Genomic DNA, 1,153,433 nt, shown 5'->3' on the forward strand with positions numbered 1-1,153,433 from the left:
TGTATCTCATATTCAGGCCCATCTGAACTTATTCAACGTAGTACTCGGTAAGGATCCGCCTCCCACCGGTGCTCCAATTTGCTTTGGGGGTGCCGCTCTCGTATGAGGACGCGATCTCCCACTGGGAATTCTGTGGGTTGCGATGGGGCTTTTCCTGGGTGCTCCAGGTCTCGGAGCTTTGTCTGTACTAGTCTGTGTAGGGTCTGCAGATGATACCGGTGATCCCGGACCCACGAGGAGACCCCTGCCCACAGTCGTTCCTCGTCTGGGTCCAACTCTACCTCGGTGATCCCCTTTCCTTCTCGGCCGAAGAGTAGCGAGTATGGAGTGTAGCCTGTTATGATTAGGCAACCGAGGAGGATAGCAGGGGAATAGGCTGGGCAACCAGATAACCAGAGATGTTGGTAGCTTAGCGGATTGCAGACCCCTAAACTGACGACACAACTAGAATTAGCCGTGGGATGTACCTACGATGCCCTAGACGCCTCGGCACAGCCAAAGAATTAAGTAAGCCTAAAGAGAGAAATGGGAGAGCTAAACTGCCCCAGAGTAGAACCCCAAAGGAATAGATAACCCCCAAATATATATTGCCGGTGAGACAAGATGAGGCGCAAAACACAGGCAGAAAATAGAGTAAGCAAATGATGGGGTCCAAACTGTCTAGATAGAACAGGACAGGAAAGGACACTGTCTGCAATCACGCAAAAAACCCTAAGAAAAATCCAACACGTCTGATATGCAAAAATACTGAGGCCACACAACTTCTCTCCCACTAAATCAGAACTCTGGTGTGAACTGGATGCAAAACAAAGATACTGATATAAAAGGGGATTAGAGATACTGAAAAGACTGACATAAGCTGTGGCATATGAAATAGAGTCCAGCACAGGTCCCAGCAGGGAACCAGGCTGAACTCACACCAGCGAAGCAGCAATCAGAGAAAAGCAAAAATGGAAGAAAATGTAAAAAGATTCAAGAAGACAAATAACTTATCTGTAAGATGCAGGACGGAGCAGGAGGCAAGCAAACTTCCAAAATGCTCAGGAAGCAAACCAAATCACTGGCAACAACTGAGGGAAGGTTGCTCACTTAAATCTCTCCAGTCTGTAACACCTGACCTCCAATCATCATCCTCAGGTGATTGACTTCTGTCAGCCAGACCAGCTCCATTACCAGCAGCAACCACCAGAGGGAGCCCAAACTCAGAAGCCAGGTCAAAAGTGTTCACAACAGTAGCCGGTGATCCTATGAACCCAGTTGTTGTATACCCAGACCAGCTCAGGGATGTACTCGGGCCAACGGGTCTCTCGGGCGTCTTCCAAGGTATGCAGCATTTGGATTAGTGTTCAATTAAATCGTTCACAGGCCCCGTTTCCCTGCAGATGGTATGGTGTGGTTCGGGATTTGTCAATGCCGTACAGACGATTTAGCTCCTCCATTACTTTTCCCAGGAAGCAGGCGCCCTGATCCGAGTGAATATGTTGAGGGCAACCATACACTTGAATAAAGTTCTTACAAAGAGCATAGGCCGCGGATTCCGCCATTTGGTCTCTGGTGGGGGGTCACCATGGCGAATTTGGTAAAATGGTCCACCATAACCAGGCAGTGCTTGTACCCCTGGTGGGCTGGACCGATGGTCAGGTAGTCTATTATTAACAGCTCGAGGGGTGCCATTGTTATTATCGTCTGTATAGGAGCTCTTTGCTCTGGTGGTTTAGTCAACTCACATTGGCGACATTTTCTGCAAATCTCTTCCACTTCGGTTTTTAACCGGGAATGGTAGACTATCCACTGTAGTCACTGGAAAGTCTTTTGCGCCCCGAAGTGAGCCCCTTTTTCATGAGCTTCCGGGCAATTTCTGCCAGTTGCGCCCCCGGCATTACCACCTGCCATGCAACCGTTAGCTCTGCGCATAGTTCCACTTTTCGATACACCAGTCCGATTTTGATCACCAGTCTCTCCCACTGGCGTAGCATTAGTAGCATGTCCCGAGAAAGTGTCCTTCTTTGAGCGCCACTGGGCAACTGTTTCGCGGCCACCCATCGACGTAGGGGGCTGATTTCTTCATCTTCCTGTTGCAGACGTATCCATTTGTCCCAGGACTGTTCTAGGATGCCCCTTGCGGGTCCCGCACAGGACTGTTCTTTTGTAACCGCCACTGTCCTGGTGGTGCCTGAGGAAAATGGTGTTTCTTCTCCTTCCAACTCTTCGTCCCGGCTCCGCCCCGGGGGTGTATGTCGGATTTGGGACAGGGCGTCTGTGTGAACGTTCTCTGCCCCTCATTTGGAAATGATTTTATACTTATATTTGGCCATCCTGGCTACCCATCGTTGCTCCAGGGCCCCCAAACTTGGCATTTTCGAGGTGGGCTAGTGGGTTGTTGTCTGTTCGCACCAACACTTCGGAACCCACTAGGTACTCAGCGAATCGCTTCATCATGGCCCACACCAACTCGAGGAGCTTGAGCTTAAAGGAGCTGTAGAAAACAAAAAGTAAAAAACACAAATATCCTGAAATAAAAAGTAAAAAATAAACTGCAAATAATGCATAGAGGTAATAATAATAATAATAAGGGTATTTAATAAACATAATTTTGATCAAAATAATGTACAAGCCATCCCGCCACATCACGGCAACCCTTGTGGGACAGTCCTACTCTAGTATTTAAAACCTTTTCACTTGCCAAGTGATGTGAATGTGACCAAGGATCGAGGGACTGAACCACTAGTAAAAGCATAGGCCAGAATGGATGGTTTTCCCAGCTCAGAAAGAGGGCGGTCACACCCTTATATGCACTGAATGCACAATGAAATGAATAAAAAACTGAAGTCTGAACTGAGAAAGTAAATTAATGTGTATGCACAATGTAAGTGCATATTAACACATGATCATTAACCAGAGAAAACAAAAAGCAAAAAACACAAATATCCTGAAATAAAAATAAAAAATAAACTGCAAATAATGCAGTAATAATAATAAAAAGGGTATTTAGTAAACATAATTTTGATCAAAATAATGTACAAGCCATCCTGCCACGTCATGGCAACCCTTGTGGGACAGTCCTACTCCAGTATTTAAAACCTTTTTATTTCAGGATATTTGTGTTTTTTGCTCTGTTTTCTCTGGTTAATGGTCATGTGTTAATATGAACTTACATTGTGCATAAACATTAATTAATGAATGCACATTAATTTACTTTCTCAGTTCAGACTTCAGTTTTTTATTCATTTCATTGTGCATTCAGTGCACATAGTGACCGAATAATATGACAATTACTAGCATATAGGGACCAAATAATACCACATACAAGGAGAAATACTGCCACACCATGATCTGACCACAAATTACCACCACATACTGACCGAATACCACAATACTGATTATGAATACAAACCACAATGCTAACAACACTGTTATTACCACCAGTAACATTATACACATGAGCTCTGTATATAGTGTCAGTGTACAGGTAATACAGTGATCACCAGTGACATTATACACAGGAGCTCTGTACACAGTGTATAGTGTGCGTGTACATGTAATATATGTGCAAAGAAAATTGTCTCAGCTCACCCCCATCTGTTTTCCATGAGATATATTCAATCCGAGCACGGACCCGTCTCCACCAACGTCAAAAAAATCCAAGAAAAAGTAGAAGTCCAGCTCAAGGAATAAAAATGATGAAGCTTTATTGCAAAAATCCAATAAAAACAATTTTACAAGAAAAGGCTGCTATGTCTATAGAAAGTATACCCTGAAGGGATTACTTGGAACTGACCTGCAAGGCACCTGGATGCGTTTCAAACATCTAGTGTTCTTAAACTCAGGTAGTTTCTCGTGATATTGTTTTTCTCGTGGTACAATTTCATTCATATAACTTGCGTTTATTTGTGAAAAAAACAAATTTGGCGAAAATTTTGAAAATTTTCGCAATTTTCCTACTTTGAATTTTTATGCCCTTAAATCACAGAGATATGGCACTCAAAAAACTTAATAAATAACATTTCCCTTACATCAGCACAATTTGGGAACCAAAATTTTTTTTTGTTAGGAAGTTATAAGGGTTAAAAGTTGACCAGCGATTTCTCATTTTTACAACACCATTTTATTTTTACGGACCACATCACATTTGAAGCCACTTTGAGGGGTCTATATGATATAAAATACCCAAAAGTGACCCCATGCTAAAAACTGCACCCTTCAAGATGCTCAAAACCAGATTCAAGAAGTTTATTAACCCTTCACAGGAATTTTTTGAATGTTTAAGAAAAAATGAACATTTAACTTTTTTTCACAAAAAAAATTACTTCAGGTTCAATTTTTTTTATTTTACCAAGGGTAACAGGAGAAATTGGACTGGAAAAGTTATTGTGCAATTTGTCCTGAGTATGGTGATACCTGATATGTGGGGGGGAACCACTGTTTGGGCACATGGCAGAGCTCGGAAGGGAAGGAGCGCCGTTTGACTTTTTCACTGCAAAATTGGCTGGAATTCAGATCTGATGCCATGTCAAGTTTGGAGAGCTCCTGATGTGCCTAAACAGTGGAAACCCCCCACAAGTGACCCTTATTTTGGAAACTAGACCCCCCAAGGAACATATCTAGATATGTGGTGAGCACTTTGAACCGCCAAGGGCTTCACAGAAGTTTATAACGTACAGCCGTGCAATTAAAAAAATCATATTTTTTACACAAAAATGATCTTTTCACCCCAATTGCTATTTTCCCAAGAGTAACAGGACCCCAAAAGTTATTGTGGAATTTGTCCTGAGCACGCTGATACCCCATATGTGGGCGCATGGCAGAGCTTGGAAGGGAAGCAGCGCCATTTGACTTTTTTGGCTGGAATTGAGATCGGACGCCATGTCGTGTTTGGAAAGACCCTGATGTGCCAAAACAGTGGAAACCCCCCAATTCTAACTCCAACTCTAACCCTAGCCCTTGCCCTAACCCTAGCCCTAATGGGAAAATGGAAATAAATACTTTTTTTTATTTTATTACTTTTCCCTAACTAAGGAGGTCATAAAGAGGGGTTTGATTTACTATTTATAGCGGGTTTTTATTTTTGGCAGCTGTCATATGCTAAAAGATGCTTTTTATTGTAAAAATAGTTTTTGCATCACCACATTTTGAGAGCTATAATTTTTGCATATTTTGACCCACTGAGTCATGTGAGGTCTTACTTTTTGCGGGACGAGTTGATGTTTTTATTGGTACCATTTTCAGGCACATGACATTTTTTGATCGCTTTTTATTCTGATTTTTGGGACGCAGAATGAACAAAAACCAGCGTTTCCTGAATTTCTTTTGGGGGGTGCATTTACACCGTTCTGCGTGCGGTAAATTTGATAAAGTGGTTTTATTCTTCGGGTCAGTACGGTTACAGCGATACCTCATTTATGTCTTTTTTTATGTTTTGGCGCTTTTATGCAATGAAAACAATTTTATATAAAAAATAATTATTTTTGCATCGCTTTATTCTGCGAGCTATAACTTTTTTATTTTTTCGCTGATGATGCTGTGTGGCAGCTCATTTTTTGTGGAACAAGATGTCGTTTTCAGTGGTACCATGGTTATATACAGTGGGGCAAAAAAGTATTTAGTCAGTCAGCAATAGTGCAAGTTCCACCACTTAAAAAGATGAGAGGCGTCTGTAATTTACATCATAGGTAGACCTCAACTATGGGAGACAAACTGAGAAAAAAAAATCCAGAAAATCACATTGTCTGTTTTTTTTTCATTTTATTTGCATATTATGGTGGAAAATAAGTATTTGGTCAGAAACAAGCAATCAAGATTTCTGGCTCTCACAGACCTGTAACTTCTTCTTTAAGAGTCTCCTCTTTCCTCCACTCATTACCTGTAGTAATGGCACCTGTTTAAACTTGTTATCAGTATAAAAAGACACCTGTGCACACCCTCAAACAGTCTGACTCCAAACTCCACTATGGTGAAGACCAAAGAGCTGTCAAAGGACACCAGAAACAAAATTGTAGCCCTGCACCAGGCTGGGAAGACTGAATCTGCAATAGCCAACCAGCTTGGAGTGAAGAAATCAACTGTGGGAGCAATAATTAGAAAATGGAAGACATACAAGACCACTGATAATCTCCCTCGATCTGGTGCTCCACGCAAAATCCCACCCCGTGGGGTCAGAATGATCACAAGAACGGTGAGCAAAAATCCCAGAACCACGCGGGGGGTCCTAGTGAATGAACTGCAGAGAGCTGGGACCAATGTAACAAGGCCTACCATAAGTAACACACTACGCCACCATGGACTCAGATCCTGCAGTGCCAGACGTGTCCCACTGCTTAAGCCTGTACATGTCCGGGCCTGTCTGAAGTTTGCTAGAGAGCATTTGGATGATGCAGAGGAGTTTTGGGAGAATGTCCTATGGTCTGATGAAACCAAACTGGAACTGTTTGGTAGAAACACAACTTGTCGTGTTTGGAGGAAAAAGAATACTGAGTTGCATCCATCAAACCCCATACCTACTGTAAAGCATGGTGGTGGAAGCATCATGCTTTGGGGCTGTTTCTCTGCAAAGGGGCCAGGACGACTGATCCGGGTACATGAAAGAATGAATGGGGCCATGTATCGTGAGATTTTGAGTGCAAACCTTCCATCAGCAAGGGCATTGCAGATGAAACGTGGCTGGGTCTTTCAACATGACAATGATCCAAAGCACACCGCCAGGGCAACGAAGGAGTGGCTTCATAAGAAGCATTTCAAGGTCCTGGAGTGGCCTAGCCAGTCTCCAGATCTCAACCCTATAGAAAACCTTTGGAGGGAGTTGAAAGTCCGTGTTGCCAAGCGAAAAGCCAAAAACATCACTGCTCTAGAGGAGATCTGCATGGAGGAATGGGCCAACATACCAACAACAGTGTGTGGCAACCTTGTGAAGACTTACAGAAAACGTTTGACCTCTGTCATTGCCAACATAGGATATATCACAAAGTATTGAGATGAAATTTTGTTTCTGACCAAATACTTATTTTCCACCATAATATGTAAATAAAATGAAAAAAAAACAGACAATGTGATTTTCTGGATTTTTTTTTCTCAGTTTGTCTCCCATAGTTGAGGTCTACCTATGATGTAAATTACAGACGCCTCTCATCTTTTTAAGTGGTGGAACTTGCACTATTGCTGACTGACTAAATACTTTTTTGCCCCACTGTATATCCGTCTTTTTGATCCCGTGTTATTGCACTTTTTGTTCGGCAGTATGATGATAAAGCTTTATTTTTTGCTTCGTTTTATATTGTTTAAGGGGTTCAATAAAGTGGTTAACTAGTGGGACAGTTTTATAGGGTGGGTCGTTACGGACGCGGTGATACCAAATATGTGTACTTTTATTGGTTTTATTTTCAAAAATGAATTAGGGAATTTTTTTTTTAAATTTATTTAGCGATTTTTTTATAAATTATTTTTACAATTTTTTTTTTTTTTTTAAACTTTATTACAATGTCCCAGGGGGGACATCACTGTATGGAGTAGTACATCTAATGTAGGTCTAATGGGCCAGATCCTGATACCTCATGCATGGCCCATGGCTGACTGCTGCTGGGCCATTTTAAATTTCTACTGTAAGTCAATTGATGCTACTTTTCATGGTGTCTGACCCTAAGGCCGGGGTCACACTAGTGAGGAATACAGATGAGTGAGAGGCGTTAAAAGCACGCATTACACACGGACCAATGATTCTCTATGGGTTTGCTCCCATCAGCCGTATTTTTCTCGGGCGCATTCTACGGTCCGTGCCAATCGCAGCCTGCTGCGATTGTCAGCGTACTACGCCCGTAATACGCCAATGCAAGTCTATGGGTGCGCAAAAAATACGGACTACACATGTGACTTGCGAGAAATACGCACCCGGTGTCTTTTAGAAAAGCTGGCAATTCATTCGATTGTAAGGTGACATTAACCCTTTGTTAGATTAACCCATTCGCCACCACTACAGGGCAATGGGACGCCCACGCATTTTTTATAAACGAATTAACCCCTTTAAATAACAACTACAACTCCCAAATTTTGCACACAAACCCGCATTTAATTATTAGTCAGGGACATATAAAAAAACATGAAATGAAATGGTTTACTGAATGTAAACCATGTGTCATTTCATGTCGGGTTGGGGAAGGATTTGATAGAAGCCGGCAATTTAATTAGCGGCTATTCTGCTATGAAGAACTCTGTGAAATATAAATATATATATTTATATATGTTTATCTCAATGACTTGTGGGTATATATATATATATATATATATATATATATATATGCATTCTATATGTCTATATCTATTATTTCGTTTCTGTTAGAAACCCTGTCATAGGGCTCCATTATATGTCCATTTTGCAAGGCGGCGAGAAAATCTCGCCATACGGATTACATACGGATGCTTACATGCGCAAAATACGCGACTGCACCTTGCTTACGGATGACATACGGAGCACTATTTAGGGGTCATTCATCCGTATTACGCATGTAAAATACTGACCGTATTTTGCGTCGGTTAGTGTGACCCCGACCTAATTTTAGCTGTTTGGAAAGCTTTTTGTCAACCCTTAAGCTATTGTGCATAAGTTTAGTTTTCCCTCTCATTGAATATAATGGGGTTTGGATACGTTTGTTGAACCGTTCGGCGAACAGCAGTCTGGTTGGCGAATACGAACCGAAATGAACCTTGAAAGGTTCGCTCATCTCTTCTTTATCCTACTTCAGTGTGTCTAATAGCAGCCTAAGGAAATATTTTAGACAAAAAAGTAGATAGACATATTTGAAAACTGATAAAAAATTGTGTTACATTCAGCAGGACTAAAAAGCTAATCTTTGAAAACTAATTTTTAGCCACTTATAGTTCTATAACAACTACAGTATGCAAAATATGAAAAGAGCCAGAAGCCAGATACATTTATTGACTTTTTAGGAGTTTGACTGCTGCTACGGAGTCTTATGTCTGCCCCCTGACAACCTTTCTTGACATGGCCGCAGTCGTGACATTCCATCTACATGACCGTGGCAGCCAAGCAAAAAACAGAGAGGCAATGCTGGAATGTCAGCTGGTAAGAAATGCTGAGTTTGCCAATCAGATCTTTGAAAACTGACAACTACTTTATATTTGACTAAAGATTGCTATATGCAATCACCACCAAAATCTGCCCTTGCTCCTGCACCAGACCAGATTTGAGGATGTACTGATCACTAGTGTCCTTAAGCTGAGCTACCAATTGACTGCAGGGCCAGGTGAATTGTGGTCAGAGCGGAACAGCAGCAGTTGAGTGGAGTATGAATTCAGGAGGCTAGTAAAGCTTTTTTCTTTATATTGTATGTAACCCTACCTTCTGTAAACTAGCAGAAAACTTATTTAAAAAGTTTTTTTCCACCCCTTCTGAGAGACCCTGATTTCACTTACTGGGCTAGAGGGTGGCAGATTTGATAAAATCACAGCTTTATCTGCTGCAGATTTATCAGTTTTCATACTGAGCTCTTGTTGGAACATGTTTGGTGCAACAACTCCATTCCTGTCTATGAGTGTTTACTTGCCATATTTGTATGCTGTTCATAAAGTCAGAGAAAAAAAAAAACCTCCCAGAAGCTCACACAGGAAGAGCATGGGAATATTTCCTGTGTCTGTGTATGAGCGAAGCAGCCTGCTGTAGATGCTGCATTGATAGACACACAAATGATCTATTAAGCTTATCACATATTGTTCCTGTTTGTTCCTGAATAAACAAATTCTGCTGTCACACGCATGGAGAGTATCATGAGTAATCTGCTACCAACAGCTCTATATGACGTTGCCACATCGTTATTTTATTATATTCTGTGTACACTGGGCATAGGTAGAAATCTGTCAACCAGTGGTGATGGTGGGGTTATACTGAGCACATGAGTATGGAGGACTACATGGCAGCAGGTTGAAGCTGAGTGCACACGTACTTTTTTGCCCTGCGGATTTTTCCACGCAGAATTGAAGAAATCCGCAGGTCAAATGACCTGCATTTTTCCTCCGGATTTCTTCCATTTTTAATGCGGTTTTCTTGTGGTTTTTGTGCGGTTTTCCACTGCGAATTCCCCCCTGCGGATTTGGAGACAGGGGAGGTGGAAAACCGCACAAAAGAAGTGACATGCTGCGGAATTTGTACCGCTGGAAAACTGCGCAGAAAAATCCGCAGCGTCTGCACTGCGTTTTTTTCTTCCATTGATTTACATGCTACTGTAAATCACACTGCGGATCCGCAGCGTTTCTGCGCGGTAAAATCCGCTGCGGATCCGCAGGAATTCTGCATTGTGTGCACACAGCCTTACTAGTCCTTTAGTGATAGCCTCTTGCAGATAAAACGCAGCTCCCAGATTAAGTGGCAAAAATTTGCTGACAGATTCCCTTTAAGGGTATGTTCACATATATGCGTTTTTGGTCTGTTTTTTTTTCAGCTTTTTCATGCTAATTTTAGCTGCGTTTTCCAGTACCAGCTATGTTTATGAAATTTCTGAAATCTCACTGACAAAGCTTAGTTTTTTTGTCCTCAGTATTTTGTGCAAAACCTTGGGTTTTGCAGATTAGAGGAGGTCACTAAGGCTAGTTTCACACTTGCTTTTTTTTGCAGCGCGTTTTTCCCGCAAAAAAACGCATTGAAAAAACGCATACAAAAGCATACAACTGCTGCGTTTTTTTCAAGCATTTTTATGAGCATGCATGAAAAAAACGCAGCGTTTTTAAGCGTTTGTATGCGTTTTTAGTGCGTTTTTACCGCGTTTGCGTTTTTTTACAACATTGGATGTCACCTCACACTAACCCAAACCATGACTTTACTAACCCTAAACCTGACCCTAACCCTAACCCTGACCCTAACCCTAACCCTGACCCTAACCCTTAACCAAATCATACTTAACCCAACCCAAACCCTAAACCCTAACTAACCCTAACCCTAACCCTGACCCTAACCCTAACCCTAACCCTGACCCTAACCCTAACCCTAACCCTAACCCTAACCCTTACCCTAACCCTAACCCTGACCCTAACCCTTAACCAAACCATACTTAACCCTAATCCTGACCCTAACCCTGACCTTAACCCTTAACAAAACCATACTTAACCCTAACCCTGACCCTAACCCTAACCCTAACCCTGACCCTAACCCTTAACCAAACCATACTTAACCCTAATCCTGACCCTAACCCTGACCCTAACCCTTAACAAAACCATACTTAACCCTTACCCTAACCCTAACCCTAACCCTAACCCTGACCCTAACCCTAACCCTAACCCTGACCCTAACCCTTAACCAAACCATACTTAACCCTAATCCTGACCCTAACCCTGACCCTAACCCTTAACAAAACCATACTTAACCCTTACCCTGACCCTAACCCTAACCCTAACCCTGACCCTGACCCTAACCCTGACCCTAACCCTTAACCAAACCATACTTAACCCTAATCCTGACCCTAACCCTGACCCTAACCCTTAACCAAACCATATTTAACCCTAACCCTGACCCAAACCCCAACCCTAACCCTGACCCTGACCCTAACCCTAACCCTAAACCCCCTTAACTAACCCTAACTCTAACCCAAACCCCTAAATTCCATGGTTAAAAAAAAAAACCGCTTATGCAAAAAAACGCATACATGAGCATGCCAGTGCGCACATATGCGCATCCATAGGCTATAATGGCCATTTTTAGCGCAAAACGTGCGCATATGTGCGCATGCGCTTTTTTGCAGGGCCAAAAAATGCAACATGCTGCGTCTGGAAAATCACAACGCACACCCCAAAAAAACGCAGCGCATGAAAATCGCATACATGCGCTTACAAGCGCGCATGTATGCGCACCCATGTTAAATATAGGGGAAAAAACGCATGCGCAGGTTAGCGTTTTTTTCCAGCGCTAAAAAACGCAAATGTGAAACCAGCCTAATTTTAGCAATTGTTCAGCCTTTTTTACCCATTGAAAGCAATGTGTGGTGAAAAAAACGCTGAAAAAACACAGGTATCTAGTTTTACTGTGCTTTTTAGTACCAAAACCTGTTGAAGTAGAAGCAGATTTTTTTGGGGGGCACTAAACTTTATCAGCATACACAAGAAACAAATGTAGCATCACAAAAATGCAGCAAAAAAAGCAACAAAAACCAAGCAAATCCATCTTTTTTGCAGCAAGTTTCTTACTGCACATAAAAAACCACAGCAAAAATACAATCTACGTATAAGAGGCATCGTGATTACTCGCTAATCCCGGCCCCTGCACACAAGCTCCGCACCCATCATATTACAACACATAATCCCACCCCCCACCATATTACCACACAGAATGCCACCCCCACCACATTACCACACACAATCCCGCCCCCCCACCACATTACCACACACAATCCCTCCCCCCACCACATTACCACACAAAATCCCGCCCCCCACCACATTACCACACACAATTCCGCCCCCCCACCACATCATCACACACAATCCTGCCCCCCACCACATCACCACACATAATCCCGCCCCCCACCACAACACCACACATAATCCCACCCCCCCACCACATTACCACACACAATCCCGCCCCCCACCACATTACCGCACATAATCCCACCCCCCAAAACATTACCGTACATAATCCCGCCCCCACCACATCACCGCACATAATCCCACCCCCCACAACATCACCACACATAATCCCATCCCCACCACATCACCACACATATTCCCGCCCCCACCACATTAACACACATAATCCCGCCCCCCACCACATTACCGCTCATAATCCCGCCCCACCACATTAACACACATAATCCCGCCCCCCACCACATTACCGCTCATAATCCCGCCCACCACATTAACACGCAGAATCCCGCCCCCCAACACATTACCGCACATAATCCAACCCCCCACAACATCACCACACATAATCCCATACCCCACCACATCACCACACATAATCCCGCCCCCTAACATGTGACCACACATAATCCCGCCCCCCAACACATTACTGCACATAATCCTGCCCCCCACCACATTAACGCGCAGAATCCCACCCCTCAACACATTACCGCACATAATCCAACCCCCCACAACATCACCACACATAATCCCATACCCCACCACATCACCACACATAATCCCGCCCCCCACCACATTAACACACATAATCCCGCCCCCCACCACATCACCGCTCATAATCTCGCCCCCCAACACATTACCGCACATAATCCCGCCCCCCAACACATTACTGCACATAATCCTGCCCCCCCACCACATTACCGCTCATAATCCCACCCCCCACCACATTACCGCTCATAATCCCACCCCCACATTACCGCACATAATACCACCCCCCACCACATTACCGCACATAATCCCACCCCCCCACCACATTACCGCACATAATCCCGCCTCCCCACCACATTACCGCACATAATCCCACCCCCCACCACATTACCTCACATAATCCCACCCCCCACCACATTACCACACATAATTCCGGCCCCCACCACATTACCACACATAATCCCGCCTCCCACATTACCACACATAATCCCGCCCATTTAATTTACCACTTGCGTAAGCGCTATTGAATGTTGTCATTATTTACTTTAGTTTAATTACCAGCAGCGTTAATTAAATAGCAATGAGCGTGCCGAGCGTTAGCTGGCTGGAAACAGCTAGTGTGTAAATATAGCCTAAGGATGTAAAAGGACAAACTGAATCTCTAACCTTTGAACATGAACCTCTGTTAACGGCAATATTTTTTTCCCATCATTTCATACAGTAGAAACCATAAGATGGCATAAGAAATCATAAGACAATAAATTGAGACTTGATTGTTGGCAGTATTTTAAGAATTTTATTCAAAATCTGGAAAACCACATTTATGCAACATAGATCACATTCCCACAACGTAAGAAAGAGCTTTAGGGGCAACTGAGAGCTCCCCAAATAATGGATTACAAACATTGATGAAGCAGTACAAAATTAGAAAAGACATTATTGGATTTCATTTCTATGAGAGTAAATATAAAAGTAAACAGCTCTTGATGTCATGAATTAGGCAAAGCATAAACAACACAAATAAAGTGAAGTCTAAGGCCATGTGCACACGATGCATTTTTCCTGCGGATCCACAGCGGATTTTACCGCGCAGAAATGCTGCAGATCCGCAAAGTGAATTACAGTACAATGTAAATCAATGCAAAAAAAAAACGCTGTGCAGACGCTGCATTTTTTTTCCGCGCGGTTTTTGTGCGGTACAAAAAATGCAGCATGTCACTTCTTTTGTGCAGTTTTCCACCTGCTCCATTCTCCAAATCCGCAGGGGGAAAACCGTAGTGGAAAACCGCACAAAAACCACTGGAAAACAGCAATAAAAAAGGAAGAAATCCGCAGGAAAAATGCAGGTCATTTGACCTGCAGATTTCTTCAAATCTGTGTGGAAAAATCCGCAGGAGGAAAATCTACGTGTGCACTTAGCCTAAGAGTACCTAATATAGCAAAGGAATAGGTCTAGTAAAATCTGCTGCTCGTCAAGACATCTTCACTCTGTAATATTTAATCTCAAAATCACTCAAGCAACAGTCATATGTAGCGCCATACCCACACCATCTGATATCTACAACCAAGTTACTAACTGTAAAGTAGTACCATTGGATTAGAAATAGAATATCAATCCCGTGCAGCTCAAAGAACTAGAGGAACAACAAGAGTTGTTCTCATATCAATTTGCAGAAGAGTTGTCACAGAATTTCACAATACAAGCGGAATACATTAAACAGATGACTTGTACCTGATGAGGCTTCTATACTTACTTTGAAAGTTTTCCTTTTACTATTAAAATGAGCATTTTACAAATATGGAGGGAGATTGAAAGAGCTCAAGTGTATGAGTCCCGTTACATTTAGCGATGCACCAGTGATCCCGACAACGATATGACGCGGTCAGGATCACTGGTGCATCGCTAAATGGTCGCTAGTGAGCTGCTAAATAGGCAGAGCTCACCAGCGACGTATCAGCGGTCGGCGGTCGTTACTTATCTGTCAGACGCGGCGATGAAGACGTCCTCCCGCCCGCGTCCATGCGTTGCTCGTCGGCACCAGCAGGAAGCCGCTGACAAGAAACGGCCCAGGACGTTCTCACGCGATCAGCGATAACCAGCGGGGGAGCCGGTCGGAGGTAAGTATCACATAAAGCGATATCGCTAGCAATATCGCTGCTGCGTCACAAAATCGGTGACGCTTTAGCGATATTGCTAGCGATATCGCTATGTGTGAAGCCCCCTTTAGTCTATTCATGAACTAAACTCGATCTCATCCCACTTACACTTACAAACGGCAGCTCTTTATTGTGAAATCTAAAGACAGATCCACTTTCTAAAGAAGCATCAGAGAAGAAGGGAACTAGAGTGGTGCTTCTCAGTTGTGACATATCAAACAATAGATTATCACGCACGACGTAGTATAATAAACCCTGCTGACCGGCAATGTCCTTTTTGTACACCTGTGGACCATGCTAAGAACAGAAGTTATTTTATTATACTACATGGTGAGTGCCAATCTACTGTTTGATATGTTATATGTAAACTCTCTCCAGTACAATGTGTTTATGCTGTTTTTGCAAGTAGTGACACCTTTTTTTACATTATAAAGCTGGTGGGGAAGAGATTGTGCTCGGCTCATCAACATTAGAAGCTCATTTTAAAATTGGGGGAAACGTTCAAAACGCACTATAAATCCATTCTGACATAAATTTTCAAAGTAAGTACACCAATCTCACTAAGTATAAGGTATTTAATTAAATCATTATTCTCAACTGTTTAGATAGAAATTGTTATCTTGTAAAAATAAGCAATTTTGCTAATTAGTTTTAATTAAAATTCCTTTCCGTTCTCATGATATGTGACTTTTTCATTGTATTGTTCACTGCTCGTTGCCAAGGTCTTTCAGCGGTGGCCAAACATGCACACTGCTTACAAGCTCCTTCATGGTGAGCTTGTAAACACTCCACTGAGACCAGCTCCGATCCCAGCCAGGTTCAGTCTCACTGCTCTCATGATGATGCAGAGGGAAGGCGACTTCATATACCAGCTGGGAGCACTGAGGGAAGGCCTGCAACGTGACTATGCTGTGGACTGACCTGCCACTCAAGCATGAGCACCCACCAATCAAAAAGCTGGGGATTGGCTCCTTCAAAAAATAGGAACAAACCCTTTAGCATGTATGCAGTTTGTGCTGTGAAATGAGGATTCCCAAAATGTATCCTAAATTTATCTTCCTACTCAAGCTACAGTAATCGTGCTTCTGCAAAACATCATGATTTAGGTTAATTAAACAGCCACAGGGAAGAGATTCTCTTTAAGAAAAAAAAAATAGGTGCAGGGCTGGATATGTGTTTTGTGGTTTTACTCCAGACAGTATGAGAAAAAAGAAATGAGCACCCATAAAGAGAAAAACATTGTCTTTGAAAGCTGACTACAAGATTGAATAATCCTTTTTATACCTTGACAACAATTATGACCATCTTCCATGCTTCATAATCACGCATAAAATAAAAGCAGCACTAGAACATGCAGGTGACGATGTGATCACTAACGTCTTTGAGAGTCGGAACAAGTGTCTGTAGGACGGGCCTGTGTTAGTTAACATTTGCATTCTCCAGAAAATATCTATTCCAAGGCGTCTTTTCTTAGAACTCCGTATTGGTTGGAATTTGTGCAGATGAGCGTATAATCGATAAGTGTGCTGTGTGTACCACGGACCACAAACGGAGCGCACACAGTGACATCGTAGCCAGTGGACAACTTTCCGATGGTCTGCATGGAAAAAGATCACAGCATCCACTAGTTTGGTTCATTTTATGAACCATAAAACTGCATGCAATGAAAGGCGGCTCCTGACTCGGTCCACAATGGAGACAAGCACACGGAGCCAGTAATGGCCGCATTTTGCAGTTGTAACTTGTCCAATTTTACTCTTCCTGGAAATACATGCCAAGACCCAGTCAGACTGGTGGTGTTTGCGTGTTTTGGGACCCAAACTATTGACAAGTAAAATGGTAACTCCAAATTGTCAATTACGGGAACTTGTAATTTTCACAGAAAAAAAGGAATGGCATAGTGCAGAGTTATATATACTGTATATAGTTGTGTGAAAATGTTTGCCCCCTTCCTGATTTCCTATTCTTTTGCATGGTTTGTCACACTTAAATATTTCAGATCACAAAAATTTAAATATTTTTTAGGCGAAAGAGAACACAAATAAACACAAGATATAGTTTTAAAATGAAGGTGTTTATTATTACAGGAAAAAGAAATCCAAACTTTCAGGGCCCTGTGTGGAAAAAGTGATTGGGCCCCCCCTAAAACACAAATTACCTGTGGTTTATTACATCTTTGGGAAGCTAAGTTCAAATTCCCTAGCCACTGCCACACCTGTTCTAAATCTAGAAATTACTTAAATAAGACCTGCCTGACAAAGTGAAGCAGAGCAAAAGATCCTCAAAAGCTAGACATCATGCCGCGATCCAAAGAAATCCTGGAACAAATGAGAAACTAGGTAATTGAGACATATCAGTTTGTAAAAGGTATAAAAGCCATTTCTAAAACTTTGGAACTCCAGCAAACCACAGTGAGAGTCATTATCCACAAATGGCCAAAACATGTAACAATGGTCAACCTTTCCAGGAGTGGCCAGCTGATCCAAGAGGTCACAAAGCACCACACAATAACATCCAAAGAACTGCAGGCCTCACTTGCTTCAGTTAAGGTCAGTGTTCATGACTCCACCATAAGGGTATGTACCCATTTGCAAGAGGGTTGCATTGACAATCCAACACAAGGGGCAGCACTTTGAACACATTTTATAAGTGGTCATAAACTTGTAAATAACTCATGAAAGAATACTTATTCTAAAACCAAGCACACCATTGTTTTTCTTGTGAAATTCTCAATAAGTTTGATGTGTCACATGACCCTCTACCCAATGGAAAAAATAAAGTTGGATCCAAAATGGCCCACTTCAAAATGGCCACCATGGTCATCACCCACCTTGAAAAGTTTCTCCTCCCATATACTAATGTGCCAAAAACAGGAAGTTGATATCATCAATCAATCCCATTTTATTTCGGTGTATCCATATAAATGGCCCACCCTGTATACAGTATATGTATTTACATTGCATAGAGAGATAGATAAAAGAAAATCTGGTAATTCATCTGCCGGCTTCTGTAAAATCACTGCAGTTCATCACGGTGATCTGCTATGAAGACACTGAGCATGAACTGCCGTGACCTCATCACTGGCATTTTCCCATGGTCCAGAGGTCACAGCAGTACAGTCCGGCTGCGAGAACAGCTTCAGTGATGTCACCGCTAGTCACTGAAGCTGTTCCCGCAGCCAGGCTTAACTGTTATGCATGAACTGCAACGACCTCTTCACTGGCATTTTCCCACGGTACAGAGGTCATCTCAGTTCCGCCTGTGAGGGAGTGCAGACTCAGTGACGCCACTGCTAGTCATTGAGGCTGCTCTGGCAGCATCTCCTCATTCGCCAGTGGTTTTAAGCCAGGGCGGTTGCATCTTAGCACCATCCAGGTTGAAAAATGTATATCCCCCAGATATGGATTACAGTGTGGGACACGATGGACAGGTATGGTATATTGTTGCTTTTTTAATATTTATTACAGGATATTGAGGGCTTCACATGGATTAGGTGTGGTTGTAAGTATGGTTTAATTAAGAATAAAGGAGTCTGTGTCTATTTCAATTAAAGGATTTTTATTGGGTGTCTGTTTTCTTTACAATTTGACTATGGGGTTAGTAATGGGGGCGTCAAATTGACGCCTCTCCATTACTAACCTCGGGGTTTGATGTCATCTGAAAGGTGACATCAACCCCCCAAATATTACCCCATTTTCCACCTGTATAGGGCATTGGGAAGAGCAAGGCTATGTGCCAATTTTGCTGCATCTTAGAGATGCACCTTTTCTGGGGCAGCAGAGAGCTGATGTTTATAGCCAGGGGGGCCAAGATCCATGGCCCCTTCCTAGGCTATAAACATCATCCCTCAGCCATTGCTGACTATAAATTATAGGGGGACCCCATGCCATTTTTTTCCTAAAAATAATCTTTTATTAATTAAATAAATTTCCAGTATTTTGCACACACACTATACTAATTATATTTGTCACTGAAATCTATATTTCTACCTATTCTATATGGATTTACTGTATTTAATCCATCTATCCTATCGGCTCCTGCAGTGATTTTACAGAAGGCGGCAAATTAATTACTGGCTATTCTTCTATATATCTCTCTCTGCAGCAGGTCACTGACATTATATATATACACATCTATTCTATGTGCTTATATCTATTCTATTCTAACCTGTCACTCTGATTATACTGTACGTGGCAGATCATTTGCCGGCTTTTAATCTATTTAATATATATATATACTGCTCAAAAAAATAAAGGGAACTCTTAAACGACACAATGTACTAGGATGTGTTCCTTTTATTTTTTTGAGCAGTATATATATGTTTGTGTGTGTGTTTTGAATAATATTTTGTTTTTAAACAATGTGTAAAGGACAGAAAACTGTTGTATATAAAAGCTCATGTTAAAATCGCATTGCATACGGATTGCATATGAATGTCATATGGATATTCCGTTTAAAAATCGCACAGAAATCGCATTACACTCGCATGGCACTCGTCCGTTTTTTTTGGTCCGTAAATTGGACTTGTGGCGCCCCTGAGGCTCAGTCACCACAGAGGTACTGCACCTTCTCCTAAGGTGTGGTACCCCACCATCCAGGTAAGTTGGGAGCTTTTGACCACGCTCCAACACTCGCACCCCACACAACAGGGTAGTTCTGCACAACCACATTGCGGCTCCTTGCTCAGAGGGTAGCAGAGCACCTTTGGTGGTTCCCTGCTTGGAACACTTGATGTGCTGGGAGGTGGGTGGAGTTAAGATACATAAAAGATTGGGATGGTTTAGGATTACAGGTCAAGTCAATATAGAATCACTGCACACGTAAATTATGCTAAAGTGAGCTTTTTATTATTTAATTGACGGTGATGAAGCGACAGCTGACGTTTTGGCCTAACAACGGCCTTTATCACATAGTCGCCCTTTTGAAGTAGAGTTTTGGTAGTCACCGGTTGATAGTTTATCACTGCTAGGCAATATTTCACTGCGCCACTAATGTTTTTTTGCCATACCAACAGGATCTCTGCTCCTCTAGCACCTGGACTATTGGCTATATTGGATAATCCGCATTTTTTTGAAATATTGCCTAGCAGTGATAAACTATCAACCGGTGACTAACAAAACTCTACTTCAAAAGGGCGACTATGTGATAAAGGCCGTTGTTAGGCCGAAACGTCAGCTGTCGCTTCATCACCGTCAATTAAATAATAAAAAGCTCACTTTAGCATAATTTACGTGTGCAGTGATTCTATGTTGACTTTACATTTACGGGACCAGAGGCTCCCTTTCACTAGCACCGTTTATTCATTACACGAGTCGAGTGCTAGCCATCTGCCATATCTAGGATTACAGGTCAGTCTGACAGGAGATCAGTGAGGAAGGAAGCCACTCGGGAGGAGTGGGGATCCCTGGAAGAAGGGATGGAGGAAGGAGTGCTGCAGTTGCCTCAGTGACCTGAGCCAGCTGGCATGGGAAAGGAAAGGAAAGAAGGAGAAAGATGTAGAACTGAAATCTGAACTTCCATAGAAGGGAAAGACAAGTACGGAACGTAGGAGTAGAGAGAACAGAGAGGATGTGGGTTGGAAGAGGAACCCTGCCTATAGGTTCTCAGCGCAAGGCTGGGGCCCGGTCCCCGAGGTTGTATGGACACTAATGGATCTGCTGCAGACACTGGTGGAGTAGTAGGCTGTAAATGCACTACTCCCATCTAAGACTTGAGGGTACAACAGCAACAGGGATAGAGAGCCGGGACTTAGGAGTAGAGAGTCCCCGAAGCAGGCTACAGCTGTCTGCCGTGCAAGTAGAGTTCTTGGGAACATCTGTCAGGAGGAACTCCAGTGTACCACGGTACTGGAGATCTTCACACTTAAAGGCGCTGTAGAGGAGACGTTCAGGAAAGGCACATAAGTTGGCGGAGTGTGGAAGGGAGCTTTCCATCTTGCCTGGAGGTTGACTGAGTCCCTGACCCGGAGGACACGGCACAGAAGCGGGCACTACTGACTGTGAGTAAAGCTTTGGAACTACATGCCCTGGTGTCCTCCATTCCTTCCTACGTCCGTCTGCCTGACACTGCTACATCCCCTTGCGCCAGACACTACACCACCTAAGTGTCCCCACATCTACACTGCCCTGGGACAACAGCCTTGCCTGTGGAGGGCTATACCATCATTGCTGCACCACACCATCTGTCCTGGTGGACCAGTCTGCTTAACACCTCCCTTGCTGAGCGCCACAGGTGGCGTCACGAACTATTCCATTCCATTAACTACATTCCTCCATTACTTGGGCACCCAGGGCCACGGACCGGGTCTGCGCTGCTGTAACACATTCCCCTGACACCGGCCCTGTACCGAGTACCCCACAGCCCTGGGAGGGCGACCCAGACTTATGTACACTAAGAGACTGGTTTAAGGAAAACAAAATTAAGACTTTGGAGTAGCCTTGTCAAAGTTATGACCTTAATCTGATTGAGATGCTGTGGCATGACCTGAAAAAGGCAGTTTATGCTTGGAAACCCCCCAATGTCGCTGAATTACATTGCCAGTTATCGCAAACACTTGATTGCAGTTGTTGCTGCTAAGGCTGACCCAACCAGTTATTAGGCATAGGGGGCAATCACTTTTTCACACAGGGCCCTGCGATGTTGCTATCAGTGTGTCACGAGTGGGAAAAGTGGATTGCATTGACAATCCAAGACAATGGGCAGCACTTTGAACACATTTTATAAGTGGTCATAAACTTGTAAATAACTCATGAAAGAATAACATTACGTTAAAACCAAGCACACCATTGTTTTTCTTGTGAAATCTAATATATAAAGCTCAAAGTGTGTATGTATGTGTGTATGTATGTATGTGTGTGTGTGTGTGTGTGTGTGTGTGTGTGTGTGTATGTGTGTATGTCCGGGATAGGCACCGTCGCAGCTACAGCCACAAAATTTGGCACAGTCACACGTCTGGACCCCGAGAGCGTCCTAAGCTATGTTGTGAGGCGAAATTTTAACCCTGCACGTTCCAATTCACCAAACAATTTTGCCCCCGTCTACATACTGGGGGAAAAAGTGTGTGCGCGTCAAGCCCCGCCCCTCATTATGATGTCACAATGCCCCTATTTGCATACTGGGGAAGCAGTGTGTGTGTATCAAGCCCCACCCCTCATTATGATGTCACAATGGTTGCCATGGCGACGCTGATGTCATCATAGGTTGCAAGCTCTGCCGCCGCTCATTATGATGTCATAATGGTTGACTATGGAATGGAGGATGTGTGATGGGTATATGGGCACTGGACTATAGGATGGAGGATATGTATGACGGGTATATGGGAACGGGACTATGGTATGGCGGATGTGTATGACGGGTATATGGGCACTGGACTATGGGATGGAGGATATGTATGACGGGTATATGGGCACGGGACTATGGGATGGAGGATATGTATGATGGGTATATGGGCATGGGACTATGGGATGGAGGATATGCATGATGGGTATATGGGCACGGGACTATGGTATGGAGGATATGTATGATGGGTATATGGGCACGGGACTATGGGATGGAGGAAATGTATGATGGGTATATGGGCACGTGACTGTGGGATGGAGGATATGTATGACGAGTATATGGGCACGGGACTATGGGATGGAGGATATGTATGACGAGTATATGGGCACGGGACTATGGGATGGAGGCTATGTATGACGGGTATATGGGCACGGGACTATGGGATGGAGGATGTGTGATGGGTATATGGGCACTAGACTATGGGATGGAGGATGTATGATGGGTATATGGGCACTCGACTATGGGATGGAGGATATGTATGATGGGTATATGGGCATGGGACTATGGGATGGAGAATATGTATGATGGGTATATGGGCATGGGACTATTGGATGGAGGATGGGTATATGGGCACTCGACTATGGGATGGAGGATATGTATGATGGGTATATGGGCAAGGGCCTATGGGATCGTGGATGTGTGATGGGTGTATGGGCACGGGACTATGGGATGGAGGATTATTATAATTTGTTATAACTAACCACAGTTAGTTACTATGCCCAGGCAGCGCCGGGCTCTTCAGCTAGTTCATAATAAGTTTGATGTGTCACATGACCCTCTTCCCATTGGAAGAAATAAAGTTGGATCCAAAATGGCTGACTTCACAATGGCCAACATGGTCACCACCCATCATGAAAAGTTTCCCCCCTCCCATATACTAATGTGCCACAAACAGGAAGTTGATATCACCAACCACTCCCATTTTATTTAGGTTTTTCCATATAAATGACCCACCCTGTATGTGTATATATATATATACTGTATATATATACACAGTACAGACCAAAGGTTTGGACACACCTTCTCATTCAAAGAGTTTTCTTTATTTTCATGACTATGAAAATTGTAGATTCACTCTGAAGGCATCAAAACTATGAATTAACACATGTGGAATTATATAATTAACAAAAATGTGTGAAACAACTGAAAATATGTCTAATATTCTAGGTTCTTCAAAGTAGCCACCTTTTGCTTTGATTGCTGCTTTGCACACTCTTGGCATTCTCTTGATGAGCTTCAAGAGGTAGTCACCGGAAATGGTCTTCCAACAGTCTTGAAGGAGTTCCCAGAGATGCTTAGCACTTGTTGGCCCTTTTGCCTTCACTCTGCAGTCCAGCTCACCCCCCAACCATCTCGACTGGGTTCAGGTCTGGTGACTGTGGAGGCCAGGTCATCTGGCGTAGCACCCCATCACTCTCCTTCTTGGTCAAATAGCCCTTACACAGCCTGGAGGTGTGTTTGAGGTCAATGTCCTGTTGAAAAATAAATGATGGTCCAACTAAACGCAAACCGGATGGAATAGCATGCCGCTGCAAGATGCTGTGGTAGCCGTGCTGGTTCAGTATGCCTTCAATTTTGAATAAATCCCCAACAGTGTCAACAGCAAAGCACACCCACACCAACACATCCTCCTCCATGCTTCACAGTGGGAACCAGGCATGAAGAGTCCATCCGTTCACCTTTTCTGCGTCGCACAAAGACACGGTCCTTGGAACCAAAGATCTCAAATTTGGACTCATCAGACCAAAGCACAGATTTCCACTGGTCTAATGTCCATTCCTTGTGTTCTTTAGCCCAAACAAGTCTCTTCTGCTTGTTGCCTGTCCTTAGCAGTGGTTTCCTAGCAGCTATTTTACCATGAAGGCCTGCTGCACAAAATGTCCTCTTAACAGTTGTTGTAGAGATGTGTCTGCTGCTAGAACTCTGTGTGGCATTGACCTGGTCTCTAACCTGAGCTGCTGTTAACCTGCGATTTCTGAGGCTGGTGACTTGGATGAACTTATCCTCCGCAGCAGAGGTGACTCTTGGTCTTCCTTTCCTGGGGCGGTCCTCATGTGAGCCAGTTTCTTTGTAGCGCTTGATGGTTTTTGCCACTGCACTTGGGGACACTTTCAAAGTTTTCCCAATTTTTCGGACTGACTGACCTTCATTTCTTAACGTAATGATGGCCACTCATTTTTCTTTACTTAGAATTTGTATTATGACAAGAAAAAAGCAGCTAACAGTCTATTCAGTAGGACTATCAGCTGTGTATCCACCAGACTTCTGCACAACACAACTGATGGTCCCAACTCCATTTATAAGGCAAGAAATCCCACTTATTAAACCTGACAGGGCACACTTGTGAAGTGAAAACCATTTCTCGTGACTACCTCTTGAAGCTCATCAAGAGAATGCCAAGAGTGTGCAAAGCAAAAGGTGGCTACTTTGAAGAACCTAGAATATAAGATATATTTTCAGTTGTTTCACACTTTTTTGTTAATTATATAATTCCACATGTGTTAATTCATAGTTTTGATGCCTTCAGAGTGAATCTACAATTTTCATAGTCATGAAAATAAAGAAAACTCTTTGAATGAGAAGGTGTGTCCAAACTTTTGGTCTGTACTATATAGATATATATAAAGAGAGAAAGAGAGAGTTCTGCAACACTGCAATTTTTGATTTTGATAGTTTAATCCAAATTACTATGATTATATTATTATTTTTATTAGGATCATCATTAATAAAGGTTTAATTAATATTTTGCAACAGCAAAAAATTGCAATTTGTCCCTAGGAGATAGGCCAAATATTCATAGCTCTTCTTTAACTCCTTCTTAAAAGGGATGTTTGACATTGATAACCCCTTATCCATTGTCCTTTTGAAGCCATGTAGGCATCATAATTGGGTCCTATTCTAAGAACCTTCCCTATGAAACAGATTAGAAAATACAAGAATTTATTTTAATAGAGACAAAATAAGCTCCTCTAGGTACAGAGCTAATCAAGTTGACCAGCATCTATGTAGATGGAGAAAGTGCAAAAGAAGTTCTTTATTGGACCAGAGGTGATTTGCCGAGAGGTCATTGGTAAAGATGAGAAAACCAGAATAGTAAAGTTTGGGGTCCGTACCAAACACCTACTATTTGGGCACAGACCCTGAACACAGACTTCTCCAGGAAGTGTTTCCCACGCTGTCATCTGCATGACAGCTTGAGAAACACCGGTGGCTCTGATTGGCGGTAAGATTACCACTGTTAGAGCACTGTGGTTCCCATGCTTCCAGATGACAGCATGAGCCCGTAGCTGTGACTGGAGATAAAAAGCTTACCTCCGGTCACAAAGGAGTAGTACTACTCCCATCAGCCTACACCTGCTGTTGCTGATAACAGTGAGATCAGGCATATACTCATGGGAGTATTCATCAGCCAGAGCCTGCGCTATAAATAAATATATATTTTTATATAAATATATTTTTGATAACTAGCCAGGTAAAACTGACTGCTGCAGGCTGCAACCCTCAGATTTCAGCTTTAGCAAGGTTTATTGTCAAGAAAAGAACGGTCCCCATGCCGTTTTTTAAAATTATTTAAATAAATAATTTAATAAAATGGTGTGGGGACCTCCCTATTTTTGACAACCAGCCAAGCTAAAGCAGACAGCTGGTTTCTGGTATTCTCAGGCTGGTAAGAGGCCATGGATATTGCCCCCGCAGTTTAAAAATAGCAGTCTGCAGCAGCCCCAGAAAAGGCACATCTATTAGATGCATTGTGGCGGTGGCAAGTGGAGTTCATATTTGTGAGTTTGATATCACTTTTGTATTGACAAGCCCACGAGTTAGTAATGGAGAGGTGTCTATAAGACACCTCTCCATTACTAACCCCATAGTCTTATTGTAAATAAACACACAGTCAGAATAAAGTCCTTTATTTGAAATAAAAAGACACTTTTAAACAAAAAGATAAAACTAACAAACCCAGCTACTGTATACTCACCTAACGCCCATTCCATTGAAGTCCTGGTCTCCTGTAAAAAAATAAAAATAAAAAACAACCATATCCCTCATCGGTCCAACATTCTGCTCCACGCTGTAATCCATGTGCCAAGATGCGACGGTCCATGCTGAAAATCACGAGAGTATAAGCTGCTGTGAGCATCAGTGACTAGCCGTGACCTTATGGAGGCAGACTGTGTGGAGGCCATATACCATAGGTCAAAATACAGTAGGTCAAAATATGGACAAAGGTAAAATATGAAAGGGCATTTCGGGATGTGCTGCATAAGACCAGAGAAGAGGGAAGTCTACAGAGAAGAGCTGTGGATGTGAAAGGTCACCATGGCATCTGGAAAAAATGGAGATGAAAAGAAACTACTCAATCAGATTAGATGTCACCTATAAGGTACCTGGATGTAAATGTTTACTTGTTGATACTGACTACATCTCATATGTGGTTCCTGTATGGTCCACAGTCTGATAATGACTGATAACAACTCCCAGCATCTCCTTACTATTGTTAAGGATACACTGGGAGTTGTAGGTTCATGATCTCATGAACAAATGTATAGGGACTTAACTTGACACTACTTGGTGATGTATTCATATGCAGATACAGTATATTCATGTAATGTATTCATGAATTAATGTACGGGTAGAGATTCTGGTGATTCATTTATCTACTGATGGTGGTTCTAGTGACATATTAATTTACTAATATTGGTTCTAGTGTTGTTTTTATGTTCTGTTCATGGCTCTGTTGACGTATTCATGTACTGATGATGATTTTGATTTCATATTCATGTACTAATGATTGTTCTGGTGATGAATACAGCATCAGAATCATCAACGCTATCTGAATACATCCCAGGAGTCATCAATAGTACATGAATACAGCACCAGAACAACAATCACGACCTGCTCCGGGGACAGTGGCAGGTGGGGAGTTTGACTGGGATGGTACACCTGTCAAACCGTAACACAGGTGTCCTAAGGCTAGCTCAGGGAGGCCAGAAACCTCCCGTGGAGCAGAAGGGCATTTTTTCCACATTATACTGTATATAAAAGGATGTGGGGCCATTATATTTTATTAGTGCTGTGGAAGATATTATACTGTATATAAGGGACTGTGGGGCCATTATACTGTATCGGTGACTGGGGGGCCTAATACTATGTCGTGCTCTGGGAACTATCATACTATATAATGGGGTGCTGTGGTGGACATTATACTGCATGGCGGGCTGTGATGGACATCATAGTATATAATAGGGGCAGTTATGGATATTATACAGCATGGGCTGCTGTGGTGACCATCATACTGTGTAGGAGTAGTGTGAGGAGGGGGTATGGATTAGCACAAAAGTGTCTTATTCCTGACATTAGTATTTTGTATACTTATTAATGTATGCTTTGTTACAAGGGTTCTCTGTTTTTTATGACCCTTACCCTTCCCATGTACATTTACCCTTTTCCCCTCCCTTTTTCTTGTTCCCCCTCCCTATCCACCTCCCAGTTTTATAAAAACTTTAATAAAAATATTTAAATACAAAAGTGTCTTATTCCAATGACAAACATAATGCAAAGTTTTTTGGCAATTCCTATAAAGATAATCATTTTATCAGTGAAGTCCTTCAGTTGTCCCTCCTGGAAATAAATATGACAGCTGGGTATTGCCATGAAGATGAAGATATCACAACCACCATCAGAAGAGTAACACGAGACAAGAACCTCCATCAGTACATGAATATGTCACCAGAACCACCATCCATACAGGAATATAATGCCAGAACCACCATCAATTTTGTTACAAACTGTTTTTGTTGCATGATAAACCATCATACGTATTTCTTTATGATGGGGTCTGTTTAGCTTCTATTGAGATATCCGTCAAATTCTGCACACCTTAATTAAAGCCAAAATGTCCTCATTATAGTTAAGTAATAGTTTCCATGACTGTCCTTGGGTTTGACATTTAAACTATAGGTTGTCAGAGATGAATATCGCTATTTTTCCCTAGTATTGTGTAAAATGATCTGTAAGCTATGAGTGATTCCATGATTCTATGATAGTAGAAGGAGATGGACAGCTTTCATGCGCTGCTGTAAATATCCCATAAAGGATAACGGAGAATCAATAAAATAAAAACATTTGTTTATTCTGTGGTGTAAATTCACATCAGAGAATAAACAAAGGTTTTTATCTTATTGATTCTCCGTTCTCTTTTGAGGGAAATTGAGAGCAGGCCAGGAAAGCCTTCCATCTCCTTCTACTATCCTAATGGTCCATCACTCATGGTCTGCAGCAGCTGATCAGTCATATTTATTGTTACAATTGCAATTGAATAGACCATTAATATAAAAGTGCTGTAAACCCCTTTAAGAATGCTTACTTAATTTTACAATTAATGGTTAAAATATGAAATCTGAATTATTATTCGGTGTCCCTATGACAACACTAAAGCTCTGTGCTCTTGCAGGCCAGTGTCCCAGGTCTTTTTCACAGGTGCCTGTTTATAACTTAGCAAATGAATGAGTTAATAGATATTATCACATTAGTAAGCAGGTTATTTTGTAATAAAACTTGAAGGCGTTTTTATCCAAGTCTCCTACACAGATTTGTATTCTAAAATGTACACTGCTCTGGCTCCAAAATCTCCCTAGGCCATAGAAAATGCGAAAACAATAAAGGAGTATTCTAGGGCTATAATGTATAATCAATGGGGATCTGATCAGAGAGGTCATCAATGTGAGGACGCTGTGGCTGCAGAGGATGAGCTGATAGACCAGCACATGCAGGGAGACGGCAAGATGTAACCTCATTCTGAATATCAAACATTAGTAGGTCATTAAGGTTTTCTTATTTTATTTTTTTTTAATCAAGTTTTAATTTTTTTTTAGAGCAGGATGAGCAATATACATAAATGAATACAGCATTTTTGGTAAAAGGCAAAACAGGAAAATCTGGCGCTTTTATCTTGAATTAATTAACACATACACATATATATTAACAACTTGGCGTTAACCCATCGGACACACAATAATTGGTTAATGTTTATAACGCACGTGAAATTGTCCACATATTTAGTCAAAGAGCATATTAAAATACTGTATATATTTACAGACCCCATGATATTAGCACTTAAACAGCTTTCACATCAATGAGCCAACTCACAGCTTTAAATTGATCATGAAAGGTTTCATTAACCCTGTAAAGACTGAAACTGGCCATAGACATTAGATTAAAACTGAAGCAAATGATACAAAATCAGCTAAGTATTCATTTCAATATTTAACACAAAAGAGTCCAACAACCAACAGATTTCTGCTGGAAAAAAGTGGACTGGCTGAATATATCAGCTATTTGTGGTATAGCATTGGCTGTTCTTGAGCTTGCTGGCTGATGATGATCAGTCATTGAAAAAAGCAAGTGCACTTCTGACAGGCCAGGTACAGTATAACAATGGCCGCTGCTTGTTTGGAGGCACTCATATATGCACTGAGCCACGGCAGACTTCAGCACACACCAGCGTCCATTTGGTTTGTTGTTCGCATGGTCTGCTCAAGTTGTATGAATGAGAGAGACGACAAACTAACGTCTATGGCCAAGTTTACACTACTGTAGTTACTCACCCTGTATCCAACATGCCTGTAAGACCGGACAGTTTCTCCATCACCTGCAATCATTCTTCTATCAGGCCACATTCAGACCATAGTACATGGACTTTCATTATACAGTTTAGCACCAAAGGCTGCATTTAAATACACATATACAATACATACTTTATCACAAACGACACAAACCATTAGTTTTACCCAACAAATTTTGTTGTTTTACATAGCATGATAACAATTAAGCATTTAGAACATGACCATTAAGGGATTGAATAAAATTAAGAATAAAAAATCTAATAATGTACAAAGGAGAAATAATAGAAATAAACATTACAAAACTATCACACTGAATGTAAAAGAAACCCCTTAACTAAAAGAAAAATGAAATGTTAAGCAAAAAGAAAATAGAGACAAAATGCAACTATGTGGTGTGATCCTGAGGCAGGTAGAAGCACCCTCTTATTAACAGAACACATATTTCTAAGATCCATATGTTTTAATCCCTGGATATGATTGAATAAATGCGCAGATTTGGATTGTGTCTGATTTATGTAGAACAGAACATTTAAACAGCAATGCTTATGTTGTTGTTCAATAGAAAGGAAATAATTGCTACATAGTTTAGCACTATTTATTTGCAAATTTGATTATTGTTTACTCATCTTTTTGCTGATTTACATTTTAGCATTTTTAGCAAATATTGACTGTTACAATTGTAGTGGTAAAAGCCAGTTATAAAAGAGTAGCCCACGAAATGATGCACCAAAATTTAAAGGTTTGTGATCGCCTTTGTCTGCCTGAAGATTGTCGGCACCTCCAGGCCTGTATGAAGAGTAACCTGTGGGGACATAAATCAGCAGAAATAAGACTGACATTTGTTACATAAAAAGCACAATATAGTTGAGAGCACATATATCACATACTGCACATTCTAGCATTTTTGACAGTTTTGCATGTTGAGCAAATGTGAACATACAATTTCTGACAACTTCTGCAAACATCATGGGCAAATGAGTGCTTACAATACTTATATATATATTTATACTTTTTAAATGGAGTCTGTCAATAGGATCATCCCTCCTGAGCAGTCTACATGGGCATGCAGGTCAAAGGAAGCTGAATGAAGTGATATCTGGATATCTTCTACATGATGTCTTATTCCAGAGAATATATATATCAGGTGTGCCTGATGACATCGCATCGGGAGGGAAATGTGTGTGTACATGTGTGTGTATGCATGTGTGTGCGTGAGTGTGTGTGTACATGTGTGTGTGTGAGTACATGTGTGTGTGTACATGTGTGTGTATGAGTACATGTGTGTGTGTGAGTACATGTGTGTATGAGTACATGTGTGTGTGTGAGTACATGTGTGTGTGTACATGAGTGTGTGTGTGAGTACATGTGTGTGTGTGTGTGTGAGTACGTGTGTATGAGTACATGTGTGTGTGAGTACGTGTGTGTGTGTCCCGCAGCTGCCTGCCCACCCACCTCCGTGCAGTCACAGCCGGAAGGAAAGAGGGTGGTTTGCGGCCTGTGTTGAAGATGTGAGTACAAGTGTGTGTGTATGTGTGAGTATGTGTGTGTGTGTGTGTATGTGAGTACGTGTGTGTGTGTACATGTGTGTATGGGTCGCCCTCTCACACCCAGGGCAGCGGGGCACTCGGTACCGGGCCGGTGTCAAGGTGGGAATGTGTCACAGCAGCGGTGACCCAGTCCGTGGCCCTGGGTGCCCAGTATCAATGGCGGTGATGTTAATGGTGTTAAAGTTTATTAGAATAGTTCTAGTTCGTGACGCCACCCGTGGTGTTTGGCAAGTAAGATGTTGAGCCAACGCTGCATGCAGATCCGCTGGGACTGATGGTGTGGTGCAGCAAAGATGGTGTAGCTCCCCACAGGTGGAGCTGTAGTCCCAGGGCAGTGTAGGTGCAATGGATGGGGAGAGGCGCCGAATGGTATAGATGTTGTTACCCAGGTGTAGCGGTGCTGGAATAACTGGAGGACACCAGGGTGTGCGGTTCCAAGGCTTTACTCACTGTTTGCAGTTCACACACACGCCTGCCTCCGTACTGTGTTCTCCAGGTCAGGGTTCCAGCCAACCTCAAGGCCAGATAGGGTTCTCCCTTCCACACTCCACCAATATGTACCTTCACTGAATGACTCCTCCAATGCGCCTTTAGGTGCGAAGCACTCCAGTACTTAGTTACCCTGGAATGCCTCTCTCTAGGTGTTCATAGTCTCTACTTGTATGACAGACAGCTGTAGCCTGCTTCGGGGACTCCTCACTGCGTCCCGGCTCTCTATTCAGTTGCTGTTGTGTCCCAAGTCTATGATGGGAGCAAGGCGTTAGTGGCTCACTACTCCTCCGGTGTCTGTTGCCGGACATAAAGATTCAATCAACCTCGGGGACCGGGCACCGGCGTTTGCGCTCTGGACTGGAAGGGTTCTATATCTTTCTTCAACCAGCTTCCCACCGTCCTTCTATTCTCCTTCGTTCCGATCTGTTCTCTCTCTCTTATGGAAGGTTAGGTTATCAATCTTATCAGTCTCTTTCTCTGGTCTTTCTCGTGCCAGCAGCCCAGATCACTGGGACCTGTTGCACCACGTCCGTCAGACACCCATCTTCACTCTTCTCTCTCTCTCCAACTAACCAACTAACTCTCACTCTTCCCACTCTTTTGTATCATCTCACTCCACCCGCCTCCCAGCACATCTCGTGTTACGAAGCAGGGTTCCACGAGGGGTGCTCTGCTAACCCCCAGCCTGAAGCTGTTAGGTGGCCCCACTGAACTATCCTGTGTGTGGAATGCAGGTGTGGAGCGTGGTCAGGAGTTCCCACCTTACCTGGATGGTGGGGCACTACACCTTAGGAGAAGTTGCAGTACCTCTGTGGCGACTGAAGCCTCAGGGGCACCACATGTGTAAGTGTGCGTACATGTGTGTGTGTGTATGTACATGTGTGTGTGATACCCCCCTCATTACAGCCCCATCATTATACCCCCCTCATTACACCCCACTCCTTATACCCCCCTCATTGGCAGCGGCGGGTCCGGCAGCATGGTCAGCAGCGGTGGTGGGGGGTTCCAGCAGCGGGGGATCCTGGCGGCGGCGGGTCCAGTGGCGGGGGGTAAGGTGGCGGCGGAGGGGGACCGGCGGTGCTGGGGGGCTGGCGGTGGTGGGGGATTTCCGGCGGTGTCCCTCTGGTGGTACTATGGAAGGGCCTGGTACCACCAGTGGGTTGCATATTGGAATACCCATCACTTGGGTATTCCAATATAGCGGTCGGCGTACTTCCGGTGCGGCGCGGTGGATTGTGGGATTTGGGGACATCCAGACGGAAGTGGATGAAGGACAATTTAAGGCAATTATATATCTAGATATATACACTCACTGGCCACTTTATTAGGTACACCTGTCCAACTGTGTGTTAAGACTTAATTTCTAATCAGCCAATCACATGGCGGCAACTCAGTGCATTTAGGCATGTAGACATGGTCAAGACAATCTCCTGCAGTTCAAACCGAGCATCAGTATGGGGAAGAAAGGTGATTTGAGTGCCTTTGAACGTGGCATGATTGTTGGTGCCAGAAGGGCTGGTTGAGTATTTCAGAAACTGCTGATCTACTGGGATTTTCACGCACAACCATCTCTAGGGTTTACAGAGAATGGTCCGAAAAAGAAAAAAAATCCAGTGAGCGGCAGTTCTGTGGGCGGAAATGCCTTGTTGATGCCAGAGGTCAGAGGAGAATGGGCATACTGGTTCGAGCTGATAGAAAGGCAACAGTGACTCAAATTGCCACCCGTTACAACCAAGGTAGGCAGAAGAGCATCTCTGAACGCACAGTGCGTCGAACTTTGAGGCAGATGGGCTACAGCAGCAGAAGACCACACTGGGTACCACTCCTCTCAGCTAAGAACAGGAAACTGAGGCTACAATTTGCCCAAGCTCATCGAAATTGGACAGTAGAAGATTGGAAAAACGTTGCCTGGTCTGATGAGTCTCGATTTCTGCTGCGACATTCGGATGGTAGGGTCAGAATTTGGCGTAAACAACATGAAAGCATGGATCCATCCAGCCTTGTATCAACGGTTCAGGCTGGTGGTGGTGGTGTCATGGTGTGGGGAATTTTTTCTTGGCACTCTTTGGGCCCCTTGGTACCAATTGAGCATCGTTGCAACGCCACAGCCTACCTGAGTATTGTTGCTGACCATGTCCATCCCTTTATGACCACAATGTACCCAACATCTGATGGCTACTTTCAGCAGGATAATGCGCCATGTCATAAAGCTCGAATCATCTCAGATTGGTTTCTTGACCATGACAATGAGTTCACTGTACTCAAATGGCCTCCTCAGTGACCAGATCTCAATCCAATAGAGCATCTTTGGGATGTGGTGGAACGGGAGATTCGCATCAGGGATGTGCAGCCGACAAATCTGCGCCAACTGTGTGATGCCATCATGTCAATATGGTCCAAAATCTCTGAGGAATGCTTCCAGCACCTTGTTGAATCTCTGCCACGAAGAATTGAGGCAGTTCTGAAGGCAAAAGGGGGTCCAACCCGTTACTAGCATGGTGTACCTAATAAAGTGGCCAGTGAGTGTATATATATATATATATATATATATATATATATATATATATATTCCTATTATTTAATCTGGAATAAAATATTGAATGTATCTAAGTATCATTTTATTCAGGTTTCTTTGACCTGCATGCCCATATAAACGGTTTAGAAGAGATGATCCTACTGACAGATTCCCTGTAGCATAGTAAATTATTAGTTAACATTTTAGTGGTGCTCCAGGGGAATGAAACACTTAGGCCCTGATTCATCATTGCTTGTGCCACCTGTTTTGTGCCTTTTTTAGTTTGCACCCTACTCATTATTCTATTTGCTAATTTTTCAGTTTGTGTTATATGTGTTTGCCTTTTTCTTTGTTTTCTGCTTTGTGAACAAAGTTTATCAATCCCAGATGTTTTTGCATGATTCATCAATTGCAACTTTTGAAATTGCAGCACATCTAGATAATTTCCTTGGGGGGTCTAGTTTCCCAAATAGTGTCACTTATGGATGGGTTTCCACTGTTTAGGCACATCTGGGGCTCACCAAACAAGACATGGCATCTGTTAATTATTCCAGCAAATTTTGCAAAAAGTCAAATGGAGCTCCTTCCCTTCCAAGCTCTGCTGTGCACCCAAACAGTAGTTTTCCCCAAAATATGGGGTATCGGCATGCTAAGGAGAAATTGCACAACAAATTTTGTTGTCCATTTTCTACAGTTAACCTTGTGAAATTAAAATTAATTTAAAATTTTTGTGAAAAAAGTTAAATGTTTATTTTTTCCTTCCACATTGCTTTAATTCCTGTGAAATACAGTTGTGGCCAAAAGTATTGACACCCCTGCAATTCTGTCAGATAATACTCAGTTTCTTCCTGAAAATGATTGCAATCACAAATTCTTTGGTATTATTATCTTCATTTAATTTGTCTTAAATGAAAAAACACAAAACAGAATGAAGCAAAAAGCAAAACATTATTTCCCACAAAACTCCAAAAATGGGCCAGACAAAAGTATTGGCACCCTCAGCCTAATACTTGATTGCACAACCTTTAGCCAAAATAACTGCAACCAACCGCTTCCGGTAACCATCAATGAGTTTCTTACAATGCTCTGCTGGAATTTTAGACCATTCTTCTTTGGCAAACTGCTCCAGGTCCCTGATATTTGAAGGGTGCCTTCTCCAAACTGCCATTTTTAGATTTCTCCACAGGTGTTCTATGTGATTCAGGTCTGCACTCACTGCTGGCCACCTTAGAAGTCTCCAGTGCTTGCTCTCAAACCATTTTCTAGTGCTTTTTGAAGTGTGTTTTGGGTCACTGTCCTGCTGGAAGACCCATGACCTCTGAGGGAGACCCAGCTTTCTCACACTGGGCCCTACATTATGCTGCAAAATTTGTTGGTAGTCTTCAGACTTCATAATGCCATGCACACGGTCAAGCAGTCCAGTGCCAGAGGCAGCAAAGCAACCCCAAAACATCATGGAACCTCCGCCATGTTTGACTGTAGGGACCGTGTTTTTTTCTTTGAATGCCTCTTTTTTCTCCTGTAAACTCTATGTTGATGCCTTTGCCCAAAAAGCTCTACTTTTGTCTCATCTGACCAGAGAACATTCTTCCAAAACGTTTTAGGCTTTTTCAGGTAAGTTTTGGCAAACTCCAGCCTGGCTTTTTTATGTCTCGGGGTAAGAAGTGGGGTCTTCCTGGGTCTCCTACCATACAGTCCCTTGTCATTCAGACGCCGACAGATAGTACAGGTTGACACTGTTGTACCCTCGGACTGCAGGGCAGCTTGAACTTGTTTGGATGTTAGTCGAGGTTCTTTATCCAACAGCCGCACAATCTTGCGTTGAAATCTCTTGTCAATTTTTCTTTTCCGTCCACATCTAGAGAGGTTAGCCACAGTGCCATGGGCTTTAAACTTCTTGATGACACTGTGCACGGTAGACACAGGAACATTCAAGTCTTTGGAGATGGACTTGTAGCCTTGAGATTGCTCATGCTTCCTCACAATTTGGTTTCTCAAGTCCTCAGACAGTTATTTGGTCTTCTTTCTTTTCTCCATGCTCAATGTGGTACACACAAGGACACAGGACAGAGGTTGAGTCAACTTTAATCCATGTCAACTGGCTGCAAGTGTGATTTAGTTATTGCCAACACCTGTTAGGTGCCACAGGTAAGTTACAGGTGCTGTTAATTACACAAATTAGAGAAGCATCACATGATTTTTCGAACCGTGCCAATACTTTTGTCCACCCTCTTTTTTATGTTTGGTGTGGAATTATAGCCAATTTGGCTTTAGGACAATTCTTTTTGTGTTTTTTCATTTAAGACAAACTATATGAAGATAATAATGACAAAGAATTTGTGTTTGCAATCATTTTCAGGAAGAAACTGAGTATTATCTGACAGAATTGCAGGGGTGTCAATACTTTTGGCCACAACTGTACATGAAGGGCTAAAAAAAACTTCTTGAATGAAGATTTGAGCATCTTGAGGGGTGCAGTTTTTAGAATTGCGTTTGGGTATTGTCTGTCATATAGACCCCTAAAAGTCACTTAAAATTCCATGTGGTCCCTATAAAAATGGTTTTGAAAATTTTGTTGTAAAAATGAGAAATCGTTGGTCAATTTATAAACTTCTAAATTCCTAAAAAACAATGTTTAGAAAATTGTGGTGCTGTAAACTTGACAACTTTCTGCCAATTTTTTTCACAAATAAACAAAAGTCATATTGAACAAATGTTACTGCTATCATGAATGACAAGATGTCATGAAAAAACAAACTCAATATCAGGGGGATCATTTGAAGTGTTCCCTGCTGCATAAAGTGACAGAGATAAGAATTTTAAAGTTTGCCCCAGTCACGAAGGTGAAAACCGGCTCAGGTATGAAGGGGTTAAATAAAGTAAAAGAAAAAAGCTTTTACATATTTATAAAAAAAAAAATAGACAAGTTCAAATCACCCCTATTTTGCCCCATTGAAAATAGAACAATTTAAAAAAATACACACATTTGGTATCACTGCGTTCGTAAAAGTCAGATCTATCAAAATATAAAATAAATTAATATTATTGGTAAATGGCATAATGAGGAAAAAAAATCAAAACGCCAAAACTACGTTTTTTGGCCGACGCATCATTCTAATAAAATGCAATAAGAGGCAATAAAAACATTGTATCTACTCCAAATGGTAGTAATAAAAACATCAGCTCGGCACACAAAAAAAAAGCCATCACACAGAGCCAGATCCCAAAAAATTAAAATGTTACGGGTCTTTGAAAATGCTAACACAAGAAAAAGAAAATTTCTTATAAATTTCTTTTTTTTCTCACTATTTAATTATCGTATATACTCGTGTATAAGCCGAGTTTTTCAGCACATTTTTTTTGTGCTGAAAATACCCCCCCTCAGCTTATACATGAGTCATTGTCCCAGAAGCCAGAGGGGGAGGGGAGCGTCAAGCAGCAGGTCACAGGAGGCAGGAGCCAGTGGCTGCGGCTGTAACTCTGTAGGTAAAAGCAGGTTCGCAGGATGCAGTGATGAGACGCGAGACTGGTTGAACTTTGAAAAGCAAACTTTTATCATTTAAAGCTGCTAGGGCTATACTAAGCAACCAAAAAGGGATAACAACAGTTGTCCTCGCAGGGACTCAGTACAACCAAACACTATTTGAAAACAACACGACTAACCCGGCTGAGGCCGGTTACTATGGGGCCACGGTATGGCCGTCTAAGGGTCCTTATACTCTATAATAATAATAATAATAATAATACATTTTATTTTTATAGCGCCGACATATTCCGCAGCACTTTACATTTCAGAGGGGATTTGTACAGACAATAGACATTACAGCATAACAATAATCACATACAGTAGATTATAACAAATACCAAGAGGAAAGAGGGCCCTGCTCGCAAGCTTACAGTCTATGAGGAAAGAGGTAGACACGAAAGGTGGGTGGTAACAGTTGCCCTGATTGTATGGACCAATGTCACTTATCTGTCCTGACGTCCCTCGGCATCTCTGTGGAAGCTGCGTTGCTGATTAGGCTGCTTTGGTGTCTCTGATGAAGCTGCTTTGGCGTCTTTGATGAGGCTGCCTTGGCGTCGCAGCCGCTGGGCCCAGATGCTGAAGATTTGGAGTAGTCTTCGGGCGCCCCAGCGCCCAGGAGGAGTTGGGGCACAACAGGCCCTGATGGAGTCCTGAGATGAAGTAACCCCCTGTTGTAACAGTGGGGTTGCACTTGTTAGTGAGTTCAATGGGACTCCTGTCCCCAAGCAGGGTTGTATCGCAGTACTCAAGAGTGGCGGTTTACTGGCCGCACGCACAGCCTGGGGCTGTGTGCAGAGTGTCTCTGTTGATGAAGGACCCAACTGCCGACTGCAGCGGGGTGAAGGCGGCTGTGAGTGGTGATAGACAGGCCGCAACCACGGGCTGACGTGAAACAACAGCGTCCGCGGGTGGCAGCAGGCAGGCCGCAACCGCGGGCTGAAGGGGGATGGCAGCAGCCGGGAGAGGGAGCGGTCAGGCCGTTGAGGGCTCGAGCTCAGCGGTAATGGCCGAGGATGACTGGGGGCAGATCGTAACCCGGGATTGGGGTGAAGAGGCAGTCCCCTGTCGGTAAGCTCGGCGCCTATTTCCTGAGGGCCACTGCGTATCTACCCTCTGCTGCTGGTCTCTTCTCTGAACTGTCAGTGTCCTTCCCGTTCTCTCACGCCCCCTCCGTCTCCTGTTCCGTGTCTGACGTATCACCAACTGACTCCTCTGTGTGCTCCCTGTCCCTTTTATACTCGCCCCTCTCCTTGCTGTCCTGTCACCCTCAACAGTCCACTCTCCTCCTCTGTTCCCCGGGTATTGTTTCCTTAGGAACTCAGATGGTGGTCCCCTTGGTTCCAGCCCGGACACTGTGGGGGTCCTTTTCCCTACACTCCCCCCATCCTGTAAGCTTGCCAGTCCTCAGGCAAGGGCCTCAGTATACTTGGGCTGGTCTGCGGAGGTGTCAGTTTTCGTTGCCATAGGAACTGGTCCTGTTTGTATTGTTCGGGGGGTTTGCCGGCTGTTGACAGCTCGGAGTGTCTTAGTTCGACGAGGGTGGAGTCTTCTGGGGTGGTGGGCTAGCTGGTTCGGGTGGGCTAATTGTGTCAGTTGGTTTGTCATTGAGTAGAGAGCCCCTGGTTATTGTGGGGAAGTCTTCTTTGTTGTCCGAGTCCCAGAACATGGGCAATGGTTCAGAGACCTGAGGAGCAGGTTCAGGTTGTTTCAGGTCGGTGGAAATACAGGGGCGGAGCATATTCCGATGCACTATGCGGGTAGGCAGCGTTTCATCTTTCTCGGGTCGTATTTCGTACACAGGTCTTTCAGGGTTTATACGGCGTAGGACCTGATAGGGACCCTCTTCCCAGCGTGGCTCTAATTTGTTCTGGGGACGTTGGTCTAGTACGAGTACTCGGTCTCCGCTTTGGAGCTCGGGAGATAGAGATGAACTCTTTCCTGGGTGTTCTAAGTCTTGAAGTTTGGTATGTACGATTCGATGAAGGGTTTGCAGCCTGTGCCGGTGGTTTCGGACCCATGATGATACCCCAGTCCAGGGCTGAGGTTCCTCTGGCTCCAACTCTACCTCTGTGATCCCCTTGCCCTTGCGTCCAAACAACAGGGAATAAGGGGTATAGCCAGTAACTCGATGTATTCGGTTGTTATAGACCCATACTAGTTCAGGGACATATTCGGGCCAACGGGCCTTCTTGTCACTCTCCAGAGTATGCAACATTTGGATTAATGTCCGATTAAATCGCTCGCAGGCCCCGTCTTGAAGTTTGGTATGCGGGTGGTATGGCGTGGTCCGGGATTTGTCAATACCGTAGAGACGGTGTAGTTCCTCAATTATTTTTCCCAAAAAACATGCTCCTTGATCGGAATGTATCCGTTGAAGGCAGCCGTAAACTTGTATAAAGTTTCTACAAATTGCGGAGGCGGCCGACTCCGCGGTCTGGTCTCGAGTGGGGGTGACCACAGCGAACTTAGTGAAATGGTCTACCATGACGAGGCAGTATTCATACCCCTGGAATGCGGGACCAATGGTCAGGTAATCCACCGTCAGAAGCTCTAGGGGCGCTGAGGTCACGATTGTTTGTACTTGGGCTCGCTGTGTGGGCGGTTTAGCTAATTCGCATAGGCGACAGGTCCGGCAAGTCTCGTCCACAACAGCATGCAAGCGTGGATGGTAAATTTTCAGTTGTAAACATCGCAAGGTCTTTTGAGCTCCGAAATTAGCCCCTTTTTCATGGGCTTCTCGAGCCAGTTCGTTAAGTTGGGCTCCGGGCGCAACTACCTGCCAAATCGTCATAGATGTTGTTCGTGATGTCATTTTACGATACTAGTCCCTTTCGGATAACCAGTCTCTCCCATTGTCGTAACATCAGCGACATGTCCTGAGTCAAAGTCTGTCATTGGGAGTCAGTGGGCAATTTGCCAACGGTTACCCATTTCCGGAGAAGCCCAATTTCTTCGTCTTCTTGCTGCTGTTGGATCCACTTATCTCGGGATTGTTCCAGCATGCCCCTTGGGAGGGAGGTATTTCCTGGGTGGCAGCAGTAAGCACGGCAGCGGTGAGGGTGAACGGTATCTCTTCCCCTTATAATTCGTCGTCTCGACCATTCCCTGGGGTTGTATGTCAAATCCTGGAGAGAGCATCAGCGTGTACATTCTCGGCCCCTCTTTTATAGATAATTTTATAGTTGAATTTCGCCATCCGGGCCACCCATCTTTGTTCCAGAGCTCCCAGTTTGGCGTTTTCCAAATGGGCCAGTGGGTTATTGTCGGTCCGCACCACTACTTCGGAGCCAGCCAGGTACTCTGCGAACCGCTCCGTCATGGCCCACACTACTGCGAGGAGCTCGAGCTTAAAGGAGCTGTAATTGTCAGGGTTGCGCTCGGAATCATGGAGTGAGTGGCTTCCATAGGTGATCACTCTCTCCTGGCCGTCTTGAACTTGTGACAACACAGCCCCCAGCCCGTGAAGACTCCCGTCAGTGTGCAGGATGAACGGTTGCGAGAAATCCGCATAAGCCAACAACGGAGCATCCGAAACCGCAGCCTTAAGGTCTTGGAAGGCCTCTTCTTGAGGTTGTCACCACTGGATTTTTCGTCCATTTGCCCCAGCGGGAGCCCCCTTCAGCAGGTCGTGCAGGGCTCGAGCCAGGCATGCAAAATTCTTTACGAAATGACGGTAGTATCTGGCCAACCCCAGGAAGGCCCGCAAGTCTTTTATCGTCTCGGGAGTAGGCCATCCCTGAATGACAGCAACCTTTTCCCGGGACGACCTTACACCCTCCGCTGAGACGACCTGACCCAGATATTCGATCTGGGTGCAAAATAGATGGCATTTTTGGGGTTTTACCTTCAACCCGTACTTTTGCAGTCGTCCGAGTACCTGCCCCAACCGCTTCAGGTGGTCCTCAAAAGTGGCAGCATAGATGATGATATCATGCAGGTATATCAACGTGGCCTCAAAATTGAGATCTCCCAGACACCGCTCCATCAACCGCTGAAAGGTCCCCGGGGCGTTGGCCAGTCCGAACAGCATTCGATTAAACTCAAATAGCCCCATAGGAAGTATGAACGCCGTCTTTGCGCTGTCTTCTTCTGACATGGGTACCTGCGTGTACTCACTGGCTAGGTCCAAAGTAGAAAGTATGTTGCCTTCCCCAAGGCGGACAAGAATTCTTCTATTCGGGGTAGTGGGTACGAGTCTTTGATAGTGCAAGCATTCAGCTTTCGATAGTCCACACAGAATCATAAGGTTCCATCCTTTTTGCGGACCAACACAATAGGAGCCGCCCAGGAGCTTTGGCTTTGTCAAATCACTCCCTTTCGTAGCATTTGGGCCAGCAAAGTTTTCACCTCTTGATAGAGTTGTGGAGGAATCTGTCGATATTGTTCACGGATGGGGGCTGCTCCTGCCGTGGGAATTCCATGGGTGATGGCGGTGGTACATCCAAAATCTTCCTCATGACTAGCAAATACCTTGTGTTACTGTCCAAGCAGTGTTTTTTTCTGAGTGAGCTGGGCTGCAGTTAGTCCGGAGAGTTCGGCCCGCATTTGTTCCAGGATGATTCGACCCTTTTCCTGAGTTGAAATTTCAGTAGCCTGTAGAGTTCTGCCCAGTTACTGCCCAGGGGCCCTCAGACTGCACTCTCAATTGAACTGCAGGGGCCGGTAGTACTTCTTCAAAAGGCCTTACTAGCTTGGCCAATTCTGTCCGGGGCTTCAGGGTGATGTCTTTGTCTTCAAGGTTGACGCAGCGCACCAGGACAGTCCCCTTCTGCACTGTGGTCAGGGTGCGAGCCACCAGTATGCCAGGGGATAAGTGCTCAGAGTAGCATGGCTCCACCTGCAGCTCCACACCTTCCAATGGTATCGGGGCTCGGATGGACATGGCCACCACTGTCTGTCCAGGGGGCAGTACAAGCAGGGGAGCCGCTGGCGCGATGACTTTGCCCAGGGCTTCGCCCTCCTGGCAGTCCTGGAGGACTCGTGCTTCCCGCACCAACTGCTGGAATACCTGTCCTTGGGCTGTGCGGGAACCTCACTGTTTCAAGGTCTCATGTGTGGGATCATTGAGTGCCGAACTCCCCCAGTATGTTCATGCCCAGAATGACTGGGTGCTGTTTATCAGTTTCTCCGTGGGTCAGAACCACTCCTCTGCGGCCGAGGAATTTACCGCACAGCGTCACCTGTACCCACACCACCCCGGCAACAGGGACCGGTAGTTGATTGGCAGCTACCAGTCTGATCATGGGCCCCCACTGGGGTCTCGCTGCCTCGGGGAAATTCTGCTGGAAATAAGTTGCAGGCATAGTTGTTACTTGTGACCCCGTATCCACCAGGCACCAGACGGCACGGGCCTCGACTTCTGCCCTTACCACCGGACACTTTGCGACCAAATCTTCGGGACTTTCACCAGCCCTAATCGTGGTTTCTGGCTCTGAGCGGCGTCCCCCTAGCTCGGAGCCCTCTAGTTTAATAGCCGCCGGGGTGGGTATCTCCCACGCCGTGGACACTCTCGGGTGAAGTGGCCCGGCTCCCCGCACTCATAGCACCGGGTCTACGAAGTCTGTCCGCCCCGGGTGGGGCGGGGTCCCCAGGGACCAGGGTTGAAACTAGGCCATCCAGTCCCAGACTCAGTCCTTCTTTTCACTTCAGCCAACTCGCCCTGGATGTTCTTCAACTCCTGCTTCATTTCCTCTACCCATTGAGGCTTCGCAACTGCGTTCAGGGAAGCCTCAACACTCCGGACCTTCCCCATGGGGACAGTCATTCCCTGCTCCTGTTCTCCAGCGCGTGCTTGACTTCCCACCTCGGAAAAGTCTATATGTGGATTTATTCTAATCTGCTCCCATAATGCCTGCTTTATTAACGGGTCCCGCAGTCCAGTCACTAACAGGTTGCGTAGTGTAATGTCAACAGGTCCTACCCCTACTCCGTTTTTTCTTTCGATGGCCGTGTGTAATTCTTGGAGGACATTCATATACTGGGTGATGGTCTCCCCCTGCATCCGACTGAACAACCGGGTTCTTAACTCTCCCACGTTGGTTGGGTCCCCATGGGTCTGTTCTAAAATCTGCAAAACCTTATCAAAGGTGTTGCGGTGTCCCAAGGGTTTTAACATCACTGAATTCCGAGCCTCCCCATCTAAGGTCATGAGAGCAACTTCTGCTTCCAGATCAGGAGTCATTGGGTGCATTCGAAAGAGCCCCTGCATCCGCTCTGTCCAGCTCCATAGCATGGTATTGGAGCCAGAAAATCTAGGCAGGTTGCTCAGCATAGCCCTGAACGAAATGCTGGAGCAAGGGCCCTCATCAACTGTTGAGTGCACGGCCCTGCCCTGATCTTGTCCGCGCTCGGAGACTGCATCCTACCGACTACGCCAAGTGTAGGTAACAGCAGGTTCGCAGGATGCAGTGACGAGACGCGAGACTGGTTGACCTTTGAAAAGCAAACTTTTATCATTTAAAGCCGCTAGGGCTATACTAGGCAACCAAAAAGGGATAACAACAGTTGTCCTCGCAGTGACTCAGTACAACCAAACACTTTTTGAAAAGAACACGACTAACCCGGCCGAGGCTGGTTACCATGGGGCCACGGTATGGCCGTCTACGGGTCCTTATACTCTATAATGTCACTTATCCATCCTGACGTCCCTCAGCATCTATGTGGAAGCTGTGTTGCTGATGAAGCTGCTTTGGCGTCTTTGATAAGGCTGCTTTGGTGTCTCTGATGAAGCTGCTTTGGCGTCTTTGATGAGGCTGCCTTGGTGTCGCAGCCGCTGGGCCCTGCTGCTGAAGATTTGGAGTAGTCTTCGGGTGCCCCAGCACCCAGGAGGAGTTGGGGCACAACAGGCCCTGATGGAGTCCTGAGATGAAGTAACCCCCTGTTGTAACAGCAGGGTTGCGCTTGTTAGTGAGTTCAATGGGACTCCTGTCCCCAAGCAGGGTTGTGTCGCAGTGCTCAAGAGTGGCGGTTTACAGGCCGTGCGCACATTCTGGGGCTGTGTGCAGAGTGTCTCTGTTGACGAAGAACAGGCCCCAACTGCCGACTGCAGCGGGGTGAAGGCGGCTGTGAGCGGTGATAGACAGGCCGCAACCATGGGCTGAAGGGGGATGGCAGCAGCCGGGAGAGGGAGCGGACAGGCCGCGGAAGGCTCGAGCTCAGCGGTAACGGCCGAGGATGACCGGAGGCAGATCGTAACCCAGGATTGGGGTGAAGAGGCAGTCCCCTGTTGGTAAGCTCGGCGCCTCTTTCCTGAGGGCCACTGCGTATCTACCCTCTGCTGCTGGTCTCTTCTCTGAACTGTCAGTGTCCTTCCCATTCTCTCACGCCCCCTCCGTCACCTGCTCCGTGTCTGACGTATCACCAACTGACTCCTCTGCGTGCTCCCTGTCCCTTTTATACTCGCCCCTCCCCTTGCTGTCCTGTCACTCTCAACAGTCAACTCTCCTCCTCTGTTCCCCGGGTATTGTTTCCTTAAGAACTCAGATGGCGGTCCCCTTGGTTCCGGCCCAGACACTCTGTGGGGGTCCTCCTCCCTACAACTCTGCCTACTGCTAAAGAGAAATGAATATTCACTGCAATGGCAATGAATATTCATTTCTCTTATAGCACATACAATTACAGCCGCAGCCACTGGCTTCCAGCAACTGTAAAAAACACCTCCCACTTACCTTCCCAGTGCGCCCTTACAGCATCTTGTTCCAGCTTCCAGCAGCTCCTGCGGCCGGGTGATCACATGTCCCTGGTGAATGAAGCGAGGTGAATATTCATTATCCTCATTACCTTCCGGCTGGAAGCCGGAACAACAAGACGCTGCGAGGGCACAAAGGGAAGGTAAGTAGGAGGGTTTTTTTATGCTTTTCTCATTTGGGGCATGCATTCAAGGACAGGGATGAGGAGCCATGCATACCAGGACAGGGATGAGGAGCCATGCATACAAGCATGGGGATGAGGAGCCATGCATACAAGGATAGGGATGATTAGCAATGCATACAAGGATAGGCACAATGCATACCCAGCTTATACTCGAGTCAATACGTTTTCCCAGTTCTTCGCAGCAAAATTAGGTGCCTCGGCTTATGCTTGGGTCAACTTATACACGACTATATATGTTATTTAAAAGTCCCATACCTATTATTTGAAAAAAACCTATACATGTTGGGTATCTACATACACGTACTGACCTGGAGAATCAAATTAACAGGTCAGTTTTACCATATAGTGAGCATGGTAATTAAAAAAAAAACAATTGTGGAATTGTACTTTTCTTTGCAATTTCAATGCACTTGGAATTTTTTTCCACTTTCTACTGCATCACATGATAAAATGGAAAAGAACAAATAAGTCTGCATATGGTTATGGGGACGGAAAAATGAAAAAGCTATGGCTCTTGGGAAATGAAGAGGGAAAAACAAAAGCGCTAAAACAGAAAATTGTAAAGTAATGAAGGGGTTAGCATACATGGATCTCTTAATGATCAGGCACTGATCACTTCCTTCAGTCTAAATCTACAATTTTCACATTCTAAGGCTAAGTTCACATTAATGTTCGGGGGAATGCAACAAGTTGCGTTTTGTGTGGACGGCAGGCACGTCAAAACGATGCATCCGCATACATCCGCATGCCTTCATACCCAATGTTTAAGATAGGTACGCAGGACGCATGCAGAAGTATGTGGAAGTAGGCGGAGCTTAATGGAGGAAGTACGTATCCCTTGACAAAGCCCCCGAACGCTAATGTGAACCCGGCCTAATATATACCATTGTATGAACAGGTGTGTTGACAGGCACTGTACACAGTTTTATGTATTATTTTGTACAATAAATACTTTGTAAAAAATCAGTAACTCTTCTGTGTTTGTTTTGTGGTACATGCAACTTTTAAATACATTTTTATTACACTCTTTAGTAGGCAAAATAAACTAGAAACTTATATTTTTTTATTTTATGCATTCATGTTACAGTCAGCACCGACACAATTCCTGAGCCTGTGCCATACCTGTGACATAAATGTACGTCGGATTGCGGGAAAGCACAATCTTGACATATAGTTACCTCATTTTGCACGAAGAGGTTAATATTATTATTGCAGTGAAATGACAATACAGGTACAATCAGAGCAAGGATAAACTTGATAGAATCTTAGAGGTTTGTTAGTGTAGATTTACTTACTTGCACATTTCGATTGAGACTTATTGCTGGCATGAACACACCATCAATGTTCTCAAATGCTACAGGACCCTGCTGCCTCCCATTTATATGGAATATTAGTATGCGCTTGTTAAGGTCCAGGAGTATGCCAACTACAGTCCCTTTGCTCACTCCTCCTTCTGTTCTGGAAAGATAGTAATGAGAAAACAGTAAATACTCTGAATCCAAGTCTACATTTGACAATACAATGTACATTAGATGTGTGTGTGTCTATGTATATATACATACTGTATATATACACACACGTAGTCAAAATTATTGGTACCCCTTGTTCAAACAACTTGAATCTGACAAAAGTAATAATAAATCAAAAATCTATGAAAATGAACAAATGAAAGTCAGACATTGCTTTTCAACCATGCTTCCACAGAATTTAAAAAAATAAATCTCATGAAATAGGCCTGGACAAAAATGATGATACTCTTTACTTAATATTTTGTTGCACATCCTTTTGAGGCAATCACTGCAATCAAAAAATTCCAGTAACTGTCAGTGAGACTTCTGCACCTCTCGACAGGTATTTTGGCCCAGTCCTCAAGAGCAAACTGCTCTAGTTGTCTCGTGTTTGAAGGTTGCATTTTCCAGATGGCATGTTTCAGCTCTTTCCAAAGGCCACTTCAGAATAGTCCAATGTTTTCCTCTTAGCCATTCTTGGGTGTTTTTAGCTGGGTGTTTTGGGTCATTATTCTGTTGCAAAACCCATGACCTGTGACTGAGACCAAGCTTTCTGACTGTCAGGAACACCGCACTGCACTTGCTCACTGAGCCAGTGCGCGTGTCCTGAGTAAGACAACCTGTGCTCAGAGATACCTGTGGAGTGGGCAGCAGCAGAGAAGATGCATGTTTCAGACCCACAGGACCTGAAGCATGTGACTGCTGGGGGCGTGGCCTAAACTCCCGAGAGTTAGGAGCTGCAGGAAAACTCCTAGAATGGTAACTTCGGAACAAAGTAACTAATAGGCATAGACAGGGAAATAAACCAGATCAGGCCGGGGTCAAAGCACGAGATAGCACGACAATTACCAAAGGGCAAGACAGAACGGATAGTCAAGACGTAGCCAAGAAGTCAGAAACCAGAGAAGCAGATATACAGTACAGAATCAACAGGCAAACTCACAACGGGGGACAGAACCAGATCAGAACCATATAAGCAAGCTTTAAGACAACGAACAGGCACACAGGGGTCACAACACTCGGCCAAAGGCAAAAGTATAACTGACAGGGATCAGAGTATCTCAGGGCAAAAAAAAGCTCTGCCTGAACCAAAGAGAGGCCACAATAATTAACCCCAAGTGTGCAGGTCAAAGCCTGCACTGAGCTCAAGACATTAACCCCTGACATGCACTTTAAAACCTGCACTGGGATCATGACAGTACCCCCCTCTCAACGGGGGGCCACTGGACCCCCAGGTTTCCCCGGGTACTTGGCATGGAAAGCTCAAACCAGGCGATCTGCATGTACAGAGTGAGCAGGGACCCACGAGCGATCCTCCGGTCCATATCCCTTCCAGTGGACCAGGTGTTGCAAAGAGCGGCGCACCCGCCGAGAGTCCACAATATGTCCAACCTCATACTCCAAGTGACCCTCCACCAACACTGGAGGAACAACAGACTCGGAGTCCTCCTTGACAGACCCCATGGGTTTCAACAGAGATTTATGGAACACATTGGATATCTTTAAGGAGGCGGGGAGACGCAACCTATATGCCACCGGGTTGACTATCTCCACAATCTCGTATGGACCAATGAACTTTGGTCCCAATTTAGCTGACGGTACCTTCAAGTTGATGTTATGTGTGGAAAGCCAAACCTTCTCCCCCACCTGAAACATGTGTCCCGGGGCCCTCTTTTTGTCAGCAAAATATTTGTACCTCCCCTGGGCCCGAGAGATATTACGCTGGACTTCAGCCCAGAGGTTTTTTAACCGTTGGACGGACCCCTCTGCCCCTGGACAACTGGAATCCACCCGTGAAAACTCCCCAAAATGAGGATTAAACCCATGATTGATTAGGAATGGGGACATGTTGGTGGACTGACTCACCCGGTTGTTAAAAGCGAATTCCGCCAACGGTAATGCATCACACCAATCCTCCTGTCTGGCAGAGGTCAGACACCTGAGAATTTGTTCCAGGGATTGATTGGTGCGTTCTGACCATTACTCTCCAGGTGATATGCCGACGAGAAGGAGAGTGAAATGCCCAATTTCATACAGAATGCCCTCCAAAATTTGGCCACAATCTGCACACCTCTGTCAGACACCACATTCAGGGGTACCCCATGCAATCGGACCACATGCTGCACGAACAACCTTGACAATGTTTCTGCTGAGGGTAGTGCTGCCAATGGAATGAAATGGGCCTGTTTTGAAAACCTATCCACACCACCCAGATCACGGTATTGCCCCTGGAAGGTGGAAGACCGGTAATAAAATCCATGGAGAGATGAGTCCATGGCCTATCAGGAACGGTAAAGGTATGAGTTCCCCAGCTGGCCGGCCATGCAAGCTTTTGGAATGGGCACAAACTCCACAAGCAGCAATGAATTTCTTGACATCGGACCCCAGTGAAGGCCACCAAAAAATCCTGGCTACTGCCTCTCTAGTGGCCGTGATACCGGGATGAGCACTCAGCCTAGACTCATGAAACTCCTGCAGAAGTCTAGGCCGCAATAAATCCGGAACAAACAATTTATCCTCTTGCCTGGTCATCGGAGCTAGGAACTGAGCCCTCAAAATTTCTTGTTCCAACTCTGATGAGACCCCCGCCACTACCACCCCTGGGTTAAGAATGGAGGACGGCAGCTCGGGGGGAGACACCGGGTCAAAACTTCTGGACAGGGCATCCGCTTTAACATTTTTTGGACCCTGGTCGAAAAGTAATGGAGAATTGAAAGCGTGAAAAAAAAGTGACCAACGGGCTTGTCTAGGAGTAAGCCTCTTAGCAGATTCAAGGTATGCCAAATTTTTGTGATCCGTGATAACAGTGATAGGGTGAGCCGCCCCTTCCAAAAAGTGCCTCCATTCTTCGAATGCCAGCTTGACCGCAAGAAGTTCTCTATTGCCTACATCATAATTTCTCTCGGCGGATGAGAACTTCTTGGAGAATGCACAGGGTTTGAGATCAGTAAGGGTGGCCGCACCTTGGGACAACACTGCCCCCACTCCTACTTCAGAAGCATCCACCTCCACAATAAATGGTTTGGACGGGTCTGGTTGGACCAACACCGGGGCGGACATGAAACATTTCTTAAGAGCTGAGAAGGACTCCTTAGCAAGTTCTGACCAATTTTTTACATCAGTCCCCTTCTGGGTAAGATCTGTGCGTGGTTTAACCACTTGAGAGAAACCTTTAATGAATCTCTGGTAATAGTTTGCAAATTCCAAGAAGCGCTGGAGCCCTTTGAGATCATGAGGCTGAACCCAGTCTGCGATCACCAGCACCTTCTTAGGGTCCATACGAAACCCCTCACGAGATACACTCAGCCCCAAAAAAGACAGTTCCTGTACGAAAAATGAAAATTTTTCCAATTTAGCAAACAGGTGGTTCTCCCTGAGTCTCTGGAGAACTGTCTGTAGATGTTGTAAGTGAGACTGACTGTCCGGGGAATATACCAAAATGTCATCCAAATAAATGACAACAAAACGGCCTATCAGGTCAGAAAACACAACATTGATAAAGTTCTGGAAAATAGCGGGGGCATTAGTTAACCCAAAGGGCATAACCAGGTTTTCAAAGAGTCCCTCAGATGTGAGGAATGCAGTTTTCCACTTTTCCCCTTCCTGAACCCTTATCAGGTTGTAGGCCCCCCTGAGATCTAATTTGGGCCCCAGATACAGTAACTGGTTACATAGGTCTGGGATGAGGGGAAGTGGATAAGTGTTCCTAACCGTTATCTTGTTAAGTTCCCGAAAGTCGAGGCACGGCTGCAAACCACCATCTTTCTTCTTCACAAAAAAGAATCCTGCTGCCACGGGTGACGCAAAAGGCCTGATATGCCCTTTGCAGAGACTCTCAACTATGTTCTCCTTCATGGCTTGACGCTCAGGCCCGGACAAATTGAACAATCGAGCCTTAGGTAACTTGGCTCTGGGTACTAAATCAAAGGCACAATCGTAGGGTCTATGTGGTGGCAGCGCCTCAGCCTCACTTTCGGAAAATACGTCTTCGAAATCCTTCAGGTACTCCGGAATACCTTCCAGACCGACAGACGACACAGATACGGTTTTAACAGAGTTAACAAAAGGCCCCAGGTTACAACACTTATCTTTACATCTCCATTGAGTGATCTCCCCTGTCACCCAATCAATGGTAGGATTATGGCATTGAAGCCAAGGCATCCCCAGTACCAGTCCTGCAGGCAAGTTATCTACCACATGACAACTTAGTTTTTCCACATGAGTGGAACCCACTTTCAGAGAAAAAAGTTCAGACCTGAAACAGATACCGTCCCGGGTAAGAGAGGACGAGTCACTTGCCACAAGTTTAACAGGATCTTGAAACCTGACTGTCCCTATCTTATTAAGAGTCATAATCCGGGCATCAATCAGGTTAACAGCAGAGCCACAGTCACAAAGGCAGTAGTCTGAACAGGACCATCACCAAGTTCCAGTTCCATCCAAAGCACAGTTTTTGCAAGTGAGGAAAAAGGTACCTGAAGGTCTGGGTAGCCTCCTCGACTACTACCCAGACCTAGTCGTTTCCCGCCACCTTGGAGGATGATGGATAGGAGGGGGGGTCCTTCTTTCAATGTCCAGATTCCCCACAATAGAAGCACAACTGCTTCTCCCAGTGGCGTCTTCTTTCTTTTTCCTCACAGGTGACAGCGCTCACCTCCATAGCCACAGGAAGAGTCCGGGTCTCATCTCCACTGGAGAATAATGATGTTTCCAGTTGCATAACGCCTCTAGCCCGCAGTCTGCGATCCATGCGAACCGCTTGGGTCATGGCATCCTCCAGGGAGTCAGGTGGAGGATGGAGTGCCAGGGCATCCTTCAGACGTTCTCTCCGGGGCAGAAGAGGAAAGAGAAAATGCCCAGGCTTGTGGGGACCCATAAGGAGGGACATAACTACCCCCACCCTCTGTTTCTCATCCCCAGAGGAGCGGGGTCTCAAGGAGAAAAAGAGCTTACAGCCCTCTTTAAATGTACTAAATTCATTTTTGTCACCAGCAAACTTATCTGGTAACTTAACCAGGGATTTGGGTGGGACTAAAATGACATCTCTATTTCCCACCTGCTGAAAGCACCCCACGAACCGAGTCTGCAACCTGCTGTTGGGACTGGGCCAGACCTTGGTGTTCCAAACTTAGCTTCAGCAGCGACTGAGTCAAGCATTTCACCTGCTCAGATAAGGCATGCATTGGGTCAATGCTGCAGAAGTGATGAGAGAAAAAAAAAAGTTCATGGTCAGTTATAATGTCAGGAACACCGCACTGCACTTGCTCAATGAGCCAGTGCGTGCGTCCTGAGTAAGACAACCTGAAACCAGAGATAACTGTGGAATGGGCAGCAGCAGAGAAGATGCGTGATTCAGACCCACAGGACCTGAAGCACGTGACTGCTGGAGGCATGGCCTAAACTCCCAAGAGTTAGGAGCTGCAGGAAAACTCCTAGAATGGTAACTACGGAACAAAGTTACTAATAGGCATAGACAGGGAAATAAACCAGATCAGGCCGGGGTCAAAGCACAAGATAGCACGACAATTACCAAAGGGCAAGACAGAACGGATAGTCAAGACGTAGCCAAGAAGTCAGAAACCAGAGAAGCAGATATACAGTACAGAATCAACAGGCAAACTCACAACGGGGGACAGAACCAGATCAGAACCATATAAGCAAGCAATAAGACAACGAACAGGCACACAGGGGTCACAACACTCGGCCAAAGGCAAAAGTATAACTGACAGGGATTGGAGTATCTCAGGGCAATAAAAAGCTCTGCCTGAACCAAAGAGAGGCCACAATAATTAACCCCAGGTGTGCAGGTCAAAGCCTGTACTGAGCTCAAGATATTAACCCCTGACGTGCAGGTCAAAACCTGCACTGGGATCATGACAGGCAGAAGCACTATGCTGTTTCCACTCCTTCAAGATCGCTGGACATGTTGGCATCAAGAGGACCCTTGCGTTGGTTTCCCATTATTACTGGTGGCCTTCTCTACGCCAAGATGTGTCGGACTTCGTGGCCTCCTGCTCAGTTTGCGCCAGGAACAAGGTACCTAGAAGCTTGTCTCCCGGTCTCCTTCAGTCTTTGCCTGTTCCCAAAGCTCGTTGGCAACACATCGCCATGGATTTTGTTACCTTCTTACCCTGCTCTTCTGGATGCACGACTGTTCTGGTGGTAGTCGATCGGTTTTCCAAAATGTCCCATTTTGTCCCGTTACCCGGCTTGCCCACGGCCTCCAAATTGGCTAAAATCTTCATTCAACAAATTTTCAGATTACACGGGCTTCCTCAGCGAATCGTGTCTGACCGCGGGGTACAGTTTACCTCCTGCTTCTGGAGAGCACTCTGTAAACTCTTGGGCATATCCCTGGATTTCTCTTACGCTTATCATCCACAGACCAACGGGCAAGTCGAACGGGTCAACCAGGTCTTGACCTCCTACCTGCGGAACTTCTCTAATGCCCACCATGACAATTGGGTCAACCTTCTTCCATGGGCAGAGTTTGCCCATAACAATCACCCCAATGAATCCACCACCAAGTCTCTGTTTTTTGTGGTCTCTGGTCAGAATCCAGGTGTGCCTCTTCCAGTATCTCCATCCTCCGGCGTACCTACCGCTGATGCCCTCTCCCAAAAGTTTTCCCAGGTCTGGAGGAAGACCAAAGAGGCTCTTGTACAAGCCGCGGCCCGGATGAAAAGACATGCCGACAAGAGACGGAGGGATCTCCCACCATACCATCCAGGTGACAAAGTCTGGCTGTCAACCAAGCACATCCACTTGAAAATCCCTTCTTATAAGCTGGGTCCCCGGTATATCGGCCCCTTCGAGATTCTGGGACGCATCAACAATACGGCCTATAGATTGAAGCTGCCTGCTTCACTCCGGGTCCATAACGCCTTCCATGTCTCGCTCCTGAAACCGGTCATCCTCAATCGGTTCTGTCCTGCGCCTCCCGTTGTTCCCCGGCCAGTAGGGGCCGATATTTTGGCCATGGAAAAGGTTAGAGGAAAGACCTTTTTCCTCAGTGATTGGCGAGTGTTCGGGCCTGAGGAGAGGTCTTGGGAACCGCGAGAGAATGGGGATGCTCCTCGCATCATGGACCAATTCTTGGCCAATTTCAGAAGGAGGGGACGTAAAGGGGGGGTACTGTCACGCTGGCGCCGCCATTACCGGCACCGCCTGTCAGGTCGGGGCCGGCGTCACCTAACTCACCGGTCCTCGTCCTTTCTGCTGCTGCTCCCAGGGTTCCCCCTCGGATCCCCGTTTACCGCTCTGGCCACCGCGCTACGTCTTCAGCCTCCCGTCCTGCAGCCCGAGGGATTGTGCACGTGGGTTCCTCTTCCTTCCCTGCTCCTGCTTCAGGTATGTGTCTTAGGCCGCAGGCGCGCGCTCCTCTCTCCCCTTAACTCATTCTGCACCTCCCCTGTGCAGCGAGCACCAATCAAGCTCCTGCACAGGGTTTACCAGGCGGCTCCTCCCTCATGGAGGTGCCTGATTATCGTGTGCCTTTCTTACAGTACTCTGGCCCCGTCTGGTCACTCCTTTCTCCAGTCACTCCTGACTCTGGTCACTCCTTTCTCCAGTCGCTCCTGACTCCGGTCACCTCTGACTCCAGTCGCTCCTGAGCCACCCCTCTTAGTACCAACTGTCACGGTATTCGACTCCTTCGGGCCTGCTTCTAATGGTCCCTGTATAAGGGTCAGCACCACCTGGCCAGCTCGCCCCAGGGATCCCGGTACCGTGACCCAGAGGGTCCACTCTTGCTACCCATAACAATAACAGCTACATCTAGATGGCAGTCTGCATTGTTGCATGATGCAACCATATAGCCTGTCATCCAGCAGAGACACTAACCAACGTGTACTCAGTGTCTCCCTGTGAACTCCTATTCCCTGTCTGAGTGTACCGCGAGCGTGAGAAAGTTCTGCTCGTGGTGCTGTCAGACTGGTCCTGGGAGTTCATAGCCAATTAACTCACTTCACCTTTCTGACATCAGCAAAATCGCCACAGGACATTTTCTGCGGAAAGGTGAGGAATATTGTTGTTTTTTGATTTTTAGCCCTTTTGCAGATGACAAGGGCGTCTGTGGAGTGTGTGAGGGCGAGATTTATTAAAGGAGTCTGTGTCATTCTTTCAATTAAAGAGCTTTATTCTGGGTGTCTGTTTTCATACAATGCGACATCCTAACCTCAGGGCTTGATGTCACCTGGCAATACAAAGGTGACATCAACCCCTCAACTATCACCCCACTTGCCACCGCTACAGAGCAAGTAGGAAGAGCAAGACTGAGGCTATGTGCCCACGTTGCATTTTTTTAAGTGTTTTTGAAGCGTTTGTGCCGGATCAGGCGCTTCAGAAACGCTTAAAAGAAGCTTCCCATTAAATTGAATGCATTTTTGGCTTTTTGTGCCAATGCATGCATTTTTAACCGCTCAGAAAACGCTTAGCGGCTAAAAACGCAGCATGCTCATTATTTTCCGCATAGGTTCGCGTTTTTAGCCATTTCAAATGTTTCCAGAAACCGCGCAAAAACAAACGCATCGAAAACGCGTGGGTTTTGTGCAAAAATCACGCAAAAAAATGCATGGAACTAAAACGTGCGGTTTCTGGGAACGAGTCCGGTTTTCTGAGCGTTTTAAAAACGCTAACGTGGGGCACGTAGCCTAAATGCCAGAACTTAGAGATTCGCCATTTCAGTTGATAGCTGATGTTTTTTGCCTGGGGGGCTAGTATCCATGCGCAGGAGGTCACGCCATTTCTTTCAGAAAAATTATCTTTTATTAATTAAATACATGTACAGTAAGCTGCACACACACTGTACTAATTGTATTTGTCACTGACATCTATCCATCTATCTATTCTATTTGTATTTAGTGTGTGTATTTCATCTCTTCTATCCTGTCGGCTCCTGCTGTGATTTTACACTATGTGGTTCAGGTCTGATATTCATTCCTGCTGCGTCCTGCAGGCCATGTCAGTTATATTTTCTGCCTACGGCATGAGTATCTGACTCTGGTAGTACCCTGATTGGTCCTGTTGCGCTTTCTGACCTTGCCCATGTCTGTTCCTCCCTCTCTGTCCGTCCCGTCTTGGTGTTTCCTGATTGCTTTTGGATTTCTTGGTATTTGCAGGTCTGTTACCATACTTCATATAGAGGAAAAAATCCGGCACTCCCAGGCAACTATAGGCCGGTGAGTCTGACTTCTATACCAGGAAAGATCTTTGAACAAATTATTAAACAACATGTATGTCAATACCTGGATAAGAATGAAGTGATTAAACAGAGTCAGCATGGGTTTGTAACTAATAAGTCATGTCAGACTAACTTAATTTCCTTCTATGACGGTATCACTGATTGGGTGGATCAAGGAAATGCTGTAGATATAGTATATCTTGACTTCAGCAAAGCATTTGACAAAGTCTCTCATACAATCCTTATTGAAAAAATGACTAAGTATGGAATGGACAAGGCAACTGTTAGGTGGATTCATAACTGGCTTAGTGATTGGACCCAAAGAGTGGTCGTAAATGGCTGCACATCCAGTTGGAAGAATGTCTCAAGTGGGGTACCACAGGGCTCTGTCCTGGGCCCTGTATTGTTCAACATCTTTATCAACGATTTAGATGAAGGAATTGAGGGTAAACTGATTAAATTTGCTGATGACACAAAGCTAGGAGGGATAGCTAATACTAGAGAAGAGAGAGGATTCAAAAAGATTTAAATAAACTGGAGAAGTGGGCAGCAACTAACAGAATGGTTTTTAACAGGGAGAAATGCAAAGTACTACATCTGGGCAATAAAAATGAAAAAAGCATATATAGAATGGGAGGAATAGAGCTAAGTGACAGCACATGTGAAAAAGACTTGGGTATACTAATAGATCACAGACTGAATATGAGTCAACAGTGTGATGCAGCAGCAAAAAAGGCAAATGCAATTCTAGGATGTATTAACAGAAGCATACAGTCTAGATCACGTGAAGTCATTATTTCCCTCTACTCCTCTTTGGTCAGACCTCATCTGGAATATTGTGTCCAGTTTTGGGCACCACATTTTAAAAAAGACATCAACAAACTGGAGCAAGTTCAGAAAAGAGCGACCAGAATGGTGACCGGTCTGCAAACCCTGTCTTATGAGGAAAGGTTGCAGGATTTGGGAATGTTTAGTTTGCAAAAGAGAAGACTGAGAGGAGACTTAATAGCGGTCTACAAATATCTAAAGGGCTGTCACATTGTAGAAGGATCAACTTTATTCTCATTTGCACAAGGAAAGACTAGAAGCAATGGGATGAAACTGAATGGGAGGAGACACAGATTAGATATTAGAAAAAACTTTTTGACAGTTAGAGTGATCAATGAGTGGAACAGGCTGCCACGAGAAGTGGTGAGTTCTCCTTCAATGGAAGTCTTCAAACAGAGGCTGGACAGACATCTGACTGGGATGATTTAGCGAATCCTGCTTTGAGCAGGGGGTTGGACCAGATGGCCCAGGAGGTCCCTTCCAACTCTACGATTCTATGATTCTATGATTCTATAAATGCAGAAAAATAATGATATTTTTGTATTTGCTATTTTTTGTAATTGCTATATAATCTGATGTACATAAGATTCATTCATGTAGAACTTGTCATTCTATGCAGCTCTAGTCGGTTTTGACCATACTGGTTTAATATATGTCATTTTTTTAAACCAGTTGTGTATTATATCATGTTTTATTTTCAATGGATGTTTAAAAAAATTTTTCTTTTTTTCTTTCTGTTGTATTACATTCAGTCTGAAGAAGGTCCATAATAGTGACCGAAACGTTACGCACATATTGAATGTACACCGTGTGGATTACTAAGATGTGAATAAAAAGAATCTTCTATTTTTCTGCATTTGGGAGTGTCGGATTTTTTCCTCTATATTAGATTGGGACTGGTATCCTTCTCTGAGCACCCCTCATCTATTTTTCGGAGTGACGTGCCTTTTTTGTCATACAGTATTTTACCATACTTCCACTCTATTGCTATCGAGTGGAGGTTGCAGTTACCTGCATAGCTGCAGCGTGACACTGGCTTTTCATCTATCTATCTATATAACATACATACATATACAGTATATACTGTATATGTGTGTGCCACTGACATTATATATATATATATATATATATGTATTCTATGTGTATTATTATTATTTATTTATATAGCACCATTAATTCCATGGTGCTGTACATGAGAAAGGGGTTACGTACAAAGTTTTAGACATCGTTAACAGTAAACAAATTTACAATGACAGACTGGTACAAAAGGGAGAGGACCCTGTCTTTGCAAACTTACATTCTATGGGGTTATATCTATTTTTATGTACTCTATTCTAACCTGTCACTGTGTGATTTTTCTGTATGTGGCACATGAATTGCTGGCTTTTATTCTATTTTTCTATTATATATATATATATATATATATATATATATATATATATATATATACTTGTTTTGACAAATATTTCCTTTGAAAATGATGTGTACATGACAGAGAGAATTGCTGTATGTAAAAGCTCATGTTAAAATCGCATTGCAGTCGGATGTGAGTCGGATGCTAGGTTTGAAAAATCGGATTGTATTCGCATGACACTTGCATTACTCTCGGCAGGGAGACTCAGACTGATTTTTCATACGTTTAGTGTGACCACTGACAGTTTGATCTGGGTGACAAAAGTATAATAGACCCAATTCTCTTGCATGAGTGAATATACAGCACTGTGATCCTGGCCTCTATGCAAGATTTATGTATAAACTACAGATTTTAAAAGTGATTTCCATTGGTGACACAGCAGATGCCTAGGCGGTAGTCCAGTTCTGTCTAGACGTGTGCCAGCATAATCGGACATGGACTCCACGGGTTCACTGATGCTTTGTTTTAGGTTAATTCATTAATGTTGTGTTGGCCTCCACAGTCGCCAGATCTAACAGCATGCAACTTCTTACTGCATGGCTCCATCAGACTCAGCGTATTTACCCTTCCAGACACAGGATCTGAAGGACCTCAGTGAAACAGTGGCAAGCGTCTGAGTAGAACACGCTGGCAAGCGTCTGCGCAACATTGAGCTACCACGTCTGCTGTGTCATTAATGGAAATCACTTTGAACATTTTTAGTGTATAGATAATATATGTAAAATATATATATATATATATACACACACACACACACACACATATATATATATACACAGGGGTTGGACTGGACAAAACAATGGAAACACCTGGAAGCATCAACAAAAGTTAGTTTAATTTGGTGTAGGTCCACCTTTTGCGGCGATTACAGCCTCAATTATCCGAGGTATGTATTAATACAAGGTGTGAATTGTTTCCAAAGGAATTTTAGCCCATTCTTCAGTTAAAACACCCTCCAGTTATTTGAGCGACGATGGCGGCGGAAATCAACGTCTAACTTGATTCTGTAAAATCGGACATAAATGCTCAATAATGTTGAGGTCTGGGGATTGTGGGGGCCAGATGAGATACTCAACTTCATTAAAATGTTCCTCATGCCATGCTTTAACGATTCTAGCTGTATGAATTGGTGCATTATCATCCTGAAAGATGGTGTTCCCCTCCGGGAACAGTGCTTGAACCATAGGATGAACTTGGTCACCCAAAATGCCTAAATAATCGCGGCTGTTAATTCTTCCTTGAAGGGATATCATTGGCCTGGCGGATCTCCACGAAATAGCACCCCAGATCATCCCAGAACCTCCGCCATGTTTTACGGTTGAGAGAAGGCAGTCTGGATGGAATGCTTCTTTCGGCTGTCTCCAAACGTACACTCGGCCGGTGGTCAGAAAAAGGGTAAACGATGATTCGTCTAAGAATATCACATGTTTCCACTGCTCGAGGGACCAATTCTGGAGGTTTCTACACCAGTCTAAACGCTTGGAAACATTTGTCATTTAGAGCAGCGGTTTTCGAATTGCAGCTCTTCCGTGGAATCCAGATTTGTGCAGCTCACGACGAACATTTTTCGTGGAACTGGGTTCTGTAGGTGTTCATTGAGCTCAGCAGTGATTTTCGGAGCCGTGGTCTTGCGATCCTCTCTCACAATTCGCTTTAGAGTCCGACAGTCTCTCTCAGTCAACTTTGACTGTCGGCCGGACCTGTGCTTTGCTGCGGACGTTTTTCCTTCTCTTTCAAACACAGCCATTACTTTGGAGACAGTACCTCTTGACACACCAAGCATTCGGGCACTTTCTGTTACACTAGCGCCTGCCATACGAGCACCAACAATTTGGCCTCTTTGAAAATCAGAGAGGTCTGCCATTGGTATCAGGTTTTCATCAATGTTCTTACAATTCTGCAAAACAAACAGTTAATTTACATACACATATCACATAACACAAATAATCAACTACAAAACATAACCATATGTCACGGTTTGCATGTTTATAACATGTTCGAAGATTATGATGCCAAAACGTTAGGGGTTTCCATTATTTTGTATATACATGGATACAGACAGTGTGTCTTTTCATTTTAATACATTTGTGTTATGTTCTCTAGGTTATAATTTGCAATATAGATTTTCATTTACATAAAATTTTTGTTTTATTTTTTTCTTAAAGAAAAGGATACTTTACAATGAAAAAAAAAACTTTAGTGCCCCACTGAATCACAGGACTGCCAATGCAGTAGTCTCTGCCAGTTTCTGTTTACTTCCCTGCAATTAATCACGTTGTATACCCACATGACTTCTATAGTATATTAATGGCCTCAGCAGTAATCTATCTATGTAAGAGCCCATTCACACGTCCATGTCTAAATACCAACAGTGTTGTGCATCAGTGTATCAGTTTTTACTGAGTGCCTGTATTTACCATCATTGTATCACCACAGTGTCCACTTTTACCATCAGTGTGTCATCAAAGTGTCCTTTTTTACAATCAGAGTGTCCGATTTTACCGTCAGTGTGTCACCAGTGTGCCTGGTTTTACCATCAGTGTGTCACCACAGTGTCCATCTTTACCATAAGTGTGTCACCAGAGAACCCATCATCAGTGTCATCAGTGATTTTCATGGTTGGATAAAGAAAGAAATAAGTGTCTGTGAAGCATGCACAGACATTAGTGCCATTCGTTTGCTGTACATGTTTTTCACGGACACGAAGACCTTTCATCTTTTTCATCTGTGCTGCCAGAAAAATCCTGACATGTGTTCGTGTGATTTGAACAGTGACTGCAGCTCTGGCTGTAACAGGAGTATAATACATTAGGTAAGAGCAGAACAGTGACTGCAGCTCTGGGAGTAACTGGAGTACAATACATTAGATAATAGCAGAACAGTGACTGCAGATTTGGGTGTAACTGGAGTACACTACATTAGGTAACAGAACAGTGACTGCAGATCTGGGTGTAACTGGACTACAATACATTAAGTAAAAGCAGAACAGTGACTGCAGCTCTGGGATTAAATGGAGTACAATACATTAGATAACAGCAGAACAGTGACAGCAGGTCTGGGTGTAAATGGAGTACAATACATTAGGTAACAGCAGAACAGTGACAGCAGCTCCGGGTGTAACAGGACTATAATACACTAGATGGTGGCCCGATTCTATCGCATCTGGTATTCTAGAGTCTCTGTTAAATTAAAAAATAGTTATATACTCACCTTCCGACGACCCCCGGACTCTGTCCCTCCTCTAACCACGCTCCCGGCATCTTCCGGTCCGGTCCCAGTAATGCTTAGGGAGAAGGGCCGGAGATGAGCGAGAGCGCGACGTCATCAGCGGTGTTTCGGGCTAAGCATTACTGGGACCGGAAGATACTGGGAGCGTGGTGAGAGGAGAGAAAGTGTCCGGGGGTCGTCAGAAGGTGAGTATATAACTATTTTTTAATTTAACAGAGACTCTAGAATACCCGATGCGGTAGAATTAGGCCACCATCTAGTAGAGTATAACAGGAAACATGTTGTATCAGTGCTGGAAACACAAGTCTGAATGAGGCTTAAGGCACGGGAAATGTGTAGGGGGCAGGTTGGTACATGTGATAAGCTAAAGGGCAGTAACAGGGAGGGATCACTGGAGCGGGGAGGAATACACAAATAATCTTTGGGGTTTTTCTTTGCTCTTGGGGTAGGGGTTTTCTGAAAGTGGACAACCCCTTTAAGGCTAAGTCCCCACAATGAGGAGTCCGTGTTTTTGATTGTGCCAATTTTCTGCGTTTTTTTTATATGCATTTTTATCTCGTTTTTTTCTGCTTCTGTTTTTGACTCCAGAATGTCAAGTATTTAATAAAATTGCTTTGTTTTTGACAATTCCTGGACTTTGTCGTGTGTGGTTTGGGCACGTTGTCAGTGTGTTTTTGCTACGGAAATGCACTAAAAACCTACATGCATATCTTCGTCATCTATAAATCATCTGTAAATATAACTCATATATACCGCAGAACGACCTGGCATAATACAGATGTCAGACATGAATGTCGGGTGGATTATCCTTCCTATATAGAAAGCAGTGAGCATGGAAGGTAAACCCACTGCTGCAGGAAATACGCAGTGTGGAGCTCAGGCCCCATTCACACAGCAGCTTGTCACATAAGATTGCTGACTACTCTGGTCACGGATGGCATTCGTACTTATGACAGGTTGTGGGGCTGTTGACATGTCAGATTTTTCTTTCCCCAAACAGATTGGTCTGTGCAAAATCGCAAGGATGTGTATGATATTGATTCAAGCGTCAGGTCAAATTCAGCAATGCAACTCTCGTGAAAAAGTGATAACACTCGGATGAAAAAAAAACTATATAAACACCTGTAAAAAAAACTGCAACTAATGTAACTTACAAAATAGGTGCAGAAATGAGGCAGAAAACATGAAACATCAAAAACTCCCCAAATTCTCTTGAGAACATGGCCGTAGAGATCATATCATGAACTGATCCTGAATAAACCTCAAAAAGCGATGACATTTATTTATAGATCTACATAAAGTCTTAATGCCACTAAAGTGAGCATTAAGAGCTCGGCTTTATCTTGCTTCTGACATAGCTGCTTAGCCTTGATGCTCGGAGTGGGACTTTTCACCATCAGTTCATGGTGGCCTCATTCTGAAAGGCGCTTTCTCTGATAACACATCGTCTTTAAGAACATCATAAGACTTTCATGCTATGACCTCTTTCTTGGCACTTACCTGTTAGTATGAGAGTTGCAGTGCATGAACCAGCTGCGGTTATTATCCACATACATGGCCCAGGCCTTATCATCTTTTCCCAGCATCGTATCCTTCACTACATTAATTCTGGCAACCCCAAAAGCTGGATCAGGATGGTTGTCGTATCTGTCAACTTGTACCTCCCAGTAATGAACTCCTTTGGAGAATGCAGCTGTGCCCAAAACCACTCTGTCATCGTAACTGCTGCAAGACGCTGTCATGTTGTCATTGGACAAAACGATATCCCGATGTGCAGTGTTCGAATCAAATGTGAAAAAGGCCACTGGAAGGAAACAGATCACTGTATCATTAGCACTTCCAGAATAGCTGATATGTAATGTATTTAAAGGGAATCTGTCAGTAGGATCCACCTTTCTAAGAATGCAGCTCATGGGAAGCTTATGGGCTCATGCTCACTTGAGATGAAATTGGACAAAATTCAATCCAATAATAAATTTGTACCAATGTTGATCTATGATAGTGTCTTCATCTGCGTTATTTTTTCCAGCTCGGATCAAATCAAGATCGGGCTGGAAAAAAATTGCAGCATGCTGCGATTGTAATCGCAAATCGGATTGCATCAGATGGCATCCCGTTATAGAACTCAATGGGTGCGATAAAAACCATGTGAGTGCTGTGCGATTTTTACCCACCGATATCCTTTGAAAAGCTGGCAATTCATATGCGGCTATACAATAAAATCACACTATAGAATACATGTATACACATAGAATAGGTGTGTGTATATTATTATTTATTATTATTGTTTATTTGTATAGCGCCATTAATTCCTTGGTGCTGTACATGAGAAGGGGGGGTTATATACAAAGTTATAGATATCGTTAACAGTAATCAAATTTACGATGACAGACTGGTACAGAGGGGAGAGGACCCTGTCCTTGTGGACTTACATTCTACGGGATAGTGGGGAAGAGACAGAAGGTCGGGGGTGCAGCAGCTCTGGTGGTGATGAGGCGGCAGCTCGGGCGGTGGTGAGGCGGCAGAATGGTCATTGCAGGCTGTAAGCTTTCCTGAAAAGATGGATTTTCAGGTTCCATTTGAAGGATCCGAGGGGGGTGGATAATCGGACGTGTTGAGGCATGGCATTCCAGAGGATAGGGGATATTCGGGAGAAATCTTGGAGGCGGTTGTGTGAGGAGCGAATAAGTGTGGAGGAGAGTAGGAGGTCTTGGGAGGATCGAAGATTACGTGAGGGAAGATATTGGGAGATTAGTTCAGAGATATAGGGAGGGGAAAGGTTGTGGATGGCTTTGTAGGTCAGTGTTAGTAGTTTGAACTGGATTTGTTGGTGAATTGGGAGCCAATGGAGGGATTTGCAGAGGGGGGGGGAGACAGGGGAGTAGCCAGGAGAGAGGTGGATTAGTCGGGCAGCAGAATTGAGGACAGACTGGAGTGGTGCAAGAGAGTTAGCAGGGAGGCCACAGAGGAGAGTGTTGCAGTAGTCAAGGAGGAAGATGATGAGGGCATGTACAAGAGTTTTAGTAAATTGAGGACTGAGGAAGGGATGGATTCTGGAAATATTTTTGAGTTGGAGGCGACAGGAGGTGGCAAAAGATTAGACGTGTTGTTTGAAGGACAGGGCAGAGTTGAGAGTTACTCCGAGGCAGTGGATTTCAGGTGCGGGAGAGAGCGTGATGCCGTTCACCATAATAGATAGATCAGGTAGGGAAGATACATGAGATGGAGGAAAGATAATGAGTTCAGTTTTGTCTACGTTGAGTTTTAGGAAGCGAGAGGTGAAAAAGGAGGATATGGCTGATAGACACTCTGGGATTCTGGACAGCAGAGAGGTGACATCTGGACCAGAGAGATAGATCTGAGTGTCATCTGCATACAGGTGATACTGGAAGCCATGGGACTTTATGAGTTGTCCTAGGCCAAGAGTATAGATGGAAAAAAGTAGGGGCCCCAGGACAGAGCCTTGGGGGACTCCAACAGAGAGGGGGCGGGATGAGGAGGTAGTGTGGGAGTGGGAAACGCTGAATGGGCGGTCAGAAAGGTATGAGGAAATCCAGGACAGGGCAAGGTCTTTGATGCCAAGGGAAGAAAGAATCTGTAGCAGTAGGCAGTGGTCAACTGTGCCAAAGGCAGAGGACAGGTCAAGAAGGAGGAGGATGGAGAACTGTCTGTTAGGTTTGGCTGTGAGTAAGTCATTAGTAATTTTGGTCAGGGCAGTTTCAGCGGAGTGGTGGGGTGGAAGCCAGATTGCAGGATGTCAAGGAGGGAGTTAGATGAGAGGTGGGAGGAAAGTTGAGCATGGACATGCTGTTCAAGCGGTTTGGAAGCAAACGGGAGCAGTGATATAGGGCGATAGCTGGGCATAGCAGCTGGGTCAAGGTTTGATTTTTTGAGGATGGGTGTTATGGTGGAATGTTTGAAGGCAGAGGGGAAGGTACCAGAAGTTAGGGATAGGTTGAAGAGATGGGTTAGGGCTGGAATGATCATGTTAGTGAGGTTGGGGAGCAGGTGGGAAGGGATGGGGTCAAGTGCACAGGTGGTGAGGCGTGATTTGGAAAGGAGATGAGTAACCTCTCCTTCAGTGATGTTGAGAGGGAGGTTATAAGGGAAGGGCAGAGGTCTGGTATGTGGAGTGATTGGGGTGGTGGAACTGTAAAGGTTTGCCTTGTTTGGTCAATCTTGTTTTTGAAGTAGGTGGCAAAGTACTCAGCAGAGATGAGGGGAGTTGCAAGTGGCAGTGGTGGGCGGAGGAGAGAGTTGAATGTGCTGAACAGTTGTATTGAGTTGTAGGATAATGAAGATACAAGGTTTGTGAAATAGGTCTGTTTAGCAGAGGTGAGGGCTGAGTTAAAGGCAAGTGTAGCTTGTTTGAAAGCAGTGAAGTCGTCTGGCAGGTGTGTTTTCTTCCAACGACGCTCTGCGACCCTGGATGCTTGTCGAAGTTTTTTGGTGAGGTTGTTGTGCCAGGGTTGCCTATTGGTTTGTCGCACTTTGCCATGCATGGGAGGAGCGACTGAGTCTATGGCTGATGTGAGGGTGGCATTGTAGAAAGCGGTGGCACTGTCCGTGTTGTGGAGTGAAGATATGGAGGACAGAGGTAGAAGAGAGTCTGAGAGTCTGTGGATGTCTAGGTGTGCGAGGTTTCTGCGAGGATGAGCTAGTGGCTGGACATGGGGGGCAGGTGAGAAGGACAAGGATGAGAAGGTGAGTAGATGATGGTCAGATAGGGGGAAGGGAGAGGTTGTGAGATTAGATAGGGAACAGAGGCGGGTGAAGATGAGGTCTAATGTATGTCCATCTGAGTGGGTGGCTGTGGAGGACCACTGAGTAAGTCCAAAGGATGCGGTAAGTGACAGGAGTTTGGAGGCTGCTGGCTGGTGGGTGTCAATGGGGATGTTGAAGTCCCCCATGATGATGGTGGGGATGTCAGCAGAGAGAAAGTGGAGGAGCCAGGTGGAGAATTGGTTGATGAAGGCAGTGGCTGAGCCTGGTGGTCGGTATATGACAACCATTTGGAGATTAGAGGGAGAGTAAATATGGACAGAGTGAACCTCGAAAGAAGGGAGGATAAGTGAGGGTGGGGGTTGGATAGGGTTGAAGGAGTAGTTTTTAGAAAGGAGGAAACCCACTCCTCCACCGTGTCTGTTTCCAGGGCAAGGAGTGTGGGTAAAGTGGAGGCTGCCATAACTCAGTGCGGCCGGGGAGGCCGTGTCAGGGGGTGCCAGCCAGGTCTCAGTGAGGGCCAGGAAGGAAAGGTTGCGGAAGGTAAAGAGGTTGTGGATCACGTGGAGCTTGTTGCAGATGGAGCGAGCAATCCAAAGTGTTCCAGAAAGAGGGTGCGGGAGGGAAGGGGTCAGTGGCACAGGTTTTAAGTGTAAGGGATTGCGGTAGTTTCTTTTAGCGTGAAAAAGATAGGGGTGATGTAGTGGGATGTATGAGGCAGGGGGGGCCAGGATTGGAGGATATGTCACCAGCAGTGAGAAGCAGAGAAAGGGAAAGCAGGTGGGTGAAGGAGAGTGATCGTCTTGTATTGTATTTTAGTAGGAGAGGTCTGAGGTTAAGGAGTATGTCTGCAGATAAAGCGAGGTGGGGGGGTAAGAGAGAGGGGGAGATAATTATTTGGTTCGAGGGTGCAGGGGTTTGGGGATAGCGAAGGAGAGTGAAGATTAGTGGAGCAAAAACGGTGATGGCAAATGTAAGTGTGGCGCCCCTGAGGCTCAGTCGCCACAGAGGTACTGCACCTTCTCCTAAGTTGTAGTGCCCCACCACCTAGGTAAGCTGGGAACTCCTTTCCACGCTCCAACACTCGCATCCCACATGACAGGGTAGTTCAGCACAACCACAGTGAGGAAACTCTCTCCTCCTAGACAATAGGAGTGCCTTGGCGGTTCCCTGCTTGGAACACTGGATGTCCTGGGAGGTGGGTGGAGTTGAGATCCATATAAAAGATGGGGAAGGTTTAGAATTAGAGGTTAGATCAGTCGTGGGGAGTCTGACGGGAGGTCAGGCGAGAGAAGGACAGTCAGTCAGGAGAGTCTGAGGATGGGTCCGAGGAGAAGGAGTGCTGCAGCTGCCTCAGTGATAGGAGCCAGCTGGCACGGGAAAGGAACAGAGGGAGAAAGACGTAGAACTGCAACCTAAGCTTCCATAGGAGAGAGAAAGAACAGTGCGTAACGAAGGAGTAGGAGAACAGAGAGGAGATGAGGGTTGGAAGAGGAACCCTGCCTATAGGTTCTCAGCGCACGTCCGGGGCCCGGTCTCCGAGGTTGTATGGACACTTATGGTTCTGCAGCAGACACCGGTTGAGTAGTTGGCTGTAAATGCACTACTCCCACATCTAAGACTTGGGGCACAACAGCAACTGAATAGAGAGCCAGGACTCCGGAGAAGGGAGTCCCCAAGAGAGGCTACAGCTGTCTGCCATACGAGTAGCGTTGTTAGGAACATCTGACAGGAGGAACTCCAGGGTACCATGGTACTGGAGTTCTTCACACCTTAAGGCGCAATAGAGGAGTCGCTCAGGAAAGGTACATGTTGGCGGAGTGTTGGAGAGGAGAATCCTGATTTGCCCGGGAGGTTGATTGAGTCTCTGCCTCGGAGGACACGGCACGGAGGCAGGCACCAGTGTGTACCACGGACTGTGAGTAAAGCTTTGGAACTGCAAGCCCTGGTGTCTTCCATTCATTTGTGCGCTAACACCGTCAGCACTGCTACATCTGGGTACCAGCATTCCTCACACCGCCTGCGCCTATCCTCATCTATTGCAATTACACTGCCCTGTGGTTACAGCTTCAACTGTGGGGAGCTGCACCATCTATGCTGCAACACACCATCGGCTTAACACCTTGCTTGCCAAACACCACAGGTGGCGTCACTAACTATTCCATTCCATCATTACTTGGGCGCCCACGGACTGGGTCACCGCTGCTGTGACACATTCCCCTGACACCGGCCCGGTACCGAGTACCTCACAGCCCTGGGAGGGCGACCCATAAACATGGTTAAAGAGCAGGGTAAAAAAAACACAAGTAAAGTAAGAAAGCAGTGGTTAGTCTTACCGTCTGACCGATTTTCGGTATACTTCTCATATGTCACTTTAAAGATGTCGCTTCAAATGATGTCACATCTGAGCAAGGTCATATCTGACCTGCTCTGTTCAACTTATACCAATCAAATGTCCATGAAATGAAGCCAGGTGAGTGAGGGAGGGAGGAGGAGAAGAGGGCTGGAGTACGGTTCACAGCTGGGAGATATTAACAGATTGCAGTTAATGGGACATTTGACTAGCATCAAAGATGAAAAAAGAGGTGGGATAAAATGGAAGGATGGAAGGTGTGAGGAGCATGGGTATGTCAATATGCATATAGTCAATTTGAAGTACGATACATGGAATTAAAGTCGGGAAAAAAACAGAGTACAGACATACCAATTAAAAACAGAGGGTGAACAATGCATGAGGGTTCAGGGGTTCAGTGAGTATTCTGGATTAAGAAGTGGGATCAGTAGACATACCAATTAAAAACAGAGGGTGAACAATGCATGAGGGTTCAGGGGTTCAGTGAGTATTCTGGATTAAGAAGCGGGATCAGTAGACATACCAATTAAAAACAGAGGGTGAACAATGCATGAGGGTTCAGGGGTTCAGTGAGTATTCTGGATTAAGAAGCGGGTTCAGCAGACATACCAATTAAAAACAGAGAGTGAACAAAGCATGAGGGTTCAGTGAGTATTCCGGATTAAGAAGCGGGTTCAGCAGACATACCAATTTAAAACAGAGGGTGAACAATGCATGAGGGTTCAGAGGTTCAGTGAGTATTCTGGATTAAGAAGCGGGTTCAGCAGACATACCAATTAAAAACAGAGGGTGAACAATGCATGAGAGTTCAGTGAGTATTCTGGATTAAGAAACGGGTTCAGCTGACATACCAATTAAAAACAGGGGGTGAACAATGCATGAGGGTTCAGGGGTTCAGTGAGTACATTATTGTGGATTAAGAAGCAGGTTCAGCAGACATAACAATTAAAAACAGGTGGTAAACAGTGCATGGGGGTTCAGTGAGTATTCTGGATTAAGAAGGGGGTTCAGTAGACATACCAATTAAAAACAGAGGGTGAACAATGCATGAGGGTTCAGTGAGTATTCTGGATTAATTAAGAAGCGGGTTCAGCAGACATACCAATTAAAAACAGAGGGTGAACAATGCATGAGGGTTCAGTGAGTATTCTGGATTAAGAAGCGGGTTCAACAGACATACCAATTAAAAAAAGCGGGTGAACAATGCATGAGGGTTCAGGGGTTCAGTGAGTATTCTGGATTAAGAAGCGGATTCAGCAGACATACCAATTAAAAATGGAGGTTGAACAAAGCATGAGGGTTCTAGGGTACAGTGAGCCTTGATGCTCGGAGTGGGACTTTTCACCATCAGTTCATGGTGGCCTCATTCTGAAAGGCGCTTTCTCTGATAACACATCGTCTTTAAGAACATCATAAGACTTTCTTGCTATGCAAAGGCAGAGGACAGGTCAAGAAGGAGGAGGATGGAGAACTGTCTGTTAGGTTTGGCTGTGAGTAAGTCATTAGCAATTTTGGTCAGGGCAGTTTCAGCGGAGTGGTGGGGTGGAAGCCAGATTGCAGGATGTCAAGGAGGGAGTTAGATGAGAGGTGGGAGGAAAGTTGAGCATGGACATGCTGTTCAAGCGGTTTGGAAGCAAACGGGAGCAGTGATATAGGGCGATAGCTGGGCATAGCAGCTGGGTCAAGGTTTGATTTTTTGAGGATGGGTGTTATGGTGGAATGTTTGAAGGCAGAGGGGAAGGTACCAGAAGTTAGGGATAGGTTGAAGAGATGGGTTAGGGCTGGAATGATCATGTTAGTGAGGTTGGGGAGCAGGTGGGAAGGGATGGGGTCAAGTGCACAGGTGGTGAGGCGTGATTTGGAAAGGAGATGAGTAACCTCTCCTTCAGTGATGTTGAGAGGGAGGTTATAAGGGAAGGGCAGAGGTCTGGTATGTGGAGTGATTGGGGTGGTGGAACTGTAAAGGTTTGCCTTGTTTGGTCAATCTTGTTTTTGAAGTAGGTGGCAAAGTACTCAGCAGAGATGAGGGGAGTTGCAAGTGGCAGTGGTGGGCGGAGGAGAGAGTTGAATGTGCTGAACAGTTGTATTGAGTTGTAGGATAATGAAGATACAAGGTTTGTGAAATAGGTCTGTTTAGCAGAGGTGAGGGCTGAGTTAAAGGCAAGTGTAGCTTGTTTGAAAGCAGTGAAGTCGTCTGGCAGGTGTGTTTTCTTCCAACGACGCTCTGCGACCCTGGATGCTTGTCGAAGTTTTTTGGTGAGGTTGTTGTGCCAGGGTTGCCTATTGGTTTGTCGCACTTTGCCATGCATGGGAGGAGCGACTGAGTCTATGGCTGATGTGAGGGTGGCATTGTAGAAAGTGGTGGCACTGTCCGTGTTGTGGAGTGAAGATATGGAGGACAGAGGTAGAAGAGAGTCTGAGAGTCTGTGGATGTCTAGGTGTGCGAGGTTTCTGCGAGGATGAGCTAGTGGCTGGACATGGGGGGCAGGTGAGAAGGACAAGGATGAGAAGGTGAGTAGATGATGGTCAGATAGGGGGAAGGGAGAGGTTGTGAGATTAGATAGGGAACAGAGGCGGGTGAAGATGAGGTCTAATGTATGTCCATCTGAGTGGGTGGCTGTGGAGGACCACTGAGTAAGTCCAAAGGATGCGGTAAGTGACAGGAGTTTGGAGGCTGCTGGCTGGTGGGTGTCAATGGGGATGTTGAAGTCCCCCATGATGATGGTGGGGATGTCAGCAGAGAGAAAGTGGAGGAGCCAGGTGGAGAATTGGTTGATGAAGGCAGTGGCTGAGCCTGGTGGTCGGTATATGACAACCATTTGGAGATTAGAGGGAGAGTAAATATGGACAGAGTGAACCTCGAAAGAAGGGAGGATAAGTGAGGGTGGGGGTTGGATAGGGTTGAAGGAGTAGTTTTTAGAAAGGAGGAAACCCACTCCTCCACCGTGTCTGTTTCCAGGGCAAGGAGTGTGGGTAAAGTGGAGGCTGCCATAACTCAGTGCGGCCGGGGAGGCCGTGTCAGGGGGTGCCAGCCAGGTCTCAGTGAGGGCCAGGAAGGAAAGGTTGCGGAAGGTAAAGAGGTTGTGGATCACGTGGAGCTTGTTGCAGATGGAGCGAGCAATCCAAAGTGTTCCAGAAAGAGGGTGCGGGAGGGAAGGGGTCAGTGGCACAGGTTTTAAGTGTAAGGGATTGCGGTAGTTTCTTTTAGCGTGAAAAAGATAGGGGTGATGTAGTGGGATGTATGAGGCAGGGGGGGCCAGGATTGGAGGATATGTCACCAGCAGTGAGAAGCAGAGAAAGGGAAAGCAGGTGGGTGAAGGAGAGTGATCGTCTTGTATTGTATTTTAGTAGGAGAGGTCTGAGGTTAAGGAGTATGTCTGCAGATAAAGCGAGGTGGGGGGGTAAGAGAGAGGGGGAGATAATTATTTGGTTCGAGGGTGCAGGGGTTTGGGGATAGCGAAGGAGAGTGAAGATTAGTGGAGCAAAAACGGTGATGGCAAATGTAAGTGTGGCGCCCCTGAGGCTCAGTCGCCACAGAGGTACTGCACCTTCTCCTAAGTTGTAGTGCCCCACCACCTAGGTAAGCTGGGAACTCCTTTCCACGCTCCAACACTCGCATCCCACATGACAGGGTAGTTCAGCACAACCACAGTGAGGAAACTCTCTCCTCCTAGACAATAGGAGTGCCTTGGCGGTTCCCTGCTTGGAACACTGGATGTCCTGGGAGGTGGGTGGAGTTGAGATCCATATAAAAGATGGGGAAGGTTTAGAATTAGAGGTTAGATCAGTCGTGGGGAGTCTGACGGGAGGTCAGGCGAGAGAAGGACAGTCAGTCAGGAGAGTCTGAGGATGGGTCCGAGGAGAAGGAGTGCTGCAGCTGCCTCAGTGATAGGAGCCAGCTGGCATGGGAAAGGAACAGAGGGAGAAAGACGTAGAACTGCAACCTAAGCTTCCATAGGAGAGAGAAAGAACAGTGCGTAACGAAGGAGTAGGAGAACAGAGAGGAGATGAGGGTTGGAAGAGGAACCCTGCCTATAGGTTCTCAGCGCACGTCCGGGGCCCGGTCTCCGAGGTTGTATGGACACTTATGGTTCTGCAGCAGACACCGGTTGAGTAGTTGGCTGTAAATGCACTACTCCCACATCTAAGACTTGGGGCACAACAGCAACTGAATAGAGAGCCAGGACTCCGGAGAAGGGAGTCCCCAAGAGAGGCTACAGCTGTCTGCCATACGAGTAGCGTTGTTAGGAACATCTGACAGGAGGAACTCCAGGGTACCATGGTACTGGAGTTCTTCACACCTTAAGGCGCAATAGAGGAGTCGCTCAGGAAAGGTACATGTTGGCGGAGTGTTGGAGAGGAGAATCCTGATTTGCCCGGGAGGTTGATTGAGTCTCTGCCTCGGAGGACACGGCACGGAGGCAGGCACCAGTGTGTACCACGGACTGTGAGTAAAGCTTTGGAACTGCAAGCCCTGGTGTCTTCCATTCATTTGTGCGCTAACACCGTCAGCACTGCTACATCTGGGTACCAGCATTCCTCACACCGCCTGCGCCTATCCTCATCTATTGCAATTACACTGCCCTGTGGTTACAGCTTCAACTGTGGGGAGCTGCACCATCTATGCTGCAACACACCATCGGCTTAACACCTTGCTTGCCAAACACCACAGGTGGCGTCACTAACTATTCCATTCCATCATTACTTGGGCGCCCACGGACTGGGTCACCGCTGCTGTGACACATTCCCCTGACACCGGCCCGGTACCGAGTACCTCACAGCCCTGGGAGGGCGACCCATAAACATGGTTAAAGAGCAGGGTAAAAAAACCACAAGTAAAGTAAGAAAGCAGTGGTTAGTCTTACCGTCTGACCGATTTTCGGTATACTTCTCATATGTCACTTTAAAGATGTCGCTTCAAATGATGTCACATCTGAGCAAGGTCATATCTGACCTGCTCTGTTCAACTTATACCAATCAAATGTCCATGAAATGAAGCCAGGTGAGTGAGGGAGGGAGGAGGAGAAGAGGGCTGGAGTACGGTTCACAGCAGGGAGATATTAACAGATTGCAGTTAATGGGACATTTGACTAGCATCAAAGATGAAAAAAGAGGTGGGATAAAATGGAAGGATGGAAGGTGTGAGGAGCATGGGTATGTCAATATGCATATAGTCAATTTGAAGTACGATACATGGAATTAAAGTCGGGAAAAAAACAGAGTACAGACATACCAATTAAAAACAGAGGGTGAACAATGCATGAGGGTTCAGGGGTTCAGTGAGTATTCTGGATTAAGAAGCGGGATCAGTAGACATACCAATTAAAAAACAGAGGGTGAACAATGCATGAGGGTTCAGGGGTTCAGTGAGTATTCTGGATTAAGAAGCGGGTTCAGCAGACATACCAATTAAAAACAGAGAGTGAACAAAGCATGAGGGTTCAGTGAGTATTCCGGATTAAGAAGCGGGTTCAGCAGACATACCAATTTAAAACAGAGGGTGAACAATGCATGAGGGTTCAGAGGTTCAGTGAGTATTCTGGATTAAGAAGCGGGTTCAGCAGACATACCAATTAAAAACAGAGGGTGAACAATGCATGAGAGTTCAGTGAGTATTCTGGATTAAGAAACGGGTTCAGCTGACATACCAATTAAAAACAGGGGGTGAACAATGCATGAGGGTTCAGGGGTTCAGTGAGTACATTATTGTGGATTAAGAAGCAGGTTCAGCAGACATAACAATTAAAAACAGATGGTAAACAGTGCATGGGGGTTCAGTGAGTATTCTGGATTAAGAAGGGGGTTCAGTAGACATACCAATTAAAAACAGAGGGTGAACAATGCATGAGGGTTCAGTGAGTATTCTGGATTAATTAAGAAGCGGGTTCAGCAGACATACCAATTAAAAACAGAGGGTGAACAATGCATGAGGGTTCAGTGAGTATTCTGGATTAAGAAGCGGGTTCAACAGACATACCAATTAAAAAAAGCGGGTGAACAATGCATGAGGGTTCAGGGGTTCAGTGAGTATTCTGGATTAAGAAGCGGATTCAGCAGACATACCAATTAAAAATGGAGGTTGAACAAAGCATGAGGGTTCTAGGGTACAGTGAGTATTCTGGATTAAGAAGCGGGTTCAGCAGACATACTAATTAAAAACAGAGAATGAACAATGCATGAGGGTTCAGGGGTTCAATGAGTATTCTGTATTAAGAAGCGGGTTCAGCAGACATACCAATTAAAAACAGAGGGTGAACAATGCATTAGGGTTCAGGGGCTCAGTGAGTATTCTGGATTAAGAAGCGGGTTCAACAGACATACCAATTAAAAAAAGCGGGTGAACAATGCATGAGGGTTCAGGGGTTCAGTGAGTATTCTGGATTAAGAAGCGGATTCAGCAGACATACCAATTAAAAATGGAGGTTGAACAAAGCATGAGGGTTCTAGGGTACAGTGAGTATTCTGGATTAAGAAGCGGGTTCAGCAGACATACTAATTAAAAACAGAGAATGAACAATGCATGAGGGTTCAGGGGTTCAATGAGTATTCTGTATTAAGAAGCGGGTTCAGCAGACATACCAATTAAAAACAGAGGGTGAACAATGCATTAGGGTTCAGGGGCTCAGTGAGTATTCTGTATTAAGAAGCGGATTCAGCAGACATACCAATTAAAAACAGAGGGTGAACAATGCATGAAGGCTCAGGGGTTCAGTGAGTATTCTGGATTAAGAAGCGTGTTCAGCAGACATACTAATTAAAAACAGAGGGTGAGCAATGCATGAGGGTTCAGGGGTTCAGAGAGTATTCTGACATAACAATTAAAAACAGAGGGTGAACAACATATGAGGGTTCAGGGGTTCAGTGAGTATTGTGGATTAAGAAGCTGATTCAATAGACATACCAATTAAAAACAGAGGGTGAACAATGCATGAGGGTTCAGGGGTTCAGTGAGCATTCTGGATTAAGAAGCGGGTTCAGCAGACATACCAATTAAAAACAGAGGGTGAACAATGCATGAGAGTTCAAAGGTTCAGTGAGTATTCTGGATTAAGAAGCGGGTTCAGCAGACATACTTTTAGGGTTCAGGGGTTCAGTGAGTAATCTGGATTAAGAAGTGGGTTCAGCAGACATATCAATTAAAAACAGAGGGTGAACAATGCATGAGGGTTCAGTGAGTATTCTGGATTAAGAAACGGGTGCAGCAGACATACCAATTAAAAACAGGGGGTGAACAATGCATGAGGGTTCAGGGGTTCAGTGAGTACATTATTGTGGATTAAGAAGCAGGTTCAGCAGACATAACAATTAAAAACAGAGGGTAAACAGCGCATGAGGGTTCAGTGAGTATTCTGGATTAAGAAGTGGGTTCAGTAGATATACCAATTAAAAACAGAGGGAGAACAATGCATGAGGGTTCAGTGAGTATTCTGGATTAATTAAGAAGCGGGTTCAGCAGACATACCAATTAAAAAGAGAGGGTGAACAATGCATGAGGGATCAGTGAGTATTCTGGATTAAGAAGCGGGTTCAGCAGACATACCAATTAAAAACAATGGGTGAACAATGCATGAGGGTTCAGGGGTTCAGTGAGTATTCTGGATTAAGAAGCAGGTTCAACAGACATACCAATCAAAAACGGAGGTTGAACAAAGCATGAGGGTTCTAGTGTTCAGTGAGTATTTTGGATTAAGAAGCGGGTTCAGCAGACATACTAATTAATAACAGAGGGTGAACAATGCATGAGGGTTCAGTGGTTCAATGAGCATTCTGGATTAAGAAGCGGGTTCAGCAGACATAACAATTAAAAACAGAGGGTGAACAATGCATGAGGGTTCAGGGGCTCAGTGAGTATTCTGTATTAAGAAGCGGGTTCAGCAGACATACCAATTAAAAACAGAGGGTGAACAATGCATGAGGGTTGAGGGGTTCAGTGAATATTCTGGATTCAGGCCCGGGATCAGCAGACATACCAATTAAAAACACAGGGTGAACAATGCATGAGGGTTCAGTGAGTATTCTGGATCAAGAAGCGGGTTCAGCAGACATACCAATTAAAAATATAGGGTGAACAATGCATGAGGGTTCAGTGAGTTTTCTGGATTAAGACGCGGATTCAGCAGACATACCATTTAAAAACGGAGGGTGAACAATGCATGAGGGTTCTAGGGTTCAGTGAGTATTCTGGATTAAGACACAGGTTCAGCAGATATACCAATTAAAACAGAGGGGAAACAATGCATGAGGGTTTAGGGTTTCAGTGAGTATTCTGGATTAAGAAGCGTGTTCAGCAGCCATACCAATTAAAATCAGAGGGTGAACAATGCATGAGGGTTCATGGGTTTAGTGAGTATTCTGGATTAAGAAGCGGGTTCAGCAGACATACCAATTGAAAACAGAGGGTGAACAATGCATGAGGGTTTAGGGATTCAGTGAGTATTCTGGATTAAGAAGCGCATTCAGCAGACATACCAATTAAAAGCGGAGTGTGAACAATGCATGAGGGTTCAGGGGTTCAGTGAGTATTCTGGATTAAGAAGCGGGTTCAGCAGACATACCAATTAAAAACAGAGGGTGAACAATGCATGAGGGTTCAGGGTTTCAGTGAGTATTCTAGATTAAGACGCGAGTTCAGTAGAAATACCAATTAAAAACAAAGGGTGAACAATGCATGAGGGTTCAGGGTTTCAGTGAGTATTTAGGATTAAGAAGCGAGTTCAGCAGACATAACAATTAAAAGGAGAGGGTGAACAATGCATGAGGGATCAGGGGTTCAGTGAGCATTCTAGATTAAGAAGCGGGTTCAGCAGACAAACCAAATAAAAAGAAAGGGTGAACAATGCATGAGGGTTCGGTGAGTATCCTGGATTAAGAATCGGGTTCAACAGACATGCCAATTAAAAACAGAGGGTGATCAATGCATGAGGCTTCAGTGAGTATTCTGGATTAAGAAGTGGGTTCAGCAGACATACCAATTAAAAACAGAGTGTAAACAACCCATGAGGGTTCAGTGAGTATTCTGGATTAAGAAGTGGGTTCAGCAGACATACCAATTAAAAACAGAGGGTGAACAATGAAAGCGGGTTCTAGGGTTTAGTGAGTATTCTGGATTAATACACGGGTTCGGCAGATATACCAATTAAAACAGAGGGTGAACAATGCATGAGGGTTCAGGGGTTCAGTGAGTATTCTGGATAAAGAAGCGGGTTCAGCAGGCATATCTATTAAAATGAGAGGGTGAACAATGCATGAGGGTTCATGGTTTCAGTGAGTATTCTAGATTAAGAAGCGGGTTCAGCAGACATACCAATTAAAAACGGAGGTTGATCAATGCATGAGGGTTCTAGGGTTCAGTGAGTATTCTGGATTAAGAAGCGGGTTCAGCAGATATACCAATTAAAAACAGAGAGTGACCAATGCATGAGGGTTCAGGGGTTCAATGAGTATTCTGGATTAAGAAGCGGGTTCAGCTGACATACCATTAAAAACAAAGGGTTAACAATGTATGATGGATCAGGGGTTCAGTGAGTATTCTGGAATAAGAAGCGGGTTCAGCAGACATACCAATTAAAAACAGAGAGTGAACAATGCATGAGGGTTCAGTGAGTATTCTGGATTGAGAATCGGGTTCAGCAAACATACCATATTAAAAACAGAGGGTGAGCAATGCATGAGTGTTCAGGGGTTCAGTGAATATTCTGGATTCAGGCCCGGGTTCAGCAGACATACCAATTAAAAACAGAGGGTGAACAATGCATGAGGGTTCAGTAAGTATTCTGGATTAAGAAGCGGGTTCAGCAGACATACCAATTAAAAACAGCTTGTGAACAATGCATGAGGGTTCAGGGGTTCAGTGAGTATTCTGGAATAAGAAGCGGGTTCAGCAGACATACCAATTAAAAACAGAGGGTGAACAATGCATGAGGGTTCAGTGAGTATTCTGGGTTAAGAAGCAGGTTCAGCAGACATACCAAGTAAAATCAGAAGGTGAACAATGCATGAGGGTTCAGTGAGTATTCTGGGTTAAGAAGCGGGTTCAGCAGACATACCAATTAAAAACAGCTTGTGAACAATGCATGAGGGTTCAGGGGTTCAGTGAGTATTCTGGAATAAGAAGCGGGTTCAGCAGACATACCAATTAAAAACAGAGGGTGAACAATGCATGAGGGTTCAGTGAGTATTCTGGATTAAGAAGTGGGTTCAGCAGACATACCAATTAAAAACAGCTTGTGAACAATGCATGAGGGTTCAGGGGTTCAGTGAATATTCTGGATTCAGGCCCGGGTTCAGCAGACATACCAATTAAAAACAGAGGGTGAACAATGCATGAGGGTTCAGTAAGTATTCTGGATAAAAAAGCGGGTTCAGCAGACATACCAATTAAAAATAGAGGGTGAACAATGCATGAGTGTTCAGGTGTTCAGTGATTATTCTGGATAAAAAAGCGGGTTCAGCAGACATACCAATTAAAAAGAGAGGGTGAACAATGCATGAGGATTCAGTGGTTCACTGAGTATTGTTGATTAAGAAGCAGGTACAGCAGACATACCAATTAAAAAAAGATGGTGAACAATGCATGAGGGTTCAGTGAGTATTTTGGATTAAGAAGCGGGTTCAGCAGACATACCAATTAAAAATAGAGGGTGAACAATGCATGAGGGTTCGGTGAGTATCCTGGATTAAGAATCGGGTTCAGCAGACATACCAATTAAAAACAGAGGGTGAACAATGCATGAGGGTTCTAGAGTTTAGTGAGTATTCTGGATTAATACACGGGTTCGGCAGATATACCAATTAAAAACAGAGAGTGAACAATGCATGAGGGTTCAGGGGTTCAATGAGTATTCTGGATTAAGAAGTGGGTTCAGCTGACATACCATTAAAAACAGAGGGTTAACAATGTATGACGGATCAGGGGTTCAGTGAGTATTCTGGAATAAGAAGCGGGTTCAGCAGACATACCAATTAAAAACAGAGAGTGAACAATGCATGAGGGTTCAGTGAGTATTCTGGATTAAGAATCGGGTTCAGCAGACATACCATATTAAAAACAGAGGGTGAGCAATGCATGAGTGTTCAGGGGTTCAGTGAATATTCTGGATTCAGACCCGGGTTCAGCAGACATGCCAATTAAAAACAGAGGGTGAACAATGCATGAGGGTTCAGTAAGTATTCTGGATTAAGAAGCGGGTTCAGCAGACATACCAATTTAAAACAGAGGGTGAACAATGCATGAGGGTTCAGAGGTTCAGTGAGTATTCTGGATTAAGAAGCGGGTTCAGCAGACATACCAATTAAAAACAGAGGGTGAACAATGCATGAGAGTTCAGTGAGTATTCTGGATTAAGAAATGGGTTCAGCTGACATACCAATTAAAAACAGGGGGTGAACAATGCATGAGGGTTCAGGGGTTCAGTGAATACATTATTGTGGATTAAGAAGCAGGTTCAGCAGACATAACAATTAAAAACAGATGGTAAACAGTGCATGGGGGTTCAGTGAGTATTCTGGATTAAGAAGGGGGTTCAGTAGACATACCAATTAAAAAGAGAGGGTGAACAATGCATGAGGATTCAGTGGTTCACTGAGTATTGTTGATTAAGAAGCAGGTACAGCAGACATACCAATTAAAAAAAGATGGTGAACAATGCATGAGGGTTCAGTGAGTATTTTGGATTAAGAAGCGGGTTCAGCAGACATACCAATTAAAAATAGAGGGTGAACAATGCATGAGGGTTCGGTGAGTATCCTGGATTAAGAATCGGGTTCAGCAGACATACCAATTAAAAACAGAGGGTGAACAATGCATGAGGGTTCTAGAGTTTAGTGAGTATTCTGGATTAATACACGGGTTCGGCAGATATACCAATTAAAAACAGAGAGTGAACAATGCATGAGGGTTCAGGGGTTCAATGAGTATTCTGGATTAAGAAGTGGGTTCAGCTGACATACCATTAAAAACAGAGGGTTAACAATGTATGACGGATCAGGGGTTCAGTGAGTATTCTGGAATAAGAAGCGGGTTCAGCAGACATACCAATTAAAAACAGAGAGTGAACAATGCATGAGGGTTCAGTGAGTATTCTGGATTAAGAATCGGGTTCAGCAGACATACCATATTAAAAACAGAGGGTGAGCAATGCATGAGTGTTCAGGGGTTCAGTGAATATTCTTGATTCAGACCCGGGTTCAGCAGACATGCCAATTAAAAACAGAGGGTGAACAATGCATGAGGGTTCAGTAAGTATTCTGGATTAAGAAGCGGGTTCAGCAGACATACCAATTTAAAACAGAGGGTGAACAATGCATGAGGGTTCAGAGGTTCAGTGAGTATTCTGGATTAAGAAGCGGGTTCAGCAGACATACCAATTAAAAACAGAGGGTGAACAATGCATGAGAGTTCAGTGAGTATTCTGGATTAAGAAATGGGTTCAGCTGACATACCAATTAAAAACAGGGGGTGAACAATGCATGAGGGTTCAGGGGTTCAGTGAATACATTATTGTGGATTAAGAAGCAGGTTCAGCAGACATAACAATTAAAAACAGATGGTAAACAGTGCATGGGGGTTCAGTGAGTATTCTGGATTAAGAAGGAGGTTCAGTAGACATACCAATTAAAAACAGAGGGTGAACAATGCATGAGGGTTCAGTGAGTATTCTGGATTAATTAAGAAGCGGGTTCAGCAGACATACCAATTAAAAACAGAGGGTGAACAATGCATGAGGGTTCAGTGAGTATTCTGGATTAAGAAGCGGGTTCAACAGACATACCAATTAAAAAAAGCGGGTGAACAATGCATGAGGGTTCAGGGGTTCAGTGAGTATTCTGGATTAAGAAGCGGATTCAGCAGACATACCAATTAAAAATGGAGGTTGAACAAAGCATGAGGGTTCTAGGGTACAGTGAGTATTCTGGATTAAGAAGCGGGTTCAGCAGACATACTAATTAAAAACAGAGAATGAACAATGCATGAGGGTTCAGGGGTTCAATGAGTATTCTGGATTAAGAAGCGGATTCAGCAGACATACCAATTAAAAACAGAGGGTGAACAATGCATGAAGGCTCAGGGGTTCAGTGAGTATTCTGGATTAAGAAGCGGGTTCAGCAGACATACCAATTAAAAACAGAGGGTGAACAATGCATGAGGGTTCAGTAAGTATTCTGGATTAAGAAGCGGGTTCAGCAGACATACCAATTAAAAACAGAGGGTGAACAATGCATGAGGGTTCAGTGAGTATTCTGGATTAAGAAGCGGGTTCAGCAGACATACCAAGTAAAATCAGAGGGTGAACAATGCATGAGGGTTCAGGTGTTCAGTGATTATTCTGGATAAAAAAGCACGTTCAGCAGACAGGCCAATTAAAAACAGAGGGTGAACAATGCATGAGGGTTCAGTGAGTATTCTGGATTAAGAAGCGTTTTCAGCAGACATACCAATTAAAAACAGAATGTAAACAACGCATGAGGGTTCAGTGAGTACTGTATTCTGGATTAAGAAGGGGGTTCAGCAGACATACCAATTAAAAGCAGAGCATGAACAATGCATGAGTGTTCAGGGGTTCAGTGAGTATTCTGGATTAAGAATCGGGTTCAGAAGACATACCAATTAAAAACAGAGGGTGAACAATGCATGAGGGTTCAGTGAGTATTCTGGGTTAAGAAGCAGGTTCAGCAGACATACCAAGTAAAATCAGAGGGTGAACAATGCATGAGTGTTCAGGGGTTCAGTGAGTATTCTGGATTAAGAAGCGGGTTCAGCAGACATACCAATTAAAAAGAGAGGGTGAACAATGCATGAGGATTCAGGGGTTCACTGAGTATTGTTGATTAAGAAGCAGGTTCAGCAGACATACCAATTAAAAAAAGATGGCGAACAATGCATGAGGGTTCAGTGAGTATTTTGGATTAAGAAGCGGGTTCAGCAGACATACCAATTAAAAATAGAGGGTGAACAATGCATGAGGGTTCGGTGAGTATCCTGGATTAAGAATGGGGTTCAACAGACATGCCAATTAAAAACAGAGGGTGAACAATGCATGAGGGTTCATTGAGTATTCTGGATTAAGAAGCGGGTTCAGCAGACATACCAATTAAAAACAGAGTGTAAACAACCCATGAGGGTTCAGTGAGTATTCTGGATTAAGAAGTGGGTTCAGCAGACATACCAATTAAAAACAGAGGGTGAACAATGCATGAGGGTTCTAGAGTTTAGTGAGTATTCTGGATTAATACACGAGTTCGGCAGATATACCAATTAAAAACAGAGAGTGAACAATGCATGAGGGTTCAGGGGTTCAATGAGTATTCTGGATTAAGAAGTGGGTTCAGCTGACATACCATTAAAAACAGAGGGTTAACAATGTATGACAGATCAGGGGTTCAGTGAGGATTCTGGAATAAGAAGCGGGTTCAGCAGACATACCAATTAAAAACAGAGAGTGAACAATGCATGAGGGTTCAGTGAGTATTCTGGATTAAGAATCGGGTTCAGCAGACATACCAATTAAAAACAGAGAGTGAACAATGCATGAGGATTCAGGGGTTCAATGAGTATTCTGGATTAAGAAGTGGGTTCAGCTGACATACCATTAAAAACAGAGGGTTAACAATGTATGACGGATCAGGGGTTCAGTGAGTATTCTGGAATAAGAAGCGGGTTCAGCAGACATACCAATTAAAAACAGAGAGTGAACAATGCATGAGGGTTCAGTGAGTATTCTGGATTAAGAATCGGGTTCAGCAGACATACCATATTAAAAACAGAGGGTGAGCAATGCATGAGTGTTCAGGGGTTCAGTGAATATTCTGGATTCAGACCCGGGTTCATCAGACATGCCAATTAAAAACAGAGGGTGAACAATGCATGAGGGTTCAGTAAGTATTCTGGATTAAGAAGCGGGTTCAGCAGACATACCAATTTAAAACAGAGGGTGAACAATGCATGAGGGTTCAGAGGTTCAGTGAGTATTCTGGATTAAGAAGCGGGTTCAGCAGACATACCAATTAAAAACAGAGGGTGAACAATGCATGAGAGTTCAGTGAGTATTCTGGATTAAGAAACGGGTTCAGCTGACATACCAATGCATGAGGGTTCAGGGTTTCAGTGAGTACATTATTGTGGATTAAGAAGCAGGTTCAGCAGACATAACAATTAAAAACAGATGGTAAACAGTGCATGGGGGTTCAGAGAGTACTCTGGATTAAGAAGGGGGTTCAGTAGACATACCAATTAAAAACAGAGGGTGAACAATGCATGAGGGTTCAGTGAGTATTCTGGATTAATTAAGAAGCGGGTTCAGCAGACATACCAATTAAAAACAGAGGGTGAACAATGCATGAGGGTTCAGTGAGTATTCTGGATTAAGAAGCGGGTTCAACAGACATACCAATTAAAAAAAGCGGGTGAACAATGCATGAGGGTTCAGGGGTTCAGTGAGTATTCTGGATTAAGAAGCGGATTCAGCAGACATACCAATTAAAAATGGAGGTTGAACAAAGCATGAGGGTTCTAGGGTACAGTGAGTATTCTGGATTAAGAAGCGGGTTCAGCAGACATACTAATTAAAAACAGAGAATGAACAATGCATGAGGGTTCAGGGGTTCAATGAGTATTCTGGATTAAGAAGCGGATTCAGCAGACATACCAATTAAAAACAGAGGGTCAACAATGCATGAAGGCTCAGGTGTTCAGTGAGTATTCTGGATTAAGAAGCGGGTTCAGCAGACATACCAATTAAAAACAGAGGGTGAGCAATGCATGAGGGTTCAGGGGTTCAGAGAGTATTCTGACATACCAATTAAAAACAGAGGGTCAACAATGCATGAAGGCTCAGGTGTTCAGTGAGTATTGTGGATTAAGAAGCGGGTTCAATAGACATACCAAATAAAAATAGAGGGTGAACAATGCATGAGGGTTCAGGGGTTCAGTGAGCATTCTGGATTAAGAAGCGGGTTCAGCAGACATACCAATTAAAAACAGAGGGTGAACAAAGCATGAGGGTTCAGTGAGTATTCCGGATTAAGAAGCGGGTTCAGCAGACATACCAATTTAAAACAGAGGGTGAACAATGCATGAGGGTTCAAAGGTTCAGTGAGTATTCTGGATTAAGAAGCGGGTTCAGCAGACATACTTTTAGGGTTCAGGGGTTCAGTGAGCAATCTGGATTAAGAAGCGGGTTCAGCAGACATATCAATTAAAAACAGAGGGTGAACAATGCATGAGGGTTCAGTGAGTATTCTGGATTAAGAAACGGGTGCAGCAGACATACCAATTAAAAACAGGGGGTGAACAAGGCATGAGGGTTCAGGGGTTCAGTGAGTACATTATTGTGGATTAAGAAGCAGGTTCAGCAGACATAACAATTAAAAACAGAGGGTAAACAGCGCATGAGGGTTCAGTGAGTATTCTGGATTAAGAAGTGGGTTCAGTAGATATACCAATTAAAAACAGAAGGAGAACAATGCATGAGGGTTCATTGAGTATTCTGGATTAATTAAGAAGCGGGTTCAGCAGACATACCAATTAAAAAGAGAGGGTGAACAATGCATGAGGGTTCAGTGAGTATTCTGGATTAAGAAGCGGGTTCAGCAGACATACCAATTAAAAACAATGGGTGAACAACGCATGAGGGTTTAGGGGTTCAGTGAGTATTCTGGATTAAGAAGCAGATTCAACAGACATACCAATCAAAAACGGAGGTTGAACAAAGCATGAGGGTTCTAGTGTTCAGTGGGTATTTTGGATTAAGAAGCGGGTTCAGCAGACATACTAATTAATAACAGAGGGTGAACAATGCATGAGGGTTCAGGGGTTCAATGAGCATTCTGGATTAAGAAGCGGGTTCAGCAGACATACCAATTAAAAACAGAGGGTGAAAAATGCATGAGGGTTCAGTGAGTATTCTGGATTAAGAAGCGGGTTCAACAGACATACCAATTAAAAAAAGCGGGTGAACAATGCATGAGGGTTCAGGGGTTCAGTGAGTATTCTGGATTAAGAAGCGGATTCAGCAGACATACCAATTAAAAATGGAGGTTGAACAAAGCATGAGGGTTCTAGGGTACAGTGAGTATTCTGGATTAAGAAGCGGGTTCAGCAGACATACTAATTAAAAACAGAGAATGAACAATGCATGAGGGTTCAGGGGTTCAATGAGTATTCTGTATTAAGAAGCGGGTTCAGCAGACATACCAATTAAAAACAGAGGGTGAACAATGCATTAGGGTTCAGGGGCTCAGTGAGTATTCTGTATTAAGAAGCGGATTCAGCAGACATACCAATTAAAAACAGAGGGTGAACAATGCATGAAGGCTCAGGGGTTCAGTGAGTATTCTGGATTAAGAAGCGTGTTCAGCAGACATACTAATTAAAAACAGAGGGTGAGCAATGCATGAGGGTTCAGGGGTTCAGAGAGTATTCTGACATAACAATTAAAAACAGAGGGTGAACAACATATGAGGGTTCAGGGGTTCAGTGAGTATTGTGGATTAAGAAGCTGATTCAATAGACATACCAATTAAAAACAGAGGGTGAACAATGCATGAGGGTTCAGGGGTTCAGTGAGCATTCTGGATTAAGAAGCGGGTTCAGCAGACATACCAATTAAAAACAGAGGGTGAACAATGCATGAGAGTTCAAAGGTTCAGTGAGTATTCTGGATTAAGAAGCGGGTTCAGCAGACATACTTTTAGGGTTCAGGGGTTCAGTGAGTAATCTGGATTAAGAAGTGGGTTCAGCAGACATATCAATAAAAAACAGAGGGTGAACAATGCATGAGGGTTCAGTGAGTATTCTGGATTAAGAAACGGGTGCAGCAGACATACCAATTAAAAACAGGGGGTGAACAATGCATGAGGGTTCAGGGGTTCAGTGAGTACATTATTGTGGATTAAGAAGCAGGTTCAGCAGACATAACAATTAAAAACAGAGGGTAAACAGCGCATGAGGGTTCAGTGAGTATTCTGGATTAAGAAGTGGGTTCAGTAGATATACCAATTAAAAACAGAGGGAGAACAATGCATGAGGGTTCAGTGAGTATTCTGGATTAATTAAGAAGCGGGTTCAGCAGACATACCAATTAAAAAGAGAGGGTGAACAATGCATGAGGGATCAGTGAGTATTCTGGATTAAGAAGCGGGTTCAGCAGACATACCAATTAAAAACAATGGGTGAACAACGCATGAGGGTTCAGGGGTTCAGTGAGTATTCTGGATTAAGAAGCAGGTTCAACAGACATACCAATCAAAAACGGAGGTTGAACAAAGCATGAGGGTTCTAGTGTTCAGTGAGTATTTTGGATTAAGAAGCGGGTTCAGCAGACATACTAATTAATAACAGAGGGTGAACAATGCATGAGGGTTCAGGGGTTCAATGAGCATTCTGGATTAAGAAGCGGGTTCAGCAGACATAACAATTAAAAACAGAGGGTGAACAATGCATGAGGGTTCAGGGGCTCAGTGAGTATTCTGTATTAAGAAGCGGGTTCAGCAGACATACCAATTAAAAACAGAGGGTGAACAATGCATGAGGGTTGAGGGGTTCAGTGAATATTCTGGATTCAGGCCCGGGATCAGCAGACATACCAATTAAAAACACAGGGTGAACAATGCATGAGGGTTCAGTGAGTATTCTGGATCAAGAAGCGGGTTCAGCAGACATACCAATTAAAAATATAGGGTGAACAATGCATGAGGGTTCAGTGAGTTTTCTGGATTAAGACGCGGATTCAGCAGACATACCATTTAAAAACGGAGGGTGATCAATGCATGAGGGTTCTAGGGTTCAGTGAGTATTCTGGATTAAGACACAGGTTCATCAGATATACCAATTAAAACAGAGGGGAAACAATGCATGAGGGTTTAGGGTTTCAGTGAGTATTCTGGATTAAGAAGCGTGTTCAGCAGACATACCAATTAAAATCAGAGGGTGAACAATGCATGAGGGTTCATGGGTTTAGTGAGTATTCTGGATTAAGAAGCGGGTTCAGCAGACATACCAATTGAAAACAGAGGGTGAACAATGCATGAGGGTTTAGGGATTCAGTGAGTATTCTGGATTAAGAAGCGCATTCAGCAGACATACCAATTAAAAGCGGAGTGTGAACAATGCATGAGGGTTCAGAGGTTCAGTGAGTATTCTGGATTAAGAAGCGGGTTCAGCAGACATACCAATTAAAAACAGAGGGTGAACAATGCATGAGGGTTCAGGGTTTCAGTGAGTATTCTAGATTAAGACGCGAGTTCAGTAGAAATACCAATTAAAAACAAAGGGTGAACAATGCATGAGGGTTCAGGGTTTCAGTGAGTATTTAGGATTAAGAAGCGAGTTCAGCAGACATAACAATTAAAAGGAGAGGGTGAACAATGCATGAGGGATCAGGGGTTCAGTGAGCATTCTAGATTAAGAAGCGGGTTCAGCAGACAAACCAAATAAAAAGAAAGGGTGAACAATGCATGAGGGTTCGGTGAGTATCCTGGATTAAGAATCGGGTTCAACAGACATGCCAATTAAAAACAGAGGGTGATCAATGCATGAGGCTTCAGTGAGTATTCTGGATTAAGAAGTGGGTTCAGCAGACATACCAATTAAAAACAGAGTGTAAACAACCCATGAGGGTTCAGTGAGTATTCTGGATTAAGAAGTGGGTTCAGCAGACATACCAATTAAAAACAGAGGGTGAACAATGGAAGAGGGTTCTAGGGTTTAGTGAGTATTCTGGATTAATACACGGGTTCGGCAGATATACCAATTAAAACAGAGGGTGAACAATGCATGAGGGTTCAGGGGTTCAGTGAGTATTCTGGATAAAGAAGCGGGTTCAGCAGGCATATCTATTAAAATCAGAGGGTGAACAATGCATGAGGGTTCATGGTTTCAGTGAGTATTCTGGATTAAGAAGCGGGTTCAGCAGACATACCAATTAAAAACGGAGGTTGATCAATGCATGAGGGTTCTAGGGTTCAGTGAGTATTCTGGATTAAGAATCGGGTTCAGCAGATATACCAATTAAAAACAGAGAGTGAACAATGCATGAGGGTTCAGGGGTTCAATGAGTATTCTGGATTAAGAAGCGGGTTCAGCTGACATACCATTAAAAACAAATGGTTAACAATGTATGATGGATCAGGGGTTCAGTGAGTATTCTGGAATAAGAAGCGGGTTCAGCAGACATACCAATTAAAAACAGAGAGTGAACAATGCATGAGGGTTCAGTGAGTATTCTGGATTAAGAATCGGGTTCAGCAAACATACCATATTAAAAACAGAGGGTGAGCAATGCATGAGTGTTCAGGGGTTCAGTGAATATTCTGGATTCAGGCCCGGGTTCAGCAGACATACCAATTAAAAACAGAGGGTGAACAATGCATGAGGGTTCAGTAAGTATTCTGGATTAAGAAGCGGGTTCAGCAGACATACCAATTAAAAACAGCTTGTGAACAATGCATGAGGGTTCAGGGGTTCAGTGAGTATTCTGGAATAAGAAGCGGGTTCAGCAGACATACCAATTAAAAACAGAGGGTGAACAATGCATGAGGGTTCAGTGAGTATTCTGGGTTAAGAAGCAGGTTCAGCAGACATACCAAGTAAAATCAGAAGGTGAACAATGCATGAGGGTTCAGGTGTTCAGTGATTATTCTGGATAAAAAAGCGGGTTCAGCAGACATACCAATTAAAAATAGAGGGTGAACAATGCATGAGTGTTCAGGGGTTCAGTGAGTATTCTAGATTAAGAAGCGGGTTCAGCAGACATACCAATTAAAAAGAGAGGGTGAACAATGCATGAGGATTCAGTGGTTCACTGAGTATTGTTGATTAAGAAGCAGGTACAGCAGACATACCAATTAAAAAAAGATGGTGAACAATGCATGAGGGTTCAGTGAGTATTTTGGATTAAGAAGCGGGTTCAGCAGACATACCAATTAAAAATAGAGGGTGAACAATGCATGAGGGTTCGGTGAGTATCCTGGATTAAGAATCGGGTTCAGCAGACATACCAATTAAAAACAGAGGGTGAACAATGCATGAGGGTTCTAGAGTTTAGTGAGTATTCTGGATTAATACACGGGTTCGGCAGATATACCAATTAAAAACAGAGAGTGAACAATGCATGAGGGTTCAGGGGTTCAATGAGTATTCTGGATTAAGAAGTGGGTTCAGCTGACATACCATTAAAAACAGAGGGTTAACAATGTATGACGGATCAGGGGTTCAGTGAGTATTCTGGAATAAGAAGCGGGTTCAGCAGACATACCAATTAAAAACAGAGAGTGAACAATGCATGAGGGTTCAGTGAGTATTCTGGATTAAGAATCGGGTTCAGCAGACATACCATATTAAAAACAGAGGGTGAGCAATGAGTGTTCAGGGGTTCAGTGAATATTCTGGATTCAGGCCCGGGTTCAGCAGACATACCAATTAAAAACAGAGGGTGAACAATGCATGAGGGTTCAGTAAGTATTCTGGATTAAGAAGCGGGTTCAGCAGACATACCAATTAAAAACAGCTTGTGAACAATGCATGAGGGTTCAGGGGTTCAGTGAGTATTCTGGAATAAGAAGCGGGTTCAGCAGACATACCAATTAAAAACAGAGGGTGAACAATGCATGAGGGTTCAGTGAGTATTCTGGGTTAAGAAGCAGGTTCAGCAGACATACCAAGTAAAATCAGAAGGTGAACAATGCATGAGGGTTCAGGTGTTCAGTGATTATTCTGGATAAAAAAGCGGGTTCAGCAGACATACCAATTAAAAATAGAGGGTGAACAATGCATGAGTGTTCAGGGGTTCAGTGAGTATTCTGGATTAAGAAGCGGGTTCAGCAGACATACCAATTAAAAAGAGAGGGTGAACAATGCATGAGGATTCAGTGGTTCACTGAGTATTGTTGATTAAGAAGCAGGTACAGCAGACATACCAATTAAAAAAAGATGGTGAACAATGCATGAGGGTTCAGTGAGTATTTTGGATTAAGAAGCGGGTTCAGCAGACATACCAATTAAAAATAGAGGGTGAACAATGCATGAGGGTTCGGTGAGTATCCTGGATTAAGAATCGGTTTCAGCAGACATACCAATTAAAAACAGAGGGTGAACAATGCATGAGGGTTCTAGAGTTTAGTGAGTATTCTGGATTAATACACGGGTTCGGCAGATATACCAATTAAAAACAGAGAGTGAACAATGCATGAGGGTTCAGGGGTTCAATGAGTATTCTGGATTAAGAAGTGGGTTCAGCTGACATACCATTAAAAACAGAGGGTTAACAATGTATGACGGATCAGGGGTTCAGTGAGTATTCTGGAATAAGAAGCGGGTTCAGCAGACATACCAATTAAAAACAGAGAGTGAACAATGCATGAGGGTTCAGTGAGTATTCTGGATTAAGAATCGGGTTCAGCAGACATACCATATTAAAAACAGAGCGTGAGCAATGCATGAGTGTTCAGGGGTTCAGTGAATATTCTGGATTCAGACCCGGGTTCAGCAGACATGCCAATTAAAAACAGAGGGTGAACAATGCATGAGGGTTTAGTAAGTATTCTGGATTAAGAAGCGGGTTCAGCTGACATACCAATTTAAAACAGAGGGTGAACAATGCATGAGGGTTCAGAGGTTCAGTGAGTATTCTGGATTAAGAAGCGGGTTCAGCAGACATAGCAATTAAAAACAGAGGGTGAACAATGCATGAGAGTTCAGTGAGTATTCTGGATTAAGAAACGGGTTCAGCTGACATACCAATTAAAAACAGGGGGTGAACAATGCATGAGGGTTCAGGGGTTCAGTGAATACATTATTGTGGATTAAGAAGCAGGTTCAGCAGACATAACAATTAAAAACAGATGGTAAACAGTGCATAGGGGTTCAGTGAGTATTCTGGATTAAGAAGGGGGTTCAGTAGACATACCAATTAAAAACAGAGGGTGAACAATGCATGAGGGTTCAGTGAGTATTCTGGATTAATTAAGAAGCGGGTTCAGCAGACATACCAATTAAAAACAGAGGGTGAACAATGCATGAGGGTTCAGTGAGTATTCTGGATTAAGAAGCGGATTCAGCAGACATACCAATTAAAAATGGAGGTTGAACAAAGCATGAGGGTTCTAGGGTACAGTGAGTATTCTGGATTAAGAAGCGGGTTCAGCAGACATACTAATTAAAAACAGAGAATGAACAATGCATGAGGGTTCAGGGGTTCAATGAGTATTCTGGATTAAGAAGCGGATTCAGCAGACATACCAATTAAAAACAGAGGGTGAACAATGCATGAAGGCTCAGGGGTTCAGTGAATATTCTGGATTAAGAAGCGGGTTCAGCAGACATACCAATTAAAAACAGAGGGTGAACAATGCATGAGGGTTCAGTAAGTATTCTGGATTAAGAAGCGGGTTCAGCAGACATACCAATTAAAAACAGCGGGTGAACAATGCATGAGGGTTCATGGGTTCAGTGAGTATTCTGGAATAAGAAGCGGGTTCAGCAGACATACCAATTAAAAACAGAGGGTGAACAATGCATGAGGGTTCAGTGAGTATTCTGGATTAAGAAGCGGGTTCAGCAGACATACCAAGTAAAATCAGAGGGTGAACAATGCATGAGGGTTCAGGTGTTCAGTGATTATTCTGGATAAAAAAGCACGTTCAGCAGACAGGCCAATTAAAAACAGCGGGTGAACAACGCATGAGGGTTCAGTGAGTATTCTGGATTAAGAAGCGTTTTCAGCAGACATACCAATTAAAAACAGAATATAAACAACGCATGAGGGTTCAGTGAGTACTGTATTCTGGATTAAGAAGGGGGTTCAGCAGACATACCAATTAAAAGCAGAGCATGAACAATGCATGAGTGTTCAGGGGTTCAGTGAGTATTCTGGATTAAGAATCGGGTTCAGAAGACATACCAATTAAAAACAGAGGGTGAACAATGCATGAGGGTTCAGTGAGTATTCTGGGTTAAGAAGCAGGTTCAGCAGACATACCAAGTAAAATCAGAGGGTGAACAATGCATGAGTGTTCAGGGGTTCAGTGAGTATTCTGGATTAAGAAGCGGGTTCAGCAGACATACCAATTAAAAAGAGAGGGTGAACAATGCATGAGGATTCAGGGGTTCACTGAGTATTGTTGATTAAGAAGCAGGTTCAGCAGACATACCAATTAAAAAAAGATGGTAAACAATGCATGAGGGTTCAGTGAGTATTTTGGATTAAGAAGCGGGTTCAGCAGACATACCAATTAAAAATAGAGGGTGAACAATGCATGAGGGTTCGGTGAGTATCCTGGATTAAGAATCGGGTTCAACAGACATGCCAATTAAAAACAGAGGGTGAACAATGCATGAGGGTTCAGTGAGTATTCTGGATTAAGAAGCGGGTTCAGCAGACATACCAATTAAAAACAGAGTGTAAACAACCCATGAGGGTTCAGTGAGTATTCTGGATTAAGAAGTGGGTTCAGCAGACATACCAATTAAAAACAGAGGGTGAACAAAGCATGAGGGTTCTAGAGTTTAGTGCAGAGGTACTCAATGTTAGTCCTCGAGGGCTGAAACAGTGCAGATTTTCAGGATCTCCTTAGTATTGCACATTAGGTAATGATTCCAATCCATGTGCAATAGTAAGGAAATCCTGAAAACCTGCACTGGTTCAGCCCTCGAGGACTGACATTGGGGACCTCTGGTTTAGTGAGTATTCTGGATTAATACACGAGTTCGGCAGATATACCAATTAAAAACAGAGAGTGAACAATGCATGAGGGTTCAGGGGTTCAATGAGTATTCTGGATTAAGAAGTGGGTTCAGCTGACATACCATTAAAAACAGAGGGTTAACAATGTATGACAGATCAGGGGTTCAGTGAGTATTCTGGAATAAGAAGCGGGTTCAGCAGACATACCAATTAAAAACAGAGAGTGAACAATGCATGAGGGTTCAGTGAGTATTCTGGATTAAGAATCGGGTTCAGCAGACATACCAATTAAAAACAGAGAGTGAACAATGCATGAGGATTCAGGGGTTCAATGAGTATTCTGGATTAAGAAGTGGGTTCAGCTGACATACCATTAAAAACAGAGGGTTAACAATGTATGACGGATCAGGGGTTCAGTGAGTATTCTGGAATAAGAAGCGGGTTCAGCAGACATACCAATTAAAAACACAGAGTGAACAATGCATGAGGGTTCAGTGAGTATTCTGGATTAAGAATCGGGTTCAGCAGACATACCATATTAAAAACAGAGGGTGAGCAATGCATGAGTGTTCAGGGGTTCAGTGAATATTCTTGATTCAGACCCGGGTTCATCAGACATGCCAATTAAAAACAGAGGGTGAACAATGCATGAGGGTTCAGTAAGTATTCTGGATTAAGAAGCGGGTTCAGCAGACATACCAATTTAAAACAGAGGGTGAACAATGCATGAGGGTTCAGAGGTTCAGTGAGTATTCTGGATTAAGAAGTGGGTTCAGCAGACATACCAATTAAAAACAGAGGGTGAACAATGCATGAGAGTTCAGTGAGTATTCTGGATTAAGAAACGGGTTCAGCTGACATACCAATGCATGAGGGTTCAGGGTTTCAGTGAGTACATTATTGTGGATTAAGAAGCAGGTTCAGCAGACATAACAATTAAAAACAGATGGTAAACAGTGCATGGGGGTTCAGAGAGTACTCTGGATTAAGAAGGGGGTTCAGTAGACATACCAATTAAAAAAAGAGGGTGAACAATGCATGAGGGTTCAGTGAGTATTCTGGATTAATTAAGAAGCGGGTTCAGCAGACATACCAATTAAAAACAGAGGGTGAACAATGCATGAGGGTTCAGTGAGTATTCTGGATTAAGAAGCGGGTTCAACAGACATACCAATTAAAAAAAGTGGGTGAACAATGCATGAGGGTTCAGGGGTTCAGTGAGTATTCTGGATTAAGAAGCGGATTCAGCAGACATACCAATTAAAAATGGAGGTTGAACAAAGCATGAGGGTTCTAGGGTACAGTGAGTATTCTGGATTAAGAAGCGGGTTCAGCAGACATACTAATTAAAAACAGAGAATGAACAATGCATGAGGGTTCAGGGGTTCAATGAGTATTCTGGATTAAGAAGCGGATTCAGCAGACATACCAATTAAAAACAGAGGGTCAACAATGCATGAAGGCTCAGGGGTTCAGTGAGTATTCTGGATTAAGAAGCGGGTTCAGCAGACATACCAATTAAAAACAGAGGGTGAGCAATGCATGAGGGTTCAGGGGTTCAGAGAGTATTCTGACATAACAATTAAAAACAGAGGGTGAACAACATATGAGGGTTCAGGGGTTCAGTGAGTATTGTGGATTAAGAAGCGGGTTCAATAGACATACCAAATAAAAACAGAGGGTGAACAATGCATGAGGGTTCAGGGGTTCAGTGAGCATTCTGGATTAAGAAGCGGGTTCAGCAGACATACCAATTAAAAACAGAGGGTGAACAAAGCATGAGGGTTCAGTGAGTATTCCGGATTAAGAAGCGGGTTAAGCAGACATACCAATTTAAAACAGAGGGTGAACAATGCATGAGGGTTCAAAGGTTCAGTGAGTATTCTGGATTAAGAAGCGGGTTCAGCAGACATACTTTTAGGGTTCAGGGGTTCAGTGAGCAATCTGGATTAAGAAGCGGGTTCAGCAGACATATCAATTAAAAACAGAGGGTGAACAATGCATGAGGGTTCAGTGAGTATTCTGGATTAAGAAACGGGTGCAGCAGACATACCAATTAAAAACAGGGGGTGAACAAGGCATGAGGGTTCAGGGGTTCAGTGAGTACATTATTGTGGATTAAGAAGCAGGTTCAGCAGACATAACAATTAAAAACAGAGGGTAAACAGCGCATGAGGGTTCAGTGAGTATTCTGGATTAAGAAGTGGGTTCAGTAGATATACCAATTAAAAACAGAAGGAGAACAATGCATGAGGGTTCATTGAGTATTCTGGATTAATTAAGAAGCGGGTTCAGCAGACATACCAATTAAAAAGAGAGGGTGAACAATGCATGAGGGTTCAGTGAGTATTCTGGATTAAGAAGCGGGTTCAGTAGACATACCAATTAAAAACAATGGGTGAACAACGCATGAGGGTTTAGGGGTTCAGTGAGTATTCTGGATTAAGAAGCAGATTCAACAGACATACCAATCAAAAACGGAGGTTGAACAAAGCATGAGGGTTCTAGTGTTCAGTGGGTATTTTGGATTAAGAAGCGGGTTCAGCAGACATACTAATTAATAACAGAGGGTGAACAATGCATGAGGGTTCAGGGGTTCAGTGAGCATTCTGGATTAAGAAGCGGGTTCAGCAGACATAACAATTAAAAACAGAGGGTGAACAATGCATGAGGGTTCAGGGGCTCAGTGAGTATTCTGTATTAAGAAGCGGGTTCAGCAGACATACCAATTAAAAACAGAGGGTGAACAATGCATGAGGGTTCATGGGTTCAGTGAATATTCTGGATTCAGGCCCGGGTTCAGCAGACATACCAATTAAAAACACAGGGTGAACAATGCATGAGGGTTCAGTGAGTATTCTGGATTAAGAAGCGGGTTCAGCAGACATACCAATTAAAAATATAGGGTGAACAATGCATGAGGGTTCAGAGGTTCAGTGAGTTTTCTGGATTAAGACGCGGATTCAGCAGACATACCAATTAAAAACAGAGGGTGAACAATGCATGAGGGTTCTAGGGTTCAGTGAGTATTCTGGATTAAGACACGGGTTCAGCAGATATACCAATTAAAACAGAGGGGAAACAATGCATGAGGGTTTAGGGTTTCAGTGAGTATTCTGGATTAAGAAGCGTGTTCAGCAGACATACCAATTAAAATCAGAGGGTGAACAATGCATGAGGGTTCATGGGTTTAGTGAGTATTCTGGATTAAGAAGCGGGTTCAGCAGACATACCAATTGAAAACAGAGGGTGAACAATGCATGAGGGTTCAGGGATTCAGTGAGTATTCTGGATTAAGAAGCGGATTCAGCAGACATACCAATTAAAAGCGGAGTGTGAACAATGCATGAGGGTTCAGGGGTTCAGTGAGTATTCTGGATTAAGAAGCGGGTTCAGCAGACATACCAATTAAAAACAGAGGGTGAACAGTGCATGAGGGTTCAGGGTTTCAGTGAGTATTCTAGATTAAGACGCGGGTTCAGTAGAAATACCAATTAAAAACAGAGGGTGAACAATGCATGAGGGTTCAGGGTTTCAGTGAGTATTTAGGATTAAGAAGCGAGTTCAGCAGACATAACAATTAAAAGGAGAGGGTGAACAATGCATGAGGGTTCAGGGGTTCAGTGAGTATTGTGGATTAAGAAGCAGGTTCAGCTGACATACCATTAAAAACAGAGGGTTAACAATGTATGACGGATCAGGGGTTCAGTGAGTATTCTGGAATAAGAAGCGGGTTCAGCAGACATACCAATTAAAAACAGAGAGTGAACAATGCATGAGGATTCAGTGAGTATTCTGGATTAAGAATCGGGTTCAGCAGACATACCATATTAAAAACAGAGGGTGAGCAATGCATGAGTGTTCAGGGGTTCAGTGAATATTCTGGATTCAGACCCGGGTTCAGCAGACATGCCAATTAAAAACAGAGGGTGAACAATGCATGAGGGTTCAGTAAGTATTCTGGATTAAGAAACGGGTGCAGCAGACATACCAATTAAAAACAGGGGGTGAACAAGGCATGAGGGTTCAGGGGTTCAGTGAGTACATTATTGTGGATTAAGAAGCAGGTTCAGCAGACATAACAATTAAAAACAGAGGGTAAACAGCGCATGAGGGTTCAGTGAGTATTCTGGATTAAGAAGTGGGTTCAGTAGATATACCAATTAAAAACAGAGAGTGAACAATGCATGAGGGTTCAGGGGTTCAATGAGTATTCTGGATTAAGAAGTGGGTTCAGCTGACATACCATTAAAAACAGAGGGTTAACAATGTATGACAGATCAGGGGTTCAGTGAGGATTCTGGAATAAGAAGCGGGTTCAGCAGACATACCAATTAAAAACAGAGAGTGAACAATGCATGAGGGTTCAGTGAGTATTCTGGATTAAGAATCGGGTTCAGCAGACATACCAATTAAAAACAGAGAGTGAACAATGCATGAGGATTCAGGGGTTCAATGAGTATTCTGGATTAAGAAGTGGGTTCAGCTGACATACCATTAAAAACAGAGGGTTAACAATGTATGACGGATCAGGGGTTCAGTGAGTATTCTGGAATAAGAAGCGGGTTCAGCAGACATACCAATTAAAAACAGAGAGTGAACAATGCATGAGGGTTCAGTGAGTATTCTGGATTAAGAATCGGGTTCAGCAGACATACCATATTAAAAACAGAGGGTGAGCAATGCATGAGTGTTCAGGGGTTCAGTGAATATTCTGGATTCAGACCCGGGTTCATCAGACATGCCAATTAAAAACAGAGGGTGAACAATGCATGAGGGTTCAGTAAGTATTCTGGATTAAGAAGCGGGTTCAGCAGACATACCAATTTAAAACAGAGGGTGAACAATGCATGAGGGTTCAGAGGTTCAGTGAGTATTCTGGATTAAGAAGCGGGTTCAGCAGACATACCAATTAAAAACAGAGGGTGAACAATGCATGAGAGTTCAGTGAGTATTCTGGATTAAGAAACGGGTTCAGCTGACATACCAATGCATGAGGGTTCAGGGTTTCAGTGAGTACATTATTGTGGATTAAGAAGCAGGTTCAGCAGACATAACAATTAAAAACAGATGGTAAACAGTGCATGGGGGTTCAGAGAGTACTCTGGATTAAGAAGGGGGTTCAGTAGACATACCAATTAAAAACAGAGGGTGAACAATGCATGAGGGTTCAGTGAGTATTCTGGATTAATTAAGAAGCGGGTTCAGCAGACATACCAATTAAAAACAGAGGGTGAACAATGCATGAGGGTTCAGTGAGTATTCTGGATTAAGAAGCGGGTTCAACAGACATACCAATTAAAAAAAGCGGGTGAACAATGCATGAGGGTTCAGGGGTTCAGTGAGTATTCTGGATTAAGAAGCGGATTCAGCAGACATACCAATTAAAAATGGAGGTTGAACAAAGCATGAGGGTTCTAGGGTACAGTGAGTATTCTGGATTAAGAAGCGGGTTCAGCAGACATACTAATTAAAAACAGAGAATGAACAATGCATGAGGGTTCAGGGGTTCAATGAGTATTCTGGATTAAGAAGCGGATTCAGCAGACATACCAATTAAAAACAGAGGGTCAACAATGCATGAAGGCTCAGGTGTTCAGTGAGTATTCTGGATTAAGAAGCGGGTTCAGCAGACATACCAATTAAAAACAGAGGGTGAGCAATGCATGAGGGTTCAGGGGTTCAGAGAGTATTCTGACATACCAATTAAAAACAGAGGGTCAACAATGCATGAAGGCTCAGGTGTTCAGTGAGTATTGTGGATTAAGAAGCGGGTTCAATAGACATACCAAATAAAAATAGAGGGTGAACAATGCATGAGGGTTCAGGGGTTCAGTGAGCATTCTGGATTAAGAAGCGGGTTCAGCAGACATACCAATTAAAAACAGAGGGTGAACAAAGCATGAGGGTTCAGTGAGTATTCCGGATTAAGAAGCGGGTTCAGCAGACATACCAATTTAAAACAGAGGGTGAACAATGCATGAGGGTTCAAAGGTTCAGTGAGTATTCTGGATTAAGAAGCGGGTTCAGCAGACATACTTTTAGGGTTCAGGGGTTCAGTGAGCAATCTGGATTAAGAAGCGGGTTCAGCAGACATATCAATTAAAAACAGAGGGTGAACAATGCATGAGGGTTCAGTGAGTATTCTGGATTAAGAAACGGGTGCAGCAGACATACCAATTAAAAACAGGGGGTGAACAAGGCATGAGGGTTCAGGGGTTCAGTGAGTACATTATTGTGGATTAAGAAGCAGGTTCAGCAGACATAACAATTAAAAACAGAGGGTAAACAGCGCATGAGGGTTCAGTGAGTATTCTGGATTAAGAAGTGGGTTCAGTAGATATACCAATTAAAAACAGAAGGAGAACAATGCATGAGGGTTCATTGAGTATTCTGGATTAATTAAGAAGCGGGTTCAGCAGACATACCAATTAAAAAGAGAGGGTGAACAATGCATGAGGGTTCAGTGAGTATTCTGGATTAAGAAGCGGGTTCAGCAGACATACCAATTAAAAACAATGGGTGAACAACGCATGAGGGTTTAGGGGTTCAGTGAGTATTCTGGATTAAGAAGCAGATTCAACAGACATACCAATCAAAAACGGAGGTTGAACAAAGCATGAGGGTTCTAGTGTTCAGTGGGTATTTTGGATTAAGAAGCGGGTTCAGCAGACATACTAATTAATAACAGAGGGTGAACAATGCATGAGGGTTCAGGGGTTCAATGAGCATTCTGGATTAAGAAGCGGGTTCAGCAGACATACCAATTAAAAACAGAGGGTGAAAAATGCATGAGGGTTCAGTGAGTATTCTGGATTAAGAAGCGGGTTCAACAGACATACCAATTAAAAAAAGCGGGTGAACAATGCATGAGGGTTCAGGGGTTCAGTGAGTATTCTGGATTAAGAAGCGGATTCAGCAGACATACCAATTAAAAATGGAGGTTGAACAAAGCATGAGGGTTCTAGGGTACAGTGAGTATTCTGGATTAAGAAGCGGGTTCAGCAGACATACTAATTAAAAACAGAGAATGAACAATGCATGAGGGTTCAGGGGTTCAATGAGTATTCTGTATTAAGAAGCGGGTTCAGCAGACATACCAATTAAAAACAGAGGGTGAACAATGCATTAGGGTTCAGGGGCTCAGTGAGTATTCTGTATTAAGAAGCGGATTCAGCAGACATACCAATTAAAAACAGAGGGTGAACAATGCATGAAGGCTCAGGGGTTCAGTGAGTATTCTGGATTAAGAAGCGTGTTCAGCAGACATACTAATTAAAAACAGAGGGTGAGCAATGCATGAGGGTTCAGGGGTTCAGAGAGTATTCTGACATAACAATTAAAAACAGAGGGTGAACAACATATGAGGGTTCAGGGGTTCAGTGAGTATTGTGGATTAAGAAGCTGATTCAATAGACATACCAATTAAAAACAGAGGGTGAACAATGCATGAGGGTTCAGGGGTTCAGTGAGCATTCTGGATTAAGAAGCGGGTTCAGCAGACATACCAATTAAAAACAGAGGGTGAACAATGCATGAGAGTTCAAAGGTTCAGTGAGTATTCTGGATTAAGAAGCGGGTTCAGCAGACATACTTTTAGGGTTCAGGGGTTCAGTGAGTAATCTGGATTAAGAAGTGGGTTCAGCAGACATATCAATAAAAAACAGAGGGTGAACAATGCATGAGGGTTCAGTGAGTATTCTGGATTAAGAAACGGGTGCAGCAGACATACCAATTAAAAACAGGGGGTGAACAATGCATGAGGGTTCAGGGGTTCAGTGAGTACATTATTGTGGATTAAGAAGCAGGTTCAGCAGACATAACAATTAAAAACAGAGGGTAAACAGCGCATGAGGGTTCAGTGAGTATTCTGGATTAAGAAGTGGGTTCAGTAGATATACCAATTAAAAACAGAGGGAGAACAATGCATGAGGGTTCAGTGAGTATTCTGGATTAATTAAGAAGCGGGTTCAGCAGACATACCAATTAAAAAGAGAGGGTGAACAATGCATGAGGGATCAGTGAGTATTCTGGATTAAGAAGCGGGTTCAGCAGACATACCAATTAAAAACAATGGGTGAACAACGCATGAGGGTTCAGGGGTTCAGTGAGTATTCTGGATTAAGAAGCAGGTTCAACAGACATACCAATCAAAAACGGAGGTTGAACAAAGCATGAGGGTTCTAGTGTTCAGTGAGTATTTTGGATTAAGAAGCGGGTTCAGCAGACATACTAATTAATAACAGAGGGTGAACAATGCATGAGGGTTCAGGGGTTCAATGAGCATTCTGGATTAAGAAGCGGGTTCAGCAGACATAACAATTAAAAACAGAGGGTGAACAATGCATGAGGGTTCAGGGGCTCAGTGAGTATTCTGTATTAAGAAGCGGGTTCAGCAGACATACCAATTAAAAACAGAGGGTGAACAATGCATGAGGGTTGAGGGGTTCAGTGAATATTCTGGATTCAGGCCCGGGATCAGCAGACATACCAATTAAAAACACAGGGTGAACAATGCATGAGGGTTCAGTGAGTATTCTGGATCAAGAAGCGGGTTCAGCAGACATACCAATTAAAAATATAGGGTGAACAATGCATGAGGGTTCAGTGAGTTTTCTGGATTAAGACGCGGATTCAGCAGACATACCATTTAAAAACGGAGGGTGATCAATGCATGAGGGTTCTAGGGTTCAGTGAGTATTCTGGATTAAGACACAGGTTCATCAGATATACCAATTAAAACAGAGGGGAAACAATGCATGAGGGTTTAGGGTTTCAGTGAGTATTCTGGATTAAGAAGCGTGTTCAGCAGACATACCAATTAAAATCAGAGGGTGAACAATGCATGAGGGTTCATGGGTTTAGTGAGTATTCTGGATTAAGAAGCGGGTTCAGCAGACATACCAATTGAAAACAGAGGGTGAACAATGCATGAGGGTTTAGGGATTCAGTGAGTATTCTGGATTAAGAAGCGCATTCAGCAGACATACCAATTAAAAGCGGAGTGTGAACAATGCATGAGGGTTCAGAGGTTCAGTGAGTATTCTGGATTAAGAAGCGGGTTCAGCAGACATACCAATTAAAAACAGAGGGTGAACAATGCATGAGGGTTCAGGGTTTCAGTGAGTATTCTAGATTAAGACGCGAGTTCAGTAGAAATACCAATTAAAAACAAAGGGTGAACAATGCATGAGGGTTCAGGGTTTCAGTGAGTATTTAGGATTAAGAAGCGAGTTCAGCAGACATAACAATTAAAAGGAGAGGGTGAACAATGCATGAGGGATCAGGGGTTCAGTGAGCATTCTAGATTAAGAAGCGGGTTCAGCAGACAAACCAAATAAAAAGAAAGGGTGAACAATGCATGAGGGTTCGGTGAGTATCCTGGATTAAGAATCGGGTTCAACAGACATGCCAATTAAAAACAGAGGGTGATCAATGCATGAGGCTTCAGTGAGTATTCTGGATTAAGAAGTGGGTTCAGCAGACATACCAATTAAAAACAGAGTGTAAACAACCCATGAGGGTTCAGTGAGTATTCTGGATTAAGAAGTGGGTTCAGCAGACATACCAATTAAAAACAGAGGGTGAACAATGGAAGAGGGTTCTAGGGTTTAGTGAGTATTCTGGATTAATACACGGGTTCGGCAGATATACCAATTAAAACAGAGGGTGAACAATGCATGAGGGTTCAGGGGTTCAGTGAGTATTCTGGATAAAGAAGCGGGTTCAGCAGGCATATCTATTAAAATCAGAGGGTGAACAATGCATGAGGGTTCATGGTTTCAGTGAGTATTCTGGATTAAGAAGCGGGTTCAGCAGACATACCAATTAAAAACGGAGGTTGATCAATGCATGAGGGTTCTAGGGTTCAGTGAGTATTCTGGATTAAGAATCGGGTTCAGCAGATATACCAATTAAAAACAGAGAGTGAACAATGCATGAGGGTTCAGGGGTTCAATGAGTATTCTGGATTAAGAAGCGGGTTCAGCTGACATACCATTAAAAACAAATGGTTAACAATGTATGATGGATCAGGGGTTCAGTGAGTATTCTGGAATAAGAAGCGGGTTCAGCAGACATACCAATTAAAAACAGAGAGTGAACAATGCATGAGGGTTCAGTGAGTATTCTGGATTAAGAATCGGGTTCAGCAAACATACCATATTAAAAACAGAGGGTGAGCAATGCATGAGTGTTCAGGGGTTCAGTGAATATTCTGGATTCAGGCCCGGGTTCAGCAGACATACCAATTAAAAACAGAGGGTGAACAATGCATGAGGGTTCAGTAAGTATTCTGGATTAAGAAGCGGGTTCAGCAGACATACCAATTAAAAACAGCTTGTGAACAATGCATGAGGGTTCAGGGGTTCAGTGAGTATTCTGGAATAAGAAGCGGGTTCAGCAGACATACCAATTAAAAACAGAGGGTGAACAATGCATGAGGGTTCAGTGAGTATTCTGGGTTAAGAAGCAGGTTCAGCAGACATACCAAGTAAAATCAGAAGGTGAACAATGCATGAGGGTTCAGGTGTTCAGTGATTATTCTGGATAAAAAAGCGGGTTCAGCAGACATACCAATTAAAAATAGAGGGTGAACAATGCATGAGTGTTCAGGGGTTCAGTGAGTATTCTGGATTAAGAAGCGGGTTCAGCAGACATACCAATTAAAAAGAGAGGGTGAACAATGCATGAGGATTCAGTGGTTCACTGAGTATTGTTGATTAAGAAGCAGGTACAGCAGACATACCAATTAAAAAAAGATGGTGAACAATGCATGAGGGTTCAGTGAGTATTTTGGATTAAGAAGCGGGTTCAGCAGACATACCAATTAAAAATAGAGGGTGAACAATGCATGAGGGTTCGGTGAGTATCCTGGATTAAGAATCGGGTTCAGCAGACATACCAATTAAAAACAGAGGGTGAACAATGCATGAGGGTTCTAGAGTTTAGTGAGTATTCTGGATTAATACACGGGTTCGGCAGATATACCAATTAAAAACAGAGAGTGAACAATGCATGAGGGTTCAGGGGTTCAATGAGTATTCTGGATTAAGAAGTGGGTTCAGCTGACATACCATTAAAAACAGAGGGTTAACAATGTATGACGGATCAGGGGTTCAGTGAGTATTCTGGAATAAGAAGCGGGTTCAGCAGACATACCAATTAAAAACAGAGAGTGAACAATGCATGAGGGTTCAGTGAGTATTCTGGATTAAGAATCGGGTTCAGCAGACATACCATATTAAAAACAGAGGGTGAGCAATGAGTGTTCAGGGGTTCAGTGAATATTCTGGATTCAGGCCCGGGTTCAGCAGACATACCAATTAAAAACAGAGGGTGAACAATGCATGAGGGTTCAGTAAGTATTCTGGATTAAGAAGCGGGTTCAGCAGACATACCAATTAAAAACAGCTTGTGAACAATGCATGAGGGTTCAGGGGTTCAGTGAGTATTCTGGAATAAGAAGCGGGTTCAGCAGACATACCAATTAAAAACAGAGGGTGAACAATGCATGAGGGTTCAGTGAGTATTCTGGGTTAAGAAGCAGGTTCAGCAGACATACCAAGTAAAATCAGAAGGTGAACAATGCATGAGGGTTCAGGTGTTCAGTGATTATTCTGGATAAAAAAGCGGGTTCAGCAGACATACCAATTAAAAATAGAGGGTGAACAATGCATGAGTGTTCAGGGGTTCAGTGAGTATTCTGGATTAAGAAGCGGGTTCAGCAGACATACCAATTAAAAAGAGAGGGTGAACAATGCATGAGGATTCAGTGGTTCACTGAGTATTGTTGATTAAGAAGCAGGTACAGCAGACATACCAATTAAAAAAAGATGGTGAACAATGCATGAGGGTTCAGTGAGTATTTTGGATTAAGAAGCGGGTTCAGCAGACATACCAATTAAAAATAGAGGGTGAACAATGCATGAGGGTTCGGTGAGTATCCTGGATTAAGAATCGGTTTCAGCAGACATACCAATTAAAAACAGAGGGTGAACAATGCATGAGGGTTCTAGAGTTTAGTGAGTATTCTGGATTAATACACGGGTTCGGCAGATATACCAATTAAAAACAGAGAGTGAACAATGCATGAGGGTTCAGGGGTTCAATGAGTATTCTGGATTAAGAAGTGGGTTCAGCTGACATACCATTAAAAACAGAGGGTTAACAATGTATGACGGATCAGGGGTTCAGTGAGTATTCTGGAATAAGAAGCGGGTTCAGCAGACATACCAATTAAAAACAGAGAGTGAACAATGCATGAGGGTTCAGTGAGTATTCTGGATTAAGAATCGGGTTCAGCAGACATACCATATTAAAAACAGAGCGTGAGCAATGCATGAGTGTTCAGGGGTTCAGTGAATATTCTGGATTCAGACCCGGGTTCAGCAGACATGCCAATTAAAAACAGAGGGTGAACAATGCATGAGGGTTTAGTAAGTATTCTGGATTAAGAAGCGGGTTCAGCTGACATACCAATTTAAAACAGAGGGTGAACAATGCATGAGGGTTCAGAGGTTCAGTGAGTATTCTGGATTAAGAAGCGGGTTCAGCAGACATAGCAATTAAAAACAGAGGGTGAACAATGCATGAGAGTTCAGTGAGTATTCTGGATTAAGAAACGGGTTCAGCTGACATACCAATTAAAAACAGGGGGTGAACAATGCATGAGGGTTCAGGGGTTCAGTGAATACATTATTGTGGATTAAGAAGCAGGTTCAGCAGACATAACAATTAAAAACAGATGGTAAACAGTGCATAGGGGTTCAGTGAGTATTCTGGATTAAGAAGGGGGTTCAGTAGACATACCAATTAAAAACAGAGGGTGAACAATGCATGAGGGTTCAGTGAGTATTCTGGATTAATTAAGAAGCGGGTTCAGCAGACATACCAATTAAAAACAGAGGGTGAACAATGCATGAGGGTTCAGTGAGTATTCTGGATTAAGAAGCGGATTCAGCAGACATACCAATTAAAAATGGAGGTTGAACAAAGCATGAGGGTTCTAGGGTACAGTGAGTATTCTGGATTAAGAAGCGGGTTCAGCAGACATACTAATTAAAAACAGAGAATGAACAATGCATGAGGGTTCAGGGGTTCAATGAGTATTCTGGATTAAGAAGCGGATTCAGCAGACATACCAATTAAAAACAGAGGGTGAACAATGCATGAAGGCTCAGGGGTTCAGTGAATATTCTGGATTAAGAAGCGGGTTCAGCAGACATACCAATTAAAAACAGAGGGTGAACAATGCATGAGGGTTCAGTAAGTATTCTGGATTAAGAAGCGGGTTCAGCAGACATACCAATTAAAAACAGCGGGTGAACAATGCATGAGGGTTCATGGGTTCAGTGAGTATTCTGGAATAAGAAGCGGGTTCAGCAGACATACCAATTAAAAACAGAGGGTGAACAATGCATGAGGGTTCAGTGAGTATTCTGGATTAAGAAGCGGGTTCAGCAGACATACCAAGTAAAATCAGAGGGTGAACAATGCATGAGGGTTCAGGTGTTCAGTGATTATTCTGGATAAAAAAGCACGTTCAGCAGACAGGCCAATTAAAAACAGCGGGTGAACAACGCATGAGGGTTCAGTGAGTATTCTGGATTAAGAAGCGTTTTCAGCAGACATACCAATTAAAAACAGAATATAAACAACGCATGAGGGTTCAGTGAGTACTGTATTCTGGATTAAGAAGGGGGTTCAGCAGACATACCAATTAAAAGCAGAGCATGAACAATGCATGAGTGTTCAGGGGTTCAGTGAGTATTCTGGATTAAGAATCGGGTTCAGAAGACATACCAATTAAAAACAGAGGGTGAACAATGCATGAGGGTTCAGTGAGTATTCTGGGTTAAGAAGCAGGTTCAGCAGACATACCAAGTAAAATCAGAGGGTGAACAATGCATGAGTGTTCAGGGGTTCAGTGAGTATTCTGGATTAAGAAGCGGGTTCAGCAGACATACCAATTAAAAAGAGAGGGTGAACAATGCATGAGGATTCAGGGGTTCACTGAGTATTGTTGATTAAGAAGCAGGTTCAGCAGACATACCAATTAAAAAAAGATGGTAAACAATGCATGAGGGTTCAGTGAGTATTTTGGATTAAGAAGCGGGTTCAGCAGACATACCAATTAAAAATAGAGGGTGAACAATGCATGAGGGTTCGGTGAGTATCCTGGATTAAGAATCGGGTTCAACAGACATGCCAATTAAAAACAGAGGGTGAACAATGCATGAGGGTTCAGTGAGTATTCTGGATTAAGAAGCGGGTTCAGCAGACATACCAATTAAAAACAGAGTGTAAACAACCCATGAGGGTTCAGTGAGTATTCTGGATTAAGAAGTGGGTTCAGCAGACATACCAATTAAAAACAGAGGGTGAACAAAGCATGAGGGTTCTAGAGTTTAGTGCAGAGGTACTCAATGTTAGTCCTCGAGGGCTGAAACAGTGCAGATTTTCAGGATCTCCTTAGTATTGCACATTAGGTAATGATTCCAATCCATGTGCAATAGTAAGGAAATCCTGAAAACCTGCACTGGTTCAGCCCTCGAGGACTGACATTGGGGACCTCTGGTTTAGTGAGTATTCTGGATTAATACACGAGTTCGGCAGATATACCAATTAAAAACAGAGAGTGAACAATGCATGAGGGTTCAGGGGTTCAATGAGTATTCTGGATTAAGAAGTGGGTTCAGCTGACATACCATTAAAAACAGAGGGTTAACAATGTATGACAGATCAGGGGTTCAGTGAGTATTCTGGAATAAGAAGCGGGTTCAGCAGACATACCAATTAAAAACAGAGAGTGAACAATGCATGAGGGTTCAGTGAGTATTCTGGATTAAGAATCGGGTTCAGCAGACATACCAATTAAAAACAGAGAGTGAACAATGCATGAGGATTCAGGGGTTCAATGAGTATTCTGGATTAAGAAGTGGGTTCAGCTGACATACCATTAAAAACAGAGGGTTAACAATGTATGACGGATCAGGGGTTCAGTGAGTATTCTGGAATAAGAAGCGGGTTCAGCAGACATACCAATTAAAAACACAGAGTGAACAATGCATGAGGGTTCAGTGAGTATTCTGGATTAAGAATCGGGTTCAGCAGACATACCATATTAAAAACAGAGGGTGAGCAATGCATGAGTGTTCAGGGGTTCAGTGAATATTCTTGATTCAGACCCGGGTTCATCAGACATGCCAATTAAAAACAGAGGGTGAACAATGCATGAGGGTTCAGTAAGTATTCTGGATTAAGAAGCGGGTTCAGCAGACATACCAATTTAAAACAGAGGGTGAACAATGCATGAGGGTTCAGAGGTTCAGTGAGTATTCTGGATTAAGAAGTGGGTTCAGCAGACATACCAATTAAAAACAGAGGGTGAACAATGCATGAGAGTTCAGTGAGTATTCTGGATTAAGAAACGGGTTCAGCTGACATACCAATGCATGAGGGTTCAGGGTTTCAGTGAGTACATTATTGTGGATTAAGAAGCAGGTTCAGCAGACATAACAATTAAAAACAGATGGTAAACAGTGCATGGGGGTTCAGAGAGTACTCTGGATTAAGAAGGGGGTTCAGTAGACATACCAATTAAAAACAGAGGGTGAACAATGCATGAGGGTTCAGTGAGTATTCTGGATTAATTAAGAAGCGGGTTCAGCAGACATACCAATTAAAAACAGAGGGTGAACAATGCATGAGGGTTCAGTGAGTATTCTGGATTAAGAAGCGGGTTCAACAGACATACCAATTAAAAAAAGTGGGTGAACAATGCATGAGGGTTCAGGGGTTCAGTGAGTATTCTGGATTAAGAAGCGGATTCAGCAGACATACCAATTAAAAATGGAGGTTGAACAAAGCATGAGGGTTCTAGGGTACAGTGAGTATTCTGGATTAAGAAGCGGGTTCAGCAGACATACTAATTAAAAACAGAGAATGAACAATGCATGAGGGTTCAGGGGTTCAATGAGTATTCTGGATTAAGAAGCGGATTCAGCAGACATACCAATTAAAAACAGAGGGTCAACAATGCATGAAGGCTCAGGGGTTCAGTGAGTATTCTGGATTAAGAAGCGGGTTCAGCAGACATACCAATTAAAAACAGAGGGTGAGCAATGCATGAGGGTTCAGGGGTTCAGAGAGTATTCTGACATAACAATTAAAAACAGAGGGTGAACAACATATGAGGGTTCAGGGGTTCAGTGAGTATTGTGGATTAAGAAGCGGGTTCAATAGACATACCAAATAAAAACAGAGGGTGAACAATGCATGAGGGTTCAGGGGTTCAGTGAGCATTCTGGATTAAGAAGCGGGTTCAGCAGACATACCAATTAAAAACAGAGGGTGAACAAAGCATGAGGGTTCAGTGAGTATTCCGGATTAAGAAGCGGGTTAAGCAGACATACCAATTTAAAACAGAGGGTGAACAATGCATGAGGGTTCAAAGGTTCAGTGAGTATTCTGGATTAAGAAGCGGGTTCAGCAGACATACTTTTAGGGTTCAGGGGTTCAGTGAGCAATCTGGATTAAGAAGCGGGTTCAGCAGACATATCAATTAAAAACAGAGGGTGAACAATGCATGAGGGTTCAGTGAGTATTCTGGATTAAGAAACGGGTGCAGCAGACATACCAATTAAAAACAGGGGGTGAACAAGGCATGAGGGTTCAGGGGTTCAGTGAGTACATTATTGTGGATTAAGAAGCAGGTTCAGCAGACATAACAATTAAAAACAGAGGGTAAACAGCGCATGAGGGTTCAGTGAGTATTCTGGATTAAGAAGTGGGTTCAGTAGATATACCAATTAAAAACAGAAGGAGAACAATGCATGAGGGTTCATTGAGTATTCTGGATTAATTAAGAAGCGGGTTCAGCAGACATACCAATTAAAAAGAGAGGGTGAACAATGCATGAGGGTTCAGTGAGTATTCTGGATTAAGAAGCGGGTTCAGTAGACATACCAATTAAAAACAATGGGTGAACAACGCATGAGGGTTTAGGGGTTCAGTGAGTATTCTGGATTAAGAAGCAGATTCAACAGACATACCAATCAAAAACGGAGGTTGAACAAAGCATGAGGGTTCTAGTGTTCAGTGGGTATTTTGGATTAAGAAGCGGGTTCAGCAGACATACTAATTAATAACAGAGGGTGAACAATGCATGAGGGTTCAGGGGTTCAGTGAGCATTCTGGATTAAGAAGCGGGTTCAGCAGACATAACAATTAAAAACAGAGGGTGAACAATGCATGAGGGTTCAGGGGCTCAGTGAGTATTCTGTATTAAGAAGCGGGTTCAGCAGACATACCAATTAAAAACAGAGGGTGAACAATGCATGAGGGTTCATGGGTTCAGTGAATATTCTGGATTCAGGCCCGGGTTCAGCAGACATACCAATTAAAAACACAGGGTGAACAATGCATGAGGGTTCAGTGAGTATTCTGGATTAAGAAGCGGGTTCAGCAGACATACCAATTAAAAATATAGGGTGAACAATGCATGAGGGTTCAGAGGTTCAGTGAGTTTTCTGGATTAAGACGCGGATTCAGCAGACATACCAATTAAAAACAGAGGGTGAACAATGCATGAGGGTTCTAGGGTTCAGTGAGTATTCTGGATTAAGACACGGGTTCAGCAGATATACCAATTAAAACAGAGGGGAAACAATGCATGAGGGTTTAGGGTTTCAGTGAGTATTCTGGATTAAGAAGCGTGTTCAGCAGACATACCAATTAAAATCAGAGGGTGAACAATGCATGAGGGTTCATGGGTTTAGTGAGTATTCTGGATTAAGAAGCGGGTTCAGCAGACATACCAATTGAAAACAGAGGGTGAACAATGCATGAGGGTTCAGGGATTCAGTGAGTATTCTGGATTAAGAAGCGGATTCAGCAGACATACCAATTAAAAGCGGAGTGTGAACAATGCATGAGGGTTCAGGGGTTCAGTGAGTATTCTGGATTAAGAAGCGGGTTCAGCAGACATACCAATTAAAAACAGAGGGTGAACAGTGCATGAGGGTTCAGGGTTTCAGTGAGTATTCTAGATTAAGACGCGGGTTCAGTAGAAATACCAATTAAAAACAGAGGGTGAACAATGCATGAGGGTTCAGGGTTTCAGTGAGTATTTAGGATTAAGAAGCGAGTTCAGCAGACATAACAATTAAAAGGAGAGGGTGAACAATGCATGAGGGTTCAGGGGTTCAGTGAGTATTGTGGATTAAGAAGCAGGTTCAGCTGACATACCATTAAAAACAGAGGGTTAACAATGTATGACGGATCAGGGGTTCAGTGAGTATTCTGGAATAAGAAGCGGGTTCAGCAGACATACCAATTAAAAACAGAGAGTGAACAATGCATGAGGATTCAGTGAGTATTCTGGATTAAGAATCGGGTTCAGCAGACATACCATATTAAAAACAGAGGGTGAGCAATGCATGAGTGTTCAGGGGTTCAGTGAATATTCTGGATTCAGACCCGGGTTCAGCAGACATGCCAATTAAAAACAGAGGGTGAACAATGCATGAGGGTTCAGTAAGTATTCTGGATTAAGAAGCGGGTTCAGCAGACATACCAATTAAAAAAAGAGGGTGAACAATGCATGAGGGATCAGGGGTTCAGTGAGCATTCTAGATTAAGAAGCGGGTTCAGCAGACAAACCAAATAAAAAGAAAGGGTGAACAATGCATGAGGGTTCGGTGAGTATCCTGGATTAAGAATCGGGTTCAAAAGACATGCCAATTAAAAACAGAGGGTGATCAATGCATGAGGCTTCAGTGAGTATTCTGGATTAAGAAGCGGGTTCAGCAGACATACCAATTAAAAACAGTGTAAACAACCCATGAGGGTTCAGTGAGTATTCTGGATTAAGAATTGGGTTCAGCAGACATACAAATTAAAAACAGAGGGTGAACAATGCATGAGGGTTCAGGGGTTCAGTGAGTATTCTGGATAAAGAAGCGGGTTCAGCGGGCATATCTATTAAAATCAGAGGGTGAACAATGCATGAGGGTTCATGGTTTCAGTGAGTATTCTGGATTAAGAAGCGGGTTCAGCAGACATACCAATTAAAAACGGAGGTTGATCAATGCATGAGGGTTCTAGGGTTCAGAGAGTATTCTGGATTAAGAAGCGGGTTCAGCAGATATACCAATTAAAAACAGAGGGTGAACAATGCATGAGGGTTCAGGGGTTCAGTGAGTATTGTGGATTAAGAAGCAGGTTCAGCAGACATACCAATTAAAAAAAGAGGGTGAACAATGCATGAGGGATCAGGGGTTCAGTGAGCATTCTAGATTAAGAAGCGGGTTCAGCAGACAAACCAAATAAAAAGAAAGGGTGAACAATGCATGAGGGTTCGGTGAGTATCCTGGACTAAGAATCGGGTTCAAAAGACATGCCAATTAAAAACAGAGGGTGATCAATGCATGAGGCTTCAGTGAGTATTCTGGATTAAGAAGCGGGTTCAGCAGACATACCAATTAAAAACAGTGTAAACAACCCATGAGGGTTCAGTGAGTATTCTGGATTAAGAATTGGGTTCAGCAGACATACAAATTAAAAACAGAGGGTGAACAATGCATGAGGGTTCAGGGGTTCAGTGAGTATTCTGGATAAAGAAGCGGGTTCAGCAGGCATATCTATTAAAATCAGAGGGTGAACAATGCATGAGGGTTCATGGTTTCAGTGAGTATTCTGGATTAAGAAGCGGGTTCAGCAGACATACCAATTAAAAACGGAGGTTGATCAATGCATGAGGGTTCTAGGGTTCAGAGAGTATTCTGGATTAAGAAGCGGGTTCAGCAGATATACCAATTAAAAACAGAGGGTGAACAATGCATGAGGGTTCAGGGGTTCAATGAGTATTCTGGATTAAGAAGCGGGTTCAGCTGACATACCATTAAAAACAGAGGGTTAACAATGTATGATGGATCAGGGGTTCAGTGAGTATTCTGGAATAAGAAGCGGGTTCAGCAGACATACCAATTAAAAACAGAGAGTGAACAATTCATGAGGGTTCAGTGAGTATTCTGGATTAAGAATCGGGTTCAGCAAACATACCATATTAAAAACAGAGGGTGAGCAATGCATGAGTGTTCAGGGGTTCAGTGAATATTCTGGATAAAAAAGCGGGTTCAGCAGACATACCAATTAAAAACAGAGGGTGAACAATGCATGAGTGTTCAGGGGTTCAGTGAGTATTCTGGATTAAGAAGCGGGTTCAGCAGACATACCAATTAAAAAGAGAGGGTGAACAATGCATGAGGATTCAGGGGTTCACTGAGTATTGTTGATTAAGAATCGGGTTCAGCAGACATACCAATTAAAAACAGAGGGTGAACAATGCATGAGGGTTCTAGAGTTTAGTGAGTATTCTGGATTAATACACGGGTTCGGCAGATATACCAATTAAAAACAGAGAGTGAACAATGCATGAGGGTTCAGGGGTTCAATGAGTATTCTGGATTAAGAAGTGGGTTCAGCTGACATACCATTAAAAACAGAGGGTTAACAATGTATGACGGATCAGGGGTTCAGTGAGTATTCTGGAATAAGAAGCGGGTTCAGCAGACATACCAATTAAAAACAGAGAGTGAACAATGCATGAGGGTTCAGTGAGTATTCTGGATTAAGAATCGGGTTCAGCAGACATACCATATTAAAAACAGAGGGTGAGCAATGAGTGTTCAGGGGTTCAGTGAATATTCTGGATTCAGGCCCGGGTTCAGCAGACATACCAATTAAAAACAGAGGGTGAACAATGCATGAGGGTTCAGTAAGTATTCTGGATTAAGAAGCGGGTTCAGCAGACATACCAATTAAAAACAGCTTGTGAACAATGCATGAGGGTTCAGGGGTTCAGTGAGTATTCTGGAATAAGAAGCGGGTTCAGCAGACATACCAATTAAAAACAGAGGGTGAACAATGCATGAGGGTTCAGTGAGTATTCTGGGTTAAGAAGCAGGTTCAGCAGACATACCAAGTAAAATCAGAAGGTGAACAATGCATGAGGGTTCAGGTGTTCAGTGATTATTCTGGATAAAAAAGCGGGTTCAGCAGACATACCAATTAAAAATAGAGGGTGAACAATGCATGAGTGTTCAGGGGTTCAGTGAGTATTCTGGATTAAGAAGCGGGTTCAGCAGACATACCAATTAAAAAGAGAGGGTGAACAATGCATGAGGATTCAGTGGTTCACTGAGTATTGTTGATTAAGAAGCAGGTACAGCAGACATACCAATTAAAAAAAGATGGTGAACAATGCATGAGGGTTCAGTGAGTATTTTGGATTAAGAAGCGGGTTCAGCAGACATACCAATTAAAAATAGAGGGTGAACAATGCATGAGGGTTCGGTGAGTATCCTGGATTAAGAATCGGTTTCAGCAGACATACCAATTAAAAACAGAGGGTGAACAATGCATGAGGGTTCTAGAGTTTAGTGAGTATTCTGGATTAATACACGGGTTCGGCAGATATACCAATTAAAAACAGAGAGTGAACAATGCATGAGGGTTCAGGGGTTCAATGAGTATTCTGGATTAAGAAGTGGGTTCAGCTGACATACCATTAAAAACAGAGGGTTAACAATGTATGACGGATCAGGGGTTCAGTGAGTATTCTGGAATAAGAAGCGGGTTCAGCAGACATACCAATTAAAAACAGAGAGTGAACAATGCATGAGGGTTCAGTGAGTATTCTGGATTAAGAATCGGGTTCAGCAGACATACCATATTAAAAACAGAGCGTGAGCAATGCATGAGTGTTCAGGGGTTCAGTGAATATTCTGGATTCAGACCCGGGTTCAGCAGACATGCCAATTAAAAACAGAGGGTGAACAATGCATGAGGGTTTAGTAAGTATTCTGGATTAAGAAGCGGGTTCAGCTGACATACCAATTTAAAACAGAGGGTGAACAATGCATGAGGGTTCAGAGGTTCAGTGAGTATTCTGGATTAAGAAGCGGGTTCAGCAGACATAGCAATTAAAAACAGAGGGTGAACAATGCATGAGAGTTCAGTGAGTATTCTGGATTAAGAAACGGGTTCAGCTGACATACCAATTAAAAACAGGGGGTGAACAATGCATGAGGGTTCAGGGGTTCAGTGAATACATTATTGTGGATTAAGAAGCAGGTTCAGCAGACATAACAATTAAAAACAGATGGTAAACAGTGCATAGGGGTTCAGTGAGTATTCTGGATTAAGAAGGGGGTTCAGTAGACATACCAATTAAAAACAGAGGGTGAACAATGCATGAGGGTTCAGTGAGTATTCTGGATTAATTAAGAAGCGGGTTCAGCAGACATACCAATTAAAAACAGAGGGTGAACAATGCATGAGGGTTCAGTGAGTATTCTGGATTAAGAAGCGGATTCAGCAGACATACCAATTAAAAATGGAGGTTGAACAAAGCATGAGGGTTCTAGGGTACAGTGAGTATTCTGGATTAAGAAGCGGGTTCAGCAGACATACTAATTAAAAACAGAGAATGAACAATGCATGAGGGTTCAGGGGTTCAATGAGTATTCTGGATTAAGAAGCGGATTCAGCAGACATACCAATTAAAAACAGAGGGTGAACAATGCATGAAGGCTCAGGGGTTCAGTGAATATTCTGGATTAAGAAGCGGGTTCAGCAGACATACCAATTAAAAACAGAGGGTGAACAATGCATGAGGGTTCAGTAAGTATTCTGGATTAAGAAGCGGGTTCAGCAGACATACCAATTAAAAACAGCGGGTGAACAATGCATGAGGGTTCATGGGTTCAGTGAGTATTCTGGAATAAGAAGCGGGTTCAGCAGACATACCAATTAAAAACAGAGGGTGAACAATGCATGAGGGTTCAGTGAGTATTCTGGATTAAGAAGCGGGTTCAGCAGACATACCAAGTAAAATCAGAGGGTGAACAATGCATGAGGGTTCAGGTGTTCAGTGATTATTCTGGATAAAAAAGCACGTTCAGCAGACAGGCCAATTAAAAACAGCGGGTGAACAACGCATGAGGGTTCAGTGAGTATTCTGGATTAAGAAGCGTTTTCAGCAGACATACCAATTAAAAACAGAATATAAACAACGCATGAGGGTTCAGTGAGTACTGTATTCTGGATTAAGAAGGGGGTTCAGCAGACATACCAATTAAAAGCAGAGCATGAACAATGCATGAGTGTTCAGGGGTTCAGTGAGTATTCTGGATTAAGAATCGGGTTCAGAAGACATACCAATTAAAAACAGAGGGTGAACAATGCATGAGGGTTCAGTGAGTATTCTGGGTTAAGAAGCAGGTTCAGCAGACATACCAAGTAAAATCAGAGGGTGAACAATGCATGAGTGTTCAGGGGTTCAGTGAGTATTCTGGATTAAGAAGCGGGTTCAGCAGACATACCAATTAAAAAGAGAGGGTGAACAATGCATGAGGATTCAGGGGTTCACTGAGTATTGTTGATTAAGAAGCAGGTTCAGCAGACATACCAATTAAAAAAAGATGGTAAACAATGCATGAGGGTTCAGTGAGTATTTTGGATTAAGAAGCGGGTTCAGCAGACATACCAATTAAAAATAGAGGGTGAACAATGCATGAGGGTTCGGTGAGTATCCTGGATTAAGAATCGGGTTCAACAGACATGCCAATTAAAAACAGAGGGTGAACAATGCATGAGGGTTCAGTGAGTATTCTGGATTAAGAAGCGGGTTCAGCAGACATACCAATTAAAAACAGAGTGTAAACAACCCATGAGGGTTCAGTGAGTATTCTGGATTAAGAAGTGGGTTCAGCAGACATACCAATTAAAAACAGAGGGTGAACAAAGCATGAGGGTTCTAGAGTTTAGTGCAGAGGTACTCAATGTTAGTCCTCGAGGGCTGAAACAGTGCAGATTTTCAGGATCTCCTTAGTATTGCACATTAGGTAATGATTCCAATCCATGTGCAATAGTAAGGAAATCCTGAAAACCTGCACTGGTTCAGCCCTCGAGGACTGACATTGGGGACCTCTGGTTTAGTGAGTATTCTGGATTAATACACGAGTTCGGCAGATATACCAATTAAAAACAGAGAGTGAACAATGCATGAGGGTTCAGGGGTTCAATGAGTATTCTGGATTAAGAAGTGGGTTCAGCTGACATACCATTAAAAACAGAGGGTTAACAATGTATGACAGATCAGGGGTTCAGTGAGTATTCTGGAATAAGAAGCGGGTTCAGCAGACATACCAATTAAAAACAGAGAGTGAACAATGCATGAGGGTTCAGTGAGTATTCTGGATTAAGAATCGGGTTCAGCAGACATACCAATTAAAAACAGAGAGTGAACAATGCATGAGGATTCAGGGGTTCAATGAGTATTCTGGATTAAGAAGTGGGTTCAGCTGACATACCATTAAAAACAGAGGGTTAACAATGTATGACGGATCAGGGGTTCAGTGAGTATTCTGGAATAAGAAGCGGGTTCAGCAGACATACCAATTAAAAACACAGAGTGAACAATGCATGAGGGTTCAGTGAGTATTCTGGATTAAGAATCGGGTTCAGCAGACATACCATATTAAAAACAGAGGGTGAGCAATGCATGAGTGTTCAGGGGTTCAGTGAATATTCTTGATTCAGACCCGGGTTCATCAGACATGCCAATTAAAAACAGAGGGTGAACAATGCATGAGGGTTCAGTAAGTATTCTGGATTAAGAAGCGGGTTCAGCAGACATACCAATTTAAAACAGAGGGTGAACAATGCATGAGGGTTCAGAGGTTCAGTGAGTATTCTGGATTAAGAAGTGGGTTCAGCAGACATACCAATTAAAAACAGAGGGTGAACAATGCATGAGAGTTCAGTGAGTATTCTGGATTAAGAAACGGGTTCAGCTGACATACCAATGCATGAGGGTTCAGGGTTTCAGTGAGTACATTATTGTGGATTAAGAAGCAGGTTCAGCAGACATAACAATTAAAAACAGATGGTAAACAGTGCATGGGGGTTCAGAGAGTACTCTGGATTAAGAAGGGGGTTCAGTAGACATACCAATTAAAAACAGAGGGTGAACAATGCATGAGGGTTCAGTGAGTATTCTGGATTAATTAAGAAGCGGGTTCAGCAGACATACCAATTAAAAACAGAGGGTGAACAATGCATGAGGGTTCAGTGAGTATTCTGGATTAAGAAGCGGGTTCAACAGACATACCAATTAAAAAAAGTGGGTGAACAATGCATGAGGGTTCAGGGGTTCAGTGAGTATTCTGGATTAAGAAGCGGATTCAGCAGACATACCAATTAAAAATGGAGGTTGAACAAAGCATGAGGGTTCTAGGGTACAGTGAGTATTCTGGATTAAGAAGCGGGTTCAGCAGACATACTAATTAAAAACAGAGAATGAACAATGCATGAGGGTTCAGGGGTTCAATGAGTATTCTGGATTAAGAAGCGGATTCAGCAGACATACCAATTAAAAACAGAGGGTCAACAATGCATGAAGGCTCAGGGGTTCAGTGAGTATTCTGGATTAAGAAGCGGGTTCAGCAGACATACCAATTAAAAACAGAGGGTGAGCAATGCATGAGGGTTCAGGGGTTCAGAGAGTATTCTGACATAACAATTAAAAACAGAGGGTGAACAACATATGAGGGTTCAGGGGTTCAGTGAGTATTGTGGATTAAGAAGCGGGTTCAATAGACATACCAAATAAAAACAGAGGGTGAACAATGCATGAGGGTTCAGGGGTTCAGTGAGCATTCTGGATTAAGAAGCGGGTTCAGCAGACATACCAATTAAAAACAGAGGGTGAACAAAGCATGAGGGTTCAGTGAGTATTCCGGATTAAGAAGCGGGTTAAGCAGACATACCAATTTAAAACAGAGGGTGAACAATGCATGAGGGTTCAAAGGTTCAGTGAGTATTCTGGATTAAGAAGCGGGTTCAGCAGACATACTTTTAGGGTTCAGGGGTTCAGTGAGCAATCTGGATTAAGAAGCGGGTTCAGCAGACATATCAATTAAAAACAGAGGGTGAACAATGCATGAGGGTTCAGTGAGTATTCTGGATTAAGAAACGGGTGCAGCAGACATACCAATTAAAAACAGGGGGTGAACAAGGCATGAGGGTTCAGGGGTTCAGTGAGTACATTATTGTGGATTAAGAAGCAGGTTCAGCAGACATAACAATTAAAAACAGAGGGTAAACAGCGCATGAGGGTTCAGTGAGTATTCTGGATTAAGAAGTGGGTTCAGTAGATATACCAATTAAAAACAGAAGGAGAACAATGCATGAGGGTTCATTGAGTATTCTGGATTAATTAAGAAGCGGGTTCAGCAGACATACCAATTAAAAAGAGAGGGTGAACAATGCATGAGGGTTCAGTGAGTATTCTGGATTAAGAAGCGGGTTCAGTAGACATACCAATTAAAAACAATGGGTGAACAACGCATGAGGGTTTAGGGGTTCAGTGAGTATTCTGGATTAAGAAGCAGATTCAACAGACATACCAATCAAAAACGGAGGTTGAACAAAGCATGAGGGTTCTAGTGTTCAGTGGGTATTTTGGATTAAGAAGCGGGTTCAGCAGACATACTAATTAATAACAGAGGGTGAACAATGCATGAGGGTTCAGGGGTTCAGTGAGCATTCTGGATTAAGAAGCGGGTTCAGCAGACATAACAATTAAAAACAGAGGGTGAACAATGCATGAGGGTTCAGGGGCTCAGTGAGTATTCTGTATTAAGAAGCGGGTTCAGCAGACATACCAATTAAAAACAGAGGGTGAACAATGCATGAGGGTTCATGGGTTCAGTGAATATTCTGGATTCAGGCCCGGGTTCAGCAGACATACCAATTAAAAACACAGGGTGAACAATGCATGAGGGTTCAGTGAGTATTCTGGATTAAGAAGCGGGTTCAGCAGACATACCAATTAAAAATATAGGGTGAACAATGCATGAGGGTTCAGAGGTTCAGTGAGTTTTCTGGATTAAGACGCGGATTCAGCAGACATACCAATTAAAAACAGAGGGTGAACAATGCATGAGGGTTCTAGGGTTCAGTGAGTATTCTGGATTAAGACACGGGTTCAGCAGATATACCAATTAAAACAGAGGGGAAACAATGCATGAGGGTTTAGGGTTTCAGTGAGTATTCTGGATTAAGAAGCGTGTTCAGCAGACATACCAATTAAAATCAGAGGGTGAACAATGCATGAGGGTTCATGGGTTTAGTGAGTATTCTGGATTAAGAAGCGGGTTCAGCAGACATACCAATTGAAAACAGAGGGTGAACAATGCATGAGGGTTCAGGGATTCAGTGAGTATTCTGGATTAAGAAGCGGATTCAGCAGACATACCAATTAAAAGCGGAGTGTGAACAATGCATGAGGGTTCAGGGGTTCAGTGAGTATTCTGGATTAAGAAGCGGGTTCAGCAGACATACCAATTAAAAACAGAGGGTGAACAGTGCATGAGGGTTCAGGGTTTCAGTGAGTATTCTAGATTAAGACGCGGGTTCAGTAGAAATACCAATTAAAAACAGAGGGTGAACAATGCATGAGGGTTCAGGGTTTCAGTGAGTATTTAGGATTAAGAAGCGAGTTCAGCAGACATAACAATTAAAAGGAGAGGGTGAACAATGCATGAGGGTTCAGGGGTTCAGTGAGTATTGTGGATTAAGAAGCAGGTTCAGCTGACATACCATTAAAAACAGAGGGTTAACAATGTATGACGGATCAGGGGTTCAGTGAGTATTCTGGAATAAGAAGCGGGTTCAGCAGACATACCAATTAAAAACAGAGAGTGAACAATGCATGAGGATTCAGTGAGTATTCTGGATTAAGAATCGGGTTCAGCAGACATACCATATTAAAAACAGAGGGTGAGCAATGCATGAGTGTTCAGGGGTTCAGTGAATATTCTGGATTCAGACCCGGGTTCAGCAGACATGCCAATTAAAAACAGAGGGTGAACAATGCATGAGGGTTCAGTAAGTATTCTGGATTAAGAAGCGGGTTCAGCAGACATACCAATTAAAAAAAGAGGGTGAACAATGCATGAGGGATCAGGGGTTCAGTGAGCATTCTAGATTAAGAAGCGGGTTCAGCAGACAAACCAAATAAAAAGAAAGGGTGAACAATGCATGAGGGTTCGGTGAGTATCCTGGATTAAGAATCGGGTTCAAAAGACATGCCAATTAAAAACAGAGGGTGATCAATGCATGAGGCTTCAGTGAGTATTCTGGATTAAGAAGCGGGTTCAGCAGACATACCAATTAAAAACAGTGTAAACAACCCATGAGGGTTCAGTGAGTATTCTGGATTAAGAATTGGGTTCAGCAGACATACAAATTAAAAACAGAGGGTGAACAATGCATGAGGGTTCAGGGGTTCAGTGAGTATTCTGGATAAAGAAGCGGGTTCAGCGGGCATATCTATTAAAATCAGAGGGTGAACAATGCATGAGGGTTCATGGTTTCAGTGAGTATTCTGGATTAAGAAGCGGGTTCAGCAGACATACCAATTAAAAACGGAGGTTGATCAATGCATGAGGGTTCTAGGGTTCAGAGAGTATTCTGGATTAAGAAGCGGGTTCAGCAGATATACCAATTAAAAACAGAGGGTGAACAATGCATGAGGGTTCAGGGGTTCAGTGAGTATTGTGGATTAAGAAGCAGGTTCAGCAGACATACCAATTAAAAAAAGAGGGTGAACAATGCATGAGGGATCAGGGGTTCAGTGAGCATTCTAGATTAAGAAGCGGGTTCAGCAGACAAACCAAATAAAAAGAAAGGGTGAACAATGCATGAGGGTTCGGTGAGTATCCTGGACTAAGAATCGGGTTCAAAAGACATGCCAATTAAAAACAGAGGGTGATCAATGCATGAGGCTTCAGTGAGTATTCTGGATTAAGAAGCGGGTTCAGCAGACATACCAATTAAAAACAGTGTAAACAACCCATGAGGGTTCAGTGAGTATTCTGGATTAAGAATTGGGTTCAGCAGACATACAAATTAAAAACAGAGGGTGAACAATGCATGAGGGTTCAGGGGTTCAGTGAGTATTCTGGATAAAGAAGCGGGTTCAGCAGGCATATCTATTAAAATCAGAGGGTGAACAATGCATGAGGGTTCATGGTTTCAGTGAGTATTCTGGATTAAGAAGCGGGTTCAGCAGACATACCAATTAAAAACGGAGGTTGATCAATGCATGAGGGTTCTAGGGTTCAGAGAGTATTCTGGATTAAGAAGCGGGTTCAGCAGATATACCAATTAAAAACAGAGGGTGAACAATGCATGAGGGTTCAGGGGTTCAATGAGTATTCTGGATTAAGAAGCGGGTTCAGCTGACATACCATTAAAAACAGAGGGTTAACAATGTATGATGGATCAGGGGTTCAGTGAGTATTCTGGAATAAGAAGCGGGTTCAGCAGACATACCAATTAAAAACAGAGAGTGAACAATTCATGAGGGTTCAGTGAGTATTCTGGATTAAGAATCGGGTTCAGCAAACATACCATATTAAAAACAGAGGGTGAGCAATGCATGAGTGTTCAGGGGTTCAGTGAATATTCTGGATAAAAAAGCGGGTTCAGCAGACATACCAATTAAAAACAGAGGGTGAACAATGCATGAGTGTTCAGGGGTTCAGTGAGTATTCTGGATTAAGAAGCGGGTTCAGCAGACATACCAATTAAAAAGAGAGGGTGAACAATGCATGAGGATTCAGGGGTTCACTGAGTATTGTTGATTAAGAAGCAGGTTCAGCAGACATACCAATTAAAAAAAGATGGTGAACAATGCATGAGGGTTCTAGAGTTTAGTGAGTATTCTGGATTAATACATGGGTTCGGCAGATATACCAATTAAAAACAGAGAGTGAACAATGCATGAGGGTTCAGGGGTTCAATGAGTATTCTGGATTAAGAAGCGGGTTCAGCTGACATACCATTAAAAACAGAGGGTTAACAATGTATGACGGATCAGGGGTTCAGTGAGTATTCTGGAATAAGAAGCGGGTTCAGCAGACATACCAATTAAAAACAGAGAGTGAACAATGCATGAGGGTTCAGTGAGTATTCTGGATTAAGAATCGGGTTCAGCAGACATACCATATTAAAAACAGAGGGTGAGCAATGCATGAGTGTTCAGGGGTTCAGTGAATATTCTGGATTCAGACCCGGGTTCAGCAGACATGCCAATTAAAAACAGAGGGTGAACAATGCATGAGGGTTCAGTAAGTATTCTGGATTAAGAAGCGGGTTCAGCAGACATACCAATTAAAAACAGCGGGTGAACAATGCATGAGGGTTCAGGGGTTCAGTGAGTATTCTGGAATAAGAAGCGGGTTCAGCAGGCATACCAATTAAAAACAGAGGGTGAACAATGCATGAGGGTTCAGTGAGTATTCTGGATTAAGAAGCGGGTTCAGCAGATATACCAAATAAAATCAGAGGGTGAACAATGCATGAGGGTTCAGGTGTTCAGTGATTATTCTGGATAAAAAAGCACGTTCAGCAGACAGGCCAATTAAAAACAGAGGGTGAACAATGCATGAGAGTTCAGTGAGTATTCTGGATTAAGAAGGGGGTTCAGCAGACATACCAATTAAAAGCAGAGCATGAACAATGCATGAGTGCTCAGGGGTTCAGTGAGTATTCTGGATTAAGAATCGGGTTCAGAAGACATACCAATTAAAAACAGAGGGTGAACAATGCTTGAGGGTTCAGTGAGTATTCTGGATTAAGAAGCAGGTTCAGCAGACATACCAAGTAAAATCAGAGGGTGAACAATGCATGAGGATTCAGGGGTTCACTGAGTATTGTTGATTAAGAAGCAGGTTCAGCAGACATACCAATTAAAAAAAGATGGTGAACAATGCATGAAGGTTCATTGAGTATTCTGGATTAAGAGCGGTTTCAGCAAACATACCAAGTAAAATCAGAGGGTGAACAATGCATGAGGATTCATGGGGTCAGTGAGTATTCTGGATTAAGAAGCAGGTTCAGCAGACATACCAATTAAAAAGAGAGTGTGAACAATGCATGAGGGTTCAGTGTGTATTCTGGATTAAGAAGCGGGTTCAGCAGACATACCAATTAAAAACGGAGGTTGATCAATGCATGAGGGTTCTAGGGTTCAGTGAGTATTCTGGATTAAGAAGCGGGTTCAGCAGACATACCAATTAAAAACAGAGAGTGAACAATGCATGAGGGTTCAGGGGTTCAATGAGTATTCTGGATTAAGAAGCGGGTTCAGCAGACATACCAACTAAAAAGAGAGGGTGAACAATGCATGAGGATTCAGGGGGTTCACGGAGTATTCTTGATTAAGAAGCAGGTTCAGCAGACATACCAATTAAAAAAAGATGGTGAACAATGCATGAGGGTTCAGTGAGTATTCTGGATTAAGAAGCGGGTTCAGCAGACATACCAAGTAAAATCAGAGGGTGAACAATGCATGAGGGTTCAGTGAGTATTTTGGATTAAGAAGCGGGTTCATCAGACATACCAATTAAAAATAGAGGGTGAACAATGCATGAGGGTTCGGTGAGTATCCTGGATTAAGAATCGGGTTCAACAGACATGCCAATTAAAAACAGAGGGTGAACAATGCATGAGGGTTCAGTGAGTATTCTGGATTAAGAAGCGGGTTCAGCAGACATACCAATTAAAAACAAAGGGTGAACAATACATGAGGGTTCAGTGAGTATTCTGGATTAAGAAACGGGTTCAGCAGACATACCAATTAAAAACAGGGTGAACAATGCATGAGTGTTCAGGGGTTCAGTGAGTATTCTGGATTAAGAAGCGGGTTCAGCAGACATATCAATTAAAAATAGAGGGTGAATAATGCATGAGGGTTCAGGAGTTCAGTGAGTATTGTGGATTAAGAAGCAGGTTCAGCAGACATACCAATTAAAAACAGATGGTGAACAATGCATGAGAGTTCAGTGAGTATTTTGGATTAAGAAGCGGGTTCACCAGACATACCAATTAAAAACAGAGGGTGAACAATGCATGAGGGTTCCGTGAGTATCCTGGATTAAGAATCGGGTTCAGCAGACATGCCAATTAAAAACAGAGGGTGAACAATGCAAGAGGGTTCAGTGAGTATTCTGGATTAAGAAGCGGGTTCAACAAACATACCAATTAATAACAGAGGGTGAACAATGCATGAGAGTTCTAGGGTTCAGTGAGTATTCTGGAATAAGAAGCGGGTTCAGCAGACATACCAATTAAAAACAGAGAGTGAACAATGAATGAGGGTTCAGGGGTTCAGTGAATATTCTGGATTCAGGCCCGGGTTCAACAGACATACCAATTAAAAACAGAGGGTGAACAATGCATGAGAGTTCAGGGGTTCAGTGAGTATTCTGGATTAAGAAGCGGGTTCAGCAGACATACCAATTAAAAACAGAGGGTGAACAATACATGAGGGTTCAGTGAGTATTCTGGATTAAGAAACGAGTTCAGCAGACATACCAATTAAAAACAGAGGGTGTACAATGCATGAGGGTTCAGGGGTTCAGTGAGTATTCTGGATTATGAAGTGGGTTCAGCAGACATAAATAAAAATAGAGGGTGAACAATGCATGAAGGATCAGGGTTCAGTGAGTATTCTGTATTAAGAAGCGGGTTCAGCAGACATACCAATTAAAAACAGTTGGTGAACAATGCATGAGGGTTCAATGAGTATTTTGGATTAAGAAGCAGGTTCAGCAGACATACCAATTAAAAACAGAGGGTGAACAATGCATGAGGGATCAGGGGTTCAGTGAGTATTCTAGATTAAGAAGCGGGTTCAGCAGACATACCAAATAAAAAGAGAGGGTGAACAATGCATGAGGGTTCGGTGAGTATCCTGGATTAAGTATCGGGTTCAGCAGACAGGCCAATTAAAAACAGAGGGTGAACAATGCATGAGGGTTCAGTGAGTATTCTGGATTAAGAGGCGGGTTCAGCAGACATACCAAGTAAAATCAGAGGGTGAACAGTGCATGAGGGTTCAGTGAGTATTCTGGATTAAGAAGCGGGTTCAGCAGACATACCAAGTAAAATCAGAAGGTGAACAATGCATGAGGTTTAAGAGGTTCAGTGAGTTTTCTGGATTAAGACGTGGATTCAGCAGACATACCAATTAAAAACGGAGGGTGAACAATGCATGAGGGTTCAGGGATTCAGTGAGTTTTCTGGACTAAGAATCGGGTTCAGCAGGCATACCAGTCAAAAAAAGAGGGTGAACAATGCATGAGGATTCAGAGGTTCAGTGAGTTTTCTGGATTAAGACGCGGAGTCAGCAGACATACCAATTAAAAACGGAGGGTGAAAAATGCATGAGTGTTCAGGGGTTCAGTGAGTATTCTGGATGAAGAAGCAGGTTCAGCAGACATACCAATTAAAAACAGGGGGTGAACAATGCATGATGGTTCAGGAATTCAGGGAGTATTGTGGATTAAGAATTGGGTTCTGTAGACATACCAATTAAAAACAGACCGTGAACAATGCATGAGGGTTCAGTGAGTATTCTGGAATAATTAAGAAGCGGGTTCAGCAGACATTCCAATTAAAAGTAGAGGGTGAACAATACATGAGGGTTCAGGGGTTCAGTGAGTATTCTGGATTAAGAATCGGGTACAGCAGACATACCAATTAAAATAAGAGGGTGAACAATGCATGAGGGTTCAGGGGTTCAGTGACTATTCTGGATTAAGAAGCGGGTTTAGCAGACATACTAATTAAAAACAGAGGGTGAACAATGCATGAGGAATCAGGGGTTCAGTGAGAATTCTAGATTAAGAAGCGGGTTCAGCAGACATACCAAATAAAAAGAGAGGGTGAACAATGCATGAGGGTTCAGTGAGTATCCTGGATTAAGAAGTGGGTTCAGTAGACATACCAATTAAAAACAGAGGGTGAACAATGCATGAGGGTTCAGTGAGCATTCTACATTAAGAAGCGGGTTCAGCACGTAAACCAAATAAAAAGAGAGGGTGAACAATGCATGAGGGTTCAGTGAGTATCCTGGATTAAGAAGTGGGTTCAGTAGACATACCAATTAAAAACAGAGGGTGAACAATACTCGAGGATTCTGGGGTTCAGTGAGTATTGTGAATTAAGAAGCGGGTTCAGCAGACATACCAATTAAAAACAGAGGGTCAACAATGCATGAGGGTTCAGTGAGTATTCTGGATTAAGAAATGGGTTCAGCAGACATATCAATTAAAAACAGGGGGTGAACAATGCATGAGGGTTCAGGGGTTCAGTGAGTACATTATTGTGGATTAAGAAGCAGGTTCAGCAGACATAACAATTAAAAACAGATGGTGAACAGCGCATGAGGGTTCAGTGAGTATTCTGGATTAAGAAGTGGATTCAGTAGACATACCAATTAAAAACAGAGGGTGAACAATGCATGAGGGTTCAGTGAGTATTCTGGATTAAGAAGTGGATTCAGTAGACATACCAATTAAAAACAGCAGGTGAACAATGCATGAGAGTTCAGAGGTTCAGTGAGTATTCTGGATTAAGAAGCGGGTTCATCAGAAATACCAGTTAAAAACGGAGGTTGAACAATGCTTGAGGGTTCTAGGGTTCAGTTAGTATTCTTGAATAAGAAGCGGGTTCAGCAGACATACTAATTAAAAACAGATGGTGAACATTGCATGAGGGTTCAGGGGTTCAATAAGTATTCTGGATTATGAAGTGGGTTCAGCGGACATACCAATTAAAAACAGAGAATGAACAATGCATGAGGGTTCAGAGGTTCAATGAGTATTCTGTATTAAGAAGCGGGTTCAGCAGACATACCAATTAAAAACAGAGGGTGAACAATGCATGAGGGTTCAGGGGCTCAGTGAGTATTCAGCATTAAGAAGCTGGTTCAGCAGACATACCAATTAAAAACAGAGGGTGAACAATGCACGAGGGTTCAGTGAGTATTGTGGATTAAGAAGCGGATTTAGCAGACATACCAGTTAAAAACAGAGGGTGAACAATGCTTGAGGGTTCAGGGGTTCAGTGAGAATTCTGTATTAAGAAGAGGGTTCAGCAGACATACCAATTAAAAGCAGAGGGTGAACAATGCATGAGGGTTCAGTGAGTATTCAGGATTAAGAAGCGGGTTCAGCAGACATACCAATTAAAAGCAGAGTGAACAATACATGAAGGTTCAGGGGTTCAGTGAGTATTCTGTATTAAGAATGGGGTTCAGCAGACATATCAATTAAAAACAGAGGGTGAACAATGCATGAGGGTTCAGTGAGTATTCTGGATTAAGAAGCAGGTTCAGCAGACATACCAATTAAAAACAGAGGGTGAACAAAGCTTGAGGGTCCAGGGGTTCAGTGATTATTCTGTATTAAGAAGCGGGTTCAGCAGACATACCAATTAAAATCAGAGTGTGAACAATGCATAAGGGTTCAGGGGTTCAGTGAGTATTCTGTATAAAGAAGCGGGTACAGCAGACATACCAATTAAAAGCAGAGGGTAAACAATCCATGAGGGTTCAGGAGTTCAGAAAGTATTCTGGATTAAGAAACGGGTTCAGCAGACATACTAATTAAAAACAGAGGGTGAACAATTCATGAGGGTTCAGGGGTTCAGTGAGTATTCTGGATTAAGAAGCGGGTTTAGCAGACATACTAATTAAAAACAGAGGGTGAACAATGCATGAGGGATCAGGGGTTCAGTGAGAATTCTAGATTAAGAAGCTGGTTCAGCAGACATACCAAATAAAAAGAGAGGGTGAACAATGCATGAGGGTTCAGTGAGTATCCTGGATTAAGAAGTGGGTTCAGTAGACATACCAATTAAAAACAGAGGGTGAACAATGTATGAGGGTTCAGTGAGTATTCTGGATTAAGTTGCCGGTTCAGCAGACATACCATTTTAAAACAGAGGGTGAACAATGCTTGAGGGTTCAGTGAGCATTCTACATTAAGAAGTGGGTTCAGCACATAAACCAAATAAAAGGAGAGGGTGAACAATGCATGAGGGTTCAGTGAGTATCCTGGATTAAGAAGTGGGTTCAGTAGACACACCAATTAAAAACAGAGGGTGAACAATGCTCGAGGATTCTGGGGTTCAGTGAGTATTGTGAATTAAGAAGCGGGTTCAGCAGACATACCAATTAAAAACAGAGGGTCAACAATACATGAGGGTTCAGTGAGTTATCTGGATTAAGAAATGGGTTCAGCAGACATATCAATTAAAAACAGGGGGTAAACAATGCATGAGGGTTCAGGGGTTCAGTGAGTACATTATTGTGGATTAAGAAGCAGGTTCAGCAGACATAACAATTAAAAACAGATGGTGAACAGCGCATGAGGGTTCAGTGAGTATTATGGATTAAGAAGTGGATTCAGTAGACATACCAATTAAAAACAGAGGGTGAACAATGCATGAGGGTTCAGTGAGTATTCTGGATTAAGAAGTGGATTCAGTAGACATACCAATTAAAAACAGCAGGTGAACAATGCATGAGGGTTCAGAGGTTCAGTGAGTATTCTGGATTAAGAAGCGGGTTCAGCAGAAATACCAGTTAAAAACAGAGGGTGAACAATTCATGAGGGTTCAGGGGTTCAGTGAGTATTCTGTATTAAGAATGGGGTTCAGCAGACATACCAATTAAAAGCAGAGAGTGAACAATACATGAAGGTTCAGGGGTTCAGTTCTGGATTAAGAAGCAGGTTCAGCAGACATACTAATTAAAAACAGAGGGTGAACAAAGCATGAGGGTCCAGGGGTTCAGTGATTATTCTGTATTAAGAAGCGGGTTCAGCAGACATACCAATTAAAATCAGAGTGTGAACAATGCATAAGGGTTCAGGGGTCCAGTGAGTATTCTGTATAAAGAAGCGGATACAGCAGACATACCAATTAACAGCAGAGGGTAAACAATCCATGAGGGTTCAGGAGTTCAGAAAGTATTCTGGATTAAGAAACGGGTTCAGCAGACATACTAATTAAAAACAGAGGGTGAACAATTCATGAGGGTTCAGGGGTTCAGTGAGTATTCTGGATTAAGAAGCGGGTTTAGCAGACATACTAATTAAAAACAGAGGGTGAACAATGCATGAGGGTTCAGGGGTTCAGTGAGTATTCTGTATTAATTAGAGGGTTAAACAGACATACCAATTAAAAACAGAGGGTGAACAATGCATGAGGGTTCAGTGAGTGTTCTGGATTAAGAAGCGGGTTCAGCAGACATACCAATTAAAAGCAGAGAGTGAACAATACATGAAGGTTCAGGGGTTCAGTTCTGGATGAAGAAGCAGGTTCAGTAGACATACCAATTAAAAACAGGGGGTGAACAATGCATGATGGTTCAGGAATTCAGGGAGTATTGTGGATTAAGAATTGGGTTCTGTAGACATACCAATTAAAAACAGACCGTGAACAATGCATGAGGGTTCAGTGAGTATTCTGGAATAATTAAGAAGCGGGTTCAGCAGACATTCCAATTAAAAGCAGAGGGTGAACAATACATGAGGGTTCAGAGGTTCAGTGAGTATTCTGGATTAATAAGCGGATTTAGCAGACATACTAATTAAAAACAGAGGGTGAACAATGCATGAGGGATCAGGGGTTCAGTGAGAATTCTAGATTAAGAAGCGGGTTCAGCAGACATACCAAATAAAAAGAGAGGGTGAACAATGCATGAGGGATCAGGGGTTCAGTGAGAATTCTAGATTAAGGAGCGGGTTCAGCAGACATACCAAATAAAAAGAGAGGGTGAACAATGCATGAGGGTTCAGTGAGTATCCTGGATTAAGAAGTGGGTTCAGCAGTCATACCAATTAAAAACAGAAGATGAACAATGCATGAGGGTTCAGTGAGTATTCTGGATTAAGAAACGGGTTCAGCAGACATACCAATTAAAAACGGGGTGAACAATGCATGAGGGTTCAGGGGTTCAGGTAGTATTGTGTATTAAGAAGCAGGTTCAGCAGACATATAAATTAAAAACAGATGGTGAACAACGCCTGAGGGTTCAGTGAGTATTCTGGATTAAGAAGTGCGTTCAGTAGACATACCAATTAAAAACAGAGGGTGACCAATGCATGAGTGTTCAGTGAGTATTCTGTATTAAGAAGCGAATTCAGCAGACATACCAATTAAAAACAGAGGGTGAACAATGCATGAGGGTTCAGGGGTTCAGTGAGTATTCTGTATTAAGAAAAGGGTTAAGCAGACATACCAATTAAAAACAGAGGGTGAACAATGCATGAGGGTTCAGTGAGTGTTCTGGATTAAGAAGCGGGTTCAGCAGACATACCAATTAAAAGCAGAGAGTGAACAATACATGAAGGTTCAGGGGTTCAGTTCTGGATGAAGAAGCGGGTTCAGCAGACATACCAATTAAAAACAGGGGGTGAACAATGCATGATGGTTCAGGAATTCAGGGAGTATTGTGGATTAAGAATTGGGTTCTGTAGACATACCAATTAAAAACAGACCGTGAACAATGCATGAGGGTTCAGTGAGTATTCTGGAATAATTAAGAAGCCGGTTCAGCAGACATTCCAATTAAAAACAGAGGGTGAACAATGCATGAGGGATCAGGGGTTCAGTGAGAATTCTAGATTAAGAAGCGGGTTCAGCAGACATACCAAATAAAAAGAGAGGGTGAACAATGCATGAGGGTTCAGTGAGTATCCTGGATTAAGAAGTGGGTTCAGTAGACATACCAATTAAAAACAGAGGGTGAACAATGCATGAGGGTTCAGTGAGCATTCTACATTAAGAAGCGGGTTCAGCACATAAACCAAATAAAAAGAGAGGGTGAACAATGCATGAGGGTTCAGTGAGTATTCTGGATTAAGAAGCGGGTTCAACAGACATACCAATTAAAAAAAGCGGGTGAACAATGCATGAGGGTTCAGGGGTTCAGTGAGTATTCTGGATTAAGAAGCGGATTCAGCAGACATACCAATTAAAAATGGAGGTTGAACAAAGCATGAGGGTTCTAGGGTACAGTGAGCCTTGATGCTCGGAGTGGGACTTTTCACCATCAGTTCATGGTGGCCTCATTCTGAAAGGCGCTTTCTCTGATAACACATCGTCTTTAAGAACATCATAAGACTTTCATGCTATGCAAAGGCAGAGGACAGGTCAAGAAGGAGGAGGATGGAGAACTGTCTGTTAGGTTTGGCTGTGAGTAAGTCATTAGTAATTTTGGTCAGGGCAGTTTCAGCGGAGTGGTGGGGTGGAAGCCAGATTGCAGGATGTCAAGGAGGGAGTTAGATGAGAGGTGGGAGGAAAGTTGAGCATGGACATGGTGTTCAAGCGGTTTGGAAGCAAACGGGAGCAGTGATATAGGGCGATAGCTGGGCATAGCAGCTGGGTCAAGGTTTGATTTTTTGAGGATGGGTGTTATGGTGGAATGTTTGAAGGCAGAGGGGAAGGTACCAGAAGTTAGGGATAGGTTGAAGAGATGGGTTAGGGCTGGAATGATCATGTTAGTGAGGTTGGGGAGCAGGTGGGAAGGGATGGGGTCAAGTGCACAGGTGGTGAGGCGTGATTTGGAAAGGAGATGAGTAACCTCTCCTTCAGTGATGTTGAGAGGGAGGTTATAAGGGAAGGGCAGAGGTCTGGTATGTGGAGTGATTGGGGTGGTGGAACTGTAAAGGTTTGCCTTGTTTGGTCAATCTTGTTTTTGAAGTAGGTGGCAAAGTACTCAGCAGAGATGAGGGGAGTTGCAAGTGGCAGTGGTGGGCGGAGGAGAGAGTTGAATGTGCTGAACAGTTGTATTGAGTTGTAGGATAATGAAGATACAAGGTTTGTGAAATAGGTCTGTTTAGCAGAGGTGAGGGCTGAGTTAAAGGCAAGTGTAGCTTGTTTGAAAGCAGTGAAGTCGTCTGGCAGGTGTGTTTTCTTCCAACGACGCTCTGCGACCCTGGATGCTTGTCGAAGTTTTTTGGTGAGGTTGTTGTGCCAGGGTTGCCTATTGGTTTGTCGCACTTTGCCATGCATGGGAGGAGCGACTGAGTCTATGGCTGATGTGAGGGTGGCATTGTAGAAAGCGGTGGCACTGTCCGTGTTGTGGAGTGAAGATATGGAGGACAGAGGTAGAAGAGAGTCTGAGAGTCTGTGGATGTCTAGGTGTGCGAGGTTTCTGCGAGGATGAGCTAGTGGCTGGACATGGGGGGCAGGTGAGAAGGACAAGGATGAGAAGGTGAGTAGATGATGGTCAGATAGGGGGAAGGGAGAGGTTGTGAGATTAGATAGGGAACAGAGGCGGGTGAAGATGAGGTCTAATGTATGTCCATCTGAGTGGGTGGCTGTGGAGGACCACTGAGTAAGTCCAAAGGATGAGGTAAGTGACAGGAGTTTGGAGGCTGCTGGCTGGTGGGTGTCAATGGGGATGTTGAAGTCCCCCATGATGATGGTGGGGATGTCAGCAGAGAGAAAGTGGAGGAGCCAGGTGGAGAATTGGTTGATGAAGGCAGTGGCTGAGCCTGGTGGTCGGTATATGACAACCATTTGGAGATTAGAGGGAGAGTAAATATGGACAGAGTGAACCTCGAAAGAAGGGAGGATAAGTGAGGGTGGGGGTTGGATAGGGTTGAAGGAGTAGTTTTTAGAAAGGAGGAAACCCACTCCTCCACCGTGTCTGTTTCCAGGGCAAGGAGTGTGGGTAAAGTGGAGGCTGCCATAACTCAGTGCGGCCGGGGAGGCCGTGTCAGGGGGTGCCAGCCAGGTCTCAGTGAGGGCCAGGAAGGAAAGGTTGCGGAAGGTAAAGAGGTTGTGGATCACGTGGAGCTTGTTGCAGATGGAGCGAGCAATCCAAAGTGTTCCAGAAAGAGGGTGCGGGAGGGAAGGGGTCAGTGGCACAGGTTTTAAGTGTAAGGGATTGCGGTAGTTTCTTTTAGCGTGAAAAAGATAGGGGTGATGTAGTGGGATGTATGAGGCAGGGGGGGCCAGGATTGGAGGATATGTCACCAGCAGTGAGAAGCAGAGAAAGGGAAAGCAGGTGGGTGAAGGAGAGTGATCGTCTTGTATTGTATTTTAGTAGGAGAGGTCTGAGGTTAAGGAGTATGTCTGCAGATAAAGCGAGGTGGGGGGGTAAGAGAGAGGGGGAGATAATTATTTGGTTCGAGGGTGCAGGGGTTTGGGGATAGCGAAGGAGAGTGAAGATTAGTGGAGCAAAAACGGTGATGGCAAATGTAAGTGTGGCGCCCCTGAGGCTCAGTCGCCACAGAGGTACTGCACCTTCTCCTAAGTTGTAGTGCCCCACCACCTAGGTAAGCTGGGAACTCCTTTCCATGCTCCAACACTCGCATCCCACATGACAGGGTAGTTCAGCACAACCACAGTGAGGAAACTCTCTCCTCCTAGACAATAGGAGTGCCTTGGCGGTTCCCTGCTTGGAACACTGGATGTCCTGGGAGGTGGGTGGAGTTGAGATCCATATAAAAGATGGGGAAGGTTTAGAATTAGAGGTTAGATCAGTCGTGGGGAGTCTGACGGGAGGTCAGGCGAGAGAAGGACAGTCAGTCAGGAGAGTCTGAGGATGGGTCCGAGGAGAAGGAGTGCTGCAGCTGCCTCAGTGATAGGAGCCAGCTGGCACGGGAAAGGAACAGAGGGAGAAAGACGTAGAACTGCAACCTAAGCTTCCATAGGAGAGAGAAAGAACAGTGCGTAACGAAGGAGTAGGAGAACAGAGAGGAGATGAGGGTTGGAAGAGGAACCCTGCCTATAGGTTCTCAGCGCACGTCCGGGGCCCGGTCTCCAAGGTTGTATGGACACTTATGGTTCTGCAGCAGACACCGGTTGAGTAGTTGGCTGTAAATGCACTACTCCCACATCTAAGACTTGGGGCACAACAGCAACTGAATAGAGAGCCAGGACTCCGGAGAAGGGAGTCCCCAAGAGAGGCTACAGCTGTCTGCCATACGAGTAGCGTTGTTAGGAACATCTGACAGGAGGAACTCCAGGGTACCATGGTACTGGAGTTCTTCACACCTTAAGGCGCAATAGAGGAGTCGCTCAGGAAAGGTACATGTTGGCGGAGTGTTGGAGAGGAGAATCCTGATTTGCCCGGGAGGTTGATTGAGTCTCTGCCTCGGAGGACACGGCACGGAGGCAGGCACCAGTGTGTACCACGGACTGTGAGTAAAGGTTTGGAACTGCAAGCCCTGGTGTCTTCCATTCATTTGTGCGCTAACACCGTCAGCACTGCTACATCTGGGTACCAGCATTCCTCACACCGCCTGCGCCTATCCTCATCTATTGCAATTACACTGCCCAGTGGTTACAGCTTCAACTGTGGGGAGCTGCACCATCTATGCTGCAACACACCATCGGCTTAACACCTTGCTTGCCAAACACCACAGGTGGCGTCACTAACTATTCCATTCCATCATTACTTGGGCGCCCACGGACTGGGTCACCGCTGCTGTGACACATTCCCCTGACACCGGCCCGGTACCGAGTACCTCACAGCCCTGGGAGGGCGACCCATAAACATGGTTAAAGAGCAGGGTAAAAAAAACACAAGTAAAGTAAGAAAGCAGTGGTTAGTCTTACCGTCTGACCGATTTTCGGTATACTTCTCTTATGTCACTTTAAAGATGTCGCTTCAAATGATGTCACATCTGAGCAAGGTCATATCTGACCTGCTCTGTTCAACTTATACCAATCAAATGTCCATGAAATGAAGCCAGGTGAGTGAGGGAGGGAGGAGGAGAAGAGGGCTGGAGTACGGTTCACAGCAGGGAGATATTAACAGATTGCAGTTAATGGGACATTTGACTAGCATCAAAGATGAAAAAAGAGGTGGGATAAAATGGAAGGATGGAAGGTGTGAGGAGCATGGGTATGTCAATATGCATATAGTCAATTTGAAGTACGATACATGGAATTAAAGTCGGGAAAAAAACAGAGTACAGACATACCAATTAAAAACAGAGGGTGAACAATGCATGAGGGTTCAGGGGTTCAGTGAGTATTCTGGATTAAGAAGCGGGATCAGTAGACATACCAATTAAAAACAGAGGGTGAACAATGCATGAGGGTTCAGGGGTTCAGTGAGTATTCTGGATTAAGAAGCGGGTTCAGCAGACATACCAATTAAAAACAGAGAGTGAACAAAGCATGAGGGTTCAGTGAGTATTCCGGATTAAGAAGCGGGTTCAGCAGACATACCAATTTAAAACAGAGGGTGAACAATGCATGAGGGTTCAGAGGTTCAGTGAGTATTCTGGATTAAGAAGCGGGTTCAGCAGACATACCAATTAAAAACAGAGGGTGAACAATGCATGAGAGTTCAGTGAGTATTCTGGATTAAGAAACGGGTTCAGCTGACATACCAATTAAAAACAGGGGGTGAACAATGCATGAGGGTTCAGGGGTTCAGTGAGTACATTATTGTGGATTAAGAAGCAGGTTCAGCAGACATAACAATTAAAAACAGATGGTAAACAGTGCATGGGGGTTCAGTGAGTATTCTGGATTAAGAAGGGGGTTCAGTAGACATACCAATTAAAAACAGAGGGTGAACAATGCATGAGGGTTCAGTGAGTATTCTGGATTAATTAAGAAGCGGGTTCAGCAGACATACCAATTAAAAACAGAGGGTGAACAATGCATGAGGGTTCAGTGAGTATTCTGGATTAAGAAGCGGGTTCAACAGACATACCAATTAAAAAAAGCGGGTGAACAATGCATGAGGGTTCAGGGGTTCAGTGAGTATTCTGGATTAAGAAGCGGATTCAGCAGACATACCAATTAAAAATGGAGGTTGAACAAAGCATGAGGGTTCTAGGGTACAGTGAGTATTCTGGATTAAGAAGCGGGTTCAGCAGACATACTAATTAAAAACAGAGAATGAACAATGCATGAGGGTTCAGGGGTTCAATGAGTATTCTGTATTAAGAAGCGGGTTCAGCAGACATACCAATTAAAAACAGAGGGTGAACAATGCATTAGGGTTAAGGGGCTCAGTGAGTATTCTGGATTAAGAAGCGGGTTCAACAGACATACCAATTAAAAAAAGCGGGTGAACAATGCATGAGGGTTCAGGGGTTCAGTGAGTATTCTGGATTAAGAAGCGGATTCAGCAGACATACCAATTAAAAATGGAGGTTGAACAAAGCATGAGGGTTCTAGGGTACAGTGAGTATTCTGGATTAAGAAGCGGGTTCAGCAGACATACTAATTAAAAACACAGAATGAACAATGCATGAGGGTTCAGGGGTTCAATGAGTATTCTGTATTAAGAAGCGGGTTCAGCAGACATACCAATTAAAAACAGAGGGTGAACAATGCATTAGGGTTCAGGGGCTCAGTGAGTATTCTGTATTAAGAAGCGGATTCAGCAGACATACCAATTAAAAACAGAGGGTGAACAATGCATGAAGGCTCAGGGGTTCAGTGAGTATTCTGGATTAAGAAGCGTGTTCAGCAGACATACTAATTAAAAACAGAGGGTGAGCAATGCATGAGGGTTCAGGGGTTCAGAGAGTATTCTGACATAACAATTAAAAACAGAGGGTGAACAACATATGAGGGTTCAGGGGTTCAGTGAGTATTGTGGATTAAGAAGCTGATTCAATAGACATACCAATTAAAAACAGAGGGTGAACAATGCATGAGGGTTCAGGGGTTCAGTGAGCATTCTGGATTAAGAAGCGGGTTCAGCAGACATACCAATTAAAAACAGAGGGTGAACAATGCATGAGAGTTCAAAGGTTCAGTGAGTATTCTGGATTAAGAAGCGGGTTCAGCAGACATACTTTTAGGGTTCAGGGGTTCAGTGAGTAATCTGGATTAAGAAGTGGGTTCAGCAGACATATCAATTAAAAACAGAGGGTGAACAATGCATGAGGGTTCAGTGAGTATTCTGGATTAAGAAACGGGTGCAGCAGACATACCAATTAAAAACAGGGGGTGAACAATGCATGAGGGTTCAGGGGTTCAGTGAGTACATTATTGTGGATTAAGAAGCAGGTTCTGCAGACATAACAATTAAAAACAGAGGGTAAACAGCGCATGAGGGTTCAGTGAGTATTCTGGATTAAGAAGTGGGTTCAGTAGATATACCAATTAAAAACAGAGGGAGAACAATGCATGAGGGTTCAGTGAGTATTCTGGATTAATTAAGAAGCGGGTTCAGCAGACATACCAATTAAAAAGAGAGGGTGAACAATGCATGAGGGATCAGTGAGTATTCTGGATTAAGAAGCGGGTTCAGCAGACATACCAATTAAAAACAATGGGTGAACAATGCATGAGGGTTCAGGGGTTCAGTGAGTATTCTGGATTAAGAAGCAGGTTCAACAGACATACCAATCAAAAACGGAGGTTGAACAAAGCATGAGGGTTCTAGTGTTCAGTGAGTATTTTGGATTAAGAAGCGGGTTCAGCAGACATACTAATTAATAACAGAGGGTGAACAATGCATGAGGGTTCAGGGGTTCAATGAGCATTCTGGATTAAGAAGCGGGTTCAGCAGACATAACAATTAAAAACAGAGGGTGAACAATGCATGAGGGTTCAGGGGCTCAGTGAGTATTCTGTATTAAGAAGCGGGTTCAGCAGACATACCAATTAAAAACAGAGGGTGAACAATGCATGAGGGTTGAGGGGTTCAGTGAATATTCTGGATTCAGGCCCGGGATCAGCAGACATACCAATTAAAAACACAGGGTGAACAATGCATGAGGGTTCAGTGAGTATTCTGGATCAAGAAGCGGGATCAGCAGACATACCAATTAAAAATATAGGGTGAACAATGCATGAGGGTTCAGTGAGTTTTCTGGATTAAGACGCGGATTCAGCAGACATACCATTTAAAAACGGAGGGTGAACAATGCATGAGGGTTCTAGGGTTCAGTGAGTATTCTGGATTAAGACACAGGTTCAGCAGATATACCAATTAAAACAGAGGGGAAACAATGCATGAGGGTTTAGGGTTTCAGTGAGTATTCTGGATTAAGAAGCGTGTTCAGCAGACATACCAATTAAAATCAGAGGGTGAACAATGCATGAGGGTTCATGGGTTTAGTGAGTATTCTGGATTAAGAAGCGGGTTCAGCAGACATACCAATTGAAAACAGAGGGTGAACAATGCATGAGGGTTTAGGGATTCAGTGAGTATTCTGGATTAAGAAGCGCATTCAGCAGACATACCAATTAAAAGCGGAGTGTGAACAATGCATGAGGGTTCAGGGGTTCAGTGAGTATTCTGGATTAAGAAGCGGGTTCAGCAGACATACCAATTAAAAACAGAGGGTGAACAATGCATGAGGGTTCAGGGTTTCAGTGAGTATTCTAGATTAAGACGCGAGTTCAGTAGAAATACCAATTAAAAACAAAGGGTGAACAATGCATGAGGGTTCAGGGTTTCAGTGAGTATTTAGGATTAAGAAGCGAGTTCAGCAGACATAACAATTAAAAGGAGAGGGTGAACAATGCATGAGGGATCAGGGGTTCAGTGAGCATTCTAGATTAAGAAGCGGGTTCAGCAGACAAACCAAATAAAAAGAAAGGGTGAACAATGCATGAGGGTTCGGTGAGTATCCTGGATTAAGAATCGGGTTCAACAGACATGCCAATTAAAAACAGAGGGTGATCAATGCATGAGGCTTCAGTGAGTATTCTGGATTAAGAAGTGGGTTCAGCAGACATACCAATTAAAAACAGAGTGTAAACAACCCATGAGGGTTCAGTGAGTATTCTGGATTAAGAAGTGGGTTCAGCAGACATACCAATTAAAAACAGAGGGTGAACAATGAAAGAGGGTTCTAGGGTTTAGTGAGTATTCTGGATTAATACACGGGTTCGGCAGATATACCAATTAAAACAGAGGGTGAACAATGCATGAGGGTTCAGGGGTTCAGTGAGTATTCTGGATAAAGAAGCGGGTTCAGCAGGCATATCTATTAAAATGAGAGGGTGAACAATGCATGAGGGTTCATGGTTTCAGTGAGTATTCTAGATTAAGAAGCGGGTTCAGCAGACATACCAATTAAAAACGGAGGTTGATCAATGCATGAGGGTTCTAGGGTTCAGTGAGTATTCTGGATTAAGAAGCGGGTTCAGCAGATATACCAATTAAAAACAGAGAGTGAACAATGCATGAGGGTTCAGGGGTTCAATGAGTATTCTGGATTAAGAAGCGGGTTCAGCTGACATACCATTAAAAACAAAGGGTTAACAATGTATGATGGATCAGGGGTTCAGTGAGTATTCTGGAATAAGAAGCGGGTTCAGCAGACATACCAATTAAAAACAGAGAGTGAACAATGCATGAGGGTTCAGTGAGTATTCTGGATTAAGAATCGGGTTCAGCAAACATACCATATTAAAAACAGAGGGTGAGCAATGCATGAGTGTTCAGGGGTTCAGTGAATATTCTGGATTCAGGCCCGGGTTCAGCAGACATACCAATTAAAAACAGAGGGTGAACAATGCATGAGGGTTCAGTAAGTATTCTGGATTAAGAAGCGGGTTCAGCAGACATACCAATTAAAAACAGCTTGTGAACAATGCATGAGGGTTCAGGGGTTCAGTGAGTATTCTGGAATAAGAAGCGGGTTCAGCAGACATACCAATTAAAAACAGAGGGTGAACAATGCATGAGGGTTCAGTGAGTATTCTGGATTAAGAAGTGGGTTCAGCAGACATACCAATTAAAAACAGCTTGTGAACAATGCATGAGGGTTCAGGGGTTCAGTGAATATTCTGGATTCAGGCCCGGGTTCAGCAGACATACCAATTAAAAACAGAGGGTGAACAATGCATGAGGGTTCAGTAAGTATTCTGGATAAAAAAGCGGGTTCAGCAGACATACCAATTAAAAATAGAGGGTGAACAATGCATGAGTGTTCAGGTGTTCAGTGATTATTCTGGATAAAAAAGCGGGTTCAGCAGACATACCAATTAAAAAGAGAGGGTGAACAATGCATGAGGATTCAGTGGTTCACTGAGTATTGTTGATTAAGAAGCAGGTACAGCAGACATACCAATTAAAAAAAGATGGTGAACAATGCATGAGGGTTCAGTGAGTATTTTGGATTAAGAAGCGGGTTCAGCAGACATACCAATTAAAAATAGAGGGTGAACAATGCATGAGGGTTCGGTGAGTATCCTGGATTAAGAATCGGGTTCAGCAGACATACCAATTAAAAACAGAGGGTGAACAATGCATGAGGGTTCTAGAGTTTAGTGAGTATTCTGGATTAATACACGGGTTCGGCAGATATACCAATTAAAAACAGAGAGTGAACAATGCATGAGGGTTCAGGGGTTCAATGAGTATTCTGGATTAAGAAGTGGGTTCAGCTGACATACCATTAAAAACAGAGGGTTAACAATGTATGACGGATCAGGGGTTCAGTGAGTATTCTGGAATAAGAAGCGGGTTCAGCAGACATACCAATTAAAAACAGAGAGTGAACAATGCATGAGGGTTCAGTGAGTATTCTGGATTAAGAATCGGGTTCAGCAGACATACCATATTAAAAACAGAGGGTGAGCAATGCATGAGTGTTCAGGGGTTCAGTGAATATTCTGGATTCAGACCCGGGTTCAGCAGACATGCCAATTAAAAACAGAGGGTGAACAATGCATGAGGGTTCAGTAAGTATTCTGGATTAAGAAGCGGGTTCAGCAGACATACCAATTTAAAACAGAGGGTGAACAATGCATGAGGGTTCAGAGGTTCAGTGAGTATTCTGGATTAAGAAGCGGGTTCAGCAGACATACCAATTAAAAACAGAGGGTGAACAATGCATGAGAGTTCAGTGAGTATTCTGGATTAAGAAATGGGTTCAGCTGACATACCAATTAAAAACAGGGGGTGAACAATGCATGAGGGTTCAGGGGTTCAGTGAATACATTATTGTGGATTAAGATGCAGGTTCAGCAGACATAACAATTAAAAACAGATGGTAAACAGTGCATGGGGGTTCAGTGAGTATTCTGGATTAAGAAGGGGGTTCAGTAGACATACCAATTAAAAACAGAGGGTGAACAATGCATGAGGGTTCAGTGAGTATTCTGGATTAATTAAGAAGCGGGTTCAGCAGACATACCAATTAAAAACAGAGGGTGAACAATGCATGAGGGTTCAGTGAGTATTCTGGATTAAGAAGCGGGTTCAACAGACATACCAATTAAAAAAAGCAGGTGAACAATGCATGAGGGTTCAGGGGTTCAGTGAGTATTCTGGATTAAGAAGCGGATTCAGCAGACATACCAATTAAAAATGGAGGTTGAACAAAGCATGAGGGTTCTAGGGTACAGTGAGTATTCTGGATTAAGAAGCGGGTTCAGCAGACATACTAATTAAAAACAGAGAATGAACAATGCATGAGGGTTCAGGGGTTCAATGAGTATTCTGGATTAAGAAGCGGATTCAGCAGACATACCAATTAAAAACAGAGGGTGAACAATGCATGAAGGCTCAGGGGTTCAGTGAGTATTCTGGATTAAGAAGCGGGTTCAGCAGACATACCAATTAAAAACAGAGGGTGAACAATGCATGAGGGTTCAGTAAGTATTCTGGATTAAGAAGCGGGTTCAGCAGACATACCAATTAAAAACAGAGGGTGAACAATGCATGAGGGTTCAGTGAGTATTCTGGATTAAGAAGCGGGTTCAGCAGACATACCAAGTAAAATCAGAGGGTGAACAATGCATGAGGGTTCAGGTGTTCAGTGATTATTCTGGATAAAAAAGCACGTTCAGCAGACAGGCCAATTAAAAACAGAGGGTGAACAATGCATGAGGGTTCAGTGAGTATTCTGGATTAAGAAGCGTTTTCAGCAGACATACCAATTAAAAACAGAATGTAAACAACGCATGAGGGTTCAGTGAGTACTGTATTCTGGATTAAGAAGGGGGTTCAGCAGACATACCAATTAAAAGCAGAGCATGAACAATGCATGAGTGTTCAGGGGTTCAGTGAGTATTCTGGATTAAGAATCGGGTTCAGAAGACATACCAATTAAAAACAGAGGGTGAACAATGCATGAGGGTTCAGTGAGTATTCTGGGTTAAGAAGCAGGTTCAGCAGACATACCAAGTAAAATCAGAGGGTGAACAATGCATGAGTGTTCAGGGGTTCAGTGAGTATTCTGGATTAAGAAGCGGGTTCAGCAGACATACCAATTAAAAAGAGAGGGTGAACAATGCATGAGGATTCAGGGGTTCACTGAGTATTGTTGATTAAGAAGCAGGTTCAGCAGACATACCAATTAAAAAAAGATGGTGAACAATGCATGAGGGTTCAGTGAGTATTTTGGATTAAGAAGCGGGTTCAGCAGACATACCAATTAAAAATAGAGGGTGAACAATGCATGAGGGTTCGGTGAGTATCCTGGATTAAGAATCGGGTTCAACAGACATGCCAATTAAAAACAGAGGGTGAACAATGCATGAGGGTTCAGTGAGTATTCTGGATTAAGAAGCGGGTTCAGCAGACATACCAATTAAAAACAGAGTGTAAACAACCCATGAGGGTTCAGTGAGTATTCTGGATTAAGAAGTGGGTTCAGCAGACATACCAATTAAAAACGGAGGGTGAACAATGCATGAGGGTTCTAGAGTTTAGTGAGTATTCTGGATTAATACACGAGTTCGGCAGATATACCAATTAAAAACAGAGAGTGAACAATGCATGAGGGTTCAGGGGTTCAATGAGTATTCTGGATTAAGAAGTGGGTTCAGCTGACATACCATTAAAAACAGAGGGTTAACAATGTATGACAGATCAGGGGTTCAGTGAGTATTCTGGAATAAGAAGCGGGTTCAGCAGACATACCAATTAAAAACAGAGAGTGAACAATGCATGAGGGTTCAGTGAGTATTCTGGATTAAGAATCGGGTTCAGCAGACATACCAATTAAAAACAGAGAGTGAACAATGCATGAGGATTCAGGGGTTCAATGAGTATTCTGGATTAAGAAGTGGGTTCAGCTGACATACCATTAAAAACAGAGGGTTAACAATGTATGACGGATCAGGGGTTCAGTGAGTATTCTGGAATAAGAAGCGGGTTCAGCAGACATACCAATTAAAAACACAGAGTGAACAATGCATGAGGGTTCAGTGAGTATTCTGGATTAAGAATCGGGTTCAGCAGACATACCATATTAAAAACAGAGGGTGAGCAATGCATGAGTGTTCAGGGGTTCAGTGAATATTCTTGATTCAGACCCGGGTTCATCAGACATGCCAATTAAAAACAGAGGGTGAACAATGCATGAGGGTTCAGTAAGTATTCTGGATTAAGAAGCGGGTTCAGCAGACATACCAATTTAAAACAGAGGGTGAATAATGCATGAGGGTTCAGAGGTTCAGTGAGTATTCTGGATTAAGAAGTGGGTTCAGCAGACATACCAATTAAAAACAGAGGGTGAACAATGCATGAGAGTTCAGTGAGTATTCTGGATTAAGAAACGGGTTCAGCTGACATACCAATGCATGAGGGTTCAGGGTTTCAGTGAGTACATTATTGTGGATTAAGAAGCAGGTTCAGCAGACATAACAATTAAAAACAGATGGTAAACAGTGCATGGGGGTTCAGAGAGTACTCTGGATTAAGAAGGGGGTTCAGTAGACATACCAATTAAAAACAGAGGGTGAACAATGCATGAGGGTTCAGTGAGTATTCTGGATTAAGAATCGGGTTCAGCAGACATACCATATTAAAAACAGAGGGTGAGCAATGCATGAGTGTTCAGGGGTTCAGTGAATATTCTTGATTCAGACCCGGGTTCATCAGACATGCCAATTAAAAACAGAGGGTGAACAATGCATGAGGGTTCAGTAAGTATTCTGGATTAAGAAGCGGGTTCAGCAGACATACCAATTTAAAACAGAGGGTGAATAATGCATGAGGGTTCAGAGGTTCAGTGAGTATTCTGGATTAAGAAGTGGGTTCAGCAGACATACCAATTAAAAACAGAGGGTGAACAATGCATGAGAGTTCAGTGAGTATTCTGGATTAAGAAACGGGTTCAGCTGACATACCAATGCATGAGGGTTCAGGGTTTCAGTGAGTACATTATTGTGGATTAAGAAGCAGGTTCAGCAGACATAACAATTAAAAACAGATGGTAAACAGTGCATGGGGGTTCAGAGAGTACTCTGGATTAAGAAGGGGGTTCAGTAGACATACCAATTAAAAACAGAGGGTGAACAATGCATGAGGGTTCAGTGAGTATTCTGGATTAATTAAGAAGCGGGTTCAGCAGACATACCAATTAAAAACAGAGGGTGAACAATGCATGAGGGTTCAGTGAGTATTCTGGATTAAGAAGCGGGTTCAACAGACATACCAATTAAAAAAAGCGGGTGAACAATGCATGAGGGTTCAGGGGTTCAGTGAGTATTCTGGATTAAGAAGCGGATTCAGCAGACATACCAATTAAAAATGGAGGTTGAGCAAAGCATGAGGGTTCTAGGGTACAGTGAGTATTCTGGATTAAGAAGCGGGTTCAGCAGACATACTAATTAAAAACAGAGAATGAACAATGCATGAGGGTTCAGGGGTTCAATGAGTATTCTGGATTAAGAAGCGGATTCAGCAGACATACCAATTAAAAACGGAGGGTCAACAATGCATGAAGGCTCAGGGGTTCAGTGAGTATTCTGGATTAAGAAGCGGGTTCAGCAGACATACCAATTAAAAACAGAGGGTGAGCAATGCATGAGGGTTCAGGGGTTCAGAGAGTATTCTGACATAACAATTAAAAACAGAGGGTGAACAACATATGAGGGTTCAGGGGTTCAGTGAGTATTGTGGATTAAGAAGCGGGTTCAATAGACATACCAAATAAAAACAGAGGGTGAACAATGCATGAGGGTTTAGGGGTTCAGTGAGCATTCTGGATTAAGAAGCGGGTTCAGCAGACATACCAATTAAAAACAGAGGGTGAACAAAGCATGAGGGTTCAGTGAGTATTCCGGATTAAGAAGCGGGTTCAGCAGACATACCAATTTAAAACAGAGGGTGAACAATGCATGAGGGTTCAAAGGTTCAGTGAGTATTCTGGATTAAGAAGCGGGTTCAGCAGACATACTTTTAGGGTTCAGGGGTTCAGTGAGCAATCTGGATTAAGAAGCGGGTTCAGCAGACATATCAATTAAAAACAGAGGGTGAACAATGCATGAGGGTTCAGTGAGTATTCTGGATTAAGAAACGGGTGCAGCAGACATACCAATTAAAAACAGGGGGTGAACAAGGCATGAGGGTTCAGGGGTTCAGTGAGTACATTATTGTGGATTAAGAAGCAGGTTCAGCAGACATAACAATTAAAAACAGAGGGTAAACAGCGCATGAGGGTTCAGTGAGTATTCTGGATTAAGAAGTGGGTTCAGTAGATATACCAATTAAAAACAGAAGGAGAACAATGCATGAGGGTTCATTGAGTATTCTGGATTAATTAAGAAGCGGGTTCAGCAGACATACCAAATAAAAAGAGAAGGTGAACAATGCATGAGGGTTCAGTGAGTATTCTGGATTAAGAAGCGGGTTCAGCAGACATACCAATTAAAAACAATGGGTGAACAACGCATGAGGGTTTAGGGGTTCAGTGAGTATTCTGGATTAAGAAGCAGATTCAACTGACATACCAATCAAAAACGGAGGTTGAACAAAGCATGAGGGTTCTAGTGTTCAGTGGGTATTTTGGATTAAGAAGCGGGTTCAGCAGACATACTAATTAATAACAGAGGGTGAACAATGCATGAGGGTTCAGGGGTTCAGTGAGCATTCTGGATTAAGAAGCGGGTTCAGCAGACATAACAATTAAAAACAGAGGGTGAACAATGCATGAGGGTTCAGGGGCTCAGTGAGTATTCTGTATTAAGAAGCGGGTTCAGCAGACATACCAATTAAAAACAGAGGGTGAACAATGCATGAGGGTTCAGGGGTTCAGTGAATATTCTGGATTCAGGCCCGGGTTCAGCAGACATACCAATTAAAAACACAGGGTGAACAATGCATGAGGGTTCAGTGAGTATTCTGGATTAAGAAGCGGGTTCAGCAGACATACCAATTAAAAATATAGGGTGAACAATGCATGAGGGTTCAGAGGTTCAGTGAGTTTTCTGGATTAAGACGCGGATTCAGCAGACATACCAATTAAAAACAGAGGGTGAACAATGCATGAGGGTTCTAGGGTTCAGTGAGTATTCTGGATTAAGACACGGGTTCAGCAGATATACCAATTAAAACAGAGGGGAAACAATGCATGAGGGTTTAGGGTTTCAGTGAGTATTCTGGATTAAGAAGCGTGTTCAGCAGACATACCAATTAAAATCAGAGGGTGAACAAAGCATGAGGGTTCAGTGAGTATTCCGGATTAAGAAGCGGGTTCAGCAGACATACCAATTTAAAACAGAGGGTGAACAAAGCATGAGGGTTCAGTGAGTATTCCGGATTAAGAAGCGGGTTCAGCAGACATACCAATTTAAAACAGAGGGTGAACAATGCATGAGGGTTCAAAGGTTCAGTGAGTATTCTGGATTAAGAAGCGGGTTCAGCAGACATACTTTTAGGGTTCAGGGGTTCAGTGAGCAATCTGGATTAAGAAGCGGGTTCAGCAGACATATCAATTAAAAACAGAGGGTGAACAATGCATGAGGGTTCAGTGAGTATTCTGGATTAAGAAACGGGTGCAGCAGACATACCAATTAAAAACAGGGGATGAACAAGGCATGAGGGTTCAGGGGTTCAGTGAGTACATTATTGTGGATTAAGAAGCAGGTTCAGCAGACATAACAATTAAAAACAGAGGGTAAACAGCGCATGAGGGTTCAGTGAGTATTCTGGATTAAGAAGTGGGTTCAGTAGATATACCAATTAAAAACAGAAGGAGAACAATGCATGAGGGTTCATTGAGTATTCTGGATTAATTAAGAAGCGGGTTCAGCAGACATACCAAATAAAAAGAGAAGGTGAACAATGCATGAGGGTTCAGTGAGTATTCTGGATTAAGAAGCGGGTTCAGCAGACATACCAATTAAAAACAATGGGTGAACAACGCATGAGGGTTTAGGGGTTCAGTGAGTATTCTGGATTAAGAAGCAGATTCAACTGACATACCAATCAAAAACGGAGGTTGAACAAAGCATGAGGGTTCTAGTGTTCAGTGGGTATTTTGGATTAAGAAGCGGGTTCAGCAGACATACTAATTAATAACAGAGGGTGAACAATGCATGAGGGTTCAGGGGTTCAGTGAGCATTCTGGATTAAGAAGCGGGTTCAGCAGACATAACAATTAAAAACAGAGGGTGAACAATGCATGAGGGTTCAGGGGCTCAGTGAGTATTCTGTATTAAGAAGCGGGTTCAGCAGACATACCAATTAAAAACAGAGGGTGAACAATGCATGAGGGTTCAGGGGTTCAGTGAATATTCTGGATTCAGGCCCGGGTTCAGCAGACATACCAATTAAAAACACAGGGTGAACAATGCATGAGGGTTCAGTGAGTATTCTGGATTAAGAAGCGGGTTCAGCAGACATACCAATTAAAAATATAGGGTGAACAATGCATGAGGGTTCAGAGGTTCAGTGAGTTTTCTGGATTAAGACGCGGATTCAGCAGACATACCAATTAAAAACAGAGGGTGAACAATGCATGAGGGTTCTAGGGTTCAGTGAGTATTCTGGATTAAGACACGGGTTCAGCAGATATACCAATTAAAACAGAGGGGAAACAATGCATGAGGGTTTAGGGTTTCAGTGAGTATTCTGGATTAAGAAGCGTGTTCAGCAGACATACCAATTAAAATCAGAGGGTGAACAATGCATGAGGGTTCATGGGTTTAGTGAGTATTCTGGATTAAGATGCGGGTTCAGCAGACATACCAATTGAAAACAGAGGGTGAACAATGCATGAGGGTTCAGGGATTCAGTGAGTATTCTGGATTAAGAAGCGGATTCAGCAGACATACCAATTAAAAGCGGAGTGTGAACAATGCATGAGGGTTCAGGGGTTCAGTGAGTATTCTGGATTAAGAAGCGGGTTCAGCAGACATACCAATTAAAAACAGAGGGTGAACAGTGCATGAGGGTTCAGGGTTTCAGTGAGTATTCTAGATTAAGACGCGGGTTCAGTAGAAATACCAATTAAAAACAGAGGGTGAACAATGCATGAGGGTTCAGGGTTTCAGTGAGTATTTAGGATTAAGAAGCGAGTTCAGCAGACATAACAATTAAAAGGAGAGGGTGAACAATGCATGAGGGTTCAGGGGTTCAGTGAGTATTGTGGATTAAGAAGCAGGTTCAGCTGACATACCATTAAAAACAGAGGGTTAACAATGTATGACGGATCAGGGGTTCAGTGAGTATTCTGGAATAAGAAGCGGGTTCAGCAGACATACCAATTAAAAACAGAGAGTGAACAATGCATGAGGATTCAGTGAGTATTCTGGATTAAGAATCGGGTTCAGCAGACATACCATATTAAAAACAGAGGGTGAGCAATGCATGAGTGTTCAGGGGTTCAGTGAATATTCTGGATTCAGGCCCGGGTTCAGCAGACATACCAATTAAAAACAGAGGGTGAACAATGCATGAGGGTTCAGTAAGTATTCTGGATAAAAAAGCGGGTTCAGCAGACATACCAATTAAAAATAGAGGGTGAACAATGCATGAGTGTTCAGGTGTTCAGTGATTATTCTGGATAAAAAAGCGGGTTCAGCAGACATACCAATTAAAAAGAGAGGGTGAACAATGCATGAGGATTCAGTGGTTCACTGAGTATTGTTGATTAAGAAGCAGGTACAGCAGACATACCAATTAAAAAAAGATGGTGAACAATGCATGAGGGTTCAGTGAGTATTTTGGATTAAGAAGCGGGTTCAGCAGACATACCAATTAAAAATAGAGGGTGAACAATGCATGAGGGTTCGGTGAGTATCCTGGATTAAGAATCGGGTTCAGCAGACATACCAATTAAAAACAGAGGGTGAACAATGCATGAGGGTTCTAGAGTTTAGTGAGTATTCTGGATTAATACACGGGTTCGGCAGATATACCAATTAAAAACAGAGAGTGAACAATGCATGAGGGTTCAGGGGTTCAATGAGTATTCTGGATTAAGAAGTGGGTTCAGCTGACATACCATTAAAAACAGAGGGTTAACAATGTATGACGGATCAGGGGTTCAGTGAGTATTCTGGAATAAGAAGCGGGTTCAGCAGACATACCAATTAAAAACAGAGAGTGAACAATGCATGAGGGTTCAGTGAGTATTCTGGATTAAGAATCGGGTTCAGCAGACATACCATATTAAAAACAGAGGGTGAGCAATGCATGAGTGTTCAGGGGTTCAGTGAATATTCTGGATTCAGACCCGGGTTCAGCAGACATGCCAATTAAAAACAGAGGGTGAACAATGCATGAGGGTTCAGTAAGTATTCTGGATTAAGAAGCGGGTTCAGCAGACATACCAATTTAAAACAGAGGGTGAACAATGCATGAGGGTTCAGAGGTTCAGTGAGTATTCTGGATTAAGAAGCGGGTTCAGCAGACATACCAATTAAAAACAGAGGGTGAACAATGCATGAGAGTTCAGTGAGTATTCTGGATTAAGAAATGGGTTCAGCTGACATACCAATTAAAAACAGGGGGTGAACAATGCATGAGGGTTCAGGGGTTCAGTGAATACATTATTGTGGATTAAGATGCAGGTTCAGCAGACATAACAATTAAAAACAGATGGTAAACAGTGCATGGGGGTTCAGTGAGTATTCTGGATTAAGAAGGGGGTTCAGTAGACATACCAATTAAAAACAGAGGGTGAACAATGCATGAGGGTTCAGTGAGTATTCTGGATTAATTAAGAAGCGGGTTCAGCAGACATACCAATTAAAAACAGAGGGTGAACAATGCATGAGGGTTCAGTGAGTATTCTGGATTAAGAAGCGGGTTCAACAGACATACCAATTAAAAAAAGCAGGTGAACAATGCATGAGGGTTCAGGGGTTCAGTGAGTATTCTGGATTAAGAAGCGGATTCAGCAGACATACCAATTAAAAATGGAGGTTGAACAAAGCATGAGGGTTCTAGGGTACAGTGAGTATTCTGGATTAAGAAGCGGGTTCAGCAGACATACTAATTAAAAACAGAGAATGAACAATGCATGAGGGTTCAGGGGTTCAATGAGTATTCTGGATTAAGAAGCGGATTCAGCAGACATACCAATTAAAAACAGAGGGTGAACAATGCATGAAGGCTCAGGGGTTCAGTGAGTATTCTGGATTAAGAAGCGGGTTCAGCAGACATACCAATTAAAAACAGAGGGTGAACAATGCATGAGGGTTCAGTAAGTATTCTGGATTAAGAAGCGGGTTCAGCAGACATACCAATTAAAAACAGAGGGTGAACAATGCATGAGGGTTCAGTGAGTATTCTGGATTAAGAAGCGGGTTCAGCAGACATACCAAGTAAAATCAGAGGGTGAACAATGCATGAGGGTTCAGGTGTTCAGTGATTATTCTGGATAAAAAAGCACGTTCAGCAGACAGGCCAATTAAAAACAGAGGGTGAACAATGCATGAGGGTTCAGTGAGTATTCTGGATTAAGAAGCGTTTTCAGCAGACATACCAATTAAAAACAGAATGTAAACAACGCATGAGGGTTCAGTGAGTACTGTATTCTGGATTAAGAAGGGGGTTCAGCAGACATACCAATTAAAAGCAGAGCATGAACAATGCATGAGTGTTCAGGGGTTCAGTGAGTATTCTGGATTAAGAATCGGGTTCAGAAGACATACCAATTAAAAACAGAGGGTGAACAATGCATGAGGGTTCAGTGAGTATTCTGGGTTAAGAAGCAGGTTCAGCAGACATACCAAGTAAAATCAGAGGGTGAACAATGCATGAGTGTTCAGGGGTTCAGTGAGTATTCTGGATTAAGAAGCGGGTTCAGCAGACATACCAATTAAAAAGAGAGGGTGAACAATGCATGAGGATTCAGGGGTTCACTGAGTATTGTTGATTAAGAAGCAGGTTCAGCAGACATACCAATTAAAAAAAGATGGTGAACAATGCATGAGGGTTCAGTGAGTATTTTGGATTAAGAAGCGGGTTCAGCAGACATACCAATTAAAAATAGAGGGTGAACAATGCATGAGGGTTCGGTGAGTATCCTGGATTAAGAATCGGGTTCAACAGACATGCCAATTAAAAACAGAGGGTGAACAATGCATGAGGGTTCAGTGAGTATTCTGGATTAAGAAGCGGGTTCAGCAGACATACCAATTAAAAACAGAGTGTAAACAACCCATGAGGGTTCAGTGAGTATTCTGGATTAAGAAGTGGGTTCAGCAGACATACCAATTAAAAACGGAGGGTGAACAATGCATGAGGGTTCTAGAGTTTAGTGAGTATTCTGGATTAATACACGAGTTCGGCAGATATACCAATTAAAAACAGAGAGTGAACAATGCATGAGGGTTCAGGGGTTCAATGAGTATTCTGGATTAAGAAGTGGGTTCAGCTGACATACCATTAAAAACAGAGGGTTAACAATGTATGACAGATCAGGGGTTCAGTGAGTATTCTGGAATAAGAAGCGGGTTCAGCAGACATACCAATTAAAAACAGAGAGTGAACAATGCATGAGGGTTCAGTGAGTATTCTGGATTAAGAATCGGGTTCAGCAGACATACCAATTAAAAACAGAGAGTGAACAATGCATGAGGATTCAGGGGTTCAATGAGTATTCTGGATTAAGAAGTGGGTTCAGCTGACATACCATTAAAAACAGAGGGTTAACAATGTATGACGGATCAGGGGTTCAGTGAGTATTCTGGAATAAGAAGCGGGTTCAGCAGACATACCAATTAAAAACACAGAGTGAACAATGCATGAGGGTTCAGTGAGTATTCTGGATTAAGAATCGGGTTCAGCAGACATACCATATTAAAAACAGAGGGTGAGCAATGCATGAGTGTTCAGGGGTTCAGTGAATATTCTTGATTCAGACCCGGGTTCATCAGACATGCCAATTAAAAACAGAGGGTGAACAATGCATGAGGGTTCAGTAAGTATTCTGGATTAAGAAGCGGGTTCAGCAGACATACCAATTTAAAACAGAGGGTGAATAATGCATGAGGGTTCAGAGGTTCAGTGAGTATTCTGGATTAAGAAGTGGGTTCAGCAGACATACCAATTAAAAACAGAGGGTGAACAATGCATGAGAGTTCAGTGAGTATTCTGGATTAAGAAACGGGTTCAGCTGACATACCAATGCATGAGGGTTCAGGGTTTCAGTGAGTACATTATTGTGGATTAAGAAGCAGGTTCAGCAGACATAACAATTAAAAACAGATGGTAAACAGTGCATGGGGGTTCAGAGAGTACTCTGGATTAAGAAGGGGGTTCAGTAGACATACCAATTAAAAACAGAGGGTGAACAATGCATGAGGGTTCAGTGAGTATTCTGGATTAAGAATCGGGTTCAGCAGACATACCATATTAAAAACAGAGGGTGAGCAATGCATGAGTGTTCAGGGGTTCAGTGAATATTCTTGATTCAGACCCGGGTTCATCAGACATGCCAATTAAAAACAGAGGGTGAACAATGCATGAGGGTTCAGTAAGTATTCTGGATTAAGAAGCGGGTTCAGCAGACATACCAATTTAAAACAGAGGGTGAATAATGCATGAGGGTTCAGAGGTTCAGTGAGTATTCTGGATTAAGAAGTGGGTTCAGCAGACATACCAATTAAAAACAGAGGGTGAACAATGCATGAGAGTTCAGTGAGTATTCTGGATTAAGAAACGGGTTCAGCTGACATACCAATGCATGAGGGTTCAGGGTTTCAGTGAGTACATTATTGTGGATTAAGAAGCAGGTTCAGCAGACATAACAATTAAAAACAGATGGTAAACAGTGCATGGGGGTTCAGAGAGTACTCTGGATTAAGAAGGGGGTTCAGTAGACATACCAATTAAAAACAGAGGGTGAACAATGCATGAGGGTTCAGTGAGTATTCTGGATTAATTAAGAAGCGGGTTCAGCAGACATACCAATTAAAAACAGAGGGTGAACAATGCATGAGGGTTCAGTGAGTATTCTGGATTAAGAAGCGGGTTCAACAGACATACCAATTAAAAAAAGCGGGTGAACAATGCATGAGGGTTCAGGGGTTCAGTGAGTATTCTGGATTAAGAAGCGGATTCAGCAGACATACCAATTAAAAATGGAGGTTGAGCAAAGCATGAGGGTTCTAGGGTACAGTGAGTATTCTGGATTAAGAAGCGGGTTCAGCAGACATACTAATTAAAAACAGAGAATGAACAATGCATGAGGGTTCAGGGGTTCAATGAGTATTCTGGATTAAGAAGCGGATTCAGCAGACATACCAATTAAAAACGGAGGGTCAACAATGCATGAAGGCTCAGGGGTTCAGTGAGTATTCTGGATTAAGAAGCGGGTTCAGCAGACATACCAATTAAAAACAGAGGGTGAGCAATGCATGAGGGTTCAGGGGTTCAGAGAGTATTCTGACATAACAATTAAAAACAGAGGGTGAACAACATATGAGGGTTCAGGGGTTCAGTGAGTATTGTGGATTAAGAAGCGGGTTCAATAGACATACCAAATAAAAACAGAGGGTGAACAATGCATGAGGGTTTAGGGGTTCAGTGAGCATTCTGGATTAAGAAGCGGGTTCAGCAGACATACCAATTAAAAACAGAGGGTGAACAAAGCATGAGGGTTCAGTGAGTATTCCGGATTAAGAAGCGGGTTCAGCAGACATACCAATTTAAAACAGAGGGTGAACAATGCATGAGGGTTCAAAGGTTCAGTGAGTATTCTGGATTAAGAAGCGGGTTCAGCAGACATACTTTTAGGGTTCAGGGGTTCAGTGAGCAATCTGGATTAAGAAGCGGGTTCAGCAGACATATCAATTAAAAACAGAGGGTGAACAATGCATGAGGGTTCAGTGAGTATTCTGGATTAAGAAACGGGTGCAGCAGACATACCAATTAAAAACAGGGGGTGAACAAGGCATGAGGGTTCAGGGGTTCAGTGAGTACATTATTGTGGATTAAGAAGCAGGTTCAGCAGACATAACAATTAAAAACAGAGGGTAAACAGCGCATGAGGGTTCAGTGAGTATTCTGGATTAAGAAGTGGGTTCAGTAGATATACCAATTAAAAACAGAAGGAGAACAATGCATGAGGGTTCATTGAGTATTCTGGATTAATTAAGAAGCGGGTTCAGCAGACATACCAAATAAAAAGAGAAGGTGAACAATGCATGAGGGTTCAGTGAGTATTCTGGATTAAGAAGCGGGTTCAGCAGACATACCAATTAAAAACAATGGGTGAACAACGCATGAGGGTTTAGGGGTTCAGTGAGTATTCTGGATTAAGAAGCAGATTCAACTGACATACCAATCAAAAACGGAGGTTGAACAAAGCATGAGGGTTCTAGTGTTCAGTGGGTATTTTGGATTAAGAAGCGGGTTCAGCAGACATACTAATTAATAACAGAGGGTGAACAATGCATGAGGGTTCAGGGGTTCAGTGAGCATTCTGGATTAAGAAGCGGGTTCAGCAGACATAACAATTAAAAACAGAGGGTGAACAATGCATGAGGGTTCAGGGGCTCAGTGAGTATTCTGTATTAAGAAGCGGGTTCAGCAGACATACCAATTAAAAACAGAGGGTGAACAATGCATGAGGGTTCAGGGGTTCAGTGAATATTCTGGATTCAGGCCCGGGTTCAGCAGACATACCAATTAAAAACACAGGGTGAACAATGCATGAGGGTTCAGTGAGTATTCTGGATTAAGAAGCGGGTTCAGCAGACATACCAATTAAAAATATAGGGTGAACAATGCATGAGGGTTCAGAGGTTCAGTGAGTTTTCTGGATTAAGACGCGGATTCAGCAGACATACCAATTAAAAACAGAGGGTGAACAATGCATGAGGGTTCTAGGGTTCAGTGAGTATTCTGGATTAAGACACGGGTTCAGCAGATATACCAATTAAAACAGAGGGGAAACAATGCATGAGGGTTTAGGGTTTCAGTGAGTATTCTGGATTAAGAAGCGTGTTCAGCAGACATACCAATTAAAATCAGAGGGTGAACAAAGCATGAGGGTTCAGTGAGTATTCCGGATTAAGAAGCGGGTTCAGCAGACATACCAATTTAAAACAGAGGGTGAACAAAGCATGAGGGTTCAGTGAGTATTCCGGATTAAGAAGCGGGTTCAGCAGACATACCAATTTAAAACAGAGGGTGAACAATGCATGAGGGTTCAAAGGTTCAGTGAGTATTCTGGATTAAGAAGCGGGTTCAGCAGACATACTTTTAGGGTTCAGGGGTTCAGTGAGCAATCTGGATTAAGAAGCGGGTTCAGCAGACATATCAATTAAAAACAGAGGGTGAACAATGCATGAGGGTTCAGTGAGTATTCTGGATTAAGAAACGGGTGCAGCAGACATACCAATTAAAAACAGGGGGTGAACAAGGCATGAGGGTTCAGGGGTTCAGTGAGTACATTATTGTGGATTAAGAAGCAGGTTCAGCAGACATAACAATTAAAAACAGAGGGTAAACAGCGCATGAGGGTTCAGTGAGTATTCTGGATTAAGAAGTGGGTTCAGTAGATATACCAATTAAAAACAGAAGGAGAACAATGCATGAGGGTTCATTGAGTATTCTGGATTAATTAAGAAGCGGGTTCAGCAGACATACCAAATAAAAAGAGAAGGTGAACAATGCATGAGGGTTCAGTGAGTATTCTGGATTAAGAAGCGGGTTCAGCAGACATACCAATTAAAAACAATGGGTGAACAACGCATGAGGGTTTAGGGGTTCAGTGAGTATTCTGGATTAAGAAGCAGATTCAACTGACATACCAATCAAAAACGGAGGTTGAACAAAGCATGAGGGTTCTAGTGTTCAGTGGGTATTTTGGATTAAGAAGCGGGTTCAGCAGACATACTAATTAATAACAGAGGGTGAACAATGCATGAGGGTTCAGGGGTTCAGTGAGCATTCTGGATTAAGAAGCGGGTTCAGCAGACATAACAATTAAAAACAGAGGGTGAACAATGCATGAGGGTTCAGGGGCTCAGTGAGTATTCTGTATTAAGAAGCGGGTTCAGCAGACATACCAATTAAAAACAGAGGGTGAACAATGCATGAGGGTTCAGGGGTTCAGTGAATATTCTGGATTCAGGCCCGGGTTCAGCAGACATACCAATTAAAAACACAGGGTGAACAATGCATGAGGGTTCAGTGAGTATTCTGGATTAAGAAGCGGGTTCAGCAGACATACCAATTAAAAATATAGGGTGAACAATGCATGAGGGTTCAGAGGTTCAGTGAGTTTTCTGGATTAAGACGCGGATTCAGCAGACATACCAATTAAAAACAGAGGGTGAACAATGCATGAGGGTTCTAGGGTTCAGTGAGTATTCTGGATTAAGACACGGGTTCAGCAGATATACCAATTAAAACAGAGGGGAAACAATGCATGAGGGTTTAGGGTTTCAGTGAGTATTCTGGATTAAGAAGCGTGTTCAGCAGACATACCAATTAAAATCAGAGGGTGAACAATGCATGAGGGTTCATGGGTTTAGTGAGTATTCTGGATTAAGATGCGGGTTCAGCAGACATACCAATTGAAAACAGAGGGTGAACAATGCATGAGGGTTCAGGGATTCAGTGAGTATTCTGGATTAAGAAGCGGATTCAGCAGACATACCAATTAAAAGCGGAGTGTGAACAATGCATGAGGGTTCAGGGGTTCAGTGAGTATTCTGGATTAAGAAGCGGGTTCAGCAGACATACCAATTAAAAACAGAGGGTGAACAGTGCATGAGGGTTCAGGGTTTCAGTGAGTATTCTAGATTAAGACGCGGGTTCAGTAGAAATACCAATTAAAAACAGAGGGTGAACAATGCATGAGGGTTCAGGGTTTCAGTGAGTATTTAGGATTAAGAAGCGAGTTCAGCAGACATAACAATTAAAAGGAGAGGGTGAACAATGCATGAGGGTTCAGGGGTTCAGTGAGTATTGTGGATTAAGAAGCAGGTTCAGCTGACATACCATTAAAAACAGAGGGTTAACAATGTATGACGGATCAGGGGTTCAGTGAGTATTCTGGAATAAGAAGCGGGTTCAGCAGACATACCAATTAAAAACAGAGAGTGAACAATGCATGAGGATTCAGTGAGTATTCTGGATTAAGAATCGGGTTCAGCAGACATACCATATTAAAAACAGAGGGTGAGCAATGCATGAGTGTTCAGGGGTTCAGTGAATATTCTGGATTCAGACCCGGGTTCAGCAGACATGCCAATTAAAAACAGAGGGTGAACAATGCATGAGGGTTCAGTAAGTATTCTGGATTAAGAAGCGGGTTCAGCAGACATACCAATTAAAAACAGCGGGTGAACAATGCATGAGGGTTCAGGGGTTCAGTGAGTATTGTGGATTAAGAAGCAGGTTCAGCAGACATACCAATTAAAAAAAGAGGGTGAACAATGCATGAGGGATCAGGGGTTCAGTGAGCATTCTAGATTAAGAAGCGGGTTCAGCAGACAAACCAAATAAAAAGAAAGGGTGAACAATGCATGAGGGTTCGGTGAGTATCCTGGATTAAGAATCGGGTTCAAAAGACATGCCAATTAAAAACAGAGGGTGATCAATGCATGAGGCTTCAGTGAGTATTCTGGATTAAGAAGCGGGTTCAGCAGACATACCAATTAAAAACAGTGTAAACAACCCATGAGGGTTCAGTGAGTATTCTGGATTAAGAATTGGGTTCAGCAGACATACAAATTAAAAACAGAGGGTGAACAATGCATGAGTGTTCTAGGGTTTAGTGAGTATTCTGGATTAATACACGGGTTCGGCAGATATACCAATTAAAACAGAGGGTGAACAATGCATGAGGGTTCAGGGGTTCAGTGAGTATTCTGGATAAAGAAGCGGGTTCAGCAGGCATATCTATTAAAATCAGAGGGTGAACAATGCATGAGGGTTCATGGTTTCAGTGAGTATTCTGGATTAAGAAGCGGGTTCAGCAGACATACCAATTAAAAACGGAGGTTGATCAATGCATGAGGGTTCTAGGGTTCAGAGAGTATTCTGGATTAAGAAGCGGGTTCAGCAGATATACCAATTAAAAACAGAGGGTGAACAATGCATGAGGGTCCAGGGGTTCAATGAGTATTCTGGATTAAGAAGCGGGTTCAGCTGACATACCATTAAAAACAGAGGGTTAACAATGTATGATGGATCAGGGGTTCAGTGAGTATTCTGGAATAAGAAGCGGGTTCAGCAGACATACCAATTAAAAACAGAGAGTGAACAATTCATGAGGGTTCAGTGAGTATTCTGGATTAAGAATCGGGTTCAGCAAACATACCATATTAAAAACAGAGGGTGAGCAATGCATGAGTGTTCAGGGGTTCAGTGAATATTCTGGATAAAAAAGCGGGTTCAGCAGACATACCAATTAAAAACAGAGGGTGAACAATGCATGAGTGTTCAGGGGTTCAGTGAGTATTCTGGATTAAGAAGCGGGTTCAGCAGACATACCAATTAAAAACAGAGGGTTAACAATGTATGACGGATCAGGGGTTCAGTGAGTATTCTGGAATAAGAAGCGGGTTCAGCAGACATACCAATTAAAAACAGAGAGTGAACAATGCATGAGGGTTCAGTGAGTATTCTGGATTAAGAATCAGGTTCAGCAGACATACCATATTAAAAACAGAGGGTGAGCAATGCATGAGTGTTCAGGGGTTCAGTGAATATTCTGGATTCAGACCCGGGTTCAGCAGACATGCCAATTAAAAACAGAGGGTGAACAATGCATGAGGGTTCAGTAAGTATTCTGGATTAAGAAGCGGGTTCAGCAGACATACCAATTAAAAACAGCGGGTGAACAATGCATGAGGGTTCAGGGGTTCAGTGAGTATTCTGGAATAAGAAGCGGGTTCAGCAGACATACCAATTAAAAACAGAGGGTGAACAATGCATGAGGGTTCAGTGAGTATTCTGGATTAAGAAGCGGGTTCAGCAGATATACCAAATAAAATCAGAGGGTGAACAATGCATGAGGGTTCAGGTGTTCAGTGATTATTCTGGATAAAAAAGCACGTTCAGCAGACAGGCCAATTAAAAACAGAGGGTGAACAATGCATGAGGGTTCAGTGAGTATTCTGGATTAAGAAGGGGGTTCAGCAGACATACCAATTAAAAGCAGAGCATGAACAATGCATGAGTGCTCAGGGGTTCAGTGAGTATTCTGGATTAAGAATCGGGTTCAGAAGACATACCAATTAAAAACAGAGGGTGAACAATGCTTGAGGGTTCAGTGAGTATTCTGGATTAAGAAGCAGGTTCAGCAGACATACCAAGTAAAATCAGAGGGTGAACAATGCATGAGGGTTCAGGTGTTCAGTGATTATTCTGGATAAAAAAGCGGGTTCAGCAGACATACCAATTAAAAACAGAGGGTGAACAATGCATGAGGATTCAGGGGTTCACTGAGTATTGTTGATTAAGAAGCAGGTTCAGCAGACATACCAATTAAAAAAAGATGGTGAACAATGCATGAAGGTTCATTGAGTATTCTGGATTAAGAGCGGTTTCAGCAAACATACCAAGTAAAATCAGAGGGTGAACAATGCATGAGGATTCATGGGGTCAGTGAGTATTCTGGATTAAGAAGCAGGTTCAGCAGACATACCAATTAAAAAGAGAGTGTGAACAATGCATGAGGGTTCAGTGTGTATTCTGGATTAAGAAGCGGGTTCAGCAGACATACCAATTAAAAACGGAGGTTGATCAATGCATGAGGGTTCTAGGGTTCAGTGAGTATTCTGGATTAAGAAGCGGGTTCAGCAGACATACCAATTAAAAACGGAGGTTGATCAATGCATGAGGGTTCTAGGGTTCAGTGAGTATTCTGGATTAAGAAGCGGGTTCAGCAGACATACCAATTAAAAACAGAGAGTGAACAATGCATGAGGGTTCAGGGGTTCAATGAGTATTCTGGATTAAGAAGCGGTTTCAGCAGACATACCAACTAAAAAGAGAGGGTGAACAATGCATGAGGATTCAGGGGGTTCACGGAGTATTCTTGATTAAGAAGCAGGTTCAGCAGACATACCAATTAAAAAAAGATGGTGAACAATGCATGAGGGTTCAGTGAGTATTCTGGATTAAGAAGCGGGTTCAGCAGACATACCAAGTAAAATCAGAGGGTGTACAATGCATGAGGGTTCAGTGAGTATTTTGGATTAAGAAGCGGGTTCATCAGACATACCAATTAAAAATAGAGGGTGAACAATGCATGAGGGTTCGGTGAGTATCCTGGATTAAGAATCGGGTTCAACAGACATGCCAATTAAAAACAGAGGGTGAACAATGCATGAGGGTTCAGTGAGTATTCTGGATTAAGAAGCGGGTTCAGCAGACATACCAATTAAAAACAAAGGGTGAACAATACATGAGGGTTCAGTGAGTATTCTGGATTAAGAAACGGGTTCAGCAGACATACCAATTAAAAACAGGGTGAACAATGCATGAGTGTTCAGGGGTTCAGTGAGTATTCTGGATTAAGAAGCGGGTTCAGCAGACATATCAATTAAAAATAGAGGGTGAATAATGCATGAGGGTTCAGGAGTTCAGTGAGTATTGTGGATTAAGAAGCAGGTTCAGCAGACATACCAATTAAAAACAGATGGTGAACAATGCATGAGGGTTCAGTGAGTATTTTGGATTAAGAAGCGGGTTCACCAGACATACCAATTAAAAACAGAGGGTGAACAATGCATGAGGGTTCCGTGAGTATCCTGGATTAAGAATCGGGTTCAGCAGACATGCCAATTAAAAACAGAGGGTGAACAATGCAAGAGGGTTCAGTGAGTATTCTGGATTAAGAAGCGGGTTCAACAAACATACCAATTAATAACAGAGGGTGAACAATGCATGAGAGTTCTAGGGTTCAGTGAGTATTCTGGAATAAGAAGCGGGTTCAGCAGACATACCAATTAAAAACAGAGAGTGAACAATGAATGAGGGTTCAGGGGTTCAGTGAATATTCTGGATTCAGGCCCGGGTTCAAAAGACATACCAATTAAAAACAGAGGGTGAACAATGCATGAGAGTTCAGGGGTTCAGTGAGTATTCTGGATTAAGAAGCGGGTTCAGCAGACATACCAATTAAAAACAGAGGGTGAACAATACATGAGGGTTCAGTGAGTATTCTGGATTAAGAAACGAGTTCAGCAGACATACCAATTAAAAACAGAGGGTGTACAATGCATGAGGGTTCAGGGGTTCAGTGAGTATTCTGGATTATGAAGTGGGTTCAGCAGACATAATTAAAAATAGAGGGTGAACAATGCATGAAGGATCAGGGTTCAGTGAGTATTCTGGATTAAGAAGCGGGTTCAGCAGACATACCAATTAAAAACAGTTGGTGAACAATGCATGAGGGTTCAATGAGTATTTTGGATTAAGAAGCAGGTTCAGCAGACATACCAATTAAAAACAGAGGGTGAACAATGCATGAGGGATCAGGGGTTCAGTGAGTATTCTAGATTAAGAAGCGGGTTCAGCAGACATACCAAATAAAAAGAGAGGGTGAACAATGCATGAGGGTTCGGTGAGTATCCTGGATTAAGTATCGGGTTCAGCAGACAGGCCAATTAAAAACAGAGGGTGAACAATGCATGAGGGTTCAGTGAGTATTCTGGATTAAGAGGCGGGTTCAGCAGACATACCAAGTAAAATCAGAGGGTGAACAGTGCATGAGGGTTCAGTGAGTATTCTGGATTAAGAAGCGGGTTCAGCAGACATACCAAGTAAAATCAGAGGGTGAACAATGCATGAGGTTTAAGAGGTTCAGTGAGTTTTCTGGATTAAGACGTGGATTCAGCAGACATACCAATTAAAAACGGAGGGTGAACAATGCATGAGGGTTCAGGGATTCAGTGAGTTTTCTGGACTAAGAATCGGGTTCAGCAGGCATACCAGTCAAAAAAAGAGGGTGAACAATGCATGAGGATTCAGAGGTTCAGTGAGTTTTCTGGATTAAGACGCGGAGTCAGCAGACATACCAATTAAAAACGGAGGGTGAAAAATGCATGAGTGTTCAGGGGTTCAGTGAGTATTCTGGATGAAGAAGCAGGTTCAGCAGACATACCAATTAAAAACAGGGGGTGAACAATGCATGATGGTTCAGGAATTCAGGGAGTATTGTGGATTAAGAATTGGGTTCTGTAGACATACCAATTAAAAACAGACCGTGAACAATGCATGAGGGTTCAGTGAGTATTCTGGAATAATTAAGAAGCGGGTTCAGCAGACATTCCAATTAAAAGTAGAGGGTGAACAATACATGAGGGTTCAGGGGTTCAGTGAGTATTCTGGATTAAGAATCGGGTACAGCAGACATACCAATTAAAATGAGAGGGTGAACAATGCATGAGGGTTCAGGGGTTCAGTGACTATTCTGGATTAAGAAGCGGGTTTAGCAGACATACTAATTAAAAACAGAGGGTGAACAATGCATGAGGGATCAGGGGTTCAGTGAGAATTCTAGATTAAGAAGCGGGTTCAGCAGACATACCAAATAAAAAGAGAGGGTGAACAATGCATGAGGGTTCAGTGAGTATCCTGGATTAAGAAGTGGGTTCAGTAGACATACCAATTAAAAACAGAGGGTGAACAATACTCGAGGATTCTGGGGTTCAGTGCGTATTGTGAATTAAGAAGCGGGTTCAGCAGACATACCAATTAAAAACAGAGGGTCAACAATGCATGAGGGTTCAGTGAGTATTCTGGATTAAGAAATGGGTTCAGCAGACATATCAATTAAAAACAGGGGGTGAACAATGCATGAGGGTTCAGGGGTTCAGTGAGTACATTATTGTGGATTAAGAAGCAGGTTCAGCAGACATAACAATTAAAAACAGATGGTGAACAGCGCATGAGGGTTCAGTGAGTATTCTGGATTAAGAAGTGGATTCAGTAAACATACCAATTAAAAACAGAGGGTGAACAATGCATGAGGGTTCAGTGAGTATTCTGGATTAAGAAATGGATTCAGTAGACATGCCAATTAAAAACAGCAGGTGAACAATGCATGAGGGTTCAGAGATTCAGTGAGTATTCTGGATTAAGAAGCGGGTTCATCAGAAATACCAGTTAAAAACGGAGGTTGAACAATGCTTGAGGGTTCTAGGGTTCAGTTATTATTCTGGAATAAGAAGCGGGTTCAGCAGACATACTAATTAAAAACAGATGGTGAACATTGCATGAGGGTTCAGGGGTTCAATAAGTATTCTGGATTATGAAGCGGGGTCAGCGGACATACCAATTAAAAACAGAGAATGAACAATGCATGAGGGTTCAGGGGTTCAATGAGTATTCTGTATTAAGAAGCGGGTTCAGCAGACATACCAATTAAAAACAGAGGGTGAACAATGCATGAGGGTTCAGGTGCTCAGTGAGTATTCAGCATTAAGAAGCGGGTTCAGCAGACATACCAATTAAAAACAGAGGGTGAACAATGCACGAGGGTTCAGTGAGTATTGTGGATTAAGAAGCGGATTCATCAGACATACCAGTTAAACAATGCTCTGAGAAAGACCCCCACCCAAGTACCTGAATTTAGCCCCTGAGGGTGTGACCGGACACCCCTTCCTCTCTTTCTGTTGGTCAATGGGGCGTCCTAAATCATGGCATTACCTGGGGGGGAGTAGTGGGAGGGGAGGCACTGCACCGAGTTCACTTATCATCAAATCCATGGGGGCTCTACAGTCAGAGACACTATCCTTATTCAGTACAGTGCCTGCCAAACTGCAGAGACCTGTGTGTCGTAAGCAGTGCCTTCCCGCCTCCCACCAATCCCGTAATAATAAAACACCGACAAGCATGGATGGGTTGAACAGGTCGGTCACAGTTTATTAATAATAAGCAGAGAGAGGCAAGTACAATTCACAACGTTCTCAAAGCTGTGGGCCCACGACCGCTGGGCACGTCGGCTGATGAGAGGTTACGAACCTTGCCGCCCTCTACACTACCGCCACGGAGGATCATGTGTATAACCTACACAGGACTCCGACCCCCACACAACATCATTAAGGCCTGTTCAACACCATCCTGCAAATTAGTTAAAAACATATCAAGCCCGATATCTGTGAGATGAACGCCGTCCGGTCTCAGGAATAGTGAGATGTCCTCTTCCAGGTTGTGGTGGTGAACCGTGATGCCGTAGTTCTCTTTGACAAACGTTGCCATCTTTACGTTTATCCTTCTCCTTGATTTGTCGACGGCCTTAAGGTCTTTAGCTCCATGCCAGACTGTTCGTGATATTATATCAGACCACACCACCACCATATCTGGTATCAAGCAAACAGCCCGCTTGATGTCAGTTTTCATTGTCGTGAAGAGCTCCGCTCCTGTTGTCTTGCACAAATCATTACCACCAGCATGTAACACCAATATCAGCGGCCCTTTTGCCATTTTAGAAATTTTTACCAACTCCGGGAAGATTTGATCCCACAGGAGCCCTCTGATGTCTCTCCAGTTGACCTGTATACGTGGGAGTTTAAAATTCTTTCCACCGGGGCGTATCTCTGCTCTTTTGCCCGCCCAATAAATAAAAGAATGTCCCAATACCCAAACTGTGGGCCTATGACCTCCTGTAAGAAACAAGATGTGTTAGAGCAGGTCTGGTCTTATGTATCTCGCAAAGCATGCGGATTTCCAACGTCCCAATCTCTGTACTTCAACTTCTGCTACACCGGCCCTAGCCGCTTCAGTGGCTGCTCCTATTCTAAAAGAATGCGTCCCATATTGTTTAGAGTCTACACCAACAGCTTGTAGACATAGCTTAAAAATTGTGTGAAATTGATATTTAGTAAGCGGGGACCCGTCGGTGTGAGAGAGAAAAAAATCTACTTTCGTGCCTTATGGCCGCGTAGTGTCTGACTATCTTGACAGGGCATACGGGGCCGTCTACGGCCTTAACCAGGACCCACGACCCTCGACCAGTGGGGTCACATTTGGATTTTCGCACTCTAATGCGCAGAGCGTCGCTGCATATTACGAGATCCTCATTAATTAACCCACCTACCAAAGCAGTTTTAGAATGCGGCACTAGTTCACTAATTCGCAGCGCCCCGAAGAATGCGATTGCAAACGCTGCAGATATTAGGGCTGACTCATATTGAGACTTGCACACCGTTTTAGTTATTGTTATAATGTTGTGCAACAGCTTTAAAGAAACGGGGCGGCGACATTCCTGACTGGGTTGGAGCCTTTTCCAGCCTTTAACGGCTTGCTTTATGAAAAAATATTTAGTAACATCGGCCCATCCCACTAGCTGAAAGAAAAAGGCTACTCCTGATAAATGACGCTGCGCTAATGTGCCCGACGCGCCTCTACTCCTGAGCTGATTCAGGAGTTCTACCACCACGTCGCATCTCGCCCGATCACAAGTATCGACTGGCCTTCCTCTAATTAGCGAGCACCACTCTTCCCATGCCTTACAATAAACCTGCCAGGTAGCCGGTGTGACTGAGGCTCGAATCAAGGGCATCAGTGATTGGCCACTGTGTCCCAGAGGGAGGGAGGACACAGTAGGCCCGTTGGTTCTGCCTTGGGAAGGAAGACTTTGAAGGCCTGCCAATCGGAAGACAACAGAGAGTTAACCATCTTATCATCCACAGTAGACGTCACTCTGGCTCGGCACCAGATGTTGTGTCTAAGGCATAATAGTGCAAGGCGGCGCAATAGCGCGAGGATCGGTGGCGATGATGAAGACATACTGTTTAAGCATTTAGCGCTTCCCGGGTTTTTTATAAGAAATCTGATATTTGCGTTTTTTAGTTTTTCACCCCATAGTTCGACAGATGTCACTATGGCAAATATTTCCAACAAAACGGGGTTGCTGCCCCAGGTGGTAGAGGTCCATGGGACCGGCCATCTGCTTTTACACCACTGGTTGCAGTAGATTGCAACAAAACCATTTGTGAGATCTGCGCCCACCAGCAGACCAAGTGAGCTGTTTAGCATCTCCTGAGACATGACACATGTATGGCCATTGTAGGTTTCCAAGAATGTTTTCCAGACGGCCAAGTCAGCTTTCATTGAGCGATTAATTCTGATACGGTGGCCGGCTGGGCGATGCCCTTTGTCGCTAATGATAACCTGCGTGAGAAAGCCCTGCCGACCGGCATAACGCAACAAGCAAGGACTGCAACTGCTGGAGGGTGACATTCTTTTCAACAATGAAACTTTTTACTATCTGAAGTGTTTTTTCCAATTTATCCGCCGGTAAACGAAAAATCATCTCATTAGTATCTATTTCGATACCGAGGAAAGGGAGAACGTTACATGGACCGATCGTTTTTTCCGGCGATAGTGGGACACTGAAACGCCTTGAAATAAATTTAAACTTCTGAAGAAGAAAAGAACAGAGTTTAGAGTCCCTAGGTCCGACGAACAAAAAGTCATCGAGGTAGTGCACTGTTGAATTGCTGCCTGTTTCGTGACGTACTACCCAGTCTAAGAAGGTGCTGAAAAGCGCGAAATAATGACAGGAAATGGAGCAGCCCATTGGCAGGCACATGTCGAAATAAAAAAGCTGGTCCACCTTACAACCCAACAAATGGTAGCATTCAGGGTGCACGGGTAAAAGACGGAAAGCTGACTCGATGTCGGTTTTTGCCAGTAGGGCGTCATTCTCCGCCGCGCGCACGAGCTCCACTGCTCTGTCAAACGAAGCGTAGGTTACCGACGAGTCTTCTGGGGGTATTGCGTCATTGACCGAATCGCCTTTTGGGTAGGAAAGGTGATGAATTAGCCGATATTTACCGGGTTCTTTTTTGGGCACAATACCTAGAGGCGAGATTCTGAAATTTTTGAATGGTAATGATTAGAGTTGAGCGACTTTTGGTTTTTTAGGGTCGCGTTTCGTTTCGTTTCGTGAAACCCGACTTTTCCAAAAGTCGGGTTGAGCAAGATCGTCCGATTATAGGGAAAAGTCGGGGTCGTCCCGAAACACGAAACCCAATGTAAGTCAATGGGGAATAAAAGTCGGCAGTGAGAGGAGGACAGGAAACACACCTACAGTGCCCATTTGAATGCCAAAAGCATCAATTCTTCTTTCTTAAGCTTGTCAACCTTAATTAACTTCATAATACAAGTTACGCACTGAAAAATGGGGGTTATTTGGCTAAAGTTGTGGGGGGGGAGGGCTGGCTGCAGGTTTTCATGTGCCCTGGGCGAAAGAGCGCCCCTTTAACACATACCACAACTCATCATGCTCCGATACGGCAGAGAAATAGCGGTATAGTACAATGAAAAATACCTCACTTTTTACATCTCATGACGAGGCCCATCTATTTCTCCATACAGAATCATTGGTCCCATATAATGTTTGAAACAGTATATGATGAGCTCCACATAATGCTACAGTATATGTTGGTCCCCATGGATGAAGCTCCACTGTCTTATGGGCCCAAATAATGCTCCAAACATAATGGGCCCCATTTCTAATGCTCTAGTGTATAATGGGCCCTGTAAATGCTGCTCCAGTGTCTGATGTCCACCTTTGGAATGTTCCAGTGTATGGTGGGCCCCATCTATCATTCTCCAGAGTATAGTGCTCCCCAAAAATTGCTGTCCCAACATTGAAAACAATCAAATAAGTCTCCTCGCTAGGGAATCCCTGTACTTGTCTGGACAGGTGCTGTAGCTTGCTTAACAGCTCGCCAGCCATTCTCACGTCCAGTATGGATTACACGTGATTGCACAAAGGTGAGAAAGGGTACCGTATCCCCAGATAACATGTATGGATAGCATACACATTCAAAATATATGCCTCAGGAGGCTGGCTCAGACGGTGTTAGGCCCAGTATGGATTGCACGTGATTGCACAAAGGTTAGAAAGGGTACCGTATCCCTGGATAACATGTATGGATAGCTGTGATACAAATGGGATATGCATGAGTGAGAGACTGGTATAGATAGGCATCCAGTCAATAAGGTAGTGATTGCAGTACATTGAAACATCCATTTGGATACTATGGATTGTGACCGGAATCTGAACTTTTCCTACCATGAGGAGAGCACACACTCAGGAATGTGAAAAGCAACCACCTGTTCAGGCATTGTTGTGGGAGTTGGAAGGGAGGAATGTGAGAACCAAACCAACTGAGATAAAGGAGGAATGTGAAAAAAAACAAGTTACTGCGCATGACAGCGCGTGATCAAGGTGAAACCTGATTCACTGCGCATGTCAGTGCGTGATCATTCCAATTAATATTATAAAAAGTACTGACCTCCTCAGCGGGTAGGGACTTTCCAGACGATTCAAGTGGACGCACTTAGTCTGTGATGCTGACCGAGGAAAACCCCTTCCCGCTGATCGAGGTCCCCCGATGCGAAGGGTGATGCTACAATAACTCGGTAATTATTATTGATGCTGAAATCTTTCATGTCATAACTGTCATTTTTCTTAAATCTTGAGACTATTCATGTGCTATGTAAAACAAAATGATTGCTTGCTAAAATAAAAGATTGTCAATAATCTTTGCCTGGCTGGGATGTCAGTGAGCGCTACGTAAGTTAAGGTAAATAACCTAATTTGGAAGAAAATTTAGCAAGACATAAATTGGCGTAGTCGGCAGGATCTTTTTCAATATGTTTAAGAAACGAAAGGAAAAGCAGGAGGATGTAGTGGATGTGCCCGGTTGGACTGAGGCACCGTATAATGTATTGGCACATGAGTTGAGCAGTTCTGGACTGGCAGAACAGTGGTCTAGTAAGCTTAAAGGTAGTGAACCCACTGATGTTGTTAAAGTACTCAGGGGTGATGTAGAGTTTTTAGGACGGCGTATGTGGATTTGTTTTCCCTGCAAAGGCAGGTGATGCAGTTAACCCATGATGTTGTTGGTTTACTCATGGGGATCCCTGCAAAGGCAGGTGATGCAGATAACCCCTCGATGTTGTTTAGTTACTCGAGGTTTTCCCTGCAAAGGCAGGTGATGCAGTTAACCCATGATGTTGTTAATGTACTCATGGGTGTCCCCGCCAAGGCGGGTGATGTTGTGTCGCTTGGGCGACGAACTTGGATTCTGCTCAGTGCATATCGCGCGATGCATGAGCGGAATCAACAAATGCAGAGGAAGTGCTCTCAATTGGAACAAAAAGTTGCAGAGCTAGAAGGGCAGAAAGTGGTGCTGGATTGCAATACCCGTCTGCTCAAAGATAAGTTGGAACATTACCAGAGTGTAGCAGAGAAAGCTGCTATCATAGTTGCTCAAAATAAATATTGCAAGAGAAGAGGAAAAATTAATAAGGAAAAAAGGTATTCCCACAAAATTCAGAGGTCCAAAAATTAAAATTGCTGGACTAGGAGGACAGGTAATCACCGGAGTACAAACACAAGTTGCTTTGAAAAAAGGAAACTTACCGATAAGAAATTACCGTGTTTTAGTAGTACCCATTCCAGAATATATATTGGGAATTGATGTTTTAAAAGGAATGACTTTAAATTTATCGGCTGGAAAATTCTCCTTTGGAGTAAAAATGGCAGAAATACAAATGAGACCTGTAACGATAGGAAAAGTAAAAATGCCCCCTGTACATATCCCTCCTGCTACTAAAATGGTGGCAATGAAACAGTATCGAATACCAGGGGGACACAAAGAGATTACTGAAACAATTAAAAATCTGGTGGACGCAGGAGTCATGCGTACCACTACTACTGCATGGAATAATCCAGTCTGGCCAGTTAAAAAGAGTGATGGCTCCTGGCGTATGACAGTGGATTACAGGGAATTGAACAAATGTACCCCCCCCCCATTAACAGCTGCAGTGCCAGATACTATCACTATAATAGAAAATATACAGAGTCATAATGGAACTTGGTATGCAGTGATTGATTTGGCTAATGCCTTCTTTACAATTCCAATAGAGGAAAAGGCGCAGGATCAATTTGCTTTTACCTGGTTAGGTCGACAGTATACCATGACCAGATTGCCTCAAGGATGGCTTCATAGCCCTACTATTTGTCACCGGACGGTGGCAGAACATCTAGATCAGTTCTCCTTGCCCTCAGATATGCAAATTTCTCATTATATTGATGATATAATGATACAAGGAAATGAGGAGCAGGCAGTGAAATCACAATTGGAAAAACTTTTGGTGCATATGAGGAGCAAAGGATGGGAAATAAATGAGGCAAAGGTCCAAGGACCGGCTCAAGTTGTAAAATTTCTTGGAATCCAATGGAATAAAGGACATAGGGAAATCTTGCCACAAGCTAAACAGAAGATTATTAATTTCCCTACTCCCAAGTCTAAGCAAAAGACTCAATCTTATATTGGGCTATTTGGATTTTGGAGACAGCATATACCTCATTTAGGACAAATGCTGTCTCCTTTGTATAAAGTGACGAGGAAGAAATATGAATTCCATTGGGGGGGAAGAACAACAAACTGCTTTTGAGATGGTGAAAGAGGCCATACAACAAGCTGTAGATTTATGGCCAATGGCAGCGGGGAGTGTAGAATTGCATGTATCAGTACAAAATATGTATGCAAATTGGTCATTATGGCAAAAACAAGGGGGAAAAAAGAGTTCCCTTAGGATTTTGGAATCGAAAACTCCCTGATGCTGGAGAAAAGTATACTCCATTAGAACAACAATTGCTAGCTTGTTATTGGGCATTGGTAGAAACAGAACAGCTAACTTTAGGACATGAAGTCTTATTAAGACCAACAATACCTATAATGCAATGGGTATTGTCTAACCCTAAAACCAATAGGGTAGGATATGCATAGGAACAAAGTATCATAAAATGGAAATGGTACATTTCTGAAAGAGCAAAGAAAGGAGAAGGCGGGATGGCCTCCCTCCATGAGAAAATAGCTGAAATAGGGGAAGAAATCAAATCCCCTGTGAAACCAACTGTCCGGGAAGAGTCCCCTGTAAAATAGGGAAAATCTTATGAAGATTTAACAGAACAACAACAGCAACATGCTTGGTTCACTGATGGGTCAGCTCGATATGTTAATGGAAAGCGACACTGGAAGAGTGTGGCTTATAACCCGAAACTAGAAAAACATTTGGTTATGGAAGGTCACGGTAAAAGTAGCCAATATGCAGAATTATATGCTATCTTTCTGGCATTGAGTTTTGAACAAGGGAAAGAGTGTCACCTTTTCACAGACTCGTGGTCTGTGGCTAATGGTCTTGCAACTTGGATGATGGGATGGAAGAAATATGGTTGGTTAATACATGGTAAGGAAGTGTGGGGAAAAGAGGTATGGGAATTTATAGAAGAAATGGTTCAAATCACACTTACTACTGTTTTTCATGTTGATGCACATATGCCTGCTGACTCACTTGATCGTTTGTTTAATTCTGAAGCAGATAAAGCCACCGCTATTAGACAGACTTCTGAGGTTGATCAAGAAAAAGAAAAATGGCTGCAAGGTACAGCTGTTTGGGCGCACAACAAGAGTGGACACCTTGGAGAAAAAGCCACTTACAGGTGGGCCCAAGAAAGAGGTGTTCCACTAACCATGGACATTATAAAACAAGTCATTGCACAGTGTCCAGTATGCCAGCATTCACAAAAAAGGGAAGTTCCACACACAGTAATGGGACACATAGCTCGAGGACAATTACCAGCTCAAATCTGGCAGATGGATTTCATTGGTCCACTCACTGAGAGTAGGGGATGTAAATATGTCTGCACAGCAGTAGATAACTACTCAGGACTTATGATAGGATTCCCTTGCAAAGCAGCCACACAATGGAGCACATTACGTACATTAGAGATTATTACACAATACTATGGTGTTCCACTGCAGATACAGACTGACAATGGGTCACACTTCACTGGTCAACAGATAAAGGATTATGCTAATGAGCATAATGTCCAATGGGTATATCATATGCCTTACTATCCCCAAGCTGCAGGGTTAGTGGAAAGGATGAATGGACTCTTGAAGTCTACTCTGAAAAAGATACACAATATGGAAGGAGAATATGGCCAGTGGAGAGACAATCTAAGTGAGGCTTTACAAATTATTAACAATAGGCCAATTACTGATTCCATGACACCATTGATGAGAATGCTGACACCCAATCTTACCATACACGAAACTCATATTGTACATACAATTACTTGGTGGAAGATGAATCAAGAGGCTAAAATTCCTGAAAGAGCAACTCCCCTATCTGCGGGATTGGATCTCAGTGCAATAGAAGTGACTATTGTACCTCCAGGTAAGATGGTTCCTATACTAACAGGATTAGGATGTCAAATGCCTAAAGGACATTATGGTCAGTTGGCAACTCGGTCTAGTTTTGCTTTAAAAGGGGCCATAGTGGTGGGAGGAGTAATTGATGCTGATTATCAAGGAGAAATCAAAGTTATTATGTCCAATTTAGGACAAGAGCCGCTAGTTATGTCCAAAGGACAAAAGATGGCTCAAATGTTGGTAATACCTATTAGTTTAGATCAAGCCATCGAAGGACAAGCTCCACTAGAACTCTCCTTACGGGGGGGATAAAGCATTTGGGTCATCAGATGTGACCAATGTAGGAGCTAGAATTTGGGTACAGAGTCCTCAAGGACCGTCATCGGCGGCTGAAGTCATTGCTGTGGGCAAGGATCGTACTTTGCTAATCATGAGACCAGGAGTGGAGAAATGGGAATATGTTCCCCAGGAAAAAAAAAAAAAAATGTTATTTGCGTGAATAAAATCATGCTTTGTTTTTTTTTTCCCTAACAGATATTTCTGGGAATATGTGAAATTATTCGAATCCTTGGAAGCGAGTGTTTGGTGAAAGTTGAAGGATGTATAGCACGAAGTAGAAGCGATATAATAATACGACGTTTCGGCTCAGTCCGAGCCTTTATCACTTTTATCGCTGAAAATAAAAAGAAATCCATCAGAAAATGCAAACATAGAGAAAAGAGATAACAATATCATATAAAATACACACAAAAATCCAAAATAATCCCAATATCTTACAGTGGTAAAAATATATACAAGATATATACAAACATAAATTGCGATAGTACATGGAAAACATGAATGTATAAGGCTCAGTAAACTAGCACCATCTAAGGTAGAGTAGAAAAAAAAAAAAGGGGGGGTTACCTGAATTGAAAGTCGGATCTTTGAATAAAGAGGAATAGAACTCCCAAGAGAATAGCCCAAGAAAGATGGCTGAAAGGAATAGTCAAAATCATGATTAATCGACTCAAATGTGTAGATGTCCTACTGTCTCTAAAAGGGTCATGCAAGGTATCAGCACAAGGGGAGTATAGTGTTTTGCTATAATAAAATGCGCTATAGAGGGGATGTGATAAGTTGATCCCTGTAATAAATAATATGTAGTCCATGATGTCCATACAATCCTAAGTACATAATATAAAGTGCAGTATGAGACAGCACCTATAAAAATAAGAGTTGCTACTTACATGTTTAAATGATAGTATTGTTCCCATGGAAAGACATGTGCTGTAAATAGCTTGTATCTGGCTGCTGTATGCTAAAGTGTCCCTACAAAGCGCTATCAGAAAGGGGGGAAAAGGGACCTGTGTACAATACCTGTTGATAGGGTGCTATACAGCGGCGCTCCCACGCCTAGCTGCAGTGGCGTCATGCTGAATCCAACAGGGTAAGGTGGTTTTTATATGTGAGCCCTGTGGCAGCGCGCGACCGGAAGTGGAACCTCTGAACCGGAAGTGACGTTGCGCTGTCTAAATGCAAGCACTGCGCATGTCTAGGGACTGCACCTAAGGGCTGTATGTACATAGCGGTTGCCCTGGTGATATGCAAAGAGGGGTAGTGCTAACATTATGTGCAGGATCTAGACTAACAGGGTATAACATTAATAGGTTGCGGTAATAAATAGAGATTGCATGGGTGCAATAAACAAGGTATCAAGACACATTAAAAAGGAAAAATAGTGATAATGTAAAAATAAAAAATGAAAAATAATAAATACAGGATAAAAAATAGAAAAATAGCTAAAGATAAAAGTAAAAATAAAAATAAAAATAAAAATAATAATAATAAAAATAAAAATAAAAGATGTGAAATAAAAATAAAATTTAGAAAACAAAGAATAAAAAATAGAAAATAGAAGGAAAATGGTATACGGAAAGCAAGCAAAAACACTATAGCCGTATAAGATACCTTATGTATGCATTTGCATGGACATATACATCCATATATATATATATACATACATATACATATATACATACATATACATATATATATACATATACCTACATGGCGGGTCGAGCTCCAAAAAGGGGAAAATAACTCAATTTAAGACAGAGTCCAGTGGGCGGAGCAAACTCACCTAGGGTTATAGTGTACTAACGAGTCTGCAAAATAACAGAAAAAGATTATTAGTCATTATATAAGCCAGTCAATTTCTCTATTAAGCCCTCTGGGGGCTAAAGTGTCCAGTTTATGTATCCAGTATGTTTCCCTCTCTCTTAGTAGTTTAATATGATCACCACCCCTCCTTGGACGAGGTACATGTTCAATCACCTGATATTTTAACTGTGCAACTGAATGTCGGTATTTAGTGAAGTGCTCAGGCAAGGGTAACCAGTTTTTCTGACACCTTATCGTTGACTTGTGGCTGGCAATACGGTCCTTAACATGCTGAGTTGTTTCCCCCACATATAGGAGGCCACATGGGCATTTCACCAAGTAAACCACAAAGTTCGAATCACACGTGTAGTAGCCCCGTATCGGGAAAGACTTGCCTGTCCTTGGATGTGTGATATTGTCTGACCTGATCACATTCGAGCAGGCTGCACAGTTAAGGCAGGGAAATGTGCCACAGCGACGAGGGGCGAGTAACCTCTGGGTAGTAGTAGAAACTTTACTGCCTATGTCGGCCCTTACCACCTTATCACGAACATTAGTGGGACGTTTTGTACAAACTAATACTGGGGCCTCAAAGGAACTGATACCCGGGTAAGCTTTACAAAGAAGGGGCCAGTGTTTCTTGATAATAGAGTATACTTTAGGCATAAGCGGATGGAAGGTATGGACAAAAGGAATCCTTTCTCTAGGGAATGTGGTGGGTGGAGGGGATGGAGGAGTTAGTACCCGTTGTTTTTCAACCTCAAGCAACCTCAATGGATACCGTCTGTCCCTAAATTTCTTGGCCATTGTGTCTAGTCTCTCATTGCGGACATCCCGATCCGAGACAATACGTGCTACTCTGTTAAACTGTGAACGTGGTAGACTGTTCTTAGTGGCCTTAGGGTGACAGCTCGAGTAATGCAATAGACTGTTGCTATCAGTAGGTTTACAGTAAAGGTCAGTTGAAAGGGTACCCTCGCTATCTTGTAAAACTCTTGTATCTAAAAAAGGAACTGATTCCATACTGAAGTGTAGCGTGAATTGTAGCTCTGGATAAATTTAGGGACAGACGGTATCCATTGAGGTTGCTTGAGGTTGAAAAACAACGGGTACTAACTCCTCCATCCCCTCCACCCACCACATTCCCTAGAGAAAGGATTCCTTTTGTCCATACCTTCCATCCGCTTATGCCTAAAGTATACTCTATTATCAAGAAACACTGGCCCCTTCTTTGTAAAGCTTACCCGGGTATCAGTTCCTTTGAGGCCCCAGTATTAGTTTGTACAAAACGTCCCACTAATGTTCGTGATAAGGTGGTAAGGGCCGACATAGGCAGTAAAGTTTCTACTACTACCCAGAGGTTACTCGCCCCTCGTCGCTGTGGCACATTTCCCTGCCTTAACTGTGCAGCCTGCTCGAATGTGATCAGGTCAGACAATATCACACATCCAAGGACAGGCAAGTCTTTCCCGATACGGGGCTACTACACGTGTGATTCGAACTTTGTGGTTTACTTGGTGAAATGCCCATGTGGCCTCCTATATGTGGGGGAAACAACTCAGCATGTTAAGGACCGTATTGCCAGCCACAAGTCAACGATAAGGTGTCAGAAAAACTGGTTACCCTTGCCTGAGCACTTCACTAAATACCGACATTCAGTTGCACAGTTAAAATATCAGGTGATTGAACATGTACCTCGTCCAAGGAGGGGTGGTGATCATATTAAACTACTAAGAGAGAGGGAAACATACTGGATACATAAACTGGACACTTTAGCCCCCAGAGGGCTTAATAGAGAAATTGACTGGCTTATATAATGACTAATAATCTTTTTCTGTTATTTTGCAGACTCGTTAGTACACTATAACCCTAGGTGAGTTTGCTCCGCCCACTGGACTCTGTCTTAAATTGAGTTATTTTCCCCTTTTTGGAGCTCGACCCGCCATGTAGGTATATGTATATATATATGTATATGTATGTATATATGTATATGTATGTATATATATATATGGATGTATATGTCCATGCAAATGCATACATAAGGTATCTTATACGGCTATAGTGTTTTTGCTTGCTTTCCGTATACCATTTTCCTTCTATTTTCTATTTTTTATTCTTTATTTTTGTTTTCTAAATTTTATTTTTATTTCACATCTTTTATTTTTATTTTTATTATTATTATTTTTATTTTTATTTTTATTTTTACTTTTATCTTTAGCTATTTTTCTATTTTTTATCCTGTATTTATTATTTTTCATTTTTTATTTTTACATTATCACTATTTTTCCTTTTTAATGTGTCTTGATACCTTGTTTATTGCACCCATGCAATCTCTATTTATTACCGCAACCTATTAATGTTATACCCTGTTAGTCTAGATCCTGCACATAATGTTAGCACTACCCCTCTTTGCATATCACCAGGGCAACCGCTATGTACATACAGCCCTTAGGTGCAGTCCCTAGACATGCGCAGTGCTTGCATTTAGACAGCGCAACGTCACTTCCGGTTCAGAGGTTCCACTTCCGGTCGCGCGCTGCCACAGGGCTCACATATAAAAACCACCTTACCCTGTTGGATTCAGCATGACGCCACTGCAGCTAGGCGTGGGAGCGCCGCTGTATAGCACCCTATCAACAGGTATTGTACACAGGTCCCTTTTCCCCCCTTTCTGATAGCGCTTTGTAGGGACACTTTAGCATACAGCAGCCAGATACAAGCTATTTACAGCACATGTCTTTCCATGGGAACAATACTATCATTTAAACATGTAAGTAGCAACTCTTATTTTTATAGGTGCTGTCTCATACTGCACTTTATATTATGTACTTAGGATTGTATGGACATCATGGACTACATATTATTTATTACAGGGATCAACTTATCACATCCCCTCTATAGCGCATTTTATTATAGCAAAACACTATACTCCCCTTGTGCTGATACCTTGCATGACCCTTTTAGAGACAGTAGGACATCTACACATTTGAGTCGATTAATCATGATTTTGACTATTCCTTTCAGCCATCTTTCTTGGGCTATTCTCTTGGGAGTTCTATTCCTCTTTATTCAAAGATCCAACTTTCAATTCAGGTAACCCCCCCTTTTTTTTTTTCTACTCTACCTTAGATGGTGCTAGTTTACTGAGCCTTATACATTCATGTTTTCCATGTACTATCGCAATTTATGTTTGTATATATCTTGTATATATTTTTACCACTGTAAGATATTGGGATTATTTTGGATTTTTGTGTGTATTTTATATGATATTGTTATCTCTTTTCTCTATGTTTGCATTTTCTGATGGATTTCTTTTTATTTTCAGCGATAAAAGTGATAAAGGCTCGGACTGAGCCGAAACGTCGTATTATTATATCGCTTCTACTTCGTGCTATATATTCTTGTTTGGCTCCCACATGTTTTGTGTATAATAAAATAAGCATCTATTTGCATAAATCCCTCTGAGTGTGCGGTGAATTGACTATTATTAGTAATAGGACCTACTGGTCCGTTACACCTGCACCTCGCCATTGGACTTGAGTGCACGCTATCCTCCTAGTTAAAGTTGAAGGATGAACACCGGGTACTCAAATCCAAAGTCAAAACACCAGTCGGATAAGGTGGTTGTGGAAGAAAAGCACAAAAGAACGAAAACAAGAGGATTTTATTTGCCCAGAAGGACAGAACTGTAACATAGCTAATGTAACAGTGGAAGGATATGTATGGATAGGCCCCCGTGGGACCACCTCATTTCAAGTAGCATATATGTTACACAATATGCACGGAACTGTGAATATTACCGCTAAGGTGAACTTAACATGTTGTAACGCCGGTGGGGGTTTTGAGTCTTTGTCTCCAACTCAACAAATACGGATCTATAAGAATTGCACCCCCACCATTGGAAGTGGAACAGAATTAGTATTCAGTATTAATGTCCTACAGACTTTACTTTGTCATAATGCTACTAGTATAACGAATAGAAGTACTTGGGCACAAAGTATAACGTTTGTTAATATGAATTCGTCAAAAACGGATCCGGGACATATGAAGAGGATCCCCTCGTCCTGTGTAAAGACTGGAACTCAATCACAAAAGACTGTAGTAACAGCTATAGTGATATTTCCGTCTAACGTTCTCTGCCCTATAAGACAAAAAAGGGCATGGTATGATACGTTGCTGGGGGGAGTGGGAACTGTTACTGGGACTTTGAATTCTTTTGATATTGAAACTCTAGCAAATCGCATGAGTAAAGCAGGTGCAGGAATACAAGATGTTTTAACTTTACAAGGTAAATGGATGCCTACAATATGGCACCCACTGACACAAGCTTGGCAAGCAGATAAATTTTTACTAGATATGCAGAATATTTCAAATTCTTTTGTATTCAAGGAAGGATCAAATATTAGTGCGATTCTTAATTGGACTATGTGTACAATGCAGGCTATTTATCAGATGCAGCAGAAGGCAACAATGCAGACTCGTCTTATGACAGGAAATGAATGGGTATGGAGGACTATGTTTAATAACACAATTCCTGGAGTTTCATGGCTTAAAATTGAAGCTCCCAAAATGGTTTGCAATGACACAGTATGTCAAGGGATATTGAATATATATAATGTAACCAACCAGCAAGTAATGTGTAGATATGTAGTTTTACCACTATTATTGGGACCCCCAGGGGATCAATGGTTGTGGATGCCTAAAATGAATGGCTTATATATTGATGACAATAATCGCACGCATGATTTAAGCTTATGTGAAGACACATTAGAAGGTAAAATTTGTAGGTTGCATTCTGCTGTATATGAACCATGTTTGCTACAAGAGACTGTGAATATTTGTGAGTTCACCATTCTACCAGTATCCTACAAGATGTTGGTGGAGATAGGTTCACAAGAAATTTGTGTAATAATAACTGATGTCCCTATTATTCCTGGGATGAAAGTTCCTTATGTGGGGTGTTTACAGACTGTTTCCGCTTTACAGTGGGAGGGCCAAACCTTCCTTCTCACTCATGACCGGGAGGTGCAGAAAACAATGCGGTGGCAACCGACCAAGTTGCAGGTAAACAAGTGGGAATTGAATATGACCCGGCTCAGGAATATTATGGAGACATCTGAAGAAGGGAATAGAATAATTCAAATGTTAAATAAAACAATACAATATCATGTTGTTAGTACCACCATAGTGGCAGGGAAAATTGTTAAAATGGGTTCGGCAATTGCTGATGCCACCTCTCATCATTGGTATGATATTTTTCTAGGGTATTCGCCCTCAGCTACCAAATTATTGAATTGGCTGATTCATCCCGTGTTGGTGATGGCTATTGTAGTGATTCTATTATCCATATGGAATTGCTATATAGCTTACAAAATGTGTTGCAAGAAACCACAAGTGCTCATGGTGTCCTATAAAGATGGTGTTTAAAAGACTGCAATCAAGGACCGATTGTGATACAAATGGGATATGCATGAGTGAGAGACTGGTATAGATAGGCATCCAGTCAATAAGGTAGTGATTGCAGTACATTGAAACATCCATTTGGATACTATGGATTGTGACCGGAATCTGAACTTTTCCTACCATGAGGAGAGCACACACTCAGGTATGTGAAAAGCAACCACCTGCTCAGGCATTGTTGTGGGAGTTGGAAGGGAGGAATGTGAGAACCAAACCAACTGAGATAAAGGAGGAATGTGAAAAAAAACAAGTTACTGCGCATGACAGCGCGTGATCAAGGTGAAACCTGATTCACTGCGCATGTCAGTGCGTGATCATTCCAATTAATATTATAAAAAGTACTGACCTCCTCAGCGGGTAGGGACTTTCCAGACGATTCAAGTGGACGCACTTAGTCTGTGATGCTGACCGAGGAAAACCCCTTCCCGCTGATCGAGGTCCCCCGATGCGAAGGGTGATGCTACAATAACTCGGTAATTATTATTGATGCTGAAATCTTTCATGTCATAACTGTCATTTTTCTTAAATCTTGAGACTATTCATGTGCTATGTAAAACAAAATGATTGCTTGCTAAAATAAAAGATTGTCAATAATCTTTGCCTGGCTGGGATGTCAGTGAGCGCTACGTAAGTTAAGGTAAATAACCTAATTTGGGAGAAAATTTAGCAAGACAATAGCGTACACATTCAAAATATATGTCTATACAGCATGAGGCAGGCTCAGACGGTGTTAGGCCCAGTATGGATTGCACGTGATTGCACAAAGGTTAGAAAGGGTACCGTATCCCTGGATAACATGTATGGATAGCGTACACATTCAAAATATATGTCTCAGGAGGCAGGCTCAGACGGTGTTAGGCCCAGTATGGATTGCACGTGATTGCACAAAGGTTAGAAAGGGTACCGTATCCCTGGATAACATGTATGGATAGCGTACACATTCAAAATATATGTCTATACAGCATGAGGCAGGCTCAGACGGTGTTAGGCCCAGTATGGATTGCACGTGATTGCACAAAGGTTAGAAAGGGTACCGTATCCCTGGATAACATGTATGGATAGCGTACACATTCAAAATATATGTCTATACAGCATGAGGCAGGCTCAGACGGTGTTAGGCCCAGTATGGATTGCACGTGATTGCACAAAGGTTAGAAAGGGTACCGTATCCCTGGATAACATGTATGGATAGCGTACACATTCAAAATATATGTCTATACAGCATGAGGCAGGCTCAGACGGTGTTAGGCCCAGTATGGATTGCACGTGATTGCACAGAGGTTAGAAAGGGTACCGTATCCCTGGATAACATGTATGGATAGCGTACACATTCAAAATATATGTCTATACAGCATGAGGCAGGCTCAGACGGTGTTAGGCCCAGTATGGATTGCACGTGATTGCACAAAGGTTAGAAAGGGTACCGTATCCCCGGATAACATGTATGGATAGCGTACACATTCAAAATATATGTCTCAGGAGGCAGGCTCAGACGGTGTTAGGCCCAGTATGGATTGCACGTGATTGCACAAAGGTTAGAAAGGGTACCGTATCCCTGGATAACATGTATGGATAGCGTACACATTCAAAATATATGTCTATACAGCATGAGGCAGGCTCAGACGGTGTTAGGCCCAGTATGGATTGCACGTGATTGCACAAAGGTTAGAAAGGGTACCGTATCCCTGGATAACATGTATGGATAGCGTACACATTCAAAATATATGTCTCAGGAGGCAGGCTCAGACGGTGTTAGGCCCAGTATGGATTGCACGTGATTGCACAAAGGTTAGAAAGGGTACCGTATCCCTGGATAACATGTATGGATAGCGTACACATTCAAAATATATGTCTCAGGAGGCAGGCTCAGACGGTGTCAGGCACAGTATGGATTTGACGGCCCAGATTACACAGCGGAGGAGCAGGGAGAGGTAAAGATTGCAAATGCTGGGGCCCTGCCCAAGCAAGGGGGGCCCACTCGTGGGCGTCGGTACTGGCACTGGGCCCCTCATAGTACAGCGGTGTGTCTGACGGCGGGTGTGCACCACCACCGTCAGAGACACTTGATTGCACTATGAGGGACCCTGTGCCAGTGCCCGCGCCCAAGAGTCGGCCTACCCACCTGTCCAGGGCAACGGCACTCGCACGGTGTCGTGCGGTTGGTGGTGACCCCGGCCATGGGGGGGGAGGCAGCACAGTTAGGGAGTTTTAGAAAGTGGCATATGTTGATGTTGGACATTCAGCTGATGCAAAAGGCGAAATAGGTGAAGTACCAGGAAGAGGTGGACCAAAGCAAGCCATTTTTCTGTCACCCTATGTGTCATCAGGGGAAGGTGGGACAAAATCCTTGGAAACCCATGCGTGGTTCATTTTAATGAAGGTTAGATCATCCACATTTTGGGTTGACAGACGGGTCCTTTTTTCTGTCAGGATTGATCCAGCTGCACTGAAGACTCTTTCCGATAGCACACTTGCAGCTGGGCAAGCGAGCTCCTGTAAGGCATATTGGGCCAATTCAGGCCAGGTGTCCAGTTTAGCGGCCCAATAGTCAAAGGGGAATGACCTGTGTGGGAGAGCATCGATATGGGAGGAAAAGTAGTTTGTAACCATAGTTGACAACTGCTGTCTCCTGTCACTTTCCATCGATGCAGTATTACCAGTTGTGTGAGCGGTATTTGAAAAATCAGTCCACAACATTGTCATGAAACCCCTGTCTCCAACGCCACTTCTGCTGTGTGCACCACGAACACCTCTGCCAAGCTGCCCCCGGCCCATACGGCTCGTGTGAGAACCATCACCGCTGCTGTGTGCTGGGAATGCCTCAAGCAACCGATTTACCAGAGTTGCTTGTTTATTAGCCAATATTAGGTCAAGGTTCTCCTGTGGCATGATGTTTTGTAATTTGCCTTTATAGCGTGGATCCAGGATGCTGGCCAACCAGTAGTCGTCATCGTTCATCATTTTGGCAATGCGGGGTTCCCTTTTTAGGATCCGCAAGGCATAATCTGACATGTGGGCCAATGTTCCCGGTGTCAATGATGCACTGCGAGTGCTGGTTGGAGGAGCACTTTCTGGCAAATCCACATCCCTCCAGTCACGCACAAACCCTGTACCAGACCTTGCCACGCCAACATTTTCACTTGCCCCACGAGATGCATCCTCCTCCCCTAAGTAATCATCCCCATCATCCTCCTCCTCCTCCTCTTCTTCCTCCACCTCGTCCAGGAGAGGTCCCTGAGCAGACAATGGCTGAATGTCATCAAGGATTCCCTCCTCCTCTTCCTCCTCATCAACATTGGCTGCAGACGCCTGCTCCTTAAGGTGCGTCAAAGTTTGCATGAGCAGACGCATAAGTGGGATGCTCATGCTTAGGATGGCGTCATCTGCGCTTACCAGCCGTGTGCATTCCTCAAAACACTGAAGGACTTTACAAAGGTCTTTCAGCTTCGACCACTGCACACCTGTCAACTCCATATCTGCTCTCAAAGTGCCTGGCCGTGTATCCTCCCACAAATGCATTATGGCCTGCCTCTGCTCGCACAGCCGCTCCACCATGTGCAGGGTGGAGTTCCACCTTGTTGCAATGTTGATAATGAGGCAGTGGTTGGGAAGGTGGAGCAATCGCTGCAGCTTCTGCATACGAACGGAGTGTACAGGCGACCGGCGGATGTGCGCGCACAGTCTTCGCACCTTCTGGAGCAGGGCTGTTAACTCCGGATAATTTTTGAGAAAGCACTGCACCACCAGGTTCAAGGTGTGAGCCAAGCAAGGTATGTGGCTGAGTTTTGAAAGGGCTATGGCTGCCACAAAATTACGGCCGTTATCACTAACTACCTTGCCTGCCTCAAGATGTACACTGCCCAGCCATGACTCAGTTTGTCGCTTCAAGTACTCGGCCAGCACCTCGGCGGTGTGTCTGTCGCCCAAACACATCATCTGCAACACTGCCTGCTGACGCTTTCCACTAGCTGCTCGATAGGGGGACACATCGTGTGCAACAGTGGCAGCTGCAGATGGAGTGCTCGTATGACTGCGCTCTGTGGACGAGCTTTCGCTTCTGGAGGAGGAGGAGGGTCGAACGCCTACAGCCAACTGTTTCCTATACCGTGGGCTAGGCAGCACTGTCCCACCACCGCTGTCCCCTGTGGATCCTGCATCCACCACATTAACCCGGTGCGCAGTGATGGACACGTAACGGCCCTGGCCATGCCGACTGGACCATGCATCAGTTGTGAGGTGCACCTTTCCGCTCACTGACTGCTTGAGTGCATGGACAATGCGGTCTTTCACATGATGGTGGAGGGCTGGGATGGCTTTGCGAGAGAAGAAGTGGCGACTGGGTAGGTCATAGCGTGGTACTGCATAGGCCATGAGTTCGCGGAAAGCTGTGCTTTCCACCAACCGAAAGGGCATCATCTCAAACGAGATTAGTTTGGCAATGTGGGCGTTCAAGCCCAGTGTACGCGGATGAGAGACTGAGTACTTTCTTGACCTACTCATAGTGTCTGGGAGGGTGAGCTGGACTTGAGAGCTGCATATGGTGGAAGTAGCGGTGGACAGGGCGGACTGAGAGAGGGTTGATGATGGTGATGGAGTTGGTGTTCTTTCTGATGGCCTAGAATCAGTCTTTCGTTGATATAACAGTGGGATTCCCTGACTGCTGTGGTCTTGCAACGACACCTCAACATTTGCTGCTGTGCTAACCGGTGGGCTTACAGTCGGGGAAACAATGTAGCGTTGCTGACTACCTTCGTTGTGATCAGTTGCACATGTGGCACTTGAGGTTGGTTTGGTGTTGTGTCCACGCTTGCAAGTGCATGCTGGTTAAATGTCTAAGCATGCAACTGGTATTCAAATTTTTCAGATTTTTCCCTCGGCTAAAGGTCTTTGCGCACTTCTTACAGATAACCTTGGCCTGATCATGAGGATTTTGTTCAAAAAAGTGCCACACTGCACTCTTCCTACTTTGGCAGACATTTTGCGGCCTAGCACGCTGTGATCTTTTGACCCTCTGGACAAGCTGTCCAGCAACTCTTTTGATGTTTGGAACCTGTCTTTGGAGTGCTCCGGGCCTGCCAGATAACAGCTGTTGCGATGTCGATGTCTGCTGTGGATGCTCCTCATCTGAGCTATTGGAAGCAGCACCCTCTTCCCCCAATGGATGCCAATCTGGGTCAACAACTGGGTCATCCATCACCTCCTCTTCTATGTAATGTGCACCTTCCTCTGTGTCACCGTGTATGGTGGTATAGTGTGCGGGAAGGGGCACCTGAGTCTCATCAGGGTCAGAATCTGGCTCTGTACACTGCGAGGACAATGTAGTGCTCTGAGTGAATGTACCAGCAGAATCATCCATCAGCGGCTGTGCATCAGTGCACTCCATGTCAGATTCATCTTGGCCTGGGTAATTCACCATTTCACTTGATAATCCAGGCATGGTATGTGAAAACAGCTCCATGGAGTAATCAGTAGTATGGCCTGCGTCATCCTTCAATCTTGGTTGGGGTGAAGGACACAAGGAAAGGTGTGGTTCATGAACATGAGCCTCCAATGACGACTCAGTGCTTTTACTTTTTACAACTGAAGAAGAGGAGGCGATAGAGCTGGAGGCTGAGTCAGCAATGTAAGACAAAACTTTTTCCTGATGCTCTGGCTTTAAAAGCGGTTTGCCAACTCCTAGAAAACTAAGCGTTCGAGGCCTTATGTAGCCAGACGATGACGCAGGGTCAGCACCTCCTGCATTCGGTCCTATTTTGTTCTTGCCACTACCATCAGATCCACCACCAACACCATCATTACCAGCTGCCAACCCCCGCCCAATTCCACGGCCTCTTCCACCAGCCTTCCTCATTTTTGGTAGAAATGTAGACAAAATCCAACAAACTATATAGTAATGTAAAACAAGGTACAAGGTGTCTATAGGACAGGGGAGATTTTGAATTTCTGCACACACTTTTGGACACTGGACACTTTTGGATTGTGTGAGGCCCACTGATATCTGAGCGCTATGTGACAGGCTCGATGGCACAGCTGTGACAAAAGTGACTAGAGGATAAGGGAGATTTTGAATCTCTGCACACACTTTTGGACACTGGACACTTTTGGATTGTGTGAGGCCCAATGAATATCTGAGCGCTATGTGACAGGCTCGATGGCACAGCTGTGACAAAAGTGACTAGAGGATAAGGGAGATTTTGAATTTCTGCACACACTTGTGGACAGTGGACACTTTTGGATTGTGTGAGGCCCACTGATATCTGAGCGCTATGTGACAGGCTCGATGGCACAGCTGTGACAAAAGTGACTAGAGGATAAGGGAGATTTTGAATCTCTGCACACACTTTTGGACACTGGACACTTTTGGATTGTGTGAGGCCCAATGAATATCTGAGCGCTATGTGACAGGCTCGATGGCACAGCTGTGACAAAAGTGACTAGAGGATAAGGGAGATTTTGAATTTCTGCACACACTTGTGGACAGTGGACACTTTTGGATTGTGTGAGGCCCACTGATATCTGAGCGCGATGTGAAAGGCTCGATGGCACAGCTGTGACAAAAGTGACTAGAGGATAAGGGAGATTTTGAATCTCTGCACACACTTTTGGACACTGGACACTTTTGAATTGTGTGAGGCCCACTGATATCTGAGCGCTATGTGACAGGCTCGATGGCACAGCTGTGACAACAGTGACTAGAGGATAAGGGAGATTTTGAATTTCTGCACACACTTGTGGACAGTGGACACTTTTGGATTGTGTGAGGCCCACTGATATCTGAGCGCTATGTGACAGGCTCGATGGCACAGCTGTGACAAAAGTGACTAGAGGATAAGGGAGATTTTGAATCTCTGCACACACTTTTGGACACTGGACACTTTTGGATTGTGTGAGGCCCAATGAATATCTGAGCGCTATGTGACAGGCTCGATGGCACAGCTGTGACAAAAGTGACTAGAGGATAAGGGAGATTTTGAATTTCTGCACACACTTGTGGACAGTGGACACTTTTGGATTGTGTGAGGCCCACTGATATCTGAGCGCTATGTGACAGGCTCGATGGCACAGCTGTGACAAAAGTGACTAGAGGATAAGGGAGATTTTGAATCTCTGCACACACTTTTGGTCACTGGACACTTTTGGATTGTGTGAGGCCCACTGATATCTGAGCGCTATGTGACAGGCTCGATGGCACAGCTGTGACAAAAGTGACTAGAGGATAAGGGAGATTTTGAATTTCTGCACACACTTGTGGACAGTGGACACTTTTGGATTGTGTGAGGCCCACTGATATCTGAGCGCTATGTGACAGGCTCGATGGCACAGCTGTGACAAAAGTGACTAGAGGATAAGGGAGATTTTGAATCTCTGCACACACTTTTGGACACTGGACACTTTTGGATTGTGTGAGGCCCAATGAATATCTGAGCGCTATGTGACAGGCTCGATGGCACAGCTGTGACAAAAGTGACTAGAGGATAAGGGAGATTTTGAATTTCTGCACACACTTGTGGACAGTGGACACTTTTGGATTGTGTGAGGCCCACTGATATCTGAGCGCTATGTGACAGGCTCGATGGCACAGCTGTGACAAAAGTGACTAGAGGATAAGGGAGATTTTGAATCTCTGCACACACTTTTGGACACTGGACACTTTTGGATTGTGTGAGGCCCACTGATATCTGAGCGCTATGTGACAGGCTCGATGGCACAGCTGTGACAAAAGTGACTAGAGGATAAGGGAGATTGGATTGCTTTTAAAAAAGCAGTTTGCGGAGCAGTGGGTAAACAGCAATGCAGGAATGTCAGGAAGCCTTAGAAGGCAGACCAACAACCAACACCACTGATACACCACTATATAGCCTCCCCTTGCACTGCACATACAGTGACTGGTGTGTTGTGCAGGCCAAATTGCTAGCAGCAGAAGCAGTTTTTTTTCCTTCTCAGCAGGACAAAAAAAAAAAATTGGGATTGCTTTTAAAAAAGCAGTTTGCGGAGCAGTGGGTAAACAGCAATGCAGGAATGTCAGGAAGCCTTAGAAGGCAGCCCAACAACCAACACCACTGATACACCACTATATAGCCTCCCCTTGCACTGCACACACAGTGACTGGTGTGTTGTGCAGGCCAAATCGCTAGCAGCAGAAGCAGTTTTTTTGTCTTCTTCCCTGCCTAACGCTCTCCCTACAGAATCAGCAGCAACCTCTCCCTATACTAAGATCGGCAGAAGTAAGATGGCGGTCGGCGTGTACGCCCTTTTATACCCCCTGTGACGCCCACCAAAGCAAGCCAATCACTTGCATGCCCTTCTGAAAGATGGTGGTGACCCGTGCCTATGTCATCACGTTGCCCACAGTGTCCGTGGATCCTGATTGGCTGAAAAAGAGCGCAAAACAAACTTTTGAAACGCGACTTTGGCGCGTAAGTCGCCGACCTCGTGGCCGACCTCATCCTAGGGTCGGGTTTCGTTTCATGAAACCCGACTTTGCCAAAAGTCGGCAACTTTTGAATTTTTTCGACCCGTTTCGCTCAACTCTAGTAATGATTAAAATGGGCCCGCCATCCTGCCGAGTTCTACCTCTTTTATGATTTTTTGCTGTAAAATCTCTGGGAACTCTCGGGCTGATTTAAGGTTTTTTGCCGATGTTGGCGTTCGGTTAAATTTAAAGGGGATGAAGAAACCGTACTTAAAACCGTCGTATAATTGCTGAGCAGCTTCTTTATTGGGATAAAGGCTTAGCCATGGGCCCATGGCGGCTACGCTCACCGGGGTTTTGCCTCGTAGCAGTTCCGCTTGCGAGGCGTGTACACCTTGATGCAGGGTGTCCGCCACCGCAGGCTGAGCAATCGTGTCTATATCTGCATGCCGCCTGGAAGCGACAGTTTCCACCATTGAATAACATGCAGGCCCCTGGTCTCCGTACGACCACAGAGTTTTGGCCTGCGGCTGCTGAGAAACTAGTGGCCGATGATGAAAAGGGAGGGTGTTTTTGAGTAAGCATTAGTCATAGCCAGACATCTGTGGCTTTAACTCCCCATCCTAGATCTGGTTGCAGGGCTAGCCTCCTGCGGAACTCCTCGTCATAGCGCCTCCAAGCAACACCGCCATGAGACTTATAGGAGTTATATATCAAATCCTGGTATATGAATAACTCAGAGCAGCGTTCAGGATGTTTTTGGCCCATTATACATCCTAGGACAGCGAAGGCCTGCAGCCAGTTGTTCATTGTATGTGCTACTTTACCTCTATTTCTATCGTATGACCACTCGCCTGTCCTCCTCTCCTTATCCACTGACTGTTGGTCCGCTGATAACAGTGACCATATGTCTACATAGTCATTATTCCAGATCTCTCTTTTTTCTCTAAGTCTATGTGTGTACCTAGCGGACTAATTCCGCAGAAAAATGCATCTTTATGTAGACTAGCTGATTGAGGTATGTTCCTGGTGACGGTTTGACCACTGTGTTGATTAAAGTGGTCGACTAGAGCCCTAATGGCAGATGCCAGGTTGCTCTCTTCTGTGTTGTGTATGTTGATATGTGGATTGGTTATGCGAGACTCACCGCTGTCTGTCGCCAAGTCGAGTGTCTCCTTGTGAAGGAGGTACCCCTGCGATATCCTGCTCCCGGCTGGAGGCCCGATCTGGCCCAGAAATGTCTTGGCCATTGGAACGTGGCTGGAATTCTGAATCGATGACAGAACTTCGATGTTGATGAGCCATGGTGGAAAGGGAAGGTTCTTCTCGGATTAATGATGACGATGTAGCCCGTCGCAGCCGAAGGCTGCCGTGAGCTTGTGACGGCGCTCCCTGCTGGCTATGCGTCTGACTGGAGGACGCAAGATGTTCGCCGCAGCTCCTCCGGCTAGTAGTCTGGTTTGGAGATTTCGTGCGACGTCTACGGCTAGATGACCAAGAATGCCTGCTGTGGTGGCCCTCGGACACATCGGACTGCCCTGATGTGGAAGTTGACCTCCGTCTGGAGGAGCGCGACCTGTGGCGACTCCTGTTGTAGGTACACCTTCGCCTGCAACGGGAACAACGACAGACAGAGGGACAGCGAGAAAGGTGGTGGTGGGGGGAATCCGCAGAGGATGGTGTGGAGGATCTGTGACGTATGTGGCTACGTTCGTGGTGGCCGGGTGTATGTTGTTTTGTAGGCTGTCGAGTAAGTGGTGTGGCGTTATCATCGCTTCCACTGTAGGTGTCTAATGGGGATGGCGTTCTGACCGCCAATGAAATAGTGTGCGACGCAGGTGTTTGCGACAGTGGTGGGGTTGGTGGCGTGTAGTGTGCTGCGTTTGTGGTTTGTGTAACACGTAGGTTTTGTTGCCGAGCGTCCTGAACGGTCGGGTTAGACCGAACAGCACGCTCGGCAGCAGTATGGCAGTTGTCACCGGAAATCCTAACGTTCCGCACGGGCGGCAGTGATGCGCCCGTAGGAGAGACGTGAGAGACCGGGCTTGGTAGAGGGATATTGCTGGACCTTGAAAGGGTTAAGCTTTGCTGAGTGCTTCGCTGCCTGCCCTCAAGTGGATGTGGCAGCAGCCCAGTCCTTGGTATAGCAGTGGAGGGGGCAGTGCTGGGCCGGACCCTGCTGGAACTTGCAAGGGTTAAACTTTGCTGAGCTCTTCATATAGCAGTGGAGGGGGTGTGCAGGGTCGGACGCTGGAGCACTGGTTACGCAGGGGGGGTGGAGCATGCGCCCGGCTCTGATGATTGGCACCTATTAAAATGCTAGAGATGGGCGTACTACTTGTGGGGCTTCTGCTGTGATGCTGGGTGGAAGTGGGTGGGGCTTTGGACCGACTCCGCCCACCGCTATGCAGTAGACAAGGGGTGGGTGGTGAGATAGGCGGTACGATGGAGGAGGTAGTGGGCGTGGCTTCAGGCCTGTATAGGCGTCCAGAGCCTAACAATGGCATCCGAGCCTGAGGCCTACAGGCCAGAGCATCCGCAGCAGCATTTCGGGGGCGACAGAGACCAGTGGCGATGCTACCACCGACATTAAGTCGCACTGGTGGGCGCGATGTGCGCTCAGAACGCCTGCCAGGTCTAGCCGGGTCTGGAGAGGAGGAGGCTGGAGCAGTGGCAGTGGAGGCAGGAGCAGCCCCAGAAAAGCTGGGTGACTGTTGTGAAGAGCCCGACGCAGGGAGGAGAGGGCCAGCGGAGGAGACAGGTGGGGACGGGGCATGAAGGGATGCGGAGGCTGAGTGCTGTAAGGGCGGCGCTGGAGCTGGATGAGGGGGTGACGGAGAAGCCAGGGGCTCAGGGGGGGGATTGGGCCCCGGGAGACAAAGGGGAGGCCGAGGCATGGAGGGAAATGGAGACTGTATCCTGTAAAGGCATTGCTGTAGCTGGATGGGAGGATGGTAGAGAAGCCTGTTGGCCAGGGGAGGATTGGGCCCCGGGAGACAAAGGAGAGGTCTGCGGCAATAGGGGATCAGGAGAGGGCACAGGTGGGTGCGCATCCAGTTTAGATAAAAGGGCTATAATACATGGATCACCCACCTGTGCTGCTCTCTGCCGCAGGGCCGCAATCACTTCCTCAGACATGGCTTCAGGGCACAAAAACTTCCAGGGGCCTGAGACAAAAGCTTCTAGGTATCAGGCGGAGAGGAAAGAGAAAGACCCCCACCCCAGTACCTGAATTTAGCCCCTGAGGGTGTGACCGGACACCCCTTCCTCTCTTTCTGTTGGTCAGTGGGGCGTCCTAAATCATGGCATTACCTGGGGGGGAGTAGTGGGAGGGGAGGCACTGCACGGAGTGCACTTATCATCAAATCCATGGGGGCTCTACAGTCAGAGACACTATCCTAATTCAGTACAGTGCCTGCCAAAACAGAGGGTGAACAATGCATGAGGGTCCATTTAGTATTCTGGATTAAGAAGTGGGTTCAGCAGACATGCCATTTTAAAACAGAGGGTGAACAATGCACGAGGGTTCAGTGAGTATTCTGGATTAAGCTGGTTCAGCAGACATACCATTTAAAAGCAGAGGGTGACCAATGCATGAGGGTTCAGGGGTTCAGTGAGTATTCTGGTTTAAGAAGCGGATTCAGCAGACATACCAATTAAAAACAGAGGGTGAACAATGCATGAGGCTTGAGGGGTTCAGTGAGTATTGTGGATTAAGAAGAGGGTTCAGCAGACAAACCAATTAAAATCAGAGGATGAACAATGCATGAGGGTTCATGGGTTCAGTGAGTAACCTAGATTAAGAAACGGGTTCAGCAGACATACCAATTAAAAGCAGAGCGTGAACAATGCATGACATTTCAGGGGTTCAGTGAGTATTCTGGATTAAGAAGCGGGTTCAGCAGACATACCAATTAAAAACAGAGCGTGAACAATGCATGAGGGTTCAGTGAGTATTCTGAATTAAGAAACGGGTTCAGCAGACATACCAATTAAAAACAGGGGGTGAACAAAGCATGAGAGTTCAGTGAGTATTCTGGATTAATTAAGAAGCGGGTTCAGCAGACATACCAATTAAAAACAGATGGTGCACAGCGCATGAGGGTTCAGTGAGTATTCTGGATTAAGAAGTGGGTTCAGTAGACATACCAATTAAAAACAGAGGGTGAACAATGCATGAGGGTTCAGTGAGTATTCTGGATTAATTAAGGAGCGGGTTCAGCAGACATACCAATTAAAAACAGGGGGTGAACAATGCATGAGGGTTCAGGGGTTCAGTCAGTACATTATTGTGGATTAAGAAGCAGGTTCAGCAGACATAACAATTGAAAACAGATGGTGCACAGCGCATGAGGGTTCAGTGAGTATTCTGGATTAAGAAGTGGGTTCAGTACACATACCAACTAAAAGCAGAGCGTGAACAATGCATGAGGGTTCAGGGGTTCAGTGAGTATTCTGGATTAAGAAGCGGGTTCAGCAGACATACTGTTATGATTGAGTAACCGTAGGAGGCAAAAACAGAAATGCTAGCTAAGTCCAGAAAACCAGAGAGGTTGGCAGCTATCGGATTGCAGACCCCTGAACCTATCAACACAACTAGCAGTAGCCGTGGGAGGCTCCTACGATGCCCTAGGCCCCTCGATCACAGCCGGAGGACTAAATAGCCTAAAGACAGAAAGGGAAATCTAAACTGCCCCAGAGCAGATCCCAAAGCAAAAGGCAGCCCCCCACATATAATGACGGTGAAGCAAGAAGAAAGAACACAACACAGACAGAAAGATAGACTGAGCAAAGACGGGGCCCAAGCTAACTAGATAGGAAAGGACAGGAAGGCTGCTGTCTGCAATCCGTGAAAAACCCTATGAAAATAAGAGCCAACCGACTGACAGTGAAAAAGGCCCTGAAGACGCTAGGCTTCAAAAAGACTATGTCAGTACTCAGGAATATTCTGAAGACAGAGCAACCGGCAAAAGGAGATTCAGCTGACCCCAGCAGGGAATGGCAGAATCCAGAAAAGCAGGGCAAACAAAAAACAAAACAAAAATGCTAAAAGGCAAAGCAGAAAACTTAGCTTTAGAGGAGCAGGAATCAGTCTGGTATCCTAGAAGTCCACAGAGAAATCACCCGCAGGGCAGAAGGGCGTCGGCAGCCTTATATCCAGTCCGTGACTCCACTCAGCCAGTCATCATTATTAGGCTCAGGTGCCTGATAATCAGGCTCATTACCTTCCTTTACCAGAATAGGGAGTTCACCAGACCTCAGTGACGAAGGGGAAAATGAACTCACAACAGTACCTCCCCCTTGAGGAGGGGTCACCGAACCCTCAACCACGCCACTAGGGCGATCAGGGTGAGCCCGATGAAAGGCACGCACCAATCTTTTGGCATGAATATCAGAGGCAGAGACCCAGGAATTATCCTCCTGACCATAACCCTTCCACTTAACCAATACTGGAGTCTCCGTCTAGCCAGACGGGAATCCAGTATTTTCTCTACCTCATATTCCATGTTACCTTCAACCAATACAGGGTCTGGAGGTGCCACCCCCGGAACAACAGGTTCAACAAACCTCTTCAACAAAGACTTATGGAACACATTATGGATTTTAAATGTGACAGGAAGAGCCAAACTAAAAGAGACCGGATTAATAATCTCCAAAATCTTGTAAGGTCCAATAAATCTAGGCTTAAACTTAGGAGAAGCCACCTTCATAGCAATATTTTTTGATGATAACCACACCATATCACCAATCTTAAACTGGGGACCAATGGTCCTATGTCGATTGGAAAACCGCTGGGCCTTTTCCTGGGAGAGAGATAACTTATCCACCACTTGGTCCCGGATCTGGTGCATTCTCTCCACCACAGTGTCAACACCTGGGCAGGCAGAAGGCTCCACCTGCCCTGAAGAAAATCGAGGATGAAACCCAAAGTTACGAAAAAAAGGTGACATCAAAGTGGCAGAACTAGCTCTATTATTTAAAGCAAATTCGGCCAAGGGCAAAAATGAAACCCAATCATCCTGATCAGCGGAAATAAAACATCTCAAATACGACTCCAAGGTCTGGTTTGTTCTCTCTGTCTGCCCATTGGTCTGAGGGTGAAAAGCAGAGGAGAAGGACAACTGAATTCCCAGCTTGGAACAGAAAGTTCTCCAAAATCTAGACACAAACTGAACTCCTCTGTCAGATACAATGTTCTCAGGAATCCCGTGCAAGCGAACCACCTGTTGCAAAAACAGGGGCACCAACTCGGAGGAAGACGGCAACTTAGGGAGTGGTACAAGAAGAACCATCTTATTGAACCTATCACAAATCACCCAAATAACAGTCATTCTTTGAGAGACCGGCATATCAGAGATGAAATCCATTGAAATATGGGTCCATGGCCTCCTGGGGACCGGCAAAGGCATCAACAGCCCACTAAAGCGAGAACAAGATTTAGACCGGGAGCAAGTCCCACAGGACTGCACAAAATTCCTGACATCATGAGACAAGGTGGGCCACCAAAAAGAGCGACTCACCAGATCTCTAGTACCAAAAATACCTGGATGACCAGCCAATGCAGAGCAATGAACTTCAGACATCACTCTCTTCTTCCACTGGTCAGGAACATACAACTTTCCACTGGGACAACGCTCAGGTTTGTCCTCCTGGAACTCTTGCAGAGCAAGTCTCAAATCGGGCGAGATGGCAGAAAGAACTACCCCTTCGCCTAAGATGGTAGCAGGCTTGGCCACCACAGGAGAATCAGCAAAGAAGCTCCTAGAGAGGGCGTCTGCCTTGACATTCTTAGTTCCAGGAAGAAAAGAGACCACAAAATCAAAACGTGTAAAAAACAAGGCCCACCTAGCCTGTCTAGGGTTCAAGCGTTTAGCCGACTCTAGGTAAATCAAATTCTTGTGGTCAGTGAGGACCACAACTTGATGTTTATCTCCCTCCAACCAATGTCTCCACTCCTCAAATGCCCATTTCAAGGCCAACAGTTCCCGATTCCCCACATCATAGTTACGTTCAGATGGAGAGAACTTTCGGGAAAAGAAAGCACAGAGATTCATTTTAGATGTTACAGGATCCTTTTGGGACAAAACAGCTCCTGCACCAATCTCAGAAGCATCCACCTCTACCTGGAACGGGAGTGAGACATCAGGTTGCCGCAAAACCGGGGAGGAGGTAAATCTTCGCTTCAGCTCCTGAAAGGAAGCAACAGCCTCCGGAGACCAATTCAACACATCAGCACCCTTCTTAGTCAGATTAGTCAATGGCTTGGCAATACTAGAAAATTTTGCTATAAATTTCCGATAAAAATTAGCAAAACCCAAAAACTTCTGGAGGGCCTTCAAAGAAGTGGGCTGAACCCAATCATAAATGGCCTGTACCTTGGCCGGGTCCATTTCAATAGTTGACGGAGACAAAATAAATCCCAAAAATGAAATCCTCTGTACTCCAAAAAGGCATTTCGATCCTTTGACATACAGGGAATTCTCCCTCAAGATCCGGAACACAGTTCGAACATGTTCCACATGAGAATCCCAATCCTTGGAGAAGATCAAGATATCATCCAGATAGATAATCAAAAATTTATCGACAAAGTCTCGGAAAATATCGTTCATGAAGCACTGGAAGACAGAAGGGGCATTAGTGAGCCCAAAAAGCATCACCAGGTACTCAAAATGTCCCTCCGGAGTATTAAACGCCGTCTTCCATTCATCCCCCTGCTTAATGCGGATAAGATTATACGCCCCCCTGAGGTCAAGCTTGGTAAAGCAAGCACCTCTAACTCTAGAGAATAGATCCGAAATCAGAGGTAGCGGATACTGATATTTAATAGTAATTTTGTTGAGGGCACGATAATCAATACAAGGCCTTAAAGAACCATCCTTTTTGGCCACAAAAAAAAAAACGGCACCTAAGGGTGAAGAGGATGGTCTAATATGACCCTTCTCCAACGCCTCCTTAATATAGGACCGCATAGCCTCGTGCTCGGGTACAGATAAATTGAAGAGCCGACCCTTGGGAAATTTACACCCCGGGCTCAGCTCAATTGCACAGTCATAACTCCTATGAGGAGGCAAGGACGCAGACTTATTCTCACTAAATACATCATAAAAGTCCGCCAAATAGTCAGGAACATCATGCGACTGAGGAGAGGTGGAAAAAACCGGAGCCTCACTAAAGGCACACCGACAACCCCAACTCACCACAGACACAGATTTCCAATCCAAAACTGGATTATGAATTTGCAACCAGGGAAACCCCAGAACAACGGCATCATGCAGACCATGCAACACCAAAAATCTGCAATTTTCTTGATGGTCTGGGGCGACCCGCATGACCACCTGGGTCCAAAACTGAGGTTTATTTTTCGCCAAAGGAGTAGCATCAATCCCCCTCAAAGGGATAGGCGTCTGCAGAGGTGTCATCGGAAATTCACAACGTTTAGCAAAATCCAAGTCCATTAGGTTTAGCGCTGCTCCCGAATCCACAAAAGCCTTGGCGGAAAATGTGGACAGGGAGCAGATCAGAGTAATTGCCAGAAGAAACTTAGGTTGAACACCACCAACAGAAAACGTGTGTGCAAAGCGTTTCTCTCGTTTAGGACAAACAGAAATAATATGCGAGGCATCTCCACAGAAAAAACACAGCTTATTACGCCTTCTGAACTCCTGACGTTGCGCCTTAGACAAAACTCTATCACATTGCATAGGTTCAGACGTCTGTTCAACCGGTGGCAACACCTCTCGTGTGATCCTGCGTTCACGTAAACGCCGATCAACCTTAATGGCTAATGACATAGAATCGTCCAGACCAGAGGGAACAGGAAATCCCACCATAGTATCTTTTACGGTTTCTGACAAACCCTTCCGAAAGAGAGCAGCCAAGGCATTATCATTCCAGGTAGTAAGGACCGCCCACTTTCGGAACTTTTGACAGTACAACTCTGCAGAATCTCGACCCTGGTTCAATGCCAACAGGGTCTTTTCAGCCTGATCAACAGCATTAGGCTCGTCATACAACAACCCCAAGGCCTGAAAGAACGTGTTCACACTAGTCAGAATAGGATCATCTGGTTTCAAAGAAAACGCCCAATCCTGGGGATCGCCACGCAGCAAAGAGATGACAATTTTAACAAGCTGCGTGGAGCTCCCTGACAAGTTAGGCTTCAAGGCAAAAAATAATTTCCAATTATTTTTGAAACTCAAAAATTTAGATTGATCCCCAAAAAACACATCAGGTGTAGGGATCTTTGGTTCAACAGCATGCGAACGAGCAAGGTAGGTGGAAATTCCCCGCACTTTCGCAGCGAGCTGCTCCACACGATCAGACAATTGCTTTATCTCCATTGAGAGAAAAAAAATTCCCCCTACGGCCTCAGAGATATAGAGGAAAGTATATACACTTTTTTTTTTTTTTTTTTTTTACACTGCGTTCCAAATTATTATGCAAATTGGATTTAAGTGTCATATAGATGTAATTTTTTGTTTTTCAAATAAACTCATAGATGGTATTGTGTATCAGGGCTCTTTGGATCACTGAAATCAATCTCAAATTCCTGTGATAATTAGTTTACCAGGTGAGCCCAATTAAAGGAAAACTACTTAAGAATGATGTTCCACATTATTAAGCAGGGCACAGGTTTCAAGGAATTTAGGAAAGAAAAAGGACCTCTCTGCTGCTGAAAAGCATCAAATAGTGCAATGCCTTGGTCAAGAGATGAAAACATTAGATATTTCCGAAAAATTTAAACGTGACCATCGTACTGTTAAGAGATTTGTGGTTGATTCTGAGCACAGACATGTTTGTGCTGATAAAGGCAGAATGAGGAAGGTTTCTGCCAGGCAAGTTCATCGGATTAAGAGAGCAGCTGCTAAAAAGCCATTACAAACCAGCAAACAGATATTTAAAGCTGCTGGTGCCTCTGGAGTCCCTCAAGCCTCATGGTGTAGGATCCTTCAAACGCTTGCTGTGGTGCATAATCCTACTATTCGGCCACCCCTAAAAAGTGTTCACAAGCAGAAATTGTAGCAGTGGGTCCAGACATACATGAAGACTATTTTTCATACAGTCTTGTTTACTGATGAGTGTCGAGCAACCCTGGATGGTCCAGATGGATGGTTGGTGGATGGCCACTATGTCCCAACAAGGCTGCGACTCCAGCAAGGAGGAGGAGGAGTCATGTTTTGGGCCGGAATCATGGGGAAACAGCTGGTAGGGCTCTTTAAGGTTCCTGAAGGTGTGAAAATGACCTCTGCAAAGTACTATATATAGAGTTTCTGACTGACAGCTGTCTTCCATGGTATAAAAAGCAGAAATGTGCCTTCAGGAGCAAAATCCTCTTCATGCATGACAATGCACCATCTCATGCTGCAAAGAATACCTCTGAGTCATTGACTGCTATAGGCATAAAAGGAGATAAACTCATGGTGTGGCCACCATCTTCCCCTGACCTCAACCCTGTAGAGAACCTTTGGAGTATCATCAAGCAAAAGATCTATGAGGGAGGCAGTTCACATCAAAACAGCAACTCTGGGAGGCTATTCCGACTTCATGCAAAGAAATCCAAGAAGAAACTCTCCAAAAACTCCCAAGTTCAATGGATGCAAGAATTGTGAAGGTGATATCACAGAAGGGTTCCTATGATAGCATGTAACTTGGCCTGTTAGGATGTTTTGAAGTTAAATAGCTTTTTTGTTCAGTGAATGTGACCTCCTAATGCTGCAAATTCCACAAATGAACATTTTCAGTTCTTTAAAACAGATCAAATGTTTAGAAATTCTACTGTGCCTAATAATTTGGAACAGTGCAATTTGAGTTTTTATTCATTTTGGAGATTATACTGTTATCATTGGGAGGTTTCTTCAATGAAATTTGATGTATACTCTAACGGGTGATGACTTTTATTAGACTGACTGTCATTTGTACTGACTATTTAGGAAAATCATAGAAAAATATCATTTGCATAATAATTTGGAACACAGTGTAAAGCACAATTCTTTCCTGCTGTTGAGTACCCTAGGATCTGCGGTATGGCGGGTGATTCTGTTATGATTGAGTAACCGTAGGAGGCAAAAACAGAAATGCTAGCTAAGTCCAGAAAACCAGAGAGGTTGGCAGCTATCGGATTGCAGACCCCTGAACCTATCAACACAACTAGCAGTAGCCGTGGGAGGCTCCTACGATGCCCTAGGCCCCTCGATCACAGCCGGAGGACTAAATAGCCTAAAGACAGAAAGGGAAATCTAAACTGCCCCAGAGCAGACCCCAAAGCAAAAGGCAGCCCCCCACATATAATGATGGTGAAGCAAGAAGAAAGAACACAACACAGACAGAAAGATAGACTGAGCAAAGACGGGGCCCAAGCTAACTAGATAGGAAAGGACAGGAAGGCTGCTGTCTGCAATCCGTGAAAAACCCTATGAAAATAAGAGCCAACCGACTGACAGTGAAAAAGGCCCTGAAGACGCTAGGCTTCAAAAAGACTATGTCAGTACTCAGGAATATTCTGAAGACAGAGCAACCAGCAAAAGGAGATTCCGCTGACCCCAGCAGGGAATGGCAGAATCCAGAAAAGCAGGGCAAACAAAAAACAAAACAAAAATGCTAAAAGGCAAAGCAGAAAACTTAGCTTTAGAGGAGCAGGAATCAGACTGGTATCCTAGAAGTCCACAGAGAAATCACCCGCAGGGCAGAAGGGCGTCGGCAGCCTTATATCCAGTCCGTGACTCCACTCAGCCAGTCATCATTATTAGGCTCAGGTGCCTGATAATCAGGCTCATTACCTTCCTTTACCAGAATAGGGAGTTCACCAGTCCTCAGTGACGAAGGGGAAAATGAACTCACAACAACATACCAATTAAAAACAGAGGGTGAACAATGCATGAGGGTTCAGTGAGTATTCTGGTTTAAGAAGCAGGTTCAGCAGAGATACCAATTAAAAACAGCGGGTGAACAATGCATGAGGGTTCAGTGAGTATTCTGGGTTAAGAAATGTGTTCAGCAGACATATCAATTAAAAACAGGGGGTGAACAATGCATGAGGGTTCAGGGGTTCAGTGAGTACATTATTGTGGATTAAGAAGCAGGTTTAGCAGACATAACAATTAAAAACAGATGGTGAACAGCGCATGAGGGTTCAGTGAGTATTCTGGATTAAGAAGTGGGTTCAGTAGACATACCAATTAAAAACAGAGGGTGAACAATGCATGAGGGTTCAGTGAGTATTCTGGATTAAGAAGCGGGTTCAACAGACATATCAATTAAAAACAGCAGGTGAACAATGCATGACGGTTCAGGGGTTCAATGAGTATTCTGGATTAAGAAGCGGGTTCAGCAGACATACCAATTAAAAACAGAGAGTGAACAATGCATGAGGGTTCAGGGGTTCAATGAGTATTCTGTATTAAGAAGCGGGTTCAGCAGATATACCAATTAAAAACAGGGTGAACAGTGCACGAGGGTTCAGTGACTATTGTGGATTAAGAAGCGGCTTCAGCAGATATACCAATCAAAAACAGAGGGTGAACAATGCTTGAGGGTTCAGGGGTTCAGTGAGTATTCTGTATTAAGAAGAGGGTTCAGCAGACATACCAATTAAAAACAGAGGGTAAACAATGCATGAGGGTTCAGTGATTATTCTGGATTAAGAAGCGGGTTCAGCAGACATACCAATTAAAAGCAGAGAGTGAACAATACAAGAAGTTTAAGGGGTTCAGTGAGTATTCTGGATTAAGAAGCGGGTTCAGCAGACATACCAATTAAAAACAGAGGGTGAACAATGCATGAGAGTTCAGTGAGTATTCTGGATTAAGAAGCGGGCCCAGCAGACATACCAATTAAAAGCAGAGGGTGAACAATGCATGAGGGTTCAGGGGTTCAGTGAGTATTCTGTATTAAGAAGCGGGATCAGCAGACATACCAATTAAAAACAGAGGGTGAACAATGCATGATGCATCAGGGGTTCAGTGAGTATTCTGTATTAAAACGGGGGTTCAGCAGACATACCAATTAAAAACAGAGGGTGAACAATGCATGAGGGTCCAGGGGTGCAGTGATTATTCTGTATTAAGAAGCGGGTTCAGCAGACATACCAATTAAAATCAGAGGGTGAACAATGCATAAGGGTTCAGGGGTTCAGTGAGTATTCTGGATTAAGAAGCGGGTACAGCAGACATACCAATTAAAAGCAGAGGGTAAACAATGCATGAGGGTTCAGGGGTTCAGTGAGTATTCTGGATTAAGAAGCGGGTTCAGCAGACATACTAATTAAAAACAGAGGGTGAACAATGCATGAGGGTTCAGGGGTTCAGTGAGTATTCTGGATTAAGAAGCGGGTTTAGCAGACATACTAATTAAAAACAGAGGGTGAACAATGCATGAGGGTTGAGGGGTTCAGTGAGTATTGTGGATTAAGAAGCGGGTTCAGCAGACAAACCAATTAAAATCAGAGGATGAACAATGCATGAGGGTTCATGGGTTCAGTGAGTAAACTGGATTAAGAAGCGGGTTCAGCAGACATACCAATTAAAAACACAGGGTGAACAATGCATGAGGGTTCAGGGGTTCAGTGAGTATTCTGAATTAAGAAACGGGTTCAGCAGACATACCAATTAAAAACAGATGGTGCACAGCGCATGAGGGTTCAGTGAGCATTCTGGATTAAGAAGTGGGTTCAGTAGACATACCAATTAAAAACAGAGGGTGAACAATGCATTAGGGTTCAGTGAGTATTCTGGATTAATTAAGAAGCGGGTTCAGCAGACATACCAATTAAAAACAGGGGGTGAACAATGCATGAGCGTTCAGGGGTTCAGTGAGTACATTATTGTGGATTAAGAAGCAGGTTCAGCAGACATAACAATTAAAAACAGATGGTGCACAGCGCATGAGGGTTCAGTGAGTATTCTGGATTAAGATGTGGGTTCAGTACACATACCAACTAAAAGCAGAGCGTGAAAAATACATGAGGGTTTAGGGGTTCAGTGAGTATTCTGGATTAAGAAGCGGGTTCAGCAGACATACCAATTAAAAACAGAGAGTGAACAATGCATGAGGGTTCAGTGAATATTCTGGATTAAGAAGCGGGTTCAGCAGATATACCAATTAAAAACGGAGGTTGAACAATGCATGAGGGCTCTAGGGTTCAGTGAGTATTCTGGATTAAGAAGCGGGTTCAGCAGACATACTAATTAAAATCAGAGGGTGAACAATGCATGAGTGTTCAGGGGTTCAATGAGTATTCTGGATTAAGAAGCGGGTTCAGCAGACATACCAATTAAAAACAGAGAGTGAACAATGCATGAGGGTTCAGGGGTTCAATAAGTATTCTGTATTAAGAAGCGGGTTCAGCAGACATACCAATTAAAAACAGAGGGTGAACAATGTATGTGGGTTCAGGGGCTCAGCGAGTATTCTGTATTAAGAAGTGGGTTCAGCAGACATACTAATTAAAAACAGAGAGTGAACAATGCATGAGGGTTCAGGGGTTCAATGATTATTCTGTATTAAGAATCGGGTTCAGCAGACATACCAATTAAAAACAGAGGGTGAACAATGCATGAGGGTTCAGTGAGTATTCTGGATTAAGAAGCGGATTCAGCAAACATACCAATTAACAACAGAGGGTGAACAATGCATGAGGGTTCAGGGGTTCAGTTAGTATTCTGAATTAAGAAGCAGGTTCAGCAGACATACCATTTAAAAACAGAGGGTGAACAATGCATGAGGGATCACTGAGTATTTTGGATTAAGAAACGGGTTCAGCAGACATACCAATTAAAAACAGGGAGTGAACAATGCATGAGGGTTCAGGGGTTCAATGAGTATTCTGTATTAAGAAGCGGGTTCAGCATACATACCAATTAAAAACAGAGGGTGAACAATGCATGAGGGTTCAGGGGTTCAATGAGTATTCTGCATTAAGAAGCGGGATCAGCAGACATACCAATTAAAAATAGAGGGTGAACAATGCACAAGAGTTCAGTGAGTAATGTGGATTAAGAAGCGGCTTCAGCAGATATACCAAATAAAAACAGAGGGTGAACAATGCTTCAGGGTTCAGGGGTTCAGTGAGTATTCTGTATTAAGAAGAGGGTTCAGCAGACATACCAATTAAAAACAGAGGGTGAACAATGCATGAGGGTTCAGTGATTATTCTGGATTAAGAAGCGGGTTCAGCAGACATACCAATTAAAAGCAGAGAGTGAACAATACATGAAGGTTCAGGGGTTCAGTGAGTATTCTGGATTAAGAAGCGGGTTCAGCAGACATACCAATTAAAAACAGAGGGTGAACAATGAATGAGTGTTCAGTGAGTATTCTGGATTAAGAAGCGGGTCCAGCAGACATACCAATTAAAAGCAGAGGGTGAACAATGCATGAGGGTTCAGGGGTTCAGTGAGTATTCTGGAAAAAGAAGCGGGATCAGCAGACATACCAATTAAAAACAGAGGGTGAACAATGCATGATGCTTCAGGGGTTCAGTGAGTATTCTGTATTAAAAATGGGGTTCAGCAGACATACCAATTAAAAACAGAGGGTGAACAATGCATGAGGGTTCAGTGAGTATTCTGGATTAAGAAACGGGTTCAGCAGACATACCAAATAAAAACAGGGGGTGAACAATGCATGAGGGTTCAGGCATTCAGAGAGCATTGTGGATTAAGAAGTGGGTTCAATAGACATACCAATTAAAAACAGACGGTGAACAATGCATAAGGGTTCAGTGAGAATTCTGGAATAATTAAGAAGCAGGTTCAGCAGACATTCCAATTAAAAACAGAGGGTGAACAATGCATGAGGGTTCATGGGTTCAGAGAGTATTCTGTATTAAGAAGAGGGTTCAGCAGACATACCAATTAAAAACAGAGGGTGAACAATGCATGAGGGTTCAGTGAGTATCATGGATTAAGAAGCGAGTTCAGCAGACATACCAATTAAAAGCAGAGGGTGAACAATACATGAGGGTTCAGGGGTTTAGTTAGGATTTTGGATTAAGATGCAGGCTCAGCAAACATACCAATTAAATACAGAGGGTGAATAATGCATGAGGGTTCAGTGAGTATTCTGGATTAAGAAGCAGGTTCAGCAGACATACCAATTAAAAACAGAGGGTGAAAAATGCATGAGGGACCAGGGGTGCAGTGATTATTCTGTATTAAGAAGCGGGTTCAGCAGACATACCAATTAAAATCAGAAGGTGAACAATGCATAATGGTTCAGGCGTTCAGTGAGTATTCTGGATTAAGAAGCGTGTACAGCAGACATACCAATTAAAAGCAGAGGGTGAGCAATGCATGAGGGTTCAGGGGTTCAGTGAGTATTCTGGATTAAGAAGCGGGTTCAGCAGACATACTAATTAAAAACAGAGGGTGAACAATGCATGAGGGTTCAGGGTTTCAGTGAGTATTCTGGATTAAGAAGCGGGTTTAGCAGACATACTAATTAAAAACAGAGGGTGAACCATGCATGAGGGATCAGGGGTTCAGTGACTATTCTAGATTAAGAAGCTGGTTCAGCAGACATACCAAATAAAAAAATTCATGAGTTTTCAGTGAGTATCCTGAATTAAGAAGTGGGCTCAGTAGACATACCAATTAAAAACAGAGGGTGAACAATGCATGAGGTTTCATTTAGTAGTCTGGATTAAGAAGCGGGTTCAGCAGATATACCATTTTAAAACAGAGGGTGAACAATGCATGAGGGTTCAGGGGTTCAGTGAGTATTCTGGTTTAAGAAGCGGATTCAGCAGACATACCAATTAAAAACAGAGGGTGAACAATGCATGAGGGTTGAGCGGTTCAGTGAGTATTGTGGATTAAGAAGCGGGTTCAGCAGACAAACCAATTAAAATCAGAGGATGAACAATGCATGAGGGTTCATGGGTTCAGTGAGTAAACTGGATTAAGAAGCGGGTTCAGCAGACATACCAATTAAAAGCAGAGCATGAACAATGCATGACAGTTCAGGGGTTCAGTGAGTATTCTGGATTAAGAAGCGGGTTCAGCAGATATACCAATTAAAAACACAGGGTGAACAATGCATGAGGGTTCAGGGGTTCAGTGAGTATTCTGAATTAAGAAACGGGTTCAGCAGACATACCAATTAAAAACAGGGGGTGAACAATGCATGAGGGTTCATTGAGTATTCTGGATTAATTAAGAAGCGGGTTCAGCAGACATACCAATTAAAAACAGATGGTGCACAGCGCATGAGGGTTCAGTGAGTATTCTGGATTAAGAAGTGGGTTCAGTAGACATACCAATTAAAAACAGAGGGTGAACAATGCATTAAGGTTCAGTGAGTATTCTGGATTATTTAAGAAGCGGGTTCAGCAGACATACCAATTAAAAACAGGGGGTGAACAATGCATGAGCGTTCAGGGGTTCAGTGAGTACATTATTGTGGATTAAGAAGCAGGTTCAGCAGACATAACAATTAAAAACAGAGGGTGAACAATGCATTAAGGTTCAGTGAGTATTCTAGATTATTTAAGAAGCGGGTTCAGCAGACATACCAATTAAAAACAGGGGGTGAACAATGCATGAGCGTTCAGGGGTTCAGTGAGTACATTATTCTGTATTAAGAAGCGGGTTCAGCAGACATACCAAATAAAAACAGAGGGTGAACAATGTATGTGGGTTCAGGGGCTCAGCGAGTATTCTGTATTAAGAAGCGGGTTCAGCAGACATACTAATTAAAAACAGAGAGTGAACAATGCATGAGGGTTCAGGGGTTCAATGATTATTCTGTATTAAGAATTGGGTTCAGCAGACATACCAATTAAAAACAGAGGGTGAACAATGCAAGAGGGTTCAGTGAGTATTCTGGATTAAGAAACGGATTCAGCAAACATACCAATTAACAACAGAGGGTGAACAATGCATGACGGTTCAGGGGTTCAGTGAGGATTCTGGATTAAGAAGCGGGTTCAGCAGACATACCAATTAAAAACAGAGGGTGAACAAAGCATGAGGGTTCAGGGGTTCAGTTAGTATTCTGAATTAAGAAGCGGGTTCAGCAGACATACCAATTAAAAACAGAGGGTGAACAATGCATGAGGGATCACTGAGTATTCTGGATTAAGGAACGGGTTCAGCAGACATACCAATTAAAAACAGGGAGTGAACAATGCATGAGGGTTCAGGGGTTCAATCAGTATTCTGTATTAAGAAGCGGGTTCAGCAGACATACCAATTAAAAACAGAGGGTGAACAATGCATGAGGGTTCAGGGGCTCAGTGAGTATTCTGCATTAAGAAGCGGGATCAGCAGACATACCAATTAAAAACAGAGGGTGAACAGTGCACGAGGGTTCAGTGAGTATTGTGGATTAAGAAGCGGCTTCACCAGATATACCAAATAAAAACAGAGGGTGAACAATGCTTCAGGGTTCAAGGGTTCAGTGAGTATTCTGTATTAAGAAGAGGGTTCAGCAGACATACCAATTAAAAACAGAGGGTGAACAATGCATGAGGGTTCATTGATTATTCTGGATTAAGAAGCGGGTTCAGCAGACATACCAATTAAAAGCAGAGAGTGAACAATACATGAAGGTTCAGGGGTTCAGTGAGTATTCTGGATTAAGAAGCGGGTTCAGCAGACATACCAATTAAAAACAGAGGGTGAACAATGCATGAGGGTTCAGGGGCTCAGTGAGTATTCTGCATTAAGAAGCGGATCAGCAGACATACCAATTAAAAACAGAGGGTGAACACTGCACGAGGGTTCAGTGAGTATTGTGGATTAAGAAGCAGCTTCAGCAGATATACTAAATAAAAACAGAGAGAGAACAATGCTTCTGGGTTCAGGGGTTCAGTGAGTATTCTGTATTAAGAAGAGGGTTCAGCAGACATACCAATTAAAAACAGAGGGTGAACAATGCATGAGGGTTCAGTGATTATTCTGGATTAAGAAGCGGGTTCAGCAGACGTACCAATTAAAAGCAGAGAGTGAACAATACATGAGGGTTCAGGGGTTCAGTGAGTATTCTGGATTAAGAAGCGGGTTCAGCAGACATACCAATTAATAACAGAGGGTGAACAATGAATGAGAGTTAAGTGAGTATTCTGGATTAAGAAGCGGGTCCAGCAGACATACCAATTAAAAGCAGAGGGTGAACAATGCATGAGGGTTCAGGGGTTCAGTGAGTATTCTGGAAAAAGAAGCGGGCTCAGCAAACATACCAACTAAATACAGAGGGTGAACAATTCATAAGGGTTCTTTGAGTATTCTGCATTAAGAAGCAGGTTCAGCAGACATACCAATTAAAAACACAGGGTGAACAATGCATGAGGGTTCAGGGGTTCAGTGAGTATTCTGTATTAAGAAGCGGGATCAGCAGACATACCAATTAAAAACAGAGGGTGAACAATGCATGATGCTTCAGGGGTTCAGTGAGTATTCTGTATTAAAAATGGGGTTCAGCAGACATACCAATTAAAAACAGAGGGTGAACAATGCATGAGGGTTCAGTGAGTATTCTGGATTAAGAAACGGGTTCAGCAGACATACCAATTAAAAACAGGGGGTGAACAATGCATGAGGGTTCAGGGATTCAGGGAGCATTGTGGATTAAGAAGTAGGTTCAATAGACATACCAATTAAAAACAAACGGTGAACAATGCATGAGGGTTCAGTGAGAATTCTGGAATAATTAAGAAGCAGGTTCAGCAGACATTCCAATTAAAAACAGAGGGTGAACAATGCATGAGGGTTCATGGTTTCAGTGAGTATTCTGTATTAAGAAGAGGGTTCAGCAAACATACCAATTAAATACAGAGGGTGAATAATGCATGAGGGTTCAGTGAGTATTCTGGATTAAGAAGCAGGTTCAGCAGACATACCAATTAAAAACAGAGGGTGAAAAATGCATGAGGGACCAGGGGTTCAGTGATTATTCTGTATTAAGAAGTGGGTTTAGCAGACATACCAATTAAAATCAGAAGGTGAACAATGCATAAGGGTTCAGGGGTTCAGTGAGTTTTCTGGATTAAGAAGCGTGTACAGCAGACATACCAATTAAAAGCAGAGGGTGAACAATGCATGAGGGTTCAGGGGTTCAGTGAGTATTCTGGATTAAGAAGCGGGTTCAGCAGACATAATAATTAAAAACAGAGGGTGAACAATGCATGAGGGTTCAGGGTTTCAGTGAGTATTCTGGTTTAAGAAGCGGGTTTAGCAGACATACTAATTAAAAACAGAGGGTGAACCATGCATGAGGGATCAGGGGTTCAGTGACTATTCTAGATTAAGAATCGGGTTCAGCAGACATACCAAATAAAAAAATGCATGAGTTTTCAGTGATTATCCTGAATTAAGAAGTGGGTTCAACAGACATACCATTTTAAAACAGAGTGTGAACAATGCATGAGGGTACAGTGAGAATTCTGGTTTAAGAAGCGGATTCAGCAGACATACCAATTAAAAACAGAGGGTGAACAATGCATGAGGGTTGAGGGGTTCAGTGAGTATTGTGGATTAAGAAGCGGGTTCAGCAGACAAACCAATTAAAATCAGAGGATGAACAATGCATGTGGGTTCATGGGTTCAGTGAGTAATATGGATTAAGAAGCGGGTTCAGCAGACATACCAATTAAAATCAGAGGATGAACAATGCATGAGGGTTCATGGGTTCAGTGAGTAAACTGGATTAAGAAGCGGGTTCAGCAGACATACCAATTAAAAGCAGAGCGTGAACAATGCATGACAGTTCAGGGGTTCAGTGAGTATTCTGGATTAAGAAGCGGGTTCAGCAGATATACCAATTAAAAACACAGGGTGAACAATGCATGAGGGTTCAGGGGTTCAGTGAGTATTCTGAATTAAGAAACGGGTTCAGCAGACATACCAATTAAAAACAGGGGGTGAACAATGCATGAGGGTTCATTGAGTATTCTGGATTAATTAAGAAGCGGGTTCAGCAGACATACCAATTAAAAACAGATGGTGCACAGCGCATGAGGGTTCAGTGAGTATTCTGGATTAAGAAGTGGGTTCAGTAGACATACCAATTAAAAACAGAGGTTGAACAATGCATTAAGGTTCAGTGAGTATTCTGGATTATTTAAGAAGCGGGTTCAGCAGACATACCAATTAAAAACAGGGGGTGAACAATGCATGAGCGTTCAGGGGTTCAGTGAGTACATTATTGTGGATTAAGAAGCAGGTTCAGCAGACATAACAATTAAAAACAGAGGGTGAACAATGCATTAAGGTTCAGTGAGTATTCTAGATTATTTAAGAAGCGGGTTCAGCAGACATACCAATTAAAAACAGGGGGTGAACAATGCATGAGCGTTCAGGGGTTCAGTGAGTACATTATTCTGTATTAAGAAGCGGGTTCAGCAGACATACCAAATAAAAACAGAGGGTGAACAATGTATGTGGGTTCAGGGGCTCAGCGAGTATTCTGTATTAAGAATTGGGTTCAGCAGACATACCAATTAAAAACAGAGGGTGAACAATGCAAGAGGGTTCAGTGAGTATTCTGGATTAAGAAACGGATTCAGCAAACATACCAATTAACAACAGAGGGTGAACAATGCATGACGGTTCAGGGGTTCAGTGAGGATTCTGGATTAAGAAGCGGGTTCAGCAGACATACCAATTAAAAACAGAGGGTGAACAAAGCATGAGGGTTCAGGGGTTCAGTTAGTATTCTGAATTAAGAAGCGGGTTCAGCAGACATACCAATTAAAAACAGAGGGTGAACAATGCATGAGGGATCACTGAGTATTCTGGATTAAGGAACGGGTTCCGCAGACATACCAATTAAAAACAGGGAGTGAACAATGCATGAGGGTTCAGGGGTTCAATCAGTATTCTGTATTAAGAAGCGGGTTCAGCAGACATACCAATTAAAAACAGAGGGTGAACAATGCATGAGGGTTCAGGGGCTCAGTGAGTATTCTGCATTAAGAAGCGGGATCAGCAGACATACCAATTAAAAACAGAGGGTGAACAGTGCACGAGGGTTCAGTGAGTATTGTGGATTAAGAAGCGGCTTCACCAGATATACCAAATAAAAACAGAGGGTGAACAATGCTTCAGGGTTCAAGGGTTCAGTGAGTATTCTGTATTAAGAAGAGGGTTCAGCAGACATACCAATTAAAAACAGAGGGTGAACAATGCATGAGGGTTCATTGATTATTCTGGATTAAGAAGCGGGTTCAGCAGACATACCAATTAAAAGCAGAGAGTGAACAATACATGAAGGTTCAGGGGTTCAGTGAGTATTCTGGATTAAGAAGCGGGTTCAGCAGACATACCAATTAAAAACAGAGGGTGAACAATGCATGAGGGTTCAGGGGCTCAGTGAGTATTCTGCATTAAGAAGCGGATCAGCAGACATACCAATTAAAAACAGAGGGTGAACACTGCACGAGGGTTCAGTGAGTATTGTGGATTAAGAAGCAGCTTCAGCAGATATACTAAATAAAAACAGAGAGAGAACAATGCTTCTGGGTTCAGGGGTTCAGTGAGTATTCTGTATTAAGAAGAGGGTTCAGCAGACATACCAATTAAAAACAGAGGGTGAACAATGCATGAGGGTTCAGTGATTATTCTGGATTAAGAAGCGGGTTCAGCAGACGTACCAATTAAAAGCAGAGAGTGAACAATACATGAGGGTTCAGGGGTTCAGTGAGTATTCTGGATTAAGAAGCGGGTTCAGCAGACATACCAATTAATAACAGAGGGTGAACAATGAATGAGTGTTCAGTGAGTATTCTGGATTAAGAAGCGGGTCCAGCAGACATACCAATTAAAAGCAGAGGGTGAACAATGCATGAGGGTTCAGGGGTTCAGTGAGTATTCTGGAAAAAGAAGCGGGCTCAGCAAACATACCAACTAAATACAGAGGGTGAACAATTCATAAGGGTTCTTTGAGTATTCTGCATTAAGAAGCAGGTTCAGCAGACATACCAATTAAAAACACAGGGTGAACAATGCATGAGGGTTCAGGGGTTCAGTGAGTATTCTGTATTAAGAAGCGGGATCAGCAGACATACCAATTAAAAACAGAGGGTGAACAATGCATGATGCTTCAGGGGTTCAGTGAGTATTCTGTATTAAAAATGGGGTTCAGCAGACATACCAATTAAAAACAGAGGGTGAACAATGCATGAGGGTTCAGTGAGTATTCTGGATTAAGAAACGGGTTCAGCAGACATACCAATTAAAAACAGGGGGTGAACAATGCATGAGGGTTCAGGGATTCAGGGAGCATTGTGGATTAAGAAGTAGGTTCAATAGACATACCAATTAAAAACAAACGGTGAACAATGCATGAGGGTTCAGTGAGAATTCTGGAATAATTAAGAAGCAGGTTCAGCAGACATTCCAATTAAAAACAGAGGGTGAACAATGCATGAGGGTTCATGGTTTCAGTGAGTATTCTGTATTAAGAAGAGGGTTCAGCAAACATACCAATTAAATACAGAGGGTGAATAATGCATGAGGGTTCAGTGAGTATTCTGGATTAAGAAGCAGGTTCAGCAGACATACCAATTAAAAACAGAGGGTGAAAAATGCATGAGGGACCAGGGGTTCAGTGATTATTCTGTATTAAGAAGTGGGTTTAGCAGACATACCAATTAAAATCAGAAGGTGAACAATGCATAAGGGTTCAGGGGTTCAGTGAGTTTTCTGGATTAAGAAGCGTGTACAGCAGACATACCAATTAAAAGCAGAGGGTGAACAATGCATGAGGGTTCAGGGGTTCAGTGAGTATTCTGGATTAAGAAGCGGGTTCAGCAGACATAATAATTAAAAACAGAGGGTGAACAATGCATGAGGGTTCAGGGTTTCAGTGAGTATTCTGGTTTAAGAAGCGGGTTTAGCAGACATACTAATTAAAAACAGAGGGTGAACCATGCATGAGGGATCAGGGGTTCAGTGACTATTCTAGATTAAGAATCGGGTTCAGCAGACATACCAAATAAAAAAATGCATGAGTTTTCAGTGATTATCCTGAATTAAGAAGTGGGTTCAGCAGACATACCATTTTAAAACAGAGTGTGAACAATGCATGAGGGTACAGTGAGAATTCTGGTTTAAGAAGCGGATTCAGCAGACATACCAATTAAAAACAGAGGGTGAACAATGCATGAGGGTTGAGGGGTTCAGTGAGTATTGTGGATTAAGAAGCGGGTTCAGCAGACAAACCAATTAAAATCAGAGGATGAACAATGCATGTGGGTTCATGGGTTCAGTGAGTAATATGGATTAAGAAGCGGGTTCAGCAGACATACCAATTAAAAGCAGAGCGTGAACAATGCATGAACGTTCAGGGGTTCAGTGAGTATTCTGGATTAAGAAGCGGGTTCAGCAGACATACCAATTAAAAACAAAGGGTGAACAATGAATGAGGGTTCAGGGGTTCAGTGAGTATTCTGAATTAAGAAACGGGTTCAGCAGACATACCAATTAAAAACGGGGTGAACAATGCATGAGGGTTCATTGAGTATTCTGGATTAATTTAGAAGCGGGTTCAGCAGACATACCAATTAAAAACAGTTGGTGCACAGCGCATGAGGGTTCAGTGAGTATTCTGGATTAAGAAGTGGGTTCAGTAGACATACCAATTAAAAACAGAGGGTGAACAATGCATTAGGGTTCAGTGAGTATTCTGGATTAATTAAGAAGCGGGTTCAGCTGACATACCAATTAAAAACAGGGGGCGAACAATGCATTAGCCTTCAGGGGTTCAGTGAGTACATTATTGTGGATTAAGAAGCAGGTTCAGCAGACATAACAATTAAAAACAGATGGTGTATAGCGCATGAGGTTTCAGTGAGTATTCTGGATTAAGAAGTGGGTTCTGTACACATACCAACTTAAAAGCAGAGCGTGAACAATGCATGAGGGTTCAGGGGTTCAGTGAGTATTCTGGATTAAGAAGCGGGTTCAGCAGACATACCAATTAAAAACAGAGGGTGAACAATGCATGAGGGTTCAGTGAGTATTCTGGATTAAGAAGTGGGTTCAGCAGACATACCAATTAAAAACAGCGGGTGAACAATGCATGAGGGTTCAGTGATTCAGTGAGTATTCTGGATTAAGAAGTGGGTTCAGCAGACATACCAATTAAAAACGGAGGTTGAACAATGCATGAGGGCTCTAGGGTTCAGTGAATATTCTGGATTAAGAAGCGGGTTCAGCAGACATACCAATTAAAAACAGAGAGTGAACAATGCATGAGGGTTCAGGGGTTCAATAATTATTCTGTATTAAGAAGTGGGTTCAGCAGACATACCAATTAAAAACAGAGGGTGAACAATGCATGAGGGTTCAGTGAGTATTCTGGATTAAGAAGCGGGTTCGGCAGACATACCAATTAAAAACAGCAGGTGAACAATGCGCTGAGGATTCAGAGGTTCAGTGAGTATTCTGGATTAAGAAGCCGGTTCAGCAGAAAAACAAATTAAAAACGGAGGTTGAACAATGATTGAGGGTTCTAGGGTTCAGTGAGTATTCTGGATTAAGAAGCGGGTTCAGCAGACATACTAATTAAAAACAGATGGTGAACAATGCATGAGGGTTCAGGGGTTCAATGAGTATTCTGGATTAAGAAGCGGGTTCAGCATACATACCAATTAAAAACAGAGGGTGAACAATGTATGTGGGTTCAAAGGCTCAGTGAGTATTCTGTATTAAGAAGAGGGTTCAGCAGACATACCAATTAAAAACAGAGAGTGAACAATACATGAGGGTTCAGGGGTTCAATGAGTATTCTGTATTAAGAAGCGGGTTCAGCAGACATACCAATTAAAAACTGAGAGTGAACAATACATGAGGGTTCAGGGGCTCAGTGAGTATTCTGTATTAAGAATTGGGTTCAGCAGACATACCAATTAAAAACAGAGGGTGAACAATGCTTGAGGGTTCAGTGAGTATTCTGGATTAAGAAGTTGGTCCAGCAGACATAACAATTAAAAGCAGAGGGTGAAAAATGCATGAGAGTTCAGGGGTTCAGTGAGTATTCTGGAAAAAGAAGCGGGCTCAGCAAACATACCAATTAAATACAGAGGGTGAACAATGCATGAGGGTTCAGTGAGTATTCTGGATTAAGAAGTGGGTTCAGTAGACATACCAATTAAAAACAGAGGGTGAACCATGCATGAGGGTTCAGTGAGTATTCTGGATTAAGAAGTGGGTTCAGTAGACATACCAATTAAAAACAGAGGGTGAACAATGCATGAGGGTTCAGTGAGTATTCTGGAATAATTAAGAAGCGGGTTCAGCAGACATACCTATTAAAAACAGAGGGTGAACAATGCATGAGGGTTCAGGGGTTCAGTGAGTATTCTGGATTAAGAAGCGAGTTCAGCACACATACCAATTAAAAACAGAGGGTGAACAATGCATGAGGGTTCAGGGGTTCAGTGAGTATTCTTGATTAAGACACGGGTACAGCAGAAATACCAATTAAAAACAGAGGGTGAACAATGAATGAAGGTTCAGGGGTTCAGTGAGTATTCTGTATTAAGAAGACGGTTAAGCTGACATACCAATTAAAAACAGAGGGTGAACAATGCATGAGGGTTCAGTGAGTATTCTGGATTAAGAAGCGGGTTCAGCAGACATACCAATTAAAAACAGAGGGTGAACAATGCATGAGGGTTCAGGGGTTCAGTGAGTATTCTGTATTAAGAAGGGGGTTCAGCAGACATACCAATTAAAAACAGAGGGCGAACAATGCATGAGGGTTAAGTGAGTATTCTGGATTAAGAAACGGGTTCAGCAGACATACCAATTAAAAACAGGGGGTGAACAATGCATGGGGGTTCAGGAATTCAGGGAGTATTGTGGATTAAGAAGTGGGTTCAGTAGACATACCAATTAAAAACAGACGGTGAACAATGGATGAGGGTTCAGTGAGTATTCTGGAATATTTAAGAAGTGGGTTCAGCAGACATACCAATTAAAAACAGAGGGTGAACAATGCATGAGGGTTCAGTGAGTATTCTGGATTAAGTAGCGAGTTCAGCAGATATACCAATTGAAAGCAGAGGGTGAACAATGCATGAGGGTTCAGGGGTTCAGTTAGGATTCTGGATTAAGAAGCAGGCTCAGCAAACATACCAATTAAATACAGCGGTGGAACAATGGATGAGGGTTCAGTGAGTATTCTGGATTAAGAAGCAGGTTCAGCAGACATACCAATTAAAAACAGAGGGTGACAGAGGGTGAACAATGCATGAGGGTTCAGGGAATCAGTGATTATTCTGTATGAAGAAGTGGGTCCAGCAGACATACCAATTAAAATCAGAGGGTGAACCATGCATGAGGGTTAAGGGGTTCAGTGAGTATTCTGGATTAAGAAGCGGGTACAGCAGACATACCAATTGAAAGCAGAGGGTGAACAATGCATGAGGGTTCAGGGTTTCCGTGAGTATTCTGGATTAAGAAGCGGGTTCAGCAGACATAGTAATTAAAAACAGAGGGTGAACATTGCATGAGGGTTCAGGGGTTCAGTGAGTATTCTGGATTAAGAAACGGGTTTAGCAGACATACTAATTAAAAACAGAGGGTGAACAATGCATGAGGGATCAGGGGTTCAGTGAACATTCTAGATAAAGAAGCGGGTTCAGCAGACATACCAAATAAAAAGAGAGGGTGAACAATGCATGAGGGTTCAGTGAGTTTCCTGGATTAAAAAGTGGGTTCAGTAGACATACCAATTAAAAACAGAGGGTGAACAATGTATGAGGGTTCAGTGTGTATTCTGGATTAAGAAGTGGGTTCAGCAGACATACCATTTTAAAACAGAGGGTGAAATATGCATGAGGGTTCAGTGAGTATTCTGGATTTAGAAGCGGGTTCAGCAGACATACCAATTAAAAACAGAGGGTGAACAATGCATGAGTGTTCAGTGAGTATTCTGGATTAAGAAGCAGGTCCAGCAGACATACCAATTAATAGCAGAGGGTGAACAATGCATGAGGGTTCAGGGGTTCAGTGAGTATTCTGGAAAAAGAAGCGGGCTCAGCAAACATACCAATTAAATACAGAGGGTGAACAATGCATGAAGGCTCTTTGAGAATTCTGGATTAAGAAGCGAGTTCAGCATACATACCAATTAAAAGCAGAGCGTGAACAATGCATGAGGGTTCAGGGGTTCAGTGAGTATTCTGTATTAAGAAGGGGGTTCAGCAGACATACCAATTAAAAACAGAGGTGAACAATGCATGAGGGTTCAGGAGTTCAGGGAGTATTGTGGATTAAGAAGCAGGTTCAGTAGACATATCAATTAAAAACAGATGGTGAACAACGCATGAGGGTTGAGTGAGTATTCTGGATTAAGAAGTGGGTTCAGTAGACATACCAATTAAAAACAGAGTGTGAACAATGGATGAGGGTTCAGTGAGTATTCTGGAATATTTAAGAAGTGGGTTCAGCAGACATACCAATTAAAAACAGAGGGTGAACAATGCATGAGGGTTCAGTGAGTATTCTGGATTAAGTAGCGAGTTCAGCAGATATACCAATTGAAAGCAGAGGGTGAACAATGCATGAGGGTTCAGGGGTTCAGTTAGGATTCTGGATTAAGAAGCAGGCTCAGCAAACATACCAATTAAATACAGCGGTGGAACAATGGATGAGGGTTCAGTGAGTATTCTGGATTAAGAAGCAGGTTCAGCAGACATACCAATTAAAAACAGAGGGTGACAGAGGGTGAACAATGCATGAGGGTTCAGGGAATCAGTGATTATTCTGTATGAAGAAGTGGGTCCAGCAGACATACCAATTAAAATCAGAGGGTGAACCATGCATGAGGGTTAAGGGGTTCAGTGAGTATTCTGGATTAAGAAGCGGGTACAGCAGACATACCAATTAAAAGCAGAGGGTGAACAATGCATGAGGGTTCAGGGTTTCCGTGAGTATTCTGGATTAAGAAGCGGGTTCAGCAGACATAGTAATTAAAAACAGAGGGTGAACATTGCATGAGGGTTCAGGGGTTCAGTGAGTATTCTGGATTAAGAAACGGGTTTAGCAGACATACTAATTAAAAACAGAGGGTGAACAATGCATGAGGGATCAGGGGTTCAGTGAACATTCTAGATAAAGAAGCGGGTTCAGCAGACATACCAAATAAAAAGAGAGGGTGAACAATGCATGAGGGTTCAGTGAGTTTCCTGGATTAAAAAGTGGGTTCAGTAGACATACCAATTAAAAACAGAGGGTGAACAATGTATGAGGGTTCAGTGTGTATTCTGGATTAAGAAGTGGGTTCAGCAGACATACCATTTTAAAACAGAGGGTGAAATATGCATGAGGGTTCAGTGAGTATTCTGGATTTAGAAGCGGGTTCAGCAGACATACCAATTAAAAACAGAGGGTGAACAATGCATGAGTGTTCAGTGAGTATTCTGGATTAAGAAGCAGGTCCAGCAGACATACCAATTAATAGCAGAGGGTGAACAATGCATGAGGGTTCAGGGGTTCAGTGAGTATTCTGGAAAAAGAAGCGGGCTCAGCAAACATACCAATTAAATACAGAGGGTGAACAATGCATGAAGGCTCTTTGAGAATTCTGGATTAAGAAGCGAGTTCAGCATACATACCAATTAAAAGCAGAGCGTGAACAATGCATGAGGGTTCAGGGGTTCAGTGAGTATTCTGTATTAAGAAGGGGGTTCAGCAGACATACCAATTAAAAACAGAGGTGAACAATGCATGAGGGTTCAGGAGTTCAGGGAGTATTGTGGATTAAGAAGCAGGTTCAGTAGACATATCAATTAAAAACAGATGGTGAACAACGCATGAGGGTTGAGTGAGTATTCTGGATTAAGAAGTGGGTTCAGTAGACATACCAATTAAAAACAGAGTGTGAACAATGCATGAGGGTTCAGTTAGTATTCTGGAATAATTAAGAAGCGGGTTCAGCAGACATACCTATTAAAAACAGAGGACGAACAATGCATGAGGGTTCAGGGGTTCAGTGAGTATTCTGTATTAAGAAGAGGGTTCAGCAGACATACCAATTAAAAACAGTGGGTGAACAATGCATGAGTATTCAGTGAGTATTCTGGAATAAGAAGCGAGTTCAGCAGACATACCAATTAAAAACAGAGGGTGAACAATGCATGAGGGTTCAGGGGTTCAGTGAGTATTCTATATTAAGAAGAGGGTTGAGCAGACATACCAATTAAAAACAGAGGGTGAACAATGCATGAGGGTTCAGTGAGTATTCTGGATTAAGAAGCGGGTTCAGCAGACATACCAATTAAAAGCAGAGAGTAAACAATACATGAAGGTTCAGGGGTTCAGTTCTGGATGAAGAAGCGGGTTCAGCAGACATACCAATTAAACACAGAGGGTGAACAATGCATGAGGGTTCAGGGGTTCAGTGAGTAGTCTGTATTAAGAAGGGGGTTCAGAAGACATACCAATTAAAAACAGACGGTGAACAATGCATGAGGGTTCAGTGAGTATTCTAGAATAAGTAAGAAGCCGGTTCAGCAGACATACCAATTAAAAACAGAGGGTGAACAATGCATGAGGGTTCAGTGAGTATTCTGGATTAAGAAGCGAGTTCAGTAGACATACCAATTAAAAGCAGAGGGTGAACAATACATGAGGGTTCAGGGGTTCAGTTAGGATTCTGGATTAAGAAGCAGGCTCAGCAAACATGCCAATTAAATACAGAGGTGAACAATGCATGAGGGTTCATTGAGTATTCTGGATTAAGAAGCAGGTTCAGCAGACCTACCAATTAAAAACAGAGGGTCAACAATGCATGAGGGTTCAGGGGTTCAGAGATTATTCTGTATGAAGAAGCGGGTCCAGAAGACATACCAATTAAAATCAGAGGGTGAACAATGCATGAGGGTTCAGGGGTTCAGTGAGTATTCTGGATTAAGAATCAGGTACAGCAGACATACCAATTAAAAGCAGAGGGTGAACAATGCATGAGGGTTCAGGGGTTCATTGAGTATTCTGGATTAAGAAGCGGGTTTAGCAGACATAATAATTAAAAACAGAGGGTGAACAATGCATGAGGGATCAGGGGTTCAGTGAGCATTCTAGATTAAGAAGCAGGTTCAGCAGACATACCAAATAAAAAGAGAGGGTGAACAATGCATGAGGGTTTAGTGAGTATCCTGGATTAAGAAGTGGGTTCAGTAGACATACCAATTAAAAACAGACGGTGAACAATGTATGAGGGTTCAGTGAGTATTTTGGATTAAGAAGCGGGCTCAGCAGACATACCATTTTAAAACAGAGGGTGAACAATGCATGAGGGTTCAGTGAGCAATCTAGATTAAGAAGCGGGTTCACGAGACATACCAAATAAAAACAGAGGGTGAACAATGCATGAGGGTTCAGTGAGCATTCTAGATTAAGAAGCGGGTTCAGCAGACATACCAAATAAAAATAAAGGGTGAACAATGCATGAGGGTTCAGTGAGTATCCTGGATTAAGAATTGGGTTCAGTAGACATACCAATTAAAAACAGAGGGTGAATAATGCATGAGGGTTCAGTGAGTATTGTGGATTAAGAAGAGGGTTCAGCAGACATACCTATTAAAAACAGAGGGTGAACAATGCATGAGGATTCAGGGGTTCAGTGAGTATTCTGTATTAAGAAGGGGGTTCAGCAGACATACCAATTAAAAACAGAGGGCGAACAATGCATGAGGGTTCAGTGAGTATTCTGGATTAAGAAACGGGTTCAGCAGAGATACCAATTAAAAACAGGGGGTGAACAATGCATGAGGGTTCAGGGATTCAGGGAGTATTGTGGATTAAGAAGTGGGTTCAGTAGACATACCAATTAAAAACAGACGGTGAATAATGCATGAGGGTTCAGTGAGTATTCTAGAATAATTAAGAAGCGGGTTCAGCAGACATTCCAATTAAAAACAGAGGGTGAACAATGCATGAGGGTTCAGTGAGTATTCTGTATTAAGAAGCGGGTTCAGCAGACATACCAATTAAAAACAGAGGGTGATCAATGCATGAGGGTTCAGTGAGTATTCTGGAATAATTAAGAAGCGGGTTCAGCAGACATACCTATTAAAAACAGAGGGTGAACAATACATGAGGGTTCAGGGGTTCAGTTAGGATTCTGGATTAAGAAGCAGGCTCAGCAAACATACCAATTAAATACAGAGGTGAACAATGCATGAGGGTTCAGTGAGTATTCTGGATTAAGAAACGGGTTCAGCAGACATACCAATTAAAAACGGGGTGAACAATGCATGAGGGTTCAGGGGTTCAGGGAGTATTGTGGATTAAGAAGCAGGTTCAGCAGATATATCAATTAAAAACATATGGTGAACTACGCATCAGGGTTCAGTGAGTATTCTGGATTAAGAAGTGGGTTCAGTAGACATACCAATTAAAAACAGAGGGTGAACAATGCATGAGGGTTCAGTGAGTATTCTGGAATAATTTAGAAGCGGGTTCAGCAGACATACCAATTAAAAACAGAGGGTGAACAATGCATGAGTGTTCAGTGAGTATTCTGGATTAAGAAGCAGGTCCAGCAGACATACCAATTAATAGCAGAGGGTGAACAATGCATGAGGGTTCAGGGGTTCAGTGAGTATTCTGGAAAAAGAAGCGGGCTCAGCAAACATACCAATTAAATACAGAGGGTGAACAATGCATGAAGGCTCTTTGAGAATTCTGGATTAAGAAGCGAGTTCAGCATACATACCAATTAAAAGCAGAGCGTGAACAATGCATGAGGGTTCAGGGGTTCAGTGAGTATTCTGTATTAAGAAGGGGGTTCAGCAGACATACCAATTAAAAACAGAGGTGAACAATGCATGAGGGTTCAGGAGTTCAGGGAGTATTGTGGATTAAGAAGCAGGTTCAGTAGACATATCAATTAAAAACAGATGGTGAACAACGCATGAGGGTTGAGTGAGTATTCTGGATTAAGAAGTGGGTTCAGTAGACATACCAATTAAAAACAGAGTGTGAACAATGGATGAGGGTTCAGTGAGTATTCTGGAATATTTAAGAAGTGGGTTCAGCAGACATACCAATTAAAAACAGAGGGTGAACAATGCATGAGGGTTCAGTGAGTATTCTGGATTAAGTAGCGAGTTCAGCAGATATACCAATTGAAAGCAGAGGGTGAACAATGCATGAGGGTTCAGGGGTTCAGTTAGGATTCTGGATTAAGAAGCAGGCTCAGCAAACATACCAATTAAATACAGCGGTGGAACAATGGATGAGGGTTCAGTGAGTATTCTGGATTAAGAAGCAGGTTCAGCAGACATACCAATTAAAAACAGAGGGTGACAGAGGGTGAACAATGCATGAGGGTTCAGGGAATCAGTGATTATTCTGTATGAAGAAGTGGGTCCAGCAGACATACCAATTAAAATCAGAGGGTGAACCATGCATGAGGGTTAAGGGGTTCAGTGAGTATTCTGGATTAAGAAGCGGGTACAGCAGACATACCAATTAAAAGCAGAGGGTGAACAATGCATGAGGGTTCAGGGTTTCCGTGAGTATTCTGGATTAAGAAGCGGGTTCAGCAGACATAGTAATTAAAAACAGAGGGTGAACATTGCATGAGGGTTCAGGGGTTCAGTGAGTATTCTGGATTAAGAAACGGGTTTAGCAGACATACTAATTAAAAACAGAGGGTGAACAATGCATGAGGGATCAGGGGTTCAGTGAACATTCTAGATAAAGAAGCGGGTTCAGCAGACATACCAAATAAAAAGAGAGGGTGAACAATGCATGAGGGTTCAGTGAGTTTCCTGGATTAAAAAGTGGGTTCAGTAGACATACCAATTAAAAACAGAGGGTGAACAATGTATGAGGGTTCAGTGTGTATTCTGGATTAAGAAGTGGGTTCAGCAGACATACCATTTTAAAACAGAGGGTGAAATATGCATGAGGGTTCAGTGAGTATTCTGGATTTAGAAGCGGGTTCAGCAGACATACCAATTAAAAACAGAGGGTGAACAATGCATGAGTGTTCAGTGAGTATTCTGGATTAAGAAGCAGGTCCAGCAGACATACCAATTAATAGCAGAGGGTGAACAATGCATGAGGGTTCAGGGGTTCAGTGAGTATTCTGGAAAAAGAAGCGGGCTCAGCAAACATACCAATTAAATACAGAGGGTGAACAATGCATGAAGGCTCTTTGAGAATTCTGGATTAAGAAGCGAGTTCAGCATACATACCAATTAAAAGCAGAGCGTGAACAATGCATGAGGGTTCAGGGGTTCAGTGAGTATTCTGTATTAAGAAGGGGGTTCAGCAGACATACCAATTAAAAACAGAGGTGAACAATGCATGAGGGTTCAGGAGTTCAGGGAGTATTGTGGATTAAGAAGCAGGTTCAGTAGACATATCAATTAAAAACAGATGGTGAACAACGCATGAGGGTTGAGTGAGTATTCTGGATTAAGAAGTGGGTTCAGTAGACATACCAATTAAAAACAGAGTGTGAACAATGCATGAGGGTTCAGTTAGTATTCTGGAATAATTAAGAAGCGGGTTCAGCAGACATACCTATTAAAAACAGAGGACGAACAATGCATGAGGGTTCAGGGGTTCAGTGAGTATTCTGTATTAAGAAGAGGGTTCAGCAGACATACCAATTAAAAACAGTGGGTGAACAATGCATGAGTATTCAGTGAGTATTCTGGAATAAGAAGCGAGTTCAGCAGACATACCAATTAAAAACAGAGGGTGAACAATGCATGAGGGTTCAGGGGTTCAGTGAGTATTCTATATTAAGAAGAGGGTTGAGCAGACATACCAATTAAAAACAGAGGGTGAACAATGCATGAGGGTTCAGTGAGTATTCTGGATTAAGAAGCGGGTTCAGCAGACATACCAATTAAAAGCAGAGAGTAAACAATACATGAAGGTTCAGGGGTTCAGTTCTGGATGAAGAAGCGGGTTCAGCAGACATACCAATTAAACACAGAGGGTGAACAATGCATGAGGGTTCAGTGAGTATTCTGGATTAAGAAGCGAGTTCAGTAGACATACCAATTAAAAGCAGAGGGTGAACAATACATGAGGGTTCAGGGGTTCAGTTAGGATTCTGGATTAAGAAGCAGGCTCAGCAAACATGCCAATTAAATACAGAGGTGAACAATGCATGAGGGTTCATTGAGTATTCTGGATTAAGAAGCAGGTTCAGCAGACCTACCAATTAAAAACAGAGGGTCAACAATGCATGAGGGTTCAGGGGTTCAGAGATTATTCTGTATGAAGAAGCGGGTCCAGAAGACATACCAATTAAAATCAGAGGGTGAACAATGCATGAGGGTTCAGGGGTTCAGTGAGTATTCTGGATTAAGAATCAGGTACAGCAGACATACCAATTAAAAGCAGAGGGTGAACAATGCATGAGGGTTCAGGGGTTCATTGAGTATTCTGGATTAAGAAGCGGGTTTAGCAGACATAATAATTAAAAACAGAGGGTGAACAATGCATGAGGGATCAGGGGTTCAGTGAGCATTCTAGATTAAGAAGCAGGTTCAGCAGACATACCAAATAAAAAGAGAGGGTGAACAATGCATGAGGGTTTAGTGAGTATCCTGGATTAAGAAGTGGGTTCAGTAGACATACCAATTAAAAACAGACGGTGAACAATGTATGAGGGTTCAGTGAGTATTTTGGATTAAGAAGCGGGCTCAGCAGACATACCATTTTAAAACAGAGGGTGAACAATGCATGAGGGTTCAGTGAGCAATCTAGATTAAGAAGCGGGTTCACGAGACATACCAAATAAAAACAGAGGGTGAACAATGCATGAGGGTTCAGTGAGCATTCTAGATTAAGAAGCGGGTTCAGCAGACATACCAAATAAAAATAAAGGGTGAACAATGCATGAGGGTTCAGTGAGTATCCTGGATTAAGAATTGGGTTCAGTAGACATACCAATTAAAAACAGAGGGTGAATAATGCATGAGGGTTCAGTGAGTATTGTGGATTAAGAAGAGGGTTCAGCAGACATACCTATTAAAAACAGAGGGTGAACAATGCATGAGGATTCAGGGGTTCAGTGAGTATTCTGTATTAAGAAGGGGGTTCAGCAGACATACCAATTAAAAACAGAGGGCGAACAATGCATGAGGGTTCAGTGAGTATTCTGGATTAAGAAACGGGTTCAGCAGAGATACCAATTAAAAACAGGGGGTGAACAATGCATGAGGGTTCAGGGATTCAGGGAGTATTGTGGATTAAGAAGTGGGTTCAGTAGACATACCAATTAAAAACAGACGGTGAATAATGCATGAGGGTTCAGTGAGTATTCTAGAATAATTAAGAAGCGGGTTCAGCAGACATTCCAATTAAAAACAGAGGGTGAACAATGCATGAGGGTTCAGTGAGTATTCTGTATTAAGAAGCGGGTTCAGCAGACATACCAATTAAAAACAGAGGGTGATCAATGCATGAGGGTTCAGTGAGTATTCTGGAATAATTAAGAAGCGGGTTCAGCAGACATACCTATTAAAAACAGAGGGTGAACAATACATGAGGGTTCAGGGGTTCAGTTAGGATTCTGGATTAAGAAGCAGGCTCAGCAAACATACCAATTAAATACAGAGGTGAACAATGCATGAGGGTTCAGTGAGTATTCTGGTTTAAGAAACGGGTTCAGCAGACATACCAATTAAAAACGGGGTGAACAATGCATGAGGGTTCAGGGGTTCAGGGAGTATTGTGGATTAAGAAGCAGGTTCAGCAGATATATCAATTAAAAACATATGGTGAACTACGCATCAGGGTTCAGTGAGTATTCTGGATTAAGAAGTGGGTTCAGTAGACATACCAATTAAAAACAGAGGGTGAACAATGCATGAGGGTTCAGTGAGTATTCTGGAATAATTAAGAAGCGGGTTCAGCAGACATACCTATTAAAAACAGAGGGTGAACAATGCATGAGGGTTCAGGGGTTCAGCGAGTATTTTGTATTAAGAAGAGGGTTCAACAGACATACCAATTAAAAACAGAGGGTGAACAATGCATGATGGTTCAGTGAGTATTCTGGATTAAGAATCGGGTTCAGCAGACATACCAATTAAAAACAGGGGGTGAACAATGCATGAGGGTTCAGGGATTCAGGGAGTATTGTGGATTAAGAAGTGGGTTCAGTAGACATACCAATTAAAAGCAGACGGTGAATAATGCATGAGGGTTCAGTGAGTATTCTGGAATAATTAAGAAGCGGGTTCAGCAGACATTCCAATTAAAAACAGAGGGTGAACAATGCATGAGGATTCAGGGGTTCAGTGAGTCTTCTGTATTAAGAAGAGGGTTCAGCAGACATACCAATTAAAAACAGAGGGTGAACAATGAATGAGGGTTCAGTGAGTATTCTGAATTAAGATGCGAGTTCAGCAGACATACCAATTAAAAGCAGAGGGTGAACAATACTTGAGGGTTCAGGGGTTCAGTTAAGATTCTGGATTAAGAAGCAGGCTCAGCAAACATACCAATGAAATACAGAGGGTAAACAATGCTTGAGGGTTCAGTGAGTATTCTGGATTAAGAAGCAGGTTCAGCAGACATACCAATTAAAAACAGAGGGTGAACAATGCTTGAGGGTTCAGGGGTTCAGTGATTATTCTGTATTAAGAAGCGGGTTCAGCAGACATACCAATTAAAATCAGAGGGTGAACAATGCATGAGGGTTCAGGGGTTCAGTGAGTATTCTGGATTAAGAAGTGGGTTCAGTAGACATACCAATTAAAAACAGAGGGTGAACAATGCATGAGGGTTCAGTGAGTATTCTGAAATAATTAAGAAGCGGGTTCAGCAGACATACCTATTAAAAACAGAGGGTGAACAATGCATGAGGGTTCAGGGGTTCAGTAAGTATTCTGTATTAAGAAGAGGGTTCAGCAGACATACCAATTAAAAACAGTTGGTGAACAATGCATGAGTGTTCAGTGAGAATTCTGGATTAAGAAGCGAGTTCAGCAGACATATCAATTAAAAACAGAGGGTGAACAATGCATGAGGGTTCAGGGGTTCAGTGAGTATTCTTGATTAAGACACGGGTTCAGCAGACATACCAATTAAAAACAGAGGGTGAACAATGCATGAAGGTTCAGGGGTTCAGCGAGTATTCTGTTTTAAGAATAATACACAATATTGTGGATTAAGAAGCAGGTTCAGCAGACATATCAATTAAAAACATATGGTGAACTACGCATCAGGGTTCAGTGAGTATTCTGGATTAAGAAGTGGGTTCAGTAGACATAACAATTAAAAACAGAGGGTGAACAATGCATGAGGGTTCAGTGAGTATTCTGGAATAATTAAGAAGCGGGTTCAGCAGACATACCTATTAAAAACAGAGGGTGAACAATGCATGAGGGTTCAGGGGTTCAGCGAGTATTTTGTATTAAGAAGAGGGTTCAACAGACATACCAATTAAAAACAGAGGGTGAACAATGCATGAGGGTTCAGTGAGTATTCTGGATTAAGAATCGGGTTCAGCAGACATACCAATTAAAAACAGGGGGTGAACAATGCATGAGGGTTCAGGGATTCAGGGAGTATTGTGGATTAAGAAGTGGGTTCAGTAGACATACCAATTAAAAGCAGACGGTGAATAATGCATGAGGGTTCAGTGAGTATTCTGGAATAATTAAGAAGCGGGTTCAGCAGACATTCCAATTAAAAACAGAGGGTGAACAATGCATGAGGATTCAGGGGTTCAGTGAGTCTTCTGTATTAAGAAGAGGGTTCAGCAGACATACCAATTAAAAACAGAGGGTGAACAATGAATGAGGGTTCAGTGAGTATTCTGAATTAAGATGCGAGTTCAGCAGACATACCAATTAAAAGCAGAGGGTGAACAATACTTGAGGGTTCAGGGGTTCAGTTAGGATTCTGGATTAAGAAGCAGGCTCAGCAAACATACCAATTAAATACAGAGGGTGAACAATGCTTGAGGGTTCAGTGAGTATTCTGGATTAAGAAGCAGGTTCAGCAGACATACCAATTAAAAACAGAGGGTGAACAATGCTTGAGGGTTCAGGGGTTCAGTGATTATTCTGTATTAAGAAGCGGGTTCAGCAAACATACCAATTAAAATCAGAGGGTGAACAATGCATGAGGGTTCAGGGGTTCAGTGAGTATTCTGGATTAAGAAGTGGGTTCAGTAGACATACCAATTAAAAACAGAGGGTGAACAATGCATGAGGGTTCAGTGAGTATTCTGAAATAATTAAGAAGCGGGTTCAGCAGACATATCTATTAAAAACAGAGGGTGAACAATGCATGAGGGTTCAGGGGTTCAGTAAGTATTCTGTATTAAGAAGAGGGTTCAGCAGACATACCAATTAAAAACAGTTGGTGAACAATGCATGAGTGTTCAGTGAGTATTCTTGATTAAGACACGGGTTCAGCAGACATACCAATTAAAAACAGAGGGTGAACAATGCATGAAGGTTCAGGGGTTCAGCGAGTATTCTGTATTAAGAATAATACACAATATTGTGGATTAAGAAGCAGGTTGAGCAGACATATCAATTAAAAACATATGGTGAACTACGCATATTGTGGATTAAGAAGCAGGTTCAGCAGACATATCAATTAAAAACTTATGGTGAACTACGCATCAGGGTTCAGTGAGTATTCTGGATTAAGAAGTGGGTTCAGTAGACATACCAATTAAAAACAGAGGGTGAACAATGCATGAGGGTTCAGTGAGTATTCTGGAATAATTAAGAAGCGGGTTCAGCAGACATACCTATTAAAAACAGAGGGTGAACAATGCATGAGGGTTCAGGGGTTCAGCGAGTATTTTGTATTAAGAAGAGGGTTCAACAGACATACCAATTTAATACAGAGGGTGAACAATGCATGAGGGTTCAGTGAGTATTCTGGATTAAGAATTGGGTTCAGCAGACATACCAATTAAAAACAGGGGGTGAACAATGCTTGAGGGTTCAGGGATTCAGGGAGTATTGTGGATTAAGAAGTGGGTTCAGTAGACATACCAATTAAAAACAGACGGTGAATAATGCATGAGGGTTCAGTGAGTATTCTGGAATAATTAAGAAGCGGGTTCAGCAGACATTCCAATTAAAAACAGAGGGTGAACAATGCATGAGGGTTCAGGGGTTCAGTGAGTATTCTTGATTAAGACACGGGTTCAGCAGACATGCCAATTAAAAACAGAGGGTGAACAATGCATGAAGGTTCAGGGGTTCAGCGAGTATTCTGTATTAAGAATAATACACAATATTGTGGATTAAGAAGCAGGTTCAGCAGACATATCAATTAAAAACATATGGTGAACTACGCATCAGGGTTCAGTGAGTATTCTGGATTAAGAAGTGGGTTCAGTAGACATAACAATTAAAAACAGAGGGTGAACAATGCATGAGGGTTCAGTGAGTATTCTGGAATAATTAAGAAGCGGGTTCAGCAGACATACCTATTAAAAACAGAGGGTGAACAATGCATGAGGGTTCAGGGGTTCAGCGAGTATTTTGTATTAAGAAGAGGGTTCAACAGACATACCAATTTAATACAGAGGGTGAACAATGCATGAGGGTTCAGTGAGTATTCTGGATTAAGAATCGGGTTCAGCAGACATACCAATTAAAAACAGGGGGTGAACAATGCTTGAGGGTTCAGGGATTCAGGGAGTATTGTGGATTAAGAAGTGGGTTCAGTAGACATACCAATTAAAAACAGACGGTGAATAATGCATGAGGGTTCAGTGAGTATTCTGGAATTATTAAGAAGCGGGTTCAGCAGACATTCCAATTAAAAACAGAGGGTGAACAATGCATGAGGATTCAGGGGTTCAGTGAGTCTTCTGTATTAAGACGAGGGTTCAGCAGACATACCAATTAAAAACAGAGGGTGAACAATGAATGAGGGTTCAGTGAGTATTCTGAATTAAGATGCGAGTTCAGCAGACATACCAATTAAAAGCAGAGGGTGAACAATACTTGAGGGTTCAGGGGTTCAGTTAGGATTCTGGATTAAGAAGCAGGCTCAGCAAACATACCAATTAAATACAGAGGGTGAACAATGCTTGAGGGTTCAGTGAGTATTCTGGATTAAGAAGCAGGTTCAGCAGACATACCAAAAACAGAGGGTGAACAATGCATGAGGGTTCAGGGGTTCAGTGATTATTCTGTATTAAGAAGCGGGTTCAGCAGACATACCAATTAAAATCAGAGGGTGAACAATGCATGAGGGTTGAGGGGTTCAGTGAGTATTCTGGATTAAGAAGTGGGTTCAGTAGACATACCAATTAAAAACAGAGGGTGAACAATGCATGAGGGTTCAGTGAGTATTCTGGAATAATTAAGAAGCCGGTTCAGCAGACATACCTATTAAAAACAGAGGGTGAACAATGCATGAGGGTTCAGGGGTTCAGTAAGTATTCTGTATTAAGAAGAGGGTTCAGCAGACATACCAATTAAAAACAGTGGGTGAACAATGCATGAGTGTTCAGTGAGTATTCTGGATTAAGAAGCGAGTTCGGCAGACATATCAATTAAAAACAGAGGGTGAACAATGCATGAGGGTTCAGGTGTTCAGTGAGTATTCTTGATTAAGACAAGGGTTCAGCAGACATACCAATTAAAAACAGAGGGTGAACAATGCATGAAGGTTCAGGGGTTCAGCGAGTATTCTGCGTTAAGAAGAGGGTTCAGCAGACATACCAATTAAAAACAGAGAGTGAACAATGCATGAGGGTTTAGTGAGTATTCTGGATTAAGAAGCGGGTTTAGCAGACATACCAATTAAAAGCAGAGAGTGAACAATACATGAAGGTTCAGGGGTTCCGTGAGTATTCTGGATTAAGAAGCGGGTTCAGCAGACATACCAATTAAAAACAGAGGGTGAACAATGCATGATGCTTCAGGGGTTCAGTGAGTATTCTGTATTAAAAAGGGGGTTCAGCAGACATACCAATTAAAAACAGAGGGTGAACAATGCATGAGGGTTCAGTGAGTATTCTGGATTAAGAAACGGGTTCAGCAGACATACCAATTAAAAACAGGGGGTGAACAATGCATGAGGGTTCAGGGATTCAGGGAGTATTGTGGATTAAGAGGTGGGTTCAGTAGACATACCAATTAAAAACAGACGGTGAACAATGCATGAGGGCTCAGTGAGTATTCTGGAATAATTAAGAAGCGTGTTCAGCAGACATTCCAATTAAAAACAGAGGGTGAACATTGCATGAGGATTCAGGGGTTCAGTGAGTCTTCTGTATTAAAAAGAGGGTTCAGCAGACATACCAATTAAAAACAGAGGGTGAACAATGCATGAGGGTTCAGTGAGTATTCTGGATTAAGAAGCGAGTTCAGCACACATACCAGTTAAAAGCAGAGGGTGAACAATACTTTAGGGTTCAGGGGTTCAGTTAGGATTCTGGATTAAGAAGCAGGCTCAGCAAATATACCAATTAAATACAGAGGGTGAACAATGCATGAGGGTTCAGTGAGTATTCTGGATTAAGAAGCAGGTTCAGCAGACATGCCAATTAAAAACAGAGGGTGAACAATGCATGAGGGTTCAGGGGTTCAGTGAGTATTCTGGATTAAGGAGCGGGTTCAGAAGACATACTAATTAAAAACAGAGGGTGAACAATGCATGAGGGATCAGGGGTTCAGTGAGTATTCTAGATTAAGAAGCGGGTTTAGCAGACATACTAATTAAAAACAGAGGGTGAACAATGCATGAGGTTTCAGGGGTTGAGTGAGTATTCTAGATTAAGAAGCGGGTTCAGCAGACATACCAAATAAAAAGAGAGGGTGAACAATGCATGAGGGTTCAGTGAGTATCCTGGATTAAGAATTGGGTTCAGTAGACATATCAATTAAAAACAGAGGGTCAACAATGCTTGAGGGTTCAGTGAGTATTCTTGATTAAGAAGCGTGTTCAGCAGACATACCATTTTAAAACAGAGGGTGAACAATGCATGAGGATTCAGTGAGTATTCTGGATTAAGAAGCTGGTTCAGCAGACATACCATTTAAAAGCAAAGCGTTAACAATGCATGAGGGTTCAGGGGTTCAGTGAGTATTCTGGACTAAGAAGCGGATTCAGCAGATATACCAATTAAAAACAGAGGGTGAACAATGCATGAGGGTTCAGGGGTTCAGTGAGTATTCTGGATTATGAAGCGGGTTCAGCAGACATACCAATTAAAATCAGAGGATGAACAATGCATGAGGGTTCAGGGGTTCAGTGAGTATTCTGGATTAAGAAGCGGATTCAGCAGACATACCAATTAAAAACAGAGGGTGAACAATGCATGAGGGTTTCAGGGGCTCAGTGAGTATTCTGTATTAAGAAGCGGGTTCAGCAGACAAACCAATTAAAAACAGAGAGTGAACAATGCATGAGGGTTCAGGGGGTTCAATGAGTATTAACAAGCGGGTTCAGCAGACATACCAATTAAAAACAGAGGGTAAACAATGTATGAGGGTTCAGGGGCTCAGTGAGTATTCTGTATTAAGAATCGGGTTCAGCAGACATACCAATTAAAAACAGAGGGTGAACAATGCATGAGGGTTCAGTGAGTATTCTGGATTAAGAATCGGATTCAGCAGACATACCAATTAACAACAGAGGGTGAACAATGCATGAGGGTTCAGGGGTTCAGTGTGTATTCTAGATTAAGAACCGGGTTCAGCAGACATACCAATTAAATACAGAGGGTGAGCAATGCATGAGTGTTCTTTGAGTATTCTGGATTAAGAAGCGGGTTCAGAATACATACCAATTAAAAACAGAGGTTGAACAATGCATGAGCGTTCTGGGGTTCAGTAAGTATTCTGTATTAAGAAGCGCGATCAGCAGACATACCAATTAAAAACATAGGATGAAAAATGCATGATGCTTCAGGGGTTCAGTTAGGATTCTGTATTAAGAAGGGGGTTCAGCAGACATACCAATTAAAAACAGAGGGTGAACAATGCTTGAGGGTTCAGTGAGTATTCTGGATTAAGAAGCAGGTTCAGTAGACATACCAATTAAAAACAGAGGGTGAACAATGCATGAGGGTTCAGGGGTTCAGTGATTATTCTGTATTAAGAAGCGGGTTCAGCAGACATACCAATTAAAATCAGAGGGTGAACAATGCATGAGGGTTCAGGGGTTCAGTGAGTATTCTGGATTAAGAAGTGGGTTCAGTAGACATACCAATTAAAAACAGAGGGTGAACAATGCATGAGGGTTCAGTGAGTATTCTGGAATAATTAAGAAGCGGGTTCAGCAGACATACCTATTAAATACAGAGGGTGAACAATGCATGAGGGTTCAGGGGTTCAGTAAGTATTCTGTATTAAGAAGAGGGTTCAGCAGACATACCAATTAAATACAGTGGGTGAACAATGCATGAGTGTTCAGTGAGTATTCTGGATTAAGAAGCGAGTTCAGCAGACATATCAATTAAAAACAGAGGGTGAACAATGCATGAGGGTTCAGGGGTTCAGTGAGTATTCTTGATTAAGACACGGGTTCAGCAGACATACCAATTAAAAACAGAGGGTGAACTACGCATCAGGGTTCAGTGAGTATTCTGGATTAAGAAGTGGGTTCAGTAGACATACCAATTAAAAACAGAGGGTGAACAATGCATGAGGGTTCAGTGAGTATTCTGGAATAATTAAGAAGCGGGTTCAGCAGACATACCTATTAAAAACAGAGGGTGAACAATGCATGAAGGTTCAGGGGTTCAGCGAGTATTCTGTATTAAGAATAATACACAATATTGTGGATTAAGAAGCAGGTTCAGCAGACATATCAATTAAAAACATATGGTGAACTACGCATCAGGGTTCAGTGAGTATTCTGGATTAAGAAGTGGGTTCAGTAGACATACCAATTAAAAACAGAGGGTGAACAATGCATGAGGGTTCAGTGAGTATTCTGGAATAATTAAGAAGCGGGTTCAGCAGACATACCTATTAAAAACAGAGGGTGAACAATGCATGAGGGTTCAGGGGTTCAGCGAGTATTTTGTATTAAGAAGAGGGTTCAACAGACATACCAATTAAAAACAGGGGGTGAACATTGCATGAGGGTTCAGGGATTCAGGGAGTATTGTGGATTAAGAAGTGGGTTCAGTAGACATACCAATTAAAAACAGACGGTGAATAATGCATGAGGGTTCAGTGAGTATTCTGGAATAATTAAGAAGCGGGTTCAGCAGACATTCCAATTAAAAACAGAGGGTGAACAATGCATGAGGATTCAGGGGTTCAGTGAGTCTTCTGTATTAAGAAGAGGGTTCAGCAGACATACCAATTAAAAACAGAGGGTGAACAATACTTGAGGGTTCAGGGGTTCAGTTAGGATTCTGGATTAAGAAGCAGGCTCAGCAAACATACCAATTAAATACAGAGGGTGAACAATGCTTGAGGGTTCAGTGAGTATTCTGGATTAAGAAGTGGGTTCAGTAGACATACCAATTAAAAATAGACGGTGAATAATGCATGAGGGTTCAGTGAGTATTCTGGAATAATTAAGAAGCGGGTTCAGCAGACATTCCAATTAAAAACAGAGGGTGAACAATGCATGAGAGTTCAGGGGTTCAGTGAGTAGTCTGTATTAAGAAGAGGTTTCAGCAGACATACCAATTAAAAACAGTGGGTGAACAATGCATGAGGGTTCAGTGAGTATTCTGGATTAAGAAGCGAGTTCAGCAGACATACCAATTAAAAACAGAGGGTGAACAATGCATGAGGGTTCAGGGGTTCAGTGAGTATTCTGGATTAAGACACGGGTTCAGCAGATATACCAATTAAAAACAGAGGGTGAGCAATGCATTAAGTTTCAGGGGTTCAGTGAGTATTCTGGATTAAGACGCGGGTTCAGCAGACTTTCCAATTAAAAACAGAGGGTGAACAATGCATGAGGGTCCAGGGGTTCATTGAGTGTTCTGGATTAAGACGCGGGTTCAGCAGACATACCAATTAAAAACAGAGGGTGATCAATGCATGAGGTTTCATGGGTTCGGTGAGTATTCTGGATTAAGACGCAGGTTCAGCAGACATACCAATTAAAAACAGAGGGTGAACAATGCATGAGGGTTCAGTGGTTGAGTGAGTATTCTGGATTAAGGAGCGGGTATATATATGTCAGTGACACATATGTAAATACTGTATCTTTATAATTGATTCAGATATAGATATTACAGACAAATAGGAAATACAGTCATAAGGTCAAACGCCAAGTAAAAACAATTTTATTGATATGTATAAAAAGTATATACAGACAAACATGCATAGAAAAGGGCTGGAAGATGAAAAAAGGCTATATCAACCACATTCAAAAAAGCCCCAGGTAGGCATGTCACAGAGGAGTAGCAGTAAACAACAGATTATTGTGAATACATCAATCACTCTTGATATTATGCCAACAAGTCATGGATACAAGGTACCCATGCAGGCGAACTTGCCATATCCAAAGCAGAGTCGACCTTCCGGTATGGATTATATTTAAAGTTCAGACCCAGAACCTAAAGCTTATTCCCCCTGATGAAGGCACGCCGAAACGCGCGTTGGGGTTGGTAGGTCGGTCCGGGAGGGTTGCTCTTTTGCCCACAAGGTACCTGTATATTTTTATGCTTTGATTAATATTGATGGTATTCACCTCTTGCATGGATGTGACTCTGCTTTGGATATGGCAAGTTCGCCTGCATGGGTACCTTGTATCCATGACTTGTTGGCATAATATCATGAGTGATTGATGTATTCACAATATTCTGTTGTTTACTGCTACTCCCCTGTGACATGCCTACCTGGGGCTTTTTTGTATGTGGTTGATATAGCCTTTTTTCATCTTCCAGCCCTTTTCTATGCATGTTTGTCTGTATATACTTTTTATACATATCAATAAAATTGTTTTTACTTGGCGTTTGACCTTATGACTGTATTTGCTATTTGTCTGTGAGTTCACATTGCAGTTGGTCTTTTTTCTGTCCCTATTGTGGTGGATATGTGAGAGTGTGGCTGTGTCCATTATAATAGTTTTACTCTTCTTTATCCACTATGTTCATTGGACTATTCTCATAGATATAGGTATTAGAATAGCCAATAATTCAATTGTCGGCTTCTGTAAAATAATTGTAGAAGCCGACACGATATGAGACATGGTTTACATACAGTAAACCATTGCATATCATTTTGATTTATATTTGTCCCTGTTTACTTTTGTTATTAGTGTATGTGTATAAAAATTTGTAGCTGTAGGTGATAAGTTAAAGAATTAAATCACTGAAAAAACTCACGTGGGCTCCCGCACAATTTTCTGCGCCAGAGAGGTAAAGCCAGTGACTGAGGGCAGATATTAATAGCTTAGAGAGGGACAATGGTTATTGTCCCCCCTGGCTAAAAACATCTGCACCCAGACACCCCAGAAAAGGTGCATCTGTAAGATGCGCCAATTCTGGCACTTAGCCTCTCTCATCGCACTGCCCTGCAGCAGTGGCATATGGAGTAATAATGGGTTCATTGCAGGTCAGGCTGGGGGGCTGCACAGCATCAGTGACATCATCGCAACCTCCCAGCCTCACCTGTGATAAACTCGGCAGCGTGGGATAATGAACTGTCACTTTCCCACACTGCAGAGTTCACTGCAGGAGAGGCTGGAAGGCAGCTTCTTATTCATTCCTCCATGGTTTACAGTCAGGGTGGTCGAATTAGCACCGCTCCCACTTTTAAACTTTTTAACCCCTTGAGATGGATTGCGACTTGGGACTTGACTGTACGGCGGATAGGTATGGGATATTGTTGCTTTTTTATTTTTTAACTAGCTGAAGAGCCCGGTGTGGCCTGGGGATAGTAACCAACTGTGGTTAGTTATAACAAATTGTAATGATTATATTGCACAGTATCACACAGGATAGGATTAGGCCGGTTTCACATTAGCGCATTTTCAGCGCGCGCACGGCCGGGGGTAGCTCCGCCCCCGAGCCGGCTCTCTGCCCGGCGTGCCCGCCCCTTCCTTGTAGCGCTGCCTCCTAGCGGACAGCGGCGCCTGCGATCGGCGCACCCTATCTTTAACATAGGGTGCGCCGATCGTGCGCAGGCCGTGCGCTAGTTGCGCTTTGACCTGCGCTGCGCACTTTTGACGGTGCGCCGTGCGCGCCAAAATCCGAAAAGTTTGATTTTGGCGCACACGGCGCACCGTCAAAAGTGCGCAGCGCAGGTCAAAGCGCAACTAGCGCACGGCCTGCGCACGATCGGCGCACCCTATGCTAAAGATAGGGTGCGCCGATCGCAGGCGCCGCTGTCCGCTAGGAGGCGGCGCTACAAGGAAGGGGCGGGCACGCCGGGCAGAGAGCCGGATCGGGGGCGGAGCTACCCCCGGCCGTGCGCGCGCATAAAATGCGCTAATGTGAAACCAGCCTCAGATGTACGTTTTTGTACATCTAATCCTATCCTGTGTGATACTGTCTGCTGAGCCGTGTATCTGATACTATTCTGTGTGATACTGTGTGCTTAGCTGTGTATCTAATCCTATCCTATGTGATACTGACTGCTGAGCCATGTGTCTAATCCTCTCCTATGTGATACTGACGGCTGAGCTGTGTATCTAATCCTATCCTGTGTGATACTGACTGCTGAGCCGTGTATCTAATCCTATCCTGTGTGATACTGGGCTCCCCCTGCAGTCTGTGTCAGAGGGTGGTCTGTGTTGGCATGGTAATAAATTGTGTTATTTCCAGCTTTACAGAAGGACGATAACATCATAGAAATGATAAGAATAATAAGCCTCAGTTACCACAACTGTCTACAAAGAAAACTGTTGATGATAGCAACCTCACAGCTCATTTTTCATCCTTTAAACAGCTCTGGGACAGCGTGGCGAGTTTGAATGGCAACTTTTGTGTTTCGACTTTAATGTGGCAAGGTTGGTGTATGTGTGGTGAAATGTGTGCTGAGGGTGGTATATGTGTTGAAGAACTTGGTAGTGTGTGGCGCATTTTTTGTGTGTGTTCATATCCCCGTGTGTGGTGAGTATCCCATGTCAGGGCCCAACCTTAGCAACTGTACGGTATATACTCTTTGGCGCCATCGCTCTCATTCTTTAAGTCCCCCTTGTTCACATCTGGCAGCTGTCAATTTGCCTCTAACACTTCTCCTTTCACTTTTTCTCCATTATGTAGATAGGGGCAAAATTGTTTGGTGAATTGGAACGCGCGGGGTTAAAATTTTGCCACACAACATAGCCTATGACGCTCTCGGGGTCCAGACGTGTGACTGTGCAAAATTTTATGGCTGTAGCTACGACGGTGCAGATGCCAATCCCGGACATACACACACACACACCCACATTTAGCTTTATATATTAGATATATATATATATATATATATATATATATATATATATAAAGCTGAGTGTATAGCCCCGCCCACTCCCCATAGCCACATTCACTATAATATCCCACATAATCCTGTCAGTCAGAGCCACCGGACTACTACCCCAATATCCTACATCATCCCGTCAGCCAGAGCAACTGGACCACTAACCCTAATATCCCACATCATCCCCTCAGCCAGAGCCACCGCACTACTACCAATAATAACAAACATCATCCCAACAGAGTCAACGGACTACTACCCCTAATATCCCACATAATTAAGTAAGAGCCACCGGATTACTATCCCTAATATCTCACATCATCCCGTCAAAGCCACCGGACTACTACCCCTAATATCCCACATCATCCCGTCAGCCAGAGCCACCGGACTACTACCCCTAATATCCCACATCATCCCGTCAGCCAGAGCCACTGGACTAGTACCCCTAATATCCCACATCGTCCCATCAGCCAGAGCCACCGGACTACTACCCCTAATATCCCACATCATCCCGTCAGTCAGAGCCACCGGGCTACTACCCCTAATATCCCATATCATCCCGTCAGAGCCATTGGACTACTACCGCTAATATCCCACATCATTTCATCAGCCAGAGCCACCGGATTACTACCCCTAATATCCCACATCAACCTGTCAGCCAGAGCCAATGGACTGCTACCTCTAATATCCCACATCATCCTGTCAGAACCACCAGACTACAACCCTAATATCCCACATCTTCCTATCAGCCAGAGCCACTGGACTACTACCCCTAATATCCCACATCATCCCATCAGAGCCACCAGACTACTACCCCTAATATCCCACATCATCCCGTCAGCCAGAGCCACTGGACAACTATCCCTAATATCCCACATCATCCCGTCAGAGCCACCAGACTACTACCCCTAATATCCCACATCATCCCATCAGCCAGAGCCACTGGACTACTACCACTAATATCCCACATCATCCCGTCAGAGCCACCAGACTACTACCCCTAATATCCCACATCATCCCGTCAGCCAGAGCCACTGGACAACTACCCCTAATATCCCACATCATCCCGTCAGAGCCACCAGACTACTACCCCTAATATCCCACATCATCCCATAAGCCAGAGCCACCGGACTACTACCACTAATATCCCACATCATCCCGTCTGAGCCACCAGACTACTACCCCTAATATCCCACATCATCCCATCACCAGAGACAATGGACTACTATCCCTAATATCCCACATCATCCCACCAGCCAGAGCCACTGGACTACTACCCCTAATATCCCACATCATCCCATCAGCCAGAGCCACTGGACTACTACCTCTAATATCCCACATCATCCCGTCAGAGCCACCAGACTACTATCCCTAATATCCCACATCATCCCGTCAGCCAGAGCCACCGGACTACTACCACTAATATCCCAAATCATTCCATCAGAGCCACCGGACTACTACCCCTAATATCCCACATCATCCTATCAGCCAGTGCCACCGGACAACTACCCCTAATATCCCACATCATCCCGTCAGAGCCACCACACTACTACCCCTAATATCCCACATCATCCCGTCACCAGAGACAATGAACTACTACCCCTAATATCCCACATCATCCCATCAGCCAGAGCCACTGGACTACTACCCCTAATATCCCACATCATCCCATCAGCCAGAGCCACTGGACTACTACCCCTAATATCCCACATCATCCCATCAGCCAGAGCCACTGGACTACTACCCCTAATATCCCACATCATCCCGTCAGAGCCAACAGACTACTACCCCTAATATCCCACATCATGCCATCAGCCAGAGCCACTGGACTACTACCACTAATATCCCACATCATCCCATCAGAGTCACCGGAATACTACCCCTAATATCCCACATCATCCCGACAGAGCCACTGGACTACTACCCCTAATATCCCACATCATTCCGTCATCCAGAGCCACGGGAATACTACCCCTAATTTGCCACATCATTCTGTCAGTCAGAGCCACCGGACTACTACCACTAATATCCCACATCATCCCGTCTGCCAGAGCCATGGGAACACTACCCCTAATCTCCCACATCATCCCGTCAGCCATAGCCATGGGAACACTACCCCTAATTTCCCACATCATCCCGTCAGCCAGAGCCATGGGAACACTACCCCTAATTTCCCACATCATCCCGTCAGCCAGAGCCATGGGAACACTACCCCTAATTTCCCACATCATCCCGTCAGCCAGAGCCTCCGGACTACTACCACTAATATCCCACATCATCCCGTCAGCCAGAGCCACCGGACTACTATACCTCATATACTACATCATCCCGTCAGCCAGAGCCACCGGACTACTACCACTAATATCCCACATCATCCCATCAGCCAGAGCCATGGGAATACTACCCCTAATTTCCCACATCATCCCATCAGCCAGAGCCACAGGACTACTACCACTAATATCCCACATCATCCCGTCAGCCAGAGCCATGGAAATACTACCCCTAATTTCCCACATCATCCCGTCAGCCAGAGCCTCCGGACTACTACCACTAATATCCCACATCATCCAGTCAGCCAGAGCCACCGAACTACTATACCTCATATACCACATCATCCCGTCAGCCAGAGCCACTGGACTACTACCCCTAATATTCCACATCATCCCGTCAGCCAGAGCCACCAGACAACTACCACTAATATCCCACATCACCCAGTCAGAGCCACCGGATTACTACCCCTAATATCCCACATCATCCCGTCAAAGCCACCGGACCACAACCCCTAATATCCCACATCATCCCATCAGCTAGAGCCACTGGATTACAACCCCTAATATCCCACATCATCCCGTCAGAGCCACTGGACTACTACCACTAATATCCCACATCATCCCGTCAGCCAGAGCCACCGGACTACTACCCCTAATACCCCACATCATCTTGTCAAAGCCACCGGACTACTACCGCTTATATTCTTCATCATCCCATCAGCAAGAGCTACCGGACTACTACCACTAATATCCCATATCATCCTGTCAGAGCCACAGGACTACTACACCTAATATGCCACATCATCCCGTCAGCCTGGGGTCAGAACCAGAGCGCTGAGTCAAAAGTTCCTAAATTCAATACCGGGGATCCCTTTAAGAGATGCCTGGGGTCAGAACCACAGCGCTGAGTGGATTTACCCTGACTACCATACCAATGATCCCTTTACTAGAAGCCTGAAGTCAGAAACAGAGTGCTGAGGGATTTGCCCTAACTTTCATACTGGAGATCCCTTTAAGACAGGCCTGGGGTCAGCACCAAAGTGCAGAGTGGATTTGCCCTCGCTTCGATACCGGGATCCCTTTAAGAGAGGTCTGGCGTCAGAACCAGAGCGGTGAATGGATTCGCCCTCACTTCCATACCAGGGATCCCTTTAAGAGGGGCCTGGGGTCAGAACCAGAGTGCACAGTGGATTTGCCCTGACTTCCATACCAATGATCCCTTTAATAGAAGTCTGGGGTCAGAATCAGAGAGCTGAAGGATTTGCCCTAACTTCCATACCAATGATCCCTTTAAGAGGGAAGATGTGACAATGGGATTATGGGATAAAGGATGTGTGATGGATATATGGGCACTGGAGGGGGGTGATTCATTTCTGTCATGTACTCTCTGCTCCTTTCTGGGGGCAGACAAAGGCTGGGAGCTTATGTTCCCGGGGATGCTAAATTTCTCCCACCCGCTCAGTGTCTGCTGAAGTGTTGTCGTGGAGTGGGAAAACTGTTGCTCATAGCAACCAATCACAGCTCAGCTTCTTTTAAACAGCTATGGTGAAATGAAAGTTGCTTAGTGATTGGGTGGGGATATGTGGAGTGGGCGTGGTGGATACACACACATACATTCTTTTTTATATATTTTTTTTTTTACAGGAGAACGATGGCTTCGCTTGGATTGGGAGTTTAATAAAGATGGAAAACCAGTGTGTTTAATTATTTCATTAAAATACTTTATTCTTAATGTCTGTCTGTTTTTTTAACCCTTTCATACTATTGGATTATTAATGAATAGGTGTCTTATTGACACCTCTCCATTATTAACCGGGCTTAATGTCACCTTACAATAGCAAGGTGACATTAACCCGTTATTACCCCATATGTCACCGCTAGAGGGCAGTGGGATGAGAGAGGCTAAGTGCCAGAATTGCCTTTTCTAGGGTGACTGGGGGCAGATGTTTTTAGCTGGGGGAGGCAATAACCATGGTCCCTCTCTAGGCTATTAATATTTGCCCTCAGTCACTGGCTTTCCCTCTCTGGCGCAGAAAATTTCACGGGAGCCCACGCATTTTATTTCCGTGAATACATTCTTTTATTAAATACATACAGTCCCAAATTTTACACACATACACTACTAACAGTATTAGTCACTGACATATATAAATCTAACTGTTCTGCAATGGTTTACTTCATGTAAACCATGTCTCCTAATCGAAGCCGATAGGCTTCTGTAATGATTTTACATAAGCCGAAAAATGAATTAACGGTTAATCTTCTATCTATATCTCTATGCAATATAAAGATATATAATATACTGCTCAAAAAATAAAGGGAACACTAAAATACCACATCCTATGTTTAAGTGTTCCCTTTATTTTTTTAAGTAGTATATATATATATATATATATATATATATATATATACACACACACACACACTATCATTCAAAAGTTTAGGGTCACTTAGAAATGTCCTCATTTTTGAAAGAAAAGCACAGTTTTTCTAATGAAGCTAACATTAAATGATTGTGAAATACACTCTATACATTGCTTTTGTGGTAAATGACTATTCTAGCTGCAACTGTCTGGTTTGTAATGCAATATCTTCATAGGTGTATAAAGGCCCATTTCCAACAACCATCACTCCAGTGTTCTTATGGTACTCTGTGTTTGCTAACTGTGTAAGAAGGCTAATGGATGGTTAGAATATCCTTGAAAACTGTTGTGCAAGTATGTTAGCACAGCTGAAAACAGTTTGGCTGATTAGAGAAGCTATAAACCTGACCTTCCTTTGAGCTAGTTGAGAATCTGGGGCATTACATTTGCTAGTTCCATTAAACTCTCAAAATGGCCACAAAAAAGGAACTTTCATGTGAAACTCGACAGTCTATTCTTATTCTTAGAAATGAACGCTATTCCATGCGAGAAATTGCCAAGAAACTGAAGATTTCCTACAATGGTGGGTACTACTCCTGCTATGAATGAGTCACCGGAGGAGGAGAAAACAAAAATACAAGCTAAGTCCAGAAAACCGGAGAGGTTGTTAGCTATCGAATTGCAGACCCCTGATCCTATACACCACAACTAACAGTAGCCATGGGGGGTTCCTACGGTGCCCTAGACCCCTCGTCACAGCCGGAGAACTACATAAGCCTAAAGAAGGAAAGGGGAAATCTAAACTGCCCCAGAGCAGACCCCAAAGCAATAGACAGCCCCCAACATGTATTGTCGGTGAAAAACAGATGAAAGCACAAACAAAGACAGAAAGACAGGCTGAGCAAACGATGGGGCCCAACTAACTAGATAGGACAGGACAGAAAAGATGCTGGCTGCAATTCGCAAAAACCCTACCACAAATGTCCCAACCGTCTGATAGGAAAAAAGGCCCTGAAGTCGCTAGACTTCAAAATCACTATATCAGCACTCAGGTATATTCTGAAAACAGAGCAAAGAGATCAACTGATCAGAGACAAAAATGGAATTCAGCCAGTCCCAACCAAGACTGGCTGAATACAAACACTAAGGAAACCAGACAAAATCTCATGGAATAGTAGCAGGGCAAAAACTTAGCTTTTAGTAGACAGGAACTAAGCTGGATGCAAGAGCTCAGAGCAGAAAGGATCACCAGCAGCCCTGCAGGGCGTCGGCTGCCTTATAGCCACTCAGAAATTCCAGATGTCCAATCACACTCCGCCTGTTCAGATGACAGGCTCTTCCCATCCCAATCAATTTCACTACCTCTCTTCACCAGCAGAGGGAGTTCATCAGACATCAAAGGTGAAGGGGAGAATGAACTCACAACATACTCCCTTCAGAGGAGAGCACAACAGGCTCTAACCAGAGTAGAAAGAGAAGTGGGAGGCCCTGCTGCACAACTGAGCAACAAGACAAGTACATTAGAGTCTGTAGTTTGAGAAATCGAACCCTCACAGGTCCTCAACCGGCAGCTTCATTAAATAGTACACGCAAAACGCCAGTGGCAATGTCTACAGAGAAGAGGTGACTCTGGGATTCTGGCCTTCAGGGCACAGTGGCAAACAAAAAGCCATATCTGAGACTGGCTAATAAAAGGAAAAGATTAATATGGGCAAAAGAACACAGACATTGGACAGAGGAAGATTGGAAAAAAGTGTTATGGACAGACGAATCCAAGTTTGAGGTGTTTGGATCACACAGAAGAACATTTGTGAGACGCAAACAACTGAAAAGAGGCTGGAAGAGTGCCTGACGCCATCTGTCAAGTATGGTGGAGGTAATGTGTTGGTCTGGGGTTGCTTTGGTGCTGGTAAAGTGGGAGATTTGTACAAGGTAAAAGGGATTTTGAATAAGGAAGGCTATCACTCTATTTTGCAATGCCATGCCATACCCTGTGGACAGCGCTTGATTGGAGCCAATTTCATCCTATAACGGGACAATGACCCAAAAGCACACCTCAAATTATGCAAGAACTATTTAGGGAAGAAGCAGACAGCTGGTATTCTATCTGTAATGGAGTGGCCAGCGCAGTCACCAGATCTCAACCCCATTGAGCTGTTGAGTGGTTGTGGGAGCAGCTTGACCGTATGGTACGCAAAAAAGGATCCATCAAGCCATCAGGGGCTTCTGGGCTTCTGGAAGCATGGGGTGAAATTTCTCCAGATTACCTCAGCAAATTAACTGCTAGAATGCCAAAGGTCTGCAAAGCTGTAATTGCTGCAAAGGGAGCATTCTTTGACGAAAGCAAAGTTTGAAGGAGAAAATTATTATTTCAAATAAAAATCTTTTTTCGAACCTTGTCAATGTCTGGACTAGATTTTAAATTCATTTGGCAACTCATTTGATTAATAAAAGTATGAGTTTTCATGGAAAACACAAAATTGTCTGGGTGACTCGAATCTTTTGAACGGTAGTGTATTCATCACTGGGGAGGCTGGGGGAAATAGACATCACTGAGGGGCTATATAAATCACTAGGAAGCACAGACAGCACTAGGGTCACATACATCACTGGGAACTATATACAACACTCGGGGCTATATATGTATCACAGGTGGTAGGATATACAGCACTGGGTGATATACAGTACTCGGGGGGATATACAGCACTTTTGGGGTAAATGCAGCACTGGGGAATTACACATCACTTGGGAGCACATACAGCTGTGGGGGGGAAATACAGCACTGGGGGAAGGGGTATATACAGTATTGGCGGGACAGGGATCGCCGAGGAGGCACATAGATCACCAGGGGGACAAAGATCACAGAGGGGTGACACGAAGATCACAGGGGTGGGGCACAGAGATCACAGGGGGGCATAGATCACAGGGGCATAGACTATCACATGGTGAAACAGCTGGGGGGCACATAGATCACAGGGGGGCACAGAGCTGGAGGGCACAGAGATCACAGGGGGCATATAGCTGGGGTGGCACAGATCACAGGGGGCACATAGCTGGAGGGCACAGATCACGGGGCATATAGCTGGGGGGCACAGATCACATGGGGAAACATAGCTGGGGGGCAAAGAGATCATCGGTGGCATATAGCTGCAAAGCTGGGGGGGAACAAAGCTCACAGGGGGCACATAGCTGAGGGACACATATCACCAGTAGAAAAGCACAGAGCTGCCGGCACAGAGATCCCTGAGGAGGCACAGAAATTCCCTGGGGAGGCAAAGAGCTGCAGAGCTGCCGTCAGGCACAGCGATTGCTCTGGACTCTCTGGCAGCAGCTTCTCTTCTGGGACAGGAGGGCGGGAGAGCATTGTGTGCTAACCCCGACCACGCCAACACTAAACCCGCCCACTCAGACGACGTCATCATTAATGTGCAGCTCAGGCATCGTTCTGTAATGAACGCTGCATGCTGTGCACTTGAGGGTTAAAGGGCCGGCAGCTGACAGGATACGGCTGCCACCCGAGAATTGGGGACTCTGGGGACCTGCCAGCGGGCTGCATGAAAAGTCACTGCAGCCCGCGGGCCGGAGGCTCCCCACCCCTGTTTTAAAAAGTAACCGTCATTTTAATTTTTATATTAATACAACAATAGAACACAATGGACATAACCAACTTTGTAATACAGTGCCTTGAAAAAGTATCAATATATTGTGAATTTAATCAAATTTGTCCACGTTACACCTACAAACTTAAATGTACTTTACGTTACCCAAGTTACCCAATATTTACCTTGGATACCAGCTCCCAGCGTCTGCTTGCAGCGATGGGAGCTTGCTGATCGATGGTCTCCCGCTGCCACACGCAGCTATCCACGCTGGCGAGCGGGAGACCAGCGATCAAAAAATGGCCCAGGACATTCCTGCACGATCAGCGATACCCGCGGGGGGGCCGGTTGCTGATGCATGTCACACACAGTGAGATCACTGATGCATCACAAAATCAGCAATCTCGCTAGCGATCTTGCTGTGTGTGACGGGGTCTTAAGAGTACGGCCAGGGTCAGGCTTGCGAGAAACTCGGACGAAACTCACATGTCAATACCCATGTCCATTTATAATGACCACGGACAAGATAAAGATCCCCAACTCACATCAGGACTACAAGATCCCAGGTACTTTCACCTGCATTACATCTAATGTGGTGTACTTAATTATTTGTACTAAATGTCCAACTGGGGGTCTGTATGTGGGGGAGACAGGGCAAAAGCTTAGAACAAGGATGAATGCTCATCGTCACACAATAAGAGAAAAAGAATGGATCTACCTGTGGCAAAACATTTCTGTATCCCTGATCACAGCAGCGTGGATATGAAATTACTGGTATTGAAAGGTAACTTCAATTCTCAGAGAGAAAGACGAGTTTGGGAGTACAAATTTATGACGAACTTTGACACTCTCAGTGCTGGAATGAATGTGTCGCATGGATTTATGTCTTTTTACATCAATTAAGGAATTTCCTTTTAAAACCGTGTGGGGGCATCACAACACAGAACTAGACCCCAATCAGAGGACCATAAAACATCCAGACTCCTTATCTATGAACTGGTCCAATGTTTATATTTATGTTTCTCCCTCTCCCATATTGATAGTTCTGCTTCACGTCTCTTGTCTTATCTATTGCATTTTTTCTAGGCTGTATTGTGCATAAATATGTGACTTCAGATTTTGTATTAGTCTAGCCTGATGAAGAGACCTGAGTAGTCTCGAAAGCTTGCAATGTGTTACCATCTTTTCAGTTAGCCATTAAAAGGTATCAACTACTGAGGACTCTCAATCCTGAATATTTTTTTATGTCAATACCCGGAACTGCAGCCAACATTCGGATCAGAGCACTCAGCTGTATAGAAATACATGAAGCTGAACGCTCCGATCCGAGTGCTGGCGGCAGTGCCAGGTATTGACATGCGAGAGTCGTACAGTTAGGTTATAAAAAAAATCAAACAACATCATCAAAACCAAGGAACCCACCAGAAAGGTCAGAGATAAAGTTGTGGAGAAGAGTATATCTGGGATAACTTATAAAAAAAATAGTCCAAGCTCTGAACATCTCACGGAGCACTGTTCAATTCATCAATCTAAAATGGAAACAGTGAGGCAAAATTGAAAACCTACCAAGACATGGCTGTCCATCTAAACTCACACCCCAAGCAGGAAGAACACTAATTAGACTATCAGTCGTATGCTCCACATATCTGGCCTTTAATGAAGAGTGGCAAGAAGAAAGCCATTTTTGAAAGCAATTCATAAGAAGTCCATTTTGCAGTTTGCAAAAAGTCATGTAGGGGACACAGCTACCATGTGGAAGAAGGTGCTCTGGGCAAATGGGACCAAAGTAGAGCTTTTGGGGCTAAATGCAAAACGCTATGTGTGGTGGTAAACTAACTCTGAACATCACTCGGAAAATTCCATTCCCACCGTCAAAAACGGTGCTGGCAGCATCATGCTATGGGGTTGCTTTTCTTCAGCAGGGACAGGGAAGCTGGTCAGAGTTGATGGAAAGATGGATGGAGCTAAATACAGGGCAATACTAGGGGAATACCTGTTAGAGGATGCAAAAGACATACTGCCAGAGCTACAATGGAATTGTTTACATTGAAGTATATTCATGTGTTTGCATGGCCCAGACAAAGTCCAGTTCAGTCAAAGTCTCATTGAGAAAATACTTGAAAATTGTTGATCATAGATGCTCTCCATCTAATCTCTCTGACCTATAGCTAGTTTACAAAGAAAAATAGGGAAAAATTTGACCCTCTAGATTTGTAAAACTGGTAGAGACCCCAAAATACTGGCAGCAGTATTTGCAGCAAAAGGTGATATTGAAACAAGGGGGCTGAATTCAAATGCATGTCACAATTTTCAGACTTATATTTTTAAAATAATTAGCAAACTACATACAGTATCATTTCATTTTCACTTCATGAATACTTGCTACTTTGTGTTGGTTTATCAAATAAAATACCAATAAAAAACATTTACGTTTACGAGTGTAACATTAAAAATTGTAGAAAAGTACTTTTTCAAGGCACTGTATATCTTGTCAAAGAAATGTGCTTCTTTCAAATCCTGGATTGATATTTATTTCTCAATTCATGGATAAAAAGTAAAATCTGTATTCTGGGAAAACATATTTTCGTTTTATTTAGATAAAAAATGCAGATGGTGCCTTTAAAAATCTATGGATGGAGCGCTGCAAGTTCTCCCGAAACAACAGTTACAGGTCTCCAGAAGAACTTTATGAGTACCAATTATCATCTCCTATCACAGTAATGAGAAATCTGTCTTCAATGAATACAGATTAACCTTTTAATTTAGAATTATGAGAATGAATGATTAGTCCAAAAGGAGAAAGAAGCAGATTTCTCTAATAAGATGCATTACAAATTTTCTTTTTTCATGTGTATTATTGATTTATGGAAACTAAATGAAATGATAATTACACTTTAAAGTTGAGACTCTCTTTAAGAATGATCTTTGATTCGTTCTGTAGCTGCAATCCATGCTGAGATATGGAGAAGATATAAAGATTAATAGCCAGAACGAATTTCACACCTCTTTACTGAGTAACCACCCTGCCAGGAAGGACGAGATATGTTCTTGGCAGGGAAAGGGTTAAAAGTAGCCTGCAAACCCAAACTGACAATGTAAATTAAGGACATAGCATTGTAGGGAATTTAACACCTACAAAAAAAAACAACAAAAAATACCCTTACTATTCGAAACAGCCAACTCCATTTTGCATCAACTGAAGTTTAATCATACATGGTAATTACACTGCTTAGTGCACCCTTGCTGAGGCTAAGTGGTTTAGTGCACCCTTGCTGCGGCTAAGTGGTTTAGTGCACCCTTGCTGCGGCTAAGTGGTTTAGTGCACCCTTGCTGCAGCCAAGTGGTTCATTGCACCCTTGCTGCAGCCAAGTGGTTCAGTGCACTCTTGTTGCGGCCAAGTGGTTTAGTGCACCCTTGCTGCAGCCAAGTGGTTCAGTGCACCCTTGCTGCGGCCAAGTGGATCAGTGCACCCTTGCTGCGGCCAAGTGGTTCCGTGCACACTTGCTGCAGCCAAGTGGTTCAGTGCATCCTTGCTGCAGCCAAGTGGTTCAGTGCACACTTGCTGCGGCCAAGTGGTTTAGTGCACCCTTGCTGCAGCCAAGTGGTTTAGTGCACCCTTGTTGCGGCCAAGTGGTTCAGTGCACCCTTGCTGCGGCCAAGTGGTTCAGTGCACCCTTGCTGCGGCCAAGTGGTTCAGTGCACCCTTGCTGTGGCCAAGTGGCTTAGTGCATCATTTCTGCAGCCAAGTGGTTCAGTGCACCCTTGCTGCGGCCTAGTGGTTTAGTGCACCCTTGCTGCAGCCAAGTGGTTTAGTGCATCCTTGGTGTGGCCAAGTGGTTTAGTGCATTCTTGCTGTGGCCAAGTGGTTCAGTGTACCCTTGCTGTGGCCAAGTGGTTCAGTGCACCCTTGCTGTGGCCAAGTGGTTTAGTGCACCCTTGCTCTGGTGAAATGGTTCAATGCACCCTTGCTGCGGCCACGTGGTTCAGTGCACCCTTGCTGCGGCCAAGTGGTTTAGTGCACCCTTGCTGCGGCCAAGTGGTTCCGTGCACACTTACTGCAGCCAAGTGGTTCAGTGCACCCTTGCTGCAGCCAAGTGGTTCAGTGCACACTTGCTGCGGCCAAGGGGTTTAGTGCACCCTTGCTGCAGCCAAGTGGTTTAGTGCACCCTTGTTGCGGCCAAGTGGTTCAGTGCACCCTTGCTGCGGCCAAGTGGTTCAGTGCACCCTTGCTGCGGCCAAGTGGTTCAGTGCACTCTTGCTGCGGCCAAGTGGCTTAGTGCATCCTTTCTGCAGCCAAGTGGTTCAGTGCACCCTTGCTGCGGCCTAGTGGTTTAGTGCACCCTTGCTGCGGCCAAGTGGTTTAGTGCATCCTTGTTGTGGACAAGTGGTTTAGTGCATTCTTGCTGTGGCCAAGTGGTTCAGTGCACCCTTGCTGTGGCCAAGTGGTTTAGTGCACCCTTGCTGTGGTGAAGTGGTTCAATGCACCCTTGCTGCGGCCAAGTGGTTCAGTGCACCCTTGCTGCTGCCAAGTGGTTTAGTGCACCTGTGGCGCCCCCAGGAGTATGGTCTCCACAGTGGCTTTGCCTTCCTCCAGGCAAGGGTAATGCCAGGCTTTGAGGCAATGATGGGTCTCTCTCGCAGTGAATCTATGCATGCAACACAGTTCCACTCCAGGCCAGCAGGGGGGACTCTGAACCGGAATTAAGGGGAGGAGTGCTCTCTGAGGGCCAAGAGGAAGGAGTAGTAGTGAGTCTGCGGAGGGTGAAGTGTGCAGACATGTGGAAGGAGCGCTGAGATAGAGCTGAGAGGAAGAGCTCATCTCCCGTGAGAGCGCATGAACTGGAGCCTGGTCTCCATGGTTGTACGGATACTAACGGTCCTGCAACAGACAACAGAGGAGTAGGAGGCTGTAAATGCCCTACTCCCATCTAAGACTTGAAGGCACAACAGCAGCTTGGATAGTGAGCCAGGACTCAGGAGAGAGGAGTCCCCGAGATAGGCTACAGCTGTCTGCCGTGCAAGTGAGGTTCTTGAGAACATCTGACAGGAGGAACTCCAGTGTAACTCAGTACTGGGTGTACTTCATTCGAATAAGCGCTAGTAAGGAGACTGCACAGCCCATCTGCTGAGAGAGAATCCCTGAATTGCTTCCAGGCTAGCCTGCTCCATTACCATCTGTAATCAGGACCCTGGACTGCAGTTATCAAGTAAAGGTACAGAAATTGCACCCCGCTGTGTCTTGTCTGCTTCCTACCTTTCCAGCACTGCTACATCCCTTTGCCAACCACATGTACACTGCCCTGGGACTATAGCTTCACCTGTGGGGAGCTTTAACATCTTTGCTGCACCATACCATCAATCCCAGCGGATCTGCATGCAGCGTCCGCTTAACACCTCCCTTGCAGAACACCACAGGTGGAGTCACAAACTATTCATCTAACTACATTCCACCATTCACATCTCCCCCATTACTTGGGTGCCCAGGGCCACGGTCCGGGTCACCGCTGCTGTGACACATCCCGCTGATACCGTCCCGGTACCAAGTACCCCACAGCCCTGGGAGAGCGACCCAACTTGGCGTCACGAACAGGATATCAGAGCCCGGTACCCCCCAGGTACTGTGTGCCATAGACTGTGTTTGTGTAAAAGACTGTGTAAAAATTGGCGCCAATTGCCGCCATTGCCGCGCTGTTTGGCGCGCGCGGGAAGAAGAAGGGGCAGGCCTTCATGGGCGGAGCCTGCCACAGAGTGCGAAGAAGTGAAGTGCCATGCGGGAAGAGAGGACAGCGCACAAGAAGAGGAGGAGCTGAGGCCTACAGCCCGGAGCATCGGGCCTGCGAAGCGGTCACCGGTGAGCTCACACAACCCCCGGCCATGGCTAACGTTAACTAGGGGGGGAAGAGAATGTCCGCGCCACACGGCGATGCAGCGGCGGACGCCGTTGCCAACCCCACAGCGCCGCAAGGAGGAGCGGCCACCGCAGTGGTCCCCATAATGCCGCTGTCTATGCCCTACATACCGGGAGCGGCCTGGCTACCGCAGTACTCGGGTGAGTCACATACCCTAAGTGAATTTAAAGAGAGACTGTGCAGTTTGTTCAAAGTATATCCTCTGACTGAGAGCCAGAAAGTGAATATTCTGATTGGACAGCTAACGGGTGCAGCGCAGAGAGAAGTGAAAGCCTGGCAGGACACTGATAAAGAGACTGTTGCAAAGATCCTGGCCAAGCTGAGAAGCACCTTTGACACCGGCACTGCAGCTGAAATCAAGATGAGGTTCTTTGGCTGTAAACAGAAGGCGCAGGACAGTATAAGGGACTATGCTCTCAACCTGCAGGAGGCCCTGCGAGCAGTTAAGCAAGTTGATCCTGACAGTGTGAAGGAGGAGGATAAGCTGTTAAAAGAGCAGTTCATTGAAGGACTCCTACTCAGTACCCACAGAGGACAGTTGCGTATCATAACCCTGCAAAACCCTGATCTGGACTTTGCTGATTTTAAGGACAGGGCTATTCGGGTACTGCAGGAATCAATGGACAGCCGCCGAGCGCCCCCTAGGCGCCCAGCGGTCACCTACCATCAGGAAGCAACATCTTTTCCTTCCATCCCTGTAGAGGCTGATGCACAGACTCTGGATAAAGATCCAACTGATGGACTGCATCATCAGGTCCAGGAGTTGACCAAAGGGATGGCTGCACTTACCAAAACCGTGCAGTCCCTGCAGGTGTCCTCCAAGGAAAAGATCCAGCTTGCCTCCAGTCCAGAGGATGTCCCGTGGCTCCGGAGGAGGAGAGCCCCGCCACTTCGAGGGAGGAACAACGATTGCTATGACCAGGACGGACGTCCCATCTGTCGTCGCTGCTACAAGGCCGGTCATCTTGCAAAGTTTTGTCCTTTAAACGAGCAACCCCTGGGGCAGAGGGCCAACCCCCAGGAGTAGGACCACAAGGCCCAAGGAACTGGCGAGCCAAGTATGTGGGAGGGAGACCTATCCTTCCTGTGGTGATTGACGGCATCCCCATGAACACTTTGCTGGACACTGGCTCCCAGGTGACCACTATGCCATACATTCTTTTCAAGAGGTATTGGGCTGATTCAGAACTTACCCGTGGCCCAACAGATGAACTGACAGTAGTTGCCAGTAATGGTCAGTCTTTGCCGCAGATAGGATGTAAAAAAATTACTGTTAAAGTGGGTCGGGTAGAGCTAAAATCTCAAGGTCTGATAGTTGTTGATATTGATTGACGTGAATGTAATCCCATGATGACTCTTGGTACAAATGTAATTGAAAACTGTCTGTCCGACGTTATTGTCTTGTTGCAACAGGTGGCTGAGACTGCTGGTTCCAGTGAACAACAAGTCCTGCAGAAGGAGATCAGAGCCCTGATGCAAATACAACAGGTAGAACTCTCTGGTGGAGAAATTGGCAGTGTCAGAGTGAGTGTTCCCTTCCCCATTGCAATACCCCCCAGATGTGAAATGTTGGTTTGGTGTCGGGCAGCTATAGGTCTTAGAGGGAGAGATTGCCAGGCATTGGTAGAACCAGTATACTCCGATAGCAGGCCCACTGTCCTGACAGCCAGAGGGGTGGTTGACATACGAAAGGGGAGAGTACCTGTACGCCTTTTGAATTGTGGGGAGGAGGAGGCCACGATACGTCGGTACACCACAGTTGCTAAGCTGCTCACTGTCAATAACAACTCTTTGTAGGCAGCAGAGCCCTTTGTCTCATCTGATCAGGTGGGGGACAATGGCTCTGTGAAGCAGATGGAGGAGTGGTGCCAGCAACTGCAGGTGGGAACTGACTCTACGCCCTCCTACCAGAAAAATGGGGTTTACAGAGTGACACAAGAGTATGAGCGGGTATTCAGCAAACAGCCACTAGATTTTGGGCAGGCAAAAGGGGTTCAACATCATATCCCCACTGGAGACCATCCACCCATAAAGGAGAGGTACCGACCTATACCCCCAACACAATACCAATGTGCTAAGAGTATGTTGAGGGAGATGAAGGAAGCAGGCGTTATCAGAGAGTTGTAGCCCATGGGCAGCTCCCATAGTTTTTGTAAAGAAAAAGGATGGTACCATGAGAATGTGTGTTGATTACAGGAAAATTAACAGCATTACACATAAAGACGCCTACCCACTATCTAGAATTGAGGAATCATTAGCTGCACTTAAAACTGCTAACTACTTTTCCACCTTAGATCTCACTAGTGGGTATTGGCAGGTTCCTGTGGCAGAGGCAGACAAGGAGAAAACAGAATTTACCACTCCAATGGGTCTCTGTGAGTTCAATTATATGCCATTCGGGCTCTGCATAGCCCCAGGAACATTTCAATGGCTGATGGATTGCTGCCTGGGACACATGAACTTTGAGATGGTCCTGTTGTACCTGGATGATGTCATTGTTTTCTCCAAAACCTATGAAGATCATCTGGAACACCTGGCTGAAGTGTTTGAAGCTTTGTCCAATTTTGGCCTGAAGGTGAAGCCCTCCAAGTGCCACCTCCTGAAGCCCAAGGTGCAGTACCTCGGTCATGTGGTCAGTGCAGAAGGTGTGGCACCAGATCCTGATAAGGTCACAGTCATCCGGGACTGGCCGAAGCCCAGCAACCTTCATGAAGTACGCCAATTCCTTGGACTGGTAGGCTAGTACCGAAGATTCATCAAAGGCTTTACTGAAATAGCCACCCCTGTGCAAAATCTTCTGGTGGGGCAGTACAAGAAGACCAAACAGAAAAATTCCACCTTTGAATGGACTGAAGAGTTGGAAAGGTCCTTCATTGAAGATGGCTCTCACAGGAGATGAAGTTCTGGCCTACCAAGATTATGACAAACCCTTTGTGCTGTACACTAATGCCAGCAACGTGGGACTAGGAGCAGTACTGTTGCAGGTACAGAATGGGAAAGAAAGAGTGATCTCCTATGCCAGCAGGAAGCTGCGCCCCACTGAAAGGAACCCTGACAACTACAGTTCTTTCAAGCTGGAGTTCCTTGCCATAGTCTGGGCTGTCACCGAAAGGTTCAAACATTACCTAGCCTCCGCCAAGTTCACTATCTTCACGGACAACAAATCCGTTGACGCACTTGGACACTGCAAAACTAGGTGCACTGGAACAGCGATGGATGGCTCGGCTATCTAACTATGAGTTTACCATCAAGTACCGGGCAGGGCACAAGAATGCCAATGCTCATGCGCTGTCCAGAATGCCTAACCTACCAGATGCAGGAGGAGACCCTGAGGCTCTTGAAGAAATAGAGTTACCTCCCTTCCATCGGCCACTTGCGGCCCAGCGTGCTCAAGGAGTGAGAAACAGACGGTCTGGCTTGAAGGAGGTCACCCTGAATCCAATGCCCCATCATGACTGTGCAGAAACACAAGATAGTGACCCTGCAGTCCGCCTGGTGAAGGAGCTACTGTCACAAGCTGACTCACGCCAAGAGTCGGATGCTCCTGAAGAAACCCAGCAGTTGTGGAAGGAGAGAGGCCGGCTGTTCATCTATGAAGGAAAACTGTGTCGGAGGAGTATCAATGCCCGTACTCATGAGCTGGTCTGGCAGGTGGTAGTCCCAAAGAGCGAGGCATCAATGGTCCTAGAGGCATATCACAATGGAGCGGAACACTTTGGATGGAAGAAGTTGCAAGCATTGCTCCGGGAGAGGTTCTACTGGGCTGGTATGAGGAAAGCCATTGAGAGGTGGTGCCGGGAGTGTGGACAATGTAACCTGCGCAGGGAGGATCGAAACAGCCAGAGAGCTCCTCTACAGCCAATCATCACCAAACAGCCCCTTGAGTTGGTAGCACTGGACCATGTGAAGCTGATTCCAAGCCGGTCCGGCTACATCTATGCTCTTACCATTGTGGACCACTACTCAAGATTCCTGGTAGTTGTGCCTGTCAAAGATCAGACAGCCAGGACAGCAGCCAGAGCATTCCAAAAGCACTTCTGTAGACCACATGGATATCCTGAAAGAGTGCTTACAGATCAAGGTCCAGCTTTCGAGGCAGAAGTGTTCCAGGAATTCTGTAACTTGTATGGTTGTAAGAAGATCCGGACAACACCGTACCACCCACAGACCAATGGCATGTGTGAGAAGATGAACCAGGTAGTGATTGATCTACTGAAGACTTTGCCCTTGGAGGAGAGGAATCTGTGGCCAGAGAAGTTGCCAGATCTGGTGGACCTCTACAACCATATTCCAGTGAACTCCACCAACTGTACCCCAGCCTACTTAATGAGAGCAAGACCTGGTAAACTGCCTATTGATTTGGACATGGGAGTCCTTACGCCCGAAGTAACGTCACCAGATGCTGACTGGGATTCAGAAAGACAACAACAGTACAGAAGAGTTCAAGAATGCGTGGAAAAGAGTCTAGCCCAGGCAAGACAAAAGCAGGAAAAGCTTTATAATCAGAATGCACCTGCCGTTCCTTTGTCGCCGGGAGAACAAGCCTTAAAAAGGAAGAGAAGATTGCACAAATTGGATGATCAATGGGAAGCTGAACCTTATACCATCCTGCCCTCAAGCTTTGATAATACCAAGGTATGCCTTATTAGCAAAGACCTCAGCAGCAATATCGAGAGATCACCTGAAATTATGTCCTGACCTGCTGAAGGAAAGAGTGGAAGAACCAGATAACATCCAACCCATAGAGGAAGAAGAGAAGGTCAGCACAATACTTGGGGAATTCCCTGCGAATTGGACTAAAGTAAATGATGCTCTAGTGGTGCCGGTGTTGACATTTCCCCAATTGGTAGCACAGGAAGACGTGACTCAAGGAAATCCTGAGGATCAGGAAAATCAGGTAGCAGATGCCACACCAGCAGTGGAGCCAGAGAACCCTCGCCTTGCCAGTGGTGAACCTGTTATGCCCCTGGTGAGTCTAAGAGTTTGCAGACAATCTAGGATCCCTGTGCCATGCAGAACCCCCAGTAGTGTAGCCAATATATTACCCACTACACCAGTATTACGCAGGTCTACCTGCATTACACAAGGGATACCACCCATCAGATATCGTATATAGGTAAATGTAAATGTTGAAATTGTATATGTATATATGTAACTGTTTTCCAAGTTTTGTGCCTACAGGTAACCTGTAAGAGTTTCCTTTAGATCTGCCAGTTTTGTTTTTATGGACATTATACCACAGGACTTGTGTGGTCAAAAACTTTCCTGTATATAGTTCACCATTTGCCCAGGAATGGACCATGGACATTGATGCTTGGACTTATCATCATAGGACCATTTTTGAAGCTCTTGGTTTTTGTAACTTTTTCATTTTTAACTCTTGTACAATTATTATTGTCTAACTGTTTATATGTGTCATGTTTTTGTTCAGCCCAGGAGTGCTGACTTGCACTAGGGGGAATGTGGTGCCCCCAGGAGTATGGTCGCCACAGTGGCTTTGCCTTCCTCCAGGGGAGGGTAATGCCAGGCTTGGAGGCAATGATGGGTCTCTCTCGCAGTCAATCTATGCATGCAACACAGTTCCACTCCAGGCCAGCAGGGGGGACTCTGAACCGGAATTAAGGGGAGGAGTGCTCTCTGAGGGCCAAGAGGAAGGAGTAGTAGTGAGTCTGCGGAGGGTGAAGTGTGCAGACATGTGGAAGGAGCGCTGAGATAGAGCTGAGAGGAAGAGCTCATCTCCCGTGAGAGCGCATGAACTGGAGCCTGGTCTCCATGGTTGTACGGATACTAACGGTCCTGCAACAGACAACAGAGGAGTAGGAGGCTGTAAATGCCGTAGTCCCACCTAAGACTTGAGGGCACAACAGCAGCTTGGATAGTGAGCCGGGACTCAGGAGAGGAGTCCCCGAGATAGGTTTTAGCTGTCTGCCGTGCAAGTGAGGTTCTTGAGAACATCTGACAGGAGGAACTCCAGTGTAACTCAGTACTGGGAGTACTTCATTCGAATAAGCGCTAGTAAGGAGACTGCACAGCCCATCTGCTGAGAGATAATCCCTGAATTGCTTCCAGGCTAGCCTGCTCCAATACCATCTGTAATCAGGACCCTGGACTGCAGTTATCAAGTAAAGGTACAGAAATTGCACCCCGCTGTGTCTTGTCTGCTTCCTACCTTTCCGGCACTGCTACATCCCTTTGCCAACCACATCTACACTGCCCTGGTACTATAGCTTCACCTGTGGGGAGCTTTTACATCTTTGCTGCACCATACCATCAATCCCAGCTGATCTGCATGCAGCATCGGCTTAACACCTCCCTTGCCGAACACCACAGGTGGCGTCATGAACTATTCATCTAACTACATTCCACCATTCAATCTCCCCCATTACTTGAGCGCCCAAGGCCACGGTCCGGGTCACCGCTGCTGTGACACATCCCGCTGATACCGGCCCGGTACCGAGTACCCCACAGCCCTGGGAGGGCGACCCACACCCTTGCTGCGGCCAAGTGGTTTAGTGCACCCTTGCTGCGGCCAAGTGGTTTAGTGCACCCTTGCTGTGGCCAAGTGGTTCAGTGCACCCTTGCTGTGGCCAAGTGGTTTAGTGCACTCTTGCTGTGGCCAAGTCGTTCAGTGCACCCTTGCTGCGGCCAAGTGATTCAGTGCACCCTTGCTGTGGCTAAGTGGTTTAGTGCACCCTTATTACGGCCAAGTGGTTCAGTGCACCCTTGCTGCGGCTAAGTGATTCAGTGCACCATTGCTGTGGCTAAGTGGTTTAGTGCACCCTTATTATGGCCAAGTGGTTCAGTGCACCCTTACTGCGGACAAGTGGATCAGTGCACCCTCGCTGCAGCCAAGTGGTTTAGCGCACCATTATTGTGGCCAAGTGATTCAGTTCACCCTTGCTGTGGTTAAGTGGTTTAGTGCACTCTTGCTGCAGCCAAGTGGTTCAATGCACCCTTGCTGCGGCCAAGTGGTTGAGTGCACCCTTGCTGTGGCCAAATGATTCAGTGCACCCTTGCTGTGGCTAAGTGGTTTAGTGCACCCTTGCTGCGGCCAAGTGGTTCAGTGCACCGTTGCTGCGGCCAAGTGGTTTAGTGCACCCTTGCTGTTGGCCATGTGGTTCACTACACCCTTGCTGTGGCCAAGTGGTTTAGTGCACCCTTGCTGCAGTCAAGTGGTTCAGTGCACCATTTCATCCATTTGCTTGTCCCCTCTTCCTTCACTGGTCATTGACAATTCTGACTTGCCTGGAGAGAACGCTGTCTGTATTGAAAGCTTAGGCAAGCTTGTGCTGTCAATCACCAGTGAAAGAGTCTTGTAAAACCAGTGGGCGCAACAGTGTACTGAGTCTTTTGGAAACACAAAAAAGGCACCAGGCAGCCTAATTAGCATATCTAATTAAACTTCTGCAGAACAGAATCAGGACTGGAGTAAGATTTCTGGCATAAGATATGGCACAGCTGGTCATGAATTAGACAAGCTGTAGATGCATGGCCAATTCCACCCACCCGTCCCACCTCAGCTCTGCACATTTTGGCAGAGTTATGTAAAACTAGCTTGAAAACACCAAAACTTGTAATATTTTTGGGCAACCTGGCAAAAACACGTTGATGAATTGGATCTTATAGATGTGATTTTTTATGAGGGCATTGACCCTACAATGCTCAGTTGTTGTTCTCAGTTTATACTGTTAGTTTGGGCAGACAGACTTCCTTTAAATCCATCTTATATAGATATTCACATATAACTTCAAGAGTAAAAATTCAAATGTGAAAATCATATTCTGTACAAACCATCAGATGTCTGGAGAACTACAGTTTTGCTATAAGGCCCAAGGCCTGTTGAATTAAATGCTTTGACTCTTGCGTTGTAGGTGCTGTTGAAATGGAGACCATCAATAGTGCATAAAGTTTCTTTTCCCACGTAAACTTCCTAAAAATGACAGGAAAACAAATCATTATGACATATAAAGGTGAGGTTAAAACTACATTGAAAGCATCATAAATTAATGAATGGATGAATCAATTTATATGATATATATTCGCTTTCAAGGAAGTGAAAAATTTAGGCCCTGATTTAGGCTAGGTTCACATTGCATTTAAGCAGCCCGTTCAACGCATAGCGTTGATGAGCTGCGTTAATGGTATAGCATAACACGATGGCTTTATGCTATACCCGCTAGCGCAGATGATTCATCTGTGCTAGCGGTGACGGAGCCTCAGACGCTGCAGCCCACGTCCAAGGCTCCGTCACTGAATGACCGCACATTGCGATAATGGGGGTCAAGCGCTCTGTCAGTGCACGTTGTAAGACGAATACCTGGCATGCAAAGACCCGTGCCATCCCCGCAAGTGATGTTACTTGTGGGGACGATGTTGGAAACACCACTGACAGAGCACACTGTTTTTAGCTCATTGCTACTGATCTGAACCGTCAGGAGACCACACTGTTTTTGTGCACATTGCACAGTGCACAGTGGGGATCCTAGTTAATGATAAACTTACCTGGAGTAGCCAATGCCAGGCAACGGCTGCCAAGGCAAACAGGATCATAGGGTGCATTAAAATAGGTTTGGTACACATGATGAGAGCATTATACTGCCTCTGTACAAATCCCTGGTTAGAATGCACATGCATTCCTGTGTACAGTTTTTGGCACTGGTGATCAGGAAGGATATAATGGAACTAGAGCAAGTACAAAGGAGGTGATAGGGGAATTCAGGGACCCTCAGGGCTTCTCATTGATGTATAACAAAATTCTAACATTTCATATTAGCTTGTGTCATTCTAACCTTTGTAATTCTTGTTGCTGACATTACAAGACTGCGCCCAGGGCAGTGTTGACTTAATATAAGTAATGTATGTGTGGGGATTCCAGGCTTATACAGATAACGGGTTGTAAACCTTATTGAGATAGGACTAATTATATGGATATTTGGACCTTACATAATTAAACACCTGTTACCTTTAATGGAAAATCATCTGATGGATAATAAATGATCTTATTTGTAATAGACAGCTGACATATGTATTTTAGGATATTTCACTGTAATAAACAATTCCGCTTACTTTGAATAACAAGTCTTGACATGCGCATAGCATAGAGATGAAATAATATGTACGCCTATTCTGAATTGTATATAACAGCCGACTCTGGAATAAACTTTATGGCATTTTGATTCAGATACTCTTGTCTGTGTCTATTGTCCATCACCTTGCTCGAGCATCTACAACATTTGGCAACCATCCAAGATACTTGATGGTCTGACTTGAAGACCACCCTAATCACCCTAACATTTGGCATCCCTGGGTGGCTTGGTCAAAACGGAAGACTCCCAATATCTGTAACCCGGCAATCGCAGACTGACCAGAGGACAAACAGACAAAATTCCAGGAAGATAAGAACCATTGTTTATTACAAACTCTCTCTGTGTCTCCACCTGTCTCACAATCTGCAGTCCAGGCTCCAGATATGATATAGTCAAGTCTCTCTCCACGACCAGCCCATATTGTTTAGCAAAGAACTGTAGAATATCCTAGTGATATGTGAACAGTATATTGGACTGGAAAATCTCTTTGCTGCTATATCTGTTATATGTTTGCTATATGTGTAATAAGTCTGTCTTTCATGGTGTACGTCTGTCTTCTGTCTTGTCTGATACGCACAAGCTGCTCTCATATGGTGCTAGAGATCCTGAGATAGTCTGGATCACACTAGTCTATTTTTGGTTTACTTTGTTCTCTGGTTGAGGTATGAAATTCCTAATTTGAGGGATGTGCCATGTGCCACTTCTCACTGAGAGGCCATGAGAATTAAATGAAAGTGACCCTGGAGTAGTCACGTTGGCCTAATCACTAATCATTGTTCCTTAGGCCCGCACACCTATAAACTGTGAAAAGAGTTTAGGTTACGCATGTTGTGGACAATAAGAGGAACCATTGTTTTTTGGGGGTCTGCACATCTAATAACTGTGAAAACAGTTTAGGTTTCGCAAGTTGTGGACAATTTGGGCGCTATAGACAGCCAATTTTGAGGGCCCCGGAGGAGTGTGCAAAAGCAGCGCTGCACGATAAGAAGCACATTAGGACATCAACAAAAGAGACAAAGAGAGAGAGGATAGGCAGAAATGAGGAATATAGACCAATAAGGAGCACCAGGAGGGGGAGATTGCAGTACATATGACATAGTTTGAAGATACTTTGTCTAGACGGTTAAGGCAGGGCATATATTTGCTGAAATTTTTTTATTGAATAATCGTGTGTGAAAGAAGGTGACTGATATATGAGACTCCTTGGCTTAACTGAATGACCGTATATGAGTAATAAGGATTTAAAGGGGATTCTGGGTCCGGTTCTGGTCTGGAGGGAGTCGCGGTCAGGTCCGGCGCCTCCCATCTTGCAGCGATGATGTCCTCTTCATTCCTGCCCGACACCTGTGCACGGCAGTAAACTGCTCTGCCCTCAAGAGAGCAGAGCAGTGCACCTGCGCTGGAGCCGCGACGGACAGGAATGAAGAGGACGTCATCGCTGGAAGATGGGAGATGCCGGACCGGACCGCGACTCCCTCCGGACCCAGAACTCCCCTGAGTGAGTATAATCTAACTCTTTTTTCTTATCTTTCTGGGTATATCGGGGGCTTATCTACAGCATTACAGAATGTAGTAGATAAGCCCCTGATGTCAGTGGCCGCAACTGATAGTCAAAAAAATTGATGACAGATTCCCTTTAAATATAAAAATTCTGAATGTATAAGGGAGTCCAATTAGGTGTGATCCTGGTCAATTGGCACCAAAGATAAAACAAAGGTACACTAAAAGAAGTGAAGCACATGGTCACACTTGTAAGAATGAAGCTGCAAGTTGAGTAACTGTACTTTGCAGATTTTGTGTGGGGTTGCGTATGTTTCAGAAAAAGAACAGACGAGAATCGTGTCCTTTATGGTAGATGGTTACTAACCAAAGTATTTAGAAAGACCACATGGCCTAAAATAAGATTTGTTAAACGAAGGAATACTCGGTGGGCACTCTGGTATGTGAATATCCATGTACTTATAAGTAATTCTCCTTTAAACCATACCCCAGCAGACTTGAAAGACAATCCTCTGTATTTATGTCAAAGTCCGGACGGACAGGTCAATCATACTAAGCGTATATGTGTTAAAAACAGAGCTCCTAATTAGATAAAAAGTACAGTTGTGGCCAGAAAAGTATTGACACCCCTGCAGTTTTGTCAGATAATACTCAGTTTCTTCCTGAAAATGATTGCAAACACAATTCTTTCATTTAATTTGTCTTAAATGAAAAAACACAAAAAGAAGTGTCCTAAAGCCAAATTGGATATAATTCCACACCAAACATAAAAAAAGAGGGTGGACAAAAGTATTGGTACTGTTTGAAAAATCATGTGATGCTTCTCTAATTTGTGTAATTAACAGCACCTGTAACTTACCTGTGGCACCTAACAGGTGTTGGCAATAACTAAATCATACTTGCAGCCAGTTGATATGGATTAAAGTTGACTCAACCTCTGTCTTGTGTCCTTGTGTGTACCACATCGAGCATGGAGAAAAGAAAGAAGACCAAAGAACTGTCTGAGGACTTGAGAAACCAAATTGTGAGGAAACATGAGCAATCTCAAGGCTACAAGTCCATCTCCAAAGACCTGAATGTTCCTGTGTCTACCGTGCGCAGTGTCATCAAGAAGTTTAAAGCCCATGGCACTGTGGCTAACCTCCCTAGATGTGGACGGAAAAGAAAAATTGACAATAGATTTCAACGCAAGATTGCGCGGATGTTGGATAAAGAACCTCGACTAACATCCAAACAAGTTCAAGCTGCCCTGCAGTCTGAGGGTACAACAGTGTCAACCCGTACTATCCGTTGGCGTCTAAATGAAAAGGGACTCTATGGTAGGAGACCCAGGAAGACCCCACTTCTTACCCCGAGACATAAAAAAGCCAGGCTGGAGTTTGCCAAAACTTACCTGAAAAAGCCTAAAACGTTTTGGAAGAATGTTCTCTGGTCAGATGAGACAAAAGTAGAGCTTTTTGGGCAAAGGCATCAACATAGAGTTTACAGGAGAAAAAAAGAGGCATTCAAAGAAAAAAACACGGTCCCTACAGTCAAACATGGCGGAGGTTCCCTGATGTTTTGGGGTTGCTTTGCTGCCTCTTGCACTGGACTGCTTGACCGTGTGCATGGCATTATGAAGTCTGAAGACTACCAACAAATTTTGCAGCATAATGTATGGCCAAGTGTGAGAAAGCTGGGTCTCCCTCAGAGGTCATGGGTCTTCCAGCAGGACAATGACCCAAAACACACTTCAAAAAGCACTAGAAAATGGTTTGAGAGAAAGCACTGGAGACTTCTAAGGTGGCCAGCAATGAGTTCAGACCTGAATCCCATAGAACACCTGTGGAGAGATCTAAAAATGGCAGTTTGGAGAAGGCACTCTTCTAATATCAGGGACCTGGAGCAGTTTGCCAAAGAAGAATGGTCTAAAATTCCAGCAGAGCATTGTAAGAAACTCATTGATGGTTACCGGAAGCGGTTGGTCGCAGTTATTTTGGCTAAAGGTTGTGCAACCAAGTATTAGGCTGAGGGTACCAATATTTTTGTCTGGCACATTTTTGGAGTTTTGTGTGAAATGATCAATGTTTTGCTTTTTGCTTCATTCTCTTTTGTGTTTTTTCTTTTAAGACAAATTAAATGAAGATAATAATACCAAAGAATTTGTGATTGCAATCATTTTCAGGAAGAAGCTGAGTATTATCTGACAAAATTGCAGGGGTGTCAATACTTTTCGCCACAACTGTAAGGCCATCTCCAAACATCTTGGTATCCCAGTTAATTTTAAAATGTGAGGAATTTCGGGTTATAGAGTGTCCATCTCGCTCAGCCGTGACCATGTTACCTCTTCCCTCAGTAACATTATATTTTGCCAGACCATATACAGCTGAGATTTTGTTGGTTGATCTTTGACGCACAGCGACATCACATCTTTTGATGGCACTTGGCTGTGCCTTTCGCCTTCTGTCTGCATAATGTTTCATGGCTTGCTTGTTAGAGAAGTCTGTTGATCGCACTGAAGAGTCACTGGGTAGGGGATGGCTGGTCACATCAGTGATCCATATACGAAGAGTTCTGCTGAACATTAGATGAGATGGAGCAGCGTTAGTGGTGGAATGTGGTGTACTGTGGTAATTGCGCAAGAATTTGCATAGTGACTGTTTCAGTGGGGGTGTGCTCCAGACTAGCTGCCTTGATTCATTTCTCCATAGTGCGCATGAAACGTTCTACAATTCCATTGGCTTGCGGCCAACAAGGTGTGATTTTCCTGTGGCTGAACCCTAAGTATTCAGAAAACTGTGTAAATATATGTCCATTGAATGGAGGCCCATTGTCTGTTTTAACCACTCTTGGAATGCCATATGCAGAGAATATGTTGTCCAGTTCTGGTATGAGACTATTAGCAGACGTTGAAGAGATGAACGAACTAACAGGGTATCTAGAATATTCATCAATTGTTACTAGAATGTATTGGCCATTTGGTATTGGTCCAAATATGTCGACGGCCACTTCCTCCCAGACAGCAGTGGGTAACGGAGACATTTGTAGTGGCTCTTACCTTGATGATGGCGTAATTAATTGACAAGTTGAGCAGTGTCTAATCCTCTCTTCCACCAATTGATCCATATTTGGGAACCACACTTTTTCTCTGAGTAACTTGTTTGTACCAACAATTCCTAGAAGACCTTCGTGTGCTATCTTTATGACTAAGTTGCGCAAGGCCTTAGGTACAACCAGTTTGGTACCTCGAAGGATGAGGTGCTCTTCAGTGACTGACAATTCCTCACGAACATTTGAAAATAGTTTTAATTCCTTCAGATCAATCTCAGAATCAGGAAATTTTTCCTTTTGAATTTCATGCCACCTTCGATTTTGGATGATTTGTATTAAGGCACAGAGTGCCTTGTCACTTGTTATTGTATTCACAAACTGATCAACAGAAAGTGCTTTTGGCACTGCATGAGCTGCAACAAATCGTATGTATTTTTCCATGGAGGAATGCCCAGGTTTATCATCATTCACAGGATGTCTTGAGAGATAATCAGCTGGATTGCTATACTTTCCAGGTTTGTGAACAATGTTATAATTGTAGTCCTGTACACGTAGACCCCATCGTTCGATCCGTGCAGGCATTTTAACTCGGGGATTTCAAAAAATTGTAAGGAGAGCTTGATGATCTATGCCAATGGTGAAGGGAGCTCCATAGAGAAATAAGTGAAAGTGTTCACATCCCCAAACAACTGCCAAGCTTTCTTTTTCAGGTTGTGAATATTTTCTTTCAGTGTTTTTTAGGCTTTTGCTTACATAAGAAATGATGTGGGGACTTTGATTGTCATCCTTGTATTGCGCTAAAATAGCACCCAGTCCCACAGGACTGGCATCCACAATCAGTTCAGTTCGAAGAGCTGGATCAAAATAGGCCATGGTGGTTGTTGATCAGAGTTCATTTTTAATTGTGTCAAAAGAGGCATTGAAAGACACAACTTTGTTTTGTAAGTTCTCTTAATGGAGTGCTGATTGTTGAAAAATTTGGAATGTATCTAGCACAGTAGCTGGCCATCCCAAGAAAAGAGTGCACTTCACTGGCATTCTGTGGAATTGCGGCTGCTCTGATGGATTCCACTTTCTTGGGATCAGGTCGTACTCCTTCCGCCGAGTAGATGTGACCACAGAACTCCAATGAACTTTTATCAAATTAACACTTCTCTTTGTTCAAAGTAAGTCCAGCAGAGAGCAGGCATTCGAAGATAGCATACAGAGCACGATTGTGTTCAGCTTGAGTTTTCCCAAAAACCAGTATGCCTTCACTATAATTAAAGGCATTCGGAATGTGTTGAATGATGCTCCTTATCGTGTCTTGAAAAATTTCCGCTGCTGGGCAGACCCAAAAGTAAATCTTTTATATCTTTGGAGACCCACATGGGTGGAAAATGTTGTTAAGTATCTGGATTCAGGACTCAATTCTAATTGATGATAGCCCTTATTGAGGTCAAGTTTTGAAAAAACGGTTGCTCCATTTAATAAGTGAATGAGGTCATCAATTGTAGGTGAGATATGTCTTTCTCTCTGAATAGCGGTGTTGGGCAGGCGCATGTCAACACACAGTCTCACCTGCTCTGGAGTCTTTGGTTTTGGAACTACCACAAGTGGAGAGACCCACGGAGTGGGACCAGTAACAGTTTCAATAACGTCCTCATTCATGAGCAATTGGAGTTCCTTTTCTACCTTCTTTCTCAGGTGAAATGGAATACACCTGTGAGCCTGGGCTACTGGACGAACACTGTCATCTCCATGAAGATGCACATGAGAGTTCTTTAGTTTTCCCAATCCTCTAAATAAGGAGGGAAAGCTGTTCACCATGGCTTTTACATCCAGATCCGCTGGGTCAGTTATAGTATGAATAATCTGGATGAGTCCTAGCTTCAGGGCAGTGTGATAGTTGAGAAAACAGCCTCCCAATTCTTGTAATGTGTGAAAAGTGGTTTTCTGCCTATTTTCTTTATAGCTAAGTTCAGCATCAAATTGTCCCAGTGTAATTAGAGGTGTTTTAGATCCATATGGAAAGATTTTAGTATGCACTTGCTGTAAGACTAGCTTTGTTTTCAATTGTTCATATGCATTGCTGTCTATGATATCCACTGAAGCTCCCGTATCTATTGTAAAGGTGATATCCGTGTCGCAGATGGTGAGCGTGATACAGGGAGACTGCACTGAGCCAGTGACAGAGGTAGTGAACACATAGTTCTCAGCCACAGATATTTCTTCTGTATCCTGATTTACCATTTTTATATTCGTGGGCTTTGCCATAGATAGAGGAGACTTGTTGTGCACTGACTTGCAGACAGCTGCAAAGTGGTTCCCTTTTCCACATTTACTGCATGTTTGTCCTATAGAAATATAGTATTTTTATTAAATTAATCATTAAAAATTTCTATATGAAAATTACATCATGTAAACAAATTGTAGAAGGACATAGACAGACATAATTCTGAGGCTACAGCATAATATGTATATGGCTGCGGTTTTTCTGACGGCACAGCGGACTCATTGTGGTATGACCCCTTTTACTTTTTTATTCTTTTTTTATTTATTTCCTGGCTTTAATATATGGACAGTTTTTTAAGATGTACACTCTGGTTTGCTACACTAGTTGTGCAAGATAAAATATATTTGAGAGTACACCTGGTGTTATAGTCATAGATATATATATATATATATATCATAGGAAATAAGAATTAAATTAATAAATATACAGTCATATGTTAAAGTTTGGGCACCCCTATTAATGTTAACCTTTTTTCTTTATAACAATTTTGTTTTTTGCAACAGCTATTTCAGTTTCATATATCTAATAACTGATGGACTCAGTTATATCTCTGGATTCAAATGAGGATTATTGAACTAACAGAAAATGTGCACTCTGCATTTAAACAAAATTTGACCGGTGCAAAAGTATGGGCACCTCAACATAAAAGTGACATTAATATTTCGTAGACATGACATTAATTAAGAAGTGACATTAATATTTCCTTTTGCAAAAATAACAGCCTCTAGTCGCTTCGTGTAGCTATTAATGAGTTCCTGGATCCTGGATGAAGGTATTTGTGACCATTCCTGTTTACAAAACAATTCCAGTTCAGTTAAGTTTGATGGTCGCCGAGCATGAACAGCCCGCTTCAAATCATCCCACAGATGTTCAATGATATTCAGGTCTGGGGACTGGGATGGCCATTCTAGAACATTGTAATTGTTCCTCTGCATGAATGCCTGAGTAGATTTGGAGCGGTGTTTTGGATCATTGTCTTGCTGAAATATCCATCCCCTGCGTAACTTCAACTTCGTCACTGATTCTTGCACATTATTGTCAAGAATCTGCTGATACTGAGTTGAATCCATGCGACCATCAACTTTAACAAGATTCCCGGTGCTGGCATTGGCCACACAGCCCCAAAGCATGATGGAACCTCCACCAAATTTTACTGTGGGTAGCAAATGTTTTTCTTGGAATGCTGTGTTTTTTAGCCTCCATGCATAACGCCTTTTTGTATGACCAAACAACTCAATCTTTGTTTCATCAGTCCACAGGACCTTCTTCCAAAATGTAACTGGCTTGTCCAAATGTGCTTTTGCATACCTCAGGCGACTCTGTTTGTGGCGTGCTTGCAGAAACGGCTTCTTTCGCATCACTCTCCCATACAGCTTCTCCTTGTGCAAAGTGCGCTGTATTGCTGACCGATGCACAGTGACACCATCTGCAGCAAGATGATGCTGGAGGTCTTTGGAGGTGGTCTGTGGATTGTCCTTGACTGTTCTCACCATTTTTCTTCTCTGCCTTTCTGATATTTTTCTTGGCCTGCCACTTCTGGGCTTAACAAGAACTGTACCTGTGGTCTTCCATTTCCTTACTATGTTCCTCACAGTGGAAACTGACAGGTTAAATCTCTGAGACAACTTTTTGTATCCTTCCCCTGAAAAGCTATGTTGAATAATCATTGTTTTCAGATCATTTGAGAGATGTTTTGAGGAGCCCATGATGCCACTCTTCATAGGAGAATCAAATAGGAGAACTACTTGCAAGTGGCCACCTTAAATACCTTTTCTCACGATTTGATACACCTGGCTATGAAGTTCAAAGCTCAATGAGGTTACAAAACCAATTTAGTGCTTCAGGAAGTCAGTAAAAAGTAGTTAGGAGTGTTCAAATCAAGAAAATGATAAGGGTGCCCATACTTTTGCACTTGTCAAATTTTGTTTAAATGCAGATTGCACATTTTCTGTTAGTACAATAAACCTCATTTGAATCCAGAACTATAGCTGAGTCCATCAGTTATTAGATATATGAAACTGAAATAGCTGTTGCAAAAACCAAAATTGTTATAAAGAAAAAAGGTTAACATTATTAGGGGTGCTCAAACTTTAACATATGACTGTAAGTGATGGTTTGTATAGAAAAATGGAGAGGTCCTTCTACCAAGTCCATATACGCTACATATTATGCTGTAGCCTCAGAATTATGTCTGTCTATGTCCTTCTACAATTTGTTTACATGATGTAATTTTCATATAGAAATTTTTAATGATTAATTTAATAAAAATACTATATTTTTATTGAACTGAGGTTTTAGTACTCCTTTTTTCTTTGGTGATTTCAATTATTGTTTTAGGAGTTTACCTGCTATTTATTTTGCCATTATTGTGGCATTGGTATTTTCAATTCGTGGTTTTTGCATTCAATGTTTGTCCTATAGCTGGACATTTTTTCAGGTGGTGAGGGAAATCTTGTCCACAGCTATAGCATTTCTTCTGTTTCAGGGCTTGCTTGTCTTGTGCACTTTTATGTTTGAGATTATGCACATGTAAATTATCCCCATTCTCCATTGCGGTGGCCTGATGATCTGCTATTTCTATAGCACGGGCCATCTTGAGTAAATCATGCAGAGAGAGATCCTGCTGCAGAGGTTTACTCCTTATGTTATTAGACGAGCAGGTGACAATTACTTGAGTTAGAATTTCATCATCTACATCCGTAAATGCACATCCATCCATCCGTGCTAGCTTTTTTAGCCTTGTGACATAGGTGTCTAAGGATTCTTCTGGAAGCTGCTAAGCAATCCTGAACTTGTATCTCTCATATCTGATGTTCTGTTTGGGGTTGAAGTAGTCAGTGAGAGCTTTGGTCCAGTTGCTGTACGTGTCTGTCTCTTCTGCAGGTAATGTGCTGCATATGTCATATACTCCTGTGCCCGCACAGTGCAGGAGCACGGCTTTCTTTCTTTTCTCCTCTTTTATGTCCATAGTTTCCAGGAAATTCTCAAACCGGTTTAGCCATCTCCTCCAGTTATGAGAGAGATTAATGACATCAGTCATATCAAACTGGGGGAACGTGTGCAAGTAGTCAACCATGATGGAGTCTCTCAGTGGCGCTGGCTTGTGTCGGGGAAAAGCAGGGTTTAGTACTCACAGCAGCAGGTGATTGTATCCCATCCTCATCGCCAGTTGTAATGTCCACACGGTATCAGGAATTCAAGACAGAACGCTTTAACTGTACTTTATTCTTCTCGTTCTTCCTCCAGCACACAGCATCACATTTCCCTCATGAGGCTAAACTGAAACTGAAACTCCTCCAACCCACTTCCTGTCTATAACCTTCCAGTCACAAGATTTCCTTTCTTAAAGAGACAGGTCAAATAATTATTAGTGTTGAGCTTTCCGATACCGCAAGTATCGGGTATCGGCCGATATTAGCTGTATCGGAATTCCGATACTGACTTCCGATACTTTTTTCATATCGGATACCGTAATCGGAAGTTCCCATAATGCTATCAGCCCGCTCGCTTTGATTCAGCCAATGGGAATCCTCAGAAGTGTGGGCACATCCTGTTAGACATGTAGGCATTTTAACTATTGGCATGGCTGTGATTGGCTGCTGAAATGATGTCATGATGCACTATAAAAGCCACCGCCGCCGCCATTTCTGGTCACTCTGCTGTGAATTCAGTTAGGGACAGGCTGCTGTTGAAGACTGTGAGGGACAGTTAGAAATAGCGATTCTCAAAACAATATTGTGCTTTACCCAGGCTACATAAACCACCACTGTAGCTTTCTTTTCCCTAGCAGCAGTGTTCACAGCTGTCTGCAAGGGCTGTGTGAGTGCAGCTCACGCTGTGGAGTGGGTCCTTCAGCCACGTCTGGTTGTAGGCCGCCCAGCGTGCCTCACTGCTGCCTCATACATATTTTTCTTTTTGAGCTGCTTATTTTTAAAAAATTCTATCTAGTGTGCTTCCATCCATATCCATAGACGTTGGTTGCAAACACTAGTAGTAGACAGCGGAGCTTTTCTGCAGCCTTTCAGTGCTAGTGCCCACTTAGCTGCACTGTTCACGGCTGTCTGAGAGGTCTCTGACTGTGTGTCCTGCAGCTACGTCTGGTTGTAGGCCGCTCAGCGTGCGTCACTGCCTCATATATTTTTCTTTTATTGCAGCTCATTTTTTCTTCTCCTATTAGTGTGCATCCATCCATATCCATCTACATTGGTTGGTTGCAAACACTATATAGGAGTAGATAGAGGAGCCTTTTTTCTGGCTTGTGCCCTTCAGCTGCAGCCAGATTAGTATTACCCAATTTTTTTGGAGCCTCATCTTTTGCATTGTAGGTTACCTGCCTGCATTGTAATAGCTCCAGAAAGTTGGTGATACTCTGACTTTCAAATCTTTGGTCACATCCTTTTAGTTTTTTTTCCCCCCCAAAAAAACAACAAAGTTCACCAAACACTACATTTGAAAGTTGTGTAGGCCACATTAGCTCCCATTAAAGTGTAGTCGACACACACACTTCATAAAATTAGTGTTTCTTATACCTGTAACCAGGTGTTCAGGAATAAGCACACTAAGTCCCCCCTTTGTACTTTTCTGCCTATCTTTCTCAGTCTAGCAAGATGAAGAAGGCAGGGAGTAAGGCACGTGGCCGTGTGCGTGGAGTTTCAGCAGGGAGAGGACGTGGGGATTCTGCAGGGAGAGGACGTGGGGATTCTGTGCCTGCTGTTGGCACCAGTGAGTCAGCATCCCTCAGTTTTAGCAGGCAACAGTCCTTTATGCGCAGCTTTGTAGGACCTCACCGTACCCCACTGCTGCGGGAGGAACATATTGAAGCTGTTGTCGGATGGATGGCAGCTAACGCATCGACTTCAATTACTTCCACATCCTCTCAGGGCCAGAGCACCGAAGAGCAACCATCTGTCTCTTCACCACCTGCCAAAGTGCCCAGGCAGTCAGAGAGCCCTGGACAGGAGCCATCACAGTCTCTACTTCTGTTGGTTTGGAAAGAGGGGGCCAGCCAAGCAGCATTCCAGAATGTGAAGAAGAGGGAGTATGCAGTGATGCGCAACTTCTTTGTCCCTCTGAATCTGAAGAGGCGGGTGGGCCAGTGCCTATGGTCAGCACACCTCAGTATGCATCAGATGATGACGAGACTCAGTTACCACTTTCTGTTGCGTACGGTGCTGGCGAGACCATCCAGGAGAAGCAGGTGTTTGAAGAGGGGAGTGTAGATGATGAGGTCCTTGACCCATCATGGCGTGAGGAACAGGAAGGTGGTGGGAGCAGCTCTGAGAAAGAGATTCCCCGAACGGCCAAAACCAGAGGGAGAGGGAGGGGGCAGACTTGGTTGCCTGTAGCCTCCACTTCGGCACCCATTAGGAGCATTCCACTTTCAAAAGGCAAAACGGGCGCTCCCAAGGCGTGGTCCTTTTTTGACACAGTTGCAGATGACATTTGCTTTGTCAAATGCAAGTTGTGTCATCAGAGAGTCAAAAGAGGGAAAAATGTCAGCAACCTCAATACCACTAATATGTGGAAATATGTGCGGACCAAGCACGAGGTGGAGTTACACAGACACACTGAAGACGTAGGCCAACGTACAGCACCACCTACCACCTCTTCAGCTCGTGTTGGGGCCTCTTCCTCCAGCTCACACACAGCTGGTTCGGCTTCCTCACAGGATTGCCAAGGAAGAACCTCTGGCACTGTTGACCGGAGACCCTGTGACATTCCACCCACAGCACCACGTTCCAAGTCATCCTCACACTCCCAGGCCACTCGGCAGCCATCGGTAGCACAGGCATGGGAGAAAAGGCGGCCATACTCGGCAAACCATCCCCGAGCACAGGCTCTGAATGCTGGCATTGCCAAACTACTGGCCCTTGAAATGCTGTCATTCAGGCTGGTGGAGACTGACACCTTCTGGGACTTCATGGCATTGGCAGTCCCACAATACACCGTGCCCAGCCGCTTTTATTTCAGCAGGCAAGCCATCCCTGCCCTGCAGAAACATGTGGAGGCAAATATAAAACATGCGCTACTAAACGCCGTCAGTAGCAAGATCCACCAGACCACTGATGCGTGGACCAGTAACCATGGACAGGGACGATACCTTTCCCTCACTGCCCATTGGGTCAATGTTGTGAAGCCGGGTACAGATCTGGAGAGTGGCCCTCTACGTGTTCTGCCAACTCCACGGATTGCAGGAATCCAGTCTGTACATATTAACTCCTCCTCCTACTCAAGTTCCTCTGAAACAGCGCAGCAGGAGCCTGTTATGACCGATATGAGCACAGCCATGGCCAAACGTCAACAGGCCGTACTGAAATTAATTTCTTTGGGGAATCGAAGCTACACAGCGCAGGAGCTCTGGAATGCCATCAAGCAGGAGAGCGACGTGTGGTTTGTGCCAGCGAATCTCCAGCCGGGCTTGGTAGTGTGTGACAATGGCCAAAATCTGGTGGCAGCTCTTGGCCTTGGCAACCTCACTCACATCCCATGTCTGGCACATGTGCTCAACTTGGTCATGCAGAGCTTTCTGAGGGACTATCTGGATCTTGATGCACTGCTGCACAAGGTCCGCATAGAGTGCGCTCACTTGCGTCGTTCCAGCACGGCAAGATCGCGCCTTGCTGCTCTGCAGTGACGATTATGCCTTCCGGAACATCGCATCATATGTGACCTACCCACCAGGTGGAATTCAACGTTACATATGTTGGAGCGGTTGTGTGAGCAGCAGGCAGCAGTCATGGAGTACTAGCTGCATCAGGCGCAAACAAGTCACAATGTGCGCCGGTCACACTTCAGCACCACTGAGTGGGCCTCTATGAAGGACATCTGCCTTGTTTTGCGTGCCTTCGATGATCCCACGCGGATGGCGAGTGCAGATGATGCACTAGTCAGCATGACTGTCCTCCTTATCTGCATGCTTCAAAAAACACTGCAAGCACTAAGAGATGAGGTTTTGGAAGAGGTGGAGGATGAGGAGTCCCAAATTCCATCTGCTTCTGGACAGTCTGTGCTACGTGCTTCCTCACAAAGGCCTAGGCAGGGGACACTTTGTGAGGAGGATGAGGAGGAGTCGATGGAGGAGGAAGACATCTCTCCACAGGAGGGAGGTACACAAAGCTCTAGTCAGTATGTACAGCGATGGTGGGGTGATGCAGAGCAGGCAGAGATCACGTCTCAAGCAGGGGACAGCGGTTCTTTAGCAGTTGGGAGTCTGCAGCACATGGTTGACTTCATGCTGCAGTGCCTGAGAAACGACCGCCGCATCGGCCACATTCTCTACACGGCTGATTATTGGGTGTACACCCTCCTAGATCCTCGCTACCGGGACAACTTGCAAACCCTCATACCAACTTTGAACCGGGAGCGTAAACTGCGGGAGTACCAAGACACACTGGTGCAGTCCATCATGTTTTCCATTCCACCCGACAGCAGTGGTGCTAGTGCTTTACAAAGCACCTCTGTGCGTCGAGCCAGTGGAGGAAATTCGGCACAAAGAGGGAGCAGAGGCAGCGCCTCAGCACAAGGCAAGACCACTATGGCCCAAATGTGGCAAAGTTTTGTGTGTCCGCCACAATTGTCTACACCATCACTGACGGCTCCAGTCAGCAGGAGGCAACGTTTCCGTCAGATGGTGACAGACTACATGTCTTGCCCTGTGAGTGTACTCCCAGATGGCTCTTCCCCCTTCAAGTTTTGGGTCTCTAAGCTGGATACATGGCCAGAGCTTAGCCAGTATGCATTGGAGGTGCTGGCTTGCCCTGCTGCCAGTGTATTATCGCGTCTTTAGTGCCGCAGGTGGTGTACTAACAGACCGTCGCACGCGACTTTCTTCCGATAACGTCGACCGGCTTACTTTTCTGAAAATGAACAAGGCCTGGATCTCCCCAGAATTTTCCAGTCCTCTTCCCGACTAAATAATTGGTTGGCAACTGTATCCAGGTCTCCTTTTGTGTTCATGTTTCTACCACCTGAACTATAATCCCTGGGCTCCAACACAGCCAGTTGCCGCTCAGATGTGTTGTCTGCACAGAGAAAAACACTAGCTCCTGTGTTAGTGGGGTTCAGTAACGCCAGCTGCTCTCCTGCTGTGTGGACGGCAAAGTCTCCTGCTCCATCCACATTCAAACTACTACTGATTTTTAACCCTGCTCCACTTAGGCCTCTGGCTCCACTGTCTCTAGTATTTCCCCTGACCTCCAACCCCACCAGTGACAGCTCTTAAGTGGCGTCTGCATAATCCACACTTATTCCAGTGTTACTTGGCCTCAGTCACATCAGTTGATCCCCTGATGTGTGTCCGGCAAGGTCTCCTGCTCTGTCCACATTCCCATTACTAGTAGTGAGAACGAGGACAGAGCAGGAGACCTTGCCGGACACACATCAGGGGATCAACTGACGGGACTGAGCCCAAGTAACACAGGAACAAGTGTGGATTGTGCTGATGCCACTTCAGAGCTTTCACTGGCAGGGTTGGAGGACAGGGGAAATACTAGAGACAGCGAAGCCGGAGGCCATAGTGGAGCACGGTTACAATCAGTAGTAGTCTACTACCTCTATAAAACGTGCTGCAAGTTGGCCTCAGCCAGCTCCATGCCTCATCCTGGGCTCCAACAATGTCATTTGGTGTTCAGAAGTGCCGTCTTCGCAGAGAAACACACACTAGCTCCTGTGTTAGTGGGGTTCAGTATTGCCAGCTGTTCCCCTGCTGTGTAGACGGCAAAGTCTCCTGCTGCCTCCACATGCCAACACCATCAGGCCTCAGCCTGCTCCATGCCTCATCCTGGGCTCCAACAACGCCAGTTGGTGTTCAGAAGTGCCGTCTTCACAGAGAAAAACACACTCGCTACTGTGTCTGTGGGGTTCAGTAATGCCAGCTGTTCCCCTGCTGTGTAGACGGCAAAGTCTTGTGCTGCCTCCACATGCCAACACCATCAGGCCTCAGCCTGCTCCATGCCTCATCCTGGGCTCCAACAACGTCAGTTGGTGTTCAGAAGTGCCGTCTTCGCAGAGAAACACACACTAGCTCCTGTGTTAGTGGGGTTCAGTATTGCCAGCTGTTCCCCTGCTGTGTAGATGGCAAAGTCTCCTGCTGCCTCCACATGCCAACACCATCAGGCCTCAGCCTGCTCCATGCCTCATCCTGGGCTCCAACAACGCCAGTTGGTATTCAGAAGTGCCGAGAAAAACACACTCGCTACTGTGTCTGTGGGGTTCAGTAATGCCAGCTTGTTATGATAGAGTCACCGTAGGAGCAGACACAAAAATAGAAGCTACGTCCAGAAAACCAGGGAAGTTGGCAACTATCAGATTGCAGACCCCTGAACCTATCAACACAACTAGCAGTAGCCGTGGGGGGTTCCTACGGAGCCCTAGACTCCTCGATCACAGCCGGAGACCTAATTAGCCTAAAGACAGAAAAGGAAATCTAAACTGCCCCAGAGCAGACCCCAAAGTAAAAGGCAGCCCCCAACATATAATGACGGTGAAGCAAGATGAAAAAACACTCACACAGGTAGAAAGATAGGCTGAGCAAACGATGGGGCCCAAGCTAACTAAACAGGACAGGAAAGGAAGGTTGCTGTCTGCAATCTGCCAAAACCCTATCAAAGACATAAGCCAACAGGCTGATATGGAAAAAGACCCTGAAGCAGCTAGGCTTCAAAAACTATATCAGCACTCAGGTATTTTCTGAAGACAGAGCTAAAGGAATTCAGCTCACCCCAGCAGGGAATGGCAGAAATCCAGAAAAACAAAGCAAAACAAAGTCAAAGCACAAATGCAAAGAGCTGAGCAGAAAACTTAGCTTTAGAAGAGCAGGAATTCAGACTTGTCTCCAAGAATCCCTCAGAGAAATCACCCGCAGGGCAGAAGGGCATCGGCGGCCTTATATCCAGTCAGTAACTCCACTCAGCCAGTCATCATCATTAGTCTCAGGTGCTTGATAATCAGGCTCACTACCTTTCTTTACCAGAAGAGGGACTTCATGGGGCCTCAGTGGTGGAGGGGAAAATGAACTCACAACAGTACCTCCCCCTTGAGGAGGGGTCACCGAACCCTCAACCACGCCACTAGGGCGATCAGGGTGAGCCCGATGAAAGGCACGCACCAATCTTTTGGCATGAATATCAGAGGCAGAGACCCAGGAATTATCCTCCTGACCATAACCCTTCCACTTAACCAATACTGGAGTCTCCGTCTAGCCAGACGGGAATCCAGTATTTTCTCTACCTCATATTCCATGTTACCTTCAACCAATACAGGGTCTGGAGGTGCCACCCCCGGAACAACAGGTTCAACAAACCTCTTCAACAAAGACTTATGGAACACATTATGGATTTTAAATGTGACAGGAAGAGCCAAACTAAAAGAGACCGGATTAATAATCTCCAAAATCTTGTAAGGTCCAATAAATCTAGGCTTAAACTTAGGAGAAGCCACCTTCATAGCAATATTTTTTGATGATAACCACACCATATCACCAACCTTAAACTAGGGACCAATGGTCCTATGTCGGTTGGAAAACCGCTGGGCCTTTTCCTGGGAGAGAGATAACTTATCCACCACTTGGTCCCAGATCTGGTGCATTCTCTCCACCACAGTGTCAACACCTGGGCAGGCAGAAGGCTCCACCTGCCCTGAAGAAAATCGAGGATGAAACCCAAAGTTACAAAAAAAAGGTGACATCAAAGTGGCAGAACTAGCTCTATTATTTAAAGCAAATTCGGCCAAGGGCAAAAATGAAACCCAATCATCCTGATCAGCGGAAATAAAACATCTCAAATACGACTCCAAGGTCTGGTTTGTTCTCTCTGTCTGCCCATTGGTCTGAGGGTGAAAAGCAGAGGAGAAGGACAACTGAATTCCCAGCTTGGAACAGAAAGTTCTCCAAAATCTAGACACAAACTGAACTCCTCTGTCAGATACAATGTTCTCAGGAATCCCGTGCAAGCGAACCACCTGTTGCAAAAACAGGGGCACCAACTCAGAGGAAGACGGCAACTTAGGGAGTGGTACAAGATGAACCATCTTAGAGAACCTATCACAAATCACCCAAATAACAGTCATCCTTTGAGAGACAGGCATATCAGAGATGAAATCCATTGAAATATGGGTCCATGGCCTCTTGGGGACAGGCAAAGGCATCAACAACCCACTAGAGCGAGAACACGATTTAGAACGGGAGCAAGTCCCACAGGACTGCACAAAATTCCTGACATCACGAGACAAGGAGGGCCACCAAAAAGACCGACTCACCAGATCTCTATTACCAAAAATACCTGGATGACCAGCCAAAACAGAGCAATGAACTTCAGACATCACTCTCTTCTTCCACTGGTCAGGAACATACAACTTTCCACTGGGACAACGCTCAGGTTTGTCCTCCTGGAACTCTTGCAGAACAAGTCTCAAATCGGGCAAGATGGCAGAAAGAACTACCCCTTCGCCTAAGATGGTAGCAGGCTTGGTCACCACAGGAGAATCAGCAAAGAAGCTCCTAGAGAGGGCGTCTGCCTTGACATTCTTAGTTCCAGGAAGAAAAGAAACCACAAAATCAAAACGTTTAAAAAACAAGGCCCACCTAGCCTGTCTAGGGTTCAAGCGCTTAGCCGACTCTAGGTAAATCAAATTCTTGTGGTCAGTGAGGACCACGACTTGATGTTTAGCTCCCTCCAACCAATGTCTCCACTCCTCAAATGCCCATTTCATGGCCAACAGTTCCCGATTCCCCACATCATAGTTACGTTCAGATGGAGAGAACTTTCGGGAAAAGAAAGCACAGGGATTCATTTTAGATGTTACAGGATCCCTTTGGGACAAAACAGCTCCTGCACCAATCTCAGAAGCATCCACCTCTACCTGGAACGGAAGTGAGACATCAGGTTGCCGCAAAACCGGGGCGGAGGTGAATCTTCGCTTCAGCTCCTGAAAGGAAGAAACAGCCTCTGGAGACCAATTTAACACATCAGCACCCTTCTTAGTCAAATCAGTCAATGGCTTGGCAATACTAGAAAATTTTGCTATAAATTTCCGATAAAAATTAGCAAAACCCAAAAACTTCTGGAGGGCCTTCAAAGAAGTGGGCTGAACCCAATCGTAAATGGCCTGTACCTTGGCTGGGTCCATTTCAATAGTTGACGGAGACAAAATAAATCCCAAAAAAGAAATCCTCTGTACTCCAAAAAGGCATTTAGATCCTTTGACATACAGGGAATTCTCCCTCAAGATCCGGAACACAGTCCGAATATGTTCCACATGAGAATCCCAATCCTTGGAGAAGATCAAAATATCATCCAGATAGATAATCAAAAATTTATCGACAAAATCTCGGAAAATATCGTTCATGAAGCACTGGAAGACAGAAGGGGCATTAGTGAGCCCAAAAGGCATCACCAGGTACTCAAAATGTCCCTCCGGAGTATTAAACGCCGTCTTCCATTCATCCCCATGCTTAATGCGAATAAGATTATACGCCCCCCTGAGGTCAAGCTTGGTAAACCAGCAAGCACCTTTAACTCTAGAGAATAGATCCGAAATCAGGGGTAACGGATACTGATATTTAACAGTAATTTTGTTGAGGGAACGATAATCAATGCAAGGTCTTAATGATCCATCCTTTTTGGCTACAAAAAACCCCCCGGCACCTAAGGGTGACGAGGATGGTCTAATATGACCCTTCTCCAACGCCTCCTTAATATAGGATCGCATAGCCTCGTGCTCGGGTACAGATAAATTGAAGAGCCGACCCTTGGGAAATTTACACCCCGGGCTCAGTTCAATTGCACAGTCATAACTCCTATGAGGAGGCAGAGACGCAGACTCATTCTCACTAAATACATCATAAAAGTCCGCCAAATAGTCAGGAACATCATGCGACTGAGGAGAGGTGGAAAACACCGGAGCCTCACTAAAGGCACACCAACAACCCCAACTCACCACAGACACAGATTTCCAATCCAAAACTGGATTATGAATTTGTAACCAGGGAAACCCCAGAACAATGGTATCATGCAGATTATGCAACACCAAAAATCTGCAATTTTCTTGATGGTCTGGGGCGACCCGCATTACCACCTGGGTCCAAAACTGAGGTTTATTTTTCGCCAAAGGAGTAGCATCAATCCCCCTCAAAGGGATAGGCGTCTGCAGAGGTGTCATCGGAAATCCACAACGTTTAGCAAAATCCAAGTCCATTAGGTTTAGGGCTGCTCCCGAATCCACAAAAGCCTTGGCGGAAAATGTGGACAGGGAGCAGATCAGAGTAATAGCCAGAAGAAACTTAGGTTGAACACCACCAACATAAAACGTGTGTGCAAAGCGTTTCTCTCGTTTAGGACAGACAGAAATAATATGCGAGGCATCTCCACAGAAAAAACACAACTTATTACACCTTCTGAACTCCAGACGCTGCTCTCTGGACAAAACTCTATCACATTGCATAGGTTCAGACACCTGTTCAACTGGTGGCAACACCTCTCGTGCAATCCTGCGTTCACGCAAACGCCGATCAACCTGAATGGCTAATGACATAGAATCTTCCAGACCAGAGGGAACAGGAAATCCCACCATAGTATCTTTTACGGCTTCTGACAAACCCTTCCGAAAGAGAGCAGCCAAGGCATTATCATTCCAGGTAGTAAGTACCGCCCACTTTCGGAATTTTTGACAGTACAATTCTGCAGAATCTCGACCCTGGTTCAATGCCAGCAGGGTCTTTTCAGCCTGATCAATAGCATTAGGTTCGTCATACAACAACCCCAAGGCTTGAAAAAATGCGTTCACATTAGTCAGAATAGGATCATCTGGTTTCAAAGAAAACGCCCAATCCTGGGCATCGCCACGCAGCAAAGAGATGACAATTTTAACCTGCTGCGCGGAGCTCCCTGATGAGTTAGGCTTCAAGGCAAAAAATAATTTACAATTATTTTTGAAATTCAAAAATTTAGACCAATCCCCAAAAAATACATCAGGTGTAGGAATCTTTGGTTCAGCAGCATGTGAATGAGCAAGGTAGGCGGAAATTCCCCGCACTTCCGCAGCGAGCTGCTCCACACGATCAGACAATTGCTTTATCTCCATTGAGAGAAAAAAAAAATTCCCCCTACGGCCTCAGAGATATAGAGGAAAAAATATATACACTTTTTTTTTTTTTTAAATTCTTTCCTGCTATTGAGTACCCTAGGATCTGCGGTATGGCGGGTGATTCTGTTATGATAGAGTCACCGTAGGAGGCAGACACAAAAATAGAAGCTACGTCCAGAAAACCAGAGAAGTTGGCAACTATCAGATTGCAGACCCCTGAACCTATCAACACAACTAGCAGTAGCCGTGGTGGGTTCCTACAGAGCCCTAGACCCCTCGATCACAGCCGGAGACCTAATTAGCCTAAAGACAGAAAAGGAAATCTAAACTGCCCCAGAGCAGACCCCAAAGTAAAAGGCAGCCCCCAACATATAATGACGGTGAAGCAAGATGAAAAAACACTCACACAGGTAGAAAGATAGGCTGAGCAAACGATGGGGCCCAAGCTAACTAAACAGGACAGGAAAGGAAGGTTGCTGTCTGCAATCTGCCAAAACCCTATCAAAGACATAAGCCAACAGGCTGATATGGAAAAAGACCCTGAAGCAGCTAGGCTTCAAAAACTATATCAGCACTCAGGTATTTTCTGAAGACAGAGCTAAAGGAATTCAGCTCACCCCAGCAGGGAATGGCAGAAATCCAGAAAAACAAAGCAAAACAAAGTCAAAGCACAAATGCAAAGAGCTGAGCAGAAAACTTAGCTTTAGAAGAGCAGGAATTCAGACTTGTCTCCAAGAATCCCTCAGAGAAATCACCCGCAGGGCAGAAGGGCGTCGGCGGCCTTATATCCAGTCAGTAACTCCACTCAGCCAGTCATCATCATTAGTCTCAGGTGCTTGATAATCAGGCTCACTACCTTTCTTTACCAGAAGAGGGAGTTCATTGGGCCTCAGTGGTGGAGGGGAAAATGAACTCACAACACCAGCTGTTCCCCTGCTGTGTAGATGGCAAAGTCTCCTGCTGCCTCCACATGCCAACACCATCAGGCCTCAGCCTGCTCCATGCCTCATCCTGGGCTCCAACAACGTCAGTTGGTGTTCAGAAGTGCCGTCTTCGCAGAGAAAAACACACTAGCTCCTGTGTTAGTGAGGTTCAGTAATGCCAGCTGTTCCCCTGCTGTGTAGACGGCAAAGTCTGGTGCTGCCTCCACATGCCAACACCATCAGGCCTCAGCCTGCTCCATGCCTCATCCTGGGCTCCAACAACGCCAGTTGGTGTTCAGAAGTGCCGTCTTCACAGAGAAAAACACACTCGCTACTGTGTCAGTGGGGTTCAGTAATGCCAGCTGTTTCCCTGCTGTGTAGACGGCAAAGTCTAGTGCTGCCTCCACATGCCAACACCATCAGGCCTCAGCCTGCTCCATGCCTCATCCTGGGCTCCAACAATGCCAGCTGGTGTTCAGAAGTGCCGTCTTCGCAGAGAAACACACACTAGCTCCTGTGTTAGTGGGTTCAGTAATGCCAGCTGTTCCCCTGCAGTGTAGATGGCAATGTCTCCTGCTCCATCCACATGCAAACTACTACAGATTTGTAACTGTGCTCAACTTAGGCCTCTGGCTCCACTGTCTCTAGTATTTCCCCTGGCCAACAACCCCGCCAGTTACAGCTCTGAAGTGGCATCTGCACAATCCACACTTGTTCCTGAGTTACTGTGGCTCAGTCCCGTCAGTTGATCCCCTGATGTGTGTCCGGCAAGGTCTCCTGCTCTGTCCACATTCACATTACTAGTAGTGTGAATGAAGACTGTGCAGGAGAGCTTGCCAGACACACATCAGGGGATCAACAGACGGGACTGAGCCACAGTTACACAGGAACAAGTGTGGATTGTGCAGATGCCACTTCAGAGCTGTAACTGGCGGGGTTGTTGGCAAGGGGAAATACTAGAGACAGTGGAGCCGGAGGCCATAGTGGAGCACGGTGAAAATCAGTAGTAGTCTACAACCTCTATAAAACCAGCTGCAAGTTGTCCTCCACCTGCTGCATGCTTCATCCTGGGCTACAACACAGCCAGTTGTAGCCTGGAAGTGCCGTCCGCACAGATATAAACACCCGCTCCTGTGTTAGTGGGGTTCAGTAAGGCCAGCTGTTCCCCTGCTGTGTGGATGGCAAAGTCTCCTGCTGCCTCCAAACTCACACTACAACGCTTTTTCTCCTCGCTCCAAGAAGGCCTCAGCCTGCTCGGAGCATTGATCCTGGGCTACAACACAGCCAGTTGTAGCCTGGAAGTGCCGTCCGCACAGATATAAACATTCGCTCCTGTGTTAGTGAGATTCAGTAACGCCAGCTGTTCCTCTGCTGTGTGGATGGCCCATTACTAGTAGTGTGAATGAGGACAGAGCAGGAGACCTTGCCGGACACACATCAGGGGATCAACTGACGGGACTGAGGCCAAGTAACACAGGAACAAGTGTGGATTGTGCTGACGCCACTTCAGAGCCGTCACTGGCGGGGTTGGAGGCCAGGGGAAATACTAGAGACAGTGGAGCCAGAGGCCTAAGTGGAGCACGGTTACAATCAGTAGTATTCTACAACCTCTATAAAACGTGCTGCAAGTTGGCCTCAGCCAACTCCATGCCTCATCCTGGGCTCCAACAATGCCAGTTGGTGTTCAGAAGTGCCATCTTCACAGAGAAACACACACTAGCTCCTGTGTTAGTGGGGTTCAGTAATGCCAGCTGTTCCCCTGCTGTGTAGATGGCAAAGTCTCCTGCTGCCTCCACATGCCAACCCTATCAGGCCTCAGCCTGCTCCATGCCTCATCCTGGGCTCCAACAATGCCAGTTGGTGTTCAGAAGTGCCGTCTTCACAGAGAAGCACACACTAGCTCCTGTGTTAGTGGGGTTCAGTAATGCCAGCTGTTCCCCTGCTGTGTAGATGGCAAAGTCTCCTGCTGCCTCCACATGCCAACCTTGTCAGGCCTCAGCCTGCTCCATGCCTCATCCTGGGCTCCAACAACGCCAGTTGGTGTTCAGAAGTGCCATCTTAACAGAGAAACACACACTAACTCCTGTGTTAGTGGGGTTCAGTAATGCCAGCTGTTCCCCTGCTGTGTAGATGGCAAAGTCTCCTGCTGCCTCCACATGCCAACCCTATCAGGCCTCAGCCTGCTCCATGCCTCATCCTGGTCTCCAACAATGCCAGTTGGTGTTCAGAAGTGCCGTCTTCACAGAGAAACACACACTAGCTCCTGTGTTAGTGGGTTCAGTAATGCCAGCTGTTCCCCTGCTGTGCGGATGGCAAAATCTCCTGCTGCCTCCAACATCACACTACATGTTATTTTCCACTTGCTCCAAGTAGGCCTCAGCCTGCTCGGAGCATTGATCCTGGGCTTCAACACAGCCAGTTGTAGCTTGGAAGTGCCGTCCGCACAGATAGAATCACTCGCTCCTGTGTCTGTGGGGTTCAGTAACGCCAGCTGTTTCCCTGCTGTACGGATGGCAAAGTCTACTGCTGCCTCCAACATCACACTACTACTGACTTTTAACCGTGGTCCACTTAGGCCTCTGGCTGTACTGTCTCTAGTATTTCCCCTGGCCTCCAAGCCCGCCAGTCGCTGCTCTGATGTGCCGTCTGCACAATCCACACTTGTTCCTGTGTTACTGGGGCTCAGTCACGTCAGTTGATCCCCTGATGTGTGTCCGGCAATGTCTCCTGCTCTGTCCCCATTCCCATTAATAGTTGTGGGAATGGGGACAGAGCAGGACACCTTGCCAGACACACATCAGGGGATCAACTGACGTGACTGAGCCCCAGTAACTCAGGAACAAGTGTGGATTGTGCAGACAACACTGCAGAGCAGCAACTGGCGTGGTTGGAGGCCAGGGGAAATACTAGAGACAGAGCCGGAGGCCAAAGTGGAGCACGGTTACAATCAGTAGTTGTGTACAACCAATATAAAACTCTCTCCAAGTTGGCCTCAGCCTGCTGCATGATTGACCCCTGGGCTTCAACATCACATGTTGCTGCTCAGAAGTGTGTTTGCCACGGGTACTCCCTCCTGCCCAGCCGGGTTCCAGGACCGTAAGCTGTTTCTCGGCAGAGCCTTTGGCCTAGGTGCCTCCTTCTTGGTATACGAGTTCCAGCAACGTCTGCTGGTCCTTGGTAGTGCTTTGGAGCACAGGTAACTCCTGCTTAGAAACCGTGTTCCAGCACCGTCAGCTGGTCCACGGTTGTGCCATTGGCTCTTGTTCCTTTTGCTGCCCCTCCGGGTTCCAGCACCGTCAGCTGGTTCTCGGCAGTGTCTTTGGCACGGGTACTCCCTCCTGCCCAGCCTGCTTACAGCACGCCTGCTGTTTCTGGGTAGTGTCAACGTCACTTTGCCACTGATACGTTGTCCTGTCGTGTTGCGTTCGGGTTAGCCGAGTCTATGGTGCCTGCAGTTTCAGTGCTTCCTATGTGGACTGCGGGTTCTGGTAACAAAGGCTGGTTCCATAGTGCCAATAGGAAAAGCACCCCCTGTAGGACTGTGGGTTTCGGTAACTGCGGCCTGCTCGCCGACGCGACACTTTGTTAATCATGGGTACCTTCTGCTACCCATCCGGGTTCCAGCAAGTCAGCTGGTTCCCGGCAGAGCCTTTGGCCTAGGTGCCTCCTTGTCCTGTATCCAAGTTCCACCAACATCTGCTGGTCCTTGGTAGTGTTTTGGAGCACAGGTACCTCCTGCTTAGTAACCGTGTTCCAGCACCGTCAGCTGGTCCACGGTTGTGCCATTGGCTCTTGTTCATTCTGCTGCCCCTCCGGGTTCCAGCACCGTCAGCTGGTTCTCGGCAGTTTATTTGGCATGGGTACTCCCTCCTGCCCAGCCTGGTTACAGCACGCCTGCTGTTTCCGGGTAGTGTCAACGTCACTTTGCCACTGATACGTTGTCCTGTCGTGTTGCGGTCGGGTTAGCCGAGTCTATGGTGCCTGCAGTTTCAGTGCTTCCTATGTGGACTGCGGGTTCTGGTAACAAAGGCTGGTTCCATAGTGCCAATAGGAAAAGCACCCCCTGTAGGACTGTGGGTTTCGGTAACTGCGGCCTGCTCGCGGACGTGACACTTTGTTAATCATGGCTACCTTCTGCTACCCATCCGGGTTCCAGCAATGTCAGTTGGTTCCCGGCAAAGCCTTTGGCCTAGGTGCCTCCTTGTCGGTATCCGAGTTCCACCAACGTCTGCTGGTCCTTGGTAGTGCTTTGGAGCACAGGTACCTCCTGCTTAGTAACCGTGTTCCAGCACCGTCAGCTGGTCCACGGTTGTGCCATTGGCTCTTGTTCATTCTGCTGCCCCTCTGGGTTCCAGCACCGTCAGCTGGTTCTCGGCAGTGTCTTTGGCACGGGTACTCCCTCCTGCCCAGCCTGGTTACAGCACGCCTGCTGTTTCCGGGTAGTGTCAACGTCAATTTGCCACTGATACGTTGTCCTGTCGTGTTGCGGTCGGGTTAGCCGAGTCTATGGTGCCTGCAGTTTCAGTGCTTCCTATGTGGACTGCGGGTTCTGGTAACAAAGGCTGGTTCCATAGTGCCAATAGGAAAAGCACCCCCTGTAGGACTGTGGGTTTCGGTAACTGCGGCCTGCTCGCCGACGCGACACTTTGTTAATCATGGGTACCTTCTGCTACCCATCCGGGTTCCAGCAAGTCAGCTGGTTCCCGGCAGAGCCTTTGGCCTAGGTGCCTCCTTGTCAGTATCCGAGTTCCACCAACATCTGCTGGTCCTTGGTAGTGTTTTGGAGCACAGATACCTCCTGCTTAGTAACCGTGTTCCAGCACCGTCAGCTGGTCCACGGTTGTGCCATTGGCTCTTGTTCATTCTGCTGCCCCTCCGGGTTCCAGCACCGTCAGCTGGTTCTCGGCAGTGTATTTGGCATGGGTACTCCCTCCTGCCCAGCCTGGTTACAGCATGCCTGCTGTTTCCGGGTAGTGTCAACGTCACTTTGCCACTGATACGTTGTCCTGTCGTGTTGCGGTCGGGTTAGCCGAGTCTATGGTGCCTGCAGTTTCAGTGCTTCCTATGTGGACTGCGGGTTCTGGTAACAAAGGCTGGTACCATAGTGCCAATAGGAAAAGCACCCCCTGTAGGACTGTGGGTTTCGGTAACTGGGTCCTGCTCGCGGACGCGACACTTTGTTAATCATGGGTACCTTCTGCTACCCATCCGGGTTCCAGCAACGTCAGCTGGTTCCCGGCAGAGCCTTTGGCCTAGGTGCCTCCTTGTCAGTATCCGAGTTCCACCAACATCTGCTGGTCCTTGGTAGTGCTTTGGAGCACAGGTACCTCCTGCTTAGTAACCGTGTTCCAGCACCGTCAGCTGGTCCACGGTTGTGCCATTGGCTCTTGTTCATTCTGCTGCCCCTCTGGGTTCCAGCACCGTCAGCTGGTTCTCGGCAGTGTCTTTGGCACGGGTACTCCCTCCTGCCCAGCCTGGTTACAGCACGCCTGCTGTTTCCGGGTAGTGTCAACGTCACTTTGCCACTGATACGTTGTCCTGTCGTGTTGCGGTCGGGTAAGCCGAGTCTATGGTGCCTGCAGTTTCAGTGTTTCCTATGTGGACTGCGGGTTCTGGTAACAAAGGCTGGTTCCATAGTGCCAATAGGAAAAGCACCCCCTGTAGGACTGTGGGTTTCGGTAACTGCGGCCTGCTCGCGGACGCGACACTTTGTTAATCATTGGTACCCTCTGCTACCCATCCGGGTTCCAGCAACGTCAGCTGGTTCCTGGCAGATCTTTTGGCCTAGGTGCCTCCTTGTCGGTATCCGAGTTCCACCAATGTCTGCTGGTCCTTGGTAGTGCTTTGGAGCACAGGTACCTCCTGCTTAGTAACCGTGTTCCAGCACCGTCAGCTGTTCCACGGTTGTCCCATTTGCTCTTGTTCCTTCTGCTGCCCCTCCGGGTTCCAGCACCGTCAGCTGGTCCTCGCTAGTTTCATTTGCTCTTGCAGCTTCTGCTACCCATCCTGGTTCCTGCACCACCAGCTGGTTCTACGCTGTGCCTTTGGCCTAGGTGCCTCCTTGTCGGTATCCGAGTTCCACCAACGTCTGCTGGTCCTTGGTAGTGCTTTGGAGCACAGGTACCTCCTGCTTAGTAACCGTGTTCCAGCACCGTCAGCTGGTCCACGGTTGTGCCATTGGCTCTTGTTCATTCTGCTGCCACTCCGGGTTCCAGTACCATCAGCTGGTTCTCACAAGTTCCTCAGCCTTCTTGTAACTTCTGCTACTTTTCAATGTTCAAGCTTGTGGAAATGGTTTTTGATTCTCACTCTGGATCTCCCTGACAATGACCCTGAAGACGGCGACCCTGAAGACCACACAGAAGAATACCTAAAAGATGACCCTGAAAAAGATGACCAAGAGGACAAAGAACAGGAAGACAACCACCAAGATGCAGAACAACAAGAGACAGAAGACCAAGAAGCATAAAAACCAAAAGCAGAAGAACATTAAGCATAAGACTAAAAATCTGAGCAAATGAGATTATCAAATTTATAAGCAGAAGAAGACTAAGCAGTGTATGGGGGTGAGTCCGTTCCTCCTCGTGGTGCCCCTGGAAAAGGCCTGCTGCTGCAGGCCAAACTGAACGCGGACAAATCCTGTTGTAAATCTTTTGTGACAGGCTGAACGGAAGGTGTAATCTTCAAACTTTTATAGATAACAACTACAGGAATGCCTGACACAAATAAGAATATGATGAAGAAGAAGAAAAATAGGAAGAAGAAGAAGAATAGGAAGAAGAAGAAGAATAGGAAGAAGAAGAAGAATAGGAAGAAGAAGAAGAAGAAGAATAGGAAGAAGAAGAAGAATAGGAAGAAGAAGAAGAATAGGAAGAAGAAGAAGAATAGGAAGAAGAAGAATAGGAAGAAGAAGAATAGGAAGAAGAAGAATAGGAAGAAGAAGAAGAAGAATAGGAGGAAGAAGAAGAATAGGAAGAAGAAGAATAGGAAGAAGAAGAAGAAGAAGAAGAAGAAGAATAGGAGGAAGAAGAAGAATAGGAAGAAGAAGAAGAATAGGAAGAAGAAGAATAGGAAGAAGAAGAATAGGAAGAAGAAGAAGAATAGGAAGAAGTAGAATAGGAAGAAGAAGAAGAAGAATAGGAAGAAGAAGAATAGGAAGAAGAAGAAGAATAGGAAGAAGAAGAATAGGAAGAAGAAGAAGAATAGGAGGAAGAAGAATGGGAAGAAGAAGAATAGGAAGAAGAAGAAGAATAGGAAGAAGAAGAAGAAGAAGAAGAAGATACTGCTGCTGCTGAAGATGATGGAGAAAGTGTGGGAGAAGTAAAAAAGAAGGTGAAGAGCTGTCATGTCGGACGCTATTCACACCACAGCGTCCGGCAGGCAGCGGTAGTTCCATCTCCGTCCACTATAGCCTCAGTGGCGCCGACTTGATTTTACTCAGGTTATCTGGGGTTAATCTAGCTGGAAATCAGGTGGCATGTTTGATCACGTCCACGGTCTTTAAATAGTTGTGCTGGCCTGTGGGCATCGCCGATTATAACTTGTGTTTTATGCCAAGTGGTTCCGGTCTGGAGAGGAGGTGTTGGAGAGAGAAATTCATATCTGGTGGCGTATGATCCGTTGTTACCTTTTCGCCTTCCTATATTTGTGCTTTGTTTTGCCCTGCTCACATTACAGTATTGTCCTGTGTGTTTGCGGCGCGGTGTGGTTTAAGTTCTCCCTGTCTGTCATTACTGTGTGGGCTTTGGTGGTTTGACAACTCACTGGGTGGAGGGTGGAGGGTTCAGCTTAGGGCTGAGCAGGAGATAAGGAAAGGTTGGAGGCTCAGGCATTTGCACCATTAGCAAAAACCCTGGGTTGAGGGTCAGACAGGGTTTTCCCTAGTTTGAGGGACTCCGCAGGGGCCCCGGGTATTTCAGCCTCCTTTGACCTAAGCCCCGCATAACATTATAATCGGCCCAACATTTTTCCATGGATTCCATGACTTCCATAAACCGCCAGTTGGCGGCGCTGTCCTTACAGGTCACCGAGTTGAAGGGGGCAGTTCAGCAGCAGGGCCTGGTCGTAGCTAATGTGCAAGCGGCTTCTGCTGGTGCAGGTGCAGAGCCTAAGATTCCGCTGCCTGAACGATTTTCTGGGGAACGCAGCAAATTTGTCATCTTTCGGGAGGCCTGCAAGTTATACTTTCGCATGCGCCCGGTCTCCTCAGGTAATGAGGCTCAGCGGGTGGGTCTGGTGTTATCATTACTGAGTGGGGACCCTCAAGCATGGGCGTTTTCCTTACCAGCCGACTTTGCTACGTTTCATTCAGTTGAGAATGTTTTTTCAGCACTCGGGCTCATTTATGATGATCCCGACAGATTGGCTTTGGCGGAATCTAAAATCCACGCCCTCCGTCAGGGGGAACGTATGGCGGAAGACTATTGTTCAGAATTTCGCCGTTGGGCAGTAGACACACAGTGGAACGAGCGACCCAGCGCTGCGGAGTCAGTTTATTCATGGGGTTTCAGAAAGAGTTAAACAGGCCCTCCTGATGTATGAGACTCCTGCATCGCTAGAGTCTGCCATGAGTTTGGTTATTCGTATTGATCGCAGTTTGCGTCAAGGGGCGCAGGAGACGCTGCCCCTGGGGGAAAGCAGGGGTGCAAGTGTGGTTGCTGCAGGTGAACCCACGGAACCTATGCAAATCGCTGGGGTATCACATGTGCAGCGTCGCGTTCCTGGGTTCAGGAAGCATGGAGCATGTTTTTACTGTGGTAAAAGAGATCATTATGTAAATGCTTGTCCTGTGCTACCAAAGAAAGTCGCACCGGCGGAAAACTGGTAAGCTCAGAGGGTATGGAGGAGGCCCAACTGAGCGTATGCATATCCTCCATGATGGTATCTCAATGTATGCTCCCTGCCAGGGTTATTATTGCGGGCAGAGAGCTACCCATATCAGTGTTTGTGGATAGCGGTTCCACCACCAATCTCATGGATGAGGAGTTTGCACGCATGGCAGGTTTTAAGATCGAAAAACTCCCTCATCCTATTCGCGTGGTTACCATTAATGCCGCTCCCCTCCCACAGGGGGAGATTACGGAGTTTGTAGCTGAGATTAAACTCCACATTGGGGTCCTACATTCTGAGTGGGTTACATGTAGGGTACTCAATAATCTCCCAGCACAAATGGTCCTGGGTTTCCCATGGTTGTCCAAGCACAACCCGGTGATTGACTGGAGAACCCAGGACATAGTCCAGTGGAGTGGTTTCTGCCAGGAAAATTGCTTGGCCACATGTGTGTCCACCGTGAAGTCCAGCCTTCCGGAGGCATTGCTGGATTTTGCGGACGTATTCTCTGAGAGGGGTTGCTCAGAACTACCTCCACATCGAGCCTATGACTGTGAGATTAGGTTAAAACCCGGGGCTAAATTGCCAAAGGCAAGGATGTTTAGTATTTCTGGTCCGGAGAGACAAGCTCTTAAAGACTACATCGCGGAGAGTTTAAGTAAAGGGCACATCCGGCCTTCATCCTCACCTGTAGCAGCGGGGTTTTTCTTCATTAAGAAAAAAGATGGGGGGGTTACGCCCGTGTCTGGATTTCCGGGAGTTAAACCAGATTACAGTCCGTGATCCCTACCCGATGCCTCTGATTCCTGATTTGTTCAACCAGGTGGCTGGTGCGAAGTGGTTTTCCAAACTTGACCTCGGGGGGCATATAACCTCATAAGGGTCCGTCAGGGGGGATGAGTGGAAGACGGCATTTAATACCCCTGAGGGTCATTTTGAAAGCCTAGTTATGCCATTTAGGTTGACAACCGCGCCTGCTGTTTTTCAACATTTCATAAATGATGTATTCGCTCATGTGCTGGGGAAATTTGTGATTGTGTACCTGGATGATATCCTCATTTATTCGAGCGACCAGGACACTCATTTAGAGCATGTCAGGCAGGTGTTACAGTTGCTCCGTGAGAATAAGCTCTATGCTAAGCTTGAAAAATGCGTATTTTTTGTTCAGGAGTTGCCTTTTTTGGGATATATTGTATCCGCCGCAGGGTTTAAAATGGACGCCGTGAAGGTGCAAGCAGTGCTGCGATGGGAACGGCCTGATAATCTAAAAGCGCTCCAGCGGTTCCTTGGGTTTGCCAACTATTATAGGAAGTTTATTAAAAATTTCTCTACTATAGCCAAACCGCTCACGGACATGACGAAAAAAGGTACCAATCTCGCTATCTGGTCTGAGGATGTGGTGCGTGCATTTGAGCTTCTGAAGAACCGTTTTGCTTCAGCCCCCATTCTGGTGCAACCGGACATATCTAAACCTTTTACGGTGGAGGTCGATGCGTCTGAGGTGGGAGTGGGGGCAGTACTGTCACAGGGCTCGTCCTTGAGCAATATGCGTCCATGCGCCTACTTCTCCAAGAAGCTGTCGCCTGCCGAATGGAATTACGACATCGGCAACAGGGAGTTGTTGGCCATCAAATTGGCTTTTGAGGAATGGCGACACTTCCTGGAGGGGGCGGCCCACCAGGTCACAGTCATCACCGACCATAAAAACCTGCTCTATCTGGAGTCGGCCAAGCGTCTGTCTCCCAGGTAGGCTCGCTGGGCATTGTTTTTTACACGTTTTAACTTTCTGGTGACTTACCGTCCTGGGGCTAAAAACACCAAGGCAGATGCCTTGTCCAGGTGTTTTCCGGGGGGAGAACCTCGGGAAGATCCGGTACCCATCCTCCAGGAAGGTGTAGTGGTTTCGGCTCTCACGACTGAGGTAGAGGCGGAGATTGCCGAGGCCCAGGAGGAGGTACCGCCAGGACTTCCCGCTAATAAGTCGTTCGTACTCCTTCATCTTCGTCTTAAAGTGTTGGGGGAACACCACGACTCTGTCCTGGCCGGTCATCCAGGGGTTAGGGGCACCTTGGAACTGGTATCGCGCCGCTTCTGGTGGCCAAAAATCCGGCAGGACGTGGTCTTGTACGTGACAGCTTGCATCACGTGCGCCAGGGCCAAGTCGCCCAGAACCCGTCCTGCTGGCACTCTACAGCCTCTGGGGATACCTAGTAGGCCATGGACAGAAATCTCCATGGACTTTATCACGGACTTGCCTGCCTCAGCGGGGAACACGGTCATCCTGGTGGTGGTTGATCGATTTTCGAAGATGGCGCATTTTGTGTCGTTGCCTTCCTTGCCCAACGCGAAGACGTTGGCTCAGGTTTTTGTGCATGAGGTGGTCAGACTGCACGGAGTTCTGTCGGACATAGTGTCTGATAGGGGTACCCAGTTTGTGGCGAAGTTTTGGAAAACTTTTTGCTCACGATTGGGGATCAAGTTGTCTCATTCATCGGCATTTCATCCGCAGTCAAATGGTCAAACTGAGCGCATGAACCAAAATCTGGAGCAGTATTTGCGATGTTTTGTGTCTGACAACCAAGAGGAGTGGTCGACGTTCCTTCCCTTGGCCGAGTTCGCATTAAATAATCACCGCCAAGAATCATCGGGATAGTCTCCGTTCTTTTGTGTTTATGGGCACCATCATCAATTTTGTACCTTGCGTCAGGGGGGCTCTGGGGGCATCCCAGAGGAGGACCGGTTAGGAGTTCAACTATCATCGGTCTGGAGGAGTGTGAAACAGCGATTGCTGAGCATGAGTGCAAGGTGCAAACGTGTGGCTGATACTAGACGCGTGCCAGGTCCGGACCTGTGTGTGGGTGATTGGGTGTGGTTAGCTACTAAAAACATAAAACTCAAAATTCCATCATTGAAATTGGGTCCAAGGTTTATTGGCCCTTTTAAGATTGCTGCCATCATTAACCCGGTTGCTTATCGGTTGGAACTTCCTGCGGTATACAAGATACACAACGTGTTTCACAGGGCTTTATTGTAAAATGCTCTGTGGACACGACGCCGATGCCACCTCCAGTCATGGTGGATGACAATTTAGAGTTTGAAGTCTCCAAGGTGGTGGACTCTCGAGTACTGCGCCGTTCTCTTCAGTATTTGGTACACTGGCGGGGGTATGGTCCGGAGGAGAGGTCTTGGGTACCAGCCTCGGACATGCATGCGGATCGGCTGGTCAGTTCCTTTCACCGCCGTCATCCGGATAAGCCGGGTCCTATGAGTCTTGAGGGCCCTGGGGTCCCTCATAGAAGACGGGGTACTGTCATGTCGGATGCTATTCACACCACAGCGTCCGGCAAGCAGCGGTAGTTCCATCTATGTCCACTATAGCCTCAGTGGCGCCGGGTTGATTTTACTCATGTTATCTGGGGTTAATCTAGCTGGAAATCAGGTGGGATGTTTGGTCATGCCCACGGTCTACACGGCGTCGCCGATTATAGCTTGTGTTTTATGCCAAGTGGTTCCGGTCTGGAGAGGAGGTGTTGGAGAGAGAAATTCATATCTGGTGGCGTATGATCCGTTGTTACCTTTTCGCCTTCCTGTTATGATTGAGTCACCGTAGGAGGCAAAAACAGAAATGCTAGCTAAGTCCAGAAAACCAGAGAGGTTGGCAGCTATCGGATTGCAGACCCCTGGACTTATCAACACAACTAGCAGTAGCCGTGGGGGGTTACTATGATGCCCTAGACCCCTCGATCACAGCCGGAGGACTAAATAGCCTAAAGACAGAAAGGGAAATCTAAACTGCCCCAGAGCAGACCCCAAAGCAAAAGGCAGCCCCCCACATATAATGACGGTGAAGCAAGAAGAAAGAACACAACACAGACAGAAAGATAGACTGAGCAAAGACGGGGCCCAAGCTAACTAGATAGGAACGGACAGGAAGGCTGCTGTCTGCAATCCGTGAAAAACCCTATGAAAATAAGAGCCAACAGACTGACAGTGAAAAAGGCCCTGAAGACGCTAGGCTTCAAAAAGACTATGTCAGTACTCTGGAATATTCTGAAGACAGAGCAACAGGCAAAAGGAGATTCAGCTGACCCCAGCAGGGAATGGCAGAATCCAGAAAAGCAGGGCAAACAAAAACAAAACACAAATGCTAAAAGGCAAAGCAGAAAACTTAGCTTTAGAGGAGCAGGAATCAGACTGGTCTCATAGTCCACAGAGAAATCACCCGCAGGGCAGAAGGGCATCGGCAGCCTTATATCCAGTCCGTGACTCCACTCAGCCAGTCATCATCATTAGGCTCAGGTGCCTGATAATCAGGCTCATTACCTTCCTTTACCAGAATAGGGAGTTCACCAGACCTCAGTGACGAAGGGGAAAATGAACTCACAACACCTTCCTATATTTGTGCTTTGTTTTGCCCTGTTCACATTACAGTATTGTCCTGTGTGTTTGCGGCGCGGTGTGGTTTAAGTTCTCCCTGTCTGTCATTACTGTGTGGGCTTTGGTGGTTTGACAACTCACTGGGTGGAGGGTGGAGGGTTCAGCTTAGGGCTGAGCAGGAGATAAGGAAAGGTTGGAGGCTCAGGCATTTGCACCATTAGCAAAAACCCTGGGTTGAGGGTCAGACAGGGTTTTCCCTAGTTTGAGGGACTCCGCAGGGGCCCCGGGTATTTCAGCCTCCTTTGACCTGAGCCCCGCATAACAAGAGCATGGAAGTAGTGAAACATACATATCTGACAAAAAATTAAAGACTTTAACATAGTCAATATCTTTGTAACTACGAACATCTTTAAAAAAAAAAAAAAATTCCTGCTATTCCATTTGATTGGGCTAAACCTCTATGGCTTTAATGTCTCCTACACCTCCCACAATACATTCTACATTATTATTAGCTGTTTTTCTTCATGTAGAATTAACCGACAGGGAAAGAAAGGTTTTTTTTAATTCCGATATTTCTGTTCCATTGACTTGAATGGGACTTCCGGGATCGGAATCGGCGATACCCGATACTTTTTTTAGATCGGCCGATCCATTCCGATCCGATATTTTTCAGTATCGGGTGGTATCGCTCAACACTAATCATTATACATTACATCTGTAAACTTCTGGTTTCAACTGTATAGTATGATGGCTCCACTGCCCTGTATATAGTATAAAGGTCCCCACTGCACCAAATAAATAGTTTGGTGGCCCCAGTTGCCCCCATGTATATAGTAGGATGGTCCCATTTCCCTTATATATAGTATGATGACCCCAGTTCCCTCATATATAAAGTATGATGGTCCCACATCCCCATATATATAGTATGAAGGTACCTATTCTCCCCATATATATAGTAAGATATCCCCAGCTCACCCCATATATATAATGACTCCAGTTCCCTCATATATATATATATATATATATATATATATATATATAATAGAGTGGCTCCACTTCCCACATGTATATAGTAAGGTGGCCCCAGTTCTCCCATATATAAAATATGATGACCCCAGTTCCCTCATATATATATAGTATGATGGCCCCAGTTCCACCCTTGTATATAGTGAGACGACCCCAGTTCCCCAACATATATAGTGAGATGGCCCCAGTTCCCCCCTGTATATAGTATGATGGCCCCATTTCCCTCATATATATATAGTAGGATGACCCCACTTCCCTTATATATAAAGGATAGCCCCAGTTCCCTCATATATAAAGTATGATGGTCCCACAGCCCGATATATATAGTGTGATGGCCCCAGTTCACTCATATATATAGCATGATGGCCCCAGCCCCCATATATACAGTATGATGGCCCCACAGCCCGTTCATATATACAGTATGATGTCTGCAATTTTCCCCCATATATACAGTATGATGGCCCCACAGCCCGTTCATATATTCAGAATGATGGCCGCAGTTTCTCCCCATATATACAGTATAATGGCCCCACAGCCCGTTCATATATACAGTATGATGGCCGCAGTTTCCCACCATATATACAGTATGATGGCCCCACAGCCCGTTCATATATTCAGTATGATGGCTGTCTTTTCCCCCCATATATACAGTATGATGGCCCCACAGCCCGTTCATATATACAGCATGATGGCCCCATAGCCCATTCATATATACAGTATGATGGCTGCAGTTTCCCCCCATATATACAGTATAATGGCCCCACAGCCCGTTCATATCTACAGTATGATGGCCCAACAGCCCATTCATATATACAGTATGATGGCCCCACAGCCCGTTCATATATACAGTATGATGGCCGCAGTTTCCCCCCATATATACAGTATAATGGCCCCACAGCCCGTTCATATCTACAGTATGATGGCCCAACAGTCCGTTCATATATACAGTATGATGGCCACAGTTTTCCTCCATATATACAGTATGATGGCCCCACAGACCGTTTATATATACAGTATGATGGCCGCAAGTTCTCCCCATATATACATTATGATGGCCCCACAGCCCGATCATATATACAGTATGATGTCTGCAATTTTCCCCTATATATACAGTATGATGGCCCCACAGCCCGTTCATATATTCAGAATGATGGCCGCAGTTTCTCCCCATATATACAGTATAATGGCCCCATAGCCCGTTCATATATACAGTATGATGGCCCCACAGCCCGTTCATATATACAGTATGATGGCCGCAGTTTCCCACCATATACACAGTATGATGGCCCCACAGCCCGTTCATATATTCAGTATGATGACCGTCTTTTCCCCCCATATATGCAGTATGATGGCCCCACAGCCCGTTCATATATACAGCATGATGGCCCCATAGCCCATTCATATATACAGTATGATGGCTGCAGTTTCCCCCCATATATACAGTATAATGGCCCCACAGCCCGCTCATATCTACAGTATGATGGCCCAACAGCCCATTCATATATACAGTATGATGGCCCCACAGCCTGTTCATATATACAGTATGATGGCCGCAGTTTCCCCCCATATATACAGTATTATGGCCCCACAGCCCGTTCATATCTACAGTATGATGGCCCAACAGTCCGTTCATATATACAGTATGATGGCCACAGTTTTCCTCCATATATACAGTATGATGGCCCCACAGACCGTTTATATATACAGTATGATGGCCGCAAGTTCTCCCCATATATACATTATGATGGCCCCACAGCCCGTTCATATATACAGTATGATGGCCGCAGTTTCTCCCCATATATACAGTATGATGGCCCCACAGCCTGTTCATATATACAGTATGATGGCCGTAGTTTCTCCCCATATATACAGTATGATGGCCCCACAGCCCAAACATATATACAGTATGATGGCCGCAGTTTTCCCCTATATATACAGAATGATGGCCCCACAGCCCGTTCATATATTCAGTATGATGGCTGCAGTTTCTCCCCATATATACAGTATGATGGCCCCACAACCCGTTCATATATTCAGAATGATAGCCGCAGTTTCCCCCCATATATTCATATATTCAGTATGATGGCCAGCTTTTCCCCCCATATATACAGTATGATGGCCCCACAGCCCGTTCATATATACAGTATGATGGCCGCAGTTTCCCCCCATATATACAGTATAATGGCCCCACAGCCCGTTCATATCTACAGTATGATGGCCCAACAGCCCGTTCATATATACAGTACGATGGCCGCAGTTTATCTCCATATATACAGTATGATGGCCCCTCAGACCCTTTATATATACAACAATGTAGGATAGATCTTCAGCTCACCTGGTTCAGCCTGCCCAGTCCTCCTTTCCATAATCTCGGTGCACGGAGTGGATCCATCCCCATCTGGGAGAAATGCTCAATGAAAAAAGTTTTTTATAGTTCCAGCACACGATGTGAAAAAATTAAGAAAAGCCTTTATTTAATCCATAATGAAAAAATGCAATTCCAGTGATGATAAAAGCATGTGTAGGCTTACGCGTTTCGGATCATATTTGACCCTTAATCATAGCATAAAATACTGAATAAATGTTGCACTTATCAAGAAAAAGCAACCAGAGAAGGCTGCCTTGGGTAACACCCACCAAAATCAGCTGTGAAACTGACATCACTAATTCAAAGTTAACAATAGTACCTCACTGGTTTAACCCTATGATGCATTCATCTTATACAAACATATTACAATGTGAATTCTCACTTAATAATAATCTGATGATTAACATACAATTGGGTGGTGATAGTCTGAAGAAAAAAGTAGATTGTCAGCTTTTTCGTAAAAAAATTTCAGGAAATTCCATTTTGCATGCTTTTAGTCAACATCCACTACATGTGATTAGGAATATCCCCACAGGGGAATTTATCAGAGCCCGTAGGTGTTGTACCGATGACAGCAAGTATAAGGAAGAATGTGATAATATTAAAAAAAGGTTACAACACAGGGGTTATAATCTTAAAATGGTTAAAAAAGCTGAAACTAAAGCCAATGAAAAAAGCAGAGATCAGTATTTATTCCAGTCGAAAAAATCAGATAAGAAAGATTTTTCTAATGAAATGATTTTTTCTAATACATATCATAGTAATTATTACAAAGTAATTAATGTTGTTCGTAAACATCTACCATTATTAACTACTGATAGTACACTTAGGGAAATTTTGAAAAATGGTTGCAAATTTGTCCCCAAAAAATCTTTGACGATAGGAAATATAATCTCTAATAGTGAACTCAGTGAGAACACAGATAAAATAGGTTGTACATGGTTATCTACTAAAGGTTCATTTAGATGCGGGCAGAAGTTATGTGGTTTATGTAAATTCATGATAAATAATAATAAGTCTGTTATAAGTAATGAGGGTCAAGTATTTAAGCTCAAAACTTTTATGAATTGTGCCACTGATTACTGTGTTTATATCATCTTTTGCACGACATGCAGAAAACAGTATGTAGGATCCACAAGTCGTAGCATAAGAAAAAGATTGTCGGAACACATTTATGACATCAATAATATTACTACCCGTAGTCTTTCGGGGGCTTCTAAACATTTTTTGCATGAACATAAGGGAGAATTGAATAGCCTGCGAGTAAGTGCTTTGGAATTTGTTCCTGCTCCTCGGCGTGGTGGCGATAGAATTAAATTACTCCAGATGATTGAAGCTCGATGGATACTAAAACTTAATACTAGATATCCAGCAAGATTAAATTTGAAGCGTGAATTGATGTATCTACACTCACTGGCCACTTTATTAGGTACACCATGCTAGTAAGGGGTTGGACCCCCTTTTGCCTTCAGAACTGCCTCAATTCTTCGTGGCAGAGATTCAACAAGGTGCTGGAAGCATTCCTCAGAGATTTTGGACCATATTGACATGATGGCATCACACAGTTGGCGCAGATTTGTCGGCTGCACATCCCTGATGCGAATCTCCCGTTCCACCACATCCCAAAGATGCTCTATTGGATTGAGATCTGGTGACTGAGGAGGCCATTTGAGTACAGTGAACTCATTGTCATGTTCAAGAAACCAATCTGAGATGATTCGAGCTTTATGACATGGCGCATTATCCTGCTGAAAGTAGCCATCAGATGTTGGGTACATTGTGGTCATAAAGGGATGGACATGGTCAGCAACAATACTCAGGTAGGCTGTGGCGTTGCAACGATGCTCAATTGGTACCAAGGGGCCCAAAGAGTGCCAAGAAAAAATTCCCCACACCATGACACCACCACCACCAGCCTGAACCGTTGATACAAGGCAGGATGGATCCATGCTTTCATGTTGTTGACGCCAAATTCTGACCCTACCATCCGAATGTCGCAGCAGAAATCGAGACTCATCAGACCAGGCAACGTTTTTCCAATCTTCTACTGTCCAATTTCGATGAGCTTGTGCAAATTGTAGCCTCAGTTTCCTGTTCTTAGCTGAGAGGAGTGGTACCCAGTGTGGTCTTCTGCTGCTGTAGCCCATCTGCCTCAAAGTTCGACGCACTGTGCGTTCAGAGATGCTCTTCTGCCTACCTTGGTTGTAACGGGTGGCAATTTGAGTCACTGTTGCCTTTCTATCAGCTCGAACCAGTCTGCCCATTCTCCTCTGACCTCTGGCATCAACAAGGCATTTCCGGCCACAGAACTGCCGCTCACTGGATTTTTTTTCTTTTTCGGACCATTCTCTGTAAACCCTAGAGATGGTTGTGCGTGAAAATCCCAGTAGATCAGCAGTTTCTGAAATACTCAGACCAGCCCTTCTGGCACCAACAATCATGCCACGTTCAAAGGCACTCAAATCACCTTTCTTCCCCATACTGATGCTCGGTTTGAACTGCAGGAGATTGTCTTGACCATGTCTACATGCCTAAATGCACTGAGTTGCCGCCATGTGATTGGCTGATTAGAAATTAAGTCTTAACACACAGTTGGACAGGTGTACCTAATAAAGTGGCCAGTGAGTGTATATTAATATGGTTTTTTTTTTTTTCTTTTGCCGGGTGCGGTGGTATGTGCCTTTAATCCCAGCTACTAGGGAGGCTGAAGTTTGTTTGTTTTTGTTTTTGGTTTAATCATCAGATTATTATTAAGTGAGCATTCACATTGTAATATGTTTGTATAAGATGAATGCATCATAGGGTTAAACCAGTGAGGTACTATTGTTAACTTTGAATTAGTGATGTCAGTTTCACAGCTGATTTTGGTGGGTGTTACCCAAGGCAGCCTTCTCTGGTTGCTTTTTCTTGATAAGTGCAAAATTTATTCAGTATTTTATGCTATGATTAAGGGTCAAATATGATCTGAAACGCGTAAGCCTACACATGCTTTTATCATCACTGGAATTGCATTTTTTAATTATGGATTAAATAAAGGCTTTTCTTAATTTTTTCACATCGTGTGCTGGAACTATAAAAAACTTTTTTTCATTGAGCATTTCTCCCAGATGGGGATGGATCCACTCCATGCACCGAGATTATGGAAAGGAGGACTGGGCAGGCTGAACCAGGTGAGCTGAAGATCTATCCTACATTGTTTGATATTGTTACTGTCTGAACTTTTTTCGTGCTCCCTGGTTTATTAACGCTGAAGGAATTTTTTATCCTTCATCAATAACAGCGTTATAGCTGCCCATAGGAGTTATAAGTGTTTGTTGCACTCTCCTAATTCCCCTTTCATTTGAATTATATATTTTCTGATAAAATGGAAGTCACTTTCAAGGACACTTTATTCCTGAGTTTAAATGACAAATCCAAATTGGAAAAAGTGGCAACTATAGTCTCCAAAAATAAGGGAAATCCCAATATGGAAGGTCAGGCAGATTTAAGACATAACATGCAACAATTGGAAAAATTCTTGTCTATACGCCTGAGAACCTGGTGTGATCATATCATGCTTGAAAAGTATGTAGAAAATTTGATGATTCCCAGAGGACTGAGAATAAAAAAACAGTCTACTGTTCGATTTGATGAAGTTTTCCAAAAAGAATGGAATGACATTTTGACGGGATGTTCCCTTAAGCTTATGGAGCTTCTTATAGATTATGAACAAAAAAAAGTGAAAGATCTTGATTTAAAAATTAAAGAAATTGAAAATTCTTTGACAGAATCTTTTCATAATGCCACATATAAGAAACTGAGATCTGACATTATGGATAGATTGGATAAATTAGAGGACATTATTGTTGAAAATAAACAGAAAAAATATGAAAGAGATGTCAAAGATTTTGAGACTGGACATGTGTATGACTGGCGACCCCCGCAAAGACCTTATAGAAATTTTAGGTTTTCTAAGAAACCAAAATCTATTTTGAAAGGTCAAAGAGTTAACAGGATTTCAGAAGGTGGAGGAACATCACGAGTTACTTTCAGCTCCTCTGAACTTGAAACGACTGATGGAGAAATGGAAGAAGATGAAAATGATCGCTATAGTTCAGGGGAAGGATCTAGTGGGGCAAAAAACGGTGTAACCCCAAATATAGATCCAAATCAAAATCCTATAGAAGAGCGGGGCGTAAGCACAGAGTTAAAACACAGAAAATACAATTACAGAACGAGGTATCGCAAATAAATCAGTTTACGGTCCTAAATCAATCTGCATGTATCCTTACTAATAATGAATTGAAAGTACTGCGCAAAGGGCTCAATTTTGTGCCTAAGAATAATGGAGATTTTTTTTCTACAATTTTGGATGTCAACAAATTTGTGAGAAGATTAACTATCAAGAAACATTTTTTTGATCAGGATCAATCAGGTGCTGAAATCAACACTCCTCTCTTACCAGTTAATGAATATGCAGGACTTACCTTCAGAGAACAATTTGCCTTGACTGAACTTAATTCCTTATCTGATTCTTCACAAAGGGACAATTTTGTCAGTGACAATAGTGTGGCCTCTAGAGTGCCATATGTGGATTTTTATCCCTTACAATCAAGAGTCCCCATTATGGATGAATTTCAGCTCTCTGTGGAACGGGAATTAAAATCTGTATTTTCTGATAATAACAAGGGGGATAATTTATCTAAGGGAGAAAGAAAAGCTCTAAAAAACATACAAAATAATCCAAACATTGTAGTGAAGAATGCTGATAAGGGGGGATCAGTGGTAATATTGGATAAGACCCTATATGTAAGAGAGGTTAATAGTATTTTAAATGAAAGTCATGCTTACAAGAAAATAGAAGGAGATCCAACGGAAACTATAAAAATTAAATTGGAAAAAAATTTACAAGAAGGATTTGATCTAGGCATTCTTAATTTAAAACAAAAAGAATTCTTATTACCAGTAAATCCCAAAATTCCCATTTTTCATGGCCTACCTAAAACCCATAAAGGGCTTTTTCCTCCTCCTTTCAGACCTATAGTGTCAGGTGTGGATTCATTATTGGAAAGACTAGGTTCTTGGTTAGATGAGAGATTGCAACCATTGGTAGTTATGTCACCTAGTTATTTGAAAGACAGCAAACATGTGCTATCAGTAATGTCAAATCAGAATTGGGATGAGAATTTCATGTGGATGACTTGTGATGTTAAAACACTGTATTCTTGCATTCCACATGATTTAGCTATGCCAGCATTGACAGATCAACTAAATATATATTCCAATTATTCTGATGTAATGAAAGAATATATTTTAGATGTTACTCTATTTTTGCTTCAAAACAACTACTTTAGATTCTCCCGCCAGTTCTATGTGCAGTGTCAGGGTTGTTCCATGGGAGCTAAATTCTCCCCATCCCTGGCTAATCTGTACATGAACAGATTGGGAGTCGAAATTTATTTATTCTGAATTTAATCCTTATTCAGATTATATAGAACAATATTTACGATTCATAGATGATATTTTGATAGTGTGGAAAGGATCAGATGACCTAGTGTCCAGCTTTAAAGATTATATTAATGATAATAATCTAAATCTGTCTTTCGTAGTAGATACCAATAGGGATATGATTTCCTTTCTTGACATACAATTGGGTGGTGATAGTCTGAAGAAAAAAGTAGATTGTCAGCTTTTTCGTAAAAAAATTTCAGGAAATTCCATTTTGCATGCTTTTAGTCAACATCCACAACATGTGATTAGGAATATCCCCACAGGGGAATTTATCAGAGCCCGTAGGTGTTGTACCGATGACAGCAAGTATAAGGAAGAATGTGATAATATTAAAAAAAGGTTACAACACAGGGGTTATAATCTTAAAATGGTTAAAAAAGCTGAAACTAAAGCCAATGAAAAAAGCAGAGATCAGTATTTATTCCAGTCGAAAAAATCAGATAAGAAAGATTTTTCTAATGAAATGATTTTTTCTACTACATATCATAGTAATTATTACAAAGTAATTAATGTTGTTCGTAAACATCTACCATTATTAACTACTGATAGTACACTTAGGGAAATTTTGAAAAATGGTTGCAAATTTGTCCCCAAAAAATCTTTGACGATAGGAAATATAATCTCTAATAGTGAACTCAGTGAGAACACAGATAAAATAGGTTGTACATGGTTATCTACTAAAGGTTCATTTAGATGCGGGCAGAAGTTATGTGGTTTATGTAAATTCATGATAAATAATAATAAGTCTGTTATAAGTAATGAGGGTCAAGTATTTAAGCTCAAAACTTTTATGAATTGTGCCACTGATTACTGTGTTTATATCATCTTTTGCACGACATGCAGAAAACAGTATGTAGGATCCACAAGTCGTAGCATAAGAAAAAGATTGTCGGAACACATTTATGACATCAATAATATTACTACCCGTAGTCTTTCGGGGGCTTCTAAACATTTTTTGCATGAACATAAGGGAGAATTGAATAGCCTGCGAGTAAGTGCTTTGGAATTTGTTCCTGCTCCTCGGCGTGGTGGCGATAGAATTAAATTACTCCAGATGATTGAAGCTCGATGGATACTAAAACTTAATACTAGATATCCAGCAGGATTAAATTTGAAGCATGAATTGATGTATCTATATTAATATGGTTTTTTTTTTTTTCTTTTGCCGGGTGCGGTGGTATGTGCCTTTAACCCCTTAACGACCGCCGATATGCCTTTTAACGGCGGTAATTAAGGGTACATAAACCACAGCGCCGTTAATTCACGGCACTGTGATTTAAGTGAATAGCGCCCCCCAGTGTCGGATTTTCTCCGGGGTCTCGGCTGCCAGGGGTAGCCGAGACCCCAGAGAACATGAATCGGTCGGTTTTTACCGACCCCCGCTTTTGCGATCGCCGTTATTAACCCTATAACGGCGACCGCAAAAAAAAAAGCCGCGATTTTACATTTAATTTCTCTTTCCTCTGATGTGATCGCACATCAGAGGATAGAGAAATAGGGTCCCCGATCCCCCCGGTCCCCTCCCGGTACCTCTCCCTTGTCCTCCGTCCCCTCCCGGTGGTCCCGCACCCGCCGGCGTCATCCGATGGGCGCTGCCATCTTGAAAATGGCGGGCGCATGCTCAGTGCACCCGCCGGGAATCTGCTGGCTCCGGCTAGCAGATTCCATTCATTATTTTGATCACTATGATAAACGATCATAGTGATCAAAATAATAAAAATAGTACATAACCCCCCCGTTTATCACCCCCTTATATAGGCACACATAATGAAATAAAAAAATATTTTTTTTTTCAGTTTTCTATAAGGGTTAGGGTTAGGCTAGGGTTAGGGTTAGGCTAGGGTTAGGGGTAGGCTAGGGTTAGGCTAGGGTTAGGGTTAGGGTTAGGCTAGGGTTAGGGTTAGGGTTAGGCTAGGGTTAGGGTTAGGCTAGGGTTAGGGTTAGGGTTAGGCTAGGGTTAGGGTTAGGCTAAGGTTAGGCTAGGGTTAGGCTAGGGTTAGGGTTAGGCTAGGGTTAGGGTTAGGCTAGGGTTAGGGTTAGGCTAGGGTTAGGCTAGGGTTAGGGTTAGGCTAGGGTTAGGGTTAGGCTAGGGTTAGGCTAGGGTTAGGGTTAGGCTAGGGTTAGGCTAGGGTTAGGCTAGGGTTAGGGCTAGGCTAGGGTTAGGGCTAGGGTTAGGGTTGGGCTAGGGTTAAGGGTTAGGGTTGGGCTTGGGTTAGGGTTGGGCTAGGGTTAAGGGTTAGGGTTGGGCTAGGGTTAAGGGTTAGGGTTGGGCTAGGGTTAAGGGTTAGGGTTGGGCTAGGGTTGGGCTAGGGTTAGGGTGAACTAGGATTAGGGTTAGGATTAGGGATTAGGGTTGGGATTAGGGTTAGGGGTGTGTTGGGGTTAGGGTTGGAGCAAGAATTGAGGGGTTTCCACTATTTACCAACTTTGGGGGTCTAAAAATTGGGGTCTAAAAAATCACTTTTGTGGAAATAAAAAAGACTTTTTATTTTCACGGCTCTGCGTTTATAAACTTCTGTGACGCGCTTGGGGGTTCAAAGTGCTCACCACACATCTAGATAAGTTCCTTAGGGGGTCTAATTTCCCAAATGGGGTCACTTGTGGGGGGTTTCCACTGTTTAGGCCCATCAGGGGCTCTGCAAACGCAACATGATGCCCGCAGACCATTCCATCAATGTCTGCATTCCAAAATGGCACTCCTTCCCTTCCGAGCTCTCCCATGCGCCCAAACAGTGGTTCCCCCCCACATATGGGGTATCAGTGTACTCAGGACAAATCGCATAATAACTGTGGGGGTATGATTTCTCCTGTTACCCTTGTAAAAATAAAAATTTGGGGGTGAAAAGATCATTTTTGTGGAAAAAAAATGGATTTCTTATTTTCACGGCTCTACGTTATAAACTTCTGTGAAGCACTTGAAGGTTCAAAGTGCTCACCACACATCTAGATAAGCTCCTTCATGGGTCTAGTTTCCAAAATGGAGTCACTTGTTGGGGGTTTCCACTGTTTAGGCCCATCAGGGGCTCTGCAAACGCAACATGATGCCCGCAGACCATTCCATCAAAGTCTGCATTCCAAAATGGCACTCCTTCCCTTCCAAGCTCTCCCATGCACCCAAACAGTGGTTCCTCCCCACATATGGGGTATCAGCGTACTCAGGACAAATCGCATAATAACTGTGGGGGTATGATTTCTCCTGTTACCCTTGTAAAAATAAAAATTTGGGGGTGAAAAGATCATTTTTGTGGAAAAAAAATGGATTTCTTATTTTCACGGCTCTACGTTATAAACTTCTGTGAAGCACTTGAAGGTTCAAAGTGCTCACCACACATCTAGATAAGTTCCTTAATGGGTCTAGTTTCCAAAATGGGGTCACTTGTTGGAGTTTTCCACTGTTTAGGCACATTAAGGGCTCTCCGAACGCAACATGGCATCCGATCTTAATTCCAGCCAATTCTGCGTTGAAAAAGTCAAACGGTGCTCCATCCCTTGCGAGCTCTGCCATGTGCTGAAAAAGGGGTTTACCCCCACATATGGGGTATCGGCGTATTCAGGAGAAATTGTACAACAAATTTTGTGGTTGATTTTCTCTTTTAACACTTGTGAAAATAAAAAAAATTGGTTCTGAAGTAATTTTTTTCCAAAAAAAAGTTGAATGTTAATTTTTTCCATCCACATTGCTTTCGTTCCTGTGAAGCACTTAAAGGGTTAATAAACTTCTTGAATGTGGTTTTGAGCACCTTGAGGGGTCTAGTTTTTAGAATGGTGCCACTTTTGGGTATTTTCTGTCATGTACACCCCTCAAAATGACTTTAAATATGATGTGGTCCCTAAAGAAAATGGCTTTGTAAATTTTGTTGTAAAAATGAGAAATCGCTGGTCAACTTTTAACCCTTATAACTTCCTAACAAAAAAAAATTTTGCATCCAAAATTGTGCTGATGTAAAGTAGACATGTGGGAAATGTTATTTATTAAGAAATTTATGTGACACATCTCTCTGATTTAAGGGCATAAAAATTTAAAGTTTTAAAATTGCAAAATTTTAACATTTTTTGCCATATTTCTGTTTTTTTCATAAATAAACACAAGACTTATCGAAGAAATTTTACCACTAACATGAAGTACAATATGTCACGAAAAAACAATCTCAGAATCAGCAGGATCCATTAAAGCGTTCCAGAGTTATAACCTCATAAAGGGACAGTGGTCAGAATTGTAAAAATTGGCCTGGTCATTAAGCTGCAAACTGGCTCTGTCGCTAAGGGGTTAATCCCAGCTACTAGGGAGGCTGAAGATTGTTTGTTTTTGTTTTTGGTTTAATCATCAGATTATTATTAAGTGAGAATTCACATTGTAATATGTTTGTATAAGATGAATGCATCATAGGGTTAAACCAGTGAGGTACTATTGTTAACTTTGAATTAGTGATGTCAGTTTCACAGCTGATTTTGGTGGGTGTTACCCAAGGCAGCCTTCTCTGGTTGCTTTTTCTTGATAAGTGCAACATTTATTCAGTATTTTATGCTATGATTAAGGGTCAAATATGATCTGAAACGCGTAAGCCTACACATGCTTTTATCATCACTGGAATTGCATTTTTTAATTATGGATTAAATAAAGGCTTTTCTTAATTTTTTCACATTGTGTGCTGGAACTATAAAAAACTTTTTTTCCTTTATATATACAGTATGATGGCCGCAATTTAATAAAGCAATGCAAAAATAATTATTTTTTATATAAAATGGTTTTCATTGCATAAAAGCGCCAAAACATAAAAATATGACATAAATGAGGTATCGCTGTAATCGTACTGACCCAAAGAATAAAACCGCTTTATCATTTTTTCTGCATGCGACATGGTGTAAACGCACCCCCCAAAAGAAATTCATGAAATGCTGTTTTTTGTTCATTCTGCGTCCCAAAAATCGGAATACAAAGCGATCAAAAAATGTAACGTACCCTTAAATGGTACCAATAAAAACGTCAACTCGTCCCGCAAAAAATAAGATCTCACACAACACGGTGGGTCAAAATATGGAAAAATTATAGCTCTCAAAATGTGGTGATGCAAAAACTATTTTTACAATAAAAAGCGTCTTTTAGCGTGCGACAGCTGCCAAACATAAAAAACAGCTAAAAATAGTAAATCAAACCCCCTTTATCACCCCCTTAGTTAGGGAAAAATAATAAAACTAAAAAAAATGTATTTATTTCCATTTACCCATTAGGGCTAGGGTTAGGGCTAGGGTTAGGGCTAGGGTTAGGGCTGAGATTAGGGTTAGGGGTGTGTTGGGGTTAGGGATGGAGTTAGAATTGGGGGATTTCCACTGTTTGGGCACATCAGGTGCTCTCCAAACGTAACATGGCGTCTGATCTCAATTCCAGCCAATTCTGCGTTGAAAAAATCAAATGGTGCTCCTTCCCTTCCAAGCTCTGCCATGTGCCCAAACAGTGTTTTATCCCCACATATGGGGTATAAGCCTACTCAAGACAAATTGCAAAACAACTTTTGGGGTCCAATTTCTCCTGTTACCCTTAGGAAAATAAAAAATTGGGGGCAAAAATATCATTTTTGTAGAAAAAAAATGATTTTTTTATTTTCACGCCCGGGCGTTGAACGCACTGGGGGGTTCAAAATGCTCACCACGCATCTAGGTAAGTTCCTAGAACTTGGGGGGTCTAGTTTCCAAAATGGGGTCACTTGGGGGTTTCAACAGTTTAGGCACATCAGAGGCTTTCCAAACGCGACATGACACCCGCAGACCATTCCATCAAAGTCTGCATTCCAAAACGTCACTACTTCCCTTCCGAGCCCCGACGTGTGCCCATACAGTAGTTTTCTCCCACATATGGGGTATCAGCGTACTCAGGAAAAATTGGACAACAACTTTTGGGGTCCAATTTCTCCTGTTACCCTTGGGAAAATAATAAAATTGGGGACTAAAAGATCATGTTTGTGAAAAAGAATGATTTTTTTATTTTCACGCCCGGGTGTTATAAACTTCTGTGAAGCACTGGGGGGTTCAACATGCTCACCACACATCTAGATAAGTTTCTTGGGGGGTCTAGTTTCAAAAATGGGGTCACTTGTGGAGGGTTTCAACAGTTTAGGCACATCAGAGGCGCTTCAAACGTGACATGACACCCGCAGACCATTCCATCAAAATCTGCATTACAAAACGTCACAACTTCCCTTTCAAGCCCTGACTAGTGCCCATACAGTAGTTTTCTCCCACATAAGGGGTATCAGTGTACTCAGGACAAATTGGAAAACAACTTTTGGGGTCCAATTTCTCCTGTTACCTTTGGGAAAATAAAAAAATTGGGGACTAAAAGATCATGTTTGTGGAACAAATATGATTTTTTTATTTTCACGCCCGGGCGTTATAAACTTCTGTGAAGCCCTTGGGGGTTCAAAGTGCTCACTACACATCTAGATAAGTTCCTTGGGGGGTCTAGTTTCCAAAATAGTGTCATTTGTGGGGGTTTCCACTGTTTTGGCACATCAGGGGCTTTCCAAACGCGACATGGTGTCCGATCTCAATTCCAGCCAAAAAAGTCAAATGGCGCTGCTTCCCTTCTGAGCTCTGCCATGCCCCCAAATAATGGTTTACCCCCACATATAGGGGTATCAGCGTACTCAGAATAAATTGCACAATAACTTTTGGGGTCCTGTTACCCTTGGAAAAATAAATATTGAGGGTGAAAAGATCATTTTTGTGGAAAAAATATGATTTTTTAATTGTACGTCTGTACGTTATAAACTTCTGTGAAGCTCTTGGGGGTTCAAAGTTCTCACCACACATCTAGATAAGTTCCTTGGGGGGTCTAGTTTCCAAAATGGGGTCACTTCTGGGGGATTCCACTGTTTAGGCACATCAGGGGCTCTCAAAACTTGACATGGCATCCGGTCTGAATTCCAGCTAATTTTGCATTGAAAAAGTCAAACGGCGCTCCTTCCCTTCTGAGCTCTGCCATGCGCCGAAACAGTGGTTCCCCCCACATATCAGGTATCAGCGTACACAAGATAAATTGCACAATAACTTTTGCAGTCCAATTTCTCCTGTTACCAGTAGTAAAATAAAAAACAATTGGACCTGAAATAATTTTTTTGTGAAAAAAAGTTAAATGTTCATTTTTTTTAAACATTCAAAAAATTCCTGTGAAGCACCTGAAGGGTTAATAAACTTCTTGAATTAGGGTTTGAGCACCTTGAGGGGTGCAGTTTTTAGAATGGTGTCACTTTTGGGTATTTTCTATCATATAGACTCCTCAAAGTGACTTCAAATGTGATGTAGTCCGTAAAAATAAAATGGTGTTGTACAAATGAGAAATCGCTGGTCAAATTTTAACCCTTATAACTTCCTAACAAAAAAAAATTTTGGTTCCCAAATTGTGCTGATGTAAAGTAAACATGTGAAATGTTATTTATTAAGTTTTTTGTGTGCCATATCTCTGTGATTTAAGGGCTGTGAGAATCATGTGGGAATAGTGGATGAGGGCAGGTATATCTCGCCCAGATTCCTTTCGTATGTGGCCTAGTCTGGTCAGTATCGCACCTGCTTGCTAATGAATAATGGGAGGTGGATATAAAAGGATGCCAGGTGGTTGTGTGAGTGTCTCAGCCTGGGAACACAGAGAGTCTGTCTGTGTGAGAGACACACGTGAGTGAAAGCAGTGCCAACTGCAACTGTGGTTTGGCTGGACGGGAGAAGCCCGCCAGTTGGTAGTTAGGTTGTACCTTGTTTAGTTAGTGCCGGACAGGCAAGGATTTGTTTTATATTTTATTTCTTTATGCATTGCTTTCACCATTAATAAACCTGACCCAGTGTCAGCTATACCCGAGTCCCAGCTCTGCGCCTGAGTTTGATGCTGAATGCACTTGACCTTTGACCCCAGCAAAGGCGATCCCGGAGTGTTTTATCACATTGTGGTGGAGAACGCGGGCATCACGTTGCAAGCATGAGCATGGAGGACGTGGTGAAAGTGCTGGTACAGTCCACCGCCGTCCAGCAAGAAGCTAATCGGGTGATGATGGCCCAGCTGAAGGAGTTGGTGGACATGACAGCTACCGATCGTTCGCTTCTCCAGCAGGTGGCGCAGCGCCTGGCAAGCTTACCTGAGGTTAACCTTGAAGCAGAGTCGAGAGTGATTCACGTGAGTCGGTACTGGCAGAAGATGATGACCGAAGATGATGTCGAGGCATACCTGACCACGTTTAAACGGACAGCGGTGCGAGAACAATGGCCGAAGGCACGATGGGCCGGCCTGATTGCCCCGTTTCTTTCCAGTGAGGCCCAAAACGCGTATTATGACTTGGAACCTGAAGCTGCGCAGGACTTTGACAAATTGAAAGCCGAGATCTTGGCCCGGCTGGGAGTGACGACCGCTGTCCGTGCACAGAGAGTGCATCAATGGACTTATCAGCCGGATAAACCACCGCGGTCACAGATGTTTGACCTGATCCACGTGACGAAGAAGTGGCTACAACCCGAGGTGTTGACAGCGCCAGTGATAATCCAGAGAGTCGTCATGGACAAGTACCTGAGAGCTCTACCGCCAGCCCTGAGGAAGTGGGTAAGCCATGGAAATCCTACGACGGCAGATCAACTGGTGGATCTGGTTGAACGTTACTCCGTGGCGGAAGGACTCCGAGACGACGCTACCCCACCTCGTTCTTCATCATCTCCACGTGGAACCGGTAAGACTGTTCCAGGGAGTAGGGGAGATGGAAAAATCCCTAAGACAGTGGGGGAGGAAAACGGGACTGCCTGCACTGCGAGGCCGAGAGTAACAAACTATGGTCTAAGCAAGGGGCCCGTTAGGTGTTTCCGCTGCCAAGAGATGGGACATATTGCTGTGAACTGTCCGGTCACTACTGAACCCCTGCAATGCGACGTCACAGACTCTAAAAACCGCATGTCTATGGTTGCACGGGTAGTGAGTGTGAATGCCGGTCAAAAGGATGTGGAAAAACACTTGTGTGATTTAACTGTTGATGGCAAAAATGTGGTGGCATTGTTAGACTCGGGAAGTGTGGTGACTCTGGTGAAGGCCAGTCTGGTGTCAGCCCCGACTGGACCATCAGACAAATTTTCTGTAACGTGTGTGCATGGAGACACCTGTTCGTACCTCACCACGGTCATATGCATTACTACTTCCTATGGGTCTGTGCAACATAAAGTGGGACTCGTCCCGGCGTTATTGCATGATGTTATCCTGGGCCGGGATTTTCCCCACTTCTGGCAATTGTGGGAGAATCAGTTGATGCCCTCGGGTAATAGTGTACATGATTCTTCTCCCAGGGCGTGTGTGGGTCCCGAACCCCTGGAAGAGTCTGCGGGAAATGACCTGCAGTTCCCGTTTTCAGTCATGGCGGGTGATACGGAGGAGACCGGGGAAGAGGAGGAGGCCGACAGCCGTCCACCTCCCCGTTTGCCGGATTTAGAAGTTCAGAAAGATGACTTCCAAAGCGAGCAAATAAAGGATCCTACCCTTTCTCAGGCTAGGACAAATGTAAAAGTGATAAATGGGGTACCCGTAGAACCTGGCTCTAGGCTGGCATATCCTTACATGGTTCTGGAGAATGATTTACTCTATCAGATAGAGAAAAAGGGGGAAGATACGGTGCAACTATTAGTCGTGCCAAAACCCTACCGGCGGCAGGTGCTGGACCTGGCCCACGGACATGTGATGGGAGGTCACCTGGGAGTCCAGAAAACCACCGAAAGGATATTACACTGTTTTGTTTGGCCAGGCATGCATCACGATATTCGTGTATATTGTGAGTCTTGTCCTGACTGACAAGCCTCTGCACCTAAGCCCCGGTTCTGTAGCCCTTTGGTACCCCTACCTATTATTGAAGTCCCGATTGAGAGGATTGGGATGGATTTAGTTGGGCCCCTTCCACGGTCTGCACGTGGACACCAACATATCCTGGTCATCTTGGATTATGCCACTCGTTACCCGGAGGCCATCCCTTTGCGTAACACGGCCACCAAGACGATTGCCAAGGAACTGGTGCATGTGTTTAGCCGGGTCGGTATACCAAAACAGATACTCACCGACCAGGGGACCCCCTTTATGTCCAGGGTAATGAAGGAGCTCTGCCGATTGTTACAAATCGAACCGTTACGCACATCCGTGTATCACCCTCAAACAGACGGGTTGGTCGAACGGTTCAATAAAACTCTGAAGCAGATGCTGAGAAAGGTGATAGACAAGGATGGGAAGAACTGGGACTATTTACTTCCGTATTTGCTTTTTGCCATCAGGGAAGTACCCCAGTCTTCCACGGGATTCTCGCCTTTCGAGTTATTGTACGCCCGACGTCCTCGCGGACTGTTAGACATTGCAAAAGAAACCTGGGAGGGTCAGGTCACTCCGTTTAAAACAGTGATAGATCACGTCACACAAATGCAGGACCGTATTGCGGCTGTTATGCCTATCATCAAAGAACACATGATACAGGCTCAAGGAGCCCAAAAAAGAATCTATGATAGGGGCGCCAAGATCCGTACATTTTCACCCGGAGATAGGGTGTTGATCCTGGTCCCCACGGTGGACAGTAAGTTCCTGGCAAAGTGGCAGGGCCCCTTTGAGATTAAGGAAAGAGTTGGTGAAGTAAACTACATAGTATACCAGGCAGGTAAACGGAAACCTGAACAGATTTATCATGTAAATCTGATAAAACCCTGGAAAGATCGGTCTGCCTTGTCAGCGGAGCTGGCCCGTCCCATCTGCTCGCATACCGTACCGGAGGTACGGGTTGCAGAGACTCTCTCGGAGCGGCAAAAGACTGAGGTCAGGCAGTTTCCACTTCACAACCAAAAGTTTTTCTCAGAAAAACCCGGGCAGACTACGCTAATGAAACATGACATCGTAACGGAACCTGGTGTCACTGTTCACGTGAAACCCTACATAATTCCGGAAGCGCACTGTGAAGCCGTTTCCCGAGAAGTGAAGGCAATGTTAGAGTTAGGTGTCATTGAGGAATCGCACAGTGCTTGGTCCAGCCCGATTGTGCTAATTCCTAAACCGGACGGCAACATCCGGTTCTGCAATGACTTCAGGAAACTGAATGTGGTCTCAAAATTTGATGCCTACCCTATGCCCCGGGTCGACGAGTTAATAGATCGGTTAGGAAAAGTCCGGTATATTACGACCCTAGATCTAACAAAGGGGTATTGGCAGATCCCTCTGGCGAAGGCTGCCAGAGAAAAGACGGCATTTGCTACCCCAGATGGTCTATTTCTGTATGTGTATATGCCGTTTGGACTGCATGGAGCACCGGCGACCTTCCAGAGACTAATGGATCGAGTCCCGAGGCCACATAGGCAGTACACTTCGGCCTATTTGGACGACATTGTCATTTACAGCTTGGACTGGGAGACTCATCTCCAGAAAGTACAAGCTGTGATTGATGACCTGTGGGAGGCAGGTCTAACCACGAACCCCAAGAAATGTCACATCGGGCTAGAAGAAGCCCGGTATTTGGGGTATGTAATTGGGAGGGGTGTTGTTAAACCCCAGGTTGATAAGATTCAGGCGGTTCAGGACTGGCCACAACCTGTCAACAAGAAGCAGGTGCAAGCCTTCCTGGGGATCGCCGGCTATTATCGCCGGTTCATACCCAATTTTGCAGCCATCGCTACCCCCCTGACGGATCTTACAAAAGGGAAAGACTCCATCATGATTAAATGGAGTTTAGCAGCTGAAGAAGTCTTCCATAGCCTAAAACGGGCACTTTGCTCTCAGCCCGTACTGGTGACTCCGGACTTCCGCAGCGAGTTTGTGGTACAAACAGATGTCTCTGATACCGGTATCGGGGCCGTACTCTCACAAATGAGGGACGGAGTGGAACACCCAGTCCTCTATCTCAGCAGGAAGCTGAATAAACACGAGCAAAGGTATGCAGTCGTAAAAAAGAGTGCCTTGCCATTAAGTGGGCTCTAGAGGCCCTCAAATATTCCCTGGTGGGCCGAAAGTTCAGGCTGATCACTGACCATGCCCCTCTCAAGTGGATGCACTTGAACAAGGAACGGAATAGCTGGGTGACCCGGTGGTTCCTTGCCCTGCAGGCCTACACTTTTATGGTGGAGCACCGCCCAGGGGTACAGATGGGAAATGCAGATGCCCTGTCCCGAGTGCACTGTTTGGCAGGTGTCATTGCTCAACCGGAGTGGTCTGAGCAGAGGGGGGGATATGTGAGAATCATGTGGGAATAGTGGATGAGGGCAGGTATATCTCGCCCAGATTCCTTTCGTATGTGGCCTAGTCTGGTCAGTATCGCACCTGCTTGCTAATGAATAATGGGAGGTGGATATAAAAGGATGCCAGGTGGTTGTGTGAGTGTCTCAGCCTGGGAACACAGAGAGTCTGTCTGTGTGAGAGACACACGTGAGTGAAAGCAGTGCCCACTGCAACTGTGGTTTGGCTGGACGGGAGAAGCCCGCCAGTTGGTAGTTAGGTTGTACCTTGTTTAGTTAGTGCCGGACAGGCAAGGATTTGTTTTATGTTTTATTTCTTTATGCATTGCTTTCACCATTAATAAATCTGACCCAGTGTCAGTTATACCCGAGTCCCAGCTCTGCGCCTGAGTTTCATGCTGAACGCACGTGACCTTTGACCCCAGCAAAGGCGATCCCGGAGTGTTTTATCACATTGCATAAAAATTCAAATGTGGAAAATTGCAAAATTTTCAAAATTTTCGCCAAATTTCCATTTTTTCACACTTAAACGCAAGTTATATCAATGAAATTTTATCACTAACATATGTCACGAGAAAACAGTGTCAGAATCACTGGGATCCATGGAAGCGTTTCAGAGTTATTACCTCATAAAGAGACAGTGGTCAGAATTGTAAAAATTGGCCGGGTCATGAACGTGCAAACCACCCTTGGGGGTAAAGGGGTTAATTCACACGTAGTTTCACCTGCATAATATACATATACAGTAATATACAGCAGCACCATTAAGTCAGCAGAAATGCTTTGAACAGTCAATCACACCTGTTCAAAGCAGTTAAAACTGGTTTGAATCACTGACTGGTAACCAACTTACGATTTTACTTAAAAGAATGCTTAAAAGAATCTTTGTCACAATTCTTTTGCACAGCACTGCAGATTACATGGGCATCTTAGAATATAGATGACAAACTCAGATGAGCAAGTTAGAAAATGATTAATTTTAAACAACCTTTGGTTATGTGGATGCTGAAAGGAACTCCATTTGTCCATATATGTACAATTTACACAATTAAACAAGGAAATGAACCAACCCTCAATTTACCTGTCAATGTAGTCTGAATGTCTTTCATCTTTCATCTAGATTATTGTCTGTTTTGTCTTATTTGATGATGAAGTGGGTGTTTTGTCAAAAGGGCTTTCATATAGCCTGAGTAGCCATGTTGATTGGTTTAAGTTAAAAAAGGAACTATATAGGTTCGTTAGACAAATTAAATTAAAACATTAGTTTTCTGATCACAAGAAAGATGAGGTTGCTAATGCTGTTTGCACACAAGATATTACAACATTAGAGAGAAATGTGGGTACATTTAAATTTCAGGGTTGTAACTTGTCAAACAAAAGTGAATTCATACCAATTGACAATGTGCCTGCTATTGAATCTTTTATTATGGCGGTTAATAAGGATGTGGATACCTTTAAAAAGAATCATGTCATGGATAGGTTTAAATCCCAATATTAAGGGTGACAAACATAAGGCTTTGATTGGATTGGCTGGTGACGACAGCATCACCTTTAAGTCAGCAGACAAGGGTGGTGCTGTCATTGTTATGGACACTAAAGATTATTTGGCTGAGATTAGGAGACAATTGGCTGATGTTGAAGTGTATAAAAAGGTGGAGAGTGATCCTAAGTTTAAAATCATACAGAGATGTTGAAAAATATCTTGAATGAAGCACTTTTGGATAAAGTAATTGATGAGGCTCTCTACAATTTTTTGTTGGTGGCCAACCCGATTACACCTATCATATACGTATATTTTGCCAAAAATACACAAGTCCCTGATTAGTCCACCTGGCCGTCCAATTGTGTCGGGTAGAGGATCCATTTTCAATCACATTGGGATCTTTATAGATAAAATAGAGTCCATTATATCAAAAGACAAAATCATTTATTTTAGACACAACTGACATTTTATGTACATTGCAGGATATACATTTAAAGGATAAGGTGATTCTTGCATGCTTTGATGTGATATCATTATACACGTCGATTAGTCATCATGGTCTTGGCCTTAAGTGTGTTGATAGATATTTATCCAACACTGAGTTCACTTTAGAGCAAAAGAATTTTTTGGTAAAATTATTGGAGTTGGTGCTGCGCGATTATTTTCTTTTTGGTGACAATTTTTTTATTCAAATGAGAGGGACTGCCATGTGTGCCAATATGGCACCAGCTTATGCGAACGTGGTTATGGCAACATTGGAAGAGGACCTCATCTATGTGTCCCACCACTTTGAACATGTACTTGGGTGGTGGAGATACATTGATGATGTCCTCCTCCTTTGGACTGGCACCATTGCTGAATTAGAAGCCTTTCATAGTTTTCTTAATACTATCAATGATGATATTAAGATTACACTTCTATATTCGGAAATAGAGATCCAATTTTTGTATATATTAATTAGGTTAAAAGATGTTAGATTGGAGACTGAAATCTTTGTTAAGCCAACTGATAAGAATATTTTTCTCTGCTTTGACAGTCATCATCCTAGAAAAATGATAGAATCTCTCCCATTTAGTCAATTGTTACGAGTCAGGCGCATTGTAAGTGAACCTGATGTTATGGATAAGGCTTTGGATAATATGATTACCAAGTTCAGAGATAGGAAATATCCTGCTAATTTGCTGGAGAGTTGTAAATTAAGGGTAAAGAGGTTGACACGTGGTGATTTCCTTGACCAGAAAAATCGTGAGAAGAGAATTAGTGAACAAAAATATAGAATCCCTTTTATTACTACATTTTGTGAAGAAAGTAGACACATTGTGGCCATTGTTAAAAAGCATTGGCAGATGCTGGGTAAGTGCCATCCGGAAATTAGAGAATTTGAATCCCCTCCATTGATTTCATACAATCGTGCCAGAAATTTTAAAGATTTCTTAGTCCACTCTGATATAGGCCCTAGAAAGAAAGACATTCAGACTACATTGACAGGTAAATTGAGGGTTGGTTCATTTCCTTGTTTGAATTGTGTAAATTGTACATATATGGACAAAGGAAGTTCCTTTCAGCATCCACATAACCAAAGGTTGTTTAAAATTAATCGTTTTCTAACTTGCTCATCTGAGTTTGTCATCTATCTTCTAAGATGCCCATGCAATCTATATTACGTAGGTGAAACTACGTGTGAATTAAAGGTCTGGATGAATCAACATAGACATAGTATTAGGAAAAAGAGACAAGATATGTTCTGGATACACTCTGCCACCATTTCCCCTTGTTTTGCTATAAGCGGTTAAATAAGCACTACATTTACTTATTTTTCTATAATTATATCATTACGATGCAGCGCCGCAAGTTTCTCTGTACTTGTAATGACAAGCACATTGAATCCTTCCCTTATCCAAGATGGGGTTGGTGTAGTGGCTGAGCCATTGTGCATGAGCGACAGAGAACCGGTGTTTTCATGTGGTTCTTCCAGTTCTGCACTCTGAACCATTAGGAACGCTGACATTCGGCGCATTTTCTATTGATATCAATGGGGTGAGTCATGTCTGCCTTTATATTTACAGCTGCCGCTGATTATTAATCATTGTCTATTAACAGGATTTATGCCGACTGTAAATGATTTGATTATGATCCGCATTTTTGCACATTGCACTATTTTTGCACTTTATGATGACATTACACAGTTCATGTTATTATATTCTGCACAGTGAATATTGTCTAATTGTTGTAAAACACTATTGTAATTTGTGTGCTTTAAAAAGCATCCACTTACCACTATTGTAATGCTTGTGAAAGGTCCGCACCTACTGGACCGAAACGTTGCTGCATGGGCACATAGCCTAATGGGCAATTAACCCCTTATTGACCGCCGATACGCGGTAGTTAAGGGTACTAAAACCACAGCGCCGTTAATTCATGGCGCTGTGATTTAAGTGAATAGCGCCCCCAGTGTCGGATTTTCTCCTGTGTCTCGGCTGCCAGAGGTAGCCGAGACCCCAGAGAACATGAATCGGTCGGTTTTTACTGACCCCCGCTTTTGCGATCGCCGTTATTAACCCTATAACGGCGACCGCAAAAAAAAAGCCGCGATTTTACGTTTAATTTCTCTCTCCTCTGATGTGATCGCACATCAGAGGAGAGAGAAATAGGGTCCCCGATCTATACGGTACCTCTCCGTGGCCCTTCGTCCCCTCCCGGTGGTCCCACGTCCCGCCAGCATCCTCCGATGGGCGCCGCTATCTTGAAAATGGCGGGCGCATACGCAGTGCGCCCGCCGGGAATCTGCCGGCTCCGGCTGGCAGATTCCATTCATTATTTTGATCACTATGATAAACGATCATAGTGATCAAAATAAAAAAATAGTACATAACCCCCCCGTTTATCACCCCCTTATATAGGCAATTTTAATGAAATAAAGAAAATATTTTTTTTTTCAGTTTTCCATTAGGGTTAGGGTTAGGGCTAGGGTTAGGGCTCGGGTCATGGCTAGGGTTAGAATTAGGGTTAGGGCAAACTAGGATTAGGGTTAGAATTGGGATTGGGGATTAGGGTTGGGATTAGAGTTACGGTTGGGATTAGGGTTAGGGGTGAGTTGGGGTTAGGGTTGGAGCAAGAATTGAGGGGTTTCCACTATTTACCAACTTTGGGGGTCTAAAAATTGGGGTCTAAAAAAATCACTTTTGTGGAAATAAAAAAGACTTTTTATTTTCACGGCTCTGCGTTTATAAACTTCTGTGAAGCACTTGAAGGTTCAAAGTGCTCACCACACATCTAGATAAGTTCCTTAATGGGTCTAGTTTCCAAAATGGGGTCACTTGTTGGGGGTTTCCACTGTTTAGGCCCATCAGGGGCTCTGCAAAAGCAACATGATGCCCGCAGACCATTCCATTAAAGTCTGCATTCCAAAATGGCACTCCTTCCCTTCCAAGCTCTCCCATGCGCCCAAACAGTGGTTCCCCCCACATATGGGGTATCAGCGTACTCAGGACAAATCGCACAACAACTGTGCTGGTATGATTTCTCCTGTTACCCTTGTAAAAATAAAAATTTGGGGGCGAAAAGATCATTTTTGTGGAAAAAAATAGATTTCTTATTTTCACGGCTCTACGTTATAAACTTCTGTGAAGCACTTGATGGTTCAAAGTGCTCACCACACATCTAGATAAGTTCCTTAACGGGTCTAGTTTCCAAAATGGGGTCACTTGTTGGAGGTTTCCACTGTTTAGGCACATTAAGGGCTCTCCGAACGCAACATGGCATCCGATCTCAATTCCAGCCAATTATGCGTTGAAAAAGTCAAACGGCGCTCCATCCCTTGCGAGCTCTGCCGTGTGCAGAAAAAGTGGTTTACCCTCACATATGGGGTATCGGCGTATTCAGGAGAAATTGTACAACAAATTTTGTGGTTGATTTTCTCTTTTAACACTTGTGAAAATAAAAAAAATTGGTTCTGAAGTAAATTTTTTGCAAAAAAAAGTTAAATGTTAATTTTTTCCTTCCACATTGCTTAAGTTCCTGTGAAGCACTTAAAGGGTTAATAAACTTCTTGAATGTGGTTTTGAGCACCTTGAGGGGTCTAGTGTTTAGAATGGTGCCACCTTTGGGTATTTTCTGTCATGTACACCCCTCAAAATGACTTTAAATATGATGTGGTCCCTAAAAAAATGGTTTTGTAAATTTTGTTGTAAAAATGAGAAATCGCTGGTCAACTTTTAACCCTTATAACTTCCTAACAAAAAAAAATTTTGCTTCCAAAATTGTGCTGATGTAAAGTAGATATGTGGGAAATGTTATTTATTAAGAAATTTGTGTGACACATCTCTCTGATTTAAGGGCATAAAAAGTTTTAAAATTGCAAAATTTTCTAAATTTTCGCCATATTTCCATTTTTTCATAAATAAACACAAGACTTATCGAAGAAATTTTACCACTAACATGAAGTACAATATGTTACGAAAAAACAATCTTAGAATCAGCGGGATCCATTAAAGCGTTCCAGAGTTATAACCTCAGAAAGGGACAGTGGTCAGAATTGTAAAAATTGGCCTGGTCATTAAGCTGCAAACTGGCTCTGTCGCTAAGGGGTTAAATAGCACTTTATTGAAGCTTATATGGTGTGCTGCTTTCCTCTGTGAAGGACTATAGATAGCTATAGATAGGCTCAGTTACAGCCGAAACGTCGTCTGGCCCAGACATGTGGGTTGAATAAGTTTTGCACATTTTTTTAATCATGATTATGGAGTGCTGCCTTGGTTTTTTGAAATTTGATATATGGTTATCTATCTATCTATCTATCTATCTATCTCATATCTATCTATCTATCTATCTATCTCATATCTATCTATCTATCTATCTATCTCATAACTATCTATCTATCTATCTATCTCATATCTATCTATCTATCTATCTATCTATCTATCTATCTATCTATCATCTGTCTATCTATCTATATGACATCACAAATCTTTTCTTTTGTTAAATAACATATCTTTATTTAGCATACAAAGCCGCATTTAAAAAACGCATGAAAAACCGCATAAAAAACACTACATAAACACTCCTGCATTTTCCGCCAAGAGCTGTGGATTCTGTGTTGAAAAATCCACACTGGAATACGGAATATGTGCACATAAACTTATACCATTCCGCTCTATAGTGTATGTGCACACGTTGTGGATTCTGCTGCGGATCCGCAGCAGATTGGCCCTGCGGATCTGCAGCAGATCTGCAAGCGATGTACAGTACCATTTTAGCCTATATAAAAAAAAAACTAAGTGCATATGCTGCGGATTTTCCCGTGCAGATTTGCTGCGGATTCAATACTGCAACATGTAATTTCTTTTGTGCAGATCCGCAGAGTTTTGACACCTGCTCCATTATAGAAATTTGCAGGTGTGAAAACGCAGGGGAATTCTGCATAAAAACAGCAGAAAATCCGCAGGAAGGCTGTGTGCACACGCTGCAGATTAGGTGCGGATTCATCCGCGTGGATTTTGTAAAATCCGCAGGTGAAACCGCAGGTCAAAAGACCTGCGGTTTTACCTGCGGATTGCTCTGCGGTTTTGCCCTGCAGTTTTTCATCTCAAATGGAGGAGATGGCAAACAGCAGGAGAATCCGCAGAAAGAATTGACATGTCAATTCTTTCTGCGGATTGAAAACCGCAGATAATCCGCGCGGAAAATTCCGCACCGTCTGCATTGCGGTTTTTGATTCCCATAGGGAATCATGGTACTGTACACCGCAGCAGAAACTGCTGCGGGTCCGCAGTGGCCAAAACCGCTGCGGAACCGCAGCAAAATCCGCAGCATGTGCACACAGCCTTAGGCTATGTGCACATGCTGCGTTTTTTGCTGCGGATCCGCTGCGGATTTGGCCGCTGCGGATCTGCAGCAGTTCCACAGACAGTGTACAGTACAATGTAAGTCTATGTGATTTACATTCTGCTGTGCACATGCTGCGGATTTTCAACTGAGGAAAAGCTGCGGTTTTGAATCTGCAGAAAAAATTGACATGTCAATTTTTTCTGCGGATTCTGTTGCGATTTGCCACCTATTCCATTGTCCAGGTGGCAAACCGCAGGGGAAAACCGCTGGCCAATCCGCAGGTAAAACTGCAGGTAATTTTACCTGCAGTTTTACCTGCGGATCCGCAGATACAAATCCGCAGGTGAATCCGCAGCGTGTGCACATAGCCCAAATTTGCACTAAATCTGCAGGTAAAACGCAGGTCATTTTACCTGCAGATTTAGCAAAATCTGAGCAGAAAATTCCACAGCAGAATCCGCAACGTGTGCACATACCCTAAAGGTATGTACATGGGTACATATTCATTATTTTTTAAAAAAAAAGAATGTCTGTGTTTGTGCATGCTTCTGTGTGTGTGTGTGCTTCAGATGGAAGATAGAGAAAGGAGAGGAGGGAGGGGTTTGGGTTTGTTTTGGAGTGGGGTGCTTGTTGCTAGCTTACAGGCCAGTGGAATGCATCATGGAACTTGTAGTATTAGAGCACTGTAAGTCAGGAGAAAGGAAGTTGTCGATTAACCCCATGAGAGTTGGAGCCAGCACTGAAAATGTGCTGTTAGAGCGAGATAAAAGGTAATATTGCTAAAATAAACACAGTGGATGTTTTGAGTGGCACACAATAGCAAGATTTATAAAAAAAAAGTTCTAGTACTGGACAACTTCTTTAAGTATCTTATAGGCTCTGACTCAGCAAGCCACTGGGGAAGAGAAGGTCAGTTTGGAAGCTGGAGCTAAGGACCATTGTGGATAGTGGGACAGCAGGTATGCCTGCCAAGATCCTTGTACCCCCATGATGGCTCAAGCGGCTCATGGTCCAATGCACCGGTCCAAGAGTGACATGTGTGCTCTGGTAGACAAACAATGGGTCACCCTTGGTTTCATGATGGTTGCTACTAGTTTTACACAGCCATGTCTAGCATGTGCACAGCACAAGTAGTATAGTAAAGATACCACAAACACACATATGCTTGAGACCCTCTACTCCTTACAATGACTGCGGACTGACTTCATACAACTACCTCAGGTAGAAAGTGCTCGTGCGTGTTAATCTCTTCTCAGGGTGAAAGGAAGCCTTCGCGATGCCAAAAGCCACTACAGCTGAGCACCCATTTCACTAGAGAGGTAATGCAAAATGTTATGCAAATGCTGGGAGTCACACAGGCCACAAAGCAAGTGAGGGATTGGGGAAACCTTGGACAGAATCTTTCTAGGGTTTGCTTGGGTCAAGCACCAAGGCTAGGTCTGTATTTCCTACAGACGTTGCAGATGCAGTATGTCAACCCACCACTTATGTCAAGAGCCTCCAGAAGAGACTCTCACTTGTGTATAAACAAGTCTGATTTCTATTATAGGAGATTAGGTAGTGGTAAAGAGACATACAAGAAAACCACTGGAGTCAAGGTCTGATGGTCCGTTCCAAGTTCTCCTAACTACAGCCACATCAGTAAAGCTTGAGGGAAAACCTACTTGGATCCAAGCTAGCCACTGTAAGGTCCTGGAGTGGAAGAATGATGATCCTGCTCCTGATGATGCGGACAACCTCACCACAGGAAGGAGAGATGGCTGAGATAACCCAAAATGATACGACAACAACCAAGTGGTTTGATACTTCTAAGAACTCTGCTACTTTTAGTCTTGATTTATGTAAAGTAATTAAATGTCAATGGAATCTTAAATTTGGTAGAAAAAAGTAATTGTAATTATAAATTCCTAACAGGGGCCGTAGGGGCGCGGAATGAAAATTGTAACTTCTGGTCAGATGCAGCCTGGAATTCAGTAACTTCATGGGGGTATAAGCTATGACTTGCGTTAGCTTATCAGGGAAATCGATTCACGAAAGGATAAAAATTGTGATAATTATTCCAAGAACGGATTGAGATCTGGAAGTTTTAACCAGGGGATTGTCTTGTAACCCCCTTATCATAACCATAGATGAACCATCTCTTGGAGATGAAGGTCTTTATGTGTTAGGGTTATATATCCCTGGTAGAGGGGTTCGGCAGGGAACATTTTGTTTGAAGGCTACTCTTCAACAGGACAAAGAGAACCCCCAAGAGTCAGGCAAAGTGCTTGCGGAAGCGGAAGTGAGTTACGAGGAGAAAGTATCCATAGAAACAGGTTATCTAGAAAGAAATTAAAAGCTTTTGTGGATGAAATATACTGCAGAGCAAAATAATAAATCCAACTGTATTGCATGTGCAACTGCCAGACTTCATAAATAATAATAATAATTTTATTTCTATAGTGCTAATATATTCCCCAGCACTTTACATTATAGAGGGGACTTGTACAGACAATAGACATTACAGCATATCAATAAACACATAGATCAAAACAGATACCAAGAGGAATGAGGGCCCTGCTCACAAGCTTACAATCAATAATGAAAAAGGGGAGACACGGAAGGTGGAATGTAACCATTGCTTTCATTGTTTAGACCAGCCATAGTGTAAGAATCGGGTGTTCCTGTTGTTGCATGAACCAGTTAACAGTCTAAATATGTAACAGTACAGACACAGAGGGCTATTAAATGCATAAAGCATGAGAGAACATGATGCGAGGAACCTGGTTATGGTAAAACATTTTGAATGAGCCACACAGGGATATTTAGGAACAATTCCCCTCTGGCACTCAGAGCGAGACCGAACAAATTTACAATGTATTTTAGCCTTGTACAACGCCTCATATGACCCTACTGATAATATTCTGTGTCAGGCTCTCTCAGCCCTGTACCCAATAGTAAGAATTGATCAAGTACCTCCTAGGGTTTTCGCATACCCAGGTAACTACACTTATTTCTGAAGGAAAGGGACAGGAACAGGAAGATTGGCAGGAAATCTAAATTCAGAGTTTTGTGAAATCAACATCCCCATAGACACAGATACGGGGGGTTATAAAGCTAAGTGGTTTCTGGATCAGACTGCAGCAAGAAGTGATATGTGATGGTTATGTGGGAACATGAAGCTAAGGGCCCGGTTACCGGTGAATTGGGTTGGTAGCTGTGCATTGGTTCAGGTACTTATGCCATTTCAAATAATTTAATCAGAAGAGATACAAAGGGGTAAAATGAATGCTGGAACTCTATGCAGAAACAAAAGGTCATCACCTGCTGGATCTTTTGATCCAAGAATCTATATAGATAATATATGGGTTCCTAGAGGGGTACCAGATGAGTACAAAGCTAGGAACCAGATCGTAGCAGGATTTGAATCAGTTTGTGGATTGGATAAATCACATGTATTATAATCAGCAAAGGTTCACAAACTACACTAGGGATGCAATAAAGGGGATAGCCAAACAATTAGGCCCAACTTCATTAATGACATATCAGAATAGAATGGCTTTAGACATGTTGCTAGAAGAAAAAGGAGGGGTTTGTAAAATGTTTGGCACTTACTGCTGCACTTTTATCCCCAATAACATAGTGCCCGATGGGTGCATCACAAAGGCATTGGAGGGTCTTACATCACTGTCTGATAAATTGGCAGAAAATTCTGGTATCGACAACCCGTTTGCAGATTGGCTTGAATCCTGGTTTGGAAGGTGGAGTCATCTCGTATCCAGTCTTCTCATCTCTCTGGCGGTCTTTGCAGCTATACTTGTGACCTGTGGCTGCTGCAGCATACCCTGAATCAGAGGGCTGCTCCAAAAACTGATAGATGCCTCCATTAGCAGAACTATGTACATCGAACTGAGACCTCACAATGATGAATATGATAACATACTATAATTGAGAATAGGATATGATCTTCCCACCGTATGGGGAATTCGGCAGAAGAAAATAAGGGACAGTCCGACACTGGCACTAGGCCTTTGAATGTACCTGTAGGTTAAGGGAAGAATCATATTTGTTCTCAAAAGGGGGGACTGATAGGGGAATCCAGGTATCCTCAGGGACTTCTCATTGATGTATAACAAAATTCTAACATTTCATATTAGCTTGTGTCATTCTAGCCTTTGTAATTCTTGTTGCTGACATTACAAGACTGCACCCAGGGCAGTGTTGACTTAATATAAGTAATGTAGGTGTGGGTACCAGGCTTAACGGATTGTAAACCTTATTGAGATATGACTAATTATATGGACATTTGAACCTTGCATAATTAAACACCTGTTCAATGTTACCTTTAATAGAAAATCATCTGATGGATAATAAATGATCTTATTTGTAATAGACAGCTGACATATGCATAATAGGATATTTCACTGTAATAAACAATTCCACTTACTTTCATTAACAAGTCTTGACATGCGCATAGCATAGAGATGACATAATATGTACACCCATTCTGAAGTGTATATAATAGCTGACTCTGGAATAAACTTTTTGGCATTTGGATTCAGATACTCTTGTCTGTGTCTATTGTCCATCACCTTGCTCGAGCAACTACAACATTTGGCAACCGTCCAATATACTTGATGGTCTGACTTGAAGACCAGCCTGACCACCCTAACAGAGGGCAGCAAAATTAATAAAGGGGATGGGGTAACTACAATACCCAGAGAGATTAGCAAAATTAGGATTATTTAGTCTAGAAAAGAGATGACTGAGGGACGAACTAATAACCATGTATAAGTATATAAGGGGACAATACAAATATCTCTCCGAGGATCTGTTTACACCAAGTAAGGTGACGGTCACAAGTGGGCATTCTCTGCGTCTGGAGGAGAGAAGATTTTTCCACCAACATAGAAGAGGATTCTTTGCTGTTTGGGAAATGAGAATCTGGAATTCCTTGCCTGAGGAGGTGGCGAACTCAGTCGAGGGGTTCAAGAGAGGCCAGGATGTCTTCCTGGAGAATAACAATATTGTATTTTACAGTGATTAGGTTCTTTAGAAGGAAGTAGATCTGGGGATTTATTCTGACGGAATATAGGCTGAACTGGATGGATAAATGTCTTTTTTCGGCCTTGCTAACTATGTTACTATGTTACTAACGTGCAGGAACTAGCTTAGCACCTGAAACAAGCATCACTGATGACAATTCATTTCAGGGAGGGGCAGAAACTGTGCACATCACATCACTAGCCAACAATCCAAAATGACTGCTCAAAAACTTCCACTCCCTCCTGAGCCCTAAAGTACAGGTCCCAGTCACCAACCTCAGCGATTTGGCCACTTATTTCCTACAAAAAACCAACCACATCCATCGGGACATTTTTGCTCGATCCCCTTCCCTCCTGCATCTTAATTTCACTTTCCATCTTCGAGCCTCTCACAGAAGAAGTGACTAGGCTTCTTCCTCCTTCTCACCCTACAACAACCTGCATGAGTAACCCTATTCCCTCACATCTCTTTTAAGGGATGGAATCTCCAGCGCTGGACTTCAGTTAAAAATACATCATTTATTGTAAATTCTTAAAATCGAACAGAAAAAAGTATGGATAAGGACATACAGGCAGATGGGGTCTCTGGTGGTCTCCAACCAACGCGTTTCGACCTAGAGGGTCTTACTCATGGTTCACACTAGACCAATACTGACGACTACAAATAGTACAAAAACTAGTAAATCACAGGTGTTGGACAAAAGAATTAATGAAAATAGGGAGTATCCCTACCAGTTAACTCTTGCAAACACTCAGCCTAATGTGGAGCTGAAACAAAAACTAGTCGGAAAAACAGGAAAAAAAAAAAAAAACTAATAAAAAGATATCATAAGAATATAATAACAATCACAAAAATTATCAGAATAACCAGAATAGAATAGGACTAAGTAGAATGTAAATATACAGAAGAAAATATCAATCTAATTGCAATATTAAATCAAGTCGTTTGTTCAGACCTAATGGTACTCTTGTATTTAATTTAAAAATCCAAAAGGATTCACGATTTAATAATTTTCTCCTGAAATCACCTCCCCTAGTAGATCTATAGACTTTCTCTATTGCTATAATTTTGAGGCTATCAGTTTTACCTCCATGAACAGTTTTACAATGATAAGAAACTGCTGAAATATTATAATTGCTACTAGTAGCTTCTGACAAGTGTTTCCTAATTCTCTTTTTAAGAGGTCCTATTGTGCAGCCTACATATTGTAGGTTACAAAAAACACATTCAATAACATATATTACTCCTTCTGAATTACAATTTATGTGAGACTGAATAGGGTATGATATGCCAGTAACACTAGAAGTGAATCTGCTGGTTTTAACCACATACTGTAGTTGCAGACTTTACAGGGATGATGTCCACATTTGGAAAAGCCTTTATATGACAACCAAGTATTATTTTTAGTTCTCCTATTACTGATAAAAAGACTGGGGGATAAGATATCGCTCAAAGCAGGAGCTTTCCTGGCTATGTATCGTATCTGGGTATTGTCCAGAATTTGACCAAGTTTATTATCATTGTGTAAAATAGGTAAGTATTTTTTGACAATGTCCGTTATCTTATTGAATTGTGGACTGTACATGGTAGAAAAACTAACTATAGGACGGTCATAATTATTACAGGGGGCCCGTGTGCGATTCTTTTTCTTGTTAGCAGTAACTCCAGTGTGTACAAGGCTCAAAGGAGATTCATTCAGCAGGGTGTGTCTATCGATCCTGCTGACAATATTATCAGCTTTCCTTAGCATCCAATTAGCATATCCTCTGTCCTTAAGTCTAGAGAGGGTTTTGTTTGATTCTTTAGCAAATGTTATAGGTGAACTACAATTTCTTTTTAACCTAATTAATTCTCCCACTGGAATGTTTTTAACCACGTGCTTGGGGTGACAAGAATAAGCTTGTAAAATTGAATTTGTATCTGTGGGTTTTCTGAAAGGAAAAACGCAGACCTTTTGGCTGTCAGAATTCACAGACAAAGTCACATCCAGATAATTAATAGAAAAATCTGACACTGTAAATGTAAATGAAAGATTAAAATCATTCATATTAATATAGCTAATGAAATCAGTAATCCCTGAGATGTCTCCCTTCCAAATCAAAATCAGGTCATCTATAAAGCGACCATATAGTTGTATATTTTGTGAAAAGGGATTATTGTTACATAAGATATATTTCTCTTCCCAAACAGCTACTGTAATATTAGCTAAAGCTGGGGAACATTTACCCCCCATACTTACTCCTTGTTTTTGTAAGAAAAAAATTCCATCAAATGAAAAATAATTATGTGAGAGAAGAAAGGAAACTGCATCCACAATGAAGGATTGAATTTCTATCACATATGTGCTATATTTGTCCAAAAAGAATGTGAGACTAGAGATAATCACATTATGTGGTATGGACGGGTATAAACCCACCACATCACAAGTAATCCATGAATATTCTGGTGACCAATGATAATCATCCAAGGCAGAGATTAACATTTTGGTGTCTCTGATATATCCTGGAAGATCAATGACCAAAGGTTGTAGGTAGTGATCAACCCACTCTGCCAATTTCTCTGAAAAAGACCCTATCCCCGAAATTATAGTTCTAAAGGGGGGGGGGGAACAAATCCTTGTGGATTTTAGGAAACGCATGATAAATGGGAATCACAGGGTTCTTGATATTAACATAATCATAGATTTTCTGTGTTATGGCCCCTGTGACTAAACCATCGTTTAATAATTTTGACAAATCACACTGAAATTTAGACGTGGGATCACTAGAAATCTTGGAATAGGTAGCAGAATCATTCAAAATGCGCAGATTTTCTGAATAATACAGGCCAGCATTAAGCACGACTACTCCACCCCCTTTATCTGCCTGTCTCACCAGAATGTCAGCATTATCTTTTAACTCTTTCATAGCTGCTCTCTCTTGTGCTGTTAAATTGTCATATGTCATTTCTGTTATTTTATCAAGCTCCACTAAATCTTTCTCTATTAGTTCTTGGAATATATCTAGAATAGCAGGTCTGGACTGGACTGGATAAAACCCTGGATTGGGCATTTTAAAGAGATCATTTAAAGTCCTATTTTTTGGTAAGGAATGTGATTGTAAGTCTCTAAGAGTGGAATAGCCTATAAGATCTTTAAAAGAAAAATTTCCATAGGGAAAAATTAACTCAGGAATATTTGTAGATCCAGACAGTGACAAAGTCTCTGAAGAGGTGGACTGGTAGTCAAAATGGCATTTCAAAGTTAAATTTCTGGCAAACTTATTCACATCTAGAAGAGTCTGATAAATATCAAATTTGTTGACTGGACTAAATCCCAAGCCTTTGCTCAAGAGAGTCATATGAGCTTCTGATAGGATATAGCTTGAAAGATTTATTACAGGGCATGTTGATATCTCCTCCTGTTTCTGAAGTGGTAGTTTCTTTTTATGTTTCCTCCCCGCTCTTCTCCGTCGTTTTTTGATCTCCTTACGATAATTCCATCACTACGGATATCCTCAGAATGATTAGTGTTGAAGGAAGCATCTAAGAACTCTTCTGACGTATTCAGATTAGAACTGGAAGACACTGTTGAATCATGAGACCTGGTGAAGCTGACCCTGCGATCTCTATGGTGAAAGCCTGAAAAACCATGCTGATATCGTTTTTTACCTTCTTGAAAAGGACGGCTTTTCTTCCAGGAATAGACCTGGTTCAATTCAAAGTCGCGTTTGTCTCTTGTGAATTTACTGCGTTTTATATCTGCAATATATTCTTCCAGTTTGGAAAGATTTTTTTCCATTCTTGAATTAAATTTATCAAAGTCTTTCACATTATTGTGTTTGTTCAGAGAAGTCTGCATCTTAGTGATCTCTTCTTTAACACAGGTCAGCGCTGGAGATTCCATCCTTTATTTTGCTTCAGTCAACACCCCTGATCAAGGTGACTCCGTGCGCAGGAGGATTATGGATCGCAACCGAGACTGGTGAGCTGACCTCCCTTCATTTTCCCTATCCTTCTATAATTATACTCACATCTCTTTTAGTCCCTCTCCCCAGCTGTCACTACCCACATAGCTAAAATATTTAATCTGTCTCTTTATTCGGGTATCTTTCCCTCTTCTTTCAAACTTGCTGTCATAAATCCTTTACTTAAAAAAATCCCTTGACCAGAACTGAGCTGCTAACTACAGACCTGTTCCTAACCTTCCCTTTCTCTATAAACTCCTGGAACGCTTGGTCCACTCCCGTCTAATGTGCCATTTCTCAGATCAGGCTGTTCTTGACTCTTTACAGTCTACTGAAAGTGCTCTTACTAAAGTCTCCAATGACCTATTGACAACAAACATTCAATGTCCATTACTCCCTGCTGATTTTCCTGGATCTCTCTGCAGCATTCCACACCAGCTACTCCTCACTATGCTCCTCTCTATCGGTCTCAAAGATACTGTTCTTTCCTGGTTCTCCTCCTACCTCCTCACTGTATCTTTTGCCAGCTCTTACTCCTCTAATCTTCCCTTACAATCAGGGTTTCTCAAGGCTCAGTCCTAGACCCCCTCCTTTTCTCTCTAAACAACATCCCTATTGGACAAACCATCAGTAGATTTGGTTTCCAGTATCATCTCTATGCTGATGCTGATGACACCCAATTGGTGTCATCCTGACATCACCCCCACCTTAATACAAAATGCCAGGGATTGTCCACTGTATCTAACATCATGCCCTCCCTCTATCTGAAACTGAACCGCTCCAAAACTGAAGTTCTTGTATTTCCTCCTTCTACTAACCTACCTATACCCGATGTTGCAATTACCATGCAATTACCATGGGTGGTTCAACTATCACTCTCAAGCAGCACGTTTGCTGTCTTGGGAACATATTTGACACAGAATGTTCCTTTATTGCCTATGTCAATAGCTGATTTTACCTGTATCTTAAAAACATCACTATCACTCTTATTTATTCTTGTCTGGACTAATACCACTCTTTTCTGATTTATTTCCCTCTAACCAAACTTTCTCCACTACAATCTGTCCTGAATGTGGCAGCCAGGGTTGAATTTCTGTCCAGCTGCTTTAGGATGCCTCCACTCTGTCAGTCATTGCATTGGTTACCCATTCACCACAGAATACAATACAAACTCATATCTCTCACCCACAAAGCTCTGCACAGTTCTGAACCACCCTATATTTCATCCCTGATTTCTGTCTATCACCTTACCCATGCTCTCCGCTCTGCAACTGATCTAAGACCAACACCCTCCATAATCAGAACCTCGCAGCTCCATCTCTAAGACATCTCTTGTGCTGCACCAGTTTTCTGGAATGCACTACCCCAAACAATCAGACTAATATCTAGCCCCAATGCTTTTAAGTGTGCTTTAAAAACACCTCTTTAGACAGGTCTATCACCTCAACTGACTAACCTAACTCTCCCCTGTTCAATGCTTCGAAATGTTAATCATAATCTGCTCCCTACTTTTCATTTGCCTCCACATCCTCCATTCACTCAATAGTACATGGTAACTATCCATACTTAGATGGATACTGGTGGGTGACAGGATCATGCAGCTTTATATGATAACCCTTACTTATTAAAATTACTGCTGGATCATACATAACGGCACATTCTACCTATTGAATTCCCTTGTGAGCCGGGCTCAAACTCCTTCTGCAACTGTTGAAATATGTTTTTATTATCTGTACACGTCCTTGCCTAATTGTAAAGCGCTGTGGAATATGTTGGCGCTATATGACTCCAGCATGCATTGGGATTCTCAAACGAAGCGTAATCAAAAAGAAGTAACAATAAAAAAAGAAAAGCAGTTAGATGGCGTAGTGAGGGAAGGATTGGGAATTTTTTTATTAAAGTATAATAGAAAATATATTAGATTATGGCATTAAATAGATAGGCATTTAAGATAAAAATTAAATTGCATTTCGGACCACCAATTTAAGGCAACCTAACCACGACCAGAGCAGGAATTTACCTGCAGATATAGGGTCAATCTGTTCCTGCTTGCCATACTGGAAGTTTTTCTACAGGGAGCAAATAGTAGCCATGCTTCTAGCAAGGTAGACAGACATGATTTTAATTCTATAAACCCACAGTCTAAGGCCGGGGTCACACTAGAGACGGACGAGTGAGAGGCGTAAAAACCACACATTGCACACGGACCAATGATTCTCTATCGGGCAGCTCCCATCAGGTGTATATTTATCGGCCGTATTTTATGGGCCGAGACAATCGCAGCATGCTGCGATTGTCAGTGTACTACGGCCGAAATATGCCAATGCAAGTCTATGGGTGCAAAAAAAATACGCATTACACATGGTCCAGACGTGTGACTTGCGAGAAATATGCACCAGGTGTCCTTTAACAAAAGCCGGCAATTCAGTGCCCGATACAGTAAAATCACACTGACATGTTAAATAAAGAAACAAAAGAATAGATAAATATACACATAGAATAAATATACAGTATATAGACAAAAAGAATACAGCAGCACATGTGCATGAATCTAGACGATGGGAAAACACAGAAACACATTAAAACCATACAATTTGGATAATAATCCTCAGAAATATTTTTTTCAAAAATGTTTTTAAAAACTTACAGTAAGATGAAAATGAAGGTTCTTAGTTCACAAATTGGCCAATTCATGTAAGCCCATGAACCACAGCAAGGTGACCTCCCCCTGATGGGTCCCTGCTCTACCGTACATAAGCCACTTCTGGGCCACCAGCCTACAATTTTGGACAAACATGTCACTACCGAGCTAAGCCTACAATTTATGGGCAGGTAGAGCTGATTGCGGCCACCTGCAAGGCCAATGGGAGGGGTGCAAGACCGGACTGGAGGCAGCTAGTATCCAGCAACTAAATAAAGAAAAAAAAAACGACCAGCACCTCCTAATGTAAACATGTGCAAGCTGCAAAAACTGCACAATATAGACAAAAAGAATGCAGCAGCACATGTGCATGAATCTAGGCCATGTGAAAACACCGAAACACATTAAAACCATTCAATTTGGATAGTAATCCTCAAAAATATTTTTTTCAAAATTTTTTTTTAAAACTTACAGTAAGATGAAAATGAAGGTTCTTAGTGCACAAATTGGCCAATTCATGTAAGCCAATCAACCACGGAGTGACGAGCGTCAGCTTACGCTGAGTCGTTTTCCTTTTGAAGGAGTGGACCCTCTGGGCCGTGGCACCCACACACCTAGGGCGAGCTGACCTAGTGAGAATCCACCCCCTATACAGGGAGTGTCAGGGGCAAGACCAAGTGGGTGAGCCACCACAGCAACTGGACCAGACGGCCAGCACAGGGAAACAAGACAAGGCGAGACAAGACGTTAGTTCAAGGAAACTTCATTAAGGAACACTTCTGGGTACAACAGGTGCAAAACGTGAACACACAAAGTACATAAAGCAAGATGCTTGCAAGGGCACGCCGAGGTCCAAGGCATGAGGATCACTTCAGGGTATAACAGGTGCAAAACGTGAACACACAGAGTACATAGAGCAAGGTGCGTGCAAGAGCACGCCGAGGTCCAAAGCATGGTGCGTGCAGATGGAAGACAGAGGCACGAGGACATCGGACTCCGGACAGCAGGCAACGATCAACCGGGACATCAGGTTCTGTAGCTCTGAAGGTGATCGGCAGGTTCCGGACATCCGGTAAGCAAACCAGGGTTCCGTGCAAGGAGACAAGACAAAGTTAGAAACAGGATGTGTGTCAACGAACACGCCCGGGTCAGGTTCACAGGACGGAGGCCTGCGCATGCCAAGGGGCATGCCAGGGACAGGTACAGGGACGGTGGCCTGCGCGTGCGAAGAGACACGCCAGGGAGAGATACAAGACGGAGGCCTGCGCGTGCAGAGGACACGCCAGGGACCAAGATAGGGTATGGTGGCATCGGAATCCGGGGTGCTGGCATCGACCGACAGGGTCCAGGAATCAGACAGCGGAAATCAGCTCCGGACATCAGGCCACAGTCATCTAGGTCCGGACCTCTGGCAGCGGTCGGCAGGTTATGGAATCCAGCAGGCAAGACAGAGTTCAGAGCAGAGCAAAGTAAGCAAAAGACTTTGTGCAAGAGCATCACAAAAAGGCACAATGCGAAAACCAGCGTGCGTGCCAGGGAGCATGGAAACCACGGCTGGGGCACCGGCAGGCGGTACCGACGGTGGCATAAGCAGGCGGGCACGACTTAGAGGTGGCACACCTGCGGCTCACACAGCCGGTAACCACTATAGCACTGGACGGCGGGCACGGCTGAGGCACACAGGTGAGCACGACTAGAGGCGGCACGGCTGAGGCACAACAGGCAGGCACAGGGCAACCAGGCGCGTGCACGAGGGCACGGAGCCACAAGGCAGGGCTAGGCAAAGGTACAGGACAGAGACGAGTGCGAAACAGCACGGCAAAGCCTAGTACAAAAAGTGCAAGGGCGCACGAAACATCAGAGCCAAGGCATAGGGTAAGAGGCAGAGTCCTGCGCATGCAGAGGGCATGCCAGGGGCAAAGTACAAGACGAGGCCTGTGCGTGTGGAGAGACACGCCAGGGACAGGGACATAGTCTAGCAGCGGAGTGTAGGCCGAAGCCCAGAGCCGGGCCAAGGGAGAGCCTTGGGACTAGACAGAGTACAGAGCGGAGGCCTGCACGTGTCGAGAGGCACGCCAGGGACAGAGTACAGAACGGAGGCCTGCATGTGTAGAGAGACATGTCAGGGACAGGGTACAGAGCGGAGGCCTGCACGTGTAGAGAGACACGTCAGGGACAGGGTACAGAGCGGAGGCTTGCACGTGTAGAGAGACACGTCAGGGACAGGGTACAGAACATAGCATAACAAGGAAACATAGCGAGGGCAAACAAAGCACGAAGGACAACACGAGACAAAGCACGAGACAAGAGACGGAATACGAGCACGGAGCGTGTGTAGAGACGCACGACAGAGCAAAGTGCAAGGGCACAGAATAGAGGGAGCGACCAAGCAGCCATGCAGGGAAGCAACACAATACTCAGGCCCTGAGCATAGGAAGGGCGGTCTGATATAGGGCATAGCACCTTCACTTCCGGGTCAGGACCAGGGAAGAACTTCCAGTTCAGATCCTCCAGGATCACAGGGAGCAGTCACATGATCAGGATTCCAGACATGCCGGGATGATTGCAGAACCAGTGCTGAAACCTAGGCCGGTCACATGATCAGAATTCCAGACATGCAGAAATGATAGCAGAAACAGTGCTGAAACTTAGGCAGGTCACATGATCAGAGTTCCAGACATGCAGAGATGAATGCAAAACCAGCCTCTGCTGGAACATAGGAAGGACACATGATCAGGGGTTCTAGACATGATGAGACGATCACAGAAGGCAGAGCAGAAACGCAGGTATCCCGCAGCTCAACAGTCATGAGATGAGTGTGCACACTGCTCTAGGGAACATGCAGGATAGCAGACATGAGATGCGCATGCACACCGTTCCAGAGGTCATGAGGCAAAACAGACATGGCGGACCTGACATACATGGCAAGCATGACACACAGCAAGGTGACCTCCCCCTGATGGGTCCCTGCTCTACCGTACATAAGTCACTTCTGGGCCACCAGCCTACAATTTTGGACAAACATGTCTCTACCGGGCTAAGCCTACAATTTATGGGCAGGTAGAGCTGATTGCGGCCACCTGCAAGGCCAATGGGAGGGGTGCAAGATCAGACTAAATTTTTAATACATGTGTCACGATCCCGCCGCTGACACCGGTATGTCACGGACGGAGGGATGCGACGCACTGCTGACACACGGCTGTCACAGGCACAGTGGGGCTTATCTTAGTTATCCCACCGCTGGCACCCTGTGATAAAAACAGCAAGCTAACCTTGCCCTAATAATTTATCGCAGGGGGGGTATTTTGGATGTCCCACCACTGCTAACAATCTTCCACGAACTGTGGGGATTTATGAATATCCCACTTTTCAGTTCCACTTTGGAACTCACAGCTATCCAGCACCCCCCTTACCCTCAGGTCAGTCAGGGAACTACACCTGGGATAATGGGTCGCCGGCCGGCTACTTCAATGAGGTTTGGCCACCCGGCACGCTGCAGTGAGGGAATTATAAAATGCTCTGGCCGCAGCCACCTAATCAGCCTATAAAATCCCTGTTCATCACAGCCAGCAGTACTCAGGGCCCAGACCACACGTCACCGCCGCCAGCTACGATTCTCTTAACCAATGAGTTAATTAAGAGGGTCCATAGCAAACCCCCAAATTAGTAGCATAATTTTCTTAAAGGCACGTGTTCGTTTTAAGGACATGACGACAGACTAATAAAGTCAGAATTTATTCCCCAAAAGGGGGGCAGTGATTACACAGATAAAAGATGTTACAAAGTTGAGACATTAGGTATGTACAATGCAAATATAAAATAAAGGGATTAACATAGAGATTCAACACTTACAGTTGCTTAGATGGTCTTTAGGCTAACCATATGGTGAGGAGGCGGAGCCACACATCTCCACTCATCTGAGGACCCCTTGGCATGGGTTCTCTTAGCTGAAATGACCAATTTTAGGGAGGGAATGCCTTATAGCTTTGGGTTTGTGACATCACGAAAGGGGAGGTCTGGAGATGTTCCTCTCCCTGCTCTAGGAGTACAATTCTGACTACAAAACTTATAATGACTATATCTCGCAGAGGGTATCATTCTCTTTAGCCTGTTGCAGACAATAATTGCAGACCAAACATGCAGTAATTATGCTCCATCATTTAGGAGAAATCCAGTTCTCGGTTTCTGTGGGTGCTGGAACCATGAAAATTATGGGCCAGAACGTTGGTTTCGTGTCCTAGGCAGATATGTGATTTTTATATATCTGTCGCGTATGGTTTTCGCGATCTAGTCTCTTTAATATTACCCATACTTATATCCAGCCGCTCAGTAGGGAACAAAGGACATTCTTTTCACTTAGCTAATTAACATTCCTTAGCTGGAGAGGAGAGAGCAGGGAATGTTAGCACAGGAAGTGTCTGCTGTCCTGTTACAGATGCAGCCACCAGCTGCAATTTGTGTGAGCTGGGGGAGAAAAGAGAGGTTGCAGCTTTGTAACAGGCAGAAGTCTCATCTGTAGTGTAGAGAATGGGAGATTCTGAAATGTTCCAGAGAAGTCATATCTTACTTATCATTACAACATGATATGATATGGCTTACTGTATGTAAACCATGTGTCATTTCATGTCGGGTTTCGCATTGATTTTACAAAAGCCGGCAATTGATTTAGCGGCTATTCTGCTTTGTAGAACTCTATGAGTCCAGCCTCCCATTCTGCTTCGACCACAGAGGACCCTGCTCAGCAGTCTCGCCGTCCCCGACGCTCTGCTCAGACCAGCTCTGTGGGTCTGGCTGTTGCTGCCACCTCTTGGCCAGCAATAGCAACGCAGGCTGTTCAGCAGCAAGCCACTCCAGAGGCTAAGTCCTTTCGTCGCTCCACTGAGCATGCTCACGGGACGATCTCCCATTGGAGATCGGGAGTCACATGCACAGGTCCTTCTCCAGATCTGATTGGTCCATCACAGGGATCTGGAAGCTTCCGGAAGGTCTCAGCTATAAAAGGTTTGCATGGCCGCTCGGCTATGCGCTAGTATAGACTCTAGTTGCTACATGTGTGAATGATGACGAATGCATGGAACTGCGAATGACTCATTAAGATTCCCCTCCCTATGATATTACGTGTGTGGACAGGGAACTAGAGACAGAGTCAGCGCCAGTCAGTGGCAAGGCCACGATGCGTATCATTCCACTGTACTAATGTCCGATAGTGTGGCCCATTACAAGGCATTATCATACAGCGGCAGTGTCTGTCACCTCCCTGCAGTCTGCAGCAGTTATTGGCGTTCGCGGCTGCGACGACGCACGCACGGTAGGTCTAGAAGAACTCTGACTCTGTGTCTTGGGACAGAGTCCTTTGACCATATACCGGGCGTGCATCCCTCTGAGCTCTGTGAGCTTGAATAGGCTCAGTATTTGTGTCTAATGCTTCGGCGACTCTGTGATGTAACAGCCCGCCCAGCGCACACCGGGTGACGTTCAACCCGCGTGTGTTATACCGCCATATTGTGCATCCGCCATTGTTAGCTGCAGCGTAACACCTCTGCACAGTGGACCCCAGGCGGAACGCACCTACTATTAATTTATAATTTGGTGCGTTACGCCAGCCCTAACATTATACTAGCGCCAGGGTCTGGCTAGTAATGACGGATAAGCAGCAGCTACTGCAGCACATTCGGAAGCTGGAGGGCAGGTTGGTGGCTCTCGAGAGTCCAACCTCAGCTGCGAATGTTACTGCAGCCGCTGTTCAGGCAGTCGCAGAGGCTGTCTCTCGTGTGCCCAAGTCCACTCCTGCACCGACATTATCCTGTCTCCCGTTGCCCAAAAAGTTTTCGGGTGACAGCGCCACCTGTAGGGGTTTCGTGAGTCAGTGTTCTATCCAGCTTGAGTTACTGGCCACGCGATTCCCTACAGAGCCGGCTAAGGTGGGGTTTATCATCTCCCTCCTGTCGGGCAGGGCGTTAGAATGGGTCAGGCCACTGTGGGAGCGTGGTGACCCCGTGGTTCTGAGCGCTGCTCAGTTTGTAATATCTCTAAAGCAGGTCTTTTTGGGGCCACGGGTCACTCATGACACCTCTCTCCAGTTATTAGCTCTAACACAGGGATCCCTCTCGGTCAGCCATTATGCCGTCCGTTTCCGGACACTGGCTTCCGAGCTGGAATGGCCTGATAAAACACTCATCCCTGTGTTTTGGAGAGGTTTGGCGGAGCACGTCAAAGATGCTCTAGCTACCAGGGAGGTTTCCGTCAGCCTGGAGGAGCTGATTTCTATTTCCACCCGCATTGATCTCCGTTTTACAGAGCGCGGGCTGGAGCGTGCTCAATCCAGACAGAGGGTTAGGTTGGCTCCCACCTTCTCTAAACCTCTTGAACCACCCGCTCTGGGAGTTTTATCTCCTGAACCCGTAGAGGGGTCTCGCACCGGTTCCAAGTCGCGCCCGGTGCGGACCTCCACTCGCTGTTACCAGTGTCGACAGTTCAGTCACTCGGCTAACAGGTGTCCTCAGCGGTCGAGAAAACAATCACGTCTAGTGGTAGCTGGAGGGGGCCTACTTGATATGGGAACTTTCTCCTCCAAGCCGGCCTTCCGAGGGACGTTAGAGAGCGGTGCTTCCACCTGGGAGGTAGAGGTCTTCGTGGACTCCAGAGCAGAAGGGAACTTTATGTCCTCGGCTTTCGCCCAGCAGCACGCAATTCCGTTGGTGCCACTTCCTCACCCCGTGACCATCAGAGCGGTCAACGGTTCAACCTTACCATCCCAGATTACCCACCAGATAGCACCCCTTGGGCTCTCAATCCCACCATCTCACCGCGAGACATTGTCCCTGCTCATTATGCCAGAGGGCATCGATCAGGTGCTCCTCAGAGTTCCCTGGCTCCGTTGCCATAGAGTGGTCCTCGGGGAGAATTCTGGGTTGGAGCAAGGACTGTGAAGGAAGGTGCATGGGGGGCAGCGTCCAAGTGGCCTCTACGGAAGTGTCCGCGGATCTCTCCGTGCCTTCCACACACTACCAACAGTACGTGGACGTCTTCTCTAAAAAATCGACAGAGACGCTTCAGCCGCATTTCCCCTACGACTGTCCAATAGAACTTTTGCCAGGCACGGAACCTCCTAGAGGCCACGTGTACCCTCTATCTCTCCCGGAGATGGAGGCCATGTCACAATATATCCGGGAGAACCTGGCAAGAGGTTTTATTAGGAAGTCGGTGTCACCAGCAGGGGCAGGGTTCTTCTTCATACAGAAGAAGAGTGGAGAGCTACATCCCTGCATTGATTACAGAGGTCTCAATGCTATAACCGTGAAAAACAAGTACCCTCTTCCCTTGATCTCTGAGTTGTTTGACAGGTTGCCAGGGGCCCGGATCTTCACTAAGTTAGATCTACGGTGGGCTTACAACCTGATCTGCATACAGGAAGGGGATGAGTGGAAGACAGCCTTAAATACCAGGGATGGCCACTATGAGTATCTGGTCATGCCCTTCGGCCTCTGTAACACACCAGCTGTCTTCCAGGACTTCGTAAATGACGTCTTTAGCGATATGCTCTACACCTCGGTAGTGGTCTATCTGGATGACATCCTCATCTTCTCTCCAGATTTGACCTCTCATCAGAGAGACGTCTGCAAAGTCTTCGACCATTTGCGGGCAAATTCTCTCTACGCCGAGCTGGAGAAGTGTCAATTTGAGCAGTAGTCCTTGCCGCTCTTGGGCTATATCATCTTGGCCCAGGGGTTGGCTATGGATCCTGCAAAATTGCAGGCGGTAATGGACTGGCAGAAGCCCCACTCTCTTAAAGCGGTGCAGCGCTTTTTGGGCTTCGTTAATTACTACCGTTAGTTCATTCCCCACTTCTCCACACTGGTAGCTCCATTGGTCGCCCTCACAAAAAAAGGAGTCAATCCCAAGGTTTGGTCAGAACAGGTCTCCGCGGCCTTCTCGTCTCTTAAGACCCATTTTGCTGGTGCTCCTATTCTCCACCATCCCGATGTGGATAAACCCTTTATCCTAGAGGTTGATGCCTCATCCGTCGGTGCAGGAGCAGTCCTTTTCCAGAAGGATGCTCAAGCTCGAAAGCATCCCTGCTTCTTCTTCTCAAAGACCTTTTCACTGGCGGAGAGAAACTACTCCATCGGGGACAGGGAGTTGCTGGCAATGAAGTTGGCCTTTTCCGAGTGGAGATATCTCCTGGAGGGAGCCCGGTTCCCCTTTCAGGTATACACGACCATAAAAATCTGGTCTATTTACAAATGGCCCAGTGCTTGAACTCTCGTCAAGCTAGGTGGTCGCTTTTCTTCTCCTGCTTCCGCTTCACCTTCTCCCGCTTCTGCTTTTCAGTGGGAACAATTAACCAAGGCTCAGCCTCCTCCTCCTCCGCTGAGACCACCGAGCGAGAGAGAGCATCAGCCCAGACGTTCTTCTCACCGGACAGATAGTGATCTGTCCGGTGAGAAGAATGTCCGGGCTGATGCTCTCTCTCGCTCGGTGGTCTCAGCAGAGGAGGAGGAGGCTGAGCCTCGGTTAATCATTCCCACTGGGAGCCTGAGGACCGTAGCTCCGGTCGCTCTCGAGTCAGTGCCGCCGGGCAAGTCCTTTGTCCTTCCCCGCCTGCGGCCAGAGGTTCTCACGAAGGCACATGCGTCCAGGGTGGGTGGTCACTTTGGTAATAAGAGGACCACGGAACTCCTGGCAAGAACTTACTGGTGGCCGCACATGGCTCGGGACACAAGAGAATACATTCAGGCCTGCGTCTCTTGTGCTCAGAAGTGGTCCTCTAGGCATAGACCGGCTGGGTTACTGTACCCCTTGCCGGTGGCAGACAGACCCTGAGAGATGGTTGGCATGGATTTTGTGGTTGGCCTGCCCAAATCCGGTGGCAGTATGGTCATCTGGGTGGTCACTGATCATTTTTCGAAAATGGTGCATCTGGTGCCACTCGCACGGCTGCCTTCTGCCCGTGGTCACTCCACGCTGTTCATAAAGCACGTATTTCGTTTGCACGGTATGCCAGACAAGATAGTTAGTGATTGAGGTCCCCAATTTGCGTCTCAGTTTTGGAGGGAGCTCTGCAGTCTACTCAGTATCGAGCTAAATTTGTCCTCCGCCTATCATCCCGAGACGAAAGGGTTGGTTGAGAGAGCTAACCAAACTCTGGTCACATACCTGCGACATTTTGTCTCGGCCAGGCAGGATGACTAGGCATCCTTACTACCGTGGGCCGAATTTGCCCTGAATAATGCAGTGGCTGATTCCACTGGTCAGACTCTGTTCCTTCTTAATTATGGCCAGCATCCACGCGTCCCCGTCCTGATGCCAGTGTCTTCCATTGATTCCAGGGTGGCAGATTGGGCAGTGGAGGCTTGCAACATTTGGGATCGCACCCAGGATGCCATTCGAGCTTCTAAGGAGAGAATGAGGGCGTCCGCCGACACGCATTGGCGTCCCACTCCAACTTTTGCTCCTGGCGACTTGGTCTGGCTCTCTGCCCGAAATATCAGGCTGCGGGCCGAGTCCACCAAGTTCGCGCCATGATACATTGGTCCCTTCAAAGTCCTCGAGCGGAGCAGCTCGATGGTCTATCGTCTGGCTCTTCCACCACACTTGGCCATCTCTGACGCCTTCCACGTGTCCCTTCTCAAACCTGTTCACATGTCCCGGTTTTCCGAGTTATCTGCCAGGACATCAGACTTGTCTTCGGATGAGTTTGAGGTTAACGCCATTGTGGGACGCAGGGTGGTGCGTGGCAAAAAGTTTTATTTGGTGGACTGAAAGGGTCATGGTCCAGAGGCTCGGACTTGGGAACCAGTGGAGAACATCCACGCTCCGCTTATTATCGCGGCATTTGAGCGTAGCGAGGCTCAGAGGGGAGGGGGCCCTAGGAGGGGAGTAATGTTAGGCGTCGGATTCCTGCCGCGGCACGATGGGAGTCCAGAGCCTTGCATTCGGCGGTTTCCCATTCTGTTATGAACACAGAGGACCCTGCTCAGCAGTCTTGTCGTCCCCGATGCTCTGCACAGACCAGCTTTGTGGGTCTGGCTGTTGCTGCCACCTCTGGGCCAGCAATAGCAATGCAGGATGTTCAGCAGCAAGCCACTCCAGAGACTAAGTCCTTCTGTCACTCCACTGAACATGCTCACGGGACGATCTCCCATTGGAAATTGGCGTTCGCGGCTGCGACGACGCACGCACGGTAGGTCTAGAAGGACGCTGACTCTGTGTCTTGGGACAGAGTCCTTTGACCGTATACCGGGCGTGCATCCCGCTGAGCTCTGTGAGCCTGAACAGACTCAGTATTTGTGTTTAGTGCTTTGGCGACTCTGTGATGTAACAGCCCGCCCAGCGCACACCATGTGACGTTCAACCCGCGTGTGTTATACCGCCATATTGTGCATCCGCCATTGCTTAGCAGCAGCGTAACACCTCTGCACAGTGGACCCCGGGCGGCGAACGCACCTACTATTATTTTATAATTTGATGCGTTTCGCCAGCCCTAACAAATATATATATGTGTCTCAATTACATATATACATATACACTCACTGGCCACTTTATTAGGTACACCATGCTAGTAAGGGGTTGGACCCCCTTTTGCCTTCAGAACTGCCTCAATTCTTCGTGGCAGAGATTCAACAAGGTGCTGGAAGCATTCCTCAGAGATTTTGGACCATATTGACATGATGGCATCACACAGTTGGCGCAGATTTGTCGGCTGCACATCCCTGATGCGAATCTCCCGTTCCACCACATCCCAAAGATGCTCTATTGGATTGAGATCTGGTGACTGAGGAGGCCATTTGAGTACAGTAAACTCATTGTCATGTTCAAGAAACCAATCTGAGATGATTCGAGCTTTATGACATGGCGCATTATCCTGCTGAAAGTAGCCATCAGATGTTGGGTACATTGTGGTCATAAAGGGATGGACATGGTCAGCAACAATACTCAGGTAGGCTGTGGCGTTGCAACGATGCTCAATTGGTACCAAGGGGCCCAAAGAGTGCCCAGAAAAAATTCCCCACACCATGACACCACCACCACCAGCCTGAACCGTTGATACAAGGCAGGATGGATCCATGCTTTCATGTTGTTTACGCCAAATTCTGACCCTACCATCCGAATGTCGCAGCAGAAATCGAGACTCATCAGACCAGGCAACGTTTTTCCAATCTTCTACTGTCCAATTTCGATGAGCTTGTGCAAATTGTAGCCTCAGTTTCCTGTTCTTAGCTGAGAGGAGTGGTACCCAGTGTGGTCTTCTGCTGCTGTAGCCCATCTGCCTCAAAGTTCGACGCACTGTGCGTTCAGAGATGCTCTTCTGCCTACCTTGGTTGTAACGGGTGGCAATTTGAGTCACTGTTGCCTTTCTATCAGCTCGAACCAGTCTGCCCATTCTCCTCTGACCTCTGGCATCAACATGGCATTTCCGGCCACAGAACTGCCGCTCACTGGATTTTTTTTCTTTTTCGGACCATTCTCTGTAAACCCTAGAGATGGTTGTGCGTGAAAATCCCAGTAGATCAGCAGTTTCTGAAATTCTCAGACCAGCCCTTCTGGCACCAACAATCATGCCACGTTCAAAGGCACTCAAATCACCTTTCTTCCCCATACTGATGCTCGGTTTGAACTGCAGGAGATTGTCTTGACCATGTCTACATGCCTAAATGCACTGAGTTGCCGCCATGTGATTGGCTGATTAGAAATTAAGTCTTAACACACAGTTGGACAGGTGTACCTAATAAAGTGGCCAGTGAGTGTATATATATATATGTATTCTATGTGTCTATACTGTATATTTTCTTTCGTTTGGGTTTTAACCTGTCATAGGGATCCATTATATGTTCATTTTGCAAGCCTGCGAGAAAATCTTGGCATATGGATGCCATACAGATTACATACGGATGCTAACATGCGCAAAATACGCGGCCACACCTTGACAACGGATTACATATGGATCACTGTTCAGGGAACATTTCTCTGTATTATACCCGTAAAATACGGACCGTATTTCTCGTCGGTTAGTGTGACTGCACAGTATCTTCATATATAAATATACCATATATACTTGTGTATAAGCCGAGATTTTCAGCACATTTTTTGAAATACCCCCTTCGGCTTATACATGAGTCATACGCCAGAAGCAAGTGGGGGAGGGGGAGCGGGGGAGCAGCTGCAGCCCCTGGCTAAACAGAAAAGATCACCCTCCTCTGCGCCGTCGATGGTCTCCATCCCTGCATCTCAGTCTCGGGGCTGGTAGCTTTTTCCTGTGTTGAGTGGTCACATAATATCGCTCATTAAAGTAATGAATATGCACGCGTCTTCACTCCCATAGGTATGGAGCGCATATTCATTACCTTAATGAGCGGTATCACGTGACCGCTGAACACAGGAAGAAGCTGCTAGCCCCGGGACTGAGATGCAGGGATGGAGACCAGCAACGGCGCGGAAGAGGGTGAGTAGGACAGGGGGAGCTGAGCCATGCATTGGGATGGGGGAGCCGAGCCATGTGGATTGGGCCACACTGGACAAGATTGCAGCCACATACACAGGACAGGATGGGAGCCACATACACAGGACAGGATGGGAGCCACATACACAGGACAGGATGGGAGTCACATACAAAGGACATGATGGGAGCCACTTACACAGGACAGGATGGAAGCCACATACACAGGACAGGATGGAAGCCACATACACAGGACAGGATGGGAGCCACATACACAGGACAGGATGGGAGCCACATAGCAGGACAGGAGAGGGGGGAGCCACATAGCAGGACAGGGATGAGGGAACAATGCATACCCAGCTTATACTCAAGTCAGTAAGCTTACCCAGTTTCCGTGGCAAAAATAGGTACCTCAGCTTAGGTACCTCGGGTCGGCTTATACTCAAGTATATATGGTAAATGTCCCAAAATTACATCCTCAGGATTTTTTAATTAGTGGTCCAAAGTAATACATGATGCAATTTCAAAAAAGAAACAGAATAAACAGCATGTACAGCAATAAAGGCATCCCTAATTATTACTTGATGGCATACCTTTGGCATTGATGACAGACTCCAAACGTTTCTTGTAGCTATCTATAAGCCTCTTGCACTTCTCAACTGGTATTTTCTCCCACTCTTCTATCGCAGTTTGTTCAAGCTCTTGAATGTTTGCAGGGTACTTTTTACCAATGGCAGATGTCAGCTCTCCCCAAAAGATTTTCAAAGGAATTGAGGTCAGGACTCATTAATGGCCATTTAAAAACAGTCTATTTTTCCTTTTTCAATCATTCTTTTGTACGTATGGATGCGTGCTTTGGATCATTGTCTTGCTGGAGGACGCATGAGCTTCAACTCAAAGAAAGCTTTCTTACACTGGGTATGACATTTTGCTCTAAAATATCTTGATAACTCTCTGATTTCGTGATTCCTGTGATATGGTCAAGGCCTCCAATAGCATACACAGCAAAACAACCCCACAGCATTATGGATCCTCCACTATGCTTAACTGTTGGTAAGGTGTTCTTTTCCTTATAAGCTTCATTGTGCCGTCCGTTAAACTGTTGCTTTGCATTGCCAAAAAAACCTCTATTTTTGTTTAATCTGTCCCCAGAACATTTTCCCAGAAGGATTGTGGTTTGTCAAGGTACTCTTTGGCAAAGATCAGTTGTTCCTTTTAATGTCTTTTCTTCAGAAATGATATCTTTCTTGGTCTTCGCCCATAAAGCTCTGCTTTATGACAATACAGGGGGAACACCACTTAGCTTTGCTCTGCTGCGTACACTCCTAGCAACAGAGCCCACCACCTGCGTGCATCTTCTCCTCCAACCGGATCCATCACCATAACCGGATCCATCACCCTAGTGCAGCCTTGGAGCAGAGTCCACCACCAGTTGCAGCTGCCCAGTAAACAGAGTCCCAAAGATGAGTCCAGCTTCTGCCAAAAAGTCCAGCATGCTCGAGTCCAACTTTTCTGCCAAGAAGTCAAGCATGCTTGAGTCCAGCTTTCAGCAACCAAGTCCAGCATGCTGAGTGCAACTCTCAACATAGTCGCCACTCCACCAAGCCATGCAAGCACTTCCTGCTGACACCATAAACTGCGACTCCACCACGCCATGCCAGCCCTTCTTGCAGACACCAATGTTGAACTCCACCAATCCATGCCAGCACTCCTTGCAGACTCCATAGCTGACTTAACCCCTCTGGCTGGGTTGCCCAGGACTCTCATTCAGCTCCTTCATCACCCAGGCTTGCTTCCCAAATGACGAACTATCAGTATCACCAACAGTGATCAAACACACCTGACTGAACAATTCTAATGGCCACCGGGGGCAATCAACCCGCTTTGGCACCAAGCCAAAGGAAAAAAAAGTTCACTTTGTCCATTTACTTGTCAGATCCACCTTGGATCATGACAGTACCCCCTCCTTAATGAGGGGCCTCTGGACCCTCAAGACCACTCCTCATAAGGGAAATACCTACAGCGGGACGCCCAGATCCTGGGTTCACCCCACCACCACCTGAAACTTCAGGTTTATGACAAACGCACCGCTGGTATTGGCAATACATGTTCTGGAGGCATCACTCATCTCCACAGCGCCGACCTGGGGAACGAGTTTATGTATGTGTATGTTTGCTATGAGCTGATCAGACTCCACAACACACTTCCACAAGATGTTTTTTGGTGGCCACCCATACATGCTCGTTCACACACAGGTCCGGACCTGAACGTTTATTGCCACACATTCGTTTGTCATATTTTGGTGAACTCATTCTGGACTCGACAACAGAGGCGTCCCCCTGTGTCACTACACTCACACCTCCGCTATTCACCAAGGGACACCACCCTCCAACCCTTTCACCATGAGGTCTGTGCCTCCCAGGGTTGGTTAATGGCAAGGGGTGAGATTTGTCCCTACTCCCCCGCAGCACACCTGCCACTCACACCTGGAGGAGAAGGGGACAGGAATATGGAGGAATTATACACTCGCTGGTTGCCTTCCTCCAAACGACCAGGAGGGGGTGGCCTCTTCGGTGGTATAGAAGATTTGGCATGAGCCCCCGCGGACTATACACCAGTCTGTTATGAATGAGTCACCGTAGGAGGCAAAAACAGAAATGCTAGCTAAGTCCAGAAAACCAGAGAAGTTGGCAGCTATCGGATTGCAGACCCCTGAACCTATCAACAACAACTAGCAGTAGCCGTGGGGGGTTCCTACGATGCCCTAGACCCCTCGATCACAGCCGGAGAACTGCCTAGCCTAAAGACAGAAAGGGAAATCTAAACTGCCCCAGAGCAGACCCCAAAGCAAAAGGCAGCCCCCAACATATAATGACGGTGAAGCAAGAAGAAAAAACACTAACACAGATAGAAAGATAGACTGAGCTAAATTATGGGGCCCAAGCTAACTAGATAGGACAGGATAGGAATGCTGCTGTCTGCAATCCGCGAAAAACTCTATAAAAATAAGAGCCAACAGACTGACAGGGAAAAAGGCGCTGAAGATGCTAGGCTTCAAAAAGACTATGTCAGTACTCAGGTATTTTCTGAAGACAGAGCAAACCGACAAAAAAGGAATTCAGCTCACCCCAGCGGGGAATGGCAGAATCCAGAAAAGCAAGGCAAAGTAAAACCAAAACACAAATGCAAAAAGGCAAAGCAGAAAACTTAGCTTTTGAGGAGCAGGAATCAGACTGGTCTCCTAGAATTCCACAGAGAAATCACCAGCGAGGCAGAAGGGCGTCAGCTGCCTTATATCCAGTCAGAGATCCCCGTCGCCCAGTCATCCTCTCCCAGCTCAGGTGCTTGGTAATCAGCCTCACTACCTTCCTTCACCAGAAGAGGGAGTTCATCAGACCTCAATGGTGAAGGGGAAAATGAACTCATAACACCAGTCTGCTCACTACAGGGACGTAACCCTTCACCTCGGGGAACCCCAGACAGCACCATGGGGATCAACAACTCCACCCACCTGTCTGGGTATGTCCGCCTGTATGAACAAGTCCCGCTCCCCAGCAGCGACTCTAGGGGGCACTTTGCCAGAGCCGCAGGAATATGGTGGAAAAATACACTCGCTGGTCGCCTTCCTCCAAGCGACTAGGAGGGGGTGGCTACTTCGATGGTATAGAAGATTTGGCGTGAACCCCGTGGACTATCACACCAGTCTGCTCACTACAGGGACGTACCCCTTCACCTCGGGGAACCCCAGACAGCACCATGGGGATCACCAACTCCACCCACCTGTCTGGGTGCATCCGCCTGTATGAACAAGTCCCGCTCCCCAGCAGCGACTCTAGGGGCTTTTTTTTGCCAGACCTCAGCCACCATTTGATTTTCTGGTGAAGCCAAAGGGAAGGCCCCAGACCCTGATAACTACTGCTGCAGCGGCTCTAACACACCATGCCGCTCCTCACTCACCTCAGTGAGGCCCGGCAGCAATTATTCACAGGTCTCCACATGGCCAAGGCTCACCAGAAAAAAGTAGGGTTGGTGATGTCACGGTCACGTGTGTCTGGACGCAGCGAGTACCACAAGGCGAACCCATGACACGCGTGACCCTGGATACACCGCCTCCAGTAGGGCGAATTTAAATAAAAAAGTGTGCAGCTGGATACACCGCCTCCAACTGGCGAATTTAGGTAATACACGTTATATAGACAGTAGTCTGGAAACCCCGCCTCCAGTAAGGCGAATTTAAATAATAAAGGGGAAACCTGGGTAACAATAACAATGGTGGGCCCTGAGATAGGGAATAGGGACGTGGAGACCTCCTGTACTCCCCTGAGCCAGTGTCCTTGCACTCCTAACGTTCCCTATGCCGGTACCGCACCAGGCGACGCACGCGTACCTCAAACCCTCACTCGCCCTGCACCTAAACCCTCACTAGGGAATTGGTTGGTGCGGAAACTAATCCCACCACTGCACTAAACACACATAAGAGAAAATGACAATAAAGGGAAACACCACTTAGCTTTGCTCTGTTGCGTACGCTCCTAGCAACAGAGGCCACTGTTGTGAGCTCATTTTCGGGTTTACCTCTGGCTTCTGGTGAGGGTTATGGAGCTGGCTGTGCTGACAGAGGAGTAGTGAGTTCTCTATCTGGACTCCCTCTGTTGGTGAAGGGAGGTAATGAAGCTGATCTAAATGGCAGAGACCGGCCACCTGAGGAAGAGGACTGCGATTGGACATCAGGAGTTTCTGATTGGATTTAAGGCAGCCGACTCCCTAGTTTCTTGCTGGTGATTTCTCCTGACTGTGGCTTCTGGTTTCCAGTTTGGTTCCTGCCTTCTTAAAGCTAAGTTTTCTCTGCTATTGTTCATATGAGTTTTTGTCTGGTTTACTTAGTTTTTGTGTTCAGCCAGCCCTGGCTGGGACTGGGCTGAATCCCCATTTTGTCTCTGATCAGTTGATCTCTTTTGCTCTGTCTTCAGAATATACCTGAGTGCTGATATAGGGTATTGAAGTCTAGCGACTTCAGGGAGTTTTTCTATCAGACGTGTTGGGCATTTTTTGGCAGGGTTTTTTGCGTGATTGCAGACAGCAGCTTTTCTTTCCTGTCCTTTCTAGTTAGTGAGGGCCCCATCGTTTGCTCAGCCTATCTTTCTATCTGTGTTTGTGTTTTCATCTCGTTTCACCACCAATACATGTTGGGGGCTGTCTATTGCTCTGGGGTCTGCTCTGGGGCAGTTTAGATTTTCCCTTTCTTTCTTTAGGCTTATTTAGTTCTCCGGCCGTGATGAGGCATCTAGGACCACCGTATGCACGCTCCACGGCTACTGCTAGTTGTGTGGATAGGATCAGGGGTCTGCAGTCCACTAGTTACCAACCTCTCTGGTTTTCTGGGCTTAGCTTGCTTTTTGTTTTTTCCTCCTCGGTGACTCATTCATAACAACCCACCACCTGCGTGCATCTTCTCCTCCAACCGGATCCATCACCATAACCGGATCCATCACCCTAGTGCAGCCTTGGAGCAGAGTCCACCACCAGTTGCAGCTGCCCAGTAAACAGAGTCCCAAAGATGAGTCCAGCTTCTGCCAAAAAGTCCAGCATGCTCGAGTCCAACTTTTCTGCCAAGAAGTCAAGCATGCTTGAGTCCAGCTTTCAGCAACCAAGTCCAGCATGCTGAGTGCAACTCTCACCATAGTCGCCACTCCACCAAGCCATGCAAGCACTTCCTGCTGACACCATAAACTGCGACTCCACCACGCCATGCCAGCCCTTCTTGCAGACACCAACGTTGAACTCAACCAATCCATGCCAGCACTCCTTGCAGACTCCATAGCTGACTCAATCCCTCTGGCTGGGCTGCCCAGGACTCTCATTCAGCTCCTTCATCACCCAGGCTTGCTTCCCAAATGACGAACTATCAATATCACCAACAGTGATCAAACACACCTGACTCTTTTATAGAGCCTCATACCTGATTTGTAATACGTGCACATTAAAACTAAAGTGTAATACCACTCACCACCATCGGGGCAACTTAGAACAAACGACACCACGTGTAATAATTCTAATGGCCACCGGGGGGCAATCAACCCACTTTGGCTCCAAGTCAAAGGAAAAAAAGTTCACTTTGTCCATTTACTTGTCAGATCCACCTTGGATCATGACAGCTTGGTTTAGTGTGCGTCATATGGTACTTGTTGAAACCATAATTCCAAACTGTTCCAGGTTGGCCTTCAGTTCTTTGGATGTTTGACCTGGTGTTTTTTCCACTATTTGCACGAACCTTTTGAAGACATCTCTTGTAAATTTTCCTCTTTCCCACAAGTCCAGGGAAGTTTTTGATGGTTCCATGCTTGACAAACGTCTTAATAAAATTGCGCACTGTTGAAACTGGGATACCAAGATGTTTGGAGATGGCCTTACAGTTGTGCCCAAAAGTATTGACACCCCTTCAATTTTGTCAGATAATACTCAGTTTCTTCCGGAAAATGATTGCAATCACAAATTCTTTGGTATTATTATCTTCATTTAATTTGTCTTAAAAGAAAAAACACAAAAGAGAATGAAGCAAAAAGCAAAACATTGATCATTTCACACAAAACTCCAAAAATGGGCCAGACAAAAGTATTGGCACCCTCAGCCTAATACTTGGTTGCACAACCTTTAGCCAAAATAACTGTGACCAACCGCTTCCGGTAACCATCAATGAGTTTCTTACAATGCTCTGCTGGAATTTTAGACCATTCTTCTTTGGCAAACTGCTCCAGGTCCCTGATATTAGAAGGGTGCCTTCTCCAAACTGCCATTTTTAGATCTCTCCACAGGTGTTCTATGGGATTCAGGTCTGGACTCATTGCTGGCCACCTTAGAAGTCTCCAGTGCTTTCTCTCAAACCATTTTCTAGAGCTTTTTGAAGTGTGTTTTGGGTCATTGTCCTGCTGGAAGACCCATGACCTCTGAGGGAGACCCAGCTTTCTCACATTGGGCCCTACATTATGCTGCAAAATTTGTTGGTAGTCTTCAGACTTCATAATGCCATGCACACGGTCAAGCAGTCCAGTGCCAGAGGCAGCAAAGCAACCCCAAAACATCAGGGAACCTCCGCCATGTTTGACTGTAGGGACAGTGTTTTTTTCTTTGAATGCCTCTTTTTTTCTCCTGTAAACTCTATGTTGATGTCTTTGGCCAAAAAGCTCTACTTTTGTCTCATCTGACCAGAGAACATTCTTCCAAAACATTTTAGGCTTTTTTAGGTAAGTTTTGGCAAACTCCAGCCTGGCTTTTTTATGTCTCGGGGTAAGAAGTGGGGTCTTCCTGGGTCTCCTACCATACAGTCCCTTTTCATTCAGATGCCGACGGATAGTACAGGTTGACACTGTTGTACCCTCGGACTGCAGGGCAGCTTGAACTTGTTTGGATGTTAGTTGAGGTTCTTTATCCAACATCCGCACAATCTTGCGTTGAAATCTCTTGTCAAATTTTCTTTTCTGTCCACATCTAGGGAGGTTAGCCACAGTACCATGGGCTTTAAACTTCTTGATGACACTGCGCACGGTAGACACAGGAACATTCAGGTCTTTGGAGATGGACTTGTAGCCTTGAGATTGCTCATGCTTCCTCACAATTTGGTTTCTCAAGTCCTCAGACAGTTCTTTGGTCTTCTTTCTTTTCTCCATGCTCAATGTGGTACACACAAGGACACTTGACAGAGTTTGAGTCAACTTTAATCCATGTCAACTGGCTGTAAGTGTGATTTAGTTATTGCCAACACCTGTTAGGTGCCACAGGTAAGTTACAGGTGCTGTTAATTACACAAATTAGAGAAGCATCACATGATTTTTCTAACAGTACAAATACTTTTGTTCACCCTCTTTTTTATGTTTGGTGTGGAATTATATCCAATTTGGCTTTAGGACAATTCTTTTTGTGTTTTTTCATTTAAGACAAATTAAATGAAGATAATAATAACAAAGAATTTGTGTTTGCAATAATTTTCAGGAAGAAACTGAGTATTATCTGACAAAATTGCAGGGGTGTCAATACTTTTGGCCACAACTGTATATCCTTTGGAAGTCTTGTGTTTGCTAATAATAGCAGTTCTGATGTCCTCAGACACCGCCTTTGTCTTCACCATTGTGACAAAGGAACATGGCATACCATATGTCTTTTAAAACCCTGAAGTCATCATTCATTGGTTAATTCATGTCATATGGTCATGACCTTTAATCACAAGTGATTCTCATTTGTGAATTACCACAGGTGAGTCAAATTGTGTTTCCATACTAACTTAATATAAAAATTGCCAATGCCAATGTCACAGCAAGCTTTAGGATTTTCTATTTTTTCCCTCCCATTGTTTTTTGTTTTAAATTATTATCATTTGCTCTTTTCTATTTTTCTATTTAACACAAGTGCTCTATACAAAAAAAAACTGTTTCACTTGTTTCATTTTTTCAAGAGATAATATGTACTTAAACTTCATGGGTGCCAATAACGATGCCTATAACCCTCTCCCCCTTAGGCTGTTCATACTGGGCGGTTTTTCTGCAGCAAAACCTGAGAGCTTGGCAGGAAAAAATCTGTTTTGGTTTTGCTGTGTTTTTTTCATTCAATTCAATGGGTGTAAAATGCTGAAAAAAACTGAAAGAAAAGACATATTCAATGTCCAAAGAAACAATCAAAGCATAAAATACTAGCATGTCCAAAATGGGAGTTCAGATTCTCTTTGTAAAAGAGACATACGTCAAAATCAATCATTTTCCAGAGGTAAAGAATCCTTGCTATACACACTTGCACCAAAGCACAAACTCAATTTCTAAATCTAAAGGGGTCAGCATTGCCATACATAAAAACCTCCTCCTTACCTTACTAGACATAAACACAGATGAGAATGTCAGATTTCTTTGCTTAAAAGTGTCAATAATGCATCAAAGAGTTACACTAATCTCTCTCTCCCAAACCAGGACCAAGCAAAAACATGTGAAAAGTTTCTTGGACTGCTGGAAGGTTTTATGGAAGGTTTGTTGTTTCTGGGCGGTGACCTCAACATGACAATCAACAAAATCTTAGATTCTTCGGTGGATAATTCACCTGCATCCACTCTCATACCAGCACTAAAAAAAAACCAATTCAAGTTACAGGCGGTAGATGTTTGGCATATTCTACACCAAAAAGACAGGGATTACACTTATTATTCGCTACTCTACAACTCATACAGTAAAACTGACCACTTTTTAACCCCTTTCTGCCATATGAGGTACTATCGCGTCCATATGCCCTGGGACTTAATTCGCAAGGATGGGATAGTACGTCATAGCGATCAGCGGCGCCCCCTGGGGGAAGCACTGCTGATCGCGGCCAGTTGTCAGCTGATTATCACAGCTGACACCCGGCACTATGTGTCAGGGGCAGTCACGGACCTCCCCCGGCACATTAACCCCTGGCACACTGCGATCAAACATGATAGCAGTGTACCGAGGGCATAGGAGAGAAGCGTGCAGGGAGGGGGCTCCCTCCGTGTTTCCCTGCGACCCTCGGAGCGATGTGATGTGCTGCGTTGCTCCAAGGGTCTCCTCTCTGCAGGCCCCTGGATCCAATATGGCCACGGGGGCCTTTGGGGCCTGCAGAGAGGTGGCTTCCACAGTGCCTGCTGAAAGGAGGCAGGAGGAAGCCTGCAGCAGCGCCTGTCAGATCGCTGATCTGACACAGCATTGTGTGAAGTGTCAGATCAGCGATCTGACACCTTATAGTGATGTCCCCCCGGGACAATATAACAAAGTAAAATAAGAAAAAAAACAAGTGTAAAACTAATTTCTAAAAAATCCCCAAATAAATGTAAAAAAAAAAATTCCCCAATAAATTATTTTTTTTAAATAAAAAAATGATAAAAATACACATACTTAGTATCGCCGCATCCGTAACAACCCGCCCTATAAAACTGTCCCACTAGTTAACCCCTTTAGTTAACCCCTTAAAAAAAAGCAAAAAACAATGCTTTATCATCATACCGCCGAATAAAAAGTGCAATAACGCGCAATCAAAAAGACGAATATAAATAAACAAAAAAAGTAATCTTGTCCCGCAAAAAAACAAGCCGCCATACAGCATCATCGGCAAAAAAATAAAAAAGTTATAGCTCGCAGAATAAAGCGATGCAAAAATAATTATTTTTTATATAAAAATGTTTTCATTGCATAAAAGCGCCAAAACATTAAAAAAGACATAAATGAGGTATTGCTGTAATCGTACTGACCCGAAGAATAAAACCGCTTTATCAATTTAACCACACGAAGAGCGGTGTAAATGGCACGTGCCTGTAAATGGTACCAATAAAAACGTCAACTCGTCCTGCAAAAATATGACCTCACATGACTTAGTGGGTCAAAATATGGAAAAATTATAGCTCTCAAAATGTGATGCAAAAACCTTTTTACAATAAATAGTGCCTTTTAGCGTGTGACAGCTGCCAAACATAAAAACCCACTATAAATAGTAAATCAAACCCCCCTTTATCACCCCCTTAGTTAGGGAAAAGTAATAAAATAAAAAAAAGTATTTATTTCCATTTTCCCATTAGGCTTAGGGTTAGGGTTAGGGCTAGGGTTAGAGCTAGGGTTAGGGCTAGGGCTAGGGTAAGGATGTGTGCACACGATGCGGATTCTGCTGCAGATTTTTCCGTGCAGATTTGGCTAAATCCGCAGGTCAAATGACCTGCGTTTTATCTGCGGATTTAGTGCAGATTAGCCTGCTTTTTTCCCCTACATTTTTAAAACCTGGTAATGGAGCCAGTGTCAAACCGCTGCAGATTCCGCACAAAGAAGTGACATGCTGCAGATTTAAAACTGCAGCAAATCCACGCGGAAAAATCCGCAGCATGTGCACTGCGTTTTTCATTTGCCATTGAATATAAAGATACTGTACAACGCAGCAGAAACTGCTGCGGATCTGCAGGGCCAAATATGCTGCGGATCCGCATCAGAATCTGTAACGTGTGCACACACTCTTAGGGTTAGGGCTAGGGTTAGGGCTGAGATTAGGGTTAGCGGTGTGTTGAGGTTAGGGTTGAAGTTAGAATTGGGTGGTTTCCACTGTTTGAGCACATCAGGGGCTCTCCAAACGCAACATGGCGTCTGATCTCAATTCTAGCCAATTCTGTGTTCAAAAAGTCAAACGGTGCTCCTTCCCTTTCAAGCTCTGGCATGCACCTACCCCCACATATGGGGTATCAGCCTACTCAGGACAAATTGCACAAAAACTTTGGGGTCCAATTTCTCCTGTTATCCTTGGCAAAATAAAAAATTGGGGGCAAAAATATCATTTTTGTGGAAAGAAATGATTTATTATTTTTATGGCTTTACGTTATAAACTTCTGTGACGTTTCCAAAATGAGGTTATTTGTTGGGGGTTTCTACTGTTTTGGCACATCAGGGGCTTTACAAACGCGACATAGCGTCCAATCTCAATTCCAGCCCAAAAAGTCAAATGACGATGCTTCCCTTCTGAGCTCTGCCATGCGCTCAAATAGTCGTTTACCCCCACAAATGGGGTATCAGCGTACTCAGGAAAAATTGCACAATAACTTTAGGGGTCCTGTTACCCTTGGGAAAATAAAAATTGGGGGCGAAAAGATCATTTTTGTGGAAAAAATACTATTTTTTTAATTGTACGGCTGTACGTTATAAACTTCTGTGAAGCCCTTGGGGGTTCAAAGTTCTCACCACACATCTAGATAAGTTCCATGGAGGTCTAGTTTCCAAAATGGTGTCATTTGTGGGGGGTTTCCATTGTTTTGGCACATCAGGGGCTTTCCAAACGCGACATGGCCTCCGATCACAATTCTAGCCAAAAAAGTCAAATGGCGCTGCTTCCCTTCCGAGCTCTGCCGTGCGCCCAAATAGTCATTTACCCCCACATAGGGGGTATCAGCGTACTCAGGACAAATTACATAATAACGTTTGGGTTCCTGTTAACTTTGGGAAAATAAAAATTGGGGGTGAAAAGATCATTTTTCGTGGAAAAAATATGATTTTTTAATTGTACGGCTGTACGTTATAAACTTCTGTGAAGCCCTTGGGGGTTCAAAGTTCTCACCACACATCTAGATAAGTTCCATGGAGGTCTAGTTTCCAAAATGGTGTCATTTGTGGTGTGGGGGGTTTCCACTGTTTTGGCACATCAGGGGCTTTCCAAACGCGACATGGCGACCGATCTCAATTCCAGCCAAAAAAGTCAAATGGCACTGCTTCCCTTCCGAGCTCTGCCATGCACCCACATAGTTGTTTACCCCCCACATATGGGGTATCAGCGTACTCAGGACAAATTGCACAATAACATTTGGGGTCCTGTTACCCTTGTGAAAATAAAAAAATTGGGGAAAAAATATGATTTTTTTTATTTTCACGCCCGGGCGTTATAAACTTCTGTGAAGCCCTTAAGGGTTCAAAGTGCTCACCACACGTCTAAATTAGATAAGTTCCTTGGGAGGGTCTAGTTTCCAAAATGGTGTCATTTGTGGGGGGTTTCCACTGTTTTGGCACATCAGGGGCTTTCCAAACACGACATGGCGTCCGATCTCAATTCCAGTCAAAAAAGTCAAATGGCGCTGCTTCCCTTTTGAGCTCTGCCATGCGCCCAAATAGTCATTTACCCCCACATATGGGGTATCAGCGTACTCAGGACAAATTGCACAGTAACTTTTGGGTTTCTGTTACCCTTGGGAAAATAAAAATTGGGGGTGAAAAGATCATTTTTGTGGAAAAAATAAGATTTTTTAATTGTACAGCTGTGCATTATAAACTTCTGTGAAGCCCATGGGGGTTGAAAGTTCTCATCAAATATCAAGATAAGTTCCTTGGGGGGGTCTAGTTTCCAAAATGGGGTCACTTGTGGGGGGTTTCCACTGTTTAGGCACATCAGGGGCTCTCCAAATGTGACATGGCGTCCGATCTGAATTCCAGCCAATTTTGCATTGAAAAAGTCAAACGGCACTCCTTCCCTTCTGAACCCTGCCATGCGCCGAAAGAGTGGTTCCCTCATATAGCAGGTATCATCGTACTCAGGAAAAATTGCACAATAACTTTTGCAGTCCAACTTCTCCTGTTACTCTTGGTAAAATAAAAAAAATTGGACCTGAAGTAAATTTTTTTGTGAAAAAAAGTTAAATGTTCATTTTTTTTAAACATTGAAAAAATTCCTGTGAAGCACCTGAAGGGTTAATAAACTTATTGAATGTGGTTTATAGCACCTTGAGGGGTACAGTTTTTAGAATGGTGTCACTTTTGGGTATTTTCTATCATATAGACCCCTCAAAGTGACTTCAAATGTGATGTGGTCCCTAAAAATAAAATGGTGTTGTAAAAATGAAAAATCGCTGGTCAACTTTTAATCCTTATAACTTCCTAACAAAAAAAATTTTGGTTTCCAAATTGTGCTGATGTAAAGTAAACATGTGGGAAATGTTATTTATTAAGTTTTTTGTGTGCCATATCTCTGTGATTTAAGGGCATAAAAATTCAAAGTTGTAAATTTGTTCTATGAATGAAATATTACCACTAACATGAAGTACAATATGTCACCATGGAAGCATTCCAGAGTTATTACCTCATAAAGGGACAGTGGTCAGAATTGTAAAAATTCGCCCGGTCATGAACGTGCAAACCACCCTTGGGGGTTAAGGGGTTAATCAGCCACCCTTTGCTGAGTTGGAGCCCTACTGCTTCAATTGTCACCATGACTTTTGTCCAACCACACACCTATATTTCTCTTATTTCAACCACCAGGAGTAGCCCCTAGAACTGTGGGCTTGGTAGTCATATATGGCAGATTCCTGGGTACCACAGTGCTTGGGCTGGCAGCTGTGTTTTGATGGCTTTTAATTTATTTTTGCTCTGTGAGCACACGCACGCAGCATTCACTACTGACCACTGAGGCTCGTGCAATGAAAGATAATGTCCTGACACCAATGCCACTGTAAAGACTTACTTTATGGGCAGAGTTAGTGTACAAGTTGTACGGCCCCAGAAGGATGATTTAAATGTTCAACTGGCCCATGGAATTGGTGCTTGAACACAAATCTTTTACAAAATTTGGATACAGTAGCAGCCATTGAACAAACAATCAAGCAATTCTTGTGTCACATCATGAAATTGACAGTACCCCACTACATGTGCAGCAGGAGGCACCGAAATATGTAATAAGAGAAGGTTCAAGACTAAATAAAGAAAATTCTGTCGAAGTAAATTAAAAATTTAAAAAAATACATATACTGGAACAAGAACATAAAAGAAACCTAATCTCATCAATCTTTATCAATCTAAATACACAGAAAGTGGGTCTAAGTAAATTATTAGACCAAACTTTATCAAACAGATTGATAGAAAGCAATTATTTTATAAGTTTGCACAAATGTAGTAGCCCATTAGCTAAAGGTATTCATCCCAGAACAACCAACACATTTATCCCAGCCATTCGACTTCAAGGAATAAAGAAGTAAATGAGTCCCGACAAATAGCTGAGACATTCAAATAATACAAATCCTTATACGATATTAAAGGTCAATGTGCAGATTTATACCCAATACGTCTTCAGTAAAAAATTGACCACTATATCAATAAAATTGCATTCACCCCTCTCAATTGGAAAACATCCATGATCTAAAACCTGGATCAGATTAGCCCCTAGTTTGATTACTTAACTAAATAAAATCTTTAACTTGGTCTTGACATCCAACCCATTCCCTAAACAAACACTGGAGGCACACATTACAGTTATTCCAAAACCTAGAGACTACCTCCATTAGTAGCCAGCTTATACATAATGACTGGGTAGGATTAATTCCCCATAGAGAGGTCAGAGAAAACACAATTAAATCAATGTTTCTCATGTCACATGCCAAAAATTCAAAACCCCTGACATTTAACCTATCAATACATGCCGAAAAGGCATTTGGCAGGGTCAGTGAAATGTAATGGTACATTTTCAGACTCCTTTACAGTATCCAAAGGGACCAGGCAGGGATGCCCACTATCACCCTTCTTGTTTGTCATTGTGATGGAGCATTTGGCAATTGCTTTAAGGAACAACTCAAACTTTCACGTAATGACCACTGGCCAAACCTCACACAAGCTCTTATTATATATCACATATCTCAGGACTACCTTACCAGGCATCCTGAAAGAACTTGAAACATACAGATTCCTGAGTAACTTTAAGAATAATTTTTCGAAATTAGAGATCCTTATCCCTGCTTCCAAAAAACTTTCATTACAAAACACGTAGCTGTTTAGGAGCTGTTCTCCCAACTCGCTCCCATGGGTAAAAAAAAATGCCCACCTTTGAAAATCTCTAACCCTCTTAAGATCTGTGACCAAATCATCTTAAAATCAAAAATCTCCAACATGTCTGGTCCTATGACTCCTTTGTTTGATAATAACCCCCTAGTTTACATCTGGAATTGGAGTTAATAGTTTCATGATTTGGGTATTCAATCATAAAATCAGATTCTAAAATGTACTTTCAATATGACTTAACCTTCTGACTCTAAGGGGTACTTCACACTAAGCGAGATCGCTGATGCGTCACCGATTTTGTGACGCAACAGCGATCTCGCCAGCAATCTCGCTGTGTGTGGCACGCATCAGCGACCGCCCCCCTGGCCGGGTATCGCTGATCATGCAGGAATGTCCTGGGCCATTTTTTGATCGTTAGTCTCCCGCTGGCCAGCACGCATCGTTGGGTGTGGCAGCGGGAGACCAACGATTAGCGAGCTCCCAGCGCTGTAACCAGATGCTGGGAGCTGGTATCCAGGGTAAATAGTGGGTAACTAAGCGCGCGGGTCACATAGTTACCCGCTGTGTACCCTGGATACCAGCGTGCTCGCGTCAGGAGCTGGTATCCAAGGTAAACAGCGGGTAACAAAGCGCCACATGCGCTTAGTTTCCCGCTGTTTACCCTGAATACCAGCTCCCAGCGCGAGCACGCTGGTATCCAGGATAAACAGCGGGTAACTAAGCGATGCGCGCGTTTAGTTACCCGCTATTCACCCTGGATACCAGCGTCCTCGCTGGTCCTGATCACTGGTTCGTCTGCCTGTTTGACAGCTCACCAGCGATCATGTAGCGACGCACCAGCGATCCTGTCCAGGTCGTGTCATTGTCGGGATCGTTGGTGCGTCATTTAGTGTAACGGGACCCTAACTAAACTAAAAAAACTCTACCCAGGCATACCACTATCATGGTTCACCTACTTACAGTTACGATCTTTTGTCTCAACATTACAGCCAGTAGCAGTAATCAGATCTGTTCTAACGTTTTTTGAATCACTCTTGCACTCCCCGTCTCCCAAATTTACTCAATCCCCTCCACATACTTATATGTTGTGAATTCCCTGGCTCAGACTTCTGAGCCAAAGCTCCCCCTGCTCCCTCCAGTGGTTACTGGAGGTAGTGGAGCTGGCCAGATTGACAGAGGTCTGCCACCTGATGATGATGAATACGATTGGAGATCTGGGGTCACTGATTGGAGTATTTAAGTCTGCAGACTTCCTGCAATCACTGCTGGTGATTGCTTTCCTGTGCATTCAGAGGTCTGATGTCTCCTGCCCTGATCCTGCATTGTTCAGCTAAGTGGTTCATTTGCTAATCCTTGATCTGGTTTTGTCTCTCTCTGCTTGTTGTGCGAGTTCAGCTTGCTGCCGTGGGGCTGTGCTGGACCACCACTCTATATGTTACAGCCTGTGTCAGTTTTTTCAGTCCCCTGTTATATTGGTCTCTTTTGCTTTTCTTCCAGTTCATACTGGAGTGATGATATAGTGGGGGCAAAGTCGTGTGACTTCAGTGTTTTTTTGTACATCAGATGTGTTGGGTTTTTGTGTGATTGCAGACAGTGTCTTTCCTTTCCTGTCCTGTCTAGTCAGTTTGGGCCCCATCATTTGCTCAGTCTATTTTTCTGCCTGCGTTTGTGTTCCATCTTGTCTCACCGACAATATATGTTTTTTGGCTAGCTGTTCCTTTTGGGGTCTGCTCTGGGGCAGTTTAGATTTCACCTTTCTTGCTTTAGGCTTAGCTAGCTCTCCGGCTGTGCTGAGGTGTCTAGGGCATCATAGGTACGCTCCACGGCTACTGCTAGTTGTGTGGAATGATGATGCCCTAGCAGCTCTCTTTCGGAAGGGTCTGGCAGAAACCATAAAAGATGATATCATGGGATTTCCTGTCCCTCTGGTCTTGACAACTCTATGTCATTGGCCATTCAAATTGATCGGCGTTTACATGAACGTAAAACTACACGAGAGGCGGTGCCGCCTTTCGAACGAACTTCTGAACCCATGCAATGCGATAGGGTTTTGTCTAGGGCACAACGTCAGGAGTTTAGAAGGCGTAATAAGTTGTGTTTTTTTGTGGGGATGCCTCTCATACTATTTCTATCTGCCCATAACGAGAAAAGCGTCTAAGTTCCTTTTGGCGATTACCTTGATCTGCTCCTTGTCTACATTTTCTGCTAAGGCTTTGTTGATTCTAGAGCAGCTCTGAATCTGATGGATTTTGAATAAACCCCACTTTGGACCCAGGTGATAATGCGGGTCGCCCCGGACCACCAAGAGAATTGTAAATTTTTGGTGTTGCACAATTTGCATTGTTCTTGGTTTTCCTTGGTTGCAAACCCATAATCCTGTTTTGGATTGGAAATCTGTGTCTGTGGTGAGTTGGGGTTGTCAATGTGTTCTTAGTGACACTCCTGTTTTCTCCACCTCTCCCCAGTCTCATGATGTTCCTGATTATTTGGCTGATTTTTCTGATGTATTTAGTGAGAGTAAGTCTGCGTCTTTGCCTCCTCATAGGAGTTATGACTGCGCAATTGAGTTAATGCCTGGTTGTAAATTTCCCAAGGGTCGGCTTTTCAACTTATCGGTACCTGAACATGATGCTATGTGATCTTATATCAAGGAGTCGTTGGAAAAGGGTCATATCAGACCATCCTCTTCACCTTTAGGTGCTGTTTTTTTTGTGGCCAAGAAAGATGGCTCATAAAAGGCCTTGTATTGACTATCGTTCCCTTAACAAAATCACTGTTAAATATCAGTACCCGTTACCCCTGATTTCTGGTTTATTTTCCAGAGTTAAAAGTGCCTGTTGGTTTACCAAACATGACCTCAGGGGGCGTATAATCTTATTTGCATCAAGCACGGGTATGAATGGAAGATGGTGTTTAATACCCCGGAGGGACATTTTGAGTACCTGGTGACGCCTTTTGGGCTCACTAATGCCCCTTCCGTCTTCCAATCTTTTATGAACGATATTTTCTTGGACTTTGTGGATAAGTTTTTGATCATTTATTTGGATGATATTTTGATCTTTTCCAGTGATTGGGATTCTTATGTGGAACATGTCCGGACTGTGTTCCGGATTTTGAGGAAAAATACTCTGTATGTTAAGGGATCTAAGTGTCTCTTTGGTGTACAGAGGATTTCTTTTTTGGGATTCATTTTGTGCCCATCTGCTATTGAAATGGACCCGGCCAAGGTACAGGCCATTTATGATTGGGTTCAGCCCACTTCTTTGAAGGCTCTTCAGAAGTTTTTGGGTTTTGCTAATTTCTACCATAAATTTATAAGTAATTTTCTGTTATTGTTAAACCACTGACTGATTTGACCAAAAAGGGCGCCGATGTGGTGAATTGGTCTTCAGAGGCAGTCATTTCAGGAGCTTAAGCAGAGATTCACTTCTGCTCTGGTTCTACGGCAACCTGATGTCTCACTCCCATTTCAGGTGGAGATAGATGCTTCTGAGATTGGTGCAGGAGCCATTTTGTCCCAAAGAGATCCGGTAACTTCTAAGATGAATCCCTGTGCCTTCTTTTCTCGAAAATTCTCCCCATCAGAATGTAACTATGACATGGTTAATCAGGAATTGTTGGCCATGAAATGGGCATTTGAAGAGTGGAGACATTGGTTGGAGGGAGCTAGACATCAAGTTGTGATCCTCACCGACCACAAGAATTTGATTAATCTTGAATCAGCCAAACGCTTGAATCCTAGACAGGCTAGATGGGCCTTGTGTTTCACACGTTTTAATTTTGTGGTCTCTTTTCTTCCGGGCACTAAGAATGTTAAGGCGGACGCCCTTTCCAGGAGTTTCTTTGCGGATTCTCTTGATGTGACTGAGCCTACTACCTCTGGAGCGGGTGCAGAGAAGAGCGACCAAGGTTATTAGGGAACTAGGGGGTCTGCAATACCAAGACAGGTTATTACACTTGGGGTTATTTAGTTTGGAGAATCGAAGGCTTAGGGGTGATCTTATTACAATGTATAAATATATGCGGGGACAATACCAAGTCCTTTCTAATGATCTTTTTACTCTTAGACCTGTGATGGGGACAAGGGGGTATCCTCTACGTCTGGAGGAAAGAAGGTTTAAGCATACTCACAGACGCGGATTCTTTACTGTAAGAGCAGTGAGACTATGGAACTCTCTGCCATATGATGTTGTAATGAGTGATTCCCTACTAAAATTTAATAAGGGACTGGATGCCTTTCTTGAAAAGTATAATATTACAGGGTATATACACTAGTTTCCTTAATATTGCGTTGATCCAGGGAGCTAGTCTGATTGCCGTATGTGGAGTCAGGAAGGAATTTTTTTCCCCAATGTGAAGCTTACTGTTTGCCACATGGGGTTTTTTTTTGCCTTCCTCTGGATCAACATGTTAGGGCAAGTTAGGATAGGATATGGGTTGAACTAGATGGACTTAAAGTCTCCCTTCAACTTTAATAACTATGTTACTATGTTACCATTCTAAATGAGGGTGTAGTTCTTTCCGCCATCTCTCCTGATTTGAGACGTGCCCTGGAGGAATTTCAGGAGGATAAATCTGAACGATGTCATATGGGAAAATTGTATGTCCCTGACTAGTGGAGGAAAAGAGTAATGTCTGAAATTCATTGCTCCGCGTTGGCTGGTTATCCAGGTATCTTTGGTACCAGAGATTTGGTGAGTCAGTCTTTTTGGTGGCCTGCCTTATCTCGTGATGTCAGGAATTTTGTGTAGTCCTGTGGGACTTGTTCTCGGTCCAAGCCCTGTTCTCGTGCTAGTGGTTTGTTGATGCCCCTGCCAGTGCCCAGGAGGCCATGGACCCATATCTCAATGGATTTTATCTGTGATCTCCCTGTCTCTGAGAATGACTGTTATTTGGGTGATCTATGATAGATTTTTTAAGATGGTCCATCTTTTACCACTCCCAAAGTTGCCATCTTCTTCTGAGTTGGTGCCCGTGTTTTTACAACAAGTGGTTCGTCTGCACGGGATTCCTGAGAACATTGTGTTGGACAGAGGAGTCCAGTTTGTTTCCAGATTTTGGAGAGCTTTTTGTTCCGAACTGGGAATTCAGTTGTCTTTTTCCTCTGCATTTCATTCTCAGACCAATGGGCAGACTGAGAGGACAAACCAGACTTTGGAGTCCTATATGAGATGTTTCATATCTGTTGATCAGGATGATTGGGTCTCATTTTTGCCATTGGCCGAATTCGCCCTAAACAATTGGGCTAGTTCTGCCCCTTTGATGTCTCCTTTCTTTTGTAACTGGGTTCAATCCTCGATTTTCTTCGGGGCAGGTGGAAGCTTCTGCCTGCCCAGGTGTGGATTCTGTGGTAGAGAGAATGCAGCAGATTTGGGACCAAGTAGTGGATAAGTTGTCCCACTCTCAGGAAAAGGCCCAACGGTTTTCCAACCGGCATAGGACCATTGGTCCCCAGTTTAAAGTGGGTGATATGGTTTGGTTGTCCTCAAAAAATATAAAAGATTTTGCAACTTTTCCTCCAACAGGGACACAAGCTTGCATTTGTGGCATGTGAAGTTTGGCTTTTCCACTGGTAAGTCTGTGTCCTGTATCCTGTTCATTTAGACACTGTTCACATGTTCAGGTTTTAAATACATTAGATAGGGACTGCTTCATGAAGGGTTACTGTGACGTGGTGAAGCAGCTTGGTATACATTTTTTGCAAAAAACGTATCAACTAAATACCCTGTATTTGTTATACAGCACTTGCTGATTATTGTCATGTTTTTTTTACTGCAGAGTATTTTTGCAAATTTGTCATTTTGTGTTCTCTTGTGTTTCAGTCATTGGGTGGTGTAAGCATTGTCTGACCGACTTGTTCACACTTGTGCATGTTACATATGTTTTTAATCCATTTTTTCCTTGCTCACCATGGTTTGGGAGACCCCACCCCTCTCCTGTGTGGCATGCACATAAATGAGCTGTCTTACACCACAAGCCCATATACTAGGAGGTGCCTGTCTGTATCCTGTTCATTTAGACACTGTTCACATGTTCAGGTTTTAAATACATTAGATAGGGACTGCTTCATGAAGGGTTACCGTGATGTGGTGAAGCGGCTTGGTATACATTTTTTGCAAAAAACGTATTGACAAAATACCCTGTATTTGTTATACAGCACTTGCTGATTACTGTCATGTTTTTTACTGCAGAGTATTTTTGCAAATTTGTCATTTTGTGTTCTCTTGTTGTGTTTAAGTCTGTGAACATGTATCAAGAAGTGCAGCTCACCAAATGGCTCCTGGCCTCTTCCATGTTGTTATAGTTATAGAGATTTCAAATGATGAAAAATGAGCCAAAATCGATGCACGGTTTACCGATTTCCTCTTTTCAGCTGCAACGGCCAAAATCCAGTGATCGCTGAGCTCGCAGAGACTCTTCACTTATCCCAGAAGGCACTGGGAATATGCAAATGATCTCCTCAGGACTCTTCCCCTGGTTTGGAAATCCTTAACCTCGTTTCTTTCCGTTTGGCTCTTCCAGTTACATTTAAGATTCATAACGTTTTTCATAAATCTTTGTTGAAAAGGTTTGTGGAGTCAGTGGTTCCCATGGCGGCGCCCCCTGACCCTGTACTGGTTGAGGGTAATTTGTAGTATGAGGTAGAGAAGATATTGGATTCTCATCTGGCTAGACGGAGACTTCAGTACTTGGTCATGTGGTAGGGTTATGGCCAGGAGGATAATTCTTGAGTCTCTGCTGCTGACATCCATGCCAAGAGATTGATCCGTGCCTTTTACCGGGCCCATCCTGATCGGCCTGGTGGTGTGGATGAGGATTCGGCGACCCCTCCTCAAGGGGGGGGTACTGTTGTGAATTCCCTGGCTCAGACTTCTGAGCCGAAGCTCCCCCTGCTCCCTCCGGTGGTTACTGGAGGTAGTGGAGCTGGCCAGATTGACAGAGGTCTGCCACCTGATGATGATTACGATTGGAGATCTGGGGTTACTGATTGGAGTATTTAAGTCTGCAGACTTCCTGCAATCCCTGCTGGTGATTGCTTTCCTGTGCATTCAGAGGTCTGATGTCTCCTGCCCTGATCCTGCATTGTTCAGCTAAGTGGTTCATTTGTTAATCCTTTGCATCTGATCTGGTTTTGTCTCTCTGCTTGTTGTGTGGGTTCAGCTTGCTTCTGGGTGCTGGACCACCGCTCCATATGTTACAGCCTGTGTCAGTTTGTTCAGTCCCCTTTTATATTGGTCTCATTTGCTTTGCTTCCAGTTCATAGCAGAGAGCTGATATAGTGGGGGCGAAGTCGTGTGACTTCAGTGTTTTTTTGTACATCAGACGTGTTGGATTTTTCAGGGTTTTTGTGTGATTGCAGACAGTGTCTTTCCTTTCCTGTCCTGTCTAGTCAGTTTGGGCCCCATCATTTGCTCAGTCTATTTTTCTGCCTGCGTTTGTGTTTCATCTTGTCTCACCGACAATATATGTTTGGGGGCTATCTGTTCCTTTGGGGTCTGCTCCAGGGCTTTTTAGATTTCACCTTTCTTGCTTTAGGCTTTGCTAGCTCTCCAGCTGTGCCGAGGTGTCTAGGGCATCGTAGGTACGCTCCATGGCTACTGCTAGTTGTGTGGATAGGATCAGGGGTCTGCAATCCGCTTAGTTACCAACCTCTCTGGTTTTCTGGTGGTTTAGCCTGTTCCTGCCATCCTCCTCGGTGACCCATTCATAACACTTATATGTATCGCCATCGTGGTTTATGAGGGAGTGGGAAATGGAGATTGAACAAGTTTTTTTCTTAAGACCAACGGAAAAAAGTTGTTTTTTTCTGTACGTATAATATATCTTTAGCTTGCAAAGCACAAGAAAAGAACTGCAACATTATCCCAAGATAGTATAAATGTCCAATAGACCTACATAAAGTCTACACATCAATAATCTCTAATCTCTGTTGGAGATGCAAATCTTCTAAAGGATCTGTGCTCCATGTATGGTGGGAATGCCCATCAATCCAACAGATGTGGACTAAAGTTTTCAAAATATACAAACACGTATCTGCCTGGCACTCCCCAGATTGGACTACTCTCTATGGTTTCAGGCTCTTATAAATCCATCAAACAGGGAATACTGAAACACTGTTTGACAGCCACTAGATCTATTATCCCAAAAATTAATTTTGATTGCCTAACTCTGGATTTTTAAAAGTATTAATAAAAGTTTTCTTTATAATTTACTCGAATTGGATAAGTGAAACAGATTACCATATATAAAGATTTTGGAGACACTTATAAAACTGTTTATTCAGTAAACTGACAGGTTGGGGTTCGCTACAGTCTGACAAACTATAAATTATTCCTAATGAACATTTTATACATACCTGGTTACCTAAAAATGTCTGTTAATGTTTTCATTCCCTTTTTTTATTTTTTCTATTTATTAAATTGCATAAGAACAACAAAAACATAAAGCACTGACTCTGTTACAATCGTTCATAACGGAAAGTGACAATATACACTCACTGGCCACTTTATTAGGTACACCTGTCCAACTGTGTGTTAATACTTAATTTCTAATCAGCCAATCACATGGCGGCAACTCAGTGCATTTAAGCATGTAGACATGGTCAAGACAATCTCCTGCAGTTCAAACCGAGCATCAGTATGGGGAAGAAAGGTGATTTGAGTGCCTTTGAACGTGGCATGATTGTTGGTGCCAGAAGGGCTGGTCTGAGAATTTCAGAAACTGCTGATCTACTGGGATTTTCACGCACAACCATCTCTAGGGTTTACAGAGAATGGTCCGAAAAAGAAAAAAAATCCAGTGAGCGGCAGTTCTGTGGCCGGAAATGCCATGTTGATGCCAGAGGTCAGAGGAGAATGGGCAGACTGGTTCGAGCTGATAGAAAGGCAACAGTGACTCAAATTGCCACCCGTTACAACCAAGGTAGGCAGAAGAGCATCTCTGAACGCACAGTGCGTCGAACTTTGAGGCAGATGGGCTACAGCAGCAGAAGACCACACCGGGTACCACTCCTCTCAGCTAAGAACAGGAAACTGAGGCTACAATTTGCACAAGCTCATCGAAATTGGACAGTAGAAGATTGGAAAAACGTTGCCTGGTCTGATGAGTCTCGATTTCTGCTGCGACATTCGGATGGTCGGGTCAGAATTTGGCGTAAACAACATGAAAGCATGGATCCATCCTGCCTTGTATCAACGGTTCAGGCTGGTGGTGGTGGTGTCATGGTGTGGGGAATTTTTTCTGGGCACTCTTTGGGCCCCTTGGTACCAATTGAGCATCGTTGCAACGCCACAGCCTACCTGAGTATTGTTGCTGACCATGTCCATCCCTTTATGACCACAATGTACCCAACATCTGATGGCTACTTTCAGCAGGATAATGCGCCATGTCATAAAGCTCGAATCATCTCAGATTGGTTTCTTGAACATGACAATGAGTTTACTGTACTCAAATGGCCTCCTCAGTCACCAGATCTCAATCCAATAGAGCATCTTTGGGATGTGGTGGAACGGGAGATTCGCATCAGGGATGTGCAGCCGACAAATCTGCGCCAACTGTGTGATGCCATCATGTCAATATGGTCCAAAATCTCTGAGGAATGCTTCCAGCACCTTGTTGAATCTCTGCCACGAAGAATTGAGGCAGTTCTGAAGGCAAAAGGGGGTCCAACCCCTTACTAGCATGGTGTACCTAATAAAGTGGCCAGTGAGTGTACATATAGATAGTCATAAGGAATGTGACATAACATCTTAACATTGAGGTCATTAGTCGTACTAAATTCTTATCAACAGTTATACAATAACACAATCTAATGTAATTTTTCTTTATAACATCAAACAAAAATAAGATGCAAACCAAGAAATAAGCAGATAGAGAAGAAAAAGTAAAGTAAGAAAGTAGACAAGAAAGCACAGGAGAAGAAGGACGGGTGGAGATGAAGGTTGGTCAGATTAAGTGTTCTATGCTCAGTGATCCTCAATATATGCCTGATACTCAGCAGAGGATCTAAAATCGACCCAGTAAGACCAGTTTTTATAAAACTGATCATAAGAGTTATTAGCTGTAGCTGTCAGTTCCTCCATCAACTGTCAGTTGATCCATAACTGGCTCACTGATCGTACTCATAGAGTTTCAAGTGGGTACCACAAGGCTCTATACTGGCTCAGTGTTGTTTAACATATTTATAAATTATCTAGAAAAGTGAACTGAAGGTAAACTAATCAAATTTGCAGGCGATGCAAAGCTAGGAGGGATAGCTAACACTAGAGTAGACAGAGAGGATTCAGAAGGATCTAGATAAACGTTAACAATGATCAGCGACTAATAGAATGGCATTTAACATGGAGAAGTGCAAGATTCTACATCTGGGCAACAAAAAAATACATCTATAGAATGGGAGGAATAGAAGTAAACAACAGCACGTTGTGAAAAAGACTTGGGTATACTAATAGATCACAGACTGCACGTGAGTCAACAGTGTGATGCAGCAGCAAAAAAAGGCAAAAACCATTCTAGGATGTATTAAGAGAAGCATAGAGTCTAGATCACGTAAAGTAATTATCCCCCTCTACTCCTCCTTGGTCAAGCCTCATCTGGAATACTATGTCCAGTTCTCGGCACATTTTTAAAAAGATATCTAAAAACTGGAACAAGTTCAGAGAAGAGCTACCAGGATGGTGAGCAGACTGCAAAGTATGTCCTATGAAGAAGTATCTGGGAATGTTTAGCTTGCAAAAAAGAATGATAAAAGAAGACTTAATAGCGGTCTACAAATATCTGAAGGGATGTCACAGTCTAGAGGGATCATCCTTATTCTCTTTTGCACATGGAAACATGAGAAGCAATGGAATGAAACTGAAAGGGAGAAAATACAGATTAGATATGAGAAAATACTTTTTGACAGCGCGGGTGATCAATGAGTGGAACAGGTTGCCATTAGAGGTGCTGAGTTCTCTTTCAATCGAAATTTTCAAACAGAGGCTGACCAAATGGTTTAATGAATCCTGCATTGAGCAGGGGGTTGGACACAATAACCCTTGTGGTCCCTTCCAACTCTAACAGTCTATGATTCTATGATTCAACATTACCTAATTTATTTTACAAAACCAAAGGGTGATTGTTGAAGTTGTATATTTTTTACAGAGAAGAGGGATGCACAAGAGAGTCGTCACAATTAGGTGCCTCAGAATAGAATACTTGTATGTTTTCAATGGGATGTCGCAGTGATAGAGGAGAACAAGAGATCAGTGAACCTTCGTATCATTATTTGTACTTTGTTCCAAAATAGGAGTGAAATGCTTGCAATTAGAGTTGAGCGAAACGGGTTGGTCAAATTCAAAAATAGCCGACTTTAGCTAAAGTCGGGTTTTGCCGATCGAAACCCGACCATAGCATGAGGTCGGCCATGAGTTCGCCGATCAATGCGCCAAAGTTGTGTTTCAAATAATGCTTCCAGCGCCTTTTCTCAGCCAATGATGGAGGACGCATACTGTGGGCAACACGATGACATGGGCAGCGGCCACCACCATCTTAGGGCATTGAAGTGATTGGCTGGCTTTGTGTGGCGTCACAGTGGGTATAAAAGGCAGTGACCGCCGACCGCCATCTTATTTCTGCCGATTTTAGAATAGGGAGAGGTGCTACTGCTGATGCTGCTGCTGATTCTGAATAGGGAGAGCGCTAGGCAAAGAAGAAGAAAAAAAATTGCTTCTGCTGATAGCGCTTTTCACTGTACAGTTAGTGTGCAGTGAAAGGGGAGGATTTTTGTTGTGTGCAGCAGCGCTGATGGTGATTAGGCTGCCTTTTAAGGCTACCTGCTAGCTGCATTGCTGTGTGCACACTGCTGCTCAAACTGCTTTTTTCAAAGCACTCCAACTTTTATTATTTTGTTCTGGTGAGTTAGTGAGCATTCATTTTTTTCACACACCATATAGCGGTGTACGATCCTCACACACTACCGTGTACCGGCTGGTATCACGGACAAATAGAAGCTATCTGGGTGTGACTCTGGAAAAACAAGCCGAGAAGATTTTCCATTTTTCCATACCTACTCCTTATAGAGCTGTCCACTTTTCAAACAGTTTCGCATATCTGCTGTTTGATTATGGTCAAAACTAGACAGAGACAGCGTGTGTGAGTCCGCATACAAATAGATGGAGATTGACAATTTTCCATACAGACACCATATAGCGGTGTACGCTCCTCACACACTACCATGTATCGGCTGGAATCACGGACAAATAGAAGCTATCTGGGTGTGACTCTGGAATAACAAGCCGAGGAGATTTTCCATTTTTCTAGACCTACACCTTATAGAGCTGTCCGCTTTTCAAACAGTTTTGTACATCTGCTGTTTGATAACGGTCAAAACTAGACAGAGACAGTGTGTGACAGTCTGTATACAAATAGACGGAGATTGACAATTTTCCATACAGACACCGTATAGCGGTGTACGCTCCTCACACACTACCGTGTACCTCCTTGTATCATGGACAAATAGAAGCTATCTGTGTGTGACTCTGGAAAAACAAGCCGAGGAGATTTTCCATTTTTCCAGACCTACACCTTAGAGTGCTGTCCGCTTTTCAAACAGTTTTGCATAACTGCTGTTTGATTACTGTCAAAACTAAACAGAGACAGCGTGTGTCAGTCCGTATATAAAAAAAGACGGAGATTGACAATTTTCCATACACACACCGTATAGTGGTGTACGCTCCTCACACACTACCGTGTACCGGCTGGTATGATGGACAAATAGAAGCTATCTGTGTGTGACTCTGGAAAAACAAGCCAAGGAGATTTTCCATTTATCCAGACCTACACCTTAGAGAGCTGTCCACTTTTCAAACATTTTCGCATATCTGCTGTTTGATAACGGTCAAAACTAGACAGAGACAGCGTGTGTCAGTCCGTGTAAAAATAGACGGAGATTGACAATTTTCCATACACACCGTATAGTGGTATACGCTCCTCACACACTACCGTGTACCAGCTGGTATCACGGACAAATAGAAGCTATCTGTGTGTGACTCTGGAAAAAGAAATCGAGGAGATTTTCCATTTTTCCAGGCCTACACCTTAGAGAGCTGTCCGCTTTTCAAACAGTTTCGTATATCTGCTGTTTGATACAGTCAAAACTAGACAGAGACAGCGTGTGTCAGTCCGTATAAAAATAGACGGAGATTGACAATTTTCCATACACACACCATATAGAGATGTCCGATTCTCAAACAGTATTGTATATCTGCCGTTCACCTTACAGTCACATCTATACAGAGTAAACGAGTGTGTGTGACACTCCGTAAATACATATACGGAGATTGCTAGTTACACAAAAACCGTATACAGCTGTACACTTCTGATACAGTTCCCAATATCTGCTTGTTGGATTATGGTCAAATATACATACTGTACATACTGTGAGAGCGTCTGTGACTAACAAAATATATACGTAGAGTTGAGCGAAACGGGTCGGGATTTGCCGATCGAAACCCGACCATAGCGTGAGGTCGGCCATGAGTTCGCCGATCAATGCGCCAAAGTTGTGTTTCAAATAATGCTTCCAGCGCCTTTTCTCAGCCAATGATGGAGGACGCACACTGTGGGCAACACGATGACATGGGCAGCGGCCACCACCATCTTAGGGCATTGAAGTGATTGGCTGGCTTTGTGTGGCATCACAGTGCGTATAAAAGGCTGTGACCGCTGACCACCATCTTACTTCTGCCGATCTTAGCATAGGGAGAGGTTGCTGCTGCTGATTCTGAATAAGGGAGCGTTAGGCAGGGAAGAAGAAAAAAAACCTGCTTCTGCTGATAGCACTTTTCACTCTACAGTTAGTGTGCAGTGAAAGGGGAGGAATTTGGAATTGGTGCAGCAGCGCTGGTGGTGATTAGGCTGCCTTTTAAGGCTACCTGCTAGTTGCATTGCTGTGTGCACACTGCTGTTCAAACTGCTTTTTTCAAAGCACTCCAACTTTTATTATTTTGTCCTGGTGAGTTACTGAGTGTTCATTTTTTCACACACCGTATAGCGGTGTACACTCCTCACACACTACTGTGTACTGGCTGGTATCACGAACAAATAGAAGCTTTCTGGGTGTGACTCTGGAAGAAAAAGCCAAGGAGTTTCTCCGTTTTTCCAGACCTAGACCTTAGAGTGCTGTCCACTTTTCAACCAGTTTTGTATATCTGCTGTTTGACAATGGTCAAAACTAGACAGAGACAGCGTGTGTCAGTCCCTATACAAATAGACGGAGATTGACAAATTTCCATACAGACATCATATAGCGGTGTACGCTCCTCACACACTACCGTGTACCGGCTGGTATCACAGACAAATAGAAGCTACCTGTGTGTGACTCTGGAAAAAAAGCCGAGGAGTTTTTTGATTTTTCCAGACCTACACCTTAGAGTGCTGTCTGCTTTTCAAACAGTTTTGTATATCTGCTGTTTGATAACGGTCAAAACTAGACAGAGACAGCGTGTGTCAGTCCCTATACAAATAAACTGCTAGGGCTGGCGGAACGCACCAAATTATAAATAATAGTAGGTGCGCTCGCAGCCCGAGGTCCACCGTGTAGAGGTGGTACACTGCTGCTAGGCAATGGCGGAAGAATAGAGCGGTGTGAAAACAGTCACACGTGGGTTACGTCACCCAGTGTGAACAGGAGCGAACTCTGTTGACTCACAGAGCCGCCCAACCGCTGAACGCAAATACCGGAGCCTGTTTTGCTCACAGAGCCCGGCCAAAAGCGCACAGAAAGCGTCCACAGAACTCTACCCCAAGGACACGGGGTTAGAGTTCCTCTAGGCCCTCTGAGCGCACGGCTTTGCTGCCACGAACGCCGCTATAGACGCTGGCTACGGAGTGTGGAGCTCGTGCACTAAGGCGTGCCGAGGCACTGATGGGGACTAATGCCTGACTCCGACTCTACCCTACCTACACCTAAGCCTGGATGCTAGCAGGCTAGGCTGCACAATACATGCTTACCAAGGGTAGGGGTTTCATAATGAGTCAGTCACCAGAGACATTCATACGTGCATACACCACTCACTCCTCATAGTCTGAAAATACAGTGTATCCTAGCGCATGGCCAAGCGGCCATGCAAACCTTTTATAGCCGCGCGCGTCCGGGATCTTCCTGGCTTCTCGGATGGGCCAATCCGAACACGCGCAGGACCTGAGCACGTGACCTTCGATCTCCAAAGGGAGATCACTCCACGGGCATGCTCAGTGGCCCGACATGGGGACTTAGTCACTGGAGAAACTTGCTGCTGAGCTGCATGCATTGCCATAGCTGTGCCAGAGGTGGCAGCAGCAAGCAAACCCACAGAGCTGGTCTGGGTAGAGCGCCGGGACCGACGATTTTGCTGAGCAACCTCCTCTGCAGCTGGGGAGGAATGGGAGACCACCGGGAGCAAGGCTCGGGATTCCCGCTGTGCAGCAACAGGAACCCGACGCCTAACATAGACGGAGATTGACAATTTTCCATACAGACACCGTATAGCGGTGTACGCTTCTCACACACTACCGTGTACCGGTTGGTATCACAGACAAATAAAAGCTACCTGTGTGTGACTCTGGAAAATAAGCCAAGGAGTTTTTCCATTTTTCCAGACCTACACCTTAGAGTGCTGTCTGCTTTTCAAACAGTTTCGTATATCTGCTGTTTGATAACGGTCAAAACTAGACAGAGACAGCGTGTGTCAGTCCCTATACAAATAGACGGAGATTGACAATTTTCCATACAGACACCGTATAGCGGTGTACGCTTCACACACTACCGTGTACCGCCTTGTATCACAGACAAATAGAAGCTATCTGGGTGTGACTCTGGAAAAAAAAGCAGGAGTTTTTCTGTTTTTCCAGACCTACACCTTAGAGTGCTGTCCGCTTTTCAACAGTTTCGCATATCTGCTGTTTGAAAACAGTCAAAACTAGACAGAGACAACGTGTGTCAGTCCCTATACAAATAGACGGAGATTGACAATTTTCCGTACAGCGGTGTACGCTCCTCACACCCTACCATGTACCGCCTTGTATCACGGACAAATAGAAGCTATCTGGGTGTGACGCTGGAAGAAAAAGCTGAGGAGTTTTTCCATTTTTCCAGACCTACACCTTAGAGTGCTGTCCGCTTTTCAAACAATTTTGTATATCTGCTGTTTGATCACGGTCAAAACTAGACAGAGACAGTGTGTTTCAGTCCCTATACAAATAGACGGATATTGACAATTTTCTTTTCAGACACCGTATAGCGGTGTACGCTCCTCACACACTACTGTGTACCAGCTGGTATCACGGACAAATAGAATCTATCTGTGTGTGACTCTGGAAAAAAAGCCGAGGAGTTTTTCCATTTTTCCAGACCTACACCTTAGAGTGTTGTCCGCTTTTCAAACAGTTTCGTACATCTGCTGTTTGAACGGTCAAAACTAGACAGAGACAGCGTGTGTCAGTCCTTATACAAATAGACGGAGATTGATAATTTTCCAGACAGACACCGTATAGCGGTGTACGCTCCTCACACACTACCGTGTACCGCCTTGTATCACGGACAAATAGAAGCAATCTGTGTATGACTCTGGAAAAAAAGCCGAGGAGTTTTTCCGTTTTTCCAGACCTACACCTTAGAGTGCTGTCCGCTTTTCAAACAGTTTCGTACATCTGTTGTTTGATAACGGTCAAAACTAGACAGAGACAGCGTGTGTCAGTCCCTATACAAATAGACGGAGATTGACAATTTTCCATACAGACACCGTATAGCGGTGTACACTCCTCACACACTACCGTGTACCGCCTTGTATCACGGACAAATAGAAGCTGTAACGATCAATGTGTGACTGGACACAGTGCCTCCAGCAGGGCAAATTTATGGCACACGTGACCCTAGATACACCGCTTCCAATGGGGCGAATTTAAATAATAAAATGTGCAGCTGGATACGCCACCTCCAACTGGCGAATTTCAATATTACACGTATATATACAATAAGGGGAAAACCTGGGTAACATTAACAATGGAGGGCCCTGTGATAGGGAAACGGGAAAGTGGAGACCTCCTGCACTCCCCTGAGTCAGTGTCTCTACACTCCTATCGTTCCCTATGCCGGTTCCGCACCGGGCGACGCACAGGAACCTCAAAACCCTGACTCGCCCTGCACCTAAACCCTCACTAGGGAATTGGTCGGTGCGGAAACTAATCCCACCACTGCACTAAACACACATAAGGAAAAGTGACAAAACAGGGGAAATCTTAGCTTTGCTCTGTTGCTTATGCTCCCAGCAACAGAGCCCACCACCTGCATGCATCTTCTCCTCCAACCGGATACATCACCATAACCGGATCCAACACCATAGTGCAGCCTTGGAGCAGAGTCCACCACCAGTTGCAGCTGTCCAGTAAATAGAGCCCAAAAGATGAGTCCAGCTTCTGCCAAAAAGTCGAGCATGCTCGAGTCCAACCTTTCTGCCAAAAAGTCCAGCATGCTTGAGTCCAGCTTTCAGCAACCAAGTCCAGCAAGCTGAGTGCAACTCTCACCATAGTCGCCACTCCACCAAGCCATGCAAGCACTTCCTGCTGACACCATAAACTGCGACTCCACCACGCCATGCCAGCCCTTCTTGCAGACCCCATTGTTGGACTCCACCAATCCATGCCAGCACTTCTTGCAGACTCTATAGCTGCTACTGGAACCCTCTGACTGGACTGCCCAGGACTCTTGTTCACCTCCATCTTTCACCCAGGCTTACTTGTGAATGACTAACTGAAGACCTATCACCAACAGTGATTGATACACCAGACACCCTTTTATAGAGCATCACACCTGTTTTATAATTACGTGCACTTAACCAAAGAAACTAAAGTGCACTACCACTCACCACCACCGGGGCAACTTAGAATAAACGACACCACAGTGCAATAATCCTAATGGCCACCGGGGGCAAGCACCACACTTTGGCACACAGCCAAAGGAAAATAAGTTCAATTGTGAATTTAAAACTGTCAGATCAAACCTGGATCATGACAGAAGCTATCTGTGTGTGACTCTGGAAAAAAAAGCCGAGGAGTTTTTCCATTTTTCCAGACCTACACCTTAGCGTACTGTCCGCTTTTCAAACAGTTTTGTATATCTGCTGTTTGATTACAGTCAAAACTAGACAGAGACAGCTTGTGTCACTCCTTATACAAATAGACGGAGATTGACAATTTTCCATACAGACACCGTAGAGAGCTGCCTGATTCTCAAACAGTATTGTATATCTACCATTTGCATTACAGTCACATCTATACAGAGTCAGCGTCTGTGTGTGACACTCCGTAAATACATATACGGAGATTGTTAGTTACACAAAAAACGTATGCAGTTGTACACTTCTGATACAGTTCCGTATATCTGCTTGTTGGATTACAGTCCAATACATACTGTGAGGGCGTCTGTGACTAACAAAATATATACGTAGATTTAATTTTTTTCATACACCTTACACAGGTGGACGCTCCTCATACAGTACCATCTCTCTGCTAGTATTTTTGGTACATTTTCCCAAACATGAGGAAGTATGGTGGAAGAGGCCGCTGACCTTGGGCAGGGGGGCGCAACTGGTACTGATGGTGGTGGTGCATCGGCTGGTTCTGGCAAAAGCACAATAGAAGCTAAGGCAGGAGGTGTTGAGCCTGCGACATCGTCTGGCCCAAGAAGGCCTGTAAGGTTGCCTTTTCTTGGAGTAGGAAAACCGCTTTTAAAGCCGGAGAATCAGGAACAGATTTTGGCGTACATTGCCGAAACAGCGACTAGCTCTATTGCCTGCTCTTCTGAATGGTCGAAAACTGCAAGCACGGAGTCGTCAGTGCAGGGTTCTGGTCAGGAAAAACACCTTTCCTTGTGTCCTTCACCCCCACCAAAATTTAAGGATGCGGCAGCCCACACTTCAGATTACTCTATAGAGCTCTTTTCACATACCATGCCTGGGTTATCCAGTCAAATCCTGAATTCCCCAGTCCAAGATGAATCTGACATGGAGTGCACTGATGCACAGCCACTGCTAGATGATTCTACTGGTACATCCACTCAGAGCACTACATTGCCCTCGCAGTTTATTGAGCCAGAATCTGACCCTGATGAAACTCAGGTGCCCCTTCCCGCATACTATACCACCTTACACGGTGACACAGAGGAAGGTAAAGAGGAAAGTGCAGATGACTTCGAAGAGGAGGTGATGGATGACCCAGGTCTTGACTTGGCATCCATTGGGGGAGGAGGGTGGCACTGGCAATAGTTCAGATAAGGAGAAGGATCCGCAGCAGGCATTGACATCGCAGCATCGGTTATCTGGCAGGCCCATAGCTGTCCAAAAACGTGGATCAAAAACTAAGAGTTGCAGGACAGCTTTGCCAGATGGTCAACTTAGCACAGCGTGCAAGGCCTGAAAATGTATACCATAGTAGGAAGAGTGTAGTGTGGCACTTCTTTGTCCAAAATCCTACTGATGAGGCAAAGGTTACCTGTAAGAAGTGCGGAAGGACCTTTAGCCGAGGTAAACAACTCAGAAATTTGAATACCAGTTGCATGCTTAGACATTTAATCAACATGCACTTGCAAGCGTGGACGGACTACAAAACCTCAGGTAGCACGTGTGTACCTGCTCCGACTCAAGGTAGCCAGCAATGCTCCATCGCTTCCCCCACTGTAAGACCACCGCCACTGTTAAGCACACCACCAGCACTAAATGTGGAGGTGTCGTCGCAAGGCCAAAGCACTCAATGAATCACAATGGTTTTGCAACACAACACTGAATCTAGGCCATCACTACCAATACCATCACCAACCCCCTCTCACTCCATCCGGTCCACCGCTACTTCCCCCATATGCATTTCTCCAGTTCAGCTCACCCTACCAGACACTCTGAGTTGGACAAGAAAGTACTCATCCTCTCATCCGCGTACACTGTGTTTGAACGCCTACATTGCCAAACTAATCTCATTAGAGATGATGACCTACCGTTTTGGTTGAAAGCGAAGCTTTTGGCGAGCTCATGGCCTATGCTGTCCCACGCTATGACCTACCCAGTTGGCACTTCTTTTCTCGAAAGGCCATCCCTGCCCCCCACCGGCATGTGAAAGACTGCATTGTCCACGCACTAAAACAGTCAGTGAGTGGAAAGGTGCACCTCACAACAGATGCATGGACCAGTAGGCATGGCCAGGGTCATTACGTGTCCATCACTGCGCACTAGGTTAATGTGGTAGATGCAGGCTCCACAGGGGACAGCGGCGGTGGAACAGTGCTGCCTAGCCCACGGTATAGGAAACAGTTGGCTGTAGGCTTTTGACCCTCCTCCTCCCCCTCCATCAGCGAAAGCTCGTCCACAGAGCGCAGTCGCACGAGCACTCCGTCCGCAGCTGGCAGTGTTGCACACGAGGTGCCCCACTATCAAACAGCTAGTGGTGAGCGTCAGCAGGCTCTGTTAAAGATGATGTCTTTGGGTGACAACAGACACACCACGGAGGTACTGGCCGACTACTTACAGCAACAAACTGAGTCATGGCTGGGCAGTCTACATTTTGAGGCAGGCAAGGTAGTCAGTGATAACTGCCGTAATTTTGTGGCAGCAATAGCCCGTGCAAAACTCACACACATACCTTGCCTGGCTCACACTTTGAACCTGGTGGTGCAGTGCTTCCTTAATAATTATCCAGAGATAACATCCCTGCTACATAAGGTGCGAAGACTGTGCTCGCACATCCATTGCTCAAACGCCCACTCCACTCGTATGCAGAAGCTGCAGCGATTGCTCCACCTCCCCAAGCACCGCCTAATCATAGACATTGCAACAAGGTGGAACTCCACCCTGCACATGGTTGAGAGGCTGTGCGAACAGAGGCAGGCTGTAATGCATTTGTGGGAGGATACACGGGCAGTCAGTTTGAGGGAGGACATGGAATTGTCGGGTGTGCAGTGGTCAAAGCTGAAAGACCTCTGTAAAGTCCTTCAGTGTTTTGAGGAATGCACACGGCTGGTAAGCGCAGACGACGCCATCATAAGCATGAGCATCCCACTTATGTGTCTGCTCATGCAAAGTTTGACGCACATTAAGGATCAGGCGTCTGCAGCGGAGGAGGAGGAGGGAAGCCTTGATGACAGTCAGCCATTGTCTGGTCAGGGAACTGTCCTGGACGAGGTGGAGGAAGAAGAGGAAAAGGAGGAGGAGGAGGATGAGGGGGATGATTATTTTGGGCAGGAGGATGCTTCGCAGGGGGCAAGAGAAAATGTTGGCGCTCCAAGGTCAGGTACAGTGTTTGTGTGTGACTGTAGGTATCAGGATCCTGACAGCGCCGGCGTACAGCCTCCGCTGAGCAGTGACTCACCCGCACTGTAGGGACCCCTGGGGATCAGGACAGCCAGAAAGTATAGGTGCACAGGACCGGAGTGATGAAGCTTAGCAAGCCGGCACGGGAGCTACGGTCACGTGACTGCAAGGGGGAGGAGCTTAGCATCCTGCTTTCAGAGAAGACAGAAAACTCAGAGTCAGGCAAAACAAAGTTCATACACAGTATGGACAGCGAGGTACAGGAGGGATAAACAGACAGGAGGTCAGACAAAGCCAAAGGTCATACACAAGAGGGCAACGTGGTACCAAGGGGACGAGCAGAGAGAAGTCGGGTCACAAGCAGAGAGTCATACACGAGAGGTACAGTACAAGAGGGACAGGCAGAACTCGTAACAGGGACAGAACTGGATCAAAACCAAACAAGCAAGCAAGATATCAGGCACAAGGCACACGTACGCACAAGGTCAACTAACTCAGCCGAGGGCAGGAGTATAACTGACACCGGACCTAGCCGCCCTCTGCCAGGGAGAGGTGGGACAATTAACCCCCAATCAGACCAGAACGGGCCAAAGCGAAACCCCGTCCTGGATCATGCCAGTACCCTCCTCTCAATGGGGGGCCACTGGTCCCCAGGTCTCTCAGGGTACTTGGCGTGAAAGGTCCGGACCAACCGATCCGCATGAACCGATCGAGCAGGAACCCACGAGCGTTCTTCAGGACCGTAGCCTTTCCAATGTACCAGATATTGAAGAGCACGACGGACCAACCTGGAGTCGACAATTCGTTCCACCTCGTACTCCGACTGCCCGTCTACCAAAACCGGTGTTGGGGAAGCTGATGATCCCTCCCCAGCGGACCTCACAGGTTTCAAAAGGGCCTTATGAAAAACATTTGGGATCCGCAGAGATGGCGGGAGACGCAACCAAAAGGCTGGGTTAACTGCCTCGGTAATTTCATAAGGACCGATAAACTTGGGTCCAAGCTTCGCAGAGGGGACCTTGAGTCTTATATTCTTGGTAGACAACCATACCTTATCCCCAATCTGAAACACCAGTCCCGTGGATCGTTTTTTGTCCGCAAAAAATTTAAATTTGTCCTGGGTCTTCGTAATGTTACTCTGGACCTCTCGCCATACCCCCCCCCAACTGCTGGATCGTCTCATCCGCCCCAGGACACCCCGAACTCAAACGGGAAAATTCTCCAAAATGAGGATGGAACCCATAATTGCAGAAAAAGGGAGATGTACCCGTAGACTGGTTAACGCGGTTGTTAAATGCAAACTCAGCCACCGGTAACACAGAACACCAATCATCTTGTCGGTCTGAGGTCAAGCAACGCAGAATTTGCTCCAGCGACTGATTGGTCCGCTTGGTCTGCCCATTAGTCTCTGGATGATAAGCGGATGAAAAGGACAGACCAATACCCAACCTTTTACAAAAAGCCCTCCAAAATCTGGAAACAAATTGCACTCCTCTATCAGACACCACATTCAAGGGTACCCCATGCAACCGCACCACATTCTCAACAAACAATCTGGACAATGTTTCCGCATTAGGTAGAGCTGCCAAAGGTACAAAATGTGCCTGCTTACTAAACCTGTCCACCACAACCCAGACAACGGTATTACCCTTGGAGGGGGGAAGGTTGGTGATGAAATCCATGGACAAATGCATCCATGGTCTCTCAGGAATTGGCAGTGGTACCAATTCCCCGGCAGGCCGTTTATGGGGTTTTTTTCGCACGGGCACAAACATCACAAGCAGACACATATTCCCCAACATCAGAGGCTAAAGCAGGCCACCAGAATACTCTAGCAATGGCCTTCCGAGTAGCCGAGATCCCTGGATGTTCACCCAGAACTGAGTCATGGAACTCCCGGAGGACCTTAAGGCGAAGCTGAGCTGGCACAAAAAGTTTGTCCACCGGCTTAGCCGGCAGTGCAAGAGACGGGGCTTCCCGAATCTCTCGTTCCAACATATTCGAAATACCTGCCACCACCACCCCATGCTGAAGAATGGAGGATGGAGGTTCCGGGGGGACACCGGATCTAAACTGCTTGACAAAGCATCCGCTCTGACATTTTTGGACCCTGGCCGAAAAGTGATCGAGAAGTTGAATCAGGAAAAAAAAGTGACCATCTAGCCTGTCTAGGAGTCAACCTCTTAGCTGACTCAATATAAGCTAGGTTTTTGTGGTCCGTAATTACGGTTATAGGATGGACAGCCCCCTCCAAAAAATGCCTCCATTCTTCAAAGGCCAACTTAACGGCCAGAAGTTCTCGATTTCCCACATCATAGTTTCTCTCCGCAGGAGAGAATTTCTTTGAGAAAAAGGCTCAAGGTCTTAAATTGGTCAAAGTGGCGGGTCCCTGGGACAATACCGCCCCCACCCCCACCTCTAAGGCATCTACCTCAACAATAAATGGTTCCGACGGGTCCGGTTGAACAAGAACCGGGGCTGACATGAAACATGTTTTCAAAAACTGAAATGCCGCTACAACTGTGGTTGACCAATTCTTGATATCGACCCCCTTTTGAGTCATGTCTGTGAGGGGTTTAACCACCTGTGAGAACCCTTTTATAAATTTGCGATAGTAATTGGCGAATCCTAGGAAACGCTGCAGAGCCTTCAAATCACAAGGTTGAACCCACTCGACAATGGCCTGCACCTTATTAGGATCCATGCGATACCCTTCAGCAGACACGATGAATCCCAGAAACAACAGTTCCTGAACAAAAAACAAACATTTTTCCAGTTTAGCAAAGAGACAGTTCTCCCGGAGTCTTTGGAGAACTGCCCGAACATGACCAATGAGAGTCTGTTTATCAGGAGAATAGATCAATATGTCATCCAAATATACCACCGAAAAAGTCCAATAAAATCAGAGAACATGTAATTTATGAAGTTTTGGAAAACCGCTGGAGCATTGGTCAAGCCGAAAGGCATGACCAGATTTTCAAACAACCCTTCAGTAGTGAGAAAAGCGGTTTTCCATTCATCTCCGTCTCGGACTCAGATAAGGTTATACGCTCCCCGCAGATCTAATTTTGAATACCACTTCGCTCCGGACAATTGGTTGTATAAATCACGAATAAGCGGAAGGGTATACGTATTCCTCACAGTTATCTTATTTAACTAATGAAAATCGAGGCATGGGCTTACAAAAAAGAACCCCGCCGCCACAGGAGAAACAGAAGGACAAATGTGTCCCTTACGGAGGCTCTCGGAAATATACTCCTTCATCGCAGCCCGTTCTGGGCCCGAAAGGTTATACAAGCGGGCCTTGGGCAATTTAGCACCTGGAACCAGGTCAATGGCACAATCAAATGGGCGGTGTGGTGGTAAAACCTCAGCCTCCTTTTCGGAGAAAACGTCCATATAGTCTATCAGGCACTCCGGAATACCTTCCAGACCCACGGACGACACAGACACAGTATCAAGACATTTCTCAGAACAATAGGGACCCCATTTAACAATGTCCCAACATTCCCAATTAATTACAGGATTATGCAATTGTTTGCCAGGGGAACCCCAACACCAGTCCTGCTGGCAGGTTGTCCATCACAAAACATGAAATACGTTCCTGGTGCAAGGAACTCACTTTAAGGAGAAACTCTTCAGTACGAAACATAATGTCATTCTTTACCAGTGGTGTTTTGTCAATGGCCACAATGTGAATAGGAGTCTCCAACCTAACTGTCCCTAACTTACACCTGGATACCAAATCAGAGTCAATAAAGTTCAATGCTGATCCGCAATCCACGAAGGCAGAAGTGGATGTGGAGACACTCCCACAACAAAGTTCCACTTGCAACAACATTTTAGAGAAGGCAGAAAAAGGTACCTGAGAGCCTGGGTGACCTCCACGACAATCACCCGGGCTCAGTCACTTGGTTAGTGGACGTGAGGGGCAAACCTTTCTCCAATGTCCAGAATCGCCACAGTGAGAACAGCCTTTTCCCACGCGCCGTTGTCTCCTTTCATTTTCTTTGAGGTCGATGGTTCCCATCTCCGTGATCTCCAATATAGGACTGGCTCCCCTTCCTTGGGAGAATAGCGGGCTTTCACTTGGCATCACTCCCCTCGCCCGTAGCCGGCGATCCATTCGGACGGCCTGTGTAATAGCCTCCTCCAGGGAATCAGGCGGAGGGTGGAGAGCCAAGGCATCTTTCAGATATTCAGACAGGCCTCTACGGAACAAACCCTGGAGGGCAGCATCATCCCAACAGACCTCAGCAGCCCAGCGTCTGAATTCTGAACAAAACCACTTGGCTGAGTGCTTCCCCTGGCACACACTCATCACCATGTCCTCAGCCATACGCATACGATCAGGCTCATCATAAATATGCCCCAGGGCCTCAAAAAATGCACCTACCATCATACGCTCAGGGGTTGTGGTCGGAAGGGAGAAAGCCCAAGCTTGGGGGGCTCCCCTTAACAGAGACATAATGACCCCCACTCTCTGACTTTCATCCCCAGAAGAGTGTGGTCTTAAGGGAAAAAAAAGCTTACAGCCCTCATTGAAAACTCTGAACTCTTTTTTATCTCCAGAAAAGGTATCCGGTAACTTCACTGGAGACTCAGGGGAAACTAATGTAATATCCCGAGCCCCCAATGAAAAAACCCCCTGGACAGTGTCAGTGATCAGCTGCTGAGACTGAGCCAGGACTCGTTGTTCTCCAAGGAGTTTCTGAGACATCTGGGTCAGGTGTTTAACCTGCTCAGAAAGAGCGTGCATAGGATCCATCACATACACAGAAGAAGGGGAGCAGAGAAAAAAAAATGGTATCGGTCAGTTATAATATCAGGATCCTGACAGCGCCGGCATACAGCCTCCGCTGAGCAGGGACTCACCTGCACTGTAGGGACCCCTGGGGATCAGGACAGCCAGAAAGTATAGGTGCACAGGACCTGAGTGATGAAGCTTAGCAAGCCGGGACGGGACCTACGGTCACGTGACTGCAAGGGGGCGGGCCTTAGCGTCCTGCTTTCAGAGAAGACAGAAAACTCAGAGTCAGGCAAAACGGAGTTCATGCACAGTACGGACAGCGAGGTACAGGACGGATAAACAGACGGGTGGTCAGAAAAAAAGGCAAAGTTCATACACAAGAGGGCGACGTGGTACCAAGAGGATGAGCAGAGAGAAGTCGGGTCACAAGCAGAGAGTCATACACGAGAGGTAGCGCAGTACAAGAGGGACAGGCAGAACTCGTAACAGGGACAGAACCAGATCAAAACCAAACAAGCAAGCAAGATATCAGGCACAAGGCACACGTACGCACAAGTTCAATTAACTCAGCCGAGGGCAGGAGTATAACTGACACCGGACCTAGGTCCAGTGAGCATTAAATAGCCGCCCTCTGCCAGGGAGAGGCGGAACAATTAACCCCCAGTCAGACCAGGACAGGCCACAGCGAAACCCCGTCCTGGATCATGACAGTAGGGATGTGGATTTGCCAGAAAGTGCTCCTCCACCCAGCAGTGGCAATGCAGCATTGACACCTGGAACATTGGCCCACATGTGCGATTATGCCTTGCGGATCCTAAAAGGGGACCCCCGCATTGCCAAAATGATGAGCGATGACGACTACTGGCTGGCCAGCATCCTCGATCCACGCTACAAAGGCAAATTACACATCATGCCACAGGAGAACCTAGAGATAATATTGGCTAACAAACAATCAACTCTGATAAACAGGTTGTTTGAGGCTTTCCCAGCACACAGCAGCGATAGTGGTTCTCACAGAAGCCGTAGTGGGCACAATGGAAGAGGTGTTCGTGGTGCACACAGCCGAAGTGACGTTGGAGACAAGGGTTTAATGACCATGTTGTGGAATGATTTCTCAAGTACCGCTCACACAACTGCTAATACTGCATCAATTAAAAGTGACAGGAGACAGCAGTTGTCAACTATGGTTACAAACTACTTCTCTCATATCGATGTTCTCCCTCACAGGTCATTCCCCTTTGACTATTGGGCCTCTAAACTGGACACCTGGCCTGAATTGGCACAATATGCCTTACAGGAGCTCGCTTGCCCTGCTGCTAGTGTGTTATCTGAAAGAGTCTTCAGTGCTGCTGGATCAATCCTGACAGAAAAAAGGACCCGTCTGTCGACCCAAAATGTTGATGATCTAACCTTCATTAAAACGAACCATGCATGGGTTTCAAAGGATTTTGTCACACCTTCCCCTGATGACACACAGGTTGCCAGAAAACTGCCTCGCTTTTGTCCTCCTCTTCCTCGGACTTGCCCAATTCCGCCCTTTGCAGCAGCTGAATGTCCAGCCAACACATCAACATATGCCATTTTTTAAACCTCCCTAAGTGGGCTGCCCACCCACCCCCCAATGGCTGCGGTCAACACCTGGCGCACCCGGGCAAGTGCCATTGCTCTGAACAGGTGGATGGGCCCAAAGATGGCCGACGGCAATGGCACAGGGTCCCTCATAGTACAATACAGTGTCTCTGATGGTGGGGGGGCCCACTCGCTGACAGACACACCAGCGTACTATGAGGGGCCCTGTGCCAGTACCGTCGACCACGAGTGTGCCCCCCCGCTTGGTCATGGCCATAGCACTTGCAAGTTGCAATACTTACCTCTCCCTGCTCCACCGCTGTGTAGTCTGGGCAGTTAAATCCTTCACAGGGACGGCCACTAGAAATTTGGTGTATTGATTGATGATGGTTAAGATGTAGCTATGGCCTGTCCTGCTGGCCTCTACCTTCAGATGATCAATGGCTACCATTTGTAATGGACGTCAACTTACAAGCGGATGCAGTGGTGCTCTATGATCACCTTTCACAGTTGTGATAGTCACAGACGTGTGACATTCCTGCCACCATTTTTCAATGTCTCCTCTCATGCCAATCCAATAGAATCGCCTACGGCCTGTGGCTTCTGTCTTTTGCACTCCAAAATGACCAGACACATCATGATAGGCAGTGAGGACCATGTCTACATCTCTCCCAGTGATCACAATTTGATGGAGACGAGTAACGGTCATGTGATCCACGCTACTGTGATAAAGCAATCCTTTCTTCACAAAGAACCATTTTCGCTGTCTCCACAGACACAGTAATTGAGGGTCTGCATCGCCTCTGCAACATCTACCGGGAGGTTTTCCCGCGATGAGTAATTCCCAAATTTCTACTAACACTCGACTTTCCGTCTGTGCTTGTATCCATGTAGTTTCCAGTAGCGGAGAGTCTGGACTGGTTTTGCTGAGATTGAAATATATACGAAGATTTAAAAGTACCACAACACTGTATACTGTTGTACGCTTCGACTACCTTTCCCTTTTTATACTTTTTAAATTCTGGTGTAATACATAGTGAGCCTGTGAGTGTCTGTGTCTGACTCTGGAAGTATAGACGGAAATTTACAATTACCCCTAGACTGAATACACCTGGTATGTGCTGATACAGTACCTTTGTTCAAAATTTTGTATTACGGTATCATCCATAGTGAGTGAGCGTGTGTGGTTTAAGCCTTCTATACATATGGTGAATCGGAGATACCAATTTTTACCCTATACTCGATACAGCTTGTATCTTGTTATACAGTACCTTTGTTCGACATTTAGTATTACGGTCAAATCCATACTGAAAAAGCGTCTGAGAGTGACTACAGGACTATGTATACAGAGATTTCAATTGTACCCTATAATATGTATACTTGCTATCTTGTTATCCAGTACCTTTTTTGCAACATTTTTTATTATGGTCAAACCCAGACTGAGTGAGCATCTGAGGGTGACTCCGGAAATATATACCGCGATTTCAAATTTGGCCAACACTGTATACAGCTGTAGGCTTCTGATACAGTAACCTTTTTAGCTATTTAGATTCTGGTGTAATCCATAATGAGCCAGTGAACGTCTGTCTGTTACTCCGGCAATATATTTGGAGCTTTAAGATTACCCCAACACTGTATACAGCTGTACGCTTGTGTTACATTACCCATTTACAGCTTTTTCATATTCTTGTGTAATCCATACTGGGCCTGAGAGCGTTTGTGTCTGCCTCCTTAAATGTATACGGAGATTCAGAATGTTTACACTATACTATATATACCTTGTACCTGGTGATACTGTACCCTTTTTCAACTTTTTATTTTATTGGGTAATCCATACTGAGCCTGTGAGCGTCTGTGTATGACTCATGAAATATATACGGAGATTTACTGATATCCCTAGACTGTATAGAGCTGTACGCTTCTGATACAGTACCATATATCTGCTGGTATTTTGGGTCCATTTTCCAAAACATGAGGAAGTATGGTGGAAGAGGACATGGACGTGGGTGTGGGGGGCCACCTGGTACTGATGGTGGTGGTGGTGCATCTGCTGGTAGTGCCAAAAACACAATAGCAGCTATGGCAGGAGGTGTTGAGCCTGTGTCATGGTGTAGCTCTGGAAGGCCTGTAAGGCTCCGTTTTCTGGGAGTAGGTAGACTGCTTTTAAAGCTGGAGCATCAGGAACTGATTTTGGCTTACACTGCTGAAACAGCCTCCAGCTCTATCGCCTCCTCTTCTGAAGTTTAAAAAAATGCAAGCACTGAGTCATAACTGCAGGCTTCTGGTCTGGAGCAACCCCTTTCCTTGTGTCCTTCACCCACACCATGCCTCTGTTAATTAAAAATGGGGCCCATCATATACTGGAGCATACCAAATGGGGGACATCAGACACTGGAGCTGCATTTACGGGGCCCATTATACACTGGAGCATTAGAAATGGGGCCCATTATATATGGAGCATTATTAGGGCCCATCATACACTGGAGCATCATCCATGAGGCCCATCATATACTGGAGCATCCCAGATTGGGGACATCAGACACTGGAGCAGCATTTATGGGGCCCATTATACACTGGAGCATGAGAAATGGGGCCCATTATATATGGAGCATTATTAGGGCCCATCATACACTGACGCATCATCCATGAGGCCCATCATATACTGGAGCATTATGTGGAGCTCATCATATACTGTTTGGAACATTATATGTGACCAATTATTCTGTATGGAGAAATATATGGGGCTCATTATTCTGTATGGCTCACAATGTGGTGGCCATAATACTGTATGGAGTAATATACTGTCCTTTTTTTGAGCTATTGTACAATTTAAAATTGATCAGTCATGTCATGTAATCAGTGAAGTATGTGTCATTGTACTATACCTATATTTCTGTGCCGAATCAGAGCATCATGAGTTGTGGTATGTGTTAAAGGGGCGCACTGACACTCTTTGGCCCAGGGCACACGAAAACCTGGAGCCAGCCCTACCCACCACAACTTTAGCCAAATAACCCCCAGTTTTCAATGCGTAACTATTAATATGAAGTAAATTAAGGTTGACAAGCTTCAGTAATAAGAATTGATGTTTTTGGCATTGAAATGGGCACTGTAGGTGTGTTTACTGTCCTCCACTCCCTGCCGACTTTGCTTCCCCATTGACTTGCATTGGGTTTCGTCTTTCAGTCGGCCTCCGACTTTTCGCTTTAGTTGGCCGATTTCGTTCGACTCGACTTTTGCGAAAGTCGGGTTTCGTGAAACCCGACTCGACCTTAAAAAAGGCAAAGTCGCTCACCTCTACTTGCAATACCAAAAAATGTGTAATAGATCACCTTCCTCATTGACACATCTCCAACACATGGGGCTGGCCTCAGGAAAAATAGAGTGTATTCTAGTCAGGACTCTATACCATCGAGATGTCAATTTATAACTGGCCTTATGAAAATGAGAACAAATCAATGCTTTATGTGTTAGGGAAAAAATTCACCTCCAATGATCTTTCGATAGAGAGATGCCTAAATCCCCCTCCCACTGTGTCAGACCGGAGTAGCAGATAGCAGAGCTACGCCGGTCTGTCTGCGCCGCTCTACCTCCACCTCCCGCCCTGCCTGCAGTGCACGCTGGTATCTAGGGTAAACATCGGGTTTCTAAGGGCCCCGCGGCCCTTAGAAACCCGATGTTTACATTGGTAACCAGCGTGCTCGCTGGTCCTGATCGCTAGAGGGTCTGTCTATGTGACAGCTCACCAGCGATCAGCTAACAATGTCCCAGCGATCCCATCCACGTCGGATCATTGGTGGGATCACTGGGACATCGTTATGTGTAACGGTACCCTTAATGGTGGATAGAATACACAGGATTCCAAAACCAAAATACCTCAGTCCAGATTTACCTTGAGATTTTATTGTCTGCATTCATTTCTATACAGTGAATGAGACTTTTTTGACTGGCCTCAGGAAAAGGCCAAAACTTGCAGATAATTTGGCCCAGCTGAAGGTATTCCCTGATTTGTCGGCAGGTACTTTAGCTGAGAGGAGGGAATGTATGCCATATACTACAGCCCTGAGAGAACAAGGGATAAAGTACAACTGGGAGTTCCCCACGAAATTGAAAGTCTTAAGGGACAATTCCATATTGGTCTGCACATCCCCGGAAAAGGCGAGAGATTTATTGCTAAAATGGAAGATTCAACCTATATAACTGAATGACGAAAGAGCTCCTCAGGTACAGAAAAAGAAAAAACTGGACCCAGACTGGTTTAAGGCATGATTGATTACTGGAGAACCGTTCTCTGTTTACTGCTTTCTACTCTTTGCCTGGTGCCTCTATGGCGATGTTGAAACCAGGCAAAGTTGCCCACAGAGTGTCTTTTTTCACTCTTTTTCAAGCTGCTTTTTTTTTCACTTTTTTCCTTTTCTTTACTGTTTGCTTGATTTTGGAACTGTAATGGGACTTCCTCTTATGTTGAAGCAAAAATTTTGGTTTGATATCTCTTCATCTGTATATACAGTGGGGCAAAAAAGTATTTAGTCAGTCAGCAATAGTGCAAGTTCCACCACTTAAAAAGATGAGAGGCGTCTGTAATTTACATCATAGGTAGACCTCAACTATGGGAGACAAACTGAGAAAAAAAAATCCAGAAAATCACATTGTCTGTTTTTTTTTTCATTTTATTTGCATATTATGGTGGAAAATAAGTATTTGGTCAGAAACAAAATTTCATCTCAATACTTTGTGATATATCCTTTGTTGGCAATGACAGAGGTCAAACGTTTTCTGTCTTCACAAGGTTGCCACACACTGTTGTTGGTATGTTGGCCCATTCCTCCATGCAGATCTCCTCTAGAGCAGTGATGTTTTTGGCTTTTCGCTTGGCAACACGGACTTTCACCTCCCTCCAAAGGTTTTCTATAGGGTTGAGATCTGGAGACTGGCTAGGCCACTCCAGGACCTTGAAATGCTTCTTACGAAGCCACTCCTTCGTTGCCCTGGCGGTGTGCTTTGGATCATTGTCATGTTGAAAGACCCAGCCACGTTTCATCTTCAATGCCCTTGGTGATGGAAGGAGGTTTGCACTCAAAATCTCACGATACAAGGCCCCATTCATTCTTTCATGTACCCGGATCAGTCGTCCTGGCCCCTTTGCAGAGAAACAGCCCCAAAGCATGATGTTTCCACCACCATGCTTTACAGTAGGTATGGTGTTTGATGGATGCAACTCAGTATTCTTTTTCCTCCAAACACGACAAGTTGTGTTTCTACCAAACAGTTCCAGTTTGGTTTCATCAGACCATAGGACATTCTCCCAAAACTCCTCTGGATCATCCAAATGCTCTCTAGCAAACTTCAGACGGGCCCGGACATGTACAGGCTTAAGCAGTGGGACACGTCTGGCACTGCAGGATCTGAGTCCATGGTGGCGTAGTGTGTTACTTATGGTAGGCCTTGTTACATTGGTCCCAGCTCTCTGCAGTTCATTCACTAGGTCCCCCCGCGTGGTTCTGGGATTTTTGCTCACCGTTCTTGTGATCATTCTGACCCCACGGGGTGGGATTTTGCGTGGAGCACCAGATCGAGGGAGATTATCAGTGGTCTTGTATGTCTTCCATTTTCTAATTATTGCTCCCACAGTTGATTTCTTCACTCCAAGCTGGTTGGCTATTGCAGATTCAGTCTTCCCAGCCTGGTGCAGGGCTACAATTTTGTTTCTGGTGTCCTTTGACAGCTCTTTGGTCTTCACCATAGTGGAGTTTGGAGTCACACTGTTTGAGGGTGTGCACAGGTGTCTTTTTATACTGATAACAAGTTTAAACAGGTGCCATTACTACAGGTAATGAGTGGAGGAAAGAGGAGACTCTTAAAGAAGAAGTTACAGGTCTGTGAGAGCCAGAAATCTTGATTGCTTGCTTCTGACCAAATACTTATTTTCCACCATAATATGCAAATAAAATGAAAAAAAAGCAGACAATGTGATTTTCTGGATTTTTTTTTCTCAGTTTGTCTCCCATAGTTGAGGTCTACCTATGATGTAAATTACAGACGCCTCTCATCTTTTTAAGTGGTGGAACTTGCACTATTGCTGACTGACTAAATACTTTTTTGCCCCACTGTACAAGCAAATTTGTTCCCCTGTCTGTCCTCCCCCTGTCTGTCTTCCCCATGTTTGTCACTTATTTAGAAGCAGTGGTTTCACATAAAGCAGTATATAGTATTAACAATGCATATTACGGTTTTATCTACTGTATGAATGCTAATGGTTTGAATTCGCCAGGTAAAAGATCCATCTTTTGGAAGAATATTTTCAAAGAAAATGGTGATGTAATTTGTGTTCAATTGTTCAATTGTTTGTTGGCGCAGGATAATTCTCGACTAAATAACCCACGACATCCACACCAGTTCTTTGCAAACAACAAGACTAAAAGAGCTGGAGTGGCTATTTTTATTAGAGACTCACTGTCACGTCACCGTCAGACTCAGGGCCTGCTGTCCCGGCCTCGGCCATTAGGAGGCGCCGGACTGTCACATCACCATCAGACTCAGGGCCTGCTGTCCAGGCCTCGGCCATTAGGAGACCCCGGACTGTCACATCACCGTCAGACTCAGGGCCTGCTTTCCCGGCCTCGACCACTAGGAGGCGCCGGACTGTCCTATCACCGTCTGACCCGTGGCCTGCGGTCCCGGCCTCGGTCTCTGGGAGGCGCTGTGCTTCAACCCCGAGTGATGGCAGCGATAGTTATGAGGCTCCTGCGCAGGCGTCCGCTGGACGCAGGCTTCGCTCCTCGGTCAGTCATGAAGGGGCTGGTGCATCACCATCCAGCCTGGTCCTGGGGGCGGTCCGGATGACATCATCAGCCCAGGAGCCTGTGAGGGATGACCTGATCCCTCAAATACCTTGGGACTGCTCTTGCAGGCTGCCGGATATATTCTTGGTTCCGCTGCGTGTTACTGTGTGAATTACTGTTGGACTGACTCTGACTTTTGCCTGGACTTCTGACCCTGCTTCTGCCTAACGATTCTGTACCTCTGCGACTCTCCTGGTTTATGACTCTGACTTCGGCCTGGATTCTGACTCTGCTTCTGCCTAACGATTCTGTACCTCTGCGACTCTCCTGGTTTATGACTCTGGCTTTGGCCTGGAATCTGACTTTGCTGCTGTCTACTGTTTTTATACCATTTCTGCCTGACTGGTTTAGTCTCGGATATCATTGCCTCTGTGTCCTGTATTGGAACACCTTTCTGGCGACCGTCCTGCTCTGGTCATTGCTCCTATTCAGACAGCACCTCCTGGGCTCTGCTATAAATCCAGATCCCTGTATAGGGGTAAAGGGTATCAGTGTTTCTCGGGGTGTTGTCTGGCTGCAGCCCAGACCGCAGGCAGACGTCACATTATATCCGGCCCAAAAAATAAAACTGCTTTTTGTGTCTATACTTAACACATATAAAAGCAGTCTTCCTTACCTTTTTTTTTCCCTCTTCCTCCTGACTGAACTGATTCTCGGCCCAAACACCTGTTACATTGCACAGCCTGGAAGGTCACTCTCAGGCTCAAGCATGCTGCAGCGTGGAAGCTTCAAGGAAAATGCTGGCTGTTGGAAATCCACATTCCTGGATCATCACCCCCTGGACAGCTCTGGGGGTCAGGTATTGCCCGCAAATGCGGCCAAACTGTTGTTACCAGTTTCCCTTTCTTTTGCTAAGAAACGTCTGTGTGTGAAGGCTTTTGTGGATTGTGGTGCTGCCGGCAACCTTATGGATTTTTTATTTGCTAGGAGCCTTGGTGTACCTCTGTCAAGGCTTAAAGCGCCTATTCAGACTACTGCGATTAATGGTACATCTATATTCCAGGGAGGTGTGGAATTCTTTACTGCCGAAATTTCTATGTCAGTGGGGACATTACATAACGAACAAATGTCATTTTTTGTTATATACAATTTATCAGATCCAGTTGTGTTAGGCATGCCATGGTTGCACCAACATAATCCGGTTATTGACTGGCGCATAGGTGACATTGTGCGCTGGAGTCCACGGTGTCAGAGTAACTGTATGTCTTTTTCAGTAAACCAGATTAACATTAAAACACCTTCTATTCCATATGCGTTTAGGGATTATGAAGATGTTTTCTCTATAGTGGAGTCGGAGAAACTACCTCCTCACAGAGAATACGATTGTCCTATTGACTTGGTCCCTGGTGCCCGTCTCCCTAAGGGGAGAATATTCAACCTCTCTGGTCCTGAGCATTTAGCCATGAATGACTACATAGCAGACAGCCTTCGAAAAGGCTTCATTAGACCTTCCACCTCACCTGTAGGAGCTGGGTTTTTCTTTGTAGAGAAAAAAGATGGTGGACTCAGACCATGCATTGACTACCGTGAGCTGAACGCCATTACTGTAAAAAATCAGTACCCGCTGCCACTCATTCCTGATCTTTTTAATCAGTTACTGGGAGCCCGCTGGTTTACTAAACTTGACCTCCGGGGGGCATATAACCTGGTCCGCATAAGAGATGGGGACGAATGTAAAACGGCCTTTAATACACACCTTGGCCATTTTGAGTACCTGGTAGTGCCGTTCGGACACAGTAACGCTCCTGCAGTATTTCAGCACTTCGTCAACGATATTTTCAGAGACATTTGTGGGGTGTATGTCGTCGTATATCTGGACGACATTTTGATTTATTCTGCTGACCCTGTGACACATGCTCAACACGTCCGTTCAGTACTGCAAAGACTGCGCGAAAACTCTTTGTTTGCGAAATTTGAAAAATGTGGGGTTTTTTTTGCCGAAGAGGTGCAGTTTTTAGGATACATGGTCTCAGGCAAGGGGTTCCGCATGGATCCTGCCAAGATTCAACCCATTAAGGATTGGGTGCAACCCAAATCGCTGAAAGCACTGCAGCGATTTTTGGGATTTGCGAATTATTATCGCAAATTCATCAGGGGATTCTCAGAAATTGCCAAGCCACTCACGGACCTTACCCGGAAAGGGGCGGACGTTACCAATTGGAATCCTGAGGCAACTCGGGCTTTTTCTACACTAAAAGAGTGCTTCGTGGCCAACCCGGTGTTGATTCAACCAAACTTGGACCACCCGTTTATTGTAGAAGTAGATGCCTCCGAAGTCGGAGTGGGAGCAGTGCTCTCGCAAGGCACTGCATCCCTCACTCAGCTTCACCCATGTGCCTTTTTCTCCCGCAAATTCTCTGCCACGGAGAGAAACTATGACATCGGGAATTATTGGCAATCAAGTGGGCCTTCGAGGAATGGCGCCACTTCCTCGAAGGTGCCAAACACAAGGTTACTGTTATTACCGACCACAAAAACCTAACCTACCTAGAGTCGGCTAAAAGACTAAATCCTAGGCAGGCCAGGTGGGCCTTGTTTTTCTCCAGGTTTGATTTTTTTAATCACCTTTCACCCCGGAACTAAAAATGTGAGGGCAGATGCCCTCTCCCGCAGCTTTTGCCCCACACAAACCGAGGACTATGAACCAGTAACCAGTTCCAATATTGGCTAATGGCATTGTCTTGTCGGCAGTATCTCTGGACCTTCTGGAGGAGATCCGTAGGTCATCAGAACGGGCTCCTGACACTACACCCCCAAAAAAATTATTCGTTCCAGCTACCTTTCGCTTACAAGTGTTAAAAGAATCACACGACTTCGTCCTGGCAGGCCATCCTGTTCTCAATAATACCACTAGGCTGGTAACCAGGAACTTTTGGTGGCCAACGGTGGCCAAGGACTGTAAAGACTACGTCTCAGCGTGTGAAGTCTGTGCCCGCGCCAAGTCCCCCCATAATCGTCCTACCGGCTGGCTTCAGTCCTTGCCCACCCCTGAGAGTCCATGGACCCACATCTCCATGGACTTCATTACAGACCTGCCACCCTCCGATGGGAGAACTTGTATCTGGGTGGTGGTGGACAGGTTCAGTAAGCAGTGTCACTTTGTTCCCCTGTCTGGCTTGCCTAACTCTGAAACTTTAAGTAAGTTGTTTGTTCTTCACGTTGTACGTTTGCACGGCGTTCCGGCAAATATTGTGTCCGACAGGGGTACCCAGTTTGTCTCGAAGTTCTGGAGGGCGTTCTGTAAACGTATTGGTGTTGAGTTGTCCTTCTCCTCGGCATACCATCCCAAAACCAATGGTCAAACTGAGCGTGCCAACCAAGTGCTGGAGCAATACCTCCGCTGCTATGTCTCAGCACATCAGTCAGATTGGGTGGAACATTTGCCATTGGCGGAGTTCGCTCTCAATAATAGATACCAAGACTCCATCAAAACTACCCCCTTTTTCTGTAACCTTGGACTACATCCGCGCTTTGAATCATTTTAGGCCAAGATGTCGAAACTCCCGGGGGTTGAGCAAAATATACATCGTCTGAAGACTATTTGGTCCGAAGTAAACTCCAATTTGAAAGGGGCTCAGATTAGACAGGCTTCGGCGGCTAATAGACGACGATCCCAGGGGCCGCACCTGGGAGTTGGTGACAAGGTTTGGCTCTCTACAAGAAACATCAAACTTAAGGTACCGTCTGCCAAACTGGGTCCCAGGTTCATCGGCCCATATGAAATATTAGAGGTAATTAACCCAGTAGCGTTTCGGTGAAAGCTCCCACAGTCGTTCAAAATTCCTAATGTTTTCCATAAGTCCCTCCTCAAGGTGTACCGCTCCCCAATTCGTCCCGTCCAGTCCCCTCCTCCTCCAGTTTTGGTCAAGGGTGCCTTGGAGTACGAAGTCCAGGGCATCTTTGACTCCCGTCTAGTGAGAAACTCTGTGCAATATTTAGTGCATTGGAAGGGCTACGGCCCAGAGGAGAGGTCCTGGGTCCCCGCTAGTGACATTCGTGCAAAGCGGTTGATTAGAAGGTTTCACCTCCTCCACCCTGACAAACTGGCTTTTGAGGGTCCGGAGGCCCCTCTTAGAGGGGGGGTACTGTCACGTCACCGTCAGACTCAGGGCCTGCTGTCCCGGCCTCGGCCATTAGGAGGCGCCGGACTGTCACATCACCATCAGACTCAGGGCCTGCTGTCCCGGCCTCGGCCATTAGGAGGCGCCGGACTGTCACATCACCGTCAGACTCAGGGCCTGCTGTCCTGGCCTCGACCACTAGGAGGCGCCGGACTGTCCTATCACCGTCTGACCCGTGGCCTGCGGTCCCGGCCTCGGTCTCTGGGAGGCGCTGTGCTTCAACCCCGAGTGATGGCGGCGATAGTTATGAGGCTCCTGCGCAGGCGTCCGCTGGACGCAGGCTTCGCTCCTCGGTCAGTCATGAAGGGGCTGGTGCATCACCATCCAGCCTGGTCCTGGGGGCGGTCCGGATGACATCATCAGCCCAGGAGCCTGTGAGGGATGACCTGATCCCTCAAATACCTTGGGACTGCTCTTGCAGGCCGCCGGATATATTCTTGGTTCCGCTGCGTGTTACTGTGTGAATTACTGTTTGACTGACTCTGACTTTTGCCTGGACTTCTGACCCTGCTTCTGCCTAACGATTCTGTACCTCTGCGACTCTCCTGGTTTATGACTCTGACTTCGGCCTGGATTCTGACTCTGCTTCTGCCTAACGATTCTGTACCTCTGCGACTCTCCTGGTTTATGACTCTGGCTTCGGCCTGGAATCTGACTTTGCTGCTGTCTACTGTTTTTATGCCATTTCTGCCTGACTGGTTTAGTCTCGGATATCATTGCCTCTGTGTCCTGTATTGGAACACCTTTCTGGCGACCGTCCTGCTCTGGTCATTGCTCCTATTCAGACAGCACCTCCTGGGCTCTGCTATAAATCCAGATCCCTGTATAGGGGTAAAGGGTATCAGTGTTTCTCGGGGTGTTGTCTGGCTGCAGCCCAGACCGCAGGCAGACGTCACACTCACTAACCTTTAAATTGTATGACACTACTAGTGATCCGGAGGGGTGTTTTATTTTCCTCGATTGTCCTTTAACCCCTTCACCCCCCAGGGTGGTTTGCACGTTCATGACCGGGCCAATTTTTACAATTCTGACCACTGTACATTTATGAGGTCATAACTCTGGAACGCTTCCATGGGTCCCGGTGATTCTGACACTGTTTTCTCGTGACATATTGTACTTCATGTTAGTGGTAAAATTTCATTCAAATAACTTGCGTTTATTTGTGAAAAAAACGGAAATTTGGCAAAAATTTTGAAAATTTCGCAATTTTCCAACTTTGAATTTTTATGCCCTTAAATCAGAGATACTGCACACAAAAAACTTGATAACTAACATTTCCCACATGTTTACTTTACATCAGCACAATTTTGGAACCAAAATTTTTTTTTGTCAGGAAATTATAAGGGTTAAAAGTTGACCAGCGATTTCTCATTTTTGCAACACCATTTTATTTTTAGGACCACATCACATTTGAAGCCACTTTGAGGGGTCTATATGATAGAAAATACCCAAAAGTGACACCATTCTAAAAACTGCACCCCTTAAGGTGCTCAAAACCACATTCAAGAAGTTTATTAACCCTTTAGGTGCGTCACAGGAATTTTTTTGAATATTTAAAAAAAAATGAACATCTAACTTTTTTTCACAAAAAAAATACTTCAGGTTCAATTTTTTTTATTTTACCAAGGGTAACAGGAGAAATTGGACTGCAAAAGTTATTGTGCAATTTGTCCTGAGTACGCTGATACCTGATTTGTGGGGGGGAACGACTGTTTCGGCGCATGGCAGAGCTCAGAATCGAAGGAGCGCCGTTTGACTTTTTCAATGCAAAATTGGCTGGAATTCAGATCGGATGCCATGTCACATTTGGAGAGTCCCTGATGTACCTAAACAGTGGAAACCCGCTACAAGTGACCTCATTTTGGAAACTAGACCCCCCAAGGAACTTATCTAGATATGTGGTGAGAACTTTGAACCCACAAGGGCTTTACAGAAGTTTATAACGTACAGCGGTACAATTAAAAAATCATATTTTTTCCACAAAAATGATCTTTTCACCCTCAACTCTTATTTTTCCAAGGATAACAGCACCCTAAAAGTTATTGTGCAATTTGTCCTGAGTACGCTGATACCCCACATGTGGGGATAAACCACTATTTGGGCGCATGGCAGAGCTCGGAAGGGAAGCAGCGCCATTTGACGTTTTTGGCTGGAATTGAGATCGGACACCATGTCGCGATTGGAAAACCCCTGATGTACTTAAACAGTGGAAACCCCCCACAAATGACACCATTTTGTAAACTAGACCCCCAAGGAACTTATCTAGATGTGTGGTGAGCACTTTGAACCCCCCAGTGCGTCACAGAAGTTTATAACGCCCGGGCGTGAAAATAAAAAATTCGTATTTTTTCCACAAACATGATCTTTTAGTCACCATTTTTTTTATTTTCCCAAGGGTAACAGGAGAAATTGGACCCCAAAAGTTGTTGTCCAATTTGTCCTGAGTATGCTGACACCCCATATGTGGGAGAAAACTACTGTATGGACACACGTCAGGGCTCGGAAGGGAAGTAGTGACGTTTTGGAATGCAGACATTGATGGAATGGTCTGCGGGTGTCATGTTGCCTTTGGAGAGCCCCTAATGTACCTAAACAGTGGAAGCCCCCCACAAATGACCCCATTTTGAAAACTAGACCCCCTAAGGAACTTATCTAGATGTGAGGTGAGCACTTTGAACCCCCAAGGGCTTCACAGAAGTTTATAATGCCAGGGCATGAAAATAAAAAAATCGTATTTTTTCCACAAACATGATCAATTAGTCCCCAATTTTTTTATTTTCCCAAGAGTAACAGGAGAAATTGAACCCCAAAAGTTGTTGTCCAATTTGTCCTGAGTACGCTGACACCCCATATGTGGGAGAAAACTACTGTATGGACACACGTCAGGGCTCGGAAGGGAAGCAGTGCCATTTTGGAATGCAGACTTTGATGGATTGGTCTGCGGGTGTCATGTGCGTTTGGAGAGCCCCTGATGTACCTAAACTATTGAAACTCCCCACAAGTGACCCCATTTTGGACACTAGACCCCCCCACAGAACTTATCTAGATGTGTGGTGAGCACTTTGAACCCCCAAGTGCTTCACAGAAGTTTATAACGCTCGGACGTGAAAATAAAAAAATCATTTTTTTCCACAAAAATGATATTTTTGCCCCCAATTTTTTATTTTCCTAAGGGTAACAGGAGAAATTGGACCCCAAAAATTGTTTTGCAATTTGTCCTGAGTAGGCTGATACCCTACATGTGGGGGTAAAACACTGTTTGGGCGCATGGCAGAGCTTGGAAGGGAAGGAGCACCATATGACTTTTTCAACTCAGAATTGGCTGGAATTGAGATCAGACGCAATGTTGCATTTGGAGAGCCCCTGGTGTGCCCAAACAGTGGAAACCCCCAATTCTAACTCCAACCCGAACCCCAACACACCCCTAACCCTAATCTCAGCCCTAGCCCTAGCCCTAACCCTAGCCCTAACCCTAGCCCTAGCCCTAGCCCTAGCCCTAATGGAAAAATGGAAATAAATACATTTTTTTAATTTTATTATTTTTCTCTAACTAAGGGGGTGATAACGGGGGGTTTGATTTACTATTTATGGCGGTTTTTATTTTTGGCAGCTGTCGCACGCTAAAAGACGCTTTTTATTGTAAAAATAGTTTTTGCATCACCACATATTGAGAGCTATAATTTTTCCGTATTTTGATCCACCGAGTCATGTGAGGTCTTATTTTTTGCGGAACGAGTTGACGTTTTTATTGGTACCATTTTTGGGCACGTGACATTTTTTGATCGCTTTTTATTCCGATTTTTGGGACGCAGAATGAACAAAAACCAGCGTTTCATGAATTTCTTTTGGGGGAGTGCGTTTACACCGTTCCGCGTGCGGTAAAATTGATAAAGCGGTTTTATTCTTCGGGTCAGTATGGTTACAGCGATACCTCATTTAGGTTTTTTTTATGTTTTGTCGGTTTTATGCAATGAAAACTATTTTATATAAAAAATAATTATTTTTGCATCGCTTTATTCTGCGAGCTATAACTTTTTTATTTTTTCGCTGATGATGCTGTGTGGCAGCTTGTTTTTTGCGGGACAAGATGACGTTTTCAGCGGTACCATGGATATTTATATGCGTCTTTTTGATCGCGCGTTATTACACTTTTTGTTTGGCGGTATGATAATAAATCATTATTTTTTGCTTCGTTTTTTATTTTTATTTTTTAAGGGGTTCGCTAAAGGGGTTAACTAATGGGACAGTTTTATAGGGCGGGTCGTTACAGACGCGGCGATACCTAATATGTGTACTTTTATTGTTTTGTTTTTTTTTTATTTTCAAAAAATGAATTTATTGGGGAATATTTTTTTTTTTTTTTACTAATTTATTTGGCGATTTTTTTTTTTTTTAAATTATTTTTACACTTTTTTTTTAATTTTTTTTTACTTTATTACATAGTCCCAGGTGGGACATCACTGTCCTGTGACAGATCGCTGATCTGTCACATCACAGATCACTGTGACAGATCAGCAATCTGTCACAGGCATTGAAGAAGACTTCCTCTTGCCTGCGCTTTGAAGGCACTGAGGAAGCCAGCTTCCTGCAGGCCCCCGAAGGTCCCCGTCGCCATCTTGGATTCGGGGGCCTGGAGGAAAGGAGGCCCCCGCAGCAGCGCTGCACATTGCGCTGCCGTGGGGGGCTCGGGGAAGCACGGAGGGAGCCCCCTCCCTGCCGATGCTTCCCTTTAACTCCCGGTACACCGCGATCGTGTTTGATCGCGGTGTGCAAGGGGTTAACGTGTCGGGGGTGGTCCGTGACTGCCCCTGACACATTGTTCCAGGTGTCAGCTGTGATAATCAGCTGACACCCGGCCGCGATCAGCGGCGCTCACCACGTGGGCGCCGCTGATCGCGGTAGACGTACTATCCCGTCCATGGGCATAGGGGCCCGGGTCCCATGGACGGGATAGTACGTCGGATGTCAGGAAGGGGTTAAATAACACTAAATACACAACTGTATCTCTATATGCCCCAAATACGCACAGTTTCCATTTATCAGAAAAACACTTAAGCGGGTTCAGGTGTTTTCTAAAGAGTTCAAAATTGTCTGTGGAGATTTCAATTTCCCCATGTTTGTCACTTTGATTGCTCAGACAGACTTACCCCTAGGGGGGAGATGAGATCTCTCGTTTCAGAATATAACTTACATGATATCTCCACAGCTCTGAGAGGGATTATTCTCACTTCTCTAGATTTAATTCCTATAGCAGGATAAACTATATTCTTGTTGATGATAGAATTCTAGGAAGTGCACTTGAGGCAATGATAGGTGCCATCTCGTGGTCTGACCATGCTCCTGTCTCGCTCACTATATCTGATAATGATTCTTTGGTCAAAGCTAATAGGTGGCGTTTAAATGAATTTTTACTGACCAACAAATAAAACATTGAATTAATACAGACCAAGTTAAAAGACTTCTTTGACATAATTGATAATAACTCCACCTCTGATGAAGTGGTATGGTCAGCCCAAAAGGCAAATATGAGAGGTATTTTTATTAAAATGGCAGCAGTAGAAAAGAAAAGGAGAGAGGCGGCAGTGTCGGACCTACTAACTCAAATTAATAATCTGGAACAAATAAACAAGAAAAACCCCACCCCACAGTTGTCTCAAAAAATAACGGAACATAGAATGAGGCTGCGTGTTATACTTTTATTCCAGTATGAAAAAGCTCTTAAAAAGTCCAAAACAAAATACTATGCAATGGGAGATAGAGCTGGAAAGATTCTGTCTAGAAGAATCAGAAAAGGTAGATGAGAATTAGGATTGCATACTTGAATAAACCTGATGGGACAAAAGTACTAAATCCGATCGACATCGCTAAAGAATTCAGGCAATTTTACTATTCGCTAAACAACCTAAAAGAGGATCCCTGTACAGTTCAGCCAAATCCACAGGAAATTGGTAACTTCCTAGAAAGAATCTCACTCCCCAAATTATCGGCAGCTTAACTAAGTAGTCTTAATACTCCCCTATCAGTGAAATAGAACAAATAATCCGTTCAACTAAAAAGTCCTCTGCTCTGGGCCCGGACGGATTTTCTAACAACTATTATCATTATTTTGTCAAAACTTTAGCTCCTTACCTCCTAAAATTTTTGAAAATGTAGTTCTTCAATAAGCCATGAAAACCTGAAAGCTGTAATCACAACCATTCCGAAACCAGGGGAACCCCCGAACACTCCTGGTAATTTTAGGCCTAACTGTGATCTAAAAATATTCTCTAAAATCCTGGCGGCCAAAATAATGGCAGTTCTTCCCTGACCAGGTTGGGTTTGTCCATGGGAGAGAGACCAAGGATGGCACTAGAAGACTAATCGATTTGTTGGAGACAATGGAGACTTGTAAATTCCCGGTGTACTGCTGTCTCTTGATGTCGAGAAGGCGTTTGACAGAGTGCACTGGGGTTATATGGGAGAGGTTCTTGATAAGTTTGGATTTGTGGGAGATATTAAAAAAGCTATATTGGCCCTATATTCTATTTAAATATTTTTATTAAAGTTTTTATAAAACTGGGAGGTGGATAGGGAGGAGGAACAAGAAAAGGGAAGGGGGGAGGGAAAAGGGTAAATGTAAGTAGGAAGGGTAAGGATAATAAAAAAATAGAGAACCCTTGTAACAAAGCATACATTAAAAAGTATACAATATATTTATATCAATAAGAGGTACAATAATGCTGAACATTTTAGAAGGAGATGCTTGAGGGCGGTCTAGTCCAACCACTTAAGGAGGTGCGTGAGAGAAATTTAAATTCGTCTACATTTACTGTTCCAGACCTTCCACTTATTAGTGTAGGCGAGAATATTATTATTACTAACTGCGAACTTCCATTCAATAGCATTATGTTGGTAGATTTTGCCTAGGATGTCTTAAAATTTAATAGGGTCCGGTTTCTTCCAAAAGAAAGGCAAGTTATTTTTAACTACCAAAAGGATGTGTATAACTACCTATCTCACCGACAGGTGCAGTTGATCCAAGTCCAAGGAGAGCAATGCTTTTTGGAGAGTCAAGGTAAAGTTTCCGGTAAAGGAGTCGATATGACGAGAAACCTGGAGCCAGAGACGTTTTAGTTTCGGGCAACACCAAAAGATGTGGTAAAGATTTCCCTGTTGCCGGCATCCTCTCCAACATAGGGGGGAATGGTCCTGGTTAATGTGGGAGATTCTGATAGGCGTGAGATACCACTGTTATGGAAATATATATGTATATGTATTTCATATAGATCTCACTTGCCTGCTATAGGCTATATACTCCATATACTGCTATATACTCATGTACTCTTATATATTCTTATATGCACACAGATACATATTCACAGTTTGAACCTTGTAACTAGTTGGTGGAAATGACCTACTGCCCCCCCATGAGATAGTCTGGGGAGCAGATGGTATTTTATGATAGCATTGTCTTGTGATATTTGTCCCACACATAGAAAGAGGAAGTTTAGGCCAGATGTGCCAGCCGATATCAGAACATTGCTGACATTGTAAGACAAAGAGCAGTATATCATCTGACGCTTAAGTCACCTTAGGTCGACGCCCATATATGTTTATGCATTAAAACTGACCAATTAGCTAAGAAGTAAAGCCTCTATGTTAATGAGTAGCCACTCCTTTTCTGTACAAGTGATAAAACCAAGTATATTCAATAAACTTCCAGAGTTTTGCTGGGAGGTATTGCTGCCAACCAAGTCTGGCGTCTTTCCTTCTTTGAGCGCTCAATAAGACTCTGTCTAATTAGGACAGGTCACAGTATGCACAGGGGTAAATCTACCCAAATCAAAAATAAATCCACAACAAGTGGCGCCCAACGTGGGGCCGTGGACGAAAATGCACGGGGATCCTGCTGACCGGAGAGGACAGAGGTGCCGGCCAAGGTCTTGGCTCATGGGAACGGAGATTTGTGCAACTCCATAAGTAAGGTAAGAAAATCTAGTTATCTTACCTGAATGTTCCCTGTGCCCAGTCCGGGTCAGCAACTCTAGCCGGTCAGTGTGGTCACCAAACCCAGGTAGTGTTGAAAAGTCCACGAGAAAATCCAAACCCTGGGATAAGCTAAGTGTCTACTGTGATCCTGTGTGTCTGAGATTCGGGTGAGAGAGTTGGTGGAGACTGTGACTTGATTTGTAGCTGCTGAGACACCGATAACAAGACTGAGTCTCTCTGACTAAGTCAGATCACGTCCCCGCACCATGCGGAGGTTTTGACTTAGACGGGATATCACAGGTGGTTTCCTCTGAAAAAGCTGTCACGGTCCCCGCACACACACACGGAGGTGTCAGCTTCAAGGAGGTATCACAGGTGAATCCCACCCCACGGCTGTCACGGTCCCCGCAGACATACACGGAGGTGTCAGCTTCAGGGAGGCATCACAGGTGAATCCCTCGGCTGCCACAGTCCCCGCACACACGCGGATGCGGCAGACTGGGGGGATATCACAGACTGATCACTGGAGAGATTATCACGGTTCTCGGGTGCACACGGAGGGGTGATAATCTAATGGGATATCATGGCTCCCGTCTCCCAGCAGACGGAGGGTGATACATCCCGGTGCTAACCAAAGCGCCATGGGTGATTGACAGTTACCGGTTGTCAGCAGCTGTCTGACGTGTCGCAGAAGGGCTTTCGATCTCTCTCCCCGGACGTCTATATGTGAATTTATTGCAGGTTTCCGCAAAGATCTGAAGCAGATTATATTTTGGACTCTGTTCTTCCCTATTTTATCTTTTATTTTGCATTTTTGGTAGAGGCTTTTGTTACTGCAGTGTGAGAATTTTCGGGAAAGCTGAGTCTTTTTGAGCATATCAATGTTTGTTTGTTTTTTTGTTTTTTTTTCCTCTTCATGTCACTGAAAGACACAGGCAGAAAAAAGAGGAAGTTGAGTGTGCCTGCATTCTAGATTAACCCTTTTATTGTTGGTTTAAAGTTTATATACTATAAACTTTTTGATTTTATCAATTTTTTTTAGGTTTCATCCTTTAAAAATCTTTTTAAGGGAAAAGGAAAAAAAAAAGAAAAATCATTTTTCCCTTTTTAGTTTTCTTCTACTTTTTTGTGACATTTTATCAGTTTTTTTAGGTTTAGTTTTCACTTTTTTCTTTCAGTTTTGTTAAAAAGAGAATTTTCACTTCTTTCTTCCAGTTTTTTGTTAAAAAAAAATAAAAAAATTTGAATTTTTACCTGCTTTGGCAATTCCTGTGTTATCTTGCCAATTTTTGATTTTCCATATTCTTGTTTTCTTTTTGTTCCCTTTTAAGCAGGTTAAAAGGGGTTGCAAGGTGTTAAAAGGTTTAATCACTTACCTTTTTTTTTGAAGTTTTTGGAACAGACACAGTAGGTGTTATTCAGAAAGTTAAGCATGTCGGTTTCTACGGGCAGCTCCGTATGCTGTACAATGGCATAATGTATTGAAAGGAAAAAAGGGAAGTAGCTAGTTGAGCTCAATTGCAGTCTGCATTTCTTAAAGTGACAGAGCATTTAACAGCGCAGTAGGTGCTAGCAGATAGTGTGAACAAGACAGGATTGTTTTTTTTTGTTTTACGTGTAGGAAAAAGTGTTTTCATAGTAATCTGTGCCGTCTGAGGAGGACCACAGGTCGAAGAATGCCTTCCGTGATGGCGGGGGGGAGTAGTCCGCCCCCCATCTTCTCTCTCCTCACTCTTCCCTCCTCCCATCTCCCTCCTCCCTCTATCTCTGCTATTTTCACAACCTCCTCCCCTCTCTCATCTATTTCTCCTCCTATACCTCGTCCTCCCTCATCATCTCTTCCTCTCCCTCCTCTATCTTCTTCACCTCCGCCTATCTCTCCTCCTATCCCTCATACCCCTCCTCCTTCTCTCTCTCCTATCTCTCATCCCCCTCCTCTTTCCTCTCCCTTCTCTTTGTCTTCGCCATCCCCTCCTCTTCTGTGTCCTCCCCACTCTCCTTCACTATCTCTCATTTCTCCTCCTATTCCAAAACCTCTCCTCCACCCTTCCCCCTCTTCCTTTTTCTCACCCATCTCTCAGTTCATCGTCACCCGCTGGCCCAGTGCCAGATCCAGACAATGGAGTGTCCCTAGTTCCACAGGGGACTCTCTCTAAAGAGACAGTTATGTCACCGGGAGAAGAAAGTGAATCACTCCCCACACATGACAACACAGGTGCCCTCCCGATACAACAAATAGCAGAAGGGAGGTGTGGGCCATCAGACACTGCACCTGCTAACTCTGAGACTGAAGATCCTATGTGCCACACGGAGCTCCAGTCTCAAGGGGGGGGGAGTACACACACACACAGAAAGACAACCACACAGTGGCACAGTTCCTCCTCTGATGAACATGAAGAGGAGATTATGCTGCATAGTAGGCAGGGGCAGATAGAGCCAGAACTCTCACACTATGTGCCCTTCACCCCTAGTCAGGTGTTCAGTATTCTAAAATCATGAAGGAACACCTCAAGCTTCCATCAGAATTAGATGTGCATTCCTGGAAACCAGGATCAAAGCTAATTGAATAGCTTAGAGAGTGGGCCAACGCCAGACAAGCACTCAGCCTGCATAACATGAGCCAAGCCTAGACAGAGTCTCTAGACAGGTTTCATGGCAGAGTGAGGCAAGTATTCCAAATTTTAGGCTTCACTATTCATGATCAGGTACACGGACAAATGTTGGCACAGGCCTTTGTGCATGGACTAAGAGAACCAATCAAGAAACTACTGATAATGGCCCGGCTTGAGTACAGGACAATAGTAGTAGATGTCCTGCTTACAGTAGCCAGAAGAATTGAGTCCCTCCCAGGAGTACGGAGGACAGGCCCTCCCATGATGGCCACTGACGTGGAGGAGCAACCACCCTGCAGAGACAGAAGACCTGTCAGGTGTTTCAACTGTGGCAACTTTGGCCATTTCCGGAACCAGTGCACAGCACCCCGGCAACCCAGGTCATCACGCAGAGGAGTAGGCCAAGAAAGAAACACAAAAGACAATGAAGAACCCTGTCCATAGGACAGAGGCAAGCCAGGTGTGCCAGACGTCACGCCCCTGACAGGTGAAACCCCATCAGTGAACCCAATACCTCAAATCACTGGGGGCTGTCATATCTTTCCTTGTGGACGCTGGTGCAGTCAGAAGTGAAAATCCCTGACCCCACCAGTCTATCAGAACACTCCGTGTCTTGTATGGGGATTAAAGGTCAAGACAGACATTCCCCAGCTTGCAAGCCCCTAAGCATGAGGACACTGCCAGGACACTCCATCCTGTTCCAGTTTACGGTGGAGACCTGCCCACCCCACCTGATGAGCGCAGACCTACTGCAGGAACTGAAGGTGACCAAAGTGTCCCATGAAGATGTGACCTTCATCTCTCTCCCACCTCAGACCCAAGAAGAATCATGCTGGTGGCCCTACAAGAGCCTCGCTCGAACAACCGGTGCAAGCCTACCCAAGGAGGTGCTGGACATAGCACCCAGAAGCCTATGGCCCAAGGGAGACTGCAAGACGCGCCAGTGCGGGTGTCACTCAAGTCTACAACCCCGGACGCTCCGAAGGCCCAGCATCCGTAGCTCATCACCCAGAGCTAAACTGCCTCTGACCAACTGGAGGTCTAAGTGGAACTGCTGTTCAAGAAACGGCCTAAGAACTTTGGCATGGGCCAGGAAAACTCTCAACCACACGCGCTTCGTGAAATGGCTGCACCGCTTCCGGCTCCAGCGCCAGAGGATCATCTTGGACAAGATTCTGAAGGTGCTCCCCGAAGTTAATCCAGGCCCTGGACCAGAAGACAGCCACTCAGCTCCTCAAATTGGTTAACAAGACGCTGACCTGGAATCAAGCTAGGTGAAAGGAACTGCTGCTGGCTGGTAAAGAAGATGCCCCAGCAAAAAGACCCCCTGTGAGAGCAAGAAAGCTCAGCTGAACGTCACCTCTGACGAAAAATAAGGACCCCAGCAAATGGTTTGGTTTCCTGCCAGCCCTGTGCCAGAAGATGGGAGTCACTCACGGCACTGTGAAGAGCAAGGCCAGATTGAGCCGCCTCACCCACGGGAATCATCATGCGGTCCCAGCTTCTCTCGATCAAGAGGAAGACTGTGAAAGGAGAACCAGATCAGATTGAATGGTGTATAACCTGAGGGCTGTGAGCGAAGCAACCGTGTTTGAAACCCCAGTTGTGCCAGATTTGCACACTCTGCTGACAAACGTGCCAGCCACAGCAACAGTGCTCACGGCAATGGATCTGCCCGAAGCTTCCCTCAATGTTCCCCCTCACCTGGACGACCAGTTCCTGAAAACGCACAAGGGGGTGCGGAACAAATGGACAGTGAGGCCCAAGAGGGCCCGGAACAGTCTTTCACAGCTCGCCAGAGCATTTCCCTCCGTCCCCACCAACTGGATTGCGGAGCATGCAGAAGTCATCGACACCGCTACCCGCACAGCGTTTTCCATGCCTCCTCTACACTGCCTGATGGAGCAGCAACGTAAGTTCTGCAAAAACAGGGTCCAGTGGTGTCAAAAGCAAGTTCCTGAAGACACCGTATCGCCCACTGGACGAAACACTTGACAGATGACTGGAAGACCGCGGAGGAGAAGATGGCTCCCTCAACAACTCTGAAGATGCAGGCCTTCCTTAGTCTAGTCTCATACTGCAGAACTTGGATCCCTGGTGCTCCAGACTTAATGCAGCCTCTGTACAATTGCATCAACGCATTGAAACCTTCATCTCGTACAGGAAACTGAAAGACTTCATAGTCTTTGCGCCAACTCTAGGCCTCCCTGACTACGAGAAGCCATCCCGTCCTGACCAAAACGGAAAAAGAAGGACCAAGATGGAGAAGGTCATGCTACTGGCCAGGCTTAAAACAGACCCACGGAGGAAAACCAGAGGCCTCTAGACTACCTCTCAGCCGGCCTGCATCCAGTTGCAAGGGGGGGACCCTCCTGCATGAAAACAATACCCGCAGCACACGCCCTCCTGACAAGGCTGCTCTCCACCACTCTTCAGTGCTCGCAGCCGTTGCCTGTCTCTACTCCCACTCCCAAGGGGGGATGCGGATACGGACCCTCAGATGAAAAATCTGCAAGATACCGTACATGGCTCCAGCCTTGCAAATGATGAAGGAAAGTTCCACACGGGATGTGCAGCGACCAGCAATCAAGACATTCTATGGTCCAGAAGGTTGTCAGCCCAAGAGCCCAAGAAACGGAGCTGATAGAGCTGACGAAAGACCTGCCAGATTGCGAAGAACGAAAACTTCCAGGTACTCGCATGACATGGCACCTGATTTCGGACCCATCTGGGCTGCAAGAAACTTCATCACAGCAAGCGGATCGACCGTGAAGCACCATGGAGCCATCAGAGACCTGCTGGACGCTCTTCAACTACTAAAAGTAGTGGCAGTGCTGAAGGCCAAGGCACACGGAAAACTGAACACAGTAGAGACACGGGGCATCAACAGCAGACGTGGCAGCCAGAGGAAGACAATATGGAAAATGGGAGAGGTCGTAGAGCAGGACGGCTACTACATCACGACTGAAGACGAGAAAACCTGGCAAACAGAAGTCAATGGGAAAACCATTGAAGATGCCATCTCTGAATTGGACAGAAGTGCTGCCTCCTTCTCCACCAGTCAACAAGCTGAATCACTTCCAGGATGAAGACTCTGACGTGGATATAAATTCTGAGGCAGAAGAATGGTGCCCACCTTTACCAGAAAGGACATATTTGATGGAGAACATTCCAGAAGATTGTACTCCACCACCCTCTCGTGGGGAAGCTTCTTCTCCAGCACAGTCCTACGATTGGCAGTCCACGGCAACACTCCCCGAGACGAGCAGCATGAGTCCGAAGGCATCCCAAGGCAACAACAGTTTGACCTTCCCCCTCATCCCCGGAGAATACCGGCTGGACCTGTACCAATGCAAAGAGTCCCAAGTCCTCCTCTGACACAGTCTAACCCGAGTCTTCATACAGAGGGAGGCGCGGACAGAGATGAAACCTCAGCTAAAATCCCACCATCAGCTCAGAGAATGTCAATTACCACAACCCAGTCACTAAACCTGACAAGATGACTTCCTGAAACCTGTACAAGAAGTAACAGGATCAGACTCGGAAGGAGGAGAAGGAGAGCTGGATGCTGAAGGCCAAAAGCACTGGGCCCCAAGAAACCGTCTACCTCAAACCGTCTACCTCAAGACAGACCCAGTCTATCTCAAAGTGTGTACCCTACGGTGGTTCAATGGGCACATGGCCCCCACACAGAATTGAAGACACAGATGAATGACCTGATTGGACTCAACTCACACCTAACAGCGAAGATTCCCAGCAGCTGTTTGGCCACCGGCAAATTTAACATCGGACAAGCGGGAAAAGTTCCCCCACATCATCTCGCCTGAAGATTTCCCAGTAAGGAACCAGTTGGCGAAGACTACTGCAAAGAAGCTACTCTCAAAAATAGTGTGCAGATATGGGGTTTCCAGAAGCAATAGCAAGTGATCAGGCACCCGCATACACAGCAAACCTAACACAAGAGACCTGATCAGCAGAAGGGTCAGACTTAGGCCTACACACTACTCACCATCCCACACCATAGACTAGGTGGGACTAGAGTTGAGCGAAACGGGTCGAAAAATTTCAAAAGTCGCCGACTTTTGGCAAAGTCGGGTTTCATGAAACGAAACCCGACCCTAGGATGAGGTCGGCCACGAGGTCGGCGACTTACGCGCCAAAGTCGCGTTTCAAAAGTTTGTTTTGCGCTCTTTTTCAGCCAATCAGGATCCACGGACACTGTGGGCAACGTGATGACATAGGCAGGGGTCACCACCATCTTTCAGAAGGGCATGCAAGTGATTGGCTTGCTTTGGTGGGCGTCACAGGGGGTATAAAAGGGCGTGCACGCCGACCGCCATCTTACTTCTGCCGATCTCAGTATAGGGAGAGGTTGCTGCTGATTCTGTAGGGAGAGCGTTAGGCAGGGAAGAAGACAAAAAAACTGCTTCTGCTGCTAGCGATTTGGCCTGCACAACACACCAGTCACTGTGTGTGCAGTGCAAGGGGAGGCTATATAGTGGTGTATCAGTGGTGTTGGTTGTTGGGCTGCCTTCTAAGGCTTCCTGACATTCCTGCATTGCTGTTTACCCACTGCTCCGCAAACTGCTTTTTTAAAAGCAATCCCAATTTTTTTTTTTGTCCTGCTGAGAAGAAAAAAAAACTGCTTCTGCTGCTAGCAATTTGGCCTGCACAACACACCAGTCACTGTGTGTGCAGTGCAAGGGGAGGCTATATTGTGGTGTATCAGTGGTGTTGGTTGTTGGGCTGCCTTTTAAGGCTTCCTGACAGGCTGGCATTGCTGTTTACCCACTGCTCCGCAAACTGCTTTTTTAAAAGCAATCCAATCTCCCTTATCCTCTAGTCACTTTTGTCACAGCTGTGCCATCGAGCCTGTCACATAGCGCTCAGATATTCATTGGGCCTCACACAATCCAAAAGTGTCCAGTGTCCAAAAGTGTGTGCAGAGATTCAAAATCTCCCTTATCCTCTAGTCACTTTGGTCACAGCTGTGCCATCGAGCCTGTCACATAGCGCTCAGATATTCATTGGGCCTCACACAATCCAAAAGTGTCCAGTGTCTAAAAGTGTGTGCAGAGATTCAAAATCTCCCTTATCCTCTAGTCACTTTGGTCACAGCTGTGCCATCGAGCCTGTCACATAGCGCTCAGATATACATTGGGCCTCACACAATCCAAAAGTGTCCAGTGTCTAAAAGTGTGTGCAGAGATTCAAAATCTCCCTTATCCTCTAGTCACTTTGGTCACAGCTGTGCCATCGAGCCTGTCACATAGCGCTCAGATATCAGTGGGCCTCACACAATCCAAAAGTGTCCAGTGTCCAAAAGTGTGTGCAGAGATTCAAAATCTCCCTTATCCTCTAGTCACTTTGGTCACAGCTGTGCTATCGAGCCTGTCACATAGCGCTCAGATATTCATTGGGCCTCACACAATCCAAAAGTGTCCAGTGTCCAAAAGTGTGTGCAGAGATTCAAAATCTCCCTTATCCTCTAGTCACTTTGGTCACAGCTGTGCCATCGAGCCTGTCACATAGCGCTCAGATATTCATTGGGCCTCACACAATCCAAAAGTGTCCAGTGTCTAAAAGTGTGTGCAGAGATTCAAAATCTCCCTTATCCTCTAGTCACTTTGGTCACAGCTGTGCCATCGAGCCTGTCACATAGCGCTCAGATATTCATTGGGCCTCACACAATCCAAAAGTGTCCAGTGTCTAAAAGTGTGTGCAGAGATTCAAAATCTCCCTTATCCTCTAGCCACTTTGGTTACAGCTGTGCCATCGAGCCTGTGACATAGCGCTCAGATATCAGTGGGCCTCACACAATCCAAAAGTGTCCAGTGTCCAAAAGTGTGTGCAGAGATTCAAAATCTCCCTTATCCTCTAGTCACTTTGGTCACAGCTGTGCCATCGAGCCTGTCACATAGCGCTCAGATATTCATTGGGCCTCACACAATCCAAAAGTGTCCAGTGTCTAAAAGTGTGTGCAGAGATTCAAAATCTCCCTTATCCTCTAGTCACTTTGGTCACAGCTGTGCCATCGAGCCTGTCACATAGCGCTCAGATATTCATTGGGCCTCACACAATCCAAAAGTGTCCAGTGTCTAAAAGTGTGTGCAGAGATTCAAAATCTCCCTTATCCTCTAGTCACTTTGGTCACAGCTGTGCCATCGAGCCTGTGACATAGCGCTCAGATATCAGTGGGCCTCACACAATCCAAAAGTGTCCAGTGTCCAAAAGTGTGTGCAGAGATTCAAAATCTCCCTTATCCTCTAGTCACTTTGGTCACAGCTGTGCCATCGAGCCTGTCACATAGCGCTCAGATATTCATTGGGCCTCACACAATCCAAAAGTGTCCAGTGTCCAAAAGTGTGTGCAGAGATTCAAAATCTCCCTTATCCTCTAGTCACTTTGGTCACAGCTGTGCCATCGAGCCTGTGACATAGCGCTCAGATATCAGTGGGCCTCACACAATCCAAAAGTGTCCAGTGTCCACAAGTGTCTGCAGAAATTCAAAATCTCCCCTGTCCTATAGACACCTTGTACCTTGTTTTACATTACTATATAGTTTGTTGGATTTTGTCTACATTTCTACCAAAAATGAGGAAGGCTGGTGGAAGAGGCCGTGGAATTGGGCGGGGGTTGGCAGCTGGTAATGATGGTGTTGGTGGTGGATCTGATGGTAGTGGCAAGAGCAAAATAGGACCGAATGCAGGAGGTGTTGAGCCTGCGTCATCGTCTGGCTACATAAGGCCTCGAACGCTTAGTTTTCTAGGAGTTGGCAAACCGCTTTTAAAGCCAGAGCATCAGGAAAAAGTTTTGTCTTACATTGCTGACTCAGCCTCCAGCTCTATCGCCTCCTCTTCTTCAGTTGTAAAAAGTAAAAGCACTGAGTCGTCATTGGAGGCTCATGTTCATGAACCACACCTTTCCTTGTGTCCTTCACCCCAACCAAGATTGAAGGATGACGCAGGCCATACTACTGATTACTCCATGGAGCTGTTTTCACATACCATGCCTGGATTATCAAGTCAAATGGTGAATTACCCAGGCCAAGATGAATCTGACATGGAGTGCACTGATGCACAGCCGCTGATGGATGATTCTGCTGGTACATTCACTCAGAGCACTACATTGTCCTCGCAGTGTACAGAGCCAGATTCTGACCCTGATGAGACTCAGGTGCCCCTTCCCGCACCCTATACCACCATACACGTTGACACAGAGGAAGGTGCACATGACATAGAAGAGGAGGTGATGGATGACCCAGTTGTTGACCCAGATTGGCATCCATTGGGGGAAGAGGGTGCTGCTTCCAATAGCTCAGATGAGGAGCATCCACAGCAGACATCGACATCGCAACAGCTGTTATCTGGCAGGCCCGGAGCACTCCAAAGACAGGTTCCAAACATCAAAAGAGTTGCTGGACAGCTTGTCCAGAGGGTCAAAAGATCACAGCGTGCTAGGCCGCAAAATGTCTGCCAAAGTAGGAAGAGTGCAGTGTGGCACTTTTTTGAACAAAATCCTCATGATCAGGCCAAGGTTATCTGTAAGAAGTGCGCAAAGACCTTTAGCCGAGGGAAAAATCTGAAAAATTTGAATACCAGTTGCATGCTTAGATATTTAACCAGCATGCACTTGCAAGCGTGGACACAACACCAAACCTCAAGTGCCACATGTGCAACTGATCACATCGAAGGTAGTCAGCAACGCTACATTGTTTCCCCCACTGTAAGCCCACCGGTTAGCACAGCAGCAAATGTTGAGGTGTCGTTGCAAGGCCACAGCAGTCAGGGAATCCCACTGTTATATCAACGAAAGACTGATTCTAGGCCATCAGAAAGAACACCAACTCCATCACCATCATCAACCCTCTCTCAGTCCGCCCTGTCCACCGCTACTTCCACCATATGCAGCTCTCAAGTCCAGCTCACCCTCCCAGACACTATGAGTAGGTCAAGAAAGTACTCAGTCTCTCATCCGCGTACACTGGGTTTGAACGCCCACATTGCCAAACTAATCTCGTTTGAGATGATGCCCTTTCGGTTGGTGGAAAGCACAGCTTTCCGCGAACTCATGGCCTATGCAGTACCATGCTATGACCTACCCAGTCGCCACTTCTTCTCTCGCAAAGCCATCCCAGCCCTCCACCATCATGTGAAAGACCGCATTGTCCATGCACTCAAGCAGTCAGTGAGCGGAAAGGTGCACCTCACAACTGATGCATGGTCCAGTCGGCATGGCCAGGGCCGTTACGTGTCCATAACTGCGCACTGGGTTAATGTGGTGGATGCAGGGTCCACAGGGGACAGCGGTGGTGGGACAGTGCTGCCTAGCCCACGGTATAGGAAACAGTTGGCTGTAGGCGTTCGACCCTCCTCCTCCTCCTCCTCCTCCAGAAGCGAAAGCTCGTCCACAGAGCGCAGTCGTACGAGCACTCCATCTGCAGCTGCCACTGTTGCACACGAGGTGTCCCCCTATCGAGCAGCTAGTGGAAAGCGTCAGCAGGCTGTGTTGCAGATGATGTGTTTGGGCGACAGACACACCGCCGAGGTGCTGGCCGAGTACTTGAAGCGACAAACTGAGTCATGGCTGGGCAGTGTACATCTTGAGGCAGGCAAGGTAGTTAGTGATAACGGCCGTAATTTTGTGGCAGCCATAGCCCTTTCAAAACTCAGCCACATACCTTGCTTGGCTCACACCTTGAACCTGGTGGTGCAGTGCTTCCTCAAAAATTATCCGGAGTTAACAGCCCTGCTCCAGAAGGTGCGAAGACTGTGCGCGCACATCCGCCGGTCGCCTGTACACTCCGTTCGTATGCAGAAGCTGCAGCGATTGCTCCACCTTCCCAACCACCGCCTCATTATCGACATTGCAACAAGGTGGAACTCCACCCTGCACATGGTGGAGCGGCTGTGCGAGCAGAGGCAGGCCATAATGCATTTGTGGGAGGATACACGGCCAGGCACTTTGAGAGCAGACATGGAGTTGACAGGTGTGCAGTGGTCGAAGCTGAAAGACCTCTGTAAAGTCCTTCAGTGTTTTGAGGAATGCACACGGCTGGTATGCGCAGACGACGCCATCCTAAGCATGAGCATCCCACTTATGCGTCTGCTCATGCAAACTTTGACGCACCTTAAGGAGCAGGCGTCTGCAGCCAATGTTGATGAGGAGGAAGAGGAGGAGGGAATCCTTGATGACATTCAGCCATTGTCTGCTCAGGGACCTCTCCTGGACGAGGTGGAGGAAGAAGAGGAGGAGGAGGATGATGATGGGGATGATTACTTAGGGGAGGAGGATGCATCTCGTGGGGCAAGTGAAAATATTGGCGTGGCAAGGTCTGGTACAGGGTTTGTGCGTGACTGGAGGGATGTGGATTTGCCAGAAAGTGCTCCTCCACCCAGCACTCGCAGTGCATCATTGACACCGGGAACATTGGCCCACATGTCAGATTATGCCTTGCAGATCCTAAAAAGGGACCCCCGCATTGCCAAAATGATGAACAATGACGACTACTGGTTGGCCAGCATCCTGGATCCACGCTATAAAGGCAAATTACAAAACATCATGCCACAGGAGAACCTTGACCTAATATTGGCTAATAAACAAGCAACTCTGGTAAATCGGTTGCTTGAGGCATTCCCAGCACACAGCAGCGGTGATGGTTCTCACACGAGCCGTATGGGCCGGGGGCAGCTTGGCAGAGGTGTTCGTGGTGCACACAGCAGAAGTGGCGTTGGAGACAGGGGTTTCATGACAATGTTGTGGACTGATTTTTCAAATACCGCTCACACAACTGGTAATACTGCATCGATGGAAAGTGACAGGAGACAGCAGTTGTCAACTATGGTTACAAACTACTTTTCCTCCCATATCGATGTTCTCCCACACAGGTCATTCCCCTTTGACTATTGGGCCGCTAAACTGGACACCTGGCCTGAATTGGCCCAATATGCCTTACAGGAGCTCGCTTGCCCAGCTGCAAGTGTGCTATCGGAAAGAGTCTTCAGTGCAGCTGGATCAATCCTGACAGAAAAAAGGACCCGTCTGTCAACCCAAAATGTGGATGATCTAACCTTCATTAAAATGAACCATGCATGGGTTTCCAAGGATTTTGTCCCACCTTCCCCTGATGACACATAGGGTGACAGAAAAATGGCTTGCTTTGGTCCACCTCTTCCTGGGACTTCACCTATTTCGCCTTTTGCATCAGCTGAATGTCCAACATCAACATATGCCATTTTCTAAAACTCCCTAACTGTGCTGCCTCCCCCCCCCATGGCCGGGGTCACCACCTAGCGCACGACACCGTGCGAGTGCCGTTGCCCTGGACAGGTGGGTAGGCCGACTCTTGGGCGCGGGCACTGGCACAGGGTCCCTCATAGTGCAATCAAGTGTCTCTGACGGTGGTGGTGCACACCCGCCGTCAGACACACCGCTGTACTATGAGGGGCCCAGTGCCAGTACCGACGCCCACGAGTGGGCCCCCCTTGCTTGGGCAGGGCCCCAGCATTTGCAATCTTTACCTCTCCCTGCTCCTCCGCTGTGTAATCTGGGCCATCAAATCCATACTGTGCCTGACACCGTCTGAGCCTGCCTCCTGATGTATAGACATATATTTTGAATGTGTACGCTATCCATACATGTTATCCGGGGAAACGGTACCCTTTCCTTTCTAACCTTTGTGCAATCACGTGCAATCCATACTGGGCCTAACACCGTCTGAGCCTGCCTCCTGATGTATAGACATATATTTTGAATGTGTACGCTATCCATACATGTTATCCGGGGATACAGTACCCTTTCTCACCTTTGTGCAATCACGTGTAATCCATACTGGGCGTGAGAACGGCTGGCGAGCTGTTAAGCAAGCTACAGCACCTGTGGTTTGCACACGTAAGTTTTTCATTTTTTCAGGAATGACGGTTAGGCCTAATTCCGGAACTGCGGTTGACCTGCACTTACTGGGAAATCATTGTTCGCGGGTAATAATTGTAATCAGTGATCCCCATCACTAACGTTGTTCAGCGGGTTATCTGCACCTGTAAGCGACAAACGCTGGCCTTTTCAGTGTAGCGCACATGCAGCCACGGACATGTAAGGGCATGACACACCAGTTATTGGCCAATCTCATGTGCCAGAGCCTCACGTGTCCCTCTAGTAAGCCGGACTCGGACCGCGGGGCATGACGGAGTCTCGTTCGTTAACGGAATTAAGCTTGCAATGTGTGCATCTGTTCTGTAGCTGGCATGGTTGAGGTTTCCCAGGTGGAGTCGAATTTAACCGTAGGCTCCACTCCTGGTGGTGCCCTTCTGGACATTCCTTTAAGGTTCAGCTTTGGAACCATACTGCCCACGTAAAACAAACACTTTGCCTTCATGAACGCTGTTTGGAGGGTCATGACTCGTGGGAATAACGCCGCCCAATTAGTTAACCTGCTAGAGAGATCCTTCGTTGCTCCCAAGCATGACATCACACTCCCTAGGAAGAAGGTAATGCCACTGTGGCGACCGTACTCCTGGGGGCGACACAAGTGCACTGATGCCCAGCCACTGCTCGATGAATCTGCTGGTACATTGACCCAGACCACTACATTCCCCTCGCACGCTACCCGGCCTGAATCTGACCCTGATGAAACTCAGGTTACCCTTCCCATATACAGTTCCATCTTACACGGTGACAAAGAGGAAGCTGCAGATGAAAGTGCAGGTTCGGCCCAACCGCCATCAGACACACCACCGTACTATCAGGGGCCCTGTGCCAGTGCCGTCGCCAACGAGTGGGCCCCCCCTGCTTGCCCAGGATCACAGCACTTGCAAAGTTGAAATACTGTGCAGTGAGATGGAAGATGGGGACGACGAGGAGTCTAGACTAGTACAGGGATTCCCTAGCGAGGAGACTTATTTGATTGTTTTCAATGTTGGGACAGCAATTTTTGGGGAGCACTATACTCTGGAGAATGATAGATGGGGCCCACCATACACTGGAACATTCCAAAGGTGGACATCAGACACTGGAGCAGCATTTACAGGGCCCATTATACACTAGAGCATTAGAAATGGGGCCCATTATGTTTGGAGCATTATTTGGGCCCATAAGACAGTGGAGCTTCATCCATGGGGACCAACATATACTGTAGCATTATGTGGAGCTCATCATATACTGTTTCAAACATTATATGGGACCAATGATTCTGTATGGAGAAATAGATGGGCCTCGTCATGAGATGTAAAAAGTGAGGTATTTTTCATTGTACTATACCGCTATTTCTCTGCCGTATCGGAGCATGATGAGTTGTGGTATGTGTTAAAGGGGCGCTCTTTCGCTCAGGGCACATGAAAACCTGGAGCCAGCCCTCCCCCCCACAACTTTAGCCAAATAACCCACATTTTTAAGTGCGTAACTTGTATTATGAAGTTAATTAAGGTTGACAAGCTTAAGTAAGAAGAATTGATGCTTTTGGCATTCAAATGGGCACTGTAGGTGTGTTTCCTGTCCTCCTCTCACTGCCGACTTTTATTCCCCATTGACTTACATTGGGTTTCGTGTTTCGGGACGACCCCGACTTTTCCCTATAATCGGACGATCTTGCTCGACCCGACTTTTGGAAAAGTCGGGTTTCACGAAACGAAACTCGACCCTAAAAAACCAAAAGTCGCTCAACTCTAGGTGGGACACTTAAGAGCAGCATGCTAAAAAATTTAGCATGCTAAAAAATTTGCCCAAGAGACAGACAAACCCTGGCATTAGACACTCCCGTAGGCTCAAAGAAAGCTGTCACCAATATGAGACTTTATTTGGGTAAAAAACCCAGTTTAGGGGTATTCTTTACTTAGCAGTTGTCTATGCAATATGATACTTTGTCTGCATGTGTAATTGAATTTATCAAGAATTTTGCTAATGTCCATTCTCGAGTTTTTCTCCCTCATTGCCAGGTCCAGATTCGGTGCCTGGTATGCACGTCCTGAAGTCAGGAGACTGCTGAGTGTTGGTGAAAAAACGTCTGTAAAGAGAAGCACTCGATCCCAGATCCAATGGCCCTTCTCCAAGTGCTGACGCCACCGACCTGGAGAGAAAAACCCCGCCTGGATCCACGCATCACATTGCAGGAAAAGGCCTTCATACCAGAAGATACACCTGAGCTGGAATGATGCTGTGGATGACCTCCCTGACTGAATAAATTACCTACCTGACGGAGAATACACATGCACTGACTGCATAGACTGCTAGCTAAGAGACTTTGATTACATTGCACCACACCCCCTTTAGGGACAGATCTCCTGACTGCCCATTTGCGAAAAGTCTGTATAGAGGAGGATGTGTGCACTAGGCATATGTCAGTCCACTGGCAGCATAAAAGAGTTGCAGCGCTTTGGGCCAGGAGCAGGGTTTTAGGGCAAGTGATATCTAAGTGGGGATTGTTATGGAAATATATATGTATATGTATTTCATATAGATCTCACTTGCCTGCTATAGGCTATATACTCCATATACTGCTATATACTCATGTACTCTTATATATTCTTATATGCACACAGATACATATTCACAGTTTGAACCTTGTAACTAGTTGGTGGAAATGACCTACTGCCCCCCCCATGAGATAGTCTGGGGAGCAGATGGTATTTTATGATAGCATTGTCTTGTGATATTTGTCCCAGACATAGAAAGAGGAAGTTTAGGCCAGATGTGCCAGCCGATATCAGAACATTGCTGACATTGTAAGACAAAGAGCAGTATATCATCTGACGCTTAAGTCACCTTAGGTCGATGCCCATATATGTTTATGCATTAAAACTGACCAATTAGCTAAGAAGTAAAGCCTCTATGTTAATGAGTAGCCACTCCTTTTCTGTACAAGTGATAAAACCAAGTATATTCAATAAACTTCCAGAGTTTTGCTGGGAGGTATTGCTGCCAACCAAGTCTGGCGTCTTTCCTTCTTTGAGCGCTCAATAAGACTCTGCCTAATTAGGACAGGTCACAGTATGCACAGGGGTAAATCTACCCAAATCAAAAATAAATCCACAACACCACCTTCTAAGTAGTTTGAAGTAGGACTCGTGTTGGATTTGTATGTATTTTTTGTGACGATGTCCCATTGCTCAGTCGGAATAACAATCCCAAGGTCAGATTCCCATCTCCTTAAATATATGTTCTTGCAAGAGAGATCCTCTCTATTGAAAGAAGAGTATAGATTCCTTAAGCTCCAGGTATTATTATTATTTAGGTTGCACAGCAGTGAAATAAAATCCCATAGTTAAATGCTTTGCATAACAGGATTTTTTGTACCTTATCTTTCAGCATTAAGTAAGGGATAAATTCAGAGGAGGGGATATTATGTTTGGGTTTTAATTTGCTGAATGGGAGAAAATTTGACCCATTGTGTATATTTTTTTTACTTTTTTAATACCTAAATTACTCCAGATTTCTGAGAGAGGGAAGTTAAATATTAAAGCCACCATTTGAAGTGGAAACCCCAAGGCCTGTTCGATTTTGTTAAATTTTTTATATGGTTTGATCAGTGATCTCCATGCAGAAATGATGGGACCGAAAATAGGATGAGAAGATACCCTTCTAGGCTCTTGAAACAAGAAGTGGAAAAGTAATTCTTTTAGAGAGTCAAATTTACTTATGTCTCTCTCCAAGCAAAACCAAGCTGGAGGGTTCTGTTTGTTATTGAGCCAGAACCAGCTCTGTTTAATTAATAAGGCCACATAGTATGCGTGCAGATTAGGCAGGCTCGTACCTCCTCCTCCCTTCATTCCACACAAACGTTTTTAGTAGGCTTTGTAAATGTTGCATAGATTGGAAAGGAAGAGTGATCGGGAGCGTCCTAAAAAAATAGATAATTTTGGGCAGGATGATGGATTTCACAACCATCACTCTACCAAACAGAGTTCAGTTTGCCTGAAAAAGGAAATATCCACAGAGACAGTAGCAAGGATCCCATTTAGATTAGTTTTGACTGTTGCTTGAATAGAACTTGCTAAAGTGATCCCAAGATAAACTATATACCCTTATCTTCCCAAGCAAACTCAGTACTTATCTTTAGCTCCTCGATTTCCATGTTGGGCATGTTGAGGGTCAAGAATTTTGACTTGTGAGAATTAATTTTGAAATAAGAGGCCTTTGAGAACATTTCCAGGTCTGCAGCCAGTGCTCTAATGGAATTTAAGGGATCTAGTAGGGTCAAAAAGAGGTCGTCAGCAAATAGATCTATTTTAAAACAACAGGAAGGAAAATCAAATCCTACTAAATTTTTGTTGGATCTAATTTTTTCAGCCAGTGGCTCTATTGCTAGTACAAAGAGCAGAGGTGACAGAGGGCATCCCTGTCTTGTTCTGTTCGAGATGAAGAACGGATCTGAGAGACAATTAATAGCATAAATTCTGGCGCTGGGGGCAGAGTATAACGCAAAGACCCCCGACAGGAATCCTCGGCTAAAACCAAGTTTAGTTAAAGTTGCTTCCAGGTAAGACCAATTCAGCCTGTCGAAGGCCTTTTCCACATCCAACACCAGAAATGGCGATCTAATATTAGATAGATTTGCCCTGGTAATTAAATTCAAATCTCTCCTCGCTCCATCCGCCACCTGACGTCCCCCGACAAAGCCAATCTGGTCATCAGATAGTAAACGAGGGAGCATGTTTTTTAATCTTTCATCAAGTAATTTAGAATAAATTTTGATGATGTTGTTTATAAGCGAGATTGGCCGGTAAATTTGCATTCTTTACGGGTCCCTCCCCCCCGTTTTCGGGATCAAAACAATCACAGCTTTCAACATCTCTTTTGGGAAGGAGCCCCGAGAGGACGCTGCACTAAATACTGAGACCATATGTGGTATCAAAGCCTTAGAAAAGGTCTTGAAATATTCGGTGGAGAAGCCATCCGGTCCCGGGGATTTTTGGGCCTTTAATTTATTGATAACGGCCAATAATTATTTTTCCAAGCAAGGGCTATCAATTTTTTCCAGGTCTGATTGAGACAGCCTGGGAAGGTTGATATCCGCTAAGAAAGTTATTAATAGATTTGTGGTCTACACAGAGGCCTGAGGGTCGTCTTTAAGATTATATAAACGCTGGTAAAATTCTGCGAATGATTTGGTGATATCTTTCGGGTGTGTTCTGGCTTCGCCCAAGAGGGAGACTATCTTGTTTATCCTTCTGTTAACTCTCTCCTTTTTCAATTTCGCCATCATGTATCTGATGGGTCTGTTCAATGATTTATAAGTCTTAAATTTTGAGGCCTTAATTACCGCATCAAATTCTTGGCTGATTTCGAGTCTTAGACTTTGTCTAAGTTTTAAAATTTCCCCTTGAAGGACAGGGGAAGTATGTGCCAAATTGTTTTGTCGTTCCTCTCTCTCATTGATCTGTTTTTGTAATGTGGCAATTTTTTCTCTGTTTTTCTCTTTATACCTCGAGGAAATCTGGATAAGAGTTCCCCTTAGTACGGCCTTGTGGGCATTCCATAATGTGAAAATATCAATTTTGTCTGATTGGTTTTCATTAACGAAGTTGGCAATATGGTTTTCAATCTCTTGTCTAAACTCAGGTATTTTAAAAAGTGATGGGTTGTTTTTCCAGAGGTGGGTATTTTCGTGGGATGGGCCTAATGTGAATTGTGCTAAGACTGGAGAATGATCAGATAAGGACTTATTCAGGATTTTAATACTTTGGAACTTAGTTAATGTGAAAATATTTGTAAGAATCAGATCAATACGTGAGGATGTCATATGGATATCCGAATAATGGGTGTATTCCCTTGAGGACGTGTTGAGGCAGCAAAAAGTGTCATAATATTCATTTTGAATAAGCCAATTTTTTAATACTGGGGCGTTATATATACAAATAAGAACAGAGTGCATTGTAAATATATAATGAATGATCCTTTCATTGGATCAGATTACAAAAGGACAAGGGAAATTTCCCAACTGGTACACTCCCTCAAACATAATAAAGCAAAACAACTGAGTGTAAATCCAATAAAATGCAAATTTTATTAAGTACTCAATATACAAAAGTTCATATAGATGTACATAAAAACATAAAAGGGTTCACATACGGGGAAGGAACAGACAAGTAAATGTATAGAGACCTTGCCTTAGATAAACATAAAGAGGTGGGAAGAAGGTTCAAAGTCATATAAGTTATATATTTATACCATAATACACGGCTTTAAAGTGCATGTGCAAGAATGTAAACTGTAAAAAAGAGTAGATTCAATAGCCGTGCCGTGTGCAGGGTCTCCTGTGAGATCCCTAGCAATTTCACATATATCAAAAATACATATTATAGCAAATGCCACTCTTATCCATAATTCCTCACTAAAGGTTCCCGGAGCACGCAGCCCCAACGCGTGTTTCGCGTTGGCTTCCTCCCCGAAACGCGCGTTGGGGCTGTGTGCTCCAGGAACCCTAAGTGAAGAATTATGGGTAAGAGTGGCATTTGCTATAATATGTATTTCCTTCTGTAACTTGTCTACTAGAACCAAGATATTGGTCTAGATTAAGTGAAGGAGGGGCAACTGCCATTGTTGGTGTTAAGGTTTCGTGTGATATTTTAACCCTTTGTCTCTCTGGACTATTGTTTGGGGAATAATCATCTGAAAAACTGTCAGATTCTTCAGTGAGAGAATGGAATTTGCTCTCATGATCACTGGGGTCTTTTCTTTTTGCCGAGATAGCGGTGTCCATCCCCTTTAAAGGAGGATTACTTTGGTTTGAAGGGTTAGATGCATCTTTAGAGTCTCCTTTAAAGGAGGGCCTGTTAGTTTGAGATTTGGACAATGAATTTATTTTTTGGCCAGTGCCATTACCCTCCTTAGTAGTTTTATTATAGGTTGGAATCTGCAATTGTTTTAGAAAGGAAGACCTTGACTCATCTCCTTTCAATAGGGACCTCGACTTGCCCGGGCTTAGTAAGCTAGGAAAGTCTTCATATGACTGTGAGGTATGTTATGAATGGGTCACCGAGGAGGAAAAAACCTAAACATGCTAAGCCCAGAAAAACCAGAGAGGTTGGTAACTATGCAGATTGCAGATCCCTGATCCTAACGACACAACTATCAGCAGCCGTGGAGCGTGCCTACGATGAACCTAGACGCCTCGTCACGGCCGGAGGACTAAATAAGCCTAAAGCAAGAAAAGGGAAAACTAACTGCCCCAGAGCAGACCCCAAAGGAAAGACAGCCCCCACACATGTATTGACGGTGAAACAAGATGAAAACACAAACACAGGTAGGAAAATAGGCTGAGCAAACGATGGGGCCCAAACTAACTAGAAAGGAGAAGAAAGGAAAGACACTGTCTGCAATCTGCCCAAAACCCTACAAAATAATGTCCAACACTTCTTATAACAAAATTAACCCTGAAGTCACTAGACTTCTCCCACTATATCAGCACTCTGAAATATTCTGAGACAGAGGAAAAAAGAGGCCAATCTAATAAGGGACAAAAAGCAAATTGGCAAACACAGATAAATAAGAGTGGAAATTCAGCACAGTCCCAGCCGGGGCTGGCTGACCACACAAAAAATGAATCGAACAACAAAATCAAGTGTGAGCATTAGCAGAGAAACTTAGCTTGAGCTGACTGGAACAGAGCTGAGAACCAAGACCTGACAAGCAGAAGGAATCACCAGCACCAGAGAAGGGCGTTGGCTGTCTTAAATCCAATCTGAGATTCCTGAGGACCAATTGTCATCCTCATTATCAGGTTGCAGATCTCTACTGATTAAATCAGCCTCACTACCTCCTGTTACCACCAGAGGGAGCCTGACTGGTAGACCAGAAAATAAACTCACAACAGAGGTAGCTCCCATGTGGGACAGAGTGTTTTTTGAGAATTAGTTTTGTTTCTCAGATTTACAGCATCCATTTTGTTCAAGAACCCTTTTAGCAAGGTTTGGGTTGCAAATATACAATAATTAAATGAAATACTAGAATTCAATTTTTAGAAATAGACTCCATGGGATATAACATAAATATCACTAGATTTAAAAAAATGCACAAGAGTTAAAGTGGGTTATCAGACAAATACAGAAATTACGAGATTTCAGAAAATATACGAGAATTAATAAAACTTATCAAACAAATTACGATATTAAGATCTAACTATAGAAATATACTCTGAGAATGTAGGAACATTCTGGAAATTTAGGAAAATCAGAGTACTAAGATCCGGTTGTATAACAGGAATATGGAATAGAGCAGCAGGTGAGTGTCCCTTTAAGAACTAGTTTTGCACCAGCAAGGTATCTTCATGGTGGACTATTCCTGATTGGTTCCAAAGAGAACAAGGGTTGGGTATGAAAAGCAGGAATCCAATAAACAAAATCTTCCAGATTTGTAGGTTTCAAAATTTGACAACAATGAAGCCTCAGTTTTTACAAGTACTCCTGGTAGACCAGAACAGACAGCTGGGTGGAAGTTGAATTATAATAGCCGGAATCTCCTTTATCCTTTAATTGATGCAGGGATTGTAGGTTTCTCCAGAGGGTTCACAAGTGGAGATCACAACATACCCTCAATGATTTCTGAGGGAACAGCTTTATGTAGTCTGCTTTGTTACTTGACTATCACTCCAGATGTCTGCCCAGTAATGATGGCTGGACCAATGGAGTAAACAGGTATATACTCTTTTGCGGCAAAACCTTTATATTTTGTGCAGGCTGAGTGAAAAGACCCAGGACCCCAGCTGTCAGATATCACCGAAGTTAGTAAAAGGGTCACTTAACCCCTTAAGCCCCAAGGGTGGTTTGCACGTTAATGACCGGGCCATTTTTTACAATTCTGACCACTGTCCCTTTATGAGGTAATAACTCTGAAACGCTTCCATGGATCCCGGTGATTCTGACATGTTTTCTCATGACATATTATACTTCATGTTAGTGGTAAAATTTCATTCAAATAACTTGCGTTTATTTGTGAAAAAAATGGAAATTTGGTGAAAATTTCGCAAATTTCCAACTTTGAATTTTAATGCCCTTAAATCACAGAGATATGGCACACAAAAAACTTGATAAGTAACATTTCCCACATGTTTACTTTACATCAGCACAATTTTGGAACCAAAATTTTTTTTTGTTAGGAAGTTATAAGGGTTAAAAATTTACCAGCGATTTCTCATTTTTGCAACACCATTTTATTTTTACGGACCACATCACATTTGAAGCCACTTTGAGGGGTCTATATGATTGAAAATACCCAAAAGTGACACCATTCTAAAAACTGCACCCCTTAAGGTGCTCAAAAACACATTCAAAAATTTTATTAACCCTTCAGGTGCTTAACAGGAATTTTTTGAATATTTAAAAAAAAAAAATGAACATTTAACTTTTTTTCACAAAAAAAATACTTCAGGTTCAATTTTTTTTATTTTACCAAGGGTAACAGGAGAAATTAGACTGCAAAATTTATTGTGCAATTTGTCCTGAGTACGCTGATACCTGATATGTGTGGGGGAACCACTGTTTCGGCGCATGGATGAGCTCAGAAGGGAAGGAGCGCCGTTTGACTTTTTCAATGCAAAATTGGCTGGAATTCTGATCGGACGCCATGTCACGTTTGGAGAGCCCCTGATGTAGCTAAACAGTGGAAACCCCCCACAAGTGACCCCATTTTGGAAACTAGACCCCCCAAGGAATTTATCTGGATATGTGGTGAGAACTTTGAACCCACAAGGGCTTTACAGAAGTTTATAACGTACAGCGGTACAATTAAAAAATCATATTTTTTCCACAAAAATGATCTTTTCACCCCAATTTTTATTTTCCCAAGGGTAACAGGACCCTAACAGTTATTGTGCAATTTGTCCTGAGTACGCTGATACCCCACATGTGGGGGTAAACCTCTATTTGGGCGCATGGCAGAGCTCGGAAGGGAGGCAGCGCCATTTGACGTTTTTGGCTGGAACTGAGATCGGACACCATGTCGCGATTGGAAAACCCCTGATGTACCAAAACAGTGGAAACCCCCCACAAATGACACCATTTTGGAAACTAGACCCCCCAAGGAACTTATATAGACAAGTGGTGAGCACTTTGACCCCTCCAGTGCTTTACAGAAGTTTATAACGCCCGGGTGTGAAAATAAAAAAATCATATTTATTCCACAAACATGATCTTTTAGTCACCAATTTTTTTATTTTCCCAAGGGTAACAGGAGAAATTGGACACCAAAAGTTGTTGTCCAATTTGTCCTGAGTACGCTGACACCCCATATGTGGGAGAAAATTACTGTATGGGCACATGTCGGGGCTCGAAAGGGAAGTAGTGACGTCTTGGAATGCAGACTTTGATGGAATGGTATGCGGGTGTCATGTTGCTTTTGGAGAGCCCCTGATGTACCTAAACAGTGGAAACCCCCCACAAGTGACCCCATTTTGGAAACTAGACCCCCTAAGGAACTTATCTAGATGTGTGGTGAGCACTTTGAACCCCCAAGGGCTTCACAGAAGTTTATAACGCCCGGGCGTGAATATAAAAAGATCATTTTTTTCCACAAAAATGATATTTTTGCCCCCAATTTTTTATTTTCCTAAGGGTAACAGAAGAAATTGGACCCCAAAAGTTGTTTTGCAATTTGTCCTGAGTAGGCTGATACCCCATATGTGGGGGTAAAACACTGTTTGGGCGCATGGCAGAGCTTGGAAGGGAAGGAGCACCATTTGACTTTTTCAACTCAGAATTGGCTGGAATTGAGATCAGATGCCATGTTGCATTTGGAGAGCACCTGATGTGCCCAAACAGTGGAAACCCCCAATTCTAACTCCAACCCTAACCCCAACACACCCCTAACCCTAGCCCTAACCCTAACCCTAGCCCTAACCCTAATGGGAAAATGGAAATAAATACATTTTCTTTTAATTTTATTACTTTTCCCTAACTAAGGGGGTGATAACGGGGGGTTTGATTTACTATTTATGGTGGTTTTTATGTTTGGCAGCTGTCGCACGCTAAAAGACTCTTTTTATTGTAAAAATAGTTTTTGCATCACCACATATTGAGAGCTATAATTTTTCCATATTTTGACCCACCGAGTCATGTGAGGTCTTATTTTTTGCGGGACGAGTTGACGTTTTTATTGGTACCATTTTCGGGCACGTGACATTTTTGATCGCTTTTTATTCTGATTTTTGTGACGCAGAATGAACAAAAACCAGCATTTCATGAATTTCTTTTGGGGGGGTGCGTTTACACCGTTCCGCGTACGATAAAATTGATAAAGCGGCTTTATTCTTCGGGTCAGTACGGTTACAGCAATACCTCATTTAGGTCTTTTTTTATGTTTTTTCGGTTTTATGCATTGAAAACTATTTTATATAAAAAATAATTACCGTAATTTTGCATCGCTTTATTCTGCGAGCTATAACTTTTTTATTTTTTTACTGATGATGCTGTATGGCAGCTTGTTTTTTGCGGGACAAGATGACATTTTCAGCGGTACCATGGATATTTATATGCATCTTTTTGATCGCGCGTTATTGCACTTTTTGTTCGGCGGTATGATAATAAATCATTATTTTTTGCTTCTTTTTTTATTTTTATTTTTTAAGGGGTTCGCTAAAGTGGTTAACTAATGGGACAGTTTTATAGGGCAGGTCGCTACGGACGCGGCGATACCAAATATGTGTACTTTTATTGTTTTGTTTTTTTTTATTTCCAAAAAATGAATTTATTGGGGGGATATTTTTTTTTTCTACTTTATTTGGCGATTTTTTTAAAATTATTTTAACACTTTTTTTTATTTTTTTACTTTATTACATAGTCCCAGGTAGGACATCACTGTCCTGTGACAGATCGCTGATCTGTCACATCACAGATCACTGTGACAGATCGGCGATCTGTCACAGGCACTGCTGCAGACTTCCTCATGCCTATGCTTTGCAGGCACTGAGGAAGCCGGCTCCCTGCAGGCCCCCGTCGCCATCTTGGATTCGGGGGCCTGCAGGAAAGGAGCCCCCCACAGCAGCGCTGCACATTGCGCTGCCGTGGGGGGCTCAGGGAAGCACGGAGGGAGCCCCCTCCCTGCCGATGCTTCCCTTTAACCCCCGGTACACCGCGATCGTGTTTGATCGCGGTGTACAAGGGGTTAACGTGTCGGGGTGGTCTGTGAACGCCCCTGACACATCGTGCTGGGTGACAGCTGACACCCGGCCGCGATCAGCGGCGCTCACCACGTGGGCGCCGCTGATCGCTATGACGTACTATCCCGTCCCTGGGAATTACGTCCCAGGGCACATGGACGGGATAGTACGTCTCATGGCAGAAAGGGGTTAATAAAAACTCAAATGGGCAGAGTGCAGAGTCCACTGTATGTAAACAGTACTAAGACGGTTTGTGAGGAATGGGTTAATCCTTTCCTGTCATAGAAATACTTCAGGCTGTCCAGACTGTTTCACAGGTGGATAATGACCCAAAAGTGCCTCTCATAGATATTAATAGGGCTCAGAGAAATGGACCCACGAGTAGAAAAAGATCATGAGCCGCTGCCGTCTGAGAGCTGGTCCCGCTGCTGTGTGTACAAGCGTCGCAGCCGGGACTATTTTTGAACCCTGCGTCTGTAGATCCAGCCGCTGCAAGCCCGTCCACCAGGATTAAATGGAAAAGATGTCAGTGTGACTTGGTCTAGAGGGTAGGGACGGGTACCCTCAAGGCAGGAAGAGACGTCCCCACCAGTTCTCCTGCCCGAAAACAGCTGCACTCATCTTCAGATATCTCCTCAGGGAAGCCCACGATGATGAGCGGTACCACTCCGCCCCTCAGCTCTGCTCCGTCACGCTGCAAGCTAAAAGTCAGGAATGTTGTTGTGCCTCCGTCTAGACTGATTAGACGGGTACCTCAAGGCAGGGTGTGATGAATTTAGTAATCCTCTTGTCAAAAAAAAACAAACAAACGAACGCTGCACTCGATATGAAATTATCTCCTCAGGAAGGTCCACAGTGATGAGCGGTATCCTTCCGCCGCTTCCACACTGTTCACACTGTCAGTTCCTGAAGGGCTGATATTTCACTCTTTCCTGACCAAAGGAGCTTGAAAGATGGATCAACTTGGTCCTGGTAGATCAGGGAACTCTTATGGACCAAATAGAGTTGTTCAAGTAAACCTCCAGTCGCTTTGAGGGTCACTTTTGGGATATCAGACCGGGAGCTCTGGTGTTATGATTGAGTCACCGTAGGAGGCAGACACAAAAATAGAAGCTACGTCCAGAAAACCAGAGAAGTTGGCAACTATCAGATTGCAGACCCCTGAACCTATCAACACAACTAGCAGTAGCCGTGGGGGGTTCCTACGATGCCCTAGACCCCTCGATCACAGCCGGAGCGCTAAATAGCCTAAAGACAGAAAAGGAAATCTAACTGCCCCAGAGCAGACCCCAAAGTAAAAGGCAGCCCCCAACATATAATGACGGTGAAGCAAGATGAAAAAACACTCACACAGATAGAAAGATAGGCTGAGCAAACGATGGGGCCCAAGCTAGCTAAACAGAACAGGAAAGGAAGGTTGCTGTCTGCAATCTGCCAAAACCCTATCAAAGACATAAGCCAACAAGCTGATATGAAAAAGACCCTGAAGCAGCTAGGCTTCAAAAACTAAATCAGCACTCAGGTATTTTCAGAAGACAGAGCTAAAGGAATTCAGCACACCCCAGCAGGGAATGGCAGAAATCCAGAAAAACAAAGCAAAACAAGGTCTAAGCACAAATGCAAAAATCCGAGCAGAAAACTTAGCTTTAGAGGAGCAGGAATTCAGACTGGTCTCCAAGGATCCCACAGAGAAATCACCCGCAGGGCAGAAGGGCGTCGGCAGCCTTATATCCAGTCAGTAACTCCACTCAGCCAGTCATCATCATCAGACTCAGGTGTTTGATAATCAGGCTCACTACCTTTCTTTACCAGAAGTGGGAGTTCCTTGGGCCTCAGTAGTGAAGGGGAAAATGAACTCACAACACTCTGGACTCCTGCCTCCTACATAGCCAGGATCCTAGGCCACGCCCCCTCCTATTGGCCTTATATTCTAATCCGAACATGGTGGTGAGTGCGTTTGGCTTCACCTTGAACCAGTTTGTGGTGTCTAATGGCACTCCAGAAATTCATATTACAAATGAATTGCCACAAAGTCTATCATATTCCCCATAAATATTACATCTTTGGTAAAGGATAGAATACTAGAGCATTTTCCCTTTAAGTGGGAGGAAGCGGGATTTACATATTTGTGAATTAAAATTACAAAATTTGGAAATCTAAGTAAGATGAAACGTGAATCATTGATTTCAGAAGTTCATGGGGACTTGGAAAGGCAGACCCTTCTTCCACTATCCTGGGTTGCCAGAATACAAATGGTAAAAATGATGTTACTGCCTAAGATTACCTACTTGTTTAGATGTCTCCCCCTCAAATTCCCATCTAGATGGAAAGGGCTCCTGCAATCCTTATTGGGTAAGTTTATTTGGAAAAACAAAAAACCAAGGGTGGCGTAAAGGGTTCTGCATTTCCAATATTCCCATTGTGGCATGGGTGTACCAAATCTTACCACAAGGCAGCCATTCTCAAAGGATTGGTGGGATGGGATCTTAATTATAGATGGTTCCAAATAAAAAGACAGTTTTCTCCCCACATGTCTACTAGACTTTTGCTAGAGATCGAACTACTGAAGCCTCTGAATTTGAATTTTCCCTTACATATGATGTCCTCGTTGATATCTTATTGGAATAACCTTGATAGAACACTGACAAAATCCCTATTTACATGCATTTCTGTAAACGCAATAGAGGCACACATCTCTGGGTTGTCGCTAGACCTGTGGGTGGGGTCAGGTGTAATAAGCAGCCTTGACAAACTCTTAGATGGCCCTGTTCCCCTCCTTTGCAGATTTGTCCCAACTTTACAAGATTCTCAAAATATGCTTTTATCAGTACCTCCAAATTTGTCAATTTATCCATTTGTGTACATTTCCAGCTGGGTGGAATCCTGACCCATCAGACATGATGCAGAACTATTTTAAAGTAGAATATCCAAATACACATGGATTGTCTTTGTTTTATAGGACTCTTAATTTGCCAGCGGAGTCGGTCAAACTCCCTTATATGAATGTCTGGGAGAAAGCACTATCTTTTTCATCTACCCCCGAACACTGGTGGACTGCGGCCACATTTACTAAAAGGTACTCCTCCTGCATTAATCATTTTGAACAACTAAAGATACATATGAACTGGTATCTGACCCCTTATAAAATTTCCAAATTTAGCAAATCATATTCCTCATTATGCTGGAAGGTATGTGGTAAAAAAGGGGATCTGGGTCATGCATGGTGGTGGTGCCCCAAGATAAGAGGATTCCCTTTAACACTAGAGGGGTCCTTGGCAGTCTTCTTCCCCCAAACTTAGTTCCAACAATAACCCATGTTTTGACAGCGGCCCGTTAGAGCTTGGCAAGTCACTGGAGAGAAGCTACTACCTCCTCACAGGAGGAACTCATTTGTAGGATAAATTCTCATTATCTACATGAATGTTGTTTGGTTCACTCGATAAAACAAAAAGAAAGAGTCAGTCGCCAGTGGGAGAATTGGGAGGCTTCTGGATTGGATATAGCTCACACTTAGGATGGTTTTTAATATTTTTTTCTGTTTTTTATGGTCTTCTCATAATCAGATTGGTCAAATTGGTATACAAAAATGTTTAAAACAAAGCTCCTAAAGCTCATTCCCCCCCAACTATCCATTAATTTACCTTCTGTGTCCAATCCCGGCAGCCTTTCCTTCTGTGTGATCCTTTCTTTCTCTCCCCTCTCCTATAATATCCAATTTGGAATTAGTTTATACTAGTGGTGATAATTTGGACATGACTGCTATATTGATATAACTGTGTAAACAAGTTATTTCTGTTGTTATAAGATTTCTTTTTTGAATAAAAAATGTATTGTTTAACAAAAAGAACAGAACTTTTGCCAAATGGCCAGAGAATTAGAGGCCATGTGTTAATGAAGGCGAGGAGGGGCAGAGCTAGGACCTCCTGCTGTCTTTTGTGCAAGGCAGCCAAAATTAAGAGAAAGTTCTAGACACTTGGGCTCCGACACCTAGAGATGAGTTATGAGAGTACCGTGTATCTCAGGGTTAAGTCCAATATATCATCAGAACCCTGGGAGCCCTCCGCACGTACCCCTGCATTTCAAATTTCTCTAGCTGTCCTGGATACTGAGCTATCGAGACTGGCTCTCCAGAACCACTTAGCCAACCCAAGTTTGGACTCCATATTGGTACAGCCCCAACAAACCCGTTGAGACATCAGTCGTCCCATTTGGATCTCCCACTAGGAAGTTATGACCCATCGTAGATATTTGGAATTTCAGCTAGGAGATCAAGGGAGGAGAGTTCAGTCCAACCCAGAGGGGCGGTGGCAAATAAGAGAGGGAGCGAGCTAGGGGTTAAAAGCTAGCTACACACACTCTTTGTTCTGCCATAGAAGCCACATCACGTCACGTGTGGAGACGGACCAGAAACTAAGAAGGTGCCTGTGGATACGATCTTCCTCTCATCCACAAGTGATTAGAAATAGTAACTTGACACATACAGTTAACTACTATCCTCAACATGTACCCTTCTTTTATCTGTACTTCTGGCTGTAACCTCTGTATATTACTCTGTATATATTCATAGCATCTAGTGTGCCTTTAGGCAATTAAAATATCAATTAATTTTGGGTTGTTCTTTTGTCTCGAAACCCGATTTCTCACGTCCGTATGTTTGGCTAGTACTTATACACTACCTGGGGTTGGTTTCTGACCTGATATAAGCTTGTCAATGGACCGGGCTTATATTTAATGAAGAACTGGTGGCAGCATACCATTCTGGTGTTATTGAGGGACCCTGTCAGTGAAGGACCAGAGGTTTACATATATATTCCCGGTCTGAGACTGATGAGATATATATATATATATATACACCGCCCTCACTGTAGAGTGCTCTGATAACCAGTACGTGGCAGAGCAGCGTCTGCGGCGACTACTTATCCTAGATGCAGTTCCCTGACTGACCTGAGGGTAAGGGGGGCACGAAAGAGTTGCGACTGTGTACGCTCCATCGCAGATTGGTGACGGCGGGGTGATATCCGTATCCCCCTGGCTCTCTCTCGTGTGTTTTTATTACAGTCCCTATGTATCCAAACTTGAAAAACACTGTCATCGAGGCCCAGGGAAAAAGGTGGATTACCCAAAATGGGAAACATACAGTATAAGAGTATTGTATGATATAGTCACGTACTGTGGGAAAGAAACAGCAATCCACAGTAGCCCCAATTGTGGGATGTGTTTTAAGCGCTTTGAGCAAAGAAGAGTCCAACCAGGGGGCCAATATGAGAGGGATATTTGTAAAGCTTTGCTAAATCCTGACCAATGCTTTTCTGGTACCATTCCTACACCAGTCCAATATCCTAGACAGGTGGGAAGCATTGTTTAAGATCTGAAGTTGGGCAAAACTATACCCCCTTAAAATTTGGAATGATTAAAATGGCTCTTCTAATACGAAGAAGTTTATTTAACCAAACAAACTGTTTTCATTTCCTTTTAACCCCTTTCTGCCTTCTGACGTACTATCCCGTCCATGGGACCCGGGCCCCTATGTCCATGGATGGGATAGTACATCATAGCGATCAGCGGCGCTCACGTGGTGAGCGCCACTGAGCGCGGCCGGCTGTCAGCTGATTATCACAGCTGACACCCGGCACACGTTAACCCCTGGCACACTGCAATCAAACACGATTGCAGTGTACCGGGGGTTTAGGGAAGCATCGGGAGGGAGGGGGCTCCCTCCGTGCTTCCCTGAGACCCCCGCAGCAGCGCTGCCGCGGGGGCCTCCTTCCCTGCAGGTCCCCAGTTCCAAAATGGCGGCGGGGACCTTCGGGGGCCTGCAGAGAGCCGGCTTCCTCACTACCATCATCAGTGGAAAATAAGCATCATCAGTGAAAAAATAAAAAAGTTATAGCTCGCAGAATAAAGCGATGTAAAAATAATTATTTTTTATATAAAATTGTTTTTATTGCATAAAAGCGCCTAAACATAAAAAACGACATAAATGAGGTCTCGCTGTAATCGTACTGACCCAAAGAATAAAACTGCTATATCAATTTTACCGCACGCGGAACGGTGTAAACGCACCCCCCAAAAGAAATTCTTGAAATGCTGGTTTTTGTTCATTCTGCGTCCCAAAAATCGGAATAAAAAGCGATCAAAAAATGTCACGTGCCCGAAAATGGTACCAATAAAAACTTCAACTCGTCCCGCAAAAAATAAGACCTCACATGACTCAGTGGGTCAAAATACGGAAAAATTATAGCTCTCAATATGTGGTGATGCAAAAACTATTTTTACAATAAAAAGCGTCTTTTAGCGTGCGACAGCTGCCAAACATAAAAATCCGCTAAAGATAGTAAATCAAACCCCCCGTTATCACCCCCTTAGTTAGGGAAAAATAATACAATTAAAAAAATGTATTTATTTCCATTTTCACATTAGGGTTAGGGCTAGGGATAAAGTTAGGGCTAGGGTTAGGGCTGAGATTAGGGTTAGGGGTGTTTTGGGGTTAGGGTTGGAGTTAGAATTGGGGGGTTTCCACTGTGTGGGCACATCAGGTGCTCTCCAAACGCAACATGGCGTCTGATCTCAATTCCAGCCCATTCTGCGTTGAAAAAGTCAAACGGTGCTCCTTCCCTTCCAAGCTCTGCTATGCGCCCAAACAGTGTTTTACCCCCACATGTCATGGTTTGAATAGGGTTCTTGCCCTGCACTCACAGGGCTAAGTGTTCATGGCCTCTTTCTGGATCTGGGAGGGGTATTTATGCTCGCTCTTTACCTGGGTTATCTGTCAGCTATACTTTTGTTCTGGTGTGTCTGACCCCTGGTGTGCGTGTATTCTGTGTTGCTTGTTTGCTTCCCGTGTATGACCCGGTCTGTTCCCTCACTCTGTACTCCATCTCTCGTTTTGGCACTATTGTCTTTTCTGGTTCTGACCTCCTGGCTTGGCTATCGTTACTCTGTTACAGTTTGTCTCTATCGTACTGTCTATTGCCCGTTCTGGTTTTCTGATCTATTGCTACGTCCTGACTATCCATTCTGTCTAACCCTTTGGTACTGTATTGCTATCTCGTGCTTTGACACGGCTTGATCTGGTTTCTGTCTCTGTCTATGCCCTTTGGTAACATTGTCCTGTAGTTACCTTTCTAGGAGTTTCCCTGCAGCTCCTAGCTCTGTGGAGCTTAGGCCACGCCCCCAGCAGTCACGTGCTTCAGGTCCTGATAGTCTGAAGCACGCATCGTCTCCGCTGCTGCCCTGCTCCACAGATATCTTTGAGTACTGTTTTTGTACTCAGGACACGCGCACTGGCTCAGTGAGCAAGTTCAGTGCGGTGTTCCTGACACCACATATGGGGTATCAGCCTACTCAGGACAAATTGCAAAACAACTTTTGGGGTACAATTTCTCCTGTTACTCTTAGGAAAATAAAAAATTGGTGGCAAAAACATCATTTTTGTGGAAAAAAATATGATTTTTTTATTTTCACGCCCAGGCGTTATAAACTTCTTTGAAGCACTTGGGGGTTCAAAGTGCTCACCACACATCTAGATAAGTTCTGTGGGCGATCTATTTTCCAAAATGGGGTCACTGGTGGGGAGTTTCAACAGTTTAGGCACAAACACGACATGACACCCGCAGACCATTCCATCAAAGTCTGCATTCCAAAACGTCACTACTTCCCTTCCGAGACCCGATGTGTGCCCATACGGTAGTTTTCTCCCACATATTGGCTATCAGCGTACTCAGGACAAATTGGACAACAATTTTTGGGGTCCAATTTCTCCAGTTACCCTTAGGAAAAGAAAAAAATTGGGGACTAAAAGATCATGTTTGTGGAAAAAATATGATTTTTTTATTTTCACGCCCGGGCGTTATAAACTTCTGTGAAGCCCTTGGGGGTTCAAAACGCTCACCACACATCTAGATAAGTTCCTTAAGGGGTCTAGTTTCCAAAATGGTGTCATTTGTGGGGGGGGGTTTCCACTGTTTAGGCACATCAGGGGCTTTCCAAACGCGGCATGGCGTCCAATCCCAATTCCAGTCAAATGGCGCTGCTTCCCTTCCGAGCTCTGCCATGCGCCCAAATAGTGGTTTATCCCCATATGTGGGGTATCCGTGTACTCAGGACAAATTGCACAATAACTTTTAGGGTCCTGTTACCCTTGGGAAAATAAAAATTGAGGGTGAAAAGATAATTTTTGTGGAAAAAATATGATTTTTTAATTGTACGGCTGTACGTTATAAACTTCTGTGAAGCCCTTCAAAGTTCTCACCACACATCTAGATAAGTTCCTTGGGGGGTCTAATTTCCAAAATGGTGTCATTTGTGGGGGGTTTCTACTGTTTTGGCACATCAGGGGCTTTCCAAATCCGACATGGTGTCCAATCTCAATTCCAGCCAAAAATGTCAAATGGCGCTGCTTCCTTTCCGAGCTCTGCCATGCGCCCAAATTGTGGTTTACCCCACATATGGGGTATCAGCGTACTCAGGACAAATTGCACAATAACTTTTAGGGTCCTGTTACCCTTGGGAAAATAAAAATTGGGGGTGAAAAGATCATTTTTGTGGAAAAAATATGATTTTTTAATTGTACGGCTGCATGTTATAAACTTCTGTAAAGCCCTTGTGGGTTCAAAGTTCTCACCACATATCTAGATAAGTTCCTTGGGGGATCTAGTTTCCAAAATGGGGTCACTTGTGGGGGGTTTTCACTGTTTAGGCACATCAGGGGCTCTCCAAACATGACATGGCGTCCGATCTGAATTCCAGCCAATTTTGCATTGAAAAAGTCAAACGGCGCTCCTTCACTTCTGAGCTCTGTCATGCGCCAAAACAGTGGTTCCCCCACACATATCAGGTATCAGCGTACTCAGGAGAAATTGCACAATAACTTTTGCTGTCCAATTTCTCATGTTACCCTTGGTAAAATAAAAAAAATTGGACCTGAAATAATTTTTTTGTGAAAAAAAGTTAAATGTTCATTTTTTTTTTTAAACATTCAAAAAAATTCATGTGAAGCACCTGAAGGGTTAAAGAACTTCTTTAATGTGGTTTTGAGCACCTTGATGGGTGTAGTTTTTAGAATGGTGTCACTTTCGGGTATTTTCTATCATATAGACCCCTCAAAGTGACTTCAAATGTGATGTGGTCCGTAAAAATAAAATGGTGTTGTAAAAATGAGAAATTGCTGGTCAACTTTTAACCCTTATAACTTCCTAACAAAAAAAAATTTTGGTTCCAAAATTGTGCTGATGTAAAGTAAACATATGGGAAATGTTATTTATTAAGTTTATTGTGTGCCATATCTCTGTGATTTAAGGGCATAAAAATTCAAATTTGGAAAATTGCGAAATTTTCACCAAATTTCCCTTTTTTCACAAATAAACGCAAGTTATTTGAATGAAATTTTACCACTAACATGAAGTACAATATGTCACGAGAAAATAATGTCAGAATCACCGGGATCCATGGAAGCGTTTCAGAGTTATTACCTTATAAAGGGACAGTGGTCAGAATTGTAAAAATTGGCCCGGTCATGAACGTGCAAACCACCCTTGGGGTTTAAGGGGTTAATGCTCATGTCCATTTTACAAATATACTTTCACAAATTCTTTGTACAATACTCATATGTAACTATACTATTCTTTGTTAAGCACAATTGTCAGACAAGCAAACCATGCATCAGAACTCTTGCTGAGTTTGCATTTTTCTTTCTCTGTTTTCAGGAATTTGAAACATTTGTAACTGTGTATTATAGATTGTGCTGATAGCAATATAACAGGACTTCAGTATGTAGATGCAAATAGTGAACAACATTTGCAGACAACTTTCTGATAATTGGGATTTGGAACAGAAAATTAAGGTGTTTAAATTCATAGATTTTAAAGCAACAAGTTACAGTTGTGGCCAAAAGTATTGACACCCCTGCAATTCTGTCAGATAATACTCAGTTTCTTCCTGAAAATGATTGCAAACACAAATTCTTTGGTATTATTATCTTCATTTAATTTGTCTTAAATGAAAAAACACAAAAGAGAATGAAGCAAAAAGCAAAACATTGATCATTTCACACAAAACTCCAAAAATGGGCCAGACAAAAGTATTGGCACCCTCAGCCTAATACTTGGTTGCACAACCTTTAGCCAAAATAACTGCGACCAAACACTTCCGGTAACCATCAATGAGTTTCTTACAATGCTCTGCTGGAATTTTAGACCATTCTTCTTTGGCAAACTGCTCCAGGTCCCTGATATTAGAAGGGTGCCTTCTCCAAACTGCCATTTTTAGATCTCTCCACAGGTGTTCTATGGGATTCAGGTCTGGACTCATTGCTGGCCATCTTAGAAGTCTCCAGTGCTTTCTCTCAAACCATTTTCTAGTGCTTTTTGAAGTGTGTTTTGGGTCATTGTCCTGCTGGAAGATCCATGACCTCTGAGGGAGACCCAGCTTTCTCACACTGGGCCCTACATTATGCTGCAAAATTTGTTGGTAGTCTTCAGACTTCATAATGCCATGCACACGGTCAAGCAGTCCAGTGCCTGAGGGAGCAAAGCAACCCCAAAACATCAGGGAACCTCCACCATGTTTGACTGTAGGGACCGTGTTCTTTTCTTTGAATGCCTCTTTTTTCTCCTGTAAACTCTATGTTGATGCCTTTGCCCAAAAAGCTCTACTTTTGTCTCATCTGACCAGAGAACATTCTTCCAAAACATTTTAGGCTTTTTCAGGTAAGTTTTGGCAAACTCCAGCCTGGCTTTTTTATGTCTCGGGGTAGAAGTGGGGTCTTCCTGGGTCTCCTACCATACAGTCCCTTTTCATTCAGACACCGACAGATAGTACGGGTTGACACTGTTGTACCCTCGGACTGCAGGGCAGCTTGAACTTGTTTGGATGTTAGTCGAGGTTCTTTGTCCAACATCCGCACAATCTTGTGTTGAAATCTCTTGTCAATTTTTCTTTTCCGTCCACATCTAGGGAGGTTAGCCACAGTGCCATGGGCTTTAAACTTCTTGATGACACTGCGCACGGTAGACACAGGAACATTCAGTACTTTGGAGATGGACTTGTAGCCTTGAGATTGCTCATGCTTCCTCACAATTTGGTTTCTCAAGCCCTCAGACAGTTCTTTGGTCTTCTTTCTTTTCTCCATGCTCAATGTGGTACACACAAGGACACAGGACAGAGGTTGAGTCAACTTTAATCCATGTCAACTGGCTGCAAGTGTGATTTAGTTATTGCCAACACCTGTTAGTTGCCACAGGTAAGTTACAGGTGCTGTTAATTACACAAATTAGAGAAGCATCACATGATTTTTCGAACAGTGCCAATACTTTTGTCCACCCTCTTTTTTATGTTTGGTGTGGAATTATATCCAATTTGGCTTTAGGACAATTCTTTTTGTGTTTTTTCATTTAAGACAACTTAAATGAAGATAATAATACCAAAGAATTTGTGTTTGCAATCATTTTCAGGAAGAAACTGAGTATTATCTGACAGAATTGCAGGGGTGTCAATACTTTTGGCCACAACTGTAAGTCATTGAATGTCACTTTGCAGTTTTGTATCTGTAAAAGACTGGTATGGAGGATAAAAATAGATGAAAATATGAAAATAGCCAGTATATAATGGCACTTCCAGTACTGATGGGACTGACCTAATTAATTGAACTAAATTACATATAAGGCCGGCTTCACACTTGCGAGTGTGATGCGAGAAACTCGCGTGAGTCTCTCGCCTCAATACTCAGCACTGCCACCGGCACTTGGGACCGGAGTGTTTGGCTGCATAGAAATACATGCAGCTGCACACTCTGGTCCCGAGTGCTGGGTATTGATGCGAGAGACTCTCGTGAGTTTCTCGCATCACACTCGCAAGTGTGAACCCGGTCTTACTAATCCCATCATTACTTCACTGCTCTGTAATAGGAAAAGCTTAGTTGAAAAGAATTTGAAAACAGTCTTTTCAGAATGTAGAACTGAAGAAGAAATCCCCGTCACTTGTCGTGATCTGGATTAGTGATTGTTACTTCACTGCCACTACAGAAGGAAATCCTCTTTGTGATTTACAAATACTCATTCTTGGGGAAAGTGTTATTAGAATCTTAATTGTATTTTAAATGCTCTTGAAAAAAGTTTATTGATGTAGATATTATTATAATAACAATTTTACGCATTTAATGGGAAATGTTAAGCAATGATTTTCAGCGGTTTTGGTACCTTTTACACTATTTATTCCTGAGAATTTGAGTATTGGTAATTTTTTGTGATGTTTATTTATCATATTTTTATGCTCGTTATTCCCCACTATGCAATGCTCTCAGAGGGCCTACATAACACCAACATTGGTTGTAAGTGCTGATGCTACCTATTAACAGGATATGGAGTCTGTTGTTAGATAGGAGGTAAAATGGTCAATAACAGATTCTATAGAGGAATAAAGATATTAACAGTACTGTAGGGGTAGAAGCAAAGAGGAATACATCAGAAGATTCCCCGTGAGCCTGATGAATTTCAAAGTCTGCTACATGTCTCTTTTGTTGTTGAAGAGTAACCTTTGTTTCATTTTCTATGTCTTCATAAATCAATTGCATATGTGAAAATAAGAAACTTTGCAATATATCTTATTAGAGAAATCTGCTTCTATCTCTTCCTGGACTGATCTTTCATTCTCAGAATTCTCAATATACAGGTAAAAATATGTCTTAATTGAATACACATTTTCCCCATTACTGAGATAGGAGATGACAGTTAGAGCTCATAAAGTTTCATGGATAACTTTAACTCTCGTTTGAGAACTTGAAGCGAAATGTCATTGACTGCCTTTAGATCTTCCCTCCTTTTTCTCCAACCTTCCTATATGTGTGGCGCCCTACGTCTTTACCGCCACAAAAGGGTATGTACTGTTTTGTATGTGTTTTATGAGCAATGGGAGTTATGCTTTCTCTGCTAGAGACCACAACACACACACACAATTTACCTCAATCCTTCACTTGTCTGAAGCTTAGAGCTTTGCAGATATACCCTAACTGGGAGGGGGAGGAGTCGAGTTGTTGTTCTCTTTGAAGAAGAAGAGAATGGAGAACGCTCCTGGAAGCCATGACATGCGCTTCCTCCAGGAGCAAAGCTAAGAAGAATCAGGGAGTTAGCCCCTAGGCCATCCATGCTTTCAGAGCAGTGTGGTAAGCTGAGAGAGAGTGTTTTCCCCCGGGAAGACAGCAGAAAACTAGGATCAGTGAAGGATTGTGCAAGAAGGAACTTGAGCTTCACACAGGATCCAAGCTGCAAGTTGCCCGAGGAGGAATAGACAGTGGGTAGTGGCTATACTGGAAGTTCTAGATTCCGGGAAGCCTTGGTCCCAGAAGGGATTAGAATAGAAGGAAGCTTACACCGAGTAACAGCAGAGTGAAGTATAACTCCCATTCTGCAGAGCAGACTGTAACCTGGTGAGAGTTGTATTATCTCCTTTGAACTGCACCTGAACTGCAGTGAATGATAAAGCAACTTTCCTTGTCTCCTGCCTTATTACTCCATACCTTCTACTTCCATCACAATCTCTGGCGTCAGCCCTGGCTGGAGAGGGTTAAACATCTGCACTGCCATCACCATCTACTCCCCCAGGGATCATCTGCAGTGCCGGCTATACTACAGTCGAACACTCCAACTGGCGTCACGAATCACTACATAAACTGTATCCCTAAGCAATACTCCCCTTTTACATGACCGCCTGGGGCCACGGACCGGGTCACTGCCACTGTGACACATCCCTTTAAGATGACCGGCCCGGTACCGAGTATCCCATGGCCTCTGGGGTGCGTCATATGCATACACTTTTAAAGAGAATCTGCCATCAGGTTTTTGCTATGTAATATAAGAGCCCCATAATGTAGGAGCAGAGTCCCTGATTAATGTGTCAATTACAAGGCTGTGTTTTACAGTTTCAATACAATAATTGTTTTAACAGCAGAAAATTATCATCCTAGTCCAATTACACCCCCAGTACTGATCAACAGCTCTGTCACTATACAATGAACATAGAAAGCTGTGGGGTGGCCAAGGTTATACACAGCTCAACACTTGAGCTCCGCTAGATCTGCAGCAGAGAAAACTGTGACTCTATCATAATTGTTCAACCCAGTAAACGGTCTCTGTCACTACCTCAGTGTGCTGTCAGATTACATTGCAATTCCCTTTAACCTCCTGTACATGAAACCCGTGAAATTCTGTCCCTGGATGGGAGAGTACATCACAGTGATCAGCCACACTCACGGGAGGAGCGCGGCCGATTGCGGCCGGGTGTCAGCTGATAGTGCCGGGTGTCACCTGTGACAAAGTGCCAGGAGCGGTCACGGACCGCTACCGGCACGTTAACCCACGACACACTGCGATCAAACATGATCGCAGTGTTCCGGTAACATAGGGAAGCATCGAGCAGGGAGGGGGCTCCCTGTGTGCTTCCCTGAGACCCTGAGAACAACGCGATGTGATTGCATTGTTCCAAAGGCCTCCTCCCTGCAGGCCTCCGGATCCAAGATGGTCACGAGTCCTGCAGGGAGGTAGCTTGTCAGTGCCTACTGAGAGAAGGCACCGGCAAGCCTCCTACACTGCCTGTCAGATCGCTGATCTGACACAGTGCTGTGTAAAGTGTCAGACCAGCGATCTGACTTGGTATAGTAATGTCCCACCCTGGGACAATGTAAAATAGTTTAAAAAAAAATTATACTGTGTAAAAATATTTTTAAAAAATTCCTAAATAGATAAAATATATATATTTCCCCAATAAATACATTTATTTATGTAAATAAAAAAACTATAAAAGTACACATATTTAGTATCACCGCATTTGTAACGACCCGCCCTATAAAACTGTCCCACTAGTTAACCCCTTTAGTGAACAGTGTAAAAAAATGAATAAAAAACAAGGCAAAAAACAATGCTTTATCATCATACCGCCAAACAAAAAGTGCAATAACACGCAATCAAAAATACGGATATAAATAAACATGGTACTGCTGAAAACGTCATCTTGTCCCACAAAAAACGAGCTGCCACATAGCGTCATCAGCAAAAAAATAAAAAAGTTACAGCTCTCAGAATAAAGCGATGCAAAAACAATTATTTTTTATATAAAATAGTTTTTATTGTATAAAAGCGCCAAAACATAAAAAAATACATAAATGAGGTATCACTGTAATCATACTGACCCGAAGAATAAAACTGCTTTATCAATTTTACCGCAAAAACTCGTAGGAAAGTGTTTTGGTCCTTGCACTCCGTAGCGGCTGCATCCCAGTGGTATCATGTGTTTTCTGACGTCACGCAGGTCCTGTGCTGACGAGCACTAGCGTGTCAGTCTAACACAGCAAGTTTACTGCCGGAGTTTTCTCCATTGACTGCCTTTTAGGACTCTTCAGCGGCTGCTGCCTCCGGCCGGGCAGCGCTGCTACTGGCTACGATTTCACTCACTGTGAATGCGGGATTTGTTTCATCCAGAAGATACGCCGTTTTCTATACAGTATATAGATCACTAAACAAGAAGAATCTGCCTTCACATCGTTATTTCATATGAGGTAATTCTCCTTAGTGCATTCCCTGTCTTCTTTACCCATGATTTGCAAGTATCTTTAGGACTTTATCTCATAAATACAGTATATGAGACTCTGTATTCAGAGGCACTGCGGCACTTTAGTGCATTGTGGACATCATTATATGAATCCTTTGTCTGGAGGCATTATAGCACTTTTATGCATTGTGGATATCACTTTTTATGAGCTATTCATCAAGAGGCACTATTGCACTTTAGTGTATTGTGAATTCACTTTTATTTTTTAAGCTAAGATTCCTACAATGTTTTTACCTATTAGTTACCATCCTTAGACTATTTGGCCCACTCTAATTTTGGTTGACCAGTATATTGGAATTCTACTGTTGTAATATTATTTTTTTTTTATACTTGCATTCTCCCTTTTACAAGGGTAACTGAGGGCAAATACTTTTATGTTATCATCTAATATTTAACACTGATATTGTGGTGACCATTGTCCTTTATTTTTTGCTGCTGGATCTCCTGTGCACCTTAGCGCCACTATATCATTGTTTAATTCCATTGTTCTCTATTATCCTGGCTGGTATACTAAGGCCGGCGTCACACTAGAGAGAAATATGGATGAGTGAGAGGCGTTAAAAACACGCATTGCATGGACCAATGATTCTCTATGGGGCAGCTCCCATCAGCCATATATTTCTCGCGTATATTTTACGGTCCGTGCCAATTGCACCATGCTGCGATTGTCAGCGTATTACGCCCGTAGTACACCAATGCAAGTCTATGGGTGCGCAAAAACAATGCATTACACACGGACCAGATGTGTGACTTGCGAGAAATACACACCCGGTGTCCTTTAGAAAAGCCGGCAATTCAGTGCACGATACAGTAAAATCACACTGACATGTTTAATAAAGAAACAAAATAATAGCTATATATACACATAGAATACAAATATATATATACAGTAAATATGTCTCTATAACATGTGTATATATATATATACTGTATACTGTATATATATATTCTATGTGTATATATCTATTCTTTCGTATGTGTTTGAAAACCTGTCATTGGGCTCCATTATATGTCCATTTTGCAAGCCTGCGAGAAAAGAACGGTATACGGATCACATATGGATTATTTACGGATGCTACATGGGAAAAATACGCGGCCACACCCTGACAACGGATGATCGCTATTTAGGGACCATTTATGTGTATTACGGCCCTTATTTTTATACGTTGTGTGTGACGTAACACTAACACTGATGCAAAATATTGGTGTGTGAATGAGGCCTGAACTGAACATTTTGAAGAGAATAAGGGCTCATTCACACATTGGTTTTTATTGTACGAGTGCTGCATCTGTGCTTTTCACAGTCTATGGGGTACTTCACATGTCCAATTTTTTATTTTTTTATTTTTTTCCTAGGACTTAAAAGTCTGCACAAAGCACAGAAACTTGTCTTATATATATGACTGCCAGATAAAACTCACACACCAACCAAATTCTGATGAAACTCTGAAAAGAAACACTGATCTAACTTCTACTGGTTTTTGCATAGGAGAAAAATCACTGACATCTGAATGAACCCTAAAAGGGCTTTTAGGCTACGGACGTAGTTCCATAATTGGCTCTCCCTAATTTATCTCAGCAGTGAAGAATGGCAGAACCACATCATAGGTACCCATAGATTTAAGCAGGTACTTAGTGCTCTAACCTTGTTATGGTAGCAAGGACACCTCCAAATCAACTACTTGGAAAGGACTGCAAATCGAAAAAATAGAATTGCTTGTTATAAAATCATACCTTTTGCAAACTGTACCACCTTTAAAGGGAATCTGACAGCTGATACATGTGCCTGATCCATGTGGCTTGGGAAGCTTGTATCATCTGTCTGGCTGCCTTTAACTCATACTTAATATTAAATATACAGTACACACAGAATATTATACTTCTTTTCATACCCTAAATGGACCACCATCTCCGTCGTCTAGTTCCAATATGTATCCTTCCACAGGATTATGAGCAAAAGGTGGCATTCTCCAAGCCAGGGTAACGCTATTATTCCGTGTGCAGCACTTCTCCAGCTGCAACAGTGGTACAGGGGGCACTGTAACAGGAACTGAATACAGATTAGTGTAACTCTGCCCTTTCTCCTACAGCATTTACATGTAGATATATGGGCATACTTAGGGTGGAGGGGAAAAAAAGAGATTTTTTTGTGCTGTAGAACAGGATTAAGGCTAGTTTCACACTAGCGTTTTGAGGCGCAGCGTACGCTCGCCGTGAAGCTCCGCCCCCTACCGTGCCTCCTCCGGTCAGCTCTGCCTATGGGCGCATGACGCTGCATGCGACCTGCGTACCCTATCTTTAGCATTGGGTACGCAGGACATGCGCAGGTCAGCTTTTGCTGGCACATGCGTCCTTTTGACGGTGCACCGACCTGCATCGTGTTGCATTTTGGTGCGGCCAGCGCACCGTCAAAAGAACGCATGCGCCGGCAAAAGCATACCTGTGCACGGCCTACGTACCCAATGCTAAAGATAGGGTATGCAGGTCGCATGCAGCATCATGCGCCCATAGGCGGAGATGACCAGAGGAGGCGCAGCAGGGGGCAGAGCTTCATGGCGAGCGTACGCTGCGCCTCAAAACGCTAGTGTGAAACTAGCCTTAGTACTGTAATTAGTAATAATCTAACATGTTCAGCACAGCAAACAAGTTTATACACACATACAGCAATTTCCTTGAAAAGCTGATATTTTAGTCACATCGGTTCAGAATTAGAGCGCAGAATCAGAGCCTTTTTTATTTCTAATTTGTACATTGTGGACAGCACACACTAGGGAACTCGCTTAAAGGCCCATCAGCATTGGCAGGATATCCATACAATACTAAGATCCACACTTTCAGTCTGACCAGGGGCAATCTGACTTAGCATCAGTTCTTTCTTATAAACCTAACTGCCATGCAATAGAATTTTTTTGATGTAATGTACGAAATTTTCAACAGCACTGTCTCCCAACTCCAGGTCTCGCGGCCATCCAACAGATAATGTAACCGATTTATCAAAGCTTTTACACCATAATTTGAGCGTAAACAGCTTTGAAATGTCTCAAAAGTTTTGTGCAACACAGAGTTGCGTCAACATTTTGCAACTTTATGGCATTTTCATGCCAGTTTTGCCCAGCTCCGCCAAGGTGAGTGGAGTTGGGGTGGGTTGTGGGTGTAGCATGGGCCTAATGTCACAGTTCATCTAATTCATGTCGAGCTGTTGTGTTCCTTATGCCAGAAATCTAATTCCAGGTCTGGATGTTGATGTGGATTTAGGTGGAAATACCATCATGAAACAAATCATTCCAGCCTTCTTATGAGACATCTGTTGATAATTATTGATTTTTACTCCCTAGTTTAATTTTTGTAAATCATTTGTTACTTATCATCATAAGCCTTTGTATTTTACACCATATATCACATTAGGGCATTTAGTGCTTTACCTAGAAGGTGCTTTTTTTTAAGGCACCTTCTAGGTAAAGCTTGTTTTAAGGCATTTAGTGCTTTACCTACAAGGGCTTGTTTTAGGGTATTCCAGGGACGGCAGTCGAGGAGTGGCAGGGCCATTATCGTTCTATATTAGGGTGCCAACCTCTGCGGTTGGGCAGTTTTAGACTTTTAGGACTATATCTAGGGTCATAAAGGCTTTCCATTGTTTGTCTGGCTCTTACAGCAATATTGTAACCTTCTATCTATTTTATAGCACTGTCTTATGTTTGATTGCATGTCGTTGATATGTTTTTAAGGTGTATATAATAAATTGTAATTTTTAAGTTTTTTTTTCCTATGTTAGCACATTACAGACTTTTTACACAAGCTGATCCAAATGATTTAATGAGTGGCATCAAAAAAATTTTTTAATTGTAAAAACACATCAGCCAGTTGTTGAAAGATGTTATTTATATTATTTGTCCATATTAATCATTGTCAGTAATTGTGAATCTTCATTAACTCTCCCTCCACATTAAGCCGGGGTCATACTTGCGAGTGTGATGCGAGAAACTCGAGCGAGTTTCTCGCATCAATACCCGACACTGGCGCTGGCACTCGGGACCGGAGTGTGCGGCGGCATAGAAATACATGTGGCTAACTTGCACGAGTTTCTCGCATCACACTCGCAAGTGTGACCCCGGCCTAACACGTGAATACCAAAAGTAGGTACCACGTACTCTAATGGAGGATTGGTTTAGAAGCCATGCTGCAGTGTTTATGTAGGTACTCATGCCATACATAGGATATACTAAAGCCACATTACAATCCATCAGCTGCAACTAGCTGTGTAAGAAGCAAAAGATGCTTTCTACACTGTACACAGAAAAATTAATTGAATTACAACAGAAAACACCAAAATACATAATCTAGAGGAAGTTGGATTTGCTTACTAAGCTAGCTATAGTGTTTGTCCAACAATATAAGAAATGTGCAGTAAAGTTCTCTAAGCCTCTATTTAGCAACTCAGTCATTTGCTATCTTCAGGTCAGCCACACATCTCTAGAATCATGCACCCGAGTCCATTAAATTCTAACAGTCTCTCAGCACAGGTTTTCACATTTTCGCCTTGCTCACGTACAGTGAACCACACATGGCAAATAAGAACCAGGAGCTCACCCTTACATTTCATCTGAATGAAGTCCAGCTGGTGGATAGCTTGCAGCAAGGGGTCGCTGTCCAATGTGAGCTCAAACTCAGATGAGACTTTTGGCTCCAGCGTTCCTTTAACCCACTGTTCTTGGGAGCTTTGAACGCGCTTTATCAGTGCATCTGAAATCTTTATATCGACAATTATAAAAAACAAGAAATAAATATAGAATCATTTTCAACACAGTTATTACGATAGATTTTTATGCATGAATTGTGCAAAACTCAGAAGAAAAGCAATATATTTTTATTCATGTAAAATTGAAACCGATTGATAACCATACACTTGCACAGACACATAAAAGGTTGTAACAATAAATGAGTGAGCTATATTATGATAAATTATTTGGAAAATGTGCCTCTATAATAGGGAAAAGTCCGATGGTAAAATGAATTTTCATTGACACACTCATCACTAATATATATTTATACTTTGTAATGTTATAAAATAACATTTAACCTAAAATAATATAACGCACCATTGAATAAAAACTGTGACATGAAGAAATCAGAACCTTAATACAGTACAAATAAATCACATTAATTGTGAATATGTTTGTAAGATGATGATTATATAGCTGTTAACCCCTTTACCCCCAAGGGTGGTTTCCACGTTAATGACCGGGCCAATTTTTACAATTCTGACCACTGTCCATTTATGAAGTCATAACTCTGGAACGCTTACATAGATACTGGTGATTCTGACACTGTTTTATTGTGAAATATTGTACTTCATGTTAGTGGTAAAATTTAATTCATATAACTTGCGTTTATTTGTGAAAAAAAGGGAAATTTGGCGAAAATTTTGAAAATTTCGCAATTTTCCAAGTTTGAATTTTTATGCCCTTAAATCATAGAGATATAGCACACAAAAAATTTAATAAGTAACCTTTCCCACATGTTTACTTTACATCAGCACAATTTTGGAACCAAAATTTTTTTTTTTTTAAGAAGTTATAAGGGTTAAAAGTTGACCAGCAATTTCCCATTTTTACAACACCATTTTATTTTTAGGAACCACATCACATTTGAAGTCACTATGAGGGGTCTATATGATAGAAAATACCCAAAAGTGACACCATTCTAAAAACTGCACCCCTCAAGGTGCTCAAAACCACATTCAAGAAGTTTATTAACCCTTCAGGTGCTTCACAGGAATTTTTTGAATGTTTAAAAAAATGAATATTTAACTTTTTTTCACGAAAAAATTACTTCAGGTCCAATTTTTTTTATTTTACCAAGGGTAACAGGAGAAATTGGACTGCAAAAGTTATTGTGCAGTTTGTCCTGAGTACACTGATACCTGATATGTGGGGGGAACTACTGTTTTGGTGCATGGCAGCACTCGGAAGGGAGCGAGCACCGTTTGACTTTTTCAACGCAAAATTGGCTGGAATTGAGATCGGGCGCCATGTCACGTTTGGAGAGCCCCTGATGTGCCTAAACAGTGGAAACCCCTCACAAATGACCCCATTTTGGAAACTAGACCCCCCAAGGAACTTATCTAGATATGTGGTGAGAACTTTGAACCCCCAAGGCCTTCACAGAAGTTTATAACATGCAGCAGTAAAATTAAAAAATAATTTTTTTCAACAAAAATGATCTTTTCACCCCCAATTTCTATTTTCCCAAGGGAAACAGGACCCCAAAAGTTGTGCAATTTTTCCTGAGTATGCTGCTACCCCATATGTGGGGGTAAACCACTGTTTGAGCGCATGGCAGAGCTCTGAAGGGAAGGAGCGCCGTTTGACGCAAAATTGGCTGGAATTGAAATTGGGTGCCATATTGCGTTTGGAGAGCCCCTGATGTGCCTAAACAGTGGAAAACCCCCACAAATGACACCATTTTGGAAACTAGACCCCCCAAGGAACTTATCTAGATGTGTGGTGAGCACTTTGAACCCGGAAGTGCTTCACAGAAGTTTATAACGCCCGGGGCATGAATATAAAAAAAAATCATATTTTTTCCACAAACATGATCTTTTAGTCACCAATTTTTTAATTTTCCCTAGAGTAACAGGAAAAATTGGACCACAAAAGTTGTCATACAATTTGTTCTGAGTACGCTGATACCCCATATGTGGGAGAAAACTGCTGTATGAGCACACGTCAGGGCTTGGAAGGGAAGTAGTGACATTTTGGAATGCAGACTTTGATGGAATGGTCTGCGGGTGTCATGTCGCATTTGGAGAGCCCCTGGAATTGAAAAAAATGAACATTTAACTTTTTTTCACGAAAAAATTACTTCAGGTCCAATTTTTTTTATTTTACCAAGGGTAACAGGAGAAATTGGACTGCAAAAGTTATTGTGCAGTTTGTCCTGAGTACACTGATACCTGATATGTGGGGGGGAACTACTGTTTCGGTGCATGGCAGCACTCGGAAGGGAGCGAGCACCGTTTGACTTTTTCAACGCAAAATTGGCTGGAATTGAGATCGGGCGCCATGTCACGTTTGGAGAGCCCCTGATGTGCCTAAACAGTGGAAACCCCCCACAAGTGACCCCATTTTGGAAACTAGACCACCCAAGGAACTTATCTAGATATGTGGTGAGAACTTTGAACCCCCAAGGCCTTCACAGAAGTTTATAACATGCAGCAGTACAATTAAAAAATAATATTTTTACCAAAAAAAGATCTTTTCACCCCCAATTTTTATTTTACCAAGGGTAACAGGACCCCAAAAGTTATTGTGCAATTTGTCCTGAGTACGCTGATACCCCATATGTGGGGGTAAACCACAATTTGGGCGCATGGCAGAGCTCAGAAAGGAAACAGCGCCATTTGACATTTCTGGCTGGAATTGAGATCGGACACCATGTTGCATTTGGAGAGCAATTGATGTGCCTAAACAGTGGAAACCCCCCACAAATGACATCATTTTGGAAACTAGATCCCCCCCAATGAACTTATCTAGATGTAAGGTGAGAACTTTGAACCCCCATGGGCCTCACAATATGTTTATAATGTACAGGCGTAAAATTAAAAAATAATTTTTTTCAACAAAAATGATCTTTTCACCCCCAATTTCTATTTTTCTAAGGGAAACAGGACCCCAAAAGTTGTGCAATTTTTCCTGAGTATGCTGCAACCCCATATGTGGGGGTAAACCACTGTTTGAGCGCATGGCAGAGCTCTGAAGGGAAGGAGCGCCGTTTGACGCAAAATTGGCTGGAATTGAAATTGGGTGCCATATCGCGTTTGGAGAGCCCCTGATGTGCCTAAACAGTGGAAAACCCCCACAAATGACACCATTTTGGAAACTAGACCCCCAAGGAACTTATCTAGATGTGTGGTGAGCACTTTGAACCCGCAAGTGCTTCACAGAAGTTTATAACGCCCGGGGCGTGAATATAAAAAAAAATCATATTTTTTCCACACACATGATCTTTTAGTCACCAATTTTTTAATTTTCCCTAGAGTAACAGGAAAAATTGGACCACAAAAGTTGTCGTACAATTTGTTCTGAGTACGCTGATACCCCATATGTGGGAGAAAACTGCTGTATGAGCACACGTCAGGGCTTGGAAGGGAAGTAGTGACATTTTGGAATGCAGACTTTGATGGAATGGTCTGCGGGTGTCATGTCGCATTTGGAGAGCCCCTGATGTGCCTAAACTGTGGAAACCCCCCACAAGTGACCCCATTTTGGAAACTAGACCCCCAAGGAACATATATAGATGTGTGGTGAGCACTTTGAACACCCAATGCTTCACAGAAGTTTATAACATAGAGCCATAAAAATAAAACATTTTTTTCCACAAAAATATTTTTGCACACAATATTTTATTTTCCCATGGGTAGCAAGAGAAATTGGATCCCAAAAGTTGTTGTGCAATTTGTCCGCATATGTTGGGGTAAAACACTGTTTGGGCGCATGGCAGAGCTTGGAAGGGAAGGAGCATCGTTTGACTTTTTCAACGCAGAATTGGCTGGAATTGAGATCCGACGCCATGTTGCGTTTGGAGAGCCCCTAATGTGCCCAAACAGTGGAAACCCCCCAATTCTAACTCCAACTCTAACCCCAACACACCCCTAACCCTAATCTCAGCCCTAACCCTAATAGTAAAATTGAAATAAATACTTTTTTTTATTTATTTACTATTTACAGCAGGTTTTTATGTTTGGCAGCTGTCATATGTTAAAAGATGCTTTATATTGTAAAAATAGTTTTTGCATCACCACATTTTGAGACCTATAGTTTTTCCATATTTTGACCCACAGAGTCATGTGAGGTCTTATTTTTTGCGGAACGAGTTGATGTTTTTATTGGTACCATGTTTAGGCATGTGACATTTTTTGATCGCTGTTTATTCCAATTTTTGGGACACAGAATGAACAAAAACCAGCATTTCATGAATTTCTTTTTTGGGGAGCGTTTACACCGGTCCGCATGTGGTAAAATTGATAAAGGGGTTTTATTCTTCGGGTCAGTACGATTACAGTGATACCTCATTTATATTTTTTTTATATTTTGGCGCTTTTATACAATGAAAGCAATTTTATATAAAAAATAATTTTTTGCATCGCTTTATTCTGCGAGCTATAACTTTTTTATTTTTTGCTGATGACACTGTATGGTGGCTCGTTTTTTTTGTGGGACAAGATGATGCTTTCAGCGGTACAATGTTTGTTCATATCCATCTTTTTGATCGCACGTTATTGCACTTTTTGTTCGGCGGTATGATGATAAAGCATTGTTTTTTGCTTTGTTTTTTTTTTTGAAGGGGTTCACTAAAGGGGTTAGCTAGTGGGACAGTTCTATAGGGGGGTCGTTACGGACGTGGCAAAACTAAATATGTGTACTTTTATTGTTTTTTTTATTTACACAAAAAAAGAATTTATTAGGGAATCTTTTTTTTTTTTTAATTTATTTAGGAATTTTTTTTAAATTATTTTTACTCTTGCTTTTTTTTTTACATTATTATAGTCTCACAATGTGGACATCACAGTGATCTGACAGGCACTGCATCAGGCTTTCTCAGCGCCTGCTCTCAGCAGGTGCTGAGAAAGCCACCTTCCTGCAAAACCCCAAAGGCCCCTGCAGCCATATTGTATCTGGGGGCCTGCAGGGAGGAGAACCTTAGAGAAGCATGCAAGGAGCCCTGTCCCTGCGTGATTATTCCCTATGACCCCAATCATGTTTGATCACAGTGTGCCAGGAGTTAATATGCCGGGGGTGGTCCGTGACCACTCCTGACACAGTGTTAGGTGTCAAGTTTCTCCCACTGCACAGGGGGAGTCTTGAGCCATGCCCCCTGCTGTCTCCCATTCTTCTGCAGCCACAGAGGTTCCTGCTCAGCAGAGACGTCGGTCCCAGCATCTTGCCCAGGTTAATGCTAGGCGTCTGGTTGCTTCTCCAGGCTCAGCTATTCTACCATGCATGAGTCAGCGGAAAGCAGACACTCCTGGGACTAAGTTCTGCTTTTCTCCTACTGAGCATGCCCGTGGGATGACCTCTCATTGGAGGTCAGAGGTCACATGCTCAGGTCCTGTTGCTGCTCCAATTGGACCACCAGGAAGGTCCCAGAAACCTGCAACTATAAAAGCTTAGCATGGCCTCCCAGCCATGCGCTAATATAGACCATGTGGAGTGAGTGTTGTATGCATGTTTGAATGTCTCTGGTGAATGACTCATTATGAAACCCCTACCCTTGGCATGCATGTGTTGTGTAGCCTAGCCTGCTAGCACCCAGGCTGAGGTCCAGGTAGAGGCAGAGTCAGACACTGGCATCAACATCCACCTGTGGCTTTGTCTGTACGCCACGGTGCACATAGTCTGCACTCTTTGGTGGTCAGCAATCATTAGGAGCATCCGCAGGTGCGATGCCACATGCTCAGTAGGTCCTTGGGGCCGAGTTCTGTGACCATATACTGAGCGCTCTCTTGCCGAGTACTGTGAGTTTTAACAGGCTCCGGCACTTATGTTCCGCGGTAATGCGGCTCTGTGACATAAGAGTCCGCTCCCATTCACACCGGGTGACGTTAACCCACATGTGACATTTTGTTTACCGCTATATACATCTGCCATTACTAAGCAGCAGTTTACCACCACTGCACGGTGAATCCCGGGCTGCAAATGCACCTTACTATCATTTTATTATTTGGTGTGTTCCGCCAGCCCTAACATTATATTAGCGCCATGGTCTGGCTAGTAATGGCGGACAAACAGCAACTGCAGCAGTAGGGTAGGTTGGCGGCTCTTGAGCGCACAACCACGGTCGTGGATGTTACTGCAGTTGCTGCTCAGTTTGCTAGCGTGGCTGCAGCTACTTTGTCCACCGCTATCTCTGTTCCGACATTATCCCGCCTCCTGCTGCCAGATACGTTTTCTGGTGATAGCCAGTCTTGTAGGGGATTCGTGAGCCAGTGTGCAATACACCTTGAGCTCCTGGCAGCACTTTTGCACTTTTTCCCTCAGAGCGGGCCAAGGTGGGATTCATAATATCTCTCTTGTCGGACAGAGGATTGGAATGGGGCACCCCATTGTGGGAGCGCGACGATTGTGTGGTGCAGAGTACTCCGCAGTTTCTGAGCACCCTGAAACAGGTCTTTTTGGGACCTCGAGTCACCCACGATACGGCGCTCCAACTGCTGGCATCAACACAGGGTTCGTCCATGGTCAGCCATTTTGCCCTCCACTTCCAGACTCTAGCGTCTGAGTTGGAGTGGCCGGATAAAGTCCTTATTCCGGTTTTTTGGAGGGGACTGGCTGATCATGTGAAGGATGCCCTGGCCACCAGGGAGATTCCCGCCACACTGGAGGAGCTTATAGCAGTTTCCTCTCGCATCAAACTTTGTTTCAACGAGCGGGTGTCGGAGCAAGCCTAGTGTATGCGGAGGTTTCGGCTGGCTCCCACCTTCGTCGAACCTCTGGAATCTCCTGGCCAGGCGTCCGAATCACATGAGGCCATGGAGGTGTCACGAGCGGGTTCTAAGTCACGGACCGCTTGTGCACACTTGGTTTGTTACATCTGCCGGCAGCCAGGACATCTCGCCTCTAGCTGTTTTCAGCGTTTGGAAGAACGTCCTCGTTTAGTGTCCTTAGGAGCTGGTTCACTAGACGCAGTGGCGCCTCCTTCTAAACAGACATTTAAGAAGACAATTAACATTGGCCCATCCACCCATATTTCAAGAAATCCCATATTCACAGATGCCCTGTGCTCACCCATGGAGACGAACATGCGGCGTCTCTCCAGACCGCACCATATCTATTTCACTCATAGAATGTATTGGATGCGGTGAATCTGTACAGTTCAGTGAAAACATGCAGATTCACCAGCGTTCAATAGATGACAGCAGCTTGGGTGCAGCGAACATGTGTGGCGTTAAAAGAACTGGCAGTTCCAAATCATGGGCAGATGGGAGCCCTCTGTGTGAACTGAAAGACACTTTTTCATTGTTTCATAAGTCCAGGAGAGCCTCAATGTGAGTCTCATCAACTTACACTAAGGCTGGTGTCACACTAACGTAGGGCATCCAATGCGATATGCTAAAGACCCTCGGTTCCTGCTCTGCTCCGAGGGTCAGCTGAGTGTCATGCTATTGTGCTTCGATCCTCACACACAGAGGATCAGAGCACCGCTGTGGACGTGGTGGAAAAAGTCATTTTTCCATCTCCTCCGCTGCCATTGTCGGCGTATAACGCACCTCACATGGATGATATCCGAGTGCTGTGCATTGTGTCACTCGTACCCACATACTTATATGGGTGCGAGTGAGCGAGAACCAGCCAAGTCTTGGTGCCAAACGCAGCATGCTGCGATTATTCTCACATGCCAATTTTATCGCATAGCATTTAGCCGTGTTGTACAGTAGTGTGACTCTGGCCTAAGAATGCGGCTTCCGGTCCATACAGAAAACCCAATAATATGAGTCGCCCAGAATTTGCAATGAAAATCTGCAACAAATCCATCATATCTGTAAATGGTCACAGAAAACAAAAAGTTCTAAAGCCATCCCATACATTTCTGTATTTGCATTTTTCACAAGTGTTCAGTCTTTTGTCCTGTCATCTACTGTTCAAAAAGCTAATAAACTTTTATCCTAAGTCATATTGCAAAAGACTTGCAGGTGGCGCTAGAGAGTTCAAGTCCTCTCCCTCTCTGAAGAGGCAATTGGCATAATAGGATTGAGAGAATCAATCCACTTACTTTGTATTGTGTTCAAATCCATAGCTTTAATGCAGACACTTTGACCTAACTTGCCCTTCTCTCATGGCCAATGTAACACTTAAAAAGGCAGGCACAGACAAATACATTACTTTTTAGCAGTATGGCACATGGGTTTAACAGCTTCACCTGGTAATTATCAGAATCCTGACAGCGCCGGCGTACAGCCTCCGTTGAGCAGGGACTCACCCGCACTGTAGGGACCCCTGGGGACCAGGACAGCCAGAAAGTATAGGTGCACAGGACCTGAGTGATGAAGTTTAGCAAGCCGGCACGGGACCTACGGTCATGTGACTGCAAGGGGGTGGGGCTTAGTGTCCTGCTTTCAGAGAAGACAGAAAACTCAGAGCCGGGCAAAACGGAGGTCATTCACAGTACGGACAGCGAGGTACAGGAGGGATAAACAGATGGGAGGTCAGACAAAGCCAAAGGTCATACACAAGAGGGCGACGCGGTACCAAGGGGACGAGCAGAGAGAAGTCGGGTCACAAGCAGAGAGTCATAAACGAGAGGTAGTGCAGTACAAGAGGGACAGGCAGACCTCAAAACAGGGACAGAACCGGATCAAAACCAAACAAGCAAGCAAGATATCAGGCACAAGGCACACGTACGCACAAGGTCAACTAACTCAGCCGAGGGCAGGAGTATAACTGACACCGGACCTAGGTCAAGTGAGCATTAAATAGCCGCCCTCTGCCAGGGAGAGGCGGAACAATAAACCCCCAGTCAGACCAGGAAGGGCCAAAGCGAAATCCCGTCCTGGATCATGACAGTAATAATTCTGGAACACTTCAACAGATCCCACTGATTGAGATTGTTTTTTCGTGATATATTGTACTTATAGTGGTAAAATTAGTTTGCTATGGCTTGCATTTATATGTGAAAATATTGGAAATTTGACAAACATTTCACAATTTTCAAACTTTAATTTATAAATTAGAGAGTTAAGTCACAAAAATAGCTCATAAATAACATTTCTCACATGTCTACTTTACATCAGCACAATTTTTTAAACAATTTTTTTTTGTTAGGAAGTTATAAGGGTTAAAAGTTAAACAGCAATTTCTCATTTTTGAAACAAAATTTACAGAACTTTTTTTAGGGACCACCTCACATTTGGAGTTTGAGAGGTCTATATGACAGAACATACCCCAAAGTGACACTATTCTAAAGTCTCCTTCCCTCAAGGTGCTAAAAACCACATTCAATAAGTTTTTTAACCCTTCAGGTGCTTCACAGGAACTGAAACAATAAGGAAGGAAAAAAATGAACATTTAACTTTACTTTAGACCCATTTTTTTATTTTCACAAAGGTAACAGTTGAAAATAGACCACAAAATTTGTTGTGCACTCTCTCCTGAGCATGCCAATACCCCATGTAAAACTACTTTTTGGGTGCACAGCAGGGATTATAAGGAAATGAGTGATGTGATGGGATGGTCTGCAGGAGTTGTGACGCGTTTGTGCAATAGCAAGGGTGTGTAACAAAATGTCACTGCTTCCAATATTAGCTACAGCTAGATTTTTTTTTTGTATAATTCTTTATTTAAAGACTCACAACGAAATCCAGGTTAACATAATAATTGAAACCAGACAAGTAGATGAATACAAGCAATACAACTTAACTCCCGACCAAGACAATCATCCACGAGTCCTTAACATCCGGTGATCCGGTAGTAGAGGTCAATTAGGAGGGTCTTTCATTTTTAACTTTTAACAAACAGTATAGGAAAGAAAAGACAAGCAGAGGAAGAAGGAGAGCAGTTGAAGTGAAAAGAGAGTGGGGGGAAATAAGTAACGGAGCCAAGAGAGGCAAAAAAAAAAGGGGAGGGAAGGAAAAAATGAGGGGGTAAGGGAAGGAGTACCCACCCGACCAAGTCCACCACTCAGCCTGATGTTTTCAGTTAACCTCAGGGCGGTTTGCCTCCAGCATTAGATCACAATACTCACTAGAGCTTCGAAAATCCATCCATCCAAACCAAGTAGCCCAAAACTTTGGGTATGATTCATGTATGGATGAGATGAGGTCCTCCATGTACATAATTTCATTGACTTTTGCGATCCACTGGGTTATGGTTGGAGGAGCGGGACTCTTCCATCTCTCCAGGATGCAAGCCCTCGCAGCCATGTTCAACAATTTCAACAAAGAGGATTTATAGATCCGGAGAGTGATTTCATTATGTTGGAGAAGTATCAGAGCCGCAGTCAACTTTTCAGAACAGCCCGTAACCTGACACCCCTGTCCAAAATGATTGCAAAACGTCACATTGCCAGAAAATATGAAAAATTGTGCCCTCTGCCCTTCCACACCTCCAGCAGTTGGGGTCAATTTCTGGAAATATGGTGTGCAACCTCAATGGCACTCTGTACCATCTGGACAAAATCTTATAGCCTGCCTCCTGGAACCTAGAGCTAACCGAGGCACAGTGTACAAGGGTAAAAATTCGAGTTCTCTGATCTTCCATAAAATAAATATTTAAATCTCTCTCCCACTGTGCAAGGAAAGAAGGGGGCGACCGGCTCCGGGTATCCATCAACATAGAGTAGGTTTTAGCTAAGGTGTGTCTGATTGGGCCCGGGCTATTACATAAAAGCTCAAATTGGGTTTTGGGTCGTCTAAATGAACTTTTAGGGGGAAGGCTGCTGAAAAAGTGAGTAAGTTGCAAACACCTCCAACTGCCCAGGGATATTGGATCTGTTTTGGTGGTAAGGTCACTCAGAGAAGGCGAGGAGGCTCCCTCTCCCCAGTTTTCTACTCTATCCATCCCCGAATCTATCCACAGATGAAAAATGGAGTCCGAGCGGCTAGGGACAAATTTAGGATGCCTCAACAATGGAGTGAGAGGAGAAGCCTCTGGGACTAAATGTAAAAGGACTAGTGCTGTATTGCAGTATTTTAAAGTGGATCCAATAGTCAGATGGGATATGATTTGCTTTGGGGCCGAAAGTAAAACCCATGGGAGGGTCTTTAATGGGGTCGGGCAAAAACTTTGTTCTATTTGAACCCAAGTCTTATGATGACCATTTCTGCACCAGTCTATCATTCTAGATAGGTGACCTGCCAAGTGATACATTTTTAAGTCTGGAAGCCCCACTCCCCCCAACCTCTTGGGTCTGCAGAGAACCTCCATCTTTAGACTAGCAGATTTTTTTTCCCCCATATAATCGAGACTTGAATGGACCCTAATTTTCTAAAAAAGTTAGCAGGGATATTGATGAGGAGAGCCTGTAGAATATACAAGACCCTCGGTAATATGTTCATCTTAAAAATTTGGCATCTGCCAAACCAGGTGAAGGATATCTTGGACCACCTATCACAGTCTGCTCGAATCGATGTTAAAAGGCTAGGGAAGCTACAGCTAGATTGACAGATATCCATTTTCATACCAATGTATGGTTGTGCACATATATTAAAATTTAACCTTCATTAAATTCATTAAAGTGAGACCAAAAGAAGACAAAAAAAGCCCACATGGGCTATAATTGGTAGTTAAAAACATGCAGACACAAACCACCAAGCAGCTATATATGGTCACTGGGTATTAATGTTGCTTTAAATCTCTCTGCGCATACAATTCCTGATGGACCAACTATCTCCTTTCTATATCTTAGGAGTCAGTAAAATTGTCAGCACAATAATTGGAACGCTCTCACCGTCTCCGATGGGTCCCATTCATGTGGATATGTACTAAGTCCGTCTACTTATGATTGAGGTTCCGGTGCAATGAATGTTCTCAAGTACTCTCGATGTATCTCATCTTGACAGGAATCATCAGGAGAGTTTAGTCAAGGGAAGGAGTCCCATATCTCCCTCCAGCACCTCTGCCGTCTTTTACTTATATGGCTGTACCGTCAACCTGCTTGGCGGTTTGTGTCTGCATTTTTTAGCTATCAATTATAGCCCATGTGGGGTTTTTGTTTTCTTTTGGTTTCATTTTAATGGATTTAATAAAGGTTAAATTTTAATACATATTTTATATGCACAACCATACTGGTACAAAATTGATATCTGTCAATCTAGCTGGAGCCCCTGATGTGCCTAAATAGTAGAAATCCCCCAAAAGTAACCCTTTTTTGGAATTGATCTAGTGTTATCCCTGGTATGTGAATTTTACATGTGGTGGCATGTATAAATTGTGTAAAGTGCATTAGGTTGGCATAAGTGAGCTGCGTAGAGTGCATAAGGTTGGCTTACGTGAGTAGAGCAGAGTGCATCAGCTTGGCTTAGATGAGTAGTGTAAAGTGCATCAGGTTGCCATATGTGAATAGTTTAGAGTGTATCAGGTTGGCTTAACCCCTTCACCCCTCAAGGCTGTTTCCACCGCCATGACCAGGCCAAATTTTACAATTCTGACCACTGTCACTTTATAATGGACCACCTCAACGGATCCCACTGATTCTGGGCAGCACGGTGGCTTAGTGGATAGCACTGCAGCCTTGTAGCGCTCGAGTCCTGGGTTCGAATCCCACCAAGGACAATATCTGCAAGGAGTTTGTATTGTATGTTCTCCCCGTGTTTGCGTGGGTTTCCTCTGGGTACTCCAGTTTCCTCCCACATTCCAAAGACATACTGATAGGCAATTTAGATTGTGAGCCCCATCGGAGATAGTGATGATAATGTGGTGCAAACTGTAAAGTGCTGTGGAATATGTTAGCGTTATATAAAGATTATTATTATTCTGAGTTTTTCCGTGACATATTGTAAATTCATGATAGTGGTAACATATCTTCAATATGACTTGCGTTTACTTGTGGAAAAAAATGGAAATTTGAAGAAAATTTTGAGTATGTTACAATTTTCAATCTTTGAATTCTTATGCTCTTAAACAAGATAGATATGTCACACAAAATAGATATTAAATAATATTTCCCACATGTCTACTTTACATAAGCACAATTATTTTAAGGAAGTTATAAGTTGACCAGCAATTTCTCATTTTTTCAACAAAATTTACAAAACCATTTGACTTTGAGAGGTGTATATGACAGAAAATACCCATAAGAGACACCATTCTAAAAGTGTTTTACCTTAGGCCCAAATATTTTGGTTTTACAAGGGTAACAGGAAAAAATGGATGGCAAAATTTCTAGTACAATTTCTCCTGAACATGTCCATATAACATATGTGAAGGAAAACTGCTGTTTGGGTGCATGTCAGGGTTCGGAAGGGAAGGAGCACCGTTTGCCTTTTTGAACATAGAATTAGCTGGAATTTAGAGCAGACGCCATGTCGCGCTTGGAAAGCCCCTGATGTACCTAATCGGTGGAAACCCCCAATAAGCGCCCCCATTTTGGAAACTATACCCCTCAAGAAACTTGTCTAGATGTGTGATGAGCATCTTAAACCCCCAGGTGCTTCACGAAAGTTTATGACGTAGAGCAGTGAAAATAAAAACATTAAAAATAATCTTTTCGCCCCAAATTTTTTTACTTTCACAAGGGTAACAGAAGAAAATGGACCCCAAAATCTGTTGTGCAATTTTTCATGAGTATGCTGACACCCCATATGTGGAGGAAAACTATTGTTTGGGTGCATGGCAGGTCTCAGAAGGGAAGTAGTAACGTTTTGGAATTCAGACTTTGATGCAATGGTCTGCGGGCATCATGTTGCGTTTGGAGAGCCTCTGATGTGCCTAAACAGTGAAAATCCCCCACAAGTGACCCCATTTTGGAAACTAGATCCCCCAAGGAATTTATCTATATGTGTGGTACAGTCTAAAGCATTCTTTTGTACACAGGCCAGGTTTGTCGGGGTAGGTGTCGCATTGATAAGTGGTGTCCTTGAGTTTCTCCCTTCTATAACAAACTCGGCACCTCTTTTTCCACCTTCCTTTTTTTGTGGTTTGAGGGACCTCCCCGGGAAATGTTGACCTAGTATGATACGAGCACCTTCAGTTTCGGCAGTACTAGGGCCAACTCCTTACTGGAATCCAAAGATTAGGCCTTGATTACTAACTCCTGGAACTTAAGGTACACCAGTCTGGCCTGCACATCGTGATAGCACGAAAATGCTGTAAATTGCCATCTGTATGATGTGCACAGCCAACTTCTTGTACCAAATCTTGCATTTTTTCATCGCACTGTATGACTGGAGGAATTGATCAGAGAGATCAATTCCCCCCATCTACTTGTACCCGAGTACACAGTTTGGTTTCTGGACCTGTGTAGAGGTACCTCGTACATTGCTGCCATCACCATGTATGGTGGTCAAGAAAAGGACATCCCTTTTGTCCTTGTACTTGATCACCAGCATGTTTTCACTACACTGGGCTCTGTTCTCACCCTTTCTGAATGATCAGGAGGGTGACGTTACAGGGTTTAGACCCCGTAAACCTGTTTTATGAATAAATTTTATCCGTTGAAAACCATTATGGATTCAGCAGCAGAGCAGGAATGACATCTCCCTCCCGATCGTTTCACATTTTTTGATCCTTCTAGTAACCGATGTCCTTGCAGCAGCTGATATTTAAGTCATGCCAGTGTAGGGGAAGTGGACTGACCTATGGATCTGTCTGCAGCAGGAGGGTTAATGTACAATGTGCTGGACATGGACTGCTGTATATGAAGGTGGGAGACATCTGGAGATAGTGAGGGATGGTGGAGTACTGGGTTTGGCCACTAGAGGGAGACCAAGGACAGCAGAAACAGAAGAAGGTGTAGTACTGCAGTTTGGCCACAAGATGGAAGCAGGGAGCAGTGAGGACAGGGCTTAACAGCAGCTTAAGGCTACGAAACCGCAGAATCATGGGGGCGGGGTTACAGGAGCTCTAGGGGGGGGAATTCCCAGGGAGGGGAATATAAGGAGGGGTAGAGAGTTCCAGAAGGAAGCCAGTCCAGGGAGAGGAGCTTAGAGAAAGAAGAGATAGAAGAAGCTCCAGCAGGGACTGAGGAGGAATACAGTCAGGGGGGTGTGTTGTGAATTCACTTTCTGGCCTACCTCTGATTACTAGTGAAGTTAGTAGAGCTGGTTATATTGACAGAGGGGTCGTGACTCGCGAGTTCTTTCTGGGCTCCCTCTGGTGGTTATTGGAGGTAATGGAGCTGATATGATTAACAGAGGCTTGCCACCTGATAATGAGGAGGACGATTGAAGATCTGGAGTTTCTGACTGGATTTAAGACAGCTGACTCCCTCTATCCCTACTGGTGATTTTTTCCCTGCCTCCTGAGGTCTTAGCTTCCAGCTCAGTCCCTGCATGCTCAGCTAAGTGTTCTTTTGCTATTTTCACATTTGATCTGGTTTTGTCTATTTCAGTTTTGTGTAGTCAGCCAGCTCCGGCTGGGGCTGTGCTGAATCTCCATCCATATGTTACTGCTTGTGCCAGTTTGTTTTTGTCCCTTATTAGATTGGCCTCTTTTTGCTCTGCTTTCAGAATATACCAGAGTGCTGATATAGTGGACGAAGTCGTGCGACTTCAGTATTTTTCTATCAGACGTGTTGGACATTTTTTGCAGGGTTTTTTGCATTATTGCAGACAGTGTCTTTCCTTTCCTGTCCTGTCTAGTTAGTGTGGGCCCCATCGTTTGCTCAGTCTATTTTCCTACCTGCATTTGTGTTTTCATCTTGTCTCACCAACAATATATGCTTGGGGGCTATCTATTCCTTTGGGGTCTGCTCCGGGGCAGTTTAGATTCCCCTTTCTTGCTTTAGGCTTATTAAGCTCTCCAGCTGTGTCGAGGCGTCTAGGATCATCGTAGGTACGCTCCACGGCTACTGCTAGTTGTGTGGATAGGATCAGGGGTCTGCAATCCGCTTAGTTACCAACCTCTCTGGTTTTCTGTGGCTTAGCTTGGTCTTGCTCTCCTCCTCGGTGACCCAATCATAACAGAATCACCAGCCTAAACCCAACCTAGGGTACTCAAAAGCAGGAAAGATTTGTAAAAAAAAAAAAGAAAAAAAAGGATTTTATTTTTTTTAATGGAGATTAAGCAATTGTCTGATCATGTTGAGCAGCTCGCTGTTGAAGTGCGGGGAATTTCCGCCTTTCCCGCTCAATCATCTGCTGTTGAACCAAAAATCCCTACTCCTGATGTGTTTTCTGGGGATCGGTCTAAATTTTTGAATTTTAAGAATAATTGTAAACTATTTCTTGCCTTGAAGCCTAACTCATCGGAGCTGTGTGCAGCATGTTAAAATTGTCATCTCCTTGCTGCGCTGCGATCCCCAGGATTGGGCTTTTTCTCTGACACCTGGAGATCCTATTCTGACTAATGTGGATGCATTTTTTCAAGCCTTTGGGTTGTTGTATGATGAACCTAATGCTATTGATCAAGCTGAGAAAAACTTATTGGCATTGAACCAGGGTCAGGATTCTGCAGAGTTATACTGTCAAAAATTCCAAAAGTGGGCGGTCCTTACTAAATGGAATGACGATGCCCTAGCAGCTCTCTTTCGGAAAGGTTTGGCAGAAACCGTAAAAGATGTTATGGTGGGATTTCCTGTTCCCTCTGGTCTTGATGATTCTATGTCATTAGTGTCATGATACCAGTGCTGGGTGACCGGCACTTCTGGGGTTAATGTTCTGATCTCAGTGCAGACCAGTGGTGGATTATAATGAGGTCAATTTGGGCAGTTGCCCCGGGCCCAGTGGGGTTAAGGGGCCCACAGCCCAGGCCAGTAAATTGCCCCATTATAATCCGCCACCGTGCAGGGCCGGATTATAGGCAGGGCAGGCGGGGCTTCAGCCCCGGGGCCCCCACCACAAGAGCTTCTAAGGGGGCCCCCACCACATTCCTGCTGGCTGCTGCAATGGCACTCCATCTTCTCCCCACCTAAAAGTGAGTGACCGTGGGGGCGGCATTATGTGCTCTGCTACCAGCAGCATCTACAGGTAGCGTGAACGCTGATGCTGCTGGTAGCGTGCAAAGGCTTGTGATGAGATCACAGGAGGTAAGGTGTCAGGGCCCCCGATCATGTGACCCCTGTCTCCTCCCCTCCTGTGACCTCATCACAGGTCCTGTGCGCACAGCACAGAGCACTGAGAGCAGCCATGTATGTGGAGTGCGGCTCTGCGGGTGGAGGTCGGTGCTGGAGGCCCCATTATTCTCTATGTGGAGTGCGGCTCTGCGGGTGGAGGTCGGTGCTGGAGGCCCCATTATTCTCTATGTGGAGTGTGGCTCTGCGGGTGGAGGTCGGTGCTGGAGGCTCCATTATTCTCTATGTGGAGTGCGGCTCTGCGGGTGGAGGTCGGTGCTGGAGGCTCCATTATTCTCTATGTGGAGTGGGGCTCTGCAGGTGGAGGTTGGTGCGGGAGGCTCCATTATTCTCTGTGGAGTGTGGCTCTGCGGGTGGAGGTCAGTGCTGGAGGCCCCATTATTCTCTATGTGGAGTGCGGCTCTGCGGGTGGAGTTCGGTGCTGGAGGCTCCATTATTCTCTATGTGGAGTGCGGCTCTGCGGGTGGAGGTCGGTGCTGGAGGCCCCATTATTCTCTATGTGGAGTGCGGCTCTGCGGGTGGAGGTGGGTGCTGGAGGCTCCATTATTCTCTATGTGGAGTGCGGCTCTGCGGGTGGAGGTCGGTGCTGGAGGCTCCATTATTCTCTATGTGGAGTGCGGCTCTGCGGGTGGAGGTCGGTGCTGGAGGCTCCATTATTCTCTATGTGGAGTGCGGCTCTGCGGGTGGAGGTCGGTGCTGGAGGCTCCATTATTCTCTATGTGGAGTGCGGCTCTGCGGGTGGAGGTCAGTGCTGGAGGCTCCATTATTCTCTATGTGGAGTGCGGGTGGAGGTCGGTGCTGGAGGCCCCATTATTCTCTATGTGGAGTGCGGCTCTGCGGGTGGAGGTCGGTGCTGGAGGCTCCATTATTCTCTATGTGGAGTGCGGGTGGAGGTCGGTGCTGGAGGCCCCATTATTCTCTATGTGGAGTGCGGGTGGAGGTCGGTGCTGGAGGCCCCATTATTCTCTATGTGGAGTGAGGCTCTGCGGGTGGAGGTCGGTGCTGGAGGCTCCATTATTCTCTATGTGGAGTGCGGGTGGAGGTCGGTGCTGGAGGCCCCATTATTCTCTATGTGGAGTGCGGCTCTGCGGGTGGAGGTCGGTGCTGGAGGCTCCATTATTCTCTATGTGGAGTGCGGGTGGAGGTCGGTGCTGGAGGCCCCATTATTCTCTATGTGGAGTGCGGCTCTGCGGGTGGAGGTCGGTGCTGGAGGCCCCATTATTCTCTATGTGTAGTGAGGCTCTGCGGGTGGAGGTAGGTGCTGGAGGCCCCATTATTCTCTATGTGGAGTGCGGGTGGAGGTAGGTGCTGGAGGCCCCATTATTCTCTATGTGGAGTGCGGCTCTGTGGGTGGAGGTCGGTGCTGGAGGCTCCATTATTCTCTATGTGGAGTGTGGCTCTGCGGGTGGAGGTCGGTGCTGGAGGCTCCATTATTCTCTATGTGGAGTGCGGCTCTGCGGGTGGAGGTCGGTGCCGGAGGCTCCATTATTCTCTATGTAGAGTGTGGCTCTGCGGGTGGAGGTCGGTGCTGGAGGCTCCATTATTCTCTATGTGGAGTGTGGCTCTGCGGGTGGAGGTCGGTGCTGGAGGCCCCATTATTCTCTATGTGGAGTGCGGCTCTGCGGGTGGAGGTCGGTGCTGGAGGCTCCATTATTCTCTATGTGGAGTGCGGCTCTGCGGGTGGAGGTCGGTGTTGGAGGCTCCATTATTCTCTATGTGGAGTGGGGCTCTGTGTGTGGAGGTCGGTGCTGGAGGCTCCATTATTCTCTATGTGGAGTGCGGCTCTGCGGGTGGAGGTCGGTGCTGGAGGCTCCATTATTCTCTATGTGGAGTGCGGCTCTGCGGGTGGAGGTCGGTGCTGGAGGCCCCATTATTCTCTATGTGGAGTGCGGCTCTGCGGGTGGAGGTCGGTGCTGGAGGCTCCATTATTCTCTATGTGGAGTGCGGCTCTGCGGGTGGAGGTCGGTGCTGGAGGCTCCATTATTCTCTATGTGGAGTGCGGCTCTGCGGGTGGAGGTAGGTGCTGGAGGCCCCATTATTCTCTATGTGGAGTGCGGCTCTGCGGGTGGAGGTCGGTGCTGGAGGCTCCATTATTCTCTATGTGGAGTGCGGCTCTGTGTGTGGAGGTCGGTGCTGGAGGCTCCATTATTCTCTATGTGGAGTGCGGCTCTGCGGGTGGAGGTCGGTGCTGGAGGCTCCATTATTCTCTGTGTGGAGTGCGGCTCTGCGGGTGGAGGTCGGTGCTGGAGGCCCCATTATTCTCTGTGTGGAGTGTGGCTCTGCGGGTGGAGGTCGGTGCTGGAGGCCCCATTATTCTCTATGTGGAGTGTGGCTCTGCGGGTGGAGGTCGGTGCTGGAGGCTCCATTATTCTCTATGTGGAGTGTGGTTCTGCGGGTGGAGGTCGGTGCTGGAGGCTACATTATTCTCTATGTGGAGTGTGGCTCTGCGGGTGGAGGTCGGTGCTGGAGGCCCCATTATTCTCTATGTGGAGTGTGGCTCTGCGGGTGGAGGTCGGTGCTGGAGGCTCCATTATTCTCTATGTGGAGTGTGGCTCTGCGGGTGGAGGTCGGTGCTGGAGGCCCCATTATTCTCTATGTGGAGTGTGGCTCTGCGGGTGGAGGTCGGTGCTGGAGGCTCCATTATTCTCTATGTGGAGTGCGGCTCTGCGGGTGGAGGTCGGTGCTGGAGGCTCCATTATTCTCTATGTGGAGTGGGGCTCTGCAGGTGGAGGTCGGTGCTGGAGGCTCCATTATTCTCTATGTGGAGTGCGGCTCTGCGGGTGGAGGTCGGTGCTGGAGGCTCCATTATTCTCTATGTGGAGTGCGGCTCTGCGGGTGGAGGTAGGTGCTGGAGGCTCCATTATTCTCTATGTGGAGTGCGGCTCTGCGGGTGGAGGTCGGTGCTGGAGGCCCCATTATTCTCTATGTGGAGTGTGGCTCTGCGGGTGGAGGTCGGTGCTGGAGGCCCCATTATTCTCTATGTGGAGTGCGGCTCTGCGGGTGGTGATCGGTGCTGGAGGCTCCAATATTCTCTATGTGGAGTGCAGCTCTGCAGGTGGAGGTCGGTGCTGGAGGCTCCATTATTCTCTATGTGGAGTGCGGCTCTGCGGGTGGAGGTCGGTGCTGGAGGCCCCATTATTCTCTATGTAGAGTGTGGCTCTGCGGGTGGAGGTCGGTGCTGGAGGCTCCATTATTCTCTATGTGGAGTGCGGCTCTGCAGGTGGAGGTCGGTGCTGGAGGCTCCATTATTCTCTATGTGGAGTGGGGCTCTGCAGGTGGAGGTCGGTGCTGGAGGCTCCATTCTCTATGTGGAGTGCGGCTCTGCGGGTGGAGGTCGGTGCTGGAGGCTCCATTATTCTCTATGTGGAGTGTGGCTCTGCGGGTGGAGGTAGGTGCTGGAGGCTCCATTATTCTCTATGTGGAGTGTGGCTCTGCGGGTGGAGGTCGGTGCTGGAGGCCCCATTATTCTCTATGTGGAGTGTGGCTCTGCGGGTGGAGGTCGGTGCTGGAGGCCCCATTATTCTCTATGTGGAGTGCGGCTCTGCGGGTGGTGATCGGTGCTGGAGGCTCCAATATTCTCTATGTGGAGTGCAGCTCTGCAGGTGGAGGTCGGTGCTGGAGGCTCCATTATTCTCTATGTGGAGTGCGGCTCTGCGGGTGGAGGTCGGTGCTGGAGGCCCCATTATTCTCTATGTAGAGTGTGGCTCTGCGGGTGGAGGTCGGTGCTGGAGGCCCCATTATTCTCTATGTAGAGTGTGGCTCTACGATTCGTGACCCCCGTCACGTGACGAGGGGGGCCCACAGAGTCTGAACTGCCCCGGGCCCTGGCTACCCTTAATCCACCCCTGGTGCAGACTCTCACCTGCACACCTGGGACCTATTATGGTGGACTCTCATTGGTTCTGGGGAGGCTTCTATAGCTATAGCCTCAGGAAGCTCCCATCCCCCGTCAGTTATACTTTCGCCCTTGGCATTGTGTGGTGACCCCTGAGTGTGTTAGTGCTGTGTTCTGGTTGCTTGATTCTGTGTATGACTCGGTCTGTTCTCTGGATATCGCTTTGGATTCTGCTTGGTACCTTCTATGTCTGTTTGGTTTTGATCTCTGCTTGGCTCTGACTATACGTTCTGTCTCATCCCTGGTACTGTACTGACATCTTGTGTATGACCTTTGGCTTTGTCTGACCTTCCGTCTGTTCATCCCTCCTGTACCTTGCCTGACTGTATTGTGCCTGACCTCTGCTTTGCCTGACTCTGAGTTTTGTTCCTCCTCTGAAAGCAGGACGCTAAGCCCGCCCCCTTGCAGTCACATGATCGTTCACATGACCGTAGGTCCTGTGCCTGCTTTCTAGACTTCTACATTCAGGTCCCGTGCATCTTTATTTTCTGGCTGTTCTTGTCCCCAGGGGTCCCTACGGTGCGGGTGAATCCCTGCTTAGCGGAGGCTGTACGCCGGCGCTGTCAGGACCCTGACAATTAGCCATTCAAGTTGATCGGCGTTTACGTGAATGTAAAACTACATGAGAGGCGTTGCCCGCCTTTTGAACGAACGTCTGAACCCATGCAATGTGATAAGGTTTTGTCTAGGGCGCAATGTCAGGAGTTTAGAAGGCGTAATAAGCTGTGTTTTTTCTGTGGAGATGCCTTTCATATTTCTGTCTGCCCTAAATGAGAAAAACGTTTTGCGCACACATTTGCAGTGGGCAGTGTACAGCCTAAGTTCCTTTTGGCAATTACCCTGCTCCTTGTCTACATTTTCCGCTAAGGCAGTGTTTCTCAACTCCAGTCCTCAAGACCCAGGATTTCCTTAGTATTGCACAGGTGATGGAATTAATGCTTGAGCAGGTGTTGAAATCACCTGTGCCATGCTAAGGATATCCTGAAAACTTGACCTGTTGGTGGGTCTTGAGCACTGGAGTTGAGAAACACTGCGCTAAGGCTTTTGTAGATTCAGGAACAGCTTAGAATTGGATGGATTTAGACTTTGCTAAACGTTGCGGTTTTCTCATGATACCCCTGCGGACTCCTATCCCTTTGAGGGGTATTGATGCTACTCCTTTGGCGGAGAATAAACCCCATTTTTGGACCCAGGTGATAATGCGGGTCGCCCCGAACCACAAAGAAAATTGTAAATTTTTGGTGCTGAACAATTTGCATGATACTATTGTTCTGGGTTTTCCCTGGTTGCAAACTCATAATCCTGTTTTGGATTGGAAATCTGTGTCTGTGGTGAGTTGGGGTTGTCAGTGTGTTCTTAGTGACGCTCCTGTTTTCTCCACCTCTCCCCAGTCTCATGATATTCCTAATGATTTGGCTGATGTATTTAGTGAAAGTCTGCATCTTTGCCTCCTCATAGGAGTTATGACTGTGCAATTGAGTTGATGCCTGGGTGTAAATTTCCCAAGGGTCGGCTTTTCAACTTATTGGTACCCGAACATGATGCTATGCGATCTTATATCAAGGAGTCGTTGGAGAAGGGTCATATTAGACCATCCTCTTCACCTTTAGGTGCTGTTTTTTTTGTGGCCAAGAAAGATGGTTCATTAAGGCCTTGTATTGACTATCGTTCCCTTAACAAAATCACTGTTAAATATCAGTATCCGTTACCCCTGATTTCTGATTTATTTTCCAGAGTTAAAAGTGCCTGCTGGTTTACCAAGCTTGACCTCAGGGGGGCGTATAATCTTATTTGCATCAAGCACGGGGATGAATGGAAGACGGCGTTTAATACTCCGGAGGGACATTTTGAGTACCTGGTGATGCCTTTTGGGCTCACTAATGCCCCTTCTGTCTTCCAATCTTTTATGAACGATATTTTCCGGGACTTTGTGGATAAGTTTTTGATCATTTATCTGGATGATATTTTGATCTTTTCCAGTGATTGGGATTCTCATGTGGAACATGTCCGGACTGTGTTCCAGATTCTGAGGGAAAATTCCCTGTATGTTAAGGGATCGAAGTGCCTCTTTGGTGTACAGAAGATTTCATTTTTGGGATTCATTTTGTCCCTGTCGGCTATTGAAATGGACCTGACCAAGGTACAGGCCATTTATGATTGGGTTCAGCCCACTTCTTTGAAGGCTCTCGAGAAGTTTTTGGGTTTTGCTAATTTCTATCGTAAATTTATAAGTGATTTTTCTGGTATTGTCAAACCACTGACTGATCTGACCAAAAAGGGCGCTGATGTGGTGAATTGGTCTCCAAAGGCAGTCTCGGAATTTCAGGAGCTTAAGCGGAGATTCACTTCTGCTCCGTTTCTACGGCAACCTGATGTCTCACTCCCATTTCAGGTGGAGGTAGATGCTTCTGAAATTGGTGCAGGAGCCGTTTTGTCCCAAAAAGATCCGGTGACTTCTAAAATGAATCCCTGTGCCTTTTCTCGAAAATTCTCCCCATCTGAATGTAACTATGATGTGGGGAATCGGGAATTGTTGACCATGAAATGGGCATTTGAAGAGTGGTGACATTGGTTGGAGGGAGCTAGACATCAAGTTGTGGTCCTCACCGACCACAAGAATTTGATTTATCTTGAATCAGCCAAACGCTTGAATCCTAGGCAGGCTAGGTGGGCCTTGTTTTTCACGCATTTTAATTTTGTGGTCTCTTTTCTTCCGGGCACTAAGAATGTTAAGGCGGACGCCCTTTCTAGGCGTTTCTTTGCGGATTCTCTTATTGTGACCAAACCTACTACCATTCTAAATGAGGGGGTAGTTCTTTCCGCCATCTAACCGATTTGAGACGTGCCCTGGAGGAATTTCAGGAGGACAAACCGGAACGTTGCCCTATGGGAAAGTTGTATGTCCCTGACCAGTGGAGGAAGAGAGTAATGTCTGAAATTCATTGCTCTGCGTTGGCTGGTCATCCAGGTATTTTTGGTACTAGAGATTTGGTGAGTCAGTCTTTTTGGTGGCCTGCCTTATCTCGTGATGTCAGGAATTTTGTGCAGTCCTGTGGGACTTGTTCACGGTCCAAACCCTGTTCTCGTTCTAGTGGGTTGTTGATGCCCCTGCTGGTGCCCAAGAGGCCATGAACCCATATCTCAATAGATTTTATTTCCGATCTTCCAGTCTCTCAGAGAATGACTGTTATCTGGGTGATTTGTGATAGATTTTCTAAGTTGATCCATCTTGTACCACTCCCAAAGTTGCCATCTTCTTCAGAGTTGGTGCCCTTGTTTTTACAACAGGTGGTTCGGTTGCATGGGATTCCTGAGAACATTGTGTCGGACAGAGGAGTTCAGTTTGTTTCCAGATTTTGTAGAGCTTTTTGTTCCAAACTGGGAATTCAGTTATCTTTCTCCTCTGCATTTCATCCTCAGACCAATGGGCAGACTGAGAGAACAAACCAGACTTTGGAGTCCTATTTGAGATGTTTTATATCTGCTGATCAGGATGACTGGGTCTCATTTTTGCCCTTGGCCTAATTCGCGCTAAACAATAGAGCTAGTTCTGCCACTTTGATGTCACCCTTTTTCTGTAACTTTGGGTTTCATCCTCGATTTTCTTCAGGGCAAGTGGAAGCTTCGACCTGCCCGTGTGGACACTGTGGTAGAGAGAATGCAGCAGATTTGGGACCAAGTGGTGGATAAGTTTTCCCTCTCTCAGGAAAAAGCCCAACGGTTTCCCAACCGGCATAGGACCAATGGTCCCCGGTTTAAAGTAGGTGAATATTCCTATGAAGGTTGCGTCTCCAAAGTTCAAGCCAAGATTCATTGGACCTTATAAGATTTTGGAGATTCTTAATCCTGTTTCTTTTCAATTGGCTCTTCCAGTTACGTTTAAGATCCATAACGTGTTTCATAAATCTCTGTTGAAGAGGTTTGTGGAGCCAGTAGTTCCTATGGCGGTGCCTCCTGACCCTGTATTAGTTAAAGGCAATGTGGAATATGAGGTAGAGAAAATATTGGATTCTCGTTTTGCGAGATGGAGACTCCAGTACTTGGTGAAATGGAAGGGTTATGGCCAGGAGGATAATTCTTGGGCCTCTGCTTCTGACATTCATGCCAATAGATTGGTTCGTGCTTTTCACCGGGCCCATCCTGATTGGCCTGGTGGCGTGGATGAGGGTTCGGTGACCCCTCCTCAAGGGGGGGTACTGTTGTGAATTCGCTTTCTGGCCTACCTCTGGTTACTAGTGAAGGTAGTGGAGCTGGTTATATTGACAGAGGGGTCGCAAGTTCTCTTTCTGGGCTCTCTCTGGTGGTTATTGGAGCTGATATGTTAATGAGGAGGACGATTGGAGATCTGGAGTTTCTGACTGGATTTAAGACAGCCGACTCCCTCTATCTCTGCTGGTGATTTTTTCCTGCCTCCTGAGGTCTTAGTTTCCAGCTCAGTCCCTGCATGCTCAGCTAAGTGTTCTTTTGCTATTATTCACATTTGATCTGGTTTTGTGTGGTCAGCCAGCTCCGGCTGGGGCTGTGCTGAATCTCCATCCATATGTTACTGCTTGTGCCAGTTTGTTTTTGTCCCTTATTAGATTGGCCTCTTTTTGCTCTGCTTTCAGAATATACCAGAGTGCTGATATAGTGGGCGAAGTCGTGCGACTTCAGAATTTTTCTATCAGACGTGTTGGACACTTTTTGCAGGGTTTTTTGCGTGATTGCAGACAGTGTCTTTCCTTTCCTGTCCTGTCTAGTTAGTGTGGGCCCCATCGTTTGCTCAGTCTATTTTCCTACCTGAGTTTGTGTTTTCATCTTGTCTCACCTACAATACATGTTTGGGGGCTATCTATTCCTTTGGGGTCTGCTCCGGGGCAGTTTAGATTTCCTCTTTCTTGCTTTAGGCTTATTAAGTTCTCCGGCTGTGTCGAGGTGTCTAGGATCATCGCAGGTACGCTCCACGGCTACTGCTAGTTGTGTGGATAGGATCAGGGGTCTGCAATCCGCTTAGTTACCAACCTCTCTGGTTTTCTGTGGCTTAGCTTGGTCTTGCTCTCCTCATCGGTGACCCAATCATAACAGGAGTGGCCCTGACAGGAGAGCCGCAGGACAGAGCAGGCCCGCGGGTACCAGAGACGGGCGGACTCGGACGGGTAAAGCGCTGTGGTGGTAGGCCTAGGGAAGCCACAGAGAAAGAGCCGCGAGGGACATCAATTAGGAAAAGGAAGGAAAGAGAAGGTACCCAGGCCTGTGTGCAGAAGTTGTCGTGCAGCTGCTGTGTGGTGCTACGTGCGGGTCGTCACGAGGATGGCCAATAAAGAAGACCTGTTTGACACACTTCAGTCTCTGTCTCAGTCTGTTTGCGGCGGAAAGAGGACCACCCCCCAGTCGGCTCACGTACCTACATTTGGCGTAGTCAGCAGGATCATCACCGCCAATACACCAACTTCAGCGGTAAGCCTGCACCGAAGATCCAAAGAACCCACTCTGAGCGGGTTGAAGATTTCCCTTGTGGATTACAAACTTGGACTGTGTTCAGGATTATTGTTTTTCATCAGGCGTATCTGGAGCAGAAAAGGACTTTGCAGGAGGGCTGTGGCATACAAGCGCCTGAAAGAATCGCCGGAGTTTGCTGCCAAATTGGGCTGTCAGGGACAGCTAAGCCGAGCTCGCCCCTGGAACACTGCTGGGAAAGCTGGGTGCCGCTGCTGGAAAGCTGGGTACGCTCCCACGTTAAAGGACTACAGCAAGAGCTGGGAGCAGTTGCCAGCGCAGCAAGCACTCACCCGTCCTGGAGACCTGCAGCAGATGGAGGCCCCGACAGCTGGACCCGCGGAGCTGGAGCCGGAGGAGAAAAAGGAAGAGCGCTCGCCCGCGGCCCAGGCTGTATTGGAGCAGCCACAGGGAACCGTTGCTGACCTTCCCTGCGGGACCATCAGGCATGGAGGCTGGTCCTGCTGGACGGTAGGGTGAAGAGCATCGGCCGCTGAAGAAGCAGCGGGATGGCCTGACAGGAGCCGAGGCGCCGGGGAAGGTGAGCGTTCCCCCGGCCCAGCCGGCAGCACCGCAAGCAGTTCCTGCCCCCACGCCCCGTGCACGAGACAGGCCCCAGGGCCCCGACACCAGCCCTCGGCCTCCCCACTCGGCCTCCCCACTCTCCAGCGACCCCGGCTCCGGATGACTCCGCGGCCTCCGCAAGGCCAACCGACGCCCCCGCCGATGACTCCAAGCCGCCACGCCCGGTGGTGCCGCATCCCACGTTGCAGCGCGTAACCGACCCGCGGCCGCCCCTGCCGCGCCACACCTTCCAGCGGCGGCCTATCCATCGAGGCCTGTCGCCACTTCGGCCTCGCTCCAGATCGCCGTGATGGGTGAGCCGTCCACTGCCGCGGCCTACCCACCGGCATCCACAGCCGCCGCTGCTCCATCCTCGGCCTTGGCTGAGGCCTACTCCGTGGCCACTTCCACTCCACTCTAGGCGCCGGCCGCGGCCTACTCGTCAGGCTCCGTGGCCTACTTGCCGGCGTCTGCTGCCGCATCCGCCTTGTCCTTGACTCTGGCTGCGGCCTACTCACAGGCACCTGCGGCCACATCCGCCGCACCCCATACCACGGCTGCGGCCTGTCCATCAAGGCCCGCGGCCGCTCCGGCTCCGCTCCAGATCACAGCTGCGGCCGGGTCACCGGGCTCCGCCGCCTTTGTGGAGCCGTCTGTCGTCCGCACTATCAGGACCCTGTTTCCCCGCTCCGCTTCTCACCGGTCAATGTTCCCGGCCCCCCGCCTGCGGTTGGACCTGCAGGAGCTGGGAGCTGGGTGGAGCAGAGCCACCATGTCGCCGGAGATGAGTGTGCCAAAGCCACCAATGGTGGTGGACTGCTGGACCCCGACGCTGTCCCCCGGCGGGGACGCTGGGTCTGGGGCCCCTGTCGCTGGACGCCCGCGCCGGGCATCTCCAGGGGTCACCAGGCCCTGCGGAGAAAATGCCAATCCATGTGCAGGGGCAGCTGAGGCCTCCTCTGCCCCTGAGACTCTTCCGCCATTTAAAGATGCTGCGGCGGTGGAGCTCTCTTCAGCCCGTGCCAGGGTCTGGTTTCTAAGTAAAGAGTGTTGTGAGTTCATTTTCTGGTCCACCAGTTGTGAGTTCTCCTGCCAGGCTCCCTCTGGTGGTAACAGGAGGTAGTGAGGCTGATTTAATCAGTAGAGATCTGCCACCTGATAATGAGGATGACGATTGTACCTCAGGAATCTCAGACTGGATTTAAGACAGCCGACTCCCTATTCTGGTGCTGGTGATTCCTTCTGGCTTGTCAGGTCTTGGTTTTCAGCTCTGTTCCAGTCATCTAAAGCTGTTTTTCTGCTAATATTCACACTTGATTTTGTTGGTCTATTCAGTTTTTTGTGTGGTCAGCCAGCCCCGGCTGGGGCTGTGCTGAATTGCCACTCTTATTTACCTGTATTTGCCAATTTGCTTTTTGTCCCTTATTAGTTTGGCCTCTTTTTGCTCTGTCTCAGAATATTTCAGAGTGCTGATATAAATTATTTTTGTAGGGTTTTCTGCAGATTGCAGACAGTGTTTTTCCTTTCCTATCCTTTCTAGTTAGTTTGGGCCCCATCGTTTGCTCAGCCTATTTTCCTGCCTGTGTTTGTGCTTTCATCTTGTTTCACCATCAATACATGTGTGGGGGCTGTCTTTCCTTTGGGTTCTACTCTGGGGCAGTTAGTTTTCCCCTTTTCTTGCTTCAGGCTTATGTAGTTCTCCGGCTGTGACGAAGCGTCTAGGATCATCGTAGGTACGCTCCACGGCTGCTGCTAGTTGTGTGGTTAGGATCAGGGATCTGCAATCTGCATAGTTACCAACCTCTCTGGTTTTCTGTGACTTAGCTTGTTTTGTTTTTTTTCTCCTCGGTGACGCATTCATAACAAAAGAGATGGCGCAAGACGCGCGCCGTGGAACTATCTTCGGCACCTTCTTCCCCTTTTAATGCATCTCTCAGGAGGGAGATGAACGCCTAGGTCCTGGGCAATAAGAACACTCGGGGCACAGGAGCAGTCAAGACATCCCTGGAGCTCCATGGCTGTGGAGTTCCTTGCTGTTGGCAGAACACGGCCATCAGGAGACGGCCTGGAGCACCGCTGAAAACGGACTACCGGGACTGCTGTGCACTGTTGCGCAGCATGGGGACTGTTCCGCGTCCCCTTGGGGTAAATACCCAACTCTTGATACAGCGTGGATGTGTGGGAGTGCTTCCCACAAAGGAAGGGGGCGCACCGTTGTTTATAAAAAAAAATGTTTTTGACAATGTTTGCTATGTTGCATAATGATGCTGATAGATATAGATATAATGGATAAAGAAAGAGTGACTAGTTTCATAGCAAGAGTAGTTCCTTAGTAAATAGGTGACGGAACTAATGAGTAGTTTGAGTGTAGTATGATAATTTAAGTAGAATGTTGTAGCAAACAGGGTAAATTTTGTACCCGTCAAAAGTAGTGTATGTAGGAACTATGTATAGTTGGTTTGAAATGTTATCTGCGTAAAAAAATGGAGATGTTCAACAGGTCCCGGGTACTAGGTAAAAGAGAAAATGCCGACCATGACTGATTTAAACTGGAGGAACAATAAAGTTTGTGGAATTGAAACAGACAGCGGTCCATGGGTCACGTCCTGAGTAGAGTTGAGCGACTTTTGGTTTTTTAGGGTCGCGTTTCGTTTCGTGAAACCCGACTTTTCCAAAAGTCGGGTCGAGCAAGATCGTCCGATTATAGGGAAAAGTCGGGGTCGTCCCGAAACACGAAACCCAATGTAAGTCAATGGGGAATAAAAGTCGGCAGTGAGAGGAGGACAGGAAACACACCTACAGTGCCCATTTGAATGCCAAAAGCATCAATTCTTCTTACTTAAGCTTGTCAACCTTAATTAACTTCATAATATAAGTTACGCACTGAAAAATGGGGGTTATTTGGCTAAAGTTGTGGGGGGGGGAGGGCTGGCTGCAGGTTTTCATGTGCCCTGGGCGAAAGAGCTCCCCTTTAACACATACCACAACTCATCATGCTCCGATAAGGCAGATAAATAGCGGTATAGTACAATGAAAAATACCTCACTTTTTACATCTCATGACGAGGCCCATCTATTTCTCCATACAGAATCATTGGTCCCATATAATGTTTGAAACAGTATATGATGAGCTCCACATAATGCTACAGTATATGTTGGTCCCCATGGATGAAGCTCCACTGTCTTATGGGCCCAAATAATGCTCCAAACATAATGGGCCCCATTTCTAATGCTCTAGTGTATAATGGGCCCTGTAAATGCTGCTCCAGTGTCTGATGTCCACCTTTGGAATGTTCCAGTGTATGGTGGGCCCCATCTATCATTCTCCAGAGTATAGTGCTCCCCAAAAATTGCTGTCCCAACATTGAAAACAATCAAATAAGTCTCCTCGCTAGGGAATCCCTGTACTTGTCTGGACAGGTGCTGTAGCTTGCTTAACAGCTCGCCAGCCGTTCTCACGCCCAGTATGGATTGCACGTGATTGCACAAAGGTTAGAAAGGGTACCGTATCCCTGGATAACATGTATGGATAGCGTACACATTCAAAATATATGTCTATACAGCATGAGGCAGGCTCAGACGGTGTTAGGCCCAGTATGGATTGCACGTGATTGCACAAAGGTTAGAAAGGGTACCGTATCCCTGGATAACATGTATGGATAGCGTACACATTCAAAATATATGTCTATACAGCATGAGGCAGGCTCAGACGGTGTTAGGCCCAGTATGGATTGCACGTGATTGCACAAAGGTTAGAAAGGGTACCGTATCCCTGGATAACATGAATGGATAGCGTACACATTCAAAATATATGTCTCAGGAGGCAGGCTCAGACGGTGTCAGGCCCAGTATGGATTGCACGTGATTGCACAAAGGTTAGAAAGGGTACCGTATCCCCGGATAACATGTATGGATAGCGTACACATTCAAAATATATGTCTATACAGCATGAGGCAGGCTCAGACGGTGTTAGGCCCAGTATGGATTGCACGTGATTGCACAAAGGTTAGAAAGGGTACCGTATCCCCGGATAACATGTATGGATAGCGTACACATTCAAAATATATGTCTCAGGAGGCAGGCTCAGACGGTGTCAGGCCCAGTATGGATTGCACGTGATTGCACAAAGGTTAGAAAGGGTACCGTATCCCTGGATTACATGTATGGATAGCGTACACATTCAAAATATATGTCTATACAGCATGAGGCAGGCTCAGACGGTGTTAGGCCCAGTATGGATTGCACGTGATTGCACAAAGGTTAGAAAGGGTACCGTATCCCCGGATAACATGTATGGATAGCGTACACATTCAAAATATATGTCTATACAGCATGAGGCAGGCTCAGACGGTGTTAGGCCCAGTATGGATTGCACGTGATTGCACAAAGGTTAGAAAGGGTACCGTATCCCTGGATAACATGTATGGATAGCGTACATATTCAAAATATATGTCTATACAGCATGAGGCAGGCTCAGACGGTGTTAGGCCCAGTATGGATTGCACGTGATTGCACAAAGGTTAGAAAGGGTACCGTATCCCTGGATAACATGTATGGATAGCGTACACATTCAAAATATATGTCTCAGGAGGCAGGCTCAGACGGTGTCAGGCCCAGTATGGATTGCACGTGATTGCACAAAGGTTAGAAAGGGTACCGTATCCCCGGATAACATGTATGGATAGCGTACACATTCAAAATATATGTCTATACAGCATGAGGCAGGCTCAGAAGGTGTTAGGCCCAGTATGGATTGCACGTGATTGCACAAAGGTTAGAAAGGGTACCGTATCCCTGGATAACATGTATGGATAGCGTACACATTCAAAATATATGTCTCAGGAGGCAGGCTCAGACGGTGTCAGGCCCAGTATGGATTGCACGTGATTGCACAAAGGTTAGAAAGGGTACCGTATCCCTGGATAACATGTATGGATAGCGTACACATTCAAAATATATGTCTATACAGCATGAGGCAGGCTCAGACGGTGTTAGGCCCAGTATGGATTGCACGTGATTGCACAAAGGTTAGAAAGGGTACCGTATCCCTGGATAACATGTATGGATAGCGTACACATTCAAAATATATGTCTCAGGAGGCAGGCTCAGACGGTGTCAGGCCCAGTATGGATTGCACGTGATTGCACAAAGGTTAGAAAGGGTACCGTATCCCCGGATAACATGTATGGATAGCGTACACATTCAAAATATATGTCTCAGGAGGCAGGCTCAGACGGTGTCAGGCCCAGTATGGATTGCACGTGATTGCACAAAGGTTAGAAAGGGTACCGTATCCCTGGATAACATGTATGGATAGCGTACACATTCAAAATATATGTCTCAGGAGGCAGGCTCAGACGGTGTCAGGCACAGTATGGATTTGACGGCCCAGATTACACAGCGGAGGAGCAGGGAGAGGTAAAGATTGCAAATGCTGGGGCCCTGCCCAAGCAAGGGGGGCCCACTCGTGGGCGTCGGTACTGGCACTGGGCCCCTCATAGTACAGCGGTGTGTCTGACGGCGGGTGTGCACCACCACCGTCAGAGACACTTAATTGCACTATGAGGGACCCTGTGCCAGTGCCCGCGCCCAAGAGTCGGCCTACCCACCTGTCCAGGGCAACGGCACTAGCACGGTGTCGTGCGCTAGGTGGTTACCCCGGCCATGGGGGGGGAGGCAGCACAGTTAGGGAGTTTTAGAAAGTGGCATATGTTGATGTTGGACATTCAGCTGATGCAAAAGGCGAAATAGGTGAATTACCAGGAAGAGGTGGACCAAAGCAAGCCATTTTTCTGTCACCCTATGTGTCATCAGGGGAAGGTGGGACAAAATCCTTGGAAACCCATGCGTGGTTCATTTTAATGAAGGTTAGATCATCCACATTTTGGGTTGACAGACGGGTCCTTTTTTCTGTCAGGATTGATCCATCTGCACTGAAGACTCTTTCCGATAGCACACTTGCAGCTGGGCAAGCGAGCTCCTGTAAGGCATATTGGGCCAATTCAGGCCAGGTGTCCAGTTTAGCAGCCCAATAGTCAAAGGGGAATGACCTGTGTGGGAGAACATCGATATGGGAGGAAAAGTAGTTTGTAACCATAGTTGACAACTGCTGTCTCCTGTCACTTTCCATCGATGCAGTATTACCAGTTGTGTGAGCGGTATTTGAAAAATCAGTCCACAACATTGTCATGAAACCCCTGTCTCCAACGCCACTTCTGTTGTGTGCACCACGAACACCTCTGCCAAGCTGCCCCCGGCCCGTACGGCTCGTGTGAGAACCATCACCGCTGCTGTGTGCTGGGAATGCCTCAAGCAACCGATTTACCAGAGTTGCTTGTTTATTAGCCAATATTAGGTCAAGGTTCTCCTGTGGCATGATGTTTTGTAATTTGCCTTTATAGCGTGGATCCAGGATGCTGGCCAACCAGTAGTCGTCATCGTTCATCATTTTGGCAATGCGGGGGTCCCTTTTTAGGATCCGCAAGGCATAATCTGACATGTGGGCCAATGTTCCCGGTGTCAATGATGCACTGCGAGTGCTGGGTGGAGGAGCACTTTCTGGCAAATCCACATCCCTCCAGTCACGCACAAACCCTGTACCAGACCTTGCCACGCCAACATTTTCACTTGCCCCACGAGATGCATCCTCCTCCCCTAAGTAATCATCCCCATCATCCTCCTCCTCCTCCTCCTCTTCTTCCTCCACCTCATCCAGGAGAGGTCCCTGAGCAGACAATGGCTGAATGTCATCAAGGATTCCCTCCTCCTCTTCCTCCTCATCAACATTGGCTGCAGACGCCTGCTCCTTAAGGTGCGTCAAAGTTTGCATGAGCAGACGCATAAGTGGGATGCTCATGCTTAGGATGGCGTCGTCTGCGCTTACCAGCCGTGTGCATTCCTCAAAACACTGAAGGACTTTACAAAGGTCTTTCAGCTTCGACCACTGCACGCCTGTCAACTCCATGTCTGCTCTCAAAGTGCCTGGCTGTGTATCCTCCCACAAATGCATTATGGCCTGCCTCTGCTCGCACAGCCGCTCCACCATGTGCAGGGTGGAGTTCCACCTTGTTGCAATGTCGATAATGAGGCGGTGGTTGGGAAGGTGGAGCAATCGCTGCAGCTTCTGCATACGAACGGAGTGTACAGGCGACCGGCGGATGTGCGCGCACAGTCTTCGCACCTTCTGGAGCAGGGCTGTTAACTCCGGATAATTTTTGAGGAAGCACTGCACCACCAGGTTCAAGGTGTGAGCCAAGCAAGGTATGTGGCTGAGTTTTGAAAGGGCTATGGCTGCCACAAAATTACGGCCGTTATCACTAACTACCTTGCCTGCCTCAAGATGTACACTGCCCAGCCATGACTCAGTTTGACGCTTCAAGTACTCGGCCAGCACCTCGGCGGTGTGTCTGTCGCCCAAACACATCATCTGCAACACAGCCTGCTGACGCTTTCCACTAGCTGCTCGATAGGGGGACACATCGTGTGCAACAGTGGCAGCTGCAGATGGAGTGCTAGTACGACTGCGCTCTGTGGACGAGCTTTCGCTTCTGGAGGAGGAGGAGGAGGGTCAAACGCCTACAGCCAACTGTTTCCTATACCGTGGGCTAGGCAGCACTGTCCCACCACCGCTGTCCCCTGTGGACCCTGCATCCACCACATTAACCCAGTGCGCAGTGATGGACACGTAACGGCCCTGGCCATGCCGACTGGACCATGCATCAGTTGTGAGGTGCACCTTTCCGCTCACTGACTGCTTGAGTGCATGGACAATGCAGTCTTTCATATGATGGTGGAGGGCTGGGATGGCTTTGCGAGAGAAGAAGTGGCGACTGGGTAGGTCATAGCGTGGTACTGCATAGGCCATGAGTTCGCGGAAAGCTGTGCTTTCCACCAACCGAAAGGGCATCATCTCAAACGAGATTAGTTTGGCAATGTGGGCGTTCAAACCCAGTGTACGCGGATGAGAGACTGAGTACTTTCTTGACCTACTCATAGTGTCTGGGAGGGTGAGCTGGACTTGAGAGCTGCATATGGTGGAAGTAGCGGTGGACAGGGCGGACTGAGAGAGGGTTGATGATGGTGATGGAGTTGGTGTTCTTTCTGATGGCCTAGAATCAAACTTTCGTTGATATAACAGTGGGATTCCCTGACTGCTGTGGCCTTGCAACGACACCTCAACATTTGCTGCTGTGCTAACCGGTGGGCTTACAGTGGGGGAAACAATGTAGCGTTGCTGACTACCTTCGTTGTGATCAGTTGCACATGTGGCACTTGAGGTTTGGTGTTGTGTCCACGCTTGCAAGTGCATGCTGGTTAAATGTCTAAGCATGCAACTGGTATTCAAATTTTTCAGATTTTTCCCTCGGCTAAAGGTCTTTGCGCACTTCTTACAGATAACCTTGGCCTGATCATGAGGATTTTGTTCAAAAAAGTGCCACACTGCACTCTTCCTACTTTGGCAGACATTTTGCGGCCTAGCACGCTGTGATCTTTTGACCCTCTGGACAAGCTGTCCAGCAACTCTTTTGATGTTTGGAACCGTCTTTGGAGTGCTCCGGGCCTGCCAGATAACAGCTGTTGCGATGTCGATGTCTGCTGTGGATGCTCCTCATCTGAGCTATTGGAAGCAGCACCCTCTTCCCCCAATGGATGCCAATCTGGGTCAACAACTGGGTCATCCACCACCTCCTCTTCTATGTCATGTGCACCTTTCTCTGTGTCACTGTGTATGGTGGTATAGTGTGCGGGAAGGGGCACCTTAGTCTCATCAGGGTCAAAATCTGGCTCTGTACACTGCGAGGACAATGTAGTGCTCTGAGTGAATGTACCAGCAGAATCATCCATCAGCGGCTGTGCATCAGTGCACTCCATGTCAGATTCATCTTGGCCTGGGTAATTCACCATTTCACTTGATAATCCAGGCATGGTATGTGAAAACAGCTCCATGGAGTAATCAGTAGTATGGCCTGCGTCATCCTTCAATCTTGGTTGGGGTGAAGGACACAAGGAAAGGTGTGGTTCATGAACATGAGCCTCCAATGACGACTCAGTGCTTTTACTTTTTACAACTGAAGAAGAGGAGGCGATAGAGCTGGAGGCTGAGTCAGCAATGTAAGACAAAACTTTTTCCTGATGCTCTGCCTTTAAAAGCGGTTTGCCAACTCCTAGAAAACTAAGCGTTCGAGGCCTTATGTAGCCAGACGATGACGCAGGGTCAGCACCTCCTGCATTCGGTCCTATTTTGCTCTTGCCACTACCATCAGATCCACCACCAACACCATCATTACCAGCTGCCAACCCCCGCCCAATTCCACGGCCTCTTCCATCAGCCTTCCTCATTTTTGGTAGAAATGTAGACAAAATCCAACAAACTATATAGTAATGTAAAACAAGGTACAAGGTGTCTATAGGACAGGGGAGATTTAGAATTTCTGCACACACTTGTGGACAGTGGACACTTTTGGATTGTGTGAGGCCCACTGATATCTAAGCGCTATGTGACACGCTTGATGGCACAGCTGCCTGTGACCAAAGTGACGAGAGGATAATGGAGATTTTGAATCTCTGCGCACACTTTTGGACACTGGACACTTGTGGATTGTGTGAGGCCCACTGATATCTGAGCGCTATGTGACACGCTCAATGGCACAGCTGCCTGTGACCAAAGTGACGAGAGGATAATGGAGATTTTGAATCTCTGCGTACACTTTTGGACACTGGACACTTGTGGATTGTGTGAGGCCCACTGATATCTGAGCGCTATGTGACACGCTCGATGGCACAGCTGCCTGTGACCAAAGTGACGAGAGGATAATGGAGATTTTGAATCTCTGCGTACACTTTTGGACACTGGACACTTGTGGATTGTGTGAGGCCCACTGATATCTGAACGCTATGTGACACGCTCGATGGCACAGCTGCCTGTGACCAAAGTGACGAGAGGATAATGGAGATTTTGAATCTCTGCGTACACTTTTGGACACTGGACACTTGTGGATTGTGTGAGGCCCACTGATATCTGAGCGCTATGTGACACGCTCGATGGCACAGCTGCCTGTGACCAAAGTGACGAGAGGATAATGGAGATTTTGAATCTCTGCGTACACTTTTGGACACTGGACACTTGTGGATTGTGTGAGGCCCACTGATATCTGAGCGCTATGTGACACGCTCGATGGCACAGCTGCCTGTGACCAAAGTGACGAGAGGATAATGGAGATTTTGAATCTCTGCGTACACTTTTGGACACTGGACACTTGTGGATTGTGTGAGGCCCACTGATATCTGAGCGCTATGGGACACGCTCGATGGCACAGCTGCCTGTGACCAAAGTGACGAGAGGATAATGGAGATTTTGAATCTCTGCGTACACTTTTGGACACTGGACACTTTTGGATTGTGTGAGGCCCACTGATATCTGAGCGCTATGTGACATGCTCGATGGCACAGCTGCCTGTGACCAAAGTGACGAGAGGATAATGGAGATTTTGAATCTCTGCGTACACTTTTGGACACTGGACACTTGTGGATTGTGTGAGGCCCACTGATATCTGAGCGCTATGTGACACGCTCGATGGCACAGCTGCCTGTGACCAAAGTGACGAGAGGATAATGGAGATTTTGAATCTCTGCGTACACTTTTGGACACTGGACACTTGTGGATTGTGTGAGGCCCACTGATATCTGAGCGCTATGTGACACGCTCGATGGCACAGCTGCCTGTGACCAAAGTGACGAGAGGATAATGGAGATTTTGAATCTCTGCGTACACTTTTGGACACTGGACTCTTGTGGATTGTGTGAGGCCCACTGATATCTGAGCGCTATGTGACACGCTCGATGGCACAGCTTCCTGTGACCAAAGTGACGAGAGGATAATGGAGATTTTGAATCTCTGCGTACACTTTTGGACACTGGACACTTGTGGATTGTGTGAGGCCCACTGATATCTGAGCGCTATGTGACACGCTCGATGGCACAGCTGCCTGTGACCAAAGTGACGAGAGGATAATGGAGATTTTGAATCTCTGCGTACACTTTTGGACACTGGACACTTGTGGATTGTGTGAGGCCCACTGATATCTGAGCGCTATGTGACACGCTCGATGGCACAGCTGCCTGTGACCAAAGTGACGAGAGGATAATGGAGATTTTGAATCTCTGCGTACACTTTTGGACACTGGACACTTGTGGATTGTGTGAGGCCCACTGATATCTGAGCGCTATGTGACACGCTCGATGGCACAGCTGCCTGTGACCAAAGTGACGAGAGGATAATGGAGATTTTGAATCTCTGCGTACACTTTTGGACACTGGACACTTGTGGATTGTGTGAGGCCTACTGATATCTGAGCGCTATGTGACACGCTCGATGGCACAGCTGCCTGTGACCAAAGTGACGAGAGGATAATGGAGATTTTGAATCTCTGCGTACACTTTTGGACACTGGACACTTGTGGATTGTGTGAGGCCCACTGATATCTGAGCGCTATGTGACACGCTCGATGGCACAGCTGCCTGTGACCAAAGTGACGAGAGGATAATGGAGATTTTGAATCTCTGCGTACACTTTTGGACACTGGACACTTGTGGATTGTGTGAGGCCCACTGATATCTAAGCGCTATGTGACACGCTCGATGGCACAGCTGCCTGTGACCAAAGTGACGAGAGGATAATGGAGATTTTGAATCTCTGCGTACACTTTTGGACACTGGACACTTGTGGATTGTGTGAGGCCCACTGATATCTGAGCGCTATGTGACACGCTCGATGGCACAGCTGCCTGTGACCAAAGTGACGAGAGGATAATGGAGATTTTGAATCTCTGCGTACACTTTTGGACACTGGACACTTGTGGATTGTGTGAGGCCCACTGATATCTGAGCGCTATGTGACACGCTCGATGGCACAGCTTCCTGTGACCAAAGTGACGAGAGGATAATGGAGATTTTGAATCTCTGCGTACACTTTTGGACACTGGACACTTGTGGATTGTGTGAGGCCCACTGATATCTGAGCGCTATGTGACACGCTCGATGGCACAGCTGCCTGTGACCAAAGTGACGAGAGGATAATGGAGATTTTGAATCTCTGCGTACACTTTTGGACACTGGACACTTGTGGATTGTGTGAGGCCCACTGATATCTGAGCGCTATGTGACACGCTCGATGGCACAGCTGCCTGTGACCAAAGTGACGAGAGGATAATGGAGATTTTGAATCTCTGCGTACACTTTTGGACACTGGACACTTGTGGATTGTGTGAGGCCCACTGATATCTGAGCGCTATGTGACATGCTCGATGGCACAGCTGCCTGTGACCAAAGTGACGAGAGGATAATGGAGATTTTGAATCTCTGCGCACACTTTTGGACACTGGACACTTGTGGATTGTGTGAGGCCCACTGATATCTGAGCGCTATGTGACACGCTCGATGGCACAGCTGCCTGTGACCAAAGTGACGAGAGGATAAGGGAGATTGGATTGCTTTTAAAAAAGCAGTTTGCGGAGCAGTGGGTAAACAGCAATGCCAGCGTGTCAGGAAGCCTTAAAAGGCAGCCCAACAACCAACACCACTGATACACCACAATATAGCCTCCCCTTGCACTGCACACACAGTGACTTGTGTGTTGTGCAGGCCAAATCGCTAGCAGCAGAAGCAGTTTTTTTGTCTTCTTCCCTGCCTAACGCTCTCCCTACAGAATCAGCAGCAACCTCTCCCTATACTAAGATCGGCAGAAGTAAGATGGCGGTCGGCGTGCACGCCCTTTTATACCCCCTGTGACGCCCACCAAAGCAAGCCAATCACTTGCATGCCCTTCTGAAAGATGGTGGTGACCCCTGCCTAGGTCATCACGTTGCCCACAGTGTCCGTGGATCCTGATTGGCTGAAAAAGAGCGCAAAACAAACTTTTGAAACGCGACTTTGGCGCGTAAGTCGCCGACCTCGTGGCCGACCTCATCCTAGGGTCGGGTTTCGTTTCATGAAACCCGACTTTGCCAAAAGTCGGCGACTTTTGAATTTTTTCGACCCGTTTCGCTCAACTCTAGTCCTGAGTACAACGAACACTTCAAAACGAAAGGGGGAAGCTGACGATGACCTGATAGGCTAGAGACTCAGTCATTGAGCTCCAAATAGCAAAATGTCGCAGAACGGGAGAAAAGTGGGAAGCACACACCCGTAGATGAATTTGGGTGGTCCTATCCTAACAGGAAGGAATTGTCATAGTGGCGTATGTGCTGGCCAGTAGCCGTAAGCTACTCGGAGCATAATTGCTCCCGGTTTGGTTCAGCTCCCCGCGTATCGCAGGCCTTGCTCAACAACCGGTCTGACAAAAAGGTGGGGAAGTTTCAGAACGCAAAACAAAGAGAACGAGATTGTCGGGGATGACAATGGTCAAAGGAAGGGGGTGTGTAGGGGAAGTAGACTGACCTATGGACCTGTCTGCAGCAGGAGGGTTAATGTACAATGTGCTGGACATGGACTGCTGTATATGAAGGTGGGAGACAGCTGGAGATAGTGAGGGATGGTGGAGTACTGGGTTTGGCCACTAGAGGGAGACCAAGGACAGCAGAAACAGAAGGTGTAGTGCTGCAGTTTGGCCAAAAGATGGAAGCAGGGAGCAGTGAGGACAGGGCTTAACAGCAGCTTAAGGCTACGAAACCGCAGAGTCATGGGGGGCCCGGGTTACAGGAGCTCTAGAGGGGGAATTCCCAGGGAGGGGAATATAAGGAGGGGTAGAGAGTTCCAGAAGGAAGTCAGTCCAGGGAGAGGAGCTTAGAGGAAGAAGAGATGGAAGGAGGAGACGGACAGAGAAGAAGCTCCAGCAGGGACTGAGGAGGAAGACAGTTAGGGGGGTGGCCCTGACAGGAGAGCCACAGGACAGAGAAGACCCAGGGGTAACAGAGACGGACAGACTCGGACGGGTGAAGCGCTGTTGTGGTAGGCCTAGGGCAGCCACAGTGAAAGAGCAGCGAGGGACGTCAATTAGGAAAAGGAAGGAAAGAGAAGGTACCCGGGCCTGTGTGTGTAAGTTGTCGTGCAGCTGCTGTGTGGTGCTGCGGGTCGTCGAGAGGACGGCCAATAAAGAAGACCTGTTGGACACACTTCAGTCTCTGTCTCAGTCTGTTCGCGGTGGAAAGAGGACCACCCCCTCAGTCGGCTCACGTACCTACACCAGTTACATGTTGCTTTGTAGCAACTATATAAGGTGCGTGGATCCCTTTCCTTGCCATCTATTTGTTACCAGTTAAGAACATATTGAGATTTCTATCTTTCCCAGTTTTGTTGCTTGCACTCACCCTTTCTGAGTAGCTTCCAAATTAGCGTCTTAAAGAGGCCTCTCTGATTTTTGCGGAATATACCACAGACTGCAGTAGCTCGTGCAGAGAGGGACTTGAACAGTGGGACACTGGCATAAAAGTTATCTATGTACAGGTGATAACCTTGATCAAGCAGAGGGTGCACCAAATCGCACACAACTTTCCCACTCACTTTCAGGACAACAGGGAATAGCATACAGTGGGTTCAATCTGGGTGTCCTTCCCTTCATAAACTTGAAACCTGTGGGTGTACTCTGAGGTACTCTCACAGTTTGTACAGCTTAATTCTGTAACTTGTCCTCTTACTAGGAGAGAAAAAAGGGTGTAGTCAGCTCACCACAGACTGGGTACGAATTCCTCTCTGCTGACCTCCGCCCAGCAGGGATCCACATGAGCAGACTGAACAAAAGGAAAAAAAAAATAAAAATCCAGTGATGCTGAGGGCAGGTAAAAGATATAATCTTTAATCCAACTTGAATAAAAACATAATCTGGCACAATTTGTTGGGTACACTGCTGTCATGTCGGACACTGTTCACACCAGGGTGTCCAGCAGACAGCGGTAATACCCTGTTGGGTATTCTGTTCCAGTCGGGATAGGGTTAACCAGGTTGTCATGCTGGCTGAGGGCTGGGCCACACCCTTGGTCTTTAAATAGTTCATCCTGACTATGGGCGTCGCCGACTATAGCTTTAGCCTAGTGCTAGCAATACCGGTCAGCAGTGGTGGTGTTGGAGCGTCTGATATCTGGTGCAGTATATCCCTCAGTGGTTCTTTCTCCAATCTGTTATATATATATATTTGGTTGCCCTTGCACATTATTGTATTCCCTTGTGTATTAACTGTGTGGTGTTTCTTTTACCCCTGTCCATACGTATTTGTGGGGTCTGGTGTCTGGTCCCCTCACTGGGTGGAGGGAGGTGGGTTCAGCTTAGGGCTGGACAGGAGACAGGGACAGGGTGGAGGCTCAGGCAGGCACACCTTCAGTGTAAACCCTGGGTAGAGGGACAGACAGGGTTCCCCTAGTCTGAGGGACATCGCAGGGGTCCCGGGGTTTTTGCCTAAAGTAACCTAGGCATACCATGACATTATAGTCGGCCCAAATAATAAAGTGAGAGAAAAAAAAAAAAAAGGTATAGATAGGGAATATAGGGGTTACTTACTATGGATCCTATACTTTCCCTAACCAAGCAGCTGGAGGCTCTATCCATACAGGTCACTGAACTCAGGGGGGCGGTCCAGCAACAAGGCCTGTCAGCTCCTGCAGTACCTGCTGAGGCTGCAGCCAGGGCAGCTGAGCCCAAGTTTCCCCTTCCTGAACGATTTGCTGGTGATCGTGGTAAGTTCACTGTGTTTCGTGAATCATGCAAATTGTATTTCCGTATGCGTCCACATTCCTCAGGTAATGAGGCTCAACGCGTGGGCTTGGTGATTTCTTTGCTGAGTGGTGACCCACAGGCCTGGGCCTTTTCACTCCCTTCAGACTCACCGGCATTTGAATCTGTAGATTTTTTTTTTTCTCTGCTCTGGGTTTGATCTATGACGATCCGGATAGATTAAACTTAGCAGAGTCTAAGATACGCTCACTGCTACAGGGTGATCGACCAGCTGAGGATTACTGCATGGAATTCCGGCGCTGGGCGGTGGACACGCAGTGGAATGACCCTGCGCTTAGAAGTCAATTTTTGCATAGGGTTTCTGGAAGGGTTAAACAGACTCTCCTAATGTACGAGACTCCCGCCTCTCTGGAGGCTGCGATGGCACTTGTAGTACGCATAGACCGACGTCTCCGTCAGGGGGCGCTGGTTTTGTTGCCTCCGGGAGGTGGGGGAGTGGTCGGTGAGGTTGCCGCGGGTGAATCCGTGGAACCCATGCAGATCGCTGGTATAGCACAGTCACCGAGTAACAAGCCTAAACGTCCTTGGCACAGAAGGCAGGGGCTCTGTTTTTTTTGTGGCAAAGGAGGACATTTTATTAACTCTTGCCCCCTGGTACCTAAGAAGGGCGCGCCAGCGGAAAACTGATAGGCTCAGAGGGTTTGGAGGAGTCTAGTCTGAGCCTTTGTGTATCCTCCGTCATGGTTTCCCAGTGTATGCTCCCTGCTATGGTGGTACTTGGGGGGGCAAATGCTCTCTATTACAGTATTTATTGATAGTGGCTCAGCTGCCAATCTCATTGATGAGAGGTTCGCGCATACAGCGGGATTTCCGGTGGAGAAATTGCCAAACCCCATCCGGGTGGTTACCATCAATGCTTCCCCGTTGTCTCAAGGGGAGATCACAGAGTGTGTGTTGGATATACAACTCCACATCGGAGTATTACACTCAGAGCGGGTAACTTGTAAGGTGCTTAGTAACTTACCGGCTCAGATGGTTCTGGGCTTTCCATGGTTGTCAATGCATAATCCTGTTATTGATTGGAAGACCCAGGACATAATTCAGTGGAGCAAGGAGTGTCAGGAGAGGTGCCTGGCTACATGTATTTCCGCTTGACCTTCAGTATCCCGGAGCCGTTGCTGGATTATGCGGATGTATTTTCTGAGAAGGGTTGTTCGGAACTACCACCACATCGCCCCTATGACTGTGCTATTAGGTTGAAACCAGGGGCCAAGTTACCTAAAGCTAGAATGTTTAATATCTCAGGTCCCGAGAGGCTAGCTCTCAAGGAATACATTGCGGATAGCCTGAGCAAGGGTCATATTAGACCTTCTTCTCCTCTGGCTGCTGGCTTCTTCTTTGTTAAAAAGAAGGATGGCGGTTTACGCCCGTGTCTGGATTTCAGAGAACTCAACCAGATTACGGTCCGTGGTCCTTACCCTATGCCACTTATACCCGATTTATTCAACCAAGTGGTTGGTGCCAGGTGGTTCTCCAAACTGGACCTCAGGGGGGCGTACAATCTTATAAGAGTCCGTCAGGGGGATGAGTGGAAGACAGCGTTCAATACCCCTGAGGGTCACTTTGAGAGTTTGGTAATGCCGTTTGGGTTGACTATGGCACCGGTGGTCTTTCAACACTTCATTAATGATGTCTTCTCTCAGTTGTTGGGGAGGTTCGTTATAATTTATCTTGACGACATCCTCATTTTCTCTCGCGACCATGATACACATATAGAGCATGTTAGACAGGTTCTGCAGTTGCTCAGAGAGAACAGGCTCTATGTCAAGCTTGAAAAATGTGTGTTTTTCGTACAGGAGCTACCGTTCTTGGGTTATATAATCTCCGCCTCAGGTTTTAAGATGGACACCGCAAAGGTGCAGGCGGTACTACATTGGGATCGGCCTGATAATCTCAAGGCGCTTCAGCGATTTCTTGGCTTCTCTAATTACTATAGGAAATTTATTAAGAACTTCTCTATGATTGCCAAACCACTGACTGACATGACTAAGAAGGGTACCAACTTTTCTGACTGGTCTGAGCCTGCAGTACAGGCGTTTGAATTCCTCAAGAATAATTTTGCCTCAGCGCCCATTCTGGTGCAGCCCGATGTCTCCTTACCATTTGTCGTGGAGGTGGATGCGTCGGAGGTTGGAGTGGGGGCTGTACTGTCTCAGGGCCCTTCTTGGGCCAAGTTGCATCCGTGTGCCTACTTCTCCAAGAAGCTGTCGCCTGCGTAGCGTAATTATGATATTGGCAACAGGGAACTATTGGCCATCAGATTGGCATTTGAGGAGTGGCGACACTTCTCGGAGGGGGCTGTTCATCAGATTACTGTGATAACCGACCATAAGAATTTGCTTTATTTAGAATCTGCTAAGCGCCTGTCCTCCAGACAGGCTCGCTGGGCATTATTCTTCACCCGGTTCAACTTCATTGTTACCTATCGACCTGGGTCGAAGAATGTTAAGGCAGACGCTTTATCCAGGTGTTTTCCTGGTGGAGAGTTATGTGAAGAGCCGGTGCCTATTCTCCAAAAGGGTGTGGTGGTATCTGCCATCACGACAGAGATTGAGGCAGAGATTGCGGAGGCTCAGGAGGTGGTACTGCCGGGGTTGCCTGCTAATAAATCTTTTGTGCCGCTACATCTACGCTCTAGAGTGTTGGGCGAACATCACGACACGGTACTGGCAGGTCATCCAGGGGTTAAGAGCACTCTGGAACTGGTATCGCGTCGTTTTTGGTGGCCTAAAATCCGGCAGGATGTGGCCTCATATGTGGCTGCCTGTACCACGTGCGCACGGGCCAAGACTCCTCGTTCCCGTCCCGCTGGTAGCTTGCAGCCTCTCGGGGTGCCCATTAAGCCATGGACTGAGATTTCCATGGATTTTATTACTGACTTGCCCGCCTCGGCAGGGAACTCGGTCATTTTGGTAATTGTTGATAGGTTCTCCAAAATGTCACATTTTGTTGCTTTACCGTCTTTGCCCAATGCTAAGACTCTTGCTCAGATATTTATTCGCAAGGTGGTCAGACTTCATGGTGTCCCGTCTGACATTGTGTCCGATCGAGGTACGCAGTTTGTGGCAAAGTTTTGGAGAGCTTTTTGTTCTCGCCTTGGAATCAAATTATCTCATTCATCGGCTTTCCACCCTCAGTCGAATGGACAGACTGAGCGGATGAACCAAAACCTGGAGCAATACTTGCGCTGCTTTATTTCCGACAATCAGGAAGAGTGGTCAGCGTTTCTTCCTCTGGCAGAATTCGCAATAAACAACCATTGCCAGGAATCGTCTGGGGAATCTCCTTTTTTTTGTGTATGGTCAACATCCTCAATTTTGCACCTTGCGTCAGGGGTGCTCAGTTGGCGTCCCTGAGGAGGACCAGTTGGGAGCTCAATTGTCGTCTGTTTGGAGGAGAGTCAAGCAGCGCTTGTTGAAGGTGGGTTCCAGGTACAAACGGGTGGCTGACTGCAGACGTGTGCCAGGTCCGGACCTGTGTGTGGGTGATTGGGTGTGGTAATCTACTAGGAACATTAAGCTCAAGATACCGTCACTTAAGTTGGGTCCCAGGTTCATTGGCCCATTTAGAATCTCCGCAGTGATCAACCCCGTGGCATTTCATTTGGAGTTGCCGGCTGTATATAAGATTCATAATGTATTTCACAAAGCATTGCTAAAGAAGGTCGTGGGTTTGGTGGATGGTTCCCCCGGGCCACCACCTCCCGTCTTGGTGGATGGCGCGTTGGAATTTGAGGTGTCCAAAGTGGTGGACTCTAGGGTTGTGCGTCGCACTCTACAGTACCTGGTCCACTGGCGTGGCTATGGTCCTGAGGAGAGGACATGGGTGCCGGCCTCTGACATTCATGCTGATCGACTGGTTACTATGTTCCATCGTCGCCATCCGGACAAGTCAGGTCCTCGACATGGTGAGGTTCCGGAGGTCCCTCGTAGAAGGCGGGGTACTGTCATGTCGGACACTGTTCACACCAGGGTGTCCGGCAGACAGCGGTAATACCCTGTTAGGTATTCTGTTCCAGTCGGGATAGGGTTTACCAGGTTGTCATGCTGGCTGAGGGCTGGGCCACACCCTTGGTCTTTAAATAGTTCGTCCTGACTATGGGCGTCGCCGACTATAGCTTTAGCCTAGTGCTAGCAATACCGGTCAGCAGTGGTGGTGTTGGAGCGTCTGATATCTGGTGCAGTATATCCCTCAGTGGTTCTTTCTCCAATCTGTTATATATATATATTTGGTTGCCCTTGCACATTATTGTATTCCCTTGTGTATTAACTGTGTGGTGTTTCTTTTACCCCTGTCCATACGTATTTGTGGGGTCTGGTGTCTGGTCCCCTCACTGGGTGGAGGGAGGTGGGTTCAGCTTAGGGCTGGACAGGAGACAGGGACAGGGTGGAGGCTCAGGCAGGCACACCTTCAGTGTAAACTCTGGGTAGAGGGACAGACAGGGTTCCCCTAGTCTGAGGGACATCGCAGGGGTCCCGGGGTTTTTGCCTAAAGTAACCTAGGCATACCATGACAACTGCTAGCAGAAACTGATCAACGCGTTTCGGCCAAGGTCTTCTACAAGATCTTGGCGTTTCGAGCGAGGTATTCTTCAAGATCTTGAAGAAGACCTCGGTCGAAACACGTTGATCAGTTTCTGCTTGCAGTGTACCCGACAAATTGTGCCCGATTATGCTTTTATTCAAGTTGGATTAAAGATTATATCTTTTAGCTGCCCTCAGCATCACTGTATTTTTTTTTTCCTTTTGTTTGGTCCTCTTACTGGGCAGGTGCTGTAGGAATTTGAGCCTTTCCTTGAAATGGATTAGGGACAGATCCATGCAGATATCCCTTTGGGGCATGTACACCTCAGCAAACTAGTTGCTGAAGCTCTCAATGAATGGCCAATCTTTGAAAAGACGGTCACATTTGGGGTCATCTCGAGGAGGACACCATGCATTATTACTGTAATGCAAGAATTTGTGGATAGCCTCAAAATGTTTACGGGTCATGGCCATTCAGAACAGTGTTTTATACAAAACATCAACAGTAAAATACTGCCAAAGCTCTGGCTGATTCACTAGCCCCATGTGAAGGACCAGGCCCCATAACTTCATTATTTCTACTTCATCCTCAGGAGTCTAGTTAGAAAATGAAGAAGGGCGGTTTTGTGCCAAAAGTTGCTGGGCATACAAATTCATCTGAACCATCATGTTTACAAAATCCTCATTGAAAAAGACTTTGAAAAAGTCTATTTCTGTGAGGCAGGTGGAGTCAAATTTACATCCTGATTGGGCCACAAAATCAGGAATCACTGGCTCATAATCTTCGGGGGGGTGAGGTCCGTAAAAGCTCCCGGGTCTCTGCTGCAAGATGGTGCTGGAATTTTAATGCTAGCACTGCGACCTCAGTCACAGTGTCGCATTAAAGATATGATGTATCCATACATCCAAGGTCGGTAAGTACCTATTGACCTAGACGTATGGATACGTCAAAGGATGTGAAGGAGTTAAATGAGTTGTGTAGAGTGCATCAGGTAGGCTTACATGAGTAGTGTAGAGTGCATCAGGTTGGCATGAGCGAGTAGAGTGCATCAGGTTGGCATACATGAGTAGTGTAGAGTACATCAGGTTGGCATACATGAGTAGTATAGAGTACATCAAGTTGCCATACGTGAGTAGTGTAGAGTGCACCAGATTGTTATACGTGAGTAGTGTAGAGTGCATCAGATTGTCATAGGTGAATAGTGTAGAGTGCACCAGATTGGCATACATGAGTAATGCAAGGTCAAAAATTAGTTCAGCTCACCCCTCATTGTTCTCTGTAGAATGCAACAAGTCCAAGCAAGGACACGTCTCTGCCAAACGTCGTGAAAATACTTCAGAAAAAGGAAGGTTCAGCTCCAGGAATAAAATCCAAAATATTTATTGTTATAAAAAAAACATTGACACGGCTGCTATATTCATCTTGGCGGTATACCCTACACGGGATGACCGTAAGGTGATTGCCCAAGGAGGATCTGAATGCGTTTCGAGCACCATGTGCTCTTAGACTCAGTAAGTGTAAGTTTGCACAACTTGTTATAATTTTTTAAGGCCTTGACCTGATGTTGATTATTGCACCTGGACCCGTAGAAGCGAGTAATCCCAAAACTGCTGTTGTCCTCCCTCCCACATATCCTGCTTGTCCACAGCACTTATGTGAATAAAGGACAATTGGACCAGATTTATGCTGGTGAGTGCTGTGGTTTTTCTTCTATTGTTCCTTGGATTGTCAGAATTAGACCCTCCCCTTGAAATGTAATAGGGACACATCCACACAGATGTCCTGTTAGGTGCCAGGATTCTCCTTCTGCACAGGAGGAATCCCAAGCCATGTCTTCTCCTGTGGTCTCCCATTCAGTCTCGGCCACAGCAGATCCTGCTCAGCAGAGATGTCAGACTCAGCATATTGCTCAGACCCATGCTGTGCAATTGATTGCTGCTGCCTCTCCATGTTCAGCTACAGCAATCAACAGCAAACAGCAGCGAGCAGTCATTCCTGAGACTAAGCCCGGGTTTTGCCCTACTGAGCATGCTCGTGAGGTGGCAGCCTCTTATTGGTGGTCGCCGGTCAGCTGCTCAGGTCCTCAAGCGAGCCCTGATTGGTCCACTAGCAAGGTCCTGGCAGACTGGGATCTATAAAAGGATCTTACAGCCGTGCGCTAGTATAGACAATGTGGTGTGTTTGTAGTATGCATGTATGATTGTCTCTGGTGACTGACTCATTATGAAATCCCTACCCTTGGCAGGGCTGAGCAACTCATGCATACCAACTAGTGCCTAGGTTGATAGTGCAGGTAGGAGGCAGTCAGTGCCTAGCGTCAGCGCCAAGTAGTGGCATCACCTGTGCGACGCCGTGCGCATAGTGGGTCCGGTCAGACTCTAGCCCCAGCATTATAGGGGTTGAGCCTAGAGACCTCACTCGTGCCATATCTGCTGTGCCCTGTGACGTTCAACATGGAACAGCGTTCTATTACGTTGTTGCTGTGGCTCTGTGGAGCAACAGAGTTCGCAACATTTAACCCTCTTGTTTTCGGTGCTCAACCGCCATCTTGTTCCGCCATTACTTAGCAGCAGGTTCCATCTCTGCACGGTGGGCCCCGGGTTGCGAACGCATCTTATTATTACATATTATTTGGTGCGTTCCGCCAGCCCTAACATGTCCCTTTGGGAAATATACACCTCAGCAAACTTGTTGGCGAAGTGCTCATTGACCAGCCAAACTTTGAAATGTCAGTCAAAGTTGGGGTCATTTCTGGGAGGACACCGGACATTATCGTTGTAATGAAAAAATTTGTGGATTGCCTCAAATCGGAACGGTGGAGTGTTGCTGATGTTCTAGCTTCTTCACTCGACCCTTGTTAAGGAAATGGTCGCAAAACATCTTATTTTCTTCTGCGTTTACAGGGGTCCAACTATAAAATGAAGTAGTGGTGTTATGGGTAGTGTTGAGCATTCCGATACCGCAAATATCGGTTATCGGCCGATATTTGCGGTATCGGAATTCCGATACTGAGTTCCGATACTTTTTGCATATCGAATACCAGAATCGGAAGTTCCCATAGTGCTATGAGCCAGTTTGATTTGATTCAGCCAATGACAATCCTCAGAAGTGTGGGCACATCCTGTTAGGCATGTTAACTAATGGCATGGCTGTGATTGGCTGCTGAAATGATGTCATGATGCACTATATAAGCCGCCGCTGCCATTTCGGGTTCACTCTGCTGTGAATTCAGTTAGGGACAGGCTGCTGTTCAAGACTCTGAGGGACAGTTAGAGATAGCGATTTTCCAAATAATATTGTGCTTTACCCAGGCTACATTATCAATCAGTGTAGCTTTCTTTTGCCTTGCAGCGCTGTTCACAGCTGTCTGTAAGGTCTGTGTGAGTGCAGCTCACGCTGTGTAGTGTGTCCTGCAGTCACGTCTGGTTGTAGGCCGCTCAGCGTGCGTCACTGCCTCATACATATTTTTCTTTTATTGCTGCTAATTTTTCATTAATTCTCCTATTAGTGTGCATCCATCCGCATCCATATACATTGGTTGCTAACACTATAGGAGTAGACAGCGGAGCCTTTCTACAGCCTTTCAGTGCTAGTGCCCAGTTATCTGCACTGTTCACAGCTGTCTGAGAGGTCTCTTTGTGTGAGTGCAGCTCACGCTGTAGTGTGTCCTGCAGCCACGTCTGGTTGTAGGCCGCTCAGCGTGCGTCACTGCCTCACACATATTTTTCTTTTATTGCAGCTCATTTTTCATTAATTCTCCAATTAGTGTGCATCCATCCGTATCCATATACATTGGTTGGTTGCAAACACTATATAGGAGTAGATAGAGGAGCTTTTCTTCTGGCTTGTGCCCTGCAGCCACAGCCAGATTAGTATTACCCTATTTTTTGGAGCCTCATCTATTGCATTGTAGGTTACCTTCCTGCATTGTAATAGCTCCAAAAAGTTTGTGATACTATCGCTTTCACATCTTTGGTCACATCCTTTTTGGGTTTTTTTGAAAAAAAAACCCAAAATAAAGTTCACCAAACACTCCACTTGACAGTTGTGTAGGCCACATTAGCTCATATTAAAGTGTAATCCACACACTTTATAAAATTAGTGTTTCATATACCTGTTAGCAGCTGTTCAGGAATAAGCACACTAAGCCCCCCTTTGTACTTTGCTGCCTATCTTTATCAGTCTACCAAGATGAAGAAGGCAGGGAGTAAGGCACGTGGTCGTGGACGTGGAGTTGCGGCAGGGAGAGGACGTGGGGATTCTGTGCCTGCTGCGGGCACCAGTGAGTCAGCATCCCCCAGTTTAACCAGGCAACAGTCCTTTATGCGCAGCTTTGTAGGACCTCGCCGTACCCCACTGCTGCGGGACGAACAAATTGAAGCCGTTGTCGGATGTATGGCAGCTAACGCATCGACTTCAATGACTTCCACATCCTCTCAGGGCCAGAGCACTGAAGAGCAAACATCTGTCTTTTCACCACCTGCCAAATTGCCCAGGCAGTCAGAGAGCCCTGGACAGGAGCCATCTCAGTCTCTACTTCTGTTCTCTGAATCTGTTGGCTTGGAAAGAGGGGGCCAGCAAAGCAGCATTCAAGAATGTGAAGAAGAGGGAGTATGCAGTGATGAGCAACTGTTTTGTCCCTCTGAATCTGAAGAGGCGGGTGGGTCAGTGCCTATGGTCAGCACACCTCAGTACGCATCAGATGATGAGACTCAGGTGCCACTTTCTGGTGCGTACGGTGCTGGCGAGACTACCCAGGAGAAGCAGGTGTTTGAAGAGGGGAGTGTAGATGATGAGGTTCTTGACCCATCATGGCGTGAGGAACAGGAAGGTGGTGGGAGCAGCTTTGAGGAAGAGATTCCCCGAATGGCCAAAACAGGAGGGAGAGGGAGGGGGCAGACTTGGTTGCCTGTAGCCTCCACTTTGGCACCCGTTAGGAGCATTCCTCCTCCAAAAGTCAAAACGGGCACTCCCAAGACTTGCAGTGCGTGGTCCTTTTTTGACACAGTTGCAGATGACATTTGCTTTGTCAAATGCAAGCTGTGTCACCAGAAAGTCAAAAGAGGGATAAGTGTCAGCAACCTCAATACCGCAAATATGTGGAAGCATGTGTGGCTCAAGCACGTGGTGGAGTTACAAAGACACACTGAAGACGTAGGCCAACCTACAGCACCACCAAACACCTCTTCAGCTCGTATTGTAGCCTCTTCCTCCAGCTCACACACAGCTGGTTCGGCTTCCTCACAGGATCGCCATGGAAGAACCTCTGGCACTGTTGTCCAGAGACCCAGTGACATTCCACCTACAGCACCACGTTCCCGTTCATCCACACACTCCCAGGCCACTCTACAGCCATCGGTAGCACAGGCATGGGAGAAAAGGCGGCCATACTCGGCAAACCATCCCCGAGCACAGGCTCTGAATGCTGGCATTGCCAAACTACTGGCCCTTGAAATGCTCTCATTCAGGCTGGTGGAGACAGACACCTTCTGGAACTTCATGGCATTGGCAGTCCCACAATACACCATGCCCAGCCGCTTTTATTTCAGCAGGCAAGCCGTCCCTGCCCTGCAAAAGCATGTGGAGGGAAAAATTAAACATGCGCTACTAAACGCCGTCAGTAGCAAGGTCCACCTGACCACTGATGCGTGGACCAGTAACCATGGACAGGGACAATACCTTTCCCTCACTGCCCATTGGGTCAATGTTGTGGAGCCGGGTACAGATCTTGAGAGTGGCGCTGTACGTGTTCTGCCAACTCCAAGGATTGCAGGAATCCAGTCTGTACACATTGACTCCTCCTCATACTCCAGTTTCTCAGAATAAGCACTGCAGAAGCCTGTTACGACCGTTATGAGCACAGCCGTGGCCAAACATCAACAGGCCGTACTGAAATTAATTTCGTTGGGGAATCGAAGCCACACAGCGCAGGAGCTCTGGAATGCCATCAAGCAGGAGAGCGACGTGTGGTTTGTGCCAGCGAATCTCCAGCCAGGCTTGGTAGAGTGTGACAATGGCCAAAATCTAATGGCAGCTCTGGGCCTAGGCAACCTCACTCACATCCCATGTCTGGCACATATGCTCAACTTGGTTGTGCAGAGCTTTCTGAGGGACTATCCGGATCTTGATGCACTGCTGCACAAGGTCCGCATAGAGTGCGCTCACTTGCGGCGTTCCAGCATGGCAAGATTGCGCATTGCAGTTCTGCAGCGCCGATTATGCCTTCCGGAACATCGCATCATATGTGACCTACCCACCAGGTGGAATTCAACGTTACATATGTTGGAGCAGTTGTGTGAGCAGCAGGCAGCAGTAATGGACTACCAGCTGCATCAGGCGCAAACAAGTCGCACTGTGCGCCGGTCACACTTCAGCACTACTGAGTGGGCCTCTATGAAGGACATCTGCCTGGTTTTGTGTGCCTTCGATGATTCCACGCGGATGGCGAGTGCAGATGATGCACTAGTCAGCATGACTGTCCCCCTTATCTGCCTGCTTCAAAAAACACTGCAAGCACTAAGGGAGGAGGTTTTGGAAGAGGTGGAGGATAAGGAGTCACAAATGCCATCTGCTTCTGGACAGTCTGCTCTACGTGGTTCCTCACAAAGGCCAAGGCATGGGACACTTTGTGAGGAGGATGAGGAAGAGTCAATGGACGACGAAGACATCTCTCCAGAGGAGGGAGGTACACATTGCTCTAGTCAGTATGTACAGCGAGGGTGGGGTGATGCAGAGCAGGCAGAGATGACGCCTCAAGCAGGAGACAGCGTTTCTTTGGCAGTTGGGAGTCTGCAGCAAATGGTTGATTTCATGCGGCAGTGCCTGAGAAACGAACGCCGCATCGCCCACATTCTCAACACGGCTGATTATTGGGTGTACACCCTCCTAGATTCTCACTACCGGGACAACTTACAAAGCCTCATAACACCGTTGAACCGGGAGCGTAAAATGCGGGAGTACCAAGAGACACTGGTGCATTCCATCATGTACTCCATTCCACCCGAGAGCAGTGCTGCTAGTGCTTTACAAAGCAGCTCATTGAGTCGAGGCAGTGGAGGAAGCTCTGCACAAAGAGGGAGCAGAGGCAGCGCCTCAGCACAAGACAAGACCAGTATGGCCCAAATGTGGCAAAGTTTTGTGTGCCCGCCACAAATGTCTACACCATCACAGACGGCTCCAGTCAGCAGGAGGCAACGTTTCCGTCAGATGGTGACAGACTACATGTCTTGCCCTGTCAGTGTACTCCCAGATGGCTCTTCCCCCTTCAAGTTTTGGGTCTCTAAGCTGGATATATGGCCAGAGCTTAGCCAGTATGCATTGGAGGTGCTGGTTTGCCCTGCTGCTAGTGTATTATCGGAACGCGTCTTTAGTGCCGCAGGTGGTGTACTAACAGACCGCCGCACGCGACTATCCTCCGATAACGTTGACCGGCTTACTTTTCTGAAAATGAACAAGGCCTGGATCTCGCCAGAATTTGCCAGTCCTCTTCCAGAATAAATAATTGGTTGGCAATAGTATCCAGGTCTCCTGTTGTGTTCATGTTTCTACCACCTGAACTGTAATCCCTGGGCTCCAACACCGCCAGTTGTTGCTCAGAAGTGCCGTCAGCACAGAGAAAAACACATGCTCCAGTGTTAGTGGGGTTCAGTAATGCTAGCTGCTCCACTGCTGTGTCTCCGGCAATGTCTACTGTTGCCTCCACATTCACACTACTACTGATTTCAAACTTGCTCCAATTAGGCCTCTGGCTCCACTCTGCCGGACACACATCAGGTGATCAACTGATGTTACTGAGCCCCAGTAACACAGGAACAAGTGTTGATTGTGCAGACGGCACTTCTGAGCAGCAACTGCCGTTGTAGGAGGACAGGGTAAATACTAGAGACAGTGGAGCCAGAGGCCTAATTGGAGCACGGTTAAAATCAGTAGTAGTCTACAACAGATATAAAACTTGATGAAACTAGGCCTCAGCCTACACCCAGATTGACCCTGGGCTCCAACATCACCAGTTGCTGCTCAGTAGTGTCTTTGGCACGGATACTCCCTCCTGCCCAGCCTGGTTCCAGCACGCCAGCTGTTTCCGGGTAGTGTCAACGTCACTTTGCCACCAATACGTTGTCCTGTCGTGTTGCGGTCGGGTTAGCTGAGTCTATGGTGCCTGCAGTTTAGGTGCTTCCTATGTGGGCTGCGGGTTCTGGTAATAAAGGCTGGTTCCGTAGTGCCAATAGGACAAGCACCCCCTGTAAGGACTGTGGGTTTCGGTATCTGCGGCCGGCTCGCGGCCTTGCAACTTTGTTTTTCATGGGTACCTTCTGCTAAGCATCCGGGTTCCAGTACCGTCAGCTGGTTCTCAGCTGTGCCTTTGGCTGAGGTGCCTCCTTCTCGATATCCGAGTTCCAGCAACGTCTGCTGGTCCTTGGTAGTGCTTTCTAGCACAGGTACCTCCTGCTTAGTAACCGGGTTCCAGTACCATCAGCTGGTCCACGGTTGTGCCATTGGCTCTTGTTCCTTCTGCTGCCCCTCCGGTTTCCAGCACCGTCAGCTGGTTCTCGGCAGTGTCTTTGGCATGGGTACTCCCTCCTGCCCAGCCTGGTTCCAGCACGCCAGCTGTTTCCGGGAAGTGTTAACGTCACTTTGTCACCAATACGTTGTCCTGTCGTATTGCGGTCGGGTTAGCCGAGTCTATGGTGCCTGCAGTTTAGGTGCTTCCCATGTGGGCTGCGGGTGCTGGTAATAAAGACTGGTTCCATAGTGCCAATAGGACAAGCACCCCCTGTAAGGACTGTGGGTTTTGGTAACTGCGGCCGGCTCGCGGCCTTGCAACTTTGTTTTTCATGGGTACCTTCTGCTACCCATCCGGGTTCCAGTACCGTCAGCTGGTCCTCGGTAGTGCCATTGGCTCTTGTTCCTTCTGCTGCCCCTCTGGGTTCCAGCACCGTCAGCTGGTCCTCGCTAGTTCCATTTGCTCTTGCAGCTTCTGCTACCCATCCGGGTTCCAGCACCATCAGCTGGTTTCAGGCAGAGCCTTTGGCCTAGGTGCCTCCTTCTCGGTATTCGAGTTCCAGCAATGTCAGCTGGTCCTTGGTAGTGCTTTCTAGCACAGGTACCTCCTGCTTAGTAACCGGGTTCCAGCATCGTCAGCAGGTCCTCGGTAGTGCCATTGGCTCTTGTTCCTTCTGCTGCCCTTCCGGGTTCCAGCACCGTCAGCTGGTCCTCGCTAGTTCCATTTGCTCTTGCAGCTTCGGCTACCCATCCGGGTTACAGCACCATCAGCTGGTTCTCGGCAGTTCCTCAGCCTTCTTGTACCTTCTGATACATTTCCAAGTTCAAGCTTTTGGAAATGGCTTTTGCTTATTATCACTCTGGATCTCCCTGGCGACAACCCTGAAGACGACAACCCTGAAGACCACCCCGAAGAAGACGACGACCACGAAAACGATGACCCTGAAGACGTCGACCCGGAACACCACCCCGAAGAAGACCAAAAAGATGACCCTGAAGAAGATGACCAAGAGGACAAAGAACATTAAGACAACCACCAAGATACAGAAGACCAAGAAGCAGAAGACCAAGAAGCTGCAGAACAACATTAAGCATAAGACTAAAAATCAGAGCAAAAGATATTATCTAAAGTATAAGCCGAAGAAGACTAAGCAGTGTATGGGGTGAGTACGTTCCTCCTCATGGTGCCCCTGGAAAATGCCTGCTGCTGCAGGCCAAACTGAACGCGGACAAATCCTGTTGTAAATCTTTTGTGACAGGCAGAACTGAAGGTGTAATCATTAAACTTTTATAGATAACAACTACAGGAATGCCTCTTACAAATAAGAATATGATGAAGAAGAAGAATAGGAAGAAGATGAAGAAGTAGAATAGGAAGATGAATAATAGTTGAATAAGAAGAATATGAATAATGTAAAAAAAAAGAATAATAGGAAGAAGGTGAAGAAGAAGATGAATAAGGTGAAGAAGAAGTTGATGAAAAAGATGCTGCTGCTGCTGAGGATCATGACGGAGAACGTGTGGGAGAAGTAAAAAAGAAGGTGAAGAGCATGGAAGTAGTGAAACATACATATCTGACATAATATAAAAAAGGTTAACATTGTCAATATCTTTGTAACTCCGAACGTCTTTAAAAAAAAAATTTAATTCCTGCTATTTCATTTGATTGGGCTAAACCTCTAAGCTTTTAATGTCTCCTTCACCTCCCCCAATACATTCTACATTATTCTTAGTTGTTTTTCTTCATGTAGAATTAACCTACAAGGAAAGAAAGGGGATTTTAATTCCGATATTTCTGTCCCATTGACTAGACTTTGACTTCCGGTATCGGAATCGGCGATACCCGATACTTTTTGGGTATCGGCCGATCCAATCCGATCCGATATTTCTCAATATCGGATGGTATCGCTCAACGCTAGTTATGGGCCAAAAATTGCTGGGCATATAAATTTGTATCGGCCACCATGAGGTTTACAAAGTCCTCAGCGAAAAAGACTTTGAAAAAGTAAATTTCTTTGAGGCCGATAGTGTCAAAAAGGATTCCTGACTGTTCCAAAAAATCAGAAATCTGAGGCTCAAAGTCTTTGGGGGGTTGGTTGGGGGAGTGGATGTGGTCTATACAGGGTGTGATGCAGTGACCCCTGTGACAGCTTGGGGGCGCTGTATGGGCTGCCCGGGACATGCATGCAGGCATTCCCTGTTAGGAACGGCGGAACGCACTAAATAAATAAATAATAAAGAGCGTTCGCCGCTCGGGGTCCTCTGTGCAGAAGGTGTTATACGGTAGCTGCTGCTGAGTAATGGCAGACGTGCTATATGGCGGTATAATGCGCACGGGTTCAACTTCATCCGAAGTGTGCAAAGCGGACTCTTAACTCACAGAGGCGCTGTAACATAAACATACAAAAAGCTGAGCCTGTTAGTGTCACAGGCCTCAGGTAAATGCACACATGGTATCTGGTCACAGGAGCAGGACCCAAGGCAGAGGAGCTGCGTCCATTTAGACCTACCGTGTGTGCGGCGTCGCTACTGCGGATGCCAAGGAGGGCTGCAACTGCAGCGCAGCGTAGGACACTGCCGCTAGTCGACAAAGCAAGGAAGCAGGCGCAATGTCGGACGCTAGCACTGTGGATGATGGTGTTGTGGCTTGAGGCTTGCCACGCACTGGCTATAATCTAAGTCCCTGTACACATTCATAATATCAGAGGGAGGGGATCTTAATGAGTCATTCGCAGTCATCCATCATCATTCACACAGCAGCAACTAGAGACTATATACTAGCGCATGGCCGAACGGTAGCTTCCAGATCTCCGAGATGGATCAATGAGATCTGGAGCAGGACCTGGGCACATGACTCCCGATCTCCATTGGGAGATCGTCTCGTGAGCATGCCCAGTAGGAGAACAGAGGGACTTAGTCTCTGGAGCGATCTGCTGCCAAGCAATCTCCTCTGCGGGAGATAGACAGCAGGAGACCGCAGAATGTAAGGCTCTGGATTCCTGCAGAGCAGATGCAGAAACCTGACGCCTAACATTTCCTTTGTTATTATGGGGAAATGGTGAGCGGCAGGATTATAAATGGTCGATATGTATCACAGGGGTGGGTGCCCTGTGATGGAAGCCGGAATATGTATTAATCAGCAGAGATATACTGCTGAGGATTTGTTGCTGTGTATCAGGTAAGCTTCCAGGTGACTTGGTGAGATGGGTGGAACCAGTCACCTACAAACCCACCCAGGAGTGTGTGTCTGAACGCCCAATGTAAAGCCTGTGTGTGTATGGCTAGGTGTGTTGAAAGGACCTGCAATGAGGTCATGAGCCATGTGATCCATACCTCACCTGTGGGTGTGGCTATGGACCATATAAGGTGCCTGAGGTCTGTTCACAGGGGAGAGAGTGTGTACCTGAGTGGTTCAGGATGCAAGGTCCTGGAGGGGCAGTGTTTGGAGATTCTGGGAGAAGGATTGGATCCCTGGAGCACGTGCTGCAACCTTGGACCTGGTGAGGCGTGAGTATTGGATGGTCTCAGGAGGGGACGGACATCCTGAATAGCACCCGCTGAGGCCCTGGACCTGGGGGCCGGTGTGTTGGGAGACCCTGGGAGGAGGGTCGGATCCCTGAATAGCACCCGGTGAGGCCTGTGTGTTGGACGGTTCCAAAGTGGTGACGTACGTCCTGAATAGCACACAGACAGGCCACGTGTGTTTGCAGAGTCAGTGACGGCACGACATTGGGGGAGCTACTGTTCATCTGTGGATCTGGACTGTCAGGTGTCCTGGTGAGCAAGGCGTTATCTGGGACAGTGATCCCAGTTCGGCAGCTTCCCTGAGAAAGGACTACCAAAGAGTCGGCATTTGGAGAAGGAGCTCCTGCGAGGAGATGGGGATATGACTGTTGGTGCCTGTTGTGTTCCATGGACATTAATGATCTGTATGGCGTGCGGTTGCCCACAGTAACTGGACAGTGAGGAGGTCCAGCGTGTTTAGTGGCAGCGTGTTAAAGCCGTATGTTATGAAATGTTATGGACTATGTGTAAGCCTTTGGCTTACGGTGCAGTTTATGATGCCATAATAAACTGCATTGGACTGTTTTAAGTGAAAGTGCTCCTGTATGCGTCAATATTGCAGCCAAGTGAGTGTCTCCCAACGCACTCAGTGAGTGCTACCTTACAAGGGTCAGTAATTGTGGACACTGGTTCATTTCTGTCCTGGGGTGTCCATGTGGCGAGTCGGTATCACTTGGGGAAGAGGAGGAGGAAAAATACCAGTGTCGTAGGCAAGGATAGCGTATGTGTCCTACGCTGAATACCATGTTTCGGACAAGCAGGATTTTTTTTTACATTTTTACAACTACTGAGCACCCTCAACTGTTTGCAACTAACCCTGACTATATTCAATAAAAATACTGTAGTAGATACTGATTAATATGGTATATATTTACTGTCCCTAGTTTAGTTCTATCAACTAATCGAAATTTTTTTTATTCAATTCTTTTTTCAGACAAAAAAAAACACATAAAAACAACTGGGCATTGATTAGTGATGTGAATCACCGATCATCACTCAATGGCTGTAGGACTCACGCATTGATGAGGTGCAAAAAATGGATAAAAAATTAGACAGGAAAAAAAGTCCTAAAGTCCTGGCCAAAAGCAAGCACGGGTGCCAATCAATGATGTGCATCTGATCAGCAGCTCAGAGGCTGTAGGACGCATGCACAAAGGTGGTGCAAAAGGGGAGGAGACAAAATAGTTAGGAAAAAAAATTGCTGGAAAACAGCAAGAACAAGTTATGATCCGTGATTTGTCACTGATTAGCGCTCGGGGGCTGTAGGACACATACATAGAGGTGTTGCAAAGGTGGAGGTGGAGAAAAAGTGGTCAGGAAAAAAAAAACTCCTAGAAAACAGCAAGCACATGTTCCAATCAGCAATTTGTGTCACTGATCAGCGCTTGGTGGCTGCAGGATGCACACATGGAGGAGGTGCAAAGTAGAGGTGGGGAATAGGGAAAAAATTCTGGAAAACAATGAGCACAAGGGCCGATCAGTGATTTGCATCAGTGATCAGCACTTGGTGGCTGCAGGACGCACCAACAAGAAAAAAACTACCAAAAAATAAGTGATCAAGCAGTGATCAGTTCTCAGCGGCAGTAAAGGGGGTTGGGGAGTGGGGAAGGGTTTATGGAGAGAGGGAAAGGCAGAAAATGTTGGGAAAAGAGGGGGATTGGGGTGGATTAGGAAAATCAGGAATCAGGAACCGATAAGGAAAGGATCAGGAACATCTTTTTGGAGCAGCAGAAGTAACACCAGCAGTGATGTCACAGGCTTTAAAAAGTCTGTTGTACCACAAGGACCAGCACAGCACAAAAGAACAGCACTATGACCACTCTTCACACGTTTGACTCTAGAATGAAGAGGTGCAGAGCGGTCATTGTGAGGTCAGATCGCGTCTGTGCACTCTGGTGCATCAACATCATTGTCCAATAGAAGCAATCAAAGCTGGGCATGGTGACGCTGGCATTGATAGGCTCCATCCTAGACACTAGATGTCTGACTGGAAGCCCTGATGTCAGCTTTGCCAGCCCAAGATGCGGTACCTATGGCTGTGCTTATGCAACCCGCCCTGCCTGATCCGCCTCAGCACTATGGGGATGTGAAGCAGTGCTGTGGGTTCCTGGAGCAGTGCATGCAGCACTATGAAGTTTTTGGTCTACAGTTTTCCTACGATTGGGCCTAAGACACAGGAAGTACTGTCTGCATGTCAACAAAGGATTACGTGACCCCACATAGAGATGCGCTCATAGAAACTGATGACGAATTTGGGATAATTCAACCAGAGAGCAAACTAAAAGTCAACACTATATTAAATGGTGATTGGATGTGACATAGCATTAGATGATGAAATGCAGCACAAGATGAGTTTAGTATGATTTATTTTTACAATTGGCTCAAATCTCAGATGAGTACCTTTAAAAAAAATATAATAATGTCAGCCAGATCTGCTTGCAATCCTGTCAATCAGGGCAATATCAGGGGTAAGTCATGTCCTCATGTAACTCCTGGAGGATCTGGGATCAGAAGGTCACAACCTTTAAAAGATCACAGGTCCTCTTTAGGATCTCTCTGTTGTTTACCTTCAATTTGAGTGGATTTACTTTTATTTGGTGCTGAAAGGGTTAAGGACACTTTCTCTTCTGGCTGTGAACCTGGAGCTTGAGTTCTCAGCTGCAGCCCTTTTTGACCATTCCCTTCCTCTATAAAAACCCACTGCTAGCTTCATTCTTTGCCTATTATAGTTCATCTATACTGATGTAACTCAAGGAGCCTGTCTCTGGAGAAGCTGCGGTGTTTGTTATAGGTGCAGCAGCAAAGTTTCCTGTTAAAGAAGCTGGGGAGTGTTGTTATGATTGAGTCACCGTAGGAGGCAAAAATAGAAATGCTAGCTAAGTCCAGAAAACCAGAGAAGTTGGCAGCTATCGGATTGCAGACCCCTGAACCTATCAACACCACTAGCAGTAGCCGTGGGGGGCTCCTACGATGCCCTAGGCCCCTCGATCACAGCCGGAGGACTACATAGCCTAAAGACAGAAAGGGAAATCTAAACTGCCCCAGAGCAGACCCCAAAGCAAAAGGCAGCCCCCCACATATAATGACGGTGAAGCAAGAAGAAAGACTGAGCAAAGATGGGGCCCAAGCTAGCTTAGATAGGAAAGGACAGGAAGGCTGCTGTCTGCAATCCATGAAAAACCCTATGAAAATAAGAGCCAACAAACTGACAGTAAAAAAGGCCCTGAAGACGCTAGGCTTCAAAAAAGGCTATGTCAGTACTCAGGAATATTCTGAAGACAGAGCAACAGGCAAAAGGAGATTCAGCTCACCCCAGCAGGGAATGGCAGAATCCAGAAAAGCAAGGAAAACAAAACACTAATGCAAAAAGGCAAAGCAGAAATCTTAGCTTTAGATGAGCAGGAATCAGACTGGTTTCCTAGAAGTCCACAGAGAAATCACCCGCAGGCCAGAAGGGCGTCGGCAGCCTTATATCCAGTCATTAACTCCACTCAGCCAGTCATCATCATCAGCCCCAGGTGTTTGACAATCAGGCTCACTACCTTTCTTCACCAGAAGAGGGAGTTCCTCGGGCCTCAATAGTGAAGGGGAAAAGGAACTCACAACAGAGTGCTATTTGTTGTGTCTTTTCCCATTGTTTGTTGTACCTTGCTCATGTTGTCTTTTTGTAGTAGTCAGAATAGAGTCTCGCTGGCCTACGCACTACACAGGGTAAGTTTAGGGATAGCGAGTGCCTAGGCACGTGATTGCGCATGGGGGGAACGTCTCATCTACGGACAATAGGGAGCACAGGGATCAGACTCAGGTTAATACTAGGTGACCCCTCTCCCTGCTCCCTATCACCAGGGTCTTCCTTGTACATCTTCCCTGTGTTCCCCTCGTGTTGCGCCGCTTTCTGGAGGTCCTCTCGCATCTAGCATGACAATTGACTGTTCCATGATGCCAAGTGTCAGGAGAAATCATTGGCGTGTTCGATTTGAACAAGATTGATCTTTTTATGGGGAATAAAGAAGATGACAAACAAGAGATTGCAGGTCAACTGATTTGTATGGTCCGTTTTAGATATTCAAGACTATTGTTTTCAATGGTGATATAATCATGAAATCATTATAGGCAATAATTCATTGAGGTTTGGGGTCAGGTGTGACTGTAAAAGTATAATTCCAGTACAAAAATTATCAATGTCATCTAAAATAGCTAAGAAATGGATTTTGTCAAATTCAAACCATGTAAGCAAAACAAATGGTCTACTACAGGTGATTCTCACAAAATTAGAATATCATCAAAAAGTTAATTTAGTTCAGTTCTTCAATACAAAAAGTGAAACTCATATATTATATAGAGTCATTAAAAACAGTGATCTATTTCAAGTGTTTCTTTCTGTTAATGTTGATTATTATGGCTTAGGCTAGCTTCACACCTGTGTCGTTTTGCACAGCATTTTGAGTGCACATGAAGCACATGCAAAAAACGCTTGTCAACGCTTGTAAATGATGCGATCTTTCGATGCATCATCGTGCGCATTACGACAAAAAACGCAGCGTTTGTATGCGTGTTCAAGTGTTTTTCCATGCGTTTGCGTTTTTTATGCGCATGGGTTGTCTAGGTGTCACATTTCACAGGAGGAAAATCCTTGAAAAATGGGACAGCAGTGGGCGTATGTTATGGGAATTCTTTATGTAGACCCTCTTTACAGCTGAATTCTTCACATTTGCTTGAATTTTCCTTTGTGAAACATGGATCTGCGCTGGAAGAGTTTTCACTTCAACTTGGATCTGGACATCAGGATGGCTCAGGCTTATGCAGTTGCTTGCCAGCACCAAAGGGAGAGAGACAGCGAAGACAGCAGCGCGGCGTTTGTGGATACATCCCATTATTGAACTCCGGGAGAGCCGTGGAGCATAACACACCCTCTACAGCGAGCTCCGGGTAAACCCGGAGAAATTTAATGATTATACCCGGATGTCCCAACAAAGCTTCAAGGATTTGCTTGGTCATGTCCAAGAAGGCATCCGGAGACAGGGCACACAGCTCCGTCGTGCGATTCCTCCGGAGGAACGGCTCCTGGTCACATTACGGTACGTAGTATTACAAAACCAATGCCTGCATAATTTTCTTTGTTGTGTCATGTACTATTCCAAATCTGGCAGAATTATTGTTCTGCCATGTAGTAAACAAAAGGCTGCAGTGTTATTTTTATGCCATGTAGTAAACAAAAGGCTGCAGATTTATTTTTATGCAATGTATTTTTTTTTTTTTGTGTTTTAAAAATCCATATACATAAATATTAATTTTTGTATTTTCTTGGTTTCCCAGATTCCTGGCTACTGGAGAGAGCCTCTCTTCACTCCACTTCCAGTACCGGATTGGAATATCCACCTTGTCTGGAATTGTTGCGGACACCTGCCGGGCTTTGTGGAACGTTCTCTGTCCTGAATTTATGCCCTGCCCACCGCCGAAAAGTGGATGGAAATAGCAGAAAAATTCTGGACAGTCTGCAATTTCCCCAACTGTTTGGGAGCGATGGATAGGAAACACATCCGGATTATCAAACCAAAAAGAACTGGATCGGAGTACTATAACTACAAAAAGTACTTTTCTACAGTACTCATGGCCATTTCGATTGCAGACTGTATGCTTGTTGCAGTGGACATTGGGGCATTTGGCCGTGGGAATGACTCCCAGGCTTTTAAGAACTCTGACATGGGCTGGAGGTTGTATGGCAACCAGTTCAATTTCCCCATGCCACGGCCTCTTCCCAACACCGAAGGTCCGCCACAGCCATTTGTAATGGTTGGAGATGAGGCATTCCAGATGTGCCAAAACCTGCTCAAACCCTACTCCAGCCGGGATTTGGACCACACCAAAAAATTTTTAATTACAGGCTGACCAGGGCCAGAAGAACTATAGAGTGTGCCTTTGGTATACTTGTCTCCAGATGGCGCATTCTCGGCACAGCCATTAATCTGAAACTGGAAAAAGTGGATGAGGTGGTGAAGGCCTGTGGGGTTCTACATAATTTTGTGATGGCTAGAGAGCACCTGAACTTTGAACTCGATGATGCAGCTCCTAACCCTAGCCTGAATTTACTCAGCACCCTCTCAGGTCTGCTGGACCATGGCCTTGATGGGTAAAAGAGGGAATGTGGGTCACACCTCTGATGCTCGGTGGTGGCTGTGGCGGTGCTCCTAGAAGTGGCGGTGCTCCTAGAAAGAGAAGTCGTGCCAGTGCCCCTAGAAGGAGAAGTGGTGGCGGTGCTCCTAGGAAGAAAAGTGGTGGCGGTGCTCCTAGGAGGAGAAGTGGTGGCGGTGCTCCTATGATGAGGAGTGGTGGCAGTGCTCCTAGGAGGAGAAGTGGTGGCGGTGCTCCTTGAATGATGAGGAGTTGTGGCGGTGCTCCTTGAATGATGAGGAGTGGTGGCGGTGCTCCTAGACGGAGAAGTGGTGGCGGTGGCCCAAGCAGGTTCTGCAGTGGCGGTACTCCAAGATGGTGGCCCGGTGGTGGTGGTGGTGCTCCACACAGGAGCAGTGCTTGCCATGGTGGTGGCAGGGGTGGAGTGTCCAGCAGCACTCGGCATTGGTGTGGTGTCCGGCTTGGCTAGGAATGCAGGTGGCCGTGCAGTGGTATGTAGCAGAAGTCGGTATTGAAGTGTAGCGAGTCAGTGGTGGCACAGTTGGAAATGACACCACTGACTGCTGCATGTACCGATTCTGCTGCATAGCCTGCAAGTAAGCAGTGTTGCAGGCCTGCAACACACTCAGCTGTTGCTCAGGACTAAGGTGTTCCGCCATGCCCCGTTCAATTTTACTGGAAAAAATGGTGCGCTGGTTTGTTGAGGTCGGCCTCCAGACGGTCAAGGCGCTGGTTGACAGAGCAGAGTGGAAGCGGTGTTCCATGTGAGTAAAACCGCGTTCCATGAGTGAAAAACTGCTTTCCACTCTGTCTGCGACTTGAGGCTGGCATGAAAGGCCTCGCTCAAGTGCATGAACTCCAGCAAGACAGGCCTGTCTGAGGCCCTCTGCCGCTGGTGGGAAGTGCCCGCATAACCAGTGGCAGAGACCTGGGACAGGGGAACACCTGATTGACCAGCTTCCTGGTGACCAGCTGTCCGTGTTGCTGATCTGCAAGGTGCTTCCTGGCTGTCGGATGGCTGGGACGGGTCCGAGGTCGATCGATGAAGGACCGCTCCAGGGACAGGTTGCAGGGTGCTGCTCCAGGTGCTGTGGAAAGAAAAGAAAAACATTACTATCATGCATTTACAAGAAGCATCAGCTGTGGAATAGAAAAGCACAGATTGTTAAAAAAAAATATATATATATATAATACTTACTGTTATGATTGGGTCACCGAGCAGGAAAACAAGACCAAGCTAAGTCACAGAAAACCAGAGAGGTTGGTAACTACGCAGATTGCAGACCCCTGATCCTAACCACACAACTAGCAGTAGCCATGGAGCGTACCTACGATGATTCTAGACACCTCGTCACAGCTGGAGGACTAAATAAGCCTAAAGCGGGAAAAGGAGAATTCTAAACTGCCCCAGAGCAGACCCTAAAGGAATAGACAGCCCCCACACATGTATTGACGGTGAGACAAGATGAAAACACAAACACAGGTAGGAAAATAGGCTGAGCAAACGATGGGGCCCACACTAACTAGAAAGGACAGGAAAGGAAAGATACTGTCTGCAATCACGACAAAAAACCCTGCAAAAATGTCCAACACTTCTGATAACAAAAAAACCCTCAAGTCACTAGACTTCACCCACTATATGAGCACTCTGGCATATTTTGAGAACAGAGCAAAAAGAGACCAATCTAATAAGGGACAAAAAAGCAAACTGGCACATTCAGTGACATAAGAATGGAAATTCAGCACAGCCCCAGCAGGGGCTGGCTGACCACACAAAAAACTGAATAGACCAAACCAAATCAAATGTGAACATTAGCAGAGAACACTTAGCTTGAGAAGGCAGGAACTGAACTGGAAACTCAGACCTCAGGAGGCAGGAAAAAATCACCAGCATGGGAATAGGGAGTCGGCTGTCTTAAATCCAATCAGAGACTCCAGATGTCCAATCCTCATCCTCATTATCAGGTGGCAGGTCTCTGTTAATTAGATCAGCTTTATTACCTCCTGCCACCACCAGAGGGAGCCCGGAAAGAGAACTCACAACTCCTCTGTCAACACAACCAGCTCCCTCACCAGAAACCAAAGGCAGACCAGAAAATGAGTTCACAACAACTTACGCTCTGGTGGCAAGAACCGGTCTTAGGAATGCCAACTCGCGATGATAGCGGTACTTTCTTCTGGTCCTTGCCGCTGAACCACTGTGAACCTGTCCCTCAGCATGAACATCAGTGTTGAAGCGGTCCTTCATCGAGCGCCAACGTGTGTGGACTTTGCTCACTGTTGAAAAAACAAAGAGAAAACGTTATACAATAACTGATGGGAACATCTGTATCATCACACACACCTGAGTGAACTTGGTAAACTTTCAATGCGGCATCACAAAATAATTCAATAGACAATGCAGTTACTGTTGATCCTGAGGGCACTGTTGTGTTTCCTGCAAGAATATATCTTGCAAGAAACACACCAGTATCATCAGGAGCAAGAGTGAAAGCATGATGAATACAGCAGTACAATCCGCAATGCAGTCACTGTTGATCCTGAGGACACGGTTTCCTGTAAGAATATATCTTGCAAGAAACACACCAGTATCATCAGGAGCAAGAGTGAAAGCATGATCAATACAGCAGCACAATACACAATGCAATCACTGTTGGTCCTGAGGACACTGTTGTGTTTCCTGCAAGAATATATCTTGCAAGAAACACACCAGTATCATCAGGAGCAAGAGTGAAAGCATGATCAATACAGCAGTACAATCCACAATGCAGTCACTGTTGATCCTGAGGACACTGTTGTGTTTCCTGCAAGAATATATCTTGCAAGAAACACACCAGTATCTTCAGGAGCAAGAGTGAAAGCATGATCAATACAGCAGTACAATCCACAATGCAGTCACTGTTGATCCTGCGGACACTGTTGTGCTTCCTGCAAGAATATATCTTGCAAGAAACACACCATTATTATCAGGAGCAAGAGTGAAAGCATGATCAATACAGCAGTACAATCCACAATGCAATCACTGTTGATCCTGAGGACACTGCTGTGTTTCCTGCAAGAATATAATCTTGCAAGAAACACACCAGTATCATCAGTAGCAAGAGTGAAAGCATGATCAATACAGCAGTACAATACACAATGCCATCACTGTTGATCCTGAGGACAACGTTGTGTTTCCTGCAAGAATATATCTTGCAAGAAACACACCAGTATCATCAGGAACAAGAGTCAATGCCGCATCACAGAAAATGGAAATACTTACTAAACGCCTTTTTGGAAGTTGGAGAGGCGCTGTCCCAGCCTTCCATCATCGCTGCGGCCACCTCATTCCAGAGCTGCCAGGTCACCACAGTGTCCTTGTACTGCTGGTCATGGCTGTCCCACAATGGGACACACGCCTGGACCAGGTGGATCAGGTGCTCATTGTCCAAGTAAATGTCTTCATCCCGTTGTGGAACCTAGAAAAAAAAGCATTATAAATCTTGGAAATTTTGGAGAATGAAAAAGATAGAAAAATAAAAGAAGCAAGATAGAAGATGGAAAAAAAGGACAGAAAAAAGGAAGAGAAAAAATAAATTAAAAAAAAGGGACATTCAAAGACTGTATACTTACATTACGTCTCCTCGTCGGGACTTGGCTAGGCTGCTCCCGCTGTTCCGCCTCACTTGCCGGGTCCGATGATGAGGTCTGTAAAAGAAAATTATTACACATTTGTAGAGGCAGTTATACTTACCCAAAGGCAGCAAGATCCTCACCTCATGCTCTGCTTGGGCCAGTTCTTTCTGGGATGGAGAATATTGCGATCCAGAAGACATGCTGCAATTTAAGCAAAAAAAACATTAGTACATAATAAATTTGAAAGGACAGGCAGACATTATGTTGAAGAATACTCACATTTTGGCTGCTGCAGCTTGTATCCAAAGTTGGAATGCTCTTGTCTGTTGAAGGCTTTGTTATATCTTCAAGGCTGTCTGGAGAGTAAGTGGTCTGACCCTGCAGACACCTTTTTATGTACACTCCTCCCAAACAAGTTGCTTGTGTAGGGGGTGGTTTAAACCAGTGTCTAGACATTGTTTACTCTAAAATCGTGTGCATGCTAAAAACGTTGATGAGCGCACGACCACGCGCACGACTGTAATGCTATTTTTTTGCACATTTACTGTGCACACGTGCGCATGCGATTTTTTTTTTTTTAACTAGGTTGGGCGGAACAAAAAATGCAACATGTAGCGTCTGGGCGCACACCTAGAAAATGTGCAGCACACGAAAACGCTGATGAGCGCGTGCAATCTCTAGACACTGCGCCTGCCATTTTAAAGATAGGGGACCATTGCACGTGCACCCGATAGCACCCGATGCGCTGCGCAATAAAATGCTAGTGTGAAACCAGCCTTAGAGCCATGAAAACCCAAAAGTAATTATCTCAGAAAATTAGAATACTTTATAATACCAGCTTGAAAAATGATTTTAAAATCTGAAATTTTGGCCTACTGAAATGCATGTTCAGTAAATGCACTCAATACTTGGTCGGGGCTCCTTTTGCATCACGTACTGCATCAATGCAGCGTGGCATGGGGGAGATCAGCCTGTGGCACTGCTGAGGTGTTATGGAAGCCCAGGTTGCTTTGATAGCAGCATTCAGCTCGTCTGCATTGTTGGGTCTGATGTCTCCCATTTTCCTCTTGACCTTATCCCATAGATTCTCTAAGGTCAGGCTAGTTTGATGACTAATCAAGCACAGTGATACTGTTGTTTTTAAACCAGGTATTGGTACTTTTGGCAGTGTGGACAGGTGCCAAGTCCTGCTGGAGAATGAAATTTCCATCTCCAAAAAGCTTGCTGGCAGAGGGAAGCATGAAGTGCTCTAAAATTTCCTGGCAGACGGCTGCACTGACTTTGGTCTTGATCAAACACATTAGACCTACTACACCAGCAGATGACATGGCTCCCCAAACCATCACTGATTGTGGAAACTTCACACCAGACCTCAAGCATCTTGGATTGTGTGCCTCTCCACTCTTCCTCCAGACTCTGGGACCTTGATTTCCAAATCAAATGCAAAATTTACTTTCATCTGAAAACAACACCACTTAGACCACTGAGCAACAGTCCAGTTCTTTTTCTCCTTGGCCAAGGTAAGACGCTTCTGGCGTTATTTATTGGTCATGAGTGGCTTGACACAAGGAATGTGACACTTGTAGCCCATGTCCTGGATACATCTGTATAGCTATGAGGTGGCTCTTAACTTAAAGCAATTATTGTATATACCTGAGTATAAGCCGACCCGAGTATAAGCCGAGGCCCCTAATTTTGCCACGGAAAACTGAGTAAGCTTATTTACTTGAGTATAAGCCGAGTGTACATTGTTCCTTCATCCCTTGCCCTGCTCTTTGTGGCTCTCCCCCTCCAAGTATGCATGACTTGGCTCCCCCATCCCATCCTTGTATGTATGGCTCAGCTCCCTGTCCTTCCCCGTCCTCCTCAGTGCTCCCCCATCCTCCTCTGTGCTCCTCTGCTCCCCCCGTCCTGCTCTGTGCTCTCCCGTCCTGCTCCGTGCTCCCTCATGCTTCCCCAGTCCTTCTCTGTGATCCCCATCCTGCTCCGTGCTCCCCCGTCCTCCTCTGTGCTCCCCCATCCTGCTCCGTGCTCCCCGTCCTCCTCCATGCTCTCCCCGTCCATACTCACCCTGCTGTGCCATCGCTGAACGTATGGACGCCACACCTATGGAAGTGGAGTTGCGTCCATATTCATGACCTTAATGAGCGGTACCATGTGACCGCTCAACACAGGAAGAAGCTGCCGCACCAGGACAATGAAGAATGCAGAGACGTTCAGCGATGGCACAGCAGGGTGAGTATGGACGGGGGAAGCACGGGGGAGCACGGAACAGGATGGGGGAAGCAGAGAGGAGGACAGGGGAAGCATGTAGCAGGATGGGGGAGCAGAGAGGAGGACGGGGGAGCACAGATGAGGATGGGGTGAGCACGGAGCAGGATGGGGGAGCACAGAGGAGGATGGGGGAAGCATGAGGGAGCATGGAGCAAGATGGGAGAGCACAGAGGAGGAAGGGGGGAGCACGGAAGAGCACAGAGGAGGATGGGGGAGGACAGGGAGCTGAGCCATACATAGAAGGATGGGATGGGGGAGCCAAGCCATGCATACTGGAGGGGGGAGAGCCACAAAGAACAGGAGGTTCAGCACAGCAGGGTGAGTATGATGTCCCAGCCACCGGTTCCTGCCGCAGCTCCCCCTCTCCCACTGGTTTCTGCACAATGACTTGTGTATAAGCTGAGGGTGCATTTTCAGCACAAAAAAAGTGCCGTAAATCTCGGCTTATACACAAGTATATACGGTACTTCAGCAGCAGTCCACTGCTTGTGAATCTCAAAATTTTTGTCCTTGTGAATCACCTCAAATTTTTTGACTGGCCTTTTCTAACAATCATTTCAAGGCTGCAGTTATCACGGTTGCTTGTGCACCTTTTTCTACCACATTTTCCTTCCACTCAACTTTCCATTAACCCCTTTACCCCCAAGGGTGGTTTGCATGTTAATGACCGGGCCAATTTTTACAATTCTGACTACTGTCCCTTTGGTAACTCTGGAATGCTTCATGGATCCTGGTGATTCTGACATTGTTTTCTCGTGACATATTGCACTTTAGGTTAGTGGTAAAATTTCACTTACATAACTTGCGTTTATTTGTGAAAAAAATGGAAAACTGCTGAAAATATTGCAATTTTCTAACTTTGAATTTTCATGCCCTTAAATCGCAGAGATATGGCACACAAAATACTTAATAAGTAACATTTCCCACATGTTTACGTTACATCAGCACAATTTTGGAACCAAAATTTTTTTGTTAGGAAGTTATAAGGGTTAAAAGTTGACCAGTGATTTCTCATTTTTACAACACCATTTTTTTTGCCCAGTGAGTGCAGCTGATCGCTATGATGTACTATCCCGTCCATGGACATTAAGGCCCAGGGCACATGGACAGGATAGTACATCATGTCAGGAAGGGGTTAATATGCTTGGACACAGTACTCTGTGAACAGCCAGTTTCTTTAGAAATGACCTTTTGTGGCTGACCCTCCTTGTGGAGTGTGTCAATGACTGCTTTCTGGACATCTGTCAAGTAAGCACTCTTCCCCACGATTCTGGAGCCTACTGAAACAGACTAAGGGACCTTTTTAACCCCTTCGCGACCCGGCCAGTTTTCACCTTTCTGAACCAGCAAATTTTTACATTTCTGACCACTGTCCCTTTATGAAATAATAACTCTGGAACGCTTCAACGGATCCCACTGATTCTGAGTGTCATATTGTACTTTATGATAGCAGTAACATTTCTTTGATCAGATATGACTTGGTTTATTTGTGAAAAAATGGAAATTTGGTGAAAATTTTGAAAATTTCGCAATTTTCCAAATTTTAATTTTTATGCCCTTAAATCAGAGAGTCATATAGCACAAAATAGTTAATAAATAACATTTTCCACATGTCTACTGTTACGTGTTATGGAACCACTCAGCACCCAGAATATATGTATGTATAATAGGTTCTACGGGAGATGCATGTCCCTAATGCATCAGCCCACAGGCTGCACCCCTGGGCAGAGGGGACATGATATTCCCCTTTTGTCCGCCCCCTCCCCCACCTTTGTAATTCCCACAGTAAATATCGGCAGGCTCCGGCCACCTGCGGCTATTGTAATGTATGTCTGGCCTGCCGCTTTTCTATTGGCCTGCCCTCTGTACCTGTGTGATATATTCTGTGTCCTGTGAGTAAAATGTTATCAGACTGGAAATACGTGGAGAAGCAATGATCTTCTATATGCGCCCATGTAACCATGGAATTCCAGCCAGCGTCCTTCATTCAGACTCCAGCTAAAGCAGAGTGGACCTCCGGAAACACGGGGTGGTACTGAAAGAGGTACCCGAGATTGGAAGACCCCGTTACACTGGTGGCAGCCAGCGGGATATGATACCCCTTCTACAGGAGGAAAGGAATGAATGGAAAACAACTACCAGACTACATTAAAAGATCTGGTGGAAGCCCGAGAGTTGATCGCCAGCAACAAAACAAAAGCGGATTTGATAGCAGCCATCATGGAACACGACAGTGCAGCGCCCCCCAATGTGAACGTGGAGGAGACTGAATTCCAGAGGGAGGTAAAGAACAGACTGGCGTTCTATGGCCCAAACCCTGCAGTAGAGATCATACGAGAGGTGATGGCTGATGTGCGTACAGATCTGAAGGAAAAGATGGCCGAGCGGACCAGGATAGAGCTAGCCAAGATGGAGATGGCAGAGCGGACCAAAGTGGAGCTGGCCAAGATGGAGATGGCAGAGCGGAGAGAGGAGAGTCAGTGAGCAGGGGGAGCTCTGGCCTTCGACCAGGTACCTTCAACAGTAAGCCACAAAAAGATCCAGTATAATGCCTTCCGACAGTTGGGGGAGGCAGAGGAAGACATTGATGGCTTTCTGCAGGACTTTGAGCGGCAGTGTGCCCTTCATCAAGTAAAGCCGGAGGAACGGGTTCAGATTCTGGCCAGCAAGCTGACAGGATGGGCAGCGGACGCCTATCGCACGGTTCCTGATGAGGACTGTATGGACTATGAGCGGATCAAAGAAGTGATCTTAGCCCGGTATGCGCTGACATCAGAGGCATACTGCCAAAAGTTCAGCGGACTTATAAAACGCGTAACCGATACCCACGCTGAATGGGCCTGTAAATAACGGCGGTCACTGCTACAGTGGGTACAAGCAACCACTAAGGAGGACATCCTCCAGCTCGCTTGTTAGAACGATTCTTTAATGGACTAACCCCCGAGACACAGGAATGGCTTCGGGACAGGCGGCCAACGACTCTTGAGGAAGCCGCTCGTCTGGCCGATGAACATCATGATGCCAGGAGGCCTCAGTTGTCCGGATCAAAGATGGTTACTAGGGGCCTGCCCATGGACCTGGAGGGCCCCAAACCACTGAAGATTGTAGGGGGACCAGCTAGAAACCCGGCCTACCACAGTCCCCCTGGGGTGCGGATGCCACACCTGCCGTCAGCTGGGCCACCTGCAAAGACAATGACCCAACCGGACTCAGCATACCCAGTGGCCAAAGGCGGGAACAGCTACCTTCAGCCGGGCTGCTGTACACTGCTACCAAGGTGAAGCTGACCCGGCATTGGGGTCTACGACTAACCAAGGGGTGGAAGAGATGGAGGAAGTGCTGCATGAAGTAGACCACATGCAGGCAGCCCGGGCAGATAATCGACAACAGCATCGACAGGTCGTGTGGGTTAATGGGAAACGTATGCAGGGACTACGAGATTCCGGGGCAACTTTGACCCTTGTGAAGCCTTATCTCGTCCGGGACCAAAAGAAGACGGACCGGACAGTGGCAGTCCGTGTAGCAGGGGGAGCTATACATCGACTGTCCACTGCCAGGATTCACCTGAACTGGGGAGTCGGGGATGGCTTTGTTGAGGTCGGCTTGATGGAGGATTTGCCTGCAGACGTTTTGCTGGGAAATGACTTGGGGCCCATGTTGTCTGCATTCTCGGTTGCCCCTCTGGCTGAGACATATCCTGTGACCACCCAGAGACAAGCTCGAGCTGCGGAGGCGGAATCACACTCAGAGGAGGCCCAGGTAAGACATCCCAGCCCTACACGTATTCCCATAGCCAGACACATTTCTTGGGCCACCCCAGATGAATTTAAGAGGGAGTTACTTGAGGATCCTTCATTGCAGGGATATCGTGGGAAGGCACAGGAGGGGAGAGGGGTACTGGAAGGGGAACAGTTTGTATGGAAGCAGGGACTCCTCTACCGGATCACAGAGCAGCACCACACAGGGACGAGCCCCACTATAAAACGACAGCTGGTAGTTCCCAAGAAGTATAGGCAGGAGTTACTGAGAATCTCTCATGACATACCCTTGGCCGGGCACGTCGGCGTCAGTCGCACCAGGCATCGTCTGACACAAAACTTCTTTTGGCCGGGGGTAACCTATGATGTTCGTCAATACTGCCAGACCTGTGACAGTTGCCAGCGCATTGGCAAGAGGGGGGATCAATGCAAGGCCAAATTACGCCCCCTCCCCATTGTGGAGGAACCATTTAGCCGAGTAGCGGTCGATCTGATAGGGCCGTTAGCCAAACCCAGTCCGTCAGGGGAAAGGTACATATTGACAGTGGTAGATTATGCCACACGGTATCCAGAGGCGGTTGCGTTACCTAACATACTGGCAGAGACGGTGGCGGGCGCCCTGCTCCAGGTTTTCTCACGGGTTGGATTTCCCCGGGAGATTATCTCGGACCAGGGTACCCAGTTTACAGCAGTGGTGACCAACCAACTGTGGAAGCTGTGCGGCGTAAAGTCCATTAGAAGCGCCCCGCACCACCCGCAAACCAATGGGTTGTGTGAACGCTTTAACGGGACATTAAAACAGCTCATTGGGACTTTTACCAGGACCTACAGGGACTGGGAAAAATTCTTGCCACACCTCCTGTTTGCCTATCGGGAGGTGCCCCAAGAATCCACGGGGTTCTCCCCGTTCGAGCTGGTATACGGGAGATGGGTAAGGGGACCCCTAGACTTAGTGCTAGAACACTGGGAAGGGGAGGGCCTCATAGAAGGGGTACCTATTGTACCCTATGTGCTGGAATTCCGGGACCGCCTACAGGAGCTGACTCAGGCTGTACGTGGGAACATGCAGGCGACCCAGCGGCGCCAGCGCGTATGGTACAATCGGAGGGCCAGAGAGCGCACCTTGGAAATAGGACAGAAGGTGTTAGAGCCCACTAAGCAGAACAAGTTCCAAGCTGCATGGCAGGGGCCCTACCAGGTAGTGGGGAAAATAGCCGACACAACCTATAATGTCGCCGATTGTGACGACCCCAGGGTTATCCGCATGTTCCACGTGAATATGCTGAAGCCCTACCGGGAGCGCCCTGAAGAGGTAGTGGCCATCTGTGCACCTGAAGCAGAGGATTTTGCCGGACTTCCCTTGCTGGATGTCTTAGGGGAAAGGACTCAGTCTAAAACATGGGACCAGGTACACTTGGGTGATGACCTAGGCCCCCGGGAGAGACAGCAGACGGAGGAGGAGTTGTTGAGGCAGCGACAGAGCATGTTTTCGGGGAGACCAGGGTACACTCACCTGGCACAACACAAGGTTGAGACCCAGGAACAGACCCCCCAGCGACAAAACCCCTTCCGTGTCCCTGAGTCTGTACGAGAGGGGATGCGACAAGAGATACAAGAGATGTTGCGTTTAGGGGTCATTGAAGAGTCAGATAGTCCCTGGGCATTACCCGTAGTGTTAGTGCCCAAGAAGGATGGGACTACATGGTTTTGTGTAGACTATCGTAAGCGCAATGAGAAAACAGTGACTGATGCATATCCCATGCCGCATGTGGATGAGTTGTTAGACCGGCTGGCGGGGGCAAAGTATTTGACCACCATCGATCTATGCAAAGGCTACTGGCAGATTCCCCTTAGTCCTGACGCTGTTCCCAAGTTGGCATTTGTCACCCCGTTCGGCTTATTCCAGTTTCGAGTTATGCCATTCAGGATGAAGAATGCCCCGGCGACCTTCCAAAGACTGGCTGACCGGCTTCTGGATGGTCTCCAGGACTATGCTTGTGCCTACCTGGACGACATCGCCATCTACAGTGCGACATGGGAAGAGCATCTAAATCACCTAGAGACAGTATTGGACAGGATCCACCAGGCCGGAATCACCCTGAACCCAAACAAGTGTCACGTGGGCAAAGCAGAGTTTCGGTATTTAGGACACTGGGTGGGAAGTGGGAAACAGCGACCAGAACCAGCCAAGATTGAGGCCATAGCCAAATGGCCCACCCCACGCACTAAAACCCAGATCATGGCGTTTCTAGGGACAGTGGGGTATTACAGGAAATTCGTTCTGAATTACAGCAGTGTAGCCAAGCCCCTCACTGATCTGACCCATAAGAACCAACCTCGCCAGGTAACCTGGACCCCAGAGTGTGAGGAAGCCTTCCGCCAACTAAAGGACGCCCTCACCAATACGCCTGTATTGGCCGCACCCGATCCAACTAAACGTTTCCTGGTTCACACAGACTCTGCTATGTTTGCATTGTGAGCAGTACTGAGCCAAGTCGGGCCGGACGGCCAAGAACACCCGGTAGCTTACCTGAGTCAGAAACTACTGCCCCGTGAAGTAAGCTATGCGGCCATCGAGAAGGAGTGCCTGGCGGTAGTATGGGCACTCAAAAAGTTGCAACCATATTAGTATGGACGACAGTTTTCCCTCCTAACGGACCATAATCCCCTAGTCTGGCCTAATCTGGTCTCCGGAGACAACGCCAGATTGCTGCGGTGGAGTTTAGCCCTACAACCTCTGGACTTCACCATCCACTACAGACCGGCAAACAAATCGGTAACGCCGATGGACTAAGTCGACAAACGGAACTTGTACCAACCCCATAAACTTCTGTCATCCCCAAACCGATTCATTAAGGACCAGACTGTGTATGCCGATCGCGTCGCTGAAAAGGGGAGCCGTGTTATGTGTTACGGAACCACTCAGCACCCAGAATATGTTGTGCAGTTATATGTATGTATAATAGGTTCTACGGGAGATGCATGTCCCTAATGCATCAGCCCACAGGCTGCACCCCTGGGCAGAGGGGACATGATATTCCCCTTTTGTCCGCCCCCTCCCCCACCTTTGTAATTCCCACAGTAAATATCGGCAGGCTCCGGCCACCTGCGGCTATTGTAATGTATGTCTGGCCTGCCGCTTTTCTATTGGCCTGCCCTCTGTATCTGTGTGATATATTCTGTGTCCTGTGAGTAAAGTGTTGTCAGACTGGAAATACTTGGAGAAGCAGTGATCTTTTATATGCGCCCATGTAACCAAGGAATTCCAGCCAGCATCCCTCATTCAGACTCCAGCTAAAGCAGAGTGGACCTCCGGAAACACGGGGTGGTACTGAAAGAGGTACCCGAGATTGGAAGACCCCGTTACATCTACTTTACATCAGCACAATTTTGGAACCAACATTTTTTTTTGTTAGGAAATCATAAGGGTTAAAAGTTGACCAGCGATTTCTCATTTCTATTCAACAAATTTTACAAAACCATTTTTTTTTTAGATACCCCATGACATTTGAAGTGACTTTGTTAGGTGTACATGGCAGAAAATACCCAAAAGTGACACCATTCTAAAAACTGCGACCTTCGTGGTGCTTAAAACCACATTCAAGATGTTTATTAACCCTTCAGGTGCTTCACAGGAATTTTTGGAATGTGGAAGGAAAAAATAAACATTTACTTTTCTTTCACAAAAATTTTCATTTAGACTTTTTTTCACTTTCACAAGGTTAACAGGAGAAAATGGACCATACATTTTGTTGTGCAATTTCTACTGAGCATGTCGATAGCCCTTATGTGGGGAAATCTACTGTTTGGGTGCATGGCAGGGCTCAGAAGGGTAGGAGCACTATTTTGCTTTTTGAATGTAAAATTTGATGGAATAATTAGTGGACGCCATGTTGCATTTGAAGAGCCCCTGATGCGCCTAAACAGTGGAAATTCCGCCACAAGTGACACCATTTTGCAAACTAGACCCCTTATGGAACTTATCTAGATGTGTAATGAGCACCTTGAACCCACAGGTGCTTCACAGAAGTTTATAGCGTAGAGCCGTGGAAATAAAAAAAATCACATTTTTCCCAAATAAATCTTTTATAGCTAATTATTTTGCATTTTCATAAGGGTAACAGGAGAAATTGCTTCATACAGTTTGTTCTGCGATTTCTCCTACGTACGCCAACACCCCATATGTGGGGGAAAACCACTGTTTTGGGGAGCGGAAGGGCTTTTTTTTTGCAAAAACTAGCTTTTGCATCACCATATTTTGAGTGCTATATTTTTTTCATATTTCGGCCGACAGTATCATGTGAGGGCTTGTTGTTTGCAGGATGAGCTGAAGTTTTTATTGATACCATTTTTGGGCACATGACTTTTTTGATCGCATTCTATTCTGATTTTTGGGAGACAGAATGAACAAAAACCAGCAATTCAGGAATTGTTTTTTTTTTTGTTTTTTGTAATACAGTTTTGCATGTGGAAAAATTGGTAAGGCAGCTTTATTCTTCCAGTCAGTATGATTACAGCGATACCTCATTTATATAAATTTCTTATGTTTTGACGCCTTTACGCAATAAAAATTATTTTATATACAAAATTATTATTTTTGCATCGCTTTATTCTAAAAGCTAAAATTTTTTATTTTTCTGCGGATGGAGCTGTATGGGGGCTTGTTTTTTGAGGGACAAGATGACGTTTTCACCGGTACCATTTTTATTTATATCCGTCTTTTTTATTGCGTGTTATTGCACTTTTTGTTCAGCTGTACGATGATAAAGCATTGTTTTTTGCCCCATTTTTTATGGTGTTCAATGAAAGGGATAACTAGTGAGACGGTTTTATAGGTCGGGTTGTTACGGATGCGGCGATACCAAATATGTGGACTTTTATTTTTTTGTGTACATAAATAAATGTGTTTATTTGTATAATATTTATTGATTTCTTTTTCTTTATTTGGGGATTTTATATATATATATATATATATATATATATATATATATATATATATATATATATTTTTACACATTATAATTTTTTTTTTTTTTTACTTTACTTTATTACATTGTCCCAGGATGGGACTTTACTATATAATGTCAGATCGCTGATCTGACACTTTGGACAGCAAAGTGAGAAGCCACCTCCCTGCAGGACCCTGTGGCCATCTTGGAACTGTGGGTCTCCATGGAGACCACCGAAACAATGCAATCTCATCGCGCTGTTCTATGGGAGCGCGCAGAGAGCCCACTCCCTGCACGATGCTGCTCTATGCCGCTGTCAGTACTGACAGTGGCATCTGAGGGGTTAAATGCCCACGATCGGTGCTAGACCATTCGTGGGCATTGCTATGTGGTGTCAGCTGTCACATACAGCTGACACCCGCACCCGATCACCGCAACGCTCACCGTGAGGCCGCAGTGATCATGCCACTGTACTAGTACTGCTGCGGGCAGAAATGCATTTCCCGCAGAGCAGTACTAGTACGGCGAGGGTTGGGAAGGGGTTAAACACTTAGGAAGCCTTTGCAGGTGTTTTTGTTAATTATTCTAATTTACTGAGATAATGACTTTTGGGTTTTCATTGTCTGTAAGCCATAATCATCAACATTAACAGAAATAATCACTTGAAATAGATCACTCTATTTGTAATGACTCTATATGAATATATCAGTTTCAGTTTTTGTATTTAAGAACTGAAATAAATTAACTTTTTGATGATATTCTAATTTTGGTGTGAAGCACCTGTATTCCCCACTGTGAAAGTTCGGGGCATTATTTGTACAGAACATTTACTGTATATACTCATGTATAAGATGAGATTTTCAGCCCATTTTTTTGGGCTGAAAGTTCCCCTCTCATCTTCCACACGAGTCATATACCTGGGGGTTGGTGGGGGAGGGGAGCGGGGGTGTGAGAGATCATACTGACCCCCCGGAACGGTCTCTGCAGCCCCCCAACTTCTCCACTGTCTCCCTTCCTGCCTTCAGCGGTATTGTGGTACCGCTCATTAAACTCATGAATATGCGCATATTCATGAGTGTAATGAGCGTTATCACGTGACCGCTGAAGGCAGGAAGGGAGACAGTGTAGAAGCGAGGCTGCAGAGAGCTCGCCAGGATGGGTGAGTATAGCAATATTCACCTGTCCCCCAGTCCACCGCTGCTCACGCTGTCTGCTGCTTCCTGTATCTGTGATGTTTAGCCAGCAGGGGGCGCGGTGATGTAGATAGTGCGCACCGTGCCCTCTGATGGCTGAACAGTTACTGACAGAGGACGCGCAGACAGTGGTGAGCAGCGATGGACCGGGGGGACAGGTGAATATCTCAGGTGCCGGGTCCTGAGCAGGAGAGGTGAGTATGGCTTTTTTTTTTTGCAGCAGCATATCGTGGCATAATATATGGGGGCATATTCTATGGGCAGCATATGGGGGCATATTCTATGGGGCAGCCTATGGGGTCATATTCTATGGGGCAGCATATGGGGGCATAGTCTATGGAGCAGCCTATGGGGGCATATTCTATGGAGCAGCCTATGGGGGCATATTCTATGGAGCAGCCTATGGGGGCATATTCTATGGAGCAGCCTATGGGGGCATAGTCTATGGGGCAGAAAATGGGGGCTTATTCTATGGAGCAGCATATGGGGGCATATTCTATGGGGCAGCATATGGGGGCATATTCTATGGGGCAGCATATGGGGGCATATTCTATGGGGCAGCATATGGGGGCATATTCTATGGGGCAGCATATGGGGGCATATTCTATGAGGCAGCATATGGGGGCATATTCTATGGGGCAGCATATGGGGGCATATTCTATGGAGCAGCATATGGGGTCATATTCTATGGGGCAGCATAAGGGGGTGTAATCTATGGAGCAGCATATGGGGGCATAGTCTATGGTGCAACATATGGGGGCATAATGTATGGAGCAGCATATGGGGGCATATTCTTTGGGGCAGCATATGGGGGCATAGTCTATGGAGCAGCATATGTGGGCATATTCTATGGGGCAGCATATGGGGGGCATAGTCTATGGAGCAGCATATGCGGGCATATTCTATGGGGCAGCATTTGGGTACATATTCTATGGAGCAGCATATGGGGGCATAATTTGTGGGGCAGCATATGGGGCATAATCTGTGGGGCAGCATATGGGGGGCATAATCTATGGGGCAGCATATGGGGGCATATTCTATGGAGCATCATATGGGGCATAATCTATGGAGCATCTAATGGAGCATCTTATGGGGGCATAATCTATGGAGCATCTTATGGGGGAGTAATCTATGGAGCATCTTATGGGGCATAATCTATGGATCACTATATGGGGCATATTATTCTATGGAGCATCTTATGGGGCCATTATTAACCTTTGTGCAGCATTATATGGGGTGTATTTTGTATGGAGCATCTTATGGGGCCCATATGGGGGCATAATCTATGGGGCAGCATATGGGTGTATATTCTATGGAGCAGCATATGGGGGCATATTCTTTGGAGCAGCATATGGGGGCATATTCTATGGAGCATCATATGGGGTATAATCTATGGAGCATCTAATGGAGCATCTTATGGGGGAATAATCTATGGAGCATCTTATGGGGCATAATCTATGGAGCACTTTATGGGGCATATTATTCTATGGAGCATCTTATGGGGCAATTATTAACCTTTGTGCAGCATTATATGGGGTATATTTTGTATGGAGCATCTTATGAGGCCCATCATGAACTGTATGGAGCATTATATGGGGCTCCTGATTCAATATGGATATTCAAAAACATTTAACCTACTGATGCCTCAATTAATTTTACTTTTATTGGTATCTATTTTTATTTTTGAAATTTACCAGTAGCTGCTGCATTTTCCACCCAAGGCTTTTACGCGAGTCAATAAGTTTTCCCATTTTTTTGTGGCAAAATTAGCGGGGTCGGCTTATACACGGGTCGGCTTATACACGAGTATATACGGTATATGATTGAATAGTCTGCACAGCAATTACTCAAGATTTGTGCACAAGCTCTAATTATTTAGATAAGCTCTCGCCCTCACTTTGCAACCTTCACCCTACCCACTAATGGTTTAAAAGTTGAAAGACTGTAAAAATACAATTGTTGCTGAAGTGAAATTCATAACATAGAGTGTATAGAGCAAACATTGTTTTCCAAATGACTGGGGTGTTTTCATCACTTTCCAGATTCTACCTAATTTGCCACATCCTATGTAGATTATAGAGTAAATATCATCTGAAACACATACAGTACATACTACATATAAATACATTCATACAGGCTGTAGTGTTCATTCCACTCGCACACTCCCTAATAATTCCTACAACAGAGATGAAGTCACAGTCCATATATGCAAAAAATATTACATTTATTTCAACAATATATAAAACCTTTTAGACATCATTGTAAAATCAGTCAACAAAAAGCGAGAGCACAAGGTGTTTATAGTATAGGGTCCACAAAAAGTACCAGGTGAGGATGGGGTAAAGTCGGGTTCACATTAGCGTTTGAAAATAAATGAGGGGTGCTGCACAATGCAAAGGCACATTAGCATTTGAGTCCGCAGCGTGGTGCTGCGGACTTCTTTCTTTAAGTTCTGCCTACTTCCGCATGTGTCCTGCGTACCTATCTTTAATATTGTGTACGCAGGGACATGCGATGTATGCGGATGCGTCCGCATGTGTCGTTTTGAAGTGCCTTCCGAGCGCAACATGTTGCATGTTTTTGCGTTCGGCAGGCACCAACCGTTAAGAGTTCTGGCTCCTATAGACCAGGTAGACACTCCTAATCAACTCATTACCTGCTTTAAAGACAGCTGTCTTACATAGTCACCTTTATAAAAGACTCCTGTCCACAGACAATCCGTCAGACTCTAACCTCTACAACATGGGCATGGCCAAAGAGCTTTATAAGGATGTCAGGAACAAGGCCATAGACCTGCACAAAGTTGGAATGGGCTACCAAACCATACGTAAGACGCTGGGTGAGGAGACAACTGTTGGTGCAATAGTAAGAAAATGTAAGAAATACAAAATGACTGTCAATCAACATCGATCTGGGGCACCATGCAAAATCTCACTTCGTGGGGTATCTTTTATCATGTGGAAGCTGAGAGATCAGCCTAAAACTCCACAGGGGGAACTTATTAATGATCTCAAGGCACCTGGGACCACAGTCACCAAGAAAACCACTGGTAACACATTACGCCGTAAAGGCCTATCTGAAGTTTGCCAATGAACATCTGGATGATTCTGTGAGTGATTGGGAGAATGTACTATGGTCATATGAGACAAAAATGTAGCTCTTTGGCAAAAACTCAACTCCCTGTGTTTGGAGGAAGAGAAATGCTGCCTATGACCCAAAGAACACCATCCCCACTGTCAAGCATAGAGGTGGAAACATGTTTTAGGGGTGTTTCTCTGCTAAGCGTACAGGTCTACTTCACCGCATCAATGGGAGAATGGATGGAGCCATGTACTGTAAAATAATGAGTAACAATGTCATTTCCCTCCACCAGGAGATTAAAAATGGGTCATGGCTCGGTCTTCCAGCAAAACAATGACCCAAAACATACAGTCAAGGCAACAAAGGAGTGGCTCAAAAAGAAGCACATTAAGGTCATGTAGTGGCCTAGCCAGTCTCCAGACCTTAATCCCACAGAAAACAAGCGACAGCCTCAAAATCTTAATGACATAGGCTGGTTTCACATTTGCATCTGGGCGCGCAGTGTTTGATTCGCATGCATCATGTGTACATATATTTAACATGGTGTACGCAGGGACATGCGTTTGCTTGCGGATGCGTACCCATGCGTCGTTTCACGGTCTGCGATGGGGTCCGGTGAACGCAACATGTTGCATTTTTTGAGGCGGCAAAAATCCATCATATATGCGTAGGCATGCGCATGCGGATGAGTGCATCAAAAAACACATTACTGTCTATGGGAATACTTCGGTACGCAAGGGCATGCCTACGCTTGCGTTCAATACGCATGCGTTATTCAGAATCAGCAGGTCCAGGTAATTGTTTATTCCACCCCCAAAACAAAACTGTATAAAATGAGGGTGTGGGTACTGGAAGTCCAGTACTCTCAAGCCTCTGGAAGCGATTGTTACTGCTTTGCTGCTCTGAAGACTGATTTGCAGATCTGAGGACTCTGGATTTCACTCAAGATGTGAGTATAGAAGCTATGAAAATGTCTGTCTGTTTCTCTCACTGCAGTCTGTACTCACTTCTGTCTCTTGCAGCATTCCTCATCAAAGATGTTCCCCAGTGAAGAGCATACCTCCCAGGGTGGACAGGAGACTGATGAAGTGAGTACATTTGCTACTGATTTGACTGTCAATATGACACATGTGGTAAAATTATGTATTTTTTTTACAGAACAGTTACAGTGCGGCAGCGCAGGAGCAGACTCAGACCCAAGTTCAGGTGGAAAGACGGCGGGTAAGTATTCTTGAATGTTTTTGCTTTGCTTTATCTTTACTATATTAAGGTTTTCATTGATTTCTAGGTTACACATCATGAAGCCACCATTGACATCGACCTCCTAATCACATTGGTGTATGATCAAGTACTGTTGTGGGACACCCGGGATCAGCGGCACTCGGACACTGTGGTCATTCGGCGGCTATAGGATGAAGTGGCCAGTTCGCTGTTGGATGATTGGGACCATGCCACACCACAAGTCAGAAAGGATTTTTGTAAGTATTGCAATGTGGTCTGACGTGGCAGTGAACCTGTGGTGCATTATTTTACAATTTCTTTTTTTTCCCCTTCACAGTAAAGAGAGTCAAAATCCTTTTGGTGTTCGATGAAGGATCGTTTCAATAAGCACATGAGAGAGGAGAGTCAGGTTCGAAGTGGTGCTGCTCAAACTATTTCAAAATACAAGTACCATGGTAGTCTCTCCTTCCTGAGGCCTGCGGTTGGTCTTCGAACATAACTATTTTTGTGTTGTATTCCAAGGTATAACATCTGAATTTTTCTTTTCTACAGGATATGTTGGCACTTTAAATTTTTTTTTTGTAGTAATGTTTTTCATTTCTTTTTCAAACGGAACCTGGAGTAGCACTACTGAACCTGGATCGTCCTCTGTTGGAACCGCCACTCATCGAAAAGCCACCAAATAGTCCCAGTCATCCACCAGCGATGCAGCAAGTGGGCTGGCTTCACAGGCTGGAGAACAGGAAGCTGGTACTTCAGGTTTTCCCCTGTCCCAGTCCTCTGCCACTGTTTTTTTTGCTCTTCTCGCCAGCGGCAGAAGGCCTGGAACAGGCCATTCATGCCCGAGTTTGTTCACATAGGCTCGGTCTTCCAGAATAGCCTAAAGGCCATTGGAGACAGCCTGGAAATTGGGTTCACGCATGTGAACTCACTTTTCAAGGAAGTCAACCTACGCCTTGACCACCTGGAAGCCGACCTTCAGAGACCGTCAAAACATTTTTTAATGCTATAGAGCGGGGCAAGTCGGAAAACCTTAAGCCTGATCTCCAGCTGAATGTGATGCAGTCCTGCATGCTGCTTACAGCCAGGCTAAGCAGACTCGGCAATTCCAGCAGCCACACATAGCATTTCCGGCTCTCTCACCTTCCAATGTGTCTGTTTTCTAATTTGTCTCTTCCTTCCAACGCTTCCACTTCCACTAATCTGTCTACTTCCATCCTTGACCTCCCAGACTCCATGCATTTTGTAGGCCCTTCCCCTGGAACCCCTTCATAATCCACACGTTAGCCAATAATCCCAGCTCCACACACCCCATGTCCATAATTTTTCACCCTCCCACATGCCCCAAAGCTAATTTTTTATTCCCCAAAGCTAAATTTTCATTGTTAAAAAAAATTTGCTTTTGTTTGCACATTCACAGTGTTCTTTATCTCTGTATGCGTCGTCGACACACTTATGCGCCGTCGCCGCAAACAAACACTTATGTGTATTGTATTGTTGAGGGTACTTGGAACAGATGTCTCACTAGAGGTTTTTTATTTTTACCATTACAGTTACATTTTAACATTACAGGTACATTTTAGTGACTTAAACCATTTCATCTTGCCATGCCAGATGTCCATTATCAGAAACAAAGCACGCAGCAAATGTATCTTTCATTTGGGAAACTTCCACTGAAGTCCTCAAAGGGTGATCTTGGTAATCACGCATTGTGGTAGTAACAGGTTCCTCTAGTTCGGTCACTCTTTAGCCGGGATGTAGTTGTGCAGAACAACACACGCTTTCACAACCTCATCAATGGTTTCAATTTTTAGATTAATGGCTGTTCCCAAAATGCTAAGATTGCTGTAAAAGAGAAATAGCACAATAGTGCATTATCCGGTGTGCAGATAATTGCAAATTATACACTCACCAAATGGAGCTTTGTAACAGGCAATTGAGGATTCACTGCTGCAGAACCACAGATCCATGAGGGACCAACATAGAAGATTCAGGATAGGAAAAATGTGGTCAGACAATCCGCACTGCGAGTCACTAAAAACTCGGATTATTAATACAGTGGTCTTTATTCTACGCGTTTCAGAGTACAATAAAAAATTTTATATGTAAAAAATCTTTTTATATATAAAAAAAATTTAGTTTTTTACATCTTTCTGATCAGGTGATCTATTTGACTCATCTGGCACTGAACATCTGAATGACAATTATACTGTTTTTTTCTATTTAAGATCTTTTTCATGACATTTTTTGTGGTTTTTTCCTGAGGAAGGAGTTCTGTGAGAGTCTGAAACGCGTAGAATAATATTAATAATCCGAGTTTTTAGTGACTCGCAGCGCGGATTGTCTGACCACATTTTTCCTATTCTGAATGTTCCCAAAATGCGCCATTTAGAGACCAGCAATCCAAAGGCACACTTCACAGTTCTTCGTGCCCTTGTCAGTCGGTAGCTGTAAATCTTTTTTGTGTAATTTAAGTCCCAACTTCAGTACAGTTTTAGGAGGTTGGCACACATTTGGAACGCTTCATCCCCAACCACAACAAACAACATTGGTGGTCCTTCAGTGTTGGGAAGAGGTCGTGGCTGTGAAAAATTAAAATCATTTCCATACAAATGTTGGTCCATGTCAGAGTTTTTAAAAGTCTGTGAGTCATTTCCTAGTCCAAATAAGTCAATGTCAACAGCGACAAATCTATAGTCAGCATCTGCAATCGCCATCAGAACAATAGAAAAGTAATTTCTATCATTGAAAAACTCGGATCCACTTCCAACTGGTTTCCTAATGCGAATGTGTTTGCCACCCACAGCCCCGTTAGTAAAATTACAAATGTCCATAAATTTTGCCGAATTCTCCAGCCAAAGTTCAGTTGTGGGTTGGAGGAGGAATTCTGCATGTAGAACTTCACATAATGCACAGCTGGTGTCTGCAACAATCCCAGAAAGGGTGAACACTCCAATCCGGAATTGGAAATGGAGAGATGATAATGTCTCTCCAGCAGCCAGGAATCTGCGGAACAGAAAATTGAAAAAAAAATCAGTATATGGCTTTTGGAAAAAAAATGGAAAAAAAAATCAGTGCACAGCTTTTAGAAAAAAAAATTGAAAAAAAGTCAGTACATGGCTTTTAGAACAATCATATTAATGACAGATGTTTCTTTTTCAAAATTACGTACCTTAGTGTCACCAACAGACATTCCTTAGCAGGAATTGCTCGCCGTAGCTGTGTGTCGTGCCTGGTGATGGATCCTCGCACACGTTGCAGCAACTCATCGAAGCTCTGTTCCGACATCCTCGTGTAGTCGAAAAACTTCTCAGGGTTTGCATGCAGCTCGGTGTACAACGAGTGGTAGGCTCCACGGCTCTCTCGGACTTCAATGATGGGGTGTTGCCAGTAGCGATGATGTTGTCTTCTCCATCTTTCTCTTTTTCTTTCTTCACAACAAGCAGCAGCAAAGTCATAAGCCAAGTTCGAAACCAAATCCAGATTACGATATAAGCTCTCCATGCGAAGATCCATCTTGCAGCAGAACACAGCAGCAAAAGATGAGGATTTCATCTGTACCAGAGTCTATATAGAGAATTTCCATGAGACACGCCCATGGGACATGGCTTGTTTCACGGAAATTCTGCTGGAAAAGCACTGTCCTATCGAATGCATGCGCATAAATAATGCAAACACGTACAAAAAGCATGCAAACGCAGCCTTTTTTACATCAGGAGTAAGATGATGTGGATAAAAAGCACTGCGTTAGCATGTGTTTGCGCATGCAGATGATACACTGCGCATATATATGCAAATGTGAACCTAGCCTCAGAGATGATCTGCAAAGAAAAGTGGACCAAAATTCCTCCTGACATGTGCGTAAACCTCATCGTCAACTACAAAAGACGTCTGACTACTGTGCTTGCTAACAAGAGTTTGCCACCAAGTAATTAAGTCTTGTTTGCCAGAGGGATCAAATACTTATTTCTCACTGCAAAATGCAAATACATTTATATAATTTATACAATGTGATTTTCTGGATTTTATTTTTGATATTCTATCTCTCAATGTTAAAATGAACCTACCCTTAAAATTATAGACTGTTCATGTCTTTGTCAGCGGGAAAACTTACAAAATCAGCAAGGGACCAAATAATTATTTCCTTCACTGTATATCATCACCATGCCTATCATCAATAAGCTACCGTATATATACAGTCGAGTATAAGCCGAGATTTTCAGTCCATTTTTTTAGGCTGAAAGTGCCCCTTTCGGCTTATTCTCGAGTTGTTGTCCCAGGGGGTAGGCGGGGGAGGGGGAGCGCAGGAGCCGACAGCTGTCAGATCATACTCACCCCCTCCTAAATTTGCAGATGGTCTCCGGTGCAGCAGTGCTTCCTGTGTTCTGCAGTAACATGGTACCGTTCATTAAAGTAATGAATATGCACATGTCTCCACTCCCATAGGCGTGGAGGGCATATTTATTACTTTACTGAGCGATACCGCGTGACCGCTGAACACTGGAAGGAGGTGCCGGAGACCATGGGAGAAGCAAGTGCAGACGTTCCAGTAGGGGGTGAGTATGATGGGGAGGAAGAGGGGAGCCATGCATTATTCATCTGTCCCCTTTCTTCTGCATCCTTTGGCTGTGACGTTCAGGTCAGAGGGCATGATGACATGGTTAGTGCGCGCCCTGCCTGAACAGTCACTGCTGAGACCCGGAAGACAGAGCGGCGCGTGACGGTGAAATGGGGACAGGTGAATATCGCAGGTGCCAAGGCCCTGAGCCAGCAGCGACACAGGCACCTGGCCCCATAGTACGCCGGTGTCCCCACCTGCTCAGAACACCTACACCTGGCCCCCAGTGACAAGAGGTAAGTGTTGTGAGTTCATTTTCCCCTCCGTCACTGAGGCCTGGTGAACTCCCTATTCTGGTGAAGGAAGGTAGTGAGCCTGATTATCAGGCACCTGGGACTAATGAAGACAATTGGCTGAGAGGAGTCACTGACTGGATTTAAGGCAGCCTACGCCCTTTCTGCCCTGCGGGTGATTTCTCTGTGGACTCTTGGACACCAGTCTGATTCCTGCTCTCCTAAAGCTAAGTTTTCGGTTTTGCCTTTTTGCATTTAAGATTTGTTTTTGTTTTTCTTGCTTTTTGGATTCTGCCACTCCCTGCTGGAGTGTGCAGTGTTCCGTTAGCTCTGTCTTCAGAAAGTACCTGAGTGCTGATTTAGTTTTTGAAGCTTAGTTGCTTCAGGGCCATTTTTATATCAGCTTGTTGGCTTTTGTCTCTGATAGGGTTTTGGCAGATTGCAGACAGCAGCCTTCCTATCCGTTCCTATCTAGGTAGTTTTTGGGCCCCGTCTTTGCTCAGTCTGTCTTTCTGTCTGTGTAAGTGTTTTCATCTTGCTTCACCGTCATTATATGTGGGGGGCTGCCTATTGCTTTGAGGTCTGCTCTGGGGCAGTTAGATTTCCCCTTTCCTTCTTTAGGCCTATGTATCTCTCCGGCTGTGATCGAGGGGTCTAGGTCATCGTAGGAACCCCCCACGGCTACTGCTAGTTGTGTTGATAGGTTCAGGGGTCTGCAATCTGATAGTTGCCAACTTCTCTGGTTTTCTGGACTTAGCTAGCATTTCTGTTTTTGCCTCCTACGGTGACTCAATCATAACAGAATCACCTGCCCATCCGCAGATCCTTGGGTACTCAATAGCAGGAAAGAATTGTGTTTAAAAAAAAAAAAAAAAAAAAAGAGTGTGTATATTCTTTCCTCTATATCTCTGAGGCCGTAGGGGGAATTTTTTTTTCTCTCAATGGAGATAAAGCAAGTGTCTGATCGTGTGGAGCAGCTCGCTGCTGAAGTGCGAGGAATTTCCGCCTATCTTGCTCGCTCACATGCTGTTGAATCAAAGATCCCCACACCTGATGTATTTTTTGGGGATCGATCTAAATTTTTGAGTTTCAAAAATAATTGTAAATTATTTTTTGCTTTGAAGCCTAACTCGTCGGGGAGCCCCGCGCAGCAGGTTAAAATTGTCATCTCTTTGCTGCGCGGCGATCCCCAGGATTGGGCGTTTTCTTTGAAACCAGATGACCCTATTCTGACTAATGTGAACGCATTTTTTCAAGCCTTTGGGTTGCTGTATGACGAACCTAATGCTATTGATCAGGCTGAAAAGACCCTGTTAGCATTGAACCAGGGTCGAGAATCTGCAGAGTTGTACTCTCAAAAGTTCCGAAAGTGGGCGGTCCTTACTACCTGGAATGATAGTGCCTTGGCTGCTCTCTTTCGGAAGGGTTTGTCAGAAGCCGTGAAAGATACTATGGTGGGATTTCCTGTTCCCTCTGGTCAGGACGATTCTATGTCTTTAGCCATTCAGGTTGATCGGCGTTTACGTGAACGCAGGATTACACGAGAGGTGTTGCCACCGGTTGAACAGACGTCTGAACCTATGCAATGTGATAGAGTTTTGTCTAAGGCGCAACGTCAGGAATTCAGAAGGCGTAATAAGCTGTGTTTTTTCTGTGGAGATGCCTCACATATTATTTCTGTTTGTCCTAAACGTGAGAAACGCTTTGCACACACGTTTTCTGTTGGTGGGGTTCAGCCTAAGTTTCTTTTGGCGATTACTCTGATCTGTTCCCTGTCCACATTTTCCGCCAAGGCTTTTGTGGATTCAGGAGCAGCGCTAAACCTAATGGACTTGGATTTTGCTAAACGTTGTGGATTTCCGTTGACACCTCTGCAGACGCCTATCCCTTTGAGGGGGATTGATGCTACCCCTCTGGCTAAAAATAAACCTCAGTTTTGGACCCAGTTGGTCATGCGGGTCGCCCCAGACCACCAAGAAAATTGCAGATTTTTGGTGTTGCATGGTCTGCATGATGCTGTTGTTCTGGGGTTTCCCTGGTTGCAGATTCATAATCCAGTTTTGGATTGGAAGTCTGTGTCTGTGGTGAGTTGGGGCTGCCGGTGTACCTTTAGTGAGGCTCCAGTTTTTTCCACCTCTCCTCAGTCGCATGAGGTTCCTGACTATTTGGCGGACTTCTATGATGTATTTAGTGAGAATGAGTCTGCGTCCTTGCCTCCTCATAGGAGTTATGACTGTGCAATTGAACTAAGCCCGGGGTGTAAATTTCCTAAGGGTCGGCTCTTCAATTTATCTGTACCCGAGCACGAGGCTATGCGGTCCTATATTAAGGAGGCGTTGGAGAAGGGTCATATTAAACCATCCTCTTCACCCTTAGGTGCCGTTTTTTTTTTTTTGTAGCCAAGAAGGATGGTTCTTTGAGGCCTTGTATTGATTATCGTGCCCTCAATAAAATTACTATTAAATATCAGTATCCGTTACCCCTGATTTCGGATCTATTCTCTAGAGTCAGAGGTGCTTGCTGGTTTACCAAGCTTGCCCTCAGGGGGCGTATAATCTTATCCGCATTAAGCAGGGGGATGAATGGAAGACGGCGTTTAATACTCCAGAGGGACATTTTGAGTACCTGGTGATGCCTTTTGGGCTCACTAATGCCCCTTCTGTCTTCCAGTGCTTCATGAACGATATTTTCCGAGACTTTGTCGATAAATTTTTGATTATCTATCTGGACGATATTTTGATCTTCTCCAAGGATTGGGATGCTCATGTGGAACATATTCGGACTGTGTTCCGGATCTTGAGAGAGAATTCTCTGTATGTCAAAGGATCAAAATGTCTTTTTGGAGTACAGAGGATTTCTTTTTTGGGATTTATTTTGTCTCCGTCAACTATTGAAATGGACCCGGCCAAGGTACAGGCCATTTATGATTGGGTTCAGCCCACTTCTTTGAAGGCCCTCCAGAAGTTTTTGGGTTTTGCTAATTTTTATCGGAAATTTATAGCAAAATTTTCTAGTATTGCCAAACCATTGACTGACCTGACCAGGAAGGGTGCGGATGTGTTGAATTGGTCTCCGGAGGCGGTTGCTTCCTTTCAGGAGCTGAAGTGTAGATTTACCTCTGCCCCGGTTCTGCGGCAGCCTGATGTCTCACTCCCGTTCCAGGTAGAGGTGGATGCTTCTGAGATTGGTGCAGGAGCGGTGTTGTCCCAAAAGGATCCGGTAACATCTAAAATGAATCCCTGTGCTTTCTTTTCCCGAAAGTTCTCTTCATCTGAACGTAACTATGATGTGGGGAATCGGGAACTGTTGGCCATGAAATGGGCATTTGAGGAGTGGAGACATTGGTTGGAGGGAGCCAAACATCAAGTTGTGGTCCTCACTGACCACAAAAATTTGATTTACCTAGAGTCGGCTAAACGCTTGAACCCTAGACAGGCTAGGTGGGCCTTGTTTTTTACACGTTTTGATTTTGTGGTCTCTTTCCTTCCTGGAACTAAGAATGTCAAGGCAGACGCCCTCTCTAGGAGTTTCTTTGCTGATTCTCCTATGGTGACCAAGCCTGCTACCATCTTAGGCGAAGGGGTAGTTCTTTCTACCATCTCGCCCGATTTGAGACTTGCTCTGCAAGAGTTCTAGGAGGACAAACCTGAGCATTGCCCCAGTGGAAAGTTGTATGTTCCTGACCAGTGGAAGAAGAGAGTGATGTCTGAAGTTCACTGCTCTGCATTGGCTGGTCATCCAGGTATTTTTGGTACTAGAGATCTGGTGAGTCGCTCTTTTTGGTGGCCCACCTTGTCTCATGATGTCAGGAATTTTGTGCAGTCCTGTGGGACTTGCTCCCGGTCTAAATCTTGTTCTCGCTCTAGTGGGTTGTTGATGCCTTTGCCGGTCCCCAGGAGGCCATGGACCCATATTTCAATGGATTTCATCTCTGATATGCCGGTCTCTCAAAGAATGACTGTTATTTGGGTGATTTGTGATAGGTTCTCTAAGATGGTTCATCTTGTACCACTCCCTAAGTTGCCATCTTCCTCTGAGTTGGTGCCCCTGTTTTTGCAACAGGTGGTTCGCTTGCACGGGATTCCTGAGAACATTGTATCTGACAGAGGAGTTCAATTTGTGTCTAAATTTTGGAGGACATTCTGTTCCAAGTTGGGAATTCAGTTGTCCTTCTCCTCTGCTTTTCACCCTCAGACCAATGGGCAGACAGAGAGAACAAACCAGACCTTGGAGTCGTATTTGAGATGTTTTATTTCCGCTGATCAGGATGATTGGGTTTCATTTTTGCCCTTGGCCGAATTTGCTTTAAATAATAGAGCTAGTTCTGCCACTTTGATGTCACCTTTTTTTTGTAACTTTGGGTTTCATCCTCGATTTTCTTCAGGACAGGTGGAGCCCTCTGCCTGCCCAGTTGTTGACACTGTGGTGGAGAGAATGCACCAGATCTGGGACCAAGTGGTGGATAAGTTATCTCTTTCCCAGGAAAAGGCCCAGCGGTTTTCCAATCGACATAGGACCATTGGTCCCCAGTTTAAGATTGGTGATATGGTGTGGTTATCATCAAAAAATATTGCTATGAAGGTGGCTTCTCCTAAGTTTAAGCCTAGATTTATTGGACCTTACAAGATTTTGGAGATTATTAATCCGGTCTCTTTTCGTTTGGCTCTTCCTGTCACATTTAAGATCCATAATGTGTTCCACAAGTCCTTGTTGAAGAGGTTTGTTGAGCCAGTTGTGCCTGAGGTGGCACATCCGGACCCTGTATTGGTTGAAGGTAACTTGGAATATGAGGTAGAGAAAATTCTGGATTCCCGTCTGGCTAGACGGAGACTCCAGTATTTGGTTAAGTGAAAGGGTTATGGTCAGGACGATAATTCCTGGGTCTCTGCCTCTGATATTCATGCCAAAAGATTGGTGCGTGCCTTTCATCGGGCTCACCCTGATCGCCCTGGTAACGTTGTTGAGGGTTCGGTGACCCCTCCTCAAGGGGGGGTACTGTTGTGAGTTCATTTTCCCCTCAGTCACTGAGGCCTGGTGAACTCCCTATTCTGGTGAAGGAAGGTAGTGAGCCTGATTATCAGGCACCTGGGACTAATGAAGACAATTGGCTGAGTGGAGTCACTGACTGGATTTAAGGCAGCCTACGCCCTTTCTGCCCTTTGGGTGATTTCTCTGTGGACTCTTGGACACCAGTCTGATTCCTGCTCTCCTAAAGCTAAGTTTTCTGTTTTACCTTTTTGCATTTAAGATTTGTTTTTGTTTTTCTTGCTTTTTGGATTCTGCCACTCCCTGCTGGAGTGTGCAGTGTTCCGTTAGCTCTGTCTTCAGAAAGTACCTGAGTGCTGATTAAGTTTTTGAAGCTTAGTTGCTTCAGGGCCATTTTTATATCAGCTTGTTGGCTTTTGTCTCTGATAGGGTTTTGGCAGATTGCAGACAGCAGCCTTCCTATCCGTTCCTATCTAGGTAGTTTTTGGGCCCCGTCTTTGCTCAGTCTGTCTTTCTGTCTGTGTAAGTGTTTTCATCTTGCTTCACCGTCATTATATGTGGGGGGCTGCCTATTGCTTTGGGGTCTGCTCTGGGGCAGTTAGATTTCCCCTTTCCTTCTTTAGGCCTATGTATCTCTCCAGCTGTGATCGAGGGGTCTAGGTCATCGTAGGAACCCCCTACGGCTACTGCTAGTTGTGTTGATAGGTTCAGGGGTCTGCAATCTGATAGTTGCCAACTTCTCTGGTTTTCTGGACTTAGCTAGCATTTCTGTTTTTGCCTCCTACGGTGACTCAATCATAACAAGTAAGTAATTTTTTTTTTAATCGCAGTAGCATATGGGGCATGTGTATCTATGGAGCATCTTATGCGGCCATCAACCTTTATGCAGCATTATATGGGGCATCTTATCTGGCCATCAACCTTTATGGAGCAGCATATGGGGCATATATATCTATGGAGCATCTTATGGTGTCATCAACCTTTATGGAGAAGAATATAGGGTATATTATTCTATGGAGCATCTTATGGGGCCATTATTAACCTTTGTGCAGCATTATATGGGGCATATTTTTTGTATGGAGCATTATGGAGCCCATCATGAACTGTATGGAGCATTATATGGGGCGTATTTTGTATGGAGCATCTTATGAGGCCCATCATGAACTGTATGGAGCATTATATGGGGCTCCTGATTCAATATTGATATTCAAAAACATTTAACCTACTGATGTCTAAATTAAGTTTACTTTTATTGGCATCTATTTTTATTTTTGAAATTTACCAGTAGCTGCTGCATTTCCCACCCTAGGCTTATACTCGAGTCAATAAGTTTTCCCAATTTTTATGATAAAATTAGGGGACTCGGTTTATACTCGGGCTGGCTTATACTCGAGTATATACAGGTAATTCATGTCACCAAAAGATTCAAGGCACAAGTAACGGTATATATAGTATATATATTTGCCCTACTAATATATATATATATATATATATATATACACACACACTAGTGGAGCAAATACTTATTACAGTTAAAGGAAGTCACATTACTCATCATGCACCTAAGTGGGCCCACACTATCAGCTGCTATTCTGAAAACTAGCAGCTTGGGCAGTGGACACTTAGCCTTTTCTTATCATATGCGTGCACATGTCCTCCCCTGAAGATGTACAAGGAGAAATGCATTGGGACCATGCAAAGCTATATAGGGCAAGTCCAGCTTAGGGAAAGCTGTGGACTGCCATTGTAAGGAAGGGAGCTATGGGGCTTATAACGCTATTGTACTGACCCATTTGCAGACCTGGTGAGGATGGTGTCCTTGGATATACTGCTTGAGGTATTTTCTACTTCACCCTTGTGATGACACATATTGGATGAGAGATTTCCTTTTTTTCCATTTCACACTGTGTTACAATGATATTTGTCTTCATATGCTAAATGCTCTGTTTGTGACAACTGTCATTCTGAGGCAAAGTAGCGGAGTTTCAATCCACAGGTCTATTTTTCCTATTAATGACTTGTCCACCACTGTGGCTGTCTATTAATTTATATTACCTATGTGTAAAAAAGGTATTTTCCTCTTATACTACCCTCTACGTGATTTTATACTTATAGTTTAAAAGCTAAGTTTTACTTTTCTCACCTTGTTACCATACTCTAGAACAAGTAAGTTTTGGGAATCGGACATTGATCTGGGCTGCTGGCCCTTTGTTTCTTTCTGTCTCGTCCTTTGCTATATTTTGATCACTAGCTTTTGCAGTATTTAGGTTGTTAAAGTGCCGGGGGCAGTGCGGTCACTGCTCACTGAGTGCCGGGTGTCAGCTGTTGGAATCACCTGACACCCGGCAGCCATTGCTCGTGCACAGTCTTTGGGCAAGCAAAATCATCATGATGTATACATACGTCCAAGATCGGGAAGGGGCTAAACCAGATAGTCATAACACACAAGAAAGTTGCTAAACATATGTCTACTGAAGGGTAAAATATTTAGCAGCAAGTTTTCAATTTTTTAAGAAAATGTACAAACCCAATTTTTTAAAATCTATTCAGATATTTCAGTCAGATCCATTTTTATTAACATACTAGCTGAAGAGCCTGGCGTTGCCCAGGCATAGTAACTAACTGTGGTTAGCTATAACAAATTATAATGATTATATTGCACATAAAAACATTTGATCCCAAGAGAAATTGCACTACTTGCAATAAAAAAGGAAAATTTGGCATTAAAAAAACGGTGCTGGTGCATGCGCAATAGCATCTATCGGCAAGCAATGCTCTCAATCTGCACATGCGCAGCCCACTCTGTTATGAGGACCAGTGTGGGAACACGTAGAAGAAAAATAAATTGTCGCTGTTTAACATAGCAACGCCACCGCACTGGTACACGGAACACAACCGGCGCCATTTTGTAGATGCAAACATTTTTTACCAAAATATTAACCCGTTAACGACTGCCGATACAACTTTTAACAGCGATATTTAAGAGCCCTAAGGCTAGTTTCACACTTGCGCCATTTTGCACAGTGTTTCAAGCGCACATGAAACGCATGCAAAAAACGCTTGCAAACGCTTGTAAACGCTGCGATTTTTCATCGCATCATCGCGCGCATTACGACAAAAACGCAGCGTTTGTATGCGTTTTCAAGCGTTTTTCCATGCGTTTGCGTTTTTTATGCACATGGGTTGTCTAGGTGTCACATTTCACAGGAGGAAAATCTTTGAAAAATTCTTGCAACAGACTCCACCAATGGGACATCAGTGGGCGTGTGTTATGGGAATTCTTTATATAGACCCGGTTTACAGCTGAATTCTTCACATTTGCTTGAATTTTCCTTTGTGAAACATGGATCTGTACTGGAAGAGTTTTCACTTCAACTTAGATCTGGACATCAGGATGGCTCAGGCTTATGCAGTTGCGTTGCCATCAACAAAGGGAGAGAGAGATGGAGAAGACGGAACCGGCGGCGTTTGTGGATACATCCCATTATTGAACTCCGGGAGAGCCGTGGAGCATACCACACCCTCTACAGCGAGCTGCAGGCAAACTCGGAGAAATTTACTGATTATACCTGGATGTCCCAACAAAGCTTCAGGGATTTGCTTGGTCATGTCCAAGAAGCCATCCGGAGACAGGACACACAGCTCCGTCGTGCGATTCCTCCTGAGGAACTGCTCCTGGTCACATTACGGTACGTAATGCCAATGCCTGCATAATTTTCTTTGTTGTGTCATGTACTATTCCAAATCTGGCAGAATTATTGTTCTGCCATGTAGTAAACAAAAGGCTGCAGAATTATTTTTATGCCATGTACTAATTTTTTATTTCTTTTATTGTTTCAAAAAACCATATACATAAATATTAATTTTTGTTCTCTTTTTCACAGATTCCTGGCTACTGGAGAGACCTTATCTTCACTCCACTTCCAATACCGGAGTGGAATCTCCACCTTGTTGGGAATTGTTGCGGACACCTGCCGGGCTTTGTGGAACATTCTCTGTCCAGAATTTATGCTTCTGCCCACCGCCGAAAAGTGGATGGAAATAGCCGAAAAATTCTGGACAGTCTGCACTTTCCCCAACTGTTTGGGAACGGTGGATGTGAAACACATCCGGATAATCAAACCCAAAAGAACAGGCTCGAATTACTACAACTACAAAAAGTACTTTTCTACAATACTCATCATGGCCATTGTGGATGCAGACTGTGTGATTGTTGCAGTGGTCATTGGGGCATTTGGCCATGGGAATGACTCTCAGGCTTTTAAGAACTCGGACATGGGCCGGAGATTGAATGGCAATCATTTCAATTTCCCCATGCCATGTCCTCTTCGCAACACTGAATGTCCGCCACAGCCATTTGTAATGTTTGGGGATGAGGCCTTTCAAATGTAACAAAACCTGCTTAAACCCTACTCCAGCTGGGACTTGGACCACACCCAAAAAATTTTTAATTACAGACTGACCAGGGCAAGAAGAACTGTTGAGTGTGCCTTTGGTATTCTTGTATCCAGATGGCGAATTCTCGCCACAGCCATTAATCTGGAACTGGAAACAGTGGATGAGGTGGTGAAGGCCCATGTCGTTCTTCATAATTTTGTGATGGCTAAAGAGCACCCGAACTTTGAACTAGATGAACCTGCTGCAAACCCATTGCCTGAATTCAGTCAGCACCCTCTCAGGTCATCCGTTGAAGTTGGCCAAATGAGGGACCAATTTGCGGCCTCCTTTATCTCAAATGTAGGACGGATGGAATGGCAAGATCAAATGTTGTAAAGATTTTTTCTTGTGTGTTTGTTAATAAAAATCCTATATTGATACCTGTACCGAGTGCACTCTTTTTGTATACACTCCAATACAATAATCAACTGCCCAGGTGTACCAGTGAGTTCATGATGCTGTGCTGTGTGACTATACATACACACAAGTTGTATGAGCTTTATCATCTCTCCAGTTTGTGTTCAATTTACAGCAACGGTGGAGATAATACAACTAATATTTGTGTCACCTGGCCTGATGTTACAAATAGTGATGTGGGGATGCACTAGCATCCTTCACTCTTTATGACACCTGACCATGTGACTATAAATATTATTTGTAGGATCACTACTGTGGCTTGACTTTGAACGCAGACAGGAGAGATTATAAAGGTTATACAACTTCTACAATACCCAGGCCTGGTGTCATGCTGAAGCGAGGACGCCCAAAATAATGCATCCCAACTTCAGAATGTTATCACACATGGCCATGTGAATACACATATGTGGTAAACTGTAGCATCGCTACAGTCTGCGTGAAATATATGCAGACAGAAGTGACGCTGCAGGTTAAAACTCAAATGTGTATTCACCTGTCCAGGTGTGATAAATAGTTATGATACCAGGCCACGGTATTGTAGATATCACATGACGTGTATTTTCCCCATCATCTCCTCAGTTCATTCACCACACACTGAATAGAGGATGTGGTTAATTACAAGGTATATCTACAATCCCCTGGCCTTGTGTCACAAAAAGTCAATTGATGATGGTAAAACACCATCCTCAATTAACTTTTTATAATACCTGGCCAGGTAGCAATAGATATGCCTTGCAATCAACACCACCCTCTATTCAGTCTGTGCAATATTAGCAGACTGAAGACAGTAATGGTGGTGAAAATACAAGTCATATATTTGTGTTTTTGACTTCACATATCTCCAGAAATGACACAAGAAACATTTGTCATTCCTGGAGTTATGTTGTGTCAAAAACGCAAAGTGTACGGCGAAGTGTGTGTATGGTGCAGTGTGTGTAGGCGGCAAAAGACTCAGTAACCAACAGTATTATGATAAACCATAATTTGACTTTTTTTAAAGAAAAAAAAGGGTTATTTGGGGGTGTGGAGAGACGAGGAACAGCTGGAAGGCGAGGAAGGGGCTCTAGGGGAAGGGGTGATGAATGTAGTGGGGAAAGGGAGCTCAGGGATGGAAATGGAGGCAGGATGAGACACATTAGGAGGAGAGGGGGGAGCCACATACAAAGTCTTTTTTTTTAATTTTTATTTTCTTTGGCACTGGAGTCTCCTGGCTGGAATCACTTAAAGTGCTTGACCGCCTGGAGCTGCTGGACCTCTGCCTTGAATCAAAAAAGAAGGAATGAGGGTCATCCCTCTGATGATGATGCTCGGTGGTGGCAGTGCTCCTATGAGGAGGAGCGCTGGCGGTGCTCCAAGCAAGATGCAGAGTGGTGGCAGTTCTACTAGGAGGAGGAGTGCTACCGGTCCTCCGAGCAGTATGAGGAGTGGTGGCGGTGATCCGAGTTGGAGAAGTGGTAGCGGTGCTCCGATCTGGATAAGGAGTGGTGGCGGTGCTCCTAGATGGAGAATATGCGGCAGTGCTCAAAGGTGGTGCTCAAAGCAGGTTGAGCGGTGGTGGTGCTCCTAGGAGGAGTCGTGGCGGTGCTCCTAGGAGGAGAATAGGCGGCAGTGCTCAAAGAAGGTGGTGCCGTGTCGGTGCTCCAAGCAGGTGTTGTGGTGGCGGTTCTCCAAGATGGTGGAGCGGTGGCAGTGGTGGTGCTCCAGACAGGAGCAGCACTTACCATGGTGGTGGCAGTGGAGTGTCCATCAGCACTCGGGGCGGTGTAGTGGTGTCCGGCTTGGCTTGGACTGCAGGTGGCCGTGCAGTGGTATGCAGCAGAAGTTGGTATTCAGATGGATGTAGCGAGTCAGTGGTGGCACAGTTGGAAATGATACCACTGACTGCTGCACGTACCAATTCTGCTGCATAGCCTGCAAGTAAGCAGTGATGCAGGCCTGCAACACACTGAGCTGTTGCTCAGGACTAAGGTGTTCCGCCATGCCCCGTTCAATTTTACTGAAAAAATAATGTGCTGGCCTGTTGAGGTCAGCCTCCAGACGATCAAGGCGCTGGTCGACAGAGTGGAAGCGATGTTCCATGTGGGTAAAACCGCATTCCATGAGTGAAATACCACTTTCCTCTCTGTCTGACAGCGCCTTGAGGCTGGCATGAAAGGCCTCGCTCAAGTGCATGAACTCGGGCAAGACAGGCCTGTCCGAGGCCCTCTGCCGCTGGCGGGAAGTGCCCACATAACCAGTGGCAGAGACCTGGGACAGGGGAACACCTGACTGACCAGCTTCCTGGTCACCAGCTGTCCATGTTGCTGACCTGCAAGATGCTTCCTGGCTGTCAGATGGCTGGGACGGGTCTGAGGTCGTCCGATGAAGGACCGCTCCAGGGACAGATTGCAGGGTGCTGCTCCAGGTGCTGTGGAAAGAAAAGAAAAACATTAGTATCATGCATTTACAAGACAAGAAGCATCAGCTGTGGAATAGAAAAGCACAGATTAAAAAAAAAAATACTTACGCTCTGGTGGCAAGGACCAGTCTTAGGAAAGCCAATTCGCGATAGTAACGGTATTTGGTTCTGGTCCTTGCCGCTGAACCACTACGAACCTGTCCCTCAGCATGAACATCAGTGTTGAAGCAGTCCTTCATCGAGCGCCAACGTGTTCGGACTTTGTTCACTGTTGGAAAAAGAAAAAAACATTATACAATGCATCACACACACCAGAGTGAACATGGCAAACAGTCAATGCAGCAGCACAAAAAAATGCAATATACAATGCACTGATTGTTCGCCATGATAATAGAATTGTGTTTCATGATAGAAATATATCTAGCAAGAAACACAACAGCGCCATCAGGAAAAACAGTCAATGCGGCACAATAAAGCAATACAATACACAATGCAGTCACTGTTGATCCTGATGACACAGTTGTGATTCCTACTAGAATATATCTAGCAGGAAACACAACAGTGCCATCATGAACAACAGTCAATGCGGCAACAATACAGCAATACAATACACAATGCAGTCACTGTTGATCCTGATGACACTACTATGTTTCCTGCTAGAATATATCTAGCAGGAAACACAACAGGGCCATCAGGAACAAGAGTCAAAGCAGGAACAATACAGCCATACAATACACAATGCAGTCACTGTTAATCCTGGTGACACAGTTGTGTTTCCTGCTAGAATATATCTAGCAGGAAACACAACAGTGCCATCAGGAACAAGAGTCAATGCGGCACAATAAAGCAATACAATACACAATGCAGTCACTGTTGATCCTGATGACATTGTTATGTTTCCTGCTAGAATATATCCAGCAGGAAACACAACACTGCCATCATGAACAAGAGTAAATGCGGCACAATAAAGCAATACAATACACAATGCAGTCACTTTTGATCCTGATGACATTGTTATGTTTCCTGCTAGAATATATCTAGCAGGAAACACGACAGTGCCATCAGGAACAAGAGTCAATGCGGCACAATAAAGCAATACAATACACCATGCAGTCACTGTTGATCCTGATGACACTTATGTTTCCTGCTAGAATACATCTAGCAGGAAACAGAACAGTGCCATCAGGAACAAGAGTCACAGCAGGAACAATGCAGCAATACAATACACAATGCAGTCACTGTTGATCCTGATGACACTTATGTTTCCTGCTAGAATATATCTAGCAGGAAACACAACAGTGCCATCAGGAACAAGAGTAAATGCGGCACAATAAAGCAATACAATACACAATGCAGTCACTGTTGATCCTGATGACACTTATGTTTCCTGCTAGCATATATCAAGCAGGAAACACAACAGTGCCATCAGGAACAAGAGTCAGTGCGGCACAATAAAGCAATACAATACACCATGCAGTCACTGTTGATCCTGATGACACTTATGTTTCCTGCTAGAATACATCTAGCAGGAAACAGAACAGTGCCATCAGGAACAAGAGTCAATGCAGCACAATAAAGCAATACAATACACCATGCAGTCACTGTTGATCCTGATGACACTTATGTTTCCTGCTAGAATATATCTAGCAGGAAACACAACAGTGCCATCAGGAACAAGCGTCAATGCGGCACAATAAAGCAATACAATACACAATGCAGTCACTGCTGATCCTGATGACACTGTTGTGTTTCCTGCTAGAAGATATCTAGCAGGAAACACAACAGTGCCATCAGGAACAAGAGTCAATGCGGCACAATAAAGCAATACAATACACAATGCAATCACTGTTGATCCTGATGACACAGTTGTGATTCCTTCCAGAATATATCTAGCAGGAAACACAACAGTGCCATCAGGAACAAGAGTCAAAGCAGGAACAATGCAGCAATACAATAGACAATGCAGTCACTATTGATCCTGATGACACTGTTATGTTTCCTGCTAGAATATATCTAGCAGAAAACACAACAGTGCCATCAGGAACAAGAGTCAAAGCAGGAACAATACAGCAATACAATACACCATGCAGTCACTGTTGACCCTGATGATACTTATGTTTCCTGCTAGAATATATCTAGCAGGAAACACAACAGTGCCAACAGGAACTAAAGTTAATGCGGCACAATAAAGAAATACAATACACAATGCAGTCACTGATGATCCTGATGACACTGTTATGTTTCCTGATAGAATATATCTAGCAGGAAAAACAACAGTGCCATCAGGAACAAGAGTCAAAGCAGGAACAATACAGCAATACAATAAACATTGCAGTCACTGTTGATCCTGATGACACCGTTATGTTTCCTGCTAGAATATATCTAGCAGGAAGCACAACGGTGCCATCAGGAAAAACAGTCACTGCAGCATTACAGAGCAGGGAAATACTTACTAAACGCCTTTTTGGATCTTGGAGAGGCACTGTCCCAGCCATCCATCAATGCTGCGGCCATTTAAGTCAATTGACAAGTGGAAAGGTTTTAAATACAAGAGTTAGGACTGTCCCACAAGGGTTGACGTGACGTGGCGGGATGGCTTGTACATTATTTTGATCAAAATTATGTTAACTAAATACCCTTATTATTATTACTACCTTCATGCAATTTTTGCCGCCGGGTCACCACAGTGTCCTTGTACTGCTGGTCATGGCTGTCCCACAATGGGACACGCTCCTGGACCAGGCGGATCAGGTGCTCATTTTCCAAGTAAACGTCTTCATCCCATTGTAGAACCTAGAAAAAAGAACATTATAATCTTGGAAATTTTTGAGAATGAAAAAGACAGAAAAAGAAACAGAAAAGAAGAAAGATAGAAGATGAAAAGCAAGACAAAAAAAAGGAAGAGAAAAAATAAATGTAAAGAAAAAAAAAGGGACATTCAAAGTCATATACTTACATTCCGTCTCACCACCGGGACTTGTCTTGGCTGCTCCCGCTATTCGGGCTTACTGTCCGATGATGTCTGAAAAAGAAGAAAAATTATTACACATTTTTAGATGCAGCAGCTATACTTACCCAAAGGCAGGAAGATAATCACCTCACGCTCTGCTTGGTCCAGTTCTTACTGGGACAGGTTGTATTCATCGTCAGAAGACATGCTGCAAGTAAAAAAAAAAAACATTAGTACTTAATACATTTTAAAGGACAGGTAGACATATAAATTTAAGAATACTCACATTTTGGCTACTGTAGCTTTTTATCCAAAGTTGGAAGGCTGTCTTGTCTCTTCAAGGCAGTCTTGTCTCTTCAAGGCTGTCTGTAGAGTAGTGGTCTGACAGTGCAGACACCTTCTTTTAGCTAGACTCCTCTCAAACAATGTTGCTTGTGTAGGGCGTGGTTTAAACAAGTGTCTAGACATTGTTTACTCAAAAATCGCATGCGCACGTCCATGCACAAGCCAGCGACCCCATAGACTGTAGTTTTATTTTTTTGCGCATTCCGTGCACACACGTGCGCATGCGCTTTTTTTACAAGGTTGGGCGGAACAAAAAATGCAACATGTAGCGTCTGGCGCGTCTGGGCGCACACTTGGAAAAAACGCAGTGCACGAAAATGCTGAACGCATGCAAGTGCTAGACCCAGCGCCCGCCATGTTAAAGATAGGGGAGCATTGTGCATGCGACCGATAGCGCACGATGCGCTGCGCGATAAAACACTAATGTGAAACCAGCCTTATTCCTTCTCCTGCACTTCATGCTCCTTCCTTTTACACCGCCTTCTCCTGCACCTCACGCTCCTCCTTAATACACAGCATTTTTCTGCAGCACAGCTTTTCTCCTTTATAGTCGCCTCCTTCAGCAGCACCTCTCACTCCTCTTCCATATACAATTGGAAACACTTGATTCTGAGCAATAAAGTGTATCGTATATACAGCCTACTACTTCAGCAGCACCACACTGCAACTTCTTGTTATGAGCACAGTAGTGTAATCCATGAGGCTCCTCCATTTCCCTTGACGTCATGCCTCACAGAAGCAACTTCATTCTAGACATGAGGACGCTAGATGTGGCCTGTGCGTGCCACGCAAATAGGTCACTTGCATTTTTTTTTTAAATTTGCAGTGTAAAAAACTCAACAAACGTGCATCATGGAAACATAACTTTACATTTTGTATTGATATTTAACTTTAAGGTTTTGTTCCCACAACAAGTTTTTGATATTGCAGATTTTCTGTGCCATTTCTGCACCTATTAGGTAAAATAGGTTACTTAAAAACAACCAGCACACAGGTAAAAGATGCTTACCTGCCTAGGCCACAGAACAAATGCACTATCAAGGTGCAGCAGACCTGATTAAATGGCACAGGTGCAAAAATACCTGAAAAGGCAGCCAGCCTATAATCAAAAAATGGCCGCTTGGTATAATAATGCACAAAAAATATAATCTGTATGTGGCAATGTTCACACAGATAATGCAAAGCATCTGGTTGAAGCTATTAATGATGCCCATACTCTTAGATCAGGTGGGCCAGCCAGTGCTAAAAAATGCATACCGTGTGAACAGAGGCCACAGTTTAGAGAGCCATCTGTTTCTGTGTGAACATTGCTACATACAGGATGCAAGGATGCAGTGCTGGGGTCCTGAGTTCGATTCCCACCAAGGACAACATCTGCAAGGAGTTTGTATGTTCTCCCTGGGTTTCCTCCGGGTACTCCGCTTTCCTCCCATATTCCAAAGACATACTGATAGGGTATTTAGATTGTGAGCTCCATTGGGGGCAGTGATGATAATGTGTGCAAACTGTAAAGCGCTGTGGAATATGTCAGCACTATATAAAGATTATGATTATATTTTTTGCTTTTTATTATACCAAGCAGCCATTTTCTGATTGTAGGTTGGCTGCCTCATCAAGTAGTTTTGCACCTGTGTCATTTAATCGGGTTCTCTGCACCTTGATAATGCATTTGTTCTGTGGCCTAGCCAGGTAAGCATCTTTTACCGGTGTGCTGGTTGTTTTTGTCTAACTTAGTATTTTTTGTGTTTTTCTAGTTATAGTAGGGACTCACCAAAATGGGAACCTTTGACGTAGGTTGCGAGCTTACGTATTGTGGCCATAATATTAACTAAAACCTCACATAAATTGCTATGTGTTTTTTGCACTTTATATATTTTCAGGGTGTAGTTGAGCCCAGATGGCTCTGTAAATTGTGGCTTCTGTTCACACGGTATGCATTTTTTTAGCATTGGCTGGCCCGCCTGATCTAAGAGTATGGGCATCATTAATAGGTTCAGCCAGATACTTTGCATTTTCTGTGTGAACATTGCCACATAAAGATTATATTTTTTGTGTTTTATTATAACAAGCGGCCATTTCCTGATTGTAGGCTGGCAGCCTCATCAGGTATTTTTGCACCTGTGCCATTTAATCGGGTCTGCTGCACCTTGAGGCTGTGTGCCCATGTTGCATTTTTTAAGTGTTTCCGCAGCGCTTTTAGACAAGTGTTTCTGCTGCGGAAACGCTTAAGAAAAGCATCCAATGTAATCATAATGGAATCCGCACATGTTGTGCTAATGGTGCGTTTTTTTCAGCTGCGGAAACGCTAAGTGGAAAAAAAAGCAGCATGTTCATTAATTTTCCGGAAACACACGCGTTTCCGCATACATTCAATTGTATTGCAAAAACATGTAGGAAAGCGCATGTGAAAATGCTTAACAAAAGCGTCAAAAACGCTTACAACAGCGCTTCATAAAACGCATGCGTTTTCCTGGGAAGAGGGTGTGCATTTCCGCTCAGGAATATTCTGCATGAAAAACGCTACATGGGCACATAGCCCATTTGTTCTGTGGCCTAGGCAGGTAAGCATCTTTTATCTGTGTGCTGGTTATTTTTGTCTAACTTAGTCTCTTTTGATGTTTTTCTTGTAAAATAGGTTGCTTGCATTTTTTTTTTTTAGAAATACGAAGCATAAAAAACTCAACAAAAACTAATTGTGGGAACATAGTCTTTTTTGTATTGATCTCTAACTTTAAGGTCCCGTGCACATGTTCAGTATTTGGTCAGTATTTGACATCCAGTATTTGTAAGACGAAAACAGGAGTGGAACAATCAGAGGAAAGTATAATAGAAACACATTACCACTTTTGTATTATTCACAAACTCCTGGTTTTGGCTTACAAACACTGAGGTAAAATACTGACCAAATACTGAGGTAAAATACCGACCAAATACTGAGGTAAAACACTGACCAAATACTGAGGTAAAATACCGACCAAATACTGAGGTAAAACACTGACCAAATACTGAGGTAAAACACTGACCAAATACTGAGGTAAAACACTGACCAAATACTGAGGTAAAACACTGACCAAATACTGAGGTAAAACACTGACCAAATACTGAGGTAAAACACTGACCAAATACTGAGGTAAAATACTGACCAAATACTGAAGTAAAATACTGATTAAACACTGAGGTAAACCACTGACTAAATACTGAGGTAAAATACTCATCAAACACTGAGATAAAATACTCACCAAATACAGAGGTAAAATACTAAAACACTGAGGTAAAATACTGACCAAATACTGAGGTTAAATAATCACCAAACACTGAGGTAAAATACTGATTAAATCCTGAGGTAAAATGCTGACCAAATACTGAAGTAAAATACTGATCAAACACTGAGGTTAAATACTAAAACATTGAGGTAAAATACAGACCAAATACTGAGGTAAACCACTGACCAAATACTGAGGTAAAATATTGATTAAATACTGAGGTAAAATACTGACCAAACACTGAGGTGAAATACTGATTAAATCCTAAGGTAAAATGCTGACCAAATACTGAAGTAAAATATTGACCAAACATGGAGGTTAAATACTAAAACATTGAGGTAAAATACAGACCAAACACTGAGGTAAACCACTCACCAAATACTGAGGTAAAATATTGATTAATCCCTTTACCCCCAAGGGTGGTTTGCACGTTCATGACCGGGCCAATTTTTACAATTCTGACCACTGTCCCTTTATGAGGTAATAACTCTGAAACGCTTCCATGGATCCTGGTGATTCTGACATTGTTTTCTCGTGACATTGTACTTCATGTTAGTGGTAACATTTCATTCAAATAACTTGCGTTCATTTGTGAAAAAAATGGAAATTTGGCAAAAATTTCGCAATTTTCCAACTTTGAATTTTTATGCCCTTAAATCACAGAGATATGGCACACAAAAAACTTAAGTAACATTTCCCACGTTTACTTTACATCAGCACAATTTTGGAACCAACATTTTTTTTTGTTAGGAAGTTATAATGGTTAAAAGTTAACCAGCGATTTCTCATTTTTGCAACACCATTTTATTTTTACGGACCACATCACATTTGAAGTCACTCTGAGGGGTCTATATGATAGAAAATCCCCAAAAGTGACACCATTCTAAAAACTGCACCCCTCAAGGTGCTCAAAACCACATTCAAGAAGTTTATTAACCCTTCAGGTGCTTCACAAGAATTTTTTGAATGTGTAAAAAAAAAAAATTAACATTTAACTTTTTTTCACAAAAAAAATTACTTCAGGTCCAATTTCTTTATTTTACCAAGGGTAACAGGAGAAATTAGACTGCAAAAGTTATTGTGCAATTTGTCCTGAGTACGCTGATACCTGATATGTGGGGGGGAACCACTGTTTCGGCGCATGGCAGAGTTCAGAAGGGAAGGAGCGCCGTTTGACTTTTTCCAGTGCAAAATTGGCAGGAATTCAGATCGGACGCCATGTCACGTTTGGAGAGCCCCTGATGTATCTAAACAGTGGAAACCCCCCACAAGTGACCCCATTTTGGAAACTAAACCCCCCAAGGAACGTATCTAGATATGTGGTGAGAACTTTGAACTCACAAGGGCTTCACAGAAGTTTATAACGTACAGCCGTACAATTAAAAAATCATATTTTTTTCCAAAAAATGATCTTTTCACCCCCAATTTTTATTTTCCCAAGAGTAACAGGACCCTAAAAGTTATTGTGCAATTTGTCCTGAGTACGTTGATACCCCATATGTGGGTGTAAACGACTATTTGGGCGCATGGCAGAGCTCGGAAAGGAAGCACCGCCATTTCACTTTTTTGGCTGGAATTGAGATCGGACACCATGTCGCGTTTGGAAAGCCTCTGATGTACCAAAACAGTGGAAACCCCCACAAATGACACCATTTTGTAAACTAGACCCCCCCAAGGAACTTATCTAGATGTGTGGTGAGAACTTTGAACCCCCCCAAGGGCTTCACAGAAGTTTATAACGTACAGCCGTACAATTAAAAAAATCAAATTTTTTCCATAAAAATGATCTTTTCACCCTCAATTTTTATTTTTCCAAGGGTAACAGGACCCTAAAAGTTATTACGCAATTTGCCCTGAGTACGCTAATACCCCATATGTGGGGGTAAACCACTATTTGGGCGCATGGAAGAGCTCGGAAGGGAAGCAGCGCCATTTGACTTTTTTGGCTGGAATTGGGATCGGACGCCATGCCGCGTTTGGAAAGCCCCTGATGTGCCTAAACAGTGGAAACCCCCCACAAATGACACCATTTTGGAAACTAGACCCCTTAAGGAACTTATCTAGATGTGTGGTGAGCACTTTGAACCCCCCAGTGCTTCATAGAAGCTTATAATGCCCAGGCATGAAAATAAAAAAATATTTTTTCCACAAACATGATCTTTTAGTCCCCAATTTTTTTATTTTCCCAAGGGTAACAAGAGAAATTGGGCCCCAAAAGTTGTTGTCCAATTTGTCCTGAGTACCCTGATACCCCATATGTGGGAGAAAACTACTGTATGGACACATGTTGGGGCTCGGAAGGGAAGTAGTGACGTTTTGGAATGCCGACTTTGATGGAATGGTCTGCTGGTGTCATGTTGCCTTTGGAGAGCTCCTGATGTACCTAAACAGTGGAATCCCCCCACAAGTGACCCCATTTTGGAAACTAGATCCCCTAAGGAACTTATCTAGATGTGTGGTGAGCACTTTGAACCCCCCAGTGCTACATAGTAGCTTATAAAGCCCGGGCGTGAAAATAAAAAAATCATATTTTTTCCACAAACATGATCTTTTAGCCCCCAATTTTTTATTTTTCCAAGGGTAACAGAAGAAATTGGACCCCAAAAGTTGTTGTCCTGAGTACCCTGATACCCCATATGTGGGAGAAAACTACTGTATGGGCACACGTCGGGGCTCGGAAGAGAAGAAGTAGTGACGTTTTGGAATGCAGACTTTGATGGAATGGTTTGTGGGTGTCATGTCGCATTTGGAGAGCCTCTGATGTGCCTAATCTGTTGAAACTCCCCACAAGTGACCCCATTTTGTAAACTAGACCCCCCCTCGGAACTTATCTAGATGTGTGTTGAGCACTTTGAACCCCCCAGTGCTTCACAGAAGTTTATACCATCCGGGCGTGAAAATAAAAAAATCATATTTTTCCACAAACATGATCTTTTAGTCCCCAATTTTTTTATTTTCCCAAGGGTAACAGGAGAAATTGGACCCCAAAACTTGTTTTGAAATTTGTCCTGAGTAGGCTGATACCCCATATGTGGGGGTAAACCACTGTTTGGGCGCATGGCAGAGGTTGGAAGGGAAGGAGCACGATTTGACTTTTTCAACGCAGAATTGGCTGGAATTGAGATCAGACGCCATGTTGCGCTTGGAGAGCACCTGATGTGCCCAAACAGTGGAAACCCCCCAATTCTAACTCCAACCCTAACCCCAACACACCCCTAACCCTAGCCCTAGCCCTAACCCTAGCCCAAATGGGAAAATGGAAATAAATATTTTTTTTTTATTATTATTATTATTAGTAGTAGTAGTAGTATTTTTTTTTTTATTTTATTATTTTTCCCTAACTAAGGGGGTGATAAGGGGGGGTTTGATTTACTATTTATGGCAGGTTTTTATTTTTGGCAGCTGTTGCACGCTAAAAGACGCTTTTTATTGTAAAAATAGTTTTTGCATCACCACATTTTGAGACCTATAATTTTTCCGTATTTTGACCCACTGAGTCATGTGAGGTCTTATTTTTTGCGGGACGAGTTGACGTTTTTATTGGTACCATTTTCGGGCGCATGACATTTTTTGATCGCTTTTTATTCCGATTTTTGGGACGCAGAATGAACAAAAACCAGGATTTCAAGAATTTGTTTTGGGAGGTGCGTTTACACCGTTCCGTGTGCAGTAAAATTGATAAGGCGGTTTTATTCTTCGGGTCAGTATGATTACAGCGATACCTCATTTATGTAGTTTTTTATGTTTTGGCGCTTTTATGCAATGAAAACAATTTTATATAAAAAAATTATTTTTGCATCGCTTTATTCTGCGAGCTATAACTTTTTAATTTTTTCGCTGATGATGCTGTATGGTGGCTCGTTTTTTGTGGGACAAGATGTCGCTTTCAGCGGTACCACGGATATTTATATGCGTCTTTTTGATCGCGCGTTATTGCACTTTTTGTTTGGCGGTATGATAATAAATCATTATTTTTTGCTTCGTTTTTTATTTTTTAAGTGGTTCGCTAAAGGGGTTAACTAATGGGACAGTTTTATAGGGCGGGTCGTTACGGACGCGGTGATACCAAATATGTGTACTTTTATTGTTTTTTTTTTTTATTTCCAAAAAATGAATTTATTAGAGAATATTTTTTTTTGTTTTAATTTAGAGATTTTTAAAAAATTATTTTTACTCTTTCTTTTTTTTTTTTTTAACTTTATTTGGTTGTCCCAGGGGGACATCACTGTCCTGTGACAGATCGCTGATCAGCGATCTGTCACAGGCACTGCCCAAGGCTTCCTTGTGCCTGCGCTTTGCAGGCACTGAGGAAGCCAGCTCCCTGCAGGCCCCCGAAGGTCCCCGTTGCCATCTTGGATTCGGGGACCTGCAGGGATGGAGCCCCCTGCAGCAGCGCTGCACATTGCGCTGCTGTGGGGGGCTCAGGGAAGCACGAAGGGAACCCCCTCCATGCCGATGCTTCCCTTTAACCCCCGGTACATCGCGATCGTGTTTGATCGCGGTGTACAAGGGGTTAACGTGTCGGGGTCGGTCTGTGACCGCCCCTGACACATAGTGCTGGGTGTCAGCTGTGTCAGCAGTATTTCCCTACATCTGCCTGCTACAATCCCCTCTTGCAATGAGGAATCTAGGCCATTTTTACTTTGTGCTCTGGGTGACTAAAGTGCAACAGCACTATTTCCCAGGAAGGTTTGTGTAATGCTACCAATAGGGATGACTCTCTGGCATGCACAGTGATGCTCTTCTTGTACATAGTGAGGCTGGAATGGGCAGAGCTGGCACTACACCTGCAGCACCACTGCCAGTGGACAGCTCCGCTCTGCAGCACCACGACCCAGGTAACTGCTGCCCTGCTGGTGCCATGGCCCCCTTCCAGGCATTGTCCTCCCCTCAACCAATGTCATCTGCAGCTTGATTGCAGATCACCGGCTGCAGGGATCCATCCACACACAGCATCAATCCCAGAAAGGCTGCAATGAGCATTCTGCGTGTGGAGTGAGTGTGACTATGTGGAGTGGGTGGGACTATGTGGAGTGGGCGTGGCTGGATACATACACATACGCACACATATATTTACACTCTGCTTTAGGCTCACACATGAGAGAAACACGGCCGAGTCTCACATGTTAATAGCCGACACTCCCGCCGGCACTCGGATCAGACTGTGTGGCCGCATAGCAATACATGCAGCTGCAAGCTCCGCTCCCGAGTGTCGGCAGCAGTGCCGAGTATTGACATGCGAGACTGGGCCGTGTTTCTCGCATGTGTGATCCTGGCCTTATATATATAGTTTTTCAAATACAGTTAGTTCCATATATATTTGGACAGAGACACTTTTCTAATTTTGGTTCTAGACATTACCTCAATGAATTTTAAACAAAACAATTCAGATGCAGTTGAAGTTCAGACTTTCAGCTCTCATTTGAGGGTTTCCACATTAAAATTGGATGAAGGGTTTAGGAGTTTCAACTCCTTAACATGTGCCACCCTGTTTTTAAAGGGACCAAAAGTAATTGGACAGATTAAATAATTGTAAATAAAATGTTCATTTCTAGTACCAGGTTCAAAACCCTTTGTTGGCAATGACTGCCTGAAGTCTTGAACTCATGGACATCACCAGACGCTGTGTTTCCTCCTTTTTGATGCTCTGCCAGTCCTTCACTACAGTGGTTTTGAGTTGCTGTTTGTTTGTGGGCCTTTCTGTCTGAAGTTTAGTCTTTAACAAGTGAAATGCATGCTCAATTGGGTTGAGATCTGGTGACTGACTTGGCCATTCAAGAATATTCCACTTCTTGCTTTAATAAACTCCTGGGTTGCTTTGGCTTTATGTTTTGGGTCATTGTCCATATGTAGTATGAAACGACGACCAATCAGTTTGGCTGCATTTGGCTGGATCTGATCACACATTATGGCCCTGAATACCTCAGAATTCATTTGGCTGCTTCTGTCCTGTGTCACATCATCAATAAACACTAGTGACCCAGTGCCACTCGCAGCCATGCATGCCCAAGCCATCACACTGCCTCCGCCGTGTTTTACAGATGATGTGGTATGCTTTGGATCATGAGCTGTACCACGCCTTCGCCATACTTTTCTCTTTCCATCATTCTGGTAGAGGTTGATCTTGGTTTCATCTGTCCAAAGAATGTTCTTCCAGAACTGTGCTGGCTTTTTTAGATGTTTTTTAGCAATGTCTAGTCTAGCCTTTTTATTCTTGATGCTTATGAGTGACTTGCACCATGCAGTGAACCCTCTGTATTTACTTTTATGCAGTCTTCTCTTTATGGTAGATTTGGGTATTGATATGCCTACCTCCAGGAGAGTGTTGTTCACTTGGTTGGCTGTTGTGAAGGGGTTTCTCTTCACCATGGAGATTATTCTGCAATCATCCACCACTGTTGTCTTCCATGGGTGCCCACGTCTTTTTGCATTGATGAGTTCACCAGTGCTTTCTTTCTTTCTCAGGATGTACCAAACTGTAGATTTTGCCACTCCTAATGTTGTAACAATTTCTCGGATGGGTTTTTCTGTTTTTGCAGCTTAAGGATGGATTGTTTCACCTGCATGGAGAGCTCTTTGACCGCATGTTTCCTTAACAGTAAAACCTTCCAAACCTCAAATCAACTCCAGGCCTTTTATCTGCTTAATTGAGAATGACATAACGAAGGGATTGCCCACACCTGTCCATGAAATAGCCTTGGAGTCAATTGTCCAATTACTTTTGGACCCTTTAAAAACAGGGTGGCACATGTTAAAGGGAATCTGTCACCTACTTTTGGTGGGCGATGAAAACGAGGTCGGTCCAGTCCGATGGGCGGTGTTCCCGATGTTTGCCGCCTCCCCATCCTTGGCCGCCGTCCACAGTTTTTGAGAAATAGGAGTAGGTGTCCGCCATTTTTTGCGCGTGTGCTAAGCATTTTTGGCTCGTGCATGTGCAGTATGCTTTGCCCAACTGCGGGCAAAGCCGAAAAGCCTGACTGCACATGCACCGGATAAGTAAGCCCCGGAAGTATTTTGCTGTGGCGGACACCTACTCCTATTCTTCAAAAAACTGCGGACGGCGGCCAAGGATGGGGAGGCGGCAAACATCGGGAACACTGCCCATCAGACCGGACCGACCTTGTTTTCATCGCCCGCCAAAAGTAGGTGACAGATTCCCTTTAAGGAGCTGAAACTCCTAAACCCTTCAACCACTTTTAATGTGGATACCCTCAAATGAAAGCTGAAAGTCCGAACTTCAACTGCATCTGAATTGTTTTGTTTAAAATCTAGAACCAAAATTAGAAAAATGTTGTCTCTGTCCAAATATGTATGGACCTAACTGTACTTTTCCATTTCCATGTCAGCATACGGAACACAAACCAAAACAACCCCTTTTGAAACATATGCAAAAAAAGGGTATTTCCCCTTCCCATCAGTCCAGTACAAGTTCCATGAAGCATGAAATCAAGTGCATCCCCTGTATTAATTGGATATGACACATTTTTACTGAAGAATAATTATATACATCTCCAACAGTAGTTCCTCATAAAGACTGGTAAATCAATCCAGGTTATGACTAAAAAATAACAGAAACGTGTAAGTATGCCTGGAGTACACTACTAATCTCTTCAGGATCTAACTTTTATTGTACACTCCTCCCTTTTCCAAAAGTATGAATCCATTCACTTTTTTTTTTTATAAAGTCACAAACTGCTGCTTTATTTCACAGTATGTGAAATCTCTGCTTATATTACAACTGGGCTTTCCTTGTGAAACTTCTTTGGGGTCATGTGTTTTGTCTCCTCCCTCACAGGCACTGTCAATCACAGCTCGGCAGCGTCTGTGACTATAAGGCCTCTTTCACACGTCCTGATATTTCCAGTACCGGAAAAAACGGTACCGGAGATGTCCGTGTGTGTAATATGTGCGGCACACGTGTGGCAACCATGTGCTTCCAGTGTGCCGCATCAGTACCACACGGACGGCCACCGGGGAAGAAGCACTACAGTAAGCGCTGGTCCCTGGCAGCAGGTGCTGAAGATGGCTCTAATCATTCTCCCCTGCTCTGCAGGCGATCAGCATGAGCAGGGGAGAAAGATGAGTTATATTAAAATTAGAATGAAGACAGCAGGTGGGGGCTTTTTCTGCAGCAAAACCTGATCTTCTCGGCAGGAAAGAAACTGCGGCAAAAACGCAGGTTTAGGTGCGTTTTTTTGGGTGCGTTTTTTTGTCTCTTTGCCCATGCTAATGTTGATGACTTTTCTGCAGCAAAAATTTCCACCTGTGTTTTTGCAGCGTTTTTTCAACATCCATTCAAGTCAATGGGTGAAAAACCAGAAAAAACGCTGAAAGAAGTGACATGCTCTATGTCCAAAAAACGCAGCAAAGCACAAAATCCTGATGACACAAAAAAAAGTGTGTGCATGAGATTTCTGAAATCTCATAGGCTTTGCTAGTAATAGAAAAAGAAGTTGAAAATTAGCATAAAAAACATGAAAAATATGCAGTAAAAAGGTCCTGTCTGAACTTACCCTTACTCCTATCATCTGACACTTGCTGCCTCTAATAACAGTGACAGCAGGTGCGGATGATTGGGGTTTTCCGCAGCTGCCTCCTGCGATCTAATGAAATAAATGAATGAAAAACTCGACGTGGGTTCCCCCCTATTTTCTTGAACCAACCATGCAAAACTCACAGCTGGGGCCTGCAACCCTCAGTTTCAGCAAGGTTGGTTGGTTATCAAAAATAGAGAAGTCCCCACGCTGTTTTTTTTAAAAAATTATTTAAATAGATAATTTAAAAACCCGGCTTGGGGTCCCCCCATTTTTCCAGCCAGCCTTGATAAAGCTCACAGCTGGGGGCTGTTATTCTCAGGCTGGTAAAGGGCCATTGATATAGGCCCCAGTTATGAATGAGTCACCGTAGGAGGCAAAATCAGAAATATTAGCTAAGTCCAGAAAACCAGAGAAGTTGGCAGCAAACCCCTGAACCTAACAACAACAACTAGCAGTAGCTGTGGGGGGTTCCTACGGTGCCCTAGACCCCTCGATCACAGCCGGAGAACTACATAGCCTAAAGACAGAAAAGGGAAAAACTGACTGCCCCAGAGCAGACCCCAAAGCAATAGGCAGCCCCCAACATATAATGACGGTGAAGCAAGATGAAAAAACACTCACACAGATAGAAAGATAGGCTGAGCAAATGATGGGGCCCAAGCTAACTAAATAGGACAGAATAGAAAAGCAGCTGTCTGCAATCCGCCAAAACCCTCTGAAAAAAAAGAGCCAACAGACTGATAGGAAAAAAAGCCCTGAAGACGCTAGGCTTCAAAAAGACTATATCAGTACTCAGGTATTATCTGAAGACAGAGCAAAAAGGAATTCAGCTCACCCAGCAGGGAAAGGCAGAAATCCAGAAAAACAAGGCAAAACAAAACCAAAACATAAATGCAAAAAGTAGAGCAGAAAACTTAGCTTTTGAGGAGAAGGAATCAGACTGGTCTCCAAGAATCCCTCAGAGTAATCACCCGCAAGGCAGAAGGGCGTCGGCTGCCTTATATCCAGTCAGCAATCCCAGTCACCCAGTCATCATCATTCTGCTCAGGTGCTTTGTAATCAGCCTCACTACCTTCCTTCACCAGAAGAGGGAGTTCATCAGACCTCAATGGTGAAGGGGAAAATGAACTCACAACAGGCCCCCCAGCCTAAAAATAGCAGCTCGCAGTTGCCCAGAAAAGGTGCATCTATTAGATGCGCCTTTTCTGGCATTTTGCTTGGCTCTACCCACTTGTAGTGGTGGCAAGTGGGGTAAAATCTGTGGGGTTGATGTCACCTTTGTATTGTTAGGTGACATCAAGTCCACGGCTTAGTAATGGAGAGGTGTCTATAAAACACCCGTCATTACTAATCCTATAGTTATATGTTAAATAAAGACACAGCCAGAAAAAATGACAGACTAATTTATTAATGTCAATTAAACCATACTTACTGCATTATCTAATCCCAGTGAAGCCCTCGATCTCCTGTAATAAAAATAAAATAAAAAACCAACAATATACCATACCTGTCCGTAATTTTGTCCCACGCCGTAGTCCATGTCTGGGGGCTAAATAATTTTCAACCTGGACCGTGCCAAGATGCGACCGTCCCAGCTGAAAACCAATGGTGAATGAGCTGATGAGAGCGCAGCATCATTCACCAGCGGTGACATCATCACTGGAATTTTACCACGGTCCTGAGGTGAGCTGAGATGCAACAAGTTTTTCACACCAGGATTTGGGGATCCTCTGCCATTCTTCCTGCAGATCCTCTCCAGTTCCGTCAGGTTGGATGGTGAACGTTGGTGGACAGCCATTTTCAGGTCTCTCCAGAGATGCTCAATTGGGCTTAGGTCAGGGCTCTGGCTGGGCCAGTCAAGAATGGTCAGAGTTGTTCTGAAGCCACTCCTTTGTTATTTTAGCTGTGTGCTTAAGGTCATTGTTTTGTTGGAAGGTGAAGCTTCAGCCAAGTCTGAGGTCCAGAGAACTCTGGGAGAGGTTTTCATCCAGGATATTTCTGTACTTGGTCGCATTCATGCTTCCTTCAAATTGCAACCAGTCTTCCTGTCCCTGCAGCTGAAAAACGCCCCATAGCATGATGCTGCCACCACGTTTCACTGTCGGGATTATGTTGTGCAGGTGATGAGCAGTGTCTGGTTTTCTCCACACATACCGCTTAGAATTATCACCAAAAAGTTCTATATTTGTCTCATCAGAGCAGAGAATCTTATTTCTTATAGTCTGGGATTCATTCGTGTGTTTTTAGCAAACTCTATGCAGGCTTTTAAATGTCTTTTATATGGCTTCCATCGGGCCACATTACCATAAAGGCCCGACTGGTGGTGGGCTGCAGTGATAGTTGACTTTGTGGAACTTTTTCCCTACTGCATCTGTGGAGCTCAGCCACAGTGATCTTGGGGTTCTTCCTTACCTCTCTCACCAAGGCTCTTCTTCCACAATTGCTTAGTATGGCTGGATGGCCAGGTCTAGGAAGACTTCTGGAGGTCCCAAACTTCTTCCATTTAAGGATTATGGAGGCTACTGTGTTCTTAGGAACCTTGAGTACTGCAGAAATTCTTTTGTAACCTTGGCGAGATCTGTGCCTTGCCACAATTCTATCTCTAAGCTCCTTGGCCAGTTCCTTTGACCTCATGATTCTCATTTGGTCTGTCATGCACTGTGAGCTGTGAGGTCTTATATAGATAGGTGTGTGCCTTTACAAATCAAGTCCTATCAGTTTAATTAAACACAGCTGGACTCCAATGAAGGAGTAGAATGATCTCAAGGAGGATCACAAAGAAATGGATAGCATGTGATTTAAATATAAGTGTCTGAGCAAAGAGTCTGAATACTTATGACCATGTGCTATTTCAGTTTTTCTTTTTTTAAAAATTTGCAAAAATGTAAACATTTCTGCTTTTTTTTAGTCAAGATGGGATTGCAGAGTGTACATTAATGAGAAAAAAAAAATGAACTTTTTTGAATTTACCACATGGCTGCAATGAAACAAAGAGTGAAAAATTTAAAGGGGTCTGAATACTTTCTGTACCCACTGTATTGTATAGTGCCTTTGAGGGAAAGCCTGTAGCTTGTTTAGAATGCAATTATAGAAAAAGCAACATTCTAGAATTGAATTGGAATACCTCTAACAATTTAAAGATTGGGGGTTGACTATTGCTAATGCTTGGATTTATTGTCTTGTTACCAAGACACAACAACTGAGCTCATGGGGTCAGGAGGATTGCCAAGCAAAGGATGGGCAATTGGTTAGAAAAGTTATCCCTTGGAACTTACAAATATATTTTGCAGAGGTTTTTGAGAGAAATATTATTGGCACCAACTTTATTCATGATCAATAAAGAATGGGATAGGAGTAAGGATATACAGTGGCTGGTGAAAATATTCACCCTCTTGACTTTTTACCTATTTAATTACACTATAACCTTTGATTAAATATTTTTGTAATCCGATTTGTGTGTGATGCATCAGCACTAAATAGTCTAAGGCTGGTTTCACATTTGCGGTTGTGTCCGCAGCGTTTCTACCGCATACTTCCGCATGCGTCTTGTTTTCCTATCTTTAACATTGGGGACGCAGGTACATGTGATTGGATGCTTTTTGCCGCATTTGACGACGCATGCATCGTTTCGTCGTCTGCGGCTGGACGCGGCAAACGCAACATGTTGCAGTTTTGGATGCGTCAATTTGCCGCTTAGAAACTTATGTGTTTGTTTGCGGAAGTAATGCGTCGAAACAATGCATTGCAGTCTATGCGAATGCATGCGTTCGCAAGCAAACTGTTATGAACTGGTCACCGAGGAGGATGGCAGGAATAGGCTGTGAGGTACTGTGAGACTGGGGACCTCCGGAAGTGAACCCTCAGGACCGCGACGATGAACCTCCCTCGGGCGAGCTGGCCAGGTGTACCACCCCCTATACAGGGAGCGTTAGGGGCAGACCCAAGGGAGACTATCGCCGCGGGAGCTGATACCTGGGAACAGCCGGGAGGGAATGCAGGCAGGAACGTGCAGGCGACCAGATGGGAGATGGCGACAGCTGCAGGGATGGCTGCTGAAACCGCAGAGACGGAAGTGGACGGCAATGGCGGATGGCAATGGCGGACGGCAGGAACAGGTACAGGACAAGACACAGGAGCAGGAAGACGGAGGCAGGAACAGACTAGATCTGGACGGGAACACAGGAAGGTCACAAACAGGGAAGCTAGCGGAGGACCAGGAGAGGTACACTGCACAGAGACAGGAGGAACGCATGAGTGCGTGGACCCGATACCACAAATGATAGGCAGGGAGCATAGGGAGGGACTGCCTGATATAGGGCAAGCTGGAGAACTTCCGGGTCAGGGTGCGGCAGAGTATGGGACCAAGGGATAGGGCGCTTAGCCTAGAGGGGCGTGCGCCTGCGTACCTGAGGAGGAGCCGAGGCCGGCCGCAGGACAGGAGAGGAAGCACTTGATGGACAGGCGTCAGCAGTAGGGGCGGGCCGAGAGGACCGGAAGTACCTGCGCGACATGGAGGCACGGGAGGCAGCGGGGACTGCCGGCGCCATGACGACAGGAGCCGCAGCAGAGGCAGACAGGGCGTGGCAGGAGCACAGCCAGGAAGAGGTGCGGCAGCAGCGGTCAGAGCGGTGGCCAACGACGCTGCAGGACGAGCAGGAGCCGGGGAGGTGAGCGCAACAGCCGGAGCTGGGGAGGTGAGCGTGACAGTACCGCCCCTCCTTACGACCCCTCGTCTTAAGGCCGGAAAGGAATCTGGCTAGGATATGAGGAGCCTGAATGCTCTCCCGTGGCTCCCAAGATCTCTCCTCGGGACCGAAACCCTTCCAGTCAATTAAGAAGAGGGTCTTACCTCTGGATATTTTCATTGCAAGAATGTCTTTAACTTCAAAGACATCCTGTGCGGAGACAGGTGGGGGCGAGCGGCCAGTGGAAGGATGAAAGCGGTTAAGGACAACAGGCTTTAAGAGAGAGGCATGGAAAGAATTAGGAGTTCTTAGCGAGGCGGGAAGTTTCAACTTGTAGGCCACATCATTGATACAAGCCAAGACCTCAAACGGACCAATATACTGAGGACCCAGTTTATACGAGGGTTGCTTCAGACGGACAAATTTTGAAGACAGCCATACTTTATCTCCGGGTTGGTACAGTGGAGAATCCAGGCAATCAAGGGCGGTTTTGGTCTCCTGCCAGACTCTGGAGAACTCATCGGTCAGAAGATCGGCCGCCGGCACACCCGAGACAGAAGGTACTGGCAGAGGAACACCTGGCTGTTGGCCATAGACAATAAAAAAGGGTGACTTGGAGGACGACTCACTGGTATGGTTGTTGTAGGTGAATTCGGCTCACAGGAGTAGGCTGGACCAGTCGTTCTGGTGGGTGTTGGAAAAATGCCGGAGATAAGTCACAAGGATTTGATTAGTACGTTGTGAATTGCCATTGGTCTGGGGATGGTAGGAAGAGGAGAAGTCCAACGTTACTTCCATCATACGGCACAGGACCCTCCAAAACCGCGAGGTGAACTGAACCCCTCTGTCGGAAACAATATGCTTGGGGAAGCCGTGAATCCGGAAAACATGGGTGACGAAGATCCTTGCCAATTCAGGCGCGGAGGGTAAGTCTGGCAGAGCAATAAAATGGGCCATCTTGGAAAATCGATCCACCACAACCAAGATGACGGTGTGGCCAGCAGACCGAGGCAGATCGGTAATAAAGTCCATTGCGACGTGCTGCCAGGGAGCCAAAGGAACCGGAAGCGGGTGTAAGAGTCCAGAGGGCAGGTGACGAGGAACCTTGTTTCTGGCACACGATGGGCACGAGGCGATAAAACTTCGGACATCTTGAAGAAGCGATGGCCACCAATAAAAACGGGAAATGAGAAGAAGCGTTTTCTTGAGGCCCACATGGCCGGCTAGCTTGGAGGCATGACCCCAGCGTAACACTCACTTCCTCTCGCTTTCTTGCACGAAGGTTTTACCCGGCGGCAACGAAGTCAAGCTAATGGGTGCAACCATGATGACTTTACTGGGGTCCACAATGTGTGATGGTTCCTCTTCATTATCGGAGACCAGAAAGGACCTGGATAAAGCATCTGCTTTGAGATTCTTGTCACTGGGATGGAAATGCAGCTCAAAATTGAACCGGGCAAAGAATAGCGACCACCTGGCTTGCCGGGGATTAAGTCTTTGTGCTGACTGGATGTATGCCAGGTTCTTGCGGTCGGTGTAGATTTTAAACGGATGTACAGCTTCTTCCAGAAGATACCGCCACTCCTCCAGGGCCAATTTGATGGCAAGTAGCTCTCTGTCACCAATGGCATAGTTTCTCTCTGCGGTGGAGAACATCTTGGAGAAGAAACTGCAGGTGAGCAGTCGACCGGAGGAAAATCTCTGGGAAAGAACTGCCCCGGCTCTGATGGCTGATGCGTCTACCTCGAGGATAAAAGGCTTGTTAACTTCAGGACGATGGAGTACGGGCACTGTAGCGAAGGCTTGTCTCAAGGTTTGAAAGGCATCTTCAGCCTCTCGGGACCAGAGGTGAGGGTTGGCTCCCTTTTGGGTTAAGGCGGAGATTGGAGCGGTCAAGGTAGAAAAGTGTGGAATAAATTGCCGGTAATAATTGGCAAAACCAAGGAATCGTTGGATCACCTTGATTCCCTGGGGACGCGGTCACTTGAGCATGGCGGACACTTTTCCCAGGTCCATACATAGGCCAGAGTCAGAAATTATATAGCCCAAGAATGGCAGGGAGGACTGCTCGAAGGCGCACTTCTCGAGTTTGGCGTAGAGCCGATGCTCTCTTAGTCGTAGCAAGACTTGGCGGACGTCTTTTCTGTGGGTAGCCAGAGCCGAAGAAAATACAAGGATATCGTCCAAATACACCACCACACAGGAGTAGAGAAGGTCTCGAAACACATCATTGACGAACTCCTGGAACACTGCTGGAGCATTGCACACGCCAAAGGGCATGACCAAATATTCATAGTGACCATCTCAGGTATTGAAAGCGGTCTTCCATTCGTCTCCGGAACAAATGCAGATTAGATTATAAGCCCCTCGGAGATCCAATTTCGTGAAGACCCGTGCTCCCTGTAGACGGTCGAATAGCTCCGGAATGAGAGGCAGTGGATATTTGTTTTTGATGGTGATATCATTGAGTCCCCGGTAATCAATGCAGGGACGAAGGGATCCATCCTTCTTCTCGACGAAAAAGAACCCTGCTCCTGCAGGAGAAGACGACTTGCGAATAAAGCCTCTGGCCAAGTTTTCTTGGATATATTTGGTCATGGCCAGAGTCTCGGAGAGGCATAGAGGATAGATCCGACCACGAGGTGGAGTAGACCCTGGGACGAGGTCAACTGGGCCGATGCGGGAGTAGGACCCTCCGCCTCCTTCTTGTTAAAGACGTCCGAATAAGTCCAATAGGCCGAAGGTAAGTCTGTAGAGACTGAAGTGGGAGGTGTGAAGTTCTTCGGTTGAACGGGAGACAGACAGCTTTCTTGACACGACTATCCCCAACGCAGGATATCCCCGGATCGCAAGTCCAAGATGGGCTCGTGAGTTCTCAACCAGGGTAGGCCCAAGAGGATGGTATGGGATAGCGCAGGCAGCACATAAAAGACTATCTTCTCCCGGTGTAAGGCTCCAATCTGAAGCTCCACTTCTTCGGTGACCTGAGTAACGGATATCCGCAAGGGTCGACCGAAGCAATCTGCCGAGGAGTCTCCAGGGATCGGACTGGGATCCAAAGTCTCTTAACTGCCTCGATGTCAGGATCCTGACAGCGCCGGCGTGCAGCCTCCGCTGAGCAGGGACTCACCCGCACTGTTGGGGGCCCGGGGACAGGTACAGCCAGAAAGTACAGATGCACAGGACCTGTGGACGCTGAAGTTTAGCAAGCAGTCACAGGACCTACGGTCATATGACTGCAAGGGGCGGGGCTTAGCGTCCTGCTTTCAGAGATGGCAAGACACTATACAGAAAGCTCAGAGTCAGGCAAAATGGAGGTCATACACAGTATGGGCAAGCGAGGTACAGGAGGGATATACAGATGGGAGGTCAGACAAAGCCAAAGGTCATACACAGTAGGGGCAAGCGCGGTACAGGAGGGATATTCAGGAGGGAGGTCAGAAAAAGCCAAGGGTCATACACGGCACAGGCAAAGCAGGTACAGAGTCAGCAAACCAGAGACGTAAACCGTAACAGAGCAGGGTCAGAATACCAGGCAGACAGACAATGATTGGCGTGACGCACGGACAGAGCAGGGTCGGGTACACTCAGATAGGAGTATAAGCAACAGGGGATGGCTCTCCCCTGAAGCTATAAAAACCCTCCCCAGATCCACAGAGGCTCTCAGAGTTAACTCCTACACCACCTACCCAAAACTCAAAACACACCATGACAGTACCCCTCCTTCAACGGGGGGCCTCCGGACCCCCAGGTCTCTCAGGATACCGAGCGTGGTAAGCTCTATATTCAGGCGATCAGCGTGCACTAACCTGGCTGGTACCCACGATCGGTCCTCCAGACCGTACCCCTTCCAATGTACAAGATATTGCAAGGAACCGCGTACCCACCGAGACTGTACAATGTTTTGCACTTCGAACTCCATATGACCGTCTACCAACACTGGAGTTGGTATGGAACCAGGTTCCTCTACCACCGAGCCTACTGGTTTGAGTAGAGACCTATGGAACACATTATGTAGTTTCAAGGATGCAGGTAGAAGTAAACGATATGCCACTGGGTTGATTACCTCGGTTATTACATAAGGGCCAATGAATTTAGGTCCCAGCTTGGCGGAAGGTAATTTTAAGGTTATATTTTGCGTAGAAAGCCATACGTTATCCCCACACTGTAGTGTCTGACCCGGATCCCTCTTATTGTCAGCAAAACATTTATATTTCTCTTGTGCTCTGGAAATGTTTGTCCGAACCTTAGCCCATAAATCACTTATTCTGCAGACTGAGTCTTCCACCCTTGGACAGCTTGAATCCAGCCGTGAAAACTCACCAAAGTGAGGGTTCAATCCATAATTGATAAAAAATGGTGACCTACCCGTGGATTGGTTTATTCGACTGTTAAAGGCGAACAACGCCAATGGTAAGGCCTCGCACCAGTCGTCCTGTAACGTGGTGCGTTCCGTCTGTCCACAGCTCTCTGGGTGGTAAGCTGAGGCGAAAGACAGAGATATCCCCAACTTCCTACAGAAAGCCTGCCAAAACTTAGCCACAAATTGTGTCCCCCTGTCCGAGACAATGTTAGTAGGTACCCCATGGAGGCGAACAATTTGAGAAAGGAAGTGTCGAGATAGAACTTCTGCAGACGGTAATTTAGTCATCGATACAAAATGTGCCATCTTAGAGAATCTATCCATAATTACCCAAATAACCGTATTACCCCGAGAAGGAGGGAGGTTAGTGATGAAGTCCATGGACGAATGAGTCCAAGGCCATCTTGGAAATGGTAAAGGCACCAATTCCCCGGCCGGCCGGCAATGAGAGCTCTTTGAACGTGCGCAAACCCCGCATGCAGTGACATGTTTCTTAATCTCCCCCAACATACATGGCCACCAGAAGACTCTTTTTATCGCCTCACTTGTGGCAGCAATACCTGGATGAGCGCCCAGTTTAGAGTCATGAAACTCTCGCAGGAGACCAGAACGCAAGTGTAGCGGGACAAACAATTTTTTAGCAGGTTTGGACCTTGGAGCTAAATAATAATAATCTTTATTTTTATATAGCGCTAACATATTCCGCAGCGCTTTACAGTTTGCACACATTATCATCACTGTCCCTGATGGGGCTCACAATCTAAATTCCCTATCAGTATGTCTTTTGGAGTGTGGGAGGAAACCGGAGTGCCCGGAGGAAACCCACGCAAACACGGGGAGAACATACAAACTCCTTGCAGATGTTGTCCTTGGTGGGAATCGAACCCAGGACTCCAGTGCTGCAAAGCTGCAGTGCTAACCACTGAGCCACCGTGCTGCAGCTAAAGAATGAGCCTCCATAATCTCCCGCTCCAGTTCTGATGACGGTGCAGCTAAAACTACCCCAAGTTGAAGAATGGATGGCGGAGGATCAGGGGCAGACAATGGTTCAAAACTGCGTGATAATGCGTCTGCTTTCACATTTTTAGAACCTGGACGGAATGTAATCGAGAATTGAAATCGAGAATTGAAATCGAGGAAAAAAAAAGTGACCAATGGGCCTGTCTGGGGGTCAATCTCTTAGCAGTTTTAATATATTCCAGATTTTTTGTGATCAGGGATGACCGTAATTGGATGTTCTGCCCCTTCCAAAAAATGTCTCCATTCTACAAATGCCAGCTTAATTGCCATAAGCTCTCTATTTCCAACATCGTAGTTTCTCTCTGCCGGAGAAAACTTTTTGGAAAAATAAGCACAAGGTCTAAGGTTAGTCAGGGTAGCTGGCCCTTGAGACAACACAGCCCCTACCTCCACCTCAGAGGCGTCAACCTCCACGACAAATGACAAGGACGGATCTGGTTGTACAAGTATTGGAGCAGACATAAAATAATTTTTTAAAACCAGAAAGGACTGTTTCGCCGAGGGGGACCAATTTTTCATATCAGCCCCTTTGCAAGTGAGATCAGTGAGAAGCCCTTGATAAATCTACGGTAATAGTTTGCGAATCCCAAGAAGGGCTGGAGTCCTTTCAGGTCCTGAGGTTGGACCCACTCCACAATGGCTTGCACTTTCTTGGGATCCATCCGAAACCCCTGTGGCGAGATTGAGTCCCAAGAACGTTATCTCCTGGATGAAAAAAGTACATTTTTCAGGTTTAACAAATAATTGGTTTTCCCTGAGTCTTTGAAATACCGTTTTGATATGGAACAAATGAGACTCTGTCAGTCGAGTAAATCAGAATATTATCCAAGTAAATGACAATGAAGCTGCCGATGAGGTCCGCAAACACCACATTAATGAAATTTTGAAAGACCGCTGGAGCATTAGTGAGGCCAAACGGCATCACTAAATTTTCAAACAATCCCTCTGACGTGAGAAAGGCAGTTTTCCATTCGTCCCCTTCTTTAATTCTTATCAAATTATAAACCCCTCTAAGATCCAATTTGGAAAATCATTTTGCCTCTGAAAGTTGGTTACACAAATCTGGAATCAGGGGTAAGGGGTACGTATTCCTGACAGTAATCTTGTTGAGTTCTCTGAAGTCGAGGCAGGGTCGCAGGCCACCATCTTTCTTTTTAACAAAGAAAAACCCTGCTGCTACCGGAGAAACTGAGGGTCTTATATGCCCTTTTCGGAGACTTTCCGTTATGTATTCCTTCATTGCCAGATGTTCAGGTCCTGACAAATTAAATAAACGGGCTTTGGGCAATTTGGCCCCAGGGATTAGGTCTATAGTGCAGTCAAATGACCTATGTGGGGGTAATGCCTCGGCCTCACTTTCGGAGAACACGTCCTCGAAGTCCTTGAGGTACTCCGGAATACCCTCCAGACAAACAGAAGACTCACAGGCAGGTTTTGCAGGTGTAACACAGAACACAGGTTTATAGGCACAGTCAATACATTTAGGACCCCACTTAGCAATTTCTCTTTTCTCTCAATCAATAACTGGGTTGTGCCGTTGAAGCCACGGCATGCCCAATACCAGCCCTTCGTGCAGGTTGTCCATGACAAAACATTTCATCTCCTCAACATGGGAGGAACCAACATGCAAAACAAAACTGTTAGTAACATAATGAATCCCCGAACGGGTGAGAGGGGAATAGTCAATGGCCACGATTTTCAGAGGGGTCTCCAACCTGACTGTCCCTATCTTGACCCTGGAGACGGTACTGGAACTGACCAGGTTAAGTGATGAACCGCAGTCCACCAAGGCTGTAGAAATAAAATGACAGTTGTCTACTACCAGTTCAACATTAAGTAGAAATTTAGGGCATGAGGAAAAAAGTACCTGGGGGTCTGGGCAGCCTCCTCAATCACTACCCAGACCTAGTAGTTTCCCGTTGGCTTGGAGGACGTTGGACACACTGGACAATCTTTCCTCCAATGTCCTGGTTCCCCACAGTAGAAGCAAAGTTGTTTCTCATGGCGGCGCTTCCTCTCTTTCTCTCTGACCGAGGTGGCACCAATTTCCATAGGCACAGGACTGCCCTCCACCTCTTTACTACTGGAAAACAAGGATGACTCAGAGTGCATAACCCCTCTGGCTCTGAGCTGGCGATCCATCCTCACGGCTTAGGTCATGGCATCCTCCAGACTGTCAGTGTCGGGGTCCTGACAGCGCCGGCGTACAGCCTCCGCTAAGCAGGGACTCACCCGCACCGTAAGGACCCCTGGGGACAAGAACAGCCGGAAAATAAAGATGCACAGGACCTGAATATAGAAGTTTAGCAAGCCGGCACAGGACCTACGGTCATGTGAACGGTCATGTGACTGCAAGGGGGTGGGGCTTAGAGTCCTGCTTTCAAAGAAGGTAGAAAACTCAAAGTCGGGCAAAGCGGGGGTCATGCACAGTACAGGCAAGCGAGGTACAGGAGGGATAAACAGACGGGAGGTCAGACAAGCCAAAGGTCATACACAAGATATCAGTAAAGTACCAGGGATGAGACAGAACGGATAGTCAGGGCCAAGCAGAGATCAAAACCAAACAGACGTAGAAGGTACCAAGCAGAATCCAAAGCAATATCCAGAGAACAGACCAAGTCATACACAGAGAATCATGCAACCAGAACACAGCACTAACACAACTCAGGGGTCACCACACAATGCCAAGGGCGAAAGTACAACTGACGGGGGATGGGAGATTCCTGAGGCTAGAAGAAGCCTCCCCAGAACCAATGAAAGGCCACCATAATAGGTCCCAGGTGTGCAGGTGAGAGTCTGCACTGAGGTCAGAACATTAACCCCAGCAGTGCCGGTCACCCAGCACTGGTATCATGACAGTACCCCCCTCTCAACGGGGGGCCTCTTGACCCCCAGGCTTGCCCGGGTATCTAGCATGGAAAGCCCGAACCAGACGATCCGCATGCATCAACCGGACCGGCACCCAGGACCTCTCCTCCGGTCCATACCCCTTCCAATGAACTAGGTACTGTACTGACCGCCGTACCAACCTAGAATCTACGATGTGACCAATCTCATATTCCACATGTCCCTCAACCGAAACCGGAGGAGCAGCGGAATCGGATTCTCCCCGGACTGCTTCAAACGGTTTCAGTAGAGATCTATGGAAGACGTTAGCGATCTTGAAAGAGGGTGGAAGGCACAGCCTGTACGCTACTGGGTTGACTTTTTCCACAATCTTGTACGGGCCAATGAATTTGGGGCCCAACTTTAACTTAATGTTTCACGTGGAGAGCCAAACTTTCTCTCCAACCTGAAACATGGGACCAGGTGTTCGTTTCCTGTCCGCGAAAAAGTTATACCCGCCTTGAGACCTAGATATACGCCGCTGGACTTCTGCCCATGTATCTTTTAACCGCTGAACAGAGTCCTCAGCCCCGGGGCACCCCGTATCCAGACGAGAAAACTCACCAAAATGAGGACTGAACCCATAGTTGATCAAGAATGGGGACATAGCAGTGGATTGAGTCACCCGACTATTGAAGGCAAATTCAGACAACGGCAGTATATCACACCAGTCATTCTGTCTAGCAGAAGTCAGACATCTGAGGATCTGTTCCAGAGACTGATTAGTGCGTTCCGTCTGACCATTACTCTCAGGATGGTATGCAGACGACAAGGACAGAGATATCCCTAATTTTTTGCAGAAAGCACACCAAAACTTAGCCACAAACTGCACACCACGATCAGACACCACATTCAGGGGTACCCCATGCAAGCGGACCACATGCTGCACAAACAATCTGGATAAGGTTTCAGCAGAAGGTAATGCGGACAGGGGTACAAAATGAGCCTGCTTTGAAAATCTGTCCACCACTACCCATACCACCGTATTACCCCTGGAAGAGGGAAGATTGGTAATAAAATCCATGGACAGATGGGTCCACGGTCTTTCGGGAACTTCCAAGGGCATCAGCTCCCCCGCCGGCCGGCTATGGGAGCTTTTAGAATGAGCGCAGACCCCACAACCAGAAATGAATTTTTTTATATGAGAACCAAGAGTAGGCCACCAGAAGATCCTAGCCACCTCCATTCGCGTGGCTGATATACCAGGGTGAGCACACAGCTTGGATTCGTGGAATTCTTGCAAGAGTTTAAGGTGGAGTTGCTCTGGGACAAACAACTTGCCCCCTGGCTTGGCCGCAGGAGCCAGCGACTTGGCCCCCTCAATTTCCCGTTCCAATTCAGACGAGATCCCTGCTAACACCACCCCAGGGTGCAGGATGGAGGACGGTGGCTCAGGGACAGACACAGGGTGAAAACTACGAGATAAGGCGTCAGCCTTGACATTCTTTGACCCTGGACGGAATGTAATAGTAAACTGGAAACGAGAAAAAAAAAAGTGACCAACGGGCCTGTCTGGGCATTAATCTTTTAGCAGACTCAATGTATGATAAATTTTTGTGATCAGTGATCACAGTAACCGGCTGACTGGCCCCCTCCAAAAAGTGCCTCCATTCCTCAAACGCCAACTTGACCGCAAGAAGCTCTCTATTGCCTACATCCTAATTTCTTTCAGCAGCAGAGAACTTCCTGGAAAAGAAAGCACATGGCCTGAGGTTGGTTAGAGTGGCAGACCCCTGGGATAACACTGCCCCCACCCCCACCTCGGAGGCATCCACCTCCACCACAAATGGTTTGGAAGGATCTGGCTGTACCAAGACAGGAGCAGACATAAAACATTTTTTCAGCGTCGCAAAGGCCTCTTTTGCGAGTGAAGACCAATTTCTCACATCCACACCTTTGCATGTTCGATCCATGAGAAGTTTGACCACTTGCGAAAACCCCCCGGATAAATTTGCGGTAATAATTGGCGAACCCCAAGAAGCGCTGAAGACCCTTAAGATCTCGCGGTTGCACCCAATCCGCAATGGCCTGCACCTTCTTGGGGTCCATGCGAAAACCCTCACCGGATACAATTAATCCCAAAAAAGACAATTCTTGCACACAGAATACACATTTCTCCAATTTGGCATACAGATGATTTTCTCTCAGTCATTGGAGAACAGTTCGTACATGTTCCAAATGAGAATGCTTGTCGGAGGAGTATATCAAAATATCATCTAAGTAGATAACTACAAAACGACCAATGAGATCCGAGAATACCACGTTGATGAAATTCTGAAATATGGAGGGGGCGTTGGTAAGACCAAACAGCATGACAACATTTTCAAACAGTCCCTTGGTCGTGAGGAACGCGGTTTTCCATTCATCCCCCTCTCGGACCCTTATCAAATTATATGCCCCTCGAAGATCCAGTTTAGAAAACCACTTTGCCCCTGATAGTTGGTTACACAAATCAGGAATCAACGGAAGGGGGTACGTATTCCGTACCGTAATCTGATTAAGCTCCCAAAAATCGAGACAGGGACGTAACCCGCCATCTTTTTTCTTTACAAAAGAGAAACCTGCTGCCACAGGTGAGACTGAAGGACGTATGTGTCCTTTGCGCAGACTTTCAGCAATGTACTCCTTCATAGCCAAGCGCTCAGGACTGGACAAATTAAACAGACAGGCTTTAGGTAATTTAGCCCCAGGGACCAGCTCAATAGCGCAGTCAAAGGGTCTATGTGGCGGTAACGTCTCGGCCTCGCTTTCGGAGAATACATCTTCGAAGTCCTTCAGGCATTCCGGAATACCTTCCAGCTCGACAGATGATACAGACACAGATTTAACAGGTTCAACCAGCAGTGCGGATTTATCACATAACTTAAAATCATTAAACCCCCATTGAACAATCTCCCCCGTTTTCCAGTTAATAACTGGGTTATGAAGTTGTAACCAGGGCATGCCCAACACCAACCCTGCAGGTAGATTGTCCAGAACAAAATAACTTAGGTTTTCCACATGAGTAGCGCCCACTCTGAGCGAAAACAAGTTAGACATAAAGAGAATTCCCTCCTTAGTGAGGGGAGAGGAGTCAATGGCCATCACCTTGATCGGAACCTTGAGCCTAACTGTCCTATTCTTACAGTGTGTGACCAATTGGGAGTCAATGAGGTTAATCGATGATCCGCAGTCCACGAAGGCTGTAGAGGAAAAAGAACTACCGTCCACAAACAGTTCCACATGCAGTAACACTTTAGAAAACGAGGAAAAGGGTACCTGAGGGTCTGAGTAGTCTCCCCGTTGACTACCCAGACCTAGTCGTTTCCCGCCGACCGGGTTGAAGACAGGCAATCAGGACACTCCCTTTTCCAATGTCCCGTTTTACCGCAGTAAAAGCATAACTGCTTGTCCTTCCGGCGTTTCCTCTCCTTATCCTTCAGGGAGAGGGCACCTACATCCATGAGCTCAGGGGCAGTCTCTTTTCCACTGGGGAACAATGGAGTTTCCACCTGCATCACCCATCTGGCCCGCAGCCTGCGGTCCATCCGGACGGCCTGGGTCATGGCGTCCTCGAGAGAGTTAGGTGGGGGATGTAACAACAAGGCATCCTGCAGCTGCTGGGACAAGCCTCTGCGAAAGAGTCCTCGGAGTGCGGCGTTGTTCCAAGAGACCTCTGCGGCCCAGCGGCGGAATTCAGTACAAAACCTCTCAGCTGAGTGTTTCCCCTGACAGAGGCTCATCACCATGTCCTCTGCCAATCGCACTCGGTCAGGCTCATCATAAATGTGCCCGAGGGCCTCAAAGAATGCATTCACAGACATTCTCTCAGGGGCAGTGGGAGGAAGGGAGAAAGTCCAAGCTTGTGGGGACCCTCTTAACAGAGACATAATGACCCCAACCTTCTGGCTTTCATCCCTCAGAGGAACGTGGTCTCAAACTAAAAAAAAGTTTGCACCCCTCCATGAAGATCCAGAAAAAAAGTCAGGCAGTTTAACAGGTGGTTCTAGGGACACCAAAACAACATCACTCGCCCCAGCCCCCAGAGACCCAGCAGCTAGAGCTCCCCGCACTGTCTCAGAAACCTGCTGCTGAGAACGAGCCAGAGCTTGCTGCTCCAGAGATAAACCCTGAAACATCTGACTCAGACTTTTCATCTGGTCAGCCAGAGACTGTATGGGATCCATAACTCTCTGCATAAAAAAAACCCAAAAAACTTAATGGTCAGTTATAATGTCAGGGTCCTGACAGGGCCGGCGTACAGCCTCCGCTAAGCAGGGACTCACCCGCACCGTAGGGACCCCTGGGGACAAGAACAGCCGGAAAATAAAGATGCACAGGACCTGAATATAGAAGTTTAGCAAGCCGGCACAGGACCTACGGTCATGTGAACGGTCATGTGACTGCAAGGGGGCGGGGCTTAGAGTCCTGCTTTCAAAGAAGGTAGAAAACGCAAAGTTGGGCAAAGCGGGGGTCATGCACAGTACAGGCAAGCGAGGTACAGGAGGGATAAACAGACGGGAGGTCAGACAAGTCAAAGGTCATACACAAGATATCAGTAAAGTACCAGGGATGAGACAGAACGGATAGTCAGGGCCAAGCAGAGATCAAAACCAAACAGACGTAGAAGGTACCAAGCAGAATCCAAAGCAATATCCAGAGAACAGACCAAGTCATACACAGAGAATCATGCAACCAGAACACAGCACTAACACACTCAGGGGTCACCACACAATGCCAAGGGAGAAAGTATATCTGACTGGTTCTGGGGAGGCTTCTTATAGCCTCAAGAAGCTCCCATCCCCTGTCAGAGGCCACCATAATAGGTCCCAGGTGTGGAGGTTCAGAACATTAACCCCAGCAGTGCCGGTCACCCAGCACTGGTATCATGACAGTCAGGAGGTGGATGCAGAGCCAGGGCGTCCTGAAGGCGTATAGACAGGCCCCTACGGAATAGTTCACGAAGAGCAGCAGCATCCCAGGAGACTTCCGCTGACCACCGTCGGAACTCTCTGCTGAGTGCCGACTCTGACGTGTGCCCATCACCATGTCCTCTGCCAAGCGAACCCTGTCTGGTTCATCATAAATGCGGCCCAAGGCCTCAAAAAATGCATCCACAGTCATACGTTCTGGGGCTGTGGAGGCTAGAGAGAACACCCAGATTTGGGGGGGCACCCCGAAGTAGGAAAATAATCACCCCCACCCTCTGAAATTCTCCCCCAGACAAACGGGGTCTCAGTGAAAAGAACAATTTGCATCCCTCTCTAAAAGCCCTGTACTCCCTTTTGTCCCCAGAAAAAGAGTCCGGCCGTTTAATCGGAGACTCAGGGGAAGTAAGTGACACGTCCCTGATCTCAGAACCGAGAGCTCCCTTTACAGTATTAACCAGCTGCTGCTGGGTTTGGATCATAGAGCGCTGCTCCACATTAAGGTTCTGAAACATCTGCGATAGTTGTTTAACCTGGCCAGATAATGTTTGCATGGGGTCCATAATGCAAGCTGTAATTCCCACATTCACACACCTTACTCTCAGGGGCGGGGGGAATGAACTGTTATAGGTCGCTTATAATGTCAGGATCCTGACAGCGCCGGCGTGCAGCCTCCGCCGAGCAGGGACTCACCCGCACTGTAGGGGGCCCGGGGACAGGTACAGCCGGAAAGTACAGATGCACAGGACCTGTGGACGCTGAAGTTTAGCAAGCAGTCACAGGACCTACGGTCATGTGACTGCAAAGGGGGCGGGGCTTAGCGTCCTGCTTTCAGAGATGGCAGGACACTATACAGAAAGCTCAGAGTCAGGCAAAACGGAGGTCATACACAGTACGGGCAAGCGAGGTACAGGAGGGATATACAGATGGGAGGTCAGACAAAGCCAAAGGTCATACACAGTAGGGGCAAGCGCGGTACAGGAGGGATATTCAGGAGGGAGGTCAGACAAAGCCAAGGGTCATACACAGTACAGGCAAAGCAGGTACAGAGTCAGCAAACCAGAGACATAAACCGTAACAGAGCAGGGTCAGAAAATCAGGTAGACGGACAATGATTGGCGTGACGCACGGACAGAGCAGGGTCGGGCACACTCAGATAGGAGTATAAACGACAGGGGGTGGCTCTCCCCTGAAGCTATAAAAACCCTCCCCAGATCCACAGAGAAGCTCTCAGAGTTAACGCCTACACCACCTACCCAAAACTCAAAACACACCATGACACTCGAACTGAATAAAGTTGCCAGCTGTGCCTGAATCAATGTAAGCCCACTCAGAGGAGCGTTGGGAGCCTATGTGCAACAGAAGTGAGAGAATCAAGGGTAGAGAGGAATCACAATTACCTAGGGAGGCCTCTCTTACCTGTCCTTGGCGGAGGCGTTTCCCGGGCGTATAGGACAGGAGCGGAGGAAGTGGGATGCTCTCCCACTATAGAAGCAGAGCCTCTGTTCGATCCTCTCTCTCCGACGCTCCTCCACCGGTTTGAGACGATCCACTTGCGTGGGTTCCGGTGCAGGAGCCACAGAGGACATCATTGGGCGGGAGCGAGGCGGACTACGAGCGGCTGGAAGAACGCGAGGCCTCCTCTCTAGCAGCCTCTCGGGATTGCTCCTGAAAGCGGAGGTCGATACGGGTAGCCAAGGAGATCAAATCCTCCAGGGAGGCTGGAGTATCTCATCTTTAACTCGACCAGAGAGTCCCCGCCAGAAGGCTCCCACCAAGGCCTCATTGTTCCACCCCAATTCAGAGGACAGGGTGCGAAACCGAATAGCGTACAGGCCTACCGAGAGCGTGCCCTGTTGGAGATTAAACAGCGCCTCGGTAGTAGAGGCCAAACGACCGGGTTCATCGAACACCTTCCGAAAGGTGTCCAAAAAATGGAGAGTTGGGAGACACTGGGGTCGTCTCGCTCCCAGAGGGGGTTTACCCAAGCTAGAGCCTCCCCCTCCAAATGGGACACAACAAAGTCCACCTTGGCCCGATCCGTAGGGTACTGCAGGGGGACTGTTATGAATGGGAAACCGAGGAGGAAAAAAAGACAACAAGCTAAGTCTCAGAAAACCAGAGAAGTTGGTAACTATGCAGATTGCAGATCCCTGATCTTACCCGCACAACTAGCAGCAGTCGTGGAGCATTCCTACGTTGGTCCTAGACGCCTCGTCACAACCGGAGAACTACATAAGCCTAAAGCAGGAAAAGAGGAAAACTAACTGCCCCAGAGCAGACCCCAAAGGAAAGACAGCCCCCCACATGTATTGACGGTGAAGCAAGATGAAAATACAAACAAAGGCAGGAAAAATAGGCTGAGCAAACGATGGGGCCCGGCTAACTAAAAAGGACAGAAAAGGAAAGACACTGTCTGCAATCTGCCAAAAAAAACCTACAAAAATAATGTCCAACACTTCTCACACCAAAATTAACCCTGAAGTCACTAGACTTCTAAACCTATATCAGCTGTTATGATTGAGTCACCGAGGAGGAAAAAACAAAACACAAGCTCAGCCCAGAAAAACAGAGAGGTTGGAAACTAGCGGATTGCAGACCCCTAATCCTATCACACAACTAGCAGTAGCCGTGGAGTGGTCCTACGGTGATCCTAGACACCTCGTCACAGCCAGAGATCTACATAAGCCTAAAGAGAGAAAAGGGAAAAACTGACTGCCCCAGAGCAGACCCCAAAGCAATAGGCAGCCCCCAACATATAATGACGGTGAAGCAAGATGAAAACACTAACACAGATAGAAAGATAGGTTGAGCAAATGATGGGGCCCAAGCTAACTAAAAAGGACAGGATAGAAAAGCTGCTGTCTGCAATCCGAGAAAACCCTGCCAAAAATATTACCAACACAACTGATAAGCAAAAAGGACCCTGAAGTCACTAGACTTCAAACCCTATATCAGCACTCAGAATATTCTGGAAGCAAAGCAAAAGAGAACACTGATCAAGGAAAAAGAATCCAGCACACCCCCGGCCGGGGATGGCTGAACTCCAAAAAACAAGGTAAACAAAACCAAAACAAATAAGTTCAATAGCAGAGCAAAAACTTATCTTTGGGAAGCAGGAATCAGACTGGTCTCCAAGAATCCAGCAGAGAAATCACCAGCGACTCAGAAGGGCGTCGGCTGCCTTATATCCAGTCAGAAGTTCCTGTTACCCAGTCACCATCCACCTGATCAGGTGTTTGGTAATCAGCCTCACTACCTTCCTTCACCAGAAGAGGGAGATCCTCGGACACAAAAGATGAATGAACAGATGAGCTCACAACAGTCCTCCCCCTTGAGGAGGGGTCACCGAACCCTCATCCAAGCCACCAGGCCGATCAGGATGAGCTCGATGAAAAGCACGCACCAATCTTTCGGCATGAATATCCGAGGCAGAGACCCAGGAATTATCCTCCTGACCATAATCCTTCCACTTAACCAAATACTGGAGTCTCCGTCTAGCCAGACGGGAATCTAGTATCTTCTCTACCTCATATTCCATGTTACCTTCAACCAACACAGGGTCAGGAGGTGCCGCCATAGGAACCACTGGTTCAACAAACCTCTTCAAAGGACTTATGAAACACATTATGAATCTTAAACGTGACAGGAACAGTCAACCGAAAAGAGACCGGATTAATAATCTCCAAAATCTTGTAAGGTCCAATAAATCTAGGTTTAAACTTTGGAGAAGCCACTTTCATAGAGATATTCTTTGATGACAACCAGACCATATCACCCACCTTAAACCGGGGACCAATGGTCCTATGCCGGTTAGAAAACCGCTGGGCCTTTTCCTGGGAAAGAGACAACTGATCCACCACTTGGTCCCAAATCTGCTGCATTCTTTCCACCACAGTGTCAACCCCTGGACAGGCAGAAGACTCCACCTGCCCTGAAGAAAATCGAGGATGAAACCCAAAGTTACAGAAAAAGGGTGACATCAAAGTGGCAGAACTAGCTCTATTATTTAAAGCAAATTTGGCCACGGGTAGAAATGAGACCCAATCATCCTGATGAGCAGATATAAAACATCTCAAATAAGCCTCCAAAGTCTGGTTTGTTCTCTCCGTCTGCCCATTGGTCTGAGGGTGAAATGCAGAGGAGAAGGACAACTGAATTCCCAACTTGGAACAAAAGGTCCTCCAGAATCTAGAGACAAACTGAACTCCTCTGTCCGATAAAATGTTCTCAGGAATCCCGTGCAAGCGAACCACCTGTTGCAAAAACAAGGGCACCAACTCTGAGGAAGATGGCAACTTAGGGAGTGGTACAAGATGGACCATCTTAGAGAATCTATCACAAATCACCCAGATAACAGTCATCCTCTGAGAGACAGGCAGATAAGAAATAAAATCCATTGAAATATGGGTCCATGGCCTCCTGGGCACCGGCAAAGGCATCAACAACTGTTATGATGAGTCACCGAAGGAGGAAAAAACAAAATACCAGCTAAGTCCAGAAAAACCAGAGAGGTTGGCAGCTATCGGATTGCAGACCCCTGAACCTATCCACAAAAACTAGCAGTAGCCGTGGGGGGTTCCTACGATGCCCTAGACCCTTCGATCACAGCCGGAGAACTATATAGCCTACAGACAGAAAGGGGAAAAACTAAACTGCCCCAGAGCAGACCCCAAAGCAATAGGCAGCCCCCAACATATAATGACGGTGAAGCAAAATGAAAACACTAACACAGATAGAAAGATAGGTTGAGCAAACGATGGGGCCCAAGCTAACTACACAGGACAGGATAGGAAAGCTGCTGTCTGCTATCCGCAAAAACCCTATCAAAATGAGCCAACCGACTGATAGGAAAAACAGGCCCTGAAGTCGCTAGGCTTCAAAAGACTATATCAGCACTCAGGTATATTCTGAAGACAGAGCAAAATATCAACAGATCAGAGACAAAAATGGAATACAGCTCACCCCCGGCCGGGGATGGCAGAACTCCCAAAAAACAAGGCAAAACAAAAACAAAACTGAAGAGTACAAAGCAGAGCAGAAAAACTTAGCTTTGAGATGCAGGAATCAAACTGGTCTCCAAGAATCCAGCAGGAAAATCACCAGCCAGGAAGAAGGGCGTCGGCAGCCTTATATCCAGTCCTCAATTCCAGCCACCCAGTCATCATCTAGCTGCCCAGGTGTTTGGTAATCAGTCTCACTACCTTCCTTCACTAGAGGAGGGAGTTCATCAGACCTCAATGGTGAAGGGAAAAATGAACTCACAACAGTACCTCCCCCTTGAGGAGGGGTCACGGAACCCTCATCCATGCCACCAGGGCGATCCGGGTGAGCCCGATGAAAGGCACGCACCAATCTTTCGGCATGAATATCAGAGGCAGAGACCCAGGAATTATCCTCCTGACCATAACCCTTCCACTTAACCAAATACTGGAGTCTCCGTCTAGCCAGACGGGAATCCAGTATCTTCTCTACCTCATATTCCATGTTACCTTCAACCAATATAGGGTCAGGAGGTGCCACCACAGGAACTACTGGTTCAACAAACCTCTTCAACAAGGTCATATGAAACACATTATGAATTTTAAATGTGACAGGAAGAGCCAACCGAAAAGAGACCGGATTAATAATCTCCAAAATCTTGTAAGGTCCAATAAATCTAGGCTTAAACTTAGGAGAAGCCACCTTCATAGCGATATTTTTTTATGACAACCAAACCATATCACCCACATTAAACCGGGGACCAACGGTCCTACGCCGGTTGGAAAACCGCTGGGCCTTTTCCTGGAAGAGAGACAACTTATCCACTACTTGTCCCAGATCTGGTGCATTCTCTCCACCACAGTGTCAACACCTGGGCAGGCAGAAGACTCCACCTGCCCTGAAGAAAATCGAGGGTGAAAACCAAAGTTACAAAAAAAAGTGACATTAAAGTGGCAGAACTAGCTCTATTATTTAAAGCAAATTCGGCCAAGGGCAAAAATGAAACCCAATCATCCTGATCGGCAGAAATAAAACACCTCAAATACGACTCCAAAGTCTGGTTTGTTCTCTCCGTCTGCCCATTGGTCTGAGGGTGAAACGCAGAGGAGAAGGACAACTGAATTCCCAGCTTGGAACAGAAAGTCCTCCAAAATCTAGACACAAACTGAACTCCTCTGTCAGATACAATGTTCTCAGGAATCCCGTGCAAGCGAACCACCTGTTGCAAAAACAAGGGCACCAACTCAGAGGAAGATGGCAACTTAGGGAGTGGTACAAGATGGACCATCTTAGAGAATCTATCACAAATCACCCAAATAACAGTCATTCTCTGAGAGACAGGCATATCAGAGATAAAATCCATTGAAATATGGGTCCATGGCCTCCTGGGCAAAGGCATCAACAAGCCACTAGAGCGAGAACAAGGTTTAGACCGGGAGCAAGTCCCACAGGACTGCACAAAATTCCTGACATCACGAGACAAGGCGGGCCACCAAAAAGATCGACTCACCAGATCTCTAGTACCAAAAATACCTGGATGACCAGCCAATGCAGAGCAATGAACTTCAGACATCACTCTCTTCCTCCACTCGTCAGGAACATACAACTTTCCACTGGGACAACGCTCAGGTTTGTCCTCCTGAAATTCTTCCAGAGCACATCTCAAATTGGGCGAGATGGCAGAAAGAACTACCCCCTCGCCTAAGATGGTAGCAGGCTTAGTAACAACAGGAGAATCAGCAAGGAAACTCCTAGAGAGGGCGTCTGCCTTGACATTCTTAGTGCCCGGAAGAAAAGAGACCACAAAATCAAAACGTGTGAAAAACAAGGCCCACCTAGCCTGTCTAGGATTCAAGCGCTTGGCCGACTCCAGGTAAATCAAATTCTTGTGGTCAGTAAGGACCACGACATGGTGTTTGGCTCCCTCCAACCAATGTCTCCACTCCTCAAATGCTCATTTCATGGCCAACAGTTCCCGATTCCCCACATCATAGTTACGTTCGGATGGGGAGAACTTTCGGGAAAAGAAAGCACAAGGATTCATTTTAGATGTCACAGGATCTTTTTGGGACAACACCGCTCCTGCACCAATCTCAGAAGCGTCCACCTCCACCAGAAATGGGAGTGAGACATCAGGTTGCCGCAAAACCGGAGCAGAAGTGAATCTTCGCTTCAGCTCCTGAAAGGAAGAAACAGCCTCCGGAGACCAATTCAGCACATCAGCACCCTTCCTAGTCAAATCCGTCAATGGCTTGGCAATACCAGAAAAATTAGCTATACATTTCAGATAAAAATTAGCAAAACCCAAAAACTTCTGGAGGGCCTTCAAAGAAGTGGGCTGAACCCAATCATAAATGGCCTGTACCTTGGCCGGGTCCATTTCAATAGTTGACGGAGACAAAATAAATCCCAAAAATGAAATCCTCTGTACCCCAAAAAGGCATTTCGATCCCTTCACATACAGGGAATTCTCCCTCAAAATCCGGAACACAGTCCGAACATGTTCCACATGAGAGTCCCAATTCTTGGAGAAGATCAAAATATCATCCAGATAGATAATCAAAAATTTATCCACAAAGTCTCGGAATATATCGTTCATGAAGCACTGGAAGACAGAAGGGGCATTAGTGAGCCCAAAAGGCATCACCAGGTACTCAAAATGTCCCTCCGGAGTATTAAACGCCGTCTTCCATTCATCCCCATGCTTAATGCGAATAAGATTATACGTCCCCCTGAGGTCAAGCTTGGTAAACCAGCAAGCACCTTCAGCTCTAGAAAATAAGTCAGAAATCAGGGGTAACGGATACTGATATTTAACAGTAATTTTGTTAAGGGAGCGATAGTCAATACAGGGCCTTAATGACAACAATGGTATCATGCAAATTATGCAACACCAAAAATCTGCAATTTTCTTGATGGTCCGGGGCGACCCGCATTACCACCTGGGTCCAAAACTGAGGTTTATTCTTCGCCAAAGGAGTAGCATCAATACCCCTCAAAGGGATAGGCGTTCGCAGAGGTGTCATAGGAAATCCACAACGTTTAGCAAAATCCAAGTCCATCAGGTTCAGAGCTGCTCCTGAATCCACAAAAGCCTTGGCGGAAAATGTGGACAGGGAGCAGATCAGAGTAATTGCCAGAAGAAACTTAGGTTGAACACCACCCACAGAAAACGTGTGTGCACAACGTTTCTCTCGTTTAGGGCAGACAGAAATAATATGCGAGGCATCTCCACAAAAAAAACACAGCTTATTACGCCTTCTGAACTCCTGACGTTGCGCCCTAGACAAAACTCTATCACATTGCATAGGTTCAGACGTTTGTTCAACAGGTGGTAACATCTCTCGTGTAGTTTTGCGTTCACGTAAACGCCGATCCACCTGAATGGCTAATGACATAGAATCGTCAAGACCAGAGGGAACAGGAAATCCCACCATAGTATCTTTTACAGTTTCTGACAAACCCTTCCGAAAGAGGGTTGCCAAGGCACCATCATTCCAGGTAGTAAGGACCGCCCACTTTCGGAACTTTTGACTGTACAACTCTGCCGAATCCTGACCCTGGCTTAATGCCAACAGGGTATTTTCAGCCTGATCAATAGCATTAGGTTCATCATACAACAACCCCAAGGCTTGAAAAAATGCGTTCACATTATTCAGAATAGGATCATCAGGTTTCAAAGAAAACGCCCAATCCTGGGGATCGCCACGCAGCAAAGAGATGACAATTTTAACCTGCTGCGCGGAGTTCCCCGACGAGTTAGGCTTCAAGGCAAAAAATAATTTACAATTATTCTTGAAATTCAAGAATTTAGACCGATCCCCCAAAAATACATCAGGAGAAGGAATCTTTGGTTCAGCAGCATGTGAATGAGCAAGATAGGCGGAAATTCCCCGCACTTCAGCAGCGAGCTACTCCACACGATCAGACAATTGCTTCATCTCCATTGAGAGAAAAATTCCCCCTACGGCCTCAGAGATATAGAGGAAAAAATATGCACACAATAAACAAAAAAAAAAAAATTCTGACACTTCTTTTTTTTTTCCTTTTTTTTTACAATTCTCTCCTGCTATTGAGTACCCTAGGATCTGCGGTATGGCTGGTGATTCTGTTATGATGAGTCACCGAAGGAGGAAAAAACAAAATACCAGCTAAGTCCAGAAAAACCAGAGAGGTTGGCAGCTATCGGATTGCAGACCCCTGAACCTATCCACAACAACTAGCAGTAGCCGTGGGGGGTTCCTACGATGCCCTAGACCCTTCGATCACAGCCGGAGAACTATATAGCCTACAGACAGAAAGGGGAAAAACTAAACTGCCCCAGAGCAGACCCCAAAGCAATAGGCAGCCCCCAACATATAATGACGGTGAAGCAAAATGAAAACACTAACACAGATAGAAAGATAGGTTGAGCAAACGATGGGGCCCAAGCTAACTACACAGGACAGGATAGGAAAGCTGCTGTCTGCTATCCGCAAAAACCCTATCAAAATGAGCCAACCGACTGATAGGAAAAACAGGCCCTGAAGTCGCTAGGCTTCAAAAGACTATATCAGCACTCAGGTATATTCTGAAGACAGAGCAAAATATCAACAGATCAGAGACAAAAATGAAATACAGCTCACCCCCGGCCGGGGATGGCAGAACTCCCAAAAAACAAGGCAAAACAAAAACAAAACTGAAGAGTACAAAGCAGAGCAGAAAAACTTAGCTTTGAGATGCAGGAATCAGACTGGTCTCTAAGAATCCAGCAGGAAAATCACCAGCCAGGAAGAAGGGCGTCGGCAGCCTTATATCCAGTCCTCAATTCCAGCCACCCAGTCATCATCTAGCTGCCCAGGTGTTTGGTAATCAGTCTCACTACCTTCCTTCACTAGAGGAGGGAGTTCATCAGACCTCAATGGTGAAGGGAAAAATGAACTCGCAACAAACAACCCACTAGAACGAGAACAAGGCTTTGATCGGGAGCAAGTCCCACAGGACTGCACAAAATTTCTGACATCACGAGACAAGGCAGGCCACCAAAAAGACCGACTCACCAAATCTCTAGTACCAAAAATACCTGGATGACCAGCCAACGTGGAGCAATGAACCTCAGACATCACTTTCCTTCTCCACTGGTCAGGAACATACAACCTACCACTGGGACAACGCTCAGGCTTATCCTCCTGAAACTTCTCCAGAGCACGTCTCAAATCAGGCGAGATGGCAGAAAGAACCACCCCCTCACCTAAGATGGTAGCAGGCTTGGTCACAATAGGAGAATCGGCCAAAAAACTCCTAGAGAGGGCATCAGCCTTAACGTTTTTAGTGCCCGGGAGAAAGGAGACCACAAAATCAAAACGTGTGAAAAACAAGGCCCACCTGGCCTGTCTCAGATTCAAGCGCTTAGCCGACTCAAGGTAGATCAAATTCTTGTGGTCAGTGAGGACCACAACTTGATGTCTAGGTCCCTCCAACCAATGTCTCCACTCCTCAAATGCCCACTTTATGGCCAACAGTTCTCGATTTTCCACATCATAGTTGCGTTCCGAAGGAGAGAACTTTCGGGAAAAGAAGACACAGGGGTTCATTTTAGATGTTACAGGATCTATTTGGGACAAAACAGCTCCTGCACCAGTCTCTGAAGCATCCACCTCCACCTGAAATGGAAGTGAGACATCGGGTTGTCGCAAAACCGGAGAAGAAGTGAACCTCCGCTTCAGCTCCTGAAAAGAAGAAACAGCCTCTGGAGACCAATTCAGCAAATCAGCGCCCTTCTTAGTCAAATCAGTCAATGGTTTGGCAATAACAGAAAAATTGGCTATAAACTTACGATAAAAATTAGCAAAACCCAAAAACTTCTGGAGAGCCTTCAAAGAAGTGGGCTGCACCCAATCATAAATGGCCTGTACCTTGGCCGGGTCCATTTCAATAGTTGACGGAGACAAAATAAATCCCAAAAATGAAATCCTCTGTACACCAAAAAGACATTTCGATCCCTTAACATACAGGGAGTTTTCCCTCAAAATCCGGAACACAGTCCGAACATGTTCCACATGAGAGTCCCAATCCCTGGAAAAGATCAAAATATCATCCAAATAGATGATCAGAAACTTATCCACAAAGTCCCAGAAAATATCATTCATGAAGCACTGGAAGACAGAAGGGGCGTTAGTGAGCCCAAAAGGCATCACCAGGTACTCAAAATGTCCCTCCGGAGTATTAAACGCTGTCTTCCATTCATCCCCATGCTTAATGCGAATAAGATTATACGTCCCCCTGAGGTCAAGCTTGGTAAACCAGCAAGCACCTTCAGCTCTAGAAAATAAGTCAGAAATCAGGGGTAACGGATACTGATATTTAACAGTAATTTTGTTAAGGGAGCGATAGTCAATACAGGGCCTTAATGAACCATCCTTCTTGGCCACAAAAAAAAACCCAGCACCCAAGGGTGAAGAGGATGGTCTAATATGACCCGTCTCCAACGACTCGTTAATATAAGAACGCATAGCCTCATGTTCGGGTACAGATAAATTAAAAAGTCGACCCTTGGGAAATTTACACCCCGGACTCAGCTCAATTGCACAGTCATAACTCCTATGAGGAGGCGAAGATGCAGACTTACTCTCACTAAACACATCATAAAAATCAGCCAAATAGTCAGGAACCTCATGCGACTGGGGAGAGGTGGAGAAAACAGGAGTGTCACTAAGAGCACACCGACAACCCCAACTCACCACAGACACAGATTTCCAATCCAAAACTGGATTATGGATTTGCAACCAGGGGAACCCCAGCACGATGATATCATGCAAATTATGCAACACCAAAAATCTGCAATTTTCTTGATGGTCTGGGGCGACCCGCATTACCACCTGAGTCCAAAACTAAGGTTTATTCTTCGCCAAAGGAGTAGCATCAATACCCCTCAAAGGAATAGGCGTCCACAGGGGTGTCATAGGGAAACCACAACGTTTAGCAAAATCTAAATCCATTAGGTTCAAGGCTGCTCCTGAATCCACAAAGGCTTTAGCAGAAAATGTGGACAGGGAGCAGATCAGAGTAATTGCCAGAAGAAACCTAGGTTGTACACCACCTGCAGCAAATGTGTGTGCAAAACGTTTCTCTCGTTTAGGGCAGACAGAAATAATATGATAGGCATCTCCACAGAAAAAACACAGCTTATTACGCCTTCTGAACTCCTGACGTTGCGCCCGAGACAAAACTCTATCACATTGCATAGGTTCAGACATTTGTTCAACAGGTGGCAGCATTTCCCGTATAATTTTACGTTCACGTAAACGCCGATCAACCTGAATGGCTAATGACATAGAATCGTCAAGACCAGAGGGAACAGGAAATCCCACCATAGTATCTTTTACGGTTTCTGACAAACCCTTCCGAAAGAGAGCTGCCAAGGCACCATCATTCCAAGTGGTGAGGACCGCCCACTTTCGGAGTTTTTGACAGTACAGTTCTGCAGAATCTTGACCCTGGCTCAATGCCAACACGGTCTTTTCAGCTTGATCAATCGCATTAGGTTCATCATACAACAACCCCAAGGCCTGAAAAAATGTGTCCACATTAGTTAGAATAGGATCATTTGGTACTAAAGAAAACGCCCAATCCTGGGGATCGCCGCGCAGCAAGGAGATGACAATATTAACCTGCTGCGCAGAGCTCCCCGATGAGTTAGGCTTCAAGACAAGAAATAATTTGCAATTATTCTTAAAATTCAAAAATTTAGACTGATCCCCAAAAAACACATCAGGAGTGGGGATTTTTGGTTCAGCAGCGTGTGAACGAGCAAGATAGGCGGAAATTCCCTGCACCTCAGCAGCAAGCTGCTCCACACGATCAGACAATTGCTTAAACTCCATCAGAAAAAATATATATATTCCTCCTACGGCCTCAGAGAAAAAGAGGAAAAAATATACACAAAAAAAAAATTCTGACACCTTTTTTTTTTTTTTTTAAACAATTCCTTCCTGCTTTTGAGTACCCTAGAATCTGCGGTATGGCTGGTGATTCTGTTATGATTGAGTCACCGAGGAGGAAAAAACAAAACACAAGCTCAGCCCAGAAAAACAGAGAGGTTGGAAACTAGCGGATTGCAGACCCCTAATCCTATCACACAACTAGCAGTAGCCGTGGAGTGGTCCTACGGTGATCCTAGACACCTTGTCACAGCCAGAGATCTACATAAGCCTAAAGAGAGAAAAGGGAAAAACTGACTGCCCCAGAGCAGACCCCAAAGCAATAGGCAGCCCCCAACATATAATGACGGTGAAGCAAGATGAAAACACTAACACAGATAGAAAGATAGGTTGAGCAAATGATGGGGCCCAAGCTAACTAAAAAGGACAGGATAGAAAAGCTGCTGTCTGCATTCCGAGAAAATCCTGCCAAAAATATTACCAACACAATTGATAAGCAAAAAGGACCCTGAAGTCACTAGACTTCAAACCCTATATCAGCACTCAGAATATTCTGGAAGCAGAGCAAAAGAGAACACTGATCAAGGAAAAAGAATCCAGCACACCCCCGGCCGGGGATGGCTGAACTCCAAAGAACAAGGTAAACAAAACCAAAACTAATAAGTTCAATAGCAGAGCAAAAACTTATCTTTGGGAAGCAGGAATCAGACTGGTCTCCAAGAATCCAGCAGAGAAATAACCAGCGACTCAGAAGTGCGTCGGCTGCCTTATATCCAGTCAGAAGTTCCCGCTACCCAGTCACCATCCACCTGATCAGGTGTTTGGTAATCAGCCTCACTACCTTCCTTCACCAGAAGAGGGAGATCCTCGGACACAAAAGATGAATGAACAGATGAGCTCACAACAATCAGCACTCTGAAATATTCTGAGACAGAGCAAAAAAGAGTCCAATCTAATAAGGGACAAAAAGCAGATTGGCAAATACTGATTAATAGGAGAGGAATTTCAGCATAGCCCCAGCAGGGGCAGGCTGATTACACAAAAAACTGAATTGACCAACAAGCGCAAGTGTGAACATTAGCAAAAAAAACTTAACTTGAGAAGACTGGAAGAGAGCTGAATCCAGGACCTGAGAAGCAGACTGAATCACCAGCACCCGGATAGGGCGTCGGCTGTCTTATATCCAGTCTGATACTCCAGAGATCCAATCGTTATCTTCCTCATCAGGTGGCAGATCACTACCACTTAAACCAACCGCACTACCTCCTGTCACCACCAGAGGGAGAACGGAAGGGGAACTCTCAACTGGTGGAGCAGAAAATGAGTTCATGACAGGGGACAGCTCGAAGTGTAGCTGGCATTGGTTTAAAAACCCTCTGCATAACTTGGGATCGCCGTTATACCGTGAGGGTTTTGCCAACCGGGATGATGGGTGGGGGGGTTGCCGCCTGGGCTGGAGAAGGGGCCTGAGTGTGGCGCTGAGCGAGCTCCTGCTGGAGACCTGCCATTTGGGTAGCGCTAGTGGGATCAGAGGTCTGTAGAGACGACAGACGGGATTCCATAGATTTGAGGAAGGACATTATCCTAGTCTGGTTCTCTCGCAGGAACAGTTCCTTTTGGGTCAGAGTCGGGGTACCAGCGGGGTCCATGGCCTGACTATACTGTGAGGTACTGTGAGACTGGGGACCTCCGGAAGTGAACCCTCAGGACCGCGATGACTAACCTCCCTCAGGTGAGCTGGCCAGGTGTACCACCCCCTATACAGGGAGAGTTAGGGGCAGACCCAAGGGAGACTATCACTGCGGCAGCTGATACCTGGGAACAGCCGGGAGGGAATGCAGGCAGGAACGTGCAGGCGACCAGATGGGAGATGGCGACAGCTGCAGGGATGGCTGCTGAAACCGCGGAGATGGAAGTGGATGGCAATGGTGGACAGCAATGGCGGATAGCAGGAACAGGTACAGGACGAGACACAGGAGCAGGAAGACAAAGGCAGGAATGGACTAGATCTGGAAGGGAACACAGGAAGGTCACAAACAGGGAAGCTAGCGGAGGACCAGGAGGTACACTGCTCAGAGACAGGAGGAACGCAGGAGTGCGTGGACCCGATACCACAAATGATAGTCAGGCAGGGAGCATAGGGAGGGACTGCCTGATATAGGGCAAGCTGGAGAACTTCCGGGTCAGGGTGCGGCAGAGTATGGGACCAAGGGATAGGTCTCTTAGCCTAGAGGAGGAGCCGAGGCTGGCCACAGGACAGGAGAGGAGGCACTTGATGGACAGGCGTCAGCAGTAGGGGCGGGCCGAGAGGACCGGAAGTGCCTGCGCAACGTGGAGGCACGGGAGGCAGCGGGGACCGCCGGCGCCATGATGACAGAAGCCGCAGCAGAGGCAGACAGGGCGGCGGTGGCAGGAGCACGGCCAGCAAGAGGTGCGGCAGTGGCGGTCAGAGCGGCGGCCACCGACACTGCAGGATGAGCAGGAGCCGGGGAGGTGAGCGCAACAGCCTGAGCCGGGGAGGTGAGCGTGACATGGGCTAGGCAACCAGGAAACCAGAAAGGTTGGTAACTTAGCAGATTGCAGACCCCTAATCCTAACAACACAACTAGCAGTAGCCGTAGGGCGTACCTATGATGCCCTAGACGCCTCGGCACAGCCGGAGAGCTAACTAAGCCTAAAGCAAGAAAGGTGAAATCTAAACTGCCCCGGAGTAGACCCCCAAAAGAATAGATAGCCCCCAAACATATATTGTCGGTGAGACAAGATGAGACACAAATGCAGGCAGAAAATAAACTGAGCAAATGATGCGGCCCGAACTGACAAGATAGGACAGGAAAAGAAAGACACTGTCTGCAATCAAGCAAAAACCCTAAAAATCCAACACATCTGATGTACAAAAAAACACTGAGGTCTCACGACCTCTCCCCCACTATATCAGCATTCTGGTATGAACTGGCAGCAAAGCAAAAGAGACTAATATAACAGGGGACTGAACAAACTGACACAAGCTGTAACATATGGAGCGAGGTCCAGCACACCCCAGCAGGGAGCACGCTGAACCCTCGCAGCAAAGCAGAAAGAGGCTAAACCAGATCAGATGCAAAGGATTAGCAAATGAACAACTTACCTGAAAAATGCAGTATCAGGCAGTAGACATTAGACTCAGAGTGCACAGGAAGAAAACTAATCACCAGCAGGGAACAGGAGGAAGCCTGCTCACTTAAATACTCCAATCTGTGACCCCTGATTTCCAATCCTCGTCGTCAGGTGGCAGCCTTTGGCCAGCTCCCCTACCCACAGCAACCACCAGAGGAAGCCTCGACTCAGAAGTCAAATTGAAATAGTTCACAACAGTACCCCCCCCCCTTGAGGAGGGGGCACCGAACCCTAATCCACGCCACCAGGCCGATCAGGATGGGCCCGGAGAAAAGCACGAACCAATCTCTCGGCATGAATGTCAGAAGCAGAGACCCAAGAATTATCCTCCTGGCTACAGTATAACCCTTCCACTTGACCAAGTACTGGAGTCTCTGTCTAGCCAGACGAGAATCCAATATTTTCTCTACCTCATACTCCAAATTACCCTTAACCAATACAGGGTCAGGGCACTCCGACATGGGAACTACTGGCTCCACAAACCTTTTCAATAAAGATTTATGAAAAACGTTATGAATCTTAAACGTAACTGGAAGAACCAAACCGAAAGAAATGGGGTTAAGAATTTCCAAAATCTTATAAGGTCCAATGAACCTTGGCTTGAATTTTGGAGACGCAACCTTCATAGGAATATTTTTTTAGGACAACCAAACCATATCACCCACTTTAAACCGGGGACCAATGATCCTATGCCGGTTGGAAAACTGTTGGGCCTTTTCCTGAGAGTGGGACAACTTATCCACTATTTGTTCCCAAATATGCTGCATTCTCTCTACCACAGAATTTACACTTGGGCAGGCCGAAGCTTCCACCTGCCCCAAAGAAAATCGAGGATGAAACCCAAAGTTACAGAAAAAGAGCGACATCAAAGTGGCAGATCTAGCCCTATTGTTTAGCGCGAATTCGGCCAAGGGCAAAAATGAGAACCTGTTATAAGTTTATACTAGAGTTCTATGAAGCCCGATGACATGGGTCAGAAATGAAGACAAAACACGGTATTTCACAGTTCAAGATGTATATATCTATTGAAGAAATATGCACTTCAGCTTACAGATGCAAAGCAGGCAATAAGACAGTCTCAGTAGTATGCACAAGTAGTAGTACAGACCACCGAATGTTAGGAACGGCAGAACGCACTAAATAAAAATAAATAATAAAGTGCATTTGTCGCTCGGGGTCCACCGTGCAGTAGGTGTTACACCGCTGCTAGGTAATGACAGACGAGCAATATGGCGGTATAATGCGCACGGGTTCAACTTCACCCGAAGTGCGCAGAGCAGGCTCTGTTCACACACAGAGGCGCCGCAACATAAACATACAAAAACACTGAGCCTGTTAGTGTCACAGGCCTCAGGTAAATGCACACACGGTATCTGGTCACAGGAGCAGGACCTAAGACAGAGGAGCTGCGTCCGTCTAGACCTACCGTGTGTGCGGCGTCGCCACTGCGAGCGCCAAGAAGGGCTGCAACTGCAGCGCGGCGTAGGACACTGCCGCTTGACAACAAGGCTAGAAAGCAAGCGCAATGTCGGACGCTAGCGTAGAGGTGCGGTGAGCACAGTGGCCTAAGGCTTGCCACTGACTGGCGCTGACTGCTGAACTAATTCCCTATCCACAAGCGTAATATCAGAGGGAAGGGGTTTCAAATGAGTCAGTCACCAGAATCATACATCCGTCACCATTCACACATCTAGCAAGTATAGCCTATGCTAGCGCATGGCCGACTGGTCATGCACGCTTTTTATGGCCGTGCAGGACCTTCCAGTTCTCCGAGATGGACCAATGAGATCAGAAACAGGACCTGAGCATATGACTCCCGATCTCCAATGGGAGATTGTCTCGTGAGCATGCCCAGTAGGAGCACAGAGGGACTTAGTCTCTGGAGCGGTCTGCTGCAAAGTAATCTCCTCTGCAGTAGATAGACAGCAGGAGACCACAGAATGTGAGGCTCTGGATTCCTGCAGAGCAGACGCAGAAACCCGACGTATAACATTACCCCCCCTCCCTCCCCTCTGAGCTTTCCAATCCACCACCTTATGCCCATCAGAGGCATAGGTCTCAGACTCGTCCAAAAGCAAGTCTGATGTCTCGGTAGGTGACACGGAAAACCGGGACATGTGGAAGGTGTCAGAGGCGGCAAGATCGCCAGGTTTAAGAAGGGACACATGGGAGACAACGGGCACGGCAAAATTGCCCGGAGCATAAGCTGAAGTGGAACGCCGCGGTGTGTCAGCGGACGTCTTCACTCTCTGTTTAAGGAGGCTAACCCGAGCACATGAGGCGCATGCCTGAATATATTTTTTAATGTCCCGAGCCCTGTGCGGCCACCAATAAGACCCTGCCAGGAGTTTTGTGGTCTGCATGTAGCCACAGTGATCACCCACCCTGGACGCGTGTGCCAACGCGAGAACCTTCGGCCGAAGGTGAGGGGGAACAAAGTGTCATGGTTTGAACAGGGTTCTTGCCCTGCACTCACAGGGTTAAGTGTTCGTGGCCTCTTTCTGGATCTGGGAGGGGTATTTATACTAACTCTTTACCAGGGTTCTCTGTCAGCTATACTGTTGTTCTGGTGTGTCTGACCCCTGGTGTGCGTGTATTCTGCGTTGCTTGTTTGCTTCCCGTGTATGACCCGGCCTGTTACCTCACTCTGTACTCCATCTCTCGCTTTGGTACCATTGTCTTCTCCGGTTCTGACCTCCTGGCTTGGCTATCGTTACTCCGTTACAGTTTGTCCCTATTGTACCGTCTATTGCCCGTTCTGGTTTTCTGACCTATTGCTACATCCTGACTATCCATTCTGTCTAACCCTTTGGTACTGTATTGCTATCTTGTGCTTTGACCCTGGCTTCATCTGGTTTCTGTCTCTATCTATGCCCCTTGGTAACATTGTCCTGTAGTTACCTTTCTAGGAGTTTCCCTGCAGCTCCTAGTTCTGTGGAGCTTAGGCCACGCCCCCAGCAGTCATGTGCTTCAGGTCCTGATACTCTAGAGAAACATGAGATATGGAGGGCACAGCTAACAATAACACGGGTTCACCACGGATGTACAAGAAAACATTGTGTAAAAAAGAAGAAAAAAGAGGTACATCCAACAAGGGAACTCCAGTACAAAATATCAAAGTGAAAAGCATGTATAAATTTTATTGAGAGCATGTACACAAACAGCAAGATAAAAACACTTAAAAACACACAAAGAGCATGTCACAATCATATGATGCTGAAAAAGTGACTTTCCCACAAAAGATACCCCTATGAAGCAACAATTTGATTTAGGTAAATATAGCAGACAACTGGCCAAAAAACCAAATATGAAATATCTATAACGCTCAACATATGAACATAAATAATATATTGTGAAAAAGCCCCAAAAAGGGCAACACATTAAACACAGCACCATGCAGCAAAGGAACCCAGTAGTTCAGAACAGCCAAAAGATTACATTAAGGCTGTGCAAGGATTGATAACCTTTAAGTTAGAGAAAGGAAAAATGGGAAACCCTTACATATCCAGAGGTGAAGTGTTGACAATGAGCGGTCAAAAAAGGGGGAAAAATAACCCAATAACAAATAAAGCCAGTAATCTGCGGGGTAAATCAAAGAGGGAACCGCACCCCACGCGTATCGCCACGTAACGTGTGGCTTTCTCAAGGGAGGATGAAGCGCTAGTGGTGTGCATGCATTGTCGTTATTATATACACAGAAACATGACTAATTAATGAGCAATCAAAGTTACAAACCTATGAAGCAAGGGAGCACGGCGTGGCAGCGGCCATCTTGTCAGCGTTCTCAGTGTGGGAATAAAGTTGCTGACACCTAATGAAAGCGCAATTGAATACTACTGCGCAGGCGCGATGTAACGGCGGCCATCTTGTCTATCCCCTGTTTTAATAAAGTTGATGACGTGTAGTGTGGGCACAATAGGAAACTGACGCGCAGGCGCAATATGGCGGCCGCCATCCTGTCTGTTCCTTATTTAGATAAGATCAATGGTGTATGGTATGAGCAAAAAATAATGAAAAAACAAAAAACAAAATAACACAAAATAAATACGCAGGCACAGTACGGCGGCAACCATTTGTTATATTCATTGTTTAAAAATAAACAAATAAACTTATGTACAAAAAAGCCCCCCCAAAAAACAATGATGAAAGCACCGCATCTAAAAGCGCATGCACAAATCAACATTAGCTAATTGATCACCAGACCAAAAAGGGGGCTGGGGAAGAATGAATAATTTTAAGGATACAGAAAAGTACCCGCGTGCCATATAACCCTTGTAGTTTCCACTACATGTCCCCCATCAAAACCAGCCTGCACATTATGAACGGTATTTAAAGCATTTATGCGCATACATCATGTGCCAATCAGCCATCCTATATGTGCCCAAGTGGGCAAAAAATGTTGTTACTGCCCAAAACATGATGATACCGCAACTGGCACATAAAGAGGCTGAGAAACGTGGATTGTGGAACATTTGTGAAAACACAAAAAGTCAATCACCCACCTAAACACATACAGAGATAAACACTGCTGTTAATTGTACACCAGGTGCACAAATAAGGACGAGCAGGTAGTAAATATAGATCCAGCATTAACATTCCTTTCTAGAGGGGCATGGTGCTGCGAATAATGGAATATCAAAAATGACCATAAACATACTAATCTCAAAAAACATATATATATATAAGAGATAACACTCACAAAGTATTGAGATCAACAATACCGTGCCAAATAAAGGCACGGAAATCAAAACCAAATGAAACATGAGAAATGAATATCCTAAAATCCTCGACAGAAGAAACAATTCAGAATGAAAAAGGTCATGTCTTGATTCAAAATTGGATCAAATTCAAAATAAAGTCCACAGAGGGCCCACAGATGCAGAAGGGCCAGTCGGTGTCCAACATAGATTTAGCAGGAACAAGCAAGCCCACAGTTGTGGCTATCCAACGATGGAATCTGCCAAATTCATAGGTAAGGGACTAACAGATGGCCAAAGGGATGTATCCAGATTCAGTATCCCAAAGGAGAAATCCTTAACTGGAAAAATCATCACAGCGCAGAACCAAGATCCCAGGATGGCAACAGAAGGATCGACAATCGAGATAACCCTAAGAAAGAGGGGGAAACAACATGGATTAACCATAAAACCAAGTAAACAGAAGTTCCTCATTAAGACCTTCTGGAGCTGAACTCCTCAAATTATAGATCCATCGTGCCTCTCTTCGGAGTAGTTCTTTGGTGAGATTGCCACCACGTATATTACCCAAAACCTGATCCAACACTAAAACTTGGAATAATGTTTCAACTTGATTTCTCCTGGAAAAACAGAAAGAGTCACCGAATCTGAGGCAATCATAAATGGACAGATAGTACAATTCACACAAGGGTAAGAGCCATTTAATCGGTGGCCTGTGCCAATTCTAGTAGTAGGTCTCTTCCAACTGTAAATCTAAGAATGTGATCTATGCTCTTATTTGTCCTTGTCCGAAGATTTACGTGGGTCAGACGGGCCAAGAATTGAGACGCAGAGTACAGCAGCATGTGTCTAACATCAATAAAGCCAAGATAGATCGTGAAAAGGGTAAGCCAATTTCCTCGGTGGCAAACCACTTCCTTGATTGTCATGCCAGCAGATGTCTCAACCTGCAAGTTTTAGTGTTGGATCAGGTTTTGGGTAATATACGTGGTGGCAATCTCACCAAAGAACTACTCCGAAGAGAGGCACGATGGATCTATAATTTGAGGAGTTCAGCTCCAGAAGGTCTTAATGAGGAACTTCTGTTTACTGGGTTTTATGGTTAATCCATGTTGTTTCCCCCTCTTTCTTAGGGTTATCTCGATTGTCGATCCTTCTGTTGCCATCCTGGGATCTTGGTTCTGCGCTGTGATGATTTTTCAAGTTAAGGATTTCTCCTTTGGGATACTGAATCTGGATACATCCCTTTGGCCATCTGTTAGTCCCTTACCTATGAATTTGGCAGATTCCATCGTTGGATAGCCACAACTGTGGGCTTGCTTGTTCCTGCTAAATCTATGTTGGACACCGACTGGCCCTTCTGCATCTGTGGGCCCTCTGTGGACTTTATTTTGAATTTGATCCAATTTTGAATCAAGACATGACCTTTTTCATTCTGAATTGTTTCTTCTGTCGAGGATTTTAGGATATTCATTTCTCATGTTTCATTAGGTTTTGATTTCCGTGCCTTTATTTGGCACGGTATTGTTGATCTCAATACTTTGTGAGTGTTATCTCTTATATATATATATATATATATATGTTTTTTGAGATTAGTATGTTTATGGTCATTTTTGATATTCCATTATTCGCAGCACCATGCCCCTCTAGAAAGGAATGTTAATGCTGGATCTATATTTACTATCTGCTCGTCCTTATTTGTGCACCTGGTGTACAATTAACAGCAGTGTTTATCTCTGTATGTGTTTAGGTGGGTGATTGACTTTTTGTGTTTTCACAAATGTTCCACAATCCACGTTTCTCAGCCTCTTTATATGCCAGTTGCGGTATCATCATGTTTTGGGCAGTAACAACATTTTTTGCCCACTTGGGCACATATAGGATGGCTGATTGGCACATGATGTATGCGCATAAATGCTTTAAATACCGTTCATAATGTGCAGGCTGGTTTTGATGGGGGACATGTAGTGGAAACTACAAGGGTTATATGGCACGCGGGTACTTTTCTGTATCCTTAAAATTATTCATTCTTCCCCAGCCCCCTTTTTGGTCTGGTGATCAATTAGCTAATGTTGATTTGTGCATGCGCTTTTAGATGCGGTACTTTCATCATTGTTTTTTGGGGGGGCTTTTTTGTACATAAGTTTATTTGTTTATTTTTAAACAATGAATATAACAAATGGTTGCCGCCGTACTGTGCCTGCGTATTTATTTTGTGTTATTTTGTTTTTTGTTTTTTGTTTTTTCATTATTTTTTGCTCATACCATACACCATTGATCTTATCTAAATAAGGAACAGACAGGATGGCGGCCGCCATATTGCGCCTGCGCGTCAGTTTCCTATTGTGCCCACACTACACGTCATCAACTTTATTAAAACAGGGGATAGACAAGATGGCCGCCGTTACATCGCGCCTGCGCAGTAGTATTCAATTGCGCTTTCATTAGGTGTCAGCAACTTTATTCCCACACTGAGAACGCTGACAAGATGGCCGCTGCCACGCCGTGCTCCCTTGCTTCATAGGTTTGTAACTTTGATTGCTCATTAATTAGTCATGTTTCTGTGTATATAATAACGACAATGCATGCACACCACTAGTGCTTCATCCTCCCTTGAGAAAGCCACACGTTACGTGGCGATACGCGTGGGGTGCGGTTCCCTCTTTGATTTACCCCGCAGATTACTGGCTTTATTTGTTATTGGGTTATTTTTCCCGCTTTTTTGACCGCTCATTGTCAACACTTCACCTCTGGATATGTAAGGGTTTCCCATTTTTCCTTTCTCTAACTTAAAGGTTATCAATCCTTGCACAGCCTTAATATAATCTTTTGGCTGTTCTGAACTACTGGGTTCCTTTGCTGCATGGTGCTGTGTTTAATGTGTTGCCCTTTTTGGGGCTTTTTCACAATATATTATCTATGTTCATATGTTGAACGTTATAGATATTTCATATTTGTTTTTTTGGCCAGTTGTCTGCTATATTTATACCTAAATCAAATTGTTGCTTCATAGGGGTATCTTTTGTGGGAAAGTCACTTTTTCAGCATCATATAATTGTGACATGCTCTTTGTCTGTTTTTAAGTGTTTTTATCTTGCTGTGTTGTGTACATGCTCTCAATAAAATTTATACATGCTTTTCACTTTGATATTTTGTACTGGAGTTCCCTTGTTGGATGTACCTCTTTTTTCTTCTTTTTTACACAAAGTCCTGATACTCTGAAGCACGCATCGTCACCGCTGCTGCCCTGCTCCACAGGTATCTTTGAGCACTGTCTTTGTACTCAGGACACCCGCACTGGCTCAGTGAGCAAGTGCAGTGCGGGGCTACTGACACAAAGGTCTTGCCCGGCGGCACAGAGTTTGGCCATTGCGGGGCCCCGTTATCCTGGGGAACAGAGTGCTGACAGTGGTAACCGCAAGTGGAGCTTAGTGCCGGACGCGCCTCAAGACTGGCGCGAGACACCTCCATGGGCTCTGGGAGTGAACACTCTGGCTCGGGTGATTCCAGAGGTTCAAAGAAGTTGGGAGCCGGAGTAACCTTCTGTCTGGATTGAGCACGCTCCAGCCCACGCTCCGAGAAACGGAGATCAATGCGGGTGGCAATGGCAGTTAGCTCCTCCAGACTCTATCTACCAGAACCTCTCTGGTAGATAGAGCATCCTTAACATGCTCAGCTAAACCTCTCCAAAACACAGGGATAAGGGCTTTATCAGACCACTCCAGCTCGGAAGCCAGCGTCCGAAAACGAACGGCATACTGGCTGACCGAGAGGGATCCCTGAGTTAATGCAAGGAGCTGGAGAGAGGTATTGTGCGTGACCCGTGGTCCCAGGAAGACCTGCTTGATAGATGTTAAGAACTGAGCAGCGGTCACCACGCTCCCATAGTGGCATGGCCCACTCCAATGCCCTGCCTGACATAAGGGAAACAATAAACCCCTCCTTAGCCCGTTCCATAGGGAATCGCGCAGCCAGTAACTCCAGCTGGATAGAGCACTGGCTCACGAAACCTCTGCAGGAGGCGCCTTCGACAGAAAATTTATCGGGCAACGGGAGGTGGTAAACTGTCGGCGCAGGGGAGGATGAGGACATAAGTGAAACCGCCTCTGCGATCGCCGGTACAGCAGCCTCCGAAGACTTTGCCGCTGAGATAACGCTCTCAAAAGTAGCCAACCGGCCCTCTAGCTGGTGAATGCACTGTAAGAGTTGCTGCTGATCTGCCATTACTAGCAAGACCCTGGCACTAGTATAATGTTAGGAACGGTGGAACGCACTAAATAAAAATAAATAATAAAGTGTGTTTGCCGCTCGGGGTCCACCGTGCAGTAGGTGTTACACCGCTGCTAGGTAATGACAGACGAGCAATATGGCGGTATAATGCGCACGGATTCAACTTCACCTGAAGTGCGCAGAGCGGGCTCTGTTCACACACAGAGGCGCCGCAACATAAACATACAAAAACGCTGAGCCTGTTAGTGTCACAGGCCTCAGGTAAATGCACACATGGTATCTGGTCACAGGAGCAGGACCTAAGACAGAGGAGCTGCGTCCGTCTAGACCTACCATGTGTGTGGCGTCGCTACTGCGAACGCCAAGAAGGGCTGCAACTGCAGCGCGGCGTAGGACACTGCCGCTTGATGACACCGCTAGAAACCAAGCGCAATGTCGGACGCTAGCATAGAGGTGCGGTGTGCACAGTGGCCTAAGGCTTGCTACTGACTGGCGCTGACTGCTGAACTAATTCCCTATCCACATGCGTAATATCAGAGGGAAGGGGTTTCAAATGAGTCAGTCACCAGAATCATACATCTGTCACCATTCACACATCTAGCAAGTATAGCCTATACTAGCGCATGGCCGAACGAGATCAGAAACAGGACCTGAGCATATGACTCCTGATCTCCAATGGGATTTCATCTCATGAGCATGCCCAGTAGGAGCACAGCGGGACTTAGTCTCTGGAGCGGTCTGCTGCAAAGTAATCTCCTCTGCAGTAGATAGACAGCAGGAGACCGCAGAATGTGAGGCTCTGGATTCCTGCAGAGCAGATGCAGAAACCCGACGCCTAACACCGAGGGTGCGAATACCAGTCCAGCAATGCGGAATCCAGGACCCAGAGCCCGGGCTGGCTCCTAAGGGAGGGCAGACCATAGCAGAGGTGGGTGCAGAGCAGGTATAGCAGCAGAGTCCTTCGGTGGTCCGTAGATCCGGAAACAAGCGGGGTATCCCGAAGAGTAGAAGAGGCAAGGAGGGTGCTAGTCCTTCCAGTTTGGCAGCAAGTAAAGAACAAGATACACAAGCAAGGCATAGTGTGCAAAGTTCCCTTATATATACAGCAGACAGGAAAACAAGGAGTATCAGAAAGGAAACAAGATGGCCCCCGTGAAGCCAGCAACTCCATTTTGATTAAGGGCAGAATCCAACCGAACTAAGGGCAAGAGCAGACACAACAGGTACACAGTCCCTGTCCTTACATTACTACCCTCCTTAAAGATGTCCTCTGGACGATCTTATATCTGGTTTATTGGGGTATCTGCTGTGGAACTGTCTGATCAGATGAGAAGCGTGAATATTCTCCAGAGGTTCCCAGGAATTCTCTTCAGAAGAATACCCTTGCCATTTTACCAGATACTGGAGTCGTCCCCATGAATCCGTGAATCGATGATCCTCTCCACGATGAATTCCTCCTGCCCGTCAACAAGAATTGGATCAGGAGGAGCAGATGTGCGCCCGGAGAAAGGGTTTGCCACTACCGGTTTAAGCAGAGAAACGTGAAAGACAGGATGTATCTTTAAAGAACTAGGCAACTTGAGTCGACAGGCCACAGAACTCACTATGCTGCTGATTTTGTACGGACCAACATATTTCTGCCACAGTTTAGATGTTGGGACCTTGAGTTTCAAGTTCTTTGTTGAAAGCCAAACCATGTCTCCTACCTTGTATGTGGGTACTGGCTTACGGAATCTGTCTGCTGCCTTTTTGTATCTCTCCTGTGCTGTGGCCAGCGTCTGCTTCAGAACTTCCAGATTCTCCTGAAGAGATGAAATGTGGTCGGCTACCGCAGGCACAGACATGTCTATCGGAAGTCGAGAAAGAATACTGGGATGATATCCCTTATTAGCAAAGAATGGAGACATTTTGGTGGATGCACTCTGTGAGTTATTATAGGTGAATTCAGTCAACGGGAGCAGACTCACCCAATCATCTTGCAGGTGACACACATAGCAACGCAGATACTGCTCCAAGATCTGATTGGTCCGTTCTGTTTGGCCGTTAAACTGTGGATGGAAAGCAGATGATAAATTTACCTTGATGTCCAGAGCAGTACAAAAATGTTGCCAAAATTTTGAAGTAAATTGAACCCCTCAATCAGATATTACTTCATCTTGGACTCCATGTAATCGAAAAATATTTTGTACAACAAGGTCCGCTGTCTGTTTGGCCATTGGTAACCCGGTACAGGGAATGAAATGATCAGCTTTGGTTGATCGGTCAACCACTACTAGAATCGTGTTCTTTCCTTGAGATGTTGGCAACTCTACAATAAAGTCCATTGAGATAGACCCCCAGGGACGAGATGGAATAGAAAGAGATTGTAATAATCCAGTAGGTGAGGAGCGAGGGACTTTTGATCTGGCACATACCTCACATGATGACACATACAGTCAAATGTTCTTCCGGAAAGTCGGCCACCAAAAGAAGCGAGACACAAATTCTTGAGTTTTCTTAATTCCTCTATGACTGGCGATCTTAGAGTTATGCATTAGTTTCAATACTCTTAATTTTATTGTTTCCCGGACATACAGACGTTGTCTCTGAAACCAAAGGCCGTTTTTCAAGGTTAAATTTACCTGAGTAGATGGTTGAATCAGAAGTGAATCTGTGGCGTAGGCCTCCTTAATATCCTTTAATAGGTCTTGATTGCGCAGAACACTTGCGAAGTTTCGTTCTGACAGTATGGTCTTTGGTGGCGAAGCCGAGGTTACGTCATCCGAAAGAATCCTGGACAGAGCGTTGGCCTTCCCATTGCGAGAGCCTGGTCAGACTGAAGTTAATTCTCCAGATAGTATCTGTTTACTTGGAAACTGCAATTCTTTTGTCCTCCAATCGATAGTGGGGTTTTGCCGTTGTAACCATGGTAACCTTAGAATTATAGGAAAGTGAGGGGAGGAAATTAGCAAGAATAACAGTTTTTCTGAATGACCTGCCCCCATACGAATCTTCAGAGGTGTAGTTTGAGAGTCTACCGGCCCAGATACCAACAGGGACCCATCTATATTCTCCATTAACATTGTTGAACGCCTCTTCTGCGAGTGTATATCGTGTTTTTTAGCAAATCCCATGTCCATGCAATTGTCGCTATCCCCAGAATTAATCATGGCTGTACTATTAATCCAACAGGATTGCACCCAGATCACAATGGGAATAGTACAAAGTGTGTCCTTTCTGCCCTCGCCTGAGATCACCATAGCAGAATTTATTGAAAAAACTTCCCCCACCCACAGGTGATGATGCTTCTGAACTAGAATCAGGGAAGTCTGAAGTTTCGTCTGCCATCACTTTCCTACAAGTATTTAACTGAGAACCAACAGAAGATACATCAGAAACGTCACATTCGATTACCGCAGCTGCGGACTTGCGATTTTTTCCGGGACAGACCGAGATGCAGTGACCCGATTTTCTGCAGTAGAAGCACAAATTTTCTCGGAAGCGATGTTACTTGCGTGCGTCGACGGTACTCCTCCGAACCGCATCAATTTGCATAGAATCATAGAATCATAGAATCGTAGAGTTGGAAGGGACCTCCTGGGCCATCTGGTCCAACCCCCTGCTCAAAGCAGGATTTGCTAAATCATCCCAGTCAGATGTCTGTCCAGCCTCTGTTTGAAGACTTCCATTGAAGGAGAACTCACCACTTCTCGTGGCAGCTTGTTCCACTCATTGATCACTCTAACTGTCAAAAAGTTTTTTCTAATATCGAATCTGTGTCTCCTCCCATTCAGTTTCATCCCATTGCTTCTAGTCTTTCCTTGTGCAAATGAGAATAAAGTTGATCCTTCTACAATGTGACAGCCCTTTAGATATTTGTAGACAGCTATTAAGTCTCCTCTCAGTCTTCTCTTTTGCAAACTAAACATTCCCAAATCCTGCAACCTTTCCTCATAAGACAGGGTTTGCAGACCGGTCACCATTCTGGTCGTTCTTTTCTGAACTTGCTCCAGTTTGTTGATGTCTTTTTTAAAATGTGGCGCCCAAAACTGGACACAATATTCCAGATGAGGTCTGACCAAAGAGGAGTAGAGGGAAATAATGACTTCACGTGATCTAGACTGTATGCTTCTGTTAATACATCCTAGAATTGCATTTGCCTTTTTTGCTGCTGCATCACACTGTTGACTCATATTCAGTCTGTGATCTATTAGTATGCCCAAGTCTTTTTCACATGTGCTGTTGCGTAGCCCTATTCCTCCCATTCTGTATATGCTTTTTTCATTTTTATTGCACAGATGTAGTACTTTGCATTTTTCCCTGTTAAAAACCATTCTGTTTGTTGCTGCCCACTTCTCCAGTTTATTTATATCTTTTTGAATCCTCTCTCTCTCTTCTCTAGTATTAGCTATCCCTCCTAGCTTTGTGTCATCAGCAAATTTAATCAGTTTACCCTCAATTCCTTCATCTAAATCGTTGATAAAGATGTTGAACAATACAGGGCCCAGGACAGAGCCCTGTGGTACCCCACTTGAGACATTCTTCCAACTGGATGTGCAGCCATTTACGACCACTCTTTGGGTCCGATCACTAAGCCAGTTATGAATCCACCTAACAGTTGCCTTGTCCATTCCATACTTAGACATTTTTTCAATAAGGATTGTATGAGATACTTTGTCAAATGCTTTGCTGAAGTCAAGATATACTATATCTACAGCATTTCCTTGATCCACCCAATCAGTGATTCCATCATAGAAGGAAATTAAGTTAGTCTGACATGACTTATTAGTTACAAACCCATGCTGACTCTGTTTAATCACTTCATTCTTATCCAGGTGCTGACATACATGTTGTTTAATAATTTGTTCAAAGATCTTTCCTGGTATAGAAGTCAGACTCACCGGCCTATAGTTGCCTGGGTCCACCTTCTTCCCCTTTTTGAAGATAGGAACAACATTTGCTCTTCTCCAGTCTTCTGGGACTTCTCCTGCTCTCCAAGAATTTTCAAAGATTATGGAGAGGGGTTCAGAAATTTCTTCTGCTATCTCCTTCAGTACTCTGGGGTGTAATTCATCTGGACCTGGTGACTTGAATTCATTTAGGTTAGCTAAGTGTTTCCTCACTATCTTTCTGTTTATAGATATCCTGGATTCTTCTATTCCCTTAATAGGACAGTGAAGAACAGTTGATGTTACATTTCCTTTCTGAGAGAAAACAGATGCAAAATAGGAATTTAAAAGTTCGGCCTTCTCAACATCCTGTCTTACCATTTCATCATTTTCATCCTGTAAAAATCCTATAGCATCTTTGACTTTTCTTTTACTTTTGACATATCCCCAAAATCCTTTATTATTGCTTTTGACATCTCTTGCAAGCCTCAATTCATTGTCAGCTTTAGCTAATCTGATTTGTTCCCTGCAGGTTCTGCAGACAGCATTATATTCTTCTTTAGATATGCCTCCCTCTTTCCATTTTATAAACATTTTTTTCTTCCTTTTTAGCATGTGCTTAAGTTCTGTGTTCATCCATCCTGGCTTCCTTAAATGCTTCCTATTCTTCCCTCTTTTTGGAATTGTTAACAGTTGTGCTTTGAGAATTTCATTTTTCAAGATTTCCCATCGTTCCTGGACATTTTTGTCTTTAAGGATATCCAGCCATTGGATCCCTCCAATTCTCTTTCTGAATCCCTTAAAATCTGCCTTTCTGAAATCTAACCTTGACGTCTGAGTCTTCACAGGTCTTCCTCCTCTAGTTATCCAAAATTCTAAAATAGCATGGTCGCTACCTCCTAGGGTCCCAGCCACTTTTACCTCCTCAACCATTTCCTCCCTGTTTGTAAGGATTAGATCCAAGGTAGCAGTTCCCCTTGTTTTCTCCCCTACCTTTTGGAAGATAAAGTTGTCAGCAAGAGAGGATAAGAATTTCCTTGACCTGTTAGTTTTGCCTGAGAGAGATTCCCAACAAATGTCTGGATAGTTGAAATCTCCCATGACAACTATGTCATATTTTTTGGAGAACTTGGCCATTTGATGCATAAAGAGTTCATCCATATCTTCAGCTTGCACAGGCGGCCTGTAGTAAATGCCTACAATGGTGTCCTTTCCATTGTTCTGTCCTTGTATTCTTACCCAAACAGTTTCCACAGTACTCCCAGTCTCTGAAGCTTCAATCTCTGTGCAGATATACGCGTTTCTAACATACAATGCGACACCTCCTCCTCGTTTATCAAGTCTGTTTCTTGAAAATAAGTTGTATCCTTCTAGTCTTGTATTCCAATCATGTGTATTGTCCCACCAAGTTTCAGTGATTCCAATGACATCATATTTCTTTTCCTGTGTTAGTAGTTCCAATTCTCCTTGTTTGTTGCCCATGCTTTGTGCATTAGTATAGAAACATTTTAGTTTGTGATTGGTTTCTCTTTCTCCAATATTTTTATTATTTAGATTCTTTTGTCTTTGTTCTTCCTTTCCACTTCTAATAGCAGAGTTCTCAATAGCATTTTTCAGATGTATGGCTTTTTCTGGTCTTTTGCTTCCCTTCCCATGTTGTTCCCATAGGTTCAGACTCTGCCGAAGAAGATGATTTGTTTTGGGTATCCATTGAGGAAGATGGGAGGAATATGGGGTTATTACGATTGGCCTGTGCCCACCTCTCTTGCCGGCGTTCCGTGAGACGAATATCTATCCTGATACAATGATTTATAATGTCAGTCAGATTAGCAGGTGATTCACCCTGAGCCAGTTCATCTTTAATAGAAGCAGACAAACCCCTCTTGAACACTGCATATTTTATTGAGTCACACCATGTAGTGTTCAGCACCCACCTCCGAAATTCCATAGCATATTCCACAACAGGACACATTCCTTGACGAAGTGATAATAATGCAGTTTCTGCCGTGATATTTTGGTTAGGATCATCGAACATCTGACCCATAGCAGCAGTAAAGTCATTCAGAGAATTCAAACATGCATCATTGGTTTCGATTAGAGGATTAGCCCAGGCTAAGGCCTTGTTTGTCAATAACATTATCATGATTAATACTTTGTCCCATTCAGTTGTGAACTGAGCCGCACTTGCAGAAATATACAGCTGACACAGATTCAGAAACCCACAAAATTTCTCTCTTTCTGCACCAAACCTGAATGGTGGGAATTTGGGAAAAACCGGACCTGGAACTTGAGTTGGAGCTGGGACTGGAACCGCAGCTGCGGCTGTAGTCTCCACATTTGAGAGGCGAGTGGCTATAGCCTGGATAGAAGTATCAGCCACATTTGCATTGTGATTAGATTGAGCCTCTAATGCCCCAGCTTAGTCTTAATTGCTTGCAATTCCCCGTGCAGTCCTGAGACAAATGGGAACAGCTTTTTCACCCGTGTCTCCACCGTATCTGACCCAGTGAGCTCCATTTTTGGGGCTTGTGTAATCTGTTATAAGTTTATACTAGAGTTCTATGAAGCCCGATGACGTGGGTCAGAAATGAAGACAAAACACGGTATTTCACAGTTGAAGATGTATATATCTATTGCAGAAATATGCACTTCAGCTGACAGATGCAAAGCAGGCAATAAGACAGTCTCAGTAGTATGCACAAGGAGTAGTACAGACCGAGGGTGAGAATACCAGTCCAGCAATGCGGAATCCAGGACCCAGAGCCCGGGCCGGCTCCTAAGGGAGGGCAGAGCATAGCAGAGATGTTTGCAGAGCAGGTATAGCAGCAGAGTCCTTCCGTGGTACGTAGATCCTTAAACAAGCGGGGTATCCCGAAGAGTAGAAGAGGCAAGCAGGTTGCTAGTCCTTCCAGTTTGGCAGCAAGTAAAGAACAAGATACACTAGCAAGGCATAGTGTTACGAGTTCCCTTATATATACAGCAGACAGGAAAACAAGGAGTATCAGACAGGAAACAAGATGGCCCCCGTGAAGCCAGCAACTCCATTTTGATTAAGGGCAGAATCCAACCGAACTCAGGGCAAGAGCAGATACAACAGGTACACAGTCCCAGTCCTTACAGAACCAGTCATCTTGATCAGCAGATATGAAACATCTCAAATAGGATTCCAAAGATTGGTTTGATCTCTCAGTCTGCCCATTGGTCTGAGGATGAAATGCAGAGGAGAAAGATAACTTAATTCCCAGTTTGGAACAAAAAGCTCTCCAAAATCTGGAAACAAACTGGACTCCTCTGTCCGACACAATGTTCTCAGGAATCCCGTGCAAATGAACCACATGTTGTAAAAACAAGGGCACCAACTCAGAAGAAGATGGCAACTTTGGGAGTCTCTGAGAGACATGATCAGAAATAAAATCCATTGAGATATGGGTAAGTTGAAAAGCCGACCCTTGGGAAATTTACAACCGGGCATTAACTCAATTGCGTAGTCATAACTACTATGAGGACGCAAAGACGCAGACAACCTCTCACTAAATACATCAGAAAAATCAGCCAAATAGTCAGGAACATCATGAGACTGGGGAGAGATGGAGAAAACAGGAGTGTCACTAAGAACACACTGCCAACCCCAACTCACCACAAACACAGATTTCCAATCCAAAACAGGATTATGGGTTTGCAACCAAGGAAAACCCAGTACAATAATATCATGTAAATTGTGCAACACCAAAAATTTACAATTCTCTTGGTGGTCCGGGGTGACCCGCATTATCACCTGGGTCCAAAACTGGCGTTTATTTTCTGCCAAAGGGGTAGCATCAATATCCCACAAAGGAATAGGGGTCTGCAGGGGCACCATTGGAAAACCAAAACATTTGGCAAAGTCAAAATCCATAGATTCAAAGCTGCTCCTGAATCAACAAAAGCCTTAGCAGAAAATGTAGACAAGGAGAAGATCAAGGTAACCGCCAAAAGGAACTTAGGCTGTACACTGCCCACCGCAAATGAGTGAGCAAAACGTTTTTCTCATTTAGGGCAGACCGAAATAGTATGAGAGGCATCCCCACAAAAGAAGCACAACTTATTACGCTTTCTGAACTCTTTGTTTGTTCGAAAGGGAGCACCGTCTCTCTCGTAGTTTTACGTTCACGTAAATGTCGATCAATTTGAATGGCTAATGACATAGAGTCATTAAGACTGGAGGTAATAGAAGGCATATCTATACTCACCAGGCCATTTTTCAGAAATAGTGACTTCAGGATGCTGGGTTTTGTGCATCCTGAATTCACTATTTCTGACAGCTGGCCAGGTGAGAATAGATATGCCTTGTATTACCGCCAGCATCTCTACAGTTTATGTAATCTATTTGATGCAGACTGAAGAGACGATGGTGGTCATACAAGGTATATCTAAACTCACCTGGACAGGTGCAGAAATAGTGAATTCATGATGCTGGGTTTTTGTGCATCATGAACTCACTATTTCTGAGACATGGCCTGGTGAGTCTATGCCTTGTATTATACCTCCATCGTCTCTTCAGTCTGTGAACAATAGATACTGCAGAAGAGTCGCAGGATGTAATGACGTCAACTACCATACCACTCACATAAGTGGTTTTGAGAGGAAAGACATAGGAGAATCTGTGCTGGTATCAAAACACGTTATTTATTAACAATAAACATTAGGAACATTTTCAACATAACTGGTACATACACAAACCCAACAGAACATTTTACACCATATCATCTTGCCATTCCACATGTCTGATTTCAGAAACAAAGTACGCAGCAAATTGGTCCCTCATGTGGACAACTTCAACTGTTGACAGAAGAGGGTGATGCTGGTAATCTGGCAATGGGTTTGCAACTGGTTCATCCAGTTCATTGTTGGGTCGCTCCTTAGCCATTATGTAATTCTGGAGAACCACACAGGCTTTGACAACCTCATCGACCGTCTCCATTTTTAAATTAATGGCTGTCCCAAGAATGCACCATTTTGAGACAAGAATCCCAAAGGAACACTCAACTGTTCTTCGGGCCCTGGTCAGTCTGTAGTTAAAAATCCTTTTAGTGTGGTTCAAGACCCGACTGGAATATGGCTTCAGTAGGTTTTCACACATCTGAAAGGCCTCATCCCCAGCCATAACAAATGGCATCGGTGGGCCTTGAGTGTTGGGGAGAGGTCGTGGCAGGGGTAAAATAAAATTTTTTCCATACAAGCATCTGCCCATATCAGAATTTTTAAAAGTCTGGGAGTCATTGCCACGGCCAAAAGCTCCAATGTCCACGGCGAAAAAGCGACAGTCCTCATTTGCTATTGCCATGAGCACTACAGAAAAATATTTTTTGTAGTTAATATACTCCGATCCAGATCTGGTGGGTTTGGTAATCCGTATGTGTATGTTTCCATCCACTGCTCCCAGAGAGTTGGGGAAATTACACACTCACCAGAATTTGTCGGCAATTTCCATCCACATTTCCGCGGTGGGTAAGGGGATAAATTCATCCCGGAGAACGTTCCACAAGAGCCCGGCAGGTGTCCGCAACAAATCCAGAGAGGGTGGAAATTCCTAGCCGGTACTGAAAATGGAGCAATGATAGTGTCTCTCCGGTAGCCAGGAATCTGCCAAACAGAGAGAGAAAAAAATTAAGAAGCTAAAGAGATAAAGTTAAAAAAAATGTATACAAGGCAGAACAATAATAATTTTGACAGACGTTTGTTTAGAATCATTATGTACCTTAATGTGATCAGGAGACGTTCCTCTGCAGGAATCGCTCTACGGAGCTGGGTGTCCTGTCTCCAGATGACTCCTTGGACACGACCAAGCAAATCCCGGAAGGTCTCTTGAGTCATCCTGGTATATTCCGGAAATTTCACCGGGTTGGCATTGAGTTTGCTGAATAGGGTGTGGTAGGCTCCACGGCTCTCCTGGACCTCAATAATGGGGTGTCTCCAATAACGCCGACGCCATCTTCTCCGTCTTTATTTCTTTGTTGCTCACAAGCAAACGCATAGGCAAGAAACAGCTTTATACTTAAAAACAGGTTGAAATAAAAGCTCTCCATGCGAAGATCCACCATGACACAGGAAACAGGAGCACAATCTGAAGATTTCAGCTGTCCAAGGGTCTATATAAAGATATCCCATAACACATGCCCACTGTTGTCCCATTGGTGGTGTCTGTTTATCTAGTTTTTTCTCCTGTAAAATTTTCCACCATGCGCAAAAAAACCACAAATGCATTGAAAAGCATGCAAACGCTGCGGTTTTTTTTGACCGCATGCGTAAGCTACTGCGTCTAAAAACCGCAGCGTTTACATGCAATTTTTCGTGCTTTTGAGGTTGCGGAAGATACGCTGCGAATTCAACCGCATATGTGAAACTAGCCTAAGTTGGTGAAATTAAATGGGAAAAATATAAACATAAATTAAATTTGTGGGATCAAATAACTAAAAATTGGCATGTGCATATGCATTCATCCCTTTTCCTATAAAGCTCCTAAAAATTTCTGGTACAATCAATGACCTTCATACGTCACAACATAGTGAAAGAAAGGCCACCTGTGTGCAACTGAAGTGTCAGATGCTCTGTCAGTATATACACACCATTTCTGAAAGGCCGCAGAGGCTGCAACACCATGAAGCAAGAGGCACCACTAACCGAACAACACCATGAAGACCAATGAGATCCCCACGGACAGGGAAGTCAGGGACCAAGTTGTTGAGAGTCAAGGTTGGGTTATAAAAAAATTCCCAATCTCTTATAATCCCCCAGAGCACCATTATCATCAAATGGAAAGAATTTGGTACTATAACAAACATGTCAAAAGAGGGCTGCCCACAAAAACTCTCAGCCCAGCTAAGGATGGCTTTAATTAAAGATGCAGCACAGAGAGCAAACTTAACAGTGATTGAGCTGCAGCATTCCCAAGCAGAGACTGGAATATCAGTGCCTTTGTGTGTGTGTGTGCGGCAGTGCGCGGTAATGCTACAGCCAGTACTGTCGGTCACAGCGCTGCGGGATCATGCTGGCAGATGTCAGCGTGATCCCGCAGCGGTGACCTGCGGTAAAAAAGCAGGCGTGGGCCTGGCGTGGATAAGACTACTGCTCCCATCGGGCTATTTCAGGTGTCGCTGATGGGAGGTGTAGTATCATCTGCTCTTGCCTGTGCCCACAGTTAAAAAAAAAAAAACAAAAGGTAAAATTACATACATATTCACATAAAAATAAAAACCCATTATACCTCACACCAAATCCCCGACGCATTCGTCTCCTAGAAATAATGTAAAATAATAAACAAACATATACTCCCTGTCTGCCGTAGTCCAGGTAATGCAAATGTCCCACGGTGATCTTAGGTTTAGAACAGTCACATCTTTTAATCATTGTTAATCTAGCTGTATCAATGATGGTAGGTACGGTTGGATATAACCCATTATGTAAACACTATAATGGTTCTCATATTTACTGCAATGTAATTTTCATACATTTTGATTATGATTTATATTTAATATATGCTAATTTTTGTATATTAGTAAATTGAAGAGATATGTATAAAAAGTGCACCATTCTATGATAACACTGTGCTTGACAAAGACCATGCTGTGAGGTCGAAACGTTGCACCACTTGGTGCTGGATTAAAGTCCACAATTTTCCCTTTTAACTGGAGTGCTGCCTGTTTTTTTTCTATTTATATATATATACATATACACAGCGCTGGCAAAAATTAAGAGAACACTGCAAAATTTTCAGTATATTTTTGAATAAAATGTAAATTTCACTTTTATTCCATAAACTACTGACAACATGTCTTCGAATTTCCAAGCACTAAATTTTGTATTTATTTTCAGAAAATGAGAAATGGTCAAAATGACAAAAAAAATGCAGTGCTTGCAGACCTCAAATAAGAAATAAGAAAACAAATTCATAATCATTTAGAAACAACAATACTAATGTTTTAACTCAGAAAGAGTTCAGAAATCAATATTTGGTGGAATAACCATGATTTTTAATCACAGTTTTCATGTGTCTTGGCATGCTTTCCACCAGTCTTTCAGATTGCTTTTGTGTGACCTTATGCCACTCCTGGTACAAAAGTTTAAGCAGTTCATCTTTCTTTGATGGCTTGTGACTACACATCTTCCTCTTGATTACATTCCAGAGTTTTTCAATGGGGATCAGGTCTGGAGATTGAGCTGCCCATGACAGGGATTTGATGTGGTGGTCCTTCATCCACACATTGATTGACCTAGCTGTGCGGCATGTCGCATTGTCCTGCTGGAAAAAAACAGTCCTCAGAGTTGGGGAACATTTCCTGAGCAGAAGGAATCAACTGTTTTTCTAGGATAACCTTGTATGCAGCTTGATTTATATGCCCTTTGCAAACATTAACCTAGCCTTGCTGACACATCCCCAGATCATCACCGATCCTCCACCAAATTTCACAGTGGGTGCAAGACACTGTGGCTTGTATGCCTCTCCAGGTCTCTGTCTAACCATTGGATGACCAGGTGTTGGGCAAAGCTGAAAATTAGACTCATCAGATAAGATTACCTTACTCCAATCCTCTATGGGACAATCTTTATGGTCTTTGGCAAATTTCAGCCTGGCTCTCCTTTGCTTAACTGATGAAAGGCTTTTTTTCTATCTTTATATGACTTGAGCTCTGCCTCTAGGAGCCTGTTTTGAACTGTTCTTGCTGTGCACTTCACCCCAGCTGCCATTTACCATTTCTTTTGTAGGTCACTTGATATCATCCTGTGGCTGCTGAGTGACATTCGAATAAGATGACGGTCATCCCGGTCAGTGGAGAGACGTTTTTCGTCCTCTGCCAGTCTGCACCTTTGTTATCCCCAATGTCTGCTGCTTGAGCTTGTTGTTGCCATCTTCGAAATTTTAAGGATGAAGGCAACATGATGCTCACTGTATCCCTCTGCTAGTAAAGCCAGAATTGAGCCCTTCCTTTCCTCACTCAAGACTTTTCATTTCAACTCCTTTGGCATGGTTAAAATTTATTTTTTCATTCCTATTTCTTTTGGGATATTAGTAGCACTTGTTTTGCCATCCAGCTTGTCCTATTGCAAGAGGATTGTGAAAAACACAGCAGGGTTTTTTTTTATACTTTCCTTCATTAAATAAGATTTGGTTCATGTGATCAACTAATCAAAAGCATATTAAGTAGAAAGAGGTGTACTCTGGCTGGAATTCAACTGACTGGAATGGAATGGCACAAAAATTTTTAATTTTGCAGAAAAATATTTATTAACATGGAACATGAAAAATACAGAGTCCCCAACGCTTCGGCTAAACTAAGCCTTTATCAAGGGTTTATCTATAAAAAAGAATAACCATAACATATAGTCAACATAATATGTTGGGAAAATTTTCATTGTTATACAAAATCAATTCATTAATCAGATTATATATATATAGATATTTTTTGCCAACATAAATAAGAAAAAGAAATAATTCCATCCGGTAGGTGTGTCATAATTTTCTGTTAAGAAGAAAGCACATCACATATGTAAGTATATGCGCACATATAAAAAGAAAAAATATACGTAAAATAGCAAAAAAATGAGAGTAAAAAACTAGGTGAGCACCAGAATAATACCTGTATAATCAAGTATAATCATTCTTAAATGTTCTAAAGAGCAAAACAAAAAGAAGAATTCTAAGTATCCAGAATAGTAGCCCAAGAAAGTAAAAGAAGGATGCCATAAACAGACCTGTATTAAATGAAAGCACTAAGTACAGGGGACCATGCCGCCGTCTTGGTAGGAAGGAATGTGTACCAGACGGGGAGGAGGTTGATTTATTTAAGCCACAAAGATCACCAAAATAGACTGCAGCTGTGAATTAAGTGATCACATATGGGTTAGCGCAACACATGCATGCGCTGTCCGCCTAGCAGGATGGAAGTGGGGAAGAAAATGAGGAAGTGTGGCAAAACGACTCGGTATACCTATGTGTCACGTTACTATGTCAACTGCGCATGCGCGGTATAGCTAATCGGACGGAAATGGGGAAGAAAGATAAAGGAAGTGTGGCAGAGACTAACAGACATAGGCGCATAGCGCTATCAAATCTAGGACTAAGGATATCATAACATCCTAATGGTACTCATATCACTTGCGCAACATGTTTCAGACAGAGTATGACATATTGGTGAAGACAATCAAAAAATATGACATATATGTCAGTATAATGAAGAAATATAAAAAATATAAAAAAACAAAAAACAGAAAATAAGGGAAAAAGGAGAAAGAGGAAAAAAACGAGAAAAAAAGATATTTAGACGATAAATCTATTATGAATAATTGTTCAATACCTTGTTACAGCATATTATTAAGTCTGAAAAAGAAAAAATAAATATATACGCATATATACATACTGTATGGACATACAATGTATAAATATATCGTCATTTCTATATATAATCGGATCAAAAACACAATAAATGTACATATATACACACATACTCACATACATATATATATACATATATATTCAAACAATGTGAAAAACATATAGCCAGCTCACCATAAAGGAGTTCCTCTTGATGCAGTAATCGGTGTTCACCCTATGCTTTGCACGGATCCAGGCAGGGAGTATGCCCCAACAAATAGAAATATGAGGAAATGGGGATCCAGCAAAAGGATGAAAGTTCACCAGATTTGTAAAAACTTCTTCTTTATTAATCCATTATATCATAAAAAGTATAAGGAACTCCAATCAATTAGTAGCATTCCAGCAAGGGACTACATGTTTCAGCACTATGTGCCTTCCTCACGGTCCTATTTGAGCTAAGCTTCAACACTAGCAATATATCCTCCTTTGTGGAACATATTCAAATGACCCTTAATTAAAAACAGTGGAACAAACCAATTAAAAACATCTGAGTAGATGGTTGAAACTCAGTTCAAAAAATGTTGCCAGAAAAATACCTATATTGAACATGTTTTATACATAGACAAATGATATAAACATTTAGTAACGAATCAACAATAATATGGAATAACTGCCACAAAAAGCAACAATATATAAACATATATGAAAAAATGCATCATATAGTAGGCATGATCTAAACATCAGAAACAATCACAAAAATAACTCTCAGAAGGTATAATATCATAGAGTAGGTTTAAGATAAAGATATAATCTTTTGTAAATTCATACATGAACTCTATCCCTTTTCTTTTCCTCTCCCTTTTCTCTTTTCCTCCTTCTCCCTAAAAAAAAAAAAAAATTAAATTTTTTAAAAAAAAATATATATATAAAAAAAAAAAATTATTTATTTTTCTTTTATTCTTACCTAATATTGTGTAATGAGATCCATTCTACTGTTCAGTCCATCTGGAACTCTAGTCTCTAATAAAAAGATCCACCTACTTTCTCTGGATAGGATTTTACTTTTAAAGTCACCACCCCTATGTGGTTTTGTAACCACCTCTATTCCCCTAAAGGAAAAACTTTTTAAATCTCCTTTATGCACATTAGCAAAGTGTTTAGAAACCGCAGAGGCTCCTGCAATAGGCAAATTAACCGAATCCGACAAATGTTTTCGCATACGCTGTTTCAATGAATTAGTGGTGCAACCCACATATTGAAGTCCGCAAATATTGCAATCAATAAGATATATTACATTTTCTGTATTACAATTAATAAAGGAAAAAAATCTCAACGTTTTTTCCATTTTTTATAGAAGAAAATGTTTTTGTTTTAACAATATATTTGCAACACTTACAGATTTTTGCACCACAACCATAACAGCCTACAATTTTCATCCAATTTTGTTTCAATTTTTTGTCTGGATCAGTAAATAAGCTTGCCGTCAACATAGAACCTATAGTAGGAGCTCTCCTCGCAACAAATTTAATTGATTGTTTTCTTAATATTTCTTTCAATTCACCACTTTGTTCTAAAATGGGCAAATGTTTTTTAATAATGGAGACTATTTCTTGATACTGTGGACTAAATTTGGTGCTAAAAACTATACCCAAATCATTGTTTTTTTCTTTGATATTTTTATATTCCAACAATTCCTGTCTATTTAAGTTGTCTACTATGCCTCTCGCTCTTTTTAGAGACCAGTTTGGGTAACCCCTAGATTTTAATCTTTTTACCAAAAGTTCAGATTCTTTCATATAAGTATCTTTTTCTGTACTATTTCTTTTCGTTCAAATCAGTTCACCAGTAGGTATATTCCTAATTACATGAGAAGCGTGACATGAGTTTGCCATCAATATACTGTTCACAGCTGTAGATTTACGATAGGGTTCCACCAAAACTTTTTTTTCGATTCGAATCTAATTTCAAGGTCAAATCCAAAAAATTGATTGACAACTCATTCATGTGGCATGTGAATTTAAGATTAAAACTATTGTTGTGTAAATATGAAAAGGAGGATACTAAATCCTTCTTCCCCCTCCACACAAAAACCAAATCATCAATGAAACGTCCCAACCAAAAAATGTTATAACTAAATGGATTATTAAGAGGAAAAATATACCTCTCCTCCCATACTGACATAGTTAAATTTGCTAAAGATGGTGAAAATTTGGCCCCCATGCTCACTCCCTGTATCTGTAAATAATATTTCTCATCAAAAACAAAATAGTTATGAGTGAGCAAAAAGTTTGTTGCAAGCAACAAAAAATGTTGAATTTCAAATGTATACTCACTATATTTAGATAGGTAATATTTGATGCTCTCCAATGCAACAGAATGTGGAATGGATGGATATAATCCAATAACATCACATGAGAGCCACAGAAAATCATTCTCCCACTCAATTTTTTCTACCATATTAATAGCTGCTTTGCTATCTCTCAAATGACTAGGAGTTAAAGCCACAAGGGGTTGTAAATAATGGTCCACCCACTCTCCAAGGTGTTCACTGAAAGATCCTATCCCCGAAACAATAGGTCTTAGTGGGGGAGGAAAAATTTCCTTATGCACCTTGGGGAGTGAGTGGTAAATAGGTGTAATAGGATGGTCACAATATAAAGCTTCACTCAATTTCTCTGAAATAGCTCCTGTACATACACCTTCCTGCAAAATTTTTTTCATTTCCTTATTGAAAGGGAGAGTGGGATTTTCATTTAATTCCCTATACACACTGGAGTTACCCAATGCGATTAGATTAAGTTTTTTATATAGACCAACATCCAGAATAGTAATTGATCCACCCTTATCCGACTGAACAATTTTTAGATCTTTATTCTTACTCAATTCCTGAAGAGCTTTATGCTCATAAAATGTCAGATTATGATGGGTCAATTCAACTCTGTTATTTAATTCCACCAAATCCCTTTCCACCGCTTCTTGAAAAACATCTAGCATCGGAGGTCTAAATTTAAGTGGGTAAAATTTTGTATTTTTTACGTGAAAAGAATTATTTAAATAAATCTGGTATTCTTTGGAGCTTTCAGATTCCAATTGTCTCAAATTATACAAACCCACCTGTTCTTCAAACGTAAGTAACCTTTCAACATCCCTATTTACTATAGGACAAGGAGTACAAATGTTATCTTCAAAATGACATTTTAGGGTTAAACAACGTGCTAGATGATTAACATCCAACACTGTGTCATATACGTTAAATTTACATGCCGGGGTAAAACTAAGTCCTTTTGCTAAAAGTGAAAGTTGCGGTGCTGAAAGTATATAACTGGAAAGATTATAGACTGGTACAGTTACTTTTTCCGTTTCCGGAGTTTGTCCTGGTAAGCCTGTTCTCATATGGCGTCTTCCTCCTCTCCTTCTAATCCGTTTTTTGGTTTGGCTCCCTCTTTGTTGTAATTTCTTTGGTAAGATTTTTTTCTTTTTTCCATACCATTATTGGATGCACAAGCCACTGATGAATCTGAATAATCATCCGAAGTATCACCAAAAGTAGTGTCCATATTTTCTTGAATTTTTGAAAAGTCACTTTATGTTTGCTAAACCAGGGTTTCCGTTTTTTTAATATTGATGACGGATTCTTACTATAATAATCTCGAGATTATGAGAGGATGTATAAGAAGAGAATTGGTATTCAACTTCACTATGCGACTCTGGCAGAATATCACAGAGTCAAAAGGATACCAAGGGGCCTTCAAGTATCACTCAGGCCTACTCTCTTTTCAGATAAACTTGATTTTTGTAATAAATATGAAGCGATCTTGAATAAATGTTCTATGGATTTAATTTTACTTACGGTAGAATTTTTGCAGAAGGAGTTGTCTAGCATGAATAATGAAATTAATAATGCTGAAGTGCAACTACGTGGAACACTTTCACAAGAGGAATTTGAAAAAATTAAAACACAAGTTGAAAAATTGAATACAGAATTCCGTGTTCAATTACAAGAACGTAAAAGAGTTAAGTTTTTGAGAGATGCTGATGATTATCAGCGTAATAATGTGTATTTTTGGAGAAATTTAAGTTTACCAAGAGAAAGGAGAACAACAAGAAGGTGGGATTCATCCTTTTCTAACAGTTCGGACAGTGACACCTCTAGAAGTTCCTCCCGTACCATTTCACAGAGGCGAGGAAGAGGATCAAGAAATCGGAACAATAGGGGAACCCAGGGAGGGTCTGACTCTACTTCATCTCTAGTACAGAATAGATCCCAGGTAATCTCAGACCAATTGGTCTATAATATCTCATCACATATTTTGTCTCTTTCAGAAATATCAGTTCTACAAAAAGGCTTATCTTTTTGTCCAACACCAAGTTTTAATGAATTTACCCTTGACCAGGAGATTCAACATTTTTTCAGATTGTTGAGACTGAAGGTGCATTTTTCAAAGGACATATCTGATACACAACCCTCAGGAGAGGTTTCTTCGCTTGAGTATAATGTAAATATGTTGACCTTGAAACAACTTAACTTGTATAAACCTAGTGATTTTATGCCTCCTAGATCTTATCATCCGGTCGAGACATATATTAGTCTGGTTAAAAAAGATGTAGAGAATAAAATACATGAAATTCATGGTGGTCACTACCGTATTTCAAACAACATGTCGAGGTCTGAACGTATTGCTATAGATGGTCTGTTTAGAAATAAACAGTTGATTGTGAAACCAGCCGATAAGGGTGGATCAATTGTAATAATGGATAGACAATATTATATTGACGAGATTTATTCCCAACTAAGTAATCATAGTGTTTATCAATCTGTTCCTATTGATCCATCCTCCTCCATTATGTCTGAGATACAAGATACGATACATCATTTTTTATCGTTAGGTGTCATTGATACCAAACTGAGTGAATTTCTAATTAATTCTCACCCGATTATACCAGTATTTTACACACTACCAAAAATACACAAAGATTTGACACGTCCTCCTGGAAGACCTATTGTTGCCTCCACTAACTCATTGTTGTCACCGTTATCAATAGTTCTTGAAAAAATTCTTTCTCCTATTCTGCATCTTATTCACATTTCCTATCCAGTATAAGGGCACTCAATGGGGTTCCTAAGAATTTTTATTTGGTTACTCTTGATGTAACGAGTTTGTACACCAGCATTGACCATGAGAGGTATTCAAGCGGTTAAAAATTTTTTGGACAGGAACACTAATTTTTCAGATGATGTTAAAACCTTTTGTATCTCTATTCTAACGATCGTTCTTACAAAAAATGTTTTCCTTTTGAGGATAAATTTTTTATCCAAGTAAGTGGAACGGCTATGGGGTCGAATGTGGCGCCCCCTACGCCAATATTTTTATGGCGGAATTCGAACTGGATTTTGTTTATTCCCATTGCCTCTTCCAACAGTATGTTATACTTTGGAAGAGGTATATAGATGATATTTTTTTCATTTGGTCAGGAGATTTGTTTTCTTTGGAAACGTTTTTTCAGGATATTAATACAAAGATTGATGGTTTATCATTCACTATGCAGCATAATCTTGAGTCTGTATCCTTCTTGGATACTAAAGTAATTAAGGGAAATGATGGTACTCTCTCTACAGACCTTTTTGTGAAACCGACGGATAGAAACAGTCTCTTGCATTTCACCAGTTGTCATCCCAAGCACATTAAGAGATCTCTTCCTAAATCACAGCTCCTTAGAGTCGATAGGATTGTTTCTGATGTATCTAAACGGAGTCTCCGTTTTAGTGAGATGAAATTAAAATTTATCTCCCGAGGATACCCTGATTCTCTTTTGACACAATCTTTAGGGTCAGAACCCAAACCTACTATGAAGTTGAAGAGGGTTGCCTTTGTGAATACATACCATCCCTTTATGTATCTGATTCACAAAATTATTCGCCAGCATTGGTCTGTTCTTTCCGATTCTTATCCCTCTATTCCAGAGTTTCAAAATTTTCCTCTGATTTGTCATAAGAAATCTCCCAACTTACGTAACCTTTGGTGAGGGCTGATGTTGGCAGTACACGGATGGCCAATAAACAAACACTTATTAGATCTCAACGCAAAGGGACATTCCCTTGTCTACACTGTTTACAGTGTTCAAACATCATGAAAGGAGATAACTTTAGTCATCCTAGATCAGGAAAGATCTTCCCAATTAGGGATTACTTTAGCTGTGATTCTACTTTATGTCGTTAATTTGATTAAATGTCCATGCGGTCTCGGATATGTTGGGGAAACCACGCAACATATCCGGGACCATATTTCACAACATAAATCGACTATTCGTTGCAAGAGAACTTTATTACCTATTTAGGCACATTTTATTTCTCATAACCATAACATTTCCCAACTCCGGTATCAGGTATTAGAGCATGTACCACAGGCGAGAAGAGGTGGAAATAGGATACAAAAATTAAAGGAGAGAGAAGCCTATTGGATTTTTGCTCTTCAGACATTAGAACCCCATGGCCTTAATAGAGAATATGAAGTTTTCTATTGATCCCCCCCTTTTTCATAGAATTATGCTGATCTTAGTGTAGGTGTTTAACCTCTATTCCTTTTTAGGTAAGGATACGTTATTTGGCACACAGATATATGCGTGTATTTGGTACGGGTATATATTTTTGTGCATACATGTTGATTTATGTTTGGGTGTATGTGTGTTTGTATATGTATGTGTGTATATATATATGTATATATATATGTATGTGTGTGTATATATGTACATTTATTGTGTTTTTGATCCGATTATATATAGAAATGACGATATATTTATACATTGTATGTCCATATGTATATATATGCGTATATATTTATTTTTTTCTTTTTCAGACTTAATAATATGCTGTAACAAGGTATTGAACAATTATTCATTATAGATTTATCGTCTAAATATCTTTTTTTCTCGGTTTTTTCCACTTTCTCCTTTTTCCCTTATTTTCTGTTTTTTGTTTTTTTATATTTTTTATATTTCTTCATTATACTGACATATATGTCATATTTTTTTATTATCTTCACCAATATGTCATACTCTGTCTGAAACATGTTGTGCAAGTGATATGAGTACCATTAGGATGTTATGATATCCTTAGTCCTAGATTTGATAGCGCTATGCGCCTATGTCTGTTAGTCTCTGCCACACTTCCTTTATCTATCTTCCCCATTTCCGTTCGATTAGCTATACCGCGCATGCGCGATTGACATAGTAACGTGACACATAGGTATACCGAGTCGTTTTGCCACACTTCCTCATTTTCTTCCCCACTTCCGTCCTGCTAGGCGGACAGCGCATGCGCGTGTTGCGCTAACACATATGTGATCACTTAATTCACAGCTGCAGTCTATTTTGGTGATCTTTGTGGCTTAAATAAATCAACCTCCTCCCCGTCTGGTACACATTCCTTCCTACCAAGACGGCGGCGTGGTCCCCTGTACTTTGTGCTTTCATTTAATACAGGTCTGTTTATGGCATCCTCCTTTTACTTTCTTGGGCTATATCTTTATTCTGGATACTTAGAATTCCTCTTTTTGTTTTGCTCTTTAGAACATTTAAGAATGGAACACTTGATTATACAGGTATTATTCTGGTGCTCACCTAGTTTTTTACTCTCATTTTTTTGCTATTTTACGTATATTTTTACTTTTTATATGTGCGCATATACTTACATATGTGATGTGCTTTCTTCTTAACAGAAAATTATGACACACCTACCGGATGGAATTATTTCTTTTTCTTATTTATGTTGGCAAAAAATATCTATATATATATAATCTGATTAATGAATTGATTTTGTATGACAATGAAAATTTTCCCAACATATTATGTTGACTATATGTTATGGTTATTCTTTTTTATAGATAAACCCTTGATAAAGGCTTAGTTTAGCCGAAGCATTGGGGACTCTGTATTTTTCATGTTCCATGTTAATAAATATTTTTCTGCAAAATTAAAAAATTTTGTGCCTCAGGTTGTTTATGAATATATTACTCTTTTTCCTGAAGGCTTGGTTAGCTTTCCCCATTGTCTATTATTATTGGAATGGAATGGCTGTCAGAAATGTAGAGAAGTTGATTTTTATAAAACTGTGCAGTGGTCTCTTAATTTTTGCCAGAGCTGTATATAATATATTCACTTACCATATATACTCATGTATAAGCCAACCCCCTAATTTTGCCACAAAAAACTGGGAAAACTTATTGACTCATGTATAAGCTGAGGGTGGTGCTGCATAAGGGTTAATGGTGGTCCAAGAAGATGCTCCATAGATAAACCCCCCATATATTGCTGCACAAGGGTTAAGGGTGGCCCAACAAGATGCTCCATAGATAAATACCCCCCCATAAAATGCTACTGCACAAGGGTTAATACTGGCCCAAGAAGATGCTCCATAAATACCCCCATATGCTGCTGCGCAAGGGTTAATGGTGGCCCAAGAAGATGCTCCATGAATACCCCCCATATGCTGCTGCACAAGGGTTAATGCTGGCCCAAGAAGATGCTCCATAAATACCCCCATATGCTGCTGCACAAGGGTTAATGCTGGCCCAAGAAGATGCTCCATAAATACCCCCATATGCTGCTGCACAAGGGTTAATGCTGGCCCAAGAAGATGCTCCATAAATACCCCCATATGCTGCTGCACAAGGGTTAATGCTGGCCCAAGAAGATGCTTCATAAATACCCCCCATATGCTGCTGCACAAGGGTTAATGCTGGCCCAAGAAGATGCTCCATAAATACCCCCCATATATTGCTGCTGCCGCTGCTGCAATTAAAATAAAAATTACATACTCACCTCTCGCTGTGTCCTGAGCAGGCTGTGACACTGGTGCGCTAAGTGGGCCAGATGCCAGTGTCACCACTGGCTCAGGCCCCCGGAACTGGCGATATTTACTGGTCCCCGCTCCATCGCCGTCCACCGCTGTGTCTCCCGGGTCTCTGCAGTGACGTTCAGAAGAGGGCGCGCACTGACTATACAGTATATTCAATATAATGGTACTGTACGCTGCAGAAGAATCCGCAACGTGTGCACATACCCTTAGAAAGAGCAAAAGTGAAATACCTCATCAGAACATACAACCTAAAATATTGCGCTATTTACTCAGGTTCCAAGTATGTGCATAAAGTGACTATAGTAGCCAAAAAACATTCATAATCACTGGTTTTGAGAGTCGTGTACATCATTTTCTTATTTTATTTTTTAAATAATTTATTCCATGCTTGTACCTGTAAGAAGCCGGAGGGATCATTTTCTTTGATTACTTCAAGGCAATATTCCATTAGTCCAGTTGACTGGCGCAGTTTCAATGTACAGTGATTTATCTGGTCCCATACAACCTGGAAAAAAGCTGTAGATTTTAGATCTGATGTGGCTTCATAGTTTCAGCATGCTGTTTTAGGTGAAACATGTTGTATCAGGGTCAGGTGCCTGTCAGGCACCCTAAGCAAAAACGACATTAAATTTGATTGTCTAAACAGTGACAATGACAATTGTATAGATCGAAAAGTCTTTTGCAGGTTTAACCCCTTTGTCCGGAATTCTGTTTTCACCTTCCTGACCAGGTCAATTTTTTCAATTTTGATGAGTGTCACTTTATAAGTTAATTACTCTGTAATGCTTTAAGATATCCCAGTGATTCCAAGACTTTTGTGACATGTTGTACTTCATAATGGTAGTAAATTTAGGTCTCTATCTTTTGCATTTATTTGTGAACATATAGGATTTTTGACAAAAATTTCGCAAACTTTGAATTTTATGCCCTTAAATCACAGAAAATAGTAATAACTTTTACCACGTGTCTACTTTACATCAGCATCATTTTTGAAAGATATTTTTTTTTGTTAAAAAGTTAGAAGGGTTAAATGTTTATCACCAATTTTGCATTCTTCCATCAAAATTTGCAAAACCATTTTTAGGGACAATATCACATCACATTTGAAGTGACTTTGAAGGATCGATATGACAGAAAATACCCAAAAGGGACACCATTTTAGAAACTGCATGTGACAACGGCGGCCGTGGCCGCCGCCGTCCCATGGGCACTGGCTCCCTCCGCAGCTCTCACTCACCCGGCGGCAGGCGCGCTCCCTCCTTCCTCCTGCTCACGTGCTTCTCCTCTTCCTGGCTGCCGGGCAGCTCCCCGCCTTCACATGCACACTAGGGCGTGGGCGCACGCCCGTCCTGATGGATAACCCTGCGATGGGTGGCAGCCGATTAGCGTTTAGCCAATCACCTGCCAGCAGGGGATATATCAGGCGTCTCCCATAAGGGGATGACGCCTGGTTATTGTGTGAAGTCCATACATTGATTTGGCCGCCTATAGGGTTCCTATAGGTTTTCCTCCTGTCCTATACTTTTCCTAGCCTTTTCGTCTCTGCCTCTCCTGGTTGCCCTGCCCGCCCATTGCCCTGCTGGTCCTTGTCTCCTAGTCATCAGTTCTGACCCACTCCCTGTGTCTGGTTCCCTTCCTGTCCAGTTTCCTAGCCTGTTATCCTCCTGTCTTCCCTATCTTCTCGGTTACTGATGCTTTGTACGTCTCCTCGTCTCGCACCTTGGTCTCGGTGCAGTCTCCTAGTCCTGCCTGTGGTTACTCCGGGCCTTTGAGCCGCCCCTCTTGGTTTCAGCTGTCGCGGTGTCTGATTCCCCATGGGCCTGCCCCAAACGGTCCCTGTATAGGGGTCGGTTCCACCTGGTGCGCTCGCCCCGGGGGCCTCAGTTCCGCGACCCAGAGGGTCCACTCTCGGACGCTGCCAAAACCCCCGAAGTCTCACAGTATAACCAGGCCATGGACCCCGCTGGAGCCGCGGCCGCTATGCAAAAAGAGTTACTTTTCCTGCGGGAGAACCAGACCCGGATAATGTCCTTTATGAAGTCCATGGACACCCGGCTATCCGCCCTTCAAACCACCGATCCAGGGCACGCTCCCATGTTAGCCGGCATCCAGCAGGAGCTCGCGCAGCAGCGCGACGCCCAGTCCCACATCCTAAATTACATGGCGTCCGTCGATGTCCGTTTACTTTCTCGACAGTCCTCGGCGGCCGCCTCTGTCCAACCCCGGGATCTGGCATATCACCCGCCACCTCACTTGGGAAAGCCCCCCAAGTATAGCGCAGATCCAAAGCTATGCCGGGGCTTCTTGAACCAGTGCAGACTGCACTTTGAGCTGTTACCCCAGCAATACCCCTCCGACCGTGCCAAGGTGGCGTTCATCGTGTCCCACCTTGAGGGAGAGGCTTTGGCCTGGGTGAATCCTTTGTGGGAGAGGGGTGATTCTGTGGTCGCTAGTATTCAGAGTTTCCTTGACATATTTCGCTAGGTATTTGACGAGCCCGGGCGCTTGGCTTCTAGTACTGAGGCTCTGTTTAACCTCCGTCAGGGTTCGCTCACCGTGGGGCAGTACGCCATCCGCTTCCGGACACTGTCTTTGGAGCTTGGGTGGAATAATGAGGCCCTGGTGGGAGCCTTTTGGAGTGGTCTTTCTGGCAAGATAAAAGACGAGCTTGCCAGATGGGATACGCCTACCACCCTGGAATATCTCATATCCCTGGCCACTCGTATAGATCTCCGGTTTCTTGAACGTTCTCGGGAGGCCGCCAGAGAGGGAGACCCTTTAGGCTCTATAAAGCCCCCATTCCATGTTCCTCCGTACCCTCTGCCAGCTCTGCCCCCGAGCCCATGCAAATAGACCGTGTTAGGTTGTCTGAACAAAAGCGCAGGGAGAGAATGATGGAGGGCCTTTGTCTGTATTGCGGCAGTGCCAATCATTTTTTGCGCACCTGTCCTGTGAGACCGGGAAATGCCTCCACCTAGGCCAGGTAAGAGAGGCTTCCCTAGGTGACTCTAATTCCTCTCTGCCCCTTACCATTTCGGCTTTAATTATTCTAGGTCGGTAGCGTAGATCTGTGGAGGCGTATGTGGACTCGGGTGCGGCTGGCAATTTCATTCGGCTTGAGGAGGTTAACAAGTTCCAGATTCCTGTGGTTACCTTGGAGAACCCACGTGCGATTGCGTCTGTGGATGGCAGACCACTTCCTGAACTCATCACCATGGTTACTGCCGAAGTTGAGTTTCAAGTGGGAGCTCTTCATCTGGAGAAGATAGCTTTCTACGTGCTGCCCAATTTGTCCCACGCTGTCCTCCCTGGATTACCCTGGCTCAGATTGCATGAACCGGTCCTGGATTGGCGCTCTGGGGAGATTTTGCGCTGGGGCCATAATTGCCAGGAACGCTGTCTGTTGTCAGTGGCCCGTTCTCATCTGCCACAGGAACCAGCCGATCTTCCGGGACTCCCGGCACCATATCACGTGTATGCCGACGTCTTCAGTAAGAAGGAGGCGGATTCTTTGCCACCACACCGGTTCTTTGACTGTCCCATCGAGTTGATTCCAGGAGCCACCCCCCCCAGGGGGAGAACGTACCCTTTGTCTCCAGCAGAAACCTCGGCCATGTCAGAATATATACACGAAAACTTGGCCAAGGGTTTTATCCGGAAATCTTCATCTCCTGCAGGCGCGGGTTTGTTCTTTGTTCGGAAGAAAGACGGATCCCTCAGGCCATGCATTGACTATCGAGGCCTGAATAATATTACCGTTAAAAATCGGTATCCTCTTCCGCTGATCCCAGAGCTCTTCGACCGGCTGAGAGGGGCCCGGGTATTTACCAAACTGGACCTACGAGGAGCCTATAATTTGATCCGAATCCGCGCTGGAGACGAGTGGAAGACAGCTTTCAATACTTGGGATGGCCATTATGAATATTTGAAACATGCAAAACAGAAGCCGCGGAGACACCATCACATGTTTCTCAACGCAAGCAATGACTAGCCAGGTCTTTCATCGGGAAGGAACAACCACGGGAAGGGCAGTCTCCAATGAAGGAAACCACCTATGCCAAAACATGGTATCCATCCACAGACAGCTGTTTCGGGGTATTTGCCCCTCATCAGTGTGGAGTAGGAAACTGGCTAGTAAGAGCAATGCCTAGTAGAAGACTGTGAAAAATGAGGATGATTGACATCATGGAGATCAACATCCAACACTGCGGAGACACCATCACGTGTTTCTCAACGCAGTGATTCTAGAGCACTGCCCCCATCCCTTATGGGAAATATGCAAAACATGCAAAACAGAAGCCGCGGAGACACCATCACATGTTTTTCAACGCAAGCAATGACTAGCCAGGTCTTTCACCGGGAAGGAACAACCACAGGAAGGGCAGTCTCCAATGAAGGAAACCACCTATGCCAAAACACCTGGCTAGTCATTGGGTTTTTTTCAAAATCCTTTTCCTCTGCCGAATGCAATTACTCTATTGGAGACCGGGAGTTGCTCGCTATAAAGATGGCTCTGGAGGAATGGCGGTACCTGCTTGAGGGGGCAGTTCACCCTTTACTATATTCACGGACCACAAAAACTTAGCCTATCTTCAGTCTGCCCAAAGACTCAACACCCGGCAAGCTCGGTGGTCCCTATACTTCTCGCGCTTTGATTTTAAGCTCCATTTTCGACCCGGGAACAAGAACGCCAAGGCGGATGCGCTCTCTAGGTCGTTGCAGACACCAGAAATGGAGGAGGTTCCATCTTATATCATCGAGCCTGCGAAAGTTATTACCGTGGCTCCCTTGAGCCTCTCTACCCTTCCGCCAGGCAGGACCTTCATTCCACAGAGCAAAAGACTGGAGGTGCTATGCTGGGGGCACTCATCCAAAATCGCAGGACACGTCGGGACCAAGAAGACCCGCTTGCTTATCTCCCGCTATTATTGGTGGCCTTCTCTTCGCCAGGACGTGCTGGATTTTGTAGCATCCTGTACTACCTGTGCACAGAACAAGGTGCCTAGGGATCTGCCCTCCGGCCTCCTTCATCCGCTACCTGTTCCAGAGGCCCCTTGGCAGCAAATTGCCATGGATTTTGTGACAGACCTGCCTTCCTCTTCTGGGTGCACTACTATCCTTGTCGTAATAGATCGCTTCTCCAAAATGGCCCATTTCATCCTGTTACCCGGCTTGCGTTTGGCTCCTAAGTTGGCCGAAATCTTTATCCATCAGATCTTCAAGCTGCATGGACTCCCTCAACGGATTGTGTCTGATCGGAGAGTTCAATTTACCTCCCGATTCTGGAGAGCTCTCTGTCGGCACATGGGTACGTCTTTGGATTTCTCCTCCGCCTACCACCCACAGACCAACGGGCAAGTGGAACGAGTCAATCAAGTTCTGACGACCTTCCTGCGCCACTTTTCCAACGCCCACCAGGACAACTGTGTCTCGCTCCTCCCTTGGGCGGAATTTGCTCACAATAATCATCCTAATGAGTCCTCCTCCAAGTCAAAATTTTTTGTGGTCTCAGGCCAAAACCCTGGCATCTCGCTGCCCATCTCCATGTCTTCGGGGGTGCCCGCGGCAGATGCTCTCACAGCTGACTTCGCGCAAATTTGGAAGGAGACCAAAGAAGCCCTCGTGAAGTCCAGTACCCGGATGAAAAAACATGCGGACAAAAGACGAAGGGATCTTCCACCATACCATCCTGGTGACAAAGTCTGGCTTTCGACTAAACACATCCGTCTAAAAGCTCCCTCATACAAGTTGAGTCCCCATTATATTGGGCCTTTTGAGGTACTTGGACGCATTAACAACGCTGCTTACAAATTGAGATTGCCGGCTTCACTCCGAGATCCTAACGCCTTCCATGTCTCGCTCCTTAAACCTGTCATCCTTATCCGGTTCTGTCCTGCTCCTATCTCGTCCCCTCAGCCAATTGGGGATGATAACGTCTTTGAAGTTAAGGACATTTTGGCCATGAAAAAGGGTAGAGGAAGGACCCTCTTTCTTATCGATTGAAAGGGATTTGGTCCTGAGGAGAGGTCCTGGGAGCCACGGGAAAATATAAATGCCCCGCAAATTCTGAAAAAGTTTTTGGCCGACTTTAGAAGGGGGAGATGTAAGGAGGGGGGCACTGTGACAACGGCGGCCGGGGCCGCCGCCGTCCCACGGGCACCGGCTCCCTCCGCAGCTCTCACCCGGCGGCCCGCGCGCTCCCTCCTTCCTCCTGCTCACGTGCTTCTCCTCTTCCTGGCCGCCGGGCAGCTCCCCACCTTCACATGCACACTAGGGTGCGGGCGCACGCCCGTCCTGATGGTTAACCCTGCGGTGGGTGGCGGCCGATTAGCGGTTAGCCAATCACCTGCCAGCAGGGGATATATCAGGCGTCTCCCATAAGGGGATGACGCCTGGTTATTGTGTGAAGTCCATACATTGATTTGGCCGCCTATAGGACTCCTATAGGTTTTCCTTCTGTCCTATACTCTTCCTAGCCTTTTCGTCTCTGCCTTTCCTGGTTGCCCTGCCCGCCCACCGCCCTGCTGGTCCGTGTCTCCTAGTCATCAGTTCTGACCAACTCCCTGTGTCTGGTTCCCTTCCTGTCCAGTTTCCTAGCTTGTTGTCCTCCTGTCTTCCCTATCTTCTCGGTTACTGTTGCTTTGTACATCTCCTCGTCTCGCACCGTCTCGGTGCGGTCTCCCAGTCCTGCCTGTGGTCACTCCGGTCCTTTGAGCCGCCCCTCTTGGTTTCAGCTGTCGCGGTGTCTGATCCCCCACGGGCCTGCCCCAAACGGTCCCTGTATAGGGGTCGGTTCCACCTGGTGTGCTCGCCCCGGGGGCCTCAGTTCCGCGACCCAGAGGGTCCACTCTCGGACGCTGCCAAAAACCCTGAAGTCTCACACTGCAGCACTAAAAATGCTCAACACAACATTCAAGAACTTTATTAACCCTTTAGGTCCTTAAACGGAATTAAAGCAATGTGGATGGAAAAAATTAATATTTAAATTTTTCCCACAAAAATGTTCCTTTAGGCCCACATTTTTAATTTCCACAAGGACAACAGGAAAAAATGGACCATACAATTTGTTGTGAAATTTCTCCTGAGTATGCAGATACCTCATATGTAGTGGGAAACTACTGTTTGGGTGTACAGTAGGGCTTGGGAGAAGCACCAATTGACTTTTGGAGCCCACAATTGGCTGGAATAGATAGCGGACACCATGTTGCATTTAAACAGAACCTGATGTGCCTAAACAGTGAAAAAAAAATCCACAGATGACCCTATTTTGGAAACTAAACCCCTTAAGGAACCTATCTACAGGTATGGTGAGCACCTTGAACCCACAGGTGCTTCCCAGAATTTTATAACGGAAATGGAAATGTAAAAAATACATTTTTCTCACTAAATGTTGCTGTAGCCACAAATTTTACATTTTCAGAAGGAGGAGGAAATGGACCATAAAATGTGTTATGTAATTTCTCCTGTGTATGCTGATACCCCATATGTCCAGAAAGGCACATCCAGCCCATGAATGGCAGCGCTTCCCAGGACTCACATCCAAAGATGATATTTCATATTTTTTATTTTATAGGTTAAAAAAGAGGAAATACAACGCGTTTCAGATACAGTGTATATCCTTCATCAGGCATCCTAAAAACTCAGTACATTTTTTGAAGGCATACTATATTTACAGTTGCTCGGCACCGCGATGGGGACTCGGGTCGTGCCAAGTTTCGCAAACTTATTCTTGGGGCGATTCAAGTCCTCATCGTCACTCTCTAAGCCTGTTTTCAATGACAAAATAAGGCTTTATAAGCGCTTCATTGATGATCTGATTATTATATGGAAGGGACAGAGGAGGAAGCGGCACAGTTAATAAAGGAGCTCAATAATAACACCTGGGGGATAACTTTTACATCACAAATTAATAAAGAAAAAATGGTGTTTCTTGATCTAGAGATCAGCCATAGTGGGAAAAAAATTATTACAAAAACCCACTTTAACCCCTTCCTGCCATCCAACGTACTATCCCGTCCATGGGACCTGGGCCCCTATGCCCATGGACGGGATAGTACGTCTACTGCGATCAGCGGCGCCCACGTCGCAAGCGCCGCTGATCGCGGCCGGGTGTCAGCTGATTATGACAGCTGACACCCGGCACAATGTGTCAGGGGCGGTCACGGACCGCCCCCAACACGTTAACCCCTTGCACACCGCGATCAAACATGATCGCGGTGTACCGGGGGTTAAAGGGAAGCATCGGCAGGGAGGGGGCTCCCTCCGTGCTTCCCTGAGCCCCCCACGGCAGCGCAATGTGCAGCGCTGCTGCGGGGGGCTCCTTTCCTGCAGGCCCCCGAATCCAAGATGGCGACGGGGGCCTTCGGGGGCCTGCAGGAAGCTGGCTTCCTCAGTGCCTGCAAAGCGCAGGCATGAGGAAGCCTTCTGCACTGCATGTGACAGATCGCAGATCAGCGATCTGTCACAGGACAGTGATGTCCCACCTGGGACTATTTAATAAAGTTAAAAAAAATAAAAAAAAGTGTTAAAATAATTAAAAAAAAAATCGCCAAATAAATTAGAAAAAAAAAAAAAATATTCCCCCAATAAATCCATTTTTTGGAAATAAAAAAAAACAAACAATAAAAGTACACATATTAGGTAACGCCGCGTCCGTAACGACCCGCCCTATAAAACTGTCCCATTAGTTAACCCCTTAAGCGAACCCATTAAAAAATAAAAATAAAAACGAAGCAAAAAATAATGATTTATCATACCGCCAAACAAAAAGTGTAATAACGCGTGATCAAAAAGACGCATATAAATATCCATGGTACCGCTGAAAACGTCATCTTGTACCGCAAAAAATGAGCTGCCATACAGCATCATCAGCGAAAAAATAAAAAGTTATAGCTCGCAGAATAAAGCGATGCAAAAATAATTATTTTTTATATAAAATAGTTTTCATTGCATAAAACCGACAAAACATAAAAAAACCTAAATGAGGTATCGCTGTAACCGTACTGACCCACAGAATAAAACTGCTTTATCAATTTTACCACACGCGGAACGGTGTAAACGCACCCCCCCAAAAGAAATTCATGAAACGCTGATTTTTGTTCATTCTGCGTCCCAAAAATCGGAATAAAAAGCGATCAAAAAATGTCACGTGCCTGAAAATGGTACCAATAAAAACGTCAACTCGTCCAGCAAAAAATAAGACCTCACATGACTCGGTGTGTCAAAATACGGAAAAATTGTAGCTCTCAGTATGTGGTGATGCAAAAACTATTTTTACAATAAAAAGCGTCTTTTAGCGTGCGACAGCTGCCAAACATAAAAACCGCCATAAATAGTAAATCAAACCCCCCGTTATCACCCCCTTAGTTAGGGAAAAATAATAAAATAAAAAAAATGTATTTATTTCCATTTTTCCATTAGGGCTAGGGTTAGGGCTAGGGTTAGGGTAGGGTTAATGCTTGGGTTAGGGTTAGGGCTAGGGTTAGGGTTAGGGTAGGGTTAATGCTTGGGTTAGGGTTAGGGCTAGGGCTAGGGTTAGGGTAGGGTTAATGCTTGGGTTAGGGTTAGGGCTAGGGCTAGGGTCAGGGTTAGGGCTAGGGTTAGGGTTAGGGTTAGGGCTGAGATTAGGGTTAGGGGTGTGTTGGGGTTCGGGTTGGAGTTAGAATTGGGGGTTTCCACTGTTTGGGCACATCAGGGGCTCTCCAAATGCAACATGGCGTCTGATCTCAATTCCAGCCAATTCTGAGTTGAAAAAGTCAAATGGTGCTCCTTCCCTTCCAAGCTCTGCCATGCGCTCAAACAGTGTTTTACCCCCACATGTAGGGTATCAGCCTACTCAGGACAAATTGCAAAACAATTTTTGGGGTCCAATTTCTCCTGTTACCCTTAGGAAAATAAAAAATTGGGGGCAAAAATATCATTTTTGTGGAAAAAAAATGATTTTTTTATTTTCACGTCCGAGTGTTATAAACTTCTGTGAAGCACTTGGGGGTTCAAAGTGCTCACCACACATCTAGATAAGTTCCGTGGGGGGTCTAGTGCCCAAAATGGGGTCACTTGTGGGGAGTGGGGAGTTTCAATAGTTTAGGTACATCAGGGGCTCTCCAAACGCACATGACACCCGCAGACCATTCCATCAAAGTCTGCATTCCAAAACGTCACTACTTTCCTTCCGAGCCCCGACGTGTGTCCATACAGTAGTTTTCTCCCACATATGGGGTGTCAGCATACTCAGGACAAATTGGACAACAACTTTTGGGGTCCAATTTCTCCTGTTACCCTTGGGAAAATGAAAAAATTGGGGACTAATTGATCATGTTTGTGGAAAAAATACGATTTTTTTATTTTCATGCCCGGGCATTATAAACTTCTGTGAAGCCCTTGGGGGTTCAAAGTGCTCACCACACATCTAGATAAGTTCCTTAGGGGGTCTCGTTTCCAAAATGGGGTCATTTGTGGGGGTTTCCACTGTTTAGGTACATTAGGGGCTCTCCAAAGGCAACATGACACCCGCAGACCATTCCATCAAAGTCTGCATTCCAAAACGTCACTACTTCCCTTCCAAGCCCTGACGTGTGTCCATACAGTAGTTTTCTCCCACATATGGGGTGTCAGCATACTCAGGACAAATTGGACAACAACTTTTGGGGTCCAATTTCTCCTGTTACCCTTGGGAAAATGAAAAAATTGGGGACTAATTGATCATGTTTGTGGAAAAAATACGATTTTTTTATTTTCATGCCCGGGCATTATAAACTTCTGTGAAGCCCTTGGGGGTTCAAAGTGCTCACCACACATCTAGATAAGTTCCTTAGGGGGTCTCGTTTCCAAAATGGGGTCATTTGTGGGGGTTTCCACTGTTTCGGTACATTAGGGGCTCTCCAAAGGCAACATGACACCCGCAGACCATTCCATCAAAGTCTGCATTCCAAAACGTCACTACTTCCCTTCCAAGCCCTGACGTGTGTCCATACAGTAGTTTTCTCCCACATATGGGGTGTCAGCGTACTCAGGACAAATTGGACAACAACTTTTGGGGTTCAATTTCTCCTGTTACCCTTGGGAAAATAAAAAAATTGGGGACTAATTGATCATGTTTGTGGAAAAAATACGAATTTTTTATTTTCACGCCTGGGCGTTATAAACTTCTGTGAAGCACTGGGGGGTTCAAAGTGCTCACCACACATCTAGATAAGTTCCTTGGGGGGTCTAGTTTACAAAATGGTGTCATTTGTGGGGGGTTTCCACTGTTTAGGTACATTAGGGGCTCTCCAAAGGCAACATGACACCCGCAGACCATTCCATCAAAGTCTGCATTCCAAAACGTCACTACGTCCCTTCCGAGCCCCGACGTGTGCCCATACAGTAGTTTTCTCCCACATATGGGGTATCAGCATACTCAGGACAAATTAGACAACAACTTTTGGGGTCCAATTTCTCCTGTTACCCTTGGGAAAATAAAAAAATGGTGACTAAAAGATCATGTTTGTGGAAAAAATACGAATTTTTTATTTTCACGCCCGGGCGTTATAAACTTCTGTGAAGCACTGGGGGGTTCAAAGTGCTCACCACACATCTAGATAAGTTCCTTGGGGGGTCTAGTTTACAAAATGGTGTCATTTGTGGGGGGTTCCACTGTTTAGGTACATCAGGGGTTTTCCAATCGCGACATGGTGTCCTATCTCAGTTCCAGCCAAAAACGTCAAATGGCGCTGCTTCCCTTCCGAGCTCTGCCATGCGCCCAAATAGTGGTTTACCCCCACATGTGGGGTATCAGCGTACTCAGGACAAATTGCACAATAACTTTTCGGGTCCTGTTACCCTTGGAAAAATAAGAATTGAGGGTGAAAAGATCATTTTTGTGGAAAAAATATGATTTTTTAATTGTACCGCTGTACGTTATAAACTTCTGTAAAGCCCTTGTGGGTTCAAAGTTCTCACCACATATCTAGATAAGTTCCTTGGGGGGTCTAGTTTCCAAAATGGGGTCACTTGTAGGGGGTTTCCACTGATTAGGTACATCAGGGACTCTCCAAACGTGACATGGTGTCCAATCTGAATTCCAGCCAATTTTGCATTGAAAAAGTCAAACGGCGCTCCTTCCATTCTGAGCTCTGCCATGCGCCGAAACAGTCGTTCCCCCCCACATATCAGGTATCAGCGTACTCAGGACAAATTGCACAATAACTTTTGCAGTCCAATTTCTCCTGTTACCCTTGGTAAAATAAAAAAAATTAAACCTGAAGAATTTTTTTTTATGAAAAAAAGTTAGATGTTCATTTTTTTTTAAATATTCAAAAAAATTCCTGTGACGCACCTAAAGGGTTAATAAACTTCATGAATGTGAAATCTCAAAGACTCACCTGTAGCAGTGATTTTGTTGTATATGTCATCACATGCACTTGTGGTTTGCAATATGTGGGACGCACTGTGCAGACACTGCGGTCCCGCATTAATGGTCACAGAAATAGAGCAAAAAATAGCTATTTAAAACATAGTCTCTTAAAGCATCTGCTAATTAAACATAACAAAATTTTTAACATAAAAGTAACTCCAGTGGAGCAGATAACCTCTGGTGTTGCAAATAGGAATGCTCTTTTAAACCGGAAAGAAACGTTTTGGATATATCGTCTGGGAACATTATGTCCAAATGGATTGAATGATATCATAGAGAGAGTTTGAACGTCGCCTTTTTTTCTGGTTTTTTTCCTCTGGGGTTTTTTTTTTCTTCTTCTTGCATCTATGTTGTCAATGTTGGATCAATCAGTGGGTGTGTTCCTGAACTTGGTCCACACCCTAAATCAAGTTTCTGAGACTGGGATAAAAGGTTGCTACTATATATAAATGTAACTGAATTTTATACTATTAGGATTTGTACTGTGTTTTTATGATACCTGATGAAGGATATACACTGTATCCGAAATGCGTTGTATCTCCTCTTTTTTAACCTATAAAATAAAAAAAGATGAAATATCATCTTTGGATGTGAGTCCTGGGAAGCGCTGCTATTCATGGGCTGGATGTGATTTCTTGATTTACTCATCCTGTGTGAGCCTGAATCTGGCTCTTTCACTTGGATCCACTCGAGGCAAACTGCAAGCCCTGTCTATTGAAAAGTATCCCAGAAGGAAGGATTTTTGAGGATACACAATCTACAGCCATATTAGTCTTCTATCAGGTGAGTGCATAAAATTGTGCACCCTTTAAAGACTAATTGATTGTGTTTACGCATTTAGGGCGCCGCAATCTGTCTGTTCTTCTCTCCCAAACAGGGTTTTTTTGGACACCCCATATGTGGTGGTAATGTAATGTTTGGGCACATGGCAGGGCTCAGAAGGGAAGAACCATTTGGCTTTTGAAGAGCAAATTTCGCTGAAATAAATAGCAGATGCCATGTCACATTTGTTCTGCCTCTGAGGCACCTAAACAGTGGAAACCATGACAAATGACCCGATTTTGGCAACTACACCCCCTCAATGAACTTATGAGCCATGAAAATGAAAAAATTCATATTTACAGCAAAACTATTTCTTTGGCCCCAAATTTTTAATTTTCACAAGGGTAACAAGAGAAAATGGAAAGTACAATTTATTGTTCAATTTCTCCTGAGTACAATGATACCAAATATGTGGTGGACAACTTCTGTCTGGACACATGGTAGGGCTTGACCCCTTTCCGACACAGGGCATACATTTACGTCGATGTCGGACTCCCTCACTTTGATGAGGGCTCCAGCGGTGAGCCCATATCTTTCCCAGGACATGTCAGCTGTTTTGAAGCATGCAAAAAACGAAAAAAAAATGTTTTTAAAAATATTTAAAAAATTTTAAAAAATAAGTTTAAATCACCCCCCTTCGTCCCATTCAAAATAAAACAATAAAAATAAAATCATCGCATTTACAATCACCCAATCTATCAATAAAAAAGGATTATTCCGATCGCTAAACGGCGTAGTGAGAAAAAAATTAAAAACGTCAGAATTATGTTTTTTTCGGTTGTCGCGACATTGCATTAAAATGCAATAACGGGCGATCAAAAGATTGCACCTGCACCAAAATGGTATCACTAAAAACATCAGCTGGGCACTCAAAAAATACGACCTCACCCGATCCGAGATAAAGAAAAATGGAGACATTATAGATCTCGAAAAATGGCGCAATTTAAAAAAAAAAAAAGTTTGGAATTTTATTTCACCACTTAGATAAAAAAGAACCTAGACATGTTTGGGGTCTATGGACTTGTAATCACTTGGGGAATCATAATGGCAGGTCAGATTTAGCATTTAGTAAACCTAGTAAAAAAAAACAAACAAAAAAACAAGTGTGGGATGGCATTTTTTTTGCAATTTCATCGCACTTGGAGTTTTTTTCCCATTTTCTAGTGCACGACATGCTGAAACCAGTGGTGTCATTCAAAAGTGCAACTCGTCCTGCAAAAAAAAAAACAGCCCTCACATGGCCATATTGATGGAAAAATAAAAAAGTTATGGGTCTGGGAATAAGGGGGGCGAAGAACAAAAATGCAAAACCGAAAAAAGCCCCAGGGGTTAAGGGGTTAAAAGAAAAGGAGTGCCAATTGAATTCTGGAGCGCAAATTTGGCTGGACTAGATTATGGACGCCATGTCACATTTGAGGATCCCACTCCTGACATGTCAAAACAGCAGAAACCCCAAAAAGTGACCCCATTTTGGAAACAATACCTATTGAGCTTTTCATCTATGGTGTAGTGAACATTTTTAACCCTCAAGAAGTTTAATTGTATAACATTGTGCTGAGTCATTAGAATATTCTTTTTTACACTAAAATGTTTTGGCCCCAAGTATTCATTTTTTAAAAGGGATAATATTGGAAAACAAATGGTACAATTTGTTACTTAATTTCTCCTGAATACTCAAATATCCCATATGTGGTCACATATGCCATGACCCACTGGAAGAGCCCTTTAGGTGCCAGAACTGCAGAATCCCCCGTAAGTGACCCCATTTTACAAACTATGCCTCTCAATGAATGCATCTAAACTGCAGTGATCATATTGACACCACGGGTATAGCACTGAATTTTACACTATTGGGCAGGAAAAAAAATAATTACATTTTTGCCACAAAAATGTTGTTTTAGGACCAGATTTTACATGTTCACACTGGGAAATGGGTGAAAATAGCACCAAAATTTGTAACCAAATTTTTACTAAACGTGGCAATAACCCATATGTGGCTGGAAAGTACTGCTTAGCGACAAGGAGAGACTCTGGAGGGACGGAGCACTATTTGACTCTTGGAGAACAAATTACCGTCACCAGCACCAGAGAATTCTCACAGCTCACAGTAATTGGAATGAATAAAGAAGAAATTCTGTATGTACTAAAGCACTTAACTGTCTATACAGACTTTGTCAAAATACACACTGTTAAATTAGCTCTATAGAAGATCATATGCTTTAACCCTGCTATTCTGTTCGTTACCACTATACACTTGTTATGTACCGGTCATTTTTGACCAGACCTAATAAGGTTTTGATTTTTAGCTAATTTAAGTGTTTTAATTGAATATTTTTTGCAGTATTATATTGTATGAGAACCTGGTTGTTTATAAACAAATGAAAAATGGAAAGAAAAACTTACTTTTTATTTTTTTGTGTCAAAACATTTAACATGGCTTTATTGGAATATTTATGCATATTGCATATTTAACGATGATCCTTCAGAACTCTGTTGTCTGTATATGTCCTCTCTGCTCTCTCCAGCTGGACTGAAAATGAAACTGGATAGACTACTATGGCAATTGTCTACTGAGAAAATAAAATAAAACACCCCCCACCCTTTAGGATAAGAGCTCAGAGTAAAGGGCCTGTCAAACTAAGCGATATCGCTAGCAATATCGCTATAACGTCACTGGTTTTTGTGACGTTATAGCGATATTGCTAGCGATATCGCTATGCCTGATACTTACCTCCGACTGGCTCCCCCGCTGGTTATCGCTGATCGCGCGAGAACGTCCTGGGCCGTTTCTCATCGTCAGCTTCCTGCTGGGCTTCCTGCAGTGGAGACGCGGGTGGGAGGACGTCAGGATCGCCTCGTCTGACAGGTAAGTAGCGACCTCCGACCCCTGCGATGTCGCTGGTGAGATCTGCCTGTGTGGCAGCTCACTAGCGACCACTTAGGGATGCACCAGCGATCCTGACCGCGTCATATCGCTGGTCGGGATCGCTGGTGCATCGCTAAGTGTGACAGTACCTTAAAGGAAACACACTTTTCAGACAGAATTTATTAGTACTCTTTTAGGTCAGCATTTCACAGAAATTAGATCAGGGAACACAAGTAAAAAAAGAGAATATGTTCATTTACAATATGAAATGTTGAGAACTGAATTGAACTATTTTACATGAACAGCAGGGTAAAAATATTTGGCACATAACTATACTGGAAGGTAATCCATCAGCAGTATTGTAATGAGAAAATGTATGTATGTGTAAATCTGCATGGACCAAAAGGACCTTAATAAATTGATAAATAGTAGTAGATGTAATATATAGTCCAAAATGAGATTATAGCTCCTTTATTTTACTCATAAAATGGCTGGAGATCACTATAAAAGGCTATCGGTCATTTTTGACCGAACAGTACAAGTGTATAAAAAATTGTGGAGCAAAAAGTAAACAAAAAAAAACTACCCATAGTAAGAACCCCTCAAATGAGGAAAAGTCAATCAACCACAAGTTTCAGAACCGCATCTTGAATATTTTAAAAAATATTAAAGTTCAAAATCGGTCGTTTTTGACCGAACATAACAGCAGGGTTAATAAACTTAGTAAAACCACCAAAGCAGAAATTTAACATTATTCAGTAACAGATTGCACAGGTGTGATACCTGAAAAAAAATTGTGGTTTAGTCAATGTTAATCCTATATAAGCCCAATAATCTAGCAAACAATTTTGATGTTTATTGATAAGAAAATTCTTAATTACTGTAGGTAATTACTGTTACTAATTGTATTATTATTACATAATACTTGTTCCGTGTCTTTTTCCAAAGCTTGAACATTGCTCCTTACCTTGAATTTATGTTCTCGTTCCTTTGTGACTTTGGTAAGCAACTTTGCCTTTTGCCGATTTAATGCATCCACTAGAGCATCACATTGAGCAACCAAGCATGCTTCATACTCTAGTCCATTTTCCTAAAAAGACACAATAGAAACAATTGGTCAACATGCAAACAAAATAAAAAATAAATAGAAAAACTGTAATGCTCTTGCTAAATAGGGTTCTGCATAAAGAAAATATTGAAAGCGAAAAAGAAAAAAATAATGTATGTTGTACAAATGTAAATGTTTGTTAATTACAAAAGTTAAAAAATATACAAAAGATATATAGGCCAGGAAACATAGAAACATTGTGTGAAACAGCCAATGGATGGCGCTACACGATAAGGTAAAATACTTCCAAAATATAATGGAAATATAAAATGATTGTTATATGTATAGTGTAGTCAAGCAACCTCTCTGCACTGTGACACTGAGACAATGGTGCCAGCAAAACAAGATACCCGCTATTTATATGGCCAGGGACATGTGACTTCAGCAGCCAATAACAGAAGACCTTGTGTCATGACGTTGTAGATGGTTTCTGCACCCTGATTGGCTGCCAGAATAAAAACACATAAAGATAAGGACAGTTCATTTTCCCATGCTGCCGAGTTCACCAGGGGTCAGGCTGGGAGGCTGCGCAGCATGAGCGACGTCACCGCTAGTCACTGGTGCTGCGCAGACTCACAGCCTGACCTGCCAAGAACTCGGCAGCATGGGAAAATGAACTGACACTTTCCCACACTGCAGAGTTCACCGTGGGTCAGGCTGGGAGGCTGCACAGGCAACTTCTCATTCATTCCCCCTTGGTTTTCAGCCAGGGCGGTCGCATTAGCACCACTCCCGGTTGTAAACTATTTAACCCACAAAAATGGATTTATGGGACTGACTGTACACCAGAGAGGTATGGTATATTGCTGCTTTTTTATTTTTTACAGGAGATCGAGGGATTCATTTGGATTTAGCAGAAGAATAAAGATGGCAAAACTGTGTGTTCTTTTATTTCATTAAAATACTTTATTCTGCGTGTGTGTGTGTGTTTATTTAACGATTTACAAACTTCGGGATTAGGAATGGAAAGGTGTCTTTTTGACACCTCTCCATTACTAACCAGGCTTAATGTCACCTTACAATACAAAGGTGACATTAATCTCTTATTACCCCATATGCCACCGCTACAGGGCAATGGGGAGAGGCTAAGTGTCGGAATTGGCACACCTTACAGATGTGCACTTTCTAGGGTGACTGTGGCAGATGTTTTTAGCCAGGAAGGGCAAAATCCATGGTTCCTCTCTAGGCTATTAATATCTGCCCTCAGTCACTGACTTTCCCTCTCTGGCGCAGAAAATTGCGCGAGAGCCCACGCCAGCTTTTCCCAAGAATAAATTCTTGTATTAAATACATACAGCTCCAAAATTTTACACACATATACTCCTAACATTATTAGTCACTGACATATATAAATCTAAGTGTTCTGCAATGGTCTACTGTATGTAAGCCATGTCTTCTATACTGTCGGCTCCTGCTTTCATATTACAGAAGCCGAAAAATGAATTACCGTTTTTTCTTAAATCTATCTTTCTGTGCAAAATATATATATGTGTGTGTGTGTATATATATATATATATTAGATATATGTGTGTGTCACTGACATATATACCGTATATACTCGTGTATAAGCAGACCCGTGTATAAGCCGGCCCCCCTAATTTTGTCACAAAAAACTGGGAAAACTTATTGACTCGCGTATAAGCCGAGGGTGCACAGTGAGTGGTCCCAGATCATGCTGCACAGTGAGTGGCCCCAGTTTTGCTGCACAGTGAGTGGCCCCAGATAATGCTGCACAGTGAGTGGCCCCAGATAATGCTGCACAGTGAGTGGCCCCAGTTATCTGCATAGTGTGTGGCCCCAGTTATCCTGCAGAGTGTGTGGCCCCAGTTATCCTGCAGAGTGTGTGGCCCCAGGTATGCTGCACAGTGAGTGGCCCCAGTTATCTGCACAGTGAGTGGCCCCAGTTATCTGCACAGTGAGTGGCCCCAGTTATCTGCACAGTGAGTGGCCCCAGTTATCTGCACAGTGAGTGGCCCCAGTTATCTGCACAGTGAGTGGCCCCAGTTATCTGCACAGTGAGTGGCCCCAGTTATCTGCACAGTGAGTGGCCCCAGTTATCTGCACAGTGAGTGGCCCTAGTTATCTGCACAGTGAGTGGCCCCAGTTATCTGCACAGTGAGTGGCCCCAGTTATCTGCACAGTGAGTGGCCCCAGTTATCTGCACAGTGAGTGGCCCCAGTTATCTGCACAGTGAGTGGCCCTAGTTATCTGCACAGTGAGTGGCCCCAGTTATGCTGCACAGTGAGTGGCCCCAGTTATGCTGCACAGTGAGTGGCCCCAGTTATCTGTATAGTGAGTGGTGTTATGAATGAGTCACCGTAGGAGGCAAAAACAGAAATACTAGCTAAGTCCAGAAAACCAGAGAAGTTGGCAGCTATCGGATTGCAGACCCCTGAACCTATCAACAACAACTAGCAGTAGCCGTGGGGGGTTCCTACGGTGCCCTAGACCCCTCAATCACAGCCGGAGAACTACATAGCCAAAAGACAGAAAGGGAAATCTAAACAGCCCCAGAGCAGACGCCAAAGCAATAGGCAGCCCCCAACATATAATGACGGTGAAGCAAGATGAAAAATCACTCACACAGATAGAAAGATAGGCTGAGCAAATGATGGGGCCCAAGCTAACTAGATAGGACAGGATAGAAAAGCTGCTGTCTGTAATCCGCAAAAACCCTATCAAAACAAGAGCCAACAGCTGATAGGGAAAAAAGCCCTGAAGACACTAGGCCTCAAAAAGACTATATCAGCACTCAGGTATTTTCTGAAGACAGAGCAAAAAGGAATTCAGCTCACCCCAGCAGGGAATGGCAGAAATCAAGGAAAACAATGCAAAACAAAACCAAAACACAAATGCAAAAAGTAGAGCAGAAAACTTGACTTTTGAGGAGCAGGAATCAGACTGGTCTCCTAGAATCCCTCAGAGAGATCACCAGCAAGGCAGAAGGGCGTCGGCTGCCTTATATCCAGTCAGTAACTCCTGTCACCCAGTCATCATCATCCTGCCCAGGTGCCTGGCAATCAGCCTCACTACCCTCCTTCACCAGAAGAGGGAGTTCATCAGACCTCAACGGTGAAGGGGAAAATGAACTCACAACAGTGTGGCCCCAGTTATCTGCACAGTGAGTGGCCCGTTATCTGCACAGTGAGTGGCCCCAGTTATCTGCACCGTGAGTGGCCCGAGTTATGCTGCACAGTGAGTGGCCCCAGTTATGCTGCACAGTGAGTGGCCCCAGTTTTGCTGCACAGTGAGTGGCCTCATCATATTGCTGCTGCCGCAGCATACTCACCTCCGTCGCTGCCCCCCTGCTCATCAGCGTTGCGGGCTCTGCAGTGACTGTGCAGGCAGAGGGCGCAATCGCGCCCCCTGACCTGAATGTCACAGCAGAGGATGCAAGACAGCAGAGCGACCCCCCCCATTCATACTCACCCGGTCCTGGCGCTTTTCTCTGCAGCGCAGCCCCCCTGCTTGTTCCATGTTCTGAGCGCGCTGCTACTCTCTTCCTGCTGCTCTCTTCCTGCTTCAGCGGTCACGTGGTGCCACTCATTAAATATGCGCATATTCATGAGTTTAATGAGCGGTACCAAGTGACTGCTGAAGCAGGAAGGAAGAGCAGTGACGAGGACATGGAGCAAGCAGGGGGGCTGCAGAGGGTGAGTATGATTTCTGACAACCCCGCTCCCCCCTCCGATTCCCCCCCGGTATATGACTCGTGCGTAAGCCAAGAGGGGGATTTTCAGCCCCAAAAAAATGGGCTGAAAATCTCAGCTTATACACGAGTATATACGGTACCTATTCTACGTGTATATATCTATTCTATCTATTCTTTTCTAACCTATTCTATACTGTACCCGGCATCTGCCCGCTTTTAAGCTTTCTATTTATCTATCTATCTATGTTTTGAGGATTATTTGGCTTTAAAACAATGTGTACAGTTGTGTTTTACAATGCTATTTTAACATGAGTTTTTACATAGAGAACTGCTGTATGTAAAAGCTTATGTTAAAATCGCATTGCATACGGATTGCATACGTTTGTCATACGCATGTCATACGGATGTTCCGTGGAAAAATTGCACGGAAAACGTATTACACTCGCATGACAACTCGCATAGCACTCGTTCATTTTTTCGGTCTGGAAATCGGACCATTTTTTTTCTTGCAAATGGGTATGAGCCCTTATTCTCACTGTGGGACATAAATATTTTTTACTTTGATCAATGGTCTCATACACTGCAGTACTTGGGTACTGCAATGCCTGAGACCTGTCAATTCTATACTGCTTCAGCCTATTTGAACAGGGTTATGGCTGGGTCTAACAGGCCACCGTATCCTGGGATCATCAGATGATCAGCACCCGTGACTAAGTTTGCAGGGGAACAATGTTGTTAAAGAGGTGTTTTAACCACTTAGATGCCGCTGTCGCGATTGAGAGCAACATTTATAAGTTTGCTGGAGGGTGTCAGCTGTTATACACAGCTGTCACTGTGGGATCTTCACCCACTGGGGGGCACATTATACTTAATCCTTGCGCCGTGAGAAAGTGGCGCTGAAGTTTAAGGTTCCTTAATAACCTACATAAAAAGACGTATCGGCGATCGTTAAGGATTGGAGTTTACACATACAGTATTACATGATTTTTTGCCCATTTAAAGCTTCCATACATCCACACACTTACACATAGAAAAACACACAATGATATATACACATACACAAAAACACACTCATACAGATACACACATGCTCACACACACAAACTCTCACCTCCTGAATCACACCTGTCACACTGGGCGCATCACAGCTTCCTATCTCATATTGCAGTGTTTCCTCTGCTCTGCATTACTTCAGCACAGCCCTTTCCTGAGCCGACACTAGAGGCTGCTCAGCTGTAATGGGGAAGAAAAGGAGGCACTTAAATGGGGTTACCTCCCCTGCTCCGTGCCCAGAACCACCTGGCCAGGCAGTAGCGTTTCCAGGGGGAACATTATCAGACCTGGACCGACCGTTCCATGTGACCGTGGGGGGCGGTGACCGGGAGAAGGGGCTGTGGACAGGAAACTGAGCATTGGCAGGGCGGAAAAGCAGAGTGCGCAGGAGAGAGAGTGGACAGCTGCACTGAGCTCCCGGAGAGAGCCCTCCAGTTGAGCCAGTTGAGGACTGAGACAGAAAGACAGTACGCAGTGAGCGCCATTTGTGTGAATGTGGACCAGCCAGCCTTCGTGACCGGAGGAGACTCCACTGACAAGACAGAGACAGAGGCTAGAGTGTGCAGGCCCGGAGTGCGCAGTGACAGTCCTGAGACCTCTGAGAGAAGTAACCGTACTGACAGGGTAGCGTGGCAACATTTCTGCGGTGACACGTACTGAGTGTGAACTTGTGACTAAGAGTAGTAAGAGCAGGACTGCCTCTCACTGATCAGCATCCTGTTATTTTCCCCAGAGGCCATTTCCTCATTGTGGGCAGAGACTGGAGAGACTGCATGTGCCCCTGCTGACTGTGCCAACGTTGGAAAAGTTGACCTTTCAATTAAGCCTTCCACAGACTGATACGGTAAGTTTATTCCTGCTTACGTTTATCTCTTTAATCACCCTATTACAGTTACTTGTTACAATTAATCCCCCTTGTTTGCTACTCCCTGCATGGAGTGAATATCCTTGTAAATAAACCTTTAACTCTTGGTCTATCTCAGATCCGTGGCGACATCCTCCGTACCTGCAGATTATTACACAGCTCATTGAGGACAGAAGATGCAATGTATGGAGCATATCCTCTTGATCTACAGTGCAGCCATGCGCCTCTTCCTGACAGAAAGGGAAAGGAAATCAGAGGCAGGTATCATGGCAGCGGGATGGCAGCACAGTGCATAGGCAAAGTATCTTTCACCTGACTCACTGTCGCCCCCAATGTAGTCTGACAGGAAATCTGGGGCTCTGGGCCAAACCTTCAGGCCGGAGCCCCGGATCTTTTACACTAACGACGCCCCTAACGCACAGATACATATAATGGTCAAAGGCAGCCAATATAAGTGGACAGATACATCTAATAGCCAATGACCATCAATATGAATGGACGGATAAAAAACTTGTACATGGACAGATAGCTAATAACTGCCAATGTAAATATGTGAACAAAATAGTGGTGACGAATGAAAAATTTTTTTAAAAAATGTAACAGTGAAATAAAAGAAAAAGGGAAAAGGGGATATTTACATATTGTTTTTTTTATTTCCTGGCCTATATATCTTTTTTTATATTTTTTAACTTTTGTAATTAATAAACATTTACTTGTTTTACATTGATTCAACATGCATTATTTTTTCCTTTTTCATTTTCCTAAAGAGACGTCAATTGTGTAAGGTAATACCTTACACGATTGCCTTTGATTGACTTTTTAAAAATAAAATCTAAAAATATGTTTAGATTTGAAAGTACTGTATATGTGAAAAGGGCTGTAAAATTGTACAGATATTAATTGAATTTAAATATCTTCTTAATGCTTTTCAAAGTAATTGTTTAAAAAAATGTCCAGATTACAGAGGTGCTTCATAGTTCGTGAACCATTCAGAATTTCCAAAATTTGGCAAAAAAAAGTATTTATATGTTGAGCTTGCTCTCAAAGGTTTTTAAGACCTGATAAGGGTACAATATGTGAAATAAATTAAAAATAAATTAGTGAAAAACCAATAAGTACATAAAGTTTTACCGCCACCAATAGGTGACAATAGAAATTAGATCTTATTAAAGGAAACATGGTGAATTCTGAATCCCAATGTCTGGAGTTCTTTAGGAATAAATGATAACCATGACATGAGTGTGACTCTGCAACTGATATCTATATAGCAACCGCTAAGCTGTCTCGTCTACTGTTGTAATCAGGACAACTTGTGAGTGCCGCCTGTGTGCGCACCACCAATAACAGTCACACATGTTGTGGATAAAGATTATGGCCCTGATTCATGAAGGTGTTTACGCCAATTTTCTGGCATAAAAACACCTTCAGGCTATGTGCCCACGTAGCGTTTTAAAACGCTCACTAAAAACCGGACTCCTTCCCAGAAATCGCGCGGTTTTTCCACGCGATTTCACCGCCATTTTACCGCGATTATGATCGCGATTTTGCCGCGATTTTCGCGTGCGATATTCAATCACTTTCCAAGCGATTTGACGCATCTCTTGGAAAGTGATTGACAGGTTGGTCACACTCGTCAAACATAGTGTTTGACAAGTGTGACCAGGTTTTTACTATTGAGGCTGCCTATGCGGCATCAATAGTAAAAGATAGAATGTTAAAATGCTTAAAAAAATCGGGGTATATTTACCTTTCGGCGTCCCGCGCTGCCATCCCGGGCCTCAGTGTTCCCAGTAATGCCTTGCGAGACCTGTGATGACGTAGTCTCGCGTTGCTATAGCGATCTCGCGAGACCGCTAGAGTCACGCGAGACTACGTCATTACAGGGCCTTGCCGCAAGGCATTACTGGGAACGCTAGGCTGGGAATGCAGCGCGGGACATTGGAAGGTAAATATACCCCGATTTTTTATTTTTTATTCTTTTTTTTTACAGGGGTATGGTACCCAGGGCCTGGAGGACAGTCTCCTCTCCTCCACACCGTGGGTACCAACCGCACATGAGACGCTTAACTTCCCGCATGGTGGGCATAGCCACATGCGGGAAGTAAGCGATTCTCATGCACTCCTATGGGTGCGGAATCGTGGCAATTCTTTGCGATTCCGCACAAAAAATGAGCATGCTGCGATTTTTTTCCGCGATGCGATTCCGCCACGGAAAAAAGCGCAGCATTAGCACAGCATGTGCGGAATGCCATAGGAATGCATGGGGGGCGTTCTGTACACGATTTTTAAACGTTTTCGCAGCGTTTTCGCGCCAAAAATCGCGGCAAAAACGCTTAAAAATTGCTACGTGGGCACACAGCCTCAATGTCGCAACTTTTAGCTTTTTCATGCCAATTTCAACTTCCTCTGCCAAAACAGGTAGAGCCAGGATAGTCCGTGGCAGCAGGCTACGCGACTGCTATGGGGCCCCGAGGGGTGAGGGGGCCCACTGGAGTCATACCACAACGGCTGTGCTGTGCCATGTGCCTTTAATTAAACGTGCGTGCCGCCGTCACTATGTACCTGGCTCCTCCTTTCAAGTCCTGCACTAATCCCGGCTGAATTCTCTGGCTGGATTTGCATAAGGACAAGCAGTGTATGCTGGGCCCATGTGAGGGCGGCTACCGGCTGTTGGAAGCAGAGCGTGAGCAGCTGAGGCTATGTGCGGATGCAAGACAGTGATCTGGGCCCGGCGGTGATTTTTTTTTTTTATTAAACCCTTTCTGACATTGGATGCAATAGTACGTTCAAGGTCAGATCCCTTGCTTTGATGAGGGCTCTGGCGTTGAGCCCGCATTAAAGCTGGGACATGTCAGCTGTTCTGAACAGCTGACGTGTGCCCACAATAGGTGCAGGTGGAATCGCAATCCACCCGTGCCAATTAATTAGTTAAATGCCGCTGTCAGCATTTGACAAGCACTTCCGGCCGCAGGTCGGAAATATGTGCATCACTGATAGGGGGTCAGCCATGCGTTGGCATAACAACCAGAGGTCTCCTGGAGACCTCTATGATTGTTGATGCCGGATTGCTATGAGCGCCACCTGGTGGTCAGCGCTCATAACAATGCAGTAATTCAGCTGCATTGAGTTGATGCTCAGATCAAGCTTTTGATTGCTAAATGGCGTAGCGAGAAAAAAAAAATAATGCTAGAATTACATTTTTTTGGTCGCCGCAACAATGCATTAAAATGCAATAACGGGCAATCAAAGGATGGTATCTGCACATAAATGGTATCCTTAAAAACGTCGGCTCGGCAAGCAAAAAATTACCCTTCCCCCAGCCACAGATCACAAAAAATGGAGACGCTACGGAAAATAGCGCAATTTGGAATTTGTTTTCACCACATAGATAAAAAAGAACCTAGACATGTTTGGTGTCTATAAACTCGTAATGATCTGGAGAATCATAATGGCAGGTCAGTTTTAGCATTTAGTGAACATAGCAAAAAAAGCCAAACAAAAACCATGTGTGAGATTGCACTTTTTTTTTACAATTTCACTGCACTTGAAATTTTTTTCCTGTTTTCAAGTACACGACATGCTAAAACCAATCATATCTTTCAAAAGTACAACTCGTCCCGCAGAAAATAAGCCCTCACATGACCATATTGACGGAAAAATAAAAAAGTTATGGCTCTGGGAAGAAGGGGAGCGAAAAACGAAAGCGCAAAACTGAAAAAAGCTGGGGTCATTAACCTCTTCTTGACCAAGCCTATTTTGACTTTAATGACTAGGCAATTTTTTGCAATTCTGACCAGTGTCCCTTTATGAAGTAATAACTCAGGAACACTTCAATGCATCCTAGCGATTCTGAGACTGTTTTTTCGTGACATATTGGGCTTCATGATAGTGGTAAATTTAGGTCGATAATTTTTGTGTTTATTTGTGGAAATTTGGCGAAAATTTTGCAAATTTCGCAATTTTCAAATTTTGAATTTTTATTCTGTTAAACCAGAGTGTAAGGCCGGGGTCACACTAGAGTGAAATACGGACAAGTGAGAGGCGTTAAAACCACGCATTACACATGGACAAATGATTCTCTATGGGGCAGCTCCCATCAGCCGTATATTTCTCGTCCATATTCTACGGTCCGTGTCAACCGCAGCATGCTGTGATTGTCAGTGTACTACGCCTGTAGTACGCCAATGCAAGTCTATGGGTGCACAAAAAATACGCATTACACACGGACCACACGTGTGACTTGCGAGAAATATGCAGGTCTTTTGGCAGGTGACAGAAAATGGGCCAATTCATCATCAGGCTTAGACTTGCTAATTAGCTTAAAAAGCGCTCCAAGCATCCAGGAAGTACGCCTCCATGGAGTCCTGCAGTGTCATGGCACCATACTTCCTCAATGTGGAGATGCTGATTGTACTAGTGCAGGAGCACCCGGAAGTCTGGGACCAACGTGATGCCCATTATGCCAACCGGGCAAGAAAGGAGGCGTCATGGAAGCGCATATGTCGCCAGATATTCCACGATTTTGGTGATCGGCCACGTGAGGAGCAGCAGCAAATGAGTAAGTACAACCCAAAAAGTGTTTAAAATTACCTCACATCAAAAAAGGCATTTAGAATCAGGCCTCCCCCTTCCTGTGCTTGGCCTTTTTGCCTCATGAGGCATGTAGATTTTTATGTGATCCATTGTTTTACACTGACATAGTTTGGCCCAGGCCACAAGCTCCTCATCCTCCTAGCCAATCAAGTTATTAAGTGTAGTTACTTGACCCCTGAACTATTGTGACCCTGTGTATCGGCCTGGATACCCCAATTATATATGCCACCCTGGGTAGAAAGGGGTTTTGCAGATTCTTGGTTGAGGAATGTACGGATCCTTGAAATATTTTTGAGTTGAAGTCGGCAGGAAGCGGAAAGGGCTTGGATATGTGGTTTGAAAGAGAGATCAGTGTCAAGGATAACCCAGAGGCAGCGAGCTTGTGGGACTGGAGAGAGTGGGCAGCCGTTTACTTTAATGGATAGGTCTGTTGGGGGGGTCACGTGAGATGGGCGAAAGATGATTAATTCTGTTTTGCCCATATTAAGTTTTAGAAATCTAGCAGAGAAGAAGGATGAAATAGCAGACAGACATTGAGGGATTCTGTTTAGTAGGGAGGTGATATCTGGTCCAGAGATGTAGATCTGTGTGTCATCAGCATAGAGATGATACTGAAAGCCATGAGATTCTATGAGCTGTCTGAGGCCGAAGGTGTAAACGGAGAAGAGCAGGGGCCCTAGGACTGAACCTTGCAGGACTCCGATGGATAGGGGGCGCGGTGAGGAGGTGGTCTGCGAATGGGAGACACTGAATGTCCGGTCTGCTAGGTATGACGCAATCCAAGATAGGGCCAAGTCTGTGATACAAAGAGATGAGAGGGTCTGTAGTAATAGGTAATGGTCCACTGTGTCAAAGGCAGAGGACAGGTCCAGGAGGAGGAGGACAGAGTAGTGTCGCTTGGCCTTGGCGGCTAGTAGGGCATTGGTGACCTTAGTTAGGGCAGTTTCAGTGGAGTGGGGTGGCCGGAAGCCGGATTGCAAGTGGTCAAGGAGGGAGCAAGAAGAGAGGTGGGAGGATAGTTCAAGATGGACGTGTTGTTCCAGTAGTTTTGAGGCATAGGGGAGAAGTGATATAGGGCGATAGCTAGATGCAGAGGATGGGTCAAGAGAGGGCTTTTTGAGGATAGGTGTGATTGAGGCATGTTTAAAGCTTGAGGGAAAAACACCAGTTGTTAGTGATAGGGAAACCATGTTTCTATGGGGTCCCTTCATACCCTCATACTCATACACCATATTTTCATATTCCTATAAAATTAGCTGACTGCAGAAGTCAACTCTCACCTTAATCTTGTTGTTCTGTGCTTTTACCTCTATGACACTTATGATTCATGTAGCTTAAGGATTTATCAGTAATTCCACGTACCACTAATGGGTACAGAGTCTTAGAACTACAGATAAAGGGGCTATGAACACTTAGTAAGACAGGTTAATGAGGCTAATGAGGGTAATATTAGAGTATTGTATAACAACCAACCTGTATTAACCTTTTTCTGGAAATTCCCGAATGTATCTAATAATTAACGGCCGAATACAATCTGATTGGTTAACGAATATGAATATGATTGGCTGAAACCATTTATGCTTACTGTTGAATAATCAATTGTCCAATGGAATACGATGATGTAATGTTACCGCCTACTCAAATGAGCATATAAGCTACCTAATTAAATTAGGAAATTGTGACATCCTACAGATACATACCCTGTCTCTGTGTGTGTTTGTTCACCACTACTCGAGTAGGCCTCAAACCAAAATCTGGCAACCCTCCAGCATATCGATCTCCCATTGAGAGATAAAGATCAAATCACAGACTCTTCAGTTGGCGTCCCATTGGGGTGGCCTGGTCACAACAGAAGACCCCAGTATCCTGAGATCCGGCACCCGCAGACTGAGGCCTAGAGGACACACAGACCAAAATCACCGGTGAAGGTAAGAGCCATTGTTTCTTACAAAATTCTGTGTCTCCCCTTTGCTACATGTTCTGAAGCCGGCTGTTGGGGTACAGTATAGTCTGTCTTCTTACATACCAGCGCCAAGAACCGTAGAATATCCTTGTGATACACAAAACGTATACTGGAGGGAGAAACCTAAAAGCTGCTACGTATGATTGCAACGTGAATGAATGACCTAACCTTGAGGGTACTAAGAATTCTTTACTGTGTTTTTGCCCCTTGGGAGCGTCTCTCCATGATAACTGGCTTGCCAGGATTCATGTGAGGACACGTCTCTGGCGGCATATGCATAAAGGAGGCTGTGTACGTCCTCTTGGAGAGTGCTAGAGGTACTATTACGGTGTTACAACGCCGGTTGAAGACAGGATAGGTCTATCTACCTTCTATCCTGTCTGATACGCACAAACTGCCCCCTAATGGTGCTAAAGAACTTTGAGGTAGTAGGGATTACATTAGCCTGCATATTAATGATAGCTCTCGTCTTCTGGTTGATAAATAAGATCTCTGAGTATACAAGGTCTAGTAGGTCTAGCTGAAGGAAAAGATTCTTACTGGGCTAATGAGAAAACTTGGGTCATATTAGTCTGCCTATAGTTAATTGGATTTTGCTCTCTGGTTGATATATAGTTCTATTACAGATACTAGGAATAACTGCAGAGAAGTGCCATCTCATACTGAGCACGTAGAGATTTAGTGTGTTATATGACCGGGTGGGTCACGTTGGCCAGACCACTAAATAATTTTAACTTCCTTATCAGGATTCCTATGGGTCTGATGCCTAGCAACTGATGATGTCACGTCAGTTTTAGGACGTAAGTTCGGACACTGAACAGGAACCCCTTATAACAACGGCTCGCAGCCTATGCATCGAATTAGCGAAGTGCCGTCGGCATAGGTCAAGTATATTGCTAGCAAAGTGATAATGAAGTAGGGAGGTGGGCACAAAATAACAGCGCATATTAAGAGAATAGTGAATAGCAACCAGAGAAAGAGGCAGGCAGAGAGGAAAAGAGAGAGATACGGTCTAGGTGCGGCCTGTACATTGAGTTAGCGAAGTGCAGTCAGTATGGGTCCGCAAGCCACAGACATTTAGGCATTTTAGGACAGGCCAGGAGAATTTTTAGCCCCCAATACAGTCAAGTATCAACCAGAAAACAAAGATAGGATTTTAAGCAAGCACCAGGAGATAGAAAGTAGGGGCTGCAGTGATTAGAAGCAGAAGACAGATATAACAATGCTTAATGAGTTAACAGTTTACTGAATCTGTGTGAAAGAATGTGAAAGACCTTTGAGACTCTCTGCTGATAAGGTGAAAGTGCATGATCTCATGTGTAAAAGAAATTCTGTGTGAATGAGAGGACACTGTAGGTTCTGTCTGCAGACTGCGATTTTCAAAAGAAAATCTGATGCGAATCATGTTTTGTATGACAGATGGATATTTGCTGGGACAGTCCCAGGCACGAATGTGAAGAAAGTTCACTATATACAGCGAGGAGATGATTGGTGGGGGCTGTTAGCATTAAACGCCCATATCCCTTTAAGTAATGCGTTGAAAGGTCACACTTTACAAGACCTGAGGTTTAGCGAACAGTTTATATTGCAAAGCCCAGACGGACAAGTTTTCCACTATAGACGTTTCCGTGTCAGGAATAGAGCCCCCCGTTGAGTTGTGTATATTGCGGGTTGCATTATATAGGAAAAGTTCTGTTTGGTGGTCTGAGCTTGCCTTGTGTGTGTGTGCCAAGTATTCCATGAGAAAATGTCGTGCCCTAATTGCACATTTGGATTAATGTTGATTATATCTCCTGAAGGTGGGAGAACTGTCAAAATTATACCAGGAGGGTATATCCAACAGCTCACTGGTTTTGGATTTCTGTCAGACAGATTTCCAGAGTATAAAGTATTCAGGCTTAATGTACATGGAATTCCTGCAATTCCCTGGGTCGATGGAATTTTGCTAGTGACATAGGAAATTATAATCTTGTCAGATGTCCGTTAAATAATGGAGAGCCAGAATCTTACCTGGTACAAGCACAGCTCGCAGCTCTCCTCACTGGGTTCACACTGTAGCATAATACGTATTTGTAAAAGGAATATAGCTAGATTTTTTTCAATGTTAAGTTAAGTGTTTAGAGTGAGTAATGCATGTTGATAAGGAAGGTAGAGGCAGATGGTTCAAAGTACAACTTTGCCTTTGACTTGAAGCAGTGTCAGATATCCATGAAAAGCAATTGTCAGGTAGCAAAGATAAGGAATGCTTTTGGTATGTTTGAAAAAAAAAAAAAAAAAAAAAAGAGGAAAAAATCCCGTTATATGTGTAATGGAAATCCACCACTCTGCCCCCTATTCGGTACTAGCATGGTGATTTCCAAAGGGGGGGAGAAGAGAGGAGAATCCGCTATTTTTAAAATATATGCTAATCCATAAGGGTATCTCTCAATAATCTGGATGTTGAGTTTTTCTTTCCGGAAGGTCCAAGAACCTGGTTGTATGGCGATCACACAGCATGAGATAGTAGAAAGCAGAACCACTCCTCCCTCATAACTCTACAGGGGAGGTGGAGTTGACGGCACTCATTGAGGCGTTTAGGGGGCTTTAAGGTAAGCAAGACACCACATATACAAGTTATTGTTTTCAGGTGAACCCACAACTACGACCCCATATGCTGAGGAAAGGTCTTTTCTTACACCAACAGGCCCTGAAAGAGGTTGCCATAGTGAAGGTGAGGGTACATATGAGAAAGAACCCATGGAGCACGAAGCAAACAATGTGGCTGGGAATCAGCCAGAAGACCAAGGTACTGGGAGACCCCTGAGGCGCCTCCACTGGTCATGGTGAGCATTACAAATAACCAGTTAGACTTAAGTATCTTACAGGCTCTGACTCGGTCACCAACCGGGGAAGAGACTGAAGTCTGGTCGGAAGCTGGAGCTCAGAACCGTGGATGGCGGGACAGCGGGTATGTTTGCCAAAATCCTTGCACCATGTGATGGCTCATGACTCAACGCACGTGAATGAAGACAAAAACTATGTACTCTGAAGAAAGATATTGGGTCCACCTGCTTAGCTTTACATTAACATAGATTAGATGCGCACAACACAGATAGACTAGAAAGATGCCATAAACACACGCGTGCACCTAGGCCCTCCTATCCATTTCAATGACTGCAGATTGACTTCATACTGGCTGCCCAAGGTAAGATGTATGAAGTATGTGCTCGTGTGTGTTGATCTCTTTTCAGGGGACTGGAAGCCTTCCTGATGTCAGAAACTACCACAACTGAGGTACTCTTTTGTCCACACAGATGTTGTAACTATTTGACAACCCCTGCAGCAGGTCCGGAGTCCAAAAGGGACTCCCATTTGTGTATAAATAAGTTTTTGATTCTATTCTAGTTAATCCAGACACTGGTTGCTGACCAAAAGACACGAAGACCACTGGAGCCACTGGTTGATGGTCCCCGCTAAGCCACGTCCGTAGAGCTAAACGGAAGACCGGTCCATACAAGCTACTATGAGGTCCTGGAGCGGAAGAATGAGGGTCCTGTCCCTGATGATTTTGGCAGCTTTACTGCAAGAAGGACAAGTGGACGAGACACTTCAGAATAGCACATCAGTAACCTTGTGGTTTGACACCAAGGCAGCAACAGCTACATTTAGGGTGGACTTGTGTCAGATAGTGAAGTGTCAATGGAATCTTAAATTTGGGAAGAAGAGTAGCAACCCCAATTATAAATATCTGACAGGAACTGAAGGGGCGGTGGTATATATCTGTGTAACTAGACCTGGAAATGAGAACTGTAATTCTTGGTCAGATGCAGCTTGGAACACGGGAACTTCATGGGGGTATAAGCCAGAGGAAGCCATGACTCGTGTTAGTTCATCAGGAAAGCCTCTCCTCAAAAGGATGAATATTGCTGTACCCATTCCAAAATGGGGTTGTGATCCAGAGGTTTTGGACTGGAGATTCTCTTGCAATCCTCTCCTTATAACGCTGGATGAACCCTCTCTTGGAGATGAAGGTCTCTATGTATTGGGACTGTATATCCCAGGTAGACAGGTTCAGCAGGGAACATTTTGGTTAAAAGCTGTTCCTGCACAGGACAAGGAACAAGATGAGGACAAATCCCAAAGGTCAGGAGAAAAGTTGGATGTTGATGGCATTGGGGAATTAGGCTATGAGGAGAAGTTAGCCGTAGAAACGGGCTACACAGAGAGGAATGAATGGTTGCTATGGATGAAGTATACTACAGAGCAAAATAACAAAACTGATTGTATTGCATGTGCAACCGCTAGGCCCCATTTAGGGACTATTCCCCTCAGATATTCAGAACAGGATCAAGTAGATTTACAGTGTATTCTAGCTTTGTATAATGCCACATATGACCCTAGTGATAATGTTTTGTGTCAATCTCTATCAGTCCGGTATCCAATAGCAAAAATTGATCAAGTGCCACCTAGAGTTTATGCATATCCAGGTGACTACACTTGTTTCCTGAGAACAGGACCAGGGAGATGGGTAGGAAATCTAACTTCAGAGTTTTGTCACATCACCATCCCCATAAATACAGATACAGGAGGTTTTAAAGCCAGTTGGTTCCAAAACCAAACTATAGCAAGGAGTGACATATGGTGGTTATGTGGAGATATGAAATTGAGGCCTAGGTTGCCACCAAGTTGGGTTGGCAGCTGTGCTCTAGTTCAGGTGCTCATGCCATTTAAAATAATTTCATCAGAAGAGATTAAAGGAGGTGGAATGAATGTTGAAACCCTGCACAGAAATAGAAGATCAGTACCTGCTGGGTCCTTTGATCCTAGAGTTTATATAGACAATATAGGGGTACCCAGAGGGGTACCTGATGAGTACAAGGCCAGAAACCAGATAGCAGCAGGTTTTGAATCAATTTTCTTCTGGTGGGTGACAGTTAATAAAAATGTGGATTGGATAAATTATATTTATTATAATCAGCAAAGGTTTATAAATTATACAAGGGATGCAGTAAAAGGGATAGCTGAACAATTAGGCCCAACTTCTTTAATGACACACCAGAATAGGATGGCTTTGGATATGTTGCTAGCGGAAAAGGGGGGCGTGTGTAAGATGTTTGAAACGTTTTGCTGTACCTTCATTCCCAATAATACTTCGCCAGATGGCAGTATCACAAAGGCGTTGGAGGGTCTTACTTCCCTGTCTGAAGAATTGGCAGAAAATTCGGGTATCAACAATCCGTTCATAGACTGGTTGGAATCCTGGTTCGGTAGATGGAGTCATCTTGTGTCCAGCCTTCTCATCTCTCTTGCAGTAGTAGCAGCAGTACTTGTGACCTGTGGATGCTGCTGCATACCATGTATCAGAGGACTACTTCAAAGATTGATTGATGCATCTATTACAAAAACTATGTATATTACATTGAAACCCAATAGTGATGTATATGAGCAAATGGTATGAGGTTGAGAATTAGATATGATCTCCCTTTCTATATGGGGAATTCGGCAGAAGAAGGGTTAGGAAGTCCGACACTGGCATTAGGCCTTTGAATGTACCTATATGTGAGTGGTAGAGTCATATCTGTTCTCAAAAGGGGGGATTGATAGGGAAACCATGATTCTATGGGGTCCCTTCATACCCTCATACTCATGCACCATATTTTCATATTCCTATAAAATTAGCTGACTGCAGAAGTCAACTCTCACCTTAATCTTGTTGTTCTGTGCTCTTACCTCTATGACACTTATGATTCATGTAGCTTAAGGATTTATCAGTAATTCCACGTACCACTAATCGGTACAGAGTCTTAGAACTACAGATAAAGGGGCTATGAACACTTAGTAAGACAGGTTAATGAGGCTAATGAGGGTAATATTAGAGTATTGTATAACAACCAACCTGTATTAACCTTTTTCTGGAAATTCCCGAATGTATCTAATAATTAACGGCCGAATACAATCTGATTGGTTAACGAATATGAATATGATTGGCTGAAACCATTTATGCTTACTGTTGAATAATCAATTGTCCAATGGAATACGATGATGTAATGTTACCGCCTACCCAAATGAGCATATAAGCTACCTAATTAAATTAGGAAATTGTGACATCCTACAGATACATACCCTGTCTCTGTGTGTGTTTGTTCACCACTACTCGAGTAGGCCTCAAACCAAAATCTGGCAACCCTCCAGCATATCGATCTCCCATTGAGAGATAAAGATCAAATCACAGACTCTTCATTAGTGATAGGTTGAAGAGATGGGTTAGGGTTGGGATGAAGACTGTGGTGAGGTTTGGGATGAAATGGGATGGGATCAGGTCAAGTGCACAGGTAGTGAGATGTGATCTTGAGAGTAGAGTGGAGAGTCGATCTTCTGTAATGGTGGAGAAGTTGGTTTTGGGGGAGGAGGGCAGGGCAGGTAGGAGGAAGGGCATTGGGGGTTGTTGACCAAAACTGCCTATGATGTTATCAATCTTCTCCTTGAAAAATGAGGCAAAGTCTTCAGCTGAGATGAGTGGAGAGGGAGGAGGTGCTGGGGGGCGGAGGAGAGAATTGAAGGTGTTGAATAACTGTTTAGGGTTGTGAGACAGGGAGGATATGAGAGATGAGAAGTAGGTTTGCTTTGCTGCAGTGAGTGTGGCCTTGAAAGTAGTGAGGGACTGTTTGAATGTGATGAAGTCCTCATCGGAGTGGGATTTTTTCCATCTCCGCTCAGCAGCCCGGGAAGCCCGCATCAGTTCTTTGGTCAGACTGGTGTGCCAGGGCTGTCTGTTGATTTTGCGGGTTTTGGTATGTTTGAGAGGGGCAACTGATTCCAAAGCTACAGCTATTGTGGTGTTATATAGAGCGGCAGCGGTATCCGCATTGTGTAGGGAATTTATGTCTGTAAGAGGGAGGAGGGATTCAGACAGTGAGTGTAGATCAAGGTGTTGAAGATTTCTGCGAGGGTGTGTGAGTTTTTGAGGTGGGGATTGTGGACCTGAGGAGGAGAGGGAAAAGAATGTAAGTAGGTTGTCGTCAGAGAGAGGAAGAGGTGAGGTCAGAGAGAGGAAGAGGTGAGTTAGAGAGGCTAGATAGGGAGCAGAGGCGGGTGAAGATGAGGTCTAGTGTGTGGCCATCTTTGTGAGTGGCTGCAGAAGACCATTGAGTGAGGCTGAAGGAGGAAGTGAGAGATAGACGTTTAGTGGCAGCTGAGAGGGAAGTGTCAATGGGGATGTTGAAGTCGCCCAAGATGATAGTGGGGATATCAGTGGAAAGGAAATGAAGTAGTCGGGTGGTGAAGTGGTCAAAGAAGGTGGTGGCTGACCCTGGAGGGCAGTATATGACAGCTAGTTGGAGGGGGAGTAGATGCGCACAGAGTGCACCTCGAAGGAAAGGAGGGTAACAGAGGGCGGCAGTGGGATTGGGGTGAAGGAGCAGTTATCTGACAGATGAAAACCAACTCCTCCACCATGCTTGCAGCTGGGGCGAGGGGTGTGGGAAAGGTGGAATCCACCATATGAGAGTGCAGCAGGAGAGGCTGTGTCAGAGGAGGTGAGCCAGGTTTCAGTGATGGCGAGAAAGGAAAGTTTGTTAGTAATAAAAAGATCATGGATGAAAGAAAGTTTGTTGCAGACAGAGCGAGCGTTCCACAGAGCTCCTGTTAGTGGGACTGGGGAAGCTCGGGCTGGGCGAATGTGTACAAGGTTGGAGTGGTTACGGAAAGTTGTGATTGGGTGTGGATGGGAGGTAGAAATGACTGTGTGAATGTGGTGAGGAGGACCAGGATTTGGAGAGATATCGCCGGCAGTGAGGAGGAGCAGAGAGAGTGTTAGCAGGTGGGAGCAGGAGAGGGCAAGAGGGGGCTGTCTGTGTTTGGAGACAGAGGATTGTATGTTGAGGAACAGATCTGAGGAAGAGGCGAGATGGATTGGAAGGATTGAAGAAGAGATGAACAGTTCCTTGCTTGGTGTAGGGATTAGTGGGGTTATCAGAAAGTGATGGATTATTGGGGTTAGAGTGGACACAAACCAAAACATTGTTTACAGTGACTCTTTCCAGTTACCTTCCGTTCCCTTCTGGTTCAAATCTGGATTAATTCATATTTTCATATCATCTCACACTTTTAAGAAACACACTTCTAGGATACACACTGCAGGCTAAAGTCTTGGCAGACTTGTGCTATGCAATATATGTGCTACAAAGTGCATTAAGGTGTGAAGCTGAGAGGAGTGGTCTGTGCTCCTCTTGGTCAGATAATTAAGAGTGGACCAGATGCATATGATCAAGCCAAAGTAAACAAGGTCATAAATAATACTGGGGTAAAGCAGGAGGTTAGTTGAGAGACATACCAAGTGAATGCTATGTGCAGAGGTAAGAAGTCTTTGTGGAAAGCTGAGTGACGTACCAAGAGAATGTTATGTGCAGAGGTAAGAAGTCTTTGTAGAAAGCTGAGTGACGTACCAAGTGAATGCTATGTGCAGAGGTAAGAAGTCTTTGTGGAAAGCTGAGTGACGTACCAAGTGAATGCTATGTGCAGAGGTAAGAAGTCTTTGTGGAAAGCTGAGTGACGTACCAAGTGAATGCTATGTGCAGCGGTAAGAAGTCTTTGTGGAAAGCTGAGTGACGTACCAAGTGAATGCTATGTGCAGAGGTAAGAAGTCTTTGTGGAAAGCTGAGTGACGTACCAAGTGAATGCTATGTGCAGAGGTAAGAAGTCTTTGTGGAATGATATGGACATGACAATCAGATTATAAATCTGTCATCCTATGTACTTTCTAATGTGGAGACTAATGTCCTAAGCAGAGGACTCTCTTTTGTACCGACCACTAAATTTGATCCATTTGAATGGATAAAAGACATTAATTTGTTTACACGGAAACTAAAATGGAAAAAGTTTTTTGCCATGAGTGACAAAGCTAAGTGCCAGCAGCTTGGTATAACATTGGATGAACTTCCTGATGTACTTCTTCTTACTAATATGGCGGAGGAAGGACAGCGGGAAGTTGGGGTGGGACCAATCTCTGATCTGAAACCAAAAAGTAAAAGGACACCCCCAGTGGGGAAAGTCGGGAGTATTGATATTTTTTTACAGTTGGTTTCGGACGAGATCCGTAATATTAACCCCAAAGTTGAACAGACTTTACCTAATCTTCCGTATTGTGAGAGAAAGGCCCTAAAGGGACTGACTAATAACAAGCAGATTATACTGAAGCCCTCAGATAAGGGAGGCAACACAGGTATCCTAGAGAGGGATAAATATATTGAGATGTGCTTGTCTACTCTATCTGACCAATCGACTTATGTGGTATTGAGAACAGATCCAACAAAGGATTATAGCTCCGGACTGTCCAAAATTCTGAAGGAGGCCTTGGAAGCCAAGCTGATTTCAAAGAGCGAGTTTGACTTCCTGTTACCAAAATGGCCGGTCATTGCAACATTTTACGCATTACCGAAAATACACAAGGGTATAGATCCATTGAAAGGGAGACCAATAGTTTCCGGGATCGATGCCCTTTGTCAAAACTCTAGTGTTTATCTTGACAAACTGTTAAGACCATTTGTGTTGGCCCTTCCCTCCTACCTGAGGGATACTATGGATCTTCTGAATAAACTAGAAGGGATCACAGTTGACCCAGGCACCATTCTGGCATCAATTGATGTAGAAGCGCTGTATAGCAGTATTAGACATGTGGAAGGCCTGAAGGCGGTCAATTATTTCCTTAAAGGTAGGGGGGTTCATTTGGGTGCACATAACAAATTTTTGTTGCAATTATTAGAGTTTGTGCTTTGCCATAATTATTTTTTGTTTAATGGCAAATACTTCCACCAGCTCAGGGGCACCACGATGGGGAGCCCATTGTGGCTCATTGTTATGAGCTGTGACATTGTCTCACTGTATATAATATATTATTAGCTAAATTTGGTTTTGGATACATGGATGTGTCTCTTTAAGGGGTTAAAAGGTATTTTTGCATGTACTAAAAGGTATTCTTGTATGTATTAACACATTGTGACTTTATTAATGTTTTATTATGCCTTTGTCTATTATGACTATATGGAGGGGATTTCTTTATTTTGTTTATTATTATTTTGTGGTTGTCTACACCCCTCCTGTGATATTTCCGCTATTTAAATACGAGTTGCGCTTTTTTGACGTCACTTCATTAGCATACGGACTTTGATGGTGGTTATCTGCCCTCAGAAGTAAGCCTTAGCATTAGGAACATGTCTTTCATAAGTTCCTCCCTTTTCTCTGATGCACATCCGGTGGATGGAACGCAGGGTGCGTTCAATTGAGAATATATCCTCCACTACATGTGACCGGAAGTGACGTCGCGACTTGGACACGGTGGATGGGACGCAGAAAGCGGTCCACTGAAACTACAACTCCCATTACATGTGACCATTACGTGTGACCGGAAGTGACGTCGCGACTAGGACACGGTAAATATGAGCGTCAGAGACACATGAAACACGCCGCACATTGCACTGATCTCTCGGCTGGGGTGATGAGACCCCTTCTTCTCTGCCCCTGATGAACCCTCAGCATTCTGGAGAGAGAAACGCGTCGGGCTGGGTCTCACATCTTCTAATGGCTGATAAGTATTGATTTTTTTTTTCATACGCTGACAGACCAATGTATGGCAATGTAAACCTTGGCTATATATGGGCATTATGACATCCTGGACTCTAGTGGGGTGTCTATGCTGCCGCTTTTGCCTATGTCTGGACTATTATGTCCATGATAGATGACTGATCAATGCTTGTATGCCATTTGTTCCACCTGGTGGAGTGTTTTTTGGTGATTTATTTGGAGTGCATTAACTGTGCGATATATACTATTGTTAAAGGGAACATTGATTTTCCTCTATTTTTCTGTTCTGTAGACGGTTTTCTCTTTTTTTCTCCTTTTTGGGGGGCTTTCATATGGTTTGTCATTGTATGCACCATAAGCTATTTTTATTACGAGATAAGCCATTTAAGCTGCAATATTGAGAATTTTTGACTACGAGATAAGTCTACCTCATTACCGTGGGCTGAAAGCTCACATTGGTACTACGAGATAAGTTTACAGCAAGTGGGCACTTTTAAGAGACGTTATCCAGTCTCTCCACTGGGGCTTTTTTTCGGGTGTCTATGTATGTCTGTGTTTTTTCTGTGTATCCTCATCGTGGACTAGGGATTTTTAGGGTGTTACAGGGTCACTGACGTTGAGCGGGGGCGCCACATCATCAACAACGAGGGTGCCAACCTCCGCGGTCAGGAAGGGACTCACTAGGGCCCATTAGGGCGAGTGTAGTTGTCCTGAATATTTTATATATTTAATTCTGTCTGGTGGTCTTTTGGTGTTTTATTGTCCTGTACCCCATGAGTTGGGATTGTCCTAAGTTTTAATTTTCAGGTGCAGGCTCAACCAGAACCCAAGATATCTCTCCCTGACAGGTTTTCTGGAGGGAGAGATAAATTCTTGTTTTTTCAGGAGGCCTGCAAGTTATTCTTCAGGCTCCGTCCTCGTTCATCAGGGAGTGAGGAAAAACGGGTGGGAATCATTATGTCCCTTCTTATGGGTGATCCCCAATCCTGGGCCTTCTCCCTGCCGGTTGATTCACCATCTCTACGATCAGTGGATGAGTTTTTTGCGGAATTGGCTCTGGTGTATGGAGATGCTGATGGTGTAAGATCAAGCAGGGAGGCCGGCCTGCTGAGGAGTACTGCTCAGAGTATAGGAGGTGGGCCACTGACACACAGTGGAATCACCCTGCACTTAGGAGTCATTTTGTGCAGGGTCTGTCTCCAAAGTTGCAGGATACTCTGGTGCAGTACGCCGCCCCCAGGTCGTTGGAGGCCTCCATGTCCCTTGCCATCCGGGTGCATAGACGCCTCAGGGAGAGGCATACACCAAATGTGCTCCTTGTAGTTCTTGCTAGGGAGGAGGACACACCAGTGCTGACGGAGGAACCCATGCAGATCGGAGTAGTTGATTTCAAAAGAGGGTTGCTTGCGACTCGCCGTGGTGGGGGCATGTTTTTTCTGTGGGGAGACTGGCCATTTTTTAAGAGTTTGCCCAGCGCGCGCCAAATCTTAGGTAGAACCTAAGAAGCCGCGTCCCCCTGGTGGTGTGGAGGGAGGTAACCAGGGAGTGTATATTTCCTCCATTTTGCCCTCTCAGTGTACTTTATCAGCTGAAGTGGTGGTTGGTGGGGTACCTGGGGGCATACCGGTGTTTGAGAACAGTGGAGCGGGAGTCAATTTGGTGGATGCTCACTTTGTCCAGACTCATGGCCTGAAGTGTAGGACGCTGGCCAAACCCCTAAGTGTCCAGGCCATTGACTCTGTCCCACTGAGCCAGGGGAGGTAGACCCGTCATAGAAAATATACCTCTGCATATAGGGACTCATCATGTAGAGTCCCTGTCATGCTACGTCTTGGGGGGAATGCCATCACCAATCGTTTTAGGCCTCCCTTGGTTGGAAAAACACAATCCGGTCATAGATTGGTGATCTAGGGAAGTAGTCAGCTGGGATCAGTCGTGTGAGGGCTGCTGCCCGGGGGCTACTGTCTCTGCCGTCATTCTCCAACCATCCCCTTCTTCTCCAGTGGGGGCAGCAGAGGTGCTGCCAGGGAGTAGGGGCCAGTCTCAACCCTCACCATTTGCCAACTCGGTTAATCGGAGTCCTCTTAGGAGGAAGGATCGGTGGAGGGTGGTGGTTCCCTCTGAAAATCATGGGGGTGTGAGTGTGTGGACACAGGGGGACACCTCTGTTGTCAGTTCCTTGAAGAGTTCACCGTCTTGTGGCAAACGAGTGTGTGGCAATAAACGTTCTGGTCCAGACCTGTGTGTGAACGAGTATGTGTGGGTGTCCACTAAAAACATCCAGTGGACGTTTGCTGCTGGGGTCTGGAGTTCTCAGGTAATCGGGCCGTATCGGGTGTCGGCCATTCTCGGCCCGGGGACTTACCAGCTGGAGTTACCCCCAGTAATGCCCATACACAATTCATTCTCCAGGTCGGCGCTCTGGAGATTTGTGGTACCTCCGGAGCATACATTGCCACTTCCATCTGGCCACGTTTGCCATATACCTGAGAGTCAGGTAGTTGCTGAAGTGAACTCTGGTGGATCTAGGCATCCTCACTGTAGGTGGTTTTCCGGTGAGGTGCGGTATTGAGGGTCCAGAAGCCCCTCATTGAAGGAGAGGTACTGTCACGATCCATTCTTGGATCTGTGGCAGAGTCTAGATGCTATTTTAAAAACCTTTTTGCTTTCAAGCCCTCGGGGGTTAATGAGTTTTTGCCCCCGGTGGCCGCTGGTGTTACTACAACTGTAGTTGGTCGGCTGCTGGGGTTTTCCCCCTCTGGTGGCCGCTGCTGTTACTACAGTTTTACTAGTCAGCAGGTGATGACCTCCCCCCTCCTTCCTATAAAAGGTCATCAGTTGCTGCAGCTCCCTGTTGGTAATATTGGTCATTCACTAACCAACCCTTCTGAAGAGAGTAGCTATCTGGAGCAGTGCTGTTGCAGCTTATCTGGAGCCTTGGTGTTTCTGCTGGAAGCTGTGTCTGGGTGCGGTCCGGTGCATGACTGCAGAGGAAACTAAGTGTTGTTTGTTTTTCCCTGTCTGTTGTTTTCCCTGGTGTTTTATTAGTACAGTGGTGAGGACCAGTGTCCGCACTTGCCAGTTCCCTAGTAAGGGATAGGTGCAGGGCAAGTGAGGGACTGAGGTATCCTGGTCGGTGACAGGTTGAAAGAACCTGTATAGGGAACTTGAGCAGAGTTCAGGGCTCTTCCTTAAGAGAGTGCAGGATGAGTCCACTTCCCCGTTCCCTATCATAGAGCCCACCGTTGTAATTGTTTCCCCGGTGTCCCCTTGTCTGTCTTGTGGTTTTGTGACTGACTGATCATCAGGTCATGTCACGCAGAGCCAAACATATCGTGACACCCAAAGTCCTGTGCCGGGTGGCACTGAGCAGTAAGTTCCTGGAGATGTGCTGTTTTGTAACCTGGCAGTGTGGCTCTGTGTGCAGCTGATGATGATGCGATATTCTACGCCAGTAACAATAGAACCTGGCAGGGGGTGATTCATTTCTGTCATGTGCTCTCTGCTCCTTTCTGGGGGCAGATAATGGCTGGGAGGTGTTGTGGAGTGGGAAAACTGTTGCTCATAGCAACCATTCACAGCTCAGCTTTCATCTTTTGAACAGCTCTGGTGAAATAAAAGATGCTTAATGATTGGTTGCTATGGGCAACACAGGCAGTGTAATCTGTTGTGGCCAAGAAATGTGCCTATGAAACAGAGATATCTATTATACGGGGCTGTGCATGTGGAGTGAGTGTGGCTTAGTGGAGCGGGCGGGGCAAAGTTGAGTGGGCGTGGCTTGATACACAGACACATGCATACACTCATTTTTATATCTATTTATACACCAAAAGACATGAGTCTAAATTGCCAAATGTACAAAGTTTATTAAATGCAATAGCATAATATACATAATAAAAACATGAATAAAATAAGGACACTGCTATCCAAATAGGGAGCCTATATTGCACAATTACCCAAAACAGTATGTACTAATAGAATAAGTGCATGAGGATATCATACATATATCAAACAGAGGTTACATCCATGAAAAATGCATCTGAACTGAAGAGAACTTTCCACAGTGGAAACAGGCATAACCAATCAACAGATTCATATGGATTCCAGGTATACATATTGTACTACTCAGCTATTACTAAGTACCTCAATCGTACAACATAACGGTATGAGCCCAAACAAAGTATAGTAGATAAAAAGATGTTTACACCAAAGCACTTACATAGTTAAAGTGGGTGGCACTGGCTTCCCTATCGCCCCAACGCGCGTTTCGCTTCTTTGTCAGGAGGCGTGTCTAAGGGCTTGTTGAATGGGCGTTATATACTGTGGACAGCCAATCAAATGGGAACAACCGTCCACGTCACTAAATCGCGCCGGAGCGCATCCCAACTACGTGTCTCCACTTCCTGCCCCATGGCGCATGTGCCGCTGGCGTCACCTTCCTTAAACAAAGAGACTACTGGCTCGCAGACGTGGAGTAAGAGCGGCGACGCGTCGCTATAGCGACCGCGCAAGCGCACTCCTCTCCTAGTGTCTGCTTGCCGGACAGTCGGAGCTGACGAAGCCGGACATGCGCACTGGGCAACAGTGGTTGGATTGTCATATACAAGGAACTATATAATGGGTCAATAAGGCTGGTTTCACATTTGCGTTTTTTAGCGCTGGAAAAAAACGCATACCTGCGCATGCGTTTTTTCCCCTATATTTAACATGGGTGCGCATACCTGCGCACTGGCATGCGCATGTATGCGATTTTCATGCGCTGCGTTTTTTTGGGGTGTGCGTTGGGATTTTCCAGACGCAGCATGTTGCATTTTTTGGCCCTGCAAAAAAGCGCATGCGCACATATGCGCACGTTTTGCGCTAAAAAAGGCCATTATAGCCTATGGGTGCGCATATGTGCGCATTGGCATGCTTATGTATGCGTTTTTTTGCACAAGCATTTTTTTTTTTTAACCATGGAATTTAGGGGTTTGGGTTAGAGTTAGGGTTAGTTAAAGTGGTTTAGGGTTAGGGTTAGGGTCAGGGTCAGGGTTAGGGTTGGGGTTAGGGTCAGGGTTAGGGTTAAGTATGGTTTGGTTAAGGGTTAGGGTCAGGGTTAGGGTTAGGGTTAGGGTTAGGGTCAGGGTTAGGGTTAAGTATGGTTTGGTTAAGGGTTAGGGTCAGGGTTAGCATCAGGGTTAGGGTTAGGGTTAGGGTTAGTTAGGGTTTAGGGTTTGGGTTAGGGTTAAGTATGGTTTGGTTAAGGGTTAGGGTCAGGGTTAGGGTTAGTTAGGGTTAGGGTTAGGGTTAGGGTTAGGGTTAGGGTTAGTTAGGGTTAGGGTTAGGGTTAGGGTCAGGGTTAGGGTTAGTTGGGGTTTAGGGTTTGGGTTAGGGTTAAGTATGGTTTGGTTAAGGGTTAGGGTCAGGGTTAGGGTTAGGGTTAGTTAGGGTTAGGGTTAGGGTTAGGGTTAGGGTCAGGGTTAGGGTTAGGGTTAGTTAGGGTTAGGGTTAGGGTTAGGGTCAGGGTTAGGGTTAGGGTTAGGGTTAGGGTTAGTAAAGTCATGGTTTGGGTTAGTGTGAGGGGCCAACTAATGTTGGAAAAAAACGCAAACGCGGTAAAAACGCACTAAAAACGCATACAAACGCATAAAAACGCTGCGTTTTTTTCATGCATGCTCATAAAAATGCTTGAAAAAAACGCAGCAGTTGTATGCTTTTGTATGCGTTTTTTTAATGCGTTTTTTTGCGGGAAAAACGCGCTGCAAAAAAAAGCAAGTGTGAAACTAGCCTAAGCTATTTGTGAAAAAATATATAGGAAGTGACCTAGTGTATAGCTTATAATAATTGCGGCCAGAATATATAACCAATATTAGTGAAAATAATATATTGTTACAATTATTAATAATAATAATCTCAATTATAATCATATACAATTAAGGTGCATATTGAAGTGAAAAAACACCCTAAAAAAGTGCATACATATATAAAAATTATACACGTGAAAAACGCAGACATCATACAAAAATAATAAAAAATTCAGAAGATTTTTTTGCAAAAATTCCTTGTGCACTTCATGAAGTCCCATGTAATACAATCCATGTTGTTTATATTTCACGTTCATAAGGGATAACCCAGTGAAAAATATCCATCCATTTATAATAGAACCTAGACAGCAAGATGGAAAGACATGAAAATTAAAATCAAATAAAATAAAATGAACAGCCCTCTAAAACCCAATAAAAACCCAAACAGAAATTATTAAAGAAATGAACTAAACCCAAAACTCTCATTTAACCCAAAGGGGGTAATGGAGTGCAATCTGTATATCCACCTACTTTCAACCTGGGATAAACTTTTGAATAAATCACCCCCCCAGGACCAAGGGTCACCTGATCAATCGCTTTAACCACAAGCTTACTTGAGTCCAAATTATGATGATCTTTAAAATGTTTCGCAAGAGTCTTCAACGTATCCGTGGGATCCGAGTTCTTTGCCTTTTCAATATCACGTACATGTTCCCGTACACGAATTTTTAATTCTCGAGTAGTCATTCCTACATAAATCAATCCACAAGGACATTGAGCGTGATATATGACTCCTGTAGATGAACAAGTGAGGCGATGCAAAATTTTAAAAGTGCAGGACCCATCAAAATTGGAAAAGTCTTTACATTTCACTAAATTTCTGCAAGCTTTACAAAGTCCACATGGAAAGAAGCACTTTATGGACTGACTAGCCGAATTAGTTCTAAAACGTTCATAATGACTTCTCACAAGCAAGTCACGCAGATTTTTTGATCTTTTGGCAGTAACTAAAGGAGACGGGGAAATAAAATTTTTAATAATGGGATCCATTTTAAGAACATCCCAATGTTTCTGAAAGATCCCTTTCAAGTCCTCCCATTGATTGTTAAATGGAGTAATTAATCTCACCGGTGGATTAACAATTTTCTCCTTGCTAGAAGACTTATATAACAATTCATTCCTTGTTATTCCACTTGCTCTCTGGTAACCTTGCCGAATGGTTCTATGGCTATATCCACGTTCATGGAATCTAGAGTATAAATCCCTAGCCTGATGTTCAAATATTTCTTTGGTCGAGCAGATTCTTTTGATTCTAAGATGCTGACCAATCGGGATACTACTGATGGTCGACCGCGGATGTGAAGAGTCCGCATGTAAAAGAGCATTAGTAGACGTGGGCTTGCGGTATACATCAGTAGACAAGAGACCATCATCCTTACATTGAATGTTCACATCCAAAAAATTAACCCTACGACCATAAGTGTGGGTCAACTTGATATTTAGGCAGTTATTATTGAGTTCAACAATCAAAGCATCCAAATGTTCTACCGAGCCTTCCCAGATGAACCAGATGTCATCGATATAACGAATCCATTTATGGATTCTATCCATCTGGCTCACCGGGTTGCTCTGGAATATATCCCGTTCCCAGGCCCCAAGGAACAGGTTGGCATACGAGGGGGCACAACATGCCCCCATGGCAGTGCCTTGGAGCTGAAGGAACACCTGGTCATTAAAAGTAAAACAATTGTGCTTCAATATGAACTCAAGAAGAAGAATTATGGTCTCAATCAGAGGTTTCTCAAGATTGCTGGAATTTAAATACTATGACACAGCACGCAAACCATCCTCATGTCTTATAGAGGTGTACAGACTCTCCACATCCGCAGTCACCATCAGCATATTATCCTGTAACATCAACCCATCAAAATGACCAAGGGCAGATGTCGTATTCTTGACAAAGGAAGGTAACGTGGAAACTAGGGGTTTTAAATAGTGGTCAATAAATTGACATACCACCTCACAAAGACCTCCATTCCCAGAGACTATGGGTCTCCCTGGTGGGTCAAGTTGACCCACACTTATGGTCATAGGGTTAGTTTTTTGGATGTGGACATTCAATGTATGGATGATGGTCTCTTGTCTACTGATGTATACCGCAAGCCCACGTCTACTAATGCTCTTTTACATGCGGACTCTTCACATCCGCGGTCGACCATCAGTAGTATCCCGATTGGTCAGCATCTTAGAATCAAAAGAATCTGCTCGACCAAAGAAATATTTGAACATTAGGCTAGGGATTTATACTCTAGATTCCGTGAACGTCGATATAGCCATAGAACCATTCGGCAAGGTTACCAGAGAGCAAGTGGAATAACAAGGAATGAATTGTTATATAAGTCTTCTAGCAAGGAGAAAAATGTTAATCCACCGGTGAGATTAATTACTCCATTTAACAATCAATGGGAGGACTTGAAAGGGATCTTTCAGAAACATTGGGATGTTCTTAAAATGGATCCCATTATTAAAAATTTTATTTCCCCGTCTCCTTTAGTTACTGCCAAAAGATCAAAAAATCTGCATGACTTGCTTGTGAGAAGTCATTATGAACGTTTTAGAACTAATTCGGCTAGTCAGTCCATAAAGGGCTTCTTTCCATGTGGACTTTGTAAAGCTTGCAGAAATGTAGTGAAATGTAAAGACTTTTCCAATTTTGATGGGTCCCGCACTTTTAAAATTTTGCATCGCCTCACTTGTTCATCTACAGGAGTCATATATCACGCTCAATGTCCTTGTGGATTGATTTATGTAGGAATGACTACTCGAGAATTAAAAATTTGTGTACGGGAACATGTACGTGATATTGAAAAGGCAAAGAACTCGAATCCCACGGATACGTTGAAGACTCTTGCGAAACATTTTAAAGATCATCATAATTCGGATTCAAGTAAGCTTGTGGTTAAAGCGATTGATCAGGTGACCTTTTGTCCTAGGGGGGGTGATTTATTCAAAAGTTTATCCCAGGTTGAAAGTAGGTGGATATACAGATTGCACTCCATTACCCCCTTTGGGTTAAAGGAGAGTGTTACACCGCTCCGCCATACTCACCCGGCCTCCGCTCCCACGCCGCATTCGCCCTCCGCTCCCACGCCGCAGCCTCTCTCCACCCGACGGCCGCGGCGGTCACCTGAGACAGGCCCGCGACCGATGCCTTCCCTGCATGCTATGCGCATGCGCCATAGGCCGCGGCCGCGCCTCCTTCCTGCTTCTTATGCTCCGGCTGTGCCCTGACCCGGAAGCACCTTTGGACCAATGGCTGACCAGACGGGGCCATATCAGGCCGCTTCCCCCTGAGGGAGGCGCCTGATCGTTGTGTTTCCTGACACTCTGGCCTCGCTCCATCGTGCACACTCTGCTCCTGCAGTTCCAGTCTCGGCTGCTCCTCACAGCAGCTTCTCAGTCCTGCTACCAGTGTTCCTGTCGTCCTACTCCAGTCCTGCCTTCAGTGTTCCTGCCGTCCTACTCCAGTCCTGCCTTCAGTGTTCCTGCCGTCCTACTCCAGTCATGCCTTCAGTGTTCCTGTCGTCCTACTCCAGTCCTGCCTTCAGTGTTCCTGTCGTCCTACTCCAGTCCTGCCTTGTGTTCCTGCCATCCTACTCCAGTCCTGCCTTCAGTGTTCCTGTCGTCCTACTCCAGTCCTGCCTTCAGTGTTCCTGCCGTCCTACTCCAGTCCTGCCTTCAGTGTTCCTGCCGTCCTACTCCAGTCCTGCCTTCAGTGCTCCTGCCGTCCTACTCCAGTCTCAGTCTTACTCCGGTCCATCCTGAGCCGCCCCTCTCGGTACCGGCTACCGTGGTACTCGAACCCCTGGGCCTGCTCCTAACTGTCCCTGTATAGGGGTCGGTTCCACCTGGCAGCTCGCCCGGGGTCCCTCGGTGCCACGGTCCAGAGGGTCCACTCTCGGAGTTTCCCGCTCCAGACCACCCGCGCTAACAGAGAGTTTTGGGTTTAGTTCATTTCTTTAATAATTTCTGTTTGGGTTTTTATTGGGTTTTAGAGGGCTGGTCATTTTATTTTATTTGATTTTAATTTTCATGTATTTCCATCTTGCTGTCTAGGTTCTATTATAAATGGATGGATATTTTTCACTGGGTTATCCCTTATGAATGTGAAATATAAACAACATGGATTGTATTACATGGGACTTCATGAAGTGCACAAGGAATTTTTGCAAAAAAATTTTTTTAATTTTTTATTATTTTTGTATGATGTCTGCGTTTTTCACGTGTATAATTTTTATATATGTATGCACTTTTTTAGGGTGTTTTTTCACTTCAATATGCACCTTAATTGTATATGATTATAATTGAGATTATTATTATTAATAATTGTAACAATATATTATTTTCACTAATATTGGTTATATATTCTGGCCACAATTATTATAAGCTATACACTAGGTCACTTCATATATATTTTTTCACAAATAGCTTATTGACCCATTATATAGTTCCTTGTATATGACAATCCAACCACTGTTGCCCAGTGCGCATGTCCGGCTTCATCAGCTCCGACTGTCCGGCAAGCAGACACTAGGAGAGGAGTGCGCTTGCGCGGTCGCTATAGCGACACGTCGCCACTCTTACTCCACGTCTGCGAGCCGGTAGTCTCTTTGTTTAAGGAAGGTGACGCCAGCGGCACATGCGCCATGGGGCAGGAAGTGGAGACACGTAGTTGGGATGCGCTCCGGCGCGATTTAGTGACGTGGACGGTTGTTCCCATTTGATTGGCTGTCCACAGTATATAACGCCCATTCAACAAGCCCTTAGACACGCCTCCTGACGAAGAAGCGAAACGCGCGTTGGGGCGATAGGGAAGCCAGTGCCACCCACTTTAACTATGTAAGTGCTTTGGTGTAAACATCTTTTAATCTACTATACTTTGTTTGGGCTCATACCGTTATGTTGTACGATTGAGGTACTTAGTAATAGCTGAGTAGTACAATATGTATACATGGAATCCATATGAATCTGTTGATTGGTTATGCCTGTTTCCACTGTGGAAAGTTCTCTTCAGTTCAGATGCATTTTTCATGGATGTAACCTCTGTTTGATATATGTATGATATCCTCATGCACTTATTCTATTAGTACATACTGTTTTGGGTAATTGTGCAATATAGGCTCCCTATTTGGATAGCAGTGTCCTTATTTTATTCATGTTTTTATTATGTATATTATGCTATTGCATTTAATAAACTTTGTACATTTGGCAATTTAGACTCATGTCTTTTGGTGTATAAATTGAATTTTGAGTTTTTGCATTAATTATATTCATTGGGTGTGTTGGTTATCATTTTTATATCTATAGATTTTTCACATTCTTGTATGTGCCTTTCTATGAGCAGAAATGATAACTATTATGCAGTGCATAATTCTGCTGTGTTATCAAAATTTTTAGAAAATTGAATACCTACTATGGCAAGTCTTTGCACTGTATATTTCTGCTCAGAAAAATATACCACAAAATTCCACAAAGACGGAGCATGTGGGGGGTTTGGCGATGCTGTGGAGCTAGAAGGACGCACTAAGATAGAGCTCCTCAGATCCTGGGCAATATCCTGAGATATATCTACCCCAAGTGGTATCTATCTGCAGGCACCACACTTCCCTGGACCCTGGGAGACCTCCGATACCGGGGGGGCTGTGTTACGTGGCTCCAGCCGGCGGGACGGTGGGGCCTGTGGGGACGGTGGTCATCTTACATTGTGCGCTCCGACAGGAAGGAGGCACAGAGCTGTGGATTCTGGTTCCTGGGGAACCACTGGAGCAGCGTGACTTTCTCCTGAAGGTATAGAAGAGGGAGGCATGGTGTGAGCTCTGAAAAGTGAGCCCCGCGCGCCCTTATCGATAAAGCAGCTGGCCGTGGGCTCCTGCCATCTTAGGGGATCTCTAGTCCCTTGCCTCCCCCCCCCTTGCAGGCGCTGTGAGACACTAACTCATCCTGCTTTACAGGACCTGGGCAATGACTTTAAAACCTGCTGCAATAACTGATATTTCACCCTACTACATTGCCAGGATATACTTGCACTTCCCCATATTATATCATTGAGTTAAGACAAGTGCCTATATTTTTTTGTGGCAGTGCTTTTGCTTCTGGAAACGGAGGAAGGGGGACTTTATCATTATATATATTCAATAAACTTGCCACACTACGTTACTGTTAACCATGAATCTCTCAAGAGGGTCAGGGATGGCAGACAAACTAAAAGAATTTTGCAAGGATCGATCCGTCTGATAGTGCAAGATCCCTCAGGAACAATTCACTGCAGGCTAAGGCTGGAGATCAGCGTAAAAGGTCGCGCTTCTGGCAGTGAGGAAGGTGACGACCAGGAAGACCATGGGCGGACATACCGCCGTTTCAACCGATGCAACTGCATCGGGACCCAGAGCCACCAGGGGGCCCTGCAGGGCGGCTAATGATGAGGGCAATCTAGCCAGTTTCTCCGGGTCCGAAGCTCTGGGGGGCCCCTGGCCAGATTTCCCTCATGTGCGGCAGGCAGGGAGCGATCCTAGCAGCTCTGCTGCCTGCAAGAGAAAATAGCAGGATCTGAGCTGCAAGGATCCGTCCTGCTTCCTGCCCACCGCCCGCACTTCCTGTCTGTGACACAGAGAGGAGTGCCGCTGAATGACGGCCGCTGCTGTGCCAGAGCGAGGAAGCGTGGGCGATGCTGCGGACAGGTAAGAGGTGCTGCCCATGGCTCAAGGACGCTCTGGGAGATGAATTCAACCGATGTGACAATGTATACCATATTTCAATGAGGAGCCATGGAGTCTGATATTATACACATTACCTGGAATGTGAGGGGTCTCAGGTCCCCTCGTAAGTGAATTAATGTATTCTCCCAAATTAGGTGCTATCACCCTCATATTGTGGATCTGGTTGAGACACACTTAACCAGAGATTCTGGTCGACACATACAGAAAGAAGCCTTTGGCACAAAATGGTTCATTCATACATTTCATATTAGTTATTCAAGGGGGGTTTCATTGTTGATACATAGAGATGTCAGGAGGGAGGTTAGAGAAGCTCGGAGGGACCCTGAAGGTTGTTTTTTTTTTCATATATGCACTGATAAACTGTACGAGATATGTCATACTGTGTATCTATAATCCTCCTCCAGCTAATGTGTTAATTCTTCTAATGGCACTAAGTTTTGCTTTAAACTACCCGGATGCGCATGTTATATGTATGGGAGACTTTAATCTAGTTATGGATACTAACCTTGACAGAATTAGATTAGATAGTGGAAGCTCTGGGGGGCAGTGGTTAGCTAGATCTGTGGAGGCTACGTCACCCCATGGTAAGGCCTCTTTCACACTTCAGTTTTTTGCATCAGTCATAATCCGCCAAAAGGACGGATGGCGGATCCGTTGTAGTACTGATGACAACGGATGCCACCCGTCCGTTTTTTTTGACGGATCCGAGAAATGAAGAATTTTAAAGGAATCGCAGCATGGAAAAGGAGAGAGAGAGAGAGAGAATATTTTTTTTTTGTCCGGCACCCTGAAAGAATTTCGGGTTAAAACAGTGTCTGGAGGATCCGCCACAGAAAAAAATGTTGCAAGCTCCGTTTTGAAATCTTTGAGGATGGTGACGGACAGCAACTTTTGGCGGATCAGCAAAAAAAACGGATGCAACGGACGGCAATCCGTCACAATCCGCCAATAATGGAAGTCAATGGGGAAAAAAAAACGGATCCTCAAAAAAAAATTGCAGATCTGTTTTTTTCAAAACCTGGCGGATTGTGACTGATTGTAAAAAACTGAAGTGTGAAAGAGGCCTAAGCGAATATACTTGTCATTCCTATTTTATCCCGTAAAGACTGTTGCACAGCTTGTTGTATAGCTCCTGGATACCCACAGTTGCAGTAGAAAACTTCACAGAGCAGATTACATGGGATAACAAGCTTTTACTTCTCAGAACATGAGGTGAAGGAAAAATGCATAGTCATTCAGTGCTGCATCAGGAAGTAGGAAATACAAAACTGAAACTACAAAAGAGACTTTTTCTCTTACAATACATTAAGTAAGGAAACTTTACACAACATCGCCATCTATTGTCAGATCAGCATATAGCCCTCCTTCACACAAAGAAGTAGTCCACAACTGTTGTATATACCAACATAGACTACATATTTGGCTCCAGCAGTCTAGCAGTGTGGATAAATGACGTGGAACATGGTAATAGGGGGATTTCAAATCACAGTCCGATTATACTCAAGCTTGGCTTCGGCCGGTCAAACCACACTATATTCTGGAAGCTAAACCCATTCTGGCTGAAGCTGATAGATTCTAATGAGATCCCATCCTGAACCCCAGAATATTAATCTGTTCTGGGATACCCTTAAGGCGTACCTGAGGGGTTGCCTATCGTCTACGATTTACTATATTAAACTAGTGACCTCAAAGGAAGATAATGAAATGGAACAGCGTCTGAAAGATTCAGAAGCAGCTTATATATCTAATTAGACTAATGAGAATAGAGTTGCATGGTTGACTTCTCACAGGTTATATTCCTAATATATGGACACCAAATCTAAATGTACACTTTTTTTTTACCCGTCAGTCTTATTTTGAGCTGGGGAACCAGTCAAATAAATTTTTGGCCTTTTTGGTGCGTCAGCATAACACATCTAATACTATACTTCAAATTCGGAAACCAGATAGCTCAATGGCAACCTCAACTGAAGATATACTCCACTGCTTCTATGACTATTACAGAACATTAACCCCTTAGCGACAGAGCCAGTTTGCAGCTTAATGACCAGGCCAATTTTTACAATTCTGACCACTGTCCCTTTATGAGGTTATAACTCTGGAACGCTTTAATGGATCCCGCTGATTCTGAGATTGTTGTTTGTGACATATTGTACTTCATGTTAGTGATAAAATTTCTTCGATAAGTCTTGTGTTTATTTATGAAAAAAACGGAAATATGGTGAAAATTTTGAAAATTTTGCAATTTTAAAACTTTAAATTTTTATGCCCTTAAATCAGAGAGATGTGTCGCACAAATTTCTTAATAAATAACATTTCCCACATGTCTACTCTATATCAGCACAATTTTGGAAGTAAAATTTTTTTTGTTAGGAAGTTATAAGGGTTAAAAGTTGACCAGCGATTTCTCATTTTTACAACAAAATTTACAAAACCATTTTTTTAGGGACCAAATCATATTTAAAGTCATTTTGAGGGGTGTACATGACAGAAAATACCCAAAAGTGGCACCATCCTAAAAACTAGACCCCTCAAGGTGCTCAAAATCACATTCAAGAAGTTTATTAACCCTTTAAGTGCTTCACAGGAACTAAAGCAATGTGGAAGGAAAAAATTAACATTTAACTTTTTTTTGCAAAAAATTTACTTCAGAACCAATTTTTTTTATTTTCACAAGTGTTAAAAGAGAAAATCAACCACACAATTTGTTGTACAATTTCTCCTGAATACGCCGATACTCCATATGTGGGGGTAAACCACTTTTTCAGCACACGGCAGAGCTCGCAAGGGATGGAGCGCCGTTTGACTTTTTCAACGCAGAATTGCCTGGAATTGAGATCGGATGCCATGTTGCGTTCGGAGAGCCCTTAATGTGCCTAAACAGTGGAAAACTCCAACAAGTGACCCCATTTTGGAAACTAGACCTATTAAGGAACTTATCTAGATGTGTGGTGAGCACTTTGAAACTTCAAGTGCTTCACAGAAGTTTATAACGTAGAGCCGTGAAAATAAGAAATCCATTTTTTTCCACAAAAATGATCTTTTCGCCCCCAAATTTTTATTTTTACAAGGGTAACAGGAGAAATCATACTCAAACAGTTGTTGTGCGATTTGTCCTGAGTACGCCGATACCCCATATGTGGGGGGGAACCACTGTTTGGGTGCATGGGAGACCTCGGAAGGGAAGGAGTGCCATTTTGGAATGCAGACTTTGATGGAATGGTCTGCGGGCATCATGTTGCGTTTGCAGAGCCCCTGATGGAACAGTGGAAACAGTGGAAACCCCCACAAGTGACCCCATTTTGGAAATTAGACCCCCTAAGGAACTTATCTAGATGTGTGGTGAGCACTTTGAACCCCCAACCGCTTCACAGAAGTTTATAAACACAGAGCCGTGAAAATAAAAAGACTTTTTTATTTCCACAAAAGTGATTTTTTTAGACCCCAATTTTTAGACCCCCAAAGTTGGTAAATAGTGGAAACCCCTCAATTCTTGCTCCAACCCAAACCCCAACACACCCCTAACCCTAATCCCAACCCTAATCCCAATTCTAACCCTAATCCTAGTTTGCCCTAACCCTAATTCTAACCCTAGCCCAACTCTAACCCTAGCCCAACCCTAACCCTAGCCCAACCCTAACCCTAGCCCTAACCCTAGACCTAGCCCTAACCCTAGCCCTAACCCTAACCCTAATGGAAAACTGAAAAAAAAAATATTTTCTTTATTTCATTATGTTTGCCTATATAAGGGGGTGATAAACGGGGGGGTTATGTACTATTTTTTTTATTTTGATCACTATGATCGTTTATCATAGTGATCAAAATAATGAATGGAATCTGCCAGCCGGAGCCGGCAGATTCCCGACGGGCACACTGCGCATGCGCCCGCCATTTTCAAGATGGCGGCGCCCATCGGAGGACGCCAGCAGGACGCGGGACCACCGGGAGGAGACGGAGGACCACGGAGAGGTACCGGGGGGATCGGGGACCCTATTTCTCTCTCCTCTGATGTGTGATCACATCAGAGGAAAGAGAAATTTAATGCATAATCGCGGCTTCTTTTTTTTTTGCGGTCGCCGTTATAGGGTTAATAACGGCGATCGCAAAAGCGGGGTCGGTAAAAACCGACCGATTCATGTTCTCTGGGGTCTCGGCTACCCCTGGCAGCCGAGACCCCGGAGAAAATCCGACACTGGGGGGGCGCTATGTACTTTCTCCACAGCGCCGTGAATTAACAGCGCTGTGGTTTTAGTACCCTTAATTACCGCCGTTAAAAGGCGTATCGGCGGTCGTTAAGGGGATAAATACTTCAATGAGCGGTTATGATGTTCTAGAATGTTTGAACTATTTATCGGACATAAACTTCCCCGCACTAGACTCCACTCAGAGGGCCCTTTTGGATGCTGATTTTACTAGAGGGTGCTATGATGGATATGGCCTACGGGAAGGCTCCTGCACCGGATGGGTTCCCTATTGAGCCGTACAGAAAATATAAGGATGCATTAGCACCACTTCTTTTAAAGGTGTTTCAAGGGGTTTTGGGGGGGGATATATTCCTGACTCCTTTTATGAGGCTAATATAATTATGCTTAAGAAAGAAGGGAAAGACCCACTAGAGTGTGGATCATATCGGCCCATATCACTTGTAAACGTAGATTATAAAATTTTTACTAAGGTCCTGGCCAGTAGGCTGAATTCGGCAATACTGGATCTCATGCACCCTGACCAGACTGTCTCTATGCCGGGTAAAAGCACTTCTTTCAATATCAGACGGGTTCAGGCGGTGGTTCAATACAGTTCTTGGATACCAGACAATAATTGGGCGTGGTTGGATGCGGCTAAGGCGTTTGACTATCTTGAATGGCCCTTTTTATTTACATGTTTAAGGAAGTACAGTTTTGGTGATAAATTTCAGAGATGGATCAGCGTAATATATGCAAAACCCAAAGCTCGTATACTTATAAATAATTCTGTGTCTGTACCTTTTTCTCTGTCTAGAGGAACGCAACAGCGGTGCCCTCTTTCTCCGGCCCTTATTGCCCTTGCGATTGAGGCATTAGCAATACGCTTAAGGTCTTCTACAAATATTAAGGGTATTAACATAGCAGGTCGTCTAGATACCATCGGCTTAAATGCTGATGATATGGTGATATTCATGGACAATACAGAAGAGACGCTACCATATGTAATCACTGCCATTGATAAATTCAGTAAATATTCAGGATTATATATTAACTGGAAAAAATCAGCCCTGTTACCCCTTTCTTGGAGCTCAGGGACCCATCTCAGCGCCTTATCTTCGTTGTCTATAGTGTCCCATTTCAAATATTTACCAAAAAATAGTAAACTTGATTTACAATTCAACATCCCTTCCATTACTGGATTTAGTTAAGCTTAAATTTGCATCTTGGGGTAAACTTCCACTGTCTGTCGCCGGCCGTATAAATTTAACCAAGATGATTTTAATTCCTAAGTTTAGGTATTCCCTTCAACATAGCGCAGTGCTGATCCCTAAATCCTTCTTCACAAATTTAAACTCTCTAATTACGACTTTTATATGGGGGAAAACCAGACCCAAGCTTAAATTGTCTACCTTACAAAGGCCCAAACAGATGGGTGGGGCGGCATTGCCGGATTTCTATTTATACTATCTGGCCGAGCAGATTAAGGCTCTGAGTAGATGGATGCCCGATAGTCACTTATCTAACCCTGAAAGTCATTTGGCCCATGCTGCAAAAGTCGACTGTCTGTTGGGTTTTCTAGAAAAGGATAAACTTGGTGTCCCTCGGTTATTACCTTTACTTCGATTAGCGAGGTCAGTGTGGAGACAAATTAAAAGGGTGGTCCGCTTTGGGGATATTATAGCTGAAATGCCACTATGGAATAATGCTTATTTCCCAGTGTTGTTGAACCACCCGTCCTCTGAATTCTGGATTTTGCATGAGGTTTCCTCGGTCAGGGATTTATATAAACAGGGTGTCCTAATGTCCTTTGACCAAATTCAATCTAAACATAATATTCCGAGGTCTCAAATTTTTCACTTCCTTCAGCTTAGATCAGCTTTCCAGTCACAATTGCGTTCAATGGGTGGGTCTCAGGCTATCTTGTCCTTCCCTTTAATAGGCATCCTTAAGTCACAAGGACCCCAGGGTCTAATCTCTGCCCTATACACGTATATGCTGCCTGTGGGAACTGGCTCTGCAATAGTGGCAGTCAGGAGGAGGTGGGAAGGTCTAATTCCTGATGCTCAAGATGAGGATTGGGAGGAGGTTCTTGAATCTCCAATTAAAGTATCCCCATCAATTAACAATAGAATGACTCAATTATACAATATATGATACACCAATCATTTAACTCCATCACGACTCTTAAAAATGGGTCGATTTCAATCTTCGGAATGCTTGAGATGTCATTCATTGGAAGCAGACTTTGCTCACACAATATGAAGTTGCCCTACTACCCTTTCATACTGGAGTGAGGTAACATCGTTGTTGACATCCTTAGTACAGGCCCCGGACCCCCTTAACCCACTAGTCTGTTTGTTCAGGGTGATGGACGAGGAGATGTGGGGACGCTATATTATGATTTTCTTATGTGAGACACTCTTTCTAGCTAGAAAGGTGTTGGCACTACGCTGGATGGGTGGGGTAAATCCCTCTCTTAGAGCCTGGATTGAATTAGTATATACAGTTATAACATACGAGCGAACAGGGGTTGCTTGGGGAAATTTGAAAAGATTTAGGACAGGTGGAATTCTTCTCATCTTACTCTACTGATGCGTAGTGGTCCAGTACCACCATGACATTATGGTAAAATACACTGAATCACTCTATGGCATCACATGGTTACTAACGTTACATTATACAACTATGCTTGGCAGTGTGTTAGTAGTCGTTTAATTAGGCATTTAGTGTTGTTTAGGATGGATGTTGCTGGATGGTTATAAGGTTAAATAATGTTCCAATCACTTGATACTTGGTTTAATGTCCATACAGCGATACATGGAACTATGTAACTCAAATTGTGTTGATAATCTACTATGCAAATTTGCTGTTCCACTGTAATTGTTTGGATAAATGCCATGTGTATTCATCTGGCTATGTGCATATATATATATATATATATATATATATATGTTTCGTGATTAATAAACGAATTAAAAAGAATGGGGCATGTGAATCCAGCCTTAGGGCTCATACTCATCTGCGAGGATAAATCGATTGCAGTCTGACCAATGTTAATGAGTCACAGCTTATCTGCAATTTTTTTTTTCTCAGCCGAAATCGTATTGAGAAAAATATCATAGCATACTGCAATTGTCTTCGTATCTCGGACAAAACTCGCCAATGCAAGTCACTGGGTGAGAGAAAAAAAATCACATGGCACTCAGACCATGTGAGTGCTGTCCGATTTTTACACACCAATGTCCTTTGAAAACTCGGTAATTCATCTACAGCGTACAGTAAAATCACAGCGTGACCTGACAAAATAGAATAGATAGACTAGATATATACACATAGAATAGATATATACAAAGATGTCAGTGACACATATAATTAGGGTAGTACAATGCTTGTGTAGCTTACTGTACTTAATTATTTTCTGAAAAAAGTGGTGTGGGAACCCCCAGACATTGTTTTAATCAGCAAAGGAAAAGCGGACAGCTGGGGGCAGATGTTTATAGCCTGGGAAGGGGGCAATACCCATGGAGCATCCCAGGCTATTAATAATAATAATAATCTTTATATAGCGCCAACATATTCCGCAGCGCTTTACAGTATTAACCCCTTTACCTCCGAGGGTGGTTTGCACGTTAATGACCAGGCCACTTTTTACAATTCTCACCACTGTAATTTTATGAGGTAATAACTCTGGAACGCTTCAAGGGATCCCTGTGATTCTGAGATTGTTTTTTGTGACATATTGTACTTCATGATAGTGGTAAAATTTCTTGGGTGTGACTTTATTCGTGAAAAAAAAGCAAAATTTGGCAAAAATTTGGCAATTTTTGCCAACTTTGAATTTTCATGCCCTTAAGTCCCAATTCTAAAAACTTCACCCCTCAAGGTGCTCAAAAGCATATTCAAGAAGTTTATTAACCCTTCAGGTGCTTCACAGGAATTTTTGGAATGAGGAAAAACAGTGAACATTTAACTTTTTTTCACAAAAAATGTACTTTTTATTTTGACAAGGGTAATCGGAAAAAATGGACCCCAAAATTTGTTGTGTCATTTCTCCTCAGCATGTCAATACCCCATATGAGGGAAAAAAATAACACTGTTTTGTCACATGGCAGAGCTCGAAGGGGAAGGAGCGCCATTTGAATTTTTGAATGCAAAATTTGCTGGAACAATTGGCAGAAGCCATGTCACGTTTGGAGAGCCTTTGATGTGCCTAAACAGGGAAAACCCCCCACAAGTGACCCCATTTTGGAAACTAGCCCCTCAAGGAATGTATATAGATGTGTGGTGAGCACCTTGAACCCCCAGGTGCTTCACAGAAGTTTTTAACGTTGAACCGTGAAAATAATAAAATCACATTTCCCCCAAAAAACGTTATTTTAGCCCCAAATGTTGCATTTTCATAAGGGTGAAAAGACAAATTGCACCATACAATTTGTAGTGCAATTTCTCATGAGTAAGCCTATACCACAGACGAGGGATGAAACTACTGTTTGGGAGCACGGCAGGGCATGGAAGGGAAGGAGCTTCAATAGACTTTTTGAATGTAAAATTTCATGGAATCATTAGCGGACTTCATGTGCCATTTGGAGAGCCCATTATGTGCCTAAACGGTGGAAACCCCCCACAAGTGACCACATTTTGGAAACTAGACCCCTCAAGGAATATATTTAGATGTGTGGTGAGTACCTTGAACCCCCAAGTGCTTCACAGAAGTTTATAACGTTGAGCAGTGAAAATACAAAAGTACCGAGTACCCAAATGTGGGGGAATACTATTTTTGAGGCACATTGCAAATTTCAAAAGGGAAGATGCGCTATATTGGAGTTCAGATTTTGCTGGAATGGTTTGAGGGTGCCATGTCACATTGGCAGATCTCCTAAGGTGTCAGAACAACAAAAACCCCGTATATGTAAACTCATTTTACAAACTACACTTCCCAATTAATTTATCTAGGGGTGCAGTGATCATATTAACACCACGTGACTCACAGAATTTTATACCTTTGAGCGGTGAAGATAGAATATATTACATTTTTACCACTAAAATGTTATATTAGCCCCAAGTTTTTAATTTTTCTAAAGGCTAATAGGAAATTTGTTTACAACAAACTGAGGTCCATTGTTTCCTGAGTGAGCCAATACCCTACATGTAATTGGGGAATATTTTTCAGGCACAGTGCAAAGCTCAGAAGGCAAGGAGTGCCAGATTTTACTGTTATGGTTTGCAGTTGCCATGACCAACTGGGAGAGCCTATGAGATGCCAAAACAGCAGAACCTCCCATAAGTGACCCCATTTTACAACTACACCTCTCAATGAATTCATCTAGGGGTGCAGTGATCATATTGACACCACGGGTGTGTCACAGAATTTTATACCATTGGGTAGTGAAGAAAAATTAACTATATTTTTACCACCAAATTTTGTTTTAGCCCCAGATTTTACATTTTCACACAAGTGGGTAAAAATGGCACCAAAATTTGTCCCATAGTTTTTACTGAACGTGGTAATACCCCATATGTGGCTGGCTGTACAGTACTACTTAGCCATATGGAGAGACTTGGGAGGAAAGGAGCACTATTTGCCTCCTGGAGCACAGATTTTCCTAGAATAGTCTACGGACTCCATATACAAAGCCCCTAATTGCTAGAAGAGCAGAATCCCCCCTCAAGTGACCCCATTTTGGAAATTATACCCCCTTGGGGAATTTATCTACAGGTGTAGTGACGATTTTGACTCCTTGAGTATTTTCCAGAAACAAGCAGCAATGAATGTTGCCGAATTAAAATTGCAAACTGCTGTTGTAGGGACCAGTATGCTGTAGTGACCAGTACGCTATAAAAACCGGTACACTGCAGTCACCAGTATGTTGCCGTCACCAGTACGTTATGCCCAGCCCGTGCTGCTGGAGACATGAATCTGTAAGTTGGTAGGCTCTCATTGCTTCAGAAATGCCAAACATGTGGAAGCTATATGTGGTTTAGGTACACTGTGGGGCTCAGAAGGGAGGGGGGCATTTGGATTTGGCAGCGCAGAATTTGCTGAATTTCTTTTGGAGGGTGAGAAGTCATTTTGCTTTTACAGAGCCTTTGCACTATCAGTAACGTGGAAGTCCCACTATATTTCCGTTAACAGATTACAGACCGGTGTGGGGACATGCTTTTTTTGTGGATTGAGTTTAAGCTTTTATTGGGAACATTTTATGTAATGCTTGAGATAACATTTGTCCAGCGTTCTACGGCAGAATGTCCCCCCAGCGGAGGCAGCGGGATACCGCCTGGGAGTGGGAGAGTAGAGGCTGCAGCCCCCGGACAGGGGCGGGCAGTGGCGGTGCTGAGTGGCGGTTGGTAGGCCACCGGCACAGACAGCGGCTGCTCTAGGGGACCCGTGGTGGGCGATGGCTCAGCCCTTATCACGGACTGGAGCGGGGCAGTGGTGGCTGCAGGCGGCGATGGACTCGCCGCAGCCACAGATGGGAGTGGAGCGGCAACGGCCGCGGGTGGCTGCGGGCAGGCCGCAGCCGCGAGCTGGAGCGAGGCGATAACGGCCGCAGGTGGCTGCAGGCAGGCCGCAGCTGTGGGCTGGAGCGAGGCGGCAACGGCCGCAGGTGGCTGCAGACAGGCCACAGCCGAGAGCTGGAGCGAGGCGGCAAAGGTCGCGGGTGGCTGTGGGCAGACCGCAGCTGTGGGCTGGAGCGAGGCGCCAACGGCTGTGGGTGGCTGTGAAGCGGCAGTCTTCTGTCGGTCGGCTGGGCACCATCTCCCTGCAGTCCACCGAGAATCTCCCTTCTGTCACTATCCTCCTCTCCAGTTACTGCTGGAGGCTCTGGCTCCCTGGCGCTTCCACGGTCTCCTGCTCCTTCTCTGCCATTCTGCTGACTCACTCTGACTGGCGTCCACCGCCCCTTTTATATAAGCTCCTCTCCCAACTGTCCTGGAAGTCTCAACGGTTGGTCCCCTAACTCTGCTCCCCGGAAACAGAAACCCTAAGAAGCTAGATAACGGTCCCCTTGGTTCCGGCCCGGACACTAGGCGGGGGCCCCTCCTCCTACATATGCACCTTTTTCTACCACACTTTTCCTTTCACTCAACTTTCCGTTAATATGCTTAGATACAGCACTCTGTGAACAGCCAGCTTCTTTAGCAATGATCTTCAGTGGCTTACCCCCCTTGTGGCGTGTGTCAGTGACTGCCTTCTGGACATCTGTCAAGTCAGCAGTCTTCCTCATGATTGTGAAGCCTACTGAAACAGGCTAAAGGACCTTTTTAACCTCTTTGTTACATTGGACGTACTATTTTGTCCATGTTACCTGGGTCTTAAATCTCATGGATGGAATAGTACGTCATACGCGATCAGCTGCGCTCACGGTGGGAGCGCAGCTGATCGCGGCCGGATGTATCACAGCTGACACACGGCACTATGTGCCAGGAGTGGTCACGGACCGCCCCCAGCACATTAACCCCTGGCACACTGCGATCAAACATGATCTCAGTGTACCGGGGGCATAGGGAAGAATCGCGCAGGGAGGGGGCTCGCGATGTTCTGAGGGCCTCCTTTCTGCAGGACCCCAGATCCAGTATGGCCGCGGGGGCCTTCGGGGTCCTGCAGGGAGGCGGTTTTCTCAGTGCCTGCTGAGAGCAGGCGCTGAGAAAGCCTCCTCTAGTGCCTGTCAGATCGCTGATCTGACACAGTGTACTGCAAAGTGTCAGATCAGTGATCTGACACTATATAGTATTGTCCCGCCCTGGGACAATATAATAAAGTAAAAAAAAAATGATGTGTTAAAATAATTTTTTAAAAATTCCTAAATAAATAAAAAAAATGTTCCCTAATAAATTCTTTTTTTTGTAAATAAAAAAACAATAAAAGTACACATATTTAGTATCACTGTGTCCGTAATGAACCACACTATAAAACTGTCCCACTAATTAACCTCTTTAGTAAACCCCTTAAAAAAACAAAAAAAAATGCTTTATCATCATACCGCCAAACAAAAAGTGCAATAACACAAGATAAAAAAGACGAATATGAATAAACATGGTACCGCTGAAAACGACATCTTGTCCCGCAAAAAACGAGCCGCAATACAGCATCATTGGCAAAAAAATAAAAAAGTTATAGTTTGCAGAATAAAGCAATGCAAAAATAATAATTTTTTATATAAAATTGTTTTTATTGTATAAAAGTGCCAAAACATAAAAAAATGATATAAATGAGGTATTGCCGCTGTAATCGTACAAACCTAAAGAATAAAACTGCTTTATCAATTTTAACACACGCGGTACGGTGTAAACGCCCCCCCCAAGAGAAATTCATGAATTGCAGATTTTTGTTCATTCTGCATTCCAAAAATCAGAATAAAAAGCGACCAAAAAATGTCATGTACCCAAAAATGGTGCCAATGAAAATGTCAATTCGTCCCGCAAAAAATAAGACCTCACATGGCTCTGTGTTATGATGAGTCACCGAAGGAGGAAAAAACAAAATACCAGCTAAGTCCAGAAAAACCAGAGAGGTTGGCAGCTATCGGATTGCAGACCCCTGAACCTATCCACAACAACTAGCAGTAGCCGTGGGGGGTTCCTACGGTGCCCTAGACCCCTCGATCACAGCTGGAGAACTATATAGCCTAAAGACAGAAAGGGGAAAACTAAACTGCCCCAGAGCAGACCCCAAAGCAATAGGCAGCCCCCAACATATAATGACGGTGAAGCAAGATGAAAACACTAAACACAGATAGAAAGATAGGTTGAGCAAATGATGGGGCCCAAGCTAACTACATAGGACAGGATAGGAAAGCTGCTGTCTGCCATCCGCAAAAACCCTATCAAAATGAGCCAACCGACTGATAGGAAAAACAGGCCCTGAAGTCGCTAGGCTTCAAAAAGACTATATCAGCACTCAGGTATATTCTGAAGACAGAGCAAAAATCAACAGATCAGAGACAAAAATGGAATTCAGCTCACCCCCGGCCGGGGATGGCAGAACTCCCAAAAAACAAGGCAAAACAAATACAAAACTGAAGAGTACAAAGCAGAGCAGAAAAACTTAGCTTTGAGATGCAGGAATCAGACTGGTCTCCAAGAATCCAGCAGGAAAATCACCAGCCAGGAAGAAGGGCGTCGGCAGCCTTATATCCAGTCCTCAATTCCAGCCACCCAGTCATCATCTAGCTGCCCGGGTGTTTGGTAATCAGTCTCACTACCTTCCTTCACTAGAGGAGGGAGTTCATCAGACCTCATTGGTGAAGGGAAAAATGAACTCACAACAGTACCTCCCCCTTGAGGAGGGGTCACCGAACCCTCATCCATGCCACCAGGGCGATCCGGGTGAGCCCGATGAAAGGCACGCACCAATCTTTCGGCATGAATATCAGAGGCAGAGACCCAGGAATTATCCTCCTGACTATAACCCTTCCACTTAACCAAATACTGGAGTCTCCGTCTAGCCAGACGGGAATCCAGTATCTTCTCTACCTCATATTCCATGTTACCTTCAACCAATATAGGGTCAGGAGGTGCCACCACAGGAACTACTGGTTCAACAAACCTCTTCAACAAGGACTTATGAAACACATTATGAATTTTAAATGTGACAGGAAGAGCCAACCGAAAAGAGACCGGATTAATAATCTCCAAAATCTTGTAAGGTCCAATAAATCTAGGCTTAAACTTAGGAGAAGCCACCTTCATAGCGATATTTTTTGATGACAACCAAACCATATTACCCACCTTAAACTGGGGTCCAACGGTCCTACGCCGGTTGGAAAACCGCTGGGCCTTTTCCTGGGAGAGAGACAACTTATCCACTACTTGGTCCCAGATCTGTTGCATTCTCTCCACCACAGTGTCAACACCTGGGCAGGCAGAAGGCTCCACCTGCCCTGAAGAAAATCGAGGGTGAAAAAAAAAAAAGGTGACATCAAAGTGGCAGAACTAGCTCTATTATTTAAAGCAAATTCGGCCAAGGGCACAAATGAAACCCAATCATCCTGATCGGCAGAAATAAAACATCTCAAATACGACTCCAAAGTCTGGTTTGTTCTCTCCGTCTGCCCATTGGTCTGAGGGTGAAACGCAGAGGAGAAGTGAATTCCTAGCTTGGAACAGAAAGTCCTCCAAAATCTAGACACAAACTGAACTCCTCTGTCAGATACAATGTTCTCAGGAATCCCGTGCAAGCGAACCACCTGTTGCAAAAACAAGGGCACCAACTCAGAGGAAGATGGCAACTTAGGGAGTGGTACAAGATGGACCATCTTAGAGAATCTATCACAAATCACCCAAATAACAGTCATTCTCTGAGAGACAGGCATATCAGAGATAAAATCCATTGAAATATGCGTCCATGGCCTCCTGGGCACCGGCAAAGGCATCAACAAGCCACTAGAGCGAGAACAAGGTTTAGACCGGGAGCAAGTCCCACAGGACTGCACAAAATTCCTGACATCACGAGACAAGGCGGGCCACCAAAAAGATCGACTCACCAGATCTCTAGTACCAAAAATACCTGGATGACCAGCCAATGCAGAGCAATGAACTTCAGACATCACTCTCTTCCTCCACTGGTCATGAACATACAACTTTCCACTGGGACAACGCTCAGGTTTGTCCTCCTAAAACTCTTCCAGAACACGTCTCAAATCGGGCGAGATGGCGGAAAGAACTACCCCCTCGCCTAAGATGGTAGCAGGCTTAGTCACAACAGGAGAATCAGCAAGGAAACTCCTAAAGAGGGCGTCTGCCTTGACATTCTTAGTGCCCGGAAGAAAAGAGACCACAAAATCAAAACGTGTGAAAAACAAGGCCCACCTAGCCTGTCTAGGATTCAAGCGCTTGGCCGACTCCAGGTAAATCAAATTCTTGTGGTCAGTAAGGACCACGACTTGGTGTTTGGCTCCCTCCAACCAATGTCTCCACTCCTCAAATGCCCATTTCATGGCCAACAGTTCCCGATTCCCCACATCATAGTTACGTTCGGATGGGGAGAACTTTTGGGAAAAGAAAGCACAAGGATTCATTTTAGATGTCACAGGATCTTTTTGGGACAACACCGCTCCTGCACCAATCTCAGAAGCGTCCACCTCCACCAGAGACGGGAGTGAGACATCAGGTTGCCGCAAAACCGGAGCAGAAGTGAATCTTCGCTTCAGCTCCTGAAAGGAAGAAACAGCCTCCGGAGACCAATTCAGCACATCAGCACCCTTCCTAGTCAAATCCGTCAATGGCTTGGCAATACCAGAAAAATTAGCTATAAATTTCCGATAAAAATTAGCAAAACCCAAAAACTTCTGGAGGGCCTTCAAAGAAGTGGGCTGAACCCAATCATAAATGGCCTGTACCTTGGCCGGGTCCATTTCAATAGTTGACGGAGACAAAATAAATCCCAAAAATGAAATCCTCTGTACCCCAAAAAGGCATTTCGATCCCTTGACATACAGGGAATTCTCCCTCAAAATCCGGAACACAGTCCGAACATGTTCCACATGAGAGTCCCAATTCTTGGAGAAGATCAAAATATCATCCAGATAGATAATCAAAAATTTATCCACAAAGTCTCGTAATATATCGTTCATGAAGCACTGGAAGACAGAAGGGGCATTAGTGAGCCCAAAAGGCATCACCAGGTACTCAAAATGTCCCTCCGGAGTATTAAACGCCGTCTTCCATTCATCCCCATGCTTAATGCGAATAAGATTATACGCCCCCCTGAGGTCAAGCTTGGTAAACCAGCAAGCACCTTTAACTCTGGAGAATAGATCAGAAATCAGGGGTAACGGTTACTGATATTTAACAGTAATTTTGTTGAGGGCACGATAGTCAATACAAGGCCTTAATGAACCATCCTTTTTAGCCACAAAAAAAACCCCAGCACCTAAGGGTGAAGAGGATGGTCTAATATGACCCTTCTCCAATGCCTCCTTAATATAGGATTGCATAGCCTCATGCTCGGGTACAGATAAATTGAAAAGCCGACCCTTGGGGAATTTACACCCCGGGTTCAGCTCAATAGCACAGTCATAACTCCTATGAGGAGGCAAAGACGCAGACTCATTCTCACTAAATACATCATAAAAGTCAGCCAAATAGTCAGGAACATCATGTGACTGGGGAGAGGTGGAGAAAACAGGAGCATCGCTAAGGGCACACCGACAACCCCAACTCACCAAAGACAAAGATTTCCAATCCAGAACTGGATTATGGATTTGCAACCAGGGAAACCCCAGAACAATGGTATCATGCAAATTATGCAACACCAAAAATCTGCAATTTTCTTGATGGTCTGGGGCGACCCGCATTACCACCTGGGTCCAAAACTGAGGTTTATTCTTCGCCAAAGGAGTAGCATCAATACCCCTCAAAGGGATAGGCGTCCGCAGAGGTGTCATAGGAAATCCACAACATTTAGCAAAATCCAAGTCCATCAGGTTCAGAGCTGCTCCTGAATCCACAAAAGCCTTGGCGGAAAATGTGGACAGGGAGCAGATCAGAGTAATTGCCAGAAGAAACTTAGGTTGAACACCACCCACAGAAAACGTGTGTGCACAACGTTTCTCTCGTTTAGGGCAGACAGAAATAATATGCGAGGCATCTCCACAAAAAAAACACAGCTTATTACGCCTTCTGAACTCCTGACGTTGCGCCCTAGACAAAACTCTATCACATTGCATAGGTTCAGACATTTGTTCAACAGGTGGTAACATCTCACATGTAGTTTTGCGTTCACGTAAACGCCAATCCACCTGAATGGCTAATGACATAGAATCGTCAAGACCAGAGGGAACAGGAAATCCCACCATAGTATCTTTTACAGTTTCTGACAAACCCTTCCGAAAGAGGGCTGCCAAGGCACCATCATTCCAGGTAGTAAGGACCGCCCACTTTTGGAATTTTTGACAGTACAACTCTGCCGAATCCCGACCCTGGCTTAATGCCAACAGGGTCTTTTCAGCCTGATCAATAGCATTAGGTTCATCATACAACAACCCCAAGGCTTGAAAAAATGCATTCACATTATTCAGAATAGGATCATCAGGTTTCAAAGAAAACGCCCAATCCTGGAGATCGCCGCGCAGCAAAGAGATGACAATTTTAACCTGCTGAGCGGAGTTCCCCGACGAGTTAGGCTTCAAGGCAAAAAATAATTTACAATTATTCTTGAAATTCAAGAATTTAGACCGATCCCCCAAAAATACATCAGGAGAAGGAATCTTTGGTTCAGTAGCATGTGAATGAGCAAGATAGGCGGAAATTCCCCGCACTTCAGCAGCGAGCTGCTCCACACGATCAGACAATTGCTTCATCTCCATTGAGAGAAAAATTACCCCTACGGCCTCAGAGATATAGAGGAAAAAATATGCACACAAAAAAAAAAAATTCTGACACTTTTTTTTTTTTTTTTTTTTTTTTACAATTCTCTCCTGCTATTGAGTACCCTAGGATCTGCGGTATGGCTGGTGATTCTGTTATGATGAGTCACCGATGGAGGAAAAAACAAAATACCAGCTAAGTCCAGAAAAACCAGAGAGGTTGGCAGCTATCGGATTGCAGACCCCTGAACCTATCCACAACAACTAGCAGTAGCCGTGGGGGGTTCCTACGGTGCCCTAGACCCCTCGATCACAGCTGGAGAACTATATAGCCTAAAGACAGAAAGGGGAAAAACTAAACTGCCCCAGAGCAGACCCCAAAGCAATAGGCAGCCCCCAACATATAATGACGGTGAAGCAAGATGAAAACACTAACACAGATAGAAAAATAGGTTGAGAAAATGATGGGGCCCAAGCTAACTACATAGGACAGGATAGGAAAGCTGCTGTCTGCCATCCGCAAAAACCCTATCAAAATGAGCCAACCGACTGATAGGAAAAACAGGCCCTGAAGTCGCTAGGCTTCAAAAAGACTATATCAGCACTCAGGTATATTCTGAAGACAGAGCAAAAATCAACAGATCAGAGACAAAAATGGAATTCAGCTCACCCCCGGCCGGGGATGGCAGAACTCCCAAAAAACAAGGCAAAACAAATACAAAACTGAAGAGTACAAAGCAGAGCAGAAAAACTTAGCTTTGAGATGCAGGAATCAGACTGGTCTCCAAGAATCCAGCAGGAAAATCACCAGCCAGGAAGAAGGGCGTCGGCAGCCTTATATCCAGTCCTCAATTCCAGCCACGCATTCATCATCTAGCTGCCCAGGTGTTTGGTAATCAGTCTTACTACCTTCCTTCACAAGAGGAGGGAGTTTATCAGACCTCAATGGTGAAGGGAAAAATGAACTCACAACAGCTCTGTGGGTCAAAATACGGAAAAATTATAGCTCTCAAAATGTGGTGATGAAAAACTATTTTTTGCAAAAGAAAGCGTCTTTTAAGTGTGACAGCTGTCAAACATAAAAACCCGCTATGAATAGTAAATCAAACCCCCCTTTATCACCCCCTTAGTTAGGGAAAAAATTTTTAAAAAATGTGTTTATTTCCATTTTCCCTTTAGGGTTAGGGATAGGGTTATAGCTAGGGTTAGGGTTGGGATTAGGGTTGAAGTTAGAATTGGGGGGTTTTCTTCTGTTCAGGCCCAGCAGGAGCTCTCCAAATGCGACATGGCGTCTGATCTCAATTCCAGCCAATTCTGCGTTGAAAAAGTCAAACGGTGCTCCTTCCCTTCCAAGCTTTGCCATGAGCGCAAACAGTGGTTTACCCCCACATATGGGGTATCAGCCTACTCAGGACAAATTTAACAACAACTTTTGGGGTCCAATTTTTCCTGTTAACCTTGGAAAAATAAAAAATTGGGGACAAAAATGTCATTTTTGTGGAAAATAATGATTTTTTTATTTTTATGGCTCTACTTTAAAAACTTCTGTGAAGCACTTGGGGGTTCAAAGTTCTCACCACACATCTAGAAAGGTTCCTTGGGGGGTCTAGTTTCCAAAATGGGGTCACTTGTGGGGGATTTCCACTGTTTAGGCACATCAGGGGCTCTCCAAACGCAACATGACACCCGCAGACCATTCCATCAAAGTCTGCATTCCAAAACGTCACTATTTCCCTTCCGAGCCCTGACATGTGCCCATACAGTAGTTTTCTCCTACATATGGGGTATCAGCGTACTCAGGACAAATTGGAACACTTTTGGGGTCCAATTTCTCCTATTAATTTAACCTTGGGAAAATAAAAAAATTGGGGACTTAAAGATCATGTTTGTGGAAAAAATATGAATTTTTTATTTTCACGCCCAGGCGTTATAAACTTCTGTGAAGCACTTGGGGGTTCAAAGTGCTCACCACACATCTAGATAAGTTCCTTGGAGGGTCTAGTTTCCAAAATGGGGTCACATGTGTGGGGTTTCCACTGTTTAGGCACATCAGGGGCTCTACAAATGCGACATGGCGTCCGATCTCCATTCCAGCCAATTTTGCGTTGAAAAAGTCAAACAGCGCTCCTTCCCTTCCGAGCTCTGCTATGCGCCCAAACAGTGGTTTACCCCCACATATGGGTATCAGCGTACTCAGAACAAATTGCACAATAACTTTTGGGGTCCTGTTACCCTTGAGAAAATAAAAATTGAAGGTGAAAAGATCATTTTGTGGAAAAAATATGATTTTTTAATTTTACGGCTGTACATTATCAACTTCAGTGAAGCCCTTGGGAGTTCAAAGTTCTCACCACACATCTAGATAAGTTCCTTGGGGGTTCTAGTTTCTAAAATGGTGTCATTTGTGGGGGGTTTCCACTGTATAGGCACACCAGGGGCTCTCCAAATGCGACATGGCGTCCGATCTCAATTCCAGCCAATTTTGCATTGAAAAAGTCAAACTGCGCTCCTTCCCTTCCGAGCTCTGCCATGCGCCAAAACAGTGGTTCCCCCCACATATCAGTTATCAGCGTACTCAGGACAAATTGCACAATAACTTTTGCATTCTAATTTCTCCTGTTACTCTTGTACCTGAGGTAATTTTTTTGTGAAAAAAAGTTAAATGTTTATTTTTTTTTAAACATTCAAAAAATTCCTGTGAAGCACCTGAAGGGTTAATAAACTTATTGAATGTGGTTTTGAGCACCTTGAGGAGTGCAGTTTTTAGAATGGTGTCACTTTGGGGTATTTTCTATCATATAGACCCCTCAAAGTGACTTCAAATGTGATGTGGTCTCTAAAAAAATGGTGTTGTAAAAATGAGAAATCGATGGTCAACTTTTAACCCTTATAGCTTCCTAACAAAAAAAATGTTGGTTCCAAAATTGTGCTGATGTAAAGTAAACGTGTGGGAAATGTTACTTATTAAGTATTTTGTGTACCATATCTCTGTGATTTAAGGGCATGAAAATTCAAAGTTGGAAAATTGCTAAATTTTCACCAAATTTCTGTTTTTTTTTCGCAAATAAACGCAAGTTATATCAAAGAAATTTTACCACTAACATGAAGTACAATATGTCACGAGAAAAACAATGTCCGAATCACCAGGATCCATGAAAGCATTCAAGAGTTATTAACTCATAAAGGGACAGTGGTCAGAATTGTAAAAATTGGCCCGGTCATTAACGTGCACACCACCCTTGGGTGTAAAGGGGTTAAACGCTTAGGAAGCCTTGGCAGGTGTTTTTTGTTAATTATTCTAATTTACTGAGATATTGACGCTTGGGTTTTCATTGCTGTAAACCGCAATCATCAACATTAACAGAAATAAATACTTGAAATAGATCACTCTCTCTGTAATGACTCTATAGAATATTTGAGTTTCACTTTTTGTATTGAAGAACTGAAATAAATTAACTTTTTGAGGATATTTTAATTTAATCAGAAGCACTTGTATCAATCAATCAATCTATCTATCTATCTATCTATCTATCTATCTATCTATAGATAGATACATCTTGATAGACCTATATCTTGAAGAATATTTTCTTGGAAAACTATGTGTAAATGACAGAGAAGTTCTCTTTGTAAAAGCTCATGTTAAAGTCGCATTGCAATTGGATCACACTCACATGTATACTGATGTAAATCGGATACTAGGTGTTAAAATTGTATTGTAATCACATGATACTTGTATGACACTTGGCCATTTTTTCAGGACTGAAATCAGACTGTTTTTTCACAGTGATGGGTATGGGCCCTTAGACAGGAAATTAACAGTAACTGATCAACAAAGGAATCTCTGTCTTTTTTCTCAATGCATGGTGTGTTGTGTCATTGTCTGGGTGCACGTCTGTAAAGAACATAAAGATGATACCTGGATTTGTTGCAGTACGTTCTTTAGCTGAACTAAGAATTCTTTGGCTTCTTTTGCTTTATCAGAAACTCCACTCAAAGCTTGAGAAAGCTGTGCCTGTATGAAAAGATAAAATGAAAGATACCAGATGTGAACATCGTTTCCATCTATTAGTATTCAAGGAACTGATCAAGGCTTCATTGCTATGTTTTGCATGTTATTCTCTATTCTCAGGTCTAACCATACAAAAGGTAATTTCCTCAATGGAAAGACACATGTTAGCTCACCCTAAAGTGGAATCAAACACTGCCAGGTTGTCTTTAGAAATCAAGATCTAGAAGACCTTCTAGGGGAAATAAAGAGAGAAAACGCTTACAAAGTCTATCAATGGGTTTACTGGTAAAATTCCTGCTACAGTTATGACCATTTCTTCTAATTTAAGTAATTGCTTTAATGCCGGCGTCCCTGCATGCCTCCTATCCTCCTCTCGTCTGGCAGGGACGCCAACTCACTCACCACCTCGGCCCTTAGGCCATGCATGCTCTTCCTGCTGCTTGCTCCCATGTCTGCACATTCCTGGCTGATTACTTGGCACTGAACTTAGGGCACGTGTCCTTCCAGTCCCTTAAAGAGCTTGCGTCAATGGCTGGGAGACACTTACAATTTAAGACACCTCCACCTGTTGGGAGGTGCCTGGGAAACATGTTCACTCTAGAAAGGCATAAAATACTGAGGACAAAAAAAACAAGCTGTGTGCATATGATTTCTGAAATCTCAGACTTTTCTGGTACTGTAAAATGCAGCTGAAAATTTGCATTAAAAAATGCTGAAAAAATGCCTAACATAGCCTTACAGTTATTTCTTTTTCAGTTAAATTCCTACAGTAAACCTATGTTCACAGTAGGCATTTTTGATAGTTTTGATAGTTTTTTTTCTGCAGCAAAACCTGCTCGCTTGGCAGGAAAAAAGCTGCCTCAAAAAAGCAGGTTTTATTACTTGTTTTTGTTGCAGTTTATTTTTTGTGTGTTTTTTTGCTGCGTTTTTGTCACATGACATATCTGATTCTAGTTCATCAGGTTTTGCCACAAAAAACAGCAAAACCTGATATTTGTGTTTTTTGCAGCGTTTTTTCATCATCCATCACTTTCAATGGGTGAAAAACAAGGAAAAAGCACTGACCGTGACATGCGCTATTCTTCAATACCAAGCAAAGGCACAAAATACTGAGGACAAAAACATCAGTCTGTGCGCATGAGATTTCTGAATTGCCCTCATGTGGATAAAGAAACAAATTTTCTAGTAATGCTTTTATTTCTCTAGTTAGGTGTATTATCAAGCTGTCTCTTGAGCAGCTCAGAGCTATGCAGTGTTCTTACTTCCAGGTTTCTGGCAGTGCAGGTAACACTTTGATTTGCAGTTCTGTTGAATAACAGTGTTGTATTATTAGCAGAAATATAAAGCTAAGCAGCAGTTCTGCTGTAACTTAATTCAGCTATCAGCAGTTTGTTCTGGAGTGACACGACGATCACTGATTTTACATATAAAAATAGCAGGTCATTTGAACAAGCACACAACTCAGTCAGGACAGTAAGAGCTATAATTATGATGAACTGCCCTGAAGGAAGTTGATGCAACTAGAAGATGATTTTAAATCACTTTTATGGTAACCATATAGTGAGAAATAAGGTACCACAAGATGGTATATAAAATGTAAAACTTTATACTTTACTGACAATCAATTAAAAACAAACAACAAAGGAAGGTGCAAGACACAATGAAGAGGGACTACAATGCCATGGGATAACCTACAAAAAAACAAAGACCAACCAAATGAAGCTGGTATGATTGTTCATAGTTACCAAAAATCTAAAGCTTTAAATGACTCAGTGTAAGATGCTAATGTATGGAAAGCATGCTACCATGATCCTTATTTTTAATTGCACATTGCCTCAATAAGCATATGAGTAAAAAAAAAGGCTGGTAAACAACAATGACATATCTCTATGACTACAAATAATGCAATATATAAAGTGATGAGAGCAAATGAAGCAATATATTAAAGTATGCCCTGATGAAGTGAGCTGGGACTGGCTCAGGAAACGCGTTGGCAATAAAGATACCTTGAATTCTACCACAGCAGCGCAGTCTCTTATTACACTACCAGCCTTCTCTTTGTACCAACTTATTGCTAGATGTTATTCCAATAAACACTATTATTTAGCTGAGACCGTCACCTTTAAAGTAAAAAAAAATACATAACATGTTCAGTAGCATTTAGTCACAGGTGTACAATGCACTTCATACCCTTGTTGCATAGTACTGGAGGCAAAGCACTGCAAAAATAATGTCTATATTATAATTTCTAGAAGTCATAACAAAAATAGTGTTAAATAATATACCACTTGGATTATGAAGACAATAGCTCCAGTATGACACCACTGAATTTAGTAAGAATTATTAAGCTCTATCTGCCATAGCTAATTTTCAATTTTGCCCTTTTGTCTCTTCCTCTACTTCATGCAAGAATCAAACATATTTTACTTTTTCCAGTGGCATAGCTACTGTGTATGATGGCTATTTTCTGAATTTCCCCATGGTGGGACGATTAAAGGATTATCTTATCTTATTTCTTTGCACGACAAATTGTATCTTTGACAGACACAATTGATTTTACCTTAAAATGAGCTGGAAAAAGGAAACAAAATCACCATGAAAAAAGTAAACCAAATGCAATTCCAACATTGTTTTTTTCTTTTGCGTTTTGCTTTTATGGCCATCGCCAAGTTGCATAGTTGACATTACACCAGTCCTGCAGGCCAAGTTGTGGAAACAGTGATTTCTGCACCATTTTGTTGAAGTCCTTCCCGTTCAGATACAAAGTTGTGTGGGATAAGTGGACACTAGGGATGTAGATCAGCTAGTTGCTCTGGTGGAGCGATATCTGAAAAGCAAAGACTAGAGTACATCTTTCCTACCCAGCTGACCCCACGGAACCAGAATATTTGGATGAGACTTTTCCTAATTCAAAGATGGTGAAGAAGGCCCATAAAGGGGGAGCTTATATAAACATGGCAGCCAGGCAATTAACACCAGTTGGCCTTAAAAGGCTCATGTGTCGCAAGAACATTGTTTGCCATGCAGTCAGGGAGATGTGACTATTCGAGGTTGCATAAAGGTAAGTACCAGTAGACTAGGTCACAGATGTATGGAGGAGACAGGTTTTCGATTGCTTTGTATGCCAAACTTATGGTTTTCAACAAGAGTCTCTGGGCAATGTGGAGCCAGAGATTGACAGAGGGGAGAAGCCTGGAATAGTGGGCTGACAGGTGGATTAGTTGGGCAACGGAATTTAGGATAGATTGAATGGATGAGATAGTGTTACAAGGGATGCCACAAAGCAGGAGGTTGCAGTAGTCGACGTGAGGAGGAGATGATAAGGGCAAGCACTAGTGTTTTTGCATATTAATGGCTGAGGAATCTGTGGATTTGGGAAATATTTTTCAGTTGGAGTCGGTGAAAGGGCTAAGGACTTGGATCTCAGATTTTAAGGAGAGATCAGAGTCAAGCCATTGATTTTGATGGATAGGTCAGTTGGGGGGTTGAATGAGATGGTGGAAAGATGATGAATTGGGTTTTATCCATGATAAGTTTTAGAAATCTAGCAGAGAAAAAAGATGAAAGAGGACTGGCATTGTGAGATTCTGGTTAGTAAAGAGGTGATATCAGATCCAGAGAGGTAGATCTGTGTGTCATCAGTATAGAGTTGATACTGAAAGCCATGAGACTTCATGAGCTGTCCCAGGCCGAAGGTGTAGATGGAGAAGAGCAGGGGTCCTAAAATGAACCTTGGGGGATTCTGACAGATAGGGTCGAGATGAGGAGGTGGTGTGTGAGTGGGAGACACTGAATGTCCTGTCTGTTAGGTATGAGGAGATCCAAGATAGGGCCAAGTCTGTGATGCCAAGAGATGAGAGAGTCTGTAGTAAGACAGACTGGTCAACTGTGTCGAAGGCAGATGACAGGTTCAGTAAGAGGAGGACAAAGAAGAGTCGCTTGGATTTGGCAGTTAGTAAATCGTTGTTGACTTTAGTCAGGGCAGTTTGTAGTGGAATATTGAGGTCGGAAGAGAGATTGTAACCAGTCAAAGAGGGAACAGGAGAAGAGGTTTGAGGACCGTTCAAAATGAAGTTATCGATAATCCAATAATAAACCCAAAAATAATGACGACCCTGCTCATAAAAGCTTACAATCTACAATGAGGTGGGGGGTGACACAAAGTGCAGGTGCTTATTTACAATGATGGTCCAGCCATCTTGAGGAAATGTGGGTTAGCCCAAAAGGCTGCATGAGGTAGTCACCAGCCAATAGTTGTAGTGCTTTTGGGTGCGGTTGAGTCTAAAAAGGACTTTGATTAGGGAACGTGATAGGTTGCCCTAAACAGACATGTTTTTATTGATCGCCTAAAAATGTGTAAGTTGTGGTTAGTCCTAATTTCATGGTGTATAAAGGTGAAGAGGTTAGTTATCTAGGTAAGATCAGATCAGGGGTGCTACCGTATTTGTGTATCTCAGAGGTTGAAGGTTGTGAGAGACCATGAGAAGTAGGTAGAGATAGAAGCTAAGCTGCAGTTGGGGAGGTGGGGCTGTTGAAGTCTCCCAGGATAAGGATTGGCAATTCTGAGGACATGAAATGTGGCAGCAAGGCGGAAAAGTGGTCAAGGAAGTGGGTGGGTGAGCCTGGGGGTCGGTACATGACCACTACTCTATGGGAGAGGGGATGGAAGACCCAGATGGTGTGAACCTCAAAAGAAGAATGTCATCCAATCAGCCTGTATTTATTTATTTTTTTTAAAAATCAGGATTGTGTGAGGTTATCGTGGAATTAGCAGTGACCGTACAGTGGTATATACACATATTCCATACGTTGTAATCCGGAAATGTATATACCGTATGTTCACTGTTAAATTTACGATAACTAATTCATGGGAACAGCATGCGGCCTTCTCATCGCACAATCGTGTAATTGTCTGGGCAATAGGGCCAGTTGAGAGCTCTTTGCTCCACAGATCATAGTGGGTGGTTCTACATGACTCCTGGCCTATGATGTCTGTGATAATTGGAGGGTCAATCCAATCTGTTGGCCATGGAAATGCAGACTTTCCGCCTTGTGGATACAGACGGTTTCCGAAAGATGATGGCCATCGCAATCCCCCAGTACCAGTTGCCCAGTCGCCATTACTTCTCTAAGAAATATGTGCCTGCATTTGTTAGGCGTCGGGTTTCTACCTATGTACAGGAGAAATCCCGAGTCTTGCCTTCTGTGGTCTCCCATTCTGTTCCGGCCGCAGAGGAGGCTGTTCAGCAAAGGCGTCGATCCCGGCATCTTGGTCAGGCAAGCGCTGTCAGGTTGGTTGCTGCTGCCACCTCTGGTTCAGCTTTAGCAATCCGCACTAGCCAGCAGCAAGCAGCTCCAAAGTGTAAGTCCCTTTTGCAGCCTACTGAGCACGCCCGTAGGACGACCTCTCATTGGAGGTCGGAGGTCACATATTCAGGTCCTCAAGCAGCTCAGATTGGACCATCGGGAAGGTCCTGGAAGGACGCTACTATAAAAGGTTCGCATGGCCTCCCGGCCATGCGCTAGTATAGACTCTTATTGTATTTTGTGTGAGTGATGATGGATGCATGTATCTGGTGACTGACTTATTATGACTCCCCTCCCTTGGATATGCATGTTATAGGGCTATTAGAGTCAGAGTCAGCGCCTTGTAGTGGCTAAGTCTAGTGCCACAATGCTTCCAGTTCACAGCACCTCTCTTAGTGCCATATTGTGCCATTCAGCACAAGGCACCTAGTGACTGCATCCGCCAGTGCGGCGTTGTGCGCAAGTCTAGCGCTTTCCTTACCCTAATCAGGGGGATAGTGGCGTCCGCCAGAGCGGTGCAGTGCGCACTAGGTGCATTACTATTTCCGTTTCTTTCTTGCCGGCACCGCGGCTGCGGCGCCGAGCGCTAGTGGACTAGAAGGACTATAACCCCGTGTCTTTGGGGCAGAGTCCTGTGTCTACATACTAGCGCTCATCCGTCCGAGGCCTGTGAGTTTAACAGGCTCTGCTGTTTATATTGAACGGCTACGCGATTCTGTGAAGCAACAGAACTCGCTCCAGTACACACCGGGTGACATTAACCCACGCTTGTTCATTTATTAGTTGCCGTATACCCTCAGCCATTACCGACCAGCAGGTAACATCTCTGCACGGTGGACCCCGGGCTGCGAACGCACCTTGATACCATCTTTGTTTATACTTGCTGCTAGCCCTAAAGCCCCCGTTACACACTGCGATATCGCTAGCAATATCGCTGTAAAGTCACCGATTTTGTGACGTTGCAGCGATATTGCTAGCGATATCGCTGCATGTGATACTTACCTCCGACCGGCTCCCCCGCTGGTTATCGCTGATCGCGCGAGAAGCTCCTGGACCATTCCTCGTCGGTCACTTCCTGCGACGCTTCCTGTGGTGCCGACGAGCGACGCGTGGAGCCGGGCGGGAGGACGCAGGATCGCCGCGTCTGACAGGTAAGTAGCGATCCCCGTCCCCAGCGATGTCGCTGGTGAGATCTGCCTGTGTGGCAGCTCACTAGCGACCACCTAGCGATGCACCAGCGATCCTGACCGCGTCATATCGCTGGTCGGGATCGCTGGTGCATCGCTAGGTGTAACGGTACCCTAACAGCGTTACATCAGCATATCACAGACAACATCACCTGTTCCTTGAAAAAATCTGTCTGACAGGGTGCATTTCAACACTGACACCTGGACGAGCAAGTTGGAAAGAGGTGTTACATCTCGCTGACTAGTCACTGGGTGACCCTGGCCATGGGGGAATGCGGGGAAGGGGCTGCTCTACCAGTTTTGGAATCCCCAAGGCTTGCAGGGCACTTGGGGATGGAGAACTAAACCACTACACACTATAAGTAAAAGAACTAGACAACAGGGCTTGGAGAAATAAAGTATTAAATATCTAAAGTTGGATAATTAAATCACTACACACCAGAAAATGGAGAACTAAACTAATAGACAACAGGGGTTGGAGAACTAAACTACTAAATATCTAGTTTTAAAGAACTAAACCACAATACACCAAGGGATGGTGAACTAAAACACTTGACAACAAGGTGTCACTACACAGCAAATCTTGGAATCCCCAAGGCTTGCGGGATGAACCTCTGCTTCTGCCTCCTCCACCTCCTGGAGACCTGTGCCCTCAACCTCTCCCTTAATGAGACACACTTTCCAACAGTGCAGAGAATATATCCCACCTCTGTAATTAGCTGCCAGAGAAAACCGTTATCAAGCAGTGTTTAAATGAATATGCTTTGGAGAACATAGTAACACAGCCCAAGTGTTGTGGACAGCTATCCAGGCAATGGCTGTCTCCATTGAACCTGTAGTCAGTGAAGGCCGTGTGCGATAAGTGTGCGAACCTGGCGGTGGACCTGCACTAGGCAACCTTACACATGCGCCTTGCATGGCCCACATCCTCAACCTGGTGGTACAGCAATTTCTATGCCACCATTCCAGCCTGGATGCGCTGCTGCAGAAAACACAGCCGCTGTGTGTTCATTTCTGGCGTCTACACCCCTTATAGTCATTGACTTATATTGCTACAGAGGTCTTTCGGGCTACCAGATAACAAGTTGATATGCGCTGTGCCGACACCGTGGAATTACACTCTGCACATATTGCAGCGACTGTAGTTTTACCATGGTAAAGTATGACATTTTGCATAGTCTGGCCCAAACCTGTACGAACGTGTAACAAATCATGCTTGCGGCGTAGGCACAGATGAAGGACCTCTGCACCCTTTAGCTCAGTTTTGAAATGGCTAGTAAGATAATTTATGCTGATGTTGCCATCATCAGCATCCCTATTCCGGTCATCTACATGCTGGAGCATACTTTGAACATTTTGCAGGAGGAGGTGGTAGTCGCAAAAGAAGAGGAGGAAGCAGAGGAGGATGCAGAACTTATAACAATATCTCTAACTTTTGGACTGTCATCGAACAGGCGGGTGCCAAGAGAGAGTGAATTATAGCGATCGAGGGGGCTCAAGGTACCAGACATACTGTTCATAAAGGTGCAGGAGCCAAGGAACAAATAGAAGAGGACGAGGAGGAAGAGGTGATGGGCACGCAAATGTCAGAAGATGAAGAGGATAATGATCCCCTCTCTGTTGTCCATGGTTGAAGGGGGAGAGGATAGAGAAAGCAAGCTTAAGTGTTTCCCCACCACCAACACACCATATACTTGGTCCTCATGGTAGTGGCCGACACATGAGCTGCACTATCTGCAACTTGATTGTTGACCGTATTGCTAGGATTAGAAATAGTGCTGATTACAGGTTTGCCACTCTGTTAGATCCGCGATACAAGATGCCAGATGCTTCACCCCCTCAAAAGGAATACGCATATGCTTGAATATCAAAACACGCTTGTAGACAATCTTAAGAGAGATTTTACACAAGACAGCAATGATGGGGTCCGCCCATCTTTACATCCAGTCTAATAAATAGGGGAAAATCTGCAATAAAAACCCATGTAAGAAAACCATCAAAAATGTGCCTACTATACGCAGCGTTTTTCTTGCCAAGAGATGCAGAAATGGTGCAGATATTTCTGAACAAAAAAATTAACGTGTGCACATAGCCTAAAATCTCTATATATAAAAATCAACCAACCAATCACGAAGCATCTTTCATGTTAGGGCTGGTGAAACGCACCAAATTATAAAATAATAGCAGGTGCGTTCACAGCCCGGGGTCCACCGTGCAGAGGTGGTACACTGCTGCTAGGCAATGGCGGAAGTATAAAGCGGTGAGGAAAGGTCACACATGGATTACGTCACCCAGTCTGAACAGGAGCGAACTCTGTTAACTCACAGAGCCGCACTACCGCTGAACATAAATGCCGGGGCCTGTTTAGCTCACAGAGCCCGGCCAAGGAGCGCACAGTAAGCGGCCACAGAACTCTACCCCAAGGACACGGGGTTAGAGTCCCTCTGGGCCCTCTGAGTGCACGGCGTCGCTACCACAAACGCCGCTATAGACGCTGGCAATGGAGTGTGAAGCACGTGCACGTAGGCATGCTAAGTCACTGATGAGGCCTAATGCCTGACTCAGACTCTGACCTACCTACACCTAAGCCTAGGCGCTAGCAGGCTAGGCTGCACAACACATGCATACCAAGGGTAGGGGTTTCATAATGAGTTAGTCACCAGAGACATTCATACGTGCATACACCACTCACTCCTCATAGTCTGAAATTACAGTCTATCCTAGCGTATGACCGAGTGGCCATGCGAACCTTTTATAGTCGCACGCGTCCGGGACCTTCCTGGCTTCTCGGATGGGCCAATCCGAACACGCGCAGGATCTGAGCACGTGACCTTCGATCTCCAATGGGAGATCACTCAACGGGCATGCTCAGTGGCCCGACATGGGGACTTAGTCCCTGGAGAAACTCGCTGCTGAGCAGCAAGCAATGCCATTGCTGTGCCAGAGGTGGCAGCAGCAAGCAAACCCACAGAGCTGGTCTGGGCAGAGCGCCGGGACTGACGAGTTTGCTGAGCAACCTCCTCTGCGGCTGGGGAGGAATGGGAGACCGCCGGGAGCAGGGCTCTGGATTCCCGCTGTGCAGCAACAGGAACCCGACGCCTAACATTACCCCCCTCCTAGCCCCCCCCCTCTCTGAGCCTCGCTCCACTCGAATTCCACAATGAGAAGTGGAGCGTGGATGTTCTCCACTGGCTCCCAGGACCGAGCCTCTGGACCATGACCCTTCCAATCCACCAAATAAAACTTTTTTCCCCGCATCATCTTGCATCCCACAATGTCATTGACCTTAAACTCGTCAGACGACAGGTCTGATGTCCCGGCAGATGGCTCAGAAAACCGGGACATGTGAACCGGCTAAAGGAGGGACACATGAAATGTGTCAGAAATAGACAAGTGTGGTGGAAGGGCCAGGCGGTAGACCACAGGATTGATCTGCTCGAGGACCTTGAAAGGACCAATATAGCGCGGTGCGAACTTAGCGGATTCAGCCCGCAGCCTGATGTTTCGGGCAGAAAGTCACACTAAGTCGTCAGGGGCGAAGGTCAGAGCAGGACGCCTGTGTGCATCAGCGGAGGCCCTCATTCTCTCCTTGGAGACTCGGATAGCATCCTGCATGCGATCCCAAATGTCATGTGCCTCCACCGCCCAGTCTGCCACCCTAGAGTCGGATGACACGGGCATCGGCACGGGGACGCACGGATACTGGCCGTAATTTAAGAGGAATGGGTCTGACCGGTGGAGTCGGCCACAGCATTCTTCAAAGCGAACTCCGCCCACGGCAGCAAGGATGCCCAGTCATCCTGTCGGGCCGAGACAAAATGTCACAGATATGTCACCAGGGTCTGGTTGGCTCTCTCAACCAACCCGTTCGTCTCGGGATGATAGGCCGAGGAGAGATTTAGCTCAATGCTGAGCAGAGAACAGAGGTCTCTCCAGAACCGAGACGCAAACTGAGGACCCTGGTCGCTGACAATCTTATCCGGCATTCCTTTCTGGCGGAAGACATGTTTAATAAACAACGCTTCCAGGCCCCGTGCAGAAGGTAGCCACGAGAGTGGCACCAGATGCACCAACTTGGAGAAATGATCGGTGACCACCCAAATGATGGTGCTGCCACTGAACTTGGGCAGACGCACCACAAAGTCCATACCGACAATCTCCCAGAGCCTGTCCGTTACCGGCAGGGGATAGAGTAACCCAGCGGGCCGCTGCCGAGGAACGATTCTGGGTGCAAGAGAGGCACGCCTGAATATAGTCCCTGACGTCACGGGCCATATGCGGCCACAGTACGTCCTCGCCAGAAGCTCAGAGGTCCGTTTGGTCCCAAAATGTCCATCCACCCTGGACGAATGAGCCCAAGAGAGGACCTCCGGTCGCAGATGAGCAGGGACAAAAGTCTTGCCCGGAGGTACAGACTCGAGGGCGACCGGAGCCACGGTCCTCAGGCTCTCAGATGGGACTATCAGCCGAGGCTCCTCCTCCGATGACACCACGGAGTGGGAGAGAGCATCGGCCCGGATGTTCTTCTCCCTGGAGAGAAAATGCAGGGTGAAGTGGAATCGGGAGAAGAACAAGGACCATCTGGCTTGGCGAGAATTCAGCCGCTGGGCTGTTTGTAAATAGACCAAATTCTTGTGGTCGGTGAACACCTGGAAAGGGTGGCGGGCCCCCTTCCAGGAGGTGTCTCCACTCTGAAAAGGCCAACTTCATTGCTAGCAACTCCTTGTCCCCGATGGAATAATTTCTCTCTGCCGGAGTGAAGGTCTTGGAGAAGAAGAAGCATGGGTGCTTCCGACCTTGCGAGTCCTTCTGGAACAGGACCGCTCCAGCACCGACGGAAGAGGCATCCACCTCCAGAATGAAGGGTTTATCCACATCGGGGCGATGTAGAATGGGAGCGCTAGCGAAATGGGATTTAATAGAGGAGAAGGCCTTGGAGACAGGTTCTGACCACAACTTGGGGTTTGCACCCTTCTTGGTGAGGGCTACCAAGGGGACTACCAAAGTTGAGAAGTGGGGAATGAATTGGCGATAGTAATTTATGAACCCTATAAAGTGCTGCACCGCTTTGAGAGAATGGGGTTCCTGCCAATCCATCACCGCCTGTATTTTGGCAGAATTCATGGCCAAACCTTGGGCAGAGATGATATAGCCCAAGAAAGGCAAGGACTCCTGCTCAAACACACACTTTTCCAACTTGGCATAGAGGGAGTTTGCCTGCAGGAGGTCGAAAACTTTGCAAACCTCTCTCCGGTGGGAGTCAATATCTGGAGAGTAGATAAGAATATCATCCAGATAGACTACTACCAAGGTGGTAATCATATCCTGGAAGATATCGTTCACAAAGTCTTGGAAGACAGCTGGGGCATTACAGAGCCCGAAGGGCATCACCAGATATTCATAGAGCCCGTCTCTGGTGTTAAATGCCGCTTTTCATTCGTCCCCATCACGGATGCGAATCAGGTTGTAAGCCCCACGCAGATCAAGTTTAGTAAACACTCTCGCTCCCCGTAGCCTATCAAACAGCTCCGATATCAGGGGTAGAGGATACTTATTCTTAATGGTGATGGCGTTAAGACACCTGTAATCGATGCAAGGACGTAGTTCCCCACTCTTCTTCTGGACGAAGAAGAATCCCGCTCCCTCTGGTGACACTGACTTCATAAAGAATCCTCTTGCCAGATTCTCCCTGATGTATTGAGACATGGCCTCTGTCTTCGGGAGAGATAGGGGATAGATTCGACCCCGTGGAGGCTCAGCACCAGGAAAGAGGTCAATAGGACAGTCATAGAGGCGATGCGGTGGAAGTGTCTCCGCCGCCTCTTTGGAGAACACGTCCGCATATTGTCGATAGTGTTTGGGAAGCGAGGAAAGATCTGCGGGGACCTTGGTGGAGGCAACCTGGACGCATTCCCTCAGACATCTACCCTCACATGACTTACTCCAACCAAGAATTCTCCCCGAGGACCACTCTATATGGGGAGAGTGATACCGCAACCCGGGGACCCCTAGAAGGACCTGGTCGATACCCTCGGGCATGACAAGGAGGGATATTGTCTCCTGATGAGATGGAGACACCGAGAGTAACAGTGGAGCGGTTTGGTGGGTAATCTGTGAAGGCAGAATCGCGCCATTCACTACTCTGACGGTGACTGGCTTGGACATCATAAGCAGTGGTAGCGCGTGCCGTTGAGCAAAGGCAGATAACATAAAATTGCCCTCCGCTCCAGAATCCATGCAAACCTCCACCGCCAGAGTGGAAGAACCAAATCCAAGTGTCCCCTTAAAGGACAACTTGGAGGAAAACGCTGCGGATTCTAGTGAGCCGCCTCCTATGGCCACTAGGGGCGAGTGTCTTCCCAGCCGCTGTGGGCACTGGTTGGCAAAGTGACCGGACTGCCGGCAACCACGACAGATCACAGGGGCTCGAGCGGGCCGGGGCCTGGATCCCTCGTGGGAAGCCCCCTGACGCTCGGACGCCAGATCGAGAGATTCCAGAGGTTTAGCAAAACTGGGTGCCAACCTAAACCTCTGCCTACACTGGGACCGCTCCAACCTTCGCTCGGCAAAGCGAAGGTCTATACAGGTGGAGACGGTGATAAGCTCCTCCAGTGTAGCAGGAATCTCCCTGGTGGCCAGAGCGTCCTTCACATGGCCAGCCAAACCTCTCCAGAAAGCCGGAATGAGGACCTTATCTGGCTACTCTAACTCCGAGGCCAGCGTCCGGAACTGGATGGCAAAGTGGCTGACCATGGACGAGCCCTGTGACAATGCCAGCAGCCGGAGCGCTGTGTCATGGGTGACTCGCGGTCCCAGGAAGACATGCTTCAGAGTGTCCAAGAACCGTGAGGCACTCTACACCATATGATCACCATGCTCCCACAGCGGTGTGGCCCACTCCAAAGCCCTGCCCGACAAGAGGGAAATAATAAAACCCACATTGGCCCGCTCGGAGGGGAATCGTGCTGCCAGCAACTCCAGCTGTATCGAGCACTGGCTCACGAAACCCCTACAAGAGGCACTATCACCCGAGAACTTCTCGGGCAGCGGGAGGCGGGACAAAGTCGGGGCAGGGATGGCAGTGGTCACACGGGAGACAGCCTCTGTGGCTGCCTGAACAGCGACCGCAGTAACATCCGCAGCTGGGGCTGAACGCTCGAGAGCCGCCAACCTGCCCTGCAGCTGCCGGATGTACTGCAGCAGTCGCTGTTTGTCCGCCATTACTAGCCAGACCCTAGCGCTAGGATAATGTTAGGGCTGGCAGAACGCACCAAATTATAAAATAATAGTAGGTGCGTTCGCAGCCCGGGGTCCACCGTGCAGAGGTGGTACACTGGTGCTAGGTAATGGCGGAAGTATAAAGCGGTGAGGAAAGGTCACACTTGGGTTACGTCACCCAGTGTGAACAGGAGCGAACTCTGTTAACTCACAGAGCTGCACTACCGCTGAACATAAATGCCGGGGCCTGTTTAGCTCACAGAGCCCGGCCAAGGAGTGCACAGGAAGCGGCCACAGAACTCTACCCCAAGGACACGGGATTAGAGTCCCTCTAGGCCCTCTGAGAGAGCGGCGTCGCTGCCATGAACGCCGCTATAGACGCTGGCAATGGAGTGTGGAGCACGTGCACTGAGGAGTGCTAAGTCACTGATGAGGCCTAATGCCTGACTCAGACTCTGATCTTCCTACACCTAAGCCTGGACGCTAGCAGGCTAGGCTGCACAACACATGCGTACCAAGGGTAGGGGTTTCATAATGAGTTAGTCACCAGAGACATTCATTCGTGCATACACCACTCACTCCTCATAGTCTGAAATTACAGTCTATCCTAGCGCATGGCCGAGTGGCCATGCGAACCTTTTATAGCCGCACGCGTCCGGGACCTTCCTGGCTTCTCGGATGGGCCAATCCGAACACACGCAGGACCTGAGCACGTGACCTTCGATCTCCAATGGGAGATCACTCCACGGTCATGCTCAGTGGCCCGACATGGGGACTTAGTCCCTGGAGAAACTCGCTGCTGAGCAGCATGCATTGCCACAGTTGTGCCAGAGGTGACAGCAGCAAGCAAACCCACAGAGCTGATCTGGGCAGAGCGCCGAGACCGACGAGTTTGCTGAGCAACCTCCTCTGCGGCTGGGGAGGAATGGGAGACTGCCGGGAGCAGGACTCAGGATTCCTGCTGTGCAGCAACAGGAACCCAACACTTAACATTTCATTTCACCAGAGCTGTTAAAAAGAAGCTAAGCTGTGATTGGTTGCTATGACCAACAGTTTTCCTTGCAACTAATCACTAAGCATCTCTCATTTCACCAGAGCTGGTTAAAAGTAGCTGAGCTGTGATTCGTTGCTATGCGCAAGTTTTCCCACTTGACAGCACCTCAGCAGACACTGACATGGTGGGAGAACTCTAGCATCCCCAGGAACATAAGCTCCAGCCATCGTCTGTCCCCCAGAAAGGAGCAGTGAGTACTTGACAGAAAAGAATCCCCCCCCTCCTTGGTATCAATGCAGAAATATTGATCATTTAATGGACACAGAATGGTCAAATTTTGGCAAGACAAAGCTTTTGTCGCCTGGTCATATAATGCACCCAATCCTAGTTTACATCCTCACCTGTGCTCAGTAAATGATCGGTTAATTAGTGGGTGCATATAAAAAGAAACCCAGCACCCCAGACCTTCACTTGAACTGCAACTTGAGCTCTGACAACATGCCGAAAATTCACCCTGCAACCAAAGCCTGGATTATCAAGAGGCTGAAGACCAGATCCACTGCAGATGTGGTTGGCACCTTTAATGTGTCTCAGCATCAAGAACAAAGAATTAAAAAAACATTCGAAGAGACTGGAGATGTGTTTGACAAGCCTAGGTCCGCAGCCGCCGCAAGACAACTACTCAGGAGGAACGTTTGTTGGTTAGAAAATCCAAAGCAAGCCCCTCTTCCACTGCAGCAGAGCTCCAACAGGCCTGGTCACCTCAAGTCCCTGCGTCAACTAGAACAGTTTGTAGGATTCTGTCTCAAAATGACCTCCATGGTCGAATCAGTGACCAGAAGCCAGCACTAAACAAAAGGCAAATGAAAAAAACGTGTGGCATTTGCAAAGTCCCACAGCCTGCTAAACAGATGGATGCTGGAAAAGTGGCAGAAGGTGGATTTCTCTGATGAATCTTCAGTAGAATTACACCACAACCGCTGCAGATACTGCAGGAGACCTACTGGAGCCCGTATGGATCCAAAATACACCCAGAAAACAGCTAAATTTGGTTGTGGAAAAATCATGGTCTGGGGTTACATTCAGTATGGGGGTGTGCAAAATATTTGCAAGGAGGAAGGCAATATCAAAAGCCTAAAATATCAAGAAGTATTAACTACCTCTTATATTCCAAATCATAAAAGGGGTCAAATTCTGCAGCAGGATGGTGCTCCATCTCATACATCCATCTCTACAAAGTGTTCAAGGACTGGCCAGAACAGTCACCAGACAAGAACATCATTGAGCAAGTTTGGGGTAGGATGAAAGAGGAAGCTTGGAAGACAAAACCAAAGAATCTAGATGACCTCTGGGAGGTGTGGCGACCGTCTGCGAATCTGGGCTGCAGTAGGACAGCGCCCCGAGTGACCCTGAGACCCTTAACCCTATACAGGGATCTGGAATTATAGCAAGGCCCAGGGGTAGCTGTCTAGGGGCGCAGTGGACCAGAGCAGAACGGTTGTCAAGGGGTAAAAACTAAAATCCGTAATAGTGGTCCGGAGACAGCAGTCGGAGGTCGGGGAAAGCAGAAGTAGAAAAAACAGCAGGCAGACGCAGGGTCAGGAATCCAAGCCAAGGTCAGCGTCAAAAAATCGGAAGAAAGGCAAAGGTACAAAAACGGCAGGTAATAGAATGGTCAGAAATCCAGGCTGAGGTCAGAGTTAACTTTTAGCAATTCACAGAGTAGCACACAGGGAAACCAAGAATATATCCGGCGGCTTGCAAGACCAGTCCCAAGATATTTGAGGGATCAGGTCATCCCTCACAGATTCCTGGACTGATGATGTCATCAGGACCGCCCCCAGGACCAGGCCGGGCGGTGATGCACCAACCCCTTCATGACTGATAGAGGAGCGGAGCCTGCGTCCACCAGATGCCTGCGCAGGAGCCCCATCGCTGTTGCCGCCATCACTTAGGGACGATCCACGGCGCCTCCCAGTGGCCGAGGCAGGAACAGCAGGCCCCGAGTCAGACGGTGATGTGACAGTCCGGCGCCTCCTAGTAGCCGAGGCCGGGACAGCAGGCCCCGAATCAGAGATGATGTAACAGTCCGGCGCCTCCTAGTGGCTAAGGCCGGGACAGCAGGCCCTGAGTCTGACGGCGACGTGACAGGAGGCATGTAAGGCTGCATTCTTTGCTATTCCTGATGACTTCATTAATAAATTGTATGAATCATTGTTGAACCACATGGATGCAGTCCTTAAAGCTCATGGAAGTCACACAAAATATTAAATATGACTCTAATAGCACCACAACTTCATTCACCAATGTTATGCAACATATATTTGTATTTTAAGTTATTTGTTTGAATATCACATTACTTTCTGTGGCCGACAAAACATTTGTCTTGCCAAAATCTGACCATTCTGTGTCCATTAAATGATCAATATTTCTGCATGGATGTCAATTTATTTTCTTAACCTAAACCACATTTTGGAGGGTTTCAGCTTTCAAATGAATAATTTATACAACCAATGGATACAGGAAAGATATATATCTTTGTACCGTGTTAGCCAGTAGATAGAATAATATTTAGAGTTGACAGTCCTCAGTGGTTGATACCTTTTAATGGCTAACTGAAAAGATGGTAACAAATTGCAAGCTTTCGAGACTACGCAGGTCTCTTCATCAGGCTAGACTAATACAAAATCTGAAGAATTACATATTTATACACAAGACAGCACAGAAATAACCCAATAGCTAAGACAAATGATGTGAAATGGAATAGCCATTATGGGAGAGGGATAAGCATAAATATTGGAACAGTTCATAGATAAGCAGTGTGAAGGTTTTATTGCAATCAGAGGGCATTTGAGAGCTTTCATCCTCATAGAAGCTGATCAGGTTAGTTTGACAGGAGCGATCCTTCATAAATCCATGTTGATATAGAGTTAAACATTTACTAACATTGAGATATTCCATAATGGTATCCCTTAGAAACCCTTCAAAAATTTTACCCACAACAGATGTTAAGCTTACCGGCCTATAGTTTCCAGGTTCCCTTTTACACCCCTTTTTGAATATTGTTACCACATTTGCTTGCCGCCAATCAAAAGGAACAGACCCTGTTTCTATAGAGTCTTTAAATATAAGGAATAGAGGCCTGTCTATCACATTACTTAACTCCCTTAATCCCCGAGGGTGAATGCCATCAGGGCCTGGTGATTTGTCAATTTTAATCTTACTAAGGCGGTTCTGCACTTCTTCCTGGGTTAGGCAGGTAATACTTAATGGGGAGTTTACATTATCACTTTCCCCTGGCAAATCCTTTTCCTGTGTGAACACTGTTGAGAAAAAAGTATTTAAAACATTTGCTTTTCCCACATCGCTCTCTATGATTTCACCCTCATTGTTCTTTAAAGGGCCGACACCATCAATTTTAATCTTTTTACTGTTTATATAATTAAAGAATAGTTTGGGGTTTGTTTTACTTTCCTTAGCAATGAGTCTCTCAGTTTCCACTTTTGCTAAATGTATTTGTTTTTTACACATTTTATTTTTTTCTCTATAACTTTTTAATGCTTCTTCAATGCCTTCTTGTTTTAGCTTCCTAAATGCCTTGTTCTTGTTATTTATTGCCCTTTTTACATCCTTATTTTGCCACATTGGTGTTCTCCTGTTCCTAGCCCTTTTATTCTGTACGGTATGGCTAGCTCGCAGTGGGTGTGTAAAACTGATTTAAATATTTCTCATTTATTTTCTGTGCTCCTATTTTTGAGGACATTGTCCCAATCAATTCGGCGAAGGTCCTCTCTAAGCTGATCAAACTTTGCTTTCCTGAAATCCAGTGTTTTCGTAACCCCCTTCCAGGGCACCTTACTGAAGGACAAATGGAATTGTATTATATTGTGGTCACTGTTCCCTAGGTGCCCATCGACTCGTACTTCTGTTATTCTATCTGACCTGTTGCTTAAAATTAAGTCCAGGAGGGCTGTCCCTCTAGTTGGGCCCTGCACAAGTTGTGACAGATAATTATCCTTGGTCACTGACAGAAATTGGTTTCCTTTCTGAGATACGCAGGTTTCAGTTTCCCAGTCTATGTCGGGATAGTTGAAGTCCCCCATAATAATCACCTCATTGTGATTTGCTGCTTTGTCTATTTGTTTCAATAATACATTTTTAGTGGTTTCTGTTATATTTGGTGGCTTATAACAAAACCCTATGAGGATTTTATTACTTTTCTCTCCTTGTATCTCCACCCATAGAGACTCCACCTCTTCATTTCCCTCTTGTATATCTTCTCTTAGTGTGGGCTTTAAAGTGGACTTTATATATAGACAGACTCCACCCCCTTTCCTTTTTCTACGATCCCTCCTAAACAAATCATATCCTTGCAAGTTAGACGCCCAGTCATAGCTGTCGTCTAACCATGTCTTAGTTATTCCTACTATGTCGTATTTTTCCTCATACATTACCAACTCCAGATCTTCAATCTTATTGGTCAGGCTTCTTGCGTGGGTCAGCATGCAGGAAAGAAGTTTTGCTTCATTTTTCTTAGCTTCCTTCTGAGTACCCTGTCTTGGGTCCTCTTTACCACATCTAGTATCCTTGATTAGTTTGTCCTTCTGCTGCATGTTCTTGTCTGCTGTTTTTCCTCCCATCCCTTCTTCTTCTAGTTTAAAGCCCTACTAATGAGTGTGGCAAGTCTTCTGGCGAATGTGTGTTTCCCAGGTTTTGTGAGGTGTATCCCATCTCTTGCAAGAAGTCCATCGTAAAGGTAATTCACGCCATGGTCCAAGAATCCAAATCCTTGCTGCCTGCACCATCGTAGCCAGTTGTTCACCTCTAGTATCCTATTCCATCTTCTGATGCCATGGCTATCGACTGGGAGGATTGATGAGAAAACAACCTGTACGTTCCGTTCCTTTATTTTCTTCCCCAGAATTTCAAAGTCTTCGCAGATAGTTGGTAGGTCATTTCTTGCCGTGTCATTTGTGCCTACATGTATCAGTAGGAAAGGGTAGTCGTCCTTGGATTTGAGGATAGTTGGTATCCTGTTGGCCACATCCTTGATTTTTGCTCCTGGGAGGCAGCATACTTCTCGTGCGGTTATGTCCGGCCTGCAGATAGTTGCCTCCGTGCCTCTTAGTAGTGAGTCGCCCACAACTACCACTCTTCTTTTCTTTCCGGACGCACTGCTTGTTGCTCGTGAGTGTTTTTGAGTGTCATTTGTTTCCGCTTTTGTTGACAGAGTAACTTTTGTTGATAGTGTGTCTTCTCTTGTAGATACGGTATCATCCTGAGCTGTGCCATTTTTGTTCTCCAGCATGAGGGCTTCATATTGGTTGCTAAGCTGTGTGGGTGGTGATGACCACTTGATCCGCTTGCTTCTTTTCGTCACATGAATCCACTTTTCAGCCTCTGTATGTGCTCTGAAGCTTTTCTCACTTTCCAAATCCTGAATGGTTGCTTCTGCTTCATCCGCGAAGTCCTCATGTTCTTTAATTACCTTCAATGTTGCTATTCTTTCTTCCAGACCCTGCACCTTTTCCTCTAAGAGGGCAACAAGTTTGCACTTCTGACAGGTAAAGTTGAGTTTTTGGGCCGGAAGATCCGTAAACATGTAGCATGTGTTGCAGGTGACCATGTGGATTTTCTTCTCTTCCATATTACTGATGCAGGCTATGATGGGTGGAAACTTGTGCGCGGTTTTGCAATGTCCTCAAACAGCGAGACCCGGTAAGTCCCAGCGATCGATCAGCTTAAGGCGACTCTTCTCCTCTTCCCAGAATGCACCAGAAATATACAGATGAGCTTCCTGCTTCTCCAATCCCTGGTTTTGCGATGTCCTCAAACAGCGAGACCCGGCAAGTCCCAGCGATCGATCAGCTTAAGGCGACTCTTCTCGTCTTCCCAGAATGCACCGGAAAAATGCAGATGAGCTTCCTGCTTCTCCAATCCCTGCTTCCTTGTAGATATGGCCAACCCTCAGGTAACACTACATGAAGGTATTGAAGGTACATTGGTACACAGGTGGCTGAACTGAAGGAATTGCTTCATCACCCATTCACAATTATTAAAAAGTTACAAGCTGAGGATTTAACTCCTGGCATTTTAATAAAGGAGTGGAAGAACTTGTTGTTTTGCCTTTCCCAAAGAGGAGGCTTAATCACAGATGGCATTGCTGCTTCAATGAAATGAAGAGAGACTCTGCTATTAGAAAATAAAATTCTTCTGGCAGCTGTTTATGTGGACCCGAATCATTGTATATTGCTGGATAATCAACAGCTTACTAAAGGAAAAGAAGCTCTGATTAATGTAGCCAGGGCCACCATCAGGGCATTACTGCCCTGACTGGCATATGGGGCCCGATCAGCAGAGGGGGCCCGCATCGGGGCCTGTCTCTTCTACTGATTGGGCCCCAGCGGCAGGATTCTGCTAGTGCAGTAACTGAACCCTGAGTCCTGGCAATAGTTAAAACAGCCAGCCAATCGGAGGCTAGCAGCTGACGTCAGCGCACACATCGCCGGCATCTGACAGTCATTCGCCGGCGAGTGCGCGCTTTCCGCCTGGAGGGAAGATCGATTTCCGCAGGAGTGTGGCATGGTAAGGAGAAAGGTTTTTTATTTTTATTGAAAGCGGCAAGCCGGCAGGATAGAGACAAGTGTCCATCCTCCCAGGGGCAGAATAGAGACGGGGCAGAATGGTGACAGGGGCAGGATGAAATATATGGGGCAGGATTGGAGACACAGGGGACATGATTGGAGACACAGGGGGCATGATTGGAGACACAGGGGGCATGATTGGAGACCCATGGGGCAGGATTGGAGACACGGTGGCATGATTTGAGACATGGGGGGCATGATTGGAGACACAAGTGGCAGGATTGGAGACATGGGGCATGATTGAAGACACAGGGAGCATGATTGGAGACATAGGGGGCATGATTGGAGACACAGGGGTAGAATTGAGGATATCGGGGCATGATTGGAGACACAAGAGGCATGATTGGAGACACGGGGCAGGATTGGAGACACAGGGCAGGATGAAAGATATGGGGGCAGGATTGGAGACATGGTGGCAGGATGAAAGATATGGGGGCAGGATTGGAGACAGGGGCAGGATTGGAGACACAGGGGGCAGGAGGAAAGATATGGGGGCAGGTTTGAAGACATGGTGGCAGGATGAAAGATATGAGGCAGGATTGGAGACATGGTGGCAGGATGAAAGATATGGGGGCAGGATTGGAGACACAAGGGGCAGAATTGGAGACACAGGGGGCATGATTTGAGACACAGGGGGAATGATTGGAAACATGGTTCGGGATGGAGACAGATGGGGCAGGAATATGGGGCAGGATGGAGACAGATCGGGCAGGATGGAGACAGATCTGGCAGGATGGAGACAAATCGGGCAGATGGAGACAGATGGAGCAGGATCATGGGGCAGGATGGAGACCGATGGTGCAGGTTCATGGGACAGGATCATGGGACAGATGGGACAGGATCATGAGACAGAGGGGGCAGGATAATGGGACAGATGGGGCAGGATCATGAGACAGTTGTGGCAGGATGGGAGAACACATGGCTGGAGTCAGGAATGAAACACATGGGGGCCAGGATGGAGGATATTATTACCATAGGGGCTAATTAAGGGATATTATACCGCAGTGATGTATTTATTTTATTTTTTGAGCATACTGTTTTAAATGGGGGGCGGTCCTGTTACTGTGCAGAGCAATATAATGTTCCCTTTTTTTCTTCATTTGGTGTGTTGTATAAGTTGGGAAAAAATAAGTAATGTGTTCTGCAAGCGGTGCTCTAGATAGCTGTGTTATTTCCTGCAGAAATGAGCCCTGGCTGGAAGAAGTGACGTTGATCTGTGCTGGATGAAGATGAAAGACTTCACCTAGAGGCATCACTGGTGAGTCAGTGTGTTATCTATACAATGACAATATACACTGTATACTATATGGTGATATTAGTGTTGCTTTTTTATTACTGATTAGTATTGTAGTATTCAGTCACAAAGTGGTGGTAATATGTTGTCTGGCCATGGTGTGGCAGTATTTGTTCCTTGTATGTGATATTATTCGGTCACTGTGGTTTTAATATGTGGTCTGGACATGATGTGGTGGTATTTGTTCTTTGTATGTGGTATCACTATGTGGTGGTAATGGTATCTGGTCATGGTACGGTGATATTTGTCACTTGTGTGTGATATTATTGGTCATTTTAAACAATTAAAAATATACCTAAATTGTATTGCATATTTTAACAAATATTTAACAGGTTAGAGTAGAGTAGGGCCCACCCAAAAGAGTCTACCGTATCGTGGTGGCAGCTTAAAAAATCTTTTGGCCAAAACAAAGGCTGCTGGTTATATGTGTGTGATATGGTGATGGGAACAGTTAATGTGTGATTGGTGAGAAGTGGAGTTTTTCCAAGAGAGAGCAGTGGGGCTGTGGACAGTTTGAGGGGTGGAGGCAGGGCTGGGCTGGAGCTTGGGCGGAGTCTCAAGGGGGCCCTGAAAATTTTGCCAGTATGGGACCCCGAAATTCCTAGTGGCAGCCCTGGTCTACAAACTTCTGACAACATGTCTCCGAATTTCCAAGCGATAAATTTTGTTTTTGATTTTTCAAAAAAGGAGAAATGGTCAAAATAAAAAACAGTGCTTTCAGACCTCAAATAATGCAAAGAAAACAAGTTCATAAACATTTAGAAACAACAATACTATTGTTTTAACTCAGGAAGAATTCAGAAATCAATATTTTGTGGAATAACCATGATTTTTAAAAACCGCTTTCATGCATTTTCGGATGCTTGCCACCAGTCTTTCACACTACTTCTGGCGCAAAAATTTAAGCAGTTCTTCATTGCTTGATGGCTTGTGACTATCCATCATACTCTTGATTACATTCCAGAGGTTTTCAATGGGGTTCAGGTCTGGAGAATGGTCTGCCCATGACAGGGTTTTGATGTGGTGGTCTCTTAATTTTTGCCAGAGCTGTATGTAATACCAAGCTTGATTTTTAGTAATGAACAGGTGTCAGCCAGATACCCTCATTAATAAAATGGTACATAAAGAGTAAAATAAATCACATACACAAACATACACAAAATCTGCATGAAACGCAATATCTGTTTATTTTTCAAAAAATGTTTTTAAAAAAATTGCGTGGGCTCCCGCATAATTTTCAGAACCAGCAGAGGGAATATCGATGGCTGAAGGCTGATGTTAATATTCTGGGAAAGAGCCAATATCCGTAAAGGTTCCCAGGCTATTACTTTAATATCAGCTCAGAGATGTTTTGCTTAGATTTACTAAGCTTACAGGGGAACCCCAGAAAAAAATTTGACATGGGGTCCCCCTATAAAATCAAACCAGCAAAGGCTATGCAGACAGCTGCGGTCTGATATTAATAGCCTGGGAAAGGGCCATGGATATTGGCACCCCCCAGGCTAAAAACATCAGCTCTCAGCCACCCCAGAAATGACGCATCTTACAGATGTGCCAATTATGGCACTTAGCCTCGCTTTTTTTTCCACTCTACTTACACAGTAGTGGTGGCAAGTGAGGTGATATTTGTGGGGTTGATGTCACCTTTTTATTGTCCAATGACATCAAGCCCATTGCATAGTAATGGAGAGACGCCTATAAGACACCTATCCATTACTAATCCTATAGTTGTATGGTAAATACACAGCCAGAATAAAGTCATTTAATTTAAATAATCACACAGACTCCTTTTTTGAATCTTAATTTACCATACTTACTGAACGTCTAATCCCCAACTCACTCGCCTCCTGCAACAAAAATAAAATAATAAACCAACATATAATACTATCCTGTCCAACGTAGTACATTTACCGAGTGTCCCACGGCGATCTCACGTGTAGAAGAGTCACATTGCGAGATGTGACTTTTCTACCCAGCCTCTGATGATACACTGACAGGAAGTAATGCCTCCCGCAATGTATCACTGCACTGCCGTGAGAGTTCACTGGAGTTCATCAGCTCAGGTGCTCTCATGGCACAACCACTGTGTGAGAACTTTCCCACACAACGGTGCCGTAAGTGAGAGCACTCAAGCTGATACCCTGCAGAAGCGATTACCTCCTGTCAGTGTATCGCCGGAGGTTGGTTAGAGAAGTTACATCTCCCGATGTGACTGTTCTACATGTGAGATCGGCGTGGGACACTTGGTTTACCTGGACTACAGTGGACAGGGAGTATATGTTGTTTTATTATTTTACATTGTTTCTAGGAGATGAGGGCATGGGGGATTTGGTGTGAGGAGAGTATAATGGGTTATTTTTATATGAATATGTATGTCATTTTACTTCATTTTTTTTTTAACTGTGAGCACAGGCGCCGGCTGATAAGACTACTCTCCCATCATCGGCACCTGCTGTCACTGTTATCAGTGACAGCAGACATAGCCGGATGGGAGCATGATTCCGCAGCACTGTCACCGACAGTACCGGCAGTAGCATTACCGAACACAGCCGGACAAAGCTGCAGACACCAACAAACACCGCCGCAAACACCAACAAACACAGCCGCAGACACCTGCACACACACACACCCACAGACAGACATGCACATATTCTCCGCTCACACATATTATCCGCCCACACACTCTTCCTCCTGACATCATTTCCTTTTCTGCAGCGTTTTTGGCAGCATATCTGCAGCAAATCTGCACTTTTGCTGCGAATCTGACGGACTCAATGGAAGTCAATGGGTGCAGAAACTGTCATGATCCCAGTGCAGGTTTTTGAGCTGCACACCGGGGGTTAATGTCTGGAGCTCTGTGCAGGTTTTGACCTGCACACTTGGGGTTAATGATTGTGGCCTCTTTCTGGTTCTGGGAGAGCTTCTTAAACCCCTGGGAAGCTTCAATCCCTGCCAGTTATACTTTTGCCTTTGGCCTAGTGTGCTGACCCCCGTGTGCCTGTTTGTTGCTATAGCTTGTTTATATGGTTCTGACCCGGCTCTGTTTCCCGTTGTGAGTTTGCCTGTTGATTTTGTACTGCGTTATTATCTGTGTGTGACTCATTGCCTGTGACCTGACTACTCTCTGCTCACCCCTTTGGTACCTTGCAGCTATCTCTGTGTGTGACTCATTGGCTACGTCCTGACTATTCTCCCTGTCTATGCCCCTTGGTAATTTTGTCTTGCAGTTACTCTGCTAGGAATTCTCTTGCAGCTCCTAGCTCTGGAGTTTAGGCCATGCCTCTAGCGGCCACGTGCTTCAGGTCCTGCGGCTCTGAAGTACGCATCTACTCGGTTGCTGCCCGCTCCACAGGTATCCTTGAGCACTGTTTCGCTTTACTCAGGACATGCGCACTGGCTCAGTGAGCAAGTTCAGTGCGGTGTTCCTGACATTATAACTGGCCTACAATTTTTTTTTCTCTCCTCACTTCTGCAGCATGGACCCAATGTGTGCTTTATCTGAGCAGGTGAAATGCTTGACTCAGTCACTGCAGAAGCTTAGTTTGGAACACCAAGCTCTGGCCCAGTCCCAACAACGGGTGGAGGACTCAGTTCAGGGGGTACTTTCCGCAGGCTTCCAGCAGGTGGGGAATAGAGATGTCATTTTAGTCCCACCTGAATCCCCGGTTTAATTGCCAGATATTTTTTCTGGTAACAAGGATGATTACAGGGCATTTAAGGAGGGCTGTAAGCTTTTTTTTCTTTGAGACCCAGCTCCTCTGGGGATGAGAAACAGAGGGTGGGAGTGGTGATGTCCATGCTTAGGGGGTCCCCACAAGCCTGGGCATTCTCGCTTTCCTCTTCTGCCCCTGAGAGAATGTCTGTGGATGCGTTTTTTGAAGCCTTAGGGCTTATTTATGATGAGCCTGATAGAGTGCGGTTGGCTGAGGACAAAGTGATGAGTGTCTGTCAGGGGGAGCACTTCGCCGAATGGTTCTGTACTGAATTCAGACGTTGGGCAGCCGAGATTTCCTGGAGTGATGCCGCCCTTCGGGGGCTGTTCCACAGAGGCCTGCGTGAACGTCTGAAGGATGCTTTGGCACTTCATCCACCGCCTGACTCCCTGGAGGATGCCATGGTCCAAGCGGTTCGCATGGATTGCAGGCTGCGGGCTAGAGGCATTATGCAACGGGAAACTCCTTTATTCTTCAGTGAAGATGAGACCCGGACTCTTCCTATGGCTATGGAGGTGAGCGCTGTCACCTGTGAGGGAAAGAAAAGAAGACGCCGCCGTGAAAAGCAGTTGTGTTTCTATTGTGGCAAACCTGGACATTGGAAGAAGGACTGCCCCTCCTGTCCGTCATCCTCCAAGATGGCGGGAAACGACTAGGTCTGGGTAGTAGTCGAGGAGGCTACCCAGACCTTCAGGTACAATTTTCCTCATGTGCAAAAATGGTGCTGCAGGTGGAACTGGAACTTGGTTATGGTCCTGTTCAGACTACTGCTTTTATTGACTACGGTTCTGCTGTGAACCTGATTGATACCAAGGTTCTGACTCTCAATAAGATAGGGACAGTCAGGCTTCACGATCCTGTTAAACTTGTGGCAATTGACTCATCTCCTCTTACCCAAGAAGGTATCTGTTGCAGGTCTGAACTTTTTTCTCTAAAAGTGGGTTCCAATCATGTGGAGAAACTAAGTTGTCTGGTGCTAGATAACTTGCCTGCAGGACTGGTACTGGGGATGCCTTGGCTTCAACGCCATAATCCTACCATTGATTGGGTTACAGGGGAAATCACTCAATGGAGATGCAATAATAAATGTGGTAACCGGGGACATCTTGTTAACGCTGTTAAATCCGTGTCTGTGTCAGAGTCTGTCGATCTGGAAGGTATTCCGGAGTACCTGAAGGATTTCGAAGACGTTTTTTCCAAAAGTCAGGCTGAGGCGCTGCCACCACATAGACCCTATGATTGTGCCATTGATTTAGTACCCGGAGCCGAGTTACCTAAGGCTCAATTGTTCAATTTCTCTGGGCCTGAGCGCCAAGCCATGAAGGAGTACATAGCTGAGAGCCTCCAAAAAGGGCATATCAGGCCTTGTGTGTCACCTGTGGCAGCAGGGTTCTTCTTTGTGAAGAAAAAAGATGGTGGTTTGCGGCCGTGCCTCGACTTTCGGGAACTGAACAAGATAACGGTTAGGAACTCTTACCCGCTTCCCCTCATCCCAGACTTATGTAACCAGTTAGCTGGGGCCCAATGGTTCTCCAAGTTAGATCTGCGGGGGACCTACAATCTGATAAGGGTTCGGGAAGGGGACGAGTGGAAAACGGCATTCCTCACATTAGAAGGACTCTTTGAGAACCTGGTAATGCCATTTGGGTTAACTAATGCACCCGCTATTTTCCAAAATTTCATCACTGTTGTGTTTTATGATCTGATAGGCCGTTTTGTTATTATTTATTTGGATGATATTTTGGTGTATTCCCCGGACAGTCAATCTCACTTGCAACATCTAAAGACAGTTCTCCAGAGACTCAGGGAGAACCAATTGTTCGCTAAATTGGAAAATGTTCGTTTTTTGTACAGGAGCTGTCTTTTTTGGGGTTGATAGTGTCCTGTGAGGGGTTTCGTATGGATCCTAAGAAGGTGCTGGCGATCGCTGACTGGGTTCAGCCTCGAGATCTCAAGGGGCTCCAGCGCTTCATGGGATTTGCGAACTATTACCGGAGATTCATTAAAGGTTTCTCACAAGTGGTTAAACCACTCATGGATCTTACCCAGAAGGGAGCTGATGTAAAAAATTGGTCTGTACTCGCTAAGGAATCCTTCTCAGCGATTAAGAAATGTTTCATGTCTGCCCCGGTGTAGGTACAACCTGACCCGTCCAAACCATTCATTGTGGAGGTGGATGCTTCTGAAGTGGGGGTGGGGGCTGTGCTGTCCCAGGGTCCGGCCACCCTTACCAATCTCAAACCCTGTGCCTTCTTCTCCAAGAAGTTCTCTTCAGCTGAGAAAAACTATGATGTAGGCAATAGAGAACTTCTTGCGGTCAAGCTGGCGTTTGAGGAATGGAGGCACTTTTTGGAAAGGGCGGCTCACCCTATCACGGTTGTCATGGATCACAAAAATTTGGCATACCTTGAATCTGCTAAGAGGCTTACTCCTAGACAGGCCCGTTGGTCACTTTTTTATTCACGATTTCAGTTCTCAATTACTTTTTGACCGGGGTCCAAAAATGTCAAAGCGGATGCCCTGTCCAGAAGTTTTGATCCAGTGTCTCCCCCTGAGCCGCCGTCCTCCATTCTTCCCCCAGGGATGGTAGTGGCGGGGGTCTCAACTGAGTTGGAACAAGAAATCCTAAGGGCTCAGGCCCTAACTCCGGCAACCAGGCCAGGCGATAAACTGTTTGTTCCAGATTCATTGCGGCCTAGACTTCTGCAGGAGTTTCATGATTCTAGGCTGAGTGCTAATCCAGGTATCACAGCCACTAGAGAGGCAGTAGCCAGGGGTTTATGGTGGCCTTCATTAAGGTCCGATGTCAAGAAATTTGTTTCTGCTTGTGGCATGTGTGCCCGTTCCAAAAGCTTGCATAACCGACCGGCTGGGGAACTCATACCTATACCGATTCCTGATAGGCCATGGACTCATCTTTCCATGGATTTTATTACCGGCCTTCCACCTTCCAGGGGCAATACCGTGATCTGGGTGGTGGTGGATAGGTTTTCTAAACAGGCCCATTTCATTCCCTTGGCAGCATTACCTTCAGCAGAAACATTGTCAAGGTTGTTTGTGCAGCATGTGGTCCGATTGCATGGGGTACCCCTGAATGTTGTGTCTGACAGAGGTGTGCAGTTTGTGGCCAAATTTTGGAGGGCGTTCTGTATGAAATTGGGCATCTCACTCTCCTTCTCATCAGCATATCACCCGGAGAGCAATGGTCAGACAGAATGCACCAATCAATCCCTGGAACAAATTCTCAAGTGTCTGACCTCCGCCAGACAGGAGGATTGGTGTGATGCGTTACCGTTGGCTGAATTCGCTTTTAACAACCGGGTGAGTCAGTCCACCAACATGTCCCCATTCCTGATTAACTATGGCTTTAATCCGCATTTTGGGGAGTTTTCTCGGGTGGATTCCGGTTGTCCAGGACCAGAGGGGTCCGTTCAACGGTTAAAAAACCTCTGGGCTGAAGTCCGGCGTAATATCTCTCGGGCCCAGGGGAGATACAAATATTTTGCGGACAAAAAGAGAGCCTCGGGAGACATGTTTCAGGTGGGAGAGAAGGTTTGGCTCTCCACACGTAACATCAACTTAAAGGTACCATCAGTTAAGTTGGGACCAAAGTTCATTGGTCCGTACGAGATAATGGAGATAGTCAACCCTGTGGCATATAGGTTGCGTCCCCCGCCTCCTTAAAAATATCTAATGTGTTCCATAAGTCTCTGTTGAAACCCGCAGTATCTGTCAAAGAGAACTCTGAGACTGTTGTTCCTCCAGTGCTGGTGGAGGGTCAATTAGAGTATGAGGTCGGACATATTGTGGACTCTCGGCGGGCGCGCCGCTCTTTGCAGTACCTGGTCCACTGGAAGGGGTATGGACCAGAAAAGCGCTCATGGGTCCCTGCTCGCTCGGTACATGCAGATCGCCTGGTTCGGGCTTTCCATGCCAAGTACCCGGGGAAGCCTGGGGGTCCAGAGGCCCCCCCGTTGAGAGGGGGGTACTGTCATGATCCCAGTGCAGGTTTTTGAGCTGCACACCGGGGGTTAATGTCTGGAGCTCTGTGCAGGTTTTGACCTACACACTTGGGGTTAATGATTGTGGCCTCTTTCTGGTTCTGGGAGAGCTTCTTAAACCCCTGGGAAGCTTCAATCCCCGCCAGTTATACTTTTGCCTTTGGCCTAGTGTGCTGACCCCCGTGTGCCTGTTTGTTGCTATAGCTTGTTTATATGGTTCTGACCCGGCTCTGTTTCCCGTTGTGAGTTTGCCTGTTGATTTTGTACTGCGTTATAATCTGTGTATGACTCATTGCCTGTGACCTGACTACTCTCTGCTCGCCCCTTTGGTACCTTGCAGCTATCTCTGTGTGTGACTCATTGGCTACATCCTGACTATTCTCCCTGTCTATGCCCCTTGGTAACTTTGTCTCGCAGTTACTCTGCTAGGAATTCTCTTGCAGCTCCTAGCTCTGTGGAGTTTAGGCCACGCCTCTAGCGGTCACGTGCTTCAGCTCCTGCGGCTCTGAAATACGCATCCACTCGGTGGCAGCCCGCTCCACAGGTATCCTTGAGCACTGTTTCGCTTTACTCAGGACACACGCACTGGCTCAGTGAGCAAGTTCAGTGCGGTGTTCCTGACAGAAACTTGCAAAAAGAATTGACATGCTGTGGAAAATAAAACACTGCAAATAAGGATGGAAATTTCCACACCATGTGCACAACAATTCAGGAATGTCATTGATTAACATTGCTTTAATAATTCATCGGGTTTTATAGCATTTCCGCGTCGAAAAAACGCTGCGGAAATGCAACGTCTGCACATAGCCTAAATGCTGCAACGTCATTGTGAGGGGCCGATTGTTCCCATGGTGTCGTCATGACGACATCTGGGTCACCAGGCATAACAAGCTTGTTTGGCCATGTGCAGTTATATGTGCAGTTAGCTTATGTCTACAGCACTGATAGGTTATAAAGCTATGCTTTATAACTGTGATCATTCCGCAAAAGTGAAAGTTCAATAGTGGAACTAAGTAAAAAGTAAAACAAAATTTTAAAAAGTAAATTATTTTGTTAAATCATAAAATAATAATAGTAAAAATATATATATGCAGTATATTGTGCCCATAACTAAATATTTGTATAAAAAAACGTACACATAATTGGTATCACCACTTCCGAAACAACACAACCTATAAAACTGTCCCATCCCTTAAGTAAATACTGTAAAAAATAAATAAAAAAATAGACAAAAGACTATGCTTGTACATCATACCACCAAAAAAGTTAAATAAAACACGATCAAAAAGATGAATGTAAAAAAAAAATGGTACCACTGAAAACATCATCATGTCCCGTAAGCAACACGTGCCATACAGCTCCATCAGGGGATAAATTAAAAATTTATAGCTATAAGAATACAGCGATGCAAAAATAATAATTTTTATATAAAGTAGTTTTCATTGTGTAAAACCACTAAAACATAACATGGTATTGCTGTAATTGTACTGACCTGAAGAATAAAGCTGTCAATTTTACCACATAATGAACGGAATAAAAGAAAACCCCAAAAAACAATTCCTGCATCGTTTGGTGTTTTTTTAGGCATGTAAAAAAGTGCCGTTGGCCACAATTTTGTATACTTCTGTTAAGAAGACAACGCTGAACAAAGGCCAGACAGAGTCCAGAATAACTCTGCTGCTTCATTATAATGAACAAATCCCTCAGTGAATCATGCCATTCAGAGATTTAGATAGAGACCCTGATGTAAGTGCTCAGGGTAGAGCACAGGATAAACGTGATCCCAAACGTTAGGTAAAATGTTCCCAACAAATGCATAAACTCAATCCACAAAAAAAGAAAGCCTCCACTCAGGTCCGGAAATATAGGGCGCTTCCATGTTATTGGTTTTACAAAGGCTCTGGAAAAGCACAATAGCTCCTTGCCCCCCCCCAAAAAAAAATCAGAAATTCTGCACTTCCAAATCGAAAAGCCCCCCTCCCTTTTGAGCCTCAGTTTGCCTAATCCACATATAGCATCCACATGTTTGTTATTTCTGTAGCATTCAAAAAATCAAACAGAGCTCTTCCCCTTCTGAGCCTTGCCATGCACACAAACAGTAGTTTGCCCCACATACCATGTATCAGCGTGCTCAGGAGAAATTGAACAATACATTTTTGGATCCATTTTCACCTGTTACCCTTGTAAGAATAAAAAAAATTTGGTCTAAAGTAAATGGTGAAAAAAAATTAAATGTTCATTATTTTTCCACATTCCATTAATTCCTGTCAAGCACCTGAAGGGTAAATAAACTTCTTGAATGTGAGTTTGAGCACCTTGAGAGGTGCAGTTTTTAGAATGGTGTCAATTTTGGGTATTTTCTGTCATATAGGTCACTATATGTCACTTGAAATGTGAGGTGGTCTCTAAAAAAATGGTTTTGAAAATTTTACTGTAAAAATGAGAAATTGCTGGTCAAATTTTAACCAATCTAATTTCCTATGAAAAAAAAATGGTTCCAAAAATTGTGCTCTTGTAACGTAGACATGTGGAAAATGTTATCTATTAACTATTATATGTGACATATCGCTCTGATTTAAGGGCATAAAAATTAAAAGTTTGAAAATTGCAAAATAATCAAAATATTTTCCAAATTTTAGATTTTTTCACAAATAAATGCAAATCATATCGAACAAATTTTACCACTATCATGAAGTACAGTATGTCACAAAAAATATTCTCAGAATCAGTGGGATCTGGTGAGCATTCCAGAGTTATCACATAAAGTAACACTCGTCATAATGATAAAATTTGGCCTGGTCAAGAAGGTGGAAACAGGATTAGGGGGTGAAGGGATTAAGTATTTGCAACAGTGCAGATATCTGGACATACATTGGACAACTTCCAGTCATAAGTCAGACTTTACGTACAGTGAAATGTGACTCTTTGGGACGTGCTGTATATAGATGAGTTCCATAATAAAATGATGACAAGCAGCCTGGACCACTCACCCTTCTACTATATACTGTTACAAACATCAAACTGTGCTCTCAGCAGCTCAAGATATAGTACATAATATACATTGCCAGTTATATTTCAGTGGTATGTAAAAGTTTGGACACCCCTGGTCAAAATTACTGTTATTGTAACCAAGTTGAAGATTAAGTGATCTCTAAAAGGCCTAAAGGTAAAGATGACACATTTCCTTTTGAATTTTAGGCAAAAAAATGGGCTGATGCAAAAGTGTGGGCAACCTAGGAGATATGTATGCTCAGATAATTTTGACCAAGTTTTCAGACCTTAACCCCTTCATGTCCCAGTCTATTTTGACCTTAATGACCAGGTCATTTTTTGCAATTCTGACCAGTGTCCCTTTATGAGGTAATAACTCAGGAACGCATCCTAGCGATTCTGAGATTATTTTTTCATGACATATTGGGCTTCATGTTAGTGGTAAATTAAGGTCCATAATTTTTGCGTTTATTTGTGAAAAAAATGGAAATTTGGCGAAAACTTTTCACATTTTGAATTTTTATTCTGTTAAACCAAAGAGTTATGTGACACAAAATAGTTAATAAATAACATTTCTCACATGTTTACTTTACATCAGCACAATTTTGGAAATACATTTTTTTTTTGTTAGGAAGTTATAAGGGTTAAAAGTTGACCAGCAATGTTTCATTTTTACAACAAAATTTAGAAAACCATTTTTTTAGGGACCACCACACATTTGAAGTCACTTTGAGGGGTCTATATGGCAGACAATACCCAAAATCGACACCATTCTAAAAACTGCACCCCTCAAGCTACTCAAAACTACATTCAAGAAGATTATTAACCCTTCAGGTGCTTCACAGGTACTAAAGCAAAGTGGAAGGAAAAAATGGACATTTTAATTTTTTCGACAAAAAATTTCTTTTAGCATCAATTTTTTCATTTTCACATGGGTAACAGGATAAAATGGATCCTAAAATTTGTTGGGCAATTTCCCCTGAGTACACCGATACCTCATATGTGGTCATACACCACTGTTTGGGCGCACGGCAGGGCTCAGAAGGGAAGGAGTGCCATTTGACTTTTTGAATGGAAAATATGCTGGAATATTTAGCGGTTGCCATTTCGCGTTTGGAGAGTCCCTGTACGCCTAAACATTGGAGCTTCCCCTCAAATGACCCCATTTTGGAAACTAGACCCCCTAAGGAACTTATCTAGATGCATAGTGAGCACTTTGAACCCCCAGGTGCTTCACAGAAGTGTATAACGCAGAGCCGTAAAAATAAAAATATTTTTTTTTCCTCAAAAAATGATTTTTTTTTAGCCTGTTATTTTTTATTTTCACAATGGTAACAGGAGAAATTGGACCCCAAAAGTTGTTGTCCAGTTTGTCCTGAGTACGCTGGTACCACATATGTGGGTGGGAACCTCTGTTCGGGCACACGTTGGGGCTCGGAAGGGAAGTAGTAACGTTTTGAAATGCCGACTTTGATGGAACAGTCTGCGGGCGCCATGTACATTTGCAGAGCCCCTGATGTGCCTAAACAGTAGAAACTCCCCAGAAGTGACCCCATTTTGGAAACTAGACCCCCCAAGGAATTTATCTAGATGTGTGGTGAGCAATTTGAACCCCCAAGTGCTTCACAGAAGTTTATAAGGCAGAGCCGTGAAAATAAAAAATCATTTTTTTCCTCAAAAAATGAATTTTAGCCCACAATTTTTAATTTCACAAGGATGACAGGATAAATTGGACCTCAAATGTTGTTGTCCAGTTTGTCCTGAGTATGCTGGTACCCCATATGTGGGGGGACCACTGTTTGGGCACATGTCGGGGCTCGGAAGGGAAGTAGTGATGTTTTGAAATGCCGACTTGATGGAATGGTCTGCGGCGTCATGTTACGTTTGCAGATCCCCTGATGTGCCTAAACAGTGGAAACCCCCACAAGTGACCCCATTTTGGAAACTAGACCACCCAAGGAACTTATCTAGATGTGTGGTGAGCACTTTGAACCCCCAAGTGCTTCACAGAAGTTTATAACACAGAGCCGTGAAAATAAAAAATAATTTTTTTCCACAAAAAATGATGTGTTAGCCCGCAATTTTTATTTTCACAAGGGTAACAGGAGAAATTCAACCCCAAAAGTTTGTTGTCCAGTTTGTCCTGAGTACGCTGGTAACCCATATGTGGGGGGAACCTGTTGTGAACACTCGACCTGACATCTGAGTTTGGGCTCCCTCTGGTGGTTGCTGCGGGTAGTGGAGCTGGTCGGGTTGACAGAAGTCAATCACCTGAAGAGGATGAGTGGAGGTCAGGTGTTACAGACTGGGAAGATTTAAGTGAGCAAGCTTCCCTCAGTTGTTGCTGGTGATTTGGTTTTCGTCCTGTGCATTTTGAAGTCCGCTTGCCCTCTGCTTGGTCCTGCATCGTTCAGATAAGTAATTTGTTTGCTGGAATCTTTTTGCATTTGATCCAGTTTTTGCCTTTCTCTGCTTTCTGCTTTGCTGTGTGGGTTCAGCATTGTTCCCTGCTGGGACCGGTGCTGGACCCCGTTCCATATGCGACAGTCTGTCTGTTCAGTATTGTTAATCCCCTGTTATATCAGTATCTTTTGTTTTGCTTCCTGTTCACACCAGAATGCTGATCTAGTGGGGGGAGAGGTCGTGTGGCCTCAGTATTTTTGCATATCAGACGTGTTGGATGTTTTAGGGTTTTTGTGTGATTGCTGACAGTATCTTTCCTGTCCTCTTCTATCTAGACAGTTTGGGCCCCATCATTTGCTTACTCTATTTTCTGCCTGTGTTTGTGCCTCATCTTGTCTCACCGGCAATATATGTTTGGGAGCTATCTATTCCTTTGGGGTTCTACTCCGGGGCAGTTTAGCTTTCCCCTTTCTTGCTTTAGGTTTAGCTAACTCTTTGGCTGTGCCGAGGTGTCTAGGGCATCGTAGGCACGTCCTACGGCTAATTCTAGTTGTGTTGTTGGGTTTAGGAGTCTGCAATCCGCTAAGTTACCAACCTTCCTGGTTTTCTGGTTGCCTAGCTTATTCCCCGGATATCCTCCTCGGTGAGCTAATCATAACAGGAACCACTGTTTGGGCACACGTCGGGGCTTGGAAGGGAAGTAGTGACGTTTTGAAATGCCGACTTGAAGGAATGGTCTGCGTGCGTCATGTTACGTTTGCAGAGCCCCTGATGTGCTAAAACAGTGGAAACCCCCACAAGTTACCTCATTTTGTAACCTAGACCACCCAAGGAACTTATCTAGACGTGTGGTAAGCACTTTGAACCCCCAAGTGCTGAACAGAAGTTTATAACACAGAGCCGTGAAAATAAAAAATAATTTTTTTCCACAAAAATAATTTTTTTAGCCCCCAATTTTTTATTTTCACAAGGGTAACAGGAGAAATTAGACCCCCAAAGTTGTGCAATTTTTCCTGAGTACGATGATACCCCATATGTGGGGTAAACTGCTGTTTGGGCACACGTCGGGGCTTGGAATGGAGGGAGCACTGTTTGACTTTTTGAGCGCAAAATTGGCTGAAATAAATGGTGGCGCCATGTCATGTTTGGAGACCCTGTGATGTGACTAAACAGTGGAAACCCCTCAATTCTAACTCCAACCCTAACCCCAACACACCCCTAACCCTAATCCCAACCCTAGTCATAACCCTAACCACAACACACCCCTAACCCTAATCCCAACCCCAACCTGTTATGAATGAGTCACCAGAGGAGAAAACAAAAATACAAGCTAAGTCCAGAAAACCGGAGAGGATGGTAGCTATCGGATTGCAGACCCCTGATCCTATTCACCACAACAGTAGCCGTGGGGGGTTCCTACGGTGCCCTAGACCCCTCGTCACAGCCGGAGAACTACATAAGCCTAAAGAAAGAAAGGAGAAATCTAAACTGCCCCAGAGCAGACCCCAAAGCAATAGACAGCCCCCAACATGTATTGTCGGTGAAAAACAGATGAAAACACAAACACAGACAGAAAAACAGGCTGAGCAAACGATGGGGCCCAACTAACTAGATAGGACAGGACAGAAAAGATGCTGGCTGCAATCTGCAAAAAACCCTACAAAAATGTCCCAACCGTCTGATAGGAAAAAAGGCCCTGAAGTCGCTAGACTTCAAAATCACTATATCAGCACTCAGGTATATTCTGAAAACAGAGCAAAGAGATCAACTGATCAGAGACAAAAATGGAATTCAGCCAGTCCCAACCAGGACTGGCTGAATACAAACACTAAGGAAACCAGACAAAATCTCGTGGAATAATAGCATGGAAAAAACTTAGCTTTTAGTAGACAGGAACTAAAACTGGATGCCAGAGCTTAGAGCAGAAAGGATCACCAGCAAACCCTGCAGGGCGTCGGCTGCCTTATATCCACTCAGAAATTCCAGATGTCCAATCACACTCCGCCTGTTCAGATAACAGGTTCTTCCCATCCCAATCAATTTCATTACCTCTCTTCACCAGCAGAGGGAGTTCATCAGACATCAAAGGTGAAGGACAAAATGAACTCACAACAGTACCTCCCCTGTTGTGAGTTCATTTTCCCCTTCATCTTTGATGTCTGATGAACTCCCTCTGCTGGTGAAGAGAGGTAGTGAAATTGATTGGGATGGGAAGAACCTGTTGTTATCTGAACAGGCGGAGTGTGATTGGACATCTGAAATTTCTGAGTGGATATAAGGCAGCTGATGCCCTGCAGGGTTTGCTGGTGATCCTTTCTGCTCTGAGCTCTGGCATCCAGTTTTAGTTCCTGTCTACTAAAAGCTAAGTTTTTTCCCTGCTATTATTCCATGAGATTTTGTCTGGTTTCTTTAGTGTTTGTATTCAGCCAGTCCTGGTAGGGACTGGCTGAATTCCATTTTTGTCTCTGATCAGTTGATCTCTTTGCTCTGTTTTCAGAATATACCTGAGTGCTAATATAGTGATTTTGAAGTCTAGCGACTTCAGGGCCTTTTTTCCTATCAGACGGTTGGGACATTTTTGTAGGGTTTTTTGCGGATTGTAGCCAGCATCTTTTCTGTCCTGTCCTATCTAGTTAGTTGGGCCCCATCGTTTGCTCAGCCTGTCTTTCTGTCTGTGTTTGTGTTTTCATCTGTTTTTCACCGACAATACATGTTGGTTGCTGTCTATTGCTTGGGGTCTGCTCTGGGGCAGTTTAGATTTCCCCTTTCTTTCTTTAGGCTTATGTAGTTCTCCGGCTGTGACGAGGGGTCTAGGGTACCGTAGGAACCCACCACGGCTACTGTTAGATGTGGTGAATAGGATCAGGGGTCTGCAATCCGATAGCTACCAACGTCTCCGGTTTTCTGGACTTAGCTTGTATTTTTGTTTTCTCCTCCTCCGGTGACTCATTCATAACAGAATCACCAGCCATACCGCAGATTCTAGGGTACTCAATAGCAGGAAAGAATTGTAAAAAAAAAAAAAAAGTCAGAATTTTTTTTTTTGTGTATATTTTTTCCTCTATTTCTCTGAGGCTGTAGGAGGAATTTTTTCTCAGTGGAGATTGAGCAATTGTCTGATCGTGTGGAGCAGCTTGCTGCTGAAGTGCGGGGAATTTCCGCCTACCTTGCTCATTCACATGCTGCTGAACCAAAGATCCCTACTCCTGATGTGTTTTTTGGGGATCGGTCTAAATTTCTGAATTTTAAAAATAATTGTAAATTATTTTTTGCCTTGAAGCCTAACTCATCGGGCAGCTCTGCGCAGCAGGTTAAAATTGTCATCTCTTTGCTGCGCGGCGATCCCCAGGATTGGGCGTTTTCTTTGAAACCTGATGATCCTATTCTGACTGATGTGAACGCATTTTTTCAGGCCTTGGGGTTGTTGCATGATGAACCTAATGCTATTGATCAGGTTGAAAAGGCCCTGTTGGCATTGAGCCAGGGTCAGGATTCTGCAGAGTTGTACTGTCAAAAATTCCGAAAGTGGGCGGTCCTTACTACCTGGAATGATGGTGCCTTGGCAGCTCACTTTCGGAAGGGTTTGTCAGAAACCGTAAAAGATACTATGGTGGGATTTCCTGTTCCCTCTGGTCTTGACGATTCTGTCATTAGTAGAGTTGAGCGACTTTTGGTTTTTTAGGGTCGCGTTTCGTTTCGTGAAACCCGACTTTTCCAAAAGTCGGGTCGAGCAAGATCGTCCGATTATAGGGAAAAGTCGGGGTCGTCCCGAAACACGAAACCCAATGTAAGTCAATGGGGAATAAAAGTCGGCAGTGAGAGGAGGACAGGAAACACACCAACAGTGCCCATTTGAATGCCAAAAGCATCAATTCTTCTTACTTAAGCTTGTCAACCTTAATTAACTTCATAATACAAGTTACGCACTGAAAAATGGGGGTTATTTGGCTACAGACTGTGGGGGGGAGGGCTGGCTCCAGGTTTTCATGTGCCCTGGGCGAAAGAGCGCCCCTTTAACACATACCACAACTCATCATGCTCCGATACGGCAGAGAAATAGCGGTATAGTACAATGAAAAATACCTCACTTTTTACATCTCATGACGAGGCCCATCTATTTCTCCATACAGAATCATTGGTCCCATATAATGTTTGAAACAGTATATGATGAGCTCCACATAATGCTACAGTATATGTTGGTCCCCATGGATGAAGCTCTACTGTCTTATGGGCCCAAATAATGCTCCAAACATAATGGGCCCCATTTCTAATGCTCTAGTGTATAATGGGCCCTGTAAATGCTGCTCCAGTGTCTGATGTCCACCTTTGGAATGTTCCAGTGTATGGTGGGCCCCATCTATCATTCTCAGACGGTGTAAGGCCCAGTATGGATTGCACGTGATTGCACAAAGGTTAGAAAGGGTACCGTATCCCCGGATAACATGTATGGATAGCGTACACATTCAAAATATATGTCTCAGGAGGCAGGCTCAGACGGTGTTAGGCGCAGTATGGATTGCACGTGATTGCACAAAGGTTAGAAAGGGTACCGTATCCCCGGATAACATGTATGGATAGCGTACACATTCAAAATATATGTCTCAGGAGGCAGGCTCAGACGGTGTTAGGCCCAGTATGGATTGCACGTGATTGCACAAAGGTTAGAAAGGGTACCGTATCCCCGGATAACATGTATGGATAGCGTACACATTCAAAATATATGTCTCAGGAGGCAGGCTCAGACGGTGTTAGGCGCAGTATGGATTGCACGTGATTGCACAAAGGTTAGAAAGGGTACCGTATCCCCGGATAACATGTATGGATAGCGTACACATTCAAAATATATGTCTCAGGAGGCAGGCTCAGAAGGTGTTAGGCCCAGTATGGATTGCACATGATTGCACAAAGGTTAGAAAGGGTACCGTATCCCCAGATAACATGTATGGATAGCGTACACATTCAAAATATATGTCTCAGGAGGCAGGCTCAGATGGTGTTAGGCCCAGTATGGATTGCACGTGATTGCACAAAGGTTAGAAAGGGTACCGTATCCCCGGATATCATGTATGGATAGCGTACACATTCAAAATATATGTCTCAGGAGGCAGGCTCAGACGGTGTTAGGCCCAGTATGGATTGCACGTGATTGCACAAAGGTTAGAAAGGGTACCGTATCCCCGGATAACATGTATGGATAGCGTACACATTCAAAATATATGTCTCAGGAGGCAGGCTCAGACGGTGTTAGGCCCAGTATGGATTGCACGTGATTGCACAAAGGTTAGAAAGGGTACTGTATCCCCGGATAACATGTATGGATAGCGTACACATTCAAAATATATGTCTATACATCAGGAGGCAGGCTCAGACGGTGTCAGGCACAGTATGGATTTGACGGCCCAGATTACACAGCGGAGGAGCAGGGAGAGGTAAAGATTGCAAATGCTGGGGCCCTGCCCAAGCAAGGGGGGCCCACTCGTGGGCGTCGGTACTGGCACTGGGCCCCTCATAGTACAGCGGTGTGTCTGACGGCGGGTGTGCACCACCACCGTCAGAGACACTTGATTGCACTATGAGGGACCCTGTGCCAGTGCCCGCGCCCAAGAGTCGGCCTACCCACCTGTCCAGGGCAACGGCACTCGCACGGTGTCGTGCGCTAGGTGGTGACCCCGGCCATGGGGGGGAGGCAGCACAGTTAGGGAGTTTTAGAAAGTGGCATATGTCGATGTTGGACATTCAGCTGATGCAAAAGGCGAAATAGGTGAAGTACCAGGAAGAGGTGGACCAAAGCAAGCCATTTTTCTGTCACCCTATGTGTCATCAGGGGAAGGTGGGACAAAATCCTTGGAAACCCATGCGTGGTTCATTTTAATGAAGGTTAGATCATCCACATTTTGGGTTGACAGATGGGTCCTTTTTTCTGTCAGGATTGATCCAGCTGCACTGAAGACTCTTTCCGATAGCACACTTGCAGCTGGGCAAGCGAGCTCCTGTAAGGCATATTGGGCCAATTCAGGCCAGGTGTCCAGTTTAGCTGCCCAATAGTCAAAGGGGAATGACCTGTGTGGGAGAACATCGATATGGGAGGAAAAGTAGTTTGTAACCATAGTTGACAACTGCTGTCTCCTGTCACTTTCCATCGATGCAGTATTACCAGTTGTGTGAGCGGTATTTGAAAAATCAGTTCACAACATTGTCATGAAACCCCTGTCTCCAACGCCACTTCTGCTGTGTGCACCACGAACACCTCTGCCAAGCTGACCCCGGCCCGTACGGCTCGTGTGAGAACCATCACCGCTGCTGTGTGCTGGGAATGCCTCAAGCAACCGATTTACCAGAGTTGCTTGTTTATTAGCCAATATTAGGTCAAGGTTCTCCTGTGGCATGATGTTTTGTAATTTGCCTTTATAGCGTGGATCCAGGATGCTGGCCAACCAGTAGTCGTCATCGTTCATCATTTTGGCAATGCGGGGGTCCCTTTTTAGGATCCGCAAGGCATAATCTGACATGTGGGCCAACGTTCCCGGGGTCAATGATGCACTGCGAGTGCTGGGTGGAGGAGCACTTTCTGGCAAATCCACATCCCTCCAGTCACGCACAAACCCTGTACCAGACCTTGCCACGCCAACATTTTCACTTGCCCCACGAGATGCATCCTCCTCCCCTAAGTAATCATCCCCATCATCATCCTCCTCCTCCTCTTCTTCCTCCACCTCGTCCAGGAGAGGTCCCTGAGCAGACAATGGCTGAATGTCATCAAGGATTCCCTCCTCCTCTTCCTCCTCATCAACATTGGCTGCAGACGCCTGCTCCTTAAGGTGCGTCAAAGTTTGCATGAGCAGACGCATAAGTGGGATGCTCATGCTTAGGATGGCGTCGTCTGCGCTTACCAGCCGTGTGCATTCCTCAAAACACTGAAGGACTTTACAAAGGTCTTTCAGCTTCGACCACTGCACACCTGTCAACTCCATGTCTGCTCTCAAAGTGCCTGGCCGTGTATCCTCCCACAAATGCATTATGGCCTGCCTCTGCTCGCACAGCCGCTCCACCATGTGCAGGGTGGAGTTCCACCTTGTTGCAATGTCGATAATGAGGCGGTGGTTGGGAAGGTGGAGCAATCGCTGCAGCTTCTGCATACGAACGGAGTGTACAGGCGACCGGCGGATGTGCGCGCACAGTCTTCGCACCTTCTGGAGCAGGGCTGTTAACTCCGGATAATTTTTGAGGAAGCACTGCACCACCAGGTTCAAGGTGTGAGTCATAGGGATGGGCGAATCTACTCGTTAGGACTCGTTACTCTGCGAGTAGTAGGGGACTCGCAGGAGTCGGTACTCTGCGAGTTTCCAAGCGATTACTCGCACAGTAACGAGTCCAATGCAAATGAATGGCAATCCTAGTTTTTGCAGAGTTTCTTAGCGATTTTGTGTCAGCAGTTGGACACAAAATCGCTAAGAAACTAGCTAGGAGTTCTCTCTCTCTCTCTCTCTCTCTCACTCTCTCTCTCTCCCCCCTCCAGCACAGGACTCACTGGCAAACTCGCATCCCCATTCTCCTCCTCCCCTGCACAGGAATCGCAAAACAGAGAGAACTCTAGCTAGTTTTTTCACAGTTTAATAACAAGCAATCCTAGTTTCTTAGCGATTTTGTGTCCAGCTGCTGACACAAAATCGCTAAGAACTCTGCATCCTCATTCTCCTCCTCCCCAGCACAGGAATCGCTGCAAAACTCGCATCCCCATTCATTAACATTGGACTCGCTAGACTTGCAACGAATAGCGAGTTTCCAAGTCGGACTCGTTACAGCCTAGCGATTCCGAATATTTCAGGATTCGCCCATCCCTAGTGAGCCAAGCAAGGTATGTGGCTGAGTTTTGAAAGGGCTATGGCTGCCACAAAATTACGGCCGTTATCACTAACTACCTTGCCTGCCTCAAGATGTACACTGCCCAGCCATGACTCAGTTTGTCGCTTCAAGTACTCGGCCAGCACCTCGGCGGTGTGTCTGTCGCCCAAACACATCATCTGCAACACAGCCTGCTGACGCTTTCCACTAGCTGCTCGATAGGGGGACACATCGTGTGCAACAGTGGCAGCTGCAGATGGAGTGCTCGTACGACTGCGCTCTGTGGACGAGCTTTCGCTTCTGGAGGAGGAGGGTCGAACACCTACAGCCAACTGTTTCCTATACCGTGGGCTAGGCAGCACTGTCCCACCACCGCTGTCCCCTGTGGACCCTGCATCCACCACATTAACCCAGTGCGCAGTGATGGACACGTAACAGCCCTGGCCATGCCGACTGGACCATGCATCAGTTGTGAGGTGCACCTTTCCACTCACTGACTGCTTGAGTGCATGGACAATGCGGTCTTTCACATGATGGTGGAGGGCTGGGATGGCTTTGCGAGAGAAGAAGTGGCGACTGGGTAGGTCATAGCGTGGTACTGCATTGGCCATGAGTTCGCGGAAAGCTGTGCTTTCCACCAACCGAAAGGGCATCATCTCAAACGAGATTAGTTTGGCAATGTGGGCGTTCAAACCCAGTGTACGCGGATGAGAGACTGAGTACTTTCTTGACCTACTCATAGTGTCTGGGAGGGTGAGCTGGACTTGAGAGCTGCATATGGTGGAAGTAGCGGTGGACAGGGCGGACTGAGAGAGGGTTGATGATGGTGATGGAGTTGGTGTTCTTTCTGATGGCCTAGAATCAGTCTTTCGTTGATATAACAGTGGGATTCCCTGACTGCTGTGGTCTTGCAACGACACCTCAACATTTGCTGTTGTGCTAACCGGTGGGCTTACAGTGGGGGAAACAATGTAACGTTGCTGACTACCTTCGTTGTGATCAGTTGCACATGTGGCACTTGAGGTTTGGTGTTGTGTCCACGCTTGCAAGTGCATGCTGGTTAAATGTCTAAGCATGCAACTGGTATTCAAATTTTTCAGATTTTTCCCTCGGCTAAAGGTCTTTGCGCACTTCTTACAGATAACCTTGGCCTGATCATGAGGATTTTGTTCAAAAAAGTGCCACACTGCACTCTTCCTACTTTGGCATTTTGCGGCCTAGCACGCTGTGATCTTTTGACCCTCTGGACAAGCTGTCCAGCAACTCTTTTGATGTTTGGAACCTGTCTTTGGAGTGCTCCGGGCCTGCCAGATAACAGCTGTTGCGATGTCGATGTCTGCTGTGGATGCTCCTCATCTGAGCTATTGGAAGCAGCACCCTCTTCCCCCAATGGATGCCAATCTGGGTCAACAACTGGGTCATCCATCACCTCCTCTTCTATGTCATGTGCACCTTCCTCTGTGTCACCGTGTATGGTGGTATAGTGTGCGGGAAGGGGCACCTGAGTCTCATCAGGGTCAGAATCTGGCTCTGTACACTGCGAGGACAATGTAGTGCTCTGAGTGAATGTACCAGCAGAATCATCCATCAGCGGCTGTGCATCAGTGCACTCCATGTCAGATTCATCTTGGCCTGGGTAATTCACCATTTCACTTGATAATCCAGGCATGGTATGTGAAAACAGCTCCATGGAGTAATCAGTAGTATGGCCTGCGTCATCCTTCAATCTTGGTTGGGGTGAAGGACACAAGGAAAGGTGTGGTTCATGAACATGAGCCTCCAATGACGACTCAGTGCTTTTACTTTTTACAACTGAAGAAGAGGAGGCGATAGAGCTGGAGACTGAGTCAGCAATGTAAGACAAAACTTGTTCCTGATGCTCTGGCTTTAAAAGCGGTTTGCCAACTCCTAGAAAACTAAGCGTTCGAGGCCTTATGTAGCCAGACGATGACGCAGGGTCAGCACCTCCTGCATTCGGTCCTATTTTGCTCTTGCCACTACCATCAGATCCACCACCAACACCATCATTACCAGCTGCCAACCCCCACCCAATTCCACGGCATCTTCCACCACCCTTCCTCATTTTTGGTAGAAATGTAGACAAAATCCAACAAACTATATAGTAATGTAAAACAAGGTACAAGGTGTCTATAGGACAGGGGAGATTTTGAATTTCTGCAGACACTTGTGGACACTGGACACTTTTGGATTGTGTGAGGCCCACTGATATCTGAGCGCTATGTGACAGGCTCGATGGCACAGCTGTGACCAAAGTGACTAGAGGATAAGGGAGATTTTGAATCTCTGCACACACTTTTGGACACTGGATGGACACTTTTGGATTGTGTGAGGCCCACTGATATCTGAGCGCTATGTGACAGGCTCGATGGCACAGCTGTGACCAAAGTGACTAAAGGATAAGGGAGATTTTGAATCTCTGCACACACTTTTGGACACTGGACACTTTTGGATTGTGTGAGGCCCACTGATATCTGAGCGCTATGTGACAGGCTCGATGGCACAGCTGTGACCAAAGTGACTAGAGGATAAGGGAGATTTTGAATCTCTGCACACACTTTTGGACACTGGACACTTTTGGATTGTGTGAGGCCCAATGAATATCTGAGCGCTATTTGACAGGCTCGATGGCACAGCTGTGACAAAAGTGACTAGAGGATAAGGGAGATTTTGAATCTCTGCACACACTTTTGGACACTGGATGGACACTTTTGGATTGTGTGAGGCCCACTGATATCTGAGCGCTATGTGACAGACTCGATGGCACAGCTGTGACCAAAGTGACTAGAGGATAAGGGAGATTTTGAATCTCTGCACACACTTTTGGACACTGGACACTTTTGGATTGTGTGAGGCCCAATGAATATCTGAGCGCTATGTGACAGGCTCGATGGCACAGCTGTGACAAAAGTGACTAGAGGATAAGGGAGATTTTGAATCTCTGCACACACTTTTGGACACTGGATGGACACTTTTGGATTGTGTGAGGCCCACTGATATCTGAGCGCTATGTGACAGGCTCGATGGCACAGCTGTGACCAAAGTGACTAGAGGATAAGGGAGATTTTGAATCTCTGCACACACTTTTGGACACTGGATGGACACTTTTGGATTGTGTGAGGCCCACTGATAGCTGAGCGCTATGTGACAGGCTCGATGGCACAGCTGTGACCAAAGTGACTAGAGGATAAGGGAGATTTTGAATCTCTGCACACACTTTTGGACACAGGATGGACACTTTTGGATTGTGTGAGGCCCACTGATATCTGAGCGCTATGTGACAGGCTCGATGGCACAGCTGTGACCAAAGTGACTAGAGGATAAGGGAGATTTTGAATCTCTGCACACACTTTTGGACACTGGACACTTTTGGATTGTGTGAGGCCCAATGAATATCTGAGCGCTATGTGACAGGCTCGATGGCACAGCTGCTGTGACCAAAGTGACTAGAGGATAAGGGAGATTTTGAATCTCTGCACACACTTTTGGACACTGGACACTTTTGGATTGTGTGAGGCCCACTGATATCTGAGCGCTATGTGACAGGCTCGATGGCACTGCTGTGACCAAAGTGACTAGAGGATAAGGGAGATTTTGAATCTCTGCACACACTTTTGGACACTGGATGGACACTTTTGGATTGTGTGAGGCCCACTGATATCTGAGCGCTATGTGACAGGCTCGATGGCACAGCTGTGACCAAAGTGACTAGAGGATAAGGGAGATTTTGAATCTCTGCACACACTTTTGGACACTGGATGGACACTTTTGGATTGTGTGAGGCCCACTGATATCTGAGCGCTATGTGACAGGCTCGATGGCACAGCTGTGACCAAAGTGACTAGAGGATAAGGGAGATTTTGAATATCTGCACACACTTTTGGACACTGGACACTTTTGGATTGTGTGAGGCCCAATGAATATCTGAGCGCTATGTGACAGGCTCGATGGCACAGCTGTGACAAAAGTGACTAGAGGATAAGGGAGATTGGATTGCTTTTAAAAAAGCAGTTTGCGGAGCAGTGGGTAAACAGCAATGCAGGAATGTCAGGAAGCCTTAGAAGGCAGCCCAACAACCAACACCACTGATACACCACTATATAGCCTCCCCTTGCACTGCACACAAAGTGACTGGTGTGTTGTGCAGGCCAAATTGCTAGCAGCAGAAGCAGTTTTTTTGTCTTCTCAGCAGGACAAAAAAAAAAATTGGGATTGCTTTTAAAAAAGCAGTTTGCGGAGCAGTGGGTAAACAGCAATGCAGGAATGTCAGGAAGCCTTAGAAGGCAGCCCAACAACCAACACCACTGATACACCACTATATAGCCTCCCCTTGCACTGCACACACAGTGACTGGTGTGTTGTGCAGGCCAAATCGCTAGCAGCAGAAGCAGTTTTTTGTCTTCTTCCCTGCCTAACGCTCTCCCTACAGAATCAGCAGCAACCTCTCCCTATACTGAGATCGGCAGAAGTAAGATGGCGGTCGGCGTGCACGCCCTTTTATACCCCCTGTGACGCCCACCAAAGCAAGCCAATCACTTGCATGCCCTTCTGAAAGATGGTGGTGACCCGTGCCTATGTCATCACGTTGCCCACAGTGTCCGTGGATCCTGATTGGCTGAAAAAGAGCGCAAAACAAACTTTTGAAACGCGACTTTGGCGCGTAAGTCGCCGACCTCGTGGCCGACCTCATCCTAGAACCCGACTTTGCCAAAAGTCGGCGACTTTTGAATTTTTTCGACTCGTTTCGCTCAACTCTAGTCATTAGCCATTCAGGTTGATCGGCGTTGGCGTGAACGCAAAACTGTACGACAGGTGTTGCCACCTGTTGGACAAATGTCTGAACCTATGCAATGTGATAGTTTTGTCTAGGACGCAACATCAGGAGTTCAGAGGGCGTAATAAGCTGTGTTTTTTCTGTGGAGATGCCTCTCATATGATTTCTGTCTGCCATAAACGAGAGAAACGTTTTGCACACACATTTGCTGTGGGTGGTGTTCAACCTAAGTTTCTTCTGGCAATTACTCTGATCTGCTCCCTGTTCACATTTTCCGCTAAGGCTTTTGTGGATTCGGGAGCAGCTCTGAACCTGATGGACTTGGATTTTGCTAAACATTGTGGGTTTCCTATGACACCTCTGCGGATGCCTATCCCTTTGAGGGGTATTGATGCTACTCCTTTGGCGAAGAATAAACCTCAGTTTTGGACCCAGGTGGTAATGCGGGTCGCCCCAGACCATCAAGAAAATTGCAGATTTTTGGTGTTGCATAATTTGCATGATACCATCGTTCTGGGGTTTCCCTGGTTGCAAATCCATAATCCAGTTTTGGATTGGAAATCTGTGTCTGTGGTGAGTTGGGGTTGTCGTTGTGCCCTTAGTGACGCTCCTGTTTTCTCCACCTCTCCCCAGTCGCATGATGTTCCTGACTATTTGGCTGATTTTTATGATGTATTTAGTGAGAATGAGTCTGCATCTTTGCCTCCTCATAGGAGTTATGACTGTGCAATTGAGCTGAGCCCTGGGTGTAAATTTCCCAAGGGTCGACTTTTCAATTTATCTGTACCCGAGCACGAGGCTATGTGATCCTATATTAAGGAGTCGTTGGAGAAGGGTCATATTAGACCATCCTCTTCACCCTTAGGTGCCGGGGGTTTTTTTTTGTAGCCAAGAAAGATGGTTCATTAAGGCCTTGTATTGACTATCGTTCCCTCAACAAAATTACTGTTAAATATCAGTATCCGTTACCCCTGATTTCTGATCTATTCTCCAGAGTTAAAGGTGCTTGCTGGTTTACCAAGCTTGACCTCAGGGGGGGCGTATAATCTTATTCGCATTAAGCAGGGGGATGAATGGAAGACGGCATTTAATACTCCGGAGTGACATTTTGAGTACCTGGTGATGCCTTTTGGGCTCACTAATGCCCCTTCTGTCTTCCAGTGCTTCATGAATGATATTTTCCGAGATTTTGTGGATACATTTTTGATCATCTATCTGGATGATATTTTGATCTTTTCCAAGGATTGGGACCCTCATGTGGAACATGTTTGGACTATGTTCCGGATTTTGAGGGAGAATTCCCTGTATGTCAAGGGATCGAAATGCCTTTTTGGTGTACAGAGGATTTCATTTTTGGGATTTATTTTGTCTCCGTCAACTATTGAAATGGACCCGGCCAAGGTACAGGCCATTTACGATTGGGTTCAGCCCACTTCTTTGAAGGCCCTCCAGAAGTTTTTGGGTTTTGCTAATTTTTATCGTAAATTTATAGCTAATTTTTCTGGTATTGCCAAACCATTGACTGATTTGACTAAGAAGGGTGCTGATGTGCTGAATTGGTCTCCGGAGGCTGTTTCTTCCTTTCAGGAGCTGAAGCGAAGGTTCACTTCTGCCACGGTTTTGCGGCAACCTGATGTCTCACTCCCGTTTCAGGTAGAGGTGGACGCTTCTGAGATTGGTGCAGGAGCTGTTTTGTCCCAAAAAGATCCTGTAACATCTAAAATGAATCCCTGTGCTTTCTTTTCCCGAAAGTTCTCCCCATCCGAACGTAACTATGATGTGGGGAATCGGGAACTGTTAGCAATGAAATGGGCATTTGAGGAGTGGAGACATTGGTTGGAGGGAGCTAAACATCAAGTCGTGGTCCTTACTGACCACAAGAATTTGATTTACCTGGAGTCGGCCAAACGCTTGAACCCTAGACAGGCTAGGGGGGCCTTGTTTTTCACACATTTTGATTTTGTGGTCTCTTTTCTTCCGGGCACTAAGAATGTCAAGGCAGACGCCCTCTCTAGGAGTTTCTTTGCTGATTCTCCTATTGTGACCAAGCCTGCTACCATCTTAGGTGAGGGGGTAGTTCTTTCTGCCATCTCGCCCGATTTGAGACATGCTCTGGAAGAACTTCAGGAGGACAAACCTGAGCATTGTCCCAATGGAAAATTGTATGTTCCTGACCAGTGGAGGAAGAGAGTGATGTCTGAGGTTCATTGCTCCGCATTGGCTGGTCATCCAGGTATTTTTGGTACTAGAGATTTGGTGAGTCGGTCTTTTTGGTGGCCCGCCTTGTCTCGTGATGTCAGGAATTTTGTGCAGTCCTGTGGGACTTGCTCCCGGTCTAAACCTTGTTCTCGCTCTAGTGGGTTGTTGATGCCTTTGCCGGTGCCCAGGAGGCCATGGACCCATATTTTAATGGATTTTATCTCTGATATGCCTGTCTCTCAGAGAATGACTGTTATTTGGGTGATTTGTGATAGATTCTCTAAGATGGTCCATCTTGTACCACTCCCTAAGTTGCCATCTTCCTCTGAGTTGGTGCCCTTGTTTTTGCAACAGGTGGTTCACTTGCACGGGATTCCTGAGAACATTGAATCTGACAGAGGAGTTCAGTTTGTTTCTAGATTTTGGAGGACTTTCTGTTCCAAGCTGGGAATTCAGTTGTCCTTCTCCTCTGCGTTTCACCCTCAGACCAATGGGCAGACGGAGAGAACAAACCAGACTTTGGAGTTGTATTTGAGATGTTTTATTTCTGCTGATCAGGGTGATTGAGTTTCATTTTTGCCCTTGGCCGAATTTTCTTTAAATAATAGAGCTAGTTCTGCCACTTTGATGTCACTTTTTTTTTGTAACTTTGTGTTTCATCCTCGATTCTCTTCAGGGCAGGTGGAGTCTTCTGCCTGCCCAGGTGTTGACACTGTGGTGGAGAGAATGCACCAGATCTGGGACCAAGTGGTGGATAAGTTGTCTCTCTCCCAGGAAAAGGCCCAGCGGTTTTCCAACCGGCATAGGACCATTGGTCCCCGGTTTAAGGTGGGTAATATGGTTTGGCTGTCATCAAAGAATATCTCTATGAAGATGGCTTCTCCAAAGTTTAAACCGAGATTTATTGGACCTTACAAGATTTTGGAGATTCTTAATCCGGTCTCTTTTCGATTGGCTCTTCCTGTTACATTCAAGATCCATAACGTGTTTCATAAGTCTCTGCTAAAGAGGTTTGTTGAGCCAGTAGTTCCTGTGGTGGCACCTCCTGACCCTGTATTGGTTGAAGGTAATGTGGAATATGAGGTTGAGAAGATACTCGATTCTCATCTGGTTAGACGGAGACTCCAGTATTTGGTTAAATGGAAGGGTTATGGCCAGGAGGATAATTCTTGGGTCCCTGCAACCGATATTCATGCCGAAAGATTGGTTCGTGCTTTTCATCGGGCCCATCCTGATCGCCCTGGTGGCATGGATGAGGGTTCGGTGACCCCTCCTCAAGGGGGAGTGTTATGAATGAGTCACCGGAGGAGAAAACAAAAATACAAGCTAAGTCCAGAAAACCGGAGAGGTTGGTAGCTATCGGATTGCAGACCCCTGATCCTATTCACCACAACTAACAGTAGCCGTGGGGGTTCCTACGGTGCCCTAGACCCCTCGTCACAGCCGGAGAACTACATAAGCCTAAAGAAAGGGGAAATCTAAACTGCCACAGAGCAGACCCCAAAGCAATAGACCGCCCCCAACATGTATTGTCGGTGAAAAACAGATGAAAACACAAACACAGACAGAAAGACAGGCTGAGCAAACGATGGGGTCCAACTAACTAGATAGGACAGGACAGAAAAGATGCTGGCTGCAATCCGCAAAAAACCCTACAAAAATGTCCCAACCGTCTGATAGGTAAAAAGGCCCTGAAGTCGCTAGACTTCAAAATCACTATATCAGCACTCAGGTATTTTCTGAAAACAGAGCAAAGAGATCAACTGATCAGAGACAAAAATGGAATTCAGCCAGTCCCAACCAGCCAGTAAATAGGTGGCGGGGGCCGATCGCTCCTGCCAGTCGGTGTGGGGGGGTCAGTTCTCGGTCTCCAGCAATGACAGATGCTATTACAGCATCGGCCATGGCTGGATTGTAATATTTCACCAAATTTCATTGGTGAAATATTACAAAATCGCTCTGATTGACTGTTTCACTTTTTAACAGCCAATCAGAGCGATCGTAGCCACGGGGGGCTAAGCCACCCCCCTGGAGTGAAGTACAAAGTGTCCTGTGTGTGCGGGTAGGGTGACCTTTCAGTGACCCCGGTCACCCGACCCGCAGGGGGCTATGAATTCATGATGCCACATAGGCGTCATGGGTCGGATTGGCATCGACTTTCATGACGCCTACGTGGCGTCAAAGGTCGGGAAGGGGTTAATTAGCTCGTTAGGGTTATAACTTGGTCACTATCATCATTAAGAAGGGCCAGGTGATGCAGATTTCCCTGCTGTATAAAATACAACCTCCTCTGATGCAGATTTCCCTGCTGTATAAAATACAACCTCCTCTACCCTTGTGCCAAAAACAGCAGCCATGGGTTCTTCTAAGCAGCTGCCTGGCGCTCTGAAAATGAAAATTGTGGAGGCAAACAAAGCAGGAGAAAGCTATAAGAAGATAGCAAAGCTTTTTCAAGTTGCCCTTTCAGATTGAAATGTAATTAAGAAATGGCAGCTAACAGGAACAGTGGGGGTCAAGATAAGGTCTGGAAGACCAAGCAAAAATTAAGTTAGAGCTGCTCATGGGATTGTTAAGGTACTGTCACACTTAGCGATGTACCAGCGATCCCGACCAGCGATATGACGCGGTCAGGATCGCTGGTACATCGCTAAGTTGTCACTAGTGAGCTGCCACACAGGCAGATCTCACTAGCGACATCGCTGGGGACGGGGTCGCTACTTACCTGTCACACCAGGCGATCCTGCGTCCTCCCGCCCGACTCCATGTGTCGCTCGTCGTCACAGCAGGAAGCGCCGCAGGAAGCTGACGACGAGAAACAGTCCTGGACGTTCTCGCGCGATCAGCGATAACCAGCGGGGGAGTGGGTTGTAGGTAAGTATCACACACAGCGATATCGCTAGCAATATCGCTATAACGTCACAAGTTATAGCGATATTGCTAGCGATATCGCTTAGTGTGACAGTACCTTTAGAGTGGCAAATCAGAACCCCCAATTGACTGCAGAAGTCCTTCAGAAAGATTTAGCAGACTCTGGAGTTGTAGTACATTGTTCTACTGTTCAGAGACACCTGCACAAATATGGCCTTCATGGAAGAGTCATCAGAATAAAAAATCTCCTGGAGCCTCAACATAAAATTCAGCATCAGAATTATGCAAAAGAATATCTAATCAAGACTGATGCATTATGTGGACCGATGAGGATAAAAATAACTGTTTGCCACAATGATCAAATTTATGTGTGGAGAAAAAAGCGCACAGAATTTTAGGAAAAGAACATCTCGCCAACCAAGCTGTGGGGTTGTGCTGCAGCCAATGACAAGGGAATATTTCATGGATAGAGGTAAGATTGGATTCAATTAAATTTCAGCAAATTATTGATGCAAACATAACACCATCTGTAAGAAAGCTGAAGTTGAAAAGAGGATGGATTCTACAAATGGATAATGATCCTAAATACATGTCAAAATTCACAATAGACTGCCTGAAAAGGCACAAGCTGAATTTTTTATATTGGTCCTCACAGTCCTCTGATCTGAGCATCATTGAAAATGTGGTGCTAGACCTCAAAATAGCAGTGCATGCAAGACGACCCATGAATCTCACAGAACTGAAGGAATTTTCTGAAGAATGGATGAAAATCCCTCAAACAAAAATTGAAAGACTCTTGTCTGACTACAAAAAGTGTTTACGAACTGTGATACTTTCAAAATGGGGTGCTATTAGGTATTAACCATGCAGACTGCTAAAACTTTTGCATCGGACCATTTTCCTTTTAGTAATTTTTAAAATGCAAAAGATGAAAATATATAATTATTTTTGCCAAAAATACAAAGAAAAAGTGTCATCTTTAACTTTAGCCATTTTAGAGATCATTTCATCTTCAACTTGTTCAACTGTTCACAATAACAATAATTTTGACCATGGTGCCCAAACTTTTATAGGCCACTGTAGTTGTAGTTGATAAGTTTGAACAAATGGGTCTATCCAATCTAAAATCTACTGGGTTGATCCAGGGGAAGACAAAAACCTCTAAAAGGGAAAAATTCTTCCTGACTTTAATGGTAGTAAGTCAGCATGTGACTTGAGAAGATAAGAACAAGTCTAAGGGTACCGTTACACCTAGCGATGCACCAGCGATTCCGACCAGCGATATGACGCGGTCAGGATCGCTGGTGCATCGCTAGGTGGTCGCTAGTGAGCTGCCACACAGGCAGATCTCACCAGCGACATCGCTGGGGACGGGGATCGCTACTTACCTGTCACACCAGGCGATCCTGCGTCCTCCCGCCCGGCTCCACGCGTCGGCGCCACAGGAAGCGCAGCAGGAAGTGGCCGACGAGAAATGATCCAGGAGCTTCTCGCGCGACCAACGATGAGCAGCGGGGGAGCCGGTCGGAGGTAAGTATCACATGCAACGATATCGCTAGCAATATCGCTGCAACGTCACAAAATCGGTGACTTTACAGCGATATTGCTAGCGATATCGCAGTGTGTGACGGGGGCTTAAGTCCGGAGTCACACTAGCGTATAGAATCCTATACGATATGCTAATGACCATCGGTTACAGCTCTGCTGAGATTGGGAGCCAAGTGTGCTCTGATCCTCTCGTATGACAGGATCGGAGTACAGCTGTGGAGGAGATGGAGAAAGTAATTTCTCCATCTCCACTGTTGTCAGTGAATATCACACTCAGGTGATATTTGAGTGCAGTGCAATGTTTCACACGCACCCATAGACTTGTATGAATGCCAGTGATCCGAGTCTTGCTGACAAATCGCAGCATGCTGCAACTGTTCTCCTGTGCTGTATCAGCATGAGATAATAATGGCAGATCTGAGCTTCCCCATAGAATAACACTGGGCCGAGTACTATGTGATGTTTTATAGCTTAACACTCGGCTGTGTTATACGGTAGTGTGACTTCGTCCTAAGGAGAAGAAATGTTGCAAGAAATACAGTACTCTGTAGTTTCCTAGAACAAGTTACCATCTTCCGAACCAAATATGCTTCATAGCTACTCATATATGCGGTATATATAGCGCCAGATTCATCCAGGTGTTTCACCAGGATTCTGCTGTACAACACCTATAAAGTTTTGCAAAATTGTACAAAAATGTTGCGACATATGACGTTTTTTATACCACTATCAGTCAGTTCCACCAGATGGGCACTGTGTCCATACCAGCTGTAGTATGCTATAATACCAGCCATGGTGTCCATAAAACACAAGCCAAGAAGTCACATAACATCTAGACTGCACCAGATCAACACTTATTTGTTTCAGATTCATGCACGGCGACCTCCATGCCTTCACATCTTGTTTTTTGGAAGTAAATTAACTTGAGAATACTTTTATTAATGTCCTGTGTCTTCAGTGTGCATGTCGTGATGTGATGTATTTTGAAGTCTTATTTCTAAGGTATTTGATATTACTGATCTGTTATGTAATCACTATACCCAAGAAACATAAGAGTCCAGGAGTGTGTTGTAGGTATCACCATGTCACAGGCACAAGAGTGGCATTGGTCTCCAGGGGAGGCTATATAACAAATATGGCTGCCTCCCAGATGCTTCAAATCCCTGTGAAGTTTATTTTTTAAATCTCACAAAAAAACAACATGTTTCTGGGCTGTAGGACCCATGTTTCAAGATGATAAAGATCAATACAGAAGAGATGTAAGTTTAAGTAACTGAAAACAGAGCCAAAACAACACAGGGGGAGGTCGTCTGATATAGCACATGACTACTACTGGTTCCGGGTCAGGACCTAGCCAGAAAGCACATGACCACTACAGGTTCCGGGTCAGGTCCTCCATTACCATAGAGAGGACCGAGCCCTATACAGCACTGACAGGAGCGCGCAAGCGCAAACGTGACATGGAGGAGGAGACCCGGGGACGAGAGCTGCGCGTGCGCACCCGACGGGACCCCCGGAGTGACCGCGGCTCCGGAAGAGATGACGTCAGGACCGAGGTCCCGCCCCCAGGTGAGTGCGGCGTGACAGTACCCCCCCTTTACGCCCCCTCTTTCTAAAACTGGAGAGGAACTTAGACAAAATCTGGGGTGCGTGGATATTCTCCCTGGGTTCCCATGACCTCTCCTCGGGGCCAAAACCCTTCCAATCGACCAAGAACATGGTTCTCCCTCTTACCTTCTTCATGGCCAAAATGTCATTCACCTCAAACTCATCCCCCAAGCCAACAGGCTGGGGTATGTGGCCTGGAGAAGGATGAATTCGGTTAAGAACCACAGGTTTAAGGAGAGACACATGGAAGGAATTGGGAATACGGAGTGAAGGAGGCAGCTTCAATTTGTAAGCAACATCATTAATCCGCCTGAGGACCTCAAAAGGACCAATGTAACGGGGACCCAGTTTGTAAGATGCTACCTTAAGGCGGACGTATTTGGTGGAGAGCCACACCTTGTCACCAGGGAGAAATGGAGGAACGTCCAGGCGCCTCTTGTCAGCGTGTAATTTCATTCTGTCCCGTGCTTTCTCGAGAGCGGTTTTGGTCTCCTGCCATACCCTGGAGAACTCCACAGACAGAGAATCGGCAGCAGGTACCACCGAGACAGGAAGTACCGGTAGAGGCACATTGGGATGCTGACCAAAGACGATGAAGAAAGGAGACTTGGTAGACGATTCACTGGAGTGATTATTGTAGGCGAACTCAGCCCAAGGAAGTAGACCGACCCAGTCATTCTGATGAGCATTAGAAAAATGCCGGAGGTAGGATGTAAGGATCTGGTTGGTACGTTCCACCTGCCCATTGGTTTGGGGGTGATAGGCGGAAGAGAAATCCAATGACACTTTCATGAGTCAGCATAGAGCTCTCCAGAACCAGGAGGTGAATTGGACCCCTGTTGTGAGTTCATTTTCCCCTCCGTCACTGAGGCCTGGTGAACTCCCTGTTCTAGTGAAGGAAGGTAGTGAGCCTGATTATCAGGCACCTGGGACTATTGAAGACGATTGGCTGAGTGGAGTCACTGACTGGATTTAAGGCAGCCTACGCCCTTTCTGCCCTGCGGGTGATTTCTCTGTGGACTCTTGGACACCAGTCTGATTCCTGCTCTCCTAAAGCTAAGTTTTCTGTTTTGCCTTTTTGCATTTAAGATTTGTTTTTGTTTTTCTTGCTTTTCGGATTCTGCCACTCCCTGCTGGAGTGTGCAGTGTTCCGTTAGCTCTGTCTTCTGAAAGTACCTGAGTGCTGATTTAGTTTTTGAAGCTTAGTTGCTTCAGGGCCATTTTTATATCAGCTTGTTGGCTTTTGTCTCTGATAGGGTTTTGGCAGATTGCAGACAGCAGCCTTCCTATCCGTTCCTATCTAAGTAGTTTTTGGGCCCCGTCTTTGCTCAGCCTGCCTTTCTGTCTGTGTAAGTGTTTTCATCTTGCTTCACCGTCATTATATGTGAGGGGCTGCCTATTGCTTTGGGGTCTGCTCTGGGGCAGTTAGATTTCCCCTTTCCTTCTTTAGGCCTATGTATCTCTCCGGCTGTGATCGAGGGGTCTAGGTCATCGTAGGAACCCCCCACGGCTACTGCTAGTTGTGTTGATAGGTTCAGGGGTCTGCAATCTGATAGTTGCCAACTTCTCTGGTTTTCTGGACTTAGCTAGCATTTCTGTTTTTGCCTCCTACGGTGACTCAATCATAACAGAATCACCCGCCAAACCGCAGATCCTGGGGTACTCAATAGCAGGAAAGAATTGTGTTTAAAAAAAAAAAAAGTGTGTATATTCTTTCCTCTATATCTCTGAGGCCGTAGGGGGAATTTTTTTTTTCTCTCAATGGAGATAAAGCAAGTGTCTGATCGTGTGGAGCAGCTCGCTGCTGAAGTGCGAGGAATTTCTGCCTATCTTGCTCGTTCACATGCTGTTGAACCAAAGATCCCCACACCTGATGTATTTTTTGGGGATCGATCTAAATTTTTGAGTTTCAAAAATAATTGTAAATTATTTTTTGCTTTGAAGCCTAACTCGTCAGGGAGCCCCGCGCAGCAGGTTAAAATTGTCATCTCTTTGCTGCGCGGCGATCCCCAGGATTGGGCGTTTTCTTTGAAACCAGATGACCCTATTCTGACTAATGTGAACGCATTTTTTCAAGCCTTGGGGTTGCTGTACGATGAACCTAATGCTATTGATCAGGCTGAAAAGACCCTGTTAGCATTGAACCAGGGTCGAGAATCTGCAGAGTTGTACTGTCAAAAGTTCCGAAAGTGGGCGGTCCTTACTACCTGGAATGATAGTGCCTTGGCTGCTCTCTTTCGGAAGGGTTTGTCAGAAGCCGTAAAAGATACTATGGTGGGATTTCCTGTTCCCTCTGGTCTGGACGATTCTATGTCTTTAGCCATTCAGGTTGATCGGCGTTTACGTGAACGCAGGATTACACGAGAGGTGTTGCCACCGGTTGAACAGACGTCTGAACCTATGCAATGAGATAGAGTTTTGTCTAAGGCGCAACGTCAGGAATTCAGAAGGCGCAATAAGCTGTGTTTTTTCTGTGGAGATGCCTCACATATTATTTCTGTTTGTCCTAAACGTGAGAAACGCTTTGCACACACGTTTTCTGTTGGTGGGGTTCAGCCTAAGTTTCTTTTGGCGATTACTCTGATCTGTTCCCTGTCCACATTTTCCGCCAAGGCTTTTGTGGATTCGAGAGCAGCGCTAAACCTAATGGACTTGGATTTTGCTAAACGTTGTGGATTTCCGTTGACTTCTCTGCAGACGCCTATCCCTTTGAGGGGGATTGATGCTACCCCTCTGGCTAAAAATAAACCTCAGTTTTGGACCCAGTTGGTCATGCGGGTCGCCCCAGACCACCAAGAAAATTACAGATTTTTGGTGTTGCATGGTCTGCATGATGCCGTTGTTCTGGGGTTTCCCTGGTTGCAGATTCATAATCCAGTTTTGGATTGGAAGTCTGTGTCTGTGGTGAGTTGGGGTTGCCGGTGTACCTTTAGTGAGGCTCCGGTTTTTTCCACCTCTCCTCAGTCGCATGAGGTTCCTGACTATTTGGCGGACTTCTATAATGTATTTAGTGAGAATGAGTCTGCGTCCTTGCCTCCTCATAGGAGTTATGACTGTGCAATTGAACTAAGCCCGGGGTGTACATTTCCTAAGGGTCGGCTCTTCAATTTATCTGTACCCGAGCACGAGGCTATGCGGTCCTATATTAAGGAGGCGTTGGAGAAGGGTCATATTAGACCATCCTCTTCACCCTAAGGTGCCGGGTTTTTTTTTGTGGCCAAGAAGGATGGTTCTTTAAGGCCTTGTATTGATTATCGTGCCCTCAATAAAATTACTATTAAATATCAGTATCCGTTACCCCTGATTTCGGATCTATTCTCTAGAGTCAGAGGTGCTTGCTGGTTTACAAAGCTTGACCTCAGGGGGGCGTATAATCTTATCCGCATTAAGCAGAGGGATGAATGGAAGACGGTGTTTAATACTCCGGAGGGACATTTTGAGTACCTGGTGATGCCTTTTGGGCTCACTAATGCCCCTTCTGTCTTCCAGTGCTTCATGAACGATATTTTCCGAGACTTTGTTGATAAATTATTGATTATCTATCTGGACGATATTTTGATCTTCTCCAAGGATTGGGATGCTCATGTGGAACACATTCGGACTGTGTTCCGGATCTTGAGAGAGAATTCTCTGTATGTCAAAGGATCAAAATGCCTTTTTGGAGTACAGAGGATTTCTTTTTTGGGATTTATTTTGTCTCCGTCAACTATTGAAATGGACCCGGCCAAGGTACAGGCCATTTATGATTGGGTTCAGCCCACTTCTTTGAAGGCCCTCCAGAAGTTTTTGGGTTTTGCTAATTTTTATCGGAAATTTATAGCAAAATTTTCTAGTATTGCCAAACCATTGACTGACCTGACCAGGAAGGGGGCGGATGTGTTGAATTGGTCTCCGGAGGCGGTTGCTTCCTTTCAGGAGCTGAAGCGTAGATTTACCTCCGCCCCGGTTCTGCGGCAACCTGATGTCTCGCTCCCATTTCAGGTAGAGGTGGATGCTTCTGAGATTGGTGCAGGAGCAGTGTTGTCCCAAAAGGATCCGGTAACATCTAAAATGAATCCCTGTGCTTTCTTTTCCCGAAAGTTCTCTTCATCTGAACGTAACTATGATGTGGGGAATCGGGAACTGTTGGCCATGAAATGGGCATTTGAGGAGTGGAGACATTGGTTGGAGGGAGCCAAACATCAAGTTGTGGTCCTCACTGACCACAAAAATTTGATTTACCTAGAGTCGGCTAAACGCTTGAACCCCAGACAGGCTAGGTGGGCCTTGTTTTTTACACGTTTTGATTTTGTGGTCTCTTTCCTTCCTGGAACTAAGAATGTCAAGGCAGACGCCCTCTCTAGGAGTTTCTTTGCTGATTCTCCTGTGGTGACCAAGCCTGCTACCATCTTAGGCGAAGGGGTAGTTCTTTCTGCCATCTCGCCCGATTTGAGACTTGCTCTGCAAGAGTTCCAGGAGGACAAACTTGAGCGTTGCCCCAGTGGAAAGTTGTATGTTCCTGACCAGTGGAAGAAGAGAGTGATGTCTGAAGTTCATTGCTCTGCATTGGCTGGTCATCCGGGTATTTTTGGTACTAGAGATCTGGTGAGTCGTTCTTTTTGGTGGCCCACCTTGTCTCATGATGTCAGGAATTTTGTGCAGTCTTGTGGGACTTGCTCCCGGTCTAAATCTTGTTCTCGCTCTAGTGGGTTGTTGATGCCTTTGCCGGACCCCAGGAGGCCATGGACCTATATTTCAATGGATTTCATCTCTGATATGCCGGTCTCTCAAAGAATGACTGTTATTTGGGTGATTTGTGATAGGTTCTCTAAGATGGTTCATCTTGTACCTCTCCCTAAGTTGCCATCTTCCTCTGAGTTGGTGCCCCTGTTTTTGCAACAGGTGGTTCGCTTGCACGGGTTTCCTGAGAACATTGTATCTGACAGAGGAGTTCAATTTGTGTCTAAATTTTGGAGGACGTTCTGTTCCAAGTTGGGAATTCAGTTGTCCTTCTCCTCTGCTTTTCACCCTCAGACCAATGGGCAGACAGTGAGAACAAACCAGACCTTGGAGTCGTATTTGAGATGTTTTATTTCCGCTGATCAGGATGATTGGGTTTCATTTCTGCCCTTGGCCGAATTTGCTTTAAATAATAGAGCTAGTTCTGCCACTTTGATGTCACCTTTTTTTTGTAACTTTGGGTTTCATCCTCGATTTTTTTCAGGGCAGGTGGAGCCCTCTGCCTGCCCAGGTGTTGACACTGTGGTGGAGAGAATACACCAGATCTGGGACCAAGTGGTGGATAAGTTATCTCTCTCCCAGGAAAAGGCCCAGCGGTTTTCCAATCGACATAGGACCATTGGTCCCCAGTTTAAGATTGGTGATATGGTGTGGTTATCATCAAAAAATATTGCTATGAAGGTGGCTTCTCCTAAGTTTAAGCCTAGATTTATTGGACCTTACAAGATTTTGGAGATTATTAATCCGGTCTCTTTTCGTTTGGCTCTTCCTGTCACATTTAAGATCCATAATGTGTTCCATAAGTCCTTGTTGAAGAGGTTTGTTGAGCCAGTTGTGCCTGAGGTGGCACCTCCGGACCCTGTATTGGTTGAAGATAACTTGGAATATGAGGTAGAGAAAATTCTGGATTCCCGTCTGGCTAGACGGAGACTCCAGTATTTGGTTAAGTGGAAGGGTTATGGTCAGGAGGATAATTCCTGGGTCTCTGCCTCTGATATTCATGCCAAAAGATTGGTGCGTGCCTTTCATCGGGCTCACCCTGATCGCCCTGGTAGCGTTGTTGAGGGTTCGGTGACCCCTCCTCAAGGGGGGGTACTGTTGTGAGTTCATTTTCCCCTCCGTCACTGAGGCCTGGTGAACTCCCTGTTCTAGTGAAGGAAGGTAGTGAGCCGATTATCAGGCACCTGGGACTAATGAAGACGATTGGCTGAGTGGAGTCACTGACTGGATTTAAGGCAGCCTACGCCCTTTCTGCCCTGCGGGTGATTTCTCTGTGGACTCTTGGGCACCAGTCTGATTCCTGCTCTCCTAAAGCTAAGTTTTCTGTTTTGCCTTTTTGCATTTAAGATTTGTTTTTGTTTTTCTTGCTTTTTGGATTCTTCCACTCCCTGCTGGAGTGTGCAGTGTTCCGTTAGCTCTGTCTTCTGAAAGTACCTGAGTGCTGATTTAGTTTTTGAAGCTTAGTTGCTTCAGGGCCATTTTTATATCAGCTTGTTGGCTTTTGTCTCTGATAGGGTTTTGGCAGATTGCAGACAGCAGCCTTCCTATCCGTTCCTATCTAAGTAGTTTTTGGGCCCCGTCTTTGCTCAGCCTGCCTTTCTGTCTGTGTAAGTGTTTTCATCTTGCTTCACCGTCATTATATGTGGGGGGCTGCCTATTGCTTTGGGGTCTGCTCTGGGGCAGTTAGATTTCCCCTTTCCTTCTTTAGGCCTATGTATCTCTCCGGCTGTGATCGAGGGGTCTAGGTCATCGTAGGAACCCCCCACGGCTACTGCTAGTTGTGTTGATAGGTTCAGGGGTCTGCAATCTGATAGTTGCCAACTTCTCTGGTTTTCTGGACTTAGCTAGCATTTCTGTTTTTGCCTCCTACGGTGACTCAATCATAACAGACCCCTCTGTCTGACACGATGTGCTGGGGGAAGCCGTGAATCCTGAAGATATGGGAAATGAAGATCTTCGCCAAGTCAGGAGCAGAGGGTAGGCCGGGAAAAGGAATGAAGTGGGCCATCTTTAAAAATCGGTCTATAATCACCAAGACCACAGTACAACCGGAAGAACAAGGCAGATCAGTAATGAAATCCATGGCTATGTGCTGCCATGGAGCCGACGGAACGGGAAGCGGGAACAGAAGACCGGAGGGTGGTTGTCTGGGTATCTTGTTCTGGGCACAGGACGGGCAAGATGCTACAAAGTCTTTAACATCCTGGGAGAGTGAAGGCCACCAATAATGGCGAGAGATTAAGTCCAAAGTCTTTTTGACACCAACGTGGCCGGCAATCTTGGACGAATGTCCCCAATTTAGCACTCGTTTTCGGTTATTCTCAGCCACAAAGGTTCTTCCCGGAGGTAACGTGGTTAACTTGACAGGAGCCACAGTAATTACTTTGGATATATCAATGATATGAGAGGGTTCTTGCTCTGCATCAGACGACAGGAATGATCTTGACAACGCATCCGCTCTAACGTTCTTATCGCCGGGCCGAAAATGTAGCTCAAAGTCAAAGCAGGATTGAGCCTCTGTGCGGACTGGATGTACGCCAGGTTCTTATGGTCCGTGAAGATCTTGAATGGATGTATGGCACCTTCCAGTAAGTACCTCCACTCCTCCAAGGCCAACTTAATGGCCAATAGCTCTTTGTCGCCAATGGAGTAGTTCTGCTCAGTGGAGGAAAATACTTTAGAAAAGAAGCCACAGGTGACAAAACGTCCAGAAGAGGATTTCTGCAGAAGGACTGCGCCAGCCCCGGTAGAGGATGCGTCCACCTCGAGAGTGAAAGGTCTACTAACCTCAGGTCGGTGAAGCGCCGGAGCAGCGGCGAAGGCTTGTTTCAACGACTGGAAGGCCTCTTCAGCCTCAGAGGGCCAAGCCTTTGGGTTAGCTCCCTTGCAGATAAGGGATGAGATGGGGCGAACCAACGAGGAGAAATGAGGAACGAACTGTCGGTAGTAGTTCGCAAAACCAAGGAAGCGTTGGATTGCCTTCACCCCATGGGGCTGTGGCCAATCGAGGACGGCGGACACCTTTGCCGGATCCATGCGTAGACCTGATTCTGAGATAATGTACCCCAAGAATGGCAGGGACGTTTGTTCAAAGGCACATTTCTAGAGCTTGGCATAAAGGCGGTTCTCCCTCAGGCGCTGGAGGACTTGATGCACGTTCTTTCTGTGGGCGGAGAGGTCTGGAGAAAAAACGAGGATGTCATCCAGATAGACTACCACGCAGGAGTACAGCATATCCCGGAAGACATCATTCACAAACTCCTGGAACACCGCTGGGGCATTGCAGAGGCCAAAGGGCATGACCAAGTACTCGTAGTGACCGTCTCTGGTGTTAAAGGCGGTCTTCCACTCATCCCCGGAAGGAATGCGGATCAAGTTGTAGGCCCCACGACGATCCAGTTTGGTGAAAATTCGAGCTCCTCTATGTCGGTCAAAGAGCTCCGGGATCAATGGCAATGGGTACTTGTTCTTGACCGTGATATCGTTCAAGCCTCGGTAGTCTATGCAAGGACGGAGGGAGCCGTCCTTTTTTACAAAGAAAAATCCCGCTCCCGCGGGCGAGGAGGACTTACGGATAAAACCTCTCGCAAGGTTCTCCTGGATATACTAAGACATAGCTTGGGTCTCAGCAGGGGATAGCAGGTATATCCTACCCCTGGGTGGCGTAGAACCAGGAATGAGGTCAATCGGAAAGTCATATGGCCGATGGGGGGGCAGAGTCTCGGCCTCCTTCTTGTCGAAGACATCTGCTAAGGACCAGTAAGCCGACGGCAGACCTGTAGGTGCCGGTGATGGACCGGCAGAGTTCATCAGACGGACGGGCAACAGGCACTTCTCCTGACAGAACGGTCCCCACCGGAGTATCTCGCCCGACTGCCAGTCCAGGGTTGGCTCATGAGTCCGTAGCCAAGGGAGGCCTAGAAGAAGGGTGTAAGACATGGTAGACAACACGAGGAAGGAGATCTTCTCCAGGTGCAGGGCTCCGATCTGCAGCTCGATCTCTTCGGTGGCCTGGGTAACGGTCTCCTGCACGGACGTACCATTGACCAAAACAATCGACCGAGGAGTTTCCAGGGATCTGACAGGAATCCGGTATTTTTAACCTCCTCGAGTGTGATAAAATTCCCCTCTGCGCCAGAATCCAGAAAAGCCTCCTCAGAATAACGCTTGGCACCGAGATTCAATAATACGGACACGAGCAGGGGAGGAGAGGAATCACGTCCACCTAGGGAGGCCTCTCCTATCAACCCTAGGCGGAGAAGTTTCCCGGCTTCTTGGAGCAGGAACGGAGGAGGTGAGAGGAGCTCCTCTCTCTGGCTAATTCACGGGCACGTTCCTGAAACCGCAGGTCAATGCGTGTCGCCAGAGAGATCAGATCCTCTAAAGAGGTGGGAGTACCCCAAGCTGCCGGTTTGTCTTTGATCCGACCGGACAGGCCACGCCAAAAGATCCCTACAAGAGCCTCGTTGTTCCAACCGAGTTCGGAGGACAAGGTACGAAAACGGATGGCATATTGTCCCACCGATAGCGTACACTGATGGAGGTTAAAGAGGGACTCGGTGGTAGAAGCCAGACGACCCGGCTCGTCGAACACCTTGCGGAAGGTGTCCAAAAAGGTGGAAAGCTGAGAGACGAGTGGGTCATTGCGCTCCCAGAGGGGGTTCACCCATGCTAACGCCTCCCCCTCTAAGTGTGAAACAATAAAGGCAATTTGGGCGCGCTCAGTGGGATAGTGCTGCGGCTAAAGCTCAAAATGTAACCGGCATTGGTTCAGAAATCCTCGACAAAACTTAGGGTCCCCGCTATATCGGGGTGGCTTGCCGAGGCGCGGCATCAGGTGCGGGGCCGAGAACTGGGCAGAAACGGATTGTATGGAAAGAAGCCGACTGTCTACCGATGCCATATAGTTGAGGATATGGGCCTGGGTGTCGCGTTGCTGTGTGAGTTCTTGCTGGCGGCTGGCCAGCTAGGAAGCATTCCCAGGGTCAGAGGACTGCATGGCCGACAAACGGGACTCTATGGATTTCAAAAAGGCCATAATCCTGGTCTGACTCTCCCGTAGGAACACCAGTTCCTTTTGGATGGGGGCGGTGGTACCAGCGGGGTCCATGGCCTGATTATACTGTGACGACTCCTGGAGTGGACCCTCTGGGTCGTGACACCAACCCTTCCAGGGCGAGCTGACCTAGTGAAGACCACCCCCTATACAGGGAGTGTCAGGGGCAAGCCCCAGGGGGTGAGGCACCACGACTGCTGGCACCAGGCGGCCGGCTCACAGGAGACACGAGTGGGTGAGTGTGTCTGCAGGAACGTGTAAAGTGTGGACACGGGAACACATGGTATACAGAGACTACGTTCGTCTGGGTGTGAGTGAAGCAGGATGTGTGTAGGGAGCACGTCAGAGCACTGAGTCAGGCAGCAGGTGTGCCAGGAGGTGTAACAGAGTACAGGAGCAGGGTGTGTGCCAGAGAGCACAACTGAGCATAAGACAGAGCGCAGGATTGGTACGTGTGCCAGGAGGCACAACAGAGTAAGAGACTGAGTACAGGATCAGAGCATGTGCCAGGAGGCACAACTGAGTATGAGACAAAGCACAGGGTCCGAGTGTGTGCCAGGAAGCACAACTGAGTATAAGACAGAGCACGGAATCAGAGTGTGTGCCAGGGGCACAACTGAGTATAAGACAGAGCACGGAATCAGAGTGTGTGCCAGGAGGCACAACTGAGGATGAGACAGAGTACAGGGTAAGAGCGTGTGCCAGGAGGCACAACCGAGTACAAGGCAGAGTGCAGATTCAGAGCGTGTGCCAAGAGGCACAACAGAGTGCAAGGCAAGGGACCTGAATACAGCGCACAGCCAGGCAGGGACACGGCAGACCAAGCCAGGAAGCACAACAATAATCAGCCACCTCCCCTAGGGGGAGGTCATCTGATATAGCACATGACTACTACTGGTTCCGGGTCAGGACCTAGCCAGAAAGCACATGACCACTACAGGTTCCGGGTCAGGTCCTCCATTACCATAGAGAGGACCGAGCCCTATACAGCACTGACAGGAGCGCGCAAGCGCAAACATGACATGGAGAAGGAGACCCTGGGACGAGAGCTGCGCGTGCGCACCCGACGGGACCCCCGGAGTGACCGCGGCTCCGTCAGGACCGAGGTCCCGCCCCCAGGTGAGTGCGGCGTGACAGAAAGTACATGATTAATAACAGCTATGGGAGGTATGAGATCCAGGATACAGCCAACAATGATTTGTCGTTTAGTCACCATCAATTACCATAATCGGTTTCACGCATGTCATAAGATCGGCGTACCTGATGCGCGTGTGAGACTAGTCCTAAGAAATGCCAGTCAAAAAATATGTTGCTAAACACGCACGTGTCTGTATAAAGGGCTAAGTGCAACATGTTCGTGAGATGCTGAATTATACAAAGCAGATCAGTGTAGGAGGAAAACCAAACAAACTGATGGATGCTCGTGAAAAACTAAGTTTAAAGAGGAGTGCACCGTCTGTAACTATAAACACACCGGTGCAACAAGATTCTTCATCTTCACCCATACATATTACCAATAATATACAAATGTCACAGTCTAAAAATAATTGTCCAAGTGTAACCAGCACTGTTAAAGGAATGCCACAAAATGTAAATAACTACGACACTTTGAAAAACCTGATTTCCTCTTTACAACATATGGACGATGATGGTTTTGATGACGACTTAGAAAATTTCCACATCCACACCAGGAAGGTGAACATCACAGCTGCAAAAAATGTTCGAAAAAGGCAGTGAATGTCTGGAAAATCATTTTCTCTAGGGCAAAGTTTACGTCTTACTAAAGTGGTACCGAATGAGGTATACACAGCTCTCTGGTGTACTCAGCGTGAGATGCTTGACAGATGATGTATTTGAATTTGTCCATGTCCACTTTTTGAAAGCGAGCTGAAAAGAAGGATGAATATGCGGGAAAACGTGTGATTTTGGTCAGTAAGGAGGTGATGTCAGGTACAAATAGGAAGATCTGCGTGTCATCGGAGTAGTGATGATATTGCACACCGTGCCATTACAACAACAGAAAAAATATATATAAAAAAAATGAAATGCTTCACCGTGTCAGTGTGCCTGGTAGCCTTGAGTTTGCCAGCAGCGATCCAAAAAATTCTGTCTGATCATCGGATCACAATGAGAGAAAGAAAAAAAGGTTGTCGTGTGGGAGGAATGGCCCCCGTCGAGTGTCCGGGCCGGAACCAGAGGAGCCGTCATCTGGGTTCCGGGGGAAACTGTTCCCGGGGGGACAGAATTCGAGGACGGATCGTTGTGACAGACAGATTGGCTGGGGGAGGGACAATTAAAAAGGAGGCGGGAAATTTCCCAATGAGTCAGCAGACCGGGACAGAGAGAGCAGGAGAGCGTGGGAGCGACTGAAAGCTAGAGCGGCTCACCCGCGCCAAGGAGGACGCCCCCAGATGACTCCAGAGGGACGGTATCCGGAGAATCATCCGAGACTTGTTGCCCCACTCCAGCCCGCGGCCACTGCGGCCCCAGTACAGCTCGCGGCCGCTGTCGCCTCCCCTCTGCCCGCGGCTGTAGCCTACCCGCGGCCGCCCGCAGCCGCAGCCTGTTCCCTGCCACCCGCGGCCGCCCTGCTCTCACCAGTGGCCGCGGCCAGCACCATGCCGTCGGCAGCCACCACTGTCCCGCTCCGGTCCGCAGCAGGGGCCGGGCCTCTGCTGATCGCAGACTCCCCGCCGCAGCCGTTAGCTGTGCAGGTGGCCCGTCACTTGCCATCATACATCGCTGCCGCCTGCCCCGGTCCGGGAGCTGCGACCCAACCGTCCAAGGACTCCGGCGGGGCCTGTGGGGCTCCAGTGTTCTCAGCGCGCTGGAGAGCGCAAAGACTTCATCAACACCTCAGCAACTGGGCCCAGCAACTACTCCGCCGAAAGACCACCAACCCGAACGGCGAGGGACGTCTGGACGGCTAAGTATACTCTAGACTTAAGGACCCATAGTTGGCCACACCGTGGCCCTATAGTGACTGGCCGCTGCTGGGAGTAGTCGAGTTCTACACAACTGTGTTCGCTTGTTTAGAGCCCCTGCGTGGGCAACCTGTGTTCCCCCTGTTCCGGTGATCAGGCCGTGACTGAGGAAAACTCCCTCAAGTCTCATAAACCTTATTATAATAAGCACCGTAGTTGTCTCGTGGCTCGACACTGCATCCTGCGTACCTGCTGGTACCACAGTTGGATCACACAGCTCAATAATTAAAAACAATTCTTCTTTATTTCACACAATCATAAAATGTGTAGATATATCCACAAATAGATAAAAACAGTCACAATCTTAAGTGTTTCTGGCTATCAGCCCTTTGTCATAGATCTATGACTAAGGGCTGATAGCCAGAAACGCGTAAGAATGTTTTTATCTATTTGTGGATATATCTACACATTTTATGCTGGTGTGAAATAAAGAATTGTTTTTAATTATTCAGCTGTGTGATCCGACAACCTTTTTTTCTTTCTCTCGTGCCATTACATCAGCTGGCCCAGGCCGAAGGTGTAGATGGAGAAGAGTAGAGGTCCTAGAACAGAGACTTCTGGAACAACGAAAGACAGGTGCTGAGGTGAGGAGGTAGTGTGGTAGATGGAGACAATGAATGTCCCCCTACCAGTCTTCTTGTTTTTTAACCGATAACCCCAAAAAGGACATTTGCACCGCCTGCCATGGCCACATCTGCACGGGTAGTAAAACTACCAGCCTTACCACCACCAGCATGATCAGGCACATGGCAGCAAAGCAACAGACTTTGTTGGTTGAACACCAGGCTCCATGAACAGTGGTCTGCGGGTGATATCACTGCTTCTTCTGGTGTTGTGCGTGCAAGCCAATCCCCTGTCCACAGTGCATGTGAAGATGCCTCCTGCCCTGCACCTGTCACTGCACCATCATCAAGCACATCCACGTCCTTATCCCAGCGCAGCATTCAGTTGGCCATACCCTAGTCATGGGACCGTAAGCGGAAAGACACAGTCAACGCCCCACAGGCCACAGTACTAAATTCACAAATTTCTCGTCTGCTTGCGCTGGAAATGTTGCATTCTAGGCTCATTGGAAACGGACGCTTTCCGCAACCTGATGGCAGTGACCATAACAAGTTATTCGGTCCCCACCCGGCACTATTTCTCCCTGTCTGCCATCACGACATTAGACAAGCAAGCGCGTGTCCCACAACATTACCCGAGCCATCAACAATGCTGATACTGGGAAAGTGTACCTAACCACGGACACATGGACAAGTGCTTGTGGGCAGGGACGGTACATCTTGCTGACGGCACACTGTGTTGGTGTAGAAAAAGTCATGACCCAGTCTGACATTGGGAGACCATGTCACAGATGTATGGAGGAGACAGGTTAGTGAAGGCTTTGTATGTCATATTTAGGGTTTTGAACTGTAGCCTATGGGCAATAGGAAGACAGTGAAGGGCATGGCAGAGAGGAGAGGCTGTGGAATAACGGAGAGACAGTTTGATTACTCTGGCAGCAGAGTTTTGGATAGATTTGAGTGGTGCAACAGTGCTAGAGTGGAGGCTACAGAGTAAAAGGTTGCAATACTCGAGGCGGGAGATCATGAGGGCGTGCACAAACATTTTTTTAAGTTTCTTGTAATTTACGGATCCAGGAAATGTTTTTGAGTTGTAATGGACAGGAGGAGGCAAGGGCTTTGATATGTAGCTTGAAAGAGAGAGCAGATTTGAGGATCAAGTGTGCTTGTGGTCAGGGACAGTACATCTCACTGAGGGTACACTGGGTTAACATAGTGGAAGCCGGGACCCACTCTGACCTTGGTATGGTGTTCGTCATCCCAAACACTGAGTATTGCATGCCCTATGTCAATCTGTGTTGCCCCCACAGTGTACAGCTCCTGCAACTCCTCCTCCTTCGCCTCCTCTTCAGCCTCCAGCTACAAAAGTAGCACATCAGTCACAAGCTGGAAGCACTGCAGCACTGCCTCATCAAAGGGGGAACAGGCTGTGCTGAAGCTAATATGCTTAGGTGACAAACCCCAGAATGCTGAAGAGTTGTGGACAGCTCTGAAAGAGCAGGCAGATCAGTGGCAGAGACCGCTGAACCCACAACCAGGCATGATTGTGTGTGACAATGGCTGGAACCTGGTGGGTGCTCTGTGGCGAGGCGAGCTCACACAGGTGCCATGCCTGGCTCATGCGCTTAACCTAATTGGTCAACGTTTTTTGAAAAGAGACATGGAGCAGGCAGATCTACTAGGAAAAGTACAACGCTCTTCGTACCCATTTTAGAAAGTCAGCTACAGCTTCATGCGCCCTTGCCATGATTCAGCAGTGCTTGCAGCTTCTGGCTCTCCGACTGATGTGTGATGCCCCCAGGCATTGAAACTTTACACTGCAGATATTGGAAAGGATTTGTGAGCAGAAGAGGGCAGTTGGTGACTAGTCTACCAGCATCAACAAGGTTGTGATGAACAACGAGGCACTCAAAATTTCAGAAATTCAAGGAGGTGCACAAGTAGGGTGTCCAGCCCGTATTACTAATAATAATAATGAACTTGGCACTCAAATGCGTGAAAAAGATTTTTCCATTTTATTGCCATCCAAATCACATGTATTCTGAACGCTTTCGGTCCAGGATAGGACCTTCATCAGAGAATTGTCAATATGATTTACTGGATGTTGCTCTAGTAGTAATATTTGTAAATAGCGCTCATAGCGGTGTATACCGCAAGCCACAAGGGACCATCGACGCAGTACCATCCCAAAGCGACGTGAGTCGCAATATAAATAGCGCTATTTACAAATATTACTACTAGAGAAGCATCCAGTAAATCATATTGACAATTCTCTGATGAAGGTCCTATCCTGCACCGAAAACGATCAGAATACATGTGATTTGGATGCCAATAAAATGGAAAAATCTTTTTCACGCATTTGAGTGCCAAGTTCATTATTATTATTAGCATCAACAAGGTTGTCAGTATTCAGTTCTGTCTTCACACATAACATCTGAGGAGTGGACATGGATGTCTGACATATTTAACATCCTCCAAAACTTTGCGGAATCCACCAAGAGGGTGAGCGTCAATGACACCATAATTAACGTCTCCATCCTGCTTATCTGTGTTGTAATGAAGATTGACAGTTATTATAGAGCGAAAACATTTACAGTTTCAAACACAACAGTCCTAAGTAACAACAATAACATTAATACATTAATTAAACCAAAATAAAACGACCCTGCTGGTGACAGCTTACAATCTACACTAAGTAGCAACGATAGCAATAATTAAACCCAAACAAAACAATCCTACTCCGTGACAGCCGGCCGGGGTGCGAGGGAGAGTGGGAGCACGACCGAGACAAGCACGGACACCTCGCACACACGCGGCTCTGCTCCGTACACCTCGTACACATGCTGCTCCACTCTGTACACCTCATACACATGCTGCTCTGCTCCGTACACCTCGTACACACACGGCTCCGCTCTGCACACCTCATACACACACAGCTCTGCTCCATGCACCTCGCACACATGCGGCTCCGCTCTGCACACCTCACACACGGCTCCGCTCCGTGCACATCGCACATACGCGGCTCTGATCCGTACACCTCGCACACACGTGGCTCTGCTCCGTACACACGCCGCTCCGCACCGTACACCTCGTACACACACGGCTCTGCTCCGTACACCTCGCACACACACAGCTCTGCTACATCCACCCTGTAAACCCCTCCTGACCCCTACACCTCGTACACACGCTGCTCCGCTCCATACACCTCGTACACACGTGGCTCCGCTCTGCACACCTCTCACACACACGGCTCCACTCCGTGCACCTCGCACACACGCAGCTCCGCTCCGTACACCTCGCACACACGCGGCTCTGCTCCGTACACCTCGTACACACGCAGCTCTGCGCCATACACCTCGTACACACGCGGCTCCATTCTGTACACCTCGTACACACACGGCTCCGCTCCGTACAACTTGCACACACACACGGCTCCACTCAGTGCACACATGGGTCCACTTCGTAAACCTCGTACACACACGGCTCCACTCAGTACACACATGGCTCCACTCCGTAAACCTCGTACACACATGGCTCTGCTCCGCTCCATACACACGGCTCAGCTCCGTACACTTCGTACACACAGGACTCCGTTTCGTACACCCCATACACATGCAGCTTCACTCCATACACCAAGTATACACATGGTTTCGCTCCGTACACCTTGTGCACACAAGGCTCCGCTCCGCACACCACACACACACACGGCTCTGCTCCATACACCTTGTACATACACGGCTCTGCTCCGCACACTCCAAACACACGGCTCCGCTCTGCACACCCCATACACACGCAGCTCCGCTCCGCATACCCCATACACGCGGCTCCGCTTCATACACCAAGTACACTCATGACTCCGCTCCGTACACATTGCACACACATGGCTCCGCTCCACACACCCCATACACACACGGCTCCGCTCCGTACACCAAGTACACACAAGACTCCGCTCCATACACCTTGTACATACACGGGTCCGCTCCACACACCCCATACACCTCGTCCATGCATATCTCTGCTCCGTACACCTTGTAAACATGCGGCTTCGCTCCGTACACACGCGGTTCCGCTCCGTACACCTCGTGCACACGCAGCTCCACTCCGTACACCTTGTGCACACGCGGCTCTGCTCCATACACCTCGTACACACACAGCTCTGCTACATCCACCCTGTAAACCCCTCCTGAACCCACACAGAAACTTCACCTCATCCAGCACCATGACAACCAGCACAGCACAGTCCTGCATACATGGAAGCCCCTGATCATGTGACCCCTGATTCCTCCCCTCCTGTGACCTCATCATAGGTCCTGTGTGCACAGAACAGCCTATCGACTTCATAGCAGGCTGTGAGGGGGCGAGGATGGGGTCAGTGCATGGGGGGGCATGGCGGCTCAGTGCAGTGCGAGAAAAATAGAGTCCCGAGTGGGATGCGGGTGGGGGGGTCAAAAACGGGACTGTCCTGTGAGAATTGGGACGGTTGGGAGCTATGGTAACATCAGATGGTGGAGAGGCGGCAGCTCGTGTGGTGGTGTAGAAGTCACATCTCCGATCACCATGCTCTCAAATTGGCAAAATCTCTAGCTTCAGTTATAAAAAATGCATGGGCTCCTTTTTCACGTCATCGTCCAACCAGTTCAGTATTAGTAGGCGAGGGCTTGTCAGAATCCTGCCCAGGAACACCAGGCTTCAGTAGTTGCAAGTCCTGTCCCTGTGATCTTCCACATGCTCTTGCTCTGGCTCTTCCAGGCATGATTTCATCAGGAAGATTTAGCCTTCGCAATACAGAGACAGAGTACAACACCGCCTAAGCGTTCGCCCTCTGCTACTCAGACTTTCTATCTGCGTAGTGACTGCCTCTAGGCTGAAGATGATGATGGTGGTAGTAGTTGGAGCATTTAACACAGTCATGAAGCAGCCATAACAACTTTAAACAGAATTCTTTTAACGACATACCCCACAGTAAAATATGTGTTTTTGGGGTTTTATTATGCAAAAGAGTGCTGGATATAATGGTGTATATAATTTGAGTAACAGACAGGAAACACTAGAATACCGGCCTAAAATCCCCAAATTTTTATCACACAGACGTATGAGGCGTGTCACAGATATACCACGCTGTAAAATATGTCTTTTTTTTTTAGATGAAAAAGAGTGCTGGATATGATGAGAGTGACAGACTGCAAAAAATGGGAATGGGAATTTAGGCCTAAAATGCCACAATTTTTGTCACACGGATGTATGAGGCATGTCACTGATATACCCCACTGTAAAATGTGGCCTGCTTTTTAAAAAAATGCAACAGAGTGCTGTATATAACTTGAGTAACAGACAGGAAAACACTGGAATACCAGCCTAAAATCCACAAATTTTAATCACACGGATGTATGAGGCGTGTCACAGATATACCACACTGTAAAATATGCGCCCTGTTTTTTAAAATAATGCAACATAATAAGTATATAAGCGTATATACAGTGGGGCAAAAAAGTATTTAGTCAGTCAGCAATAGTGCAAGTTCCACCACTTAAAAAGATGAGAGGCGTCTGTAATTTACATCATAGGTAGACCTCAACTATGGGAGACAAACTGAGAAAAAAAAATCCAGAAAATCATATTGTCTGTTCTTTTTTCATTTTATTTGCATATTATGGTGGAAAACAAGTATTTGGTCAGAAACAAGCAATCAAGATTTCTGGCTCACACAGACCTGTAACTTCTTCTTTAAGAGTCTCCTCTTACCTCCACTCATTACCTGTAGTAATGGCACCTGTTTAAACTTGTTATCAGTATAAAAAGACACCTGTGCACACCCTCAAACAGTCTGACTCCAAACTCCACTATGGTGAAGACCAAAGAGCTGTCAAAGGACACCAGAAACAAAATTGTAGCCCTGCACCAGGCTGGGAAGACTGAATCTGCAATAGCCAACCAGCTTGGAGTGAAGAAATCAACTGTGGGAGCAATAATTAGAAAATGGAAGACATACAAGACCACTGATAATCTCCCTCGATCTGGTGCTCCACGCAAAATCCCACCCCGTGGGGTCAGAATGATCACAAGAACGGTGAGCAAAAATCCCAGAACCACGCGGGGGGACCTAGTGAATGAACTGCAGAGAGCTGGGACCAATGTAACAAGGCCTACCATAAGTAACACACTACGCCACCATGGACTCAGATCCTGCAGTGCCAGACATGTCCCACTGCTTAAGCCTGTACATGTCCGGGCCCGTCTGAAGTTTGCTAGAGAGCATTTGGATGATCCAGAGGAGTTTTGGGAGAATGTCCTATGGTCTGATGAAACCAAACTGGAACTGTTTGGTAGAAACACAACTTGTCGTGTTTGGAGGAAAAAGAATACTGAGTTGCATCCATCAAACACCATACCTACTGTAAAGCATGGTGGTGGAAACATCATGCTTTGGGGCTGTTTCTCTGCAAAGGGGCCAGGACGACTGATCCGGGTACATGAAAGAATGAATGGGGCCATGTATCGTGAGATTTTGAGTGCAAACCTCCTTCCATCAGCAAGGGCATTGAAGATGAAACGTGGCTGGGTCTTTCAACATGACAATGATCCAAAGCACACCGCCAGGGCAACGAAGGAGTGGCTTCGTAAGAAGCATTTCAAGGTCCTGGAGTGGCCTAGCCAGTCTCCAGATCTCAACCCTATAGAAAACCTTTGGAGGGAGTTGAAAGTCCGTGTTGCCAAGCGAAAAGCCAAAAACATCACTGCTCTAGAGGAGATCTGCATGGAGGAATGGGCCAACATACCAACAACAGTGTGTGGCAACCTTGTGAAGACTTACAGAAAACGTTTGACCTCTGTCATTGCCAACAAAGGATATATCACAAAGTATTGAGATGAAATTTTGTTTCTGACCAAATACTTATTTTCCACCATAATATGCAAATAAAATGAAAAAAAAACAGACAATGTGATTTTCTGGATTTTTTTTCTCAGTTTGTCTCCCATAGTTGAGGTCTACCTATGATGTAAATTACAGACGCCTCTCATCTTTTTAAGTGGTGGAACTTGCACTATTGCTGACTGACTAAATACTTTTTTGCCCCACTGTAAGTACAGTGACACCAGGACAAAAAAGGAAAACCGGCTTAAACTGGCCAAACGTTGAGCACACACAGATATGAGCTGGAACGGAGATACCACTACAACAAATGTGTGGCCTGTATTTTTGTTTATTTTTTTGCTAAATAGTGTTGTAAGTACAGCAACACCCAGGCCAAAAAAGGAAAACCGGCCTAAACTGGCCAAACTTTGAGCACGCACAGATATCAGCTGGCATGGCGATACCACTACGACAAATGTGTGGCCTGTATTTTTTTAGTTTTTTTGCTAAATAGTGCTGTATATAACCAGGACAAAAAAGGAAAACTGGCCTAAACTGGCCAAACTTTGAGCACGCACAGATATAAGCTGGCACGGAGATACCACACTGAAAAATATGTAGCCTGTATTTTTTTTTTACTTTTTTTGCATAATAGTGCTGTATATCTGTACAGTAATACCCAGGACAAAAAAGGAAAACCGGCCTAAACTGGCCAAACTTTGAGCATGCACAGATATCAGCTGGCACAGAGATACCACTACGACAAATGTGTGGCCTGTATTTTTTATTTTTTTGCTAAATAGTGCTGTATATAAGTCAAGTAACACCCAAGACAAAAAAGGAAAATCGGCGTAAACTGGCCAAACTTTGAGCATGCACAGATATCACGCTGTGCTAGAAAAGAATCTGGCTGTATTGTGCAAAATCAAAAAGCAAATGGAGAAAAAAAAAAGGGCTCTGGATTGCTTTGCAATAAAAAAAGTTCTATTAACCCTGGCCAAAAAGATTTTCAAAGCCAATTACACCTGGGGCTAGGTATATACGGGCAATATATCCTACAGGTAGCAGCAGCACCAGCCCACAGGAAGGCAATGGACCCTTGTGATGTATACAATGATATGTATATACACCCATACAGTGCCTGCAGGCCTTGCAATGATATGTATAGAGCGACGTACACTCCCCTGCCTACCTAACACTGGAACCTATATACTCCGGAATTAGTCCTTAGATGGACTGTTGTTTTAGCTGGATTTGAGTAATTTAGGATGGTAGACCCCACACTGACTAATAAACCCCCAAATCTGACCCTATTTGACCCTATCTCGGCAGCAGCTCTCCCTACACTTACTAAATCCGGAGCTGAATGCGCCGAGCAGAGCGGCATTCGGTCTCTTATATCCCTGATGATGCTGTGCGGCCAATCACTGCACAACCACAACCAAAACAAAAATGGCTGCGGCGTTTCATTGCCTGGCAGACAATCCCTGCATCGTGATTGGGTCTGTAAAGTCCACCAAAAAACCTGGTTGGAGACGTGAGTTCCCGCCGAGTAATCCCGGAAATGCTCGGTGCTCGCCGAGTACACCGAGTACCGTGATACTCGGTTGAGTAACGAGTAGTGGCTAGCACGTTCGCTCATCACTACTAGGCTCCTGTAGGGCAGAAGGAATAAAAACTGTATAGAAAAATAGAAGCAGTGCCATATTATTAGAATTAACTTTCTCCAGCTTTGGTGCAAAAAAGGAACCTGAATATTGGCGGAGGCCACCAAGCCACCATGCAGGCCAATGGCTGTGTGCCTGACTACCACAACCCTAAGGGGCATTTCTACCTAACAGCATTATTGTTCCCCTAACATTACTGTGTGCCTCTAACATTTCTGTGTGCCTCCAACATTATTGTGTGCCCCTGACATTATTGTGTGCCCCAGACATTATTGTATGCCCCTAACATTACTGTGTGCCTCTAACATTATTGTGTGCCCCTGACATTATTGTGTGCCCCTGACATTATTGTGTGCCCCTGACATTATTGTATGCCTGACATTATTGTGTGCCCCAGACATTACTGTGTGCCTCTAACATTATTGTACATTATTGGGTGCTGCTAACATTACTGTGTGCCTCTAACATTATTGTGTGCCCCTAACTTACTGTGTGCTTCTAACATTATTGTGTGCCTCTAACATTTTTTTTTTTTAATCAGATAGTTTTTATTCACATTTTCGTTATAACAAACAAGTGAAAAACAACTGTATCACCATTCATCCCACCCTCCCCCCCAACACCCCACACCCCACACCCCACACCCCCAGCGCGGTCCACAAAAGAAATAAGAAAATTATACACAAAAAGCACAAATCTTATGAAAATATAAAATACATGCACATAGACACAGTGGATAACAATGTCAACCAAAATCAGCTATTAGACGAATAGGTTCGCTGCCGGCAGACTCGGGGTGTCCAGCCAACCAGCTCAAAATTGCTCAAAAGTATTCGGTCGTCCCCTCTTAAGGTATATGACTTTTTCTCTATAGAGTATATAGTTTAATTTATTGATATATTCTGTCCGAGATGGCACCTTATCTGAAATCCAATGGTATGCTATCAGCTTCCTAGCAGCATAAAGCATTCTGGCAACTGCGCTTTGAAGGTATTCATCTCCCCCACATCCTCCACATAACCCAAGACACAGACAACGGGATCTCGCGGGATATCCTGTCCTGTAGTCACGTGGATCAAATTAAGGACCAGAATCCAAAATACCTGCAGGCAGGGGCACGTCCACAACATATGTAAGATATCAGCATTCTTGAGCGTACATTTAGGGCACTGCGAATCCATCCTCATCCCCATATCAAATAACCATTTAGGGGTTCTATAAACTCTATAAAGAATATACAATTGGGACAAACAATTGGGTTCGCTAAGAGACAGCCTGGGGACCATCTGCAGAATAGATCCCATTGATCCCCTGAAATGGCGCCCAACTGTTGCTCCCACTTCGCCAGCGCTCCTATCGGATGCTTCACCAAAACCATTGAAAGAAGTCCACTGTACACAAACGAGATTAAACCCCTAGTGGATGCCTGCAGCCCGAGCCTGCTGACAAAAGCATCCTGGTGTATAGATATACTATTCATTTGGTCCTGCACTGTATAGGCATGCCGCAACTGCAGGTACTGGAAGAACATAGAGTGTTGGAGCGGAAAATCCCGTCTCAGTGTGTCAAAGGACTTAAAAACCCCATTCTCCACTAATTGCGACTGCCACCAGATACCTATTCGCCTCCATTGCGCAAAACCTTTAAGCGACCTCATTTGCGGCAAATACAGGTTATCCCAAATAGGGGAGTATTTTGTGAAACCCGTGATTCCTCTTAACTGTTTAATTTTATCCCACACTTTAATCATGAGAAGGACCGTAGGGTATCTAGACGCCCAAGGTCTAAATCTGCCCGCCTCTAAATTGGATAACAGCAACCCCTGACCCACAAGAGACCGGAAAATCAACTGGCCCCCCGCTGTCTCCGCTGGGAAGCCCTCTATTCCCCCCGCCATGTGCTGACATTGAGAGGAGAGAAAGTAGAGCCACGGATTGGGCAGCGCCAGCCCCCCTCCTGTTTAGATTTTTGTAAATGTTCCAATTTGATCCTTGCACCCTTTTTTAACCAAATAAGTTTTCTAAATATCGCATTAATTTTGTAAAACCTAATTTGAGGGAGCCAGACTGGGGAGTTGTGGAGAACATACAGAAGCTGCGGCATGATCACCATTTTCAGTAAGTTCACTCTCCCCACCACAGAAAGATGCAACTTAGAACAGGCCTTAACCTTCCCCTTAATCCTGGCCATCAGTGGCGAGAGATTCAAATATTCAAAATCCATTAGTTTATTAGATATCATAATACCCAGATATTTGAAAGTCGTTACAACCGGCACCTGTGTGACGTTGATTGGGATCGGATCTAAAGGGAGAATCGCAGATTTTTCCCAGTTAATAACTAGTCCCGAGACAGCGCCAAAAGAAATAAGGAGCAGCATCACATTATGTAATGATCTATCAGGGTCAGCCAAGAACATAAGCAAGTCATCAGCATAGAGTGCTACCCTCTCCTCCTGTCCTCCGTATCTGAACCCCTCGATGTCCTTATCATATCTTATTCTGGAGGCCAGAGGCTCTATCACTAAAGCAAAGAGTAGCGGGGACAGAGGGCAGCCCTGCCTCGTACCTCTATAAAGAGGAAAAGGGTCAGACAGTGATCCATTTGCTCGTATTCGTGCTTTCGGTTCGGAATATAGGAGCCTGATCCAGCTAATAAAACCCGGACCAAACCCCATACAGCGAAGTGTAGCCCAGAGGTAGGTCCACTCTACACTGTCAAATGCCTTGGCGGCATCCAGAGACAGGACCACCCTCCCTCCGCATTATCCGCCCTCACCTGCAAGTTCAAATACAGTCACCTAATATTTATGGCCGTAGACTTACGAGGCATGAAACCCGTCTGATCTGAATGTACTAACGATTCCACCACCTTCGAAAGTCGAGTGGCCAAAACCTTCGCCAGGAGCTTAATGTCCACCATCAGGAGGGAAATGGAACTATGTGTGCCCCTAACATTTCTGTGTGCCTCTAACATTTCTGTGTGCCTCTAACATTATTGTGTGCCCCAGACATTATTGTTGACCCCTAACATTACTGTGTGCCTCTAACATTATTGTACATTATTGTGTGCCCCTAGCATTACTGTGTGCCTCTAACATTATTGTGTGCCCGACATTAATGTGTGCCCCTAAAATTACTGTGTGCCTCTAACATTATTGTGTGCATCTAATATTACTGTGTGCCTCTAGCATTATTGAGTGTCCCTAACATTATTGTGTGCCTCTAACATTATTGTGTGCCCCTAACATTACTGTGTGCCTCTAACATTATTGTACATTATTGTGTGCCCCTAATATTACTGTGTGCCTCTAGCATTATTGAGTGTCCCTAACATTATTGTGTGCCTCTAACATTACTGTGTGCCCCTAACATTACTGTGTGCCTCTAATATTATTGTACATTATTGTGTGCCCCTAACATTACTGTGTGCCCCTAACATTATTGTGTGCCCCCGACAATATTGTGTACCCCTGACATTGTGTGCCCCTAACATTATTGTGTGCCCCTAACATTACTGTGTGCTTCTAACATCATTGTGTGCCGCTGACATTATTTTATTATGTGCCCCTGACATTACTGTGTGCCTCTAACATTATTGTGTGCCCCTAACATTACTGTGTACGTCTAACATTATTGTGTGCCCTTGACATTATTGTGTGCCCCTAACATTACTGTGTGCCCCTAACATTACTGTGTGCCCCATTACTGTGTACCTCTAACATTTCTGTGTGCCTCTAACATTATTGTGTGCCCCTGACTTTATTGTGTGCCCAACATTATTGTGTAGCCCTGACTTTATTGTGTGCCCGACATTATTGTGTACCCCTTACATTACTGTGTGCCTCTAACATTATTGTACATTATTGTGTGGCCCTAACATTACTGTGTGGCTCTAACATTATTGTATATTATTGCGTGCCTCTAACATTGCTGTGTGCCCCTAACATTATTGTGTGCCCCCGACAATATTGTGTACCCCTGACATTGTATGCCCCTAACATTATTGTGTGCCCCTAACATTACTGTGTGCTTCTAACATTATTGTGTGCCTCTGACATTACTGTGTGCCTCTAACATTATTGTGTGCCCCTAACATTACTGTGTACGTCTAACATTATTGTGTGCCCTTGACATTATTGTGTGCCCCTAACATTATTGTGTGCCCCTAACATTGCTGTGTGCTACTAACATTACTGTGTGCCTCTAACATTACTGTGTGCCCCATTATTGTGTACCTCTAACATTTCTGTGTTCCTCTAACATTATTGTGTGCCCCTTGACTTTATTGTGTGCCCGACATTATTGTGTAGCCCTGACTTTATTGTGTGCACGACATTATTGTGTACCCCTTACATTACTGTGTGCCTCTAACATTATTGTACATTATTGTGTGGCCCTAACATTACTGTGTGGCTCTAACATTATTGTGTGCCCCTGACATTATTGTGTGCACGACATTAATGTGTGCCCCTAACATTGTGTGCCCTTGACATTATTGTGTACCCCTGACATTATTGTGTTCCTCTAACATTATTGTGTGCCCCTACCACTATTGTGTGCCTCTAACATTATTATGTGCCTCTGACATTATTGTGTGCCCCGACACTATTGTGTGCCTCTGATATTATTGTGTACCCCTGACATTATTGTGTGCTCCTGACATTACTGTGTGCGCCTGACATTATTGTGTGCCCCTGACATTATGTGCCTCTGACATTATTGTGTACCCCGACATTATTGTGTGCCTCTGATATTATTGTGTACCCCTGACATTATTGTGTGCCTCTGACATTATTGTGTGCTCCTGACATTACTTTGTGCCCCAGGGCTGTGGCGTCGGAGTCGTGGAGTCGGAGTCGGTGCTCATTTTGGTGGAGTCGGAGTCGGTGTAAAATGGACCGACTCAGACTCCTAAAATATATAATAAATTGGGTACAGTAGTTCAATGCAGAATGTGCTGAATATTTTTTCATAGGAATTTGGGAAAGTTATGAAATGTCCTATAAATGGCTGTTCTATTCCTGATCTAAGGCTACATTCACACACCGCCTTTTTGCTGCGTTTTTTGAGGATACATTTTTCAGCTGCAAAAGCAGATCAGTGTTTTAAAAAACCACATCACCTGAAAGGTTTTTGAGCTCATAGATAATGTTTTCAATAGCAAAAGCAGATTAGAAATCTGCTCTATCTATCCAACCATATCTGTCTATCCATATCTTATCTGTACCAAAAAGAATGAAAGCCAGATAGCACACAGAATAACACTCCTTTTTTTTTAGCACCAGTCAGGTACACCTCAGCTGCCCAAAAGGACGCCCTTGACAGGTATTGCTTGTCTTCAGTAACACATCAACATCAACTCATAGTTGGAATAAATAGACTGTATTAAACACATCTTAAGGTGCAGGCTTTATTTTCAAGTGTGCGGGTGTGCAGTATGAGGTTCTGCAGCAGCTGAGGTGTGCAGTATGAGGTTCTGCAGAACAGTATGAGGTTCTGCCCCCCCCTAGTTTTGATCCTGCCTACGCCCATGGTGTGAATGTAGCCTGAGGATCTAGCTTTTGTCTTAGCTGAGATAAGTCAGTGCTGCACTCCAGCACCTGTGAAGCTCCTCCTCTACAGACAAGGGTACAAAGTAAACACACTCAGAAAGAAGGCCTGCACTCATCTCAGAAGAATTGCTAGAGTGAACAGGATAACAAGATTAAGGTAATTACTTATTAAAGCATATTTAAACTTTCAATAAACTGTGCATAAATCAATAGTCCAGTATACTGTATGTTCTCTCTGTATGCTTGATGCTTGTTTGTTTTTTCTTTGAGCTCATATACTTTTGGGAAGCTAACTTTTATACATTATACATACAATATACAGGGAAAATACAGCAACAGGATTGATGAGGACTTATATGAGGACTTGTATAGGTATAGAAGCCAAAACATCAAGTTATTAGCTCTGTTATCAGTTTCTTTTCCCCTGGAGAATGATACACAACAAACTTGCTCCCTCCCTCCTCCCCTCTTCATAGACTGTGAAGTATTTAGTGAGCTGTACCCTAAGAAAAGCCTTGGAAATTCAAAGTAAAGCTATCTAATAACATATTTTACAAACTTTATTTTTGTCATCTGTATATTGATTTATGCAAACTTTGTTTTATTTCTATCTAAAATTATACAGTGGGGAAAGTATGTATTTGATACACTGTCGATTCCCACCTACAAAGAATGAAGCAGTCTGAAATTTGTAATCATAGGTACACTTCAACTGAGAGAAACAAAATCTACAGGAAATGTCTGACCTTAGCAATTGCAAACAAAGGTTTCTTTACCAAATATTAAGTTCTGTTTTTCTATTGTATCAAATATGTATTTCATGCAATAAAATGTATATTATTTAAATCACACAATGTGATTTTCTGGATTTTTTTTAGTCTGTCTCTCACAAGTGAAGTGTACAATTGCAGACCTCTCCATTCTTTGTAGGTGGGAAAACTTGCAAAATTATCAGTGTATCAAATTCTTATTTTCCCCACTGTACATGGTTCCCTGTTCTTGCTGGAATTATAATATACATTATTTTACTTTATAGGACAAAATTATTTTGAGAGTGAATTTATATGATTACAAAATATCTAAGAAGCTCCCCATAAAGTCAGCTGTATTTGAGCATTTCACAGTGACTCAAGATGAAAAATATTTTGTGTGTCAATGTATGACAAGTGACCCAGAGGAAAACAAATGCTGTGATGCCAAAATCAGTGCATGCTCAGGCAGTGATAAAAATGCTCCTACAAGAGCTTCCAATCTAAAAAGACATTTACAACGCTTCCACCCAGAAGTTTTCAAGGCTGTGACTGAGAAAGATAACAGCAGCACCAAGAAACCCGCGCCCAGCACTTTCTGCCAGGCAAAGGAAGAAAGAGCATCTCAAACATCATTAACAAGATATTTTGTAATTGACAAAGTTACTGTAACAATGACAGCAGATATGTTTAAAAGACAGCTCATACAGCTTGTTGTGAAGGACAGTGTACCATTATTATTATTTGCACGACCAACTTTTACTACAGCTCTTAATGGAGAAATGGCCTGCAAACTTGGTGTTTCTCTGGAAAGAGAAAGTATTAGAAAAGTAATGATTGAAGAAGCCTTTAAACAAAAGGAAGATCTTAAAAAGACTCTTGCTATTGTAACGGACAATGCTTCAAACATGATAAGTACAATTAAACTGATGAATGAGAGTAATGAACAACAGCTAGAAGAAAATTTAGGATTCAGTATGTTTGAGATGGAAGGCCACAGTGCTGTTCATGTAACTGAGGAATAAACAGATATTACAACAGAAGAAGAGCAAAATTATACTATAGAAATAGATGATCTTGTTGAAGCTGCTTCAAAACACTATCATATTCATCACATGCGCTGTGTTGTGCACACGCTGCAGCTGGCAATAAGAGATAGTCTGCAAGAGGGACATGCTGGAAATCTGATTGGAAAAGTGAGGAAATTGGTTATTGCTGCCAGAAACCCTAAAATTGATTGCATCTTGAAGAGACGTGCTGGGAAGGGGGCAATTGTCGATCAAGCCTCTCGGTGGGGCAGCACTCATTTAATGATTGAGCGATTGCTTGAACTAAAACCGTTTCTTATAGATATGGTGAACCCTCAGGTAACCCTAAATGAAGGTCAATGGACACAGGTGGTTGAATTGAAGGAATTGCTTAATCACCCATTTACCGTGACTAAAAAATTACAAGCTGAGGATTTAACTACTGGCATTTTCATAAGGGAGTGGAAGAACTTGCTATTTTGTCTGTCCCAAAGAGGAGGTTTAATCGCAGATGGCATTTCTGCTTCAATGAAACGGAGAGAGACACAGCTATTGGAAAATAAAATTTTTCTGGCAGCTGTTTATGTGGACCCAAGTCATCATATACTGCTTGATGATCAACAGCTTACTAAAGGAAAAGAAGCTCTGACTGAGGTAGCAGTTAGGATGAGTGGCCTACAAGAGGACTGCCAGACGCAAGAGGACTTGGATCCTGACAGTGCTACTGCTGCCATATCTTCATACTCATCAGATGAGGAGATTGATTTTGACAAGTATTTGGATGACATGGAGCAGGCAAAGTGTTGCCGCAAGGAAAAAGATTTCACTCCATATCCTATAGCAAGCAGATTGACTATATTTCAGGAAAATGTTTCACTTGCTCTCAAAGAAATAGAAAAAATCAGCCGTTCATCAAAACCAACTATGCATGAGGCAATTCCTTTATACCCGGAAATTGTTAGAGACGTTGCCCATGTGGTTACGGCTTTGCCTCCAACCCAAGTTAGTGTAGAGAGGTTGTTCTCTAGCCTTAAAATTATTACGTCAGATTTGAGGTCATCTATGAAGGAGGATCTGATGGAGGCAATTCTATTTCTTAGCACAAATTCATAGACTGCACAAATGTTATTTAGTATGTTTTTGTTGAAAACTGTTTTTTGCCACTTACATAGTTTATTACATAGTGTTATATATATATATATATATATATATATATATATATATATATATATATAATATAAACTATATATATATATATATATATATAATCGATATTACATAGTGTATTACATGTTTACAAATTATTACAGTTTTTTGTGTTCTAAAGTTGTATTCCAATAAATATATATTATGTTCTATCTAAATATCTTGATTATTTTATCATAAAAATGATTAAATGGCTGATGTTCACATTGTATTACAATACATTTTTCACTTAAATATAAGCAATATATGTGGGAGTCGGAGTCGTGGAGTCAGAGTTGGTGTAAGGGAAATTGAGGAGTCACAGGTTTGGCTTACCGCCTCCACAGCCCTGCCCCTGACACTATTGTGTACCCCGACATTATTGTGTGCCTCTGATATTATTGTGTACCCCTGACATTACTGTGTGCCTCTAATAATGTGGAGCCTTTCTGTTCCCTTTCCCCATATTATAGCAGATATATACAGCTTCAGGAACATTTGAAGATCAGATTTTGGCCACATTTTATTGCAGTTGAATAAATGATTGTGATTGATGACAGTCAGTTGCTAATTCCATTGGTGCAGGTGAGTTCTGGGGGCACCTCCCCCACACGCTAGTATTTGGGGCTAGCGGAAGCAGGTGAGTACTGGTGGCACCTGTCCCCCACACGCTGGTATTCAGGGCCAGCAGGAGCAGGTGAGTACTGAGGGCACCTCTCCCACACACACACAGGTATTTGGGGCTAGCGGGAGCAGGGGAGTACTGGGGGCACCTCTGGGGGCACATGAGCTTTACCAGGGGCACCAACCCTCTGCCAGCAGCATGCCAAGAAGGACACAAGACACCCATTGGGAGCACAGGTTGAAGGCGCATGGTATTCCGCCATCTCTCTAGCATGGCAGGTGGGAGTAGTGCACTCCGAGACCCCATTACTGCATGCAGTCTTGTTGAAGGCAGATCATGCCCCCTATTACACACTAGCCTACAACCCCTCTGGTCCTGTCTCCAGCATCTGATTTCTCATGAACTCCTAAAGTTTCTCTGGGAGCTGACGTCAGCGCGCACGTCGCCAGCGTCTGATGTCATTGTCAGTCACCGGCGAGTGCGCGCGTTCAGGCTGGGGTGAAAATCGCTCGCCGCTGGAGCACTGCAAGGTAAGAGGAAAGTTTGTTTTTTTTAATTAGTATTCCAACGGCAAGTGGGTCCGGCAGGATGGAGACGGGGCAGGATTGGGGCAGGATGGAGATAGGGAAGGATTGGAGACACTGGGGGCAGGATAGAGATGGGGCAGGATGGTGACGGGGCAGGATGGAGATGGGGCAGGATTGGAGACACTGGGGGCAGGATGGAGACAGGGCATGATTGGAGACACTGGGGCAGAATTGTATTCAGGGGGCATGATTGGAGCATGATTGGAGATACAGGGGGCATGATTGGAGACACGGGGCAAGATTGGAGACACGGGGGCATGATTGTAGACACAGGGGGCAGAATTGGAGACAAAGGGGGCAGGATTGGAGACACAGGGGGCAGGATTGGAGACACAGGGGGCAGGATTGGAGACACTGGGGGCAGGATTGGAGACACTGGGGGCAGGATTGGAGACACTGGGGGCAGAATGAAAGACATGGAGGCATGATTGGAGACACAGGGGGCAGGATGAAAGACATGAGGGCAGGATTGCAGACACAGGGGGCATGATTGGAGACAGATGGGGCAGGGTCGGAGACAAATGGGGCAGGTTTGGAGGCAGATGGGGCAGGATTGGAGACAGATGCAGGATCATGAGGCAGGATGGATACGATGGAGACAGATGGGGAGATCATATGGGGAACAATGGATACTCATGAGGGCGGGATGGGAGAACATATGACTGAAGCCAGGAGAGAGACACACGGGGGTCAGGTTGGGAATATTATTACCATAGGGGCTAATTAAGGGATATTATTACTGCAGTGATGTATTTATTTTATTTTTTGAGTATACTGTTTTAAATGGGGTTCTGTTATTGTGTAGAGTGATACTATGTTGCATTTTTTTCTTCATGTGACGTAATGTAGAAGTTGGGAAAAAAATAAGTAATGTGTTCTGCAAGCGGAGCTCTAGATAACGGTGTTATTTCCTGCAGAGACGAGCCCTGGCTGGAAGAAGTGATGGCGATCTGTGCTGTATGAAAGATGAAAAGCGAAAATGAAGGACTTCACCTAGAGACATCACTGGTGAGTTAGTGTGTTATATACACTGACCTATATACCTATATACACTGACACTATACACTGTATACTATAGAGCTCCTGTGTATAATCTCATTGATCACTGTATTACGTGTACACAGACACTGCATACTAAGTACAGATCCCCTGTGGATAATTGCACTTATGGTGATAGTATTGTGTTTTTTTTATTACTGATCAGTATTGTAGTATTCAGTCACTATGTGGTGGTAATATGTGGTCTGGACATGGTGTTGCGGTATTTGTCCCTTGTATGTGCTGTTATTTGGTCACTTTGTGGTGGTAATATGAGGTCTGGTCATGGTGCGGCGGTATTTGTTCCTTGTATGTGATATAATTCAGTCACTGTGGTGGTAAAATGTGGTCTGGACATGGTGTGGTGGTATTTTTTCCTTGTATGTGGTATTATAGGTCACTGTGTGGCGGTAAGTGTCTGGTCATTGTGCGGTGGTATTTGTCCCTTGTATGTGATATTATTGGTCATTTTAAAAATTGAAAAATAAATAAAAATATACCTAAATTGTATTGCATATTTTAACAAATATTTAATAGGTTAGCGTAGAGTAGAGCTCAGCCAAAATCGTCTACAGTGTTGTGATGGCGGCTTAAAAATCTTTTGGCCAAAACAAAAGCTGCCGCCTATATGTGTGATCTGGTGATGGGAACTGTCTATGTGTGATTGGTGAGAAGTGGAGTTTTATCAAGAGAGGGTGGTGAGACCGTGGACAGTTTGAGGGGTGGAGGCGGGGCTGGTTTGGAGCCTGGGCAGAGTCTAAAGGGGACCCCGAAAATGTTGCAAGTATGGGGCCCCAAAATTCCTAGTGGCAGCCCTGGTTCCATTAGACAGTGTGAACCAAGACTAAATCCCCCAGCATGCGGCTGTGCGCGGCTCTAACCTTGTGCTGCTTCCACATGATGCCCAGGGGCTTCAGCTCGTGCTTGGCGTGCTTGCCCTCCTGCAGACACTGGTAGCACACCGGGCTCCGGCAGCTCAGGCAGTACATGCTGTAGTTCTCCAGCTCATGGTCAGCACAGGTGGGGAACTTGCGGGTCACGGTGGGCGCAGAGGCTGCTTTTTGGCTGGTGCTAGGGACTAGCTGGGATGGAGGGACTAGCCGGTGTTTAGCAAACGGTCCTCTAGTGGGGTGACACTTTTTCTGACAGGAGGAGCAGTAGAGGACGTCGCACTGCTCGCACATGACCGCGGCCTCTGACGGATTGGTGTCGCACAGCTGGCACCTGGCACCGGGGGCATACCCTACCGACGCCTCGTCCGCGCCGTGCTCATGGCTGTCTTGTACTGCGCCACGCCCGTGTTGGTATCTCTGGACTATAGTCTCAAGCAGTCGGTTGCGTTGGAAGCCCCTCAGCCCCCTCTCATCCAGGGATGCACTGCGATGGCACTGGGGGCAGGTGATGGAGGAGAAGCTGCAGATGCTGCCGTGCAGCCCTCGGGCGGAGGTCCCGGAGGCCAGGGCCGGGGCTGGGGGCAGCACTCGCACTCCATTGGGGGACTTCAGGCTCGGCGTGTAGGAGCCGTAGCCGCTGTCTGTCTCGCTGTGCAGGCTCATCTTATCCAGGTGGTCCGGATAGTCATACTCGGCCCCCAGAAGCAGCATGGGGCGAGCGGCGTGAGGGAGATGCTCGCTCTCCGGGGTCTGCACCACGATGGTGCGGGCACAGGGCAGGCAGATGTTGTGGGAGCAGGGCAGGATCAGCGGCTCCCGGAAGAAGGTGCCGCACACCGGGCATTTCAGCTCTTCCTCCATTGTCTAGTACTCTTCTCTTTCCTCTCAGTCACTGATGTGTCATGGGAGGCTGGAGCGGCGGAGTCAGGGAGCAGGAGTCGCACTGGAGGGATGACAGCAGCACAATGAGGCGAGGATGGAAAAGACGCATGGGCAGCTCGGCATTAGTGGGGAGAGGAAGACGACATGATGGTCGGTGAAGGGTCCAGAGCGCTATGGATGCCACAAGCAGGGGCTGCAGGGCAAGGCAGGGGCTGGGGTGAGGCAGGGGCTGGGGTGAGGCAGGGGCTGAGGTAAGGCAGGGGCTGCAGGGAGAGGAGCAGTCAGTGCAGCGTCTCCCTTGTTCTTCTCTGCCGCCTCCAGGGCTGCTGGACAGAATGGTCGCGGCTTCAGCACCACACTCCAGGGGACAGCGCCTCGGTCATCTTGCTTGTGCCAGGAGCTGCCAGGCTGCTCTGATCTGCCAGGATCACCTCCCCAAACCATCCACCGGCCACTGATGAGTCCAGCTAGTGTGATTTGGCTGGCAGGACAGATGAGGAAAGGAGGAGAGAAGGAGGGTTCTTGCCAGGGGAAGGAAGATACAGAGGAGGAGGGGGAGCAAGAATGAATGGCTGCTGGCAGATAAGTGCCAGGCCTGCTACAAATATTACACCGGAAAGACGGATTTGTCCCCGGGTACAAATAGCGGGCTAGGTCTCGATGAATAATACAGTGTTAGATGGTAAGATTAGGGATTAGGGCCAACATAAGGTGAAGATGAATTAAAGGATCTCTATTTTTACCAATGTCTCAGGGTGCTGTCACAGCCAGATCAGCACCAATGTTGTGCCCAGCATCGACACATCCCCCGATGTCCCCTAATAGTGGGACGCCATACAAGCTGTCAGTATGCCCGTGCTATGTCCTAGCCATGGCCAGGCTGGGCACCGGTGATGTGCTGGCTCTGGTGCTGTATGTTGTCCCTAGTTACAGTCACATCACTTTCCATTCCAGATCTTCCTCCATTGCTGCCTATCTGCTTTCAGTAGATGTTCTGTCTGACCACCAAGGGATTTCAAGAAGCTCAGAAAATGAAAGGTTGCATGTCGTCATCTAAAATGGTTTCTTGATTAACCTATCCAATGAGAATCCTGCTGAGTCCTGTAGTAGTGTGGCTGATTCTCCACTCATGCTGGTGCATGCCTCCCTATTGCCTCCCATTGGCTTGCATGGAGAAGCCCATCATGTGCAGAATGACATCACTTTACTCACAATCACACAGATACAGCCCCCTCCTCTCTGGGCAGCTTAGAGGTCGCATGCAAACCTTGAGCGGGATTAATTCCCATGTTTCATGCTACAACACAGGCTCACACAGGGATTTCATTGCTTGAATACTCCATATTTTAACTTATTTACTAGTGATGGGTGAGCACTAAAATGCTCGGGTGCTCGTTGTTCGGGTCAAGGAAATTGGAATACTCGGGTACTCGGACAGAATAACAAGCCCAATGTAAGTCTATGGGAGATCCAAGCATTTTTGCTGCGATCCCCCCGGGGGTACTTTAAAGGTCTGAAAATGATGGAAGCACTGCTCAAATGACACGGGGACATCATGGGGATCGCCCCTGGAAGCATTCCTGACTCCAAGTTCACAGCTTTAAACAATTTTTTCCAAGATTCATACCATTTTTCCCGGTACAACAAAAAACATACCAAAACGAAACCAAAACGGATTTTGCTGGGAAATATGTTAAGGTAAATAAAATAATGGGATGCATTAAAAGAGGCATAGATGCTCATGAGAACATAATTTTACCTCTGTACAAGTCACTAGAGCGACCAAACTTAGAATACTGTGTACAGTTCTGGTCCCGGTGTATAAGAAAGACATAGCTGAACTACACTGCGTGCAGAATTATTAGGCAAGTTGTATTTGAGAGGATTCTTTTTATTATTGAACAACAACTATGTTCTCAATCAACCCAAAAGACTCATAAATATCAAAGCTTAATATTTTTGGAAGTTGGAGTGGGTGTTTTTTTAGATTTGGCTATCTTAGGAGGATATCTGTTTGTGCAGGTAACTATTACTGTGCAGAATTATTAGGCAACTTAATAAAAACCAAATATATACCCATCTCACTTGTTTATTTTCACCAGGTAAACCAATATAACACAAAATTTAGAAATAAACATTTCTGACATTCAAAAACAAAACAAAAAAAATCAGTGACCAATATAGCCACCTTTCTTTATGATGACACTCAGAAGCCTTCCATCCATAGATTCTGTCAGTTGCTTGATCTGTTTCCGATCAACATTGCGTGCAGCAGCCACCACAGCCTCCCAGACACTGTTCCGAGAGGTGTACTGTTTTCCCTCCCTGTAGATCTCACGTTTTATGAGGGACCACAGGTTCTCTATGGGGTTCAGATCAGGTGAACAAGGGGGCCATGTCATATTTTTTCTTCTTTTAGACCTTTACTGGCCAGCCACGCTGTGGAGTATTTGGATGCATGTGATGGAGCATTGTCCTACATGAAAATATTGTTTTTCTTGAACGATACCGGCTTCTTTCTGTACTACTGCTTGAAGAAGGTGCCTTCCAGAAACTGGCAGTAGGTCTGGGAGTTGAGCTTCACTCCATCCTCAACCCGAAAAGGTCCCACAAGTTCATCTTTGATGATACCAGCCCATACCAGTACCCCACCTCCACCTTGCTGGCGTCTGAGTCGGAGTGGAGCTCTCTGCCCTTTACTGATCCAGCCTCGGGCCCATCCATCTGGCCAATCAAGAGTCACTCTCATTTCATCAGTCCATAAAACCTTAGAAAAATCAGTCTTAAGATATTTCTTGGCCCAGTCTTGATGTTTTATCTTATGTTTCTTGTTCAAAGGTGGTCGTTTTTCAGCCTTCCTTACCTTGGCCATGTCCCTGAGTGTGGCACACCTTGTGCTTTTTGATACTCTAGTAACGTTGCAGCTCTGAAATATGGCAAAATTGGTGGCAAATGGCATCTTGGCAGCTTGACGCTTGATTTTCCTCAATTCATAGGCAGTTATTTAGTGCCTTTTTTATCAACACGCTTCTTGCGACCCTGTTGGCTATTTGCCATGAAACCCTTGATTGTTCGGTGATCACGCTTCAAAAGTTTGGCAATTTCAAGACTGCTGCATCCTTCTACAAGACATCTCACAATTTTTAACTTTTCAGAGTCCGTCAAATCTTTCTTCTGACCCATTTTGCCAAAGGAAAGGAAGTTGCCTAATAATTAAGCACACTTTATATAGGGTGTTGATGTCATTAGACTACACCCCTCCTCATTACAGAGATGCAAATCACCTGATTTACATAATTGGCAGTTGGCTTTCAAGCCTATACAGCTTGCAGTAGGACAACATGTGTAAAAAAGGATGATGTGATCAAAATACTCATTTGCCTAATAATTTTGCACACAGTGTAGAGCGGGTGCAGAGAAGAGCGACTAAGGTTGTTAGAGCACTGGGGGGTCTGCAATACCAAGACAGGTTATTAAACATTGGGGTTATTTAGTTTGGAAAAATGAAGGCTTAGGGGTGATCTAATTACAATGTATAAATATATGCGGGGACAGTACAAAGACCTTTCTAATGATCTTTTTACTCTTAGACTTGAGACGGGGACAAAGGGGCATCCTCTACGTCTGGAGGAAAGAAGGTTTAAGCATACTCACAGACGCGGATTCTTTACTGTAAGAGCAGTGAGACTATGGAACTCTCTGCCATATGATGTTGTAATGAGTGATTCCCTACTAAAATTTAAGAAGCGTCTGGATGCCTTTCTTGAAAAGTATAATATTACAGGTTATATACACGAGTTTCCTTAATATTGCATTGATCCAGGGAGCTAGTCTGATTGCCGTATGTGGAGTCGGGAAGGAATTTTTTTCCCCAATGTGAAGCTTACTGTTTGCCACATGGGTTTTTTTTTGCCTTCCTCTGGATCAACATGTTAGGGCCGGTTAGGATAGGATATGGGTTGAACTATGTTGGTACATCCTTTCCAGGTTAATTACTTGTATAAAAGGCAAAATAATTAACCCCAGACCAAAATTTTCCTCCCCCACTTGCGCTATGTTCAGACGCAGCGTTTTTGAAGCGTTTTTCAACATTAACATTGCTTTCAACCAATACAAATGCATTCACTGGGAAATGTCATTGTAACATTTATCAACCCTAGCTGGCCATGTTGTGTGTGACACATAAGGAGACACATCTTGTTTCATTTCTGAAGGAGGGACTCTTAACCCCCTGACATTTGACGTACTATCCCGTCCACGGGACCCTATGACCGGGGACGGGATGGTACGTTATTGTAATCAGCGGCGCTCCCGGGAGGGGTGCGGCCGATCGCGGCTGGGTGTCAGCTGATTATCACAGCTGACACCCGGTACTATGTGTCAGGGGTGGTCACGGACCGCCCCCGACATGTTAATCCCTGGCACACTGCGATCAAACACGATTAAACCAAAAGCAAAACACAAAACAAATATCCTGGAATAAAAAAGTAAAAAAATATATTGCAAAAATTGCATGAAGGTAGTAATAATAGTAATAATAAGGGTATTTAGTTAACATAATTTTGATCAAAATAATGTAGAAGCCATCCCGCCACGTCACGGCAACCCTTGTGGGACAGTCCTAACTCTTGTATTTAAAACCTTTCCACTTGTCAAGTGACGTAAATGTGAACAAGGACAGAGGGACTGAACCACCAGTAATAGTATAGGCCAGACAGGATGGATTTTCCAACTCAGAAACAGGGCTGTCACACCCTTATATGCACAGAATGCATAATGAAACAAATGAGAAACTGGGTCTGAGCAGAAAAAGTAAATTAATGTGCATGCAAAATGTAATTGCATATGAACACATGACCTTTACACAGAGAAAACCAAAAGCAAAACACAAAACAAATATCCTGGAATTTCTGCTCAGACCCAGTTTCTCATTTGCTTCATTATGCATTCTGTGCATATAAGGGTGTGACAGCCCTGTTTCTGAGTTGGAAAATCCATCCTGTCTGGCCTATACTATTACTGGTGGTTCAGTCCCTCTGTCGTTGTTCACATTTACGTCACTTGACAAGTGGAAAGGTTTTAAATACAAGAGTTAGGACTGTCCCACAAGGGTTGCCGTGATGTGGCGGGATGGCTTCTACATTATTTTGATCAAAATTATGTTAACTAAATACCCTTATTATTACTATTATTACTACCTTCATGCAATTTTTGCAATATATTTTTTTTACTTTTTTATTCCAGGATATTTGTTTTGTGTTTTGCTTTTGGTTTTCTCTGTGTAAAGGTCATGTGTTCATATGCAATTACATTTTGCATGCACATTAATTTACTTTTTCTGCTCAGACCCAGTTTCTCATTTGTTTCATTATGCATTCTGTGCATATAAGGGTGTGACAGCCCTGTTTCTGAGTTGGAAAATCCATCCTGTCTGGCCTATACTATTACTGGTGGTTCAGTCCCTCTGTCCTTGTTCACATTTACGTCACTTGACAAGTGGAAAGGTTTTAAATACAAGAGTTAGGACTGTCCCACAAGGGTTGCCGTGACGTGGCGGGATGGCTTCTACATTATTTTGATCAAAATTATGTTAACTAAATACCCTTATTATTACTATTATTACTACCTTCATGCAATTTTTGCAATATTTTTTTTACTTTTTTATTCCAGGATATTTGTTTTGTGTTTTGCTTTTGGTTTTCTCTGTGTAAAGGTCATGTGTTCATATGCAATTACATTTTGCATGCACATTAATTTACTTTTTCTGCTCAGACCCAGTTTCTCATTTGATCAAACACGATTGCAGTGTACCGGGGATTTAGAGAAGCATTGGCAGGGAGGGGGCTCCTTCCGTGCTTCCCTGAGACTCCCACAGCAGAGCGATGTGCAGCGCTGCTGCGGGGGCCTCCTTCCCTGATGGTCCCCGGATCCAATATGGCGGCGGGGACCTTCAGGGGAATGCAGGGAGTCGGCTTCCTCAGTGCCTGCAGAGCACAGGCATGAGGAAGCCTTGTGCAGCGCCTGTCAGTTCGCTGATCTGACACAGCGCTGTGTGACGTGTCAGATCAGTGATCTGACACGTGACAGTGATGTCCCCCCTGGGACAATGTAGTAAAGTTAAAAAAAAAAGTGTAAAAATAATTTATAAAAAAATCGCTAAATAAATTAGAAAAAAAAAATATTCCCTAATAAATTCATTTTTTGGAAATAAAAAAAAAAACAATAAAAGTACACATATTTAGTATTGCCGTGTCCGTAACGACCTGCCCTATAAAACTGTCCCATTAGTTAACCCCTTTAGCGAACCCCTTAAAAAATAAAAAACAAAGCAAAAAACAATGTTTCATTATCATACCCCGGAATAAAAATTGCAATAACGCGCTATCAAAAAAAGCATATAAATAACCATGGTACCTCTGAAAACGTCATCTTGTCCCGCAAAAAACGAGCTGCCATACAGCATCATCAGTGAAAAAATAAAAAAGTTATAGCTTGCAGAATAAAGCGATGCAAAAATAATTATTTTTTATATAAAATTGTTTTCATTGCATAAAAGTGCCAAAACATAAAAAACGAGATAAATGAGGTATTGCTGTAATCATACTAACCCGAAGAATAAAATCTCTTTATTAATTTTACCACAGGCGAAACGGTGTAAACACACCCCTGAAAAGAAATTCATGAAACGCTGGTTTTTGTTCATTCTGCATCCCAAAAATCGGAATAAAAAGTAATCAAAAAATGTGACGTACCCGAAAATTGTACCAATAAAAACGTCAACTCGTCCCACAAAAAATAAGACCTCACATGACTCAGTGAGTAGAGATGAGCGACTTTGCCTTTTTTTCGGGTCGAGTCGGGTTTCATGAAACCCGACTTTCTCAAAAGTCGGGTCGAACGAAATCGGCTGATTATCGTGAAAAGTCGAAGGCCGACTGAAACACGAAACCCAATGCAAGTCAATGGGGAAGCAAAGTCGGCAGGGAGTGGAGGACAGGAAACACACCTACAGTGCCCATTTGAATGGCAAAAACATCAATTTTTATTACTGAAGCTTGTCAACCTTAATTTACTTCATAATAATAGTTATGCACTGAAAACTGGGGGATATTTGGCTAAAGTTGTGGAGGGGTAGGGCTGGCTCCAGGTTTTCATGTGCCCTGGGCCAAAGAGCGCCCCTTTAACACATACCACAACTCATGATGCTCGATACGGTAGAGAAATAGCGGTATAGTACAATGAAAAATGCTTCACTTTTTACATCTCATGACGATTTTAAATTCTCCAATAGCTCCAAAAACGGACAGTATATTACTCCATACAGTATTATGGGCACCCTATAGTGCGCTATACAGAGTAATGAGGCCCATATATTTCTCCATACAGAATCATTGGACCCATATAATGTTTGAAACAGTATATGATGAGGTCCACATAATGCTACAGTATATATTGGTCCCCATGGATGAAGCTCCACTGTCTTATGGGCCCAAATAATGCTCCATATATAATGTGCCCCATTTCTAATGCTCCTGTGTATAATGGGCCCTGTAAATGCTGCTCCAGTGTCTGATGTCCACCTTTGGAATGCTCCAGTGTATGGTGGGCCCCATATATCATTGTCCAGAGTATAGTGCTCCCCAAAAATTGCTGTCCCAACATTGAAAACAAATAAGTCTCCTCGCTAGGGAATCCCTGTACTAGTCTGGACTCCTCGTTGTCCCCATCTTCCATCTCACTGCACTTGGCTGTTTAGGCAGAGGGCGTACAGACGTGTTGTCATTGCGCGCTCTGATCAGAATATCATTGTCAGGACACGCGGAAGACGTCATGGCGGTGGAGCAGGGAGAGGTAAGTATTTCAACTTTGCAAGTGCTGTGATCCAGAGCAAGTAGGCGGGGCCCACTCGTTGGCGACAGCACTGGCACAGGGCCCCTCATAGTATGGCGGTGTGTCTGACGGCGGGTGGGCCCTCCCAGGCAGAGACACTTTTGCATACTATGAGGGGCCCTGTGCCAGTGCTATCGGCCATGAGTATGCCCCCCACCTACTCAAGGAACCTGCACTTTCATCTGCACCTTCCTCTGTCACCTTGTAAGGTGGTATAGTATGCGGGAAGGGGAACTTGAGTTTCCTCAGGGTCACATTCTGGCTGTGTAGAGTGTGAGGGGAATGTAGTGGTCTGGGTCAATGTACCAGCAGAATCATCTAGCAGTGGCTGGGCATCAGTGCACTTGTGGCATCCCCAGGAGTACGGTCGTCACAGTGGCATTACCTTCCTCCTAGGGAGTGTGATGTCATGCTTGGGAGCAACGAAGGATCTCTCTAGAAGTTCAACCAACACACAACACATTTCCCACTCCAGGCCAGCAGGGAGACCTCTGAACCTGACTGCTGAAGAGCTGCTCTCTGTGGTCGGGAGGAGGTAAGTTAGGGCACTCTGTGCAAGGAAGGGGAAGTGTGTGGACGTGAGAAAGGGAACTGGAGGATGAGCAGAGTTAAGGCTCACTCCTAGCTGGAGCGCATGGTCCTGATTCCGGTCTCCGAGGTGTAGGGACACTGACATTCCTGCAGCCGAGACCGGAGGAAGTAGCAGTTGTAAATGCTCTGTACCCAACTAAGGCTCGGAGGCCCCAGCATCGACGTGTGGGAGCCAGAAGGAAAAGGCTACGGCTGCCTGCCATACAAGAAAGTTCCAAAAGAGAGTCAACAGGGGGAACTTCATTGAACTCAGCCCCCCCACGCCCACGTCCGCGGCCTCTTCCACCAAACTTCAAAATTTTGCAGAAAATAGACCCAAAATAACATCAGATATATGGCACTATATCAGAAGCGTACAGCTCTATTCAGTCAAAGGATCATTGTCAATCTCCCTATATATTCCATCAGTTACACAGAGATGCTCACAGGCTCAGTATGGATTAGACAAGAATATAAAAATTAGACAAAGTGTACAGTATCATCAGATAGCAGGTATATATATACTATAGTTTAAACATTCTAAATCTCCGTAGATATTTGAGGAGGCACACACAGACACTCTCAGGCTCAGTATTGGATTACAACACAATCTAAATAGCCGTAAAACAGTAATGGATCTCAAGAGTACAGCTGTACACAGGGTAGGCGTCATTGTTGTCAATTTCAGTATTTATTTCCATAGTCAGAAAATAACTCTCACTTGGTCAGTTTGGATTAGACCAGAATATAACAAGCAGTAAATGGGTAATGTATCCCAAGTGTAGAGCTGTATACAGTGTTGGGGTAATTTTTAAATGTACATCTATATTGCAGGAGTAACCCATAGAAACTCACACGCTCAGGATGGATCACACCACAATATAACAAGAAGATCCGCAAGAAATAATCACACATGTGGGACAATGTTCCAGGTGTCAATGATACACTTAGAGCGTTGGTTGGAGGAGGACTTCCTGGCAGAAAGGGTACAGTATCACCAGATACCAGGTATATATAGCATAGTTTAAACATTAACAATGTACTTCGATATATCAGGAGTAGTGTTGAGCCACCCCGCTAGTGTTTTGGTTCGTCGCACAGGAGGCAAGTTCGTCGAACGTTCGAAGAACACCATCGAACCCCATTCAAAACAATGGCAGGCAAACACAAACACATACAAACACATTGAAAACAATTACAAAACACCTTTAAAGGTGTCCCAAAGCAGACAAAATGCTCAGAAGACAAAAATAACATATGGAAAAGGGCAACTACATTTAGAAAAGAGGTGGAGGAGTAAAAGGAGGAGGTGGAGGAGACACAGATATAGGCTTGTCATGCCCTTATGAAGTCAAGAAAGGCTGGAATAAAAATGTAAAATAAAAAACCCCCCCAAAAAAATTCTGAAATCGAACACGATCATATACAGTCGGACTGCCCACCAATAAATTATGGCAACTGCCGATGGGGCGGCGTTATTCCCAGGAACCTACAAACTGCGTCCATGAAGGCAAAGTGTTTGGTTTCCGGGGGCTGTATGATTGCAAAGCTAAACCTTAAAGGAATGTCCAAAAGGGCACCACCAGGAGTGGAGCCTGTGGCTTACTTGGACTCCACCCGGGAAACCACAACCATACAAGCTACAGAAAAGATGGACAGATTGCAAGCTTTGTCGTTTCTGTGTGTGGTGTGGTATGTCCGTTTGTAGTTGTGCTAGCGATTTCTCAGCTTTATTCCGTTAACGACCGAGACTCCGGCATGCCCCCGCGGTACGCGTCAAGCTTACTAGAGGGATACGCGAGGCTCTGGCATGCGAGATCGAGCAATAACAGGTCTATCATGCCCTTACATGTCCGGGGCTGCAGGCACGCTACACTGCCTGCAGCCCCGGACATGTAAGGGCATGATAGACTCTGGCATGCGAGATCGAGCAATAACAGGTCTTTCATGACCTTACATGTCCGGGGCTGCAGGCACGCTACACTGAAAGGACCAGCTTTTGTCACTTACAGGTGCTGATAACCCGCTGAACACCGTTAGTGATGGGGATCTGGGATTCCAATTATTCCCCGCAAACGATGATTTCCCAGTAAGTGCAGGTCAACCACAATTACGGAATTAGGCCTAACCGGCATTCCTGACAAAATGAAAAAATTACGTGTCCAAACCACAGGTGCTGTAGCTTGCTTAACAGCTCGGCAGCCGTTCTCAGGCCCAGTATGGATTCGACAACATTGTAGAAAGTTGATAAAGGGTACAGTTTCACTGGATAACACGTATATATGTAGCATAGTTTACACATTAAAAACCTATGTCTATAGATCAGGAGGCAGGCTCAGACGGTCTCAGGCCCAGTATGGATTAGACGTGATTGGAGAAAGGTGAGAAAGGGTAACGTATCACCGTATTACAGGTATGTATAGCATAGTTTACACGTTAAAAACTTATGTCTATAGATCAGGAGGCATGCTCAGATGTTCTCAGGCCCAGTATGGATTAGACGTGATTGGACAAAGGTGAGAAAGGGTAACGTATCACCAGATTACAGGTATGTATAGAATAGTTTACACATTAAAAACCTATGTCTATAGATCAGGAGGCAGGCTCAGACTGTCTCAGGCCCAGTATGGATTAGACGTGATTGGACAAAGGTGAGAAAGGGTAACGTATCACCGGATTACAGGTATGTATAGAATAGTTTACACATTAAAAACCTATGTCTATAGATCAGGAGGCAGGCTCAGACTGTCTCAGGCCCAGTATGGATTATACGTGATTGGACAAAGGTGAGAAAGGGTAACGTATCACCGGATTACAGGTATGTATAGCATAGTTTACACATTAAAAACCTATGTCTATAGATCAGGAGGTAGGTTCAGACGGTCTCAGGCCCAGTATGGATTAGACGTAATTGGACAAAGGTGAGAAATGGTACATTATCACTAGATAGCAGGTATATATAGCATAGTTTAAACATTTAAAATCTCTGTGTTCTCAGTATGGATTAGACAACAATCTAAAAAGTAGAAAAAAGGAAATGTTTTTGAAGCGTACACCAGTATACACTTTTGGTGGTATTTTTAAATCTTCATATATATTTCTGTCTCAGTAAGACAGTCCAGCCTCTCCGACATAGGAAATGAGATACATACAATTACTGACATAAAGTCTAGTGATTGCAGAAATCTAGGAATTAACAATCATGGGAAAAACTGCCGTCACAATTCTCAGAGGCAATGCTGACCCTCAATGAATTTGTGTGTGAAGACAGCGAAAACATAACTTTGTGAAGAAAGTGTTGCTGTATCGCAGTACCGTTGATCCCATCAGCGTTACTCATCTCCATCAAATTTTAATCACAGGGAGAGATGTAAACACGTTGCTCACTGCCCATCATGATCTGTCACGTAACTTTGGAGTGCAAAAGACAGAAGCCACAGGCCGTAGGCGATTCTATAGGATTGGCATGAGAGGGCACATTTAAAAATGTGCGCCGGAATGTCACGCGTCTGTGTGTAGGAAAACTGTGAAAGCTGATGATAAACCACCACTGCATGTCATTGTGAGTCGAGGTCCATAAGAAATGGAAGCCATTGATCATCTGAACCTAGAGCCCGGCCAGCGGGACAGGGCATAGCTATGTCTTAACCATCATCTATCAGTTCAACAAATTTGTAGTGGCAGTCCCAGTGAAGGATTTGACAGCCCAGACTACACAGCGGAGGAGCAGGGAGAGGTAAACATTGCAAATGCTGTGTCCCTGCCCAAGCAAGGGGGCACACTCGTGGGTGTCGGTACTGGCACTGGGCCCCTCATAGTACGATGGTGTGTCTGACAGCGGGTGTGCACCCCCACCGTCAGAGACACTTGATTGCACTATGAGGGACCCTGTGCCAGTGCCCGCACCCAAGAGTCAGCCCACCCACCTGTCCAGGGCAACGGCACTCGCACGGTTGGGTGCGCTAGGTGGTGACCCCGGCCATGGGGGGGAGGCAGCCCAGTTAGGGAGGTTTAAAAAATGGCATATGTTGATGTTGGACATTCAGCTGCTGCAAAAGGCGAAATTGGGCAAGTGCGAGGAAGAGGAAGACCAAAGCAAGTCATTTTTCTGGCAACCTAGGTGTCATCAGGGGAAGGTGGGACAAAATCCTTGGAAACCCATTGGTTCATTTTAATGAAGGTTAGATCATCCACATTTAGGTTTGACAGACAGGTCCTTTTTTCTGTCAGGATTGATCAGGCTGCACTGAAGACTCTTTCTGATAGCACACTTGCAGCTGGGCAAGCGAGCTCCTGTAAGGCATATTGTGGCAATTCAGGCCAGGTGTCCAGTTTAGCGGCCCAATAGTCAAATGGGAATGACGTGTGCGGGAGAACATCGATATGGGACATAGTTGACAACTGCTGTCTCCTGTCACTTTCAATCGATGCATTATTACCAGTCGTGTGAGCGGGACTTGAAAAATCAGTCCACAACATGGTCATGAAACCCCTGTCTCCAACGCCACTTCTGATGTGTGCACCACGAACACCTCTTCCAAGCTGCCCCCGGCCCCTATGGCTCGAGTGAGAACCATCACCGCTGCTGTGTGCTGGGAATGCCTCAACCAACCGGTTTACCAGAGTTGCTTGTTTGTTAGCCAATATTAGGTCAAGGTTCTCCTGTGGCATTATGTTTTGGAATTTGCCTTTATAGCGTGGATCCAGGATGCTGGCCAACCAGTAGTCGTCATCATTCATCACTTTGGCAATGCGGGGTTCCCTTTTTAGGATCTGCAAGGCATAATCTGACGTGGGCCAATGTTCCCGGTGTCAATGATGCACTGCGAGTGCTGGGTGGAGGAGCACTTTCTGGCAAATCCACATCCCTCCAGTCACACACAAACCCTCATGCCCCACGAGAAGCATCCTCCTCCCCTAAATAATGATCCCCATCATTATCCTCCTCCTCTTCCTCTTCTTCCTTCACCTCGTCCAGGAGAGGTCCCGGAGCAGACAATGGCTGACTGTCATCAAGGCTTCCCTCCTCCTCTTCCTCCTCATCTACCTCGGCTGCAGATGCCTGCTCCTTAATGTGCGTCAAAGTTTGCATGAGCAGACGCATAAGTGGGATGCTCATGCTTATGATGGCATCGTCTGCGCTTACCAGCCGTGTGCAATCCTCAAAACACTGAAGGACTTTACAGAGGTCTTTCAGCTTCGACCACTGCACACCTGTCAACTCCATGTCTGCCCTCAATGTGCCTGCCCGTGTATCCTCCCACAAATGCATTACGGCCTACCTCTGTTCGCACAGCCGCTCAACCATGTGCAGAGTGGAGTTCCACCTTGTTGCAACGTCGATAATTATGCGGTGCTTGGGAAGGTGGAGCAATCGCTGCAGCTTCTGCATACGACTGGAGTGTACCGGCGACCGGCGGATGTGCGAGCACAGTCTTCGAACCTTATGGAGCAGGCCTGTTAACTCCGGATAATTATTGAGGAAGCACTGCACAACCAGGTTCAGGGTGTGAGCCAAGCAAGGTATGTGTCTGAGTTTTGAAAGGGATATTGCTGCCACAAAATTCCGGTCGTTATCACTAACTACCTTGCCTGCCTCAAGATGTAGACTGCCCAGCCATGACTCAGTTTGTCGCTGAAAGTAGTCGGCCAGTACCTCCGAGGTGTGTCTGTCGCCCAAACACATCATCTGCAACACAGCCTGCTGACGCTTTCCACTAGCTGATCGATAGGGGGACACCTCGTGTGCAACACTGGCAGCTGCGGATGGAGTGCTCGTGCGACTGCGCTCTGTGGATGAGCTTTCGCTTCTGGAGGAGGAGGAGGGTCGAACGCCTACAGTCAACTGTTTCCTATACCGTGGGCTAGGCAGCACTGTCCCACCACCGCTGTCCTCTGTGGACCCTGCATCCACCACATTAACCAAGTGCACAGTGATGGACATGTAACGGCCCTGGCCATGCCTACTGGACCATGCATCAGTTGTGAGGTGCACCTTTCCACTCACTGATTGCATGGACAATGCGGTCTTTCACATGAAGGTGGAGGGCTGGGATGGCTTTGCGAGAAAAGAAGTGACGACTGGGTAGGTGTGATGATTAGGAGCAGGCTACGTCTGAGAGTGGACCCTCTGGATCGCAGATCTGGAGCCCCTGGGGCGAGCACGCCAGGTGAAGACCGACCCTTATACAGGGATCGTTTGGGGCAGGACCACAGGGGACAGAGGCACGACAGCCAGAACCAAGAGGGACGGCTCGAAGGACAGCAAGGCTATTGCTGGTGTATGAGAAGGCAGAAGCTGTATAGAGTATTGGTGAGAATTTGAATCTCACTGTAGATTCGAGGACGCTGAACTATTGTCTCAGGCCCAGTATAGATTACACCGCTATGTGACAGGCAGAAATTGTCTGGTGTATGAGAAGGCAGAAGCTGTATAGAGTATTGGTGAGAATTTGAATCTCAATGTAGATTGGAGGACGCTGAACTATTGTCTCAGGCCCAGTATAGATTACACCGCTATGTGACAGGCAGAAATTGGCTGGTGTATGAGAAGGCAGAAGCTGTATAGAGTATTGGTGAGAATTTGAATCTCACTGTAGATTGGAGGATGCTGAACTATAGTCTCAGGTCCAGTATAGATTACACCGCAATGTGACAGGCAGAAATTGGCTGGTGTATGAGAAGGCAAAAGCTGTATAGAGTATTGGTGAGAATTTGAATCTCAATGTAGATTGGAGGATGCTGAACTATTGTCTCAGGCCCAGTATAGATTACACCGCAATGTGACAGGCAGACATTGGCTGGTGTATGAGAAGGCAGAAGCTGTATAGAGTATTGGTGAGAATTTTAATCTCAGTGCAGATTGGAGGACGCTGAACTATTGTCTCTGGCCCAGGACAGATTACGCCGCAATGTGACAGGCAGAAATTGCCTAGTGTATGACTAACTACAAGGTGTATATAGAATTGGGCAGAATTGGAATCTCCCTAGAGTGTAGGTCTGTAAGAAAGGACAAACTCCTCGGCTTTTTCTTACAGAGTCACACACAGATAGCTTCAATTTGGCCGTGATAACAGCCGGTACACGGTACTGTGTGAGGAGCGTACACCGCTGTACGGTGTGTGAAAAAATGAACGCTCAGTAACTCACCAGGACAAAACAATAAAATTTGGATTGCTTTGAAAAAAGCAGTTTGCTCAGCAGTGTGAAAACAGCAATGCAGCTATCAGGGAGCCTTAAAAGGCAGCCTAATAACCAACAGAGGTGATGCACCAAAATATAGCCTCCCCTTGCACTGCACAGTAACTGGTGTGTTGTACAGGCAAAATCACTAGCAGCAGAAGTAGTTTTTGGTATCTTCTTCCCTGCCCAACGCTCTCCCTACATAATCATCATCAGCAGCAGCTCTCCCTATTCTGAGATCAGCATAAGTAACATGGCGGTCGGCGTGCACGCCCTTTTATACCCCCTGTGACGCCACACAAAGCAAGCCAATCACTTGCATGCCCTTCACAAACATGGTGGTAACCGCTGCCTATGTCATCACGTTGCCCACAGTGTCCGTTCTTCCTGATTGGCTGAAAAAGGGCGCAAAAGCATCTTTTGAAAAGAGACTTTGGCGCGATGGTCGCCGACCTTGTGGCCGACCTCACGCTAAGGTTGGGTTTCGTTTCATGAAACCCGACTTTGGCGAAAGTCGGCGACTTTTGAATTTTTTCGACCCATTTCGCTCAACTCTATCAGTGAGTCAAAATATAGAAAAATTATAGCTCTCAAAATGTGGTGATGCAAAAACTGTTTTTTACAATAAAAAGCGTCTTTTAGCGTATGACAGCTTCCAAACATAAAAACCCATCATAAATAGTCAATCAAAGCCCCCTTTATCACCCCCTTAGTTAGGGAAAAATAATAAAATTAAAAAAAAATGTATTTCCATTTTCCCATTAGGTTTAGGGTTAGGGCTGAGATTAGGGTTAGAGATGTGTTGGGGTTAGGGTTGGAGTTAGAATTGGGGGTTTCCACTGTTTAGGCACATAAGGTGCTCTCCAAACGCAACATGGTGTCTGTTCTCAATTCCAGCCAATTCTGCGTTGAAAAAGTCAAATGGTGCTCCTTCCCTTCCAAGCTCTGCCATGCGCCCAAACAGTGTTTTACCCCCACATATGGGGTATCAGCCTACTCAGGATAAGTTGCAAAACAACATTTGGGGTCCAATTTCTCCTGTTACCCTTAGGAAAATAAAAAATTTGGGGCAAAAATATCATTTTTGTGAAAAAAAAACATGATTTTTATTTTCACACCCGGGCGTTATAAACTTCTGTGAAGCACTTGGGGGTTCAAAGTGCTCACCACACATCTAGATAAGCTTCGAGGGGGGTCTAGATTCCAAAATGGGGTCACTTGTGGGGAGTTTCAACAGTTTAGGCACATCAGAGGCTCTCCAAACGCGACATGACACCGGCAGGCCACTCCATCAAAGTCTGCATTCCAAAACATCACTACTTCCCTTCCAAGCCCCGACGTGTGCCCATACAGTAGTTTTCTCCCACATATGGGGTATCAGTGTACTCAGGACAAATTGGACAACAAATTTTGGGTCCAATTTCTCCTGTTACCCTTGGGAAAATAAAAAAAATTGGGGATTAAATGATCATGTTTGTGGAAAAAATATGATTTTTTTATTTTCACGCCCGGGCGTTATAAACTTCTGTGATGCCCTTGGGGGTTCAAAGTGCTCACCACACACCTAGATAAGTTCCATGGGGGGGTCTAGTTTCCAAAATGGTGTCATTTGTGGGGGGTTTCCACCGTTTAGGCACATCAGGGGCTTTCCAAACGCGGCATGGCGTCCGATCCCAATTCCAGCCAAAAAAGTCAAATGGCGCTGCTTCCCTTCCGAGCTCTGCCATGTGCCCAAATAGTGGTTTACCCAAACATGTGGGGTATCAGCGTACTCAGGACAAATTGCACAATAACTTTTGGGGTCCTGTTATCCTTGGGAAAATAAAAATTGGGGGTGAAAAGATTTTTTTGGAAAAAATGTGATTTTTAATTTTACGGCTGTACGTTATAAACTTCTTTGAAGCCCTGGGAGGTTTAAAGTTCTTACCACATATCTAGATAAGTTCCTTTGGGGGTCTAATTTCCAAAATAGGGTCACTTGTGGGGGGTTTCCACTGTTTTGGCACATCAGGGGCTTTCCAAACGCGACATGGTGTCCAATCTTCATTCCAGCCATAAAAGTCAAATGGCGCTGCTTCCCTTCTGAGCTCTGCCATGCAATTCAAATAGTGGTTTACCCCCACATATGGGGTATCAGCGTACTCAGGACAAATTGCACAATAACTTTTGGGGTCATGTTACCGTTGGAAAAATAAAAATTGAGGGTGAAAAGATCATTTTTGTGGAAAAAATATGATTTTTTTAATTGTACGGCTGTACGTTATAAAGTAAACTTCTGTGAAGCCCTTGGGGGTTCAAAGTTCTCACCACACATCTAGATAAGTTCCTTGGGGGGTCTAGTTTCCAAAATGGTGTCATTTGTGGGGGATTTCCACTGTTTTGGCACATCAGGGGCTTTCCAAACGCGACATGGCATCCGATCTCAATTCCAGCCAATTTTGCAGTGAAAAAGTCAAACGGCGCTCCTTCCCTTCTGAGCTCTGCCATGCACCGAAACAGTGGTTCCCCCCCACATATCAGGTATAGGCGTACTCAGGACAAATTGCACAATAACTTTTGCAGTCCAAATTCTCGTTACCCTTGGTAAAATAAAGAAAATTCCTGCGAAGCACCTGAAGGGTTAATAAACTTCTTGAATGTGGTTTTGAGCACCTTGAGGGGTACAGTTTTTAGAATGGTAGCACTTTGGGGTATTTTCTATCATACAGACCCCTCAAAGTGACTTCAAATGTGATGTGGTCCATAAAAATAAAATGGTGTTGCAAAAATGAGAAATCACTTGTCAACTTTTAACCCTTATAACTTCCTAACAAAAAAAAAATTTGGTTCCAAAATTGTGCTGATGTAAAGAAAAACATATGGGAAATGATACTTATTAACTATTGTGTGTGCCATATCTCTGTGATTTAAGGGCATAAAAATTAAAAGTTGGAAAATTGCAAAATTTTCAAAATTTTCCCCAAATTTCCGTTTTTTTCACAAATAAACGCAAGTAATGTCAATGAAATTTTGCCACTAACATGAAGTACAATATGTCATGAGAAAACAGTGTCAGAATCACCGGGACACATGGAAGCGTTTCAGAGTTATTACCTCATAAAGGGACAGTGATCAGAATTGTAAAAATTGGCCCGGTCATGAACGTGCAAACCACCCTTGGGGGTAAAGGGGTTAAAGTCACAGAGCCTATTTTTACTGGTGCATCAGGTGGCATTAATCTTCTTAAAGGGCCATTATTAAACAGTGGGTCTCCTATGCTGTTGTAGCCTATACAGTGAGTGACGCACCCCAATACCCCTTTCTTGAGATGTCAAGGAGGGCTTCCAGAAAAAATGTTGCATTGAATGCAAGGCCTGCCCTGCTATCAAGTCATATGCACCCCAATAAGCCTTTGAACCCACATACAGTATGGGCCCAGGAAAATCAAGTTCACAATATGCATTTTATACTCCCGTACTCTTTTTGTTATGCATTTGCAGCAAGGCCAGTCCTGCTGCATAGTCGTATGCACCCATTACACCTTGGTATCCACTTACTGGATGGACTCATGAAAATCCACTTCACAATATTCATTTTGTACTCCCGTACTCTTTTGTTTATACAGTGACATCAATGTCTGCCCTGCTGCATAAAGAAACAGCCGCACTCAAAATATTGTTTATTTCAATGCAAGTAAAAGAATTTATTGAAGTCACCACAGAAAAATGTTGAGGCAACGTTTCGACCCTGTGTCGGGTCTTTTTCAAACCTCACTGAAAGAGATGAATGCATACAAAACAGAAATTAGGCTAGATGCACAAAATATTGATACGATTAAAAAAAGGGGTGCTGTACAATTTAGAAAGAAAATACATATATGCATACAGTTGTGGCCAAAAGTATTGACACTCCTGCAATTCTGTAAGATAATACTCAGTTTCTTCCTGAAAATTATTGCAAACGCAAATTCTTTGGTATTATTATCTTCATTTAATTTGTCTTAAATGAAAAAACACAAAAGAGAATGAAGCAAAAAGCAAAACATTGATCATTTCACACAAAACTCCAAAAATGGGCCAGACAAAAGTATTGGCACCCTCAGCCTAATACTTGGTTGCACAACCTTTAGCCAAAATAACTGCGACCAACCGCTTCCGGTAACCATCAATGACTTTCTTACAATGCTCTTTTGGAATTTTAGACCATTCTTCTTTGGCAAACTGCTCCAAGTCCCTGATATTTGAAGGGTGCCTTCTCTAAACTGCCATTTTTAGATCTCTCCACAGGTGTTCTATGAGATTCAGGTCTGGACTCATTGCTGGCCACCTTAGAAGTCTCCAGTGCTTTCTCTCAAACCATTTTCTAGTGCTTTTTGAAGTGTGTTTTGGGTCATTGTCCTGCTGGAAGACCCATGACCTCTGAGGGAGACCCAGCTTTCTCACACTGGGCCCTACATTATGCTGCAAAATTTGTTGGTAGTCTTCAGACTTCATAATGCCATGCACACGGTCAAGCAGTCCAGTGCCAGAGGCAGCAAAGCAACTCCAAAACATCAGGGAAACTCCACCATGCTTGACTGTAGGGACCGTGTTCTTTTCTTTGAATGCCTCTTTTTTTCTCCTGTAAACTCTATGTTGATGCCTTTGCCCAAAAAGCTCTACTTTTTGTCTCATCTGACCAGACAACATTCTTCCAAAACGTTTTAGGCCTTTTCAGGTAAGTTTTGGCAAACTCCAGCCTGGCTTTTTTATGTCTCGGTGTAAGAAGTGGGGTCTTCCTGGGTCTCCTACCATAGAGTCCCTTTTCATTCAGACGCCGACGGATAGTACGGGTTGACACTGTTGTACCCTCAGACTGCAGGGCAGCTTGAACTTGTTTGGATGTTAGTCGAGGTTCTTTATCCAACATCCACACAATCTTGCGTTGAAATCTCTTGTCAATTTTTCTTTTCCGTCCACATCTAGGGAGATTAGCCACAGTGCCATGGGCTTTAAACTTCTTGATGACACTGCGCACGGTAGACACAGGAACATTCTGGTTTTTGGAGATGGACTTGTAGCCTTGAGATTGCTCAGGCTTCCTCACAATTTGGTTTCTCAAGTCCTCAGACAGTTCTTTGGTCTTCTTTCTTTTCTCCATGCTCAATGTGGTACACACAAGGACACAGGACAGAGGTTGAGTCAACTTTAATCCATGTCAACTGGCTGCAAGTGTGATTTAGTTATTGCCAACACCTGTTAGGTGCCACAGGTAAGTTACAAGTGCTGTTAATTACACAAATTAGAGAAGCATCACATGATTTTTCGAACAGTGCCAATACTTTTGTCCACCCTCTTTTTTATGTTTGGTGTGGAATTATATCCAATTTGGCTTTAGGACAATTTTTTTGTGTTTTTTCATTTAAGACAAATTAAATGAAGATAATAATACCAAAGAATTTGTGTTTGCAATCATTTTCAGGAAGAAACTGAGTATTATCTGACAGAATTGCAGGGGTGTCAATACTTTTGGCCACAACTGTATATATATATATATTATATATATATATATATATATATATATATATATATATATATATATATATACACACACACATACATACACACACACAATAATATACAGAATCAGCCCATGAAATACAGGAACATAGCACTAAGCGTTTATTCAAGCAGTCTCGGAACAAGGCTACGGAGAGGCTGGCATGCTCTGAAATATGATACAATCTGGTAGTTGATAATGGGGCAGTGTTATCATAAAACTGACCTTAAGGCAAAATACGAGAAAGAAATAAGAAAGGCCACAGAGGAGTAGGTATACAGGAAGGGCTGACGTAGGATAAAAACAGTTTTAGTAAGGCGCTGAGGGAGCATGGGGCTTGAAAACAGAGTCCATATGGGTAGAAGGGAGGCATACCTAAAGGCCATGTATGAGAATCCAGCAGGGCAAAGGACCAGGTAGGAGTCCTGCTGTGAGCTGGAGGAACAAAGGTGGTTCACACTAAACTGCAGTCACACTCAAATTTCATTTCTTGACACCCTTGTCACCAGGGAAAGTCAATGGGTGCCTCACCACCGACATTTTCTCAAAACCCACAGATTCCAATAGTCTACTCCATTATGACAGTTGTCATCCTTCCTCTATTAAAGATAATTTGCCACGCTCCCAATTCAAACGCATGCAACGAATAGTATCCAACCCGCAGCTCCTACCCAGATGTCTTGATGAGATGTCCAACAAATTTTCAGCTCGACATTATCCCCGGAGTCTCCTCAATTGAGAAAAAACACTGGCTCTCAACCCGGCTCCTCAGCAGATCATCCACCCTAAATCTGAGCGTTTTCCCTTTGTCCACACCCACCATCCCTTCATGCCCAAAGTATATGACGTTATTTGTAAGCTTTGGCCGATGCTCACACGTTCATATCCCCAAATTCAGGCATTCAAGGCCCCTCCATTAATGTGCAAAAGAAGACCCAATAACATTCGAGACAAGTTTGTCAAGACTGACCTAGGCAGCTTTTCTCGAGTTCCTAGACACACCTTTCTCAGTACCGAGAGAACCAGCACATTCCCCTGTCTGGGCTGTGCATGCTGCTCCAATGTAATTAAATCCAGCGTCATCACCCATCCCTATTCTTGTAAACAGTACAAAATCAAAGGTGTTTTCACTTGCGAATCCAACAATGTCATTTACGTGGTCAAATGCCCGTGTTGCTTACTTTACGTCGGTTAAACGACGCAACATATCCGTGACTGCATACCGAGACACAAATCAACTATAAGGTGTAAAAAGACATGGCTCCCTCTCCCACACCACTTTGTATCCGCTAACCACTCTGTCTCCCAACTACGCTTCCAGGTTTTGGAACAGATTGAGAAACCACGATGGGGTGGCAATCACATTAAGCGATTGAGGGGAAGAGAATCCTACTGGATTTACACCCTACAAACTCTTACACCTAGGGGCCTTAATAGGGAACTCAACATGGTTTTCAGATAATTGGTCTCCTGCTCATTTTCTGGTCAATTTTTATTTCTTAGTTGCATGTATTCATTATGTGAACGCAATGTTAATTTGCACATTTACTATCTGCGGGTATGTGTATAGCATGCTGACCTTTATTCTTCTTCTTTTATACTAATTCTTTTTAATGTTTCAGGCACTTTGATTCCTACATTTTCCCACACCCAATCAGGGTAAGTACCCGTTTTTTCTCCCCCATTTTATAATTTTTTTAATATTTTTTTTATTTTTTATTTTTTTCTTCTTCATTTTTTTCACTTTTTCATTTTCAGTTTTTTATTTCCTTATTTTATTATTTATTTTTTCTTATTTTTTCATATTTTTCATTTTATTTATTCTTCATTTTTCTTCATATATTAATTTTTTTATTTTTTTATATTTTTTCTTATTTTTTTTAATATATATATTTATATTATATATAGTGCACTTTTGCCTATGACAATAGGCTAATCCCTGCTCGTGTGCGCAGTTCATAGTTATGCTAATAGGTTAATCCCTTATGCAATACAGCACTAGTGCACTTTTTCCAGCACCACACACTTTACCCTTTTGTTTCCTCACTTGAGGTCAAATGAAATGCCTATGAAACGGGGTTTTTTTTAAATTTTTTGTGCTTGAACTGATTTAATATGGATTATCTCATATGTAAAGTGTAATTGTTGTTATTTATGCACTTTTTTGCCTGCATTAGCAGTAATGCTCTGTTAATCAATTTTAATGTAATAAAATTTATTTGGTTTGCAAAAACTCTTTTTATCCCTAGTTCTTGCTTAATTGTCTTGACAGAGGGATTTGGGTGTATAACTTCAGGTATGTTTTACAGCACCTTACCGGTCTGCTGCACACTTTTTAACCCATGCATCGCCTATGTTAATCCAGCTCACTCTAGGACTCCTACCCGGTCCTTTGCCCTGCTGGTTTCTCGTACCTGGCCTTTAGGTATGCCTCCCTTCTACCCATATGGACTCTGTTTTCAAACCCCATGCTCCCTCAGCGCCTAACTAAAACCGTTTTTATCCTATTTCAGTCCTTCCTGTATACCTACTCCGCTGTGGCCTTTCCTATTTCTATCTCGTGTTTTGCCAGTCAGTCTTATGTTAACACTGCCCCATTATCAACTACCAGATTGTATCATATTTCAGAGCATGCCAGCCTCTCCGTAGCCTTTTTCCGAGACTGCCTGAATAAACGCTTAGTGCTATGTTCCTGTATTTCATGGGCTGATTCTGTATATTGTTGTGTGTATATATATATGTATATATGTATTTTCTTTCTAAATTGTACAGCATCACTTGTTTTTAATATTATCACTATTTTGTGCATCTAACCTAATTTCTGTTTTGTATGTATTCATCTCTTTCAGTGAGGTTTGAAAAAGATCCGTCACAGGGTCGAAACGTTGCCTCAACATTTTTCGGTGGTGACTTCAATAAATTCTTTTACTTGCATTGAAAAAAAACCCAAATATTTTGAGTGCGGCTGTTTCCTTATCATTTTATGACTCTTCTGGACTAGCTCCAGGTTCAGCCTGCACCTACCTCCTACTTACAGAGTGCACGCCTTTCTCCACACAATTGTCCTGCTGCATAGTCATATGCACCCCATTACACCTTGGTACCCACATACTGGATGGGCCCATGAAAATCCACTGCACCATATTCATTTTCTACTCCCGCACACTTTGTTTTACATATTGACAGCAATGTCTGCCCTGCTGCATAGTCATATGCACCCCATTACACCTTTGAACCCACATACAGTATGGGTCCAGGAAAATCCACTTCACATTATTCATTTTCTACTCCCGTACTCTTTTTTTTTTTTTTTAAAGGGAATCTGTCATCCCATTTTTCACCTATCAGCTCCCTGCACCCCGCCATCAGGGACTTATCTACAGCATCCTGCAATGCTGTAGATAAGCCCCCGATGTAACCTGAAAGATAAGAAAAATATATTATACTCACCGGGGGGGTCCAGTTTTGGTCCGATGGGCGTTGCGGTCCAGTCTGGCGCCTCCCATCTTCTAACGGTGACGTCATCTTCATTGCTGCCTGTCGTGGCTTCTGCGCAGGCGCACTGATCTGCCTTGTTGAGGGCAGAGCAGAAAACCGCAGTGCGCAGGCGCCGGACCTCACCTCCTCTGCGCAGAGGTGAGCACCGCTGATCGCAGCTGGGTGTCAGCTGATTATCACAGCTGACACCTGGCACTATGTGTCAGGAGCGGTCACGGACCGTCCCTCGAAACGTTAACCCCTGGCACACTGCGATCAAATGCGATCGCAGTGTACCAGGGGTTTAGGGAAGCATCGGCAGGGAAGGGGCTCCCTCCGTGCTTCCCTAAGACCCCCGCAGCAGCGCAATGTGCAGCGCTGCTGCGGGGGCCTCCTTCCCTGCAGGTCCCCGAATCCAATAAGGCGGCGGGGACCTTCGGGGGCCTGCAGGGAGGTGGCTTCCTCAGTGCCTGCAGAGCGTAGGCATGAGGAAGCCTGTGCAGCGCCTGTGTGAGATCGCTGATCTGTCACAGCGATCTGTGATGTGTCAGATCAGCAATCTCACACATGACAGTGATGTCCCCCCCTGGAACAGTGTAATAGAAAAAAAAAGGGTAAAAATAATTTATAAAAAATCACTAAATAAATTTAAAAAAAAATATTCCCTTATAAATTCATGTTTTGGAAATAAAAAAAACAATAAAAGTGCACGTATTTAGTATCGCCGCGCCCTATAAAACTGTTCCATTAGTTAACCCATTTAGCGAACCACTTAAAAAAAAAAAACAAAGCAAAAAATAATGCTTTATCATCATACCGCCGAACAAAAAGTGCAATAACGAGCGATCAAAAATACGGATATAAATAACCATGGTACCGCTGAAAACATCATCTTGTTCTGCAAAAAACGAGCTGCCACACAGCATCATCAGCAAAAAAATAAAAAAGTTATAGCTCACAGAATAAAGCGATGCAAATATAGTTATTTTTTATATAAAATTGTTTTCATTGCATAAAAGTGCCAAAACATACAAAAATGACATAAATGAGGTATCGCTGTAACCGTACTGACCAGAAGAATAAAACCGCTTTATAAATTTTACCACACGCGGAACGGTGTAAACGCACCCCCCAAAAGAAATTTTTGAAATGCTGGTTTTTGTTCATTCTGCGTCCCAAAAATCAAAATAAAAAGCGAGCAAAAATGTCACCAATAAAAACATCAACTTGTCCCGCAAAAAATAAGACCTCACATGACTCTTTGGGTCAAAATATGGAAAGATTATAGCTCTCAAAATGTGGTGATGCAAAAATTATTTTTACAATAAAAAGCGTCTTTTACGCTGTGTGCCCACGTAGCGTTTTTTAAGCGTTTCTGCAGCACTTTTTGACAAGCGATTCCAATTGATTTTTAATGAAGAACGCACATGTTGTGCCAATGATGCGTTTTTTAACCGCTGCGGAAATGCTTAGCGATTAAAAACGCAGCATGTTCATTAATTTTGCGGAATCGCATGCGATTCCTCATACCATCAATTATATGGGCAAAAACGCTTAGGAAAACGCATGCAAAAACGCTTGACAAACGCTTACAAAAGCACGTCAAAAAACGCATGCGTTTTCCTGGGAGCAGGGTGTGCGATTCTGCTCAGGTTTATTCTGCTTCAGAATCGCTACGTGGGCACATAGCCTTAGCGTATGACAGCTGCCAAACATAAAAACCCACCATAAATAGTAAATCAAACCCCCTTTTATCACCCCCTTAGTTAGGGAAAAATAAAATTAAAATAAAAGTATTTATTTCCTTTTTCCTATTAGCGTTAGGGCTAGGGTTATGGTTGTGTTGGGGTTAGGATTGGAGTTAGAATTGGGGTGTTTCCAATGTTTGGGCACATCAGGTGCTCTCCAAATGCAACATGGCATCTGATCTCAATTCCAGCACATTCTGCGTTGAAAAGTCAAATAGTGCTCCTTCCCTTCCAAACTCTGCCATGCGCCCCAACAGTGTTTTACCCCCACATATGGGGTATCAGCCCACTCAGGACAAATTGCAAAACAACTTTTGGGGTCCAATTTCTCCTGTTACCCTTAGGAAAATAAAAAATTGGGGGCAAAAATATTATTTTTGTGGAAAAAAAAACATGATTTTTTTATTTTCATGGCCGGGCGTTACAAACTTCTGTGAAGCACTGGGGGGTTCAAAGTGCTCACCACACATCTAAATAAGTTCCTTAGGGGGTCTATTTTCCAAAAAGGGGTCACTTGTGGGGGGTTTCTACTGTTTAGGTACATCAGGGGCTCTCCAAAGGCAACATGACACCCGCAGACCAGACCATCAAAGTATGCATTCCAAAACGTCACTACTTCCCTTCCGAGCCCCGACATGTGCCCATACGGTAGTTTTCGCCCACATATCGGGTATCAGCGTACTCAGGACAAATTGGACAACAACTTTTGGGGTCCAATTTCTCCTGTTACCCTTGGGAAAATAAAAAATTGGGGACTTTAAGATCATGTTTGTGGAAAAAATATGACTTTTTAATTGTACGGCTGTACGTTATAAACTTCTGTGAAGCCCTTTTGGGTTCAAAGTTCTCACCACATATCTAGATAAGTTCCTTGGGGGGTCTAGTTTCCAAAATGGGGTCACTTGTGGGGGGTTTACACTGTTTAGGCACATCAGGGGCTCTCCAAATGTGACATGGCGTCCGATCAGCATTCCAGCCAATTTTGCATTGAAAAAGTCCAACGGCGCTCCTTCCCTTCTGAGCTCTGCCATGCACCGAAACAGTGGTTCCTCCTCACATATCAGGTATCAGCGTACTCGGGACAAATTGCACAATAACTTTTGCAGTCCAATTTTTCCTGTTACCCTTGATAAAATAAAAAAATTGGACCTGAAGTAATTTTTTTGTGAAAAAAAATGAAATGTTCACTTTTTTTTTAAACATTCAAAAAATTCCTGTGAAGCACCTGAAGGGTTAATAAACTTCTTGAATATGGTTTTGAGCAGGGCTGTGGAGTCGGTAAGCCAATTTCCCTTACACGGACTCCGACTCCCACATATATTGCTTATATTTAAGTGAAAAATTTATTGTGATCATCAGACATTTAATCATTTTTATGATACAATAATCAAGATATTTAGATAGAGCATAATATATATTTATTGGAATACAACTTTGGAACACAAAAAGCTGTAATAAATTGTAAATATGTAATATATTATGTACTATCGATTACATATATACAGTATATATATATATATATATATATATATATATATATATATATACACACAGTATATATTTATACACACACACATATATATATATATATATTAGAATCAAACCCACAGATTTTAGGCAAGTCAGAACACTTAAGGTCTCCCATTACCATCATACTATCTCTCCACTTGTCAGGAACGGTTGTGGTTTTATATAAGACCTTCATGACATAAGACCTACATGACATCACAAACAGACAAAACATCACTTCCTGTGAAAATGCCCCCTCCAATGTTAAAATGTAATACGTCAGTCACGATAACTTTATATCAAAATAGCTGAAGAGCCCGGCGCTGCCCGGGCATAGTAACTAACTGTGGTTAGTTATAGCAAAATATAATTATCGTCCATCCCATAGTCCCGTGCCCATATACCCATCATACATATCCACGATCCCATAGTCGAGTGCCCATATACCCATCACACATCCTCCATCCCATAGTCCCATGCCCATATACCCATCACACATCCTCCATCCCATAGTCCTGTGCCCATGTACCCATCATACACATCCTCCATCCCATAGTCCCGTGCCCATATACCTATCATGCATATCCTCCATCCCATAGTCGAGTGCCCATATACCCATCATACATATCCGCCATCCCATAGGCCCGTGCCCATATACCCATCATACATATCCACGATCCCATAGGCCCGTGCCCATATATCCATCATACACATCCTCCATCCCATAGTCCCATGCCCATATACCCATCATACATATTCTCCATCCCATAGTCCCATGCCCATATACCCATCATACATATTCTCCATCCCATAGTCCCATGCCCATATACCCATCATACATATTCGCCATCCCATAGTCGAGTGTCCATATACCCATCACAAATCCTTCATCTCATAGTCCCATGCCCATATACCCAACATACATATCCTCCATCCCATAGTCCCGTGCCCATATACCCATCATACATATCCGCCATCTCATATTCCCGTGCCCATATACCCATCATACATATCCTCCATCCTATAGTCCAGTGCCCATATACCCATCACACATCCTCCATCCCATAGTCCCGTGCCCATATACATATCCGCCATCCCATAGTCCTGTGCCCATATACCCGTCAAACATATCCTCCATCCCATAGTCCAGTGCCCATATACCCATCACACATCCTCCATCCCATAGTGCCGTGCCCATATACATATCCGCCATCCCATAGTCCCGTGCCCATATACCCGTCATACATATCCTCCATCCCATAGTTCAGTGCTCATATACCCATCACACATCCTCCACCCCATAGTCCCGTTCCCATATACCCATCACACATCCTCCATCCCATAGTCCCGTGCCCATATACATATCCGCCATCCCATAGTCCCGTGCCCATATACCCGTCATACATATCCTCCATCCCATAGTCCGGTGCCCATATACTCATCACACATCCTCCATTCCATAGTCAACCATTATGACATCATAATGAGCAGCGGCAGGGCTTGCAACCTATGATGACATCAGCGTCGCCATGGCAACCATTGTGACATCACAATGAGGGGCGAGGCTTGATACGCACACACTGTTTCCCCAGTATGCAAATAGGGGCATTATGACATCATAATGAGGGGCGGGGCTTGACGCGCACACACTTTTTCCCCCAGTATGTAGATAGGGGCAAAATTGTATGGTGAATTGGAACACGCGGGGTTAAAATTTCACCTCACAACATAGCTTAGGACGCTCTCGGTGTCCAGACGTGTGACTGTGCCAAATTTTGTGGCTGTAGCTGCGACGGTGCGGATGCCTATCCCGGACATACACACATACACACACATACATATACACATACATACACACTTTGAGCTTTATATATTAGATATATTGTGTATATATTATATATATATAACACTGTAATAAACTATGTAAGTGACAAAAAACAGATTTCAACAAAAGCATACTAAATAACATTTATGCAGTCTATGAATTTGTTCTAAGAAATAGAATTGCCTCCATCAGATCCTCCTTCATAGATGACCTCAAATCTGACCTAATAATTTTAAGGCCAGAGAACAACCTCTCTACACTAACTTGGGTTGGAAGCCGTAACCACATGGGCAACATCTCTAACAATTTTTGGGTATCAAGGAATTGCCTCATGCACAGTCAGTTTTGATGAACGGTTGAATTTTTCTTTTTTTTTTTGAGAGCAAGTGAAACATTTTGCTGAAATATGGTCAATCTGCTTGCTATAGGAGACGGAGTGAAATTTTTCTTCTTGCGGCAAAGCTTTGCCTGCTCCATCTCATCCAAATACTTGCCAAAGTCAAACTCCTCATCTGATGAGGATGAAGATATGGCAGCAGTAGCACTGTCAGTGTCAGGGTCCTGACAGCGCCGGCGTACAGCCTCCGCTAAGCAGGGACTCACCCGCACCGTAGGGACCCCTGGGGACAAGAACAGCCGGAAAATGAAGATGCACGGGTCCTGAATGTAAAAGTTTAGAAAGCAGGCACAGGACCTACGGTCATGTGACTGCAAGGGGGCGGGGTTTAGTGTCCTGCTTTCAGAGGAGGAACAAAACTCAGAGTCAGGCAAAGCAGAGGTCAAGCACCATACAGACAAGCGAGGTACAGGAGGGGTAAACAGACGGAAGGTCAGACAAAGCCAAAGGTCATACACAAGATATCAATACAGTACCAGGGAGGAGACAGAACGGACAGTCAGGGCCAAGCAGAGATCAAAAACCAAACGGACATAGAAGGTACCAAGCAGAATCCAAAGCGATATCCAGAGAACAGACCGAGTCATACACAGAGAATCAAGCAACCAGAACACAGCACTAACACACTCAGGGGTCACCACACAATGCCAAGGGTGAAAGTATAACTGACAGGGATGGGAGTGTCCTGAGGCTATAAGAAGCCTCTCCCAGAACCAGGGAGAGGCCACAATCTTAGCCCCAGGTGTGCAGGTAAGCCTGCACCGGGATCACAACCTTTAACCCCAGAAATGCCAGTCATCAGCACTGGTTCCAGACATTAACCCCACGTGTGTGGGAGTCAAACCCGCACTGAGATCATGACAGTACCCCCCTCTCAACGGGGGGCCTCTGGACCCCCAGGCTTGCCTGGGTACTTAGCATGGAAAGCCCGCACCAGGCGATCAGCATGCATCAATCGGGCCGGTACCCAGGACCTGTCTTCCGGTCCATACCCCTTCCAATGAACCAGGTACTGTACCGACCACCGTACCAACCTGGAATCTACTATGTGACCAATCTCATATTCCACATGTCCCTCAACTGAAACCGGAGGAGCAGCGGACTTGGATTCTCCCCGGACTGCTTCAAACGGCTTCAGTAGAGATCTATGGAAGACGTTAGGGATCTTGAAAGAGGGTGGAAGGCACAGCCTGTACGCTACTGGGTTGATTTTTTCCACAATCTTGTACGGGCCAATGAATTTGGGGCCCAACTTGTCTGATGGAATCTTTAACTTAATGTTTCGCGTGGAGAGCCAAACTTTCTCTCCCACCTGAAACATGGGACCAGGTGTTCGTTTCCTGTCCGCGAAAAACTTATACCTGCCTTGAGACCTAGATATACGCCGCTGGACTTCTGCCCATGTATCTTTTAACCGCTGAACAGAGTCCTCAGCCCCGGGGCACCCCGAATCCAGACGAGAAAGTTCACCAAAATGAGGACTGAACCCATAGTTGATCAAGAAAGGGGACATACCAGTGGATTGACTCACCCGACTATTGAAGGCAAATTCAGCCAATGGCAGTATATCACACCAGTCATTCTGTCTAGCAGAAGTCAGACATCTGAGAATCTGTTCCAGAGACTGATTAGTGCATTCCGTCTTACCATTACTCTCAGGATGGTATGCAGATGAAAAGGACAGAGATATCCCTAATTTTTTGCAGAAAGCACGCCAAAACTTAGCCACAAACTGCACACCACGATCAGACACCACATTCAGGGGTACCCCATGCAAGCGGACTACATGCTGCACAAACAATCTGGATAAGATATCAGCAGAAGGTAATGCGGACAGGGGTACAAAATGAGCCTGCTTAGAAAATCTGTCCACCACTACCCATACCACTGTATTACCCCTGGAAGATTGGTAATTAAATCCATGGACAGATGGGTCCACCGTCTTTCGGGAACTTCCAAGGGCATTAGCTCCCCCCGGCCAGCTATGGGAGCTTTTAGAATGAGCGCAGACCCCACAACCAGAAATGAATTTCTTTATATCAGAACCCAGAGTAGGCCACCAGAAGATCCTAGCCACCGCCAGTCGCGTGGCTGATATACCAGGGTGAGCACACAACTTGGATTCGCGGAACTCTTGCAAGAGTTTAAGGCGAAGTTGCTCTGGGACAAACAACTTGCCCCCTGGCTTGGCCACAGGAGCCAGCGACTGGGCCCCCTCAATTTCCCGTTCCAATTCAGACGAGATCCCTGCTAACACCACCCCAGGGTGCAGAATGGAGGACGATGGCTCAGGGACAGACACAGGGTGAAAACTACGAGATAAGGCGTCAGCCTTGACATTCTTTGACCCTGGACGGAATGTAATAGTAAACTGGAAACGAGAAAAAAAGTGACCAACGGGCCTGTCTGGGCGTTAATCTTTTAGCAGACTCGATGTAAGACAAATTTTTGTGATCAGTGATCACAGTAACCGGGTGACTGGCCCCCTCCAAAAAGTGCCTCCATTCCTCAAACGCAAACTTAACCGCAAGAAGCTCTCTATTGCCTATATCATAATTTCTTTCAGCAGCAGAGAACTTCCTGGAAAAGAAGGCACATGGCCTGAGTTTGGTTAGAGTGGCAGGCCCTTGGGACAACACCGCCCCCACCCCCACCTCGGAGGCGTCCACCTCCACCACAAATGGCTTGGAAGGATCAGGCTGTACCAAGACAGGAGCAGACATAAAACATTTTTTCAGCGTCGCAAAGGCCTCTTTTGCGAGCGAGGACCAATTTCTCACATCCGCATCTTAGATCCGTGAGAGGTTTGACCACTTGCGAAAACCCCCGGATAAATTTGCGGTAATAATTGGCGAACCCCAAGAAGCGCTGAAGACCCTTAAGATCTCGGGGTTGCAACCAATCCGCAATAGCCTGCACCTTCTTGGGGTCCATGTGAAAACCCTCACCGGATACAATTAACCCCAAAAAAGACAATTCTTGCACACAGAATACACATTTCTCCAATTTGGCATACAGATGACTTTCTCTAATTCTTTGGAGAACAGTTCGTACGTGTTCCAAATGAGAATGCTTGTCGGGGGAGTATATCAAAATATCATCTAAATAGATAACGACAAAACGACCAATGAGATCCAAGAATACCACGTTGATGAATTTCTGAAATATGGCGGGGGCGTTGGTAAGACCAAACGGCATGACTAAATTTTCAAATAGTCCCTCGGTCGTGAGGAATGCGGTTTTCCATTCATCCCCCTCTCGGACCCTTATCAAACTATATGCCCCCCGAAGATCCAGTTTAGAAAACCACTTTGCCCCTGATAGTTGGTTACATAAATCAGGAATCAACGGAAGGGGGTACATATTCCATACAGTAATCTGATTAAGCTCCCGGAAGTCGAGAGAGGGACATAACCCACAATCTTTTTTCTTTACAAAAAAGAAACCTGCTGCCACAGGTGAGACTGAAGGACGTATGTGTCCTTTGCGCAGACTTTAAGCAATGTACTTCTTCATAGCCAAGCGCTCAGGACCGGACAAATTAAACAGACGGGCTTTAGTTAATTTAGCCCCCGGGACCAGCTCAATAGCGCAGTCAAAGGGTCTATGTGGCAGTAACGTCTCGGCCTCGCTTTCGGAGAATACATCTTTGAAGTCCTTCAGGCATTCCGGAATACCTTCCAGCTCGACAGATGATACAGACACAGATTTAACAGGTTCAACCAGCAGTGCAGATTTATCACATAACTCAAAATCATTAAACCCCCATTGAACAATCTCCCCCGTTTTCCAGTTAATAACTGGGTTATGGCGTTGTAACCAGGGCATGCCCAACACCAACCCTGCAGGTAGATTGTCCAGAACAAAACACCTTAGGTTTTCCACATGAGTAGCGCCCACTCTGAGCGAAAACAAGTCAGACATACAGAGAATTCCCTCCTTAGTGAGGGGAGAGGAGTCAATGGCCACCACCTTGATCGGAACCTTGAGCCTAACTGTCCCTATCTTGCAGTGTGTGACCAATTGGGAGTCAATGAGATTAATCGATGACCCGCAGTCCACGAAGGCTGTAGAGGAAAAAGAACTACCGTCCGCAAACAGTTCCACAGGCAGTAACACTTTAGAAAATGAGGAAAAGGGTACCTGAGGGTCTGAGCAATCTCCCCGTTGACTACCCAGACCTAGTCGCTTCCCGCCGACCGGGTTTGAAGATGGGCAATCAGGACACTCCCTTTTCCAATGTCCCGTTTTACCGCAGTAAAAGCATAGCTGCTTGTCCTTCTAGCGTTTCCTCTCCGTATCCTTCAGGGAGAGGGCGCCTACATCCATGAGCTCAGGGGCAGTCTCTTTTCCACTGGGGAACAATGGAGTTTCCACCTGCATCACCCCTCTGGCCCGCAGCCTGGGTCCATCCGGACGGCCTGGGTCATGGCATCCTCGAGAGAGTTAGGTGGGGGATGTAACGCCAAGGCATCCTGCAGCCGCTCGGACAGGCCTCTGCGAAAGAGTCCTCAGAGTGCGGCATCGTTCCAAGAGACCTCTGCGGCCCAGCGGTGGAATTCAGTACAAAACCACTCAGCTGAGTATTTCCCCTGACAGACACTCATCACCATGTCCTCTGCCAATCGCACTCGGTCAGGCTCATCCTAAATGTGCCTGAGGGCCTCAAAAAATGCATTCACAGACACTCTCTCAGGGGCAGTGGGAGAAACGGAGAAAGCCCAAGCTTGTGAGGACCCTCTTAATAGAGACATAACGACCCCAGCCTTCTGACTTTCGTCCCCAGAGGAACATGGTCTCAAACTAAAAAAAAGCTTTCACCCCTCCATGAAGACCCTGAACTTCTTTTTTGTTTCCAGAAAAAAAGTCAGGCAGTTTAACAGATGGTTCTGGGGACACCAAAACAACATCACTCGACCCAGCCCCCAGAGACCCAGCAGCTAAAGCCCCCCGCACTGTCTCAGATAAACCTTGAAACATCTGACTCAGACTTTTCATCTGGTCAGCCAAAGACTGTATGGGATCATAACTCTCTGCATAAAAACCCCCCAAAAAACTTAATGGTAAGTTATAATGTCAGGGTCCTGACAGCACCAGCGTACAGCCTCCGCTAAGCAGGGACTCACCTGCACCGTAGGGACCCCTGGGGACAAGAACAGCCGGAAAATGAAGATGCACGGGACCTGAATGTAGAAGTTTAGAAAGCAGGCACAGGACCTACGGTCATGTGAATGGTCATGTGACTGCAAGGGGGTGTGGCTTAGCATCCTGCTTTCAAAGGAGGAACAAAACTCAGAGTCAGGCATAGCAGAGGTCAAGCACCATACAGACAAGCAAGGTACAGGAGGGGTAAACAGACGGAAGGTCAGACAAAGCCAAAGGTCATACACAAGATATCAATACAGTACCAGGGAGGAGATAGAACAGACAGTCAGAGCCAAGCAGAGATCAAAAACCAAACGGACATAGAAGGTACCAAGCAGAATCCAAACCGATATCCAGAGAACAGACCGAGTCATACACAGAGAATCAAGCAACCAGAACACAGCACTAACACACTCAGGGGTCACCACACAATGCCAAGGGCGAAAGTATAACTGACAGGGATGGGAGCGTCGTGAGGCTATAAGAAGCCTCTCCCAGAACCAGGGAGAGGCCACAATCATAGCCCCAGGTGTGCAGGTAAGCCTGCACCGGGATCACAACCTTTAACCCCAGAAATGCCAGTCATCAGCACTGGTTCCAGACATTAACCCCACATGTGCGAGTCAAACCCGCACTGAGATCATGACAGTCAGGACCCAAGTCCTCTTGCGCCTGGCATTCCTCCTGTAGGCCACTCATCCTAACTGCCTCAGTCAGAGCTTCTTTTCCTTTAGTAAGCTGTTGATCATCAAGCAGTATATGATGACTTGGGTCCACATAAACAGCTGCCAGAAAATTTTTATTTCCTAATAGCTGTGTCTCTCTCCATTTCATTGAAGCAGAAATGCCATCTGCGATTAAACCTCCTCTTTGGGACAGGCAAAATAGCAAGTTCTTCCACTCCCTTATGAAAATGCCAGGAGTTAAATCCTCAGCTTGTAATTTTTTAGTCACGGTAAATGGGTGATTAAGCAATTCCTTCAATTCAGCCACCTGTGTCCATTGACCTTCATTTAGGGTAACCTGAGGGTTCACCATATCTATAAGAAACGGTTGAAGCAATCGCTCAATCATTAAATAATTGCTGCCCCACCGAGTGGCTTGATCGACAATTTCCCCTTTCCCAACACGTCTCTTCAAGATGGAATCAATTTTAGGGGTTCTGGCGGCAATAACCAATTTCCTCACTTTTCCAATCAGAGTTCCAGCATGTCCCTCTTGAAGACTATCTCATTGCCAGCTGCAGCGTGTGCACAACACAGCGCATGTGATGAATATGAAAGCGTTTTAAAGCACCTTCAACAAGATCATCTATTTCTACAGTATAATTTTGCTGTTCTTCTGTTGTAATATCTGTTTGTTCCTCAGTTACATGAACAGCACTGTGGCCTTCCATCTCAAACATACTGAATCCTAAATGTTCCTCTAGCTGTTGTTCATTACTCTCATTCATCAGTTTAATTGTACTTATCATGTTTGAAGCATTGTCCGTTACAACAGCAAGAACCTGTTCTTTTTTGAGTTCGTATTCTTGCAGAACTTTTTCCACTAAGGCTTGGATGAGCTTTAGTATCTTTTACTCCAGTGTTTTGGTAACAATTTCTTTGCTGTCACAAACATATCGAACATTGAGGTAAAATAGTTCACTCCATGACATGTACAGGCATCCATTTTAAGAAACATCAAGCGTCTTTTGAGTCTTTTTAAGATCTTCCTTTTACAGAGAGCACATAATAATCACCTACAATATTAGCATGTTACCTTCCTGTGACAGAGATGAGCAGTAGTACTTTCACTTTCTCCAGCTCGGGGCCCAGGAATCGGATCCTGAGCAGAGCAGGCGCCCCTCCCCCTCCTCTCTCTGGTGAAGACGGCAGAAGACAGGACAGAGGAGGGGAGATTGCCCCCTGCAGTCTGCAGCCAGTGCAGAACGGGAGCACTGCAGCATATAAGTGAGTTTTGAAAGGTGCGTGCCCCTGCTTCTAGGGGTGGGCAGCTGCCCCCCCTGCCCCTCGCTGGCTATGGCCATGATTCACACACAGCGTTTTTGCAGTAAAATGCAGTGACTCTGGGCATCCCAGCAAAGTCACTGGGTTTCAAGATATGACATTCAGACACATCGTTTTGTGAGGATCCGTTTTGGGGCTCAAAAACGGATCCTCACAAAGAATAAGCATGTCAGTTTGTGCGGCGTTTTTCTAATCTGCTTTTGCTATTGAAAACATTATCTATGAACTCAAAAACCTTTCAGTTGATGCGTTTTTTTAAAAAGCTGATCTGCTTTTGCAGCTGAAAAACGTATCCTCAAAAAACGCAGCAAAAACGCTATGTGTGAATGTAGCATTAGATCAGAAATAGAACAGCCATTTATAGGACATGTCATAAGGCTATGTGCACACAGTGCAGATTTATCTGCGTTTTTTTTCTGACCCAAAACCGCAGCTGTTGGCATAAACCGCAGGTCTCTCCCTTTTGCGGTTTTGCTGCGGTTTTGCTGCGGTTTTTACCTGCAGTTTTGTCTGCGTTTTTTTAGGGAATGAATACCCATAAAGTTTATACAAACAACACTGGAGAAAAAAAAAATGATGTCACTTCCTTGTCCAGCCCCTTCTTCCAATCTCCATCTTGATGAACAAAATGAGTCAATGGGAAAATCAGGAGCAGAGTGCTCAGCGCACTGAACAGCAGAGCAGCTAGCAGAGCGCACAGCACACATTACAGCACAGTGCCCTGATACGGCTCCGCAGGGCTGATAGAATTCGGATTCTTGAGTCCTTGCTCAATATCTTCAACCGCCACACACAGCAAGTAAGCAAAAGTTTTTATGTGCGTGTGATTCCACTAGTGCAGATGCAGCATGTGCAACAGCAATGACATATGGACCCTCAGATGCTGCAGACCATGGTTCGGCCCTGAATGACAGAATATTGCAATTGTTGGGTTCACATTGGGGTGTGCGTTTTACGCGTCAAGTTACATTGTGACATATACGTTAACACACACATAGACTGCTGTAGACAAGTGCATTGCTAACGCATGTCATAATTGGCGATCTGCTGTCATTCTGTCACGGATCCTTGGATGTGGGCTGTAGCGTTCAATGTGCCGTCACTGCTAGCGTGATCGCATAATGCAATCGTAAAGAAGTTGTGTTAGCGCAGTCAGTTTGACGCATGTGTTGAAAGGACTGCCATAATGCAATGTAAACCTAGCCAAATTATGTCAAGCGTTAGCAATGCGCTTGTCTATGGCAGCATATTGGTGCGTAAACGCATCTGTTAGATAGCAGTAATGGTGCTATGTAATGGATGCGTTTTGTGTACTAAACACTTGATTTTTTTTTCAGTGCAGCAGCAGAGAAGAAAACGATCAAGAAAAATGTGGGTTCACCCAATCGTAGTGGAGCGGACAGAAAAGGGACATTTTTATGTGCTCTACAATGATTTGAGGAGGTAAGTATCCAAATTTCTACATCCACATTATAATGTGTCTGTAAAACACTAATCCTTTTTTTTTATGTTTTTTCTGTTCAATTTCCGGACAAATTCATAGCCTTCTGCAGGCTAAGCATCCCGGCATTTCACCGACTCCTTGAAATAGTCGGACCCCAGCTTACGTTCTCACATACGGTTATGAGGAAGGCCATCACTGCTGAAGAAAGGCTGCTCATCACCTTGCGGTAAGTAAATTTTTTTGGTTTTGTATGTCATTCAGTAGACCTCTTTCACACGTCCGTGTGTCTGGTATGTGTCATGACAGTTTTCACATGAACTGCTGACACTAGTGAAGACGCACAACAGGAAGCGCAGTTACCTGGTGGCAGGTGCTGAACATGGTGGCTTCATTCTCCCCTGGTCTGCAGGATTTAACCGCCATCAGGGAAGAATGGGCTTTGTTTTCACCACCTGCCACCGTGTGCAAACTTTTCTTGAGCGCTTTTTCCCAGCAAGCCATTCGTGTTTGAATGGTGCAGCACATGGCTGCCACATACGTGCCGTACACACCCAGACACACTGACATGGATATCTTTGGTACAGTGTTTTGCTGTACTGGACATATCCTGGTGTTTTTGTGAAATAACATAACCTGTCTGCATTTTGGCCAGATCTTATTGCGCCCATAAATGCTTCCAGGTTCCATTACATTTTTGTGTGAAATTTCTAATATTTATTTTTTGTTTCTTTACAGATTTTTAGCCACAGGAGAGAGCTACACATCCCTACACCTCCAATTTAGAGTTGGTAAATCCACCATCTCTCAAATTGTGAGGTGCACATGTGCCGTCATCTGGCAGAAGTTGCAGCCCATGGTGATGCCTTCCCCAACCGAGGAGACTTGGCTGCAGGTGGCAGCAGGCTTTCAGTCTGTGGCCAATTTCCCAAACTGCATAGGTGCAGTTGATGGTAAACATGTAAGAGTGCAGAAGCCACCACGATCAGGATCACGCTTCTTTAATTATAAGAAGTATTTTTCGGTGGTCCTGATGGCGGTGGCTGATGCACATTACAAATTTGTTGCCATTGATGTTGGCGCCTACGGCAGTACTGGAGATTCTCGGGTGTTGCGAACATCACAGATTGGTCAGCAAATTCTTCGAGATGGTGGAACGCTCCCAGCCCCAAGACCTTTGCCGGGTTCCACACATCCAGTGCCCTTTGTGATGGTATCGGATGAGGCGTTTCCCTTAACGACAACCCTGCTGCGCCCATACCCACGGAGGAGACTGGATGACCGGCGGAGGATTTTTAATTATCGGCTGAGTCGTGCACGCAGATATGTGGAATGCACCTTCGGGATCATGAGTAGTCAGTGGAGGATCTTTCACACTGCCATCCAGTTGGATCCTGACACCATTGACACTGTGATTAAGGCCTGCTGTGTACTCCACAACTACACTCGGGAGTACAGTACTAATGTAGATGTGGAGTACCAGCAGCCACAATTTAATCCAGTGCTCAATGCGGGAAGGCCATTCAACTTGGGTGTGCGTGTGAGAGAAACTTTTGCTGACTATTTTCTGAGTCCTGAAGGTGCCGTGCACTGGCAATACTCCTGTGCCGGTGTTGAGCGGCCTGAACAGCAGTGAAGGATGGAAGAAGATGGAGCAACAACAAAGAAGTACCCTTCATTTTGTTGACTTTGGTTTCTAAATTGAATCTCACTTTGTAGTTTGTTTTAATAAAATATTTTTACATTTGAATTCCAGGTGTGTTATGTTTTTAATGGACTGGGTTGGTTCCAATTTTGAACTTTACACAGTGCAGGGGCACAACTAGGTATAAGGCATGGTACATGGCAGGTGGCACACCAGTGTTTCAACAAGGGCTATACGGGATTAGGTTACGGACATCTGGCAACTGTCTTCAGTATCTGGACATCAGTTTGAGGGCAACAGCTCCGGACATCAGGCCGCAGTCACCCGGCTCTGGAGCTCAGGAAGCGAACAGCAGGCTCCGGGCATCCATAAGGGAATCCAGGGTTGAGGCAAGGAGGCCCAACATATTTCAACACAGGGTGCATATTACAATACACGCCAAGGTACAAGGCAAGTTTCCAGCCAGGGTGTGTGTGGTTGGGGTTACACCATGGTCCAAGTAAAGGAGCGTGATAAGGGATACACCAGTGTTCTGGCTATGGCAAGGGCCTGCGCATGTTAGGCGGCACGCCAGAGTACAGGAGAGGGCCTATGCGTGACAAGAAGACACACAATGCACAGTGCGGACACAGCGTGGGTTCAACGAAGCACAGAGCAAGTATGGGGCCCTGGCTAGATGGTCAGGCTGAGGCTCTGAAAGGAGGGAAACACTTTAGGCGTTCACGAATGAGTCACAACAGGCGGACACAGCAAAGTCAATGCCCTGACAAGAAAGTAGAACATATCCAAAACACTTATTAACAAAATAGCCTGAAAAGCATAGTAATGTATTAATAATGGATACATAAATTAGGGGACAAATATTTTATATATCTGCATATAATACATTTTTTGAGTGCAATCATTCAATAGAATTTTATTTTCATCCATACAGGGCATTTATGAGAGATGTGAGACCTCTTTTACATTGTCATAACCTAGGATATTCTCTAATTGGAGCCTTCAACTATATCAGCGCTCCTGCCAAAGTGCTCAGCGAGTCTTCAAAATATGTCTATTTTTTGAAGTAACGAGGTAGAAACTGTAACAAACCAACAGGGTGTCTAAAAAACATATCACAAGTAATGATAGTCTGGGCTGTATCCATACGAATATGGTGACTGATCGGAATGTAATGGGGCTGGTGTCGCTGGTCCATTACTTTGGGTGGGCCCAAAGTTTGAGGGCTGCTGGGGTGCTTGGGTGGGCCCAAAGCATGAGGGCTGCTGGGGTGCTTGGGTGTGCCGGAAGAGTCCGGAAAGACCCATGAGTATGGTATTGTACGGTGCGATTGGGGCAGGGTCCTCCAAAGCTGTCAGACTCATCTGGGCCAGGCTCATAAAAATGGACTGCCTATCCGGCATCAGCAAGCGAGCCTTATTTGCTATTGTTAATGAAAAAAAATCAAACATATCCTCTGAAGTACTTTTTTTCAGCAACTCCAGAGTTTCGGTTGCAGCTTTGACAGTTTTATCTTCTATTTTTTTTTGTTAGTTTTTTATTGGTTCGCTCACCTCTCACCGTATAGGCAGTCCTTCCAGTAGCAACTGCTTCTGCGGAGACAGATGGGCCAGCAGCTGCGAAGATATGTCGACAGCTCCAGAGGAACCTGCCCCATCTTCAGACTCTTCGTCAGCCGGACACATGTTCCCGTCAGTCCTGTTGAAAGAAAGCCAAATAAACATTTTTCAAAGCTGATTATGACCAACAGTTTATACGCCTAAAAAAAAAATTTTTACCTCCTCAATGTCCGGCTAGTGAAAAGGAACTGCAGCTCCTCATAGAAAGGGAAACTGTAACTCCTTGGCGGTGAAGATCCACTTTTATCCAAGGTTGCGATATATTTATTAAATCGATCCTGAACGGACCGCCACCTCTGCTTCACATCTTTCGCTGCAAAAAGAGAAAAAGAAAACAGAAATTAATTCACTATCCCTTTCTTAACAAATGGAATCAAATGTGTAGAATATCATTATCATTACCGATTTCCCCCTGCTTGACACTTGGGAAGGAATGCCATTGTGGGTACAGTTCCACTAAGATCTTGTTCCAGCAGATCTCTTTGAAGTAGCGATCTTTGAAACTCTCCTCGGCCTGGTCCCATATTGTGGGATAGTCACGGACCTACAATTTATATAATTTTTATTACTTACTATATCAAACACGCAAAATCTTCTTATATTAAAAGCCTAATCAGAATACAGCCATAAACCAATTGCACAATAGGTTTGTGAATTGGAACTAGAAGGGTTTAAATTTAAGATTATAGCATAGCCTGTCACGCTCTGAGTGTCTAGACGTGTGACTGCGCTAAATTTTGTGGCTGTAGCGCCGATGGTGCAGATGGCAATCCCAGTCATACACACATACATACATACACACACATACACACACATTGAGCTTATAAAGTTAAAGTGTAGGCCAAAAATAAAGTAGTTTGACGAGGGTTCCCCCCAATATTTTTGGCCCACAAAGCCTATGCAGCCCGATTAGGACAACCTGGGAAATTGGGTTAATATACATGTCCCCTTTCCCAGGTTGTCCTAATCAGGCCGCAGCGTTCTGCATAGGCTTTGTGGCCCTAAAATATGGGTGACCCCCAGGTCATTATTTTGATTTTTGAGGCCCTGGTTTTAATAGCCAGATAAGCTACGCAGACAGTTGCGTAGCATGATATGTACCACCTGGGAAAGGGGTTAATATCCAGGTCCCCTTTTCCCGTAGCTTAACTGGCTGTAAAAACCAGGGCCTCAAAAATCAAAATAATGACGTGGGGGTGCCCCATATTTTAGGGCCAGAAAGGCTAAGCAGACAAGTGTGAGCTGATATTTCCAACCTGGGAAGGGGTTAATATCCATGTCCCCTTTCCCAGGCTACGAATATGAGCCCGCAGCTGTCTGCGTAGCCTCTCTGGCTCTAAAAAAAAAGGGAGACCCCCCCAAAAAAATGACGTGGGGGTCCCCCATATTTTAGGGCCAGAAAGGCTAAGCAGACAAGTGCGAGCTGATATTTCCAACCTAGGAAGGGGTTAATATCCATGTCCCCTTTCCCAGGCTACGAATATGAGCCCGCAGCTGTCTGCGTAGCCTCTCTGGCTCTAAAAAAAAGGGAGACCCCCCCCCAAAAAAAATGACATGGGGGTCCCCCATATTTTAGGGCCAGAAAGGCTATGCAGACAGCTACGGGCTCATATTCATAGCCTAGGAAGGGGTCATGGACATTGTCCCCCCCCCCCCCTGGCTACAAATATGAGCTCGCAGCCGCCCCAGAAATGGCGCATCTATAAGATGCGCCAATTCCGGCACTTAGCCCCTCTCTTCCCACTCCCGCTCCGCGGCGGCGGGATGTGGGGTAATAAAGGGGTTAATGCCACCTTTGATTGACAGGTGACATTAACCCCGGTTAATAATGGAGAGGCGTCAATAAGACGCCTATCCATTATTAAGCCCATAGAAACCATTTTTTAAAAAAAAAAAACACACAGACACAAACAAAAACATTTTTATTGAAATAAAAAAACATTGTTTTTGACTAATTTTTTTATTGTACCCTCAATCCTATGCGACTCCCTCGATCACCTAAAAAAAACGAAAAAAAACAAACCAATTCTATACCTACCATTCCGTCGCAGTCCATTCAACGAGTGTCCCACGACGATCTGACATGGAGAACAGTCACATCAGGTGATGTGACCATTCTCCATGCCTGCAGAAACACACTGACAGGAGCTCTGCTCCTGCAGTGTGTTACTGCGCATGTGCCAAGAGTCTAGTGTATCGCCCGAGGACTGCTGAGATCGCCGCGGGACACTCTATTTTTGGATTTCTGCGGACAGGGAGTATTTTGTGGTTTTTTATTTTATTTTTTTCCCTAGGTGATCAAGGGCTTTGGGGAACAAAATGTGCTGTATGTGGTGAGTATGTATTCTATGTTGTATGTCATGTCTGTCATGTATTCTATGTTGTATGTCATGTTTGGGTTTTTTGCTACATGTTTTAACACTTTGTGCTCGGTCGCCCCAGGGACTACTCTCCCATCCTATAGGCGGATGGAAGCAGCAGTCCCATGCGGCGATCGAGCACAATAGGGGGCCTACCGCCGCATGAACACTCTCCGGACACACACACACACACAGACAGACGGACACACAGACGCACACACAAACATACATACCAGATCTATCAGACGCCCCACATCAATGTCCATGCGACGGTAGGCCATGGCGACGTCTTCTTCCCTCCTCCCACATACTTCCTCTTCCGCCCCCTCACTTCCTTATCCTGCGGTTTTTACACCCCAAACCGCAGCAAAAACCGCAGATCTTTTTACATTTGCGGTTTTTGCTGCGGAATACAGTGACTCAATGCAAGTCTATGGGTGCAAAACCGCTGCAGAACCGCAGAAATAATTGACATGCTGCGGAAAAAAAAAAAGGTGCTTTTCCGCACCTTTTTTTCCGCAGCGTGTGCACAGCGGCTTTGCAAACCCATAGAGTAACATGGCAATGTACACTGTCTGCGGAACTGCTGCGGTTCCGCAGGACTAATACCGCTGCGGAACCGCAGCAAAAACCGCAGCGTGTGCACATACCCTAACTTTCCCAAATTCCTATAAAAAATATTCAGCACATTCTGCATTGAACTACTGTACCCAATTTATTATATATTTTAGGAGTCGGTCCGTTTTATACCGACTCCACCAAAATAAGCACCGACTCCACAGCCCTGGTTTTGAGCACCTTGAGGGGTGCAGTTTTTAGAATGGTGTCACTTTTGGGTATTTTCTATCATATAGACCCCTCAAAGTGACTTCAAATGTGATGTGGTCCGTAAAAATAAAATGGTGTTGCAAAAATGAGAAATCGCTGGTCACATTTTAACCTTTATAACTTCCTAACAAAAAAATTTTTGGTTCCATGCTGATCTAAGGTAAACATATGTGAAATGTTAAAAATTCAAAGTTGGAAAAATGCAAAATTTTCTAAGTTTCTCCAAATTTCCGTTTTTTTCACAAATAAACGCAAGTTATTTGAATGAAATTTTATCACTAACATGAAGTACAATATGTCACAAGAAAACAATGTCAGAATCATCGGGACCCATGGAAGCATTTCAGAGTTATTACCTCTGTGGGAGTAGATAGCTCAGCTGGGATCTTTGCTTTGGCACAAGCGTGTGGCTATGGAGTCACTATAGCAGACTAGCAAGTTCCACATGGATATTGACACGGCATATTTATTGTGCACACTTGTTATTCAATGTTACACATGCCAAACATGAAATAAAACATCTAAGGCTGTCTGGCCACTAACTAACAATAGCAGGCTAACTACAAAATAAACCTATATAACAGCAAAGAAATCCATGTAATCTTACTGTGTCAGCTCCCAGCTCAGCAGATGAGATAGACTGAGAGCTCCCAGCTCCTCCTGATTATATCATCTGGACCAGTCAGGAAACCAAAACCTGGATTGAATTAGTGGAGGGGGAACTACCAGTCCTTTCCATGCTGATCACTAAGGAAACCAGGACTGGATTACAGTGAAATAAACTGGCTTCATCATCAGAACGGGGAGAAATATACCTGTTTTCTAGTACCTCTCCCCTTGGCACCTCACACACCCCCCTCCTCTGTTCGAGCCCGTGGGGTCAGACACGACGAGTCATCAAGCAGTGCGTTCTAGACAACGCATCTGCATTTCTGTGCGCTGTGCCCCCCCTGTGCTCAACGGAAAATTTAAACCCTTGTAATGCTAAAAACCAGCATGTCACCCGCGCATTGCCCTCTTTTGCCCGGGACATCCACGTTAGGGGCGAATGGTCCGTCACTAGCCTAAACTGGCGACCTAGTAAATAATAGCGCAAGGTGCACAGGGCCCATTTCACAGCCAGGGCTTCCCGCTCAACTCCACTGTAGTTCTTTTCTGCTTTCGTAAGCTTTCTGCTTAGATAGGCCACTGGGTGTTCCTTGCCATTTACTTCTTGAGACAAAACCGCGCCGAGGCCCACCCCAGAGGCGTCCGTTTGGACAATAAACTCCCATTTAAAGTCTGGTGCAACCAACACTGGATGGTCACAGAGGACTGTTTTCAATCGTTGAAAGGCCTCTTCTGCTTCTGTGTTCCACTTTATTGTGACAGATTTTGACCTCTTAGTAAGATCTGTGAGAGGAGCTGCGATGGTCGCAAAATGTTTGATGAACCGCCTATAATAACCAACGATCCCTAAAAAAGCTCCAACCTGTTTTTTGGTTACCGGTCGTGGCCAATTTTGAATAGCGTCCACTTTATTGGCTTGAGGCTTCACGACTCCTCTCCCTATGCTATATCCCAGATAGTGAGCCTCTTCCAATCCCAACGTACATTTCTTGGGATTGGCAGTCAACCCAGCTGTTTTTAGGGAGTCTAAGACGGCTTGTACTTTTGACAAATGCGTGTCCCAGTCATCGCTAAAGATAATGATGTCGTCCAAGTATGCGGACGCATACTGGCCATGGGGTTTTAGGACAATATCCATTAGATGTTGGAAGGTGGCTGCGGCACCATGCAACTCAAATGGCATATCCCGGTACTGGAATAATCCCTGAGGCAGGGGAATCTGCCAATAACCTTTTGTTAAGTCAATAGTGGATATGTACCTGGCCGAACCCAGTCTCTCTATCAGTTCATCGACTCTTGGCATCGGGTAGGCATCGAATTTCGATACTTCATTTACTTTCCGAAAATCGTTACAAAATCGGATAGTCCCATCGGGTTTGGGCACCAGTACGATAGGGCTAGCCCAATCACTCCGGGACTCCTCAATGACCCCGAGCTCTAACATCTTCTTCACTTCCTGGGCAATGGCTTTTCTCCGAGCCTCCGGAATTCGATATGGTTTTAGCCGTACCCGCGCCTGTGGATCAGTAACAATGTCATGTTTAATTAGGTGAGTCCGGCCAGGAAGTTCCGAGAAAACATCTGCGTTCCTCTGTATGAACTCCCTGGTCTCTCGTTTTTGGCTTTTGGATAGCGTGTCTGCAATACCTACTTCTGGCAGAGCTACCTGGGGGGTCCTTTACCTTAGAAGGTGGTGCCCTCGAGGCCCATCCTCAAGGGCAGCTCCTGCCACCAGACTCTCCCTGTCCCGCCAGGCCTTAAGCAAGTTTATGTGGTATATTTGTTCGGGCTTTCTCTTGTCTGGTTGGTGTATCTTATAATTTACTTCACCTATTCGTTCCAGCACTTCGTATGGTCCCTGCCATTTCACAAGAAATTTATTTTCTACGTTAGGTACCAATACTAACACCCTGTCTCCGGGTTGAAAGACTCGTGTTTTAGCCGCTTGGTTGTATACCGTGCTTTGGGCATGATGTGCGCGCTCTAAACACTCTAACTATTGGCATAACTGCTGCAATTCGGTCCTGCATAAGTGTTATGTGTTCAATTACACTGCGATAAGGAGTCATCTCTTGTTCCCAAGTCTCCTTGGCAATATCTAACAGGCCTCTAGGACACCGCCCATAAACCAACTCAAAAGGTGAAAAGCCTGTGGAGGATTGGGGTACCTCACGTATAGCGAACAGGAGGTATGGTAGTAGGGCATCCCAATCTCTACCGTCCTTATCCACCACCCTTTTCAACATTCCCTTTAGGGTTTTGTTAAAGCGCTCCACCAAACCGTCAGTCTGAGGGTGATATACTGAGGTACGCAAATGGGAGATTTTTAGTAGTTTACATAAATCCTTAAGTATACGAGACATAAAGGGGGTCCCTTGATCTGTAAGTATCTCTTTCGGAATGCCGGTGCGGGAAAACATATTAACCAGCTCCTTTGAAATTGATTTCGCATTGGCATTCCGCAAGGGCACTGCTTCGGCATAACGCGTGGCATAATCCAATGTTACCAAAATGTACTGATGACCCCTGGCAGATTTAACTAACGGTCCGACTATATCCATTGCTATCCTCTCGAAGGGCACCTCTATTACTGGTAAGGGCACTAAGGGGCTTCTAAAATGTGACATAGGTGCGGTCAATTGACACGTAGGACATGACCGACAGTACTGGGTCACGTCTCCCACTAGACCCGGCCAAAAGAAGCATTGCAGAATACGGTGTTTTGTCTTTTCTACCGCCAGGTGTCCTCCCAAGGGATGTTTATGTGCCAACTACAAAACTACCTGGCGAAAGGACTTAGGTACCACTAGTTGTTCTACCACCACTCCTCGCATCTTGTCTATGTGATACAGCATATCCTGCTGCACCACTATGTGTGGGAACTCGGTTTGAGCCCCTGGGTACAATGGTCTTCCCTCGGAGACTTTTACGTCTTCCCACACCCTTGCTAGAGTAGGATCCTGGTGCTGAGCGGTCCTGAACTTACCAGGGGCCAGCTCAAGATCAGGCATTTCTAAAACATCCTCTAGTTCGTCTGCCTCGCCTGCATACACAGCCAGAGGAGAGTCCACAGATCCTGGTACTTCCTCTGCGATGGGTTCTCCGTCATCTTGCTGTAATGGTTCAGGGGCTAGCTCCAGAGTACCGTCATCAACTAGAGGGTTCATGCCACTTTTGAAGTTCCACAAGTCCCAAAATAAGGGAAAGTCTCTCCCCAGGATTACACTATGTCCCATAGACTTTATGACTGCCACCTGATGTCTTTTGGTCCCTACTGGCGTGGCAAGAGTAACCCAGGCAGTGGGGTAGTTCTTAGTATCCCCATGGATGCAACTAATGCCAACGGTTAAGTTTGTTAGGGCGCTAGAGTCCACCAAACTGGCATGTACCAGTTACTTGACTGCCGGAATCCAAGACGGCATTCACACTATAACAGTCAACCTCGACGTGGCACACGTGTTGTTCATTTCCCATGAGGGTCTCCGCCACACAGACTGACTGCACATATAACGAAAGACGCCTCATAGCGTTACAGTCCATTGGCTCTGTAGTCATTGGGCAGTTAGTTGCTACATGGCCAAGCCCGCGACATCGCCAACATTGTATAGGCCCTTGCCTCCTCGATGGAGATCTCAGACGAGGTCTGCTGGCTTGCTGTGAGCCCGGACAACCTCCATAGTCCATTGCAGGTCTGCCACCCTTCATCGTGACGTTCTCTTCTTTTGAAGATGAAGTAGGTTTCGCAGGACTCTGCAGCACTTTCTTGCGGAGCCAGTGGGGTGCTAACGTCCCTTGGAGTAGCCTTTCAGAAGCATTGTAGCGTTCGACCATATTCACCAACTGGTCAGCGGTAGTTGGGTCACCCTGTCCAACCCAGCTCTGGATCTTAGCGGGTAAGGACCGCAGGTACTTGTCTAGAACAACACGCTCCACCATCTGTGCGGACGTCAAAGCCTCTGGTTGCAGCCATTTTTTTACTAGATGGATGAGATCATGCATTTGTGAGCGGGCTGGCTGATGCTCCACAAAATTCCATAAATGCACCCTCTGTGCCCGTACATACGTGTTTACTTCCATCCTTGCCAGGATTTCGCCTTTGAGTTTGATATAGTCCATAGCATCCGCTCCACTCAGATCGTAATAGGCCTTTTGTGGATCTCCGCTCAGAAACGGAGCAACTACCTCAGCCCATCTGTCCAGCGGTAAGTGCTCACGTTCTGCAATACGTTCGAACACGGTGAGGTATGCTTCCACATCATCGTCTGCAGTCATTTTAAGCAAAGTCTTTTGTACGGCTTTCTGTGCACTAGCAACGCTTTGTGCACGGTCTCCCTCATCTTGGGGTTGCCGAACCAAGGCCTGTTTTATTGCCTCCAACTGCTCTTGCTGCATCTGGTGTTGCTGCTCCAGAGCCTTCTGGAAGCAAGCATTAGTCTGCTGTTGTTGCACATTTTCTTGCAATAACTGCTTCACTAGTTCCTCCATATTACTGGACTCTTGGCTCTTCAAAAGCGCAGAAGCTTTCAGCCAGGACATACACAGCGTTTTCTCTGCAGTCACAGTCCAGCAGCCACAGTTGCCTGCATTCGAAACACCATTTGTGGGAATAGATAGCTCAGCTGGGATCTTTGCTTTGGCACAAGCGTGTGGCTATGGAGTCACTATAGCAGACTAGCAAGTTCCACATGGATATTGACACGGCATATTTATTGTGCACACTTGTTATTCAATGTTACACATGCCAAACATGAAATAAAACATCTAAGGCCATCTGGCCACTAACTAACAATAGCAGGCTAACTACAAAATAAACTTATATAACAGCAAAGAAGTCCATGTAATCTTACTGTGTCAGCTCCCAGCTCAGCAGACGAGATAGAATGAGAGCTCCCAGCTCCTCCTGATTATATCAGCTGGACCAGTCAGGAAACCAAAACCTGGATTGAATTAGTGGAGGGGGAACTACCAGTCCTTTCCATGCTGATCACTAAGGAAACCAGGACTGGATTACAGTGAAATAAACTGGCTTCATTATCAGTACAGGGAGACATATGAAATGAAACGAGGAGAAATATACCTGTTTTCTAGTACCTCTCCCCTTGGCACCTCACACCTCATAAAGGGACAGTGGTCAGAATTGTAAAAATTGGCCCGGTCATGAATGTGCAAACCACCCTTGGGGGTAAAGGGTTTAAACATTGGCAGCAAGGCCAGCCCTGCTCCATAGTCATATGCACCGCATTACACTTTGGAACACATACTGGATGGGCCCATGAAAATCCAACTCACCATATTCATTTTCTACTCCCATACTCTTTTTGTTACGCATTCACAGCAAGGCCAGCCCTGCTGCATGATCATATGCACCCCATTACACCTTGGAACACACATACTGGATGGGCCCTGTCACAGGGTCCTTCTCCGATATCACACAATCAACAGAGCGAGAAAAGTGTGAACAATCCCAAGACCTTTATTATAGGCAAAATTAGAAGGTCCATAAACAATTCACCACACTGAGGATACAATAGTCCATAAAGCGAATGAAGTTCAGTAATAGGATAAAATGTCCAGGGAGATGAGAGTCCAATAACCAGCAGTCAGAGGATAAAAAGTCCATATGCTTCCCTTTCTCTCAGACGTGCTGTGTGATGAGATGAGATGAAATGTGGTCTCTCCGCCTCAGGGTCTTTTATGCTCCTGAAAGGTAAGCTATTTTTAGAATTACCCAGTTTCCTTTAGTACACCCTCACATTCTAACATAGTAACATAGTTATTAAGGTTGAAGGGAGACTTTAAGTCCATCTAGTTCAACCCATATCCTGTCCTAACCTGCCCTAACATGTTGATCCAGAGGAAGGCAAAAAAAACCCATGTGGCAAACAGTAAGCTTCACATTGGGGAAAAAAATTCCTTCCCGACTCCACATACGGCAATCAGACTAGCTCCCTGGATCAACGCAATATTAAGGAAACTAGTGTATATACCCTGTAATATTATGCTTTTCAAGAAAGGCATCCAGGCCCTTCTTAAATTTTAGTAGGGAATCACTCATTACAACATCATATGGTAGAGAGTTCCATAGTCTCACTGCTCTTACAGTAAAGAATCCGCGTCTGTGAGTATGCTTAAACCTTCTTTCCTCCAGATGTGTCCCCGTCACAGGTCTAAGAGTAAAAAGATCATTAGAAAGGTCTTTGTACTGTCCCCGCATATATTTATACATTGTAATAAGATCACCCATAAGCCTTCGATTCTCCAAACTAAATAACCCCAAGTATAATAACCTGTCTTGGTATTGCAGACCCCCTAGTTCCCTAATAACCTTGGTTGCTCTTCTCTGCACCCGCTCCAGTTCAGCTATGTCTTTCTTATACACCGGAGACCAGAACTGTTCACAGTATTCTAAGTGTGGTCGCACTAGTGACTTATATAGAGGTAAAATTATGTTCTCCTCATGAGCATCTATGCCTCTTTTAATGCATCCCATTATTTTATTTGCCTTTGCAGCAGCTGCCTGACACTGGCCACTAAATGTGAGTTTGTCATCCACCCATACACCCAGGTCTTTTTCAGTGACAGTTTTGCCCAGTGTTTTACAATTAAGCACATAATTATACATCTTGTTCGTTCTACCCAAGTGCATGACCTTACATTTATCCCTATTAAAGCTCACTTGCCATTTATCAGCCCAAGCTTCTAGTTTACATAAATCCCCCTGTAATACAAAATTGTCCTCCTCTGTATAGATTACCCTGCAGAGTTTATTGTCATCTGCAAATATTGAAATTCTATTCTCTATGCCTCTTACAAGGTCATTAATAAATATGTTAAAACGAAGCGGGCCCAAAACTGACCCCTGTGGTACCACACTGCTAACCATGACCCAGTCCGAGTGTGCTCCATTAATAACCACCCTTTGTTTCCTATCCCTGAGCCAGCTCTTAACCCACCTACACATATTTTCCCCTATCCCCATTGTTCTCATTTTATGTATCAACCTTTTGTGTGGCACCGTATCAAAAGCTTTTGAAAAGTCCATGAACACCACGTCCACTGCATTCCCTTGGTCCAGTCCAGAACTTACCTCTTCATAAAAGCTTATCAGATTAGTCTGACAGGAACGGTCCCTTGTAAACCCATGTTGATATTGGGTCATGAGGTTATTCTTCTCCAGATACTCCAGTATAGTATCTCTTAGAAAACCCTCCAGGATTTTACCCACAGTTGAGGTTAAACTTATTGGCCTATAATTTCAAAGTTCAGTTTTTGTCCCCTTTTAGAATATTGGCACCACATTTGCTATACGCCAGTCTTGTGGTACAGACCCTGTTATTATGGAATCCTTAAAGATTAAAAATAATGGTCTATCTATGACTGTGCTTAATTCCTGCAGTACTCGGGGGTGTATCCCATCCGGGCCCGGGGGATTTGTCAATTTTAATGATTTTTAGACGCCGCCGTACTTCCTGCTGGGTTAAGCAGGTGACATTTAATGGAGAATTTTTATCCCTGATCATGTTATCCGTCATGGGATTTTCTTGTGTAAATACTGTTGAAAAAAAGTCATTTAGCATATTGGCTTTTTCCTCATCCTCATCCACCATTTCACTCAGACTATTTTTAAGGGTACCAACACTATAATTTTTTAGTTTCTTACTATTTATGTAGTTAAAGAATATTTTGGGATTATTTTTACTTTCTCTGGCAATGAGTCTCTGTGTCTCAATCTTTGCTGTCTTGATTTGCTTTTTACAGAATTTATTTAATCTTCTGTATTTAGTTAATGCCTCATCACTACCTACTTGCTTTAATTCTCTAAATGCTTTATTTTTATCTCTTATTGCACCCCTTACAGCTCTATTTAGCCATAGTGGTTTCCTCCTATTTCTCACATGTTTATTCCCATACGGTATATACTGTGCACAGGTCCTATTCAGGATGCTAATAAACGTCTCCCATTTTCTTTGTGTATTTTTATATCTCAGGATATCGTCCCAGTTAATTGCACCAAGATCATCTCTCATCCGTTGGAAATTTGCTTTCCTGAAGTTTAGTGTCCTTGTAACCCCTCTACTACACATCTTATTAAAGGATACATGAAAACTTATTAATTTGTGATCACTATTACCCAAGTGACCCCCAACCCTTACATTTGATATGCGGTCTGGCCTGTTGGTTAATATTTGGTCTAGCAGTGCCCCCCCTCTTGTTGGGTCCTGAACCAGTTGTGAAAGGTAATTGTCTCTCATAGTTGTCAAAAACCTATTACCTTTGCTGGAACTGCAGGTTTCGGTTCCCCAATGTATTTCAGGGTAGTTGAAGTCCCCCATAATAATGACTTCTCCTTGAGTTGCTGCTTCATCTATTTGCTTTATGAGGATATTCTCTGTTGCTTCCATTGTTTTCGGAGACTTATAACAAACCCCTATCACTAATTTACTATTTTTCCCCCCTCCCCTTATCTCTACCCACAGGGACTCTGCATTTTCATTAGATTCATATATATTATTACGAAGGATGGGTTTTAAGGATGATTTTACGTATAAACACACGCATCCCCCTCGTTTATTTGTATGGTCATTTCTGAACAGACTATAGCCCTGTAAATAAACCACCCAGTCATGGCTCTCGTCCAGCCATGTCTCAGATATCCCCACCATGTCATAATTATGTTCCAACAACATTAACTCCAATTCCTCCATTTTTTTGGCGAGGCTTCTGGCTTTAGTATACATGCACTTTATGTATCTCTCTGTACCTCTATTCTTTCTTAAATTATTAACTGTTCTAACCCCACCCCCCATGCCACCCCCACCCCCAATTTCATTATTTGCGCCCAGGTCTCTATCTGCACTGTCTTCCCCTCCTATAAAAGGAATACCCTCCCCCCATCCCTAGTTTAAACACTCCTCCAACCTTCTAGCCATTTTCTCCCCCAGCACAGCTGCACCCTCCCCATTGAGGTGCAGCCTGTCCCTAGCGTAGAACCTGTAGCCAACTGAGAAGTTGGCCCAGTTCTGCAGGAACCCAAACCCCTCCTTCCTACACCAATTCCTGAGCCACTTATTAACCTCCCTAACCTCCTGTTGCCTCTCTGGCGTGGCACGTGGTACAGGAAGTATTTCCGAAAATACCACCTTGGAGGTCCTTGCTTTAAGCTTACAGCCTAATTCCCTGAAATCATCTTTAAGGACCTTCCACCTACCTCTTACTTTGTCATTTGTGCCAATGTGCACCATGACCACTGGATCCTCACCAGCCCCTCCCAGTAATCTGTCAACCCGATCAGCGATGTGTCGGACTCGAGCGCCAGGTAGGCAGCACACCGTACGACGATCCCTGTCTTTGTGACAGATTGCCCTATCTGTTCCCCTAATAATTGAGTCCCCCAATACAAGAACCTGTCTGGCCTGCCCTGCTCTCCTATTTCCCCCCTTACTGGAGCAGAAACTCCTCCGGCTTTCAGAGGACATGCCTTGCTGCAGCAGTGCTACTCCTGCACTAACAATCCCCTCATCTGCCAACTTAGCAAACTTATTGGGGTGTGCCAGATCAGGACTAGCCTCCCTGGTGCTCTTCCCTCTACCCCGCCTTCTAACTGTCACCCAGCTAGCTGCTTCATTGTCCTGTTCCCTCTTTAGAAGTCAACAAACTAGTTTCATAATAAATGCACAAATAGCATATCAGTACACATCAATAGACAAAGATAAACACACTATGTACAGTCAGGCTGCAGACAGTAAGTGAGCTAATTCAATTATCAGCCTTTTGGAAGGTAATTGAGACTCCAGACAATATGGGGAATACACGAAATGATACAGGGCAACAAGAAAACATTATGAAAATAAGTGAAATAGAAATATACACAAAATGATATCCACATAGCCTATCACACCATCACAACCTCTTCCCCCTCATAATAAGGGAGCACGCTATGAGGTCTACACAGACCTCTTGCCTGCTCACTTTAGTCCACATTGCTTAATCGTTTATAGCTCCTTGTACAGTGGCAGGGGTACGTCGGCCTGGGGAGCCTATGGTTCTTCTTGTCGAGACGGTCCATCGGCGTTCTGGTGTTGGCTTCCCCACTTGTATTGGATGGAGAAGCTGTAGGGTTGTAAGGACAAGCTCCACCGCAGCAATCTTCCATTGTTCTCTGATACGTTGCTCAGCCATGTGAGGGGGTTGTGGTCTGCAACAATTGTAAAGTCTCTGCCATACAAGTATGGCTGCAATTTTTTAGCGCGCATATGATGGCAAGGCACTCCTTTTCAATAGTGGCATAGGTAACTTCCCGATCCAGTAGTTTCCGACTGGCAAAAGCAACAGGATGTTCTTCTCCGGCGGCGTTCACTTGGCTAAGTACTGCCCCAATCCTAAAGGTGGATGCATCTGTCTGCATGAGGAACCTGCGCTTATAATCAGGGGCAGCCAAGACAGGAGCAGTGATGAGGGCAGTCTTTAACGCTGAAACGGCATCCACGCATGCAGTCATCCACGTCACATTCTTAGGCATGTTCTTGCAGGTCAGGTTGGTTAGGGTGTGACATCGGCGGCCGTGCCCGCCGATGCCCCTTCAGTGGCGGTGCCCGCCGCAGCTCCTCCTCACCTGCGTCCTCCTGTCCACTCGCACTTCCGCTCTGCTCCCCGCGCTGCTGCGGGTAACCGCGCCGGCCTTAGGCCGCGCACGCGCGTTCCCCCGCTCTCTTCTGCTAGTAGGGGGCGTCGCTGAGGGGAGGGTCTGTAGGACGTACTTCCGGCCCCTGGATATATCAGACGTCCGCTCTATTCTGAGGGCGCCTGGTGATTGTGTGACTTCTTGCACCCATCGGCCCATACCTATTCTAGTGTACCCTGTCTATCCTTGGCTGTTCTCCCTGTGTGCTCTTTGGCCTGCTCCACTCCCGTCAGTCTGTCTCTGTCCTATGGTCCCCCTCTGAACCCTTTCCTGTGGACTCCTGGCCAGTATTTTCCGCTATCCCTTCCGCTATCCTTGCTCTGCCTGTCTGTCCATCGAGTCGTCCCTCCTGGCACCGGCTGTCGCGGTTCTGCCCCCTGCGGTCCTGCCCCTAACGATCCCTGTACAGGGGTCGGTCTTCACCAGGTGCGCTCGGCCCAGGGGCTCCTGATCCACGACCCAGAGGGTCCACTCTTGGACGTATTAGCCTAGAGTTGTCACAGTATCACCAGGCCATGGATCCCGCCGGTGCCGCAGCCGCCACACTAAAGGAATTACTTTTCCTTCGTGAAAACCAGACCCGGATAATGTCCTTTATGAAGTCTATGGACACCCGGCTATCCGCCCTGCAGACCTCTGACCCCGGGCACGCTCCCCTCCTAGTCAGCCTCCAGCAGGAGCTCGCGCAGCAGCGCGACGCTCAATCCCACATCTTAGGTTACATGGCATCCGTGGATGATCGATTGCTTGCTCTGCAATCCTCTGCTGCCGCAGCAACTTCCCCCTCTGACGTGGTCTCCGCCCCGGCTCCCCGTCTGGGTAAACCCCCCAGGTACAGCGGAGACCCTAAGTTATGCCGGGGTTTTCTGAATCAATGCAGGCTACATTTTGAGCTTGCCCCCCTTCAGTATCCTACTGACCGCGCCAAGGTGGCGTTCATTGTGTCCCATCTCGAGGGTGAGGCCCTGTCCTGGGTGAACCCCTTGTGGGAGAGGGATGACCCCGTAGTGTTAAACATTCTGACCTTCTTGGAAACCTTTCGCAAGGTATTCGATGAACTGGGTCGCTTAGCATCCTCCACGGAGGCCCTTTTTAACCTCCGCCAGGGTTCCCTCACAGTGGGGCAATACGCCATCCGCTTCCGGACCCTCTCTTCAGAGTTGGGGTGGAACAATGAGGCTCTTGTGGGAGCCTTTTGGAGAGGCCTCTCCAGTAAGATCAAGGATGAGCTTGCCGGGCGAGACACCCCCACCACTCTGGAGGACCTTATTTCGCTGGCCACCCGTATTGATCTACGCTTTCAGGAGCGCGCTCGAGAGGCGGTCGGAGAGAGAAGGTCCTTTAGGCTGTACCAGGCGCCTGTCCCTCGTTTCTCTGCATCTCCTGTTAGTACCGCTCCTGAGCCAATGCAGATTGATCGTGTCAGACTGTCCGAGCAACGGCGCAGGGAGAGGATGACCAAGGGACTCTGCCTGTACTGCGGAGGTGCCAACCATTTTGTGCGTTCTTGTCCGGAGAAGCCAGAGAGGTCGGGAAATGCCTCCACCTAGGTCAGGTAAGAGAGGACCCCCTAGGTGATCAAAATTCCTCTCTCCCCCTTACCCTTTCAGCTTTGATAATTACAGGTCGGGAGCGTGGATCTGTGGAGGCGTATGTGGACTCGGGTGCTGCTGGTAATTTTATCCGCCAGGAGGAGGTTGATAAACTCCGGATCCCGGTGATTGTATTAAGGAACCCTCGCGCTATTTCCTCCGTTGATGGTAAACCTTTACCCGGACTCATCACCACAGTTACCGTCGAAGTAGACCTTCAAATCGGAGCACTCCACCTCGAGAGGATAGCCTTTTATGTCCTGCCACAACTAGCCCATGCTGTTCTTCTAGGGCTACCCTGGCTCAGACGGCACGAGCCGGTGATTGACTGGCGCTCTGGGGAAGTTCTCCGTTGGGGGCACTCCTGCCAGGAGCACTGCCTACGGGCTCTCACTCGTCCCCGTCCATGCTCAAAGCCTGCCGACCTTCCGGGCCTACCCGCACCCTATCACATGTTTGCCGATGTGTTCAGCAAAAAGGAGGCGGACTCCTTACCACCTCATCGCTCCTATGACTGCCCCATTGACCTGGTCCCCGGAGCCAACCCTCCCAGAGGGAGAACTTATCCTCTATCCCCAGCAGAGACCACGGCTATGACGGAATACATACAGGAGAATCTGGCCAAGGGGTTCATCCGGAAATCCTCGTCTCCTGCGGGCGCAGGTTTTTTCTTCGTCCGGAAGAAAGATGGGTCCCTGCGACCCTGTATTGATTACCGGGGCCTGAACAACATCACTGTTAAAAACCGGTACCCGCTCCCGCTGATTCCTGAACTCTTCGACCGGCTGAGGGGGGCCAGAATCTTCACGAAGTTGGATCTGCGGGGAGCTTACAACTTAATCCGAATCCGAGCGGGGGACGAGTGGAAGACGGCCTTCAATACTCGGGACGGCCATTATGAATACTTGGTCATGCCGTTCGGTCTCTGCAATGCTCCGGCGGTGTTTCAGGAATTCGTAAATGAGGTGTTCCGGGACCTACTCTATTCCTGCGTGGTGGTGTACTTGGATGATATCCTCGTTTTCTCGGCCGATCTCTCCTCCCATCGGAGAAGTGTACGCATGGTCCTGCAGCGCCTTCGAGAAAATCGTCTTTACGCCAAGATTGAGAAGTGCCTCTTCGAGCAAACAGCGTTACCTTTCTTGGGATATATCATCACGGATTCCGGCCTTAAGATGGATCCGGAGAAGCTGTCCGCGGTACTCCAGTGGCCTCGTCCAGTTGGCATAAAGGCCATCCAGCGTTTCCTCGGCTTCGCTAACTATTACCGACAGTTTGTACCCCACTTTTCTACAGTCACCAAGCCCATCACGGTCCTGACCCGTAAGGGGACGAAGTCTAACGTCTGGTCTTCCGAAGCCGAGGACGCCTTTCTTGCCCTGAAACGGTCGTTTGCCTCTGCTCCGATCCTACACCGCCCAGTGGCTAGTAGGCCCTTCATCCTGGAAGTTGATGCCTCCTCCACTGGAGCTGGGGCGGTTCTTTCCCAACAGGCTCCATCCGGACGTCTAGTCCCATGCGGGTTCTTCTCCAAATCCTTTTCTCCTGCGGAGTGCAACTACTCCATTGGGGACCGGGAATTGTTGGCCATTAAGATGGCGCTGGAGGAATGGCGATATCTGCTCGAAGGGGCAGTGCATCCCTTTACTATCTTCACGGACCACAAGAACTTGGCCTACCTGCAATCTGCCCAGAGACTCAACTCCAGACAAGCCAGGTGGGCCTTGTATTTTTCCCGTTTTGAGTTTAAGCTCCACTTCCGGCCCGGCAGTAAGAACATCAAAGCTGATGCGCTTTCCAGGTCTTTGCAGCCACCTGAAAAGGAGGAGGATCCATCATATATTATCGAGCCGGCTAAAGTTATCTCCGTGGCCCCTGTGAGATTCTCTACCCTTCCGCCGGGCAAGACCTTCGTTCCTTCAAACAAACGTCTGGAAGTGCTGCGCTGGGGACATTCCTCCAAGGTTGCTGGGCACGTTGGGATTAAGAAGACTCTTTTGCTTCTCTCCCGGTATTACTGGTGGCCCTCTCTCCACCAGGATGCAAAGGACTTTGTAGCCTCTTGCAGGACCTGTGCTCAGAACAAGGTTCCTAGGACTCTGCCCTCCGGTCTCCTTCATCCGTTGCCTGTGCCAGAGGCCCCTTGGCAGCAAATCGCCATGGATTTCGTGACTGATCTGCCTCGCTCTGCTGGATGTAATACCATCTTAGTCGTCGCAGACCGCTTCTCCAAGATGGCCCACTTCATTCCCTTGTCCGGACTGCCATCTGCTCCAAAGTTGCCCAAGATCTTTATCCACCAGGTTTTCAGGCTGCATGGTCTTCCTCTACGAATCGTAACCGATCGAGGGGTCCAGTTTACCTCCCGATTCTGGAGGGCCCTCTGTCGGCTCCTGGGCACGTCTCTCGACTTCTCCTCAGCGTATCATCCTCAAACCAACGGCCAAGTGGAACGGATTAACCAAATTCTGACCACCTACTTACGCCACTTTTCTAACGCCCATCAGGATAATTGGGTCTCACTCCTACCTTGGGCGGAATTCGCTCATAATAATCATCCCAGCGAATCAACGTCCAAGACGCCGTTCTTTGTGGTAACTGGGCTAAATCCTGGGGTTCCGTTGCCTTTTTCCGCATCATCTGGAGTCCCTGCAGCAGATACTCTCGCCAAGGAATTTTTGCAAATTTGGAAGGAGACCAGGGAGGCGCTCGAGGTAGCCAGCATCCGAATTAAGAAACACGCAGACAAGAGACGAAGGGATCTACCCCGTACCATCCCGGGGACAAAGTCTGGCTTTCTACCAAACATATCCGCCTGAAAGTCCCTGCTTACAAATTAAGTCCTCGATACATCGGGCCTTTTGAAGTACTTGGGCGCATTAACGAAGTAGCCTACAAATTGAGGTTGCCGGCATCGCTCCGGGTCCCTAACGCCTTCCATATCTCGCTCCTTAAACCTGTCGTTTTGAATCGGTTCCAACCAACCTCCATGTCCCCTCCCTCGCCAATTTGTTCTAACGATGTCTTTGAAGTAAAGGACATTTTGGCTATGAAAAGGGTCAAGGGTAAAACTCTTTTTCTTATCGACTGGAAGGGTTTTGGTCCAGAGGAGAGGTCCTGGGAGCCCCGAGAGAATGTCGATGCCCCCCTTATCATGAAAAGATTTCTGACCAACCTCAGAAGGGGAGGACATATGGGGGGGGGTACTGTGACATCGGCGGCCGTGCCCGCCGATGCCCCTTCAGCGGCGGTGCCCGCCGCAGCTCCTCCTCACCTGCGTCCTCCTGTCCACTCGCACTTCCGCTCTGCTCCCCGCGCTGCTGCAGGTAACCGCGCCGGCCTTAGGCCGCGCACGCGCGTTCCCCCGCTCTCTTCTGCTAGTAGGGGGCGTCGCTGAGGGGAGGGTCTGTAGGACGTACTTCCGGCCCCTGGATATATCAGGCGTCCGCTCTATTCTGAGGGCGCCTGGTGATTGTGTGACTTCTTGCACCCATCGGCCCATACCTATTCTAGTGTACCCTGTCTATCCTTGGCTGTTCTCCCTGTGTGCTCTTTGGCCTGCTCCACTCCCGTCAGTCTGTCTCTGTCCTATGGTCCCCCTCTGAACCCTTTCCTGTGGACTCCTGGCCAGTATTTTCCGCTATCCCTTCCGCTATCCTTGCTCTGCCTGTCTGTCCATCGAGTCGTCCCTCCTGGCACCGGCTGTCGCGGTTCTGCCCCCTGCGGTCCTGCCCCTAACGATCCCTGTACAGGGGTCGGTCTTCACCAGGTGCGCTCGGCCCAGGGTCACCTGATCCACGACCCAGAGGGTCCACTCTTGGACGTATTAGCCTAGAGTTGTCACATAGGGGCTTGGCCAAGGTGCTGAAGTTAGAAACAAATTTGCAATAGTAGCCAGCAGTGCCTAGAAATGCAAGTAGCTGCTTTTTAGTCTGGGATCTACACCTGTTGCTAATGGCTTCCACCTTGGCAGGCTCAGGCGGTAGGTCCCACCCCCTACTCTATGCCTGAGGTACTGCACCTCAGCCATCTCTATTTGGCACATATCAGGGTGAATGTTCAGACCTGCAGTAAGGATACAGTCTAGCACTATGCCCAAGTGTTTAAGATGTTCCTCCCAGGTGGTGCTAAGAATGGCAATGTCATCCAAGTAAGCACAGGAAAAGTCCTGACATTGTTGTAACAGTCGATCTACCAGTCTCTGGAAAGTAGCGGGGGCAGTTTTGATCCCAAAGGGCATTCCCAGGAACTCAAAAAGCCCAAATGGAGAAATGAAGGCTGAGCACTCCCGAGCATCCTCCGTTAAAGGTATCTGCCAGTACCCCTTGCTCAAGTCTAACGTGGTCACAAATTGGGCACTGGCCAGACGATCCAATAGATCATCAATCCTGGGCATGGGTTAAGCATCACTCTTGGTGGCATCATTTAATCGTCTGTAATCAATGCAGAATCGTGTTGTACCATCCTTCTTGGGGACCAGGACGACAGGAGAGGCCCAAGAACTGTGAGATGGCTGAACAACTCCCAGTCGATTCATCTCTTCCAGTTCGTTCTTAAATCATACCTTGAACAGCCTCTGGAACCCGGTAGGCAGCCTGCTGGATGGGGCATTGTCCGGGGGTTTCCACATGGTGGCTGGTGAGAGTAGTCTTCCCGGGTTTGAGGAGAACGCAGTAGCCCTCAGCCTTAGTATGGCGAAAATATCGTCCTTTTGTATATCCGATAAATGGGAGCCCAGGGGCACTTGTTCCAGTGATGCTCCTGCTTGGGCAACCTGGAGAAGATCAGGGAAATACTCGGCGGCGGCGGTATCACTAGTGGGGTGGCAGACAGCTAGAACAGCGAGAGATCGGTCTTGGTAGTCTTTCAGCATGTTAATGTGGACAGTTTTCTGTCGTTGACCACTAGAGTCCAGGGCAATAACGTAGTTAGTGTCATTAATTTTCTTGACAACCTGATAAGGGCCTTCCCACACTGCTTGAAGCTTGTTGGCAGGGGAAGCAGTAATCATGAGCACTTGTCCTTCCATAAATTCCCTGGTCCTGGCATTGCCGTCATACCAAGTTTTTTGTCTGGATTGGGCCATTCGCTGATGTTCTTTAGCCAAGGTAGCTAGCTGGGCGAGACGGTCTCTGAACCCTTGAGCATACGGAACAATGGGCATTCCGGTATCTGAGATGTCTCCCTCCAAATGTTCTTTCCGAAGAGAGGCCCATGGACCTTCCGGCTAAACAGTAGTTCGAAGGAAGAGAACCATGTGGACTCTTGGGGAACCTCCCGATAGGCAAAGAGGAGATGTGGCAGGTACTTTTCCCAGTCTTTTTCAATGTCAACAAAAGCCCTCAGCATATTTTTTAGGGTTCCATTAAAGCGTTCACATAGTCCGTTTGTCTGTGGGTGGTATGGGGTGGTGCGAATGGCTCGAACACTACAGGTATGCCATAGGGACAGGACCAGATCTGACATGAACTGAGTGCCTTGATACGATAATATTTCACTAGGAAACCCTACACGGGTAAATATGGTAACAAGGGCCTCGGCTACTTTTACTGCTGTAATACTGGACAGGACCACAGCTTCAGGATATCTAGTGGCATAGTCCACCACGGTCAGGATATATTTTTTCCTGACTAACTGGGGTGGGCCAGAGGACCTATGATGTCGACAGCTACACATTGAAATGGTTCTTCAATTATGGGCAAGGATTACAGGGGTACCTTATGTCGAGCTCCTAGATGCCGCATTCGCTGGCACACATTGCAGGTGCGGCAATAATGGGCTACCGACTGCGAGATGCCAGGCCAGTAAAAACATTGGGTGAATCTCTTTTCAGTCCTTTTCCTCCCTTGATGCCCAGCCAAGGGGATTTCATGGGCCAGTTGTAGTAGCTGTGCCCTGTACTTCTGAGGGACAATGAGATGCCTGGTCATTGCGTCAGGGTTGCCCTGGTCACTGACCTTTGTTACATGATAATACAGTCCATTTTTTCAAGTGAAGCCATCCCCATTATCTCCCATGTGCCCAGTTTCTGCCTTTCACCTAAGGGCTGCTAAGGTAGTGTCACCCTCCATTTCTCTCCTAAACTTCTCTCTGTCCCAAGACTCTCCCTATGTAGTAGCAGCGAACGTATTGCTTACCACCTCTGATACAGTTCGTGGTGGTTGCTCCCCGGTGAGGTCTGGATGACGTAGTGCTTGTAGGGCCTGTAGTCGGGTGACTACTCCCACATATTGGCACTGTAACTCTCCAATGTCGTTCCCAAGGCGGATATCTGCAGGAAGTCCTCCCATAACTCCAATCCAACACAGTTTTTCTCCACAACCATAATCCAAATGCACAGAAACTTGCTGTATATATTTGCGAGCACCCTCTGCGAAGACAATGGGAATTCCCACACCCTGGTAAATTGCCTCGGGTCGAACAACACGGGGGTCAGCGATAGTCAGGAATGCCACCGTGTCTCTAAATCCTGACACTTTGTATCCATCAATTAAGACGTCCTGCAGGTGGAATTGCCGTTGCTCTGGGTAGCTAAAGGACAAAGTCCGGAGTCCGTACACTCCAGGAGGGGTATCTATGGTGCCGTGGTCGGTGGTCCACTCTGGTGGGGGTGGTGGTAGCTCTTCCTCACGCGGGATGGAGTGTACAAGATGCACTGGATGAGGTGGGGCTGCATAGGGTTCCCTCAATCATTGAGGGACAGCCAGACTGCAAATGTCCAGGTTGCCCACACCCATAACATCTCCTCTCTGTGATACCCCCAGGTCGTGGTCGGAACTGTTGGGGCCGAGGATTGTTTGGCATGATTGTCATCGGCTTGCGACTAGGTGGAAGGGCAGATAAAATCGGAGGGGGACGGGGCGCGGGAGCAGGCCGTGGTTCATTGTCCAGAAGCCTCCTCCATTGTGGCCAGATAGTAAGGGCTCCATCTGCTAGGGCTGCAGCTCTATCCACGGTACACAGCATGCGCTCCCGGACCCATTCCCGTACCTCTGCGGGGCACATGGCAAGAAATTGTTCTGTAAGGAACGCCTGTATAAAATCTTCCACAGTAAAGGAGTTTTCTGCTTCCAGCCATCTCCAACATGCCTGGGACATCTTATGTGCATTCATCCTAAACAATCCCCTCCATGGTGCATGGGAGGTATCGGAACTTGGCCCTATATGACTCTAGGGTGATAGCATGGTAATCCAGGATAGTCCGCTTTACAATGTTATAATCCCAATTCCACTGTGTGTCAATGATTCGGTAATCCTCCGCCAGGCTACCGTTCAGGAGTCCCACTAACAAACGCATCCAGCTTGAGTGGGGCACCTCCATCACAGCACACTGCTGCTCAAAGTCCTTGAAGAACCCCTCCACATCTCCGGAAGCCTCATCAAATGGCTTAAACTCTGTCCGGGTGATCTGTACAGGCTCCCGGATCATTGGGTTTACAATCCACATTGCGTTACTCCCTCTTTCAAGCTCCATTGCTTTTTGTCACCGCTGTGCCTGGCGGTTAGCCTCCTCCTTGTACTCCTGAGAGATGCTTGGGCCCAGAACCGCCATCTCTTCTTCGTACCACACCAACCACTGGCTTTTTTGGATGAGGATCCCTGTCTCCAGTGCTTGTCCTTCAGACATCTGGGATGAGGTGTCCGGGCTAGCGCCCACCAGTAGGTCAATTAAGGCTTCTTTAGGCAGTCCCTGGTAGTTCACGCCCAGGTCACTGGCACTCTCCTGTAAACTGGATACAGTCCAATTTCTGTACTCACTCTGTGGGTGGTTCTCCATTTGGTTACACTCTGTTGATCCCACTGCTGCCACCAGTTGTCACGGGGTCCTTCTCCGATATCACACAATCAACAGAGCGAGGGAAGTGTGAACAATTCAAAGACTTTTATTATAGGCAAAATTAGAAGGTTCATAAACAATCCACCACACTGAGGATACAATAGTCCAGAACACGAATGAAGTTCAGTAACAGGATAAAATGTCCAGGGAGATGAGAGTCCAACAACCAGCAGCCAGAGGATAAAAAGTCCATACGCTTCCCTTTCTCGCAGATGTGCTGTGTGATGAGATGAGATGTGGTCTCTCCGTCTCAGGGTCTTTTATGCCCCAGAAAGGTAAGCTATTTTTAGAATTACCCAGTGTCCTTCAGTACACCCTCACATTCTATTCCCTCTTACGAAATCAGCAAACTAATTTCATAATACAATGCACAAATAGCATAACAGTACACATCAATAGACAAAGATAAATACACACTATGTACAGTCAAGATGCAGACAGTAAATGAGCTAATTCAATTATCAGCCTTTTGGAAGGTAATTGAGACTCCAGACAATATGGGGAATACACGAAATGATACAGGGCAACAAGAAAACATTATGAAAATCAGTGAAATAGAAATATACAGAAAATGATATCCACATAGCCTATCACACCATCACAGGCCCATGAAAATCCACTTCACAATATTCATTTTGCACTCCCATACTATTTGTTTTACACATTGGCAGCAAGGCCAACCCTGCTGCATGGTCATATAAGCACAACAAAAAACAAGCAGTCATAAAGTCCCATAAAACATCGATTTTATTGAATACTAGATATAAAATGGTGAACAACCAGGTACATTGGAAAAAAGGTGGACAATGCGTACGCCTATGGAACACACATCAAAAGCTGGGTTCACAACCCACCCATTCCCACTGCAGCAAATGATTATATATGGCCCATGTGAAAAAAATCATAAGAACTGCAAAGAATAATGGAGCAAGTGCTCGCATAACTCAGTAATCACATGCACTACCCAGAAAGAGGATCCCCACGACATATTACCTTAATGCTGCAGAAGCGGAGGGAAGTCGGCTCACCCAGATGCATGTTTCGGAGTGCTAAACTCCTTCCTCAGGGGGCATTAAAAGGAAGGGGCACTGGGCATATATTTATGCCGCGCCGACCGGAAGTACTGCATCGCCATGTTCGCGCGGCCCGTGTGCACCGATGTGGCAAGCGCCTTCCCCATGTGATGACACCGGAAACACGTGGGGCCACACGTGATCCAGCGTCAGACAACAAGAGGAACGTGCCGGCCCAGACAGGAGACAGGCACGCGCATGCGCAGTACCGATGGCACATTCATTGTCTGCCATTGAAGAAGAGGGCAAAAGCAAGGGCAAACAGAAAATAAACAAATGGTATCATAAAGCACAATATAAATAGATGGACAATAGAATAAATTAGCAATCATATTGAAGCACATAGTATATTCACGATGCAACTACAGAGAGAAGATTGAATATCACAAAAAGGTGCATAATAGCACCGCATATACAAAACATATTGCACAATACACTGTGTTCCAAATTATCATGCAAATGATATTTTTCTATGATTTTCCTAAATAGTCAGTACAAATGACAGTCAGTCTAATAAAAGTCATTACCCGTTAGAGTATACATCAAATTTTATTGAAGAAACCTCCCAATGATAACAGTATAATCTCCAAAATGAATAAAAACTCAAATTGCACTGTTCCAAATTATTATGCACAGTAGAATTTCTAAACATTTGATCTGTTTTAAAGAACTGAAAATGTTCATTTGTGGAATTTGCAGCATTAGGAGGTCACGTTCACTGAACAAAAAATCTATTTAACTCCAAAATATCCTAACAGGCCAAGTTACATGCTATCATAGGAACCCTTCTGTGATATCACCTTCACAATTCTTGCATCCATTGAACTTGGGAGTTTTTGGAGAGTTTCTGCTTGGATTTCTTTGCATGAAGTCGGAATAGCCTCCCAGAGTTGCTGTTTTGATGTGAACTGCCTCCCTCATAGATCTTTTGCTTGATGATACTCCAAAGGTTCTCTACAGGGTTGAGGTCAGGGGAAGATGGTGGCCACACCATGAGTTTATCTCCTTTTATGACTATAGCAGTCAATGACTCAGAGGTATTCTTTGCAGCATGAGATGGTGCATTGTCATGCATGAAGAGGATTTTGCTCCTGAAGGCACATTTCTGCTTTTTATACCATGGAAGACAGCTGTCAGTCAGAAACTCTATATACAGTACTTTGCAGAGGTCATTTTCACACCTTCAGGAACCTTAAAGAGCCCTACCAGCTGTTTCCCCATGATTCCGGCCCAAAACATGACTCCTCCTCCTCCTTGCTGAAGTCGCGGCCTTGTTGGGACATAGTGGCCATCCACCAACCATCCATCTGGACCATCCAGGGTTGCTCGACACTCATCAGTAAACAAGACTGTATGAAAAATAGTCTTCATGTATGTCTGGACCCACTGCTACAATTTCTGCTTGTGAACACTTTTTAGGGGTGGTCGAATAGTAGGATTATGCACCACAGCAAGCCTTTGAAGGATCCTACACCATGAGGCTCGAGGGACTCCAGAGGCATCAGCAGCTTTAAATATCTGTTTGCTGGTTTGTAATGGCTTTTTAGCAGCTGCTCTCTTAATCCGATGAACTTGCCTGGCAGAAACCTTCCTCATTCTGCCTTTAAACATGCACAAACATGTCTGTGCTCAGAATCAACCACAAATCTCTTAAAAGTACGATGGTCACGTTTAAATTTTTGGGAAATATCTAATGTTTTCATCTCTTGACCAAGGCATTGCACTATTTGATGCTTTTCAGCAGCAGAGAGGTCCTTTTTCTTTCCTAAATTCCTTGAAACCTGTGCCCTGCTTAATAATGTGGAACATCATTCTTAAGTAGTTTTCCTTTAATTGGGCTCACCTGGTAAACTAATTATCACAGGAATTTGAGATTGATTTCAGTGATCCAAAGAGCCCTGATACACAATACCATCTATGAGTTTATTTGAAAAACAAAAAATTACATCTTTATGACACTTAAATCCAATTTGCATAATAATTTGGAACGCAGTGTATATATAATCAGTGCTAGAAATACATCCCATCATAGGCTCATCAGAACACATATATAAATAAATACATATACAGTAATGAGGTATCAAAAATATATATGGAACATTCCCTAAAGTACAATCTATATAACCTCACATAAGTAAAGACAAGCCTGCAATATATTAGCGTTGTAAAAGCTGCATAGCCAATATACAATAACTAAATATTACTAGATAGATATAAGTCTATCAAAACTAGCATACTTGAAGACTCTCTTCACATAGAACTTTTCAAATTGCATGACGTTCTCCAATATTCAGATAATGTCCATAATTCTGTGGATAAACAAAGAATAAAGAAAAAAAATATTAAAATATTAAAAACAAACACCGTAAGAACAAAAATGTGGGCACCCAGGCGACGCATTGATGCACAACAGGCATTGATCACAAAAACGGAACGAATGATATATTCTCGTTTAATCTGTTCGGATGGATGGTCTGTAAAGTCCAGATCCATCTGGTTTCAAGCTGGGCCAGACGTTTAGATAAATTTCCACCCCTTATGTTGATATTAAGGGTATCAATGCCATGAACTCTCAGCAGTGCACCATTACATTGGTGGAACTTCCTGAAATGCCTCGGCAGGGTTTTCAGGGTGGAAGTGTCCGTGCAAGCAGATGCCGCCTTTATCCCCAGAATGTGCTCTCTAATGCGAACTTTGAGTTGCCTAGTTGTCAATCCCACATATATCAGTCCACATGGACAGGTGGCATGATATATTACGTACCGAGTGGTACAAGATATACGTTGTTTTATATCAAACGATTTAGTGCCATCAAATTTCGCAAAAGAGGTGCATCGTTCAATGTTGGGGCAGGCAATGCACCTGCCGCACGGAACACAACCATGTCTGACTGGGGCACTATTGAGAAACGTTGGCACTGATTGGCCACTATAGTGGATGGATACAAGTTGATCACGCAAATTTCTGGCCCGCCTGAATGTGATGGAAGGGCCCATGAAAATCCACTTCACAATATTCATTTTGTACTCCCGTACCCTTTTGTTTACACAATGACAGCAATGTCTGCCCTGCTGCATAGTCATATGCCCCCCATTACACCTTTGAATCCATGTACAGTATGGGCCCATGAAAATCCACTTCACAATATTTATTTGGTACATTCAAAAGTCGCCAATGATAGACATAAAAGGTCTAAGTTAATCTACCCAAGTGATGATTAATGGGTCTTCAGTACAAGATTTCCAACATATCAAAGTAAATGGCATTTCCACACAAAAAAATTACCTACACCTCCATGCAAAGTGTGCGTTTTCTCCACAGAAACACTTGAATATCATTATATTTTTTTTTTCGACTGTTATTGTATCAGATAAAGAAAATAATGTTGCTTCCCTGAAATCGTCTTCTGATGGCAAAGAAAAGCATTCAGTGATCTGTGAAACTGTAGGCAAAGATCATACATTGCAAGAAGGCGGATGTTAACCCCTTTACCCCCAAGGTTGGTTTGCACGTTAATGACCAGGCCAATTTTTACAATTCTGACCTCTGTCCATTTATGAGTTCATAACTCTGGAACTCTTCCATGGATCCTGGTGATTCTGACATTGTTTTTCTCGTGACATATTGTGCTTCATATTAGTGGTAAAATTTCATTCATATACATTACCGTTCAATAGTTTAGGGTCACTTAGAAATTCCCTAATTTTTTGAAAGAAAAGCACAGTTTTTTTCCAATGAAGCTAACATTAAATGATTCAGAAATACACTCTATACATTGTTAATGTGGTAAATGAATTCTAGCTGCAAACGTCTGGTTTGTAATGCAAAGTCTTGTATAGAGGCCCATTTCCAACAGCCATCACTCCAGTGTTCTTATGGTACTTTGTGTTTGCTAACTGTGTAAGAAGGCTAATGGATGGTTAGAATACCCATGAAAACCCTTGTGCAAGTATGTTAGCACAGCTGAAAACAGTTTGGCTGATTAGAGAAGCTATAAACCTGACCTTCCTTTGAGCTACTTGAGAATCTGGAGCATTACGTTTCTTGGTTCCATTAAACTCTCATAATGGCCAGAAAAAAAGAGAACTTTCATGTAAAACTCGACAGTCTATTCTTGTTCTTAGAAATGAAGGCTATTCTATGCAAGAAATTGCCAAGAAACTGAAGATTTCCTACAATGGTGTGTAGTACGCCCTTCAGAGGAGAGCACAAACAGGCTCTGACCAGAGTAGAAAGAGAAGTTGGAGGCCTTGCTGCACAACTGATCAACAAGATAAGTACATTAGAGTCTGCAGTTTGAGAAATCGACGCCTCATAGGTCCTCAACTGGCAGCTTCATTAAATAGTACATGCAAAATGCCAGTGTCAATGTGTACAGTGAAGAGGCGACTCCGGGATGCTGGCCTTCAGGGCAGAGTGGCAAAGAAAAAGTCATTTCTGAGACTCGCTAATAAAAGGAAAAGATTAATATGGGCAAAAGAACACAGACATTGGACAGAGGAAGATTGGAAAAAAGTGTTATGGACAGACGAATCCAAGTTTGAGGTGTTTGGATCACACAGAACATTTGTGAGATGCAGAACAACTGAAAAGGTGCTGGAAGAGTGCCTGGCGCCATCTGTCAAGCGTGTTGGCGTTAATGTAATGGTCTGCTTTTGTTGCTTTGGTGCTGGTAAAGTGGGAGATTTGTACAAGGTAAAAGGGGTTTGAATAAGGAAGGCTATCACTCCATTTTGCAGCGTTATGCCATACCCTGTGGACAGCGCTTGATTGGAGCCAATTTCATCCTATAACAGGACAATGACCCAAAGCACACCTCCAAATTATGCAAGAACTATTCAGGGAACAAGCAGGCAGCTGGTATTCTATCTGTAATGGAGTGGCCATTGCAGTCACCAGATCTCAACCCCATTGAGCTGTTGTGGGATCAGCTTGACCGTATGGTGCGCAAAAAGAGCCCATCAAGCCAAACCAACTTGTGGGAGGGGCTTCTGGAAGTATAGGGTGAAATTTCTCCAGATTACCTCAGCAAATTAACTGCTAGAATGCCAATGGTCAGCAATGCTGCAATTGCTGCAAACGGAGCATTTTTTGACGAAAGCAAAGTTTGAAGGAGAAAATTATTATTTCAAATAAAAATCTTTTTTTTTAACCTTGTCAATGTCTGGACTAGATATTAAATTTATTTGGCAACTCATTTGATTAATAAAAGTATGAGTTTTCATGGAAAACACAAAATTGTCTGGGTGACCCCAAACTTTTGAACGGTAGAGTAACTTGCGTTTATTTGTGAAAAAAATGGAAATTTGGTGAAAATTTTGCAATTTTCAAACTTTGAATTTTTATGCCCTTAAATTAGAGATATGGCACACAAAAAACTTAATAGGTAACATTTCACACGTCTACTTTACATCAGCACAATTTTGGAACCCAATTTTTTTTTGTTAGGAAGTTATAAGGGTTAAAAGTTGACCAGCGATTTCTCATTTTTACAACACCATTTTATTTTTAGGGACCACATCACATTTGAAGTCACTTTGAGGGGTCTATATGATAGAAAACACCCAAAAGTGACACCATTCTAAAAACTGCACCCTCAAGGTGCTCAAAACCACATTCAAGAAGTTATTAACCCTTCAGTTGCTTCACAGGAGTTTTTTGAATGTTTAAGAAAAATGAACATTTAACGTTTTCTCGCAAAACAATTACTTCAGGTCCAATTTTTTTATTTTACCAAGGGAACATGAGAAATTGGACTGCAAAAGTTATTGTGCAATTTGTCCTGAGTACGCTGATACCTGATATGTGGGGGGGGGGACCACTGTTTCGGCGCATGGCAGAGCTTGGAAGGGAACGAGCGCCGTTTGACTTTTTCAACACAAAATTGGCTGGAATTGAGATCAGGCGCCATGTGACGTTTGGAGAGCCCCTGATGTGCCTAAACAGTGGAAACCCCTCACAAATGACCCCATTTTGGAAAATAGACCCCCCCAAGGAACTTATCTAGATGTGTAGTGAGCACTTTGAACCCACAAGGGCTTCACAGAAGTTTATAACGTACAGCCGTACAATTGAAAAATCATATTTTTTCCAAAAAATGACCTTTTCACCCCCAATTTTTTATTTTCCTAAGGGTAACAGGACCCCAAATGTTGTTGTGCAATTTGTCCTGAGTACGCTGATACCCCATATGTGGGGGTAAACCACTATTTGGGTGCATGGCAGAGCTCAGAAGGGAAGCAGTGCCATTTGACTTTTTTGGCTGGAATTGAGATCGGACGCCATGTTGCATTTGGAGAACCCCTGATGTGCCTAACAGTGGAAACCCCCCACAAATGACACCATTTTGGAAACGAGACCCCCAAGGAACATATCTAGATGTGTGGTGAGTACTTTGAACCTCCATGGGCTTCACATAAGTTTATAACGCCCGGGCAAGAAAATAAAAAAATCATATTTTTTCCCCAAACATGACCTTTTAGTCCCCAATTTTTTTATTTTCCCAAGGGTAACAGGAGAAATTGGACCCCAAAAGTTGTTATAAAATTTGTCCTGAGTATGCTGATACCCCATATGTGGGATAAAACTACTGTATGGGCACATGTCGGGGCTCGGAATGGAAGTAGTGACGTTTTGGAATGCAGACTTTGATGTAATGGTGTGCGGGTGTCATGTCACATTTGGAGAGCCCCTGATGTGCCTAAACTGTGGAAACCCCCCACAAGTGACCCCATTTTGGAAACTAGACCCCCCAAGGAACTTATCTAGATGTATGGTGAACCCTAACCCTAGCCCTAACCCTAACAATAACCCTAATGGGAAAATGGAAATAAATACTTTTTTTTAAATTCTATTATTTTTCCATAACTAAGGGGGTGATAAAAGGGGTTTGATTTACTATTTATAGCGGGTTTTTATGTTTGTCAGCTGTCGCACGCTAAGGCTATGTGCCCACGTTGCGTGTTAAAACGCACACCAAAAACCGGACTCCTTCCCAGAAATCGCGCGTTTTTTTCCACGCGATTTCATCGCGATTTTGCCGCGATTTTCGTGTGCGATAGTCAAGCACTTTCCAAGTGATTTGAAGCATCACTTGGAAAGTGATTGACAGGTTGGTCACACTCGTCAAACATAGTGTTTGACAAGTGTGACCAGGTTTTTACTATTGAGGCCGCCTATGCGGCCTCAATAGTAAAAGATAGAATGTTAAAATGTTAAAAAAATTAAAAAATCGGGGTATATTTACCTTCCGGTGTCCCGCGCTGCATTCCCGGGCCAGAGCATTCCCAGTAATGCCTTGCGAGACCTGTGATGACGTAGTCTCGCGTTGCTATAGCGATCTCGCAAGACCGCTAGAGTCACGCAAGACTACGTCATCACTGGACCATGCCGCAAGGCATTACTGGGAACGCTTAGGCCGGGAATGCAGCGCGGGATGCCGGAAGGTAAATATACCCCGATTTTTTATTCTTTTTTTTTACAGGGGTATGGTACCCAGGGCCTGGAGCACAGTCTCCTCTCCTCCACACCGTGGGTACCAACCGCACATGAGACGCTTAACTTCCCGCATGGTGGGCATAGCCACATGCGGGAAGTAGGCGATTCTCATGCATTCCTATGGGTGCGGAATCGCGGCAATTCTTTGCGATTCCGCACAAAAGAATGAGCATGCTGCGATTTTTTCCGCGATGCGATTCCGCCGCGGAAAAAAGCGCAGCATTAGCACAGCATGTGCGGAATGCCATAGGAATGCATGGGGGGCGTTCTGTACACGATTTTTAAACATTTTCGCTGCGTTTTCGCGCCGAAAATCGCAGCAAAAACGCTTAAAAATCACTACGTGGGCACACAGCCTAAAAGACGCTTTTTATTGTAAAATAGTTTTTGCATCACCACATTTTGAGAGCTATAATTTTACTATATTTTTACCCACAAAGTCATTTGAGGTCTTACTTTTTGCGGGACGAGTTGATGTTTTTATTGGTACCATTTTCGGGCACGTGACATTTTTTGATCGCTTTTTATTCTGATTTTTGGGACGCAGAATGAACAAAAATCAGCATTTCATGATTTTCTTTGGGGGGGGCGTTTACACCGTTCCGCGTGTGGTAAAATTGATAAAGGTGTTTTATTCTTCGGGTCTGTACAATTACAGCGATACCTCATTTATATCTTGGCGTTTTTATACAATAAAAACAGTTTTATATAAAAAATATTTATTTTTGCATCGCTTTATTCTGCGAGCTATAACTTTTTAATCTTTTCACTGATGACGCTGTGTTGCAGCTTGTTTTTTGTGGGACAAGATGACGTTTTCAGCGGTACCATGTTTATTCATATTTGTCTTTTGATCGCGCATTATTGCACCTTTTGTTCGGTGGTTTGATGATAAAGCATTGTTTTTTGCCTAGTTTTTTTTTTTTGAAGGGGTTCACTAAAGGGGTTAACTAGTGGGACAGTTTTAATGGGGCGGGTCGTTACGGACGTGGCAATACTAAATATGTGTATTTTTATTGTTTTTTTATCTGCAAAAAAAAGAATTTATTAGGGCTTTTTTATTGTTATTATTTATTTAGGATTTTTTAAAAAATCATTTTTACACTTGATTTTTTTTCACTTTATTATATTGTCCCAATGTGGGACATCACAATAAAGGTGCAGATCGCTGATCTGACACTTTGCAGTGCCCTGTGTCAGATCAGCGATCTGACAGGCACTTCATAGGCTTTCTCAGTGCCTGCTCTCAGCAGGCACTGAGGAAGCCGCCTCTCTGCAGACCCCCGAAGGCCCCTGCGGTCATATTGGATCCGGGGCCTGCAGGGAGGAGACCCTCAGAGCAGCGCAGCACATTGCGCTGCTCCGTGGGTCTAAGGGAAGCGCGCAGGGAGCCCCCTCCCTGCGTGATTCTTCCCTAATCCCCCAGTACACTGCGATCATGTTTGATCACCTCATTTATATCTTGGCGTTTTTATACAACAAAAACAGTTTTATATAAAAAATATTTATTTTTGCATTGCTTTATTCTGCGAGCTATAACTTTTTAATCTTTTCACTGATGACGCTGTGTTGCAGCTTGTTTTTTGTGGGACAAGATGACGTTTTCAGCGGTACCATGTTTATTCATATTTGTCTTTTGATCGCGCGTTATTGCACCTTTTGTTCGGTGGTTTGATGATAAAGCATTGTTTTTTGCCTAGTTTTTTTTTTTTGAAGGGGTTCACTAAAGGGGTTACCGGCTCCCCCGCTGGTAATCGCTGATCGCGCGAGAAGCTGCTGGACCATTCCTCGTCGGCCACTTCCTGCGGCACTTCCTGCTGTGACGACGAGCGAGGCGTGGAGCCGGGCGGGAGGACGCAGGATCGCCGCGTCTGACAGGTAAGTAGCGATCCCCGTCCCCAGCGATGTCGCTGGTGAGATCTGCCTGAGTGGCAGCTCACTAGCGACCACCTAGCGATGCACCAGCGATCCTGACTGCGTCATATCGCTGGTCGGGATCGCTGGTCGCTGGTGCATCGCTAGGTGTAACGGTACCCTAAGGCCCGAGTCACACTAGCGATTAAATCGGACGAATGCAATGCGATAAAAAAATCGCATTGCATTCGTCCTAATGTTATTCTATGGTGCTGCTCCCATCATCCGTTTTTTTATCGGATCCATTCCTCGGACTGAGACAATCGCAGCATGCTGCAATTGTCACCGATTTTCGGATCGGAATCGCCAATGCAAGTCTCTGGATGCGTTTAAAAATCGCATTGAAAACGGACCACACATGTGACTTGCGATTAAATCGCAAGACTTCTCCTGGTCAACAGGAAAGAGCATCAGGCATTGGCATTGGATGTCAATTTGATGCTTAGATGCGAATAAAATCGGTTCATCGCCGGAAAATGGGATGACAGATGGATCTCTGGACAAGAAACCTTTGTGCGATTTCGTACCGTTAAACTCGGACCGATTTTTAAAACGTTGTGTGTGACTCCAGCCTAAGGTTCAGATACGGCTTTAAAGAAGGCTAATACTTGCAATATAATGCAATTTTATTTCAAAGTGCAAAATTCAAGGAATAGTATGATTGAATAGTTTGAGTGCGTACACTTTTGTATATTTTAACATACAAAGGTTAAGTACATATAAGGATTAAATACATATAATGATTAAAGTGAATCGGTCACCCCTTTTTTCGAATATGAGCTGCCGGCAACGATATAAGGGGCTTATCTACAGCATTCTGTAATGCTGTAGATAAGCCCCCAATGTAACCTGAATGATAAGAAAATGAGTTATATTATACTCACCCCGGCGTCCGGTCCAGTCCGATGGGTGTCGCGGTCCGGTCCAGCGCCTCCCATCTTCATACGAAGCCGTCCTCTTCTTTCCTTCCTGTCATGGCTCCTGTGCAGGCGCACGGCTCCTGCACAGGCGCACCGCTCTGCCCTGTTGAAGGCAGAGCAGAGTCCTGCAGTGCTCAGGCACCGGGAGAGGTCCGGCACCTGCACACTTCAGTATTCTGCTCTGCCCTCAACAGGGCAGAGCAGTGCGCCTGCGCTGGAGCCATGACAGGAAGGAAAGAAGAGGTCATCATCGTTAGAAGAAGGGAGGTGCCAGACCTCAACACCCATTGGACCAAGACCGGACCGCCCCCCGGTGAGTATATTCTAACTTCTTTTTCTTCTCTTTCAGGTTACACCAGGGGCTTATCTACAGCATTACAGAATGCTGTAGATAAGCCCTTGATATCGGTGCCGGCATCTTATATTAGAAAAACGTGGTGACAGATTCCCTTCAAGTATATATAAAGATTAACTACATACAGTAAACTTACATCATCACCAAGATGCTTTTAAACATCATCCATCTGGATTATCAGAGAAGCAACACCAAGACAGAGAACCCTTGGGAGATTCACTGCACTGCATGGGCGTACCCAATTATGCAGGTATGAACACACTGTACATGTACAGGTACCCCAGTTTTTGCTTCTGTCTTAGTCATCTTTCTCTGGTCCTATATAGTGATTTACACTATGTAGTAACTCTAATTTCACCCAGCCCTTCAAGTGGCCAGCTTTCAAGGTCAAATGAAACTGAGATATCATGGAGTCATCAGATGAGGGGCCATAAACCCTTAGAATATAAAAGCCACAAGGATTCAGATAAAACCACCACAGACAGAGGTTAATTAAACCTTAATGTTTTGCAATGCCAAACAATAAACATATAGAAGCTTATAACTGTTTGTGAAGTGAATAAACAAACAGTTCTCAAGATTGTGTCACTGTGAGAATTGTCTGTCACATCTGTAAATGTTTGACCAGAAATGCAGCTGTCACAGGGCACTTGTGGAAAAACAGGGGATGTGGAACCAGGGCCCCTGAACTGCCTCTAAGACTAAGAGGGTGCCCTGACTTTCCATAACTTGGGGGTACACTTAAAGGTAGTGAGGCCCAAGTCTCCAACCTGTCCCTATCTCCTGTTCAGCCCTGAGCTAAATACCCAACCCCCGCCCCAGGAGGTGAGACAGGGAATAAAGTAAACTGCACCAAATACCAGGGAAAGAGTAATACAGACACCTCAGGGTTAAATAAACTGAAAGACAAGACTTTGCTATCCTGGAGCATTGGCGCAGAGCAAGCTGAGTTAGCCACTTAAAAACAGCAGACAATTGAAGATCCACAGAACTCTGTCAGCTCCTGAACTCCAGCTTGGTTGGTCTCCAAAGAGAAACAATATCACCAACAGTTAGTTGGTGCACCTAGTGAGCTTAGGTAGGAAGGTGGGAGTGGTTTCCGCCTGCATAGATAATTAGTCACAATGCAGTAACACCAGCGGCACTGGGGGTAAAACTCACCAGCAGACCAACTAACGATGCAGTAACACCAGCGGCCATGGGGGCAAAAACTAATATTAACCCCCGATGGCCTGAAAGGAAAAAAGTTTTAATTATGAGAGCCCGGCTCTGCTACAGATCCAAAAATGAATTGTGACAGTACCCCCACTTTCAATGAGGGGCCTCTGGAGCCTCAATACCGCACCTCACCGGAAAACCACCTACAGTGAGGATGCCTAGATCCACCAGAGTTCACTTCAGCAACTACCTGACTCTCAGGTTTATGACAAACGTGGGCAGATGGAAGTGGCAATGTATGCTCCGGAGGCACCTTGGCAATGAATTGTGTATTTGCATTACTGGGGGTAACTCCAGCTGGTAAGTCCCCAGGCCGAGAATGGCTGACACCCGATATGGCCCGATCACCTGAAAACTCGAGACACCAGCAGAACACTTCCACCGGATGTTTTTGGAGGACACCCATACGTACTCATTCACACACAGGTCCGGACCTGAACGTTTATTGCAACACACTCATTTGCCACAGGACGGTGAACTCTTCAAGTAACCGACAACAGAGGCGTCCCCCTGTGTCCACACACTCACACCCCCACGAATTTCAGAGGGAACCACCACCCTCTACCGATCCTTCCTCCTAAGCGGACTCCGATTAACTGGGTTGGCAAATGGTGAGGGTTGAGACTGGCCCCTACTGGCACCTCTGCTGCCCCCACTGGAGAAGAAGGGTATGGTTGTAGAATGACAGCAGAGACAGCCCCTGGGCAGCAGCTCTCACACGACTGACCCCAGCGGACTATTTCCTTGGACCGCCAATCTATCACCGGGTTGTGTTTTTCCAACCAAGGGAGACCTAAAACGATAAGTGATGGCATATCCCTCAAGACGTTGCATGACAGGGACTCTTCATGCTGGGTCCCTATACGCAGATGTATTTTTTCTATGACTTGGGTCAACCTCCCCTGGCTCAGTAGGACAGAGTCAATGGCCTGGACGCTTAGGGGTTTGGTCAGCGTCCGACACTTTAGGCCATGAGTCTGGACAAAGTTAGCGTCCAACAAATTGACTCCAGCTCTACTGTCCACAAACACCGGTATGCCCTCAGGTACCCCGTCAACCACTACTTCAGCTAATAAAGTACACTGAGAGGGCAAAATGAAGGAAATATACACTCCCTGGTCGCCTCCCTCCACACGACCAGGGGGACGCGTCTTCTTAGGTTCTACCGAAGATTTGGCATGCACTGTGCAGACTCCTATAAAATGGCCAGTCTGCCCACAAGAAAAACATTCCCCCACACCATGGCAAATCGCTGGCAACCCCTTTTTGAAATCAACTGCTCCGATCTGCATGGATTTATCAGGGTCCTGTCAGTGCCAGCAAACTGCCACGGCTGAACAGGGTGACTCACCCACACTACGGGAGGGCGAGGGGTCAGATACTGCAGGGAAAACTCAGGCAGACAGGACCTGGGACGCTGAAGGTAGCAAGCAGTGAAGGACCTACGATCATGTGACCGCAGGGGGCGGGGCTTTGCTTCCTGCTGCTGGAGATGAATGCAGGATTCTACTACATTGATCCTGGAGTAGAGGAGAGGGAAACTCAGGTCAGACAAACGGGGGGGCATACATGGAGAGGGCGGCGTTGTACCAGAGGGATGAGCAGAGAGTGGTGAGAACGTAAGCAATGAGTCATACACCGAGATTGCAGCACAGTAGAAGAGTGGCTATCAGAGAATAATCTGGACATAGGCAATGAATCATACACGGAGAGGCCAGCGTAGTACAGGAGGGACAGGCAGAACTCGTAACAGGAACAGAACCAGATCAAAACCAAGCAAGCGTAAAGTAGCAAAGGCATAAAGCACAGACACACCAGAGTCACACACACTCAGCCAAGGGTCAGAGTATAAGCATCGAGGAATGACTCCACAATGAGGCTATAAGAAGCTTCCCAGAATCCCAGAGTGAGGCAGTCCAAAATGACTCCTAAGGGCAGGGTCATTCCACTGTGTGTCAGTGGCCCACCTCCTAAATTCAGAGCAGTACTCCTCAACCGGCCGGGCCCCCTGCTTGATTTTATGGAGTCTGATTTCTGCTAAAGAGACGCCATCTGGATAGCCATACACCAGCGCCAGAGCCGCAAAAAACCCAGTGTTCATGTTGGGGACACTCGCTTGGGTGCCGATAAACTAGGTCCGGCACGGGTTTTTCAACATAAATCAGTCCATGTGATTTATTAGGCAGCATAAACCATAAACAGCAACAGGCTTATATCAAACAGCATAATGTTCATGACAGAGCTCCACTCTCTTAAACCTGTGATCACACAGGCTGTGCTATGTCTGGTACACAGGCTCTCGCCTAAAACACAGTCAGTTCACCCTGTTCGGGTTACCTTCTTAGTTGCTTTCTCAATCAGGACGTCCATTCCTTCCTGGGGACAGTCCCACACAAACAGTCCAATATACTGTACACAGGCCTCACCAGGACCGCGGCCTCAGCTTGTGCTGTTCAGGAGGGCAGCAGACCCTCTAGCACGTTGGCCTTCCGGGACCTTCCACATGTGCTCCAATCAGATCCAGGCACTCACTCATGTGACCTACTATGGTCACCTTATATGGTCCGTAGCCACGCCCACCAGATCACATGGCTATGACCTCATCACAGGTCCTCTCAAACACCCAGCCATACACACATATATACACGCTTACTATGGGCGTTGAGCCACATGCCCCAGGGTGGGTTTGTAGGTGACTGGTCCACCCATCTTACCAGCCACCTGGAAGCTTCTCCCTGATACAGTGTAACAAAACCTCAGTAGTACCTCTGCTGATTAGCACATGTTCAAGCCCCCATCCCAGGGCCACCCACTCTGGGATACATAATGGTTATTTACCATCCAGGCATTCATCCTATATCCATTGCCACAATGGACAAACCTGTGTGCATGACCCATACAGCGCTCCCTAGCTGTCACAGCGGTCACTGCACCACATACCTCCCCCTCTGTTCAAACTTGTGGGGTTGAACACTTGATCTCACCCAGGGGTCTCGAGATCAGGCACCCCTGTCACCTTGCCCTACCAGTCGTCTGTGAGCGTCAGCACCCGAGACGTAGTCCCTCTTTGTGAACAATACATTATTGAACTTGGTCCTTTCCTGTTTCAGGGTTAAACTAGTAGGCCTCCCCCGCCCCCAGCAGTTCTTATGTCAGTGTTGAGCTTTGGGCCTTAAGTCACCGTCCAACTGTGTCACTAGACCCTGCTTTGTCTCCACATTTCTGCAGTGCACTCTGTCACCCGACCTTTCTCTCACTGGCCGGCTCTCCCGTTGGGTACAGTCAGAAGTCTCACTTCCAGTCGCGTCAATTGTCTGGCCTGAGTCTGACCCATTTAATATGTCACAGGAGCTAAGGTCTCTCAGTTTCTTACTGCCAGTCAAACAGCCACTTGCAGATTTTTGATGTTCTTGCTGTGCTGACTGTCTTTGGGTACCTGCTATTTCACTATTTGAAGGAACCCTTCGGGTCGTTATATCTTGGGTTGAAGGCAGCCGCCACCTGATGTTCCGCACCTCTTTATTAATCTGCAGTCAGTCCAGTCTCAACTGCTCCATCTCCTGCAGGTATGTCACTCGATACTCCAGGAGCATCCGAAAGTTTCTAAGGCTTTCCATGGAGCCAACAACAATGATTGGAACCAAGCCACCTTCACCAGATACCTGGACTTCACCATCAGGTGGGATTCTCACCCTCGCCACACCGGAGATATTCACAAGGTCTTGCATTACCTTCCCGAGCCTTCCAACGACTCTCCCCACCAGATATTTGGGTACCGGAATTACGTCTTCCCCTAAGCCCAGTTGATTCTTAGCTTCCCTTGTTAGCTCTAGACAACGAGCAGCTTTCATATTACTGTGCCTGAACATTTGTTTAGCGTGGAGACATTGCAGATGTATATCCGTCAGGACAGCTTCCCGCTTTGCTGTGTCTTCCCTGTTTGATCGTACCACCAACTGCCGAGTCTCAGGTGCCCAGTGCACTTTACACGCTTTGACCGCCTTTTTAAAAGCCTCATGCACACTTTCATTGGTACAGGCTTCTTGCATGTCTTCGGGTACGTCAATAACGCACTTGAAGGTCGTAGACTTGCTCTCTTCCTGGACAGAAGGTTTGGGGTTTACCACAGACACTTCCCTCAATACAGTTGTCCCGACCAGGGGAATATTTTGTTCAGTTTTTTGCTCCAAATCTTCAGGAGATTTTACCTCTTTGAGACCCCTTGCCAAGATGGGTACTGGCAGTTCCGTCTTGTCATCACTCGGGCTCGGCTGCTGCAAGTCTTCGTCCGCCACCTTCTTCTCCTGCAGAAGACCTAGTACAGTTTCTTTGAGCACTTCTACCTCTTCTCTGAGGGTCTTATTCTGAATTTGCCACGTTGACAGGTGTCCTTTGAGCTCAGAGACTTCCTTCTCCAGCTTATCTAATCTGTGCTCCCTTTCTCTCTTAGAGCCACAGTCACCCCCAGAGTCTGAGTCACCCCCGTCAGTTGAGTGAACCCTCCAGTTAGCCTCTAACCGTGTGTACGCTCCAGTTGTCTTATCTACCAGCTCACCATCAGTCATGCCATGAGACATCAGGTCCATAAGTTGGGCAGACGCATCCCTTCCTCCGGTCACTCCTACATCTGACCTGTCCACTTTAGGAGGCGTCACCGTCTCAATGTCTGCCAGCCCAACAGTAGAAAGGTCTCCATCCCCCTGCTGTAGAGGAACTCCCCTCTCCCACAAGCCAGAGAACAGTCTAGAGTCCCGGCCTATAACCACTGGACAGGACAGATTTGGGACTATCGCAACATCTGGTCCCGCAATGTCCCAGCCTGTCTCAAAGACTACCCTGGCCACTGGACAATCCCTAATGCCCCCGTGGCTGCAAGTGACCCCAACCTTTCTGCCGGGTATCTCAGGAGCAACCCTCACTAGAGTCACTGGGTTCCCAGGGTCAACCAGACCAACCACATCCTCGTTATTTATCTGGAAGCTACACCCCCATAGCATCGTGCCGGGTGGGTAGTTCACCAGGCAGACTGGACACATATAAGACATTTGCCCCTGGCAACAGTTCATCTGTCCCACCCCTTTTACATTGGGATGCTCCTCCCCTTTTTGGCCACTATCCCCTTTTTGGACTCCGCCTCCCCCAGGGACTCCACCCCTTTTTGGGTTACCGCCCCTTTCGGGATCTCCCCATTTCCCCTCTACAGGCCTTCTTAGGCCCGAGTTCACACAATAGTGTTTGTCTTTTTGGGCTTGTACTGGCCCTTTAAGCATGACACCACACCAGCTCCTGCTGGCACTGCCACAGCTCCTGCTGTAGCCGCAAAGCACCGGCACCTCCGACTGCCGCTCACAAACAGCTGCTGGCGTCACTGCAGCTCCTGCTGCGCCGCATTTGTGGACCTGTCGATCCACAGCAACCTTTGTAACCTCGCCAAGTCACAGCCAGCCACTCAGGATCCCCCCTGAGTAGGGAGACAATAATCCCCACTCTCTGATCATCACTCCCAGAAGAATGGGGCGGAGCCTGAAATATAATTTACAGGACTCCTGAAGCACTAAGAATTTGTCTCTCCCTCGAGAAAACATGTCAGGGAGAGATATCTTAGGTTCTGTTTGAGCCTGAGCAGAAGCCCAGATCCCCTCCAACTGCTGCAGCTGCTGCACCATCTTACCCCACAGTAGCCTGAGCTCATTGGTGAGAGGCTGAAGCAGTTGGGGTAAGGTCTGAATCTGAGTCATGGCTCACCAGAAAAAAAGAAAATGGGAGGGTTGATGATAATATCACGGGGCAGTTGTGGGAAAACAGGGGATATGGAACCAGAGCCCCTGAACTGTCCGTAAGACTAAGAGGGTGCCCTGACTTTCCTTAACTTGGGGGGTACACTTAAAGGTAGTGAAGCCCATGTCTCCGACCTGTCCCTATCTCCTGTTCAGCCCTGAGCTAAACACCCCACCCCCTCCCCAGGAGGTGAGACAGGGAATAAAGTAAACTGCACCAAAAACCGGGGAAAGGGTAATACAGACACCTCGGGGTTAAATAAACTGAAAGACAAGACTTAGCTTGCTCTGCGGCAATGCTCCAGGATAGCAGAGTTAGCCACTTGAAAACAGCAGACAACTGAAGATCCACAGAACTCTGTCAGCTCCTGAACTTCAGCTTGGTTGGTCTCCAAGGAGAAACAATATAACCAAGAGTTAGTTGGTGCACCTGGTGAGCTTATGCAGGAAGGTGGGAGTGGTTTCCAATGCAGTAACACCAGCGACCACCAGGGAGAAAAACTCACCAGAAGACCAACTAATGATGCAGTAACACCAGCAGCCACCGGGGGCAAAGACTAATATTAACCCCCGATGGCCTGAAAGGAAAAAAGTTTTAATTATGAGAGCCCGGCTCTACCACAGATCCAAAAATGGATCGTGACAGCAGCTATGTAATGAATTGTAATGGTGTGATATGTTATGTGGGTATCATTTTGTGTTTATTTATATTTTACAGATTTCCATAGTGTTCTCTTGTTGCCCTGTATCATTCTGTGTATTCCCCATAGTGTCTAGAGTCTCAATTACCTTCCAAAAGTCTGATAATTTAATTAGCTCACTTACTGTCTGCAGCCTGACTGTGTCTATGCCTCTTGATGAACCCCCTGTAGTGCCTTAATCCCCAAGGCACCTTTGTCAGGTCTGGGAGGCCTGAAAACCATCCCAACCTGTCTTACTACCCCTGGACATGAGGGGGCTGGGGAGGACAGGAGCTTGTCAAGTCAGACACTGTGTGGTGATGATCGTGTGAAGACAGCACGTCAGAGAGAAGGAGAAACATATGGACCCATTTAATCCTCTGTCTGCTGGATTATTAGACTCTCATCTCCTTGGACATTCATCCTGTTACTGAACTACATTTGTGTTCTGGACTATTGTATCCTCAGTGTGGATTGTTTATGGACCTTTTAGTTTTGCCTATAATAAAGGTCTTGGGATTTTTCACACTTCCCTCACTCTGTTGTGGTATCGGAGAAGGACCCTGTGACAACTGGTTGCAGCAGTGGGATCAACAGAGTGTAACCCAATGGAGAACCACCCACAGAGTGATTACAGAAATTGGACTGTATCCAGTTTACAGGAGAGAGCCAGAGACCTGCGCCTGAACTATCAGGGACTGACTAAAGAAGCCTTAATTGACCTTACTGGTGGGTGCTAGTCCAGCCACCTCCTCCCAGATGTCTGAAGGACAAGCAATGGCGACAGGGATCCCCACCCCAAAAAGCCAGTCATTGGTGTGGTACAAAGAAGAGATGGCGGTTCTGGGCCCGGCGTCTCTCAGGGGGCACAGCGGAGGCAAGAAGCAATGGAGCTTGAAAGAGGGTGTAATGCAATGTGGAGTGTAAACCCAATGATTTGGGAGCCTGTGCGGATCACCCGGACAGAGTTTAAGCCATTTGATGAGGCTTCCGGAGAAGGGGAGGGGTTCTTCAAGGACTTTGAGCAGCAGTGTGCTGTGAGGGAGGTGCCCCACTCTGGCTGGATGCGTTTGTTAGTAGGACTCCTAAACGGAAGCATAGCGGAGGCTTACCGAACCATTAACTCTGTGCTGTTCCGTTAAGTTATTCTTTTATGTTTTCTATAGATTATTATTTTCATGCTATGTATAATTGTCTTGCATTTAGTCTTCTGCCACCTGCTGGTCTTTTTTTTGTATGGCAGCCTGCAGCTAATTAATTCTTGTACATGCCTTTCACTTCTGGTTCAGAGGTCACGCCTTCTCATCCTCCATCCAGCATTGTTAGTTTCACTTTCTCCTGGGAGAAACATGCTTGTACCGAGCTGTGAATGGCAACAGTCTTTTGACCACATACTTCGTTGCTCACACCTTGTTATTAACACTGCGTTTCTGGAGAACTTATTGTACTGCCAATCATACGCTGTATATCCAGATTTCCAATTAAACAAGTCTGGACTGTACAATTCCTGGTGTACTTCATCTCTCCGGACACTGAGCATCATATTGGTCCTGTCTGCCCTGCATTGAGGAAACGGAAGGTAGGAATTTCTCCCAGCCCCAATCAACTATACAGTACCTCCATTCGTCTCATGTGGGAACAGAACAGACTCACAGCGGAATCGGGATTATAACACTGTAAAGCGGACTATCCTGGATTACCATGCTGTCACCCCAGACTCATATAGGGCCAATTTCTGAGACCTCCCATGCACCATGGGGGAATCATTTAGGATGAATGCACTTAAGATGTCCCAGGCAGGTCGGAGCTGTTTTTTTGTGTGTTTGTGGTTGGGTGGTGATAGGTTGGTTTTGTTTTTTGTAATATACTATTAATTTATGTAATCTTTGTAGCCCTCTATTGCAATAGGACTACTTTTATTTATTTTTGTCAAATAAAAATATTGTTTTTATTGGTATTCAAGAAGGCTTATATTTCATATTCCCCTCTTTTTCTGAGATTATCTGTATCGTTTTTTCAAAACTTACCTTGTTCTAGGTGCTGTCAGTTATATTTGTCTATATATATTCACTCTATTGCATAAAAAAACAAATTTGGAAAAAAAAGGCCTTGGGTGTTCTTTATGGTGGTTCAACTGAGTATACCCATATATTAGCAAATGCTTTAGGTGTTCTTATGATCCGACCGCAATGGATGAGGCTTCTGGACAATGAACCACAGCATGCTCCCGCACCCTGTCCCCCTCCGATTATATCTGCCCTTCCACCTAGTCGCAAGCCAATGACAATCATCCCAACAGTTCTGACTACAACCTGGGGGTATCACAGAGAGGAGATGTTATGGGTGTGGGCAACCAGGACATTTGCAGTTTGACTGTCCCTCAAGGATTCGGAGGGAGCCTCACACAGCTCCACCTCATCCAGTACATCTTGTGCACTCCATCCCGCCTGAGGAAGAGCTACCACCCCCCCACCAGAGTGGACCACGGCACCATAGAATCCCCCTCCTGGAGTGTACGGACTCTGGCCTTTGTCCTTTAGCTACCCAGAGCAACAGCAACGCCACCTGCAGGATGTCTTAATTGATGGATACAAAGTGTCAGGATTTAGAGACACGGGGGCATTCCTAACTATCACTGACCCCCGTGTGGTTCGACCCGAAGCAATTCACCAGGGTCCGGGAATTCCCATTACCCTGGCGGGGGGTGCCCGCAAATATATATACAGCGAGCTTCTGTGCGTTTGGATTATGGTTGTGGAGAAAAACTGTTAGATTGGAGTAAAAAGAATCACACTGGTGCTAAAACCCCTGCTGGAGTATAGAAATATCATCTGCTGGCAACACGACAAGGAAAATGCCCAACCTTGTCTACTGGCAAATAGATATAACAAACAAAATGTGATGCCGGGCTAAAATGACAGCCAGTGACAATGGCTTCCCCTTATCCCTGACACATAGATTCAAGGCTGCCATCAGGGAATTACTGCCATGACTGGCGTATGGGGCCCGGTGGGCAGAGGACGCCCGCATCGGGCCCGGTCTCCACTGCTCACTGGGCCACTACCAGCAGGTAAACCGGGCCCTGGATAGCGGCACTGCGGGCGGCAGCTAAACGCTATTGACATGCGGGCCCGCACATCAATAGTTAACAGCTGCCAGCCAATCGGAGGCTGGCAGCTGATGTCAGCCGCAGCGCACACCTCGCCGGCGTCTGACGTCAGTGTCAGTCGCTGGCTAGAGCGCACTGCAGCATGGAGGGACGGAGCCTCGCCCGCTACTGGAGCGTGGCCAGGTAAGGAGAACTTGTTTTTTTTTTTTTGACAGCGGCGATCCGGGGGGCCCGGGGGTGGAATGCTGGACTGGGGCAGAATGCTGAACATGGGGCAAAATGCAACATGGGGCAGAATGCTGGACTGGGACAGAATTCTGGACATGGGGCAGAATGCTGGAGACTGGGGCAGAATGCTGGACTGGGGCAGAATGCTAAACATGGGGCAGAATGCTGGAGACTGGGGCAGAATGCTGAACATGGGGCAGAATGCTGAACATGGGGCAGAATGCTGGACTGGGGCTGAATGCTGAACATAAGGCAGAATGCTGAACATGGGGCAGAATGCTGGACTGGTGCAGAATGCTGAACATGGGGCAGAATGCTGGACTGGGGCAGAATGCTGAACATGGGGCAGAATGCTGGACTGGGGCAGAATGCTGAAAATGGGGCAGAATGCTGGACTGGGGCAGAATGCTGGACATGGGGCAGAATGCTAAACGTGGGGCAGAATGCTGGACTGGGGCAGAATGCTGAACATGGGGCAGAATGCTGGACTGGGGCAGAATGCTGGACATGGGGCAGAATGCTGAACATGGGACAGAATGCTGGACTGGGGCAGAATGCTGGACATGGGGCAGAATGCTGTCGACTGGGGCAGAATGCTGAACATGGGGCAGAATGCTGGACATGGGGCAGAATGCTGAACATGGGGCAGAATGCTGGACTGGGGCAGAATGCTGAACATGGGGCAGAATGCTGGACTGGGGCAGAATGCTGAACATGGGGCAGAATGCTGGACTGGGGCAGAATGCTGAACATGGGGCAGAATGCTGGACTGGGGCAGAATGCTGAACATGGGGCAGAATGCTGGACTGGGGCAGAATGCTGGACATGGGGCAGAATGCTAAACGTGGGGCAGAATGCTGAACATGGGACAGAATGCTGGACTAGGGCAGAATGCTGGACATGGGGCAGAATGCTGAACATGGGGCAGAATGCTGGACATGGGACAGAATGCTGAACATGGGGCAGAATGCTGGACATGGGGCAGAATGCTGTAGACTGGGGCAGAATGCTGCAGACTGGGGCAGAATGCTGGACATGGGACAGAATGCTGTAGACTGGGGCGGAATGCTGGACATGGGGGGCAGAATGCTGGACATGGGGGCAGAATGCTGGACATGGGGGCAGAATGCTGGAGACTGGGGCAGAATGGAGATACGGGGCATGATTGGAGACAGATCGCACAGGATCATGGGGCAGGATGGATACGTTGGAGATCATATGGGGGCAGAATGGATACTCATGAGGGCGGGATGGGAGAACATATGGCTAAAGCCAGGGATGAGACACACATGAGTCAGGAGGGGGGATATTATTACCATAGGGGCTAATTAAGGGATATTATTACTGCAGTGATTTTAATTTTTTGAGTATACTGTTTTAAATGGGGGGCGGTTCTGTGACTGTGCAGAGAGACACTATATCGCCTTTTTTTCTTCATGTGGTGTAATGTAGAAGTTGGGAAAAAATAAGTAATGTGTTCTGCAAGCGGAGCTCTAGATAACTGTTATTTCCTGCAGAGACGAGTCCTGGCAGGAAGACGTGATGGCGATCTGTGCTGGATGAATGAAAAGCAAGGATGAAGGACTTCACCTAGAGACATCACTGGTGAGTTAGTGTGTTACCTGTACACTGACACTATACATTGTATACTATATATACAGAGCTCAGTGTCATCTGTATCTGATGCCAGTAACTCCAATCAAGGCGTTGACATCACCCCATGGAATAGACGTACTAGATATGGAGGATATCAGAGAGCAAATGAATTCTTTAAGAAAAAGACTAATGTGAAGAATGATAAACTAAAGGTGATTAACCTATCATCACATATCCTCTCTGAAAGGCAAATTAAAATTCTTGAGAAAGGCCTAACCTTTTGTCCCTCGTATTGTTCACATCCGTAAAGGACCTGCATCTGTTTTCGCGGAAATTAATTTTGAAAAAACTCCATTTCAAGGGACAAGGGGATGATACCTTTAATACTGAGGAGGAGAGGGAGGCTTTGGCTAATTTGGAGGCTCTGGCATTGGAGAGTGACCCTACATGGGTGAGTAATTTCCCCAATCACTTAAAAACCTAAGAAATTCCCTGCCATGAATATTTGTCCAGCGGTGGATGTGTTTACCAAGATGGTATCAAGGGATATCAAGGAACTATCTATGAGAGGGTTTGGCAGGTCTAATTTTGACTTATTAGATAGGCAAGCAATGGATGTTTTGAAGGGATGGGATGATGTAGTTTTCAAATCCGCTGATAAAGGCGGGAACCTGGTGATATGGCCGCATACATTGTAGGAAAAACAGGTGCACCGGTTGTTGAATAACAAGGAATGCTATAAGAAACTGCATACCAACCCGATAAAAGGCTATCAAGATGATCTATGTATGATCTTAGAAAGGGCCTTTTCTGAGGGCATTATATCGAAAAGGGTTATTGGACTTAATTAGGAATATGCACCATAGAATGTCCACACTATACCTTTTGCCTAAGGTGCATAAGGATCAATTAGACCCACCTGGCAGACAGATCGTGTCTGGCAATGGGAATCTATGCGAGGTCATTACCCAGGTTCTTGATTTTTATTTTAAGCCTTTAGTGAGTGAACTACCGTCATTTATAAAGGACACCACTGATGCCTTACAAAGACTGGACAATTTGTGCTTGAGCCCCAACAGTGTTATGGTGACTGCGGATGTTGAGGCGTTGTATACGTCTATCAAACATTCGGATGGCATCAAAGCTGTAGCATCATATCTTGAACCAGTAATCTTGATAGAAAACTGTGCCTGTTGCTACTTGAATTAGTTGAGTTTGTGCTTACTCACAATGTGTTCATCTTCGGGCGGGACACGTAGCTGCAGATGCAAGGAACTGTAATGGGGGCCTGCTGTGCTCCCTCCTATGCAAACCTGTTTTTGGGGGCCTGGGAGAGGGAAATCTTCCTCTGCAATCCCATCCCCCAAAGTGACCTCATCCAAGAATGGATGAGGTATATTGATGACATATGGTTTGTATGGGAGGGCAGCACAGAGGACCTAGAGAGACTGATGAATAATCTTAATGACAATTGTCGTAACATTAGGCTGACGTTCAAATTTGGCCAGTCAGTTGATTTCCTGGATCTGCGGATATGTGCCCTGCCCGATGGTGGGATTACCACTAAGGTTTTCCGAAAAAGCACAGCAGCGAAATCTATTTTGCATGCCAATTCCGCACACCCACAGTCCACAATAAGGGGAATTCCTATTGGCCAATTCTTGCGCGTTAGGTGCATTTGTTCGGATACTAGTGATTTCGAAATTCAGGCCAAGGAATTGGCTACACGGTTTTCTGAGCGGGCTATAGCCAGAAGATGATTCAAAAAGGGTATTCCCGCCCTAAACAAACTCCTAGGGATAGACTCCTGTATGACAACAAAGTTAAAAGGAATGGTGCTGAAGATGGTCAAGTTCGGTTGATTACTGGATACCACAATAAATGGTATAATTTTAAAAAGATTGTGAACAAGCACTGGCCAGTCCTATAGGCTGACCCGATACTAAAACAAATGCTACCCCCTACCCCTATGACTGTGTCTAGGAGACCTAGGAATTTGAGAGGCATCCTAGTGCACAGTCATTATGAGCCCAGCAAAGGTGGAAGGAGGATGGACAAAGATTTGAATGGATTCTTCCCCTGTGGAAGATGTAAAGCATGTGCCAATTGTACTAAGGCTAAAACTTTTGGCAATTTCGATGGTACCAAAAATTATGACATCAGGAAATTCATCACGTGCAAGTCAAAAGGGGGAAGTGTACCATGCGACGTGCCGGAGTGGTAAGGTATATAATGGCCTCACCACAAGAGAATTGAAAACTCGAATTCGTGAGCATTGTTTGGACATCGAAAAGGCCAAAAAAGTGGATGATGTTACAACTCTTAAGAAGATTCCTAGGCACTACAAGAAATTTCATGGCTGTGACCTATATCTCTTTAACCCCTTTCCTACAATGGACGTAATATTCCGTCCATGTGACCTGGGACCTAAGTCCCATGGACGGAATATTACGTCATAGCGATCAGCGGCGCCCACGTGGTGAGCGCCGCTGATCGCGGCCGGGTGTCAGCTGATTATCACAGCTGACACCCGGGACAATGTGTCAATAAAAAGCGTCTTTTAGCGTGTGACAGCTGCCAAAAATAAAAAACCTGCTTTAAATAGTAAATCAAACCCCCCTTTATCACCCCCTTAGTTAGGGAAAAATAATAAAATTTAAAAAATGTATTTATTTCCATTTTCCCATTAGGGTTAGGGCTAGGGTTAGGGCTAAGGCTAGGGTTAGGGCTAAGGCTAGGGCTAGGGTTAGGGTTAGGGCTGAGATTAGGGTTAGGGGTATGTTGGGGTTAGGGTTGGAGTTAGAATTGGGGGGTTTCCACTGTTTGGGCACATCAGGTGCTCTCCAAACGCAACATGGCATCTGATCTCAATTCCAGCCAATTCTGCGTTGAAAAAGTCAAATGGTGCTCCTTCCCTTCCAAACTCTGCCATGCGCCCAAGCAGTGTTTTACCTCCACATATGGGGTATCAGCCTACTCAGGACAAATTGCAAAACAACTTTTGGGGTCCAATTTCTCCTGTTACCCTTAGGAAAATAAAAAATTGGTGGCAAAAATATCATTTTTGTAAAAAAAAATGTTTTTTTTATTTTCATGCCCGGGCATTATGAACTTCTGTGAAGCACTTGGGGGTTCAAAGTGCTCACCACACATCTAGATAAGTTCCGTGGGGGGTCTAGTTTCCAAAATGGGGTCACTTGTGGGGAGTTTGAATAGTTTAGGCACATCAGGCACATATGATTTTTTAATTGTACGGCTGTACGTTATAAACTTCTGTGAAGCCCTTGGGGGTTCAAAGTTCTCACCACACATCTAGATAAGTTCCTTGGGGGGTCTAGTTTCCAAAATGGTGTAATTTGTGGGGGTTTCCACTGATTTTGGTACATCAGGGGCTTTCCAAACGCGACATGGTGTCCGATCTCAATTCCAGCCAAAAAAGTCAAATGGCGCTGCTTCCCTTCCGAGCTCTGCCATGCGCCCAAATAGTCGTTTACACCCACATATGGGGTATCAGCGTACTCAGGACAAATTGCACAATAACTTTTAGGGTCCTATTACCTTTGGGAAAATAAAAATTGGGGGTGAAAAGATCATTTTTGTGGAAAAAATATGATTTTTTTAATTGTACTGCTGTACGTTATAAACTTCTGTGAATCCCTTGTTTGTTCAAAGTTCTCACCACTATTTAGATAAGTTCCTTGGGGGTCTAGTTTCCAAAATGGGGTCACTTGTGGGGGGGTTTCCACTGTGTAGGCACATCAGGGGCTCTCCAAACGTGACATGGCGTCAGATCTCAATTCCAGACAATTTTGCATTGAAAAAGTCAAACGGCGCTCCTTCCCTTCTGAGCTCTGCCATGCACCGAAACAGTGGTTCCCCCCCACATATGAGGTATCGGCGTACTCAGGACAAATTGCACAATAACTTTTGCAGTCCAATTTCTCCTGTTACCCTTGGTAAAATAAAAAAAATTGAACCTGAAATTTTTTTTTGTGAAAAAAAGTTAAATGTTCATTTTTTTTTAAATATTCAAAAAATTCCTGTGAAGCACCTGAAGTGGTTTTGAGCACCTTGAGGGGTGCAGTTTTTAGAATGGTGTCACTTTTGCATATTTTCTATCACATAGACCCATCAAAGTGGCTTCAAATGTGATGTGGTCCGTAAAAATAAAATGGTGTTGCAAAAATGAGAAATCGCTGGTCAACTTTTAACCCTTATAACTTCCTAACAAAAAAAAATTTTGGTTCCAAAATTGTGCTGATGTAAAGTAAACATGTGGGAAATGTTACTTTTTAAAGTTTTTGTGTGCCGTATCTCTGTGATTTAAGGGCATAAAAATTCAAAGTTGAAAAATTGCAAAATTTTCAAAATTTTTGCCAAATTTCTGTTTTTTTCACAAATAAACATAAGTTATTTGAATGAAATTTTACCCCTAGCATGAATTACAATATGTCACGAGAAAACAATGTCAGAATCACCAGGTTCCATGGAAGCGTTTCAGAGTTATTACCTCATAAAGGGACAGTGGTCAGAATTGTAAAAGTTGGCCCGGGTGTTAACGTGCAAACCACCCTTGGTAGTGAAGGGGTTAAAGTAAAGGGTATCAACCTGGTCAGCTTAGGGCCTAGAGGGGGTGATTTGGGCAAAGCTCTTGCTCAAGTCGAGAGTCGCTGGATATACTGTCTGGGGACTTTAGCTCCCCAGGGTCTCAATGAAAACCTTGGTTTTAGTGCATTTCTGTAATGGGCATAGGTTTCTTTGATCCACCATTTTATTATTTTGTTATGTGTTTTTTGGCACGGTTTTAATTTTATGTTTATGCTTTGATTTTAATTGAATTTTGTTGTTCATAGGATGTTATACCGTGTGGTTGAGTTGCTTCCATCCCAGTCCTTTGAGTCCATCTGGATGAATCTGTCCAATATATGACGAGATATCTACATCTTCTTGATTGGAACATGGATGGATTTTCGGATGTTTGGAACAAAGAAGCCATCATGTGGACCATAAGCATGATTTTATATGGACTTTGTTATTTATTTATTTTGGTCTCTTATTACTTGGTGCCTGTGTTATGTCTTATTTTTGTATGTATATTCCTTAGTAGGTAATCATGTGCATGTTATAAGGATAGGTTTTCTGCACATTAGCACTTTGTGCATTATGCACTTCTGTATATTTGAACACACAGTATATATGTTTGTCCATTAGTAGGTTATTATGTGCATGTTATAAGGATAGTTTTATTGCACACTAACACTTTGTACATTATGCACTTCTAAATGTATATTTTGCAATGATGTACTAGGTATTGTTAGGCGTCGGGTTCCTGCAGTGGTTCACCAGTGTCTGTCGCCGTGCTGCAGTCTGCAGCTCCTCTTGGCGTCCGCAGCTCCTCTTGGCGTCCGCAGTTGCGACGCCGCACGCACGGTAGGTCTAGACGGACGCAGACCCTCTGCCTAGGGCCCAGCTCCTGTGACCATATACCGTGCGGGCACTTCTCTGAGACCTGTGACACTAACAGGATTAGTGTTTTTGTGATTTGTGATTTGTGTTTTTCACTTAAGGCATCTCTGTGAGTAAACAGAGATCGTTCAGCGCACCTGGGTGACGTTCAACCCGCGTGTGTAATACCGCCATATTGTACGTCCGCCATTAGCTAGCAGCAGTGTTAACACTTTCTGCACGGTGGACCCCGGGCGGTGAACGCACTTTATGTTATTTTATATTTAGTGCGTTCCGCCATCCCTAACATTATACTAGCGCCAGGGTCTGGCTAGTAATGGCGGACCAGCAGCTAGTGCAGTATATTCGCCAGCTGGAGGGCAGGTTGGCGACTCTCGAGAGTTCCACCTCAGCTGCGAAGGTTACTGAGGCTGCTGCACAGGTAGTCGCAGAGGCTGTCTCACGTGTGTCCACGTCCACACCTGCGCCGACAGTATCCCGCCTCCCATTGCCCGATAAATTTTCTGGTGACAGCGCCTCCTGTAGGGGTTTCGTGAGCCAGTACTCTATCCAGCTTGAGATACTGGCCACGCGATTATCTACAGAGCGGGCTAAGGTGGGGTTTATCGTTTCCCTTCTGTCGGGCAGGGCGTTGGAGTGGGTCACGCCACTGTGGGAGTGTGGTGACCCTGTGGTTAGGACCGCTGCTCAGTTCCTAACATCTCTGAAGCAGGTCTCTTTGGGGCCACGAGTCACTCACAACACCTCTCTCCAGCTACTAGCATTAACACAGGGATCCCTCTCTGTCAGCCAGTACGCCGTCCATTTCCGGACACTGGCTTCCGCGCTGGAATGGCTTGATAAAACCCTCATCCCTGTGTTCTGGAAAGGTTTGGCGGAGCATGTTAAGGATGCTCTACCAGGGAGGTTCCCGTAAGTCTGGAGGAGCTGATTGCCATTTCCACCCGCATCAATCTCCGTTTTTTGGAGCGCAGGCTGGAGCATGCTCAATCCAGGCGGAAGGTTAGCTTGGCTCCCAACCTCTTTGAACCTCTAGAACCACCCGAGCCAGAGAGTTTACCTCCAGAGCCCATGGAGGTGTCCCGCGCCAGTCTCAAGACGCGTCCGGCACAAAGCTCCACACGCTGTTACCGTGTCGACAGTCTGGTCACCTGGCTAACAAGTGTCTGCAGCAGCCGAAAAAACGATCGCATCCACTGGTAATTTGTGGGGGTCAATTCGTTATGGAGACCTTCTCCCCCAAACCGGTGCTCCAAGGGACAATAGATGGCGGTGCTTCCTCCTGGGAGGTACAGGTCACGGTGGACTACGGGGCAGAAGGGAACTTTATGTCTTCGTCCTTCGCCCAACAGCACGCTATCCCATTGGTACCACTTCCTCACCCAGTGCCCATCAGGGTGGTCAACGGGGCAACCTTATCCCAGATTGCCCACCAAATGGCACCCCTTAGGCTCTCAATTTCACCGTCTCACTAGGAGATGCTTTCCTGCTCATTATGCCAGAGGGCATCGATCAGGTGCTCCTCGGGGTTCCCTGACTCCATTGCCATTCCCCCCATATAGAGTGGTCCTCGGGGAGAATACTGGGATGGAGCAAAGTCTGTGTGGGAAGGTGCATGGGGGTCCAAGTAGCCTCTGCGGAGGTGCCTGCGGATCTTTCTGCGTCCTCTACTGGGAATCTGAAGACCGTGGCTCCAGTCGTCCTCGAGTCAGTGCCACCAGGCAAGACCTTTGTCCCGCCTCACCTGCGGTCCAAGGTTCTCGCGTGGGCACACGCCTCCAGGGTGGATGGTCACTTTGGCTACAAGCAGACCACAAAACTCCTGGCAAGCTCTTATTGGTGGCCACACAGGGCTCGGGACACTAAAAAATACATTCAGGCATGCGCCTCTTGTGCTCGGAGAAGCTCCTCTAAACAGAGACCGGCTGGGTTACTGTATCCCTTGCCGGTGGCAGACCAGGCAATGGAGGTTCGCAACAGTCTGGGTCGCACCCCACATGTCACTCAATTCTCTAAAGTGAGAGTGAAGACGCCCACCAACACATATCGGCGCCCTGCTCCAACTTCTGCTCCTGGCGACTTAGCTATCCCTGACGCCTTCCACGTGTCCCTTCTCAAACCTGTTCACATGTCCCGGTTTTCCGAGTCATCTTCCGGGACATCAGACTTGTCTTCAGACGAGCCTGAGGCCTATGCCTCTGTGGGACACAAGGTGGTACATGGCAAAAACTATTTGGTGGATTGGAAGGCTCAGGAGGGAGGGGGCCCTAGGGGGGGTAATGTTAGGCATCGGGTTCCTGCAGTGGTTCAACAGGAATCCAAAGCCTCACATTCTGCAGTCTCCCATCTTTCGACCGCAGAGGAGATTGCTCAGTAATCCCGGCTTCCCAGACGCTCTGCCCAGACCTGCTCTGTGGGGCTGGCTATTGCTACCACCTTTGGGTCAGCAATGGCAATGCAGGCTGCTCAGCAGCAAATCGCTCCAGAGGCTAAGTCCTTCTGTCGCTCCACTGAGCATGCTCACGAGACGATCTCCCATTGGAGATCGGGAGCCACATGTCCAGGTCCTTCTCCAGATCTGATTGGTCTATCTCCGGGATCTGGAAGCTTCCGGAAGGTCCTGGCTATAAAAGGTTCACATGGCCGCTCGGCCATGCGCTAGTATAGTCTCTAGTTGCTACTGTGTGAATGGTGATAGATGCATGAACCTGCGAATGACTCATTAAGATCCCCTCCCTCTGATATTGCGAGTTTGTATAGGGACTTAGCTATAGAGTCAGCGCCAGCCAGTGGCAAGCTACAAGCCACTACAGCATCCTCCACAGTGCTAGCGTCCGACAGTGCGCCTGCTTCCGGGCATTGTCGACTAGCGGCAGTGTCTGTCGCCACGCTGCAGTCTGCAGCTCCTCTTGGCACCCGCAGTTGCGCCACCGCACGCACGGTAGGTCTAGATGGACGCAAACCCTCTGCCTAGGGCCCAGCTCTTGTGACCATATACCGTGCGTGCTCTTCTCTGAGACCTGTGATGCTAACAGATTCAGCCTTTTTGTGTTTTTCACTTAAGGCATCTCTGTGAGTAAACAGATCGCTCAGCGCACTTGGGTGACGTTCAACCCGCGTGCATAATACCGCCATATTGTACGTCCGCCATTAGCTAGCAGCAGTGTTAACACCTTCTGCACGGTGGACCCCGGGCGGCGAACGCACTTTAGGTTATTTTATATTTAGTGCATTCCACCGTCCCTAACAGGTATTGTATGTTTACAGAATTTAGGTTTCAGTACGGTTACACTCAATATATTATACACTTCTCATCATTAGTTGTGTATTTTTCTTTAAATACTTTATTCGTTGTTCATACTAATGATGTTTAAATATTTTCACGGCTCTTGTGAGCAATTTGTCTTGAAGACTTGTAGTGGTGATCACAGAGACGTTGGACTGTACATTGGGTGATGTACATGAGTGGTTTGCCTCTTTCCTGCAGGAGAGACAACCATCGGTTCTCACCTCCAGTGTAGTCCTCAGTTCTGTTTTATTGATTTGGTCACTTCTATTATGGATTCTGTCACCTGCTGCAGTATTTTGTATGTGTACTCAGGAGTCTGGGGGAACTTTCTTCATGGGCACGCCATCTTGTAATGATTCCTATTGGTCCTTATTCAGACTGGTCCTCTCACAGGGTGATATGATTCCATCGGACCCCACTGCTTATAGTTTTCTAAAGCCAGGTTTGGGCTCTGGAGCGATACTTGAGCCCAGTTTGCTATTAACTCAATGGTGGCTTTTTTCTTTTCTTTTCTTTGGTATAGCTTAGGCCTCTTTCACACATCTGGTTTTTGTAATCCGGCACGATGCGGCGAAATTTTTCATAACCGGATCCAGCACCAGATCCGGTTTTGTCCCATAAGCTTTCATGGTCGCCGCATCGTGCCGGATGGTTATGCGTCGTGTCCGGTTGTTGCCGGACACGGCAAAAATTAGCCGTCCGGCATCTGCAAAAAACGTTCTCTGCAACGTTTTTTGTCAGCGCCGGACCGGCTTTTTCCACAGCGCATGCCCGGACTCTGTGAATGTTAACCCCACAAGTGCCCGGCGAGAGAGAGAGAGAGATCTCTCTCTGTCACCCAGACACTTGTGAGAGATCTCTCTCGCCAGGGACTTGTGGGGTTAGCACTCACAGTGTCTGGGTGAGAGAGAGACATCTCTCTGTGGGGTTAACCCCACAAGTGCCCGGCAAGAGAGAGAGATTCTCTCGCCTGGACACTAAGTGTTAACACCACATGTCTCTCTCTCTTTCCACCCCCCTCTCCTCTCCTCTCCCCTCCCCTCACCTCCCTTTCAGCAGCTGTCTCTCTCAGCGGCTGCCTCTGTCCATCTCCTCCTGCGGCTCCTTTAAATCACGTCCGAGCCGTATCAGACGCCGCACACACATCCGGTGTCACGGCTGCAGGCCGGATCCGGCGGCCCGGCTTTTCGCCGCACGCCTCCGGACCCCACACACCGGATGTGTGAAAGTAGCCTTAGTTACCATGGTGTTTTTAAGCAGTGTATGTCTAAAATCACATGCGCAGTATGAAATTGTTAGAATCGTTTTATCGGCACATGTTTATTTGAGTAATCACGTGATATGTCATCCAGGCTTTGTTTTGGCTTATTTGGTTGTCAGGGTGACTGTGGGCCGCATGCGCTGTATAGAATGGGTGACCTCTCGTTATTGGCACAGGGTGAATTTATCACCTCGATGCCCGTCATACATATGCTTGGTTGTCCTGGTGACTATTGGTCACATGCGTATGTTATGATTGGACAGGGATAATGTAACTCCGCCCTGTGGTTTTGCAATTGGCTGACCAACTAACCACTCACATGCTCGGTTATCCGTGTAATCATCTGTCACGTGCAAATCCGTGATTGGATAGGGATTGTGTAACTCCGCCCTGTGTTTTTTTTGCCATTGTCTGACCAATGGCTAAACTTCTATGATGCCCGTCCTTTGACATGCCCCCAGGAAGAAGCACTTGCGGTGCAAAACGCACGTCGGGAGTTTGGAGGATCAGCGTGCCACTTGGCATCATATTGATACGGGGAACGCCATCTCAGGTACTATGTTTTGAGTCGGGTTTTTCCTCTTCAGTGTGTGCATTGAGTATAGGGATGCTGGATGGGCTCATGTTCACTAAGGAGTTGTTTCACTTACATGACAGTCGGTATTTCTGGGCTGTCTGGACGCTACCATAGGCACCTTGAATATTTGCACAGGCACTTTACTGTCCGGTATAAATGGAGCATTTGCACTTATATGGGTAGGCTTTTGTAGTTGTTGTTATATCTAAGCTCTGCAGCCATACCATATGCGACAATATTATGTGACATATATATTCTATTATTTGCTACTGATGGAGGATTTGTAATTATATAGGTGGGCTTTTGTAGTTGTGGAGGTATAAAAGCTCTACAGGCACACTTTATGCAATAATACAGTTATACATACTTTTTTGTCCGCCACTGATTAAGCATTTGTAAATATACGGGTGTGTTTTTGTAGGTGTGGAGGTATCTAAGCTCTACAGATACACCTTATGCAATAATATTAATAAATATATATATACATCTTGAATTGTTTTCCTGAGTATTTTGAGCTGCCGTTTCTCCATTTTTTGTCTGATCTCTCCATTTTTTTTCTGGTTTGAGGCACCAACAAATTTTCTGTTTTTATCTTTGTACTTTTTTTCAATAAAATTTGTGATATCAATTCTGTGTAAGACACTTCTTCATCAAATTCATGGCTTTGAGGCTATGAGATCAGTATGTTTATTGACTATGTGGAGTGTTACCCTTCCCGTGTGTAGGGAAATGGTTTTGTGTTGTATGTTCATTTATATATACAGAGGTCCTGTGTATAATGTCACCAGTGATCACTGTGTTACCTGTATATTATATACAGAGCTCCTGTGTATAATGTCATTGATCACTATATTACCTGTACACAGACACTGAATACTAAGTACAGATCTCCTGTGTATAATGCCACTTATGGTGATAGTATTATGTTTTTTTATTACTGATCAGTATTGTAGTATTCAGTCACCATGTGGTGGTAATATGTGGTCTGGGAATGGTGTGGTGGTATTTGTCCCTTATATGTGCTATTATTTGGTCACTTTGTGGTGGTAATATGTGGCCTGGTCATGGTGTGGTGGTATTTTTCCTTATATGTGATATTATTCGGTCACTATGCTAGTAATATGTGGTCTGGTCATGGTGCGGTGGTATTTGTTCCTTGTATGTGGTATTATAGGTCACCATGTGGTGGTAATATGTGGTCTGGACATGGTGTAGGGGTATTTGTTCCTTTATTGGTCATTTTAAAAATTGAAAAATAAATAAAAATATACCTAAAGTGTATTGCATATTTTAACAAATATTTAATAGGTTACAGTAGAGTAGAGCCTGGCCAAAAGTGTCTACCCTGTTATGGTGGCGGCTTAAAAAAATCTTTTGTCCAAAGCAAAAGCTGCTGGCTATATGTGTGATCTGGTGATGGGAACTGTTAATGTGTGATAGGTGTAAAGTGGAGTTTTTCCAAGAGAGAGTGGTGGGACTTTGGACAGTTTGAAAGGTGGAGGCGGGGCTGGGTGGAGCCTGGGCGGAGTCTCAAGGGGGCCCCAAAAGTTTTGCCAGTATGGGGCCCCGAAGTTCCTAGTGGCAGCTGTTGTGAGTTCATTTTCCCCTTCACCGTTGATGTCTGATGAACTCCCTCTGCTGGTGAAGAGAGGTAGTGAAATTGATTGGGTTGGGAAGAACCTGTCATCTGAACAGGTGGAGCCTGATTGGACACCCGGAATCACTGAGTGGATATAAGGCAGCCGACGCCCTACAGGGGTGCTGGTGATCCTTTCTGCTCTGAGCTCTTGCAAACCAGTTCAGGACCTGTCTTCTGAAAGCTAAGTATTTGCGCTCTTATTTTTCCATGAGAAATTGTCTGTTTACTTAGTGTTTGTGTTCTGCCTGCCCTTGTTGGTACAGGCTGAGCTCCATTTTTGTATCTGGTCAAGTTGATCTTTTGCTCAGTCTTCAGAATATACCTGAGTGCTGATATAGTGTTTTTGAAGTCTAGTGACTTCAGGGCCTTTTTTCTATCAGACGTGTTGGACATTATTTTGGCAGAATTTTTGCGGATTGCAGCCAGCATCTTTTCTGTCCTTTTCCTATTTAGTTAGTTGGGCCCCATCGTTTGCTCAACCTGTCTTTCTGTCTGTGTTTGTGTTTTCATCTTGTCATGATCTGACAGTTTTAAATCGCACTGGGTGAACTTTTTTTACTTTGGAAAGTTCCAAGGTGTCTTGACTGTCCCCGGTGGTGGTGAGTGGTATTGCACTTTAGGTTTTGTGCACTTAATTATGGATCAGGTGTGACACCCTATAAAGGTGTGCTAGGGGTGTGCAATCACTGCCTGTGATATTGTGAGTTTGTGTTCACTCTGAGTTGGAGAGCCTGGAGGAAGGATGGAGCTGGTGAGGAGTCCTGCGCAGCTTAGCCAGGGGGGACGTGTTTCAGCTATGGTGTCTGGACGAAGGGCTGGCATGGCGTGGTGGAGTCGCAGTGATGGTGTCAGCGGGAAGTGTCTGCATGGGCTGGTGGAGTGGCGACTATGGAGAGGAGTGGCACTCACCATGTGGGACTTGGCTGCTGAACTGGACTCAAGCATGCTCGACTTCGTGTCAGAAGCTGAACTCATCCTTGGGACTCTGGTTCTAAGCAGCTGCAACTGGTGGTGGACTCTGCTCCAAGGCTGCACTAAGGTGAAGGATCCTGTTATGGTGATGGATCCGGGTGGAGGAGAAGACGCACGCAGGTGGTGGGCTCTGTTGCTAGGAGCGCACACAACAGAGCAAAGCTAAGGCCTCTTTCACACATCAGGTTTTCTGCTTCAGGCGCGATCCGGTGCTTTTGACTAAAACCGGATCCGTCGAAATGCAATGCCGGATCCGGTTTCCCCCCCATTGACTTGCATTAGAGCCGGATCGAGCCGGATGGCCATGCGTTTCATCCGATTTTCGCCGGATCCGGCAATGTGACGCGATCTGGCGTCTGGAAAAAACGTTGACTGTAACGTTTTTTGTATCCGTCGAAAAAGGCGGACACGCCGGATCCGGCGTGTCCGGCTTTTTCATACAATGAAAGCCTATGAGCGCCGCAATGCGCCGGATCCGGTTTCTTTGGTCTGAGCATGCTCAGTAGCTCTGCCCACAGGACATATATAAAAGCAAGACAATGGGACCCTCAGCCACACCCAACATGCCACCCAAGCCAAGAACCAGGAGCAGGAGAAGGCAGCAGACATCTGCAGCAGCAGCACCATCAGCACCACCCCAAATGGAGCAGCATGCTGAACAGCGGGAGGGGAGTCCAGCAGCAGATGAGAGACGGTAATTATCAAATCCCCCATTCCTCCAAACTAGGGCTATGGAATATCAAGATATTCATTGGCCCTTTGTTTCTCTTTATTCAACAGCCGCCCAATAGATGCAGCAGCAGCAATGGCAGCAGCAGAAACACCACCCACAGCCATGGAGTCTGGCCATGAGGAAGACAGCACATCTTCAGGGAGCCCTCCCTCGCATCGTCAGCGTTTGACGGTAAGTTTTTATTTCCAAAATCCATCATCTCTGTAATATATGTGTATTCATTGCCTTTTATTTCAAAACAGGAATCACAAGATGAAGAGGAGCTCCCAGAAGAAGAAGGAAGGGGTGGACAGACACTTGGAGTGGGCTCACAATTGGTAAGTTTTTTGCATCAAACGCAGAAACACAACATCACACTACACACAACACATAGAAAACAATGTTCTGCAGACCACACACAGCAAACAAATGCCTACATCCAAAGACATAACATTTTTTGTTTTCTTCTCTAGTCTTCCCAATCTGGTGCTCGGCCAAGAGGTCCTCGCAGTGCCTCCCAGGGTCGTCGGCGACAGCAACGCGGCGGTCACCAGCGTGTAAGTATAAATATTTTTGCTTTGTTTTTTTTGCACTTTTTATTTCATTTCTTTTGTGGAGGCTAATTATGTTATTTTTGTCTTTTTCTTTAACAGCCTTCACAGCGTGCTCCCGACTCTGACGGTGAGGATGGAGGGATTGATGTGGACCGCCTCATCGATCTCGTCAGAGAAAGGGAGCCGCTCTGGAATATGGCTGACCGACGCCACGCTGACGTGATCGTTACCTGACGACTCTGGGAGGAAATCTGTTCGCTCCTTGTGGACCGCTGGGAGGACCTCGAAGCTCGGGCCCAGATTAAAGAGCGTAAGTATATACAGTACCGGTTGCTTGATTTAAACCAGTGTTTCCCGAACTCCAGTCCTCGTGGTCCCCACGGATCATGTGTTCAGGATTTCTATTTACTTTGGAAATTCTGAAAACATGACCCCTGGGGACCATGAGGACTGGAGTTTGGGAAACACTGATGTTGTATACTAACCACTTTGTCCTTTCTCGTTTCAGGGGAGAGAATTGTGAAGCGGTGGCGGTCTGTGAGGGATCGTTTCAAGAAGGAGTTCAATAAAGAGATGCGGGCCCCGAGTGGATCTGGAGGACGCAGGAGCAAGTACAAGTACGCACGAGCCCTGTCGTTCCTCCGGGAGACAATGCTCACCAGAAGGTAAATATTACACACCACATGTGACAAAAAAATGTTTAGATGTAACTTTTTTTTTTCAGCCAGGGCCATACCATGTCACTATTTTAATTGTTTTTTTTTCTCTTTATTCCACAGCACGGTGAGCAGCACTCGGGAGCCTGCACGATTGGACCCTTCTGAGGCGATCCCTGAGGAGACCGGCACTGAGGGACACTTCGACCGCCCCGGTACATCTGCACCTTCCCAGCCTTCCCACACATTCGACCCATCTGTCCCATCCACCAGCACAGGAGCATCGTGGCCGCCTACATTACATGAAGCTGCTGGTGAGGAGATCGCTTTCCCTTTACCCCACCCTTCTGCCCCTGCCACCTCTAGTACACCTGCGGGTACTGGGCGGCAGCGGCAGAGGGGTCAGGAAAAGACTTATGCGCCAGAGTTCTTGCATCTGAATGCATCTTTCCAGAACTGTCTAAAAGTCTTGTCAGAGCAAATCTCCGCAGGCTATCAGCAGATCAACTCCAGCATTCTGGAGGTGAAGACACTTCTGCAAACCATGCATTCAGAAGCAAGATCTTCGCCAAACCACACCTTTTTCAGGTCTGTTGTGGAGCGCATGGAAACGCTCTCTCCTGCCCAGCAGATGCATGTAATGCATTCATGCCACGCTGCTCTCCAGCAAGTTACCTCCCAACCTCCTCCTCCAACCACAGTAGTTCCTCCACCTGCACCCCCTCCAGCCACTTTCCATCCTCCCCCTCCTATTACATCTACACCCCCTCCAGCCACTTTCCATCCTCCCCCTCCTATTACATCTACACCCCCTCCAGCCACTTTCCATCCTCCCCCTCCTATTACATGCCATCCACCTCCCCAGCACCATCCACCTCCCCAGCACCAGCAACCTCCCCAGCACCAGCAACCTCCCCAGTACCAGCAACCTCCCCAGTACCAGCAACCTCCCCAGTACCAGCAACCTCCCCAGTACCAGCAACCTCCCCAGTACCTGCAAACTCCCCAGTACCAGCAACCTCCCCAGTACCAGACATCTCCCCACTTCCAGCAACCTGCCCCGTACCAGACATCTCCCCACTTCCAGCAACCTGCCCCGTACCAGACATCTCCCCACTTCCAACAACCTGCCCCGTACCAGACATCTCCCCACTTCCAGCAACCTTCCCCGTACCAAACTCCTTCCCCATACAACTTGCCATCAACATCATCTGCTCCTACAGTCCCTGCCCAACCCTCCACTCCACCACCCACCACCTCTTCTGCTTCCCACATGTCCACCCATTCTGTAGTTTTTTCCACACCTTCACCTCTAACTGTTCCTTCCCCACCACGATCCCAGTCCTCTCTCCACACTCCCAGTGTCGAAGTGTCCCGCAGCCCCTACAGCAGTATTTCCACCACACACTACACAGATTTATAATGTGTGTATTTAAATAAAAATGACCAGTTTTATGGTTTCAAAGCTTTATTAAACAAGTTTATTAAAATTTTAAAAAAGTTTACTAAAAAAAACATTTTTCAATAAAAGTTAAATTATTTTACACTGGTTGTCTGTCATTTCTTTCTGCGGCGAAAAAGGTTAAATACAGGGTATTTAAAAGGTGAAATGGTATTCAAAACTAGGTATATAACTGTGGGTAAATTTTAGCTTTTTGCCACAGTTGTGTTCCTGGTTGTGTTTGAAGCAAAGTATTTCACCTAAAAAGTTGTGTTTATTGTTGGTGATTTCATAACAATGTACACAACTTTTGTTAAAAGGTGAAATACTTTGCATAAAACACAACCAGGTACACACCTGTGGCCTAAAGCTAAAAATAGAGACCATGACAAGATAGCCAACTTTGGTTGGCAAAGGTATATACTGTTGGTACAGAAGGTACACAAGTTTGGTTGGGCACAAATCTTTCACACTCTGTCATCCTGCCAGTGTACTCTGCCTTGAGGTGACATAAAGTATAGTGCAAAATTGTCCCTCATTACTGAAACCGTCACAGAACTTCTAGTGGTAATGTCATGGTAATCTTGCAAGGTGGTTTCTTCAGAGGTGTCCTCAATGGAAATGGGTTCCTTGCAGATAACAAAATTGTGGAGTACCACGCACGCTTTGATCACCTCGTCCACAGTTTCTGTCTTGAGGTTGATCGCAGTCAATAGGACCCGCCATTTGGCTGTCAGAATACCAAAGGTACATTCAACCATTCTTCTTGCTCTTGTGAGGCGGTAATTAAAAATGCGTTTTGGTCTTGTCAATCCTCTGCTAGAGTACGGTTTCAAAAGGTGTTCTGACAGCTGGAAGGCTTCATCCCCTACACAGACAAATGGCATAGGTGGACCAGATGTTTGCGGCAGCGGTCTAGGTGGTGGGAACTGGAAGGTGTTTCCATACAGTTTACGCCCCATGGCAGACAGTTTGAAAACTTGAGAGTCATTGGAGCGGCCATAGGCCCCAATATCAACCGCAATAAATTTGTATTCCGCGTCAGCGATGGCCATGAGGACAATTGAAAAATATTTCTTGTAATTGAAATATTCCGATCCCGATCCAGCTGGCTTTACAATGCGGATATGTTTCCTGTCCACAGCGCCCAAGCAGTTGGGAAACTGACATATCTGTTGAAACTTGTCAGCAATTTCAATCCACCTCTCTGTTGTGGGCTCTGGTAAAAACTCTTCAGCTAAGGAGTCCCACAGTGCACGGCATGTGTACTTCACTATTCCAGATATGGTGGAAATCCCGAGTCTGTACTGGAAATGCAGTGACGAAAGGGATTCTCCAGTTGCAAGAAATCTGTGGGGAATTAAATACAATAAATTAGTTTTAAATCACAGCATTACATACCAAAACTGAGCTATAACACTTGGAGATACAAACTACCACCAACAAGATTGCAGTGAAAGTGTGCTCTGATGCGATCACATCCAATAAATGTGGCTTACCTTAAAGTCACCATCAGACGCTCTGTGGGTGAAACAGAGAAGCGGCAATAGGTGTCCACTTTTCTTTTGAGGTGTGCAATGCGCTCCACCAAGTAATCAAAATTCTCCATTTTCATCCTAACATATCCAAAAAATTTATCCGGGTTTCGTCGAAGGTCCATGCAGAGTGTAGAATAGACCCCACGCGTCATTCTCTTGGCTGTGATGGGGTGGATCCACAAACGTCGTCTACGATGCCTGATGCGCTGCTGTCTCGCTCTCTCCTTCTCCAGAACAATCACCCTCAAACGATTCGCCTCCGCTATAAAATCCGCCAAATTCTTCAAAATATTTCCAATGACAACATCCATCTTCGCCAGTAACTTGCTCTTCTCTCCAACCTGCACTTTCTCCTCTACAACCTGTCAAAGAAGGGCTGTAGGAACATGCTATATATAGTTTTCCAGTAGCCAATCCCGTTCGGAAGGCCACAAGGGTCAATTTTAAAAACCGGATCCGGCGTAATCCGTCGAAAAACGGATAGAAAAACGGATGGACCGGATGAGACGGATCCGGTTTTGTCTGTCAAGAAAAAGACGGATCCGGCAGAAAACCGGATCCGTCACATCCGGTTTTACTAAACATTTGCCGGATCCGGCGTTCCGGCATGACGCCGGATCGCGCCTGACGCCGAAAACCTGAAGTGTGAAAGTAGCCTAAGTGGTGTTTCCCCTGTATTGTCTCTTTCCTCATGTGTGTTATTAGTGCAATGGTGGGATTAGTCTCCTCACCGACCCATTCCCTAGTGAGGGTTTAGGGTCATGGTGAGCAAGGGCGTTAAGGTACGCGTGCGGCGACAGGTGCGGAGCCTGTTTAGGGAATGTAAGGAGTGCAGGGACACTGGCTCAGGGGAGCTTAGGAGGTCTCCATGTCCCCATTCCCTATCGCAGGGCCCACCATTGTTAAAGTTTCCCAGGTTTCCCCTTTATTATTTGATTATTGTATGTATAACGTGTAATACCTAAATTCGCCAGGTGGAGGCGGCGTATCCACCTGCACGTTTTATTATTTAAATGCGCCCCACTGGAGGCGGTGTATCCAGGGTCACGTGTGTCACATGGGTTCGCCTTGCGGAAACATCTGCGTCCTGACACACGTGACCATGACACATCTGCTTTTCACCGACAATACATGTTGGGGGCTGTCTATTGCTTTGGGGTCTGCTCTGGGGCAGTTTAGATTTCCTCTTTTCTTTCTTTAGGCTTATTTAGTTCTCTGGCTGTGAACGAGGGGTCTAGGGCACCGTAGGAACCCCCCACGGCTACTGTTAGTTGTATGAATAGGATCAGGGGTCTGCAATCCGATAGCTACCAACCTCTCCGGTTTTCTGGACTTAGCTTGTATTTTTCTTTTTTCCTCCTTCGGTGACTCATTCATAACAGGCAGCCCTGTATAGGTCACAGCATGTGTGAAAAGCCACAAGATAGCTGGACTCAAAATGAGCACAAAAGAAATGCTGAATGAACCACAAATAAACAGTAATCCAGTCAGAGAGCAGGTGCAAAGATCCTTGTGATCATTAAAGGGAATCTGTCACCCCTTTTTAGAGATATCACATAATGATATCATTCAATTTTGTGTTACCTAAGTATTGTAGTCGTATCTTTTTCCCCCCTGTCCCCGCACCTTTGATGCATAAATACCTTTGTTATCACTCTTCAGATTTATGGAAATCGCCGCAGTCCGGTCCGATGGGCGTGGCTTATTCTCCCCCCCACCTTGGCTTGCTTGACGTAATTTCTTCTGTGAATATCACAGAAGGTGTTTTATTTGCGCCTGCGCATTCATGAGGCCGCTCACGCTTGCGCAGTATGCTTTGCCCAAATGTGGGCAAATCTTATAACCGCTACTGCGCATGCGCTGGGATTTTCCCGCGCATCTATGACCCAGAAGTCTTCATCTGCCTGAGCAGAGTGCACACACCGGACCCTGAAGAAGAAAATCATCTCTGGAACGAATACTGCCTGAAAAAGAGCAAACGGGTAAGAATGTCCTTTTCTCTATCTTCCTATGTCTGTCACTTTCCTTCTATCATGACTTCTATCTATCTGTCTCTCTCTCTGATTCTTTCTATCTATCTGAATCCTTTTATTTCTCTGATTACTTCTATCTATCTGATTCCTTCTATCTATCTGATTTGTTCTATCTCATTCCTTTGATCTGTCTTTTTCCTTCTATCTGATTCCTTCTATCTATCCTTCTATCTATCTGATCCTTTTACCTTTCTTTCTATCTATCTATCTAATTCCTTCTATCTATTTGATTCCTTCTATCTATCTATCTATCTATCTATCTCATTCTGTCTGATTTCTTCTATCTATCCATTTATATTTTTCTGTTACGTGTTACAGAACCACTTAGCACCCAGAATATGTTGTGCAGTTATATGTATGGATAATAGGTTCTATGTGAGATGTATGTCCCTAATGCATCAGCCTTCCCCTTTTGTCCGCCCTCCCCCCACCTTTGTCTTCCCACGATATCCCTCTAATGAAGGATCCTCAAGTAACTCCCTCTTAAATTCATCTGGGGTGGCCCAAGAAATGTGTCTGGCTATTTGAATACGTGCAGGGCTGGGATGTCTTACCTGGGCCTTCTCTGAGTGTGATTCCGCCTCCGCAGCTCGAGCTTGTCTCCGGGTGGTCACAGGATAGGTCTCAGCCTGAGGGGCCACCGAGAATGCAGACAACATGGGCCCCAAGTCATATCCCAGCAAGACGTCTGCAGGCAAATCCTCCATCAAGCCGACCTCAACAAGGCCATCCCCGACTCCCCAGTTCAGGTGAATCCTGGCAGTGGGTAGTCGATGTATAGCTCCCCTTGCTACACGGACTGCCACTGTCCTGTCCGTCTTCTCTTGGTCCCGGACGAGATGAGGCTTCACAAGGGTCAAAGTTGCTCCGGAATCTCTTAGTCCCTGCATACGTTTCCCATTAACCCACACGACCTGTCGATGCTGTTGTCGATTATCTGCCCGGGCTGCCTGCACGGGGTCTACTTCATGCAGCACTTCCTCCATCTCTTCCACCCCTTGGTTAGTCGTAGCCCCCAATGCCGGGTCAGCTTCGCCTTGGTAGCTGTTCCCGCCTTTGGCCACTGGGTATGCTGAGTCCGGTTGGGGCATTGTCTTTGCAGGTGGCCCAGCTGACGGCAGGTGTGGCATCGCGCCCCAGGGGGACTGTGGTAGGCCGGGTTTCTAGCTGATCCCCCTACAATCTTTGGTGGTTTGGGGCCCTCCAGGTCCATGGGCGGGCCCCTAGTGACCACCTTTGATCCGGAGAACTGCGGCCTCCTGGCATCATGATGTTCATCGGCCAGACGAGCGGCTTCCTCAAGAGTCGCTGGCCGCCTGTCCTGAAGCCATTCCTGTGTCTCGGGGTTTAGTCCATTAAAGAATCGTTCTAACAGGAAGAGCTGGAGGACGTCCTCCTTAGTGGTTGCTTGGCTCCCTTGTACCCACTGTAGTAGTGACCGCCGTAATTTACAGGCCCATTCAGTGTGGGTATCGGTTACGCGTTTTATAAGTCCGCGGAACTTTTGGCAATAGGCCTCTGGTGTCAGTGCATACCAGGCCAAGATCACTTCTTTGATCTGCTCATAGTCCATACAGTCCTCATCAGGTACCGTGCGATAGGCGTCCGCTGCTCGGCCTGTCAGCTTGCTGGCCAGAATCTGAACCCGTTCCTCCGGCTTCACTTGATGAAGGGCACACTGCTGCTCAAAGTCCTGCAGAAAGCCATCAATGTCTTCCTCTGCCTCCCCCAACTGTCGGAAGGCATTGTACTGGATCTTTTTGTGGCTTACTGTTGAAGGTACCTGGTCGAAGGCCAGAGCTCCCCCTGCTCGCTGGCTCTCCTCTCTCCGCTCTGCCATCTCCATCTTGGCCAGCTCCACTTTGGTCCGCTCTGCCATCTCCATCTTGGCTAGCTCTATCCTGGTCCGCTCGGCCATCTTTTCCTTCAGATCAGTACGCACATCAGCCATCACCTCTCGTATGATCTCTACCGCAGGATTTGGGCCATAGAACGCCAGTCTGTTCTTTACCTCCCTCTGGAATTCGGTCTCCTCCATGTTCACATTGGGCCCCGCTTCACTGTCGTGTTCCATGATGGCTGCTATCAAATCCGCTTTTGTTTTGTTGCTGGCGATGAACCCTCAGGCTTCCACCAGATCTTTTAATGAAGTCCTCTTTAACTTCTGGTAGTTATTTTCCATTCATTCCTTTCCTCCTGTAGAAGGGGTATCAAATCCCGCTGTCTGCCACACCAGTGTAACGGGGTCTACCAGCTGGGGTACCTCTTTCAGTACCACCCCGTGTTTTCGGAGGTCCGCTCTGCGTTAGCTGGAGTCTGAATGAATGAGGCTGGCTGGAATCCCTGGGTTACATGGGCGCATATAAAAGATCACTGCTTCTCCATGTATTTCCAGTCTGACAACACTTTACTCACAGGACACAGAATATATCACACAGATACAGAGGGCAGGCCAGACATGCATTACAAAAGCCGCAGGTGGCCGGAGCATGCCATGTTTACTGTGGAAATTACAAAGGTGGGGGGAGGGCGGTCAAAAGGGGAATGCTGATGCATTAGGGACATACATCTCACATAGAACCTATTATCCATACATATAACTGCACAACATATTCTGGGTGCTAAGTGGTTCTGTAACACGTAACACTATCTATCTGATTTTATGTATCTACAGTATCTCATTATATCTATTTCATTCCTTCTATCTATCTGTTTCCTATCTATCTTTCTAGCTATCTGATTATTTCTATCTATCTGATCTTTCTATCTTTCTTTCTCTCTATCTATCTGTCTATCTACCTCATTCTATCTCATTCCTTCTATCTGTTTCCTTCTATGTCTCTTATTCCTTAAACTTTCTATCTTTATATCTCATTCTATCTATCTGATTGCTTCTATTTCTCTGATTCCTTCTAGCTTTCTATCTATCTATGTTTCTATCAATCTAGCTATCTAATTCTATCTGATTCCTTATATCTGTTTCCTTCTATGTCTCTGATTCCTTCTATCTATCTTTCTTTCTATCTGTCTATCAATCTGATTCCTTCTATCTATCTTTCTATCTGATTTCTTCTATCTCATTCTTTCTATCTGCTTCCTTGTATCTATTTATCTATCTATCTATGTCATTCTTTCTATCTGCTTCCTTCTATCTATCTTTGTATGTATCTTTCTATCTATATATCTATTTCATTCTGTCTGGCTTTTTTCTGTATATCTCATGCCTTCTATCTATCTATCTATCTATCTATCTATCTATCTATCTATCTATCTATCTATCTGTTCCTTTTACCTTGCTAGCTATCTGTCTATCTATCTGATTCCTTCTATCTTTCTATCTATCTGATTCCTTCTATCTATCTATCTATCTATCTCATTCATTCTGTCTGCTTCCTTCTATCTTTGTATCAATCTATGTATCTGATCCTTCTACCTTTCTATCTATCTATCTCTCTCATTCTGTCTGATTCCTTATATCTATCTGATTCCTTCTATCTTTCTATCTATGTACAGTATCTTTCTATCTCATTCTATCTATCCATCTATTTTTTTCTATCTATCTGATTCTATCTATCTATCTATCTATCTATCTCATTGTATCTATTTAATTCCTTCTATCTGTTTCCTTCTATCTATCTGATTCTTTCTATCTATCTTATCTTTCCTTCTCTCTCTATCTAGCTAGGTATCTATCTACCTCCTTCTATCTCATTCCTTCTATCTTTCTTTTTCCTTTTATGTCTCTTATTCCTTTAATCTTTCTATCTATATATCTCACTCTATCTGATTCCTTCTATTTCTCTGATTCATTCTATCTTTCTGTCAATCTATCTATCTAATTCTATCTGATTCCTTATATCTGTTTCCTCCTCTGTCTTTGATTCCTTCTATCTTTCTATCTATCTATCTGATTCCTTCTAAGTGTCATTCCTTCTATCTATCTAATTTTATCTGATTCCTTCTATCTGCTTCCTTATATCTGTTTCCTTCTATCTTTGTATCTATCTATAAATCTATACATCTATTTCATTCTATCTGTTTTTTTCTGTCTATCGCATGCCTTCTATCTACTGTATCTTCTATCTGATCCTTTTACCTTGCTATCTATCGATCTCATTCCTTCTATCTTTGTATCTATCTATCTATCTATCTATCTATCTGATCCTTCTACCTTTCTTTCTATCTATCTCATTCCTTCTATCTTTGTATCTCTCTATCTTGTTCTATCTCATTCCATCTATCTAATAATTCTACCTTTCTTTCTATCCATGTATCTATCTATGTATCTATCTCATATCTATTTCATTCCTTCTATCTATTTCCTTCTATATATATCTTTCTAGCTATCTGATTATTTCTATTTATCTGATATTTCTATCTTTCTTTCTCTCTATCTATCTATTATTATATCTCATTCTATCTACAGTATGTCATTCCTTCTATCTGTTTCCTTCTATCTCTCTGAATCCTTCTATCTATCCTAACTATCTATCTGATTCCTTCTATTTATCTTTCTATCTATCTGATTCCTTCTATTTTTCTATATATCTATTTGATTCTATCTGATTTGGTCTTTCTATCTATCTGATCCCTTTTGTCTATCTATTTGCTTCCTTCAATGTTTATCTCTCTCATTACTTCTATCTATCTGCTTCCTTCTATCTATCTATTTATCTATCTATCTCATTCCTTCTATCTATCTGCTTCCTTCTATATTTCTATCTATCTTTCTATCTGCTTCCTTCTATCTATCTATCTATCTATCTATCTCATTCTATATTTCTCATTCCTTTTATCTATCTGTTTCCTTCTATCTGTCTGTTTCCTTCTATCTATCTTTCTATCTATCTGCTTCCTTCTATCTATCTCATTCTATCTATCTGATTTTATGTATCTATCTCATTATATCTATTTCATTCCTTCTATCTATGTTTCCTTCTATCTAACTTTCTATCTATCTGATTATTTCTATCTATCTGATCTTTCTATCTTTCTCTCTTTCTATCTATTTATCTATCCATCTATCTACCTCATTCTATCTCATTCCTTCTATCTATCTGTTTCCTTTAATCTTTCTATCAATCTATCTATCTAATTCTATCTGATTCCTTATATGTTTCCTTCTATGTCTCTGATTCCTTCTATCTTTCTGTCTATCTATCTATCTATCTGATTCCTTATATCTATCTTTCTATCTATCTCTATCTGATTCCTTCTACCTTTCTATCTATCTCATTATGTCTGATTTCTTCTATCCATCTCAGTCTATCTGATTCCTTGTATCTATCTATCTACCTACCTATCTATCTACAGTATCTATCTATCTCATTCTATCTGTCATTCCTTTTGTTTCCTTCAATCTATCTTGTTCCTTCTATCTCTATGAATCCTTCTATCTATCTTTCTATCTGATTCCTTATATCTATCTGATTACTTCTATCTCGCTGTCTATCTATCTGATTCCTTCTATCCATCTATCTGATTCCTTCTATTTTTCTATATATCTATCTTATTCTATCTATCTGATTCGTTCTATCTGATTCCTTATATCTATCTATCTATTTGCTTCCTTCTATCTTTCTCTATCTCTCTCATTCCTTCTCTCTGTCTGCTTCCTTCTATCTATCTCATTCCTTCTATCTATCTCATTCCGTCTATCTATCTGTTTCCTTCTATCTATCTTTCTATCAGTGCATCTAATTCTATCTGATTTCTTATATCTGTTTCCTTCTATCTATCTGCTACCTTCTATCTTTCTATCTATTTAGCTATCTGCTTCCTTCTATCTTTCTATATATCTATCTTTCTATCTATCTCATTCTATATTTCTCATTCCTTTTATCTATCTGTTTCCTTCTATCTGTCTTTCTATCTATCTGCTTCCTTCTATCTTTCTATCTATTTCTCTCATTCATTCTATCTGCTTCTATCTATCTCATTCTTTCTATCTATCTGCTTCCTTCTATCTATCTTTGTATCTATCTTTCTATCTATATATCTATATATCTATTTCATTCTATCTGGCTTTTTTATGTCTGTCTCTTGCCTGCTATCTATCTTTCTATCTATCTGATTCCTTCTATCTTCTTCCTTCTATCTTTGTATCAATCTAACTATCTGATCCTTCTACCTTTCTATCTATCTATCTATCTCATTCTGTCTGATTCCTTCTATCTATCTGATTCCTTCTATCTTTCTATCTCATTCTATCTAATTTTTTATATCTATCTGATTCTATCTATCTATCTGATTCCTTCTATCTATCTATCTATCTATCTATCTATCTATCTCATTCCTTCTATCTGCTTCCTTCTATCTTTATATCAATCTATCTGATCCTTCTACCTTTCTATCTATCTATCTATCTATCTATGTATCTATCTCATTCTGAAAAAAGCAGAGACCCCCGACGCGCGTTTCACCCAGCTTTCAGACTGAAGCTAGCTTCTTGCCCCCACAGTGATCTGGTATCAGCCCTGTCATTTGTTAGGGCTCGTAGCACCTTAGACATGTATATGGGGCAAATCTGTATATGTCTTGGAGCACCGACTATTTATGCTGACACATTTACGCTTGTTGTTATTCACTCCTTTTCCCCTGTTGCCTCCTTTCCTCATTTGTATCTACTACTATGCTATTTGGTAGTGATCTTTTATGATTCTTTGATACTATTGATATGATTATAATAAACTTTTGCCATTTTTATGCTCCTCTGGTCCTCCTATTTTTCATGTCTTATATGGAGCTTGAGCGTTTGTTCTAGAGTTTGTGTGCCAACTGGCACCATTTTCCTTTGCATTTAATATGCTACCTGGTTCTGTTAACCCTCCGTCAGGCGCAATATAGATTCTCCTCAGTTCATGCGCAATGTGCCTGACAAGCACAGGTCAGAAAACCACCTATAGTAGCTACATATTTCAATTTCAGGACTATAGAAGTAGTCAGTGACCTTCATAGGAATGTATTAAAAGAGATTACACCAAATCAGATGCAAAAAAAAACATTTATTAACCATAAACTTATTAAAACTAAAAGTACCACTTTTCGGTAGTACCGCCAAATAGGCTCCAGTTATGTTTACTTAACTATTGCTTAAATATAAAATTATGGAAAAAAACTTAAAGGATATTGCACTTAGATGTTACTTAATTATTTTCTACTCATCTTCAGTGGTTTCAATTGCAGCAGAAGCAGCACAGGTACACTTAGAAAGGCAAGGCTGGCAGACGAAAGTTGCATGGGAAAGGCAGATTGATTCTTTACATATTTTGCAGTCATATTTAGAAAGCCTTCTGAAACCAGATACAAATGAGCAGGTAGTACAACTGCGTCTTTTAGAAGGTGGTAGAGTCGGTGTTTGTTCTGGAACGTCCTTGGGACGATATCTCTTCAACCGGTGTTGCAGGGCAAGGGGCATTCCAACCGTCTTTGTACTTCTTAGGCTTAGCTCTCCACTCACCAGTTCATTAGCCAATTGTTTTAGGTACATTCTTCTGCGCATTTGTTTAAGTTCATTACCGATGTAAATTACTTGTGAGTTGATGCCACCCACATTCAGCATTGTAAAGAAGATTACCATCGGCCAGCGTTTGGTATTTCGACTTACATTGAAATTGCCACACATTTGGTCAGCAGTGTCAACGCCGCTTTTGGTCAAATTATAAAAAGTTATGATTTCTGGTTTCCTTAGCTCCCCAGACTCTGGATCAATGGTGTAATCATTATGTAATGAAGAGACCAAAATCACATTTTTCCTCTCGCGTGGGATGTAAGAAACTAAAATCTTTCCATTACTGAACCCAAACATAGTGCTATACTGTTGTTTGCCTTTTGTATATAGAAAATCTGGCGGCAACTGCCTTTTGTTTTTTCTAACAGTTCCCACATATGACAGCTTTTTCGTTTTTAAAAAATCAATCAGATCAAAGTCAGTAAACCAGTTGTCAGCAGTGATATTTCGACCAGATCCAAACATTGGCTCAGCAATTCTCTTTACCACATCACTAGGCTTGTTGCTCACATTGAAAGGACCTGGTGGCTGTCTTCCACAATAAACTTCCATGTTCATAGTGTACATCATCCTTGCATCAACCATGGCAAAAATTTTAATTCCATATTTGTTTGGCTTTGATGGTATATATTGCCGAAAACCACATCTTCCACGGAAACCTGGAAGCATCTCATCAATAGTGAGGTTTTGCCCCGGGCAATAGCTTTTTTGACAATTCATAATAAATTGTTGAAATATGTCCCGAATTGGTGCAAGCCGGTCATAACCTTTTCGTTCTGTCCGGGTACTTCGATCATCGAAACGGAGGCAACGGATCAGGACTTTGAATCGTTTCAGATTCATCACAAGGCTGAATTTTTCGATGCCATCACCGTCTGTCCCCCACAGCTCCTCCAAACTTTGCCTATTTGCTCTGAAAGCACCAGCTAGGTATAACAAGCCAATAAATGCCTTGAGTTCAATCACATCAGTGTTTTTGATGTCCCTCTCTCTGGAGAATTGCTCTTTGATTGTGTCAATATACTGGTTAGTGAACCGAACAATAGTTTCCAACATGCTATCTGTAATTAGATTACTCCAACATTCCACTGCAGTTTTAGCTTTTTTAGCACTTCCAATAACTCCAGGAAGGTGTGTAATAATATTGTGGGATTCTCTGCGCTGTTTGTTCTTGGGTGCCTTTTTGTTCCACTTTGTATTTTTATCTTTGCCCAAATAATAAGCTAGATCTGTGTCTGTTTCCTCTGTATCAGTGTCATCACCATCCTGCTCTGTTGCAGAATCAGTGTTACATTCTGCTACCTCATCTTCAGATGAAATGTCACTAGATTCCTCTAAATCCTCAGTTACTGCTGGTTCTTCCTCATCATCTTCTAACAAAAAAATCTTCATTTCTTCTAAATGAAGGGGTTTAGATGAATCATACTGTTTTCTGGCCATTGCAGCAGAAAATCTGAAGCAAGAGAGAAAGAGTATGTGTTAGGGCGCAATGTGCCTTAGAAGCCACCCTCCTTTTGTCTAAGAAAACAGTACTTATGTACACTAACTTAGCATTAATCCTTCATAAAACAAGCTAAATACACAATCGTGATGAATAAAAAAAGAAAATACTAACCTTTCAATTTGTGTTGAAATCAGGCGCAATGTGCCTGAGAAGCCAAAGTGTTGATATCTGCTCACTAGAAGGTCTGCTGAGTCAGTGTGATATCAGGTTTCACAGAGCCTGTAGAGTCAGGAGATAACTAGGAGGGGTGGGGTTTTCTGATAAGTGGGCAAGGAGAGAGAAGTGAAACTAATTACTGTGTGCCTGTCAGATCTATTGCGCCTGACGGAGGGTTAATCTATCTCATTCTGTCTGATTCCTTCTATCTATCTGATTCCTTCTATCTATCCATCTAATTTTTTCTATCTATCTGACTCTATCTATCTATCTCATTCTATTTCATTCCTTCTATCTGTTTCCTTCTATCCATCTGATTCTTTCTATCTTATCTTTCTTTCTCTCTATCTCTATCTATCTAGATATCTATCTACCTCATTCTATCTCATTCCTTCTATCTATCTTTTTACTTCTATGTCTCTTATTCCTTTAATCTTTCTATCTATATATCTCATTCTATCTATCTGATTCCTTCTATTTCTCTGATTCCTTCTATCTTGCTATGCATCTATCTTTCTATCAGTCTATCTATCTGATTCCTTATATCTGTTTCCTTCTATGTCTTTGATTCCTTCTATCTATCTTTCTGTCTCTCATTCCTTCTATCTTTCTATCTATCTCATTCCTTATATCTATGTTCTTCCTTCTATATTTCTATCTATCTTTCTATCTGCTTCCTTCTATCTTTCTATCTATCTTTCTATCTATCCCATTCTATCTTTCTCATTCCTTTTATCTATCTGTTTCCTTCTGTCTGTTTCCTTCTATCTATCTTTCTGTCTCCTATCTCCTTCTTTCTATCTATCTGCTTCCTTCTATCTATCTATCTATCTATCTTTGTATCTATCTATATATCTATTTCATTATATCTGTTTTTTTTCTGTCTATCTCATGCCTTCTATCAATCTTTCTGATCCTTTTACCTTGCTATCTATTTCAATCCTTCTATCTGCTTCCTTCTATCTTTGTATCTATCTATCTATCTATCTATCTGATCCTTCTATCTATCTCATTCCTTCTATCAATCTTTCTATCTATCTATCTGATCCTTTTACCTTGCTATCTATCTATTTCAATCCTTCTATCTGCTTCCTTCTATCTTTGTATCTATCTATCTATCTATCTATCTAATTCCTTCTATCTCATTCCTTCTATCTGCTTACTTCTATCTTTGTATCTATCTATCTGATCCTTCTACCTTTCTATCTACCTATCTATCTCATTCTGTCTGATTCCTTCTATCTATCTCATTCTGTCTGATTCCTTCTATCTTTCTATCTATCTATGTATCTTTCTATCTGATTTCTTCTATCTATCCATCTAATTTTTTCTATCTATCTGATTCTATCTGATTCTATCTATTTCATTCCTTTTATCTATCCGTTTCTTTCTATCTATCTTTCTATCTATTAATCTGATTCTATCTATCTGATCTTTCTATCTATCTGTCTACCTCATTTCATCTCATTCCTTCTATCTATCTATCTCCTATGTCTCTTATTCCTTTTATCTTTCTATCTATATATCTCATTATATCTATCTGATTCCTTCTATTTCTCTGATTCCTTCTATCTTTCTATCTAATTCCTTATATCTGTTTCCTTCTATGTCTCTGATTCCTTCTATCTATCTTTCTGTATATCTATGTATCTGATTCTTTCTATCTATCTTTCTATCTATCTGATTCCTTCTACCTTTCTATCTTTCTATCTCATTCTGTCTGATTCCTTCTCTCCATCTCATTCTTTCTGATTCCTTGTATCTATCTGTCATTCTTTCTATCTGTCTGTTTCCTTCTATCTATCTTGTTCCTTCTATCTCTCTGAATCCCTCTATCTTTCTATCTATCTGATTCCTTGTATTTTTCTATATATCTATCTCATTCTATCTATCTGATTTGTTCTATCAATCTGATTCCTTATATCTATTTGCTTCCTTCTGTCTTTCTCTATCTATCTCTCTCTCTCATTCCATCTATCTGCTTCCATCTATCTATCTATCTATCTATCTATCTATCTGTCTCATTCCTTCTATCTATCTGCTTCCTTCTAGCTTTCTATCATATCTATCTAATTCTATCTGATTCCTTCTATCTGATTTCTTAGATCTGTTTCTATCTATCTGCTTCCTTCAATCTTTCCATTTATCTATCTCATTCTATCTTTCTCATTCCTTTTAGCTATCTGTTTCCTTCTATCTGTCTGTTTCCTTCTATCCATCTGTTTCCTTCTATCTTTCTTTCTATCTATCTCATTCATTCTATCTGCTTCCTTCTATCTATCTATCTTTCTATCTTTCTCATTCCTTTTATCTATCGGTTTCCTTCTATCATAGAATCATAGAATCGTAGAGTTGGAAGGGACCTCCTTGGCCTTCTGGTCCAACTCCCTGCTCAAAGCAGGATTTTCTAAATCATCCCAGACAGATGTCTGTCCAGCGTCTGTTTGAAGACTTCTATTGAAGGAGAACTCACTACCTCTTGTGGCAGCCTGTTCCACTCATTGATCACTCTAACTGTCCAAAAATTTTTTTCTAATATCTAATCTGTGTCTCCTCCCAATCAGTTTCATTCCATTGCTTCTAGTCTTTCCTGGTGCAAATGAGAATAAAGATGATCCTTCTACAATGTGACAGCCCTTGAGATATTTGTAGACAGCTATTAAGTCTCCTCTCAGTCTTCTCTTTTGCAAGCTAAACATTCCCAAATCCTGCAACCTTTCCTCACAAGACAGGGTTTGCAGACTGGACACGATTCTGGTCGCTCTTTTCTGAACTTTCTCCAGTTTGTTGATCTCTTTTTTAAAATGTGGCTCCCAGAACTGGACACAGTATTCCAGATGAGGCCTGACCAAAGAGGAGTAGAGGGCAATAATGACTTCACGTAATCAAGACTGTATGCTTCTGTTAATACATCCTAGAATTGCATTTGCCTTTTTTGCTGCTGCATCACACTGTTGACTCGTATTCAGTCTGTGATCTATTAGTATACCCAAGTCTTTTTCACATGTCCTGTTGCTTAGCCCTATTCCTCCCATTCTGTATATGCTTTTTTCATTTTTATTGCCCAGATGTAGTACGTTGCATTTTTCCCTGTTAAAAACCATTCTGTTACTTGCTGCCCACTGCTCCAGTTTATTTATATCTTTTTGAATCCTCTCTCTCTTCTCTAGTATTAGCTATCACTCCTAGCTTTGTGTCATCAGCAAATTTAATTAGTTAACCCTCAATTCCTTCATCTAAATCATATCTGTCTGTTTCCTTCTATCTATCTGCTTCCTTCTATCTATCTCATTCCTTCTATCTGCTTCCTTCAATCTTTCTATCTATCTATCTGCTTCCTTCTATCTTTCTATCTATATCTATCTATCTTTCCATCTATCTATCTCATTCTATCTTTCTCATTCCTTTTATCTATGTTTCCTTCTATCTGTCTGTTTCCTTCTATCTGTCTGCTTCCTTCTATCTATCTCTCTCATTCATTCTATCTATCTGCTTCCTTTTATCTATCTATCTAAATAAAAAAATTGAGCAGCATTACTAAAATTACACAATTGGTGCAGAACCTACTCAGCAGTGTCCAAACAACCGAAATAATAAATCAAGAAAAATAGGCAGCACTCCAAATTAAATGTGAAAAAAGTGGATACTTTACTGATCCTCAGATGGCCACCTGAGGATCAGTAAAGTATCCACTTTTTTCACATTTAATTTGGAGTGCTGCCTATTTTTCTTGATCTATCTGTCATTCTTTCTATTTGCTTCCTTCTATCTATCTATCTTTGTATCTATATTTCTATCTATATATCTCTTTCATTCTGTTTTTTCTGTCTATCTCATGCCTTCTATCTATCTTTCTATCTATCTGATCATTTTACCTTGCTATCTATCTATCTGCTTCCTTCTATCTTTGTATCAATCTATCTGATCCTTCTACCTTTCTTTCTATCTATCTATCTCATTCTGTCTGATTCCTTCCATCTATCTGATTCCTTCTATCTTTCTATCTATATCTATCTATCTTTCCATCTATCTATCTCATTCTATCTATCCATCTAATTTTTTCTGATTCTATCTATCTCATAAAATCTATTTCAGTCCTTCTATCTATCTGTTTCCTTCTATCTGTCTTTCTATCTATCTGTTTCTTTCTATCTATCTTATCTTTCTATCTTTATTTCTCTCTCTATCTAGCTATCTATCTACCTCATTCTATCTCATTCCTTCTATCTATCTTTTTCCTTCTATGTCTCTTATTCCTTTAATCTTTCTATCTATATAATAATAATAATAAATTTTATTTCTATAGCGCCGACATATTCCGCAGAACTTTACATTTTAGAGGGGATTTGTACAGACAATAGACATTACAGCATAACAATAATTACATAGATCATAACAACTACCAAGAGGAATGAGGGCCCTGCTCGCAAGCTTACAGTCTAGGAGGAAAAAGGTAGACACAAAAGGTGGGTGGTAACAATTGTCCTGATTGTTTAGACCAGCCAGAATGTTAAGTGTGTAACAGCACAGACACAGAGGGCTAATGGATGCATAAAGCACAGACACAGAGGGCTAATGGATGCATAAAGCATGTGGGAACATGATGCGGGGAACCTGGTTATGGCAAAACTTTTGACTGTGCCACCCAGGGATAGATTAGGTTAATGTGTTGAGGCGGTAGGCCAGTCTGAATAAATGCATTTTCAGGGAACATTTAAAATTGTGGGGATTGGGGACTAATCGTATTGACCTGGGAAGTGCATTCCAAAGAATTGGCGCAGCACGTGTAAAGTCTTGGAGACGGGAGTGGGAGGTTCTGATTATTGAGGATGATAACCTCAGGTCATTAGCAGAACGGAGGGCACGGGTAGGGTGGTAGGCTGAGATGAGGGAGGAGATGTAGGGTGGTGCAGAGCCATGGAGGGCTTTGTGGGTGAGGGTAATAAGTTTATACTGGATTCTGGAGTGGATGGGTAGCCAGTGTAATGACTGGCACAAGGTAGAGGCATCGGTGTAACGATTGGTGAGGAATATGATCCTGGCTGCAGCATTCAAGACAGATTGGAGACGAGAGAGTTTGGTAAGAGGGAGACCGATTAGAAGAGAGTTACAATAGTTGAGACGCGAATAAATAAGAGAAACAGTTAGAGTTTTTGCAGAGTCAAAAGTAAGAAAAGGTCGAATTCTAGAAATGTTTTTGAGGTGCAAATAACAAGAGCGAGCCAGTGATCGTACACTATGTGGGGGGCAAAGGAAAGCTCGGAGTCAAGTATGACCCCAAGACAGCGGGCATGTTGCTGGGGAGTAATAGTGGAACCACACACGGAAATGGCAATGTCGGGTTTAGGTACATTAGTAGAGTGAGGAAACACAAGGAGTTCAGTCTTTGACAGGTTCAGTTTCAGATATAGTGAGGACATGATATTAGACACAGCGTTTAGACAATCGCCGGTGTTTTCTAGAAAGGCTGGCATGGTGTCAGGAGAAGAAGCGTATAATTGGGTGTCATCAGCATAGAGATGGTACTGGAAACCAAATCTACTGACTGTTTGACCAATAGAGGTGATGTGGAAATTTATATGGGTAGATTTACCCCTGTGCATTCTGTGGCCTGCCCAAATTAGACAGTCTTATTGAGCACTCAACTGGAAGAAAAGAACTGTACACAGAGACAGCAATCGATTCTTTCAATGCTCTGAAGCTTTATTAAGCATACCTATATTTATGGATACATGTAGGAAAGGGAGGATATCTGATTAACATAAAGGCTGAACTTCTAGTTTAATTGGTCAGTTTGAATACATGAACATATATGGAAGAGTTTACCAAAAAGCTGATTCTAGCAATATAATTTACGGCCCCATTTTCCTGCTGTCTCAGCAATGTTCTGATATCGGCTGGCACATCTGGCCTTACTTCCTTATTCCCTATGTCTGCTAGATATTTCTCAAGTTGTTTGTCCAGACAGGCTTCATGGGGTCAGATCTAGCTCCAGTAACTAGTTACAAAGTTCAAGACAGCTATGATTATATCTCTAAGCGAGCATATAGGAGTAAATAGCAGTATATAAAAGTACATGAGTATATAGCAGTATATAGCCTATAGCAGGCAAGTGAGATCTATGGATATACATATGCATATATATTTCCATAACAATCCCCCCTTAGATAACATTTGCCCTAAAATCCTGCTCCTGGCCCAAAGCGCTGCAACTCTTTTATGCTGCCAGTGGACTGACATACGCCTAACGCATACATCCTCCTCTGTACAGACTTTTCGCAAATGGGCGGTCAAGAGGTCTGTCCCTACTGGGGGTTTGGCAGAATCATAGTCTCATATTCAGCGGCATGCGTATCCAGGGGTGTGTACTCTTCACGAGGCAGTTCCGGTAGCTCGACGAGGTTGTCAGGCAGTGGAGGTGGGATGTCGATTTTGACAGATGAGACATCCAAAGCAGTCAATGGCATCAAATTTGTGGTATCATGGACAGCCTTTTCCATCATCCTGCGGATACAAGGGAAAATAAAACAACCAGCAATTATCGCCAAGATGAATGCCACCAGCATGACTGTTCCGACTTGCACTAGCATTCTCTGCCACCCGCTCATCCACCCAAAGTATTGGTCCCAGGGGTCAGTGACTCCTGAGTTTTGTTTCAGCTCCTCAGACAACTCAGTGAGTTTTTGTATGGCTACTGTGACTTTACCATTTGGACCAGTATTGTCCGGAATGTAAGTGCAGCATGTGTCTTTGATCATTTTACAAACACCTCCTTTCTCGGCTAGAATCATGTCTAAGGCCATTCTATTCTGGAATGCCATGATGGAAGTGGGGCCTAACTGGTCTGCCAGACCCTTCAAAGCGTCTCGGGTGTAGTTGACGAATCTCTGTTGATTATAATAGATGTAATTTATCCAATCCACATTCTTGTTTATAGTTATCATTGGCAGTAATGACTCAAATCCTGCCTTAACCTTATCTCTGGCCTTGTATTCATCAGGTACCCCCCTAGGCACACCTATGGTGTCTATGTATACATGTGGATCAAAACTACCTTTGGGGGCACTTTCCCTTCTTGGTCTTCTTACCCCGGTACGTGGTGTAGACGCATGTGTGTAGGGAAAAAGGTGGAAGGGCATCAGGATCTTTGCCAGAGCACATTGGCCTATCCAAACACCTTCTAGTCTACTACGTATTTTCATGTCACCACAGATCCTGTATATGTCACCCAAGGAAACCACATGATTGACCAGGTTAACAGTAGTGGTACTAAATGCTGAGCAAAACCCCTCGGTGAAGTTTTTGACATCTCTGCCAGCTCCTGTGCGTGTGTAACAGGTGTAATTACCAGGGTAGATTGTTATCCCTACCCCAGGGGGTGTATCTCTGACCATGAGTGGGTACTTTGACTTCCAGTTCTCACAAGATGTGGAGTCGGAGGAGTTTGTGTATATACTGAGGAAGCAGGCCTGTTGGGACTCTGGGATGTTAAGTGGCACTGTGCGCAGGTGGGGTCTGGCACCAGCACAGGCATAGCAGCCGCTCCCATTGTGCTGTTGGGCCGTATACTTTACCCATTCTAGCCAGTAGTTGGTTTCTGCGAACCCTGTCTCTACTGCTATTGTTTCCTCATAGGTGGGATCTACCAACACTTTCATGTTACTGGGGGCCTGTTGGGGTGCCTTGGGTTTGTCAGCCCTGTTTGCTAGCTTGAATTTTCCTGAGTAGTGTACGGGAGGGCGGTGCCCGTCTGTTGACCAGGTGCTACTCAGTATATATGTACCTGCATCGCCTGGAGAGGTATTCTCAATGCTGAGTATGAGTCGGTTACATTCGCCCTTGATGTTGCACCCTTTCACAAAAGCCTGCTTAGTGAGGCGCATGCGGTCAATTAATGATTTACCATCTCTATCCTTTCTGTCCAAGGCTGACTGAGGTTTGTACCCCCAACTTTCTCCTGTGTTCCATGCGGCAGCTCCCCAATATGCACAATCATCTCCCCAATGATCATCCACAACACAAATATATTTGGTCCCTTCTCCCAGTCTCTCTAGCCTCTCCAGCCGTGTGGGTGAGCAATGCACTATGTCACAGTAATCGAATAGGTATGTGATTATGTGTGCTGATGTGTCAAACCAGAAAATTGTATAGTCCCCATCTTTGGTAATGTCTTCGGTAAAAGGAGCTCCTACAAAAGAATTTGTATCACACAGAAAATAAACAGAATCATTCTGGCTTAGGAATGTCTTCTGGTACAGGTGCCTTCTTGCAGTGCGATGCGTGGATCTAGGTGGGTCTTCCCTCTAGTTTCACAGAGGTTGGTGTTGTCAGCAGCACTTGGAAGGGACCGTCAAATCTGGGATCGAGAGTTCTCCTTACAAACTTCATCACCAACACCCAGTCACCCAGCTTCAGGGAGTGTGTGCCGAGTACTGATCCTGGATCTGGTAGGGAAGAGAAAACTCGAGAATGGACATCAGCAAGCTTTTTTGTCAATTCGATCACATAAGCAAACAAGGTATCATATTGCATAGTCAACTGCTGGGGGAAGAATACCCCTAACCTGGGGCTAGACCCAAACAGAATCTCAAATGGTGACAGTTTTTCTGGGCCTCTGGGAGTGTGCCTGACACTAAAACGTGCAATGGGGAGTGTCTCATGCCATGGTTTGTTTGTCTCTTGGGCAACTTTCAGCATCCTATTCTTGAGTGTACCATTCAATCTTTCTACCTTTCCACTGCTCTGGGGGTGGTAGGGAGTGTGTAGGCCTAAGTCTGACCCTACTGCTGACCAGATCTCTTGTGTTAGATTTGCTGTGAATGCAGGTCCCTGATCACTCTCTATCACTTCTGGAACCCCGTATCTGCACACGATTTCTGAGAGCAGCTTCTTGGCAGAAGACTTCGCCGACTAGTTTCTTACTGGGAAAACTTCGGGCCATCCTGAGAACACGTCCACGACCACAAGGGCATATTCAAAACCTCCACTCGGCGGCATCTGGATGTGGTCAATCTGGATCCTCTGGAATGGATATAGTGGTCTGACCAGATGGTGTGGGTGAACTTTCTCCATTCGTCCAGGGTTGCATTTGCCGCAGGTCAAACAGCTGCTGGTGAACTTGGCTGTGAGGGTGGAGATCCCTGGAGCGAACCAGTAAGCACCAATCAGATCATTCATCTGTGTCTTCGATCTGTGTGTGGGCCCATGTGCCCACTGGACCACCATTGGGTACATGCTTCGGGGTAGGCAGGGCTTGCAGTCCATTGCGTATACCCTTCCTTTTTGGTGCGTTGCCCCCTTTCACATCCAGCCTTCCTTCTCTTCCTTTGGGGCCTGATCTTGCAGCTTCTTGAACAGATCCCAGGTCGTCATCTCATCAGGTTTTTTGTCTTCAGTCTTCTTGTCTTCAGTCGTCACGTAGTAACCGTCCGGCTCTACGACCTCTTCCTCCTCTCCATGTTGTCTTCCTCTGGCTGCTTCTTTAGCTGCCATGTCTGCCATGTTGTTGCCTCGTGCCTCTACTGTGTTCAGTTTCCCGTGTGCTTTGACCTTTAACACTGCCACCTATTTAGGAAGTTGGAGTGCATTCAGCAGGTCCTTAAATGGCTCCATGATGCTTCACAGCTGTTCCGCTTGCTGTGATGAAGTCCCTTGCAGCCCAGATGGGTCCAAAGTCATATGCTATGCCATGCGAGTACCTGGAGTCGGTATAGATGTTTGCAGTTTTGTCCTTCGCAATGTGGCAGGCCTTGGTCAGCGCTATCAGTTCCGCTTCTTGGGCTGACAGGTTAGGCGACAAACTTCTGGACCATAGGATTTCTTGATTGCTGGTCACTGCACATCCCGTATGGAATTTCCCTTCATCATCTGCAAATCTGGAGCCATCAACGTAGAGGATCAACTCTGGGTTGGTCAGTGGCTCTTCCGCCACGTTAGGTAATCCTGCTGTTTCCTGTTGCATGATGCTGAAACAATCGTGGTCGTCAGTACGGAGCAAGTCCAGATCCTTGTGAAAGGTATCCTGCAGATTTTTGACTGAGGGGTCCAGATCCGTATCCCCCTAGGGAGAGGGAGTAGAGTGGCTGGATTGAGGACTGTGCATCTGGAGATGGTGACATTGTCAGGCAGCAGTAGAGAGCACTGGAGGCGGAGGTGTCTGGCGGTGGAGAGGTGTTTCGGCTGGGTCTGATTGAGGATTTCTGAGATGTCATGTGGAGCTAGGATCTCCAGAGGGTGTCCAAGGATGATGTCAGCAGTCTTGTCCAGGAGGGCGTGTGCTGCAAACACTGCCCTCATGCAGGAGGGGGCCCCCTTGCAACTGAATCTAGGCGGGCTGAGAAGTAGCCTTGAGGCCTCTGCTTTCCTCTGTGGATTTGTGTCAGGACGCCAGTGGCATGACCTTCTTTTTCCATTAGGTAAAGACGGAACGGCTTCTCGTAGTCAGGGAGGCCTAGTGCAGGTGCGGAGACGATGGAGTCTTTCAATTTCCTGAACGAGATGAAGGCTGCGTCCGACAGGAGGAACGGGGTTGCGTTGATGCAATCGTACAGAGGCTGCATTAAGACTGAAGCATCCGGGATCCAGGTTCTGCAATATGAGACGAGACCAAGGAAGGCCTGCAGCATTTTCGGAGTTGTCGGGGGATGCATCTGCTACACAGTGGTCTTCCGGTCATCCATCAGGTGTTTTGTCTGGTGGGCAATACAGTGACCCAGGAACGTAACTCGCTTCTGACACCACTGGACTTTGTCCTTCGAGACCTTGCATTGTTGCTCCGCCAGGTAGAATAAGAGATAAGGAGTGTGCAGCGCAGGTGTCTTCGTTGGCTGCACACAGGAGCAAATCGTACACGTACTGTAGAAGGACCACTTCTGCATGGTCTGTGATCCAGTTAGCGAGAACAAAAGACATTGCCTTAGTGAACTGTGAGGGGCTATTCTGAGCCCCCTGAGGCATCACTGTCCATGTGTACTGCACACCTTGGTGCGTGAAGGCGAACAGGAACTGGTCATCCGGGTGGAGAGGAACACTGAAGAAGGAGTTGGCCAGGTCTATCACCGTGAACACTGTTGCTGTGGCGGGCACATTGGAGAGCAGAGTGTGCGGATTTGGCACAATTGGGGTTTCAAAGATGGTGGCCTCGTTCACCGCCCTCAAGTCATGCACCATTCTGAATTTGGCGGGTTCTCCTTTTGTCGTCTTCTTCCTGACTGGAAAAAGCGGGGTATTGCAGGGCGATGTGCAGGGAACGATGACTCCTATAGCCAGGAATACCTTCAGTTGGTCAGAGACAGCTTGGCTCTGGGCGATGGACAGGGGATACTGGGCCTTGCGTGGGTACGGGGAGCCTGGCTTGAGTGTCACCCACACCGGGGCCACTTGAAGTTTCCCACGTCCTGGGGCCCTTTGGACCACAGATCTTCTGGTACTACGTCCAGCACCTCCTGGGGTAGGCCTGCATTGGTTGTTTGAGGCTCCTGCAGGGCCGCCAGCATGATTGTCTCCTCTTGGGTCAGAGGTGAGGAGAGCGTCACAGTCCCATCTTCCTGGAACACTATGGTTGCCTTCATCTTTTGCAGTAGGTCCGCTCCCAGCAAGTTGAGTGGGCAGGTTTTTGACACCACAAACTGGGACAGAACAGAGTGTCCTGGCTGTGTCCCCACGCTTAGAGGCTTTGTGAGCTGGGACTGTCTGACTTGACCATCAATCCCCACACAGGACACAGAAGATTCTGACAAACAGGCAGGGTCAGGGAGTTCCACATGTCTCATTACACTTCTGGCTGCACCAGTGTCCACAAGAAAAGATCTGACAATGCCATCCACTTTCAGGGAAATTCGGGGTACTGGTCCTACCGGGGGTGTCTTGCATGGTAGGAGCATGGTGTCTTGTGGACCTAGCTTGCCCCTGTCCTATGGACGGGGTTCTTCATTGTTTCCAGTGCTCCGTTCCTGGCCTGTTACTCCTGGCAAAGTCTTGGCTCGTTGGGCTGCTCTGCAGTGACTCCGGTAATGGCCAAGTTTTCCACAGTTGAAACATTTGACAGTTTTCCTGTCTTTGCATGGTGGCTGCTCTTCCCTGTCAGTGGCCACCATGAGGGGGGCTGTCTTCCGCACTCCTGGCTGAGATTCGATCCCCTTGGCCACTGTGAGTAGGATGTCCATTGCTATTGACCTGTATTCTGGTCTGGCCACTATTAGTGGTTTCCTGATTGGTTCTCTCATTCCATACACAAAGGCCTGTGCCAGCATCTGCCTGTGTATCTGGTCATGTATGGTGAAACCCAGGTCCTGGAAGACTTGCATTCCTCTGCCATGAAACTTCTCCACCGACTCTGTCTTGTCTTGACTCATGTCTTGTAGGCTGAGGGCCTGTCCAGCCAATCTGCCTTTGGCCCATTCTCTGAGCTGGTCTATTAGCTTTGGTCACGACTCCCAAGCGTGTACATTCAGTCCAGCTGGAATTTTGAAGTGTTCCTTCATGATTGGCCAGAATGCATCTCCTGCTTTTATTTCCATCACGGCCCAGAGGTCATTCCAGGTTGCTGCATATGTGCGCTGGTTCTGCTGCATCCTTCGATAGAATGGCATGGGGTTCATCTCTGGGTCTGGCAGATTATTCAGGATACTGGTCACCTGACTTGGGGTGAAGTGCACATAGTGTAAGGGTGGTGCCTCTACCTTTCCCTGTCTATGTGGTGCTTGTGGGTTTCTCTTCCTAGTGCTAGGTAACATATAAGATGTTCCTTCGTCATCATCAGATGAAGGGTTCTGATACTGTGTGTTGTGGTCAAGCACAGGGAGGTACTGTGGCTGCGGATGCTTTGACTTATGGGATGCCTTTCTGTACATCTCCCCCCTCTGCTGCAGTGGCAATGCATGAGGATCATAATTCCACCTGGGTGAGAATGTGGTGTTTGCCTGATCCACCTGTCCCTCATCTGCCTCTGCAGCAGGATGTTCTCCCCCTCCCAGCTGAGCGGAGCTGGCTGCCCCCTGCTGGGTCTGAGTGTGTGACTGGTCATTGTCTGCATCAGTGTTAACTTGGGGATCTTCAAGTGCATGAGTGACACTGGTTGTGCATTGTGTGGCACATAAAAGGTCCCCTGTGCTGTTAAAACGGGATACAGTGATACTGGACCGGGATTGGGCGTTGGCCCAGCTGGTACCACTGAACCATGAGAGTGTGAAGAAAGAGGAAGTACAGATGAAAGGCGTGAAGAGAGAGTTTTGGAGCGAGAGCCAGAAGGGAGGGAGGAGATGGGAGGGGTTGAGAGAGCAGGAGCAGTGGAGAAAAAGGTGGGAGGGAGAGAGAGACAGAGATGAAAGAGCAGAGGGAGGAGGGGGAGCTGGGCGCTTCCCCTTTCCAGCATCCTGGGTGGGCATGCTGAGACTTTCAGTACTCGCTCCCTGTAGGGAGGGGCGAGGAGCACCACAGGCAGCACAGGTCTCCCTGTACAATGGATTCTGCTGTGAGCAGACCTCACACACCCAGTATTGCCCTTCACCATAGGGTGGAGGGTCAGATGGTTTCATACGTTTTGCAAACTTGTACACATAAAAATAATTTCCTGGTGTGTCCACATATCTCTCAGTGGCTCCACACCGATGCAGGTCCGCTGCAACTCGGAACCATGCGATGGCTTCATTAAGCAAGTTGGCATCAACTAATTTTCCCTTTTTCTGTGTTAATACATCCTGCCATTCTGCTGCTTGCAATCTGCCCTGCTGATGGAGCTCACATATTCTCATGAGCAGTCTGTAATTTTTCAAAAATGTAACACCTTCCTGCTCGGCCACTACTTGGGTGGCAGTTCTTTCTCCAGGAAGTAAAAGAGCCTCCTGCTTGCCCAACTTATTCCCCATGGTGAAAACTTCAAAAACAGGGGATAAAAAAAAACAAAAAAAAAACAGAGGCAGTGTACAAGGAGAAGAGGAGGGGGCCTAGGACTGATCTTTGAGGAACCCCAACAGTAAGGGGAAGGTGAGAGGAGGAGGAACCAGCAAAAGATACAGTGAAGGAGCGGTCAGAGAGATAGGAGGAGAACCAGGAGAGAACGGTGTCCTTGAGGCCAATGGAACGGAGCATAGTGAGGAGGAGCTGATGATCCACAGTGTCGAATGCTGCAGAGAGATCCAAGAGAATTAGCATGGAATAGTGACCATTTGGTTTAGCTGTTAGTAGATCATTAGAGACTTTAGTGAGGGCAGTTTCAGTAGAGTGTAAAGAGCGGAAACCGGATTGGAGAGGGTCGAGAAGAGAGTTATCAAAGAGATAGCGGATAAGACGGGAGTGGACCAGGCGTTCCAAGGGTTTAGAGATGAAGGGAAGATTAGAGACAGGTCTATAGTTAGCGGCACAGTTTTGGTCGAGGGATGGTTTTTTAAGTAGAGGATGTATGATGACATGCTTAAATGAGGAGGGAAAGATACCAGAAGAGAGAGAGAGGTTAAATATTTTAGTTAGGTGAGGGGTGACAGCAGGGGAAAGGGACTGGAGGAGATGTGACGGAAATGGGTCACTGGTGCAAGTGGTTTGGCGAGAAGATGCAAGGAGCCTTCTTACTTCTTCTTCTGTGACTGGTTCAAAATCAGAGAGTGAGCTAGATGCAGTGGTGGAGGGAGGACAGTATATGGAAAAGACAGTCCAGTTCAAAAGGGTAAAATCCAAAACATTTTATTTAGATATCCATAAAATAGGTATGCAAAATACAAAAAATGCATAAACCCGACCGGAAAACCGGAGGGAAGGTTGAGGAGACACTGTACGCGTTTCGAACGAAAAGTTCTTAAACTCAGTATAGCTGTAGGGTTCTAGCAGGTTCTCAGGATGCAGTGACGAGACATGAGACAGGGTATGACTTGTATAACAAACTTTTATAAATTAAAGCCACTGGGGCTAGGTTGAGCGGGCAAAACGGGGTAACAAACAATCTGTCCTCTCAGGGACTCAATAAGACAAACAATACTTTCTGTGTAACTGGGAGTAACCCGGCTAATCCGGGTGTCAGAGGCCAGAATATGGCCAAACTAATACACTTATTTCTAACGTCCACTTATCCTTCCATGCGTCGCTCGGGATTGCAGATGCAGCCGCTTAGAGGTCGTTCATGCGGCTGCCTTGACACCTCGGTCTTCCGGGAAGGTTTGGGCTTGTCGGGCCCTGAAGAAACAATGCTAGTGGGGCAGAACAGGCCCTGAAGAAACGATGCCGGTGGGGCGCAACATGCCCTGAAGAAAACAATGCCGGTGGGGCACAACAGGCCCTGAAGAAACAGTGCCGGTGGGGCGCAACAGGCCCTGAAGAAACAGTGCCGGTGGGGCGCAACAGGCCCTGAAGAAAGCGCTGCCGCTGGGGCGCAACAGGCCCTGAAGAAAGCGCTGCCGCTGGGGCGCAACAGGCCCTGAAGGAAACGCTGCCGCTGGGGCGCAACAGGCCCTTCAGGCCCAGCCTTCCCCCATCACGCCGACCCGGCCGTCACCGGCCTGAAGATACGCCACCTTTCACAGGCGAGATAAAAGGCTCGCTACCCTGGCTTTGGGAGAGACTCCTTGATAAAGGACGGCTACAGGTCATCTGGGGAACTGCGTCATCACCGCGCGCCACCTCCATTATTTTCTTCAGGGCCTGTTGCGCCCCAACGGCATCGCTTTCTTCAGGGCCTGCTGCGCCCCAACGGCATCGCTTTCTTCAGAAAGCGATGCCGTTGGGGCGCAGCAGGCCCTGAAGAAAGCGATGCCGTTGGGGCGCAGCAGGCCCTGAAGAAAATGATGGAGGTGGCGCGCGGTGATGACGCAGTTCCCCAGATGACCTGTAGCCGTCCTTTATCAAGGAGTCTCTCCCAAAGCCAGGGTAGCGAGCCTTTTATCTCGCCTGTGACGAGGTGGCGTATCTTCTGGCCGGTGACGGCCGGGACGGCGTGATGGGGGAAGGCTGGGGGGAAGTGCCCAGGCCTCTGTGGCCTGGTTACGGGTACTCACGGCCACAACCTGAGGTAAAGTTCCTCTCTCGCCAAGGCGGGGGGTAGCGGGGATGCTTCTCTCAGAACGGGAGCGGGGAGCAGTCTCTGGAAACAGTCTCTCACGTCTCTCTTGTCGGTAAATGTCCAGCTTTTTCCTCGCAGGCTCCTCTCTGTGCCCCTGCAAGTCACCCTGCGTCCTGCCTTCACTCTCTCTCTTCCCCAACTGCCACTTCAGCGCGTCCCCTGCTCCTTTTACCCTAGCCCCGCCCCCTGTTGCCCTGACAACCTCAGTCGCATGTCTCCCTTTGTAATTCTCCTGATGTGATTCCTTCAATAACTCTGATGGCGGTCCCCTTGGTTCCAGCCCAATCACTATATGGGGGTCCTCCTTCCCACATTCCCCACCCTGTAAGCTCGCCAGTCCTCGGGCGAGGGAGTTAGTCTATTGAGATTGGCCTGTAAAGGTGTCAATATTCGTTGCCATACAAACTGGTCTTGTTCATACCGTTCGGGGGGTTTGCCGGCTGTTGACCGCTCGGAGCGTCTAAGTTCGACTGGGGTGGAATCTTCTGGGGTGGTGGACGTCGGTGGGCTGCACGATGCCGGTGGGTTAACTGTGTCAACTGGCTCATTATTGGGTGAAGGGTCCTTGGGAACTGGAGGAAAATCCTCATCGTCCGAGTCCCAGCATATGGACTCCGGTTCGGATGTCTTCGGGACAGGTTCCAGTTGCTTCGGGTCGGTGGAAATACACTGGCGTAACATTATACGATGCACAATGCGGGTGGGCAGTGTTTCATCCTGCTCGGGCCGTATTTCGTACACAGGTCCTTCTGGATGGATACGGCGTAGTACCCGATAAGGACTCTCTTCCCAACGTGACTCCAGTTTATTCTGGGGGTGTTGATCTAGTACAAGCACACGGTCCCCGCTTTGGAGATGGGGAGGGGAGGTTGTATTCTTCCCTGGGTGTTCCCAGTCTTGAAGTTTGGTATGTACAATTTGGTGAAGAGTTTGCAGCTTGTGGCGATGATTTCGGACCCAAGACGACACTCCGGTCCAGGGCCGAGGCTCTTCGGGGTCCAACTCTACCTCCGTGATCCCTTTACCCTCTCGTCCGTACAGCAGGAAATAAGGAGTATAGCCCGTAACTCGATGTACCCGATTATTATATACCCATACTAATTCAGAAACATATTCAGGCCAACAAGCTTTCTTGTCACTCTCCAGAGTGCGTAGCATTTGAATCAATGTCCGGTTAAATCGCTCACAAGCCCCATTCCCTTGCGGGTGATATTGTGTGGTCCGGGATTTATCAATCCCATAAAGATGATGTAGTTCCTCCATAACTTTCCCCAAAAAACATGCTCCCTGGTCGGAATGTATACGTTGGGGACAGCCGTACACTTGTATAAAGTTTCTGCAGATTGCGGAGGCGGCTGACTCCGCAGTCTGGTCTCGAGTAGGGGTGACCACAGCGAACTTGGTGAAATGATCCACCATGACGAGGCAGTGTTCGTATCCCTGGAATGCGGGACCAATGTGCAGATAATCCACCGTCAGAAGCTCAAAGGGTGCTGAATTCACAATCGTCTGTGATGCGGCCCTCTGAGCAGGAGGTTTGGCCAATTCACATAAGCGGCAGGTACGGCAAACTTCGTCCACAATAGCCGACAAGCGTGGGTGATAAACTTTCTGTTGTAACCATTGCAAAGTCTTTTTGACTCCAAAGTGGGCCCCTTTTTCGTGAGCCTCTTGAGCCAGTTCGTGTAGTTGAGCTCCGGGCGTCACCACCTGCCAAACAGTCGTTGAGGTTGTTTGCGAAGTGATTTTACGGTACAGTAGTCCCTTCCGGATAATCAGTCTCTCCCATTGTCGCAGCATCAGCGACAGGTCTTGGGTCAAAGTTTGTCGTTGAGAATCAGTGGGTAATTGACCAGCGGCGACCCATGTCCAGAGAAGTCCAACTTCATCTTCTTGTTGCTGTTGTATCCACTTATCCCGAGATTGTTCCAGGATGCCCCTGTGGGCCTCTGGGGAAGATACTTTTGCATCAACATTGGTGAGCACGGCAGCGGTAAGAGCGAACGGTATTTCCTCTCCTTCTAATTCTTCGTCTCGATTCTGTCCGGGAGTTGTATGTCGAATCCTGGAGAGAGCATCTGCATGTACATTCTCGGCCCCTCTTTTGTAAATAATCTTGTAATTGTACTTCGCCATTCGGGCCACCCATCGCTGCTCCAAAGCCCCCAACTTGGCTTTTTCCAAATGAGCCAGTGGGTTGTCAGTTCGCACTACCACCTCGGAGCACGCTAGGTACTCTGCGAATCCCTCCGTCATAGCCCACACCACTGCGAGGAGCTCGAGCTTAAAAGAGCTGTAATTGTCAGGGTTACGCTCAAAGTCATGGAGTGAACGGCTTCCATATGCGATCACCCTCTCCCGGCCATCCTGAACCTGTGACAACACAGCCCCTAGCCCGTGAAGACTCCCGTCAGTGTGCAGGATGAACGGCTGAGAGAAATCCGCATAAGCCAACACTGGGGCATCCGAAAGTGCAGCCTTGAGATCTCGGAAGGCCTCTTCCTGAGGGTGTTGCCACTGGATTTTTCGCCCATTGGCCCCAGCGGGAGCCCCCTTCAACAGGTCATGCAGGGCTTGAGCTCGACATGCAAAATTCTTTACGAAACAACGGTAATATCCAGCTAACCCCAGAAAAGCCCGCACGTCTTTCACCGTCTCGGGGGTAGGCCATTCCTGGATAGCAGCAACCTTCTCCCGGGATGGCCTCACACCCTCTGCCGAAACGACATGACCCAGATACTCAATCTGAGAGTGAAATAGGTGGCATTTCTGAGGCTTCACCTTCAACCCGTACTTTTGCAGCCAGCTGAATACCTGTCCCAACCGCTTCAGGTGGTCCTCAAAGGAGGCGGCATAGACAATGATGTCATCCAGGTAGATCAACGTGGCCTCAAAATTGAGATCCCCTAGACATCGTTCCATCAATCGCTGAAAGGTCCCGGGGGCATTGGCCAGCCCGAATGGCATACGATTAAACTCAAACAGTCCCATGGGCATTATGAACGCCGTCTTAGCTCTGTCCTCTTCTGACATGGGCACCTGCCAGTACCCACTGGCCAAGTCCAGGGTCGAAAAATATGTTGCTTTGCCCAATGCAGACAGAGATTCTTCTATGCGGGGCAATGGGTATGAGTCTTTAATAGTGCAAGCATTCAATTTACGATAATCCACACAGAATCGTAGTGTACCATCTTTCTTCCGGACCAACATGATGGGGGCCGCCCAAGGGCTTTGACTTTCCCGTATCACCCCTTTTTGCAGCACCTGAGCCAGCAAAGTTTTCACCTCTTGATAGAGTTGTGGCGGGATCTGTCGATATCGTTCTCGAATAGGGGACGCTCCTGCTGTGGGGATCTCATGAGTGATGGCGGTGGTACACCCAAAGTCGTCCTCATGGCTAGCAAATACTTTATGGTACTGTCCCAGCAATGCTTTTACTTGTGAAAGTTGGGCCGCAGTTAGTCCAGAAAGCTCGGCCCGCATCTGTTCCAAAATATTTCGGCCCTTCTCTTGTGTCGAGACTTCGTGGGCCTGTAAGGTTCGTATTGTTACCTCCCAAGGATCCTCGGGGTGTACTCGTAATTGAACTGCAGGAGCGGGCAGCACTTCTTCTAAAGGCTTTACTAGTTTGGCCAGTACAGTCCGTGTTTTCAGAATGATATCTTGGTCTTCAAGGTTAACGCAGCGGACCAGGATGGTTCCTTTTCGCACCGTAGCGAGGGAACGGGCCACCAGTATGCCAGGAGGTAAGTGCTCTGAGTGACACGGCTCCACCTGCACCTCTACGCCCTCCAAAGGTATCGGGGCCCGAATTGGCAGTGCCACCACTGTCTGTCCAGGAGGCAGCACAAGCAGGGGTGCCGCTGACGCGATGACCTTGCCCAGAGCCTCACCCTCCTGGCAGTCCCGATGCACCCGCGCACCTCGCACCAGCTGCTGGAATACCTGTTCCTGAGCTGTGCGAGAACCCCACTGCTTCAGTGTCCTTTGTGTGGGATCATTAAGCAACAGGTTACCAAACTCTTTTAAAATATTCATGCCTAGGGTGACGGGGTGTCATTGATCAGCTTCTCCTTGAGTCAGCACCACCCCTCTGCGGCCGAGGGGTTTACCGCACAACGTCACCTGCACCCACACTACCCCGGCAACCGGGACCGGCAGTTGATTGGCGGCTACTAGTCTAATCATGGGCCCCCACTGAGGCCTTACTGCCTCCGGAAAGTTTTGTTGAAAGTACGGCCCGGCCCTCTACTTCTGCCCAAACTACCAAATCTTCGGGACTTCCACCACCCCTAGTTGTGGTTTTCGGCTCCGAGCGGCGTCCCCCCAGCCCGGAGCCCTTTAGTTTAATGGCCACCGGGGTGGGTATCTCCCACGCCGTGGACACTCTCGGGCGAAGTGGCCTGGTTCTCCACACTCATAACACCGGGCCGGTATAGATTGACCACCCCCGGAGAACGTGACCCCCAGGGACCGGGATTAACACTGGGTCGTCCAGTCTCCTGTTCGGTTCTTCTCTTTACTTCAGCCAACTCGTTCTTAATATTTTTCAATTCTCGCTTCATCTCCTCCACCCACTGAGGTTCCTCAACTGTGTTCGAGGAGGCCTCCACACCTCGGACCTTCCCCACGGGGACCGCCATCCCCTGCTCTTGCTCCCGAACCCGTGCCTGACTTCCCACTTCTGAAAAGTCTATTTGGGGATTCATTCTGATCTGTTCCCGTAATGCCTGTTTTATCAGTGGATCTCGCAGTCCAGTCACCAGTAGGTCACATAGGGTAATGTCAACAGGTCCTACCCCTACCCCGTCTTTTCTTTCAATAGCCGTATGCAATTCTTGGAGTACATTCATATACTGAGTAATCGTCTCCCCCTCTGCCTGCATCCGGCTAAACAGTCGGGTCCTTAACTCTCCCACATTAGTGGGATCCCCGTGGGTCTGTTCCACTATCTGCAACACCTTTTCAAAAGTGTTGCGGTGCCCTGGAGGTTTCAACATCACTGACCTCCGCATCTCCCCGTCTAGGGCCATGAGTGCCACTTCAGCTTCCAGGTCAGGGGTCATTGGGTGCATCCGAAAGAGCCCCCGCATTCGCTCCGTCCAGCTCCATAGCATAGTATTGGAGCCGGAGAATCTAGGCAGGTTGTTCAGCATGGCCCCCAATGAAATGCTAGTACGGGGACCCTCATCATTTGTAGAGTTTACAGCTCTACCCTGATCAGGGGCACCACTGTCTGTGCTCGGAGACTGCATCCTGCCGACTACGCCAAGTGTAGGGTTCTAGCAGGTTCTCAGGATGCAGTGACGAGACACGAGACAGGGTATGACTTGTATAATAAACTTTTATAAATTAAAGCCACTGGGGCTAGGTTGAGCGGGCAAAATGGGGTAACAAACAATCTGTCCTCTCAGGGACTCAATAAGACAAACAATACTTTCTGTGTAACTGGGAGTAACCCGGCTAATCCGGGTGTCAGAGGCCAGAATATGGCCAAACTAATACACTTATTTCTAACGTCCACTTATCCTTCCATGCGTCGCTTGGGATTGCAGATGCAGCCGCTTTAGAGGTCGTTCATGCGGCTGCCTTGACACCTCGATCTTCCGGGAAGGTTTGGGCTCGTCGGGCCCTGAAGAAACAATGCTAGTGGGGCACAACAGGCCCTGAAGAAACGATGCCGGTGGGGCGCAACATGCCCTGAAGAAAACAATGCCGGTGGGGCACAACAGGCCCTGAAGAAACAGTGCCGGTGGGGCGCAACAGGCCCTGAAGAAAGCGCTGCCGCTGGGGCGCAACAGGCCCTGAAGGAAACGCTGCCGCTGGGGCGCAACAGGCCCTGAAGAAAGCGCTGCCGCTGGGGCGCAACAGGCCCTGAAGAAAGCGCTGCCGCTGGGGTGCAACAGGCCCTGAAGAAAGCGCTGCCGCTGGGGCGCAACAGGCCCTGAAGAAAGCGCTGCCGCTGGGGCGCAACAGGCCCTGAAGGAAACGCTGCCGCTGGGGCGCAACAGGCCCTGAAGAAAGCGATGCCGTTGGGGCGCAACAGGCCCTGAAGAAAATTATGGAGGTGGCGCGCGGTGATGACGCAGTTCCCCAGATGACCTGTAGCCATCCTTTATCAAGGAGTCTCTCCCAAAGCCAGGGTAGCGAGCCTTTTATCTCGCCTGTGACGAGGTGGCGTATCTTCAGGCCGGTGACGGCCGGGTCGGCGTGATGGGGGAAGGCTGGGGGGAAGTGCCCAGGCCTCTGTGGCCTGGTTACGGGTACTCACGGCCACAACCTGAGGTAAAGTTCCTCTCTCGCCAAGGCGGGGGGTAGCGGGGATGCTTCTCTCAGAACAGGAGCGGGGAGCAGTCTCTGGAAACAGTCTCTCACGTCCCTCTTGTCGGTAAATGTCCAGCTTGTTCCTCGCAGGCTCCACTCTGTGCCCCTGCAAGTCACCCTGCGTCCTGCCTTCACTCTCACTCTTCCCCAACTGCCACTTCAGCGCGTCCCCTGCTCCTTTTACCCTAGCCCCGCCCCCTGTTGCCCTGACAACCTCAGTCGCATGTCTCCCTTTGTAATTCTCCTGATGTGATTCCTTCAATAACTCTGATGGCGGTCCCCTTGGTTCCGGCCCAATCACTATATGGGGGTCCTCCTTCCCACATAGCTCCTATATAATTTTCTGTCGGATCTGGTCAATTTTTTCTTTGACGTAATTGGCCAGATCGTCAGCTCGGAGCTCCGTGGTTGGGGCCTGTACTCTTGGGTTGAGTAGAGAGTGAAAAGTGTCAAAGAGACGTTTAGGGTTATTGGACAGTGAGGCGATGAGGGTGTTGAAATAGGTTTGTTTGGAGAGATGAAGGGCAGTGTTGTACAGTATGTTCTAATGTGAAACAGCAAAAAGAGCAAAGAGGTTTACCCGTATAGGCCTCCAGACAAATGCACTGTCAGGGTGCAGTGGACCCATATAGTTAAGAAGGCAACACAAGTGCATGAATACCGATATAAAACAACCGCTCACAGCCTACCAATGTATGGAGGGGGCGGTTGCCTGGTATGTTAATGCACAGCAAAACACTTGTATGCGGCGCTGTTCACACTAAGGCCATGCACAGCATCCAGGCCAGCCTAGTAGTGACACCCTTCTATTAGCTCAGGCGGGCTGGCCCAGCGCTATCAAAATGCATGCCATGTGAACAGACGCCGCAGTTTACAAGACCAGATGGGCCCAACTGCACCCTGAATAATAAGTGCAAAAAACACATTAAAAAATACATTAATAATGTGGAGTATTAGCTGATATTTTGGCCAAAATACGTGAGCCCGTAACCTACGTCAAAGATCTCCACGCTTACGGGTACCTAACACTAATCCTAAGACTAATACAGCACAAAAAGAGGACTTGAAAGTCCACCAATAATGTGAAACAGCAAAAAGAGCAAAGAGGTTTACCCGTATAGGCCTCCAGACAAATGCACTATCAGGGTGCAGTGGACCCATATAGTTAAGATGGCAACACAAGTGCATGAATACCGATATAAAACAACCGCTCACAGCCTACCAATGTATGGAGGGGGCGGTTGCCTGGTATGTTAATGCATAGCAAAACACTTGTATGCGGCGCTGTTCACACTAAGGCCATGCACAGCATCCAGGCCAGCCTAGTAGTGACACCCTTCTATTAGCTCAGGCGGGCTGGCCCAGCGCTATCAAAATGCATGCCATGTGAACAGACGCCGCAGTTTACAAGACCAGATGGGCCCAACTGCACCCTGAATAATAAGTGCAAAAAAAAATACATTAATAATGTGGAGTATTAGCTGATATTTTGGCCAAAATACATGAGCCCGTAACCTACGTCAAAGATCTCCACGCTTACGGGTACCTAACACTAATCCTAAGACTAATACAGCACAAAAAGAGGACTTGAAAGTCCACCAATAATGTGAAACAGCAAAAAGAGCAAAGAGGTTTACCCGTATAGGCCTCCAGACAAATGCACTATCAGGGTGCAGTGGACCCATATAGTTAAGATGGCAACACAAGTGCATGAATACCGATATAAAACAACCGCTCACAGCCTACCAAAGTATGGAGGGGGCGGTTGCCTGGTATGTTAATGCATAGCAAAACACTTGTATGCGGCGCTGTTCACACTAAGGCCATGCACAGCATCCAGGCCAGCCTAGTAGTGACACCCTTCTATTAGCTCAGGCGGGCTGGCCCAGCGCTATCAAAATGCTTTCCATGTGAACAGACGCCGCAGTTTACAAGACCAGATGGGCCCAACTGCACCCTGAATAATAAGTGCAAAAAAAAAATACATTAATAATGTGGAGTATTAGCTGATATTTTGGCCAAAATACGTGAGCCCGTAACCTACGTCAAAGATCTCCACGCTTACGGGTACCTAACACTAATCCTAAGACTAATACAGCACAAAAAGAGGACTTGAAAGTCCACCAATAATGTGAAACAGCAAAAAGAGCAAAGAGGTTTACCCGTATAGGCCTCCAGACAAATGCACTATCAGGGTGCAGTGGACCCATATAGTTAAGATGGCAACACAAGTGCATGAATACCGATATAAAACAACCGCTCACAGCCTACCAATGTATGGAGGGGGCGGTTGCCTGGTATGTTAATGCACAGCAAAACACTTGTATGCGGCGCTGTTCACACTAAGGCCATGCACAGCATCCAGGCCAGCCTAGTAGTGACACCCTTCTATTAGCTCAGGCGGGCTGGCCCAGCGCTATCAAAATACATGCCATGTGAACAGACGCCACAGTTTACAAGACCAGATGGGCCCAACTGCACCCTGAATAATAAGTGCAAAAAAAAATACATTAATAATGTGGAGTATTAGCTGATATTTTGGCCAAAATACGTGAGCCCGTAACCTACGTCAAAGATCTCCACGCTTACGGGTACCTAACACTAATCCTAAGACTAATACAGCACAAAAAGCGTGTAATTCCCGTGTATGACCCGGCCTGTCTCCTCACTCTGAACTCCGTCTCACGTTTTAGGTACTATTGTCTTCTCTGGTTCGGACCTCCTGGCTTGGCTATTGTTACTCCGCTACCGTTTGCCCTTATTGTACCGTCTATTGCCCGTTCTGGTTTTCTGATCTATTGCTATGTCCTGACTATCCGCTCTGTCTAACCCTTTGGTACTGTCCTGTTATCTCGTGCATTGACCCCGGCTTGATCTGGTTTCCGCCCCTGTCTATGCCCCTTGGTAACTTGTCCCGTAGTTACCTTTCTAGGAGTTTCCCTGCAGCTCCTAGTTCTGTGGAGCTTAGGCCACACCCCCAGCAGTCACATGCTTCAGGTCCTGATAGTTTGAAGCACGCATTGTCACCGCTGCTGCCCGCTCCACAGGTATCTTTGAGCACGATTTTTTGTACTCAGGACATGCGCACTTGCTCAGTGAGCGAGTGTAGTGCGGTGTTCCTGACAGTTTTTTTCTGTCTATCTCATTCCTTCTAACTTTTTATCTACCTATCTCATTCTATCTCATTTCTTTTATCTATCCGATTCCTTATATCTATCTTTCTATCTATCTATCTGATTCCTTCTATCTTTCTGTCTATTTATCTCATTCCTTCTATATATCTGCTTCCTTCTATCTTTCTATCTCTCATTCTGATTGCTTCTATCTATATGATTTCTTTTTTTTCTATCTGATTCCTTCTATCTGCTTTCTTCTATCTATCTCATTCCTTTAATCTAGGTTTCCTGCTATCTCTCTGATTCCTTCTTTCTATCTTACTATCTATCTGATGCTTCTACCTTTCTTTCTATCTATCTCATTCTGTCTGATTCATTCTATCTATCTGATTCCTTCTATGTTTCTATCTATGTATCCATCTCAATCTATCTGATTCTTCTATCTATAAATTTCACTCTTTATATCTGTCTTATTCCATCTATCTATCTATCTATCTATCTATCTATCTCATTATATCTATTAATCTGTTATTCTGTCTATTTCATTCCTTTTATCTATCTGTTACCTTCTATCTCTCTGATTCCTTCTATCTTTTTATCTATCTGATTCCTTCTATCTATCTTTCTATCTATCTGATCCTTCTACCTTTCTATCTATCTCATTCATTATATCTATCTATTGATCTCATTCTATCTTTCTCATTCCTTTTATCTATCTGTTTCCTTCTATGTCTCGGATTCCTTCTAGATTTCTATTGATCTAGCTATCTATCTGATTCCTTCTATTTCTCTGATTCCTGTTATCTTTCTATCTATCTATCTATTTTTTTTTTTATTCCTTATATCTAACTGATTACTTATATCTGTTTCCTTCTATGCCTCTGATTCCTTCTATTTTTCTTTCTTTATATCTATTTATCCATCTATCTACCTATCTATCTCATTCTATGTGATTCTCTGATTTCTCTGATTTATTCTATCTTTCTCATTCCTTTAATCTATTTGTTTCCTTCTATCTGCTTCCTTCTATCTTACTATCTATCTTATTCTATCTGATTCCTTCTATTTCTCTGGTTCCTTATATCTTTCTATCTATCTACCGTATATACTCGTGTATAAGCAGAGATTTTCAGTCCATTTTGTTTGGGCTAAAAGTACCTCTCTTGGCTTATACAGGAGTCATAAACCTGGAGGTCAGCGGGGGAGGGGGGAGGGGGAGCGGGATTGTCAGAGATCATACTTACACCCCCGGCCCAGTCTCTGCAGACCCCCCGCTTCTCCATGGTCACCCTTCCTGCCTACAGTGGTCACGTGGTAGTGCTCATTGCAGTCATGAATATGTGCATATTCATGAGTGTAATGAACGGTATCATGTGACCCCAGGAAAGGAGACCAGCAGAGACCACTCCAGGAGGGGGTAAGTATAGCGATATTCACCAGTCCTGGGTCAATGGCTGCTCACCGCTCTCTGCTACGTCCTGTCAGTGACGATTAGCCAGCACAGGGCGTGGTGACATGGTTAGTGAGTGCCGTGCCCTCTGCTGCCTGAACATCACTGACAGATGATGTGGCAGACAGTGGTGAGCAACGATGGACCGGGGGACAGGTGAATATCTCAGGTGCCGGGTCCTGAGCAGGAGAGGGTGAGTATGGCAATTTTTTTTTTCAGCAGCATATAGGGGCATATTCTATGGAGCAGTATATGGGGCGTAGTCTTTGGAGCAGCATATGGTGGCATATTCTATGGAGCAGCATATGGTGGCATAATATATGGAGCAGCATATGGGGGCATATTTTATGGGGCAGCAAATGGGGCATATTCTATGGTGCAGCATATGGGGGCATATTTTATGGAGCAGCATATGGGGGCATAATCTATGGAGCAACATATGGGGGTGTAATCTATGGAGCAGCATATGGTGGCATAATATATGGAGCATCTTATGGGGGCAGTATATGGGGCATATTCTATGGAGCAGCATACGGGGCATATTCTATGGAGCAGCATATGGGGGCATATTCTATGGAGAAGCATATGGGGGTATATTCTATGGAGCAGCATATGGGGGCATATTCCATGGAGCAGCATATGGAGGCATATTTTATGGAGCAGCATATGGTGGCATAATCTATGGAGCAGCATATGGTGACATATTCTATGGAGCAGCATATGGGGGCATAATATATGGAGCATCTTATGGGGGCAGCATATGAGGGCATATTCTATGGAGCAGCATATGGTGGCATAATATATGGAGCAGCATATGGGGGCATATTCTATGGGGCAGCATATGGGGGCATATTTTATGGAGCAGCATATGGGGGCATAATCTATGGAGCAATATATGGGGGTGTAATCTATGGAGCAGCATATGGTGGCATAATTATGGAGCAGCATATGGGGGCATAATATATGGAGCATCTTATGGGGGCAGCATATGGGAATGTATACTATGATTTATTTTTAATGGTTTCAACACTCCAATTAATTGATATAGCTTCAATCAGTTCAGCTCTTTGAACCTTCCTAGAAGGTCATTGAAACTTGTTTCAACCAGATGGACAAATTGTCCAAGCAGAGCAAATAACTGGCTTACACTTATCTACCAACAAAGGACCTTCGTTGCCATAATTAGATTTGGTGTGTTAACTTTCCCCATGGATTGTCAACTGGCATCTCATCTATTTGGCCTCAGGGGGTCATCTCACTGGCATCCAAGCATAGATACTGTTTAAGTCTCACACTTACTTTGGGACATCAAAGGCTTTAGAGAAGTTTTTACATATAAAAGGAGAGACACAGAGAGAGAGAGACAGAGAAAGAGATGTGACAGACCAGAGAGGACTGAGATGAGACTATCTGAATAATGTAATGTATGAATAATGCCTGTTTCTGATTAATGCATATGTATTTATAGTTTTATACTGTTTATTATTTGATCTTATCACTTATTAAGTAAATCAATTTAGTAAATTCAATTCTTGTGTGAGCATTTTCTTATTCATCACAATCCATTGAAACCCTTACAATACAGGGGCATATTCTGTGGAGAAGCATATGGGGGCATATTCTATGGAGCAGCACATGGGGGCATATTCTATGGAGCAGTATATGGGGGCATATTCTATGGAGCAGCATATGGGGGCATATTTTATGGAGCAGCATATGGGGGCATAATCTATGGAGATGCATATGGTGGCATAATCTATGGAGCAGCATATGGGGGCATAATATATGGAGCATCTTATGGGGGCAGCATATGGGGGCATATTCTGTGGAGCAGCATATAGGGGCATATTCTGTGGAGCAGCATATGGGGGCAAATTTTATGGAGCAGCATATGGGGGCGTAATCTATGGAGCATCTTATGGGGCCATAACCTTTATTGAATATTATATGGGGCATATTATTCTATGGAGCATCTTATGGGGGCATTATTAACCTTTGTGCAGCATTATATGGGGTGTATTTTGTATGGAGCATTTTATGGGGCCCATCATGAACTGTATGGAGCATTAGATGGGGGCTCCTGATTCAATATGGATATTCAAAAACATTTAACCTATTGATGTCTTAATGAATTTTATTTTTATTGGTATCTATTTTTATGTTCCAAATTTACCAGTAGCTGCTGCATTTTTCAACCTTGGCTTATACGCGAGTCAATAAGTTTTCTTAGTTTTTTGTGGCAAAATTAGGGGGTTCGGCTTATACACAGGTCTGCTTATACAAGATTATATATGGTATCTCATTCTATATGATTCCTTCTATCTCTCTGATTCCTTCTATCTATCCATCTCACTCTAGCTGATTCCTTCTATCTATCTTTCTATATATAGAGAAAAAGAATACAGCAGCACATGTACATGAATCTAGGCCATGTGAAAACACAGAAAAACATTAAAACCATTCAATTTAGATAATAACCCTCAAAAAATATTTTTTCAATAAAAATTTTTTTACTTACAGTAAGATGAAAAATGAAGGTTCTTGGTGCACAAATTGGCCAATTCATCTAAGCCCATCAACCACGGCAAGGTGACCTCCCCTGATGGGTCCATGCTCTACCGTATATAAGCCACTTCTGGGCCACCAGCCTACAATTTTGGACAAACATGTCACTACCGGGCCAATTTGTGCACTAAGAACCTTCATTTTTCATCTTACTGTAAGCAAAAAAAAAAAAATTTTGAAAAAATATTTTTGAGGGTTATTATCTAAATTGAATGGTTTTAATGTTTTTCTGTGTTTTCACATGGCCTAGATTCATGTACATGTGCTGCTGTATTCTTTTTCTCTATATTGTGCAGTTTTTGCAGCTTGCACGTGTTCACACTAGGAGGTGCTGGTCGTTTTTTTTTTCTCTATTTAGTTACTGGATGCTAGCTGCCTCCAGTCTGATCTTGCACCCCTCCCATTGGCCTTGCAGGTGGCCGCAATCAGCTCTACCTGCCCATAAATTGTAGGCTTAGCTCGGTAGTGACATGTTTGTCCAAAATTGTAGGCTGGTGGCTCAGGGTGTGAGCTGTAAGCTGGCAGCTCACGTTATGAGAACCGGGAGGAATCCGATTAGGCGGTGGGGCCTGCAACGGAGGACAAGTCTGCCTCCCTCTCTGTTGGGTGGCAGATCCGCTCGGCGTGGTCAGGAGGATACGGTGAGAGGGATGGGGGCCTGGTACGCAGGCCCCTCAGCGAGAATACCATCGCGTGCGGCAACCAGCTGGCACCACCCATTCAGCGGCAGAAGCGGCGCTTCAACAAGATGGCGGGCAGTGTCAGGCTGGCCCTGGGGCAAAGAGCAAGGGGGAGCCTGATGGAACATACAGGCAGCAGATCGATCACCAGAATGGCGTGAAGCATTAGAACACTGCAACATTTCGGGGACCAGCACAAATCGATTCAACTGGATTCATGATCTGCGGCTGCTGGGATCACAGATAGATAGGACAAATCAGAGAAATAGAAGAAATCAGATAGATAGAAGGAGATATATAAATAGATAAAAAGAAGTAATCAGATAGATAGAACGAGATAAATAGATGGAATCAGAGAAGTAGAAGGAATAAGATAGATAGAAGGAGATAGATAGAAAGATATAAGCAATCAAAGATAGAAGGAATCAGATAGAATGAGATACAGTAGATATATAGATAGAAAGATAGAAGGATTAAGAGAAATAGAAGGAATCAGAGAGATAGATTGATAGAAAAAAGAAGAAATTATAGAAGGAATGAGATAGATAGATGGAATTAGATAGATAGAACAAGATCGATAGATAGATAGATAGATAGATTGAAGGATTCAGAGAAATTGAAGGAATCAGATAGATAAATAAATAGAAGGAATAAGATAGATTGATAGAAAAAAGAAAACATAGAAGGAATCAGATAGAAGGAATGAAATATATAGTTGGATAGATAGATAGAAGGAACGAAATAGATAGACAGAACAAACAAGATAGATAGAATGCGATAGATAGATAGATTGATAAGTAAATAGATAGAAGGAATCAGATGGAAGGAATGAGATAGACAGAACAAACCAGGTATATAGAATGAGATAAATAAATAGATAGAAGATATCAGAGAAATAGAAGAAATCAGATAGATAGAAGGAGATATATAAATAGATAGAAAGATAGAAGGAATCAGATAGATAGATAAATGATAGATAGATAGAACGAGATAGATAGATAGATGGAATCAGAGAAGCAGAAGGAATAAGATATATAGAAGGAGATAGATAGATAGATAGATAGATAGATAGATAGATAGATAGATAGATAGAGAGATATAGGCAATCATAAAGATAGAAGGAATTTTGGTTCTAGACATTACCACAATGAATTTTAAAGAAACCAATTCAGATGCAGTTGAAGTTCAGACTTTCAGCTTTCATTTGAGGATATCCACATTAAAATTGGATGAAGGGTTTAGGAGTTTCAGCTCCTTAACATGTGCCACCCTGTTTTTAAAGGGACCAAAAGTAATTGGACAATTGACTCCAAGGCTATTTCATGGACAGGTGTGGGCAATCCCTTCGTTATGTCATTCTCAATTAAGCAGATAAAAGGCCTGGATTTGATTTGAGGTGTGGTGCTTGCATTTGGAAGGTTTTGCTGTGAAGGAAACAGCGGTCAAAGGAGCTCTCCATGCAGGTGAAACAAGCCATCCTTAAAGGGGTTGTCCGGGCTTTTCACATAATCTCAGTGCATGTCTGGGCTACAGCATGCTGACAATAAGTAATTTACCTTCTGTGGCTAGTTTGCAGGGTTTTCAAGATATGATCTCTTGCTTGTAAGAAAAACGTCCAGGGGGGGTGTGTTCTGGCATTGAAATGAGAACTGGTCGTTTCCTCCTACTCTACTAAAAACCTGCCCTCTATAGCAACAACCCCACCCTCCATAGCAACAGGCCCTCCCCGACCACATGAACAAGTCTATCCCTCCTCACACAGTAACAAATCCTCCCCCTCCAGCAGCCTCAGTGCAGAGAAGCAAAACCACCCAGCTGCTCCTCCCCCAGACAAATGCTGAACACTGATCTATGGAAAGTGAAACTGTAGTGAGGAGGAAATGACCAGTTCTCATTTCAATTCCAGAACACCCCCCCTTGGATGTTTTTCATAGAAGCAAGAGATGATATCTTGGACACTTTGCAGACTAGCAACAGAAGGTAAATTACTTATTGTCAGCATTCTGCAGCCCAGATATGCACTGAGATTATGTGAAAAGCCCGGACTACCCCTTTAAGCTGCAAAAATGGAAAAAACCCATCCGAGAAATTGCTAGAACATTAGGAGTGGCAAAATCTACAGTTTGGTACATCCTGAGAAAGAAAGCAAGCACTGGTGAACTCATCAATGCAAAAAGACCTGGGCACCCACGGAAGACAACAGTGGTGGATGATCGCAGAATAATCCATGGTGAAGAGAAACCCCTTCACAACAGCCAACCAAGTGAACACCACTCTCCAGGAGGTAGGCGTATCAATATCCAAATCTACCATAAAGAGAAGACTGCATGAAAGTAAATACAGAGGGTTCACTGCACAGTGCAAGCCACTCATAAGCATCAAGAATAAAAAGGCTAGACTGGACTTTGCTAAAAAAAAATCTTAAAGCCAGCACAGTTCTGGAAGAACATTCTTTGGACAGATGAAACCAAGATCAACCTCTACCAGAATGATGGAAACAGAAAAGTATGGCGAAGGCGTGGTACAGCTCATGATCCAAAGCATACCACATCATCTGTAAAACACGGCGGAGGCAGTGTGATGGCTTGGGCATGCATGGCTGCCAGTGGCACTGGGTCACTAGTGTTTATCGATGATGTGACACAGGACAGAAGCAGCCGAATGAATTCTGAGGTATTCAGAGCCATACTGTGTGCTCAGATCCAGCCAAATGCAGCCAAACTGATTGGTTGTTGTTTCATACTACAGATGGACAGTGACCCAAAAGAAAGCCAAAGCAACTCAGGAGTTTATTAAAGCAAAGAAGTGGAATATTCTTGAATGGCCAAGTCAGTCACCTGATCTCAACCTAATTTGAGCATGCATTTCACTTGTTAAAGACTAAACTTCAGACAGAAAGGCCCACAAACAAACAGCAACTGAAAACCACCACAGTGAAGGCCTGGCAGAGCATCAAAAAGGAGGAAACACAGAGTCTGGTGACGTCCATGAGTTCAAGACTTCAGGCACTCATTGCCAACAAAGGGTTTTCAACCAAGTACTAGAAATGAACATTTTATTTACAATTATTTAATCTGTCCAATTACTTTTGGTCCCTTTAAAAACAGGGTGGCACATGTTAAGGAGCTGAAACTCCTAAACCCTTCAACCACTTTTAATGTGGATGCCCTCAAATGAAAGCTAAAAGTCTGAACTTCAACTGCATCTGAATTGTTTTGTTTAAAATTCATTATGGTAATGTCTAGAACCAAAATGAGAAAAATGTTGTCTCTGTCCAAATATATATGGACCTAACTGTAGATAGATAGAAGGAATCAGATAGAAGGAATGAGATAGATAGAATCAGAAAGATAAATAGATAGATAGATTGAAAGATAGATCAAAGGAATCAGATAGATGGAAGGAATGAGATAAATAGAACAAAACATATAGATAGAATGAGATAGATAGATAGAATAAATCAGAGAAACAAAAGAAATCAGATAGATAGAAGGAGATAGATAAATAGATAGAAGGAAGCAGATAGATAGATGGAATAAGACAAAATGAGATAGATAGATAGATAGATCAGATAGATAGATGGATAAATAGGTAAAAGGATCAGATAGATAGAAGGAATCAGATAGAAAGATAGTTAGAAGGAATCAGATAAATAGAAGGAAAAAGATAGATAAAAGGAATGAGATAGATAGATAAAAGGAATGAGATAGACAGAACAAAACAGAATGAAATAAATAGAAAGAAGGAATCAGATAGATAGATAGAAGTACTCAGAGAAATAGAAGGAGTCAGATAGATAGAAAGAAACAGAGAGAGAGACAGATAGATAGAAGGCATGATAGAAGTAAAGTGACAGACATAGGAAGATAGAGAAAAGAAAATACTTACCCGTTTGCTCTTTTTCAGGCGGTATTCGTTCCAGAGATGAATTTCTTCCTCAGGGTCCGATGTGTGCGCTTTGCTCGGGGCTTTCCCCAATGATCCGGCGACCAGGAAGAGCGTCTCTCAGGCAGATGAAGACTTCGGGGTCATAGACGCCGGGAAAAATCCCGGCGCATGCGCAGTAGCGAATACATGCTTTGCCCACAGGTGGGCAAAGCATACTGCGCAAGCACGAACAGTGTTTTCAATGCGCAGCCACTGACAGACTACGTACGTGACCTCAAGACTTCCTATAATGAAATACGCAGAGCAAGACAAGGATGGGGGGAATAAGCCACGCCCATCGGACCGGAGTGCGGCGATTTCCATAAATCTGAAGAGTGATAACAAAGGTATTTATGCATCAATGGTGCGGGGACGGGGGGAAAAAAATACGACTATAATACTTAGGTAACACAAAATTGAATGATATCATTATATGATATCTCTAAAAAGGGGTGACAGATTCCCTTTAAGGGTTTAACTTGTCCTCTATAGAGGTGTTAGTAGCTGATAGTACAATGCGCTCCCTGACGTGACCAGCTGCTGCCTACCTGTGAAGATGAAGGTACCAGAGCTGTGTACTGCTGTAATGTCCCGCTCCGTGTCAGGGGGGAAGCCGCTATCACGGGGAGCAGGAGAGGTGGAGAGCAGCAGTCCCACTGCTTAGATGAAGCGCAAGGCAGAGCCAGGGAAGCCCCGGCCAGTGGCGTCGCTGGTTGCCACGTGAGGAATGAAAAACAAGATGGTGAGGAGCTCAGAAAGATGCAGAGGGGGGCCAAACCAACGTGTTTCAAAGAGCCACGCTCTTCTTCGTCAGGGTTGAGGCACCCCAGCATCTTCCCCCTATATATAGCTCAGATATATTACCCTCAATATTCGCAGGGATGATTACCCCGCAGGGTTATCTAAATCTGTGCTTATTTGCAGCCTCACAAACCTCCCCTAAACACCATCCCTGATACTAATGACCAAAAAAAAAAAAAAATAATAATAATCTAATTAATATTAATACAGAAGCACCCAAACCAGGTATGCCATAGTTGCTCCAATAGGTTCTAGCAACAAGGAAAGGAGGACAGAGATAAAACTTGAAAATGGTAATATGAATAACGTTAAAATAGGTACCCCGTGATAGCGGCTTCGCCCCTGACACGGAGCGGGACATTACAGCAGCACACAGCTCTGGTACCTTCATCTTCACAGGTAGGCAGCAGCAGCTGGTAACATCAGGGAGCTCATTGTGCTATCAGCTGCTAACACCTCTATAGAGGACGAGTTAAGCCCTTAGTGATCACAAGGATCTTTGCACCTACTCTCTGACTGGATTACTGTTTACTTGGTCAGGGGCAACTCAAAGTCCCACGGATTCCAGTACCACCTTTATGCTCATGACACTCAGATCTACCTCTCTAGCCCAGACATCACCTCTCTGCTGTCGAGAAACCCAGAGTGTCTAACAGCCATATCCTCCTCCTCTTGCTTCCTCAAGCTCAATGTGGACAAATCTGAACTCATCATCTTTCCTCCATCTCGCAGATCTTCCTTACCAGACCTAGCTATAACAATTATTGACATCACGCTTTCCCCAGTACCGGAAGTCCGCTGCCTCAGAGTAACCTTTGACTCTGCCCTGTCCTTCAAACCGCACATCCAAGCTCTTTCTACCTCCTGTCACCTCCAGCTCAAAAATATTTCCAGAATCCGTCCTTTCCTCAACCCTCAATCTACTAAAATGCTTGTGCATGCCCTCATCATCTCCCTCCTCGACTACTGCAACATCCTTTTTTGTGGTCTCCCTGCTAACACCCTCGCATATCTCTAGTCCATCCATAACTCTGCTGCCTGACTAATTCATCTCTCTCCTCGCTACTCCTCAGCTTCTCCCCTCTGCAAATCTCTTCACTGGCTCCCATTCCCTCAGCGTATCCAGTTCAAATTACTAATACTGACCTTCGAGACCTTCTATAACCTGTCTCCCCCATGTGTCTCTGAACTAATCTCCCGATACCTTCCCTCACGTAATCTCCGGTCCTCCCAAGACCTCCTTCTCTCCTCCACACTTATTCGCTCCTCATCCAACCGCCTCCAAGACTTCTCCCGAATTACCCCTGTTCTCTGGAATTCGTTACCCCAACAAGTCCGACTATCAACCAATGGGATCCCAATTGGGATCCTTCAGACGGAACCTAAAAACCCAACACTTCAAGAAAGCCTACAGCCTACAATGACCCCGCTACCTCCTTCTCTCTCACCACTACCGGAGATATCACCTCAACCAACACCGGAACTGCTGCAACCCACCAACCTACTGTATCCTTCCCCACCATCGTGCAGCATGTAAGCCTGAAAGGGCAGGGTCCTCTCCCCTCTGTATCAGTCTGTCATTGTTAGTTTGGTTACTGTAAGTGATATCTGTAATTTGTATGTAACCCCTTCTCATGTACAGCACCATGGAATCAATGGTGCTATATAAATAAATAATAATTTGTGGTATATTTAGCATTTCTTTTGTGCTCATTTTGAGTCCAGCTATCTTGTGGCTTTTCACCCATGCTCTGATCTATGTGTCAGGGATAAGGGGCAGCCATTGTTACTGGTTGCCATTTTAGCGCGGCATCACATTTTGTTTGTTATATCTATGCGTTAGAATGGCGTTATGGGAGGACTTCCTGCAGATATCCTCCATGGGAACGACATTGGGGAGTTACAGTGCCAATTTGTGGGAGCAGTCACCCGACTAATGGCCATTCAAGCACTACGTCATCCGGACCTCACCAGGGAGCAACCACCACGAACCACATCAGAGTTGGTAAGCAATACGTTCGCTCCTACTACATTTGGAGAGTCTTGGGACAGAGAGGAGTTTAGGAGAGAAATAGAGGATGACACTACCTTAGCAGCCCTTAGGCGAAAGGCAGAAACTGGGCACATAGGAGATAATGGGGATGGCTTCATTCGAGAAAATTGACTGTATTATCGTGTAACAAAGGTAAGTGACAAGGGCAACCCTGACGCAATGACCAGGCAACTCATTGTCCCTCAGAAGTACAGGGCACAGCTAATCCATCTGGCCCATGACATCCCCTTGGCTGGACATCAAGGGAGGAAAAGGACTGAAAAGAGACTCACCCAAAGTTTTTACTGGCCTGGCATCTCGCAGTCAGTATCCCATTATTGCTGCACCTGCGATGTGTGCCAGTGAATGTGGCATCCAGGAGCTCGACATAAGGTACCCCTGCAATCCCTGCCCATAATTGAAGAACCGTTTCAACGCGTAGCTGTCGACATCATAGGTGTTAGGGACAGCGGAACGCACTAAATAATAAATAATAGAAAGTGCGCTCGCCGCCCGGGGTCCACTGTGCAGATGTTACACTGCTGCTAGGTAATGGCGGACACTCAATATGGTGGTATATAGCACGCGGGTTGAACGTCACCAGGTGTGCGTTGGACGTACTCTGTTGATTCACAGAGGCGTCAAAGCAATAAACATAAATACCGAGCTTGTTGAACTCACAGGTCTCAGCGGAATGCACGCAAGGTATATGGTCACAGGACTAGGGTCTAAGACACAGGGTCAGTGTCCGTCTAGACCTACCGTGCGTGCGACATCGCTACCGCGGAGGCCGACAAGTGCTGCTGACTGCAGCGCGGCGATTGACACAGCCCTATACGACAATGCCCAGGAGGGGGCGCGCTGTCGGATGCTAGTTCTGTGGAGATATGCACTGTGGCCTGTAGCGTGCCATTGACTGGCGCTGACTCTATGACTAAGTCCCTATCCACACAAGTAAAATCAGATAGAGGGGAAACTTAATGAGTCATTCGCAGGTTCATGCATCCGTCATCATTCACTCAGGTAGCAACTAGAGTCTATACTAGCGCATGCAGCCATGTGAACCTTTTATAGCCTGGACCTTCCGGAAGCTTCCAGATCCCTGAGATGGACCAGTCAGATCTGGAGAAGGACCTGTGCATGTGACTCCCGATCTCCAATGTGAGATCGTCTCATGAGCATGCTCAGTGGAGCAACGGAAGGACTTAGCCTCTGGAGTGACTGGCTGCTGATCAGCCTGCGCTGCTATTGCTGGCCCAGAGGTGGGAGCAACAGCCAGATCCACAGAGCTGGTCTGAGCAGAGCGTCAGAAACAACGGGGCTGCTGAGCAAGCTCCTCTGTGGTCGACGGAGAATGGGAGACCGCAGGATGTGAGGCTCTGGATCCCTGCTGTGCAGTTGCAGGAACCCGACGCCTAACATTAACTTCCCTCCTAGGGCCCCCTCCGAGCCTCGCCACGCTCAAATGCCGCAATAAGAAGCGGGGCGTGGATATTTTCCACTGGTTCCCAGGTCCAGGCCTGTGGACCATGACCCTTCCAATCCACCAAATAAAATTTTTTGCCATGCACTATCCTGCGTCCCACAATAGCATTGACCTCAAACTCATCCAAAGACAAGTCTGATGTCCCGGCAGATGACTCGGAAAACCGGGACATGTGAACAGGCTTGAGAAGGGACACGTGGAAGATGTCAGAGATGGCCAAGTGTGGTGGAAGAGCCAGACGGTAGACCACTGAGCTAATCCGCTCAAGGACTTTGAAGGGACCAATGTATCTTGGCACGAACTTGGTGAACTCAGCCCGCAGCCTGATATTTCGGGCAGAAAGCCACACCAAGTAGCCAGGGGCAAAAGTTGGAGCGGGGCGCTGATGTGTGTTGGCGGACGCCCTCATTCTCTATTGAGAGGCTCGAATAGCATCCTGGGTGCGATCCCAAATGTCGCGAGCCTCCACTGCCCAGTCAGCCACCCTGGAATCAGTGCAAGACACTGGCATCGGGACGGGGACGTGCGGATGCTGGCCGTAATTAAGAAGGAACAGCGTCTGACCAGTGGAATCAGCCACTTCATTATTCAGGACAAATTCAGCTCACGGTAGTAAGGATGCCCAGTCATCCTGCCTGGCAGAGACAAAATGTTGCAGTACGTGACCAGAGTTTGATTGGCTCTCTCAACCAACCCGTTCGTCTCGGGGTGATAGGCGGAGGAGAAGTTTAGCTCGATACTGAGTAGACTGCAGAGCTCCCTCCAAAACCAAGACACAAATTGGGGACCTCGGTCACTGACTATTTTGTCCAGCATACCGTGCAAACTAAATACATGCTTTATGAACAGTGCGGCGAGACCTCGAGCGGAAGGCAGCCACACGAGTGGCACCAGATGCACCATTTTAGAAAAATGATCGGTGACCACCCAGATGACCGTGCTGCCACCGGACTTGGGCAGGCCAACCACAAAGTCCATACCAACCATCTCCCTGGGTCTGTCTGCCACCAGCAGGGGATACAATAACCCAGCCGGCCTCTGCCTAGAGGACCTGTTCCGAGCGCACGAAACGCATGCCTGAATATATTCTTTCATGTCTCGAGCCATGTGCGGCCACCAATAAGACCTTGCCAGGAGTTCTCTGGTTCGCTTATTACCAAAGTGACTACCTACCCTGGACGCGTGTGCCCACGCGAGAACCTCCGGCCGCAGGTGAGGAGGGACAAAGGTCTTGCCCAGTGGCACTGATTTGAGAGCAACCGGGGCCACAGTCCTCAGACTCTCAGTGGGGGGCGATTAGCCGAGGCGCAGCCTCCTCCGCCGAGACCACCGAGCGAGAGAGAGCATCAGCATGGACGTTTTTCTCATCGGACAGATAGTGCAAGGTGAAGCAGAAACGGGAGAGGAAGAGCGACCACCTAGCTTGACGAGAGTTCAAGCGCTGAGCCGTTTGTAAATAAACCAAGTTTTTATGGTCAGTGTACACCTGAAAGGGGAACCGGGCTCCCTCCAGGAGATGTCTCCACTCGGAAAAGGCCAATTTCATTGCCAGCAAGTCCCTGTCCCCGATGGAGTAGTTTTTCTCTGCCGGTGGGAAGGTCTTAGAGAAAAAGAAGCAGGGATACTTCCGACCTTGAGCATCCATCTGGAAAAGGACTGCTCCTGCACCGATGGATGAGGCATCCACCTCTAGGATAAAAGGTTTATCCACATCGGGACGGCATAGGATAGGAGCACCAGCAAAATGAGTTTTCAGAGACGAGAAAGCCTTGGAGACCTGTTCTGACCAAAGCTTGGGATTAGCTCCCTTTTTGGTGAGGGCCACCAAAGGAGCTGCCAGTGTGGAGAAGTGGGGAATGAACTGATGGTAGTAATTAACGAACCCCAAAAAGCGCTTCACCGCTTTAAGAGAATGGGGCTCCTGCCAGTCCATTACCGCCTGCAGTTTGGCAGGATCCATAGCCAACCCCTGGGCCGAGATGATATAGCCCAGGAATGGCAAGGACTGCTGCTCAAATTGGCACTTCTCCAACTTGGCGAAGAGAGAATTCGCCCGCAAACGGTCGAAGACCTAGCAGACGTCTCTCCGGTGAGTGGCCAAATCTGGAGAAAAGATGAGGATGTCATCCAGATAGACCACCACCGAGGTGGAGAGCATATCACGAAAGACGTTGTTTACGAAGTCTTGGAAGACAGCAGATGCATTACCGAGGCCGAAGGGCATGACCATGTACTCACAGTGGCCAACCCTGGTATTAAAGGCTGTCTTCCACTCGTTTCCTTCGCGTATGTGGATTAGGTTGTACGCCCCTCGTAGATCCAATTTCATAAAGATCCAGGCCCCTCGCAACCTGTCAAATAACTCAGAGATCAAAGGAAGAGGGTATTTGTTTTTTACTGTAATGGCGTCGAGACCTCTGTAGTCAATGCAGGGACGCAGCTCTCCACTCTTCTTCTGCACGAAGAACCCTGCACCAGCTGGCGACACCGATTTTCTGATAAACCCTCTTGCCAGGTTCTCCCGGATATATGGTGACATGGCCTCCATCTCCGGGACAGATAGAGGATACACGTGGCCTCTAGGAGGTTCCGTGCCTGGCAATAGGTCTATTGGACAGTTGTAAGGACGGTGCGGCAGAAGCTTCTCCGCTGATTTTTTGGGGAAGACGTCCGCGTACTGCCGGTAGTGTCTAGGAAGCGCAGAAAGATCCGCGGGCACCTCCGTGGAGGCTACTTGAACACTGCACCTCATGCACCTTCCCTCACAAGTCTTGCTCCAACCCAGTATACTCCCTGAAGACCAATCTATATGAGGGGAATGGCAACGGAGCCACAGAACTCTGAGAAGTACCTGGTCAATGCCATCTGGCAAAATGAACAGGGACAACGTCTCGTGGTGAGATGGTGATATTGAGAGACCAAGGGGTGCTGTCTGGTTGGTAACCTGAGATGGTAAAGGCGCACCATTAACTACCCTGATGGTCATGGGATGGGGCAGTAGTACCAGCTGAAGAGCGTGCTTTTGGGCAAAGGACGAAGACATGAAGTTTCCTTCTGCCCCAGAGTCCAGCGTAACCTCTACCTCCCAGGTGGAAGCACCGCTATCTAACGTCCCTCGGAATACCAGTTTAGGGGAAAAGGGTTTCATATCAGGTAGACCCCCACCTACTACCATGGTACGTGATCGCTCTTTCGAGTGCTGCGGACACCTGTTAGCCGGGTGACCAAACCGTCGACACCAGTAACAACGTGCGGAGCTTCGCACTGGGCTCGACTTGGGAACGGTGCGAGACACCTCCATGGGTTCAAGAGTTTCAGAGAAGGTAGGAGCCAACCTAACCGTCTGTCTAGATTGAGCTCACTCCAGCCCGCACTCAGTATAATGGAGATCAATGCGGGTGGAGATAGCAATCAGCTCCTCCAGAGTAACGGGAACCTCCCTGGTAGCTAGAGCATCCTTGACATGCTCCGCCAAACCCCTCCAGAACACAGGTATGAGTGTCTTATCAGGCCACTCCAGCTCAGAAGCCAATGTCCGAAAACCGACGGCATAATTGCTGACTGAGAGGGACCCCTGTGTTAAAGCTAATAGCTGGAGAGAGGAGTCATGAGTGACCCGTGGTCCCAGAAAGACCTGCTTTAGTGAGGTTAGAAACTGAGCAGCTCTCAGAACCACGGGGTCACCACGCTCCCACAGCGGCATGGCCCATTCTGACTCCCTGCCCGACAGAAGGGAGACGATAAACCCCGCCCTAGCCAGCTCTGTAGGGAATCGCGCAGCCAGTAACTCGAGCTGGATAGAGCACTGGCTCACAAAACACCTGCAGGTGGTGCTGTCACCAGAAAATTTATCGGGCAACGGGAGGCGGGATATTGTCGGCGCAGGCGTGGACGTGGAAACACGCGAGACAGCCTCTGAGACTGCCTGGGCAGCGGCCATTGTAGCATTCGCAGCTGAGGTGGAGCTCTTGAGAGCCGCCAACCTGCCCTCCAGCTGCCGAATGTACTGTCGTAGCTGCTGCATGTCAATCATTACTAGCTAGACCCTGGCGCTAGTATAATATTAGGGACGGCGGAACGCACTAAATAATAAATAATAAAAAGTGCATTCACCGCCCGGGGTCCACCGTGCAGAAGGTGTCACACTGCTGCTAGGTAATGGCGGACACTCAATATGGCGGTATATCGCACGCAGGTTGAACGTCACCCGGTGTGCGCTGGGCGTACTCTGTTGATTCACAGAGGTGCCAAAGCAATAAACATAAATACTGAGCCTGTTGGACTCACAGGTCTCAGTGGAATGCATGCACGGTATATGTTCACAGGGCTAGGGCCCAAGACACAGGGTCAGTGTCCGTCTAGACCTACTGTGCGTGCGGCGTCGCTACCGGCAAAGGCCGACAAGTGCTGCTGACTGCAGCGCGGCGACTGACACGGCCGCTATACGACAATGCCCAGGAGGGGGTGCACTGTCGGGCGCTAGTTCTGTTGAGATATGCACTGTGGCCTGTAGCGTGCCACTGACTGGCGCTGACTCTATGACTAAGTCCCTATCCACACATGTAATATCAGAAAGAGGGGAAACTTAATGAGTCATTCGCAGGTTCATGCATCCGTCATCATTCACACAGGTAGCAACTACAGTCGGCCATGCGAACCTTATATAGCCTGGACCTTCCGTAAGCTTCCAGATCCCTGAGATGGACCAATCAGATCTGGAGAAGGACCTGTGCATGTGACTCCCGATCTCCAAATGGAGATCGTCTTGTGAGCATGCTCAGTGGAGCGACTGTGGTGCTAATAAAAATATGGTTATCTTATAGCCTACATATTGTAATATATTGTTTATATGCTTTGATATAGTGTGGTCATTAGACCAAGGATGGAAAGTATTGCAAATATGAAATATGGTTGTTTGAATCTAAACACTATATTGCAATATACTATGGTGTAATATCATTAATGCTGAACTTTGACACTGAGCCACAAAGCGTTTGCTCTGTGTCAATACCGTAAGACAAGGAATTGTTCTGTGGTCTTTGAAGCTCTGTGTTTCAAAGATTCATTATCCTGATTTGTACACAAGTGACCACTGTGATATTTGCGTTGACAAACAGTGATAGATACTGAATACTTTAACTTGGGGGTGGTTGATGGGAATTCTACAAGGAGCTTTCCAACTAATTCTGTGTGGTGTATTCTTACAATAGGAATAACAACTGTATAGATAATGAATATTTATGCTGCTTGAACAAGGAAGTCTTGTGCTCAATAATAGTATGATTCTCGATTGACAAGAGAGACCAAAATGTTATGGTCTCATGTAGCAATATTGGGTCATGCATGACATCAATAATCGAGGACTGATTATGATACACATCTTGACATGTATGAGTGTGTGTCTGAGTTACGATAGGTATCCAGTTTTCAGAATAGGTGATTATGGAAGTCATGCTGCCCATCTTAGAGCATTATGCTATGAGCATGAAGAGTTAACTTTGTAACAAGCAACATATGTTGAACTTTGAACTGTGATAGACAATTTGACAAGTTGACCAGAGGCAAACAGAGCCTGGGTTATAATCAGTAGCCAAACATTGTGCTATTGTTAAGAGACATGCTAATGGCAAACGAATCTCTGGTTGGCGCAAACAAACTAAAATTGTAGTAGTCTATAACAAACAGACCTTGAAGTCTTGTGCTGTTGTCAAGACAACAACGTACTGTGCAGATTCAAGATTCTGATGCAGACTAAACATACTGCACAGTTGTAATGTGGGAGTGTTGTGTATAAAAAGGTGGACCCTATGTCAGTGAGGGGAGGGGACATTTCCAGGAAGGGACATTTCCAGAAGCTATCGTGGGTGCACAGTTTCTGTGATGACAAGACCAGAGTATTTTCCTTCTCACTGACACTGTGGGGTCCCTCCAGTAGAGAAGTGATGCTACAATGCTTGGTAATGTATAGTATGGATACTTATTTCTCTATGTACTATAATTCATAATAATTGTATGATTCACATGAAATTAATTAACAAGACAGGGTAATATTATATCTGCCATTCCATTAATTTGTTGTATTATAATCATTGTATAATAAATTTGTGTTATATCCAAGTAGTAGCCTTCTTTAAAGCCATATCCGAACCTTATTGCTGAGCAGTTGGCAATACAAGCGACGGAAGGACTTAGCCTCTGGAGTGACTGGCTGCTGATCAGCCTGCGCTGCTATTGCTGGCCCAGAGGTGGCAGCAACAGCCAGACTCACAGAGCTGGTCTGAGCAGAGCGTCGGGAACAACGGGGCTGCTGAGCAAGCTCCTCTGCGGTCGACGGAGAATGGGAGACCGCAGGATGGGAGGCTCTGGATCCCTGCTATGCAGTTGCAGGAACCCGATGCCTAACAACAGGTCCTCTGGCCCACCCCAGCCGCTTGGGAAAAAAATATATCCTGACCGTGGTGGACTATGCCACTTGGTATCCTGAAGCTGTGGCCCTGTCCAGTATTACAGCAGTAAAGGTAGCTGAGGCCCTTGTTACCATCTCAACCCGGGTAGGGTTTCCTAGTAAAATATTATCGAATCAAGGCACTCAGTTCATGTCAGATCTGGTCCAGTCCCTATGGCATACATGTGGTGTTCGAGCCATTCGCACCACGCCATCCCATTCGCAAACCAACGGACTATGTGAACACTTTAATAGAACCCTAAAAAATATGCTGAGTGCTTTTGCTGATGTTGAAAAAGACTAGGAAAAATACCTGCCACATCTCTTCGCCTATCGGGAGGTTCCCCAAGAGTCCACAGGGTTCTCTTCATTCGAACTACTGTTTAGCCGGAAGGTTCGTGGGCCTCTCACTCTTCTGAAAGAACATTTGGAGGGAGACATCTCAGATACTGGAATGCCCATCGTTCCCTATGTTCTAGAGTTCAGAGACCGTCTCGCCCAGCTAGCTACCATGGCTAAAGAGCATCAGCGAATGGCCCAGTCCAGACAAAAAACCTGGTATGACCGTAATGCCAGGACCCGGGAATTTATAGAAGGACAAGTACACATGATCACTGCTTCCCCTGCCAGCAAGCTTCAAGCAGTGTGGGAAGGCCCTTAGGTTGTCAAGAAAATTAATGACACTAACTACGTTATTGCCCTGGACTCTAGTGGTCGACGACAGAAAACCATCCACATTAACATGCTGAAAGAATACCACAATCGATCTCTACCTGTTTTAGCTGTCTGCCAACCCCCTAATGATACCGCCAATGACGAGTGTCTCCCCGATCTTCTCCAGGTCGCTCAAGCGGGAGAATTACTGGAACAAGTGCCCCTGGGCTCCCATTTATCGGATATACAAAAAGACGATTTTTTCTCCATACTGAGGCCGAGGGCTGCTGCTTTCTCCTCAAAGCTGGGGAAGACTACTCTCACCAGCCACCATGTGGAAACCCCCGGACAATGCCCCATCCAGCAGGCTGCCTACCGGGTTCCAAAGGCTGTTCAAGGCACGATAAAGGGTGAACTGGGGGAGATGAAATGACTGGGAGTTGTTCAGCCATCTCACAGTTCTTGGGCCTCTCCTGTCGTCCTGGTCCCCAAGAAGGATGGTACAACACGATTCTGCATTGATTACAGACGATTAAATGATGCCACCAAGAGTGATGCTTACCCCATGCCCAGGATTGATGATCTATTGGATCGTCTGGCCAGTGCCCAATTTGTGACCAAGTTAGACTTGAGAATGGGTACTGGCAGATACCCCTAACGAAGGACGCTCGGGAGCTCTCATCTTTCATTACTCCATTTGGGCTTTTTGAGTTCCTGGGAATGCCCTTTGGGATGAAAACTGCCCCGGCTACTTTTGTTAGAACAATGTCAGGACTTTGCCTGTGCTTACTTGGATGACATTGCCATCTTTAGCACCACCTGGGAGGAACATCTTAAACACTTGAGCATAGTGCTAGACTGTATCCTTACTGCAGGACTGACCATTTGCCCTGATAAGTGACAAATAGGGATGGCTGAGGTGCAGTACCTTGGGCATAGAGTAGGGGGTGGGACCCTACAGCCTGAGCCTGCCAAGGTGGAAGCCATTAGCAACTGGTGTAGACCCCAGACTAAAAAGCAGGTACTTGCATTTTTAGGAACTGCTGGTTACTATCAAAAATTCGTTCCTAATCTCAGCACCTTGGCCAAGCCCCTAACTGACCTGACCTGCGAGAACATGCCTAGGAATGTGACGTGGACGACTGCATGCGAGGATGCCTTTTCAGCGTTAAAGACCGCCCTCACCACTGCTCCTGTCTTGGCTGCTCCTGATTATAAGTGCAGGTTCTTCGTGCAGACAGATGCATCCACTTTTGGTATTGGGGCAGTACTTAGCCAAGTGAGCACCACTGGAGAAGAACATCCTGTTGCTTTTGCCAGCTGGAAACTACTGGATCGGGAAGTTGCCTATGCCACTACTGAAAAAGAGTGCCTTGCCATCATATGGGTGCTAAAAAAATGGCAGCCATACTTGTATGGCAGAGACTTGACAATTGTTACAGACCACAACCCCCTCACATGGCGGAACCGTTTATCAGGGGACAATGGAAGATTGCTGCGGTGGAGCTTGTCCTTACAACCCTACAGCTTCTCCATCCAATACAAGTGGGGAAGCCAACACCAGAACGTGGATGAACTGTCTCGACAAGAAGAACCATAGGCCCCCAGGCCGACCTACCCCTGCCACTGTACAAGGAACTATAAACAATTGAGCAATGTGGACTAAAGTGAGAAGCCAGAGGTCTGTGTAAACCTCATGGTGTGCTCACTTATTATGAGGGGGGAGAGGTTGTGATGGTGTGATATGTTATGTGGGTATCATTTTGTGTCTATTTATATTTTACGGATTTCCATAGTGTTCTCTTGTTGCCCTGTATCATTCCGTGTATTCCCCATATTGTCTAGAGTCTCAATTACCTTCCAAAAGTCTGATAATTGAATTAGCTCACTTACTGTCTGCAGCCTGACTGTATCTATGCCTCTTGATGAACCGCCTGTAGTGCCTTAATCCCCAAGGCCCCTTGTCAGGTCTGGGAGGCCTGAAAACCACCCCAACCTGTCTGACTACCCCTGGACATAAGGAGGGGGCTGGGGAGGACAGGAGCTGTTCCAGTCAGATGCTGTGTGGTGATGATCGTGTGAAGACAGCATGTCAGAGAGAAGGAGAAACATATGGACACATTTTATCCTCTGTCTGTAGGATAATTGGACTCTCATCTCCTTGGACATCCATCTTGTTACTGAACTACATTTGTGTTCTGGACTATCGTGTGGTCAGTGTGGTGGATTGTTTATGGACCTTTTAGTCTTGCCTATAATAAAGGTCTTGGGATTGTTCACACTTCCCTCGCTATGTTGATTGTGTGGTAATGGAGAAGGATCCCGTGACATGAATGCATTCTGTATATTTCAATATGGATTCAAAATAGCCATTTGTATATTCGCACTACACTATTAACAGCAATCATATCTTTATTCAGCCTTTCTAGAACAACTTAAGGTTAACCCACTGAGTACTCTGGATAATCATGACAATCTTCATGACTAGTATCCATAGGTAAGTAATGTTAAAACTAGCTGCTACTATGTATTCCTGAAATAAAAGAGAGAACTGCAAAAATGTGAAGATGTTCTAAAACAACTGTAACCATGCTCAATTTACCATAACTGTTCCATTCTGCTGTGTAGTAAATATTGGAGACACAATAGATGATCTGACATCCTTTCAAAAAACACTTTACAGATAAAAAGTAATAATAATAATAGTAACTAGATGTGTATTTCCTGAGGGAAGTACATATAGTGCTTTGAAATGGTGCCTGGGCTGCCCCTTTAAGAGAGACTTGTCTGCTGCCACTGCAAGACTTACAACTCAGGATCCGTTTTAACTGTGGGTGCCTCTCAGGGGCCACTTTGCACAGTGGGGCCCCTCAGGGTCTGAGTTGGTGGGTGGGGACCCTCAGGATCCGATTCGGTGGCCTGGGCTCCTCAGGGCTTGAATTGGTGGACGGGATCCCTCAGGGTCTGATTTGATGGGCGGGGCCCCTCAGGATCAGATTTGGTGGGTGGGGCCCCCCAGGGTCCGATTTGGTGGGTGGGGCCCCTCAGGGTCCGATTTGTTGGGCGGGGCACCTCTGGGACAGATTTGGTGGGCGGGGCCCCTCAGGGTCTGATTTGATGGGTGAGGCCACTCTGAGTCCAATTTGGTGGGCGGCACTCCTCAGGGCCGATTTGGTGGGCGGGGCCACTCTGGGTCCGATTTGGTGGGCGGGGCCCCTCGGAGTTCAATTTGGTGGGCGGGACCACTCTGGGTCCGATTTGGTAGGCGTGGCCACTCTGGGTCTGATTTGGTGGGCGGGGCCCCACAGAGTTCTATTTGGTGGGTGGGGCCACTCTAGGTCCGATTTGGAGCCTGGGGTCACTCAGCTTTCGATTTGGCGCGCCGGCCCTTTAAGATTCATTTTGGTGCGCTGGCCCTTTAAGAATCACTTTGGTGCGTCGGTCCTTTAAGAGCCAGTTTGCCGCACTGGGCTGGTAAATCCACTTTGGCGCACATTCTCTCTCAGGAGCATGCGTCATGTGATGAAGCTAGATTTGCATTTGTGCTTTCGGTTTAAGAGCTGATATTAACTCGCAGAAACTCTGTCCTGCTGGGGTCATGTAAAGTTCGTAGGCGTTGGTATAGTAACTGGGTCTGCCTGCGCATTTCAATGAGCTTAAATGCCATTTGAATCGCCTCACGACTGCCCAATGTATTCCTATGGCAAAATGTTCCCATTGAAATGCATTGAGATAATGCATTCCAATGACATGAACATTTTTTTTCAAACGCAAATTGCGCAAAAATTACAAATATGATCGACACGAAAAATACTTAGCACACCACTCGTGGATGCTGGCTTCGAAACGACGCCTCAACAGAGTCAGTGCGTGTAGTGGTTCAGGCCGCATTAATTGCGGAAATCAACTGAATAGTAATAATAATACTAGATGTGTATTTCCTGAAGGAAGTACAGATAGTGGTTTGAAATGGTGCCCGGGATTCCCCTTTAAGAGAGATTGCCTGCTGCCCTTGCAAGACTTTCAACTCGGGATCCGTTTTAACTGTGGGTGCGCCTCCAGGGGCCACTTTGGCCTCAGGGTCCAATTTTGTGGATGGGGCCCCCTAGGGCCCGATTTTGTGGGTGGGTCCCCAAGGGTCCAATTTTGTGGCCGGGGCCCCTCAGGGCCCGATTTGGTGGTTGGGGCCACTCAGGGTCCAATTTGGTGGCTGGGGCACCTCAGGGTCCGATTTGGTGGGTGGGGCCCCTCAGGGTCCGATTTTGTGGCCAGGGCCGCTCAGGGTCTGATTTTGTGGCTGGGGCCCCTAAAGGTCTGATTTGGAGGGTGGGGCCCCTCAGGGTCCGATTTTGTGGTTGGAGCCCCTCAGGGTCTGATTTTGTGGGTTGGGCCCCTCAGGGTCCGATTTTGTGGGTGGGCCCCCTGGGTATGATTTCCTGGGCGGGGCCACTCTGGGTCCAATTTGGTGGGGGGCCCCTCAGGGTCCGATTTGGTGGGCGGGGCCCCTCAGGGTCCAATTTGGTGGGCGGGACTACTCTCGGTCCGACTTAGTGGGCGGTGCCCCTCAGGGTCCGATTTGGTGGGTGGGGCACCTCAGGGTCCGATTTGGTGGGCGGGGACCCTCAGGGTCCGACTTTGTGGTTGGGGCCCCTCAGGGTCTGATTTTGTGGGTGGGGCCCCTCAGGGTCCGATTTTGTGTCCGGAGCCCCTCGGGGTCCGATTTTGTGTTTGGGGCCATTCAGAATCCGATTTGGTGGGCAGGGCCCCTCAGGGTCCGATTTGGTGGACGGGGCCCCTCAGGGTCCGATTTAGTGAGCGGGGCCCCTCAGGGTCCAATTTGGTGGGTGGGGCCCCTCAGGGTCTCATTTGGTGGGCGGGGCCCCTCAGGGTCTCATTTTGTGGGCGGGGGCCATTCTGGGTCAGATTTGGTGGGCGGGGCCCCTCAGGGTTCAATTTTGTGGGTGGGGCCCCTCAGGGTCTGATTTTGTGGCCGGGGCCCCACAGGGTCCGATTTTGTTGGTGGGGCCCCTCAGGGTCCGATTTGGTGAGCGGGGCCCCTCAGGGTCCGATTTGGTGATCGGGGCCCCTCAGTGTCTGATTTTGTGAGCGGGGCCCCTCAGGGTTCAATTTGGTGAGCGGGGCCCCTCAGAGTTCAATTCGGTGAGCGGGGCCACTCAGGGTCCGATTTGGTGAGCAGGGCCCATCAGGGTCCGATTTGGTGGGCGGGATCTCTCAGTGTCCAATTTGGTGGGGGGGCCCTCAGGGTCCGATTTGGTGGGCGGGGCCCCTCAGGGTCCGATTTGGTGAGCGGGGCCCCTCAGGGTTCAATTTGGTGAGCGGGGCCCCTCAGAGTCTGATTTGGTGGGCAGGGCCCCTCAGGGACCCATTTGGTGGGCGGGGCCCCTCAGGGTCCAATTTGGTGGGCGGGGTCCCTCAGGGTCTGATTTGGTGGGCGGCGCCACTCTAGGTCTGATTTGATGGGCGGGTCCCCTCAGGGTTCGATTTGGTGGGCAGGGCCACTCTGGGTCCGATTTTATGAGTGTGGCCCCTCAAGGTCCGATTTTGTGGACGTGGCCCCTCAGGGTCCGATTTTGCGGGTGTAGCCCCTCAGGGTCCGATTTTGTGGGTGGGGCTCCTCAGGGTCCGATTTTTTGGGTGGGGCCCCTCAGGGTCAGATTTTGTGGGTGGGGCCCCTCAGGGTCCGATTTAGTGGTTGGGGCCCCTCAGGATCCGATAAGGTGGGCGGGACCACGCTGGGCACGATTTGGTGGACGGGGCCCCTCAGGGTCCGATTTGGTGAGCGGGGCCACACTGGGTCCGATTTGGTGGGCGGGACCACACTGGGTCCGATTTGGTGGGTGGGGCCACTGTGGGTCTTATTTGGTGGGCAGGGCCACTCTCGGTCTTATTTGGTGGGCGGGGCCCCTTAGGGTCTGGTTTGGTGGGCAGGGCCCCTCTCGGTCAGATTTGGTGGGCGGGGCCCCTCAGGGTCCAATTTGGTGGGCGGGGCCCCTCAGGGTCCAATTTGGTGGGCGGGGCCCCTCAGAGTCAGATTTGGTGGACGGGGCCCCTCAGAGTCAGATTTGGTGGGCAGGGCCCCTCAGGGTCCGATTTGGTGGGCGGGGGCACTCTGGGTCCGTTTTGAAGGCCTGGGTGGCTCAGCCTCCGATTTGTAGGCCAGGGTCGATCAGTTTTGCATTTGTGCTTGGGTTTCACTTTTGTGACGTCTGCCTGCGGTCTGGACTGCAGCCAGACAGCACCCCGAGAAACACTGAGACCCTTTACCCCTATACAGGGATCTGGATTTATAGCAGAGCCCAGGAGGCGCTGTCTGAATAGGAGCAATGACCAGAGCAGGACGGTCGCCAGAAAGGTGTTCCAATACAGGACACAGAGGCAATGATATCCGAGACTAAACCAGTCAGGCAGAAATGGTATAAAAACAGTAGACAGTAGCAGAGTCAGATTCCAGGTCGAAGCCAGAGTCATAAACCGGGAGGGCAGCAGAGGTACAGAATCGTTAGGCAAAATCAGAGTCAGAATCCAGGCCAAAGTAAGAGTCATAAACCAGGAGGGCAGCAGAGGTACAAAGTCGTTAGGCAGAAGCAGAGTCAGAATCCAGGCCAAAGTCAGTGTCATAAACCAGGAGAGTCGCAGAGGTACAGAATCGTTAGGCAGAAGCAAAGTCAGAAGTCCAGGCAAAAGTCAGAGTCAGAAAAACAGCAATTCACACAGTAACACGCAGGGGAACCAAGAATATATCCGGCGGCCTGCAAGAGCAGTCCCAAGGTATTTAAGGGATCAGGTCATCCCTTACAGGCCCGTGGCCTGATGATGTCATCCGGACCAACCCCAGGACCAGGCTGGATGGTAATGCACCAGCCCCTTCATGAATGACCGAGGAGCGAAGCTTGCGTCCAGCGGACGCCTGCGCAGGAGCCTCATGACTATCGCCGCCACCACTCGGGGTTGAAGCACAACGCCTCCCAGAGACCAAGGCCGAGACTGCAGGCCACGGGTCAGACGGTGATAGGACAGTCCGGCGCCTCCTAGTGGTCGAGGCCGGAACAGCAGGCCCTGAGTCTGACGGTGATGTGATAGTCCGGCGCCTCCTACTGGCCGAGGCCGGGACAGCAGGCCCTGAGTCTGGCGGTGATGTGATAGTCCGGCGCCTCCTACTGGCCGAGGCCGGAACAGCAGGCCCTGAGTCTGACAACTTTAAGAGCTGATATTATCTGGCAAAAACTCTGTCCTACTGGGGTCATGTAAAGTTCGTAGGCGTTGGCATAGTAACTGGGTGTGCCTACGCATATCAATGAGCTTAACTGCCACCTCACGACAGCTCCATATTTTCCCTATGGCAAAATTTTCTCATTGAAATGCATTGAGACAATACATTCCAATGACAGGAAAATGTTTTTTCAAGCGCAAATTGCGCAAAAACTACAAATCTGATCGACACGAAAAATACTTAGCACACTACTCGTGGACGCTGGCTTAGAAACGACGCCTCAACGGAGTCTGTGCGTGTAGCGGTTCGGGCTGCATTAACTGCGGAAATCAACTGAATAATAATAATAATACTAGATGTGTATTTCCAGAAGGAAGTACAGATAGTGGTTTGAAATGGTGCCCGGGCTTCCCCTTTAAGAGAGACTTGCCTGCTTCCCCTGCAAGACTTTCAACTCAGGATCCGTTTTAACTGTGGGTGCCTCTCAGGGGCCACTTTGGCCTCAGGGTCCGATTTTGTGGGTGGGGCCCTTCAGGGCCCGATTTTGTGGGTGGGGCCCCTCAGGGTCCGATTTTGTGGGTGGGGCCCCTCAGGGTCCGATTTGGTGGCCGGGGCCCCTCAGGGTCCGATTTGGTGGTTGGGGCCCCTCAGGGTCCGATTTTGTGGCCGGGGCCCCTCAGGGTCCGATTTGGTGGGTGGGGCCCCTCAGGGTCCGATTTGGTGGGTGGGGCCCTTCAGGGTCCGATTTTGTGGCCGGGGCACCTCAGGGTCCGATTTTGTGGCCGGGGCACCTCAGCGTCCGATTTGGTGGGTGGGGCCCCTCAGGGTCCGATTTGGTGGCCGGGGCCCCTCAGGGTCCGATTTTTTGGGCGGGGCACCTCAGGGTCCGATTTGGTGGTTGGGGCCCCTCAGGGTCCGATTTTGTGGCCGGGGCCCCTCGTTTTAACTGTGGGTGCCTCTCAGGGGCCACTTTGGCCTCAGGGTCCGATTTTGTGGGTGGGGCCCTTCAGGGCCCGATTTTGTGGGTGGGGCACCTCAGGGTCCGATTTGGTGGGTGGGGCCCCTCAGGGTCCGATTTTGTGGCCGGGGCCCCTCAGGGTCCAATTTGGTGGCAGGGGTGGATCAGCCTCCGGTTTAAAGGCTTGAGTGGCTCAGTCTCCGATTTGGAGGCCGGGGTGGCTCAGGCTCCGATTTGGAGGCCGGGGTTGCTCAGCCTCCGATTTGGAGGCCCGGGGGTCGATTAGCCTCCGATTTGGAGGCCGGGGTGGCTCAGCCTCCGATTTGGAGCCTGGGGTCACTCAGCTTTCGATTTGGCGTGTCGCCCCTTTAAGACTCATTTCGGTGCGCCGGCCCTTTAACAATCACTTTGGCGCATCGGCCCTTTAAGAGCTAGTTTGGCTCACTGGGCTTCTTCTAAATCAACTTTGGCGGACATTCTCTCTCAGGGGCATGTGTCATGTGATGAAGCTAGATTTGCATTAGTGCTGTGGGTTTCGCTTTAAGAGCTGATATTATGTGGCAGAAGCTCTGTCCTGGGGGCGTCATGTGAAGTTCGTAGGCGTTGGCATAGTAACTGGGTGTGCCTGCGCATATCAATGAGCTTAACTGCTATTTCAATCGCCTCAGGGCACGTTTTGCCATTTCCCATTGAAAAGCATTGGAGACAGTGCATTCCAATGACGGGAAAAAAAAATTTCAAACGCAAATTGCACAAAAACTACAAATCCGATCGGCACGAAAAATACTTAGCACACCTCTCGTGGACGCTGGCTTCGAAACGACACCTCAATGGAGTCTGTGCGTGTAGCGGTTCGGGCCGCATTAATTGCGGAAATCAACTGAATAATAAGAAGAAGTTAGCAGCGTTCGGATTACAATATAGTGGTTTTTTCAAACCACTATAATTAGACGTGTATTTCCTGAAGGAAGTACAGATAGTGGTTTGAAATGGTGCCCGGGCTTCCCCTTTAAGAGAGACTTGCCTGCTGCCCCTGCAAGACTTTCAACTCTCGATCCGTTTTAACTGTGGGTGCCTCCAGAGGCCACTTTGGCCTCAGGGTCCGATTTTGTGGGTGGGACCCCCTAGGGCCCGATTTTCTGGGTGGGTCCCCTAGGGTCCGATCTTGTGGCCGGGGCCACTCAGGGCCCGATTTGGTGGATGGGGCCCCTCAGGGTCCGATTTGGTGGCAGGGGCCCCTCAGGGTCCGATTTGGTGGCTGGGGCCCCTCAGGGTCCGATTTGGTGGGTGGGGCCCCTCAGGGTCCGATTTTGTGGCCGGGGCCCCTCACGGTCCGATTTGGTGGTTGGGGCCCCTCAGGGTCCAATTTTGTGGCCGGGGCCGCTCAGGGTCCGATTTTGTGGCCGGAACCCTTCAGGGTCCGATTTTGTGGGTGGGGCCACTCAGGGTCCGATTTTGTGGTTGGGACCCCTCAGGGTCTGATTTTGTGGGTGGGGCCCCTCAGGGTCCGATTTTGTGGGTGGGCCCCCTAAGGGTCCGATTTGGTGGGTGGGGCCCTTCAGGGTCCGATTTGGTGGTTGGGGCCACTCTGGGTCCAATTTGGTGGGGGGCCCCTCAGGGTCTGATTTGGTGGGTGGGGCTCCTCAGGGTCCAATTTGGTGGGCGGGACTACTCTCGGTCCGACTTAGTGGGCGGTGCCCCTCAGGGTCCGATTTGGTGGACGGGGCCACTCAGGGTCCGATTTGGTGGGCAGGGCCCCTCAGGGTCCGATTTGGTGGGTGGGGGCACTCTGGGTCCGTTTTGAAGGCCTGGGTGGCTCAGGTCTCCGATTTGTAGGCCTGGGTCGATCAGATTTGCATTTGTGCTTGGGTATCACTTTAAGAGCTGATATTATCTGGCAAAAACTCTGTCCTACTGGGGAAATCAACTGAATAATAATAATAATACTAGATGTGTATTTCCAGAAGGAAGTACAGATAGTGGTTTGAAATGGTGCCCGGGCTGCCACTTTAAGAGAGACTTGCCTGCTTCCCCTGCAAGACTTTTAACTCAGGATCCGTTTTAACTGTGGGTGCCTCTCAGGGGCCACTTTGGCCTCAGGGTCCGATTTTGTGGGTGGGGCCCCTCAGGGTCCGATTTTGTGGGTGGGGCCCTTCTGGGTCCGATTTTGTGGGTGGGGGACCTCAGGGTCCGATTTGGTGGGTGGGGCCCCTCAGGGTCCGATTTGGTGGCCGGGGCCCCTCAGGGTCCGATTTGGTGGGCGGGGCCCCTCGGGGTCCGATTTGTTGGGCGGAGCCCCTTAGGGTCCGATTTTGTGGCCGGGGCCCCTCAGGGTCCGATTTGGTGGGTGGGGCCCCTCAGGGTCCGATTTGGTGGGTGGGGCCCTTCAGGGTCCGATTTGGTGGGTGGGGCCCCTCAGGGTCCGATTTTGTGGCCGGGGCCCCTCAGGGTCCGATTTGGTGGCCGGGGCCCCTCAGGGTCAGATTTGATGAGCGGTGCCACTCTGGGTCCAATTTGGTGGGGGACCCCTCAGGGTCCAATTTGGTGGGTGAGGCTCCTTAGGGTCCGAATTTGTGGTTGGAGCCCCTCAGGGTCTGATTTTGTGGGTGGGGCCCCTCAGGGTCCGATTTTGTGTCCGGGGCCACTCAGGGACCGATTTTGTGGTTGGGGCCCTTCAGAATTCGATTTGGTGGGTGGGGCCCCTCAGGGTCCGATTTGGTGTGCGGAGCCACTCAGGGTCCGATTTGGTGGGCAGGGCCCCTCAGTGTCCGATTTGGTGGGTGGGGCCACTCAGAATCCGATTTGGTGGGCGCGGCCCCTCAGGGTCTGATTTGGTCAGCGGGGCCCCTCAGGGTCTGATTTGGTGGGCTGGGCCCCTCAGGGTCCGATTTTGTGGTTGGGGCCTTTCAGAATCCGATTTGGTGGGAGGGGCCCCCCAGGGTACGATTTAGTGTGCGGTGCCTCTCAGAGTTGAATTTGATGAGCGGGGCCCCTCAGGGTCCGATTTGGTGAGCGGTGCCCCTCAGGGTCCAATTTGGTGGGCGGGGAACTCAGGGTCCGATTTGGTGAGCGGTGCCCCTCAGGGTCCGATGTGGTGGGCGGGGACCTCAGGGTCCGATTTTGTGGTTGGGGCCCCTCAGGGTCCGATTTTGTGGCCGGGGCCCCTCAGGGTCCGATTTGGTGGGTGGGGCCCCTCAGGGTCCGATTTGGTGGGTGGGGCCCTTCAGGGTCCAATTTGGTGGGTGGGGCTCCTCAGGGTCCGATTTTGTGGCCGGGGCCCCTCAGGGTCAGATTTGGTGGATGGGGCCCCTCAGGGTCAGATGTTGTGGCCGGGGCCCCTTAGGGTCCGATTTGGTGGGTGGGGCTCCTCAGGGTCCGAATTTGTGGTTGGAGCCCCTCAGGGTCTGATTTTGTGGTTGGGGCCCCTCAGGGTCCGATTTTGTGTCCGGGGCCACTCAGGGTTCGATTTTGTGGTTGGGGCCCTTCAGAATTCGATTTGGTGGGTGGGGCCCCTCAGGGTCGGATTTGGTGGGCGGGGCCACTCAGGGTCCGATTTGGTGGGCAGGGCCCCTCAGTGTCCGATTTGGTGGGTGGGGCCACTCAGAATCCGATTTGGTGGGCGCGGCCCCTCAGGGTCTGATTTGGTCATCGGGGCCCCTCTAGGTCTGATTTGGTGGGCTGGGCCCCTCAGGGTCCGATTTTGTGGTTGCGGCCTTTCAGAATCAGATTTGGTGGGCGGGGACCCCAGGGTACGATTTAGTGAGCGGGGCCTCTCAGAGTTGAATTTGATGAGCGGGGCCCCTCAGGGTCCGATTTGGTGAGTGGTGCCCCTCAGGGTCCGATTAGGTGGGCGGGGACCTCAGGGTCCGATTTGGTGAGCGGTGCCCCTCAGGGTCCGATTTGGTGGGCGGGGACCTCAGGGTCCGATTTGGTGGGCAGGGCCCCTCAGGGTCTGATTTGGTGGGTGGGGCCCCTCAGGGTCCGATTTTGTGGCCGGGGCCCCTCACAGTCCGATTTGGTGGTTGGGGCCCCTCAGGGTCCAATTTTGTGGCCGGGGCCGCTCAGGGTCCGATTTTGTGGCCGGAACCCTTCAGGGTCCGATTTTGTGGGTGGGGCCACTCAGGGTCTGATTTTGTGGTTGGGACCCCTCAGGGTCTGATTTTGTGGGTGGGGCCCCTCAGGGTCCGATTTTGTGGGTGGGCCCCCTAAGGGTCCGATTTGGTGGGTGGGGCCCTTCAGGGTCCGATTTGGTGGTTGGGGCCACTCTGGGTCCAATTTGGTGGGGGGCCCCTCAGGGTCTGATTTGGTGGGTGGGGCTCCTCAGGGTCCAATTTGGTGGGCGGGACTACTCTCGGTCCGACTTAGTGGGCGGTGCCCCTCAGGGTCCGATTTGGTGGACGGGGCCACTCAGGGTCCGATTTGGTGGGCAGGGCCCCTCAGGGTCCGATTTGGTGGGTGGGGGCACTCTGGGTCCGTTTTGAAGGCCTGGGTGGCTCAGGTCTCCGATTTGTAGGCCTGGGTCGATCAGATTTGCATTTGTGCTTGGGTATCACTTTAAGAGCTGATATTATCTGGCAAAAACTCTGTCCTACTGGGGAAATCAACTGAATAATAATAATAATACTAGATGTGTATTTCCAGAAGGAAGTACAGATAGTGGTTTGAAATGGTGCCCGGGCTGCCACTTTAAGAGAGACTTGCCTGCTTCCCCTGCAAGACTTTTAACTCAGGATCCGTTTTAACTGTGGGTGCCTCTCAGGGGCCACTTTGGCCTCAGGGTCCGATTTTGTGGGTGGGGCCCCTCAGGGCCCGATTTGGTGGGTGGGGCCCCTCAGGGTCCGATTTGGTGGGTGGGGCCCTTCAGGGTCCGATTTGGTGGGTGGGGCCCCTCAGGGTCCGATTTTGTGGCCGGGGCCCCTCAGGGTCCGATTTGGTGGCCGGGGCCCCTCAGGGTCAGATTTGATGAGCGGTGCCACTCTGGGTCCAATTTGGTGGGGGACCCCTCAGGGTCCAATTTGGTGGGTGAGGCTCCTTAGGGTCCGAATTTGTGGTTGGAGCCCCTCAGGGTCTGATTTTGTGGGTGGGGCCCCTCAGGGTCCGATTTTGTGTCCGGGGCCACTCAGGGACCGATTTTGTGGTTGGGGCCCTTCAGAATTCGATTTGGTGGGTGGGGCCCCTCAGGGTCCGATTTGGTGTGCGGAGCCACTCAGGGTCCGATTTGGTGGGCAGGGCCCCTCAGTGTCCGATTTGGTGGGTGGGGCCACTCAGAATCCGATTTGGTGGGCGCGGCCCCTCAGGGTCTGATTTGGTCAGCGGGGCCCCTCAGGGTCTGATTTGGTGGGCTGGGCCCCTCAGGGTCCGATTTTGTGGTTGGGGCCTTTCAGAATCCGATTTGGTGGGAGGGGCCCCCCAGGGTACGATTTAGTGTGCGGTGCCTCTCAGAGTTGAATTTGATGAGCGGGGCCCCTCAGGGTCCGATTTGGTGAGCGGTGCCCCTCAGGGTCCAATTTGGTGGGCGGGGAACTCAGGGTCCGATTTGGCGAGCGGTGCCCCTCAGGGTCCGATGTGGTGGGCGGGGACCTCAGGGTCCGATTTTGTGGTTGGGGCCCCTCAGGGTCCGATTTTGTGGCCGGGGCCCCTCAGGGTCCGATTTGGTGGGTGGGGCCCCTCAGGGTCCGATTTGGTGGGTGGGGCCCTTCAGGGTCCAATTTGGTGGGTGGGGCTCCTCAGGGTCCGATTTTGTGGCCGGGGCCCCTCAGGGTCAGATTTGGTGGATGGGGCCCCTCAGGGTCAGATGTTGTGGCCGGGGCCCCTTAGGGTCCGATTTGGTGGGTGGGGCTCCTCAGGGTCCGAATTTGTGGTTGGAGCCCCTCAGGGTCTGATTTTGTGGTTGGGGCCCCTCAGGGTCCGATTTTGTGTCCGGGGCCACTCAGGGTTCGATTTTGTGGTTGGGGCCCTTCAGAATTCGATTTGGTGGGTGGGGCCCCTCAGGGTCGGATTTGGTGGGCGGGGCCACTCAGGGTCCGATTTGGTGGGCAGGGCCCCTCAGTGTCCGATTTGGTGGGTGGGGCCACTCAGAATCCGATTTGGTGGGCGCGGCCCCTCAGGGTCTGATTTGGTCATCGGGGCCCCTCTAGGTCTGATTTGGTGGGCTGGGCCCCTCAGGGTCCGATTTTGTGGTTGCGGCCTTTCAGAATCAGATTTGGTGGGCGGGGACCCCAGGGTACGATTTAGTGAGCGGGGCCTCTCAGAGTTGAATTTGATGAGCGGGGCCCCTCAGGGTCCGATTTGGTGAGTGGTGCCCCTCAGGGTCCGATTAGGTGGGCGGGGACCTCAGGGTCCGATTTGGTGAGCGGTGCCCCTCAGGGTCCGATTTGGTGGGCGGGGACCTCAGGGTCCGATTTGGTGGGCAGGGCCCCTCAGGGTCTGATTTGGTGGGTGGGGCCCCTCAGGGTCCAATTTGGTGGACGGGGGCCACTCTGGGTCTGATTTGGTGGGCGGGTCCCCTCAGGGTCCGATTTGGTGGGTGGGGCCCCTCAGGGACTGATTTTGTGGCCGGGGCCCCTCAGGGTCTGATTTTGTGGGTGGGGCCCCTCAGGGTCCTATTTTGTGGGTGGGGCCCCTCAGGGTCCGATTTGGTGGGCTGGGCCACTGCGGGTTCGATTTTGAGGTTGGTGCCCCTCAGTGTCTGAATTTGTGGTTGGGGCCTTTCAGAATCCGATTTGGTGGGCGGGGCCGCTCAGGGTCCGATTTGGTGAGCGGGTCCCCTCAGAGTTCAATTTGTTGAACAGGGCCCCTCAAGGTCTGATTTGGTGAGCGGGGCCCCTCAGGGTCCGATTTGGTGAGTGGGGCCCCTCAGGCTCCGATTTGGTGGGCGGGGCCCCTCAGGGTCTGATTTGGTGAGCGGGGCCCCTCAGGGTCTGATTTGGTGGACCGGATCTCTCAGAGTCCGATTTGGTGGGTGGGGCCCCTCAGGGTCCGATTTGTTGGGCGGGGCACCTGAGGGTCCAATTTGGTGGGTGGGGCCCCTCAGGGTCTGATTTGGTGGGCGGGGACGCTCGGGGCCCGATTTGGTGGGTGGGATCCCTCAGGGTTTGATTTGGTGGGCGGGGCCCCTCAGGGTCCGATTTGGTGGGCGGGGCCCCTCAGGGTCCGATTTGGTGGGCAGGGCCCGTCAAGGTCCGATTTGGTGGGCGGGACCCCTCAGGGTCCGATTTCGTAGGCGGGACCCCTCAGGGTCCGATTTCATAGTTGGGGCCTTTCAGAATCCGATTTGGTGGGCGGGGCCCCTCGGGGTCCGATTTGGTGAGCGGGGACCCTCAGTTCGATTTGGTGAGTAGGGCCCCTCAGGGTCCGATTTGGTGAGCGGGGAACCTCAGGGTCCGATTAGGTGGGCGGGGCCTCTCAGGGTCCGATTAGGTGGGCGGGGCCCCTCAGTGTCCGATTTGGTGGGCGGGGCCCCTCAGGGTCTGATTTCGTGGGCGGGGCCCCTCAGGGTCCGATTTGGTGGGTGGGGGCCATTCTGGGTCTGAGTTGGTGGGCGGGGCCCCTCAGGGTCTGATTTTGTGGGTGGGGCCCCTCAGGGTTCGATTTTGTGGGTGGGGCCCCTCAGGGTCCGATTTTGTGGGTGGGGCCCCTCAGGGTCCGATTTTGTGGCCAGGGCCCCTCAGGGTCCGATTTTGTGGCCAGAGCCTTTCAGGGTCCGATTTTGTGGGTGGGGCCTCTCAGGGTCCGATTTGGTGGGCTGGGCCACTCTGGGTTCGATTTTGTGGTTGGGGCCCCTCAGGGTGCAATTTTATGGGTGGGGCCCCTCAGGGTCCGATTTTGTGTCTGGGGCCCCTCAGGGTCCGATTTTGTGGTTGGGGCCTTTCAGAATCTGATTTGGTGGGCGGGGCCGCTCAGGGTCCAATTTGGTGAGCGGGGCCCCTCAGGGTCCAATTTGGTGAGCGGGGCCCCTCAGGGTCCGATTTGGTGGGTGGGATCTCTCAGAGTCTTATTTGGTGGCCGGGGCCCCTCAGGGTCGGATTTGGTGGGCAGGGCCCGTCAGGGTCCGATTTGGTGGGCGGGACCCCTCAGGGTCAGATTTGGTGGTTGGGGCCTTTCAGAATCCGATTTGGTGGGTGGGATCTCTCAGAGTCCTATTTGGTGGCCGGGGCCCCTCAGGGTCGGATTTGGTGGGCAGGGCCCGTCAGGGTCCGATTTGGTGGGCGGGACCCCTCAGGGTCAGATTTGGTGGTTGGGGCCTTTCAGAATCCGATTTGGTGGGCGGGGCCCCTCAGTGTCCGATTTGGTGAGCGGGGCCCCTCCGGGTCTGATTTGGTGGGCGTGATCTCTCAGAGTCCGATTTGGTGAGCGGGGCCCCTCAGAGTTCAATTTGGTGAGCGGGGCCCCTCAGGGTCTGATTTGGTGGGCGTGATCTCTCAGAGTCCGATTTGGTGAGCGGGGCCCCTCCGAGTTCAATTTGGTGGGTAGGGCCCCTCAGGGTCCGATTTGGTGGGTGGGGCCCCTCAGGGTCCGATTTGGTGGCCAGGGTCCCTCAGGGTCCAATTTGGTGGCCGGGGCCCCTCAGGGTCCGACTTGGTGGTTGGGGCCCCTCAGGGTTCGATTTGGTGGGTGGATCCCCTCAAGGTCCGATTTTGTGGCTGGGGCCCCTCAGGGTCCGATTTTGTGGCCGGGGCCCCTCAGGGTTCGATTTGGTGGCCGGGGTCCCTAAGGGTCCAATTTGGCAGGTGGGGCCCCTCAGTCTGATTTGGTAAACGGGGCCCTTCAGGGTCCAATTTGGTGGGTGGGGGAACTCTGGGTCCGATTTGGTGGGCGGGGCCCCTCAGGGTCCGATTTGGTGGGTTGGGCCCCTCAGGGTTCGATTTGATGGGCGGGGCCACTCAGGGTCTAATTTGGTGGGCGGGGCCACTCAGGGTCTAATTTGGTGGGCGGGGCCACTCAGGGTCCGATTTGGTGGGTGGGTTCCTCTGGGTCCGATTTGGTGGGCGGAGCCCTTCAGGGGCCACTTTGGCCTGTGGGGCCCCTCAGGATCCAATTCAGTGGCCTGGGCTCCTCGGGGCTTGAATTGGTGGCCAGGGCCCTTCAGGGTCCAATTTGGTGGGTGGGGCCCCTCTGGGTCCGATTTGGTGGGCGGAGCCCCTCAGGGTTCAAATTGGTGGGCGGGGCCCCTCAGAGTCCGATTTGGTGGGCTGGACCCCTCAGGGTCCGATTTGATGAGCGGCGCCCGTCAGGGTCCTATTTGGTGAGCGGGGCCCCTCAGGGTCCGATTTGGTGGGCCGGACACCTCAGAGTCTGATTTGGTGAGCGGGGCCCCTCAGGGTCCGATTTAGTGGGCGGGGCCACTCTGGGTCCGGTTTGGTGGGCGAAGCCCCTCTGGTTTTTTTGGCGGGGCCCCTCTGAGTCCGATTTGTTGGGCAGGGCCCGATTTTGTGGGTGGGGCCCCTCAGGGTCCGATTTGGTGGGCATGGCCCCTCAGGGTCCGATTTAGTGGGTGTGGCCCCTCAGGGTCCAATTTTGTGGCAGGGGCCCCTCAGGGTCCGATTTTGTGGGTGGGGCCCCCAGGGTCTGATTTTGTGGGCGGGGCCCCTCTGGGTTCAATTTGGTGGGCGGGGCCCCTCAGGGTCCGAATTGGTGGGTTGGGCCTCTCAGGATCCAATTTGGTGGGCGGGGACGCTGAGCAGATTTAGTGGGCGGGGCCCCTCAGGGTCCGATTTGGTGGCCTGTGCCACTCTGGGTCCAATTTTTTGAGTGGGGCCATGCTGGCTCCGATTTGGAGGCCAGGGTGGCTCAGCCTCCGATTTGGAGGCCGGGGTGGCTCAGCCTCCGATTTGGAGCCTGGGGTCACTCAGCTTTCGATTTGGCGCGCCGGCCCTTTTAGATTCATTTCGGTGCGCGGCCCTTTAAGAATCACGTTCACGCGGTGGCCCTTTAAGAGCCAGTTTGGCTCACTGGGCTTCTAAATCCACTTTGGCGCACATTCTCTCAGGGGCATGCGTCATGTGATGAAGCTAGATTTGCATTTGTGCTGTGGGTTTCGCTTTAAAAGCTGACATTATGTGGCAGAAGCTCTGTCCTGGGGGCGTCATGTGACGTTCGTAGGCGTTGGCATAGTAACTGGGTCTGCCTGCGCATATCAATGAGCTTAACTGCCATTTCAATCTCCTCAGGGCATGTTTTGTCTATAGCAAAATTTCCCCATTCAAATGCATTGAGACAATGCATTCCAATGACGGGGAAAGAAAATTTCTAACGCAAATTGCGCAAAAACTACAAATCCGATCGCCACGAAAAATACTTAGCACAACTCTCGTGGACGCTGGCTTCGAAACGACACCTCAACGGAGTCTGTGCGTGTTGCCGTTCGGGCCGCATTAATTGCGGAAATCAACTGAATAATAATAAGAACTAGATGTGTATTTCCTGAAGAAAGTACAGATAGTGCTTTGAAATGTTGCCAGGGCTGCCACTTTAAGAGAGACTTGCCTACTGCCCCTGTAAGACTTTCAACTCAGGATCCGTTTTACCTGTGGGTGCCTCTCAGGGGCCACTTTGGCCTGTGGGGCCCATCAGGGTCTGATTTGGTGGGTGGGGCACCTCAGGATCCAATTCAGTGGCCTGGGCTCCTCGGGGCTTGAATTGGTGGCCAGGGCCCTTCAGGGTCCAATTTGGTGGGTGGGGCCCCTCTGGGTCCGATTTGGTGGGCGGAGCCCCTCAGGGTTCAAATTGGTGGGCGGGGCCCCTCAGAGTCCGATTTGGTGGGCTGGACCCCTCAGGGTCCGATTTGGTGAGCGGCGCCCGTCAGGGTCCTATTTGGTGAGCGGGGCCCCTCAGGGTCCGATTTGGTGGGCGAGGCCCCTCAGGGTCCGATTTGGTGGGCCGGACACCTCAGAGTCTGATTTGGTGAGCGGGGCCCCTCAGGGTCCGATTTAGTGGGCGGGGCCACTCTGGGTCCGGTTTGGTGGGCGAAGCCCCTCTGGTACCGATTTTTTTGGCGGGGCCCCTCAGAGTCCGATTTGTTGGGCAGGGCCCCTCAGGGTCCGATTTTGTGGGTGGGGCCCCTCAGGGTCCGATTTGGTGGGCATGGCCCATCAGGGTCCGATTTAGTGGGTGTGGCCCCTCAGGGTCCAATTTTGTGGCAGGGGCCCCTCAGCGTCCGATTTTGTGGGTGGGGCCCCCAGGGTCCGATTTTGTGGGCGGGGCCCCTCTGGGTTCAATTTGGTGGGCGGGGCCCCTCAGGGTCCGAATTGGTGGGTTGGGCCTCTCAGGATCCAATTTGGTGGGCGGGGACGCTGAGTCTGATTTAGTGGGCGGGGCCCCTCAGGGTCCGATTTGGTGGCCTGTGCCACTCTGGGTCCAATTTTTTGAGCGGGGCCATGCTGGCTCCGATTTGGAGGCCAGGGTGGCTCAGCCTCCGATTTGGAGGCCGGGGTGGCTCAGCCTCCGATTTGGAGCCTGGGGTCACTCAGCTTTCGATTTGGCGCGCCGGCCCTTTAAGATTCATTTCGGTGCGTGGCCCTTTAAGAATCACGTTCACGCGGTGGCCCTTTAAGAGCCAGTTTGGCTCACTGGGCTTCTAAATCCACTTTGGCGCACATTCTCTCAGGGTCATGCGTCATGTGATGAAGCTAGATTTGCATTTGTGCTGTGGGTTTCGCTTTAAGAGCTGACATTATGTGGCAGAAGCTCTGTCCTGGGGGCGTCATGTGACGTTCGTAGGCGTTGGCATAGTAACTGGGTCTGCCTGCGCATATCAATGAGCTTAACTGCCATTTCAATCTCCTCAGGGCATGTTTTGTCTATAGCAAAATTTCCCCATTCAAATGCATTGAGACAATGCATTCCAATGACGGGGAAAAAAAATTTCTAACGCAAATTGCGCAAAAACTACAAATCCGATCGCCACGAAAAATACTTAGCACAACTCTCGTGGACGCTGGCTTCGAAACGACACCTCAACGGAGTCTGTGCGTGTTGCCGTTCGGGCCGCATTAATTGCGGAAATCAACTGAATAATAATAAGAAGAACTAGATGTGTATTTCCTGAAGAAAGTACAGATAGTGCTTTGAAATGTTGCCAGGGCTGCCACTTTAAGAGAGACTTGCCTACTGCCCCTGTAAGACTTTCAACTCAGGATCCGTTTTACCTGTGGGTGCATCTCAGGGGCCACTTTGGCCTGTGGGGCCCCTCAGGGTCTGATTTGGTGGGTGGGGCACCTCAGGATCCGATTCAGTGGACTGGGCTCCTCAGGGCTTGAATTGGTGGGCGGGGACACTCTGGGTCCGATTTGGTGGGTGTGGCCCCACAGGATCTGATTTGGTGGGCGGGGCCACTCTGGGTCCGGTATGGTGGGCGGGCCCCACAAGGCCCAATTTGGTGATTGGAGCCCCACAGGGTCCGATTTGGTGGGCGGGGCCCCTCAGGGTCCAATTTGGTGGGTGGGACCCATCAGGGTCCGATTTGGTGGGCGGGGCCACTCTGGGTCCATTTGTTGGGTGGGGCCACTCTGGGTCCATTTGGTGGGCGGGGCCACTCTGGGTCCATTTGGTGGGCGGGGACTCTCTGGGTCCGATTTGGTGGATGGGGCCTCTCCGGGTCCGATTTGGAGGCCTGGGTGGCTCAGCCTCCGATTTGTAGGCCAAGGTCGATCAGCCTCCGATTTGGAGCCTGGGGTCACTCAGCTTTCGATTTGGCGCGTCGGCCCTTTAAGGCTCATTTTGGTGCGCCAGCCTTTTAAGAATCACTTAGGCGCGTTGGCCGTTTAAGAGCTAGTTTGGCGCACTGGGCTTCTAAATCCACTTTGGCGAACATTCTCTCTCAGGGGCATGCGTCATGTGTTGAAGCTAGATTTTCATTTGTGCTGTGGGTTTCTCTTTAAGAGCTGATATTATCTGCCAAAATCTGTGTCCTGGGGGCGTCATGTAAGGTTCGTAGGCGTTGGCATAGTAACTGGGTCTGCCTGCGCATATCAATGAGCTTAACTGCCATTTGAATCGCCTCAGGGCATGTTTTCTCTATGGCAAAATTTCCCCATTGAAAAGAATTGAGACAATACATTCCAATGACGGGAAAAAAAAAATTTCTAATGCAAATTGCGCAAAAACTACAAATCCGATCGACATAAAAATTACTTAGCACACCTCTCGTGGACGCAAACTTCAAAACGATACCTCAACCGAGTCTGTGCGTGTAGCGATTCGGGCAGCATTAATTGCGGAAATCAACTGAATAAAAAGAATAAGTTAGCAGCACTCGGATTACAACATTAATACTAGATGTGTATTTCCTGAAGGAAGTACAGATAGTGGTTTGAAATCGTACCGGGCTGCCACTTTTAGAGAGACTTGCCTGCTGCCCCTGCAAGACTTTCAACTCAGGATCCTTTTTAACTGTGAGTGCCTCTCAGGGGCCACTTTGGCCTCAGGGTCTGATTTGGTGGGTGGGGCTCCTCAGGATCTGATTCCTTGGCCTGGGCTCCTCAGGGCTTGAATTGTTGGCCGGTATCCCTCAGGCTCCTATTTTGTGGGTGTGGCCCCTCAGGGTCCGATTTTGTGGGTGTGGCCCCTCAGGGTCCGATTTTGTGGGTGTGGCCCCTCAGGGTCAGATTTTGTGGGTGTGGCCCCTCAGGGTCCGATTTTGTGGGTCGGGCCCCTCAGGGTCCGATTTTGTGGGTTGGGCCCATCAGGGTCCGATATTGTGAGTGGGGCCCATCAGGGTCCGATATTGTGAGTGGGGCCCCTCAGGGTCCGATTTTGTGGTTGGGGCTCCTCAGGGTCCGTTTTTGTGGGTTGTGCCCCTCAGGGTCCGATTTTGTGGGTTGGGCCCCTGAGGGTCCGATTTTGTGGGTGGGGCCCGTGAGGGTCCGAATTTGTGGCCGGGGCCCGTGAGGGTCCGATTTTGTGGTTGGGGCCCCTCAGGGTCCGATGTTGTGTCCGGGGCCCCTCAGGGTCCGATTTTGTGGCCGGATCCCCTCAGGGTCCGATTTGGTGGGCGGGGCCCCTCAGGTTCCGATTTGGTGGGCGGGGCCACTCTGGGTCCGATTTGGTGGGCGGGGCCACTCTGGGTCCGATTTGGTGGGCGGGGCCACTCTGGGTCCGATTTGGTGGGCGGGGCCACTCTGGGTTCGATTTGGTGGGCGGGGCCACTCTGGGTCCGATTTGGATGCCAGGGTGGCTCAGCCTCCTTTTTGTAGGCCAGGGTCTACCAGCCTCCGATTTGGAGCCTTGGGTCACTCAGCTTTCGATTTGACGCGCCGGCCCTTTAAGACTCATTTTGGTGCGTCGGCTCTTTAAGAATCACTTTGGCGCGTCGGCCCTTTGAGAGCCAGGGTGGCTCACTGGGCTTCTAAATCCACTTTGGCGCACATTCTCTCTCAGGGGCATGCGTCATGTGATGAAGCTAGATTTGCATTTGTGCTGTGGGTTTTGCTTTAAGAGCTGATATTATGTGGCAGAAGCTCTGTCCTGGGGGCGTCATGTGATGTTCGTAGGCGTTGGCATAGTAACTGGGTCTGCCTGCGCATATCAATGAGCTTAACTGCCATTTCAATCGCCTCAGGGCATGTTTTGTCTATAGCAAAATTTCCCCATTCAAATGCATTGGAGACAATGCATTCCAATTACGGGAAAAAAAAATTTCAAACGCAAATTGCACAAAAACTACAAATCCGATCGACAAGAAAAATACTTAGCACACCTCTCATGGACGCTGGCTTCGAAACGACACCTCAGCGGAGTCTGTGCGTGTAGCGGTTCGGGCCGTATTAATTGCGGAAATCAACTTAATAATAAGAACTAGATATGTATTTCCTGAAGGAAGTACAGATAGTGGTTTGAAATGGTGCCCGGGCTGCCCCTTTAAGAGAGACTTGCCTGCTGCCCCTGCAAGACTTTCAAGTCAGGATCCGTTTTAACTGTGGGTGCCTCTCAGGGGCCACTTTGGCCTCAGGGTCTGATTTGGTGGGTGGGGCCCCTCAGGATCCGATTCGGTGGCCTGGGCTCCTCAGGGCTTGAATTGGTGGCCGGGATCCCTCAGGGTTTGATTTTGTGGGTGTGGCCCCTCAGGGTCTGATTTTGTGGGTGTGGCCCCTCAGGGTCCGATTTTGTGGGTGGGGCCCCTCAGGGTCCGATTTTGCGGGTGGGGCCGCTCAGGGTCTGATTTTGTGCCCCGAGCCCCTCAAGGTCCGATTTTGTGACCGGGGCCCCTCAGGGTCTGATTTTGTGGCCGGGGCCCCTTAGGGTCCGATTTTGTGGCCTGGACCCCTCAGGGTCCGATTTTGTGGTTGGGGCCCCTCAGGGTCCGATTTGGTGAGCGAGGCCCCTCAGGGTCCGATTTGGTGGGCGTGGCCCCTCAGGGTTCGATTTGGTGGGCGGGGCCCCTCTGGGTCTGATTTGGTGGGCAGGGCCCCTCAGGGTCTGATTTGGTGGGCAGGGCCCCTCAGGGTCTGATTTGGTGGGCAGGGCCCCTCAGGGTCTGATTTGGTGGGCGGGGCCACTGTTGGTCTCATTTGGTGGGCGGGGCCGCTCTGAGTCTGATTTTGTGGGCGGAGCCCCTCAGGGTCCAGTTTAGTGGGCGGGGCCACTCTGGGTCTGACTTGGTGGGTGGGGCTCCTCAGGGTCCGGTTTGGTGGGCGGGGCCCCTCAGGGTCCGATTTGGTGGGCTGTGCCACTCTGGGTCCGATTTGGAGGCCAGGGTGGCTCAGTCTCCGTTTTGTAGGCTAGGGTCGATCAGCCTCTGATTTGTAGGCCAGGGTAAATCAGCCTCCGATTTGGAGCCTGGGGTCACTCAGCTTTCGATTTGGCGTGCCGGCCCTTTAAGACTCATTTTGGTGCGCCGGCCCTTTAAGAATCACTTAGGCGCGTCGGCCATTTAAGAGCCAGTTTGCCGCACTGGGCTTTTAAATCCACTTTGGCGCATATTCTCTCTCAGGGGCATGCGTCATGTGATGAAGCTAGATTTGCATTTGTGCTCTGGGTTTCACTTTAAGAGCTGATATTATCTGCCAGAAACTCTGTCCTGGAGGGGTCATGAAAAGTTCGTAGGCGTTGGCATAGTAAATGGGTGTGCCTGCGCATATCAATGAGCTTAACTGCTACTTGAATCACCTCATGACTGCCCCATGTTTTCCCTATGGCAAAATTTTTCAATTGAAATGCATTGAGACAGTGCATTCCAATGACAGGAAAATGTTTATTCAAACTCAAACTGCGCAAAAACTATAAATCTGATCGACATTAAAAATACTTAGCACACCTCTGGTGAACGCTGGCTTCGAAACGAAACCTCAACGTAGTCTGTGCGTGTAGCGGTTCAGGCCACATTAATTGTGGAAATCAACTGAATAGTAATAATAATACTAGATGTGTATTTCCTGAAGGAAGTACAGATAGTGGTTTGAAATGGTGCCCGGGCTGCCCCTTTAAGAGAGACTTGCCTGCTGCCCCTGCAAGACTTTCAACTCAGGATACGATTTAACTGTGGGTGCCTCTCAGGGGCCACTTTGGCCTCAGGATCTGATTTTGTGGGTGGGGCCCCTCAGGGTCCGATTTTGTGGGTGGGGCCCCTCAGGGTCCGATTTGGTGGCCGGGGCCCCTCAGGGTCCGATTTGGTGGCCGGGGCCCCTCAGGGTCCGATTTGGTGGGCGGGGCCACTCTGGGTAAGATTTGGAGGCCGGGGTCGCTCAGCCTCCGATTTGGAGGCCGAGGTCAAAGAGCCTCCGATTTGGAGGCCGGGGTGGCTCAGCCTCCGATTTGGAGGCCGGGGTGGCTCAGCCTCCGATTTGGAGGCCGGGGTGGCTCAGCCTCCGATTTGGAGGCCGGGGTGGCTCAGCCTCCGATTTGGAGGCCGGGGTGGCTCAGCCTCCGATGGGGTGGCTCAGCCTCCGATATGGAGGCCGGGGTGGCTCAGCCTCCGATTTGGAGGCCGGGGTGGCTCAGCCTCCGATTTGGAGGCCGGGGTGGCTCAGCCTCCGATTTGGAGGCCGGGGTCGATCAGCCTCCGATTTGGAGGCCGGGGTCGCTCAGCCTCCGATTTGGAGGCCGGGGTGGCTCAGCCTCCGATTTGGAGGCCGGGGTCGCTCAGCCTCCGATTTGGAGGCCGGGGTCGCTCAGCCTCCGATTTGGAGGCCGGGGTGGCTCAGCCTCCGATTTGGAGGCCGGGGTGGCTCAGCCTCCGATTTGGAGGCCGGGGTGGCTCAGCCTCCGATTTGGAGGCCGGGGTGGCTCAGCCTCCGATTTGGAGGCCGGGGTGGCTCAGCCTCTGATTTGGAGGCCGGGGTGGCTCAGTCTCCGATTTAGTGTGTCGGCCCTTTAAGACTCATTTGGGTGCGCTGGCCCTTTAACAATCACTTTGGCGCGTTGGCCCTTTAAGAGCTAGTTTGGCTCACTGGGCTTCTTTTAAATCCACTTTGGCGCACACATTCTCTCTCAGGGGCATGTGTCATGTGATGAAGCTAGATTTGCATTTGTGCTGTGAGTTTCGCTTTAAGAGCTGATATTATGTGGCAGAGGCTCTGTGCTGGGGTTCAAGTGAAGTTCGTAGGCGTTGGCATAGTAACTGGGTCTGCCTGCGCATATCAATGAGCTCAACTGTCATTTCAATCGCATCAGGGCACGTTTTGCCGTTACCCATTGAAAAGCATTGGAGACAGTGCATTCCAATGACGGGAAAAAAAATTTTCAAACGCAAATTGCGCAAAAACTACAAATCCGATCGACACGAAAAATACTTAGCACACCTCTCGTGGACGCTGGCTTCGAAACGACACCTCAACGGAGTCTGTGCGTGTAGCGGTTCGGGCCGCATTAATTGCGGAAATCAACTTAATAATAATAATAAGAAGAATAAGTTAGCAGCGTTCGGATTACAATATAGTGGTTTTTTCAAACCACTATAACTAGATGTGTATTTCCTGAAGGAAGTACAGATAGTGGTTTGAAATGGTGCCTGGGCTGCCCCTTTAAGAGAGACTTGCCTGCTGCCCCTGCAAGACTTTCAACTCAGGATTCGTTTTAAATGTGGGTGCCTCTAAGAGGCCACTTTGGCCTCAGGGTCCGATTTTGTGTCCGGGGCCCCTCAGGATCCGATTTTGTGGCCGGAGCCCCTCAGGGTCCAATTTTGTGGATGGGGCCCCTCAGGGTCCGATTTTGTGGCCGGGGCCCCTCAGGGTCTGATTTTGTGGGTGGGGCCCCTCATGGTCCAATTTTGTGGGTGGGGCCCTTCAGGGCCCGATTTTGTAGCCGGGGCTCATCAAGGTCCAATTTTGTGGATGGGGCCCCTCAGGGTCCGATTATGTGGGTGGGGCCACTCTGGGTCTGATTTGTTGGGCGGGGCCACTCAGGGTCCGATTTGGTGGGCGGGGCCACTCAGGGTCCGATTTGGTGGGCGGGGCCCCTCAGGGTCTGATTTGGCGGGCGGGTCCCCTCAGGGTCCGATTTGGTGGGCGGGGTCCCTCAGGGTCCAATTTGGTGGGCGGGGCCACTCAGGGTCTGATTTGGTGGGCGGGGCCCCTCGGGGTCCGATTTTCTGGCCGTGGCCCCTCAGGGTCCGATTATGTGGGTTGGGCCCCTCAGAGTCCGATTTTGTGGCCGGGGCCCCTCAGGGTCTGATTTTGTGTCCGGGGCCCCTCAGGGTCCGATTTTGTGGTTGGGGCCCCTCAGGGTCCGATTTTGTGGCCGGGGCCCCTCAGGGTCCGATTTTGTGTCCGTGCCCACTCAGGGTCCGATTTTGTGTCCGGGGCCCCTCATGGTCCGATTTTGTGGTTGGGGCCACTCTGGGTCTGATTTGGTGGGCGGGGCCACTATGGGTCCAATTTGGATGCCAGGGTGGCTCAGCCTCCTTTTTGTAGACCGGGTCTATCAGCCCCCGATTTGGAGCCTTGGGTCACTCAGCTTTCGATTTGGCGCGTCGGCCCTTTATGACTGATTTCGGTTAGGCGGCCCTTTAAGAATCACTTTGGTGCTTCGGCCCTTTAAGAGCCAGTTTGGCTCACTGGGCTTCCAAATACCCTTTGGCGCACATTCTCTCTCACGGGCATGTGTCATGTGATGAAGCTAGATTTGCATTTGTGCTGTGGGTTTCGCTTTAAGAGCTGATATTATGTGGCAGAAGCTCTGTTCTGGAGATGTCATGTGACGTTCGTAGGCGTTGGCATAGTAACTGGGTCTGCCTGCGCATATCAATGAGCTCAACTGCCATTTCAATCGCCTCAGGGCACGTTTTGCCATTTCCCCATTCAAATGCATTGAGACAATTCATTTCAAAGACGGGAAAAAAAAATTTCTAACGCAAATTGCGCAAAAACTACAAATCCGATCGATACGAAAAATACATAGCACACCTCTCGTGGACGCTGGCTTCGAAACGACACCTCAACGGAGTCTGTGCGTGTAGCGGTTCGGGCCGCATTAATTGCGGAAATCAACTTAATAATAATAATAATAAGAAGAAGAAGAAGAAGTTAGCAGCGTTCGGATTACAATATAGTGGTTTTTTCAAACCACTATAACTAGATGTGTATTTCCTGAAGGAAGTACAGATAGTGGTTTGAAATGGTGCCCGGGCTGCCCCTTTAAGAGAGACTTGCCTGCTGCCCCTGCAAGACTTTCAACTCAGGATCTGTTTTAACTGTGGGTGCCTCTCAGGGGTCACTTTGGCCTCAGGGTACGATTTTGTGGGTGGGACCCCTCAGGGCCCGATTTTGTGGGTAGGGCCCCTCTGGGTCCGATTTTGTGGCCGGGGCACCTCAGGGTCCGATTTTGTGGGTGGGGCCCCTTAGGGTCCGATTTGGTGGACGGGGCCACTCAGGGTCCAATTTGGTGGGCGGGGCCACTCAGGGTCCCATTTGGTGGGCGGGGCCACTCAGGGTCCAATTTGGTGGGTGGGACCCCTCAGGGCCCGATTTTGTGGGTGGGGCCCCTCAGGGTCCGATGTTGTGGCCGGGGCCCCTCAGGGTCTGGTTTTGTGGCCAGATCCCCTCAGGGTCCGATTTTGTGGGTGGTGCCCCTCAGGGTCCGATTTTGTGGGTGGGGCCCCTTAGGGTCCGATTTTGTGGATGGGGCCCCTCAGGGTCTGATTTGGTGGGCGGGGCCACTCTCGGTCCGATTTGGTGGGCGGGGCCACTCTGGGTCCAATTTGGATGCCAGGGTGGCTCAGACTCCTTTTTGTAGGCCAGGGTCTATCAGCCTTCGATTTGGAGCCTTGGGTCACTCAGCTTTCGATTTGGCGCGCCGGCCCTTTAAGACTCATTTTGGTGCGCTGGCTCTTTAAGAATCACTTTGGCGCGTCGGCCCTTTAAGAGCCAGGGTGGCTCACTGGGCTTCTAAATCCACTTTGGCGCACATTCTCTCTCAGGGGCATACGTCATGTGATAAAGCTAGATTTGCATTTTTGCTGTGGGTTTTGCTTTAAGAGCTGATATTATGTGGCAGAAGCTCTGTCTTGGAGAGGTCAGGTGACGTTCGTAGGCGTTGGCATAGTAACTGGGTCTGCCTGCGCATATCAATGAGCTTAACTGCCATTTCAATCGCCTCAGGGCACGTTTTGTCTATGGCAAAATTTCCCCATTCAAATGCATTGAGACAGTTCATTCCAATGACGGGAAAAAAAATTTTCAAACGCAAATTGCGCAAAAACTACAAATCCGATCTACACGAAAAATACTTAGCACACCTCTCATGGACGCTGGCTTCGAAACGACACCTCAACGGAGTCTGCGTGTAGCGGTTCGGGCCGCATTAATTGCGGAAATCAACTTAATAATAATAACTAGATGTGTATTTCCTGAAGGAAGTACAGATAGTGGTTTGAAATGGTGCCCGGGCTGCCCCTTTAAGAGAGACTTGCCTGCTGCCCCTGCAAGACTTTCAACTCAGGATCCATTTTAACTGTGGGTGCCTCTCAGGGGCCACTTTGGCCTCAGGGTCTGATTTGGTGGGTGGGGCCCCTCAGGATCCGATTCGGTGGCCTGGGCTCCTCAGGGTTTTTTTTGGTGGCCGGGATGCCTCAGGGTCCAGTTTTGTGGGTGGGGCCCCTCATGGTCTGATTTTGTGGGTGGGGCCCCTCAGGGTCTGATTTTGTGGGTGGGGCCCCTTATGGTCCAATTTTGTGGGTGGGGCCTCTCAGGGTTCGATTTTGTGGCCGGGGCCCCTCAGGGTCCAATTTTGTGGCCGGGGCCCCTCAGGGTCCGATTTTGCGGGTGGGGCCCCTTAGGGTCCGATTTTGTGGGTGGGGCCCCTCAGGGTCCGATTTTGCGGGTGGGGCCCCTCAGGGTCTGATTTTGCGGGTGGGGCCCCTCAGGGTCCGATTTTGTGGCCGGGGCCCCTCAGGGTCCGATTTTGTGGCCGGGGTCCCTCAGGGTCCGATTTTGAGGGTGAGGCCCCTCAGGGTCCAATTTGGTGGGTGGGTCCCCTCAGGGTCCGATTTTGTGGGTGGGGCCCCTCAGGGTCCGATTTTGTGGGTGGGGCCCCTCAGGATCCGATTCGGTGGCCTGGGCTCCTCAGGGTTTTTATTGGTGGCCGGGATGCCTCAGGGTCCAGTTTTGTGGGTGGGGCCCCTCATGGTCTGATTTTGTGGGTGGGGCCCCTCAGGGTCCGATTTTGAGGGTGGGGCCCCTCAGGGTCTAATTTGGTTGGCGGGGCCCCTCAGGGTCTGATTTTGTGGGTTGGGCCCCCCAGGGTCCGATTTTGTGGCCGGGGCCCCTCAAGGACCGATTTTGTGTCCGGGGCCCCTCAGGGTCCGATTTTGTGGCCGGTGCCTCTCAGGGTCCGATTTTGTGGTTGGGGCCCCTCAGGGTCCGATTTTGCGGCCGGAGCCTCTCAGGGTCCGATTTTGTGGTTGGGGCCCCTCAGGATCTGATTTTGTGGCCGGGGTCCCTCAGGGTCCGATTTTGTGGCCGGGGTCCCTCAGGGTCCGATTTTGTGGCCGGGGCCCCTGAGGGTCCAATTTTGTGGGTGGGGCCCCTCAGGGTCCGATTTTGTGGGTGGGGCCCCTCAGGATCTGATTTTGTGGTTGGGGCCCCTCAGGGTTCAATTTTGTAGGTGGGGTCCCTCAGGGTCCGATTTTGTGGCCGTTGCCCCTCAGGGTCCGATTTTGTGGCCGGGGCCCGTCAGGGTCCGATTTTGTGGCCGGGGCCAGTCAGGGTCCGATTTTGTGGGTAGGGCCCCCCAGGGTCCGATTTTGTGAGTGGGGCCACTCAGGGTCCGATGTTGTGGCCGCATCCCCTCAGGGTCCGATTTCGTGGGTGGGGCCCCTTAGGGCCCAATTTTGTGGCCGGGGCCCCTCAGGGTCCTATTTTGTGGGTGGGGCCCCTCAGGGTCCGATTTTGTGGTTTGGGCCTTTCAGAATCCGATTTAGTGGGCGGGGCCCCTCAGATATCCATTTGGTGGGCGGGGCCCCTCAGGGTCCCATTTGGTGGGCGGGGCCACTCTGGGTCTGATTTTGTGGGTTGGGCCCCTCAGGGTCCGATTTTGTGGCCGGGGCCCATCAGGGTCCGATTTTGTGTCCGGGGCCCCTCAGGGTCCGATTTTGTAGCCGGTGCTTCTCAGGGTCCGATTTTGCGGGTGGAGCCCCTCATGGTCCGATTTTGCGGGTGGGGCCCCTCAGGGTCCGATTTTGCGGGTGGGGCCCCTCAGGGTCCGATTTTGCGGGTGGGGCCCCTTAGGGTCCGATTTTGCGGGTGGGGCCCATCAGGGTCCGATTTTGCGGGTGGAGCCCCTCAGGGTCCGATTTTGCGGGTGGGGCCCCTCAGGGTCCGATTTTGCGGGTGGGGCCCCTCAGGGTCCGATTTTGCGGGTGGGGCCCCTTAGGGTCCGATTTTGCGGGTGGGGCCCCTCAGGGTCCGATTTTGTGGCCGGGGCCCCTTAGGGTCCGATTTTGCGGGTGGGGCCCCTCAGGGTCCGATTTTGTGGCTGGGGCCCCTCAGGGACCGATTTTGAGGGTGGGGCCCCTCAGGGTCTAATTTGGGGGGTGGGGCCCCTCAGGGTCTGATTTTGTGGTTGGGGCCCCTCAGGTTTTGATTTTGTGTCTGGGGTCCCTCAGGGTCTGATTTTGTGGGTGGGGCCCCTCAGGGTCCGATTTTGTGACTGGGGCCCCTCAGGGTCTGATTTTGTGGTTGGGGCCCCTCAGGGTCCGATTTTGTGGCCGGGGTCTCTCAGGGTCCGATTTTGTGGCCGGGTCCCCTCAGGGTCTGGATTTGTGGGTGGGGCCCTTCAGGGTCCGATTTTGTGGGTGGGGCCCCCCAGAGTCCGATTTTGTGGCTGGGGCCCCTCAGGGTCTGATTTTGTGGCTGGGGCCCCTCAGGGTCTGATTTTGAGGGTGGGGCCCCTCAGGGTCTAATTTGGTGGGCGGGGCCCCTCAGGGTCTGATTTTGTGGGTGGGGCCCCTCAGGGTCCGATTTCGTGACCTGGGCCCCTTAGGGTCTGATTTGGAGACTGGGTCCCCTCTGGGTTCGATTTTGTGGCCGGGGTCTCTCAGGGTCCGATTTTGTGGGTGGGACCCCTCAGGGTATGATTTTGCGGCTGGGGCCCCTCAGGGTCTGGTTTTGTGGGTGGGGCCCCGCAGGGTCTGATTTTGTGGGTGGGGCCCCTCAGGGTCCGATTTTGTGACCGGGGCACCTCAGGGTCTGATTTTGTGGTTGGGGCCCCTGAGGGTCCTATTTTGTGACTGGGGCCCCTCTAGGTTCGATTTTGTGGCCGGGGTCTCTCAGGGTCCGATTTTGTGTTTGGGGCCCCTCAGGGTCTGATTTTGTGGCCGGGCCCACTCAGGGTCCGATTTTGTGGGTGGGGCCCCTTAGGGTCTGATTTTGTGGGTGGAGCCCCCTTGGTCCATTTTGGTGGGCGGGGCCACTCTGGGTCCGATTTAGTGGGAGGTGCCCCTCATGGTCCGATTTGGTGTGCGGGGCCCCTCATCGTCCGATTTGGTGGGCGGGACCCCTCTGGGTCCGATTTGATGGGCGGGACCCCTCTGGGTCCGATTTGGTGGGCGGGGCCCTTCAGGGTCCGATTTGGTGGGCGGGGCACCTCTGGGTCCGATTTGGTGGGCGGGACCCTTCAGGGTCCGATTTGGTGAGTGGGGTCAATCTGGGTCCGATTTGGTGGGCGGTGCTCCTCGGGGTCCGATTTGGTGGTCGGGGGTCAATCTGGGTCCGATTTGGTGGGCGGGGCTCCTCAGGTTCCGATTTGGTGGGCGGGGCCCATCAGGGTCCGATTTGGTGGGCGGGGCCACTCTGGATCCGATTTGATGGGCGGGGCCACTCTGGGTCCGATTTGATGGGCGGGGTCACTCTGGGTGCGATTTGGTGGGCGGGGCTTCTCAGGGTCCGATTTGGTGGACGGGGCCCTTCAGGGTCCGATTTGGTGGGCGGGGCCACTCGGAGTCTTATTTTGTGGGCGGGGCCCCTCAGCATCCGATTTGGTGGGCTGTGCTACTCTGGGTCTGATTTTTTGAGCGGGGCCACACTGGGTCCGATTTGGAGGCCAGGGTGGCTCAGCCTCCGATTTGGAGGCCGGGGTGGTTCAGCCTCCGATTTGGAGGCCGGGGTGGCTCAGCCTCCGATTTGGAGGCCGGGGTGGCTCATCCTCCGATTTGGAGGCCGGGGTCACTCAGCTTTCGATTTGGCGCGCCGGCCCTTTAAGACTCATTTCGGTGCGCTGGCCCTTTAAGAATCACTGTGGCACATCGGCCCTTTAAGAGCCAGGGTGGCTCACTGGGCTTCTAAATACACTTTGTCGCACATTCTATCTCAGGGGCATGTGTCATGTGATGAAGCTAGATTTGCATTTGTGCTGTGGGTTTCACTTTAAGAGCTGATATTATGTGGCAGAAGCTCTGTCCTTGGGATGTCATGTGACGTTCGTAGGCCTTGGCATAGTAACTGGGTCTGCCTGCGCATATCAATGAGCTCAACTGCCATTTCAATCGCCTCAGGGCACGTTTTGCCATTACCCATTGAAAAGCATTGGAGACAGTGCATTCCAATGACGGGAAAAAAAAATTTCAAACGCAAATTGCGCAAAAACTACAAATCCGATCGACATGAAAAATACTTAGCACACCTCTCGTGGACGCTGGCTTCGAAACGACACCTCAAGGGCGTCTGTGCGTGTAGCGGTTCGGGCTGTATTAATTGCGGAAATCAACTTAATAATAATAATAATAATAATAAGAAGAAGAAGTTAGCAGCGTTCGGATTACAATATAGTGGTTTTTTCAAACCACTATAACTAGATGTGTATTTCCTGAAGGAAGTACAGATAGTGGTTTGAAATGGTGCCCGGGCTGCCCCTTTAAGAGAGACTTGCCTGCTGCCCCTGCAAGACTTTCAACTCAGGATCAGTTTTAAGTGTGGGTGCCTCTCAGGGGCCAATTTGGGCTCAGGGTCTGATTTGGTGGGTGGGGCCCCTAATGATCCGATTCGGTGGCCTGGGCTCCTCAGGGTTTGAATTGGTGGGCGGGATACCTCAGGGTCCAATTTTGTGGGTGTGGCCCCTCAGGGTCTGATTTTGTTTGTGTGGCCCCTCATGGTCCGATTTTGTGGGTGGGGCCCCTCAGGGTCCGATTTTGTGGGTGGGGCCCCTCAGGGTCCGATTTTGTGGGTGGGGCCCCTCAGGGTCCGATTTTGTGGGTGGGGCCCCTCAGGGTACGATTTTGTGGCCGGGGCCCCTCAGGGTCCGATTTTGTGGCTGGGACCCCTCAGGGTTTGATTTGGTGGGCGGGGCCCCTCAGGGTCCGATTTGGTGGGCGGGGCCCCTCAGGGTCCGATTTGGTGGGCGGGGACCCTCAGGGTCCAATTTGGTGGGCGGGGACCCTCAGGGTCCAATTTGGTGGGCGGGGCCTCTCAGGGTCCGATTTTGTGGGCGGGGCCCCTCAGGGTCCGATTTTGTGGGTGGGGCCCCTCAGGGTCCTATTTGGTGGGCGGAGCCCCTCAGAGTCTGATTTGGTGGGCGGGGCCTCTCAGGGTCCGATTTGGTGGGCGGGGCCCCTCAGGGTCCGAGTTGGTGGGCGGGGACACTCCGATTTGGTGGGCGGGGCCTTTCAGGGTCCGACTTGGTGGGCGGGGCCCCTCAGGGTCTGATTTTGTGGGTGGGGCCCCTCAGGGTCTGATTTTGTAGCCGGAGCCCCTCAGGGTCTGATTTTGTGGCCGGGGCCCCTCAGGGTACGATATTGTGGGTGGGGCCCCTCAGGGTCCGATTTTTTGGGTGGGGCCCCTCAGGGTCCCATTTGGTGGGCGGGGCCACTCTGGGTCTGATTTTGTGGGTTGGGCCCCTCAGGGTCCGATTTTGTGGCCGGGGCCCATTAGGGTCCGATTTTGTGTCCGGAGCCCCTCAGGGTCCGATTTTGTAGCCGGTGCCTCTCAGGGTCCGATTTTGCGGGTGGAGCCCCTCAGGGTCCGATTTTGCGGGTGGGGCCCCTCAGGGTCCGATTTTGCGGGTGGGGCCCCTTAGGGTCCGGTTTTGCGGGTGGGGCCCATTAGGGTCCGATTTTGCGGGTGGAGCCCCTCAGGGTCCGATTTTGCGGGTGGGGCCCCTCAGGGTCCGATTTTGCGGGTGGGGCCCCTCAGGGTCCGATTTTGCGGGCGGGGCCCCTTAGGGTCCGATTTTGCGGGTGGGGCCCCTCAGGATCCGATTTTGTGGCCGGGGCCCCTTAGGGTCCGATTTTGCGGGTGGGGCCCCTCAGGGTCCGATTTTGTGGCTGGGGCCCCTCAGGGACCGATTTTGAGGGTGGGGCCCCCTCAGGGTCTAATTTGGGGGGTGGGGCCCCTCAGGGTCTGATTTTGTGGTTGGGGCCCCTCAGGTTTTGATTTTGTGTCTGGGGTCCCTCAGGGTCTGATTTTGTGGGTGGGGCCCCTCAGGGTCCGATTTTGTGACTGGGGCCCCTCAGGGTCTGATTTTGTGGTTGGGGCCCCTCAGGGTCCGATTTTGTGGCCAGGGTCTCTCAGGGTCCGATTTTGTGGCCGGATCCCCTCAGGGTCTGGATTTGTGGGTGGGGCCCTTCAGGGTCCGATTTTGTGGGTGGGGCCCCCCAGAGTCCGATTTTGTGGCTGGGGCCCGTCAGGGTCTGATTTTGTGGCTGGGGCCCCTCAGGGTCTGATTTTGAGGGTGGGGCCCCTCAGGGTCTAATTTGGTGGGCGGGGCCCCTCAGGGTCTGATTTTGTGGGTGGGGCCCCTCAGGGTCCGATTTCGTGACCTGGGCCCCTTAGGGTCTGATTTTGTGACTGGGTCCCCTCTGGGTTCGATTTTGTGGCCGGGGTCTCTCAGGGTCCGATTTTGTGGGTGGGGCCCCTCAGGGTATGATTTTGCGGCTGGGGCCCCTCAGGGTCTGGTTTTGTGGGTGGGGCCCCTCAGGGTCTGATTTTGTGACCGGGGCACCTCAGGGTCTGATTTTGTGGTTGGGGCCCCTGAGGGTCCTATTTTGTGACTGGGGCCCCTCTAGGTTCGATTTTGTGGCCGGGGTCTCTCAGGGTCCGATTTTGTGTTTGGGGCCCCTCAGGGTCCGATTTTGTGGTTGGGGCCCCTCAGGGTCTGATTTTGTGGCCGGGCCCACTCAGGGTCTGATTTTGTGGGTGGGGCCCCTTAGGGTCTGATTTTGTGGGTGGAGCCCCCTTGGTCCATTTTGGTGGGCGGGGCCACTCTGGGTCCGATTTAGTGGGCGGTGCCCCTCATGGTCCGATTTGGTGTGCGGGGCCCCTCATCGTCCGATTTGGTGGGCGGGACCCCTCTGGGTCCGATTTGATGGGCGGGACCCCTCTGGGTCCGATTTGGTGGGCGGGGCCCTTCAGGGTCCGATTTGGTGGGCGGGGCACCTCTGGGTCTGATTTGGTGAGCGGGACCCTTCAGGGTCCGATTTGGTGAGTGGGGTCAATCTGGGTCCGATTTGGTGGGCGGTGCTCCTCGGGGTCCGATTTGGTGGGCGGGGGTCAATCTGGGTCCGATTTGGTGGGCGGGGCTCCTCAGGTTCCGATTTGGTGGGCGGGGCTCCTCAGGTTCCGATTTGGTGGGCGGGGCCCCTCAGGGTCCGATTTGGTGGGCGGGGCCACTCTGGGTCCGATTTGATGGGCGGGGCCACTCTGGGTCCGATTTGATGGGCGGGGTCACTCTGGGTGCGATTTGGTGGGCGGGGCTTCTCAGGGTCCGATTTGGTGGACGGGGCCCTTCAGGGTCCGATTTGGTGGGCGGGGCCACTCGGAGTCTTATTTTGTGGGCGGGGCCCCTCAGCATCCGATTTGGTGGGCTGTGCTACTCTGGGTCTGATTTTTTGAGCGGGGCCACACTGGGTCCGATTTGGAGGCCAGGGTGGCTCAGCCTCCGATTTGGAGGCCGGGGTGGTTCAGCCTCCGATTTGGAGGCCGGGGTGGCTCAGCCTCCGATTTGGAGGCCGGGGTGGCTCATCCTCCGATTTGGAGGCCGGGGTCACTCAGCTTTCGATTTGGCGCGCCGGCCCTTTAAGACTCATTTCGGTGCGCTGGCCCTTTAAGAATCACTGTGGCACATCGGCCCTTTAAGAGCCAGGGTGGCTCACTGGGCTTCTAAATACACTTTGTCGCACATTCTATCTCAGGGGCATGTGTCATGTGATGAAGCTAGATTTGCATTTGTGCTGTGGGTTTCACTTTAAGAGCTGATATTATGTGGCAGAAGCTCTGTCCTTGGGATGTCATGTGACGTTCGTAGGCCTTGGCATAGTAACTGGGTCTGCCTGCGCATATCAATGAGCTCAACTGCCATTTCAATCGCCTCAGGGCACGTTTTGCCATTACCCATTGAAAAGCATTGGAGACAGTGCATTCCAATGACGGGAAAAAAAAATTTCAAACGCAAATTGCGCAAAAACTACAAATCCGATCGACATGAAAAATACTTAGCATACCTCTCGTGGACGCTGGCTTCGAAACGACACCTCAAGGGCATCTGTGCGTGTAGCGGTTCGGGCTGTATTAATTGCGGAAATCAACTTAATAATAATAATAATAATAAGAAGAAGAATAAGTTAGCAGCGTTCGGATTACAATATAGTGGTTTTTTCAAACCACTATAACTAGATGTGTATTTCCTGAAGGAAGTACAGATAGTGGTTTGAAATGGTGCCCGGGCTGCCCCTTTAAGAGAGACCTGCCTGCTGCCCCTGCAAGACTTTCAACTCAGGATCAGTTTTAAGTGTGGGTGCGTCTCAGGGGCCAATTTGGGCTCAGGGTCTGATTTGGTGGGTGGGGCCCCTAATGATCCGATTCGGTGGCCTGGGCTCCTCAGGGTTTGAATTGGTGGGCGGGATACCTCAGGGTCCAATTTTGTGGGTGTGGCCCCTCAGGGTCTGATTTTGTTTGTGTGGCCCCTCAGGGTCCGATTTTGTGGGTGGGGCCCCTCAGGGTCCAATTTTGTGGGTGGGGCCCCTCAGGGTCCGATTTTGTGGGTGGGGCCCCTCAGGGTCCGATTTTGTGGGTGGGGCCCCTCAGGGTACGATTTTGTGGCCGGGGCCCCTCAGGGTCCGATTTTGTGGCTGGGGCCCCTCAGGGTTTGATTTGGTGGGCGGGGCCCCTCAGGGTCCGATTTGGTGGGTGGGGCCCCTCAGGGTCCGATTTGGTGGGCGGGGCCCCTCAGGGTCCGATTTGGTGGGCGGGGACCCTCAGGGTCCAATTTGGTGGGCGGGGCCTCTCAGGGTCCGATTTGGTGGGCGGGGCCCCTCAGGGTCCAATTTTGTGGGTGGGGCCCCTCAGGGTCCGATTTGGTGGGCGGAGCCCCTCAGAGTCCGATTTGGTGGGCGGGGCCTCTCAGGGTCCGATTTGGTGGGCGGGGCCCCTCAGGGTCCGATTTGGTGGGCGGGGACACTCCGATTTGGTGGGCGGGGCCTCTCAGGGTCCGATTTGGTGGGCGGGCCCCTCAGGGTCTGATTTTGTGGGTGGGGCCCCTCAGGGTCTGATTTTGTAGCCGGGGCCCCTCAGGGTCTGATTTTGTGGCCGGGGCCCCTCAGGGTACGATTTTGTGGGTGGGGCCCCTCAGGGTCCGATTTTTTGGGTGGGGCCCCTCAGGATCCGATTTTGTGGGTGGGGCCCCTCTGGGTTCGATTTTGTGGCCGTGGTCTCTCAGAGTCTGATTTTGTGGTTGGGGCCTCTCAGGGTCCGATTTTGTGGCCGGCACCCCTCAGAGTCCGATTTCGTGGCCCGGGACCCTCACGGTCCGATTTTGTGGCTGGGGCCCCTAAGGGTCCGATATTGTGACTGGGGCCCCTAAGGGTCCGATTTTGTGGCCGGGGCCCCTCAGGGTCCGATTTTGTGGTTGCGGCCCCTCAGGGTCCGATTTTGTGGCCAGGGCCCCTTTGGTTCCGATTTTGTGGCCGGGGCCCCTCAGGGTCCGATTTGTTGGGCGGGGCCCCTCTGGGTCCGATTTGGCGGGCGGGGCCCCTCTGGGTCCGATTTGGTGGGCAGGACCCTTCAGGTTTCGATTTGGTGGGCGGGGCCACTCTGAGTCTGATTTGGTGGGCGGGGCCCCTCAGGGTTCGATTTGGTGGGCTGTGACACTCTGGGTCCGTTTTGGTGGGCGGGCCACACTGGGTCCGATTTGGAGGCCAGGGTGGCTCAGCCTCCGATTTGGAGGCTGGGGTGGCTCAGCCTCCGATTTGGAGCCTGGGGTCACTCAGCTTTTGATTTAGCGCGCCGGCCCTTTAAGACTCATTTCGGTGCGCCGGCCCTTTAGAAGGCCAGTTTGACTCACTGGGCTTCTAAATCCACTTTGGCGGACATTCTCTCTCAGGGGCATGCGTCATGTGATGAAGCTAGATTTGCATTTGTGCTGTGGGTTTCACTTTAAGAGCTGATATTATGTGGCAGAAGCTCTGTCCTGGGGGCGTCGTGCGACGTTCGTAGGCGTTGGCATAGTAATTGGGTCTGCCTGTACATATCAATGAGCTTAACTGCCATTTCAATCGCCTCAGGGCATGATTTCTCTGTGGCAACATTTTCCCATTCAAATGCATTGAGACAATTCATTCCAATGACAGGAAAAAAAATTTTCTAACGCAAATTGCGCAAAAACTACAAATCCGATCGACACAAAAAATACTTAGCACACCCCTCGTGGACGCTGGCTTCGAAACGACACCTCAACGGAGTCTGTGCGTGTAGCGGTTCAGGCCGCATTAATTGCGGAAATCAACTGAATAATAATAACACAGGTCAACGAAAAAAAATTTTTTTTCTGGTGTCCAAAATATTTTAATGAATTTGGGGTATTTTTGGGGTGCTGATTCTGAATATGTCATCAGTTTTGCCAGATTGGCTCAAGTTTTTGAGATTTTTGGTATCTTATTTATAGCACTTGTTGGTAAATGCGACGCATCATCTCATTAATTTCTTTGGATTAGTACTTGAACTGAGCAGTTCTCAATATAGTTTTGTGTTAATTAGTGTTCTAAAAGTTTGTTCATAGCTTGATTTTTGCACTAACTTTATGTTGTTGTCTGTTTTCCAGTGAAAAGCATGAACTCATCATGAAGAAGTTGTCTTAACGATCCAGACTCATTCTGTTACATTTGTGGTGAATATACACTGCCAAAACATAGAAGAAACATAACAGACTTCGTAAAAAAAGTGTATTTTGCCTATTTTGGGGTTATGCTTGGGGACCAAGACAAGTTTTGGGCACCACACATAGTGTGCAAAGCATGTATCGAATTATTACGAAAATGGAGCAAAGGACAAAGAAAAAGCTTCAAATTTGGTGTTCCAATGGTGTGGAGAGAGCCAAAAAATCATCATGATGACTGTTATTTCTGTGCAGTGCAAGTGCAAGGATTCAATAAGCATAAGAAACGAAAATGGGAGTAACATGGAATCTGCAAGAAGGCCTGTCCCTCATTGTGAAGATGTGCCTGTACCTGTGTTTACCATAAATAACAGTCATCATGATGATTTTTTGGCTCTCTCCACACCATTGGAACACCAAATTTGAAGCTTTTTCTTTGTCCTTTGCTCCATTTTCGTAATAATTCGATACATGCTTTGCACACTATGTGTGGTGCCCAAAACTTGTCTTGGTCCCCAAGCATAACCCCAAAATAGGCAAAATACACTTTTTTTACGAAGTCTGTTATGTTTCTTCTATGTTTTGGCAGTGTGTATTCACCACAAATGTAACAGAATGAGTCTGGATCGTTAAGACAACTTCTTCTTGATGAGTTCATGCTTTTCACTGGAAAACAGACAACAACATAAAGTTAGTGCAAAAATCAAGCTATGAACAAACTTTTAGAACACTAATTAACACAAAACTATATTGAGAACTGCTCAGTTCAAGTACTAATCCAAAGAAATTAATGAGATGATGCGTCGCATTTACCAACAAGTGCTATAAATAAGATACCAAAAATCTCAAAAACTTGAGCCAATCTGGCAAAACTGATGACATATTCAGAATCAGCACCCCAAAAATACCCTAAATTCGATGAAATATCTTTGGCACCAAAAATGCTGTTGACCAGTGATAATACTAGATGTGTATTTCGTGAAGGAAGTACAGATAGTGGTTTGAAATGGTGCCCGGTCTGCCCCTTTAAGAGAGACTTGCCTGCTGCCCCTGCAAGACTTTCAACTCAGGATTCGTTTTAACTGTGGGTGCCTCTCAGGGGCCACTTTGGCCTCAGGGTCTGATTTGGTGGCCTGGGCTCCTCAGGACTTGAAATGGTGGATGGGATCCCTCAGGGTCAGATTTTGTAGCCGGGGCCTCTCGCTCCAATTTTGTGGGTGGGGACAATTAGGGTCCAATTTTGTGGGCGGAGCCCCTCTGGGTCCAATTTGGTGGGCAGGGCTCCTCAGGGTCCGGTTTGGTGGGCAGGGCCCCTCAGGGTCCAATATGGTGGACAGGGCCCCTCAGGGTCCGATTTTGTGGCCGCGGCCCCTCAGGGTCCGATTTTGTGGCAGGGGCCCCACTGGGTCCGATTTTGTGGGTGGGGCCCCTCTGGGTCCAATTTTGTGGGCGGGACCACTCTGGGTCCAATTTGGTGGGCGGGGCCTCTCAGGGTTTGATTTTGTGGTTGGGGCCCCTCAGGGTCTGATTTTGTGGCCGCGGCCCCTCAGGGTCCGATTTTGTGGCAGGGGCCCCACTGGGTCCGATTTTGTGGGTGGGGCCCCTCTGGGTCTAATTTGGTGGGTGGGACCACTCTGGGTCCAATTTGGTGGGCGGGGCCTCTCAGGGTCCGATTTTGTGGTTGGGTCCCCTCAGGGTCCGATTTTGTGGTTGGGGCCCCTCAGGGTCCGATCAGGGTCCAATTTTATGACTGGGGCCCATCAGGGTCCGATTTTGTGGCCGCGGCCCCTCAGGGTCTGATTTTGTGGCAGGGGCCCCTCTGGGTCTGATTTTGTGGGCGGAGCCCCTCTGGGTCCGATTTGGTGGGCGGGACCAATCTGGGTCCAATTTGGTGGGCGGGACCACTCTGGGTCCGATTTGGTGGGCGGGGCCACTCTGTGTAAGATTTGGAGGCTGGGGTCGCTCAGCCTCCAATTTGGAGGCCGGGGTCGTTGAGCTTCCGATTTGGAGGCCGAGGTCAAAGAGCCTCTGATTTGGAGGCCGGGGTCAATGAGCCTCCGATTTGGAGGCCGGGGTGGCTCAGCCTCCGATTTGGAGGCCGGGGTGGATCAGTCTCCGATTTGGAGGCCGGGGTGGCTCAGCCTCCGATTTGGAGGCCGGGGTGGATCAGTCTCCGATTTGGAGGCCGGGGTGGATCAGCCTCCGATTTGGAGGCCGGGGTGGATCAGCCTCCGATTTGGAGGCCGGGGTGGCTCATTGTCCGATTTGGAGGCCGGGGTGGCTCAGCCTCCGATTTGGAGGCCGGGGTGGATCAGCCTCCGATTTGGTGTGTCGGCCCTTTAAGACTCATTTGGGTGCGCTGGCCCTTTAACAATCACTTTGGCGCGTTGGCCCTTTAAGAGCTAGTTTGGCTGACTGGGCTTCTTTTAAATCCACTTTGGCGCACACATTCTCTCTCAGGGGCATGTGTCATGTGATGAAGCTAGATTTGCATTTGTGCTGTGGGTTTCGCTTTAAGAGCTGATATTATGTGGCAGAGGCTCTGTGCTGGGGTTCAAGTGAAGTTCGTAGGCGTTGGCATAGTAACTGGGTCTGCCTGCGCATATCAATGAGCTCAACTGCCATTTCAATCGCCTCAGGGCACGTTTTGCCATTACCCATTGAAAAGCATTGGAGACAGTGCATTCCAATGACGGGAAAAAAAATTTTCAAACGCAAATTGCGCAAAAACTACAAATCCGATCGACACGAAAAATACTTAGCACACCTCTCATGAACGCTGGCTTCGAAACGACACCTCAACGGAGTCTGTGCGTGTAGCGGTTCGGGGCGCATTAATTGCGGAAATCAACTTAATAATAATAATAAGAAGAACTAGATGTGTATTTCCTGAAGGAAGTACAGATAGTGGTTTGAAATGGTGCCCGGGCTGCCCCTTTAAGAGAGACTTGCCTGCTGCACCTGCAAGACTTTCAACTCAGGATCCGTTTTAACTGTGGGTGCCTCTCAGGGGCCACTTTGGCCTCAGGGTCCGATTTTGTGGGTGGGGCCCTCAGGGCCCGATTTTGTGGGTGGGGCACCTCAGGGTCCGATTTGGTGGGCGGGGCCCCTCAGGGTCGGATTTGGTGGGCGGGGGCACTCTGGGTCCGATTTGGTGGGTGGGGCCACTCTGGGTCCGATTTCGAGGCCTGGGTGGCTCAGCCTCCGATTTGTAGGCCAGGGTCGATCAGATTTGCATTTGTGCTTGGGTTTCCCTTTAAGAGCTGATATTATTTGGCAAAAACGCTGTCCTGCTGGGGTCATGCAAAGTTCGTAGGCGTTGGCATAGTAACTGGGTGTGCCTGTGCATATCAATGAGCTTAACGGCCACCTCACCACTGCCCCATGTTTTCCCTATGGCAAAATTGTCCCATTGAAATGCATTGACACAGTGCATTCCAATGACAGGAAAATGTTTTTTCAAATGCAAATTGCGCAAAAACTACAAATCTGATCGACACGAAAAATACTTAGCACACCACTCGTGGACGCTGGCTTCGAAATGACGCCTCAACGGAGTCTGTGCGTGTAGCGGTGCGGGCCGCATTAATTGCGGAAATCAACTAAATAATAATAATAATAATACTAGATGTGTATTTCCTGAAGGAAGTACAGATAGTGGTTTGAAATGGTGCCTGGACTGCCCCTTTAAGAGAGACTTGCCTGCTGCCCCTGTAAGACTTTCAACTCAGGATCCGTTTTAACTGTGAGTGCCTCTCAGAGGCCACTTTGGCCTCAGGGTCTGATTTGGTGGGTGGGGCCCCTCAGGATCCGATTACTTGGCCTGGGTGCCTCAGGGCTTGAATTGTTGGCGGGGATCTCTCAGGCTTCGATTTTGTGGGTGTGGCCCCTCAGGTTCCGATTTTGTGTGGGGCCCCTCAGGGTCCGATTTTGTGGCTGGGGCCCCTCAGGGTCCGATTTTGTGGTTGGGACCAATCAGGGTCCGATTTTGTGGTTGGGGCCCCTCAGGGTCAGATTTTGTGGGTGGGGCCCCTTAGGGTCCCATTTGGTGGGCGGGGCCACTCAGGGTCCAATTTGGTGGGTGGGACCCCTCAGGGCCCGATTTTGTGGGTGGGGCCCCTCAGTATCCGATGTTGTGGCCGGGGCCCCTCAGGGTCTGGTTTTGTGGCCAGATCCCCTCAGGGTCCGATTTTGTGGGTGGTGCCCCTCAGGGTCCGATTTTGTGGGTGGGGCCCCTTAGGGTCCGATTTTGTGGATGGGGCCCCTCAGGGTCTGATTTGGTGGGCGGGGCCACTCTCGGTCCGATTTGGTGGGCGGGGCCACTCTGGGTCCAATTTGGATGCCAGGGTGGCTCAGCCTCCTTTTTGTAGGCCAGGGTCTATCAGCCTTCGATTTGGAGCCTTGGGTCACTCAGCTTTCGATTTGGCGCGCCGGCCCTTTAAGACTCATTTTGGTGCGCTGGCTCTTTAAGAATCACTTTGGCGCGTCGGCCCTTTAAGAGCCAGGGTGGCTCACTGGGCTTCTAAATCCACTTTGGCGCACATTCTCTCTCAGGGGCATACGTCATGTGATAAAGCTAGATTTGCATTTTTGCTGTGGGTTTTGCTTTAAGAGCTGATATTATGTGGCAGAAGCTCTGTCTTGGAGAGGTCAGGTGACGTTCGTAGGCGTTGGCATAGTAACTGGGTCTGCCTGCGCATATCAATGAGCTTAACTGCCATTTCAATCGCCTCAGGGCACGTTTTGTCTATGGCAAAATTTCCCCATTCAAATGCATTGAGACAGTTCATTCCAATGACGGGAAAAAAAATTTTCAAACGCAAATTGCGCAAAAACTACAAATCCGATCTACACGAAAAATACTTAGCACACCTCTCATGGACGCTGGCTTCGAAACGACACCTCAACGGAGTCTGTGCGTGTAGCGGTTCGGGCCGCATTAACTGCGGAAATCAACTTAATAATAATAACTAGATGTGTATTTCCTGAAGGAAGTACAGATAGTGGTTTGAAATGGTGCCCGGGCTGCCCCTTTAAGAGAGACTTGCCTGCTGCCCCTGCAAGACTTTCAACTCAGGATCCATTTTAACTGTGGGTGCCTCTCAGGGGCCACTTTGGCCTCAGGGTCTGATTTGGTGGGTGGGGCCCCTCAGGATCCGATTCGGTGGCCTGGGCTCCTCAGGGTTTTTTTTGGTGGCCGGGATACCTCAGGGTCCAGTTTTGTGGGTGGGGCCCCTCATGGTCTGATTTTGTGGGTGGGGCCCCTCAGGATCTGATTTTGTGGGTGGGGCCCCTTATGGTCCAATTTTGTGGGTGGGGCCTCTCAGGGTCCGATTTTGTGGCCGGGGCCCCTCAGGGTCCAGTTTTGTGGCCGGGGCCCCTCAAGGTCCGATTTTGTGGCCGGGGCCCCTCAGGGTCCGATTTTGCGGGTGGGGCCCCTTAGGGTCCGATTTTGTGGGTGGGGCCCCTCAGGGTCCGATTTTGCGGGTGGGGCCCCTCAGGGTCCGATTTTGCGGGTGGGGCCCCTCAGGGTCCGATTTTGTGGCCGGGGCCCCTCAGGGTCCGATTTTGTGGCCGGGGCCCCTCAGGGTCCGATTTTGTGGCCGGGGTCCCTCAGGGTCCGATTTTGAGGGTGAGGCCCCTCAGGGTCCAATTTGGTGGGTGGGTCCCCTCAGGGTCCGATTTTGTGGGTGGGGCCCCTCAGGGTCCGATTTTGTGGGTGGGGCCCCTCAGGATCCGATTCGGTGGCCTGGGCTCCTCAGGGTTTTTATTGGTGGCCGGGATGCCTCAGGGTCCAGTTTTGTGGGTGGGGCCCCTCATGGTCTGATTTTGTGGGTGGGGCCCCTCAGGGTCCGATTTTGAGGGTGGGGCCCCTCAGGGTCTAATTTGGTTGGCGGGGCCCCTCAGGGTCTGATTTTGTGGGTTGGGCCCCTCAGGGTCCGATTTTGTGGCCGGGGCCCCTCAAGGACCGATTTTGTGTCCGGGGCCCCTCAGGGTCCGATTTTGTGGCCGGTGCCTCTCAGGGTCCGATTTTGTGGTTGGGGCCCCTCAGGGTCCGATTTTGCGGCCGGAGCCTCTCAGGGTCCGATTTTGTGGTTGGGGCCCCTCAGGATCTGATTTTGTGGCCGGGGTCCCTCAGGGTCCGATTTTGTGGCCGGGGTCCCTCAGGGTCCGATTTTGTGGCTGGGGCCCCTGAGGGTCCAATTTTGTGGGTGGGGCCCCTCAGGGTCCGATTTTGTGGGTGGGGCCCCTCAGGATCTGATTTTGTGGTTGGGGCCCCTCAGGGTTCAATTTTGTAGGTGGGGTCCCTCAGGGTCCGATTTTGTGGCCGTTGCCCCTCAGGGTCCGATTTTGTGGCCGGGGCCCGTCAGGGTCCGATTTTGTGGCCGGGGCCAGTCACGGTCCGATTTTGTGGGTAGGGCCCCCCAGGGTCCGATTTTGTGAGTGGGGCCACTCAGGGTCCGATGTTGTGGCCGCATCCCCTCAGGGTCCGATTTCGTGGGTGGGGCCCCTTAGGGCCCAATTTTGTGGCCGGGGCCCCTCAGGGTCCTATTTTGTGGGTGGGGCCCCTCAGGGTCCGATTTTGTGGTTTGGGCCTTTCAGAATCCGATTTAGTGGGCGGGGCCCCTCAGGGTCCGATTTGGTGTGCGGGGCCCCTCAGGGTCCGATTTGGTGGGCGGGGCCCCTCAGGGTCCAATTTGGTGGGTGGGGCCCCTCAGGGTCCAATTTGGTGGGCGGGGCCCCTCAGATATCCATTTGGTGGGCGGGGCCCCTCAGGGTCCCATTTGGTGGGCGGGGCCACTCTGGGTCTGATTTTGTGGGTTGGGCCCCTCAGGGTCCGATTTTGTGGCCGGGGCCCATCAGGGTCCGATTTTGTGTCCGGGGCCCCTCAGGGTCCGATTTTGTAGCTGGTGCCTCTCAGGGTCCGATTTTGCGGGTGGAGCCCCTCATGGTCCGATTTTGCGGGTGGGGCCCCTCAGGGTCCGATTTTGCGGGTGGGGCCCCTCAGGGTCCGATTTTGCGGGTGGGGCCCCTTAGGGTCCGATTTTGCGGGTGGGGCCCATCAGGGTCCGATTTTGCGGGTGGAGCCCCTCAGGGTCCGATTTTGCGGGTGGGGCCCCTCAGGGTCCGATTTTGCGGGTGGGGCCCCTCAGGGTCCGATTTTGCGGGTGGGGCCCCTTAGGGTCCGATTTTGCGGGTGGGGCCCCTCAGGGTCCGATTTTGTGGCCGGGGCCCCTTAGGGTCCGATTTTGCGGGTGGGGCCCCTCAGGGTCCGATTTTGTGGGCGGGACCACTCTGGGTCCAATTTGGTGGGCGGGGCCTCTCAGTGTTTGATTTTGTGGTTGGGGCCCCTCAGGGTCTGATTTTGTGGCCGCGGCCCCTCAGGGTCCGATTTTGTGGCAGGGGCCCCACTGGGTCCGATTTTGTGGGTGGGGCCCCTCTGGGTCTAATTTGGTGGGTGGGACCACTCTGGGTCCAATTTGGTGGGCGGGGCCTCTCAGGGTCCGATTTTGTGGTTGGGTCCCCTCAGGGTCCGATTTTGTGGTTGGGGCCCCTCAGGGTCTGATTTTGTGGCCGCGGCCCCTCAGGGTCCGATTTTGTGGCAGGGGCCCCACTGGGTCCGATTTTGTGGGTGGGGCCCCACTGGGTCTAATTTGGTGGGTGGGACCACTCTGGGTCCAATTTGGTGGGCGGGGCATCTCAGGGTCCGATTTTGCGGGTGGGGCCCCTCAGGGTCCGATTTTGCGGGTGGGGCCCCTCAGGGTCCGATTTTGCGGGTGGGGCCCCTTAGGGTCCGATTTTGCGGGTGGGGCCCCTCAGGGTCCGATTTTGTGGCCGGGGCCCCTTAGGGTCCGATTTTGCGGGCGGGGCCCCTCAGGGTCCGATTTTGTGGCTGGGGCCCCTCAGGGACCGATTTTGAGGGTGGGGCCCCTCAGGGTCTAATTTGGGGGGTGGGGCCCCTCAGGGTCTGATTTTGTGGTTGGGGCCCCTCAGGTTTTGATTTTGTGTCTGGGGTCCCTCAGGGTCTGATTTTGTGGGTGGGGCCCCTCAGGGTCCGATTTTGTGACTGGGGCCCCTCAGGGTCTGATTTTGTGGTTGGGGCCCCTCAGGGTCCGATTTTGTGGCCGGGGTCTCTCAGGGTCCGATTTTGTGGCCGGGTCCCCTCAGGGTCTGGATTTGTGGGTGGGGCCCTTCAGGGTCCGATTTTGTGGGTGGGGCCCCCCAGAGTCCGATTTTGTGGCTGGGTCCCCTCAGGGTCTGATTTTGTGGCTGGGGCCCCTCAGGGTCTGATTTTGAGGGTGGGGCCCCTCAGGGTCTAATTTGGTGGGCGGGGCCCCTCAGGGTCTGATTTTGTGGGTGGGGCCCCTCAGGGTCCGATTTCGTGACCTGGGCCCCTTAGGGTCTGATTTGGAGACTGGGTCCCCTCTGGGTTCGATTTTGTGGCCGGGGTCTCTCAGGGTCCGATTTTGTGGGTGGGACCCCTCAGGGTATGATTTTGCGGCTGGGGCCCCTCAGGGTCTGGTTTTGTGGGTGGGGCCCCTCAGGGTCTGATTTTGTGGGTGGGGCCCCTCAGGGTCTGATTTTGTGGGTGGGGCCCCTCAGGGTCTGATTTTGTGGGTGGGGACAATTAGGGTCCAATTTTGTGGGCGGAGCCCCTCTGGGTCCAATTTGGTGGGCAGGGCTCCTCAGGGTCCGGTTTGGTGGGCAGGGCCCCTCAGGGTCCAATATGGTGGACAGGGCCCCTCAGGGTCCGATTTTGTGGCCGCGGCCCCTCAGGGTCCGATTTTGTGGCAGGGGCCCCACTGGGTCCGATTTTGTGGGTGGGGCCCCTCTGGGTCCAATTTTGTGGGCGGGACCACTCTGGGTCCAATTTGGTGGGCGGGGCCTCTCAGGGTTTGATTTTGTGGTTGGGGCCCCTCAGGGTCTGATTTTGTGGCCGCGGCCCCTCAGGGTCCGATTTTGTGGCAGGGGCCCCACTGGGTCCGATTTTGTGGGTGGGGCCCCTCTGGGTCTAATTTGGTGGGTGGGACCACTCTGGGTCCAATTTGGTGGGCGGGGCCTCTCAGGGTCCGATTTTGTGGTTGGGTCCCCTCAGGGTCCGATTTTGTGGTTGGGGCCCCTCAGGGTCCGATCAGGGTCCAATTTTATGACTGGGGCCCATCAGGGTCCGATTTTGTGGCCGCGGCCCCTCAGGGTCTGATTTTGTGGCAGGGGCCCCTCTGGGTCTGATTTTGTGGGCGGAGCCCCTCTGGGTCCGATTTGGTGGGCGGGACCAATCTGGGTCCAATTTGGTGGGCGGGACCACTCTGGGTCCGATTTGGTGGGCGGGGCCACTCTGTGTAAGATTTGGAGGCTGGGGTCGCTCAGCCTCCAATTTGGAGGCCGGGGTCGTTGAGCTTCCGATTTGGAGGCCGAGGTCAAAGAGCCTCTGATTTGGAGGCCGGGGTCAATGAGCCTCCGATTTGGAGGCCGGGGTGGCTCAGCCTCCGATTTGGAGGCCGGGGTGGATCAGTCTCCGATTTGGAGGCCGGGGTGGCTCAGCCTCCGATTTGGAGGCCGGGGTGGATCAGTCTCCGATTTGGAGGCCGGGGTGGATCAGCCTCCGATTTGGAGGCCGGGGTGGATCAGCCTCCGATTTGGAGGCCGGGGTGGCTCATTGTCCGATTTGGAGGCCGGGGTGGCTCAGCCTCCGATTTGGAGGCCGGGGTGGATCAGCCTCCGATTTGGTGTGTCGGCCCTTTAAGACTCATTTGGGTGCGCTGGCCCTTTAACAATCACTTTGGCGCGTTGGCCCTTTAAGAGCTAGTTTGGCTGACTGGGCTTCTTTTAAATCCACTTTGGCGCACACATTCTCTCTCAGGGGCATGTGTCATGTGATGAAGCTAGATTTGCATTTGTGCTGTGGGTTTCGCTTTAAGAGCTGATATTATGTGGCAGAGGCTCTGTGCTGGGGTTCAAGTGAAGTTCGTAGGCGTTGGCATAGTAACTGGGTCTGCCTGCGCATATCAATGAGCTCAACTGCCATTTCAATCGCCTCAGGGCACGTTTTGCCATTACCCATTGAAAAGCATTGGAGACAGTGCATTCCAATGACGGGAAAAAAAATTTTCAAACGCAAATTGCGCAAAAACTACAAATCCGATCGACACGAAAAATACTTAGCACACCTCTCATGAACGCTGGCTTCGAAACGACACCTCAACGGAGTCTGTGCGTGTAGCGGTTCGGGGCGCATTAATTGCGGAAATCAACTTAATAATAATAATAATAAGAACTAGATGTGTATTTCCTGAAGGAAGTACAGATAGTGGTTTGAAATGGTGCCCGGGCTGCCCCTTTAAGAGAGACTTGCCTGCTGCACCTGCAAGACTTTCAACTCAGGATCCGTTTTAACTGTGGGTGCCTCTCAGGGGCCACTTTGGCCTCAGGGTCCGATTTTGTGGGTGGGGCACCTCAGGGTCCGATTTGGTGGGCGGGGCCCCTCAGGGTCGGATTTGGTGGGCGGGGGCACTCTGGGTCCGATTTGGTGGGTGGGGCCACTCTGGGTCCGATTTCGAGGCCTGGGTGGCTCAGCCTCCGATTTGTAGGCCAGGGTCGATCAGATTTGCATTTGTGCTTGGGTTTCCCTTTAAGAGCTGATATTATTTGGCAAAAACGCTGTCCTGCTGGGGTCATGCAAAGTTCGTAGGCGTTGGCATAGTAACTGGGTGTGCCTGTGCATATCAATGAGCTTAACGGCCACCTCACCACTGCCCCATGTTTTCCCTATGGCAAAATTGTCCCATTGAAATGCATTGACACAGTGCATTCCAATGACAGGAAAATGTTTTTTCAAATGCAAATTGCGCAAAAACTACAAATCTGATCGACACGAAAAATACTTAGCACACCACTCGTGGACGCTGGCTTCGAAATGACGCCTCAACGGAGTCTGTGCGTGTAGCGGTGCGGGCCGCATTAATTGCGGAAATCAACTAAATAATAATAATAATAATACTAGATGTGTATTTCCTGAAGGAAGTACAGATAGTGGTTTGAAATGGTGCCTGGACTGCCCCTTTAAGAGAGACTTGCCTGCTGCCCCTGTAAGACTTTCAACTCAGGATCCGTTTTAACTGTGAGTGCCTCTCAGAGGCCACTTTGGCCTCAGGGTCTGATTTGGTGGGTGGGGCCCCTCAGGATCCGATTACTTGGCCTGGGTGCCTCAGGGCTTGAATTGTTGGCGGGGATCTCTCAGGCTTCGATTTTGTGGGTGTGGCCCCTCAGGTTCCGATTTTGTGTGGGGCCCCTCAGGGTCCGATTTTGTGGCTGGGGCCCCTCAGGGTCCGATTTTGTGGTTGGGACCAATCAGGGTCCGATTTTGTGGTTGGGGCCCCTCAGGGTCAGATTTTGTGGGTGGGGCCCCTTAGGGTCCCATTTGGTGGGCGGGGCCACTCAGGGTCCAATTTGGTGGGTGGGACCCCTCAGGGCCCGATTTTGTGGGTGGGGCCCCTCAGTATCCGATGTTGTGGCCGGGGCCCCTCAGGGTCTGGTTTTGTGGCCAGATCCCCTCAGGGTCCGATTTTGTGGGTGGTGCCCCTCAGGGTCCGATTTTGTGGGTGGGGCCCCTTAGGGTCCGATTTTGTGGATGGGGCCCCTCAGGGTCTGATTTGGTGGGCGGGGCCACTCTCGGTCCGATTTGGTGGGCGGGGCCACTCTGGGTCCAATTTGGATGCCAGGGTGGCTCAGCCTCCTTTTTGTAGGCCAGGGTCTATCAGCCTTCGATTTGGAGCCTTGGGTCACTCAGCTTTCGATTTGGCGCGCCGGCCCTTTAAGACTCATTTTGGTGCGCTGGCTCTTTAAGAATCACTTTGGCGCGTCGGCCCTTTAAGAGCCAGGGTGGCTCACTGGGCTTCTAAATCCACTTTGGCGCACATTCTCTCTCAGGGGCATACGTCATGTGATAAAGCTAGATTTGCATTTTTGCTGTGGGTTTTGCTTTAAGAGCTGATATTATGTGGCAGAAGCTCTGTCTTGGAGAGGTCAGGTGACGTTCGTAGGCGTTGGCATAGTAACTGGGTCTGCCTGCGCATATCAATGAGCTTAACTGCCATTTCAATCGCCTCAGGGCACGTTTTGTCTATGGCAAAATTTCCCCATTCAAATGCATTGAGACAGTTCATTCCAATGACGGGAAAAAAAATTTTCAAACGCAAATTGCGCAAAAACTACAAATCCGATCTACACGAAAAATACTTAGCACACCTCTCATGGACGCTGGCTTCGAAACGACACCTCAACGGAGTCTGTGCGTGTAGCGGTTCGGGCCGCATTAACTGCGGAAATCAACTTAATAATAATAACTAGATGTGTATTTCCTGAAGGAAGTACAGATAGTGGTTTGAAATGGTGCCCGGGCTGCCCCTTTAAGAGAGACTTGCCTGCTGCCCCTGCAAGACTTTCAACTCAGGATCCATTTTAACTGTGGGTGCCTCTCAGGGGCCACTTTGGCCTCAGGGTCTGATTTGGTGGGTGGGGCCCCTCAGGATCCGATTCGGTGGCCTGGGCTCCTCAGGGTTTTTTTTGGTGGCCGGGATACCTCAGGGTCCAGTTTTGTGGGTGGGGCCCCTCATGGTCTGATTTTGTGGGTGGGGCCCCTCAGGGTCTGATTTTGTGGGTGGGGCCCCTTATGGTCCAATTTTGTGGGTGGGGCCTCTCAGGGTCCGATTTTGTGGCCGGGGCCCCTCAGGGTCCAATTTTGTGGCCGGGGCCCCTCAAGGTCCGATTTTGTGGCCGGGGCCCCTCAGGGTCCGATTTTGCGGGTGGGGCCCCTTAGGGTCCGATTTTGTGGGTGGGGCCCCTCAGGGTCCGATTTTGCGGGTGGGGCCCCTCAGGGTCCGATTTTGCGGGTGGGGCCCCTCAGGGTCCGATTTTGTGGCCGGGGCCCCTCAGGGTCCGATTTTGTGGCCGGGGCCCCTCAGGGTCCGATTTTGTGGCCGGGGTCCCTCAGGGTCCGATTTTGAGGGTGAGGCCCCTCAGGGTCCAATTTGGTGGGTGGGTCCCCTCAGGGTCCGATTTTGTGGGTGGGGCCCCTCAGGGTCCGATTTTGTGGGTGGGGCCCCTCAGGATCCGATTCGGTGGCCTGGGCTCCTCAGGGTTTTTATTGGTGGCCGGGATGCCTCAGGGTCCAGTTTTGTGGGTGGGGCCCCTCATGGTCTGATTTTGTGGGTGGGGCCCCTCAGGGTCCGATTTTGAGGGTGGGGCCCCTCAGGGTCTAATTTGGTTGGCGGGGCCCCTCAGGGTCTGATTTTGTGGGTTGGGCCCCTCAGGGTCCGATTTTGTGGCCGGGGCCCCTCAAGGACCGATTTTGTGTCCGGGGCCCCTCAGGGTCCGATTTTGTGGCCAGTGCCTCTCAGGGTCCGATTTTGTGGTTGGGGCCCCTCAGGGTCCGATTTTGCGGCCGGAGCCTCTCAGGGTCCGATTTTGTGGTTGGGGCCCCTCAGGATCTGATTTTGTGGCCGGGGTCCCTCAGGGTCCGATTTTGTGGCCGGGGTCCCTCAGGGTCCGATTTTGTGGCTGGGGCCCCTGAGGGTCCAATTTTGTGGGTGGGGCCCCTCAGGGTCCGATTTTGTGGGTGGGGCCCCTCAGGATCTGATTTTGTGGTTGGGGCCCCTCAGGGTTCAATTTTGTAGGTGGGGTCCCTCAGGGTCCGATTTTGTGGCCGTTGCCCCTCAGGGTCCGATTTTGTGGCCGGGGCCCGTCAGGGTCCGATTTTGTGGCCGGGGCCAGTCACGGTCCGATTTTGTGGGTAGGGCCCCCCAGGGTCCGATTTTGTGAGTGGGGCCACTCAGGGTCCGATGTTGTGGCCGCATCCCCTCAGGGTCCGATTTCGTGGGTGGGGCCCCTTAGGGCCCAATTTTGTGGCCGGGGCCCCTCAGGGTCCTATTTTGTGGGTGGGGCCCCTCAGGGTCCGATTTTGTGGTTTGGGCCTTTCAGAATCCGATTTAGTGGGCGGGGCCCCTCAGGGTCCGATTTGGTGTGCGGGGCCCCTCAGGGTCCGATTTGGTGGGCGGGGCCCCTCAGGGTCCGATTTGGTGGGTGGGGCCCCTCAGGGTCCAATTTGGTGGGCGGGGCCCCTCAGATATCCATTTGGTGGGCGGGGCCCCTCAGGGTCCCATTTGGTGGGCGGGGCCACTCTGGGTCTGATTTTGTGGGTTGGGCCCCTCAGGGTCCGATTTTGTGGCCGGGGCCCATCAGGGTCCGATTTTGTGTCCGGGGCCCCTCAGGGTCCGATTTTGTAGCTGGTGCCTCTCAGGGTCCGATTTTGCGGGTGGAGCCCCTCATGGTCCGATTTTGCGGGTGGGGCCCCTCAGGGTCCGATTTTGCGGGTGGGGCCCCTCAGGGTCCGATTTTGCGGGTGGGGCCCCTTAGGGTCCGATTTTGCGGGTGGGGCCCATCAGGGTCCGATTTTGCGGGTGGAGCCCCTCAGGGTCCGATTTTGCGGGTGGGGCCCCTCAGGGTCCGATTTTGCGGGTGGGGCCCCTCAGGGTCCGATTTTGCGGGTGGGGCCCCTTAGGGTCCGATTTTGCGGGTGGGGCCCCTCAGGGTCCGATTTTGTGGCCGGGGCCCCTTAGGGTCCGATTTTGCGGGTGGGGCCCCTCAGGGTCCGATTTTGTGGGCGGGACCACTCTGGGTCCAATTTGGTGGGCGGGGCCTCTCAGTGTTTGATTTTGTGGTTGGGGCCCCTCAGGGTCTGATTTTGTGGCCGCGGCCCCTCAGGGTCCGATTTTGTGGCAGGGGCCCCACTGGGTCCGATTTTGTGGGTGGGGCCCCTCTGGGTCTAATTTGGTGGGTGGGACCACTCTGGGTCCAATTTGGTGGGCGGGGCCTCTCAGGGTCCGATTTTGTGGTTGGGTCCCCTCAGGGTCCGATTTTGTGGTTGGGGCCCCTCAGGGTCTGATTTTGTGGCCGCGGCCCCTCAGGGTCCGATTTTGTGGCAGGGGCCCCACTGGGTCCGATTTTGTGGGTGGGGCCCCACTGGGTCTAATTTGGTGGGTGGGACCACTCTGGGTCCAATTTGGTGGGCGGGGCATCTCAGGGTCCGATTTTGCGGGTGGGGCCCCTCAGGGTCCGATTTTGCGGGTGGGGCCCCTCAGGGTCCGATTTTGCGGGTGGGGCCCCTCAGGGTCTGATTTTGTGGCCGCGGCCCCTCAGGGTCCGATTTTGTGGCAGGGGCCCCACTGGGTCCGATTTTGTGGGTGGGGCCCCTCTGGGTCTAATTTGGTGGGTGGGACCACTCTGGGTCCAATTTGGTGGGCGGGGCCTCTTAGGGTCCGATTTTGTGGTTGGGTCCCCTCAGGGTCCGATTTTGTGGTTGGGGCCCCTCAGGGTCCGATCAGGGTCCAATTTTATGACTGGGGCCCATCAGGGTCCGATTTTGTGGCCGCGGCCCCTCAGGGTCTGATTTTGTGGCAGGGGCCCCTCTGGGTCTGATTTTGTGGGCGGAGCCCCTCTGGGTCCGATTTGGTGGGCGGGACCAATCTGGGTCCAATTTGGTGGGCGGGACCACTCTGGGTCCGATTTGGTGGGCGGGGCCACTCTGTGTAAGATTTGGAGGCTGGGGTCGCTCAGCCTCCAATTTGGAGGCCGGGGTCGTTGAGCTTCCGATTTGGAGGCCGAGGTCAAAGAGCCTCTGATTTGGAGGCCGGGGTCAATGAGCCTCCGATTTGGAGGCCGGGGTGGCTCAGCCTCCGATTTGGAGGCCGGGGTGGATCAGTCTCCGATTTGGAGGCCGGGGTGGCTCAGCCTCCGATTTGGAGGCCGGGGTGGATCAGTCTCCGATTTGGAGGCCGGGGTGGATCAGCCTCCGATTTGGAGGCCGGGGTGGATCAGCCTCCGATTTGGAGGCCGGGGTGGATCAGCCTCCGATTTGGAGGCCGGGGTGGCTCATTGTCCGATTTGGAGGCCGGGGTGGCTCAGCCTCCGATTTGGAGGCCGGGGTGGATCAGCCTCCGATTTGGTGTGTCGGCCCTTTAAGACTCATTTGGGTGCGCTGGCCCTTTAACAATCACTTTGGCGCGTTGGCCCTTTAAGAGCTAGTTTGGCTGACTGGGCTTCTTTTAAATCCACTTTGGCGCACACATTCTCTCTCAGGGGCATGTGTCATGTGATGAAGCTAGATTTGCATTTGTGCTGTGGGTTTCGCTTTAAGAGCTGATATTATGTGGCAGAGGCTCTGTGCTGGGGTTCAAGTGAAGTTCGTAGGCGTTGGCATAGTAACTGGGTCTGCCTGCGCATATCAATGAGCTCAACTGCCATTTCAATCGCCTCAGGGCACGTTTTGCCATTACCCATTGAAAAGCATTGGAGACAGTGCATTCCAATGACGGGAAAAAAAATTTTCAAACGCAAATTGCGCAAAAACTACAAATCCGATCGACACGAAAAATACTTAGCACACCTCTCATGAACGCTGGCTTCGAAACGACACCTCAACGGAGTCTGTGCGTGTAGCGGTTCGGGGCGCATTAATTGCGGAAATCAACTTAATAATAATAATAATAAGAACTAGATGTGTATTTCCTGAAGGAAGTACAGATAGTGGTTTGAAATGGTGCCCGGGCTGCCCCTTTAAGAGAGACTTGCCTGCTGCACCTGCAAGACTTTCAACTCAGGATCCGTTTTAACTGTGGGTGCCTCTCAGGGGCCACTTTGGCCTCAGGGTCCGATTTTGTGGGTGGGGCCCTCAGGGCCCGATTTTGTGGGTGGGGCACCTCAGGGTCCGATTTGGTGGGCGGGGCCCCTCAGGGTCGGATTTGGTGGGCGGGGGCACTCTGGGTCCGATTTGGTGGGTGGGGCCACTCTGGGTCCGATTTCGAGGCCTGGGTGGCTCAGCCTCCGATTTGTAGGCCAGGGTCGATCAGATTTGCATTTGTGCTTGGGTTTCCCTTTAAGAGCTGATATTATTTGGCAAAAACGCTGTCCTGCTGGGGTCATGCAAAGTTCGTAGGCGTTGGCATAGTAACTGGGTGTGCCTGTGCATATCAATGAGCTTAACGGCCACCTCACCACTGCCCCATGTTTTCCCTATGGCAAAATTGTCCCATTGAAATGCATTGACACAGTGCATTCCAATGACAGGAAAATGTTTTTTCAAATGCAAATTGCGCAAAAACTACAAATCTGATCGACACGAAAAATACTTAGCACACCACTCGTGGACGCTGGCTTCGAAATGACGCCTCAACGGAGTCTGTGCGTGTAGCGGTGCGGGCCGCATTAATTGCGGAAATCAACTAAATAATAATAATAATAATACTAGATGTGTATTTCCTGAAGGAAGTACAGATAGTGGTTTGAAATGGTGCCTGGACTGCCCCTTTAAGAGAGACTTGCCTGCTGCCCCTGTAAGACTTTCAACTCAGGATCCGTTTTAACTGTGAGTGCCTCTCAGAGGCCACTTTGGCCTCAGGGTCTGATTTGGTGGGTGGGGCCCCTCAGGATCCGATTACTTGGCCTGGGTGCCTCAGGGCTTGAATTGTTGGCGGGGATCTCTCAGGCTTCGATTTTGTGGGTGTGGCCCCTCAGGTTCCGATTTTGTGTGGGGCCCCTCAGGGTCCGATTTTGTGGCTGGGGCCCCTCAGGGTCCGATTTTGTGGTTGGGACCAATCAGGGTCCGATTTTGTGGTTGGGGCCCCTCAGGGTCAGATTTTGTGGGTGGGGCCCCTTAGGGTCCCATTTGGTGGGCGGGGCCACTCAGGGTCCAATTTGGTGGGTGGGACCCCTCAGGGCCCGATTTTGTGGGTGGGGCCCCTCAGTATCCGATGTTGTGGCCGGGGCCCCTCAGGGTCTGGTTTTGTGGCCAGATCCCCTCAGGGTCCGATTTTGTGGGTGGTGCCCCTCAGGGTCCGATTTTGTGGGTGGGGCCCCTTAGGGTCCGATTTTGTGGATGGGGCCCCTCAGGGTCTGATTTGGTGGGCGGGGCCACTCTCGGTCCGATTTGGTGGGCGGGGCCACTCTGGGTCCAATTTGGATGCCAGGGTGGCTCAGCCTCCTTTTTGTAGGCCAGGGTCTATCAGCCTTCGATTTGGAGCCTTGGGTCACTCAGCTTTCGATTTGGCGCGCCGGCCCTTTAAGACTCATTTTGGTGCGCTGGCTCTTTAAGAATCACTTTGGCGCGTCGGCCCTTTAAGAGCCAGGGTGGCTCACTGGGCTTCTAAATCCACTTTGGCGCACATTCTCTCTCAGGGGCATACGTCATGTGATAAAGCTAGATTTGCATTTTTGCTGTGGGTTTTGCTTTAAGAGCTGATATTATGTGGCAGAAGCTCTGTCTTGGAGAGGTCAGGTGACGTTCGTAGGCGTTGGCATAGTAACTGGGTCTGCCTGCGCATATCAATGAGCTTAACTGCCATTTCAATCGCCTCAGGGCACGTTTTGTCTATGGCAAAATTTCCCCATTCAAATGCATTGAGACAGTTCATTCCAATGACGGGAAAAAAAATTTTCAAACGCAAATTGCGCAAAAACTACAAATCCGATCTACACGAAAAATACTTAGCACACCTCTCATGGACGCTGGCTTCGAAACGACACCTCAACGGAGTCTGTGCGTGTAGCGGTTCGGGCCGCATTAACTGCGGAAATCAACTTAATAATAATAACTAGATGTGTATTTCCTGAAGGAAGTACAGATAGTGGTTTGAAATGGTGCCCGGGCTGCCCCTTTAAGAGAGACTTGCCTGCTGCCCCTGCAAGACTTTCAACTCAGGATCCATTTTAACTGTGGGTGCCTCTCAGGGGCCACTTTGGCCTCAGGGTCTGATTTGGTGGGTGGGGCCCCTCAGGATCCGATTCGGTGGCCTGGGCTCCTCAGGGTTTTTTTTGGTGGCCGGGATACCTCAGGGTCCAGTTTTGTGGGTGGGGCCCCTCATGGTCTGATTTTGTGGGTGGGGCCCCTCAGGGTCTGATTTTGTGGGTGGGGCCCCTTATGGTCCAATTTTGTGGGTGGGGCCTCTCAGGGTCCGATTTTGTGGCCGGGGCCCCTCAGGGTCCAATTTTGTGGCCGGGGCCCCTCAAGGTCCGATTTTGTGGCCGGGGCCCCTCAGGGTCCGATTTTGCGGGTGGGGCCCCTTAGGGTCCGATTTTGTGGGTGGGGCCCCTCAGGGTCCGATTTTGCGGGTGGGGCCCCTCAGGGTCCGATTTTGCGGGTGGGGCCCCTCAGGGTCCGATTTTGTGGCCGGGGCCCCTCAGGGTCCGATTTTGTGGCCGGGGCCCCTCAGGGTCCGATTTTGTGGCCGGGGTCCCTCAGGGTCCGATTTTGAGGGTGAGGCCCCTCAGGGTCCAATTTGGTGGGTGGGTCCCCTCAGGGTCCGATTTTGTGGGTGGGGCCCCTCAGGGTCCGATTTTGTGGGTGGGGCCCCTCAGGATCCGATTCGGTGGCCTGGGCTCCTCAGGGTTTTTATTGGTGGCCGGGATGCCTCAGGGTCCAGTTTTGTGGGTGGGGCCCCTCATGGTCTGATTTTGTGGGTGGGGCCCCTCAGGGTCCGATTTTGAGGGTGGGGCCCCTCAGGGTCTAATTTGGTTGGCGGGGCCCCTCAGGGTCTGATTTTGTGGGTTGGGCCCCTCAGGGTCCGATTTTGTGGCCGGGGCCCCTCAAGGACCGATTTTGTGTCCGGGGCCCCTCAGGGTCCGATTTTGTGGCCGGTGCCTCTCAGGGTCCGATTTTGTGGTTGGGGCCCCTCAGGGTCCGATTTTGCGGCCGGAGCCTCTCAGGGTCCGATTTTGTGGTTGGGGCCCCTCAGGATCTGATTTTGTGGCCGGGGTCCCTCAGGGTCCGATTTTGTGGCCGGGGTCCCTCAGGGTCCGATTTTGTGGCTGGGGCCCCTGAGGGTCCAATTTTGTGGGTGGGGCCCCTCAGGGTCCGATTTTGTGGGTGGGGCCCCTCAGGATCTGATTTTGTGGTTGGGGCCCCTCAGGGTTCAATTTTGTAGGTGGGGTCCCTCAGGGTCCGATTTTGTGGCCGTTGCCCCTCAGGGTCCGATTTTGTGGCCGGGGCCCGTCAGGGTCCGATTTTGTGGCCGGGGCCAGTCACGGTCCGATTTTGTGGGTAGGGCCCCCCAGGGTCCGATTTTGTGAGTGGGGCCACTCAGGGTCCGATGTTGTGGCCGCATCCCCTCAGGGTCCGATTTCGTGGGTGGGGCCCCTTAGGGCCCAATTTTGTGGCCGGGGCCCCTCAGGGTCCTATTTTGTGGGTGGGGCCCCTCAGGGTCCGATTTTGTGGTTTGGGCCTTTCAGAATCCGATTTAGTGGGCGGGGCCCCTCAGGGTCCGATTTGGTGTGCGGGGCCCCTCAGGGTCCGATTTGGTGGGCGGGGCCCCTCAGGGTCCAATTTGGTGGGTGGGGCCCCTCAGGGTCCAATTTGGTGGGCGGGGCCCCTCAGATATCCATTTGGTGGGCGGGGCCCCTCAGGGTCCCATTTGGTGGGCGGGGCCACTCTGGGTCTGATTTTGTGGGTTGGGCCCCTCAGGGTCCGATTTTGTGGCCGGGGCCCATCAGGGTCCGATTTTGTGTCCGGGGCCCCTCAGGGTCCGATTTTGTAGCTGGTGCCTCTCAGGGTCCGATTTTGCGGGTGGAGCCCCTCATGGTCCGATTTTGCGGGTGGGGCCCCTCAGGGTCCGATTTTGCGGGTGGGGCCCCTCAGGGTCCGATTTTGCGGGTGGGGCCCCTTAGGGTCCGATTTTGCGGGTGGGGCCCATCAGGGTCCGATTTTGCGGGTGGAGCCCCTCAGGGTCCGATTTTGCGGGTGGGGCCCCTCAGGGTCCGATTTTGCGGGTGGGGCGCCTCAGGGTCCGATTTTGCGGGTGGGGCCCCTTAGGGTCCGATTTTGCGGGTGGGGCCCCTCAGGGTCCGATTTTGTGGCCGGGGCCCCTTAGGGTCCGATTTTGCGGGTGGGGCCCCTCAGGGTCCGATTTTGTGGGCGGGACCACTCTGGGTCCAATTTGGTGGGCGGGGCCTCTCAGTGTTTGATTTTGTGGTTGGGGCCCCTCAGGGTCTGATTTTGTGGCCGCGGCCCCTCAGGGTCCGATTTTGTGGCAGGGGCCCCACTGGGTCCGATTTTGTGGGTGGGGCCCCTCTGGGTCTAATTTGGTGGGTGGGACCACTCTGGGTCCAATTTGGTGGGCGGGGCCTCTCAGGGTCCGATTTTGTGGTTGGGTCCCCTCAGGGTCCGATTTTGTGGTTGGGGCCCCTCAGGGTCTGATTTTGTGGCCGCGGCCCCTCAGGGTCCGATTTTGTGGCAGGGGCCCCACTGGGTCCGATTTTGTGGGTGGGGCCCCACTGGGTCTAATTTGGTGGGTGGGACCACTCTGGGTCCAATTTGGTGGGCGGGGCATCTCAGGGTCCGATTTTGCGGGTGGGGCCCCTCAGGGTCCGATTTTGCGGGTGGGGCCCCTCAGGGTCCGATTTTGCGGGTGGGGCCCCTTAGGGTCCGATTTTGCGGGTGGGGCCCCTCAGGGTCCGATTTTGTGGCCGGGGCCCCTTAGGGTCCGATTTTGCGGGCGGGGCCCCTCAGGGTCCGATTTTGTGGCTGGGGCCCCTCAGGGACCGATTTTGAGGGTGGGGCCCCTCAGGGTCTAATTTGGGGGGTGGGGCCCCTCAGGGTCTGATTTTGTGGTTGGGGCCCCTCAGGTTTTGATTTTGTGTCTGGGGTCCCTCAGGGTCTGATTTTGTGGGTGGGGCCCCTCAGGGTCCGATTTTGTGACTGGGGCCCCTCAGGGTCTGATTTTGTGGTTGGGGCCCCTCAGGGTCCGATTTTGTGGCCGGGGTCTCTCAGGGTCCGATTTTGTGGCCGGGTCCCCTCAGGGTCTGGATTTGTGGGTGGGGCCCTTCAGGGTCCGATTTTGTGGGTGGGGCCCCCCAGAGTCCGATTTTGTGGCTGGGTCCCCTCAGGGTCTGATTTTGTGGCTGGGGCCCCTCAGGGTCTGATTTTGAGGGTGGGGCCCCTCAGGGTCTAATTTGGTGGGCGGGGCCCCTCAGGGTCTGATTTTGTGGGTGGGGCCCCTCAGGGTCCGATTTTGTGACCTGGGCCCCTTAGGGTCTGATTTGGAGACTGGGTCCCCTCTGGGTTCGATTTTGTGGCCGGGGTCTCTCAGGGTCCGATTTTGTGGGTGGGACCCCTCAGGGTATGATTTTGCGGCTGGGGCCCCTCAGGGTCTGGTTTTGTGGGTGGGGCCCCTCAGGGTCTGATTTTGTGGGTGGGGCCCCTCAGGGTCCGATTTTGTGACCGGGGCACCTCAGGGTCTGATTTTGTGGTTGGGGCCCCTGAGGGTCCTATTTTGTGACTGGGGCCCCTCTAGGTTCGATTTTGTGGCCGGGGTCTCTCAGGGTCCGATTTTGTGTTTGGGGCCCCTCAGGGTCCGATTTTGTGGTTGGGGCCCCTCAGGGTCTGATTTTGTGGCCGGGCCCACTCAGGGTCTGATTTTGTGGGTGGGGCCCCTTAGGGTCTGATTTTGTGGGTGGAGCCCCCTTGGTCCATTTTGGTGGGCGGGGCCACTCTGGGTCCGATTTAGTGGGCGGTGCCCCTCATGGTCCGATTTGGTGTGCGGGGCCCCTCATCGTCCGATTTGGTGGGCGGGACCCCTCTGGGTCCGATTTGATGGGCGGGACCCCTCTGGGTCCGATTTGGTGGGCGGGGCCCTTCAGGGTCCGATTTGGTGGGCGGGGCACCTCTGGGTCCGATTTGGTGGGCGGGACCCTTCAGGGTCCGATTTGGTGAGTGGGGTCAATCTGGGTCCGATTTGGTGGGCGGTGCTCCTCGGGGTCCGATTTGGTGGGCGGGGGTCAATCTGGGTCCGATTTGGTGGGCGGGGCTCCTCAGGTTCCGATTTGGTGGGCGGGGCCCATCAGGGTCCGATTTGGTGGGCGGGGCCACTCTGGATCCGATTTGATGGGCGGGGCCACTCTGGGTCCGATTTGATGGGCGGGGTCACTCTGGGTGCGATTTGGTGGGCGGGGCTTCTCAGGGTCCGATTTGGTGGACGGGGCCACTCAGGGTCCGATTTTGTGGGTGGGGCCCTTCAGGGTCCGATTTGATGTTCGGTGGGGTCCCTCAGGGTCCGATTTTGTGGTCGGGGCCACTCAGGGTCCGATTTTGTGGCCGGGGCCCCTGAGGGTCCAATTTTGTGGGTGGGGCCTCTCAGGGTCCGATTTTGTGGCTGGGGCCCCTCAGGATCCGATTTTGTGGGTGGGGCCCCTCAGGGTCCGATTTTGTGGGTGGGGCCCCAAAGGGTCCGATTTTGTGACCGGGGCCCCTGAGGGTCCAATTTTGTGGGTGGGGCCTCTCAGGGTCCGATTTTGTGGCTGTGGCCCCTCAGGATCCGATTTTGTGGTTGGGGCCCCTCAGGGTCTAATTTTGTGGCCGGGGCCCCTCAGGGTCCGATTTTGTGACCGAGGCCCCTCAGGGTCCGATTTTGTGGCTGGCGCCCCTCAGGGTCCGATTTTGTGGCTGGGGCCCCTCAGGGTCCAATTTGGGGGGCGGGGCCACTCTGGGTCTGATTTGGTGGGCGGGGCCACTCTGGGTCCGATTTGGGGGGCGGGGCCCTTCAGGGTCCAATTTGGTGGGCGGGGACACTGAGTCTGATTTTGTGGGTTGGGCCCCTCAGTGTCCGATTTTGTGGCCGGGGCCACTCAGGGTCCGATTTTGTGGGTGGGGCCCCTCAGAGTCCGATTTTGTGGCCGGGGCCACTCAGGGTCCGATTTTGTGGGTGGGGCCCTTCAGGGTCCGATTTTGTGGCCGGGGCCACCCAGTGTCCGATTTTGTGGCCGGGGCCACTCAGGGTCCGATTTTGTGAGTGGGGCCCCTCAGGGTCCGATTTTGTGGCCGGGACCCCTCAGGGTCCAATTTTGTGGGTGGGGTCCCTCAGGGTCCGATTTTGTGGCCGGGGCCACTCAGGGTCCGATTTTGTGGCCGGGGCCCCTCAGGGTCCGATTTTGTGGCCGAGGCCCCTCAGGGTCCAATTTTGTGGTCGCGGCCCCTCAGGGTCCGATTTGGTGGCTGGGGCCCCTCAGGGTCTGATTTTGTGGCTGGGCCCCTCAGGGTCCGATTTTGTGCTTGGGGCCCCTCAGGGTCCAATTTTGTGCTTGGGGCCCTTCAGAATCTAATTTGTTGAGCGGGGCACCTCATGGTCCGATTTGGTCAGTGGGGCCACTCAGGGTCCGATTTGGTCAGCGGGGCCCCTTAGGGTCAGATTTGGTGGGTGGGGCTCCTCAGGGTCCGATTTTGTGGTTGGGGCCCCTTTGGGTCCGATTTTGTGGGTGGAGCTCCTCAGGGTCTGATTTTGTGTCCGGGACCCCTCAGGGTCCGATTTTGTGCTTGGGGCCCTTCAGAATCTGATTTGGTGGGCGGCGCCCCTCAGGGTCCGATTTGGTGAGCGGGGCCCCTCAGGGTTCGATTTGGTGGGTGGGGCCCCTCAGGGTCTGATCTGGTGGGCGGGGCCCCTCAGGGTCCATTTTGGTGGTTGGGGCCCCTCAGGGTCCGATTTGTGGGTGGGGCCCCTCAGGGTCCGATTTTGTGGGTGGGGCACCTCAGGGTCCGATTTTGTGTCCGTGGTCTCTCAGGGTCCGATTTTGTGGTTGGGGCCTTTCAGAATCCGATTTGGTGAGCGGGGCCCCTCAGGGTCCGATTTGGTGAGCGGGGCCCCTCAGGGTCTGATTTGGTGAGCGGGGCCCCTCAGGGTCCGATTTGGTGAGCGGAGCCCCTCAGGGTCCGATTTGGTGAGCGGGTCCCCTCAGGGTCTGATTTGGTGGGCGGGATCTCTCAGAGTCCGATTTGGTGGGCGGGTCCCCTCAGGATCTGATTTGGTGGGTGGGGCCCCTCAGGGTCCGATTTCGTGAGCGGGGCCCCTCAGGGTCCGATTTCGTGAGCGGGGCCCCTCAGAGTTCAATTTGGTGAGCGGGGCCCATCAGGGTCCGATTTGGTGAGCGGGGCCCCTCAGGGTCCGTTTGGTGAGCGGGATCGCTGAGTCCGATTTGGTGGGCGGGGCCCCTCAGGATCTGATTTGGTGGGCGGGGCCCCTCATGATCTGATTTGGTGGGGGGGCCCCTCATGGTCCGATTTTGTGGGTGGGGCCCCTCAGGGTCCGATTTTGTGGCCGGGGCCCCTCAGGGTCCGATTTTGTGATTGGGGCCCCTCAGGGTCCGATTTTGTGGTTGGGGGCCCTCAGGGTCTGATTTTGTGGCCGGGGCCCCTCAGGGTCCGATTTTGTGGTTGGGGCCTCTCAGGGTCTGATTTTGTGGCCGGGGCCCCTCAGGGTCCGATTTTGTGACCGGGGCCCCTCAGGGTCCGATTTTGTGGCTGGCGCCCCTCAGGGTCCGATTTTGTGGCTGGGGCCCCTCAGGTTCCGATTTTGTGGCTGGGGCCCCTCAGGGTCCAATTTGGTGGGTGGGGCCCCTCAGGGTCCGATTTGGGGGGCGGGGCCACTCTGGGTCCGATTTGGGGGGCGGGGCCACTCTGGGTCCGATTTGGTGGGCGGGGCCTTTCAGGGTCCAATTTGGTGGGTGGGGGCACTGAGTCTGATTTTGTGGGTTGGGCCCACTCAGGGTCCGATTTTGTGGGTGGGGCCCCTCAGAGTCCGAATTTTGTGGCCGGGGCCACTCAGGGTCCGATTTTGTGTGTGGGGCCCTTCAGGGTCCGATTTTGTGGCCGGGGCCCCTCAGGGTCCGATTTTGTGGCCGGGGCCCCTCAGGGTCCGATTTTGTGGTTGGGGCCCCTCAGGGTTCGTTTTTGTGGCCGGGGCCCCTCAGGGTCCAATTTTGTGGGTGGGGTCCCTCAGGGTCCGATTTTGTGGCCGGGGCCACTCAGGGTCCGATTTTGTGGCCGGGGCCACTCAGGGTCTGATTTTGTGGGTGGGGCCCCTCAGGGTCTGATTTGGTGGGCGGGATCTCTCAGGGTCCGATTTGGTGGGCGGGTCCCCTCAGGATCTGATTTGGTGGGTGGGGCCCCTCAGGGTCCGATTTCGTGAGCGGGGCCCCTCAGAGTTCAATTTGGTGAGCGGGGCCCATCAGGGTCCGATTTGGTGAGCGGGGCCCCTCAGGGTCCGTTTGGTGAGCGGGATCGCTGAGTCCGATTTGGTGGGCGGGGCCCCTCAGGATCTGATTTGGTGGGCGGGGCCCCTCATGATCTGATTTGGTGGGCGGGGCCCCTCATGGTCCGATTTTGTGGGTGGGGCCCCTCAGGGTCCGATTTTGTGGCCGGGGCCCCTCAGGGTCCGATTTTGTGATTGGGGCCCCTCAGGGTCCGATTTTGTGGTTGGGGGCCCTCAGGGTCTGATTTTGTGGCCGGGTCCCCTCAGGGTCCGATTTTGTGGTTGGGGCCTCTCAGGGTCTGATTTTGTGGCCGGGGCCCCTCAGGGTCCGATTTTGTGACCGGGGCCCCTCAGGGTCCGATTTTGTGGCTGGAGCCCCTCAGGGTCCGATTTTGTGGCTGGGGCCCCTCAGGTTCCGATTTTGTGGCTGGGGCCCCTCAGGGTCCAATTTGGTGGGTGGGGCCCCTCAGGGTCCGATTTGGGGGGCGGGGCCACTCTGGGTCTGAATTGGTGGGCGGGGCCACTCTGGGTCCAATTTGGTGGGCGGGGCCCTTCAGGGTCCAATTTGGTGGGTGGGGGCACTGAGTCTGATTTTGTGGGTTGGGCCCACTCAGGGTCCGATTTTGTGGGTGGGGCCCCTCAGAGTCCGAATTTTGTGGCCGGGGCCACTCAGGGTCCGATTTTGTGTGTGGGGCCCTTCAGGGTCCGATTTTGTGGCCGGGGCCCCTCAGGGTCCGATTTTGTGGCCGGGGCCCCTCAGGGTCCGATTTTGTGGTTGGGGCCCCTCAGGGTTCGTTTTTGTGGCCGGGGCCCCTCAGGGTCCAATTTTGTGGGTGGGGTCCCTCAGGGTCCGATTTTGTGGCCGGGGCCACTCAGGGTCCGATTTTGTGGCCGGGGCCACTCAGGGTCTGATTTTGTGGGTGGGGCCTCTCGGGGTCCGATTTGATGTTCGGTGGGGTCCCTCAGGGTCCGATTTTGTGGCCGGGGCCACTCAGGGTCCGATTTTGTGGCCGGGGCCCCTGAGGTTCCAATTTTGTGGGTGGGGCCTCTCAGGGTCCGATTTTGTGGCTGGGGCCCCTCAGGATCCGATTTTGTGGGTGGGGCCCCTCAGGGTCCGATTTTGTGGGTGGGGCCCCTCAGGGTCCGATTTTGTGACTGGGGCCCCTCTGGGTTCGATTTTGTGGCCGGCGCCCCTCAGGGTCTGATTTTGTGGTTGGGGCCCCTCAGGGTTCGATTTTGTGGCCAGCTCCCCTCACGGTCCGATTTCGTGGCCGGGGCCTCTCAGGGTCCGATTTTGTGGCCGGGGCCCCTCAGGGTCCGATTTTGTGGCCGGGGCCCCTCAGGGTCCGATTTTGTGACCGGGGCCCCTCAGGGTCCGATTTTGTGGCTGGCGCCCCTCAGGGTCCGATTTTGTGGCTGGGGCCCCTCAGGTTCCGATTTTGTTGTCGGGGCCCCCCTCAGGGTCCAATTTGGTGGGCGGGGCCCCTCAGGGTCCGATTTGGGGGGCGGTGCCACTCTGGGTCTGATTTGGTGGGCGGGGCCACTCTGGGTCCAATTTGGTGGGCGGGGCCCTTCAGGGTCCAATTTGGTGGGCGGGGACACTGAGTCTGATTTTGTGGGTTGGGCCCTTCAGAGTCCGATTTTGTGGCCGGGGCCACTCAGGGTCCGATTTTGTGGGTGGGGCCCCTCAGAGTCCGATTTTGTGGCCGGGGCCACTCAGGGTCCGATTTTGTGGGTGGGGCCCTTCAGGGTCCGATTTTGTGGCCGGGGCCCCTCAGGGTCCGATTTTGTGGCCGGGGCCACTCAGGGTCCGATTTTGTGGGTGGGGTCCCTCAGGGTCCGATTTTGTGGCAGGGGCCACTCAGGGTCCGATTTTGTGGCCGGGCCCCTCAGAGTCCGATTTTGTGGGTGGGGCCCCTCAGGGTCCGATTTTGTGGCCGAGGCCCCTCAGGGTCCAATTTTGTGGTCGCGGCCCCTCAGGGTCCGATTTGGTGGCTGGTGCCCCTCAGGGTCTGATTTTGTGGCTGGGCCCCTCAGGGTCCGATTTGGTGGGCGGGGCCCCTCAGGGTCCGATTTGGTGAGCGGGGCCCCTCAGAGTTCAATTTGGTGAGCGGGGCACCTCAGGGTCCGATTTGGTCAGTGGGGCCACTCAGGGTCCGATTTGGTCAGCGGGGCCCCTTAGGGTCAGATTTGGTGGGTGGGGCCCCTCAGGGTCCGATTTTGTGGTTGGGGCCCCTTTGGGTCCGATTTTGTGGGTGGAGCTCCTCATGGTCTGATTTTGTGTCCGGGACCCCTCAGGGTCCAATTTTGTGTCCGGGGCCCCTCAGGGTCCGATTTTGTGCTTGGGGCCCTTCAGAATCTGATTTGGTGGGCGGCGCCCCTCAGGGTCCGATTTGGTGAGCGGGGCCCCTCAGGGTTCGATTTGGTGGGTGGGGCCCCTCATGGTCTGATTTGGTGGGCGGGGCCCCTCAGGGTCCATTTTGGTGGTTGGAGCCCCTCAGGGTCCGATTTGGTGGGTGGGGCCCCTCAGGGTCTGATTTTGTGGGTGGGGCCCCTCAGGGTCCGATTTTGTGTCCGTGGCCTCTCAGGGTCTGATTTTGTGGTTGGGGCATTTCAGAATCCGATTTGGTGAGCGGGGCCCCTCAGAGTTTAATTTGGTGAGCAGGGCCCCTCAGGGTCCGATTTGGTGAGCGGGGCCCCTCAGGGTCTGATTTGGTGAGCGGGGCCCCTCAGGGTCTGATTTGGTGGGCGGGATCTCTCAGAGTCCGATTTGGTGGGCGGGTCCCCTCAGGATCTGATTTGGTGGGTGGGGCCCCTCAGGGTCCGATTTCGTGAGCGGGGACCCTCAGAGTTCAATTTGGTGAGCGGGGCCCATCAGGGTCCGATTTGGTGAGCGGGGCTCCTCAGGGTCCGATTTGGTGAGCGGGATCGCTGAGTCCGATTTGGTGGGCGGGGCCCCTCAGGATCTGATTTAGTGGGCGGGGCCCCTCAGGATCTGATTTGGTGGGCGGGGCCCCTCAGGATCTGATTTGGTGGGCGGGGCCCCTCAGGATCTGATTTGGTGGGCGAGGCCCCTCAGGGTCCGATTTGGTGAGCGGGGCCCCTCAGAGTTCAATTTGGTGAGCGGGGTCCCTCGGTCTGATTTGGTGGGCGGGATCTCTCAGAGTCCGATTTGGTGGGCGGGGCCGCTCAGGGTCCGATTTGGTGGGCGGGGCCCCTCAGGGTCCGATTTGATGGGCGGGGCCCCTCAGGGTCCGATTTGGTGGGCGGGGCCCCTCAGGGTCCGATTTGGTGGGCGGGGTCCCTCAGAGTACGATTTGGTGGGCGGGGCCCCTCAGGGTCCGATTTGGTGGGCGAGGGCAAACTTTGGCGCCCATTCTCTCTCATGGGCATGCGTCATGTGATGAAGCTAGATTTGCATTAGTGCTGTGGGTTTCGCTTTAAGAGCTGATATTATGTGGCAGAAGCTCTGTCCTGGGGGCGTCATGTGACGTTCGTAGGCGTTGGCATAGTAACTGGGTGTGCCTGTGCATATCAATGAGCTTTACTGCCATTTCAATCGCCTCAGGGCACGTTTTAAGTTTCCCATTCAAATGCATTAAGACAGTGCATTGCAATGACAGGAAAAAAAATTTTCAAGCGCAAATTGCGCAAAAACTACAAATCCGATCGACACGAAAAATACTTAGCACTAGAGTTGAGCGAAACGGGTCGAAAAAATTCAAAAGTCGCCGACTTTTGGCAAAGTCGGGTTTCATGAAACGAAACCCGACCCTAGGATGAGGTCGGCCACGAGGTCGGCGACTTACGCGCCAAAGTCGCGTTTCAAAAGTTTGTTTTGGTGGGCGGGACCACTCTGGGTCCGTTTTGGTGGGCGGGACCACTCTGGGTCCAATTTGGTGGGCAGGGCCACTCGGGTGCCGATTTGGTGGGCGGGGTCACTCGGGGGTCGATTTGGTGGGCGGGGCCACTCGGGAGTCGATTTGGTGGGCGGGGCCACTATGGGGCCGATTTGGTGGGTGGGGCCACTCGGGTCCCGATATGGTGGGTGGGGCCACTTGGGGGCCAATTTAGTGGGCGGGGCCACTCGGAGGCCGATTTGGTGGGCGGGGCTACTCTGGGTCCGATTTTTCTGGGCGGGGCCACTCTGGGTCTGATTTGGTGAGCGGAGCCCCTCTGGGTCCGATTTCTTGAGTGGGGCCACGCTGGGTTCGATTTGGAGGCCCGGGTCGATCAGCCTCCAATTTGGAGGCCGGGTTGGCTAAGCCTCCGATTTGGAGCCTGGGGTCACTCAGTTTTCGATTTGGCGCGCTGGCCCTTTAAGAATCACTTTTGCGCGTCGGCCGTTTTAAAGACAGGGTGGCTCACTGGGCTTCTAAATCCACTTTGGCGCACATTCTCTCAGGGGCATGCTTCATGTGATGAAGCTAGATTTGCATTTGTGCTGTGGGCTTCGCTTTAAGAGCTGATATTATGTGCCAGAAGCTCTGTCCTGGGGGCGTCATGTGATGTTCGTAGGCGTTGGCATAGTAAATAGGTGTGCCTGCGCATATCGATGAGCTTTACTGCCATTTGAATTGCCTCAGGGCATGTTTTAAGTTGCCCATTGAAAAGCATTGAGACATGCATTCCAATGACAGGAAAAAAAAATTTCGAACGCAAATTGCGCAAAACCTACAAATCCGATCGACACGAAAAATACTTAGCACACCTCTCGTGGACGCTGGCTTCGAAATGACACCTCAATGGAGTCTGTGCGTGTAGCGGTTCGGGCCGCATTAATTGCGGAAATCAACTGAATAAAAAGAAAAAGTTAGCAGCGTTCGGATTACAACATTAATACTAGATGTGTATTTCCTGAAGGAAGTACAGATAGTGGTTTGAAATGGTGCCCGGGCTGCCCCTTTAAGAGAGACTTGCCTGCTGACTCTGCAAGACTTTCAACTCAGGATCCGTTTTAACTGTGAGTGCCTCTCAGGGGCCACTTTGGCCTTAGGGTCTGATTTGGTGGGTGGGGCCCATCAGGATCCGATTCCTTGGACTGGGCTCCTCAGGGCTTGAATTGTTAGCGGGGATCCCTCAGGCTCCGATTTTGTGGGTGGGGCCCCTCAGGGTCCGATTTTGTGGGTGGGGCCCCTTAGGGTCTGATTTGGTGGGTGGGGCCCCTCAGGATCCGATTCCTTGGCCTGGGCTCCTCAGGGCTTGAATTGTTAGCGGGGATCCCTCAGGCTCCGATTTTGTGGGTGGGGCCCCTCAGGGTCCGATTTTGTGGGTGGGGCCCCTTAGGGTCCGATTTTGTGGGTGGTGTCCCTCAGGGTCTGATTTTGTGGCCGGATCCCCTCAGGGTCTGATTTTGTGGGTGGGGCCCCTCAGGGTCCGATTTTGTGGCCGGGGCCCCTCAGGGTCCAATTTTGTGGGTGGGGCCATTCTGGATCCGATTTTGTGGGTGGGGCCACTCTGGGTCCGAATTGGTGGGTGGAGCCACTCTGGGTCTGTTTTGTTGGGCAGGGCTACTCAGGGTCCAATTTGGTGGGCGGGGCCCCTCAGGGTCCGATTTGGCGGGCGGGTCCCCTCAGGGTCCAATTTGATGGGCGGGGCCCCTCTGGGTCCAATTTGGTGGGCAGGGTCCCTCAGGGTCTGATTTGGTGGGCGGGGCCCCTCAGGGTCCGATTTTCTGGCCGAGGCCTCTCAGGGTCCGATTTTGTTGGGGCCCCTCAGGGTCCGATTTTGTGGGTGGGGCCCCTTAGGGTCTGATTTGGTGGGCGGGACCACTCTGGGTTCGATTTGGTGGGCGGGACCACTCTGGGTCTAATTTGGTGGGCGGGACCTCTCAGGGGCCGATTTGGTGGGCGGGGCTACTCTGGGTCCGATTTGCTGGGCGGGGTCACTCTGGGTCTGATTTGGTGAGCGGAGCCCCTCTGGGTCCGATTTCTTGAGTGGGTCCACGCTGGGTCCGATTTGGAGGCCAGGGTCAATCAGCCTCCAATTTGGAGGCCGGGGTGGCTAAGCCTCCGATTTGGAGCCTGGGGTCACTCAGTTTTCGATTTGGCGTGCTGGCCCTTTAAGAATCACTTTGGCGCGTCGGCCGTTTTAGAGACAGGGTGGCTCACTGGGCTTCTAAATCCACTTTGGCGCACATTCTCTCTCAGGGGCATGCGTCATGTGATGAGGCTAGATTTGCATTTGTGCTGTGGGTTTCGCTTTAAGACCTGATATTATGTGCTAAAAGCTCTGTCCTGGGGGCGTCATGTGACGTTCGTAGCCGTTGGCATAGTAAATGGGTGTGCCTGCGCTTATCAATGAGCTTTACTGCCATTTGAATTGCCTCAGGGCACGTTTTAAGTTGCCAATTGAAAAGCATTGAGACACGCATTCCAATGACGGTAAAAAAAAATTTCAAACGCAAATTGCGCAAAAACTACAAATCCGATCGACACGAAAAATACTTAGCACACCTCTCGTGGACGCTGGCTTCGAAACAACACCTCAACGGAGTCTGTGCGTGTAGCGGTTCGAGCCGCATTAATTGCGGAAATCAACTGAATAAAAAGAAAAAGTTAGCAGCGTTCGGATTACAACATTAATACTAGATGTGTATTTCCTGAAGGAAGTACAGATAGTGGTTTGAAATGCTGCCCAGGCTGCCCCTTTAAGAGAGACTTGCCTGCTGCACCTGCAAGACTTTCAACTCAGGATCCGTTTTAACTGTGGGTGCCTCTCAGGGGCCACTTTGGCCTCAGGGTCCGATTTTGTGGGTGGGGCCCTCAGGGCCCGATTTTGTGGGTGGGGCCCCTCAGGGTCCGATTTGGTGGGCGGGGCCCCTCAGGGTCCGATTTGGTGGGCGGGGTCCCTCAGAGTACGATTTGGTGGGCGGGGCCCCTCAGGGTCCGATTTGGTGGGCGAGGGCAAACTTTGGCGCCCATTCTCTCTCATGGGCATGCGTCATGTGATGAAGCTAGATTTGCATTAGTGCTGTGGGTTTCGCTTTAAGAGCTGATATTATGTGGCAGAAGCTCTGTCCTGGGGGCGTCATGTGACGTTCGTAGGCGTTGGCATAGTAACTGGGTGTGCCTGTGCATATCAATGAGCTTTACTGCCATTTCAATCGCCTCAGGGCACGTTTTAAGTTTCCCATTCAAATGCATTAAGACAGTGCATTGCAATGACAGGAAAAAAAATTTTCAAGCGCAAATTGCGCAAAAACTACAAATCCGATCGACACGAAAAATACTTAGCACTAGAGTTGAGCGAAACGGGTCGAAAAAATTCAAAAGTCGCCGACTTTTGGCAAAGTCGGGTTTCATGAAACGAAACCCGACCCTAGGATGAGGTCGGCCACGAGGTCGGCGACTTACGCGCCAAAGTCGCGTTTCAAAAGTTTGTTTTGGTGGGCGGGACCACTCTGGGTCCGTTTTGGTGGGCGGGACCACTCTGGGTCCAATTTGGTGGGCAGGGCCACTCGGGTGCCGATTTGGTGGGCGGGGTCACTCGGGGGTCGATTTGGTGGGCGGGGCCACTCGGGAGTCGATTTGGTGGGCGGGGCCACTATGGGGCCGATTTGGTGGGTGGGGCCACTCGGGTCCCGATATGGTGGGTGGGGCCACTTGGGGGCCAATTTAGTGGGCGGGGCCACTCGGAGGCCGATTTGGTGGGCGGGGCTACTCTGGGTCCGATTTTTCTGGGCGGGGCCACTCTGGGTCTGATTTGGTGAGCGGAGCCCCTCTGGGTCCGATTTCTTGAGTGGGGCCACGCTGGGTTCGATTTGGAGGCCCGGGTCGATCAGCCTCCAATTTGGAGGCCGGGTTGGCTAAGCCTCCGATTTGGAGCCTGGGGTCACTCAGTTTTCGATTTGGCGCGCTGGCCCTTTAAGAATCACTTTTGCGCGTCGGCCGTTTTAAAGACAGGGTGGCTCACTGGGCTTCTAAATCCACTTTGGCGCACATTCTCTCAGGGGCATGCTTCATGTGATGAAGCTAGATTTGCATTTGTGCTGTGGGCTTCGCTTTAAGAGCTGATATTATGTGCCAGAAGCTCTGTCCTGGGGGCGTCATGTGATGTTCGTAGGCGTTGGCATAGTAAATAGGTGTGCCTGCGCATATCGATGAGCTTTACTGCCATTTGAATTGCCTCAGGGCATGTTTTAAGTTGCCCATTGAAAAGCATTGAGACATGCATTCCAATGACAGGAAAAAAAAATTTCGAACGCAAATTGCGCAAAACCTACAAATCCGATCGACACGAAAAATACTTAGCACACCTCTCGTGGACGCTGGCTTCGAAATGACACCTCAATGGAGTCTGTGCGTGTAGCGGTTCGGGCCGCATTAATTGCGGAAATCAACTGAATAAAAAGAAAAAGTTAGCAGCGTTCGGATTACAACATTAATACTAGATGTGTATTTCCTGAAGGAAGTACAGATAGTGGTTTGAAATGGTGCCCGGGCTGCCCCTTTAAGAGAGACTTGCCTGCTGACTCTGCAAGACTTTCAACTCAGGATCCGTTTTAACTGTGAGTGCCTCTCAGGGGCCACTTTGGCCTTAGGGTCTGATTTGGTGGGTGGGGCCCATCAGGATCCGATTCCTTGGACTGGGCTCCTCAGGGCTTGAATTGTTAGCGGGGATCCCTCAGGCTCCGATTTTGTGGGTGGGGCCCCTCAGGGTCCGATTTTGTGGGTGGGGCCCCTTAGGGTCTGATTTGGTGGGTGGGGCCCCTCAGGATCCGATTCCTTGGCCTGGGCTCCTCAGGGCTTGAATTGTTAGCGGGGATCCCTCAGGCTCCGATTTTGTGGGTGGGGCCCCTCAGGGTCCGATTTTGTGGGTGGGGCCCCTTAGGGTCCGATTTTGTGGGTGGTGTCCCTCAGGGTCTGATTTTGTGGCCGGATCCCCTCAGGGTCTGATTTTGTGGGTGGGGCCCCTCAGGGTCCGATTTTGTGGCCGGGGCCCCTCAGGGTCCAATTTTGTGGGTGGGGCCATTCTGGATCCGATTTTGTGGGTGGGGCCACTCTGGGTCCGAATTGGTGGGTGGAGCCACTCTGGGTCTGTTTTGTTGGGCAGGGCTACTCAGGGTCCAATTTGGTGGGCGGGGCCCCTCAGGGTCCGATTTGGCGGGCGGGTCCCCTCAGGGTCCAATTTGATGGGCGGGGCCCCTCTGGGTCCAATTTGGTGGGCAGGGTCCCTCAGGGTCTGATTTGGTGGGCGGGGCCCCTCAGGGTCCGATTTTCTGGCCGAGGCCTCTCAGGGTCCGATTTTGTTGGGGCCCCTCAGGGTCCGATTTTGTGGGTGGGGCCCCTTAGGGTCTGATTTGGTGGGCGGGACCACTCTGGGTTCGATTTGGTGGGCGGGACCACTCTGGGTCTAATTTGGTGGGCGGGACCTCTCAGGGGCCGATTTGGTGGGCGGGGCTACTCTGGGTCCGATTTGCTGGGCGGGGTCACTCTGGGTCTGATTTGGTGAGCGGAGCCCCTCTGGGTCCGATTTCTTGAGTGGGTCCACGCTGGGTCCGATTTGGAGGCCAGGGTCAATCAGCCTCCAATTTGGAGGCCGGGGTGGCTAAGCCTCCGATTTGGAGCCTGGGGTCACTCAGTTTTCGATTTGGCGTGCTGGCCCTTTAAGAATCACTTTGGCGCGTCGGCCGTTTTAGAGACAGGGTGGCTCACTGGGCTTCTAAATCCACTTTGGCGCACATTCTCTCTCAGGGGCATGCGTCATGTGATGAGGCTAGATTTGCATTTGTGCTGTGGGTTTCGCTTTAAGACCTGATATTATGTGCTAAAAGCTCTGTCCTGGGGGCGTCATGTGACGTTCGTAGCCGTTGGCATAGTAAATGGGTGTGCCTGCGCTTATCAATGAGCTTTACTGCCATTTGAATTGCCTCAGGGCACGTTTTAAGTTGCCAATTGAAAAGCATTGAGACACGCATTCCAATGACGGTAAAAAAAAATTTCAAACGCAAATTGCGCAAAAACTACAAATCCGATCGACACGAAAAATACTTAGCACACCTCTCGTGGACGCTGGCTTCGAAACAACACCTCAACGGAGTCTGTGCGTGTAGCGGTTCGAGCCGCATTAATTGCGGAAATCAACTGAATAAAAAGAAAAAGTTAGCAGCGTTCGGATTACAACATTAATACTAGATGTGTATTTCCTGAAGGAAGTACAGATAGTGGTTTGAAATGCTGCCCAGGCTGCCCCTTTAAGAGAGACTTGCCTGCTGCACCTGCAAGACTTTCAACTCAGGATCCGTTTTAACTGTGGGTGCCTCTCAGGGGCCACTTTGGCCTCAGGGTCCGATTTTGTGGGTGGGGCCCTCAGGGCCCGATTTTGTGGGTGGGGAACCTCAGGGTCCGATTTGGTGGGTGGGGCCCCTCAGGGTCCGAATTGGTGGTCGGGTCCCCTCAGGGGCTGATTTGGTGGGTGGGGCCCCTAAGGGTCCGATTTTGTGGCCGGGTCCCCTCAGGGGCTGATTTGGTGGGTGGGGCCCCTCAGGGTCCGATTTTGTGGCCGGGGCCCCTCAGGGTCCGATTTGGTGGGTGGGGCCCCTCAGGGTCCGATTTGGTGAGCGGGGCTCCTCGGGGTCCGATTTGGTGAGCGGGGCCCCTCGGGGTCCAATTTGGTGGGTGGGATCTATCAGAGTCCGATTTGGTGGGCGGGGCCCCTCAGGGTCCAATTAGGTGGGCGGGGACCCTCGGGGTCCGATTTGGTGGGCGGGATCCCTCGGGGTCCGATTTGGTGGGCGGGCCCCTCGGGGTCCGATTTGGTGGGCGGGGACCCTCAGGGTCCGGTTTGGTGGGCGGGGCCCCTCGGGGTCCGATTTGGTGAGCGGGGCCACTCTAGGTCTGATTTGGTAGGCGGGCCACTCTAGGTCCGATTTGGTAAGCGGGGCCCCTCAGAGTTCAATTTGGTCAGCGGGGCCCCTCAGGGTCCGATTTTGTGGTTGGGGCCTTTCAGAATCCGATTTAGTGGGCGGGGCCCCTCAGGGTCCGATTTGGTGGACGGGGCCCCTCAGGGTCCAATTTTGTGGCCAGGTCCCCTCAGGGTCTGGATTTGTGGGTGGGGCCCCTCAGGGTCCGATTTTGTGGGTGGGGCCCTTCAGAGTCCGATTTTGTGGCTGGGGCCCCTCAGGGTCCGATTTTGAGGGTGGGGCCCCTCAGGGTCTAATTTGGTGGGCGGGGCCCATCAGGGTCTGATTTTGTGGGTTGGGCCCCTCAGGGTCCGATTTTGTGGCCAGGACCCCTCAGGGTCCAATTTTTTGTCCGTGGCCTCTCAGGGTCCGATTTTGTGGCCGGTGCCTCTCAGGGTCCGATTTTGTGGTTGGGGCCCCTCAGGGTCCGATTTTGCGGCCGGAGCCTCTCGGTCCGATTTTGTGGTTGGGGCCCCTCAGGATCTGATTTTGTGGCCGGGGTCCCTCAGGGTCTGATTTTGTGGCCGGGGCCCATGAGGGTCCATTTTTGTGGGTGGGGCCCCTCAGGGTCCGATTTTGTGGGTGGGGCCCCTCAGGGTCCGATTTTGTGGTTGGGGCCCCTCAGGGTTCAATTTTGTAGGTGGGGTCCCTCAGGGTCCGATTTTGTGGCCGGGGCCCCTCAGGGTCCGATTTTGTGGCCGGGGCCTGTCAGGGTCCGATTTTGTGGCCGGGGCCTTTCAGGGTCCGATTTTGTGGTTGGGGCCCCTCAGGGTCCGATTTTGTGGGTAGGGCCCCTCAGGGTCCGATGTTGTGGCCGGATCTCCTCAGGGTCCGATTTTGTGGGTGGGGCCCCTCAGGGTCCAATTTTGTGGCCGGGGCCCCTCAGGGTCCAATTTTGTGGGTGGGGCCCCTGAGGGTACAATTCGGTGGGCGGGGCCACTCTGGGTCTGATATGGTGGGCGGGGCCAATCTGGGTCCGATTTGGTGGGCGGGGCCACTCTGGGTCCGATTTGGTGAGCTGGGCCCCTCAGGGTCTGATTTGGTGGGCGGGATCTATCAGAGTCCGATTTGGTGGGCGGGGCTCCTCAGGGTCCGATTTAGTGGGCGGGGCCACTCTCGATCCGATTTTGTGGTTGGGACCCCTCAGGGTCTGATTTTGTGGCCGGGGCCCCTCAGGGTCCGATTTTGTGGCCGGGGCCGCTCAGGGTCCGATCTTTTGGCCGGGTCCCCTCAGGGTACGATTTTGTGGGTGGAGCCCCTCAGGGTCTGATTTTGTGGTTGGGGCCCCTCAGGATCCGATTTGGTGGGCGGGGCTCCTCAGGGTCCAATTTGGTGGGCGGGGCCACTCTCGATCCGATTTAGTGGGCGGGGCCCCTCAGGGTCCGATTTGGTGGGCGGGGCCACTCTCGGTCCGATTTAGTGGACGGTGCCCCTCAGTGTCCGATTTTTTTAGCTGGGCCACGCTGGGTCGGATTTGTTGGCCAGGGTCGATCAGCCACCTATTTGGAGCGTGGGGTCACTGAGCTTTCGATTTGGCGCGCCGGCCCTTTAAGACTAACTTTGGTGCGCCGGCTCCTTAAGAATCACTTTGGCGCGTCAGCCCTTTAAGAGCCAGTTTGTCTCACTGGGCTTCTAAATCCACTTTGGCGCACATTCTCTCTCAGGGGCATGCATCATGTGATGAAGCTAGATTTGCATTTGTGCTGTGGGTTTCGCTTTAAGAGCTATTATCTGCCAGAAACTCTGTCCTGGAGAGGTCATGTATAGTTCGCAGGCGTTGGCATAGTAACTGGGTCTGCAGCTGTGCATATCAATGCGCTTAACTGCCCTTTGAATCGCCTCAGGGCATGTTTTCTCTGTGGCAACATTTTCCCATTGAAATGCATTGATGAAAAGGATTTTTTCAAACGCAAATTGCGCAAAAAGTACAAATCCGATCGACATGAAAATTACTTAGCACACCACTCGTGGATGCTGGCTTCGAAACGACACCTCAACGGAGTCTGTGCGTGTAGCGGTTCGGGCCGCATTAATTGCGGAAAATCAACTGAATAATAATAATAATACTAGATGTGTATTTCCTGAAGGAAGTACAGATAGTGGTTTGAAATGGTGCCTGGGCTGCCCCTTTAAGAGAGACTTGGCTGCTGCCCCTGCAAGACTTTCAACTCAGTATCCGTTTTAAATGTGGGTGCCTCTCAGGGGCCACTTTGGCCTCATGGTCTGATTTGGTGGGTGGGGCCCCTCAGGATCCGATTCGGTGGCCTGGGCTCCTCAGGATTTGAATTAGTGGCCGGGATTCCTCAGGGTCCAATTTTGTGGGTGGGGCCCCTCAGGGTCTGATTTTGTGGGTGTGGCCTCTCAGGGTCCGATTTTGTGGGTGTGGACCCTCAGGGTCCGATTTTGTGGGTGGGTCCCCTCAGGGTCCGATTTTATGGGTGGGGCCCCTCAGGGTCCGATTTTGTGGGTGGGGCCCCTCATGGTCTGATTTTGTGGGTGGGGCCCCTCAGGGTACGATTTTGTGGCCGGGGCCCCTCAGGGTACGATTTTATGGCCGGGGCCCCTCAGGGTCTGATTTTATGGCCGGGGCCCCTCAGGGTCTAATTTTGTGGGTGGGGCCCCTCAGGGCCTGATTTTGTGGCCAGGACCCCTCAGGGTCCGATTTTGTGGCCGGGGCCCCTCAGGGTCCGATTTTGTGGCGATTTTCTTGGTTGGACCCCTCAGGGTCCGATTTTGAGGGTGGGGCCCCTCAGGGTCCGATTTTGTGGGTGGGGCCCCTCAGGGTCCGATTTTGAGGGCGGGGCCCCTCAGGGTCCGATTTTGTGGGCGGGGACCCTCAGGGTCCGATTTGGTGGGCGGGGCCACTCAGGGTCCAATTTTGTGGGTGGGGCCCCTCTGGGTTCGATTTTGTGGCCGGGGTCTCTCAGGGTCCGATATTGTGGCCGGGGCCCCTCAGGGTCCGATTTTGTGGTTGGGGCCCCTCAGGGTCCGATTTTGTGGTTGGGGCCCCTCAGGGTCCAGTTTTGTGGTTGGGGGCCCTCAGGGTCCAGTCTTGTGGCGGGGCCCCTCAGGGTCTGATTTTGTGGTTGGGGGCCCTCAGGGTCCGATTTTGTGGCCGGCGCCCCTCAGGGTCTGATTTCGTGGCTGGGGCCCCTCAGGGTCCGATTTTGTGGTTGGGGCCCCTCAGTGTCCGATTTTGTGGCCGGGGCCCCTCAGGGTCCGATTTTGTGGTTGGGGTCGCTCAGGGTCTGATTTTGTGACTGGGGCCCCTCAGGGTCTGATTTTGTGGTTGGGACCCCTCATGGTCTGATTTTGTGACCGGCACCCAGCAGGGTCCGATTTTGTGGCCGGGGCCCCTCAGGGTCCGATTTTGTGGCCGGGGCCTCTCAAGGTCCGATTTTGTGGCCGGGGCCCCTCAGGGTCCGATTTTGTGGCCGGGGTCTCTCAGGGTCCGATTTTGTGGTTGGGGCCCCTCAGGGTCCGATTTTGTGGTTGGGGGCCCTCACGGTCCGATTTTGAGTCCAGGGCCCCTCAGGGTCTGATTTCGTGGTTGGGACCCCTCAGGGTCCGATTTTGTGGCCGGGGCCCCTCAGGTTCCAATTTTGTGGCCGGGGCCCCTCAGGGTCCGATTTTGTGGGTGGGGCCCCTCAGGGTCCGATTTTGTGGCTGGGGCCCCTCAGGGTCCGATTTTGTTGGTTGGGCCCCTCAGGATCCGATTTTGAGGGTGGGGCCCCTCAGGGTTCGATTTTGTGGCCTGGGCCCCTCAGGGTCCGATTTTGTGGTTGGGGCCCCTCAGGGTCCGATTTTGTGGCCGGGTCTACTCAGGGTCCGATTTTGAGGGTGGGGCCCCTTAGGGTCCTATTTTGTGGTTGGGGGCCCTCAGGGTCTGATTTTGTGGGTGGGGCCCTTTAGAGTCCGATTTGGTTGGCGGAGCCCCTCAGGGTCTGATTTGGTGGGCAGGGCCTCTCAGGGTCCGATTTTTGAGGGAGGGGCCCCTCAGGGTCCGCTCCATAAACACACGGCTCTGCTTCATAAACACTCAGCTCCCCTCCGTACCCCTCGTACACACACGGCTCTGCTCCGTACACCTCGTACACACACGGCTCTGCTCCATACACCTTGTAAAACCCCTCCTGACCCCACACAAGTACACACACGGCTCTACTACATCCACCTTGTAAACCCCTCCTGACCCCACACAAGTACACACACGGCTCTGCTACATCCACCTTGTAAACCCCTCCTGACCCACACAAGTACACAAACGGCTCTGCTACATCCACCTTGTAAAACCCCTCCTGACCCACACAAGTACTCACACGGCTCTGCTACATCCACCTTGTAAAATCCCTCCTGACCCCACACAAGTACACACACGGCTCTGCTACATCCACCTTGTAAAACACCTCCTGACCCACACAAGTACACACACAGCTCTGCTACATCCACCTTGTAAAACACCTCCTGACCCACACAAGTACACACATGGCTCTGCTACATCCACCATGTAAAACCCCTCCAGACCCCACACAAGTACACACACGGCTCTGCTACATCCACCTTGAAAAACCCCTCCTGACCCCACACAAGTACAAACACGGCTCTGCTACATCCACCTTGTAAAACACCTCCTGACCCCACACAAGTACACACACAGCTCTGATACATCCACCTTGTAAAACCCCTCCTGACCCCACACAAGTACACACACGGCTCTGCTACATCCACCTTGTAAACCCCTCCTGACCCCACACAAGTACACACGCGGCTCTGCTACATCCACCTTGTAAAACCCCTCCTGACCCCACACAAGTACACACGCGGCTCTGCTACATCCACCTTGTAAAACACCTCCTGACCCACACAAGTACACACACGGCACTGCTACATCCACCTTGTAAAACCCCTCCTGACCCCACACAAGTACACACGCGGCCCTGCTACATCCACCTTGTAAAACACCTCCTGACCCACACAAGTACACACACGGCACTGCTACATCCACCTTGTAAAACCCCTCCTGACCCCACACAAGTACACACGCGGCCCTGCTACATCCACCATGTAAAACCCCTCCAGACCCCACACAAGTACACACGCGGCTCTGCTACATCCACCTTGTAAAACCCCTCCTGACCCCACACAAGTACACACGCGGCTCTGCTACATCCACCTTGTAAAACACCTCCTGACCCACACAAGTACACACACGGCACTGCTACATCCACCTTGTAAAACCCCTCCTGACCCCACACAAGTACACACGCGGCCCTGCTACATCCACCTTGTAAAACCCTCCTGACCCCACACAAGTACACACACGGCTCTGCTTCATCCACCTTGTAAAACACCTCCCTGACCCCACTGTCCCACACATAAATGTTACCTCATCCATCCAGACCAGGACCGTAATGACAAGCGACCAGCACAGCAGAGTCCTGCAGCCGCCCTGATCATGTGACCCCTGACTCCTCCCCTCCTGTGACCTCATCACAGGTCCTGTGACAACACCGCACACAAGATTACAGCCGAAGGAAGCGATGACCATTGCTGGCAGTAAGGCTGTGTGCACACGATGCGGATATCCAGTGGATCCGCAGCGGATTTTACCGCGCAGAAACATTGCATATCCGCATTGTGATGTACAGTAGCCTTAACATCAATGAAAAAAAAAAACGTACAGCAGACGCTGCGGATTTTTCTGCGCAGTTTTCCTGCGGTACAAAATCCGCAGCACGTTACTTCTTTTGTGCGGTTTTCCATCTCCCCTGTCACCAAATCCGCAGGAGGAAAACCACAGAAAACCGCAGGAAAAATGGAAGAAATCCGCAGGAAAAATGCAGGTCATTTAACCTGCGGATTTCTTCCATTCTGAGTGGAAAAATCTGCAGGGCTAAAAAGTCGTGTGCACTCAGCCTAAGGGGCTGCGTCACTGCGTGGGTCCCTCGTGGAGGGCGCAGGATGGGGTCAGCACATGGGGGGCGTGGCGGCGGCCGGCGGGTATCCCAGACAGCGTGAGTGGGTCCTCAGATCTCGCCAGGGCCCCGGCACTTGCCCGGGTGCTGACGCCGGCCCTGGCCTACGCATATCAATGAGCATAACTGCCACCTCACGACTGCCCCATGTTTTCCCTATGGCAACATTTTCCCATTAAAATGCAATGAGACAGTGCATTCCAATGACAAGAAAATGTTTTTTCAAACGCAAATTGCGCAAAAACTACAAATCCGATCGACACGAAAAATACTTAGCACACCTCTCGTGGACGCTGGCTTCGAAACGACACCTCAACGGAGTCTGTGCGTGTAGCCGATCGGGCCGCATTAATTGCGGAAATCAACTGAATAGTAATAATAATACTAGATGTGTATTTCCTGAAGGAAGTACAGATAGTGGTTTGAAATGGTGCCCGGGCTGCCCCTGCAAGACTTTTAACTCAGGATCCGTTTTAACTGTATGTGCCTCTCAGGGGCCACTTTGGCCTCAGGGTCTGATTTGTTGTCCGGGATCCCTCAGGCTCCTATTTTGTGGGTGTGGCCCCTCAGGGTCCGATTTTGTGGGTGTGGCCCCTCAGGGTCCGATTTTGTGGGTGTGGCCCCTCAGGGTCCGATTTTGTGGTTGTGGCCCCTCATGGTCTGATTTTGTGGGTGTGGCCCCTCTGGGTCCGATTTTGTGGCCGGGGTCTCTCAGGGTCCGATTTTGTGGTTGGGGCCCCTCAGGGTCCGATTTTGTGGTTGGGGGCCCTCACGGTCCGATTTTGAGTCCGGGGCCCCTCAGGGTCTGATTTCGTGGTTGGGACCCCTCAGGGTCCGATTTTGTGGCCGGGGCCCCTCAGGTTCCAATTTTGTGGCCGGGGCCCCTCAGGGTCCGATTTTGTGGCCGGGGCCTCTCAAGGTCCGATTTTGTGGCCGGGGCCCCTCAGGGTCCGATTTTGTGGCCGGGGTCTCTCAGGGTCCGATTTTGTGGTTGGGGCCCCTCAGGGTCCGATTTTGTGGTTGGGGGCCCTCACGGTCCGATTTTGAGTCCGGGGCCCCTCAGGGTCTGATTTCGTGGTTGGGACCCCTCAGGGTCCGATTTTGTGGCCGGGGCCCCTCAGGTTCCAATTTTGTGGCCGGGGCCCCTCAGGGTCCGATTTTGTGGGTGGGGCCCCTCAGGGTCCGATTTTGTGGCTGGGGCCCCTCAGGGTCCGATTTTGTTGGTTGGGCCCCTCAGGATCCGATTTTGAGGGTGGGGCCCCTCAGGGTTCGATTTTGTGGCCTGGGCCCCTCAGGGTCCGATTTTGTGGTTGGGGCCCCTCAGGGTCCGATTTTGTGGCCGGGTCTACTCAGGGTCCGATTTTGAGGGTGGGGCCCCTTAGGGTCCTATTTTGTGGTTGGGGGCCCTCAGGGTCTGATTTTGTGGGTGGGGCCCTTTAGAGTCCGATTTGGTTGGCGGAGCCCCTCAGGGTCTGATTTGGTGGGCAGGGCCTCTCAGGGTCCGATTTTTGAGGGAGGGGCCCCTCAGGGTCCGCTCCATAAACACACGGCTCTGCTTCATAAACACTCAGCTCCCCTCCGTACCCCTCGTACACACACGGCTCTGCTCCGTACACCTCGTACACACACGGCTCTGCTCCATACACCTTGTAAAACCCCTCCTGACCCCACACAAGTACACACACGGCTCTACTACATCCACCTTGTAAACCCCTCCTGACCCCACACAAGTACACACACGGCTCTGCTACATCCACCTTGTAAACCCCTCCTGACCCACACAAGTACACAAACGGCTCTGCTACATCCACCTTGTAAAACCCCTCCTGACCCACACAAGTACTCACACGGCTCTGCTACATCCACCTTGTAAAATCCCTCCTGACCCCACACAAGTACACACACGGCTCTGCTACATCCACCTTGTAAAACACCTCCTGACCCACACAAGTACACACACAGCTCTGCTACATCCACCTTGTAAAACACCTCCTGACCCACACAAGTACACACATGGCTCTGCTACATCCACCATGTAAAACCCCTCCAGACCCCACACAAGTACACACACGGCTCTGCTACATCCACCTTGAAAAACCCCTCCTGACCCCACACAAGTACAAACACGGCTCTGCTACATCCACCTTGTAAAACACCTCCTGACCCCACACAAGTACACACACAGCTCTGATACATCCACCTTGTAAAACCCCTCCTGACCCCACACAAGTACACACACGGCTCTGCTACATCCACCTTGTAAACCCCTCCTGACCCCACACAAGTACACACGCGGCTCTGCTACATCCACCTTGTAAAACCCCTCCTGACCCCACACAAGTACACACGCGGCTCTGCTACATCCACCTTGTAAAACACCTCCTGACCCACACAAGTACACACACGGCACTGCTACATCCACCTTGTAAAACCCCTCCTGACCCCACACAAGTACACACGCGGCCCTGCTACATCCACCTTGTAAAACACCTCCTGACCCACACAAGTACACACACGGCACTGCTACATCCACCTTGTAAAACCCCTCCTGACCCCACACAAGTACACACGCGGCCCTGCTACATCCACCATGTAAAACCCCTCCAGACCCCACACAAGTACACACGCGGCTCTGCTACATCCACCTTGTAAAACCCCTCCTGACCCCACACAAGTACACACGCGGCTCTGCTACATCCACCTTGTAAAACACCTCCTGACCCACACAAGTACACACACGGCACTGCTACATCCACCTTGTAAAACCCCTCCTGACCCCACACAAGTACACACGCGGCCCTGCTACATCCACCTTGTAAAACCCTCCTGACCCCACACAAGTACACACACGGCTCTGCTTCATCCACCTTGTAAAACACCTCCCTGACCCCACTGTCCCACACATAAATGTTACCTCATCCATCCAGACCAGGACCGTAATGACAAGCGACCAGCACAGCAGAGTCCTGCAGCCGCCCTGATCATGTGACCCCTGACTCCTCCCCTCCTGTGACCTCATCACAGGTCCTGTGACAACACCGCACACAAGATTACAGCCGAAGGAAGCGATGACCATTGCTGGCAGTAAGGCTGTGTGCACACGATGCGGATATCCAGTGGATCCGCAGCGGATTTTACCGCGCAGAAACATTGCATATCCGCATTGTGATGTACAGTAGCCTTAACATCAATGAAAAAAAAAAACGTACAGCAGACGCTGCGGATTTTTCTGCGCAGTTTTCCTGCGGTACAAAATCCGCAGCACGTTACTTCTTTTGTGCGGTTTTCCATCTCCCCTGTCACCAAATCCGCAGGAGGAAAACCACAGAAAACCGCAGGAAAAATGGAAGAAATCCGCAGGAAAAATGCAGGTCATTTAACCTGCGGATTTCTTCCATTCTGAGTGGAAAAATCTGCAGGGCTAAAAAGTCGTGTGCACTCAGCCTAAGGGGCTGCGTCACTGCGTGGGTCCCTCGTGGAGGGCGCAGGATGGGGTCAGCACATGGGGGGCGTGGCGGCGGCCGGCGGGTATCCCAGACAGCGTGAGTGGGTCCTCAGATCTCGCCAGGGCCCCGGCACTTGCCCGGGTGCTGACGCCGGCCCTGGCCTACGCATATCAATGAGCATAACTGCCACCTCACGACTGCCCCATGTTTTCCCTATGGCAACATTTTCCCATTAAAATGCAATGAGACAGTGCATTCCAATGACAAGAAAATGTTTTTTCAAACGCAAATTGCGCAAAAACTACAAATCCGATCGACACGAAAAATACTTAGCACACCTCTCGTGGACGCTGGCTTCGAAACGACACCTCAACGGAGTCTGTGCGTGTAGCCGATCGGGCCGCATTAATTGCGGAAATCAACTGAATAGTAATAATAATACTAGATGTGTATTTCCTGAAGGAAGTACAGATAGTGGTTTGAAATGGTGCCCGGGCTGCCCCTGCAAGACTTTTAACTCAGGATCCGTTTTAACTGTATGTGCCTCTCAGGGGCCACTTTGGCCTCAGGGTCTGATTTGTTGTCCGGGATCCCTCAGGCTCCTATTTTGTGGGTGTGGCCCCTCAGGGTCCGATTTTGTGGGTGTGGCCCCTCAGGGTCCGATTTTGTGGGTGTGGCCCCTCATGGTCTGATTTTGTGGGTGTGGCCCCTCTGGGTCCGATTTTGTGGCCGGGGTCTCTCAGGGTCCGATTTTGTGGTTGGGGCCCCTCAGGGTCCGATTTTGTGGTTGGGGGCCCTCATGGTCCGATTTTGAGTCCGGGGCCCCTCAGGGTCTGATTTCGTGGTTGGGACCCCTCAGGGTCCGATTTTGTGGCCGGGGCCCCTCAGGTTCCAATTTTGTGGCTGGGGCCCCTCAGGGTCCGATTTTGTGGGTGGGGCCCCTCAGTGTCCGATTTTGTGGCTGGGGCCCCTCAGGGTCCGATTTTGTTGGTTGGGCCCCTCAGGATCCGATTTTGAGGGTGGGGCCCCTCAGGGTTTGATTTTGTGGCCTGGGCCCCTCAGGGTCCGATTTTGTGGTTGGGGCCCCTCAGGGTCCGATTTTGTGGCCGGGTCTACTCAGGGTCCTATTTTGTGGTTGGGGGCCCTCAGGGTCTGATTTTGTGGGTGGGGCCCTTTAGAGTCCGATTTGGTTGGCGGAGCCCCTCAGAGTCTGATTTGGTGGGCGGGGCCTCTCAGGGTCCGATTTTTGAGGGAGGGGCCCCTCAGGGTCCGATTTTGAGGCGGGGCCCCTGAGGGTCCGATTTTGTGGCCGGGGCCCCTCAGGGTCCGATTTTGGGGTTGGGGCCCCTCAGGGTCCGATTTTGTGGTTGGGGGCGCTCAGGGTCCAATTTTGTGGGTGGGGCCCCTCTGGGTTCGATTTTGTGGCCGGGGCCCCTCGGTCCAATTTTGTGGGTGGGGCCCCTCAGGGTCCGATTTTGTGGGTGGGGCCTTCAGGGTCCGATTTTGTGGGTGGGGCTCCTCAGGGTCCAATTTGGTGGGCGGGGCCACTCTGGGTCTGATTTGGTGGGCGAGGCCACTCTGGGTCCGATTTCGTGGGCGGGGCAACTCTGGGTCCGATTTGGATGCCAGGGTTGCTCAGCCTCCTTTTTGTAGGCCAGGGTCTATCAGCCTCCGATTTGGAGCCTTGGGTCACTCAGCTTTCGATTTGGCACGCCGGCCCTTTAAGACTCATTTTGGTGCGCCGGCTCTTTAAGAATCACTTTGGCGCGTCGGCCCTTTAAGAGCCAGGGTGGCTCACTGGGCTTCTAAATCCACTTTGGCGCACACATTCTCTCTCAGGGGCATGCGTCATGTGATGAAGCTAGATTTGCATTTGTGCCGTGGGTTTAGCTTTAAGAGCTGATATTATGTGGCAAAAGCTCTGTTCTGGAGATGTCATGTGACGTTCGTAGGCGTTGGCATAGTAACTGGGTCTGCCTGCGCATATCAATGAGCTCAACTGCCATTTCAATCGCCTCAGGGCACGTTTTAAGCTTCCCATTGAAAAGCATTGACACAGTGCATTCCAATGACGGGAAAAAAAATTTTCAAACGCAAATTGCGCAAAAACTACAAATCCGATCGACACGAAAAATACTTAGCACACCTCTCATGGACGCTGGCTTCAAAACGACACCTCAACGGAGTCTGTGCGTGTAGCGGTTCGGGCCGCATTAATTGCGGAAATCAACTTAATAATAAGAAGAAGAAGAAGAAGAAGAATAAGTTAGCAGCGTTCGGATTACAATATAGTGGTTTTTTCAAACCACTATAACTAGATGTGTATTTCCTGAAGGAAGTACAGATAGTGGTTTGAAATGGTGCCCGGGCTGCCCCTTTAAGAGAGACTTGCCTGCTGCCTCTGCAAGACTTTCAACTCAGGATCCATTTTAACTGTGAGTGCCTCTCAGGGGCCACTTTGGCCTCAGGGTCTGATTTGGTGGGTGGGGCGCCTCAGGATCTGATTCCTTGGCCTGGGCTCCTCAGGGCTTGAATTGTTGGCGGGGATCCCTCAGGCTCCGATTTTGTGGGTGGGGCCCCTCAGGGTCCGATTTTGTGGGTGGGGCCCCTCAGGGTCCGATTTTGTGGGTGGGGCCCCTCAGGGTCTGATTTTGTGGCCGGGTCTACTCAGGGTCTGATTTTGAGGGTGGGGCCCCTTAGGGTCCTATTTTGTGGTTGGGGCCCTCAGGGTCTGATTTTGTGGGTGGGGCCCCTTAGAGTCCGATTTGGTTGGCGGGGCCCCTCAGGGTCTGATTTGGTGGGCGGGGCCTCTCAGGGTCCGATTTTGAGGGAGGGGCCCCTGAGGGTCCGATTTTGAGGGCGGGGCCCCTGAGGGTCCGATTTTGTGGCCGGGGCCCCTCAGGGCCGATTTTGTGGTTGGGGGCGCTCAGGGTCCAATTTTGTGGGTGGGGCCCCTCTGGGTTCGATTTTGTGGCCGGGGTCTCTCAGGGTCAGATTTTGTGGCCGGGGCCCCTCAGGGTCCGATTTTGTGGTTGGGGCCCCTCAGGGTCCGATTTTGTGGTTGGGGCCCCTCAGGGTCCGGTTTTGTGGTTGGGGCCCCTCAGGGTCCGATTTTGTGGCTGGCACCCGTCAGGGTCCGATTTCGTGGCCGGGGCCCCTCAGGGTCCGATTTTGTGGCTGGGGCCCCTCAGGGTCCGATTTTGTGGCCGGGGCCCCTCAGGGTCCGATTTTGTGGTTGGGCCGCTCAGGGTCCGATTTTGTGGCCGGGGACCCTCAGGGTCCAATTTTGTGGCTGGGGCCCCTCAGGGTCCGATTTTGTGGCTGGGGCCCCTCAGGGTCCGATTTTGTGGCCGGGGCCACTCAGGGTCCGATTTTGTGGTTGGGGCCCCTCAGGGTCTGATTTTGTGGCCGGGTCTACTCAGGGTCCGATTTTGTGGGTGGGGCCCCTTAGGGTCTGATTTTGTGGGTGGAGCCCCCTGGGTCCATTTTGGTGAGCAGGTCCACTCTGGGTCCGATTTTGTGGTTGGGGCCCCTCAGGGTCCGATTTTGTGGTTGGGGCCCCTCGGGGTTCAATTTTGTAGGTGGGGTCCCTCAGGGTCCGATTTTGTGGCCGGGTCCCGTCAGGGTCAGATTTTGTGGCCGGGGCCAGTCAGGGTCCGATTTTGTGGGTGGGGCCCCTCAGGGTCCGATTTTGTGGGTGGGGCCCCTCAGGGTCCGATTTTGTGGGTGGGGCCTTCAGGGTCCGATTTTGTGGGTGGGGCTCCTCAGGGTCCAATTTGGTGGGCGGGGCCACTCTGGGTCTGATTTGGTGGGCGAGGCCACTCTGGGTCCGACTTCGTGGGCGGGGCCACTCTGGGTCCGATTTGGATTCCAGGGTTGCTCAGCCTACTTTTTGTAGGCCAGGGTCTATCAGCCTCCGATTTGGAGCCTTGGGTCACTCAGCTTTCGATTTGGCGCGCCGGCCCTTTAAGACTCATTTTGGTGCGCCGGCTCTTTAAGAATCAATTTGGCGCGTCGGCCCTTTAAGAGCCAGGGTGGCTCACTGGGCTTCTAAATCCACTTTGGCGCACACATTCTCTCTCAGGGGCATGCGTCATGTGATGAAGCTAGATTTGCATTTGTGCCGTGGGTTTAGCTTTAAGAGCTGATATTATGTGGCAAAAGCTCTGTTCTGGAGATGTCATGTGACGTTCGTAGGCGTTGGCATAGTAACTGGGTCTGCCTGCGCATATCAATGAGCTCAACTGCCATTTCAATCGCCTCAGGGCACGTTTTAAGCTTCCCATTGAAAAGCATTGACACAGTGCATTCCAATGACGGGAAAAAAAAATTTCAAACGCAAATTGCGTAAAAACTACAAATCCGATCGACACGAAAAATACTTAGCACACCTCTCATGGACGCTGGCTTCGAAACGACACCTCAACGGAGTCTGTGCGTGTAGCGGTTCAGGCTGCATTAATTGCGGAAATCAACTTAATAATAAGAAGAAGAAGAAGAAGAAGAAGAATAAGTTAGCAGCGTTCGGATTACAATATAGTGGTTTTTTCAAACCACTATAACTAGATGTGTATTTCCTGAAGGAAGTACAGATAGTGGTTTGAAATGGTGCCCGGGCTGCCCCTTTAAGAGAGACTTGCCTGCTGCCCCTGCAAGACTTTCAACTAAGGATCCGTTATTACAGTGGGTGCCACTCAGGGTCCGATTTTGTGGGCGAGGCCCCTGAGGGTCCAATTTGGTGGGCGGGGCCCCTCAGGGTCCAATTTTGTGGGTGGGGCCCCTCTGGGTTCGATTTTGTGGCCGGGGTCTCTCAGGGTCCGATTTTGTAGCCGGGGCCCCTCAGGGTCCGATTTTGTGGTTGGGGCCCCTCAGGGTCCGATTTTGTGGTTGGGGCCCCTCAGGGTCCGGTTTTGTGGTTTGGGGCCCTCAGGGTCCGATTTGGTTGGCGGAGCCCCTCAGGGTCTGATTTGGTGGGCGGGGCCTCTCAGGGTCCGATTTTTGAGGAAGGGGCCCCTCAGGGTCCGATTTTGAGGCGGGGCCCCTGAGGGTCCGATTTTGTGGCCGGGGCCCCTCAGGGTCCGATTTTGGGGTTGGGGCCCCTCAGGGTCCGATTTTGTGGTTGGGGGCGCTCAGGGTCCAATTTTGTGGGTGGGGCCCCTCTGGGTTCGATTTTGTGGCCGGGGCCCCTCAGGGTCCAATTTTGTGGGTGGGGCCCCTCAGGGTCCGATTTTGTGGGTGGGGCCTTCAGGGTCCGATTTTGTGGGTGGGGCTCCTCAGGGTCCAATTTGGTGGGCGGGGACACTCTGGGTCTGATTTGGTGGGCGAGGCCACTCTGGGTCCGATTTCGTGGGCGGGGCAACTCTGGGTCCGATTTTGTGGGCGGGGCAACTCTGGGTCCGATTTGGATGCCAGGGTTGCTCAGCCTCCTTTTTGTAGGCCAGGGTCTATCAGCCTCCGATTTGGAGCCTTGGGTCACTCAGCTTTCGATTTGGCACGCCGGCCCTTTAAGACTCATTTTGGTGCGCCGGCTCTTTAAGAATCACTTTGGCGCGTCGGCCCTTTAAGAGCCAGGGTGGCTCACTGGGCTTCTAAATCCACTTTGGCGCACACATTCTCTCTCAGGGGCATGCGTCATGTGATGAAGCTAGATTTGCATTTGTGCCGTGGGTTTAGCTTTAAGAGCTGATATTATGTGGCAAAAGCTCTGTTCTGGAGATGTCATGTGACGTTCGTAGGCGTTGGCATAGTAACTGGGTCTGCCTGCGCATATCAATGAGCTCAACTGCCATTTCAATCGCCTCAGGGCACGTTTTAAGCTTCCCATTGAAAAGCATTGACACAGTGCATTCCAATGACGGGAAAAAAAATTTTCAAACGCAAATTGCGCAAAAACTACAAATCCGATCGACACGAAAAATACTTAGCACACCTCTCATGGACGCTGGCTTCAAAACGACACCTCAACGGAGTCTGTGCGTGTAGCGGTTCGGGCCGCATTAATTGCGGAAATCAACTTAATAATAATAATAAGAAGAAGAAGAAGAATAAGTTAGCAGCGTTCGGATTACAATATAGTGGTTTTTTCAAACCACTATAACTAGATGTGTATTTCCTGAAGGAAGTACAGATAGTGGTTTGAAATGGTGCCCGGGCTGCCCCTTTAAGAGAGACTTGCCTGCTGCCTCTGCAAGACTTTCAACTCAGGATCCATTTTAACTGTGAGTGCCTCTCAGGGGCCACTTTGGCCTCAGGGTCTGATTTGGTGGGTGGGGCGCCTCAGGATCTGATTCCTTGGCCTGGGCTCCTCAGGGCTTGAATTGTTGGCGGGGATCCCTCAGGCTCTGATTTTGTGGGTGTGGCCCCTCAGGGTCCGATTTTGTGGGTGGGGCCCCTCAGGGTCCGATTTTGTGGGTGGGGCCCCTCAGGGTCCGATTTTGTGGGTGGGGCCCCTCAGGGTCTGATTTTGTGGCCGGGTCTACTCAGGGTCCGATTTTGAGGGTGGGGCCCCTTAGGGTCCTATTTTGTGGTTGGGGGCCCTCAGGGTCTGATTTTGTGGGTGGGGCCCCTTAGAGTCCGATTTGGTTGGCGGGGCCCCTCAGGGTCTGATTTGGTGGGCGGGGCCTCTCAGGGTCCGATTTTGAGGGAGGGGCCCCTGAGGGTCCGATTTTGAGGGCGGGGCCCCTGAGGGTCCGATTTTGTGGCCGGGGCCCCTCAGGGCCGATTTTGTGGTTGGGGGCGCTCAGGGTCCAATTTTGTGGGTGGGGCCCCTCTGGGTTCGATTTTGTGGCCGGGGTCTCTCAGGGTCAGATTTTGTGGCCGGGGCCCCTCAGGGTCCGATTTTGTGGTTGGGGCCCCTCAGGGTCCGATTTTGTGGTTGGGGCCCCTCAGGGTCCGATTTTGTGGCCGGCACCCGTCAGGGTCCGATTTCGTGGCCGGGGCCCCTCAGGGTCCGATTTTGTGGCTGGGGCCCCTCAGGGTCCTATTTTGTGGCTGGGGCCCCTCAGGGTCCGATTTTGTGGCCGGGGCCCCTCAGGGTCCGATTTTGTGGCCGGGGCCACTCAGGGTCCGATTTTGTGGTTGGGGCCCCTCAGGGTCTGATTTTGTGGCCGGGTCTACTCAGGGTCCGATTTTGTGGTTGGGGCCCCTCAGGGTCTGATTTTGTGGCCGGGTCTACTCAGGGTCCGATTTTGTGGGTGGGGCCCCTTAGGGTCTGATTTTGTGGGTGGAGCCCCCTGGGTCCATTTTGGTGGGCAGGTCCACTCTGGGTCCGATTTTGTGGTTGGGGCCCCTCAGGGTCCGATTTTGTGGTTGGGGCCCCTCGGGGTTCAATTTTGTAGGTGGGGTCCCTCAGGGTCCGATTTTGTGGCCGGGTCCCGTCAGGGTCCGATTTTGTGGCCGGGGCCAGTCAGGGTCCGATTTTGTGGGTGGGGCCCCTCAGGGTCCGATTTTGTGGGTGGGGCCCCTCAGGGTCCGATTTTGTGGGTGGGGCCTTCAGGGTCCGATTTTGTGGGTGGGGCTCCTCAGGGTCCAATTTGGTGGGCGGGGCCACTCTGGGTCTGATTTGGTGGGCGAGGCCACTCTGGGTCCGACTTCGTGAGCGGGGCCACTCTGGGTCCGATTTGGATGCCAGGGTTGCTCAGCCTACTTTTTGTAGGCCAGGGTCTATCAGCCTCCGATTTGGAGCCTTGGGTCACTCAGCTTTCGATTTGGCGCGCCGGCCCTTTAAGACTCATTTTGGTGCGCCGGCTCTTTAAGAATCAATTTGGCGCGTCGGCCCTTTAAGAGCCAGGGTGGCTCACTGGGCTTCTAAATCCACTTTGGCGCACACATTCTCTCTCAGGGGCATGCGTCATGTGATGAAGCTAGATTTGCATTTGTGCCGTGGGTTTAGCTTTAAGAGCTGATATTATGTGGCAAAAGCTCTGTTCTGGAGATGTCATGTGACGTTCGTAGGCGTTGGCATAGTAACTGGGTCTGCCTGCGCATATCAATGAGCTCAACTGCCATTTCAATCGCCTCAGGGCACGTTTTAAGCTTCCCATTGAAAAGCATTGACACAGTGCATTCCAATGACGGGAAAAAAAAATTTCAAACGCAAATTGCGTAAAAACTACAAATCCGATCGACACGAAAAATACTTAGCACACCTCTCATGGACGCTGGCTTCGAAACGACACCTCAACGGAGTCTGTGCGTGTAGCGGTTCGGGCTGCATTAATTGCGGAAATCAACTTAATAATAATAATAAGAAGAAGAAGAATAAGTTAGCAGCGTTCGGATTACAATATAGTGGTTTTTTCAAACCACTATAACTAGATGTGTATTTCCTGAAGGAAGTACAGATAGTGGTTTGAAATGGTGCCCGGGCTGCCCCTTTAAGAGAGACTTGCCTGCTGCCCCTGCAAGACTTTCAACTAAGGATCCGTTATTACAGTGGGTGCCACTCAGGGTCCGATTTTGTGGGCGAGGCCCCTGAGGGTCCAATTTGGTGGGCGGGGCCCCTCAGGGTCCAATTTTGTGGGTGGGGCCCCTCTCTGGGTTCGATTTTGTGGCCGGGGTCTCTCAGGGTCCGATTTTGTAGCCGGGGCCCCTCAGGGTCCGATTTTGTGGTTGGGGCCCCTCAGGGTCCGATTTTGTGGTTGGGGCCCCTCAGGGTCCGGTTTTGTGGTTTGGGGCCCTCAGGGTCCGATTTTGTGTCCGGGGCCACTCAGGGTCTGATTTTGTGGTTGGGGCCCCTCAGGGTCCGATTTTGTGGTTGGGGCCCCTCAGGGTTTGATTTTGTGGCCGGGTCTACTCAGGGACCGATTTTGAGGGCGGGGCCCCTTAGGGTCCTATTTTGTGGTTGGGGGCCCTCAGGGTCTGATTTGGTTGGCGGGGTCCCTCGGGTCCGATTTGGTGGACGGGGCCTCTCAGGGTCCGATTTTGAGGGCGGGGCCCCTCAGGGTCCGATTTTGTGGGCGGGGCCCCTGAGGGTCCAATTTGGTGGGCGGGGCCCCTCTGGGTTCGATTTTGTGGCTGGGGTCTCTCAGGGTCCGATTTTGTGGCCGCGGCCCCTTAGGGTCCGATTTTGTGGTTGGGGGCCCTCAGGGTCCGATTTTGTGGTTGGGGCCCCTCAGGGTCCGATTTTGTGGTTGGGGCCCCTCAGGGTCCGGTTTTGTGGTTGGGCCCCCTCAGGGTCCGATTTTGTGGCCGGCGCCCCTCAGGGTCCGATTTCGTGGCCGGGGCCCCTCAGGGTCCGATTTTGTGGCTGGGGCCCCTCAGGGTCCGATTTTGTGGCCGGGGCCCCTGAGGGTCCGATTTTGTTGGTTGGGCTCCTCAGGGTCCGATTTTGTTGGTTGGGCCTTTCAAGATCCAATTTTGAGGGTGGGGCCCCTCAGGGTCCGATTTTGTGGTTGGGGCCCCTCAGGGTCTGATTTTGTGGCCGGGTCTACTCAGGGTCCGATTTTGAGGGCGGGGCCCCTCAGGGTCTGATTTTGTGGGCGAGGCCCCTCAGGGTCCAATTTGGTGGGCGAGGCCTCCAGGGTCCAATTTTGTGGGTGGGGCCCCTCTGGGTTCGATTTTGTGGCCGGGGTCTCTCAGGGTCCGATTTTGTGGCCGGGGCCCCTCAGGGTCCGATTTTGTGGTTGGGGCCCCTCAGGGTCCGATTTTGTGATTGGGGGCCCTCAGGGTCCGATTTTGTGGGTGGGGCCCCTCAGAGTCCGATTTGGTTGGCGGGGCCCCTCAGGGTCCGATTTTGAGGGCGGGGCCCCTGAGGGTACAATTTGGTGGGCGGGGCCCCTCACGGTCCAATTTTGTGGGTGGGGCCCCTCTGGGTTCATTTTGTGGCCGGGGTCTCTCATTTAGAATCACTTTGGCGCTTCGGCCCTTTAAGAGCCAGTTTGGCTCACTGGGCTTCTAAATCCACTTTGGCGCACATTCTCTCTCAGAGCATGCGTCATGTGATGAAGTTAGATTTGCATTTATGTTGTTGGTTTCGCTTTAAGAGCTGAAATTATCTGCCAAAAACGCTGTCCTGGAGAGGTCACGTAAAGTTTGTAGGCGTTGGCATAGTAACTGGGTGAGTCTGCGCATATCAATGAGCTTAACTGCCACCTCATGGCTGTCCCATGTTTTCCCTATGGCAACATTTTCCCATTGAAATGCATTGAGGAAAATGTTTTTTCAAACGCAAATTGCGCAAAAACTCCAAATCCGATCGACATGAAAAATACTTAGCACACCACTTGTGGACGCTGACTTCGAAATGAGGCCTCAACGGAGTCTGTGCGTGTAGCGGTTCGAGCTGCATTAATTGCGGAAATCAACTGAATAGTAATAATAATACTAGATGTGTATTTCCTGAAGGAAGTACAGATAGTGGTTTGAAATGGTGCCCGGGCTGCCCCTTTAAGAGAGACTTGCCTGCTGCCCCTGCAAGACTTTCAACTCAGGATTCGTTTTAACTGTGGGTGCCTCTCAGCGGCCACTTTGGCCTCAGGGTCTGATTTTGTGGGTGGGGCCCATCAGGGCCTGATTTTGTGGGTGGGGCCCCTCAGGGTCCGATTTTGTGGCCGGGGCCCCTCAGGGTCCGATTTGGTGGCCGGGGCCCCTCAGGGTCTGATTTGGTGGCCGGGGCCCCTCAGGGTCGGATTTGGTGGGTGGGGCCGCTCAGGGTCTGATTTTGTGGCTGGGGCCCCTCAGGGTCCGATTTGGTGGTTGGGGCCCCTCAGGGTCCGATTTTGTGGCCGGGGCCCCTCAGGATCCGATTTTTGTGGCAGGAACCCCTCAGGGTCCAATTTTGTGGGTGGGGACCCTCAGGGTCCGATTTTATGGCTGGGGCCCCTCAGGGTCTGATTTTGTGGGTGGGGCCTCTCAGGGTCCGATTTGGTGGGTGGGGCCCCTCAGGGTCCGATTTGGTGGGTGGGGCCTCTCAGGGTCCGAAGTGGTGGGAAGGCCCCGCAGGGTCCGATTTGGTGGACGGGGCCTCTCAGGGTCCGATTTTGAGGGCGGGGCCCCTCAGGGTCCGATTTTGTGGGCGGGGCCCCTGAGGGTCCAATTTGGTGGGCGGGGCCCCTCTGGGTTCGATTTTGTGGCTGGGGTCTCTCAGGGTCCGATTTTGTGGCCGCGGCCCCTTAGGGTCCGATTTTGTGGTTGGGGGCCCTCAGGGTCCGATTTTGTGGTTGGGGCCCCTCAGGGTCCGATTTTGTGGTTGGGGCCCCTCAGGGTCCGGTTTTGTGGTTGGGCCCCCTCAGGGTCCGATTTTGTGGCCGGCGCCCCTCAGGGTCCGATTTCGTGGCCGGGGCCCCTCAGGGTCCGATTTTGTGGCTGGGGCCCCTCAGGGTCCGATTTTGTGGCCGGGGCCCCTGAGGGTCCGATTTTGTTGGTTGGGCTCCTCAGGGTCCGATTTTGTTGGTTGGGCCTTTCAAGATCCAATTTTGAGGGTGGGGCCCCTCAGGGTCCGATTTTGTGGCCGGGGCCCCTCAGGGTCCGATTCTGTGGTTGGGGCCCCTCAGGGTCTGATTTTGTGGCCGGGTCTACTCAGGGTCCGATTTTGAGGGCGGGGCCCCTCAGGGTCTGATTTTGTGGGCGAGGCCCCTCAGGGTCCAATTTGGTGGGCGAGGCCTCCAGGGTCCAATTTTGTGGGTGGGGCCCCTCTGGGTTCGATTTTGTGGCCGGGGTCTCTCAGGGTCCGATTTTGTGGCCGGGGCCCCTCAGAGTCCGATTTTGTGGTTGGGGCCCCTCAGGGTCCGATTTTGTGATTGGGGGCCCTCAGGGTCCGATTTTGTGGGTGGGGCCCCTCAGAGTCCGATTTGGTTGGCGGGGCCCCTCAGGGTCCGATTTTGAGGGCGGGGCCCCTGAGGGTACAATTTGGTGGGCGGGGCCCCTCACGGTCCAATTTTGTGGGTGGGGCCCCTCTGGGTTCATTTTGTGGCCGGGGTCTCTCAGGGTCCGATTTTGTGGCCGGGGCCCCTTAGGGTCCGATTTTGTGGTTGGGGCCCCTCAGGGTCCGATTTTGTGGTTGGGGGCCCTCAGGGTCCGATTTTGTGGCCGGGGCCCCTCAGGGTCTGATTTTGTGGCCGGGGCCCCTCAGGGTCTGATTTCGTGGTTGGGGCCCCTCAGGGTCCGATTTTGTGGTTGGGGCCCCTCAGGGTCCGATTTTGTGGTTGGGGTCCCTCAGGATCCGATTTTGAGGGTGGGGCCCCTCATGGTCCGATTTTGTGGCCGGGGCCCCACAGGGTCCGATTTTGTGTTTGGGGCCCCACAGGGTCCGATTTTGTGGCCAGCGCCCCTCAGGTCCGATTTCGTGGCCGGGGCCCCTCAGGGTCCAATTTTGTGGTTGGGGCCCCTCAGGGTCTGATTTTGTGGCCGGGTCTACTCAGGGTCCGATTTTGAGGGCGGGGCCCCTCAGGGTCTGATTTTGTGGGCGAGGCCCCTCAGGGTCCAATTTGGTGGGCGAGGCCTCCAGGGTCCAATTTTGTGGGTGGGGCCCCTCTGGGTTCGATTTTGTGGCCGGGGTCTCTCAGGGTCCGATTTTGTGGCCGGGGCCCCTCAGGGTCCGATTTTGTGGTTGGGGCCCCTCAGGGTCCGATTTTGTGATTGGGGGCCCTCAGGGTCCGATTTTGTGGGTGGGGCCCCTCAGAGTCCGATTTGGTTGGCGGGGCCCCTCAGGGTCCGATTTTGAGGGCGGGGCCCCTGAGGGTACAATTTGGTGGGCGGGGCCCCTCACGGTCCAATTTTGTGGTTGGGGCCCCTCAGGGTCCGATTTTGTGGTTGGGGGCCCTCAGGGTCCGATTTTGTGGCCGGGGCCCCTCAGGGTCTGATTTTGTGGCCGGGGCCCCTCAGGGTCTGATTTTGTGGCCGGGGCCCCTCAGGGTCTGATTTCGTGGTTGGGGCCCCTCAGGGTCCGATTTTGTGGTTGGGGCCCCTCAGGGTCCGATTTTGTGGTTGGGGTCCCTCAGGGTCCGGTTTTGTGGTTGGGGGCCCTCAGGGTCTGATTTTGTGGTTGGGGCCCCTCAGGGTCCGATTTTGTGGCCAGCTCCCCTCAGGGTCCGATTTCGTGGTCGGGGCCCCTCAGGGTCCGATTTCGTTGCCGGGGCCCCTCAGGGTCCGATTTTGTGGCCGGGACCCCTCAGGGTCCGATTTTGTGGCCAGCGCCCCTCAGGGTCCGATTTCATGGCCGGGGCCCCTCAGGGTCCGATTTTGTGGCCGGGACCCCTCAGGGTCCGATTTTGTGGGTGGGGCCCCTCAGGGTCCGATTTTGTGGCTGGGGCCCCTCAGGGTCCGATTTTGTTGGTTGGGCCCCTCAGGATCCGATTTTGAGGGTGGGGCCCCTCATGGTCCGATTTTGTGGCCGGGGCCCCACAGGGTCCGATTTTGTGTTTGGGGCCCCTCAGGGTCCGATTTTGTGGCCAGCGCCCCTCAGGTCCGATTTCGTGGCCGGGGCCCCTCAGGGTCCAATTTCGTGGCAGGGGCCCTTCAGGGTCCGATTTTGTGGCCGGGACCCCTCAGGGTCCAATTTTGTGGGTGGGGCCCCTCAGGGTCCGATTTTGTGGCTGGGGCCCCTCAGGGTCCGATTTGGTGGGCGGGGCCCCTCTGCTTCCGATTTGGTGGGCGGGGCCCTTCATGGTCCGATTTGGTGGGTGGGGTCACTCTGGGTCCGATTTGGTGGACGGAGCTCCTCAGGGTCCGATTTGGTGGGCAGGGCCCCTCTGGGTCCGATTTGGTGGGCGGGGCCCTTCAGGGTCCGATTTGGTGGGTGGGGCCACTCTGAGTCTGATTTGGTGGGCGGGGGCCCTCAGTGTCCGATTTGGTGGGCTGTGCCACTCTGGGCCCGTTTTTGGTGGGCGGGTCCACTCTGGGTCCGATTTGGAGGCCAGGGTGGCTCAGCCTCCAATTTTAAGGCCGGGGTGGCTCAGCCTCCGATTTGGAGCCTGGGGTCACTCAGCTTTCGATTTGGCGCTTCGGCCCTTTAAGACTCATTTCGGTGCGGCGGCCCTTTTAGAATCACTTTGGCGCTTCGGCCCTTTAAGAGCCAGTTTGGCTCACTGGGCTTCTAAATCCACTTTGGCGCACATTCTCTCTCAGAGCATGCGTCATGTGATGAAGTTAGATTTGCATTTATGTTGTTGGTTTCGCTTTAAGAGCTGAAATTATCTGCCAAAAACGCTGTCCTGGAGAGGTCACGTAAAGTTTGTAGGCGTTGGCATAGTAACTGGGTGAGTCTGCGCATATCAATGAGCTTAACTGCCACCTCACGGCTGTCCCATGTTTTCCCTATGGCAACATTTTCCCATTGAAATGCATTGAGGAAAATGTTTTTTCAAACGCAAATTGCGCAAAAACTCCAAATCCGATCGACATGAAAAATACTTAGCACACCACTCGTGGACGCTGACTTCGAAATGAGGCCTCAACGGAGTCTGTGCGTGTAGCGGTTCGAGCTGCATTAATTGCGGAAATCAACTGAATAGTAATAATAATACTAGATGTGTATTTCCTGAAGGAAGTACAGATAGTGGTTTGAAATGGTGCCCGGGCTGCCCCTTTAAGAGAGACTTGCCTGCTGCCCCTGCAAGACTTTCAACTCAGGATTCGTTTTAACTGTGGGTGCCTCTCAGCGGCCACTTTGGCCTCAGGGTCTGATTTTGTGGGTGGGGCCCATCAGGGCCTGATTTTGTGGGTGGGGCCCCTCAGGGTCCGATTTTGTGGCCGGGGCCCCTCAGGGTCCGATTTGGTGGCCGGGGCCCCTCAGGGTCTGATTTGGTGGCCGGGGCCCCTCAGGGTCGGATTTGGTGGGTGGGGCCGCTCAGGGTCTGATTTTGTGGCTGGGGCCCCTCAGGGTCCGATTTGGTGGTTGGGGCCCCTCAGGGTCCGATTTTGTGGCCGGGGCCCCTCAGGATCCGATTTTTGTGGCAGGAACCCCTCAGGGTCCAATTTTGTGGGTGGGGACCCTCAGGGTCCGATTTTATGGCTGGGGCCCCTCAGGGTCTGATTTTGTGGGTGGGGCCTCTCAGGGTCCGATTTGGTGGGTGGGGCCCCTCAGGGTCCGATTTGGTGGGTGGGGCCTCTCAGGGTCCGAAGTGGTGGGAAGGCCCCGCAGGGTCCGATTTGGTGGCCGTGGCCCCTCAGGGTCCAATTTTGTGGTCGGGGCCCCTCAGGGTCCGATTTGGTGGCCGTGCCCCTCAGGGTCCAATTTTGTGGATGGGGCCCCTCAGGGTCTAATTTGGTGGCCGAGGCCCCTCAGGGTCTAATTTGGTGGGTGGGGCCATCTGGGTCTGATTTGGTGGGCGGGGCCACTCTGGGTCCAATTTGGTGGGGGCCCCTCAGGGTCCAAGTTGGTGGGCGGGGCCCCTCAGGGTCTGATTTGGCGGGCGGGGCTCCTCAGGGTCCAATTTGGTGGGTGGGGCTCCACAGGGTCCGATTTGGTGGGCGGGATCCCTCAGGGTCCGATTTGGTGGGCGGGGCCCCTCAGGGTTTGATTTTGTGGGCGGGTCCCCTCAGGGTCTGATTTGGTGGGCGGGGCCCCTCAGGGTCTGATTTGGTGGGTGGGGCCCCTCAGGGTCCGATTTGGTGGGCAGAGCCCCTCAGGGTTCGATTTGGTGGGAGGGGCCCCTCAGGATCTGATTTGGTGGGCGGGGCCCCTCAGGGTCCGATTTGGTGAGCGGGGCCCCTTAGAGCTCAATTTGGTGAGAAGGGCCCCTCAGGGTCCGATTTGGTGAGCGGGGCTCCTCAGGGTCTGATTTGGTGGGCGGGATCTCTCAGTGTCCGATTTGTTGGGCGGAGCCCCTCAGGGTCCAATGTGCCGGGCTGGGCCCCTCAGGGTCCGATTTGGTGTGCGGGGGCGCAATTTGGCGCACATTCTCTCTCAGGGGCATGCGTCATGTGATGAAGGTAGATTTGCATTTGTGCTGTGGGTTTCGCTTTAAGAGCTGATATTATGTTGCAGAAGCTCTGTCCTGGGGGCGTCATGTGACGTTCGTAGGCGTTGGCATAGTAACTGGGTGTGCCTGCGCATATCAATGAGCTTTACTGCCATATTTATCACCTCAGGGCACGTTTTGCCATTTCCCATTGAAAAGCATTGGAGACAGTGCATTCCATTGACGGGAAAAAAAAATTTGAAATGCAAATTGCGCAAAAACTACAAATCCGATCGACACGAAAAATACTTAGCACACCTCTCGTGGATGCTGGCTTCAAAATGACACCTAAACGGAGTCTGTGCGTGTAGCGGTTCGGGCCGCATTAATTGCGGAAATCAACTGAATAACTTGTGATTGGCGCATTATAATTGTAATATAGATGTGTATTTCCTGAAGGAAGTACAGATAGTGGTTTGAAATGGTGCCCGGGCTGCCCCTTTAAGATAGACTTGCCTGCTGCCCCTGCAAGACTTTCAACTCAGGATCCGTTTTAACTGTGGGTGCCTCTCAGTGGCCACTTTGGCCTCAGGGTCCGATTTTGTGGGTGGGACCCCTCAGGGTCCGATTTTGTGGCCGGGGCACCTCAGGGTCCAATTTTGTGGGTGGGGCCCCTTAGGGTCCGATTTGGTGGACGGGGCCACTCAGGGTCCGATTTGGTGGGTGGGGCCCCTCAGGGTCCAATTTTGTGGTTGGGGCCTTTCAGAATCCGATTTAGTGGGCGGGGCCCCTCCGGGTCTGAATTGGTGGGCGGGGCCCCTCAGGGTCCGATTTGGTGGGCGGGGCCCCTCAGGGTCCGATTTGGTGGGTTGGGCCCCTCAGGGTCCGATTTTGTGGGTTGGACCCCTCAGGGTCCGATTTGTGTCCGGGGCCCCTCAGGGTCCGATTTTGTGGCCGGTGCCTCTCAGGGTCCGATTTTGTGGTTGGGGCCCCTCAGGGTCCGATTTTGTGTCCAGAGCCTCTCAGGGTCCGATTTTGTGGGTGGGGCCCCTCAGAGTCCGATTTTGTGGCCGGGGCACCTCAGGGTCCGATTTTGTGGGTGGGGCCCCTCAGGGTCCGATTTGGTGGGCGGGGCCACTCAGGGTCCGATTTGGTGGGTGGGGCCCCTCAGAGTTCAATTTGGTCAGCGGGGCCCCTCAGGGTCCGATTTTGTGGGTGGGGCCCCTCAGGGTCCGATTTTGTGGTTGGGGCCTTTCAGAATCCGATTTAGTGGATGGGGCCTTTCCGGGTCTGAATTGGTGGGCGGGGCCCCTCAGGGTCCGATTTGGTGGGCGGGGCCCCTCAGGGTCCGATTTGGTGGGTTGGGCCCCTCAGGGTCCGATTTGGTGGGTTGGACCCCTCAGGGTCCGATTTTGTGTCCGGGGCCCCTCAGGGTCCGATTTTGTGGTCGGTGCCTCTCAGGGTCCGATTTTGTGGTTGGGGCCCCTCAGGGTCCGATTTTATGTCCGGAGCCTCTCAGGGTCCGATTTTGTGGGTGGGGCCCCTCAGGGTCCGATTTTGTGTCCGGGGCACCTCAGGGTCCGATTTTGTGGGTGGGGCCCCTTAGGGTCCGATTTGGTGGGCGGGGCCACTCAGGGTCCGATTTGGTGGGTGGGGCCCCTCAGAGTTCAATTTGGTCAGCGGGGCCCCTCAGGGTCCGATTTTGTGGGTGGGGCCCCTCAGGGTCCGATTTTGTGGTTGGGGCCTTTCAGAATCCGTTTTAGTAGGCGGGGCCTTTCCGGGTCTGAATTGGTGGGCGGGGCCCCTCAGGGTCCGATTTGGTGGGCGGGGCCCCTCAGGGTCCGATTTGGTGGGTTGGGCCCCTCAGGGTCCGATTTGGTGGGTTGGACCCCTCAGGGTCCGATTTTGTGTCCGGGGCCCCTCAGGGTCCGATTTTGTGGTCGGTGCCTCTCAGGGTCCGATTTTGTGGTTGGGGCCCCTCAGGGTCCGATTTTGTGTCCGGAGCCTCTCAGGGTCCGATTTTGTGGTTGGGGCCCCTCAGGATCTGATTTTGTGGCCGGGGTCCCTCAGGGTCCGATTTTGTGGCCGGGGCCCCTCAGGGTCCAATTTTGTGGGTGGGGCCCCTCAGGGTCCATTTTTTGGCCGGGGCCCCTCAGGGTCCAATTTTGTGGGTGGGGCCCCTCAGGGTCCAATTTTGTGAGTGGGGCCCCTCAGGGTCCAATTTTGTGGGTGGGGCCCCTCAGGGTCCGATTTTGTGGCCGGGGCCCCTCTGGGTCCGATTTTGTGGTTGGGGCCCCTCAGGGTCCAATTTTGTGAGTGGGGCCCCTCAGGGTCCGATTTTGTGGCCGGATCCCCTCAGGGTCCGATTTTGTGGGTGGGGCCCCTCAGGGTCCAATTTTGTGGGTGGGGCCCCTCAGGGTCCGATTTTGTGGTTGGGGCCCCTCAGGGTCCGATTTTGTGGTTGGGCCCCTCAGGATCCATATTTGTGGGTGGGGCCCCTCAGGGTCCGATATTGTGGGTGGGGCCCCTCAGGATCCGATTTTGTGGGTGGGGCCCCTCAGGATCTGATTTTGTGGTTGGGGCCCCTCAGGGTTCAATTTTGTAGGCGGGGCCCCTCAGGGTCCGATTTTGTGGCCGGGGCCCCTCAGGGTCCGATTTTGTGGCCGGGGCCCCTCAGGGTCTGATTTTGTGGCCGGATCCCCTCTGGGTCCGATTTTGTGGGTGGGGCCTCTCAGGGTTCGGTTTGGTGGGCAGGGCCCCTCAGAGTCCGATTTGGTGGGCGGAGCCCCTCAGGGTCCAATTTGGTGGGCGGGGCCTCTCTGGGGTCCTATTTGGTGGGCGGGGCCCCTCTGGGTCCGATTTGGTGGGCGGGGCCACTCTGGGTCCGATTTGGTGGGCGGGGCCACTCTGGGTCCGATTTGGTGGCCGGGGCCCCTCATAGTCCGATTTTGTAGTTGGGACCCCTCATAGTCCGATTTGGTGGGCAGGGCCCCTCAGGGTCCGATTTGGTGGGCGGGGCCACTGTTGTTCCAATTTGGTGGGCGGGGCCACTGTGGGTCCGATTTGGTGGGCGAGGCCCTTAAGGGTCCGATTTGGTGGGCGGGGCACATCAGGGTCCGATTTGGTGGGCGGGGCACCTCAGGGTCTGAATTGGTGGGCGGGGCCCCTCAGGGTCTGTTTGGTGGGCGGGGCCCCCAGGGTCTGTTTTGGTGGGCGGGGCCCCTCAGGGTCCGATTTGGTGGACGGGGCCGCTCTGGGTCCGATTTGGTGGGCGGGGCCCCTCGGGGTCCGATTTGGTGGGTGGGGCCCCTCAGGGTCCGATTTGGAGGCCGGGGTCAATCAGCCTCCGTTTTGGAGCCTCGGGTCACCCATATTTCGATTTGGCGTGCCGGCCCTTAAAGACCCATTTTGGTGCACCGGCCTTTAAGAATCACTTTGGCGCATCAGCCCTTTAAGAGACAGTTTGGCGCACTGGGTTTCTAAATCCACTTTGGCGCACATTCTCTCAGGGGCATGCGTCATGTGATGAAGCTCGATTTGCATTTGTGCTTTGGGTTTCGATTTAAGAGCTGATATTATCTGGCAGAAACTGAGTCCTTGTGGGGTCATGTAAAGTTCGAAGGCGTTGGCATAGTAACTGGGTCTGCCTGCGCATATCAATGAGCTTAAGGCTGTGTGCCCACGATGCGTTTTGTTAAGCGTTTCCGCAGCGTTTGAGCCGGATCAGACGCTGCAGAAACGCTTAAAAGATGCATCAAATTAATTAGCATGCGTTTTTGGCTTTTTGTGCCAATGCATGCGCTTTTAACCGCTCAGGAATCGCTTAGCAGCTAAAAACGCAGCATGCTCATTAATTCCCGCATTGCTCAGCGTTTTTAGCCATCCCCAATGATCCCAGAAATCGCGTGTCAAAAAACGCGTCACAAACGCGTCAAAATCGCCTAAAAAATCGCGCAAAAAACGTGCGGAAATAGAAGCGCGATTTCTGAGATGGGGATCCTTTTGCTGAGCGTTTAAAAACGCTAGCATGGGCACATAGCCTTAATGCTGCAACTGATCCTCACATTTGAATCGCCTCACGTCTGCCCCATGTATTCCTATGGCAATGCATTGAGACAATGCATTCCAATGATAATAAAAAAATTTCAAACACATATTGCGCAATAGCTACAAATCAGATCGACACGAAAAATACTTAGCACACCACTTGTGGATGCTGGCTTCGAAACGACGCCTCAACGGAGTCTGTGCGTGTAGCGGTTCGGGCCGCATTAATTGCGGAAATCAACTGAATAAAGATAACAAAATTAACACTAGATGTGTATTTCCTGAAGGAAGTACAGATAGTGGTTTGAAATGGTGCCCGGGCTGCCCCTTTAAGAGAGACTTGCCTGCTGCCCCTGCAAGACTTTCAACTCAGGATCCGTTTTAACTGTGGGTGCCTCTCAGGGGCAAAAAAAAACTCTCTTAAACTCTCTTAAATCTTCTGCCTGAGCGAGTGTGAACGAGCTGAGTGTGACCTGAGCGTAAGTGCGAACTGCGGTAAGTGTGTGACTTGAGATTCTGTGACTTTGGATTCAGGGAGTTTCCAAGGGAGGTCTTACTGAATTGCTGTTATATTATATTAATACTTTTTTTTTTTTTTTTTAATTTATTTTTGCTTATCTTATTGTCTGGTGCAATCCCCATTAGGATGTGCTCCACTATTGCCAATGCTATCCAGTGCACGTCATGCCGCATGTATGAAATCCTTGAACAGCCGGTCGAGGGTGCATACTGCTGTGCAAGATGTGAGCACGTTGTGCATTTGGAAGCCCAGATACTGGATCTAAATGTGCAGCTGGCAACACTGAGATCCATAGACAATATGGAAAGGAGTCTTCTGCTCACTGAGCAGACGCTCAATGGGATAGATGAGGGGGGGATGCTAGGTTGGAGCTGCAGGACAATGAAGCAGCTAGCTGGGTGACAGTTAGAAGGTGGGGTAGAGGGAAGAGCACCAGGGAGGCTAGTCCTGATCTGGCACACCCCAATAAGTTTGCTAATTTGGCAGATGAGGGGGGTGTCAGTACAGGAGTAGCACTGCTGCAGCAAGGCATGTCCTCTGAAAGCTGGAGGAGTGTCTGCTCCAGTAAGGGGGGAAATAGGAGAGCAGGGCAGGCCAGACAGGTTCTGGTAGTGGGGGACTCAAGTATTAGGGGAACAGATAGGGCAATCTGTCACAAAGACAGGGATCGTCGAACGGTGTGCTGCCTACCTGGCGCTCGAGTCCGACACATCGCTGATCGGGTTGACAGACTACTGGGAGGGACTGGTGAGGATCCTGCGGTCATGGTGCACATTGGCACAAATGACAAAGTTAGAGGTAGGTGGAAGGTCCTTAAAGATGATTTCAGGGAATTAGGCTGTAAGCTTAAAGCAAGGACCTCCAAGGTGGTATTTTCGGAAATACTTCCTGTACCACGTGCCACGCCAGAGAGGCAACGGGAGATTAGGGAGGTTAATAAGTGGCTCAGGAATTGGTGTAGGAAGGAGGAGTTTGGGTTCCTGCAGAACTGGGCCGACTTCTCTGTTGGCTACAGGCTCTACGCTAGGGATGGGCTGCACCTCAATGGGGAGGGTGCAGCTGTGCTGGGGGAGAAAATGGCTAGAAGGTTGGAGGAGTGTTTAAACTAGGGACGGGGGGGAGGGTATTCCTTTTATAGGAGGGGGAGATAGTGCAGCTAGAGACCTGGGCACAAATAATGAAATTGGGGGTGGCATGGGGGGTGGGGTTAGAACAGTTAATAATTTAAGAAAGAATAGAGGTACAGAGAGATACATAAAGTGCATGTATACTAATGCCAGAAGCCTCGCCAACAAAATGGAGGAATTGGAGTTAATGTTGTTGGAACATAATTATGACATGGTGGGGATATCTGAGACATGGCTGGACGAGAGCCACGACTGGACGGTTAATTTACAGGGCTATAGTCTGTTCAGACATGACCGTACAAATAATCGAGGGGGAGGCGTGTGTTTATATGTAAAATCATCCTTAAAACCCATCCTTCGTGATAATATATATGAATCTAATGAAAATGTAGAGTCCCTGTGGGTAGAGATAAGGGGAGGGGGGAAAAATAATAAATTACTGATAGGGGTTTGTTATAAGTCTCCAAAAATAATGGAAGCAACAGAGAATATCCTCATAAAACAAATAGATGAAGCTGCGACTCAAGGAGAAGTCATTATTATGGGGGACTTCAACTACCCTGAAATACATTGGGGAACAGAAACCTGCAGTTCCAGCAAAGGTAATAGGTTTTTGACTACTATGAGAGACAATTACCTTTCACAACTGGTTCAGGACCCAACAAGAGGGGGGGCACTGCTAGACCTAATATTAACCAACAGGCCAGACCGAATATCAAATGTAAGGGTTGGGGGTCACTTGGGTAACAGTGATCACAAATTAATAAGTTTTCATGTATCCTTTAATAAGATGTGTAGTAGAGGGGTTACAAGGACACTAAACTTCAGGAAAGCAAATTTCCAACGGATGAGAGATGATCTTGGTGCAATTAACTGGGACGATATCCTGAGACATAAAAATACACAAAGAAAATGGGAGACGTTTATTAGCATCCTGAATAGGAGCTGTGCACAATATATTTACGTATGGGAATAAACATGCGAGAAATAGGAGGAAACCACTATGGCTAAGTAGAGCTGTAAGGGGCGCAATAAGAGATAAAAATAAAGCATTTAGAGAATTAAAGCAAGTAGGTAGTGATGAGGCATTAACTAAATACAGAAGATTAAATAAATTCTGTAAAAAGCAAATCAAGACAGCAAAGATTGAGACAGAGAGACTCATTGCCAGAGAAAGTAAAAATAATCCCAAAATATTCTTTAACTACATAAATAGTAAGAAACTAAAAAATGATAGTGTTGGTCCCCTTAAAAATAGTCTGGGTGAAATGGTGGATGAGGATGAGGAAAAAGCCAATATGCTAAATGACTTTTTTTCAACAGTGTTTACACAAGAAAATCCCATGACGGATAACATGATCAGGGATAAAAATTCTCTGTTAAATGTCACCTGCTTAACCCAGCAGGAAGTACGGCGGCGTCTAGAAATCACTAAAATTGACAAATCCCCGGGCCCGGATGGGATACACCCCCGAGTACTGCAGGAATTAAGCACAGTCATAGATAGACCATTATTTTTAATCTTTAAAGATTCCATAATAACAGGGTCTGTGGGTCTGTACCACAGGACTGGCGTATAGCAAATGTGGTGCCAATATTCAAAAAGGGGACAAAAACTGAACTTGGAAATTATAGGCCAGTAAGTTTAACCTCAACTGTGGGTAAAATCCTGGAGGGTTTTCTAAGAGATACTATACTGGAGTATCTGGAGAAGAATAACCTCATGACTAGTGTTGAGCGATACCGTCCGATACTTAAAAGTATCGGATCGGATGGTATTGGCCGATCTAAAAAAATATCGGGTATCGCCGATTCCGATACCGGAAGTCCCATTCAAGTCTATGGGACTTCCGGTATCGGAATAAGAAAAACCCTATTTTTGCCTTGTACAGCCTCTCTGGGGTCTGTACGGGCCTTTCGGGGGCTGTGCCGGCCTGCCGGGGGGTCTGTGCAGGCTCCGGTGGTCTATGCCGGCCTGCCGGGGGGCTGTGCCGGCCTGCCGGTGGTCTGTGCAGGCTCCGGTGGTCTGTGCCGGCCTGCCGGTGGTCTGTGCAGGCTCCGGGGGGCTGTGCCGGCCTGCCGGGGGGCTGTGCCGGCCTGCCGGTGGTCTGTGCAGGCTCCGGTGGTCTGTGCCGGCCTGCCGGGGGGCTGTGCAGGCTCCGGTGGTCTGTGCCGGCCTGCCGGGGGGCTGTGCCGGCCTGCCGGTGGTCTGTGCAGGCTCCGGGGGTCTGTGCAGGCATCGTCCGATGGGACTACAAGTCCCATCGGGCGATGCCTGCTACCATGACAGTGATTGACACATTAGCCAATGATGGGACAGTAGTAGTCCCATCATCCGGCTAATGTGTTGAATGTAAAAAAAAAATAAAAAAATAAAAAATTACATGCTACATACATGCTACATACATACAACATGCATACTACATATATACTACATGTAACATACATACTACATACATGCTACATACTACATGCATGCTACATACATGCTACATACTACATACATGCTACATACATACTACATATATACTACATGCATGCAACATACATACTACATGTATACTACATGTAACATACATACTACATATATACTACATGTAACATACATACTACATGCATGCTACATACTACATACATGCTACATGCATACTACATACATAATACATATATACTACATGCATGCATCATACATACAACATATATACTACATGCATGCAACATGCATACTACATATATACTATATATACTACATGTAACATACATACTACATATATACTACATGCTACATACATGCAACATACATACTATATACATGCTACATACATACACACTACATGCTACATACATGCAACATACATACTACATACATACTACATACATGCTACATACATGCAACATACATGCTACATACATACTACATACATGCTACATACATAACACATGCATGCAACATGCATACTACATATATACTGCATATATACTACATGCATGCAACATACATATATACTACATACAATACATACATATAGACATACAATACATATAACATAGAGTACATACTCACCGTCACTTGTCACTTTGATCCCCGAAGCCATTGTCACCTGAGGGATAAATATCAAAATAAAAAAACACCAATATACTTACCCCGATCCGCAGAAGTCCACGAGGGTCCCACGTCCATATTGCGTGGAGAACAGCAGCATCAGCTGATGCTACCGTTCTCTACCAGCTCCAGGAATACAATGACGGAAGGTAGGTATCCTTCCGCACTGTATTCCTCCACCACTTTAAAAAAAAAAAAAGTCCCTAGTCTCACTTTATGCCATTGCTGCGTGGGAAATTCCCACGCAGCAATGGCATAAAGTGAGACTAGGGATTTTTTTTTTACAGTGGTGGAGGAATACAGTGCGGAAGGATACCTACCTCCCGTCATTGTATTCCTGGAGCTCGTAGAGAACGGTAGCATCAGCTGATGCTGCTGTTCTCCACGCAAGATGGACGTGGGACCCTCGTGGACTTCTGCGGATCGGGGTAAGTATATTGGTGTTTTTTTATTTTGATATTTATTCCTCAGTTCCTCAGACGACAATGGCTTCGGGGATCAAAGTGACAAGTGACGGTAAGTATGTACTCTATGTTATATGTACTGTATGTCTATATGTATGTATTGTATGTAGTATATATGTATGTTGCATGCATGTAGTATATATGCAGTATATATGTAGTATGCATGTTGCATGCATGTGGTATATATATGTAGTATGTATGTTGCATGCATGTAGTGTATGTATGTAGTATGTATGTTACATGTAGTATATATAGTATATATGTAGTATGCATGTTGCATGCATGTAGTATATATGTTGTATGTATGTTGCATGCATGTAGTATATATGTATTATGTATGTAGTATGTATGTAGCATGTATGTAGTATGTATGTTACATGTAGTATATATAGTATATATGTAGTATGCATGTTGCATGCATGTAGTATATATGTTGTATGTATGTTGCATGCATGTAGTATATATGTATTATGTATGTAGTATGTATGTAGCATGTATGTAGTATGTAGCATGCATGTAGTATGTAGCATGTATGTAGTATGTATGTTACATGTAGTATATATGTAGTATGTATGTTACATGTAGTATATATGTAGTATGTATGTTGCATGCATGTAGTATATATGTAGTATGTATGTAGCATGTATGTAGTATGTAGCATGTATGTAGCATGCATGTAGTATGTAGCATGTATGTAGTATGTATGTTACATGTAGTATATATGTAGTATGCATGTTGTATGTATGTAGCATGTATGTAGCATGTAATTTTTTTTTTATTTTTTATTTTTTACATTCAACACATTAGCCGGATGATGGGACTACTACTGTCCCATCATTGGCTAATGTGTCAATCACTGTCATGGTAGCAGGCATCGCCCGATGGGACTTGTAGTCCCATCGGACGATGCCTGCACAGACCCCTGGAGCCTGCACAGACCACCGGCAGGCCGGCACAGCCCCCTGGCAGGCCGGCACAGACCACCGGAGCCTGCACAGCCCCCCGGCAGGCCGGCACAGACCACCGGAGCCTGCACAGACCACCGGCAGGCCGGCACAGCCCCCCGGCAGGCCGGCACAGACCACCGGAGCCTGCACAGACCACCGGCAGGCCGGCACAGCCCCCCGGCAGGCCAGCACAGACCCCCGGAGCCTGCACAGACCACCGGCAGGCCGGTACAGACCCCCGGACAGTCGGCACAGCCCCCCCGAAGGCCCGAACTGACGGCGCATCATGATGCGCACAGACAGCGCATCATGATGACGTCATTTCGGCAGCCAATCAGAGCCACAAAAGTGGCTCATTGCATTTTGGACTTCCGATTCCGGTATCCGATACGAAAAAAGTATCGGTACTCGTATCGGAATTCCGATACGGCAAATATCGGCCGATACCCGATACTTGCAGTATCGGAAAGCTCAACACTGCTCATGACCCAATATCAACATGGGTTTACAAGGGACCGTTCCTGTCAGACTAATCTGATAAGCTTTTATGAAGAGGTAAGTTCCGGACTGGACCAAGGGAATGCAGTGGACGTGGTATACATGGACTTTTCAAAAGCTATTGATACGGTGCCACACAAAAGGTTGATACATAAAATGAGAACAATGGGGATAGGGGAAAATATGTGTAGGTGGGTTAAGAGCTGGCTCAGGGATAGGAAACAAAGGGTGGTTATTAATGGAGCACACTCAGACAGGGTCACGGTTAGCAGTGGGGTACCACAGGGGTCAGTTTTGGGCCCGCTTCTTTTTAACATATTTATTAATGACCTTGTAGGGGGCATAGAGATTAGAATTTCAATATTTGCAGATGACACTAAACTCTGCAGGGTAATCAATACAGAGGAGGAGAATTTTATATTACAGGAGGATTTATGTAAACTAGAATCTTGGGCTGATAAATGGCAAATGAGCTTTAATGGGGATAAATGTAAGGTCATGCACTTGGGTAGAACGAACAAGATGTATAATTATGTGCTTAATTGTAAAACACTGGGCAAAACTGTCACTGAAAAAGACCTGGGTGTATGGGTGGACGACAAACTCACATTTAGCGGCCAGTGTCAGGCAGCTGCTGCAAAGGCAAATAAAATAATGGGATGCATTAAAAGAGGCATAGATGCTCATGAGGAGAACATAATTTTACCTCTATATAAGTCACTAGTGCGACCACACTTAGAATACTGTGTACAGTTCTGGTCTCCGGTGTATAAGAAAGACATAGCTGAACTGGAGCGGGTGCAGAGAAGAGCGACCAAGGTTATTAGGGAACTAGGGGGTCTGCAAAACCAAGACAGGTTATTACATTTGGGGTTATTTAGTTTGGAGAATCGAAGGCTTAGGGGTGATCTTATTACAATGTATAAATATATGCGGGGACAATACCAAGAGCTTTCTAATGATCTTTTTACTCTTAGACCTGTGACGGGGACAAGGGGGCATCCTCTACGTCTGGAGGAAAGAAGGTTTAAGCATACTCACAGACGCGGATTCTTTACTGTAAGAGCAGTGAGACTATGGAACTCTCTGCCATATGATGTTGTAATGAGTGATTCCCTACTAAAATTTAAGAAGGGACTGGATGCCTTTCTTGAAAAGTATAATATTACAGGGTATATACACTAGTTTCCTTAATATTGCGTTGATCCAGGGAGCAAGTCTGATTGCCGTATGTGGAGTCAGGAAGGAATTTTTTTCCCCAATGTGAAGCTTACTTGTTGCCACATGGGTTTTTTTTGCCTTCGTCTGGATCAACATGTTAGGGCAAGTTAGGATAGGATATGGGTTGAACTAGATGGACTTAAAGTCTCCCTTCAACCTTAATAACTATGTTACTATGTTACTATGTTACTTTGGCCTCAGGGTCCGATTTTGTGGGTGGGACCCCTCAGGGCCCGATTTGTGGGTGGGGCCCCTCTGGGTCCGATTTTGTGGCCGGGGCACCTCAGGGTCCGATTTTGTGGGTGGGGCCCCTTAGGGTCCGATTTGGTGGGCGGGGCCACTCAGGGTCCGATTTGGTGGGCGGGGCCACTCAGGGTCCAATTTGGTGGGCGGGGTCACTCAGGGTCCGATTTGGTGAGTGGGGCCCCTCAGAGTTCAATTTGGTCAGCGGGGCCCCTCAGGGTCCGATTTTGTGGGTGGGGCCCCTCAGGGTCCGATTTTGTGGTTGGGGCCTTTCAGAATCCGATTTAGTGGGCGGGGCCCCTCAGGGTCCGAATTGGTGGGCGGGGCCCCTCAGGGTCCGATTTGGTGGGCAGGCCCCCTCACGGTCCGATTTGGTGGGCGGGGCCCCTCAGGGTCCGATTTGATGGGCAGGGCCCCTCAGGGTCCGATTTGGTGGGCGGGGCCCCTCAGGGTCCGATTTGGTGGGCGGGGCCACTCTGGGTCTGATTTGGTGGGCGGGGCCACTCTGGGTCCGATTTGGTGGACGGGGCACTTCAGGGTCCAATTTGGTGGGCGGGGACACTGAGTCTGATTTTGTGGGTTGGGCCCCTCAGGGTCCGATTTTGTGGCCGGGGCCCCTCAGGGTCCGATTTTGTGTCCGGGGCCCCTCAGGGTCCGATTTTGTGGCCGGTGCCTCTCAGGGTACGATTTTGTGGTTGGGGCCCCTCAGGGTCCGATTTTGTGTCCGGAGCCTCTCAGGTTCTGATTTTGTGGTTGGGGCCCCTCAGGATCTGATTTTGTGGCCGGGGCCCCTCAGGGTCCGATTTTGTGGCCGGGGCCCCTCAGGGTCCAATTTTGTGGGTGGGGCCCCTCAGGGTCCAATTTTGTGGGTGAGGCCCCTCAGGGTCCAATTTTGTGGGTGGGGCCCCTCAGGGTCCAATTTTGTCGGTGGGGCCCCTCAGGGTCCGATTTTGTGGTTGGGGTCCTCAGGGTTCGATTTTGTGGTTGGGGCCCCTCAGGATCCAATTTTGTGACCGGGGCCCTCAGGGTCTGATTTTGTGGGTGGGGCCCCTCAGGGTCCGATATTGTGGTTGGGGCCCCTCAGGATCCGATTTTGTGGGTGGGGCCCCTCAGGATCCGATTTTGTGGTTGGGGCCCCTCAGGGTTTAATTTTGTAGGCGGGGCCCCTCAGGGTCCGATTTGGTGGGCGGGGCCCCCAGGGTCCAATTTTGTGGGTGGGGCCCCTCTGGGTTTGATTTTGTGGCCGGGATCTCTCAGGGTCCGATTTTGTGGCCGGGGCCCCTCAGGGTCCGATTTTGTGGTTGGGGCCCCTCAGGGTCCGATTTTGAGATTGGGGGCCCTCAGAGTCCGATTTGTTTGGCGGGGCCCCTCAGGGTCCGATTTGGTGGGTGGGGCCTCTCAGGGTCCGATTTTGAGGGCGGGGCCCCTCAGTGTCATGTCGGACACTGTTCACACCAGGGTGTCCGGCAGACAGCGGTAATACCCTGTTGGGTATTCTGTTCCAGTCGGGATAGGGTTAACCAGGTTGTCATGCTGGCTGAGGGCTGGGCCACGCCCTTGGTCTTTAAATAGTTCGTCCTGACTATGGGCGTCGCCGACTATAGCTTTAGCCTTGTGCTAGCAATACCGGTCAGCAGTGGTGGTGTTGGAGCGTCTGATATCTGGTGCAGTATATCCCTCAGTGGTTCTTTCTCCAATCTGTTATATATATATTTGGTTGCCCTTGCACATTATTGTATTCCCTTGTGTATTAACTGTGTGGTGTTTCTTTTACCCCTGTCCATACGTATTTGTGGGGTCTGGTGTCTGGTCCCCTCACTGGGTGGAGGGTGGTGGGTTCAGCTTAGGGCTGGACAGGAGACAGGGACAGGGTGGAGGCTCAGGCAGGCACACCTTCAGTGTAAACCCTGGGTAGAGGGACAGACAGGGTTCCCCTAGTCTGAGGGACATCGCAGGGGTCCCGGGGTTTTTGCCTAAAGTAACCTAGGCATACCATGACACTCAGGGTCCGATTTTGTGAGCGGGGCCCCTCAGGGTCCGATTTGGTGGGCGGGCTCCTCAGGGTTCAATTTTGTAGGTGGGGTCCCTCAGGGTCCGATTTTGTGGCCGGGGCCCCTCAGGGTCCGATTTTGTGGCCGGGGACCGTCAGGGTCCTATTTTGTGGCCAGGGCCAGTCAGGGTCCGATTTTGTGGGTGGGGCCCCTCAGGGTCCGATTTTGTGGGTGGGGCCCCACAGGGTCCGATTTTGTGGGTGGGGCTCCTCAGGGTCCAGTTTGGTGGGCGAGGCCACTCTGGGTCTGATTTGGATGCCAGGGTTGCTCAGCCTCCTTTTTGTAGGCCAGAGTCTATCAGCCTCCGATTTGGAGCCTTGGGTCACTCAGCTTTCGATTTGGCGCGCCGGCCCTTGAAGACACATTTTGGTGCGCCGGCTCTTTAAGAATCACTTAGGCGCGTCGGCCCTTTAAGAGTCAGGGTGGCTCACATTCTCTCTCAGGGGCATGCGTCATGTGATGAAGCTAGATTTCCATTTGTGCTGTGGGTTTTGCTTTAAGAGCTGATATAATGTGGCAGAAGCTCTCTCCTGGGGTTGTCATGTGACGTTCGTAGGCGTTGGCATAGTAACTGGGTCTGCCTGCGCATATCAATGAGCTCAACTGCCATTTCAATCGCCTCAGGGCACGTTTTAAGCTTCCCATTCAAATGCATTGGAGACAGTGCATTCCAATGACGGGAAAAAAAATTTTCAAACGCAAATTGCGCAAAAACTACAAATCTGATCGACATGAAAAATACTTAGCACACCTCTCATGGACGCTGGCTTCGAAACGACACCTCAACGGAGTCTGTGCGTGTAGCGGTTCGGGCCGCATTAATTGCGGAAGTCAACTTAATAATAAGAAGAAGAATAAGTTAGCAGCGTTCGGATTACAATATAGTGGTTTTTTCAAACCACTATAACTAGATGTGTATTTCCTGAAGGAAGTACAGATAGTGGTTTGAAATGGTGCCCGGGCTGCCCCTTTAAGAGAGACTTGCCTGCTGCCCCTGCAAGACTTTCAACTCAGGATACGATTTAACTGTGGGTGCCTCTCAGGGGCCACTTTGGCCTCATGGTCTGATTCTGTGGGTGGGGCCCCTCAGGGCCTGATTTTGTGGGTGGGGCCCCTCAGGGTCCGATTTTGTGGTTGGGTCCCCTCAGGGTCCGATTTTGTGGTTGGGTCCCCTCAGGGTCCGATTTTGTGGCCGTGGCCCCTCAGGGTCCGATTTTGTGGCAGGGGCCCCTCTGGGTCCGATTTTGTGGCAGGGGTCCCTCTGGGTCCGATTTTGTGGGTGGGGCCCCTCTGGGTCCGATTTTGTGGGTGGGGCCCCTCTGGGTCCAATTTGGTGGGCGGGACCACTCTGGGTCCAATTTGGTGGGCGGGGCCTCTCAGGGTCCAATTTTGTGACTGGGGCCATCAGGGTCCGATTTTGTGGCCGCGGCCCCTCAGGGTCTGATTTTGTGGCAGGGGCCCCTCTGGGTCTGATTTTGTGGGCGGAGCCCCTCTGGGTCCAATTTGGTGGGCGGGACCACTCTGGGTCCAATTTGGTGGGCGGGACCACTCTGGGTCCGATTTGGTGGGCGGGGCCCCACAGGGTCCGATTTGGTGGGCGGGGCCACTCTGGGTTAGATTTGGAGGCTGGGGTCGCTCAGCCTCCAATTTGGAGGCCGGGGTCGTTGAGCTTCCGATTTGGAGGCCGAGGTCAAAGAGCCTCTGATTTGGAGGCCGGGGTCGATGAACTTCGGATTTGGAGGCCGGGGTCGATGAGCCTTCGATTTGGAGGCCAGTGTGGCTCAGCCTCCTATTTGGAGGCCAGGGTGGCTCAGCCTCCGATTTGGAGGCCGGGGTCGATCAGCCTTCTATTTGGAGGCCGGGGTGGATCAGCCTCCGATTTGGAGGCTGGGGGTCGCTCAGCCTCCGATTTGGAGGCCGGGGTGGCTCAGCCTCCGATTTGGAGGGCGGGGTGGCTCAGCCTCCGATTTGGAGGGCGGGGTGGCTCAGCCTCCGATTTGGAGGCCGGGGTGGCTCAGCCTCCGATTTGGAGGCCGGGGTCGATCAGCCTCCGATTTGGAAGCCGGGGTCGATCAGCCTCCGATTTGGAGGCCAGGGTGGCTCAGCCTCCTATTTGGAGGCCGGGGTGGCTCAGCCTCTGATTTGGAGGCCGGGGTCGATCAGCCTTCTATTTGGAGGCCGGGGTCGATCAGCCTCCGATTTGGAGGCCGGGGTCGAACAGCCTCCGATTTGGAGGCCGGGGTGGCTCAGCCTTCGATTTGGAGGCCAGGGTGGCTCAGCCTCCTATTTGGAGGCCGGGGTGGCTCAGCCACCGATTTGGAGGCCGGGGTGGCTCAGCCTCCGATTTGGAGGCCGGGGTGGCTCAGCCTCCGATTTGGAGGCCGGGGTGGCTCAGCCTCCGATTTGGAGGCCGGGGTGGCTCAGCCTCCGATTTGGAGGCCGGGGTGGCTCAGCCTCCGATTTGGAGGCCGGGGTGGCTCAGCCTCCGATTTGGAGGCCGGGGTGGCTCAGCCTCCGATTTGGAGGCCGGGGTGGCTCAGCCTCCGATTTGGAGGCCGGGGTGGCTCAGCCTCCGATTTGGAGGCCTGGGTGGCTCAGCCTCCGATTTGGAGGCCTGGGTCGATCAGCCTCCGATTTGGAGGCCGGGGTGGATCAGCCTCCGATTTGGAGGCCGGGGTGGATCAGCCTCCGATTTGGAGGCCGGGGTGGATCAGCCTTCGATTTGGAGGCCGGGGTGGCTCAGCCTTCGATTTGGAGGCCGGGGTGGCTCAGCCTCCGATTTGGAGGCCGGGGTGGCTCAGCCTCTGATTTGGAGGCCTGGGTCGATCAGCCTCCGATTTGGAGGCTGGGGTGGATCAGGCTCTGATTTGAAGGCCGGGGTGGATCAGCCTCCGATTTGGAGGCCGGGGTGGCTCATTGTCCGATTTGGAGGACGGGGTGGCTCAGCCTCCGATTTGGAGGCCGGGGTGGCTCAGTCTCCGATTTGGTGTGTCGGCCCTTTAAGACTCATTTGGGTGCGCTGGCCCTTTAACAATCACTTTGGCGCGTTGGCCCTTTAAGAGCTAGTTTGGCTCACTGGGCTTCTTTTAAATCCACTTTGGCGCACACATTCTCTCTCAGGGGCATGTGTCATGTGATGAAGCTAGATTTGCATTTGTGCTGTGGGTTTCGCTTTAAGAGCTGATATTATGTGGCAGAGGCTCTGTGCTGGGGTTCAAGTGAAGTTCGTAGGCGTTGGCATAGTAACTGGTTCTGCCTGCGCATATCAATGAGCGCAACTGTCATTTCAATCGCCTCAGGGCACGTTTTGCCATTACCCATTGAAAAGCATTGGAGACAGTGCATTCCAATGACGGGAAAAAAAATTTTCAAACGCAAATTGCGCAAAAACTACAAATCTGATCGACACGAAAAATACTTAGCACACCTCTCATGGACGCTGGCTTCGAAACGACACCTCAACGGAGTCTGTGCGTGTAGCGGTTCGGGCCGCATTAATTGCGGAAATCAACTTAATAATAAGAAGAAGAATAAGTTAGCAGCGTTCGGATTACAATATAGTGGTTTTTTCAAACCACTATAATAAGTTAGCAGCGTTCGGATTACAATATAGTGGTTTTTTCAAACCGCTATAATAAGTTAGCAGCGTTCGGATTACAATATAGTGGTTTTTTCAAACCACTATAATAAATTAGCAGCGTTCGGATTACAATATAGTGGTTTTTTCAAACCACTATAACTAGATGTGTATTTCCTGAAGGAAGTACAGATAGTGCTTTGAAATGGTGCCCGGGCTGCCCCTTTAAGAGAGACTTGCCTGCTGCCTCTGCAAGACTTTCAACTCAGGATCTGTTTTAACTGTGGGTGCCTCTCAGGGGCCACTTTTGACTTTGGGGCCACTCAGGGTCTGATTTGGTGGGTGGGGCCCCTCAGGGTCTGATTTTGTGGGCGGGGCCCCTGAGGGTCCGATTTTGTGGGCAGGGCCTCTCAGGGTCTGATTTGGTGGGCGGGGCCCCTCAGGGTCCGATTTGGTGAGCAGGGCCCCTCAGAGTTCAATTTGGTGGGCGGGGACCCTCAGGGTCCAATTTGGTGAGCAGGGCCCCTCAGAGTTCAATTGGTGGGTGGGACCCCTCAGGGTCCGATTTGGTGAGAGGGGCCCCGCAGGGTCTGATTTGGTGGGTGAGGCCCCTCAGGGTCTGATTTGGTGGGTGGGGCCCCTCAGGGTCTGATTTGGTGGACAGGGCTCCTCTGGGTCCAGTTTGGTGGGCGGGGCTCCTCTGTGTCCAATTAGGTGGGCGGGGCCCCTCAGGGTCCCGTTTGGTGGGCGGCACCACTCTGGGTCTGATTTGGTGGGCGGGTCCCCTGAGGGTCCGATTTGGTGAGCGGGGCTCCTCTGGGTCCAATTTGGTGGGTGGGGCCCCTATAAGTCTGATTTGGTGAGCGGGGCCCCTTAGGGTCCGATTTGGTGGGCGGCACCACTCTGGGTCCGATTTGGTGGGCGGCACCACTCTGGGTCCGATTTGGTGGGCGGGGCTCCTCTGGGTCCAATTTGGTGGGCGGGGCTCCTCTGGGTCTAATTTGGTGGGTGGGGCCCTTCAAGGTCCGATTTTGTGGTTGGGGCCCCTCAGAATCCGATTTGGTGGGCGGGACACCTCAGGGTCCGATTTGATGAGCGGGGCCCCTCAGGGTCTGATTTGGTGAGCTGGGCCCCTCAGGGTTTGATTTGGTGGGTGGGGCCACTCTGGGTCTGATTTGGTGGGTGGTGCCCCTCAGGGTCCGAATTGGTGGGTGGGGCCACTCTGGGTATAATTTGGTGGGCGGGGCCCTTCAGGGTCCGATTTGGTGAGCGGAGCCCCTATAAGTCCGATTTGGTGAGCGGGGCCCTTCAGAGTTCGATTTGGTGAGCGGGACCCCTCAGGGTCCGATTTGGTGGGCGGCGCCACTCTTTGGTCCGATTTGGTGGGCGGGGCCCCTCAGAATCCGATTTTGTGGCCGGGGCCCCTCAGGGTCCGATTTGGTGGGCGGGGCCCTTCAGGGTCCGATTTTGTGGTTGGGGTCCCTCAGAATCCGATTTGGTGGGTGGGGCCCCTCAGGGTCCGATTTTGTGGGCGGGGCCCCTCAGGGTCTGATTTTGTGGGCGGGGCCCCTCAGGGTCTGATTTGGTGGCGGGGCCCCTCAGGGTCCGATTTTGTGGGCGGGGCCCCTCAGGGTCTGATTTGGTGGGCGGGGCCCCTCAGGGTCTGATTTGGTGGGTGGGGCCCCTCAGGGTCCGATTTGGTGGATGCGGCCCCTCAGGGTCCGATTTGGTGGGCGGGGCCTCTCTGGGTCTGTTTTGGTGAGCGGGGCCCCTCAGGGTCCGATTTGGTGGCCAGGGCCCCTCAAGGTCTGATTTTGTGGGCGGGGCCCCTCAGGGTCTGATTTTGTGGGCGGGGCCCCTCAGGGTCTGATTTGGTGGACGGGGCCCCTCAGGGTCTGATTTGGAGGCCGGGGTGGCTCAGTCTCCGATTTGGAGGCCGGGGTGGCTCAGCCTCCGATTTGGAGGCCGGGGTGGCTCAGCCTCCGATTTGGAGGCCGGGGTCGATTAGCCTCCGATTTGGAGGCCGGGGTGGCTCAGACTCCAATTTGGAGGCCAGGGTCGATCAGCCTTCGATTTGGAGGCCAGGGTCGATCAGCCTCCGATTAGGAGGCCGGGGTGGCTCAGCCTCCGATTAGGAGGCCGGGGTGGCTCAGCCTCCGATTAGGAGGCCGGGGTGGCTCAGCCTCCGATTAGGAGGCCGGGGTGGCTCAGCCTCCGATTAGGAGGCCGGGGTGGCTCAGCCTCCCATTTGGAGGCCGGGGTGGCTCAGCCTCCCATTTGGAGGCCGGGGTGGCTCAGCCTCCCATTTGGAGGCCGGGGTGGCTCAGCCTCCCATTTGGAGGCCGGGGTGGCTCAGCCTCCCATTTGGAGGCCGGGGTGGCTCAGCCTCCCATTTGGAGGCCGGGGTGGCTCAGCCTCCCATTTGGAGGCCGGGGTGGCTCAGCCTCCCATTTGGAGGCCGGGGGGTCGATCAGCCTCCCATTTGGAGGCCGGGGGGTCGATCAGCCTCCTATTTGGAGGCCGGGGGGTCGATCAGCCTCCCATTTGGAGGCCGGGGGGTCGATCAGCCTCCCATTTGGAGCCTGTGGTCACTCAGCTTTCGATTTGGCGTGTCGGCCCTTTAAGACTCATTTCGGTGCGCCGGCCCTTTAACAATCACTTTGGCGCGTCGGCCCTTTAAGAGCTAGTTTGGCTCACTGGGCTTCTTCTAAATCCACTTTGGCAGACATTCTCTATCAGGGGCATGCATCATGTGATGAAGCTAGATTTGCATTAGTGCTGTGGGTTTCGCTTTAAGAGCTGATATTATGTGGCAGAAGCTCTGTCCTGGGGGCGTCATGTGACGTTCGTAGGCGCTGGCATAGTAACTGGGTGTGCCTGCGCATATCAATGAGCTTAACTGCCATTTGAATCGCCTCAGGGCACGTTTTGCCATTTCCCATTGAAATGCATTGGAGACAGTGCATTCCAATGACGGGAAAAAAACAAATTTCAAACGCAAATTGCGCAAAAACTACAAATCAGATCGACACGAAAAATACTTAGCACACCTCTCATGGATGCTGGCTTCGAAACGACACCTCAACGGAGTCTGTGCGTGTAGCGGTTCGGGCCGCATTAATTGCGGAAATCAACTCAATAATAATAAGAAGAACTAGTTGTGTATTTCCTGAAGTACAGATAGTGGTTTGAAATGGTGCCCGGGCTGCCCCTTTAAGAGAGACTTGCCTGCTTCCCCTGCAAGACTTTCAACTCAGGATCCGTTTTAACTGTGGGTGCCTCTCAGGGGCCACTTGGGCCCCACCCACCAAATCAGACCCTGAGGCCACTCATGATCCGCTTCGTTGGCCTGGTCTCCTCAGGGCTTGAACTGCTGGCCGGGATCCCTCAAGGTCCAATATTGTGGTTGGGGCCCCTCAGGGTCCGTTTTTGTGTGTTGGGCCCCTCAGGGTCTGATTTTGTGGCCGGGGCCCCTCTGGGTCCGATTTTGTGGCTGGAACTCCTATGGGTCTGATTTTGTGGGTGGGGCCCCTCAGGGTCCAATTTTGTGGCCGGGGCCCCTCAGAGTCCGATTTGGTGGGTGGGGCCCCTCAGGGTCCGATATTGTGGACGGGGACCCTCAGGGTCTGATTTGGTGGGTGGGGCCTCTCAGGGTCCGATTTTGTGGCTGGGGCCCCTCAGGGTCCGATTTTGTGGCCGGGGCCCCTCAGGGTCCAATTTTGTGGTCGGGGCCCCTCAGGGTCCGATTTTGTGGCCAGAACCCCTCAGGGTCCGATTTGGTGGGCGGGGCCCCTCAGGGTCCGATTTGGTGGGTGAGGCTCCTCAGGGTCCGATTTGGTGGGTGAGGCCCCCTGGGTCTGATTTGGTGGGCGGGGCCACTCTGGGTCCAATTTGGTGGGGGGGCCCTCAGGGTACGATTTGGTGGGCGGGGCCCCTCAGGGTACGATTTGGTGGGCGGGGCCCCTCAGGGTACAATTTGGTGGGCGGGGCCACTCTGGGTCTGATTTGGTGGGCGGGGCAATCTGGGTCTGATTTGGTGGGCGGGGCCACTCTGGGTCCGATTTGGTGGGGGGGCCCTCAGGGTACGATTTGGTGGGCGGGGCCCCTCAGGGTACGATTTGGTGGGCGGGGCCCCTCAGGGTACGATTTGGTGGGCGGGGCCCCTCAGGGTACAATTTGGTGGGTGGGGCCACTCTGGGTCTGATTTGGTGGGCGGGGCCAATCTGGGTCTGATTTGGTGGGCGGGGCCACTCTGGGTCCGATTTGGTGAGCTGGGCCCCTCAGGGTCTGATTTGGTGGGCGGGGCCCCTCAGGGTTCAATTTGGTGGGCGGGATCCCTCGGGGTCCGATTTGGTGGGCGGGGCCCCTCGGGGTCCGATTTGGTGGGTGGGGCCCCTCGGGGTCCGATTTGGTGGGTGGGGCCCCTCGGGGTCCGATTTGGTGAGCGGGGCCACTCTAGGTCTGATTTGGTGGCCGGGCCACTCTGAGTCCGATTTGGTGGGCGGGGCCCCTCAGAGTTCAATTTGGTCAGCGGGGACCCTCAGGGTCCGATTTTGTGGGTGGGACCCCTCAGGGTCCGATTTTGTGGTTGGGGCCTTTCAGAATCTGATTTAGTGGGCAGGGCCCCTCAGGGTCCGATTTGGTGGGCGGGGCCCCTCAGGGTCCAATTTGGTGGGCGGGGCCCCTCAGGGTCCAATTTGGTGGGCGGGGCCCCTCAGGGTCCAATTTGGTGGGCGGGGCCCCTCAGGGTCCAATTTGGTGGGCGGGGCCCCTCAGGGTCCCATTTGGTTGGCGGGCCCCTCAGGGTCCCATTTGGTGGGCGAGGCCACTCTGGGTCTGATTTGGTGGGCGGGGCCACTTTGGGTCCGATTTGGTGGACAGGGCCCTTCAGGGTCCAATTTGGTGGGCGGGGACACTGAGTCTGATTTTGTGGGTTGGGCCCCTCAGGGTCCGATTTTGTGGGTTGGGCCCCTCAGGGTCTGATTTTGTGTCCGGGGCCCCTCAGGGTCCGATTTTGTAACCGGTGCCTCTCAGGGTCCGATTTTGCGGGTGGGGCCCCTCAGGGTCCGATTTTGCGGGTGGGGCCCCTCAGGGTCCGATTTTGCGGGTGGGGCCCCTCAGGGTCCGATTTTGCCGGTGGGGCCCCTCAGGGTCCGATTTTGCCGGTGGGGCCCCTCAGGGTCCGATTTTGTGGCCGGGGCCCCTCAGAGTCCGATTTTGCGGGTGGGGCCCCTCAGGGTCCGATTTTGTAGCCGGGGCCCCTCAGGGTCCGATTTTGTGGCCGGGGCCCCTCAGGGTCCGATTTTGTGGCCGGGGACCCTCAGGGTCCGATTTTGAGGGTGGGGCCCCTCAGGGTCTAATTTGGTGGGCGGGGCCCTCAGGGTCCGATTTTGTGGGTGGGGCCCCTCAGGGTCCGATTTTGTGGCCGGGGCCCCTCAGAGTCCGATTTTGAGGGTGGGGCCCCTCAGGGTCCGATTTTGTGGCCGGGGACCCTCAGGGTCCGATTTTGAGGGTGGGGCCCCTCAGGGTCTAATTTGGTGGGCGGGGCCCCTCAGGGTCCGATTTTGTGGGTGGGGCCCCTCAGGGTCCGATTTTGTGGCCGGGCCCCCTCAGGGTCCGATTTGGTGGCCGGGGCGCCTCAGGGTCTGATTTGGTGGGTGGGGCCCCTCAAGGTCCAATTTTGTGGCTGGGGCCCTTCAGGGTCCGATTTTGTGGCCGGGGCCACTCAGGATCCGACTTTTGTGGCCGGAACCCCTCAGGGTCCAATTTTGTGGGTGGGGCCCCTCAGGGTCCAATTTGGTGGGCAGGGCCCCTCAGGGTCCGATTTTGTGGCCGGGGCCCCTTAGGGTCCGATTTTGTGTCAGGGGCCCCTCAGGGTCCGATTTTGTGGTTGGGGCCCCTCAGGGTCCGATTTTGTGGCCGCGGCCCCTCAGGGTCTGATTTTGTGGCCGCGGCCCCTCAGGGTCTGATTTTGTGGCAGGGGCCCCTCTGGGTCCGATTTTGTGGGTGGGGCCCCTCTGGGTCCAATTTGGTGGGCGGGACCACTCTGGGTCCAATTTGGTGGGCGGGGCCTCTCAGGGTCCGATTTTGTGGTTGGGTCCCCACAGGGTCCGATTTTGTGGTTGGGGCCTCTCAGACTCCGATTTTGTGGCCGGGGCCTATCAGGGGTCCAATTTTGTGACCGGGGCCCATCATCCGATTTTGTGGCCGCGGCCCCTCAGGGTCTGATTTTGTGGCAGGGGCCCCTCTGGGTCTGATTTTGTGGGCGGAGCCCCTCTGGGTCCAATTTGGTGGGCGGGACCACTCTGGGTCCAAATTGGTGGCGGGACCACTCTGGGTCCAATTTAGTGGGCGGGGCCTCTCAGGGTCCGATTTGGTGGGCGGGGTCAATTTGGAGGCCGGGGTCGTTGAGCTTCCTTTTTGGAGGCCGAGGTCAAAGAGCCTCCGATTTGGAGGCCGGGGTCGATGAGCTTCCGATTTGGAGGCCGGGGTCGATGAGCCTCCAATTTGGAGGCCGGGGTGGCTCAGCCTCCGAATTGGAGGCCGGGGTGGCTCAGCCTCCGATTTGGAGGCCGGGGTGGCTCAGCCTCCGATTTGGAGGCCGGGGTGGCTCAGCCTCCGATTTGGAGGCCGGGGTGGCTCAGCCTCCGATTTGGAGGCCGGGGTGGCTCAGCCTCCGATTTGGAGGCCGGGGTGGCTCAGCCTCCGATTTGGAGGCCGGGGTGGCTCAGCCTCCGATTTGGAGGCCGGGGTGGCTCAGCCTCCGATTTGGTGGCCGGGGTGGCTCAGCCTCCGATTTGGAGGCCGGGGTGGCTCAGCCTCCGATTTGGAGGCCGGGGTGGCTCAGCCTCCGATTTGGAGGCCGGGGTGGCTCAGCCTCCGATTTGGAGGCCGGGGTGGCTCAGCCTCCGATTTGGAGGCCGGGGTGGCTCAGCCTCCGATTTGGTGGCCGGGGTGGCTCAGCCTCCGATTTGGAGGCCGGGGTGGCTCAGCCTCCGATCTGGAGGCCGGGGTGGCTCAGCCTCCGATTTGGAGGCCGGGGTGGCTCAGCCTCCGATTTGGAAGTCTGGGTCGATCAGCCTCCGATTTGGAGGCCGAGGTGGATCAGGCTCCGATTTGGAGGCCGGGGTGGATCAGGCTCCGATTTGGAGGCCGGGGTGGATCAGGCTCCGATTTGGAGGCCGGGGTGGATCAGGCTCCGATTTGGAGGCCGGGGTGGATCAGGCTCCGATTTGGAGGCCGGGGTGGATCAGGCTCCGATTTGGAGGCCGGGGTGGATCAGGCTCCGATTTGGAGGCCGGGGTGGCTCAGCCTCCGATTTGGAGGCCGGGGTGGCTCAGCCTCCGATTTGGAGGCCGGGGTGGCTCAGCCTCCGATTTGGAGGCCGGGGTGGCTCAGCCTCCGATTTGGAGGCCGGGGTGGCTCAGCCTCCGATTTGGAGGCCGGGGTGGCTCACCTCCGATTTGGAGGCCGGGGTGGCTCAGCCTCCGATTTGGAGGCCGGGGTGGCTCAGCCTCCGATTTGGAGGCCGGGGTGGCTCAGCCTCCGATTTGGAGGCCGGGGTGGCTCAGCCTCCGATTTGGAGGCCGGGGTGGATCAGCCTCCGATTTGGAGGCCGGGGTCGATCAACCTCCGATTTGGAGGCCGGGGTGGATCAGCCTCCTATTTGGAGGCCGGGGTGGCTCAGCCTCAGATTTGGAGGCCTGGGTCGATCAGCCTCCGATTTGGAGGCCGGGGTGGATCAGGCTCCGATTTGGAGGCCGTGGTGGATCAGGATCCGATTTGGAGGCCGGGGTGGATCAGTCTCCGATTTGGAGGCCGGGGTGGCTCATTGTCCGATTTGGAGGCCGGGGTGGCTCAGTCTCCAATTTGGTGTGTCGGCCCTTTAAGACTCATTTGGGTGCGCTGGCCCTTTAACAATTACTTTGGCGCGTTGGCCCTTTAAAAGCTAGTTTGGCTGACTGGGCTTCTTTTAAATCCACTTTGTCGCACATTCTATCTCAGGGGCATATGTCATGTGATGAAGCTAGATTTGCATTTGTGCTGTGGGTTTCGCTTTAAGAGCTGATATTATGTGGCAGAAGCTCTGTGCTGGGGTTCAAGTGAAGTTCGTAGGCGTTGGCATAGTAACTGGGTCTGCCTGCGCATGTCAATGAGCTCAACTGTCATTTCAATCGCCTCAGGGCACGTTTTGCCATTTCCTATTGAAAAGCATTGGAGACAGTGCATTCCAATGACGGGAAAAAAAAATTTCAAACGCAAATTGCGCAAAAACTACAAATCCGATCGACACGAAAAATACATAGCACACCTCTCATGGACGCTGGCTTCGAAACGACACCTCAACGGAGTCTGTGCGTGTAGCGGTTCGGGCCGCATTAATTGCGGAAATCAACTTAATAATAATAAGAAGAATAAGTTAGCAGCGTTCGGATTACAATATAGTGTTTTTTTCAAACCACTATAACTAGATGTGTATTTCCTGAAGGAAGTACAGATAGTGGTTTGAAATGGTGCCCAGGCTGCCCCTTTAAGAGAGACTTGCCTGATGCCCCTGCAAGACTTTCAACTCAGGATCCGTTTTAACTGTGGGTGCCTCTGAGGGGCCACTTTGGCCCCAGGGTCCGATTTTGTGGGTGGGGCCCCTCAAGGCCCGATTTTGTGGGTGGGGCCCCACAGGGTCCGATTTGGTGGCTGGGGCCCCTCAGAGTCCGATTTTGTGGCTGGGGCCCCTCAGAGTCCGATTTTGTGGCTGGGGCCCCTCAGGGTCCGATTTGGTGGGTGGGGCCCCTCAGGGTCCGATTTTGTGGCCGGGGCCCCTCAGGGTCCGATTTGGTGGGTGGGGCCCCTCAGGGTCCGATTTTGTGGCCGGGGCCCCTCAGGGTCCGATTTTGTGGCTGGCACCCCTCAGAGTCTGATTTTGTGGGTGGGCCCCTCAGGGTCCAATTTTGTGGCCAGGGTCCGATTTGGTGGGTGGGGCCCCTCAGGGTCTGATTTTGTGGCCGTGGCCCCTCAGGGTCTGATTTGGTGGGTGGGGCCTCTTAGGATCCGATGTGGTGGGCGGGGCACCTCAGGGTCCGATTTTGTGGCCGGGGCCCCTCAGGGTCCAATTTTGTGGTCGGGGCCCCTTAGGGTCCGATTTTGTGGCCGGAACCACTCAGGGTCCGATTTGGTGGGTGGGCCCCTCAGGGTCCGATTTGGTGGATGGAGCTCCTCAGGGTCCGATTTAGTGGGTGGGGCCCCTCAGGGTCCGATTTTGTGACTGGGGCCCCTCTGGGTTCAATTTTGTGGCCGGGGTCTCTCAGGGTCTGATTTTGTGGCCGGGGCCCCTCAGGGTCCGATTTTGTGGTTGGGGCCCCTCAGGGTCCGATTTTGTGGGTGGGGCCTCTCAGGGTCCGATTTTGTGGGTGGGGCCCCTCAGGGTCCGGTTTTGTGGTTGGGGCCCTCAGGGTCCGATTTTGTGACCGGGGCCCTTGAGGGTCTGATTTTGTGGGTGGGGCCCCTCAGGGTCTGATTTTGTGGCCGGCGCCCCTCTGGGTTCAATTTTGTGGCCGGGGTCTCTCAGGGTCCAATTTTGTGGTTGGAGCCCCTCAGAGTCCGATTTTGTGACTGGGGCCCCTCTGGGTTCAATTTTGTGGCCGGGGTCTCTCAGGGTCTGATTTTGTGGCCGGGGCCCCTCAGGGTCCGATTTTGTGGTTGGGGCCCCTCAGGGTCCGATTTTGTGGGTGGGGCCTCTCAGGGTCCGATTTTGTGACCGGGGCCCTTGAGGGTCTGATTTTGTGGGTGGGGCCCCTCAGGGTCTGATTTTGTGGCCGGCGCCCCTCTGGGTTCAATTTTGTGGCCGGGGTCTCTCAGGGTCCAATTTTGTGGTTGGAGCCCCTCAGAGTCCGATTTTGTGGCCGGGGCCCCTCAGGGTCGGATTTCGTGGGCGGGGCCCCTCATGGTTCGATTTTGTGGCCGAGGCCCCTCAGGGTCCGATTTTGTGGGTGGAGCCCCTCAGGGTCCGATTTTGTGGGTTGGGGATCAGGGTCCGATTTTGTGACTGGGGTCCCTCTGGGTTTGATTTTGTGGCCGGGGTCTCTCAGGGTCCGATTTTGTGGTCGGGGACCCTCATGGTCCGAGTTAGTGTTTGGGGCCCCTCAGGGTCCGATTTTGTGGTTGGGGCCCCTCAGGGTCCGATTTTGTGGCCGGGGCCCCTCAGGGTCTGATTTGGTGGTTGGGGCCCTTCAGGGTCTGATTTGGTGGGCGGGGTCCCACATGGTCCGATTTGGTGGGCGGGGCCCCTCAGGGTCCGATTTCTTGGGGCGGGGCCCCTCAGGGTCCGATTTTGTGAGCGGGGCCCCTCAGGGTCCGATTTTGTGGCCGGTGCCTCTCAGGGTCCGATTTTGTGGTTGGGGCCCCTCAGGGTCCGATTTTGCGGCCGGAGCCTCTCAGGGTCCGATTTTGTGGTTGGGGGCCCTCAGGATCTGATTTTGTGGCCGGGGCCCCTGAGGGTACAATTTTGTGGGCGAGGCCCCTCAGGGTCCGATTTCGTGGGCGGGGCCCCTCAGGGTCAGATTTCGTGGGCGGGGCCCCTCATGGTTCGATTTTGTGGCCGGGGCCCCTCAGAGTCCGATTTTGTGGGTGGAGCCCCTCAGGGTCCGATTTTGTGGGTTGGGGCTCAGGGTTCGATTTTGTGCCTGGGGTCCCTCTGGGTTCGATTTTGTGGCCGGGGTCTCTCAGGGTCCGATTTTGTGGTCGGGGCCCCTCAGGGTCCGATTTTGCGGCCGGAGACCCTCAGGGTCCGATTTTGTGGTTGGGGCCCCTCAGGGTCCGATTTTGTGGCCGGGGCCCCTCAGGGTCCGATATTGTGGCCGGGGCCCCTCAGGGTCCGATATTGTGGCCGGGGCTCCTGAGGGTACAATTTTGTGGGCGAGGCCCCTCAGGGTCCGATTTCGTGGGCGGGGCCCCTCAGGGTCGGATTTCGTGGGCGTGGCCCCTCAGGGTCGGATTTCGTGGGCGGGGCCCCTCATGGTTCGATTTTGTGGCCGGGGCCCCTCAGGGTCCGATTTTGTGGGTGGAGCCCCTCAGGGTCCGATTTTGTGGGTTGGGGCTCAGGGTCCGATTTTGTGACTGGGGTCCCTCTGGGTTCGATTTTGTGGCGGGGGTCTCTCAGGGTCCGATTTTGTGGTCAGGGCCCCTCATGGTCCTAGTTAGTGTTTGGGGCCCCTCAGGGTCCGATTTTGTGGTTGGGGCCCCTCAGGGTCCGATTTTGTGGCCGGGGCCCCTCAGGGTCCGATTTGGTGGGCGGGGCCCCTCAGGGTCCGATTTCTTGGGGCGGGGCACCTCAGGGTCCGATTTTGTGAGCGGGGCCCCTCAGGGTATGATTTCGTGGTCGGTGCCTCTCAGGGTCCGATTTTGTGGTTGGGGCCCCTCAGGGTCAGATTTTGCGGCCGGAGCCTCTCAGGGTCCGATTTTGTGGTTGGGGCCCCTCAGGACCTGATTTTGTGGCCGGGGTCCCTCAGGGTCCGATTTTGTGGCCGGGGCCCCTGAGGGTACAATTTTGTGGGTGGGGCCCCAGAGGATCCGATTTTGTGGGTGGGGCCCCTCAGGATCCGATTTTGTGGTTGGGGCCCCTCAGGGTCCGATTTTGTGGCCGGGGCCCCTCAGGGTCCGATTTTGTGGCCGGGGCCCCTGAGGGTACAATTTTGTGGGTGGGGCCACTCAAGGTCCGATGTTGTGGCCGGATCCCCTCAGGGTCCGATTTTGTGGGTGGGGCCCCTCAGAGTCCAATTTTGTGGCCGGGGCCCCTCAGGGTCCAATTTTGTGGGTGGGGCCCCTTAGGGTCCGATTTTGTGGGTGGGGCCACTCAGGGTACAATTTGGTGGGCGGGGCCACTCTGGGTCTGATTTAGTGGGCGGGGCCTCTCTGGGTCCGATTTTGTGGCTGGGGCCCCTCATGGTCTGATTTTGTGGCTGTGGCCCCTCAGGGTCTGATTTTGAGGGTGGGGCCCCTCAGGGTCTAATTTGGTGGGCAGGGCCCCTCAGGGTCCGATTTTGTGGGTGGGGCCCCTCAGGGTCCGATTTTGTGGGTGGGGCCCCTCAGGGTCCGATTTTGTGGCTGGGGCCCCTCAGGGTCTGATTTTGTGGGTGGGGCCCATCAGAGTCCTATTCTGTGGGTGGGGCCCCTCAGGGTCCGATTTCGTGACCTGGGCCCCTTAGGGTCTGATTTTGTGACTGGGGCCCCTCTGGGTTCGATTTTGTGGCCGGGGTCTCTCAGGGTCCGATTTTGTGGGTGGGGCCCCTCAGGGTCTTATTTTTCGGCTGGGGCCCGTCAGGGTCTTGTTTTGTGGGTGGGGCCCCTCAGGGTCTGATTTTGTGGGTGGGGCCCCTCAGGGTCCGATTTTGTGACCAGGGCACCTCAGGGTCTGATTTTGTGGTTGGGGCCCCTGAGGGTCCTATTTTGTGACTGGGGCCCCTCTAGGTTGGATTTTGTGGCCGGGGTCTCTCAGGGTCCGATTTTGTGGATGGGGCCCCTCAGGGTCTGATTTTGTGGCCGGGCCCACTCAGGGTCCGATTTTGTGGGTGGGGCCCCTTAGGGTCTGATTTTGTGGGTGGAGCCCCCTGGGTCCATTTTGGTGGGCGGGGCCACTCTGGGTCTGATTTAGTGGGCGGTGCTGCTCATGGTCCGATTTGGTGGGCGGGGCCCCTCATGGTCCGATTTGGTGGGCGGGGCCCCCCTGGGTCTGATTTGGTGGGCGGGGCCCCACAGGGTCCAATTTGGTGGGCGGTGCCCCACAGGGTCCAATTTGGTGGGCGGGGCCACTCTGGGTAAGATTTGGAGGCTGGGGTCGCTCAGTCTACAATTTGGAGGCCGGGGTCGTTGAGCTTCCGATTTGGAGGCCGAGGTCAAAAAGCCTGATTTGGAGGCCGGGGTCGATGAGCTTCCGATTTGGAGGCCGGGTCGATGAGCCTCCGATTTGGAGGCCGGGGTGGCTCAGCCTCCGATTTGGAGGCCGGGGTGGCTCAGCCTCCGATTTGGAGGCCGGGGTGGCTCAGCCTCCGATTTGGAGGCCGGGGTGGCTCAGCCTCCGATTTGGAGGCCGAGGTGGCTCAGCCTCCGATTTGGAGGCCGGGGTGGCTCAGCCTCCGATTTGGAGGCCGGGGTGGCTCAGCCTCCGATTTGGAGGCCGGGGTGGCTCAGCCTCCGATTTGGAGGCCGGGGTCGATCAGCCTCCGATTTGGAGGCCGGGGTGGCTCAGCCTCCGATTTGGAGGCCTGGGTCGATCAGCCTCCGATTTGGAGGCCGGGGTGGATCAGGCTCCGATTTGGAGGCCGGGGTGGATCAGGCTCCGATTTGGAGGCCGGGGTGGATCAGGCTCCGATTTGGAGGCCGGGGTGGCTCAGCCTCTGATTTGGAGGCCGAGGTGGATCAGCCTCCGATTTGGAGGCCGGGGTGGCTCAGCCTCCGATTTGGAGGCAGGGGTGGCTCAGCCTCCGATTTGGAGGCAGGGGTGGCTCAGCCTCCGATTTGGAGGCCGGGGTGGCTCAGCCTCCGATTTGGAGGCCGGGGTGGCTCAGCCTCCGATTTGGTGTGTCGGCCCTTTAAGACTCATTTGGGTGCGCTGGCCCTTTAACAATCACTTTGGCGCATTGGCCCTTTAAGAGCTAGTTTGGCTCACTGGGCTTCTTTTAAATCCACTTTGGGGCACACATTCTCTCTCAGGGGCATGTGTCATGTGATGAAGCTCGATTTGCATTTGTGCTGTGAGCTTCGCTTTAAGAGCTGATATTATGTGGCAGAGGCTCTGTGCTGGGGTTCAAGTGAAGTTCGTAGGCGTTGGCATAGTAACTGGGTCTGCCTGCGCATATCAATGAGCTCAACTGTCATTTCAATCGCCTCAGGGCACGTTTTGCCATTTCCTATTGAAAAGCATTGGAGACAGTGCATTCCAATGACGGGAAAAAAAATTTTCAAACGCAAATTGCGCAAAAACTACAAATCCGATCGACATGAAAAATACTTAGCACACCTCTCATGGACGCTGGCTTCGAAACGACACCTCAACGGAGTCTGTGCGTGTAGCGGTTCGGGCCGCATTAATTGCGGAAATCAACTTAATAATAAGAAGAAGAAGAATAAGTTAGCAGCGTTCGGATTACAATATAGTGGTTTTTTCAAACCACTATAACTAGATGTGTATTTCCTGAAGGAAGTACAGATAGTGGTTTGAAATGGTGCCCGGGCTGCCCCTTTAAGATAGACTTGCCTGCTGCCCCTGCAAGACTTTCAACTCAGGATCCGTTTTAACTGTATGTGCCACTCTGGGTCCGATTTGGAGGCCAGGGTCGATCAGCCTCTGATTTGGAGCCTGGGGTCACTCAGTTTTCGATTTGGCGTGCTGGCCCTTTAAGAATCACTTTGGCGCGTCGGCCGTTTTAGAGACAGGGTGGATCACTGGGCTTTTACATCCACTTTGGCGCACATTCTCTCTCAGGGGCATGCTTCATGTGATGAGGCTAGATTTGCATTTGTGCTGTGGGTTTCGCTTTAAGAGCTGATATTATGTGTCAGAAGATCTGTCCTGGGGGCGTCATGTGACGTTCGTAGGTGTTTGCATAGTAGATGGGTGTGCCTTCACATATCAATGAGCTTTACTGCCATTTGAATTGCCTTAGGGCACGTTTTAAGTTGCCCTTTGTAAAGCATTGAGAAATGCATTCCAATGACTGGAAAAAAAATTTCAAACGCAAATTGCACAAAAACTACAAATCCGATCGACACGAAAAATACTTAGCACACCACTCGTGGACGCTGGCTTCGAAACGACACCTCAACGGAGTCTGTGCGTGTAGCGGTTAGGGCCGCATTAATTGCGGAAATCAGCTGAATAGTAATAATAATACTAGATGTGTATTTCCTGAAGGAAGTACAGATAGTGGTTTGAAATGGTGCCCGGGCTGCCCCTTTAAGATAGACTTGCCTGCTGCCCCTGCAAGACTTTCAACTCAGGATCCGTTTTAACTGTATGTGCCTCTCAGGGGCCACTTTGGCCTCAGGGTCCGATTTTGTGGCTGGATCCCCTCAGGGTCCGATTTTGTGGGTGGTGCCCCTCAGGGTCCGATTTTGTGGCCGAGGCCCCTCAGGGTCCAATTTTGTGGGTGGGGCCCTTCAGGGCCCGATTTTGTGGCCGGGGCTCCTCAGGGTCCGATTTTGTGGTTGGGGCCCCTCAGGTTCCGATTTTGTGGGTGGGGCCACTCGGTCTGATTTGGTAGGCGGGGCCCCTTAGGGTCTGATTTTCTGGCCGGGGCCCCTCAGGGTCTGATTTTGTGGGTGAGGCCCCTCAGGGTCCGATTTTGTGGTTGGGACCCCTCAGGGTCCGATTTTGTGGTTGGGGCCCCTCAGGGTCCGATTTTGTGGCCGGGGCCCCTCAGGGTCCGATTTTGTGACTGGGGCCCATCAGGGTCCGATTTTGTGGCTGAGGCCCCTCAGGGTCTGATTTTGTTGGGGCCCCTCAGGGTCTGATTTTGTTGGGGCCCCTCAGGGTCAGATTTTGTGGGTGGGGCCCCTTAGGGTCCGATTTTGTTTGCGGAGCCCCTCTGGGTCCAATTTGGTGGGCGTGACCACTCTGGGTCCATTTTGGTGGGCGGGACCACTCTGGGTCCAATTTGGTGAGTGGGGCCACTCGGGGGCCGATTTGGTGGGCGGGGCCACTCGGGGGGCCAATTTGGTGGGCGGGGCCACTCGGGGGCCGATTTGGTGGGTGGGGCCACTCGGGGCCCGATTTGGTGGGCGGGGCCACTTTGGTGGGCGGGGCCACTCGGGGAGCGATTTGGTGGGCGGGGACACTCGGGGGCAGATTTGGTGGGCGGGGCTACTCTGGGTCTGATTTGAAGGCCAGGGTCGATCAGCCTCCAATTTGGAGACTGGGGTGGCTAAGCCTCCGATTTGGAGCCTGGGGTCACTCAGTTTTCGATTTGGCGCGCTGGCCCTTTAAGAATCACTTTGGCGCGTCGGCCGTTTTAGAGACAGGGTGGCTCACTGGGCCTCTAAATCCACTTTGGCGCACATTCTCTCTCAGGGGCATGCTTCATGTGATGAGGCTAGATTTGCATTTGTGCTGTGGGTTTCGCTTTAAGAGCTGATATTATGTGCCAGAGGCTCTGTCCTGGGGGCGTCATGTGACGTTCGTAGGCGTTGGCATAGTAAATGGGTGTGCCTGCGCATATCAATGAGCTTTACTGCCATTTGAATTGCCTCAGGGCACGTTTTAAGTTGCCCATTGAAAAGCATTGAGACATGCATTCCAATGGCGGGAAAAAAAATTTTCTAACGCAAATTGCGCAAAAACTACAAATCCGATCGACACGAAAAATACTTAGCACACCTCTCGTGGACGCTGGCTTCGAAACAACACCTCAACGGAGTCTGTGCGTGTAGCGGTTCGGGCCGCATTAATTGCGGAAATCAACTGAATAAAAAGAAAAAGTTAGCAGCGTTCGGATTACAACATTAACACTAGATGTGTATTTCCTGAAGGAAGTACAGATAGTGGTTTGAAATGCTGCCTAGGCTGCCCCTTTAAGAGAGACTTGCCTGCTGCACCTGCAAGACTTTCAACTCAGGATCCGTTTTAACTGTGGGTGCCTCTCAGGGGCCACTTTGGCCTCAGGGTCAATTTTGTGGGTGGGACCTCTCAGGGCCCGATTTTGTGGGTGGGGCCCCTCTGGGTCCGATTTTGTGGCCGGGGCACCTCAGGGTCCGATTTTGTGGGTGGGGCCCCTTAGGGTCCGATTTGGTGGACGGGGCCACTCAGGGTCCGATTTGGTGAGTGGGGCCCCTCAGAGTTCAATTTGGTCAGCGGGGCCCCTCAGGGTCCGATTTTGTGGGTGGGGCCCCTCAGGGTCCGATTTTGTGGTTGGGGCCTTTCAGAATCTGATTTAGTGGGCGGGGCCCCTCCGGGTATCAATTGGTGGGCGGGGCCCCTCAGGGTCCGATTTGGTGGGCGGGGCCCCTCAGGGTCCGATTTGGTGGGCGGGGCCCCTCAGGGTCCGATTTGGTGGGTTGGGCCCCTAAGGGTCCGATTTGGTGGGTTGGGCCACTCAGGGTCCGATTTTGTGTCTGGGGCCCCTCAGGGTCCGATTTTGTGGCCGGTGCCTCTCAGGGTCCGATTTTGTGGTTGGGGCCCCTCAGGGTCCGATTTTGTGTCCGGAGCCTCTCAGGGTCCGATTTTGTGGTTGGGGCCCCTCAGGATCTGATTTTGTGGCCGGGGTCCCTCAGGGTCCGATTTTGTGGCCGGGGCCCCTCAGGGTCCAATTTTGTGGGTGGGGCCCCTCAGGGTCCAATTTTTTGGCCGGGGCCCCTCAGGGTCCAATTTTTTGGCCGGGGCCCCTCAGGGTCCAATTTTTTGGCCGGGGCCCCTCAGGGTCCAATTTTATGGTTGGGGCCCCTCAGGGTCCGATTTTGTGAGTGGGGACCCTCAGGGTCCGATGTTGTGGCCGGGGCCCCTCAGGGTCTGATTTTGTGGCCGGATCCCCTAAGGGTCCGATTTTGTGGGTGGGTCCCCTCAGGGTCTGATTTTGTGGCCGGGGTCCCTCAGGGTCCGATTTTGTGGCTGGGGCCCCTCAGGGTCCAATTTTTTGGCCGGGGCCCCTCAGGGTCCAATTTTGTGGGTGGGGCCCCTCAGGGTCCAATTTTGTGGGTGGGGCCCCTCAGGGTCCAATTTTGTCGGTGGGGCCGCTCAGGGTCTGATTTTGTGGTTGGGGCTCCTCAGGGATCGATTTTGTGGTTGGGGCCCCTCAGGATCCAATTTTGTGACCGGGGCCCTCAGGGTCTGATTTCGTGGGTGGGGCCCCTCAGGGTCCGATATTGTGGGTGGGGCCCCTCAGGGTCCGATATTGTGGGTGGGGCCCCTCAGGATCCGATTTTGTGGGTGGGGCCCCTCAGGATCCGATATTGTGGGTGGGGCCCCTCAGGGTCCGATTTTGTGGCCGGGGCCCCTCAGGGTCCGATTTTGTGGCCGAGGCCCGTGAGGGTCCGATTTGGTGGCCGGGGCCCCTCAGGGTCCGATTTTGTGGCCGGGGCCCCTCAGGGTCTGATTTTGTGGTTGGGGCCCCTCAGGGTCCAATTTTGTGGTTGGGGCCCCTCAGGGTCCAATTTTGTCGGTGGGGCCCCTCAGGGTCCGATTTTGTGGTTGGGGCTCCTCAGGGATCGATTTTGTGGTTGGGGCCCCTCAGGATCCAATTTTGTGACCGGGGCCCTCAGGGTCCGATTTTGTGGTTGTGGCCCCTCAGGGTTCAATTTTGTAGGCTGGGCCCCTCAGGATCCGATTTTGTGGGTGGGGCCCCTCAGGATCCGATTTTGTGGTTGGGGCCCCTCAGGGTTCAATTTTGTAGGCGGGGCCCCTCAGGGTCCGATTTTGTGGCCGGGGCCCCTCAGGGTCCGATTTTGTGGCCGGGGCCCGTGAGGGTCCGATTTTGTGGCCGGGGCCCCTCAGGGTCCGATTTTGTGGCCGGGGCCCCTCAGGGTCCGATTTTGTGGTTGGGGCCCCTCAGGGTCCGATTTTGTGGTTGGGGCCCCTCAGGGTCCGATTTTGTGGTTGGGGCCCCTCAGGGTCCGATATTGTGGCCGGGGCCCCCTCAGGGTCTGATTTTGTGGCCGGATCCCCTAAGGGTCCGATTTTGTGGGTGGGGCCCCTCAGGGTCCGATTTTGTGGTTGGGGCCCCTCAGGGTTCAATTTTGTAGGCGGGGCCCCTCAGGATCCGATTTTGTGGGTGGGGCCCCTCAGGATCCGATTTTGTGGTTGGGGCCCCTCAGGGTTCAATATTGTAGGCGGGGCCCCTCAGGGTCCGATTTTGTGGCCGGGGTCCCTCAGGGTCCGATTTTGTGGCCGGGGCCCGTGAGGGTCCGATTTTGTGGCCGGGGCCCCTCAGGGTCCGATTTTGTGGCCGGGGCCCCTCAGGGTCCGATTTTGTGGTTGGGGCCCCTCAGGGTCCGATTTTGTGAGTGGGACCCCTCAGGGTCCGATGTTGTGGCCGGGGCCCCTCAGGGTCTGATTTTGTGGCCGGATCCCCTCAGGGTCCGATTTTGTGGAAGGGGCCCCTCAGGGTCCGATTTTGTGGCCGGGGTCCCTCAGGGTCCGATTTTGTGGCCGGGGCCCCTCAGGGTCCAATTTTGTGGGTGGGGCCCCTCAGGGTCCAATTTTTTGGCCGGGGCCCCTCAGGGTCCAATTTTGTGGGTGGGGCCCCTCAGGGTCCAGTTATGTGGGTGGGGCCCCTCAGGGTCCGATTTTGTGGTTGGGGCCCCTCAGGGATCGATTTTGTGGTTGGGGCCCCTCAGGATCCAATTTTGTGACCGGGGCCCTCAGGGTCTGATTTTGTGGGTGGGGCCCCTCAGGGTCCGATATTGTGGGTGGGGCCCCTCAGGATCCGATTTTGTGGGTGGGGCCCCTCAGGATCTGATTTTGTGGTTGGGTCCCCTCAGGGTTCAATTTTGTAGGCGGGGCCCCTCAGGGTCCGATTTTGTGGCCGGGGCCCCTCAGGGTCCGATTTTGTGGTTGGGGCCCCTCAGGGTCCGATTTTGTGGGTGGGGCCCCTCAGGGTCCGATTTTGTGAGTGGGGCCTCTCAGGGTCCGATGTTGTGGCCGGGGCCCCTCGGTCTGATTTTGTGGCCGGATCCCCTCAGGGTCCGATTTTGTGGTTGGGGCCCCTCAGGATCCAATTTTGTGACCGGGCCCTCAGGGTCTGATTTTGTGGGTGGGCCCCCTCAGGGTCCGATTTTGTGGGTGGGGCCCCTCAGGATCTGATTTTGTGGTTGGGGCCCCTCAGGGTTCAATTTTGTAGGCGGGGCCCCTCAGGGTCCGATTTTGTGGCCGGGGCCCCTCGGTCCGATTTTGTGGGTGGGGCCCCTCAGGGTCCAATTTGGTGGGTGGGGCCACTCTGGGTCTGATTTGGTGGGCGGGGCCACTCTGGGTCTGATTTGGTGGGAGGGGCCACTCTGGGTCCAATTTGGATGCCAGGGTGGCTCAGCCTCCTTTTTGTAGGCCAGGGTCTATCAGCCTCCGATTTGGAGCCTTGGGTCACTCCGCTTTCGATTTGGCGCGCCGGCCCTTTAAGACTCATTTTGGTGCGCCGGCTCTTTAAGAATCACTTTGGCGCGTCGGCCCTTTAAGAGCCAGGGTGGCTCACTGGGCTTCTAAATCCACTTTGGCACACATTCTCTCTCAGGGGCAAGTGTCATGTGATGAAGCTAGATTTGCATTTGTGGTGTGGGTTTTGCTTTAAGAGCTGATATTATGTGTCAGAAGCTCTGTCTTGGAGAGGTCATGTGACGTTCGTAGGCGTTGGCATAGTAACTGGGTCTGCCTGCGCATATCAATGAGCTCAACTGCCATTTCAATCGCCTCAGGGCATGTTTTGCCATTTCCCATTCAAATGCATTGAGACAGTGCATTCCAATGACGGGAAAAAAAATTTTCAAACGCAAATTGCGCAAAAACTACAAATCCGATCGACACGAAAAATACTTAGCACACCTCTCATGGACGCTGGCTTCGAAACGACACCTCAACGGCGTCTGTGCGTGTAGCGGTTCGGGCCGTATTAATTGCGGAAATCAACTTAATAATAATAATAAGAAGAATAAGTTAGCAGCGTTCGGATTACAATATAGTGGTTTTTTCAAACCACTATAAAAAGTTAGCAGCGTTCGGATTACAATATAGTGGTTTTTTCAAACCACTATAACTAGATGTGTATTTCCTGAAGGAAGTAGATAGTGGTTTGAAATGGTGCCTGGGCTGCCCCTTTAAGAGAGAGACTTGCCTGCTGCCCCTGCAAGACATTCAACTCAGGATCCGTTTTAACTGTGGGTGCCTCTCAGGGGCATCTTTGGCCTCATGGTCTGATTTTGTGGGTGGGGCCCCTCAGGGCCTGATATTGTGGGTGGGGCCCCTCAGGGTCCAATTTTGTGGCTGGGGCCCCTCAGGGTCCAATTTGGTAGGTGGGGCCCCTCAGGGTCCGATTTGGTGGTCGGGGCCCCTCAGGGGCTGATTTGGTGGGTGGGGCCCCTCGGGGTCTGATTTGGTGGGCGGGGCCACTCTGGGTCCGATTTGGTGGGTGTGGCCCATAAGGGTCCGATTTGGTGAGCGGGGCCCCTCAGGGTCCAATTTGGTGAGCGGGGCCCCTCAGGGTCCGATTTAGTGGGCGGGGTCACTCTGGGTCCGATTTGGTGGGCTGTGCTCCTCAGGGTCCGATTTGGTGGGCGGGGCCCTTTGGGGTCCGATTTGGTGGGCTGTGCCACTCTGGATCCATTTTCGTGGGTGGGGCCACTCAGGGTCTGATTTTTTTAGCGGGGCCACGCTGGGTCCGATTTGGAGGCCAGGGTGGATCAGCCTCCGATTTGGAGGTCGGGGTGGCTCAGCCTCCGATTTGGAGCCTGGGGTCACTCAGCTTTCGATTTGGCGCGTCGGCCCTTTAAGACTCATTTCGGTCAGCCGGCCCTTTAAGAATCACTTTGGCGCGTCGGCCCTATAAGAGCCAGGGTGGCTCACTGGGCTTCTAAATCCACTTTGGCGCACATTCTCTCTCAGTGGCATGCGTTATGTGATGAAGCTAGATTTGCATTTATGCTGTTGGTTTCGCTTTAAGAGCTGAAATTATCTGCCAGAAACACTGTCCTAGAGAGGTCATGTGAAGTTTGTAGGCGTTGGCATAGTAACTGGGTGAGCCTGCGCATATCAATGAGCTTAACTGCCACCTCACGACTGTCCCATGTTTTCCCTATGGCAACATTTTCCCATTGAAATGCATTGAGGAAAATGTTTTTTCAAACACAAATTGCGCAAAAACTCCAAATCCGATCTACATGAAAAATACTTAGCACACCACTCGTGGACGCTGGCTTCGAAGCGAGGCCTCAACGGAGTCTGTGCGTGTAGCGGTTCGTGCCGCATTAATTGCGGAAATCAACTGAATAGTAATAATAATACTAGATGTGTATTTCCTGAAGGAAGTACAGATAGTGGTTTGAAATGGTGCCTGGGCTGCCCCTTTAAGAGAGACTTGACTGCTGCCTCTGCAAGACTTTCAACTCAGGATCTGTTTTAACTGTGGGTGCCTCTCAGCGGCCACTTTGGCCTTTGGGGCCCCTCAGGGTCTGATTTGGTGGGAGGGGCCCCTCAGGATCTGATTCAGTGGCCTGGGCTCCTCAGGGCTTGAGTTAGTGGACGGGATCCCTCAGGGTCCGATTTTGTGGCCGGGGCCCCTCAGGGTCTGATTTTGTGGGTGGGGTCCCTCAGGGTCCAATTTGGTGGTTGGGGCCTCTCTGGGTCTGATTTGGTGGGCGTGGCCCCTCGGTTCGATTTTGTGAGTGGGCCCCCTCAGGGTCTGATTTGGTGGGCGAGGACCCTCAGGGTCCGATTTGGTGAGTGGTGCCCCTTTGGGTCCGATTTGGTGGGCGGGGCACCTCAGGGTCCAATTTGGGGGGCGGGGCCCCTCAGGGTCCAATTTGGGGGGCGGGGCCCCTCAGGGTCCAATTTTGGTGGACGAGGCCACTCAGGGTCCGACTTGGTGGGCAGAGCCCCTCAGGGTCTGATTTGGTGAGTGGGGCCCCTCAGGGTACGAGTTGATGGTCGGGGGCCACTCTGAGTCTGATTTGGTGGGCGCGGCCCCTCAGGGTTCAATTTTGTGGGTGGGGCCCCTCAGGGTCTGATTTTGTGGCCTGGGCCCCTCAGGGTCTGATTTTGTGGCCGGGGCCCCTCAGGGTCTGATTTTGTGGCCGGGGCCCCTCAGGGTCTGATTTTGTGGCCGGGGCCCCTCAGGGTCTGATTTTGTGGCCGGGGCCCCTCAGGGTCTGATTTTGTGGCCGGGGCCCCTCAGCGTCCGAATTTGTGGCCGGGGCCCCTCTGGGTTCGATTTGGTGGGCGGGGCCCCTCAGGGTCCAATTTGGTGGTTGGGGCCTTTCAGAATCCGATTTGGTGAGCAGGGCCCCTCAGAGTTCAATTTGGTGAGCGGGGCCCGTCAGAGTTCAATTTGGTGAGCGGGGCCCCTCAGGGTCCGATTTGGTGGGCGGGATCTCTCAGGGTCCGATTTGGTGGGCGGGGCTCCTCAAAGTTCGATTTGGTGAGCGGGGCCCCTCAAGGTCCGATTTGGTGGGCGGGATCTCTCAGAGTCCGATTTGGTGGGTGGGGACCCTAAGGGTCCGATTTTGTGGCTGGGGCTCCTCAGGGTCCAATTTTGTGGTCGGGGCCCTTCAGGGTCCGATTTGGTGGCCGCGGCCACTCAGGGTCTGATTTTGTGGGTGGGGCCCCCTGGGTCTGATTTGGTGGGCGGGGCCACTCTGGGTACAATTAGGTGGGGGGCACCTCAGGGTCCGATTTGGTGGGTGGGGCTCCTCAGGGTCCGAATTTGTGATTGGGGCCCCTCAGGGTCTGATTTTGTGGGTGGGGCCCCTCATGGTCAGATTTTGTGTCCGATTTTGTGGTTGGGGCCCTTCAGAATCCGATTTGGTGGGCGTGGTCCCTCAGGGTCCGATTTGGTGGGCGGGGCCCCTCAGGGTCCAATTTGGTGGGCGGGGCCACGCAGAATCTGATTTGGTGGGCGGGGCCACTCAGGGTCCAATTTGGTGAGCGGGGCCCCTCAGGGTCCGATTTGGTGGGCGGGGTCCCTCAGGGTCAGAGTTGGTGGGTGGGGCCCCTCAGGGTCCGATTTGCTGGGCGGGGGCCATTCTGGGTCTTGTTTGGTGGGCGGGGCACCTCAGGGTTCGATTTTGTGGGTGGGGCCCCTCAGGGTCTGATTTTGTGGCCGGGGCCCCTCAGGGAATGATTTTTTGGCCGGGGCCCCTCTTGGTCCGATTTTGTAGGTGGGGCCCCTCAGGGTCCGATTTTGTGGGTGGGGCCCCTCAGGGTCCGATTTGGTGGGCTGTGCCACTCTGGGTTCGATTTTGTGGTTGGGGCCCCTCAGGGTCCGATTTCGTGAGTGGGGCCCCTCAGGGTCCGATTTTGTGGTTGGGGTCTTTCAGAATCCGATTTGGTGGGCGGGGCCACTCAGGGTCCGATTTGGTGGGCGGGGCCGCTCAGTGTCCGATTTGGTGGGCGGGGGCGCACGTTGGCGCACATTCTCTCTCAGGGGCATGCGTCATGTGATGAAGCTAGATTTGCATTTGTGCATTTGCATGTGTTTCGCTTTAAGAGCTGATATGTGGCAGAAGCTCTGTCCTGGGGGCGTCATGTGACGTTCGTAGGCGTTGGCATAGTAACTGGGTGTGCCTGCGCATATCAATGAGCTTTACTGCCATTTCAATCGCCTCAGGGCACGTTTCAAGTTTCCCGTTCAAATGCATTCCAATGACAGGAAAAAATTTTCAAACGCAAATTGCGCAAAAACTTAAACTCCGATCGACACAAAAAATACTTAGCACACCTCTCGTGGACGCTGGCTTCGAAACGACACCTCAACGGAGTCTGTGCATGTAGCGGTTCGGCCCGCATTAATTGCGGAAATCAACTGAAAAATAGGAATAAGTTAGCAGCGTTCGGATTACAACATTAATACTAGATGTGTATTTCCTGAAGGAAGTACAGATAGTGGTTTGAAATGGTGCCCAGGCTGCCCCTTTAAGAGAGACTTGCCTGATGCCCCTGCAAGACTTTCAACTCAGGATCCGTTTTAACTGTGGGTGCCTCTCAGGGGCCACTTTGGCCCCAGGGTCCGATTTTGTGGGTGGGGCCCCTCAAGGCCCGATTTTGTGGGTGGGGCCCCTCAGGGTCCGATTTGGTGGGTGGGGCCCCTCAGGGTCCGATTTGGTGGCCGGGGCCCCTCAGTGTCCGATTTGGTGGGTGGGGCCCCTCAGGCTCCGATTTTGTGTCCGGGGCCCCTCAGGGTCCGATTTGGTGGGTGGGGCCCCTCAGGGTCCAATTTTGTGGCCGGGGCCCCTCAGGGTCCGATTTTGTGGCCGGAACCCCTCAGAGTCTGATTTTGTGGGTGGACCCTCAGGGTCCAATTTTGTGGCCAGGGCCCCTCAGGGTCCGATTTGGTGGGTGGGGCCCCTCAGGGTCTGATTTTGTGGCCGGGGCCCCCCAGGGTGTGATTTTGTGGCCGTGGCCCCTCAGGGTCTGATTTGGTGGGTGGGGCTTCCTAGGATCCGATGTGGTGGCGGGGCCCCTCAGGGTCCGATTTTGTGGCCGGGGCCCCTCAGGGTCCAATTTTGTGGTCGGGGCCCCTTAGGGTCCGATTTTGTGGCCGGAACCACTCGGGGTCCGATTTGGTGGGTGGGGCCCCTCAGGGTCCGATTTGGTGGGTGGAGCTCCTCAGGGTCCGATTTGGTGGGCGGGGCCACTCTTAGTCCGATTTAGTGGGTGGGGCCCCTCAGGGTCCGATTTTGTGACTGGGGCCCCTCTGGGTTCAATTTTGTGACCGGGGTCTCTCAGGGTCCGATTTTGTGGCCGGGGCCCCTCAGGGTCCGATTTTGTGGTTGGGGCGCCTCAGGTTCCAATTTTGTGGTTGGGGCCCCTCAGGGTCCGGTTTTGTGGTTGGGGTCCCTCAGTATCCGATTTTGTGGCCGGGGCCCTTGAGGGTCTGATTTTGTGAGTTGGGGCTCAGGGTCCGATTTTGTGACTGGGGTCCCTCTGGGTTCGATTTTGTGGCCGGGGTCTCTCAGGGTCCGATTTTGTGGTCGGGGCCCCTCAGGGTCCGAGTTAGTGTTTGGGGCCCCTCAGGGTCCGATTTTGTGGTTGGGGCACCTCAGGGTCCGATTTTGTGGCCGGGGCCCCTCAGGGTCTGATTTAGTGGTTGGGGCCCCTCAGGGTCTGATTTGGTGGTTGGGGCCCCTCAGGATCTGATTTTGTGGCCGGGGCCCCTGAGGGTCCAATTTTGTGGGTGGGGCCCCTCAGGGTCCGATTTTGTGGGTGGGGCCCCTGAGGGTCCTATTTTGTGACTGGGGCCCCTCTACGTTCGATTTTGTGGCCGCTTGTCTCTCATGGTCCGATTTTGTGGTTGGGGCCCCTCAGGGTCTGATTTTGTGGCCGGGCCCACTCAGGGTCCGATTTTGTGGGTGGGGCCCCTTAGGGTCTGATTTTGTGGGTGGAGCCCCCTGGGTCCATTTTGGTGGTCGGGGCCCCTTAGGGTCCGATTTTGTGACCGGAACCACTCAGGGTCCGATTTGGTGGGTGGGGCCCCTCAGGGTCCGATTTGGTGGGTGGAGCTCCTCAGGGTCCGATTTGGTGGGCGGGGCCACTCTTAGTCCGATTTAGTGGGTGGGGCCCCTCAGGGTCCGATTTTGTGACTGGGGCCCCTCTGGGTTCAATTTTGTGACCGGGGTCTCTCAGGGTCCGATTTTGTGGCCGGGGCCCCTCAGGGTCCGATTTTGTGGTTGGGGCCCCTCAGGTTCCAATTTTGTGGTTGGGGCCCCTCAGGGTCCGGTTTTTTGGTTGGGGTCCCTCAGTATCCGATTTTGTGGCCGGGGCCCTTGAGGGTCTGATTTTGTGAGTTGGGGCTCAGGGTCCGATTTTGTGACTGGGGTCCCTCTGGGTTCGATTTTGTGGCCGGGGTCTCTCAGGGTCCGATTTTGTGGTCGGGGCCCCTCAGGGTCCGAGTTAGTGTTTGGGGCCCCTCAGGGTCCGATTTTGTGGTTGGGGCACCTCAGGGTCCGATTTTGTGGCCGGGGCCCCTCAGGGTCTGATTTAGTGGTTGGGGCCCCTCAGGGTCTGATTTGGTGGTTGGGGCCCCTCAGGATCTGATTTTGTGGCCGGGGCCCCTGAGGGTCCAATTTTGTGGGTGGGGCCCCTCAGGGTCCGATTTTGTGGGTGGGGCCCCTGAGGGTCCTATTTTGTGACTGGGGCCCCTCTACGTTCGATTTTGTGGCCGCTTGTCTCTCATGGTCCGATTTTGTGGTTGGGGCCCCTCAGGGTCTGATTTTGTGGCCGGGCCCACTCAGGGTCCGATTTTGTGGGTGGGGCCCCTTAGGGTCTGATTTTGTGGGTGGAGCCCCCTGGGTCCATTTTGGTGGGCGGGGCCACTCTGGGTCCGATTTAGTGGGCGGAGTCAATCTGGGTCCGATTTGGTGGGCGGGGCTCCTCAGGTTCAGATTTGGTGGGTGGGGCCCCTCAGGGTCCGATTTGATGGGCGGGGCCCCTCTGGGTCTGATTTGGTGGGCGGGGCCACTCTGGGTCCGATTTGATGGGCGGGGCCCTTCAGGGTCCGATTTGGTGGGTGGGGTCACTCTGGGTCCGATTTGGTGGGCGGGGCTTCTCAGGGTCTGATTTGGTGGGCGGGGCCCTTCAGGGTCCGATTTGGTGGGCGGGACCACTCGGAGTCTGATTTGGTGGGCGGGGCCCCTCAGGATCCGATTTGGTGGGCTGTGCTACTCTGGGTGTGATTTTTTGAGCGGGGCCACACTGGGTCCGATTTGGAGGCCGGGGTGGTTCAGCCTCCGATTTGGAGGCCGGGGTGGCTCAGCCTCCGATTTGGAGGACGGGGTCGCTCAGCTTTCGATTTGGCGCGCCGGCCCTTTAAGACTCATTTCGGTGCGCTGGCCCTTTAAGAGCCAAGGTGGCTCACTGGGCTTCTAAATCCACTTTGTCGCACATTCTATCTCAGGGACATGTGTCATGTGATGAAGCTAGATTTGCATTTGTGCTGTGGGTTTCACTTTAAGAGCTGATATTATGTGGCAGAAGCTCTGTCCTTGGGATGTCATGTGACGTTCGTAGGCGTTGGCATAGTAACTGGGTCTGCCTGCGCATATCAATGAGCTCAACTGCCATTTCAATCGCCTCAGGGCACGTTTTGCCATTACCCATTGAAAATCATTGGAGACAGTGCATTCCAATGACGGGAAAAAAAAATTTCAAACGCAAATTGCGCAAAAACTACAAATCCGATCGACACGAAAAATACTTAGCACACCTCTCGTGGACCCTGGCTTCGAAACAACACCTCAACGGAGTCTGTGCGTGTAGCGGTTCGGGCCGCATTAATTGCGGAAATCAACTGAATAAAAAGAAAAAGTTAGCAGCGTTCGGATTACAACATTAATACTAGATGTGTATTTCCTGAAGGAAGTACAGATAGTGGTTTGAAATGGTGCCTGGGCTGCCCCTTTAAGAGAGACTTGCCTGCTGCCCCTGCAAGACTTTCAACTCAGGATCTTTTTTAAATGTGGGTGCCTCTCAGGGGCCACTTTGGCCTCAGGGTCTGATTTGGTGGGTGGGGCCCCTCAGGATCCGATTCGGTGGCCTGGGCTAATAAGGATTTGAATTAGTGGCCGGGATTCCTCAGGGTCCAATTTTGTGGGTGGGGCCCCTCAGGGTCCGATTTTGTGGGTGGGTCCCCTCAGGGTCCGATTTTGTGGGTGGGGCTCCTCAGGGTCCGATTTTGTGGGTGGGGCCCCTCATGGCTGATTTTGTGGGTGGGGCCCCTCAGGGTACGATTTTGTGGGTGGGGCCCCTCAGGGTCCGATTTTATGGCCGGGGCCCCTCAGGGTCTGATTTTATGGCCGGGGCCCCTCAGGGTCTGATTTTGTGGGTGGCACCCCTCAGGGTCCGATTTTGTGGCCGGGACCCCTCAGGGTCCGATTTTGTGGCCGGGGCCCCTCAGGGTCCGATTTTGTGGCCGGGGCCCCTCAGGGTCCGATTTTGTGGCCGGGGCCCCTCAGGGCCCGATTTTGTGGCTGGGGCCGCTCAGGGTCCGATTTTGTTGGTTGGGCCCCTCAGGGTCCGATTTTGAGGGTGGGGCCCCTCAGGGTCCGATTTTGAGGGTGGGGTCCCTCAGAGTCCGATTTGGTTGGCGGGGCCCCTCAGGGTCCGATTTGGTAGGCGGGGCCCCTCAGGGTCCGATTTTGAGGGCGGGGCACCTCAGGGTCCGATTTTGAGGGTGGGGCCCCTCAGGGTCCGATTTTGTGGGTGGGGCCCCTCAGAGTCCGATTTGGTTGGCGGGGTCCCTCAGGGTCCGATTTGGTTGGCAGGGCCCCTCAGGGTCCGATTTGGTAGGCGGGGCCCCTCAGGGTCCGATTTTGAGGGCGGGGCCCCTGAGGGTCCGATTTTGAGGGCGGGGCCCCTGAGGGTCCGATTTTGTGGGCGGGGCCCCTCTGGGTTCGATTTTGTGGCCGGGGTCTCTCAGGGTCCGATTTTGTGGCCGGGGCCCCTTAGGGTCCGATTTTGTGGTTGGGGGCCCTCAGGGTCCGATTTTGTGGGTGGGGCCCCTCCAAGTCCGATTTGGTTGACGGGGCCCCTCAGGGTCCGATTTGGTGGGCGGGGCCTCTCAGGGTCCGATTTTGAGGGCGGGGCCCCTCAGGGTCCGATTTTGTGGCCGGGGCCCCTCAGGGTCCGATTTTGTGGCCGGGGCCCCTCAGGGACCGATTTTGAGGGTGGGGCCCCTCAGGGTCTAATTTGGTGGGCGGGGCCCCTCAGGGTCCGATTTTGTGGGTGGGGCCCCTCAGGGTCCGATTTTGTGGGTGGGGCCCCTCAGGGTCTGATTTTGTGGCTGGGGTCCCTCAGGGTCTGATTTTGTGGGTGGGGCCCCTCAGGGTTCAATTTTGTGGTTGGGGCCCCTCAGGGTCCGATTTTGTGGCCGGGGTCTCTGTGTCCGATTTTGTGGCTGGGGCCCCCTCAGGGTCTGGATTTGTGGGTGGGGCCCCTCAGGGTCCGATTTTGTGGCTGGGGCCCCTCAGGGTCCGATTTTGTGGCTGGGGCCCCTCAGGGTCTTATTTTGTGGCTGGGGCCCCTCAGGGTCCGATTTTGTGACTGGGGCCCCTCTGGGTTCAATTTTGTGACCGGGGTCTCTCAGGGTCCGATTTTGTGGCCGGGGCCCCTCAGGGTCCGATTTTGTGGTTGGGGCCCCTCAGGTTCCAATTTTGTGGTTGGGGCCCCTCAGGGTCCGGTTTTGTGGTTGGGGTCCCTCAGTATCCGATTTTGTGGCCGGGGCCCTTGAGGGTCTGATTTTGTGAGTTGGGGCTCAGGGTCCGATTTTGTGACTGGGGTCCCTCTGGGTTCGATTTTGTGGCCGGGGTCTCTCAGGGTCCGATTTTGTGGTCGGGGCCCCTCAGGGTCCGAGTTAGTGTTTGGGGCCCCTCAGGGTCCGATTTTGTGGTTGGGGCACCTCAGGGTCCGATTTTGTGGCCGCGGCCCCTCAGGGTCTGATTTAGTGGTTGGGGCCCCTCAGGGTCTGATTTGGTGGTTGGGGCCCCTCAGGATCTGATTTTGTGGCCGGGGCCCCTGAGGGTCCAATTTTGTGGGTGGGGCCCCTCAGGGTCCGATTTTGTGGGTGGGGCCCCTGAGGGTCCTATTTTGTGACTGGGGCCCCTCTACGTTCGATTTTGTGGCCGCTTGTCTCTCATGGTCCGATTTTGTGGTTGGGGCCCCTCAGGGTCTGATTTTGTGGCCGGGCCCACTCAGGGTCCGATTTTGTGGGTGGGGCCCCTTAGGGTCTGATTTTGTGGGTGGAGCCCCCTGGGTCCATTTTGGTGGGCGGGGCCACTCTGGGTCCGATTTAGTGGGCGGAGTCAATCTGGGTCCGATTTGGTGGGCGGGGCTCCTCAGGTTCAGATTTGGTGGGTGGGGCCCCTCAGGGTCCGATTTGATGGGCGGGGCCCCTCTGGGTCTGATTTGGTGGGCGGGGCCACTCTGGGTCCGATTTGATGGGCGGGGCCCTTCAGGGTCCGATTTGGTGGGTGGGGTCACTCTGGGTCCGATTTGGTGGGCGGGGCTTCTCAGGGTCTGATTTGGTGGGCGGGGCCCTTCAGGGTCCGATTTGGTGGGCGGGACCACTCGGAGTCTGATTTGGTGGGCGGGGCCCCTCAGGATCCGATTTGGTGGGCTGTGCTACTCTGGGTGTGATTTTTTGAGCGGGGCCACACTGGGTCCGATTTGGAGGCCGGGGTGGTTCAGCCTCCGATTTGGAGGCCGGGGTGGCTCAGCCTCCGATTTGGAGGACGGGGTCGCTCAGCTTTCGATTTGGCGCGCCGGCCCTTTAAGACTCATTTCGGTGCGCTGGCCCTTTAAGAGCCAAGGTGGCTCACTGGGCTTCTAAATCCACTTTGTCGCACATTCTATCTCAGGGACATGTGTCATGTGATGAAGCTAGATTTGCATTTGTGCTGTGGGTTTCACTTTAAGAGCTGATATGTGGCAGAAGCTCTGTCCTTGGGATGTCATGTGACGTTCGTAGGCGTTGGCATAGTAACTGGGTCTGCCTGCGCATATCAATGAGCTCAACTGCCATTTCAATCGCCTCAGGGCACGTTTTGCCATTACCCATTGAAAATCATTGGAGACAGTGCATTCCAATGACGGGAAAAAAAAATTTCAAACGCAAATTGCGCAAAAACTACAAATCCGATCGACACGAAAAATACTTAGCACACCTCTCGTGGACCCTGGCTTCGAAACAACACCTCAACGGAGTCTGTGCGTGTAGCGGTTCGGGCCGCATTAATTGCGGAAATCAACTGAATAAAAAGAAAAAGTTAGCAGCGTTCGGATTACAACATTAATACTAGATGTGTATTTCCTGAAGGAAGTACAGATAGTGGTTTGAAATGGTGCCTGGGCTGCCCCTTTAAGAGAGACTTGCCTGCTGCCCCTGCAAGACTTTCAACTCAGGATCTTTTTTAAATGTGGGTGCCTCTCAGGGGCCACTTTGGCCTCAGGGTCTGATTTGGTGGGTGGGGCCCCTCAGGATCCGATTCGGTGGCCTGGGCTAATAAGGATTTGAATTAGTGGCCGGGATTCCTCAGGGTCCAATTTTGTGGGTGGGGCCCCTCAGGGTCCGATTTTGTGGGTGGGTCCCCTCAGGGTCCGATTTTGTGGGTGGGGCTCCTCAGGGTCCGATTTTGTGGGTGGGGCCCCTCATGGCTGATTTTGTGGGTGGGGCCCCTCAGGGTACGATTTTGTGGGCGGGGCCCCTCAGGGTCCGATTTTGAGGGCGGGGCACCTCAGGGTCCGATTTTGAGGGTGGGGCCCCTCAGGGTCCGATTTTGTGGGTGGGGCCCCTCAGAGTCCGATTTGGTTGGCGGGGTCCCTCAGGGTCCGATTTGGTTGGCAGGGCCCCTCAGGGTCCGATTTGGTAGGCGGGGCCCCTCAGGGTCCGATTTTGAGGGCGGGGCCCCTGAGGGTCCGATTTTGAGGGCGGGGCCCCTGAGGGTCCGATTTTGTGGGCGGGGCCCCTCTGGGTTCGATTTTGTGGCCGGGGCCCCTTAGGGTCCGATTTTGTGGCCGGGGCCCCTTAGGGTCCGATTTTGTGGTTGGGGGCCCTCAGGGTCCGATTTTGTGGGTGGGGCCCCTCCAAGTCCGATTTGGTTGACGGGGCCCCTCAGGGTCCGATTTGGTGGGCGGGGCCTCTCAGGGTCCGATTTTGAGGGCGGGGCCCCTCAGGGTCCGATTTTGTGGCCGGGGCCCCTCAGGGTCCGATTTTGTGGCCGGGGCCCCTCAGGGTCCGATTTTGAGGGTGGGGCCCCTCAGAGTCTAATTTGGTGGGCGGGGCCCCTCAGGGTCCGATTTTGTGGGTGGGGCCCCTCAGGGTCCGATTTTGTGGGTGGGGCCCCTCAGGGTCTGATTTTGTGGCTGGGGTCCCTCAGGGTCTGATTTTGTGGGTGGGGCCCCTCAGGGTTCAATTTTGTGGTTGGGGCCCCTCAGGGTCCGATTTTGTGGCCGGGGTCTCTGTGTCCGATTTTGTGGCTGGGGCCCCTCAGGGTCTGGATTTGTGGGTGGGGCCCCTCAGGGTCCGATTTTGTGGCTGGGGCCCCTCAGGGTCCGATTTTGTGGCTGGGGCCCCTCAGGGTCTTATTTTGTGGCTGGGGCCCCTCAGGGTCCGATTTTGAGGGCGGGGCCCCTCAGGGTCCGATTTTGAGGGCGGGGCCCCTGAGGGTCCGATTTTGTGGGCGGGGCCCCTCTGGGTTCGATTTTGTGGCCGGGGTCTCTCAGGGTCCGATTTTGTGGCCGGGGCCCCTTAGGGTCCGATTTTGTGGTTGGGGGCCCTCAGGGTCCGATTTTGTGGGTGGGGCCCCTCCAAGTCCGATTTGGTTGGCGGGGCCCCTCAGGGTCCGATTTGGTGGGCGGGGCCCCTCAGGGTCCGATTTTGTGGCCGGGGCCCCTCAGGGTCCGATTTTGTGGCCGGGGTCTCTGTGTCCGATTTTGTGGCTGGGGCCCCTCAGGGTCTGGATTTGTGGGTGGGGCCCCTCAGGGTCCGATTTTGTGGCTGGGGCCCCTCAGGGTCCGATTTTGTGGCTGGGGCCCCTCAGGGTCTTATTTTGTGGCTGGGGCCCCTCAGGGTCTTATTTTGTGGGTGGGGCCCCTCAGGGTTCAATTTTGTGGTTGGGGCCCCTCAGGGTCCGATTTTGTGGCCGGGGTCTCTGTGTCCGATTTTGTGGCTGGGGCCCCTCAGGGTCTGGATTTGTGGGTGGGGCCCCTCAGGGTCCGATTTTGTGGCTAGGGCCCCTCAGGGTCCGATTTTGTGGCTGGGGCCCCTCAGGGTCTTATTTTGTGGCTGGGGCCCCTCAGGGTCCGATTTTGAGGGCGGGGCCCCTCAGGGTCCGATTTTGAGGGCGGGGCCCCTGAGGGTCCGATTTTGTGGGCGGGGCCCCTCTGGGTTCGATTTTGTGGCCGGGGTCTCTCAGGGTCCGATTTTGTGGCCGGGGCCCCTTAGGGTCCGATTTTGTGGTTGGGGGCCCTCAGGGTCCGATTTTGTGGGTGGGGCCCCTCCAAGTCCGATTTGGTTGGCGGGGCCCCTCAGGGTCCGATTTGGTGGGCGGGGCCTCTCAGGGTCCGATTTTGAGGGCGGGGCCCCTCAGGGTCCGATTTTGTGGGCGGGGCCCCTCAGGGTCCGATTTTGTGGCCGGGGCCCCTCAGGGTCCGATTTTGTGGCCGGGGCCCCTCAGGGACCGATTTTGAGGGTGGGGCCCCTCAGGGTCTAATTTGGTGGGCGGGGCCCCTCAGGGTCCGATTTTGTGGGTGGGGCCCCTCAGGGTCCGATTTTGTGGCTGGGGCCCCTCAGGGTCTGATTTTGTGTCTGGGGTCCCTCAGGGTCTGATTTTGTGGGTGGGGCCCCTCAGGGTTCAATTTTGTGGTTGGGGCCCCTCAGGGTCCGATTTTGTGGCCGGGGTCTCTGTGTCCGATTTTGTGGCTGGGGCCCCTCAGGGTCTGGATTTGTGGGTGGGGCCCCTCAGGGTCCGATTTTGTGGCTGGGGCCCCTCAGGGTCCGATTTTGTGGCTGGGGCCCCTCAGGGTCTGATTTTGTGGCTGGGGCCCCTCAGGGTCTGATTTTGAGGGTGGGACCCCTCAGGGTCTAATTTGGTGGGCGGGGCCCCTCAGGTTCCGATTTTGTGGGTGGGGCCCCTCAGGGTCCGATTTTGTGAGTGGGGCCCCTCAGGGTCTGATGTTGTGGCCGGGGCCCCTCAGGGTCTGATTTTGTGGCCGGATCCCCTCAGGGTCCGATTTTGTGGGTGGGGCCCCTCAGGGTCCGATTTTGTGGCCGGGGCCCCTCAGGGTCCGATTTTGTGGGTGCGGCCCCTCAGGGTCCAATTTGGTGGGTGGGGCCACTCTGGGTCTGATTTAGTGGGCTGGGCCACTCTGGGTCCGATTTGGTGGGCGGGGCCACCCTGGGTCCAATTTGGATGCCAAGGTGGCTCAGCCTCCTTTTTGTAGGCCAGGGTCTATCAGCCTCCGATTTGGAGCCTTGGGTCACTCAGCTTTCGATTTTGCGCGCCGGCCCTTTAAGACTCATTTTGGTGCGCCGGCTCTTTAAGAATCACTTTGGCGCGTCGGCCTTTTAAGAGCCAGGGTGACTCACTGGGCTTCTAAATACACTTTGGCGCACATTCTCTCTCAGGGGCATACGTCATGTGATGAAGCTAGATTTGCATTTGTTCTGTGGGTTTTGCTTTAAGAGCTGATATTATATGGCAGAAGCTCTGTCTTGGAGAGGTCATGTGACGTTCGTAGGCGTTGGCATAGTAACTGGGTCTGCCTGCGCATATCAATGAGCTCAACTGCCATTTCAATCGCCTCAGGGCATGTTTTGTCTATAGCAACATTTCCCCATTCAAATGCATTGAGACAGTGCATTCCAATGACGGGAAAAAAAATTTTCAAACGCAAATTGCGCAAAAACTACAAATCCGATCGACACGAAAAATACTTAGCACACCTCTCATGGACGCTGGCTTCGAAACGACACCTCAACGGAGTCTGTGCGTGTAGCTGTTCGGGCTGTATTAATTGCGGAAATCAACTTAATAATAATAATAAGAAGAAGAATAAGTTAGCAGCGTTCGGATTACAATATAGTGGTTTTTTCAAACCACTATAACTAGATGTGTATTTCCTGAAGGAAGTACAGATAGTGGTTTGAAATGGTGCCCGGGCTGCCCCTTTAAGAGAGACTTGCCTGATGCCCCTGCAAGACTTTCAACTCAGGATACGATTTAACTGTGGGTGCCTCTCAGGGGCCACTTTGGCCTCATGGTCTGATTTTGTGGGTGGGGCCCCTCAGGGCCTGATTTTGTGGGTGGGGCCCCTCAGGGTCCGATTTTTTGGGTGGGGCCCCTCAGGGTCCGATTTTGTGGCCGGGGCCACTCAGGGTCCGATTTGGTGGCCGGGGCCCCTCAGGGTCCGATTTGGTGGCCGGGGCCCCTCAGGGTCTGATTTGGTGGGTGGGGCCCCTCAAGGTCCGATTTTGTGGCTGGGGCCCCTCAGGGTCCGATTTTGTGGCCGGGGCCAATCAGGATCCGATTTTTGTGGCCGAAACCCCTCAGGGTCCAATTTTGCAGGTGGGGCCCCTCAGGGTCCGATTTTGTGGCCGGGGCCCTTCAGGGTCCGATTTTGTGGGTGGGACCTCTCAGGGTCCGATTTGGTGGGCGGGGCCCCTCAGGGTCCAATTTGGTGGGCAGGGCCCCTCAGGGTCCGATTTTGTGGGTTGGGCCCCTCAGGGTCCGATTTTGTGGCTGGGTCCCCTCAGGGTCCGATTTTGTGTCAGGGGCCCCTCAGGGTCCGATTTTGTGGTTGGGTCCCCTCAGGGTCCGATTTTGTGTTTGTGGCCCCTCAGGGTCCGATTTTGTGGCTGCGGCCCCTCAGGGTCTGATTTTGTGGCCGCGACCCCTCAGGGTCCGATTTTGTGGCAGGGGCCCCTCTCGGTCCGATTTTGTGGGTGGGGCCCCTCTGGGTCCAATTTGGTGGGCGGGACCACTATGGGTCCAATTTGGTGGGCGGGGCCTCTCAGGATCCGATTTTGTGGTTGGGTCCCCTCAGGGTCCGATTTTGTGGTTGGGGCCCCTCAGGGTCCGATTTTGTGGCCGGGGCCTATCAGGGTCGAATTTTGTGACTGGGGCCCATCAGGGTCCGATTTTGTGGCCGCGGCCCCACAGGGTCTGATTTTGTGGCAGGGGCCCTTCTGGGTCTGATTTTGTGGGCGGAGCCCCTCTGGGTCCAATTTGGTGGGCGGGACCACTCTGGGTCCAATTTGGTGGGCGGGACCACTCTGGGTCCGATTTGGTGGGCGGGGCCTCTCAGGGTCCGATTTGGTGGGCGGGGCCCCACAGGGTCCGATTTGGTGGGCGGGGCCACTCTGGGTAAGATTTGGAGGCTGGGGTCGCTCAGCCTCCAATTTGGAGGCCGGGGTCGTTGAGCCTCTGATTTGGAGGCCGGGGTCGATGAGCCTCCGATTTGGATGCCGGGGTGGCTCAGCCTCCGATTTGGAGGCCGGGGTGGCTCAGCCTCCGATTTGGAGGCCGGGGTGGCTCAGCCTCCGATTTGGAGGCCGGGGTGGCTCAGCCTCCGATTTGGAGGCCGGGGTGGCTCAGCCTCCGATTTGGAGGCCGGGGTGGCTCAGCCTCCGATTTGGAGGCCGGTGTGGATCAGCCTCCGATTTGGAGGCCGGGGTGGATCAGCCTCCGATTTGGAGGCCGGGGTGGCTCAGCCTCCGATTTGGAGGCCGGGGTGGCTCAGCCTCCGATTTGGAGGCCGGGGTGGCTCAGCCTCCGATTTGGAGGCCGGGGTGGATCAGCCTCCGATTTGGAGGCCGGGGTCGCTCAGCCTCCGATTTGGAGGCCGGGGTCGCTCAGCCTCCGATTTGGAGGCCGGGGTGGCTCAGCCTCCGATTTGGAGGCCGGGGTGGCTCAGCCTCCGATTTGGAGGCCGGGGTGGCTCAGCCTCCGATTTGGAGGCCGGGGTGGATCAGCCTCCGATTTGGAGGCCGGGGTGGCTCAGCCTCCGATTTGGAGGCCGGGGTGGCTCAGCCTCCGATTTGGAGGCCGGGGTGGCTCAGCCTCCGATTTGGAGGCCGGGGTGGCTCAGCCTCCGATTTGGAGGCCGGGGTGGCTCAGCCTCCGATTTGGAGGCCTGGGTCGATCAGCCTCCGATTTGGAGGCCGGGGTGGATCAGGCTCCGATTTGGAGGCCGGGGTGGATCAGCCTCCGATTTGGAGGCCGGGGTGGCTCAGTCTCCGATTTGGTGTGTCGGCCCTTTAAGACTCATTTGGGTGCGCTGGCCCTTTAACAATCACTTTGGCGCGCTGGCCCTTTAAGAGCTAGTTTGGCTGACTGGGCTTCTTTTAAATCCACTTTGGCGCACTCATTCTCTCTCAGGGGCATGTGTCATGTAATGAAGCTAGATTTGCATTTGTGCTGTGGGTTTGCTTTAAGAGCTGATATTATGTGGCAGAGGCTCTGTGCTGGGGTTCAAGTGAAGTTCGTAGGCGTTGGCATAGTAACTGGGTCTGCCTGCGCATATCAATGAGCTTAACTGTCATTTCAATCGCCTCAGGGCACGTTTTGCCATTTCCTATTGAAAAGCATTGGAGACAGTGCATTCCAATGACGGGAAAAAAAATTTTCAAACGCAAATTGCACAAAAACTACAAATCCGATCGACACGAAAAATACTTAGCACACCTCTCATGGACGCTGGCTTCGAAACGACACCTCAACGGAGTCTGTGCGTGTAGCGGTTCGGGCCGCATTAATTGCGGAAATCAACTTAATAATAAGAAGAAGAAGAATAAGTTAGCAGCGTTCGGATTACAATATAGTGGTTTTTTCAAACCACTATAACTAGATGTGTATTTCCTGAAGGAAGTACAGATAGTGGTTTGAAATGGTGCCCGGGCTGCCCCTTTAAAAGAGACTTGCCTGCTGCCCCTGCAAGACTTTCAACTCAGGATACGATTTAACTGTGGGTGCCTCTCAGGGGCCACTTTGGCCTCATGGTCTGATTTTGTGGGTGGGGCCCCTCAGGGCCTGATTTTGTGGGTGGGGCCCCTCAGGGTCCGATTTTGTGGGTGGGGCCCCTCAGGGTCCAATTTTGTGGCCGGGGCCACTCAGGGTCCGATTTGGTGGCCGGGGCCCCTCAGGGTCCGATTTGGTGGCTGGGGCCCCTCAGGGTCCGATTTGGTGGCCGGGGCCCCTCAGGGTCTGATTTGGTGGGTGGGGCCCCTCAAGGTCCGATTTTGTGGCTGGGGCCCCTCAGGGTCCGATTTTGTGGCCGGGGCCAATCAGGATCCGATTTTTGTGGCCGGAACCCCTCAGGGTCCAATTTTGCAGGTGGGGCCCCTCAGGGTCCGATTTTGTGGCCGTGGCCCGTCAGGGTCCGATTTTGTGGTTGGGGCCTTCAGGGTCCCATTTGGTGGGCGGGGCCACTCGGGGGCCGATTTGGTGGATGGTGCCACTCTGGGCCCGATATGGTGGGTGGGGCCACTCGGGGGCCCAATATGGTGGGCGGGGCCACTCGGGGGCCGAAATGGTGGGCAGGGCCACTCAGGGGCCGATTTGGTGGGCGGGCCCCCTCAGGGTCCGATTTGGTGGGCGGGGCTACTCTGGGTCCGATTTGCTGGGCGGGGCCACTTTGGGTCTGATTTGGTGACCGGAGCCCCTCTGGGTCCGATTTCTTGAGCAGGGCCATGCTGGGTCCGATTTGGAGGCCAGGGTCGATCAGCCTCTGATTTGGAGCCTGGGGTCACTCAGTTTTTGATTTGGCGCGCTGGCCCTTTAAGAATCACTTTGGCGCGTCGGCAGTTTTAGAGACAGGGTGGATCACTGGGCTTCTACATCCACTTTGGCGCACATTCTCTCTCAGGGGCATGCTTCATGTGATGAGGCTAGATTTTCATTTGTGCTGTGGGTTTCGCTTTAAGAGCTGATATTATGTGTCAGAAGATCTGTCCTGGGGGCGTCATGTGACGTTCGTAGGTGTTTGCATAGTAAATGGGTGTGCCTTCACATATCAATGAGCTTTACTGCCATTTGAATTGCCTTAGGGCACGTTTTAAGTTGCCCTTTGTAAAGCATTGAGAAATGCATTCCAATGACGGGAAAAAAAAATTTCAAACGCAAATTGCACAAAAACTACAAATCCGATCGACACGAAAAATACTTAGCACACCACTCGTGGACTCTGGCTTCGAAACGACACCTCAACGGAGTCTGTGCGTGTAGCGGTTCGGGCCGCATTAATTGCGGAAATCAGCTGAATAGTAATAATAATACTAGATGTGTATTTCCTGAAGGAAGTACAGATAGTGGTTTGAAATGGTGCCCGGGCTGCCCCTTTAAGAGAGACTTGCCTGCTGCCCCTGCAAGACTTTCAACTCAGGATACGATTTAACTGTGGGTGCCTCTCAGGGGCCACTTTGGCCTCATGGTCTGATTTTGTGGGTGGGGCCCCTCAGGGCCTGATTTTGTGGGTGGGGCCCCTCAGGGTCCGATTTTTTGGGTGGGGCCCCTCAGGGTCCGATTTGGTGGCCGGGGCCCCTCAGGGTCCGATTTGGTGGCCGGGGCCCCTCAGGGTCTGATTTGGTGGGTGGGGCCCCTCAAGGTCCGATTTTGTGGCTGGGGCCCCTCAGGGTCCGATTTTGTGGCCGGGGCCAATCAGGATCCGATTTTTGTGGCCGGAACCCCTCATGGTCCAATTTTGCAGGTGGGGCCCCTCAGGGTCCGATTTTGTGGCCGGGGCCCGTCAGGGTCCGATTTTGTGGCCGGGGCCCGTCAGGGTCCGATTTGGTGGGTGGGACCTCTCAGGGTCCGATTTGGTGGGCGGGGCCCTTCAGGGTCCAATTTGGTGGGCAGGGCCCCTCAGGGTCCGATTTTGTGGGTTGGGCCCCTCAGGGTCCGATTTTGTGGCTGGGTCCCCTCAGGGTCCGATTTTGTGTCAGGGGCACCTCAGGGTCCGATTTTGTGGTTGGGTCCCCTCAGGGTCCGATTTTGTGGTTGGGGCCCCTCAGGGTCCGATTTTGTGGCCGTGGCCCCTCAGGGTCTGATTTTGTGGCCGCGGCCCCTCAGGGTCCGATTTTGTGGCAGGGGCCCCTCTCGGTCCGATTTTGTGGGTGGGGCCCCTCTGGGTCCAATTTGGTGGGCGGGACCACTATGGGTCCAATTTGGTGGGCGGGGCCTCTCAGGATCCGATTTTGTGGTTGGGTCCCCTCAGGGTCCGATTTTGTGGTTGGGGCCCCTCAGGGTCCGATTTTGTGGCCGGGGCCTATCAGGGTCGAATTTTGTGACTGGGCCCATCAGGGTCCGATTTTGTGGCCGCGGCCCCACAGGGTTTGATTTTGTGGCAGGGGCCCTTCTGGGTCTGATTTTGTGGGCGGAGCCCCTCTGGGTCCAATTTGGTGAGCGGGACCACTCTGGGTCCAATTTGGTGGGCGGGACCACTCTGGGTCCGATTTGGTGGGCGGGGCCTCTCAGGGTCCGATTTGGTGGGCGGGGCCTCTCAGGGTCCGATTTGGTGGGCGGGGCCCCACAGGGTCTGATTTGGTGGGCGGGGCCACTCTGGGTAAGATTTGGAGGCTGGGGTCGCTCAGCCTCCAATTTGGAGGCCGGAGTCGTTGAGCTTCTGATTTGGAGGCCGGGGTCGATGAGCCTCCGATTTGGAGGCCGGGGTCGATGAGCCTCCGATTTGGATGCCGGGGTGGCTCAGCCTCCGATTTGGAGGCCGGGGTGGCTCAGCCTCCGATTTGGAGGCCCAGCCTCCGATTTGTAGGCCGGGGTGGATCAGCCTCCGATTTGTAGGCCGGGGTGGATCAGCCTCCGATTTGGAGGCCGGGGTGGCTCAGCCTCCGATTTGGAGGCCGGGGTGGCTCAGCCTCCGATTTGGAGGCCGGGGTGGCTCAGCCTCCGATTTGGAGGCCGGGGTGGCTCAGCCTCCGATTTGGAGGCCGGGGTGGCTCAGCCTCCGATTTGGAGGCCGGGGTGGCTCAGCCTCCGATTTGGATGCCGGGGTGGCTCAGCCTCCGATTTGGAGGCCGGGGTGGCTCAGCCTCCGATTTGGAGGTCGGGGTGGCTCAGCCTCCGATTTGGAGGCCGGGGTGGCTCAGCCTCCGATTTGGAGGCCGGGGTGGCTCAGCCTCCGATTTGGAGGCCGGGGTGGCTCAGCCTCCGATTTGGAGGCCGGGGTGGCTCAGCCTCCGATTTGGAGGCCGGGGTGGCTCAGCCTCCGATTTGGAGGCCGGGGTGGCTCAGCCTCCGATTTGGAGGCCGGGGTGGCTCAGCCTCCGATTTGGAGGCCGGGGTGGCTCAGCCTCCGATTTGGAGGCCGGGGTGGATCAGCCTCCGATTTGGAGGCCGGGGTCGATCAGCCTCCGATTTGGAGGCCGGGGTCGATCAGCCTCCGATTTGGAGGCCGGGGTCGATCAGCCTCCGATTTGGAGGCCGGGGTCGATCAGCCTCCGATTTGGAGGCCGGGGTGGCTCAGCCTCCGATTTGGAGGCCGGGGTGGCTCAGCCTCCGATTTGGAGGCCGGGGTGGCTCAGCCTCCGATTTGGAGGCCGGGGTGGCTCAGCCTCCGATTTGGAGGCCGGGGTGGCTCAGCCTCCGATTTGGAGGCCGGTGTGGATCAGCCTCCGATTTGGAGGCCGGGGTGGATCAGCCTCCGATTTGGAGGCCGGGGTGGCTCAGCCTCCGATTTGGAGGCCGGGGTGGATCAGCCTCCGATTTGGAGGCCGGGGTGGATCAGCCTCCGATTTGGAGGCCGGGGTGGATCAGCCTCCGATTTGGAGGCCGGGGTGGCTCAGCCTCCGATTTGGAGGCCGGGGTGGCTCAGCCTCCGATTTGGAGGCCGGGGTGGCTCAGCCTCCGATTTGGAGGCCGGTGTGGATCAGCCTCCGATTTGGAGGCCGGGGTCGCTCAGCCTCCGATTTGGAGGCCGGGGTGGCTCAGCCTCCGATTTGGAGGCCGGGGTGGCTCAGCCTCCGATTTGGAGGCCGGGGTGGCTCAGCCTCCGATTTGGAGGCCGGGGTGGCTCAGCCTCCGATTTGGAGGCCGGGGTGGCTCAGCCTCCGATTTGGAGGCCGGGGTCGATCAGCCTCCGATTTGGAGGCCGGGGTCGATCAGCCTCCGATTTGGAGGCCGGGGTGGCTCAGCCTCCGATTTGGAGGCCGGGGTGGCTCAGCCTCCGATTTGGAGGCCGGTGTGGATCAGCCTCCGATTTGGAGGCCGGGGTGGATCAGCCTCCGATTTGGAGGCCGGGGTCGCTCAGCCTCCGATTTGGAGGCCGGGGTGGCTCAGCCTCCGATTTGGAGGCCGGGGTGGCTCAGCCTCCGATTTGGAGGCCGGGGTGGATCAGCCTCCGATTTGGAGGCCGGGGTGGCTCAACCTCCGATTTGGAGGCCGGGGTGGCTCAGCCTCCGATTTGGAGGCCGGGGTGGCTCAGCCTCCGATTTGGAGGCCGGTGTGGATCAGCCTCCGATTTGGAGGCCGGGGTCGCTCAGCCTCCGATTTGGAGGCCGGGGTGGCTCAGCCTCCGATTTGGAGGCCGGGGTGGCTCAGCCTCCGATTTGGAGGCCGGGGTGGATCAGCCTCCGATTTGGAGGCCGGGGTGGCTCAGCCTCCGATTTGCAGGCCGGGGTGGCTCAGCCTCCGATTTGGAGGCCGGGGTGGCTCAGCCTCCGATTTGGAGGCCGGGGTGGATCAGCCTCCGATTTGGAGGCCGGGGTGGATCAGCCTCCGATTTGGAGGCCGGGGTCGAACAGCCTCCGATTTGGAGGCCGGGGTCGATCAGCCTCCGATTTGGAGGCCGGGGTCGATCAGCCTCCGATTTGGAGGCCGGGGTGGATCAGGCTCCGATTTGGAGGCCGGGGTGGATCAGCCTCCGATTTGGAGGCCGGGGTGGCTCAGTCTCCGATTTGGTGTGTCGGCCCTTTAAGACTCATTTGGGTGCGCTGGCCCTTTAGCAATCACTTTGGCGCGTTGGCCCTTTAAGAGCTAGTTTGGCTGACTGGGCTTCTTTTAAATCCACTTTGGCGCACACATTCTCTCTCAGGGGCATGTGTCATGTGATGAAGCTTGATTTGCATTTGTGCTGTGGGTTTGCTTTAAGAGCTGATATTATGTGGCAGAGGCTCTGTGCTGGGGTTCAAGTGAAGTTCGTAGGCGTTGGCATAGTAACTGGGTCTGCCTGCGCATATCAATGAGCTCAACTGTCATTTCAATCGCCTCAGGGCACGTTTTGCCATTTCCTATTGAAAAGCATTGGAGACAGTGCATTCCAATGACGGGAAAAAAAATTTTCAAACGCAAATTGCACAAAAACTACAAATCCGATCGACACGAAAAATACTTAGCACACCTCTCATGGACGCTGGCTTCGAAACGACACCTCAACGGAGTCTGTGCGTGTAGCGGTTCGGGCCGCATTAATTGCGGAAATCAACTTAATAATAATAATAAGAAGAAGAATAAGTTAGCAGCGTTCGGATTACAATATAGTGGTTTTTTCAAACCACTATAACTAGATGTGTATTTCCTGAAGGAAGTACAGATAGTGGTTTGAAATGGTGCCCGGGCTGCCCCTTTAAGAGAGACTTGCCTGCTGCCCCTGCAGGACTTTCAACTCAGGATCCGTTTTAACTGTGGGTGCCTCTCAGGGGTCACTTTGGCCTCAGGGTCCGATTTTGTGGGTGGGACCCCTCAGGGTCCGATTTTGTGGCAGGGGCACCTCAGGGTCCGATTTGGTGGGATGGGCCACTCAGAATCCAATTTGGTGGGCGGAGCCCCTCAGGGTCCGATTTGGTGAGCGGGGCCCCTCAGAGTTCGATTTGGTTAGCGGGGCCCCTCAGGGTCCGATTTGGTCGGCGGGGCCCCTCAGGGTCCAATTTTGTGGGTGGGGCCCCTCAGGGTCTGATTTTGTGGGTGGGGCCCCTCAGGGTCCAATTTTGTGGTTGGGGCCCCTCAGAATCCGATTTGGTGGGTGGGGCCTCTCAGGGTCCGATTTGGTGGACGGGGCCCCTCAGGGTCCGATTTGGTGGGCGGGGCCCCTCAGGGTCCAATTTGGTGGGCGGGGCCACTCTGGGTCCGATTTGGTGGGCGGGGCCCTTCATGGTCCGATTTGGTGGGCGGGGCCCTTCAGGGTACAATTTGGTGGGGGGTACACAGTCTGATTTGGTGGGCGGGGCCCTTCAGGGTCCAATTTGGTGGGCGGGGCGACTCAGGGTCTGATTTTTTTTAGAGGGGCCACGCTGGGTCCGATTTGGAGGCCAGGGTGGATCAGCCTCTGATTTGGAGGTCGGGGTGGCTCAGCCTACGATTTGGAGCCTCGGGTCACTCAGCTTTCGATTTGGCGCGCCGGACCTTTAAGACTCATTTCGGTGCGCCGGCCCTTTAACAATCACTTTGGTGCGTTGGCCCTTTAAGAGCCAGTTTGGCTCACTGGGCTTCTAAATCCACTTTGGCGCACATTCTCTCTCAGGGGCATGCGTCATGTGATGAAGCTAGATTTGCATTTATGCTGTTGGATTCGCTTTAAGAGCTGAAATTATCTGCCAGAAACGCTGTCCTAGAGAGGTCATGTGAAGTTCGTAGGCGTTGGCATAGTAACTGGGTGAGCCTGCGCATATCAATGAGCTTAACTGCCACCTCACGACTGTCCCATGTTTTCCCTGTGGCAACATTTTCCCATTGAAATGCATTGAGGAAAATGTTTTTTGAAACGCAAATTGCGCAAAAACTCTACATCCGATCTACATGAAAAATACTTAGCACACCACTCGTGGACGCTGGCTTCGAAACGAGGCCTCAACGGAGTCTGTGCGTGCAGCGGTTCGGGCCGCATTAATTGCGGAAATCAACTGAATAGTAATAATAATACTAGATGTGTATTTCCTGAAGGAAGTACAGATAGTGGTTTGAAATGGTGCCCGTGCTGCCCCTTTAAAAGAGACTTGCCTGCTGCACCTGCAAGACTTTCAACTCAGGATACGATTTAACTGTGGGTGCCTCTCAGGGGCCACTTTGGCCTCATGGTCGGATTTTGTGGGTGGGGCCCCTCAGGGCCTGATTTTGTGGGTGGGGACCTTCAGGGTCCGATTTTGTGGGTGGGGCCCCTCAGGGTCCGATTTTGTGGCCGGGGCCACTCAGGGTCCGATTTGGTGGCCGGGGCCCCTCAGGGTCTGATTTTGTGGTTGGGGCCCCTCAGGGTCCGATTTTGTGGTTGGGGGCCCTCAGGGTCTGATTTTGTGGCCGGGGCCCCTCAGGGTCCGATTTTGTGGTTGGGGCCTCTCAGGGTCTGATTTTGTGGCCGGGGCCCCTCAGGGTCCGATTTTGTGACCGGGGCCCCTCAGGGTCCGATTTTGTGGCTGGCGCCCCTCAGGGTCCGATTTTGTGGCTGGGGCCCCTCAGGTTCCGATTTTGTGGCTGGGGCCCCTCAGGGTCCAATTTGGTGGGCGGGGCCCCTCAGGGTCCGATTTGGGGGGCGGGGCCACTCTGGGTCTGATTTGGTGGGCGGGGCCACTCTGGGTCCGATTTGGTGGGCGGGGCCCTTCAGGGTCCAATTTGGTGGGCGGGGGCACTAAGTCTGATTTTGTGGGTTGTCCCCTCAGGGTCCGATTTTGTGGCCGGGGCCACTCAGGGTCCGATTTTGTGGGTGGGGCCCTCAGAGTCCGATTTTGTGGCCGGGGCCACTCAGGGTCCGATTTTGTGTGTGGGGCCCTTCAGGGTCCGATTTTGTGGCCGGGGCCCCTCAGGGTCCGATTTTGTGGCCGGGGCCCCTCAGGGTCCGATTTTGTGGTTGGGGCCCCTCAGGGTTTGTTTTTGTGGCCGGGGCCCCTCAGGGTCCAATTTTGTGGGTGGGGTCCCTCAGGGTTCGATTTTGTGGCCGGGGCCACTCAGGGTCTGATTTTGTGGCCGGGGCCACTCAGGGTCCGATTTTGTGGGTGGGGCCCCTCAGGGTCCGATTTGATGTTCGGTGGGGTCCCTCAGGGTCCGATTTTGTGGCCGGGGCCACTCAGGGTCCGATTTTGTGGCCGGGGCCCTGAGGGTCCAATTTTGTGGGTGGGGCCTCTCAGGGTCCGATTTTGTGGCTGGGCCCCTCAGGATCCGATTTTGTGGGTGGGGCCCCTCAGGGTCCGATTTTGTGGGTGGGGCCCCTCAGGGTCCGATTTTGTGACCGGGGCCCCTGAGGGTCCAATTTTGTGGGTGGGGCCTCTCAGGGTCCGATTTTGTGGCTGGGGCCCCTCAGGATCCGATTTTGTGGGTGGGGCCCCTCAGGGTCTGATTTTGTGGCCGGGGCCCCTCAGGGTCCGATTTTGTGACCGGGGCCCCTCAGGGTCCGATTTTGTGGCTGGCGCCCCTCAGGGTCCGATTTTGTGGCTGGGGCCCCTCAGGTTCCGATTTTGTTGTCGGGGCCCCTCAGGGTCCAATTTGGTGGGCGGGGCCCCTCTGGGTCCGATTTGGTGGGCGGGGCCCTTCAGGGTCCAATTTGGTGGGCGGGGACACTGAGTCTGATTTTGTGGGTTGGGCCCCTCAGGGTCCGATTTTGTGGCCGGGGCCACTCAGGGTCCGATTTTGTGGGTGGGGCCCCTCAGAGTCCGATTTTGTGGCCGGGGCCACTCAGGGTCCGATTTTGTGGGTGGGGCCCTTCAGGGTTCGATTTTGTGGCCGGGGCCACTCAGGGTCCGATTTTGTGAGTGGGGCCCCTCAGGGTCCGATTTTGTGGCCGGGGCCCCTCAGGGTCCAATTTTGTGGGTGGGGTCCCTCAGGGTCCGATTTTGTGGCCGGGGCCACTCAGGGTCCGATTTTGTGGCCGGGGCCCCTCAGGGTCCGATTTTGTGGGTGGGGCCCCTCAGGGTCCGATTTTGTGGCCGAGGCCCCTCAGGGTCCAATTTTGTGGTCGCGGCCCCTCAGGGTTCCGATTTGGTGGCTGGGGCCCCTCAGGGTCTGATTTTGTGGCTGGGCCCCTCAGGGTCCGATTTGGTGGGCGGGGCCCCTCAGAGTTCAATTTGGTGAGCGGGGCACCTCAGGGTCCGATTTGGTCAGTGGGGCCACTCAGGGTCCGATTTGGTCAGCGGGGCCCCTTAGGGTCAGATTTGGTGGGTGGGGCCCCTCAGGGTCCGATTTTGTGGTTGGGGCCCCTTTGGGTCCGATTTTGTGGGTGGAGCTCCTCAGGGTCTGATTTTGTGTCCAGGACCCCTCAGGGTCCGATTTTGTGTCCGGGGCCCCTCAGGGTCCGATTTTGTGCTTGGGGCCCTTCAGAATCTGATTTGGTGGGCGGCGCCCCTCAGGGTCCGATTTGGTGAGCGGGGCCCCTCAGGGTTCGATTTGGTGGGTGGGGCCCCTCAGGGTCTGATCTGGTGGGCGGGGCCCCTCAGGGTCTGATCTGGTGGGCGGGGCCCCTCAGGGTCCATTTTGGTGGTTGGGGCCCCTCAGGGTCCGATTTGTGGGTGGGGGCCCTCATTGTCTGATTTTGTGGGTGGGGCACCTCAGGGTCCGATTTTGTGTCCGTGGTCTCTCAGGGTCTGATTTTGTGGTTGGGGCCTTTCAGAATCCGATTTGGTGAGCGGGGCTCCTCAGAGTTTAATTTGGTGAGCAGGGCCCCTCAGGGTCCGATTTGGTGAGCGGGGCCCCTCAGGGTCTGATTTGGTTGAGCGGGGCCCCTCAGGGTCCGATTTGGTGAGCGGAGCCCCTCAGGGTCCGATTTGGTGAGCGGGTCCCCTCAGGGTCTGATTTGGTGGGCGGGATCTCTCAGAGTCCGATTTGGTGGGCGGGTCCCCTCAGGATCTGATTTGGTGGGTGGGGCCCCTCAGGATCTGATTTGGTGGGTGGGGCCCCTCAGGGTCCGATTTCGTGAGCGGGGCCCCTCAGAGTTCAATTTGGTGAGCGGGGCCCATCAGGGTCCGATTTGGTGAGCGGGGCCCCTCAGGGTCCGATTTGGTGAGCAGGATCGCTGAGTCCGATTTGGTGGGCGGGGCCCCTCAGGATCTGATTTGGTGGGCGGGGCCCCTCATGATCTGATTTGGTGGGCGGGGCCCCTCATGGTCCGATTTTGTGGGTGGGGCCCCTCAGGGTCCGATTTTGTGGCCGTGGCCCCTCAGGGTCCGATTTTGTGATTGGGGCCCCTCAGGGTCCGATTTTGTGGTTGGGGGCCCTCAGGGTCTGATTTTGTGGCCGGGGCCCCTCAGGGTCCGATTTTGTGGTTGGGGCCTCTCAGGGTCTGATTTTGTGGCCGGGGCCCCTCAGGGTCCGATTTTGTGACCGGGGCCCCTCAGGGTCCGATTTTGTGGCTGGCGCCCCTCAGGGTCCGATTTTGTGGCTGGGGCCCCTCAGGTTCCGATTTTGTGGCTGGGGGCCCTCAGGGTTCGATTTTGTGGCCAGCTCCCCTCAGGGTCCGATTTCGTGGCCGGGGCCTCTCAGGGTCCGATTTTGTGGCCGGGGCCCCTCAGGGTCCGATTTTGTGGCCGGGGCCCCTCAGGGTCCGATTTTGTGACCGGGGCCCCTCAGGGTCCGATTTTGTGGCTGGCGCCCCTCAGGGTCCGATTTTGTGGCTGGGGCCCCTCAGGGTCCGATTTTGTTGTCGGGGCCCCCCTCAGGGTCCAATTTGGTGGGCGGGGCCCCTCAGGGTCTGATTTGGTGGGCGGGGCCACTCTGGGTCTGATTTGGTGGGCGGGGCCACTCTGGGTCCAATTTGGTGGGCGGGGCCCTTCAGGGTCCAATTTGGTGGGCGGGGACATTCAGGGTCCGATTTTGTGGGTGGGGCCCCTCAGAGTCCAATTTTGTGGCCGGGGCCACTCAGGGTCTGATTTTGTGGGTGGGGCCCTTCAGGGTCCGATTTTGTGGCCGGGGCCCCTCAGGGTCCGATTTTGTGGCCGGGGCCACTCAGGGTCCGATTTTGTGAGTGGGGCCCCTCAGGGTCCGATTTTGTGGCCGGGGCCCCTCAGGGTCCAATTTTGTGGGTGGGGTCCCTCAGGGTCCGATTTTGTGGCAGGGGCCACTCAGGGTCCGATTTTGTGGCCGGGGCCCCTCAGGGTCCGATTTTGTGGGTGGGGCCCCTCAGGGTCCGATTTTGTGGCCGAGGCCCCTCAGGGTCCAATTTTGTGGTCGCGGCCCCTCAGGGTCCGATTTGGTGGCTGGGGCCCCTCAGGATCTGATTTTGTGGCTGGGCCCCTCAGGGTCCGATTTGGTGGGCGGGGCCCCTCAGGGTCCGATTTGGTGAGCGGGGCCCCTCAGAGTTCAATTTGGTGAGCGAGGCACCTCAGGGTCCGATTTGGTTAGTGGGGCCACTCAGGGTCCGATTTGGTCAGCGGGGCCCCTTTGGGTCAGATTTGGTGGGTGGGGCCCCTCAGGGTCCGATTTTGTGGTTGGGGCCCCTTTGGGTCCGATTTTGTGGGTGGAGCTCCTCAGGGTCTGATTTTGTGTCCGGGACCCCTCAGGGTCCGATTTTGTGTCCGGGGCCCCTCAGGTTCCGATTTTGTGCTTGGGGCCCTTCAGAATCTGATTTGGTGGGTGGCGCCCCTCAGGGTCCGATTTGGTGAGCGGGGCCCCTCAGGGTTCGATTTGGTGGGTGGGGCCCCTCATGGTCTGATTTGGTGGGCGGGGCCCCTCAGGGTCCATTTTGGTGGTTGGGGCCCCTCAGGGTCCGATTTGGTGGGTGGGGCCCCTCAGGGTCTGATTTTGTGGGTGGGGCCTCTCAGGGTCCGATTTTGTGTCCATGGCCTCTCAGGGTCTGATTTTGTGGTTGGGGCCTTTCAGAATCCGATTTGGTGAGCGGGGCCCCTCAGAGTTTAATTTGGTGAGCAGGGCCCCTCAGGGTCCGATTTGGTGAGCGGGGCCCCTCAGGGTCTGATTTGGTGAGGGGGGCCCCTCAGGGTCCAATTTGGTGAGCGGAGCCCCTCAGGGTCCGATTTGGTGAGCGGGGCCCCTCAGGGTCTGATTTGGTGGGCGGGATCTCTCAGAGTCCGATTTGGTGGGCGGGTCCCCTCAGGATCTGATTTGGTGGGTGGGGCCCCTCAGGGTCCGATTTCGTGAGCGGGGCCCCTCAGAGTTCAATTTGGTGAGCGGGGCCCATCAGGGTCCGATTTGGTGAGCGGGGCTCCTCAGGGTCCGATTTGGTGAGCGGGATCGTGGGCGGGGCCCCTCAGGATCTGATTTGGTGGGCGGGGCCCCTCAGGATCTGATTTGGTGGGCGGGGCCCCTCAGGATCTGATTTGGTGGGCGAGGCCCCTCAGGGTCCGATTTGGTGAGCGGGGCCCCTCAGAGTTCAATTTGGTGAGCGGGGTCCCTCGGTCCGATTTGGTGGGCGGGATTTCTCAGAGTCCGATTTGGTGGGCGGGGCCCCTCAGGGTCCGATTTGATGGGCGGGGCCCCTCAGGGTCCGATTTGGTGGGCGGGGCCCCTCAGGGTCCGATTTGGTGGGCGGGGTCCCTCAGAGTCCGATTTGGTGGGCGGGGCCCCTCAGGGTCCGATTTGGTGGGCGAGGGCAAACTTTGGCACCCATTCTCTCTCATGGGCATGCGTCATGTGATGAAGCTAGATTTGCATTAGTGCTGTGGGTTTCGCTTTAAGAGCTGATATTATGTGGCAGAAGCTCTGTCCTGGGGGCGTCATGTGACGTTCGTAGGCGTTGGCATAGTAACTGGGTGTGCCTGTGCATATCAATGAGCTTTACTGCCATTTCAATCGCCTCAGGGCACGTTTTAAGTTTCCCATTCAAATGCATTAAGACAGTGCATTGCAATGACAGGAAAAAAAATTTTCAAGCGCAAATTGCGCAAAAACTACAAATCCGATCGACACGAAAAAGACTTAGCACTAGAGTTGAGCGAAACGGGTCGAAAAAATTCAAAAGTCGCCGACTTTTGGCAAAGTCGGGTTTCATGAAACGAAACCCGACCCTAGGATGAGATCGGCCACGAGGTCGGCGACTTACGCGCCAAAGTCGCGTTTCAAAAGTTTGTTTTGGTGGGCGGGACCACTCTGGGTCCGTTTTGGTGGGCGGGACCACTCTGGGTCCAATTTGTTGGGCAGGGCCACTCGGGTGCCGATTTGGTGGGCGGGGTCACTCGGGGGTCGATTTGGTGGGCGGGGCCACTCGGGAGTCGATTTGGTGGGCGGGGCCACTCTGGGGCCGATTTGGTGGGTGGGGCCACTCGGGTCCCGATATGGTGGGTGGGGCCACTTGGGGGCCGATTTAGTGGGTGGGGCCACTCGGAGGCCGATTTGGTGGGCGGGGCTACTCTGGGTCCGATTTTCTGGGCGGGGCCACTCTGGGTCTGATTTGGTGAGCGGAGCCCCTCTGGGTCCGATTTCTTGAGTGGGGCCACGCTGGGTTCGATTTGGAGGCCCGGGTCGATCAGCCTCCAATTTGGAGGCCGGGTTGGCTAAGCCTCCAATTTGGAGCCTGGGGTCACTCAGTTTTCGATTTGGCGCGCTGGCCCTTTAAGAATCACTTTTGCGCGTCGGCCGTTTTAAAGACAGGGTGGCTCACTGGGCTTCTAAATCCACTTTGGCGCACATTCTCTCTCAGGGGCATGCTTCATGTGATGAAGCTAGATTTGCATTTGTGCTGTGGGCTTTGCTTTAAGAGCTGATATTATGTGCCAGAAGCTCTGTCCTGGGGGCGTCATGTGATGTTCGTAGGCGTTGGCATAGTAAATAGGTGTGCCTGCGCATATCAATGAGCTTTACTGCCATTTGAATTGCCTCAGGGCATGTTTTAAGCTGCCCATTGAAAAGCATTGAGACATGCATTCCAATGACGGGAAAAAAAATTTTCGAACGCAAATTGTGCAAAACCTACAAATCCGATCGACACGAAAAATACTTAGCACACCTCTCGTGGACGCTGGCTTCGAAATGACACCTCAATGGAGTCTGTGCGTGTAGCGGTTCGGGCCGCATTAACTGCGGAAATCAACTGAATAAAAAGAAAAAGTTAGCAGCGTTCGGATTACAACATTAATACTAGATGTGTATTTCCTGAAGGAAGTACAGATAGTGGTTTGAAATGGTGCCCGGGCTGCCCCTTTAAGAGAGACTTGCCTGCTGCCCCTGCAAGACTTTCAACTAAGGATCCGTTATTACAGTGGGTGCCACTCAGGGTCCGATTTTGTGGGCGGGCCCCTGAGGGTCCAATTTGGTGGACGGGGCCCCTCAGGGTCCAATTTTGTGGGTGGTGCCCCTCTGGGTTCGATTTTGTGGCCGGGGTCTCTCAGGGTCCGATTTTGTAGCCGGGGCCCCTCAGGGTCCGATTTTGTGGTTGGGGCCCCTCAGGTTCCGATTTTGTGGTTGGGGCCCCTCAGGGTCCGGTTTTGTGGTTTGGGGCCCTCAGGGTCCGATTTTGTGGCCGGGGCCACTCAGGGTCTGATTTTGTGGTTGGGGCCCCTCAGGGTCCGATTTTGTGGTTGGGGCCCCTCAGGGTCCAATTTTGTGGCCGGGTCTACTCAGGGACCGGTTTTGTGGTTTGGGGCCCTCAGGGTCCGATTTTGTGGCCGGGGCCACTCAGGGTCTGATTTTGTGGTTGGGGCCCCTCAGGGTCCAATTTGGTGGGCGGGGCCCCTCAGGGTCCAATTTTGTGGGTGGTGCCCCTCTGGGTTCGATTTTGTGGCCGGGGTCTCTCAGGGTCCGATTTTGTAGCCGTGGCCCCTCAGGGTCCGATTTTGTGGTTGGGGCCCCTCAGGTTCCGATTTTGTGGTTGGGGCCCCTCAGGGTCCGGTTTTGTGGTTTGGGGCCCTCAGGGTCCGATTTTGTGGCCGGGGCCACTCAGGGTCTGATTTTGTGGTTGGGGCCCCTCAGGGTCCGATTTTGTGGTTGGGGCCCCTCAGGGTCCAATTTTGTGGCCGGGTCTACTCAGGGACCGATTTTGAGGGCGGGGCCCCTTAGGGTCCTATTTTGTGGTTGGGGGCCCTCAGGGTCCGATTTGGTTGGCGGGGTCCCTCGGGTCCGATTTGGTGGACGGGGCCTCTCAGGGTCCGATTTTGAGGGCGGGGCCCCTCAGGGTCCGATTTTGTGGGCGGGGCCCCTGAGGGTCCAATTTGGTGGGCGGGGCCCCTCTGGGTTCGATTTTGTGGCCGGGGTCTCTCAGGGTCCGATTTTGTGGCCGGGACCCCTTAGGGTCCGATTTTGTGGTTGGGGGCCCTCAGGGTCCGATTTTGTGGTTGGGGCCCCTCAGGGTCCGATTTTGTGGTTGGGGCCCCTCAGGGTCCGGTTTTGTGGTTGGGGCCCCTCAGGGTCCGATTTTGTGGCCGGCGCCCCTCAGGGTCCGATTTCGTGGCCGGGGCCCCTCAGGGTCCGATTTTGTGGCTGGGGCCCCTGAGGGTCCGATTTTGTGGCCGGGGCCCCTCAGGGTCCGATTTTGTTGGTTGGGCCTTTCAAGATCCAATTTTGAGGGTGGGGCCCCTCAGGGTCCGATTTTGTGGCCGGGGCCCCTCAGGGTCCGATTTTGTGGTTGGGGCCCCTCAGGGTCTGATTTTGTGGCCGGGTCTACTCAGGGTCCGATTTTGAGGGCGGGGCCCGTCAGGGTCCGATTTTGTGGGCGAGGCCCCTCAGGGTCCAATTTGGTGGGCGAGGCCTCCAGGGTCCAATTTTGTGGGTGGGGCCCCTCTGGGTTCGATTTTGTGGGCGGGGACTCAGGGTACAATTTTGAGGGCGGGGCCCCTGAGGGTACAATTTGGTGGGCGGGGCCCCTCACGGTCCAATTTTGTGGGTGGGGCCCCTCTGGGTTCATTTTGTGGCCGGGGTCTCTCAGGGTCCGATCTTGTGGCCGGGGCCCCTTAGGGTCCGATTTTGTGGTTGGGGCCCCTCAGGGTCCGGTTTTGTGGTTGGGGGCCCTCAGGGTCCAATTTTGTGGCCGGGGCCCCTCAGGGTCTGATTTCGTGGTTGGGGCCCCTCAGGGTCCGATTTTGTGGTTGGGGCCCCTCAGGGTCCGATTTTGTGGTTGGGGTCCCTCAGGGTCCGGTTTTGTAGTTGGGGGCCCTCAGGGTCTGATTTTGTGGTTGGGGCCCCTCAGGGTCCGATTTTATGGCCAGCGCCCCTCAGGGTCCGATTTCGTGGCCGGGGCCCCTCAGGGTCCGATTTCGTTGCCGGGGCCCCTCAGGGTCCGATTTTGTGGTTGGGGCCCCTCAGGGTCCGATTTTGTGGTTGGGGCCCCTCAGGGTCCGATTTTGTGAGTGGGGCCCCTCAGGGTCCGATTTTGTGGCCGGATCCCCTCAGGGTCCGATTTTGTGGGTGGGGCGCCTCAGGGTCCAATTTTGTGGGTGGGGCCCCTCAGGGTCCGATTTTGTGGTTGGGGCCCCTCAGGGTCCGATTTTGTGGTTGGGCCCCTCAGGATCCATATTTGTGGGTGGGGCCCTTCAGGGTCCGATATTGTGGGTGGGGCCCCTCAGGATCCGATTTTGTGGGTGGGGCCCCTCAGGATCTGATTTTGTGGTTGGGGCCCCTCAGGGTTCAATTTTGTAGGCGGGGCCCCTCAGGGTCCGATTTTGTGGCCGGGGCCCCTCAGGGTCCGATTTTGTGGCCGGGGCCCGTGAGGGTCCGATTTTGTGGCCGGGGCCCCTCAGGGTCCGATTTTGTGGTTGGGGCCCCTCAGGATCCGATTTTGTGGTTGGGGCCCCTCAGGGTCCGATTTTGCGAGTGGGGCCCCTCAGGGTCCGATGTTTTGGCCGGGGCCCCTCAGGGTCTGATTTTGTGGCCGGATCCCCTCAGGGTCCGATTTTGTGGGTGGGGCCCCTCAGGGTCCGATTTTGTGGCCGGGGCCCCTCAGGATCTGATTTTGTGGTTGGGGCCCCTCAGGGTTCAATTTTGTAGGCGGGGCCCCTCAGGGTCCGATTTTGTGGCCGGGGCCCTTCAGGGTCCGATTTTGTGGCCGGGGTCTGTGAGGGTCCGATTTTGTGGCCGGGGCCCCTCAGGGTCCGATTTTGTGGTTGGGGCCCCTCAGGGTCCGATTTTGTGGTTGGGGCCCCTCAGGGTCCGATTTTGTGAGTGGGGCCCCTCACGGTCCGATTTTGTGGTTGGGGACCCTCAGGGTCCGATTTTGTGAGTGGGGCCCCTCAGGGTCCGATGTTGTGGCCGGGGCCCCTCAGGGTCTGATTTTGTGGCAGGATCCCCTCAGGGTCCGATTTTGTGGGTGGGGCCCCTCAGGGTCCGATTTTGTGGCCGGGGCCCCTCAGGGTCCGATTTTGTGGGTGGGGCCCCTTAGGGTCCGATTTTGTGGGTGGGGCCCCTCAGGGTCCAATTTGGTGGGCGGGGCCACTCTGGGTCTGATTTGGTGGGCGGGGCCACTCTGGGTCCGATTTGGTGGGCGGGCCACTCTGGGTCCAATTTGGATGCCAGGGTGGCTCAGCCTCCTTTTTGTAGGCCAGGGTCTATCAGCCTCCGATTTGGAGCCCTGGGTCACTCAGCTTTCGATTTGGCGCGCCGGCCCTTTAAGACTCATTTTGGTGCGCCGGCTCTTTAAGAATCACTTTGGTGCGTCGGCCCTTTAAGAGCCAGGGTGGCTCACTGTGCTTCTAAATCCGCTTTGGCGCACATTCTCTCTCAGGGGCATGCGTCATGTGATGAAGCTAGATTTGCATTTGTGCTGTGGGTTTCACGTTAAGAGCTGATATTATGTGGCAGAAGCTCTGTCCTTGGGATGTCATGTGACCTTCGTAGGCGTTGGCATAGTAACTGGGTCTGCCTGCGCATATCAATGAGCTCAACTGCCATTTCAAACGCCTCAGGGCATGTTTTGCCATTTCCCATTCAAATGCATTGAGACAGTGCATTCCAATGACGGGAAAAAAAATTTTCAAACGCAAATTGCGCAAAAACTACAAATCCGATCGACACGAAAAATACTTAGCACACCTCTCATGGACGCTGGATTCGAAACGACACCTCAACGGAGTCTGTGCGTGTAGCGGTTCGGGCCGCATTAATTGCGGAAATCAACTTAATAATAATAAGAAGAAGAATAAGTTAGCAGCGTTCGGATTACAATATAGTGGTTTTTTCAAACCACTATAACTAGATGTGTATTTCCTGAAGGAAGTACAGATAGTGGTGTGAAATGGTGCCCGGGCTGCCCCTTTAAGAGAGACTTGCCTGCTGCCCCTGCAAGACTTTCAACTCAGGATCCGTTTTAACTGTGGGTGCCTCTCAGGGGCCACTTTGGCCTCAGGGTCCGATTTTGTGGTTGGGGCCCCTCAGGGTCTGATTTTGTGGTTGGGGCCCCTCAGGGTCCGATTTGGTGGGCGGGGCCCCTCAGGGTCCGATTTGGTGAGCGGGGCCCCTCAGGGTCCGATTTGGTGAGCGGGGCCCCTCAGGGTCTGATTTGGTGGGCGGCATCTCTCAGAGTCCGATTTGGTTGGCGGGGCCCCTCAGGGTCCAATTTAGTGGGGGGGGCCCTCAGGGTCCAATTTGGTGGGCGGGGCCCCTCAGGGTCCAATTTGGTGGGCAGGGGCGCACTTTGGCGCACATTCTCTCTCAGGGGCATGCGTCATGTGATGAAGCTAGATTTGCATTTGTGCTGTGGGTTTCGCTTTAAGAGCTGATATTATGTGGCAGAAGCTCTGTCTGGGGGCGTCATGTGACGTTCGTAGGCGTTGGCATAGTAACTGGGTGTGCCTGCGCATATCAATGAGCTTTACTGCCATTTCAATCGCCTCAGGGCACGTTTTAAGTTTCCCATTGAAAAGCATTGAGACAGTGCATTCCAATGACAGGAAAAAAAATTTTCAAATGCAAATTGCACAAAAACTACAAATCCGATCGACACAAAAAATACTTAGCACACCTGTCGTGGACGCTGGCTTCGAAATGACACCTCAACGGAGTCTGTGCGTTTAGCGGTTCGGGCCGCATTAATTGCGGAAATCAACTGAATAATTTGTGATTGGCGCATTATAATTGTAATACTAGATGTGTATTTCCTGAAGGAAGTACAGATAGTGGTTTGAAATGGTGCCCGGTCTGCCCCTTTAAGAGAGACTTGCCTGCTGCCCCTGCAAGACTTTCAACTCAGGATCCGTTTTAAATGTGGGTGCCTCTCAGGGGCCACTTTGGCCTCAGGGTCTGATTTGGTGGGTGGGGCCCCTGAGGATCCGATTCGGTGGCCTGGGCTCCTCAGGATTTGAATTAGTTGCCGGGATTCCTCAGGGTCCAATTTTGTGGGTGTTTGACCCTCAGGGTCCGATTTTGTGGGTGTTTGACCCTCAGGGTCCGATTTTGTGGGTGAGGACCCTCAGGGTCCGATTTTGTGGGTGGGGCACCTCATGGTCTGATTTTGTGGGTGGGGCCCCTCAGGGTATGATTTTGTGTCCGGGGCCCCTCAGGGTCCGATTTTATGGCCGGGGCCCCTCAGGGTCTGATTTTATGGCCGGGGCCCCTCAGGGTCTGATTTTGCGGGTGGGGCCTCTCAGGGTCCGATTTTGTGGGTGGGGCCCCTCAGGGTCCGATTTTGTGGCTGGGGCCCCTCAGGGTCCGATTTTGTTGATTGGGCCCCTCAGGGTCCGATTTTGAGGGTGGGGCCCCTCAGGGCTTGAATTGTTGGCCGGGATCCCTCAGGCTCCTATTTTGTGGGTGTGGCCTCTCTGGGTCTGATTTGGTGGGTGGGGCCACTCTGGGTAAGATTTGGAGGCTGGGGTCGCTCAGCCTCCAATTTGGAGGCCGGGGTCGTTGAGCTTCCGATTTGGAGGCCGAGGTCAAAGAGCCTCCGATTTGGAGGCCGGGGTCGATGAGCTTCCGATTTGGAGGCCGGGGTGGCTCAGCCTCCGATTTGGAGGCCGGGGTGGCTCAGCCTCCGATTTGGAGGCCGGGTTGGCTCAGCCTCCGATTTGGAGGCCGGGTTGGCTCAGCCTCCGATTTGGAGGCCGGGGTGGCTCAGCCTCCGATTTGGAGGCCGGGGTGGCTCAGCCTCCGATTTGGAGGCCGGGGTGGCTCAGCCTCCGATTTGGAGGCCGGGGTGGCTCAGCCTCCGATTTGGAGGCCGGGGTGGATCAGCCTCCGATTTGGAGGCCGGGGTGGATCAGCCTCCGATTTGGAGGCCGGGGTGGCTCAGCCTCCGATTTGGAGGCCGGGGTGGCTCAGCCTCCGATTTGGAGGCCGGGGTGGCTCAGCCTCCGATTTGGAGGCCGGGGTGGCTCAGCCTCCGATTTGGAGGCCGGGGTGACTCAGCCTCCGATTTGGAGCCCGGGGTGGCTCAGCCTCCGATTTGGAGGCCGGGGTCGATCAGCCTCCGATTTGGAGGCAGGGGTGGCTCAGCCTCCTATTTGGAGGCCGGGGTGGCTCAGCCTCCTATTTGGAGGCCGGGGTGGCTCAGCCTCTGATTTGGAGGCCTGGGTCGATCAGCCTCCGATTTGGAGGCCGTGGTGGATCAGCCTCCGATTTGGAGGCCGGGGTGCATCAGCCTCCGATTTGGAGGGCGGGGTGGATCAGCCTCCGATTTGGAGGCCGGGGTGGATCAGCCTCCGATTTGGAGGCCGGGGTGGATCAGCCTCCGATTTGGAGGCCGGGGTGGATCAGCCTCCGATTTGGAGGCCGGGGTGGCTCAGCCTCCGATTTGGTGTGTCGGCCCTTTAAGACTCATTTGTGTGCGCTGGCCCTTTAACAATCACTTTGGCGCGTTGGCCCTTTAAGAGCTAGTTTGGCTGACTGGGCTTCTTTTAAATCCACTTTGGCGCACACATTCTCTCTCAGGGGCATGTGTCATGTGATGAAGCTAGATTTGCATTTGTGCTGTGGGTTTCGCTTTAAGAGCTGATATTATGTGGCAGAGGCTCTGTGCTGGGGTTCAAGTGAAGTTCGTAGGCGTTGGCATAGTAACTGGGTCTGCCTGCGCATATCAATGAGCTCAACTGTCATTTCAATCGCCTCAGGGCACGTTTTGCCATATCCTATTGAAAAGCATTGGAGACAGTGCATTCCAATGACGGGAAAAAAAATTTTCAAACGCAAATTGCGCAAAAACTACAAATCCGATCGACATGAAAAATACTTAGCACACCTCTCGTGGACGCTGGCTTCGAAACGACGCCTCAACGGAGTCAGTGCATGTAGCGGTTCGGGTCGCATTAATTGCGGAAATCAACTGAACTGAATAGTAATAATAATACTAGATGTGTATTTCCTGAAGGAAGTACAGATAGTGGTTTGAAATCGTGCCCGGGCTGCCCCTTTAAGAGAAACTTGCCTGCTGCCCCTGCACGACTTTCAACTCAGTATCCGTTTTACCTGTGGGTGCCTCTCAGGGGCCACTTTGGCCTGTGGGGCCCCTCAGGGTCTGATTTGGTGGGTGGGGCCCCTCAGGATCCGATTCAGTGGACTGGGCTCCTCAGGGCTTGAATTGGTGGGCCGATTTGGTGGGCGAGGCCCCTCAGGGTCCGGTTTGGTGGGCACGGCCCCTCCGGGTCTGATTTGGCGGGTGGGACCCCTCTGGGTCCGATTTGGTGAGCGGGGCCCCTCAGAGTTCGATTCGGTGGGTGGGGCACCACAGGGTCCGATTTGATGGGCGGGGCGCCACAGGGTCTGATTTGGTGGGAGGGGCCACTCTGGGTCCAATTTGGTGGGCGGGGCCCCAAAGGGTCCGATTTGGTGAGTGGGGCCCCACATGTCCAATTTTGTGGGCGGGGCTCCTCTGGTTCCGATTTGGTAGGTGGGGCCTCTCAGGGTCCGATTTGGTGGGCGGGGCTCTTCAGGGTATGATTTGGCAGGCGGAGCCCATGAGGGTCTGATTTGGTGGGCGGCGCCCCTCATGGCCTGATTTGGAGGGCGGGGCCACTCTGGGTCCAATTTGATGGGCGGGGCCACTCTGGGTCAGATTTGGTGGGTGGGACCCCTCAGGGTCTGATTTGGAGGGCGGGGCCACTCTGGGTCCAATTTGATGGGCGGGGCCCTTCAGGGTACAATTTGGTAGGTGGGACCACTCTGAGTCTGATTTGGTGGGAGGGGCCCCTCACGGTTCGATTTGGTGGGCGGGCCACTCTGGGTCCGATTTGGAGGGCGGGGCCACTCTGGGTCTGGTTTGGTGAGCGGGGACCCTCAGGGTCCAATTTGGTGGGCGGGGCCTCTCTGGGTCCGATTTGGTGGGCGGGGCCACTCCGGGGCAGATTTGTTGGCCTGGGTGGCTCAGCCTCTGATTTGTAGGCCAGGGTTGATCAGCCTCCGATTTGGAGCCTGGGGTCACTCAGCATTCGATTTGGCGCGCCGGCCCTTTAAGGCTCATTTTGGTGCGCCGGCCCTTTAAGATTCACTTAGGCGCGTCGGCTGTTTAAGAGCTAGTTTGGCGCACTGGGCTTCTAAATTTACTTTGGCGTACATTCTCTCTCAGGGGCACGCGTCATGTGATGCAGCTAGATTTGCATTTGTGCTGTGGGTTTCGCTTTAAGAGCTGATATTATCGCCAGAAACTGTGTCCTGAGGGCGTCATGTGAAGTTCTTTCGTGTTGGCATAGTAACTGGGTCTGCCTGCGCATATCAATGAGCTGTACTGCCATTTGAATCGCCTCAGGGCATATTTTCTCTAAGGCAAAATTTCCCCATTGAAAAGCATTGCGACAATACATTCAAATGACGGGAAAAAAAATTTCTAATGCAAATTGCGCAAAAACTACAAATCCAATCGACACGAAAATTACTTAGCACACCTCTCGTGGACGCTGGCTTCGAAACGACACCTCAACGGAGTCTGTGCGTGTAGCGGTTCGGGCTGCATTAATTGCGGAAATCAACTGAATAATAAGAATAAGTTAGCAGCGGTCGGATTACAACATTAATACTAGATGTGTATTTCCTGAAGGAAGTACAGATAGTGGTTTGAAATGGTGCCCGGGCTGCCCCTTTAAGAGAGACTTGCCTGCTGTCCCTGCAAGACTTTCAACTCAGGATCCGTTTTAACTGTGGGTGCCTCTCAGTGGCCACTTTGGCCTCA

The 1,153,433-nt window shown here is 47.0% G+C and overlaps 1 protein-coding gene and 2 long non-coding RNA genes across 7 annotated transcripts; 1 reads left to right on the top strand and 2 right to left on the bottom strand.

Moving 5' to 3' along the window:
• Positions 1 to 29,368: 29,368 nt before the first annotated feature.
• Positions 29,369 to 808,540, bottom strand: TRIM67 (tripartite motif containing 67). Of its 4 annotated transcripts, none has more exons than XR_012221447.1 (10): positions 806,674 to 808,540; positions 716,484 to 716,579; positions 659,694 to 659,816; positions 643,039 to 643,149; positions 457,943 to 458,102; positions 455,248 to 455,405; positions 261,471 to 261,609; positions 63,782 to 64,085; positions 47,418 to 47,575; positions 29,369 to 30,972 (listed from the first exon to the last, which is right to left on the bottom strand). XR_012221447.1 is itself a non-coding variant. In XM_073551878.1 (10 exons), the coding sequence occupies exons 1-10, from the start codon at positions 807,544 to 807,546 to the stop codon at positions 30,904 to 30,906; spliced, it is 2,178 nt and encodes a 725-aa protein (XP_073407979.1). In that variant the 5' UTR covers positions 807,547 to 808,538; the 3' UTR covers positions 29,369 to 30,903. The 4 variants fall into 4 exon arrangements, 3 of the variants coding, with proteins under 3 accessions (XP_073407979.1, XP_073407977.1, XP_073407978.1); XM_073551878.1 differs by having other exon boundaries at positions 47,418 to 47,580; positions 455,248 to 455,393; positions 457,949 to 458,102; positions 806,674 to 808,538; XM_073551876.1 differs by having other exon boundaries at positions 47,418 to 47,580; positions 806,674 to 808,538.
• On the bottom strand, positions 335,313 to 341,257 carry LOC141054962 (uncharacterized). Its single transcript, XR_012221446.1, has 2 exons — positions 335,655 to 341,257; positions 335,313 to 335,603 (listed from the first exon to the last, which is right to left on the bottom strand). It is a non-coding gene; the product is annotated as an uncharacterized lncRNA (long non-coding RNA).
• LOC141054964 (uncharacterized) lies at positions 565,571 to 665,818 on the top strand. 2 transcript variants are annotated; one of them, XR_012221448.1, is made up of 3 exons: positions 565,571 to 565,614; positions 665,273 to 665,383; positions 665,523 to 665,818. It is a non-coding gene; the product is annotated as an uncharacterized lncRNA (long non-coding RNA). The 2 variants fall into 2 exon arrangements; XR_012221449.1 differs by lacking the exon at positions 565,571 to 565,614 and adding an exon at positions 641,355 to 641,388.
• Positions 808,541 to 1,153,433: the final 344,893 nt, after the last annotated feature.

This window comes from Dendrobates tinctorius, unplaced genomic scaffold, assembly GCF_039654945.1.
Source record: "Dendrobates tinctorius isolate UK_male_01 unplaced genomic scaffold, ASM3965494v1 ptg000181l, whole genome shotgun sequence".
Classification (NCBI taxonomy): Eukaryota; Metazoa; Chordata; class Amphibia; order Anura; family Dendrobatidae; genus Dendrobates; species Dendrobates tinctorius.

Excerpts from the sequence above, each read along its gene's own strand:
- TRIM67 (XM_073551876.1), bottom strand. The coding sequence starts at position 807,546 with ATGGAGGAAGAGCTGAAATGCCCGGTGTGCGGCACCTTCTTCCGGGAG. Across the intron at positions 643,150-659,693 it reads AACGAGAACATAAATTCAAG|GTTGTATGGGACCAGATAAA; the intron begins GTAAGGAGCAAT and ends GCTTTTTTCCAG. Across the intron at positions 47,581-63,781 it reads TGCAACTCTCATACTAACAG|AACAGAAGGAGGAGTGAGCA; the intron begins GTAAGTGCCAAG and ends CTATCTTTCCAG.